Here is a 1,153,433-nt window from a genome sequence, read left to right as displayed (position 1 = left end):
TAATGCCTGAAGTTCACTCACCCTGCGGGCCGATGTAATGGCCACTAGGAACGCCGCCTTCCAGGATAGGTGCTGCAATGATGCCTTGTGAATGGGTTCAAAAGGCTCCTTCATCAGTCTGGACAGCACCACATTCAAGTCCCAGGAAGGCGAGGGAAGTCTGACGGGAGGAAACACTTTCTTCAAGCCTTCCAAAAAATCCTTGACCACAGGGATCTGAAAGAAGGAAGTCTGTGAAGGGCATTTCCTGTAAGCAGTCAAAGCAGCCAGATGAACCTTAATGGAATGGAAATTAAGGCCGGACTGCGCCAGATGTAAAAGGTATGGAAGGATGACATCTTCCTTACATGTTGTCGGATCAAAGTTCTTGGACTTACACCAGATACAGAACCTCTTCCACTTGTAAGCATAGGATGTCCTAGTGGAAGGTCGCTTAGACTCCTTCAGAATGTCCATACAATCGTCTGGTAGATTCAGATGGCCATATTGCACTATTTCAGGAGCCATGCCGCCAAACTCAAAGACGAGAGGTTGGGGTGCACCATCCACCCCCCGAACTTCGTGAGAAGGTCCGGCCTGCACGGCAACCGCATGTGAGGAAGGAGAGACCGGTGAAGAAGGTCCGTGAACCACCACTGCCTGGGCCACTCTGGGGCGATCAGGATCATCCGCGCCCTGGACTGGGACAGCTTGATGAGCACCGCCGGAATCAGGGGAATGGGTGGAAAAGCGTACAGAAAGCTGTTCGACCAATCAATCCATAGCGCATTCCCCAGCATCCCCCGCTGGTAGTACCTGGATGCGAAGTCTCGGCATTTGCTGTTTTCGGCGGTGGCGAACAGATCTACGTCTGGAGTCCCCCACCTTGCGAAGACTTCTCCTAGTACTTCGTCGTTTATGACCCATTCGTGGTTTTCCTGAATCACCCTGCTCAAGGCGTCCACCTGAGCATTCTGCACCCCTGGCAGATGCGTGGCCGTAATCGTCAGTCCTCGGGCCAGCAGCCAGCGCCAGATCGCCTGCGCCTCCTGCGACAGAGTGCGCGATCTCGACCCCCCCTGCTTGTTGAGGTAATACATCGTGGTTGTATTGTCCGTCTGTAATCAGCAGCGAGTTGGTCTGGAAGGACGGAAGGAAGGCCTTCAGTGCCAGGAAGACAGATCTGAGTTCTAGGAAATTGATGTGGTACGTCGATTCCAGAGGAGACCACTTTCCTTGAATCTGCAAGTCCCCGGAATGCGCTCCCCAGCCCTGGAGAGAAGCATCCGTCACTACACTCGTCGTGGGAATGTCCTTGTGGAAGGGAACCCCCTTGAGGAGGTTTTCCGCCGCACACCACCACTTCAGAGACTGACGAGCATGCAGCGACAGTCGTATCTTGTCGTCCCAAGAGCCTGTCCTCTGATCCCACTGATCCTCCAAGCACTCCTGCAGTGGTCTCATGTGTAGCCGTGCGTGAGGCGTGAGGAAGATACAGGAGGCCATCGATCCCAGTAGAGAAGACACCTTCCTCACTGTCGTCGATGGAGCAGTCCTGAGGTCCTGAGCCTTCCGAAGGAGTGATAACCGTCTCTCCTCAGAAGGAGACACGCTTGCTGACCGCGTATCGATGGAGGCCCCCAGGTACTGTATGCACTGGACCGGAGTCGTGACCGACTTGGACATGTTGACGTGTAACCCCAGCTTGTGTAAGAGAGTGCACGTCCATCGGAAGTGATCTTGCGCTTCCGAGAAGGATGAAGCCTTGATCAGCCAATCGTCCAGATACGGGTAGACAAACACCTTGTTCCTCCGCAGGTGTGCCGCCACCACAGCCATGCACTTCGAGAAGGTCCTGGGAGCAGACTTTAGCCCGAATGGCAGTACTGTGTATTGATAGTGATTGGCGCCGACTTGGAATCGCAGGAACTTCCTGTGCTTCCTCGCTATGGGCACATGGAAGTACGCATCCTGTAGATCTATGGCACAGAGCCAGTCTCCCCGTTGCAGCTGAGGGTAAATCTGGTGCAACGATAGCATGCGAAACTTCTCTCTGCGAATCCATTTGTTTGCCTGTCGCAAATCCAGAATGGGCCTGAACTCGTTCTTGTCCTTCTTGCGAACGAGGAAGAACCGAGAGTACAGACCTCTTCCCCTTTGAGACAGAGGTACCTCTTCTACCACCTTTTTTCTCAACAAGATGTCTGCCTCCGCCTGGAGCTCTCTCAGCTGGAATCGAGAGCTGACCGGCGGAATCGCTGGAGGCGGGCTGATAAACCGAAGACTGTATCCATTGCAAACAATATTCAGCACCCACTTGTCCTGAGTAATTTTTCTCCACTCTGCCGGAAAAAATTGAATGCTTCCCCCCACTGGAGTGGGTAACGGTTGAGGGGGAAGTAGCCGCTCAGGGCCGAGACCCGGCCGGGCCCTTGGTAGTGGTAGTAGCCTGCTGGCCTCCTCTACCCCTCTGGCGCTTCTGGAAGGGCTTGCGGAACTGCTGCTGTTGTTGCTGCTGCTGTCCCGAACCCTGCCCACGCCCTCTGCCCGAAGACCCGAACCACCTCTGGAACGGGCGCATCTTCTTCTCGGCCTTCGCCAACCCCACGGCCGTCAGGGTTTCCGCCTCCGCCTTCATGCGGGCCATCTCATCGTCCGCATGTTTCCCGAACAGGGTTTCCCCCGAGAAGGGCAGGTTGACAACTCTTTGCTGCGCCTCTGGCTTGAGGGACGTCAGGCGCAGCCACGAATGCCGCCTCTGGTGAACGCCATGACAGTAGGCGTGGGCGGCCAGCAAGGATACATCCGCCGCTGCGCCGATCACCTGATTAGAAACCAGCATGCCATCGCGCACTGTCTCCAAGAAGTCCCCCTTCTTGTCCCGGGGCAGTAGGTCCGCATACTGCTGCAGGGACTCCCACAGGGCCCGGTCGTAACGGCCCAACAAAGCCCCTGCACTCGCCGCCTTCATGGTAGTGGCGGCGGTCCCACACACCTTCCTGCCCGCAGAGTCCAGCCAGCGGCTTTCCTTGTCAGGCGGGACCGTCGACGAAGGGGCGGTCGCATGTTGTTTCCTCGCCGCCGTCACGATGACCGAATCCGGCTTCGGGTCCACTCTCAAAAAGGTAGGGTCAAACTCCGGGGCCCTATACTTTTTCATGAGCCTGGAGGGGGCGGCCTTCGTCATCGCGGGAGTGAGGAACAGCTCCAACGCGGGTTCCACCAGTCCTGGTACAAGAGGCAGTAGAGGGCGAGACAGATGTTTCTTATGAAGTGTCTCGAATATCACGGACGTCGTGGGTGTTGGAACCGTCACCGTGATACCCAACTTTGCTGCCCCTCTCAACAGAACCTCTTGGAAAGAGACCAAGTCGTCTACCGGAGACACCCTAGTCCCCGGTGAGTCCGACAGCGTCGGGGAAAAGTCTCTGGTCGAGGAGCGCGTGTGCAACCTGGACCTGTGCCTCCTACGGCGTCGTCCTGAGTCCGACGATGACCGTCCACGGCTCCGTGACCTTCTCCTCCTGTGAGAGCGGGAGCGCGACCTCCTCGGCTTCGGCCTGTCCGCCGGTCCAGCCGGTCCCGGCGACCGCGGGCGTCGTGGCTTCGGGGTCCCCTGCGGCGGAGTCGGGTACCTCGGAAGGGACACCAACCGCGGGGGAACCGGCGGCGGTCCCACTGGAGTGCGTGGCAGCGACCGAGGTGGGGGCGGCGGAGGCAGTGTCCGCGGCTGTGGAGGCGGTGCTGGCGGTGGAGGTGGCGGCGGTGGAGGTGGAGGAGGCGGCGTTGGTGGTGGAGGAGGAGTCGGAGGAGGTGGGAGAGGAGGCGGTGACGGAGGCATCCGAGGAGGCGTATACACCACAGAGTACACCGATTCCGGTGACTCTCTCTTCCTCGACGTCGACCTTCTCCTCGACGTCGACCTTCTCCTCGACGTCGACCTTCGCCTCGACGGCGACCTTCGCCTCGACGGCGACCTCCGCCTCGACGGCGACCTGTGCCTCGACGGCGACCTGTGCCTCGACGGCGACCTGTGCCTCGACGGCGACCTGTGCCTCGACGTCGACAGCGATCTCCTCGACCTCGAGCGTCTCGACGTCGATCTCCTCTTCGGCGGCGACGTCGACCGTCTCCTCTTCATCGACGGCGAACGGCGATCTCCCCTCGACGGCGAGCGCCGACGCCGGGTCCGATCTCGACGCCGACTGCTGGACGGCGCCAAAGACAGCGTCGTCGCCGACGACGCCGATGTAGTCGACGGCGGCCTATTCAGGTCCCTCGACGTCGATCGTCGACGCCGCTTCTCCCCAGAGCCCTGGGGAGACGGCGAACAGACGGTGGTCATCCTCCTCGACGTCGCTGTCGACGCCCTCGACGTCGACGGGGAGTGGGAGCGCTTACTGGTCTTCCTGCCCCTGGGGAGCCCCCCAGAGGCCTCAGTATGGGCCAAATCAGCCCCTCCAGACCCACCTGGTGCCTTCAGTCTTCTCTCCTCCAGGACTTGAAGCCTGATTTTCATTCTGTCCCTCAGGGTCCTGGCTGAGAACGAGTGGCAGATGGTACAGTCTTCAGGCACGTGGGACTGGGGAAGGCAACCTATGCACACCTCGTGTGGATCAGTCTTAGCCTTCTTTCTACCACATTCCGGGCACTTGTCGAACAAGCCAGGCATGTTGACAGTACCAGCTACTAAGCACTCGAAAAAGTGACAAAAATTGACAAAATCTAAAAAAAAACCTTGAAAAAGGGAGAGCTCAATGCTCCAGGGTCCTGCTAGCAGGAGCCGGAAAAAAGAACTGAAAGTAAATGGGACCTGCTGGGCATTCTGGGATACTGGGGAAAGTTCTGGAAACCTGGAAAGTTTTCTTAAAGGCACAGTATCCTGTTTTAAGCCACATAATGGCAGCCTATGGGGCTTGTCTGTCCACTCCTTCCTCTCTATCATTTCAGAGGCTTTTGCTGGTAGAGGCAGGGTTTTTTCCTTTGGGGAGAAAAACTAGACAGGCAGTGCTGTTTGTGGATGTTGGTGGAATTCTAGTTGAAGTACTGGACAGTGTAGCCTGTGGGTATAGGCTGCATTATCTGTCTTTAAATTAAATTCTCTCTTAAAGGTGTATGCAGGTCTGCATGATTTGTCACCTTTTAGAGATTATTTTTTATTGCTCCGGGGTCCACGCACATGGGCGGGACTATTCACTAGATTATGACTATACACAGAGATCCCCTACTACAGAATTGGAATTACAAATAATACCGAGTTTATCGAACCTAGTAACCAGTGGGTATGATAAAGCCCTCAACCCCCCCGATAAATTTCAACAGGTCAAGCCTGCTGAAATATGCTGGAAGAAAAAGGCTTGCTAATTACCTGGAGTTGGATTCTGAATCCGAAAGCACACAAATCGCATATGTTATTCCACACAGGGGCCTGATTACAAATAGGACAGAGTAGATTTCTTGTGTCAAAAAAGTCCTGGGGCCGTATTATAGAAAGTGTCCCGAGAGTGCAATGGGCATGCGCCCCCACTTTGCACTCCGATGGGGAACTTTGGTATTACAGAAAGGGCCGCAAACGCTTTCTGTAATACAGATTGCGCTGGTGCACATATAGCGCCAGTGCTATCACCAGAGGGTGTTCCTCCATTTGCATGGGGGCGTGTCCCCATGCAAATGAGGGGATCCCTTTGCCTCTGCGCTGGGGCCCTATTATGGAAGCGGGCGCAGAGGCAAAGAAGCTGTCAGAAGGAGCACTGACAGTGTGCCCACTGATAGCAGCCCTCTTGAAAGGGGAAAATGGGTCCTATGGACTCCCCAGACATTCCCTTGCAGTCAGGTGTAGTCACTCACAGCACCCGCCTGCAAGAGGATCTCTTATCCACCTTAAAAGTGCAGACAGGTTACACCTGCACAGTGAAACATGGAGCAGCTTTGAAGCAGCTGCTCTATATTTCACTTGAATGCGCCGCCCCCAGGAAAGGAACAGTTCGGGGCTGCCCTGGGGGCAGTGCAATAAATGTAATACAGCGCACTCTCTTTGTTAGCACCAGGGCATCATTTGAAAGGCGGATCTGACTTCGTTATTTCTATCACCACACAGGCGCTAACAAAGAAAATACGCCGCATTGCATAATATGGCCCCTGGTGTTTCTGCACTTGGTTTCCCGGGAGCGGAAACACCAGACCAGATTTTACCAGCCATAGACACTTATCACTACAGCAGGGCTGAAAGTAAAAAACAAAAACTGCTATGACAGCACTGACTGTGTCATAGTGGGTGGAGGTGGAAAAAATAACATGGGCAGAACTCTTATGGAATGCTGCAACTAAAATAAAAAAGTAGCCCCAAAGGTTTGAGCTGTGGAAGGACACTGAGCATGGAAACACTAATTTGGCCGTGCTCCAAGGGAGAGACAAACACATGAAGAAGTGAAGCCAGCATGTGCTTACCAAAGAGAAGCAAGGAAATGAGAGTGATGATGAAGCGAACCAATGGTAAGCAATGGATGGGCTCTAAGCCCTTTAGAAGTAAAAAAAAAAACTGTCAAGCGACAACTAAAAATAGGGGGTCAATTTGACTCAATGGGAGAAGTCAATGTGTTTCTGCCTTATCCTATATCCTCAAACGAGAGGTATTTAGACCTGCTTCAGGACTGACCCTGTTTCTGCTAACAACATTCAGTATATAAGTAGAAACAAATTACAAAAGAAAGGATACCAAACCAGTGCAAGTTTGTCTGTAATTAGGGGAATATTTATGAGGAGGGCTGTATCGCGCTTGCACCACGCAGCATGGTGCATGCGCAACTCAAGCCCATAAAGCAATTTATGAAGTCACGCCTAGCCACCTTGCATGTCCCCAAGTGGCTTTATAAAACCAGAGTAATGCAACACAGTGCAAATCGCTGCATTACGTTACTCTGCTCCAGGGAGGAATTCCATGGCTGTTGTGTGGGAATTCCCATGCAACATCCATGGATTTTTACGCATTCATAGATGTACAAAAAGTGGAAGACCTGGGCATGTGCCAAACTGCTATGCATTCCCAGGTGAGGCATAACAAGTAGAAATTTCTTTATATCTCCTCTTTACTTCCTCTCTCTATGTGTGCTGCTTACCGAATCACAGTTTGTGTAAAAAATTAGAATCATTATTTGGATGGATCGTGGTCAGGGCGTCCCTTCCAAATAGGGAATCTGAAGGGTATGCACTAATGTTGTGCAACCAAAATGTGGCTGCAAAACATTTGCACTTTACAATCCATTAAAAGTTGGTGGTAACCCATTCGCAAATGGGAAAGGGTCCCCTTGGGACCCTTTCCTCTTTGAGAATTTTGAAAAAATATTTTTCAAGAGCAGGCAATGAACCCACTGACCACTGCCTACTCTTAAAAAATAAAAATGAAAGGTGTAATTCTTTTTTTTTTTTTTTTTTTTTTTTTTAAGTTTTTATTGAAATTAGACAAATCAAATAATACAGACTTTGCGGCTGTGCGATACACAAATGACCAATCAGTAGCAGCATTGTGACATTTCCGGTCCTGAAACAAACAATACCACATCATGAATGCAACCGACAACAAGACCCCATCTACCAATCCATCATCAACACCTGCCCGAACCTGAACCAGGGGGATCCCTGACCCGTGAGCTGTCTCCAGGGTACTAAAGACGTCCCCCTCCCCTGCCCTCATTTCTAACATGGGAAAACGCCACTCGGTGTACAGTACCCGGCCCCAGGAGCTTAATATCCCCGTGTCGACACCCCAGCAGGACCCCTACATCTTCGTAATAGTGGGTTGGTACGACCTACCCCACTCCAGTGGGAGCTATTCCGGGATTCGGGGATGGCGGGGTCGAGCCAGGCAAGCCTGCAATGTATGTTTTATAAGGGCCCCAGATGTCCCTAGGACGCGCTATCGTTGGGAGGAGACTAGAGTAGAGCTCGCTATTCGTGCTGCAGAAAGCCATGGCTGTAAGCCATGTCTTGGACGTGGGAGCTGTCTTCCTCCCCCAGTGCTTTGCTATCTCCCGCTTGGCCAGAAGAAGCCCTAGAGAGGCCAGTTTACGGACATTCTTTGGGAAATTGACCGTATAACCCAACAGTGCGACCTCAGGAGTGGGAATGAGTGTAAGCCCTAGCATCTCTTCTAGGATCTTGTGAACCTGAGCCCAGAATGTCTGCAGTCTCGGACACGTCCAGGCCATGTGTGCAAAATCGGCATGTGGTGCAGCGCATTTCCAGCAGGCGTGCGGCCGCGCGGGATCAATGGCGTGGAGTCTAACCGGGGTCATATACCAACGGCGTAGGAATTTATAATGTAGGAGTTTGTGACGGCTATTCAATGACACTGTGTCGGTGACCTTGCAACATGCCGTCCATTGTTCGTCCGTGATAGGCCTACCAAGGTCTGTCCCCCACTCCTCCCGCGCACGATCATCCGCACAGGGGACCCGCGCCGCGCACGCCCTGTACAGCTTGGAAACAATATGTGCCCCCGTATCGGCGTCAATCAGGATGGTGAGAGGTTCAAGGGAGGCCGGCTCGAGGGGGAATCCCTGAATCTCCGCCCGGGCGGCGCAATAGAGCCGGCGAAGAACGAACCGGTCCATGAATGTAGCGTCACTTAATCGCGCGTCCTCTGACGCCGAGAAAATGTGCTCACCCGGGTATAAGTCCCCGATCCTGGTGAGGTCAAATTTCGTCAACGTTCGTCGCACTAGTGCTTCATCCGTGCCAGGTAACAGCCCAGGGTTGGGTATCGGGAGGGAAGACGAATACAGCAGAGGCTGAGCCAAATAGCGCGAGAGCCTGTTCCATGCCCAGCTGGTGGTAGACACGGTTTGAATGTCCTTTGGGTCCCTGGGGACACCTTTGGGCAACACCGTCGACAGGCGACCCGGGAGGACAAAGTCCGCCTCTGGGCGAAGGAATGGGATCCGAGCATCAGGGTGATACCAGGCATAGGCGTGTGCACACCGAGCGACTAGATAGTATAAATATAAATCCGGCACTCCAAGGCCGCCACGATCTTGTGGGAGTGTGAGGGTCGCCCAGCGGATCCGGGGGTGTTTCCCACCCCAGACCAGCCTAATCATGAGGGACCGCAGTGTGGAGAAGAAGGCCCGGGTCAGAGGGATAGGGATGTTATTGAAAAGATACAAGAATTTGGGGAGCACCATCATTTTAAGAATAGCTATCCTGGCGGACATAGAGAGCGGGAGCCGCAACCACCCATCCACCTGAGTCTCCAGCGCGGCCATAGTTGAGGCGGATGATTTCGTCCGTGTTCAAATGTATTTGTATGCCCAAGTATCGCACCGAGTCTGAGCACCACTCAAGAGGGAACTCACATTGCCATGGGGAGGTGCCGATAGTCAGTGGGAAGATGATGGACTTATGCCAGTTTATGCCCAGGCCCGAATGGCTACCGAAACGAAGGATCTCATGTATCAAGGGGGCCAGGTTGGCCTGCGGCTCCCTGACATACAGGATTGTGTCATCGGCATAAAGAGAGGCCAGCAATGGGCCCGTCCGAAACTGGAGACCCCTGTGGAGGTGCCGCTCTTGGAAATGCCGAATCAGGGGGTCCATAGCCAAAATGAACAGGAGCGGTGAAAGCGGGCAACCCTGCCGCGTACCGCGCGTGAGTGAGAATGGGCGAGATAGCGTGCCGTTGAGACGCAAACGGGCCGTAGGGCGACTATAAAGGAGCCTGACGGTCGCCAGGAAGTTCATGGGCATGCCCATGCGCTCCATGACGGAAAGAAAGAAAGGCCACTCCAAAGAATCGAACGCTTTTTCGGTGTCTAGGAGGATCGCTGCAGCCGGAGTGGTCGGGTTAATTCTGTGCAGAACCGGGAAGAGCGTTCGCAAATTAAGCGACGTAGAGCGGCGGGGGACAAAGCCGGACTGTGCGGGCGATATAATGAATTCCATCAGCTGGGAAAGCCTGTTGGCCACTATTTTGGCCAAGATCTTATAGTCAGTGTTTAAGAGGGAGAGGGGCCTGTACGACCCACACAATTTAGGGTCCTTATTCGGCTTCGGGAGCAGCACAATGACCGCCTCACTAAGAGTTGACGGGAGGGAGCCACGTTCCAAGGCCTCCGCATACACCTCTATTAGCTTGGGCGCCAGCAGATCCGAAAAGGCCTTGTAGAAGTCAGCGGAGAAGCCATCAAGGCCCGGGGCAGAAGAGCCCCGGAGCACTTTGATCGCCCCCCGCACCTCCGCAACCGTTATAGGCTCCGCCATGAACTCCTGCATGCCCTTATCCAGGAACACAAGAGCGATTTCCGATAAATAGGCCGCACGCGCGGCCGCGGAGTCACCCAACTTGGTGGTGTATAGATCTGTGTAGTAGGCCAGGAACTCGTCCCGGATCTCAGCGGGCGTTGTGCGGAGCTCCCCGTCCGTGCCCCGCACCTCGGCGATCAGGGACTTGCTGTATGGTGGTCGCAAGGCCTGCGCTAGCGTGCGCCCTGGTCTGTCCCCCTCTCCATACCTACGCGCAACCTGGTATTTCCCCAGATACAGGATGTCCGCGGCCTCCCGGAAGTCGGATAACAGTCGTAAGCGCCTGGTAAATACCTCGTCCGCGGGTGCCTGCTGCGCCTCAGTGTCTAACGCGTCTAGCTGTGTCTCCAGTTGTGTTATTGTGGCGCGCAATACTTTCAGGACCCCCGCGTGCTTGGCAATGCAGACCCCTCTGATGTATGCCTTGAACCCATCCCAGAGCACTGCCCACGAGTCCACCGAGCCAGTATTTATGGTGAAGTAGTCCTCTATCGCCTCGGAAACCTCGTGCACAAAAAGGTCATCCAGCAGCGCCCTCCCAGGGAAGCGCCACTGCCGCTCAAACCCCTCAGGTCGAGGAACGTCTAAGCCAAGCAGGACTGGAGAGTGGTCCGAGTACGTTCTCGGGAACGTCCTCAACGCGCGGAACCAAGGGGACAGGCCCGGGGAGAGGAGCCAGTAGTCAATTCTGGTCCAAGTGTTGTGCTGCCCTGAAAAGTGTGTGTAGTCAGTAGTGTTTGGGTGTCGCCTGCGCCATATATCCGTCAACAAGAATCGACGGCAAAGGTCCTGGAATGCGCGCCTTGCCCTAGGCTTAGAGTCTGTGGCCCCGGAGGTGCCATCCAGCCCCACATCCAGCAACATGTTTAGGTCGCCGCCCAGCAAAACGCCAGCCGGTGCCAGGGTTACCAGTTGGGCCGCAAGCGCATTGAAAAAATCCGGGGAATCAGTGTTGGGGGCATACACACAGACAAGAGTAACAACATGGCCCATCAAGACCCCCTGCACAATACAGTAGCGCCCCTCCCTGTCCCCTAGAAACGTTTGGCATTGAAACGGGACCCTCTTATGGATCAGCACCGCAGTGCCTCTGGCGTAATTACTATAATTAGCGAAGTATCGGTGAGCGCCCCAGGAAGCCGCAAAGCGGGAGGGCATGGGGCCATGCAGATGAGTCTCTTGGAGAAAAGCAATGTCCACCTGATGCCGATTTAAGTAATGCAGTACTTGTTTGCATTTACTCCGGTTGTTCAGGCCCCGGACATTCCAAGTCATTAACGATAGATTGAGAGGAGCTTCATTCAAACCTATGTGAGCCATTGATGCCAGTCAGCAAGTGATGGGAGCAGCAAAATTGGAATGTCACTGTGTATCAATAAAGTTCGTTCACACATAGCCGTAGTAGTAGAATCAAAATTGCTTACCCCAACCCCCCTCCCCCCGCCCAGCCAAACCACGCAAACGTGAGGCAATCCCAATTCTGGAAAAAAAGAAGAACATAGCTCTAGGGAGGAATACCCAGTGTAACCAAACAACAAAAAGTAGAGCATCGTGACAGAAAACGATCCCAGCGGTTTCAACCAAAGGGGGGTGACAACGATCCGCAATCAACCCAGCGCTGCAGCACCTATATACTCCAAATGTTAATACGTCCTCAAATAACCAAAGTCAAAACAGTGCAAAGTTCAGTAACGGGCGCAGTCTCAGCCGACACCGGAGGATGAGAACAGATCCTGGCTGCCCGCAGACCCACTACCAGGGGGAGACCGTCCACCCTCCTCTCCCCCCGGCGGGCCCCTGCGCGGCTTGTAGGTACGGCAAAACTCCTGCACCGCAGCGGGATTGTCAAATAGCCGAGCTCGGCCATCAACCTCGACCCGGAGCCGGGCCGGATAGAGCATGCCATATTTAAGGCCCAGGTTCCGGAGCGCCGCCTTCACCCCCGCATACTTACGCCTGGCCTCCTGGACCATGGCAGTGAAGTCTGGGTAGAATGAGAGTCTTGCACCTTGCCAAGTAATCTCGCCCTTCTCTCTGGCAAGCCGCAAGGCCATGTCACGGTCTCGGAAGTTCATAATGCGGGCAATCAGGGGGCGAGGCGGGAGCCCCGGGTTAGGCCTCGGCCCCAGGGAGCGGTGGGCACGCTCCACCACGAAGCCAGGAGTGAAGGAGTCTCTCCCAAAGATATCAGCCAACAGTTGTTCCACGAAAACATCCAGCCGGCCCGTGGCCGTGGACTCCGGAACCCCAATAATCCGTACATTGTTTCGCCGACTGCGCGATTCCAAATCTTCGTTTTTGCTGGCCACTTCCTTCAGTATGCGCTCCAATCTGTCCACCCTTTTGATCTCCTGTACCGATTTATCCTCCACTGCCGAGATCCGGGCCTCAGCCTCTCCCAAACGCTTGTCATGGGCCTGGATTTTGGCCCCCATAGTTTCCAGCGTCTTATTGAGGGTGTCAAAGCGACCATCCAGGGCCCTGAAGCCGGCACGCATCTCCTGTAGCCAGTCCGGGGCCGGAGCCTGGGTCGTCGAGCCGCCGGTCGCCCCACCAGCCGGGTCCGGCATGTCAGGGGGGTTATCCGTGGGCTGCTCAGACAGTTTCTCGAATTGCAGCGTTTTCTGTTTGGGGTCCTTGCGACCCATTCTCACAACCGCCAGACGTGTGGAGCGCAAGGGAGGCGATGGTGCGATGGAGCGTCCGGCTAATCCTTAGCCAATCTGGTCAGGAGCACTGATGATGGTGGGCCCAGATCACGTCCTCACTGCGCAGCAGGCAAGAGCCACGACTCCGTGTAGCCAGCAGGGCCCCAATGGAACATCAAGTGCGCCATCGCGATGTGTTTAGCAGCCACGATTCGGCGCCGCCGGGAGGGGCAAGGGAGGAACGCAACAACCAGCCGCGGAGCACATGGCAAAACCCGAGAGGGCCCAAGTGACGAGGCAGAGACAACCCGGGCGTCGGGCCCAGCGCAGGGCCCCAACCGCCCCCCCCCCCCACTGCCAGCAGGCCGTCCCGCCACCCCTCCCAGGCTCCCCGACCGGATTAGTCCGGGGCCCCAGGGAGGAGACAACGAGCGAGGCCGCGGCCGGAGCGCAGGGCCAGAGCCGTGCGCCCGGTCGTCCTCCGGTCCGCAACGGCGTAGGGAGAAGGAAGCGGGCCCCCGCCAGCCAGCACCCCGGTGCTCAATGCCCCCCCCTCCGAGCCCCCCGGTTACCTGTCTCTCGGCCGGCCGCCCTCCTCGCACTCGAGTCCCCCGCTCCCGGATCAGCCCGCCATCTTGGGCCTCAGGATGGTGTGCTCATCTCCGGGCGCCCCCGTGGCCCGGGAGGTCCGCTCTGCATCCCAGCGCACTCCGGGGTCTTAGTAGGGTCAGCGGCAGCGTCTGGCGTCCCGCGCCCGCATCAGGAGGGCGAGGAAAGCAGGGTTTGCGCCGGGTCGATGGCGGAGCTTCAACGCCGTGCGGCCATCTTAGCCCGCGGCTTGGCCACGCCCCCAAAGGTGTAATTCTTCTTTTGAAACTCATCCCATTTTCCTTTAAGGAAAACGGGCTGCATTTGAAAATATATATATGTTGCTTTATTTATAAGCAATCACAGACATGGTGGTCTGCTGACCCCAGGCGGTCACCATCCCTGTGATGGCAGCGAATCCTAGTGGGTAACAAATTGCTGCCTACATCATTAATATTCATGAGGTAGGGCTATTTCCGACCCACGAGAAATCGCTAATTTGGATCTCAGGGCCAGATATCATTTGAGTACATTAGTTTTGCGATCACCAAATAGTGATTCTAGCCCAAAATCACTTTCAGAAAATCTGATTCTTTTGTTTTTGGACTGTTGCAGAACTTGATTTATGTTAGATTAAGGTAGCTACCATGTATTTCATTTATAGTTAATCCCCCAAATAATTCTCGACCAATATTTTACATCAACCCCAGGGAGAAAAACAGAACTGACACTTTTAGAATTGGAGGCACTGAATCTAAATCTGCTGGCAGGTTGAACAATGAATGATGGCAGGCCATTAGAAAGAAGGGAACAGGAATAAATATTAATGTTTCAGCAGGTAAGTCGTGTAAATGAGGTTCTGCCAATATTAGCATTCGGCTGCTTCAGAGTGAAATCTATATGTAACCCATCTGTTATACTCCGCTGGTGATTGGCATTTTCAGTAAAATTGTGAATTAAGACAAGCACATCTTTAAAAGTAAAGCAATTCCAAAGAAAGCCACTTTGGTTCGAGAGCAAAACACTGAGGGATATCGAACCTGCATCCAATGCTTTCTTGCGGTTGGTTATTTTAGCGACTTTGGCACTAACAACAGATCCCTGCCAACTGCACCTGAAGGCAAGTGTGAAGCCCACAGGACATAGGTAAATCACCAGTTGTTGACTTGGTACACGAGTCCAAGTTGTGTGGAAAAATGTGTTGTATTTATTGTAGGAAGGTGGAATCTGACTGCATGGTTAGCCTCACTTTGTTCCTTGTGTGTTTCTGGTTTTTGACCAGTCTGACTGGGATCCTGCTATCCAGGACCCCAGTCTATCTGCTTTCTCCCTTGAATTGCAATGCATGTACTTTAGGTATACTCCAGATTGGATACTGGGGTACCCTTATCAGTCCCTAGTATATGGTACACCATGTACCCAGGGCATAGGTACCCCAGAGGCCTCCTAGGGGCTGCAGCATGTATTATGCCACCCCTGAGAGACCATTCCAAATGGCACCACAGGTCTGCTACTTTAGCCTGTGTAAGGTGGTGCATGCACCCCTTACTTAGATATAGGATACCTATATCTATTCTAAATCACTGCACATATAAACCTATCAGTCACCCCTATGGCAGGCCTTATCAATCCTGAAGGCAGGTGCTGGGTTTTATGTGAGAGGGTGCCCCTACATGAGCAGAGCCCCTCTCCAGCCTTCGGAACCTATTTTCCGGGGTTGTCTGTGATGCAGCCAACCATATATATTTAAGTGCATTATAATCTTGCGGTAAACGCTAACTTTAAAATGGCTGCTTAGAAACATGTTGTGTTTGGTATCAAACACCTTGGAATCATACCTCCCCACCAGTAACTGGTGTGGGAAGTATGATTCCACCCTTCTAGAGGGACTTATGTGAAACACTGTTACACCCAGTACCAGCTTTCTCGACCTGGGCAATACAAAATGGATGCTGCAATCCACAGACACGAGTCTGCCCTCCTGCTGCTGAGCCAAGCTCAAGCAGAGGAAGGCCTGACAATAAGTTTCCTGTCACAGGGAGGTGTGACCACCTCCCAGACAGGCCTTAGTGTATTGGGGCTGGGTGGGCGGGTGCACTCTAAGAGTGCCAGAAAGTCTGCACTGGGTGCACATTTGGTGTCCCTTTGCATAGTCCAGCTAAAACCGGTTGCATGAGCCATTTGCTCCTGCTCTGGCGCGAAACTGGACAAAGGACATGGGTGTAGCCACCCCTCTGTCCTGACCCTCCCATAGGTGGGTTCCCTGAGTTTGTCCAACCCCTTCCTTGGGTATAAAGTAGGAACCCCTGGCTACAGGACTTTAGATTTTACCTGGACTAAACTCTGCAAGTAGAAACCATGTACTTTGATGGTCTACACTTCGCTGGACGACAGAAGAATCTCCCTTGGAGTACAGGAGTTACTCCCCTGCAGCAGCAGGCACCTTAACGCTTCTGACCGGTTTGCATCTCACGAGCTCCTGAGGACTCAAAACAGGAGGTGGGTTCCCGAGTGTCCCTGAGGTTGATCTGATCTCTCAGCAATTCTGAAACCAGTATCCCTCGTGGGGACTGTGCTACCCGAACCCCTGTGCAACGTGTACTTTTGCAGCAGCATATGCTTTTTGGCGATCCCTGAGGCTGTGCTTTGGGCTACGTGTAGTCCTGACCCCAAGAAGAATTTCCACTGACTTTTTCCGGTCTGCACTCCAAGAGTGTTCCGTGGGCTGGTATTTTGTGATTCAGGTCCCGTATCGATCCCTTGTCCGTTGACCTGTGGGTCCCTGTGAAGGTAACTTTGATTTTACCGTGGGCTTCCCTGGTTTCTCCAGATGTGCCCTGACTCTCCATTGCTTGGAGAGTCGCCAGGACCTTTCTGGTCCTCACCGTAACTTGTTTCCTCTGCCCGCATGGGTTGCCGTTGCCAAGGCTTGTTGGTATCAATCTAGACACTGACCCCCCCCCAGCACTCGACATCCTTCGCGGGACAGTTCACCTCTGGACTTTGGTCATCGTCGACATTTCCTGGTCCCTGTGGCTGCAGAGTCAAGCACCCTATCTCCTCACCTGAAGCACCCGACATCGGTGGGCATTCGTCTACCGAGCCCCTGGTCACCCTGAAGTGACCCAGACTCTGTCCCCTCTGCTTTCAGGTTATTCTCACCTCGGATCCAGGCTTGGATTCCACCGGACACTTTTCATCTTCCCGGCAGCAGCACTTCTTCGTATCACGCCATTGAAAACAACTAGGGTTTCCGACACCACTTGACTCCTATGCACCCGGCTCCTCTGGGATAGGTAACACGGGTAACTCGGTACTCACAAGGGTGCTGGCCTTAGAACCTTCTATGTTCCAAAGGGTTTGCTTGTAGTCCTCTCCAAAGTGCCCTTAAACTGTAATTTTCCAACCGCGACTTTCCCATAGAGATGTACGGAGCTCGCGTCTGTGTTCTCACATTGCACCCGTCCTCCATGGGGTCCCTGTGTCACTCCTTTGGGTGGTTCCTTGGGGTCCCAGCGATTCTACGTACCCTAGGCACTGTCTAGTGAAGTCATTTTTGTTATACCATTTCTTTAGTATATGGTTCGGTCTCCCCCTGGAGCCCGCTGTGTATTGTGCCATTTACTGTCGTTATATTGATTCAGTATTGTGTGCCTTGTGCTCTAATCTCATAAAGAGGTTAGTAGAGAGTGTTTAGTAATAAATACATATATTTTATATAACACTGGCGTGGTTCTCCTTTCATTTGGTCATTCAGGAGGTCCTGATCTGGTAAAACAAGCTGCTTTACATTCCTTCGAGACTTAGCCTGAAGGCTGCTCTCCACAGCTACCACTAGGATAGCTTTCTATAAAGGTTGTCTTTAACCTAATCATCAATATGGGTTGGGTGGACTGGTACATGGTGCCTACTTTAATTAGTGGACAGCATATACCAGGCCAACTTCTCACATTTATCACACCCAGTAAATACTGTCACCCAGCTGGATTATATCAGGGAAATTGGCGAGGGTGTGATAATTATCAAACAAGTTGTAATTCCGCACCAGATGCAAACTTAGGCCCTGAAAATAAGTGGGCTGGATGTGGATGAGGTATTGTCCACATCTAGTAAATAACATTAACCAGGAGTGAAGTACTTACCGAGTGCAGTAAATACCTTTTATACCAAGATTCTCACCTAGAAATGAGGCTGGCATGAAGAATCAGTATTTAAAGCATAAAACTCCCCATGTTTTATCATTTGTCAAGACCTTTGACCGTGATGAATTTCATTAGGTTGGACCTGCTGAAATCTGTCATGGGAAAAGAGAGGGGGTCAGAGATAATTATCACACAACTCAACATTCCTATTTGGGCCCTATTGTTTAGTGCTCTGGGAGAGTGGCTACATCAGGAGTTAGCACCCTGTGGGTTACTAGTGGCACAATAAGAAGATCTGATTTTCCCAGGAATACAAACCTGAGCATGGCTAAAAAGAGGACTCACAGAACAAAGAGCAGGTACAATGCAAAACGTTGTTGTTTCACACTATTATCGATTCACGAATATCACTGAATATTTTTTCTTAAATATTGTGGTATCCGTAACGTAATTGGGACATACTATAAACAGCAAGAACATTGTTTTTTCAACTTTGTAAAAAATATCAATATTTATAATATGGTTTCTTTTAACATCATTAGAAGTAATATTTTTTTTGTTTTCATTTTGTAAGTTTATTTTTATGTATTGTTTTTTTAAATTTTATCGAGTGTAATATATACATGTATTTTCAATCAATCAATCAAAGTAAGCTTTATTCAAAATCACTAAGTGAATCATAAAAGCTACATATTTCATCCATGAAAAAACGTTAAAAAGACCAAAATACAGTTTAAACAAAGTAGAAAATTCTTCCCTATAAAAAGCAAGAAGCTCAAAGTTTTAAAAAGACTGAAATCACAGCACAATCATATGTTTACTATTTACAGCTGCTTCCTGTAGGTGATGAAAGCCAGCAAGAAAAGTGACATCACCGTACAAGTAAAAATATTTGGTAACATTTGCAGATAAATGTACGCCGGGCGACAAAGTCTGAAACCCAACTCTAGTAGCAAGGGTTTAATGAATGTTTGTCTCAACCTTGAGAAGTGTTTACAGAAAAGCACAGTATGCATGGTGTTCTGAGGTGAAATGTCATCACACGTGCAATTCCCCAGGTCAAGTGACTAGTTGTTAGCGGCAGGAGAGCTAATTAAGTGGTGGAAGATATCTAGACGGAAACGGGTAAGCACAAACCTATGACGAGGATTATAGACATTGGCTAGATATGTTTGCATGTGAAAGCTAGTCAAGATCATTTGATTCCTCAGCATGGTTGATTTACAGATTTCAGATGCTAATCTGATTTCTTCCAGTAATGAAATGCATTTCAGTTTCAAGACTTTCCTCTGCACGTTGGCCAGGCTCTTGGGGAGAGTAAAATATTCAGGATGACCAAGATTTATTAAAAAGTTGTGCACATATTTGAGCCACGGGATATTAAAAACATTTGGGGATTTTTGGCAATCGGCAATTATGGCTCGATTAAATGTAGTATGTACATAGACCATATTTTGTGCCATAACAGGACTGGCTGGATTCTAATCAGGTCTGCTATGTAGGGGGCACCTAGTTCAGAATGACACATGTACGTTGGGCTGCTTTTCGGGAGAGCAAGGAGAGACCTGAGAAAGATATTTTCTTCAAGCTGTAATGCATCAATCTTTCCATGCCCCCATAGCTCATCCCCATACATCGCAGAGGATCTACACTTAGCATTGTAGATTGTCATCATTTCCTTTGAATGTTTGAAGCCAAGCTTTCTGGCAAAACTTAAAAGGGACATTGTAGTTTTCATAAAATGGAGTCGCCTTAATTTAATTGCCCCTTGCCAATACCCTCATTGATTAAAAACAATGCCCAAGTATGAAAAAGACTATAAACTGAATGGAAGAACCCTCAATAATAATGTCACGGCAACGAGTGGCCTTTTTCCCGATCTTCATGGCGAAGGTTTTGCCTATGTTGATTTTTAGCCCAAGGTTTCACATGTACTGAGCGAATTCATCCACCAGACGCTGCAGTGCCATGGGAGTGGGAGGCCATTAACACTGCATCGTCGGCGTAAAATAATGCTGGTATAGGCCGATGTCCCACCTGGGGTAAATCCGCACATTTACTTGCCAGAGTATCCCCTATGCTGTTGATGTAAAGGTTAAATAAAAAGGGGGCCATTATGCATTCCTGGTGCACCTCTCTTCCTATTTTGAATGGCTCGATACAAGTACCATTGGGGCCATAACGTACTCTGCCTCTGCCTAGGGCTTACATATCTCTAAGGAAGTTCACAATTGCGTCATCCATGCCCATATTGGCCATAATTGCCCATAACTTGTCGTGCGCTACCAAATCAAAAGCGGAGGATAAATCAACAAAACCTAAAAACAAATTGCCACCTTTCAGGTGTACATATTTGCTGATTAATAGATCTAAATTTATTGCTTGCTCTACAGTTCCCAGCCCCGCCCTGAACCCGTACTGTAGGTCAGAGAGGATATTATTTGTTTCTGCCCAATCCTGTAGGCGTCCTAAAAGCATGCGGCCAGCAACCTTAACCAGGCAATCCAAAAGAGAAATGGTCCTCCTATAATGCAGTGGATTGTTGCGGTCACCCTTCTTAAAAATCGGGACAATAAGCGACTCGGGTGAGGTAGGTAAAAAGCCCTGGGATTGGCATGCTTTAAAAAGCAAAGTGAGGATAGGGCCACAGAGCTCGATCTTGAATTTAAACAGATCAATAGGAGGCTTTCCCCCCCTTATTTTCTTTCAGTGCCAGAACAATTTCGTCCCGGTAAAAATGGTGCCTCACTTGTGTGGGAGGCCCAAGTACCCGCGACAGTCAAGAGCCCAAAACATTTTTTTGATAGGCAATGTTGATGTCGCCTCACTATGTTTTGGGCCCTTGCCTGTCGCTGGTACTTGGGCCTCCCACATAAATGAGGCACCATTTTTACCGGGAGACCCGGGGGAACGCTGGGTGGTGGGAAATTTGTGTGAGCCCAGTGATGCCACAACTTTCCCACACAAAAATGTGTGAAAAATGTGATTTCTTCAGCTAAAATTGAGGTTTGCAGGGGATTCTGGGTAAGGAAACTTTGGGGGATCCACGCAAACCATACCTCCCTGGAAGCCCCCATGTGTCTAGTTTGCAGAAATGTATGGGTTTGGTAGGTTTCCCTAGATGGCCGCCGACCACCGGGCCAAAAACCCAGGTGACCCCCCTTGCAAAACCAGGTGGTTTTGAGATAGGCAATTTTGATGTCGCCTCACTACGGTTTGAGCCCTTGCCTGTCGCGGGTATTTGGGCCTCCCACACATGTGAGGCACCATTTTTACCGGGAGACCTGGGGGAACGCTGGGTGGTGGTAAATTTGTGTGAGCCCGGTGATGCTACAACTTTCCCACACAAAAATGTGTGAAAAAAGTGATTTTTTTGCAGCTAAAATTGAGGTTTGCAGGGGATTCTGGGTAAGGAAACTTTGGGGGATCCACGCAAGCCATATCTCCCTGGAAGCCCTCGTGTGTCTAGTTATCAGAAATGTATGGGTTTGGTAGGTTTCCCTAGATGGCCGCCGAGCACGGGCCCAAAAACCCAGATGACCCCCCTTGCAAAACCAGATTGTTTTGACATAATTAGTTGTTTGTTTCTACAGTGTGAGAATTTCGGCACAATATTGCAAGGAAAATGTGACAGACATTTTGAGGTTTGCGGGACATTGTGGATAAAATAACTTTTTGGAATTCACAAGAGAGACATCACCATGAACTCCCATGGGTTTACGACAATATCTACAGTTGGTGGGTTATTCTTACATGGAACGTACACCTTGGCAAAGAAACTAAAAAGATAAAGATTCCTGCACAGCCATCTATTCCTCAAACACACACACATACTGGTTGGATTTGGCACGAGGGCGAGTGATGGTTCAGTATATTAAATTTTATTAACAAGAGATATTACAAAAATGAAATGCACTGTCAATAATTAAATGGACACAAAACCGAACCAATGACTCGCAGCTCGTGAGCTGTAAAGCCACGGCAAGGCACCAACCTCTTTACAGGCCATTCACACACCTTTCATACGTGAAACACACAAGACCATTCACAGCACCAGGCACAAAAACAACACATTACAACATTCACAAAAAGGGACAAGGTACACCCTGCTTCAGAAGGACAAATATTACTGCACAGCCATCTAATCCTCAAGCACACACACATACTGGTTGGATTTGGCACGAGGGTGAGTGATGGTTCAGTATATACAATTGTATAAGCAAGTGATTTCACAAAAATGAAATGCGCTGTTAATAATTGAAAGGGCAAGAAACTGAACCATTGACTCACAGCTCGTGAGCTGTAAAGCCACGACAAGGCACCAACCTCTTTACAGGCCATTCATACACCTTTCATACGTGTGACACATACAAAACCATTCACACCACCAGCCGCGGGCCCATCACATTACAACACTCACACCAGCAGACAGCACCATTCAAGGGCCCATCACTTTCACACGCCCATATTCCTGACACAGCAACCACACGAGCTGATGGATTGCGTGGAGTGGCACTCAGCTAGCAGTGTGTGTAGTGACCAGCAGCAAGTCACTACTCACACACAGCCAGCCGAGTGCCAGTCCACTCATACCACTAGCCGAGCGCCAGTCCGCGCACACCGCTAGCCAAACACCAGTCCACGCACACCGCCAGCCAAGCGCCAGTTCAGGCACACCGCCAGCCAATTGCCAATACACGCACACCGCCAGCCAAGCGCCAGTCCACGCACACCACCAGCCAAGCGCCAGTCCACGCACACTGCCAGCCAATCGCCAATCCACGCACACCGCCAGCCAAGTGCCAGTCCACGCACACCACCAGCCAAGCTCCAGTCCAGGCACACCGCCTGTCAAGCGCCAGTCCACGCACACCGCCAGGCAAGCGCCTGCCCACGCACACCGCCAGTCAAGCGCCAGTCCACGCACACCACCAGCCAAGCGCCAGTCCACACACACCAACAGCCAAGCGCCAGCCTACACACACTGCCATCACATTTAGGATTTTTTTAAGACAAAAATAAAAACACAAACAAATTGCAAATAGATACAAATCTACTAACACAACATCAGAAACTAAATACATTGTACTAATGCCAACCTTGACACAAAATCTAATTTTTTAAAGAATACAGACCAGGCAGTTCACTTTACCACTCATGGATGCTTCCAAAAATTCTTTTGCGTGTGGTACGCTCTAAAACAAGCAGGGACACACAGCCCAGGGTTAGAAGGACACTCGAGGCAGTACATACGAGTCTCCTTCCGCGTACCTCTTCGCCAACAGACTCTACATCTCCTACTGGGAATGTCTTTTGAGGGTGTGGGAGGAATGTGATCAGGAAAGTGGCGATCTTTCAATCTAGCAACATCCTCCACCACTCCAACTCTAGGAACACTTGCCTGTTCCACTAAAACAAGGCTGCCTATTACAAACTCCTGAAACTTAGCAAAAGTCATCTTTGACTCAGGACAAGAATCCTGAAACACAACAAAAGCATTAAAGGTTGCCAAGTGGAAAAGATGGATAGCCAACTTCTTGTACCAAATGTAAGACTTACGAAGAGCAGCGTAAGGTTCCAACCTCTGATCTACTCTGTCAACACCACCCATGTGCCTATTCTAGTCTAAAATGCACACAGGTTTGCGCACCTCAGCAACCTGACCCCAAACGGTAACAGGTGCAGTGCTTTCATCATGGATGGTAGTCAGCATGTAGACATCTCTCCTGTCTGAAAACTTCACAGCTAGAAGCTCCTTGCATCGCAACACACTGCACTGTCCCCGCACAAGCTTTTGACAAACAAGTTCTTTTGGTAAACCTTTACGGTTAGAGCGGATTGTGCCACAAGCAACAGTGTCCACTTTGGCCAATTCCCTGAACAACCACACACCAGTGTAGAAGTTATCTACATATAAATGGTGGCCTTTGTTAAAAAATCCTCTACCAAGTTCACAAACAATTTTCTCAGTCACTCCAAAAGTGGACGGACAACTAGGGGGGTTAATCCTGGATTCCTTACCGTTGTACACCCTGAAATTAGAGACATATCCAGTCCTACTGTCACACAGCATATACAGCTTAATTCCATAGCGTGCCCTCTTGCTAGGAATGTATTGCCTAAAAACCAAGTGGCCCTTGAACAACACCAAAGACTCATCCACTGCTATTTCTTTCCCTGGAGCATAGATCTCAGAAAATCGATCAACAAAGTGATCAAGGACAGGCCGAATCTTAAAAAGACGGTCACAATCGGGGTGATCTTGTGGCAACGCTAAACCATTATTGACAAAATGCATTATCCAAAGCAGAAGCAAATACCGATCACGACTCATGACTGCCGGAAATATAGCAGTTGCCATCAAGGGACTAGTAGACCAATATGAAGACATTGAAGGCTTCCTTAGCAAGCCCATCAAAAAAGTTAAACCCAAGAACTTCTTCATCTCATCCAGATTTGTGGGAGTCAACCGGGTAGCTCTAGAGTGGGGCTTAAGGCTGGCACTGTTGTCCCTCAAAAACTGTTCGACATACAAATTAGTCTGCTCAACAATCTCTGCCAAAAATACATCATCCATAAACAACTGAAAAAAATGTATTGGCAAAAAGTTTTTAGTATTTACTCTACACACTGGAACACCAGTAAAGTCTGGCAATGCTGGCTGCACCATCCCTGGGGCAACCCAGACGTCAGCACTTTCAACAGGAAGCCTTGCAGCCCCAGGCTGCAGTCCAGATGCCTCTTGCCGCACTATAACAACAGGAAGCCTTGCAGCCCCAGATCCCTCTTGCCGCACTACACCAACGGGAAGCCTTGCAGCCCCAGGCAGCAGCCCAGATGCCTCTTGCCGCACTGCACCAACGGGAAGCCATGCAGCCCCAGGCTGTAGCCCAGATGCCTCTTGCCGAGAAAACTCACTGCCTGAATCTTCCCCTCCCACCTCTGCCTCAGAATCAGAGTCAGTCTCTGGACCATGGTCAGAGGAAGACTCAAAAAGCATACCAACAACCTGCTGAGCAGTAATCCTGCGGCTAGCCTTTATCCTTACTAAGAAAGGAAACTGCACAAACAAGTCAACAACAACCAACACTGTGCAAAATAAGTAAGTAAAAAAAAATGCGTGCATTTTTCACAAAGATCATTATACTCAAAAACTATACGATTTACTTGCAAGAGACCGCTACACTCACCAACACCTACTCTGCAGAGAGACAGCAAAAACGATATCCCACTAGAAAGAAAAAAAACCAAAACCAATTACTCACAAAAGAACAACATACACATTGAGCACAAATGCAAAAGGTTTTTGACACTCCAAAAACAGAAGCAAAACATACTGCAATTCTTACATCATTTGCAAAAACACATTCATGCAGAGAAATAAAAAAGATTTACATTGTACAAAAAAAAGTCTCTTACCAAACACAAGCGACTACACAAGCAGCAGAACCAAAAGTAACGAAACCGCAACCTGGAACACTCTAAAGAGCAAAAGCTTTCAACTAGAGCAGAAAGAGAGAAAAAAAGCATTTCAATTGAAATTCACAAAAAAATAAAAGAATGAACATTATAACACACTGTCACTACCCAATTGGTCAATCTGCCAGATGGGCCTTCTAATAGGGCTGTGCAAAAATGGGGGTGAACTTGTCCAAGGGATCGGGTGAGCTTGTCTGAGGGCGGGGCAGAAAACAGCAGACAGAAATATGCCCCCCTAGCAAAAAAAACAAAAAAACTTGGTGCCTAGTAGGGTTTTCTGCCCCTCCCGCCTAGGGCAAAAAGGTCACAAAAAAAGGGCAAATCTGTCCACAGGAGGGGCAGAGATAACTAACCAAATATATGAAATAACAATAACCAAATTTATAAAACAAATCTGCCCCCTGGGAGCGACCCTTGCCCAAGGGGTCGTTTCTATTTTAATTTAAAATATGTCCCTGGTGTCTAGTGGGGTATTCTGCGCAGAAGCCAAATACATGGGCTGATCTGCCCCCGGGGAGGCAGAATACACATTAGAAAAAAAAATGAGGCCCCTGGAAGCGACCCTTCCGCAAGGGGCCGCTTCCAATTAAAAAAAAAAAAAAAAAGATCCCTGGCTCTAGTGGGCTTTTCTGCTCCCACCCGGGGCCAGTAACGACAAAAAGGGGGAGCAGAAAAGACTTTTTAAAAAATGTGCCTCCTGCCGTCCCCACCGTACCCGGGCGAAATTGTCCTCTTGCAAGCGAATAACCAATGCCAACAGCTCCGGTGCCATCCCCAGTCCCTGAAGTACCTGCCATAGCTTGCCACGTGGGACTAGATCGAAAGCCGCCCGCAGGTCGACAAACACTGCGTACAGGACACCTTTCTCTAATACCACTGTCCTCCAATAAAGTATCAAAAACCTAAAGACCTGGTCAATGGTACTGGTCTTGGGGCGAAACCCAGCCTGGAGAGGTCTCAAAATATTTCCACCCTCGATCCAAGACTGGATTTTGCCCAAGACCAGTCGACCCATGACTTTTTGTATGGCATCAATTAAGCTAATTGGCCTATAATTACTGGCCAAAGATTTGTCCCCTTTTTTATATATCGGGACAATTTCTGCGCCTTTCCAAGATTTGGGAATGGCCATGCCTTGGGCAATTGCGTTGGCTAAGTGTGTAATATACAAGCACCATCTTTGCCTATCATGCATAAATACGTCTGCGGGAATAGAGTCCATTCCAGGTGCGCGGCCCTGGGTTACCATGTCAAGCGCCCTATCAACCTCCTTACTGCTAAAGGCTGGCTCATTATAAAAACCCAATTCCTGGTAGGACAGGCTAATATCCTCTGCATCTTTTGCATATTGACTCTTGAAAAACTCTATCCAGGAGTCCTGGGGGACACAATTGTGTGGACTATCGATTATTTCTCCCCTTTTCCATTTAAAGATGTCCCAGAACTACATGCTGCCTTGAGATCTTGCCACTCGCCCTCTTCCCATTCCTTTTTAGCTTTCCATTGTATCCTCTTGTAGTTGTTACGGGCTATCTTAATCATATTTGAATCTTTAGACTTGAGTGCTGATCCTAACTCTTTCCGAGCTTGGTTGCAGGAAGCATTAAACCAATTCTCCTGCTTTCTTCTGTAGACTTGTTTTGCTAAAGATGGTCTACAGAAGTAAGTTTTAAGTTTGGCAAAGAATGTGTTGTGTATATTCTCAACTGCTGTGTAAGGCTGGCTATTAGTACAACCAGTCATCATTAATGTCAGCGCCTCTTCGAGGTTGGTTTTTATGCTGTCCATAAGGTCAGGGTGCACTGCAACTTTTTTCCAGTTAAGGTGGCGTTCGTCATTCGATAACACGGTAGTCGGACCTTTCGTAACATTTGTCCCATACAATCTTTCCCCCAGACCCAATTTGAAAAAAGCTACTAATGGATTATGATCGCTTTCGATCCGAGGCTTGACCACCATGTCCTCAAGAATATGCCACATCCCAAGGTGAACCAAGATATAATCTATAGTACTAGACCTAGTTCCATTATCGTAAGTTTTGCTCCGTGCCCTGTCAGAAAGGGTTCTCCCATTAGCTGCCCTCAGTTGATTGGCCAGGCAAAACCCTTTCAAATACAGGGCTGCCTCTGTCCATTTACTTACTGGCATTGTCTCGAGCTGTGGGATACCCCACCTAAGGTCCTCCTCCTCCGTTAGGGACAAGTCATGATAGCCTAATGGATCAAAGGTCGTATTAAAATCACCTGCTATGAGTGGGAATACATCAGTGAGTCTGGATTCGACGAGGGAATTTAATGCGGATACCACCTCCGATTTTTTGCCACCTGGTAGGCCCCTAACATAGACATTATATACATCTATGTGCAATTTTTATGGAAAATTTAGCCTACTTCCTAAGATGTCAATGTTCTGGTTCGGGATGAGTTGGATATTGCACTTTATACTTTGTTTGACCCAGATAACCAAGCCTCCAACAGGCCGACCCTTTGGCCTTTTTACCGCTGGGACAAAAAAGTTCAGGTAGCCTAGCCTAAATACGGGCTCTATTGACCATGTCTCCTGAAAGAGACAAATATCGTGGTCGTCAATAAAATCTGACCAAAGGGATGACACTAGTTTAGATCCCACACCTGCCACATTCCAGGATAAAAACGTTGTACAACCTACAGTATTGGGTGTCCCTTTGGAACGCCCTACATTTGAAATAGTAGAAATAGTAGTGCCCTGAGAAGAAGGTAAATTGCCATCCTTGTTTAATTTTTTTTTTTTTTTCCCAACTCGGGACAAGAACCCTGCTCCATATCCCTATTAGTGTTGGTTAAGACAGGCAACACATTTACAACACTGCCACCGCTTAGGTCTTCAGTTGTGGACATCCCACCCTGGTTTACAGCCTTCTCTGATGCCAAAACCGCGTATGCCTTTTCGGGGCTGGGGCATCCGCCGCTATATTTCTGTCAATCACAGTCAGTCAACCCAGATAACACATCAAATCGATTAATAGACCTAATGTCCCCCATTGGGTAACCCTTTTTCAGAAATCTCCCTCCAGTTAACCCAAACGGAGGCAGAGGGGCCGATGCATAGAAGTGAGACAGTGGCATGGTACAGATTAAAGATGGGGGATCATCGTCGTGAAACCAACCACAAATATATTCAACACAACGTCTGTCCCTAAAGTTGATGATAACACAGTCCCCCTTTATTGTCTTAGGTTTTCTGCCCACCCAGTTTACTCTCCTGGCATACAAGATTTCAGCACACATGTTAGCCGGCAGGGGACGTTTATCATTGAGCCAGAATATGCATTTGTTCTTTAGGTCCCAATACGTTTCCCTAGCCCCAGTCGCCAAGGGTGGAACCCCAGTTAGGACCACCACATATGGGGCAGCCTCTGGGGGGAGATGTATATCAATAAGACCCGGAGAGGCCTGCCCCATGGGCTGTGCCATTACAGGCTGCCCGACATTTCTGTCTGTGACAAGCCTGGTTCTGTGGGATCCGTCACAAGCTGGGCGATCTTTTTCACTTAACTGATTATCCAACACCATGGTAACCTGTGGCTCATGAGAAACTGGCAGATTAGTATTTGCGACAGTGCTAGCTTGATCATTAGTGGTGGATTTGGTCTTGCTACATTGGACCTGCTCCTTAGTACGTTCCATTTGCAAGCTAGATCCCCTTCCACCGCCCCGTGGCTGTGCCTTTGCGAGTGAGAGTTCCATACACACAAGTCTGCTTTCAATAGATCCCAGCCTTTCGTAGATGGGAACACATACATTTTTTAAAATACATTCCAGTTTTTTCCAAAACGCTAGGTCCTCCTGCTTCATAAGGTCATTCCCCATAGATGGTGGTAGATTTCCCCTTTCGTCAGTTGTTATGGTTTGAGGACATGAAGCTGAATCGTTCCCTGGGCAGAGAACTGGGCCAGGTTTCGCATTTTTCCCCACCACAGTCTGTTGGCCGCCCCTACGTTTTTTTTTCCACGTTAAACCTGTGTGCTGTTGAGCAGGACCCCCCTTGGTAGTACTGACAGAACGGGTCTTGATAGTTGATAAGGGCTTAGATTGTGGAACAATGTTGCCTGCAGGCGGGATTTCAACCATTGTACCCGACATGTCAGGCAGTGGGGAAATATGTGTTATTGTATCGCTGTTACATTCCTCCGTCAGAAAAGATGTTGGCCCGGAGGTATCCAGTATTACAGACTTGTTACTCGGCGGTGATCTTACATTAACTATATTTCCCAGGGAAGACCTCTTGTCGCATAAGATATCTAATGATAATCTTTTTTCAGTTAGTTCTATATCCTTGGCTAATACTGATTGAACACGCACAAGGAAATTATCTAAGGTTCCCATTAGGGCTCCCCCAGATGACAACGAGGTTATCCCAGCCCTATTTCCAGACTTATCCATTGGTGAATGTGAAATTTCGGGCACAAGAGACAGAAAGCCCTGTTTGTTGCAACCCGGAGCCACACCTTTGGCCTGATCCACAACGTACTGACCTTAAGCCACAGGTGTTAGTCGATATGCCCGGCCCGGGCTCTGTCGGTCTCGGATGGGCTCAGACGGGCCCGCCCTTGGCCCGGGCTTCGCCCGGCGCGCGTCCCGCGACGCGGGGGCCGTGATTCTCTTTATAGCGTCTGGGCGTGGTGGGAAGAGGACACAGCTGATAGTGATTGCGGGGCTGCTGGTCCTCGCAGTCCCGTCCTTGATGCCTTCCCAGCAGTAACGTGCAAAGTTCAAAGTTCTCCTGTGGCAAGTAGAAAAATCAGCAACACCAACACCAGGGCTCAGAGTTACTCGTGATTAAAAAGGTTCAGACACTCTTGCTCTCCCTTCAATATTCTACTGATATTTTATGTTTCTTTTTGCCGATATTATAAATACTTGTAGCACAGGTTTGAGTCTTAAAGACAGTTGAAAATTAAAGACACCATTTTGTAAAATAATGTTCTTCCAAAAGAAACCTATTGAGATGCAAGTGCGCACTAGCCCCCAAAAATTAGAAACGAGGGGATCTACAGGTCATATGTCAATTTATTCAATATGACTCTGGGACTGATTTTGGCAGTCTATTAGTGAATCATATTCAAACTAAACAGGAGATGTGCAAGAACGTAAAGGGACAGTTGTTGCTCCATTGGCTGTGTTGACATTGGTGACTTGGGCCCAGGAGAAATCCAGGTAACAAGATCTCCAGGACCACGAGCACCACAACCATGATGCGATCTTCTCTCAGTCGCTGCTGCTTCTAACCTGAGTCTGCAAGTACAAGCATCCTTGGTGTGAAGCACAACCATGTCGGCTCTGCGGGGGCAGCAGCTTCAGCATCTCTGCTGAGTGGGCTGTGCAGGATGCACACCGCTCAGAGCAGTGCTGCCCTCCATAGATCAGCAATCCCTGTGAGAGCTGTCAATAAAAGGAGTGAACACAGACACAAAGGTACTCTGCAGCCTGCCAAGGAGTGGGGAGACTGATCTACCAGAAAGCGGTGGTGGGGAGGGGTGGCGTGGGTTGGAGGGGAGGGTGGGAGTGTGAATCAGCAACAGCTAAAGATGAGTTGGCTCCCACAAACACACACTGTCATTAAAACCCAAGGAGAAATCCCTAAGAGTTCACTTTTTGTCTTGCACAGTTGCACAGGGCATATCAGGGGATTCTGCCTCACTAGAACCACTGATTAGTAGAAGTAAAAAAAAAAAACACAGTAATTGCTGCCCTATTATATTATTTACAGCATGCTTCTCAAACTTTTTAGAACCACACAACAAACTTTTGCGACGCACCTAGCCTTAGCGGACATGAGGCAGGGGTGATTTTTTTTAATGTAATAGTAGACATGCTTTCAAAATGCTGTGAATTTCCATAATAGCATACTCGTTACAATCTTTTGCATTCCTCTCTGTTACCAATTGTTGGCAGATGTCACAAACTTGACCACACCCTTTGATGTCTTTATCAGACTGCAGTCAAGATATTGATCTGCCCATAAAAGTGACCAATGGTGAATCGCACTGGAGCTGTGCTGGCCTCTGGCATTTGTTCACTAAAATCACAAATCTTGATGTTGACACCATTGACTTTAGTAAATTTGGAAAAGATAGATAGATAGATAGATAGATAGATAGATAGATAGATAGATAGATAGATAGATAGATAGATAGATAGATAGATAGATAGATAGATAGATAGATAGACAGATACAGACAGACAGACAGTGGTGGCGACTCCTCCGCTAAGGCAGAGGAGCATCGCCTCACTGCTCTGTGAGCAGTTCAGAAAGGAAAAATAAATTGATTATAATGCAATGGTATCATTTGATTTTTCCGTATTGGCTCAGTTCTAGGTGCGGGCGGGGCTGGGCTATCCAGAGCAGGGGAAGAAGTGGTGGGCACTCTCTTAAGTGCGCATGACGGTTTGGCCGGCCGTCTTGGGCCAGCTAAACAGTCATGTGAACTTAGCATGTTCTCCACCCAGCTGCATTGCACAGCCTGAGTGGAGAACATGCACAGGCTCCCAGTCCCGGTCTGAGTGCTGGACCACGGTGCTCAGACCAATCACAACGCTGCTGTTATGCTGGTGACAGCAGCTTCATGATTGGCTATGGGAGTCGGGGATCCTGTGTGCTTCCTGCTTCTGGAGTCAGTCGATGGAAGAGGACTGAGAGGCGTCGGTCAGCCTGGAGGTAAGCGATTTTTTTATTTTTACCCACCCACCAGCCAACCCCGTTAAGTAGCAGCCACCACTGCTTCTTGTCAACACATCTACCTGAAATAGATGCTGAAGGACCCACACCCGGCTGAGATGTCAATTACGGAACTCCTTTGAAAAATTGAAAAGCCTGCAATGCCAATTATTCTAATGTGTTATTGAGCAGGGTGACCAGCCCAGTATGATTCAAATTTCAATGACACGACATCGCAAATCAATATTGCGGTTTTCATTACCTTGGTCTTGGTATTGGCTTCTGCCCACTGCGTCCACACATGTAGTATAAAATCTTTATAGTCTTGTCGAGTTTTATGCATAACTCAGGTACTGATTCGGCATGCTAATGCATCCTTCTCTGGTGTATTGACCATCAGCTCCCTCGTGTCAAACAAGCGTCCCATCAGTGCTATTAAACCAATCAAGAAAGTGCGCTGGGTTCCTGCATAATGTGAGATCATCGACAAAGCTAAGGTCAGTGGCGGACAGAAGGGAGGGGGCCAATCGCAGCCCAGTACTGCTGGTGCAAGGAGCAAGTTAATGACACCAGAGCCAATACTGTTAAGCTAAAAGCAGCAGGGAACTAATCAGCGGCATTGCGGCAACAACTGAAAAGGTCTACAGAAAAGAGTAGTTGAAGTGAAATTATTTTAAATTGTGAGGATGCAGAACTTGCTGGTTTCCGGATTTCACATAAACTATTAAAGCGATGAGGAGGTGAAGTACAGAAGAGAGGAACGAAAAAAATGTGCAAAAAGGTTTCTGTACTTAATTTGGAAAATTCCATGTAAAAGTTATTATTCAGTAGGCCTTTATATTTAGTATATTAGTCACAGTGGCGGCTGTCAAACAAAACAACTGGTGGGCTAGCATTTGAGGCACTGACAGGCACTGAAAAGAACCCAGCGGTGCCCTTAGGCTTAACGCCAAAGCTCTCAATCGTGGCCCGTTTTAAGCACTGTTTAAAACAGGCCACGATTGTAAGCTCTGGAGTTGAGGCTGAAGTCACTGCGAGTTTTTCACAGTGTTGTTCAGTAAGTTAAAATACATTTTAAAACTAAGTAAAAGATTTACTTACCTTCTGGCTCTGCTCTCTGTGCTCCTCTCCGTCTCGTGGACAGTAGCTCCACAAGCACAGGCTTCCAGAGCCTCAGCCAATTCCCCTCTACCAATCAAGATGCTGCTCTCATGCTGCTGCAGGATTGGCTGGAGCGGGCTGGCTCCACCCTCACTGAGGCACTGGGGGCCTGTGCTTTCTCTCCATCCAGCTAAGACAGCTGGGTGGAGAGGTTTAAAGTGCACATGTCAGGCTGGCCATCACAAGGCGGCCACCCAATATGACATGCGCACTCTAAACTGGAGGAGTGAGCACCACTACCCTGCTGCCAGTCAGCAGGAGAGGCTTCGCCCCCAAAGCACAGCTTGGACTGGGGAAAGGGAAAGATAAAATGGTGATAAATTAAATGTATTACCTTTTTGTAAAAACGTTTGCAGCACTTGCTGCAGGGTGGAGACTCTCCTCCACCCTAATGGAGGGGCCACCACTGATTAGTTATATTTCGATATCTTTTGCACCCTATTGAGCAAAAAAAATATTTGAGCTCAGTGAAGAAAGTGGTTTATGGTATATTTATATAGTGTTTTATTTGTCCTCAACGTGTAATAAACTCACTACATGTAATGGCCCAGTCAAAGTATTTTGAAAAACTTTAGCTTAACCCTGGATAGCTGTGCCTCTGAACAGTCAGGCTTTATCAAAGGAATAAGTGTAAAGACTTAAGAAGTACCAAAACAGTTGAGTAAGATAAAACCAAACTCAGTAAAAATGCGTCACCAATTAAAAAAAACAGCCCATATTTTTATAATTAAAGAGACACCTCAGCAACAGAAATCTTCTGGAGGAGGTCCTGTCGGGCCATGCCCTAGTTTGGCTGTCGATATACCCTGCCGCTCAACTGTTACCATTCCAAAGGCCTTGGGTCCTTAACGAGGCAGTGCTCCAAATCCCCACTCTTAGAGATGACATAAAAGATGTGGAACTCTACTTTCCCGAGAACGACACACGTAATGTGGTTTTCTGAGGGGAACTTATATCTCACATCGCAACATTCTAACATGTAGCCAAACTTCGCAAACATGAGCTAGAAATGCAGATAAGGCAGGCTGAGGGCCATCATAGAGAAGGGGGTACACGTTGGACTCTGCAAGACCTATGTTGTCTCAGAGGCGAGCTTGAGCATGTACTGATGAAAGAAGCAGTCAAGAAGCTGCTGTATATTAACCAAACTTGTTACGAGCAAAGGGACATGGCAGATAGGCTTTTGGCCCATAAATTACGCATACGCATGACATGCAACAACATTAGAAGCATAGAGAACGATGAAGGTCGTCAACAACAGGAGACAGATGATATATTATTTCTGTATTCCACCACTACTTTTCAGCCCTATATCAAGCCCAGCACCTAGATGAACACTATCAAGACGACTCTCCACTGGACTATTCCACCAAAATCAGAGAAGAGGAGTTGCGTCTCCTTGAGGAAGATATTCCCCCAGATGAAGTCAGAGCAGTGATTTGTGCCCGTTTTTCTCGTAATGCGCTGACAGATACTCTGCCACTTTTTATAAAGCCTATGCATACTTACTGATAGAACCCCTGATGAAGTTTTTAACTCGTCCCTATCGACTGGGGTTGTCATGGATATCATGTTAGAGTTTCATCCTACTTTGCTCTTAAAACCCGAGAAACCCTCATACAGTACTCCTCATACAGACCCATAGCTCTCCTAAACCATGATGTGAATTTGTTTGCATCTATGTTGGTAGCTCACCTCCACCATATATGGCCTACTATTATAGTCTCCCAGCACTCTGGATTTATCCATATTAGACAGGCAAAAGACAATATGCGGCTAGCGTTCGCACTCATGGAAGTAGCTGAACGGCGGAATCAGCCGATACTCCTCCTTTTTCTAGACACTGCAAAGGTGTTTAAGAGGGTTGATTGGACATACCTATCTAAAGTGTTGGATAAGACTCACTTGGGGCCCAAAATGAAAACTCTGATTCTGGCCAATTTTCAGAAACCCACCACTAAATTTAAGATCAACTCCTCTTTCTTCCAGACTATCACACTCACAAGAGGGATGTGGCAGGAATGCCCTGTCTCTCCAATCGTCTTATCCCTTACAATGGAGCCCCTAGTGTCCAAGTTCCCAAAAAATCCCATGGTCCATGGCATGACAGTTGAAGGTAGAGAGCATAAATTGGCCCTATTTGCCGACCACACCCTCTGTTTTATCACACCACCGATCCAGGTACCTCCATCCCATCAGTAATGAGCTAACTGAACCGATTCTCTCAAGCCTCAGGTTTCAAAATAAATGTTTCTAAATCACGAGGTATGGGTGTAGAAGTCCCTCAGCGACTCTGTTTGCTGAGGTGACTTCTAGTGGAAGATGTTGGCGATAACCTACTTGGGATTTTGGCTCCCAACATGTACGAGGGTCCTCTACAATAGCTATATCCCACCCCTCCACACGTCACTTTTTTAAGGACTTATACAGATGTGGCAAGCTCAAGTTCTCCTTGTTAGTCCGCCTCTATTGCCTAAAAATAAACATCATGCCCCGGCTGCATATACTTTCCAAACCCTCCCTCTTAACATTCCCGAATTGACCTGATTGCAAAATTCGTCACAAAATGCTTGATTTTGTGTGTTGGGGGGGACTTCACAAGTGGCGAGGGCATCTCTCTTTTGCTCCACGGCGAAGGGAGGCTTGAGGTTCCCTTATGTCGCCTCATTCATCTTAGTGTCACAACTTCACCCTTCACTAGATAGGAATCACGACCCCGAGAGCAAACCATAGATACAGGTGGAACAACCCTTTTTTCGGTTTCCCTGTCAGGACTTCTATGGCTCCCTATGGCAGACTGGGCGGCGGCTCCTCCCCCTCTAACACGGACGTCCACTCTTCTGGTATATTGGCAAGAGGTGAGGGCGAAACAAACCTCCCCAGTCTACTCCTTTCAACTCACCCTTATAACACACAACCCATATTTTCCCACAGGCATGACTAAACCCAGATCCTTTTGCTGTGCCCAGGATAGTTCATCCTCCCTACAGGATTTCTAGGGTGATGGGGATTTGAGGCTATGGGAAGACTTAGCAGAGAAATGTGCACTCAGTCGGGGAGACTCATATAACCTCAGTCAGGTGCTTCAGTGGGCTGGGAGGCCTCCGGCCCACAGGCTATGCAATGAGAATACTTGCCTATTGAAGCATTATGCCTCACTGCAGGAAGCCGTTTTTGTAAATACTATATCATACTAAGGTATAGTGTGCACAAAGTCCAATGGATCCCCAAGGGCTAAAGTAGATAAGACTAAATGGTCACTTTTGTGGTGGTGCGGTCGAGCAGTTAGGCTTATCAGAGGACTGTGTAAGCATTTGTTGTACACACTCAGGCAAGAAATGATAACACACACTCAATGGCTAAATCCGAGACCAATTATAAAAATACTACTTTTTGTTTGTTTATCACTTAGAACCAAAGATACTTTGTCGTAGTAAAATATATTTTGTAAAATCACAATTTTTAAGTATAAAAGGTGGACACAGCATTTCTCAAACAGTTCAATGTTAACCTATTGAGGAAAAACAATGTTGTAATTTTACAGGTAATTACACAACTTACAAATCCAGTCTTCGGGATTTATGACCAACACTGGGCAAGGGTCTGGTAAATAAAGAGACTGCACCACCAGCTGCACTGGGGCGGCCGGGTGCAGAGGTCAAATTCGGTCACTGGGGCCTAATGTTAGTCAATGGAGACTGGGGGCAGGCAGAGAGGTGCCAGTTGCAGGTGAGTAAAATCCGAGTTGGGGGTCAATCTCCATGGCTAAGGACCAGCACTGGGGGGCCTTGAGGCAGCACCAAACACACACCCTCAGAGGTGGCTGGGTGCAGAGCGCCAACACAGCATCGGGCGCCTGATGCAAAGCAATGGAGACTGAAAATTTCAAACAAAATCTGCAGACTCGGACCAGGAAGCTGTATGAAGGGAGCTGGTGGCTGTGGAGGTAAGTTGGCATTTTGAAGGGCAGGGCACCATTGGTCGGGCTTCCCAAGGCCTGGCAGCTGCGGGTTCAGGGTTGTCCTTTATGGTCAGGAGATCCTTAACGGAGCCGGTCACGGTTAGGGGGTCCTTCTTATTGAGGCTGCAGGCTTCGTCGTGGAGTCCAGGAGAGGTCACTCGAGAGTGTACTCTAGCTCAGGACCACTGGGGAACCTTCTTAGGACTGGTGGGCCACTTCGAATTGGGCTGGAGGCGTCAGGTTCAGAGGTAGGTCCAGAGGTCTGGTTGTGCGATTCAGCATTGCATTAGAGCTCTTCTTGAAGGTTTCATTGTGAACAGTGCTACTGTCCTCATGAGTTCTTGATCTTTAGGGAAGGCAGGCAGTCCTCCCAGGTTTGTGGAGGTCGCTGGGCCTGCAGGACGAGTTGCATTTTGGAGCAGGTTTCTTCGAGGGCTGCAGACAGGCCGGTAAGGCTGGGGCCAAGTCAGTTGTCGTCTGGAGTCTTCACTGCTTCACAGCTCTTTGGTCCTTCTTCTTTAGATTGCCAGGAATCTAAGGATCAAGGCTTAGGGATGCCCATAAATACTCAATTTGGGGGAATTACAGGTGCTGGCAGGTAGTAGCCAATGGGCTACTTACCTTTAGGGTGATAACACCTTTTGTATGTCCACTCCCTTTGGGGAGGGGGCATACCCGTCATCCTATTAGCTGAAATCCTCACAAACAATATGGAGGATTTTTAAAGGAGGGGCCACCTTAAGGGGGGTCCTAGCTGAGAGGGGGGACACCTCTCAGGCTTACTAATTTTCCCGCTGAACTTACCTCCAAAAGTGGGGCTTGGTCAGGTGGGCGGGCATCTCCACTAGCTGGAAAGGCCCTGGCTAGCATAGCAAAGGGCAGTAAGCTTTTGAGGCTCACCGCCCTTGAATGCTGTTCCTGCGTGGAGGTATATGTGAAGCACTTTCACCCAGAGCAGGCTTTGTTTTTGATACATGAGAGCACAAGGCTCACACCTCAGACCATGACTGGCATTGGCAGGCTGGTGCAGACCAGTCAGCCACACATTAGTGGTTTAATAGGTTTTCAGGGGCACCTCTGAGGTGCCCTCTGAGTGCATTTATTAATGAATCCAACATTGGCATCAGTGTGGGCTCATTAATCTGAGATGATTGGTACCAAATATCTTGGAATTTGGTGAAGCCATCATGGAGCTGTGGAACCCGTATTGACAAGCCCCCAGCCCATGTACTCAATATGGTTTCACTATGCACTTATAATATCTAAGAAAGGACCTAGACACTATAGGGGCATATCTGCTCATGCTGTAATACCCTCACACGAGTATAGTACACCCTGCCTTAGGACTGTAAGGCCTGCTGTATGGGTGACTTAGCTATGCCTCTTGCAGGCTGGGAGGCCTGGCACATAGGCATGTATACCAGGTCGACTCTTCACTTTTAGCTGCACCAAAATACGCAAGCTGCAGTGGCAGTGTGCATATGATTGGTGCGGGGCCTCTTAGGGTGGCATAATACATACTGCAGCACTTCGAGACCCTCTCTGGTCACAATGCCCTTAGTGAACAAGTTACGTACCTTCAGTAACGATATATCTGTAAGAAACATAGGTTAGTTATAGATTCCTTACCATAGAATTACCCTCAGGCGTCAGACTAGATCCGGAAAGTGTTTCTTCAGCAGTACCTCTGCACGTAGGAAGGTGGCGTCGGTCGGTTCCGCGTCTGTCGTTGGCATCGTGGTCGCCAGGATGACATTGGGGGAGCTACTTAGACGCCATCCTCGCGCGCTGACGTCAGTTCTGTACACGACTTTCCGCGCCAGAAACACAGAGCCATGCAAGACACTGACCACTGGTGCACAAAACTAGGGCCCTGAAATGTTATCCTTAAGCCTAGAAATTAGTTAGCAGAACAGGGAGGATGGGTGGGGCGGTAAGGAATCTATAACTAACTTATGTTTCTTACAGATATATCGTTACCGAAGGTAAGTAACTTGTTCATCTGAAAGAAACATGTTAGCTATAGAATCCTTACTTTAGAATAGATACCCCAGCAATACCAACCCCGGAGGTGGGTCTGAGAACAAAGATCACACCAGAAAGTCCTGGAGAACAGAACGGCCAAAGAAGCCGTCTCTACGGACTTGACTGTCAAGGCAGTAGTGGTCCGTAAATGTGTGCAACGAAGCCCACGTAGCTGCCTGACAGATGCCATTCAGAGGAATGCCTCGTCCCAAAGCAGTAGTTGCTGCCGTCGTCCTGGTGGAATGGGCGCGCAGCCCCACTGGAGCCTCATTCTTCGCCAGAGAATAGCAGGCTTTGATACACAAAACAACCCATTTCGAGATAGTCTGCTTGTGTACGATCCGACCTTTCTTCGCGCCCACATAGCCAACAAAGAGCTGGTCCTCCACCCGGAACTGCTTGGTGCGATCCAGATAAAAGGAAAGCCCACGTTTTGGGTCCAGACGGTGGAGCCTCTCTTCCTCTTTCGAAGGATGCGGAGGCGGAAAGAAGGTGGGCAAAGTGATAGTCTGCCCGATGTGAAAGGCAGTGACAACCTTGGGCAGGAAGGATGGAGGATGCCTGAGAACTACCTTGTCCAGATGGACTGACAGGAAAGGAGGCTTGGATGAAAGAGCCTGGAGCTCACTCACTCCTCTGGCAGATGTGATGGCTAACAGGAAGGCAGTTTTAAGCGTCATAAGCCCTAAAGGACAGTTGTTAAGTGGCTCAAAGGGAACGCATATTAAATAAAGACTAGATTTAAGTCCCACTGAGGCATAACGAAGGGAATAGGAGGAAAGAGATGAGTTTATGCCTTTCAAGAAATGATTTACAACCGGGGTCTTGAAAAGAGAAGGCTGATTTGGAAGTCGAAGGAAGGCAGAGATGGCCGAGACATAGCCCTTGATAGTGCCCAGAGAAGAGAACCTCAGAAAGAGGGGCAGAGAGGGGATCCACAGCCTTTGCTGTGCACCATGCCACAAATTTGTTCCACAGGCAGGCGTATACCATCTTAGTGGAGGGACGCCAGGCTGCCAAGATGACATCACAAACTTCGGGAGGCAGGTCAAAAGACGTCAACTGCCGCCGCTCAATCCCCACACAAGGAGGTGGAGGCTGGACAGGTTCGGGTGGAGGACCGTTCCCTGTTGCTGCAACAGAAGATCCTCCCAAAGAGGCAGACGGGTCGGAGGATCAATGGCCATGTTGAGCAGCTCGGGATACCAGTTTCTTCATTCCCAATCCGGAGCCACAAGGATGACTTGGGCCTGGTCGCACCTGATCTTCTTCACCACTATGGACAGAAGTGGTTTAGGCAGAAAGGCGTACAACAGACCGCAACTCCACTCGTGATGAAAAGCGTCGCCTAGCGAGTGCCGCCTTGGAAATTCTAACGCGCAGAATTGCTGACATTGCGCGTTCTCTTCAGTGGCGAATAGATCTAACCAAGGCTCTCCCCACTGTTGAAAGAGACCTTGCACCACCTCTGAGTGAAGATGCCATTTGTGATCCATCATGCACCTGCATCTGAGTTCGCTGGCCCTGGCGTTCAGTGAACCCGCCAGGTGTTGAACCACCAGGGATATGTCCTGATGTTCCAGACATGTCCAGAGGCGGAGGGCCTCCTGACATAGGGTCCACAACCCCACCCCTCCCTGTTTGTTGCAGTACCACATGGCGGTGGTGTTGTCCGTGAACACCTGCACTACTCTTCCCTGGACAGAGGGAAGGAATGCCTTGAGTGCAAGTCGGATCGCCCGGAGCTCCAGAAGGTTGATACGGAGCCCGAACTCCGCCAGAGACCAGAGGCCTCTGATCTCCGCCTCTCCCATGTGGCCACCCCATCCCAGAAGGGATACGTCCATCACCACTGTGTGCTCTGTTTGGGGAAGGGAGAGGGATCTGCCGTCGACTCAATCCTGGTTCGTGAGCCACCACTGCAATTGTCGTGCAGTGCCCTCCGAGATCTGGACGCAATCGGACAGATTCCCCTGCCTGATGCTGCTCCCACTGGAACTTCAGGTCCCACTGCAGGGCCTGCATATGCCACCTGGCATGATCGACCAGCAGGATGCAGGAGGCCATGAGGCCCAGCAGCCTCAGGGTCATCTTGACTGAAACCCCGGATAGAGGCTGAAAGATCGGAATCATACCCCAAATATCCCGGACTTGCTGTTCAGGAGGAAAGACCCGAAACTGTATCATGTCCAGAACCGCTCTGATGAAGAGAAGCTTCTGAGAGGGAATCAGGTGTGACTTTGGCACATTGATGGAGAACCCCAGCGAATGCAGGAGGTCGGCCATAGTCTGGAGGTGGGAGAGAACTGCCTAGGGCGAGCCTGCCTTCAACAGCCAGTCGTCGAGAAAAGGGAAGACTGAAACTCCCGATCTGCGCAGATGAGCTGCGACCACCACAATCACTTTCGTGAACACCCGAGGGGCGCTGGTAAAGCCAAAGGGGAGGACCTTAAACTGAAAGTGCTCGTGGCCTACCGTGAAGTGCAGGTAACGCCAGTGGGCCGGCAGGACGGGGATGTGAAAATAAGCTTCCTGCAAGTCCAACGCTACCATCCAGTCTTCTGAGTCGAGGGCAGACAAGACCTGAGCGAGCATCAACATCTTGAACTTCTCCTTCCGGAGGAAGCGGTTCACGTTCCTGAGATCCAAGATAGGACGCAGGCCCTTGTCCTTCTTGGGTTCCAGAAAGTAGTGGGAGTAACAACCACAACCTAATTCTGGGACAGGAACGTGCTTGATGGCTCCCTTGGCCAAGAGAGCCGTAACTTCCTGTTGGAGAAGGCCCAGGTGATCCTCTGACATGCAGTGGTATTGAGGTGGCATGGCGGGAGGGGTAGCCTCAAAGGGGAGGGAGTAGCCCCTTCAGACTATCTGCAAAACACCCCTGTCCAATGTGATGGTGCGCCAGTGGGGAAGGTGATAGCGGATCCTGCCGCCCACTGGCGTTTGATGTGCCTGAAAGGTAGGACTAGGAAGGTTTGGAGGCTGCAGCAGAGGGGGGGGGGGGGGTTGGTGGACTGGCCCGCACGCTGGCCCCCTGAACCATGGAGGTGGTGCCCACGTCCCCGGCCGCACGAAGGTTGGGGAACTTGCTGCGGCCAGTGGCTCTGGTTGGGACGAAGTGGGGCACCCCTTCCGTAGCCACGAAAGGGGCGAAAAGCAGACGCTTGAGCGGCGCAAGGACTTGGTCGTAGCCTGTGAGTCATTGAAACGCTCTAGAGCATTGTCCGCTTTGTCACCATAATGGAGACGGCCATCAAAAGGCATGTCCATGAGGGTATTCTGGACATCCCCGAAAAGCCAGTAGATCTCATCCAGGCGTAGCGACGAGGGGCTACTGGTATCCAGCCCACTACGGATGGTAAACTTCGCCTGGGAGAGCACTGTCCGGGCCTCCTCTGGACACTGAGGCAACATCTGCGCCACCGTATCCCACACAGAGTGGGAATAACGGCCCAATAGACATGTGGTGTTTACCGACCGCAGTCCCAAGTTGGCGGCAGAAAAAATCTTTTTTACAAGATGATCCAGCTTCTTGGATTCCCTCTCCAGTGGAGCGGTAGGGAAGGCGCTATTGGAAGTGGAGGCTTGGACCACCAAGCTCTCTGGGGTGGGGTGTTGGGAGAGGAAAGTGGGGTCACCCGCAGCCGGGCGGGGGTGTCGGGCAATTATCCTATCCACTGGAGCCCCCATGTTGGGCCTGGACCAGGTGCCCAAAAGGACGTCTGTAAGGGCCTCATTAAACGGCAGCAGGGGCTCCGAAGAGCTCGCAGCCGGCTGAAGCACCTCTGTCAGGTGGTTAGTCCTGACCGCCATCATAGGAAGTTCGAGGTTGAGAGCCTCGGCCGCCCTACGCAACAACTCTGCGTATGACGCTCCCTCCTCTGTAGCCACGGAAGGAGGAGACAACATGCCAAGGTCAGAGGAGGTGTCTAGACCACTGGCATCCCCCAGTTCCTCTCTCCAGTCCTGCTCAGTGTCTAGCTGACCAGTTAGAGGGTCACCTAAACCCTCTCAGTCCTCCTCCTCATCCTCTGGGTGCCAATCTGGCTGAAAAGGGACCCCAGGAGTGAACAGGGGCACAAAAACCCCACTCGGCACCAGATCCGGCATTAGGCGATGCCAGTCCGGCTCCAGGTCCACATCAGGATGGAGGCTGGGGTCGAAGCTGGCCAGGGGCATGACTGGCATTGGTTGCGGCAGCGGTGCCGGAGGAAGCGGCACCGGTTGAGGTGTTATCAGGTCAACCAGCGCCGATCCGGATCCAGGCCTGGATCCATGGGGGGGGGCCTGCGATGCCGGGGCCATCGGCGAAGGCCTAGGTCCCCCACCGATTCTGCGGGGCCCGAAAGGCGCGCTGGCGGGTTTGGGCTGCTCAAAGATGGCTTTTCGGGTCCCGGGAAGGGAGGGAAGCCAGGAGTCGACTCTTCTGGCACCGCACAGAGCAGCGGGAGGGGCACCGCCCACATCCCTCGTCGCTTCAGCCGACCAACGGGGAGAAGTCGAAGAGCAACGATTCTTCTTCGACTTCTTCTTGTACTTCGACTTACCCGACCCCGAGTGCGAAGACTTCGAAGACTTGGAAGAGTGATGATGGCTCCGCGACCGGTTCCTCAACCTCCCTCACCACCGGGACCTCGAACGGTGCGGAGCCGACTGCCGGCGCTCAAGAAGCTTTCGGGACCGCTCCCGCAAAGCCTTCGGAGCCATGGACTGGCAGTAGGGAACACGACTTGCAGTCGTGGTCACGCTCTAGGCAAAAGAGGCACACACGGTGCAGATCCGTAAATGACATCAGTCGACTACAGGAACCGCATGCCTTGAATCCGGGCATCCCTACGTGCACCAGGAGTCACAGACTCATAAAAGACATCGACAAAAGTCACTCAAAAAGATCAGTCAAAAAGTGACTGGAGGTACCGCTCTCTCCAGATCTGTGCTGGCTGGCGCTGAAAAAGAAAGAACTGACGTCAGCGCGCGAGGGCGGAGTCTAAGCCGCTCCCGCGACGTCAACCCGTCGACCACGACGCCAATTTCAGACACGGAGCCAACAGACGCCACCTTTTGACACGCAGAGGTACTGCTGACGAAAAACTTTCTGGTTCCAGTTTGACGCCTAGGGGTAATTCTAAGGTAAGGAATCTATAACTAACATGTTTCTTACAGATACCACTGGTACCTTTTACAAGGGACTTACATGTGGCCCAGGTGTGTGCCAATTGTGGAAACAAAGGCACAGTTTGGGAACCTGATTAGCAGGAACCCTGTGCACATTCAGTCAAAGTTGCAATCAGAGTCAAGCAAAAAGTGGGGTACTGCAACAGAATCCCATTTTCCTAAACTCACCAACAGCTGCTGTAAAGGCACTTCATTGCTTTATCAACATATCTTGCACCTTAGCCCCCCTTAAAAATCATGCGTACATGAAATAATGTGAGAGAGACCACAATGGGGATATCCCCAATGACTCATGGGATGCCATCTGGCAGAGGGTCTCCAAATTGTCCATCTGCCTCTGGTACAAAGAGAACGCATAAAAGATATTAACACAGTGGTACCTAACTCCCATTAAACTCTCCAAGATGTCTGGGGGCTCAGACTTGTGCTGGAAGGGGTGTAATGAACAAGGTACTTTCCTCTATACCTGGTGGTCCTGCCCCATGTCCAGATGCTCTGGACTGAGGTATTTCGCATGATACACAATGTCACTAACATTTCTTTGCCTCTTAACCCTCTATTATCTCTACTGGGGGATCCAGGGGTGGATAGAATCTTTCCCACTACCCCCCCACCCGGGGAATTTAATCTTGCACCCCTTATTAGAGGCCAGATTGAACATTGCCCAGATGTGGAAGCAACCACAGTCTCCATGCCTGAACATGTGGTGAGGGAGGGTTTGGTTGATTTATGCCATGGAGAAACTGATGTCAATTAGCCGAATTCAACACATCATGCAGCCCATTCATCACCTACATAAGCAGACAACAGAGGGTGGACGGGCTACACCTGACGATGTCTAGAAGTTTGCGAGCAGCAGACATGCACGTTATGTCCCCTTTGGACAGGGAGCAGCTCCCCAGAAGCTTCACACCCAAATTGATGGCCTTGTGCCCTTCTTCACAACTGGAGGGGTCTAGGGATATCTCCTCTTTTTTTTTTCCTGTACACTAGTGAAAGGGGGAATTATTGCAAGAGCGCCCATTGTATTTCCTAAGTTTATGTGAACGATTTAACCCTTATTGTACTGTACATACCATGTGTCATGTTAACTTGTTAAAATGCAACAAAAAAAAGTGTTTTTTCACACAGCACAATAAATCATGGTAATAGACTGTTCTTACGGTAAACTTCGAAAAACATTTATAAAGTTCTAAAATACTTCTCTGGCCCGCTTTGGGCGACCAACTCGGGCAGGGAGCGAGACCTAGACACCAAAGAGGTGCATTTGGACAGTTACCTCGCAGTCGAAGCAGTTTCTAGTCTAGTTCCAAGCTCTATGGGCAAACCGCTGCATACTTCAATGGAGAGGTCATGATACAAGGGATACAGGATGCTGATAATGCTCTAGGATGCTGGGAAATCTGATCCGGTGATGGGGTCTTCCGGAGGTCACTTCTCAGTTCATGAACATGGTTGGGCAACATTGGCCAAATATGTAAATGTCCCTCAAAGTCTGGACTAAGTGCAACTTTTGAGGGTCAGGACTCAGTCTTCCTGGTTGCACTTCAGAGGTTGCCAGTGGTCAGGTGTTCTTGGCTGCCAACTCACCAAGGCAGACTTCTTCACCTTTTGTTGCACTGTAGCTGTAACAGGAAGTCAGCCAAATGAATCTTGGAGTTACTTTTTCTGTCTGAGACTCAGGACAACTTTTACTCAAGCAGGGCACTACAGGTAGTCTTCTCTTTGATAGCCCAAGGAGCAGCAGGTACAGCGCAGGCTTTGGTGCGGTCTCTCTTAGCTGGGTTCAGGGAACAGCACAGCAGTCCTTCTTCAGTACATATGCCGTCTGGGTGCTAAGCATAATGCTTTTATGCTCAGTTTGTGCCCTTTGGGGGATGTGGTGACTACTAGCCAATTGGTTATCAAGTCACTTCTCACCTAGTGATAACCTCCTGAGAAGTGTGGTATCTAGCTAGCCCAGAATGCACTACTCTGCCCACACCCAACCTAGTAGGAGCCCTCTTTTGGTGTGTGGAGCTCCTTAACCTATTGCAGGAGGCACCTGAGCTGTGGCAGCTGGGTTTTGCCAACCTGAAAATGTGGATTCTTTGTATGTGTACAGTAAGGAAAGAGGAAGTGCATCAAAAGGAGGTGGGGGACTGCAAGGAACTAGTTAAGAGTGGGTAGTAGAATTTCTCCAATCATTAGCTTGTGCACAGGATTAATCTGGTGCCTCATTCACCTCCTTTTCAGAACATTCATGGACCTTTCATTACTCCATCTGATGAAGAAGGCCCTGCCTGAAAAAATCTTTTGATTGCTACTCAAAGAAGAGGCCTCACAGAAGGACTCAAGGACCATCAACTCCTGCTGGCACACAGGACTGAAAATGTTCTCAAAAGGTCAACTAATATGCCCCCTGTTTGCCTGTTTTAGGGACTCAAAAAGCAGAAGGACTCCTGACTCGAAGAATGGCCAGCTGACCCCTGTGAACTAGATACTGCAGGAGACCTGACTGGTTATAGCCTGGTGCCTAGAAGCCTGCCATGAGGAGCTTTGGACTGCAGGACTGATCAGGAGGAACGTTTCAAGAACTATGCAATAACTGGGACTTGTCAATTTTTTTCTACCTCCTGAGAACTGGGACAAAGCGCTAGAGCTTGCCCAGGACGCCACACCCAAGGCAGGCAAGAAAACAAAAGTCCTCCTTCTCAGAGCTTTTTGCTGCATTGAAAACTGGGTCGACAGGACCTCACAGTGAAGTTATTTGGACAAGTGGAAGGGAGCAAATCTATCTGACCCACAAAGTGACTTCAACTGTTATGAAATCCAGATTTGGCTCGCTTGGAGCTTTTGGCAACAATAACAGTGGCATCAGCAGGAGCTCAATGATGATGTACCAACTTGAAGGAATCGATTTCTGAAATTAACTTTTGAGGCAAAAACTTTGACTCGGCATCCACTCCTTCGGGGTTGTCCAGAAATCATGCCTTACTTTTTCTTGCCACATTTTGTCCTACAAATGTAAACATTTACACCTGTGGTTCCTCTGGACTTAACCCCTGTGGTCAGAACCAAAGAGGACTTGGGATTAATCAACGGTTTTAAAAGAGTCAAGAAGCCATACCAGAGGCTGGAAACTGGTAGGCTGCCTTTTTAATTGTTGGACAAAGCTGCAAAGGAATATACTAGAGCTACCACTGTTGATGCCTTGAGACACCCACTAGAGGCTGAATTCCCTTTCCTCATACTCAGGGATTACACCATACTAACAGATCATAGGGCAACTTTATGCCTGACCTCCATGCAGCCAGCCCCAGATGGTTTCCTATGGCCAACAAGTTGTGCCAGTGCCACCTAATAATGATCACTCTACCTAATATAAGCTGATTTTGAACTGGTGGGGTATCTGGTACACACCAAGTTTGGTAATACTTCTATTGGCCTTTGCAGCACTTTAAATTTTTTCACAAGGGTAGCCCTGACGTTTTGGTTATTTTTGGATCTTTTATCAGAACACTATTGTTACATTTGTAATTGTGCTTATGGTGAACTCCAGGGGCTTTTTGGGGACCTTGTTCAAGACATTTGACATTCTCTCAGTACTCTGCTTAAGTGGATTATAGTATTCTCACTCCATGCTGCATTCCTGTTTTTAAATTATTGTTGATTGATCAGTTTCTAGGGTTCCAGCCCAACATTCACCTATAGGGGTATTTGACATTCCTGAACGGGGGATAGGGTTTTGTCCTTGGGAAGCAGTGGGATGCTAACCATGTCTCCTTTCATACTCAGAGCTCATTGGAACACCTGACTCCTCACACCCTTTGCATCCCATTGGACAATTGGCAGCCTTTGCCAAGCCAAGTACCCCCTTTAGTTCTACTAATCTAATGGATAGTCTGTGTTTAATGGTCTATACATTCCCTCATCAGTTTCAGCATGCTGACTAGCCAGCCTGTGAGAGAACAATGAGGAGCTTGTCTTAGCAGGAACTGTCAGGGTTGCAGGAAGACATTTTCTTGACCAAGTGTCAAGGTAATTCTCTTTTTAGTGTCAAGAGGTCTACACGGCCAGTATTGGACAAACTGTTTTACATGGTCCATTGGGGACCATTCCAACGGGTTATGAAGCACACAACAATCAAAAAGGTATTTTTTTCTTGGGGTTAAGGATGGTGGAGATTTTGTGAATGAAGGGAAATTCTGAGAAGTTTGTAGCAGGCGGGGAAGGCAGTAGATAACAGTCACAGATATTCAGATCAACATCATCATATGCCTTCGAGCTACTTTCATGGGGAAAGGAGGACAAGTCTTCCTCATCATAAACCTCCACTAGGTAACCCTCAGGGAAAAGCTCAAACAGCTCAGATATAGAGCATAGCATTGTACATAAAAGGATATCTTTTTATGAGGAGCATGATGGTGTTTTCTCCTTCTAGCGACCTTACCAATAGATAATGCACCAGTGAACAATTCAGTCACCTGTTGTGATGGGCTGCAAAAGTCTATAACACAAGGGGATTTAGGAAGGGAGAATTCCTACAGTGTTGGTTAGTGTCTATGCATTCCCATAGTGGCTATGCATTCTCAACCTTTAAAAGGAGGCCTGCCAGCTGGCAGCTCAAGGGAGACATCCAATTTTTTGTTAGAGTCCGCCATTAGTTTTAGGACTAGAGATTTAGAAATCCCAGGGAAAGAGGAAGGTAGGTAAACTAGAGCCTCAACAGTGAAATTTTCAAGCGCCGGAATGTTAGGGGGAGAAAGTGCTTGATAGGGTTATCACTTGGTATGCACCAAAGATGCAAGGTAGTGACCCAGACATGTAGTGGGCATGAGTTCGGAGAAAATATAATGTATACCTGTGTTAAAATAGCACATGTGTGGCCTAGAGGGATTATGTCAAAAACTTTATTGTTTGAAAGCCTCATAATAGAGGCACACCAGTAACTGACAAGATGCTATTTTTAGGCTCACAATACCTAACTGGAGTGGTCTGCCTAGAGAATATTAGGTGAGATATGGGTTAATGTTCAAAGGCTGATAGGCTTACAGAAAATTGCAGGTACTCTAGGCACCAGCAATCCTAGGCGAGAGTCATAAGAGCCTTGCCCGACACACTAGTGCTCAGGACTCCATGCAGCCAAAACTCTCTCTCTATTGCTGAAGATATTCCTATGTTATGTCATGTCATGATATGATGTGTTATGTTGAGAGTTTATAAGCACGCAACTACAGAAAAGGTGTCCTGGTGCTGGGAGAGAAAACAGTTACTACAACAACTTAGATCTACAAAAGCACAAAACTTACAAAAGCATGAATGAGCTCAATCCTAACATTGAATTTATGATTGCATCCCCATATCCGTGGGGTATGTCCCCTGGGCACTGTTTATGATCTCTGAAGTGAGACTTCCTGAGGAAGTCTCACTTCAGAGATCATAAACAGTGCCCAGGGGATGCAATCATAAATTCAATTTATACACTCCGCACTCGGAGAGTGATACCCAGGAGCACGGAGAACTCGATAAACCTCAAGAGCAACTCGGCGCTGTGCACGCACTATACAAACCTAGTTCTCAATCCTAACATTCCCATTTGGAAGAAGAATTATAAACATTATAACCAAGTTTTAAAGCATTTCTAAAATGCAAATGACTAGTGATTTTCCGCAGGGTAATGGGCAGAGTTTTCCATAACTTCTCCGCCACCACGCAAAAAGTCCTACCTCCTGTCCAACAGGAAACAAATTTGGGGAGTGTGAGGAAAAAGGGTGCATAAAGCGAAGGGACCTATTTGGGGTGTACGTCTTCAACCTTTTTCTCAGGCAAACAGGACCAAAATTATGAATAGAGTGGTGTACTATACAAAGAGATTTAAAACCAATCCTTTTAGCCACTGGAAGCCTGCATCAAATGCAAAAACAACAGTTGATTGACAGAATGCAGAACAATGTCATACATTCACCCCAGTACAGAGATCTGGAAGCCTGTGTAGCACACACAGTGGAAAAGAAGATGAGGCATGCCAGTGCAGGCCCAGAGCTAACTTAGCCGCCATAGTCTGCATATGCTGTAATTTATTCAACACGGCCTGAGGAGCACCGAGGAAAGGGAATCACAGTAATCTAGCTGACTAAGAGTAGTAGCCTGAACCACTAACCGTCGAGCTGCTGACTCCTGCAGTAGCACAATTGTTCTGAGAGCCCTCAAGAGGAAAAAACAAGAAGAGGTCAATTGATTAGCCTGCTTTATCTGCCTCAGATTCTTGTCCAAAGAGATATCCAGCTTTTACAGAGACTGAGCTGGGAGAAGGGGATCAGATTCAGAAGGGAGCCAGAATGTAGAAGTAAAGGTCTAGCCAACCTAAATGAAGCCACCCACAAAACCTCGGTTTTGTCAATATTAAAGTTCAGAACACTTATATGGAGCCAGTATGATACTGCGGATATACACTGATGGAATGCTTCTAACGGGGTGTCCCCTGTTTTGTCAAGGGCAATATTGAATTGCCCTCTCAGCTAAGAAGGCTTCCACATCTAGTTGCAATGAAGCAGCGCCATGAGTATCTATTGTGGTTGTTTTTTTTATCATCATAACCACTGCATGTACATGCAACCGAGTTAGAAGTGGCCAGGCAAGGTCAGCATAAGCATCCTATGTTTGAGTGAAGGGAGGGTACGCTTAATGTTAAGACCACTCACAAGACGTGAGGTTAGAAAAAGGATATTGTTTATTCACAGCCTAAAATAACCTCCAAGGTTGAAGAAAATGACTCTCGTCTCAAATGTCTCAGTCAGAAGCAAATTACTCCTGTGGCACCCCATACTACATCCCACCTCTCAGTGCTCTCATATGGAACCAACATCAGGATACAAACCATCCCCTTCCTTGACAATAGTGCTGAACCCACCCATAACAATAAAGGTGCCCTACAAAATAAGATGAAAAGATAAGCAATGAACAATTTAAAAAAGAACATCCCAAATGGAATTATAGGATAGATTAACTTTATATGATTTGTAGCCATGTAGTCACAGAAAGTGTATTGTTAATGCAATATGAACATTTCCATGCTTTCCAAACTTCACCTCCATTCATTTCAATGGTGTTACCTAGAGGTTCCCATACCTGCACAAATACAATCCTGCATGCAACACAGGTACCTTTGCACCATGGTGCAAAAGTGCCTGTGTCAGCGCTCGGATGCCAAAAGGGCACCAGCACAGGGAAACGGCCAGCAATGCACCCTATTGACTTGCAAACTGTGCATTCCTGACCTTTCCCTGTCACGCATTGGAGCGCAGCATGGTGACTTGCTGCACTGCACTGCGTGACAATTGACAAAGTCATATATATGCCCTTTAATTCTGTTCCTAATACCTGGATCAAAGAATAAGTCGGATAATATGATTTACTCAATGTATGAGCTCATAGTATTCCATTACTCTCATTCACAACCAACAAAATCTCATCATCACGACCATGTTTCCTTTCTTCCCACAGTACATTCAGTTTTCTATTTGCCTTCTTGAAATTTGCACGTACAAGAAAAATGTCCTATTTTCCTCCATTTACAACATCTGACGTTGCTGGCAGGGCAGACAGAAGCCATAGCCAAGTGCCCTGTGTTGCCACAGCGATAAGACTTGGCTTTAAGGAATTGTTATCTTTCTACTTACAAGACCAGGCTCCATATACCCTGAGTATTACATTTCATCCTTTTTCTTGCACCCTCCTGGAATTTACTCTTTTAAACCACATTGATGCTAGTATCTGTTTTATCTCTTTGGTTTAAATCCTTCACATATCTGGAAGTACTTTCAATTCTCTTTGCAACTTTAATTGCTTTATCCAAGGTGGGCTCCCTCACACTCAAGCGTTTCCTCTGTATTTTACATATTCTCTGTTATGCCGATCAATTGATTTCAGATTATTTCTTTGAGTAAATGCGTGAATTGACAGGTAGAGAATAAGGTGCCTAATAATGTTACATACTGTTAAATACATTCCCCAGATAGTTGTCACAAGAAAAGAACTTATGACACTCCGCCAACAGAAAAAAGAAATAAGAGAAAAAAGTGATAGCATCAAACAATCCCACCTTATCTAGCCCACCCACCTCCCACACTTCTTGATTCACATCCCCTTATACACCCGGTTTAGGGGTATATTTATGAAGCTTTTGCGCAGCGCGTCACCTCGCTGCACTGCGTGAAAGGGCAGGAATGCACCTTACTTATTAATATGAGGTGCATTCCTGCCCTTTCCCAGCACTGGTGCCCAATGTGCTGCCCTGCGCCAATGCAGGTACCCTTGCACCATGGTGCAAGGGTGCCTGCGTTGTAAGCAGGATTGTTTTTGTGCAGAAAAGGACACCTTCCTGCACAAAAACAATCCTGTGAGGAATATTCCTCTTTCTATGTGTGTTGCAGAAAGCAGCACACATAGAAAGAGGAAGTAACGAGGAGAAATGAAGATATTTCTCCTCGTTATGCCTCACATTGGAAGGTGTAGCATTTTGGCAAATTTCCTACCACCAATGGTAAATCTGGGAATGCGTCAAAATTCATGGGTTTTGGTTGAGAACACCCACGCACTAACCACGGAACATCTCCCTAGGGCAGAGTAACGAGACGCAGCGAGTTGTGCTGCGTTTCATTACTCTGGATTTATCAAGCCATTCAGTGCCACCCAAGGGGGCCTTGCCTGGCTTGATAAATTGCATCTGATGTATTGCGTCACTTTTGCACCACATTGTGTGGTTCAAAAGTGAGGCAAACCCTTGATAAATATGGCCCTTAATCTCCCAATGAAAAAGAAACTGCAGGGATATGTCTGCAGAAGGAGTAAGGTTATCAGACAACTCCATATCATCGGGGAGGGACACTATTACTAGACAATGCTTTGTTCATGTGTTTTCTTTACGGAACACAACATATTAACAGTGTGGGCAGCTCTTAACTAATCAACATGGCGAGAAGATATATAAATAAATCCATACAACCCCTGGTAGTTTACAGACGCTGTAAATATCATGTATAGCTATGTGTTTTTCAAGGATTCCGGGCTCTCTCACATGGGCACGTTGTGTGATCCTGTACCTCAGTTCCCTTATCTGCACATGTTGGAAGGGCTTCGAAAACCGCATAATAAAATGAATGGAAAGGGCATTCGCTCACATTTCCATAAGTGACTCAGACTCAATGGCCGTTAACCAGTTTCCGCATGAGGATATTGTTATTTTTACAACTAAGAGGACATTTTTCAAGCATTTTGACATCTTGATTTTACTTACTTTGGTTTGACTAATATAAATCATAGGAAGCACAGTAAATGTGATCTCCTTTTAAACACCCACACCCCATGTCTTTTCAAGTCTTCAAATCACCCATGTTAACAATCCAAGCATTTCAAATGTCAGTGCATATAGCCCTCGATTGACCAGCATGGCTGGTTGGCAGGCACGCAGGTGCAGCAAAAGTCCCGAAGTTCTAGGAGTGTGAGTCGGCTACCTCCATAGGAGTGAACGGTCTCTCCTCTGTACATCTCTCCATCCCTTCTTTCCCCCTGTCTCATCACCATTTATGACGTGCAAACTCTTGTCTTCGCTCTTCCTGCCCAAACAGCGCCCAGTTGACAGGTCTCCAGGCGCAGTTCACATTAGAATAAAATCATATAGCGCTCAAATGGTCGTGTACTTGCACAGTTCACTCTATAATTACAAACCCTTGCATTGTTAAGAATTTTTTCACAGGGTCTGCGCCTTCACACACGCCCAGGGTATTTGGAGCATTATTATAGCCTTATAGCCCGCCGTAGCGGGCTATACCAGCTGTTAATGGCCCGCTGCAGCGTTAAAGGCCCGAGCCGAAGGCGAGGGACTTTAACAACAGCAGCGGGACATTAACAGCGGTATAGCCCTGCTACGAAGGGCTATAAGGCTATTAGAACATTCTGCCACTAGAGGGCAGAATGTTCTACCAAAACAAAGCCCTTCAGAGAGCGCGAGGGGATTGAAATCCCCTCAGGCTCCCTGAAGTCTTTGTTCACAGCCAGAGCTGTGAACAAAGACAATCATTGGAATGTTGGAGCTCCGGGCTTATACCAGCCAGTATTAGCCCGGAGCGCTCCATTGTCTTCAATGGAGCTTCCAACGTTCCAATGTTCTAATATAGCCTTATAGCCCGCCGTAGCGGGCTATACCAGCTGTTAATGGCCCGCTGCAGCGTTAAAGGCCCGAGCCGAAGGCGAGGGACTTTAACAACAGCAGCGGGACATTAACAGCGGTATAGCCCTGCTACGAAGGGCTATAAGGCTATTAGAACATTCTGCCACTAGAGGGCAGAATGTTCTACCAAAACAAAGCCCTTCAGAGAGCGCGAGGGGATTGAAATCCCCTCAGGCTCCCTGAAGTCTTTGTTCACAGCCAGAGCTGTGAACAAAGACAATCATTGGAATGTTGGAGCTCCGGGCTTATACCAGCCAGTATTAGCCCGGAGCGCTCCATTGTCTTCAATGGAGCTTCCAACGTTCCAATGTTCTAATATAGCCTTATAGCCCGCCGTAGCGGGCTATACCGGCTATTAAAGGCCCGCTGCATCGTTAAAGGCCCGAGCCGAAGGCGAGGGACTTTAACAAAGCAGTGGGACTTTAATAGCCGGTATAGCCCTGCTACGAAGGGTTATAAGGCTATTAGAACATTCTGCCACTAGAGGGCAGAATGTTCTAACAAATAAAACAAAGCCTTCAGGGAGCGCGAGGGGATTCAAATCCCCTCAGGCTCCCTGAAACCTTTGTTCACAGCCAGAGCTGTGAACAAAGACACATTGGAATGTTGGTGCTCCGGGCTTATACCAGCCATTATAAGCCCGGAGCGCTCCATTGTTTTCAATGGAGCTTCCAGCATTCCAATGTTCTAATAATACTTAGGGCCTCATTTATAAAAAAAAGTGTTGCCTCCCTGCTGGAAAACAGCGATGCAACACTTTTCATAACGCCATCCTTGCAACACTATGGCTGCGCTGTATTTACTGTACTATGCTCCATGTCGCAAGGATTTACAGATACGTCTGTAATCCTGACGTATCAGTAGACACAATAATAGCACATTGCTGGAGTGTGTCTGAAAACAGACGTAACTCCAGCAATGTGTAATTTCACAAGGGGCAAGCCCCATGTGAAAGGCACTGTGTCACCCCTTACACCTGCTTCAAACAGGTGTAAGCATTTGACGCACTGACACCGTAGAAGTGTTGCAGTGAAATCTCATAGATTTCTCTACGTCACTTCTATGTGGCTTTCCTGCATCGGAACGCCCACCCAGTATCTGTTATACCTGTCACATGTATAATGTAGCACAGGAGTTTACAAAGTGACGCATCTGCCTAGAAGCCTCACTTTATAAATATGGCGGAGGGTGGCACATTTTTTACGCCGCTGCAGCGTCACAAAAAGTGACGCAACGGCAGCGTAAATGCCTCATAAAAAAGGCCCTTGGTTGGGACAGGTTGGGTGAATAAGGGCCTTGCAATTTTGCACCCTGGACCTCCCTTGGGCCTCTTCCCCAGGCGGTGATGAGAACATCTTATCCAATGTGTGGGCAGTGAGGAGGCCTTAGTTGAGTTCTTATGCTTATTGCATCTGCAGGCACAATGCAGCAAACTCGCTGTTGCGTCCACTTGAGTCGTAGGCCTCCTGAGTTTGTGCACCCACAAATATAAAATCACACATATGAACAACCCAAAGACACACAAAGCCACATGCAAACATACACACTGAAAAAGGCAAACAGTAAGGCATACATGCACCCCACACAAACACACCATAAAATCACACGGCCTGCAAACATATTGTAATTGTATTTATATACTGCTTGCTACCCCTGACGAGGCATTGAAGAGCCTGTTTGTCGAGTCGCACGCTACTCCTGGAGCCCAAAAAGTCTTAGTGAAGGATTAGTTTAGAGAAATATGAGTTAATTCGAGCTGTGGTCATGCAAGTCTGTTAATTGAATAGGATAATGGAGGGATGGATGAGGGAAGAGTCTAAAAAGTGCTATTTGGGAGATCATAGTAGTAAGATGAGGTATGGAATAAGTAAAAAGAGAGATAGAGGAGAGAAGAGTCTCTAAAAATGGATTAGGGAGATCATAGTAGTAAAATGAGGTTTGGGATGAGTCAGACGGTGGAGATAGAGGATATATTGAAATAGGTATAGGGTGAGACAGAGTTGTGCATTGGAGAGAGTCAAAACTTATTTTTTTCTTCTACAGCATGAGTAAAGTAATAAATATATAGATACATAAGTACACTGAGAGGGTATACATGTACAGGGAAGATAATATATCGAGATTTAAAGTTGTATTTTATAAAGTCAGACTTACAAGTGTTGCTGTACTTCAAACTAATTTATTTGGCAATTTTGTATCACTTTATTTTATTTTATATGTTCCTTAGTATTCCAATAGTGAAGCATTTCTAGATAAAAAATTATGATAATAGTTACATATTTTGATAGATGAATACAACAGAGCCCCATAAGAATCTATTTAAGTTATATGAAAATATGCAGTAACCGATATACATGTTAAGAATAGAAGAATGTATATATATGTATATATATATGTGTGTGTGTGTGTGTGTGTATATATATATATATATATATTATCTACTGGCGGTCGCCAGTAGATAGTTATAGTTACAACCTAGTTTCCATAGGAAATCTCAAAATTCTATTTTGAATAACTTTGGCGCCGGCTGACGAATCCTCGCGAAAATTTCAAAACTAATGGGGCGCTCCGTTCAGCTCCTACCCTGAAAGTCTCGGGGTGATTCGTCAAGCGGGGGCCGAGAAAAAGGGGGGGTCCCAAAACGCGGTTTCCCCATGCATTTTTCCATAGGACCTCTAGTCGCAGCTACAGCCCGAACGGCTGAACAGAATTACGTGAAATTTGGCAGAGAGGTAGCCATAAGGTCAAGGAAGTGCCTTTTGCAGGTCTGGTGTAAATCTGTTCAGTATATCCTGAGAAAATAGCATTTAAAAGCATATCGATATCTAATCGCGCGCACCGTGCGCGCACGGTGCGCGCACCCTGCCGTGCGCGAGCGCAATTCTGGTTGTTAGATGTCGGTAAACATTCGAATCGGTCGAAACCAGGAAGTGTCGGCCGCCATTTTGTCTCTCGCAGTCTGAGGGGGTTAAAATAAAAGGTGGAGAACTTGAAAAGGGGGCAGAGTGGACAGTTCCTGACCCCCTAGCCTTGGTCAGGGGGTCACAGGAGGACCCCCAAGGGCAAAAAAAACAATATATTTTTTTTTTTTAAATCTCGAGGTGCGCGCACGCTGCGCGCACGCCGAAAGGTGGGTGCTCGGTGCGCAAAGCGCACCGTGCGCGCACGGTGAAAAACCTGAAAAATAAATAAATACATAACTTAGCATTTAAAAAACCGTATAAATTCACTGAAAAAAACATAGGTTTCACACACGTTATAGTTACGAATTAGCATTTAAAAAACCTTGCAAATTCACTTAAAAAACCATAGGTTTCACACATGTTATAGTTAGCTGGACATTTCACTCGTAAAAAACCAATGAAATTACCCCGATATAGTTAGTGCAGGCAACTATAACTCACGCGACCGCAATCCTCTGCTGATGACGTCAGATATTACATCACTGATGACATGTGTCTTTATGAAAAATAAATATTTGTAATATATGTATAGCTAAAGATTAATGGAAGAAGACATGGGTAAATAAGTGTCTAAATACAGTGATGTAATATCTGACGTCATCAGCAGAGGATTGCGGTCGCGTGAGTTATAGTTGCCTGCACTAACTATAACGGGGGAATTTCAATGGTTTTTTACGAGTGAAATGTCCAGCTAACTATAACGTGTGAAACCTATGGTTTTTTAAGTGAAGATATATATATATATACACACATATTAACCACAAGTAATGTACAAGTTACTTACCTTCGGTAACGATGTATCTGGTAGAGACGATTCTAGCCAGTAGCAAAGTGAGCAAGGGACTCACGTCTGAGGATACCCTGCCAACTTATGGCGAACAAAGCGGTACCCATGAGGCACAGGGTCAGACTGATTTGCATATGGCCATGTCTGAACTGGGGTGGCAGAGTGGGCTAAAGAACGGTGATGGATCAAACCTGGATCTGTTGACTGGGTGTGAGTGTTTGATTGGTTCTGATGCTCCGTCCATCACCACCCCCTTTTGTACCGCTTTGTTCGCCATAAGTTGGCAGGGTATGCTCAGACGTGAGTCCCTTGCTCACTTTGCCACTGGATTCAAGCAAGCCTGGCTGAAGACGGCTGAAATGCCAGAAACCGGTCCTAGGAAGCTTGTTTCCGGTCCAGGGAAGGCATGGCTTGGCAGTTCGGGCTGGACTGTTCCCATGAGGCACAGGGTCAGACTGATTTGCATATGGCCATGTCTGAACTGCGGTGGCGGAGTGGGCTAAAGAACGGTGATGGATCAAACCCAGATCTGTTGACTGGGTGTGAGTGTTTGATTGGTTCTGATGCTCTGTCCATCACCACCCCCTTTTGTACCAATAAATAGAACAAAGCATCCTGCCAGGGAGGGAGTAAAAGAGGGCACCCGCAGAAGACCAAGCTGAAAGGTCCTCGCAGAACGTGGATGAAGGGTGGGCCGTGAAGGAATCTGCGGCTAGAATTGTCTCTACCAGATACATCGTTACCGAAGGTAAGTAACTTGTACATCTGATAGAGACTACTAGCCGCAGATTCCTTAACGTAGAATAGATACCCAAGTCATACCCAGAGGGGAGGAGGGTCTGCGAGAAAACCTCACCAGCTTGGAAGAACAAAAGGCCCCAACAGGGGATGTGTCATGGGGACAGGAAGAACTGCCCAGCCCTCACCAAGCAGAAGGAAGCAAGATCAAGGAGAAGGGAAGGCCAGGATACCACAAGCCTACCCGAGGGGCAAAGGGCGTCCGCCAGAAAACCCGGAGGGACAGGCGGCACCAAAGGGAGAAAAGAACCACATGCAAAATCCAAGGAGAAGAGGTGGAACGGAGGCAGAGCCCGCCACAGAAGAACACACACAGCGAAGGGGACAGCTGAACGGGCATCAGCCCCGAGGCAGGGGACAAGGCAGGAACGGACCACAGCCGATAAGCTACGTGAAAAGGAAGAGACAGTCGCACAAAGCTCCAGCAAAGCAAAAGACAGGAGCACCCGGGTACACGCCGAGGCCCACGGAGGTGGACCATAACGACCAGGCGTGCGCAGCAGGCAGCTGGAAAATACTATGAAGTAGTGTGCCCCGAACAAGCAGAGCACAAGACGAAGACAGGGGCAAGGGAAACCCAGAACAAGCCCCAGAGAAGAACCGTCCCAGTGGCACAACCCGGCCCACGAAGAGTAGTGGGACCGGCCAGAAGATAAAGAGGAGAAGAACCCCCCAATAAGCAGCCGGGGGGGGCGCGAAGCGACCCCCGGGAAGCGAGAAATATGTAGTACAGACCTAAAGCCATCAACCAGAACACAGGAGAACACCAGAAATATCCGAGCCCCCCGGAACACAAGGCAGAGGACCAGGCCGAAACGTCGGATAATAAGAAGGAAACACCAAGACACGACGTTGTAGACGGCATGACAAAAGTCAGTCTGGCGATCCAGAGGCTGAAGAGGGAAGGCAAAACGCACAGAAGCAGATATCCCACAGGAAAAAGGGTAAAATGTACGATAGGCAAGCCCTGTAGAAGAAGGATAGAAACACCATCGAATACTGAGCAGAAGAGAACCTGGAGCAGCGCAAGCTGCGCTAAGGCGGAAGAAAAAAGACCGCACCAAGCGGTATACTGTGACGCCAGGAAAAGCGAGGAACCCGAGAAGGTATCCACACCTGCCCAGCTTAGGACAGAGCTATAAAATAGCCTACAAGTACCCCACCTAGGGCGGGGATACGCCGGTAGGCGTCACCATGCGCTCTACAAACCCCTTTATTATTATTTATTATTATGACACGTCCCAAAACAAAACCGGGGAACACCTCTTAGGGAAACCCGCAGCAGAGGTCAAGAACATAAAAGACCTGTGGGTATTACCACAGGCGGCTTACCAATCAGCCAAAAAATACACAGATGGTCCAAATTGAGGACCTATACAGCTTCACTAAGAGCCAAAAATCACACACCACAAAAGATGAAGGGCTGTACCAGCAGCCAAAAGTACAGAGGAGCCAACTTAAGGACCCTGAAGGCATTCCAAGCCACACACAGCACACAGACGGGCCAACCAAAACACTAGGACCAAAGAGAAAGGTGGGATAAACGCCTCCTATAAGACACCCGAGGACTGACATGCCGAAGCTTACGGAGGGGGAGGAGGACAGAGCCCCGCAAGGAGTCGTTGAATAGCGGAGTCCGCGTGGGTGTTAAATAAAAGAATCCCATCAAAAGGCAGGTCAACAAGGCGCTCCCGAATATTCTCCGGAAAGACGCTATCCCGCAACCAAGCATGGCGGCGGAGGGCCACAGAACTCACCATAGCGCGGGCGAGAGAATCAGAGACATCCACGGCCGAACGGAGAATAAATGCAGCTAACTCCCGACCATCCAGCACATGGTGCCGCAGATCAGCGCGGTCACCTTCGTGGGTGATGCGAGACAGAAGGGACTCCGCAGAATCCCATAGGTCGGAGGTAGCCCTGGCCAACACACAAAGTGTGTTGAGCGAGCGCAGAGCAGCACTAGTGGAAGCAAAATTGTTATGCCCCCAGGAGTCCAACCACCGGGCCTCCTGAGATGGAGGGAGTAACACTGAAGGCAAGGAAGGAAAAACAGTCTGCAGGACAGGGCCCTGGGCAGATGGGTGGGAAAAAAGGCAGACTGGATCATGCGGGGCAGGACGGTGACGGTGGCGGTGGAGGAGCGGCTGAGGGACCAGATCCTCCATAGCAGGACGCCCCCGGGCCCCCAGAAGAGAGTTATGGAGCGAAGCTTCAAATGGAAGAAGCGGCTCCCAGAACCTCCAACAAGTGGTCCGTTGGGAATGGAGCGACCGGGTTGCCCAATTGCAAAATGCCGGTGGCCGTGGAGATGGCCAGGACAAAAGCAACACTCTCCTGCGTAGGGCTTCGTGGGGGGAGAGCATCTCTTCCGTGGGCGAAGGCTTCAAACTAAGCCGCCCATCCCATGCCCTGCTGGAGGAAGAAACGGCCAGCCCCTGGAGGATGGAAGACCCATGGACGAGTGAGGGGCCTGAGGGGTCTCCAGAGAAGGCGGAGAAGCCTGAGGGGCAATCAACTGCAAGGTGCGGGAGAGCGGGTCTGGGGGCTGTGGACTCGGAGACAGCGTAGAACCCGCCCTGGAAGCCGCCGGGGAAAAAGCAACGATGCAGGGTCCAGTCTCCGGTGAAGAGGAGACAAGGAGATGACAATCCTCCGGAGAGGAAGGGACATCCGGAGAAGAGTTGACGATCCGACGTCGGGACGGTGCCGGGGAGTCCGCCATGGGCCCCGGTGTGTCCACGATCGGCGCTGAAGTGTGCACCAGGGGTGCCGAGTCGACCTCCACCACCACGTGCCTCATAGGAGAAAGGGGCGGGGTCGGAGCCGAAGCGGCCAATGAACGGTGCCAAAAAGGCACCGGCTCGACCCCCGACAAGGCAGCCGAATGCGCAGAGGACCGAGAGGGACTCGGGCAGAGCCGTGAGGCCCGGCGACCTCCTGCGACACCACAAGGAGCCCCGCGGGGTTTTGCGGTGAGGTAGGGCCGCCATGGGTCAAAGAGGGGAACCCCGTAGGGCCACACCTCGACGACACCATGCCTCCAAAACCTGAAGCCGAACTCATCGCCCCCGACGAGTCCGCAGATGGCCCCGCGCTTGGCAAGGGATCCGCAGACGTCTCAGGAAGAGGAGGGGGGCCCAACGAAGCCTGCAGAGCCGTAGCGTAGGCCTTCATTTGGGCCCTTGTCGCCCCAGTGCCAGGAAACAGCAGATAGGGTGGCGACGGGCGAGGGCGCACGTCCCAAGAGGAACCCGCGCCCTCTGCAGAATGAGGACAGGGCCTCGGTGGCAAGCTGCTGGACTTATCAGCGGGTAAACGACGCCCGTGGGTCTCGGTGAAGGACGATGCCGCAGCCGGAATCTGCTGCTTCTGGACCCTTCCGAGGTAGGGGACGGACGCTGTGACGAGACCGATCTGGACAAGCGGGCCGAAAGCAATTTCATCCGGCGCTCCCGCCGGGTCTTCGGCTTGAGATGCTGACAAGCGTCGGAGTCCGTAGAATCATGGTGCTCGCCCAAACACCACATACAAATAGGGTGAAGGTCCGTCGCTGACATCTGACGCGCACAAGAAGCACACGTCTTGAAACTCGAAGGCATTGCACACTGTTCCCAACGCAAAGGCATTCAAAGAGGCCTGAAAACAGATCAAGGCAACTCACTCCAGATCCGCGTTGTACGCGGTAAAGAAGGAAACGGACGTCAGCGCACTAGGGTGGGACTTATGTGACCTCGCTGACGTCACGTCCGCGAACGACGTCAGGGTGGAGTCACGTGGTGCTGCCCCCCGGTGCGCAGAGATACTGTGGCAAAAGAAAATCCGGATCCAGTCTCTCGCCTGGGGATAATTCTACGTTAAGGAATCTGCGGCTAGTAGTCTCTATCAGATATATACATTTGTTAAGTAGACCTAAGGATATCTATATATTTTAAAAATCATAATTTGCAAAGAAATACACATATCTAGATACAAACATATAATCAAATTCTAAAAGTTTATATACATAAGGATATGCTGTACATTAGAGTTTGAGTATGGTGGTTAGGTAGGAAAGAGCCAACTCTTGGGTAGCTCTCTGAAGATAAGATAGTTATCCGTGGATCTTATGTTTGGGGGTAATGAAGTCCATAGTGTGGCTGCTTGAACAGAGAAAGATGTATCACCTTTGGATTGTTTCTTGTATAGTGGGATTTTAAGGTGAGGTGCCAATCTCGAGCGGAGGTTCCTTTGATAAATATATTTGGTGATTTCACTCCTGGTGAAAAGCAGACCTGTTCCTTGTATTGCTTTGTGGGTGATACAAAGCAGATTAAAGGTGGATCTTGTGGCAACCAGAACCCAATGTAGGGCCCTCAAGGCAGGGGAGATTTGAGCTTGTGGCTTTGTGCTTCTCCCCTAAACATAGTGACATTGGTGTATACTCAGTTAGCATATTTAGTCTACTTATAAGTCCCTTGTAAAGTGGTATAACATAACTTGGCCTGCAGCACTGGTTGTGTCACCCACACAAGTAGCCTTTCAAACCAGTCTCAGGCCTGCTACGGCAAGGCCTGTGTGTGCAGTTTACTGCCACTTTGACTTGGCATTTAAAACTACTTTCTAAGCCATAAATTTCAATTTTATCACACATACGTCACTCCTAAGGTAGGCCATAGGTAGCCCTAAGGGCAGGGTGCTGTGTTCATAAAAGGTAGGACATGTACTGTTACGTTTTACATGTCCTGGTAGTGACAAACAGCTAAGTTTGTTTTTCACTACTGTAAGGCCTACTCTTCTCATAGGCTAGCATTGGGAATTAATTAAAACACTTTTAAGATGTAATTTTATGTCAAGGCAAGGAGGCCAACATTATGCATAACAGCGTTATTGCTCACATAAACAGCAGCAACAAACATAGGTCATAGTTTAGAACTTTCAAAACACTCTAGAACTTTGAACTTGCATACAGCCTTAGAGCCAGTAGACATCTTCCTCTTTTGTTGCTGCTCATACAAAGATAAGTTCTGTTTTACATAAGCTTAAGGGTATTTGTCAGTTAATGTTGAATAAGTGATAGGAAAAATTGTATTTTGAGGGTTTTGAAGCAGAATGAACGGAGTTTTGATTGGATGAATGCTAGGTGAATGAATGATTTATAAATTATAGGAAAAAGGTTTTAGTCATTGTTTTTTGCCTTATTTGATAAAGTCATGGGCTTGAGTGTATGGTATGGTTGAGGGAAGGCCGTGATATTAAGATAAGGTGAGTAATTATGTATTGTCGGGCGTCCAATTTCAGGATATAGTTAAATAAGGGTTTATCGGTTGGTGCACATGGGGAAGCAGGTACCGTTGACCAAGGCATTATTTATCATTCGCCTCATGGGAGACTCGTAATGGGATGTCAGGTTCAAGCCTCGTATGTGCACGATGAGAGGAAGCGTTTTGGGTCAGGTGCGCGTGAGCTGTGACACACACTAGAGTTGATCAGCAAGGGCGGCTGTTCGCGTTATGTCGGGCAGTCATCTTAAGGGAATAAGATGATTGTGTGTAATGTTTTTGGTCAAGTGGGGCACCCATGCGGCGGCCATTTTAAAAGGTTGGGAAATAGGAATAGGATACTGTTGTATAACGAGCAGCCATTTTATGGGTTGAACGCGAGGCTGAGTGAGGTGGAATTGCTGGTTCAGCAGTTGATTTCAGTCAGCTGTTCGAGTGTAAGAGAAGAGGTTGCCAGTTGAGGAGTATTGTTTGGCAAACAGGCAAATCTTGATTTTTTTAGAATAAAAGTGAGGTTTTAAGATGGATCAAAGAGAAGGGTCACGTTTGGAGAATAAGATGAAGGAATACATGGAAAAAATGTTTGGTGATTTGACATTAAGGTTGGATGATAAAGTTAAGATTTGAGTAGAAGGGAGACTAATGGAACAAGGAAGTAGAGATAAAGGAGTTGAGGATAGGTACTGGTCTACAGAGGATGTGGAACCAGGTGTCAGTGGGACAAGTGAAGGAGGAGTTTTAAGGAGACTCAGAAGAGAAAGAACTTGGTAGTACAAAAAGAGAAAAAACTAAAAGAAAAAAGGGATCTGGGCAAAAGGCACAAGAGGTGGAATTGGCTATAAAGGCCAGAGGGAAAGCTATATAGACTGATAAGAGAAAGCACAATGCGGTGTCATGTGTTGAGTCGTCCACAAGTGGTGATGTAGAATTGCCGTGCTCTTCAGATTTAGAAGAGTCGGAGCATGAGGAGTAGGGGTGTAAAAGAAGGATAGGAAAGTTAAGGCGGAGGTTGGTGATATTGTTGATCCGTTAGGTGAGGAAATGTTCTATCCACTTTTAATACAGCATCCATTGTCTCCTCAGTGGACGTCTGCAGATCATGTGGTGCAGTATGTAAGCTACTGGATTAGGAGGGAGATTCCTAAAGAAGTGCGAACACAACTTAGGTCTGAGTGCCCGAGGCCAACCCTGCAGACTAAAGTGGCTTATACACCTCAACTGGACCCAAAGGTGTTAAGTTTCCAGAATAAGATGTGTTGGGGCCCAAGGAAGGGTCAAGCAAAAGAATTGAAGGGTGCCAACACAGGTTATTGGATATGTTGGGGCCCCTAACAAAGGTTTTTGAAATGTGTGAGGAGACACACGTAAATAATACAGGGGTCAACGTTGAGGAGCTGTGCCAGTGGGTGCAGAGGGCCATTTGCCTATTGGGCAATTTTAGTACCTCTCTTTGTATAGGGAGACAGAAAAGTAAATTAATGAAAATTGACCCTAAATTAGCTGAGTTGTCCTGTAAAGAATTTGGGGAAGAAAGTGAAGGGTTGCTATTTGGCACCGAATTTGTTAAAGATATGTCTTGTTATATGGGGACATTTAATTCACTTCAGAAAGTTCAGAAGGACAGGAGCAGAGTTTTTGGCACTGGGGGGGTCGATTCCCCAGCCGCGGACAGGAGATTACTTGTGTATCATTTACACAAGGCTTTAGACCGTATGGTTTCGGATATAGGGGTAGATCTGAACAGGGCGGATTTTATCGGCAAAGGTTGAGAACAGGGGCAAGGGGCTCGCGAGTTGAGAGAAGAAGAAGAGAAGCAGGTGAGTTTAAAACAAGACCCGTTGTGTATCCAAGTAAGACTGGAGAGCAGAATATCTCAGTTTTTGGATTGATGGAAAGAAATTACTCAGTATCCTTGGGTTATAGAGACTGTGCAAGGATACTGAGATTTTGTACAGGAGCCAGTACAAGGGGTTGTCTGAAGGTGTTGCATTTCGCAAAACAAACAGGAATTGTTAGTGACTCAAGAAAAGGAGGCACTTTTAAAGAAGGGAGCTATGGAAGAGGCAGGGGAAACTCCAACATGTTTCCTAAGCAACATTTTTTGGGTGGAAAAGAAAGACAAGGGGATGAGGCCCACTATAAATTTGAAGGAGTTAAAAGATTGGGTAAGCTACAATCACTACAAGATGGAAGGGATTCACATGCTGAGATATTTGTTAAGAAAAGGAAAATGGTTTACAAGGTTGGACTTGAAGGATGCTTACCCAATGGTTCCAGTGTGTGTAGAGTACAGCAATTATATCTCCAGTTTCGATGGGAAAGGAGACGTTGGAGGTTCAAAAGTCTCCACTGTGCAACGCTGTGTTTTTTTTAAAAAAAATCTTGTGCTGTGCGCTGCGTGTTGTGTTACTGTTGTGTTACTGTCAGCTTCTTGTAAACTCTGCACACGCTCGCTTACCTGTTCTGTTTTAAAATCTAAAGTGCATACCTTGCGCATTGTGCACCTGGCATTACTGACATCCTTGTCATTCCGCTCTACTCCCACCTCAGTTCCCCTCCTGGCCGGATTCCCTCCTCGCTCGGGAGACCTGCCATTGGGTTGAGCCGAGGGTGGCCGCCATCTTGGAAGAAGGCAGGGGTAGCGCTCTAGTTGCGGCTGCCTCCCGCCCTCCCGGACTACTTAATCTTCCCTCAATCACTCCCGCACAGATTACTTGTGTGAACACCCCTGAGGCGGAAGCCGGGGGCCGTGTGAGTGCAACGCTGTGTTTTTAAAAAAAAAAATCTTGTGCTGTGTGCTGCGTGTTGTGTTACTGTCAGCTTCTTGTAAACTCTGCACACGCTCGCTTACCTGTTCTGTTTTAAAATCTAAAGCGCATACCTTGCGCATTGTGCACCTGGCATTACTGACATCCTTGTCATTCCGCTCTACTCCCACCTCAGTTCCCCTCCTGGCCGGATTCCCTCCTCGCTCGGGAGACCTGCCATTGGGTTGAGTCGAGGGTGGCCGCCATCTTGGGAGAAGGCATGGGTAGCGCTCTAGTTGCGGCTGCCTCCCGCCCTCCCGGACTACTTAATCTTCCCTCAATCACTCCCGCACAGATTACTTGTGTGAACACCCCTGAGGCGGAAGCCGGGGCCGTGTGAGTGCAACGCTGTGTTTTTTTTTAAAAAAATCTTGTGCTGTGTGCTGCGTGTTGTGTTACTGTCAGCTTCTTGTAAACTCTGCACACGCTCGCTTACCTGTTCTGTTTTAAAATCTAAAGCGCATACCTTGCGCATTGTGCACCTGGCATTACTGACATCCTTGTCATTCCGCTCTACTCCCACCTCAGTTCCCCTCCTGGCCGGATTCCCTTCTCGCTCGGGAGACCTGCCATTGGGTTGAGTCGAGGGTGGCCGCCATCTTGGGAGAAGGCAGGGGTAGTGCTCTAGTTGCGGCTGCCTCCCGCCCTCCCGGACTACTTAATCTTCCCTCAATCACTCCCGCACAGATTACTTGTGTGAACACCCCTGAGGCAGAAGCCGGGGGCCGTGTGAGTGCAACGCTGTGTTTTAAAAAAAAAAAAATCTTGTGCTGTGCGCTGCGTGTTGTGTTACTGTCAGCTTCTTGTAAACTCTGCACATGCTCGCTTACCTGTTCTGTTTTCAAATCTAAAGCGCATACCTTGCGCATTGTGCACCTGGCATTACTGACATCCTTGTCATTCCGCTCTACTCCCACCTCAGTTCCCCTCCTGGCCGGATTCCCTCCTCGCTTGGGAGACCTGCCATTGGGTTGAGCCGAGGGTGGCCGCCATCTTGGGAGAAGGCAGGGGTAGCGCTCTAGTTGCGGCTGCCTCCCACCCTCCTCTCCTCCCATAAAATGATCACTGCTCCCAGACGGCGCAGCGGGCGGGCGCAGCGGGCGCGCCGAAGGCGCGCCAAAGGCAAGCTTGTCTGCGCCCGTCCGCGACCGGCCGGGACCAGGGGCCACGAACTCTGCCCCTATCATTAGGTATTCCTCCAGCCAGCTTCTCACTCTTCATGGTACCTGGCCCCTTATTCCCTCTACGCTCAGCCGCATCCAGGCACTCAACATTGCCACTTCTCTCTTGCCTAGTCAACCACTACCCGTTTCCCTTGCACATTCCCCCCCGCTCTCTTGCTCCCCGACGGCGGCTGCCGCCTACCTTCTCAATACTCGTTCAGCTGGCAGGCATCAGTTGGAACTCTATAATCTTCTTAATACCGAGTTACCCGATTTTTTATTTCTGACAGAAACTTGGTTCTCCGCTGATTCCCAGACCGATGTCTTATCCGCTCTACCTGATTCTTATTACATTCTACGAGCTGACCGCCCAGATGGGAAAGTCGGTGGGGGTGTAGCATTGATAATTCGTTCCACCCTCCAGTTCTAGCCCCTACCCTTCCCTCCCATACCTAAAATCGATTACATTGTGGCCCGCTCGGTGAATATTTCCATCCCTCTCACCATAGTCCTTGTCTACTGTCCTCCTCAAGTAATGCCCCACTTTCTACCTGCTCTGCAAGAACTCTTGGCTACTCTTGTAATCAACAATACGTCAGTTCTTCTGCTGGGTGATTTCAATTATTGGCCTGGCGATCCGAAAGAAGATCTGGCTTCCAAAGACTTCTCTGACACCCTTCGCTGCCTCAATTTTATCCCTCACATTCATGTCCCTACCCACACCCACGGCCATATTCTTGACCAGATCTGGTCAGCAAATCGGACCCTTTCCCCAACCACTATTCTCCCTTGCACCTGGTCAGACCACTCGCTTATCTCTTTTTCCATCGATTTAGCAGTCACTGATAAATCCTCCCTTCCTAAGAATGTTTCTGCGCGTAACTGGAACCGGGTAGATTTCAACTCCCTCCATTCTTCGTTGAGGACCACCTCCCCGGACTTATCTGTTCTTCCCCTCGACCTTCAAGCAGACACCATTAACACCTGGTTCTCTACCTCTTGTGACCGGATAGCTCCGCTCAGGACGTTCAAAGCTTGTCGCCTCCACGAAGCCAATAAATGGTTCTCGAGTGACCTCAAAACCCTCAAACTAGCTCTCCGCCAGTCTGAGCACCAGGGGAGACGCAACTATTGCCCTTCCCTGAGGGATCAATATAGGTCTCTCCTCAACAACTATAAGAGAGCTATTCTCTTGGCGAAATCAGAATATTTCTCGGGTAAGATCCTATCAGCAGCTAACAAGCCCAAGGAAATTTTCTCAGTTGTTCATAACCTAGCCCTATCAGATCGAGTCAATCTTCACCCTACTTCTTCTCTTTCTCTCTGTCTTTCTCTCAACGACTACTTCTTTGAGAAAATTGCTAACATTAAGCGGAACATCCCCTCACCGTCTTCCTACCCTCCCCCCTTCTCCCCCCCTCTGCTTTCTTCCCTCACCCATTTCCCACCTATTTCCAAAGAATCTTTCTTGGCTCTGCTCAGGAAAGTCAAATCAGGCTCGCCTGCTGATTTTGCCCCAGCTCGAATCCTCACGGAGTTATTTGTTGGCTGCCCCGACACCCCTTTGTCCTTTATTAACCTATCTATTTCTCTGGGAACAGTTCCTCCACAGTTCAAATCAGCCACTGTCATCCCCATTCTAAAAAAGCCTGGCTCTGATCCAACCCTCCCTGTTAATTTTAGGCCTATCTCTTTGCTCCCCTACTTAGGCAAGATCCTAGAGAGCCATATAACCTCCTGCCTGTCAACATACATCGAGGACAACCAGTTGCTGGCCTCCCATCAAGCGGGTTTCCGCCCGGCTCATTGAACCAAAACTGTGGTCCTCTCTGTCCTCGACGAGCTTAAGAGTAAGACGGACTCCAACTGCCCCCAAGCCCTGGTGCTCCTTGATTTGTCCGCTGCCTTTGACACGGTCGATCATTCCATCCTTCTGGACCGTGTCAGGGCGGCGGGCATCCAGGGCACCGCCCTCTCATGGCTCACGTCATTTCTTCAAGGCCGGTCACAGGCTGTCCAGCTCTCTGGTTTCTCTGCCCCGTTTCGCACAGTCTCTTGTGGGGTCCCACAGGGCTCCTCTCTTTCTCCCCTTCTCTTCAACCTTTACATCTACCCCCTTATTGTCTCCTTGCTTAGAATGGAGGTATCCAACTATGCGGATGACCTTCAACTTATATTCAATCTCTCCTCTTCTACTGATTCTCTTCCCAAATTTCAAACCACTCTCACATTTATTTCTGATTGGATGAGTCAAAATCATTTGAAACTCAATCCTGACAAAACTGAGCTGATCTTAACTGGCGGCTCTTCCAGCCCCAGGTCATCTGCTTTTTGGCCTGCCAGCTTTGATCCCCCCCGGCTCCTTCTACATCAGTTAGAACCCTTGGGATCAAAATCAGCCAGGACCTTTCCATACGCCCTCAGATCAGCTCCGTTGTGTCTTCCTGCTTCTTATCCCTACGGATCATCCGTAAGATTTGCCGTTTTTTTACTTTTGATGCCCTTAAAATCATTATCTTAGCCATGGTCCTTTCCCGGTTAGACTATGGGAATTGCCTGTATGTTGGCATTCCTGCCTATGAGCTGCGGCACCTTCAGACCATTCAAAATCAGGCGGCTCGCCTAATTCATCGGCTTCCCAAATTCCACCATTCCTCTCTTCTTCTAAAAACCCTTCACTGGCTTCCTATTCTGTATCGTACCCTCTTCAAAATGGGATGCATAGTTTTCATGGCTCGTGCTCGCACAGCCCCCCCTTTTCATTAATTCCATGGTCTCTCACTACCTTCCTAGCCGTCATCTTCGCTCCTCCAGTCAGGCTCTCCTCACTGTCCCCCGATTTCGCAAGTCTCGAGCAGGTGGTGCTAGGTTCTCCTCCCTTGCCCCTCGCTTCTGGAATCGTCTCCCTCTCACCATTCGATTAATCCCCTCCTACCTACATTTCCGGGAAGCGCTCAAGACTCACTTGTTCGCCCAGGTGTTCCCCTCCACTTAAACCTCCCTTGTTCCGCCTCTAGTAATCCCTTAGCGCCAGGAAACCGCCCGGTCACAGTGCGCTCTACAAATGCTTTTAACTTCAACTTCAACTTCCTGTTTGGCCTGACTTCAGCACGTTGGTGTTTTAGAACGGTCATGTGGCCAGTGATGGCGTAGTTAAGGTCGAGAGGAGTGCGTCTGATTGTTTATCTGGGTGATGTGTTGATTATGGCGGAAAGGGAGAGTTTGGCTGTGGAGCAGACAGAATTGGCAGTATGAGTACTGGAGGACTTGGGCTTTGTGGTGAACAGAGCGAAGTCATGTTTGAAGCCTTTTCAGAGGATGAAGTTTATAGGCTTTCATATTTTGACATTGGAGAGTGTGTTGAAGTTGCCTATGAAGAAGGTGAGGAAAATACGCAAGGAATTGAGGATAGTGAAGGAAAAGGAGTGGTTTTCATTACGGCAAGTGGCAAGGTTGTTACGACTGTTATCAGTGTAAATTCAGGCGATTTTCCCAGCACCTCTGCAGTACGGGGCTCTGCAAAGGTTTAAGAGATGTCATATACGTTTGGGAGCAAAGTATTCTCAAAGAATAAGGATGAGTCAGGAAGGGTTGCAGAAAGTGGAGTGGTGGTTGGTGAATATGGAAGGATGGAATGGGAGAGCAATTTTCGGGGAAGTTCCAGAGGTAGTCAGAGTCAGATACGAGCCTGTACGGGGAGCCAGGTGTGGTACAGTGATGACAGGAGGACGATGGTCAGGAGAGGAGCGAGAGATGCACATCAATTGCTTAGAACTGTTATCCGGATCTTTTGCAGTGAAGAGTTTTGTGAAGGATCAGATGAAGTGTTGCGTTTTGTTAAAGATGGACAATGTTTCGGCGGTTCATTATGTCACAAGCTTGGGAGGTCCTCAGTCCAGGATATTGGCGAAATCGGCAAAAGAGTTTTGGATGTATTGTTTGAACAGAGGGGTTATGGTGCAGACATAATACATTCCAGGAAACAGCAATGTGGAAGCAGATTGTGGTTCAAGGAGTCTGAAGGATGCACGCAGTTGAAAGTATGAGAGAGAGGTGTTTCAGAGGTTGGACAGGATGTAGGGACCATTGGAGATAAATCTGCTTGCGGGCAGGTTGAATGCTCTAATGCAGAATTATTACCGTTGGAAGCCAGATCCGGAGGCTTTGGCAGATGATGCATTTCTACAGGATTGGGAGAATGGGAGGTTGTATACATTTCCCCCATTCTCATTGATTCAGAGGGTTCTCATGAAGGTCAGGAGGGCCAAGTCGGAGTTGGTGTTGATTACGCCATTGTGGCAGGCGCAGGTTTGGTTTCCGAATGTGACGAGCTTGTTAATAGACAATCAAGTATGGTTGCCAAATTATCCTCAGTTGTTGGTGGCTGCACAAGGGAATTATCACAGCATGTTTATATAGGGTCAGTTGGAATTGATAAGTTGGAGGATTTTAGGAGAGATTGGCAGGTGTCTGGATTATTGGAAGAGGCACTGGCGCTCATTAATGTATCCTGGTCACAAGGAACAGCGAAGTGGCACAGGACTGCATGCGGGAGATGATAGAGTTAGTGTACTTCAAGGGCTTTGGATACTATATCTGCACCTATAGTGGAGGTGGTGAATCATCTGTCAGAGTTGTTTAGGGAAGGATTGGCATACAGTTCAGTGAATATGAGCAGATTAACAATTTATGCTGGCATGTGTTGGTGGATGGAATGCCTGTGGGGCAACATGCGTTGGTAAAAAGAATTGTAAAGAGTGTAAGAATGGAATTTCCACCTAAGGCTAAGTATGAGGTGTTGTGGAAGTGTCACATGTGTTGAAGGAGGTGGAAAGTTGGGGACAAAATGGTGTTTTGTCATTAAAGATGCTGTCTTGGAAGTTGGCTGTGTTGTTATGTTTGGATTCATTCAGGAGTGTGTCAGATAGTGAATTCTAGGAGTTTTCAATCTAAGGGTGTATGTTTTGAGTTGGACAATATTTTATCCTAGTATGAATGGTCATGAGAGGATGTGTGTAGTGCATTGTTTAAATGAGTATGAGTAGAGGACAAATGGTTTGAAACAGCAAGGGTGTACCCAGTTGCTAGTTTCTTTTAGGCAGCCTTATCAGCCGATGTCCTTGCCTACATTGGCAAGATGGGTGAAGGAGGTTATGAAGTTGGCGGGAATTGATGAAAACGTTTATGGAGCGCATTTAGTTAGTGGAGCAATGGCAAGAAAGGTTTTTTTTTACAGGAGGTAGTCTTAGTCAAATCATAAAGGCAGCCATTGGTCTAGTGAGTCTACATTTAAGAGTTTTTATTTCAAGTCAGTGGAAAATGTTGTAGGGAAAGTTTTTGATGGGCTTTGACCATGCATAATATTGGCCTCCGTGCCTTGAGATAAAATGCGAATTTTCCACTGTTTTAATGGGAAGAAAATCATTATTTTATTAAAGACACAGAAAGTAATATTATCCCTCCCATGATGTTCCCTTCCCAGTTGATGTGTTTATGGTTGTTTTTTAAAGGGTAAAGTTGAAAAGAAAGTCGGAGAGGTATGACAACCATGGCGAAAGAGAAATATCTACAGTTGGATTTGAAGGAGTTAAGAAAGACTATAAAAAACCTAATCTCAGCACCCAAGGACGACTCTGCCAACTCGACCCAAGATTTCTGTAACACTCTTGCTCACTTTTTTCAGTCTAAGGTGGACCAAATATATCACCAGTTCACCACGCACAGTTCAGTTACCAAGAACGCTCCACTTGCACTTTCAAGCAATTTGACTTTCTTACTCACATTATTAGTCCATTGCCAACTGACGTGTTTAATCAGATGTTATCACAAGGGCATTTTCCTTTAATATGGAAACAGGCTTGTGTTCTGCCTCTTTTAAAAAAAGTTAATTTGGATATAACTGATCCTGCTAACTACCATCCCATTGCTCGACTCCCCGTTCCTGCTAAAATGTTTGAGAAACTACTAAATACTGAACTCTCCACTTTTATCACTGAAAACGATATCTTGGATCAGAGTCAGTTTGGTTTTAGAATGGGACACAACACAGAGACGGCGTTAATAAAAACCACTGAGGAGATTCGAAAAACATTAGACGGCGTGGGGTCGGCAGCCCTTGCTCTCCTCGACCTGTCCACGGCGTTTGACACCGTGGACCATTCGCCCTTGGTCAAACGATTAAAAACCATTGGGATAGGAGGAAGGGCCCTTTCCCTCTTAAAATCATTTCTTTTGGACCGAACACAAACTGTGCAAGTGGGCAAGTTTAAATCAGCACCCTTCATCCTGCCATGTGGAGTGCCGCAGGGGTGCTCTTTGAGCCCCACGCTTTTTAACATTTATGTTTCTGAATTGGCCCCTCTGATTAGAAGTTTTAACTTATGTCCAACCTCCTACACCGACGACACTCAGTTGGTCATCTCAGCAGTGGATAAGGACAGCAACTATTCAACCAAACTCCATGATTGTATGGTTTCTCTGAGTGATTGGATGGGCAGGCACTGTCTCATGCTGAACTCAGGAAGAACGGAGGTGGTGCTATTTGGGAACCTCTCCCCTCAATGGTCAACAGTAGGGTGGCCAGACACACTGGGCATGACTCCTACTCCAGTGGCTAAGGCCAAGAATGTGGGGGTTATTATAAATGATAAAATCAACATGAAGTCTCAAGTCTCTAGGGTGGTTTCCTCTGCTTTTCTTACTATGAAAATGCTACGGAAAATCCTGCCTTTCATTCCAATAAATACTAGAAAAATTGTGATGACCTCTCTTGTATTATCTAAACTGGACTATTGTAATGGATTGTATATCAATCTACAATCCAACCTACTTAGAAGGTTGCAGGCAGTACAAAACGCTGCAGCTAGACTGGTCCTGGATGCCCCTAAATATCAGTCTATTACTGCAGGCATTCGGGAACTGCACTGGCTACCAGTCGGCCAGAGGATCAAATTCAAAGCTCTTTCCACGGCCTTTAAGGCCCTGCATGGAGAAGGCCCACGTTTTTTGAAGGACCTTTTCTATTGGGACTCTCCTAACAGAGTGCCTCACTCAGCCAATGCCTTCCTTATGCTCACCCCCAGAATTAAAAAGACTAATTGGGGGGGAAGGAGTTTCAGTTACAACACTATTAAGGAGTGGAATGCACTTCCGTTACCTCTTAGGAAATCGTCGTCCCTGTTTGAGTTCAGGAAACTACTCAAAACATGGCATTTCAGAAATTAGTTTTCCTATCACATTTCTGGGCATAGTTTTGGAGACCATGAGCGCCTAGACACCTTCGGGTAGTAGTGCGCATAATAAATTGTTGTAACATAACATAACATAGTTATTTGCAGCAAGTAAAGAGGAAGATGGCTGCTGGTTCTAAGGCTATGTGCATGTTCAAAGTTCTAGAGTGTTTTGAAAGTTCTAAACTGTGGCTTATGTTTGTTGCTGCTGTGTATGGGAGCAATAATGGTGTTATGCATAACATTACCCTCCGTGTCTTTAATAAAATCATGATTTTCTTCCCATTAAAACTGAAAAATATGCATTCCTGTTTAGAAAGGAATAGCATCATCATGCATGTTTCATATCTTTGAAATGGTAATGATAAATACTCTTTACTGGTAAAGTTGGATTTAACATAACATTCTTAGAATGTGCCTTGCAGCCTGCCTCCAATACACGTCTGGGAGGGGTGACAGCTACTCTTTGTGCATTCCCTCTAGAAAGCCACCCACACAGGAAGGGTGGTTTTGACAGAGAATTCATCTGCATTCTCATAGCTCTTCCTGGGCAGGAAGAGGGAGGGAGAGCTGACACTTACACCAGAATAGGCAGTGCCATGTGTCCCTCAGAAAAGGGCTGATTACCCTCTTTTTGTAGTCTCAAGCCCTGGCTGGGATAAAAGGGGGACCTATGCACTTCAAGAGCTTGTTCTGAAGTTACCCCACTTCCAAGGCACAACTGGGTATCAGTACAGGGGCTCTAACCCTGCCAAGACAGTATGCTACTGGACCTGTGAAGAACCCTGCCAGAGCTATTGGACCTGTGAAGAACTCTTGCAGAAGTAGACTGCTGTGCCACAAGGATTGCCACTTTGCCTGACTGCTGCTCTGAAAGTACTGTTTCTGCTTTGCTGAGCTGCCATGCAGATCTCTGCCCTGCTGAGGACAAGAACTGGACCCATGTCACTTGAACCCAGAGTGACTCCAAGGTCTTTCCCCCTGTTCTGCAGACTCAGGGCCATCAAAGACTTCCTGCAACTCTGCAACAGGACCTGGACTCTGCCATCTGTGAGTCCTGCCAAAAGGTGCCAATCCAGTCCTGGGTACTCGAAAGGTGATTTCTGATGTCCAGTACCATCAGAATCAATGCCGTGCCGACTTTGCGCTGATCGAAACCGGCACAGTGACGATCCGAGGACATGCTGCCTGAGTGGCTGAACGACAATGAAGGACCCGGCCATGAGGCTTGGCGACAACGCACCGACCCGACTGTCTGAATTGAAACTGACACATCGAGACTTCGACGTTGATGCTTTACCCCATCCAAGGTACTTTATCAGCGGGAGCAGTGTGAGTCCTGTAGCCGGCCTGCCCTCCATCACGGTCAGCCGGAACTTTGGATTTGCCCTGGTCAAGTGCAACCTCAAGTAACCCCTTAGTGCTATTGACTTCTAAGCACTACTTTTTGATTTAATCTTTAAAAATTCATAACTTCAGTCTACTTATTGGCTTTTTGTCATTTTGGTCTTGTTTAGTCATACAATTGTTCTTTATTTTACTAAGCCTGTGAGGAGTATTTTTGTGGTGTGTGTGTTGCACATATACATTACACATTGCCTCTTTAGATAAGCCTGACTGCTCTGTACCAAGCTAACAGAGGGTGGGCACGGGTTATCTTTTAGTGTGTATCTAGCTTACCCTGACTAGGGTTGTTGTCTCTACTTAGATGGGGTGCATACCTCTGCCAACTAGAGACCCAATTTCTAACATCAGTGATTAGCGGTGAGGATAGGACTTGTGTTTGTGCAATACCATATAGTAACTCATTGTTCACTATAACTCCTTACTAATACCAATTCAAGCCTTTTTCAATTCTCCCTAATTGGCTATTTGATATTTCTGCAAGAACCATGTCTCACTCTGGAAAAGCAGCACCTGCACTATGATTTTGAGCCGGCCACTTTACAATCTTACACTGCGCTCCAACTGAAGGATTTCTGTAAGGACTTTCAAGTGTCTACAAGAGGTTTCACCATGAAGGTAAAGCTACAGTAGGCTTTGGGAGCCTGAGTGGAGACCCAGGAAGCAGAGGATGACCATCCAGGGGAGTAAGATCAGGAAATTCCTGAGGAGGAGGATGACCTAACAATCAAAATGGACACCCCCTGTGTCCTGAAATGCACCCTCTTCAACGAAAGGTCCTTGGTTACACATAGCCTTGAAATCGTCTCTCTCATTGAAGATGAAAAATGTCACGTAGTGTTCATCACCGAATCATGGACAGATCAGGCGTCTGGACCAGACTTAGTAAAAGCCACACCCCCAGACTATCTATGTTACACGCTAAATAGACAAAAGAAGAAAGGGGGAGGGATAGTGGTCATTTATCACAAATCCATTACAGCGTCCTTCAATCCATTAGACATTGAGGAATGTGAAGCGTTTGAATTTTGTCTCAAACTCTCTCACCATTATACTTTTAGAGGCGCCCTTATTTATAGACCACCTGGCCCAAGAGGACGGTTTTTAATAAATGCAAGCAACATACTAGAAAGGGGAATTAGCACTAACTCCTATACCATCCTAGGAGATTTTAACTATTGTCTTGAATTGCCCTCGGATCCGGATACTTTTAGTCTGCTTGATCTGATGAAGGGTGGAAACCTAGAGCAAAAGGTAATCGGTGCAACCCATCAGGCCGGTCATACGCTAGATGGCATTTCTTCTAACAATAGGCAGCATTCCTTTAAGAGCAGCCTTCATTTAGTCTGGTCCGACAACTCAGCAGTCATATTTGAACTCACTCTGCCAGACCGTACAGCTCGAAAATCATCAACAAAATATTCAGATAATAGAGCTTGGAATAAAATAGAATCAGAGGAACTGAACACATTACTAACCTCTAATACTACCGCAACACTTAGCAATCTGGATGAGGCAACCAGATCATACACTAGATGGTTGGAAGCAGCTGGGAATAAACATGCACCTATAAAATGCATTAGCCATACTAGACAACAACCTTCCTCCCCTTGGTACTCCAAAGAATTGCAGGACCAAAAGTTGGCCTGCAAACTCCACTAAAGAAACAGGAAGAAGGGATACAAAGAAGAGGACAAAAAGGAATACAAAGCTGAACTGGCACACTACAAACAGTTGCTGAAAAGCGCAAAACAAAACTATTTCTCAAAAAAAATCTACTCGGCCTAAAACTTGTCTAAGGAACTTTTCAAAATAGTAAACTCCCTAGCACACCCCACGTACAAAATATCTCAGCAACCCAAGAGCTGTGTAATAAAATTTCTAAATTCTTTTTCAATAAAGTTAATTGTATTTTTTCAACCTTCTCAGTCTCCTCTCCCAAAATGGATCCCGATTTGGCTAAAGACCAGATGAAATCACTTCTCGACACACCACAACTAAATAACTTTGCCCCCTTAACAGAGTCAGACACCTATACTCTACTGGAGAAAGTGAAGTCTGGCTCTCCTTATGATCCATGTCCATGTTCTGTAGTACAAATGGCAGCAGAGACAGTTTCTCGGACACTAACTTCCATCATTAATACAATATACTTAGAAGGATACTTTCCCAAAGACTGTACACATGCATCAATCCTGCCCCTTCTGAAAAAACCCAACCTGGACGCTAATGATCCAAACAATTTTAGACCAATATCTAGACTACCACTCCCGGCAAAAATATTTGAAAAAAATATGAATGCCCAACTCAATAAATTTCTGCAGGATTCCCAGGCCCATGACCCAACTCAATACGGGTTTAGAGAGGGCCACAGTACAGAAACGGCGCTCCTGAAATCCACAGAAGAGATCAGGACCATTCTGGACCAAGGGGGAAGGCTATATGGATCATGTTGGACCTGTCCACAGCATTCAACACGGTCCATCATATCTTGTTGATAGACCGATTGGATGAGTTAGGAGTCAGGGGTAATGCTTGGAAGCTCATTAAATCGTTTCTAGCTGACAGATGCAAACCATTGGCCTTCTGTGAATTTGAAGCCGAATCCTTTTCCTTTCCCTGTGGGGTGCCGCAGGGTTCATCTTTGAGCCCAACACTTTTTAATATATTTACGTATCTTCACTAGCACCCCTAATTGAGTCATTCGGGTTCACCCTGACTTCCTACGCAGATGATACCCAGCTTGTGGTGACTTTACTACCAGACGATGTTCAGGAAACGACATCAAGGTTGCGGGACTGCATGCAAGCCATAGGGAGCCGGTGAAGCTGTTCCATGAAGAGGCATGTAACTTGGCCTGGCGTCGTGCCTCGGCAAAAGCCACAGCAACGCACTCTACAACGAAGGGCAGGCTGATCGCAGGTAGGCAATGAGAGAATAGGCAAAAGGAGGAGGCGGGAGAGGCCGGGCATAAACATGTAGTGGGACTCCACCTCCTCAACCACATGCCCGGATACCATAAAGTACGTACTGTTGCTGTAGCTCACAAGGGGTGAGGATTACGAAGGCCCCTTCGGTGCAGATGCACGTCTCCACAGCCATTTGAAACACGCTGAGTTGAGAGAATAGCAGGTTGTCTTCTTGAATTCATCTGGGAACCTTTTGGACTTGAGCCTCGCCGTGGGTGCTGTGTGGAATCAGCGGAGAATCCAGCTCGTCGCCACAAAGAATGTAGTGATGACAGAACACAAGCGTGTCACTAAGTTCTGTTTATTCAAGTACAGCTGGTATGATCCCACAGACGCTGTCCCGTAAAACTGTCATCAACTGTCATTATAAACTGTCATATCTCAGAGAGGCTCGCGTGCCAACGGGCAGCGCAAGACAACACACCATGGAATGTACACGCGCGAGGACAACACACTACATGCTTATGTCCGGCTGGTCAGAAAAAGGCACTCGTTTAACCTGACATGCGCACTTCGTTTTAAGAGTGAGTGACCCGGGTGAGCCTGAGTCTGCCTGCTGACAAGCCCCAGCCCCGCCCTCCCCCACTCCTTGCAGAGGAGAAAGTTGAAGCAAATGTGACTGAAATAACTGCTGCTGCACGGCAGGAAAAAAAATATATTTTTAAACATTTAAAACAGGGGCAACACAGAAGGGAGTGGCAATGCCTGGACTGACCAATAGAGGACCCGCCCCTGATGTTGATCACTATGAAGTACCAAATGCAGTGCCTGTTGTTCCAAAGTTTTACTTTTTGAAGGGCCATTAACCTTGTGCGGAAAGAGTGTTTTGTTAGTCATAATATTTGAAAAGCACTCAGATGAGTTTGTTAATCTGCCTATTTAAAATGCTAACATAAATTTCACACACACATTAAAAGTCAACGTGCATTTGCTTTGATGAGCGTTGTTTTGCTCAATTACACATAGGCTGAGCGGTGGCACAGACTTATTAAATAACCGCAGCTTTTATTGAACAACTAACTTCTTCCTTCAGAGCGCAGCCTACCCCGGCGATGACACGAAGGACAGGGAAAGAGTTGAAAAGAGGTTTTTATTTTTACAGTAATCCACAGTGACTTTCAGAGGGCAGCTTTCAAACCAAAAAAGACAAAACATTAACCAAACTAAACATAGGGGCATATGTACACGCCACTAGCTCCACCGGAGTGCAGAGGCGGCTCCTCCAATAGGGCGGAGGAGTGTCGCCCCACTGCTTCCCCTCAGTGTGAGAAGCAGAAACATGAAATGGTAATAACTTTCCGTTATTACCATTTCATGTTTAGATGTGGGCGGTTGCGGTAGGCAGGGCAGCTCTGGGAGCAGGGGAGGAGTGGTGTGCCCACTCCTGAGGGCGCAATGACTGGTCAGTCCTCTGGGGTAGCCCAAAACAGTCATGCACACTCATGCCTTCAACTGAATACCAACAAGTCAGAGGTGTTGTTGGTGGGAGGGAACCATGATTACTGGAGTGAACTGTGGTGGCCCAAGAGCTTGGGTACGGCTCCCACCCCTAAGCCTGTAGTGAAGAACCTGGGGGTTTGGATGGACAACTCACAAAATTTTCAGATTCAGACGAAAAAGGTGGCAGGAACTTGTTTCAGTCTGTTGCGCGGGCTCAAATCTATTCTGGCCTTTTTTGATGCTATGACCAGGCAGATCATTATTTAGGCCCTGATCTTGTATTTGGGAGCGAATAAATCCAAAATTCAGAGGCTACAGAGAGTCCAGAACGCGGCCGCAAGATCTCTTCTGGGCTTCCGCAGAACTTGTTCAGTGACTAGTGCTATTCGTCGCCTTCATTGGTTGCCTGTAGCCAGGCGAATTGAGTTTAAGGCATTGTGTATTGCCTTTAAAATTCTGAAACTGGCATCCCCCCAAATTCTGTCTGACCTTCTTCTACCTTACACTCCTACACGATCACTTTGATCTATGGGACAATGTTTGGTAGTGATCCCCCGGGTGAGAAGAGTCCGTGCAGGTGGGCGCTCTTTTCGTAATAGAGCTGCCATTTTGTGGAACTCTTTGCCGGCCCACATTCCTGGGCTTACTAATTATTTCCACTTTAGGAAAGCCATTAAGACATTCTTGTTCCCTTCCGTGTAGGCCTTCAGTGTTTTGCGCGTATTGCTCTTTTGTTGCTTAGCGCCGGGACGCCTCTTAGCTGAGGCAGCTGTCGCGCTCTATAAAACCTTATAACATAACATAAAATAGCTCTGCCCTTTCTCCATGCAGGCTGCATGCAACCTGCATGGAGAACATTGCCTCCCTGTAAGCCCCTCGCTGGGCGGCGTCGCCGCCAATCACAACGTTGCCATTGCAGCGTTGTGATTGGCTTAGGGCAGGGGAGGGAGGCTGCCTGCTCCCTATTCCTCCCAGAAGCAGGAGAGCAGAAGCAGGGGCCGAAAAGAGATAGAACCGGGCCAGCAGAAAGGTACTATTTTTTTCATTATTAAATTAAAACTCCACCGTCCCCGCTCAACCCCCCCACCCGTGAGCCATGCCGGCCGCATCTGCCGGAGTGTCACTTTTTTTTTTTTTTTACACTCCGTGGCGGTATGCCCTGCACCACATTTACAAAGTGGTATTAACGCCCCTTTTTGGAATTATGCTACCCTTTCACGCTGGTATCTGCGTGAAAGCGGCGTGCAATGGGTGTTGCTGTGGGCATTCCACTGCAAAACCCATTGCTTTTTGACGCTGCTCCAGATTTACAAGGAGGTGTAAATCTGTGACAGCTCCAAAAACTAACGCAATGCAAGAACAGGTGTTAGGATGTTGGTGCACTAGGAGATATGCCTTTATTTCTCCTCGTTTTTGCTTTTTCTATGTGTGCTGCAGTCTGCAGCGCACATAGAAAAAGCAAAAAGCCATAAGTGATTGTTTATGTGCAGGAAGGTATCCCCTCCTTCACATAAACAATCATTAAAAAATGACAATTTGCTACTTCTATGTGTGTTGCAGAATGCAGAGGTGCCTGCATTGGTGCTTGGCAGCTAATTTTAGCACCAGCACTAGGGAAAACACAGCGGTGTGCAGTATTGTACTAAATAAGGCATATCCCAGCTTTTTTTAAATGTCAGAGCAAGGCGCTGCTAAATTTGGCACAGTTAAGCGCTCTGACATTTTTTGGAACATATGCCCCATAATTTGTAAGCCAGGTAGGGCAGTCACTCTATAGATAACATTTTAAAACAAGAATTGGCAAGACAATAGGTCAGTGCGATGGCACGCGCATGAGCACAGTTGTTGCAACGCTGCGTCACAGTCACAGTCTCAGAGACTGGCTGCTACCGACTTTCAGTTTCACTTTTCATCCACGACCACGGTGACGGACGGCCCCCGGGTCTCACTCTCATCATGCTCAGGCTCAGCCCCCCCCTCCCTTCCCCCGGTCTCACTCTCATCCTGCTCAGCCCCCCTCCCCCTCCCCCCCGTCAACGAATTATCTATGCAGTGCCAGGAAGAGGCTAGGGCCTACCCCTGGCCCGGCTACCAGTAAAGACAGTAACATGACGCAGTTCTGCCATTCCCTTTTTAGGTCGAGGGACCGGAAGTCCGGAGATCTTATGATTCTTAGAGTGGCTATTTAGCCCGCCTCTCTTTTTGCCTCTCCTCCATTGGCTGGCTTCCTAAACGGAGGCCAGCCATTGGAGGAGAGAGCCGTCCCTCCAAATAGGCTCCGTCTTTTTCAGATTCGGGGGCGTGTTCCGTGCTCTTCTTTCCACTTTTTAGCCACGCCCTTTTTTAGGCGTGTTTTTCTCTCCTCCAGCCAATGGCAAGAGGAGAGAAAAAGAAACACGCCCCCGAATCCGAAACCGCCGCTGCGTTTCTCTGAGGCATTTCTGCTTCGCCTCGGAGAAAGGCGGTGGTGTGCTTGTTTTCCAGCTGTACGTGTCCCACATAAGTGTGCCTCGAAAGCACTTACAAAACGTTTAGAAGGCTTTGCTCTGGCCTGCACTGGTGGGTAAATAGTGACAAGCCTTAAGTAAACTGAGCAAGCGCTAGATGCGTGCGATGCCCTGTGAAATTAGTGTCCTCTCCGGTGTGATTGCTCACTCCTGTCCTGCACTGTGTGGCGGCTCCGGCGCGGATCATTAGACAGAGCTGTGGTCACCTCGGCCCCGGGGCGCTGGCCACGGGGGGCATGATCGAGAGCCTGGGGGTTTACTTTCAGAATGGCTATGGAACTCGTGGAGACGAGCTGGATTGCTTCCGGCAGAGCACCCCAGCCTGTCTGTACGCGCAGACACTGCCCATCTGCGGGGGAGTGCCTCTGGGGGCAGCCTGCGTCAGAGGGGGCAGGGACGCTATAAGCTGGCACTTGGCTCGCGGCCTCCCACTCCACAGCCTCAGGCTATGCCTCTGACCCTGGCACGCAGTGTTCGCACGGCACTGTGTACCCCTAGATGCGGATTGCCAAGGCCCAGCAGCCCCAGCAGCCCCAGCAAAGCAGATGCGAAGCTCCATACACAGATGAGCACTGCCCGGCCGCCACTCACCTCACTATCACACAGTCGCCTCTCACCTATCTGACACACAGCCGCCACTCACTTAACTGACACACGGCTAACATTCACCTCACTACTCCCGGCGGAGCATTCACCTCACAGCCACGCAATCATCAATCACCTCACTGACACACAGTCCTTATTCTCCTTACTGCCATGTAGCCACCGGTTACCGTACACCTCCACTCACCACACTGAGGGTGTGACTGAACGGCTAGAGCGTCCGACTTTGACCCTGGGAAACCAGGTTCGAGTCTGGTGGAGGCTCAGGCATCCTGTGATTCTGGGCAAATCACGTAATCTCAACTTGCCTGAAAAACATGAATGTGTACGTCTGTAATGCGCTCCGATGTCGAGTTAGTGCTATATAAAACAGAAACAACAAAAATCTGTCCTACAACTATTTAAGCTCACTCCTTCGGAGCCACCACTGCCATCCCTGCCATGCAGCCCTCACTCACATCACCGCCCTAGTTTTTACTCATCTTACCACCACAGAATCTTCACTCACCTTACCTGCACACATCCATTATTCATTTCACTGGCACGCCGTCGCAGACCCCACTCGCCCCACTTTGTATTGCAGTCACCACGCACCTCACTTACACACAGCCACCCCACCTCACCGCCATGCAGTCAAAACTCACATCGTTGCCTAACAGCTACTACTCACCACAAACCATCACTCACCTCACCGCCACGCAGCTTTCTAATGTGGTTAAAGAGGGACGCTCAGAGCACAAGTACGCGATTGTTAGATTTTAGAATTTCCTATTGACAACTGCACATTTTAAAATATGAAAGATTGGAATTATATTTAAAAATAAAATAAAATATGTCCCAATACAACCAATTAAACAGTAAGACACATCACGAAAATGAATCAAGTTGATTGTAATATTCTACTGTTAAAGGAAACAAACATTCGCTACACATCTACTAGTTCCACATTTACGGACGTGACAGGGACAGTAAATATGCTGGCTTAATTCCTTTTACAAAAGGCATGCTGCGTACAATAATAATACATTAACTTGTTTTTCGCGCTGCTGAGGGGGCGCCGCCAGCCCTCCGGCTGCCTGTGTGAGCGGAGCCGCCATGGAGCACGAGAGACTGCGAGGTGAGCAGGGGGACTGCTAAGACGAAGGGAACCAAAGACCGAGAGGTAAGGGGCCGCCGTAGCCTGCCCAATGTTCCCCTGCTCGAGCCATTAAATCAGCGTGGGGTCCGTTCCATCCCCACGCAGAGCATCCCTCAAGCTCCCTGAAGGGGCAAGCAGCGCTAGAAGGTCAGGAGGTGTCCGCGGCTTTCCTTGGGCACGCTGGCGCACAGCAGGACTGCCCTTGCCCGCTGCCTCCCCGGACTCGCACTCTTCTGGCATCTTTACTTTGTTTCCATCCGGTGCTGGAGTTGCCGGGGGGCTGTAGCTAATATCCGCTTGTAGCCCTGCGCTGAACTCTCGTGGCAGCATCGTGTGCGCGCGCGCGCCCACCGTGTGTGTCTGCGTAGCATAACCTACGCATTGTCAACTCCAGGATAGGGAGTAAGTGTATTGTCATGTGTGTAGCAGCACACAGTCACTAGACATGTGTACCGCAATAATCTGCCCTGGGGGGGAAACAACCTTTACCACGCAACTTTTACAACGCTATGCTATTACAACGCATTTTTTACAACGCAAAAGCTTTTACAACGCATGCATTTACAACGCATGCTATTATATGGTAAGTACTTTTACAACGCATATACCATTACAACGCATTCTTTGTAAAAGCCTTTACAACGCATGCATTTACAACGCATGCATTTACAACGCATGATGTTATATGGTAAGTACTTTTACAACGCATATACTATTACAACGCTTTTTTTAATATTGTGATTTGTTAAAAATTAATTATATATTGTTTTATTTAAAATAATTACTATATTTGAAAAATTTGATAGTTTAATTATTGATTAAAATGTTTTTTTTTTTGAAAAAATTTAAAAATGTTTTACAATAGATTAATACTTGAGTATTTTTCTAATATAAAAGAGTATTTTTTAAGTTAAATTAATACTTGAGTATTTTTCTAATTTCAAAGAGTATATTTTAATTTAAATTAAAAAAATATAAGATTAATAAAAGAGTATTTTTCTAATATGAAAGAGTATTATTAAAGTTTAATTAAATAAATATAGTTAAAAAAATTAATTGATTTGGCTTTTGAAAAATTAATAATTGAGTATTTTTTTTTATTATAATATGTTAATAATAAAAAAATAGATTTATTATTAATTATTTATACTAGAGCTTTCTTTAAAAATATATTTTAAAATTTATTTAAAAATTAGTCTTATGAAAGAATTATACTTGAGTTTTTTAAAAAAATTAGAGTATTTTTTAAGTTAATTTAAAAAAATAATATTATTAATAAAAGAAATGTATTATGAGAAATTAATAATTGAGTAATTTTAATTTTACTAAAATATGTAAATAAAAGAAAAATAAGGATTAATAAAAAATATTAATACTAGAGCAATTATTTAAAATTAATATAAAAAAAAAAGTATTATGAAAGATTAATACTTGAGTATTTTTAATCTTCTTATATAAAGTTTAATGTTTGTAAAAACAAAGTAAGAGTACTTTTGGAGTATTATAATATAAAATTAGAGAAATGTTAAAAAAAAAGATAAAAAACTAAAAATATTTTTAATATTAAAAGAGTAATTAGAAATGCATTTCAGAAATAATAATACCTAAAGAAAATAGTGCAAAGAAAATAGAACTTACTTTAAAAAAAAATTCCCACGCTTTTGCATTGAAGTCTATGAGCTTATTTGTCCTTCATTTATTTTGGCAGCTTCAGAATATACAACCCGCGGAACAAGAAAAGAAGGATCAGAAAGAGAAGAAAGAGCAAGTTTTGAAGGAAAAAGAAAATAGAGTCGAGGTAAGGAAAACATTTAGTAAATTTACATTAAAAAAGTTACATTTTACATGATTAAATTACAATTTTTAAAATAATAACAGTAAACAAATATTGTTTGTAAAATATTTCTTTATTGAAACAAACTTAAAAAATTAACCATATTTTTATTGATTATTGCAATACAAGGTACATTTTTTAGAAAACATATAAATATTTTAATTACATTTTTAAACATTTATTTACAGATTAGTTAAATAAAGTAGTCCGTTATAAATATTGAAGCACGCGATGACATAATGACGTGAGCGTCGACGTAATGCGCCATTTTGAAGAGCATCGGAGGAGGAAGCAGCAGGAAGCTGGTCTGCGTCCAGGTAGGAAACATTTTCACTTTAAATTATAGATTAAACCTTTAATAGTGATACATATATAGTAAGGAAAGAATAAGGAGAGGTTGCGGAAAAACTAATTGATGTTTTAAATGTTTTTAAACATGTCCACATTTATGTCATTAATGTATGCCTATGTCGGGTCGCGAAAAGGTATTGGTTCATTTTAAAAATGTATGTAACTGTTAAAATATTTAAAGTTACTGTTCACAAAGTTTTTTTCTTAACTTCGGAACTAAATATAGTGATTTTGTTCTTCATTTCTAAGAGAAAAATAATAGCGTATTTGTAAATTTTGGGAAATAATGATTGAATACAAATTGGTGTTTATGCAGCAATGTGCATTTTGGATAATGGCTTGACATGTACAATTTAGATTGGTTTGAGTTTTGGTGATTTTTTTAGGTCAGTAATTAAAAAAGAATTTTTCAGTAATTAAACTAATGGCGTTCGGTTGTTGAAAAATTGGTCCAATGCTATGGAACAGTACATTTGATGACATAGGTAGTTTTGCTAGAAATGAAGATTTGAAACAACAAAAAAAGGACCCGACTTGTTTGTTTGAATACTTTTTTAGAAAAAACATTGTATGCCAATTGTAATTTAAAAATATTTAAATTTGAAGCAAAGCAAGAAAGTAAGTAAAAAACTAATTTTAGAAAGAAAGAATGTTAGAAAGATTTTCCAGGTAGTCTATAGCCACACACAACGAAAATTGTTGTACAATAGCCAATAGTCTCTCAGACATTTCCCTTGTTTTGACAGTTACTCGTGGGTTTAGACTACCTGCAAGTGTTTGGGCTATTCTCATTTCTTGAAAACTTTGCTCCTTCTTCAAAGTTTCCAAAAAAGAGTAGAAGTTTGGATGAGGTTTGCCAATTGTGTGGTTGAAGGAGTTATGCCATCCCTCAATGGCATTGTTTGTTTTTGCTTCTCCCTCTAAACAACTCGTGTAGCAGTTCCACCACTCCACATGGAATCGTGGCTTCCTCCTGCGACCCGATCTGCTTAGGTGTCCAATCCATGTGTCCTCGAAATAATTTAGAATGGGTGCCAATTTTTCTTCGTTACTTGTATAATAAACAGATTCTATAATTGCAGTGTAGTACTCGTCCACACTATCGGGAGCAACAAAACAAAGTGCTGTTAATTTTTTTAGTTCAAATTGTAGTTTGCTATCAATAGAATATTCTGCAACTAGGGATGTTTTTTGTAATTTACGCCAAAATGCCTGGGAAAAATGAAAAAAAACATCCCTGAATTTGGGTATCCGTGTACGTTTTAGTGATCACATTGATCATGCTCAATTCAAAATCTATAATTATTTTCCTAGGACTTTGAGATGTTTTACTTTTAATCACTGATAAAAGTTCAGTGTATGTTGCAGAAGTCTTATCAGGTAGCAAACTATATACTAATGGGATTACACTATTGTTAATTTTGGCATGTATAGTGTAAATTTGAGTGAAAGGATGGGGTGTACTTTTAAACGTCCCATCCATCATCCAAATTTCACTACTTTCTAACTTTGCAAGGTTACGTGGGGTACTAAAAATGAGAATTCGTTTTTGAGGGTTTTCGTTGTCATGCAGAAGGAAAGGTTCATCAGAAAAAGAAATAGAAAGATCATGTGGAATTCTAATGTCAGAGAAAGAATGTGGTGTAGATAATTGAATGTTACTTGCCTGCTTTTGTCTTTGAATAATTCTTCTCAAATTAGGAATTATAGGCATGTTACTAGCAACATGACTGGGGACATGCTGTGCAACCTCTCTTAAAATTGATCCTGTAGAATCATTGGAGGTGCTTGCAATAGCTTTCATTTCGTTAACTGTTTCTCTAATTTCTACCTCCATTGCAGAGGCAGAGTGGTTATGTTCTGTGGTTTTCACAACTAAATTATCAACAGTAACCGCTCTGCCACTGCAATGGGTAGTGTAGTGTTGCACACACCTCCAATGATTTCTAGTTAAACTTATTCTTTCCTTACTATATATGTATCCTCCATGGTTTAATACATTTTTTCCCTTCCTGGATTTAATGTACTTCGCAGCTTCAAGACTAGACATTATCTGAAAAGAGAAGAGAAGAAAAACTAATTAGGCTGAAAAAGTAAATGCAATACCTAAAATGTAACACTTACACCTTCCCACACTTTCCCTACTGTTGCACCTTCCTGTTGTTTGAATTGTAAATTATATCCCTACACCATCCAACACTTTCCCTACTGCTGCACCTTCCAGGAGTTGGAATAGTAAATTATACCCCTACACCATCCAACACTTTTCCCTACTGTTGCACCTTCCTGGAGTTAGAATAGTAAATTGCACCCCTACACCATCAAACACTTTCCCTACTGCTGCACCTTCCTGGAGTATGAATAGTAAATTGCACCCCTACACCATCCAACACTTTCCCTACTGCTGCACCTTCCTGGAGTTGGAATAGTAAATTGCACCCCTACACCATCCAACACTTTCCCTACTCCTGCACCTTCCTGGAGTTGGAATAATAAATTGCACCCCTACACCATCCAACACTTTCCCTACTGCTGCACCTTCCTGGAGTTGGAATAGTAAATTATACCCCTACACCATCCAACACTTTCCCTACTGCTGCACCTTCCTGGAGTTGGAATAGTAAATATTACCCCTACACCATCCAACACTTTCCCTACTGCTGCACCTTCCTGGAGTATGAATAGTAAATATTACCCCTACACCATCCAACACTTTTCCTACTGCTGCACCTTCCTGGAGTTAGAATAGTAAATATTACCCCTACACCATCCAACACTTTCCCTACTGCTGCACCTTCCTGGAGTTAGAATAGTAAATATTACCCCTACACCATCCAACACTTTCCCTACTGCTGCACCTTCCTGGAGTTGGAATAGTAAATTGCACCCCTACACCATCCAACACTTTCCCTACTGCTGCACCTTCCTGGAGTTGGAATAGTAAATTGCACCCCTACACCATCCAACACTTTCCCTACTGTTGCACCTTCCTGGAGTTGGAATAGTAAATTATACCCCAACACCATCCAACACTTTCCCTACTGCTGCACCTTCCTGGAGTATGAATAGTAAATTGCACCCCTACACCATCCAACACTTTCCCTACTGCTGCACCTTCCTGGAGTTGGAATAGTAAATTATACCCCTACACCATCCAACACTTTCCCTACTGCTGCACCTTCCTGGAGTTGGAATAGTAAATTGCACCCCTACACCATCCAACAATTTCCCTACTGCTGCACCTTCCTGGAGTTGGAATAGTAAATTATACCCCTACACCATCCAACAGTTTTCCCTACTGTTGCACCTTCCAGGAGTAAGCAAAAAAAATTCTTCAATCTGAAAACTTTATGTTACACATTTTTGGAATATTTTAAAAATAAAAAGTAAATTGTTTGTTAAACTAATTGATGGTTAAAATACAATGTTGTATAAAAATACCTTGTTTTTTGGGAATTGGTTTCCTTGGTGAGGCTTTTGAAGTGGAATTGGCCTGCTGGCTGGAGTTGACACTTATGTGTTGGATGGAATCGTACTACACAAACAATTGTCTGGAAAAGTGATAAAAGGATAAAATGAGAAAACTGAACGTTGGTGAGAAATGCAAATTTGAAAAAACTTTTTGCAAAAATGATATTCAATATAACTAATAGTACATAACACTTTCCCTACTGCAGCACCTTCCTGGAGTTAGAATAGAAAATTGGACCCCTACACCATCCAACACTTTCCCTAATGCTGCACCTTCCTGGAGTTACAATAGTAAATTGCACCCATTCACCATCCAACACTTTCCCTACTGCTGCACCTTCCTGGAGTTGGAATAGTAAATTGCACCCCTACACCATCCAACACTTTTCCCTACTGCTGCACCTACCTGGAGTTAGAATAGTAAATTGCACCCCTACACCATCCAACACTTTCCCTACTGCTGCACCTTCCTGGAGTTGGAATAGTAAATTAAACCCCTACACCATCCAACACTTACCCTACTGCTTTACCTTCCTGGAGTTGGAATAGTAAATTATACCCCTACACCATCCAACACTTTCCCTACCGCTGCACCAACCTGGAGTTAGGAAAACAAATTCGTCAAAAAGCCACTCTTATTTTAATTATTTTGGGATTATATTAACATTAAAAATATAATGGTTATTCTAACATATTGATGGTTTAAATACAATGAAGTATAACAATACCTTGTTTTTTTGGAATTGCTTTCCTTGGTGAGGCTTCTGAAGTGGAATTGGCCTGTTGGCTGGAGTTGTCACTTATGTGATGGACTTAATCTTTCAGCAAAGAAACAAACAATTGTCTTGGAAAAAAAAAGAGAAAAAAAAATAACTTAACGTTGTTTGTAAATGCAAATTCTGAATAACTTTTTAAAATTATGACATAGAATATAACTAATAGTACATAACACTTTCCTAACTGCTGCACCTTCCTGGAGTTAGAATAGAAAAATTTACCCCTACACCATCCAACACTTTCCCTACTGTTGCACCTTCCTGGAGTTGGAATAGTTAATTGTACCCCTGCACTATCCATCACTTACCCTACTTCTGCACTTTACTGGAGTAACAATAGCAAATGGATTGACTATTACATTGTGGAAATTTTAACTCTGAAAATATAAAATACCTTTTTCTGTTGGTGTTTGTTTTCGTGGCTTTTTGGTAATGCTGGCTGCAGGAATAAGTTCATTTTAAAATTTATTTATTCCAGAATCTTGTAACCGATTTACTGTGGAAATGAAAAAAAATGTTCATAAATTAATGTTACTTAGTCAACGTTGGTTAAAGCAAAAAAAACAATTTTTTGTAAATATGATTTTTGACAAATGAGTATGAGTAACAATTTATAAAGCAAAACATAATACACTTTGAATGAATTATTAAATAAGAGTAATAATGGATACACCTAGACCATCACTCAATTACTCTACTGCTGAACAATCTAGGACTTAGAATAGTAATAGTTACCCTAGTAACATGAAACGCATTTTCAAATGTAGTACCTAATTGAAGTCATATTAGTAATTGTTACCCCTGCACCATGGTATTATTTCGTTTATGCTGTAGTGTGGATGAGTAAAAAATTAATATAATCACCTTAACCATACAACACTTTAGCTAATGCTAAAAATATATTTATAAAGTAAAACAATTACAATTAAATAACATTTACCTTCACAATAGTAAAGGTGAGTCGATTATGTTGAGGTGATGCAAAATTAGGTGCACGAATTCTGGATTTTGAAAAAATAGCAAGTTTCTGTTTTTGGAAAAGAAAGTAGTTGTTTTAAGTTGGTATATATTTTTAGTGATAACAAATTAGAAACAGTACATTTTAAAAGTTAATATTAAAATTTTTAAAACCTATTTTGTATGGAAAGCAAACATATTTTATGCTAAAGCAAGGTGTTAAAATATTTTACTGACTTACTAGTAGTTGTCTACTAATAATGCTTTTCCAAACGAATTCAGTGCTCTCTCTGAGGAGGTCGCAGTGGAGGTGACAGAGGGTCAGGTTTTGACGTCTGGTCTCTCTGGTAGTTGATAATCAACTGATTGCAAAATGGTGTCTTGCTGGTATTTATAAGTTTTACTCAGTGTCACTATTAATTTTTTTAAAAAGTGCGTTCGATGTGTTTTTTTTTATACTTTATTTTACTGTGGAAAATGATAATTTAAAAAAGCATTTTAAAATGTATTGTTTTCATTCATTTGCTCCGTTTTGGCATCCATTTTGGAACATGTCTTTTGCTATTGTTTTCATAGAAAGTGTTGTAGGACAAGTTTTACAAGTGAGGTGGATAAAATGGCAGCTATGTGTATGTGTCTTCTGTTTTTCTCTGTTTACTTTCTTTCCGATGTAATCATGATAAAAATGTGTATGTATTGTTGTTAAATCTTTCGTTGTTTGTTGAAAACTTTGAAATGTGTGAATACGGATTTTTATGGGGGATTGTGAGTATTAATTTTAATACTCGAGTATTAATTTTAATACTCGCGTATTAATTTGGTAATGCATTTCAGTAGATTTACGTACAGTTTTGCTCCACATTTTAATACACTTCCCCACCCTAAAACCCCTAATTTCCCTGCATCCCATGCCAGATTTTATTGTACTTTAAAAAAAAAAAAAAAAAAAAATTCGCGTTGTAATGGTATGCGTTGTAATAGATTTCGTTGTAACTGCACTTTTAAGTATTTTAATAGGTTTTGCGTTGTAAAAGTATTCGTTGTAAAGTAATGCGTTGTAGTAGTATTTGCGTTGTAAAAAATGCGTTGTAATGGTATGCGTTGTAATAGCATGCGTTGTAACGTCATACATCCGCCCTGGGGTGTGTGTGTGCGTGTAGTAGAGGCGGACGAGGCAACCAGTTAACAGGGAGAGTCGCACCAGAGCTCAGCCAAGGGTCTGGCGTGGAGTTGAATCAAGAAAATGTTTGACACATAAATCGTGAAATAAACTTCATGCAAACATATAACATATGTTCAGAATTCCAAAATGAATATTTGCTTAACATGGGCGCCTCTGTGTGTGTGTGGGTGGCTCTTTTTGTAGGTGGCTCTAAGCGTGGTGGCTCTGTCTGTGTGTGGGTAACTGTGTGTGTGTGTAGGTGGCTCTGTGGGTGGCTCTATTTGGGTGTGGGTTGCTCTGTGTGGGTGGCTCTGTGTGTGTGGGTGGCTTTGTGTGGGTGGCTCTGTGTGTGGGTGCAAATGCAATAGGTCTCGCATTTGAGAGTGATTAAGCCATTGACATTGTAAATAACAATGCCGTTTCTTTAAATGTTTTAAAAACAGAAACATAAACAAAAATAATGTCATGAGCAATGCCAATAGCTCTAACTTTAACAATGCCGAGACCATTGCATTGTAAATGCTTGTTTAATACATTATTTACGGCGGCGTCGTCGTCGACATTATTATGCATAATAAATTAAATGCAGCGCTGCGCTGCGCTGGCTGATGCTCAGCCTCAGACTGACTCTCGTACGGTACTCGTCTCACACTGTCACTGTCTCACACACTGCATTGTCGAGTGTGTAGCAGTCAAGACTTGTACTGGTGGCAGCCACAGATAGTGTGTCGGACTGCCGAGTCCGACTGCACTCAGCCTCAGGTGGGGGTGACGAGGGTTACTCAGGGTCAGTCAGCCTGCCAGGTTCGATGCAACGATGGTGATGATGGTGGCAGTGCCAGGCACTGCGCTTCTTGCACTCAGCAGCACTGGCCTGAATCTGATGCTCGATCGATGGATCGCGTGAACTGATTCAAGTAAAGTAAAGTTAAAGTAAAGTAAAAGTAACTTACTACACTGACACTGCAGAGCCAGTCAGAGCGAGGCCTCCCAGCCAGGGCAACAAGGTACCCGAGAAGAGTGCTCCAGTCCAGGCTGACTCTCTCTCTCCAGACCGACGCTCACACTAACACACTTCTTTGCAAATGAGATGGCATTGGCATGTGATGTAACGTACCCACGTATGCAGGGAGGGCAGGGGGGAGCACCCATCCCGGAGCAGAGAGAGGAGAACAGGGCTGATGTCATGACGATGACCAATAACTGCACGGCCTTATAATAAAGCCATGCAGTGATTGGTCAATATGCCCCCCCATGCTCCCGGACATGCCCGAGCCCCGACTCGCCCAGTGACTGAAAATAGCCAATTCAAGCGCCGCGCGGCTCCTAAGCGAGCCTAAAGCAGCACTTGGATTAGCCTGGGGCAGGTGACCTCGCCACTCCTTAGGCGGCGGTGGGGCTGCGGCTTCGACCCACACCCCTCCTTACTTTTTGTACATAGAGATAGTGGCAAGACCCTCAATACTGCGCATGTCAGGCTGGCCAGGGAAAGGCACTCGGCCAACCCGACATGCGCATTTTTGCTGCACTGGCTCAGGAATGCCAGTATGCCGCAAGCCAAGTTGCTCCCCCCCACCCCGAGTGACGTCACAGTAGGAATGCCTGCGGCCGTGCTGAGTGACAGACAGCTTGCTGCCGTGCCGCGGGCTGAATTTATTTACTGAGGACTTAGTGCTGCTGCTGCCTGTGGACCGAGCAAAATGATCAGTGTGGTGATGCCCTAACGCCCATATAAAGGAATCGCCACTGGCGTGATGTAGAGCAGAGCGTCCTGCAGAGTGGCATAGAGTATTTTGGTGTAGTCTAGAGGGGAGTGGCGTAATGTGGAGGGGTGTGGTGTATAGTGGCATAGCGCAGAGTGGCATGAAGTGGGGTGGAGTAGAGTGGAGTAGGATGGAGTGATGTAGAGTAGGATGGCGTGGAGTGGCATAGAGTAGAGTGGTGTAGAGTAGTTGTGAGGCTTTGCATGCACTATATGATATGGCAGTGGGGCTTTAAACTGGAGTACACTCACAAATACCATCTTGGGTCCAGTCAGTATTGTTTACTAAACCTTAATTCAACCCTGGGTAGCTGTGGCTTGAGCAGTAAGGTTTGGCAAAGGAACTTAGTGTAAAGCATTTAACAGCACTAAACAACGGAATAATAAAGCCACACAACAAGAAAGAGACACAACAACAATGTATATACATAGAGCATATTTTTATTCATTTTTAGAGTTCTTGATCAGCAAAAGCCACAGGAGGGCTCAGAAGACACAGATTTCAGAATAAATAAATACTTTTAATTGCAACCACAAACAAGCATTGGTCAACAAAAACTTTGCAAACTTTTGGAAAGTTTGAAATAGTTAAGTAGTCGACTCTGACTCGGGTTGTGCAATCAATTCTGACCGGGCAGAGGTCTAGGAGTATAGTATGGATACTTTGGACAATTAGCTGGCCACAAGAGCATTTTTTAAACATAGGCTTTGATGGAGTGGTCCTGATGTTGAAGAATGAAGTCAATGGCTGCTCAAAGGATGCTCAGAGGATGCTTCTGATGCTGTGCAGCCAACGGTGGTCAAGTGTAGTTGAACCCCATGGGTGGGTTGAGGTGACCTTGACTACAGCACTTGAAGTCCCACTACATCCTTCCTGCAACAGTAGAAGGCCAGCAACAGCTGGGTACTCACAACACAGCGGTCACAGCAAATATCCTTGGTGGGGACTAGTGTCCTTTCAGTGCAACAAATACAATCACAGATAGCACTCCTGAGTCCGGCAGATATGGGTGAAACTTTTGGCCATCTTGGATTTGTCTCTTGGTGTGTCCAGCAGCGGCACGGTAACCGCGGTGGCTGCCACTTTGTCAACTTGGGTACTTTCAACACTTGTGTCCCTGGAGCTCGTTCCAGGGGATCAGCCGACTGATCCTTGGAGTCACTGCTTTTGGTGAAGGCAGAAAATCAACTTTTCCAGAGCTCAGGAGCCACATGCACAGTCCCAATCTTGCTAGCACGAAAGTGCAGAAGGTGCGGTCCTCTCGACAGTACAGCTTCTCTTTGTGCAAACTAAAGGCAGCAGGGCAGTCCTTCCTAGGTCCTTTCTTTTTCTGCAGAGAAAATTTGCCTGCAGGGTGCCAGGGGTGCCATATTTATCCCAGGAACGAGCCCCAAGGAGACCGTGCTGTCGCAGCCAATGGGCTACTGGGTCACCACCTCTCCCCTCACAAGCAAAAAAGATCCCCATAGTGAAGAAAGAGATTTGTCTCCCTGTGGGTAGGCTAGCACTTAGAGAAGTGGGGTGAGAGATTACCTTCTCTCTCAGTCTCTGGGGACTAGAGAATTGGACTTCACTCTAAAGTTAATACGAAGGACTGTAAGTAGTGTGTTATTTCCAGACCCAATACTAACGTGTCCGGAAATACGAGACTCTACTTTACCGGATGTGGATGAACACCTCATAAAACCACAACTCGATAAGGGACAGGGATGTGAGCATGGCCCACCCGCTCTTGTCATCTAGGGGAAGCAGATAGAGCAGTCTCAGTGGCACCCCCCCCCCCCCACCAAAATGTACCACCTGTTAAGAACAGGTGGTAAATGGTAGTGGAAAAGGGCCCACTCCTCGGGATCAGAATTTCATGCTGAAAGGGACTCGGGTAGACCAGGGTGTGCCTATTATTCATCATTCTGAGTTGTTTGGTGCAGGGATATAGCCGTGAAAAGGAGATTCCGGACTTCAATATCCTTGCACCAAATAACAGGCAACTTATAATAACGCACATGCTCCCTTCACAGAGAATACCTCACTTTCCCTAAAAACGAAGGGGCTTTTCTATGAGAGCTTAGCGGCGTGCTTTCACCATGCAATGTGGTACATGCTTGATGCAAACCTCTAAGTCATATTTGTGAAACCACACAAAGCCACTTTGTGTGGCTTTAAATGGCTTAAAAAGTATGGAGTAATGCAGCGCAGATCACTTCATTGCATTGTCGTGTAGTTCCTAGGACTTCCCAAGACCTGCGCGTTTTGGATGACCTAAACTGAGGGCTTGATGTGCAGACAGACTCTGGACACCCCCACAGGATGAGTCAGCCATTAGACCAGCTAACTCTACAGTGCAACTAACAACCCCTGTATTCTACAGTGGTGTAGGTAGTTTCTGGTGAACAAGACAACACTGATTCCTCAGGCATCGTGGAAAACAATATGTTATCTTTCGCTCAGTCACTCGTGCTTACTTTTCTCAGAATACACATAGAATGACGATTGGAACAGTTTCAATAATTATTTATTGATCAAGCGTCAGTCTAGTATGAAACATATTCACTGCAACAATCAAAAGACAGGAGCAGACAAATATAATCGCTAGCACCGATATCGTAAATAGCAGATACATTTCTACGTTAGTGCTAATAAGATGAATAAAAGAAGATTATATAAAACAATAAGCATTGGTGTGCTCCTATGATGCAGTGCCTACCTAAATGTACCTAGCCTAGATATGTAGGTGAAGCATGTGTATTTAGGTGCTTGTATATATCCTAATAAAGCCAAGAATCCCCCGGGGAAGTGCCAACCCCTCACCTGATGGTTCTGAATGAAGGACCCCGTCTCGGCGTTGATAAAGGCACCCCACTATGGATGTCAGATCTCTGCCTGTCAAAGGATCCTACTGCAGAGCCTCAGTCCAGCCTGGAAATAATTCTCCTCTGTTTCTGTAAGGGGGAGTGAGGGTCTTTTATACTAAAGTGGTCACTCCAGGGTCTCTTCCAGAATAGATATGTTTTGAAAACATTCACTAATCCTTTGCTAATCTTTTTCTAAACAAAAACACTCATGCACAGCTGGCTGTTGGCCATGGATGAAAAAAGTGGTGACCCTTATACAGATTAAATCTGCTGTGCCTGGGGACATGTTTATGTACGTCAGGTACAGGGATTAAGATAGAGTACAGAGAGCCTGGTGTCGAAGAGACAGAAGTAAGGTACTAGGTAAAAGGTCAACTGTGTAGGACCGTTATGTTGTGTGGATTGGACAAAATGTATTTAATCGGTATGTACATGATGGGACTATCCTAAAGGACATGACAGCAAGGGAGGCAACTCCCATAGTTTCTGACACATTACCGGATTTACCAAACCTGGTAAACCTGGGAATACGCCAAAAAGATGTGCCTCCCCAGGAGAGGAGCAATATCTTGATTTCTCCTTGTTACTTCCTCTTTCTATGAGTGCTGCATTCAGCAGCACACAAAGAAAGAGGAAAATGCCTCTAAGGATTGTTTTTGTGCAGGAAGGCGTGCCTTCCATCATAAAAACAATCCTGCATGTAACACAGGCACCCTTGCATGGTGCAAAGATGCCCGCATTGGTGCTAGGCTGCCAAAAGGCGCCAGCACCACAAGCGACTGCTACCGGACCCGGTTGGTGAGGTGGGGGGCGAGGGGGGGGTTGAAGAATGGAGCGAAAAAGAAAAAAAAAAGAAAAAACACTTCCCTGGAACGGCCGGCACGGTGCTGTCTCTGCTGCAACCTCCGTCATCTTCCTGCGGACTCCCGGCAAGCAACAGGAAGCACCCGGCACACAGGCTCCCCATAGCCAATCACAACGCTGCAATGCAGCGCTGTGATTGGTCTGAGCGCCATGGATCGGCACTCAGACTGGAACAGGGATCCTGTGCATGTTCCTTACCAGGCTGTGTAATGCAGCATGGTAGGAACATGCAAAGTGCACATGAAGTGTTTGATCGGCCCAAGAGGGGGCGGGCCAAACAGTTCATGCGCACTTTGGGAGTGCACACCACTTCTCCCCTGCTCTGGACAGCCTCGCCTGAGAGTCACTGACAGCTATCATGTTATTTTCTGATAATAACAATAGTTATTATCATGTTATTTTTCCTTTTGATTAGTGGAGCAACGCTCCTCCGCCTCAGCGGAGGAGCCACCACTGGCCAGCGCATAGATAGGACAGGAATGCGCCATATTTAAGGCAGATTGTAACGCTTCTGGGAGGCATTAGCAAAGATCTATAACTTTTTGGGACAGATCGAGTGGGCTTCGATTTCCCGTCCAAAAAACTGACGGTATTTGCCCCCGACTGGTGCAGCAGATTCAGAATTGCACTTGAAATGCTTAAGTGCTGATGCTGTTGGCATCTTAGCTGCTGTTGGCATCTTAGCTACTGTCACATCAGTCACATGCCCCAGCTGTTTTCTACAGACTTCACCAGCGGCGCAGACTGAATGAAACCCCCGGGCTTCTACAAGTGACAGCGTCTTCTTTGCAGGCAGCTGCTGCTGTTACAAGTCGTCTTTATTTTCGGCTGTGCACACAACTAAAGGAAAGCACTTTGACAAAAACACGTTTATTCGATGACCTTACTAATCAGTCTTGTTTTTATAACTACATCTGGCACAGTAGTATGCGGTGTGATACAGTTGCTGCATATCTCAGAAGAAACCATGTGTAATAGATACAAGTTTTGTTCCTGTTTTTGTATTGTAAATCCATATACCTTGCATATCCTACCTGTAACTTGAAATAAATCATCACATTAACATTATCTCGGCAGTGCTGGCCCATTAACGTCTTTGATGAGGGGGTATGGGCGGTTTTCTCGCATGGTATAATTTTTAGGTCTCGCCTGAGCCAGCGCATGCGGTGCTCTGGCGAGACATTTAGCAGCGGCTTTTCGAAGTGCTACCAAAGCGGCCACCAGCTGGCTGTCACGCGCGCAAGCACTGCTGCGCGTGCATCCCTCGTGTGCTTTAGCGCGTTATCGCGATGACTTTCGCTTTCACGGCCACGCGGCGTTACTTTTACTGCCACACGGCCAATGCTTTTTTTGTGTGCAAAAGGTACATTGCATCGGCAAAACCCTTCTTTTTTTAAATTTTAACCTGTGCTACTCAGCATGGGAAAAACACTATGGCTAAGCCAATAGGGCAATACGGCGAGTCCTCTTGGCTATGCCAATGCTTCTTTCAGTTTGGGAATGTTCATTTTGATCACTGTTTGCTCCCCCGCCCACTGTGACTTCTTGCTCTCCACCACCGCATTCACCCTAGAGTTGCAATGGCATTCTTGGAGCACGACTTTCCCAGGCTTGCTGTTGCCGCCCCGTCTTTTGATGCATTTTCAATGCCTACTGTGCTCTTGCAGTCCCACTTCAGCTCGCTCTCGCTGTCCCTATTCTGGGGACACATGCCTGGATTGACAAACTGTTGCATGTGAGTTATTGTGTTATTGAGATTTATGAAGTGGAGAAGGTCGTATATTGAAATTAGGATTCTCTAACGTCCAAGCAGACACGTGGCACCCATACCGCTTACGATTCTGATTCTCTCTTTAGGCATTTATGGCATGTCCTCCCTAAGAGATAGCTCATCTGCTGTGATCGGTAAATCTATCAGTCTAGTGCTATCCTTTACAATTGCAAACTAATTTTAACATGTGCCCTTGTTCATGCTTTCTCGCTCCACTCCTTGTGTGCTCCGGACTGTGGCTTCCATTTTGTAGAGATTTCACTTTGGAGTTCAGGTGTTATGTGAAATGTGTCACACAGGCCAAAACACCTGACACGTCAGGACTTCAGCAGCTAGGACGGATACTTAGCTGGTGAAGGATCTTGGTGGTCAGAAAAGAAGACAACAGGTGTGAGGTTTGAGAAATGAAAGCAGGAACAGAAACACATTGAAACATCCAGTCAAATCATTATAGGATACTACAATTTATCTGAATACCACATTCTGTCTGTTATTGCAGTTTTGGCCTTTAAACGGCCTCCTTCCTTGTACACTGACCGTTGCCAAGACCCGGTGTCTCTATTCCGTGTGGTGTCATTTCCAATATTGCATTATTGGCTGAAATCTTGCACCCAATTGCACAGTCGGCTGTTAATGTCCTTGCTTGCTCCCTCCTCTGCCCTTCTAATCATTGCAGTGAGGTTCTGGTGTATTTGATATTTCTGTGATGTGTTAGTGGGGAAAGCCAATGTCTATTCTTCATTTCTGTTCATCTAAACTTAAAACAATCAGCCCCCGTACTGCAACCTTTAAAAAAAGAGAGCAAGATCAAGTCTTTTGAAGAACAAGCATTGGCATAGCCAATAGGTCTCACTTTTGGGACCTTATAAGTATTTAGTTATGCAGCCCAATATCCTTGGTGCAACAAAATTAACTGTTGCATGGTTAAACACTTATAAGGCCCCAACGGCAAGACCTAATGGCTATGCCAATGCTTGTTGTATCACGTAATTAAAATCTGTTTTACTGCGCGACCCAGCCAGCCATAAAACTAATGCTGCAGATTCTGAGGGTGTCCTTTTAAGCGCTGGGAGGGCATCAAGTCATGTGGGTTTAGATAACTGTGGTGACAAGACAGTGGCTTTCCTGCTGCTGCCTGAGGATAGCACTGTATTTCCACATAGTCTGCAGTAAAAACTCAGAACCTACCAGTGACATATATCTCTACAGCAGCTGCTGAACCAGCTGAGCTATCCTATTGTTTACAATGACTTCATGTACAGTGGCTTCGCTGTGGCCTGTTTCTGACTGTAATTCCCTTTGACCTAACGGATTAGTTCACCTCCTGTGAAACTCCTCATCCTAGTATTGTGTAAACGTCTGCAACTGGTCAACATAATTTAGTATGACCAGGGTTAATGGTATGTTTTGCAACCACCTGGTGTGAACTACAGGGACTTAAAATGACGGGGGTGATTTACTAACATTTTGCGCTCGGTTTGCGTCATAAAAGTGACGTAATCCAAAATGGTTTTTTTAATACTTATTTTCCAGCGCAAAACTTGTTTTGCGCTGGAAATTGACTAGGAGCAACTCAAAGTAGCGAAAAGTGCTGCTTTACACTAAGTAGCGTCAAGGGGGTGTTATATGGGCATTCCCATGCAACCACCCACCCACCCTTTTTGACACAAAACCCTCTTTACCAAAAATGTGAGACAGGTTTTGCGTAAAAAAATAGCGTCTTTTGGAAACAGGTTTTAAAAGGAGAATCTTTCCCGACTTTGCAAGTGTGCTACACTGTACAGGACAGATGCGAAGAAGGAAAAGTATTAGAAGTTGTCTAGGCATAGTATTTTGCACTGTAAGGTAATCCTTGTAGTACAAAACCTATGCTAGACTCTCGCAGACACACTTGCACTATGGTGCAAAGGTGTGTGCATGGCGCACACCAGCAACATTTTGCACCAGAGTTAGTCTCTGAAGGTATTGCGCTCTCCTGCTCCCTCCCTCTCATGCAAAGCAGGATAGCATTTTTGGCTGCTGTGTTGGTTGCTACTTTAGTTAATCTGCCTGAAATGCTTTATAAAGCGCATTCTGGCTTCTGGCTTTACCGCGTAGTGATTCACAGGCAATTTTGATCAATGACTCAGTGGCATGCATTTTATCAACTTTGGGAAGGAGGAGCGCAGGGTCACCCAGCATTGCTTGCGGGGGTGTCGCAGGGGTTGTTGCGGAGGAGTTGCGCGGGGGAGTGCGGGGTGTACAATAAATTTTTTTAAAACTTGCCTCGAGGCCGGGTCCCACGTCTTCTGTGCTCCTGCTCTCCTGAGTCCGCTTTCAGGAACAGGAAGCAGGCAGCTAGGCTACCTCCCCTAGGCCAATCACTATGCTGCAGTGCAGCGTTGTGATTGGTCTAAGCGCCATGACACAGCACTCAGCCAGGGGCTGGAGGTGTGGACATGCTCTCCATGCAGGCTATAATGCAGCCTGCATGGAGAACAGGGAAGTGCGAATGACTGCTTTGGGCGGTCCGAGAGGGCCAACCAAACAGTCATTGCGCACTTGACTGGGCAAACCACTCTGCCCCAGCCCTGCTCCGTGAGAAGAGCAGTCCCCCCACGCTCCAGACCACAAAGGAAACATAACATGATAATAACTGAAAGTTATTATCATGTTATGTTTCCTCCTAACGCACTGCTTGAAAGCAGTGGGGCGACGCTCATCCGCCATAGCGGAGGAGCTGCCACTGGAGGAGCGTCTGAGTTGTCCCGCTCCAGATTCACAAGTGCAGGTTGCACAAGGATCTCAGCAGCAAAACCCGTTGGGCCATGTCACTCTTTTCGAGACCGCTCAGGATAAGAGGAGGGGCCCAAACCAGCCTGTAAGTTTTGTGTTAAGCAACCTTTTCAGCCTCAGAACACCAAAAGGGAGGTTTGCATTCCTTTCAAGAGCTGAGAGGGCATCCCTTTGTCAAGGCATGCGGGCTTAGATAAAAAAACAAGTTACTTACCTGTACTCTGTGGTTCTCCAGTATTTATATCTTTTATAGATTTGCATGCTTGAATCTTCCCCGTGGTCATGGTGGGCGTCCCACGGTAACAGTAAAATAGCAGTACTAAGCTTTAAACTTAATCTCCCTTGAGAATCAATAGAATTCAGTAGCCAGTTCACATCATTTTAGAACACCCAATCAGAGCATAGACCCAGAGTATCCATCCCCTGCAGGGACACCATACCTCAGATTTCGAGCACTGGTGCAGTTAGAAGAATAATAGAGGTATGGATTGGTGAACCTGAAAGGGGAGGACGGAGGGCCGCATGTGAATCTATAAAAGATATCAATACTGGAGAACCACAGTGTACAGGGAAGTAACTTGTTTTTTCTCCAGTACTGTATCTTTGATAGATTCACATGCTTGTATCAGAAAAGTAAGAACTTATAAAGAAGAAAAGGAGGATGGAAAACAGGTGAACCATCCCACCATGCAACCCACAACAGGGAATAATAATCAAAAGTAGACAATGCAAATACAGAAAAGAGACAATCATCGAACAGCATCGTAAAAAAAAGGAATATACCTTAATAAGAACTATGTAAAAGTACCTGTTGACAGTATGCATATAGATGATCTGTCTAGCAGATATCGAAGGCTCGAAGTTACTTCTCCCTCTGGAATAGCCAGGTCTTCAACCTCTTTCTAAAAGGAAGCGGGTTTTGGGTTTGTCTAATGTCTATGGGAAGATCATTCCAAAGCCGCACGGCTGCGACACCAAAGGCTCTCCCACCCGTCCTGACCTTCTTAAAACTCGTGGTAGCCACCAGATTTGTGCCTGATGAGCGTAAATTTCTCCTGGGAGCATACCACTGAAATTTTTTCTGCAAGGATTTTGGGCCCAGCCCATACACTGCTCTAAACACTGCAAAGGGATTTGAATTTTATTCTTTGACAAATTGGCAGCCAATGAAGGCTCTTCAGAGCCAGTGATGTAGAGGACCTCCGTTGCCAATTTGGCAGCTATAGACTGAATCCTTTGCAACTTCAGTATTTCTGAGTTCGGTGCACTTAAGTACAACGAGTTGCAATAATCCAACCTGCTGATTATTATACTCCTCACTACCTGTGACCTGGTAGTAGTGGGCAGCAGGGGGAGGATCGTTCGTAGGGCTCTAATCAGGGAGAGACAGGTGCCCACAGTCTTATTAACTTGTGACTCCAACTGGAGGTTATCATCAAGCATAACCCCCAAGTTGCGTACTGTTCTGGCTGAGGTCAGAGGTTTATCTGTGGGGGTGAGTCTGAATTCTGAGGGAAGGGGGCGTGCAATTTTAGTCATGGAGCAGTACACAATCTCAGTTTTTTCTCCATTGAATTGTAAGGAGTTATTTCTAAGCTATTTTGAGGTACTTAACATACACTCCTGGAATTTATCCAGGGGTACTGCCTGATCTCCTTCTAGGGAAAACACCAGTTGTTTATCATCTGCATAATTACCTAGGCCAATGCCAAAGGACTTGATAATCGGGATGAGTGGGTGCAGATAGATATTGAATAATACTGGGTTAATTGCTGATCCCTGTGGCCTCCCTTATGCGAACAGTCATCGCAAGGTCACTTGTCCAACTGCAATATCCGCCTTACGTCATGTATCCAGGCAATAGTGCTCCTTGGAGGTATGCACACTTGTCCATGTCGCTGCCCTGCAGATCTCAGGTAAAGACACTCCGGCAAACAGGGCTGCGGACGCTGCCATGTTCCGGGTGGAATGAGCAGTGACTTTAGCTGCAAGGGGGCATCCCGCTTTTTCTTGGGAGAAGATTATGGTCGAGGAGACCCAGCGTGCAACAGATGCTCCCATCAAAGCCTGATCCTTTCTAAGGGTGGCAAAGGCGATGAGCAGCTGGGGAGATTTGCGGAAAACCTTTGTTATTTGCAAGTAAAACTTTAAGCAACGCTTAATGTCCAGAGAATGAAGGGCTCTCACTGCAGGTGTAGACAGAAAGGGAAAAAAGGAAGGTAGAACCACCGGTTCATTGAGATGGAACATGGAAGACACCTTGGGAATAAAAGAAGGATTGGTGTGGAGAACCACTCTGTCATAATGAAACTGCAGGTACGGGTCCATTGTAGTGAAGGCTTGAATCTCACTAATGCGTGTAGCAGACGTGATGGCCAAAAAAAAAAACATCTTCCAAGAAATATATTTCAAGTCGCACTTGTGAATTGGCTCAAAGATATACCTCATAGGTTGTAACAAGACAATGTTCCGCTGCCAGAGGACTGGAGGAGACCTTATCGATAGGTAAGTCCTAAAGAGAACCTTCATAAATTCCTTCACCAGCCTGTTGGACCACAGGGACAAATGGCCCGAAAGTCTCTTGTATCTGGAAATTGCCACCAAGTACACTCTTATCGACAAAAGGCCAGCTTTGGCGAGATGCAAGAGAAACAGCTAAATGTCCTCTGGAGGCTTCCATTTAGCCGAATAGCACTTGAGCGTGGAAGGAGCTTGGGCTTTAGAAAGTATGGATTGGCTTTCCTCAGAGAACACTAACTGTCCAAAGCTGACAATTGAAGAGTGTGAATCTGTGGATAAACCACTTGGCCTTGGTTCATGGAAAGTAAATTCTCCGTTGGTTGAAAACAGATTGGCGAAGACTCTGATAGGCGATACAGCTCGGTGTACCAATACTGCCTTACCCACACCGGGGCAATGAGAATAATGCGGCAGGGTTACCATTTTATTTTTTGGAGAACTTTTGGAATGAGCGGAAATGGAGGGAATGCGTAGGCAAATGTTCCTTCCCAGGAAAAGTGGAAGGTGTTCCCCAGAGAGCCTGGTTGAGGAAATCTGCTAGCGTAAAGCTCACATTTTTTGTTGAGTGATGTAGCCAATAGATCTAGGGTTGGCAATTCCCAACACTGAAATACCTTCCGTAGCTGAGTAAAGCTTAGCTCCCACTTGTGACATTGCTTGGTATCCCTGCTGAGGGAATCGACCCACTCGTTTTGTATTCCTGGAACGTGTTGGACCTGCATAGAAATGTTGTGGGTTATTAGCCATTCCCAAATCTGTTGCGCCAGGATCGGCAGGGCATGAGATCTCTTCCCTCCTTGTTTCTGTAGATAGAACATGGTGGTGGTGTTGTCCGTGCGGACAAGTATCAACGATCTCCTGATCCTTGGCAGAATAAACTGGAGGCCCAGAAACACTGGTTTCAGCTCCAACAGATTTATGTGACACAATGCTTCTTGGTCTGACCACTTCCACTGGGCCTGCAATTCCTGGAGGTGAGCTCCCCATCCTTCCATGGGAGCGTCCGATGTCCTCAACATATCCGGTTGTGCTGGGAGGAAGGCGAGGCCCTGAGAGAGATTACCCTGATCGCCCACTAGGGCATCACCAGGGTCATCTCTGGAGTGATCGAAACAATGTCATCGAAGGAGCATCGAGATTGAATACACTGAATTTCGAGTTGCTCCTGGAGAGGTCTCATCCTTAAGCAGCAGTGTGGGATTAAAAGGTTGCAGTATGACATCGTCCCCAGCATTGACTTTTAAGTCCTTACAGAAACAAACCTTTTTGAGGAAAGAGATTGTGCCATCCTTTGTAGGTGCGAAATCCTTTCTTCTGTGGGAAGGCTATTGAGCGATTGGTATCCAAGATCGCTCCCAGGAACACCAGTGACATGGAAGGGAGAGGGAGGACTTTTCCCTCTTGAGATTGAGGCCCAGGGAGTGAACAAGCCTAAGACAGGCTTCCCTAGAATTCCTGGCACCCTGGATGGGGCCTTGACCAACCAATCATCCAATCAGGTTAATACATGGTGACCGGATTGCTGGAGAAAAGCTGCCAATGGAGCCAAGCACTTGGTGAAAACTTTGGGTGCTGATTTTAGCCCGAAGGGTAGCACCTTGAATTGGTAATGGCACCCTGCCACCTCAAACCTTAAAAAGCGACGATGCTTCGGATACATGGGAATGTGAAAGTATGCATCCAGAAGATCTAGAGAGGTCATAAAATCTCCGTTATCCATGAGTAGAAGAATCTCCTGAAGCAACAACATCTTGAAAAGTTGTCTTTTGATTAACTTGTTCACCAACCTGAGGTCCATCATTTGACTCCATTTTCCTGTCTTTTTCTTGATTAAAAAGAAATGAGAGTAGAAGCCTAGGGGGCGTGGCTTGACGCGCGACCATGATGGCCGCCAAACTGTAGAGCTCCGCAGTGTTGGTGCAGACATCCTGAGCATTCTCCTGCCGGGGGCTCCTCTCGGGTGCAGTGAACTAAGGCGGAGGCGGCCCTTCCACACCCCGACGCATCGGCGTGGCGACCGGCACGGGGGGACTCTGTGTGGACGGCTGGGACCGTCTGCAGGCTGCGGCCGGTGACAGAGTGGTGGGGCTGGAGCTCGGCGCTCGGCCGCGTGCCCGACTACACGCCACGGCTTCGCGGGAGCTCCCTGGGCCGCGCCGGAAGTGGTGACAGAGCGGCGCGCTGAAGATAGGGCCCCTGAGACGGTGCTGCAAGTCTGCGGGGGGGGTTCAAGCCTAGTGCACACGCGGTGCAAGCCGACACCGGAGAGCTCACCGGAGCGGGAGGTGACCTACGCTGGGGGAGAAGGACGCAGCCGACCTTCGGGCCGAGGATATTCTGGCCGGACATGGTGGAAGTGAGACACGCCTGACGCTTAGGCGGGAGACGTCCTGCGGTCCCGAGCCCGACGGAGCGTGATAGCCCCATCGTGGAGTGGTACTGTGCTTCTTGTTGCGGCGCCCGGCTGCCTGCCCCACGGAGACGGAGGCAGGCGTGGGGGGCGGCCCTGGCCTGGCAGTAACTGTGCCCCTGGACGCTCGGCCCTTGCGGAGGAAGGCTGTGGAGGTGACGGGGGGCCGGAGTGCGAGACGCTGCCCGGTGCCCGCATTTCGCAGATGCCTCACTGTTCTCCACGCTACAGGCACTGGGAGCGCGCTGATTGGAGCAGGCTCATTGCTGGTGGTGTCCTTGCGCCCCTCTGCCGGTTGTGCCTCGCTGCGGGGTACAGCGCCGGCTGAATCCGGACCCCTGGATGTGGCGGTTCCCACGTGCGGAGAGAGATTGCGGAAGACCGCGTGGGAGTGTGGTGAGTGGCCTTCAGGAGCCGCGGCAGGCCTGCGCCTCGGAGGTGTCGGGGTCTGCGTCACCCAGCCAGTGGCCGCCTGGTGGAACAAGACGGATCGAGACATCTTCCCCCCGCCCCCATCTTGCTGGGGCTGTGGGCTCGCGGATGTGGCAGTGAGCCGGCGGAGACGGAGACGTTGAGGGGGGAAAAGGCCTGCTCAGACTGAGCTGAACTTGGTCGCTGGTCGCCCAGACTGTGGGCGGATGCCCACTGCACAGCAGCTGGTCATGGGTCGGCTGCGCAATGCCCCGAGGGATGGCCAGACACCGACGGCCGGCCCAGGCTGGGTCACGACGCCTGGGGACCCTGCTGCGGCCCCACACACTGAACTGCTGGCGGCTAAGCTGGATTCTGTATTGGCCGCAGTGGAGCGGATCGGTTCCTCACTCGAGCAAACGAGATCATCCTTGGAGGCCCGTATAGATAAGGTCACGGTCGACTTCACGTTGCTCCACGCGGATCACCGCAAGTTGGCGGACAAGGTGGCGCTACAGGGGCAGACTCTGCAGGACGTACAACCGGTTGTGGCCACCCATACGGCCGCCCTCCAAGACCTGATTGACCGCGTCCACGTCTTGGAAGATCGCGTGGACGATGCCGAAGGACGTTCACGACGCAGCAATGTGCGCGTGGTGGGCCTGCCGGAGGGAGTGGAGGGGCGGCAGCCGGAACATTACGTGGAGGAATGGCTGCGCACTTTGATCGGACCCGAGAAGCTCTCGTCGCACTTCATAGTGGAACGGGCCCACAGGGTTCCAACACAGAGGCCCAGCCCCGGATCTCGGCCAAGGCCCTTCCTGTTTAAGCTCCTTAATTACAGGGACAGAGACGTAGTGCTCCGTGAGACCCGGAGGATTGGCGACATCGCCGTTGGCAGTGGACAGGTACAATTTTTCCCAGACTACACCGCCTTGGTACAGAAACGCCGCAGTAATTATCTGGCGGTGAAGCGGCGCTGCGGGAGTTGGAGATCTCATACGCCCTTCTGTTCCCTTCACGTCTACGGGTGGTCACCACTGACGGCACCCGCTTCTTTGATACCCCATCCGAGGTCTGGGACTGGCTGGAGGACACTGGGCGCAGTGATGGCCGGCGGCCGCAGGGCGTGGAAGTGGCTCCGCGGCGTGGCAGGAGGTCTCGGCAGCGCAGGGGGAAGAGGACACCGGCGAGAAGAGGGGCGGAGCCTGGGGGTGGCTCCCAGCCCAGAGAAGAGCAGAATGGAACGGCGAGAAGCGTTAGCGGCGGTGGCTACTCTCGGGTCCCCGGACAGCAGGAGTGGAGAGGCTGCCCAGGAACATGGCGGACTGATGGCTAGCGGCTCCTCTTCCCCGTCCACCGAGATATCGGATGACCAGCTGATGCCCCTGGTCACCCCACAGACATCAGACCATGTGATGTAGAACAGTGCCGGGGAGGGGGTCGAAGTCATCGCCACGGGTACTCCCCGGAAACGGGCCCTGACTCTTGCAGACTGACGCCGCTTGGCCCGAGCCTGCGTGGCCGACGGAGTGGTGAGATATGGACAGGAGGGGACTTGTTTTTTGACCTCTGGGGGGTTGGCGGGGGGGGCTGAGACGGGGAGGCGGCTGGGCTGGTGTTCCTCCATAGCAGGGGAAACACATGAGGTGACAGACGTGCACACCTGGGGGTTTATGTTATGGGGGTCACGCACTCCTTGGACTTATGCTGCGCCACGGGAATGGGAGCCCCTTGCACCACATGTACACAGGCACCTCGTAGGGGAGCACACATACGCAGCGGCCACCACTTGCCCGCCCCATTAGCCACAATTAGGCTAAGTTAAGTATTGTGAGCATTGCCTCATGGTTTGGACGAATACCTTTAGAGGGATTTGCCCTGATAGTTACTTTGGCCTGGTTGGTCTGTTCACATACACGATAGTATGTTTCTGCGTTGTTGTTTTGTTGGGTTATCTATGCAGCTCACTACATAGTCCAGTGAAGGCCCTCTGCCTCCTGCCCTGGGGAGGCGCCCCTGGCCCCCGCCACGGGCTAGCGATTCGTCTTTACTCATGGCTGTTACAAATGTAATCACGTGGAATGTCCGCGGTATGCATACGCCGGCGCGTAGGTACTCAGTCTATGCATACATGCAGCGACACGCGGTGGCTATAGCTCTCCTGCAGGAAACGCACATGACGTTGAGGGAACTGGGAAGGCTGCGCATGCGATGGAGGGGACAGGTGTATGGCACTACATGCTCGGCACACGCTAGAGGCGCGCTGATATGGGTACGGGCGGGTACCCCGTTTGTCTGCTTGGAGGTGTTGGTGGACCCGGAGGGGAGGTACACCCTGGTGCATGGGAGGGTTGATGGGCAACAGGTGCTACTGGGGTCTCTTACGCGCCAAATGTAGATCAGTCCTCCTATCTGGCCAGTCTATCGGCGGTGCTGGCACCATACGCTGGCCTTCCCTGGCTCCTGGGGGGAGATTTTAATTCCGTACTTGATGTATATTTGGACCGGTCCTTCCCGCCCCTGCGGGGCACTCAGGTGGGGTCGAACGCCAGGGCCCTGGCCACCTGGTTGTCGCATTGGACCTTGATTGACCTGTGGCGGAGCGTCCACCCGGACGACCGCGTGTATTCATTCTACTCGGCGGTTCACGGCCTCCATGTTCGGTTGGACAGGGTGGTGGGCACCCGTTCGGTGCTTCCGTGGGTGACTCGAGCGGAATATATGGGCCGGACACAATCGGACCACAATCCCCTCATCCTGGGACTCCGGTGGCGGCCGGATAGACCTCCTGTTCCGACCTGGCGCCTTCAGACGGTGGCCTTGGAAGATTCGGAGTTTCGTACCTCCCTGGGTACAGCGATTGACCAATACTTTGACCTTAATGAGGGCTCCACGGATAGTGAGCTGCTGGAATGGGACGCCCATAAAGTGTATATTAGAGGGCACTGCTTGGGTGCGACATGGAACATTCATAGGCAGCTGTCGCGGGATCTTGCCGCCCTGGAGTCCCGCCTCCTCTCCTGTGAGTCGCTTGGGGAGGGTGGTGGCGTGGACTCGGGCTGCCTATTGGAGCTCCGGGCACGCCATACCGCACTTCTAGACCGGCTACGCTGCCTTAACTATGCGGCTCACTCCGCTCGGGTACATGCCACGTCGGACAGGGCTGGGCGACTCCTGGCCTGGCTGATCAGGCAGGAGACCGCTCGTGCCCCAATAGGTGCCATTACTGGCCCTGACGGCACGCTGGTCCACACCCAATGGGAAATTCACCAGGCATTCACGGCGCACTATACCACTCTGTACAGGTCGACTGGGAGGAGACGAGAATGTGACTTAGATGGGTTCCTGGAGGCTCTAGACCTGCCCGTGGTCCCGGAGGAGCATCATGCCTCCCTGGAATGCCCCCCCTCAGTAGAAGAGATAGGAGATGCTATCTCCTTGTTGGCGACGGGGAAGGTGCCGGGGCCGGATGGGCTACCGGCGGAGTACTACAAATCGTACCGAGAGTCTCTGATACCTAAACTCCACAGCCTTTACTTAACTGCACTAGAGAACGGCACACTACCAGAGTCGATGAAAGAGGCCTACCTGATTTCCCTACTTAAGCCGGGACGCGACGCCGTCCAGTTGGGATCTTACCGCCCGCTCGCCCTGCTCAACACGGACTATAAAATCCTGGCGAAGATACTGGCGGAGAGGTTGGCGCCGGTGGTGCCCACGCTGGTGCACAGTGATCAAAACGGCTTTGTGCCCAAGCGCAGCACTTCCCTCAACTTGCGGCGGTTCTTCCGAGTGATGGAGGAGAGCACCCGACTCTGGCCTCGGGCGGGCTGCCTAATCTTAGACCTGGAGAAGGCCTTCGATTGTCTGGAGTGGGGGTACCTGGTGACCACGCTGTCGAGATTTGGATTGGGGCTTGGCTTTCTCCAACTAGCGGCACTTCTGTATAAAGGCCCAACGGTGAGAATGCGCACTGGCCCGTACATCTCGGACCCCATCAAAATCGGCCGTGGCACCAGGCAGGGCTGTCCGCTGTCACCCCTCCTGTTTGCGCTCGCAATGGAGCCGTTAGCGGCAACACTCCGGAGGGACTTGGCGGACGGCATTCCGCTGGGAGATGCGGTACACCAGGTGTCCCTTTATGCGGATGATCTCCTAGTCTTTGTCAGAGACGTGTCTTCTATCCCTGTGGGGCTGGAACGTGTCCTGGCTACCTTTGAACAGCTCTCGGGACTCCGGGTGAATGCAGCCAAATCCTGCCTATATGCGTTCAGGGGCGACACTCAGGACCCCGACTACCAACTTGGTGGGGTGCGAGTGCAGTGGCAATCGGACACCTTTCGTTACTTGGGAGTCCAAGTCTATCGCAGGCCGGAAGACTTGGTGGAAGGCAACCTGGGACGAGCCGTGACGGCGATTCGGTCTCAGATGGCATTCTGGAGTACGCTTGCCCTGTCGGTCACTGGACGAATAGCGCTTGTCAAGATGGTGGTGCTGCCTCGTCTGTTATACTACTTTGCCAATTTGCCGCTGTACATACCGGCGTCTTTTTTCACCAGCCACATGCGATCCCTCCGGGACTTTGTGTGGGGAGCGGCACGCCATAGGGTCGCGCTGCCCAAGCTATGCCTCCCCGTAGGCCAGGGCGGGCTCGCGATGCCCTGTCTGGAACATTACTATTTGGCGGCACAGTTACAATGGGTGGCCCGGTGGCTGGCGGACAAATGTCGGGAGGACACTGCGACGGCGGGGAGGACACTGCGACGGCGGGGAGCCCTCCGCTGGAGTTGGCAGAGCTCCTACGGATCTTTCACCCGACGACGGCTGCTTTGCGGCCCGTGCCTGTGCTGTTAGCAGTGGCGTGTAAATGCTACCGCAGAAGCCTCCGGCTCACCAGTACTAGGATCCCTTATGCCCCGGCTATACCCCTGGAGGGTTCTCCTTGTGGTCAGGACACGCTTGGAGCCGTGGAACTGAGGGACTGGCATGCGGCTGATATCCACACCCTAGAGGACCTGTACCGTGAGGGAGTGCTTTTGCCATTTGAGACCCTTGCGGAGGAGACGGGGCTGGCGCGGGGCCCATTTCTCCGCCATCGGGCACTGATGGAGACACTGGCGGGGCACTGGGGAAACTTGCGGGAGGAGCCGGAGCAGCACTTGGTGATGCAATATCTGCATGTATTGGGCCGAGGAGGGCACCTGATTCGATGGTTTGCTGCGGCCTTACGCACACACGCAGCGCCAAGCCTAGGGGCATTACGCGAGAAGTGGGAGGCGGACCTTGCCCGCCCCATGGCGGATAAAGAATGGGATAGGGTGCTGCAGGGGCCAAGGAGGGTGCCGAGAAATATGAGATTCCGCCAAATACAGTTTTCGTCTTGCACAGGGCCTACCTAACGCCAGCTGCCATTAATAGATATTTCCACCGTGTGGACGCAAGCTGTCCCCGTTGCGCAGAGGTTGATGCTGATCTGCCTCACATGTTGTGGGGTTGCCCGGGACTGAGTGCATACTGGTAGGCGGTGCACGAGATGCTTCGTGAGTGCACGGGACGGGAGATTCCCCCTGAATGGCCTACTTACCTGTTACACCTCTTTCATCGGTCGCCCGCGGTTAAGGTTGCCTCTCATTTTATAGACCTGGGGATCATAGTAGCAAAACGACTTATCACTAAGCGCTGGAAGGCAGACGCGGCGCCGCTTGCACGGGCGTGGCGCGGCTCTTTTCTGGTCTGGGCCAAGGCGGAGGAGGTGGCACTTCGGAGGGAGGAAACACTGGGCCTCCGGGTGACACCAATCGCATCCCAATGGGGAGAGATGCTGCAGGTCCTGTTACGGCCCGATGGGACGGCCCTGGCTGGGGACGGTAGCGAGTAGCAGGAGCCGCGTTAGGCACAGGGGGGCTGTCCGATCTGGTGGACTGGGGCGGCGCGGGGGGTGCCTGAATTGATATCGGCGACCATGCATGCCGCGACTCGGATGATAGTGGGTGTGACGTTCCTGGGGGTGGGAGGCCGGGGGGGGGCTCACCGGGGGGGGGGTTCGAGGGAGAAGGGCATCTGGAATTAAACTTGTGAGCTGCTGTTGGATGTTGTTGTTTTAGTTGAAAGGTTGTAGAAGGGACAGTCCCCCAGTTGTAGGATGGGCAGTTCAGAGATGTTTGAATATCGATCTGGGGGTGCACTGGGAAACATTGCGCGTAATGATAGTTTTCCTCGCAGACTCACAGGTTACAACTTTAATCAATGCTAAATGCCACTTGATCGGTGCACAGTGTTATGATTCTATGTGATGTGTTCTGCGATGTTGCTGTGCACCAGCTGTAATTATGCTCTCTGCCATTCTAAGATGTATCGTATGATTTTCACTGCAACTTACAACTTAATAAACAGATTTCTAAATAAAAAAAAAAAATGAGAGTAGAAGCCTAGATTGTTTTGGCTGCGTGGCACCTCCTCGATAGTTTGTTTGGAGAGGAGCAAATTGATTTCTTTTTTTAAAAGTGCAAGATGATTGGTTGGAGTTTGGATGTACTAAAATGATGTGAATTGGTTACTGAATTATATTGATTTTCAAGGAAGATTAAGTTTAAAGCTTAGTACTGCTATTTTACTGTTACAGTGGGACTCTCACCATGACAACGGGGAATATTCAAGCATGTGAATCTATAAAAGATACAATACTGGAGAACTGTGGTGACAGAGGACAGTGACTTTCCTACTGCTGCCTAAAGATGGAACTTTGTTTCCATATGTTTATTTTTATTACTACAGCATGGGCTCTGTTATGTAATTACATATTCATGCATACTGAGGCTTTTGCAAAATGTCCCATAAGGAATCTTGTTAAATCCACCCAGCCACTCAACCACGTCCATCAATCCAAGAATTCATACATCCAGCAAAGCTGTAGATAAGATAGCACAGTAGGTTGGGTGACTGCTGAACAGCTTGGTCTTTTGCTGGCTCATCTTTTAAACCATTTAGGGGAGATGAAATAAGAAGGGAGCTGGGCAATGAAAGGAAACATCAGTCAGTGTGAGGGCCTGATTGAATGTGTTGTGTTGGTCGCATAAATGGTCAGTGTTTACATTACAATTCATTCACATGGAATCTAGAAAGACATTGAAAGTTTGGATACAGGGATGTGTAAATTGTTATTTCATGTGCACACTGCAGTAGGATGTGTACTCTACTCAAAAATTGCACACTCGCGGTCTTTCTAATTTTTGATTATTTTTAAGTTTTATATGGCACAGACTCGACCGGTAGGGATGGTGCACCTTACATGCGCACAATTTACATTACATAAGATCACATTCATTAAGGTTCACCTGAGACCGTGATGTTGTGAAATATTTTGAAACAAACCAATAATGGCAAGCATTGGCAAAGCCAATAGTTTTCACCTATCTGAGATCTAGTTACTTTACCAATGTTATTTAGACATATTGCACAGCAGAGTGGGCTGCTGAGCAATATAGCGTAAAGGAACCTAAAAAACGCTTTAACGCGGCCAGTGCTGGCTACCTCATAGCACTATTTTCTTTACTTTCTACCATGTTGCACAGCAGCTGTGCAACAGATCTACAAAACATTAACAGAACCAATGAATTTCGCATAGGCGAAACTTATTGGCTTTGTTAATGCTTGTTAATAACTGCTGGGTCCTAGACCCAGCACACTTAAAGCCCCCCATTGCCATTGGAGTGGCAGTTTTTGCCAGTCCTTAAAGAATAAATATGTTCTTCTTACCTTTCTCCCCCTTCCACACTGCCTTAACTGGCAACGAGGAAAGGTGTGCGACATCTGTCGGCCCTTGAGTACAGTCTGACTCACCCTGGGCCATGTACCCGACTCCATGGAGATGGGTGGGACATGCGTTTGCCCTTTTCTGCATAGTATGCCTGTGTTCCAGGCAGTGCATCTCATCACTTGAGAGCTGAAGAGTAGGTAGGACTGCCTACACTCGATGCAACACCCTGCGTCACTACTGTCCCTGGCTGCCCCTTGCTTTAAATTCTCCTGACCTAGCCATTTCCATTAGGACACAGCAAGTCTCTTGGTAATACTGAAGGCCTCCCTGCCTTCCGTGCACCACTTGGGGAAGCCAAAGAATTGACATTACCTTCAGTTAAAGTACACATAAATTGAACTGCTCACCAGAAACACGTTTGAACTATTCACCAGAAAATGTGCATGTTCTGCTCTAGAGTCTATTGCAGCACATATGGTGACCTTAAGAATACTGACACGTATATGTTTATTCAAGGAATCCAACTAGTTCAAGGAAATAAAGGGAATCCCACCGGAACCCAGATCTGGCAGCTATTTCTGAGCCAGATCTGGGATCTGGCCGATCCAGTGAAATGTTAAATTTGTCCTAGGTAATTTCTGACATCAGGATACCCTTCCATGTGAGTAGTGCGCTATACAAATACACATAACACAATCAGGCAGTGCCCATATGCTGTCTGCTTTCTGTCCTGAGCAACAATGCTTCAATTCCTGCTCTGTCTAAAACAAAGGCCAGATTTTTAGGACCATCGTCACTTCTTTAGTTCAAATATCATCCTGGTTGGGAGCTAAGGGAAGAGGTGTGGTACAGCTGCCAGGGCGGCTGACTCCGGAACACGGGGGCTCACGGGTCGATCCCCGGCACCAGCGGCAGGTTAGCTCAGCACTTGTGACTCTGGGAAATAGCTCGCTCAATCTTCCCCACGGCCCCTGCGCCAGGACACCTCTCCGGAGGTAGCTGTGCGCTTTACAAATGCTGGTATTTCTACTTTCTATTTCTAACAACTAGACCCCAACATAGTGGAGGGAAAAAAGGCACATAGCTTATCACTCACAAGTTCTTTACAGAAAATATGATTTGGAGGCAGTTTTTTTTCACTTTGTTCAACTCCCCTATTTAAGAGATGTGCATCCACTGTAAGAATGTCAGTTGTAGCTGTGTGTATGACTAATTACACAGATAAGTTAAATGGCACTTACTCATTTATTTTTTATTTAGTTATTTTATAGCGCTACTGTACTGTAGGTGTCAGAACACTTTACATCACACACAAAGACCAAAAATCATACCAGTGTGTGTTGGGACAGAAAAGTTCATTACACTGCAGTAGATGTGAAACCCTGCCCTGAGTGCTCCAATGGCAGTAACATCTGGATCCTTGGTAACTAGTTTTTTTATCCTGGGCGAACCCGGATCATGCATGTGTGTCATTATCTAGGAATGTCTCACAGATTGTGGTCCGGTTAGATAGAAGGGGCGCAGCAAGGTCTACCATCTTAGTGATGGCGGGTTAGCGCCCTTAGCAGGAGCTGAGTAACAAGTGCATGGTGGTTGCTGCATATTGTTTTTATAATAAGTAAAATGGCCAGGTGTCCTGGCCTGTGTCATGGGATTGGGACCTACTGGCACACTCTTAAGAAGTTCTGTGCCTGTGTGCTCAGTTCAATCTTAGCCTACATCAGGACAGATGAGGGGAGATAGAGCGTGCATGTTGAAGTGTAGTGGGTGCTATAGTACAAGGATGCAGCATGTACATGTGTAAGTGCGTTGCACTGGTGTGTACATGTGCCTGGGAAATGGTACACATACATGAGAGCTACAAGTTTGTAGTACTAAGGATGTATGCCTGTCAGTAGTACAATGCATGAGGGCCTGTGGGTCCCATATTGTGAACTCCAGGGCTTGCTGGAGGAACATATGGAGGTAGATGATTCCTCTTAACATATTGGTTTATTGCTCCTTTACTGAGAGCCGGGTGAGACATACACTGGAGGAAAGGCTCATTGATTCTGAAACAGGTCACTGGTCAAAGGAGCCTGGATGTATCTCAAGAAGGAGATGGGGCGTATAAGGGACTCCTTAAGACAGTGCTGTGGCATTTGTAACCCTTTGATTCACATATCACTGAGCCTGACATCCTAGTGTGATCCTCTCGTTACTCCCATGGCCTGCGTTTGGGGCTATGGAGACACTCCTGCTGTGATACTACAAAAATTCAGTTTGTGAATACCAAAAAGTAGTAAACTTACTCAAAAGTGTCAGTTACTACGAACATGCAGTTTGTGAATCACTTTTTAGTAAGTTTTGTTGTACTACTGTAGTCCTTGAAAACGAACTACAAAGTGCAGTTTGTGAATCAAGCTCACCGACACTAAATCTGCCTGGTATCTGGAAATGTAGTAAACAGATGGAAGCTATATCTAGCTTATCGATAAAAATCAACCAATGGGAAACCCTCTTTCTGTATAAATCAAGGCTAGCACTAAGTCCCAGTTTTAAATATGCACGTGTATGTTTTTAGAAACACAGGGCACGGTAATCAGGACCGCAGTAACTGTGCTCTCTCCCTAAATGTGACTATGGTAAGTACTTTGGTACCTTCCCAATTGGCTACTGGTGTACCCTTCTAAGTCCCTAGTATATAGCACTAAGGTACCCAGGGCATTGGTACCCCAGGGATCTCCTTGCAGCATGTATTGTGCCACCCATGAGAGACCATTCAAACTGTGTGAGTTGGTGCTAGCAACACTTTCAACAGATATAAGTTCCCTTTATATGAGGTCACTGCACTTAAATCCTGTAAGTCACCCCTAAGGCAGGCCTTTCAATCCTGAAGGCAGGGTGCTAGGTTATAAGTGTGAGGGTGCCATGCATGAGCAGTACACCCCTTACAAACCCCAAAGTCAATTCTCCAGGCTTTGTAAGTGCGGTCAGCCATTTAATACGTACAGTGGACATCAAGTCAATTACGAGATATCTAACTATATATTGGCTGCACCAAACCTGGTCATGTTTGGTATCAAACATGTTGGAATTCAACCCCAACACCGATTCCAGTGTTGGATTTAGGATCCCATGTACTAGGAGGCTCCCCTAGGGAGCCCCCTGTATTCCCGGTACCAGCCTTTCAGGGTCTCACAGCAAGCTAGTGCTGCTGTGGACCACAGACGCAATTCTGCCCTCCTGCTGCTGAGCTGAGCTTGAGAAGGGGAATGTAGAACAATAGGTTTCCTGTCACAGGGAGGTGTGACCACCTCTCAGACAGAACTTAGTGTATTGGGCTGGGGTGGGGGCACTTGCCAGCACCACCAGACTGCTTTGAAGGGCACATTTGGTGCCCTCCTTGCAAACTCCAGTTGAAACCAGTTCAGGGATCCATTGGCTCCCACTCCGGCACAAAACTGGACAAAGGACATGGGAGTATCCTCCCCTCTGTCCAGCCCCTCCGTTGGGAGGTAACCCTGAATAGTCCCAACTCTTTCCCTAGGGTACTTAAGGGCTTACCTGTGGGTGGTTCTTCAGATTCATCATGGGACAAGATTCAGATCCGAAACCACTTCAATTTCCACCGTCTGGTCACCTTGTACTTCGTTGGATTTTGCCAGGAAGCAAGACTGGATCAAGGAAGACTCCTGCTGCTCCTGGTCTCGTCGTCCTGCCAGTCTTCTGCGTGACTGTGATTCATCCAGGTTCTTCTTTTTCAGGCCTGTGGGCATCAAAGACACCTAATGTACTCTTCCTTAGAGTGAGGGAGTCACTCCCCTTCATCTAAAGGCTCCGCAACAGAGCTGACCGGTCTGCTTCTCCTGAGGTCCCATGGACTCTGAAAGGTTCAGCAACACAGGTGGTGGTACAGGTGGTAGTTCATCAACTCCCTTTGGGCTTGCACTGTCTTCTCAGCAAGTTTAAGGCCAGTATACCTAGTTGGAACTGCTGGAACAGAACCCCTGTGCACTGCATCGACTTGCTGTTGCCAAGGCTTGTTGACTCTGTCTTCCACAGATATTAGGGCTACAAGAAGCTCCAGCCTCTATCATCTCTTCTGTTGGACTTGGCCCTTCTGGCAGGTTCACCCCTGAAACTTTTTGCTTGTTAACTGTGACTTGTGTTAGTGATTTTTGGTTTCTGCGCACTTTACCACTGTGTCCCAGGGTAAAGTGCGTGCGTGTAGTGAGGTTGGCCTGCCCTCCCATAGGAATGCATGGGGGAATGTATGTGTCCCTGGTAGTTCCTGATGCGTGGGGAGTGCAGGTACGAGTTTGGTATGTGCGGACTCGTGTGATCGAATGCTTCGCAATGATGTATAATGCGTGATTATGTCATGTGCGGAAGTGCCACTTCTAGGAGTTGGCATATTAGTGTAAAATGTGTCTGGCGTGTGATTGGCTGGAGCTGGCTGGTGAGCCTGGCTCCAGGAGTCTGGGTGGGTCTGCCCCAGTGGTGAGTGTGAGATTAGCATGCTGATGGATGGGGAGGAGTGCACCTTGGACCTGAATAGGGCAGGGCTTTCTCTACACAATGCTGGCTCCGCCCCCTGTGGTGCGACTGATGACCCTAGCCCTGCCAGTGAATAGAGTGAGGGGCTGAGCACATCAAGGGTGCTCCCCAACCAGCTGCGACTGGTTTTTCCCCTCACCCTGAGCAACAACAAAGGGAAAAGGTGTATAAGAAGGGGCTGTGTCCCCTTACAATTTGTTCTCTTCCAGGATCCTATCTGAGGGGGGCGGCTGCTGCTGCTGGAGGCCAGGAGGAACTGCCACTTGGGACTGCCTTCCTGCCTGGAGGGCCCAGTGAGCTGGCCCCTGGCCCAGCCTTGCCCCCCTGCCTACCTTCCAGAATTTTGCTGGACTTTCATATTCTCCCCTAAAGCGCCTGGAAGTGCTTCTATTTTGACTTATAGCGCTAGGAGCGCTGTCTGTGGGACCCCAGCGTCAAGGAGCGCTGTACTTGGGGCTTTGCTGAAGCCTCCAGCACCTGGAAGCGCTGGACTTGCCTTGAGTGCAGAGAGCGCTTTCACCTTACCCTTAGCGCCAGGAGCGCTTTATCTCTGATAGCGGGTGCCCACCCCGCATACTGGTGCTGTCGCGGGTGCCCACCCCGCTTATTGCTTTGTTTAAGTGGCGGGAGCCTACCCCGTACTGCCACCGAGAAGACAGGGCCGCCGCGCTGCCTGCGGCGACCCGGAAGTGAAGGAGGTCCTGCCCGGTAGTGGGCGGGGTAAGGCAGCGCGAGGCTGCAACGCGAGGCAAGCCCGCGCGCTTCCTTTCCACCTCCCCGTCGCACAGAAGAGGGGGAAGGCAACCCCTGAGTTAAGTCCCGGTCCCGAGGAGGGGGACCGGGTGAAGTGCGGCCGGCAGCGGAGAGTGGAGGGCGGAGACGACGCGGGAGTCCCCAGAGCAACAGCCCGGTAAGTTGAGCAGGGCTGGGGGACTCTGTGCGCGTGTTGTGGGTGCCGGTCCCAGACCGGTCAATCTCCTGAGCAGCCCCCCCCCGCCTAATAGAGGGGGGGCGCGCCCACCAAGGGGGTCATTATTGATTAAGAGTCCCCCGAGTGGGACTCCAACGCGAGGCAGATTGGTGGTCACGAGCGCAAGGCCGTTCCAACGGTTGGGAGATTGGTTGTCTGACGAGCCTAGAGGGCTCCAACCTACGCCACCTTTGTTTGTTCTAGAGCCTGTAAGGCTCCACCGACACGGGGGCATTCCGGTAGCGATCAGAGCGGCCCCGGAAGGCAGCAGGCCGCTCCAACGATGGGGGCAGTATTTGGTCCAGAGGGACTCCAACAAAGGGGCCAATATTTGTTTTAGAGCGCTAGTACGCTCCTGCCAGTAAGGCACATGGTGTGAAGAGCCTGTGAGGCTCCAACGCGGGGCATTGTTATGTCCAGAGCCTAGGTGGCTCCAGCAAGGCACAGTGGTGCCCACGTTCAGTTCCCCAGCTGCCCAGCACTTAGTGGGCAGCTGCCACATTTAGGTTGTGCCCCTGTGCGCATTGGCCTGCGCAGTCCAGCCCGGACTTTGTGGACGAAGGGCGTTTGAGCCCCTGAAAGGCCAGTTGGCCTAGGGACTGCCACAGGTGGTGGCTAATGTGAGTTTTGCACTAGTGTTCCTAAACCTGCACCTCTGAATGTGTTTTTACGCGTCATGTGCCTTTTGTTTACACCTCTGAATGTGTTTTTATGCGCCATGTGTAATGTGCTTATACCCCTACAGGTATTGTGATACTTAGGTGGTTGTTTTCTCCTAGTACAGGTGGTGCTAGTGAGGTCCTGGTTCCCTGCGCAATATATTCCTAAGGTGGTTAGGGTTGCGTAGGTGGTACTTACCTGTTACCAGTAGTTACTGGTTGTGTGCTACATGTGTTATTTTGCGCTACAGTAATTTTATATCCTATGTTCTAAGTGCTAAGTTCTAAAAGTGCTAATTCCTGACAGTGGTCCATGTGGCCCTGTCCCCTGTACATATAATCCCTTGTAAATACTGCCCGTGCCTGTTGGCACATTGTAAAGTGTGTGTTTTTATCTAATGTGTTTTGGTATAATACAAAGGTTATTTTTATATAATACCTTGTGTGGAGTTTCCTTTGTGGTGGGCCTTGGGTGTTGTTGCTGGGTGCACGTGCAAACGCTTTACACATTGCCTCCGGGATAAGCCTGACTGCTCGTGCCAAGCTACCAAGGGGGTGAGCAGGGGTTATCTTTTGCGTGTAACTCCCCAGCCCTGACTAGAGTGGTGGTTTCTGCCTGGCTTTGGCGCAAGCCCTAGCCAACCAGAAATCCCATTTCTAACATCTTCCTACCAAGGTCTTCTCACTGCATCCTCTGCACCGTGGGCCGGCATCTTTGGTGAGCTGGTAGAGGTCCTCTTGAGACTCCTGTGCCTTCGGGCCTCTGGGTCTTCTTGAGGGTCTTCTTTGGAGTCAGTGGGCTCTCTTACTTGCTCGCGGCCTGCTCTGACTTCCCTGCACTTGGTGAGCTCCATGGACCTTGCTGGTCCCGACACTGCTCATTCTTCGTTTACCACATCTGTTGCCAAGGCTTGTTGGTTATGTCGCCAGACACCGACCCCCTGGTTCTCTACTTCTGACATGGGACAGCTCGTGAACGGCTCCCGGTCTTCCACAGTATAGCCTGGTACTCATAGCTGCAGCAACAAGGTCCCTGTCAACTCTCCTGCATCTTCTGTAATCGGTGGTCATTGGTCTCCCGTGCCTCCTGGTCACTCCCGAGTGGCATAGACTTTGTCCCCTCAGCTTGCAGGTACTCATCTTCAAGAATTCATCCTTGGATTCCACCAGACTCTTTCACCTTCTTTCCGACGTCACTTCGCATCTATGCACCCGACTTCCCTTGTGTAGGTATCCTGTTTCCTGGGGTATCCATGGGTGGGGTGACTCTCCAACCTTACATCTTCCACGCGACTTTCCCATTGACTTGCATTGAGTTCGCAGCTGTGTTTCCACTCTGCACACAGCCTCTGTGTGGTCCCTGTTCCTTGGGTCCCCAGCTCTTCTGAGTCTTCTGGTTCAAGACTCGAATTTGGACATATTCGTATTCCACTTCTTTGGTATAGGGTTTGGTCAACCCTGGAGACCACTGTGTATTTGTACTACTTACCTGTTCTACTTTTGAAATATTGTGTGTACTGTCTTGATATCTGTGAGTAGGAGATATACCAATGTGTTAGTACGTGTGTATAAGAAATATAACTTTTTTTATCACTACACTGTGTGGTTATTTTTGTTTAACCTACACTATATGATTAATTCTGGTAAAATAAGCTGCTTAACACTCCTTCATGACTATGCCTGTAGGCTGCTGTCCACAGCTACCACTTACAGAGCTTTCGATGGTTATCTAAGACCACTAAAATCACCATAACGGTTGTGTGGATTAGTTCAAGGTGCTTCACTTAAATAAGTGTGCACCATATACTAAGCCAGCTTCCTACATTAGGTAAAACTGTGAGTGACTGTTTGAATTTCTCTCCTAGTTTTCCCCTATACTGCTAAGACCTATAGATGGCAATCCACCCTGTTGGACTTCAACTATGCTGTCTCTCTCATGAGGAACATTCCACTGGTGTCAGTTGGAGTGTCTCCTGCGAGAACACGACAGCTGTGAATTTCTCCATGTACAGCCTAGCCAATAAACATAAAATAACATGTGTATTTGTAAAGCGCACATTCACTCCCGACGGGGCATCTTGGCGCTGAATAACAGATGTTTGTTGTTACCCAACTCAATGGTACTCATTTTATCAACCTCAGATGGATGAAAGGCTGAGTGGACCTGCCAGGATTTGAACCTGTGACCATGAGGTCGAACACAGGCCCCTGCAGAGGATGCATTAGTCCATTGAGCCACCAGACCCGGCTGTAGACAGCTGTAACAACTATCTGAGTTCCTGATTATTACGGCACTACATGTTTTGGCAACTAGCCAAAGCCATCGCTAGAAACCAGCGCTAGAGAGTAGCTTGCCTGCCAACAGTTTAATACAAATTTTAAAAAAGACATTGGAGGTGGTTGCATGTAAGCACCTAAGGTGCGACAAGCGATCGCTGCAGTGTTAAATTATTGGCCATTACCTTGAACCTTTCAAGTGGGCACTCTGGGTACGCATAGTTGCAATCTGCCGGAATACCGAGAAACTGACAGCGTGTCTGCTATTGAGGGCACAGCCGCATACTTTGTGGGTCAGAGGGCAGAGGGGAAAAAGCTGGTGAGGACCAGTCTGCTATACTCAGGGTGCAGCCACATACCTCGATCGTCTTAGCAATGAAGCACAAAAGCAGGTGCGGACCGACACAGCCTGCCCATAGATATTGAACTGACATTTTATCCCAACGATTGTACCGCTGAACCCAGCACCACCATCTTTGAGTGTCGTAGTTTACGGTGCTCTGCATGCCGCCATTGCATGTCAGGAGAGCTGCAACGTACTTTCACTTAAATAATCAGAATTTTTGCCAAATATTATCATTTCTGCCATCTTGCAATGGATTTGACTCGAAGTTTACAGCCGACATTTTTTAAAGTTGAATTTCCCGAAACAGCCACCATTTTGAGCGTTCATATCACCATTACTATGCAAATTTTAGTCACCATTTTGGATCAGTCACAGAAATTTGCATTAGTTTGGAACAGACAAAGAAATCCGCATTTGTTGGCAGCCATTTTGGAACAGTCTAAGAAATTGGCGTTTTTGATGCATCTAATATCAGCGTTACAACGGAGCTATAGTTTCAGCATCATATACATGAAGGATTTGTGCACTGCATGTGTCCTTTTAGTAATTTGTTTAAAATAATAAGATCATATTCACCAAATCACTTCTTCTTGCTGATTAACTTTTGGTGTGCACAACACACAAAGGAAAGAGCGTGTCCAGGACCGGAGGAACATCGGTGACATGCACACCCGTCTAGTCAAGTGACTCTTGAGCAATACTGCCCACGTACATAGCTGTTTACTAAATAATATAGGCATGGTGTTACACAGGAGGATTACTGTTTAGTGGTTGGTGAATGTGGTACTGCTTACTACCATACTTTTAACAGTATATCAGACATGCAGTAGGTAAGCCCACTGCTTCTGGAATCACGAGGCAACTCGGCGATCTCATGGAAGCAGTGTAGGAGCTATTGAGGGGGTCAAGCTTTAGGGCTGAGAGGAAGAAACTGCAATTACTGCATTCCCTGAGGTTTGAAGGAAGGGAGGCTTTCAAACAACTTCCTGAGCTAGCAATAGTCGAAGGGAAGAGTTAGATGAATATCAAAAAGTTGTTAAAAAGTTAAAAGGACGATATGACATTCAACTTAGTTTGGTTCTTCAACATAATTGTTTTTAAAGAACACAAACCCAGTCTGACAATGTGGATGCATAGATAAGCAAGCTGAGAAAGTTGTGATCACAATGTCATTTTGGGGAATTCACAGACCAGCTGATTAGGGAATAGTTTATTGGCAATTGTTCAGCCAAACACAGTCAGAAAAATCTACTCACTTTGGGTAATCCATCTTTGGAAGAGGTGATTACGTTAATCAAAAGTGTGGAATTGGGACAAATATCACTTAAGGAACTGAATACACAAATAGTGTTGAAAGAAAGTGTAAATGTGGTCCAAGGCAACTTACCACTATGAAAAGAGGTGATAACCAGTGAAAGGAGTATTTCAAATGGACTAACATATGGTTTAGATGTGGGAATAGTCAACATGATAGAGGAAGAAGAAGACGATGTCCAGCAAGAACTGGTGCGTGCCACAAGTGCTCAAAACGTGGGCACTGTGCTATAGTGTGCCAGAGTAATATGCCCAATGTGACCAAAGTGATGAGCGTGGTTGAGAAGGCATTCCAAGTGGAAGGTGATCATCAGATCATAAAAAAGTTTCAGGACATGATGTGGTTGTCACTGAGGATGACGTTGTGATTCAGGATCTAGATAAGTATGTAGATCCATACATAGATGTACTGGTAGGTGAGAAGTGCATACACCTCCTAGTTTACTCAGGTGCAAGGGTTAAGATGATAACCTCTGAGCTGTTCAATGAAACATGGGGTGACAGGACGATTTTTCCTCCAGATAGGTCGCCTGTGTCCTCCCAAGGCTGGAAGATTGTCTTGGAAGGATTTATTGAAGACATTTTGTAGTTCAAGGGTCGCAGAATACAAGGAAAATTGTATGTTGCTGAAAAAGGTCTAAATATTTTGTGGTGGAACCTGTTTGGGTTGGTGCTCAGACCGGGTACTAGTGAGCAAGTACTAGTTTGTTAAAAAGTTACCACTTTTGGACTCCATTGGGCATGAGTTTTCCGCCGCCTTTTCTTCAGATTAGGGAAAAACAACAGGATTTAAACATGGGATAAAGGTGAAACACAGCATTATCCCAATTAACCACAAGATCAGGTAAGTCCTAATCAGTTTAAGGCATTATCTAGAGAAAGAATTGGCCTCTTTACAGAATAATGTAGGGATCAAACCTGTTGAATCAAGTTTGTGGTTATCTCCATTAGTTGTGGCCAGAAAATGCAGTGAGGATATGCAACTTCGCATAGATTTAAGGATTCTGAACAAGGAAATATGGGAAGACTCGCACACATTACCAAAGATTAACGATTTGTAAGGGGAATTGGGGGCAAATGGCTTTCTAAAATTGATTTAGCCTATGTTCCGGTGGTATTGGAAGAATCCTGCAGGCATTACAAGGTATTCAATTTAACTTTTGGCTCATACTATTTCTGTTGTATGCCGTTTGGGTTTGCTTCTTCTGCCTCTGTTTTTCAGCGCATCATGCATAAATTGTTGGGAAACATTCAGGGGGTTGTGGTGTTTCAGGATGGTATGCTGATATATGCCTAGTGATTAAGATCATGACATGATACTATGAAGGGTTCTCTAGGTTTTTTGAGAAAATGGGGTGGTTGTGAAGAAAGAGAAGTGTGGGTTTTGAAAGGAAAATGTTGAGTTTCTGGGTCATAGCATTTCAGGAGAAGGCATTAACCCAACATCTGGCTTGGTGAAAGCTGTGGTGGATTGTCGAAAACCTAAAAACAAAGATGAGTCATGCTTTCTTATTGGACTATTTGAGTTCTATTCCAGGTTAATCTCTGGATATTCGACTAAAATGAAAAATCTTACGAATATGCTAAAAAAAATGTACAGTTTGTGTGAGATGAAAACTGTCACCAGACATTTGAAGAGATAAAATCAGAGATAACGAATGCTAGAGCACTGTGTTCCTATGATCCAGAGTTTCCCTGTACTATTACAGTGGATGCCATCAAATATGGGCTAGGTGCAGTGCTGATGCAGAACACTGTGGATAGTCTAGTTACCATAAGTTATGCGTCCAGGGTACTCCGTGAACCAGAACTCAATTATTCTGTACTAGAGAATGAGTTATTAACCTGTATTGAGCCACTGAAAAGTTCCAATCGCATGTGTGAAGTAACAAGTTTGACCTCCAGACAAATCACAAGCTACTCATTTTCATCCTGAGTGGCAAAAGGGTAAAATACACTACACCACGTATAGCTCGGCTCACTACATAATTATTACCGTACGATTTCAATATTACACACATACTGGTTAGAGACAATGTTACAGTGGACTAGTTGTCCAGGCTGCCAGTATGTGATCAAGCCTAAAGAAGACAACGAGGATTGCTTTGTTTCCCTGGTAGATGTGTCAGGTAACGAAGCTTGCTCGAAAGCAGAGTGGAAAAGTGCATGTGAAGAGGATCCAGTGATCTGGTAGGTGCAGGAGTACTTAGTAAATGGGTGCCCTAAAGAAAGTTGTGTGTCTCCAGAAACACAACCATGTTCCTCCTGGGGCGGTATCTCCGAAGCCGATTAAAATGGCCCATGAGGGGCATTTGGGGTCCACCATGACAGAAAATAGATGTAGAGCCTACTACTGGTCGCCTTCAATGGACAAAGATATTGATGTGGTTGTGAAGGAATGTGTGGGGTGCAGTAAGACAGAGAAAGGTTTTAAAGTGATAACTCCATCTTTACAGCCCCGTTCAATTCCCGGACAGACCTTAGGTCAAAGTAGGAATTGATATGGTGGGACCATTCAGTCTTTTAATTCATCACCTACACTATGCATTTGTTCTTATGGGTTATCATAGTAAGTGGCCGGCAGAACGTTTCTTTTCCACTCCCACAGCAATCAATGCAGTGTTATTTCTCGAGAGAAGGGTTCCTGGAGTATCTCATTTCACATAATGGGGTTCAATTTGTGAATGCAGGAATGGACACATTTTGAGGGAATCAGGGGTCAAGTATCTTAACAGTTATCTCTATCATCCCCAAACCAATGGGTTGGTAGAGAGAAATAACAGGGTGGTAGTTGATTGTATCAAGTGGGCGAAGAACAATAGCTACAACGTTGAGGAAGCCATAAAACCCATGCTGTGGTTTTACTGCACAACTCCTCATTCTGTAACCCATGTGACGTTCATGTTACTTAAGGGACGTCAACCTACCATTGTTATCTAGATCCATTAGGAACAAGCCTGTAAATGCTGAGGATCATGAAGCCATGCTTCATAAAGTAGTAGAGTCAAAGGAAACAAAAGGATATGTAGGATGTCAGAAAATGTGCCAGACGCCAAGTGTTACAGGTGGGTGATTTGGTGTGATTTAAAGAAGAAAAAAAAGAAGTAAATGAAGAGGATGCTAAATATGGTGAAGATCGAAAAAGTGTGTGGTAGTGCTGCACGTGTGGAAGGAGGACATTGGTGGAATATTGGAAAAATTGTAAAAAGACCTAGAATTGGAACTGTCTACAGAAACATCTGAGAGTCCAAGGAATCCTAAGAATTCTGGCCCAACCAAAGAGATTCTACGGAGGTTGCCCCAGGAAAGATTTGTGCCATGGAAGTTGATATAAGGAAAAGTTTCCAGTGTTACGTTACCTGTCATGAAACTAAGCTATGGATGATTATTATTATTTCCTGTGCAAGCAGAATTTCTATCCATCATTCTACAATTGTGTATGTATAGGGTTTTTAGTTTTATAGGATTTTACTTATATTTATTTTATGTTTTCTTGATTATTATAAAAAAAAGATCATCTTGTACTTCAACTATGTATAGTGTAATTTATGCAGAATGTTCGGTCTTGATATTCCACAGCGGTTTCTCGTGAGGAACATTCCAGTAGTGTCAGTTGGAGTGTCTCCTGCAAGAACATGACAGCTGTGGCTTTGTACATGTACAGCTTAGTCAATAAATAGCTGTAGTAACTATCTGAGTTCCTGATTATTACGGCACTACACCCGCTCTTTTTTTACAAGGTAAAAAGGCAAAATACAGTTCAGAGACTAATCAGAGTGTGTTCATGAGACTGCTTAATTTGCTTTAAGGTTTAAGCTGTGATTGGAAAGTGTATGTAGCACTCTTTTTTTGGCTAAAAAAGTGATTTAAGTGTTCGAAAATCAGATTTTTTAGTGGTTTTAGATTTGGACCTTACATACAGAGTTTAACAGGAACAACAAAGTGTGGATTGAGCCTGTCTGTATCCAAGGAGATTCTGACTTCAGAGCACCTCCCTTCCTCCTGCCCACCAGCCTATTCTTTACTGTTTCGCCCTCCAGTTCCCAAGCAAGCCTGAGCCCTCCTCTGACACCTGCCAATGTCCTTAAAGTTTGTGGAGGGAACCCCAAGACAGCCACCTCCATTTTGTAGCCCCAGCTTCTCAGTGCTGAACCTGAAACAAAGGTACAGAAACTACATGCATCAAAAGTGGAAACGGTGAAGAGGAAGCTGGTTGGAAAAGAGCCAGATCTTGAGGGATTTCATAATGTTTAGATGGCTCTGGGTATTCCTGAGGGCAAGAGGCAATTTGTTCCATAAGGTAAGGGCCAAAGCTCGGAAAGAGTGTCTTCCAGTTCTTTCTCTCTTAACTTGAGGAACAATGGGCAGGTTAAGGTGAGATGGTAGGTAAAGGGATATAAGATTGTCTAGAATAGGGGCCCCCTGGGAATGAAGAATCTTGAGGGCGATGCACAAAGTCAAAGTGTATGCGCTTGTCCACAGGGAGTCCACAGGGAGTCGGTGCACCTTTTGGAGAAGCCCAGAGTGTGTTTAAGAGACTGCTTAATCTGCTTTATGAGTTAAGCTGTTTGGAAAGTGTATGTAGTACTCGTTTTTGGCTAGAAAAAGTGATTTGTTCCAGTGCACAAAAATAAGTATTTATAGTGGCTTTAGATTTGGGCCTTACCTGCAGGGTTGAACAGGACCTGCAAAGTGTAGATAGAGCCTCGCTGTATCTAAGGATGTCCTGACATCAGGAGAAACTCCTTCCCCCCTGCCAGACAGTTTGAGTTTAAGGTCACATGCCCCTCATACAAGCTTCTTACTAATTGTTGCATCTGTGCTCTGATTAGGGCTCAGGGTTAGAGTTCTGATCGGCAGATATGTCTGGGGTCCGGATTGGTTCCTAGGGCTAGGGTTTCTATTGGACTAAGGGTTTAGCTTTTGATTGGTTGCTGTGATTTGGTTGAAAGAGGCGGGTCTCCCATTGGTGCTAGGGCTTAGAGCTAGGGTTCCCATTGGCCAAAGTTCACCTGACTTAGGGCTAACTCATCAAAACCCTCAAAGATAATATAACACTGGCAGCAAATGCACTCTACTCATTTACTACTAACAAGCCCTAACTCATTTTCAATGTTGCAACAACCAATATAAAACCCTACAAACCACACCTATACACCCATCTACGCCAATTACCACACAATGGCACCTTCACTCTCACACATAACACCACTCTGTTCTATACCGCTGACAAATCCACTAATCATCAACACAACACAAAGCTGCATTATACATACCTTTAATCCATCCATACACACATATTTCCTGTTCATACAAAACACCAGGTCTACCCTTTATTTGCTCCTAACAGACCCCTTTGTCACCACCACACCTATACTCAGCACTCCATTATAACACCCACCAACACCCTCCTGATCTTTTTACCAAAAACACACAACCCAACAATCCTTACACTCCACTCCACCACACATATTACCTCTTCCACTTATCAAATCTAACACGAACACTCATAACTCTTGTCCATCTTCTCTCACACACCACATAAACTCTTTTTTAAAACACATTACCACCCCCTTTGCCATTCAACTTCCACTCACCAACAGTACTTTACATGCAAATCCTTCACAGAAAACCCCTACATCAATATCTCGTGTCACTACACCACAAAAACAAATCATAACACACATCACAATCTCACACACTCACAATTTCATAATACATTCCATCATGAATTAGAAACATACACCCACTCCCACCCTGACTACACAAATAATGCACATCCTAAACCATCTTTACTCCCAAATTGTTTATCCTCCCCAACTCCTACCACTAATATGCTAACACAACAACGCTCATCCACCTGCTTCTCATCCATTGCACAATTTAGAGCCTTAAAAACATGACCCACATGCTCCACCACCCCCAACACACACCTTCCACCCTAAACAGACATAAATAAAATAAACAACATGCAACTCTTCACAACTTTGCACCTCCATGTCTTTACACAACAAGGCTACTCAACAAAAACAACACAGCTCACCACTGACTCTCAACCACCATCTCCACCACCTACACATGCAGATGTAACGAGGAATACAATATAGAAAACCAAAACTATTGCTATATTCATACAGTGAATACCAGCATTAATGACACGCCGTTTTGGATTTCCTGAGGACACTCAGCGCAACTTTCTCCACGCAACTTTCTCCACCTTTCTCCAACTTTCTCCACGCCTCGCGGAACCCGCTGCGCGGGTCCCGCTTCGCAGAGGGGCGCTTTCCTTCCCGGGCTGAAGCTGCTGCTGGGGTAAAACAGGGGCTGAGGGCTGCGAGCAAGAGGGCTGGGACTCCATTTCTCAGGAGTCCCAGGAACCCGCGCCCGCTCCACCTGGGCTGCTCTCCCTCCCCGCCCCGCCCCCAACGACCGGGAGAACAAATACCGGTTTGCCTTGTACTCCGTGGGACCTCCTAGCAAACCTGCCATTGCCATTTTGGATTTCCTGAGGACACTCAGCGCAACTTTCTCTACGCCTCGCGGAACCCGCTGCGCGGGTCCCGCTTCGCAGAGGGGCGCTTTCCTTCCCGGGCTGAAGCTGCTGCTGGGGTAAAACAGGGGCTGAGGGCTGCGAGCAAGAGGGCTGGGACTCCATTTCCCAGGAGTCCCAGGAACCCGCGCCCGCTCCACCTGGGCTGCTCTCCCTCCCCGCCCCGCCCCGCCCCCAACGACCCGCCCATCACAACAGCCATAAAATAACGCGTGCTTACCGCTGCGCGGGAGCTCGCCGGGAGAAGCCCGGGACAAGGGCGGGACTGTCTAAGGCCGTCCAAGGACGATCAAGGTTGGGTCGGGGCTACTCCCTTTATCAGTGACTCTAGATCTCTTACTTTAAACTGTTTGGTTGTAAGTTATAGCACTATATATTTAGTTGTTTCCTAGAACCCACATGATGTCCTTGCGCTCAGGGAAGGGTAGACAGGTTACCGTAAAAACGAACAATGGGAAAGCAACTGGAACTTTAGACGATTTTATAACTCGGGCAACTGTGATCTTAGAAAAAGAAATCGCCCTTACCGAAAAGCGTTTGTCCCTAGATCTAATAACAGGCAAACGCTCATCCTTGGGAGATATTGCCTCTAAAACTACCCCCAATAAGGCACCCACTCCCGAGAAAAGTGCAGATAGTGCAGATAGCAACCTAGAGGCTAGTCCAAACTTAGTGGCACTCTCTGACTCCCAGACAATCACGATAGCAGACCCAGGGGACTCCCAAGCTGAAGCACCCACACTCACTCCTATACCTATTTCATCAGGTATCACGGGGGATAACGCCTTAGACGGCAATTTGAGCAATAATGGGCCCATCCACATACAAGATCATGTAGTAGTCTGTGAGCGGGAACCAAACAATCCGAACAAACGTAAAAGAGGGGGAAACCATAGAAAAGGAACCAGATCCAAGTCAGCGAAGCCAGCACCACCCAAAGTTCTGACAAATCCAACTAAACAAAAGGGCACCCACCCAGTTGACGCGGGACAGAAAATTTTCTCTTTTAACACCAATAACAATGACCGACTTTTGGGGGAAATTGAGAAATCGGTTCAGATGCTCTTGCTGCCTGTTCTAGAGAAAATTCAAATTGTTAATCTAAAATTAGACCAATTAGAACACCTTATCTCTCTTAACACCAACTCCCTTGAAACTCTAGTAACTAAAAATAAATCACTCGAGGTGGGGGGTACTAATAACAATAATAAAAACAGTAACGCCAATAATAGTAATTCAAAAAAAGGGGGAGAGAATAAAAATGCCAGTAAAACACCTAAAACACTTATAACTGGTGACCCTAAGGCAGCACCGGTCCCCTTAGCACGAACAAAACCTGTTCCATTAGCTCGTACTAAACTTGCAGTGGCGGGCACTGTGGGGCCCCCTAGTCAAAATATGGGTAGTACAGTACTAACACCAGAAGTTACTACTTCTAAACAGGGAACTACCCAAGGGCCAAAACAAACATCTTCGCAGGGGCCTGCAGCAAACAATGACAACGAGAGAGCACATAAAAGGAAATCACCACCTGTAAACTTGCCCCCAGACTCAGCTCCTTTTATGGTAATACTCACAGGAGTACCCCCAGTTTTGTCTAATAAAACGGAATCAAACCAGGAGTTAAAAAACAAAGTAATATACTGGCTCAATAAAAACAGACCACTCCCTCCTGATTCTAAAACAAAAATACTTAGTGTACGCAGAGTTCCCTGGGTGGGCCCAAGTGAGAAGGACCTAGAGGGGGACTGTATCCTGATCAACTTCAGCGACACCTGGGTAAAAAATATCATCTGCTGTAAACCAAGATTTGCTAGAGCTGGGGATATTCAATGTATAGGTCTAGAATATTTCTATCCAAATTTGAATCTTGTTCCCCCGACTTTGCTTTACAAAAACACTGGGCAGACATCTAACAGTGAAACACACCCTGGGTGGGCCCGGAGAAATAGAGCCGTATGGCCAAACCAAAACAACTGGGGTCCTCTGCAACAGAGTGATGGTTTCTTTAGGGGATCAATTTATAACAATAACAACTCTTCGCAAACCTGGTATAATGAACTAAGACCAAGATTCCAGGGGGAAGACTACCTAGGATGGTTTCCAAGTAATATCCCCCTAAGAAACCGCTTTGATGCACTTGCGGGCATGGAAGAGATAGATTGACCATCACTAAGTTCTCCTGGCAATACTAATACTCTGACAACAGGAGAGCCCAGTCAGAGGGAGAAGGGAGAAAGCTGTGACGATAACTCACGGGAGAATGTTTCCGTTGGTGACGATCGTACTTCTAACCCCCAAGTCCCTGAGGCTGGTCTTACTAAAGAAAGCGAACCAAGTCCAATCATCTTAAGGCATAATCCGGAAGTATTACCTGAACCAGTCAGAAAGAACCAAAGCGAAGTAAGGATGCGCCTTATTTCTTGGAACATTGCTGGGCTCGCCTCAAGATTGGAGGATGAGGCATGGTTAGACTTTGTGGGTGACTGTGACATCCTGTGCCTCCAGGAAACATGGAGCCGATCCACTCAGAACATCGAGGGCTTCCAAGCCTTTAATACCCTAGGCGATACCTTCACAAGCGGGTAGGGCAAAAGGTGGCCTAATGACAGCAACCTCTTTAAAACTATGCAAACTTGTAACTTCTATGATAGTTGACTCCCCATGGTTTCAAGTGCTAATGTTGGTTAATTTGTTTCCTGAACCATTGTTGTTGATTAACTGGTATTACAACATCTCTGACAACAATGAGACAAGCGTAATGTTGAAATTGGAGGAGGCCATAGCCAGGGCACGCCACGAGCAACCCCTACTATTTGTCATCTGGGTGGGAGATTTCAACTGTTCATTATGCACCTATGGGGACTCGAAGGTGTGTGGCTTGAGAGACTCCCATGATCAACCCCTGTTACACTTCAAACATACACCCCAGGGGGACGCCTTAAACAACATCATTATTCTAAATGATCTATGCATAGTGGAGCCCTGGGTTGGTCCAAATTTTGCTCCAATACCGACGTTTCAGGGAAGTAGAGGTATGATGAGTTTTATTGACTTTGTAATTGTCTCTAGTGGGCACTTTCATCATGTTGATAAGTTGGAAGTAATTGCTAATGCTGCCAGTGACCACAACCCTCTAAACTTATCCCTGCTTTGTCCCGTTAAACCCAAACATTCTGTTTGGGAGCAACCTGTAAAGTATAGTAGGAACCAAGGTATCACACTTAAATGGGGCAAAATAGACGCGGCAGGTCTTGAGGCAGAGATCCTAAATGGATATAGCTCTGAGTACGAGGCATGTCTAACACCTACAACTACCCCTGAAAAGGTCATAGGGAATTTTGAATCTCTATGTGGGCATGTAGCCGAACGCCTCACAAAACCAATTGGTAAAAGCAAAATGCTAGGTCCCAGATGGTTTGATGCCGCATGCTCGGCAACACACAGATCCTTGAAAGCGGCATTAAAACAAAAACCTAGGGACATAGAACTGGTTAGAGCATCTAGACTGGCCTATAAAGAAGCCATAAGAATAAGGAAGTTGGACTTAAAAAACCAAGCCTGGGAAGATCTAGAAAAGGCCTCGGAATTGAAGGACAGCAGGCTTTTCTGGGAAGTTATCAATCGCCCCCTTTTTACAAGTAATGGCAAGGATAACATTGTGATGCAGATTGCATGCGAAACATGGGAATCACATTTTGGGAAAATTTTTAACCCACATGGTACTTTATCCAATGAACCATCACTAGGAGACGCTAGGGAATCGGTGGTCTCTCAATCTTCTTTGTCCTTGAGCTCATCGCTCACCTTACAAGAAGTGGAAGATGCTCTGTCGAAAGGCATACCATTAAAAGCACCCGGCCCTGATCTAGTGCCTTTGGACTTTTTTAAACACAATGTTAAGGTTTGGGCCCCCCTGTTGTTAAATGTTTTTAGAGCAGTTGTCATTAGCCGTATTCCGGCATCATGGAAGGAGGCAGTAGTGGTGCCAATTTTTAAGAAGGGCGATAGATCAGACCCCCGATGCTATCGCCCAATCTCATTAATTGATGCATCGTGTAAGATATTGGGTAGGGTCATTTTAGCCAGACTAGAAACATGGGCAGATTCGGTGGGCCTTATTGTGAATTCCCAATATGGGTTCAGAAAAGGTAAAGGTACTGTCGAACAGTGCCTGAACCTGGCCCTGATCATAGGGAAATACATGAAGGCAAGGAAATCCTCCATCCACCTTGCCTTCATGGACCTTTCAAGTGCATTCGACACTGTGTGTCGGAGCAAGCTGTGGCAAATGATGGAGGTCATGGGTTTCGAGGAACCCTTGGTCACCTTGCTCCGTAGACTTCATGAATCCACTACTGTAGCCATAAGGTTTGGGCCAGGGGGAGAGAAAACTAAGTCTATCCTCTCAACTGAGGGCGTTCGACAAGGATGCATATTAGCTCCTTTTTTGTTTCTTGTGTACACCAATGGTCTGGAAAAATACCTGTTGGACCACTGTCATGATTTTCCAAAGGTCAACGGCAGGAGCATTCCAATGCTTTCTTACGCCGACGACACGGTACTTATGACACTCACAGGAAACAGTATGCAGCACTGTCTTGATGCCTTCCACAAATTCATGTTGGACCTAGACCTCAAGGTAAACTTCGCCAAATCCTTTGCTATGGTCTGTGGCCCAAAGGGTACCAAAACCAGAAAGTTTGTAGTCAATAACTCCACCATTGAAAAGGTTGAAAACTTTAATTATTTGGGAAACCTCTTCAACAACAAACTAAGCTGGGCCCCGTTAATGCAGACTCGAGTTCAAAGTGCTAGTCGCTCTATAGAGGGTCTGTTTCGTTTCTGTGGCAAACTAGGACAAAAACCTGTTATACATCTAAAAACCTTGTATAAAGCTAAATGTTTGTCGGTTGCTACTTATGGGGCAGGGGTTTGGGGGACTGAAAGCCCTGATACGATACAGATCATGGAGAACAAATTTTTAAAGCGTGTATTGGCTATTCCACCAGGCTCCTCAAATAGATTTGCCCACAACGAAATAGGTCTAAGCTACGTGAGTGACACCATTCGCCTTTCCCCTTTACTGTTATGGGGCAAAATATGGCTATCAGAGGACTTACAGCTCACCAGAGATATCCTCCGGGATTGTTTAAAATTGGCAAACATGAAACAGATCCCCTGGCTATCTTATGTAAATGAAATGCTCCATAAAATAGGCTTGGGTGACATTTTTGACAACCCCGAAAATATACAGGGAGACATCAAAGCTGTAATTAAAACAAATTATTGGAAATCACCGTTTGTGAATTCCCTGGTTAGCCCTTATGTTCCTAAGGCTACTTTGCAGCACCAGTTTTATTTAACCTTCACAAACCATGTGCAATGGCGATTCTACTTGACAAGGTTTAGGCTACACATCTTGCACTTCCTTTTTGCGTTTCCTAAACAGGGGGGTTGGTGTGAGAGACTGCCCCCCTGTCCTTGTAATAACAAAGATAGCCAAAGCACGATGCATATTGTTCTTTTCTGTCCCCTATATAAGGACCCGAGAATCAGGTTTATTAAGCCGATCCTTAAGGAAAAGCAACCATGCCATTATAAAGAGGGTTATGATTATTTATTATCTCTGTCTTCACCTGGTGTCTGCTGTGCAATGTTAAATTTTATACGGGTGTCACTTTTGATTAGAAAACGGTATGGCTAAATCTGGCCCCAAGAAGCTGACCCTTTGATCATGTATATTGTATATTGTTGCATCGTGATTTTCTTATTTATTTCACCTGCCCTTCAATGTATGCTCCGGCACGAAGAATCTATGAAATCATCTAATTTGATTGAAAGTAAAAGCTATGGGGTCTTCATTTGTGATTATATTAGCTAATGAATTTTATTAGTTTAGTGTTATAATTGTAAGACTGTCTTTTAAAAATGAACTTGAAATAATGCTTGTAAATGAAATTGTTTGACTTTTATGATTCTTTGTTTTTAATCGAATAAAGTTTTTTTGATGATGATGATGACACACCTGCTGCAAGTTCAAAAAATACTGCTCACTCTTCTAGAAAACCACCACCACCAAAACACAGTCTCTACACTGCCTACTAATAAATGCTCGATCACTCTCTAAAAACACTGACACACAACCTGACTTACTCTTCATAACTGAATCATGGTTGGAAGATGACATGACTTCAGTGTTGCATGAAACCGTTCCCCCATGCTATCAATCTATCACACAAAATCATATAGGCAAAAGATGAGGCGGGCTAGCTGTTATATTCAACCAAACAAATCTCACCTAAGCTGACCACATTGCCATACAAGGTTGTGAGGCCTTCATCACCAGATACAACCCTACACCAACTTCCTCTTCCTTTACAGACCACCACCTAGCAATGCAACATTCCCAGGCATGTTTCTAGACACAGTTTCCAACCTTATGACACTACACTCCAACCGATGCATTCTTGGGAACCTAAAAATTTGGTTTGACAAACCCAATATGCCCCATCCAAAAACTATCATCACTACCCTAGTCACACTGAACCTACATCAGATCGTACACAAACATCGCTGGAAACCTCCTAGATGTAATTTTTTCAATTTCAGAACTAGTTACCTTTCATAGGATTACTCCAATCACAAGGACAGACCAGGATTTGTTGGCTTTCCAACAGAAAACACCTCAAATCAACACATATAAGACCACCTTACATGCATCCACTTATCGACCGTGGAACAAACTGAAGTATGAGTTACTTACCTTCGGTAACTATGTATCTGGTAGAGACGTTGTCTAGCTGCAGATTCCTTAACTTAGAATTATCCCCAGGCGTCAGACTGGATCCGGAATTTTTTTTGCAGCAGCACCTCTGCGCGCTGGCGCCACACGACCCCGCCCTGACGTTGACCACAGACGTGACATCAGCGAGGTCATACAAGTCCCTCTCGGCGCACTGACATCGGTTTTCTTCGGAGAAACTTTTCCGCGGTACAACGTGGAGCCACCAACAAAACTGTTAAAGTATGGGAACAGTGTGCGAAGAAGGAAAAGATCCATAAAGCAAAGAAAGCGGATGGTGGATAACACCATCATAAAGGACAATATCAGACACTGTCCACTTACAAACCAAGAAGTAAAGGCAAAGCATCGCTCTGAGAAACAACCCCTTAAAGCGAAGCATGGGCCCTCTCCAGAGGCTGAGTAACAAGGGAAGAATATCTCGACAGACAAAAGGTAGACTCCTATTACAACGTAGAACTGTGTCGGCTACAAGGGTGGAGCACAGGAAGAACAATATTCTGCGAGACGGCAGTACAAGAACAGCACTTCCCCTATAGAAATGGAAGGCTGAAGCACAGCCCAGCAGATCCCAAAGAAGACGACTATAGAGGAGACAAGAGCTCTAGGTCGATGGAGGAGGCGGGAGGGAGGAAAAGCAACAGGAGAAAACCCCACGCTGGAAGGACCAGAGAGGAGGAATGCAGAGAAATAGAAGAAGAATCTACCGGTGAAGGAAAAGCAAAAAGCACCGCTTCACTGTGAGAAGAGAAGCCACCTGGAGGGAGGCGCTGCATATGGCAATTCTTAAAATGGTGGCATCAATTTGAGCACCGTGGATGAAGATCAGTGCCAACTGAAAGGAGGCAAAGTAGAGAAGCCCACCTGGCAAGGTCTTCGCAGAACGGGGAGGATGGGTGGGCATTAAGGAATCTGCGGCTAGACAACGTCTCTACCAGATACATCGTTACCGAAGGTAAGTAACTCGTACATCTGATAGAGACATCTAGCCGCAGATTCCTTAACTTAGAATAGATACCATAGCCATACCCCAAGGGGGGAGGTGGGTCTGCGACAGAATAATATAAAGTGCCCGATAGCACTCAGCCGGCCACAAAGGGACGGACTATGGGGAAAGCTGTGGCATCAGCCAATCAGCAATCCAAGCATCTCAGAGAGCAAAAGACAATGGGAGGCAAGGTATTACAAGACTGCCAGAATGGGGCGAGGCCATACCTGTGTATGCATGAGATGTAGAAACGGCACTAAGCCATATCCCAGAACTGAAGAGAGAGTTCATAATGAGGAACTACTCCCAGAGCTCAATGGTGCACTAATTTGGCACCAACGAAAGCTAGGTGGCAATATGGAGGAACGTAACCAGAGCCCACCAGGCGAGCCTTTGCAAGGGAGGCTGGACAGGCAGCATCCAGGCGGCGATGGGCAAGAGGCAGGAACTGAGCAACGTCTCAGAAGGAAATGCGAGAACATAAGACATGCCAAGTGCACACTTAGTCACAAGAAGTCGACAGGGGCGGAGAGCACCACGCTGAAGCACACCGAGGCGGACCACAATGAGAGCATGCACATATGAGACAGATACGGAGACCACAAAGTGGTGTAGTTAAGACGAGTATGGGACCGCCCAACAAGGCAGTTGGAAGGCCAAGGGGAGAATGCACCCACGAAGACAGAGACGCAGGCGCAACACCTGGGATGACCGTCATCAGAGGAGCTGTCCCGCAGGTACACGAGATACCGATTAGGGTGACATCCAAAGAAAAAAGACACATCCGAAGGGTGTGGCATCCAAGGCACCGAAGGCGCCCATAGGAACCGTGAAGAACAACACGCATAGCTGTTGAGAACATCATCAGACGTCCAGACCACCACCTCCAACTTGGAGGGGAAATGCACCCCCACAGAAGAGAGGGACTGTTAAGTACATGAACGGGACAGACAAGACCCCCAAGGAAAGAGCATCCAGAAGCGGAGGTCCACCCCAGGGAACAGAACCCTAGGAATTCCTAGTGCAAAGATGCAGGAAAAGATATCGAAGTGCACTATAAACGTGCTAAGAAAAACACCGCCATGCAGGAAGATGGCAAGCTTGAGTACAAGGCACCCAACTGCTATCCGGAAAACGGAGATATAGGACCAGACCTCGCAGAAACGAAGAGAGGAGAAGATGTGTAAAAAGGGATACCAACGGTCAACCCACGGGTATATATAGATTAAAAAGGGGGGCGAGCCCCGAGACCACGCAGCTGCGGGCACTATATGAGGGACCCACCTAATGCACCTGTGGCAGAAGGCAGCCTCATGTGAAGCGTGTTGAAATACACTGAGAAAAGTTAGTACAAGGAAAAAACCTCTAGAAGAGGAGAATGAGGCACACACGCAAGGCTCAAGCAAGGCGAGACCCGTGGCGTGTAGGAGGCAGCACCAGAAGGCACAACACTGAAAAACGTCCAACGGTAAGATAATGGCGTCAGTAGACGTAGAGAGCCCAAAGGGACCTCCACGCCTGCGTGGCGCAGGCGGAGCCATTCAAAAGCATACAGGTACCCCACCTGGAGTATATCACGCCACCAAGAAAACAGGGGAACCACAGTCAGAGGACAGAACACAACAACCTGTGGAACACCGCCACAGTAGGCTTACTGCCTGCCCAAAAATGCATAGTCCAACTGGTGGACGCTAAATGAAAGGGTAACCACCCCAGGATTTGACAACCTGAGACCTGGTAAGTACAGACCTATGGGGGAGGGAGAAGACCTGCAAGGAGGCGCTGAACCGCCGAATCGGCGTGAGTATCAAACAAAAGGAACCCATCAAAGGGTAGGTCAACAAGGCATTCCCAGATATTCTCTGGGAAGACGCCATCCAGCAACCAAGCATGGCGTCGTAGTGCAACTGACCCAGCCATAGCTCGGCCTAAGGAATCCGAGGTATCCAGGGCCGAGCGGATAGTAAATTCCACCAGATCACGGCCGTCACAGAGAAAATAGAGGAGGTCAACACGAGCGCCCTCAGAGGCGGAAGATAGAAGCGCCTCGGCAGACCTCCAAAGGGCGGAAGTAGCTCGAGCCAAGACACACACTGTATTGAGTGAGCGAAGAGCTGCGCTAGTGGAGGGGAAAATATTATGACCCCACGACTCCATCCATCTGGACTCCCGGGAGGGAGGAAGCAGCAGCTGAGGCAAGGAAGGAAAAGCAGTTTACAGAACAAGCACCTGAACGTCTGGCTGAACAAACAAGCAAACTGGATCGTTTGGAGCAGGACGGTGGCGGTGCATGATAGAACGAGCCACCGGATCACCAGACGCCGGCCGAGCCCAGGTGCCCAAAAGGACATCATACAGAGTAGCTTCAAAAGGCAGAAGCAGCTGAACATTCCCCGAACCGTGGTGGAGGACATCCAACAGCGGGTCAACAGGCAGGGGGACCGAAGGGGGCTGCATTTTCAGAATGCGGGCGGCCAAGCAAACAACTCTTGTAAATGCCGCACCAACCTCGGTAGCCCTCCGAGCAGGGGACAGTAACTCATCCGTGGGTGAGGGCTGTACACTGAGCCTCCCACCCCAAGGGGGTTGTCCGAGGAACAGAGGATGAGCCCGATGTCCAAATGAAGGAAGCCCCAGTGATGAATGAGGGTCCTGATGGGGCTCCTGAGGAGACGGAGAGTCCGTCGGAGGCACAAATTCCAAGGGGGGGAGAGGCAAGGATGGATCCGGCCTTGCCGGAAGTCGGGGTGACGCCGAACTCCCCCCAGAAGCCACCTGAGAGGAGTCAATGATACAGCGCTGAGGCGGTGCCAGGGTGTCCTCGGCCGGCGCCGACTCGGCATCGTCAGGTGCAGACTCGAACTCAACCGAAACAGGCTCCAGTTCCAAAAAAGGGACGGAGCCGGCTCAGCCTCCGAAAAGGCAGCCGCCTGTCCGGAAGGCCAAGGCGGGCTCAGAGCCAAGCGGCGAGCGCCAGGAACCACCTGCGACGCTACAGGGAGTACCACAGGACTATGCAGCATGGTAGGGGCCATCTGGGTCCAAGTCGCCCCGCACCCGGAAAAGGCGGATAGGGGAGGGACGACTCCTGGGGGCGCACGTCCAGAGAAATCCAGGAACTAGTGTCCCCGACAACAGAAGGAAGGGAGGTCGAGGACCTTGGCGACATGCGCCAGGACTTTCCAGGAAGGGGTGAGTGACGCACGTGGGAACCAGACGGCGACTGACGCCGCAAACTGAACCCACTGCCACCGGGACCTGCCGCCGAAGAGGCCAGGGGTCATGATGACTCCGACCGGGACAGGCGAGCCGAAAGTAGCTTCATCCGGCGCTCCCGCCAGGATCGGCTTGAGTTGCTGGCAGGCGTCGCAATCTGTGGTGTCGTGGTATTCGCCCAGACACCACATGCAGATAAGGTGTGGGTCCGTCGCGGACATTTGCCGCGAACAGGAGTCACACGTTTTAAAGCCCGAAGGCATCGCACACTGTTCCAGACGCGAAGCATCAGAGGGGCCTGAAAACAGGCCAGAGAAACAGCTTACTCCGGATCCGCGTTGCACGCGGAAAAGAAGGAGTCTGATGTCAGCGCGCCGGGAGGGACTTATATGACCTCACTGACGTCACGTACGTGGACGACGTCAGGGCGGGGTCGTGTGGCGCCGTCCCCCAGCACGCAGAGATGCTGCTGAAAAAAAAAATTACAGATCCAGTCTGACACCTGGGGATAATTCTAAGTTAAGGAATCTGCAGCTAGATGTATCTATCAGATTTTTGAATACTTAGAAACACAACTAACATCCAACACATTTCTAGGCACAATAAATCCCATTCAAAAACGTTGATATCCTAATACCACTTACAACAACAACACAGGACAAATGAAAACAAGCACATTGGAGAAATACAGACTAAAAAAGATAAAACAACAAATTAAAAAGCTGCAACACACCTGGTTCAAAACAAAACTGCAAGACGCATTTCACCTACGTAAACCTAACAGAATATACAAGTCAACAATCCAAAATGCTAAATGTGCAAATAAAGTACTTTATAAAATTCTCACCGAATTTTGTAAACCTAAATGCACCGAAGGAACTCATCCCATTACTTAAGAATTCACTGGCAAATCATTTAACAACCAAAGGAGACACGTTGGACTCCCATTTAAAACAATCAAATGGAAACCACCAGTATTCAACCCATTTCCAAAAATCCCCTCCAAAAGTAGGGTAACCCAGCCCTGCATTCTTTCAAACAGGTATCACAAACTGAATTGACAGATCTGGTCAAAGCAAGCAGGCTAGCTGGCAGCCCTTCGGACCCTTGTCCACCACAAATCTTCAAGAACATTCTTTTAACTACCTCTGCTGCCACACCAGTAAGAAGAATCATCAATCATTCTTTAACTCGTTCCAGAAGACCTCAAATAGGCATACATATGCCTTTTATTTAAGAAAAGAAACTTGGACTTGCATGAACCCCCAATTACAAATGGACCTTTCCTGGGCAAACTGATAGAAAGAGCAGCATTTGACCTGAAAGTATGGAGTGAAGATAACTCCATACTTTGAGAACACCAAAGAGGATTCTGCCCAGGAAGAGGAACAGAAACTGCCCTCTGCCATCTGAGATGACCTTAAAAACACAGTAGAACAGAATGGAGTTGCTCTACTACTTCTCTTGGATCTCTCAGCTGCCTTCAACACCGTCGACCATGACACGAACACAAAGACTCTACAAAGATGGCACAGAGGGGACTGCCCTCCACTGGATCACATACTACCTTCAAAATAAAACAAATGTCATCCATACTCCTCCTTTCTCATCCAAACCATACATCACAAAAGCAGGGGTCCCTCAAGGCTCTATCATCTCACCCATCCTTTTGAACATCTACATTAAGTCATTCCCTGAAATTATCAATGAATTTCAGCTCACATGCTATAACTATGCAGATAGCATATCAATACTCCTTAAACTGGAAAGCCCTGAAGACATTGGAAACTCACACATCTTAAGTTGCCTCAGGAGTCGTTGATCAGTGGATGACATGGAGCCATCTCAAATTGAACGCGTCCAAAACTGAAATACTCAGTTGTGGCGATGGGAAAATAGTGACCTACTCTGCGCCTGGCTAGACGATAGGTGTCCTCATCCTAAAGTATCTAAGGAAGCAAGAAACCTTGGAATTGCCATGGACTCCAAGTTATCAGTGAATGCCTAAGTGGACAAATTAGCAAGATCAAGCTTTATTACTATGAAAACTAAGCGACGTATCTTCCCCCACCTGGGAATTCCACTCAAGGTCCAGGCTACTTTTGCTCTTGTACTGTCTAAACTTGATTGCATCAATGGCCTTTACCATGGATCATCTTTATCAACTATGAAAAGACTACAAAGAACTCAGAACTCTGTTACCAGACTACTCCTACATGTAAAGCCATAAGCCAACATGTCCCATGCCTTGAGGGCCCTACATTGGTTACCGGTTGCCTGAAGATCCACTGTCAATTCGCTTTGTATCACCCACAAAGCAATACATGACACAGGACCGCTTTTCATCAGGAATAAAATCACCAAATATATTCAACAAAGAAACCTCCGCCCAAGATTGGCACCTCGCCTCAAAACCCCACCATAGAAGGAAAAAACATAGGTGGTACATCTTTCTCTGTTCAAGCAGCCAAACTATGGAATTCATTACCCCCAAACATATGATCCACGGATAACTATCTTATCTTCAGAAGACTACTCAAGAGTTGGCTCTTTCCTACATAACCATCATGCTCAAACACTAATGTACAGCATATCCCTGTGTATCCAAACATTTATCATTTGATTATATGCATGTATCTAGATATGTGTATTTCTTTGTACAAATATGTATAATGACTATGATTTTTAAAATATATAGATATTCTTTAGGTCTGCTTAACAAATATATATTACTTATGGTTATATATATATATACATATATATATATATATATATATATATATATATATATATATATATATATATATAAATTATTCTATGCTTAACATGTTTATAGGTCACTGCATAGTTTTCATAGAAGTTATTTTAAAAGATGCCTACGGGTCTCTGTTTTATTTATCAATCACAATATGTAAATATTATCATAAATATTTTATCTACAAGTGCTTCACTATTGAAATATTGAGGCAAAGTGACAAATAAAAAATACACAAATACACAAATAAATTAGCTTCAAGTACAGCTACACTTGAAAGTCCAGGTTTATACAATACAACTACCTCCACTCTGACTCATCCCAAACCTCATTCTACTATGATTCTTTCCTCCTCTATCCCTCCTAGTCTCACCTCGAACCTCATTTTATTATGATCTCCCAAACAATTGTTTCTAAATTCTTCCCTCGTGTATCCTTCCTTTGACTCATTCTCAAACCACATTTTACAACTAAGATCGCCCTAATTCCTTACTTGACAGTCTTCCCTCCTCCATCTTTTTACATCCATAACCTCATTTTACTACCATAATCTCCCAAATAACAATTTCTAGACTCTTCCCTTTCGATCCCTCCATTATCCTATTCAATCCAACCAACAGACTTGCATGTCCATCACTCAAATTAACTCATATTTCCCTATTCCTATCCACCACTAATACTCTTTGGGTTTTGGAGTAACGTGCTACTCGCCGAACAGCGCTTTGACGCCTCGTCAGAGGTAGTAAGCTCTATATAAATACAATGGCAATATATGGAATAATAACTTATGATTTTCATAATAAAAGAATCAAAAAAAGCCTTTTATTCCTACAGTTTTTATCTCATTGAGAAAGAAACAGACTGTTTGTAGTATTATGGTTGTAGGACACTAAAAGCAAGGCAGCTTCAATATCCATGATATAAAATCCTGGAGAATATCAATGGACAAGAACACGGTTATAACAAGTTAAAATATCAAGGAAGGAAATTAAGGCTGTACCATAGGATCTTTTTATTTGATACTCATGACGACAATATAAGCCAAGCAAATAATTGAAATGTGTATAAAATTAGATATGGAATGAATAATATATAAAAAGAAAACATGTCTATTGATCCTGGATATGTATAAATATAAATATACATTATGTTGATGTCCTTTTGTTTTAACATGTGGTATGTACATAAGGATGATGGTAAGAAAAACATTGTTTGCCCAACCGTATGCATTTAGATAATCTGTTTAACAACTGTTTTTATGGAGATATATATTTTATGTTTTCTCCTTGTTTTAATTCAGTTATTAGTCTTTAAGAAAGCAGGATAAAGGTCAAGGAACCACCATAATGGTGCATCAACACAATAACATTTTTAGTACTTTGATTGTATAAGTTGTTTTCTGTGTTATTTTTGGACCAAATGTTTTTTATGATGTATCTGGTCCAGTGGATGATAAACTATATTTACAAATGTCACTAGTATTTTATGTGCATTTTAGTTAATGTTTACGAGATTGTAAATATTGTGGTTGGAGCATAATTAGTTATTTTTTTCCATAGAAGTTATATCTGTTGTTCTTAGGTTGATAATTAAGAATCCACATAGAGAAAATCTGAATTTAAACAACAAGTCCGTGGGAAAAACATTGGTACTGGTTTGACTGAACCCTATCCTTGTGCATTTATAAAAGGGGTTACTCTCTAAATTGTTGGTGTCCATCTGAGTTGCTCCATGGTAGGCAAACATTTTGGTCATTGGTTTGGGAGAGGTGAGAGAATAACACCAAACGTGTCAGTTTGAGCTAGGTTGTTGTGGAGAAGTGGCTTGAGATGTGACACAATGACAGCACCAGAAATACTGTTAAAACATATCCATCCAAGCAGCTGATCAGGTTAGAGTAATATTCACTGGGAAGAGATCCATTTATCAGTAAGTTCAGAGAACTCATGCGCATAGTTAAGAAAACGGGTACTAGCCTCCTTTTGGAAAATGGTTAGCGGTGGAATGGCTCACAGATGGTCTCTGCTGAGCCTACATGTACTGGTAGTCAGACTATTTCTGATAGTGGCACTGATTCATCTTTCCCAGAAAACCTCATCAGTACCCCTGAAGGGAAGGCACCTGAAGTGAGCAACAATGTTCCAGGAGGTGTTTCAGACACTGGTTGCTTTCCTAGTGTGAATGTATGTGGGGCAGTGCTTGTACCCATACATTAATTTTGTTCCAAGTGAAACGCTGCATTCAAATCCAATTTTAAGGACTGAGTTATTTATTGATTCTGTTTTTGATAAGAGGGAGAAGATGTAGTATTCTGGATTCCTAACTTGGCAAACATTAACATGTAATGTTAATCTGTTGTTCCCTTGTTGCCTGTGACCCACCCCTGTCCCTCCCTTCCACCTATCCTTGTGCCTCCATTCCTTTTTGTGTCTGCATGCATGCCTCCCAGTATGCGGTCATGCTAGTTATCAATGTTCCATTGTTATTGGAGTGGCAGTTGTTTGTGCTTTCTGTGAGAATAAATGTGTTCTACGTATCTCTGATATTGTTTCAAAATGTCCTTTTAAAAGGCACTGTCGATTATAGTTCAAAAGACATATCACGGGACAGTAAGTAATTCCAAGGCTAATTTGCCTACTTTATCATTTTTGACCAATGCATTAGCCCAGGAGTATTTTCTAAATTTACATAATATTCTCAGGAGAAACTCCATGCCCCTTTGTAGATCTTGACAAGCATCTTGTTGTGACAATTAAGGAGGCTAATTTAGCTTCAAATTGAACATTTGAGCTTTAAAAGAAAATATCAAGACTGACCCAACCTTACATTGTGCTTGTAGTATTTTCAAATGGCTTTGGTTCCGTCTGAAAATATTTAAAATAACGTATTTCTGAGGCCTTGAGAGGATCCAACCTTCTACCACTTCATTTTTAGAGCACAATATGTATTTTTCTTTTCTGACTTCTTTGTGATAGCTCTGAATGCGAATTATCATACACATTTTTTATCTTAATAAATAAAACAAGCGTAACACTTCCATGAAATGCCTTGCCCTTTTTTTAGTACTGGCTACTGACAGCTTTAGTTGTGTATGAGAACGCCTGTTATCTATTCTTTGAAAAAGAAAAAAAAAAAAGAACAAGTTAGTTACCTTTGATAATTTTTCGAGTGGATGCTCTATTTACCTGTAGATTCCTCACCTTTTGAATATACACCGGTACGAGACTGGATTAACCCTGGGCTTAGTTTGCGTAGTAGCGCTACGCGTAGCTACGCGAAGTGCACTTCGAACCACGCGAGCTACGCGAAATGCGTAGTGCACTGTGCAAAATGCTGTTCGCACTGATTGCACAGTGCAGGATGCAGGTCCGCACTGTGCAATCATTGCAAATCGCATCTTGCACAGTGCAAGCGGTCGTTTTCTGGCGCTCGAGTCGATTTGTACTTGAGCGGCAGCTTTCTCAAAGCGGACTGGTAGTTGCTCATCAGGAGCGGTCGCGAGCATACGCGACCACTCACAATGAGAAACCTGACCTCCCCGCGTTGAGAATCTCGCCGGGATGTTTATTTTCCACGCTTGCGATCGGCAACTTGATGTTGCTGATCGCGAACGAGGAAAAAGTCTCACCGGGATGTTATTTTGCAGTCGCCAACTTGACATTGAGGACTGGGAGCAAGCAAAAAATGCCCACTACGCGTTTTTGCACTGTGCTACGTGCAATTCCCGTAGCACGTAGTTGCGCAAACTACGCGAGTGTAGCGTAGTCCTACGCCCAGGTTTAGACTGGATCCGGAAACTTTGCAAAAGCTCTCCTGAAACAAAAAGTGGTGCTAGCTCTATCTTGGCGTCGGTTGCTGCATGAATGTGACACCACTGGAGCCATATAGTGCAACCTTGGCACCATGGTATCAGTTCATGGCTTCCGAGCTCCTAAAGGCAGAGGTAAGACACCGCAGATTGAACATGATCATGCAGTGCAAAACTACTAAAACGTAACCTTATTAATTACAGATGCCTATGTAAATGTATAGGTATTTATATAGCGCCTATCACCACTACGGGTGTCTCAGCGCTGTACTCATACCGCTGAAGGAACCCTTCCTGGCTTTCCATGTGAGGTGTCCACTCCTGGGCACCCCCATAGTGAAGCCAGGCATCCCAGCGCTGTTGGGGCCGTTGTGGAGATTAAGCAAGCTATTGCCCAGAGTTGCAGCGTGGGACCCATGATTAGAATAGGCACTGAGGCGAGAATATCCGGTCCGCGGAATTTATAGCCCGAAACCCTGCCGCGACGGGAATCGAACCCTGGTCCCTGACCAGTGCTCTGCATCGAGGTCTGCCGCTCTAACCATTGAGCCACACTTCTCCACTATGACCATCCTTGAGAATGTGGAGGAGAGTGGAATAGGCGAGGAACCTGAAGGTAGGCAGAGTATCTACCAGAAAGATTGCCGCCAAAGGTAAGTAACTTTTTCTTCTGTTGCATTCTTCCAGCTCCAGATTCCTCCATTTTTAAAGAGATAATACAGCAGGTGATTGGTCTGAAAGAGTGGTCAGACCAAAAGTAACTGTCACTGTATGTCAGAGCTGTTAGCCAGTGATGTTTTGCAAAGGAATGCAAAGACTAAGAGGCTGTCTAGAAAATATCAACCACTGGCAGACCCCTGGTAAGAACAACAAAAGCTACCACGGTCCTAATAGATTTTGAGTGAATGCCAGCCAGAAAATCTTTCCCAACCAAGGCGCAACAAATCTTTATACAAAAGGCAACTCAATGCTTTGTCCTTCTTGGATTCAGCAAAGTTCATAAAAAGCTGATTGCCTACTCTGTCCTTTTTTTTTATTTTGTCAGTGTAGTAGGAACAAGTGTGTGGGGCCGGTCTACCTAATCTCTCCTCTTCCTTGGTAAATTGAGGAGGAGGAAAGAAGATGAGAGAAGTAGAAGACTGGTCATTGTGGAAGGCAGACGTAATGTTGGGCAGAAGTTATGGGCAGGTTAGAAGAAAGCGTACAATACAGTCAAAGGTTGATGGATCGAAAGGGGCTTAAATTCCCTGACATTAAGAGTTTAATTGATTACCACCACGAATACAGCTTTAAGGGTAGGGAGGAACAGAGTGCAACTTGCATTGATTCAAATGGGAAAGCCCCAAAAAAGAATAAAACCACATTTATATCCAACTGCGAGATGAAAAGGGGCGGGGTAACAAGTATAGCAGGCCTCTTCAAATATCATACCACTATGTGCAAACTGAAAATAGAAGGCTGGTCTGGAAGACACATGAAGCCCAAAAGAGCAGAGAAATACTCCTTTCATTGTGGAGATTAGCAGGCCTTGTTGAACAAGGGAAAGCGCAAAGCACAGTACGCCATAAAGGCAATTGCTCAAACTTATACTAAGAAACGAGTTTGGACCTGTGGTCCACAAACTGTCCTGATAGCAGGTTTTCTGGAAGGATAACATCTGTTACTTGTGGTGCCAAGTAAAAAGACTCGTAATTTCTGGTCAAACTGCATCTTGAAGATTAAGCATCTGAGGACTGGGGTGTAGGACTAGGCCATCCTGCTGAGGAAGAATATATTTTCAGTGGGAAAGAAGAAGAGGGGGGCACATGCTGAGTTCCAACAGGTCAGTGTACCAATTCCTCCCACAATCTTGGGTGCAAGGAATTAACTGAGCTTGCTCTTCTCGGGCCTTCTTTAGGGCTCTCGGTAATAAAGCAATCAAAGGGAAAGTGTGGAGTGGACCCTCTGACCAGTTGAGCCTTAAGGCTCCCCCCACAGAACATTCAGAGGAGTGTGCAGGACACAGAACAGATAGCATTTCTGTGCATGGTTGTGGCAGTGACAAGGGTGAGGGGCACAGTTCCCTCTAAGGTGCACACATGACCGGGTATGCACAGTGTGTTTTACTTCTGTGCATTGTGCCTGCAGCAGTGCGCACTTCATATGATTCTCACACACTTTGTATGATTCTCTGGCTGTCATAAAATGCTTCGGTGAAACCTTTGAAGTGACTCCTCCTTTCAGCTTAGAAGTGAGGAAGGCATGTAGAGTCAATTACACAATGTTTTTACTGATAGGCAAGTTGTCAATTTGTTTGCAGTTTTATATAGCACAAATTTGATCCAAAAGTATTTGAGCGCTTTATTTTTTTTATTTATTTTATTTACATTATCACCAGTTACGTTACACAAAGTCCCATTCTTTTTAGGTATTGCCTGCACAGCACTTGAGCTGTGCTTGTGAAATCTCTTGAATTTAATATATCTTAAAAGGGGGCTCTCATCAGTTTCCATAGTCAAATTACTGTGTCCATTCGCTTTTGTGTGGAACTTTTTTTGTTTGTTAACTTCCCCTGGCTGCACGCATTTACGATACTTCTACTAAAACTGTTCGCAATGTTCAACCCCCATTCACTGTCAAGATAAGATCTCTTCTCACTAGAAAAAGGCAGACCACTTATAACAGTATGCTGGAATGCTTGCTCATTACTTAGTTGTGTAAAGCAAATGCTTTAGCCTTAGAACGTTTGTGGCTTTTCCTATTCATAACTCAGTACCTTTCTTTGCACATTGTAGGCATTATCGGATTTATTTTTTCAACTTAATCTATTAGATCATTATGATCAAATTCTAAATGTTGTAATAAACATTGCACATTAAAAATAAAGTAAATATACAAGAGGTATGCTATATTTTACTACTAAACAGGCAGCCACAAATGCAGGTATCTTGCAGACAACAGGGTCATGATTTGAATGGTGCAGCAGGTGTAATAGCACCGGGCCCAAACGTTTACAGAACTCCTCTAAACGCATAATATTACTCTATTTGACTATTAAATAGGCAATGACAATTGCAGTTACCTGGCAGTTAAAAGGGACTTGACCTGAATGGTGCAGCAGGTGCAGGGGCACCAGGGCCAAAAGCTCAAGGGATCCCACTGTAGGAGAGTAGGATCTGCTTCACATGGGTACCCCCACTTTTTGCTGGCGTTTTACTGTTTTTCGACCTTAGTCTGGCTGTGGCCCTGCTAATCAGGACCCCAGCCTAGCTGCTTCCTCTCCAAAATGGTTTCCATGTACATTTCTAAATGGATTCTGGAGTGCCTTATAAGCCCCTAGTATATGGTATACTATGTACCTAGGGCATAGGTACCTCAGAGGCCTACCAGGGGCTGAAGCATGTATTATGCCACCCCTGGGAAGCACTCCAAAATGACACCACAGGTCTGCTACTGCAGCCTGGGTAAGGTGGTGCTTGCACCCCTTACAGTGATATAGGCTACCTATAACACTACCATTGCACACACATGTAAAACCTATAAGGCACTCCCATGGCAGGCCTTAACAATCCTGAAAGCAGATTGTTTGGTTTTTATGTGAGAGGGTGCCCCTGCATGAACAGAGCCCCTCTGCAGTGTTCGGAGTACCTCCTCTGATGCTGTTTGTGGTGCAGCCTGACCATATACTCTTAAGTGCATTATAACCTCGCGGTAAATGCTAACTTTGGGATGGCTGCACGGAAACATGTCGTGTTTGGTGTCAAATGCTTTGGAATACCACCCCCCTGCCAGTTCTGGCGGCGGGGGAAGCATTCCACCCTTCTAGAGGGAGAGACATGTTCACACTGGTCTAACCCGGTAAAGACTTTCTAAAGCCCTGGCATCACAAAATGGATGCCACTGCCACAGACACGGGTCTGGCCTCCTGCTGCTGACCGAAACTCCGGCAGGGGAGGCCTGGACAATAGGTTTCCTATCCCAGGGAGGTGTAACCACCTCCCCAGATAGGCAGATGTGTATTAGGGCTGGACGGGAGCACTCTCTGGTGCTTTGAAGTCCTGCACTGGGGGGCACACTTGGTGTCCCTGTGCATAGTCCAGTTCAAACCGGTTGTAGGGGCTACCTGCCCCTGCTCTGGCGTGAAACTGAACAAAAGAAATGGGTGTAACCACCCCTCTTTCCAACCCCTCCGATAGGTGGGTCCCTAGAGTATGTCCAACCCCCAAACTTTGTATAAGTATGGGAACCCAGTCCTTGCGACTTTAGATTACCCTGGACGAAACTCTACAACATATAACCTGGACCTTCGACATTCTACTTTGCTTAGAAGACTGAAGAAATCTCCCTTGGGGTCAAGGAGTGACTCCTCTGCTTGGCAGGCACCAAAGAAGCAACTGATCGGTCTGCATCGATTAAGCTCCCGCCGGACGCCGAAGTCATTTCATCACCAGAGGTGGATTTCCAGACTTCCTCGAGGCTACCCTGAGTCCACAGCAAAGCTGAGGCCCGTGGCTATTGTGGGTGACGTGGAACCGTGACCCCTGGACACCGTAATCTTTTGCTGCTCCATCATCTTCCTGGTCTTCCTCGAAGTTGTGCTTTGGGCTCCGAGTAGCCCAAGCCTCGAGCACCTCCTGCACCGAAGATTTCTGGCCTCCACTCCACGAGTGACCCGTGGGCCAGTTTCCAGTGTGAACGCTCGAGGCTCCTTCGCGATCGCTAGCCCGTTGGCTAGTAGGTCCCCACGAAGGCAACTCCTCTTCTGATTGGGCTTTCCTGGTTGCTCCAGACGTGCCCCGACTTACCCTCGCTGGGTGAGTCCCCCAGACTTTGCTGGTCTGCACCAACGTCCTTTCCCTGATTCCAAGTGACTTGCCGTTGCCAAGGCTTGTTGGGTCCAATCTGGTCACCGACACCGCAGCACTCGACAGACTTCGTGGGACAGCTCGAATCCAGCTCCTGGTCATCATCGGCGCCTCCTGGACCTCGTGGCTGAAGAGTCAAGACACCCGTCAACTCACCTGAAGCACCTGACATCTGTGGGCATTGGTCTATCATGCCCTTGGTCACTGGTAAGAGACCCAGACTCGGTCCCCTCTGCTTTCAGGTTCCTTCCATCCAAGATCCGGGCTCGGATCCCTCCGGACACTTCTCTTCACGGCAGCAGCACTTCCTGAGCAGCTGCCATTGAAACCAGCAATACAACCCGACACCATTTGACACCTATGCACCCGGCTTCCGTGGGTGAGGTAACTCGAGTACTCCGGTGCTCCCGTGGGTGTTGGCCCTAGACTCCTCTAAGTCCAAAAGGGTTCGCTCGTAGATATCCTCTAAGTGTCCTTAAACTCTAAATTTCCAACCACGACATTCCCCATAGAAGTAAACGGCGATTCACGGCTGTGTTCTCACACTGCACGCGTTCCCCGTGGGTCCCCTGTGTCACTGCCTTGGGTGGTTCCTTGTGGTCCAAGCACTTCTACAGGTTCTAGGCCTTGTGTCTAGCTCAGTCGTGGTTCTTATACCACTTTATTGGTATATGGTTTGGTACGCCCCTAGGGCTCAAACATGTATTTGTGCTATTATTGTTGATTGCTGACTTGTAACTTAAGTACTTCGAACTCCAGTCTCATAAAGAGACTAGAGGGGTGTGTTTTATCTTAAATACATATATTTTAAATATATACATGGTGTGGTTGTCCTTTCATTTGGTCATTCAAGAGATTATAGACTGGTAAAACAAGCTGCTTTACATTCCTTCAAGACTTAGCCTGAAGGCTGCTCTCCATAGCTACCACTAGGATAGCTTTCAATAAAGGTTGTCTTTAACCTATTCACCATAAGGGGTTGTTTGGACTGATACAGGGTCCCCACTATAATTAGTGGACAGCATATATCAGGCCAACTTCTCACACCCACTAAACCCAGATTAATGCTAAAATGTAAAACTAAACAGGCAGTCACAAGTGCAGTTACCTTGCAGACAACAGGGTCATGATTGTAATGGTGCAGAAGGTGCAGTTACGCCAGGACCAAAAGCTCTGGGCACCCCAGTAAACACTGATTATTGCTATAGTTTACAACTACACCTGCAGTCACAAGTGCGGTTATCTTTCAGGCATTAGGGTCATGATTTGAATGGTGTAGCGGCGCCGGGCCCAAAAGTTGTCAGAACTCGTCTAAATACCTAATATTGCTATAGTTTACTACTAAACATGCAGTCACAATTGCAGTTACCTTGCAGTTGAAAGGGGCGTGATTTTTCAAAAGTTGTCAGAACTCCTCTAAACACCTAATAATGCTTTATTTTACAACTCAACAGGTAGTCATAAGAGTAGTTATCTAGCAAGCACTAGGTTCATGATTTCAATAGTGCAGCAGGTGCCGTGGCACCGGAACCAAAAGCTCCAGGCCCCCCACTAAACACATAATGTATGAGTTACTTACCTTCGGTAACGATGTATCTGGTAGAGACGATTCTAGCCGCAGATTCCTTCACGTAGAATTATCCCCAGGCGTGAGACTGGATCCAGAAACGTTTTTGCCACAGTATCCCTGCGTGCTGGGGGCGGGGTGACATCACGCGACTCCCCCCAGGCGTCCGCGTACGTGACGTCAGCGAGGTCACATAAGACCTGCCCCGGCGCGCCTACGTCAGTTTTCTTCAGAGAACTTTTCCGCACCACAACGCGGAACCACCAGATAAACTGTGGAAGCATGGGAATAGTGTGCGAAGAGCAGAAAAACTGGAAAGAAACGGTGACTAACAACATGAACCAGAGTAGTGCCAACACCGCAGAATCCAAGGGCAGGGAAAGAAGAAATAAGAAGAACAAGCAGAAACCTGCGCAGTCACCCTGCCAGCACATAGACAACCTCCCATCCCTGTGCCCCGGAGGCAAAGAACCTGCGTAAAAGTCATGGCACACAAAGTAAACCCACCCCCCCCATCCTGAGCAAGGAATGGGACCAGTCCCAAGACAGACCGGGACAAAAAACCTCCAAGTCACCCAAACCTAGAGGGCAACCACCCACAAGGAACAAGGGCAAGACTACGTCAGATGACCCTTAATCAGAGGATAGCAATAGAAGGAGGGGAGGGAGGGCAGGGATAGAAAGCAATCCCCCCACAAACCTGGAGGAGCCAGAGCACCAGGGCACCGGAACCCCATCCTCCAAATGACCAAAGGAGGAATAAACCGCCCCCAGACGGAGCCACCCGTCAAGAACAAGGAAGGCACTCACAGGAGACACAACCCCCCACCGGGAGGCGAGTACCGAAGACCAACCCAAGGGTCCTCGCAGAATAGGGGAGGAAGGGCGGGCCGTGAAGGAATCTGCGGCTAGAATCGTCTCTACCAGATACATCGTTACCGAAGGTAAGTAACTCGTGCATCTGATAGAGACTACTAGACGCTGCAACACTCGCTGATGTCACATACGTGGACGACGCCTGGGCGGAGTCGCGTGATGTCGCCCCGCCACCGGCGCGCAGGGATGCTGTGGCAAAAAAGTTTCCGGATCCAGTCTCACGCCTGGAGATAATTCTACGTGAAGGAATCTGCGGCTAGTAGTCTCTATCAGATATTGCTATATTTCATTCCGAAACAGGCAACCACAAGTGCATTTACCTTGCAGACAACAGGGTCATGATCTGAATGGTGCAGTAGCACCAGGCCAAAAATATGTCATGACCTCCTTGAAGAGCAAGTTACTTACCTTCGGTAACGATGTATCTGTAAGAAACATTAGTTAGTTAGATTCCTCACCTTAGAATATCCCCAGGCGTCAGGCTGGATCCGGAAAGATTTTTCGTCAGCAATACCCCTTGCGCGTCGCTAGGCGTCGTCTGCGGCTCCGCGTCCGTCGTCGGCGTCGTGCACCGGAATGACGTCGGAGTACTTAGACGCCGCCCTCGCGTGCTGACGTCAGTTCTTGTACATAGCTTTCCGCGCCAGGAACGCAGAGCCATGCAAGAAACCGACACTGGTGCCAAAAAAAGCCTAGGGGCCTGAAAAGAAAAACCTTAACCCTAGATGTCCGTTCGCAGAACGAGGAGGATGGGTGGGTCGGTGAGGAATCTAACTAACTAATGTTTCTTACAGATACATCGTTACCGAAGGTAAGTAACTTGTTCATCTGAAAGAAACACATTAGTTAGATTCCTCACCTTAGAATAGATACCCCAGCAATACCAACCCCGGTGCTGGGTCTGCGAACCAAGATCACACCAGAAAGTCCTGGAGAACAGAACGGCCAAAGAAGTCGTCTTTCCGGACTTGGCTGTCCATGCAATAATGCTTGGCAAACGTGTGCAGCGAGGCCCACGTTGCTGCCTGACAGATGTCCTGCAATGGGACTCCCCGACCCAAGGCCATCGTCGCCACCGTGGCCGAGTGGAATGGGCCCTCAACCCAACAGGGGGTTCCTTTTTAGCTACGGAGTAACAAGCTGTGATGCACAAAATGACCCACCGAGAGATGGTTCGCTTGTGCACCGCCCGCCCCTTCTTAGCGCCCACGTAGCCAACGAACAGTTGGTCGTCCACCCGGAACTGTTTTGTGCGGTCCAGATAGAAGGAGAGCGCACGTTTTGGGTCCAGACGGTGGAGCCGCTCTTCCTCTTTCGAGGGATGCGGAAAGAAGGTGGGCAGCGTAACAGACTGCCCGATGTGAAAGGCAGTCACAACCTTAGGAAAGAAGGAAGGGCGAGTGCGGAGCACAACCTTGTCCGGATGAATAGAAAGGAAAGGAGGCTCACTCACCCTTCTAGCAGAGGTGATGGCTACCAGGAAAGCAGTCTTAAGCATCAAGAGACGAAGGGGACAATTATGAAGTGGCTCAAAGGGAGCGCACATCAGATAAGTCAAAACAAGATTCAAATTCCACTGAGGCATTACAAAAGGGACAGGAGGAAACATGTGAGTAATGCCCTTAAGGAACTGAGAAACAACGGGGGATTTGAAGAGAGAAGGCTGATCAGGAAGCCGAAGGAAGGCAGAGATAGCAGAAAGATAACCTTTAAGAATGCCCAGAGCAGAGCCCTGCTGGGCCAAAGAAAGAAGGAAGAGAACCTCAGACAGAGGGGCGGAAAGGGGATCCACAGCCTTTGCTGTGCACCATGCCACAAATTTGTTCCACCTACAGGCGTATACCGTTTTAGTGGAGGAACGCCTGGCTGCCAGAATCACATCGCAGACTTCAGGAGGCAAGTCAAATGGCATCAACTGTCGCCGCTCAATCTCCACGCATGAAGGTGGAGACTGGACAGGTTCAGGTGGAGGACTGTCCCCTGCTGCTGCGACAGAAGGTCCTCCTGAAGAGGCAGTCGTATCGGGAGATCGATTGACAGACTGAGTAGCTCGGGATACCAGTACCTTCGTGCCCAATCCGGAGCCACCAAGATGACTTGGGCCCGGTCGCACCTGATCTTCTTCAGCACTCTGGGCATTAGTGGTATAGGCGGAAAGGCGTACAACAGACCGCAACGCCACTCGCGACGAAAAGCGTCCCCGAGCGAGTGCCGCCTTGGAAACTCCAACGCGCAGAACTGCTGACATTGCGCGTTCTCTTCGGTGGCGAATAGATCTAACCAAGGCTCTCCCCACTGCCGAAAGAGGCCTTGTGCCACGTCCGAGTTGAGACGCCATTCGTGATCCATCATGCACCGGCGGCTGAGTTTGTCTGCTCTGGCGTTCAGAGAGCCCACCAGATGTTGAACCACCAGGGTGATGCCCTGATGTTCCAGCCATGTCCAGAGGCGCAGAACCTCCTGACAAAGGGTCCACGACCCCACCCCGCCCTGTTTGTTGCAATACCACATGGCGGTGGTGTTGTCCGTGAACACCTGCACCACACTTCCACGGACAACGGGAAGGAATGCCTTTAGTGCAAGTCGGATCGCTCTCAGCTCCAAAAGGTTGATATGGAGCCGAGATTCCGCCGGAGACCAGAGACCTCTGATCTCCACCTCTCCCATGTGGCCCCCCCATCCCAGGAGGGATGCATCCATCACCACTATGTGCTCCGGGTGGGGTAGGGAGAGGGATCTGCCGCTGACCCAATCGCGGTTCGTGAGCCACCACTGCAACTGTTTTGCAGTGCCCTCCGAGATCAAGACATGGTCGGACAGGGTGCCCCGATGCTGGACCCACTGAAACTTCAGGTCCCACTTCAGAGCCCGCATTCGCCACATGGCGTGATGTACTAAAAGGATGCAGGAGGCCATCAGACCCAGAAGCCGCAGCACCAACCTGACCGAAACCCGGGATAGAGGCTGAAAGATGGGAAACAGAGCCTGAATATCCCGGACCCGCTGCTCCGGAGGTTAAGCCAGTAACTGCGCCGAGTCCAGAACCGCCCCGATGAAAAGGAGCTTCTGGGAGGGACTCAGATGCGACTTCGGCACGTTGATGGAGAACCCCAGCAAATGCAGGAGGTCGGCCGCAGTCTGGAGGTGGGAGACGACTTGCTGGGGCAAATCCACCTTCAACAGCCAGTCGTCGAGATAGGGGAAGACTGGAACCCCTAATCTGCACAGATGAGCTGCGACCTCCGCCATCACTTCCGTGAACACCCGAGGGGCACTGGTGAGGCCGAAGGGGAGCACGGTGAACTGAAAATGCTCCTGACCCACCGTGAATCGCAGGTAACGCCGGTGGGCCGGCAGGACGGAGATGTGGAAATATGCGTCCTGCAAGTCCAACGCTACCATCCAGTCTCCAGGGTCTAGGGCAGCCAGATCCTGAGGTAAGGTGAGCATCTTGAACCTCTCCTTCCGGAGGAAGGCGTTGATGCTCCTGAGGTCCAAGATAGGGCGTAGGCCCCCTTTGCCCTTCTTGGGAACCAGAAGGTAGTGGGAATAGCAACCACGACCTACTTCTGGACCAGGAACGCGCTCGACGGCCCCTTTGGCCAAGAGGGCCGCAACTTCCTCCCGCAGAAGATTCAAGTGATCCCCCAACATACGGTGGTACTGCGGTGGCATGGCTGGAGGGGTCATCTCAAAAAGGGAGAGAGTAGCCCCTTCGGACGATTTGCAGCACCCACCTGTCCGTCGTGATGGAACGCCAGTGGAGCAGGTGATGGCGAACTCTGCCGCCCACTGGCATGGAATGGGCCTGAAAGCTCGGATTAGGAGGGCTTTGAGGCGGATGCTGCCGGGGTGGATGTGGACTGACCGGCACGTTGTCCCCCAGTACCGCCTCGGCGGAATCCACATCCGCGACCGCGTGCAAGTTGAGTCTGCGGCCGGGGGCTAGGCGGACGTGAGGGGGCGCCCATTCCTTGGCCACGAAAAGTGGCGAAAGGCGGAAGTTTGCAGTCGCGGTGCCGAGAGGCCCAAGGACTTGGCCGTAGCCCGGGAGTCCTTGAAGCGCGCCAGCGCACTATCCGCCTTCTCGCCAAAAAGGCGAGTGCCATCAAAGGGCATATCCATGAGGGTACTCTGGACATCCCCTGAGAAAGATGTGGACCGCAGCCAGACGTGGCGACGGACGCCACCGTGGTGGACATCGCCCTACCCAGCGAGTCCGTAGTGTCTAGTCCACATCGTATAGCATGTTGTGCTGCATCTCGCCCATCGGCGAGAGCCTGGGCGAGCCGTGTCCGGGCCTCCTCCAGACACAGGGGCAGCACGTCCTCCACCGTATCCCACAGAGAGTGGGAGTAACGGTCCAAGAGGCAAGTGGTATTCAAAGACCACAGGCCCAAACTAAGGGAAGAGAACAGCTTCTTTCCGAACTGTTCTAGCCTCTTGGATTCCCGATCCGGAGGAGCAGACGGGAAGGAGGATTGGGAAGTAGAGGCCTGGATAACCAGACTCTCGGGCGTGGGGTGGTGGGACAGAAAACTGGGATCGCCCGGAGCGGGGCGGTGGCGCCGGGCCACGTTCCGATCCACAGGAGGTACTGTGGAGGGCTTGGACCAGGTGCCCTGCAGTACGTCCACTAGTGCCTCATTGAACTGCAGCAGAGGCTCCGAGGAGCTTGCTGATGGTTGAAGCACTTCAGTGAGGAGGTTAGCCCTCACGGCCACAGCAGGCAATTCCAGCCCAAGGGCGTCGGCCGCCTTGCGCAGCACCACTGAAAAAGCTGCACCTTCCTCCGAGGCCACAGTCGGAGGAGAGATGAAACCAGTGTCCGGGGAGGTGTCCAGACCACTGGCATCCCCCAGGTCGACCGCCCAGTCCTGTGCTTAATGGGCCTGCCTGCCCATAGGGTCCTCAGACCCCTCCAAGTCGCCCCCGTCATCCGACTCCTGATAAACAGGGGGAATAATCGGTGCCGGGCGGTAGATAAAATGTTCATCCATCGGCGTCGGATGCGGCATCGGACGGTGCCGCACCGGCGCCGGGCCCGGACCGGGGCTGAACCGAGGAACGGCGTCATCCGGAGACGGCGCCGGAGGTGGAACCGGTGTCGGCGCCGGCGGAGGAGGCGTCGTGAGGTCGACCAGCGCCGGCAGAGATCCAGGCCTGGATCCCTCGGGGACCTGCAGCGTTGGGACCGAAGTCGTCGACAGCGCCGGGGCCGGAGCCTCCGGCTTGCGAGGTCGCCCAGTCGAGCCCGCGGAACCCAAAGGCGCGCCGGCAGGCGTCGACGGCGGAGCCAGGCCCCTCATGGCCGAGAGGAAGGCACTGATCTCCGCCGGAGTCGCGTCAGTCCCAGGGACCGGCGGGTATGGGGACGGACGCGGCTCCTATGGAGCCACGGGGTTGGGACGACCCTGACCCTCGCCGAGTCACACGACCGGCGAGGGGAGTCCGAAGAGTGGTGTCGCCTCTTGGACTTCTTTGAGTGCTTCGACTTACCCGAAGACTTCGAGCCCGACGAGCGGTGCTGGTGGCTGCGGCTCCGCGACCGGTCCTTCGACCTCCTGGACGGAGCCTTTGAACGGCACGGAGCCGAGTGTCTATGCTCGAGAAGCTTATGGGACCGCTCCCGCCTAGCCTTCGAGGTCAAGGCCTGACAGTCGATACACGATTCCGCATCATGGTCGGGCCCCAAACAGTAAAGGCACCGGCGATGGTGATCCGTCACCGACATCAGTCGATGACAGGAGTCACAGGCTTTAAACCCAGGCATCCTACTGGCACCAGAGTCGAGTCGACAGTAGACCAAAAAGAGTCGAAAAGTTTAGTCAAAAAATGACTAAGGGGTAAGCTCTTCCCGGATCGGCGCTGTCTGGCGCGGAAAAAAGAAGAACTGACGTCAGCGCGCGAGGGTGGCGTGTAAGTACTTCGACGACGTCATTCCAGCGCACGACGCCGACGACGGACGCAGAGCCGCCTAGCGACGCGCAAGGGGTATTGCTGATGAAAAATCTTTCCGGATCCAGCCTGACGCCTGGGGATATTCTAAGGTGAGGAATCTAACTAACGTGTTTCTTTCAGATACACTTAATATTACAAAATATTACTACTATACAGGCAGACACAATTGCAGTTATCTTGCAGTTAAATGGGGCTTGAGTTGAATGGTGCAGCAGGTGCAGTGGCACCGGGGTCAACAGCTCTAGGGACCCCACTAAAAGCAGAACATTGATATATTTAACTACTAAATCAGCAGTCACAAGTGTATCTACCTTGCAGGTACTAGGGTCATGATTTCAATGGGGCAGCAGGTGCAGTGACACAGGGGCCCACAGCTCTAGGAATCCCTCTAAACATCAAATATTGCAATATTTTACTACTAAACAGGCAGTCACAAGTGCAGTTACCTTACAGGCAATAGGTTCCTTATTTAAATGGTGCAGCAGATCATGGCTGGACTGGGCATCGGGTGATCCTCAGGAGGCTGGAAGGGTGGGGGCCGGTTTTGAGATGGTGAGGACCGTTTTGTTTTTACTGGTGACTGATTTTGCAGCAGTGCTGCAATATCGGCCACCAGTAACAAAATCAGCAGTTCCTCACACTTGCAGCTAGTCTGACAAATTTGCCAGGGTAGCTTAGTGTTCCCAGTCCGGCCCTGCAGCATATGCAGTGACACCGGGGCAAAAAGTTGTCATAACTCCTTTAAACACCAAATATTGCTATATTTTACTACTAAACAGGCAGTCACAAATGCAGTTATCTTGCAGGCACTATGGGCGTGATTTGAATAGTGCAGCAGTCGCAGTCACACCAGGCCCAAAAATTGTCAGAACTCCTCTAAACACATAATATTGCTATTACACAAATTAATTCTATTATTTCCCTCTTTCATTTCATTTTTCTACATGTTGCTATTTTTACCTGCAAGATACAACTAGTAACAGCACAATATATTGCATATCTGTACATAAACAAGTCATAACATCTTTAACCCCTTGGCTGCGGCAGGAATTCCGCCGCAGCGCTGGGGGGGGTTTGGGGGCAGCGCGGTGGCGCTGTGCTCATGACGGAGCCACTCCGTCATGAGCCACGGTTGAGCTGTGCTCATGACGGAGTGGTTCCGTCATGACTCCGCCCACTGCGCTAATCGCCCGCACAGGCGGGGAATTAGCGCAGCGTGGGAAGAGCGGCGGCCAACGGCCGCAGCATGACGGAACCACTCCGTCATGAGCACACGGCACCCGTGGCTCATGACGGAGTGGCTCCGTCATGAGCGCTGAAGGGGTTAAAAGATTTTCTGTAACTTATATTGTACTACAACTCAGCAAGCTACAACTTACAACAAAAAAACAGCTCACTAATCACACAGACAAAACATAATGCATTTACCAATGCTTGTTTCTTTTTAGGTACAGGAAGAATAAGTGATTTGATGAGAATCACAGGATTTTGAGCTGACGCTGAGACTGGAACTCAGTTCTGCTTTGGCCATAACACCACATCGTCTCTCCAGCCTCGAGACTGAGCTGATCTTTATCTATACCACCCACCTGACAGGAATTTGTGTGCGCATGGAGACTGGGCATGAAGGTGTCTCCTGCCCAGTCACAGTAAACAAAAGAAGTTTCCGAGAGTAGCCTGTGTTTGCTAGAGGATATCGACAATGACTAGCTGCAGCACAGATACTGTGCTGTTAAAGGCAGCCTTATTTTCTCGAGACCATTTAAAATTAATGGTAACATCTGCATTGGAGCATGGTCCTAAATCACCAGAGTAGGGCAAGCAGCCCCAAAGCCTCAATGTCAGGAGGGCATGTTTGCGATTCATTTTCTTCATTCCTTCATGAGTCTGCCCCTCCTCCTTCACCTCTGTCTCACCATGCAAAAAGGAAACTTGTGAGGGAACAATTCTGTGGAAGAAAGCCAAGCAGCTTAGCTGCTTAAGTTTCAAAGGCCGCTGTATGTGTAGGAGCATGGCTGGCACTGCTTTATCTGCTCTGGGTCCCTCTTCCAATTTAGATTGTATCTTGATTTATTTTGGTTTTGCCTGTAAATCAGAGATAGGAAACATCAAGCACCTGTTTTGTCCCACTTTTGAAATCTTGACTATGGCACTTTTTCACACGGGCATAGATCCTAGGGTTGCATACTTTTGTGTGCCTAGAATTGAAGAGTAATTCATTTTTTTTACACAAATAAAAACAAGCATTTGCAACAATGCAATTTGTCTCACATTTGAGAGAGTTAGAGCTATTGGCGTTGTAAACACCAATGTCTTTTACCTATGTGTTTTGGAGGGGAGTGGATGTATGTTATGTGGGTTGCATTGGAATTGTTAGGTGTGGAGTGGATTTGTGTAGTTGAATTATGTGGCATGGTGTGCAGTGGAATTATGTAGATGGTAATTATGTGGTATTGAGTGTATTGGAATTATGTGGAGTGGGATTGTGTGTTATGGAGCATAATTATGTGGAATGGTATTTTGTGCTGTGGAGTGGTTTTACTGGAGTTTAATTATGTGGTGTGCTGTTGTATTTTATGGCATGGTATGGAATTTTGTGGTGAGGATTGGATGTATGTGGTGTACTCTGTCATTGTGTTGTTGAGTTGAATTATATGGTTTGGTGTTTAATTATGTGGTATGGATTGAAAATGTGTGGCGTGGATCTGCGTGTGTAGTTTTGCTTGTGCAGCGCTCTCATTCAGTACATGTGAGAGACACTTGACTGGAAAACTATTGCTGAATCTGTGGAAACTAATAAATCCTTGATTATCTTGTTTTCATCTAGTAGTTCTATAAGATGCATCTGACTAAGTGCGGTAAATATGCCAAAACTATTGATATAGAGGACTCATGGATGACCTACAAGAAGATCAAGTTACTTACCTTCGGTAACGCATTATCTGGTAGGGATGTATGACGTTACAACGCATATTTTTACAACGCATGCACTTACAACGCAATTTTAACATCGCAACATCCACTACAACTCATTCCATTACATCGCATGACACTACAACGCATTTAAAAAAACTACCTTTACAACGCATTCCATTACATCGCATACTACCTTTACAACGCATACCATTACAACGCATACTGTTACATTGCATTTAAGGTAAGTATTGGATAGTATAGGGGTAAAAATTACTATTCTAACTCCAGGGGGGTGCAACAGTAGGGTAAGTGTTGGATAGTGTAGGGGTTAAAAATTACTATTCTAACTCCAATGGTATGCATTGTAATGGTATGCGTTGTAATGCCTGCGTTGTAGTGACATGCGATGTAGTGTCATGCGTTGTAATGGTATGCGTTGTAATGGTATGCGTTGTAGTGTCATGCGTTGTAATGGATGTTCCGTTGTAATGCCTGCGTTGTAAGTGTAGTGCGTTGTAATAGTTGCGTTGTAAAGGTTGTTTCCCTCTGGTAGAGACTATCTCTAGCTGCAGATTCCTAACCTTTGAATTTCCCGGGCGTAAGGCTGTACCCGTAAACTTTTGCTGAGCAATACCCCCTGTGCGTGACGTTGTGTGGCTCCATTTGGCTCCACTTGACGTCGTCCGTGCCGGTAGCATCGGTTATGACGTTGCGGTGCCAATAGAGCCGCCACCCAGGCGTGCGGACGTCAGTACTTTTTGTTTTTTTCACGCCAGAAGCGCAGAGCAACTAAGTAACTGATGTAGTCGTGTGCAAAACTAGGTTCCTGAAAAGGGGAGTAACCCTAGCCCTACAATATTAGTCCGCAAAGCGGGGAGGCATGGGTGGGGCTCTAATGACTCTGCAGCTAGATATAGTCTCTACCAGATAATGCGTTACCGAAGGTAAGTAACTTGTTCATCTGATAGCAAATTCTAACTGCAGATTTCTTACCTTTGAATTAGATACCCAAGCCATACCATCCCGGCGGTGGGCTGTGGACCAATAGCCTATACTAGGAAGTCCTGCAGGACCGAGCAAGCAAATAGCCCGTCCCTGCGGACCAGACTGTCCAGGCAGTAGTGTTTTGCAAACGTGTGCAAAGATGCCCATGTTGCTGCCTGACAAATGTCTTGCACGGGGACACCCTGAGCCAAGGCCGTAGTCGCAGCCTTTCCCCTGGTCGAATGGGGCCTTAATCCCTCAGGGGGCTGCTTCTTTGCCAGAGTGTAGCAGATCTTGATGCAGAGAATGAACCAGTGAGAAATGGTCCTTTTCTGCACTGCCCTTCCCTTCTACGCTCCCACGTACCCCACAAAGAGTTGATCATCCACCCCAAACTCTTTAGTGCGGTCAAGGTGGAACAACCATGCACTTTTTGGGTCCAGTTGGTGGAGACGCTTCTCTTCCTTAAATGGATAGGGGAGCAAACAAGGTGTGCTACATGATGGACTGACCCAAATGGAAAGGAATCATGACTTTCGGTAAAAAGGATGTCCGGGTGTGAAGCACCATTTTGTCTGGAAGGACATAAGATAAGGAGGCAAGCAAGATAACGCCTGCAGCTTACTCACCCTCCAGGCTAATGTAATCGCCAAAAAAGAAGGCTGTTTTGATGGTCAACACCTGGAGGGGGCAATTGTGTAAAGGCTCAAAGGGAGCGCACACCAGATAGGTGAGGACCAAATCCAGGTCCCACTGCGGGATAACAAAGGGCGTAGGTGGAAACAGGTGAGCCAGCCCTTTCAGAAATCTATGCACAATGGGAGATTTGAAGAGAGTGGGTTGTTCTGGCAGACACAAAAAAAGCAGGTAGCCCTTGAGAGTACCAAAGCAGAGCCCTGTTCGGCAATGGTCAGAATGAACAAAAGGACAGCAGAAAGAGAAGCAGAAAGAGGGTCAATAGACCTTTGCGTACAGTATAGTACAAATTTCTGCCAACGGCAGCCATATACCGTCTTAGTGGAGGGACACCTGGCCGCCAGAATACCCATACAGACTTCGAGAGGAAGGTCAAAAGCGATCAAATGTCGCCGCTCAAGCTCCACGCATGGAGGCGCAAAGTTGACAGGTTCGGATGGAGAACCCTCACCTGCTGCTGTGACAGAAGATCCTCATGCAGGGGCAGCCTGATCGGAGGATCGGTGCTCAGTTTCAGAAGCTCTGGATACCAGACTCTCCTTGCCCAGTCCGGAGCCACAAGGATGACTTGGGCCCGGTAGTTCCTGATCTTCTTCAGAACCCAGGGCAGGAGTGGTATGGTCGGAAAGGCGTACAGCAGGCCTGAGCTCCCATTGTGACCAAAGGCGTCGCCGAGCGATAGCCGCCTTGGAAACTTAAGCATGCAGTACTGCTGACTGCACGTTCTCTTCAGAGGCGAACAAATCTAACCAAGGTTCTCCCCACTGCGGAAAGAGACCTTGCACAGTCTCCGACTGGAGATGCCATTCGTGATTCTCTAGGCATCGACAGCTGAGTTTGTCCGCCTTGGCGTTCTGAGAACCGGCCAGCTGTTGAACCACCAGGGTCATGCCCTGCTGTTCCAGCCATGTCCAGAGACGCAGGGCCTCTCAACAAAGAGTCCACGGCCCCACCCCGCCCTGCTTGTTTCAGTACCACATGGCAGTGGTGTTGTCTATAAACACTTGCACCAGCTTTCCCTTGACAGAGATAAGAAATGCCTTCAATGCCAAACGAATCGTCCGGAGCTCCAATAAATGTATGTGGAGCCCCGTCTCCGCTGGAGCCCAGTGTCCCCTGATCTCCATCTCCCACAGATGGCTGCCCCATCCCAGAAGTAACGCATCTGTCACGACTGGTTGGGCAAGGGAGATGGGTCTGCCATTGACCCAATGACAGTTCGTCAACCACTACTGCAGATCTCTCGCAGTCCCTTCCAAGAACTGGACCATGTCTGTAAGATTTCCCTGATGCTGTGCCCATTGGAACTTCAGGTCCCACTGTAGAGTCTGCATACGCCACCTGGCATGTTTCACCAACAGGATGCAGGATGCAGGAGGCCATGAGGCCCAACAGCCTCAGTGTAAGTCTCTAACTGAAATCCAGGATAGAAGCTGAAACATCGGAATCATAGCATGAATATCCTGGACTCGCAACTTGGGAGGATAGGCCCGAAACAGTACTGTGTCCAGAACTGCCCCAACGAAAAGAAGCGTCTGAGAAGGAGTCAGTTGTGACTTTGGAACTTTTATAGAGATCCCTATCGAATGCAGGAGGTTTGCCGTAGTCTGAAGATGGGAGACAACTGCTTGGGGCGAGGACGCCTTCAACAGCCAGTGGTCAAGGTAGGAGGAAGACCCCTAACCTGCTGATGAGCTGCGACCACCGCCATCACCTTGGTGAACACCCGAGGGGCACTGATAAGGCCGAAGGGAAGCACATCAAACTGAAAGTGCTCGTGGCCTTACTTGAACCGCAGGTTAACCTGTGGCCCGGCAGGAGGGGGATGTGAAAATACACATACTGCAAGTCCAACGCTACCTTCCAGTTTTGAGGAAGAGATTGCCGGTCCGAAGATCTAAAATAGGCCGTAGTCCCTTGTTCTTCTTTGGAATCAGAAAGTAGCCACTGCCTACTCCTGAAACTGGAACCATTTCTATAGCTCCCTTGGCCAAGAGAGCTGTAACTTCCTCTTGGAGCAACTTTAAATGATCCTCCGTCAGCCGTTCCTAATTTGGCAGAATGAGAGAAGGAAAAAAGAGGAAAGGTAGAGAATAGCCCTCCTGGACAATCTGCAAGGCCCACTTGTCTGATCTTATGGATCTCCAGTGGAGGAGATGATGACGAATTCTCCCACCAACTGAAGTAGTGTAGTCCTTACAGAATCAGCCTAGGAGTGCTTGGAGGCTGTGTCTGCTGGGGGCAGTGTGGCCGATGACTTCTGCCCTCCATTCCTGGATCGGAATGTACTGCATCCATGTCCTCACACCGCTTGGGCAGTCGGTGCAGGATGGTGGCTGGCATAGGGCTGACTTGGCTGGGAACCCCTTCCTTTGCCATGAAAGGGGCGAAAGGAAGACTGGACACGAGGAGTGGAGGAGAGGCCCAAGGATCTGGCCGTAGCTCGAGAGTCCTTGAACCAGACCAGGGCTGAGTCTGCCTTTTCCCCAAAAAGACTGGTTCCATCAAAGGGCATGTCCATCAGATTAGCCTGGACATCCCCCAAGAAGCCAGTTATTCGAAGCCAGGTATGGTGCCTCAATGCCACTATCGTTGAAATTGATCTGCCCAGCGCATCCGTCGTATCTAAGCCACACCATATGGTGAAATTTGCAGCATCTCTCTCATGTTGGACCACTTGGGAGAGCACAGACCGGGCCTCCTCTGGGACCTGTGGCAGCACTTGCACAACCGTCTCCCAAAGGGAATGTGAGAAACAGCCCAATAAGCATGTGGTATTCACCGACCGCAATGCCAGGTTGGAGGAGGAAAACATCTTCTTCCCAAATACATCCAACCTCTTGGATTCCCTATCCGGAGGGGCGGAAGGGAACACGCCCTGGGACGTAGAGGCCTACACCACCAAACTTTCTGGGGTGCGGCGTTGGCTGAGGAACTTAGGATCACCCGGAGCTGGGTGGCGGCGGCGTGCAATCGTCCTAGTCACAGGAGCTCCTATGCTAGGCTTGGACCACGTGCCTAGAAGGACGTCCGTAAGTGCTTCGTTGAAGGGCAAAAGGGATTCGGAAATGGAAGCCCCTGGTTGAAGCACCTCGGTCAGAAGATTAGTCCTGACCTGTACTGAGGACAGCACTAGTCCGAAGACCTCAGCTGCCCTTCTTACCACCATGCTATAGGATGCTCCCTCCTCCGTAGCCACCATTGGCGGAGAGAGCATGCCAGTATCTGGGGAGGTGTCTGGTCCACTGGCCTCCCCAAGTTCCCCATACCAGTTCAAGTTCTCTTCAGAGACATCATGGTGTTCCAGAGGGTCCCCAGACCCCTCCCATTTCTCTCCTGAGCCTAGCACATCCTCAAAGTGCTCAAGCGAGAACACAGAACCTCTGGGTTCAATTGGCATCGAAATCGGAGGCGGGAACGTTGTTCCGGCTCCATGTCAACAGGGATGAGGATGGGGCTGGCGCTGCTGATGGGCACCGGTGGCGCCGAAGGCACAGACTTCTGGACCGGAGCCGTGGAAGGTCGCAATGGCAGGACTGGCTTTGGCCCGGATCAGTGGTCGGATCCCTGGGGCCCCACGGGCATCGCGGCTGGAGCTGACGGCATCAAACCCAATGGGGCCCCTTCCGACCTCGCTAGGCCCGAGGGCTGCCCAGCGGAGTCGTTCTGCTCAAATACGCACCGCATGGCCTAGTAAAACTAACTTGAGCGGGAGTCGCTCCGGCTCCAGGAAAGGGTGGGAGGCGTGTAGTAGACTCAGGCTCCGGCACCACGGAACCGTGCATAGAGCGTTGGTGCTCCTTACCTCGCTTGACGATGGACGCCAGACAATGCGAAGACGAAGTCCGCTTGGACTTCTTCTGCCTCTTCCCCGAGTGTCCCGAGGACCTAGAGTGGAATGAAGAGGACTTTGGGGTACAAAAGGGGGTGGTGATGGACGGAGCATCGGAACCTATCAAACACTGACACCCAGTCAAAAGATCTGGGTTTGATCCATCACCGTTCTTTAGCCCACTCTGCCACCCCAGTTCAGACATGGCCAAATGCAAATCAGTCTGACCCTGTGCCTCATGGGAACAGTCCAGCCCGAACTGCCAAGCCATGTCTTCCCTGGACCGGAAACAAGCTTCCTAGGACCGGTTTCTGGCATTTCAGCCGTCTTCAGCCAGGCTTGCTTGAATCCAGTGGCAAAGTGAGCAAGGGACTCACGTCTGAGCATACCCTGCCAAGGGACTTTGGGCCCGAGAGCGGTCCCGTGACCTCCTCTTATTTAATTTGGACCGGGACCGGTTATGTTATTCCAGTTTATAACGCGCGCAGCTACTCCAAATAGTGTCCCGGCGCAAGCCAAGAGGGATAAAGAAGTGACAGTTAATTAAACAAAGATTTTGAGCTGTTTTTTTAAGCAGATGTGATCCTGAATGTTATGCAGAGCAAATGGAAGTGCGTTCCAAGCTGTGGCGGCCCTAAAAGCCAAAGAACAGCACCCATTCTTTGGAGGTGAACAGGAGGGATCTGTGCAAGAAGTTGGGAGGCTGACCGCAATTGTCTAGCTGGAGTTTAGAACCTAAAACACTTTCTAAGATAGACTGGGCCGGAAGCATACACGGCATGGTGCGCCAAGATCAAAGCTTTAAACTTAACACGTTTGTTGACCGGCAACCAGTGAAGAATGCGCAGGTGTTGTCTAATGCTGCATCTGATTGGGATCTTAAAAAGAAGCCTGGCGGCTGTATTCTGGACTACCTGCAGTTTATTGAGGATGTAGCCCGGTGGACCAATGTACAGAGCATTGGCGTAGTCGATACGTGACAGTATCAGAGCCCGGGTAACAGTTTCTTTGGCAGCCGTGGGAATAAGCAGGAGAAATTTCTTAAGGGATTTAAGTAACCCGAAACAATTCCCCGCAAGCTTCTTAATCTGGAAAGAGAAAGACAAATTCTCCTCAAACCAAACTCCCAAGTTCTTCACCGGGTGAGCCGGGGAGGAGAGCAAAGGATTTTCTGGCAGCCAGAGCAGTTCTCGAAACTGTGGGGGGAACTTCCCATAGAGGAGGATTTCCGATTTGTCTTCATTGCACTTAAGCTGCGCTGCTGAAAGCCAATGAAAGACAGCTGTCAGACACTTCTGCGCCTCTAAGGTAGACCACTCAGATTTACCCCGAATAAACAGAAGCTGGGTGTCGTCAGCGTATGCAACTATTTTTGCTCCGAGATCCTCCGCCAGCTGAACCAAAGAAGTGACATAAATGTTGCAAAGCAGGGGGCTCAGAGAGAAACCCTGCGGCACTCCAGTGGTCACCAGCTGAGGCTGAGATGCAAAAGGAGGGAGTCACACCTGTTGCGAACGCCCCTCCAAAAAGAATTTCAGCCAACCCCAAGCAGTGCTGGAAATATCTATGTCTGCCAGGCGGGCCAAAAGCAGAGAGTTGGGGACCGTATCGAATACCGCCAAGAGGTCCAGCAAAATAAGAGCTGCCCTTCCGCCAGCGTCCAAGCAATCCCGAATAGCTTCAGAGATCTCAACTAAAGCTGACGAACGAGTTACTTACCTTCGGTAATGATGTATATGGTAGAGACATAGTTTGGCCGCGGATTCCTTAACTTAGAATATCCCCAGGCGTCAGACTGGATCTGGAAAACTTTTCCTGCAGCAGCACCTCTGTGCGCCGGGGGGCGGCACCGGCCGGCTCCGCCCTGACGTTGTCCCCGGACATGACGTCAATGGAGCTATATATGCCTCTCCCGGCGCGCTGACGTCAGTTTTTGTTGGAGAGACTTTTCTGCATCAGAACGCGGAGCCATCACCAAAAAACTGTGAAAATATGGGAACAGTGTGCAAAAATGATGAAAAAATAGAAGAAATTTACAAGTGAGACAGAGCAATACTCTGAAGACCACCCCGCAAGAGCAAAGGCTCACGCAATGTTAAAGGGGGACAAGGATGTGGAAAAACAGCCTGGCAGAGTAGAGAAAATCCACATCTTGAAAGTAAAACCGTCAAGGAGAACAAGCCTGGAACCTTAGATTAAAGAGAAGTCACCACAAAACGTCACCAGAAAAGGACGTTGCAAATCCAATCAAAGATCCACAATGTACATAGCCAATAGATTTGAAGGAAAGGCCGCCGAGGTGGCAAAGACCACAAGGCAATGTAAAAGGGGAAAGCGGGATGGTGGGAAAAAGCGTGAATGGAGTTCACACCCTACAATCCAGGCCAAGGACTGGAAGGAACATATGATCTATGAACAAAACAAATTAGTCTGTGTAGGAGTGAGAGTATATCACCTTGCAAAAGGGCAAGCCAGAGCAAGGGAAGCGAGTATAGAAAAGCCTCTCCCTGAAAAGGTCATCGCTCAACTATGTCTCTACCAGATACATCGTTACCGAAGGTAAGTAACTCGTTCATCTGATAAGAGACATCTAGCCGCAGATTCCTTAACTTAGAATAGATACCAAAGCCATACCCACAGAGGAGGCAGGTCTACGACTGAATCCCATGAAGTTCTTGAAAGATTCATAGGGGTCCATAAGGTGACATAACACCGTAAGGAGGACAGAACGCAGGTAACTACTAGAGCATGACGCGCTAAAGGGAGCAGAAGCAGTGGGAGGCAAAGGCCATAGAAGCGGTCACGAACAGCAGGAAAGAACCCATTTAAGGAAAGTGGGTTGAGGCTAAGTGAAAGTCAAGGACTCGAAAGAGGGTGATGAACCCCCCCCCAAGAGTGGGAAAGATCTCCAGGATCTGAAGTGGCGACAAGAGCCGAAACAAGTACAGGTTGTGACAGTAAACAGTGTGAAAGAACACTGAGGAACTTGTACCCGCAACTGCACGTGGGACAGCAGAGGCAATAGGTCGCCCCTCACCCAGAAAGCACCAGCATGGAGAAGAAACCATATCCTAGATATGGCGAGTTTTGTAGATGCAGATGGCAGCCAAGACGTGAGAGACGACAGCCGGTAAGACAGAGACCTCGCAAACCAGCCTAAAGAGCACAACTGCGAAAAGCAGCTCTGCGGAAACCGGCACCAGTAAGGCCGAAGCAACGTAAGTGGCAAAATGCCAATTTATGGCGCAAGATGCTGGTAGCACGGAAGGTAGACGACACGCAATGACCAGGCGATGGTGCCATAGTATGTGAAGGCAGAGTACAAGCAGTGGGGCTTTACCAACCAGAGTGAAGACGGGAAGGAACCGAAGCGCGTTGTGTGGACTCTGGAACCAAACGAAGGACGCAAGGACTTCGTGTAGGGTAGCAGAGCAGCCCAGAGGCACCAAACTGCAAGACGGCAGCAGACGAAAAAGGGCACCTGGGAGCCGGACGCTTTAGGAACTGGCAGAAGAAGTAGACCGGGGCAGGACTCACGGATACTGTATGAAGGAGAGAGCCTGCACAAACACGTCGGATAAGAACACCGAAGGGAGCCGGAGGGAAAACGTTGAAACAATGAAAACGTAACCCAACAAGAGTCCCCCGCAAGACAGAGTCGGAGAAAAACGAGGCACAACCCTGGCAAAAGTGAGGCCAGAATAAAGGTCCCCGAATCGAAGGAATAAAAGACACCCCTCGGAGAGTGTACAGCATGAACCCCAAGCAAAGCTGGGAAATCAACATACGGAAAAAGCAGGAATTAAGGACACTGCTGTAGGTTAAGCGGCCACCAAAAGCAGGGATTAAGGCACGTAAGAAAGGCAACCTCTGCTAACCCAGTAGCTTGGAGGACCAGAAGGTGAAGGTGCACCAAAAAGGAAAAACAAGAAGCAGGCCGAATAGCGTCAATAAGAAACAGGCTGCATAGCGGGAAACAGGGTGCCGTTAGCAGAAGAACCGTCACAACCAGGCGGTGCACCCGACGTGCGAGATCGACAGTACACAGTACGGGACCCAAACTGGATCCCGATGCCATACAGACAGACCAATCCAACTTGCAAGAAGGCAAGTTATACGAGGAATCCTGTAGGAAGAGGCAAGGGACTTCGAGCAGGACCTCTGCTCAGGGACTCCATAGGAGTGTACCAAGACAACGGTTGAACCGAATGTCATCAAATACCCCACACAGGGTAAGGCAAACCAGTATGGATGTCCTCTTGGATGAGCACACAGTCAGAGGACTGAAAAGAAAGGAAGCAGCCAGCTGGCTGCGCTGAACAAACTGAGAAATGGCTAACCAACCGTGCACAATAACCAGCCCCAAAACCCAACCTGAGCATCAGAGCGGGTCCGGAAAATAACGCCGAGAACACGGCCACCAGAGTTGCCGCAGGCCCGACAAAATACGGGAGACCGCCGAATCTTCATGGCGGTCAAAAAGATCTACTTCATTGAACGGAAAATCCCTGAGGGCATCCCGAATATGATCAGGGAAGTGACAGTCGTGCAGCCAAGCATGACAACGTAAAGCCACAGCGCGAGCCAGGACCCGTCCCATAGAGTCAGTTGCGTCCATGGAAGACCGAAGGGAAAATTGCGCCATGTATCTTACATGCAGAAGAATGCGGAGCAATCCCGTACGTGACCCTTCTGGATTAGAGGGGAGAAGGTGAGCAACTGAGTTCCAAAGAGCGGCAGATGCGCGTGCAAACACACAGGCTGTATTTAAAGCCCGGAGGCCTGCGCTAGCGGAGGTGAAAAGCCTGCGGCCAAAGTCATCCAGCCACCGACTCTCTCGTGGGAGGTAACAATGGTAAAGAGTGTGAAGAGTGCAAATCAAAAGCTGCCTGAACAACTAGGCCTTGACCAGGCAGGTGAAGAGACAAAGAGGGTCACCTGGTGCCGGGCGGTGCCTACGGGCAATAGCCCGATCAACCGGGTCACCCGAAGAGGGTCTGGACCAAGTGCCATGCAGGGTGTCAAATAGCGAGTCCCCGAAGGACGCCAAAGGTTCTACCTCAACAGGCTCCAAATGGAGCAGATCCAATAAAGAATCAGAAAGTATAGGCACCATAGGGGTTTGTAGGCCAAGCACAGCAGCCGCCCCCTGAGTAGCTCGCGCGAAGGCAGCACTAGACTCAGTCGCCATCCGAGTAGGAGATAACAAATGGTCAGTAGGAGACAGTTGAAGGCTAAGTCTACCACTGGACATGAGGAGATCCGAAGGCTGAGACTGACCGGAAGGCCAGGCTACAGAAGGAACTTGCACCCTGGCCCCTTAATCAGGGGAGTCTAGGGAAGCCCTAGGATCCAGAGGAGGAGGCGTAGATGGGAGCACCGGCATTAACGGATGCCATGGGGGAGACTTACAGCCGCCCGAGGAGTCGGGGGGGATCATCCACCAAGAGAAGCCGGCTCGACGCCGGAACCGACGTCGAACGGCGCCGTAGTGGAGTCACCAGGAGTCCGACAACCTCCCTAGAGTACGGCGCCGAGCCTGCGGCAGTACCTGGCACTGAGGTCGGCGTCGCCGAGTCCTGCCCCGCTGGTGCCGAGGCTGGCGTCGCCGAGGCAGGCGTCGCCTCCGACGTCGGCGCAGGGAGCCGTACAGGGCTATGCGCTGAATGACGGGGAGGGCCGTGCTCTGGGCCCATGGCTTGTCGGCTTCGGCTCCGAAGTCGATGCACACAGCCGGTGTCAGGGAAACGTCCGCAGACGATGACCCGGCCACAGTGCCTGCTACCTCTGTGGGGTCCGAAGACGCACCAGGGATAGGGGGCGACTGAAAACAAGCCTGAAGTGCCTTAGAATAGGCCTCCATTTGGGCACGTGTTGCCCCAACACCCGGAGGGGGTGGATACAGAGGACGCCGTACGCCTTTAACGGGCTCAGTACGAAAGGAATGGCCGGTAGCAGCACAGGTAGAAGAGCTCCATAAGAGACGCCAGTGCTTATGCTTACCTGGTGTCACACGGCGGTCGCAGGAGCGACCTTCGGGAACGAGTCCGATCCCGAGAAGAAGAGCGGCGACGGGAAGGAGCTGGACTGGACAGCCGTGCGGCCAGCAATTTCATGCGCCGCTCCCTCAAGGACTTTAGCTTCATTCGTTGGCATGCGTCACAGTCCTTGGAGTCGTGGTGCACGCCGAGACACCACATACATATGAGGTGCGGGTCACTGCCAGACATCTGACGCGCACAGGCTTCACAAGCCTTGAAGCCAGAAGGCATTGCACACGGTTTCATACCCCGACACACACGGTATCGAGAGAGCCCAAAAACCAGGGCAAGGAACTGCTGGTTTCCCAGGATCCGCGTTCGAACGCGGAAAAGAAGAAAACTGATGTCAGCGCGCCAGGATGGGCTTTTATAGCTCCACTAATGTCATGTCCGGGGACAACGTCAGGGCGGATCCGGACGGCGCCGCCCCCCGGCACGCAGAGGTGCTGCTGCAGGAAAAGTTTTCCGGATCCAGTCTGACGCCAGGGGATATTCTAAGTTAAGGAATCTGCGGCTAGACGTCTCTATCAGATTCAGTACTATGTGAAGCTCTGAAACCAGATTGGACAGGGTGGAATAAGACTGAGCATCAGAGCGGGTCCGGAAAATAACGCCGAGAACACGGCCACCAGAGTTGCCGCAGGCCCGACAAAATACGGGAGACCGCCGAATCTTCATGGCGGTCAAAAAGATCTACTTCATTGAACGGAAAATCCCTGAGGGGATCCCGAATATGATCAGGGAAGTGACAGTCGTGCAGCCAAGCATGACAACGTAAAGCCACAGCGCGAGCCAGGACCCGTCCCATAGAGTCAGTTGCGTCCAGGGAAGACCGAAGGGAAAATTGCGCCATGTATCTTCCATGCAGAAGAATGCGGAGCAATCCCGTACGTGACCCTTCTGGATTAGAGGGGAGAAGGTGAGCAACTGAGTTCCAAAGAGCGGCAGATGCGCGTGCAAACACACAGGCTGTATTTAAAGCCCGGAGGCCTGCGCTAGCGGAGGTGAAAAGCCTGCGGCCAAAGTCATCCAGCCACCGACTCTCTCGTGGGAGGTAACAATGGTAAAGAGTGTGAAGAGTGCAAATCAAAAGCTGCCTGAACAACTAGGCCTTGACCAGGCAGGTGAAGAGACAAAGAGGGTCACCTGGTGCCGGGCGGTGCCTACGGGCAATAGCCCGATCAACCGGGTCACCCGAAGAGGGTCTGGACCAAGTGCCATGCAGGGTGTCAAATAGCGAGTCCCCGAAGGACGCCAAAGGTTCTACCTCAACAGGCTCCAAATGGAGCAGATCCAATAAAGATACATATTCACATATTCCGGCTACGCTGGGTAGCAGGGAGATGGGTCGATAACTCCCCAGGTCCAAAGGGTCTAAGGATTTTTTTTTTAAGACGGGCAGGATTTTGGCCTGTTTCCAAGAGGCTGGAACACAAGCCTCTTGGAGAACCAGATTAATGAGCCTATTGATTTCGGGGTTGACAGTCTTGGCTACTGAGGCCAGAAGCCTAGCTGCACAGGGGGCAGACGGGGAACCTGATTTTAGGACCATCAAGATTTTAAGAGAGTCCGGCAGATCAATAGGAGCAAAAGGCCCCAGTGAAGGGGGTGGGACAGGTAAGGCCTCTAAAGGCGCGGCTGCAGCCATAACCCGACTGCTAGTGGAAAACGTTGCCTTAATAGCCCGAATCTTATTGAGAAAGAAGTTAGAAAGTTTCTCACACCAGGCATCAGAAGCCGGGAGCCTGATAGACTCGGCTCTGAATAATGTAAAAAAAAATCCTTAGAATTGTTGCTGGCTGAATCTATGCGATCTGCATAGTAAAGGCCTTTAGCATGCACTATGGCAGTGCAATAGCTTTTCTGGGCCTTCCTAAGTGTAAACTTAGCAGGTGGGTCAGTAATCCTTCCGCCAACAGCGTTCCAATTTTTAACATTGCTGTTTCACTACTTTTAATTCGGGCCAGAACCAAGGTTTAGAGGGAGACTCCCTGGCTCGCCAGCGCAGAGCAGGGGGAGAGAGGGAATCCACCACCTGCGTAATCCAACCTGAGAAGCTAGCCAGAGCTCCCTCCAAATCAGTGAGAAGAACTGGTCTGGTCTCAGCCAGAGCACGGCTAAAGGTCAAAGGATCAACTTTAACAGAGTAAGAGCCTTGACCGACCTGTGCCACTGGGTCGTTGCCATTAGAGGCCCAGGAAAAATACGACAGAAAATGGTTGGACCAGGGCACTGGCAGAGGGTCTTCAATCATAAGAGGAAAATTGGAGCAGATGGGATCCAAGATATGACCACCACAGTCAGTAAACTAACCCTTTGTATGAGCTGAGCTAGGGCTAAAGAATTCAAAAGATCACGGGTTGCTCCTGTCTCAGTTTGGACTAAGTGGATATTAAGATCCCCAAGAAAAAGATAGTATGAGTACCGTAAGGCACGCGGGACGATAACATCCTCCAGATCTTTAAGGAAGTTCCCTACCGGCCCTGGTGGCCTATAGACCAAAGTTCCACCCAACGTCAGAGAAGGTGAAATGCAAATACTGAAATCCAAGATTTCGCTTTCACCCAACTGCAAGGCCTCACCATAATGAAAAGCCCAGTTGTCCCTATAGATAACTGCTACTCCACCCACTCTGCCACTTTTTCGGTCCACACAAGAGATCTTGTAACCCTCCGGGATGGACAACTCCACCATGGGATTGGAAAATTCATTCAACCAGGTCTCCGTAATACAAAGGTCAATAGGGTTATCCGAGAGGAGGTCAAAAATGTCCTGATGGTGTTTCCCCAGGGACCTCCACGGAGTCTCGCTGGGTGTCGACTGCCGGGCCGCAAGGAGCTTCAGAGCCTGCTCCCTCAAGGTCTTAGGAGACACCAAAGACAGATCAGGTGGGGATCGGTTACCGACATGCGGTGACAAGCACCGCAAGGCTTTAACTCTGTCTTCCTCGAAGATATCCCTCGCACCCAAAGTGAAAAGACTTTGACAAAAAGTCGAGAAAAAGCCTGCCAAAAAGCGGCAGAGAGGTAGCTCTTCCCCGATTGGCGCTTAACTGGCATGGAAAGAAAAGAACTGACGTCTGCGTGCCTGGGTGGCGCCTATATAGGCACTGCAACGTCATAACCAACGCGGCCGACACGGACGATGTCCCGCAGAGAATAATGGAGCCACGCGCAAGGGCTATTGCTCAGCAAGAGTTTCCGGATCTAGCCTGACGACTGGGAATTCAAAGGTAAGGAATCGGCAGCTAGAAGTCTCTATCAGATATGGCTGATTCACTCACAACTTGACATTTTATCAGCTTAGCTCATAGGCCTATTGATGACAAATGTGCCCGAGAAAGGCTAGACTTCAACAGTGGGGTCTCCATCATTGTGCACACATTCACTGTGGGCGAGATGGGGCCCCATTTTGTTGGGAAGAGTGAAAAAACACAGCAGCACCTTCGGAATGCCAGTGGAGGAACATATGTAGACTTAAGTTGCTGTTTATTAAGGGGGATATGAGGGACTCGGCCATTACTGGTGGCTCAGAAGAGTTTGAGTACACCACAGGCTATTATGGGTAATCACTGGAAGAGTGTAGTGGATGAAGTGTATCTCCAATGTCATCCTTTTTTGGAATCAGATGTCTAGAGACTCAAAGGCGAGGAAAACTGTAGGGAGCACTAACCATTTGAACACTATGAACGGATGTTCCTACACAGGTCCCTATACTAGTTAGACACAAGCAAGGCCCAGGATGTTAATCAGTGGAGAGGAGGAGCACGCCATGAAAAATGTGCCAGGTTACCAGCAGCCAAGGAGCAGAGAATGTCTTGAAGTGATGTCTGGGAAATGGTGTCACTTTCATAGGCTCTGCTGTCCGGGCAGGGTAGGCTTGGGATAAAAGGTGACCAAGCTTCCACAAAGGAGTAGGACCCATTCCCTGCACACCAGGTAATTAGCCTTAGTGGAATTTGCCAACTAAGATTATTAGAACTGATGCTCAACAAATAAAATGGCGAAGCTAAATGTCTACTTATCAAGTATTGAATCACTGTCTAAAGGCATAACTAGAATCAGATGCATAATTAGAGTATCCCTTGAATGTTAAAAATCTGAAATTACATCATTCCATTCTAGTTATGATTTTTACTGTAGCATAAATAAAAGGTCAGACTCCCCTCTCCTTCCACGGATACGAATGAAGACGCGCAGTCTTGCCTTATAAGCAGATTCCACTTGGATGTATTTGCCATAATACCACAATAAAGTGCATGTACATTGAAACCTTCAACAGGAACAGGAACAACTGACGGCATCAACAATTTGTGGACATTTATCTGAAGCCACTAGTGAACAACTTACCTTCCTTTATTCGAGACACCAAACATATTTTGGGTATACTATCTGATGTGGTATGGGAAGAAAACATTTTATTAATCACGCTGGATGTTACAGCCCTATACACCAGCATCATAAGAGATTGTGGATTATGGGCGATACGGAAGATGCTGTGTGTTAGATCAGCAAGCACTTGGGAACACACAGAAATGATTATAAGTATGATTGAACTTATACTGGATAACAACATATTCGTTTTCAAAGACCAATGGTACAGACAAAAACAGAGCATAGCCATGGGCTCCAGATTTTCACCTTCCTATGCCAACCTTTTCATGGGATGGCTAGAGGAGGTGTGGATCTGGGGCACCATGGGAAGCACATGGAACGACTCCATTTTATACTGGGGGTCGTTACATCGACGACTGCCTTATGATATGGACAGGGGATAACACTAAGTTGAATGAATTTGTTAACCATCTTAATAATAATGATTTCACCATTAAATTTACGTTTGAGGTCAGCAAAGACAAAATTACATTTCTTGATACTGAACTATATATTAGGGATGGTAAAATTCACAGTAGATTACATCGCAAAAAGAGGGCATGCAACTCCATTTTGCATGCTTCCAGTGCACACCCTTCTGATCAAATAAAAGCAATCCCGTATGGGGAGCTAATTAGAGCCAGGAGAAATTGCAGCTTTATCCCCGAATTTAAAGAATGTGCAAATGACATGGTTTCGCGTTTCAAGAGAAGAGGTTACAATAAACTAACATTGACATCTGCTAGATCACGTATTAGCAAAATCAAGAGACAAGAAATTCTCAAAGAACGAAATATACATAAAAACAAAAAGGAAGATGATAAAATAAGGTTTGTTACCAACTATAATACTTTATCTAAAGTACTTATTAAAAGCCTTAACAAACATTGGCAAATTTTAAAAGGAGATATATCCTTAAATGACGTTATCGAATCAAGACCTAACATTACATACAGAAGAGGTACAAACCTTAAGAATACACTCAGCCCGAGTTTCCGCAGAACTACTACAAAAAAAGATTGGCTCACCATTGAAAGTACAGGCTTTTATAAATGTGGACATTGTATTGCATGTAAATGGGCTAGTAGTGGCACTAAGGAATTTATGGGACCTGGAGATAAAAAATAAAGATCCTAACCAACATCAATTGCGCCACCAATTATGTAGTCTATGTAATTGAATGCAGGTGTGGCAAAAAATATGTGGGTAGCACCATTCGCAACCTAAGAGAAAGAATGGGTGAACACATAAGAGCTGTGAAACAGTGTGACATGAGATATCCCATAGCAGCACATATTAACCATTGTGTTGCACAGGGTAGAAACAAGGATTTTGGGTTCTACGGCATTGAACAGACACAGAGACATTTGAGGGGTGGTAACCGTAAACTACAGTTATGGCAAAATGAGGCTAGGTGGATTCTGAGATTACGTACTACGGAACTGGGTCTTAACATTGAACAGGAGCTTCACTACTTCCTAGGCACTAAATAGCTACTATTTGATAGGAGCTATTTAGCTGTAATACAACTGGGATTCCTGAATAATAATATACGTCATGAGGAAACATAGGAGACATTAATCATTACAAGAGATAAAATCTACCTCCTATAGATGTTACATGAGATTTGTACTATTAACATGTATGTTGACAATTTTGACTGATGTGATGCTCCTCTAATAGAGGTAGTGCTTAGTTACTGTATATATGCGAACAATAATGTGTTATATTATCTACTGGCGGTCGCCAGTAGATAGTTATAGTTAGGACCGTATTTCCATAGGAAATCCGCAACATTCTATTTGGAATAACTTTGGCGCCGATTGACGAATCGTCGCAAAATTCTCAAAATAGGTGGGGCGCTCCGCTCCGCTCCTTCCCTGAAAGTCTCGGGGGGGATTCGTCAAGCGGGGGCTGAGAAAAAGGGGGGGGTCCCAAAACGCGTTTTCCCCATGCATTTTTCCATAGGACCTTTAGTCCGAGCTACAGCCCGAACGGCTGAACAGAATTACTTGAAATTTGGCAGAGAGGTAGCCCTCAGGTCAGGGATGTGCCTTTTGAAGGTCTCGTGTAAATCTGTTCAGTATTTCCTGAGAAAATAGCATTTAGATCAATATATATATCTATAGGCGCGCTCCGAGCGCGTACCGTAAGCTTACCGTACGCGCACGCCGCCGTGCACGAGCGCGATTCTGATTGGTTGTTAGATCTTAGTAAACATTCGAATCGGTCGAAACCTGGAAGTGTCGGCCGCCATTTTGTCTCTCGCAGTCTGAGGGGGTGAAAAACAAAGGTGGAGAACGTGAAAAGGGGGCAGGGTGGACAGTTCCTGACCCCCTAGCCTTTGTCAGGGGGTCCCAGAAGGACCCCCAAGGGCAAAAATTAATTTTAATTTTTTTTTCGAAAAATCGTGGAATGCGCGTAGCGTACGCGCACGGCGTAAACGGGAAAATTCCGCGAGAAAAATTCCGCGAACTTCACGTAACTATTCCGCGATTACGCGTACCGTACGCGCACGGCAAAAAAATGTTTTCAAAAAGGAAAGCTTAAAAAAAAAAAAAAAAATTGTGAGGTAAGGTTGGCTCTTAAAAGAGCCGTTGCGTTAATACAGGGATAGAGGAAAGAAAGAATGGGAATATTATGAACGTCTACAAACGTGCTGGTCTATCTTATTGTTAATAAGGGAAACACTGGTCTCCCCAAAAACAATAAGACCACAACACGTTGTACACCTCATTGAAACCCTCCGAAATCGAGGGTTAATGTCCAGAGGAGCTGAAGAAGGTGATGCTCCTACCTCAGAGGAAGGGCTCAGCTGAGCTGCCGATGATGTACTCGGCTGAGCTTCTGAGGTTGGGCTCCGGTGACTTACTGAAGAGTTTTCTTCAGTATGTCTAGCAAAGGTCCTGGGATGTTTATCCCTAAGGTGTCTCATCATAGAGTGATTTCCAAAGGAATACTTCTTCCTTGGATCTCCTCTAGATAAAACACGGTCACAAAGTCTGCAAGTGACCAATGGAGCATTGACCTTTTTCTGCCCCTCTGGAAAAGTAAAATACTCCCACACAAAAGAATCCTTTTGTTTTCTCGTTCTCTGTCCGATGATGGTGCTGCTAGGCTCACTCTCAGAAGAGGACTGCTGCTCTGCCATTGTATCTCAATGTCAATTCAGCTCCTTCTCCTAGGGGATCTCAAGCAGTAATGAGGGGAATGGGTGTGGTGTGGGAAGTTTCTGGAACTGAAAGTAGTTTCAACCAATGAAAAGTGTTCTTTGTGGATCACATGACCTACCGTGCGCGCTCCGTAAGCTTACGGTACGCGCTCGTAAACAAGTACGCATGCGCAAACGTGACGTAACTATGCGCTTACGGAGCGCTTACGGAGCGCGTACGTAGGACGCACTCGCGTATGCGCATTACACGCACCCGCGTAACCGCGACGTTGGTTCCGCGCAACGCGCATGCGCGTACGTCACGTACGTATCACGTAAGCGCACCGTACTTCTGACGTACGGAGCGCGTAGCGTCAGCTTACCATACGCGCATCGTATCACGTAAGCGCACCGTACTTATGACGTACGGAGCGCGTAGCGTCAGCTTACCGTACGCGCACGGCAAAAAATGCATAAAAAAAAATACAAGTTTCAAGAGTTGTAGAAGATAGTAACTGTGATGTACAACTGTATGTAAACATTAATTTTTAAAAAATTAACCATTCCATAATGCAGGATATAGTACATATATTATTTTATACATAGGTTGGATATTATTTTTTACCAAAAATCTCAAAAAAAAAAATTGCATTTAAAAAACCGTACAAATTCACTGAAAAAACCATAGGTTTCACACACGTTATAGTTCGGAATTAGCATTTAAAAAACCTTGCAAATTCACTGAAAAAAACCATAGGTTTCACACATGTTATAGTTAGCAGGACATTTCACTCGTGAAAAACCAATGAAATTCCCCCGTTATAGTTAGTGCAGGCAACTATAACTCACGCGACCGCAATCCTCTGCTGATGACGTCAAATATTACATCACTGATGACATATGTGTCTTTCTGAAAAAAAAATATTTGTAATATATGTATAGCTAAAAATCAATGGAAGAAGACATGGGTAAATAAGTGTCTAAATACAGTGATGTAATATTTGACGTCATCAGCAGAGGATTGCGGTCGCGTGAGTTATAGTTGCCTGCACTAACTATAACGGGGGAATTTCCTTGGTTTTTCACGAGTGAAATATCCTGCTAACTATAACATGTGTGAAACCTATGGTTTTTTCAGTGAATTTGCAAGGTTTTTTAAATGCTAATTCTTAACTATAACGTGTGTGAAACCTATGGTTTTTTCAGTGAATTTGCAAGGTTTTTTAAATGCTAATTCCTAACTATAACGTGTGTGAAACCTATGGTTTTTTCAGTGAATATATATATATATATATATATATCCGTAGCTTGCTGCGAGAGCAGCCCCCAGGCCTGCAACGTTGGTGCTGTCAGTGGCGGCAGCGGCCACTAAGATACGACCAAATCTTAAATTCCAGAAGATTCAGGAATAAGAAACAGCACACCAGGAAACGGCACAAAAACTTTATTGTGCACTAGCTTTCGAAGGACGACGCGTTTCGGCGTTTGCCTTTGTCAAGTTTTTGTGCCGTTTCCTGGTGTGCTGTTTCTTATTCCTGAATCTTCTGGAATTTAAGATTTGGTCATATATATATATATATATATATATATATATATATATATATATATATATATATATATATATTCACTGAAAAAACCATAGGTTTCACACATGTTATAGTTAGCGGAAATTTTACTGATAAAAAACCAGTGAAATTGCCCCGTTATAGTTAGTGCTGGCAACTATAACTCACGCGACCGCAATCCTCTGCTGATGCTAATACTGTATTTAGACACTTATTTGCCCATGTCTTCTTCCATACATTTTTAGCTATACATATATTACAAATATTTTTTTTTCATAAAGACACATATGTCATCAGCAGAAGATTGCGGTCGCGTGAGTTATAGTTGCCAGCACTAACTATAACGGGCCAATTTCACTGGTTTTTTATCAGTAAAATTTCCGCTAACTATAACATGTGTGAAACCTATGGTTTTTTCAGTGAATTTGCAAGGTTTTTTAAATGCTAATTCCTAACTATAACGTGTGTGAAACCTATGGTTTTTTCAGTGAATTTGTACGGTTTTCTAAATGCTAAGTTACTTTACGCCATTCGAGGCGTGCGCGCCCACTTAACGCAGTTCGTTCCGTGCACGGTTTTTATCAACTTTAATAAGCCCTGTACATTTGGAGGCCTTCGGCCACCAAAAGCACAGGGGGTGGGGTAAATGTGGATAGTGTTTTTTTTATTTCGATTTTATAATTTCATGTTGCCAAAATTTAGTTTTTTTTACCTATTAATAAGCCCGGTACATTTGGTGGCCTACGGCCACCAAAAGCACAGGGGGTGGGGTAAGTGTGGATAGTGTTTTTTTTTTTTTTTTTTTTTTACCGTACGCTTACGGTAAGCGTACGGTAAGCGTACTCGGCGAAATTGCCGAAAAAAAATAAAACCGTTTTTGCTCTTGGGGGATGTTTGGGGACTCCCTCAACATGACTATGTGGGAGGGAGTTGTCAAAACAGCCCCGTAACATGTTTTTGGCCATCTTGTTTGATAAACAACACTCAGTGCGAGAGACAAAATGGCGGCCGCCGCTTCCTGGTTTCGGCCGATTCGAATGTTTACTAAGATCTAAGAGCCAATCAGAATCGCGCTCGCGCACGCCACCGTACGCTTACGGTAAGCGTACGGTAAGCGTACCGTAAGCGGGCTCAGATATATATATATTGATTTAAAGGCTATTTTCTCAGAATCTACTGAACAGATTTACACCAAACCTACAAAAGGCACTTCCTTGACCTAGGGACTACCTCTCTGCCAAATTTCTAGTAATTCTGTTCAGCCGTTCGGGCTGTAGCTCGTTCTAAAGGTCCTATGGAAAAATGCATGGGAAAAACGCGTTTTGGGACCCCCCTTTTATCTCAGCCCCCGCTTGACGAATCCCCCCGAGACTTTCAGGGTAGGAGCGGAGCGTAGCGCCCCACCTATTTTGAGAAATTCGCGAGGATTCATCGACCGGCGCCAAAGTTATTCAAAATAGAATGTTGAGGTTTTCCTATGGAAAAGGGGTCCTAACTATAACTACCTACTGGCGACCGCCAGTAGGTAATATATATATATATATATATATATATATATATATATATATATATACTTTCAATGTGGAGATGTGGCCAAGTTACTGCACAACAGATTTTTCGTGCTCATATGCGACATTTACAATTTATTGTAACCTACTCACAAATTTGGTTCTAATCAATGTGTATAATACATATAGATTTCATATCTATAATAATGGGAATAAGGATAGATCATGAGCACATATAACACTCACCCTTTTCCACTATTTGGTGGAAACATTGGCCCTAATACTTGGTCTGGATGGCGTTGAGAATCAAAGATTGATTTGTAATGACGCTCAGTTTGGGTGGATTGAGGTCATTGGACGCCTGTCTTAGATATAGTGTCGCTCTTGTTTGAATTATGGTATTATGTAGTGGTGAACTTATCCACCGGCAGTGACACTGCTCATTTTATTTAGTGACTTAATCGGTATAGTAATAATGGGGAATTGTGAGTTTTTTACTACACGTTTACAAGTATATTATCTAATTTAAAAGCGAACTTATACTCTTCCAAGAGGGCGCCCATGGTAGCGGACCGCTAATACAGGATTGTATTAGCAACACGATTGGTCAGGTCTATACCATGTGCTTATTGCTGCTCGGTTACGGGAGACGCGCTCTTGTACTCAAGATTCCGGCAGGAGAAAGACACCACGTCTGTTGACACACGGACCTGGTGGCTATGCATTTATAATAGTTCAGGTTCTCTATGCGGGGATTGTGGAGCTTAGTGGCAGCGATTTACCCATCGTTTTAAAGTCAGATTATGAGATATCTAGAATATTTCTCCTAATTCCGAGTCTAATGGACAAGCAATGGATATTTAGTTATGATGGTATGAATTGCATATTAGAACTGTCATCCGTCTGGCGGGATTGGTGTACTCTTTGATAATACATTGTGGTCGGACATTGATGGACGCGCATACTGAGTCTTGGCACCTGTTACATTACGCATCCGACTCTTGGTCGGTCGGTACTATTGTTCTAATAATGTCCTAGGATGCCTTATGTGGGACACCGATTACTCTAATTGATTTGCTAAAACAGGGTGCGATAATTTTGATCAACTTTTACTTAATCGGTACCATGCTTGTTCAGCATTATAATAGTTAATGAGACCATGGATATGATGTACTTATGGCCAGTTACAGGATTGAATAGTCCCAAAAAAAAACCTTTTAGTTGAATACTTCATTTGCTGCACATGCTTTTGAGTAACTATTTTGGCATGTTGGCGTACATTTGGTTGATGGAATACATGTTTTTGCAGTTCACCACTAATATCGTGCTGAATGACTGACCTCTGAAATCACCTACTTTCAAAGAATTTTCATCCGCGCCGGAGGACCATGTGGGTCGGAATTAACACCACACGATAAGTATGTAATTTGAGACTGTGATATGCATTTTCTGAGATGCTTTGAACCACCTGTTAGGGAAGGAAACCCTCATACCCTATTGTACTTTGTTTTATTTACAGTATACACGGATTTAAGCATTTCCAGGTTAGTGTGACCTATTTGTTGAAACACTTGATGGATATTTCAGATTATTCATTGGTTGTTACTCTGGCAGCTATGTTACCCACTGGATTTTGGATCAGCGGTGAATAGTCCCAATAGATATAATATACACACATAAACTGTTAGCCCTTTAGAACTCTACTGAAATCAATACGTATTGCAATGCGTAGTCTTAACAATATTTTTCTTATGTTCATTTTGTTCACTCTTCACTGATGCAAGTATTATTCTTTACACGGTGGAGGTATTGTGGTGATATGCCCACAAATTGCCACTTTGAGTTAATCTTGACTTTAGTGACTGTGATTTACTTTTTATGTAGTCTTGAAAAAGTCGCAAGTTTAATACTTGAAGGCGACGAAACACGTGTTGGCATCTGGCTTTCAACCGAATCACAGTTCGTGAAAATAAATGCTTGGACGAAATCTTCTTATCATTATATATATAAATAATTTTGTTTTGTTGGATCACACTGTCGATACTGAAATGATATAACTTCTGTGTGCTAAGGATTCTGTATTAGTGTTTGCACTGTAGTTTCACAACAGTAACTTCAGGGGAGTTTTAGTGGTTCTCTTCTTCCTTATACCACCAGACTAATAGCTCAACTATATATTAACCTAGTGAAATGTTCCTAGAGCGCCATCCCTATCACAACATACCACTATTCTGTTGTATGATTTTTACTGTAGCATAAATTAAAGGTCAGACTCCCCTCTCCTTCCACGGATACGAATGAAGACGCGCAGTCTTGCCTTATAAGCAGATTCCACTTGGATTTATTTGCCATAATACCACAATAAAGTGCATGTACATTGAAACCTTCAACAGGAACAACTGACGGCATCAACAATATAATACTAGCAGAATGTTCGCAAGTAACCTGCTTGAATCCAAGGCGATAAAACACGATTTGTTTTCCCCAACATCAGATGCAGACAACTCAATTTGTCACTTAAACTAAGGTTATTAACTTCAAAAATGATTAATTAAGAATTTTACAATATTTACACTTGTAGAAATAAAGCTTTTTTTTGCTGTTAGAAAAAGAAACCAATTTCCATTTGGGAAACTGAAAAAAGTCTCTTGGTCCCACCAACACACCCTGAAAACCTCGGAAGAAACGTGGAATGTGTGCTTGTCCCGTGGATCAGCTCTTCGGTCGAATATTACTCATGTCCTTCAGCAGCATGGGGCGGTGAGTGCGCTCGAGACTTTCCATGTATTCCAAGTAGTCACTCACTCGAAACCCAGAAAAGGCTTCCTCCTGGGAAGACAGAAGAAAAACATTACTTGATTATGGCACTGTCTTCAACCCGTTAGCATGCATTTACTTCCAGCCTATCGTAAACGCCGATTTTCAGTTTGGTCCTGGTGACAAAAGACTTACGTGAATGAATATATTTGGAATTCACAGGCCATAAAATCAGATAATCTGGGAATCAAATGATATAATAGTCTGTACTGATCGGTGTTGAAGCTCCACTCCTAATTAAGACGAGTCCTCAACTTTAACGCTCAATTTACAACATTTAACAACACCTGCACAAAAGGCTTTTCCAGGTCTTAGTATTTGTAGATTTAATTAAAGAAAGTAAAAACTAATAAAGGGAATTAGTATAAAACCAAAATCAATATGAATACAAAATGCCACCTGCCTTTAGTAAATTAAACAAGCATAGCACATCTGAAAATCAATCAAATAATAGTAAATTCTGAAAAGAACCATGGCATCTAACCCTCTCTAACAAACAAGCAGGAAAGGATGACATTGGCACTTCCCCAAAAAGCAAATCTATTATAATTTTCTACATAAATTAAACACACAAATTCATAGCATGGTTTTACATAAATGAGCAGCACTGGAAATGTTACATTATTAATGTCAAAATACGCACACGTGTATGTTATTTTAATTTCTGTGAAATACATTATTTGTTGCACAGAAAAATCCTAAATGTAATAAATGCAAAAACACAAGAGAACAAAAAAGCTGTATTTGTACAGTCACAGCGGCCGAGATTAGCTCACAGCCTCGCAGTGTTGCAATACAAGTACATCCCTTCCGGAGGAAGCCAAAGGTAAGTTACATTTGCATATAGGGACAGAGCATGGCTTGCAGCAGAATTTTGATCATTTTATTGAAACAATCAAGACACATGAACGAGTGTAGCTCGTGCACAATAGATAAACATGCACTTTTCTGAAATGTCAGGCACTTAATGGAGCCTAGTTATGGTAACTAAATTAAACATATTTTTGGCACGATTTTCTAATAAAATATTTCACCCCTGCAGCGAAATGAAGAGTGATTTCGTAGCTGCAGCGATTGCCTCAGTGTTGAAACGGGTTCTTGACTCGCCCCATGCTTCAGTGTCGGACTGGGTTTCTCACTCGCCCCAGTCCCAAGTTGTACTTTTGGATTTAATCACATTTTTGGTTCTCGGTTTCCCTCAGCAGGGCAGGGTAGGAGACTGAAGCCAACATTGTCTCCATGGGGTCAAATATATTTCTAAGTGTACCACTGTAGCACTGAACACACAGCATAGATGGCATTTCATTGTTAAAGCTTTAATACCTCGTTCCAATACTCAAGAGTCAGGAATCAGGAAAATGACTAAATCCCAAATTCTTATTGATGCTTAAAGCCACTTCTGGTCTCTCCTATAGGGTTCAGGTCCCCTGGTAAGGTTCTATGCAGCAGGTCTCCCTACTGCTAGAACTCTTTCAATGTACACTACAGGCCACTCATAACTTGCTAAATGAATATTCTTCAGAGGATGGCTCCCTTCTGCCTATTGTATCCCTCGATAAGTGACAAAACATACCTTCTGTAATAATATTGCTTCTGGACACAATCGTCCTGCAGCTTTCTCACTTTACAACCTATCATTCAAGGCTGCAGACTGATCTGGAAACCTCCCCAAGGAATATCTCTCTAGTACTGGCAGGTGGTACAAGCTCTTCAGCTGCACTTCACCTGCAGACTTGACAACACCAACGTTTATTAGGTTTCAAATGGCACACTGGCATCAGTTCCTGATCTGTTTAGGTGGCCAATCAAGGCATGAGGAGAGAAAAGAAGAGAGTGACAAATACAGCCCATAATATGTCTGAATACCTTAGCATTTTACTAATCCACACACTTACTAACATGGGAGGAGAGACGACAATGTGAAATCTGCAGTTAGATTTTGTATCTACCAGAAATATTGTTACTGAAGGTAAGTAACTTTCCTTCTGATGGATAAATCTTCCTGTTGAATTCCTACCTTATGAATGAGTACCAAAGCAATACCTCTCAGGCGATGTGACTGAGTAGTGCCAGTTATCCCAGGAAGTCTTGCAGACAAGCTTGGACAAAGGACCCATCACTGCTTGCTTGAGATGTAATTGATTCGTAAAAGTATGGAAGGATGACCACGTAGATGCCAGACCCATGTTTGGCAACTAGGAAGCCTCTGGAGACAACCTTGGCCATAGCAGAATGGTAGGAATATTCTCAGGCTAGGACACAGTAGATTATGACACGGAGGATGGCCCAACACAAAATGGCCTGTTTGATCGTGGCCTTGCCCTTTTTTGCTCTGGTGAAGCCCACAAAGAGCTAATCATCCACACTGTCCTTTTGCTAGCGGTCATGTGATACCACACATGTGCGGTCCATTCTAAACCCCCGTTCCTTCTTTGAAGTGGGATGAGGAGACATGAAGATAGATAGAAGAGTAACAGATTAGCCCAATTAAATGCAGATACCACCTTAAGAATGAAAGATGAGAAGGTGTGGAGGACTAACTTATTTGTGTAGAAAATTGTGAAAGGTGGGTAAACTGTATGGGAATGAGGTTTTCTGTCTCTGTTATAAGATGTTTTTGCTACCAACATAACTGTCTTCAATGAAAGAAGCAGAACCAGGCTTTGGCTCAAATGGGAATGCCATCGGGAAAGATAGCTCAACATTCAAACTCCACTGAGGAATGGTAAATCGAGTTGGATGAAAGAAGTAAAGCAGACCTTTCAGAAAAAGTGTCACTTGTGGGAATCTAACCAGTGATGATCAGGAAGGAACATGAAGGCATACAGGGCAGCCAACTATTCCTTAACTGTAGTCATTACCAGCCCTTGCTGTTCAGGGATAACATGGAATACAAGATGTTGGACAAATAATTTACTTACCTCCAGTAACGCTCTTTCTGGTGGATACTTTACCTAACTACAGATTCCTCACTTGGTGTATACCCCCAGGCACCAGACTGGATCTGGAGAATTCTCTTAGTCCTGCTCCAGAGTGCAAGCAGGTGGCATCTTGTAGCTCCACGTAGACTCTGTCCCACCCCAGAATATCAGTCCGAGCCACATATAAGCTCAACCCCTGCGCACTGATGTCAGTTTCTTTCTCAACACCGTCTGTGCCGTTGGATGTGGAACTTGAAAAGTAATCAGATGTGGAAGGGTGCAGAGCTCTAAATTGGGACCTTTTCAAAGGCAGAGAAATCTTTAAATCCTCAACTTGTGAATAGATACCAAGACAGTAACTCCCAAAGTGATTGGTCTGTGGAATGGCTCAAACCAAAAAGCCCTGCAGGACCAAATGGATAAAGAGCCCTTCCAGTCGCTGTCTATCAGGGAAGGAACCTGTGGATTGATGCCTACTTTGCAGTCTGACAAAAATCTAGAACAGGTATTCCGCATACCAATGCAGTGGTGGCAGCCTTGACTCAGGCCTTCCAGGAAGTGCTTCTTGGCCAATGAATAGCAGATCTTAATACAGAGAACTATCCATCTATGGCCCTTTTTTCCACTGTCTTGCCCTTCTTTGCCAATCGAACCCCACAAAGAGCTGCTCGTACACCAGATGGTACTTGTTAGAAATGAGGGGGCTCTGGTTGACGCAGGTGTGAACCCACAACAAGCAGGGACCCTTTACTTCTTGTCAGGGCGAAGGATGACTCCTCAGAATAACCCCTGCTCACCCTCTAGGTGCGTGGCGCGAGCAGTCTAGGCTAAGTCTCAGGCGTACACGGTTAAGCAAATGCAGTTACACATACAGTAAACCCCTTGCATGCACCACAAATGGACACCAATCCGGTAGTATATAAAAATAAGCTTTTATGTAGTTTCAGCAGAGTTAAATACAAGGCCCAGTAACGTTGACCTGATGGGGCCACAATTCGTAGGAATACGGGAAAGTTCTCTTTGTACGAAAAGTTCTTTAGGCGGGCACAAGATGACTGTAGGCCTCAGCACCCTTCGGCTGAAGCGGCGACCGGGAAGCACACGGCAGATGACAGGGAAATCAGAACGTTGCGGACCCTGGATCCGATGTGAGTTCGTGGTCGGAGTTGTAAGTACAGTACCTTGTCTCTTGACGCAAAGGTGGGGGCGGGATTTCAGCGGCTCTTCGGCAGAAGAGCGAGGCGGCGTCCGGGGCTCCCACACTTTACGATGGGGGTCTGATCTTCAGGCTCACGACCAGAGCGGGTGTTGCAGGTGGCGAGTGAACAAAGCGGGGCAGCCGGGCACGCCGATGCGTCCGGGCCGTCCGAGGCTGGGAGATGCTCACAAACGCCGATTCCGGCGGGAGGGTGCAGGTGCACAGCGAGCCTCCAGCGAGCGAGGTGACAGGGCAGCCCAACACAGCGTAGGGGGAGCGGCTCCGATCGAGCGAGGCTCGTCCCAAGGCGGGGGCGGCTAAGCAGGCCTGGTCACGGCTCAGGGAGGGACTGCGGCACGAGGGTCACAGCTCCGGCGAGGGAAAGGACACCACGGTCTAGCAGCAGGCGAGTGAAGATCAGGTAGAGCCCAATGGTCCTGGGGCTCTGTTCAGGGGGCAAGCTCAGTTCCAAGCCCTTGGAGATCGTTTTGGAAAAGCACAAGTCTTGAAAATAAAAATAAAGCAAAGTCTTCAGCAACAGTTTCTCTTCTCCCCTTTGGCAGCAAGGTCACCACTGCAGGCCAATCCCCCAGGATAGGGACAGTCTTCCTCCTACAGCTTCCCCGGTGCCTTCTCCTCAGGCAGAGATTCTTCTTGGTCAAAAGCGGATCTAGTTTCTTAGGAGCAGGGCTCCTCCATTTATACCACAAATCTTTTGTTCTCCCAGGCCAGGGGGGCCCTTGCCTAGTTCAGTCCGGTTTCTGAGCACTTTGTTTACGTGATGCAGGCTTCTTCTTTCAGAGTGCAGGGCAGAGTCATCAGACGCTCCACAGGGGGTGGAGCCGGCATCGAGGTAGCGGAGCACTGTCCTATTCAGAGCCTAGGAGCACTCCTCCCACCCATCTACCTGTCGATTGTCCTATTCATACCAGGCTACCTAGCCCTGCCCATCTGGGTTCCCCCAGCCCTGTCACTCACACCAGCCAGACATCAGATACACATCACGCAGAGGCGGCTGAGATGGTTAGGCAAGCAAAGGCCAACTTTCTAAAAAGTGACATTTGCAAAACCCGGAATATTAAAATAAACCTTGCGAAAAGATGTACCTTATCATTCCGAGTTCAGGCATACTAAACTCGATCTCCTACCATGTTCCCTGGGTCGGTTAGGATCATAGGGTGTAATAATCCAGGCCGCCCATACTGGCCTATGGGAACAGGGTAGCCTTACAGTAGTGAACAGCAAAATGGCGGCCGTTCACTACCAGGACAGGCCACGCATCTAGGCTTGTCCTACCTCAGGCTCACAATGCACCCTGCCCGTGGGCCTACCAGAGGGGTGACTAATATGCAGCCAAGGGAAGGTTTCGGGGACCGGCAAGTGTGGGCACTTGTCGGTCGGCGTGTCAGTACCAGACTGCACGCAGGTTCTGCGGTGGCAGACCTTAGACATCTTTTACCGGCCGCTTCTGTGGGTGGCACAACCCGTGCTGCAAGCCCACCAGCGGTGTTTGCATTTACATGCCCTGGCGCTCCTGGCGCACTTTACTGGGGTCTGATAGTAAATCAAACAATCCAATCATGGAATCCAACCAACACATACAATTTACAAAGGGAGCACTCGCACCGCGACACTGGTTGGCAGTGGCACAGCGCGCTGAGCGGCCAACACCATAAAATCACATGAGGCACAGCGACAAAAAGAGGGAGGGAGACTCACGCCAAGGTGCCAGGTCTAACACGTGTCCCCTCCAGCTGAAAGGTGGGGAGAACTACCCTACCCCAGGGAGTTCCTCACCACTAAGGCGGAAAAATCTGGACAGACCGTCAGCATTGGCGTGATCTGTACCAGGGCGATGTTCCACCGTGAAATCCATCCCCTGTAGGGAAATGGACCACCTCAACAGCTTCGGATTCTCACCCCTCATATGCATCAACCATCTGAGGGGCCTGTGGTCCGTCTGAACCCGGAAGTGAGACCCAAACAAGTAGGGTCTTAGCTTCTTCAGCGCCCAGACCACAGCAAATGCCTCACGCTCAATAGCACTCCATCTCTGTTCCCGTGGAAGTAACCTCCTGCTAATAAAGGCTACGGGTTGATCTAGGCCCTCCTCATTAATCTGTGAAAGAACAGCCCCCACACCATGCTCTGAAGCGTCTGTCTGAACGATAAACTCTTTGGAGAAGTTGGGAGCCAAGAGCACGGGCGCCGTGCACATAGCAGTTTTCAAGGCCTCAAAAGCTCTCTGACAGGTGTCAGTCCAGATCACCTTCCTGGGCTGCTTCTTCGAAGTCAGCGCGGTCAAGGGGGCAACCATGTTGCCATACCCCTTGACAAACCTCCTGTAGTACCCGGTGAGACCTAGGAAGGCTCTCACCTCCGTCTGGGTTTTGGGCGCCTCCCAATTCAGGATGGTTTCTATCTTGGGCTGAAGGGGTGCCACCTGGCCACTCCCCACTTGGTGTCCCAAGTACACCACGGAACCCTGCCCGATCTGGCACTTACTCGCCTTGATCGTGAGGCCTGCCTTCCGCAGCGCCATCAACACTTCCCAGAGGTGTCGCAAGTGTTCCTCCCACGTGGAGCTGAACACGGCGATGTCATCCAGGTAGGCTGCACTGAACGAATCCAGCCCAGCCAACACCTGGTTGACCAATCTCTGGAAGGTGGCAGGGGCATTCTTCATCCCAAATGGCATAACCCGGAACTGGTAGTGCCCATCTGGGGTGGAAAATGCTGACCTCTCTTTGGCCCCCTCGGTCAAGGCGATCTGCCAATACCCAGACGTTAGATCAAACGTGCTGAGGTAGTTGGCAGCCCCTAGCCGATCGATGAGCTCATCAGCTCTGGGGATGGGGTGTGCGTCAGTCCTAGTGACTGAATTGAGTCCTCTGTAGTCCACACAGAACCGGAGTTCGGGTGTGGCTCCCGGCGCTGCAGCCTTTGGGACCAAGACCACGGGGCTGGCCCAAGGACTGCTAGAAGACTCAATGACCCCGAGTGCAAACATCTTGGAGACCTCCTCCTTGATGCATGTCCTCACCCTGTCAGTCACCCTGTAGGCCTTGTGCCGTACGGGAGGGCTATCCCCAGTGTCCACATCATGGACGCACCAATCAGTGACACCAGGGACCAGGGAAAACAGGTCAGAAAATTGTCCCAGCAACTGGCGACAATCACTCTGTTGCTCCGGGGTCAGGGTGGAAGAGAGGATGACACCATCCACTGACCCATCGTGCTCCTTGGCTGACAGGAGGTCCGGAAGAGGTTCTGTCTCCTCTTCCATCCCCGCATCTGTGGCCAAGAGCATGCCCACTTGGGACCTCTCCAAGTGGGGCTTGAGGCGGTTGACATGTAGGACCCGTAAGGGGTTCCTGGGAGTCTTCAGGTCCACCACGTAGGTAACAGGACTCTTTCGCTCCACCACCTCAAAGGGACCGGTCCACTTATCCTGGAGCGCACACGGCTCCACGGGGGCCAAGACCCATACTTTCTGCCCAGGCTGAAGCTCTACCAGAGTGGCATTCTGGTCGTACCACCGCTTCATCTCCTCCTGGCTGGCTTCCAGATTTGCCTCAGCAAGTTGCCTGAAACGCCTAGTCTGATTCCTGAAGGCCAGCATGTAGCTATATACATTCTGGGGAGGTTTCCTGGGAGATTGCTCCCAGCCTTCCTTGACCAGACTTAGAGGTCCTCTGACGGGGTGATCATACAGAAGCTCAAAGGGACTGAACCCCAGAGACTTTTGTGGCACCTCGCGGTAAGCGAAGAGAAGGCATGGTAAGAGGACGTCCCACTTGCGCCTCATGGGTCCTTCCAGGCCCATTATCATGCCTTTGAGGGTTCGGTTGAATCTCTCAACCAACCCGTTTCCTTGGGGGTGGTAAGGTGTGGTGAACTTGTAGGTTACACCACACTCTTGCCAAAGAGATTTCATGTACTTGGACATGAAATTGGTACCTCGGTCAGACACCACCTCTAGAGGGAACCCCACTCGGGAGAAAATTCCCATCAGTGCACGTCCCACCACGGGGGCCGTCACTGTCCTCAGAGGAATGGCTTCCGGGTACCGGGTGGCATGGTCCACCAGGACCAGGATGAACCTATTGCCCATCGCTGTCTTGGGGTCCAGTGGCCCTACAATGTCAATCCCCACTCGCTGGAACGGGGTACCGACCACAGGGAATGGCTGGAGTGGAGCCTTCTGCTTCCTCCCACTCTTTCCACTTGCCTGGCAAGTCTGGCATGTCCTGCAGTGAGTATCCGAACTCCTGCGCATTTGAGGCCAATAAAAGTGGGTGACAAGCCTTTCGAAGGTCTTGTCCTGCCCCAAATGCCCTGCCAATGGCACATCGTGAGCCAGCCCCAGTAGGAAGGCTCTGAAGTCCTGGGGTACCACCAGCGCACGGGCTGACCCAGGCTCAGCAACCTTAGGCTCTGTATACAGGAGGTCGTTCTCCCAGTAAATGAAATGCGATCCTGACTGATCACCTGCGGCCTGGGCGGCAGCCTGCTGCCGCATACCCACGAGAGAAGGGCACTCCTTCTGTGCCTTACAAAAGTCCTCCCTGGTGGGACCCCCTTCCTGCTGCCAATGGGTCAGCTCCGGTAGGTCTCCCAGTTCAGCTATCTGTTCCCCTGTAGGCTCCAGGGCATCCCCCTCAAGGTCTGCCTCCTCCTGGACCGTGGGAACTTCAGGGGCCGGCTTCCCGCGCCCCTTGCTCCTTCTCTCTGAGGCCTGTTCCTGGGCCTCCCTCTCAGGCTCCAGGATCTCTCGAGTACCTTTACTGGCTGCCATGGACCGTGTGGTGACACACGCCCAATCCGGCATACCCAACATCTCCAGGTGAGCGCTCCGCTCCACCTGAGCCCAAGGTGAGCTCTCCAAATCGTTCCCTAACAAACAGTCTACAGGCATGGCGGGCCTCACAGCTACCTGAAGAGTACCAGAGACCCCCCCCCACTCGAAGGGAACCTGAGCCACCTTGCAGTGTCTCTCTGTGTTGTCAGCGGCAACAACGGGATAGAATGCATTGGGGACCACCTGCTCCTGAGACACCAGGTGACACCTGACAGCTGTCACACTGGCTCCTGTGTCTCTAAGAGCTTCCACCCTATGGCCATTTATGGTCACCCACTGCCTGTACTTCTTAGTGTTCTCAGGCAGCTGGGTTGGAGGGACCACCTCACGGTCTCCTAGCGAGACCAGGGACATCTCTGCGGGACCCCACCCACCTTGGACATCCCTCTCCTCCCCCAAGGCTACACTAGTCACCTGCCGGGGTGGAGCACCAGTGGGTGCTGGTTTACCATACATCGGACACTTCACATCAGAGGCAAAATGCCCCAAATTGTTACACCTGTAACATCTTACGGGCCCCTTCTGAACAGGAGGACCTGTCGGGGCCCCGGTCGGTTTCGGGGGTGGGGGAGGCTGAGAACCCTTCCCTTGGTTCCCTTGGGGATTATTTTGGGGCCCTTTCTGGAACTGCTTCTGTTTACCCCTGTCCCCCCCACTCTTCTGCTGGGGACCCTGCCCACCTTTGGCGGAATCTCCCACGGTACCCTTGTGGACCCTGGTACTGACCCAGCGGTCCGCCTCCTCAGCAAGCTTCCTCGGGTTAGTCAGCTTACTATCGATCAGGTGCTGGCGCAGCTCAGGAAAACAATTACTGGACAAGTGCTCCCATGCCATTAGATCAAGAAGCCCTTGATAATCATTCACCTTACTACCCTTCACCCAACCATCCAGCGCTCTGCAAAAGAACGTCACATACTCCACATACGTACTATTGGGAATCTTAGTGCAACCCCTGAACCTCTGTCTATATAACTCAGGGGTCAACCCATACCTAGTCATCAATGCTTCCTTCATATGGGGATAAGAATTACGAACATCAACAGGTAAGTCTAGCAGTGTGTCCCGCCCCTCACTCAGGAACCTTCCCCACAACCCCGCTCCCCAATCTTTCTCAGGGACCCGGTGGGAAGACATGGCTACCTCGTAGGCTCTGAACCACTGCCCGATGTCGTCATTCCTGAAGAACTCCTTCACTACATCCTTAGGAATATAAACTCTTGGTTCCGCCGATCCTGGCGGTGTGCTGCCACCAGAGGGATTAAGCTCCAAACTTTTGGCTTTCAGCTCCAGCTCCCTCAGCTTCATGTCATGCTCTAATTGTAGTTTCTTTTCTTCCATGGCTAATCTTTGTTTTTCCATATCCATCTGCCCATGAAGTTTCGCCATTTCCACCTCGTGTGCCCGGGTTGCTGCCCTGTCCGCCAACTCCTCTGGCGACAGGCATCTGCCGAACTCATGGACACTTTCTGGTGGAACCACTTCCACCTGATTCTCTGGTGCCTTTGACTCATACCAGGCCCTCAGCGCCTTTACGAGTTGCTCCTTCTTTTTCAATCCAGTTTGGGCAATCCTGAACTTGGAGCAAAGACCTTTCAAGTCTTCATTGGTACGATCATGAAGTGCGCCTTCCTCCCAATCTATGTCTTCAAATCCAGAGATTACGGAAGCCGCCCTTCCGGCGGAAAGTGAACCAGGCATGGCTCTAACAACGGAGATTCTTGGCAAAACAAAAACAATGCTAGCCTTGTGGCTGTGTTACTGGTCTGCTCTCACTACGTGGCGATCAGTGATTCACTATACGCAAACCACAAATGCAAATCCGTAAATCCCACCGCTGCCACCAATGTTAGAAATGAGGGGGCTCTGGTTGACGCAGGTGTGAACCCACAACAAGCAGGGACCCTTTACTTCTTGTCAGGGCGAAGGATGACTCCTCAGAATAACCCCTGCTCACCCTCTAGGTGCGTGGCGCGAGCAGTCTAGGCTAAGTCTCAGGCGTACACGGTTAAGCAAATGCAGTTACACATACAGTAAACCCCTTGCATGCACCACAAATGGACACCAATCCGGTAGTATATAAAAATAAGCTTTTATGTAGTTTCAGCAGAGTTAAATACAAGGCCCAGTAACGTTGACCTGATGGGGCCACAATTCGTAGGAATACGGGAAAGTTCTCTTTGTACGAAAAGTTCTTTAGGCGGGCACAAGATGACTGTAGGCCTCAGCACCCTTCGGCTGAAGCGGCGACCGGGAAGCACACGGCAGATGACAGGGAAATCAGAACGTTGCGGACCCTGGATCCGATGTGAGTTCGTGGTCGGAGTTGTAAGTACAGTACCTTGTCTCTTGACGCAAAGGTGGGGGCGGGATTTCAGCGGCTCTTCGGCAGAAGAGCGAGGCGGCGTCCGGGGCTCCCACACTTTACGATGGGGGTCTGATCTTCAGGCTCACGACCAGAGCGGGTGTTGCAGGTGGCGAGTGAACAAAGCGGGGCAGCCGGGCACGCCGATGCGTCCGGGCCGTCCGAGGCTGGGAGATGCTCACAAACGCCGATTCCGGCGGGAGGGTGCAGGTGCACAGCGAGCCTCCAGCGAGCGAGGTGACAGGGCAGCCCAACACAGCGTAGGGGGAGCGGCTCCGATCGAGCGAGGCTCGTCCCAAGGCGGGGGCGGCTAAGCAGGCCTGGTCACGGCTCAGGGAGGGACTGCGGCACGAGGGTCACAGCTCCGGCGAGGGAAAGGACACCACGGTCTAGCAGCAGGCGAGTGAAGATCAGGTAGAGCCCAATGGTCCTGGGGCTCTGTTCAGGGGGCAAGCTCAGTTCCAAGCCCTTGGAGATCGTTTTGGAAAAGCACAAGTCTTGAAAATAAAAATAAAGCAAAGTCTTCAGCAACAGTTTCTCTTCTCCCCTTTGGCAGCAAGGTCACCACTGCAGGCCAATCCCCCAGGATAGGGACAGTCTTCCTCCTACAGCTTCCCCGGTGCCTTCTCCTCAGGCAGAGATTCTTCTTGGTCAAAAGCGGATCTAGTTTCTTAGGAGCAGGGCTCCTCCATTTATACCACAAATCTTTTGTTCTCCCAGGCCAGGGGGGCCCTTGCCTAGTTCAGTCCGGTTTCTGAGCACTTTGTTTACGTGATGCAGGCTTCTTCTTTCAGAGTGCAGGGCAGAGTCATCAGACGCTCCACAGGGGGTGGAGCCGGCATCGAGGTAGCGGAGCACTGTCCTATTCAGAGCCTAGGAGCACTCCTCCCACCCATCTACCTGTCGATTGTCCTATTCATACCAGGCTACCTAGCCCTGCCCATCTGGGTTCCCCCAGCCCTGTCACTCACACCAGCCAGACATCAGATACACATCACGCAGAGGCGGCTGAGATGGTTAGGCAAGCAAAGGCCAACTTTCTAAAAAGTGACATTTGCAAAACCCGGAATATTAAAATAAACCTTGCGAAAAGATGTACCTTATCATTCCGAGTTCAGGCATACTAAACTCGATCTCCTACCATGTTCCCTGGGTCGGTTAGGATCATAGGGTGTAATAATCCAGGCCGCCCATACTGGCCTATGGGAACAGGGTAGCCTTACAGTAGTGAACAGCAAAATGGCGGCCGTTCACTACCAGGACAGGCCACGCATCTAGGCTTGTCCTACCTCAGGCTCACAATGCACCCTGCCCGTGGGCCTACCAGAGGGGTGACTAATATGCAGCCAAGGGAAGGTTTCGGGGACCGGCAAGTGTGGGCACTTGTCGGTCGGCGTGTCAGTACCAGACTGCACGCAGGTTCTGCGGTGGCAGACCTTAGACATCTTTTACCGGCCGCTTCTGTGGGTGGCACAACCCGTGCTGCAAGCCCACCAGCGGTGTTTGCATTTACATGCCCTGGCGCTCCTGGCGCACTTTACTGGGGTCTGATAGTAAATCAAACAATCCAATCATGGAATCCAACCAACACATACAATTTACAAAGGGAGCACTCGCACCGCGACACTGGTTGGCAGTGGCACAGCGCGCTGAGCGGCCAACACCATAAAATCACATGAGGCACAGCGACAAAAAGAGGGAGGGAGACTCACGCCAAGGTGCCAGGTCTAACAGTACTTGTTACAATCGATGTAAAAGCTGAAAGCTTTTTGGGGTCCTAGTGGTGAATCCTCTCCTCCTCTTGAGGGGTGAGGTGGAACAAAGAATGATGGATGAGTGATGAGTGATGGGTTGTCTAACATGAAAAGGCGTCACAAACCTCAGGCGCAATGACACCCTAGTTTTCAGCACCAGTTGGTCTGGGAAAAAGGTGTAGTATGGTGGATGAACAGATAGAGCTTGTAATTTAAACACACAACACGCTGAAGTTATCGCTATGAGAAAGACTGTTTTGAGAGTCAGGAGGCACAAAGAGCAGCTATGTATCAGTTCAGATGGGTTATACATAACGAATAAGATAAACAAATTAAGGTCCCAGTGCGGCATCACTAAACGCTTTGGTTTAAAACTTATGAACCAGACCTTTAAGAGACACTTCACAACAGGTGATTTAAATATGAACAGTTGGTCCAGCAAACGTAGAAGGTCGAACAAATACCCAATGGGCCAAAAGATAAAACATACAAATGGAGTCCAACAGCTTTGCTGCTAAAGGGTCAGTCTAGTAAATGCCACATCAGGCCACAAATTTGTCCCAGCGCCTGTAATAAATGGATTTCTGGGAGGGAACGAGGTGCCAAGGATGACACGTACCAATTCAGGGGGCAGATGAAACTCAGTCAGCTGACACCACTCAATCTATGTGAATATAGGTGTAGATTGTGCAGATTTGGTTGGAGGACAATGCCCTGCTGTACTGGTGCATTTTTAAAATGCGACCTAAAAAAAAAACTATCAAATTTTTAACAAAAAACAAATGGAAACTTATGCTCTGCTGCAACTTTCTCTTTAAAATTGCATTAAGGGTGCAGTACCTTATGCGGCTAATAGAGGTCCCTTTAAAACTTCACAGGTGCACCTAGTAACAGCCTGTGGTACTGCACCCTTACCCTGCTTCATGGATTTTCGTTTATTACTTAAGCTGCTGCTGGGATATTTTTTGACAAAAAAGAAATCTAACAAACATTATCATTTGCAATGCCAATAACTCAAACTTTCACTAAATGCAAGACCTATTGCATTGCAAATGCTTGTTTGAATAGCTTCCATAGACAGGACAACTTCAGGCAAATCATCTCTGCCAGCACGGTCCTCCTCAACATTGGTCCTCTTTCCCCCCGCATTTCTTGGGCTGCTCTGTACTCTCACACTGCTACAAATGCCCGAGCACACAGAATTGTTTTAACTAAGGAAGCACTTTAAGCTTCTTTATTGATCCTAGGTAACAGCAGTAGATCATGCGGCTAAGCCCACACACATTGCATAGCAATGAGACAACAACCAAAGTGTGCATGCGGTGCCATTACCTCAGCCTTGGATCTCCAACAACAAATGTGCTGTACAATCTCTAGCAAGTACCGCACAAACCCAAACAGAACTGCTGAACCACGATCTCATATTGGGCACAAATGGGTTCGCTAAAGCAGGACCTCGCCCTCTTACCTAAAATGGGTCCGCTGGAGCAGTACCTCGACAAATACAAATGTACGTTTGCTAGAGTAGAACCTATTACAAATCTGTTTACACATGGAGTTGCTAGAGCAGACTCTCTTTGATCAAATATAAAGAAAAAAACGTTATATTATTTACCTGTGCCTGGTGACTTTACCTGTACAGAAACAATTACAAGTCCCCTGATGTAAGAACAGCACCTGTGAGGGGAACAAAGAGAGACTCCAACATGGATCCCCAGAGTGACAGGATGTGGTGCAGCAGTCAGAACTGCCAACTCAGGAGCTGGGGATCCGTGCCCGAGCCTCGGCTCAACATCCTGTGAATCTGGTCAAATCACTTAATCTTTCCCTTGGCCGCGGTAAAACGTACTAACTTAAAATTTTTAAAAGCAGCGATGTTGGAGGGGTGTTAGGGGTGGGCAAGCAGCGTTCTGGGAGTGGTGGGGGTGGACGGGTTGCCACACTAAACTGTACTAATTTAAAATACAAAAAAAGCAGCAATGCCTGAGGGGTGGTAGGGGCAGGCAAGCAGCGTTGTGGGAGGGGTGGACATGCCACCGCGCTAAAATGTACTAATTAAAACTAAAAAATAAAGCAACTATGTCGGAGGGGTGGTGGACTAAAATGTACTAATTTAAAATAAAAAATAAAGCAGCTATGTCGGAGGGGTGGTGGGAGCAGGCAAGCAGTGTGTGGGAGGGGTGAAGTGGTGGGGTGGACAGCACAGGGATATTAAGTCGGCAGGCAAATGAAGCTGCTCAAGCGAAGAAAATAGAATACTTGAACAGAAGCAGGCCAACAAAAAAAAAAAAAGAGTGCTCTCGTAGCGCTCTAATTAAACTTACGAGTAAGAGCACATTAGCAGGGGCAGTTCTCATGGGAGGGCAAGCAAGTCCAAAAGGAGATTCTACCGAGTGTATTCCCCAATGAAAAGTCAGCATTTGTAAAGGACAGCAATAGTAGTCAGTGTAAAAGAAGAGTGTTTTTTTAAGCCCATATCCTAGATACAGCATGTCTCTTCGACACAGAGCATGCGCTGTCTGGGCGAACCCTAAAAACTGACTCTCTCTCTTCCATTGCACTGCAATCACTTACTGGCCTGCAGACCTGCACTGCACCGGGTACGCTCTGCGCAAAGCTCAGCCCGCCCTGCCTGCAGCACTGCATGGTTTATACAGGCTGGGCCTTGCTCTGGCAACACTTGGAAAGTCCCTGAAGTGACATGTCTGTGCTGATAGTTAAAAGAGGTTTAATTATAGAGGCGAGGAGGCCTGGGAAGAGGCATGCATGATCGGGCCTGAGGAGGAAGCATGGAGATTAGTGAGTGCTGTTCTGTCACTGGAGTGAGTGTTGTGAAATGAGTGTGAACAGCGGTGTAAATAAACAGCGGCTCCTCAGTGAGTATGCACCTACTATATAGCCAACCAGCTTAGGGAAACAAGAATTACAGCACTGTTTTGAAGTCGGATGTCGGAGCAACTAAAAATAGGTTTAATCACTCACGCAGGACCCCCCCCCCCCGAGGACAAGAGCAGTTGTGGGTGTCCGATATGGAGTGGCAAGACGTCCCAACATTATTTTCTAATTAAAACCAAGTACTGGCTTACATAAAATTGTGATAATGCAATTCACGTTCACAACGGAGTGGAGGCTGTTTCTCCCCACTTAGCCTAGCCCGATAAAACCCTAATGAAAAAGTTACTTACCTTCAGTAACTGTCTTTCCGGTGTATACTCTAACTGCAGATTTCTTACCTGGGACGATCACAGGCGTTTAACTGGCTTCAGAAAATGTTAGCATTGCTCCTCGGTGCCGATATGCAGCACTGTCTCCATGTTGACGTCGAACATAGCATTCCTGTGATGTCAATGGTGCCTATAAAACACCAGATCGGCAAATCAATGGCAGTTCACGGCTAGTTTTTTCTGTGCCTTTTGAGGATGAGAGGCACATGATGTTTTTCACAGTGCAGAGAAATCAAACGTGGAATTTATTTATCATCAAAACTGTTATTGTTAGACATGTGACCATTCTTCAGATGGTAATTAGGATCTTGGTTGAGATTTTTGATGTCCTCGACGTTCGTCCCATGCTCTCGCCAGAAGCATCTTGGCTTATTATTCATTAAGTGCCTTGGGATGCCTTTTATGACAGGAGTTTCAGGTGTATATGTTGTGGTCGTATTCCAGGCACCAGAGACAGATGGTATGAGGATCCGTGATGGACATCTGATCCTTGTAGTCTGAAGAAAACTGCACCTAAAAATGTGTAAATATGGAGATATCGTTTAATAATGATAGCACTCCAGATGACAGTTGAAGAGCTCTGGAACGTGTCAATGGTGTGAAAGAAGGGAACCAACGTCACCACGCTGACGTAGACGCTTTTATGGCTCCAGTGATGTCACAGGGAACAGCATGTGGTCTCATGCTGGAGGTGGAACCCCCGTACAGGCGTGGGAGAGCTATTAAAAAGATTCTAGATCCAGACTAAAGACTGGGCTATTCAAAAGGTGAGGAGTCTACAGGCAGAAGTACCTATCAGAAACATTGTTACTAAAGATAGGAAACTTTTTCTTCTAATGGATACTTCCACCTCCAGATTCCTCACCTTTGAACATAATCCAAAGCAATTCAGACCTAGGCATGTGGTCTATAGAAATGGTCAAACAAAAAGCTTTTGTAGCACAGAACATGCAAAAAGCCTGTTCAGAAGTACTACAGAATCCAGACGATGTTTGGCAAAAGTATGAGGTAGGGCCAGGTTGTTGTCGGACATGCATCCGTAACATGAACACCCCTGATAAGAGGTGTTGTAAAAACATTTGCTCCGGTGCCTTAAAGAGGGTCTTTCTTGGCTAGCGCATAACAAATCTTGATGCAGAGAATAGCACAGAATGGTCTATTGTGATATTGTTCATTTTGAATTGGTTTACCTTTTCTGCAAACAGTGTATCATACAAAAGGAAGTCATCAATACTGATTTTTTTTGTTTTTTCAATTTAAAAACTGATTACCTTTTTAAATCTAGTCTGTGCAATCATTCATCTTCTTTAGAAGGATGTGGAGAAACACAAATGGTAGGAAGAGCGAGAGATAGACCCAAATTAAAAGATGAAACCAACATGGAGGAAACAAAACTTTTGTTAAAAGTTTTTGCTTCTATTGGAAGAAGGTTGTGTAGGAAGGTTTGACACTCAGGGCTTGCAATTCGCTGGCGTTTCTGGCTGTAGTAATAACAAGCAACACAGTTGGGCGAGTTATAAAATGTAATTGGCAACTGAGAAGGGGCTCAAATCGGATTACTATTTTAAAAAGGTTATTACTACATTTAAATCCCACTAAGTCATAAGTAAAGGAAAGGGAAGATAATCATTAACTAACTCTTTCAAAAAATTTATAACAGTGGGTGGTTAAAACACCAACAATTGATCTGGAAGACAAAGGAAAAATGAAAAGGACACAATGTAACCCTCTACCATGTCTACTGCACAGCACTGTCAGGCAAGCTAAGTACACATTTAATAATCTCAGATAGAAAGGCTTCAAAGGTTCCACGTTTTGTTCCTTACAGCAGGCAAAACACCTGTTCTACCTTTCAGAATAAAATGAATTAAGGGCATATGTATCAAATTCCGTTTTTGCAATTCTCAAATAGCGATTTTTAGGGAATCGCTATTTGAGAATTGCAAAACGGAATGTAATAAAAAGTTCGCAAATGTTTTGCGATTCCTTGGCATTCCTTAATTGCGATTAGCAAATTGCTAATCGCAATTAAGGAAAACCTTCCCATTCATTCCTATGGGCTAGGAGGCCCATAGGAATGAATGGGAAGACATTCTCATTTTGCGATTCGCAATTTGAGAATCGCAAAATGAGAATGCAATTTCAAGGGTGCTAGGGTGTCAAAAGGACACCCTGTTGCACCCCTGAAATATGTATGTATGCACATGTGGCGCACATACATGCCCTAAGGGCATGTCTGTGCGTCACATGGCACTTTGAAAAATGCCAAAAAGTGAATTTTTCAATGAAATCGCAAATTAACACCAACTTGAAGTTGGTGATAATTTGCGATTTCTTACGGCCAAATTGCAATTTTTCTAGGCTTCATACATTGCATATAAGGAATCGCAATTTGCGATTCCTTAAATGCAATCGCAAAATAGAGAATCGTAAATTTTGCGATTCTCTAATTTGCGATGTCCTTTTGGGATGATACATCTCAAAAGGCCTTTTCCCGTTCACAAACGGGCCGATTCTGAGAATCGCCCGTTTGCGAACGGGTAAAGGGTTTATACATATGCCCCTTAGTTCTAGGGCGACAGAATGAAAGAATGATGTTGATCACTTGAGGTGGCAGCTGGAAAGAAGTTAACTGTCACTGCTCAACCTCCAGGCATGAAGGTGGAGGATTTGGAAGTTGGAGTGCTAATACTTCAATCAATCAATCAATCAATAAATCAATCAATCAAGGGTTTATATAGCGCAGCTACTCACCTGTGAGTGTCCCAAGGCGCTGGGGGCATGGGGCAGCTGATCCGTCTGGGTGTGGAGAATCAGTCATAGAGCCAGGTCTTGAGGTCCTTCCTGAATTGGGTCAATGACGTGGGTTGCCTTCAGGTGGAGGGGCAGGGTGTTCCAGGACATCAGCTTCCGATTGGGACTCAAGGTCCCCCTGAGTCGAAGGAGCAGGGAATAAGAGGAGAGGTGTAGGAGGTCTGTGTCCCACACCCATCTTGGCCAAGTCAGGGCATTGAGAATAATTTGTGCAGAATCCTGGTGCAACTTCCTCAACACTCAAAAAAAGAAGGGCACTTCATCTCCAATTCTCCCACATGAGCAACCCACCCGAAAATGGATGCATCGGTCACCACTGTGGTCACTGATAGAGAAGGGCAGAATGATCTCTCCTTCGACAGGTGCTTCTCACCAACCACTAAAGTAGGCTCACTGTAACATTCAGAGATATTAAAAATGGTTTCCAACAGATTTCCCTGATGTTTGAACTAGTGCCTGCTACGACACCACTGAAAAGTTCTCATATGCAACTGTACAAAAATGGCCAAGAAGATGCAAGCAGACAACAGACCAAGAAGGCATAAGACATAAAGGAATGGAACCTGAGCACCTGCCTGAAACATGAGAATCATAATCTGAATGTCTCAGATCTTCTGAGGGGGGAGGATAAGGTCAAAAGGATGCATTGTCCAGTATTGTGTGTATGTGATGCGACACTCTCTGCCGAGATTGGCCTTGAGGAACCAGTCTTTCAAATATGGAAACACTGCAATTCCATCTGATGAGATGTGCCACTACGGCTGCCATCACCTTGATGAAGATTCAAGTTACTGATGTTATCCCGAATGGAAGCACTGCAAATTGGTAGTGATTGGACCCCACCACAAGACGCAAGTACTGACTGTGTGTTTTTAGGATCGATATATGAAAGTATATGTTCTCGTAGCTGAGAGATGCCACCCAATCCTCCTCAAAGGAAAACAAAACCTGAGCTAAACAGAGCATCTTGAAAAAATTCAAGAACGTGTGATCTGAGATTGGACAAAGATTGCTGTCCTTCTTGGGAATCAGAAAGTACCAAGAACAGCACCCCTGCCCAATTTCCTGCTCTGGCACCAACATCACTGCTCCCTTCTGCAGAAGAGCTGCCATATCCTGCTGAAGAATGAGCAGATCTTCTCAGGGACACAAAGGAAGGTGGGATCGATCTAGAAGAAAGGCTCCTGTGGAAGGGTAAGGAATATCCTCTTTCGACCATCTGAAGGATCTATTTTTCTGTTATGCTTTTCCAGGCTGGTAGAAAGAGGGGAAAGCTAGATGGGTTTTCCCAGTGGGACAGAAAAATATGCTGTGGACAAAGAGGATGGTTGATGTGGTTGGTGACCTCATCCTCTGCCTCTATATTGGTGCAGCAGCAGGTTTGTAGTTGCTGATAAACTGTCCACTGTCTATATTGAAGTACTTTTGAAAAGACTTTGAATTTCTGAAAAATGTGGTATTTTTCCTGTGCGAGCTAGAAGAACCAAAGACCACACAGTTGCTTTTCCTCACTTGAAAGGTACCAGTGCAGAATCTGCTTTTTGGCCAAATAGCTGCTCCCTGTCCAACGGCATACCCATTAAAGTGATATGCACATCAGATGAAAAACAAGAAGACTTTAACGAGGCATGGTGACCAAGAGATAGAGGTGCCCATAACTCTACTAATAGACTCATATAAATCCAGCCCTGCGTCTATAATATGCTTTGAGGCCTCCTGACCATCTCTAACCACTTTTTCATAATGGTCTCTTAAATGGCTGGCAAATTTTGACCCACTAAGGCAGCCATGTCCCAAAGGGCATGGGTGTACCAGGCAAGGCGGCATGCTGTGTTTAGCGATTGGAGCACTAGGCCATCCACAGAAAAAGCCTTTTTACCCATATTTCTGATCCATTTTGATTCCCTATATATTCCGTGTACTGGGAATGAACCAGAGTTTTGCTTCCCACAAGAAAAAGCTTGAACCACCAACCTTTCTGGGGAAGGTTGCAGCGATACAAAATATGGGTATGGGTCTGCAGGGCAGGTATACCTGCGTGCTATGGGTCTATTTACTGAAGATGTGGAAAAAGATATTCTATGGGTCTATTCACTGCAGAAGTGGAAATAGGTATTGACCAAATATATTTTATTAATGTGATGGAAGCATCACTAAAAGGAAGCAAAAGTACTGCATAAGTAATAAATGATTGCAAAAGATCAGTGAGAATTTTAGTTGCTAAAACAACTGAACGCAGGGTCAGTTCCAAAACACCAGCTGTATTTTTAATTATGTAATGGTTGGAAGAAGTATCAGGCGGAGTAGGACCTGGTGGTGTATCGATATCTACCTCCCAGAGCAGCTGCTACCGGGCAGTAGTGGTCAAACCGTCATACACACTTAAGAGTGCCCACCACTCCTCCCCCTACTCTGTGGGCAGGACAACCCGCCTGCACCTTTACATAGCCAATAGTGAAAAATAAACTCATAATAGCATTGTTATTATCATTTTATTTTTCCTGTGGGGTGACGCTCCTCCTCCTCAGTGAAGGAGCCCCTGCTGTCTATCTCTGTGGAAGTGTCCAGACCACTACTTCCTGTAAAGCAGTGTAACACTCCCCCAATGACGGAGCTGAACAGATGTTTTCATGGTCATCATTGGTCTCTAGATCCCCATTTAGGTCAGAGCCCGTACCAGAAAAGATCTCTAATTCGACTGCCATTGGACTTATGAACCTACTATGTGTTTGATTGTAGTTGCTCCCTCTGGGCTTTAGAGGGTTGAGCCTTGACTGGAGAAATTGGCTATGTTGGCACTGCTGCCAATGTCAGCATTGGAGCAGGCACCATAATCCGTGTCAGGGGTGGTGATGGCATCGGAATGGGAATCGAGCCTAGAATGACAGAGGGCTGAAAAAGAGGGACACGCCAGGGGAGGACACAAAGGCGGGAAGTGGGGCCTCAGAAGGAAACACGGGACCCATAAGTGCACAAGACAGGCCTTATACTCACAGAAAAATAGCCCACATTGCATGGAGGAATGCAGAGGGATCTGTACCCAGTGCCAGAAACTCTGGATATGACAACTCTGATAGAGAAGGCTTCAGCACCGCAGAGGCTGGGTTTGGGGAGCCGATAATGGCACCGGTAGACCCAGTGAAGGAGCCAACGGTGAACGTAACTTACCTCTTGATTATGATCTTCGTGATGAATGAGACATTTTCTTCTCAGTCATCTCTAGCAGGGGCCATAAATAACTTGGCCTCCCTTTCTTTAATTACTTCCAGTACCATATTGTGACAATTAGGACAGGTTTTGTAGTTTTGTGGTGGAAACCTAAACACTCTAGGGCCTAGGCAGTCCTCATGAGAATCTTTCATGGACGTTTGTCTCAAGTGTTTCAGAGCTAGAAGCCTGATTTTGTAGGGATGTAACTTAAGCCTAACTCTGCACCGAGATGATTTTTTTTTTATTTCGGAGGTAAAAACCTTTGAGATAAGGTAGTTCAGGATCCGTATTGAAAGGTGTGAAAAAACGGAACTGCTGTTACTGCGCTGGGCATGGTGTTTCACATGCGCAAGTGACGTCACAGAGATGCAATGCCTGCCGTCTGCATAGAGCCAGCACCCCCTGCAGGCACCGAGGAGCTATGGTAACATTTTCAGGATCCAGTCGACGCCAGAAGAGACAGGTTGGAAGATCTGCAGGTAGAAGTATCCGTAAGAATTACATTGTTATTTTACTTGCTCACATATCAATGTACATTTTTTTTAAAAAAAGATAATGTGTTTTCAAAAAGCTTGGCCAGTTTATTTATGTGCTAAACGGGCTCATGTACTTGGTACTTAATAGCTGAATTCGGGTTTTATATAGTCCTGCCAAAAACCAAAATATAATTTGCAGTTAGATCTCCCAAAAACGTGGAATGATCTATGTTCTTTCTACACGTGGGGTGCCAAGCACGAACATTGCAATATTTAATGAAAGCTTCAGGGTGCCAAGAGTAGCACCATATCTTGCTGGAGGAAGACACATTTCAAAGCCCTGTGAGAGCTGGGTGGATGAATTAGTAGAGGAACTCGCTAACCAATTTGGCTTCACATCAAGAAACATCCCCTCTGACCTGCAGCTGGCCTCAAATCAATCTGCAGTGCAAATTATAATCAATTAGAATTAATTTTATATCCGCTCTCTCCTGGCCTCCAAACAATGCACTTGATAAAGTATAAGGAAACAGGCCACATAAGCAAACACAGAAAGCAGATCATTGAGGGGCATAAGGCGGCAAAAGGGGTAAATGACATCAGACTCTAACCAAGGCATTTTTTGAACTTAGGAACCAAGACCCTCCAAGTGGTACAGGAAGGGAGTGATTTAGACTATGGTGACGAGACTGACTTTTTCCTCACGTAAGACTGCTCTATCTTTATCTGCGGCTCAACGCAACAACAAATTAAAAGCAAATATTTTTCAGTGTTACCTACGAGTGCCCACTGCCTAGACCCCCAAATAGGCGGCTGTTAGCACAACAAAATCTTATGGTGGCTATGATATTAACAATATAGTAAGTTCCAAAGCAACAGCTACTGTCAGACGTAGGTTAAACATGACACTACAACTAGTGCTTAATGTGTAAAAGAATAAGCGCAAGGGCCCAAAGCTTTGCTCAGACAACTGCACATGGCACTATCGAAAACGAGGGTGCCTAATACCTGCGGCTGCCCGCGGCCCTCGCAGGGGGCCACCCTAAAAGGGCGGCCCTTTAGTGCCATTTGGGCACTAACCCAACCCCCCTCTAATGCCGGAAGTCAGGGAGGAGTCCCTCCACCCAGCGGCGTATCTAGGGGGGGGCGGTGGGGGCGGACCGCCCCAGGCGGCACTATTTAGGGGCGGCAGCCGCGCAGCACTGCACGGCCGGCGTTATAATTAATTAAAAGGTGCGCATGTCCGCCGGACCCGCGACGGGCCTCTCTGAGCCAGGCCGCTCTTTATTAATTATGGTGCGCGGTGCGCGCCGGGCGCCGCGCGCGCAAGTGTCTCCGCGAGTGCGTGTGGGGCATAGGGTGGGGCTGGTGTCGACTATACACATTGTCATGCGCAGAAGCGCAATTTAAAGTGCGCGTCGGCGTGCCGCGACGAGGCGAGGTTAGACATCCCACCAAGAGTCACTACTGAGAAAGAGACCGACTGTCACCATGCGGCGGCACCGGCCCCGGCCCGGCCATAATTAATTATTACTAGACCCCTGCTGTCTGGCTAGCCAGTCTTGCCCTGTCTTCGGCTGCCTGCTCGCGCCTGCCTCTGAAGCTGCTGCAGGCTGCCCAGGCCTCAGGTGAGCCTGTGTGTTCTTTTTCAGTGTTTATTCCTGTCAGGATTGTGTTATTTGGCAATGGGCTGTTAATAATAAGCTGCAGGCACTGATTAATGCCACTCAGTTACCTCCAATCACGGCGGAAATGTTTCAGGGATCCGCGTGCGTTGACGGGCCCTCTAAGGTGAGTGCCGATCAATTTCAGTGTATTTTGCCACAAAACCTTTTACTGTTTAAAATGCAACCTCGCCAGGATGGGAGGCAGGGACTTAATCATTCAGGTGACTTACCCGGGGATAGGAAGGGCCTTTCTTCTTTACAAGACTCGAATATGGAGCAGGCTCGGTGGCGTCAGCTCTTTGTGCCTGTGTGTTGACCGGCCTTCATTTAACCAGAGCTGTGCAGGTTGCAAAGCTTGCTTTTTGTTTTAACTTGCGCAAAGGCGTATAGAAAACTTTGCACCTTTCTGTCACGATTGAAACCTTTTTCAGGACGAGTCAAAAAAGTTCTGCTTCAGGCGCACTCTTTACAAAGTCGTGTTCTTTCCCCGAATAATACATTATTGAGCATAGAAAGAACTCCTCAGCAAAGGGTGAACTTGCAGAGAGGAATGCAGCGTGCCCTTCCTAGCTTGGCTGGGTTCAGTTAGGCAGTTATCACACAAATTGCGTTTAAAATTATTTGGGAATTTACAATAAAACTTTGCACGGGCAAAAGTGAATAGGGAAACTTCACAGAGCAACAACTTTGATAAAAGTTCACCAGTATAAAGCAAACTTTCCTCACCTCTACATAGACCTCTATTTCATTTCAACCTCACAGCCCTGCACAGGATACGGGCTCATAAACCGGGTCTGGTGGCTTAGTAGACTAATGCATCCATTCACTCTAGGGGCCTGTGTTTGACCTCATAGACACAGGTTCAAATCCTGGCGGGTGCACTCATCCTTCTGAGGTTGATAAAATGAGTATTATTGAGTTGGGTAACAACAAACATCTGTTATTCAGTGCCAACATGCCTGTGTGGGTGAACGTGTGCTTTACAAATAAACATGCAATGTTTTATGAACCGACTGGCATTGCACCCTAAGAACTTCTCTTCTGAGCGGTGCTGTCACTGCCTGTCTTGAGCTAAGGCGGGTTTGCTGAAAAGTGCTGGTCCTGTTCAGATAAACGTTATGTTATATACTGAGTTGTATTATTTACAGCACATATCCAATGATGTTTATATAGGGTTTGCCTTCCAAATATTGGCCTCTTGACACCAGGTTTTATACCATCTCCTGACCTGAGATGGTCCATGGTTGTCTGATTGGTGTGGACCAAAGAGTTACACAGTTTCGAGGCACGGACTAAGACCACACACTTTCCAATCTCTGTGGAAGGAAGAAACTACTACCAGACAATTGTCAGCCAAGTGCAAATAATGGCCTAGAACATAATGGAACGATTTGGAAATAAGGTCTGGTGAATCTAAGTGAAGGAGGTGTAAGGATTTGAACTCAGTCCTTGTGCAACGTCAAGGCAAACAGACCAACACCTGCAGTTTGGAGAATGTAGAGTAGAACTCGTGTAGGACTCTTGTACTTACTCTTACATGCCTGTGTATATTGGCACAAAACAATTACAACTGGAATAAAGTGACCATATCCAGGGAATATGTTTATACAATTCTTACAAATAGAAATGTATTTTGCCCTCTTTCAGTGGCAGCTGGCATCTATTTGGGGGGAATATGTGTGAAAACATTATTTAAAAAAACACTAACGTGACGGCCTCCGCTCCGGACCTCTGCTTCCAGGTACTGTATGCTGCAACTCCCTTGACCAATCCTGGCACTGCTCTCATGCAGCATGAGAGCAGTGCCCTGATTAGAGGGAGCAGCCTCTCTCTGCACACCACACCGCTCTGGAGGCCTGCACTTGCTCTTATTTAGCTGTTCAGACAGCTGAGTTATAGATGTTTAAAGCACGCATGTGTGGTTGGCCATCGCAAGCTGGCCGGCCAAACAGATATGCACACTTTAAACAGTGCAGACAGCCCACACTCCTCCCTGCTGATGTCACTCAGCAGGCCCCGCCCCATCATGAAGTTCTGTTTGGGACGGGAATGAAAAATAAAAGGGTAATGAATTACCATTTTATTTTTCATCTCTGGGGCTTTGGGTGTGATTAAGTGGGGCGACAGAGGAGCCGCCCCTACCCTCTTTGCACTCCTACCAATCAGAGACATCTTAAGGATTTGGGGGGCCCTAGGCCAAGCATATGTTGGGGGCCCCTGTGAGGAACAGTTTTGAATTTATGATCCTATTTCAGCTCTTTCATGCCCTCTTTGGCCAAGCCACTGACAGTGCACAGAGACACTCATCTAAATTCTAAATATGTTTACATCTAATATTCAGGGATAGTGACCTGTGTTTTCAATGTTGTAACACAGAAGCAGCGCACAAATATCACTGCGAATAATCTCTGTGACACCCTCCCATTTCTCATATGAGAGGTCCTGTTTTGATCTAAAAGAAACTATTTTATGGATGTTGCATGAACACACACATTTCTCTATAAAATGTCTGCTATAGACACACATATCACCCGCATTTAAAATAAAGGAAAGTCGTATTTAAAACAATATGTTTAAGAATCATTCAGTGCCATCAAGCCAAGACCCTGCAGAACAGAGGTGGTTCTATCAGGCGCCCCCCTTAAAGGCTGGGGTCCTGGGCCAGAGCCCACTTTTTCCATGCCTTAAAAACGTCTCCTCTACCAATAGGGAGTTGGATGTTTTAGAGCTGATTCATAATGTGGGGTCAGAGTTTGTAAAAGAGTACTCCTGCTGTACTACTTCAAGTGGAGTAACAAAGGCCCCGCAGTGAAGGGGGGGGGGGGGTCCTCGAGCACCAGGGTCCCCCTCAGCATAGTAACCTGGCCTGAGAGCTTCTGAGTGAGTCCTTAGGGGGCCCCTTCATGTTCTTTGCAGGGGGGCTCCCTCGAGTTTCGTTACGCCACTGATCCTGCCATGCGCGTTGTGACACGCACCGGCATCTCTTAGCCTGTTAAGTTCTTCTGCTACCCGTTACCCTTGTTGTACGTTGACTCCTGTGACATGTGGTGTGGAGGGAAAGCTCGCACTTTCATTACGTTATGTTGATTGAATGGCGAACGTGGAACTAACATGGTTGACGATGAGTGAGGGGAGGTTACGTGGTACTCTACTTTTGCTTTTCCCTTATTCAATCCATCTGTGATTTATAACACTACGAATTCATGTCCTGTCCATGGCTCATCGCAGAACCCACAATGCCTGTGCTTTCTCAAACGTATGTGTAGCTGTTCTTGTTCTACTGACCATACCACAATGTATGATAATGTCCATGGCAAAAGGATTTATGTTTACTAAAATCCAATCAAATACATAAAAAAATAAAATAATGATATGGAAAGAGTTAAACAAATCGATAGGGCACACTGTGAAAAAAGGAACTGGGGTTCCAAAACACAAAAAAGGAACTTGTCTGTTTTATCACTGAATCTAAAACACTATCATAGAAAGAAATTTGCTAAATATTTTCATTTGTGTAAGGCTGGAGACTTAAAGTAATAGATTGTCGTTCAGTAACATTACTTGTCACGTAACAGGATACATTGGTCATGTAAACCTTATTTTTAACCCAAAAACCAGGTGTAAAATGCTGTATTAAAAACAAGCACTGTCAAAACCATTAGGTCTCTAGCTGGCTACCAGCTTTTGACTTTGTCAGTGCTGGCCAACCCCTGCCATAGACACCCTGGCTGCTGGAGTACAGGAGGCTGTGTAAGGTATGAGCTAAACGGGTTTCAGAGGGGAAGAAAGGATCTTTAGTGAGTGGCAGAGTGGCAGACAGTTCACAGACAAGTCCTATAAAACGAGCATTTGCAATGCAATAGGTCTCGCATTTACGCGAGTTTGAGCTATTGACATTGCAAATAACAAAGCTTTTTATTTGTGTTTTAGGTTTTAAAACAGAAATAAAAGGCATTGTCATTTACAATGCCAATAGCTTAAACTCGCGTAAATGCAAGACCTATTGCATTGCAAATGCTTATTTATATAATTTCAAAATACTGTAGGGGTTAAGCCCAAAGGACCGGGGCCAGCTAGGCCTATTCAAATTTCAAAACAAAAAACGGAAACCTGGCTCCGTGCTGTCTTAGACTCCTATTACTAATGGAGTAACGAGCAGATGATGTTTCTGTTTTTGTAATTTGTTGTAAGTAATTTTTTATTGTGTGTATGTCCATTTATGTCCATGATTGTAGGTCATTGTGAATTGTTTTACATATGTGTTGTGTTTTGTGTGTTAATTTGACGAAATGGTGTTCTTTTACAGTCATTTAAAAAACGTTTTCCGATCAATCTAAAGACTATTTAATGGTTTATTAAAAATTCACTTCGCACAGATAAAAAAGTAGTCTGTTTGTTACTCCATTAGTAATAGGAGTCTAAGACAGCACAGAGCCAGGTTTCCATTTTGTGTTTTGAATGTTTATATAATTTAGCAGAAACTGAAGCCATTTTGTGTTGAGTCTGAAGCAGAACTAGTTTGGACTCTGGAGCAGAAGAGAACGGTTGCGTATTCACAATAGGCAACAGATTTCATTTAAATACCAATCAATAGCAGTATATTAATGTGCGTTTGCGCTTGTGATGTGTACATATGTATGTGTATAAGTAAAGAGAAAGGGTATTTGGGTATATATCTATGGGCATCTATGTTAGTGGAACAATATATAGATCTATGCTATGACAGTGAAAATTAATGTGGCTAAATTAAATATGCTTCTGGGGAGAATGTATACTAATGCATGTATGCCCTCCCCCCACTCCCATTTTATACCACAGAACAAATGTCAGATTTTATGTTATTGCCATAGAGCAACCCATCTAATGTGGAAAGAACACTCTTCTTCCTCAGAGATTATTTGCTACTATGTCTTTAGAGTATACTATCTCTGCTGATGCTCACAAGGCCTATTCAGTGTGCCTGCATCTCACTGTACAGATTTAATCCACTATCTCCTCTTAAATTTTTATTATAAATGTATTTGTTTATAACTACTAAATAAGTCATGTTATGTACTACCAATTTTGAGTTAGGGAATAGTCCTCATGACACACTTGAGGCTTTGCTTCTTGCTTCTTGTAAATCACTTCCCCTCCTATCCAGAACATTGCTGACAAATAATAGATTACACTTTGCCTATAGATAGATCGATAGTTAGTTAGATAGATGGATATATTGCGTTTAGTCGTTGTTTTCTTTCATGCAATTGAAAAGCTTTCGATCAACTATTAGATAACTAATAGATACAGAAGCTAAAATGAAGCCAGTTAATTGGGGGGACCATGATATTTGGTCATTTAATGTCAGCTGTAGATGATGGATCCCCGAACAGTGTCATGTATGTGCATGTTTGTATTGTGCTGAGGAGATTACCAGGTATTCGTTCACGCAGCTCTCTGATGGATGTCACACGTGGTTTTTCTGAGTCCCCTGATCTATCATGCAATCTGTGTTTTCTCCTTTGTACTGCCGGTCACCGGTGTATTCAACTGTGTAGCCTTGGACCGTGTCATGTATGTGCATATAACTTGCATGATCGAGGTAACTATTAGCGGCGATACTACGTGTCTCTCAGACCTCTTTCAAGTGCCCCCGTCCTTTTTCCCAGCACCCCCCGAACCCCCCCCCCCCCCCCGGGGCGGCAATCTGAGTGATAGCCCCGGGCGCCACAAGCTCTAGCTACGCCTCTGCCTCCACCCCTTTGCCTTCGGCGCACTAGGCGCTTCACTTCCAGCGCGCCGAGGACCTGGGGAGGGTATTTATGCTCCCCCCGGCCATCCTGGCGTCCTCTGTTGCGCCGGGCATGCCCTCGGGTTGTAGATCGTCGCCGTCATTGGTCATGCGAGTGCTGTCGATCAGGGACCCCTTCAAGTAGCGAAGTGAGTCGCCCCCCCTTCCCACACCCCCTGCTCCGGCAATCCACTGCCACCAGCCCGTAGTAATCCATCCTCCTCTTCACCCTCGTTGTGTACGCTGCCCGGCCCCGCCGGTTTGCGGTGCATGTGGCAGGGGGGACGATGTGGGGACTGGCTGTGGGCTGGATAGAAGGTGGTCTTGTCCCTGGCTCTCAATTAGTTCTGCCCAGCGTGATCTGCTGTGGCCTAATGGTCGCAGAGCAATGCTCCCCCGAACCTACTTCTCCCACTCGCTTAGAACTTCGAGGCGAGATGGTTCTCTGGCCTGGTCGGGGTAAAGGGGGGCTGCATACAGTGTGGTGCGCTTGGTCGGGAGGTCGCTTGCTGCGCAAGCCCCACAGTGCGCTATGGTTATGAGGCAGCAAAAGACACACAATTGATGGACGGAATGCAGAACAAATCCATCATGGTTACGAGGCAGTGTGGTGCACTGGTGTGCGATTATGAGGTTCGTAGGCCCGGCTTTGGCTAGTGTTTCTGCCGGAAGGTGGTGTTTGATACACCCGGCCGCTGACCGGGCGGCATTGGGATGGTATCAGAGGCGCAACTACAGCCAAATTTCGAAGGGGGGGGGGGGGGGGGGGGTGGCTGGGGGGGTAGAATCTTTTAAGCCATAGGCAGAGTGGAACTGCAGGGGCTCTTAGAAGGGGTGAAACATCAGCGAGGCCTCATTAACATGCAAATGGTCTTTTAAAGACCTGTGGAGTGCTCGGGTGCGGCTGTGTGTGCCCCGGGAAGCTGTCTCATCCCGGGCGCCACACACGAGGGGGGGGGGCGGGGGAGGGGGGGTGGGCTGATGCCCTTTGAGTCCAATGGGTGTTGCGCGCCTGGATGGTATTAACTTTTTACATGGGTGGTGAAGCACGATGGGCCTACTTGGTTTTTACACAATACACATTTGTTTAAATGCTTGCGAGTGTGCACAGGGTCGAGGGTATCACTCCGGCACATTGTTATAAGGTATGATTACGGCAGACTGTTACGAGGCGCGATGTGCAGTACTCGTTTTACAATCCAGGTAATTGTTCACAGATGAAGCATGATGTGTTGTACTTCTTTTACATGCTACATACTTGATAACAAGCTTCCGAATTTTACAAGGTGTCAATGGTATGACTAGGGCGTATTGTTATGAGTAAGCCTGGGCAAAGCGCTACGCTCACGTAGTTTGCGCTACTTCGCACTACACGAATTGCACGTAGCACAGTGCAAACACGCGTAGCGTAGTGCTGCGTAATGCAGCGGTCATTTTTTGCTTTCTCCCGGTCCTCAACGACAAGTTGGCGACCGCGAGCAAGCAAAATTACATTCCGGCGAGACTGTTTCCTCGTTCGCGATCAGCAACATCAAGTTGGCGATCGCGAGCGTGGAAAACAAACCTCCCGGCGAGTTTCTCAACGCGAGGAGGTCAGGTTTCTCATTGAGAGTGGTCGCGCATGCTCGATACTGCTCGCGATGAGAAACTACCAGTCCGCGTTGAGAAAGCTGCTGCTCGAGTAAAAATCTACTCGAGCAGCAGAAAACTACAGCTCGCACCGTGCAAGATGCCGTTTTCAATGATTGCACAGTGCCGATTGCTTGTCCGCACTGTGCAATCATTGAAAACGACATCTTGCACAGTGCGAACATGTTACTACGCAGTTCGCGAAGTGCTACTCGTAGCTCGCGTAGTGCACTTTTCGTAGCTTCGCGTAGCGCTACTTCGCGAACTACGCCCAGGGTTAGTTATGAGGCACGATGTGCGGTACTCATTTTACACGCAACTTAATTGTCCACATATAAAGCAAGATGTGTTGTACTTCTCTTGCAGGCTACGTACTGGTTAGAAGCTTCCGGATTATTACAAGGTGTAAATTGTATGACTATGGCATATTGTTGCGAGGCGCGATGTGCTGTACTAGTTTTACAGCTACGTAAATGTCACATATGCTTGCGAATTTTCACTATGTTCTTGTATTATTCATGCACAATGGGGGCTGGATAAGGGCTATCTCTGGGCAGCATACTCCGAGCTTTCACGCAGGGCTTCCTGAACCGCTCGGCACAAACGACAATAAACGGAGTGCTAGAGCGAATGACCCCTGGCCGAGGAAGGTAAGAAGATGGACGGGTGACGCGCAGGCTCCAGATAGTAACGAGCGCGCTATGCTGTGTGCCAGAAGGTTATTGTGATAAAGGCTATCTGCAGGCAATAGGTCTCCCGGAGCACGGGCTTGTACCTAGTTCGAAATTCGGCATTCTTGATGGGCGAGCAACAAAGCCCCAACGTGAGGGGTGGCACGAGCATGCAGTGTCCGCGATTCACGGGTCGCGCGGACCCGGAACGGGACAGCTGGCTGCGGTGCCTTGGCGCCGGTTGGGTAAATGTGGTGCCCATAGTGCAAATTAAAGGGCTGTTTTAATTTTGTTGTGTTGCAGGGATGCATTAGCGTGACGGTGGACGGTGTCCGTGGCAACTCTAAGGTGCGGGTAAAACACAGGGGGCAAGATGGCGGCCGCCACGCACGTGGGAGATAAGGGTCGGCTTGCGGCTGGCAATATAAGGACCTACTGGCTGGTGTAAGTGGTCGGGTTCGAGCTGGGTGGCTCCCAGCTCGGATGAAAGAATTTGTCATGCCTGTTCTGATTGCACTACCTATCATGTGTCATGGAGGGTTGAGGCTCTTGCAGGGTTGCCGCGAAAAGGATGACGCGCAGAATGGTTTCAGTGGCCGGGGAGGTATAGACTGCCCAGCCGGGGATCTAACATATGTTAATTCTTTCAGATTGCGTTTATCGAACGTATGACGCTACAGCAAGTGGGTCTCCCGGATCAATTGGACGTGTGTTCGTGGCCCAACAGGCAATCATAAGGTAGATTGGTAAGGGGCAATGGTTTTACGGCCAGGGCTGCTGACATTGAGCGGACCGTGAGCGGGGAACTGGATTCGGACCACAGGATCGGGCGGCTCAGGGATGGGAAACACTGTAGAAACAAGGTATGCTAATATGCAATTTTGAATTAAAGCAAGTAAAGGCCCATAGGCCGGCAAACTGAGTTCCCCGGCTCGCACACATCAGCCATCAAGGAGACTAGAATCCCACCCCCACCAGAGATCATTTCACTAGGATAGGTTGTCAGGATACCAGCAGGACGTAGTAAGTATGGGGGTGAACTCGGGCTGGACACGCACCAGGGCAGAGGGACATGGAGACTCTACGACACAGCAAGGAGGCAGCTTAAGGTGGAGATGGGGTGAGCAGCTACTTATGAATCTTTATCCCCCCCACACCCCCCCATTTTAGGACCTGCATAGAGGCCGCTCGGCTTGAGAGTCCGGAGTAAATGGATAGCCAAGGAACCCCCGCACTCCTGTTTTCTCAAGTCAGTTGTGTGGATGAGTCTCAACCCAGCACGTCGCAGGAGGCGATGTGGGCGAACTTTATGGAGTTGGCAAAAGCCAAAGGAGTCGATTGGGCGAAAGGAATACTCAACTCCAGAGGGCAGGAGGATTCTGGGGTGGTGGCGGACTTACCAAGTGGATCTCAGGCAGGACCAGTGGAAGTGGGACCAGGCAGGCCAAAACGGATTCGCCGGCACACTAACCAGGAATTCCCTGCAGACCCTCCGGCACCGAAGGTCGGGGTAATGACCAATCGTGAAGAAGTAGGGCATGTGGCAGCACCAGCGAGCACACAGGACACTCCTGCTGTCGGCGGTGCGAACATTGACAAGTGGGGTAAGGTTATGGACACCATGTTGAGCCTGATGGCAAACTATCACGCTCGTTTAGATATCCATATGGCACCCCCCCCGCACGCACCCCACGGTTTGGTGCGAGCTGGGCAGCCATCCATTGCCCAGGTCTGGGGAGATCAGGCCAGCAGCGTGAGTGCGCTAAGTGCTCCAGAGGCAGCCGCCAATGATTGGAGCTCGGGGTCCCGCCAGGGGTCTGGGGCGGGGGCAACAGCTGCGCTGGTTCCCAGCGGCGCAGCACCAAGTAGCACCCACCCTGGTTTCAGGGGACAGCAGCTGGCTTCCTCAGCTCCTCAGACAACTCCCACACCTGCGCCCAGTCCTGTGGTTCCCCTCACAGTGGAACCCCGCTGGCTGCCCTGCAGGAGGTCAGCACCCCCATACTCCCTATCGAGCCGGCAAAAATAGCTGCAGCAGCGCCCCTGCCACTTATCACAGTGGCACCACTGGTGTCTGGGCGGTGCTCCTTGGCTTGGGAGGTGCCGTTAGCAGCTAAGGTGGGGATCTGGAAGCGTGAGTTCATAGATATATTCACCCTATTGATGCATGGTTTAGACGGGGTCGATACCAGGAAGATGGGAGTAAGGAGGACAATAAGAAGGTGAGATAAAAGTCATGGCCGGAAAAAACTATTGGAAATTGGGGGGAAGCATTCTCCATCTTAGCAGCTGTAATCATGGAGAAACACTTAGAGCAGGGGCCTGCGCTACACCAGTACTCTCGCACCATAACCAATGAGGCAGAGAAGACCGGTGGGATGGGTTGTTACAATTATGATCGGGATTTTCGGAAGCGCTTACATGGGACCAGAAGGAAATTCAGCTCTGGGTTGAGCACATGGGGAAGTTCGCCCCTGATCAAAAGGAAGGGGTGAGCGAGAGCCAGAAGGGGCAGGAACATTTTAAGGGACAGAAGCAGGCGGGGAAAGTCCCTTTTAGGCAGCCCTTTCGAGGAGGTCAGGGAGGTGGACAAAAACAAGGGGGGAAAAGATTAAATTCAGGCACATGTAGGTTGTACAACTCTAGGTCTTGTTCCTGGGGCAAAGCTTGTAAGTTTGCCCATAGCTGTAGCAAGTGTGGGTCCAATCACCCAGCCACATCTTGTAACAACAAGTGGGAAGGTCTTACAACACCTGCCAGCCGGCAGAGCAGTTAGTCTGCTGGTGGCAGCTAGACCCCCCTGGATCCACCCCCCTGGGACCACCCCCTTCCAGCACACATGGCCCCCCTTGCCCATCCTCCCAGGTGACGTCAGCCGCCAAGGAGCTTAAGGTCAAGTGGCCCTCTCCTATCATCATTTCCAACCTCCTCCCCCTGCTCTGAGATTACCCGAACCCAAAGGACAGACAGCTCATAGCAGAACGCTTTGTGGAGGGCTTTAAAATACCATACCTAGGCCCCCAAGATGACAGGGATGCAGAGAACCTAATGTCAGCCAGAGAGCTACCTGAAGCAGTAAGAGAAAAAGTTCGGAAGGAATCTGCACTGGGCAGGGTTGCAGGCCCCTTTGATCAGCCCCCTTTAAAGAATTTCTTGATCTCCCGCTTGGGTTGGTCCCCAAGAAAGACCCAGGGTCCTTCCGGCTGATCCATCACTTGTCCTATCCTTAAGGTAACTCAGTTAACCATTGGTTTGAGGAGGGGACGTGTTCGCTCTCCTACTGCTCCTTAGATATGGAAGTTGACATGGTTAGGAGAGCAGGCCGTGGGGCATGGCTGGCGAAGGCGGACATTGAGTCGGCATTCCGCCTGCTGCCCGTCCATCCGGGGAGCCAACACCTCCTGGGGTTCAAGTGGGAGGGAAAATTCTTCTTTGACAGATGCATGCCCATGGGTTGCGCTGTGTCGTCCTGTGCCTACTTTGAAGCTTTTAGCTTTTTTCTCCAGTGGGCGCTCACCTGGGCATTTGAAGTGAAGGGTGTGACCCTCTACCTGGAGGACTTTCTGTTTATTGGGGGTGCAGGTTCACAGGATTGTAGCAAGGGGTTGCAGTGTTTTCAAGAACTGGCAGGGCACCTGGGGGTCCCGTTGGCGCCTGGTAAGACGGAAGGTCCGGCAGAGGTTTGCACGTTTTTGGACATCAATCTGGACACGATTAAGGGTGAGTCCAGGCTCCCTGCTGAGAAGGTGCAGGCTCTGCTTTAAGACATTCAGGAGTTACTAGGTAAGGACAAGGCTACTCTGGGTGCCATCCAGTGACTCTTGGGAAAGCTTAATTTTGCAGCTAGAGTGATCCCAGCAGGTAGGGTGTTCGCCAGAAGGTTAGCAAGGGGAACGGCAAAAGTAAGCAAGAAGCATCACCTAGTCCGGCTGGGGAAAGGTTTGAAAGAGGATTTGGCAATGTGGCATGAGTTCCTCGTGCTATTCAATGGTACTGTCATCTGGAGGGCACCCTGGGCGGACAGTGCGGAGCTCTGTCTCCTTACAGATGCATGGGGCAGAGAGGGCTTTGGCACAATAATGGGTACTGAATGGTGTGCACAGAAGTGGCCCAGCGCCTGGCGCAAGCGTAACATCAAGGCAAACAGTACTGTCCCAGAACTTTCCCCATCGTAATTGCTCTGCATTCAGGCCCGAAGCGCTATTAGCCTGAAAGGTTTTATTCTGGTCTGATAACTTGGCGGTAGTGTACGCAATCAGCCAGGTGCCCAGTGGTGCTGTGCTTGCTAAGGAAGCTGGTCAGGGCCTGCTTGCGCTGTAATGTCGAGTTTAGGACGAGGCATATTGAGGGGGTCAAGAATGTGACAGCTGACGCGCTCTCTCTTGTTTTAAGTGGCTCTGTTTCTGGGAGGCCTGGCCGCGAGCGAGAGCGGAGATGACCCCCTTCCCGGCACACTTCTGGTGCATTCTGCAGTGGAGCAGCGATTAAGAGCAATGGGAGATTGCTCTCTGGCACCAGGAACCATGAAGAAATACAGAGCCCACTTGACCACATTTTTTAAAGTTTCAGAGTATCAGGGCAATGTCGCGCTTCCCTTGGAACACCGAGTGCAGGCATTCGTAGTGTGGGCAAAGGAGCAAGGGAGGAGCCATTCCTGGGTATGCGGTAATTTGGCGGCAATAAGCCTTGATGCCACACTGAAGAGAGGTCAGGACCCTACCAAATCCTTTCTAATCAGGGCGGCCCTCAAAGGATGGGCCAGGGAGGAGGTTAGGGTTCCTGACAACAGGGCACCCATTGACTTCCCCACACTCCAGGGCATGTTGGATGTAATTGAGCAGGTCACCTAGTCACAGTTTGAGGCCAGACTCTTCTCTGCAGCATTCTGTGTGGCTTTTTTGGGGCTTTCCAAGTCAGTGAGCTGGTGGCCAGGTCCAAGACAGATAGGTCCTGCAATGCCTTAAGCAGAAAGGACGTTAGCCTGGATGGCACCCTGGCGATTCATATCAGAAAGTCCCAAACGGATCAGACACGGCAGGGAGCCGATGTGGTACTAAGGCCTCTGGGGGATCAGAGATACTGCCCAGTAGGCACGGTAAAGGACTATATGGCGTTGAACCCCAATGTCCCTGGCTACTTCTTGATTCACGCTGACCAGGGGCCCCTGACCAAATTTCAGATAGAATGCATATTGAGGGTTTGCCTGGCAAGTTCGGGTCTGGCCCATCCTGACAAAAAATACTCCAGTCACTCCTTCAGGATCAGGGCAGCCACAGCTGCGTTCAAGGTAGGCATGGAACCAGAGTGTATTAAAAAGGTGGGGCGTTGGGAGTTTCACTGCTACAAGCGCTGCATCCGCCCTTGAAGGCAATTTTGTATATAGTAAATATGGTGTGCAGTGCCTTTTTGATTGTACTAATGACAAATTATGCGTGAACACAATGAACATTAAAAGCAGAGTGTAAAAATGGTGTCCTTTATTTCACCAGGATTCCAAGTATGGGTGATCGGACACTCATTCGTCGCCAGGGTGGCACAGTGGGTTGTGCGCCAGAATTGGATGCGGGGATTTTCACAAACGCGGTTTGTTTGGATGGATTTCCCCGGAATGAGATGGAGCGGCCTCATTAACAGATTGGAACAGAGATGGAGTTCTCCCCAACCTCACTGGCATGGGGAGGAGGCCACTTTTACAAGCCATGAAAGCTGACTTAGGGGAGATCAGAAAATACATGGGTCAATGTGAGCTCTGGTGGCCTGAGATTATCCCCCGCAGAGTGTGGCACGGGGCTAAGTCAGAGGAGGCCGTCGATCATTCCCGAAAGAGAGTGAATAGTTCAATGCGTAAGTTCACAGAACAGAGGGGTCTGGGTTTCATCAGACATGAGATGATTCAAGCTAATGTGAAAGGTTACTTTGATAAAGATGCTGTTCATTTATCACCAGTAGGGATGGATCTCTTACTTTTGGATTTGCAGGAGGTCTTGGGAGATGAGAGGTTGCAGGTGAGAATATAGCTTGTTTTGGTGGGGGGATCTGGCGACGACGGGGGAAGCCTCAAGAGCTGTGGCAGAGTTACAGGGCGATCTGGAAGCAGATGGGTACAGAGGGTACCTCTGTAGGAGCACAATAGGGGTGCCAGAGCTTCATGGCAGGTTCCGGGAAAACCGCGTTGGCGGCCCGTTAGTCCTTCGGGCGGTTGTGGACCTGAACAACCGGGGGAGGATCACCCCATAAGGTAGCACTGATTGGGTTCTCCACAGTGCTTGGCTCATCAGGCGTGCAGAGCAGCATAGGTTGGTTACAGCTGCCTGTCCTTGGATAGCGCACAAGATAACCCACCATATTGCATACTTTTGTATGGAATAAACCTGCAGCAATATTTTCCCAAACAAAAGTTGTGTTGTGTATTTATTTATCATGCATGCTTTGTGGTTGTGTGGGTGGGGTATGTTGCCAGTAATGGCACTATAGGCTGCATTGTCTTTCTCCCACCTCATGCCCCTTTCATCCACTACCAGATGCTCATGGTCCCTTTATCTCAATCTTGCCGGTACTGCTTCATCCCTGCTGTCTCTCTGTCATTGTGAATAACCTGGATTTCATGCTGACAGCAATCTCTCTCTGATTCAGACTAAAACCGGACTTCCAGGACTTGGGGCTATCTAAAGCCCTTGCTGACCCCGGTGTCTATCCTTCCTTGTCCAGAGCACTGGGCGATGCTTAGATCCAACGTCAATGGATATGAGAATAGGAAGTGTTGCAATACAACACGTGGAGCATCAGGAGCGCGACCGCCATCTGTATGCAAAAGGAACTGACATGGTAGCGGCGTAACACAGGCGGTGCGGGTGGTAAATTTAATCCAAGGCCAATGAGTATCTGTGAAATATTGGAGACTGAGGCGGCTCGTCATTTTGCGTTACGCCACTGTGACATATGTCACATTGCCCCACCCAGCTAGCGACTTTCAAATGAACTTGTGATGCAGGACAGTGAACTGGTACTGAGTGGGTCAAAGAGCAGGGAAGCAGGGAGTATTAAGCTTAAGGGCCAACGCTTTGTGCTGATTCAAGTATGTTGGATGGGATACACCACACTAGAGAGAGGACAGCGGAGCAGGCCTGCAGTTGGAACTGCACATTCAGTCACCTGTTTGAAGTGTGGGCTCCTGTGCAGATCGGCCTGTGATGTGATCTTCAAGGACTGTATGAAGGGACTGACCTCTGAAGGAACCCAGATATTGTTCTACTGCGGAGCTACTGCACTTCTCTTAAGGAGAGACAAGATTACATGGGTAAAACTATGAAGAAGATCTGGCACCTCTTCACTTGGCTCAACTGGTACACCTCCATGAGTACTTTAAGCTGTTGTAATGACGTTACTGCGGTCTTATCTTTGGTGCCCAATGAGACTTATTGAGAGTCAAGGACAGGAACAATGCATCACCTCTACCACCCTTTTATTTGGGTACTCATCCATCTCTGCTACGTACAACTGGGGTGGAGCTGCCAATCTATTCAGAAAGAAGGTTGAGTTCTTTACTAAGAAATCCATACAGGGGTTTGTGGGTTCTGTGTATACCCCCAATAGGAGCAAACATTCTTTCTTTTCCATGCTTTTTATAACCCTATTGGAATTTGGTAGGTGCAGGATGGAATTAGCAGGAGCCTGGAATGTGACTATTGATACTGACTTGGGTAAGTTAGGCAGACCTGACCCGAACTTTTCATTGACTGAACCGTTCTAGGACCAAAAGCGCAGACCTCTGATAACTTCTACAACCTGAGAGAAAAACGATACTTTTGTGCGACGTATGCATGGAACTTGTACACACATTGATTTCTTTCTTCGTTACTACGTCCTCTGTACTGCTGAATGTTGTATTGTGCACTATACATGAAGGGGGCTTGTTGGACCGCAACCTGGTTCAGCTGAAGTTAGACCTGAGTGCAGTGACTCTGCCTCTGGCGTAAGAGCACCTACAAGGACAGTTTGCCAGAGGAATAAAAGACTGCACGGTGTCACCTCACAGACTTCCTCTTGGACAATGAGGGTTCTGTTTCCTCTGACCAAACACAATGGCTTCTAGTAAGGTATATGTGAGGGGTCTTATGATGAGAAACTAAGCACTGTGGGAAAAAATGAACGGAGATGATCATGAAGCAGTACTAGAATCGTCGATTAGAGACACGGCTAGAAGATACAATGAAAACGCTGTGCCTATCACTCTTTACATCTCAAGAGCAATATGCTTTGCTCAGACTAGCGAGAAAACTATTTTAACATGGAGAAAAAGCAGGGAGGCTCTCAGCAATCCATCTTAGGCAGAGGGAGGAGAAACCTGCTATTACAGTGTTAGATGCATAATGGATGGTACTGCTAACGCTCCAATCAAACATGCTTGCAGACATACAGTTTTTCGTGGAGCTTTAGGATTCTGCTCATGCTCCCACCTGGGAGTCAGTTTCCTGGACAGTTTAACACTACTATGGGAGATGTGGAGCAGAGGGTATCCTTGAAAGATAGCATTTCAGAGGATGAAATTGAGGAAGCCACCAATGAAGTGTGTACTGGGAAAGCACCGGGTGAAGATGGGTTCTCTAAAGAATAATACAAGATTAAAAAAACAAGACTGCACGTTATACACAATGTTCAAAGAGGAGGAAATCTTGGATCGTCTCTGTTCTGACTGTATTCAAACAATAATTTGACAGATTTTAAAAACCAAACAAGGATCTCCTCCAGTGCTTTAGTTATTGACCACTCTGTATTAAATCCAGACATAAATTTCCTGGCAAAGGTCTGTGCCAACAGGCTTAGCCCATTTATTCTAGTCCTTGTGCATCCCACAAAAGTTGGCTTTCTGACAAACAGATTCTTTGTAGACAATAGGTTGATTTGAGATGATCAAGAAATGAAAATGGATCTTTCCTTACATGCTATGAAGGCATTAACTGGGTGCGTTGGGGCAACCTCTTGAGGACCCTTGAGCAAGCCAGATTGGGTGTAACCTTCCTAACATCAAGTTAGAAAAGTAATAGCAAAAAGTAATTGGGACCACTCAATTAGACAAAAGTAAGATTAAATCAGTGAAAATTTAAAGGAGTTTATTACAAAATCCTAAACTCCAGGAAAACAGGACAATGTCATAAAAGCTTCAATGCAGAGTTATACAATATAGGAAAAACATGAAAAATATTATAAGTCCCAAATTGGCAGCAAAATCAGAAAAGGTCGGACAGCATCTCTAGTTGACAGGAATGTCTTTCGACTCACCATCAAACTCAAGAGGTTTTTAAACATAATTCTAGCAAAACAAATTAGTAAAGCAGCAAACTCAACATAGGATGATCTTAAGTAACAACACTTTGGCAAATAAGAAATATGAAGGTCATTACCTTACCACATAACTCAAATTAGGAATGCATGCAGTATTTTCCACACTACCGCCACCCAGAGATGTTAGAACATCTACACAGCAGACCTACAGCAGAAGGGCCTTTAAAGTTGCAACAGAACACAGAATAGCTCACTGAAAGCTTTGTATTCATATCCATGACATTGGTGCCATCTTTTGGACCTAGCCCTTTATTGCAGGGTTATCCCCAAACCTTTTGCCTTCCTCAGCCTATTTTCTGAGCGTCCTTTTGGTGGCTTTAGGACTCTGGCCACTTTACCACTGCTGATCAGTAATAAAGTGCACATGTTCTCTCCTCTAAACAAGGTATGAGTGGTTTACACGTTTGGAATATTTGATTTACTCATCGGTCCCTTGTACAGTGGTATACCATATACCCAGGGCCTGTAAATTAAATGCTGCAAGTGGGTAGCTGCCTCTGAGAAGATTCATAAACGTTATCTAGAAAGATAGTAGTCCGGGGTTTTAGTTTACTATTGAGGTTAAAACCTGTACAGAACCCGAGCTACCTAGGCTTTCGACTCTGTGACAATATGAGTTGGAAGGGGCACCACCAAAAGGTGTTTCTGACCCATAAGAGGGTTGCAGGGGCCCTGCTCAAAGAACATCGTGCCTCATCCTTAAAACCTATTGGGGCACTACTAGACATTTACAGGGCAAGGGTGGTGAGTGCAGCATTGTATGGCGCGGAATTGTGCATACAGAGAGTCGACATCTTAACCCACCTCGAAAACAACTTCCATAAAGATCTTATGAAGTTACCCCACAGTACCCCTACAATCCCCCTCTTGCTAGATGCAGGTACACGCCCAATTTGCGAGCAAGCTAGGCTACGCCCCCTTTTATTATGGGCCAGGATATGGAACGTCCCTGAACTGAGTAGCTATGCAGATGCCCTAAGCGAACTCTTATCCCTATCAGGCTGGCATAAGGTAACCTGGCTCAGGGAGGTTAAGCGACTTCTTTATGAGTTGGGTTTAGGAGACGCTTGGGTCAACAGAACAACACCTTCAAAACAAATGCTAAAGAAGGCTTATTGGTTTTGGGTGGATAACGAGAGATTGTGCAACCCTAAACATTGTAAATCTGTTGACCAGTTCCTGCTAGTTAAGGAACTCCCCCTTAGAGAACCTTATCTGGTCTTAATCCATAACTCGGGCGACAGAGCATTGTACTTTAAATTTAGGGTGGGTGTACTTCCCTTAGGATTGTTAACTTCCACCTGGAAACCTCCATTTCAAACTATACCTTATTGCCCCTTCTGTGACTCAAGGGTTGAGTCCATAGCTCATCTGTTGTTTGAGTGCCATGCTTATGCTGTGCCTAGGTTGAGATGGTTGAAGCCCCTATGTAGGAGTCTGGGCACAAGATCACATTTGGAAGCCTTACGCATTTTGCGTTCAGATGCCCGTCCCTTTTTTGCCTGCTGTATGGCTAAATTTCTGGGCTGGGCTTGGAGGATAAGAACTGCAAAGAAACAGTTGATACAGTAATGTGCTTCGGCCTGTACTGGCTCTTAAAATTTGGCTACCATTTTACTTTTTTTTTAAATGCCACTATTGATTCTGTAGGCTTTTATACTGTGCTTTGTTAAACTGTTTTTTTTCTATTGATGTAATGTATTGCTTTTATGATATGTTTTTATATCGATTTAAAGCTTCAATCAATCAATAATTGTTTTGTATGTTTTTCTTGTTTCCTGTGTTTGTAATGTACTTTGTAGTGTGATTTGTACGTCATTGAATATCTTTTTTTTTGTGTGATTCCATTGTATGTTGAAATATTTCAAAACGTTTTTGTATGTATCAAAACAAAAATCTTTAAGTTTTTGCTTCTAACCAAGACAAAAAAATTGAAAGTATGAAATTAAATTGCAATTTTGAGCATCATAGCAATTGATTTGTGTGATCTCTGAGAGAAATATGAGCGAATGTTGATCAGTATTGGCATTTCTTGTGGTGTTAATTGGTATATGGCCCGGCCTTACTGATTAAGGACCAAACCCTTTTGTGGTTACTACTGCAAGTGGGCCTGTAGCACAGCTTGTGCCCCCCAAAGAAGTTGCTTTTCAACCTTGTCTGCAGGTCCTGCGTGCGCAGTTAACTGCTACCGTAACATGGCATTTACAACTACTTGCCAAGCCTTAAATTACCCTTTTACTGCACATATGTCACCCCCAAGGGACAGGATGCTGTGTAAGTAAAAGGTAGGACATGTGCCTTTATGTGTGGCATATCATGATAGTAACAAACAGCCTATTTCGTTTCTCACTGCTATGAGGCCTACTTGTCTCATTGGCTAGCATTGGGAATTCCCTTGTATACTTTTAAGTGGTGATTCCTTGTCAGAAAGTAATGGCGTTTGCATGTTTTGTATGTTTAGAATAGTGGTGATATATCCTGCCTACTGGTGTAGTTGGATTTTACATTACTAATTTAGAAATGACACTTTTAGAAAGTGGTAATTTCTCTGTGCTTATGACTCTCTGTGCTTTGCAGCCTGACTCTAATACACGTCTGGGTTAGGTGACAGCTACACATGGTGCTTACTTTCCAGGCGCCCACCACACAGGAAGGGCTGAATGTGACAGGGGACACATCTGCGTTCATCTGCATACTACTTCCTGGGCTAGAAGAGGGAGAGGTGGTTCACGCTTCGAATTTGTATAGGTTGTGCCCTGCCCTTACCCAGAGGGCTGATTAACCCCCTACTGATCGTCTAGAGCCAGAACTGAGTTGAAAAGGATTGTTTCGCACTTCTAAGTGTTACTTTGAAGTCACCCCTTGATCAAAAACGATTTTGAGTAGAAGTACTGGGGCTCTTACCCTGTGTGGACTTGTAACCAGACGTTGCTGGCTTTACAAACCGCACATTGCTAGAGACTGGACTGCCAGGAAGAACCGCTATTTGGACTGTGTGTTAGAGGTATGATTTCATGCACTGGGTATGATTCCAATGCTCCTTCTGGAAGCCCCCGGTACTCCCTGTAACAGCCTTTCAGGGTCTGCTAGCAAGCCAGTGTTGCTGCCGACCACAGACATGAGTCTGCCCTTCTGCTGCTGCGCTAGAGCAGGGAAAAGCAGAACAACAATTTTCTAGTCATGGGGAGGTGTGACCATCTCCCAGACAAGACATAATGTATTGGGCTCAGGTGGGGTTGCAATCCAGCGCCACCAGATTGCTTTGAATGGCACATTTGGTGCCCTCCTTGCATACTCCGGTTTGAGCCAGTTAAGGGAGCCCTTGGCTCCACTCTGGCACAAAACTGGACCAAGGACATGGGAGTGTACTCCGGTCTCTCCAGCCCCTTCTCTGGGAAGAACCCCTGAGTTGTCCTAACCCCTTTCTTAGGGTATAAAAGAGCTTACCTGTGTGTGGGTCCTCAGATGCCTCGTGGGAAAAGACTCAAGCCTGAACCTGCGTCACTCTTTTCTGTCTGGACACTTGGACTTCGCCTGGAACCGATACTGCTTCAAGGAAGACTCCTGCTGCTCCTGGTTTTTCTGTTCTGCAAGTCTTCTTTGTCGTCTGTGTCTGTGCTTCTACCAGGCCCTTCAACAGGCCTGTGGGCATCAAGGACACTCAAAGTAATCTCCCTTGGAGTGATGTAGTCACTCCCCTGCATCTGCAGGCACCACAACAAAGCTGACCGGTCTGCTGTTCCTGATGTTCCATGTACTTCGAAAGGCTCAGTAACACAGGTGGTGGTTCTGCAATTCCCTCAAGGCCTGACCTGTCCTCTCTGCAATTTTGAAGCAAGTTTCCCTCGTTGGAACCGCTGGGAGCGAACCACTGTGCACCGGGTCAACTTGCCGTTGCCAAGGCTTGTTGGCTGTGAACTCCAGAGATCTTCGGGCTGCAAGAAGCTCCAGCCTCCAACATCTCTTCCTGCTAAGATCTTCATCCTCACTGCATCCTCTGCACCGTGGCCTTCATCTTCAGGTGAGCTGCTCGAGGTCCTCTTGCGACTTCTGTGCCTTTGGCCTGTGGTTCCTCTTGAGGGTCTTCTCCTGCTTCAGCAGCCTCCCCAGATTGTTCGGGGCCTCCTCTGACTCTCCTGCTTGTGGTAAGTCCCTTGGACCTTGCTGGTCCCAATGCTGCTCCTTCTTCGCTTTCCACTGCTGATGCAGCTGCCAAGCCTTGTTGGTGCTCGCACCGGACACCGACACTGGTTATCGACTTACGACTTAAGGCAGCTTGTGCACAGCTCCTGGCCTTCCTCAGCATTGCCTGGTCCTCACAGCTGCAGCAACAAGATCACTGTGACCACTCCTGAATCTTCTGACATCAGTGGGCATTGCTGTTCCTTGCCTCCTGGTCACCTCCGAGTGGCATAGACTCTGTCCCCTCTGCTTGCAGGTTCTTTTCTTCTAGAATCCATGTTGGATTCCACTGGAATCTTGCACAGCGTCATCTTTACTGAAGTCCTCCATTGTGGTCTACAGTGGTTTCCAACGTCGCTCGCACCTATGACCCGGCATCCCTGGTATTGGTATCCTGGTCCCTGGGGTATCCACGGGTGGGGTGCCTCTCCAACCTTCTGTCTTTAATGGGGTTTCTTCAGGGTCCACTGGGTAGGGTCCTTCTTCAAAACTGCAACGCAACTTTCCTGTTGGCTTCTATTAAGTATGTGGCTGTGTTACCACTCTGCACACAGCCTCTGTGGGGTTCCTGGATAATTACAAGGTGCACCCCCAGATCTTGGGGTGTGTCCCCCAGGCACTGACTGTAGTCCTCAGAAGAGGTTTCCAATTTTGTAGACGAAATCGCTATAGGTTTTTGATTTTCAAAAAAACTTTATTGAACATTCAAATTCTTTATCGATGATGAGGATTGCATTTTGTAATCCATTACAAATGTCATATAGATGTGAATGACTGATTTATCGTATGTTCCCAATGCATTTTGGCAATTGTGCCTTCGTCAGGGGAAATCTAGAAATGACAGAGTTATAATGAATACGATATATGAGGATTTGTATTCACCCATGCATTATGGTGTGTAAAAAGGATCGTGATGAACATGATGAAAAAACGCAGTGATATAAGAAAACGCTGTAATTAAATGTTCCCAAGGTGGAAATATTAGTGTAAAATCCATTAGTGATTTAAATGGTGATAAAGGTTTGGTGAAAGACGGCATAAGCTTCGCAGTGTGGTTCTGGGCGTGAATCTTAGGGCGTGATGCTGTAACCGACGATTACGTGATGTTTAATATCCCCGAAACGCTCTATTGAGTGAAAAGCTGGAAGGTTTAGAAAGTTTGGCGTGATTATAGAAGTTATCAACGATTGCGTGATGTTCACAATGCCAAAAGTGCTAATAGGTTATAGAAACAAGTTGAATCGAGTGAAAGGTTTTAAAGACTTCGGCGTGAGTCTGGAAGTTAGTATAGCACTTACCGAGTATAAGATGTGTCCCCGTGTAAAACCAATGGTACGCGGGAGGTTTGTGGTCGGTTACTTGGATGCGGAAGTTAATATCGGGTAACCACGTGACGTGAATGGGAATGTAGAAGATCGAAAAAAGACTCTAGTGGCGTAGGTGATAGTGTGAAAACAGACTAACGTGATATAAACGATGCGTGGTCTATGTAAAATCAATACTTGTAAATGAAAAGTATATAAAGCTAATAAGTATAGCATAATAAATGAGTATGAACAAGGAGAAAAAAATTGAGAAGAAAAATTTGAAAACCACAAAGATAAGAATGGGTAGTGTCACACGTAGGAACAGAAACATCAATAATGAAGGTGTAAATAAAGGTTGACATTTTGATAAATCTGGGAATAGGTCAAGAAGATCATATTAGTCATGAGACTTTAAGCTATTAATACAATTACAGATAACAAGCAAATTCTGTACGGTCATTCATTCCCAGTGGTTTCATTGAGTTTAAAAAATAAATCCAATGATTTTCTCGTTGTAGTAAAAAGTTATGATTGTCCCGTCCTTCTTTTTTGGCAATCGTTTCCAGAATGCAAAATTTCAACTGACTTACGTTGTGTCCGGCTTCCACAAAATGTTGAGCGACAGATGATTTCATCTGTTTAGTTCTTATGTTTGATTTGTGCTCATTGAGTCTAGTTTTAATTTTTCTCTCAGTTTGTCCGATGTAAATCTTGCCACAAGGGCATTTGAGCATATAGACGACGTTAGAGGTGTCGCATGTAGCGGTTGTTTTGATTTTGACTTTGTGCCCTTTCATAGGGTGTGTGATGTATTCGCCTTTTATAATGTTGTTACAATTGTTGCAATTTAGGCATGGAATAGTTCCCTTAAACGTAGGGTGGATAGATGGTAAAATTGGTTGTTTAAGTATTTCCCCAATGTTTTTGTTCCTGGTGTAGACAAAAATTGGTTCATCATCAAAAATGTGGTTGAAGTCCGGTTCCAACTTAAGGAGTTGCCAATGTTTCTTAATGATGCGTTTGTAGTTGGCACTCATGGTGGAATATTTGGAAACTGCTGTTATTTGACTCTTGGCGGGTCTAGTTTGAATTGTGAGGAGTTCATTGCGGCTTTTAGTGGTTGCACGTGTCTTGGTTTCTTGTAGTACCTGGTCAGGGTATCCACGAGACCTGAATCTTTGTATTACGATGTCAAGTTGATTTGTAGCTTTATTGGGATTGGATACTATTCTTTTTACCCTAAGCATTTGAGAGTATGGAAGATGTTGTTTGAGTGGTAAAGGATGAAAATTTTGGTAATGGAGAGTGTTGTTTCTGTCCGTGGTCTTCCTGTATAAGTCAGTGTCAAATCCTGTGGGTGTTTTGGTGATGTTAACGTCCAGGAATGTGATGGTATGTGGATGAATGTTCGAGGTAAACTGTAGACGTTGGTCAATTTGGTTGAGTTTGTCAAGGTGATTTTTAAGGATATGGACTGGACCCTTCCATATGATGAATATGTCATCAATGAATCTTAGATATAATTTCAGATGACTTGCCCATGATTGAACAGTGAGGATATTGTCCTCTTCGAAATGATTCATGAAGATATTGGCATATGCTGGGGCGGCACAATTTCCCATGGATGTACCTGTGAGTTGTTGAAACCATTCATCATTGTATTGAAAATAACTGTGTAGAAGGGTGAATTGCATTAGTTCCATTAATAAAACTTGTAGATTGTGTGAAAGATTAGAATGTACTAATGTTTGTTCAATGGCTTCCAGACCTAGTTGGTGAGGAATGGAGGTGTATAATGAATTGACGTCCACGGTGCATAGGGTAATGTCTTCTTCATCTGTGATGGTAATGTGGTTGAGTTTGATGAGAAAGTCAGTGGTGTCTTTGATGTAGGATCTCATGGTGCTAACACTAGGTTGAAGATGGCGATCCAGGTATTTGCCCACGGGTTCATGTAAACTTCCTCGGGTGGAAACAATTGGTCGACACGGTGGTTCAATGGGGTTTTTGTGAATATTTGGTACCATAAATAAAGTTGGACTTTTTGGATTGAGATGTAAAAGATATTTTTTGACTTTTTCAGAGATGGTGCCATTGTCAACTGCTGTTTGGACTATGACTTGTAAAATCTCCTTATATTGTGTCGTAGGGTTCATTTCCAACTTCAAATATGTGTTTGAATCCTGCAAGTGAGCCAGTACTTGTGAGTTATAATAACTGGTATTGAGAATAACTAGTGCACCTCCTTTATCTGCTTTAGTGCAGATAATGTCTGTTTTTTGTGCGATGTTTTTTAGTATGTTTAATTCCTTGTTCGTGAGGTTGTTGTATTTTGATCTTTTTTTGTTATTGAGTTTGGCTATGTCGTTCTTTACTGCTGATTCAAACAGGTCGAGGCTTTTATGGCTGACTGGTGCCATGAAGGTACTTTTTAGGTGTAGACCCAATAGGGGGTCTTCTTCTTGTTCTTTTGTAGGTTTTAGGACGTTGTCGAAGAAATGGCGTAGTCTAAGTTTTCTCATTAGTTTAAAAAAACTAATGTCAAGTTCAAGAATATTGCTGCCCGAAGTTGGCACGAAGGAAGTACCTTTTTGTAGGGTTTTTAGTTCGATGTCATTAAAGTGATAGTTTGAAATGTTGATGACGAGGTTTTCCGTTAGTTCCCTTTCTTTAGACGGTCCTTCCTGGCCGTGGTTGTACGTGTTTGTGGCTGATCCTTGTCCTTTTCTTTGGTTTTTTCTGCGACTCCTCCGGGGTCGTCTTGGTCTATGTGGCCTACCTCTAAAAAAGAAGAGGAAGAAGGAGTATCTTCGGTGATTAAATTGGTCGTCGATGTTGAGGGTATGTTGGCTGGAGTTACTGTTGGTATTTTGTTTTTAGCCATATGCCTGCTTTGTTGTTGAGTTAGATCACTGTCTGAAGAAGAGGTGTCGGTATTTGTGGTGTAAGCTTTGTTTTGTCTACGTTTAGCGTAGATTTCGGCCCAGGAGTATACCTCTCCCATTTTATAATCGATCGTATCTCTGTGGAACTTGCGGATTTTTCGTTCGTTAACTTCCACTGTGTGTTTGGCCAACTGGTTATTAATGTCCTCAAGTATGTTGTTGAGCTCCTCGGTTGTTAAGGATTTTTCCAGTTCAGTTTTGATGTTATGAATATCCTTAGTGAGTTCTTCCAGGATATTTGACAGTTCTTCTATGATTAAGAGTATCAGGTCTAGAGAGCATTTATTCAAAATCGCGAACCACCTGTCTTTGAATTTCTGTTGATGTTTACATAGCGAGGGTTTTAGTGGTATTCTAAGACCCCTTGGAATTCTTTGGGCCTTATGGTACCTGATCATGGTACTAGCGTGTAAACGTTGGTTTATTTCCTTCTTAGAGAGATATAATAGTTGACGGATGTTCTGTTCTTTCGTGTTACTGCTAGAGAATGTTGTATCCTCGTGTATGAGAGCGTAAATTCTGGAGGCTTCATCTTGTCCAAAAGCGAAAGTTTCCGCTCTTGTTTCGTTAGATGAGAAATTTCTTCAAATTGCATGATTTTTTGTCGGTGTGCTGCGTACTGGTTTCGGAATCAATAATACTGGAAAAAAGGTTATAGTGCGCGCACTTCCAGGAGTTTGTCAAATGTTTTTTTGTAGTTGTGTCGTGCTCCGGGGTATCACTCTCCAAAAGTGAGTGTGGCTATAAACTACAAGGTGCACCCCCAGATCTTGGGGTGTGTCCCCCAGGCACTGACTGTAGTCCTCAGAAGAGGTTTCCAATTTTGTAGACGAAATCGCTATAGGTTTTTGATTTTCAAAAAAACTTTATTGAACATTCAAATTCTTTATCGATGATGAGGATTGCATTTTGTAATCCATTACAAATGTCATATAGATGTTCCACCCGAGGAAGTTTACATGAACCCGTGGGCAAATACCTGGATCGCCATCTTCAACCTAGTGTTAGCATCTTGAGATCCTACATCAAAGACACCACTGACTTTCTCATCAAACTCAACCAAATTACCATCACAGATGAAGACATTACCCTATGCACCGTGGACGTCAATTCATTATACACTTCCATTCCTCACCAACTAGGTCTGGAAGCCATTGAACAAACATTAGTACATTCTAATCTTTCACACAATCTACAAGTTTTTTTAATGGAACTAATGCAATTCACCCTTCTACACAGTTATTTTCAATACAATGATGAATGGTTTCAACAACTCACAGGTAGCTCAATGGGAAATTGTGACGCCCCAGCATATGCCAATATCTTCATGAATCATTTCGAAGAGGACAATATCCTCACTGTTCAATCATGGGCAAGTCATCTGAAATTATATCTAAGATTCATTGATGACATTCATCATATGGAAGGGTCCAGTCCATATCCTTAAAAATCACCTTGACAAACTCAACCAAATTGACCAACGTCTACAGTTTACCTCGAACATTCATCCACATACCAAAACATTCCTGGACGTTAACATCACCAAAACACCCACAGGATTTGACACTGACCTATACAGGAAGACCACGGACAGAAACAACACTCTCCATTACCAAAGTTTTCATCCTTTACCACTCAAACAACATCTTCCATACTCTCAAATGCTTGGGGTAAAAAGAATAGTATCCAATCCCAATAAAGCTACAAATCAACTTAACATCGTAATACAAAGATTCAGGTCTCGTGGATACCCTGACCAGGTACTACAAGAAGCCAAGACACGTGCAACCACTAAAAGCCGCAATGAACTCCTCACAATTCAAACTAGACCCGCCAAGAGTCAAATAACAGCAGTTTCCAAATATTCCACCATGAGTGCCAACTACAAACGCATCATTAAGAAACATTGGCAACTCCTTAAGTTGGAACCGGACTTCAACCACATTTTTGATGATGAACCAATTTTCGCCTACACCAGGAACAAAAACATTGGGGAAATACTTAAACAACCAATTTTACCATCTATACACCCTACGTTTAAGGGAACTATTCCATGCCTAAATTGCAACAATTGTAACAACATTATAAAAGGCGAATACATCACACACCCTATGAAAGGGCACAAAGTCAAAATCAAAACAACCGCTACATGCGACACCTCTAACGTCGTCTATATGCTCAAATGCCCTTGTGGCAAGATTTATATCGGACAAACTGAGAGAAAAATTAAAACTAGACTCAATGAGCACAAATCAAACATAAGAACTAAACAGATGAAATCATCTGTCGCTCAACATTTTGTGGAAGCCGGACACAACGCAAGTCAGTTGAAATTTTGCATTCTGGAAACGATTGCCAAAAAAGAAGGACGGGACAATCATAACTTTTTACTACAACGAGAAAATCATTGGATTTATTCTTTAAACTCAATGAAACCACTGGGAATGAATGACCGTACAGAATTTGCTTGTTATCTGTAATTGTATTAATAGCTTAAAGTCTCATGACTAATAAGATCTTCTTGACCTATTCCCAGATTTATCAATATGTCAACCTTTATTTACACCTTCATTATTGATGTTTCTGTTCCTACGTGTGACACTACCCATTCTTATCTTTGTGGTTTTTAAATTTTTCTTCTCAATTTTTTTCTCCTTGTTCATACTCATTTATTATGCTATACTTATTAGCTTTATATACTTTTCATTTACAAGTATTGATTTTACATAGACCACGCATCGTTTATATCACGTTAGTCTGTTTTCACACTATCACCTACGCCACTAGAGTCTTTTTTCGATCTTCTACATTCCCATTCACGTCACGTGGTTACCCGATATTAACTTCCGCATCCAAGTAACCGACCACAAACCTCCCGCGTACCATTGGTTTTACACGGGGACACATCTTATACTCGGTAAGTGCTATACTAACTTCCAGACTCACGCCGAAGTCTTTAAAACCTTTCACTCGATTCAACTTGTTTCTATAACCTATTAGCACTTTTGGCATTGTGAACATCACGCAATCGTTGATAACTTCTATAATCACGCCAAACTTTCTAAACCTTCCAGCCTTTCACTCAATAGAGCGTTTCGGGCATATTAAACATCACGTAATCGTCGGTTACAGCATCACGCCCTAAGATTCACGCCCAGAACCACACTGCGAAGCTTATACCGTCTTTCACCAAAACTTTATCACCATTTTAATCACTAATGGATTTTACACTAATATTTCCACCTTGGGAACATTTAATTACAGCGTTTTCTTATATCACTGCGTTTTTTCATCATGTTCATCACGATCCTTTTTACACACCACAATGCATGGGTGAATACAAATCCTCATACATCGTATTCATTATAACTCTGTCATTTCTAGATTTCCCCTGACGAAGGCACAATTGCCGAAATGCATTGGGAACATACAATAAATCAGTCATTCACATCTATATGACATTTGTAATGGATTACAAAATGCAATCCTCATCATCGATAAAGAATTTGAATGTTCAATAAAGTTTTTTTGAAAGTCAAAAACCTATAGCGATTTCGTCTACAAAATTGGAAACCTCTTCTGAGGACTACAGTCAGTGCCTGGGGGACACACCCCAAGATCTGGGGGTGCACCTTGTAGTTTATAGCCACACTCACTTTCGGAGAGTGATACCCCGGAGCACGACACAACTACAAAAAAACATTTGACAAACTCCTGGAAGTGCGCGCACTATAACCTTTTTTCCAGTTCCTGGATAATTACCATGAGTGGTTCCTTGTGTCCCTGGCTCTTCTGAGTCTCGTGGTCCAAGTCCTGACTTTGGTCACAGGTCGCATTCAACTTTTTTAGCATATGGTTTGGTCTCCCCCTGGAGACCACTGTGTATTGGGCTTACTTACCTCTTGCAATTGAAAGTATTGTTGTGTATTTCTGTTTATGTCTTCTGTAGGAGATATACCAATCTATTAGTGAGTGTTGTGTAATAAATAAACATTTTTATAAATACATTGTGTGGTTCTTTTTCGTTTAACCTACACTACATGATTAGATCTGGTAAAGCAAGCTGCTTAAACTCCTTCTGGATAAGCCTGAAGGCTGCTCTTCACAGCTACTACTTAGAGAGCTTTCTAAGGTTGTCTAAGATCACTAAAATCACCATAAGGGTTGTCTGGATTAGTGCAAGGTGCTTCACTTAAATACATGTGCACCATATACGAGGCCAGGCTCCTACAGTTCTAATACCCTATCTCTTGATTTTTTGACACCATTTCTTTGGAAGATCTCATAGGATTCGACTGTAGAGCTACATGAGGCTAGGCTTTCCATGGCGTTTTAACATCACTACAACATGGCACTCATTATGGTTATGCCAAGTGATATGGCATTACAGATTAAAGAGGGATATATTGTGCATTTGCTCTAGTTAAGTCCCCCCCCCCCCAACATAGTGTTTAAAATTGATGGATAGGCCATGTGAATGGGCAGTTGTAGATTGAATGAAAATGTGGGTTTACACTTGTGCACTGTCCTGCAGCACTGAGACCAGTTCAGCATGCCGGCCTGGTCATATGATCTGGCTGCGTTCCTCCGCACGCTCCCTCTTTTAAACAAACGGGTGTGACGGCTGCCGCTGTTGGGTTTCCTAGACACCGAGCCCGGCAGTAAGTACAAGGGGCAGACGATGGTGAGGGGTCATTCTTTTCGGTACAGGAATTATGTTATCCTAAGCGCAAGGGCAAACCTTCAAACTAGGAGCTGCTCGGGGCTTATAAGACAGACCGTGAGCATGGTTTTACACTACATGCAAAAGTGCCAGACTCACGCTTTCTACCACTGTGGCTTGAAGTTGTAGATGGTGGAACGTTCTAATGTCCGGCCAACCCTCCATGAAACACTTTTGTGCACAGTGGCACTAATCTGAGCAGACCGGGGGCATATTATGATGGTATATGTCGCTTTCCCACACTGCTTTAGGCACGGTGTACACCAACATATTTGGGTGCATGTGATCGATTACGCTTGCAGTAAATGGTCGTGAAACAGGTGATAGGTATGTGAAGGGGCTGTGGTAGTAGTATTGAAAACCCTATGTATTGTGGTGCAAGCAAATCTATGGACAGGATGTACACAGACATTAGACACGACAGATTGTGGCCGAATGATAACACACACTCACAGATAAATTGTGACCAACTGTGTACAATTTTTTTTATTACAGGCAACTGAGTATTGTTACCTAACACTTGCTACCATCTCCACATGATAACTTTCCCTTGCATTCTGTGGGCAGGGATAATCTAAGAGGTCTGTTTTAATGTATTTGCATTCTCTATGCTGTGCATTGTCCTGCTTATTTATTTTAACAGGTCCAGTGCACTTAAAGGATGGAATGGGGTCCTCGTACCAGAAAGTAAAATGGCAATGAAACATGTCAGCTGTTCTGCTTAAAATGGTCTAAATATGGTATGTGTTTTTTAACCAGGAGTGCAGGCCCAACAAATTAAAGACATTAGCAGCGTGCTTGTTTACGTCTCATTATTAACGATTTGTGCTTGTGAGGAAGAAGTTTCTCCTGCCTTCATGAGGATCCATAGGGAGGTATTGAGATGTGTACCACAAATAATAGAGGTTTTTAGGTTAGACACTCACAACATGCTTCTACACTTGTTTGGGTGTTGGTTCTGCTCTCTATATAGGAAAGTTGCCAATGATGAAAGAGTAAGCTAGTTAGCGAGGACCTGCTTATCGCTCTTTGATGGTTGCTTATGTGAGGCACTTCGTATACACACACTTGTTTCCATATATTTAGGACTCACCACATGGCATAGGACATGTTTTTGGTTTTAATTACACACACAGATACGTACTAGACCTTCTCCCATGCAAAATTAAGAAAAGGGGGCCCTGAAATTATCTTCTGGATATGTGATGCGTATCAAGGGCTTTCTTTGTGTTTTTTCCAAGGAGACTAAAACTGACTCTAAAGAAAAAGATCCTGTGGGAGTCCAGGGCCAACTGGGAGACTTACAATTCCTTGAGCACTTCTTGTATTTCTTGTGTTCCTTCCATCTGGTCTCGGATGAGGAAAGTGATCTAGAGCGGGTTCAAGATGCACCACGACGACTCCTGTGTTCATGGTCCTTGATGGCTTTTGGGGCCATACTGAGGCTGGAGTTGCAGCAATGAGATTTGTGGTCAGAACCCTAGCACAAAAAAGCAAATAGCGTGTGTCCCTCACAGTCCCTACAGGGCTTGAGGCCTGAATGCTTGGGTGGAGACAGAAACTTTCATAGCTCTAGAGGGCGCTGGCCCAATCTTGCACCAGAAGCAAGGCCATGGTGAAGTCATAAAAGCCATAAAGCTCACACCCTGAAGCATCTATATCAGTTCCCAGTCTGCTTTTCCCGTGCCCTAAGAGGGCTATATGAGAGAATAACATTAAGTGGTGGAGTGCAGAGCATCAATCTAAATTGGAACTTTACAGACAGGAGGAGCCAAGATGGCGACCGGAGCAGACGCTTGAGCGCCCGGCTCCGTCGGTCCGTGGCCTCGGACTACTATCCTGATGCCCATCCTCGCTGATTTTCGAGGTGAAACGTGTGCGAAGACGCGCTGACCGTGCTGCCGCTTTCCCGGAGTCTCAGCCCGCCCGGATGCCCGAGTTCTGGGTGCTTTTGTCTTCGGCACTGAAATCCTGCGCCATTACGGCCTTTGCTGGCCCCCTGGAAGCTCCGCAGTTACCGGACCAGCGAGCGCTAACCTGAGCCCCGCGGTCCCGATCTCCCCTCGCACCACGGATCGCTGCCGGATGAGCCCGGAGAGGGACGGCCGGACACCTTCTGCACCCTGTGCCGGCCGGGCTGGAGCTGTGGGGTGGGCCCCGGTGCGGCGTGTCTCCTGCCCCGCTCTGATGACCGCGCTGTGGGATGCTGCTGCCCCCTTCACCTATTGCCTAGCCAGCGGCGAAGGGAACCTGCGAGAAGAGAAGCGACTGTCTGCCGTTCCCGTTGCGGCGTAGACCTGAGGGGAATTGACTCCTTGCCACGACTTCCCCCCCCCCCTCGGCCATTGCAACGTATAGCGGCAAAACATGGCGCTGAGTGCCTGCTCGAGGCTGGGGGGTGCTACTCCGGTCTCGCCCGCTGCCCACTTCGCCCTCCCTCTTACGGACACCAGCTCCACGGTGCCGTCCCGGATTGCTGCCGCTGTGGGGGCCCAGCCTCCGCCGACATGCGGCTCCGTTCTGGCTGCCCTGCGGGACTTCCAACTACAGATGTGCGCTGGCCTGCAAGCGCTGAGTGAGCGGCTTGACCCCATACTGTCGGCTGCGGGTCGTGAGCGCACTGTTTGTCATCTACAGGGCGTGGGTCTCCCGGTGCTTTTGTCCACTTGCGGGGACGCAACGGCGGTGTATGACTGTGCTACACTGATGCCTTCACCTGGCGCTCCCGGCGCTCAGGGTACACCGCTCTACACCTCAACTGCGGACACTTTGTCCCCCTGGTCATGGCTGCCTGCCTCATTGTTGCCTGCCTCGCCGCGTCCGCTGGACCATCCTGTTGAGCGATACCTAACGGCGTCGAGGAACCGTCCGCGGTGGTCCACGGCTTTCTTTTTGTGGAACTCCTGTACCTTAATTGCCAGGTTTGGATTTTATGTGGTGCAAAGAGGGACCTCAACCGATGGTTGGCGGCCATTTCGTGATCCTACTTCACCATCCTTTCACGAGCGGCCATCTTGTCTTTGTCTGCTCGGGACACGGGGCCTTCATGCAGGGGCTGGTTTAATCCCACGCCCGCGATCGGGCCAGGGCTAGACTGACTTCTATTGCCAGGGTTTATGGACGGGCTGGCCTGGGACTGGAACTGTAGGTCTGTTTTGCGCGCACTCATCGCGACTTGTATCCATTCGCTTACACTGTGGTGCCATGGTATCTTCGCATGCCGTTTTTTGGAGTAGTGGGCTCTCAGTGTGTGGGGGCCATGACTGGCTGATGGTTCGGGGCGCTCTGGTGTCCCGTGGGCTCCTCCCCACCTTCTTTTCTGTTTTCTTATTTTCTTTACTCTATTCCCACTTTCTCTCTTCTCTATATTTCGGGTTCATTGGGCGACAGGCACTATGTCGGGGGGGGGGGTAGGCCGTAGCCTCCGCATTGGTGTAGGGTGGGGGGATAATACTCTGTTCTTAATTAGTTCTATGGGCCTTTTTTCTTCTATGTCTCTGCGCTCTACTTTCTTCGATTCGGGGTCCGGGTGTGGGGTGGATCAAGTGGGGGCGGCTCCGGAGGGGTGCGTACTTGCTCATGTGACTATCCTGTTATATTTCGGCACCGCCTCACTGTTTGAGTTTTTTACTTCCATTGTTGTTCTTACTGATGTTGCTGCTCTCCCGTGTGGTGAGGCTATCTTGCGGACTCGAATCTCCTTTGTTCTTATCCTTCATTGACTTTTTTCTTTGATAAAATAATCTAAAAACTTAAAATTAACCTTCACTTCTCCTTCCCCGGGTGTCAAAGATATCTCCAGTATGTGACTCATAACTCGTTGTTAATCCTGACCATTGACGCACGGGGGATGTAATGTGGGTATCAGTGCTTCATTGTATCGTGGCCGGCCTGACGGTTGTAGGCCCGTATTTGTTCTTTTAAGATGCACAAATAAAGGTTTTTAAAAAAAAAAAAAAAAAAAAAATAAATTGGAACTTTAAAAAATGTAGCCTATGATCATCCTTGTGACAGTATGGGAAGGTAAGTGGGATCAGTGATGAATCTGCTGGGAGACAGAGTATCCATTCCCAGTTATACTCGTAGAAGATAGGCAACCTTTTCATATGATGCATACTAATACTAGTAAATTCCTCACATGTAGCATCCAAAGAGGAAACCTCCTAGGTGAAGGGTTAAAGAAAAGATCAGGAAAAAACAAAGCACCAAGCATGCAAAATGGCTATCGTTTCTCACCTCTGAATCCAAATAATAATGTTTGGCGAAGGTGTTTTTTCTGTACATATCTCAGCCACAGGAGCTGCCTGATGAAGTGGAAAACATTGCACTGAATGGGCTCAGATTTCAGCCTGCAGATCTTTCTTGGTAACTGCGTAGAACATCTTCATGCAAAAAATTATACATCCAGATAAAGTCCTCTTTTGGACTGCTTTCTACTTCTTAGTGCCAGTATATCCCACAAAGCACTGGTTTTGGATCTCCTTTCCTTAGTGCGGCCATTAAAGAAACAGACTGCCCTTTGGGGCTTCAGTTAGAATAGCCACTTTTTCTCTTTGGTGGGCAGTGGCGGAAGGTAAAAAGTGGCAACAGTAATTGACTGTCCAAAATGGAAAGGGGTCACAGCAGTTTGGGAAGAAAAGTTGCTTTAGTTCAGAGAACTAAAAAACCCATTAAAAAATACATGTGTCTGGAGGAAGGACACTGTGATTGCAACTCATTAATGAGCCCTGCGGAGATATTAGTCACAATGAACACAGTTTTAAACATAATCTAACTATTCAACGGAACAACGATCCCCCACCAAAGCCATCAACATCCACCCCAGACTTCAATGCTGGCTACTCAACGTACGCTCCGTGGCCAAGCACACCATCGAACTCTGGGACACCATCCCAACCACCTGCCTGACGTAGTGTTCCTCACAGGGACCTGGCTCAGGAACTAATCAGCCCCCATCATTGCCACCTTCACTTCAAAAGGCTACAAAATGATACACAGAGGCTGCCTTGACAGAGCAGGAAGAGAAACAGCCATCATCCACAAGGATACCATCAGACTCTCCACCTGTGTCGTGTCCCCTTCACCTGACATGGAAAACTTCAACTTCCACCTCCAAGCAAACTCCAATACCAATATCAGAGGAACCCTCGCCTAGAAACCCCCAGGAGCTCACCCCCCTTTCTGCAACACCGTTTTCAAAGTCATCGGCCCACTCGCCTTGGAGACCAGACACTACCTTTCTCTGCGACCTCAACGTTCACTTCCTCAGCTACCCTACTAGACTCCATGGACAACCTAGGCCTCAAACAGATCGTCACCAACCCAACACACATCGCCAGACACACCCTCAGCCCCATCTTCACATCCAGCGACATGATCAAGTTCAGCCACACTACCAGCTCCCCTGGACGGACCACAGCATAGTCCATTTCACAATCTCTGGCACCTGACAGCTACCGTCTCTCCACCACCCTCTGCAGTTGGAACACAATCACCCAAACACAATGGACAACTGCCCTCAACACCAACCCCCTCCACACATCCAACAACGTCAATCAAGCAGCCGCCCACCTATCCGACTGGATCACCACTAGCGCTGACAACGTTGCACCCTTCAAAGCCTGCAACAGCAGAAGAGCCAACAAGCACGCCAGCTGGTTCACCCCTGAACTCAAGGCCGAAAAACGCAAATGCAAACCCCTTGCGAGACGATGGCGCACCAGCAGAGACTCAGATGACCACATAGCCTTCAAAACTGCCCTCGAATCCTACCACCACACCACCAGAGACGCAAAGAAAGCAGCCATCACCACCCACCTCAAGTCCACCAACCGCACCAAGGAACTATTCACCATTGTAAGAGGATTTTCCTCCCCAGTCACCGGCGAAACCACCATCTAGCCCTCCAAGTCCCTCTGCAACTTGCTTGCTGAGTTCTTCCACTCCATGATCGCCAACATCTACAAAAACGTAAAACCCAAACAGCCGAAACCATTCCTTCACGCTCCTCCCCCCGACCCCCTGCCACACCGTCAGACTCACCGGACACCCCTTAGTACTGAAGCAACAATCACCATCATGTCCTCTATCCAATCCAGAGCCCCAGCCGACCCCTGCCCACATCCCTTCTTCAATATCAGACACAAAGCAATTGGACTCCCGCTCACCAGTATCATCAATGCAGTGCTGAGCACTACCACATTCCCGGAAACATGCTTAAGTCAAACCCCTGCTGAAGAAGCCCACTGCCAATCTTGCTGACCTCAAGAACTACTGCCCCATTTGGCTCCTCCCCTTTCCAGCAAAAGTAATGGAGAAAGCAGTCAACTGCCAACTCACAGACTATCTGGAGTCCAACCACCTGCTGGACCTCTCCCAATCTGACTTCCACCCGAACGACAGCACAGAAACTGCCACCGGCGACATCAGAGTCATCCTTGACTGTGGCGAATCAGCAGCCCTGATCCTCCTCGACCTGTCAGCGGCCTTCAACACCTTCTCCCACCATCTCCTCATCCAAAGACTCCACCACATCGGCATCCATGGCAACTCCCTCAAGCTGACACGTCAGGTACATCGTCGGACGAAGTTTTGTCAGTAAGCAGTGGCTCCAGCAACAGCAGCTACCGCAGACGCCAGCAAGGCAGAGGTGGGCAATCAGGATGGCAACAACCATGGTCCCAAGGACCCCAGGGACCCAATATGCTATACCCACCCATGTACCCTCACGTACATCCACAATTTGGCTACGTTTGGACCTCCACCACCGTACATGAACCAGAACCAGCCACAGTCTTTTTTAGGAAGAGGCCGACGAGGACGCAGAAGAAGACGCAGAGGGAACACGGTACACTGGCAAGCCAACCCACAGCAGGGAGCTCAGACAAGGAGCCAAACCAGAGACCAATAACCAGGCCCGAGCACACGCTGAGCCTTGTTACTAACCTCTCTAAACATGTCTTAACATCTACAGAAGTAGCCATCCTAGAAAAAGGACTTGGTTATGCCCCGACAACCAAACTTGACAAGTTTAAACTGCATTGTGAACTAGCAGAGTTCTTTCGTAAACTCAAGCTCAAGGCTTTCTTTGAGAATGCCCCCACACTCACGGATCCAGGAGATCAAGGGGACACCACCCTAAGAGTTAAGTCTTCCTTCATACCTCCACCCAGTTCCACCCCGCCCGAAATTTTGGTATACGAGCAGTGTTCAAAGAAATAGAAGCCCTCAAAGAACCCCACATGTTCCAAAATATAAGCAAGACAGAACGGTTGGCCCTACAATCACTGAAAAACAACCCAGAGATCATTATCAAACCAGCTGATAAGGGGGAGGCACGGTAATACTCAACAAAGATGACTATCACCGAGAATGTGAGCGCCTACTAAATGACACCAAAAACTACGAGTTGCTCACACGTGACCCCACCTCCTCTTTGAAAACTCGCATACAAACTATAGTGGACGATGCAGAACACACTGGCCAGATATCTAAGAATGAGGCCAAATTCCTCACAACCACACAATGCAAAATACCATATTTCTATACTGTTCCTAAAATCCACAAGAACAAAACCCCTCCCCCTGGACGTCCCATCGTCTCAGGCATCGGGTCCCTATTGGAACCCTTGTCACGCTTCTGTGACCATTTCTTACAACCATTGGTCCAGTCCACCAGCACATACCTAAAAGATACCAAAGACCTTCTAGGACTTCTAGCGGACATACACTACGACCCCAATACTTCCTTCTTGGTATCACTTGATGTAGAGAGCTTGTACACGAGCCTCCCACAAGATGATACCCTCAGAGTACTAGAAGAGGCTCTCAATGACTCCGACTGGCAATACCGCACCCCCCCTTCCTTTGTACTAAAATGTGCAACTCTTGCGCTCAAAGAAAACTACTTCGAATACGAAGGGAAGCTCTATCTTCAGAAGTACGGCACTTCGATGGGGAGCGTTTTCGCCCCCAGCATAGCGGGTTTGTATGTATTCAATTTTGAGACCAAACATCTCCTCAATAACAATTTACCACGCATTCCTCAAATCAAATTTTACAAACGATACATTGATGACATCCTTCTGATTTGGGAAGGATCAGAAGAATCGCTGGCCTCCTGTGAATGGATCAACACGTGTGATCCCAACCTCAGGTTCACACACAGCTCAGACAGGCACCAGACCACCTTCCTGGACCTAGACATAAAAGCAGCATCAGGAGGCCTTATGAGCAAGACTCACTTCAAACCTACGGCTCGCAATTCTCTACTACACTTTACCAGTTTTCACCCCCGAGCCCTTCACGAAAACCTACCGTATGGCCAATTCCTTCGTCTCCGCAGAAACTGCAGTGACACTAAGGATTACAAGGTACAGGCAACGGACCTTTGCCACAAGCTGCACCAACGTGGATACCCACCAAACATAACCAAGACAGCCAACAAGAGGGCCAGAAACCAAAATCGCGATGGCTTACTAGAAAACTACATTAAAGAACCTACAAGTCCGCCACTTACATGCGTGACCACCTACAATACGGTGACCAACAAGGTTGCCCAAATTATTAGAAAGAACTGGAGAATCCTGAACACAGGCCATATCAATTGGGAACCTCCCCTCCTGTCAAACAAAAGAGCCAGAACCATTAAGGACACCATAGTATCTACTCGACCTTCTCTCCTTCCCAGACCCGCCAACACGGTTCTAAACGCCTGGGGCCTTCCCAATATCAAACGGCATTTCCCGTGCGGCAACTGCAGTGTCTGCCACATCACCGAGACGACCAAATACCTTAATCTGGAACCTGGTAAAACATGGGAAGTACGCAAGCACACGAACTGCAATACAGAAAATGTTGTGTACCGGATAACTTGCCCATGCAACCTCATCTACATTGGCATGACCACTCGCAAAATAAAAACCAGGATCTGTGAGCACCGCAGCACAATACGCTGCAAGAAAAACACCATGAAAATGACCAATCATTTCTGTCATGACTTGCGTTGCACACCGATATCAACCCTGGACCACAAAGAAAACTACATATCCCAGAACACACCTCCCGATCGCCTCGGAGCACCAGGACCAGCTAGCCTCCTGATTGGAAGGCTATATAGCCCCGCCCTTGCCATGAAACGGGGCTTGACAATCGTTCCAGTTATTCAAGTCCCCCGTTCACGCCAGGCGGACGGTGTTCCCCGCCGGAGGTCGGGCGTGCTTCTATCTCCGCCGAGCCAGAGCTTCAAGACTCGATCCCTGGAAACTGCTGAGCCGTTTGAAGGTAAGACGCCAGGCGGAAGGTGTGTCCCCGCCGGAGGTCGGGTGTCTTCAACGAAACCTCGTCCACGCTCCCTGCAAGACTCGTGTAGGGCTTCTCGCTCGTGCGAGCCCCTCTTCCTTGTCCTTTCCCTACCCGGTCAAAGATTCTCAGTTTGCTAGGTACTTAGGCCAGTGCGTAGGGACTTCCCCGCCTTCTCGTGCTCCCCACGGAACTTCTCAGAAGAATACGGGCGGCGCGTTATCACCGTGAAGAAACAGTGAGAGAAAACGCTTGCCGTAAACTATTTGAACCGTGTGTCCCAAGGGGCCCACCGTTAAGGAACTTGCTTAATTCAGTTAAGGTACGAAAGGGGGGGGGGGGGTTTGGGTCGCTACCTTATGGGTGAGTGATCTGCATCAGATACTTTGTGACGCCTACTCACCCTTTATGTTGTTCTTTACAGTTGGTGCAACAAACGCCCCCTGTGACGAGCCAACCGCGACCTGCCTCATTCCTACATCATCCCGACTCCACCGGATCCCGTATTCCTCCCTCCTTTCCCGGGGGGGCGTCTGTTCACAGAGTAGTGCGAATCTCTCTGGGGCACGACGCTCTTTTGGGATGTAGGGATTCAGCATCCATTAGCATCCACCATCGTTTCTGCTACCTTCAAGCCAGGTTAGTGGCACCACACTGTGTGCTCCTCTACACGGTTACGACAATTTCCTAGAAAAAGGCCACACGACCAATGATCTGAGATGGGTCGTTCCGGAGGCTTAAGACCACAACCTACCCAACATGCAGAGTCGCCTCTTGGAACAAGAACAAAGATGGATATACCGTCTGTCTAGCCACATCATTGGCTTAAACGACAATATCACCTGGAACAGTCTCAGGAGATCCTAACCTCGCTGATTCATTGACTGGCTTGGCCCAAACTGTAGCCACCAAGCATTGATCCCTTTCCGGGTATCTAGTCCTCCACATGCCTGCCAGTACCACCAGCTCCCTCCCTTTCTCCTTTTCTCTATTTTGCCTCATGTCACCTTGGCGCGCTCGCGGGCACTTACTCATCGGCATAAATATACCCATTATTGCTCACTGCCAACCTGGCACCCAAATGCTCGGCGCTGTTTCACCTCCCATTGGCCCGCCGCCACACCAGCGCTGCACAATGTCTCTATTGCGCACGCGCGCATGACTAGTCGCCCCCCCACCTTAACGCATGCACGGTACACTCGCTTCCTCCCAAGCATGCGCGTGTAGCCACCACTCCGGCTCGGCACTTGCGCAGGCTTTACTTTCCAGCCCGCGACCTCCGGCCAGTCAGCACGTACCCCATGGAGCCCATTACTATTTATTCTCCCTCCACCATGGATCCCTCACCATCCGGGACCCGGGAGACCTCAGTAGGTGCCAGGCGGGTGCAGCTCCACGACCAAGTAAGGTGACGCGCGCTCTTCCTCGGTGGATCACATTTGCTTTCCACGTCCCGTTTCTCATGCCATTACCTTTCTCCTCACAGAACCTGTGACTCGAGGAGCGTACTCCTTCCGCATCCTGAGCAGCGATTTCACTCAGCCATAGTGTAATTACTTTTTCTTACTCCCCCCTCCCTAGCACGTCGCACAGGGGTACACCACCCCTTCCTCATACCCAGCACCAATTAAGCAACGCGCACTGCCACTCGGCAAGTTAAACCTGCTAGCGTTCACTGGGTACCTACTGTGACACAGCCCGACCATTTTAGTCAGAGGCCTCACGGTACCACCACCTATTTGCCTGCTGCATTCACCCACCAGGCACCCTACGTGCATAATTTGCACCCTTATCTGTTTTATTGCTTTATTGTATTGCTTGTTTTGTCTTGCTTATCACCACTTTGTCTATAGAGTCTACAGGGGGACCTGCGTCCTCTTAGCATTTGCTAGTGATTTGCCCACGACAAACCCCCTTTAGCAGCATGCCACACAAGCACAGTGTGTGTGTTGCCACAGGTACGACCGTCCGAAAGTGTTTGTTTCCTCACAGCACGTAAGATTGCATTTTATAGTTGCTGCGATACTCAGCACAATATGTCACTGTCATACATGTTTTTGTGTTGTCTTCTTCCTCCCACAGGTCTTTTTTCGCTGCGGTGTCCGCAAATTCGCAGACACCTGGTCCACACACCTTAGCGAGTGTGTAGGTAATTAACCTTTTTAATTTTTTCACCCTTCACGTGGCACCCTTCACTTTGCCACTCACTGCACTCACTGGTCCTGACGAAAGCCCCTGACACCTCGATGAGGGCTGAAACATGTAGACCTACAACACATACAACTATTAGAAACTAATTTCTTTCGTAGTTGCACCACATAATTTTACTTTTAACATATCCTGAGCCGCCAACAATAAATTTCCCACGGCAAGGATTCTCAGAGATATTTTTAAAACTTTCACTACATCACACCCTTGCACCACACCAGCTCCGCTGTAGTCAGGCGTCATAGCACAAGCGGGGGGCATTCGGCCACCCGGTTGGGACCCCAATGATGAAGCATGACACCAACTAGGTTGGTGTGTGAGGGGTCTTTTAACTTACCTAGTGGGTTCCCAAGCACTGTCTGACAGTGATCGTACCAACACCTTTGGGTTCGTCCAACTTTGATAAAACCGAACTCCCTCAAGCTGCCATCCTCTTTTCTCATCGGACACACCCAAAGAACCCGCCTCCCACCATATACCTCCAACCCCAAGATCATCATCTACGGCGTACCCCAGGGCTATTCACTCAGCCCAACACTCTTCAACGTCTACATGACCCCATTGGCCCCATCACTTGCAGCCATGGTCTCAGCACCATCTCCTACGTCGATACCCAGCTAATACTCTCCCACACCAAAGACACCGACTCCACCAGAGCGAGATTCCAGAACGCCATGGCCAACATCATCGACTGGATGAAAGCCTACAGCTCAACACCAACAAAACCGAAGTTCTCCTCTTCAGAAGACCCCCTCACTGTGGGAGGACTCCTTGTGGTCCTCCGCCCTTGCTCGTTCATCCACCCCACCACCCATGTCCGCAACCTCAAATTCATCATCGACAGCAAACTCACCATGAGGCGCCAGGTCAACTATACCGCCACCACCTGCTTCAACACCCTCAGAATGCTCTGGAAAGTCTTCAGATGGATCCCTACCAACACCAGGAAAACGGTCATCCACCCCCTCATCACCAGCCGACTCGACTACGGGAGCGCCCTCTATGCTGGATCCACCACCCACCTACCTACTTAATTTCCTCCAAACCATCCAGAACCCAGCAACAGGAATCATCCTGGACCTGCCCACACAGGAACACATCATCCCCCACCTCCGTAGCCAGCACTGGCTCCCCGTTAAGAAGAGATGCCACTTCAATCTGCTCACCCATGCCTTCAGAGCCTTACACAATGCTGGCCGAGAATAACTGAACAACCGCCTGACCTTCCACCAGCCCTCCAAACACCTGCGGTCTGCCGACCTTGCCCTTCCCACCATCCCACGCATCCATTGTACCCGAACCAGAGGTCATTCCTTCTCCCACCTTGCTGGAACGACCTCCCCATCCACTTCCGAACATCAACATTCATCCTCCAATTCAGGAGAGGATTCAAGACCTGGCTGTTAGAATAGACCCTCATCACGCTAGCACCTGGATAACCCTCAGGGTGATAATCGTGCTCAACAAATCTCTGATTGATTGTTTAAACTATCTAAACTGACAACTGTGATAGGGCTCAAACCAAAAAGGTCAATAGAAATTTCAAATCCAGTTGGGGGACGACAAATGGAGTTGGTGGAAATAAATGTGTCAGGCCCTTCAAAAAGCCCATCCTTATTGGGGATTTGAAAAGGGATAACTGGTCTAGAAGGCAGAGGAAAGCTGACAGGTCTACAATATCTTGGTTGTGCCCTGCTGAGCCAACAAGAGCGCAAATCAAAGGACCTCAGGTAAGTCAGCCCACACAGGATCTATCTAATGCTCTGCACAACAAGTGATAAATGTATTTTACCTTCCAAAGTAGACCCATTTTTGTGTGGGGGGGGTGTCAAGCAGACAGGATCACATTGACATGTGGCAGCTGGGAGGAGCTCAGGTGCCCCTGCTTAATCTCCAGGCATGAAAGTGGTGGCTCTAAAGGGTGGGGTGCAGAACCTGCTCCTCCGACGTGCCACCATGACAGGATGACATAGTAGCACACACATGTAGAGGTGCAGAATGTCTGTGCAACACATTGTTCTCGTCCAGTATGGGGCAAACATGATGCCTTGGGTCCAGTCCTGGCAAATGTTCACCAGAGCCCAGGGAATAAAAGGTATGGAAACAAATGAATAATGAACTGGAAGGTTATACCTCAATAGAAACGCAACTCCCAATGCCCCATGTAGTACATACTGGAGGGTGTAGAACTGTGGACAATTGGTATTGCTGCAAGTATCAAAGAGTTACAGCTTAAGGATGCCTAAAAAGGCCAAAGATGTACTGTACCACCTTTGGAAGGAGACGCCACCTATCAACAGCAAGATGAGGCCGATTCTGACTGTTAGCAATGGTGTTCAGAGACCCTGTCAGATGGAGACTAGGGAGAAGGCATGAGGGGAAGGGTCTGTTGGAAGGATAAGGTTTACCCCCCTCTCCTCATTCTGAAGGAGCCATTGAACCGATCTTATGGCCTTCCAGGCCAGTAGAAAGGAGGATACCTGTCCTTTCATGGACTGCACATTTTCTTTCCATGGAAAACTAAAGAGGCTTTCCAAGTGGTGCAGGAGAAGAGGAGCATGAGGATTTCTGGGTCTGAGAGCCCCTGCTGTTATCTCTTCATAAGGCGCTGGTTCTGTTGCTGGGAAGCCTGTGAGGACTGGTGAACACTAAAGGCCTTTGAGAACCCCAGAATTTGTGAAATTGACAGTAGTCTTTGCCCGTGAATTGAAGATCCTAATATTGGGCCATCACCCTGCCTGCCTCGAACCTCTCTAGTGCAGCATCCGCTTTGTTTGCAAAAAGTCTTTCTCTGTCAAAGGGCATGTCCATTAAAGTTATCTGGACATCCCTGGAGAAACCAGCTGACTGGAGCCAAGCAAGACATCAGATTGCCACAATGGAACCCTTAGCTCTGGCTACAGAATTGGCTGGATCTGGCCATCTCTGATCAAATGGATTAGAGGTAATAACCGCTTTTTGGTAATAATGATGACAAACAGGAAAAAAGACCCCAATGCAAACAGTAGCTGCCATAACTAAACACTGAGTGGACTTTCATGCCATTAATTAAATGAGAAAAATTGCAAGACACAGTCCAAAGTAATAAAAAGAAAATGATGAGTCAATCAATCAATTGATCAAAGAATCTTTATGCGTGTGTGGCCATGAAAGAAAGCGCATTACATTTTTAGAAACTAATAACAAAATGGATATGACCATAAATGTATCAAGATCTTAAAACCATGTATGATAATATACAGTTAGCTAACCGTATCTTAAACCTAGAATGACTCAAAGTTTAAAATTTAAAAACGACACGTACAATAAAAATCGTAAAAACTAACAATTGCAGTAAGCGATACCACATGCTAACCTTCTATTGATTCTCTGCATTCCACTATGGCTTTGAGATACCCTGAAACATATGTCATAGCTGTTCAACAGATGCAAATTGTAGGACGCTTCTCTACATTTACGATGGCCCAGGTTTTTTAAAAGTGGTTTGAGAAAGTGTCTGAACAAATGAATGAAAAATTTACAGAAAAACATACAATGCAACAACGTTTGCTCTGAAGAGCCTTCACAGGGGCATGGCATAGGAACACTCCCCATAGGGCTAGAGTCATCTCAGAAGCACAAGAGCCACCGAATCGTTCCTGCTCTAAAGCGGAAGAGACCTCTCCCAGTGCGTGAGATCTAAAGAGCGATATAGAGCAGGTTTCGCAGATGAAAAAGACCTGTAAAAGGTCAGCACGGATCGTTTCGACAATTTAGCGTTCAGCCTACTTGTCATACAGTAATCAGAGAAAAAGCGCTTAACCCTTGCTTTGCCGTCTTTAATGATATTCTGCGGTGTTGTGAACAAGGCAGACAATCCCAATGCATAAAGAGTTTAGGAAATGTAGTCTAACCATGGGATATTATGTCCCATGACCAAACTCAAACAATCAGACATAATATTTCTGCAATGGACGCCTCTGGGATGGTACAAACTCTGACCCACAGCAATATAGGCGCCAGATTAATCTGGTCAGTTATATGTTGCAAGTGCAACACTGAGTGTATGACGTAACTGGAACTAGACGGTGGTAGATACATGACCCTCCATAGAATGCGATTTTCTTCAGCTTGGAGAGAGGAGGTGTTGGTATAGCCCCATTCACCGGCCCCATATGTGGCGGCTGGGACACACTGGGCATTTTAACATTTAAAAGAGGAAAAGTTGTCCCTTTCCCCGCAGTTATGGGGAGGTTAAGAATAGCACCAGCTGCCCTGGGTGGCCGCCCTACTAAGATTCAGTCGTGAGTTAGTGTGTTGTGTCACGCCCAGGTAACTAAAGTCGTTCATGCTGCTGAGCGACTGGTCCATGATAGAAAGCTTAGAGATTTTGGTTTTACCAGGCCCGAAGGCCATAATGTGAGATTGACCAAAATTGGTAGCCAAATCAAGACTACTCATGAAAGACACAAAGAGGTCCGCAGAGCATTGAGGGTTTGCGCCAGTAGGACCGCATGGTCTGCGAACTGCATTGCGGGTACCTGGATAACAGCAATCTTGGGTGTGTCTACAGGACTCATGATTAGATGAGGACATAGGCTGTTGATATAAATAAGGAAAAGTAACGGGGCTAAAATACAACCTTGACATATCACTCGTTCAAGTGAGAATTCGGGGGTCATCTCTCCGTTGGTGCCCAAGTGCACCCTCGCAGTTAGGTTGGTGTGCAGTGAGTGCAGAAAGTTCACTAAAGACAACTCCAGTGGGATTATGCAAATGTAGCTTTGTGTCCTTTTCTTGACCTGCCCAGGTCAAACCATCTACGCAAAGTGGTCTCTAAGGAGGTCAGAACAGTTTGGTACTATCATCAGTACTAAATACCACTGGACATGGGTATATTACCCTAGCAAATAAGCTGCTTTCAGAGAGCAGAGCACCAAACTGTGTATGAAAGCACCGTTTTACCCAAAACCTCCAGTTTTTCACTCCCGTTCCAGAGGGGCAACTGGGGAGGAGTATGGGCTTTGCTTTATACTTGAGGAGGCCTGCACAAATAGGCTGTCCAGAGATGGAAGGGCAGACAATAAAACTGTATCTCCAGGGGCTGGTCTGTAGCACTTGGTGATCAAGTGATTTACTGCTGGGGATGATGTAAGCTTCCCTCATGCAGAAGTCATCTGGTTCATGAGCATTTCAGAGGTGGCTGCTAAAGGGTACAATAACTCAGTTAAGATGCTGGACAGTAGGCAAGGGAAGTTTAAGGATATCGGTCACCTTTCTCAGCACTGCTTGAAATGTCTCCATCTATGGAGAAGATAGCCCGAAGGAGAAGTCCCTTTCTATCTCCTGGGAAGAATCCAATCCACTGGCATAATGCAAGGGTAAGTAATCCGCTGTATTAGAGAATGGGAGCGGAAGCAGGTTTTCTACCTTGCTACTATTGTCTATATCATGCTGGGCTGGATCAGGCATTGGAATCAGGTCTGAAATTGAGCCAAATGCATTGTATGACAGGAGTACTGGTGGTAATTGTCATATTTTTCCTGCCATTATCTTTCTTCTTCGACAATTCTTTCGGCTTCCTTCCTGGACCTTAGAAGGATTGCTTTGGTTCTAGGAGCCAGATTCTGTGACAGTGGTACCAGAGGTAGATGCCGGCAATGGAGCCCGAGGGAGGTCAACTGGTGGAGATCAAATGGCTACGCACTGGGACACTTCCAGATGGTATTAGAAACATTTCATGAGGAACAGAGGGGATGAACGAAGCAGAGGGAGGATCTGCCAGCGGAAATGTGAAGATGCACCCAAAAGGTCCCATGCAGACAGCAGGCCCTCTAGTGCGGGCTGATGCATGCGTAAACAGTTCCATCATGGCATGCATAGAGAAAGCTGAAGCAGCTCCCTGAACCAGGAACTAAGGGTAGACCTGATATGGTGTTAGGAGCTGAGAGACTGGAACAGCCAATGATGAGGCCTGCATGAGCAGCTCTGCCGTTAGAGGTTCAGCGAGGTGGGGGGAGGGGGGTGAACTTCAGCAGCTCAGACTGCAAGGATGACTATGCAGGGGGCAGTGTGTATTGAGGTGACAGACTGGAAACAACACCTTGGCAAAGAATCTCCATGCCTCCTTTTTTTTCTTTTCTTTGCCTTTTTTCCCCCAAAGCCTTCAACAAAAGAGAGGTTCAGGGGGGAGATCTTGGAGCATGAACAGCAACAAGGCAACACTCATTGCGGATATGGGCCATATCAAGTTTGGCCCTGTGCTCTTTTGTGGCCTTGGAGGTGCATAAGGCTGCACATGTCACCCGGCCTTCAGTCGTGCTTCAACCCTAAGCAGCACAGGCAAACTTTAAGTGGGTCTGAAATGGACATTTGCCCATTACTGTCCCAACAGAGCTTGAAACCTGGTTTGTTAGGGGGAGACATCCCAAGCAATGCGCTTGATTATAAAAAATTCTGCGAGAACATTTGGGGGAAATGCTGACAAGCGAAGGAGAGTTACTGATGCGCATTGAAAAGGCAGGAAAAGGGAATCAACATCAGTGTACCATGGTTGATGCTTTATGGCTCCCTTACAGTCACAATGGTGTCACTTCCGGCACTAAGATGGAGCCAGAGCCCTCTGCCAGCACAGGAGAGCTTTGTAAGTTTACAGAACCATTCTGACGCCCGCATATATTCAAAAGGTGAGGAAAATGTAGGAAAAAGCATCTATCAGAAGTATAATGCTGCATTTCACAAAGTCAGAAATGTAACTCCTCACCTGAAAGCCCATATTACCTCGAATGGACTTTATATCAAGAATGCAGCAAGTTACTCATGAAGCTAACCCTAAAAACAAAACCACAAACAACATCGCCTTAGGGTTAAAGGTTGTGTAATATCACTTCCAGTTATACCACTGAGGGTCGTAGGGCATGCAATTTCACTTCTTCTCTGTACATGATTTTGTGAAATAACACTATTGATTATCGACGCAAAAAAAAGGTTTCTAACCTCGGCAAAATAAACTTTGTATGCCGATATCTTATCAAAGGTTGAACACGGTGGTAAAAAACACATTGTTAAGGGATCAGAATAATGCAGTCATTCTGAAATCTGGCCTGCACATGTAAAAATGTATTATGAATGATTTACTTTGGATGAGAAAAGCTCATTCTTGTCAGCCCGGAGGCTTCTCATCAAGTATCTTGTGAATTGGTATTTAATATATCTGTGTGATAGCCAGCAAATGAACTAATGCAGATAAAACCGTCCGAGACGATGACAGAATATTTAGTGACATCTAATATTCTGGCTGCCTGCTCGGGGTGGTGAACGCGCCAATAAAGTAATAGAATTAATTAGACAAGATTAGAAGAAAAAAATTTAAGGGCCAAATCACATTACATTAAGAGGTAAGCCACTTAAATTTACAGATACCGGAGAGCTTCTCAAACTGCTGATAAGGGCAGCAAGAAAGATACAAGATTACAAAAAAGAAGGTAGCCGGCTTCATGTACACAGATGCAAACTATACACAGATGACCACCAACATGTACCAAATTAAAAAGGGACTCTTCATAGAGCACATTAAACTAGAACCAAGAATGAAAACCCGCCTTCCACCAGTTGCCAAAAAGAACCAGCATTGGCATAGCCAATAGGTCTCGCCTTAGGGATCTAATACGTTTTTAGCCATGCAGCACATTATCCTGGGTGCTACAACGTGTACTGTTCTTTAACTTGGACACTTTGACACTAATAGGCATATTATAGGACTGCATTGTGAAAAATACAAATAATATTACCTTTATCTGTGCTGTCAAGGTAGGGTAACTCAGTTGTGTAATGCTATAGTTGGAGAGATTTGTTTAACTTGTAATTTGGAGGTCAGATTTTGCCAGACTAGCTCGGCCTTACATAGTTGTACGGTTGATAACATGAGTAGAACTATATAAGGTGAAACGACATTGCAATGCATCAAGGACAAAGCCGTAGGATAGTAAGTAGGATGTAAACGACGAGCCCTTCTAAAAAAAAAATCCACATCTAATTAAATGCCATTAATGTTATTACGAAAATAAAACAACAGCTTGAGTAAGCATGTCTGACATCCGCTGTGAATGGCATACCAAACTGCTGACAGATGCGAAGGGCGGCACGCTATGCTAAGCACAGATTTTTAGTTTACGTGTTTTTAAGCCACGCCCTTAATTACATTGGCCATGCCCATTTGAGAGACCTCCCCAGTTTTTTATCCCAATTAAAGTCCTGCATTTACCCAAAGTCAACTCTAACTTGTGTATTTCAAGTTGAAGACCATAAAATTCTTAAAATGTGACGCATAGGCGTCGCCGCTGCTCACACCACTGTCCAATGGAAGAGGGAGTGAGCTGAAAGTGGGCGTATCCAGCCTAGGTTTGAACTGCAGGAGGGCTACAGCGTTATTGATGAAAGGTGATGTCGGAAAATGTCGCGAGTCACCAGGTGAGCGTTAGGCAGCGAGCGCAGCAAGAAAGAACAACTCGCGGAGCAGCAGAAGCTCCAGCTGCCAAAGGAAGAACGCAACAGCGCTCTTTCCCAGTCTATGACATGTGGCCGCTACAGGCTCCACGACCTTCTGGTATTTCAGTGCAACCAGTGCTACATGGTGCTGGGGGACTCTCTGCAAATGTGCGGCCAGGACGAGAAACTTGACTACGTCATCTGTTTGCATAAGTTAGACTGGGCTGGATCAGGGGGAGAAACTTTGTAGAGTGGGGCGTGTCATAGGGATGCTTTGATGCCTAGGCAGAGCAGAGTCAGGTTTGGTAGTAGTGGAGGTGGGCGAGCTAACACATTAGCAAAGGAAGCAGACAGAGCTGAGTTAAGGGGCTGGCTTGGATCTTTGAGCCTGTTCATGATTGGAGCCCTGAAAATATGAGTTATGTAATCATACAACAAACTTCGTAAAATATGATAAAGTGTCTTTAAAGTAAGAAAACAACTAACATGTGGAAGCTTTGACATCAATAGGGCACATTAAAGCTCTGCACTTGAGAAGTACTTTTGTAAAAGTGATAGATTTGTACAACTGGTAGTATGAACTCGCATATTTACAAGTGCGGTCTTTCCGATAATGGGGGAAAAAAAGTTTCATTTTGTAGCAAGAAGCAAATAATAGTTAAATTTGTGAAGTGCTTGTCAGGCATTTTTCTTCGCATACGGATAGTTTAATAACGTTTGATCATTTGAGGAAGAAGAAATAGTGTTAATATTTGCAAGTAGTGGACAGTGTTGCTATTATGTGGAAACTGCTGTGGGAGCACAATAAATAGCATTGGTATTTTGGAGTCATACTCGGGGACCAAGATGGATGCCTGTAGACGCTGAGGGCATGTACAGCGTTTACCTTGCGGGAGCAAGCAGTGGCAGGGGCGATGATTGCAAACATATGGAACCGCTGCTCTCTACCGCAAGGTAAACGCCGTACATGCACGAGGGCTGATTGGAAACAGTGCAAAACATGCACGAGTTTCCACAAAAGCCCGAAGTGATTCCAAGAGGTCACTCCAAAGCAGTGTTTGCGCGTTGTGCAGGCGAGACCTTGTTGAATTAAGCATTCTCAATTAACATGAAAATATAGGTAAAACTATTCGCAAATCATTTAAAATGAGTGACCATCGAGAGCTTGAATGGTAATTTTAAATTCTGAATGAGATGAAATAAGCAAAACTGAAACTTGGAAACTAGGTGTTTTCGTACTCCTGAACCCGGTTTTTCTTGCTTAGTGTTAGCTTTTCCGATGTCTAGTCGAACACTGCTACAAAGCTGTTATCTGTTTCTATCACTTCCGGGACTCAACATCCGAGACCGGTTCATGTGAAGGAGTTAAGGTGTATGTGGGAGGCAGTAATGCGAGCACCGTTTAAGGAGGATGTCATTTTTAAAATTTGATTTATTTTGCAGATTTATAAAGCGCAAACTCAACCTGAAGGTATTGGAGCACTTTACATGAGCACCGATTACGTTACACAAGGACACATTCATTTTTTTTTTGGTAGGCACGTGGAGATTAAGTGATTTGCCCATAACCACAGGATGTGGACGCGACCCCGCGGCACGAACCTTGGTTTCCAGCACCAAAGTCGGCAGCTCTAGCCGTCAGACCACATCAAATTACTACTGGAACACTGGAATGGGCATGCCACCATGTAAATACCAAAAATGGGGCAGAGGGTCGCTACTGGTAGGTATAGGCCTTCTGCTCGAACATGCCGAAATTTCTCTTTATGTATAATATAGATTAATATTCTGACCTCAATGGGTGGAATGCTCTAATAACATTATAGTACTTCTTACTAGAAAAATCTCAATTATTAAATCATTTTTCGCTTGTTAACAGGCAGCACCTCAGGTTGGGGTTTAATGCTGGGGCAGAGGGTAGCTAATGACCTGTAGTGTCTATTGTGGCATGCTATAACGGTGTTGTAGAATTCTTCAGGGCACTGCTTTGTCATTATTCTGCAAAATGCATTGATGAAAACATTAGTTATCGTTGAAAAATGTGACTCTTCCAGACTTTTGCAGAGGGGAACTCGGCGGGTAGAACCGGCACATACATTTATACTCTGCTCAAGAAGTTGCCAGAATAAGGTAACTTGGGGTTTAGGTTTCTTTATTCTGCAAACAGATTCAAGCATTTCATTATGGGAAACAGAGAAAATCAGAGCCTTCAAAAGTATGTACAAGAGAGCGAGGCTCCTACAAACATAGCAATGTTTGAATTTCTTGCTTTAAGGACCACTTTTCGCTGTGAGTCAAGAGTTTCTGGGTAATAGTTACAAATATGACTAGGGCAAGGTATATATTAAACAATAGCATAATTATGCATTAACAAACGTTATACTGTGTCAACTGGGCACGAACTTAGCACACTGAAGTTTCTACAGGTGCTGACCACAGGTGTCCATCTCGCACAAGAAAACTGTGCTCGTTTTATTGTCTTTAGAGGGGCGAAAGGCTGACCTGAACACATTACATATCAAAACTTTGACAGTCATGTTACACATAGATCACTTCATCGCATGTAGTAAGCTATCTTAGTGGCTTACTTGGGCAAATCTATAGGTACTTTACTAATCTCGTAAATAGATATTTGAAATGATTACAGAGGGGGTGTGGACAAGACTGAAAAAATGGTGGTTGTCTGACTCTGAGCTTCTATCTGGTCGCTGCAGACACACCAGATTCCCGCAGCTGAAGCAACACCACAGGCTCCCCGAGGAGGATGAGGCCCAATGAAGAGGCTAGAGGCCCTCTAGGATCTAATGGACTCACAATATGGCTTCACACAGAAGAGATACTGTGGTGACCAGTGACACTCGCTCCACAAGATGGAGGGCAGGCAGACAAGGGCTTGTGAGCCCGGGTTTCCCCACTGACGGACAGGACCCCTCATTATGCTAGGAGGAAAAGCCACCCAATTCTTTGAAGGTAAGTGTCTGGAGAGTTGCAGAGAATGTCCTGGATGGAGTGACTGGGCACGCACCCAATGTGGGGGCTGCGCTGATGACATAAGGAGCTGGCCATCTATGGCCAACTGCTTATAGCGTCTCTAAACAGAAATGGGGTGGGATTCGACCAACTCAATTAAGTTAAAAGACCCTGTATACCAGGCAGCAGCCTGTGCCCCATAGCCCCAGGGCGGTGGTTGGAAGAGGTCAGTAATACCCATCAGGCGGCTCAGGCCCTGGACGATGAGCTGAGAAGAGGTGGTAGACAAACTACGAAGCTATAGGGAAGTGTGGGGGGAGGGCTAAGAGCTAGTGACACACCAGAAATGCAACAGGAGGCGGCATCAGCCCAAACACCAACCCGTATCCACCTAGTGAGGAGGTGAAATCGACCGATGGGCCATTAATTGCACATGGAACGTGCAATACATTCCATGGTGGCTCTGGGGGAGAAAAGAGGAGCTGCAGTGAACCCCTGGGATTCTCTGTTAAGGAGCCTTTTTTTCCAGATGCAGGAAGTTTTCCGAGGAGAGACTATTGTCTTTGGAGAGTGACATCGGGGCTCAAAGTTGAAAAATAAATGCCCTACCCGAGCAGAATCAGGGGAGAAAATGGCTCTGCTTGATTTGTTTCAATCAAGGGGCTCAGTAAGAACTTTGACACCTATAAACCATGGAGCACCCAAGCAAATGTATCTGCATTTTCGAGGGGGAGTAGGCACGGGGTCCCCAAAGCTCAGTCCCCAACCGGACTGAGACTGAGACTTCAGTACCCCATATTAAACAAGGCACGAGAGGCACTAAAAGAACCTTTCCCTACAGGCAGCAACATGGAAGGTTTGAGCAGAGAGAACATTACAAGATGGGCCCTTCAAAGTTTTAGCTAATTTGCTCATAGAGTATAGATGGAACCCTTCAGCCACTCAATGGGCAAAGTTCTGGAGCATTCACTTGTTACCTAAGTCAAGCACATTACCTACATAATAGCGAGCGCCATTCTACCCCTCAATGTAAGCAACAGCCCAACACAAACCTCACTCCCAGAGCATGCATCCTTTTGATGCAGACAGGTGTTCAGACTAGAAAGTTGCATCCTGATGTGTCTACCTAGTTTAGAGAGAAAGCGATGGGACCTGAAACTCGTTGAACCCAGATCTTGTTGTCAGACGTAACAGGTTTACTGACATCTAAGACACTGGGTACAAATCCACCATCTTCGCATGATGAGCCCTAGTTAATACTACCGCGGAGCAGAGAGGGAGCAGCTACCCAGCAGATCTATTAAACTCTTTACTTAAAGACCCTAGAGTGTCTGCCTGATCTGCATTGACAGAGCTCCTACAGTAGCTACACTGTCGCTCTTCAGGAGCTTAATATATGATCTGGTGGTCAGAGTCTACTAATAATCTTATTAACACTCCACTAATAATCTGATAAAGAAATGTTCTTGAACAAAGAGAGGGCCCCATCTCTTACAATGAAGCAAACATACAGCTGTTTTAGAAACAGCCTGCGTAAGCCACACGAAACGCAAACAGTTTAAATCAATCACAGACTGCTTATGCTCAAAAGACTACAATTATCGCAAAGGGTCACCAGTTCCTTCAATTTGAAGATCAATCATATCACAGTATGCCTGTGCTTCCCTAGAAGAAGCCCAATCATTCTTCAAGTTTGATTTGGACTTGGTCTCCCAAACAAACAACCCCCCATCAACCAAATCTGAAATATAAAACCTTAACGCAAGCTGGAAAGAGCTTCAAGACAATGAACAAGCCTCAGACCAAACAAGGGCCAAAGCACTGAAGGAAAAGAAAATGTGCCGTAACATCTGCAGAGGAGCAGCGGATTCAAACTCAACACCTCAAGAAATGTTAGAATGAAAACAATGAGAATATATTCGGGGTCCACAAGAGCCTGGTAATGGGGGAAAAGAGCGGCATAAGAGATGGCAAAGATGCAGAGGATGGACAGGGGAGGTGCCAGGCAGGGCCCTTCAACTTTGACAGCCATGAAAAATACAAAAAAGCTGTAGATGAAGTAATAAACATGAGAAACGAAAGATAATGACATTTACAATCTCCTGCTCAGCTTGGTTATTTGCATTGTTCTAACTTTTGGGATATTTGAGGGGAGAGGGCACAATCCACTACAACCCTCAACTGTATTCAAAACAACATAGGAACAGCTAAACCATACAAACACTAAAAGGGTTTGTGATGCACCTCCCTCTAAGTAAAAAACAAAAGTCCTTACGTTGTATCCCTCCTTCATTTAAACAAAAACAATGAGCCTTGTGCTCTCATGCTGTGCAACACCACTGCCCCCACCATTCCTAAGGGGCGGTTAGAATAACCAACATACACTTTGCCAACTGTAGGTTGCACCCCCCAGTCCCAATGTCCATAAATAAATAACTTTACGAATGTTCGTCCAGTGATGAGAATATTCAAAGTTCTTTATTCTTCTTTCTATTTGAAAAAGGTACACCAAACAGCCAACACGTTTCGTTCTAGAAGAAGAACTTCATCAGGGCGAGTATATAGTTTGCTTTGCAATTTCAGCCCGAAGGGAAAAAGTCATCCGGCTTGTTCCACTACAAACTCCCCAATTAACGTCAACTCCGTTGAGATAAATGCAGGTTGAGACAAAATATGTCTACTAAGCCTATTGAACTGCTTTGTTAGGCAAAAGTCCAACTCCGACGTTGATATAATGAATAAAGGCTGATGTGCCAAAGTGACGCGATCTCGGGCTGCAAAAAGTGAAACTTTTCAAGTACTGAACAGAAAACCCTCAACTGTATGTACACCGGTCACAGAATATTCCAAAATTGCAAGTTACTAGCAAATATGGAACACAATATCTCTGAAGATGATTGTTGGAAATTATCCTTTCTGCAGGGTCCACTCAAACCTTTTGCCTTCTTCCTACCAGTAGGAAGCTGCACTTCTTTTTGCAAATGTCCCCCCTCCCACTTCCTGCCCCCTTTTGAACAACTAGATGGTGGTTTTCGACTCTGACAGTGCACTGAAGCCTGCTAACTAGGCTACTGCAGTATGCAAAAAAGGGCGCAAGCCCTACTGACAACACAACATTGCCTACTCCGTGTGCAATGCACACACACTGTATGTATCATATGTAAGTCGCCTGTACAGCAGGCCTCAAAGGCATAAAGGCAGGGTGCATTATAATACATGTGGGGGATATCTGTATGAGCAGATATGCCCGTGTGATGCCTAGTTCCATTACCGGGGCAGTGCAAGTGATCAGGCAGCCATGTTAAAGGTATGTACTGGGCACTGGCAATTACGAGTTACCCAGCAACATAATGGTTGCAGTGAAAATAATGGTGTTTGGTACACCTCGTCTTAATAAATCTATACATATGAAAGTATCAGATTTATTGTTACATGTACCCAAAGGGCACCTGAGAGGTACCTAGTCTCCTGGAGTACTGTCCCCCTAAACTCACGAGAGAAGGTGATGAGATCCTCTCATATCTACTCTAGAACTGTACCTCGAGTGCCTTCCCCTAATTGGGATGGGTCAGGCAACTCAAGGCTCAAAGAAGAGCTAAATGATGGAAATGCACTTCTTGAGATGCTAGCCAGAAGAGAAGCCCTTGAAGCCAAAATCCTGGCTATAGAACAAGAGAGGGCTGAAATGGGGCTTGCACCCATAAATGGTGGCAGCAACAAAGTAAATAGGGAGAGAGAGGAAACCTTTGATCCTAAAATCCCCAAAGGGGCTGTCCCCAAATATGTTGAGGGTGATGACGTTACCCAATGGTGTACAGCCTTTGAGAGGACTTGTAAGATTAGGAAGTTGCACAAGAGACTTTGGGGCTCTCTACTATGGGAGTTGTTCTCAGGAAGGTGCGGAGACAAACTACTCACAGGAAGATGCTTCGTCCTATGACTTCATGAAGTATATGTTGATCGAGGGCTTTGGACTCACCACTAAGGAGTACAGGATTAAGTTCAGGGAGACTCACAAAAACTTGAGTCAGTCCTGGGTATAATTTGTTGAGTTCTCAGTCAAAACACTAGGAGGCTGGTTGAAAGGCAATCAGGCGCAGGACTATGAAGGGCTTTATAATCTGATTATGAAAGAACACTTTTTGACAAACTGTACCTCGACAAGTTACACCAGCATCTGGTAGATTCATCACTTTCTAGTCCCGGAGAGCTGGCTAAGAAAGATGATGAGTGGATAAGGACAAGGATACACAAAGTCTCAAGGGGTGACTCCAGAAAGGGGTATCAGGTCCACAAAAGTCGAAGGAGGGAGGTGGTAAACACAACAGGGAAACTTTCTCAGTACCCCAGATCCCTAAAAAGGAGGAAAACAAATCCTATCTCCACTCTGACAAGTAGAGGCAGGGTGGCCCTGGGCCTAAAAGGTTTTGGAAAACAGGTTGTGTTTTGACTGTTCAGATCCCATTGGGAGTGACACATCACAACAGGTGATTTACAAAAAGAGAGTTGGTCAGGCGAACAGAAAGTTAAAAAAGGCAGTCAAAAATACTTTCAATGTGCCCACATCAAGACCTTGCTGGGCTAGCTTAAAACAAATAAAAGAATATAGGAAGTCTAGCTTGGAAGTGATCAGTGATTCAGGCACCACACCAGGTAACATATTTGTCGCAGCACCCAGCATGCATCGATTTCATGTAAGGGAGTCTGGCAGTGAGGATGGCATCCATCACTTGGTTAGTAACTCAAATCCATTTAGCTCTCACTCAATCTTCACACATGGAAGTGTAGGTTGTAGATATCAAATGCAGGACACTGCCCTATTGGTGAGACAGGAGGTCCTCTCGAAGTTGAAATCTGTTCGGAAGGCAGATGATTTAGCTCACGACCTTCGGGTACCACACTCTCCTGACCTAGAGACATCAGGAGTGTAAACAAGATCATGATGCCCCCACAGTAGACTTCGAGCAGTGGGTGGCAGAGTCCTGCTTAGCCTTATTGAGCTTATGTCTAAACTTTGATTTTGAGTTATGGAAAGACTTCAACCTAAAAATGGATTTCACACCTAAGAGGTTTCAAGACTGGGAGTGCGACTTGAAGCAGGACCCATGCTTCGACGGCAACCTCCTTTAGAGCTTTGCCTCTTGGTTATGGATCGCCGTCAGGTGCATGAGGGCTCACTCATTGCATAACTTAGAGTTGTGCCAAGAGCCCAATCATCAGAGAGACACCTTGTGCTGGTCCTTGTCCAACACCCAATTCCTGCAGTCTTGGCACAGTTTGATTCTTGTCACTGTTGGTGGGGACATTGTTCTTTAGCACACTTCGAAAACTTCTGCAGCCATAAAAAAAAATTACAAAGTTGGCAGAGGAGCTTTGGATCTACTTCAGCGGAATCAGAGAAAAAAGATGAATGTCAGTCCACGGACAGGTTACGTAACTTAAAGGGTAGTACTGAATCTCAACAGAGCTACATGGCGCCACCTCTGGCACGCGGAAACATTCCTTAAGAATTCTCCAGATCAAGTCAGGGGCCTGGGAATATTCTATAAGTGAGGAACCTGCTTTAGAAGTATCCTTCAGCAATAATTATTATTTTCTAGGTTCTCCTTAATAATACATCTTATGGTACCTTGTTTTGCATGCCAAATAGGATACTTATATCATAGCACTCATACTTAATCTCAAAACCCGATACTAAATAATCCAAGTTCAAGCCTAACAGCAGAGACAAGGCCAGTTTTTCCAAATTTTCATTTGTATCCATTGAAATTTCAGGAGATGTGTGTATGCAATCAGTTCACAGTAATACACTTACTATTTTTAGATCATGGGTTTTCAAAAAGTATCCTTTGAGTGAAGAGGGGTAGCAGCATCAACTTTAGGGGGATCATTACTTAACATTTTGGCTTGTTTTTATATCTGAGTCAATGTGCTGTTTATATGAAATAAGTCAATATCGCTCCTCAAAATAGACTATCTCTAAAGCAATTCTTGCAACTTACGGGAATTGTTATTTATTGTTCTCTTTATAAACATAATTACTTTAGTTTTCCCAGGACTAATCTTTAGGAAGCAGACTTCCCAATAGAAGCTAAACCTACCCAAAATATGCTATAAGCATAGCAAAGTAAATTCAAACAGAAGCAAAAAAATCAATAAAATAAAGACTTTTTAAGGTATCATGCTGCAATTTCGGTGTACAACAGTGATGCTGGTAAACGCTTTTGGTGCATCAGCAACATTCAAATCAAGCAATTTCGGTGTACAACAGTGATGCTGGTAAATGCTTTTGGTGCATCAGCAACATTCAAATCAAGCGATACTGAGGCTAGTGGCAAGCCCTGCCTTAGCTCATTAGGGCCATTATTTTGTTAGCTGAAGCTCCATTTTCTTCTAATTGGATTCTTTTTCAGTTGACTTTCTGCGGTTAATTTATTAACGATAATAAAGATGCAGGAGATGCCCCATTCTGACACTTTGCTACAAAATACATTTCTGTGCACAGGGTCAAATGCTGTGGACAAATCAATATAAGTCAAGTAAACAGGCATTTGTTTATTAAAACCATATTTTTCCATCAGCAGTTTTCAGTAGCAAATAATCACCAATAGTTGAATGTTTATCTTCAAAACCCTCTTTGCACATTTGGGAGTATCCCAACTACGCAGTACCCTAATGTAGGTAATAGATGTTCTATAAACATTTCCCCAGGGATATCCATAAGACTGATCATTCTTTAATTTCCTGGTTGAGACGGCACACTTTTTGTATTTTGGTATCCAGATGTTACTTCTCCACATGTGTGGAACAGAGTAAAGTAAATTTCAGAACTGTGCCCATATTAGGATCAAACACTGATGTCAATAATTCAAACTGCAGGCTCAATATCTATGCAGAAACACAATATGTGACATGAGCCCTAGATGGATTAAATACCTTTATCATGACTTTCACTTCATGTTTAGATGGAGTCCAAAGATTATCATCTCCTCCATAGTACATTAAGGGCCCGATTTAGATCTCAGCGGATGGGTTACTCAGTCACAACGGTGACAGATATCCCGTCAGACGGAATATAAAACCCATAGGATATAATGGGATTTATATTTCGGCCAACGGGATATCCATTACTCCTGTGACGGAGTAACCCGTCCCCCGAGATCTAAATCAGGCCCTAAATCACCATGCTCCCGATTTACAGTTTGGTTCAGTACCTTCTAAATACTGTGAAATTTGTTTGCTGCATTTTCTTTCAGTCGATACATTCCTATTATATTTGTGACCCATACAGTTTCGGTAATTGGTAGTGCTGTTATATATTTAACAGAATACAGAGCATTCCCCATAAGCTCTCATAAGTACCCTCAGTTCTTCATCCGTAAGGCAGTGATGAACAAGTTACTTACCTTCGGTATCTGTAAGAGACATATGTAGTTGTAGATTCGTTTACCTTAGAATTACCCCCAGGTGTCAGACTGTATCCGGAGAATTTTTTTCGTAGCAGTACCCCTACATGTCTGTAGGTGGCATAGGTCGTATCCATGTCTGTTGTTGGCGTCGTGGTCGCCGGGATGACTTCGCGGTGTCTACTTAGACACCGCCCCTGCGCGCTGACATCAATTCTGACACAACTTTCCACGCCAGAAGCGCAGAGCCATGCAAGACACTGACCACTGGTGCACATAACTAGGGCCCTGTAAGGGAGTCCCTATCCTTAGACGTCAGTTCGCAGAACGGGTACGATGGGTGGGGTGGGTGGTAAGAAATCTATAACTACATATGTCTCTTATAGATACATCATTACCGAAGGTAAGTAACTTGTTCATCTGAAAGAGACTGTAGTTATTGATTCCTCACCTTAGAATAGATACCCCAGCAATGCCAACCCCAGTGGTGGGTCTGCGAACTAAGTTAACACCAGGAAATATTGGAGAACCGAGCGGCCGAAAAAGCAATCTCTCCGGAGTTGGCTGTCCCGGCAGTAATGTTTTGTGAACGTGTGCAGGGATGCACACGTGGCTGCCTGGCAGATGTCAAACAGCGGAACTCCACGTCCAAAAGCAGTAGTGGCTGCCGTCGCCCTGGTAGAGTGGGCGAACGGTCTTACCAGAGGTTCCTTTTTTGCCAAAGAATAGCAGATGTTGATGCATAGGACAACCCATCGAGAGATGGTACGTTTGTGCACAGCCCGACCTTTCTTGGCGCCCACATAGCTCATGAAGAGTTGATCATCAACCCGGAAGTCTTTAGTAAAGTCAAGGTAGAAGGACAGCGCACTTTTTGGGTCCAGACTGTGGAGTCTCTCCTCCTCCTTGGAGGGCTGCGGGCGGGAAGAAGGTGGGCAATGTGATGGTCTGACATATGTAGAAAGACGTAACCACTTTGGGAAGAAAAGAGGGCCTACTACGAAGGACCACTTTGTCCGGATGGACAGCAAGAAAGGGAGGTTTGGAAGACAGAGCCTGAAGCTCACTCACCCTGCGAGTACAGGAAATGGCAAGCAGGAAAGCAGTCTTTAAAATAAGAAGACGTAGAGGACAATTATGTAGTGGCTTAAAGTGAGCACACATATGATAAGTAAAGGCAAGATTCAAGTCCCACTGGGGCATTACGAAAGAAGGAGGAGGAAAGAGATGAGTAATGCCCTTCAGAAATCTGTTTACAATAGGGGACTTGAAAAGAGAAGGCTGATCAGGAAGGTGATGAAAGGCCGAAATGGCCGAAAGATAGCCTTTAAGAGTGCCCAGAGCAGGGCCCTGCTGGGCCAAAGAAAGAATGAAGAGGAGGACCTCTAAAAGAGGGGCAGAAAGGGGATCCAGAGCCTTTGCTGTGCACCATGCCACAAATTTGTTCCATCTACAGGCAAATACCGTTTTAATGGAGGGACGCCTGGCTGCCAAGATGACATTACAGACTCGGAAGGAAGGTCTAAAGCTGTCAACTGTCACCGCTCAATCTCCACGCAAGGAGGTGGAGGCTGGACAGTTTTGGTTGGTGGACCGTCCCCTGCTGCTGCGACAGAAGATCCTCCTGAAGAGGCAGTCTGATCGGAGGATCGATGGCCATGCTCAAGAGCTCGGGGTACCAGACTCTTCATGCCGAGTCTGGAGCCACAAGAATTACTTGGGCTCGGTTGCGCTCGATCTTCTTCAGCACTCTAGGTACAAGTGCTACAGGCGGAAAGGCGTACAGGAGGCCGCAATTCCACTTGCGACGAAAGGCGTAGCTGACCGAGTGCTGCCTTGGAAACTCCAAAGCGCAAAACTGCCGACATTGCACGTTCTCTTCAGTGGCGAATAGATCTAACCAAGGCTCTCCCCACTGCTGAAAGAGACCTTGCACCACATCCGAGTGAAGACACCATTCATGACCTATGATGCACTGGTGGCTGAGTTAGTCTGCCCTGGCGTTCAGGGAACTCGCCAGATGTTGAACCACCAGGGCCTGATGTTCCAGCCATGTCCAAAGGCGAAGAGCCTCTTAACATAGGGTCCCCGACCCCACCCAGCCCTGTTTGTTGTAGTACGGCGGTGTTGTCCATGAACACTTGCACTACTTTTCCTTTGACAGAAGGAAGGAATGTCTTCAGTGCAAGACGAATTGCCCGGAGCTCCAGAAAGTTGATGTGGAGCCAGGACTCCGCAAGAGACCAGAGACACCTGATCTCCGCCTCTCCCATGTGGCCGCCCATAACCACTGCTAATGCTGATTGGGGAAGGGAGCGGGATCTGCCGTTGACCCAATCCCGGTTCAAGAGCCACACTGCAACTGACTTGCAGTCCCTTCCGAGATCTGGATGACATCGGAAAGATTGCCGTGATGCTGCGCCCACTGGAACTTCAGGTCCCAGGGCAGAGCCTGCATATGCCTTCTGGCATGATTTACCAGCGGGCTGCAGGAGGCCATAAGGCCCAGCAGCCTCAGGGTCATAATCACCAAAATCCGGGATAGATGCTGAAACCTCGGTATCATAGCCCAAATAGCCCGGACTCGCCGCTCAGGAGGATAAGCCCGAAACTGCGTTGTATCCAGAACTGCTCCGATGAAAAGGAGTTTCTGAGAGGGAATCAGGTGCGACTTCGGCACGTTGACAGTGAACCCCAGCGAATGCAGGAGGTCTGCCCTAGACTGGAGGTTGAAGACGACAGCCTGGGGCAAGCCTGCCTTCAACAGCCAGTCGTCGAGATAGGGGAAGACTGGAACCCCTGATCTGTGCAGATGTGCTGCGACCACCACCATCACTTTTCTGAACACCCGAGGGGTGCTGGTAAGGCGAAAGGGGAGCACGGTAAACTAAAAATGCTTGTGGCCTACCATGAACAGTAGGTAACACCGGTGGTCAGGCATGACAGGGATGTGAAAATAAGCGTCCTGCAAGTCCAACGCTACCATCCAGTCTCCAGGGTAGAGGGCAGACAAGACCTGAGCCAAGGTTAACATTTTGAATTTCTCCTTCTGGAGGAAGCGGTTGACAAACCTGAGGTCTGATGTAGGATGCAAGCCTTTGTCCTTCTTGGGTACCAGGAAGTAGTGGGAGTAGCAACCACTAACTACTTCTGGCACAGGTACTCTTTCGATGGCTCCCTTGGCTAAGAAAGACGTAACTTCCTGGTGGAGAAGGGCCAAGTGATCCTCCGACATGCAATGGAGTGTTGGTGACATGGAGGGAGGGGTGGTCTCTAAGGGGAGGGAGTAGCCCTTTCAGACTATCTGCAAAATCCACCTGTCTGACGTGATGTTGTGCCAGTGGGGGAGGTGATGGCGGATCCTGCCACCTACTGGCAACTGATGGCCCTGAAAAGTCAGACTAGGAAGGTTTGGAGACTGCTGCAGGAAGGGGGCATTGGTGGACTGGCCCGCCCACTGGCCCCCAGGCCCGTGACGCTTGGTCCTTAGCCACGCATAGGCTGGGTAGCTTGTGCAGCCCTGTGGCTCTGGGTGGAACGAGGTGGTGCACCCCTTCCGTAGGCACGAAAGGGGCAAAAGGCAGACTGCATGGGGCGATAAGTTGCTGCGCGGCCAAATGATCGGGCTGTGGCTCTAGGGTCCTTGAAGCACCCAGGCGCGTTGTCCGCCTTGTCACCAAACAGGCGACGGCCATCAAAGGGCATGTCCAAAAGTGTGGATTGGACATCCCCAGAGAAGTCAGACGTTCTCAGCCAGGCGTAGCACCTCAGGGCTACCGATATGGAAACAACTCTACCCAGCGAGTCGGCGGGCGGTATCCAGCCCACACCGGATGGTGAACTTAGCTGCGTCTCGACCCTCAGCAACAGCGCGGGTGAGCACGGCCCGGGCCTTCTCCGGGCACTGGGGCAGCACTTGCGCGACTGTATCCCACACCGTGTGTTTATAACGGCCCAAGAGACATGTGGTGTTCACCGACCGCAGTCCTAATCTGGTAGAAGAAAACATGTTCTTCCCAAGATGGTCCGGCTTCTTGGATACCCTATCTGGGGGAACAGTAGGGAATGCGCCTTTTGAGGATGAGGCTTGGACCACCAAGCTTTCAGGGGTAGGGTGTTGGGAGAGGAAATATTGGTGGCCCGGGACCAGGCGGTGGCGTCGGGCAATCATCCTGTCCACAGGAGCCCCTGTGTCGGGCTTGGACCAAGTGCCCAGAAGGATGTTGGTGAGACCCTCATGAATAGGCAGCAGGGGCTCCGAAGAGGCTGCCACCGGCTGAAGCACCTCAGTCAGGAGGTTAGTCCTGACAGCCACCATAGGAAGCTCGAGGCCCAAGGCCTCAGCTTCCCTATGCAACACCACAGCGTAGGGAGCTCCCTCCACAGTAGCCACGGTAGGGGGAGAAAGCCTACCAAGGTCTGGGGAGGTATCTAGACCACTGGCATCATCCAACTTCTCTCCCCAGTCCGGCTGCTCAAGTTGGTCTGCTAGAGGGTCAACAGACCCCTCCCAGTCCTCCTCACCCTCCTCTGGCTGTCACTCAGGGCAGTATGGAACGTCCGGGATGAACAGCGGTACATAAGTACCCTCCGGCACTGGTAACGATGTCGGTCGACATTGGTCCGGCGCCGTGTTCAAGTCGAGGGTAGGGCTGGGATCGACGCCGGTTGGGGGAGCAACCGACGTCGGGGGCGTCGTCATTGGAGTCGGTGCCAGGGAAGGTACAGTGAGGCCTGGATCCTTGGGGACCCTGCGGTGCTGAGGCTGGAGCCACCGGCATCTAAGGCCCAGGGCCCCCACCTGAGTCCGTGGGGCCCAAAGGCAAGCCTGCGGTGTCTGGCTGACCAAAGATGCTGTGCAGCGCTTTGTAAAATGCCCAAAGCTAGGCAGGGGATGCTCCGGCTCCGAGAAACGGAGGGAAGCGCAGAGCTGTCCCAGGGGGCTCCGAGGAAGGAGCCAGAGAGCAACGACGCTCCAGGTCCCGCGTCAAGTTGGCCGATGGACGGGGAGAAGGCGAAGAGCGACGATGCTTCTTCGCCTTCTTCTTGTATTTTGACTTACCCGAGGAGTGCGAAGGCTTCAAGGACGAATGGTGGTGACTCTGCGACCGGTCCCGCGACCCTCCCCTCGACCGGGACCTTGATCAGCACAGAGCAGACTGCCGAGCCTCCAAAAGCTTTTGGGACCGCTCCTGCACAGACTTGAGGTTCAGGGTCCGAGAGTCGGAGCACGACTTCGGGTTGTGGTCGCACTCCAGGCACCAGAGACACACAAGGTGCGGATCGGTGACCGACAACAAATTGTGACAGGAGTCACAGGGCTTGAAACCGGGCAGACGGCTGGACATCCCTCGCGCACCAGGAGTCGAAGACTCAAAACGATGTCGACAAAAGTCGAAAAAGGTTAGTCAAAAAGTAACTAAGGGGCACACTCTCTCCGTATCTGCGTTGGCTGTCGCGGAAAAAGGGAGAACTGACATTAGTGCGTAGAGGCGGCGTCTAATTAGACACCGCAACGTCATCCCGAGGACCACAACGCCGACGACGGACGTGGATTTGACCGACACCACCTACGGACGAGCAGGGGTACTGCTACGAAAAAAATTCTCCGGATCCAGTCTGACGCCTGGGGGTAATTCTAAGGTAAGGAAACTATAACTACAGTCTCTTTCAGATTAGTTAATACCACTTTGGTTGAGAATAAAATTATTTTTAATGTCTCTCAAAAGTCCCTCCGGTGTTTTTTTAATATCAAAGTCTCTTTCCACAAACACTTATCTAAAGGTAACATGTACACTTTTGTTTAAAAGCTTCGCGTTTTGATGAGCTGCCTATTACAGATGCTTTGTGCTTCTTTAGACGAGTGGCTGATATTACATTTACTTATGTTCAATACATTTCCTCCAACACACTGATCCAGAGAATACATTTTAAGGTAATCACAATTTTCTGTTCACTACCTTCGAAATTGCCAACTTCCATATAACTGATTAATGAAAAAGGTCGGGATGATGCTCCTGACTAATCAATCACTGAGGAAGAAATGTGATTAATGAATGTACTGCAAGCAGGTTCATTACATGTACACATGACCAAGTTGAATCCCTTAAGTAGAATATCTACATTTATTGCTGTACCATCTGCCTTTACTGTTCTCAAAATTTGATGGGAATGGAAAAGAAATACTCACATTTATTTAAAAAGGAATCTTCAGGATTACTAGACAAAGCTCTTTCCTTAAAGTCCTCTGATGACTAAAATCAGAATATCAGTGGATGATTTCTTTATGTCTTCCCAAAACATTGCCAACAACATATAATGATCAAATTGACGCTCCGGAGGAATATATAAATTTACCAAAGTAAGTTCGTCAAAAGTATTCGACTCTTATTCTATAGTGTACATAGGTAAAAATCCTTATTACTTTCATTTTCAGAATTTTGTAAATTACGGCCATCTGCCCATCTGCTGGGTGGTCTATTTTACTTCTAGTTGAACGGCTGGAGAGAGAAATAGTTGTCAAACTCAATAGTTGTTGTAGGCCAAGTTTTGTGGTGGGAAATTATAGTGATTTTGTTTCTGGCTAGCTTTTTCTCCAACTCATCTTCTTTGTTATCTTTTCCAGCAATTTTTTAAGAGGCAATGACCTAGTTGTCTGTTTTACGCCCTTCTGGAGATTTCTGGGGTAAATCCAGCAGTGATTCAGTGGCAATTACAGATTTAATGAATTCATTCATCCTTTTGCAGCTCTGAGCTAATATTACACCTCCTCTTTCTGTTTTAGAAACTTTAATCAGTTGAGAGGAGGATTTGGAGGCTTCACTTCACTGGTAATACATCTGTGGGTGCAAGATCATGGGGCTGATTACAGAGGAGTTGTTGATATTTCTTATAGTGCGATCCTACTCCAGGTTCATTGGATTTGCTATTGAGACATCTATCCAATATCTCCTTTTTTATTCAACTGATTTTAGACTATCACCCACCATAATCAATAAGACGAAGACAGTTGACTATTGTCTACTGGTACAGGTGCGTGCACGCTATTTACAAATTAAATAAACTGTGGGCAAAAAGTCTCCAAGGAACAGGGACAAAAAGATTGAGTGAAGAGTGTGTGAAACAAACTATTTAAACTATGTAGATGGAAGTTGACATTGAATTATATGTAGCAAATCTTTCAGTAATGTTAAACCGATTCAGCCATAATCCTTGCATTACTATTTGATTCTTTCAGGAACAGCTGATCTGAAACACCAGTTGAGTACCGCCACTGCCTCCCACTTCCTTTCTCTGGCTATGCCAGATCAGCACCATCCACACCTGCTACTACTGCCAAGTAACCACCCCTGCCTATACCCATTCACTGCAGCTTCCTTATGTTTTCCCACGTCTCCCAGTGTTCTCTCCATCGTGTTATGTCACTACCAGCTCCCCAGCAGAAACAAAGCAGCTGTGACAGAGAAAACAAGATCAGGATAAGGCTAGTGGAGGTGTGACACCTCTTTCTAGACTTGAAATGCCAATCAAACAGCCCCTTCTACTGCTGAGCTATGGAGAGGTTACATAAGGCTCAACTGAGCACTGGGTGGTGAAGGACTGAACACCACTGTGCCATCAACACCCCTCAGTAGCTGATCTTACTCAAAGTGGTTGCATGGATAACAAGGGGCATTTTATGGTCAGCCTGTACAAGCCTGTGAAGAGGCAGCTGTAGCAGTGGCAGGGAATAACACTAGTGCATAGCGAGCAGTAACACAGGGCCCTGGCAAAAACAGGCATGTGTGTCCCCCAGCTCAGCCTCCCATCGGTTTTTAAGAGCCTCGAAAGGATCTGGCCGGTCGTTTATCAGCTTTCTGTATGTTAGGGAGGTCGCCCTCTGTGTCAGGTGTTCTGTGAGGAGCCGATCCTCCAGCGGCGACGACTCCGGAAGTCGAGTCCCCGGCGGGACCGCCGCCTGGAGTGCGTGACGGATTTGCATGTACCTGAACCCCTCAGTGGCAGCCAGGTCAAAATCTGCTTGTAGTTGTGTAAATGTGACCATTTCTCCCTTCTTCCAAAGGTCACCCACCCTGGAGATGCCAATGAGGTCCCATTGATGGAACCCCTTAGTGGTACGTAGCACCCCCAACTGTTTTGCCTCCCACAATGGCGTAGCTTGGGTGATTTGCCCAGCCCAGCCCAGAGCCCGCTGCGCCGCAAACCATAGCTGGAGGGTGTGTGTCGTGGGGCCTGGAGGGCACCGGCCCCTTTTATGGTTGTAGAGCGCCCCCATGACCCCCTCAGCCCCCAGCAGGTGCCGATCCATACGATATGCCGGGTCGTCCCCTGACACATGCAACCACTGGCTTATCACCGTGAGCTGCGCTGCCCAATAGTACAGTCGTATGTCTGGGAGGGCTATCCCACCGTCGTACCACCCCCTGGTGAGCTTGTGGAGTGCTCTCCACGGCGTCCTGTCCTCCCAGAGTAGGCTGGTGACTTCTGCATTGACGGCGGCGAAGTATGTTGGGGGCACCGGGAAGGGGGTATTCTGAAGTATATACACAAATCTAGGGAGAGCCATCATTTTGAAGAGGGCGGCCCTTCCCAGCAACGTCAAGGGCAAGGAGCGCCAATGTTTGACATCGCTTCGAAACCGAAGCAGAGGCTGCGTCAGATTTTCAGCTATAAAGCGGTCCCTATCAGCTGTCACATAGATTCCCAGGTATTTGAACCCGTCCGTCACCACCCGAATCGCACAATCCCGCGGGAGCCTAGGCGGAGAGCCGCGGAGCATGTAGACAATGGACTTTTCCCAGTTAATCTCGTAGCCCGAGACCCTCCCGTAAGACGCACAGATATCCAGGAGACAAACGATCGAGCGGGCTGGGGAGGCTAAGTACAACAGGATGTCGTCAGCGTAGAGGGAAATGCGATCCTCCCACCCCATTGTCCACCTTAGTCCCCGGATCACCGGGTCCTGCCGCAGCCACGCCGCCAGCGGCTCCAGAGCCAAAGCAAAAAGGAGCGGGGAAAGAGGGCATCCCTGTCGCGTCCCCCGCCCCAACGGGAAGGGGTCTGAAATATGGCCATTAACCACCACCTGTGCCAGCGGCTCGGTATACAGAAGCTGAATCCAAGCGCACATCTTGGGGCCGAATCCTACGTGGCGAAGGACAGCGAAGAGGAACGGCCATTCCACCCGGTCAAACGCCATTCGTGCATCCAGCGAGAGGATGGCTGCGTCCTCATTGTAGGTGATTTTAATACAAAACAGGATGGTAGGGGAGGGGAGGGGTGAAGCAAAAAGTGTCCTATAGATAAAAAAGCTAGCAAGAGACCCTATCCACAACAATCATGGCAGTGTTTCCAAATAGAAAATGGAGACTTCTTAGTCTATGCCAACCACACTATGCCCCAGGATCTACCATTAGCCATGTTCTTTTGTAACATCTCCATCAACTCATTGATCAGCTTAATGTTCATCCGATTCTTGACATGACCCCAATTAAAAGAGACACATGCACTGTAAAAAGTAGAAAGCAAACACAAACTAACACTTGTGACTGTAAACACAAAGATATCTCTATACACAGGCCCTTAGGTCATAGATGAAGATATAGCAGAATACGTGTACCGATCATTACATAAATTGACAGGAATAAACATAGAAGAGCAGGAAGGATGGCTGTTTTGGAAGATGCCCACAAAAAAAAGACACCATCACTGAGGCAATTGGCCTAAGAGACATCACCTCCGATAAAATATCAAAGTAAAAACTGTTAGCACTATATGCCTTTCTGCTAGACGGGTGTGCAATGTGGACATTGAGAAAAGTAAAATAAAACACAGCTAGGACAGGCCAAAGGGCAAGAGCTTCACAAGCCAGGAACTATGTCGTTCAATGAAGAATGTGCAGTGAAAAAAACGAAACTCCTATGGAACATTATGGAAATAGAAGTCATGAAGTACAGAAAAGAATATGGAGACTTAAATGCTAGGAAGAAAGAAGAGTAGGTGAACATGAAATCTGAAGAATTCAGTAAACAATCATGTACAAAGCTTTCTAAGGAATTCCGGTAGATGCAGCCTGGGGTGCAGATGATAAAGTTCCACATCTAGGGAATATGCTAACACTTGATCAGGGGACCTTACATCTCAAAGGCATCTTTATTGCAAGAAGATAGCCTCGAGCAAATGCCTAGGACCAAATGAGCAGCAGTGCTTATTCACAGAAGAAACTAGCAAGCAAAAGATATAATAGATTGGTTCTGATCACAACAATTTGCGAAGAAGATAGAAGTTCTGAAACTGGAATAGACCCATGACCAAATCTGCTATCCAATAAATTTATTAGGCACTACCAAACCTGGAAGGTCCCCTTACTCTAACTTATTTTCAAACTCTGTATCTAACCTGATATGCATGACTTTCTAGGGGAATAGCGCCCTGATTGTCTTCTACAAAATAGACTCCACCCAAAAACCCTGCTTCTATAAACCGATCAGCCTGACTGATGCTAAGGGAAAGACCTTTACGAAAATCATTCTCCAGAACATCTGGGAATGGCTAATGATGCCCAACTGATCACAACTTACCAGGGAAGCTTTCGTAAAGGCATGTCCAAAGTGTACCATGGCTTCATTCTGTAAAACCTGGTGAAAAAGTACAAAATCTGCTGCTTTTCTTGTTTATTTTTTTTAATCAGACTTCGATCTCGTAAACCAAAGTAAACTGTGGACAAAAGTGGAAAACTTGAACATCAATGCTCATCTGGCATGACTTCTGAAAGAGCGTCATGCAAACTCTAAAAGCGTGGTATGGTATAAAAGGAAATCGGACCGATTTTTGTTTTTATTTTTTTTAAACAAAAATAGGGATGAAACAAATATGTCTATTGCCTCGCTATCCCCTACAGTACATATGAATAGAGTTCCGGAGAAATGGGTAACAAACGCCACAGATGTACCCAGGCATTGTCCATAGAAAAGTTCCTCTATTACAATATACATGTGATTTAGTTCTTCTAGTACATACTTCAAACGAACTATGGATACTAACAGACATACTGTAATGAAAATGACATCAAAATAAATGACAAAAACTAAGATGATAACCCAGGGAAATATAAAGATTAAATCCGGATTAACAAACATTGTGATGGCAGGGATTCTAGGAATAAGAATAGTCACACCATAACCCTGGAATACTCGACTCTCCAAAGCAGTAAAAAGAGAGGAAGTAAAGTACAAGGTGTAGTGCGATTTGACAAATTGAATGGAAATGGAACCAAAACTAACACAAGCATATTTAAATCAAAAATAGAAAGTTATGTACTCTATAGGGCACTACTCTATAGGGCAAAATATGGTGACTCCATCAACCCAGTTACCTACCAGGAGGGATACTGAAATGATTTTAGAAATCAATACTACAAATCACCCCAGCAACACTAAAAGCCCTCTTAGAAGCAGACTGTGCATTAATGCCCCACAATTGACCAGTAAGATGGCAGCAATGCAATAAACGAATACTGCAAAGAACTTGTCAGAGAGGTCCCTTCTGCTTACCATAAGGGAACATTCTTGAAAGAATGCTTAGACTGGTCGACTTGAATAGGGTATTTGGCAATACCCTATTTGTGGGTATTGTCAAAGACTGCCACAAACTAAAGAGCTACTAAAATAAACTTACAGGGCAATAGAGAAAAGTGCAATTGGAAGATAAACTCGACAAACTTGAATATTTTACCTGGAGACACACATTCAATCCATAAAACCATTTGGGCCTGCATATAAATGAGTTAGAAAATCGGGATAAGGGTTGTTCTGTGTGCAAGATGCAACATACTTGACTCCAGAGATCATAAAAGCGGTTGTACCCAGGAGGGAAGAAACCGTGGCAAGTCTCAATCATGTCCTCTTTTTCTGCTACATGGAATACCCACTTGAAAGAAAAGGATCTGGGTGAAGCTCTGCAAGAATTGTGACATCAGAAGCCACGGACAAATGTATGTGCATCCCCAGGCAATTTATATGCCGCCCCTCCTAATTCAAGCGGAAGACTACCGATTCCAAGGCTAATCTCCCGCCGCTCGATTGCTGCATGCAGAAAGCCAATGTTTGCAGAATCATGATCTGCTCTTGCACAACCTTAGTCACCCTCTCTACCCGCCATAGCACTGAGTTTGTGCTCCTTCCAAGTAAGGGAAAAACATAATATATTTTGTTCTTGATCTGAAATACGATCCTGTGGCAGTGCACTTGCAAGGTCGGTGCCTCTGCTGTGCTAGTGGGGATACAGGTTTAAATCACAGGCCTCAGCCCCAAAACATTCTGTGTATCCCAGAAAATCTCCTGGGAGAAAAATAAGTTTATCAAGCAGAGTTCCAAACTGTTTCTGTTTGCGTTATGTAAAACTGCCAAAGATAAAATATTGGTGCCTCATACATGCTAAGAGACCCAATTCAGATGGGACGCACTCAAATTTTAGGGCCATAAATGACTTAATTTTAGCGGTCTCCCGTCTAAAATTGCCTCTGCTTCAATAGAAGTCAATGGAGAAAATATATCACCCCGATTAATTTGTCAAAATCCCCCTCCCTCTAGTTCTGCAATGTTGGCATGTATGAGGCAATGTGTTAAGCAAGGTCGCCAAAGTTGGACAATACGCTATGATGAAGCAGAGGAAACGAAGAATGGTATCTATTGAGAAACAAGCACCACAAACGAGGTAATAGGAGCTACTGGGTCACACAGTGGAGGCTATAGTCTTCGAGCTAGACCTCAACATCCAAATATTCCTGCATGGTTCGCCCTTAAGCTCAGCCTGAGCATGGAGTCACAAGAATATCAATGGTAAAAGGGCGTCTTCCAAGATATTACTGAGTGCATGACGTTGGTAAAGCAGGCTTGACTATCACGAAGCCTCGAACAAAGGATGCAGAAGGACACAACACTACCAGCTAAAAATGTAGAGTCTGTGTCTACTAGCCTCTTTGGCACACTCTATACCAATTCTCACAACAATGATTCCTCTTTCAACCATTTTTATAAGATAATCTATTTATATTTGTGTAATCCTCTTTGATGCTAACAGTGTTTATCTGTTTGTACAAAAAGGTCTGCTTAGATCGAATACAAATACATTTTAATTTGAGGTTAACAATGCCAGAATTCTTGGAAGAAGAAAGTAAAACAAAGGACGTTGGCTTAATTAGGAGGTTATATGAATTCTACTGAGTAACTGCTAGAGGAGCAATGCACTTAAAATATAAGCCCCATGTTTACAGAACAGTGAATCACATGATTATAGACTTAACATATCATACACTGTTTGAAAAGCAAGACCCTGAAATGCAAATGAGCCGCATAACAATGTTTATGGATCATCGAACTGAAAACAAATAAAAGCCAGATGCTGAAGACAATTTAAGCTAGAGCACAGTACTGAAATTGCCATTCAGACTGTTTAACACAATGTGCTCAGTTGATTAAACTTGTAAAATAGAATCTAATATAATTGACGAAGCAAAATACAGCAAGATAATGTTCCCCTAAACGAATCTGCTAATGTTTATGGGTTTTCCGTCCACTAGAATTGGATGATACTGCATTCTCGAGTTCTCAAGGCCAGGATGTCACATACAGACCATGGCTGTATTTACTTTAAACTTGGATCCACACAACAGTGAATGTGAAGGTTATGATGCATCTGAGTGTAGATCTCACAGCAATGAAGGCCAAACCACAAAGGGTAAGAAGTGTCATTCAGAAGAGTTGCAAAGACTGTCACCTTTGTCAATAGGAGAAAAAGAAACTGTTCTTGCAACTCCTTCCGCCGGTGGTACTTTAAGGGATTTCAGTATATGTTGTGTTTTTTACTCCAGGGAAGACGAAAAACATTCCCACATATATATACAGCAAAATCCATGTTACATTTTAACATACCAGTTAACTGCGAGCAGCTGTCGGCCTGCTGAAATAGTGCAATCTGTTGGATCGTCCCTTTGTCTACTAATTCATATGAAAGACAGACAGCTTGTCGAATCCTGCGGATTTTTTCACTTCTGTGTGACGACCTTTGTGTATGACAACACTTGGACTGTGCCAGGGCCTTTTATACAGAGTTGGTCTGCAGTACACATCTGTAAACAGTAAACATGCAGGCCGGATCCGGCTCAATGGTGACAAGTAACTTGGCCAATTTAAATGCTTGCATTTTCAGTCAAGTTTCTGATTCCCCTGGCTGATCGCGTTCGAAAACAAATATTGGCAAATACAATGGAGATTGCCTTTGAGACCTATTGGCTTTTTCAATACTTGTTTTCAAGCTCAATTAGCAAGCAAAAAACAGAAAGACAACATGCCTCACTTTTGAGACCTACTGGCATTGTCAGTGTTTTTCAGTGATGCTGTACAGCATGGCTAAATAAAAAAATAAACTAGCCCATGATGTGACTTCTTTTAATCTTTTTATTTGCCTATCCGAGTTGGAATGGTAAATTAAAATAAAAATATGCACAAAAGCTCTTTTTGAAAGAGCATGAGTGGGAGCATAATGGAGGGCGGAGGAGAGGCAACAAAGAATGTGGATGGGGAAGCAACGTGGAGGGGTTGAAAGAAGAGGCAAAAGGCGACAGAGAAGACGGGCTGAGAAAGCAACACAGATAATCGGCATATGGAGAAAAAGCAACTGGCGAGAGAAAGAGTGTGCAGCAGGTGGGATAGAAGCACATGGGCAAGAAAGCAATAAGGGGGAGGAAACAAAAGTGAGCACTACGTGGAGGGCGGGCTTGAGAAGCACGTATGCGACAGCGAGCAACACGGAGTGCAGGAGGAGAGAAGTACACGAGAGAAATAGCTGGAAAATACATGCACTTTTTTGGAGTGCTTAACCAAAAATAAAAAGTAGTACTCGGAAAGCAAGCAGTGGAGGCACAAAAGCCAGCCAATCAAAAGTGATAGTAAAGAGGAGATAGTCAATGGGAGGGACAAACACAAGATTGACAAGCTAGGACACAAATAAGAAGCAGACAAATAAGCGTGACAAGAAAACCAAGCAATGGTAAGCAATGGGTGGGCTCCAACCCCTGTATGTTCTTGGTAAGCCCATAACATATCTTTTGCAACCAGGCAGTTGAAATCTCTGGTAGACTTGACCTAAAAAGTGACTCCATGTAATTTGCCCACATCCAAAGCCTGTTTCCTCTAAAATTAGTAGGATTTAACCTCTCTTTGGAAAACGCAATTTTAAACTGCAAAGAATAAATAAATAAATCCATACTTGTAAAGCACGAACATATCACCCCTTAAGGTTTCAAGGTGTCAAGGAGATTAAGTTAGCTATTGCCCAGAGTGGCATGATGTTGAGCTGAGCTGCCACCGGGAATCAAACTGTGATCCCCACGCTCTGGAGGCAGCCACTCTGGCCACTGCGCCACATCTCTCCCAGCACCACACCTCTCTCATGACACTCCCCATGAAGACAGGTCCAACAGATCTACTGACAATGGGAGATACTATACAGCACCTGAGGACATAGATATGACTGAGTACACAACCAGAACTGAACATGGAGCATCACATTCAAACTAATGTACAAGCAACTATAAAGCTAATTATACCTAACGATCTGCTAGTGAAGATCTCAATCGCGTCTCAATATCTATGTTTTAACCTCACTGAGTACTCAAACAATTGGGTCAAGTCAGACACAGTTTAGTAGGTCCGCAGAAAGCTGCTGGGCAACACAGTGGTGGCTGAGGTTGTTTATCCTCAGGGCAAGAAAGCAATCAGTCAAAGGCTTCTCGGGGAGATAGTGTGGGGACAGCAATTCCCAACTCAAACAGTCAAACAACTGACACAATAACTTACTGTTCAGTCCAGTGCCTGTTTTAGTTGAAGAGAAGTACGTTAATATCACAGTAAACCAAATACCATACACTGTAATGCTACAGGGTTCTACTAAACACAACTATTGTGCTCTTGCCAATTTCTACAGTTCCCACACCAACCACAAGGTTTTAGTAGAATTATTACAGTTCCTGCATGACTAGAGTATTCAAATACAGTAAATTGTAGTTCCAAACAACGGCGGACACAGTGACCGCACTTCCCTGTGATGTTCCCTTGTTGTGTATGAAAAATAGTCAATCTGGTTGAGTGTGCACAAAACTGCTCTAGCACTCGCCGTCATTGAGTGCCAACTGCTATGCAGACAAATGAGGAAGTCAGACTTTCGGAGTGGTGCACCGCTCGTTATTGAGACATGTGGTAGTCAATGAGTCTTATGATGTTAAAAGTCTTGAATAATTCTTTATTTTCAAAAAATTGCCAGCCAACGCGTTTCGTTCATGAAAATGAACTTCTTCAGGGCATGAGTTCACGTTTCTGGTTGAGGAAAACAGCAGTGTAGGGTGGTAGCCCGAGTTGCACAGGCCACCTTGGTTAGGGCTGGTGTGTGATGTATCTGAAAGTAGGGCTGGGTGTTGAGCTGTCTGCTTCTATGATAAGAAGCGGACAGCTCAACACCAAGCCCTACTCTCAGAATGTGGAACGTGAACTCATGCCCTGAAGAAATTCATTTTCATGAACGAAACGCGTTGGCTGGCAATTTTTTGAAAATATAGAATTATTCACGACTTTTAACATCATAAGACTAATTGAGTACCACTTGTATCAATAACGAGCGGTGCACCACTCCAAAAGTCTGACTTCCTATTCGAATACAGTATTCTAGCAGCAAAGGAAAGATGAGGGGAGGGAATCAGCACAGATGCAAGTTCACTATTTGGCTTACATGAGCCAGCTACTAAGTTCAGTAATCCGGAGGTCGGTTCAGTTGTATCTTGCAAGTGTTCACACTTTCCCCACATCTCGGATCTTGCTGCTTAACACAAGCAGCGTGACAGACCTTAGTAGCAGTCACAAGTTGTCAGCAGTAGCAGCCTTCACGCCATGGGGTTATGGGGGCAGCGCTGGGTGCAGCATACTAAGGCACTGTTGTTGGCTTTGTGGGTCACACAACACGTCTAGGCAGCAGCAGCACATGCCTCAAGCAGAGTTGATGCTCAGTTGTGAGATTAGCAAGGTGGCTTCTGCAAAGATAGATCCTTTACAGACCAGAATGCAACATTGAGCATCATTATTAAGCAGTCCATGGAATGGAACTCTCCTCTCTATGTCAACTTCATTGACTAAGAAAAGGGATTTGACAGCGTGGACAGAGACATCCTTTGGCAACTCCTTCAACATTATAGTGGCCCAGATAAACTTGTAAGAGTCATCAGGATCTCTTTACGAGGGAATGACCTGCAAGATAGTTCATGGAGGACAACTCACACATGCAAGCATTCCAAGTGAGGACTGGAGTCCGCCAGGGCTGTTTGTTCTTGCCTTTTCTCTTCCTGCTGGTCATAGACTGGATCACGAAGACATCCACAGCAAGGTAAAGAAATGTCATCCAGTGAACCCCTTGGACGCAGCTCGACGACATGGACTTTGGAGATGACCTGAACCTACTCTCCCATACCCATCTGTAGATGCAAGAGAAGACCGATGGTGTGGCAGCCGTATCAGTACAACTTGGCCTCGACATCCTCAGGGGAAAAAACAATATCCTGAAGGCTAACACGGCAAGCACATCTGCATTCACTCTTGCAGGCGATGCACTGGTTGAGGCTTTGACCTACTTGGGCAGTGTCTTACACAAGGAGAGTGGCACAGATGCCAAAATCATGGCAAGAGTCGGCAAAGCAAGGTCTGCCTTCATTCAGCTAAAGATGATCTGGAGCGCCAAGGACCGAATGCAGCAAACCAAGATCAGGGTTTTCAGTGAAAAATCCTGCAAATCTGCTGGTTAAACACAACCAGCGAAACTCCCTGCTCATGAAGAAATCAAGAAAAGACGCTGGGGCATGATAGGTCACACCTCCAAGCAAGCCCTGAATCGGAACCCTCAAGGGAAAAGAAAAAGAAAAAGGCCTAGAAACACCTGGAGCTGAGGCCTCGAGGATGACTGCAATGTGATGGGTTAAACCCGGAGTCAGATTGAAAAAGCCCAGGACAGAGATGACTGGAGAGTTCTGTTTGATGGCCTATACCCCAGGAGGGGTAGCAGGCATAAGTAAGTATGTATTTTGCAGTCAGAAATTTTTCTGATTACACAAGGCTGGTGGGGCACTGAAGATAAAACCAAAGCTGATGAAAAACATGGTAACAACTCTGAACAAGGCCTTCTAATTACATCAAGAACATTTTACCTTAAACAAGACAAATATATACTCACTTTCAGAAAAACCTGCAGATCTTTAGTCTGGGTGTGCAGGAGGATATCTTGCTGTAAGTGTTTGAAGACAGATATGCACATGTATATCTGGTAATCAGGCCCAAGGAGAATACATGTGGCAATGTAATGACATATATCGGGCCAGTTTAAATAGTTCCAGAAGCACTGAGTTAGCCAATGCTGGCACATCTGAAAACAGAAGACAAAACACTATTGGTAAACTGTGGAAAATAACATGCTTCTGCTACTTTAAAGAAACAGGGCATCCGGTATATGTACAAAAGTCTATTTTATAATATGGTAGGCTAAGCCTGTGATATTCATAATTTACACATGCAAATGAAGGCGGCACATACATTTTGGGCATGAATTAAGTGTCAAAATTTAGCATATGCAGAGGCAGCACACTGTCAATTCTCAGTTTTTAACCAAAAATATTTTAACTTTTTTCTTCATATGGGAATCAATTTTTAATGCAATATATTCCCTTAGCTGACCTCTAAATCGGCGAAAATGAAATATTCGTATATATTTTTCCCACGGATTAAAGAGGACAAGTTTAATTGCAACACAACTCACAGGGGAAAAGGAAGGGTGGCCAGGAATAGGCTTGAAATTTATGTAACCACAGTAAATATTGTTACCAAATGTAAGTAACTTTTTCTTCTGATGGATACATCTTCTTGCATATTCCTCACCTTTTAAATGAGTCACAAATAATACACTGTGGAAGGCAAGAACGAGTAGTGCTAGTAAACCAAAAAAATCATGCAGCCCAGCTATGCTAAATATCCATCAATGCATGCTTCGGCAGTAAGGCATACATGTTCAGTAAAAGTATGCAAAGAATGCCCCATGGTGTAGAGTCACTTCTCCACTATGTTGGGATGAGGATTACAAAGAAAGAAAGATATTAGAGTGGATTGGCCCACGTGAAAAGAAGATACCACTTTTATGAGAAAAGAGGGAGAGGTGCGAACAATTATTTTATCGAGGAAGAATCTGTGACTTGTGGCCAAACTGAAAGCGCCTGAGACTATTTGGGATTAAATATTTATTGAAAACAGTAAGTAAAATGCTGGAACAATCTCTTTGGGTGGCTTTAATAAAAATAAGAGAAAATATATAACTATGTAGTGACTAAAGTAGAATTTACGGAAAGAAAATACCCTTTGCTTTTGAAACAAAAATGCAGTCAGTAGAAGGAAAACACTGCTGAAGCTTTTCTCTGCAAAGTGCACCCAATAAAGGCAAGTTATTGGGATTAGCATGTTCAAGCATTGTTTACCATTCATAAGTAGAAGGTTGATTAAGCAATGGACGATGGTAGTAAAGCTCTACAGAGTAGCTTGGGTCTGTCCTTAGGAGTAAGAACCTCAAATTTCACATAATTCTGAAGAATATTTTCCATGGTTTACAGTTCCATGCGAAATATGTGTTTTGTACCACTACATTTTGTGCAATAAAGGTAAGTAAACATAGTATAATTAACCTTAGACACATTTCTGAGAGAGCCACCATCCAGACCAAGCAACAAAAACATGAAGAAAGTTTTTCTGAAGATCCCTGGCATCAACAAGGGCACCAAACACACAAAGGGTGATGGGAGACATGCTTGCAATACGTCTCACCACTGGCAATCGCTTGAGTAGCATTCCAACCCATTGTTCTTTTGCCCACCATGCCACCTCAGCTTGGATCCAGCCATATGAAAAGCAGTCTCGACCCTGCTCCAACAGGAACAGTCCACACCGAACTGCCAGTCTAGGTCCTCCCTGACCCGGAAGGGCACCTCAGGCATCTCACCTAGATAAAGTAACTAAGGAAACTAGCTGCATTTATTTAACACCAAGTGCTGCAACCACAGGTAAAAAAGCAAGGAGTGGATGTGGCATAGTAACCAGAGCTACAGACTTTGGAACTGGGGAAATAGGTTGGAGTCTCGGCGTTGGCTCAACATCCTGGGATTGTAGGCAAATCACTAAATCTCCCCTGTGATGGCCCTGATGTAAAGCGCTCCAATAACTTTGGGTCTTGTGATGGAGTTCTATCCTGATATACGTTTACTGGAATCTGTGAGACGCAATATTTGTTGGTATGAGGTACACTCACTATTAATGGAAAAAATATTGCACGTATTACAAGGCTTAAAAGGTAAGCAACTATTTACCGTAAGCAGCAGAGAAAGGAATACAAAAATAAAAAAGAGTGCTTTGAACGGCGGGAGAAAAGCTGATCCTTCGCCTAACCCAGACTTATAAATCATATCTGTCCCACTTTAGAAGACGCGAGACTCATCTGTCAAATCAAAAGGCTGTACATGGCGGGGATAATGGAATGGATACAAATCAAAGAAAGCAGATGCAGAAAGGACACGAGTGGCAGCTCATTTTATTTTAGACCTCGCTGTTCAGCCTGGAAGACACCCACACCAGGATGCTGGCATGCATAGGGGCCACTTCAGAATCTCTTAGTTATATTCCTTCATTTTGTTTCTCAGTGTAGGCAACTGAACGCTACATTACCCTTATTTGACATTTCAATCACATTATCAGTAGCGATTGGTGATGTTTCAAAGTGGTGAGGTCAAACAGCCAGCGCACGTAGCAGATGGAGTGTATAAGGCCTGGGCAAGGGGATGAAAAAGGGAACGAAAACTGCATTTTATAGCCCATTTGGCATAAAACAATGCCACAAAGCTATAGGATCTGAAAGGGCAGACTGTCATGGCGGGCCAAGGAAGCCTGATCCTCAGTGGAGATGTTGCAGGTTCATAAGCCCCCATAAAACAGGCATTTCAGAAAATTCAATTACACACGGATTCCTATTTTAAATATAAATTTTTTTCCATGATAGGATTCACTTCATTTTATTTTTCTAATATGCTCCTTCCTTCCAAGTAGTGTTTTACTATATTCGACAATAACTGTTAATCTTTTTGGCTACGGCGGGGGCAAAGAAAAAAAAAACCTCGCAATTCTCCGGACAGCCAAGTCACGGATTATACAGGCATATACATCAGAGTTATATCTGAAGGGATAATAGACTGACAGAATCCAACAGGGAAAAAAGTTATTTTAATCTTAACTGCAGGGTCTAAGATGTCATTCAAAGATCATATCCGAAAAGAAACTGTTACTTACCTTTGGTAACAATATTTATAATGGATACATTGCCTTTCTTCAGATTGTTCAACTTATGAAGACTCCTTCCAGGCTTCCGAGTGGTCTGGAAACGTTTTCCCCCAACAAGGACTTCCCAGCACTGGTAGGTGTACCACGTGGCTCCAGCAAGATGGATGTAGAAACTGAAAACTGTCTCAGGATCCAGCCAATGGAAACTCTCCTCCTCTTTGGAGGGGTGAGGCGAGGAACACTGGAAAACGGTGGATTGCCCGACATGAAAAGCCAAAACCACTTTAGGTAAAAAGGCCACCATGGTCTGCAGTATCACTTTGTCTGGAAAAAAGGTGCAAAAGACCGCTACATGAGAAAGCTTGGAGTTCGCCGACGCAACAGGCCGAGTTCGCCGCAACCAGAAACACTGATTTCAAGGCCAAGAGTCGTAATGGAGAGCTGTGCATGGGTTCGAAAGGCATACACATGAAGAAAGTGAGAAACAAACTAAGATCCCACTGTAAGATCACAAATGGTTTTGGAGGAAATAAATTATTCAAAACTTAAAAAATCTCATCACAAGAGGTGATTTTAACATGGACAGTCAGTCCAGTCAATGTAAAAAGGCGGAAAAGGCAGGCCGATAACCTTTAACAGTGCCCAATGCAAGCTTTTGCTGAACTAGAAACAGAGTGAACAATAGGAGAGCCAAACGTTTAGCCTGCAATGGATCAGTATTGTTACTGTCGCACCAGGCTACAAACTCGTCACAGTGACTGACGTAGACAGACTTAGTAGGGCGCCTGGCAGCCAGAATGACTTCCACAACTTTGGGAGGAAAATCAAATGCTGTTAACTGCCGTTGCTCAATCTCCAAGCATAGAGTTGCAGATTGTGCAGGTTTGGGTTCCCCTGGTCTTGGGCCCACTGAGACTTCAGGTTTCAATGCAGAGCCTGCATATGCCACCTAGCAGAGTCGATGAGCTGGATAGAGGAGGATCGCCAATGCCAAGACGCCCAGAAGAATCACAACACTCTCATCAAGATCCAGGACTCATCGTGATTGAGGAAAGGCCCGAACCTGCACCACATCCAGGCTGGCCCCAATGAAAGGGAGCCTCTGCGAAGGAGTTAGGTGTCACTTTGGAATTTTGATAGTGAAAGCAAATGATTTTAGGAGGTCTGTTGTTGTCTGCGGGTGATCAATGAGTGACTGTATGGTGTCCGATTTCAACAGCCAGTAGTCGAGGTAGGGCAAAACTGGTTTATGGGACTGTAGGACATGTATATGAAAGTAAGCCTCTTGCAAGTCCAAAACCACAATCCAGTGACCTAGATCTGGGGCAAACAAAAGCTGGGCCAGCGTGAGCATCTTGAACGTGTTCTTCCATGAGGAAGGCATTCAGAGAGCATAGATCTAAAATAGGACAAAGGTCTTCATCCTTCTTCGGCACAAGGAAATAACAGGAGTAACAGCCTATCCTTAATTCCTGGTCCGGAACCCTTTCTATGGCTCCTCAGACCAAAAGGAACTGCACGTCTTGGAGCAAAATGAAAAGTGCTCTTCTGAGTGATGATTGAACATTGGTGGGAAGTGTGGCGGGTTGAAAAGGAATAGCAGGGCATAGCCTTGATGGATGATGTATAGGACCCACCTGTTGCGTGTTATATTTTTCCACCCCTGGAGGAATTATATGACTCTGCCTCCAACCGAAATGGTTGTGCACCACTAAGGGCAAATAAAGCAGCTTGGAGGTGGATGCTAGACGGCCAGATGACTAGAAAGTTTGTTGCTCTTGATGACCTGTGTGTTGCTTACTTATTCTCCGCCCCAACTTCAAAAGGACCAGGGTGTTTGCTGCGGGGCAGTAGGTCTTGGCATGGTCAGTACGCCAATCCTCTGGAGTAACCTCAAAAGTGGTGAAAATGGTGAGGATACTGTTTTGCAGGAGTGAAAAGGCCTAGGTAATGTTCAGTGGCCCAGCTTTCCTTAAAGCATTTCAAAGCCCAATTGGCCTTCTCACCAAACAGGCTATACCCTTCAAACCGCATGTCCATTAAATAGGCGTGCATGTCTTCCGAGAAGCCCGTGGATCCCATCTAAGTGTGCCACTGAAGAACCATGCTAGTGCCAACTGCTTTCCCCAAGCAGTCAGAAGTGTCCAGCCCAAGTGGATAATGTACTTTTCTGAGTCATGACTATCCTGGATGGTTTGAGCCGAATTGGTTCAGAATGTTTTAGAGACTGCTGATATGATCTCGCCAACCATGTTGTATAACGCATGGTATACCTTCGCAGCACACAGGTGGCACTGACCTACCGGAGGGAAGACTGGCTGAGTAAAACATCCACTTCCTAAAGGTCTCAAGGTTTTTGCAACTCTTGGCAGGAGTCTTCACAGGAAAAGAATTGGGGTTCATGGATGAACTATGTATATATAACACACAGACTTAATAAGTATATGGGTTCCTTAACAACACATTGCATGTGCCTTTCCAGTGTGGTAGCAATTTGTCCAGCTTTAACCCAATACTGGATTTAACACAAGATCAATGTTCTGTAAGAAAGTATATTTCACAAGACATATATACTGTATGTAAAGAGGCAACATTATTATAATAAATTATTAACTTCTCGACAGTGCTAACCATGGGATCCTATTTGTATCTTGCCTTCATTGCTTTATTTTTTCCAAATCTTGGTTTGGGGTTATATATCATTTATTTAATGTATTGTATTCCATGGAGTTCATCTATGTATTTCTTTGAGAGTAATCCACCTTAGTTTCAATGTCTATAAAATTGTTACTGCATACAAATGTTTTATTGGTTCACCTAGCAATGGATATAACATTGAGTCAGTGTTATTTAGTACAACTGATATTTAATAGTGAAGCAAGATTATGAGTAGAGTATGGGTAAAACGGATCATTTGAAATGAATTATATATCAGAAGACGTTAGGTTACAATAAAAATCTAAGAAATCCTCTGTGGCCAATTCAATGTACATATGAAAAATGTTTTTACGTGGGACCTAAGTGAACTATATGCATAATGTTAAAAAATATAATGAATGTATCAGAACAAGATTGTACTATTACTAGAATGAGGTTAATACAATTGAACTGTATATGATAGGGTTTATGGGATATTGATTTTGGAATTCATAAAAAAGAAAGAAATGAATAATGTTCAACAGTGTGATAAGAAATTCATTACTCGATGAGTCATGTTATCATTTCATCAACTGCTAAGTCTGGCAAAACATTTTCTACAAAAGTATTGCACAATACTCTTTTTAAATTTGTGTTAGATTGTATATATCGTTGAATACGCTAATGGACTATTTTCTTTGTCTTTGTTTCTAGGCTTTGAATTAATTTATATTTATGTTGTCTGAATAGACGATAGATATTGCAAAAAACGTACCTGCTTGGATTTATATTTTTCGAATTTTCCATTAATGAATTGATTGAAAACTACATGTATTGTGCCCCATACTTTCCCCCTGATTGTTGCTGTGTTGTTACCAAGCTGTCGTTCTTGGGGTTGGACTCCAATTCTTCCAACACAGCCAGAATGTCCAAGTCTTCTACGTTTAAGTTTGATATATGTTCCATTGGTTTTCTCTGATCTGCCATTGCAGTTTGGACTTAAGTTTATTATAGCTTACTTGTAATAACACCACAATTGTTTGAGGTGGAGACATTAATCATTTTCAGCAGGAGCTGATTTGCCCTGGAAACACCATCCGAAATGTAAGCTGACCACTGACAAAAACCGAATCGTGGAAGTGCTAATGCCCCTGCCATGTTTTGCTCTTGATAGACAGCCATTTATTCCTATGCCATTGGGAAACTGGTGTATTGATCAAGGCAAGTGACTTCAGTTATGGGCCAGTATCAAAGACAGGATGCAGTGCCCGGGTCTACAGTGATGCGCATTATAACTTGGTGCACTGGGGGCAGACCGGATAATTTCACAATAAATGCACCACCTCCAAGCAAGCTGCACACATAGTTCAGTGCAGTAGGAAAAGGAGACCAGCTGTTTGAACCCACTGGTCCATCTTTCAATACTTAGACGGCAACCCGGACTTCAATACAAAGGGGCATAGAGACCCTCCTCAAGGCAGTCACAGTGAGTGACAACACTTGTCTGCAGGAGGACATGAGGGGGGAGTCCATGGATCCTTCTTTTCCTCTTTTCAAGGGGGGCCCTATGGGGAAGCACTGACTGTGTGGTGCAACCACTGGCATCTTCTTTACCTCTGCTCTCATGCAGGTGAAGGAACACCACTTGAGATTATGCCGGCAAGATCTGTATTACAAAAGGGGCCATGTAAGCACCAGTAGCCTCTTTGAGCAATAACAAAGTGACCAGAGGGCACTAAACATGGGTGCACACTCATGTTGCGCCACCGGGGCGCTATTGATAATTTGACCCATGGAGTGCATTATGCATTGCATACCAAAACTAGTGAATTTCTGAGCTTTTCAGGTTTGTGTTTGCTGAACCGTAACTAGTGTTTAGCTGCATGTTTTGGGCAAATTTCAAGGGTTGTTTACTGATGTACTGCATTCACCTTCAATGTGCCCACTATGTGCCGTGCATGCAATTTGGCTGTGCGTAGAGGGGGAGAAAGCAAAAGACACACAATTGATGGACGGAATGCAGAACCAATCAAAACATTCAACCCCAGTCAAGAGATCTGGGTTAAATCCATCATTCTTTTGCTCACCATGCCACCCCAGTTTAGACCTGGCCATATGCAAATCAGTCTTGGCCCTGTGCCTCATGGGAACAGTCCAGCCCGAATTGCCAAGCCAGGTCCTCCCAGGACCGGAAACAAGCATCCTAGGACCGGTTTCGGGGTTTCATCCCTCTGCAGCCAGGATAACTTGAATCCAGTGGCACAGTGAACCCGGGACTAACGTCTGGGCATACCCGGTGCACTTAGGGCGAGAAAGCAAGAGACACACAATTGATGGATAGAATGCAGAACCAACCAAAACATTCACCCTCAGTCAAGAGATCTGGGTTCAATCCATCATTCGTTTGCTCACCATGCCACCGTGGGACGGGTATGCCCAGATGTGGGTCCCGTGCTCTCCATGGCACTGGAGTCAAGCTATCCTGGCTAATGAGGGCTGAAAGCCTGAAACCGGTCCTAGGATGCTTGTTTCCAGTCCAGGGAGGACCTTGCCTGGCAGTTCAGGCTGGACTGGTCCCATTGGGCGCAGGGTCAAGACTGATTTGCATATGGCTAGATCCAAACTGGAATGGCATGGTGATCAAAAAAACGATGAATTTAGGCCCAGATCTCTGTAATGGGGTGAATGTATGACATTGTTCTGCATTCTGTCCATCAATTGTTCTTTGTGCGTAGAGGGGAGCAGCCACAGACCAATATCTCATCTGTGCACCACTGTGCACAGTGGAAGTTGGCTGAAGTATCTAGACCCTTGAGCCACCCTTGCATGTATTATATTGTATTGTAATTGCATTGATATAGTGCTTACTACCCCTGACGAGGCGTCGAAGCGCTTATTCGGCGAGTAGCAAGCTACTCCGGGACCCATAGAGGATTAGTGTTGAACTAGCATAGTGAAACATTGCAAGTACATTTTAAGTGGTGGATAGGTTAGTCAGTTATTTGGATGTGGAATGATAGCAGAAGGATAGAGGAGTGTTGAAGCACGCTATTCAGGAAGCCCATAAAGGATTAGTGGTGAATTAGTATGGTGAAATATGAAAGTAATTTGAATGGTGGATATTAGTCAGTTATTTGGAGTGAGAAGGATAGCGGAGGGATAAAAGGGAAGAAAGGTTTGCATTCATATAGCACTTGTTACCCCGGATGGATGTTGAAGCGCTTTTCCGGCGAGTAGCACGCCACTCCGGACCCCATAAAGGATAAGTGTTAAAAATTAGTATAGTAAAATATGAAGTAATTTGAGTAGTGGATATGTTATTCAGTTATTTGGGTAGAGCAGGGTAGGTAGTGGGATAGAAGAGGGAAAGAGGTTTGTATTTATATAGCGCTTGCTACCCCTGATGGGGTTTTGAAGCGCAAGTAGCACGCTACTCTGGACCCCATAAGGATTAGTGTTGAATTAGTATGATGAAACATGAAAGTAATTTTAGTGGTGGATATGTTAGTCAGTTATTTGGATTGAGAAGGGTTGGGGAGCGGTAGAAAAGGGAAAAGGTTTGCATTTATATAGCGCTTGTAACCATGATGAGGTGTTGAGACGCTTTATTGGCGAGTAGCACCCTACTCTGGAACCCATAAAGGATTAGTGGTGAATTAGTATAGTTGAATATGGAATTTGAGAAGTGAACATGTTAGTCTGTTAATTTTGATTGAAAAGGATGGTGGAGGGATAAAAGAGTGAAGGATTTTTTTTGGGGGGGGGCTTAGCAGTAGGAGGAGGCTTTTAGATGAGTAAAAAGGAGTTTTGGATGGGAGGAGTCAGAGGGAAGAGTTTAGAAAGGTTTGTTTTGGGGTATCGGTATAGTAAAAGAGATGCCAGATGGGTAGAGTAGGAGAGAGTCTAGAAAGGGTTATTTTGGGGATCATAGTAGTGGTACTGGATAAATGAGAGAGTGGATGTAGAGGATATATTGATAGATGTATAGGATGAGAGATAGGGTAGTGCATTGGAAAGAGTAGTAGAAAGAAGTTTGAGATGAGTCAGAAGGTTGGGCTAGAAGATATATTGAGAGAAGTATAGGCTGAAAAATAGGGTAGTGCATTGGAAATGGTAAATTAGAAGAAAGTGTTATATATATAGATCCATAAGTACATTGAAAGTATATAGATACATAAAGGAGGTAAGTATATGTAGATTAAATATATTGATAGAGGCACAGGATGAGAAATAGGGTAGTGCATTGGATATGCTTTTTCAGGAGAAAAGTAACAGACACACAGATCCAAGTACATGGAAGGTACTTAGATGCACATTGGAAGTATGTACATGTGAACCAAAGATGATTTTTATTTATTTATTATTATTTTTTTTCTCTCAACAATATCATTATTTTACATGTTTATACAAAGCAATACACAAAGATAGGTACATATCTATAGTGAAAGCAAATGCTTATATACAGAGGGATATGCTGTAAATTTCTCTTTGCGTATGGTGCTTATGTGGGGAAGAGCCAATTCTTAAGTAGTTTTCTGAAGATAAGGTGGTTGTCGGTGGACCTTATGTTGGGGGGTAAAGAGTTCCATAGTTTGGCTGCTTGAACAGAGAAGGATGTGCCACCCATGGTTTTTTTCTTGTATCTTGGGATTTTGAGGCGAGATGCTCCTTTAGAGCGGAGGTTCCTTTGTTGAATGTGTTTGGTGATTTTATTCCTGATGAAGAGCGGTCCCGAATTGCTTTGTGGGTGATACAAAGCAGCTTGAACGTAGATCTTCTGGCAACCGGTAACCAATGCAGGGCTTTCAAGGCAGGTGAGATGTGGTCTCGTGGTTTGATATGCAAGAGTAGTCTGGCAGCCGAGTTCTGAATCCGTTGTAGTATTTTCATGGTCGTTAAAGATGATGCGTGGTAGAGGCTATTGGCGTAGTCGAGTTTGGACAGAACAAGCGAGATGGTAGCTTGGACCTTGTGTGGAAATCCCAAATAAGGGAAAATTCGTTGCAGCGTTTTTATAGTGACAAAGCTTGATCTTGCTAGTTTGTCCACTTGGGCATTCATCGACAGCTTGGAGTCCATTGTCATTCCGAGGTTTCTTACTTCCTTCGATACTTTAGGCGGTGATCCCAGTTCCTTTAGGCCATGCGGCAAGCGGGTTGTAATGTTTCCAATCGCCACACGTGAGTATTTCAGTTTTTGAAGCATTCAATTTGAGATGGCTCCAAGTCATCCACTGATCCACGGCTCTGAGACAGCTGAAAATTGGTGATTTTCCAATGTCTATGGGGCATTCCAGTTAAAGGAGTATTTGCGTGTCATTTGCATAGTTGTAGCACGTGAGGTGAAATTTATTGATCAGTACTGGTAATGACTTGATGTAGAAGTTGAAAAGCATGGGCGAGATGATAGAACCTTGAGGGACCCCTGCTTTTGTGGAGTACAGTTTGGACGAGAAAGGTGGGGTATGGATAACATTAGTTCTGTTTCGAAGGAAGGACGCAATCCAGTCTAGAGCAGTTCCCTCTATGCCGGCTTCATAGAGTCTTTGTTTCAGAGTGTCATGGTCAACCGTGTCAAAGGCAGCTGAGAGGTCCAAGAGGAGTAGCGCAGCAACCCCGTTACGGTCAACTGTATTCTTCAGGTCATCCCAGATGGAAAGGAGGGCAGATTCAGTGCCTCTTCCCAGACGGAATCCTGTTTGGAAGTCTGAAAGTATGTCATTCTCTTCAACGAATTGTGACATCTGGGCGAACGCTGCTCTTTCTATCAGTTTGCCCAGGAAAGGTCCATTTGTAATGTGTCTGTAGTTGTCAGGGTTCAGCGGGTCCAAGATTGTTTTCTTCAGTGAAGGGCGTATGTGTGATTTTTTGAGTTCTTCTGGAAATATTCCGGTAGTGAAGGAAGGCCTGCTTGCTTTGACCAGGTCCATAAATTCATCGTGTGAGATGTGTTGGACGGAACGGAGAGGCTTGGTTAGAGTATTCTTGGATTGTTGTTTTGTACAAGGGTTAGTGCTGGTGCTTTGTTTTTGTTTTAAGTACGAGTCCAACGTGTCTGCTTTGTTCGTGTAATGATTTGCCAGTTTGTCTGTGAAATCTTGAGTAATAGGATGAGTTCCTTCTAGGCAATTTGGTTTGCGAAATTCATTGAGTATTTTATATAATTCTTTATTTGCACATTTAGCGTTTTGAATTCTGTCTGAATAGTACATTTTCTTAGCTTTTTTGATAGCCGATTTATATAATCTGTTAATTTTCTGTAGGTGAAGTTTGTCTTGTTTGGCATTTGTTTTGAGTCAGCTACGTTGCAGCTTTCTAATTTGTTGTTTTATGTCTTTTATTTCAATGTTTCTCCAAGGCGCTTTTTTTCTTTTGTTCTGTTGTGTGGTTTTGAGTGGTATCAGGATGTTAAACGCTTCCTGTAGCCACTCATATAGATTTTGAACGGAATTTATTGTTTCCAGATTTGTACTTGATGTTAGTTGTGTTTCTAAGTGTTCCAAATTGAGTTTGTTCCACGGCCGATAGGTGGATGGATGTAAGGTAGTTTTAGGTGAGTCGCTTAGTGTTGTTTTATGTTGGAAAGCAAGCAAGTGGTGGCCTGATCATGTGACTGGAGTTCTAGTCTGAAAGGTAACTAGTTCAGTATTAGCAAAAATGACATCTAGGATATGTCCAGCGGTGTGTGTCGGTTTGTGGACAATCTGATGCAGGTTCAGTGCCTCTAGGCCAGTGATTATTGTTTTTGGATGGGTCATATTGGGTTGGTCCAATAGAGGCCCTGGCCCTACCAGTAGTCCCAACCCAAGTCCAAGCAACCAATGGCACAGGAAGCCCTAGTACCTACTTCCAATGGAAAGCCTAACCCTACTCTTAGTCCCACAACTAGTCCAGCAATCAATCACACCAGAATCCCTATTCGCTACTTCCAATTAAAGGTCTAACCCTAGCCCGAGTCCCACCCTAGTCCCAACAACCAATAACACAGGGAGCCCTAGTCCGTACTTCCAATAGAAATCCTAACCCTAGTCCCAACCCTACATTGATTGAATCACAGACCCAGAAACAAACAGAACATTCAAATACCCAACCAATGAGGACACTAACCCTAATCCAATAGAAACATCAGATACAACCACCAATCAGTGTATACATGTACCAACCACTAGCAGACCATATAAGGTCCCAGCAACCTCAGACAAGGTTTGCTGGCCAGGGAGTTGGAAGCTGCTTCTCCTGTTCAGAATCTCCTAGGATACAGACAAGCTCAATCCACACTTTGGACTTCTGCAGGTAAAGGCGTCACTAACTTGAAATCTAACAATAATTGTTTGAATAAAACTTTACTCCCTCTCCTGGCCCAAAAACGAAGTGCACAGTCCCTAATAAACACAGTTTAAACAGCTCACAGAAGCACCCTCTGATGTAGAGTATCCCTGTTGCTGGGTGGGGAGGGGGGGGGGGGCTGGTTTCACTGGCTTATGAACACAAAATGGTGGCTGGGGGTGCACTGTTTTAACATACAGGTCTTAGCACAGAGCAAAGGAGAAATTTGGAGGGAAAACTGAATAGTCACCAGGAATGAGAGGGAAAAACTAGAGAGTTTGGATTGCAAATCACACAATTCAACACGTTAAATGAAAGCAATCATGGGCAGGAAAAACCACACGTTTAAAACACTAAACAGGTGATAAAATATGCAATCACAGGCAGGTTAAAACTACAATTTTGAACTGTAACAACCACAGGTAAAGACAGTAATCACAGAAGGGGAAAATCGTTTTTTTTTTTACTTTTGTTTTGGGGAAGAGACAGCACTAGTCTGCCTCCTTACCACTTCCTGGACTGCTCACTGCAATCTGGGGCACAGGTAGGCTGCAACTCACAAGATGGAGGCATTTATCCATGAACGTGTTTGATTGTTTTACATTTTTTAAATTAAAAATACCAATATTTGGCGCCTGCTTCTGCTTACAGAATGGCAGCAGTGGGATCACGAATTTAATAAAAATCTCAATTTTCCTGTGGCACTTATGTTTTTTTTCTATTTAATCACTTCATTTTCCACAGCTTTGAGTGCATCCTTGCACTTCCACAGGATTGAACACCTCTCATAGTGCCTCCTTTAGCTTTCTCATGATGGTAAAATAATAGTTTTGACCCAAGTCAAATTTTTCAAAAGGGTTTGAAAAATTAATGCGTTTCATCAGCCAATCACATTCCTTGAAAAATACACCTGCGACTGACAAAAATTGCAATTTTGGAAGTTACAACTTCAAACAGCCTAGGTATACAAATAGGCATATTTAGAAATCCACTCGGAACCTTTTAAAAAACATAATATCTAGTAAACTACTGAACAGTTTTACACCAGGGAAAAAAAAGCATATTTTCTAACTGAAGTTCTTCAATCATGCCAGTATTCATCTAAATTCAACCAGAGGTCTTGGCTGTATTGGTGAGCAATAATTTCCTACGGCTTACAAAATGTGCTAATTGATCTTGAAATGGTTAAAGATTAGAGATACTTGAACCATAGCCAGCAGACAGTCTACAAACCTTGTTGTTGACGGTCTATGGAACATTAAAAGAAATTAAGCTTGTTTATCGGACAAGGGAGCTTTTGGTTTCTGTTGTCCATTTTGGGGCTGTTGACAAACCTTAATGGACCTGACAAACAAGTTACTTTCCTTCGGTAATACCTTATCTGGTAGAGACTATCTAGCCACAGAGTCCTTACCTTAGATTTATCAACAGGGATCAGACTGGATCTGTAAAATGTTCATGAGCAGTACCCCTGGCGTAGTCTGGCTCAGCATGGTGTCATCCGCGCCAGAAGTGACGTTCGTGGTGCCTATATAGGCGCTACCCAGGCATGCTGACATCGGGGAGGCCACAAGGGAGCACAGCGAACAGAAAGCGCTTGTGGCCCACTGTGAACCACAGGTAATGCCTGTGGGCAGGCAGAACCGGAAGGTGGAAATATGTGGCCTAGAAGTACAATGCTACCATCCAGTCTCGCGGATCAAGAGGGGACAGGTCCTGAGCAAGATTGGGCATCCTGAATTTCTTCTTCTTGAGGAAGAAATTGAGAGACAAAGGTTTCCATCCTTCTTGGGCACCAGAAAGTAGCGGGAATAGCAACCATGACCTACTTCTGGTGCCAGCACTCTCTCTATGGCTCCTTTGGCCAAAAGGACCATCACTTCCTGGCGGAGAAGAGAAAGGTGGTACCCCGTCAGCCTGTCATAAGCCAGTGGCATGGAGGTTAGGATAGTCTTAAAGGGAAGGGGAGTGGACCCTTCGGATAATTTACAAAACCCACCTATTTGATGTTATAGACTGCCAGCTGGGCAAATGATGGCGAATCCTGCGGCCCAGTGGGTGCCCATGAAGGTAAAAGGGCAGACTAGGAGGGTTTGGAGGCTTCGGCTGCTGGGGGGGAGGGGGGGGGGAAGAGGGGGGGTTGGTGGTGGTGGACTGATACAACCGCTGGCCACTCAAACCACGGGCAGGTAGGTTTCATGTCCCTGGCCACGCAGAGGCTGGAAGGCTTGATCGCCGACATGGCTGGATGGGTAAGGACGCGGCTGTAGGCCCTTTCCGGGGCTATGAAATGAGCGAAAGGAAGCTTGAGGGTGACGAGGGGCCATAGAAAGGCCCAAACACCTGGCCATTGCCCAACTGCCATTAAATAGCTCCAGAGACAAATCTGCCTAGTTTCCAAAGAGACAGGAGCGATCAAAGGGCATGTCCAGGAATGAGGACTGGGCATCCCCCGAAAAGCCAGTAGTACTGAACCAGATGTGGCATTGCAGGGTCACTGTCGAACCAGCTCTGCCTAGTAAGTTGGTGGTGAACTTAGCTGCATCACTCCCATCAGCAACAGCCTAGGTGAGCATGGCCCAGGCCTCTTCCGGGACAATTGGCAGCACCTGCGAAACCGTATCACACAGTGTGTGGAATATGGCAGCCAAAAAGGCCCTGGTATTCACAGTGCTAGGCTGGCAAAAGTAAGTATCTTCTTCCCCAAATTGTCCAGCCTCTTGGATTCTCTGTCCGGGTGTGCTGCAAGGAATGCGCAAAGATTTACATGGGATACGGAGGCTTGGACCACCAAGCTCTCCCTTGTAGGATGTTGGGTGAGGAAATTTGGGTACCCTGGGGAGGGGTGGTGGGCACTCATCCTATTCACAAGGGCCCCTGTGTTGGGCAAGTAAGATGTCCATGAGGGCTGTGTTGAGCGAGAGTAGCAATTCTGAGGGGGACACTCCCAGTTGCAGCACCTCAGTCAATACATTTGTCTTGACTGCCCCTGAGTGTAGACAAAGGTCAAGGACCTCAGCCGCTCTCCGCACCACCACAGCGAAGGATGCTCCCTCCTCCACAGCCACAGTAGGGGGAGAAAGCATGCTAGTATCTGGAGAAGTGTCCAGTCCACTGGCTTCACCCAGATCCTCACACAGTGTATATTTCCTCCCTCATAAGGCTAGTATTCCTCAGAGTTCAGTGACCCCACCCATTAATCCCCGAGTCTTAGCCTGTAGAATAGGGTTCAGGCTCTCACCTGGATGGCATGGCTCACGTCGGTGCCAGAGCTGGAGTTGGGTGACGCCCCTCTGGCTCCGTGTCAGAGTCGAGGATGAGGATGGCACTGGCAGCGCCGGCGGTGCTGGGAGCGTCATCCTCGGGAATGGCGCCAGGGAAGGTCGGGATTGTACTACCGTCGCCGGTCCAGATACATCTGTCAATCCCTGGGGCCATCAGTGTGAATTCTGAAGGGGCCTCTCAAGGAACCTGAGAGGCTCGAAGGCATGCCGACGGGAACGGGCCACCCAAATATAAGGTGCATGGCCTCATAAAATTTTCTAAGTTGGACGGGGGTTGCATGGCCTCATAAACTTTTCTGAGTTGGACGGGGGTTGCTCCGGCTCCCAGAAACTCAGGGAGGCACAGAGCAGGTCCAGGCGATGGCTCAACCACAGAGCCAGTGCTTGAGTGGCGACACTCCCTCGTCTCTTCGGCCGAGGGACGAGGTGAAGTTGAAGCACGCTGTGACTTCTCCTTCTTCTTGTGGGAGTTAGACTTACCTGAATGGCTCGATGACTTGGAGAGCGGCGATGAGCTCCAGCTTTTAGACCGCTCCTGGGACTTTCCTCTCGACCGGGTCCTCGATTGTCGTGACATTATACGTCGAGCCGCCAGAAGCTAGAGGGATCGCTCCTTCAAGGTTTTCAGGTGCATGGCGCGGCAGCTGAGGGTAGGCCTTTTTTTTCGTGGTCCTGCTCCAGGCACCAGAGTTAAACAAGATGCGTGTCCATCACCTACATCTGTTGGTGACAGGCCCCACAGGGCTTGAAGCTGGCTTTCTTAGCTGACATTTCTGCCACACCAGGACCTCAAAAGAATTCGACAAAATGTCAAAAAAACATAGTAAAAAAATCACTAAGGGGTAAGCTCTTCCCGGATCTGCACTGGCTGGCACAGAAAGAAAAGAACCAACATCAGCGCGCCTGGGTGGTGCCTATATAGGCACAGTGAATGTCACTTTCGGCACGGACAATGCCAACTACACCATGTAGAGCCAAACAACGCCACCTACCAGCAATCAGGGGTACTGCTCACAAAAAATTTCCAGATCCAGTCTGACACCTGGGGATTTTTAGAAGGTAAGAAATCTGTGACTAGAAGTCTCTCCTTGATTGGCTGGACAAAACAGACTTTTTTTCTGTTGCAGCGACCATTACAGGACACTGGGCTCAGCTACTGCATTCTGAGAAACCACAAATATATGAGTAAGAACCCACTAACCCAAGCTCCATGTGGGGAATTGGATCGAAGGAAAAAAACTCTGCACCATGTGTTTTGGGGACCTAGAGCAAAGCTATTAGATCTATGAACTCTACGGCAGTGTGGGAAACTGGATTCTTGTTGCAGTACCCCCAACTTTCTTCCTAGTTTCTGATGCAACTTTGATTATGGTGTACTGGGTCCCTGCTGAACAGGTTCCCAGTACAAGATTTCTTCCCCCCTAAACTGTACCACAAATGGCACAACTTCAGTATACATTTAAGTCACTAGTAAATCGTACCCCTGGTACCTAGGGCACTGGCACTGAAGTGGGATCCCAAGGTTAACAGCACAAATTGTGCCACCCTAGGGTTCTCTCACCATGGCCAAGCGCACTACCATTGCAGACTATGTGCCTTGGTGCAGACAAAACCGAAGGGTCAACATGGCACACATCCCTGTGTGCCATGCACACACACACTGCATGGGATATAGGAAATACACCCCTATAACAGGCCTTATAGCCCTAAGGCAGGGTTCACTATATCTCCTGTGAGGACATACCTGCATGAGCAGACATGCCCCTGCAATATCCATGTTGATTCTTGGATACTGTAAGTGAACAGTGAAGGCATAAAAAGTACATGGGCTGGACACTCATTACGGGTTCCCCAGCTCCATGATGGCTTCACTGTATTATGGGATGTTTGGTACCAAACATCTCGTCTTAATAAACCAGCACTGATTCCCGTGTCAGATTTATCAATAATTGCACACAGAGGACCCCTTACAGGGGTCCCCTGAAACCTACTAACCCTTAGTGCCGTCACTGACTGGTCTAAGCCAGCCTGTCACCACCAGGCAGAGTTCTGACCTCATGGGGTGAGTGCATGTATGCTCTGAGGTCGAGAATAAGGCCTGTCCTGGGCGGAGGTGTTCACACCTTCCCCTGGTTCAGGAAAAGCTATCTGTGGCAGGAAACTTCTAAGGCCTTGCCGCCTTTGAAACATGACCCCAGCCTCTCCTGAGAGAAGTGGCAGGCCACCCCTCCTGTCCTCCGCCCTTTTGGCGGGACACAGGAGGGAAACGAAGAAAGAATAGGAGGTGTGCCCACCTCTGCCAACTTCACCCCTTAGGTGTTGAAGGCGAGGCGAAGCACATTTTTCAGTGCCCACCATCTTGAAGATGGTGGGAATTCTCCAATCAGGGCTATGGCTAGGGCTGTGTCCCCCTCCCACAGGAGGTGGGCATAATAGAGGGTTTAGACGCCCCAGTTAAGGGGCCCATTGGCCACTGCATGTCATTCCCTTGTAAACACTTCTAAATTTAGTATTTAGGTGGCATCCCCAGACCCTAAACAGTAGTATCCATGTACACAAGAAGACAAACGAAGAGCCGCTGTTGGATCGAATACTGCAGACCTTGTGGTGGACTTTGGGCGCCAACTCCTGCCTGCCACCACAGAACTCGACAGTCGCCATCCTCCAACTCATCTCATCGCTGTGTGGCCTACACAACCCCAGTGAGTCTTCAGCAAATCGCCAGAAAATCTCCCTTGAGATAGAGGAACTATCTCCTTGCAGTAGCAGGTCTCCAACACAGCAAAGTCCGGTCCAGCGTCGTCCGACTCCTCAGCCCGACCGAAGTCTCCAATTACCAGTCAAAGGTACACTTGCTTTCGATGGTCAACTCGGCCTCTGTACCAAGCCTTGAGGCCCCAGGACCCACCAGGGCTGAACAGCATGAATACCTGGGGTACCGGACCCCCTGCTGCAAAAGCCTACCAAACCGAGTCCAGGCAGGCTCCCACTTTACAGTGAGCCAGCAAGTGACGAGGGACACCAGGACTCTGGAGATCCACCTCAACCATGGCCCAGCAGCTCCAGATTCATCACATCAAGGTGCCCGCCCCTGACTGCGAGGTGCTTCTTTGCGCATGGTTTCCCAGCTGCACATCTTCACTGCACCCAGCTCGCATGGCCGGGGCATCTTCAAACCAGCTGTACTCCCACAGCCCAAGAGCCCTTGCAACCTCTACTTTCTCTTGAGAGCTCTCGGACTTGCCTGCAGGTCCCCACTTTGCTTTGCTTTTACAGGTGGCCCCCTTCCTTCGCAGTGCCAGCTACAAAGTCCCCTTTTACCTTGCTCCCGGTGAAATCAGGGAAGCTCCCGAGAACTTGGCCTTGGAACTTTGGACCTTGGCACTCGAACCTTCCGACTCTAAAAGGTGAATCACTAAAGTAATTATATTGCATTGATTTTCCAATAGCGTTTTTGCTTCTATGGGAAATGCATTGTGCGTAATTACACACAACTATGATTATTGCAGTTATTGTAATTTTCTTGTACTGCGAAAAGTATTTACCTTGTACCCGAAGTTCTTGGTCTAAATATTTATCTAAAAAAGAAGTACATTTATTGCTTCTGAGTACACCAAATAATTAGCACTACACTCTGATAAGCCTAACTGCTCGCCAACACAACCACAAAATAGAGCATTAGCATTATCTAGTTTTGCCTCTCTAAACCAATAAGGGCCTCCTTGACCCCTCTGCACAGTGTATCCCATTGTGGTGCACTATATAGAGAGGTGGGCTTCCTACACTCAGGATCTGTGAACATCGTGGCCAGAGCTTTTGGACCTCTGCTGGTTCCACTCTCGGGTTCATAGACTGGTCCCAGATTCACAAACCATGCAGGAGACCCAAAAAGGACCAACTATGTCAATGTGCATGAACTCAGATTATAAAATAGGTATATATTAAAAAAATTAAATAATTATAATAAAAATAAATAAAGATGGAATGGGCTAAAGACTGCATATAGTGGAGGATTGGCCGCCTGCGGCATGTTGCGCACAGGGCCATGCTCTGCGAAAGCTATGCACATTATTTTATAGAAGTTGGGTGTAGTATAAAATGAAAAAACACAGACATTCACAGCAAAAGCTACAGTAACAGCGAAATTATGGTCATGATTGGTTATAAAAAACAAAACTGAAATTCAAATACAAAAAAAAAAGCATTTAAAGTACAATTATGGCTACAAATTAAAACCGAAAAACGCCTGAAATTCACCAGTTATGGGAAGCTCAGCACAGGACAATATGGACAAAAACACAGCAAACCATAAGTGGCACAGCACATGCAATGATTATGACACAAACATCATAACAATAATTAACAACACTTAACATAACTACATCAATAACTGACACAAAGTTAGCATATTAATGCTGTTAATGGTAATATGATGTTTTCTCACTTGTACGATTCTTTATGCCATGCAGACAAGATTATTTTAGCTTTTGCTCAAGCTCTTGAAGCAAAACTGTGGCTGTTCAGAAATGAACATCTTCATAGCTGCTTCTGATGCTTGTGAAAGTATATGGTGGTGACCACTCAGTACTTTTAATAAGTCCTGTATGTGGCATGGGGGTGTCTGAATGAACATTCTGAATGTTCATTACTACAGCATGCTGCACAGTGGCGTACCTAGGGGGGGGCGGGGGGGGGGGGGGGGCGGACCGCCCCAGGCGGCACTATTTTTAGGGCGGTGGCGGTCACTGGTGGCCCGTCGCGGCGGCCTTTATAATTTATTTGGGGAGTGGGGACACTCTCTGTCTGACACTTTACAGTAGTGTCAGGTCTCAGTCAGTGTCCCGAGTCCCCAAATAAATTATAAAGGCCTCCGCAACGGGCCACCAGTCAATCAGACTACGGCCCCGGGCCCAGGCCAGACGTCACCAGATCAAGAACAGACAGGCGGGAGACTACCTATGTTAAGGCTAGTCTCACGCCTCCCGATTCCTGCAAGCAAGATTCCTCGGGGTTTCAGCTGACAGGGCTTGTATCGTAACGTGCTAATTCTTCCACCAATAGTCAGAGTGGAGATGCAGGGGCTCTCGAAGGGGTGAAAAACCAACAAAGCCCCATTAACCATCGAATGGTCTTTTAAAGACCTGTGAAGTACTGGGGGCGGCTGTGTGTGAGTTCACAGGAAGCTGTCTCAGCGAGTCAGCCCGGGCTGACACACAGGGGGGTGGGGGCAGTGGTGTATGCACTGCCAGCAACCTGTCAGGCCAGTGAGTGCACAACATTTGTATCACGGTCACCCTCTCTCTGCCTGCCATTGCGCTCCATGCTTTTGAAAGGTAAGAGAAAAACGTGCATCTGCGTTTCAAATGCCCGATCCTGCAGCAGCACACTTCCAAAGCCCACACGTGACAGTAACCTGATTCAAGGCCCCATTCTCCCGATTTATTTTTTTAAAACTCCCACTTTGCTCTTATGAACACCCATTCCCTATTATGCTACTGACACCTTTTTGCGGCCGCCTCGGACACTATACGCCGAGGATCACAGCTGCGCATTTAGTATCAAATTGGCGCCCTCTGCTAGAGTGGGACCCGAACGCTGGCGCCAGTCTATCAGGTCACGTGAACAGACTCGGACAATGTTGCACTCATCGTACTCAGCGTGAGGCAGGCACCAATTGTGTTTTTTTGTCAATTTCCTGCTAATGGACCTTCCCCCCAGGAGCTGGATTGTCCTCCCTCCCTCCCTGACCTCGACACCTTCAGGGCAGCCACGGCAGCAGGGTGGTGTAGCATGGAGTTGCCACACACTTTCGGCTTGTATTTCCTCGAAGTGCAGGGGCCTCCCTTTCCCAACGTTTTCAGTTGGCTCGCGTTGTAAGGTAGGAAATATTTTTTTCTTTTAATAATAGAATCGCGTTTGTTTCAGCTGTTGTGGTGCAGGGTCCCGCATGTGCAGCTCATGACTCTTCCCTCTGGGTACAGTCCTGGGTACAGTTAGTGATGGGGGCTGCCTCCAAGTAAGTGAGACTGTGCCAGCCTTGCATGATGTCAGCGCGCGTGTAGGAAATCGTGTCCTACGCGGTGGCACCGTGTGAGTTGGCAGGTATGAGTTTGCATTGACTCAGGTAGCAACATAATCTTCTATGGACATATTACTGCTAGACTTTCGGGGAGGGGCACGGAAGTGCAGATGTAATGGTGAGAGAGCGGTGGGGGCGCATTGGCTGTGCTATTATGTGCGGGAGGGGGTAGCTCACGAAGAGTGTGAGAGGACCGAAGCAATGAGAATGGGAGTTTGTAGTGTACTGTAATTGCATAAAAAGTGTCAGTGTCCTAGAAGCCTTCCTATATGTTGGACACTATTGTGATATATGTTTCTAGAGCGACAAAGAAAAAAGATGCCCTTATCAAATTTGAGGACCACTGATGTCCCTTCTGCAGAAGTAAACACCTTCTACTGCTTACGTGATATTCTTAAGAAGAGCCTGTGTGTTCTTTTAATGTCAGAAAAGATTTATTGGGATTTTATATGTACAGGAAGATACAGTTAATAAAGTACAGATAGGGCTTGTGTATTCTGAATGTGAATGCACTATTTACCCTCTGTACTCACTCTGTGTGTCCAATCAGAGATGCAGGGATCGGGGATTTTCCGCAGATTGGGGGCAGGTAGACAGGGAGGAGGCGCGACGCGATGCAGGAGAGACTGAGAAAGGAAACCAAGGAGAGGGAGAGGCAGTAAACAGCGTTGGAGGAGGGGAGGAACGAATGAGAAAAAGATAAACGAAACAGTAGTAAATTCTGGGAGTTCAGAAACGGTAGGTCTGTCCCATCCTTCCCTGCACGCATGGACAGGAGATTATAGATCGGAGTAGCAAAGGGAAGAGACGAACTAAGAACAAGGAAACATTAAGAAAAGGAGGTGAAAGGAAACTATTTTAGGGGTGTGCAAAATTTACCTAATTTGCTTTTGTGTAAATCGCAAAATATCAGGAACATTCCAGAAAATTAGGTATCATTTAGTGAAATGCAAACCCATCATTTAGTGCTATATTTGAGCGCAAAATGCATCCTAGCCTCAATTTTTGATGCAACAACGTATTTTGCATTTTAAAAAAGTGCAAAAAAAACTGATTACTGCAAACTATAGCTGCTCATGTTGTTGTTGTTCGCATTGTTCCTGTACCCCTCTGCTATAATTTTATGACGATTACACGACATGGTCCAAGTTTGGAAATTTTACATAGCAAGGTTAAGGTGAAATTTCCAAAATGATATAGATTTTGCCAGCATAATTTAAATTTCGCCCAGGTCCAAAGGTATTACAGTACAGTGAAAGAGGTACAGAAGAGAATGAAGGAGACAAAAAGAGCCAGGAAAAGCTGGAATGGGGGTGGTGTAGCGCAAGAAAGAGCTTACAGTTTGAAAAAAGATGACTAGGATAGAAGGGGAAAGGAAAACATTAGAAGAGGGGAGACCTGCCAGGAAGTGTTTAGAGTGCAGGTTGGCACCGTGGAAACCCTATGCTGTTAGACATCTCATGGTGTCCCCTGTCTAGTTTGAGTCTCACATCAGGGCATTTTCTTCCTTGTATTGCAAAGCATGTAATACCTCCTTCCCCACAGATTCTTTAACATTGTTTGCAGTTTCCCACTATTAGCAAAGAGTGGAGTTTTTCGCAATGTAATTCGCAGCACAGTGGTTCTTTTGCTGCAGCTTCCCAGGGCATGATGGCAGATTTAAATGACCTGATACAGGAAATACCAAGGCACAGAAATTAATTCGGTTGGAGTTTTGAATAATCAAATCGGTAACAATTTGTACAAAGCAACATGTTAAACTTTCCACAGTATGCACAAAAAGAAGGAGAAAAATAGTAAGCTAGAGGGTTGGATGAGAGTCCACCCTCAAATCCACCGGCACGTGGGGTCAGCTGAAGCTGCTGGGCAGGAGTAGGTCAGTGATAAGGGCTGGCAAGTACAAGGAGTGAGCTGAGGGAAGTTATAAACAGAGGCCATGTGCCCCAAGGTACAGTCAGCACAATCTCCATTGAAGGGGTCACTTAACTTGCAAAGACATACAGTTTTACAGATAAAACTAATATAGCGCAAAAACGATGTGTGGAAATCGGGTCTCAATCAATCAAACAAACAGGATTTGCATAGCGCCACTTATCACCTGTAAGGGTATCTAGGTGCTGGAGGGTGGGGGCGGTGCTGCTGATGAGGGACTTTAATCGAATAACCATGGTTTTAGGCCCTTCCTGAAATCCTGCAGGGTGGCAGTCTGTGTGTTCTCCTTTGTACTGCCGGTCACCAGTGTATTCAACTGTGTAGCCTTGGATCGTGTCATGTATGTGCATGTAACTTGCATGATCAAGGTAACTATTAGCGGCGATACTACGTGTCTTTCGGTCCTTTCCCCAGTACCCTCCTCCCCTTATTCCCCCTTCCCCCCCCCAGGGGCGGCAATCTGAGGAATAGCCCCGGGCGCCACAAGCTCTAGCTACGCCCCTGATGCTGCAGTAAGAAAGCTTTGTAAGTAAACCACGCTCTGTTAACATCTGTGAGTAGCATAAGTCACAGGTTTGAATGTAAGCAAGAGCAACTCTGCCATTTCATTCGTAAGACAATAATTTGAATATCGAAAGGGGCACAAAACATAGCGGGATCGCTGTTCCTCTATTACACTTACAAACAGACAACCTTTCAATATTTTAAACATTTAGAGATATTTTAAGAAATAACCAGTACAAATATATTTTCTTTCGGTTATTACTCAATCTCATATGACAGCAAAAAGTTGCCTGACACTTCCAGAAATCATCGAGTTATGTGAAGTATTACTGGCACACTTTACAGGCATTTCCAGAATTGTCTGTGTTGCTACAGGGAGCAATGTTGTTACTTGCTTGTAACCCCAGATGTCCAACAATGGTATATTTCCGAAATTCACAAGCTTCAATCATTTCCCACGGTCAGCAGTAAAGACTAGTAACAAGCCAATAGGGATAACAATAGGGTTAATTTAGGTGAACAAGCATCTCATCGCAAAGTGTCCAAACTCCAGCCTACCAGATGAATGTGCTGAGCACTCCAGACCTCTAGGGACCAGGGCAGTTCATATTTCACAGCGCATGCGTGAAGGCACAAGTTAGCAAAGTGAGCCTCTGACTAGAGATGAAGGAGGGTTGCACGTGAAACTGTTTAAGATGCCAGCACTAGAGAACTGCAGTGATAGGCAAGTAACATTTCTTCTCCAGCTTTGGACATTTCATAGATTTACATGCTGAACCAGAGGAACCAGAACTAATTACATGATCACATTGAAAGTGGTGAGTAGGCTCAGCTTTATTGAAAATAATTGCACAGAACTGCTTGGCTCATTGAAGAATCGGCCACTGCACTGCGGTCCAGGCAGATGTTTCTGGTAAACATGTGCCTTTAACATCGCAGCATGGTAAATTTATGGGTTTGCACACCCGCATACATCACTGCTACATGACAGACAATGGACTTCTTAGCCTCTGAAAGGTTTCATCTACATGATTTCCAAATCTAACCAGAATGCTGTACTTTTCAGCTCTCCCTCTAGTCGTGAGATGACCCTGCCAGTCAAGGACACCAACATTCGATAGACCCTTTGCTGCATCGAGGATTCAGACTGAGGGCTGGGCACCCTCTTTTATGATGGTTTTTTCCTCCAGCATCCTGTGGTCAGAGATTAGGACAATTAATGGTGAGATGGCATTCCGCATTTGGCGATCGTATCACTCTATGATCGCCACTATGTTTGCTGCCTTTAAGATGTGGCTGTCAAAGGGCCAAGGGTTAGGGGGGTTATAATAAATAAACACTTACCTTGCTGCCGGGTCCCGCATCTCTGCTCCTGCTCTCCTCGTCTTGACTCGAGGAACAGGAATCACGGCCAGGCTCCCCATACCAATCACAATGCTGCAATGCAGCGTTGTGATTGGTCTGAGCGTCCTGGTTCGATGCTCAGCCAGGGAATGGGGCCTGGGCGTGTTCTCCATGCAGGTTGTAATGCAGTCTGCATGGAGAAGAGGGAAAGTGCGCATGACTGTTTTGGGCCGCCTGAGAGGGCCGGCCAAACAGTCATGTACAATTACGAGTGAGCAAACCACTCCTCCCCAGCCCTGCTCCGAGAGCAGAGCAGCCCCGCCCACAAAGCAGCATGGAAACATAAAATGATAATAACTCACAGTTATTATGATTTTACGTTTCCTTTACGTTGCACTGCTTAAAAGTAGCCGCCACTACTGCCATGGAGCTCACCCTCTTTCCCAGAGTGTGAATGTGTCTTCCACATCTTTCAGGGGTACTGAGCAGTGCATCTGGCTGTCTTTTTGGTAATGCTGCTGAGGGTTTTGAGATGCATAGCCTCAGAAGTGTGGGGCTCATGCTTTTCTTTATTGTGTCATGGATTGTATTTTTCCAGGGAGATATTCCACATTCAGTTTGCTTGGACTATATGTTGTCTCTGAATGCTGATCATGGTCACTGTTGTGTGTCTCTTTCTTAAGCACCCAACAGCTGCCCAAGGCCTTCACCAGAGAGTGAGGGTGATGGCTTGGCCACCAGTGAAACTGGAACTGCAATGTCATGACTGATATTCAACAGGATAAGATGTGTATTCCGTTGTTGAGGTTCCCATCAATAGGGGCAAAGGGTAAGGTACTTACAGTTCTGCCAATGAAGGGTGAACTGATTACATAATTTGGGCAATTGTCACTATCAACAATGATGGGGGCCCCACTACCAAGGACTCTATCTGTATTTCTTTCAATGTTATCAGATGTTGACAAGAGGCCTGTGGCTCTCCAGTGCCAATGATGAGGTTGGTGCTGACTAGCTAGGTGCCAATGAAGATGACCGGAAATGGGAGCTGTCAATGAGCTTTTAGGTGAAACTAGTTTGTTAGTGGCTGATGGTGCCTCTGCTGTTGACAAGTATTACGGTGAGGAAGTGGCAAAAGACTCAGAGCAACTAGATTTCTGTGCAATATTGTCCACAGAGTGTTGCAAATATTTGTTTGACAATTTAGGGTCTGATTTGGCTTTTGGCAGAAGGAGTAGTGTCCCTTGGGATGGCAAAGGACATTAACTCTGCCATCTTGATGGCACTCTGCCTTCCAGCTCAGCAGTCAACTCTGTACAGTGAAGAGTACAGCTGTCTCATCGGTTCCTTTCAATATACTAAAAGTTTGGTGGACGTCCACTGTCAGTTTCGATGGTCATCCATCAAACTTTTAACTTGTTTTAGTTTTTCAAAAACAAACCCTCAAAGCGAGAAAAAAAACCAAAAATGGCCCACGCACCCTGGGAGCTCCCTCCATGAGTGTGGGGGTCATTATAGTTTTCTTCTTGTCCCTCACGGCCAGGATTTTGAATGATGGACAGAAAAAAAGACATTACACCATCAACCCTAAATATGGCGGAGGGCGTAATCTCTGTCCTCTGTCAGCCGTGTATTCCGTGGACAGAGGCAACAGAGCTTGGTAAGCATAGTACATAAGGCCCGCTGCGTCTAAATGAGGGGGGTAAACTGAGGGTTTCGAGGACAGGATACAGTACCCTGTCTGCCAAACTCTAAATCAGGCCCTATATGACAGACGCTGACTTGACAAATGTAATACAGATATCTCCTGGTACATGCCTTTTTTCACCTTAGCTGTGAAGTGCAACGCAGAGCATTTCACACAGAATCATCCCCTGCAGAAGAGACATCCCTGGGGAGGAGCACTCCTTTAGAAGGCCAGTTGCTTGTATCTATCATGCAGAGATTTGATGTAAAGGCTTTACAAATATCACATTTCATTGATTTACAACGACATTACCCACAGTAAATACAATGCAGCTGAGGATCATCTTTGAAAATATTCTTTTAGCTTCACAGCTTGAAAAGGGACTTTTGCTTCTGAGATGAGTATCAGTCATGGTGAGTGAATATTCTCTCCAAAAGCCTGAAGCAAGAGATAAATCACTCCAAGCTCCCCAGAAAGGAACAATACATTTTTGACGGAAATTAACTTGAATAATCCCTCATACTTTAAGTTTGTAAGCAATCGGAACAATTACAGCCTCTAAGGTGGAAATACTCACCACATTCGCCTCACTGATGGAGATTAGGCCATTTTCATTAAAGCAAATGTGCTACTGAACAAACCTATAAACATGTTATGTCTGTGCACTGCTTACTTAGGGTACTAGAAAACCCTCCTGACTAAGGAGAATGATTCAAACATGTGAGTCTATGGGAGATGGTGGAGACAGTTAAACTCGTTTAACTGACATTTTTTCCTTTATGACACATTAAGGAACATGTTACTTACCTTTGGAAACGCCTTATCTGGTAGAGACACAATCTAGCCACAGATTCCTTACCTTGAAATTTCCCAGGCGTCAAGCTATATCCGGAAGTCTTTTGCTCGAGCAATACTCTTGTGCGCCGGTAGGTGGGGTCGGTCGGCTCCGGGTGACGTCATCAGCATCGTCCGCGTCAGAAGTTACGTCCGAATCACTTACATAGGCACCACTTTGGCACGCTGACGTCAGTTACTTATCACGACTTTCCACGCCATGAGTGCGGAGACATGAAGTGCACTGGCAGTGGTGTGTTTAGAACAACTAGGACCCTAAAAGGGATCAGCCCTGACCCTAAAATCCTGTCTTCAGCACGGGAAGAATGAGCGGGTCAGTAAGGAATCTGCAGCTAGATTATGTCTCTACCAAATAAGGTGTTACAGAAGGTAAGTAACTTGTCCATCTGATAGAGACATCTAGCCACAGAGTCTTACCTTAGAATAAATGCCCCAGCAATACCATCGAAAGAGGAGGGAGCGCGGACAGGGTGGCCAAAAAGGCTGCCCCAAGCAGACTTGACTGTCCAGGCAGTAGTACTTAGTGAACATGTGCAGTTATGCCCATGTTGCTGCCTAACAAATGTCAAAGGCTGGAACACAAAGTTGCAGCCCTGTCGTTGCAGCCTTAGCTCGGGTGGAATGATTTCTTAAGCCTTCAAGAGGCTACTTCTTGGCCAGAGCATAGTAGATTTTGATGTAGAAGACGACCATTGCGAGATATTACTCTTCTGTACCGCACAACCTTTCTCTGATCCAACGTACCCAACGAAGAGTTGGTCATCCACCCGGAACTCTTTAGTGCGGTCAAGGTAGAACGACAGCGCTTTTTTGGGGTCCAGACAGTGGAGTCGCTCCTCTTTAGAGGGGTGTGGAGGAGCTTAGAAAATGGGCAAGGTGACTGATTGCCCCACGTGGAAAGGTGTTACTATTTTCGGTAAGAAAGAGGCCCTAGTGAGAAGCACTAACTTATCAGGGAAGATGGTCAGGTAAAAAGGCTTGGATGACAGAGACTGCAATTCGCTCACCCCCCCTGGTAGATGTTATTGCCACTAAAACGGCTGTTTTGACGGAAAGCAGACGGAGTGGGCAGCTGTGCGGTGGTTCGAACAGAGCACACGTCAGGAAGGTGATAACCCAATTAAGGATCCACTGAGGCATGATGAATGGGGCAGGTGGGAACATATGTACAAGCCCCTTAAGAGATCTGTTCACAATAGGGGATTTAAATAAAGAGAGTTGATTTGGCAGCCTCAAGAATGCAGAAAAGGCCAAAAGGTACCCTTTAAGAGTGCCCACAGCAGAGCCTTGCTGGGCAAGGGCCAAAATAAAGAGAAGGACTTGCAAGAGGGAAGCAGAAAGAGGATCAATAGACTGTTCTGTAAAATATTTTACACATTTTTGCCACTGGCAGGCGTACACAGTCTTGGCAGAGGGACGCCTGGCTGCCAAAATCACAGAACAGACTTCGGGAGGAAGAACAAAGGCTGTCAACTGCTGCCGCTCAATTTCCACAACTGAAGGCGCAGAGTTGACAGGTTCAGGTGGAGGCCCCTCCCCTACTGGTGCACCAGAGGACCCTCCCAAAGGGGCAGCCTGATCGGAGGATCAATGCTCAGTTTGAGAAGCTCGAGATACCAGACCCTCCATGCCCAGTCCATAGCCACATGAATGACTTGGGCCCAGTCGCTCCTGATCTTCTTGAGCACTCTGGACAGGAGTGGTATTGGCAGAAAGGTGACCAGGAGGCGTGAACTCCACTTGAGACGAAAAGCATCACTCTAGCTAGTGCTGCCTTGGGAACTACAATGCGCAAAACTGCTGACATTGTGCATTCTCTGTGGAGGCTAACAGATCTAACCAAGGTCTCCCCATTTCCGATAGAGATCTTGAGCCACTTCCAGATGGAGACGCCATTCGTGATCCGCTAGGTATCAATGGCTGAGTTCATCCGCCCTGGCGTTCATGGAACATGACAGGTGTTTGAACCACCAGGGATATGCCTTGCGGTTCCAGCCATTTCCAGAAATGCCGGGCCTCTTGATAAAGGGTCCAGGACCCCACGCCGCCATGTTTGTTGCAGTACCAAATGGCGATGGTGTTGTCCATGAACACCTGAACCAGCTTTCCCTTGATGGAAGGAAGACAAGCATTCAATGCCAAGCAAATCCCTCGCAGCTCAAAAAAAATTGATGTTGACCCTGGATTCCGACGAAGACCAGCGTCTTCTGATCTCCACCTCTCCCAGATGGACGCCCAATCCCAGGAGTGACGCATCTGTCACTACTGTGTGGTCTGGCTGGGGAATGGGTCTGCCTCTGACCCAGACGTGGTTGGTCAGCCACCACTGCAGATCCTGTGCAGTTCCCTCCGAGATCTGAACCATGTCGGTGAGATTCCCCTGAAGCTGCAACCACTGGAACTTCAAGTCCCAATGCAGAACCCGGATATGCCATCTGGCATGTGTCATAATAATGTAGGAGGTGATGAGGCCCAGCAGCCTCAGAGTCAGTTTCATTGAAATCCAGGATAGAGGCGGAAACATTGGTATCATAGCCTGAATATCCTGAACTTGCCGCTCGTTAGAATAGGCCAGAAACTGCACTGTGTCCAGAAAAGCTCAGATGAAAGGGAGCATCTGATAGGGAGTCAGGTGTGACTTCGGCACATTGACAGTGAACCTCAACGAAAGCAGGAAATTCTGGAGCGAGCTTGCCTTCAACAGCCAGTCATCAAAATAGGGGAAGACTGGCACCCCTGATCTGCACAGATAAGCTGCGACCATCACCACCACCTTGGTGAACACCTGAGGGGCACTGGTAAGGTCAAAGGGGAGCACTGTGAACTGAAAGTGCTTGTGGTGCACTGTGAACCTCAGGTAGCAGTGACAGACTGGCAGGACAGGAATGTGAAAATAGGCATCCTGCAAGTCCAACGCTACCATCCAACCACCGGGGTCTAGGGCAGACAAGACCTGAGCCAGAGTGAGCATTTTGAACTTGTGCTTTTTGAGGAAGTAGTTGAGGGCTCGCAGATCTAGAATAGGACCAGAAAGTGGCGGGAATAGCAACCACAGCCTACTTCTGGCACCAGAACCCTCTCTATGGCTCCCTGGGCTAATAGAGTTTTGACTTCCTCCTGTAGCAAGTTCAAGTGGTCCTCCGCCAGCCGTTCGTAAGCCATAGGCATGGAAGGAGAGGTAGTCTTGAAGGAGAAGGAGTGGCCCTTTCAGACTATCTGGAGAACCCACTTGTCCAATGTGATATTTTGCCAGTGGTGGAGGTGATGGCTGATTCTGCCACCAATCGGCTGTCCATGATCTTGAAGGGAAGGTTTAGAGGCTGCAGGGGGATGAGTCGACTGACTCGACCTCGCCTGCCTGAACCACAGAGTCGAAAGGAGCCGTGCCCGCGGCAGCACAGAGGTTGCTGAACTTGCGCAGTCTTGTGGCTGGGACATGGCATGCCATAGCCATGAAAGGAGCAAAAAACAGATGGGGACGGGTGACCACCAAGAGGCCCAAGGACTTGGCCATAGCCGGCGAGTCCTTAAAGCGCTCCAGGGCCATGTCCGCCTGGTCTCCTAAGAGGCCGGTGCCATCAAGAGGCCGGTGCCATCAAAAGGCATGTGCATAAGGGAAGCCTGGACATCCCTATTAAAGCCAGATGTTCTCAGCCAGGTGTGGTGACGAAAAGCCACCATGGATGACATTGCTCTGTCCAGCGAGTCGGTGGTATCAAGCCCACAGCGAAGAGTGAACTTTACCACATCTCTCCCATCTGATACAGCATGGAAGAAACGGCCCGGGCCACCTCCGGGACCTGTGCCAGCACCTGTGCAACATTTCCCACATGGAGAGGACGCAACAGCTCAATAGGCATGCAGTGTTCACTGACCGCAAGACTGGGGGAAGAAAAGATCTTCCTGTCCCAACTATCCAGCCTCTTGGATTCCCTGTCCGGGGAAGCAGAAGGGAACGCGCCTTGTGAGGTAGAGACTTGGACCACCAAGCTCAAGCTCTCGGGGGTAGGGTGGCTGGTGAGGAATTTTGTGTCACCCGGTGAAGGGTGATAGGGGCGGGTGATAGTTCTATTCTCAGGAGCCGCCACAGAATATGAAGCTCCCTCCTCCATAGCCACGGTAGAGGGAGAGAGCAAGTCAAAATCTAGTGAGGTATCCAGTCTACCGGCCTCACCCAAATCCTCATACCAGTCCATTTCATGCTCAGGCTGGTCTTGTAAAGAGGCCAGCGACCCCTCCCAACCTTCCTCCATGTTTAGCCCCTCAAAATAAAGCTGAAGAACCTACCTACAGCCCAGGGGTGTCGTTGGTTCCTGGAATCAGCGTCAGTTAGCGCCCATCAGGCTCCAGGTCATAGGGGGTAAGAGTGGAGTTGGTGCTGCCGGGGGCCATCGAAAGTCTTGGCACGAGGGCCAGCACCTGGGAGGGTTGCTGGGGCACGAATGGTGCCGATCCAGCTCCACCTCCAGATCCACTGGGGGGTTCCGAGGCTGGAGCCGCTGGCACAGAACCTGATGGAGCACCCTCTGAGCCTCTGGGGCTCAAAGGCACGCCAGGATGGTCAGGTCGCCCAAACATGAGGCACATGGAGTCATAGAATTCTTTAAGCGGGTGGGGGTCGCTTCGGGTCCTGGAAAGGCAGGGAAGCACGGAGATGACCCAGGTGCAGGTTCTGCAGAACGAGGCCTACAGCATACAGACTCCTCAGTCACGTTGGCTGATGGACCAGGAGAAGTTGAAGCATGCTTTGACTTCCTGTGTTACTTGTACCTCTTATCGGACCAACGTGATGATTTTGAGCGGGAGGACTCCTGGATCAGTGCCCGGACCTTCCTCTTGACCGGGAATGAGACCTCCGGGGCAAACAGAGTGGAGCCAAACACCAGGCCGCAATCTGCTTTAGGGACTACTCGCTCAAAGCCTTCGGAGCTATGGCCCTGCAGTCAGAGCACGACATCGAGTCGTGGTCGTGCTCCAGAAACAAATTAAGTGTGGATCCCTCACCGACATGGCGTGATGGCAGGCGTCGCATGGTTTGAATCCAGAAATCTTTTTCAACAGAGAAAAAACCTACACACCAAAAATCGTCAACAAACATCGAAAAAAGCCTGTCAAAAATTGCTCGAGAAGAGAACTGTGGTAGATAGCGCTGTACAAGCAAGTTATCATTAAACACTACTATCATGGATGCATTTCTCCATTTGTTTTTTACTCGTTTGCAACGTGGCTGTGCAGCATGATAACATTTTGCTTAATTCAGGTCTGCCTACACGTGTTCGTTATATTCTTGAAAATCTATTTCTAATTCTTAACATTCTCAGATCTTTTGGCAAAACATCAAGCAATTACCTCAAATAAAAAAACTAAAACCAGCGTCATATGAGTCCCACACCATTCTTGGAAAAGATAATCAGGTAGTTTCACAATATCACATACGAAACGTTCAAAACACAGCTCTTTGGAGTTCAATCAGCTGTGCGTAAAATGTCATCACCTACCCACATTGTGCAGCAAAAAGTAATCTTCTTAGATGAAAAGCAATTTTGAAAGCTTATTGAGTCCCAAAATACACAAACCCATGAACAGCGGCTGAATCAAGACACAGGAAGCACAGTGCTTAATTATTTTAATTTTCGTTTTTTTATTTATTGTCTGTTGCATCTTAAGTTTGAGCAGATGCTTCTGTCGATTACTCGGCTTCACCAAGAAGGTGTTCGAGTTTGCTATGGAAAACAATTGTGAGCTGTTTCTGGACTAGCGCACATATAGTCTCATGTTTACCAAGATGCACGTTAGTTAAATGTGTAAATATATGCACTAAGGCAGGTATTTCATTAATAGAGATGTTATGATATACACAATTGCTTTGCAGGGTATATGCATAAAATTAACCCTGCTTTGATTTTTTTACATTTACCATAACTGGTCTACTGATGACAGCCTACCCCGACATGCCGAACGGTGCATAAAAGCATTGATGTCAAGATGCGGAGAATACACCCTTTTAACACTGCTTTTTTCATACTCCTGACCTTCTGAACTTTACATTCACGGGGGTCCTCTTGTTTCCTATTTTGAGTTAAGGTTAGGTAGGGGTTTGCAAAGTTGTGCGGCCACGCAGCTTCCAACTCAGTTAATTTAATGCGTAGTTCCTGTAGCTTGCAAAACAAAAACAGGACACCACTCAACAGCCATCTCTCTCTGTCCACGACTTAAAGCTTCCACTCATAGGATCAAGGCCTCCCTACACACCTGCACCAGTCGCAAACAAATCGATGATCAACACACTCAGCTAAAAATAAATTGCTAGCACAACTTAAACTTTGCTTTTTTCAACTAATTTGACAGAAAGGAATCTTTTCCACCTAAACAAAGGCACAAAAAACACAGCCTCCTCATAGGATTTCTGCCCTTCAAACATCTTAAAAAACATTCGCCTGGAATATCCTGGTACCATTCCAATGAGAGCGGTCATCAACTCCCCTCATGAATTGGTGAATTGCCACGCAAATTTTAAAACATACTTCAATAAATGTATATTAAAGAAACAGGAACTTGACCAGCCAACATCAAATACCCCTCTTAGGTATCTTAGGTAAACTTACAGAAAAGGTAGGTTTCTGCCAGATCTCATTCTAAGTAGAACAAAACAGCTACTCAGCAAATTGACAAATATGGTGTTAGACCTGGAAGGCGCATGGCTGCACTACTGCTACAAAATCTGTGGTCGGTGTAATATTGGTTCACCACCAAATACTGGCCAAAAGAATGAAACATTTCCTAGTAATCATGATGGAAAGTTTCAATTCTATTAAGGACTCGGAGGCGAGGATTATGCTGTTCTTTCTTTGATTTTCCTGCACAGCAATTTCAACTTTTATCAAAAAACAAACTACAAGTCCCATCGTAACTGTAGTCCATCGTGTAACTCCAGCCATCCAATTAGCCGTGACCATCATCCCCTAGGGCGCGCCGTTGCTCACGTCCTTCCTCTTTCTTGACTGCGATCCATTGGACACCCAAGAATCTTAGTCTGTTTTGGAACCCTCGGAACCTAGAGGAAGTTAAACAAGAACCCATGAACCCATTCTCCGGAACATCGAAGAACAGGTCTCCTTGAGCCTAGGGTGGGAATAATCCTCGCCTCCGAGTCCTTAATAGAATTGAAACTTTCCGTCATGATTACTAGGACATTTTTCATTCTATGGAAGGACCAGAGGCGAGGATTATGCTTGCTCAAAGCTTATCCACCACCAATGACACCATATTCACGACTGGTTTCAAGTAGAATCTTTTAAACAGAGTCCGAAGACCAATCTGCTGCATTGAGAATGTCTTCCAGTCTGGTGTCCAATGTAAAGGCTTTAGATGCCATAGCTCCTCTTACTGAGTGTGCTCCGAATTGCGAGACATTAATGCCCGCTTCTTGCATCACCCATCTGATCCAACAAGCTATTGTTGGTGGTGAAACAGTCTTGAAGGGCTTCTTCAAGGAAATTAAGAGTGGACGCTCACCTGGAGGCCGTTGCTCCTCGGTCATGTTCTCGTACTCCGTAAGGCAACGAACGACACACAGCTTTGGGGCTTTGTCAAACGCTGGATATGAGATGACTCGAGTCGGATTTAGTCCTTCGCGTGAGGTGCACTGTAACCCCATCCGTGGTAAAGCTGCGGCCTGTAATGTCCAGTGCCCTGATGTCTGATACCCGCTGACAGGACACCAAGCAGAGAAGCATAGCCAACTTGGCAGAAAGCTCCTTGCAAGAGAGGTACCTGTTAGCCTGCCACGACTGAAACAAGTGTAAAACTTTGTTGACATCCCATAAGGAGGAATATCTGGGTTCTGGAGGAAGAGAAAGACGAATTCCCCGCATCAACTTGCATATGAGAGGATGTTCTCCAGCCGGTGTACCGTCGATGGGAAGGTGACCAGCAGAAATCGCTGATCTATAAGAATTGACGATGCGATAAGCCAGACCTTGTGTCGTCAAAAAGGCTAAAAAGTTCATGATACTCGCCACTTCGCACCCCATGGGATCGTGACCACCACGAACACACCAACGAACACATCTGACCCAAGCCGACTTATACCTCTTCTTGGTGCCATCAGCCCAGCCTGCTCCCAACAAAGACTGAGCCACTGTCGATAGGCCAGAGATTCTCCAACGATGCCCGAAATCCGCCATGCTACCAAGGGCATTCGACCATGCTGGATTAACAGGTGTGGTTCGCCCTGAGGGTTCTTCAGGAGAAGAGGATCTAGGGGTAGAAGGATTGGAGAATCACACGAAAATTCCAGAAGAACTGGAAACCACACTTGAGACTTCCAATAAGGAGTGATCAAAACCAGCTACGCATGTTGCCTCCTGATTTGCGTGGTTAGTTGCATGATCATAGCGAACGGGGGAAAGGCATACCCTGACTCCTTGGACCAGTCCTGGAGGAACGCATCCGTCGCTGCCGCGCACAGGTCCAGCTTCCAACTGAAGAAGCGCGGGAGTTGGTGGTCCAACCGGGACGCAAAGAGGTCCACTGAGAAGGGACCCTATAAACTGTTGAGGCGTTGGAATACTGGGGGAAGCAGCTGCCAGAGACTCATGTCCGACCAACTGCGGGAGCACCAATCTGCTATCACACTGAATATCCCCGGTAGGAACTCCGCTGTCACGGAGACATTGTGTGCCAAGCAAAAGGTCCAAAAATACTTGGCCAGGTCTGCCAACGCTTTGGACTTCGTGCCCCCTAGGTGATTGATGTATCGGAGTGCCGATACATTGTCCATCTTCAGAAGCACACAGCAGGTTGCTTTGTCCTTCGTCCAACACTCGATAGCGAATGAGCCCGCCATCAAGTCCAGGCAGTTGATGTGTAGAAAACTCTCGTCTGCTGACCATTTTCCTCCTGTAAAGGAGTCCCCGCAGCGGGCCCCCCAGCCTGACTTGCTGGTGTCGGATTCTATCACTAAATCCTGCTCACAACCGAAAATGGCCCCGCCATTCCATGCCTGCATGTGGTTGGCCACCAGGTCATCTTGACTCGCACTTCCTCGGTCAGAGGAACCTGATCAGAGTACTGGAGGCCTTTGCGAAGGTGCGAGGCTTTCAGGCGTTGTAATGCCCTGTAATGGAGCGGGCCCAGGAAGATGGCTTGGATCGAGGCACTCGAGAGGCCTACGAGACGCGCGATCTGGTGAAGTGAGGTGGACCAATGCTCCAACATACGACGCAGTTTCCTGCGGATCTTTGTTATCTTGGGAGCCGGAAGGCTCAAGGTACGGGAAACAGAGTGCACTACACAGAGTTATCAGCTTCTGGGCCTGCCCCTAATCTCCTGAAAGCGCTAACCAGCGCTGTGTATCAAACACGCACTGCAGGCAAACACACACTCGCATTCAATACCGACCCGCTATGCGGGCGTTCACAAGGAGATTCTGGAATTGATAGTATGGACCTGCACGAAGCAGGTGTAAGGGCTTCCAGAGCTCGTGCGGGCCGTACACTACAGGCGAACGATCGGCGCTCTCTGATCCCGCCGCGACTAGCGCGCCCGTGATCAGCGAGACGCGGCCGTACCCCTGTCCACGTAGCACCACACCGCACTATCGTCAGGGCCGCGTGTGGAGCGTTAAGGCTCCCACGGCCCTCCCTGTGCAGATAAAACGTTGTAAAAAGCACAATGCAACCATAAGCCGAACGCTAGACAAAGGAACGCACTTATACTTAGAGAAAACACGCCACTTTGAAAGAAAATTAACTGTCCGCCGGAGCGAGGGTAAACTAAACTTATCGTGTGGCCGAGCAGGAAAGAAAGAGGCAGGACGTGAGAAATGGCGCGCCCTACAGGATGATGGTCAAGGCTGATTGGATGGCTGGAGTTACACGATGGACTACAGTTACGATGGGACTTTTACTTTGTTTTTTGATAAAAGTTGAAATTGCTGTGCAGGAAAATACAAGAAAGAACAGGATAATCCTCGCCTCCGGTCCTGCCATAGAATTACTGATGCAGGCATCCAGCGCACGGTTCTCAAATAGGTAAAATCCTACCTGAAAGTTAGACACCAAATGAGCTTACCACCACCATTCAAAACTAAAGGCTACTCAATGCAAGTAGATGTGTGATAGAAATAAATAATCATACCTCTACCTCTAATATTATTCCAGACCTCACACAAGCATTCAATCTCACTTGCTGCAAATAGGTTGATGATACACAGAACATTTTAAAACTGAACAGTCCTCAGAAGTCAAGAAATCAAGATTCAGTGATGAATGTCTACTTTCCACTTAACAACGGATGCTAGAAAATCCCTGTTGGAATGTGGATTATTAGTAGAGGCAAATGTATCTCTGCCACTGGCAATAAGGCCACTAACGCAGTATAGGGCTCAAAATAGGTCTTAGAAAATGATTCCCATGCTCAACCCTTGTTAGCTTGGCTGCGAGCAGGCAGGCTTAACTTCAAAGACAGGTATGTAAAGCATTTAAAAACACCAAATCAGGGAGGAGGAGCCTAGCGCGCAACCAAGATGGACGCGTAGGCACAGGGCTCCCGAGACCCTCGCAGCCTCCCACGTCTATCCTGGCTATAATCCTGCTATTTTGAAGGAATATTACGGGTGAACCGAAGCTGAGGTGATTCCCGTTTTCGGAACTTAAATCGGACTTTGGGAACTCGACTTATTCTGTACTCCAGAAAGAGGCCTGCCCCGCGGCGCCACCCCGGACTCGGGTTGGCACTGTCCCCGAGCTCCAATCGAACAACAACGGTTCCAGAGTCTTGGGCGGGCCCGTCCCCCCCTGGTTTCACTTTCGTTTTTGACTTTCCTCTACGAGTCTGGTGGCGGGCGCTCGCAGTCGCTCTACGTTTGGACCGATCTGTGGCTGTCGAGTGGCATTGACAAAGGGGGCTGTCCACCACTCAGGTGGGCTCCCCAGGGTGATCGCTACGCCTAACAGGTATACTGGATCTGCTCTCCCTGCTGTGTAATGGCGGCCCGGCTGGACGGTGACAAGCAAAAGTCTAGAGCTACCCGGAGAGGTGGCTACGTGCAAACGAACAACATGGACCGCTATGCCCAGCAGAAGGGATCTCCCGGTTCGAGTGGGCTTTCGGATGCGGCCAAGGAGGGCCCGTCACCCTCGACGGAATTGACACTGCAAGATGTCATGGGTGCCATCGACACCATGAAGGCTTCGGTCGGCCAGCATTTCGACTCTGGCCCACAAGCTGGACACCGTGTTGATCGATGTCAACTTACTTAGGGCAGACCTGTCGAAAACCAGTGAAAAGGTCAAATCACTCGATCTCACGACATCGGGCCTCAAGACGGATGTCTCTGAACTGCAGACGGAGATCCGCAGTTTGCGGGCCCTCAGCGACCTCTCTGTTAAGAGACTGGAGGATTTTGAAAGCAGGGCCCGGCGGAATAACGTGCGCATTATCGGTGTGCCGGAGAGGTCGGAGGATGGGCCGGTCGATCTCTTTGTGGAAGATCTGATCCTGAACAAACTAGCGCCGAAAGGCCTCAGCAAATTCTTTACGGTGGAGCGGGCACACAGAGTTCCGGGGGGCCGGCCGAGGCCTGGGGCCCCACCGCGACCTATCATTGCCAGGATCTTCAACTTCAGGGACCGTGACGCAATCCTGCAGGCCTTCCGTGTGAATGGCCCGACGAAGTATGAAAATGTGGACATCAGTTTCTATCCTGATTTTACACAATCGGTGCAAAAACAGCGAATGGGATTTATGACTGTCAAGCGGCGGCTGAGGGACATGGGCTTGAAGTACTCTATGCTTTTCCCGGCCAAGCTACGTATTGAACTGGAGGAACGGACTTATTTTTTCGACCGGCCTGAGGCGGTTGAGGACTGGCTTGACACCTTGCACCGTCGGCGCGGCGGGGAGGAACGAGCCGAGGATGAGGGTGGTGGATCAGCGGATCAAGTGTGAACGAATGACTGGTGGTTCCTAGACAATTTTGTGTTCACCTCCGACTTGGGTTTGATGTATTGTTTTTTCTTCTTTAGGATTGTATCACCCTTCCTTCATCATTGGGAGGCCGCGGGGTATCTGGTGAGATTCTTCCTCCTCGGGGGGTTTTCTTTCTTTCCGTAGAGTAGGTTCATGTTGGGGCGACAGGCACACTGCGAGTTGGGGTGGCTTAATGGTCTTGTGCAGGGGTGCAGGGTGGGGGGGGGGGGGTGTAACGGGAGTTGGGGGGGTGGCGGTAGGGGAGTTGTTTTTGTGTGGCTTAGTTTTGTACCAGGCATCCAGTGTGCTGTTTTTTGCTCTCAACGTGGGTGGGGTGACCGTTGTGGTGGAAATGGGGGGTAGGGGATTGCGCATTTTAACATGGAATGTCAATGGTTTGGGGGACCGATTGAAGCGAGGGGTGGTGCTACAATATCTGAAACGTCTCTCTCCTGATGTAGTTCTGTTGCAGGAGACGCATTTGGTGGGACACTCATGCCATGCTATGAATAGAAGGGGCTACCGTTTGGTGGCCCACTCTGGTTTTACTACCGGCTCCAGAGGGGTGGGCATTTTGGTTCGATCCTCTCTCCCGCTGGAAATTGATGAGGTGATGCACGACGACCGGGGGCGTTACGTGGTGTTGGTTGGCCGGTGGGAAGGACAGACTTTGTGTTTGGTTTCAGTTTATGTCCCCCCCTGGGTTGCAAACCACCACCTTTGCGGACTTGGGAGGGTTGCTGCTTGGGCTCCCGGAGGGCCTCCTGCTGGTCGGTGGCGACTTCAATTCTGTGGTATCGGGTAGAGAGGATCGGCACCCTCCCAGAGACCTCCCCGGGGCGCACTCTTGGCTGGGTGGCTTTATCGACACTATGGGGCTTGTGGACTGTTGGAGATCGATGCATCCGGGGCTCGCCCAATTTACATTTCACTCTGGCGCCCACGGCTCCTTATCTAGATTGGACTATGTGCTGATGCCGGCCGCCCAAGCTCAAATGATCGGGGAGGTCAGACATCTGGCTCGTGGCATCTCTGATCATTCCCCGGTCCTGCTACACTTAGATGTGGTCTTGGGGGCAGGAGGAGGGTGGCACCGATTAATCCCTGGTATTTGCATGACCTCACAACTCGTGCCCTTTTGGTTAAGTCTCTTGACCGTTATTTTGTAGAAAATCAGGGTTCAGTCTCATCGGCCGTAACATTGTGGGAGGCTTTCAAGGTGGTCATCCGTGGGCAGGCCCTATCCTTGATCTCCCTTGCTAAGAGACGTAAAACTGAGGAGGTGGTACGCCTGGAGTCTGACATAACTGACTTGGAAGAGGATCTCGGGCGGGGGGTCACACGGGATAAACTCCATGCCCTTTGCCTTAAACAATCGGATTATAGGGCGTTGGTTACGGATGCGGCCAAGCTCGCTAGTCGGGAACAACAGGGGCGCTTGTATGATGTTGGTGACAAGGCTGGAAAGTTGATTGCATGGCTGGAGAGGAGAGAGCGAGCGAGTCGTGTGGTCCCGGTGATTGTGTGTGCTGATGGTATGAGTGTTACGGATCCGGGGGAGATTGTGAGCTGTTTTGCGGACCATTTGCGTGACGTCTACTCTCCGGTCTCGGAGAGGCCAGAAGACGACTCTCGGCAACTGCTACGAGATATTGCATTGCCGTGCCTCTCTGTCGATGATAAAGAATTGCTGGATGCGGCGCTGACGAACTATGAGATAGCATCGGCGATTCGCTCGGTCCGTTCAGGAAAGGCTCTCGGCCCTAACGGCCTTCCGATCGAGCTTTACAAGCTTCGTCCAGATAGGCTGGCACCTTATCTCCGCGAGATGTTTATTGCATCCCGAGAGGCCGGCTCCCTTCCGCGTGATCAACGTCTAGCGACTATTGTGGTGATCCATAAAGAGGGCAAGCCGCGTGATTGCTGTGCGTCTTATAGGCCTATCTCACTCCTAAAACGCTAAACCTAAGATTCTCGCTAAAGTGCTCGCTAATCGTTTGATTAAAGTCATTGGTGACCTGGTACATCCGGACCAGTCTGGTTTTATTCCGCACCGCAACACCGCGCTGAACCTGCGGCGCCTCCACGGAGTCCTCGCAAGAGTTGATTCTATTCAGGAGCCCGCCATTTTGGCGTCCTTAGACGCCACGATGGCGTTCGACACGTTGGAGTGGTCGTATCTCTGGGCGGCGCTGGCTAAGTTTGGTTTTGGACCTGGATTCATTGGATGGGTGAAGTTGTTATACGTGGAACCGCTGGCGCAGGTGGTGGTGAATGGTAGAGTTTCTACCCCCTTTTTGCTTGGGAGGGGCACGCGGCAGGGTTGCCCCCTGTCCCCGCTTCTTTTTGCTCTCACGTTGGAGCCCCTGGCGGCGTGGCTCCGGTGGGAACCCTCCATGACGGGTATTCGGTGGACACCGACGTTTGAGGATCGCGTGTCACTCTACGCAGATGATATTTTGCTCTATCTCACCTCCCCGCGGAAATCGTTGATAGTGTTATTTGATGTATTAAACTCCTACGGTCGCAATTCAGGGCTTGTCATTAATTGGGTGAAATCCTGTGTTTATGTGCTGGTTGGCGACCCCCCTTTTCTCCCTCGTGGCTGTCCGATTCAGATTTCACATTCTGGATTTAAATACCTAGGTATCCACGTGTCCCTGGATCCGGCGGTCCGTTATGCTCTGAATCTGCTGCCCCCGCTCCAGCGGCTGCGTGCCGATGTTGCTCGTTGGCGGAAGCTCCCACTATCGCCGCTTGGCCGGGCAGCCTTATTCAAAATGATGTCTCTTCCACGCTTTTTGTATGCACTGCAGAATACGCTGGACGTGGTGCCCGCCCGATATTTTAGTGAGGTAGAGAGCCTACAGAGGCAACTAGTTTGGGATGGGAGACCGCGAATTGTTCTCGCTAAATTGACCCTTCCGTGGTATGACGGTGGCATAGCTCTCCCTGATGTTAGAAGGTATTATTGGGTGTCCCAGTTGGTGGCGGTGAACTATGGGACATATGGCCCGGCGGTGAACCCCGCGTACGAGACGGATAAGCTACTGTTGCCGGGCGGAGATTTCAAGAGGGCGCTTTATTCTACGAAGGGAAGCACTAAATTGACAGGTCCTACGAAAAATGCAGTACGTGCCTGGCACTGCGCCACCGCTGCTACGGGATGGACGGGCCGTCGTGCGACTCCACTGTATACGTCTGACGCGTTGGGTGGTTTATGGCGTACTAAGGGCTTTAAGAAGTGGGATTTGATTGGGATTAGTCGTGTGGGGGATCTCTGGACGAAGGGCGCTTTTAAAACGTTTGAAGCTCTTCGGACGGAATATAAGCTGAGCGATAGGGAGTTCTTTCGCTATGCGCAGATGCGCCATGCGCTACTTTCCGCTTTCCCGAATCCTGCAGATATCCCTGAAGCCTCCCCGTTGGAAGATCGTTTACTTGATGGTTACCTGCCGGATAGTACTATTTCCCTGATCTACAAAAAACTGATCAATACTCGAGCGGACCTCCTCACACATTTGCGAGAGGTCTGGGTCGCCGATGGCCTAGAATTGGATGATGAGGACTGGGTCGCGGCCATAGCCTCACCGAGGGAGGTTGCCATACCGGCTCGCCTTCGATTTGTGCAGTTAAAGATATTACATAGGGTCTATGTCACCGGTCCCCGCTTGATTCGCATGGGTTACACAAGTGATGGTTTATGTCGGCGTGGTTGTGGCCTGCTTGGTACTTTTCTTCATATTCTGTGGGAGTGTCCGAAGGTGCTACGTTTCTGGACTGGTGTGCATGCAGTGATGGAGGAGGTTACGGGTGTGGCTCTGCTCCCTGAGGCTTGGCGATGTGTGCTGAATGTGTGGGAACCGACTGACTGCGATGTGGCACAAGAACGCTGGGTGACTTTGGGCAACATGATCGCTAAAAGAGACATTGCACAGCTCTGGGGTTCCGGTAGGCCTCCCACAGTTACGAAGTGGAAAGAGAATATGGATTGGTGCATGTTCCGAGAGAAGACTGTTTACGTGGCCAGAGGCAAACCTAAGAAATGGAGTAAGATGTGGGGTCCCTGGAACTCCTACCGTGGGGATATATGCACCCCCCCCCCTTGGTGGTCACACCAGACGTAACGATGTCCCCTTGACTTTGATGTTCCTGGTCTTTTTCCCCTTTCGCTTTGCAGGATTGATGACCGATCTTTTCCCTGCCCCCCCCGCCCTTCTCAACGCGAGTAACTGTGTAATGGGCTGCACTGTCGCTGTTCTCCCCAGCTCATGAGAGAGCAAGTCCCTGCTAATGGAGTTCTTCTGCCTGGTCTAAGTTTCCTTTTGTTGTTTTTATTTATAAAACAGTTAATAAGAAACCTTTCTGTAGTGCTGGGTTCAGTTGTGGGCGGCTGCAGCCGTTACGCGTGCGGTTCGCTCCTGCTCTCATGATTGCTGTATTATTGTTTTCCTCCCTTTTTTCTACGTTAGCGGCCGGCCCAGGCGGTTGTAGGCCCATGACTGTGACTATTTGATGTGTAAACAAAGGTTTAAAAAAAAAAAAAAAACACCAAATCAGTATAGAATTAAGACACAATGCATATTAAAAATCCAACACCAATTTATACAAATGGAAAATATTTGTATCTTTAAAATGACACCAAAACGACAAAAATCCACTGTAGGGAACCGGAGATATGAATTTTCAAAGATTTAGCAATTTCTAGCATATAGAAACCTATAGCACCCTATTGAGACATCTGGTCACGATAGACCGGGTCAAAGTTTCAGGCCAACCGGGATGGAGCTTTGCTCGGCTACACTCGCCGTGGGTCCCAGTCCCAGTTTTTACCTTTGGATTTAGAAACTTTTCTGGAGCTTTTCTTCGAAGGGTCCCTCGATGCTCTTCACCAGGTAGGATTCAGTGAGGGTTTGCCAGACTCGCATTTCGCCTATTCCCGGTCAAACTCTGGAAGTAGGACCTACAGAGCTTTTCAGCAGGACGAACCTGGACGGCAGGCCAGCTCGCAGTTGAAGGCTGGTGGCTTGGTTGGCCCCCTTATGGCGCTTTTTTCCAAAGTTGCTCCAAAGTTCTCCAAACTCCTGGAACTTCTACCTGAAGTTTCCCAAAGGTTTCCAATGAGTCTCAACCTCACTCCAAGGGTCTGGAAGCTCCAAGATGGTCCTTTAAAGTTGAGGACTTCAGTTCCCACATTCCACTTGGACAAAACCCTTATAAATCCACTGGTAGTTCTCTAGGTTGAGGATCCTTGGTGGTGATGTTACGTGTGAGCTCTGTTAACCTGTAGCTTGCAGGGAGTCCACTCTTTAGTCCTCTTACAGCAAAGTAATCCACAGGCTGTAGTTGCAGATGGTGCAGTCTTCAGAGTGCAGGTCTTTAGTAATGCACATCAAACTTCCAGCACGGCTGTCTTGCTTTCTTAGGTTTCAAGCAGAAGATCTGAGAGGCTCTGCCCTTCTCAGATACTTATTCCAACTTCTCTGGGTCAAGCAGGAGGTCACTTCTGTCCAATGGGCTGCAGGGTACCACCCAAAGGTGCGACCACTTCCTGCTGAGTGTGGCACTATTTTGTCCCAGAGTGCACCATTTCTTCCTAATTCATAATGGCTGATTTTCCAGCAGGGAGAGAACAGCTGGCTAAACACACCCCATGGATGGCAATCTCCATAGTCTCTCCCCCTTGCACCTGCTCATTCCTTCCTTAATCCTAGCATCTGGATTGGGTTCACAAGTGTAGAGTTGTAAATGACAATGGGGTCCTCCCTTTCCCTTGAAGTCTATTGTTTCCGACTCCTCCCCCCTGCTCTAGCATTCCTGTGCAGCAGGACCCTGCTGTCCCAGCAGAGCTGCTCAACCCCAGGGGCTATTTATCACCTCTTCAAGGAAGATTGGCTAACCCCCTTAACTCTGACCAATCAGGACAGACCACTGGAAGGTTGAATTTGGACTTACAAACAAGAAAGTCTTAGAAATTCTTGTATGTACATTTTAGGAGAAATTCAACAATATCATATTGTTGGACCTTTTTAATGCCATTCTGGAAAGTTTCTGAATGGTACTTTTAGCATTCTCCTATTAAGAAATATTAGTTGATTACTTTATCCCATGTTAACCTATGTGGCAGGGGATTTGCAATGGGAAAATGAACTGGGACATTTTTCCAGCACCAGGGCTTATAAAAACATATTTTATAAGTACTCTTCCTATATCTACTGGACCCACACCCCTGGTATACCTAGGGGAGACTTTAGGGGTTTTGAATATGCAGAACTATTGCAGATCCTCCCTCCACAATGCTCCTACCACCAAAGTCGATTTTGGGCAGCACTTTATCACAACGTGGGGAGTGACATGTGCAATTACACTTTATCCAGGGCATATAAAACTCATTTTATAAGGGTCCACCTTTTAGATACCTGACCCCCCCATCCCTGGGACACCTAGGGGAGATCCCGGGGCTACCTAATATGTCCAAACATTATAGGTTAACCATTTTTAAGTGCCCCAAACACATAAGTCGAGTTTGGGCACAATTAACTTTTTAAAAGCAGTCCTGCAGCACATGGCTACTTTTAAACTTACCACAGGCTCAGCAGTGCACACATGCAAGTGCAGAAAAGGGCTGCTGGTCTCTAAACTACCATGCCTATTATATACTAGGGACTGAGAGGTAGTTTCAATCCCCCTGCCCAATTATGTACTAGGGCCCTATGGGGGAGGTCATGGCAATCACAGGGGTAACCCAACCTATTGTGTACCCTAGTGCCTGTAGGTGTTTTCACTGTATTCCAAGTGTTTTTCAGCATAGCACGGCCCTGGGCCTGGTTAGGCAGAGCCCAGGGTCAGAGTCAGCTACCGCCAGTACCAGTCTGCAAAAAGTTGGGGGTGCCCCGGGCACAGGATGACTATGCAACAATCCCCTCAAATTTAACAGTTCAAAAATGTAAATACTCAAATGTGTTATCTGGCAAAATCATGACTATGTCATACAGACCATTGGAAATGTGAAAGAAACTTGGCGTGCCCATGGACCGAAAGTTCACACATGAATCCTACATTACTAATGTGACATAAGACACCTTTTGTTTGATAAAAATTCCAAAATGTGTCTTCCCATCTCTAAACTCATCACATTGGACACAGGGATATTCGGGCACAAATTAAATCCCTCCTGGACAACTGGAATGAACCCGACATGCGACACTTTAGAAAACTAACCAGCAATTTACAAAATAAGCAAAATGCAGCAGCCAGACAAGTTTTTAACTTAAACAGATGGGACCGCATAACCCATTCTCAAAGTTATTCACTGGTTATTCGTGCAAAAAGAATGTCCTACAAAGTCCTTTGCATTGCACACTGAGAAGGCAGCAACCTTCTTACAATCTCAACTCAGGTTATAATACTAAACGAGAAACCAAGTATGAAATCATATGGAACCTTACCTACTAGACTCACCCCCACCACCTCCATCAAAAACCTCATTGATTAAATAGCTCCTTCTCTGTGCAAACTTTTGGAGGACACTGCCAAAGAGGATATGAACCATTAACAATCATTGAGAATTCAGAGGTCTGGGCTTTCTCAAATGTTGGACACAACTGAACCCATGCCAAAACAGGTGACTACTTTGTATGTGCTGCATGTAGTCTTATCCTCACTTTGCCGTGCTTACAACGATAATTGTAAGCTGCAAGTACAAGCTGCTGCACCAACTCTGGTGCACACACAACACCAAAACTCAACATCGACAGATTGACAACTACTAACACCCTTCTGCCCTTCACTCACTACTTTCTTGCTCATTTGGAAAGTACTTTGTAGCATCGACAAGAGGTAGAAATGCTACAATACAATACAATTGTAAGAGGACATGTTCCCTTTTCTACGCACCTACTTCTAGGAGCCATTCATATTAATTTCCATTGCTTAAGATTACTCTTCTCTTTGCGTCCTTTTTATATAGGAAAAGAGACCACCACAGAACGGGGAGATGGGAGGGCAGTGCGATTAGACGGAGTATGCACCACAGAGTATCCACCAGAAAGAGCGTTTCTGAAGGTATGTATCTTGTTCTTCTGATGGATACTTCCCAACAGCAGATTCCTCACCTTTAAAATAAATAGCACAGGGGGGCGTGGCTAGCTGCCGTTGTGAATGGCCGCTGCCTGATCGAGCTCCTACCTTCCTGCCGCCTATTCTGCCCCATCCTGTGCCACCCACAAAACTTACCGAGCTGAAGCGGCTTGATTCCTCTCCCTGCCCCTCAGAGAGGCTTTCGAGCTCCTGGTGATGCGTGTGTGGGCTCGCGTCGCCCCTCCCGGCTGGACACTGCTGACGGCTCCCCGGAGCAGATTGAAGGAGGAGGAGGGCCCGGGCGTGCAGGCGGGCGGAAATCTGTGGGCTCTAAGAACTACCGGCACGGTGCCCCCTGCATAGCGGTGATCGTGGGGCATCTGAGGCAGTGACGGATACTGCTGCCCGGCATCGACGACGGAGGTGCGGGCCATCGGTGATCGCCGTCGCGGCTGGGGGCCCCGGCTCTGCCGCCTCCGAGGCGGGGGCGTGGCGTTGAGTATCCGGAGGCTGGGCAGTGAATTATTGCAGAGCCCGCCCGGAGCTGAAGTGCGGTGACTCAGCGAAACGGCCCGGCAGAGGGTGGCGGCCGTGACTGGTGAGGCCCGACTTATGCTGCACGACCTAACAGGGCACAATCGAGGTCCCGGCTGCGGCCTAAAAGCAGGTGTGGGGCTCAGAGAGAGCCGGTGCAAAGAGCCCTATGAAAACTGCTGCTGGGCGGAGGATGCCTGAAGGCTGCTGGGGACTGTGAGAGTGCCCACCGGTCGCCCTGCTGTGCCTGAAACCTCGTGATCCGAGAAGTAGGAGTGGGGGTACGTGTGGCTGCACCCTGGGGGCTGAGGTATAGTTGAAGCCACGGCTGGTGGGACTCTGGACTGTCGAACTGGGGCTACTTGGGCCCAGCTGCTGAGACCTGAAGTGTGGGACGGACTGCTGACACTCAGTGTGGAAGACACTGGGGCGCGCACTGAGCGAAGACACCGTGTCCTTGGGTTTCAAGGGGCGCTCTGGATTGAGGGTGTCTGGTGCGGAGGGGTTCCCCCCCTCATTTTGACTGGAGGTGAGAAAAGAGGGCCGTCACTTTTGCGTGCTTGCAGGAATCGCGAAGAAGGTGCTGTCGGACTGTCAGAGGAGGCGCCCTGAATGGTGAGCCCCCCGCGCCACGTGCGGACGGACCGCTTTTCGAAGAGCTGGGCACCGGGGGTGCGCTTCTTTCTCTAAATCCATGGTGGTGTGGGAGGCTTTAGCACCTCTACCGGACACTACTGTAACAAAGTGATGGGGAGAGCGGAGAGAGACGCCAAGTGCGGGACAGGGATGCGTTTGACTCCATCATATTGAGGATAGTTGTTACGACTCGGGAGGTTCAGTCTGGGCAGCTGAGGCCTTGGGGCTGTGATAACAAAGAAGTGGCCTTGGGAGTATAGCGCACAAACTGGGTCAATCCCATCAACAAATTGAAAGCGTCTTGTGCCCTTATCCAGTGAGTTGCCTGGTACTACGCAGCCATGGCGACGGGAGGGAAAGGTCCCAAGGCCAACGCCCAAAAGCAGCTTGCAAAATTTGCATGGTCCAAAGCAGGAGACAGGGGTGAATCGCCGCAATCGGAAGGGGACGGTGGGGCGGCTGCCTCTGCACGGGGCCCGGAGCCAACTCTTCATGATGTCATGGCGGCTATCAATGGGGTACGAGCCTCGGTGGACACGGTCAATGTAGAGGTCCCTCTGACTTTCGGAAAATGGACGAGAAAGCTTAAGACCTCAAGATAGTCACTAGCGCCCTGCAGACGGATACGTCGGAACTTCAAACGCAAATGGTTGAAATGCAGAAGAGGCAGGAGAGGATCTCGCAACAGCTCAATGACTACGAAGGCCGGGCCCGTCGAAATAACATTCGAATTTTGGGGGTTCTGGAAAAGACGGAGGGGCCGGCCGCTGACCTGTATGTGGAGGATCTCATTACGAAACACCTGAAGCCCAAGACTTTGTCTAGGTATTTCTCTATTGAGAGAGCCCACAGGGTGCCAGGAGGTAGACCAAAACCAGGAGCGCCCCTGAGACCCCTAATTGCCCGGGTTTTCAACTACCGGGATAGGGACATCGTCCTCCAGACTGCGTGCTCCAATCCTCCCCTGAGGATAGATAACTATGAAGTGGCTTTCTTTCCTGATTTCACGGCCAAGGTTCAAGCTCAGCGCTGCAGTTTCCAGGAGGTGAAGAGGGAACTACGAGATCGGGAGGTGAAATACACAATGCTCTTTCCAGCGCGGCTGAGAGTGGAGTCGGAGGGCAAGTCGTGGTTTTTCGACTCACCGGAGGCAGTCTGGGAATGGCTTGACGGTTGGAGCAAGGTGAGAAGCCACAGAAGAGATCGACCTGGGAGACAGGGCCAGCACAGAGGCACCCTGGCGGAGGTGGCGAACAATGGCTCGGCAGGAAGCAACAGTCAGCTGACGGAGCAGGACTGAATGCTTGGAAGAGCAAGTATGGGGGCATGGGGGGGGGGGAAGGGGGTGGACATTCCCAGCACAGCAAGACTTTCATTATGGGACTTCATGTAACGGGGCGATTTGAGGGGTTTCATTGCTATGATCTGAAAAGGACTAGATGTTATTAAGCGTGGGTGGCTACACTGCACGTTAAATGTAATGTGTACATGCGGGAAGGGGGGCCATATCACCCCGTGCATTTATGACATTCTGGGGGGGGGGGGGAGAGAAGCACTCTGCCATGGTTGGGGGTGGGTAGTTTTGAATCCACGGGCAGGGGGGCAGGTTGGGGGGATGGGGTTGAGGTGGGGGGTGTTTGAATGTTATTTGGTTTCTTGGTGGGATGTACGAGTCAACGATCCTAGGGAGCGATGTGATTGCGAAGCAGAGGGGGCGACCAATAATGGACAGACTGTTGTATAAGTATTCTTCAACTGCAATGATCCGTTCGAGTGATGAGTATCTTGAGACTTGGGATGGGGGGATAGAGACAGGACACTTTCTGTACTGACCTGGAATGTTAACGGAATGGGGGACAAGATCAAGAGAGGAATAGTGCAACAGTACTTGAAGCAACACTCTCCTGATGTGGTTCTGCTGCAGGAGACACACCTGGTGGGGCAAAAGACTAAGGCCCTCACTAGGTGGGGGTATAAAATACTGGTCCATGCAGATTATACATTGGGGTCCAGGGGAACGGCGATTCTGGTAAAAAAATCCTTACCTCTCATAGTGGGTAAGATGTGAACGGACTCGGCAGGGACATTCACAGAAGTGGAGGCCCAATGGGGCGGTAGAGCGCTTAATATAATCTCGGTTTACTTGCCCCCGCTCTGGGCAGGGTAGCCTTAAAATATCTTGGGGGGAGATTAACAGGACTCCAAGAAGGTGCGTTGATTATGGGAGGCGACTACAACATGACATTGGATGGCACGGTCGATCGCCATCCACCGAGATCACAGGCGAAATCCAATGTCTTGATGGCTGACTTTGTGGCGGCGCTGGGATTGGTGGATGTAGGTCGGACGTTGCAGCCCACGGGCAGGTTCTTCACCTTTTTCTCGAGCATGCACCATAGCTTATCACGTATAGATTACTTCCTTACACATCTGTCATCTGTGGGCAATTTCGTAAAATCCCAAGTTCTGCCGAGGGGCATATCTGACCACTCCCCCGTCTGGGTGGAGCATACACACTGGGAGAGGCAGGCACGTACCACCCTCGTTATTAACTCATGGCTCCTACACATACCGGACATTAGGGAAGAACTCCGTAAACAAACGGAGAACTACTTTTCGGAAAATGTTGGGTCAGTCACATCCGCTCAGACAATATGGGAGGCATATAAGGTGGTTCTGAAAGGGTAGGCCTTATCCTTGAAGATGGGATACATCACTAAGAAGCGTGAGCTCGTGGCGCAGGTGGAACATGACCTTTTTAACTTAGAGAGAGAGACCATGCAAAGCATCCTTCTCCTGATACGGCGCACATGCTTCTACTGAAGCAGGATGAATATCGGCTTAAAACCAGGGAACATATGGTGGACAAATATCGCCACACCCAGCATAGAATATATGAAATGGGGGACAGAGCGGGAAGGACACTAGCTTGGTTAGAGCGACGAGAACAGGGATCGAGATGGGTACACAAGCTGACAAGGCCAGGAGGTGACGCGGTGTCACACCCACAGGACATTGAAGAGGAATTCGCGGCTCACTTAGAAAAGGTGTATTCCCCCTCTACTCACTACGCGGCTGCGGACGCATGTAAGCTTCTTCAGGATAGTAACGTGCCAGTCCTCTCGGAGGTGGATAGGGAGACATTGGATGAGGCTCTCTCAGCTGAAGAGATTAGGAAAGCTATAGGGCAGATCAAGTCGGGGAAGGCGATGGGACCCAACGGCATCCCAGTTGAATTTTTAAAAGCTACTGCCTCCCGCACGATTCCGCATTTAAAGGCCATGTACAAGGAGAGCCTGGAGATAGGCCGGTTGCCAGTGGATCAAAGATTGGCTACCATTGTAGTAATCCACAAGACGGGCAAGCCGGCGGATGCCTGTGGCTCCTATAGACCGATCTCGTTGATCAATGTGGAGGCAAAGGTGCTAGCAAAAGTTCTGGCCAATAGGTTGGTGTCGGTCATTGAAACATTGGCCCACCCGGACCAGTCTGTGTTTCTACCTAGAAGAAATACGGCCCTCAATCTAAGGCGCATACATAACGTAATGGCGCGTAGAAAATACATTGAGGAGGACGCCGCGGTGCTGTCACTCGGTGCCTCTATGGCCTTTGACTCCATAGAATGGCCATACATGTTTGAAGTCCTAAAACGGATGGGTCTGGGTCCCAAGTTTATAGCCTGGGTTTGACTGTTGTACACACAGATGTCTTGGGACAAGTGAGGGTAAATGGTCACACGTCCCGGGTATTTAGGCTCCGGGGAGGTACTAGACAGGGGTGCCCTCTATCCACGTTGATATTTTCTCTGTTGCTAGAGCCCCTGGCGGCTTGGATACGCAAGGATGCTATGGTCCAAGGGATGCGATGGGCAGACGATGTGGAAGATCGAATATCTTTATATGCGGACGATATACTGCTGTACCTGGCTTCCCCATACCGATCCATATCGGTGGTGCTTCACATCTTTACACATTTTGGTAAATACTCCGGATATGCGTTCAATTGGCACAAGTCCGTATTATTCATGCTGCAGGGCACGGTTCCGAGGCTCCCAGCAGGATGTGCCATAGTGGTGGCGGGGGAAGGGTTTTGGTACCTAGGAATTTTTGTTACGTCTGACCCGAATCTCTTTTATAGCTCTAACCTGGCCCCCCGTTAGCTAAATTGCGAGCGGATGTGCAACATTGGAGATCCCTTCCTCTTTCGTTGCTGGGGAGAGCTGCGCTCTTTAAGATGCTGGCCCTCCCTCGCTTCCTGTATATCCTTCAGAATTGCCCGTATAAAGTTCCAGACTCGTATTTCAAGGCAGTGGAGGGAGAGGTCCGAACACTGCTGTGGGATGGGAGGGCCCCAAGGGTGGCACTACAGAAGCTAACAAAAAGTTGGTACGATGGAGGCATCGCGCTTCCTGACCTGCAACTCTACTACTGGGCAGCGCAGCTGGCAACTGTTAATTATTGGATATACCGTCCTCCTCTCGACTGGGCTGGACTGGCGTCCTTACAAAGGCAACGCCACTTTGGTATACGCAGCAACTGAGCATGCTGTGTTGCCAGGCCGGGGTTGATAAGTGGGAGCTTATAGGCATCTTGACAGTAAAAGACTTAGTTAAAATGGGATCTTTACTTACATTTGAGGACCTCCAGCAGCAGTATCACCTGGCCCGGGAAGAAACATTTAGATAACTGCAAATTCGGCATGCTCTGATGACGGCCTTCTCGTCCTTTGCGGACATACCAGAATCTTCACCACTCGAGGACAGGTTGCCGGATGGGCCCCTAAATTCGCAGGCAATATCTCTCACATATAAGAAATTATGCAATAATCTCCTGGATACCTTTCCAAGACTCCGGGAGCGGTGGCAGGGTTATCTGGGATTGATTAGTGATGAGGACTGGCAGGATGCCCTTTTGTCCCCTCGGGAGGCGGCCATTACACTTAAGTTTAGGCTGATCCAATTGAGGATATTACACCGCTCATACATGACAGGACAGATATTAGCGAAAATAGGATCCAGAGCGGACGACTTATGCTTGCGTGGATGTGGCCAGCAGGCTACATTTTACCACACTCTTTGGAGCTGCCCGAAGATTCGCAGTTTCTGGGAAGAGGCCTCTGAACACATGCAGGTGGCATTACATAAAGAGATTGTACTAACGGCACAACTGGGACTGTTGAATATCTGGGAGGCAACCGACCTCACGGAAGTGGAAAGGCAATTCACGACGTTAGGATACACTGGGAGATAGCGAGTGCTTATACCACGAGTCCACGCATGGGAAAAGGAGCTGCATAGATGCATGATGGCGGAAACGGAAGTCTTTTCAGCAATGGGGTGCCCGAAAAAGACAGGAAGTGGTCGATGTGGAACAAATATCGGGGAGATCCTGTGGTGTCTCCGGTGGTGGAGTTGGACATGCATAGAAGTACAGAAGGTGCAACTGTGATGTAATGTATATTTTTTGTCTAATGAGGGTTTATTTACAATACATATGCCAGCCAAAATTGTCGTCCTTTTCTGTATCAATGACAATGATTTTCACCAATAAACACATTTTAAAAAAAAAATTACAAAAAATAGCACAGTAATATCTCTCACAGTGGTGGGTCTGCTGAATGGCTCCAATCAAAATGTCCAGCAGGAACAAGTAGGCAAAATGCCCTTCCCTTCAGACCTGACTCTCAAGGCAGTATCGCTTCATGAATTTATTCTCTGATGCCAATGTTGGGCCTGACAAACGTCCAGGACAGACACTCCTTGTCCCAATACAGAGGTATCAGCCTTGGCTCTGGTGTAATGGGCCCTCAGTCTCCCTAGGACTGCTTTTTATCGGTTGTATACCAATTCTTAATGCAGAGGACTATCCACCTTGACAAAGTCCTTTTCTGCACGTCCTGACTTTCTTTGCCCCAGAGAATGCTGCAAATAGCTGATCATCCACCCAATGGTCTATGGTGAGATCAATATAAAAGATCAATTTGTCTTGAGGTCCAGGCTATGGAGTTTCTTCTCTTTTTTCGAGAGATGAGATGGAGCAAAGAATGTTGGAACAGTAATAGATTGCATAACAGACATGACTTTAGGGAAAAAGCCGTCCTGGTCCTCAACAATGATGACAACTAAAACTTTGGAAGGAAGGTTGAATGCAATCAGCTGTAACTGCTTAATCTTCATGCATTGAGGTGCATTCTGTGCAGGTTTGGGTGCATGACCCTTCTCTGCTGCTGTGACTGGTGATCCTCCCAAAGAGGTAGCCTGATCAGAGGATAGACACTCATGCCCAGGACTTCTGGGTATTACACTGTCCTCGCCCAATCTAGAGCAGCTAAGATGACTTGGGCCTGGTCGTTCCTGATCTTCCTCAGAACTCAGGCCAGGAAAGAAGAAATTTGCTCAGCTTGCAAAACCTTAGTCAATATGTTAGTCTTGATTTCCACTGTTAGTAGCTGTAAGTCTCAAATCGTTGCTACTTGTCTCATTACAACAGCAAATGAGGCACTATATTTTGTTGATTGTTCAGGGGGAGAACACAACCCAGTGTGTGGGGAAGTGTCCAATCCAGTGTCCTCTAATATGTCCACAAGTAAGTTGCCATCAGCATAATGTGTGGGGAAATAATCCCCCTCAACTCTTTCAGCATCTTCAAAGGCAGGTTCACTCTGATCACAGTTTTAACAGAAAGGTTGTTGTAGTGCCGGTGTGCGGCTCTGAGGTAAAATAACAGTTCTAGCTGAGTCGAACTGAAATAGGACCAGGAGCATCGGGATGGTGTTGGGATTGGGACTGATTCGGCTTGGAGTCAGACAGGGCAAAAGAAATGGAGTCTTCCTCCGGCACTGGCAGAATCAGGGCTGGCGTCGATGTCAAGTAGACTGGCGTGGATTTTAGTACTGACTGGAAGTCTGGTTCGGCACTGGCGCAGAACTTGAGATGGTTTTAGGAGGCACAGGTGGCACCGAGGGCGGACCAGCCAGCAGTAGCCAGAGTGGAGGTCTTCTTGGATCTATGGGGCCCAGAGGTGGGCCAGAGGGAGCCAGAAGGATGCCAAAGATATGAAACGGGGACTCTTTAAAAGCCCCAATCTCTTGCGCATTGCCAACAGTCACAGAAACTCTAGGTGATTCGGAATAAGCTGAAGAACTGGCTCCTCTGCAGGGGGCTGGGAGCAAGACAGAGAGGCACCCTTACATCCTTGCGATTTCTCAGGGTGAGAGTGGTGGGACTGGGAAAAATCCGGTTTGATCTTCTTGTGCTTCAGCTTCTACGACTTACCAGAAGACTTTAGACTGCGACAAGGACATGTTATGTGAAGGGCCTCGAGAGTGGGAATGTGTCTGGCCCTCAATTTCGACCAGGATCAGGACTTCCATAAGTTCTTTTGGTGCTGGTAGGCGGGAAGGGAGGATGTATAGGCAAATAGGCTGTTTTTTTTTTTTTATCAATGGTGTCTTTTATTGAAATATCGGTAGAAGTAGAAAAACAAATGATGATGTGGATGGTTCTCCTTGGTTGGTGGATTTGAATCATATCCTCTTTCTCTTTCTCCTTTGTAGGTCATCTGTGAGAGGGGAGGGACCCGGAATCTCGGAGAAAGAAACCGCAGTAAGTATATTGTATGGTAGGGATAGTAATGACCCGTTGACCACACTCAATTGTACTTGAGGTTGGGGTTTGAAAAGAAATGATGAGGAAAAGAAAATTAGAGGAAGGAGGAATACTCTATTTACAAGCAATAACCCCCTTTGAGTATATGTGAGATATAGGCTTGGCTGGTCTGGCCCCATAAAACCTTGTTCTCAGGACCTGCCCACTACGCCGCATCTCTCCAGAGATGTGGCAGCTCTACAGCGTCCTCTGGGGCTGACCACTAGTCTTCACACCAGGCCTCGGGGCTCTGCTCCTCCTCTTGAGCTAGAGCATCTCAGCCGATGTCCTATGGAGAAGACCTACGCATGAGGATGCCTTCCCCTAGGAGAAGACTCCGGGTCTTCTCCTGAGGGAAGGTGTCCTAGTGCTCAGGTCATCGCTGTAGGCCTCTCCTCATGCTCCACCACGTCCTGTCTGGAGTTCATGACCACGGATTCTGATCTGCTCACCAAGCTCTTCCTCCTTCTTCCGAGCCAGTATTTTTTTCCTTCCGCCCGGTAGCCTCAGTTTCGCTCCCCTTAGTCCCCTCTGATTGGTCATCCTGTCTGGCTGCTCTGCCTCCCTGCAAGGAAAAACATCCGTCCTTTGTTAGTTTCTTTCGTGTGCCAGCTCTGATGTTTTAACCCCTTCCATTCTTTTTTTTTTACAAAATACCTGGAAGTAAAAGTGTGTGCGTGGGTGACGGTGAGGTTCCATTGAGGTAAGGAGGGGGTCTACAGGACCAGATATCTCACATCTATCTGTGACGTATAGCTTCATTTTACGGTCCTAAATTGCTTTCGGATTCATAAGTGCACACATCTTGAAGGACTTGGAGTCATGCCCTAAACCCAAACATCTGATGGGGATCTGTCACCGACTTTTGTTTGTGATAGTCCAAAGAATTGAACCCTGTAGTCTTAGGAAGGGGACATAGTTCCCTTGCGCACTGGAAAAATTTAAACAACTTTGGAAATAACTCATCAACTGACAAGAAAAGGTTGGGTACGAGCTCCAGATCCACATATGATAATGCAGAAATTAAGGAACAGACATCAGCACATATCGGTTGCGCTTATATCCAGCTCTGCTCATCACTTCCACAGTAGAACAATGCCAGCGCGGAACCACATAACGCCAGCTAGCAGAGAGTGGGAACATTGCTGTTAAATCTTCTGGATCCAGTCTGGCACCTGGAGCTATTCTAAATGTGATGAATCTGTTGCTAGAAGTATCCAATGAAAAAATCTTTGTAAAATGTAAGTTTAAACAAGCATTGTCAGAGCCAACAGATCTTGGCTTTAAATGGTCGAGCTATTGACAATGATAATGCTTATTTGCACCTGGAGCTATTCTAAATGTGATGAATCTGTTGCTAGAAGTATACAATGAAAAAATCTTTGTAAAATGTAAGTTTAAACAAGCATTGTCAGAGCCAACAGATCTTGGCTTTAAATGGTCGATCTATTGACATTGATAATGCTTATTTGCACCAGCATGCGAATGCATGCGTGAAGACAGATGTGCACTCATGACTGTCACTCTTGGAACAGGTTTCCTATTAAAGTAAACCCATTCTAAGATGGCCATCATGCCTCATGTGCATAGACATGTCATGACACATGCATGTCTTGATGCATATGTGGTAATGCATGCATGTGCATGCCTCATGACATGAGTGTATGAACGGGTCACGGCATATGTGTGTGCACGCCACATGATGCTTGTGGCCATTTAAAATGACTGTTCTAACATGATAGACAGTCATGTTAAAACGATAAATGGAAATGATCAAAAATAGAAACTAAAAATGCACGCTGAGCATGATAAGTACGCGAATGGACCGGCAGCAGTTGGTAGGTGCTGGACTGCATATATATAATAATTAATAAAATATTTTAATAGCTTAAAACGTGGTTTGGGAGTGGGGACGTGGAGCAAGGTGGGAAGCATTATGGAGTGACAGGGTGAGGAAAAGAAAGTTTGGGGTGGTTTGCAGATTATAAAGAGGATAAGGGGAGAGAGCAAGCAAACACACTCTCTACAACAGAGTGCCCGAAACCAAATAAAAAAAGGCAGCACAAGTATGCCGTGGAAGGAATGCTCATCCAATCACAACACTATGTGACTAAAATGCTCCTAGGTGGAGCATGCTTAAGGAAAGAAAGGAAAGTAATCGACAGACAAATGACAGAGGCAACAAAGCCATCCAATTATGAAGAAGGAGCTGACCCAAAGTCAACTATGTATAATCGGTGGCAGCTGGCATCTACGGGGAGGGTGAGCGCATGTGCAAATTATATATTAAAACAAGCGTGCAAATAACATATTAAAAATATAAACTTACCTTACATGAACACGACGTCCTCCGGTCCGGTCCGTTTCTTTGGTAGGAACTGGAAAAGGAAGCAGCAACTTCCTTGGCCAATCCTAGGACTGCGCTCACCAGCGTGAGAGCAGCCCTAGGATTGGTGGGAGCGGCCTCATTCGACGCTCCACAGTGCTCTGGAGGCTTTGGCTTGCTCTAACCCAGCTGTCATGAGACAGCTGGGTTAGAGATGTTTGAAGTGTGCATGTGTGGATGGCCATCGCACGATGGCCAGCCAAAAAGACATGCGCACTTTAAACAGTGCTTTGCCAGCCCACCCTTCTCCCTGCTGAGTGGCATGCTGCTGTCACTCAGCAGCAGCCCCGCCCCCATCCTGATACTCTGTTTGGGATGGGGCATTACAAAGTGGTAATACGTTACTATTTTATTTTTCATCTCTGGGCTTTGGGGTGGGGGTTAAGTGGGACGACGCGCAACCGCTCCAACAGAGAAGCAGCTCCTGTGTATATTGGAAGCAACAGGTGTATCCAACCTACAGTTAAAGTGGTCTGTAGCTAATACCAAAAAAAAAAGGTAGGCTAAAGAAAGACCTGAACGTAACAAATCCTAAAAGTACCCTTACAGAATTTTTTTTTCAAAATGTATAAACAATATTGCAAAAAACAAACTGAACACTACCAGGTCTAGAGATTAGAAACTATGGCCCACATGCATCAAAGCAAAAACCGGTCGCAAACGGGCAGATTCTCAGAATCTGCCCCTTTGCGACCGGTATTTTTGCATTTGGGATGCATCATCCCAAATGCAAAAATCGCAATTTAAGTAATCTTTAAATTGCGATTACTTAAATTGCGATTGCATTTAAGGAATCTCAATTTGAGATTCCTTAAATGCAATGCATTAAAGGAAAAAAAATAGCTATTTCGCTAATAGGGGGAGCAAATTACCATGAAGTTGAACTCCATGGTAATTTGCAAAAACTTTGAAAAATGCACTAAAGTGCATTTTTTAAAAAGTTCCATTTTACACACACACATGCCCTTGGGGCATGTGTGTGTGCAAGATGTACTCATATGCAGATTTCAGGGGTGCAACAGGGTGTCCTTTTGACACCCTGGCACCCTTGAAATTGCATGAGCAATTTGCGATTCTCTAATTGAGAATCGCAAATTGAGAATGTCTTCCCATTCATTCCTATGTGCCTCTAGGTCCATAGGAATGAATGGGGAGGTATTCCTTAATTGCGACTCGCAATTTGCGAGTCGCAATTAAGGAATGTTTGGAAATCGCTATTTTTTAAGCGATTTCTACATGCATAGCCTTTTGCTATTCCTTAATAGCGAATCCTTATTTTTCGCTAATAAGGAATCGCAAATGGCATTGTTGATGCATGTGCCAGTATGTGAATACAGGCAACCTTTTTTTGATTCAGTGACATTCCGAGATTATGAAGGACATAAAGAGGAAGCAGCATGAGAAAGAACGAAAAAAGAGAAAAGTAAACCTTTATGGAGGAAGGGAAAATAGAGACGAAGAACATACTTAATAAGTAAAAAGGTAATTTAAGGAAAATAAAAAAGTTAAAGCGTGCCAGCTCACATTTGTCTCATGAAAGAAACGAATTATGGATGACTGTCCATCAGGATTTTTTGTTTAAATGACACCTGAAGTTTGATTTTTCTCCCATCAAGTAGGAATCAGAAGAACATAATCACCGAAACAACATTTGATTGGTAATAAACTATGAAAAGCACAGGACCCTGGACCGTTGATGAAAATTGTATTCTATGTACCCTTAAAGGTACTGGGTATATACTCAAAGGTGGAATGAATTTTGTATGGGGGCTCCCACATCTGTGGAGCACTGGAGCTCAAAGTCTTAAACTGTACAAGCACAGTATTTGCTCCTTGTTCTTAGAATTTTAAGGAAAAATGGAGACAGGATTCAATCGCATCAAAAATGACGTGAAACTGATTACTGAACTGACATACTACACGTTTTTTCTTCCATTTGCCTCTGATGCAAGTAGGTGCCCAATACCATGGTTTTGACTAAGCTGTCGAACGTTTATTAAATCTGTTTGAAAACATAATTGAAGCACACGGGAAAAATGTCTGCTACATTACCTGGGAGAGAGTGAAGCCAGACATGCGGAAAGCTGAAAACACAAGTGGCACCTCTGCTTTCAGCAACATCTCAACGTAGTGGGCACTGCAAAAATAGACTGGATGGATGCCGGAAACCGCAGTATCAATTGGCAGGTGGCTCTAGCAAAAAAAAAAAAAACGATTAGAATTTCACTATGTGCACTTGCAGTTTGTAATCATATAAACGTACTCATTAAGGTGTATTGATGTTTTTAAATGACTTAATGACAAATAATAGTGCTAATTTATTTTGTATGAATCCATTTTTTCAAACTTAAGAATAGCACTAGGTATCCACAGGGGTGTAGCTTCAAGGGGGTTGTTTGTTGTGTGACACCCCCAAATAAATGCATTCTTGGCTTGGCAGTTGGGCCGGACGTCTGCTATGCCAGTGTTGTTTTTTCTTGTTTCACTAAGAGGTTTTAACTTGTTCATTTTTTGAATCATGAACATGTATATAGTGACCGGTTTACCAAAAATGTAGCAAATCTGTACCCATAAAAGTACAACTTGAATGGATGTAAGTTTACGACATCTTGGAATTCACAAACATTGGCAGTAGTAGTCTTTGAAAGCTGCGCCAATGTCAGGTTTCCAGGCATACTACTGGCAATCAAAGACCCAGAAGGTGAAGCGACAAATGCATGCACATAGCCTAACCACTGGCAATCGCTCAGCATTGCATTCAAACCCATCATTTTTCGCCTACTGTGACACTATAGACAGAGGGCCTGATTTAGGGTTTGGCGGACAGAATAAAGGCAGTGTAGTAGAGGGCTTTACATCCGCCACCCTGCCTTTATTTCGCCTGCCAAAATTAGGATTGTCCACCGGCCATGTGGACATCTCTATACATTGACAGAATCTGCCAAAATGGGGGATCCTGTCAGAATAAGGAAAGTCTGATGGACGGCTAAGTCAATTATAAAGGCTGGCAAACGTTTTCAACGTTTTTTATTTTTCAACAGCAAATTCATAAAGTGGGAGTTTGTTTTTGAAAAATAAAAGACTAATGACCCGAACGCCACACCATGGAAGTTGTCTCCAATGGTGTGGTGTTTTTTTTTTTACTGTTCCTCATCGCCAGGATATACCTGGAGGTGATGCTCAGTTAAAAAAAAAAAAAGGTGCCTGTCCACTCTAAATAGGTCCTATGACAGCCCGATCCATGCTACTAGACAGATAGCCTGAGTTAGGGTTTGGAGGATGGATCAAAGGCAGGGAGAGTGGCATAGGACTTTACGTCAGCGACCCTGCTTTTACTCTGCGCGCAAAATTTAGAAATGACCACTGGCCATGCAGACATCTCTATACATTGGCAGAAACCGCCACGATTGTGGTTCCTGTCAGTTTAGGGAAGGTTTGATGGACGGCACCGTCAAACATGATGGGCAGCCGTCAAACTACCGAAAAGTTTTTTTATGTTTCAAACACAAACTCCTAAAGTGGACCTGTCATCTCACCCATTCACACTGTGGACCTCTGCTTTTTTAGTTGAGAAATTTGAGATGCACACCCCCTGAATCTCACTTACTACGTGTGTACTTGAGAATTCACAAATACTATTTACAATATTGCAAGTGATACCACGAGAAAGCGTGTGCAAGGAGAGAGAAACAAAAATTAAGGGCTTCCCCCTTGTGAGTCTCCAATATGTGGTGCAAGAGAGCTACAGTGAGTCCAAGCTGTTAACTCGTCTTTGCCTACATTTGCCTCAAATGAAATGGCTAATTTAAATAACGTGTCATTTCATATTCACCAGTTTATCAATAGTCCAACCTGCCAAAATCTTGAGTGAAAAAATCCATTTATTAGAGAAAATAAAAAAGGCAGGCACAACTTTATTTTTAAAAAAAACAATCCAAACCATCCACCAGCAACAGCACACTTGTTATGTGTGCTCACAAACCACATTGATTAACATAATCAGTTTACCCTCTCTGTCAAATTGATCCCAACTCTTCGGTCCAACAAGGCCAACAGCTGAACATCAGATCTCAATTGAGATATGAAGCAAGTGACATTGCATCAAACATTCATCTGGTGGGCAAAGTACTGGGGTCGTACTCCAATCCTTGGATTGCCCAAAAATTAACTGACCAACACGGTGTTTAGAAACACCGTGATCTACCAAATGTATGACTTCATCTACAGACTTGGGCATGATTTAGACTTTGAAGGAGAGTATGAGTACCTTCACCGCCACAGCAAAGTTCTGCCCACCTAATTTAGAGTCAGACAGAAAGTCAGCATGTAGACAGCGAAGATTATTCCATCTCTGCCACCTACATTACTTCCACGGCCTGACGAAGTAAGGAACGTCAGAGGTTTGACTATGTGTCTGCCTGACCTATTGAGTGGGCGAACACATGACACTTTGTATCGTCCTTCACCGCAAGGTGAAACCTGGTGGTAAGGGGCAGTGAAAACTGCAAAATGGGTCCCACGCCATGGAAAAAAACTCATGGCAAGACATTGCTTTTTTTTATTTTCAAAAACAAAATCCAGCTTTGGGATTTTGTTTTTGGAAATAGAAAACATTTTGAAAGTGTAAGGTCTGGCTCCGTCATGTTGATAGAGCCGTCTGTTAAACTTTCGGAGCATTTACAAAAATAGCTGTGATGGCGGTTGCTACAGATACACGAGACATCTCTAAATTTGGCTGGTAGTATGCCCTCTCCATGGCAAGAGTAAAGTACTCCTCCATGGCAAAAGTACTTAATCCATCCCCCAAAGTCAAAATCAGGCCCTCTGTTTTTCACTATTGTTTGAGGTACTACAGTAGAACAGTAGATTATGGATGTAAATGTTAGATTTAATAGAGGCACTATGTTACAAACCATCTTGTAGCAATCGGAAGCTTGTTAAAAGTTTGAGAAAACTATTTTATATTTAGACAGATACATTTAAGAAAGCGTAACATACTTATTGCAAAAGGCCAGCAAACAATGGTGCCTTTCCAACACCCTTCTTTCCTCCTCATGCCAGGCCCAATTCGTTAATGTTTTTGTGCATTTAAATTTAACTTGGGTGAATAACACAGTTACTGCAGAGAGTAAGTTTCGAATCTTTAATCACTAAATAAGATTTTTATTTTACCCTCTCAAATTGCATGCATGAATGTGGAAATCTCACCAGTATGGTGGAATTTCTGCAACTGAAAAGTTAGGATAAAAAGTGGATTTGTGATCATTCCAAGGTGAGTCAACCATCAAAAGCCAGCAAATATTCACAAATTCTGCGGTTGCGTCAGAGTGGCCCTTTCACCACTTCTAGGGTAGACTGCAGGCTAGGTGTTTTCTTTCATTGCTAGAAGGGCTGCCAAAACCATTCAATGAAAGTCAGTTTCTTCCTGTTCTAGTCACATCCTACAAAAGTGGGGCTTGGTTTGAACATTTTTGCCAGGGCTGATTTTGGATTTCCATATGGACCTGGTTTGTGAGTATTCACATCTTATTGAAGTTTACCATCTGTAAAGACCTACAAAATCGCTCCTTTCAAGGACAAAATAAAAGTACATGAATGCAAGGACTTTGAAAATACTGACGTTTTAGTGTGAAACCTGAACCACAAGAAGAAAGGAATATGCTACTTACCAGTATGCATCTGTTCTTGGCATGTAGAGCTGCAGAGTCACACACTGAGGATAAGATCGCCATCTGGTGTTGGGCTCGGATGATTGCAGGTTGTTGTTGTCTTCGGAAGAAGCCTTTGGTCACGAGATTGGTGACTCCTCCCCAGGACAACAGTGCGCATGGACATCCACTCCATCGTCAGATTGTTTTTTCGCCATGATGGGAAAAGATGGAGTGTATAGGAATGAAAGAAAGGATGTCAATGTGCAATGTCTAAGTAAGACAGATGCTGGAACAGATACAGGTCCCGGGGAGGCGGGTGGGCGTGTGTGACTCTGCAGCTCTACATGCCAAGAACAGATCCATACTGGTAAGTAGCATATTCCGTTCGAGGCATATGAGCTGCAGATCACACACTGAGGATAGATTATATAGCAGTGCTTCCCCTTAGCGGTGGTCGCCTGTATCCGTTGCAGCAGTTTGAAATAAAGTTTTTAGGACAGCCTGGCCCACTGAGGCCTGTTGTTTGGCTTGCACATCAACACAGTAGTGTTTAGTGAAGGTATGCGTGGTAGACCACGTGGCTGCCTTGCAAATGTCTTCTAAGGGAATGTTACCTAAGAAGGCCATAGAAGCCCCTATTTTACGCGTGGAGTGCGCCCTAGGGGGAACTGTAAGTGTACGTTTAGCCTTTTGGTAGCATATTTGGATGCACTTAACTATCCACCGGGCTATACCGGATTTGGAGATGGGATTGCCTTTATGTGGTGGTGCGAAAGCCACAAAGAGTTGTTTTGTCTTTCGAAAAGGTTTTGTCCTGTCGATGTAATAAAGCAAGGCTCTTTTGACATCTAAGGTATGTAGGGCCCTTTCAGCTACGGAGTCTGGGTTAGGGAAAAAGACTGGTAGCTCTACTGATTGGTTAAGGTGGAAAGGGGAAATCACTTTTGGAAGAAATTTTGGGTTTGTCCTAAGAACCACTTTGTTACGGTGTAGTTGTAAGAAAGGTTCCTCTAGTGTAAGGGCTTGTATTTCACTTACTCTTCGTAGGGAAGTGATTGCGATAAGGAAAGCTACCTTCCATGTTAGGAATTGTAATTCACATTTGTGCATAGGTTCAAATGGGGGACCCATAAGTCTTGTTAGAACCACATTGAGATTCCACACTGGGGAAGGTGGTAATCTTGGGGGAAGAATTCTTTTGAGACCTTTCATAAATGCTTTGATGGCTGGTACCTTAAAAAGGGACAGGGGTTGCCTATTTTGCAAGTAGGCTGCCAAGGCTGCTAGGTGTAAACGTATAGAGGAATACGCTAGATTGCATCTTTGCAAGTGTAGTAGATAGCAAATGATGTTTTGGATGGAAGCATCCAATGGATGCATGTCATTATTAGCGCAGTAGATGGCAAATCGTTTCCATTTTGCGGCATAACATGCTCTAGTAGTAGGTCGTCTGGCTTCCTTTATGATATTCATACAGTCTGGAGGGAGATTGAGGTATCCAAACTCTAAGACCTCAGGAGCCAGATCGCTAGGTTCAGTGTTTGGGGGATCTGGGTGTCTGATTTCTCCATGGTTCTGGGTTAATAGATCCGGGGAGAGGCGTAGCCTTTGATGTGGAACTAAAGATAGTTCCAGAAGTGTGGTGAACCACGGTTGACGTGCCCAAGTGGGAGCTACCAGTATTAGTGTTAGCGACTGTTGTTTCAGTTTGCGTACCACAAATGGAACTAGTGGGAGAGGCGGAAAAGCGTACGCAAATCTGCCTGACCAGTTCATCCATAGGGCATTGCCCTTCCACTGTGGGTGTGGAAACCTGGCGGCGAAGGTTGGGCATTTTGTGTTTTCGGGAGTGGCGAACAGGTCTATGTCTGGTTGTCCCCATTTTTGGAAGAAGGAGAGTAGAACCTTGGGGTGTAATTCCCATTCGTGGATCTGCTGTGTGTGGCGACTTAGGAGGTCGGCCACCTGATTGTGGATCCCTGGGAGATGTTCTGCTAACAGGTAAATGTTTTGGGGAATTGCCCATCTCCAGATTTGCTGTGCCAGTTGGGACAGTTGGAGAGAATGTGTCCCTCCTTGTTTCTGTATATAATACATTGTCGTCATGTTGTCTGTGCGTATGAGGACAGATTTGTTCTTTAGGTGTACCTGAAAGGATTTTAGTGCTAGGAACACTGCTAAGAGTTCCAGGTGGTTGATGTGGAGCAGTTTTTGTTGACTGGTCCATCTGCCCTGAGTGGTATGGTGAAGGAGGTGGGCTCCCCACCCTGTGAGAGATGCGTCAGTAGTTAGCACAACTTGTGGAAGAGGCTCTAAGAACGGCCGCCCTTTGGACAGGTTGATGGTGTTCCACCATTTCAGTGAGCGAAGTGAGGGACTGTCCACCAACACCAGATCGGTAAGTTGTCCGTGAGCTTGGTTCCACTGTTGTGCTAGACATTCCTGTAAGGGACGCATTTGAAGTCGTGCGTGTGGGACTATGGAGATGCATGACGCCATCATGCCTAGGAGCTGCATGAACACTCTTGCTGGAAGAGATGGATGAGTTTGAAATTGAGAGATGAGATTTTGTATACTGGCTATCCTGGCGGTGCTGGGATAAGCTATGGCTTTGGATGTATCTATGGTTGCTCCTAGATACTGATGTAAGTGGGAAGGCTGTAGATGGGATTTGGGGTAGTTGATAGTGAAACCCAAATTGTGGAGGGTTTGAATAGTGCGATGAGTGCGGAGAACGCATTTTTGGTGAGTATTGGCTTTTATGAGCTAATCGTCCAGATAGGGGAAGACATGGATCTGTTGTCTTCTGAGGTGCGCTGCCACGACTGCTAAGCACTTGGTGAACACTCTGGGTGCTGTTGTTACTCCGAATGGGAGAACTGTAAATTGATAGTGTTGCCCATCTACCACAAATCGTAGATATTTTCTGTGAGCGGGATGCATAGGGATGTGAAAGTACGCGTCCTTGAGGTCCAATGTGGCAAGGAAGTCTCCCTGTTGTAATAGTGGGAGGACTTGTTGGAGGGTGGTCATATGAAAATGATCCGAATGTATATACTGGTTTAGTAGTCTGAGATCCAGTATGGGCCTTAATGTTTTGTCCTTTTTGGGAATGAGGAAGTATAGGGAATATACCCCTGTTCCCTGATGTTGAAGAGGGACTGGTTCGATCGCATGTTTTTGTTACAGGGATTGAACTTCTTGTTTGAGGAGAGAGAGATGATGTGAGGACATTGGACGTTGTTTGGGAGGTATGTTTGGGGGGGATTGTATTAGTTCGAGGCAGTAGCCAGACTAGATAATTTGTCTTACCCATCTGTCTGTGGTGATGGAAGTCCAGACAGGTAGGAATTGTTGGAGTCGCCCCCCGACCGGAGTGGAATGGTCTGGGGGGAGTGGTGGCAAGTCACTGTTTGGTGGCTGGGGAGGTGCGGGTGTTGTTGTTGTTGCCCCGCCCTCGACCTTTGTTATTGTTTCCCCTATAACCTCCTCGAAAATATCCTCTGTTAGGGGATGTTTATCCAGAATTTTTAAAGGTGGACGTGGTCTCAGTTCCCGCATTTTTGGAGCCTCCTCTATAAAAGGAGCGACGAAAGGAACCCCGGGTTTGAGGAGACTGCAGTGCTCCCATAGACTTGGCAGTCTCATTATCCTTCTTCATTTTTTCTAATGCAGTGTCCACTGCAGGGCCAAATAGCTGCTCTTGGTTGAAAGGTTGAGCTAGAATTGCGGTTTGAACCTCCGGTTTAAAACCGGAAATACGGAGCCAGGCATGTCGTCTGAGTAAGACGCTAGTATTGACCGCCCTAGAAGCAGTGTCTGCCGCATCTAAGGCGCATTTAATGGAGGCATTAGATATTAATTTGCCTTCTTGAATGAGGTCAGTGGCCTGGGATTTAAAGGGTTCAGGTACATGTTGCATAAGGTCCTCAAGTTGGTCATAATGCGCCCTATCATACCGGGCTAACAGGGCCTGGGTATTGGCAATACGCCAGTGGTTCGCCGCCTGTGCGGCGACTCGTTTGCCTGAGGCCTCTAAAAGCTTAGACTCCTTGTCCGGGGGAGGCGTTTCTCCAGTTGTCTGTGAGTTGACACGCTTCCTGGCATTTGATACGACCAAGGAGTCTAAAGGGAGCTGGGCTTTAATGTATGCAGGGTCCTGCGGGGCTGGTCGGTACTTTTTTTCGATGCGTGGGTTGAGAACCCTAGCTCTAACAGGGTCTTTAAAGACTTCAGTGGCATGCTTTATAACCCCTTAAATCATGGGCAGTATGTGAACAGTTTTTTGTGACTGCTCAAAAGTATCGAGGAGAAAGTCCTCTTCAAGGGCGTCCGTGTGCATTGTGACGCCATGGAATGTTGCTGCCCTATTTATTAGTTGGCCAAACCCCAAATGGTCATTAGGAGGGGAGGGCTTGGAGGGGTAGGTAGTGGGGTCAGGCATGTCAGGCATTGGATAAGACCAGTCATCTACTGGTGCTGTGTCTGGGAACGTAAAAGGGTCGTTTGGATCAACAGGATCATTAAATAAATCAGGGTCCGCCCCTCCCCCTAAGTCATCATTATCATCCTGTGGAGGAGGTGAATGATAGGGAGATGGTAAAGGAGAAGGAGGAGGAGGAGGAGGGGGGGACGGGTTAGGAGGTAACACAGGAGAGGAAGGACGAAGTGGTGAAGTAGCACAGTCCTTCTTCCGTATGGGAGCTGGAGGTGGTGTGATGTCCAGCTTCCGTTTCTTGTATGGGACGGCAGTCACATGTCCGGTTTTGGGATTGATGTAGATCCGCTTTTGAGTAGGATCTGGGCGAAAAAGTTCATCCGGCTCCGAAAGTGGTGGTGGCGATGGCCGTTTCGGGTCTTTATGAACTTTTTTCGGTGTGGACGTAGTTTTCGGTGCCGATGGATTTTTCGGTGCCGACTGAGTTTTTGGTGCCGATGGATTTTTCGGCGCCAAAGGAGTCTTCGGTGCCGAGGGACTTTTAGGCATCGATGTCGAAGAACGTTTCGGCGCCGGTGGAGACTTCGGTGCCGAGGAACGTTTCGGTGCCGAAGGAGATTTCGGTCTTGAAGCCTGTTTCGGTGCAGATAGTGGAGTTTTCGGTGCCAAAGGTGTTATAGGTACAATAACATGAGGTTTGCTCGAGCCCGAGCCACCTACAGGCTTAGATGTCTTCAGAGCCGGGCCCGAGGGCGGGGCTTCTGAAGAGGATTTCCGGTCGCGACTGGGCCCAGCTGGCGGAGTCTTGACCAATGTCTTTTTGGATGGGGCAGGGGCAGGGGGGGTGGTACTCACACGCTGCCCTGGAGTGATGAGGTCATCGGAATCGTCGGCCTCGGACACGATCTCGAGATCTTCGGTGTCATCTTCAGGAACATCCTGAGCAATGATGTCCTCCGGTTCTGGAGCTGGTTTGGCCATAATATGGCGTCGAGCTCTTCGGTCCCGGAGGGTCTTCTTGGAGCGGAAAGCGGCACAAGCTGGACAGGTCGATTCGTTGTGTTCCGGCGACAGGCAGAGGTTACAAACCTCGTGGTGGTCACTGTGGGGGAACTTCGCTCCACACTGGGGGCATTTTTTGAAGGGTGTCCTGTCCATCATCCGCTTCCGGAACCGGTCCGAGTTGATTTCGATGTCGATGGAATGAAGATTGAAGAGTTAAATCGATTGCTGGAAGTTTTCTGCTGGAGCGGAAAAAGTTCATCCGAACCCAATTGCGGAAAAAAACAATCTGACGATGGAGTGGATGCCCATGCGCACTGTTGTCCAGGGGAGGAGTCACCAATCTCGTGACCAAAGGCTTCTTCCGAAGACCACAACAACCTGCAATCATCCGAGCCCAACACCAGATGGCGATCTTATCCTCAGTGTGTGATATGCAGTTCATATGCCTCGAACAAGTTATTTACATTCAGTAACGCTTTATCTGGTAGAGACTGTTTATCCGCAGATTCCATACCTTAGAATATTCCCCAGGCGTCGACCTGGATCATAAAATTTTCGAGTAGCACATCTGTGTTCCTGTAGGAGGCATCGATCAGCTCCACGTTGGCTTCATCCACGCCAGATGTGACATGCGCAGTTCTTGTATAGGTGCCCCGCCAGTACACGGACAACAGCTTTATTTCATGGCCTTACCACACCAGAATTACGGAGTCCCAGCAGAATGCAGATGGAACACGAGCAGACACCAAGGACCTACAGGGATCATTCCCTAGTTGAAAAACATTTGTTTGCAGAAGCAGGGAGGATGGAAGTGTCGATAAGGAATCTGCGGTTAGATAGAGTTCCTACCAGATAAAGTGTCACCAAAGGTAAATAATTTATTCATCTGAAAGACTTCAAGCCACAGATTCCTTACCTTATAATGGATACTCAAGAAATACCTCCTGGAAGGTGGGTCTGCGAAACAATTAAGACTAGGAAGTGCTGGAGGACTGAGCAGGCAAAATACCATGATTGTCCAGGCAGTCACGCTTGGTGAGAGTGTGCAGAGAGGCACACGGCACAGCCTGACAGATGTCCAGGACAGCTAACCAGGTGGTCACAGCATTGGGTCTGGTGGAATGAGCCCACAAACCCTAAGGGGGTTACTTTTGGGCCAATGCGTAGCAGATCTTAATGCAGAGTACAATCCATCTGAAGATGGTCCCTTTCAGCTCATCCCTCTCTTTTTTTGCTCCGGTGAATCCAATGAAGAGTTATCATCCGCCCGATGTTCCTTAGTATGATCAATGTAGAATGATACAGCTTTATGTGGGTCTAGGCAATGGAGTCTCTCCTCCTCTTTGGAAAAGTGAGAAGGAGCAAAGAAGGATCGCAGTCTGATGCTCTGGCCGACATGGAAGGGTGTCACCACTTTTGACAGGAAAAAGGCATGTATTCTCAGAACCAGTTTGTCTGGAAAGAAGTTGGTGTATGGAGGTTCATAGAGTGCCGGAAGCTCACTAAACCTCCTGGCCAATAGAATGCCCTTAGAAAGACAGTTTTAATGGCCAGAAGACGCAGAAAGCCATTGTGCATAGGCTTGAAGGGCAAGCACATCAAGAACGTCAAGACTAGGTGCAAGTCCCATTGAGGCATGATGAACGGTCTTTGAGGGAGTACCTGCTGGAGTCATTTTAGAAAACGAATCATAGCGGGTGACTTTAACAGGGAGGATTGATCCGGCAACCGAAAGAAAGTTTATATGGCTGAAAGATACCCCTTAATTGTGCCCAAAACAAATCCTTGCCGGGCTAACGATAGAACAAATAACACCTCAGACAAAAGTGAAGAAAGGAGATCAATATTTTTGGTAGCACACCAACCACAAATTTGTCCCAATGGCAGGCATATACTGTCTTCGTTGAGGGATGTCTGGTTCCAGAATAACATCACAGACTTCTGAAGGAAAATCAGTGGTTTTCAGTTGCCGCTGCTCAATCTCCATGCATAAAGGCAGAGGGTTTGCAGATTTGGGTGCAGGATTCTGCTGTGCTGCTGTGACTGGAGATCTTCCCAAGCAGGCAACCTGATTGGAGAAGAAAATGAGTTACTTACATGTAACTTTAGTTATCCAGTATTGGTAGCTTTCATAGATTCACATGCTTAGAATCATCCCCGCCGACGAGGTGCGAGTCTTGCGGTACAATAAAACATATACATAATAGTCATAAAAAACATTATACAATAGGCTACTATGGACAGTAAAGTTACAACATTAGCCTATCTTAGTCCTTTTGTAAAAAGAACCAAATTTGGAACACAGCCACTCAGGCTGCAGCACCCTCTTAGAACCCTCCACAGAGAGGCAAACCCTCAGATGTTCGTAGCACAAGTGACAATAATATGTACAGGTAATAAGGTAAGCCTCTCCGGGGAGGAGGGGGGGGGGTCGCATGTGAATCTATGAAAGATACCAATACTGGATAACTAAAGTTACAGGTAAGTAACTCGTTTTCTTATCCAGTATTGGGGTATCTTTCATAGATTCACATGCTTAAAATCAGAATAGTTAGCAGTAAAAAATCCTTAGATGTATAGTGGATGGTGGATATCATAAGAAAAAATAATAGATACCTCGTTACACCAATACAGCGATGCAATACAACATTCTAACCCAAATAATGGGAAACATTATAACATATGTAGAGAAATATATATATATATATATATATATACACACACATGAAGCAAGTATGAAAAATAGAATAAACAATACACCATGCATATGTGAACATGTAATGAAATAATCACCTCCTTACAGAGGCTTACCTTATTTGAAAAGGTTTCGCAACACTGCTTGACCCACAGCTGATTCAGCTTCTGTCGCCAGATCCAGACAGTAATGCTATATAAAAGTGTGCATCGTTTTCCAGGTCGCAGCACGGCAAATCTTCTCTATAGACACACCGGCAAAAAGAGCAGTAGATGAAGACACTGCCCTTGTGGAATGAGCCTTGGGTTTCACAGATAAAGTATGTCCAGCTTTATTACGCAGAATTGGATAGAGAATGCAATACACCTTGCAATAGTGGATTTCGTAACTGCTGTTCCAGGCTTTTGACCACCATAAGAAAAACAATTGATCCAACCTTCTGATGGACACAGTATGTGAAATATAACATTTCAGACATCTTTTAATATCCAAGGTATGCAAAGTCTTTTCAGCAGAGGAAGAAGGATTGGGAGAGAAAGAACGCAGTATAACCGGCTCATTAAGACGGAAAGTAGAGGGAACATTCAGAATGAACGTTGGGTTAGTTCTGAGGAGGACATAATCGTTGGTGAATTTCAAATAAGGTTGTCTGATAGTGAACGCCTGGATTTCGCTGACCCTCCTAGCAGAGGTGAGAGACACTAAAAGTGCCGTCTTCCAAGAGAGGTATTTGAGATTAGCCTTGTGAACAGGCTCAAAACGATATTTCATGAGTTGTTGTAACACCAGATTAAGCCTCCATTCTGGAGGAGGGGCTTTGACGGGTGGAAAAGTTCTGAACAGCCCTTTTAGAAATTGTTTGATGAAGCGATTAGAGCAAAGGGATGCAGCTCCTGCAGAACGTCTGTAGGTCGAGATGGCTGCTAAATGCAACTTGACAAAAGTAAACATAAGACCAGACATAGATAACAGAAGGAGATAAGGCAGCACTTTATCTGGAGAACATCGTACAGGATGTAAATCTCTGTCAGCACACCAGGCACAGAATTGTTTCCATTTCAAAGCATAAGTCTTTAAGGTAGAAGGAGCTCTTGCCCTAGCAAGAATATCTCTACAATCTTGAGGTAGATCTATCTCCTTGAATTCTGTGAATCCAGAAACCATGCATGAAGATGCAATTGGACTGGACGAGGATCAAGAATCTGGCCCTTGCTCATTGATAACAAGGTCGGAACTGCAGGAAGGCGGTATGGTCTGCGTTTGGACAGTAGGAGAAGCTCCGTAAACCAATGCTGACGCGGCCACCGCGGAGCAATGAGAATCATGCAACATGGTTCCATCTTGAGCTTGCGTAGAAGTCTTGGGATCAACAGACAGCGGGGAAATGCATACGCAAAGATCCCTGTCTATCTCATCATGAAGGCCTTGCCCCACGAGCCCTTCTCCGGTTCCCAACTGGCAAAGAATGGGCACTTCCGATTGCTCTTGGAGGCAAAGAGATCCAGATTTGGTTTGCCCCACATCTGAAATATGTGTTCCACGACTGATTGATCCAACTCCCATTCGTGACAGGACTTCGAGGTCCTGCTCAGAGTGTCCGCTAAAGTGTTGTGAATCCCCGGCAAATGCTCCACTTTGATCGTAATATTGTGAGAAAGCAGCCATTCCCAAATGCTTTGAGCTTCTTGAGACAGAAAGCGAGAACGGGTACCGCCATGCTTGTTTAAGTAGTGCATGCAAGTGGTGTTGTCGGTTCTGATAAGAAGAGTTGATCCTTGAAGCCTTGGGAGAAAGGACTGCAACGCCAGGTAAATGGCTCCAAGTTCTAGGTAATTGATATGCATCTTTGCCATTGCAGCGGGCCATCTTCCTCTGATACAGAGATCCTGAAGGTGTGCACCCCACCCTTCTAGGGAAGCATCTGTAGTGAGGATGAAGTCCGGTACGGAAGGCAGAAAAGTGAGCCCGATTGAGACATTCTTGGAGCGCAGCCACCAGAAAAGAGCTTCTCGCATAACTGGAGTAATTTCCACTAGGTCATCGAACGACCCCGAGATCTGCAGCCACTGACTGTCTAGTCCCCCTTGAATCGGCCACATTCTTAGACGGGTGTGAGGTACTAACAGAATTGCTGATGATAGTATTCCCAGGAATGATTTAATTAGTCTCACAGAAGCAAAACTTATTTTTAGGAGTTCTGATGCCAGTGATTGCCTTTCTTTGGACAACTATGCCTTGTCCCGGGTAGTATCCAACAATGCCCCTAGAAATTGAATTCTTTGAGAAGGGCAAAGAACTGATTTTTGAATGTTCAGGGACAGCCCCAGGGATTGAAATAGCTGTAGGCATGAGAATGTTGCTCGAGAAGCCTGCCGAAAGGAAGGAGCCTTTATTAGCCAATCGTCCAGATAAGGGAATAATTGCATGCCGTGAAGTCTGAGGTGAGCTGCCACCGGAGCCAGGAATTTTGTGAAAACTCTCGGGGCTGATCACAGGCCGAAGGGAAGGACTTTGAATTGGAAATGGGCACCTGCCACAGTGAAACAAAGGAATTTCCGATGCTTCGGGTGAATGGGGATGTAGAAGTACGCATCCTGGAGATCCAATGTTGTCATGAAATCTGCCTGGTCCAGAAGCTGAAGGATTTCTTGAAGGGTTACCATGCAAAAGGATTTCTTTTGAAGATATTTGTTCAGCTTTCTTAAATCCAGGATGGGTCTCCATTCCGCAGACTTTTTCTTTATTAGAAAAAAGCGGGAATAAAACCCTTTCCCCACTTGAGAGCGAGGCACTCTCTCTATTGCTCCATTTTTTGCTTCCTTCCTGAGAATAGCAAGATGTGGAGGAGGTTTCTTTAATGGTGGATGAGGAGGGAGGAGGGGGGGGGGGGGTATTGACAAATTCTAGGGTATGCCCAGATTTCAGAATATCCAAGACCCACTTTTCTGTGGTTAATCTTTCCCAATTGTTGAGATGTAGGGATACATTCGGAATCCTGTGTATAAGGTGTGGCAGATCTGCTGCAGGTGCTAAGTCGTCGTCACTGTTTTCTAGCAGAATCCCTGCCTTGAGGTTGACGTCTTCTATTCTGCTGTCTATAAGTGGCAGCTGGAGGGTTTCTGTAGGACTGCTGCTGCTGTTGATAATTATAGATCTTCCCTGATTGCCTTGGTTTTGGTATCTTTGATAGCCACCACGAAAGGAATATGATCCTTTGCCCCTAGATCCCCGAAAAGGGGTCTTCCTATATTGTAAGGTGCCAAGGGCTCTGGCAGTGTCAGGATCTTTTTTGATGTCTTGCAGAGCCTCACCTATGTGTTTTCCAAATAACATATCACCATTGAATGGCATGCCCAAAGTCTTCGTTTGGACCTCAGGGCGAAAGGTCGTAGATTTCAACCATCCCTGACACCTAAGGACTGCTGCTCCGGCAAGCTGACGAAAGCCCAAAGAGGCTAAATCCATAGAAATATCAATAATTTCCGATGCAGCCCTTTCTCCATCAAGAAGAATTTTCTTTGCCTCCTGCTTCTTGTCATCAGGTAGGAAATTAAGGTATAGAGAAATGTCCGACCATAGTTGGGGTCATACCTCCCTAGAATCGCCAAAGAGTTAGTAGCACCAACTGAAGCACCTGCCATGGTGGTGAAACGCTTACCAATGTTATCAAGGCGCCTCCCATCCTTATCCGGCAGTGCTGTCACAGGAATGGATGGATTCTGAGACTTACGCTGAGCCGCCTGTGAAATAACGGAATCTGGTCTAGGATGTCCGGACAGGCAAGCAGGAGCATTATCCGGTGCTTTGTACTTTTTAATCGATTCTAGGGAGAATCGCAGGCACAGAAAATTGAGTTTTCATCATTTTAGTCCCTTCTTCCCAGATATGATCTATTATAGGGATAGAATGCATAGACTTCCTACTTTGGTCATTAAAATCGTAAAGGAAACAATCTGTTTGCTTCACAGATACAGGCAGATGAAACCTGGTTGCTGCCCTTTCCATAATTGCATGAAAACCTCCAATATCTTCAGGAGGGGAATCTACTGCCTGAGGAACTGGTGAGGGTGGCATAGGAATCAAATATTCATCCCATTCATCCACAGTCGTGGGTGAGTTTGGTAATTCCCCATCTTCAGCCACAGTATAGCCATCATCATCTTGGACTAAATGTTGCGCAGGTACAACCTCCTGAGGTACATTGATAGGGGCAGAAGGACTTGCAATCTGCAAAACCGCAGATGTAGTGGGTTGAGTTGGAAAAGGCACTGTTGGTGGAAAGCGTGTATGATAATCCCTCAACATAGCAGTCAGATCCTGCATCAAGGCTATAGGCATCTGCACCATAAGTTCTTGCTGAAATGAAGCCTCTTGAGGACCCCGCAGAGACTCACAAGGCTCATAGTACTCTTCCTCATCGTCATCATCCTGATACTTGATCCGGAGTTGAGAAGGGTTACGTGCTGGGCTAAAAAGTCCATCATCATCTGACTCCTCCAGATAGTGACTAGGAGGCAAGGGTGAAATATGAGAAACGTCCTGGTAATAGTTTCTTGAAGATGAGAATGACGACAACAATTTTGATGTTCAAACTGGCGTAATCTGTAAAGATGTAGGCCTTTTACGCTTCAGCATCGACGAGATATACACAGACGGTGAATCAGTATCAGCCGAAATAGCCATAACAGAAGCTACCGTCGACGTTTTAATCGTCGACGACGGAAAAACCATCGTCGACGATGTTGTCGTCTAAGTCACTGCCGTCGTCGACGGTGGACTCGTTGACGGGTGTTGAATCGTCGTCGACGGCGAACCCGTCAACGGGAGTAGCATCGTCGTCGACGGTGGACCTGTTGATAAGAGTTGTATCATCGTCGACGGCATGTGTCCCCTCGACAACTTAGTAGACGTCGATGAGATTGGCATCGTCAACGGCGATGATATAATCGTCGACGGTGCTGTCGTTGACGAAGCGATCATCGACGACGGGATTTTCTTTGTTGACATCGAGGAATCACTTACCATCTGAGGAGATTTCATCATCGACAGTGCTTTTTTCGACGTCGACGGGATCTCAGAATGAGATATCTGCTGTTTTGAGGCAGTTTTCACTGAAATCTTCATCTTTTCAGCAGATTTCAACTCGGAAGAGAATAAAAGCTTCTCTTTTTTAGAGGAAGAGCGACTAGTCTCAGAGTCTTACTCTGTCACTCAGGGGGATCACCAGATCCATCCCTCTTTTTGGCCAGAGGGGTGGACGCCTGAGGACTCACACTGCCATCATCTCCTGAAACAACCTCAGATGTAGCCTTCAACTTCTCCAGCCAAACCAGCAATCTTCCCTCTCTGTCTTTCAAAGTCTTGGCAGGGAAGGTTCTACAAATCCTGCAGTCTTTAACCTTGTGTGCTGGGTAAAGACAATAAATACATTCCTTGTGGGGAGCCTCAAAATGTAGTCTCTTCTTCCCACATGAGGAACAAGGCAAAAACAAGCTTTTCTTTGATGAATCAGACACATCTACTCACAAAGTTCAGCTAAAGGTGAAGAAAAACTGAGCAGAGCTCAGGGAGAATCCCTGTCACACGACGTACAGTAGAAAATCTGAGGGTTTGCCTCTCTGTGGAGGGTTCTAAGAGGGTGCTGCAGCCGTATTGGCTGTGTTCAAAATTTGGTTCTTTTTGCAAAAGGACGAAGATAGGCTAATGTAGTGACTTTACTGTCCATAGTAGCCTATTGTATAATGTTTTTTATGACTATTATGTATATGTTTTATTGTACCGCGAGATTCCCACCTCGTCGGCAGGGATGATTCTAAGCATGTGAATCTATGAAAGATACCCCAATACTGGATAACGATTGCTCATGTTCAGGATATTAGGATAACATACTCTCCGTGCCAAAACTGGAGCCACAAGAATGACTTGGGCCCTGTCGTTCCTGATCTTCTTGAGAATTCTGGGCAGGAGTGGTATCAGTAGAAAGGAGTACAGGAGGATATAATTGCACTCAAGACAAAATATGTCTCCAAGCGAGAGCAGGCTTGCAAACTCGTGCGCGCAGCACAGAAGTGCTGGCAGTGCACGTTCTCTATGGTGGCAAACAAACAAGTTACTTACCTTTGGTAGAGCTTTTACTGATGGATGCAGAATCTACCTGCAGATTCCTCACCTTTTGGAAAACCCCATGCGCCAGCTTGGACTGGAAACTTTTTGATCGCTCTCCCATGTCGAGAGGGGTCGTTGGTATATACATGGCTCTGCATGCTGCACTGTGTGACGTCACTGGAGCAATAAGAAGCCCCAGTAGACGTGCTGACGTCAGTTTACACCAATTGTTATGTGCCTTCTAGCTGAGCAGATGGAACTAACATCAAAATTGCAAGTACAGTTTCTAAACTTCAAATCAAAGATAGTTTATATCTAAAAATTGATGTAAATACTAAAACAGATTTCTTTGGTATATACAGACAAGCAACATAGAGGAGGGTGGGTCGATGAGAAATCTGCCTGTGGATACTCTATCCACCAGAAAAAGTGTTACTGAAGGTAAGTAACTTGTTCTTCTGATGGGTACATCTACCTGCAGATTCCTCTTTCCTTTTGAGTAGAGTACCTAACAGTCCCACACTCAAAGGTGGGTGCATGTTTGTCTATACCAAAATTCTTACAAAACAGAATGCATAAAGTGACAGTCTCTCCTCACTTTAGAATCTAAATAATAGTGTTCTGCAAAGTTGTATAGGGAGGCCCAAAAAGTTGCTTTACACACCTGCTACAGGGACACATTTAGCTAATGCAGAAGTAGAAGATTTTGCTCTAGTAAAATGAGCACACCCTTCGTAGCCAGTCTGGGGCTATTAACATTTCTGGTGCCCGACCGAGGTGAACTTTCTTTAGCACCCGAGGAGCAAGATTATGGGAGGAAATGGGTAAAGCAGCTGGGAGCTCCAGCTCAATTGAAATGTGTCCCCCAAAGCTCTCTGCACCATATAGTGGAGGCTGCAGAACGGCGGGCGGTAGGTGTTCTCTCAAGTGGCCAAGAAGTCTATCTGAGGAACCCCCCATGAGTGGAAAATGAGTAGAAACACTTCCGAATGGAGAGGCCACTCATGGTCGGCTGAAAAATGCCAGCTGTCCGCAGGCATGTTGAGAACTCCAGCCAACTGATTTGCTATCGCTCAAATCTGATGATTCTGAGCCCAGGACCAGAGTCGTAGAGCTTCTCTGCAGAGAATACACAACCCTACTCCCCCTGCTTGTTGATGTACCACAGTGTGGTACAATTTTCTGTCAAAACTTGCACTGATAGATCATGAATGGAAGGGAGAAAGGCCCTGTAAGTCCGATGTATGGTCACAATCCCAAAAGACTGATATGAAACAACTGTTCTTCTGGAGATCAAAGTCCTTTGATCTCCAGATCCCCCAGAAGAGCTCCCCACCCTAGAGTGGAAGAATCTGTTATGACTGTGGTCACCGTAGGAGGAGGTTACTTGACACACACTACCATTGACGATCCATCGCAATGTCTCTGGAGAGCTTGACAGAAGTCTGGAGATCCCTGTTGTGTTGAAACCACTTTCTATGGAGGCACCACTAGAGGGTACTCATGTGCCAGCGTGCAAGGGTGATCAACAGAATATGGGAGGCTAGCAGACACAAGACCTTCAGGACTGCAACCATTGCTCAGTTCTGAAACATCTGAACTATAGACTGAATGTCCAGAATCCTTTGAGTAGGAGGGAAGGTTTGCCTCACTGCAGTATTAGTACTGCTCCTATAAACAGGGTGCGCTGAGAGGGCTCCAGGTGAGACCTGGGTTCGTTGTTGGTAAAGCCCAGGCTGAACAACAACTGAATCATCACCTGCAAGGGATGAAGCACCAACTCCGGAGACTTGACTTTGATGAGCCAATCATCTAGGTAAGGGAATACTGGCATTCCCAACATTGTAAGATGAGCTGCAACTATTGCCAATGCCTTCGTGAAGACGCGAGGGACGGAAGTAAGATCAAATGGAAGTACCGCAAAATGATAATGTTAAGACCCCGCTGTGAAGCGGAGGTACTTCATGTGCGACTGCAGGATGGGGATGTGAAAGTAAGCATTCTACAGTCGACTGAAACCATCCAGTCTTATTTTGCCAGTGCGAGAAGCACCTGAGCTAGCGTCAATATCTTGAATGTTTACTGTTTGAGGAACCAGTTCAAAATCCTGAGGTTTAGGATTGAACGTAAGCAACCTTTTGGAATCAGGAAATAAGGCTAGTAGCATCCCCAACCCCATTCCTGCTCTGGAACCAGCTCTACTGCATCTTTTGAAGTAAGGATTTGACCTCCTGTTGGAGGAGCTGAAGATGGTCAATTGAAAGCAAACTAAAACTGGGACGCGAGGGTGTGGGAAATTCCTGGAAGGGCAGAACATACCTGTAGGAAGCTGGCTTCTTGCACATCATGGAAAAAGTCCAGACGATCGTTATTGGTTTACAGGTCTTACCTTAATAAGTCCAAGTGCTCTATTTGTGGAAGTGTGGTTGAGCAGCTTCGGCTTATCAGAGGGGAGTGTTAAGCCCTTGTTGCACAAACAGAAACAATCAATGTATACCCACTCAAAAAGAAATCCAAGACCAAATTATAAAAATAACAAAGATTTTAATATATATATATATATATTCACTTAAAAACCATAGGTTTCACACATGTTATAGTTAGCTGGACATTTCACTCGTGAAAAACCATTGAAATTCCCCCGTTATAGTTAGTGCAGGCAACTATAACTCACGCGACCGCAATCCTCTGCTGATGACGTCAGATATTACATCACTGTATTTAGACACTTATTTACCCATGTCTTCTTCCATTAATCTTTAGCTATACATATATTACAAATATTTATTTTTCAGAAAGACACATATGTCATCAGTGATGTAATATCTGACGGTCCTAACTATAACTATCTACTGGCGACCGCCAGTAGATTATATATATATATATATATATATATATATATATATATCCAACTCTCTTGAACAAGAGAAAATAGGGTCGCACTCCGCAAAATACAGGTTCTGTTCTTTATTTCAGCCCATGTAGAGTTTACAACAAATCCAAAACAAAGCGACGCGTTTCGGTCTTGCCTCAAGACCTTGCTCACGATACTGTGGCTTGGTTTGCATACGCATTTCATAACTGTTTTTTGAAAAAACAAGAGCATTTCCTGTCATGTGACTTTAAGTGCATTATGGGAATTGTAGTTCCCAAAATCAAATTAACATCAGCTTTTGACATTATCAGCATGTTGAAATCATTAACAATATTAAAGGAAAACCCAATTCAATATAGTGTGTGTAAAACAATATTCTGCAAACCATTTGTGCCACAGTAAATGTATTTCAATTAACAATAGTACGTAATTAATGTGATGCCCAATTGGTTTTTTAAAAAAAAGGGTTTTTTTTTTTCCCCCACGATTTTGTTCAGTTTTGTACTTCTTTTGAACCCCTCCAGTGGGGTGTGACATTCAAGTATTTCAATCATACTTATGTCTTTCATACTTGTATCTCCCAATAGATTGACAAAGTAGCACCCATATTATTCACACGGGTCAGCAATAAAGGTAACCATGGGCATGTTTGAAATTAACCAATTGGATAATCAATACAATTCCCATTCATGTTCCAAGCATTACAGACTTCAAAAGACCCCTACAAGATTCCAAAAGATTCAAAGTTTAAATCAGTGAGAGTCCATTTAGTTCAGAGGTGGCTGTATAATTCCTCACTTTGGTTGAGCCCATAAGGTGTTAATGTTCTGAGTTTAATGATATAACGAGATTCCTTTTGGCGTAAGATTTTCTCTCTGTTACCACATCCTTTTTTCCTTTATAGTGACTGTTAACTAATCGATCTTTGAGGTTACGAGCTCTGCGATACGTGATCATTGGGTGATTACCAACAAGTTCTTTCACTGTTTCATCCATTTGCAAGATTTTCCAATTTTTTCTTAGTATACTGCTGATTTGTTTGGCGTCATTTGAAAAGTCTGAAATCATTCTGATGGGTTCCTTGCCCAATTTGATCTCTTGCTTTGGTTTCAAACATTCTTCTCTCGGTATCTCATCTGCTCGTTTCCAACATCTTTTGATCAGTGTTTTATCATACTTTCTCAACTCAAATCTCTTTGCTGTTAAACGGCTCTGATTTTTCCATTCTTCGTATTCCGTGCATATCCTGCGAAGCCTCAAGAATTCCCCGTAGGGTATGCTGGCAATGAGTGACGGTTGATGGAAGCTGGTTGCTTCTAATGTAGCATTGGTTGCTGTGGATTTGCGGTGAACAGTAGTTTGAATTTGGCCATTTTTTATATAGATGTCAGTATCTAGAAAGGTCACTCTCTCCTTGTTGATCTCAAAAGTGAATTTCAATTTGGCCGTGCTTGAGTTCAAGATCTGATAATATTCAGCAAATTCCGCTTTACTTCCATCCCAGATTATCAATAAATCGTCTATAAAGCGATTCCACATGACGATTTTATTGACATATTTATCATTTTGTGGGTGCCAGGCTACTTCTTTCTCCCACCAGCCCATCACTAGGCAGGCATAGCTAGGGCTGAAGGAAAAACCCATCGCCGTACCCATGTTCTGGCGATAGATTTCCTCCCCAAAGACAAAATCGGGGGGAAAAAAAACCCCCTTTTTTTTAAAAAACCAATTGGGCATCACATTAATTACGTACTATTGTTCAAGAGAGTTGGATATATTATAACGGTCTGGGCTCGACCGTAGGATACCGCACTGGGGAGAGCGCCATTCTTTCCGACGAGGCGAGCCATCAACGTGGGAAATATATATATATATATATATATATATATATATATATATATGTTTTTTTTAAAAAAAATCTTTTTATTAGGAAAACAAACCAACATTACAGCAAAGAAAAACTAAAAAGGAGCATTCGCCAGGATTAGCACATCATTTAGGATAGACATATCACATTAACGACTAAAATATTTAAATAAACAACAGCAATAACAATACGAGCACACAATGATAAATGACAATCTTTAAGGAGACTCCCTGTCTACATTATATGTGGCGTCATCAGTAAAGGGGGTATATAAAAATCCCCTATATTCGTTCCAAGGGCCCCATATTTTTGTCCATTTGCCTGAGAAGCCTCTACTTTCATATATCATCCTCTCAGTCCGAGCGTCTCGGTATAACCCCCCCCCCCCCCCCCCCTCTCCATGTTCTGGCAAGATTTCGTTTTGTAACGATACAGCCCAAGGAGACCCACAGTTGTTCGGTACGGTTAAGATCTGTAGCATCCCAAATATTCAGGAGACAAAGCCTAGGGAAGGGAACTATCGATTTCTGACATATTCGGGACATGGTAGATAGAACCTCGGTCCAATAGTGTTGGAGAATCGGACAGTCCCACCCCCGATGTAGGAAGGTACCTAAGGAGCCGCAATCACGGGGGCAGAGTGGGGAGGTAATTAAACCCATTTTCACTAGAGCCGCGGAGGTGTAATAAGCCCTGTGAATTACTTTAAGTTGTATAAGCTTAAAGCGGGATCGGATTGCTACCTCCCTGGGAGATGCCAAGGATTCCCTCCAGTCCTTGTCCAGTATTTCCCCTATATCGTCAACCCATTTCATGCGAAGTTTGTCAAGTGGTTCCGGTAAGTTGTTAAGTATCTTGCGGTAAGTTAGGGAAATGGCCTTGTCCGGAAGGTAGACGTCAAGGAGTCGGTCTTCTAGAGGTGATGAGACGGGCAGATTGGAGCCTTTGGGGATAGCTTTATTTAGTGCACTGCATGCTTGTAGATAACGGAATGTTTCCCCTTCATGCAGTTGGTATTTTGCCTGCAATTCATCAAATAGAACCACCGCACCCCTCACCCACATGTCCCCTACTGCGGAAAGGCCAATTAAGTCCCATTTATCAAGACTCGACAGCATCCCCAGATGACAGGATTCCAGCAATGGAGTAACTTGCGAGATTTTACCCTTCCAACCTAGCGCAGCAGTGGCCGTGTGCTAGAGTGAGACCGTGGTAGAGGTGGGCGGAAATAATGGTATGTGCTTGGGCCCTCGATATAGCGCCCTCATATAGTTGCCCGCCGCCATATTGAACCGATCCATTCGATACGCTGGGTCTGTGATGGGGCAGTGGGCCCAGTGATTGAGGGCCACCAATTGCGAGACCCAGTAATAGGTTTTGATTTCAGGAAGTGCAATACCACCATCGTAGCAACTACGTAAAAGTTTTGTCAAGGCGATGCGGGGAAAGCCGCCATCCCATAGTAATGAACAAACCTCGGACTCAATCATTAAAAAATATTGAGGTGAGACAGGGTAAGGTGTATTTTGTAGGGCGTATAAAAAGTTGGGACGCCCATCATTTTGAAAAGGGCAGCTCTACCGAGTAGGGTAAGGGGCAGCACCCTCCAATGCTGCACGTCCGCCCGGAGGCGATGCAGGGAAGGGAGGACATTTCTTCAGTAGAAGACATCAGAGTCCCTCGTGGCATAAATACCCAGATAACGGAAGCCGTCTGTAACAATATTGGCCGTACAGCCCGGAGGAAGCTGTGGGGGATCTCCACTGAGGACATATACCAAGGACTTGTTCCAGTTGATGGTATAGCCCGAGTATTTCCGAAAAAGAGCTAGAATGTGGAGCACTGTATGGAGCGAAAACCGAGGTTTGGCCAAATATAAAAGAATATCAGCGGCGTAAAGGGATATTCTATCCAACCAATCCGGAGCCCAATTCAGCCCACGAATAGACGGGTCTCCTCTAATCCACACCGCCAAGGGCTCCAGCGCCAGAGCGAAGAGCAATGGCGACAGGGGGCAACCCTGCCTCGTGCCCTTCCCCAGCTCAAACATTGTCAATCTGCCACCATTAACAGAAACTCGGGCAAAGGTTTGGTATATAATAAACGCACCCAGGTCATAAAGCGTGGACCAAAGCCGTATCTTTCCAGAGAGGCAAATAAAAAGAGCCACTCCATCATGTCAAACGCCATTTTAGCGTCCAAGGACACGATCACTGCGTCTTCTTGTATGGTGGAGGCCCTGCCCAGTACTCCAAAGAGGCGACGGAGGTTGAGCACCGTATATATTTGTCGGCATAACACCGGATTGATCCAGGTGCATTAATTTATGGAGGTGGGGCGATAGGCGAAGGGCCAGGAGTTTAGCTAGAATTTTCACCTCTGGGTCAAGGAAGGAGATTGGTCGATAGGAACTGCATTGATCTCGGGGTTTCCCCTCTTTGTATATGACAGCAATATTAGCCAAACGCTGAGTCTCCTGCAAACTCCCATGTTCTGCACTTTCATAATACATTCGTACTAGGTATGGAGCCAGTATCGATGAGACCGCTTTGTATAGCTCGATTGGGAGGCCACTGGGACCCATGGCCTTCCCAGAGCACAGTGCCCCAATAGCCTTGGACACTTCCTCCGTATCAAGTGGGGCGTCAAGGTCTGCTACATCTTGAGGGTCTAACCTCGGTAGGGTAGAAAGTAAATCAGCGGCCTCTTCCTGTGTGAAAGCGGAGCTAGAGGCGCTCAAAGTGGTTAGCAAAAAGCTCTGCAATTCCATCCCGGCCACTTCGCCTCGCTCCGGTCACTTCGCCTCGCTCCGCCAGGGGCCACAATTTTAACTACCCACCTACTGGCAGATTCTCGCTTATCCAGCCATGCTAACAATTTACTGGCCTTGTCTCCTATTTCATAGACCCGGTATTGAGTAGAGCGGTAGTGCGCTTGGGCCGCCTCTCTAGCTATATCATGATATTCCCTCTGATTCACTGCAAGTCTGTGGGTAGTATCTAGTGAGTTGGACGTGATGAGGTCGCGTTTGCGATCAGCCACCTCCGGTTCTATAGCCTCTAGCCGCTTACATTTCTCTTTTTGATGGCCTACCACCGCTGTTACCCCACACCCTCGAACCACCGTCTTATATGCCTCCCATAACGTTACATCAGAGTCGACGGAGCCCTCATTTCCTGAGAAGTAATCCGACATGGCCTTTATCAGTTTGTCTCGTATCTCCAGGACTCGAAGATACCATGGATTGAGGGCCATCTCATGACGAGAGCGGGAAGTAACACCACCATAAGGGGCAAGTATCGGGGAGTGGTCGGATATGCCCCTAGGTAAAAAGCTTATGTCATTGAACATGGAAAGTTGGGAGGCCTGGCAGAAGAAATAATCAATACGTCACATGCTCCCATGGACCCCGGAAAGGAAGGTATATTGCCGATCTGAATGTTGGAGTGTGTGCCATGTGTCAATTAGCCCCAGCGCCGTTATGAAGTCTGACAAAAGTTTCCCCTGTGGTTCCGTTCGCCGGGGCGGCAGACGATCTAATTCCCCATCCAGGGCGGCGTTACAGTCACCCCCTAACAGAGTGTCCCCCTCTGGTAAATGCAACATATGAGGGCCTAGAGCTGTCAGGGTAGAGGAGTGGAGTTTGAGGGGGTATGTATAATGACGTCACATTGAGAGAGCTGGATCGTGTGTGATGGTCTTAACCTGAAAGGGAAGGGAAGGGAGGAGCGCGCAAGGATGCCCACCCCCCTAGACCCCCTAGTGTACCCTGCATGCGCAAGTAGTTTGTAGCCCCAGCGGTTCAATGCTTTGTACGTAGTGCCAGGAATGTGTGTTTCTTGTAGAAGTACGAGGTCTGGGGAATGGCGTTTCAGGTGCTGCAAGACTAGCCCCCTTTTTATCCAATCGCCTAGCCCGTTCACATTCCAGGAGAGCCGTTTAAGTCGGCCCAGGGAGGTAGAGACTACAGGAGAGTCACTCATTTGGATCGCCGAACAGGGGCCCCATCTCCCACCTGGCCCAAACAACAATAGTGCACAATGAGATACATATCAAATATATGTAAATGAAATCGATATGCGCAGGAATAGCTACCTTACAAGTGTGCATACTCATCATGGATAGATTGCTCAAAAACTGAAACAAAAACAAAACAAATCCAGAATAAAACATCCTGGAACCCCCCCGCCTCCCTGCAACATGGACTCAGAACTGCCCACCACCCCAATTTGCAGAGCGCTTGGTTACCCATAAAGAAAACCAGTTAAAGGGAAAACGCTACACAATCAAGCCTCTTCCCCCCCAAAAGAAACATCATAGTTGCCCAAAATAGCCCTCAAAGAATCTGAAAGCACCCAAGGCGGAAGTCTGTAACCCCAATCACTACAAGTAACATGTTCCCCATCTCCCCCCCTTCAAAAAACCGCCAGTACCCCATTAAACCGGTATACTGGAATGTTCAGTTATAGAAGGATCATTATACGTTGACCAATATTTCGCATCCATCACCACTAAGGAGCGCGGCCAGGCGGATCACAGTCACTATCGTAGCAAGCCATCAACACAAGGAATGAACCCCAGTCCGGGTTACATTTATCAATACCTGTACCGTATAAGTTCAGCCAATCTTCCCTCGATGGAGCTCGGACTCGTGGGGGTGATCCCGGGAAGCGCCGTCCTGGTCTGTGGATGAGCGCCACCTCTCCAGCCAGTCCCAGGCCTCCTTTGGGGATTGGAGGAAGAGTGGCTTGCAGTCCGCCTGCACACGTAAGGTCACAGGTAAGAGCATGGAATATTTCAGATTGTGTCCCCTGAGAGCCCGCTTTACATCCAAAAAGGAGCGGCGCCGCTGCTGTACCTTGTAGGTGAAATCCGGGAAGACGGTGCTACTGGAATTCTCGAATTTCCGTGGGGGACCACTCCGTGCGGCCTGGAGGATGATAACTCGGTCACAAAAGGTGAAAATTCGCGCCAGGATGGGGCGAGGTGGAGCCCCCAGTTTCGGGGGGGCACCCAGGCACTCTGTGGGCGCGTTCGACTGAGAAGTATTTGGAGAGGGACCGGGGTTGCAAATGATTTTGGATCAGATCCACAACGAACAGGTCGGTGGTCTGCCCCTCCGCCCGTTCAGGAACTCCCAAGATGCATACGTTGTTTCTTCTTGCGCGCCCTTTGTAATCTTCAAGCCGGCTTCAAGATCAACCGCCTGGGCCTGCAGTTGTTTGACCACCGAATCCAGGTGCTTTGTGGAGGTAGTAAGTGTGCGATGGAGCCTTTGTTTGCCTTGACTCGGTCCCCCATATTCCGTAGATCAACACAAATCAGGGTAACATCAATGGAGATGGTGTCAATTTTAAGTTCCAGCGCCGTGCGGACCCCCTGGACCGCTTCCATTATGTCCGGCAGTGTTGGGCCCCCATTATCAGATTGTTGCTTTGCCTCTGAATCAGCATCAGCCTGCCTCCCCTCAGTTTCATCAGATTTGGCATGGGCAAACGTCAACAGCTTGTGTAGGGTGGATGGTTTGGGGCCCCTCGCTGCTGCCATCATGCCTCGATCCTCCTCTCCGATCAAAAAATATCGGGACCTTAGGGCATCGGGGGGCCAAGCGGAGCAAGCCGTAAGCAGATTAGGACTGACCTGTTGGGTCCGTGCTCCTTCGGCTTCAGATTGTGCGTTGTCCAAAATGGCGGCTGGTGAGACCTAGACAGGCGCGGCCCGGGCCCCGAGGTCGTCATCAAGGGTCGATGTCGTCAGAACTCTGGCACACAAGGGAGGCCAGGAGGCGTCCCTCCTCTTCAGTATCACTCAGGGCCTCTAACTTCCAATAGAGCCAACCCACCCCACAGAGAAGAGAGGTGGGGAGGGGGAAATTTTGCCTCAGACGGCCCTTTAGTGCTCACGGGCTCCAACACTGGTTTCAAGGCCCGGCAGGGTGCACACTGGAGCCAAGCATCAAGGGCCGTAGAGTCCGATGGTTTGAAGCCGGCCCGGGCGTAATGAGCGAGGCGCCCGGGCCCTAGTAGCTCGCCGGCAAGCCAGAACGGTGCACACAGATCCCCGGGCCAGGACGGAGCGAACAAGTTATAACAGCTATCAGCCGTGGGGTCCGGCCGCAACAGGCGTCTCTCAGGGCCGATGATCTCCGCTGTACAGAGGCAGAAAGGCCGCACGATGTCGCGGCCAGGCCTGCCCTTTTCTCGCGGTCGTCTGCTTCAAGGGCTCCAGTGTCAGCAATCGGGGTCCTTGTAGCTCACCAGTAGTCCGGAGCGGTGCGTGCGGATGCCTGAGACAGGTAGGAGCCCACCAGCGGCCGCAGCTATCAGCCGCGGGGTCCGATCGTAGCAGGTGTCTCCCAGGGCCGATGAGTCCCGACACGCTCTCCGGCGGCAGAAAGGCCGTACAGCTTCACGGCTGGGCCTGCCCTCATCTCGCGGTCCTTTGCTTCAAGGGCTCCAACGTCAGCAATCGGTGTCCGATTTGTCTCGGAGTCATATCAAATTGAGCCGTGGTTCATTGCGCCTCCGTATCTACATAAGTTGCGGGCAAACGGATCAGTTTAGCGGATGTAGGTGCGGAATTAGTCGGCGGCCGACCGGAGCTCTATCCCCGTGCGGCCATCTTGGGTGCCGGCTAGCCACGCCCCCCTTTTATATAATTTTTGACACCAAGATCATTGGAATCAGGTAAGTACTTTCAGAGTTATGGATTTTACAAGAAAACACTAAACCACACAAATAGCGGCTTTTGAGGTATGAGCCTCGAATGCGGTAATGTTATCCCATGGAAGGAAATACATTTACTGCAAACATATACTTGTGGTCGAAGTTTGGACCTTGCCCATTGGAACTTGAGGTACTAGGGGCCAAGATCCACAGAACCACCACCAGTTTTAGATTACCTGCCCTGGTGGGTCCAGGTGCAGAGTTGCTGGACAAGTTGGTAGCCTTGAGCGCTACACCATAGAAAGCAATGGGCACCTGAAAACAAAGACTGTAGTGGGGACTTGAGGACAAATTCGGCAGAACCTAAAGTGGGGCTCAGCTTGTGAGGGTCTTTAGAACAAGAGGGCACTGTCGGTTGTGGTGAATCCTGGCTGTGGGGCTCGGGTGCAGAGGTATTTGGCAAGCAGACCACTTGCATTGGAGGCTCCCACGGTTCTTTGTTTGACCCGCAAAGGGGAGGAAAACATATCAGGGCCACTCTTGGTGTGAGCCTCATCTGTCCTGAATTTCCTCATCAGGCAGGTTGGCTTTAGCAGCAGTGGTGTCCAGGCTGGACACTAACAAGCCTTGGTTGCTGCAAGTGCTCGGGTACCCAGGGTATTGGTGCAGGGGGGCTCCTGGAGGGTCTAATGTCTTAAACCTCAGTGGAGGGATGGGGATGATCCCTGGAACCACAGAAACCTCTTCCTAGCGAGATGCTTCCCCCGGTGGGCCCGATGGCCAGCAAAGCGACGTACCGGACAATCGCGGTCGGTGCCTACAGATGCCGGGGAATGGGTCCTCCACCCCAAGGGAGATTCAAGATGGTTTGTGAAGTGCTGGACAGTTCTCCTAGTGCTGAGGAGGATACACAGCTCTTGGACAAGTCGGGCCTTTGCACTCGTCGAGGTAGCAGCAGCCAGGCAGGATTTTGTCCCAGGGTCGGTGTAGGTCCTCAGTTCTCATGGTGACGACTTTTGGTCCTTCTTCTGTTCCCAGGTAGATGAATCATTAAGTCTGGTGTCCGGGGGGGGGGGGGGGGGGGCTGGGGGGGACCCCTAAATACTGAATTTAGGGGTATTTAGGGGAGTATAGGGGAGTAGCCAATGAGCTACTTACTTCTGGGATGTCTATGGGATGTCTAAACCCCCTATATGACTACTTCCTGCAAGGAGTGGGCATAAACCTAATTAGAAAATACAGAACCTCCCCTATTTAATTCTTAATCGGTAACACATCCCACAGATAATAGGTGCCTCATTAAATCACAGAACTAGAGTATAATTCCTTTTTTTTTAATATACAATTTTATTTTTATATAAACAATGATATAAAAAGAATATTCTTTTTATATCATTGTTTATATAAAAATAAAATTGTATATTAAAAAAAAGGAATTATACTCTAGTTCTGTGATTTAATGAGGCACCTATTATCTGTGGGATGTGTTACCGATTAAGAATTAAATAGGGGAGGTTCTGTATTTTCTAATTCTGATTTTCCCCAGCCCTCCTCCCTTATCATTTAGCTTTTCAGGTGCCCTCTATAGTTCAGTTTTTGGTGGGCATAGCCCTAACCCAGAGTTCCTAGTTTCATCAAACCAAGATGATGTAACCCTTCTTTGGCGGTCCACTTCAGGAAGCTCACCTTAGGGGTGTGTCTAGCCTGTAAGTGTGACGCGCCTTCTGACTAACTAATTTCCTGCTGCTCTGTTGCTAAATGGGTCTCAGGGCAGAGAGTGGCATTCCCCAGGTCTGGGGTGAAGCAGTTGTAATATACCAAAGGTGGCAGAGGCTTTGAAGCCTCTGGCCTTGAAATGCTGCAACACTAGCCATCCTGCTGGAGGAGGGGTGAACGCCTTCAGCAGGGGCAGGCATTGTTTCTGACTTCTGAGGGCAAGGGCTCTCCTTTGCAGGGGGGTCAGAAAGTCATCTGTTGTCGCAGGCTGGAAGATACCAGTCAGCCAGCCCACTATGTGACTAGCAGAGTTTCAGGGTGCATGTCATAATAAATCTGACACTGGAATCAGTATAGATTTATTAGGACAAGGTGTTTGATACCAAACACCATTATTTTCAGAGAAGCCATCGTGCAGCTGGGTAACTCGTAATGACCAGTACCAAGTACATATGATTAAGATGGATTCCTTATCAATTGCATTGTCTAGAAATGGAACTAGGCATTACAGCGACATCTACTCATGCAGGTGTGCCCTCCTACGTAATATGATGCACCCTGACTTAGGGCTCTAAGGCCTGCTATAGGGGTTACTTACATATAGTAGATGCAGTGTACATGGGCATGGCACACAGTGGGTGTGCCATGTTGTGCTTTCTGAATGGCTTACACAATTTAACGCATCCTGCAATGGCAGTCTGCATGCAGTTTGTGTGTAGGCCCCTGAGGGTGGCATAATGCATGCTAAAGCCCTTAGGCACCCTCTTTAGTACCCATGCCCCGGGTACCAGGAGTACCATTTACCAATGAGTTACAAGGGTGCTCAAGTCCTTGCCAATTGGCTGACAATTTAGCATCTGTTTTGTTTTAGGGAAAGAGAACTGGCACTGGGGCCTGGTTAGCAGGAGCCTACTGCACTACCAAACAACATCAGTACTAGTGAGCAAAAAGTGGGGGTAGCCATGTCAAAAAGAGGCACTTTCCTATAATACCCCTTTCTCATAAAATGTAACATCCAAAGATCCAATGTTATGGCTCTCCACGTATGTTGAAATTGGGACACCTGTCCTCCCACCGGTAAAGTATGCTCTTAGATGGGAAAACTAGGTCTGCTTTCTTGCAATGTTGGAGGAGAAGGAAGATGGGGTAGGGGAACTGTTCGATGTCTAACCCTCCCACGCCCCCTGCAACTTCTGTAAAGGGGGCTGAATGACTGCTGCTGTTGATGCTGCGGTCGCCCACAAAAAAATGTTTCTGGCAAACCTTGTGAATATTTTAAATTGCTCGTAGTCTTTGGGCTGAGACTGAAGACCAAAAGAACGAGCTGTTGCCTTGCGGTCTTTAAAATGTTCTAGGGCAGAGTCTATTTTAGCACTAAACAAATGAGCACCAAAGGGAAAATCCATCAGACCATTCTGCATATGTTGAGAAAATCATGAACCTCTCAACCATGCATGCCTTCTGGTAGAAACCGCAGTGCCTATTGCTCTAACCACAGAATCAGCTATATCCAGCCCGAGTGCATAACCTGATGGGCTGCAGCTTTGCCTTCACTCAAAAGTAAAAAAAAAATGTTGCTTAACATCATCGAGCAATTTCAGAGCAACAGACTTGGCAGAATCCAACAGTGCATGAATATAGCGACCCATCAGGCAGGTTGGATTTGTAGATTTTAGTGTCGTGCTGCCGGATGCGAAAAACTTATTTTGCAGACTGTTCGATCTCATTGGATTCTCTAGCTGCAGGGACTGTTCAATCTCCTTGAATTCTCTATCTCTAGGAAAAGAAGGAGAAAATCCAGGAGTCAACTTTGACAAATATGAGGTCAAAACAAATAAAATCTCAGGCGAAGGAGGAGAGGACAAAAATGAAGAATCTCATGGAGCCGGTTTAAACCTTGTGACTATTGGCCTACAAACAGCAGAGGTTATCACTGGCTTTTGCCAAATGCCCAAAATTGGCTCTCATTGAAGGGCAACAAAGGCTCAGACGATAATAAATGAGAATGGAGTACCTCAGTCAGTATGTTTGATTTCAGCAGTGTAGTGGGAAGGGGCAAGTCCAACATTTCTGCTGCTTTCCTTAGAACCGAATGGTATGAAGTGACTTTTGGAGGAGGAATGCACTTTGGAGACAGTTCCGATTCTGGATACTGATTCAAAGCAAGCGCTTCCCTCAACCCTTCGAAGTCTGGGTCCCATAAGAGCTGCTCTACTATTGCACACTCTACTGCTTCTTGGGGATTTTTCTCTCCAAAGAAATATTTTCCCTCTTCTATGAGCCGTTGGGCATCTCTTGTCGACTTATGTTGTAGCATCAGCATCGTCGAATTCGGCAACTGTGTTGGGGATGCAAGAAGTGGCACTGGAGTCGAAATTTGTGATGTAATGACGGAGGTAGCTGGGGCCAGAGGGGTCACTTGTGGTGCCGGCAAACCCCCCCTCTACAGTTGAAGGAAGAAAGGATAATGAGTGATTCTCCTAATGCTGTCCACCAGCACCGGAGTCGACCAGGAAATCTGAGCCCACAGCATAAAGGGCATAAAAGGCGCCTGCTAGAAAGGTGTCGGAAAACTTACCAGAGAATAAGCCAAATGACCTATGGGGCCACCAGGCCCCCTAGATGGAGTCATCATCCTATTGAAAAAGCTAACCATGGCATTTAAAAAAAGGACTATAATCTTCCCCACCTGCAGCTGGGAGGGCTGGATACGGCTGCTCCTCCTGAAACTGAGGAACCGGATCCAAGACTGACGTTGGGTCTGGAGGTTAAGGGGGAAGTCGGACATGGTGCCGGAGCTGAAGGTGGCACCAGAAATGGCGCAGGAGATGGAGTGCTGTCCTCATGACCCTCTTCCAAAGTCGGATATAGAGACATTAATTTCGGTGGCTTGTACTTTGAAGAGCGATGTTGAGAACCATGGCACAGCCTCTTTTTGTTTCTTCTTAGCTGACTTTGATGAATAAGGAGACAGAGTTCGACCTAGGACGAGATTTGTGCCGACCCTTTTTCTCTTGTCTTGCTCTAGCCATGAACAGATTCACCTCTCTTTCCTTCAGAGCCTTTGGATCAATCTATTGACAATTGGAACAAATGTCAACATCATGATCCAACCCTAAGCACCAAAGAACCAGAGGCAGATTCATGAGGGTCAGTAATAGGCATCTGACCCTCACAGACCTTGCAGGGCTTAAATCCCAATTTTCAGGGTGGTATTATTCCCCAAAAACTGTAATATATAGGAAAATACATCAAAAACTCGACAATTCCCATCGTAGAGTTAAAAAAAAAAAAACTTTAAGCGTCGAAGGCGTGGAAAAAAAGGGAACTGACGTCCGCATGTCAACGGGGGATTCGCATGGCTCCAGTAACTTGACACGGTGCTGTGTGCAGAGCAATGTATATACTAACACCCCCTGCTGACATGGGAGAGCTACCGAAAAGATTCCAGTCCAAGCTAATGCCTGGGAATATTCAAAAGGTGATGAATCTGCAGGTAGATATATCCATCAGAAAGACCTAACCAAGGTTCTCCCTAGTCGCTGAAGAAACCATGCATTACCTCCAGCAGACTGTCTGCCTTGGCTTTCAAAGATCCAGCCAGGTGTTATACTACCAGGAAAATGTCCAGACTCCCAGCCATGCCCAGAGACGCAGGGCCTCTTGACACAGGGCACAAAACCCTACTCTGCCCTGCTTGTTGCAATACCACATGGCAGTAGTGATGTTTGTGAACATTTAAACCAGCCTTCCCTTGATGGAAGGAAGAAAGGCTTTCAGTGCTAGGCGAATCGCTCCCAACTCCAACAAGTTTAGGAGAGGCTCAGACTAGAGGTGGGCGATGAGTTTTGGCCAAATTCCATGTGGCAGAGTTTTTTTCTTGTGTGGGCTCACCTTTAGTAAGTTGCCAAAAATGGGCGTACCCTAGTGTGATTTTCTAGGAGGGCATTCAGCAAGATTTTGCCGATGAAGACGGTAGTGGACGGTGGCGACCGTTCACGGTGAGATAGCTGCCGCTCGAGTGGGAAATCTACTCGAGTGGCAGCGCCCTCTCATGTGCTGTGACTTCTTTGATTTTTTTAGACTTTTTATGGGACTTACCTGATGACGACTTCAAGCACAATCACAAGAGCTGGAAATGGCTCTGCAAATGGTTCCGAGACCTTCTCCGCGACCAAGCCCTAGAGAGTTGCGGAGTTGACTGTCGTCAGGCAGCCAGAAGCTTCAGGGATCACTCCAGGAGTGCTCTGTGGTTAATGGTGCGACAGTCTTTACATGCCTTGCTTCAGGCACCAGAGGCAACCCATGTGGGGGTCTGTCTGTCGGGGTCTGTCATATACATCTGTCTGCGACAGGAACTGCAGGGTTTAAACCCCACAGGTTTTTTTAAGGGACATCCCTAAGCACATTGGAAGAAAAGTTCAAAAACAGTTCGGCAAAACGCCCTAAAAACTGTTCAAAGAAAAAACAGACTGAGCTAGATCTCTCAGGATCTGCGCTGATGACGTGGAAAGATAAGAACAGATGTCAGCATGCTGGGGTGGTGGCTCTATAGGCACCACGCACATTTCCAGCGCGGATTACACAGATGCAGAGCTGATCAACGTCAACTACTGGTGCACAAAGGTACTGCTCGAAAATTTCCAAATCTAGTCTGACTCTTGGGGAATATTCTAAGGTAATGAATCTGTGGCTAAAAGTCTATATTAGAGACAACAAAAGCGGTGAAATTAGTGGGATGTAATCCAAGAAAAATCGATATATAGGGCCCGATTACGATGTCGGTCGGAAAGCCTCTGACCAACCATCGGATTCTCCTAGAACGTGTCAGAACCCTTCCGAGCGACTCGGTTGGAAACAATTCTGACCGACCGATTAAGATTCTTATGGTCAGAAGGGAAAACGTTAGGTCATTCCGAATCGGTTCGGACTGGCACTCAGAGAATCCGAGTCAGTCGGAGCTGATTCATACAGCTCTATGGACAGCGTTTCTGACAGACCAATTACGATGTCGGATTCTGACAGCCTTTCCGACTCTGTCTGTCCGACACGAAAAGGCAGAAACTGACTTTCGGGGCCCCTAGCAGGCCCCCCTTCATTCTGAGTCCTTTGATTTGGGGTCGAGGGGCTACCCAAGGGACACCTCCTGTAAAACCATGCACAGTGTGGCAGGCATCATGGGGTGCCCGTGACAGGGTGCAAGGTTTTCCGCAGACACCCATTTTCCCTATAGGAGCCTGTGCTGTCGGTCGGAACACAGGCTCCCATTGAAGTCAATGGGAGACCTTCCGAACACGAGTCGGTTGGAACCGAATCCGAGAAGGAGTCGGGCGGTTTAGTTTCCGACCGACATCATCATCAGGCCCATAGTGGTTAGATTGTTTAGAATCCCGCTGGCATCATGAAGTTTTGGACTCAATGGTAGAAAACTTTGATGAAACTGGGAAAGGAAGACCTCCTATGTTTTGGGGTCCAGGCAAAAGGGGAACAATAATGTATATTTATATACACCTACCCACAATGAAGTTCTGGCGGTGTAAATTTTAAACAGTGGAGTAATAAAGAAAATCTTCGACAGTCATAGATGGCCTTCAGCACTTCTATGGATCCGTTCTGAGTGAAACCCAAGAAAGCAGGCAACTTGATAGAGAAGGACTTTTAATGCCCTAGCTTTGAGAATCGGGACAGAAGTGTTCAAAAGAGCATAAGAGAAATATATCTCTTTGGAAAAGTGTCAACGTGACAAGGTATATATTATTTAAGTGGACTTCGTTTGTATAATTGTTTGATTTTTTTTAGCATTATTGGTCTTTTTATGAGAAACATAGCTGAAGCTCACTAAAAGTAATCTTACTTAGATAATACGAACACAGACCTAATACGAAAAAGTACAATTAATTTCACCAACAAAAGCAGAAAACTATTATGAGCATTCAAAAGCTTCATCCACCATAGTGCTATTTATAAACGCTGGATTATCATTTCTTTTCAAATTCAGCACTGTAAGAGCCATTGCCTACGCTAAGCTTTCTACAGCGCCTTCAAAAGCAATGCCAATCACAAGCACATTTATCGCATTTATTTGTCCCTGAGATTTTGCGTAGATAACAAATCATTTTAGGTACTTTTGATAAAAAGTTGATGCATTTAAAGAAGCTCTGTGAATGCGATAAATATTCATTTGAGATATTTCAAAGCTGCATTTTGAGGAAAGATAAAAAACAGAGAAGAGTTCTCACAGAAATATGCAGCCGAGGCAGCCAAAGAAATGCTGAGACGAGGAGGCTGGAGAATCGCTGAAGAAATGTTAACGTTCTCTCGCTGTCTCCGAACATCAGCAAGAAGACTGAAGATGCGAACCAATCATGTCCAGCGTACCTTCCCTGCAAACACCCTGAAACAAGCAGTTAAGGAAAAAATGCAACAAATAACCACAAGAAAGTCTGCAAACCAGCAAAAAGAACCACTGGATTCGAAGGTGGGAAGAAATCGTATATACACCGGTCTAATGCAGAAAAACAGTGTTATGTTGATATTTTTTAAAGGAAATAGGGGGACCTTAATTGAGCACTATTGCCCTCAGCATTAACTGCTGATAATTGCCCACCCACAGCGATCATGCGCCTACTGGGTATTTATGGGTATCTGCAGCTGGTGACGTCCTGCAGCAGGAGGCACTTCAGGCTGCTACACTGCCTGCTGTAGGTCAGCACCTTGAAACTCCCCCAGGATCCCTACCTGCTCGTATTCCTTTCCAGAAGAACTTGGGCCGATGCTCCTGTAAGGAGAGGTACGAGTTGTGCAGAGTGCAGGCCCAGCATCCCCCACCATACAGCACTGATAACCTTACTCCAGGAAAGGGAAGTGGGGAAGGGAAAGGGAGGAGTGCCGATGCTGTTGTAGGACTATTTCCCTAGATGCAAAATTAGAAGCCCCACTTTTAGCATTCCTTATTGGGCAGAATAATGATTAATGGTCTAGGACAGGGGAGAATAAATAATAGCATCAAAGAAACTGAAACCACAAATCAATCCACTGCACAGCAAGATTAGATTAGCTTTAAAAAAAGTGATAAAAACTTCATCTGTGTCCCCTTTCTTTCCTCTGCCCTCCTCATCCTTCCTGAATGAGCCAATAGCAAGAATGACTAATCTTGTGTTCACAGAGATTCAATTATCTTTGGCCTCCACTGTAACTGAAGAGGTAATATATATTTGCTTTTCCGGTAAGAGGTCGGCATTCAAAAAACATTCAGCTGGACCGATATAAATATTACATCCAGTACTTAATAGATTAACATCTGCCCGCAAAGCTTTACGCACATTCCATAACGCAATTAAATATGGAGTCTAAGGCATAACGTTCATAGCATTTTCCATTTCCCCTCTTTAGGTTAAAAAGAACTGTATCATTGCTTACACCAAAGACATAATTCCTCATGTAAATACAGCAATATTTTGAAAAAAGGATATGAAGTAAAGATGTTGTTGTCACTTGTTGCTTTTTCAGAAATTTCTCACAGTGCTTTAGTACTTGACTGAGATTATACTCAGCATTGTCTTTCAGTAGATGAAGATGTCTTCCATATCTGTTTAAAAATGAAATATTCTTAACACAAAGATTACCTTTATAAACTAAATCACTTAAACAATATTTGTCTTAGGTACAAGTAAGTAACAAGTTCACATTTTGTACCAAATCCTATTGAACAAGTTACTTACTTTCTGTAATGCCTTATATGGCAGAAACTCTATCTAGCTGCAGGGTCCTTACCTCAATATTATCCCCAGGCGTCAGACTGGATCAGAAAATTTTCATGAACAGTACCTCTACGTGCCTGTAGGTGATGTTGTTCGGCTTCGGGTGGCATCATCAGTGTCGGGTGTGCTGAAAGTACGTGTGCAGTGCCTATATAGCACCACATGAGCTTGCTGACGTCAGTTTCTTTTTGCAACTTTCCACGCCAGGAGTGTGGAGCCACAAAAAACACTGACCACTGGTGTGGAAAACCGGGGCCCTGAAAGGGGAAAAACGCTGTTCCTAGAGATCTGTCTGCAGAGCGGGGAGGATGGGTATGTCAGTAAGGAATCTGAAGGTAGATGGAGTCTCCACCAGATAAGGCGTTATCGAAGGTAAGTGACTCATTCATATGATAGCTGCAGATTCCGGATCTGTCCTTGTGAGAGGCGGGCTTAGTATACAGTGCTCACTTATGTAAGTGTAGCATCCTGCACTAAACCGGACAACCCTTATGGGAATTTTAGTGGTATTAGACAACCTTAGAAAGCTCTCTAAGTGGTAGCTGTGGACAGCAGCCTTCGGGCTTAGGCCAGAAGGAGTGTAAAGCAGCTTGTTTTACCAGTACTTAATCTTATGGTGTAGGTTAAGTGAAAAAGAATCACACAGTTTAGTTATAAAATTATGTATTTTATTACAAACACTAACACAATTGTACTATCTCCTACCCGGAAATAGAAATACAATATACATAATACTTAGGAAATAGAGCACGTAAGTAGCACAAATACACAGTGGTCTCCAGGGGGAGACAAAACCATATAGTAAAATAGTGGAACGCAAACCACGATTAAAGTCAAGAATGGACCCAGAAGACATGCAAGTGTTGGGGACCGGTCCAGGTAGAAGCTGACCGCCCTCTTGGGGTCCAGGCGGAGAAGTCTCTTCTCCTCCTTAGAAGGGTGAGGATAGAAAGTGGGCAAAGTGGGACCACCTTAGGCAAAGCAGCTCTGGTCCTAAGAACCATCTTATCTGCATGAAATGAGGTAAAAAGGGGTCTGGAGCTAAGGGCCTGCAACTCCTTAACCCTCCTAGTGGAAGTGATTGGATTCGGAAATATTGTCTTAAAAGCTAAGAATCTCAAAGGCTATCTATGCAAGAGTTGAAAGGGAGAACCCATGAAAAAAGTAAGAGCTAAATTCAAATCCTACTGAGGCATGATAAAGGAAGTGGGAGGAAACTTATTGGTGAGACCCTTAACTAATCGCATGACTATGGGAGACTTAAATAAAGAGGGATTGTCTGGCAAAGAGAAGAAAGCCGACAAGGCAGACAAATAGCCTTTAACAGTAGCAACTGCACAATCCTGTTGTGCCAGAGAAAGAGAGAAACTCAGAATATCAGACAATCGGGCACGCAATGGATCAACTGACCTCTCTTCACACCACTTTACAAACTTGGCCCACCTATCAGAATAGACAGACATGGTGGAGTGTCTTTTACCCGAATAAAATAACATCCACCACATCCGGTGGGAGAAAGAAAGAACTCAGGTTGCTCTGTTCAATCTCCAGGCATGAAGGTGCAAGCTCTGGGGGTGGGGGTGTAGAACCTGCCCTGTGACTGCTAGAGGAGGTCTGAACCTGAGAAGGAGACGAAGCGGTGAGTGTGATAAGAGGAAAAGGAGGTCTGTGTACCACACCCTTCTTGGCCAATCCAGGGTGTCAATTTGGCTTTGACGAATCTTCCTCAGAAACTCGAGGAATCTAGGTTATGGGGGAAACGCAAAAAGAAGCTCTGAGCCCCAGTCCAACTGAAACGCGTCCCCCAACGCTCCCCACATTGGATACTGGAGACTGCAGAACGACAGGAAGTGTGCGGTCTCATGAGTGGCAAATAGGTCCAACCGCGGAAACCCCCACATCCTGAAAATGCGACAAACCACCTCTGGATGGAGATGCCACTTGTGATTGGCAGAGTAATGCTGACTGAGACTGTCAGCAGACACATTCAGCACTCAGGCCAGCTGATTCGCATTCATGCATATCTGATGGTCATGAGCCTAGGACCATAGTCGCAGAGCCACTCCGCAGAGACGATACAACCCTACTCCTTCCTCTTTGTTGATGTACCACATCGCAATCGTTTAGTCCGTCGGGACTTGAACAGACTGACCGCAAAGGGAAGGAAGGAGAGCCTGGAGGGCCAAACGTATTGCCGGCAATTCCAGAAGTTTGATGTGAAACAATATTTCCTCTGGAGACCAAAGGCCTTTGACGTCCAGATCCCCCAGATGAGCTCCCCATCCTAGAGTGGAGGCATCTATTATCACTGTGGCCACCGGAGTAGGAGGTTGAAATGGCTTCCCTTGAGACAGGTTGTCTGAAACACTCCACCATAACAGTTCCACTGCAGTGTCTCTGGAGATTCTGACCACCTCCCTCAGGTCTCCATTGTGTTGAAACCACTGCCTGCGGAGGCACCACTGGAGGGCCCCCATGTGCCAGTGTGCATGGTTGACCAACAGTTTTCAGGAAGCGAACAGACCGAGCAGGTGCAAGACCTTCAGGACTGGAACAGCTGCTCCATTCTGAAAAGTGGAATCATAGCCTGGATGTCTTGAATCCTCTGTAGAGGCGGGAAGGCACAACTCTCAGTAGTGTCCAGTACTGCCCCTAAGAACAGGTTGCGCTGAGTGGGCACCAGGTGAGATTTGGGTACGTTTATTGAAAAACCCAAGTCGAACAGATGCGTTGTTACAGCACCATCTCCGGCGCCTTTGCTTTGAGCAGTTAGTTGACCAGATAGCGAAAAATAGGAATCCCGATCTCCTGAGATGTGCTACAACCACTGCCATCACCTTCGTGAAGATCCATGGTGTGGATAAAAGACCGAACGGAAGGGCCGCAAACTGGTAGCTTTGACATCCCACGGTAAACCGGAGATACTTCCAATGCGACTTCAGAATGGGTATGTGAAAATATGCATCCTGAAAATCGTTCGACGCCTTCTAGTCTTCCTGCTGCAGCCCCACAATAACCTGAGCCAGGGTCAACATCTTGAACTTCTCCTGCCTGAGGTAAAAATTCAGGACCCTGAGGTCTAGGATCGGCCTTAATCGACTGTCCTTTTTGGGAATCAAGTAGTACCAGGAGTAGCATCCCTGACCCCTTTCCTGCTCTGGAACCACCTCTATCGCACTTTTCTGCAGCAAAGATAGAACCTCCTGTTGTAGAAGCAACAGGTGCTCCTCTGAGCACCAACCCTGGCGAGGGGGGAAAAAGCAGGAGGAAACTCCTGGGAGGGAAGGGCATACCCATTTTCTAAGAGATCCAAAACCCAGAGATCTGAAGTAACAGATCTCCAATTTCTTAGAAATAGCACAGCAGACCTCCCCCGGGGCCAACATGATCTAGGATGGAGGATCTAGAGCTGCTTCCCTGCAGTACCAGTTGGAGGGACAGGAGGAGGAGGCTTGCTGGCAATCTGACCCTCGCAGATGACCTCTACTTTTTACTCTGTAGGACCTATTCAGAGGGTTCGCCTGCTGCTGCTGTGACTGCTGCAGTTGTTTGGCCTGAAAGGAAGGAGTTCTGCCAAACCCGTAAAATCTGTGGTACCCAAAACCTCTGGGCTGGGCATGAAGACCCAACAACCTCGCTGTAACTCTACTATCTTTAAAGTGCTGTAGCGCCGAGTCCACTTTGGTACCAAAAAGATAAGAGCCATCAAAGGGCAAGTCCAATAGGGTGGCCTGTACATTAGATGAAAGCCCAGACCCCCTTAGCCAGGCGTGCCTCCTGGTTGCCACTGAGGAGCCCATAATTCTGGCGATAGAGTCTGCAGTATCAAGTCCTGACTGAATGACTTGACAGGCCGCAGCTTGGGTGTCCAATAGAAGTCCTGCGAAATGGCCTTGGACATCCTCCTGAAGCTTGGGGAGCACCTTCTTGCCGAATCCATCAGAGCGTGGATATAGTGACCCAGCAGGCATGTCGCATTTGTCGATTTCAGAGCCATACTGGCCATAGAAAACACTTTCTAAGCCGATTGTTCCATCCTCTTGGATTCTCTATGTGCAGGCGTGAATGGGAAAGAGCCTGCAGACTGTTTAGTAAAGCATGATGCCTAGCTACTAAGCTCTCAGGAGATGGGTGTGTGGAAAGGAAAGCAGGATCTCAAGGAGCCACCTTATATCTCCTTGCAACCGATCTGGACACTGCAGGGCCAGTCATTGGCTTCTGCCACACATCTAAAATGGGCTCAGTCAAAGCAGAGGTTCCGAAGCAGAAGAAGGAGAATGAAGAACTTCTGTTAAAATATTGGACTTATGCTAAGCAATAGCTAACGGAAAATCCAGTAGTATTATAGAATGGTAAGAGGAAACCTACTGTGATGGTAAGCCTTTTGGTGAAGAGAGTACCCAATCAGGAGATGTGTCCAATACACTAGCCTCCTGCAGTCCCTCAAATTCCTGCAGTCCCTCAAATTCCTGCATAGGGTCAACAATTTCACCCTCTTCCTGCTGCTCCTGATATTCTTTCTCCTCCAGCAGCCTCTGTGCCTCCCTTCTGGATCTCATCTTAGGGACCGGTGTTGGCGGCACCATACGCGGCGCCAGTGACTTAGGGACCGGCGTAATTGGAGGGTCCACAGGAATAGTCGAAGGCGCCAGAGCTAGACGGCGCCGGAGAAGACCCATCCAACAGCACTCTTCGCTTCAGTGATTGCACCAGGGTTGAGTGCCTCGGCGTCAGGAAAGGTCACCTCCCCGGGGTCATTGGCATGAAAGGTGCCTATGCAAGGTGAGCTGGGAAACCTCCAAGGCAGTATGAAAACGGTCCCATGGGTCCAAAAGGCGCACCAGCAGGGTTAGCCGCTTTGGCAAACTTGCGAAATATCGCATTCAATAAATGCGAAGGATCCATACCTGGAGCCGGAAAGGGTGGGTATGGATCCGGTACCTCTGGTTGAGAGACCACTCAAGGAGGCGGTCTGATTGGCTCTGGTTGCAGCGCCGGAGATGCTTGAGACGGCGGTGGAGGGGCCGGAGGTGAAGGCGTCGCTTCTCTGGGCGCTGGTGAAACTCTCGGAGCCGGAGAGGGTGCCGGAGTCACCTGAGGCTAAGGGGAAGGAGAGACTTCATCCTTACGGTGTTGTAAGCGTACCGGTGACCCCGACTTCGGTGTTTCATCCTTCGATGACCAATGTCTGGATCCATTGCACCGCTTTTTTTTGTGCTTCCTCGATGACTTCAAGTTTTGCGAAGTCAGTGATTTGGACCTCGTCCTCCTCCGGGCCTTTTTTCTGCTTCTTCACCCTAGCCATAATCAGCTTGGCCTCCCTCTCTTTCAGGGCCTTCGGATTCATGCGTCTGCATGACAAACACCCATCAACGGCGTGGTCTGACGAGAGGAACCATTAACAATCCTCATGGGGATCAGTAATGGACATATGGCCCCCACATTCCCTGCAAGGCTTAAAACTGGTCTTCTTCTGGGTAGCCATGACGCTGCTACGATTTCAGGAAGAACCTGCAACAATGAAATTCCAGAAATCGAGAACCCTGGAAAAAAAAAGTTCTGCATCAACGGCGCGGAAAAAAGGGAACTGACGTCAGCACGCCGTCTCCGATGACATCACGCGGAGTTGCGTCATGAGCCGTTCCATTATGAGGTCCTCGTCGATGTGGGAGAACTATGGAAAAAAGTTTCCATGGAATGCTGCGCAAGGGGTAATTCAGAAGGTGCGGAATCCACAGGCAGATGTATCCATCAGAAGACAACACGTAGAAAGAAAAGAGAGAAGAAGAGAGAGAAAAATGGATTGAAAGAGAGAGACAGCAAGACAGAAGGAGGAATGGAGCAGGACTGTCTTGAACATTTTGGCCAGGTCAGATTTTAATTCTCAGTTAGACCCCCCATTTGCGGGCAGTGGGTTTTGAGTAAGCCTATTATTTGAAGGAAAGTTTTGCCAATTCCCAGTCATCAACCTCAAACATATATGGCCATTCATGTAAATCAAAGGACTTTTCAGTATCGAGGAAAAGTGCAGAGGCAGGAAGGAACGGGTCTATGTAGAGCCTTAGCGCTGTGAATGTCTGGAGGTTTTAGAATGCTGATCGTCTGCTATAGAGCTAGATGAAAAAGTTATGGTGAATCTGCTGTTGATTTCATCAGGGCTACAAAACAAATCATGAACAACTTCAGTTATATTGCATCATTGTTCTAACCAATCTTAAATAACACCATGGTGACTATGAGTTTGTGCAGAAGTCAGATATCAGTCAAACGATCCGTATGGTCGTAAATACAACAAACCCAAAACCAGAAAGTAAACTTGAAAATTAGTATGGAATGTTAGTCCTCATTGCAAATGTGTTTCAGTCCCATAGTTCTTTCAAAGCAACCCTTATTTTACCAATGTGAGTAGAAATTAAAACCGATGATTTGAGAAAAATAAAAAAATAAAATAATATTATATATTAAAGATGGAGGGGCACTCTTTCCCCATGCTTTGAACATATCATGCTTCTAACCGCATTGTCTTAACCTGATATCAATAAGCCGTCATGAGTAAATCTCAAGCACAGCATCCAATATGTATTACTCTTTCCTTTGTATTACCTATGCTGAAAGAGAACTATATTCAGTAATAACAGGAATCTTGTGTCTACCGTAAGAGTTGAATTAATACTATAATCTTACCGTATATCTTCATGTGGCCACCAACCTGTATACCTGGCAAGTCTCCTAGTTAAAGTTATATATATATATATATATATATATATATATATATATATATATATATATATATATTTACCCTGTAACGGAAAAACTCACTCAAAATCTTCAATTTTTCCCAAGCCTTTGAGGCGAGAAGTTATGCTCCCATAGATGAAGAACTGTTTTTCCAATGAATAAATAGAGATGGAATCTTATGTGCTATCCTTATAAGTCAGACAAGGAAGCAGGCAAGCCAGTGAGGAATATGCAATTAGAGTATCCACCAGAAAGATAGTTACCGCAGGTAAGTATCTTTTTCTTCTGATAGATACTTCTACCTGCAGATTCCTCACCTGTACAACAGATTTCACAGCTATACACACCCCTGGAGGTGCGTTGATGGATGATTCAGACCAGAAAATCATTGACTCTTTACAAATAGCAGCAATCAGGACACCCAGAGCTAGTGCAGAAGGGGAGGATTTAGGTCTGGTAGAATGGGCGCTGATTTCTTTAGGTGGATGCTTTTTGGCAAGGGTGTCACCGGTCATGATCAATAGGATAATCCATCGGGATATGGTCTTCTTCAGAACCGCCTTTCCCTTCTCAACTGCACAATAGCCCACACTGAGTTGATCGCCTGAACAGTATTCTTTGGTGCGTTCTAGATAGAAATGAACTGCCCGCCTACGATCCAACTGATGCAACCGTTCCTCCTCTTTCGTAGGGTGAGGTGAGGGTAGAAGTTTGAAAGGTTAATGGACTGAGCAAGGTGGAAGGGAGTGATCATCTTGGGAAGTAAAGTAGCCCTAGTTCGCAACACCAATTTGTCTGGAAAGAAGGTGGTGACTAGAGGGCGACAGCTAAGATCTTGCCTGAATGGAATGCGAAGCGGTGAGCACGTGGAGAAGCTCAGATGGTCTGCATACCATAGCCTTCTCAGCCAATCCGAGCAATGAGAATGACTTTGACCCGGTCTTAGTGAATCTATCTCAGTTCTCAAGGAATCAAGGGTATGGGGGAAAATACAGGAGGCAGCTGAAAGTTCCACCGCAAAAGACACACGTCCCCCAAGGTTCCCCTCAGTGGATACTGGGGAGCGCATAAATGTGAGCCGCACTGAGCATTTTCAGAGGAGGCGAACAGGTCCAGTTGAGGAGTGCCCCATTGAGTGAAGAAGTCTTGAACTAGCTCCGGCAGGAGACGCCACTCGTGATTGGCAAGATGATGCTGGCTCAGGTTGTTGGCTCTGACATCCAGAGACCCACTAGGTGATTGGCAGTGAGCCAGATCCCTTTGCCGCGAGCCCAAAACCACATTCTCCACACTTCCAGGAAAAGGAGGTGAGACCCTACTCCCACTTGCTTGTTGGCATACCAAATCACTGTCATGTTGTCCATCAACATCTGGATGAACCGACCAACAATGGAGGGGAGAAAGGCCTTGAGCGCCAGCCGAATCGCCTGCAGTCTAACATGTTATTGTAATGGACCTGCTCCTCTTGATAACAGAGTACCCATATCTCCAGATCCTCCTGATGAGCTCCCTACCCTAGGGTGGAGGCATCCGTCACCACCATAGTCACGGCCAAGGATGTGGGAGGGGAGAGTGAAGGCCATCACTAGCGTCAGGTTCGACTGCTTCCCCTACTAAGTAAATTCCACCGCAGTGATGGAGGATGGGCGAGATGGCGATGGAGTCCAACAGTTCTCTCCTATATCAGCACCACTGCCTGTGGAGGAACTACTGCAGGGCTCTCATATGCCAACATGCATATGTTTCTAGAAGAAAACAAGAAGCCAGCAGACCCAGGGGTCCCAGGACTCTCAGGACTGGGATTCTTGTTCCTTGTTGGAAGGAGGGAACCATTTCTAGAATGTCTTGTACTCTTTGTGAAAGCAGAAGGCGCAGAGGAAGGTGGTGTCTAGTACTGACCCTATGAACTGGAGTCATTGGGAGGGTCACAGGGGAGATTTGGGCTCATTGATCGAAAAGCCCAGGTCTAACAGCAGAAATGCTGTTGACTGCAAATAGTGACCAATTCTGATTAAATGGCTTTGAGGAGCCTATCGTCCTGGAGAGGAAAATTGAAATGCCCCGCTGTGTGAGATAGACTACAACCACCGTCATTACCTTTGTGAAGACTCAAGGTGCTGATGTTGAACCAAAAAAAGCGCCAATTGGTAGTGTGTAGAACCCACCACAAATGTCAAGTACTAACAATGAGAGCTCAGGATAGGGAGGAGGAAATATGCATCCTGGAGGTCCAGGCACATAATCCAGGCTCCAAGCTCTTACGACAGTAGAACTTGAGCTAGGGTCAGCATCTTTAACTACTCCTTCTTGAGGAGCAATTTCAGGCTCCTCAGATCCAGTACCACGCATAACCCGCATTCCATCTTAGGCACCAAGAAGTAAAGCTTGTAACAACCCTGGTCCATTTAGTTCTCTGGCACTTACTCCATTGCTCCTTTGGAAAGGAGAGCTGCTACCTCCTGAAGAATGGCCAGATGTTCCGAAGGAGGGGACAAGGGAGCAGGTGGGAGGGGGGACACTGAAAAAGGGGAGGATGTAGCCCTTTTCTACAATCGAAGGACCCACTGTTCCAAAGTAATGCCCAACACGGCCAGAGGAAAGAGGCACACGATTCTGTCCCACAGGCGCCCTGTGAGTCTGAGGAAGAGAACTAGCCCTGCTTTCCTGTTGCAGTCGGTGAGGAGGGTTGCATGGTGGGTCCACGACTCTTACCCCTTTGTTGGCCCCTGGACTGCCGGAAACACAGGTTAGGCTGCCGTTGGACAGCCGGCTGATATTGGGGCAAAAGGTCGATCCTCTCCCAAAGCCATGAAGGAGCGAAAAGGCAGACTGTCCTTGTTTGTTGGTTGAAGTTGAAGGCCTAGGGCTTGCGCCATGGCCTTACTAGCTTTGAAATGTTTCAACGCTGAGTCAGGCTTGCCATCAAAGAAGTGGTTTCCATTGAAGGAAACATGCATAAAAGTGGCTAGAACATCTAATGAAAAATTAAACGTCCTGAGCCACGTCGTACCATGATTGAGGTTCCAGTAGATCGTGCTACAGAGTCTGCTGTATCTAAACCCGACTTAATGATGTATCTTGATGCATTTTGTCTATAAGCAATCAATTCCTGGAAGTAGGCCTTCATATCTGCTGGGACATGCAGGAGAATCATCTGGGCAATGTCTCCTAGTGCGCGGTTATAACATGCTAGAAGACAGTTGGCCTTTAGTGACTTGAGGCCCATGTTCCCTGCAGAAAAAGCTTTATTACCCCAGGTTTCCAAGTGATTCAACGTCTCTACGTCAGACTACTGCGCTGGTGAAGTTGTATTTGGTACTGGGAGTGGTGGAAGATGCGCCATCCATGGCACCGGTTGTGGCACAGAGAAGCACTGTATTGGAATGGTAGGAAGGATCCGATGGTATGGCACTGACTGCCATCGGCTGAAATGGAAGGAAAAACGGCATGCAAGCTGAGGGCACTGGGCACAAAGGTGTGCCAGTTGGCGTCAACTCTTTTGAAAAAATTTAGAACATAGCATTCAAGAATGCCGCTGGATCCAATCCCAGTGCTGGGAACTCCAGATAGGATGGACAACACCAATGGCCCCTGAGTGGGAGGTGGTGGCCCCGAATGTTCTTGATGTGGAGGTCTGTCAGGATCCAGGTCCAAAGGAGGAACAGGGCTGCACGGCGTCTGCTGGCGTCAGAGGGACAACCTCCGGCTCCAAGGACAAAGACCTGTAGCAGAGGGTGAGAATTTTGGTAACTTACCTTGGGAAAATTTTCCTTTCTCCTATACTTTTGCTTCCTCTTACCCGAGAAAGAGGATGAAGAAGGATGACTAAAGCAGTTCCGATGGCGATTGTGATCCATCGCCCGGGCCATAAAAAGTTTGGCACTGCGTTCCTTGATGGCCTTAGAATTTATCTAAAGACATGGGGGCACAATTTGTAATCGTGGGCAGAACCCAAATAGCATACACTGACTGTGAGGAGGTCCATGATGGACATCTGTCCCTCACATTCCCTACATGGCTCAAAGCCAGATTTCTTTGGGTAAGACATGGTACTGTGAATAAGAATTTGTAAGGAAACATTTCCTCAGAGTGGAACCTCCTAATCCGCATCGAAGGTGTGGAAAAACAGGAACTGAAGTTGTTACACCAGGGAAGAGGATTTATGGCCTCAGTGGCGTCGCCTGATGTCACTTCCTGTGCTGTCTCAGTACAACGCCCCCTACCGGTAACTTCATTGCTTTGATGTTTCTGGTTTCAGTCTCAAGCCTGGGCATTGTTCTATAGGTGAGGATTCTTAAGGCAAACACATCCATCTGAATGGTCTAGTAGGAACAAATGTGGGATGAGGGGTAACAATCTGTCAGCAATATTTTTGCTGAAGTCTTCTTATCCACATTTAGCAGCACTAACATTCTGTATGAGGAGCACAGTTCTGACGGTTGGCCTGGTTTGTACTGCACTATGATCACTGCCTCTTGGACTGATGGCAAGAACTCACCTGTGTGTAATGACTCCTTGTAAATATTCAACATATGTGGGGACAAGTATGTTGGGAAATTCCTTCCAGTATTCAGAGTTGAGCCGTCTGGACCAAGCACCTTGCCGGTGGCCAGCAATCATATCTCTTGTTGTATATCCTACTCTGTACTAGGGGCTTAGGTAGTTCTTTGATATTTCCCTCTACCCATCCTAACTCTACTCTGTCCAGGTATGTATAGATGTTTTGTGGAATGAAGGCGTTTGTGGCTTTACAGAGATTTGTATAGTGTTTCTTTAAAGTAAGAAGAATATCTGGCAGGATAAGGATACTGACACATTTAGAAATCTTTATATGCAGCATTTAGTGAGGTCCTACTCACCTTTTAGAACCTGAGATAAAATGTGACTCCCTTCCCAGATTTCCTGGCTCATGTGCCTAGTACCTGGATTTCTTGTTCCGCTGTTTCACACAATTTGCGTTGTATTGTTAATGTCAAAAAGTGTCTGACTGAGGATTAACTGCATAGTCCTTCTCCAGCTCGGCCACTCTGATTTCTATTTGAGTAAGGCCATCACTCAAGGCTCTCAACACCCCACCCCCTTTGAAATGCATTTTCCTGTCATTAATAGGTTAGAGGTTTCCCATCTTGTGGCTGCACTTGGAACAGATCCTATGTCAAGTTTGAAATATTTGGGTATGGCTCTTTGAATTTCCGTTGTAAATATTGTGTTTCATAATGATTCAGGTTGAAATCTCTAAGTCTTTCTGCACGATGGGAAGGTCTGCTCAGAACCAGAACAATTGTGGAGTGGTCAGAGAGAGTCCAAGGGAGCATATCGACAGATACAACAAGGGGATTACATTTCAGTGTACTAGCATATTGTGTCCAAACACAGACTTGCAATGTAGGATAAATAAAAAAGTAAATTGATTGTGGGGTTGAAGGAAATGCCATACATCCACATAGCCTTCATTATGCATGATGTGCCTAATGTGTTGAGCTACTTGTAAAAGAGGTTTGATTGGTCTATACAGCTGTGTATCCAGGAACATATTAGAATCACCTCATTTAATAGTGAAAGTCATTTGGAGAGTTTCAAATGTTTTGTGTAGAAGTCAGGAGAGAGGCTTTGGGACTGTATACAAGATATTTTCTAACTGTCTATCTTGCAGGTAACTATGATGCCAACCATGTTTGTTCGTCTGACGCCCACTTCTGTGTTTTGAAGTTGTGTTTTTTGTGGGTCGGTGTTGCTCCCCTTCTTGAACCAGTAGTATAAGCAAAACAATGTTGGTGACCCCTTTTTGGGGTGAACACCGACTCTGAATTATCGGTTACATGGTTTTCCTGCAGTATCACAATGTCTATTTTGTCAGTTGAGATAGTTTAGAACTTGTCATCTGTTAAATACAAAAATAATACTTTAACCAGGGGCTGGAGGGAACCCATTCACCTCCACCTTTCTACCTCATACTTGTGTGGTGCATATCTCTTTTTTCTGTGCCCTAACCCATCCTGCTTTGTTATAGGAAATAAAATTTTGCATGTCCTTTTCTCTTTGATCTGCTACGCCTGTTCAACCACCACATGTCAAACATCTCTTCCATTTCATCCTCCATTCTTTCAGCCAAATTTCTGCTTTGACAGGTCTATAGATGGAGCGTTTATACTAAAGGCATAGGACTCAATTCACAAATATTTTTCTAGGAGCAGTTGTATCCTACACCAATCTTAGATGTGAGCTACACTCGAATATCCGTGCCTGATTCACAAAACATTTTATGTGAGTAATTTCCAAGTGTAAGTTATGCTTACTCACAGGAAATGGGAGTAAGCAAGTCTCCCTGCAAGAAAGGCATCAGTAAGTCATATAAAAGCGGGTAGTAAAACACACCTACTCGTAGAAAATGTTGCTAATCAGGCATAGACTTTCATGTATAACTGACATGTGCCTGGAATCAGATAAACTTACCTGAAGAAAAAGCTTATGTTTATTGCAACTATTATTTTATTAAAGGATCTGCTGTCCTGTTTTCCTGAGTAGAAAGGCATCGAAAAGTTACTTACCTTCGGTAACGATATATCTGTAAGAGACATATATTAGTTATGGATTCCTTACCTTAGAATTATCCCCAGGCATCAGACTGGATTCAAATTTTTTTATTCAGCAGTACTCCTGCGCATCGGTAGGTGGCGTCGGTCGACTCGCGTTCGTCGTTGTGATTGCCGGAATGATGTCGCGGTATCTACTTAGACGCCGCCCCTGCATGCTTATGTCAGTTCTTCACACGACATTCCATGCCAGAAACACAGAGCCATGCAAGACACTGACCACTGGTTCATAAAACTAGGGCCCTGAAAGGAAGTCCCTTACACTAGAAGTCAGTTCGCAGAACGGGGAGGATGGGTGGGGCGGTAAGGAATACATAACTAATATACGTCTGTTACAGATATATAGTTACGAAGTTAAGTAACTTGTTCATCTGAAAGAGACTATTTGTTATGGATTCCTTACCTTAGAACAGATACCCCAGCAATACCAACCCCGGAGGTGGATCTGCGAATTAAGTTCATACCAGAGAGTCCTGGAGAACTGAACGGCCAAAGAAGCCAGACAGTAGTGTTTGGTGAACGTGTGCAATGAAGCCCACGTGGCAGCCTGGCATGTCTCAAGAAGGACGACTCTACGTCCCAAAGCAACAGTTCCTTTTTCGCTAAGGAATAACAAATTTTGATGCAAGGAATGACCCATCGAGAGATGGTTCGCTTTTGCATGGCCCGACCTTTCTTGGCACCCACATAGCCAACAAAGAGCTAATCATCCACCCGGAACTGTTTTGTGCGATCCAGATAAAATGAAAGCGCACGTTTTGGCTCCAGACTGTAGAGTCTCTCCTCCTCTTTAGATGGAGGCGGGCAGGAAGAAGGTGGGCAAAGCGATGGTCTCACCTATGTGGAAAGAGGTAACCACTTTGGGAAGAACGGAAGGTCGAGTTTGAAGGACATCCTTGTCCGGATGAACAACAAGGAAGGGAGGCTTAGAGGAAAGAGCCTGGAGTTCACTCACTCTGTGAGCAGAGGTGATGGCAACCAGAAAGGAAGTTTTGAGCGTCAGAAGCCTTAAAGGACAATTGTGTAGTGGCTCAAAGGGAGCGCACATAAGATAAGTCAGAACAAGATTCAAGTCCCACTGAGGTATTTCGAAAGGAATAGGAGGAAACAGATGAGTAATGCTCTTAAGAAAACTATTTACAATAGGGGACTTGAAAAGAGAAGGTTGATCAGATCAGAAAGGGGGGCAGAAAGGGGATCCACAGCCTTTTCTGCGCACCATGCCACAATTTTGTTCCATCTGCATGCATATACTGTTTTAGTAGAGGGACACTTGGCTGCCAAGATAACATTACAGACTTCGGGAGGATGGTCAAAAGTTGTCAACTGTCTCCTCTGAAAGTCCACGCAAGAAGGTGGAGGCTGGACAGGTTGAGGTGGAGGACCTTCCCTTGCTGCTGCGACAGAAGATCCTCCCGAAGGGGCAGTCTGGTTGGAGGATCAATAGCCATGTACAAGAGCTCGGGATACCAGACTCTTCGTGCCCAGTCCGGAGCCACAGGCATAACTTGGGCACGGTCGCCCTTGATCTTTCTTCAGCACTCTGGGCAGAAGTGATGTAGGGGGAAATGCGTATAGTAGACAGCAACTCCGCCTAGCGAGTGCCGCCTTGGAAATTCCAACGTGCAGAATTGCGGACATTGCACGTTCTCTGGCGAATAGATCTAACCAAGGCTCTCCCCACTGCTGAAAGGGACCTTGCGCCACCTCCGAGTGACAACACCATTCATGATCCATCATGCACCAGCGGCTGAGTTCGTCCGTCCTGGCGTTCAGAGAACCTGGCAGGTGTTGAACCACCAGGGACATGCCCTGGTGTTCTAGCCACATCCATAGGCAAAGAGCTCCTGAGACAGGGTCCACGGCACCACCTCGCCCTGTTTGTTGCAGTACCGCATGACAGTGGTGTTGTCCCTTAACACCTGCACTACTCTTCCTTTGACAGAAGGAAGGAATGTCTTCAGTGCAAGACGAATCACCCAGAGCTCCAGAAGGTTGATGTGGAGCCCGGACTCCACCGGAGACCAGAGACCTCTGATCTCCGCCTCCCTCATGTGGTCGCCCCACCCCAGAAGTGATGCATCCATCACCACTGTGACTCTGGTTGGGGAAAGGAGAGGAATCTGCCGTTGATCCAATCCTGGCTCATTAGCCACACTGCAATTGGTGTGCAGAGTCCTCTGAGATCTGGACGCAATCGGAAAGATTCCCTTGTTACTATGCTCACTGGAACTTCAAGTCCCACTGCAGAGCTCGCTTAAGCTACCTGGCATAATCCACCAGCAGGATGCAGGAGGCCATGAGGCCCAGTAGCCTCAGGGTCATTCTGATCGAAACCCGGGATAGAGGCTGAAAGATCGGAATCATAGCCCGAATATCCCAGATTCGCTGCTCTGGAGGATAAGCCAGAAACTGCGCGGTGTCCAGAACCGCTCCGATGAAAAGGAGCTTCTGAGAGGGAATCAGGTGTGACTTCAGCACGTTGATGGTGAACCCCAGCAAATGCAAGAGGTCGGCCATAGTCTGGAGGTGGGCGACGACAGCCTTGGGCACGCCTGCCTTCAACAGCCAGTCGTTGAGATAGGGGAAGACTGGAACCCCTGATCTGCGCAGATGAGCTGCTGCAACCACCGCCATTACTTTCGTGAACACCCGAGGGGCGCAGGTAAGGCCAGAGGGGAGCACAGTGCACTGAAAGTGCTCGTGGCCTACCGTGAACCATAGGTAACGCCGATGGGCCGGCAGGACAGGGATGTGAAAATAGGTGTCCTGCAAGTCCAACGCTACCATCCAGTCTCCAGGGTCGAGCGCAGACAGGACCTGAACCGGTGTCAACATTTTGAACTTCTCATTCCGGAGGAAGCGGTTGATGTTCCTGAGATCCAAGATAGGACGCAGGCCTTCGTCCTTCTTGGGCACCAGAAAGTAGTGGGAATAACAACCACAACCTAATTCTGGGGCAGGAACTTGCTCGATGGCTCCCTTGGCCAAAAGAGCCATAACTTCCTGGCGGAGAAGGGCCAAATGATCCTCCGACATGCGATGGAGTTGCAGTGGCATGGATGGAGGAGCAGTCTCGAAGGGGAGGGAGTAGACCCTTCGGACTATCTGCAAAACCCACCAGTCCGAAGTGATGTTGAGCCAGTGGGGGAGATGATGGCGAATCCTTCCACCCACTTGCAACTGGTGGCCCTGAAAGGTTGGACAATGAGGGCATGGAGGCTGCTGCAGAGGGGGCACTGGTGGACTGCCCGCTCGCTGGCCCCCAGACGCCCAACGCTTGTACCCCGGCCGTGAAGAGGCTGGACAGCTTACGCAGGCCTGTGACTCTGGACGGAACGTGGTGGGTCACATTGCCACGAAAGGGGCGAAAAGCAGACTGCGCGGGCAGAGAGGTGGTAGTGAGGCCCAAAGGATCTGGCCGTAGCCCTGGAATCCTTAAAGTGCTCAGGCGTGTTGTCTGCTTTGTCGCCAAACAAGCGACGGCCATCAAAGGGCATGTCCAAAAGAGTAGACAGGACATCACCCGAAAAGTCAGTGGACCTCAGTCAGGCGTAGCGTCTCAGGGCTACCGACGTTGAATCGTCCTGTCAAGTGAGTCGGCGGTGTCCAGTCCACATCATATGGCGAACTGCGTTGCGTCTCTCCCCTCGGCAACTGCACGGGAGAGCACGGCCCGGGCCTCCTCCAGGCACTGTGGCAGCACCTGCGCGATCGTGTCCCACACAGAATGGGAGTACCGGCCCAAGAGACATGCGGTGTTCACCGACCGCAGTCCTATGCAGGCACTAGAAAACATCTTCTTCCCAAGATGGTCCAGCTTCTTGGATTCCCTATCAGGTGGAGCAATAGGGAATACGCCCTTGGAAGTTGAGGCTTGAACCACCGTGCTCTTGGGGGGCAGGATGTTGGGAGAGGAAAATGGGGTCTCCCGGGGTCAGGAAGTCGTGTTTGGCAATCATCCTATCCACAGGAGCCCCTGTGCTGGGCTTGGACCAAGCGCCCAGAAGAATGTCCGTGAGGGCATCATTGAACGGCAGCAGGGGCTCCGAAGAGGCTGCTGCTGGTTGAAGCACCTCAGTCAGAAGGTTGGTCCTGCCCGCCACTGTAGGAAGCTCAAGGCCCAAGGCCTCAGCCGCCCTACGCAACACCACTGCATACGAGGCTCCCTCCTCCGTAGCCATGGTAAGGGGAGAAAGCATGCCAAGGTCTGGAGAGGTGACCAGACCACTGGCCTCACCCAACTCCTCTCTCCAGTCTGGTTCTTCTAACTGGTTTGCCAGAGGGTCCACAGATCCCTCCCAGTCCTCCTCACCCTCCTCTGGTAGCCACTGAGGGCGATAGGAAACACCAGGGGAGAACAGGGGTACAAAAGTACCAGTCGGCGACAGTCCAGACGTCGGTCCGGCTCCGTGTCCACGTCGAGGTGGAGGCTGGGAACGACGTCGATTGGGGACACATCCGGCGTCGTAGGGGCTGAGGTGTCGTCAATGGATTAGGCGCCGGAGATGTCGTAAGTTGACCGGCGCCGATCCGGATCCAGGCCTGGATACCTGGGGGCCTTGCAGCACCAGGACCGTAGCTGCCAGCATCTAAGGCCTAGAGCCCCCAGCTGAGTCTGCGGGGCCCGAAGGCGTGCCGGCAGAGTCGGGCTGCCCAAAGATGGAGTGGAGAGCTTCATAAAAACTACGAAGTTGGGCAGGGGTCGCTCCAGCTCTCGGGAAAGGATGGAGGATCGGAGTCGATCCAACAGGCTCCGCAGGAGCCGGATGACTACCTTCGCCATCCCATCGGCTGACGGACGGGTAGAACGCAAAGAGCGATAGTGCTTCTTCGCCTTGTTTTGTGCTTCGACTTACCTGAAGACGAAGACTTCGACCAGGAGTGGTGGTGGTGATGATGATGGCTCCGTGAGCGGTCCCGCAACCTCCCTCTCGACCAGGACCTCGAGCGGCATGGAGCCAACTGCCGGGCCTCCAGAAGCCTTCGAGACCGCTCCCGCAAAGACTTCGGGCCATGTCCCGGAAGTCGGAGCACAACTTCGGGTCGTGGTCGCGCTCCAGGTAACGGAGGCACACGAGATGGGGGTCCGTCACTGACATCAGCTTGTGGCAGGAGCCACAAGGCTTAAGCTGGTTCACCGATGTGACATCCCTGTTCACCAGGAGTGAAACGACTCGAAAAGAAGTTGACAAAAAGTCTAAAGAAGATAGTCAATAGTGACTAGAGGTACCGCTCTCTCTGGATCTGCGCTGGCTGGCGCGGAAAAAGAAAGAACTGACGTCAGCACCCAGGAGCGGTGTCAAAGTAGATACCGTAACGTCATTCCGGCAATCACGACGCCAACAACGAACGTGGAGTCGACCGACGCCACCTACCGACGCGCAGGGGTACTGCTGAATTCTCCGGTTCCAGTCTGACGCCTGTGAGTAATTCTAAGGTAAGGAATCCATAACTAATAGTCTCTTTCAGATTGTGTTTTTACTGGATTAATTCAGCAAAATTACATTGTTGGAGATAGCGTAACAGTGTGTCTATTCCAATACTACTCAACGTTACACTCACCCATAATTTCAGCAAGTTTATTCTTAAAGTTAGAGGTAGCTTGATTTCAAAATATCCTCAAATATGTAAATCAGAAATAGAATTTTATTTGAGGTGACTCAAAAAGTTTACTTTAAAACAATGTACAGTACCTGACAGCCATTTTTACACCAAGCTGCTGGAGAGGAGAAAGGGATTCATTTTTCACATTTGCTTCAACAACTGAGAAAGAAGTAAAGACAAACACAGATTATGAGGTTGTAGGCAGTTTTTGTTTAAAATGATATAAACATAATCGAATCTTGAATAACTGTCATAAATAAGGAATACAATTTCAATCCTTCCCAGAAATTACCAAAATAAAACAATTATTAACTAGTGACCTTTCTGAGCTTGGCATTCATTCAAATCATTTGGCTTCTCTACTTGCCAGAGGGAAGCATGTAACCTAGGCAGTAACGGGAAGGACATACACAGTGCTCATGTTTCATGTCTGGGTCTCCCTCCCGATCAAGGAAATATCAAAAATATCAAGAATGATATCCTAGACGTCTTTTTGTGTGACAAACATAGTTATTTACAAATTGCACTCACAGGTTACCGCACTTGGTGCCTCAAGGCACGGACCTATTTACAAAACAGCAGAAACTGAGCCTGCCTAAAGGGCACAATTTGCCATTCATTGAATGTACTGTCCTTGGAGACCTGATCGATCAGTGCCATCATAAGGAGAAAATGTCTCTGCCCAAAAACAGGCATTTACCATTCCCTCACCTGTGATTTGTTTTCACCCAACTTTGTAATGAATGTTTGTCGCCTTTGCTCTACTGACCATGGACAATTTTAGCATTCAGTGTTACAAATGCACACATTTATCATCAGGTTTTACCTTGACTTTCAATTTTAAGCTGCCTTGGTTGGTATTGAGCCGTTGAGAGTCCCATTAACAAGTGAGCAGGGAAACTTGCGCTCACAAATTATGCTGCAAATGATTTGATCTAGATGTGAAACTCACAAACTATTACAAAGTCTTCCTCGTGGCATCCGTTATCTACGTGTTGATGGCCCGCTCTGGAGACCGATACCTTGAAGGCTGTTCTATTTGTTGTTATTATAGCCACATCTTCTTCTCCTCCCCAACCCCCAGGTTGCAGTTCACATTGGATAATCCTACTACAGAAGTCCCTCAGAGGCAGGCACCTCGTGTGGAAGCTTCTGCATGCAGGCATCCTAATCAGAGGGTGGCCCTCAAAGAGTCTGTTTAGACCTAGACAACCAGGGTGATATATTAGTAATGGAAGTAATCCAATAATCAGCACAAAAAACAATGCATTCTGGTTACAAAGCATTCCGAAAGATTATAAAAATAAACAGTGCAACGAGTACTACTTGAATTTGATGAAAAACAAAAATATAGGTTCTACAAAATCCTTTTCGGAGGGTGCGGTGTGCTTGTTCTAACGTTGTGACTTCCCTGTCCTTTTACTTAAGGGACCTATACTGTGGATGAATTTCTTCTGGTCCTGAATAGTCATACCACCACACATTTAAAGGCACTTCCCTTATTTGAACTTGTGCACAGCTGGCCAGATACCATAGATGAGCTGTATGGGTGTCGCCTCTGTTTACAAAATTCCTTATTTTTCACTGCAGTATGTTTTATGTGTCTGTATGTGGGGGTCATTTGGCTACTCTGTTTTCAGGCTTTGATGTGTAACAGTGCAACTAAGATGAAACTTGCAGCTCCCCTCCCCCAAGTTGTTAACACTGGTTTGTAGCATATATGTACATAAGTCAGGCAGTGGACATCATGGCTTCTAGCACCACGCAGAAGAGGGGAAGGGGAATGCTCCGCATCGCTCGCCTGACGGAAAGGCGGTTAAGCATTTACCATCAAGGAGTTTGCGTAAGGAGTTTGGCTCGGTGAGTGTTTGCTGCTTTTCTTGTGTTCCACTGCACTGTGTTTTCCGACTGTTTCTGCACTAGACACATCAGACCTAGAACATTACCACTGAATTCTCTCTGTAGCCAATACCCATCTTGAAATGTAAATGGTTTGAAGACAATAATGCCGGGAAGATCACCAAGTTTCTGATGTTTTCTTAAAGAGCTCTGTCCTCTGGAGACCAAGGTCTACAGCGAGCACAGTTAGTGCAAGATGCCATTAGTACTATGTAATGTAATGTAACATAAATAACTCTGGATTATGCAGAGCTCGTTAAATTGCGATTTTGACAGCTTCACCCCTGGGTCACCAGCTCTGGAAAAGGCAGGCCTAGTGTGAAATTGGTGCTTTAGATTTCCAGGTGGTATACGTTAAAAACAAAAGTAGACAAGAAATTAAGATGTCATGTTGGGGAAGTCTTATCAGATCTGCTTGTTGTATACATCTACAATGTTTCTTGAAGATTTCATTGTACCTGTCTTAGACTTAAGTTCCAGACCTTCTGATGGGATTGTTAATGCTATATATTAAATAACAGGCCTGCATTTTCATAGCTGAATGACAAGGATAACTCTCTGTCGGACAGCTTCTAATTCACCAATAGAATCTGAGAAGTTCAATGAAAAGAAATGATATACTGTTGTCTAATGCTTTTCAGGTGACCCGAAAAACGTCAATACTTTGTCTCTGAATTGTTGTCCAAATTTTTGTGCACCAGTGGTCAGTGTCTTACATGGCTCTGCGCTTCTGGCGTGGAAAGTCGTGTCAAACTGACGTCAGTGCGCAGGGGTGGCGTCTAAGTAGACACCACTACGTCATCCCGGCGACCATAACGCCGGAGGCGGAGTTGACCGATGCCACCTACCGACGCGCAGGGGTACTGCTAAGAAAAAAAAATTCTCCGGATCCAGTCTGACACCTTTGGGTAATTCTAAGGTAAGGAATCTATAACTAATAGTCTCTTTCATATAAAATTTGATATCATCCATGACAGCTTAATAGCAACTAACCAATTCAGCAGACTCTCCTCCGATCTGATTATCCTGTTAAACTAGTTGGATCAATCAGCTCAAACGAAATTATCTTCGCTTATTACTGCTGTTGAGGTAGTGAAAACAATCAAGGCACTATCAGCCACTAAGACCTGTGGAAAAAATAGCTTCTATAGTAAGTGGTATACAGCCTTTTCAACCTTACTGATTTCCAAATGAATAGCATTATTTAATATCACTGTAGCCCAGAGGGATCATTCCACTCTATTTTAAGGATGAAGCCCAAGTCAGTTTCTTCAAACCAAATAAGCCACCGTGGCCTGTATTTAATGTTATTGTTCAATAACACTATTAAATACAGACAAAAGGCTCTTTGGCAAAAGCTTAGTTAGCAAACTAAGCTGCCGAGTTCTACACCTACTTTTATACATAAGGATCAAAAAGGTATTTATACAAGGATGTTTACTAACCTCCAATGCTACATATCTAGCAGAGATTACTGATTTATTTGCGGCACTAATAAGTATTGCTGTTGTCAATCTTCTGGATCCCAAAAAGGCATTCAGCCCTGTGAGCCAGAGGTATTCTATTCTTAGCACATTTAATTTTCCCCATGAACTAACAAGGTCAATTGCTACTTTGCATCATAATGCTAAAACAAACCATTATTTATAATAATTCAGTAAGCAATATTTTGGTTACAAACGGAAATCGATAACAGCTGCCAAAGTCGCTAATATTGTTTGCTTTATTCATTGATCTTTTTGTAATTTCAATTCGTATGGCAAAAACTCTTACCTCCTATGAAGACTATTACACCTGATAAGCTTTATGTAGATAGTAATGCCCTTTTTTAGGGTCTGATCCTTTAATTGTACAAGAAACATTTGATATAACCCAACAATTTTCCAACTATGGAGGGTACAAAGTTAATTACAATAAACCAGAAGGAAAATTTTAATTAGGCTGTAAGCATCTGTTTGTGGCAAGTTGTGCTGTAGATTCACATGCTGTGCATACTCCTCCCATCTAGTGTTGGGTTTGGTGTGCGCAAGTTGTTTGCCTTAGAAGAATTCTTCTTGAGTCACGAGGTAGTGTGACTCCACCTCTTGCTTGCAATACGCCTGGTCATCGGCTTCCTTGTTAGATTGCTTTTCCACACAATGGGTGAGGATGACTGGAGAAGAGTGGCAGATGAAAGAGAGATAGAGAGATGACCATGCAAGGGAAGTAGAAAGTAATGGTAACTGCAAACAGCCAGAGGTGTTCTGGGAGGAAGGTGGGCACATGTGAATCTACAGCACTACATGCCACGAACAGATGCTTACAGGGTTAGTAACATTTTCTGTTCAAGGCATGTGTGGCTGTAGATACACATGCTGTGCATGGACTTTAAAGAAATTCTCCCCTAAGTGGTGACTTGACTAGCTTGTGGATGTTGTAGAAGACTGGAAAAGGGTATGTAGTATCCTGACCAACATTTGCTTGATGGTGGGCAATAAGTATACACAGTAGTGCTTGTGAAAGTGTGTGGTCAGCTATTGGGATAGTCCCAAGGAAGGGCACAGAGGCCTCTTTCTTTCTGGTGGAATGTGCACTAGGAGGGACAGGCAAAATTATTTTCTTAGCTTTTGTATAAAAGGTTTGAATGCATTTCACTATGCATTTGGTTATGATTTTGATATGTGGTTCAGAAAGAACAGCAGGTGCTGTTTTTTTCCAATATATTTTGGTTCTATCAATATAGTAAATAAGGGCTTGTTTGACTCCTAAGGGCTGAAGGGCCCTTTTCTGTAACTGAATCAGGATGCAGAAAGAAGACTGGAATTCCTATAGACTAGCTAGCGTGGAAAAAAGAGACTACCTTAGGACGATATTTAGGGTTGGTACGACGAACCACCAATGTTTTATGAACTTGAAAGAATGGTTCTTCCAAGGTTAAAGTCTGGAGTTCATTAACACGCCTTAGTGATGTGATATATAATATGAAAACTACTTTCCACAAAAGAACTTGTAAGAAGCATGACTGGAGGGGCTCGTACGGCGGACCCATACGTTTTGTGAGGACAATATTAAGATTCTGCACATGGGCTTGAGCCCCGCCATAAAAGCTGTGATTACTGGAATCCTGAAGTGCGACAAATGCTGCCTATTTTGGAGGTATGCAGCCACAGCTGCCAGGTGTAGCCAAATGGACGTGAAGGCTAGACCACATGTTTGGAGGTGCAGGAGGAAACAAACGATGTTCTGAACTGTGGCCGTCGGGGGGCCAATGTGGTTTGAGAGGTAGTAGTAGACAAATATTTTCCATTTAGCCGAGTAACTGGATTAAGCAGCTTGCCTACAGCTTCTTTAAGAATATTCATGCATTCTGGAGGTAGACTGAGATAACCAAATTCTAAGTCGTAAGTAGCCAAATCGCAAGGATGAGACCCTTGGGGTCAGGGTGTCTGATTTCTCTGTGGTTCTGCGTGTGAAGGTCCGGCCTGTTTAGGAGCCTCTCGTGTGGAACCACCGAAAGTTTGAGGAGAGTCATAAACCAGGGTTGTCTGACCCAGGTTGGGGTCACTAGAATGAGGTTGGGGGAGATATGTTGTAGCTTTCGATCCACAATTGAAATGAGAGGAAGAGGTGGAAAAGTGTAGGTAAATATCTGACGAGTTCATCCATAATGCATTGCCCATGGACTGTGGGTGTGGGACTCTGGAGGTGAAGTTTGGGCATTTTGTGTTTCCTGCTGTGGCAAAAAGGTCTATGTCCGGAAACTCTAATAGCTGCAAGTAGTGAAGAAGGACTGCCTGGTGGATTTCCCAGTCATGCCCTTGTTACCGTATCCTACTGAGAAGGTCAGCAAAGTAGATGTCCAATCCCGGGAGGTATTCCGCCAACAGGTAGATTGTGTGGTGGAGAGCCCATCACCAGATGGACTGAGCTAAGAGATCTTCCCAATGACCCTCCTTTTGAGGCCAATGACATGTTGGGATTCCTGCAACAGACGCATGTGCAATTTTGCTTGGGGTACTATGGCAATGCAGGAGGCCATAATGCCTAATAGGTGCATGGATGTCCTTACTGTGACCTGTTGATTTGGCTTAAAAAGAGGCAGCAATGCTTTAAAAGACTAGAGTCATGCCAGACTGGGATGTGAATTGCCGACCTCTGCATTGATGATTACTACCAGGTAGGGTTGAATTTGAAGAGGTTGGAGATAGGACTTTACAGTGTTGATGGTGAAGCCCAGTTTGGGCAGTAGGTCTATTGTGGCTTGGGAATGTGTACGGCACTGCAGTTGCGTTTCGCTCTTTTTCAGCCAATCGTCCATGTAGGGGAATACATGGATGCTCTGTCTTCGCAGGGGCACTGCTACTACTGTTAGGCACCTTGTAAAAACTCGGGGTGCAGTGGTGACCCCGAAGGGCAACACTTTGAACTGACAATGCTAACCACTTACCACAAACTGGAGATAGCACCGATGTGCCGGATGAATTGGAATGTGGAAAATAGGCATCTTAGAGGTTGAGTACCACCATGAAGTTGCCTTGCTGTAAAAGAGGTATGACATCCTGAAGAGTGATTATTTGGACGTCTTCTGATAGGATGTTCACACTTGAGATTCTGAGGTGCAGAGTGGCCATGAGGGACCCATCCTTTTTCAGGATGGGTAAGTAGAAGGAATACACCCCTGAGCCCTGTAGGTGTTGAGGTACGGGCTCTATGGCACCGTTGAGGAGGAGAGATTGGCCCTCTTCCTGACGCAGATGTTGGAGTTCTAGGGCTGAGGACTTGTAAGCGGGGTGGTAAGTTGGGAGGTGTGGAGGTGAGCTCTAGGCTGTAGGTATGTTGTATGATGTCTAAAACCCACTGGTCTGAGGTGATATGTTGCCAAGCGGGGAAGATCATCTGCAGCCCTCCCTTGAAAGGTGTTGTGTGATCAGGGGGGAAGGAGTGGCAAGTCATTGCTTGGCTGGGGTGTCTCGCTTGGTGGACCGACCTTTGGCTCTATCTTTGGCGCTATTTCTACAATAGGTCCCCTTGAAGTAGCCCCTGGTGGCAGTTGGCTGAGCAGGCTTGTTTTGAAAAGATGCACAGGCTTCAGGAGAGGTAGTCTTGGAGCCTCTGCAATATGCAAAGCAGCGAAAGGACCCCTGTCAGGAAGGCGTCTGTAAGGCGTTCTTGACTTTCGCCATTTCCATGCTTTTTTTTTTTCTCCAGCATCACATCAACCTGAGACCCATAGAGATGTTTCCCATCGAAGGGCAGGTTGAGGAGATGCTGTTAAACATCCGGCTTCAAGCTGGAGACACTGAGCCAGGCATACCTGTGGAGGAAGAGACTCGAGTTAATCCCCCCATGCAGCAGTGTCAGCAGCATCCAGGGCACACCTGATGGCTGTGCTGCAGAGCAGTTTGCCTTCTGTGACCAACTCACGCCACTTTTTGCAGTGCTCCTCTGGTAGGTGTTGGAGGAGCCCCTCTATTTCGTCCCAGTGGGCCCAGTCATATCTAGAGAGCAATCTAATCGAATTGGCAATGCACCAGTGGTTGGCAGACTTTGCCGCACCTTGTTTACCAGCCGCATCTATCCTTTTGCTCTCTTTGTCCGGTGAAGGAGCATCATCGGTGCTTGAGCATTCGCCCTCTTACAAGCAGTGTAAATCACTAGGAAATCTGGTAATAGTTGGCTTCTAATATAGATAGGGTCATAAGAGGCAGCTTGTATTATTTATCGCCCTGTGGGATAATAACGCAGGCTTTGACCGGCACCTTGAAAATATCCGTGGCTAGCTTGAGCATCCCTTTCAGCATAGGCAAATACTGCATGGAGCGATGTGCAGAAGAGTCTTAAAGAGGAAATCCTCTTTGACGGGCTCTTTATGAATCACCATGTAGTGATAAACAGCAGCCCTATATAGAACCTCATGGCAAGAGGAGATATCTGGCAGAGAAGGTTGGCAGGGTACAGGTCGGGATCAGTATCTGCAGGCGGATCTACATCATATGAGTCCCAAGGGTCTCCCTGTGAGGGTATGCTATAAGCATTCCCGCCCCCCCCCCCCCAGCGTGTCCACCTGTTTCAGAATGTGGTGATCCCGGTGGAGTGTAAGACGGAGGGTCAAGTAAAGGGGGAGGGGAAGGTGATGGTGGAGGTCTAGCTGAAGAAAAGAGGTTGGAGGCAGTCCGGTGTGAAGAAAAGGAATAGTGGCTTTATCTTGCTTCTTTCGCTGCTTTGGAAGAGGGGGTAGGGGGGAGGCTCTAGAGCTTCTTCAAGGCTGAGCTATCTCCTAGAAGGCAGATGATCCAGCACCGAAGGCTATGTTAAAATGCAGCCTGTTTGGGGGTAGATGGCAATCTGTTTCTGTTGGGCATCAAGCTGCTCTTGCAACTTCTGGAGGACCTGTTTGACTGGCTCTAGGACTGGTCTTCCGCTCACAGCCGTGTGTTTCGGCATCTGCACCCGATTTGTGCTTCGACGCCAACAGTTTCGGATACAACGGTATCCGAAACTCCCTCATCATCAACATCAAGATGGCCGCTGAGTAGGAGCCCCCCAGAGGAGCTCCTGGTTTGGGGATTACCAATTTGGTAGTTATCCCCATATAAACCGACTCACCGGCCCTCCTCCCCGCATGCACTTGGACCTGACCACGACCCCCACCGAGGCACACAGGGGAAGTTTGAATCTGTCTACTACTCACCCGCTGGATCGACAGCCGCAGCTGGCCAGGTCCCTGCCTACACTGTCTGGACACCTGCACTGCTCGATGTAGCTCTGGGACCAATCCGTTGTCGTGGGAGAGTTATACAATGCAGCGAGCCCTTGGTTTCTGCCGCTGCTGGCTCCTCCGATCCCGCACTGCATGCCTCCAAAAGGTAGAGATCTTCTGGTGCCTGTGGGCGACTCTCTAGACAGGCGCCATTCGCATGGCCTCTCCTGCTGCCCAAAGGATTCTGCGACATGTTCCTGCCTGTGGCCGGCAATCGATCCTCGAGAGGATCTGATTGGAGCCCTCCAGGCACGCCTTGTTCGGTGGGCCCTTCTCCTCCGCTCCCAAACGACTGATGGCTCCCCTGTTGCCAACAGGGGGCTGGGGGTACCGGCTCCTTTTTGGGCTCCGACGCCATTTTTGCTGCCTCTAACGATGTTACCATGCTCGGTTATGGTCACCGACGCCATTTGTCCTCCGGAATCGGTCTCTTTGCTGACTTTGCTGCCTCTGCTTCGCCTGAGTCCTGCCCAAGGTATGGCAGTCTAATGTGGTATCGCCAGAGCCGGCCTGCTTTTTGGACCCCCGGATGCCAGTGCCACCTGCGGCGGCCCTCCCTGCAACCAGCACATTCGGCGGAGATTCCTGCCCTGAGATCCAACGTTTCCGTGTGGCGCCGTGATCCCATGGCCAGCTTTGTTGCGTGAAAGCAGTAACAGTTACAGCTTCTTTAAGTCCATCGGTCGTGAATGCTGAACACTGGCCGACTTTAAAATGGCGGAAATACGAAGACATTGTATTAGCCTGACATTGCCGGTCTTTAAAATGGCAGCGTTACAAATTTATCGTGATTACTGTTCCCCCTCTAGTTTTATCGAGAGTGGAAATCCAGGCTGGTAAATAGTGGTGTTGTTGCAGCTCCTACATTTCATGAGGAACGTCCCACTACACATTTGATTTCTTTATTAGAGGTTTCCTTTGTCAAGCACACAATGGCCGCTAGTGCCTTAGGAACAGACAGCCAGACTCTAACATGACTTCGGTCGGGTGTCTTTCAGGTTTATGCTTATTGATAAACATTGGGCGTGATGCTAGGCCTGCATATCTTGAGGAGCACTCCACCACGCCACAGATTTCATTACTGGGGTGATCCTTTATGTTCATTCCCACATCGATTGCAGAAGACCTGCAGCCTTACTGCCTGTCCTTAAAATGGCGTCTATTGGGCACCTTTCATACTTAAATTAGTAGAATTGTGCCCAGGTCGCAGAGTAGACCTCTTTCTGACCCCCCACCTATATCTTCCTAGATGGGCCTCCCATAGCCCTGTGTGCCGTCCAGTGCAAGTCTTTAGAGCCGAGATGAGTTAAAGGATGCCATGACTGCAGTGAATTAGGGACCCTAATCTCTGACACTGCTCAGCAAGATCTCTGCGCCTCACAATGTGCTACCATTACCCCCCCCCCCCCTCACCTTTCCACTGAGAGACCCAGGAATGATGTTGTTTTCTCTCACCCGCTGGTTCTCCTCTTCTGGGCTCCCATCCCCACTAGGACTCTTCTTCACAACGGAGATAAGTCCCGACCCCAATGGTTTCAACGCCTTCATCATTAATTACCCTACTGACCTCTAAAAGAATGCGGCAAAGAAATACAAACATCGCATACTCAAAGCTAGACCAGAAACCCTAATCTCAGACCACTACTTCTGCACCAACAAAGGTTCTCTGGTTAATGACCTCATCTTTTATACTAGAAAATGGGCTTGCTGGCGAACTGTGCTCTACTCCATGCTTTGAATAACAGGATCTAAGAAAAACGCACATGGCCTCAAATTAACAAAGTCTCCCTCGTCCACTCTCAAAGCCACCACCACTATCACCCTCTACAATAATGGGATCATCCTAATCCAAGACTCTAACATAAACCTAGCTAAGATGGCCAATATTTACCCCACTCTCAGAAAAGCGGTTCACGGCAACGCCACTGACCTCAATTCAACCACCACGTCTCTGCCAGGCTTAACCAGTACTCCTCCCTTAACAGTTGCGAGTGCCCCACTCTCCCTAATCCCCACACCTCCTTTTGCTGATCCCTTAGCCACCTTGTCCCCAGTCGGAGTATATCATCCCACTAGAACACCCTATCAGCTGGTTGACGGTTCTATGGGCTCAATCTCCTCACCGACTGTCAGTCCGATACAGGTTGACTTTCGAGCCGAGAGGCTCCCTCAAGTCCTACAGTCTTCTCCTTTAACAGATGATTTCCCCTTCCCCATCCCTATAACTTTGGCACATGCTAGACTAGAGTCTGGGCAACGATACCCCCCACAGGCCTCAACAGACTTACACCGAGGCCCCCCGTTTTCCCCCCACTCCTTACTCCCCTCGCCGAACACTCAGATTTGGTTGCGCGCCTTGATGATATATCTTTACAGTTACACCTTCTCACCTCTGAGCTACATGACCGGAAAGCCCTCTCAAATGATATCTTCCCCATGATCAACTCTCTCCTCACCTCTGCGAATTGGCCTAGAGCGTCCACTAGGGATAGTGATCACATGGATCAGCCTTTAGCCCCCTCCACCCTGAAATCCATTCCCCTACTCAACGCCCCCGCCAGCCACAGAGGATTAGAGTCACACCCTGCGTCCATTGATCTCTATGACTCTCACAACTTTCCATCCTTTCTAACCCGAACAGAGAACCTCCTCGCAATCTTAGATGCAGCAATACTGACAACCTCACCCGTGTGAACGTCACCCAGACCCCTTCCCCCCCAATCCACTTTGTCTTAAATGTGTACTACTTAATTGCAGATCAACCAGTAAACATGCCTCCAATAGCTTCGACCTCATCCAACACAATGATTTAAACATTATCATCCTCACTGAAACTTGGCTAAATCCCGCTTCCACGCCTATCTTAGACCTTCTAGTACCTCCCACTCATGACATAATTAAGCTAGAAAGAGTTCTGAAGTTGGGTGGTGGCCTAGCCTGTATTCACAGGAACACACTCTTGATTTCTCACTTAGAGTCCTCTACGCCCTCCTCCTGTGAATACCTCTGTCTCAGCATATCAAGTATGAACCTACCGGTGTCCAAACTTCATATCTTTTACCACCCCCTGGGAGGCAATCTCCCTTTCATTAAGCAACTAATGGAAATCATCTCTAGCAATGTCGGCTCAGCAGTGTCCCAAATCTTCCTTGGTGATTTCAACCTTCATTGGTCTAACCCAAACGACCCCGCTGTATCTTGCCTTAAATCTTTCTTAATTGATCAAGAACTGACTCAGCATTGTGACCAACCAACTCATATTAAAGGAGAAACTTTAGACCTCATCATCTCTAAAGGGCTGACTATCACCCTAGATTCCATTACCCCGTGTGACCGGTCCGACCACCACAGTATCCTCTTTTATATTAACATGGAAGTGTTGATGAGGAAGGCTCAACCACTGAAATCAAAGATATGGAAAAGAGACCTCAGATCAAAAACTCTGATGAACTAGCTGCACACTGTAAATCTGTCCGCTCCGCCCAAGTTGACCTGGTTGAGGTGAAATCATTCACCGACGCCTACAATTCGACCATCTTCAACATCATGGATAATATTGCTCCACTCCAACAAAAAAATGCTTTAACAAAAATATCCAAACCGTGGTATAACGAAACCTTAAACACGGAATGCAGCAACCTTAGGGCATTTGAACGTGCCTGGCGGGCCAATCCCACCTCGGACCAACTAAAACTCCTTAGCGATGCCAGGAGCCTCTACAACAAACAAATCAAGAGTGCTAAGGCGGCCTACTTCAGACACCAACTGGATCAAGCGGCAGACCGCCCCAAGAAACTTTTCGAATAAACAACAATCAGTCGTTGGTCCTAACCTCTTTGATCCTGGTGGCAACCCACCCTCATGCAATGATCTTGCCACTTTCTTCACTGAGAAATCAAGACTCATCTCCATTGACCACGCCTCTAAGAAGGCTCTATTAGTTTCTTCCAGTGCTGCCTCACCCATTGACTCCTCGGAAAAGCATAAATCGACCTCCACGAACTCCAAGAACAATGCGTCATGGGGCACCTTTACCCCATTTAGTGAAAATGACATCAACACGTTTCTAAAGAATATCAACACTTCCAACCACTTCAGTGACCCGTTGCCCTCCTCCATCTTCAAAGAAATCAAGAATGCACTCAACCCCACCTGGACAAGGATTGTAAATGCTTCTCAATCACAAGGCATGATCCCCGACTGCCTAAAAGCAGCTCAGGTAACACCTACACTAAAAAAAACTGAAGCTGACAAATCTGATCTCAATAACTTCTGCCCCATTTCCAACATCCCCACCTTAGCAAAACTCATAGAAAAATGTGTGCAATCCCAACTTTGTGCTCACATAGAGAATTACCAACTCCTAGACCAGCATCAATCCGGCTTTAGGAAGGGGCACAACACTGAATCGGCTCTCTCACGTTATAGTCGACATTTTAAAAATGCTTGACCAAAACGAATCCTGCCTCCTGATCCTCCTTGACCTTTCCTCCGCATTCAACATAGTTAATCATGACAATCTCCTATCCATCCTGCAAAACAGAATGGGTTTTTCTGATCAGGTGTTACAATGGTTTTCATCCTTCCTACATCACAGATCACAAAGAGTCAAGGCAAACCACTCTTTCTCAGCCCTCTCCTGTACTCATGGGGGTCCCCCAAGGGTCCACTATCTCCTATCCTCTTCAATCTTTTCTTGGAACCTCTTGCAAACTCACTAAACTCCATGGACATTCTCTTCCACATGTATGCGTGTGGACGACACGCAACTATATTTGAAAATCTCATCCCCGGAAAAATTCATCTCACTCAATACTACCCTAATATTTACTCAAAATTGGTTAACGGAGAACAACCTCCTGCTCAAAACTTTCAAAACGGAATTCCTTCTCACCTCACCTCCGAACCACATACCCAAGCTTGGCCTCTGGCTGAGTTACCTCACTGGTTTCAACTGCACTCCTCTCATCGTAGACTCAGCCAAGTCTCTCGGAATCACCATGGACAAGCACCTGAACATGAAAAATCATATCAGCAATGTATGTAAAGGAGCAAACCACCTGATGAGGTCACTCAAATATCAAACATTTCCTTCCTCTAAATGATTTCAAGCAGGTGGTCCAAGTGCTTGTCTTGCCGAGGCTAGACTACATCAGTGCTACCTTCTGTGGCCTCCACTATCGGCATCACTGAACGCTGAGGCTAGACTGGTTACAGACACCAAACGAAACAAACATATATCCCCAGTCCTAAAATCCCTCAAATGGCTGCCGTACAAAGCACGAATTCACTTAAAGATTGCTGTTCTTACGCACAAACCCCTTCACTTCAGCACTCCTACGTACCTTGTGCAAAAACTTAAACCATCCTGTGGTGTAAGAGCCTCAAGAAGCGCCTCTACCTTCCTCTCGAAACCACTCATCCTTAACAAAAAGAGAAGTTGTCACCGACCCTTCTCTGGCGCTGCCCCAAAGATATGGAACTCTCTTCCACCGGAAGTACGCAGAATCTCTTCATCGACTGCTTTCAAATTGGAAGCCAAAAGATTCCTAATGATCAAATTCTTATCCTAACAGGGATAGGCTCACGTACCCGTGGACATTGTTCCTACTACCATTTTACTTCCTTCTGATACGGCTCTTCCTTACTGCATACTGTGACCCCCCCCCCCTCGTTGCCCGCCTACACCGGTTTATTGCATTACCCTCCTGGGTGCAATTGTCCTGTTATTTGCGACCATTTCTGTTTTTCTCTCTCCTACTTGATATGGATATTGCATTTTTGTCCTTACTTCAATCATATTGCAAAGCACTCTGATATCCCTCAGGATCTTGTTCGCGCTATATAAAACTTTATAAATAAATAAATCAAATAAATGAATGGTAGAGGGGAATCTGAGCTGGTAGCAGGCGAAGTCGAGTTAATCATTTTTAAGGTTTTCTTTGGTGACGAGCTGAAGCCAGGTGTGGTATCCGAAGTTGACAGTCAGTGTTGACCATGGTCTGCGGGCAGTGGCAGCTCAGAAGCCTGCTTCTGTGGGTCCAGAGTGGCAGAATGCCCCTTGTGGGGTAGAAGCTTGGATCAGTCTCTGGGGGGTGAGGGAGGTGGGGCTGTACTCACAGCCTGTTGAGCTGGCAGGAGGTATTTAATCTAGAGGTCAGAGTCGGAACTCTCTTGGGCGACAAAGCCTCCTCGTCAGTGGCTGAAGACTTAAAGATGTTTACCCTAGAGGTCCTGGGTGCCGAAGAGCCCTGGAGTATCTTCTGCGCTCCTGCGTGGCATCTCGAATCGACGGAACGGAGGTCTTAAAGGTTCTTCTTAGACTGAAAAGACCGCCACGCGCCACAAGAGGACTTGTTGTGCTTGGGTGAGAGGCAGAGATTACAGACCTGGTGAAGATCAGCTCAGGGATACTTTGCAAGACAAGGAGGTCAGTATTGAAATGGCATCCGTTCCATCACAGGTGAGGCATGTTAAGAGTGGATCAAATGGAAAGAGAAGCCCCGATGGATGAGGTCCAGCAAGAGTCGACCTGAACTGTCCCAAACAATAACTCGAAGCGTCGATCCCGATACAAAAGATGGGTCCGGGTCTGGTGCATTAGTAAACTAATGCGTTCACTGTAGGGGCCTGTGTTTGACCTCATGGTCACAGGTTTAAATCCTGACGGGTCCACTCAGCCTTTCATCCTTCTGAGGTCGATTAAATGAATACCATTAATTTGGGTAACAATAAACATCTGTTTTTCCCTGCCAAGATACCCTTCGGGGTGAATGTACACTTTACAAATATACATGGTATGGTAAGCGAAAAAGGGGCAAACACAATCATAAAGGATACCAACGGAGAAATAGGGCACAAGAGAATCAAAAATGATCACTGCGATGGAGTTAATCTGGAGCATGAAAGCAGAAGTCCGAAACCAATGGCAGGGAAAAATAAATATAACAATGGTCTAACAATGGAGCTGATGACCATGCGCATTACAAGCAAGAGGTGGAGTCACACTGTCTCGTGACTACAGAAGAATTCTTCAAAGGAAAACAACTTACATTCATCTGAGGCAAACGCCAAATGGCTGGAGAATGCACAACATGTGTATCTACAGCCACACGTGCTTCAAACATCAAGTTATTCAAATCGTCCACCTCAATTTTTATTCAACGTTTGGGTCTTCAACATGATTTGTGCCCAATAACATACTGGGGGTTTATTGTTCTGAAGATCAGGTGTATTTATATGCACTTTATTATCCTACTCTGAGGGAAAAAAATCTCACTGTTTGTACATATTGCTCAGATAAAATTATTCTTATTTTGCTCTTCACTTTGTTTTTTTATATGAGCTTCTTTTAAGAAAATTGAAAGAAGGCTAACTACTTTCATATTGCAAACTAGACAATTGCCCGAGCTTGCAGGGGTTTAAGATGTCCACCTCTATAGGTGGTTCGGAATTTCCTAATCTCCGCCTGCACTGTATGGCTTATTTTGTTTTATTGTTTACAAGTATTTATGGCTGCGGAAGACTTAAATTGTTATGATGACACACATATAATTTATTAGCTGAACTATATATGTATTTCGGAACTTCTAGGCTTTCACCTCATACCCTAAAAAGAGTACACTTTAAAAGCCAAATAATTGTTTTGTCATTTTTTTTATTCAGTCAAGAGGTTCATTCCAAATAACTGCTCCAGGAATGCCCTTAGTCGAGTCATTGATGCCTTGTTTTTAAGAGATTGAATTCGGTTTCTACTAAGAAGTTAAATTTAGACATTTATTCACTTGGGACATTTGAAATACTTTTTGAACTTGCAATCCTCAACAAACGTTTGGCTGTTCTCTTGTTATCAAATAACAGGGATGCTTTGCTCCCATTCTCTCTCTGAGCCTGATACATCTCACTATGAAATTTTAGTCCAACATCTACATAAAACAAGTACTAATAAACAGATCTAGCAGATTATTACTATTGGCTAGAGAACCAAAACTTTACTATAGATCAATATGTACATCAGACAATGGAAGGAAAAATGCATGATCAGTCTAACATTAGTCGAATGATGTAATATCAGTCAATTAAATTTCACCTCCATTCAGGGAATTATTCTGTACAGGGTGCTGTGTTGTAGTATGTGGTGTATCAACTATAACCTTCATATTTAAATAAATGCTACCTGAATATTATGGATGTTCGTCCTAGATGTGTTCTTTTGTTTTTAATGTAACTACAGTTTGTTAGGTTGACTTGAAGGTAATTTTACTATCTAATGTGTGGATCCCATTGCCTATTCAGACATACAGGCATCTCATTTAAACAATCTCAATGAAAGAGCTCCTATTAATGTAGCCCTTCTGTGCCAATAGCAATGGAGTCTGGATACAGAGCACCCAGATTATAAGCATACCTCCGTAGATGATGAGGCTTTGCCCACTTTTAACAGACCTTTCGGGACAGGCGTTGAATTGATCATTGATGCTTGGTAGATCCAGAAGCTGGGCGAAGCTATCTCCACATGTTTTTCTATAATCTGAAGTGTTTCTGTAATTTACTAGATACATCTGACTATGAAATTGCAGTCCAATATTTATATCTAACAAATTTAAATAAACAGGCCTTGCGCATTATTACTCTGGGCTACGGGACCAAAACTTTACTATAGAACAACGAATATTAGGAAAATAGAGGAAGTATGAAAGATCTAACATTAGTTAAATGGCGTAAAAATTTGTCAATTTAATTTCACCTCTATTCGGGAAATTATTCTGCCGTATGTGGTTCATCTACCATACACTTTCATATTTAAATAAATGCAATCTAATATAATGGATGTTTCTCCAGGATGTGTTGAAGTAAACAAAAAAGAAATAGGTATGATGCTTGAATCAATCTCAGGCACTAGTAATTAGAGGGGGCTGCGTCCCAGTCCATCTTTGCTTTGCCCACAAAGCTACCTTAGATCAGACCCTATTATATGCAAATCAAGATTGATCCTGTACAGTAGGAAATGTCAAGACCAAACTGCCAAGCCAGGTCTACTCTGAACCACAGTACAAGAAACCCAAGACCAGTTTCGCCCTGCTTGAGACTCCAGTCAGATGCAGCTTGGTTCCAGTGGCAAACTGAGCATGAGACACACATCTGGACATACTTGTGGCACTTAGGTCATTGCACTTTAGTAGTCAAAAATGTGATGGGTGGGATGCTTAAATTAATCTGAGCCCACAGGAAAATTACTTGGGGCCACATCCTGGTTCACTGGCTTTTGCCCACAATACCACTTTAGATCAAACCCAGCTATATGCACATCAGCCTTGATCCTGCTCCAGTCCTCTCTGAACCGGAACACAAGAGAAGAGAAAAAGAGGTTTTTGGAGTTGAGGTAGAGGATGGAGACTATCTTAGCATTTCCTAGTCTCACTTGTTTGCCTCAGAGATGTTTGCGGTCATTTGACTTGACCCCTGCTGATTCCTGCAGTTCCCAGATCAACACTTGCACACCACAGTGCAGAATGAGGTGAAGCAAACTGTTGTGGGTGCTAGCACTAACTGCTCAACGTCCTCAATATCCTCCCTTCGGCTTTCAACTCCTTATCTCTGGTCTCCAGCAGCTGGTGCAATGACGGCTATTGCGTCAGTAATATAATGCAGAAAGTAGGGAGTGGTGAGCAAGCACCCGGTCTATAGAATATAGCAGAATAGCAGGGGGGCAGCATGGCAGAAAAGACTGAGATGGCAAGAGTGTAACAAAAGAGGTGGGGAACCCAATATGCCCTTGGAGGCTTGGGCAATAAAGTAACAAATAAATGAAAAGATGCCTTCAAGGGATTTTTGTTTTGAAGCTTACTTTGAAGGTTATTTCTAGAAAGTTACTTTTATGTTCAACCCCGATTGGTGATAAACCAGTGATTAAACAAACATTGAAAAAGAAAATAAATTTTGAGACACGCAGTTGTCCACAAAGCAAAGATTGAATAGCACGGGGCAGACTTTTCTTCAAAAGAACATATATTTAATATATTCAGAAATAGGAATAGGGGAAATAATATTAGAATCAACCAAACATAGTTTAAGAGGTATCGCAAATTAACCTGCAAAGAAACTATGAAAAATCCATTCCTAAGATTAACTAAGGAGAACGATATGACAAATCAAACAGCAGTTCCTTTAGGTAAACAAATACGTAAGGAAATGGACGTTGCAGTCGACGTTTTGTTCTGTGTTGGCGATGAGACCGTCAGACCATCTTCAGGACAGTAGGTTGATATTAAAACCAAAGAATATAAATCCTTATGTAATTTCTTTGTAAGGAAAATGATTCTAGAATATCAAGATATTTAAACTTGTGCACCATCCGATTTAGAGGGTATCAACGGTCAAATTAAGTGTACTTGGTTCACGGGTCCTTTTATGTGGCAGCTAGCGTCTAAGGCGACTTTGATCAATATGATTGGAACTCATGGACAGAATCATATACTGGCGTGCAAAATGCAATTCAAATGCAAAATGCAATTCCCACTGACTGAACCAAGTACACTTAATTTGACCGTTGATACCCTCTAAATCGGATGGTGCACAAGTTTAAATATCTTGGTATTCTAGAATCCTTACAAAGAAATTACATAAGGATTTATATTCTTTGGTTTTAATATCAACCTACTGTCCTGAAGATGGTTTGACGGTCTCATCGCCAACACAGAACGAAACGTCGACTGCAATGTCCATTTCCTTACGCATTTGTTGACCTAAAAGAACTGCTGTTTGATTTGTCATATCGTTCTCCTTAGTTAATCTTAGGAATGGATTTTTCATAGTTTATTTGCAGCTTAATTTGTGATACCTCTTAAACTAGGTTTGGCTGATTCCAATATTATTTCCCCTATTCCCATTTCTGAATATATTAAATATATGTTCTTTTGAAGAAAAGTCTGCCCGTGCTTTTCAATCTTTGCTTTGGGACAACTGCGTGTCTCAAAATTTATTTTCTTTTTCAATGTTTGATTAATCACTGGTTTATCCCCAATCAGGGTTGAACATAAAAGTAACTTTCTAGAAATAACCTTCAAAGTAAGCTTCAAAACAACATCCCTTGAAGAGATGGCAAGAGGGCAGAAGGGAGAGTATGGGAGCACGAGTGGACTGCAAATGCAGGGGAAGCACACTCGGCCACAAGCCGCATCCAATCCTAGTCGGGCCACTTCTGCAAGCCTCTGCCACCTGCTGCCTCCCTGCATGATGGACATTCACTCCTGTGGTTTTGCTTCACACCCTCGCTCCTCCTAGGTCGACTCTACACAGACGCAAACAATTTCCACAAGCTGTTTGAAGAAGGTTGCTTGTGTTTTGGTTCCAGGAGAACCTGTCCTGGCAATTCGGGCTGGAATGTTCCTATTGAAGCATGGAGGTGACCGATCTGCATATGGTTGGGTCTAATCTGAGGTGGCATGGTGGGGTCAAAAGAATGATCGGTTGGAATTCTATCCTGCGTGACTGCCAGTGGTTAGACTGAGTGCAAGCATTCCTCCCATCAACTTTTGTGAGTTCGATGTTCTGCTCTAAGTTGCAAGTTAAAGTCCAGAAGAGGGTCCTTTGCTCACTGTGCCACTGGAACCAAGCTAAATCCAACTGAAGAGCCACAATCAGGGTGATACCGGTTGTGGGTTGCTTGTGCTCCGGTTCTGGGAGGACCTGACAGTTCCGGCTGGACTATTCCTTTTTGAGAAGGACCATGACTGATTTGTATATGGCTGGGTCCAAACTGAGGTGGCATAATGATCAAAAGAATGATGGGTTGGAATGCTACCTGAACAATTGCCAGTGGCTAGAATTCCTGCAAGCAAACCTCCCATCACCTTTTGTGTGTTTGATCTCCTGGATATCAACAGACAGGTTGGAACTTGTTTACATGTGCTTTGGTCCTGAAGCTGATTGGTCAAATACAACAATTTTTAATTACCTTTATTTATTTATGCCCATGAGGCTTTAACCCTCTCAGCAAAAGAATGCCCCGTTACACTGAGCATAAGACTAAATAATTGCGATACATTCAGGAATTATTAGTTTCATATCTATTGTCAAGTATTAGGCAGTTTCTGCCATTACCGTCAACTAGAAGTTGAGTTTACCTCCCAATTTCCAAGAATGTTGTAGTAAACTTACTCCAGCATACTGTTCATGTTTTTATCACACCAAAAACAATGTGTTAATTTTGTTTATGTGATTTGGCAAATGTATTGCAAGGATCTGGAAAAAGGATAAAAACTTTAACTTTGTATTTCAGATAGGATGATAAGGACTTTTTCAACTAGGAGTTATGAGTCATATAAGTATATAATCTGACATATTAAATGAGACTGAATCCGATTCATCGAAGGTGGCTGGGTGTGTGAATAGGACACTCCTTACTTGTTGTCCGACCGGTATTACTCATTTCTAAATCTGTTTCCCACTGGGTCGGTATTACCACTTCGTGTGTTTGTCACTGTGATGGGGTCTCTGTCCAGGCATTTTTACATTTTGAATCTTTCAGCAAATTGTACTGTATTTACTCAAAATGTTTTTTAATTCCTACATTGAAAAGATACAACTTTGTTCAGCATAGAACAGCTCTTTGCTTTTTACCTTTACTAAAGGGGTATGTTGTTTGTTTTGCTGTAAGTTCCTTTCAAAATCTGTCTTGCCATGCCAAAAGACCATCTGGTTTTAAAATGTGTAGTCTTATTACATTTTGGTCATCTTAACCTCTCAGTTTTGTATATGTATTGTAAGTTCTACTTTTATGATTATATTTTTAGTCAAATAAAGTACCAATTACCAGTATTTACATGAATAGAATTTGTAACAAACATTTATCGGACAGCTAATTTAGTGCAGACTATAAGACTAAGAAATCTAAATACTATAAATACAAAAACGACTTATGTGATCCGACCTCTGGAGGGAGAGTGAATAGGGTATAATGTCAGATATTGGAGAAGGAAAGAACATTTTCAAAAAACCTTTTTCATTTATCACAGCGCATTCCTTAGCAACCTGTGAATTATTTTTCTTTTATAGAAAATAGATTTTAAAATATCCATCTCTTAGTATTATCAAGGAGTATTAGTAATTTGTATATTTATTCTTGACTTTGCTGAGAGTGGCTTACTCAGATGGATCCACTTTTATGCTTGCATTGATGTCGTGCAATGAAATGGTTTAAACTAAAGTCAGCACTCATCAACTAGGTTTGTGGTGGCAATGCATATTGGACAGTTTTGTCAGGGAATGTGTGATATCATCAGCACATTTGTCAGAGCCCGTTTCAGAGAGCCATGGGGCAAGCAGGAGCTTCTGGGCACGACAGTAGGGGCAGAGGCTTTTTACTGCTGATGTCCTGGGGCTCAACGTACTGTGGATCCTGAGCAATTAGGCCAAGTACCCATTCAGCACTTAACTCTCAGTAGTAATGTGGGTCAAGCAGTCCAAAGCTTTTCAGGGCACAGGTTGATTCAGGGGGTTGAACATAGGTTTACGACTCAAAATACATTCAATATGAATGAGACTGACTGAATTATCCATTTTTTAATATATGTATTACATCATGTCTTTTTTCCTATCAGTGAAATTAGTGATTGACTATTTTCTTTATGTATGTGCATCTAAAAGTCATTTAAAAAATGTAGATAAAATGAGAAATTAAAATGGACTACGGCAAGGCAGTTAATTACTTGGATATGAAGTCTAGGCAAGCCAGTTAATTACTTGGATATGAAGTCTAGGTCCCTCTGGAACGGGCAAGCCATAGTGGAAGGGAGGGTGCAAAAGTGCCAAGTTGCAGGTTACAGGGGCCACCTGTTTTGAGATGAGGCAAAATCTGTTTGATCTCTGTGTGAATAATGGTCCCTACAAATTGCAACCGATGTGATGCAAAAATGTTTTGGGTAGATGCAGTATGGCGTGAAATGTAGTCAAAGGAGAAGAATTTTGGATTTGTTTATTTTTTTAAATTGTTTTTCAACAACAAAACACAGAAATGCAGTGCATCCTTCTAACACCACTGCGTCCGTTTATCTTAAGCTGGATGTATAAATACGGTAAAAATATTCTCTGCGCCCCTTCTCCTTTATCCCCAGTCTGTGGGTTCTTTTTCTCCAGCCTCAAACTACGACACCTATTCCCCAAGATTTGCCTGTACTACAAGGTGTGCCTTATCCTTCACCTGATTGGTGGACATCGTTGTGCCCACTATATCATTTTTTGTGGTTCTCTCCTGTTATTTACTCGCTCTTGTTCTTCGCTATACCATTAGTTCATGGTGGCCTTGTATCATCCTTTGTTATTAAGGATAAAACTAGACCCACTCTGTGTTGTGGGAAACAGAGCCAGCTCTTGTCCCCCAGATCTGAGAGTCGTTGCTTCCACCTTAGCCCGTCTTACTAGTTTGTCGACAAAGAATTATTCATTTTCCACATCTTTGCAATCTGTCTTTTGCCAGTATTGGGGTTAAATCAGTGAACCTAGCTGCTTCTTTAAGTTTCTTAGTTCTTGCAAGTACACCTGACAGACAGATCTTAGGTTCCTCCTTTACAGTCAACCCAGATATCTGATAGATCAGAAAGAGCAAGCTCGTCCAATAAAGTGATAACATTCAGCATGACCAAAACATATGAAGGGATCTGGATTGCAACCGGGGCATCTGTCTGAAGCGGTCTGAAACATTCTGTGTATTCTACTGGGCGTCACATATGAACGATGTAATAAGTGATACTGCGTCAACTGCAACATCACACTTCTGGACACTGACTTGGGGTAGCCATGTATCCTTGCCATTCACTTTCTAGTATTTCCTCCCTGATATCATTTGCCCAAATCTCCTCAAGTGTCACTACCAACCTTTTGGTTTTCAAGATCAGCAACAATACAAGCGAGTCACAACCCTTTTGCAATTACCAATTGACGAGACATCAAAGTGCTTATTCAGTGAGTTGCACGCTACACCAGAACCCATAAAGGATTAGTGGTGAATTAGTATAGTGAAATATGAAAGTAATTTGAGTGGTGGATATGTTACTCTTATTTGGATTGATAAGGATAGTGGAGGGATAGAAGAGGGAAAAGGTGTGCATTTATATAGCGCTTGCTACCCCTGAGGAGGTGTTGAAGTGCTTTTTCAGCGAGAAGAATGCTACTCTGGAACCCATAAATGATTAGTGGTGAATTAGTGTAGTGAAATATGAAAGTAATTTGAGCAGTGGCTATGTTTGTTATTTGGATTGAGAAGGATAGTGGAGGGATAGACGAGAGAAAAGGTTTGCATTTATATAGCGCTTGCTACCCCTGATGAGGTGTTGAAGCGCTTTTCAGTGGGTAGCATACTACTGTGGAACCCAAACAGGATTAGAGGGGAATCAGTAGAGGTAAATCAGTAGAGGGAAATCTCAAATTAATTTGAGTAGTGGGCATGTTAGTCTGTTATTTGGATTGAAAAAGATTAGTGGAGGGATAGAAGAGGGAAGGGTCTTGAATTTATTTATTTACTTTTTTGGAGTTCATAGCAGTAGGAGGGGGTTTGGGATGAGCAAAGGGGAGTTGGAGGGGGAAGAGTCTGAGGGAAGGGTTTAGAAAGGCTTGTTTGTGAGATCTGAATAGTAAAAGAGGTATGCGATGTTGCAAGGAGGGGTAGAGAAGGGATGAGCCTAGAAGGGTTACTTTGGGGATCATATTAGTGGTATGGAGTTTGGGATGAATGAGGCAGTGGAGTTAGAGGATATATTGAAAGAGGTATAGGGTGAGAAATATGGTGAAGCATTGGAAAGAGTAGTAGAATGAGGTTTGGAAGAGTCAGAGTTGAGGTAGAGGATATACTGAGAGCAGTATTGGGTGAGAAATAGGGTAGTGCATTGGATATGCTGAATTAGAAGCACAGTAATAAAAATATAGATACATAAGTACATGGAAGGCATATATATGCATAAGGAAGGTAATATATGTAGATTAAAGTTGTGTTTAATAAAAACTTCGGGCCGGATTCACAGAATTAACTTATGACAAAATCCTAAACTTACTACTTTTGGTATTCAAAGAATGCGCTTACTACTTTTGGTATTCACAGAATGCACTTACTACTTTTGGTATTCACAGAATGGATTTACGACTACTAATTTTACGTCCGCACGGAGGCCGGAGATTACGGCCCGGAGGCGGAGCTTCCGACCCAGAGGCGGAGCTTCCGGCCCGGAGGTGGGGATTCCGTCTGGAGATTTAGCCATGGCCGAAATCTCCGCCTCCGGGCCGGAAGCTCCACCTCCAGGCCGGAATTTCCGGCCCGAGTGCGGACGTAAAGCACTATTGCTGCTCTCATGGGGCCCGATTCACAGAATTAACTTAAGACAAAATCCTAAACTTACTACTTTTGGTATTCAAAGAATGCACTTACTACTTTTGGTATTCACAGAAAGCACTTACTACTTTTGGTATTCACAGAATGGATTTACGACTACTAACTTTACGTCCGCACTCGGGCCGGAGATTCCGGCCCGGAGGTGGAGCTTCCAACCCGGAGGCGGAGCTTCCGGCCCGGAGGTGGGGATTCCGTCCGGTGGCGGAGATTTAGCCATGGCCGAAATCTCCACCTCCGGGCCGGAAGCCCCGCCTCCGGGTCGGAAGCTCCGGGTCCAGGCCGGAATTTCTGGCCCGAGTGCGGACGTAAAGTTAGTAGTCGTAAATCCATTCTGTGAATACCAAAAGTAGTAAGTGCATTCTGTGAATACCAAAAGTAGAAAGTGCATTATGTGAATGCCAAAAGTAGTAAGTTTAGGATTTTGTCTTAAGCTAATTCTGTGAATTGGGCCCTCCGGCTTTAAAGTGTTGTTGTACTTTAAATTAATTTATTTGTTTATATTTATTTGTAATTCAATAGTGAAGCAATTGTAAATAAATAGTTATGACAAAAGATGTACTTATTTATGTAGTAACTTATATACATGTTAAAACTTAGAATAATGTAACTAGAAGTAATATGTACATGTTTTAAGCTGAACTAACAAATATCTTTATTTTTAAAAACCTAATTATTATACACGTTTACATAAAGCAATACACATATGTAGGTACATATCTATAGTCCAAATAAATGCTTATATACAAAAGGATATGCTGTATTTTTATGTTTGCGTATGGTGGTTATGTGGGGAAGAGACAATTCTTGAATATTCTTCTGAAGATAAGGTGGTTATCCGTGGATCTTATGTTCGGGAGTAAAGAGATCAATAGTTTGGCTGCTTGAAAAGAGAAGGATGTGCCACCTATGTTTTTTTTTTCTTGTACAGTGGTATTTTGAGGCGAGGTGCCACTATAGAGCGGAGGTTCCTTTGTTGAATGTATTTTTTGATTTTATTCCTGATTAACAGGGGTTCTGTTCCGTGTATCGCTGTGTGGGTGATACAAAGCAGCTTGAATGTGGATATTCTGGCAACCGGTAAGCAATGCAGGGAAGATGTGGGCTTGTGGCTTTATATGGAAGAGTAGTCTGACAGCAGAGTTCTGAATCTGATGTACTTTTCATAGTTGTTAAAGGGGATCCATGGTAAAGGCTATTGGCGTAATAGAGTTTGGACAGAACAAGAGAGATGGTAGCCTGGACCTTGCATGGAAATCCCAGATGGGAGAAGATGCGTCGCAGAGCTTTTATAGTAAACAAACTTGATCTTGCTAGTTTGCCCACTTGGGCATTCTTTGATAGCTTGGAATCCATGGTCATTCTGAGATTTCTGAGGTTTCTTACTTCCTTTGATACTTTAGGCGGTGTTCCCAGATCATCAGGCCAGGCAGCAAGTGGGTCATAATTTTTCCAATTGCCACGCATGAATATTTCCTTTTTGGAAGCATTCAATTTCAGATGGCTCCATGTCATCCATTGATCCATGGCTCTGAGACAATTGCAAATTGGTGAGTTTCCAATGTCTTTGGGGCATTCCAGTTGAAAGAGTATTTGCATTTTATCTGCATAGTTATAGCAGATGAGGTGAAATTGATTGATCAGAGCCGGTAATGACTTCATGTAGATGTTGAAACAAATGGGTAAGATGATAGAGTCTTGAGGGACCCCTGCTTTTGTGGAGTACGGTTTGGATGAGAAAGGGGGAGTATCCAGTTTGGAAGTCTGGAAGTATGGCATCATCTTCAATGAATTGTGATATCTGGGTAAATGCTGCTCTTTCTATCAGTTTGTACAGGAAAGGTCCATTTGTAATCGGTTTGTAGTTGTCGGGGTTCAGCGTGTCCACATTTGTTTTCTTTAGTGATGGGCATATGTATGACTTTTTGAGTACTTCTGGAAATATTACCATAGTTAAGGAATTGTTGATGATGATTCTTACTGGTGTGGCAGTAGAGGTTGTTAGAAGAATTTTCTTGAAGGTTTGTGGTGGACAGGGTTCAGAAGGGCTGCCGGCAGGCCTGCTTCATTGCTTTGACCAGGTCCTTAAATTTGTGTGAAATTTGTTGGAATGAATGGAAAGGCTGGGTTAGAGTATTCTTGGATTTTTGTTTTGGAAAAGGGTCAGTGCTGGTGCTTTTTCTTTGTTTTAATTATGAGTCCAACATGTCTGCAATGGCATGTAAAGATTTGCCAGTTTGTCTGTGAAATCTTGAGTAACGGGATGAGCTGCTTCTCGGCAATATGGTTTTCAAAATTAAGTGAGAATTTTAAAGAATTCTTTATTTGCACACTTAGCATTTTGAATTCTGTCTGAATAGTACCTTTTCCTATATTTTGTGATAGCGGACTTGTATAATTTGTTAAGTTTCTGTAAGCAAAGTTTGTCTTGATTGGTGTTTGTTTTGAGCCAGGCATGTTGCAGTTTCCCAATTTGTTGTTTTATCTCTGTATTTCTCCAAGGTGCCCATTTTCTTTTGTTCTGTTGTGTCGTTTTTAGTGGCATTAGGATATCAAAAGCTTCCTGTAGCCACTTGTACAGTTTTTGAAAATAATTTATTGTGTCTAGATCTGTACTGGTTGTTAGTTGTGTTTCGAAGTGTTCCAAATTGAGTTTGTTCCACAGTCGATAGGTGGATGCACGTAAGGTGGTTTTAGATGCATTGCTTTGTGTTGTTTTATGTTGGATAGCAAGCAACTGATGGTCTGACCTTGTGACTGGAGTCATGGTTTGAAAGGTAACTAGTTCTGTATTAACAAAAATGACATTTAGGATGTGTCCAGCGATGTATGTGCGTTTGTGGACAATCTGATGCAGGTTCAGTGCGTCTAGGCCAGTGATAATTGTTTTTGAATTGAGCATATTGGGTTTATCAAACCCAGTGTTGGGGTCACCTAGAATGCATAGATTGGAGTGAAGTATTATCAGGTCTGAAATCGTGTCTAGAAGTGTGTCTGGGAATGTTGCATTGCTAGGTGGAGGTCTGTAAAGGAGCAGGAAGTTACAGGAGGAAGATGGTGTAGGATTGCATCTGGGGAAAAGGGCCTCATGGTGCCATGCAACACTCCACACATTTCTGGTATATTTGGGTATTCTCCACGTTTCTTGCATCAGCCTCACCAGTGCATTATAGGTGAAAAACTGACCAGATGGCTGTAGAAATGTTCGGGCCTAAGTTTGACAATTACAGATCAAACCCCTCTTCAAATAAGTCCTCCATGCTAATCACTACAGCCCCAATTCACACCTCTGAATCGATCCGCTCAGCCATTTTACTGAAAGCCAACAGTGACCATAATGATACCTCAGGAGCATGTTGAACCTTCATGCTAGTGCGAACCAAAGTTCTTTGCCTACAGTACCCACCACCCCCACCAACCTTGGTAGCTTCCTATATTTGTTATATGGTTCATTCAGGTGGTTCAGTAGGTTTTCCCAGCAAAATGCATCACCTAAATATCTTAGTTCTACATTATCAGCGTCCGCTGCCCATTTAGCCACCCATTGCAGTTGGCCCACCACATAATACAATTCAAAATCAGGTGCACCCAAGACCTACTTCAGAGGGCAGCAACTACAATTTACTAAGACAGTATATCTGTGCCTCTCCTGCCCCACACCAATTCAACCAATATGCCAATCTACGCGGTAAGTATTTTTGGAGGGGTTGGGGGGGCTTGGAGAGGACTATTCTGCCTTTTGTCAAAAGGTGGAGCTTCTTCCAGAGAGTCATCTGATTCCTGCAATTAATTTTGCTATGTTCCCATCAATTAAGATAGAATCCAAGGGATAGATTTGAGCACTTAGAGTTACATATTCCCATTTCAGTGCCAGAGTGTGAATTTCATCGTTTTGGTCCTGTTCCAGCTGCCACAACTGGTATAAATTTAATTCATCATAGTTTACTTATAAGCCCAAGATCTTCCCAAATGTTCTCAAGCTATTGTCAGGCTACATCTTGTATGTAGAGCAGGACACTACCACTCTAATTCCCCAGTTCTCTCTTTGTTGCCTGAACACTGCTGCCTGACATCGGTTGCATCGCCAAGCAAACAACAGGGGTAACTTGCTCTATTGGCCAGGACTCTGAGATCATTTTGAAAGTTCGGTCTCTGCCTTCAGGCAACTGTACAACAGTCTTCTCCATTTTAACACACCTGTCTCAAAGACCTTTTCCTCAAGTGCCACAAATAAATATTCCCACAGCAAAGAGCCAAAGGCTCCCCTACCAGTGTGTGTTCTCTTTTTGGACATTCTTGGAGGACATGGACAAGGCATCTGATATTTATGGCTGCATGCCTTCTGGGGATAAAACCCTTCTGGTCATGATGTACCACGGTGGTCATAATGAGAGATATTCTATTTGTTAATATCTTAGCATGAAACGTTAATTTAGATTAAGCATATATAAAGGTGTTTGTTTTAGGGGCTCTCACCAAGGCTTCAGAAGGAGAATGATTATTACTTTACTAATGCTCTGCGGTAGCACACCATGCGCCAGTGCCTCATTGTAAACCACCCTGAGTTTAGGTGTCTACAGTGCAGTGTACAGTACATAAAATTCAGCTGTGAAGCCTTCTCTTCCTGGTATTTTGCCTGTTGCCATCCTCTTTACATCCAGCCGGGATTCTGACACTTGAAGAGGCACCTCCAATGTTGGCACCTGCAGCCCACTCTATTTCACCACCTTTGCTATTCTCAGCTTTTTTGATAGTACTGTGCCACTACCTCTTTATTTGATCCTGTGATACCAGTATGTGATCGAAACGCGATCCTATTGATGTCAGAGGAACATAGTCTTCTTCATCTCGCACTAACCATGCCATGAGATGACACAGCTTATCCCCTTCACTATGCTGTCTAACCTGTTTTTCTTTACAATCTAGCAGGGCCAGCCTACTCTCTCCATTACTGTAATAATAACCGACATGCTTAAGCACCTCAGGTTGTCGTTCTTCAACTGCCACTTCAGTTTCCTTAGCCTGAGTGTTGCTTCCAGTTTGGGCACCTCACTTGTCAGTGTCCATAAGTAGTGGCAATGCACACCTCTCTCAGGTATATATTTACAGTCGTCCCATTCCCTGTAGAAATCTCTCATTGACGCCTCATCTTGTTTAAAGGATTATAGTATAGGTTTTCGGAGTGTTGCAATACATACTCTATCCTGTAAGGCTGCAATCTGCAATCTTCACGTGGATTTTCAGGGTGTATAATGGCCCTAATCAAGTTAGACCGCAAGTGGTCCATGATCAGAAAATGTGTGCTAGAGATAACGACTATGAGAAATATAGCTATGCATGCGCGTCGAACGGAATATCATATCAAATCTAAAATGTAAAATATGTAAATGTGAGTAATGGTAGTATTCCCTGACCTAAGGGTGGGAAGTGTGCCAGGCATCAATAAGCAGCAGGAATGCTTCCATGCATGCAATGCAGCAATAGCCTGAAGAGATGGTGTCTGTGGTATGTGTCCCCGCACCAGATTAAGGACTGGCTCGCTCGTGCGTTCATGTGCTGATACAGTCTGTCTAAGAAATCCCATTATCCAGTAGTGGGAGCATTGGCTATGGTGAGTGCCAGGCCTTCTATTACCCTGAAAAGTATCACATATATAACACTTGGTATTTTTCGACCTTCTGTAGCTGAAAAGGTGTACCTGCTCTCATCCATATGAGCAGCCCCTGCATATGTAGAATATGTAGTATAATATAATGGGCCTGCCCATTTTTTCTCTAGTTTAATCCCTTCTTCTTATATCAAGTGTTTTTGTTTTAAGGCTATGTCAACACCCTGCCTCCAAAGATAGTTGTAAACTTTTTATCGATTGATTGGGTTCCCCATTACCCATATTTTCCAGGACATAATCCTGTATCTGTTAACCATACTCCTTGTCACAGTTTACATGATCTAGCTGAAGTGTGGTGCAGTCAATCCCCACTGTCCTAGTTAGATTTCCAAAACAAATATTGATGTTTAGTCCTCTTACTTTGAGGATACCCATTATGTCCTTCACGAATCCTGCTCTGTGAAACACCATAGTACATTGTCTGTTTAACACTAATTTAGAACTTAAGAATACTCATTAAAAGGCTGGTTCTCGGTGGGGCAAGATGGCGTCCGCTGCATCCGTTGCTTCGGACGTGTGAGCCGCTGCTCCCGGGTGCCTAAACCCCGCACTATGGCTATGTTAAACTGACCGCACAGAAGAGAGTAGGCGAAGGAAATATCTTACCGGCCCGGTATGCTGGTTTTCACGGCCGCAGAAATTTCGGCGGGGTTGCGCCGTCAGCATTGCTGCAGTTGGTGGAGCTACGTCTGGAGCTGGCATCGGTCGTCTCTACCGGCGGCTATACACTACGGCGGCTGGAGTGGGGCGCGCAAGCAATGCCTCCTAAAGCAGCGAGAGGGAGGACTCGCCCTCATGTAGACAATGCTAATATTGCCGGTAGTGGATCTAAAAATACAGCGAGCACTGTGAGCGGATCTAAAACTCTGAATAAAGACGCTGTGGTAAAAGGAGGAAAGGGAGGAAAAACGATGGAGAATGCGGGTAAGCGCACCATACCGCTATTGTTTATTGCTGGTAAAGCTAAAAAAAAGGGAAAGATATCCAATATCCCCAGAGCATGTCTTCTGCCGCAGAAGTAGGGTCCAGGTGCACTACAGACCCTATCATAGATCAAGAGGGGAGAGAGAGACAGCAAATCTGGTGATACTGGTAACGTTAACATAGATCCAAAATCTCTGCATGGAGCCGCCCAAGGTATTGAAATGGATAAGGGCATAAATGGGGAGGGGAGTGCTCCAATTACTCCATGCGGGCCCCCTACCTTGGATGATTCGGATGGTCCCAACATCAACACAGCGGGCGCTGAGGAGCCTGGTCTAGCTTTAAAAGGGGCTACAAAAGATGACAATATGAACCTCAAAGCCTCTTTGCAGGACATAGAATCTGGGGATTACCTTTTCTCATTATCAGACAGGGCCAATTCATCAAGTGACGACCTCGAGTCTATATTGATGGCCTCAGCTATGACTGGTGCACAGGGTGATGATGGTAGTGATCGTGACAGTATACACCTAGAGGATTCCGGTGATATATCCGATGGTAGCCTGCGAACAGTTCGTAAAAGACAGGATTTGAAAGGTGGCGCCAAGCAAACGAATGATGCCGATGGAAGTAATGCCTTACAATGGGACTATTCCTGTTCAACTGACTTAAGTACGGAGAACGATCGTGACCCGGGGATGGCTACCAAATCGTCAACCAGTGCAACCGAGGACATTTCATTAGCTTTGATCTATCAAACCATGGTCACCCACAGAGAGGAGGCACGAGCAGAGAGTCAGAGTCCAGGGGTCTTGCCGTAAATTGCCGAACTCGGTGCGGCGCATAGCAAAGACCTGCTCAGAGTTCACAACAAGATTTAATGAAGCCGAAGCGAGAATCTCATGTCTTGAAGACTAATTCTTCGCACAGAAGGCTCTGACTGACTCTCTATGATCCCTAAAAGACGATACGCTGTGGAAACTTGCCGATATAGAAAAGCGATCTCGTAGAAACAATCTTAGAGTCTTGCAAGTTCCAGAGGGGGTCGAGGGACAGGACCCTTGTAAATTCATCATTGACCTGTTTTCGGAAGCCTTTCCTGAATTGAGTAAATGGGACTGGGTGAGAGAAGTAGAGAGCACATCGCGTCCCATTCAATCTCCATCCAAGATCTGGTCAAACTATAGACAGACCCAGAGCGATTTTGATTTCTCTAAATAGCTTTCTGGCTTGGGAAGATGTGTATTTTCTGGCACGGCCTGACAAAAAAAGGCCAGGGAAAGGGCTTGAGTTCTTTGTTAGGCCTGACTTCGGTCATCTAATGGTGGAATGACGCTGGCATTTACGCCAGCTTATCGCACCATTTCAGGCCAAAGGGGCTCAAGTTTTTTTGTTAAACCCAGCCAAGCTCAAATTTATTGTTAAAGATCAAACCAGGTTCTTTACCTCTGAGGTACTAGTGAAAGAGTTTTTACAATCTTTGTAAAATGTGTTTTATCTAGGAGTCGTAGTTAGAACTAGTTAAGGTCAGGGCCCGAATTAGGATGTAGATGTAAACCTTTGTATACTTTCGATTTTCAATTTCTTTTGTTGGCCTGTTTCTCCCCCGTTCTTATTTATCTCTTTTTTCTCCTCTCTCTTGTGTGCTATTTCACCCTATGTGAAATTTGGTGATTCAGTTAGGATATGTTGGCATTGGCAACATATATGGTCTAAGAATGCTTTGAATTCAACATATTCTGTATGTTGCCATGCTTGGTTCATAGGGTGATGGGTGCGGTGTGGGGGTGATCACCCGGGTGGTGGGAGTTCGTCATCACAGGGACTATGGGTTCCAAAGCCTTGTGGAAGGGTGGGGGGTGGGGCTCTGAAGTGTCAGGGGGGGCTGGGCGGATGGGGTGGGGTAAAATAAAGAGAATAATCCACAGTATTGATAACATTTTGAGTTTGACAGATGTCAGTTTTTAGAGAATTGAGTATTGGATTGACCCCCTATTTTCTAATGGCTAGACCTGGGTTTCGAATATGCTCATTAAATGTATGTGGCCTAAATAGCTATAATAAAAGACAAAGGGTAGCCGCTGAACTTCGGGTTATTCAACCAGATGTGGTTTGTTTACAAGAAACCCATGTACCCTGGGGGAAGCTGAAAATATTATCACAAATGGGTTTTGAGCTTCTAGCAGCCTCTCAACAATCTACAATGACTTGGGGGGTAGCGGTGTTAGCTAAACCTGTCATACAAACCTCGGGCGGGTATTAGCTGATAAGTTGGGGCGATGGCTTATCGTGGAATGTATGATAGGGGAGAAAAAGTTCTGCACTGTTTATGGCTCCAATCTTGATGATGCCATGGTTTTGGAACAACTTAATTTGGAGCTTGCACTATGGCCTACCCACCTAATGCTGTGTGGGGATTTTAATATTAATTTGATTAATAAGGAACTTCAGTGGGGCATACAAAATTACAAAGGTAGGAAACCTAGGGTTTTTAAGGCGCTATTTTACTCACTGATGGATCATGGTCGCTCCCTTCGCACTAAAGTCAGCTAATTTTACTATTGTGGGAGACCTTAACCTACATTTGGAAAATACACAGGACAGGTTAATTAGCACGGTCCTGACGGACCTGGAAGCATTGAAAATCTTTTTGCACAATCATGACCCTACCCACCAGGCAGGTCACCTCTTGGATCCAATCTTTTCTACTCTTAATTTCGAATGTAAGTCACCCATTCCGCTGGATTGGTCCGACGATTATGCCATCTACTTTAGTTTGCAAATTTTGAGAACCTTGCCAGTCAATAGAGGGGACAATACCAGTTACTATAGAGCATGGTCAAAATTAGATCTCACTGCATTTAACATCACATTATGTGGTACGCGTCCAGACCCTGAATTCCTCTTCTGCCTCTTAATCTAGCAGTTACATCTTGGTTGTCCACTGCCATTAATTTGCATTTGCCCTTGCGTTGTAAACGCAGTTTAGTTCACCATCCACCGGCACCATGGTACACTGACGATCTAAAACTTGTGAAGTCTGAGTGCAAGTACTTGGAGCGCAGGTGGAGAAAAACGTATAGCCCTCAACGAAAACTTACCTATAAAGCAGCACTTGGTCAGTATCATCTAGCATGTAGGAAAGCAAAATCTATATTTGTAACTAATGAAATTAATAAATCCTCTAACCGGCCCCGCGCACTTTTTTCAATGATAAAAAATTTGGCGGGCTCTAAGACTCTTCCATCGCCACAAACTCTCGATGAACCTCACTGTAATGAGATCGCTGATTTCTTTACTGCTAAAGTAGAAATGATTCATCATTCCCTCTTAGGCTCGCATCCTCTCTTCCCTCCTATGCAACATGCAATTTTAGCGTCTGCCCCTGTCCCTTCTGGACCCATTTTATCTAAATAGCCCTTGTTGGACCAAAAATCCTTATTTGATTGCTTATCCAAAGTAAAGTCCGGTTCCCCCCTTGATCCGGTAAATATCTTGCGTCAGCTCTCTCAGGACCCTTTGTCTACTATCCAGAACTTGTTAAATGCCTCACTCCAAGAATCAACGGTTCCCGAGGACTGGAAACGGGCGATGGTGGTCCCTCTTCTTAAAAAACCCACAGTTGACCCCAAAATTCTAGCGAACTATCGTCCTATTTCCCGGCTTCCTATGTTCTCTAAAATCCTTGAGAGGCATGTTAACCTCCATCTTTCGTCACATATTGAATCCTCTGGATTTCTTCATCACTCTCAATCGGGTTTCCGTTCTCACTTTTCAACCGAGACCACGTTATTAGGAGTAATTGAGAACCTACGCTTGTTACTCGACCGAGGAGAAACGGCGGCGCTTATCCTTTTGGATTTAAGCGCCGCGTTTGATACCGTGTCACACCCCATTCTATTGAAGGCACTTAGGTCAGCAGGGGTAGTTGGTTCAGCCTGGTCTTGGTTGGCTTCTTTTTTGCAACACCGTTCCTTTCAAATCTTTTCGTCCACTGCTTCCTCATCCATTCGCCCATCTGCATATGGAGTTCCCCAGGGGTCCTCACTCAGCCCTCTGTTATTTAACATCTATGTACGTCCTTTGGCTGATATTGTGGAGGCCTCTGGCTTAGTTCTTTACTCATATGCAGATGATACCCAGATCATTTTTTGACTCTCAGCTGAAGCGGAAAGCTCTCCCTCCTCGCTTCAGCATGGTCTGGGTAAGGTGGCTGAGTGGATGCAGACTAATCTGCTAAAACTGAATGGTGAAAAAACCGAGGTCTTAATCTTCGGTAAGAACACTCACCTTTGGGGTCCCAGACATTGGCCTCCTACAATGGGCTCTCTTCCCCAGCCTGTGAAGCAGGTGCGGAATCTTGGTTTTATAATGGACGATTCACTCTCTATGCGGCAACAAATGGTGAGTGTCACAGCCACTTGTTTCACCATATTGAGATGGCTACGCAAGATTCTTTGGATGCTCCCTGACTACACCAAGCGTACGGTTGTCCAGGCGTTAATAACATCACGCCTGGACTATGGAAATGTGCTGTACTTAGGGGGTTGCCAGGAGACTTTGCGGAAACTCCAGCTGGTTCAAAACTCTGCAGCCCGTCTCCTGTGTAAAATCCCCCGTAGGACTAGTGTCTCCCCTTTTCTTCATGATCTACACTGGCTTCGTATAGACAAGCGCATCGAACACAAGACGCTGTGCACAATGTTCAAGATTAAACATCAGATTGCTCCTGCATACTTACAATCTCTTGTCCATCCTTATGTCCCTGTCCGCTCGCTTAGATCTGCATCACAGGGCAATTTTCATGTTCCTCGTTTTAGGTTGTCTAGAATGGGAGGTCGCTCTTTCTCATGTCTCGCTCCTAGGCTGTGGAACTCACTTCCTCTGTCTCTGAAGCTGGAACCTCATTACTTGAACTTTCGTAAGAATTTGAAAACCTGGTTATTTTCCCGCAAATAAACTTCAGCCACAGTGATCCCCTTAGTGCCTGGTCATCGGCGGCGCTGGGAGACCCCATTGTGGGTAGCTGCGCGCCTAAAAAATCAATTAATAATAATATTAATCATGGTTTGGATGATGTAGGGGATTATTTTTGTTCCCACAATCCTGGATTTACATTTTATTCTCATCCCCATCAAAAGCTAGTACGACTCGATTATTTTTTTTGTATCGTCTATATTATTTACAGGAGTCAAAATCCGAGTTTTCCCAAGAATCACATCTGATCACGCACCAGTAGTTATGAATATACCCGCATTAGGTTCTTGTATAAACCCACACATTTTTACCTTTAATAGGAAACTGCTTCTTGAAAATACCTTTATAAATCATATCAAGAGTTGGATTAAGGGCTTCCTCCAAGATAACCGGCATTCAACATCCGCTGGGGTTCTGTGGGATGCTTTTAAGGCCTGCCTTAGAGGGGAGGTCTTGAGCTATGCATTATACCAGCAAAAGAAAGCTAAGTGTGCAATGCAGGAACTGTATACTAAACTTAAGACGGCGGAAGAAAATTTGGCACAGGGGATCTTGGTTAAGAATGACATTGCATAATTACAAACTAAGGTTGCAAGTTGTAAGGCTAATATTAATCTATCCTTGAATAAGGATATCGCAGCTAAATACTTGGTATACAAAAAGGAATGTTACGAGTATGGAGAAGCGGTAGGGCGTTGCCTGGTCAATAGATTACGTTCTAACGAAGCTGCCCATAGAATAACCGGCATGAAGAATCAGTCAGGTGATATGGTTTATGATCCCCAAGAAATTCTCCAGATTTTTTATGAAAATGTATATTTGGGGAAAGAAACAGGGCTGCATACTGGGGACTCTGCAATACAACAGTTGGTGGAACAAGTTGGTCAGAAGGAGGCAGAGATCTTGGAGAACCCTATTACCATGGAGGAGTTGGAACTAGCTATAAATAGCATGGTGATTGGTAAGGCAGCGGGTCCTGATAGGCTCCCTTCGGAGGTGTATAGGGCCTTTTTTCAGAATATTAAAACAGATTAGTCTTCCAACCAGCCCAAATGGGAAGGGCACCTCAATCCTGGGATGAGGCCAATATCGTTATCTTCAGGAAAAAAGATAAGCCACCGGACTTGCCAGGGTCATAATGCCCAATCTCTCTTGTCAACTGCGATGGGAATATATATGCAAAAATTCAAGCAAACAGGTTAGCAAAGGTAATTTCTCCCCTGGTCTCCCCAAAACAACATGGATATATTCCTGGTCGGGCGACTGTGAATCACATTAGTAGAATCGTGACGCTCTTCGATATTGCTCAGGTTGAAGCTAGGGACTTAGGGCTGATCTTACTTGATGCTGAGAAGGCGTTCGATCGTGTAGCCTGGGATTTCCTCTGGGGGGTCATGCAGCGGATGGGGTTCAGTCAGGGGTTTATCCAGGCTGTAAATGTACTATATCAATCGCCTTCCGCAAGGTTCTGCTCTATGGGTCTTGTATCAGACCCTATAAAAATCTTAAGAGGCACACGGCAGGGTTGCCCCTGCTCTCCCTTGCTGTTTGCCCTATATATTAATCCTTTTTTAATAATATTAGAGAGAAGTACCCAGATTAAACCTTTCCGTGTTTTGGAATACCAGTTCCATGTCTTTGCATATGCGGATGACATTGCCATCATAACATCGGAGCCTGTCACGGCTATACTTGAAGTAGAACATCTAGCATCAATATTCAAAATTTTCGAAATTGGCTCTTCATTAACTTGATTTTATATCGCGTTTTTGAGTTTGTCTTGAATGTGATATTAAGAATTTATCAGGGTTCAGGCAGGAGTATGCTTTCCTGAAAAAGGGCTTTATCCTGAATTGAATGTAAATAATTCATCCAGGAATGTATCCTTTTTTCTAAAACCATAACAATCTCTTTCCACAAACAATATTTTAGACTCCAAACAGAAACAATTTTCAATTCATAACGCATTTTAACAAAGGAGTTTGGCTAGACTAAATGCTGCTTAAACAGGGTAAATTCCAGCCCAATTTGGGCTTTTAGAGTGGAATTTGGCAGTCCAAAAATGGGTCTAAATTCATTGCATTGAAGCATTAAATGGCTTAGCAAACTTCATGCACATAGCTTCATTCAATGCCATCATGAAGGTCTGAATTTACTTTTTTGACCAAAAGTGGAGAAGCTAATTAAGGTGCATTAACTTTTCTAGCCAGGGTCTTAAAGGCATAACCAAGACAGCAAGCTTGTGATCTTAAGGCCATGTGATGCTAAAAACTATGTCTATGATTAAATAAATCCATATTTATGTACTGCAACACTTTCCTTTTTAATTTTTTTTGTCCAAAAACAACCATTTCGTTTTATTAACATTTACCTCCCTGAAGTTTGCACTGCAGAAAAATTCAGGTTTGGAGATGAATCACTGCAAGTAAATCAATGTTTTGCTTAACACTATGGCCAAGCCTCCGACCGGCATTGTGTCGGAAAGGAAACCAACTGACCAGCAGTTGGAGGTTCCATCCAACAAATTTGGACATGAGCGCTCAACATCTATTTATCTAATGCGGCTTGTACAGCGGGCGGAAAAGGGCACCGGCACAACCTGCATTAGGAAAATGGATTTTTGCAAACATCCATGGATCAGGTGGCAGGCATCACAGGGTGCAAAAAGAACAATTGATGGACAGAATGCAGAACAATGTCATACATTCACCCCAGTACAGAGATCTGGGCCTAAATCCATCTTTTTTGCTCACCATGCCATTCCAGTTTGAACCCAGCCATATGCAAATCAGTTTTGACCCAGCGCCCGATGGGAACAGTCCAGCCCGAACTGCCAGGCCAGGTCCTCCCTGGACTGGAAACAAGCATCCTAGGACCGCTTTCGGGGTTCACCCCTCATCAGCCAGGATAGCTTGATTTCAGTGGCATGGAGAGCACGGGACCCACGTCTGGGCCTACGCGTCCCACTCGGGGTGACAAATACAAAAAGTACAATTGATGGACAGAATGCAGATCAATGTCATACATTCACCCCAGTACAGAGATCTGGGCCTAAATCCATTTTTTTTGCTCACCATGCCTTTCCCGTTTGAACTCAGCCATATGCAAATTAGTCATGACCCTCCGCCCACAAGGTGGATGGATGTTTGGGGAGGCACCACAGGTGCCCCCCCCGGCCTCTTAGCGGAGGCCGCAGAGGGACAGGAGCCCTGCTAGGGGCCCCCAAAGCCCGTTTCCGTCTGCCTTTCTATGGCATTCAGACTGCCATAGAAAGGCAGACGAAAGGGACATCGTAATCGTAATCCCTACGGCCTGAGACAGCAATCAGACATCTACTAAGGCAACTCTACCACGCTCACCTGAATTCCATTTGTCCTGCCTATGAATAAAATACCAAAATTATTTTGGGTTATTGCTGCAACAGATTTTGAACTCAGTGGCCCACATTTTATTCTTACTACTATTATTTAACATTTATTATTATTAATGATTTTACTGCTACTACCTGGGAATGTATTGCCACACCTCAGCACCACCTTACCAAACCCAATGCCTACACTAACAAATAAAATAGCTACTCTTCTATAAAAAAGTTTTCAAAAATAAAAAGTATTTTTCAGCCATCTTTGTCTACAATATTCTATGCCATCACTGAAAACGCCGCCATTAACCTGCTATCAAGTAACAGGAATTTACCAGCATGTTTATGCTATAAATAAATGGGCATCTGGAGCGCCAGACTGAGCGGAGGCCGCCAGGTATCTCAAAGTATAGGGCACTTAGCATTGAATGGAATGAATGGTTTATTGAACCAATAGACAATATTTGCTTACTTCCAGTAATAAAACTAGGTAATGAACTATCACATCAAAACGAACGTATGTGTGGGAGGGGCATAATGCTGTATCTTCTAAACATTCTGTTTGCACATCAACATTAGCTCCATGAGTTTCTTTCTGGTCTGTGGCATAAGCTTACTATATTATGGAGATCAAGATGACATTATCTTATTTTTGAAGTCTTATCACAGTCTTTTACGCTAAAATTATCCAACAAAAGCATTTTAGATGGCCAGCCATGGCTGTGGATTTACTTACTTTTGTAATCGGTCTTGCCGAAGTAACAGTCAGAGGGGCTTTCTGAAAGACGTAAAACAAAGGCCTCTAGCAAATCTGCCAATACTGCAACAAAACAAATAAAACAGGACCACGTTATCTAAAGCACGAAAAAATATTGCACATGCGTGCACATAACAAAAGCAAATTAAACCATTAGCAACGAGAAAACAATGTTATCCCATGTATGTCACTCCCCCTAGGCAGAAAAAAAGAGTACAATTTGGTAATTTTATCATTCTCATTTTTTAAAGTGTAAATTGCATTTTTAATAGTAGGGCTAAAAATCTGTGTGAGTATACTGGCATTCATTCTTTGCAATATTTCTGCGTGGTCTGTCCATCGACACTGTGGCTGGGTAACTGTGATATTTGTTTTTGCAGCACTATTAACAGACACGTTAATAAAGCCCCCTCCCCCCTTCATTCCCTAACGTTGTGCAGACAGAATAAGAGCTATGAAAAGATTGAACTTACAGCTACCACTGACTGTTTCAGGCCTGGTCTTCATGGTTTTACAAAACTGTCTTCTGCATGTGTCCAACCACTCCGTCTGCTTATCCAGATTTTTGGAGGCTGACAGAAACTTTGCAAGATCAGAATCTATAAACACATGATGAAGAGTTTTAATTTTACCACAAGTAGTACCCAACGGTACACCACTATTTACATCTTCTCGCACTTTAAAATAAAACATGAACAATGCGGCACTCCACAAACAGGGGGAGTACATGAGACCACCATGGAATCCAGTGGAACACCAGGAATTTTAGTTGTATTCGGGGGTCAGCCCCCCACGTATATTGCCCGACCCCCATGGGAGCAATTTACATATTTACAAATGTTTGTTTTCCATCAGGAGTGGAGGAGGGCGTATTGCGCCCCCAAGAAGGGCGCAATCACGCCACCCAGGAGGAAATAAAATGGTGCTCAGACATTGTGTGTTGGCCCTCCCTACACATTTGTTTTCTAATCCAAGGTTGTTTTTCTCCTAGGGGGTGTTTTCCTCCCAAGGAGTGCGCGATCGGCCCCTCAGGGGAAAAAAGTGGGCATGTATTTCCTGTAGTTTCCCTGATATTACCACAAATATCGCCTGCAGCCCACACAATGCATGCTGTTTTCCACATCATGCAAAACACATATATACAGAGTGTTTTTAGAAGGTAAAAACTGCCCCAGTAATGAAACGTGGGATACATTTTAGGTCTGGAATTATCATCCATGAGCATTTGTTTGAACTGTAGTATATACGGATATGGGGCTTGTAGACAGCCTCTTCATCCACCGGTCTGTTGTGTCATTCAGCGTGTTCTTCCACGCACTACAGCAGGAAGCAAAGCGTCATGCCAAATCGTCTATTTGGCTAACTTCACACTGTGAGTGATAGGATTAAGAATTTACACTCAAAGGACGAGTCTTCCGTTCCAGGGGCAATACAATCTGAATGTGTGCTATTGAGATCAAAGCAAGATTTTTACTTTGAGCCGATTATTTTTATACTGACAATGGCCCAGCACTTCCCTCAACAATAAAGTTTGTCAAAAGCCATGACAAAACAAGCACTGGCAAAACCAGAAGGCTTTGCAAATGGCTGTTTGGCTATCTGGTTTGATAATAGAGACATTTTTATTATGCTGCCCAGGCCTTATTGTTTTGTCCCCGTCTGACTCGAATATTGTTGAATTTGCCTGTCTTTCACCTAAAAGGGTCTCAGCTGCATAAGGGGGCAATATTAAATGAACAGCGGCTAGAGTGGTCCTCTGAAGATGAAGTATGGAGCGGTATTGAGTATGTAGTAACTTGAAGTAATACGTTGTTCTTTTTAGTGTCTTTGGAAGAGTTCTTCACATCGCAGCATCCAGAAGCTAAGAGACAGACAGACAGACAGACAGACAGACAGACAGACAGACAGACAGACAGACAGACAGACAGACAGACACACACACACACACACACACGCACCTAGTTCTGCCTCCTGTGTTTCATTAGGAAGGTTTTAGACTGTTTTAAGAAAGGCAGCAGAGATGGCGTATAGGTGGATGGCTGCTGCCCAGACCCTGACTCAAGTAATGGAAAACAGGTCTGAGGCAAGATCAGATACTGAGACAGCTTCAGAGAGAGAGGACAATGAAACTGAATCTGAAAGTAATTTTGCAGTTAAAGGAGATGCATCCGGTAACTCGTCTTCCATTGATTCTGAGAAACATGGTCATGTCAGCTGTGACGTCCCTAGGCAAATACAATCTGTGCAGTGGAGAGACAGTAGCAGAGTAGATAAGCCCAAAGAGCAGGCATCTGCGGTGTTGAGCACAGAGTGCGCTCTTGGCAGCCATCCAATTTGGTGCAGCCTCAAATTCCTCCGCTCACTGCAGAAGGAGGATGTAAAGCCAGTACAGTAAATGTTTTGCCTATTGAATCCGCATCTCTTTCTAGATGTTGACGATCGTGAGGAATATGTGCACTAAACAAATTTGTGTGCTGAACAGCTTCTGAGGAAGCTTGGATGTCTCCATCTAGGGCACAACAGTGGTCTCCAACTTCACTCGGAGAGTTGAATAAATATCTGGGCCTTAAGCTAAAAATGGGGATTGACACAGACCAAGCGTACAAACCTACTGTATACTCACATAGCTTAGTTAACACCCAGCTTTGCACCGGTCACAAGGTCAATGGGATTCCTCACAAGTAGACTTCCATTGACCTTGGTTTGACCCATTCCTATTGCGGTTACTGGGCCCAGCCACACAAGTAGGGCAGCTTTTTTATTGTGACAAGTGGGGTAACACGGGATGCTTGGAATTTTGTGGGTTACTGATGACTCTGACTTCCATCACAGAAATGTAGGGAAAATGTGTGCAGCTCCCACTATCGCTGATCTCTCCAAAAGGCACTTTGGGACTTTCTGTGTGGCGGTCTCTTGGCCTACCCACACAAGTGGGATACCAATGTTATCGGGAGGATTGTGGGAATGCTGGGTTGTAGAAAATATGTGGCTCTCCTCTGATTTGGAATTTTTGCACCAATAATTGTGAAGAAAATATGTGTCTATAGGCAATGTTTGAGGTTTGCAAGGGCTTCTGGGTAAGAAAACCTTGTGAGATGAATGCAAGGTGCACCCTGGTCGTCTAGTTTTTGGAAATGTGTGGATGTGGTAGGTTCCCTAGGTGGCGGCCAAGACAGTGCCCCAAAATCCACTGCTACCAACATTTCAAAAACATGGTTGGTTTCTGAGGAATAATTAGCACACAAGTAAGTTACCACCTTTATCAGGATAACTGTGGGAATAGTGAGTTGTAGGTACTTTCGTGGCTTCCCAGCAGATTCCAGAACTTTCTGTTACCGAAATGTGAGAAAAATGTGTATTTGTAGCCAAAATTTGAGGTTTGCAAGGGCATTGGGCAAAAAAACCCTTATGATCCACGCAAGTCATGTCACCCTGAAACTCCCCAGGGTACCTAGTTTTCAGAAATGTGTAGGTTCCCCCAGGTGGCAGTTGAGCTTGTGCATAAAATACAGAACTACTCAAATAAAAAAAACCAAAAAGTTGGTTTTCAGTGAAAAAGGTTGATGTTTTCCATGTTGCGTTTTGGGCCCTTTCAGGTCGCAGGCACTAGGTCTACCCACACAAATGAGGTACCATTTTCATCAGCAAACTTGGGGAACACTGGGTGGTAGGACATTTGTGGCTCCCCACAGGCTATAGAACTTTTCCTCATAGAAATGCTAGGAAAATGTGTGTTTGTACCCAATCTTGGAGGCTTGCAGGAGCTTCTGGGTATAAATACATGGTGAGAGCTATGCAAGTCACACCACCATGGACACCCCCAATTGTCTAGTTTTCAGAAATGTCTGGGTATGGTAGGTTTTCCTGGAAGGCGACTGAGCTAGGGCTTAAATCCCCAGCTAGCCAGATTGTAAAAAAAACATGAATTCTGCTATGATGATATCTCCAGGCTGTGTTTTGGGGTGTTAAGTGTCACAGGCGCTATTCCCAGCCACACGAGTGAAGTACCATTTGTTCGACATGACATCTTTGTGGTGGTCTTCCCTCAAACATTTTGCTTTCACCCCTCCGGTTTTCTGAATTTGTTTTTGTTGGCATTAAGACTCTGTGCACTTTACCACTGCTAATCTTCCTAAAACATAGTAAAATTGTCCAACACCTGATTGCCACATTTAATTCACTATTAAGTCCCTTGTGTATGGTACTACACATACCCAACGCCTGTAAATTTAAAGCTACTACTGGGCCAGCAGCACTCATAGTGCCACCCACTAAAGTAGCACTTTAAAACATGTCTCAAGCCTGCCATAGCAGCCTGTTGTGCAGTATTACACTGTGAATTCGACCTAGTAAATGAACCTCTTGCCAGGCATATAAGTCACCACTAAGGTAGGCCGTCAAGGCCCATAGTGTAGGGTGCATTGTATTTAAAATGTAGGACAAGAGAGTTTACGTTTTACATGTCCTGGCAGTGAAAAACTCCTAAATTAGTTTTTCTCTGCTGTAAGGCCTAACTCTACTATTGGATAAGATTGGATTGACTTATTACCTTTAATAATTGATAACATTTGCTTGGGAGCAGGTAGAGTTCTCATGTTTAGGCTTAAATTAATTGTGATGTAAAACCCTCTTTAATCGTAAAGTTGGATTTTAAGTCACAATTTTGAAAATGCCACTTTTTGGCCTTGTCTTGTACTAACCATTTGATGCCTTCTGCCAGTGTCCTACGTCACATGCATAGGTCTTTACCAGCCAACAAACGGGAGACCCATTGTAATTGCGCCTCTAGATAGTTTTCAAAGGATGGCACATCTAGTCCCCTTTGGCCAAGTGCTAGCTGGAGTTTGCGGCGGGACACTTGATGTCTTCGGCCACCCCACAGGTGGTCACTCAACAATTGATCTAGGTCTTTAAAGAAATGGCGGTGAGAGGACGCCGGGACACTGACTAAAATATAAAAGACGAGGAAGGATTATAATGTATTTTTATGTTCAAAGTATTATATTAATTTGAGAGAAAGAGGTATACACTCTGCTGGAAGAGCAATAAAGGCAACATCAATAAACATGAAATACAATGACATAGTAATGCATGCTATATATCAGTTGCTACACAGTGAATATTAAGAATAATACAGGCATAAAAAGAAAACAGTATGGTCATGTCTGTAATATAGCTAATAATTACAATCAAACAATGCAGGGAGGAGTTCTAGCCTAGGTGAACTGATTTTGTCAGGTAGAAATAATATCCATGGAGAAAAGAGTAGCCTCGTCTTGCCAGTATAGCAAAAGTTACCAAAACAAAAGGAGTAGGGGGTGGTAAAAAATAAAGGGGGGGGGGGATAGTGGGATGTCAGCTTCATAAATACAGTGAAGAGTTTAAGAAAAAAGACTGATAGTGGAGAGAGCCTCAGAATCCGGAGAGCAAAGTTTAATATAGTTGTCCAAGGAACGCCAAACTGTGTTTGAAATTAGTGGTATGTAAAACCTATCTGTATGCAGCACATGGGCACTCCGAAGGTTAGAAGGGGAGAGGATGTGGCCTAACGGCTAGGGCAATTGACCTCAAATCTGGGGAACCGGGTTCCAGTCTCAGAAATTATGCTCAACATCCTGTGATTCTTACTCTCCCCGTGCCTAACAAAAATGAATGTGTCCTTGTGTAACGCAACTGGTGCTCATGTAAAGAGCTCTGATGCCCAATACCTTCGGGTCAGGTTCGCGCTAAATAAAACTCTGAGACAAAAAAAAGACACACAGGCCCACCATGTGTAAAACGATAGATGTTGGAAAGATTTCCACTCTTTAAGTATGACTTTAATGGCAATGGCTAAGAGTAAATCCAGAAGTGAAATATCAGTATTGTCTAAGGACAGAGGATATGTGGAGGCCCAAGGACCCAACGTTACCATGGAGAAGGAGAGGGTTATTGAACGTTAAAGATAGCTGATAAGAAGCTCTGAATAGAAGCCCAATATGACGCTAACAACTTACACCCAAAGAACATATGTTGATGTGTGTCTTGCTCTAAATCATAGCTCCAGTATCTGTCATTATCTCGTAACTTTATTTGTACAATCGAATAGGTGTCCAATGCAATAAATGCATAGTGGAGAACTTTGACTGGATAAGAGACAGAGCAATTTGGTTACACAGGGAGAGTTTACCAATCAGATGCCAGTTATCATGTGAAATAAGTACATAAAGGTCCTTATCAAAGTGTTTAGCCCAAACAATTGTTGGTTGTGGAGAGAGAGGGTCCATAGCATTTTAAAACTCTGGCAGCCATATGTGCCAACCGATGCCATAAGGTTTAAAGTGCGATTAGAGAGGAATTAAAAAAAATGAAATTAAGATAATTTAACCTTAATCTTCGGGAAACTATTGAAATCCAGGTTAGTAAGACTGAGTTTCCTTGCAGGGACTGAAAAAGGGAGCGGAACACCGTTAGCGTCATAGAGGTCATGAATGATCTTAATACCCTTGCGCTATCCTACCGGTCAGGGATCTGCGTTTTGAGTGCTGTCAAAGCGCGTTGTAGAGTACCCTCATACAGGACTCTCTGGAAATGGTGGAGTCTGATCCCTAGATAGTGAGCCATCAACATTTGTTAGCCATTCTACATGTCTCTCGGTCCTCTTTCAAGTGCTTGCCGTCCTTTTATTGGTCCTTTCCAAGGGAATACACAAACTCTAGATAGCCTTAGAATGCTCATGATGCTGAGGCAAAAAGGTCACAAACTTGGCGTGGATACTTTATGTGAGACATGAAAAGGCATGGAGTTGTAAGCACAAGGTAATCCAGATAGCAAAAAAAAAAAAAAAAAAAAAAAAAAAAAAAGAGGACAGCAAGCACTTGAAGGAGGACCGAGAGACACGTAGTATCGCCGCTAATAGTTACCTCGATCATGCAAGTTACATGCACATACATGACACGGTCCAAGGCTACACAGTTGAATACACCGGTGACTGGCAGTGACTGGCAGTACAAAAGAGAACACACAGACTGCATGATCTATCTGGGGACTCAGAAAAACCGCATGTGACATCCTTCAGAGAGCTGCGTGGACGATTACCTGGTAATTCCCTCAGCACAATGCAAACATGCACATACATGACACTGTTCAGAGATCCATCATCTACAGCTGACATTAAATGACCATTCATCATGGTCCCCCCATTAAAGCAGTGCACTTTGTGATCTGCATGGTACATGTTCTTTGCAGCAGGCATATTAACCCTCTGTGCTACCTTTCCAGGAGTCAACCCTTCCACTAGACAAAACTCGGATCTCTCTAGGAAGAACATTAATCACCAAAGTTATCATGACATTTTTATTGTTTCTGAAAATTGCTGGAGGCCAGGAAGGGGGCAGCAAGTTTTTTTTAAACCATAATATACTTGCAAACACTACGCACCCACCCGAAATAGGTACCCAGTGCGGTCACACCGTTTGCACCGCCCTAACCTGCTCAAGGTTCATGTGACATCAGTGACAGAGTCACAGTGACTGGATCACTGTTGCTCTAGGGTGTGCTGCTTCGTAGGCCTGCCCGCAGGACTGGAGATGAACTTCAGTATGGATTGTGGTGGACAGGCCTTCAAGGTTAACTCACAATTGACACCACTAGAGTACACCTGCTTGTGCTAAGACATCAAGCCTTCTAAGGTCTAGTGGGGCCTTGTAAGGTCTAGCATGGGAATATGCTCCCTCAGTAGAGTGGTCTGGTGGACTGGTCATGAAGGCTGAACCCAGTTCCCCAGTTCCAAATTCGACATCTCTGGCCATAGTGCCACATCCTCTCCCCCACTGAACACCATACTGCCCCACTGAGAGAAACTCGCAATGCCTTCAGCTACAACCTAATTGTGCCCACTATAAACACTTGGATGTGGCTCAATTCAAATTATGCACATGATAAGAGTAATATCCTGCCTAAAATAAAAAGTAAAAGCAAGCACTCATAGGGAATGCAAGATTAAGTAAAGCATGTGAAATGTAAGCAGAAACAACATGGTTACCTTAACGATCTCTCACTCACTATTCAGAAATCATCGAGTGGTTTTACCTGAAAAGTTAAGGACATGACTAGAGGGCCCTGAAGGAAACCGTTTCAATGTCCATTGCTTATATCCTTACAAAATAAGCAGTATGGTTTAAAAAGACCACATCCATAAACACAGAGCCATGGTACACATTTTGTTTTCCAATCAACCCATCAACCAGGTATTGCAGTACTTCCAGGAATGGTGCACTGCCCCACCTGGGGACAACAATGCTGTTCAAAGAAAGACGAGAAAACAAAAGTAGCGCTTCACTGCAAAGTCTGTAAAGTGATGCTGATGTGTTTGGATGTGAATAAAACCAATCTGGCCTCTTTGCAACCACTCTGTCTTGCTTTATTTAGTTATGTATTTATTTTTCATATTTAAAACCTTCTATTTCTCTCCATCCCGCTGCACTTTGGAATAGAAAAATGTCAGAAAAGGGGCATTTCCCGCAAGAGTGTTTTTCTTTTTTGGATCCATTTCACAGGGAAGCAAGGAAAGAGGTTGTGAACCGTTTCTTCAAGTTATGGTTTTCAGTAAGTGAGGAGCAAGACAGAAAGAGAGGGAATAATAGGAAGAGAGGGGGGTACAGCTGCCAGCACAAAGAAGAAGAGGACATTGCTTGAGTCCTATTCCTTCTCTGCCCGTCCCCGAACGTCCACGAAAGCAAGCCGAGCCTTATCTGAATGCCTTTGTCCGCCCCCAAAATATTGCCGCCTGGGACAGGCCCAGGGCTGAAGTGGGAGCTCAGAGGTTTGACTTGCATGCAACACCTCAGCGTACTGCACTAGATATTGGCTGATGAAATAGGAGCTAGCGATATAATTTTTATAGTGTATTGTACAGTTTTTGCAAACACTCCACATTTTTCAAACCTAAATCTAGAAGATACAATGCCAAGACTTTCCGTTCATACATCAGGTCGCTCAGGGGATTTTCTTTTTTTTTTTTTTTTTTTTTTTGAAACCGTTTATTGCAATTTCAAGTATATACAAGTATGGGCCTACAACCTTCCGGCCGGCCGCTAGAATGACAGGAGCATGTGACATACGTACAGAAAAGGCACTTGGCGTAGCAGAGAAGTAAATCAGGAGGTATCAAGGACGTGGGCCACATGACTCTGAGCCCACAATACGGTTTCAGTTTATACGAACACAACAACACAAAAAACCACACCCGCAAGGCAACCCGCAGTCAAAAGTAACAGCACGTGCACCTCAAATCGGGGACCCCAACCATCCACAGGAATCTAAAGAGGGGAAGGGGAGCAGATCAAGGACTGGGGGAACCCTGTGCCCGGGGCTGGGGGAGGGGGTCAACTAGGGGGACGGAGCTGGTGAGACAGCAGGCAGCAATGGTGGCTCGCAAATACCCCCGCGGTAGGCGTTCCAGGGGCCCCATACTTTCACCCACGCCCCAGGCTTACCCCTCGCCACATACACCACCTTTTCTCGGAACATGCACCAGTCCATGTGTTCTGTCCAGGCTGACACCACCGGGGGCCTCTGGGCTCCCCACAGCTGAGCGATGTCACGCTTAGCTACCATATATCCCAGAGTCACCCATCGCGTCTGCGGAACCGAGTAATCATTTGGTTCCCACACATTCAGCAAGCATCTCCTCGCTTCAGGCAACAGCGCGACATGCGTAACCACTCGCAGGACCTCATGCACACCACGCCAGAATCGCTCCACCTTCGGGCATTCCCACAGAATATGCAAAAAGGTCGCCAAAGCACCACACCCACGCTTACACAACCCATCCTCGGTATAGCCCATACGCAGAAGCCTTGGCCCCGTCATGTAAACCCGGTGGAGTATCTTAAGCTGGACGAAGCGAAGGCGAGCCGGTATGGCCACCTCCTTCGGAGAGGCAACCGCGGAAATCCAGTCCTCGTCGTCCAACTCCAGCCCATCGGCAACCCAAGCCTCGCGGAGGCCAGTCAGCAAGCCCGAGCGGTCATTGATCAATTTCTTGTAAATGAGGGAGATCGTGCTGTCCGGAACGTGGCCGTCTAGCACTCTATCCTCCAGGGGGGAAGACTCCGGGATGGAGGCGACGTCTGGGAAGACGGAGCCCAGTGCGTGACGGACCTGCAAGTACCGAAAGTATTCACTGCCCTGCAGCTGAAACTCCGTCTGCAGCGTCTCGAATGTTTTGAATCCCCCCCTCGTCCAGAGATCCCCCACTTTACTGATGCCTATCGTGTCCCACTTCTCGAAGCCCTTCGAGGTCCACAGGGAACCCAACCGCTGCGGCGCATACAACGGTGACGCCCGGGTCAAACGTTCCTTCCACCCCATAGCTGCATTGGCCGCGTGCCACACTCGCACCATGACACGCGTGGGGCCCGTCAAGCGGGGATCGGGCGCGCCAGAGTAGAGCGCTCGATTGTAATCGCCACCGGGCAGGAGCATCTTGTCCATTTCAAATGCCGGGTTTAAAGCGGGCCCATAGAGGCCGTGATTAATTGCAGCTAGCTGGGAGGCCCAGTAATACCGCTTAATATCCGGGAGGGCAATCCCCCCGTCGTACCACGGGAGCGTCAACTTTGCCAGGGCTATACGCGGCCTCCCGTCCCAGAAAAGGCGGCGCTGTAGACTCTCCACCTCGCGGAAGTAGCGCGCCGGGACTAAGTCCATAGTATTCTGAAGAGCGTACAGGAAGCGCGGCAACGACATCATCTTAAACAATGCCGCCCGGCCGAGCGGCGAAAGCGGCAGACGCCGCCAGCGCACGACGTCTTCCTTCAAGCGCTGGAGGGGGGGGAGCAAGTTCCGCTCGTAGCGGGCCTCCGGGTCCAGCGTGATATAGACACCCAGGTACCGAAATCCCTGCGAGGCAATCTGGATCGGACAGCCCCGCGGGAGAACGGGAGCCTCCCCGGAAAGCACATAGACACATGATTTAGCCCAGTTAATGACGAGGCCCGAATTACGGCCAAAGGAGCGCAGGACGTCGACCAGGACAATCAGTGATTTGCGCGGGGAGGCTAGGTACAAAAGGATATCGTCAGCATAGAGGGACACGCGGTCCTCATACTCGGGGGTCCAACGGAGACCACGGATGGAAGGGTGCCACCGCAGCCACTCCGCCAGGGGTTCCAAGGCCATTGCAAACAGGAGCGGCGACAAGGGGCAACCCTGTCGCGTGCCCCGTCCCAGCGCGAATGGGGCTGAGACTCGTCCATTCACTACCACCTGCGCCAATGGGCCCGAATACAACAATTTGACCCAGCTGATGAACCCCGGCCCAAATCCAAATTTCGCCAACATCGCCCAGATGTATGGCCATTCGAGCGTATCAAACGCCATGGTGGCGTCCAAGGACGCCAAGATGGCCGGCTCCCGCACAAACGGAACACGCGCGAGCACCCCGTGCAAGCGCCGCAGATTAAGGGCCGTGTTGCGATGGGGAATAAAGCCGGACTGGTCTTGGTGGACCAGATCGCCCACCACGCCGACCAGCCGGTTGGCAAGCACCTTGGCGAGGATTTTGGGCTCCGCGTTCAAGAGCGAGATAGGCCGATAGGATGTAACCCGGTCTCGGGGTCTCCCCTCCTTGTGGATTACCACAATTGTAGCCAGACGCTGGTCCGGCGGGAGGGAGCCCCGCGAGTGGGCCGCCAGGAACATCGCGCGGAGGTGGGGCGCCAGTACATCCGGTCGCAGCTTATACAACTCGATAGGGATGCCGTTCGGGCCCATGGCCTTGCCAGATGCGACCGAGCGTATGGCGAGGGCAATTTCGTCCGAGGTGGGAGCAGCATCCAACGACTCCCTGTCCTCCACCGAAAGGGAGGGCAGCGCGATATCCCGAAGCAGGGCATGGGAATCCGCCTCCGAGCAGGGAGAGACCGGGGAGTACACCTCGCGGAAATAGTCCGCGAAGCAAGAGACAATGTCTTCTGGCTCGGTGACACGTACACCATCCATCCTCTCAATCAACGGGACCACACGACTCGCTCTCTCCTTTTTATCCAACCATGCAAGCAGTTTACCAGCCTTATCACCCACATCATACAGTCGCCCCTGTTGCTCTCTATAGAGGCCACTGGCCGCCTCCGTGACGAGGGCCCTGTAGGCCGCCTGCTTAAGTTGTAGGACATGTAGTGCAGCATCTGTCACCCCACCCTCTAGATCACCCTCCAATTCAGCGATTTCGGCCTCCACCCGGGTCACCTCCTCTTGCTCGCGCCTCCGGGCATGGGATATGAAGGAGAGGGCCTCCCCTCTAAGAACTGTCTTGAAGGCTTCCCACAGGGAGATAGCCGAAGGGACAGACCCCACATTCTCCTCAAAATACCGCTGCAAGGATTTAATCAAGTCAGCACGAATAGTGGGGTCGCGCAGGTACCAGGCATTGATTGGAGCTACCCTTCCCTCCCCCCTCGGGAAGACATCAAAGTGCAACAGGAGCGGGGAGTGATCTGAAATACCCCGCGCCAGATGGCGCACCTCTCCCACTCTCCCAGCATAGGCGGCAGGGACAAGGATATGATCAAGCCGCGAGAGGCTACCATGGGCACCCGAATGGAAAGTGTACTGCAGCTGCGTGGGATGTTTTAAACGCCAGCAGTCCACCAACCCCAGTGTATCTAAGAGGCCGGACAGCCACGCCTGCGCCCGGGGGAGGTCCCTGGGGGGGTAACGATCCATAGTCCCAGAAGCCACAGCATTGAAGTCCCCCCCAACCACCAGAAGCCCCCCCGGAAGGTCAAGGAGGAGGCGCCCCAGGTCCGCAAAAGTGGTAGACTGTAACCCCGGTGGGACGTACACTGAAACCAAGACAACTGCTTTGCCCTCCATTCTCCCCACCAAGGCAGTGTAGCCTCCCCTCTCATCATGGCGCACCTCGTCTATTTCCAGCGGGAGCGAGTTCTTGACCATGATGCCCACCCCCCGCGAGCCAGACGTGAAGCCCGAGTGGGCCACCAGACGATAGCCACGCCGATTCATGGCACAAAAGGAATTACCAATAAGGTGTGTCTCCTGCAGAAAGACCACATCTGGCGAAATTCGTTTCAGATACTGCAGGACCACACCTCGCTTAATCCTATCCCCCAGTCCATTAACGTTCCACGACAACAAAGTCAGGTCCCTACCCCCCATCACACACAGAAGCCATCATTCGTCCCCCGGAGAGCACCACAAAAACACCAATACAGTAAAGGGTTTGCCTTGCGGAAAAAACGAACAACACCCCACCCCAACCCACCCATCCCAACAAAACTCCCCCCTCCCTGCACCCCTGCATGAGCCCAGACAGCCCCCCCAAAGTGCAGTGTGCCTGTCGCCCCATAAATGAGAAAACTAACTAGTCCCCCAGAGGAGGAGGGAAAGCCCCCAAGAGACCCCGTACGACCTCCACAGGAGGGGAACTTACACAATCAGACAATGGTGACAGTAATGTTGTCCAGAGCAAGGCCTACTATTAGTCCCTCAGTCCTGATCCGGCGAGCCCTCCCCGCCAACCGCGCCCCCCCCACCCCCCCGGCTCCGATCCCCGGGCAAAGTGTCCAACCAGTCCCCGGCCGCCTCGGGACGATCAAAAAAGTGCGTGCGGCCATCCACCTCTACCCTCAACTTCGCTGGAAAAAGCATCGCATACTTGATGTTCAGGTCCCGTAGGCGACGTTTGACTCCGAGAAAACTCAGTCTCTGCTTCTGGACCGCCGGAGTAAAATCAGGATAGAAGTTTACGTCCATATTGTCGAGTCTGACCGGTCCTTGTAGCCTAGAGGTCTGCAGGATAGCGTCTCTGTCCCGAAAGTTGAAAATCCGGGCAATGAGAGGCCTCGGAGGGGCTCCGCCTTAGGTCTTCCTCCGGGGACCCTGTGGGCACGTTCCACCGCAAAGAGTTTACTCAGCCCCCGGGGCTGGAGATGGGTGAGGATCAGGTCCTCCACAAACAGATCCGCCGCCTCCTCCTCACGTCCCTCCGGCACCCCGATAATGCGGACATTGTTCCTCCGGGCCCGACCCTCGGAGTCCTCCAGTCGACGATCCATCAGGGCGCTCGCCTGGCCAAGCCGGCGCACCTCCTTTTGGAGGGCCGCCACGTCTGTTGTAAGGCCCGAGGTAGTATGGGCCAAAGTATCGACCCGGTCATTCGTCTTAGACAGATCGGCCCTCACCAGGCCCACATCCACGAGGACCGAGTCAATCTTCTGCGCCAGAGTGTCGAAGCGCTGGTCCACCGAGGCCTTCATCTCGGCGATGGCGCCCATGACGTCTCGGAGGGTCAGATCCGCGGGCAGAGCAGGAGCATCAGTCGGGCCCGCGGGGGACCCGCGCGGCGCCTCTGGAGATCCCTTCTGGAGGGTGTAGCGGTCCATGTTGTTGGACTGATGGGCTGTGCCACGGCGGGTCGATTTCACCTTTGCCCGGTCGCCATCTTGCTTTGTGGACATGGTTCCAGTCCCCAAATCGTGCCAATCTCCTTGAAAGGGGCCGACAAACCAGTTCACGGGCTCCGGGGGGGGGCGACCACAGCTCCGCAGGGCGGATCACAGCTGGCGGGCCGGCAGGGCACCCCAACGAGGCCACACCACCGCACACCGCCCCGCAACCCTACCTCGCCTGGCAGCAAGGAGGGCGCAAAAGCGAAAGTGAAAGTGCGGGGTACGCGAGTCGCCCAGCCTTGCCCGCCGCTGTTGTTCACTTTGTCTCCGGATCGCCCCACAACTCCAATCCGGGGGGCCAGCGTGGAGAAGGCCGCAAACCTCAATCGGTGCTCCCGCCGGTGTCCGAGGTCTGATTCGGAAACGGAAAACGGGTGGCACCTCAGCTCAGGCTCACTAACACAGTCCCCTCGTCTAAGACAGGATATAGTCAGGATTTATGCAGGAGGTCGCGGAGGTCCTCGGGAGCCTCGCACCTACGCGGCCATCTTGGTTGCGCGCTAGGCTCCTCCTCCGCTCAGGGGATTTTCGATAGTTCCAACACAATGATTCTTTAGCAGTCTGACTTCTTTGCATTTTGAGGCCAATCAACTTAAATTTCGGAAGGGCTTCAAAACATTCATATTTTCACAAATCCTCATAAGGTTATTCTGTCCTGTGCCCATGCAGCAGTTTGGCTTAAAAGACCATGAAAGTGGAGTGTTTATGCACACTTAAATAACCAAGCAGGGGCCATGTCACAGTAAGTGCTCTATCTGCACAACATTCATATCTGCTTCTTGCATTCCCCGAGTATTTTTGCAGTTCTGAAACAGCAGTGTATGGTTGTGACTCTTTCTGTATTATGGATTCTTAGAGTTCACCACTTTACACTCGGGTTGTATGTCGCAAGTAAATAATCCCCAACAAAGCACGCCTGAACAACTTACAACGATGCGTCTTAACCACGCATGCCTTTACAACGAATGCAGTTGTTATGGCATAATTGGTAAAGGCATAAGCGTGGTTAAGGTTCTGCCCTAGCCCCCGCCCTGAGTCTTAAAACCCAGTCACCTGCCCTGAGTAAGACCCCGACCTAGCCCTAAAAACAACCCCGCCACCTGTGCCCCGAGCCCTAAAACCTAGCTCCCAGCCTTGAAATCTACTACTAACCCCCCCCCCCCCCCCCCCGGCCCTGAGCACTAAAACCTTAACCCCCAGACCTAAACAAACACCCCCAGACCCCCACCCGGAGCCCTAAAACCGTCCACCAGCCTGGAAATCGACCCCCGATTCCCGTGCCCTAAAACCTTAACCCCCAGACCTAAAAAACACCCCAGCCCCCTGTCCTGAGACCAACCGTAAAAAGTACCCTGTAGCCCATTCTGAAGCCCTAAAACACGGCCTTGCAAACTACCAAGACCCCCACCCGCACCCTAAAACTGGCCTCCCCACCCTATAAAGTACCCTGAACACCCTCCATGAGCCATAAAACCCTAAAAAGTTCCCCGACCCCTAAACTCCCAAATAAAAAAATCATAATCACCATGCTGTTCCTCGTCCAGCAAGGAAGTCACCTCCCATTCTCCATCCAGTTAGCACTCTAGACCCTCCGGCCATTCGCTCTGGGTCTAGAGCACTAACAACCACTAACGTCTAAACCACGCATATGTGTGGTAAAGGCATATGCGTGGTTTAGACGTTTGTGGTTTTGCCTTCGTTGTTTAACCATGTGTAGTTTAGGCAGCATGGTTAAGGCTGTTTCCACACTCGGGCGATCCCACTGGTCATTCCCCCATTTTCATGTGAATGTGACCCCCTGCAAATGAGGAAACTCCTTTTCCCCAAGTGCCGCAAGCCAAAGAGACATGACCAACAATAAAAACCTAAAAAAAAAAGAATCATGCACAGCATTAAGATGCTTCTGTAGAGGGCTTTCAGGACAGACAAGAAGTCACAAAACCAGGCAATTTATATATCACAGCACTGTGGCCACTTTCTCAGGTCCCAAAACCACCATACTCCTAGTGGACTGGCAGAGGGCTTCCCAAGGGAGATCCGAGACTCCAACTCAAGTGCACATTGACCAAAAGATTATATAATGCTGCAGCAGACATATAAAGTCTCCCCATGCCTCTCATAGAATTTGTTTGCTACAACAGATACATTTTGCTGTTCCATCCAACCTTAAAGTGCCAGATAGAAAAGATTGCTCAACACGAATAAAATCCTCAACACCCTGAATAACTGCGATGGACTTTTAGCATCATTGCAGAGCTTTTTTCACAGTGGTTCAGTTGCCCACAGTCAATTTGTGTATCAATATAACAGACTATTTCTAGGCAAAATATTGTGAAAATCATTCTTCTATCAAAAAAGAACTTGGGTACAGAGTCATAAATTAGTCCAAATAAGAATATGCCAGTTTTAAGCAACTGTGTGCGTTTGATACCTTCTTGGCAGGCTAGAAGCAAGCTCCTGTTAGATGAACGTGGTAATGAGTGCAAGCATGCTTTATGGAATCTGGAACAGCTCAATAACTAGCACCAATCTAGAACCTCCATTTTATTTCAAGCCCAACTGATGGACTCAAAGCACCGCACTATTATTCCTGCAAGGGAACAGTACCCATAGTCATCAAGGAATAGATTGCTTAAAATGAGGATGGCATGGGGCAATCCTGATATTTGCCCTTCCCTCCTGTTAAAAGTCAGGACTTATATTTTTATTAGTCCTCGGGTCCAACTTGTGGTTTGTAGAAAAACAATGTTGTTACAAACAAGGTTGCCTGATGTAGATTTTCCTGACTCTATAGATGCCCAGAGAATATTGACAAGGCTGAGGAATATTTCAGTGCTTCTGGTGGGTTATGTATAATTTCCTGCACAAGCAGCACATCACACCAGCTCTATAAAGGTACATGAAATGATGCCCTTGAATCTCCTGATTGTATTTTAACTATCCTACAGGAAAAATAACACACAAAGCAGAAAAACAAATGGGATGCCACACTAATACACATGAGAAAGGATTTGTGAGGCAGGAGAAGGATAGTAAAAGAATTTGAGGAAAATGATATAGAAATATGAGTATAAGGGTAAAGGCCGCAGAGAGCTGTGCGAGGGAGGCCGGATGCCAGCTGATATATATATAGATATATATATCCAGATAACTCCAACTGTCTCTCGGAGTCACGCATTGGGGCACGGACCACAAATAAGGTGCAGATTTTCTTTATTTAGAGAAGTCCATCATTAGCGATATATATATATATATATATATATTCACTGAAAAAACCATAGGTTTCACACACGTTATAGTTAGGAATTAGCATTTAAAAAACCTTGCAAATTCACTGAAAAAAACCATAGGTTTCACACATGTTATAGTTAGCGGAAATTTTACAGATAAAAAACCAATGAAATTCCCCCGTTATAGTTAGTGCAGGCAACTATAACTCACGCGACCGCAATCCTCTGCTGATGCTAATACTGTATTTAGACACTTATTTGCCCATGTCTTCTTCCATGCATTTTTAGCTATACATATATTACAAATATTTTTTTTTCATAAAGACACATATGTCATCAGCAGAAGATTGCGGTCGCGTGAGTTATAGTTGCCTGCACTAACTATAACGGGGGAATTTCATTGGTTTTTTATCTGTAAAATTTCCGCTAACTATAACATGTGTGAAACCTATGGTTTTTTTCAGTGAATTTGCAAGGTTTTTTAAATGCTAATTCCTAACTATAACGTGTGTGAAACCTATGGTTTTTTCAGTGAATTTGTACGGTTTTTTAAATGCTAAGTTACTTTACGCCATTCGTGGCGTGCGCGCCCACTTAACGCAGTTCGTTCCGTGCGCGCACGGTGCGCTTCGCGCACCGTGCGCGCACAGTGAGCACGCGGTGCGCTTCGCGCACCGCGCGCCCACTTTACGCAGTTAGTGCCGTGCACGCACGGTGGGCACGCGGTGCGATGACAAAGCAAGAAAGCACGTCAACAAATCTGTTTCTGCTTTCCTCCGTGACTATGGTATGGGTGCCATTTACCACAACAACTTGCGTTATGACATGCAAGACATTTATAGAGGAGATGGTGTGCACTTCAATGATGAAGGGAACAGAGTCTTCCTCTTGAACCTTAGACTCTGCATCGGTACTTACTTGTAGGTACCACTAAAAAATCATTTCATAAACACAACGGCTCTTTTTAGAGCCCCCTAATATCTAAACACTTAAATCTGAATTTCATTTATTTTTTTATTTTGTTTTCTACCGTACGCTTACCGTAAGCTTACCGTACGCGTACCCCGTGATTTTTTTTAAAATCAATAAATGTTTTCTTTGTACTTTACAGTCCTTCTTTGACCCCCTCACAAATGTAAGGGGGTCTGTAACTCTCCTCATTGCCCCCTTTTCTTGTTTTCACTCTTTTTTTTCTGAGTGAAACACACAAAATGGCGGCCGCCGCTTCCTGGTTTCGGCCGATTCGAATGTTTACTAAGATCTAACAGCCAATCAGAATCGCGCTCGCGCACGCCACCGTACGCGTACCGTAAGCTTACCGTAAGCGTACGGTAAGCGTACCGTAAGCGGGCTCAGATATATATATTGATTTAAAGGCTATTTTCTCAGAATCTACTGAACAGATTTACACCAAACCTACAAAAGGCACTTCCTTGACATAGGGACTACCTCTCTGCTAAATTTCTAGTAATTCTGTTCAGCCGTTCGGGCTGTAGCTCGTTCTAAAGGTCCTATGGAAAAATGCATGGGAAAAACGCGTTTTGGGACCCCCCTTTTATCTCAGCCCCCGCTTGACGAATCCCCCCGAGACTTTCAGGGTAGGAGCGGAGCGTAGCGCCCCACCTATTTTGAGAAATTCGCGAGGATTCATCGACCGGCGCCAAAGTTATTCAAAATAGAATGTTGCGGATTTCCTATGGAAAAGGGGTCCTAACTATAACTACCTACTGGCGACCGCCAGTAGGTAATATATATATATATATATATATATATATATATTCACTTAAAAAACCATAGGTTTCAGGCACGTTATAGTTAGGAATTAGCATTTAAAAAACCTTGCAAATTCACTTAAAAAACCATAGGTTTCACACATGTTATATTTAGGTGGACATTTCACTCGTAAAAAAACAATGAAATTCCACCGTTATAGTTAGTTCAGATAACTATAACTCGCGTGCCCGCAATCAAGTGCTCATGACGTCACATATTTCATCACTCATGACATGGTCAGTGGCATCACTCATGACATCACTGATGACATCATCCTTGTGATAGAGTGGCGGTCGCGCGAGTTATAGTTATCTGAACTAACTATAACGTTGGAATTTCATTGTTTTTTTACGAGTGAAATGTCCACCTAACTATAACATGTGTGAAACCTATGGTTTTTTAAGTGAATTTGTACGGTTTTTTAAATGCAATTTTTTTTAATGGGTTTTCACCGTGCGTGCACCGTGCGCGCACCCCGCGATTTAAAAAATAAAAATAAAATAAAATGTTTTTTCACCCTTCGGGGTCCTTTAGGGACCCCCTGACAAAGGCTAGGGGGTCAGGAACTCTCTACCCTGCCCCCTTTTCACGCTTGCCACCTCTCTTTTTCACTCTCGCACCCACAACAAACAAAATGGCGGCCGACACATCCTGATTTCGACCGATTCGAACGTTGACTGACATGTAACCACCAATCAGAATTACACTCGCGCACGTTAGGGTGCGCGCACGGTGCGCGGCTATAGATATGTATGTGCTTTTAAATGCAATTTTCTCTTTAACTACTGAACAGATTGACTCCATATATGCAAAAGGCACTTCCCTGACCTGAGGACTACCTCTCTGCCAAATTTCAAGTAATTCTGTTCAGCCGTTCGGGCTGTACCTTCGACTAAATGTCCTATGGGAAAATGCATGGGGAAAACGCGTTTTGGGCCCCCCCTTTTTTCTCGGCCCCCGCTTGACGAATCACCCCGAGACTTTCAGGGTAGGAGCTGAGCGGAGTACCCCATTAGTTTTGAAAATTTCGCGAGGATTCGTCAACCGGCGCCAAAATTATTCAAAAGAGAATTTTCAGATTTCCTATAAAAACACGGTCCTAACTATAACTATCTACTGGCGACCGCCAGTAGATAATATTATCTACTGGCGGTCGCCAGTAGATAGTTATAGTTAGGACCGTGTTTCCATAGGAAATCCGCAACATTCTATTTGGAATAACTTTGGCACCGATTGACGAATCCTCGCGAAATTTTCAAAATAGGTGGGGCGCTCCGCTCCGCTTGTACCCTGAAAGTCTTGGGGGGGATTTGTCAAGCGGGGGCTGAGAAAAAAGGGGGGGTCCCAAAACGCATTTTTCCCATGCAATTTTCCATAGGGACCTTTAGTCCAAGGTACAGCCCAAACGGCTGAACAGAATTACTTTAAATTTGGCAGAGAGGTAGTCCTCAGCTCAGGGATGTGCCTTTTGCATATCTGGTGTCAATCCGTTCAGTAGTTCCTGAGAAAATCAAAAGTAAAATCAGGGAAGGTGGGAGGGGGCAGGGGCAGCTAGCTGACCACACAGGGAAGGTGGGAGGGGCCATGGCAGCACAGAAGACCATGCATGGCAAGCAGGAGGGTTAGTGGCAGCACAATGGCTATGATGGGCAAGAAGGAGGGTGCAGGGGCATGCACAAAGGACCATGGAGGATAGAAGGGAGGGTCAGGACCTGGGCACAGACAAGAGAGTTCAGGGGAAGGGGCCTCACAACAGACCGTGTGGGGCAGGCAGGAGGAGCAGTTGCAGCACAACAGACCAGGGAGGGCAGAAGGGTGTGGCAGTAAAATGGACCATGGAGGACAGGAGGAAGGGGATAGGGGCATGCATGTGGACAGGCAGGGTGGAGGTGGCAGGGACAGGTTACAGTCACCTGACAATGCTAGGCAGGTGGGAGGGAAGTGGCAGCTCAACAGAACACGCAGAGTAGATAGGAGTGGCAGGTCCATGGGCTGGAGCAGGGGCATGCACAAAGACATCGGATTGCAGGGGGAAGGAGAATAGGGGCAGCAAGCTAAACACAGAGGCTAAGCAGGAGGTCAATGATGGGCCATAGAATTGGGCAATGGAGGGCAGGAGGAGTGGACTGGTACATCATGCTAAATGGAGGGCAGTGGCAGCACATCAGACCATGCATGGCAGGAGGGAGGAGGCTAGTCCATGGATTGATACAGCAGAGGATAGGGAGGAGGTGAATGGGGCAGCAAGCTAACTGTTCAGAGAAGGTGGGTATTAGGAACTTTATTGTTTTTAAAATGTGTGTCTGTGCGAACTACTTAAAATATGAACAAGTATGCAGCATAATCTCACTTTTATTCAGGAAGAAGAGGACGTTTTTGACTGTGACTCCAGGCTCACTTGGCAGAAACACCCCCTGACCCTCCACACCCCATCACAAAATGTAATGTCCATGAAAAGGGTAGGTGGACGCAGTGTTATATAGAACATAGTCCTGAGAGCACGATTTAAAATGAAAACTAGATATAGTATGTGGTATAAACTATGCACCAAAAAGTGTGATATAAGATGAACTGGGGCGTGAAATATAATATGCAATACATTGTGCGGAATGACAGATTCATTGGAGAGCGCGAGATAGCACAGGCACTAGCTCGTGCTATGCGATATGCGCCTTGGAGTGTAATATGCACAGGGCAGTGTTGAGTAACCTAATTCGTCTCTAAAGTTGTAATATAAAATATGTGCTGGGGAGTGTAACGTTACATATGCACTGTGACAAAGATATGGATCCCAGATTGTAATATGTATGGCATAGCGCTGTGCGTTATAACATAGGCATCTGTCCATCACCACCCCCTTTTTCCCAAATCGATTTTATCCACACTCAGTGTGGGAGGGTATGCTCAGACGTGAGTCCCTTGCTCATTGCACCATCAGGATTCAGGCAAGCCGGGCCGACGAAGGCTGTGATGCCAGAAACCGGTCCCCGGAAGCTTGTTTCCTTCCCAGTATAAGAATTGGCTTGGTAGTTTGGTTTGCCCTGTTCCCATCATGCACTGGGACAGGTACAGACTAATTTGCATGTAGCCAGGTTCTGAGCTGGGATGGTGCAGTGAGCTAAAAAACGGTGATGGATTAAAACCATGATCTCTTGACTTGGTAAGAGTATTCTGCATCATTCGGAAACTCTGTCCATCACCACCCCCTTTTTCCCAAATAGTATGTGGTATAAACTATGCACCAAAAAGTGTGATATAAGATGAACTGGGGCGTGAAATATAATATGCAATACATTGTGCGCAATGACAAATTCATTGGAGAGCGCGAGATAGCACAGGCACTAGCTCGTGCTATGGGATATGCGCCTTGGAGTGTAATATGCACAGGGCAGTGTTGAGTAACCTAACTAGTCTCTAAAGTTGTAATATAAAATATGTGGTGGGGAGTGTAACGTTATATATGCACTGTGACAAAGATATGGATCCCAGATTGTAATATGTATGGCATAGCGCTGTGCGTTATAACATAGGCATCGAGGAAGGCACGTTAGATGGGGCAATATAACCCGTGCGAAGGCAAGTGTGGCACGACATATTCACAGGGTGGTGTTAACAGTGCACATGGGCTAGAGAGTGTCATAGCATACGCACTAGCTGGTGGAATACAACACAGAGGTGTGAGGCACTCGGCGGGCACTGGTGGGTGTAACACAGCATTGGGCTCAGCCAGGAGCACACTGTGACTCTCAAGTGAGGTTCGTCTCCTTTCCAGAGAGTAAAATAAAAAGTATTACACATCCGGCGGTGGATGTGTGTTTTATTAACCGTGAGGGGGGTTTCTTGCATAGTTTGGTTGAATTTTTGTGGAATCCCCTTTGAATGACTTGGTGTGCGTGTATATTAAATGTGCCCGTCAATAGCTACCCATGTTTGTATAAATAAACGACAAGGGTGTCTACCGGGATTAGGCACGGTAGGGCATCAGACATGTCAGAGCTTCACTAGTGGTGTAAATACATTCCACGTGGATTCATTGTATGCATAGTCGCCTTTTAATGAATATCACGCAAATCGTCATGGTGATAGGTACGTACGGTTTGTCCAGCATGTCCTAGGTGTGTCTATAAATATATATTTTTTAAAAATAATAAAAAACAGTGGATTGGGGTCAAAAAAATATAATTAGGAGACAGGCCCTGGGGGATGGGGTCATCAGGGCCAATAAATTAGAATAAGAAGGGGAACCACACAGCCCCCCTTCTTAAAATATTAAAATAAATAAAAGACTGACATCGTGCCGGAGGCCACGCCCCCTCCTTGCAGCACTCTGCAAATAAACGACAAGGGTGTCTACTTGGAGAGTACCCACCGGCGGGGGCGCCGGGATTAGGCACGGTAGGGCGTCACTAGCGGTGTAAATACATTCCATGTGGATTCATTCTATGCATAGTTGCCTTTTAATGATTATCACGCATATCGTCATGGTGATAGGTACATACGGTTTGTCCAGCATGTCCTAAGTGTTTCTATAAATATATATATTTTTTTTAAATAATAAAAAACAAAGGCCGGCCCTGGGGGATGGGGTCCCCGGGGCCATAAGTGGCCTGAGGAGGGGGGCAACGCAGCCCTCACCTAAAGAATAAAAAAAAAAAAAAGGCCTTGACCCGGGGGTTGTAGTCCCCGGGGCCGATTAAGGCCTTGGGAGGGCCACATTTTTTTTTTTTAAACAAAAAAATTAGGGTGCAGGCCCTGGGGGGTGGGGTCCCCAGGGCCAGTAAATTAGAAAAAGAAGGGGGGCCACACAGCCCTTCTTCTTAAAAAAATAAATAAAAGACAGGCATCGCGCCGGAGGCCACGCCCCCTCCTAGCAGCACTCTGCAAATGCACCCCCTGGCCTGAGGTGACATGTGCAAACTCGCCCTGTGGCGCATTTTAAGTTGGGGAAATAATTCCCTTTCAATCCTGAGGGACCCTGGGGGCCAACTAGCCCACCAGGGGCTTCCAGTAAGCGCCACTGCGCTGCGTTACAGAGAGGTGGTCTAGTCCGTGCCCCTTTTTACATCTCTCTGCAACGCAGCTCTGTGGCGCTTACTGGAGGTACCTAGTGGTCTAGTTGGACCCTAGGGACGCTCAGGATTCAAATGAACTTAATCTCCCAACTTAAAACGGCCACAGGGCGTGTTTACACAGTGGGGAAGTGAGGGGAAGGGGCCTGAGATGACGTGTGCAAACACGCCCTGTGGCGCGTTTTAAGAGGTAGTTTTAATCACCTGCCCTATTATATACTAGGGTCTTACAGAGGAGGTCATGCTGATCACAGGGGGACCCCAACGCATAGTGTTACCTAGTGTATGTAGGTGTTTTCACTGTATTCTGAGTGTCTTTTAACATAGCACTGGCTCTAGGACTGGTTAGTCAGACTCCGTTAACACCAGTATCCGTCTGAAAAAGTTGAGGGTACAGGATGATTTTGCAACAAGGCTTGTTTCTGTTCTTCTGTTTGTTCTTTCTGCACGTTATCCTTCTTCATGCACTTTTCTTCGTCTTTGAGGACTTCTGTTGCTTCTTTCTGCATTACTTTTTTTTCTTTCTGTGCGTTTTTTCTTCTTTCTTCACATGTCCTATCTCTATAGCCATAGTTAGAAATTAGCATTTAAAAAACCTTTGAAATTCACTGAAAACACCATAGGTTTCAGGCACGTTATAGTTAGGAATTAGCATTTAAAAAACCTTAGAAATTCACTGAAAAAACCATAGGTTTCAGGGGCGTTATAGTTAGCTGGACTTTTCACTCGTACAAAACCATTGAAATTCCCCCGTTATAGTTAGTTCAGCTAACTATAACTCGCGCGCCCGCAATGCACTGCTGATGACGTCACATATTTACATCACTCATGACATGGTCAGTGACATCACTCATGACATCACTGATGACATCTCAAATGACATCACTGATGACATCATCCAGTGAATGTGTGTTTTTCTGAAAATTACATATGTTTTATATATGTATATCTCAAGGTCGATGGAAGAATAAATGGGTATATAAGTGTCTAAATGGATGATTTGTTTTTGAAAAATAGATTGTATAACTGACTGATTAAGTGTATCTTAGTGAATACATGGCTTAGTGAGTAATGTTTAAATATGTAAATATCTGTATCAGTCTCTCACTTTGTGTATAAGTGGCTGCATGGGTTGGTGAGTAGCTACATGAGTGTCTATATAGGTTATTAGTTGGTTTTTTGAGTATCAGAATGAGTGTCTGAATGGTTCGGTGGAGGTATTACGTAGTGCATAGGTGCATGAATGAGTGACTCACTGTTTGTATGTGTTGAAGACAGCATGTGTGCAGGACTGTATTGGTGGATGAGTGTGTGCATGGGTGTGTTAGTGAGTGAATGACTGTCTCAATAGTGTCTTTATGAGTAACTACATATGTTTTAAACTAGTATATGTGACTATTGGTGTATATAAGTGAGTATATGTGAGAGTGAGAGATTGAAAGAGTTCCTGTATGAATAAGTATGTGTTTATATAAGTGATTGTTTAAAAGACTAAGTATGTGTAAGTTTCTGTAGAAGTAAGTGTGGTGGTGTGTGTATAACTGTATATGCAAGTAAATGGATGTTTGATTCTTTATTAGCATGAGTGACTATGTGTGTGAGTAACTCTATGGATGAGTGGCGTTGTGTAACAGGATGTATAGGTGTATGAGTACATATGATGAGTGAGTACATGTATGAGTGACTGTATAGGACTGTTGGTGAATGAGTGGATGTGTATGTGGATCTTAGAATTACTGAATAGGTTGTTGTAACTGATATTGGTATGTCCATTGTTTTGAAAATTTTAGTTTCTATTTTTGAATGTGTGTATCAAAGGTTATATTAGGGGGAGAGGAGGTCTGCCACTCTATCACAAGGATGATGTCGTCAGTGATGTCATTTGAGATGTCATCAGTGATGTCATGAGTGATGTCACTGACCATGTCATGAGTGATGTAATATGTGACGTCATCAGCAGTGCGTTGCGGGCGCGCGAGTTATAGTTAGCTGAACTAACTATAACGGGGGAATTTCAATGGTTTTGTACGAGTGAAAAGTCCAGCTAACTGTAACGCCCCTTAAACCTATGTTTTTTTCAGTGAATTTCTAAGGTTTTTTAAATGCTAATTCCGAACTATAACGTGCCTGAAACCTATGGTGTTTTCAGTGAATATATATATATTTTTTTTATTTTTATGAATGCTTCCCCGTGTCACCCTTTGCCATCCAGAGGTAGGCCATGGGATAATTTTTTTTTGATTTGTACACAACACAACCTTATAGAAGGACAGCTATTGACAAGGGGAGTTCTTTTCACCGCGCGGTTGAGTGACATTTTACAGCTTGAACTTCGCTTTCATTGTCTATGCCCTCACTCAGTATAGACAAAGTTACCTGTTGTAGATAGCTACCCATCTATCTTTCATGGGTTGTGGGGCCTCTATGGCATCAACACGCCACCAGGGTAGCCTCTGGATAAAGTGTACTCACAATGAAACTCCGGAGGTATTGGATGGGGTAGTCTGGGCTACCTCATGGACAATTAAATATTACACCTATTCTGTCTACGTTCCGAGGTTGGTTTGCAATTAAATCCTGCTTTGATTGTACTTGATAGCTTATTTTGATTCTGGAACAGTCCAGGAAATGTACCATTTCTCTGGTGTTCTTTCTCTTAATATGGCGTTGTTGAATTCTTTAGAGAACGGTTTGGTGCTCTAGCCCAGATCACCTAGTGATACATTCTTCTCATGTACTACATGCAATACTTCAAGAACACAGCAGCATGATTTGAACTAAGCGGTCTTTTCAATACTTGCCCGGTCTATATTCATATCACAATATACCAGCTTATGCTTCCGGGTTGGCGAATTTTGTACCACTCCAGAGACTTTGTATCATACAAGCTATCTGTCGATGTAATCTTTATTTTAAAATCTGTAATACTGATATCTTTAAAATTAAGGCTACAGAGCACTTTGCTCAGCCTTTTGATGATTAATTGTTGTAATTAGTTGCTATTTATTCACTATTATAACTCTACTTCAACCATTTTATGCGCTTTAGAACTACTGAAAACAGGAAGCATGCACCTTATCTTAGAAGTACTTGTGCCTTTAATTTGTTATTGGAGAATTGTACCTGCACTAATTTTGCTTTATTGTTGGTCATTATGCCACTTAATGTCACACGTTCTGGCATATTACGCAATCTCCTGATAGGAAAGCTTGCTAATGCATGCAATAGCTTGTGTTTTAAAAACATTTTGAAATAGGTATATTACCAACGAATTAGATTTGTGAAAAACGAAAGGCAGCTGCGTTATCACACTGTACACCATGCGCTGGTGACTATCTAAAAAACACAATTCAGATTACAAGCGAGACAGTAACCTTCAGGTGCCATTCAAGGCCTCGCTCATGAATAATAGTGTATTCCTTCACTTAGACAAGCTACAGTAACTATAACAAATGACTGTCTAGTGTTTCATTGTAGTCTCCAGGCCTGGCTGCAAGAATCAAAGCAGACAAATTATAACAATTTGCTTTTTATGAATTTTCTCCTCAAATATTTTTCCAACGAAAAAATACTCTCAAACAAAAAAATATTTGTCCCTTGGCTTTCAGAGATGATAATAAATGCAATTTGTAGTCAGACACTACTGAGATTTATATACCTTCGCTCAGAAAAACGTCTAATTTCTTTTGAGATATGTAACATGGGGCACACATTATCCAAAACTGCAGCAATGCCAAGCAACTTTTAAATGAAGACCTTAAGAAACTCATCCAGATAATGGTTAATGCCCACAGATGCTGAACATCTGTGATGGACTTGTGGACCATGAAAGCAGGTTTTCCAGCTTTTCACTGTTGTTTTACAATATTCAGATTACACAGTTACGTGGCATAAGGAATATGCTACTTACCAGTATGCATCTGTTCTTGGCATGTAGAGCTGCAGATCTACACACTTTTGCATAGATCGCCATCTGGTGTTGGGCCCGGATGTTTGCAGTTTGTTTTTCCTCTTGGAAAGTCTTTGGAAGTCACGAGGTCGGTGACTCCTCCTTTGGAACGTATTGTGCATGGGCTTCGGCTCCATCCTCAGATTGTTTTTCGCCAGCAGGGAAAGATGGAGCGTAGTAATAACAGTGAAGAAACCCATGTGTGTTGTATCTAAATAAGATAGACTGGAACAGATACAGGTAGCCGGGGAGGCGGGTGGGCGTGTGTAGATCTGCAGCTCTACATGCCAAGAACAGATGCATACTGGTAAGTAGCATATTCCGTTCGAGGCATATGAGCTGCAGATTACACACTTTTGCATAGACTATATAGCAGTTCCCAACCTTAGCGGCGACCACCGTTATCTGTTGCAGTTGTTTGAAATAGTGTTTTTATTACAGCCTGGCCCACACTAGCTTGTTGCTTGGTTTGCACATCTACACAGTAGTGTTTAGTGAAAGTGTGCGGTGTTGACCATGTAGCTGCTTTGCAGATTTCATCTAATGGGATGTTCCCGAGAAAAGCCATAGAAGCCCCTATCTTTCGTGTAGAATGGGCTTTAGGGGGAACGGATAGCGTTCGTTTTGCTTTGTGGTAGCAAATCTGTATGCATTTTACAATCCACCTAGCTATCCCTGATTTTGAGATGGGGTTGCCCTTGTGTGGTGGAGAGAAAGAGACAAAAGGTTGTTTGGTCTTTCTGAAAGGTTGTGTTCTTTGGATATAGTAAAGTAAGGCTCGTTTGACATCTAGCATGTGTAGAGCCCTTTCTGCAACAGTTTGAGGTTGCGAGAAAAATACCGCTAATTCTACGGATTGGTTTAGGTGAAAAGGGGAAATGACTTTAGGTAGGAATTTTGGGTTGGTACGGAGAACAACCTTGTTCTGGTGCATTTGAAGAAAAGGTTCTTGTATGGTAAGTGTGTGCATCTCACTGACCCTTCTAAGGGAAGTGATGGCTACAAGAAAAGCTGTTTTCCATGTGAGAAATTGCAGTTCGCATTTATGCAAAGGTTCGAAGGGCGGCCCCATTAGCCTTGTGAGAACGATATTTAAGTTCCACACAGGTGAGGGTGGTACTCTGGGGGGAATTATTCTATTTAAGCCTTCCATGAAGGCTTTAATGGCAGGTACTCTGAAAAGTGATAGGTGCTGCCTGTTTTGTAGGTAAGCTGCAATTGCTGCGAGGTGTAGCCGAATGGAGGTATATGCTAGATTACACTTTTGTAGGTGGAGTAAGAAGCATATGATGTGTTGTATAGACACGTCTAGAGGGCTGATTGTGTTGTTATGGCAATAAACAACAAATCTTTTCCACTTAGCAGCGTAGCAGGCTCTAGTGGTAGGGCGTCTAGCTTCTCTGATGACGTTCATACAGTCAGGGGGAAGGTTTAGGTATCGAATTCTAGGATTTCAGGAGCCAGATCGCAAGGTTGAGCTGAGCTGGGTCCGGGTGCCTGATCTCTCCATGGTTCTGGGTTAGGAGGCATGGTGAGAGGTGAAGCTTTTGGTGTGGTACTACCGAGAGTTCCAGCAGCGTGGTGTACCACGGTTGTCTGGCCCATGTTGGAGCTACTAGGATCAGCATGAGGGAATGCTGTTGTAGCTTTCGCACCACTAATGGAATTAGTGGGAGAGGTGGAAAAGCGTACGCAAATTTCCCTGACCAGTTCATCCATATCGCATTTCCTTTGGACAATGGGTGTGGGTATCTGGCGGCGAAGCTTGGGCATTTTTTGTTTTTGTGGGTGGCGAATAGGTCTATTTGTGGATGCCCCCACGTTTCAAAGAACGGGTGAAGAACCTGCGGGTGAAGTTCCCACTCGTGGATCTGCTGCGTCTGTCTGCTGAGCAGATCTGCCATGGTGTTCTGGACTCCTGGGACATGTTGGGCTAGGAGAAAGATGTTGTGTGGAATTGCCCATCTCCATATGCTCTGTGCTAGTTGAGAGAGCTGTGGAGAGTGTGTGCTGCCTTGTTTTTGAATGTAATACATGGCCGTCATGTTGTCTGTGCGAATGAGGACTGCCTTGCCTAAAATCTGTGCCTGAAAGGATTTTAGGGCTAGAGAGATTGCTAGTAACTCCAGATGGTTGATATGGAGTAACTTTTGTTGCGGCGTCCATGTGCCCTGCACTGTGAGGTGTAATAGATGAGCTCCCCAGCCGGAGAGCGATGCGTCTGTTACTATTATTTGTGGAACCGGGTCCAGCAACGGTCGACCTTTTGAAATGTTTGTGGTGTTCCACCACAGCAGAGAGCGATGGATGCGACCGTCTACCAACACCAGATCTGTCAGTTGCCCCTGCGCCTGGTTCCATTGGCGTGCAAAGCACTCTTGGAGTGGACGCATCTGGAGTCTTGCGTGGGGTACTATGAAAATGCAAGAGGCCATCATCATCCCTATCAGTTGCATAAACACTCTTGCTGGAAGGGATTGTTGAAGTATGAATCTTTGTCGCAAAGCCTGAATGCTTGCAATCCTGGCCGGATTGGGGTAGGCTATGGCTTTTGAGGTGTCTATGGTGGCACCGAGGTATTGTTTTATGTGGGATGGTGTTAGTTGGGACTTTTGGTGGTTCACCGTGAAGCCTAGTTGGTGAAGTAGTTGGATTGTAGTGGCGGTGTGGTGTACACATTGGTTGTAGGACGTGGCTTTTATCAGCCAGTCGTCCAAGTATGGGAAGACGTGAATGTGCTGTCTTCTGAGGTGTGCCGCCACTACCGCCAGGCATTTGGTGAATACCCGTGGTGCTGTTGTGACTCCGAATGGGAGCACCTTGAACTGGTAGTGTTGCCCGTCCACTACAAATCTGAGGTACTTTCTGTGAGCATGGTGTACTGGAATGTGGAAGTATGCGTCTTTCAAGTCCAGTGTGGTGAGGATGTTGTTCTGGGAGAGAAGCGGAAGCACCTGCTGAAGCGTTACCATGTGAAAATGGTCTGAATGTATGTATGTGTTTAGGGGCCGGAGATCTAGAATAGGTCGTAGAGTCTCGTCCTTTTTTGGTATTAGAAAATATAGGGAGTAGACCCCTAAATTTTGCTGATTGACGTGAACTTGTTCTATTGCATGTTTTTGTAGGAGGGCGATTACCTCCTGTTTTAGTAATGTGGAATGTTCTTGTGACATTGGGCGTTGCCTGGGTGGAATGTTTGGGGGGGTAGATGTTAATTTCAGGGAGTATCTTGACCGAATAATTTGGGTCACCCATTTGTCTGAGGTGATGGTCTCCCAGACATGAAGGAAATTTTGTAGTCTGCCCCCGACCGGAGTGAGATGGTCTGGAGGGAGCGGGGGGAAGTCATTGGGGAGGCGGTGTGGCTGAGCGGGCGGTATTTGTTTTGCCTCTGCCTTTATTATTATTTCCCCTATAGCCGCCTCTTTGATAACCCCTTGTGAAGGTGGACTGAGTGGGGGATTTGTAGGAAGTGGATGCGCTATCCGAGGAGTAGCCTCTAGATGTACTCCGAAAGGAAGAGCGGCGAAAGGAGCGCCTAGGATGGTGTGACTGCAGGGCTCCCATGGACTTCGCCGTATCCGTGTCCTTCTTCATTTTTTTGAGGGCCTCATCTACCTTTGGGCCGAATAGGTGTTCTTGGTCAAAGGGATGATTCAGGATGGAGGCTTGCACCTCTGGTTTGAAACCTGATATTCTTAGCCAAGCATGGCGACGAAGAAGGACGCTAGTATTAATGGCCCTGGAGGCTGTGTCTGCTGCATCTAAGGCACAGCGTATAGAGGTGTTAGTTATTGCCTTACCCTCTTGAATTAATTCATTGGCCCTATTTTTGAATCTTTCAGGGAGGTGGTGCATTATGGTTTCTAATTCATCATAATGTGCCCTATCGTATCTGGCCAATAGCGCTTGGGTGTTGGCGATACGCCATATATTGGCTGCCTGTGACGCAGTGCGCTTTTCTGACGCGTCCAGTTGCTTTGACTCTTTGTCAGGTGGTGGTGCTTCGCCGGACGCCTGGGAATTTGACCTTTTTCGTGCAGTGGAGACCACTAGGGAATCTAGTGGCGCTGGCACTTTGATATAGGCAGGATCTGTGGGGGCAGCTTTGTACTTTTTCTCTATACGTGGGTTAATGACCCTGGCCCTGACTGGGTCCTTAAAAACCTCTGGCGCATGTTTGACCACCCCCTTGAGCATAGGTAGTATGGAGGTAGACCTATGTGCAGTATCAAAAGTGTCGAGGAGGAAATCCTCCTCCACTGGGTCAGTGTGTAACTCTACCCCGTGATAATGTGCCGCCCTTTGAAGTAGGTGGTGGAAACCTAATGAGTATTCCGGTGGAGATGGTCTGGAAGGGTAAAGGTCATGTTGTGGGACGTCTGGAATATCTGGGTTATTGTAGTTGTCCCATGGGTCTGGGGATCCTGTAGGGGTGGGGTCTTGGGGCACATCCCCTGGATCGGGATATGGGTCCTCCTGATCCGCATCGTCTGGAGACGGGGTCGGAGAGCGATGAGGTGGGGATGGAGGGGGCGGAGGTGGAGAGGGTGGAGAGGGTGGAGGAGGTGGAGGAGGTGGGGAAGGTATTCTGAAAGGGGAGGTAGCAGAGTCCTTCCTCTTTGGAGGTGGAGGCGGAGCTGGTTTGTCCAAATGTCTCTTCTTGGAAGAGAGTGCCAAATGTCCAGTTTTTGGATCCTTGGTGAGAGTTTTTTGTAAGGGATCCGGTGTAAATAGTTCCTGTGACAATGTTTGGTCCGTCGGCATTGAAGTCTTCGGGGCTGACGACTTTTTAGGCTTGTCCATGCCAGTTTGCTTAGCACTGGGCTTTGGAACCTCCGATTTCTTGGTCGGCGCCGAGGTGGGCTTCGGCGTGGAAGTGTCGGTGCCGAGGGTCTTATGGGGTTTGGTCGGTACCGAAGATGGCGTCGGTACGGAAGCGCTGGGTTTCGACCCCGAGGACTTTGGTGCGGAGCTCGGTGTCGAGGTAGAGGCCGGTTTCTTTTTCGGTGCCGAAGTGTGTTTCTCGGCACCGCTGGCAGGCTGGCTCGAGCTGCCGGAAGGCTTATTTGGCTTCTTCACTGGGCCCGAAGGTGGGGTGTGTGAAGCAGTGTCTCTGGTCTTGCCTAGGCCCGGAGGCGAAGGCATGACCGAAGCCTTTTTGGGTGTCGGCGCGGGTGTGGGGGGGGTATATTACTCACGACCCTCTGCGCCGGAGTGATGTCCTCCACATCTGAGTCGTCCGCTTCGGAAGCATTGACGAGGTCCTCTTCGGTGCGCTGCTGTCCCGGATCTTCGATGTCGTCTCCGAAGATGTCGACTGGAACGGAGGTCGAGGAGTGTGCCACGTTTCGTCTGGCTCTTCGGTCCCGAATAGTCTTTTTCGATCTGAAAGACTTACAGGCCGGACAGTCTCGAGCCTCGTGTTCAGGGGAGAGGCAGAGGTTGCACACCTCATGAAGATCGGTGTGGGGGAATTTGGACCCACATCGAGGGCACTTCTTGAATGGAGTTCTTTCCATCAGCCGGGACTGGAGCCTGGATAGGCCCGAAGGCCGCCGTCGATGACTGAAATCGAAGATTTGTCGATGAGAAGGTGCGTTTATTGAGGAGATCGCGATCGAAACAATACCGCGATGTGAGGTGAGGATTCCGCTTCGATCGTCTAACTGGAAATGTTCGGAACCGGAGCGCGAAGATTACATCCGAGCCCGATGGCGGAAAAAAGCAATCTGAGGATGGAGCCGAAGCCCATGCGCAATACGATCCAAAGGAGGAGTCACCGACCTCGTGACTTCCAAAGACTTTCCAAGAGGAAAAACAAACTGCAAACATCCGGGCCCAACACCAGATGGCGATCTATGCAAAAGTGTGTAATCTGCAGCTCATATGCTTCGAACACAAGTATTTGGAGATCAGCCTGACTATACTATGATGAGGCTTTGTAATTTAGAAATATACAATCAGACATCACAAGTTACAAAGTGGGCGTCTAAACTGCAAATATGGGAATGGGGGGGTGGGGTGTCGTCATAGCAATGATAGCAGCCTGCTAGGAGCACTTCTGTGAGGTTTTTCCACACGTGCACACCCACCAGCTGTCAGCACCGTCGCACCTTATAGAATCCCCCCGCAGGGCTGCCTCTGGACCCTGTCGAGACTAAAAGGACCCCGTCGAGACTAGAGGGACCCCTCTACAGTGGCCCAAGACCCTGGAGGACCCGAGGAGAAGCGAGGGCAACTGCACGGTCTAAGACCTACTGTGCGGAGACACAAGCCACAAGGCCTAAGTGGTGAGCCTGGAGGAGACCAGGCCAGAAGTTGTGGCAGTTGGGGTTCCCGGCAGATTCTCTGCCCTTTAGTGCCGGACCTTTGAACATCAGTGGCAGGCAGTGCAACACAGTACTGCCAACCCTTGGACTCCCCCTGCAACCAGCCCTTGATTGTGCCCCAGCACTGCTGAGTGGCCGAGATGTGCACTGGATGGACGCTCAACGGCCCTCCCCTCCCTCCTAGAGCTGATACAACTGCAACAAGGTGCAGCCTCTGGTTGAGGGTGGCCGCCGTGAAGCTGGAGGCCCAAGAGAACAGAGGAATTCTCAGTGGCTACCAGATCTGCACTAGTGGTTAGGAGAGACCACCGGCCCCACCCTTTCAATGTTACAACGGTAATCCAGGGGAGGGATACATCAGTGAACCATCCACCAGTCGTCTGAAACCTCCCTTTTGCTGTTCCCACCTGCTCTATCTGTTCAGTTTCTAGCAAAGCCAGACACTAGAGTGGCTAAACAGGACCCCCACACCTCTGACACAAGGAAGAACTCCCACACTCAAGGGGTGCCGGGTGGACACTGCTCCAGCTGCCTTCCGGACTCCACTCACTTACACCCCCTCTACTGCAACTCTAGGGGATCTCCACTACCCCAGCAACAAGCAGCGATCCCAGCATAGTGGACTGAAGGGTACCTGGAGTAGGGGAGACACACTACACTGGGGAGTCTAGAGAAAGCGACTCTAACCCCACAAAGAGAAACTAGACTAACAAACTCTTGTAGTTAGTGGCTGGCGTATCACTAAGATCAGGGACACGCCAGGGGCGAGGCACACTCCAGATTCTGAACATACAGGGCAACCACGGCCCCCTCCCCAACCTGGTGACCGGACTTTAGCCCCAGCGCCTGCTGAGTGGAGTACCTATCCAGGCTACACCAAGGCAGTCCATAGAACTAAGAAGGAGTCCATGCTAAAGGCATTGCTGACTGAAGGCACCTCCAAAAAGCTTGACTCCAGCAGGGATACACCTACTATGGAACCCTCTGACTCAGTCACACGAGGCACAATCCTTGACCTCAAGGATATGCTGGCAGCTGTCACTCAACCATTCACGGAAGCCCTCTTTGAAAAGCTTAGAAAAGACTTTGCCACATTATGAGATGATGTCGCTTCTAACATTAAAGACATTAAAAAGGATGTGGTGGAACTTGGCCAACGAGTGGCAAACCTGGAAACCAGTGGAGACACCAGGGAAGAAGAACTGGTAACTCACAGATGCGAGCTGATGGAACTGGGAGAATGCAACATGGTTCTACAGATCGACCTTGAAGATCTAGAGAACAGGTCTCACCTTTCGAACATAGGGATTAAAGGAGCCCCTCTCACGTAGACTCTGGAGAGCTGGAAAACTATACAATTTGTATATTGCATCAGGTGCTTCCGATCTGACAACATTAACGTTTTGAACGAAAAAAACAAAAAACACAGGAATTCATCAATTTAAGTTAGAAGCTAACTCTAACTTGCACCCCCGCCATTCACTGCTTATGACTTCACAGTTTACATCACTCATGACATGTTCTATGACATCATTTATGACATCACTCATGACATCTCAAATGACATTGAAGACAATGCTGTTTACATCACTGTTGACATCTTCCAATGAGTGTGCTAATTTGTTTTATATTGTACATAGTGGCAGATAACTACCATATTACTTTTCTACCTAATTTTGTGCAGCTTGTGTCCAGCTAATGGGAGTAAGTGTTTACAAAATGCATGTACTGTTAATGCTTCATAGTTTCGTAGAGGTAATGAACACGTTCTAAATCTTTGTACTGAAGAGTAACTGTGTGCAGATGACAGCTGACTTGTGTCCAGTTTGTTCAACACAAATTTTGGGGTTCTGCAAAAAACTTTTCCATTAGAGCAAGGCATTTGGTAAATATCCAAGGTGATTATTTGATGCCACAGAGAAGAGCCTTGAATTGGTAGTGTTGCCGCACCACTAAAAAACAGAGGCATTTCCTGTGTTTCCAGTGTTTAGGGATGTGAAAATGTGCATATTGAAAATCCAGGGAGGCCAGGTAATCTCCTTTCTGGATCATGAGGACGTCTTGGAGGGTAACAATAAAAAAATACTTATTTTCAGGAACATATTTAGTTCTCTCAAATCTGTAATCAGCCTCCATTGTCCAGTTTTCTTCTTAATTGAAAAGAATATGGAGTAAAATAACTGCTTTCACTTGGATCTCACGACCGTCTCTACCGCTTCCTTGAGGAAGAGGAGAATTTCTAGTTATAGCTCCCTCAAGTGAAGATGATGTTCTTTCCTGAGCAGGCAGACAAGTGGTTTCAGTAGAAACTGCCAATGCAGGTCCTAAGTGTACAATTTGCTGTTCAATATTATTGACTCTCATGATGGGGCAAAAAGCGAAATTCTCCCTCTAACCTGCTAAGATTGAGACAGTAGGGGTTGGGTAGCTGCAGGAAAGCAAGTTCTCATTTGGGTGTTGCTGTTGTTCATTTGAGAGATGTCCACACAATCTGCCAAACAAGTGCTTGCTGATCCAGTTGGTTCTGTATCCTGTTATATTTGGGTTGTCAATGGGTAATATGGTTGCCCTTAACCCTAATACTGATTGAGAGCGTCCTTGTAGACCTGGGATCTACTTAAGCCACACTCCAGAGCCAATCTACCGAAACGGAAAGACAGTGCAGCTCCTACCTGGGCTCTTGTGAGCAGCCCGCATACTCTCCTGGACGCCAGCCTTTCCCGCCGCCTCCTCCTAACACTCGAGGCCGCAGTTGGGAGTAGGGTGACAACTACAGGACCCAGCATCCCTCCCCGCCACGCCCACATCCGCCGGACATCGCGCACGGAGGCGCTACTTAGAGCAAGGCTCCCCCGGTGGAGCGGGGGGTCACTCCAGAGCCAATCTACCGAAACGGAAAGACAGCGCAGCTCCTACCTGGGCTCTTGTGAGCAGCCCGCATACTCTCCTGGATGCCAGCCTTTCCCGCCGCCTCCTCCTAACACTCGAGGCCGCAGTTGGGAGTAGGGTGACAACTACAGGACCCAGCATCCCTCCCCGCCACGCCCACATCCGCCGGACATCGCGCACGGAGGCGCTACTTAGAGCAAGGCTCCCTCCGCGTCGCGGGACGCGCGCGGGCGACGCCGAGCTGAGCCCGGGCAGAGGGCGGGCCGTCTGTGGCCGTCCGGGGCAGGAGGAGGCAGGGCCGGGCCCCCCCTCTGAAATTCGGCACCAGGGCATCTGCCCCATACCAGGTACTGCTGTTGATTTATTGATATCGCTCCATGCGTATTGCTGTGGACTTGGTTTGTGTTTGCGCACATTGGTCGCAATCTGGATACTGTTTGCGGTTGCCGCAATACACCTTTTCGTCTGTTTGCGGCTGGGATCCCCTTTTGATATTTGAAAATTTCCAGACAAGAGTAGTGACACCAACTGCACTAAGTTTCTGGGAGAGTTAAACCGTGCCTTATTACCCGGAGTAGTGTGGGTTAAAGGCTGCGAGACTTTGCAGGCTTATACCCGGGTAACCTGGTCATTTGAGTCTGCTGAAAGTTAGACATTAGTCAAAGCTGATAATCAACCACGTTCAATTCTCTACTATGTCAGGCTCTAAGAAAGACAAGGTGGTCACGGGGGCAGGCTCCATGAACAATTTCCTTGTCAAAATGGTTAATAAAATTAATGATGATAGAAGGGCTTCTTTGGGCAAAGTAGCTTCTCCAGACTATGACCCCCTTCCAGTAAGAGCAGCTACATCGGAGGCTTCACAAGAGGGCGAAAATAGCGCTGACTGTATGTTAGGAGATCAAAACGCAAGCAATCCAGCCAGCGTAACAGTAGCTTCGATCCACCGGGACCCTGATACTATAACGATTGATCCTACAATGCTTGATAAGGTATGTTCTGACTCTGAGGAAGAGGTGGATGTAATGGAAGGAAGTAAAGGAAAGAGACCTGTCAGAACATGCAGAAAGCAGCAAAGTAAGAGGGGGGGTAAGATCATCCACAGGAGAAGAGGGGATAACCACTTGCCTGATAGTCACATCTCCCCTAAAACCAAAGCAAATGTAGAGAATACAAAGGAACCCAGTATTACACTGAGCCCTGAGCAGTTTGGTTTGCTAATTAAACGCATAGAGGCCGCTTTTGATCTAAAACTTAAAGCTTCCATTGACTGCCTTGCAGTCAAATTGGACACCGCGAATGCGGAGCTTAAAAGACTAGGAGGTCTACTGGATCAACAGTTGGCCAAACTATCTAAGGCGAACCCCTCACTCCCTTCAACTAGTTCAGTGAGTCCCGATGTTATAGGAGAAAGTGCCACAATAGCCCCCAACCCACCTCCTTTGATTCCTCAGGTTAACTGTACGGTAAACAACCTTACTGTTCCCCCAGCCATCCGTCCCCCATCAGTAGACCTGGATGTTGATCAGGCTGGGTGCCATCAGAGATCTGGTCTCTTATATAACACTAATGCCGTACAAGGTAGGCGCAATAATTCTATTAATCTGCCCCCGGATTGCGCCCCCTATGTCGTCGTGTTAGCTAATGTTCCGATGTATAGCCCAGGCACTTCCGAGCCACAAGAGGAAGCGCATGATTCCCTTAAAAATAAAGTGGTGGCTTGGTTAGGTGCTAAATGCGGTTTTCCTACTAAACGTGCTGGAGACATTATCACGACGAGGAGAGTGAACTGGATTGGCCCCTCGAGGAAAACATGTAGAGGGGATTGTGTGGTCGTGAACTTTAAATACCCACAACATGTGGCCACAGTCCTCCTACGGGCAGCATCTCTGTTGGAGGACAGTAATGGTATTCGAGTGCGCCCGCTTGGGTATTTCTACAACCATGTCAATTTACCCTCTTTGCCCAGACAAAGACTAAATCCATTTACCCCGGTGGGGCCCAGATTGGCTCATCAAAGTTCGTTGCAGGGCCGAGATAACCTCTTTACCTTTGGTCCCCCCATTACAACTTATAACAGATTCAATGCGCTCTCAGGCCTCGACCTCTGTGATTGACGGGGTGAGGGAGAGGGTACAGTGGACGATGTCGTAGTGGACCCAACACCAATGGTCCTTGTACCTTCTTCTGAGGCGGTCAACAACAGTTTAACAGAGATCATTACGGATAAAGGGGACACGGTTAGACTGTTATCTTGGAATATTGCTGGGTTGCGGTCTAAGAAGGGAGACCCTAATTGGGAAAAATTTGTAATGCGCCACGATATCATCGCTATGCAAGAGACTTGGGATTTGGAGTGTGATTACTGGTTAGACGGTTTCACATCTTATTTTGTACCTGCTTTGCCTTCCCCCGCAGGCCGGAACAAAGGAGGTCTTATGACGTTGGTTTCGGTGAACATAAAGGGTAAAATTATCCCGATAGATTGTGCCTCCCATAGTTTCATCATTTTGGAGTTAACATTAGAGGATGGTTGCAAATTGCTTTTGGTTAACTGTTATAATGCTCCAAACAGCCATCCAGATTCTATGCATTTTACATGGCTATCAGACTTTTTAAATCTCTACAGAGACAAGCAATCCACTTTGTGTCGATTCATTTTAATGGGTGATTTCAATGTTCATTTGTGCTCACATTGTGTCCTAGTGGAAGAAGACGGGCCAGATAGCGTGTCCCCCCCTCACCTAGAACATACACAGATGGGTCAGGTGCTTGAAAATGTATTGCGGGAAAATGAGCTATATGAACCAGAATTTTATGATAAAAGTACACGGGTTGCCACTTATACGGGAAGGGCTAGCGATTCGATAATTGATTTTATTTTTGTTTCAAGAGGTTTTCTTAATTATGTGATTTCATATAATGCAATTGCTATGCCTATGAGTGACCATAACCCTGTGGGGTTGGAGCTAGCGAATAGCTCCTTCTTGTTAAAATCAGTTGTCTTCCATAGGACTATATTGCCTGTAAAGGACAAGGATCAGGGGAGAAGAATTAAATGGGAGATGGTCGTACCGGACAACTTTTTCCTAACTCTATCCTCCTCAGTCTCTGAAGAGCTAAATGTGTGTGCCAATCCGTCAGCTGGGAGCAAGGAGGTTATATCTTCCTTCGAAGATATTTGCCGGTTTGTGTCTATTAGTCTCACAGCCAAAGGGCAGGGGGGCAAACATAAACCGGCTAAAGGCTGGTTTGACAAAAATTGTAGCAAAGCTCATAACCGCCTTAAAAAAGCCCTCAATACTCGCCCAAGGGACAAGGCGTTAGTGGCGCGATTAAGAAAGAATTTTAACACGGCCACTACTTTGCGTAAAAATGATTTAAAAAGCAAAGCCTGGGAGGATTTAAGGGATAAAGCCATTCTAAAAAACAGTGCTGAGTTTTGGACAATAATTAATTCCCCATTACTTTCAGGTGTCCAAAACTCAGTGCTGGAATTAAACATTTCGGAGGAGGACTGGCTTCGACATTTTGGAAAAATTTATGACAGTAATAGGGAGCCGGAACCTTTCACAATCCCTACTAATGAGATCCCCCTGGAGCCCGTGAGATTCGATACTAATGAGGTACTTAGAGCTATAGAGGAGACAGCAGGACGCAAGGCCCCGGGCCCCGATGGAGTGCCAGCGGATATGTTCAGGACAAATCCGCTGCTTTGGGCCAATATTTTAACAAGAGTATTTAATGCCGCTGCTGTAGTGGGATTCCCTCAGACCTGGTCTTTAGCTACAATTGTCCCAATATTCAAAAAAGGGCAGAGAGGAGATCCAAAATGCTATAGACCAATATCGCTGCTGGACTCCTCGGTAAAAATCCTAGGAAAGGCTGTCCTGGCGAGAATTTCCGCGTGGGCAAAGGGAAACAACATCCTGTCCGAGGCACAATTTGGCTTTAGGTCAGGGAGGAGTACTGAGGACCAATGCCTCAACCTCCACCTCATACTCTCTAAATACACCAGAGCAAAAGGGGGTAGTTTATTCCTTGGCTTCATGGACTTGTCCACAGCCTTTGATCTTGTCAATAGATCTAAACTGTGGGCAATGCTCCTGAAGATGGGCCTCGATAGTTCCTTGGTACACTTTCTGGCGGAGCTCCACAAAGATCTGAGGGCCCGCATTAGAATGACCACCGACGGAAAGTGTACCGAGAGTTTTAGATCAACTAGAGGGGTCCGTCAGGGATGCATCCTGGCGCCAATGTTGTTCACGCTTTACGTGAACTCTTTGGAGGGCGACCTAACGGCTGCCACAAAGGATATCCCGAGCATGGGGGGTGCACCAATTCCGGTGCTCCTCTATGCCGATGATGCGGTGCTAATAGCCAGGACCCCAGTTGCCCTACAAAAGTTACTCGACTCCTTTGGCAATTTTATGTCTAGTCTCGACCTGGTGATCAACAAAAATAAATCACACACCATGTCAGTAGGATGTGGTAAGCGTAAAGAAAAAACCTTCTTTTGCGATGGAGAGGTGATCACAAGTGTGAAAGTCTTTACATATTTGGGAGTGATTTTTGACCAAAGGGGAACTTGGACTCCGCAGTTAACATCTAAAATGAATGCGGTGAGAAGTTCATATGCTGCAATCCTGGGGTTTTCTAAGAGATTGGGGGGGGAAACCTATGGAGGCTATTCTGGCCGTCTACAAAGCCAAGACAGTCGCAATCGCTAGATATGGAGCAGCTGTCTGGGGTTATGTTAATTCTAAAAGCATCCAGATAGAGGAAAATAAATTTCTTCGTTCTTTGTTGGGACTACCCCAGTCAACTGCCACCCACTCAGTACATCTTGAGTTGGGTATGGGCTACATTTTAGATACAATCAATCTAGCTCCACTTTTGATGTGGATTAAGCTCTGGCTTAACCCGAACCTTAGCCTTAACCATCGGATCATCAAAGATTGTCTTGCACTAGATCACAGGAGGGATATTCAGTGGCTGTCTTATATTGAATCTACGGCAGCACTTCTGGGACGCCCTGAAATTTTTAGCAGCCCAGAATCCCTGTGTAAAGCTGATTTGCTGTGGGTGAAGACCAATTTCTTTAGAATACGTATGGCCGAGCGTGAAGCGGATGATTTATGTAAACCCTCTGTGAGGGCTCATGTAATGATAACCCCATCTTGTGAGCTGGCTCCTTATTTAACAGTGGTAACCAATTCTTTTCATAGATGGCTTTTATCCAAATTTCGGTTTAATCAAATTTATATGGTACTGCGGGACGAGAAAGACTGGTGCAAGCTCGAGGAATCGTCGCCATGCAAATGCGATGGTTTCTCTATCCAGGAAAATGCCCATTTTCTGTTCTTTTGTTCCTTTTATCATGAACCTCGTACCAGATATTTAAAATCAATTCTGAAGGAGCTGGGTTTTATCCAGTACAAGCCTGCGTTGTTATATTTACAGATGTCGCTTTCTCCTATAACCATGTACTGCACTGCTAGCTTTTTGGCCGCATCTGTCAGATGTAAGAGAACAAGGTTAAGATTGGAAGCACAGATGAGGATAGATACTTGAATCCACGTTTAATGCAATGCTGAGTGCAACCTGTAATTAATTTTGTGTAAATAATGCCTTTTTAACTTGCTTTTTAAATTTACTAATTGTTTAATACTGTTTTATATGAATTGTAAGATATTTGTTGTAGAATACTTTTATGATTTTAATTAATCGAATAAAGTGGACTTTGACTGACTACTTAAGCCACAAAAAGTGACTGAGCCGGTAAATCGATACTGTAGCACACCTAGGGATTTTGCAGTATTCAACATCATGTTCTGTATGCCATTATCCACCTGACTTTTAAACAGTGCCAAACTGTCGAAGTGCACTTCAAGGATTTTTTGCATGGAACTCTGGACAGACAGCTGTAGACCACAGCCATCATTGCTGTCTTTATACAGCTGCTCCTGCCAGCTGACAGCCGCCTACATTGGTAGTGTCCATTCCAGCATCAATGATTGCTGCAGAGGTTGTTGCCCTTGCAACTTCCCCCTTGTCCTCTGCAATGAGGTCCAATAGTGGTGGGATGTCATGCCACAATTTATAAAGGCTCAATATTGCTAAAGCATTGGCAGCTATGACTGCCTCCATTGAACACTTTGGCTCAAATTATCAATTCGCCGACAGTCTCTGTCCGGAGGAGCTGACGATGGTGTGATCAGGTTCTTCGATTTGCATTAGTCCACTGATTTTATAACAGAGTGACTTCAAGTGGCCCATAAGGCAGACGGGGCCAACTCCGTGGTCCTGTACTTTTTCTCCAAACGTGCAACCACCACTTGAACTGTAGTTGGGGTCCTCTGTATTTTTAGGCCTTCAGACCAGAACCAGTTTAGGATGGGTATGTGTTGTACTTGGCCGTTTCTGCAGGGTCATCCCCAAACTTTTTGACTTCACTCTCCTGTTTTCTGAACCCATATTTGTTGACTTTTAGTACTGTTTGCACGTTACCACTGTTAGCCAATGGTAAAATGCTTGTGCTCTCATGTCAACATGGTAATATTAATTATAACCCAATTGACATATTTTTACTTATAAGACCCTAGTAAAGTAGTACCACATGTAGCCAGGGCCTGTAAATTAATTGCCACTGGTGGGCCTGCAGCACTTATTGTGCCACCCAATTAAGTAGCCCTTTAAACATGTCTCAGGCCTGCCATTTCAACCTATGTATTCAATTGTAAACTGCCATTTCGACCTAGCAAGATAAACCTTCTGTCAGGCCCAAACCTCCCTATTTAATACACATAATTCACATCTAAAGTAGGCCCTACACAACACAGAGCTCAGGATGCAGTGTTGGACATGTCCTGGTGCGAAAAACTCTTAAATGTATTTTTCACTATTGTGAGGCCTACCTCTCTCATAGGATAACTTTGTGTTCCCTTATTACATTTAATAAGTGATAACTTTCAATTGGGAGAAGACAGGAATGTTGAGGTTGGTGTCTATGAAATTGTAATTTAAAACCCTCTTTAATCGTAAAGTTGGATTTTAAGTCACAGTTCTGAAAATGCCACTTTTAGAATGTTGGCATTTTCTTGTGCTAACCATTTGGTGCCTGCAGCCTGTATCCTGGGTCACATGACTATGTGTAGCTGTCAGTTGGTCTTTGTGTACTGCTCCCAGACAGTGAGACAAAGGTGTTATAGGTGTTGGCAGGATGGGCCATCTCTGGCTTAAAAGGGGACGGAACTGTCATCTGCCACACTAGCACATCACAAAGCCTCTGCCTCAACATACTCACAAAAGGTTTTGACACTAGTCTTTTGTGCCCCCAGACAAGCTGGGGCCAGGGCAGGGAGGCAGGAAATTCCAAGCCCCTCTGATGGTTAAAGTCTCTAGAAACTTCTCCTACCCTCACAGTGGGCCGGAGGCATAAATAATGGACTCTCAGACCCAACTCTTCAGTACACTCCTGGACCTGTGGATACTACAGAAGGCGGACACCCTACTGTCCAGCTTGCTGAGAATGAGGACTGGACCAGCACCCTTCATTCCAGGCTGAAGTGAATCCAAGGGTCAGCTGAAAGACCTCCTGTTCTGAGCTACAGGGAAATAACAAGATCCAGAGGCTCCCTGCATCTGCCAACTGACCTTCTTCCTGGAACTGCAACTGGACCTGCCTGAGCCCTGCAGGCCTCTGCTGGAATGAGTTTCTGACTCCCGAGAGGTCTCCTCAGATCCTGGATCCTTGGCATGGCATCAGCTGAGCTCCTCTCCAAACAAAAGGAGAAATCCTGAAGTTTATGGCTCTTCACGACCCCAAACGGCCCTGTTTGCGCTGAGATCTTGCTGCTCACGCTGACCCGAAAATCCGGTGAACCCAACTCCACGACTGCCATGATGACCTACAACGCGGCATCTGCACTTAGAGCTACAACTTCGGCAGCCCACTGTGACTGTCAATGCTAGCCTCCATAAATGACTGTCCACAACGCCCATCAGGATCTTCTCACTACAGTGACTGTCCAGGTTGTGTTTTCCGCTACAGCTACAAAAATCTGCAATGCTCTCCCTGCCCCTCGCAGCTTCCTCCATTGCAAACTGGACTCTTCGAGCTAAACTTTGAAAGTAATTTTCAGTGGGGCTAACCTGGTCCCTGGTATCCGGCTCATGCTTGGCCTGAACTTGTGACTTAAACCCTGTCTACAACGACCAATAGCCGCGAGTGGCGCTTTGTGCTTTACTTCCCTTAAATCTATAAAATAGCATATCGCCGGTTCTACTAATTACATTTTTGTCATTTTGGTCTTAAACGATTTATTAAACTTTACTCTATTTTTTTAAATTGGTGACAGATTTTTGTTGTGTAGTGCTTTCACTTTATTACTGTTTAAAGTGCTGCATAAATACTTTATACATTGCTTCTAAGTTAAGTCTGATTGCTTTTGTGCCAAGCTACTAGACGGTTAAACACAGATTAATTTGGGGTTTGGTTGTCTTTTACCCTAACCAGAATTGTGGTTGCTGGTTAATGTTTTCACCCCACCCCCATAACCAGTAACTCAGTTTCCTACAGTATAGATCATGTGGATTTGTTTGGCTGTTCCTTAAAATCGTAGAGCAAGTAGAACTTCTCTACATTAGCCATTGTAACATTGAACCTTTTGCCCACTCTCTTCATTAGAGCATAAATCCAGGCTATGTCGTCTAGTGGGGAATCTGGTAGGGTGGGGGATTTATAGTAGGACAGTAGGCAGCCTCTGAGGCGTTTTGGAGTCCAAACTCTGGCTAAGTAGGATTGCAGCCTCCTTGGTGTATGAAAATGTAGCTTCTGCAGAAAAATTCATTATCAACGCTGTTGTCATTATTCCTGGACTTGTCATCAGAAGGAGGGACATCCTCGGAGTGGCAGTCAACTATGTCGAGAATGGTTTTGCCATTGACAGTGATCTCCTCTTGGCCCTTGTCAAGGCTTTCCTCATGGATGACAATGGGAACGTCGTTGATTTTTTCTTTAATCCGGAGGATGAACTTAGACAGAACATCATAAGAAACTCTATTTTTGTGCTGTTTTGTAACACAGTTGGAGTTCGTCCTTCCTAGACTGTTTTACAGAAGAAGCTCCTGTTTTTTCCTGTTAGGAGGTGGCTGCAGGTACTTTAGAGTCTAAGCGCAACTCTAGAAACCCTACAGGTTTCCTTTTTTCGTGCTGCTTTTGTGGAAGTGCTTGGTGGAGCAGTATGCACTGAATCATCCATAGAGGAGGAGGCATATGCCTTAGTAGGAGGGTATTTTCAATTTCTTTCCAAAACATACAGTCTAAATCTCCTCTCTCTGTTCTTCAGGGTCTTATATGGAAATGTTTGACAAATGTTACAGAGCAAAGCCTTGTGCCCTGGATAAAGACAATAAATACATTGCTCATGTGGATCAGTAGAATAGATCTTTATGTGTTTATAGGTAGATCTGAATTTCAAAAGATATTTCTTCTCTTAGTCAGTTATGATACCAGTTAGGGGCAAAGGTAAAGTCTGCCTGGCCCAGAAACTGGAGATTATCCACAAAATGCACCTTAAAAATAACTTACAGTTCTCGGAAAGCTGAAGTTAGGGCTGGTTCAGTTCCACGTTAGACTGGAATGGACACAGGATGATTTCATTGAGAAATTGGAGCAGAGCTCTTCTTGGGAACACACAAGACATAATAGAAAACTAAGCTAAGGTGGGTACTCAGGGGAGCAGTAGAGCCAGCACTTCCACTTCATCTGCTGAAATTCAGATTGTTTCAAATGAGGTGGATGTGCTACTAAACAAACACTGTTGTTGAATCCAGTTGCTATCTTAATACTGTTTACTACTATTTAAGATTAGTGGGGATTCTCAGCCTGACAATGGTGATTCAAAGCATGGAAATATGTGAAAGATCCAATGCTGGAGAAATGATTTTGTGATTATATGCAGAATTAAAAGTCTTTACACATTACGCATGCAGCTTGAACTGAAAAATACCTTGTTCCACATAGGAAAGTGGAATAGGAGGGGCAGCAACAGGCCACATTTCTCACACAAAGAACTTGGGCGGCTCATTCGCTAAGGCAGAGGAGTGTCGCCCTAGTGCTCTGTGAGCAGTGTAAAAAAGAAAACTAAAAGGATAATACCTAGCATTATCGTTTTAGTTTTCCTTCCTGCTCAGGTGCGGGAGGGGGATGATGGGCCGGGCTGGCCAGTGCAGGGGTGGAATGTAAAGCACACTCCAAAGTGCGCATGACGGTTTGACCAGCCCAAGGGGGCCGGTCAAACAATCATGCGCACTTTGCATCTTGAAAAGAAGTTATGACTTTCAGCAAGAAGGCCGCCCGAGTCCTCAGCATCAGTATGTTTGGAATAAAAATGGTGGACAGTGGTTGCACCACAACACGCAGAAGAGTCTGCTATCAGGAAGATAGTTTTTAAGATCAGAAGGTGCAGCTGTGCATCATCTCTAAAGGAGTACATATGAGAAATGTCAAGAGCAAGGTAAGGTGTTACTGCGGCATCAGAAACTGTTTGGGAGGAAACGTAGGTCAAACCTTTAATAAACTGCATCACAATAGGTGATTTAAACAAGGATGATTGATCTAGAAAACATATAAAACTCAAAAGGGCTGACAAATAATCTTTAGTAAAGCCTATTGCAAAGCCTTGCTGGGAGAAAGACAAATCACACAATAACACATATAACACATCCAAAAATGTGGCTTCTAAATGATCTGTCTTGCGGACTCCACACCAGGCCACAAATGAGTACCAGTGCCTGGTATAAATGGCTTTCGTACTTAACAGCAAACATGATATCACAACCTCAGATGGTAGATGAAACACAGTCAACTGCTACCACTCAATCTCCATGCACTGGGGTATAAACTGTGCAGGTTCAGTGCAGAACCATAGTAAGCTAATGTGACTGAAGATCTTCCTGAAGTGTCAACCTGATCGGGGGACAGACACTCATGCCCAGGAGAACAAGTTACTTGCCTTTGATAATGCTCTTTCTGGTAAGTAAATTATTCTGCTGACAGAGACTTCTAATTGCAGCTTTCTCACCTTTTGAATAGATACCAAAGGAAGTCCTATTGGGAGGTGGTTCTGCGAATCGGCTCAAACCAAAAAGTCCAGTGGGAACAGGCGGCAAAATGCCCCTCTCTGCAAACCTTGCTGTCCAAAGAGTAGTGCTTGTAAAGTGTTGAGGGAAGCCCACATAGCTGTTATGCAAATGTCCACAACAGGAACTCCACATGCCAATGCATTGGTAGAAGCCTCAGCTTTGGAACAATGGGCCCTTAACCCTTCCAGGGGCTGCTAGTTGGCCAGTGTGTAGCAGATCTTTATGCAGAGCATGATCCTGTGAAAGATGGTCCTTTTCTACACAGCTTTTCCAGTCTTTGATACCGTGAACCCCACATAGAGCTGATCAACCACTCTGAGTTCTCTCATGCAATCAATGTAAACGTTCAACGCTCTTTTGTGGTCTAGACGATGGTGTCCTTTCTCCTCCTCCTTTGAGGGGTGAGGCAGAGCATAGCATGCCAGTAAGGGGATGGGTTGACCAATGTGGAACAGCATCACTACTTTGGTAAGGAAGGATGCCCTAGCCTGCAGAAACAATCTGTCTGGGAAGATGGTGCTATACAGCAGGTCGACATAGAAAGCTTGAAACTCACTCACCCACTGTGCTGATGTTTCGGCAACGAGGAACACTATTGAGATTGTGAAGGCATAGAGGACAGCTGTGTAAAGGCTCAAATGGAGTACACATCAAAAATGTCAACCACAGGCATGTACAGTTTTTGTATAGGGACACTTGGGTACCAAGACAAAGTCAACCACCTATGGAGAAAGGTTAAAGGTGCTCAGCCATCATCGCTCAATCTCCAAGCATGAAGGTGGCGATTGCGGAAGGTCCGGTGTAAGACCCAGTCCTTTTGCAGCAACAGCAGATATTCCTGGAGGAAGAGCCTGATCAGAGGACATATTCTCACATACAGGAGCTTTGGATACCATACTCTCCATTCTCAATTCGGGGCCACTAGGATGCACTGGGCCCGGTTGTTCCTCATCCTCTTCAGAACTCGGGGCAGAAGACATTGGCGGGAAGACATATATGAGCCTCAAGTTCCAACTTAGGTGGAACATGTCTTAAAGAGAGATGCCTAGGAAACGCCAACGTGCCAAACTAGTGATATTGCACGTTCTCAGTGGTGAGAGAATATCAAGCTAAGGTTCTCCCCATGCATGGATGAAACCTTGCACCACCTCTGGGTGTAACTGCCACTTGTAATCCACTAGGCGTCAATGCTGAGTTTGCCCACTCTTCCATTCAAAAATACCGCTAGGTGGTTCACCACCAGGAAGATTACTTGATGGTACAGCCATTTTAGGAGGCACAGAGCCTCCTGGCACAGGGTCCACGACACTACTCCGTCCTCCAATACCACATGGTAGTGGTGTGGTCTGTGAGCACCTGCACCAGCCTTCCCTTGATGGAGGGCAGGAAAGCTTTACTCATCAAGTGGATGGCCCTCACCTCCAGACGGATGATGTAGAGCCGGCCCTCTGCCAGAGGCCCAAGGCCTCTCATCTCCACTTCTCCCAGGTGGCTGCCCCAACCCAACAGTGATGCATCCATCACCAGTGACAGCATTAGGCGGGGTAGGGAGAGAGGCTGCCACTGATCAAATCGCGATTGAGCAACTACATCTGCAGGTCTTTTGCAGTCTCCTCTAAGATCTGGACATGGTCGGAGAGTTCCCCTTGATGTTGAGCCCACTGTGACTTAAGATCCCACTGCAGAGCGTGCAATTGTTGAATGCCGTGCTTGACCAGAAGAATACACAAGGCCATCAGTCCTAGCAGCCTCACAGTCGACCTCATGGAAATCCAGGACATAGGCTGACAGAGCGCGATCATAGCCTGAATCTCCTGGACTTTCCTTTACAGAGAAAAGGCATGAAGCTGGAACATATCTAGAATGGCTCCAGTGAAAGGGAGCGTCTGAGAAGGAGTCAGGTGTGGTTTCAGCACATTGATAATGAACCCCAAAGATGTCAGGAGGTTCACTGTAGTGTGGAGGTGGGTGACGACTGACTGGGGCGTACTCGGCTTCGGCAGCCAGTCGTTGAGGTGGAGGAGGTCTGGGTCCCCCGACCTCCAAAGGTGTGTTACCACCATCACTATAGTGGACACCTGAGGGGCGCTGGTGAGGCCAAAGGGAAACGCAACAAAATGAAAATGTCCTTGTTCCACTATGAACTGCAGATAGCGCCTATGGGGCCGTAGGACAGGGATGTAAAAAAATAAGCATCATGAAGGTTCAATGCGACCATCCAGTCTCCAGGGTCAAGGCCAGACAGGACCTGGGACAGAGTGAGCATCTTGAATTTGCCTTTCCGAAGAAAGGTGTTGAGAGGGCACAGGTTTAAAGTGGGACGAAGGCCTCTGTATTTCTTTAGCACCAAGAAGTAGCGAGAGCAACAACCACAAACCAATTCTGATGCAGGCACCTTCCCAATAGCCCCTTTGGCCAAAAGGGCTTACACTTCCTGCTGTAAAACAGACAGATGCCTCCATCAGCCATTTTGAGGATTGAAGAAAGTGCAGTAGAGCAGCGAGGAAGGGTAGGGCATACCCATTCTCCATAATTAGGTTCCACCTTTCTGACGTTATTGCTTGCTGCCTGGTAAAAATCACAGAATACTGCCTCTATCTGGGTGGCTAGGCTCCACGAAGGGCACGCTAAAGGGTTTGGCAGTAATGGCTGCAGAGGGAAGGGGTGGGTGGGTGGATTGTTAGACTGACTGGTGCGCTGTCCCTGACCTTGGGATCAGTGGGTGCCACAGACTCTGGCACAAAAGGGCTGTGAACTCTGCTAAGTGGTTGTCTGTATGGGATTCCCCTGTCAGAGTCACGGAATGGTTGAAAAGGTTGGTGTGGTTGGCGGAGCAGACAAGCTCCAGGGCAAAGCCTTGTCCCCGAAAAAGCGATTCCAAAGGGCATGTCCATAAGGAATGTCTGTACATCGCTGGAAAAACCTGTAGATCTCAAACAGCGTGACGATGGATAGAGACGCTAGTGCCAATAGCTCGACCAATAGAGTCCATGGTATCCATGCCACAATTGATAGTACATTTTGCAGGATCGTGGCTATCTTGTATAGCTTGGGTCAGTATGGAGCGACGGACTTCCAGGTCCTCAGGGAGAACTTAAGCGTGGAAATAGAAGCCTTAAAAGCAACTGGCATTAACGAACAAGTTACTTTCCTTCGGTAACGATGTATCTGTAAGAAACATTAGTTAGTTAGATTCCTCACCTTAGAATATCCCCAGGCGTCAGACTGGATCCGGAAGATTTTTCGTCAGCAATACCCCTTGCGCGTCGCTAGGCGTCGTCTGCGGCTCCGCGTCCGTCATCGGCGTCGTGCGCCGGGATGACGTCGGAGTACTTAGACGCCGCCCTCGCGCGCTGACGTCAGTTCTTGTACATAGCCTTCCGCGCCAGGAACGCAGAGCCATGCAAAGACCGACACTGGTGCCAAAAATAAAATCTAGGGGCCTGAAAAGGATAACCTTAACCCTAGATGTCAGTTCGCAGAACGGGGAGGATGGGTGGGTCGGTGAGGAATCTAACTAACTAATGTTTCTTACAGATACATCGTTACCGAAGGAAAGTAACTTGTTAATCTGAAAGAAACACGTTAGTTAGATTCCTCACCTTAGAATAGATACCCAAGCAATACCATCCCCGGTGGTGGGTCTGCGAACCAAGATCACACCAGAAAGTCCTGGAGGACAGAACGGCCAAAGAAGCCATCCCTCCGGACTTGGCTGTCAAGGCAATAATGCCTGGCAAACGTGTGTAGCGAAGCCCACGTCGCCGCCTGACAGATGTCCTGCAAAGGGACTCCCCGTCCCAAGGCAGTAGTAGCCGCTGTGGCCCGAGTAGAATGGGCGCGCAGCCCAACAGGAGGGTCCTTTTTTGCCAAAGAGTAACAAATTTTGATGCACAGAACGACCCACCGAGAGATGGTCCGTTTGTGCACAGCTTTCCCCTTCTTAGCACCCACGTATCCAACGAAAAGTTGGTCGTCCACCCGGAACTGCTTTGTGCGGTCCAAATAAAAGGAGAGCGCACGTTTTGGGTCCAGACGGTGGAGCCTCTCTTCCTCTTTGGAAGGATGCGGAGGCGGAAAGAAGGTGGGCAAGGTGACAGACTGCCCAAGATGAAATGAAGTCACCACTTTCGGAAGAAAGGAGGGACGAGGCCGAAGGACAACCTTGTCCGGATGAACAGACAGAAAAGGAGGCTTTGAAGATAAAGCCTGGAGCTCACTCACCCGTCTAGCCGAGGTGATGGCTACCAGAAAAGCAGTCTTAAGAGTCAGAAGACGAAGAGGACAATTGTGAAGAGGCTCGAAGGGAGCGCACATCAGGAATGTCAAGACCAGATTCAAGTCCCACTGAGGCATTACAAAAGGGACAGGAGGGAACGTGTGAGTAATGCCTTTTAGAAAGCGTGTAACCACAGGGGACTTGAAGAGAGAAGGCTGATCAGGAAGCCGCAAGAAGGCGGAGATGGCAGCAAGATAACCTTTCAGGGTGCCCAGGGCAGAGCCCTGCCGGGCCAGAGAAAGAAGAAAAAGGAGAACCTCAGAAAGAGGGGCGGAAAGGGGATCCACAGCCTTTGCTGTGCACCATGCCACAAATTTGTTCCACCGGCAGGCGTATACCGTCTTTGTGGAGGGACGCCTGGCTGCCAGAATGCTACCGGCAGTACCACAGGACGGGTAGGTTTCCGGTCCCGTGAAGGAAGAACAGAACTTCACAGCGCGGCACTACCGACGGAGCCCTTCCAAGACGAGGGGAGGGTTGAGAAGTAGGACTTTAGTATAAGAACGGGTCCTTCCAATCATTACCATAATCAGGTTTGTCTAGGGATACAGTGTGTCTTTTCCTGATCCCTGGTCTTTTCTTTAATTGGTCCTGATGAAGCGCTAAGGATCCCCTAGGGACCATTCTGTAGCGCGAAACATGTCGACCCCCTTTTTTTAAACTACACTTTATCACATTGACACTCGGGTTGAGAGAAGTGGGAATTTATTTGTTTTTATTTCCCCTCTCACAACGGCACATACGTGCATCTCCATCCCCGTTGACTTTTACTCTGAAGCAGGGGTCCGACGAATAAAACTGACAGGGCCTCCTGCTCCATTTTAATTCACATTCACTGACACCCTTTTTTTCCCACATACCCGCACTCACCACTGTGGCACACTCCTAAAAGATCTCCGCTAGAGAGCCCCTTGGGGCCCGTGAGGGACTGCAGCGCCACCCCCACGAGGAGCTACATTGCCCGATGATGATGCTATACACTCGAAAGGGTGTGTGAGGGCACTACGTACAAAACCTAGGAGTACCTTTCTCTTTCTTCACACACTCACCTATCCTAGGAGACTACCCCTCTTCTTTAGAACACCACATAATCAGTGGCTGTGTTCCCCTTCATTCATAGGAACTGATACCATCCATTGTAATCTTATGCCAGAATGATATCACAGACTTCAGGAGGCAAGTCAAATGGCATCAACTGCCGCCGCTCAATCTCCACGCATGGAGGTGGAGGCTGGACAGGTTCGGGTGGAGGACCGTCCCCTGCTGCTGCGACAGAAGATCCTCCCGAAGGGGCAGACGTATCGGGGGATCGGTCAACATACTGAGTAGCTCGGGATACCAGTATCTTCGTGCCCAATCCGGAGCCACCAAGATGACTTGGGCCCGGTCGTGCCTGATCTTCTTCAGCACTCTGGGCAGAAGTGGTATAGGCGGAAAGGCGTACAACAGACCGCAACTCCACTCGTGACGAAAAGCGTCGCCGAGCGAGTGCCGCCTTGGAAATTCCAACGCGCAGAACTGCTGACATTGCGCGTTCTCTTCGGTGGCGAATAGATCTAACCAAGGCTCTCCCCACTGCTGAAAGAGACCTTGCGCCACTTCGGAGTTCAGACGCCATTCGTGATCCATCATGCACCGGCGGCTGAGTTTGTCCGCTCTGGCGTTCAGAGAGCCCGCCAGATGTTGAACCACTAGGGTGACGCCCTGGTGTTCCAGCCACGTCCAGAGGCGCAGAGCCTCCTGACAAAGGGTCCACGACCCCACCCCGCTCTGTTTGTTGCAATACCACATGGCGGTGGTGTTGTCCGTGAACACCTGCACGACACTGCCCCTGACAGAGGGAAGGAAGGCTTTCAGTGCAAGTCGGATCGCCCTCAACTCCAACAGGTTGATGTGGAGACGAGACTCCGCCGGAGACCAGAGGCCTCTGATCTCCGCCTCTCCCATATGGCCACCCCATCCCAGGAGGGACGCATCCGTCACTACGACATGCTCCGGTTGGGGAAGGGAGAGGCTCCTGCCCATGACCCAATCGCGGTCCGTGAGCCACCACTGCAACTGCTGTGCAGTGCCCTCCGAGATCAAGACATGGTCGGACAGGTTGCCGTGATGCTGGGCCCACTGAAACTTCAGGTCCCACTGCAGAGCCCGCATGCGCCGCCTGGCGTGATGCACTAGTAGGATGCAGGAGGCCATCAGCCCCAGAAGCCGCAACACTAGCCTGACCGAAACCCAGGATAGAGGCCGAAAGATGGGAATCAGGGCCTGTATATCCCGGACCCGCTGTTCCGGTGGATAGACCCGGAACTGCGCCGAATCGAGAACCGCTCCGATGAAGAGGAGCTTCTGAGAGGGACTCAGGTGTGACTTCGGCACGTTGATGGAAAACCCCAGCAAATGCAGGAGATCCGCCATAGTCTGGAGGTGGGAGATGACTGTCTGGGGCGAGCCCGCCTTCAACAACCAGTCGTCGAGATAGGGGAAGACTGGAACCCCTGATCTGCGCAGATGAGCTGCGACCACCGCCATCACTTTCGTGAACACCCGAGGGGCACTGGTGAGGCCGAAGGGGAGCACGGTAAACTGAAAGTGCTCTTGGCCCACCGTGAACCGCAGGTAACGCCGGTGGGCCGGCAGGACGGGGATGTGGAAATAAGCGTCCTGCAAGTCCAACGCTACCATCCAGTCTCCGGGGTCTAGGGCAGCTAGAACCTAAGCCAAAGTCAACATCTTGAACCGTTCCTTCCGGAGGAAGGCATTGACGTTCCAAAGGTCCAAGATAGGGCGTAGGCCCCCTTTGCCCTTCTTGGGAACCAGAAAGTAGTGGGAATAACAACCACGACCTACTTCTGGGCTCGGAACGCGTTCGACGGCCCCCTTGGCCAAGAGGGCGGAAACCTCCTCGTGGAGAAGATGCAAGTGATCCCCCGAGATACGGTGGTGCTGCGGTGGCATGGCTGGAGGGGTCGTCTCGAAGGGGAGGGAGTAGCCCCTTCGGACGATTTGCAGCACCCACCTGTCCGATGTGATGGACCGCCAGTGGAGCAGGTGATGGCGAACTCTGCCGCCCACTGGCGTGGAATGGGCCTGAAAGCTCGGACTAGGAAGGCTTTGAGGCGGATGCTGCCGGGGTGGATGTGGGCTGACCTTGTCGACCTCCAGATCCGCCTCGGCGGAAACCACGTCTGCGACCGCGCGCAGGTTGGTTCTGCGGCTGGTGGCTAGGCGCACGTGAGGAGGCACCCCTTCCTTGGCCACGAAAGGGGCGAAAAGCGGAAGATTGCGACCGCGGGGCCGAGAGGCCCAAGGACTTGGCCGTAGCCCGGGAGTCCTTAAAGCGGTTCAGCGCACTGTCCGCCTTCTCGCCAAACAGGCGAGTGCCATCAAACGGCATGTCCATGAGAGTGCTCTGGACATCGCCGGAAAACGACGTGGACCGCAGCCAGGCGTGACGTCGAAGCGCCACAGTGGTGGAAATGGCCCTACCCAGCGAGTCCGTGGTGTCAAGCCCACAACGTATGGCATGTCGTGCGGCATCTCTCCCATCGGCCAGAGCCTGGGTAAGTCGTGTCCGGACCTCCTCCGGACACAGGGGCAGCGCGTCCTCCACCGCATCCCACAGAGAGTGGGAATAACGGTCCAAGAGACAAGCGGTGTTCAAAGACCGCAGGCCCAAACTAAGGGATGAGAACAGTTTCTTGCCAAACTGCTCCAGTCTCTTGGAATCCCGGTCCGGCGGGGCGGTCGGGAAAGAGGATTGGGAGGTGGAGGCCTGGATAACCAGGCTCTCAGGGGTAGGGTGTTGGGACAGAAAACTGGGGTCGCCCGGAGCAGGGCGGTGGCGCCTGGCAACGTTCCTGTCCACAGGAGGAACTGTGGAGGGCTTGGACCAGGTGCCCTGCAGAACGTCAGTGAGGGCTTCATTGAACGGCAGCAGAGGCTCAGTGGAGCTTGCTGCAGATTGAAGCACCTCAGTGAGGACGTTCGTCCTCACAGCCACGGCAGGTAGCTCGAGCCCAAGGGCTGCGGCCGCCTTGCGCAGCACCACGGAGAAAGCAGCACCCTCCTCCGAAGCCACAGTCGGAGGAGAGATGAATCCAGTGTCTGGCGAGGTATCCAGACCACTGGCCTCCCCCAGTTCATCTGCCCAGTCCTGGGACAGTTGGGCCTGATGGGCCATAGGATCCTCGGATCCCTCCCAGTAGTCCCCCTCATCCGACTCCTGGTGTAGAGGAGAAAGTAACGGAGCCGGGCGGTAGACAAAATGTGTCTCTAGCGGCGTCGATCTCGGCGTCCATCGACGCCGGACCGGCGCCGGGCCCGGACCGGGACTAAACTGGGGCACGGCGTCGAGCGGAGTCGACGTCGGCGTCGGGGGTGGAACCGGAGTCGACGCCGGTGGAGGAGTGACAAGGTTGACCGGCGTCGACGGGGACTCGAGAACGGGTCCCTCGGGTGCTTGCGGCGTCGAGGCCGGAGCCGTCAACGGCGCCGGGGCCGGAGCCGCCGGCTGGCAAGGCAACCCAGTCGGGTCCGCGGGGCCCGAAGGCGCACCAGCGGGCGCCGACGGCGGAGCCAGGTTCCTCATGGCCGAGAGGAAGGCACTGACTTCCGCCGGCGTCGCGTTAGTCCCAGGGACCGGAGGGTATGGGGACGGACGCGGCGCCTGCGGCTCCGCCGGAGCCGCGGGGGTGGAACCACCCTGACCCTCGACCGAGTCGCGCGACCGGCGAGGGGAGTCCGAAGAGCGATGACGTCTCTTGGACTTCTTGGAATGCTTCGAGTTACCCGAAGACTTTGATCCCGACGACCGATGGTGACGTCGGCTGCGGCTCCGCGACCGATCCTTGGACCTCCTCCTGGACCGGGATCGAGAGACGCGCGGAGCCGAGTGGCGAATCTCGAGAAGCTTACGGGACCGCTCCCGTCTAGCCTTCGAGGTCAGGGCCTTACAGTCCGAGCACGACTCCGCGTCGTGGTCGAGGCCCAAACAGTACAGGCACCGGCGGTGATGGTCCGTAACCGACATCAATCGGCTACAGTCCGTACAGGCTTTAAACCCAGGCATCCTACCGGCACCGGTGTCGATAGACAGGATCAAAAAGTTAGTCAAAAATTGACTAAAGGGGTAGCTCTCCCGGATCTGTGCTTACTGGCGCGGAAAAAAGAAGAACTGACGTCAGCGCCCGAGGGCGGCGTCTAAGTACTCCGACGACGTCATCCCGGCGCACGACGCCGACGACGGACGCGGAGCCGCAGACGACGCCTAGTGACGCGCAAGGGGTATTGCTGACGAAAAATCTTCCGGATCCAGTCTGATGCCTGGGGATATTCTAAGGTGAGGAATCTAACTAACGTGTTTCTTTCAGATTGACCAGACAGTTAGACCTGTGGAAGAAAATGCCCTCTTTCCACATGTCTCTATCCTCTTAGGCTCCCTATCCAGAGGAGTAGTCGGGAAAGCATTCTGGTCTGTCCTGCTAGTGAAAGCTTGCACCACCAAGCTCTCTGGACATGTGTGCTCAGTCAGATAGGCGGGGTTGCTGGTGGCAGGGCAATGGCACAGAGCAATCTGGTGATTCACTGTGGGACCAGAACAAGACTTGGCCAAGGCCCCTAAAAGAGTTTCGGTGAGAAGAGGACCTCAATAAAGGGCAGTGAGGGCTCAGTATTGGCCTGCCCTGTTTGAACAACTTCAGTTAGCACGTTAGTGTTGACGTTCAAGGTGGGCAGCTGAAGGTCAAAAACCTCAGCTGCCACCGCATGACCATTGTGAAGGAAGCAATTTCCTCACTGGACAGTCTGGAGGGGAGACTAGGCCAGAATCACAAGAGGTGTTGAGGCCACTGTAATCCTGGAGGTCCTCATACCAATTGTCTGCAGGGTAGGGTTGCCCAAACTGGTCTCCCGCATCATACTCATTGCCAGAGCCTGGCCCAAATAGGAAATACAGACTATTAAATCTATCTAGTGGAACACAGAAACAGAGAGGCTCAGGTGGAGCAGTCCAGGGATGTGACTCGATGGACACTGAGTGTGGCCTCGGTCAAGATCGGGACGGCGCAATCTCTCAGTCGGACAGCACAATGGGTATTGCCTTGTCCGCCAGTGTTGATGGAGTCATCATCGGCGTCGATGTTCCGTGTACCTGTGTGGAATGTAAAGACAGAGGTGGAGACAGCAAAGATGCAGACAGGGGCCTAGTAGCAGACTCAGGATGTCCAACTCGCACTGAGGGGAAAACCCGCCGAGGTTGAAAGGAACACAGGAACCCAGTGCTCCACTCAAGCCTGAATGAGTCTCATAGGGAGAGCTTCCGTCGGAACTCCAATGCTCAAAAGTTTGATGTTCTAGATGGTGGCAAACAAATCTAGCCAGGGGTTATCCCACTGTTGGGAGATGCCCTTTGCCCCCTTGGTATTCAGACACCATTTGTGACCCATCAGGCACTGCTGTCTGGGATTGCCACCCCCTCACCCACCTTCCCCACAGCATTTAAGGATCCCTCCAAGTGGTTCATAATAAGTGAGATGCCCTGATGCTCCAGCACAGAGCTTCTTGGCACAATACCATGGACCCCACTCAACCCTGTTAATTGCAGAACCACATGGCAGTGGTACTGTCCTTGAGGACCTGTACCAACCTACCCCTGATGACGGGCAGGAATGCCTTCACTACCAGACAAATGGCCTACAGCTTCAACAGAACAATATAAAGCCGGGTTTCTGCTGAAGATCAGAGTCCTGTGATCTCTACCTCCACCAGATAATCTCCCCAACCTAGCAATAACACATCTGTCATCAGCACTGGGTCGTGAAGTGAGAGGGGTATGCCTCCTATCCAATTGTGGTCAAGCAGGCACCACTGCAGATTGCTTGCAGTCACCTCCAAAACTTAGATGGCATCTCACTGGTTGCCCTGGATTTGGGGCCTACTGTGACTTCAGATTCCATGGCAGAGCCTGCATGAGACACCTAGTGTAGTCGAAAAGCAGGATGTAGGAGGCTAACAAGGTAAGACGCCTCAGACCTGCTCCCACCAAGATCCAGGCCCAAGGCTGACACATCGGAATCATAACTCAAATGTCCTGGAATTGTTGCACTGGAGGGAAGGCCCTAAACTGTACCATATCCAGGACAGTTCCAATGAAAGAAAACCTCTGCAAAGTAGTCGGTGGCACCTGCAGCTAGTTGCTCATGAACCCAAATTAGGCCAGGAGAGGTTTGTAGTCTTCTGAAGGTGGTCTACGACTGACTGTGGGGAGCCTGCCTTCAACATCTAGTCATGGAGGTAGGGGAAGGTTGGTATCCGCGACCTCTGAAGATGAGTGGTGACCATCACTTTCATTTTCGGGAACACCTGAGGGGCACCGGTGAGGCCGAAGGGGATGACGCCAAACTGACAATGCTCCTGGCCTACCTTGAACCACAAGTAATTTCTATGGGACTACAGGACGGTTACATGAAAATATGTTTCCTGCAGGCTCAAGGCTACCATGCAGTTGCTGGATCCTGGGCAGACAAATCCTGGGCAAGGGAGGGCATTCTTAATTTGTCCTTCTGTAGGAAGGAATTCGGAGGACTAAGATAAAGCAAGGAAGGACAAAGCATCTATCTTTCTTTGCTACAAGAAAAGAGCAAGAGTTGTAACCTCGCCTAGTCTGTAACGTGCTCGATGACTCATTTGGAGAGCAAAGACCTGTACTTCTTGCAACAGAATGGACAGGTGTTCCCCTGTGATTCGCTCCGATGAGGGGTGGAAGCTTTGGCGGCAAAGCAGAAATGAAAGGTAGGGTATACCAATACTGAACAATGTAGAGGACTCATCTGTCAGATGGGATGGATTGCCACACTGGGAAGAAAATAATGGATTTTTTCTCAGACCGGATGCGGAGAGTCACTGATGGAAAGCTAAATCTTCATAATGGCTGTTGCCATAGGTAAAGGGGTATGGTAAGACTGATGCCCATGATAGCATGCACTTTGTCTGACTGATCCTCGTTCCCAGCCTTTAAAGGACTGGGGGGATTGCACCAGAGTCTGAGGAGACTGACCTGCCTATACACCAGCCCAGTAGAATAGCCTCTGTGTTTCTAAAACTGGTGAGGAAACTGTTTGGCAGAGTGCAAGAGACCCAGGGAGCGTGTCATGGTCTTACTTTCCAGGTCGTGTTCTGAAGCAGAGCTGGCTTTTGGGCAGAATAGATGTGAGCCTACGAAAGGCATTTCTATGAGAGGCCTGTATGTCTCCAGAGAATCATGTGGAGTGCATCTTAGCATCCTTCCCAGACAATCTATAGAATCAGGGCCAGCACAAATCATCATGTATTTGACCTCATCTTGACTGTTCTGAATGTTGAGAGCCAGTGATGCCTTAAGGTCTTCAGGTACCTGTGGCAAGATCTCTGTGGCCTTGTCTCAGAGATCATGGGTTTATTGGCCCAACAAACAAAGTGTGTTGCCCGACCGCAATGCCAGGCTGGCGAAAGGGAACATTCTTTTTCAGAACACCTCAATCCCCTTATCCTCTCTAACTGGGGGAGACATGGAGAATGAGCTGGGGTTCAACTTAGTGGCTGAAGACTGAATCCCCAGGCTTTTCAGGAGTAGGGTGTTTTGTGAGGAAAGCCACATCACTAGGCACCAGTCTGAGACATCTGGCCACCTACCTATACAAAGGGAGTGGTGGCAGGAAGGCTTTTAACAGGTGCCCATTAAAATATCACTAAGTGCCTCTGAATTGGAGCAAGGGCTCAGATGTGGCTGCCTCATGATGCACAATTTAAATAAGAACATTTGTCTTTTCCTCCATGGAGAGTAGTTCTTGGCCCAAGACTTCAGCTGCATGCCTAACTACCACTGAAATTGACATTAGACAGCCAAATTGAGTTAACCCTGAATCAGGAAAGGTATCAATCCCACTGGCCTCATGTAAGTCTATGAAAAAATGATCGTTGTCATGATGGGGTGGGGGGTGTAAGCATCCCCATCACTTTCATTTCTGGGCACAGGCAAGTTATGATCAGAATCTGAGTCAAAAAGACAATGGAGCCTCTTAGGGCACATCCTCTCTAGAAGAGGGATAGGACTGAAACCAGCCTGTATGGAATCTGCCAGTTGAATTTCCACGATTTTGCAGTGTGACATCAAGATCAAGCCGAAGTCGATTCGGAGTCAGACATCAGAACCCACACCAGATCCTAATGTATGGACTGTTCCCACTGGAGTAGGGTTAAGTCTGATTTGCATATGGCTGGGTCAAAACTGAGGTGGCATGGGGTGAAAAATAACGATGGACTGGGATGCAGCCCTGAGTAATTATCACTGGCTGAGATTAATTCAAGAAAAAAAAGTGATGGATGGAATATCCAACACTTTTTTTTATACTTTAGTAAGTAGTGTTGACAGCATGCCTCTACTGCGTGCAAAGTATAGCCTGCTTTATTAAAAAGGGGTAAAGTACATGGAAAAAGTAGAAGGTGTCCCACCTTCAAAAAGCCAAGACCATTGTGTGGTCTCCCATAGAGGCTAGCCGCTGGTACTGCTACAAACGTTTCCTGCTTTCAACTGAATTTCAGAGCACCAGACCCAAGGAAAACAGCCCTGGCTGCCATTTGTGACAGTCCGGATTAGACTGCAAAGGAATGGTAATTATTCATTCTAAAACCAAGATTCTTCATAGCCTTGGAAGAAGGGAGGACCATGTTCATCTTATTTGTCACAAATGATACTTTCCAGAGCCTCTGGCTGTTATAATCATGGGCATCTCAATTTTAGCTTATCGTCCCTGGCAAAGAAACACACAAATATGAATTCGTGCAACACCCAACTTTGTAAGTTGTTTCATTGGGAGCAGCAAAAATCAATTTTTCCCACTTAATGTGTATTTCTTTTTGTCCTTCGGTTGCATTATCAAACACATTCAACAAACAGTATTTCTTTAGAATTCTATCTATATTATTAGACCATACATGTAATTCTTGAAAATCACATTGTATTTCAAATTGAGTTCTCATTGGAATGTTCAATGCAATTTAGACCACAAAAAGTCCTTCATCAAGGGTCAAATTAATTTTTCAATTGCTACAGCAAAAATAAAAAAAAACATTAAAGTTACAATTAATTACTATAGACAACACTGTCAAATCTAAGAAGTGATTCACATCATTTCATTTTTAAAACTAATGTGAGTCTTTTCACAGTGTTAAGTCCATCACTTACTCCAACAGCTAGCAACCACTACAGCCGTGCCAACGGACTTTGCAGGCTGCAAGACAAGGAAATATTTCCACTGTGGTGGGGGCCGGGGATTACTCTTAGGTGCCTCTTCCTGCCTGACCAGCAACGCTTGCCTCGGTAAGTCAAAGATCTTTTTTTCTTTGCTTGGCAACTTTGAATTAGTATTCCTAGAAACTTCTGTTTGCTGACAGCCAGAGCTACATAGGACTGGGAGGAGTATGGTAACTGGCGATCCGGCTGAAGCTCATCAGAAGGGAAAGACAATGTTGATGTGTCCGCTTTTGAGTCTACAATTGGGAACATCTAGCTTTAGGCTGTATCATGAGAAGATGCACCACATGACAGACATCTGAAACCCCAACATTTGCACCATGGGTAACAGTGCTGAGCCATATTTCCTTAGCAATAGGTCAGCAGAGCAGGTGACAGGATCATGTAGTAGTACATAGGGTGTGACTGTAGTTGATCAAGCCTCACAAACCAACCAACCAAACCAAAGAAGCTAGCTTGGCAGGGCAAATGATTCTTGGGGCATCTGCTTTCTTTTTATGCATTGTTTTGGAGCGGCTTTCCGGGAAGGCAGCAACAGTAAAGCACAACTGTCTTCGATGCTTCTTCCTGTGCCAAGGTTCTACGCTTGTTGACAGGGTGACACTCCCTATCACTACACTGACCTGAAAAGTGTGGAAGTGGGGCTCAACCACTGTAGTGAAAGAAGAGTCAGGTTGGGGCTGCAGTAAGTAGGGCTCAACCTCTGTAGTGGAAGAGGAGTTATGTTGGGGTTCCAATACAGACCATTCATAGGAAGAGGTGGTCTTGACTCCATGATGTAAGTCTCTGAAGCAAGTGAAGGCTTCAACCTACTGGTCCACATCCATGGAGAAAGGTGGACTTGACATGTCAGCACCATTTTCAGAAGGACTGATTGGCTCTTCCCTTTAGTGTAGTGGTGGTTTGTGGTCTCTGTCTCTAAATGAGGAGCAGCATACAACTTGACGATCTAATGGAGCCTCCAGAGCAGGGGGTTGGTCTACAACCAGAAAGATCATCTGCTTGTGGAAACTTCTTGATCTTCTCAGAGACAGTGACAAAAGTGTGCAGTTAGAAGTTGCCAGGCACTGCTGTATAGATCCTCTTTTGATTGAGTTCTTTTTTTGACCTTGCAGGTTGCCACTTACACCTTTTGCACTGAGTCAATGATGGTGGCTTCCATGACAAAGTGAGACGGTCACTGATGGAGATGCATCAATACCTCACTGGCAGGAAGTGAACTTAGTACATTGGGTCTAATTTACATTTTTGCAGATGGGTGCACCATCACAAACATGATGGATATCCCGTCCACATTATTACAAGTGCATTATTTCCTAATAAACTTGTAATAAGGCGGTTGAGATATCGGTCACGTTTGTGGCAGAATGCCGGGATATCTATCACGTTTGTGAAATAATGCCTGTCCGCCAAACTCTCAATCAGACCTTTTGTCTGGTGGCCAAGACTCTGTACTTTAACTAGGTGAAGGAATCAAACTTTTCTTGAGGATCGGTGCATCTTCACTCTGCTTGCAGGTTAGGTCAATCTTGAAGAGAAACATGTTCCAGTCCACACCATTTACTTATTCATTGATTTCCAGATAGAGGGCCATATGTACGAACACATTTTCCCATAGACACAGAATGGGTAAAATCCTTTGATACATCTGGCCTAGAGACTAACAGAGTTACTGGCACAATCAGCAATTACAAAATCTGCAGAAAAATCCGAATGCACGGTGCATTCCACCCACTGACTCAGTCTGCAAAACAAGCTAAAATATCTGAGTGAAACTATAGGGGGAATGCATATTAACCACAGAACTGGGCATAGGATTACCCATTCCCTGGTATACCCTCATCACCGAGGGGGAGCTCGAGATTTCAACGGTCATTCCCATTAGCTCTGAGCCCCAGAGTAATGAAAAGTCTCAGCATTGGAAACTCTGTGAAGTGGAGCTAACAGAGCAAAATGCGAGGCATTCAGCATGAGGAATTAAGGAGAAGTGTCTTTAGGAGCATCGGAGAAAGAGAGATCGTGAGTGAATCATTAACTGGTTCCGGCATCAGTAGGATTTCTTCAAAACAAATTGTGCCATAGATATGCTTGCATAGTTTATGAAGGAATATGTTATTGCTACTACTAGTATATCTAATCTGCTTCAGAAGAGAGTTCACTCTGTGGTTGGTGGAATAAAAAGAGTACTTCTAAACTGCATGGTCACAAAGAAGAAGCAGTACAGTGAAAGGCAACGAGCTCAGAAGAAAAAACAGAATCCCTCACTGTGCATTAGATATGAATGTTATTAACAGCAATGAACCCACATTTCAATGGATCAGCAATTACTAGTAAGTGCAATTTACCTGGTATCGCGTCTGCTTTTTTAGGGGTTGCGGAGAGATAGAATTCAGGCACAGGGCACGATGAAAACATTGGCCACGGATATGGATCGTTGCCCTAGACAAAGGAGCGATAAAGAGGAAACAGTGAGATAATTTAATTGCAGGCTTCCTACCGCAGTCTGCTGAAAAGTTCAGATATTAATAATTTCTGCTACCGCCATCTGCTGAGTCTGTCAAAGTCATATTGAATACTACAATTTAATGCACCAATTTGCTACAATTAAAAGGAAAAGAAAATGATAGAAAATCCAATCGCTGTTAGAGCCAGACCATTTGTAACAGTTAACTCTGAATCACCGGTATTGCCAATTTTGATGTTACCATTTTATCACTGAAAGCAAAATTACAGCTTTCAAGAGAAATACTGTATTTCCAATTTTGCGCATCAATCCTGCTGCCTCTTCTGGGCTGACAGTAATTTCTATCTCATCCTTGCAAGGGCAGCAGGGGAGCGCAGCACTTAAGGAAACCTGCTTAACAAACAATGCACAGTGTGAATACTGATGAGACACACACCTATATCAGATGGCAGATTGGATACACAGTGGACTTGCATAAGGCTGGGGATACACCGGAGAAAAGGCTTCTACCACTGTTAAAGAACAGGTAATGCACGCTGGGTTTCATAGGCTTTTTATGTGTGTCTTTTTTTCAATGCAGTATTATATAGCGCAAACTGGACCTGAAGGTATCATGGCGCTTTACATGACCACCAGTTACATTACAGAAAGACACATTCATTTAAAAAACGAAACACATTTTAGGCACGGGGATATTAAGGGCCAGATGTACGACCATAGCATTTTGCGACTCCCAAATAGTGACAAATTGCAAGTCGCAATTTGCGAGTCGCAAAATTCTATGTACAACAGTGTCTGAGACACTTTGCGATTCCCAATGGGGTCGCAAATTGCATGCCTCATGAATATTAATGAGGCAGTCGCAATTTGCAACACCATTGGGAATGGCTAGCACTCCCACGGATGGTGGCCTGCTGGGGTCAGCAGCCCACCACGTCTGCGACTGCTTTTAAATAAAGCAGGTTTTTTTTAATTAAATGTAGCCCGTTATGCATTTAAAAAACCAAAATGAAACTTCTAAGTTTTATGTTTTAAGGCCAGGCAGTGGTCCCTCGACCACTGCCTGCCCTTAAAATATAATCGCGCTCGCATTCCCAAACGGGAAGGGGTCCCCTGGGGACCCCTTCTCGTTTGTGAGTGACTTGCCACCCTTCTGAGAAGGGTGGTAAACTGCAAGTGCTTTGCGACTGCAATTGCGGTTGTAAAACATTCATACATTGGTTTTGGAGTCGCTATTAGGAAGGGATGCCCTTGGAACGCCCCTTCCTAATAGCAAGTCGGTAACCCTATTTTGCAAGTCGCTAATTGATTAGCGACTCGCAAAATAGGGTTGGTACATGGGCCACACGTTTTTTGCAGTAGCAAACGGGCCTAAAACCCCTAAGCGACCGCAAAAACTTGTCGTACATCTGGCCCTAAGGGATTTGCCCAGAATCACAGTATGCTTGAGCCTCCCACCAGACTCTAACCTGGTTCCCCAGCTTCAAAGTCGTCCGCTCTGGTCGTTATGCCACACCCTCTACCTAGTTCATAGGAAATACAGGAACACTTTAAAATAAAGCACCAGAGAGGAGCAAGTCCCTCCTTTAACCTAAAGCTGATCCCGGCCCTCTCCTACTACTCCCCAAATGCAAGGAGGTTTTCTGAGGGAATGAAGCGAAGCAGAACCACCTATTTTCTTTACTGCATTTATTTTAAAAAACACTTGGGAACGTCACACAAGAAAAATTATTTTCCTCTAACCTGGCGAAGAAGCCTTGAGGGCAAGATTCGCTCGGATGGTCCTCCAACAAGATTCATTCGAACAAGAACGTGGTTCCTCTCCACTGACAGCCCATCAATTATAAATTCCCTGTAATAATGATGAGATTTTTTATTAGACAAAACTACTTCACACTACATCAATTTACCCGATATGCAAGATTACCTCAAAATCAACCATACATTGAAGGGGTCTAAAAAAAAATAGACTGAGCTATTAGTTCTAGAGACCATCTAACGTTGGTCCATTGTTTCCAGGCACGGCTCAGCCCTCAGATAAGATAGTCAGAAAGATGAACGTTATAATTGGCTCTCAGCTGTCCTTTAAGAGGCGGATTAACACTATGGGGAAACAGACTGCCTTCCAGGTAACAACATTCAGCCCTCTCTCAAAATCCAGTGAAGCGCACTGGCGATGATCCTTGGTCAACTACTGTAGTTTACAATACACTGGTAAAAAACAGAAGATAATCAATAAACTGCAGCTCTTACGAAACCGCTGTCTCGATTATTAAACAAAGGCATCATTTTCGGCTGGTCATCTAAGCACTTTGCTGGGTGCCAGTGGGAAATGGGACAGAGTTGAAGATTTTGAGATTGATTAAACAGGCCCTGCGCAGAATAGGATTATCAAGTAGGCTGCAGTGAGGTCTGGTATTGTTTCACAAGTTGTACTAAAAGAAAGGTACTTGTTCTCAATTCACCCTCCCCCTACTGGTAAGCACTTTACCACAAATAATAGCATGCTTTGAGGATTACGTATGGCCAAAAAGGCTACTAGCATTCTCTAGCAAGATATCAGGCTAATCTGCCTTGACTCTCTGACAGGAGGCATGGAACAAGAAACATTGAGGGAGAATACTAATGCCTAAAATGTAAATTCTACAACAAAACTGAACACTTCCTCATAATTCTAACAAAATACATAAAGTTGAACTAAGTTTATAATTAACAACATTAGTAACAACAAGGAGTAGCAGGTGGTACATCTAGTAACAACATGAGTAACAACAAGGAGTGGCAGGTGGTACAACTGAACACAGATATAGCTCACCAACATATAACTGAATTTACATTCCAACATCTATACAAAACATCAATATTTCACTCTTACCTCACAACTCACCCAACACTCTACATTCTACTTCTTCACTCATCAATCGACACGCTGCCATACCACATATTTCCCTCAAACTATGTATATATAAGCTAAATATAAAGAGTTTTAAGCTAAAATATAATCCCTGAACCAGACCGTCATTTCAGAACTCCACTTTGCAACAATATTTCTTTAACCTGCACCTTGGACACCACCAATCTGAACATCCCCATCAACGAGACAAGGCACCATCCCCTCTTGAACCAAACCACTCCCCACACCATCCCAGTGTCCTCTGTCATTCCCAAATTTGTGTTGTTAATGTGCCAAAATACATTATCCTGCATCAAAACACCACTCCCACACTTCCTGGATGGTACCTCCTCTCTTTTTCCACATACCAAAATCATAGGCAAATCCCTCCACAACATCGGACCCAAATTCCTCAACGAAAGAGTCTCCTTCCACGTACCCAAAAGGAACCTCCACTCCGCCGACCTCACCCTGGCAGAGACCCCACGCACGCATCGGCAGAACCAGAGCAAGTGGAAGAGCCTTCTCCTACGTCACAGCAAAGACCTGGAACAAGCTCTCAGTCAACATCAGACACTCCCCCTTTCTGCACACTTTCAGGAAGAGCCTCAAGACCTGGCTCTTCGTCTGATCCGGAGTTGCATCCCACCCCACCGCCTTGAGACCCTCATGGGTGAGTAGCGCGCTTCATAAACCCCTGATTGATTGATAGGCAAATTCCTAACATGCCTGAAGGCTGATTTCATTATCGCTTAATCTCAGACGATCAAACCAACTTGCACAACCATTTGACACAACACCAGGTTTTCTGATGCTCACCCTCTGCCCCACACAAAATTGCAGACTTACTTCCATCCATTCAGTTCTCATCTCCTGTGTCATTTTCTTCTGATATCTATTTACACTCTCCCTAAATTCCATGTCCTCAGCAAACTCTTATTTCTTTTCCTGGCAGTAAATCAACCCAAAAGTCACTAACTCCCCCCCCTTAGTAATTCAAATGGTGACTTTACAGTCACTGCATTAGAAGTCACAAACAGTTCTTGTAAATACGGCAGTGGACAATTGTTGATCCAAATGGCATGACTTAGGCAACGCAGGTGTACACCTTTTCTAAGTTCTTTTGTACTACTTCAATGAAATTACCACAGAGAATAAAAAGATCCGAACACTTAATAGGTTCTATTATGTCTTCGGGACAAGAAACCTGCAATATTTCTTTGAGTTTTTCCCCTTTATATTAAAGGAACATTTCTCAAATTCTGCTGTACAGGTTTCACATTTTCTCGGGTAACAATCCTATGTTTGTACAATCTGAGTGCTCACAACATGTTTTTTTGGAATTCCCTCAAGTTTTGCCTCAGGCACATCAGATCTCTCACTCATCTTAGAATTATCCCCTGCATACACAGAGATCACACATGGTTTCATATACAACTCCAAATTCTGCTAGAGAGGGCAGCTCAAAACAGCCTCTCAATGAGCACCTCCCCATTCTTTTGCACCCTTTTAAATTTACCTCAGACCAGAAGTAACCGATTTCAATTCTATGTCCAGAATAACTGCTTGAATATAGTCATAGGCTCCAACCTTTTCCCCACCAACAACCTTTCAAACAAAACACTACCCACAATGGTATACAATGCCCAAGAGCTCACTATTACATTGATCAACATACCATCCATATATACACCGCATCTCGGTAAACCATTCCTCTTACACCTTTCCCATACTTTCACCAACATACAACTGCATCAATTCCAGTATCATTATCCTCAAGGCCATTTTCTGCGTGGTCTTCCCCCAGATTTTTGCCTTCATTACCTTATTTTTGCATAACCAGTTTTTGTTGGCTTTAGGACTTCACTCCTGCTAACCAGTGGTAAAGTGCTTGTGCTCTCTATTCCAAACATGGCCATTGCAACCTGTGTGTGGAGTTTTAACACTGCCATTTTGACATGGCAAAATAAATCTTTTGCTAGGCCTAAACCTTCCTTTTTAATACTTATAAGAAGCCCCTAAGGTGTGCTCTCGAGGCTCATAGGGCAGGGCACATGGCCTTTAGCAAGTAGGACATGCATATTTAATGTTTTACATGTTATGACAGTGGAACATCCCCAAAGTCATTTTATCAGTGTGGCAGGGCTGGCCTCAAATAGACCACCACTGGTGTACCTTATTACATTTAATAAGTGTTAAATTCAGCATTAAATATTGTAGAACTCATAACACACACCAACTTAAACACTTAACAGAGACACAGCTCACCTCCACCTCATTCCCTGACATCAATAAACTCATCCTTAAGATAATATGGGACTTGTACCTACATAACAGACCGCAGTATTGTCGTCACCCATATATTTAATCTACAGCATTTCACCACATATACTTTACCCACCCACTGCCTCCTTTAACTATCAGCCTACTTGACTAATCCTTGTCCCACACAACTTATTATCTTTCATATCATTCATAATTTCAAATGGAAATATACATATGTCAAGAAAATTCATCACCAAGGGAACATGCTGACAAAAACATTAAAACCACCTTATTGAATTCAGCATCTCAATATGCTCACATACAAACTCACCCACCCATTACAAGAGCCCCAGATTTCACTGCATCAGATCAGCCTTACCCTCAACTCATTTTTCTAGACTATTCATCCCGAAAAGGACTGGCCCCCATGACACCCACTCAAAATAACCCCTCACAAGCAATCGCCCAAGGGTCAAAACTATCACTTATTACCATCAGAATCTCCCCATCTGCATGATACAACTCTCAAGTCCCAATCAAGTGAGTGACAGTAACATGTGTTACTTATAGTCTGTAGAAATAGCAGAAGCTGTAGAATGATGCAATATAAAAGTCAAGTTTATTATATTTTTAAATCCCACAAAAAGCAATACCAAAGTATTTATGATTATTTTGAACACTACACATTTCTTTGCATGCCATCATCTCTCTCACCATGCACAAAAACCTCAAATCCAAAACATCCCCATCATAGCATACAGGAACTATGCACCAAGAAAATACACATTCACAAACTCTGGCAGAAATCTTAGTGATTTTAAAAATCTCACAAGGAAGCATGCAAATCAAACAAAATATTAGTAGGTCCAATTCAAATGACTATCTCAAAACCATGAAAAGTCAGTAATGAGAGAAATAGCCTCTTTAAGCCTCCTCACAGTTTACTTGGTAGAATTATACACTGATATCTACGGCTATTTCATTAACACTGTGAGGCGCAGCATTGACGTCACTCCAATAATACAAACATATCTCATTGCAAAATCAGCAGCTGCCACTTCTTCCAACTCAAAAGTACTAAATTCCTCACGTCATTATCAAACCAACTAAATGTGACATCAAAACTTTTGCACCTGATGATCCATCCTACTATATGTGCATTAGGATAGAATGCTCTTGTAATATAATATCCTAATGCACTTGTAATAAAGCTGAAGGGCTACACGTCACGTTTGTGGCACAGTACCCGTCCATCAAGCTCTAAATCAGGCCCTTCTGATTCATAATATTAACCACAGATATGTTAACTTGTGAATAAATACCATATGGAGGCTGCCTCCAAAGAGGCAGGTCTGCGGAGTGGACCTTTACAACAGGATGTCTTGCAATATTCTCTCCGAAGAGCAAGTAAAAATGCAGTCAGCAGTTCAGTGTGCCCTAACTAGGGACTGTAAAATGAGCGCTGCCTAGTCCAATTTGGCTTTCAAGAAGACTTGCTGGACCAAAGGTGGAGGAGGAAATTTGTACAAGAGACCATTGAGCCAATGATGATGGAACACATGCTATAGTGGACCCCTGAGAGGAAACATCTGGCGTGCAGAAGGCTGGCCACTAAGTGTTTTGACAGGTGGCAAAATCGGTCCACCAAGGAAGCACCTCTCTGGGCGAAAATACCCCATGCCACCTCTGGGTGCAGACGCGATTGTGGTCAGCAAGGTGACCACTGCTGAGTTTGTACAGTAAAAAAAAGTGCTTTACTTGATGCAATTTTTTATTTAGATTATAATGTGCATGCCCTTTGGAGTATGGCACAGGATGTTTTACTTGCATTGCTAAAAGATATGAGCAATACTTGCGCTAAGACAGTACAAAACAAACAGGATGCCTCGAAATTTTTCCTACAGTTTGGGTCGGGCAACGCTGATTCTGTTACTCACACAGTAGGCATAACCTACCTGGATGATTTCCACTGGCTTCTTTGTGGATGTACAGGAGTGGTGCTATAGGGAAAGGTCAACAACAGCATCTTTTTCTCCAAGAACCACTTCCAAACCTGTGTTGTCCCCCACAAGTAAACAATTGGGACTAAGATGGCAGGTTCTGGCACTGCCTGGTTGACTGGTGCTCCATTACATTGTATCAAAGGGTCATCTAGATTGTTAAATTGGTTATACTGTTTCCTTTCTGAACGATCCTTCCAATATCTCTCCAGTTTTCACTCCAACATCGGTGGGCTGTCAATGTTCCATCCAAAGCTATGATGCTGCTCACCAAGGAGGCTAGAAAAATCACACCCAAGGCGGAGAGAGGATGAGGTTATTATGCTCAGTACTTTCTGGTCTTCAAGGATGAGGAGAGGGGGACTGAGACAGATTGTATAACCCAGATTGTTTAACTCAGATTGTTAAACTACCGCTAGGTCAAAATGATGACACTTGCTCAAGATCTGCTGGTAGTGGACCTCAAGGACTGGATGGTATCCTTGGACATTAAGCATAGGTACTTTCATGTGACCGTCCTGCAGTCTCCACAGGAAGTATCTCTGCTTTTTGGTGGGGTCAAACCACTTCCAAATCACAATCCTGCCTTTCAACCTTAGACTGGTCACTTTGGTCTTTACGAATGTCATGTCTAATTGTTGCCCATTTTAGCAGGTCACAAATGTACATATTACTGTAGCTCATCAACTGGCTGCCGAAGGTGATTTCACCGCAGGTATTTTTGGACCATTTGTAAATAATCTTAGTCTACACTGGGGTTTTCTATCAACAAGTCCATATCCCATCTTCATTCTTTTCAGAGTATTCCCTGTATTGGAGCCATTCAGGACACTGTCTTGAAGCCTTACCCATTTCGCAATGAGTCTGGGACATTCAGGCTATGACCCTGATGCTTCACACACGCTTGACCTTGCCCTAATAGTTCTAAAACTTCTTGGTCTTCTTGCTTCATGCATCCTGCAGGCCTTTATATAGAATCTACGACTGCACTGGGCCTGGCACTAGAGATGTCTTTTGAACAGAACCGGCGTGTCTGGTCAGATGGCCAAGTACACTGAGTTGTGAAAGACAAACACCAATCTGACATGTGGCAGTACGTTCTCCTTTCCCCTATCAGAGCTCACACTGGTGACAATTGTGTTGTTTCTGGGCTGGACGAAGTCTCACCTGGACGAAATGGAGATCAGAGGTCTTTGGTCTCCAATGAGGTAGCATCACCACATGAATCTGGAGATAAGAGCAATTTGGATTGCCCTAAAGGATTTTCACTAGGTGTTGAGGAGCAGTAGAACTGTCATGTGGTAATGCAGCAAGCAGGGAAGTCTGGGGTCTCCTTCGTTCTGTCTTGAGACTCAAAACATTGGCAATGACTGGCACTTTACAGGATTTCCTTGGCTGTCAATCATCTGTTGGATCCCACAACATCACTTCTTGGCGCAAAGCATCAGTTCTCTTAGATTCCCTATTGGGCAGCAACCTGATCAGGGGACAGAAGTTCATGCCCATAATTTCCAGGTACCACAATTTCCTGGTCCAATCCGGAGGCACTTGGATTACTTGGGTCTGATTGTTCCTGAACTTCTACAGAACTCGGGATAGGCGAGGTAGTGGTGGAATGGAAAACGGGAGTACTGTGCTTCACTCTAAATGGAATGGGTATCAGAGGGAGTGCCTTCTTTGAAACTCAAACGTGCAATAGTGTTGATACTGTGCGTTCTTGCCAATGGCAAATACATCGAGCCAAGGGTCTCTCCACTGTTATAAGGCACCCGGTGCCACCTCCGAGTGTAGCTGCCATTCTTGATACTAGGCGTCGTCGGCTGAGTTTATCTATGCTGAATTTTAAAGATCCAGCCAGGCTGCATACTACTAGGGAGATACCATGAAGATCTAGACAGTTCCAGAAGTACAGGGCCTCCTGGCACAGAGTCCAAGACCCCACCCTACCCTTCTTGTTGCAGTACCACATGGCAGTTATGTGACCTGAACCAGTCTCCCATTAAAGGACGGTAGGAATGCTTTTAATGCCGAGCGAAAGGCGATAATTCTTGAAAATTGATGTGGAGGTGAGATTTCAAGCACAGAACTTATTCCTCTGATCTCCACCTCTCCCTGATGACCCTCTCAGCACAGAGATGCATCCATCACCACTGTCTTTTCAGAAAGGGGAAAGAAGAGGGTTATGCTGTTGGTCCAATTGCAGTTCACCAGCTACCACTGCAGATCGTTTGCAGTCCCCCCTGAAACTTGGATAGACACTAACAGGTTTCCCTGGTGCTGGGTTCTCTAAGACTTTAGATCCCACTGCAGAGCTGATGTATATCATCTGGCATGGTCGACAAGCAGGATGCAGATTGCCAGTAGAACAAAAAGCCTCAGAGCCATTCTCACTAAAACCCAGGGCAGAGGCTAAAACATTTGGATGATATCCTGAATGTTCTGTACTCGTAGAGAATAAATCTGATCAGTAGCTTTTGAGATATAAACATTTGGAAAAGGTACCATATGGCCTGGAAAGGGTTCACACCTTTGTATATCTTGTCAATTAAAAAAGCAATTTGCTTATAACTTTGGCACCATGTGACAAATATGCCTGAAATTCGGCAGACACTCAGAACCTTCAGATGATTGGTATTTTCAAATTCGTGCATATCCATAAAGTGGGCAAGGTAGTTAAAATGGGACTGGGCAAACGTGTGCTCATTTGCTAATATGTTTGGCATTGTGGGATGAATCTGCCCAATATTTGGCAGAAACTAGGATGGATTATTTTCAGCACAGGGCGTGGCCAAAGGATGTGGACAGTACAGAATGGGTACATGGCAGTCCAAGCGCAGAGTGGGAGGGGTGACCACTGCAAATTGGGTATATGGCTCTGCCCTGCAGCCAAGCCTTGCAGTGCACAGCCAAATGTTATGTGTAGCATGGGTTAGGCAGCCCCACCGGATTGGGAGCAGGGACTATCTGCATACCCTGCACCATACAAGCCTACGGCTGTGCGCTGTTGGGGTTGAAAATTAAGTAAATAATTAAACTAGTGAGATTCCCAGAAATGAATTAAAGATAAAAGACTGAGTTCTGTTTGTGGCTCAAACGTATAAAGCCATTGAGGTTCACACATTATGTTAAACATATGATAAAACTCTTGGAATGCCGCCCTTTCAATGTCAAGGTAGGTAGGTCTTTTGTTCATGGCAATCGACCATGAGTTATATAGGGAGTTGTGTGTGGTGTTACTCATAACTGGTGAATTTCAGTGGTTTTACATCTTTAAGCCTTCACACAACTCAGTGTTTAACTTTCTTTTTCTCAGTGAATAATAATATCTGAGAAGGCATACAATCGTGCTGAAAAACTGGTCTTTGTACTTTAGCACTTTATTAATGATTAATAATGTTATTTACAATTTGCATTTCCCACAGTGTTAACATAGGTAAATCATGTGGTGGTATCTGAATAATATGAGATTAAAAGTAGGCTTCCATATAAACACAATCCAACATTTGCTTAACGAAGGACAAGAAAAGGCATTACTGAAAGAATGAGAGTCTAAAGAATGGGCAATGTCTGAATAGATCACACGCGCCCCGTCCCCCTCCCCGCCCATCGCCACATTTTATGTTTCAAATACTCTTATTAAAATGTTCTCCGTTTTTAGAGGCAATGACAAGTTGCTCTGAAAACAGCAATGATAAAATACTGCTAGGCGTAATAATACAGCTTGCAGCATCTTGTAAAATAATGTGTATAACACCTTACCACACTAATTTCTATATTAGCCAAAACCCTCTTCAGTGATCGTGCAATCAGTGACCCTCTGTAGATCACAGAACCGAAATGACATGACAGAGTGAGCATACCAGGGCTGTTTGGAACACTCTGAAGACCACTACCTCTTTCCCTGTCTCATTGATGTTTCGGAATTGAAACCTTTTCAAATCATTGTTGTTACTCAGCCTTACCTGGTTTTAGGTGTAATGTCAGCTGTTGTATTACATATCTAGATAAATCATCGGAAAGCTCAAAAGCACCAAACTACCAGTTAGTTAGTGATAGATTCCTTACCTTAGAATATCCCCAGGCGTCAGACTGGATCCAGACAGTTTTCGTCAGCAGTACCCTTGCGCGTCGGTAGGCGTGGTCGTGCGGCTCTGCGTACGTCGCTGGCGTCGTAGTCGTCGAGATGACGTCGACGGAGCTACTTAGAGGCGCCCACGCGCGCTGACGTCAGTTCTGTACACAACTTTTCCATGCCAGGAACGTAGAGCGATGTCAGAGACCGACTACTGGTGCAATAGAACTAGGGCCCTGAAAGGGATGACCTGAACCATAGAGAACAGGTCGCAGAACGGGGAGGATGGGCGGGCGGTAGGGAATCCATCACGAACTAATGTCTCATACAGATATATCGTTACACAAGTAAGTAACTTGCGCATCTGAAAGAGACACGTTAGTGATAAATTCCTTACCTTAGAATACATACCCAAGCAATACTAACCCCAGTGGTGACCGTCTCTCCAGACCTGACTGTCAAGGCAATAGTGCTTAGTGAAAGTATGCAGCGAGGCCCACGTAGCTGCCTGATAGATATCTTGCAGAGGGACACCGCATCCTAATGCTGTAGTAGCTGCTGTTGCCCTGGTAGAATGGGCACGCAGCCCAGCCGGAGGTTCCTTTGTTGCCAGAGAGTAACAGGCTTTAATGCACAAGACAACCCATCGGGAAATAGACCGCTTGTGCACAGCCCGACCATTCTTGGCACCCACGTAGCCACCAAAGAGCTGGTCATCCACCCGGAACTGCTGTGTACGGTTGAGATAGAACGAAAGCGCACGTTTTGGGTCCAGAAAGTGGAGCCTCTTTTCCTCTTGAAGGATGCGAAGGCGGAAAGAAAGTGGGCAGAGTGACAGTCTGCCCGAGATGAAAGGCAGTGGCTACTTTCGGTAGAAAGGAGGGTTGTGGTCGAAGCACAACCTTGTGCGGATGAATCGACAGGAAAGGAGGGTTCCATGAAAGAGCCTGAAGCTCACTCACCCGCCTGGCGGAGGTGGTGGCCACCAGGAAGACAGTTTTTAAAGTTAGTAACCTCAAAGGACAGTTATGAAGAGGCTCAAAGGGAGCGCACATTAGGTATGTGAGAACCAGGTTCAAGTCCCATTGAGGCATCACAAAAGCAATAGGAGGGAAAAGGTGAGTAATGCCTTTGAGAAATCTATTGACAACAGGGGATTTGAAAAGAGAGGGCTGATCAGGCAGCCTGAGAAAGGCTGAAAGAGCAGCAAGGTAGCCTTTGGTAGTGCCCAGAGCAGAGCCCTGCTGGGCTAAAGACAGAAGGAACTATAGGACCTCAGAAACAGGGGCAGAAAGGGGATCTACAGCTTTCGCTGCGCACCATGCCAGAAACTTGTTTCACCAACAGGAGTATACAGTTTTAGTTGAGGGACGCCTGACTGCCAGAATCACATTACAGACTTCAGGAGGCAAGTCAAATGGAATCAACTGTCGCCGCTCAAGCTCCACACAAGGAGGTGGAGGCTGGACAGGTTCGGGTGGAGGACCGTCCCCTGGTGCTGCGACAGGAGATCCTCCCGAAGAGGCAGTCGGATTGGAGGATCCACGCTCATACTGAGTAGCTCGGGATACCAAACCCTTCGAGCCCAGTCCGGTGCCACAAGAATGACTTGGGCCCAGTCGCGCCTGATCTTCTTGATCACTCTGGGTAGAAGTGGAATAGGCAGAAAGGCGTACAACAGACCGCAACTCTACTCACGACGAAAAGCGTCTCCGAGCAAGTGCAGCCTTGGAAACTCCAACGCGCAGAACTGCTGACATTGCGCGGTCTCTTCCGTGGCAAATGGATCTAACCAAGGTTCTCCCCACTGCTGAAAGAGACATTGTGCCACGTCTGAGTGTAGACGCCATTCGTGATCCAACATGCACCTGCGGCTGAGTTTGTCCGCCCTGGAGTTCAGATAACCTGCCAAGTGCTGAACCACCCAGGAAATGCCTTGACGTTCCAGCCATATCCAGAGAAGTAGAGCCTCCTGACATAGGGACAACAACCCCACCCCGCCTTGCTTGTTGCAGTACCACATGGCGGTGGTGTTGTCCGTGAACACCTACACTACACTCCCCTTGACAGAGGGAAGGAATGCTTTCAGTGCAAGTAGAATCGCCCTGAGCTCCAAAAGGTTGATATGGAGCTTGGACTTCGCCGGAGATCAGAGTCCTCTGATCTCCGCCTCTCCCATGTGGCCGCCCCATCCCAGGAGGGACGCATCCGTCACCATTGTGTGCTTCGGTTGGGGAAGGGAGAGGGATCTGCTGCTGACCCAACGCTGGTCCGTGAGCCACCACTGCAAGTCCTGTGCAGTGCCCTCCGAGATCTGGACGTAGTCGGACAGGTTTCCCCGATGGTGCGTACATTGGAACTTCAGGTCCCACTGCAGAGCCCACATATGCCACCTGGCATGACTGATCAGCAGGATGCAGGAGGCCATGAGGCCCAGCAGTCTCAGGGTCTTCCTGACCAAAACCCAGGACCAGGGCTGAAAGATCGGAATCATAGCCCGTATGTCCCAGACTCGCTGTTCGGGAGGATAAACCCAAAACCGCGCCACCTCCAGAACCGCTCAGATGAAGAGGAGCTTCTGAGAGGGAATCAGATGCGACTTTGGCACGTTGATGGAAAACCCCAGCGAATGCAGGAGGTCGGCCGTAGTCTGGAGGTGGGAGACGACTGCCTGGGGCAAGCCTGCCTTCAACAGCCAGTTGTCGAGATAGGGGAAGACTGAAACCTCTGATCTGCGTAGAAGAGCTGAGACCACCGCCATCACTTTCGTGAACACCCGAGGGGCACTGGTAAGGCCAAAAGGGAGCACGGTGAGCTGAAAGTGCTCGTGGCCTACCATGAACCGCAGGTAACGCCGGTGGGCTGGCAGGATGGGGATATAAAAATAAGCATCCTGCAAGTCCTACGCTACCATACAGTCTTGCGGGTCTAGGGCAGACAAGACCTGAGCAAGCGTGAGCATCTTGAACTTCTCCTTCCGGAGGAAGCGATTGACGTTCCGGAGGTCTAAGATAGGATATAGGCCCTTGTCCTTCTTTGGAATCAAGAAGTAGTGGGAATAACAACCACGACCTACTTCTGACGTCGGAACGCGCTCGATGGCCCCCTTGGCCAAGAGGGCCGCAACTTCCTGCCGGAGAAGTGCCAAGTGATCCCCCGACATGCGGTGGAACTGGGGCGGCATGGCTGGATGGGTAGTCTCGAAGGGGAGGAGTAGCCCCGGACTATACACAGAACCCACCTGTCTGAAGTGATGGTGCCCCAGTGAGAGAGGTGATGGCGAATCCTGCCGCCCACTGGCGTCTGGTGGGCCTGAAACACCGGACTAGGAAGGTTTTGAGGCAGCAGGGGCGGTGGTGGACTGACCCACCCGCTGGCCCCGTGAGCCACCTCGGCGGGCACCCCGACCCCGCTGAGTCTGCGGCTGCGCAGGCCGGCGGCTCTGAAAGGAACGCATTTGGGCACCTCGACCCTGACCTCGAAAGGAGCGAAAAGTAGATCCCGAGGGAGCGCACGTGGTGGCAAGACCCAAGGACTGGGCCGTAGCCCGGGAGTCTTTAAAGCATTCCAAGGTGCTATCTGCTTTATCACCAAAGAGGCGAGTGCCATCAAAAGACATGTCCAACAAAGTGTTTTGGACATCCCCCGAGAAGGCAGTGGTCCTGAGCCACGCGTAACGGCGAAGAGCCACAGTAGTGGAAATTGCTCTGCCTAAGGAGTCTGCTGTGTCAAGACCACAACGGATAGTGAATTTTGCGGCATCTCTCACCTCCACAGTAGAATGGGAAAGTACCGCTCGAGCTTCTACCAGACACTGAGGCAGCACCTGTGCTACAGTGTCCCACACAGAGTGGGAATAGCGGCCTAATAGGCACGCAGTATTGACCGCCCTTAACCCGGAACTGGCAGAGGTTAAAATCTTTTTCCCAAACTGCTCAAGTTTTTCAGATTCTTTATCCGCAGGTGCGGAAGGGAATGCACTGGGAGAGGCAGAGGCCTGGACAACCAGACTCCCAGGCGTTGGGTGCTGCGTGAGAAAACTGGGATCGCCCGGGGCCGGGCGATGGCGCCGTGCCACACTTTTATCCACAGGAACCCCTGTGTTAAGCTTGGTCCAGGTGCTTAACAGAATGCTTGTAAGCGCATCATTAAAGGGTAGCAGCGGCTCGGTGGAGGAGGTCGCCGGCTGCAGCACCTCAGTCAGCAGATTAGTCCTAACAGGGACAGAAGGGAGCTTGGGGTTAAGAGCCTCAGCAGCTCTACGCAACACCACAGGAAAAGTTGCCACCTCCTCCGTGGCCACAGAAGAAGGAGACAGTGTACCAGGATGCGGAGAGAAATCCAGATCGCCTGGACCTTCGACTTCACCTTCCCACTCCGGTTCGTCTTCACATTGGGCTGCGAGAGGGTCCTCAGACCCCTCTCAGTACTCTCCCTCGTCCACCGGTAGTTTAAGAGGCCGGTAAGGGCGAGGGGCCCGGGGAAAGGGTGTAAACTCACCACCTGGAATAGGGATTGGAGGATAATAACCCAACCCAGGCTCGAAACAGTCCGGATCTGGAGGTAACGGCGCCGTGTCCGTCACCAGCCCCGGCGCCGGTGGTCCCGGCGCCGGAAGCCACACCGGAGGCGGTGCCGAGGCCGCAGCCAACGGCACCACAGGGTAGCTTGCCGGCGTAACTGAGGCCAAAGGCGGTGGTACGGGGCCAGAACCACCCAACGGGTCCACGGGGCCCGAAGGCGCGCCGGAGGGACCAGATGGGGCAAATAAACGGCCCATGGCCGACACAAATACCTGTATTTCCTCCGGAGTCGCGTACGGTACCGGGAAAGGCCACAGGCAATAACGCAGGTTCCACCGGAGCCGCGGGGGAGTGTCCCCCGCCCCCTCCACCGTGTCCCGGGACCGGTGAGGGGTAGACTAAGAGCAACGTCGCTTCTTTGATTTTTTTATGGCGCTTTGACTTACCTGTCCCCGATTCCGCTGTACGGTCGTGTCGGCCCCGGGACCTGTCTCTTGACCTTCTGCGGGATCGGGAGCGTCGCGGAACCAAATGCCGGGCCTCGAACAACTTTCGGGAACGCTCCCGCAAAGCCTTCGGCGCCATGGCCCGACAATTTGGGGCACGCCTCTGGGTCATGGGCGTGCCCCAAGGAGAAGAGACACAGATCATGTGGGTCAGCCACCGACATGTTCCGACAGCTGGCCCGACAGGAATTAAACCCAGGCATCTCTACTGCACCAGAAGTCAAGAACTCAACAAAACAAGAGAAACAAGTCTCTCGAAATAAAAGTTAAAATCTTAATCTGATAAGACACATCTAGCCGCAGATTTCTTAACTTAGAATATCCCCAGGCGTCAGACTGGATCCGGAAAACTTTTTGCAGCAGCACCTCTGTGGGCCGGCGACACAGGACCCCGCCCTGATGTCGTCCACGGACGTGATGTCAGCGAGGTCATAAGTCCCTCCCAGCGCGCTGACGTCAGTTTCCTTCTTTCCCTCGTACGACGAGGATCCGGAGTAAGCGGCTCCTCTGGCCTGTTTTCAAGCCCTTTTCTGACGCTTCGCGTATGGAACAGTGTGTGATGCCTTCGGGCTTTAAAACTTGTACCTCCTGTTCGCGGATAATGTCCACGACGGACCCACACCTTATCTGTATGGGCGTGTAGGTGAACACCATGACTCGTCGGACTGCGACGCCTGCCAACAACTCAAGCCGAAGTCCCGGCGTAAGCACAGGATGAAGCTGCTTTTTTTCTGATGCCCTTTTGGGCACCTGGGCTTGGCCTGCTTCCGGTGATCTGGTGGCTCGTTCTATCTTGCACCGCCACCATCCTGCTCTACATGATCCAGTTTGCTTATTTGTTCACCCAGACGTTCAGGGGTTTGTCCTGCAAACTGGTTTTCCTTCCTTGCCTCAGCTGTTGCTTCCTCCCTCTCGGGAGTCCAGATGGCTGGAGTCGTGGGTCCGTAACATTTTCGCCTCCACTAGCGCAGCTCTTCGATCACTAAACACAGTGTGTGTCTTGGCTTGGGCTACTTCTGCCCTTTGGGACTCTGCCGAGTCGCTTCTATCGGCCACTTCTGAAGGCGCTCGTGTTGACCTCCTTCCTCTTCTCCGTGATGGCCGTGATTTGGTGGAATTTACAATCCGCTCAGCATTGGATTCTGCGGATTCCTTAGGCCGTGCTATGGCAGGATCAGTAGCCCTACGGCGCCATGCTTGGTTACGAGATGGCGTCTTTCCAGAGAATATCCGGGAACGCCTTGTTTACCTACCCTTTGATGGGGCACTTTTGTTTGATGCTCATGCCAATTCATCTGTTCGGCGCCTCCTTGAGGGATTTCGTCCTCCCCCATAGGCCTGTATCTTAAAGTTTTCCATTTCCCATGATCTGAGTTGGTTGACCATTTATTTAACGTCCACTAGTTGCACTATGCGTTTTTAGTCTGGCAGTAAGCCTACTGTGGCGGTGTTCCACAGATAGTTTGTGTTCTGTCCTCTGATTATGGTTTGCCCTAGGAAGTGTTCCACCAAGGTTCTTGGGGATGTGACATACTCCAAGTGCTATTGTATAGCTCTGCCTTGCGTCATGCGGGCATGGAGGCCCCTTCGGGCTGTCTCCGTCCACTGACGCCCTTGTCTTACCGTTGCACGGTGTTCAGTGTTGTGCCTTTGGCGCTATCTCCTTTACGTGTATTTCAACACGCTTCCAAATGCGGCTGCGCCGTGCCTTACATATGTGCCTCATTCTCTTTCAACGTATTTCAACACGCTTCAAAATGCGGCTAACTCCTGCCACGGGTGCACTAGGTGAGTTCCTCCTGTGGCACCCGTAATTGCGTGGTCGTAGCTATTCCCCCCCTTGCTCTCCACTTCTCTTCGCTGATGCAAAGTCTGGTCCGACGTCTCCATGTTTCAAAGAGCACGTCAGTGATTGTACTCGAGCTTGCCCTCTTCTGCACGGCGGTGTCTTTTCTAGCACCTCTAACTACGCTTTGGTGTCTTTTCCAGCATCTTCGGCACCCAGGGTTCCTTGCGTTCCACTACCTAGGATGGTCCACCCGCTTCACGATGCTTCTTCTTAACCTATACTATACAGTCTCACTCTTCTGTATGGGGTAAATTTCCCTTCATAGTCGGAGGAATTGGTCTGGAGATCTGAGGTTCTTCTCAACAGTTGTGTTCCTATTCACGCCTCCTAGTGGCACTTTCGGTGCCTCTGCGGCCACTCCCTTCCAAGGTGTTTTTTCCACTGAGCGTCACCCTTCTCTATGTCTCCTGTGCCTGCAAAACAGCTCCTCCGCTGCAGGTTGTCCCAGGTGCTGCATTCATGGGTGAGTTCTCACCTTGACCTTCAAGCTACCTGGTTGGGCGGTTCCATGCACATTTTAGCTTTTGCCGGGACTGTCTGCTCTGTGCATGTTTTAGTTAGGTCCGCTGCAAGCGTGCTCCACAGTGCTACTATCCGCCCCTGTCCCACTTTTTGGTGACTAGGTGTGCACTTGGCGGGTCTTTGTTCCCGCCTGCTCTACTACAGGTTGCTCAGATCCTGCCTCTGCCCTTCGCTTACTGGCTGTGGCCTTTCCGGCCTCCTTTGCGTTGGCTCCCCTGGTAGGCTCTGGTTATATTTCTTCTTGAAATCCGCTAGCATTTCTTGGTGTCCCTTTAATGCACCATTGAGTGGGGAGTAGTCCTTCTCGACTCACTCTCTGCTGTTCTGGAATTTGGCTAGTGCTGTTTATACATCTCATACTCTTATGGGTATGGTGTCGCACAATTCTGGCAGTTTGGGAAGTCTTGTTGTCAGGGCGGGGTCATGTGGCGCCGTCCCCTGGCACGCAGAGGTGCTGCTACAAAAAGCTTTCCGGTTCCAGTCTGACGCCTGGGGATATTCTAAGTTAAGGAATCTGCGGCTAGACAACATCTCTACCAGATACATCGTTACCGAAGATAAGTAACTTGTACGCTAGGAGTACCGCTCTCTCTCGGATCTGCGCTTGCTGGCGCGGGAAAAGAAATAACTGATGTCAGTGCGCGTGGGTGCGTCTAAGTAGCTCCGACGACGTCATCTCGGCGACTACGACGCCAGTGACATACGCGGAGCCGCACGACGATGCCTACCGACGCGCAAGGGTACTGCTGACGAAAACTTTACGGATCCAGTCTGACACCTGGGGATATTCTCAGGTAAGGAATCTATCACTAACGTGTCTCTTTCAGATATATAGTTTACATGTTTAAGCCACGCCTGTTTTAGAGACCCTGCACTTTTTTCATCCCACTTCATCATTTTACCTCACGCCACTGGTTTGAAACCTATTGACAAAGGCAGGAAGAGTATGTAAAAGAGTACTACTGACTTGCTAGGGGGCGCATTGGTGGAGTGGTGTTGGATTTTAAGCCCAACACCTTTCCTAGTGTTGCGCAGACTGGCGTTGGAATAGTAAATGATACTATACCAAAGTCCAGAGTCCCCTTAACCCCTTCAGTGCCCGCCCCTTTCCCCGCCCTGTGCCGGCCGTTGTATTAGCGGGCGGGGTTTATGACGAGCTGGTCTCGTCATGGGCACAGCGCAACCGCGGCCCATGACGAGACCAGCTCGTCATGGGCATTGAAGAGGTTAAGGCAGGTCGTTGTAATGACTTATGTGCTAAAGCAACGTGTCTTCACTCAAATGCCTTTGTGAATTGGTTGCTATATTTAAGGATAAGGCTAAAGACGCGTGGTTTACATTTGGTCATTCCCACAACAAAAGCAAGGGGTTTGGTGCAAACCTATACAAATACAGACATATTCTCCCATGCGTTTATAGTATAATCAGCTAGAAATAAAAACACCCTGAATAATCCTTAAAGTGAGCATGTTAAAAACATTTCAAATTTAAATATCAAAGGCACTGCATTCACAGACCTGCTTCAAGAATGAAATATGTATAATTTCGGGTTACTTACCCGGGACCCACAGGGTATTCAATGACATTTTCTTTCTGTGCAATCATGAGAATCTCTGACACTTTGTACTGCGCCTCTAAAAGCAGCAGAGTGTCCAAATTGCAGCACAAAACACTAAGTAACCTAAGGAAAGAAAAAGAAAGCAAACGTAATCATTGAACAAGGTGCGTGCCTGCACAGCAGTGCACATTAAAGATCACAGTGGTATATTTAAAGCAAGTCACAGTCCACAATGACATGAAATGCGTCACAACGCAACGGCGGCCTAAGCTGAACACTGAAGTAACAATGTAAAATCAACATTTTCAAAGCTGTCTTTGGAAGCATCAATGCAGCCAAAGTAACAGCCTGAGCGTAAATACAATGAGAGTCACAGCTGTACCATTTACATGTTTGAAGTGTGCTTATGTGTGCCATGTCCATGTTTCACGTGTGACGCTTGGTCTAGTGATACCATCACGAGGTAGTAATATTATTAACTGCATAAGTCACCGTATTTTCATTACATAATAGAGATTTAGAGAAAAACACTTGTGGGTTTGGGTGTACTGGGTTCCAGCTCAGGGAATGGGTCAGGCCTGGAGTGATGGAAACTAAGCAACGGGGTTCCGGCTGACTTTAGCAGGTCAGTACCCCCCCCCCCCACCCCCATCCCCCCCCCATCTCCCCCTCCTGTAGATTTATTCCTGGTGGCCGACAGAAAATTAACCTCCATTTGGTGCATTTAAAGTTATGTTTTTAAGTTTAATTTATAAGAAGCTTCTATCAGACACCTTTTAAATCGTGATACTTTAAATAAATGTAAAAACTACAGGGCACATCATAATTATGGGCATAGTAATTATGCAATTCTAAATCCCTGGCTGGTTGTGGGCTTTCCATACTTCAAAATCCACTTACATTGCATAATCTGTACAATTCAATAAAAAGAAACGCGTTTCTTGCTCAGAGGGATCAAAAGTTAATAAAGAATCACCACATGCGGTGCCGCGCAGTGGCAGACCCTTTGCAAAGGTTAACCTGTACCTTGGGCAAGAAAAGAGCATAATATTACACCCACCGAATGTGCATCATAATTTGCCTTTTCTTGTCGTAAAATGTAGTCAACCCTGCTGCAGAATCAGTTTTCCCATGCTGCAGAAATCTAGTGAACCTGAAAATAATCAATAATGTTACATTCCAACAAGATTAGGCAAAGTTTTCCACCGAATTGTATTTTTCCGATCTCATCTTGCCAACTGCTTTTTGGATGAGCGCTTCTTTAAAGTGGACAATGCCCTGCATTCTTATGCGGCTGGTATTTACATTCCCAGGAGGGAAACTCACTATCTTTTGCATAATAAAATTACATAGCTGTTTTTCCTATGTCCAAATTCACTGTAATTCACCAGTTATAGTTAACTCAAGTAACTAGAACTCATGCCTTAAAGTAACTATAAGTCGCGCCCTCGCCATATACTGCTTTTGACCTCACAAATTATAACACTCCTGACATGCTTTATGACAACTGAACTGACATCATTGATAGCACAGAGGATGGCAGGGGTGCGAGTTATAGTTACTTTAGGGCGCGAGTTCTAGCAACTTGAGATAATTATAACTGGTGAATTTCAGTGGCTTTGTTAGTTGAAACAGTATGTTTTAACTGGCATATTTACCTAACAATACGTCTCTTTAACTGTTGCATTTTTAGTGTGTGTGTGTGTGCATATATTGTATGCATATACATATATACCAGAGGCGCAACTAGAGCCAAATTTCGGGGGGGGGGGGGCTAAGAAAATATTTCGGGGGGGGGGGCTGAATCTTTAACCCCTTCTGTGCCACGCCCTTTCCCCCTCCTGTGCCGGGCGTTACATTAGTGGGTGGGGTTCATGACGAGATAGTCTCGTCATGGGCACAGCGCGACCGTGCTCCATGACGAGACTATCTCGTCATGGGCACTGAAGAGGTTAAGCAATAGGCAGAGTGGTGCTGCAGGGGCTCTTAGAAGGGGTGAAACAACAGCGAGGCCTCATTAACATGCAAATGGTCTTTTAAAGACCTGTGAAGTGCTCGGGTGCGGCTGTGTGGTGCCGGGGAAGCTGTCTCATCCCGGGCTGCCACACACGACGGGGGGGGGGGCGCTGAAGCCCTGTGAGTCCAATGGGTGTTGCCCGCCTGATATATACATATATCCTTTGAACTCCAACCTTCGCCGGAACTCCCAGGAACAGGAGCACGGACCACAGAGTAAGGGCAGGTTTTCAGTTTATTTCATTCCAATATCACCATCAGCATGACGCGTTTCGACCCCGGAAGGCCTTGATCACGTGACACGAAACACGGTACATGGTTGGTTTAAATACCCCAGTGCTACATTTGCTGATTTTTTCTCCCATTGTTCCATTTTTTGTTTTTTATTTTATATATATATATTTATTTAGACAAAGTGATGTCGCACTCTATATTATTGCAATCAGAGGTTTTTATTTACCACTGCGACCAACGCGTTTCACCATCAAGGCTTGTTCACGGTTAGGGAAGTCGGTTATCTGTTTCCATTTTATACTACTACTCCCATGTGCCTTTAATGAGACATTGTGGGATATGTAGTTTCTTATGCGAGTCACAGAAGAATTTACACAATACGTACAAATATTTACAGCGTTTTCATTCCAATTGTATACATTATGTTATTTTACATCATATCTTCTTTTTGTTGGAATGATCATATTGCATATTTTTATTATGGATCTCCTTCGTGTTTTCATGTCTAATCTGAGTGACTAGTTGCATGCTAGATGACCAAGTTGGTGTATTAGTATACTCAGTCCTTGGTCTTTTATTGGTCAGTCCAATGTACGAGTTTGTTTTCAGTGTTCCCGGGATCCTCACTATTGCCTAAGTGGCTCACGCATCCAGCAATATATATATATATATATATATATATATATATATATATATATATATATATATATTACCTACTGGCGGTCGCCAGTAGGTAGTTATAGTTAGGACCCTGTTTCCATAGGAAAACCGCAACATTCTATTTTGAATAACTTTGGCGCCGGTCGACTAATCCTCGCGAAATTCTCAAAATAGGTGGGGCGCTACGCTCCGCTCCTTCCCTGAAAGTCTCGGGGGGATTCGTCAAGCGGGGGCTGAGATAAAAGGGGGGTCCCAAAACGCGTTTTTTCCATGCATTTTTCCATAGGACCTTTAGACACAGCTACAGCCCGAACGGCTGAACAGAGTTCCTTGAAATTTGGCAGAGAGGTAGTCTACAGGTCAAGGAAGTGCCTTTTGTAGGTTTGGTGTAAATCTGTTCAGTAGATTCTGAGAAAATAGCCTTTAAATCAATATATATATCTGAGCCAGCTTACGGTGCGTTTATGGTGCGCTTACCGTACGCGTACGGTGACGTGCGCGAGCGCGATTTCGATTGGCTGTTAGATATTAGTAAACATTCCAATCGGTCGAAACCAGGAAGCGGCGGCCGCCATTTTCTCTCTCGCACTCTGAGGGGTGGAGAATTAACAAAGGGAAAAAACATGTAAAGGGGCTGTTTAGACAGCTCCTAATAACATAGCCTTGATGATGGTGTCCCCAATGAACCACCAAGGCCAAAAAATCAATTATAAATTTTTTCGAAAAATCGGCGATTACGCTTACCGTACGCGTACGGTAAAAATTACCAAAATAAAAAAAAATTTTTAACACACTCTCCCCCCCCGTGTGCAAATCACACGGGGGGGGGGAGAGTTTATGAAAAGAAAAAAGATTTCCTTTCGCAACGAAGTGCATAACATGTCCTGCATGTGCGCACGGTGCGCGAAGCGCATCGTGCGTACATGGCCCATCCAGCGAAACATGGGCACGCGGTGCGCGTAGCGCACCGTGTGCCCACCGTGCGTGCACGGCACTAACTGCGTAAAGTGGGCTCGCGGTGCGTGAAGCGCACCACGTGCTCACTGTGCGCGCACGGTGCGCGCACGGAACGAACTGCGTTAAGTGGGCGCGCACGCCACGAACGGCGTAAAGTAACTTAGCATTTATAAAACCGTACAAATTCACTGAAAAAACCATAGGGTTCACACACGTTATAGTTAGGAATTAGCATTTAAAAAACCTTGCAAATTCACTGAAAAAACCATAGGTTTCACATATGTTATAGTTAGCTGGACATTTTACTCATAAAAAACCAATGAAATTCCCCCGTTATAGTTAGTGCAGGCAACTATAAGTCACGCGACCGCAATCCTCTGCTGATGACATATGTGTCTTTATGAAAAAAAAATATTTGTAATATATGTATAGCTAAAATTTAATGGAAGAAGACATGGGCAAATAAGTGTCTAAATACAGTATTAGCATCAGCAGAGGATTGCGGTCGCGTGAGTTATAGTTGCCTGCACTAACTATAACGGGGGAATTTCATTGGTTTTTTATCAGTAAAATGTCCAGCTAACTATAACATGTGTGAAACCTATGGTTTTTTCAGTGAATATATATATATATATATATATATATATATATATATATATATATATATAGTATTCCAATCCTGACGGCGGCGAACAGACAGGCACTGACTCCGTGAACTGATGACAATAGAGAAGTTTTAATCCATACATCGACCTAGACGCGTTTCGGCGGCTTACCGCCTTGATCACTATATATATATATATATATATATATATATATATATATATATATATATATATATATATATATATATATCTCCAAGTTGCCCATTAAGCGAAGCGCACTCTAGATGCAATAAATCTCCTCAGGCCTCAACACACAGTAGGATGTAGCCGATTTATTTCGGATAGTATTCCTTCTTCATAGGCTGGTTTACAAAGTACACAGTGTTTCTTGCCGCACCTTAATACCATTCTCAGCCTTTTGATAGGCCTGCTCCAATGAGCTTTCTCCAAGGTCTTATGGGAGTTGTAGTACAGTTAATTCAACCCAAATGGGTGCTGTGTGCATAGGGTCCCCAAATCAAACCCTCAAATGGGCCCCATCGTGTGCTGGGTCTCTATTGCTGGGTATTGCTTCTCCCAAGGTGCCTGACGCTTGAAATCTCTCCACACACAATCGTAGATGATGTTGTGTCTACGACTAATTCAGGAGATGTCTCCTGCAGGTTTATATCGACTTACAGCAAACAGGCCAATGCTATTAAAAGCATCATCAATACTCAGTGGCCTATAGTGCTTACCGATGTTACACTCCAACAGATACTGCCCAACAAACCTAATTTTACTTATCGTAAGGCTTATTCCATGCGCAGTGACTTGGTTAAAACCAGTCCAGAATTAGACAGTAAAAGCGGTTGGCTCACCCCCAAAAGAAGTTTTTATAAGTGCAGCACATGTCGTGCTTGCAAGTTTGGGGTGAATACTACGTCTTATTCCACTGCTTTTCCTGATAATTCCATCAAACTCAAGGGACAATAAACATGTCGCATGGAATTCGCTGTATATGTTTTACAATGTATTTGTGGGTTGTGCTACGTTGGTAGTACTAAACTACGGGTTTTTACACGAATATTGCAACACTTACACTCAACTGTCAATTCAGATCCCACGTATCCTGTCGCGAGACACATCAAATTGGAGCACAACAACAATCTAAATGTGCTCCAATATTTTGTCTTCGACAGTGTACCTATTAACAAATGAGGAGGAAACCGAGAAAAAAAGCTTAGGCAGTTGGAAACACAATACATTATTGAACTCGACACCAAGGCCCCTCGGGGATTTAACATCTGTGAGGATTTGCACCATTACCTGTAGTCACACTGTAATTCCACATATATATCTGATCTGCGATCTTTTAACTTTAAACCAATTTTTAACTTCAAACTGATTTTGGTTTTAGTTATTTATTAGTATCTTTGTACTGTCAGATTTCAGGTGTTTTATGATCACACATTAGTTCATACTATAGAACATCGAGCTAGGAACCTTCCCTGTAGCACGGATATGTTTTGCATTAAACTTTCCATCACATGATCAAGGTTACACCAGGGGGATCCCTAGAGATTATTCTTTATGGCATTTGTTTAGGATAACATGCATTAGACAATCCATTCTGGTTCTCAAATGATTTTACGTTCAACATCCATGCTGCTCTTTCTATTACTTTTTAACCCTCACTAGTTGTACCTTTGCACTTTTTTGGACATTCGCACAAATATTTTGACTTTGGCACACAGCACTTTAGACTGGACAGCGTTTTGCCGTCCATGCACTATGATGAATTTAGGTTTCTCAATGGGATCCCTTGTTCCAAACTAATTTGAGTATTTGTACTCTCTACTCTCTTCTTACAATTGCACTGAATAAAATTCCAAGGACATTTTAAGAATTTTTAAACACAATTTGTTTTTAAATTCCTGTTTATTCATTACCTGTTTTTGATTTTATACATAATTTATTATCGCATTTGTGCACTTTATATCTTATGTTTCATTGGCAGGTTTCTCTCAATTGAGTACCAACGAATATCTATGAATTTAGGTCATCTAAATATCTTATTAGCTACAATAACATATATAACAGAATTTCCTTGCATGTTTGCTTGTATTCTGCTTTATTATCGTGCATTCTTTGTTTATGGCAATAACCATGCAAAGTATTTTTTCTATGTCGGCAGCTGACTGAATGTCACATGGTATGTGGGTATCCAATATATGCTTCACTAACTCATCATGCGCTCATCTGATCAAGGCCACTGCATTGGCCGAAATGCGTAATGACCGTATTGCACTGCTAAAAACTGAAAAATAAAGGCTACACTGGCAAGCAGAATCAGCATATAGAAGTTGTCTGTTTCTCTTTCTGGTGCCTAGAAGCACCTGCGAGTGATAATTGGAGATTTATATATTTATATGCACACACATACTGTTTCATGAGTCTTCATGAAACATTCCAAAACACAAAAGAATTCACTTGAACTCCTTCCTGGAAAGTTTCGGGGTGATCTATCAAGCGGGGGCCGAGATAAAAAGTGAAGGAGGGTTGCATGCCCTCCTTCCCGAGCCTCAAAAGGCCCCAGTGAGCCCACCCGGGGCTGAAATGTAACAAAATGGAAAGGGGGAGGGAGCTGCGCGGCTACCCTCCTCGAGCCTCAAAAGGCCCCAGGGCGCCAGTTATTAGCAAAACAACAAATGCTTCATCTATGGAAACTAGGTCATAACTGTAACTATCTACTGGCGACTGCCAGGAGATAGGTATACATGTACATTCACCTGTGACAATATACACCAGAAAATTCTCCAACAAAAAGAGAAAGTGGGGAGAAAGGATGAAAAGTGAATTTGTAGGCAAATAAAAGGAGGAAAACAAAAAGAAAACGAATTTAAAGAGACTTCCACCAAAAAGACATTGAGGACTGTAATTGTACAAACTATCTCTGGGTAGAAATATAACCAATGGGATGAGAGGGTCACTGATGGCTCAAGACAGTGTAGAACATGAAATCACACAAATTGTGAGTTAATAGGCACTGAGCTATAACCGACAGAGCCATAAAAAAATGTCTGGAGTCCACCAACTATACATAATTAGAACAAGGCGGGATTATCATGAATTGCAGAGACGGTCATTATAAAACAACAGGGTTTTATTCTATACCCTATATGAACCAGTGGCCTAAAAATCGAAATCTAGATGAACTACATATCATCATAAACCCAGTAACACTATGCATCTGGGTAGAACAGATCAAGTAAACATTCAGTTTTAAGAAATAATACATCAACATATGTAAGGAACAGGTCTGTGAGTAATGATACCACCCCTAACAGTATAGGAAACGAGACAGCACATAAGAGACACAATCGCCCAACAAGAAAACTGCCACACAGTTATACATTTATTAGGCTCAGATTTGACCGGTCTCCTAAACAAACATTATGATAAACAAGCCTTTTGTGACAAATATCTGATGGTATTGCGGTTTACATATCAATGGCACACATTATTCATGATCTCTCTATATAATGGTGCTCCCGCCATGCTGTTTGTACATCATACAGAATTCCCTGTGTCCACTGCACTCCATTGTTCAGGCAGCTGGGCTCCATTCTCACTGCACTTATTTGTGCCGGCAAGCGCAGCATGGTGGCGGCCTTGGCCACCCTGAGGCGGAGTTATGAGGAGGGCGGCCTGGAGGTGCCGCAGCTGGAATTCTGTTATTATTATGCTGCCCACATGCAGCACGCTGCCCGCTGGCTGGAGAGCGGTGATAGTTGGGAGAAACCTATGCTGGCGGTAGTGGTTGATGCTGAGCTCCCCTCCCGGCACTGCTGATGGAGGACTCCAACACATCAAATGACTGGTCGTTCGTGGTCAGAGAGACAGCTCATGTTTGGAAAAAGTGTGTAATGGTTGTTCTTCAAAGGGCTTCTTTTCATCAAGAATTAAAGGTTTGGATTCTTGCTCTGATGCAGCGCACAACAGAAAACATGTCCCTTCAGGCATGGAGGGATGAGGCTGCGAGTCACTGGGGAGACTTGTATCCCAACAAGCATTTCATTTTGTTCGAAGACGCACAGGTGGAATTTGCACTGGGATCGAGGCACTTCCTACATTAGGCCGGCTAGCCTGAATTGGCTAGGCTGACCTGGACCACTTTCTCTGCTGTGCCGGTGGGGTGTGGCAATCTGGGGGCCCTACTAGCCTGCGGGACAGGATGTCACCTGTTGTGCCTGCTTGCTGTACAGAGCAATGAGGATGAACGTTGCGAGTCGCCCTTTGAGAGCCCGGGTGACCTGGGAGGCCGTTCTGGGTGCTCCCTTGGGGGACACTGATTGGGCTCTTGTCTGCGCTCTGACTAAGACTGGCTCTAGCAAAGCCCAATTCAGACTGATTCACTACAACTTCCTTCGCTGCACTTATATGATGCCCCTGGCCCTTCACCGGATTTCTCAAGTCGGGTCAGACACATGACCTCACTGTGGGCACCCAGGGGCCGACTTCCTGCATTTGGCCTGGAAATGTCAGAGTGCAGGACTTCTGGGTTTGAGTGGTGGAACAACTCACACACATCACTTCGTTACCGGGCACCCTCACCCCACAGTTTGTTTAGTGGGAAATGTTGGCAGGCCTAAAGGTCACTAAATGGCATACAAATACTTAGAGGTTGCATTGTTACCTGCCTGGGGCACAGCGGCCATTATATGGATAGGTCAATGCACCCCAGAAGTAGAACACTGGCACAAGGATGTTGAAGAAGAGATGCTAGCGGAGGAGCTCCATAGGAAGAAGAGCAGGAGGGATGACGAGATGAAGATGAATTGGTCACATTGAGGGCCCTGGGAGGAAGATGCGTAGCCCCGGATGACCCATTGTCACATGAAGACAATTCTGACTCCGATACTTAGACTTCTTTTGAACTCAGTGTATAGGGGGGTAGATATGACCTGTTCAGAATATCCCACTGTACTGCCACTGGTTGATCGTCCCCTGTGAAACTGTAACTGTACTTTCCAAGTACAGGTTTGTTCCATTAGCTGCACACTGTATGATGTGACTACCATTTTAAGAGCTGCACAGTTTATTAAATAAAAAATGTATAACATTTTTTTTTTAACTTTAAAAGGTAGGAAGGCCACGCAGCCCCCCCTCCCTGAGCCTTTAATGCCTCAGGTGGAACTCATTCCATGGGCCGGGCTCACTTGCTGTGTCCTGGAGAGCCCCACCCCCCCCCTCGCTCACTTGCTATGTCCCAGGGAGTCCCCTCTTCCAGGGACACAGTAGTTTCCCTGCCCACACCGGCACGGGCAGGGAAACCATGTTTGCTCCTGTCTGGTGGGAGGAGTTTCATATCTTCCTGCCTAACGGGAGCCAACCAGCAGTCTGCTCCCAGCTTTAAAACTGCTCCCGCTGGCTGCGAGCAGACTTGAGAACTGTTTTGCTGCCCACACTGATATGGGCAAGGAAAAACAACAAGTTATTGCTCTCACCGGGCGGGAGCAGCAATAATAGCTTCTCCCTCTGGGCAGGAGCAAGGCCGGATCCCCCATCAGGAGGGGAGCTGGCTGAGGAAGCGGGGCCCTATGGCCCACCTAGCAGCACCCAACGTGTGCTTGGTGCGTGTCCCGGGTGGGCAACGGAGCACCCACCTATTTAAAATGAAAGCCCAGGATATGGGGTGACTGAGGCCAAAATAGGCTCAGGAGGGTGGGCGGCGCAGCTCTACTTCCCTTTAATAAAAAAAAAATAGTCAGCCCAGGGTGGTGGGGTCCCCGGGGCATGGAAAGGCTCAGGGAGGAGAGCCACGCATCCCCCCTTCCATTTCAAAAACACACAGCCCGGGCCTAAAAGGGGTCAGGGAAGGGGGGCTGCGCTGCTTTCCTCTCCCTTTATCTTTACATTTATTATTAGATGTGCATCCATCAGCCAAGCACTGTAGCTGTCGACTGCCTCCTCCTTCACCTCAACTTTCTGCTATCTCTGTGATTCACAATAACCTGGAAGATGTCCTGGTAGGCAATGGAGGAAAAGTTAGACCTGAATGATGGCGGCATTTAGTGTGATATAGCCCTAAACTGATGTATATGCGGAGGTAGGGAAGCCATGAAAGTTAGTGTCTGGCACATTTATGAGTGTGGAATGCAGGTGACTGTACCCCGATAGGACAATATGCCAGCTAGGGGTGGTGAAGGACTTTCACCAGCAGCTGTGTTGGCTTGGTTCAAATGCCCAAAAAACACAAAAGATCTGCGGGCAACCCTGCAGGACCAGAACCCATAACTACTTAAAACAGAAAAATCAGACCAACTCCTAATTTATATATTAAGAAAAAACGAATTACGTGCTGTAAGGGTCTTTCTCAGATGGCCCACCTATCTCCGTGATGCAAAGAGTTCACGTGTCAAGATCTGGGTATTTTAAGTTACAAATCAATGTTGTCACGTGTACTTTTCCAAATTGGTTTAATCGAAGAAAAGTAATATAATTCAGAATCCTTCCGGTTGTCAAATGAAAGCGCCAGATTTTAAACGACGACATAGAAACGGGGGCCAACTTCGATGCCGAGATAATAACTGTTCCATTTCATGCTATCTATGGTAGCTTTTGAAATACTGTAATATCCGATGCAAAGGGAAGAAATTGTCGAAAACAGCATTATCTATCAATATCAACTCTAAGCAAAACAACAAATGTACAATCACGCCACTGGAGGTCCATAGTGACATTCCAAAACTATAAACGACACAGTTTGTCCACAAACTGCACAACACAATATGAACATTCCAGTAAAGTCAAATGTGCCTAGATAATAGAGTATTGACAACATGGGAGTCATGCAAAGATATTGCACTGTTGAATTACACCCAAGCAGTGTCAGCTGATCGCAATCTTCTCAGAAGAGGTAATAAGGTTAGCATTGCTGATGCAAGTTCTGGAATCTTCTCCACTAGGGAGGAAGATAATTGATTTTTAGCTAGTTTACCGAATTTTCCATTAAGAGATGGCTGATGCAATTATACAAATTGCACAACAAGTACTTGCAGTGTGGATTTTAAATACAAGCACTTAGCAGAACAAAGGAGAGTGTTCGAAGAACTCAAATGACGCACACTGTCGAACACGCTTTATTCCATGAAAAATGATCAATAATGTGCAATCTTTCGTTTGCTGAGCAATTTTTGATGAAAGATTAAAGGGATATCCTTCCTCCCAAAAACTATGTATTCCCCATCATTTTACTGAGTTATTACAGCAATATGCACTTGCTTTCTTTTATGAACTAAAAACGGGCATCCTTCCACCCAAAAAATATTGTCTTCCCAAATTCTGTAAACAATACCAAATCACTCTCTGAAGTTGCTGCATAAAATAAGGTGACAACATTGAGAATGCTCTTCTTTAGCCAGGGCCAGGGAGAGAGGAATTGGTACTCAGATTCGTTGAGATTAGCTCATAGCCATTTTGTTTACAGACAAGCTCTTAAAACACACCTGTTGTAGGCATCCAGGCAGATAATGGTTGAAGGCCACCAAACCCACAATGTTAATACATTTTGGGGGCTCAAACATAGGAAAAAAACTAGAATTGTTCGATCATTAGAACTGAGTGCTTAGAAAAGTAGCACAATGAATTTCACTCCATTTGAAAAAGACAATGAAAAGCCAACTGATCTGTTATTAGGAGTGGCCTGAAGACAGCTTTAACTGTCTCGTAAGTTCCCTATTTTTTTTAAAATACAATAAAATACATATAAACCCATAGAGGGTCTTTCGTTCAGCTCTCTTCATTCATTGGTCTAGTCAAGTGTCATTCACATTATGCTTCCTCCTACCACAACCTACACTATGGAACAATGGTTCAGGCCATTATAGCCATTTACACTCTTCACTGTAAGTGATGGCATTTTGCTAAACACCAGTGTAAGAAATTGGGTTACTGGTTGGTGTGTGTGTGGGGGGGGGGGGGGGGGAAGAAACCCTACTCAAGCAGAAACCACAATCCTTGTCAGGGTGAAGTCACAAGAGACCCTATATCCCTATATTAACCTGTGCCCACCCATCGGATAGCTTGGCACAGAGCAGTCAGGCTCAGAGCCAATTTGTAAAGTATTTGTGCAACTCATCAAACAGTAATTCAGTGACAACACACCACAAAAGAACCCCCTACTAGTTCAGACAAACAGAGTGATTTTTAATGAATAAACCAAGACCAAAAAGACAAACATCCAATCAGTAGAACCGGAGTTATGCAAGTTTAAAGGTTTTAGCAAGAATAGCACCAAAAAAGCAGAATGTGTCAAGTGTGGAAATCTGGTTCTGCCCGAACAAAGACAAAATCAAAAGTTCAGGTAGACCACGATGTAGTGCGGGCTAGCTACAGGGACCCAGTTAGGCCCACTGAACAAAGTACCTAAGATCCTGGTCGTGGAGCATTGCAAGATTCTGCGTTGAGGATGCGAACAGTTGAAGAGATGCATCAGTTCCGAGGAGCTGTGATACGATGTCCCGAGTTATCGTCAATGATCCGGGCAATGAGGGCTTGCAATGCGAAGTCCGGGGTCAGGGATGAGTCGCGCAGTCAAGGCGATGCATCGGTTCCGAGGAGCTTTAAGGCTAAGATGCAAGAACCTGTGTCGTAATCAAGGCTGCAGTTGAAGTGAGATTTTGCAATGCAAGGGCCTGTGTCAGTAAAGCTTCGCAAAGGCAGTGGTTCCGCTGCGGGCTGCAAAGTCAATGCCGAGTTCTTTTCGTTGGGAGAACGCTCACAGCAAAGACGATGCGTCAGTTCTGCTCAGGGATGCACCGCACAGCCAAAGAGATGCGTAGGTTCTACTCGGTCAACAGATGGGCTGGCTGAGCACCTTGAGGCCCATTTCCAAAGGACCAGGACTGGAGTGGCACCACTTGGCAGGCTAGAAATCGCAGATGGCAGAGTCCATATCCTGGGTTCAGGAGGCCAGAAACTAGCCCTTGGAGTCACTTTGGAGTCCTGGGTTCAACAGATGCAAGCACAGTCCTTCTCACCTAGGCAAGAAGGTAGCAGGTCAGCACAGCAAGTCAGCAGTCCAGCAAGGCAGTAGTCTGGCAGGGGTCCAACAGAGTGGCAGTTCTATCACCAACACAGCAGTCCTTCTTCCTGGCACAGTATCCACAGGTACAGAAGAGTATAAAAGAGGTGGTGTCTGAGGTGAATATTTATATCTGATGCCCTTCCTCTGGAAGGTGAGAGAAGCTTCCAGTGGCTCCCTTTGAAGTACCCAGGAATCCTGCCTTCCCTATTCTGCCTCCAGACTAATTCCAGGGGGTATGCAGCCTTTGTGTGGGGGCGGGATACAGCATATTCAAGTGTAAGTAGGGTCGTGCCCAACTCCGTGAGGGGCTGTCTAGGAGGAATACATAAAGCCCAAATGTAAGATTTACCCAGTCATGTGACCCAGAGACAGGCTACAGGCACTAACACCCTTATGCATCAAGCCAAAATCCAGTCGGTAAAATACCGATTTGGTAATAGCTCCCGGTATTGTGTGAAAAATACCCAATCCCAATGCATCAACCCAAAACCCGAGCAAATAACGAATCGCTAAATAAATAACCTCGAACATACCGAATCGCTAATACAAAAATGCTAATTTACCGATTCGCTAAATACCGAATTCGCAATTACCGAAATCACTATTAGCTCCCGGAAATTGCCAATAGCAAATAACGAATCGCACCCCAATGCAACAAAACTCGCTAATAACGAAAATTCCAAAATTCGCTATTTTGCCAGAGCTAAATAAGGGGAATCAAAACCTGGAGGTAAAGTCACAAAAAAAAAAAAAAAAAAAAAAAAAAAATTCCTACATGTGCAAATGATTGAGGCAATCACTAAACCCTTAAATTTGGCCCAGGAGACCCTGTTGGCTCCCACAAAATGGCTGCCCTCTACGTGCTTGCAAGGAGGATGCGGATCAATGCAGCAGGACAGCGCAGGAGAAGGGTCCAGGAGCGAGTGTTCAGACTGCGCATAACCCTGCTCGGCCAGAATGAGGACGAGGTGTACCAGAAATATCGCCTCAATCGCGCTATGATCATGCGCCTGATTGCAGACCTGGAACCATTACTGCAGCACCAGACACACCGGACCAATGCAATCCCTGCGCACGTTCAGGTCCTATGCAGCCTGCACCTACTGGCCTCAGGGAGTTTCCAGGGGGTAATTGCGGTTGCCGGAGGTGTGTCGCAAAGCGCACTGTCACGCTTCTTCAAAAAATTCCTAGATGCCATGCTGACAATGCTACACACACACATCAGCTTCCCCACAACCCCACAGCAGTTGGACCGCACCAAACAGGCTTTCTACCAGGTGGCACAATTCCCACATGTGATTGGATGCATCGACTGCACGCATATCGCCATATGCCCTCCGTCAGCAAATGAGTACCTTTTTAGGAACCGCAAGTCATACCACTCGATCAACGTGCAGGTTGTGTGCGATGCCAACAACATCATAACGGACCTAGTGGCACAATTCCCAGGGAGCACACACGACTCATACATCTTCCGCAACAGTGGAATGCACAGGCGACTACTCAATGGAGAATTTGGAGAGGGACTCCTGTTAGGTAAGTAGAACTACGCTTCCCCACACCAACACCACACATGTATGTACATCACCAATGCTAAGTCTATGCTTCTATCTTCTAGGTGACAGTGCTTACGCCCTGCGGGAATACATACTAACCCCATACCTAAATCCAGCAACCCCGCAGGAACATCGCTACAACGCTGCACACATCAGCACGAGGAATGTGATAGAGCGGACTTTTGGGATTCTCAAGAGCCGCTTCCGTATCCTCCACAAGACTGGCGGCGCCATGCTATACCAACCAGACACATGCTGTCGAATAATTGCTGTATGTGCAATGCTGCACAACATTGCCACCAGAAGGGGGATACCCATGGAGGTGGACAGGGATGACGACCCCCAGGCTGACCAACCACCCGCCCAACGACGACCGGCACACATCCCAAACACAGCAGAGGGCCAGAGGAGGCGGACAGACATAATGCAAAATCATTTTTGACCCTGGGTAAAATGAGACATTACAAGTTGGTGTTGGGTGCAACTGTTTAATGCACAGTAGCACTGAAGATTGTGCAACAGAACTAGCATTGTGAATCATGCTCCGATTGCATAAATGTAAATAAAAGGTTCCTTAAAGTCAGGCCTGTGCAAACACAATAATTGGATGGCCATGGTTGCTCCACCATGGACCTGCAGCATGTCCAAATTTCTAGTGGCGCTTGCCACGTACACCAAGCCTCCGCTCAGGTGCATCCAAACCCTCACCACGGCCTGTCCCCGTGGAGGTACGCGAACTTCGGCGCCTGGTGCTGGCCTCTGCCAGTGACACGCTGCTGACACTGGAGGCAGCCTCACTGGTGTCATCCCCTCCCAATGCTGCAGCACTGCATGTGCTGCTCTGAAGTTGTTCCACAGCAGTGGTGATGTGTCCCAGTGACTTGGCCACATCACCGCAGAAGTGCCCAAGGTCCACCTGCAGGGAGACTGTGCGGCGTGCCAACACAGCGGTGCAGTTGCTGTGCCGTTGTATGGCCTTGGTAGCGGCGGCAGAACGCAACATTAGCTGCCGGTTACTCCTCCTCTGGGACTCATGGCCCTCCCTGATGGCACGGGTGAGCTCACGTACCTCCTCCCTGAGCTGAGCATTGCCATCAGCAACCGCAGTGGTCTGGTCCCTGACCGCCGTGCCCATGTCCCTGACCGCGGAGCCCATGTCGGTGACTGCTGCAGTCATGGCGCGCATCTCCCTCGCTAGGCGCACGATGTTGCAGCTGATGCTAGCCACATGTCTTCCCTGCAGGTTCTGTGTACGCAGCATCCTCTCCTCAATTGCAGAGGTTGTTGGGACATCCTGGTCAGCTGAGGAGACGGAACTGCGACGGGCCCTGTGACGCCGTGCGTGTCTTGAGCCTCCATGTGGTGCAGCAGGTGGTGTGGATGTGCGCTGCGTGGGTGCCAATTGCGGGGGGGGGGGGTTGCCATCTCCTGCAAGGGCGCAACTTGGTGCCTGTGCCTCTGCGGTATTGTGGCTGTACTAGCTGCAGGCTGGCTTGCTGGTGCCGTTGCTTGTGGCGCAGGTGGTGGTGCCTTGGCTTGTGGCGCAGGTGCCTTGGCTTGTGGCACTGGTGCTGGTGCCGTTGATTGTGGCGCTGGTGGAGGTGGTGCTGGTGGGGTGGCAGGTGTTGGCGGTGCGTGCGCATCCTGCGCAGTCTCCTGGTCTGACTCCACGGGTGTCTCAGATATGATCAGCTGGTCGCTGTCGTCAGAGTCCCCAGGTGATGCATCTGTGTGTGAAACAGTGCATGATTAGTGGGATGATTACACCTACATAGTGTTGTACCCATCAATGTCCCTCTGTGGTCCAACAAATGAACAGTCTACAGCCATGTACAAAATATGTGTTGTGTGCTCAGAGGATTTACGCCTGTACCTGCACTCTGGGCTGACTAGACTACAACTCCCAAGATGCAGTAGTGTCATGTGTGGAACTGTCTGTGCCAGAGCTGCAGACACAGTGAGATTGGGCTGGGGGCATGGGTATGGATTTACGCTATGCTGGGTGTGGCACAGGCATGCATCTTACCTTGGGCACTTGTGGCTGCGCCGGACGTGTCCATCTGGATCACCCCCACGACGGCTTCCCGCTCTATCGTCCCTTCCACAAGGTCCTCCAGGGCTGTGTTGGATGGTGCAGTGCTTGTTCCGCCTCCAGTCCTTCTTGCCTCCCGGAGCCTCTCAGCAATCCTCTCTTTTGCGCGCTTCCGCAGATCATACCACCGTTTTTTAAGGTCGTCGATGCTGCGGCTAGTGACGCCAACCGCATTGACCCTCTCACGGATGCGCTGCCAGATGCGCCGCTTCTCGGTCTCAGGCACCTTGAGGGACAGCTTGCCAAAGAGGCGGTCGTGTTTGCTGGACACTCCCTCGATGAGGTACTCCAGCTCCCTGTCCGAAAACTTCTTCTTGCGCTTGCGTGCAGATTCTGCGCTGGATGGCACTTCCTGCGACATGATGGATGTGTGATGTGAATGGCAGAATCTGTGTGGCCTCACTCTGCACAGCCTGTCCTTCTTTCCAGCTCCTGTCTGCTCCTCTGTCGAGGCTATGTGGGTGGGGCAGCAGTATTTCCTGGTTGGTGATGTCATCAGCCTGTTCCCGGAGCGACGCGGCAATTTGCGATTTCGCTATTACCGATTCGGTAATTGCTAATTCGGTATTACCGAACTCGCTATTAGCCAAATCGGTATTACCGAACTCGCTATTTGCTAGTGGGGCCGTTTGCGTGCCCCGCTATTAAGGAATCGGTAAATTTAGAGATTTTTAAGGAATCGCTAAATTTCACCGAATCTGTTGATGCATGCCAATTACCGATTCCTTAATGGCGATTCCTTATTTTTCGCTATTAAGGAATCGGTATTAGTTTGGTTGATGCATATGCCCCTAAATGACTAAGGCAGGAAAATGTCAACTTTCTAAAAGTAAGACACATAGTAAGAATGCACTTCTTCCCTTGTGATACTACTTAATTAAACTGTTGTCATCTGAAGATGCGTGCGAACAGTTAGTGTGAACCGACCCAGTCACACATTGTATACAAAAGCGGTGAAATTAGGGCACGACCTTGCGCACCCATCTGTCGCACTGCTAAGTGGGAAACATCCCTCAAGATTAACCACTCCTCGTTAATTCATCCTTATTCATTATTTCATTCCAAATTTTGTACTGTTGCTTCATCATTATTTCATCATCTTTATGAAATCACCGCTGACACAGCGTAGTTCCACCTTCATGCTTTATTTCATAATTTCCTTTTTCATTGTTGGGTCTCGCTGGCCGCCAACGAGACTATTGTTGCCGTGTTTACTCCCAAGGGAGACAGACCTGGGCATGAGCCGATTCTGGTCTGGGCACGAGCCGATTCTGGTCTGTGAACGCGCTTCACAGTGGAACAGCTTGTACGCGTTAATTCCAGTTGAGTGCTCGTCTCCGGAAGACGTGCTGCGCATTAATTATAGTTGAGTGCTCCAGCAGCCTGGGGCGCCTGTCGACATGCTGTGCTAATGATTACTGTGGGGTCTCATGCTGTGATAATTCTCACTTTGTGTGTTGTGATCGGCAGCAGGCGTATTACTGGCGCCACCGCCACGCCTTCATTAGTCATAAAAGCTGCATGGCAAGCGATAATTAGGGCGGCATGTTTTAGGACATTTTTAGCAATTACTTTGTTTACTTAGTGCTATTAGTGATATTTTTCGTGCATCCAATGCTCTATTTAAACGTGCAGCACTGAACATTTTCAAAGAAGGCGAATCAGCGACATTCATTGGAGACACGACCTATTTGAAGACGCTTGTTTTACTGGGGTAAGTTCTGTGAACTGTTTAGTTTGTTTACTTTATTATAGTATAACTGGCAGGGTTGGCTAAATTATGAGAGAAAAGGAAAAATATGCAGGAGATGATGGTATGAGGCAAGTGTGGCAAATGTATAATTATGCGTACACCATATAAAAGCAAGTTGCAAAATGTCCGGTGTTGGGCGGATGGGTTCACCTGTAGGTGTGGTTATGAGTGCATGTGACTAGCTGGCGACATGTCCTTGTACTGTTACTTGCCTTTGCACTTTTTTTTTTGCATTTATATATAGCACGAACTCGACCCGAAGTTTATTGGAGCGCTTTACACGAGCACCGTATTTACATTACACATTCAGGCACGGGAAGATTAAGTGATTTGCCCAGAATCACAGGATGTTGATGTGACCTCGGGGCTCAAACTCTGGTTTCCAGCACCAAAGTCGGCAGTTTAGCTGACGGACAACATCCTCGCCCTTGCCCTGCTGATTTTCAGGGACGGCTGCTTTGTCTTCACAAGGGTCGGGCGAACTATGACTCCGCTGCCTGACCTGGAACAGATCTGTTAGGTGTTTGTATTTATTTTTTAGTTTTTTTTATTTAGCGCAAACTCAATCCGTAGGTATTGGAGCACTTTACATGTATACCACATCCATTATAGAAGGACACATTCATGTTTGGTAGGTACGTGGATATTAAGTTATTCATAACCGGCGGAGCCAAGGCTGGTCTCTCTACCTCTGTGACTCCGGTTGCTGTTCGCGCCTCGTGTATAGCTGGTTTTCCTAGTTATCTGGCGAATACAAAAGCGGGCTTTGCTGTGTTTCTGTTTAAAGGCTACACATAAGGGGCTCAACTGATCGAATTGTAACCAGCTGTCCAACACAATACCGGCAGAAGGGCTCAGTGAGACGTACACTTGTAAGGGGCAGAGGTTACACTCCCGGCAAGTCTGCCTCAGCCTTCATTCTTCCGAGGTGGATCAATTGAATACCATTGATTGGGTAGTAGTTATATTTGTTAACCGAGAGTAGAAATGGAGCAAATTTAATACGGAGGGCTATTTGAAAAGTATAATTTTTTTCCAATGTGCCAGATGAATTTGTCTTTATATTCTTGGGACTTATAAGAATCTTGTAGTGTGTACATCAGGCGGGTCATGTGTCTTTGGAAAACTAGCACCTTTTTGTGATATTGTAGTTGCATGATAGTTTCACATTATAATAGTGGGGGCTCGGATGTCAAACCTCTTTTCCGGGTGTTGGTCCTTGCCAGCAGTCATCACCTACTGCCAAAGACCTGCTTTTTAAAATGTATATTACCTGTCCACCTCCTTCCCCTTCCGGTACCCCCCTCACTAGTGCCCTCTCTCCCTTTCGTTTTCAGCCTCTCTTCCCCCGTTCTCTCTCGGTCCGCCATTTCTCTCCATGCCCCCATTTCTCTCTCCCTGTGCCCCCTTTCTCTCTCTCCCTGTACCCCCCTTACTCTCCATCCCATTTTCCCGTGAACCATAGCTTTGGCTGCAGGTGAGTTGGCACAACTCCTGTGAGAGAAGTGTCTCTAGATTAGGTAGCACGTGCCCCTGCTGGGACCATGGTCAGGCGTTTGTCTGTTACACAGAAAACCACGTCTCCGTTAAACTGCAGTTTGAGAGTATTTTTGGTTATTGTGTTTATTTACTGTACCAAATTAATCATGGTGGAACCGGGAATCTTATGCCAGAGCATCCCAGGAATCCAAAAAGTAAAACTGAAAAAACAAATTTTGGAGAAAAATCATGTGATGTTGCAGAAATCGCTTCATCTCTTAGTGGTGTTTAATGTAGGTTCATTTACAAACCCCAGCCATCATATAAGGTCTCTGGAATGCCTTAGACCTGGCAGAGTCTCTTGATGCCCATGAGCAACAGTAAAGAGCATGTTCACCGCTGAAGAGAGTGACCACTTCACCATTCATCCCTTTGTGCCTGCAAACAGAGCTGAATAATTTACCTTTCACCACTTCACCAGCTGAACAACATTTGCACAAGCGTCGCTGACACCCCGTACTACCGATTTTTTTATTGCATATGATGCCCCAATCACTTCAAGTACATTTGTTGTGATCGGTAGTCCCTGTCCCCTGCTATACATTCCATCGTAAATTTTTACATCCTGTTTTTTGTATTTTTATTCATCCATTCACACTCCTTTACGTTAAAATAGCCATAGCTTTACTGTACAGTTGCTAGAATAGCTTATAATATGGTATAGTGTGTAATTTTTAAATAATCACTCCACTGCAAACAAAAACATTGATTAAAAAACACTGCCATTTACAATGCCAGTAGCTCCAACTGCAACAAATGCGAGACCTATTGCATTGCAAATGCTTGTTTCATATGTCTCCTGAGTGCCCATTACGTCATTTCGCAGCGACACGTTAAAACAAAGTTCAAGGCAGACCATACATCATGGTAGAATCATTTCTTATGCCCAATGCATTTCGAGCCCTTGTGGCACTTCGTCAGGGGTCTCTGCAACAGAATAACAGAAACAACTTGACTACCAATTCACTGTCAACTCACACTGCACTGAAAAAAAAATCTAACTCATTCAAAAGAAACCTTGTGCTAAAACGCCCAATGTATCCCTATCCCTCCCATGACTCCAATCCCCCCTCCTCCAATTTACAAGAACTCACAACTAAACTTAAAGTGAAAATTAAATAAAGTAATTTATGTGCAACAGCGTAAAGCCACCTAAATGCCTCCCTCATTAACAGAAAATCCTTCCCTTAAGACGACTTCTTCATAGCTTGTGTTCTCCCAATTACCTCTCAGAAATCACAGCCAGCAATCTGTCCTCAACTTTCCTTTCAAATGATGTTGCATTTTTACCTCTTAATTGGTCAGACCGTTGGTTTTTGAATGAAAACCTCCCCTCGTGTACCCAATAAGATGCAATGTTATTAAATGCTCTCCTCGTGACTTGATTCCCCATAAAACTGTGCTAAACACCTGAAAACCATGGTAAAACCTACAAATCCCATAATGCACTCCCTCGTGCCAAAGTCTCACCTACGTGAAACGAAAACCAATTTGACTGAAAAAAGGAAACCAAAAAGGAAACCCAGCTTTCTACCCATATCCCACCCTCAAACTGCCCACACAAATCTGATACGAAAACACAATATAATGACAAATAAATGCATTAGTGAATGTCTGTATGTGAACATGAATACATGGCTATACACTGACAACTGGATAATCAAAATGAGTCCATGAAATGTCCATTACTGTGAAAAAATTTGCAAAGTGGCATTTTCTAAATTGTAATTTAAAATCGGACTTTACCATAAGAGAGGATTTTCATTACAATTACAAAGACACCAAACATGAACTGGTTTTTTGATGGTGTGTCTGGGCTAGAGTTTAAGTTTCCGTTATTTGGGATAAAATCCAATTGATACAAGTAGATCCGGTTGATGTTTGTATTTTTTATTCTTATTGGTAGCTGCAAACGAAAAGGATGGCACAGCCAACACGTGTTACGCCCCCTAATTGGCCATCAGGCCTGGGGCTTCCTCAGGGCTGTACATAGACAATGTAAAACCAAGGTTGGATAAGGACATGGTGTGGTCAGTCGTGTGTGTATTATGTACATAATGAACGGTGATAGAAAATTATTATCATAAGGAGACGCAGTGTTAAAGGAGAGAAAGATAAATGTGGGAAGAGAAAATGAAGGTAAGGTGAGAAGGGGATCAGGGTAGGCGTGCGGCAGGTTGGGATAAAGTAAAGAAAGCAACGTGTGTGGCATGAGTAAGAGCGAGTGTGTCAGTGAGGGAGACAGAAATATAGTGAAATTATGGTACAGAGTGTAGTCGGTTTGGAGGGAGAGGATAAGCAGTTGTGATACGAGAGTGAGATTTAGAACACGAAAGGTGGGTGTATTTTGTGGAGAACGTTCGACAAGTTTCAGTTTAAAGTACATTTTACAATTTTTAACAGTACCCGGTGTATGTTAGCGCGAACGAACACATAATATTATTTACATTATAATCATCAAACGGTCATATAGAGAAAGGATATAGAAGGAAATGTGGGTCAAATAGGAGCATAATGAAACAAAGTAAATCAACAGTAAAAATTACATGGCATTAAGCGATTCCAATGTTCAATTTGAAATTTCGCGATTATAGGACGTGTAGAATCAATTATCGACATTTTGAAGAGAATAGTGAATATCCACAATCGGCATTACGAGTTATTATTATAAACAAGAACAGAGAATCATTGAAAAATAGAATAAAAATATAGTTACAGTAAGAATTATGAGAAGGCCACATCAGGTTACCGGGTCAAGTACGAGATAAGGGAGGAAAAGTTCGCATTAGTCTTTTCCTTAATGGATATTGGAAAGAATGGAGTTTTTTGGCGCCAAAAGTGAATAAGTGACTTCGTATGGTATACGATACTGGCGCGTCCTGGGTCACAAGGTCTATTCATATATATTATTTTAAAAAAAAGGAAATGTGACAAAGGTTTTGTAGAAGTATGTTGCGCCGATAAAGTGAATCAGTGACCTCGTGAAGTATGAGGTACTGGTGCGTCATGCGTTACAGGATATGTTTGTACATTTGGACGAACGGGGATAAGGTGACATATAATTCACAAATGAAAGTTGAGTAGTGCAGGTAATGGTTCGTAGGTAGTACAATCTGTATCAAAGAAGTAATCACTAGATTTATAAGAGTGGAACTATTGCCGAGTGGGAGCGGTGCTCTTAGGTTTTCTAAACACTATAAGTATTCACAGCCACACGTGGATGTTTGTCTATACGGGGTTCAAGACAGTGTTAAAAGTGATGTGAGGCATACGCATGCTCTAGACGATAAGGTGAGCAAGTGCGATTGAAAAATTAAGCAGGATCAGGAATTCCTTACCAGGTGTTCAGGTAATTCGGTATTTTTAGCGAGGGTTTATAAACCCGAAGATTTCTAAAAAGCGGAGAAAGCACAAGGGGGAACAAGCAAGGAAACGTGTAAGCGGAAGGCAGTTCTGTAATGCTAGGTGGCAGGGAGGAGGAAGGTGGGAGCGTGGGAAGGAGTCCCTTACCTCTGGTCACGGCTAATGCCAGGTGCTGCTGTTGTCCATGTTGTGGTGGTAGTGACAGCTCAAGGTAGCGAGCAGTGAAGAGGAGTCGTGTGAGGAGACTTCCGGTTCATAACCCGGAAGTACCAGGAAGCTTTAGCTGGGCGCCATATTGGGTTGGGGATTGACAGTGGGATAGGCGAGATTAAAATAACGATCAACAATTTATGAGAGAAATGAATTAAAGCGAAAATAGGGGCGAGAAGAAAGTAAATATAAGGTTGTAAAAGGTTAATACCAAAGGAAAGTAAGTGAGTGTGTCAGGCATCTTAATCACTTGAAACATATGCAAAAAAATAATAATTATAAAAATTATTAACAGTCCATATATCAGTAGGCTCTGAAAAGCAGAATTTTAAGACAGTACGGTGGGCAGAGTTATGTTAAATCACACAGAAACGCCCAATAGTCACAATGTATGCCACCTGGTATCTGTACATATTATTACATATTCTGAAAGATTGGCATCAATCAGGAGGGTATGCTGTATGTTCCTTTGTAGTATTAAGGGAACCTTAGTTGGGAATTGTTGACAGCGGACGCGTTGTGTTAGTCCTCGGGTAATGGAGGGTGCGGTTGTAGCAATGTGTTGGGGCATCTAGTCATCTCCCAACCATATATGCATTTCCGCATCCTTATTGAGCCCCAGATTGGTGGTTTTATAGTTCATTATTAGTTCACTTTCGCGTCTTCGGAGTTTGAGTTTGCGGTCTCCCCCTCTTTTTGTTTGGTGTACAATCTCCAAACCAAAGAAGCGGAAGTCTTTTTTGTGAGGATGATGGTCTTCGAAGTGTTCAGTAAGTGGATGGCCTGAGTGGTGTTTGTGGATGTTACGGTAATGTTCCTGAATCCTGGTCCGTAGTGGTCTGATTGTACTGCCGATGTATGGAAGATTGCAGGGACAGATTATCACATAGACACAGAATTTGCTGTTGCAGTCAATCCATTCTTTTATAAAGAATTCTCGTCCTTCAGTTAGTAGGACTTTTGTTGTTTTGTTGTTGCTAAGTTTGCAAATATTGCAATTTCTGCAAATGTGGAATCCTGGAGGTCTGTCCAGGAATGTGCTGACCATGTTCCGTTTGTCCACAAATTCTGATTTGCACAGTATGTCCTTCAGATTAGGGGCGCGTCTGAATGTTATCTCTGGGTATGTTTTTAGATCTTGAGTGAGGTTTGGTGTTTGTTGTAACAGATGCCAGTGTTTCTTGAGGCTTTGTCTAATTTGGTGGTGGCCGTTGTGGCAGAAACTGCAGTGAGGACGAGGTCTTCAAAACAAAAGGAGAAGAATTGGTGTCTAGACTCACACAACGAGGATATGAACAATCAATGCTTAAAAACACAATGACTACAGTTGCCAAAATTGAAAGAAAACAGATGTTCAGACAAAACAAAGGAGAAGCAAAAAAGAACGATTCAGCTATACGCTTCATAACGGATTACAACAACGGCCACCACCAAATTAGATAAAGCCTCAAGAAACACTGGCATCTGTTACAACAAACACCAAACCTCACTCAAGATCTAAAAACATACCCAGAGATAACATTCAGACGCGCCCCTAATCTGAAGGACATACTGTGCAAATCAGAATTTGTGGACAAACGGAACATGGTCAGCACATTCCTGGACAGACCTCCAGGATTCCACATTTGCAGAAATTGCAATATTTGCAAACTTAGCAACAACAAAACAACAAAAGTCCTACTAACTGAAGGACGAGAATTCTTTATAAAAGAATGGATTGACTGCAACAGCAAATTCTGTGTCTATGTGATAATCTGTCCCTGCAATCTTCCATACATCGTGTCAAGAATTCCTGTCATGCGAGGGAAGGAAAACAAGCCCTTATGTAAACAGGAGAGCTGTTACATAACTCAAGGAAAACACGCCCTTATGTAAACAGGAGAGCTGTTACATAACTCAAGGAAAACACGCCCTTATGTAAACAGGAGAGCTGTTACATAACTCAAGGAAAACACGCCCTATTAAGGGAGGAACCGGGAGGTACAACGCTGTCGGATATTGTGTTTACACCGACGTACCTGCTTAGTGAAGAGCAGTGTTCCGGAGTGGTGCTCCAGTAAGGCAAGAACGGAGGTAGGTCGAGTCGTTACTCCCTGGGCCGTGTCTTGCCCCATCGTCACCTGTGAAGGACCCGGAAGCTCTACCGGATAACCATTGAGCTTCGCTTTTTGACTCGGCTGAGTCAAAGCGCAGTGGCGCTTTTGCTGGTTGGAGTCGTAACTCCCAGCCCGACCAGAGATACAGGGACTGCCAGCTGTAACGCACACCAGGAGGTGTTTGCCGCGTTACAGACTCGGAAGTCCACAGGATCGATCGAGCGGCTGCTCTCGGTTCAGTCTTCTTTGCTTGTGATTGGGGTATCGGTGACGCATCACCAGGAGGTGACTCCGCGTCCCGGTGCAGTCTGAGGAAGAGGTTGAGCGGCTGCTCCCTTCAGGTAGAGACCCCGGCTGGGTGTTTCCCTGACTCCTCGATTCTCCCCAACACTCTTCGTGCCCCTCGCAGCCTACCGATTGGCATTGTCGGCCATTTCATTTCTGCCCTCTGTTGGCATACGCCGGGATCGGCGTATATGCAGAGGACGGTTAGGACCATCCGTGCTGTGGGCTGGTAACGTACTTAGCCTGGAGGATTCCAGTGACTATAACCTTTGTTTATTCCTTGTATTATTTTTGCCTTCATTAAAATAACAAAACCTTCACAAGTGGTTGCGTTCTCATTATCGTGTCTGTTAAACGATCCTGAGACGTTCAGGGCGTTACAAAATATCCGACCTTAATAACACTAACTGTCTCCCGGTCGATAACAGACATGGCAACACTTGATGATGTGCTGGCTGCTTTAGCGACCGTGCAAATTGAATTGGCTGCCTCCAGGCAAGAAACAGCCGATGTAAAAGCCAGACTGGATGCTATCCAATTGGACCCGCTCACGCCCAGCACCTCCCTCACGAACCAGACCCCTGCGGTAGTAGTGGAAATGCCGGTAGCCGTCCTCTTGGCAACACCAGAGAGGTACAGTGGGGATCCTAACACAGTGCAGGTATTCCTCACACAAGTGGCGCTACATTTATCGTGCAAACCAAGGGCGTTCCCCACGAGTCAGGCTCGTGTGGCTTTCCTTATATCCTATTTGGCTGGAAACGCGGCACAATGGGCCGTACCTCTGGTGAGCAGGGACGACCCCATCTTATGTGATTGGGGTGCTTTTCGCGAGGAATTCCTGAAAGTCTTCGACAGAAGGGCTGACTCGTACACGGCGGACCGTGAAATGCTTGAGTTGAGACAGGGATCCAACGACCTGGTGCAGTATCTCAACGCGTTCCGAAGGCTGGTTGCGGAAACCAAGTGGCCTGTTGCTAAATAGACGGCGCTCTTCCATCACGGGCTGTGCGATGAGCTCAAGGACGCCGTGGCTCATATTGACCCACAACCCAAGACATGTGAGGGCCTTATCAACCTGGTATTACGGCTGGAACATAGGCTAAGTGAAAGAAAGGGGGATCATGGGAGAAAAGGAAACTCCCTTCCATCCTATGTGACAGTGGGAAGTCCTGAAACTTCCACCGCATCCAACGGAGAACCCATGGACATCGGCGCAATACGAGCGAGCCTCACAGCCACGGAGAAAGAGTCACGCCGTAAACAAGGATTGTGCCTATATTGTGGCAAAAAAGGCCACTACGTACGTGAATGCCCTGCCAAACCGAAGACGTCACGTTATCGGGCCAACCGGTCGGTAACAGCCGTGGTGGACGTACCGGCGGAAAACTAGAGGACTCCCAGACCAAAGAAGGGGCATCTCGGAGTCACTCATCCATCCCTTCACTTTCCAACTCGGTCACTAAGGGACAACGACACCTGTTTCTCACGGTGCACGTGGGAGTGCATGACCAGTGGATACCCGTTGTGGCCATGGTGGATTCAGGGGCCACTGGCATGTTTATGGACCACAACGAGGCATGCAGGCTAGGGCTAGTGCTTCTTCCCAAAGCTGTACCCGAAGACGTCTATGCTGTAGACGGAAGGCGATTGGTGACGGGGCCCATCGGGCAGCACACGGGGGTCCTTCCGATGAGATGTGGGAGGAACCATTTGGAACAAATCGATTTTAACATCATCCGAGCGCCCCAATATGGCGTCATATTGGGATTGCCGTGGCTACAGAAACACAACCCCTCTGTGGATTGGCCAACACATCGCATCGAACTGACGTCACCGTATTGCATCCTGCATTGTGGAATAAGAACGGAATCCCTTGACGCAGATGAGAGCGGGAGTCAGACGGTGGCTACAGCGGCAGAAAAAGATGTGGCTCTCCCCCAGGCTTATCACAGTTTTGAGGATGTATTTGATGAGGTGAAGGCGGAAGTGCTACCACCACATAGACAGTTTGACTGCCAGATCGACCTGGTGCCAGGGGCCAGCGTTCCCAGCGGCAGGCTGTATGCCCTGACGGAGCCTGAAAACGTGCATCTCCGGGGGTACCTGGATAAACTCCTCAAGCTAGGATTCATCCGCCCGTCCAAGTCTCCGGCCGCCTCGCCACTCTTCTTCATCCCGAAGGCTAATGGGGAGCTGAGAGCCTGTGTGGACTTTAGGGCATTGAATGCGATAACCGTAAAGAATCGGTACCCCTTGCCTCTCATCAGTGTACTTCTGGAACAGGTCAAGAAAGCTCGTATCTACACCAAGTTGGACTTGAAAGGGGCATACCATCTGGTGCGCATGAGGGACGGAGACGAGTGGAAGACCGCCTTTAAGACCAGGTTCGGCCTTTTTGAGTACCTCGTCATGCCGTTCGGTCTGTGCAACGCCCCGGCAGCCTTTCAGTACTTTTTGAATGAGGTATTCATAGAGGAGTTGGATATCTACGTGGTCGTATATATCGACGACATCCTCATCTATTCGTCCAGTGTGGAGGAGCACGTACACCACGTCAAAGCTGTGCTCCAAAAGCTGAGGGAAGACATGCTGTTTTGTAAACTCAGCAAGTGTGACTTCCACGTCACATCCGTGGAATTCCTCGGAGTGATGCTGAGTCCAGAGGGACAGGAGATGGCAGAACGAAAGATCAAGGCGGTGAAAGAATGGCCGGTGCCCCAAAGCGTGAAGGACGTCCAAAGTTTCATTGGCTTCGCCAACTTTTACAGGCGGTTTATAGATGGATTTTCAGGATTGGTGGCCCCAATCACACAGCTACTGAGGAAGTCCAAGGAGTTTGTCTGGTCCCCTGAAGCGAACAAAGCCTTTGAGGCCCTGAAAAGCGCCTTTGGTAAGGCGCCGGTGTTGGCTCACCCCGATCCGGATCTCCCCTACGTGGTGGAAGCGGACGCATCGGATGTGGCGCTGGGGGCTATCTTGTCCCAACGCAACCATGACACAGGGGTGCTTCATCCCGTTGCGTACATGTCCCGCAAACTCAACGACGCCGAACGCAACTACCATATTGCGGAGAAGGAGCTTCTCGCAATCAAGGACGCCTTCACCGAATGGAGGCATTGGTTGATGGGGGCAAGACATGTGGTATCGGTGTACACGGACCATCGGAACCTACAGTTCATGACGGCCACAAGACACCTTTCTCCCAGACAGCTGCGGTGGATGATCTTCTTTGCGGGGTTCAACTTCCGCATCACATATCGGCCGGGGACGGAAAACCGGAAGGCGGACGCCCTGTCCCGTCAATCTGCAGTTAAGGAACCATTGCCTGCGACCGAGCATTCCATCATTTCCCCGAGGATGGTATTGGGGGTTATCCAACCGGATACTTTCCTGAGGGGAATAAAGAGAGGGATCAGGTCATTCGCATGGCGGAGGTGGCTCCTCAGTCACAGAGAATGGCAGCTGAAGGACGGGATACCCCTGAAGGGCAGGTGCCTATTGATACCCACGCCTAGGCTAAGGAAACAAGCATTCATCTGGTGCCATGACTCTCCATGCGCAGGTCATTTGGGCTTTGAAAAAACGGTGGCTAGCATGGGACGGCATTTCTGGTGGCCAGCCATGAGAGTGGATGTCAGGAGGTGGGGACAGGAGTGTCCTACGTGTGCTACCATGAAGGCCGACCATGGCCGAACCCAAGGGCTCTTACATCCACTTCCGACCCCGGATAGACCATGGGATAGCATATCACTGGACTTCGTGGTGGGCCTACCGGTAGACCAGGGGATGACGGCAATACTGGTGGTGGTGGATTACTTGACGAAAATGGGGCACTTCATCCCCTGCAAAAGAGTCCCTACGGCCGGGGAATTGGCGTCACTACTACTAAAGAATGTGGTACGACTGCATGGATTACCTGGGGTGATCGTGTCGGACCGGGGATCGCAGTTTACTGCGCAATTCTGGAAGACTTGGTGCACTGCGCTGCATGTTAAGACCGCCCTGTCCACCAGCTACCACCCTCAAACGGACGGCCAAACCGAGCGCCTGAACCAAACGCTCAAACAGTATCTGCGATGTTTTGTGGACCAGGGCAGGGAAGAATGGGTCGACTTGCTATGGGTTGCAGAGATAGCCTATAACAACGCCACTCACAGCTCCACACAGTCATCTCCGTTCTATTGCAACTATGGCCAACATCCCAGGTTCTTGCCATTTCTACATCCGTTCAGAGAGGACAGGATTCCCGCCACAGCAGACAGGGTGGCACACATAAAAGACACGTTGATGCGCTCAAGGGCTGTCCTAATAGAGGCCAAGAGAAGATACAAGGCTGCGGCAGACAGGAAGAGAAGGCCCGGGCCACTGTACCGCACTGGAGACTACGTCTGGATATCCACAAGAAACATGAGGTTTCGAAAGAACAGTGTGTTTCATCCCAAGTACATGGGCCCCTATCGAATTACCAAGTGTATGGGTCCCTTGAACGTGAAGGTGTGCTTGCCCCAGTCATTGCGGATACACCCTGTCTTTCATGTATCATTGCTCAAACCAGCACCCTCCAAGCCGTCTGGGACGCCTAGGCCGGTATGCGTGGAGTCGGAGGTGGAGTATGAAGTGTCGTGCATACGGGCGTCCAAATGGCGCAGGGGGAAGCTGTGGTACCTGGTTGCGTGGAAAGGCTATGGCCCGGAGGAGCAGTCATGGGAACCGGCTGAAGGGGTTCATGCTCCGCGCTTGGTCTCCTTGTTCCATCGGCGTTTTCCTGCCAGCGCTGGACCCGTGGGGAGCCGCTGAGAGGGAGGATGTACTGTCAAGAATTCCTGTCATGCGAGGGAAGGAAAACACGCCCTTATGTAAACAGGAGAGCTGTTACATAACTCAAGGAAAACACGCCCTTATGTAAACAGGAGAGCTGTTACATAACTCAAGGAAAACACGCCCTTATGTAAACAGGAGAGCTGTTACATAACTCAAGGAAAACACGCCCTATAAAGGGAGGAACCGGGAGGTACAACGCTGTCGGATATTGTGTTTACACCGACGTACCTGCTTAGGGAAGAGCAGTGTTCCGGAGTGGTGCTCCAGTAAGGCAAGAACGGAGGTAGGTCGAGTCGTTACTCCCTGGGCCGTGTCTTGCCCCATCGTCACCTGTGAAGGACCCGGAAGCTCTACCGGATAACCATTGAGCTTCGCTTTTTGACTCGGCTGAGTCAAAGCGCAGTGGCGCTTTTGCTGGTTGGAGTCGTAACTCCCAGCCCGACCAGAGATACAGGGACTGCCAGCTGTAACGCACACCAGGAGGTGTTTGCCGCGTTACAGACTCGGAAGTCCACAGGATCGATCGAGCGGCTGCTCTCGGTTCAGTCTTCTTTGCTTGTGATTGGGGTATCGGTGACGCATCACCAGGAGGTGACTCCGCGTCCCGGTGCAGTCTGAGGAAGAGGTTGAGCGGCTGCTCCCTTCAGGTAGAGACCCCGGCTGGGTGTTTCCCTGACTCCTCGATTCTCCCCAACACTCTTCGTGCCCCTCGCAGCCTACCGATTGGCATTGTCGGCCATTTCATTTCTGCCCTCTGTTGGCATACGCCGGGATCGGCGTATATGCAGAGGACGGTTAGGACCATCCGTGCTGTGGGCTGGTAACGTACTTAGCCTGGAGGATTCCAGTGACTATAACCTTTGTTTATTCCTTGTATTATTTTTGCCTTCATTAAAATAACAAAACCTTCACAAGTGGTTGCGTTCTCATTTTCGTGTCTGTTAAACGATCCTGAGACGTTCAGGGCGTTACACATCGGCAGTACAATCAGACCACTACGGACCAGGATTCAGGAACATTACCGTAACATCCACAAACACCACTCAGGCCATCCACTTACTGAACACTTCGAAGACCATCATCCTCACAAAAAAGACTTCCGCTTCTTTGGTTTGGAGATTGTACACCAAACAAAAAGAGGGGGAGACCGCGAACTCAAACTCCGAAGACGCGAAAGTGAACTAATAATGAACTATAAAACCACCAATCTGGGGCTCAATAAGGATGCGGAAATGCATATACGGTTGGGAGATGACTAGATGCCCCAACACATTGCTACAACCGCACCCTCCATTACCCGAGGACTAACACAACGCGTCCACTGTCAACAATTCCCAACTAAGGTTCCCTTAATACTACAAAGGAACATACAGCATACCCTCCTGATTGATGCCAATCTTTCAGAATATGTAATAATATGTACAGATACCAGGTGGCATACATTGTGACTATTGGGCGTTTCTGTGTGATTTAACATAACTCTGCCCACCGTACTGTCTTAAAATTCTGCTTTTCAGAGCCTACTGATATATGGACTGTTAATAATTTTTATAATTATTATTTTTTTGCATATGTTTCAAGTGATTAAGATGCCTGACACACTCACTTACTTTCCTTTGGTATTAACCTTTTACAACCTTATATTTACTTTCTTCTCGCCCCTATTTTCGCTTTAATTCATTTCTCTCATAAATTGTTGATCGTTATTTTAATCTCGCCTATCCCACTGTCAATCCCCAACCCAATATGGCGCCCAGCTAAAGCTTCCTGGTACTTCCGGGTTATGAACCGGAAGTCTCCTCACACGACTCCTCTTCACTGCTCGCTACCTTGAGCTGTCACTACCACCACAACATGGACAACAGCAGCACCTGGCATTAGCCGTGACCAGAGGTAAGGGACTCCTTCCCACGCTCCCACCTTCCCCCTCCCTGCCACCTAGCATTACAGAACTGCCTTCCGCTTACACGTTTCCTTACTTGTTCCCCCTTGTGCTTTCTCCGCTTTTTAGAAATCTTCGGGTTTATAAACCCTCGCTAAAAATACCGAATTACCTGAACACCTGGTAAGGAATTCCTGATCCTGCTTAATTTTTCAATCGCACTTGCTCACCTTATCGTCTAGAGCATGCGTATGCCTCACATTACTTTTAACACTGTCTTGAACCCCGTATAGACAAACATCCACGTGTGGCTGTGAATACTTATAGTGTTTAGAAAACCTAAGAGCACCGCTCCCACTCGGCAATAGTTCCACTCTTATAAATCTAGTGCTTACTTCTTTGATACAGATTGTACTACCTACGAACCATTACCTGCACTACTCAACGTTCATTTGTGAATTATAGGTCACCTTATCCCCGTTCGTCCAAATGTACAAACATATCCTGTAACGCATGACGCACCAGTACCTCATACTTCACGAGGTCACTGATTCACTTTATCGGCGCAACATACTTCTACAAAACCTTTGTCACATTTCCTTTTTTTAAAAATAATATATATGAATAGACCTTCTGACCCAGGACGCGCCGGTATCGTATACCATACGAAGTCACTTATTCACTTTTGGCGCCAAAAAACTCCATTCTTTCCAATATCCATTAAGGAAAAGACTAATGCGAACTTTTCCTCCCTTATCTCGTACTTGACCCGGTAACCTGATGTGGCCTTCTCATAATTCTTACTGTAACTATATTTTTATTCTATTTTTCAATGATTCTCTGTTCTTGTTTATAATAATAACTCGTAATGCCGATTGTGGATATTCACTATTCTCTTCAAAATGTCGATAACTGATTCTACACGTCCTATAATCGCGAAATTTCAAATTGAACATTGGAATCGCTTAATGCCATGTAATTTTTACTGTTGATTTACTTTGTTTCATTATGCTCCTATTTGACCCACATTTCCTTCTATATCCTTTCTCTATATGACCGTTTGATGATTATAATGTAAATAATATTATGTGTTCGTTCGCGCTAACATACACCGGGTACTGTTAAAAATTGTAAAATGTACTTTAAACTGAAACTTGTCGAACGTTCTCCACAAAATACACCCACCTTTCGTGTTCTAAATCTCACTCTCGTATCACAACTGCTTATCCTCTCCCTCCAAACCGACTACACTCTGTACCATAATTTCACTATATTTCTGTCTCCCTCACTGACACACTCGCTCTTACTCATGCCACACACGTTGCTTTCTTTACTTTATCCCAACCTGCCGCACGCCTACCCTGATCCCCTTCTCACCTTACCTTCATTTTCTCTTCCCACATTTATCTTTCTCTCCTTTAACACTGCGTCTCCTTATGATAATAATTTTCTATCACCGTTCATTATGTACATAATACACACACGACTGACCACACCATGTCCTTATCCAACCTTGGTTTTACATTGTCTATGTACAGCCCTGAGGAAGCCCCAGGCCTGATGGCCAATTAGGGGGCGACACACGTGTTGGCTGTGCCATCCTTTTCGTTTGCAGCTACCAATAAGAATAAAAAATACAAACATCAACCGGATCTACTTGTATCAATTGGATTTTATCCCAAATAACGGAAACTTAAACTCTAGCCCAGACACACCATAAAAAACTCGTTTCAATTTAGGGGGAAAGGGGCATCTCCCCCTGTCTCTGGGCAAGAACCAGCACACGAAGGATTTTCGCTTATTAAACGATGAGTAAGGGATGAGGATCTCTTTCACCTCGCATACATACAACAAACATGAACTGGTTACCTGCTAACATTTGAAAATTACAGCTCATTAAATGTAATAAGGTAACTCCAATGTTATCCTTTGGTAAAGGTAGGCCTTGCAGTAGTGAAAAACAAATTTAAGAGTTTTTCACTACCAGGATATGTAAAACTTAAAATGAGATGTCCTACATCTTACATACACTGCACCCTGCCAGTTGGCTGTCCAAGGCCTACCCTAGGGGTGATGTGCAGCAGTGAAAAACATATTTAAGAGTTTTTCACTACCAGAACATGTAAAAATGTAAATGAGATGTCCTGCGTTTTACATACCCTATACCCTGCCCTATGGGCTGTCCATGGCCTACCCTTGGGATGACTTTATTGTTTCAAAAACGAAGGTTTGGGCCTGGCAAAAGGTTTTGTCAGGTCAAAATGGTAGTTTAGAAACATACCCACACACAGGCTGCAATCGCAGGCCTGAGACATGTTTAAAGGAGTGGGTGGCACAATCACTGCTGCAAGCCTACTAGTAGCATGTAATTTACAGGTTCGAGGTTCATGTAGTACCGCTTTACTAGGGACTTTTAAGTAAATTAGATATGCCAATGGGGGATGAACCAAATGTTACCATGTTTAAGGAGTGTGCATATGCACTTTAGCACTGGTCAGCAGTGAAGTATGTAGAGTCCTAAGGCCAGCAAAAACGAGATTGGCAATAATGGAGGAGGAAGGCAAAACGTTTAGGAACTGACCATCCTAAGGTTAACAGGGACAATATATGTCCCCTCAGCTGAAAGTGGGGCGAACTACCCAACCTCTGGGGAGTTCTCATCACTCAGGCAGAAGAGCCTAGATAGACCATCAGCATTGGTGATGTCTGATCAAGGACGGTGTTCCACTGTAAATCCCATTCCCTATAAGGAAATGGACAACCTATGCAGTTTGGGATTTTCACGCCTCATTTCTATGAGCCATCTGAGGGGCATCTGGTTTGTCTTAACCCAGAAGTGAGTCCCAAACAGGTATGGTCTCAGCTTCTTCAGTGCTCAGACAACAGCAAAGGCCTACATTTCAATCACACTTCATCTTTAGTCCCGGTGAAACAATCTCCTGTTAATGAGGGTTTCTGGTTGGTATAGGCCCTCCTCATTTAACTGTGCAAAGACAGCCCCTATGCCATGCTCTGAAGCATCTGTGTTCACTATAAACTCCTTCGAGAAGTCATGAGCCGTGAGCACAGGTGCTGTACAAATGGCCTCCGTGAGGTTATCAAAGGCTTTCCGGCAGGCCTCTGTCCAGATCACTTTTCTGAGTTGCTTTTTTGAAGTCAGCTCCATTAATTGTGCAACAGTGGTGCCGTATCCCTTAACAAACTTCTTATTGTAGTATCCTGTGAGGCCCAGGAAGGCAGTCACCTCAGTCTGCATTTTAGGGGGTTGTCAGACCAGGATAGTTTTAATCTTGGCTAGGAGGGCCTGCACTTTGCCCCCACCCAACATGTGGCCCAGATATACCACGGAAGGCTGTCCTATCTGGCACCTACTGGCCTTGAGAGTCATGCCTTCCCGCTGTAGGGCTTGAAGCACCTCCTGGAGGTGGTACAGGTGTTCCTCCCAGCTGGAACTGAATGCAGCTATGTCGTCCAAGTAGGCAGCATAAAATGCCTCTCCACAGATAAGAACCTGTTGAACAGCCTCTGAAAACTGGCTGGGGCATTCTTTAAGCCTGAGGGCATCACCCTAAATTAGAAGTGGCCCTCAGGGGTTGTGAATCCAGACCTCTCTTTTGCCCCCTCAGTCAGAGAAACCTGACAATAACCTTATGTCATGTCAAAGGTACTCAGAACCTTGGTAGCGTCTAGCCGGTCAATGAGCTCATCAGCTCGAACGATGGGGTGTGAATCAGTCTTCGTGAGGGAATTGAGTCCTATGTAGTCCACATACAACCTAAGTTCTACAGTGGTGCCTGGTGGGGCAACCTTGGGTACCAGCACCACAGCGATGGACCAGGGAATGTTACAAGGCTCAATCACCCATAACGCCAGTATCTTGGGGACCTGCTCCTTCACACTAGCCCTCATTTTGAGTGACAGCCTGCAATTGTTGTTTCTAACAGGCATATTGGCTCCAGTGTTGATGTCATGGGTACTCAAATGTGCGAGCCCAGTGGGTAAGCAGCCCTTTATGTGGGGGCAAGACACAACATATTCAATTGTAAGTAACGTGTATTTGTAAAGCGTACACTCACCAGTGGGCATCTTGGTGCTGAATAACAGATGTTTATTGTTACCCAACTCAATAGTACTCATTTTATAGACCTCAGAAGGATGAAAGGCTGATTGGACCTGCCAGGATTTGAACATGTGACCATGCGGTCAAACAGAGGCCCCTACAGTGGACGCATTAGTCAACTAAGCCACCAGACCTAGCTTCAAGTAGGGCCATTCCCAGCTCCACCATCCCATTCTGATATGATGGCCCATCCAAGCACACCTAACCTGTCTATTGTGTGGGACTGTCTAGGAGGAATAAAGGAAGCCCAAATGTCAGCTACACCCACGTGAAGTGGCCCAGAGACAGGCTACAGGCACTAAACGACTAAGGCAGGAAAATGCCAACTTTCTAAAAGTGACATTTTTTAAATTGTAATTTAAAATCCGACTTTACAATAAGAGAGTTGTTCACATTACACTTCCAACGACACCAAAAATTAACTGCTAACCTACTCCCATTTGGAAATTACAGCTCAGTAAATGTAATAAGGTAATTCGAATGTTATCATATTGGTGAGGTAGGCCTTGCAGTAATGAAAAAGGAATATAAGAGTTATACACTACCAGTATTGTAAAACTTAAAAAGAAATGTCCTACTTTTCACATACACTGCACCCTGTCCTATGGGTTGCCCAAGGTGTACCCTAGGAGTGAATTATACGGATCAATAAGCATTTGCAATGCAATAGGTCTCGCATTTACGTGAGTTTTAGCTATTGGCATTGTAAATGACAAAGACTTTTATGTATGTTTTGGTTTTTAAAATGTAAATAAAAGGCATTTACAATGCTAATAGCTTAAGCTTGCGTAAATGCGAGACCTATTGCATTGCAGATGCTTGTTTCTCTATGCCTTAATGTCTTACATGAAGCGTTCTGCGGGATGTATACAATCATTTTTGCCCGCTTCTTAGCAAATTAACAGCTTTAAATTTTCCTTCTGAATGATATGAGCTCTGTTAATCACCCGCAGTGAAAATGAAGGCCTAAGCAAGTATAACGAAGGGTAAGGGCGGCAACCCCGCCAGCATGTGGGCAATAAGGCCCTTCGCACCAGTTTTATTGTATGTTATATGTCCCTGCGTCACACTCTCACTCAGCCTCGAATGCAGGCAAACAACATATGTTCCCGCCAGCATTGCAAGCATTCTGGCGGCGCGGCCAATCCCGCATTCCGCAGAGGGTCGAACGGGCCTTATATCTCTCTTGGGAGCATCTGTATGGACATTTCCCAAAAACATCTCAGTGTTGTAGCCAAAAAGGTCAACCCTGCTGCAGCCTACCCAAAGTAAAACAAATATGGTTTAAAATTCTCTTCTTTGAAAACGTTGCGCACCTATTATGGTCTGCACTTTCGATGCAATATGAAAACGTTCTTGGTAACACAACTAGGTTTGTTTTCCTAGTTTTGGGAGCTCCTGTTGCTGGCTTACTTGGATTCCTGTCTAATTAGTCTCCTTGACAACCATTGGCCATGTGTCCCTTATCTCGGCCCGTTCCATGCCTGAGTGTTGCGTCTCTAGCTCCAGGGGTTGGGACGGTCGTGGGAGGGGGAGGAGCATGGGCTCTGGGGCGGTTGGTGCTTAGTGTGAGCATCCCTGCGACACTTCCGTCTTAGTTTGTCGTGCTGACATAACCCATTAAAGATGTATGAAACAGAGCGACTGGAAACACGGTTACAACAGTCGCGGCATTGCTGTAAATGCTAAGGGTTAATTAAATGTGTATAAATTAATCGCTATGGTGTTGACATTCGTGGCTGTGCCTTAAGATGGCATTTCGAGTAAGCTTGGGAACTAATTTGTTCTAAAAGTAAGAATCTGACCAGCAGTGCCTTAACGGGCTATTTTGAGTACAAGAAGTAGTACTGGCGGAGTATACTTTAAAAATATTTTTTTTGCAGTTTTTATATAGCAAGAACTCCACCTGAAGATATCGGAGGCTTTACATAAGCAAAAGTTACATTACACAAAGACACATTTATTTTTGGTAGGCAGGGGGAGGTTAAGTGATTTACCCAGAATCACAAGATGTGAGCTGATGCTGAGACTCAAACCTAGTTCCTCAGCTCGAAAGAGGATGTGGTCCGTCGGCTGCGCTGCCGACTTTGGTGCTGGAAACCAGAGTTTGAGCCTCGAGGTCGCGTCCACATCCTGTGATTCTGGGGAAATCCCTTAATATCCCGGTGCCTGAATATGTAATGTAAATACGGTGCTCATGTAAAGCACTCCAATACCTTCGGGTCGAGTTTGCGCTATATAAATATGCAAATAAAAAAAAGTTGACAGCTCTGGGATTAGGCCACATGCATGCACGCCTTTGCGGCTCAGCCCTAAAATGTCCAACTCCCTATTAGTAAAAGTTTAAAGAGGGCACACAGTCATTTCTTCTTGTGAGAATTGTATGCAAATAATCCCTTATTATTCTCAAAGATTCCCATTATATATGTTTCGTTGCCAATTTGAAAATACATGTACTAGTACAAACAAGATAGATGGCAACCATTGGGAGGGATGGCCCCTGTATTCATTTTCATTTTCTTAAAGGCAGAATCGAAAATAGTGCTGGGGCCAAAATAACATTGAGCTCTTAAGAATGAGAGAGCAACCATCGTCCGAACACGTGCAAAATTATACAAAAAAAAAGGTGACAGACGCACACACCCGGCAGTTTAAGGAAATCCTCCAACTGACTCGCCTCTAAAAGAGATAGGTACGTGAGTTTGGAGGTGGAAGCAGTGGTAGTAATGCTCGAGGGGTAGGTAACACAAACACTACTTTCTTTGAAATGCGCATGCTGTAGTGGTGCACAAAATCACGTGGGCGCTCAGACCCTCGCACCGGGGACTATGCGATAATTTCAGTTGTTGTAGCTCTCATTTAGTGCTGGCGGGGGATTTACAGGAAAACCCTTGAAATAAAAGAGGGATGGGCCCCTGTGCCGCACTATTTATTTAAAGTGCCTGGTGTGCAAACAAAGTGAGAAAAGGAAAGAATCAAGCCTCATTTCAGATGCATGCTATCTAAATTAAAGAAACAATAATGCAATTTACAACGCAGATGCTACCTGGAATGCGCGCTCTCCAAAGCCAATGGGGACCTCGCTCATAAGAAGCTTAGAAAGCAGCGCAAAATAGAAGCGGCTTCTAGGGGGCCGTTAAAGTCCATCGCCATTATTTTGTAGACCGAGCCAGGGAGGGGGTGGCAAATGGCGTGTACATTTCGCGGGCGCTTTGATGTTCGCAGTGGCCGCGCGGCTCACTGAGAACATCAAAGCGCCCGCGAAATGTACACGCAGGCTGCCAAATGGTGCGCGCGCCTGGCGCACATGCACTGTGTGAAAGTGATCGCGATCAAACATCAAAGCGGCCGTGCGGCCCGCGAAAGTGAAAGCAAACGGTGTGCAGGCTGCCAAATGGTGCGCGCGCCCGGCTGGCGCACATGCACTGTATTTGGAGGCCTGAAAGCACTCGTTTGCACTTCCAGATCCCCCATTTACAAAAGCTCTCGCGAGAGCAGCGCTAAAGCGCTGTCTCAGGCGAGACCTAAAAAGGAAGGTTTGGACCTGGAAAAAGGATTATTTTGCAAGGTGGAAAAGGCAATCTAACAATTGCACACATAGGCTGCAATGGCAGGCCTGAGACGTGTTTAAAGGGGCTACCTAAGTGGGTGGCACAATCAGTGCAGCAGGCCCACTAGTAGCATCCAAATTACAGCCCTTGGGCACATGTATTACCTCTTTGCAAGGGACTTAAAAAAAATTAGATATGCTGATTGGGGATTGCCTGGCACAGTCAGGAGGCTGTGTGAAGAACACTTGGGTCAGTTGGTAACTGGTAGTGCTCAACCAGCAGAAGTCCAAGTGGTGGTCAGGGGTGATCCATCAGGCTCAAAGGTGCTCATAGGGGACCCATAATAACCCACTAAAACTACTATATCACCACTTAGGAGCCTCTACTTGCAGCAGAGTCAAAGACGGCACAAGGAATTCGGGGCAGATCTAACTAACTGTGGAATAGGATCGGAGTTGGATGATGGTAATGAAGCTGGATCCATAGAATGCAAATTGTGCAACCCCTCCCTAAACAGAAGCCCATTCGTTCCCCTTCCAGGAGCAGAGGGAAGGAATGGGCTCACATTTATTTTTTTGAGCTGGCATAGAGAATAGTCTTTGGACGTTATATTGGACTTGTCCAAATTGGGCGACCAGGATCAAGATTTGGATCGGGAGCTGGCCTGGGACTTTGAAAGTGACCAACCTTACTTCGTGAGTTTGGCGACACACTGCTTCACTTCATGATCCCTTATAGCCTTAGAGTATATCAGGAAGCACTGTCACCATAGTTTGAGTCAAGCCGGAACCTAAGCAGCAAAGGCAGATATCAAGTAGATGTGTGACCTACATCTGTTTATGGCAGGCAAGGCATGGTTTAAAGCTTGCAATCTTTGGAGGTGACATATTCCCTATGCACACTGTCATTAGTAGGCTTTAGAAGTCGATTTAAAGCGACAAATACTTTGGGAGCAGAGCTTCAGATCTGTGTCGAAGAGTGTAGAAAAACAGACTAACGTCAGTATGCAGAGGCATTGCCTGTATACGGCTCTGCATCACCTTCGGGTAGTAGAGCGCTCTACAAATCACTGTTTCATTTCATCATGAGATTCGGAGTGGGGTGAGGGTAATGGCACCACCTGTTGGAATGCAGACGCTGTTGCAGGTAAATGGTTCCCTGTCCAGTCAGGCACCTGGGGGAATTCAAAATAATTCAAGGCATGAAATGAGTTCCCTTTATTCTTGTGTTAGATTTTCATTGAGCACTAGTTTAGAAAACAATATAAGACCTGGTTATTTAATAACTGAGGGGTACTGGGTTCTCCACCTTGCTACTAGTGCTGGGACGCCTGTTTGGCAGCTGTGCGCTTTATAAGTTTTATTGTATTGTACAAGGTGAGGAAGATGCAATTCTAGGAACCATGATGGATGAATGGATGGATAGTCTGCCAATATATAGGCCTGCAATGTAACGACCTAACACCCTGACAGACGAGTCAGCTTTGAATACCCAATAGACAAGAAATCACACTGTCACGTAATTGAGTGAAGGAAAAGCCATTCAGCAAAAAATGTCATCCATCATAAAAAGAGCTTCAGGCGCACGAAGCCCAAAGTTGTATCCAGTGGAAAACTAAGATGCTTTTTTCCAGCAGATTCTGTAAGTGGACAGATGTGTTTTGATTTAACCACGCTGTCATTAAATATGACTAATGTAATTATTTTCATATTTCAGTAATGTCTAGTACAAAATGGATTGCTTATTTTATGTCACAGCGCAACTTGACTAACCATTTTAGAATGTGAACTGGATATTCTTTTACATGAAGTTGTACCACTGCTTACTAGGTAATAAGCCATAATCGGCGTTAAACATAGATAGCGCTTTTTCCAAATGTTTGTGGAAAATAGCACTAAAATGTAAGCAAACATAAGAAAAATCATATTGGTTTCTTACACCATGTCGAAAAATAAAGAGAATGTAAATCAAACAGCAGTTAATGTATATAATTTCCAAAGTTTCTGAATGTTTTAAAAACAAGCTAAAATTTGTGAGCCCTTGCATTAAGGTTTCCATATCTCTCCTACATCCTGGTGCACACGTCTCTCAAGGGACTTCCGCCACCCATGTCTGGGCGTAAAAAAGCTGGCCCTGCAGCCCCAATGTGCAGGGGGCCAATTGCCCTTCAGGGGCCCTTCGCCAGCTAGGGGGGCTAATTCAGCATAAGGTCAATGAATATCTGTCAGTTATGGTAGAATCAGGGATCATTCTTCACATTCTGCAGGGTTGGCACATTATTTCCAGTTACGCCACTGGTCCTGGTGCGAGGATATCTGCATTCTCAATATAACGCACAGGCTAGCAGAAACCAGTTACTGGGTAAATGAGTCACTGGGCGAAGGAGGGAATGTGTGGTGAGAGTCGGACATTTGTTGTGAGAGTCTGTGACGGGTGGCGGGAGTCTGACGGGTGGCGGGAGACTGTGACGGGTGGCGGGAGACTGTGACGGGTGGCGGGAGACTGTGACGGGTGGCGGGAGACTGTGACGGGTGGCGGGAGACTGTGACGGGTGGCGGGAGACTGTGACGGGTGGCGGGAGACTGACGGGTGGCGGGAGACTGTGACGGGTGGCGGGAGACTGTGACGGGTGGCGGGAGACTGTGACGGGTGGCGGGAGACTGACGGGTGGCGGGAGACTGTGACGGGTGGCGGGAGACTGACGGGTGGCGGGAGACTGTGACGGGTGGCGGGAGACTGTGACGGGTGGCGGGAGACTGACGGGTGGCGGGAGACTGTGACGGGTGGCGGGAGACTGTGACGGGTGGCGGGAGTCTGTGACGGGTGGCGGGAGTCTGATACTGGTGGTGGGAGACTTTAATAGGTGGTAAGAGTCTGTAACAGGTGGTGAAAGACTTTAATGTAAGGTGAGTCTGGAGTTTAATCACAATGGAATATAATACCTATGTGTTCAAGGACACCTCAGCGACCTGAAAAGTCTTCATCGAGTTTAAGGGTAATCAATCATCCCTGCAAAAAGTACATGCCCTACAGATTTATGATAACTGAATAATAGTAGTTTTACTCTAGTATTGATTGGTCAGGTTTAAGGGCAAAAGATGGCAGCAGAGGAAAGAATTTGCTGCAGCTATGAGAAGGATGCTCATATTTCAATTTTCGTTCATTCACAGAGGCGGGAGGAAGAAGAAAGGTGTTGTTGGCAGACGGTTATTGTTAGAAATCTTAAATGGTATCCGAGGTGAATATGCAATGTGCTACGGACCTTAGGCTAAATGGAGCGCCCCAGAACTGGCAGCAGTCAAATGATCCTCAAGAACACAAAAAAATTAGGACTCTGACACAGGAAGGAAGCAATAACTTATTGAAACTGAGGGTCCAGTTAAAGGAAGCAGGTTTATTTATTTGCAGAGTTTTATATAGCGCTGGCTAGACCCGGAGGTATCAGAGCGCTTTACATGAGTATCAGCAAGTTACAGGTTACAAAAATTACATCAGTTACAGGAGCCAAGAATAGACATAGGAGAGAAACAGTGATAACATAATATCAAGAGATATTAACGCATAAGCTGGAAAGGGGAGGTATCCACAGGATCACGGAGGGAGGAGGCGGGAAGGGAAGGAAACAATGGGGAGAACAAGGAAAAACTATGTCCAATGTCTGGCTGGGTAGGTGACGGCCGATGGGGTGAACCAGAGCCAGACTCCTCTATAGCTGCCTAAACAGCTCCACCAGGTATCAGCCATGTTGCTCGGTCTAAGAGCTCTTTACATGAGAACACAGTAGTACAGAATTACATCAGATTACCAGAGCATAAATAATACAACAACAAGTCCCAATGGGGCATAGATGGAAACGAGGGGAGGGGAAAATGAGTCCAGCAGCTGGAAAACGGACAGAGGTCAAGCAAATCGGCAATGGGAGATAGTACATCGGGGGACCCTCAAAGTCACAGTCCACAAGCCCACAGACCAGTTAGGGTCACAGAAACACATCCTGTGGGGCCAGACTCGCTCTCTGCGCCGGACCACCAAAGGTCGAGAGGGGTGTCTCGTAGTGGGCATCCTTATTAGAAGGTAGTGTATGCATCCCGAAGAGGGGGGGAGGGGGGGGGGGGGGATCAACTTAAAGCACTAGACCAGATTGGAAACACCAAGACGCAGACCGGCGGCCCATAGTGATCGTAGAAACTGGTCGTTGCGACAAGATTGTGGACCCAGGTCTCGGACTCTCCACCACAAAAAGGGGGGACAGCAAATCAATCAAAAAAAAAAATCCATGATGAAACCCACCATAGGGAGCCGAACTGGATGTAAGAGGCAGCCTTGGGATCGGTGAGACAGAGGACCAGAAAATCGCCGATCTCGCTCAGATCATTGCAACAAAGATACTCTGGAACACAAAAAGGCAGCAGCGTCTCAGTTGTAACTTGCTGCTTTATCAGGGACGTCGACTTGGGCGCCCAGGAGGTGGCTCCGGATAGAGGATGCAGATACGGGGGCGGGCGGAAGACAGGGAAAACCGCCGCACTCAACGGAGCTCATGAGGGACACAAGCTGGTAATTATTTAGCCCCGGGAGATCCTCGCACCAGACTCAGCTGAGTCTCCTAGGTCGGGTGCGCGTGGGGGCCCAGCTCACCTCTTTCGCGTATGCAGTGCAGCAAAGTCTTCAAAAGCAAAGCGGAGCTTCATTGAGAACCCATTGGTCATCGGGGCTCAGCTGGGCATCTAGCCGCACCAGACTACTCTCCCTATGCAGGAAACCACGGATTGGGCTCTCCCCGGCCACCACTCCAGCCGCTGCGGTAAAAATCACTCCTTCAATAAAACTAAGCATAAGTCACCCATAACAGGACGAAACCACATTAAAACTAAGAATTCAGGCAGTGGAAGAAGGATAGAATACTTTGGTAACTAAGGCTGAGCCCCAACCCAACAGAAACACATTTCAATTGTTGGAATCATTTTTGCAAGAAGTTGGATACTTGAGTCCTAATATTCTGGGTCATGTCTGGTTTTAGTATTGACTACGTCCCAGCAACAGGCTGCATGTTTTCCAAATACAAATTTCAATGGTAAATAGCTCGATGGGATGGCCTCTGAGGAACGTGGGAAACATTTGAGGTCCTGTGGCCAAAAAGGCATGAGAGTGAACTTGTTCTGCAGACTCTTAGCGAATCCATTGACAACAATCTGAAGTGAAAGCCTCGGCCACTGAGAGTAAAAGTACCATGGATCGCAGCCAGGTATCCCTTCACCGCAGCAATGTTCTATTTCCATCAATGAAAGACCGAGTAAAGTAAAGAATTAAAGTCATCTACGTATGAAATGGATTCAAGGATTTATCATTGTACCAGGAGGCTAACAACATCTGCTGGAAAATACTATCAAGGCACAGAGGCCTAACCAAAAGCAAGATGTCAATTTAGCTGGCTGATTTAGAATTTATTACCAACTCATGCTCTGCAGGAGGAGATCCTCTCAAAGCGGACGATGTCATCCTAGGGTGGGATCAGACTGGCATACAGAAGATAAGGGTACCAGAGCCATCTAGCCCAAATGGCAGATAACCAAAGGTCCCAAGCCTTGTAAAATCAGCTTTTTTGCAAGACCCTTTAAAAGAGGGAAACTGATGGTAAAGCATAGTGGAGGCCATATGTGCATGAAAGCATGCATGACTTCCAGAGATTTCCCAGCAGACTACTACCAGGAGCAGCACAGTGAAACGTCTTGTTGGAACTCATCACAAATAGATAAATTTCTTTGAATATCCCAAATACTCAACACTTGGTCCAGTAAACCTGAGCTAATTCCCATTAGTAGGCTGCATAGAGGAGTATGATAAAGTAAGCTATAGTAGTATTCTCCTTATCTGACACAATAACAGATGACAGGCCAATCATTCTATCTACAGCCCAATCCCAGAGGGCTCATTTGTCAGGATTTAAGTCTACTTCTCTTGAAGGCGAGTAAGAAAACGTTTTAAGGCCAACCTTGCACGGGGCAGCACCAGGAGAGTGGTGTGGCACATACTATCCTCGCTGGACCAGACAATATTGAAAGATAATTGTCTCAGATGAGCAACTCAACCCTGGAGAGATGCATCCATCAATAAGGTCAGTTGCGATGTAGCAGACCAAAAGGGTTCATCATTGAACAGGTCGCCGGAACCAAATCAGAGATCTGAGTAAAGGAGGTTGCCAAAAAAACAACCCTGCAGTATACCATAACATTTGCTTCAAGGACGGTATAAGGTCTAGTGACATGACCTCAGTCAAAGATGTCCTTGACGAACCAGTCAAATGGCCTTCTTTCTGAAAGGACATAGTTGCTACAAATCTTATTTAGTAACAGACGTCACACTAGGTGTAACACAGAGTGCTTCTTTCTCCCTTCCTAAACTTAGGATAGGAAGTCCTTTAAGTGGCCGAGGATGTGGCCTAACGGCTAGGGCCGTCGACCTCAAATATGGGGAAACGGGTTCGAGTCTCAGCAATGACGCTCAACATCCTGTGATTCTGGGAAAATCACTTAATCTCCCTGTGCCTAACAAATATGAATGTGTCCTTATGTAACGCAACTGGTGCTCATGTAAATCGCACCGATACATCTTCAGGTCAAGTTCAGGCTATATAAAACTCCAAAAAACAATTCATCTGAGCGCACCTTGTTGTGCTTCCCAAACTGACAAGGACCTTCAGTGATGGTCATGAGGCGCAGAAGTGAACAGATTGCCAGTTAAATTTCAATGGTGTTTTCAGACGTCGCAACAATGAAAATTGATCCTTCTATCCAATAAACGGTGTCAATGTCCAGTATGCGTGTGGGTGCAGTCCTGAGGATGTACTAATAAATAATAGAACAACACTACGGTAAAGTGCTTAGAAGATTTAGTAAGATGTAATACTAAGGTGGATGCACCCTTGATTTATAGATATGAATTTACCAAGTCGCGATTACAACTGCCCTATCATAGGTATCTGAGGCTTGGTTCTCTGATTTCCCAAGACAGCTAGAAATAACGAAAATCTGGAGAAAAATCCTGCCAGTCCAGAATTCGACCCCTGCAGTATTCACAGGACAGGACTTGAACTTGGCCAGAACTAAGTATGAACGGTATCAGTGATTACTATCTTGTCATTTTTTTTTGTGCCAAGCCATACTCCTCTCGTATCATTCCTGTCCAAAGGTGTGCCAGTTAGACACGCCACTTGAGTGGGTCGAGAGGCAGGGCATTAAAGCATACTTCAACAATCTCACAATGGCGATAGCAACCTAAAACTTACATTCAACATTAAAATGGGATGCTGATGTAGTCAGTATCCTATGCTATTCTATCGATACCTAAAGTTCCATAATTGTACATCAGATTTGGCAATATATGACATTCTAAGTGCCCTTCTTTAATTAAAAAGTATCAGAGTATCTGTCTCATTTAAGTGGTGCATGGAAGATAGTGAATAGCAGACGACTTTGTGGCAGTGAATGGGAGGCTCTGGTCATATGCACTTTGCTCACTTTGACAGCAGTAGAAAAAAAGTATCTTTTTTTATAAATCTGCCCATCCTGTAGGTTGCAAAGTCTGAACAAGTATTATTTTATGTCATAAATTAGAAGGATGCATTGCAGATACAGTATGCGATTCCTTATGTCAATATAATTCTGAATACCATGTACATTCATTAAAGGATGTTTACATTGTATAAGGTATGTTTAATCTGTATAAGGTTAACAGCCACAAATAAATCAAATGAAACACAAAATATTGTGATTGCATTCTCAACTGCCATACACCATTTAATGACGATTTGAACCTATTCAGTCACATTTTTAAACTGACAAAAATACAGCACAGGCTTTTCCTTTGTAATTCGTGACATCAGTCTCACACTGCAAGCCATGGTGTTTATGTAGCTCGTACAATAACGTGTTGCAGAGTCGCACAAGAAAAAACAAATTCGAAAGAAACTTTACCAAAACTTGGAAAAAAACTCCACGCCACCAGAAACTAGGCAGTTGTTGTGAGACCTCGAGCTTCCGGTACACCCTGAATCTCACAAGCAGCGGCACATAACGAGGCCATCAAGCACTACATAATTTCTTCTCGCAAAAGCTTTCAAATCAGTCTTTCGGATTTCAAACCAGATCCATAAAGGTAATGCAATAAGCAGCTGCCCTTAGGAAATGCTATTAAAGTTGAGTCTTAACATGAAAACTGTTGGCTGAAGCACGATCTCGATAACTTTCATGCGTCTACGGAGTGGCATTACACAGCGCGAGCACTGCTGCAAAGTGGGCTCCATCGCCTGGAGCCCTCCGGCTGAGAGAGTCACAGGAGATGTGTTCTTGGAAATGACAAATGTATGGGATAGAATGGTCTAGTGTCTAAACATGGCTGATAACACATTGAGAGACGAAATCAACCGGGAGAACACAAGTGGCTAGAGGGGGTGCTAGATGAGGAACAGCAGATTCAATCCCTGCTCATAAGACCTGATGAATGAACAACATCCAGTGGGGGCCAGCACTGATCAGAGGTGGCGGGGCGAGAAGGCGCGGGTGAGGAGGGAGGGGGTAAATAAAAAATTAAAAACTTACCTCCTGTCCGCGTCCCGCGTTGTCCTCATCGCGTCTCTCCACTCCTTCCTCTGGCCAGAACAGGAAGTACACCGGAAACACCCAGGCTCCCCTGTGCCAATCACAACTCTGCAATGCAATGCAGCATTGTGATTGGTCTGAGGGCGGTGGTTCAGCGCTCAGATGGGGAATGGGGGGCCTGGGCATGTTCGCTACGCAGGCTGCAAAGCAGCTTGGGTGGAGAAAATGCTATGTGAGCATGATTGGTTGGTTGGCCCGAGACGTGCGCATGAATGTTTGGCTGGCCGTGTTGGGCCAGCCAAACATTCATGCGCATGTAGGGAGTGAAAAAACACTCCTCCCTTTCCCTGCTCCTTCAGCAGAGCAGTCTCGTCCCACTTCCCAAAGCTGCCACGGCTGCAACAAGAAAAAATAAAATGATAATAACATTGAGTTATTATCATTTTATTTTTTCTTGCACTGCTGAATAGCAGTGGGGCAATTGTCCTCCGCCTTAGCGGAGAAGCCGCCACTCACAACATCTACAGGAAGTCAAAAAGAGACCAGCGGTCTCATACTGAGTGCGCAGTGCACTAAGGTGCCCAGGCAAATATCATTTGCACAGGTTATCTGGTTTGTTAGGTGAACGAGTTACTTAACTTTGGTAATAATCTTTCTGGTGGATATTAAATCTAACTGCAAATTCCACACCTTTTGAATATTCCCCAAATGCCTACCTGGATCTGGAAGCGTTTCACAGCAATAATCCTGCCAAGCATGTGGCTCCATACCATCCAGAAGTGACACAGCGAAGCAACATATAAGTGCCATTCCAGCAGGGCCAATGGCAGTTTCATGCTCAGCCCCTTCCGCTCCCTCAAATGCTGAGCATTAAATAATTGGAGGTACCAGTAGGGAGGTCTCGGACTTGGGATCTTTTTAGATGGTCAAAAAAGGCCACCCCGGGGGCGGAGCTTGGCTCGCGACGAACATGGCCGCCTGAGCCCGGAGCTCCTCCGCACCGGCCTACTATCCTGTATTTATCCGACACCCCCTCAGGCAAAAATCATCTTTGGACGACTGCTGTTGGGTCCGGGGGCCTCGGCATCCCAGATCTGGCCTTTCGACTCTTGGTGGCCCCCCCGTTCCGGAGCTTTGAGGCGAGGCCTCTGGCGCGTTGCTGGGCCTCGCATCCCCGGGGCCTGGTAGACAGGGGGCGTGGCTGCGTCGCCTTGCGTGCGGCCGGGCTCTGTTGGGACGGGCCGGTCCCCGGAGCGACCTGTGGCAGGACTCGAGGACCCTCGGCGGACTCACGCCAGGGCGAAGGCGGGGTGCTGATCTGGCCCCGCGGAATGATCGTGTGAGCTGAGCCACCTGCAGCGCCTCCTCGAGTGAGAACCCTGGTCCCGCCGCCCGTCCATCTCCGTGCCTAGAGGGGCCTGGGCAACGGCCCGCGCCTCGAGGCAACCAGCATTGAGGAGGAGCAGAGGTGGACTCGCCGGCTACAGGGAGGTTAGTGGAGATCGGACTTTGATTTGACCTATGCGGGGCTGGCGGCGCCCTGCCGCTCTGGACTGCGGCCTCCCTGCGGCCTTCTGAGGGGACTGTGAGCGCCTGACCCGGGTGGAGCCCTCACGGATACTGCCGGCCAGCACGTGTAGTCCTGGTATACAGTGCATCGCCCTAGTGCATGCGGCCATACTCTGACCTTTTGCTGTGGTGACCGTCGCTTTGCCTGTGGCTTGCCGGCGCTGGGGCGCCTCGGATATCGGCGGCCGCGCCGTGGGGGCGACCTGGAGATATCTCGGCCCACTGCGGCACTCGTGGTCGGGCGGCGCCGCCCTTGGGCCTGCCCTGCACGTGGGTCGGACGCTCCTGCGGTAGCCCTGTGCCTGCATCGGCCGGGAGTGGTCGCGGAGACGGCCTGGCACCATGGGAGGGAAGGGCCACCGCAGTGGGGCACAGGCGAAGCTTGAAAAGTACGCGTTCTGTCAGGATCAGAAACGGTCCCCCCCGGACGGGCCTGCGGAGTACACGCTGGCGGACGTCATGGCCACGCTGACACAGATGCAGGCCTCAATCGGCACTATCTCCACAGATGTTGCGCTCCTCCGGGCGGATGCCGCCAAAATTAACTCCAGACTGACTGAGGTTGAGGCCACCACGGAGACTCTCACGCGGGGCACGGCAGACCACCACAAACGCATACAAGCCCTTGAACTGGTGCAAAAGCAGCTGCTGGCCAAGTTGGACGACCAGGAAGGCCGGTCCCGGCGCAACAACGTGCGGGTCGTGGGTGTGCCTGAGAGTGAACGCGGCCCTGCCTTAGACCTCTTTGTTGAAAGACTGATCACTGAACAGCTGCAGCCCCGCGGGCTCTCCAAGTTCTTCTCGGTCGAGAGGGCGCACCGGGTGCCGGGTGGGAGGCCTAAGCCTGGGGCCCCCCCGTGCCCGATCCTGGCCCGCATTTTCAACTTCCGCGACCGGGATGCGATCCTCCAGGCGGCGCGTGCCGCCCCACCACTGCGGGTGGACAACGCTAAGGTCACCCTCTATCCGGACTACACCGCTACAGTAGTGCGGCAACGTAAGGACTTCATGGCAGTTAAGGCAGACCTCCGCTCTCGAGAGCTAAAGTATTCAATGTTGTACCCAGCAAAGCTGCGAGTGGAGGCGGAGGGGCGCACATGGTTCTTCACATCGCCGGCGGAGGCCTCGGAATGGCTCGAGGGGTGGCGTCCAGCAAGAGTGAGGGGCAGGGGAGAGCGCGCCCTGGGCGGCCTTCCCGACTCTCACCAAACCCTGAACGTGGAGGACTCAGGCGCGGGTGACGAAGTACCCTGAGGCATGGTGCTGTGATGTGACCGAACTATTGGACGCTTGGCGACCTGGGGCCTTGCTGTGGCTGTCGGCCCTTGGGGCCTTGAACCTACAGGGGGCTGACGACCCCGGATCCCCCTTTTTCCTTTTCTCTCGTCTGACAGTTTACTGCTTGAGGGGACAAACTTACGGTATGGGGAGTGGCGGCTGTGTGCTGAGCGGCTTTCCCCCGTACGCACGTACCAAGTTTATGGGAACTAAGCACTCTGCTGTGTTGGGGTGGCGGGTAGTTGTGAATCCGCTGGGCAGGGAGGGAGGGAGGGGGGTGGGGGGATGGGGAGTTCGTTTTAATGTTGATTTTTGTTTTGTTATAGGTTCACCAACCACTCAGGGGTACATACGGCAGATTGGGCAGGTACAGGTGCACAGGGGTGGCACAGGGCAGGACGCGACTAACACACCCTCCCCTGGAGACGGCGTCACATAGCTTGCCTCGGGCGACCACTGACTCACTGCCAGATGCCCCTGCTCAGCAGCGTTCTCCTTCCTTTGCGGTCCTCTCCTGGAACGTTAATGGCCTGGGAGACAAGATTAAGAGGGGGCTAGTGCTTCAATATCTCAAGCGCAGGGGGCCCGCGGTGGCGCTCTTGCAAGAAACACACCTAGTGGGTACGTCCACCAAAGCCCTGGATAGGTGGGGGTTTAAGATGGCAACACATTCAGAGTTTACGACAGGATCCCGGGGGGTGGGCATACTGGTGAACAAGCGTGTCCCCCTGATTCTTCTTGATTCCCGTAGAGACGACTATGGCCGCTTCGCGGCACTCACCTGTCAATGGGAGGGGAGGGTTTATAATCTGGTTTCTGTCTACATCCCCCCGACACTACACCAAGCCTCCCTCAGGGCACTGGGCGAATTCCTTTTGGCGCTCCCGCCTGGGGAGCTCATCATGGGCGGGGACTTCAATGCAGCCATGGACCCTGCACTGGACAGGTCTGCACACAGGACTCTTGGGGCCGACGCCTCCACGCTCGCAGACTTTGCTACCGCGCTTGGCTTAGTAGACACGTGGAGGGCATACTGGCCTGATAAGAGACAATACACCTTCCTCTCCGGGGTACACCACACCCTCTCCCGTATCGACTACATCTTCACCTCACCGGCCGGGTACAAAGGGGTGACTGAGGTGTCGCACCTACCTAGGGGCATCTCGGATCACTCGCCGGTGGTCATCACGTTTGCGTCCGGTGACCCAGGTAGGCGCACATTGTTCCCGATCCGCCCCGGATATCTTAAAATCCCTAAAATGGCTAAGACCCTCAAAAAGGCGACCAAGAACTATTTTACCGAGAATGCGGAGTCTGTCGAGAGCGCAGCAACCCTCTGGGAGGCCTTTAAAACCGTCCTCCGTGGCCAGGCCATCTCCATCATTACGGACCACACTAAGACCCAGCGGCTCGCGGTACTGGAGCTGGAGCGGGCGATAGTGGAGGCGGAAGCATCCCATACACTGCAGGGGGACGGAGATTCGGCGCATACCCTTCATATGGCGCAGCAAGAATATAGGTCCCATCTTTGGGAGGGGGCCCGAGCTCGACAAGTAGCCACCCAGCACACCATCTATGAACTCGGTGACAAGGCTGGCAAACTCCTGGCGTGGTTGGAGAAGGGGGACCGTGCGTCGCGGTGGGTGGCGCGGATTCGCCTGGGCGAAGGAGACTTTACCTCGGAGCCCCAGCGCATAGCCGGGGCCTTCGCGGCCCATTATCAACGCATCTATACCCCGGAGGCCTCGGCCACCGTGGCGGACAATGAGCTCTTCCTCAGGGACATCGCAATGCCTCGGCTGGCCGCTTCGGGGGCTGAGGCCTTGGAGGCGGATCTGACGGCGGAGGAGATCACGCTGGCGATTTTGGCCCTCCGCAGTGGTAAGGCAATGGGGCCCAACGGAATCCCAATCGAATACTACAAGCAAAATTCCGCTCTTGTGGTCCCTCACCTATTAGCCATGTATGGGGACGGTCTATCGACGGGGATTCTCCCCCGTGATCAGAGGATGGCTACAATAGTGGTGATCCCGAAACCCAACAAGCCGTCCCACGAGTGCTCCTCTTATCGCCCGATCTCGCTGCTTAATGCCGAGGCGAAGATCCTGGCCAAGGTGATAGCAACGCGGCTGCAGCCCTACCTTTCGACCCTAATACACCCGGACCAGTCGGGATTTATGCCCCACCGGAACACCGCTTTGAATCTGCGGCGTCTCCATGGCATCATTGCTTGCCGCTCCTCGATCGAGGAAGATGCGGCCATACTGTCGTTAGATGCGCGGATGGCGTTTGACAGAGTGGAGTGGCCTTTCCTCTTCGCCGTCCTCCGCCATATGGGGCTTGGCCCCAGGATTTGCGCGTGGATCCAGCTGCTTTACACTCAGCCACTTGCACAGGTGGTGGTCAATGGCCGCGTCTCTGACGCCTTTCCGCTGGGTCGAGGGACTAGGCAGGGTTGCCCCCTCTCCCCACTCCTATTTGCTATGGCTCTCGAGCCATTGGCGGCGTGGGTGCGACAGGATCCGATGATCCGTGGCCTTAGGTGGACGTTGGACTGGGAGGATCGCATATCCCTTTATGCGGACGATGTGCTCCTCTATCTCGCCTCGCCGGCGCGCTCTATCGCCTGTCTCCTCAACATATGTGAATCATATGGTAGTAGGTCCGGATACGAAATAAACTGGGAGAAATCCATCTTATATATGCTCCGAGGCTCCCCACCGCGGCTTCCGTCAGGCTGTAACATTCTAGTAGCTCACGACGGGTTCAAATATCTTGGCGTGTACGTCACGGCCGACCGGGACAAATTTGTCGCGGAAAATCTAATGAGGCCCCTCCAACGGCTTCGCACCGACGTTAAACACTGGCGCGCATTGCCGCTGACATTGCTTGGGCGGGCTTCGCTCTTTAAGATGCTCGCCCTCCCGAGATTCCTCTATGCGCTGCAAAATACTCCCTTCCCCATTGCACCCTCTTACTTCACTGCGATCAACGCTGAGATCACTCGTCTCCTCTGGGAGGACAAGTCGCCTCGCATTGCCCTCCATAAGCTCACCAGTGGCTGGTATGATGGAGGTATAGCCCTCCCCGACATTAAGACCTATTACTGGGCGTCGCACCTCATGGTTATTAACCAGTGGCTCCATGTGCCGGGGGATGACCCCGCATACCGTATGGACCGACAACTACTCGGCCCCGGAGGGGTGATGGGAGCCCTTTACAACCCAAAAAGGGGTCGCGTTCCGGCGGGGCCCGCAGCCCATACCCTCCGGATATGGCACGCGGCGCAACGGGCGATGGGATGGGCTGGAAAGATTACCCAGGCAACGCCGCTTTGGGACACTAGGCAGCTCGGGGTACTTCGCACTACCAAGGGGTTCCACCAGTGGGATCTTGTTGGTATCTCCAGGGTGGGAGACCTCTGGCGCAAGGGAGAGGTGATCACTTTTGCCCAACTGCAAGCGGATTACGACCTGGCGGACACCGAGCACTTCCGATATTTACAAGTTCAACACGCTCTTCAGGCGGGGATACCACGTGGGACTCGGCTCCCTGAGTCATCGCCCTTGGAGGACCGGCTCCTCATGGAGCATCTGCTCCAGAGGGCGACGTCCCTAACGTACCGGAAGATAATAAATAACCGCCCCGACCCTTTTTCCGCCCTCAAGGGGAAGTGGGAGGCAGAACTTGGAGAATTTGATGAGACGGACTGGAATTCCGCGCTCTCATCCCCCAGGGAGGTGGGCATATCTTCCAAGCTCAGACTGGTCCAACTCAAAATTTTGCACCGCACATACTACACCCGCACCCTCCTATTCAGACTCCACCGGGTGGAGTCCCCGCTGTGTCTCAGGAACTGTGGCCACGAGGGGACCTTCTTGCATACCCTCTGGGAGTGCCCTGTCGTGGCGACTTATTGGAAAGGGGTGTTGCGTATTCTCTCCCAGGTAACAAAAATTCCCACGCTGCCGGAACCTCGGCTGTGTCTCCTCAATGTCTGGGAACAGACGGACCACAAGAGGGTGACCCAGCTTTGGGTGACTTTGGGGCTCATGCTTGCAAAGCGTAATATAGCCCAGAAATGGGGATCGGGGCAGGGGCCTACCCTGACGCATTGGATCCGAGATATGGACCTTGTAATGGTGACCGAAAAAACTGTGTATGTCCATAGAGGGTGCCCCAAGAAATGGTCCCAGGTCTGGGGTGGATGGAATGTATACAGGGGAAATATCTGTGAGCCCCCACCGGATGCAGCGGACTCGGATCTCAGTGACCAGGATTAATGGCTCCACTGCTGGAGATGGGCGGGGAAGGGAGCGATGGTGTGTTGTCATTGGGCTGTTTATTTCTCTCTGTGACACCTGTATTGTCATTGCTCCGGTACCTTGTAACCCTTGTATGCCATGCCTTGCACTAAATGAGTGGTGTTTGTTTTATGTTTTGTTGATAAACCCAATAAAAATATTTCAAAAAAAAAAAAAAGGCCACCCCACAGGACAGGGTGGTGGGGGCAGCGAGGAATCTGCAGTTAAACTGCGCATCCGCCAGAAAGAGCATCACTGAGGGTAATTAACTTGTTTTTCTGATGGATACTTCTAACTATGGATCCTCACCTTTACAACATATTTCAAAGCAGTACCCCCCAAAGGCGAAGGGTCTGTGGGGTTGCTAGAAATGGGGGTCTCTAGTTGGCAATGGTATACACCTTTGTCCAAATAGGGACCCTTGCTTCTAGTCAGGGAAAGGGGGATACACTCCTGAATAACCCCTGCTCACCCCCTTGGTAGCTTGGCACGCGTAGACAGGCTTATCTCAGAGGCAGTGTGTAAAGCATTTTTGAACACATTCAGTAATACAGTGAAAACACTACAAATGCACACCACACCAGTTTAGAAAAAAAAGTAATCTTTACTAGACTTATCACAAGACCAAACGACAAAAATCCACAATACTGTAATCAAAAATAAGACTTTAAAATAGTAGAAATAGCTTAGTTCAATGTAGATGGTAAATGCAACACTTTACTCTCAAAGTACCTTGGATGCATCACGCAAAACAAACAAAAGGGTCGCAGGGAAGTTAATGCATCGGTTCCTTGCTTCGGGGGAGGTGATGCGTCAGTTCCTTACTGCAGCGCAGGGGAGGCGATGTGTTGGTTCCTTACCGGAGAGGAGGTGATGCGTCGGTTTCTTACTGCATTCCGGTTACAATGCGACAAGATGGCACCTCGAAGCAATGCGACGGTCCGGTGTGATGCGACAAGATGTCGTCTTTGATGCGATGCGACACCTTGGAATGCGATGCGTGCACATCCGACGGCGAAATCAATGAACTTTGGAGCTGCGACAGGCCCTGCGACACGCTTCTCCGGTGATGCGACCTCTGCGGCGGCACGCTTCTCCGGTGATGCGACACGCTTCCAGCTCCCAGCGACACGCGGTCTCTCAGAGGGCCTAAACAACAGCTGGAACCTCACTGCAGGTAGAATTCCCAGCAAGGGAATTCAGGGGGAGCTGGTGGTGAAGTCTTTGTGGCCCTGAGACTTCAGAAACAGAGGCAAGCTCAACTTCAAGCCCTTGGAGATCATCCTCAAGATGATTAAAAGTGCACACAAAGTTCCTTTTCTCCTTTCCTTGGCAATAAAGTAACCACTGCAGGCCAACTCCAAACAGTCACTTTCGCAAGGGGCAGTCTCCTCCTTCAGCTTCCTTGGTTCTTCTCCTTGGCAAAGGTTTGTCTTGATTCCCAGAAGTGATCTAAAGTTCTGGGGTCTGGGCCCCAATATTTATACGGCAAAATACTTTGTTCACTGAAGGCAGTGTGTGTCTGTACCTAGTCAAAACCAGTTCTGTCCTACTGGGTACAGCTTCCTGGCAGTAGGTGGAGACAGCATTGTTGAAAGCAGACCTGGCACATGTAGCTGAAAGGAAATCTCATCCCCTACTCTCTATTCTATGAGGGCTCAGGTCAGTGAAAGGAAATCTCCGCCCCCCACTCTCTATTCAATGCAGGTCCTATTCAGCCCAGCCCTGACCCATCAGACTGCTGGAGCCGATTCCCTCTCCAGCCCCCAGTCACTCACAAATCAGACATGGAATACACAAACCTAGCAGAGACAAATGGATGGTAGGCAAGAAAATACCTACTTTCTAAACGTGGTATTTTCAAACACAGAATGTAAAAATCACCTTCACTAAAAGATGTATTTTAACATTCTGAGTTCAGGCATACTAAACTCGAATTTCTACCTTGTTCCCTGGGTCAATTAGGATTATAAGAGGTTATAATCGAACTGCCCATTCTGGCTTATGGGAACAGGTAGCCTTGCAATAGTGAAAAACGAAATTGGCTGTAATTCACTATCAGGATATGCCACACACATCAGGGCATGTCCTACCTTTTACATACAACGCACCCTGCCCATAGGGGTCCCTTGGGCCTACCATAGGGGTGACTAACATGTAGAAAAGGGAAGGTTTAGGGACTGGCAAGTGGGTGCACTTGTCAAGTCGACATGGCAGTACCACACTGCACACAGGCTCTGCAATGGCAGGCCTGAGCCATAATTTACAAGCTGCTTCTGTGGGTGGCACAACCAGTGATGCAAGCCCACTAGCAGCATTTGATTTACAGGCCCTGGGCACACATTGTGCACTGTATTAGAGTCTGACAAGTAAATCAAATAGCCAATCATGGAGTCACTAATCCATTACAACAATTTACAATAGGGAGCATATGCCCTTTAGCACTGATCAGCAGTGAAAAAGGGCCCAGAGTCATAAAACCACCAACAACAGGTCAGAAAAAATCCAGGAAGGCAGGCAAAAAGTTCAGTGATGACCCTGCAAAAAGGGCCAAGTCCAACAGGAGTGAACTCAGAAACAAAAGTCCTGCAGAAACAATTGCACCCACAGTGCCTAAAGTTCACATACAGCACACAAAGATTGCGATGAGGATGACAATCTTTTGAGTCAGACAACCCAATGGGCAGTTGTGCATCCGCTCAAGGGGGATACACATAATAAAAGTCACAACCAAGCTGAGACCCCACTATGACATCACAAAAGGTTTGGGAAGGAACATATGTGCCAAACCTTTAATAAACTGTATCATGATAGATGAGTTAAACAGGGATGGTTGATCCAGTAAAAACAAAAAAAGCCAAAAGGACTGATAAATAACTTATGGTAAGGCCATGCTGGGCCAAACACAAAAACGGCAATAAAAAATACAACTGGCTGGCTTGTAAAGGGTCTGTCTTGCTAGACTCCACACCAGTCTACAAATTTGTCCCAGCCCCAAGAGTAAATGGACTTCGTAGACAAGTGCTGTGCAGCCAGGATGATGTCCACAAATTCAAGTAGCAGATCGAATACAATCAACTGTTGCTGCTCAATCTCAAGACATGCAGGGGTAGATTGCGCAGGTTCGGATGAAGGACTCTGCCCTGCTGCTGTGACAGAAGATTCTCCCAATGTAGTTGCCTGATCAGAGGGCCGATGTTCACTCACAGAAGCTCCAGCTACCACACTCACGTGGCTTTTAATCTTTCTTAGAACTCAGGGCAGGAGAAGCAGGGATGGGAAGGCTTACAGGAGTCCCATATTCCTTTCTAGCTGGGACACGCCATCTAGCAATTCTATTTGTGGAAACACCATTGCTAAAACCATTGACACTGTGCATTCTTGATGGTAGCAAAAAGATCTAGCCATGGTTCTTACCACTGCTGGAAGATGTCCTTTGCCAATTTGGGATGAAGACACCATCTGAAATTTTCCCAATGCCGATGGCTGAGCTCATCCACCCTGACATTCAAGGATCCTGCCAGGTGGTTCACGACCATGGAAATGCCCTGTCACTCCAACCAAAACCAGAGGTACAAAGCCTTTTTGCACAGAACCCAGAACTCTAATACACCCTGCTTGTGGATGTGCAATGTGGCAGTGGTGTTGACTGCGAGAATCTGCACCAGCCTTCCTTTGCAGGAAGGCCTTCAACACCGCACAAATAACTCACAAGTCCAACAGATTGATATGGAACAGGGTTTCCGCTTGAAGCCTGAACTCTGTGATCTCCACCTCTTCCAAAAGTCCTCCCCAACCCTGCAGTGATGTTTAGGTCACCACCGTCCACTCTAGGTAGGGGAAAGGGTTTACTGCGTTCAATCAGCCAACACTGTAGATCATATGCAGTCGCCACCAAAATCTGAATGCATCTAACAGGCTTCTTTGGTGCAGGGCCCATTGAAATTAGAAATTACATTGCAAAGCCCACAGTCACCTGGCGTAGTTGACAAAAAGGATACCAGGGACTAAAAGGTGAAGAAGCCTCAGACCTCCACTCACTGAGAAGAAGGCCCAGACTGAAACAAAAAAAAATAATTAACTTCTGTAATGCCTTTTTGGTAGGCTCTATCTAACAGCAGATTCCTCACCTAGTGAATTTCCCCAGGCGCCAGAATGAATCCGGATGTTTTTTTTATAGCAATTCCCTAGCACGTCAGTAGGTGGTGGCCTGCAGCAGCATCGCATCCGTCCCAAGTCTAGGAATACCCTGCGTACTTAAGGCAAGAAAGCAAAAGACAAAAAATGATGGATGGAATGTGCAACAAATCAAACATTCACCCACAGTCAAGAAAAAACGGTCCCAGGATGCTCGTTTCTGGTCCAGGGAGGATCTGGCTTGGCAATTCGGGCTGGATTGTTCCCATGATGAGCAGGGTCAAGACTGATTTGCATATGGCTGGGTCTAAACTGGGGTAGCATGGTGAGCAAAAGAACAATAGATTTAATCCCGATCTCTTGACTGGTGGTGAATGTTTGATTTTTTCCACAATACGTCCATCATTTGTGTCTTTTGCATTTGTGATCTGCTAGGCAACAGTGGCTGAATTCATCTGCCTTGGCGTTTAAAGATCCTGCCAGGTGCAAGACAATTAAGGAACTGCCATGAGCGTACAGCCACTTCCAGAGACGTAGGGCCTTCTGGCACATGACCCACGACCCCACTCCCCCATGTTTATTCCAATACCACATAGCTGTAGTGTTATCTATAAGAACCTACACCGGTTTCCCGTTGATGGTCAGGAACAATGCCTTCAGAGCCAACGAATCACTCGCATCTCCAACAGGTTGATGGGGAGGCATCCCCAACCCAACATCAGTGCATCTGTCAGAATCACTAAGTTTGGGTGGGGTGGAGAGGGAGGGGGTCTGCTTCCGGCCCAACTGCTGTCAGGCTGCCACCACTGTAGGTTTCTGTCAGCCTCCGCTGACACCTGGACAGACTCTGATAGGTTTCCTTTGTGCTGAGCCCACTAAGGTTTCAGATCGTACTGTAGAGCCTTCATGTGCCACCTGGCATAGTCCCCGAGCAGAATGCAGGGGGCTAAGAGGCACAGAAGCCTCAGGGCTGCTCTCCCTGAGACCCAGGTCAAGAGCTGAAACTTCAGAATCATAGTGTGTAAGTCCTGAGCTCATTGAGGCAGGGGGAAAGCTCGGAAAAGCACAGTGTCCAGAATAGCTCCAATGAACAGGAGCCGTTGAAAAGGAGTCAGGTATGACTTCAGCACATTGATGGAAAAGCCTAACAATGTCAGGAGATGACTTACGACTGCTTCAGGCGAGCCCGCCTTCAACAGGCAGTCACCAAGGTATGAGACGACTGGTATTCCCAACCTGCGCAGATGGAATACAACCACCACCATCACCTTTGTGAACATCCAAGGTGTACTGGTAAGGCAAAGAGGAGTAGGGTGGTCTGGAAGTGCTACTTGTCTACCTGAAATTAGGTAGAATTTGTAGGACTGCAAGACGCCGATGTCGAAATAGGAATCCTGCAAATCCAATGCCACCATCCAGTCTTCAGAATCCAGGGCAGACAGAATTTGGGCCAATGTGAGCATTTTGAACTTGTCCTTCCGGAGGAAGACATACAAAATCGCAGATCGAGAAAAGGACAGATGCCGCCATCCTTTTTCAGCACTAGAAAGTAGCAGGAGTAATAGTCCAGATCTCAGATGCTTGCACACTTATATTGCTCCAATGGCCAACAGAGCCTGAACTTCTCCAGAGTATGGACAAGTGATGCTCCTCAGGAGATGTTGCTGAGCGGGTGGCATATCCGATGGATGGTACAGGAAGGGTAGTGAATAACCATTCACTATGATCTGGAGCAACCATTGGTCGGATGGGTTTCCTCAGAGTAAAAGGTGATATGGCTTCCCACTAAGCAATCGTGAGCTTCCGAAAACTATCTAAACCAGTTTTGTAGCTGCTGTGGAAGGGGAGTCTGGGTAGAACATTGTCCTGGGTGGCTCGGTGCGCCTGGAGGCAGTCAGCTCGCTCCCCGGCCTCTTCCCCACCAGGACTGAGAGGCCTGTCGTTGTTGAGACACATTATTGTCTCTGCTCGTGCCCCCTACCATAGCCTTGAAAGGGGTGAGGCTGTTGGGGAGTCTGCCAATCACAGGAAGATAGGACCAGAGCGTGAACAGTAGCTTTGCTCTCCTTAAATTTCTCCAATACCCAGTCAGTCTTTGCTCCAAGTAGCCTAAAGCCATTGAAAGGCATATCTATAATGGACTGTTGTATTTCAAGGAAAAACTGTGGAGTGAATCCAGGCATGGTGCAGAAGAACCACGCTGGTTCCGACTACACTAAGAAATACAGTCAGTCATGTCCAAGCCAGTAAATGGAATATTTTACCTGTGTCCTGGTCATCTGTAATTAAATGTTGGACGACAGGCCTCATGTCATCTGGGAGAGCTGGCAAGATGCATGCCACCCTGTCCCACAGCACATGCAAATTTCTCTCCAGGAGGCAGGAAGTGTGGAAGGCTCAGAGGGCAAGGCTGGTAGAGGAAAACACCCATTTTGCAAATGTCTTCATCTGTTTAGTCTCCCTGTCAGGGGGAGTAGTGGGCAATGTGTTGGGATTCAGGTGGCTCGTTGACACGTGCACTGCCAGCCTCTCCCTTGTGGGGTGCTGGAGAAAGAAAATTAGGAACCCTGGGAGTGGGCTCATGTCGCTTTACCGCCTGTCTGTTTACTGGGGGGGCAAGATCCTGGTTTTGCCCAGTTAGAGTCTCATTTAAAGGTAGAGGTTCTTGACTCGTTTTTTCCAGGGGTGAGTACCTCAGTAGGAACATTGGTCTTAACAATGCAAGAATGAAAACGCCATACATTATACATCAGAGCATGAAATGCAGCAGTTTGGTTGGAGCAAGAAATCCTATGAATCGCCATACTTCACTAGTCCAGAAATAACAAAATATCACCATAAACAAATCAGCAATAATAAGCCCATGTCGGCAAACCTACCCTTGCGTCCCTGTTAGCTGGGTTTGGGTAATCCTTGTGACCCCTGGCGCAATGATTATAAGTAGGCATAAAACGTAGGTCGCACAAGTCCCTGCACGCCTATTACATGTGATATGGTAATTCAAGCTGAACCGGGGGCTTCCATTGAGGCATCCCGCTTAATGCCACCTGATGAGAAAAAGATGTCCCCAAAGAGAGTAGGAAAGACAATGCCACCTCGGTCCCGCCACCACAGAAGGAAGGGGAGGGGAGGGGAGGGGATGAACTCACGCTATCAAGGGGAGAGACCGCGTCCAGTTCCCCCCGCACTCAAGAGGACTCAAAAGCAGCTGCAGGCAAGTACACGGTCTGGGGCACCCTTGTGCTCCTAATCCGATATATATAGGACCCGGGGGAGTGCCTGGGATCCTCGTTCGGTATCGGGCTGCCCGTGAAAGGAATGCGGGTGGCGGTGTCTCTTCTACAGCCACCCCACAATTCCTCACTGTGTTGAGATGATACGCAGGGCACGGGGACTCTCTCGGTGCCCAGATGGTGCAGCACTGGGCCGGCAAGATCGCACCAGAGGGTCAGGCCCGCCCACAGTCATACTGGTCTCCTCTCTCCGGCGTTGTCTTATGGGGATCCTGGTTGCTACGACGATGAGGTCTGGTGGCCTCCAGGGAGGGTTTTCTTGAAGAAGAGCAGCCCACTATTTGTTTCAGTGCAGGGACCCAAAGCATTGATGCAAGGAGAAACGAGTAATTCTTTCAACCCTCTGAGGCACAGTGGGTCAGTAGATATGCATGTTGCAGGTCCTCAACTACACACAGGACTCCAACAATGGAGGCACTCCCAAAAGCAAATGTCCGCGCTCACCACACGCTGACTGTGGCAACAGTGCCTGTTCTTCAGTAATACTCCCCACGACACAGGGAATTATCCCAGAGCCCCTTTTCGGCGCTGCAGTGTTGGTTTCATCTCCCGACCTCACTTCTAGCCCCACATTGCCTGTATGTCCTTTCCTGAGTGAAAGGCGTGGGGAAAAAGAAGAGAACAAGTGGGAAAATGCCCAGGGCAGAGACAAGGTGCAAGAAAAGGGATCTTCTTGGTCCCTTTGGCTTCCAAGCAAACTGGGGGATACAGGGGAGCAGCCCACTAGCCCTTTGAGAATACTGGGGAGCACTCAGGAAACAGTAGGCAGGCCAGCACATAAAGTCAGTCAACTTGAGCAGAGTGGCAGTCTCTCCAGCAGCACAGCACAACAAAGCAAGAAGTCCCGATGACGGTTTCCCATGGCAGCACAGCTGTCCTATGGCAATGTGCAGAATGTAGAGCCAGCAGCGCCTGGTTACAAGTCCCACACAGTGTCTAAAATCATGGTGTCACAGCCCCTGTACGTAGACTAAGTGTGAACACCCTCTCCCTCTTCCAGCCCTGGAAGACCATTAGTATGCAGATGAATGCAGATGTAACCTTGTCACACCCAGCCCTTCCTGTGTGATGGCTCTCCGGAAAGTAGCACAAAGTGTAGCTGTCACCCAGGCCTAGACGTGGATTGGATTCAGGCTGCAAATCATAAAGAGTCATTAGCACAGAGAAATGTCCACTTTCTAAAAGTGGTGTTTCAGAAATAGTTGTGTAAAATACAACTACACCAGTAAGCAGGATTTATCACTACCATTCGAAACATACAACACATGGCAACACTTCTACTTTCAGATTAGGAATTACCAATTAAAATATATAAGGGAATTCCCAATGCTAGCCTAAGAGAGGAGTAGACCTCAAAGCAGTGAGAAACAAAATAGGTTGTTTGTCACTACAAGGACATGCCACACAAGAAAGGCACATGGCCTACCTTTTACTTACACAGCAGCCTGCCCATAGGGCTACTTGGGACCTACCTTAGGGGTGACCTATGGGTAATAAAAGGGGGTTTAAGACTTGGCAAGTACTTTTAAATGGCAAGTTAAAGTGGCAGTAACTGCGCACGCAGGGGCTGCTGTGGCAGTCCTGGGACAGGTTTGAAAGGCTACTTCTGTGAGTGGCACAAGCATTGCTGCAGGCCCACTAGTAGCATTTCATTTACAGGCCCTGGGCAAATAGGATACCACTTTACAAGGGACTTACAAGTAAATCAAATATGCCAAACAGGTGTAAACTAATCATACCATATTTCAAAGGATACAGTACATGCACTTTAGCACTGATTAGCAGTGGTAAAGTGCACAGAATTCAAAAGCCAACAAAAAGAGGGTCAGAAAAATAAGTAGAGAAAGGCAAAATGTTTGGGGATAACCCTGTAGAAAGGGCCAGGTCCAACACACAATATATTCTTCATTGCATAGTATATTCTTCATTGCATTGATTTGCCAGCATAAGGTTCAATAGAAAGTACCTGGAGGAAAATTCAACTTCAACAGAAGGAACAGAGTGCAATTTATGTGAAAGCCATGAATGTAAAGCCTGGTGCAAACCTCATATGCAACCAATGTAACACTTACTATGGCACTCAGAATGAAACCACTGGAGTCTCGCAAATCATAATTATAACTTTTAATAAGCTTCCAAACTAGATCGATTTGAACTCCTGGATGGATCTACACATCTACTGCATACTACCAGTATAGTACAGAAACATATGAATTTTTATAAAAGAATAGGGAATATTTAAGGTTTTACCTCAGACCAAAGATATGTGACTGTTCAAAGTTGAATAAGGAGTGAATCTTTGCTTCAGAATTTATAATGATAAGCCGGTCAATGAGATCCTGAAAAGACAATTTGAAACATAAAATGTTAACAAGGATAAAGCAAACAAATAAACCTCTTCACAGTCAATCAGCAACCTGTAATATAATGACCAATAAAAGTGGTCATTAATATTTTAAGAGTGAAAGTATGTTATTCAGTAGCTTTATGGGTATGCAGTAGCTGGGCAGACAAGATCAACGTAGGACAATTTTAAAATTACTTAAGTAGTTACAATGTCACTTTTTCAAAATTGTATTTTATTAAGAGGTAACTACACACACAAGCAGTAGCACACATTGCAACCTGAGCCCTAGAAAGACAAACATTACAAAGTTAAAGACTGAAGCTAAGTATGCAACACCCATGTGTGAATTAATAGGAAGTTGTGAGAGAAAGGAAAATATTAAAAAATTCCTCCTTATAGTAAGGATCTATAAAAGGTATCTGTAAGAGTAATTCCTCTCTTTTAACATGAATCAATCAGCTTGTGTGTGTGACAAGATGGATTAACAGACATGATTCTCCACAACTCCACTGGCCCCCATTAATCCTGAGATTACCCTGCCAAACGTGTGCCACTTCATTCTAAAAATACTGAGATTTTGAAAGCGGATCTACTCTCCCAGGGACTGGAGGCTGCCTGATGCAATTCTCCTTCAGTAGCGCTAAAGATGGGCCAAGAGCTGGGTGATAATGGCTGCACCAGGGGACAAGAGGGCAGTAATTCATTTGAGGCCTTGAAGAATGGCACTCAGACCCTGCTGAAAAAAGAGACAGGAAGACCTGCAATTCTGGTGGAAGGCTGATCATGATTCGTTATGTGGGAGTCTATGTTTGAACAGACATCATGAACCGGTTACTTACCTTTGGTAATCCTCTTTCTGATAGAGACTCTAACTGTAGATTACTTACCTTCTGAAAATTCCCCAGATGTCAGACTTGATCCGGAAAATGTTTTCAGCAGTACTTCTGCACGCTGGTATGTGGCGCCCTGAAGCTCCGCACTGATGCTGTTCCACACATCAAATGATGTTTGGGGCTTGTATATGCCTGACTCCAGGGCGGTAATGTCATTGGCGTTCAAGGTTTTCTTAGCCCCCAAAACCAAGTCAATTAGACTTTGACTAGTGTACAGACTGCTAGTCTTGGAATCTTATTAATTGATAGAGCCCAATTCAGTGAACGGGGAGGATGGGTGGATCGGTTAGGAATTTACGGTTAGATACAGTCTCTACCAAAAAGAGTGCTACTAAAGATAAGTAACTTGTTCTTCTGATATAGGCTTCTAACCGCGGCTTCCTCACCTTTGCAATAGATGCCAGAGCAGCATCTATTAAAAGGTGGGTCTGTGAATTGGCTCAAACCTAGAAGTCCTGTGGAACCAAGCTGGCGAAATTACCCTCTTGATGATCCTGGCTGTCCAGACAGTAGTGGTGTTAGAAACTGGATTTCTGGTTGGCTAAGGCTTGTGCCAATCCAGGCAGAAACCACCACTCTAGTCAGGGCAAGGAAGTTACACACTGAAGATAACCCCTGCTCACCCCCTTGGTAGCTTGGCACGAGCAGTCAGGCTTATCCCAGAGGCAATGTGTAAAGCGTTTGCGCAACACATACACAGCAGCAACACACTAGGCACACAACAAAAGAAACTCCACACAAGTTTATATATAAAAATATCCTTTGTATTACACAAAACACATTAGAATAATCACACCATATACACTGTGCCAAATAGCACTAGGCAATATTTACAGGGGATTATATACACATGACAGGGCCAATTGGGCCACTGTCAGAACCATTAGAATCACAAATAGTAGATGTAGATCACAACCAGTAACTACTGGCAAAACACTGTACTCACATTATCCTGCAACATAAATCATATTATGCAATCAGCATCACATTAGGCGTAAAACACATTAAGTGCCAACCTCATAAGCATAAACACAATATGCAATAAACCTCACCAGCATCAACACAGTATGCAATAACATCATAAGCATAAATCACATTAGAGGCATAAATCAGGATGCATAAATCACATTTATCATAGGCACCACATAAATCACATTATGGCTTGGAGCCCTCCCAACCTAACTCTGAACCCTGGCCAACTGGCTTTCGCTCTGGGGCTGTAATTCCCTATGTCCCAAATGTCAGGGCTGGAATGCCAACGCAGCAAAAGCAAAAAGACACAAAGCGCTAGGGCGTGGGGTGCTTCTCACCCCCTTCCTCAGCATGGAAATCAACAAAATGCCCCCTTTAGCACATGAGGCCTCTAACAAGCACGGCCACCATGGTGCCAACTCGAGCCCCACTTACCGGTACTATTAAATTAAACTTACCCCCACGGTGCAGCTGCCTGCAACGGCAGCGTAGCTGTGAAGAAAAATATAGGCCAAATGAGCACAGACAAAGTGCCCTGATTGGCACCACTGTGCCCACGGATTGCCAACATGAAGATGGCCCCGAAAGAATTAGCACGGGCACTCACTGTGCCTAAGGACTGCCAACACACAACAATGCCTCCAAAAGAATTCAGGCCAGCTCCAGGCACCGACAATGTGCCTCGGGGAGCCCTAACACAGCTCTTCTGGTGCTCCCTTTGGAAGGGGGAAGGCACTCACAATAGGTAAAGTAAAGCTCCGCTCACCAGGGGTTGCTCGGGGACTCCTCCTGTCACCGGCGAACTCTGCCTCCCCTTCTGGCAGGTGGGGGGGCAGATGGAATGGAGCACGCACTGCTCCAACTTCTCGGGTGGCCGCGGGGCTCTCTCTGACTCACGAGAGCCCTGCTCAGGTATGCGCCGCTTCCGGGACCCTTCTCGTTCGGCCGCGCTGCGATTGGCTGCCTCGGCCGCCTCCTGCTATTGGCCCCGCTCCAAGTCAGGCAGCAGGCGCCTGGCTTCCGGGTCGCTGCTCCTCTCGGCAGACGCTCCTTCGCGGCGTCAGCATTTTGCGGGGTGGGCCCCCCTTAAATAAAACTCCAATGCGGGGTTGGCACCCGCTAATGCGCACCACATGCGGGGTGGGCACTCGCCTTCAAAATATGCATAAGCGGGGTGGGCACCCATCGTCGGCACCACAATGCGGGGTGGGCACCCGCTTTTAGAATATGCAATAAGAGGGGTGGGCACCCGCTAAATAAGCACATAAGCGGAGTGGGCACCCGCCAGGACGCACCAATGTGGGGTGGGCACCCACTCTCCAAAGGAATTCGGGGGGAATCCCTACGCCAGGGTTCTCTCCAGCAATCTTGGCAGCAGCACGATGCAGACGCCAGCTCCTCTCTCCTGGCAATTAAAATCAGAGCACTCACGAGGCGCTAGGAGCCCCAGTTCCAGCAGCAAGGTTTTTAGGGGCACAAGGCTGGGCCCAGGCAGGCCAGCTCACAGGGCCCTCCAGCAGGGAGGTAGACCCTTGTGGCGGTTCCTCCTGAAGCCCAGCAGCAGCATGCCCCGTTAGCACAGGAACAGCAGCACCACCCACTTGGGGTCACAGCCCCTATTTTTATAGTACATTTTCCTTTGTCTGCAGTACAGGGCTTTGGGGGAACCAGATGCAAATGGTTCAGGGGGGAATTGGAGCCCTTTGTTTACCAGGCTCCTCTTCCCCTTTGTCAGGTGGGGGCTCGTGATCAGACACCACAGGGAAGAGAGCCAGCATTCACTAGGGCAGGCACAATCCTATTGAGGGTCAGGAGACTTCTCCTCCCACTACTCCAAATACAGATGTCCCATTCAGCCTAGCGCTGACTCACCCTGCCCCTCTTGGAGCCACACACACCTCACCAGCCTCTTTCACTCAACAGCCAGCCATGCAAACCACATAAGGCAGGCAGGCACATAGCACACAGAAATGCCAACTTCTAAAAGTGGCATTTCTGAAATAGTTATAATAAATCTGTGCACACCATTGCGTAGCATTTATTATCACTATTCCAAATATACCAAACTTGACCATGCTGCTCCTCTCATAACCAGAATTACCACTGAAACACTTACCAGGGAATCCCCAATGCATTCCTATGGGAGGGCAGCACCACAGTAGTGAGAAACCAAAATGGCTGTTTGTCACTTACCAGGACATGTCACACACTTAAGGTACATGTGCTATCTTTTACCTACAATGCACACTGGCCATATAGGCTAGCTAGGTCCTACCTAAGGGGTGACAGACATGCAGTAAAAGGGGAGTCACAGACATGGCACACACTTTAGGTGCCACGTCACAACGGCAGTGACACTGCGCGCACAGGCCCTGCAATGGCAGAGGCCTGAGATAGGTTTGAATGGCTACTTTGGTGGGTGGCGCAATCAGCACTGCAAGCCGACCAGTAACATTTAATTTACTAGCCCTGGGTATCTGAGATACCACTTTAAAAGGGACTGACAGGTAAATTAAATAGGCCAAAAAGGTGTAGATCAATCTTACCATATGTAACACAGAGATCACTAGCACTTTACACTGGACAGCAGTTCTAAAGTGCCCAGAGTCCTAGAACCACCAACACCATGTCAGAAATAAGACTAGGATAAAAACAAAATGTTTAGGAATGACCCTGCAAAAAGGGCCAAGTCCAACAAGTGGTTTATGCACGTATAGAGCAACGCTCACATAGTGGCGTGGCAGATATCTAGGACAGGAGCTCTACATGCCAATGCATTGATAGCAGCTTTGGCCCCGGCGGAAGGAGTTCGCACTCCTTCTGGCAGATCATTTTTGGCCAATGGTTAGCTGATCTTGATGCAGAGCACAATCCAACAGAAGATGGTCCATTTCTGCACAACCGTACCATTTCTCGCACCACAAATAGATGATCATTCACCCAGTGTTCCCTGGTATGATCTATAGCAAAGCTCACCGCTTTTTGGGCAACTTTTTGAAGTCTCTCCTCCTCACTTGAGGGGTGAGGCGAAGTCATCCCCACAGGGTGATGGGTTAACCAATGTGGAAAGGCATCACAATTTTTGGCAAGAAGGATGCTCGTGCCCACAAACACAGTTTAAATAAAAAATCTCTAATGGCATTTCAGGTTGTATTACAGGTTACAGTGCAACATAACATTTTTAAGTCATCCCAGGACATCAAGTTTGGGCATTTGCCCGTAGCACAGGTTAGTAAAGTAGCAGAACAGGTTATTAATCAAAACAGGAAATCCACCATCAGTAATGATTAGGGTCAACAATATCTGCCTGCATACCAGCAAGAAATTACAGCTACTTGCTCCAACAAGGAATGACAAAACTATTGTGATCTACATCTTTAACAAGCATATTTTGCATTAACATTACATGTAACACCCTTCCCCCCATCCCCTCCCTTCTTAACTTCCAATCGGTTAGCATATCACACAACGAGGGTTATCCTCATTTCTGCCTGCAGCTCTTAAGCCAAAAATGTGAATGTGGATATTATCTCATTCTCAGGTGCACATGCCTTTTCCCCTATGGCTGTTCTACCTTCCCCTCCTAGTCAGTCACCCAGGTTCTGGCTGATCTCCCTCAGGGGACTCCAGCAATGCTTGCGTAATGAGGCCCCAGGCAAGCAGAGCATCCACTGCCTTTGCACCCCAGGTCTTTCCCAGGTCACCCTTGTCGTGGGTTAAGGACTCAGCCATCTACGCTTCGGGATTGTGTAGCACCTGCTTAATGTCTTCTGGGGTTGTCAAAGAGCAGTCTCAGTTCACATTGATGAATCTGGCGTGGCACATCCCACTCTGTCGCTTGCAGTGGCAGCCACCACACATAAAAGGTAGTGGGACAGGGGGGGAAGGGGAAACAATAAAAAAAAAAGAAAAAAACTTACCCTAAGTTGGCGGTCATGTCCCGCGTTGTGCCGGGTGTTTCCTCTTTCGTGTCCCAGCAGGCAGTGGGGTTGCATCAGTGCGGGGATTGGCCTGAGTGAGCTGAGAAGATGCTCCACTCAGGGATTCTGTGGGGTTTCTCCTGTCTGGCTGCTCAATGCAGCCAGGCTGAAGAAACGTAAGTGAGCACGTGTGTTTTGGTCGGCCTGAGACGGCCTGCCAAGCACATATGCGCACTTAGCGCAAATAGCACTCCTCCTACCCAGTCCCAAGCCCCAGTCCCGCCCATCCCTGCAAATGCAGGCTGAGCCACCTGCTTAAAAATAAGACGATAATCAAATATTTTATTATTTAGCTGCTGGCTCTTCCAGTGGGGCGACTCTTCCGGCATTGGGGAGGAGCCGCCCCTGGTCGTTTGCTTAAGGTGGCACAATATCTTGGTCCAATAGGATACGATAACTGGGCACTGCCACAGCACATGCAGGAAATCCACCAGTGTGCCATAAATGACACAGCACTGGTCTCTAGTAGGATAGATGGAATGCAACCTTCTGGGGGAGAGATAAACCATATGCACCACATCATATTGTATCTGTTTGAATCAAGCGCAGACCGGCAGTCTGCGAAGCCTGCGTGTATTTTAAACCAGGCTTTGGGGGGGGGGATAGGCTTGTCACTGACGCACTGCCAGACGTCTTCTATTCACAGCAGCGCCAGACGCTGATCTGTGTGCATCGCATGGTATAGGTGTGTTATGAGCCTACATCCATCCGCCTGCCACAGATAACAGTCACCATTGTGTATGAGGGCTCAGGGGCCTCAGGGAACGTTGGCCATAAATGGCGCGCCGTGGCTGCAATTTTTGCATATTGGAGGAATTGTCCGCCTCGAAGGTTGAGGTATTGCATCCTGAATTGTAATAAAGAATCCCTTCAGGTAGAGATTCGATAACATTGGTGGACAGCCTCCCTCTTGCCATTTATCAACTGCAAATAGGTGTCCCACTTGTACAGAGGGGCATTTTACCTATATGTCCTAGTCACAGGCATACAGTGTGCATCTGATCATTTGTTGTACTGCTCTTTCCCAGAGTTTGCCCATCAGGCAGATCAAGTGCAGCAGAAGCAGTTTGTCTGGGAAGAAGGAGGTGTACATGAGGTTAACAAAGAGCCTGAAGTTCACTCACTCACAGCAGTGATGTGATAGTGTGAGGAACATTGTCTTGATGGTGAGAAGCCACAATAGACTGCAGTGGAGTACTCAAAGGGAGTACATATCAAATATGTGAGGGCAAAGTTAAGGCAGAGGGAGGAAACCAGTGTTGTAGGCTTTCCAAAACATTTATCACAACCAGTGATTTACACAGTGAGGACTTGGCAGGCTACCATAAAGGGGCGGAAAGAGGCGAAAGGTACCCTTTAACTGTTCCAAAGCATGGTGAAAACAACAATTAATAAGAACAAATAATAGAAAGTGAGATAACTTGGCCTCGAGTGGATCAATCTGGATGTGCCGTACCAAACCACAAATCTGTTCCAATGAGAGGCGTATATGTTTTTTGTTGAGGGACACCTGGCTGTCAAGATGACATCAACCACCTCCTGAGGAAGGTCAAAGGGCATTGAGGTGGAGATAGCGAAGGCCTGGGTGCAAAATCCTGCTCCATCTCTGCTTCCCTGAGGAAACCGTGCTGTACTGGATCTACAGCCTTTACCATTTAATGTATTTCTTTAAGGAAGAAAATTATTTTGAAGCTCATATCTCATTTATATTGGATACATTTTTCGCTGATCCCACACAGTGATAAGAAGGAATTTTGAGTTGTACTAGGAAGCCTTTAGTGTTCTGTTTGATTGTCCTGATGAAAATCCCTTTTTGATGCATAATTCACACTCCCACACGATGATTCGAAACTTCGGCGAATTTTTAGATCGTGCCTTTATCCACAAGCGTTATGGATCAGTGTACTATCCCAAATTAATAAATGTTTGAACTAAAATGTGACCAGGTCTATGGTAAATACACTAAGCATGTTAAATTTAGCTTTTATTGCTGATGATTCACTTTTACGCACTTCAAGCACCCTTTGCACTACATATAGAGCACCGTTTTTCAATGATAGTGTGGATTTAATTATTACTACAACATACATTTGATAAAAATGCATTTTTTAATCTTGTGTTTTCAATAAACTAAGTTTCAGGAGAAAGGGGATTGTTCCAACCCTTAACGTTAATGTGTAATGTGTATGCACGTGAATCTAACAGAACCTTTTACCGAAAAATTCCATTCCTGCAACAACAGTTCCTCCTGGGCGGGCAGCCTAAACAGAGGGCAGATGCTCAAGTGCAGGAAATCTGGATATCACACTCTCAGTGCCCAGTCCAAGCCCACCTGGATAACTTGGACCTAGTTGGTCTTGATCTTCTTCAGAAATTGGGGCAGAAGATATATCGGCGGCAAGGGATACAGTAGTCTCGATTTCAACTCTTGGCGGAATGTGTGTGTTTCCTTGTGAGAGGCACCTTGGAAACTCAACATGTACAACTGCTAACATTGTGCGTTATTGCAGTGCCTAATAGATTGAGCCATGGTTCTCCCCCTTTGCGGAAGAGTCCTTGTGCCATTCTGTGTGTAATTGCCACTCATGATCCACCAAGCATTGATGGCTGAGCTTGTCCGAGCTGGCATTCAAAGATCCTGCCAGGTGATTCACCACCAGGAAAATACCGTGATGCTCCAGCAGGTTTCAGAGGCATAGTGCCCCTTGGCACCCAGCCTAAGACCACACACCGTCCTGCTTGTTGCAATGACACATGGCAGAGGTGTTGTCGTCCTTAAGCACCTGCACCAACACCCCTCCCCCTTAATGGATAGAAGGAAGGCTTTTAATGACAAGCAGTTAGTTGTCAACTCAAACAAACTGATATGGAGTCAAATCTCCATCAGATACCAGAGGTCTCTGATCTCCACTGCTTTCGAATGGCTAACCCAACCCAGAAGGAATACATCTATTACCCATCTGAGTGGGCAAGTAAGCGGGGCCTAACACCCAAATCGCGGTCCAGTAGCCATCACTGTAGATCTTTAGCAGTTTCCTTCAAAATCTTTGTAAAGTCAAACATATGCCCCTGGTGTTGTGCCCGCAGGCGCTTGAGGTTCCGCAGCAGAGCCTGAACGTGTCACCTTGTATGTCTGGCCATCAAGATGAAGGAGGCCAAAATTCTCAGCAGCCTTAGAGTCATCTGCACTGAGATCCAGAACAGAGGCTAAAACATCTTGACCCTATAACGAATGTTCCGAACTCTCCGGAGGAAAGGCATAGAACCATATAGTATCTAGCATAGCTACGGTGAAGGGGAGCATCTGCAGAGGAGTCAAGTATGACTTCGGGACGTAGGTAGTGAACCCTGACGATATTGGGAGGTTCAAAGTCATCTGGAGGTGGTAGACAACAGCTTGGAGCGACCCCACCTCCAGAAGCCAGCTGCGAATGTAGGGAATGACTCAGGGGCGTAGGGCAGGGAAGCAGCGAGGCCCCCAACACTTTAGGAAGCCCTTCAATATTTCAGCAGCCCCCATTCAGACCAATGTCAATAAATATCTGTGAGATATGGTAAACTCAGGGGCCCCTTATCCCATTCTGCTCAGGGGCCCCATCATTGTGCGCTATGCCACTGGCACCCCCAACTTCCAAAAGTGTGCTGCAAGGAATGCCCAAGGGGCATATTGAGGCCACAAGGGAGCACTGCTAACTGAAAATGCTCCTGGCCTACTGCAGTTAGCATCTGTGGGCCTATAAGATCGAGATGTGGGAATAAGCATACTGCAGGCCCAATGCCACCATCCAATCTCCGGGATCAAGGGCAGACAGGACTTGTGTGAACTAGTGTGACCATCTTGAAGGAATTGACAGGGTGAAGATATAAAATAGGATGAAGCCCTCCGCCCTTCTTTGGCACAAGAAAGTGGCAGGAGTAACACTTAGTTCCTACTTCTAAGGCTAGAACCTTCTCTATGGCGCCTTTAGCCAAAAGGACTGGCACTTACTGCTGCAAGCTTAACAGGTTGTCTGTCCTGTGTAAGCCTCTCTGATGGTGGTAGAAGGTGTAGCAATGCGGAATAAAAGAGAGGACATAGGCAGGATGTACAATATGGAGGACTCACTTTTCTGAAGTAATGGCTGGTCACACTTGGAAGAAATATTGGATCTTGCTTCTGACCAGGTAGCTGTGAGCCGGCAAGGACACACTAAGTCAGTTTTACGACTGCCAAAGGAGGGGCAGAGGAATTAGTTGCATCTTGTCCCTGCTGTTCTATCTATGTGTTGTCTTCGAGAACTGCAGTCTCTACCACGAAAGGGCTGAAAGGCCTGCGAGGTTGGTGGAGGGGTTTGGGGGTGGCGAAAATGAAAACCCTGACAAAATTATTGCTGGAACTGTCTGGTGGGGCAGAAAGGCCCAAGGAACATGGTGTGGCCCTGTTTTCCTTTAACCATTTCAGGGCCTAATCTACATTGTCGCCAAAAAAGGGAACACCATCAAACAGCATGTCCATCAGAGATGCTTGGACATCCTGGGCCAAGCCTATATACCTCATCCTGGCAAAGCGCTGAAGTGCCACACTGGTGCCCATGACTCTAAACACTCTGTTGGACGTGTCCAAGCCGGAACATTTTACAAATTTCATTGCATAGTGACCATACTGAATACCTTGAGTGAGGGATGCCTGAAGGTTGCCTGGAATAGCTGGTAAAACTTGTGCCACCGTTCCCAAAAGGCATGGGAGTGGCAGCCTAGAAGACAGCTGGTTTTCACTGATCTCAGAACAAGGCTTGATAAGGAGAAAATCAGCTTGCCAAAAGTTTCTACTCCTTGTGACTCAGTCAGGGAGGGTGGTAGGGAAGGTGTTGAGATTGACTTTACTGGTAGACTCCTGCACCACCAAAGTCTGGTGCTGGATTTTGTGTAAGAAAGGATGGGTTGCCCAGTGTAGGATGATGATGATGGCGACAAGCAAACTGCCAAAGGATCCGTGAGGGCCTCATTAAATGGCAGTAGAGGTTCTGTAGGGGCCTGAGCAGACTGAAGTACCTCAGTCAACACATTAGTCTGAGCATTCATTGTAGGGAGATGAACGTCTAAGACTCCTGCCATCCTTCCCGTAACGACTATGAATGAGGCACTTTCCTCAGTAGCAGGACAGCAGGACCGAGGGGGAGGGGGGGGGAGAGGATACAAGGACAGTGTCTGGAGAAGTATCCAGACCACTGACATGTTGCAGTTCTGCAACCAGTTACCTCATATTGTAGGCTATAATCCTCCATTCCATCATAAATGTTATTATATCATTGGGGTGAAAGGTTGTGTCTTATACCTCAGTGTCTGTGTTGAAATTGGAAAGTTGGCTCTCCTAGCTGCAATTGCTTCGAGCTTGTATGAGCATCCTGCACACTGTGTAAAGCTCCTCAGATTGGGCCTCTCCCCATGCGTCTTCTTGGCCTTTTGCGTCTGTCATTTCCTGAATGAGCTGACTTTTTAAAGGTTGAGCTCGCTACCAATGCCACGACCCTCCCTCCACCCGAATCGTGAGAACCAGGGCTTTAAGTGGGCCGGGTCATGTCGGTGCTGAGACGGGTTCCTATCGGGCTATCCATTTTTGCCCTCACCCTTAGGGTGGAAAAAAATGCGACTCAGCAGCACCACACTTTACTCATCATTTCAGAACTGAAACATTTTCAATATTATATTATATAATATTGAAAATGTTTCAGTTCTGAAATGAGATGTACAACGAAACCATACTCATTTGTCTTATGCATTTAGCACCAATTGAGAACGCTAATAGTACTGGCTTGTTGTAGGTGTAATGTTACTTGTTGTATACATACCTGGATGCAATGACAGAAGCAGCAGATTACCGGACGGGCAGCACATTATGCGAAACACAGATTTTTAGTTTACATGTTTTTAAGCCATGCCCTTAATTATATCGGACACGCCCCTCTGAAACCCTCCTGCTTTTTCAGCACACTTAATGACTCTGGTGAGTACGTATTGCTTCCTGATAAAAATGGGACAGGTATGCAAGTAGCTTTGTCACATTCTCTCATTTGACTGTGAAGCCTGCAGATCAGGCATAGAAACCTAGTGCTGTGCTCAGGAAAGATCCTTCCTTTCCCTATAATATATGCAGCCCGACTTCCTTCCTCACCCTTTCTTTCTGCAACGCTGATCAAAAACTATTTCGAGGAACTTCAGTTCATCAATCACTGACAAGTGATAACAGAAGCAATGTTGAAGCTTTGAACAGGTTATCCTCCAGTGGTGTCGGTGCCCCTGTGCTACAGACCCGGAGCTAATGTGCAGTTTCATAATTGAGCTGTTTCCAGCAAACGGTGACGTCCCAATGCAAGTCCCGACTTAACCCCAGTGCTGGTGCCTATCGGCGGGTTTGTTCAAGCCTTCAAGTTTCGAGCAGATCCAGTTAAAAACTCAATCCCTACTTTCATAGCCCCTTCACCAAGGCTGCTTTTCGTTAACTTTGCTTCATTTCCAAGAATAAAGTTGTTAAAGAAAAAATATGAAATGTTTCTGGAGGAAGAAAGCGTTCCCCGCGGGTCTAATATGTTTTTACAGAGGTATTATTCATTGAAATACACTGCTTTGCTTTGAGATACCGCACAAACCAAAGAAAACTGCACCACAGAGCTGCGATTCGTAACCTGGTGTCTATGGACCCCTGGGGGTCCGCGACACCTACTCAGGGGGTCCACAACTATTTGCAACATTAAATATAAGCAGAATAATACTATGCACATACATACAAAGATCAATTGAAAGTAGAAAAAATGTAGACATTCTGTAAACGTGAAGAAATTTGAAATCAGAAGCTAATAATTAAGTTGGTATTTTTAGCTTGATTCGTAGGAGCAACTTAAGTGCATCAAACAGTAGTATGGACAACTGGTGAGGTTAACTAACACACCAGTATGCACAATCAAAAAGAGCAATATTAGGATAAAGATGACAAAGCAATATGCTCAAGCGTGGCATACTGCTAAGTATTTTAGAAATAAATCCAAATTTTGAAACAATTTTGATTTTTGTGTATTTTGTGTCTGTGTATTAAACATATTCCCAATTTGTGTATTGTATACTTGTTGCTGTTGTTTTGTATTTTGTTTTGAGGTTCAAACCGTAGAAATTGTTAGATGGGGGTCCCGGGACCCCAGAAGTCATTCATTCGGGGTCCCCAGAAGTCAAAAGCTGAAGAACCGCTGCTAGAGAGCACGGAGGCTGGTTTCCCAGGCATTTTTTCTATCCTTTGTTTTAGCATCGAGGATTTGATTTCCCCATTACATTTTGTTCACCATTGCATACAAAAGAGGATCAGATAAAACTCAAGGTCCATCAATACTGATGAGCTTGTTTTAATGTGGTGACACTATATTGCTTTATTAGTCTCTCATAAAAGTGCATTCAGGAGAAATTGACAACAATACAAAAAAGATAAAGCAGGACATTTTATCTGGGATGGTACCTGCTAAATTTGGAGCTAATTTCCGCTTTTCGTTAAAACAGTAATGGAAACCCTAGACAGCAGCACAGATCCAAGCGTTTTCAAATGAAGAGAACATTTCTCCATGCATAATTGTACCCATATTCCACGGGTAGGTAGTTTTTCCTCCTCCATTCAATATAATTTTTTTAAGAGAAAACCCAAAACTCTTCCTGTACCCAACTTGATTCTGCCTTTGGGAGAAGTAAATTTGAATGCTTTTCTGGAATCAGTAACTACATGCACATTGTTGGTAAACAACCGTAAACTTACAAGTTTCCAGTGGTGGCTGCCGCCTAACTAAGGTGGTTAGACAGCTGGGGGAGTGGGGAGTTCAGGGAATAATATATATATTTTTTTTTTTAAGTTCCTTCTGCTCCGCTCCTGCTGCCGGCACCTTGTTGTTCCCATCATCTGGCCCGGAAGTGGATGGGCCTCAAAGCACAGACCATTCCTGACGCTGCTCTCACAGAATGAGAGAAGCGTCTGTATTGGGTGGGGAGCCTAACACAGCTGGGTTGGAGAAACATAAGTGTGCATTTCTGCAGTGGCGTGGGTGGGGGGAGGCGGTCCGCCCAGGGAAGCACTTGTTTTAGGGGCGGCGGCTACCACATTACATGAGTTTGCCCCACAGGGGCGGCAATCACAAAAATCATCGCCAGTAGTCCCCCCCCCCCCCCCCCGCCCCCCCAATCTTCAGCGCGGCTGTCACGGGGCGGCAATGGCACAGACCGCCACGGGGTGGGGGGAGAGGGGGGGGAAGCAAAGTGCCTAGCTACGCCACTGCATGTCTGTTTGGACAGCCTAAGACAGCCAGCCAAACTGACCTGCGCACTTATAAGAGCACACTACTACTCCTCCTCCCTGCGTTGACCGGCCTGGCTCAGCCCCGCCCTATACTAATTGCTTGGTCCCCGTCTCCATCTTGACTCAAAAAACGATAAATAAAATGATAAGATTGCGTTATTCTCATTTTATTCATTGTCTGCTGGCTCTGGGCAGTGGGGCGATGCTCCTCCGCCATTACGGAGGAGCCGCCCCTGCAAGTTTCTTCATGGCCTCCAGCCTTTGTATTGGACTCAACCCAGGAATGCCGACAACCCCCATTGCTGAATTTACATATGCAGATATTCCACTGCACTATTGGAATCTTGGCATTGATAAATAGCATTTGTGTGAGTAAAAAGCTATCACTCCTGATTCTACGAATTGGGATTGCGGCTTCACACCTAGAAATCTCTGCCATCTCCTGGATGCGCTAAAAACACATCAACAGTGAACTAATAATTTCAAACTTTTCTTACAGTCCTACCCCTGCTCTACACATTCACGAGATAGAGTCTACCCTTACTTTGCCCTTTCTCTTAATTTCTCCTTCTGCTTTGTCACATAGCATTAGAATTCATAATGACACACAAGTCTCCATTTACACAACATGGGTAATGGGGTAATCTAAAACTTTAAGTGGACACAGCATTTGAAAATGGATGCGTAAGAGCACATTAGAGATGTCCAAAAAAGTTTCACATGCTACAGTTTTCTGGAGCTGCCGGACCATCCCTTGTTTGAGAATATTTCCCAACACCTGGTGCATCTTCTTTTTGAAAGAATGCTATCCAGCACAGGCCTTCAAGTCAAATTTTCAGCTTCATTTTATTTGCCTACATTGGCAGGGTAATGGTGGGTTTGGACATCACAGGGAGTACTCACTGAGAGACAACTGTCAAGTTACAACAACCTTGTACCTTGATCGGCCAGGCTTTGACCCCCAAGCATCTTAAGTAAAGGACATCATGGGAGGCAGACATTCTGTGCAGGCCCGATCACCCTTTGTGAACTCTCCTAACATTTAATAAGAGCTGTAGTCAGGAAATTATGGAATGGCAAAGAGGTTTGTCATTAGTAGAAGAATGTGAAGAACAAGTTACTTACCTTTGCATTGCTCTTTCTGGTAGAGACTCTATCCAGCCACAGATTCCTCATCTTTTGAATATTCCCCAGGTGTCAGACTGGTTCCAAGAACTTTTCCATAGTACCTCTACGTGCTGGAAGGGGGCGCCATGTGACTCCGCCCTGGAAGTTACGTGCGGGGGCCTGTATAGGCGCCACCCCTGTGCATGGACGGTTGTTGCTTTCAAGACCGTCTACGCCACCAGACATGGAGCCCCAAAAGCAAAAATGATACACAAGGGTGCATATTTCTAGACTTCAGATATTATTAATAGGTAGAGGCAAATAACAGGATGGGGAGGGTTGGTGAGGAATCTGTGGCTAAACAGTGTTTCTGCCAGAAAGATCGTAAAGGAAGGTAAGTAACTTGCTCTTCGATAGAGGATTCTAGCTACAAAGTCCTCACCTTTTGAATAAATACCAAAACAGTACTTATGGGATGTGAGCTGTGAATAGTTCAGAGAATAGTGCTTAGTGAACAGATGGAGGGATACTCACGTAGATGCCTGGAAAATGTCTAGTTCAGGGACTTAGTGTGCTAACACAGAGGTAGCAGCTTTGGACCTGGGGGAATGGGCATGCAGTGCTTTTGGAGGCTGCTTCTTTGCCAATGCGAAGCAGATTTTAATGCAGAGCAGGATCCAGCACGAGATGGTACACTTCTGGACTGACTTTTTTTTTCTCGGTCTAGCAAATACCACAACCAGCTGATAGTCCACCCCGTGGTCTTTAGTACCATCAATGTAGAAACTGAACACTCTTTTGGGGTCCAAGCAATGGAGTCTCTCCTCCTCCCTAGAGGGGTGAGGAGAAGCGTAGAACGCCGGCATGGTGATGGCTTGACTGACACATCATAACTTTTGGCAGAAAGAAGGAGGCTATAGTTGTCAGAACCAGCTTATGGGGAAGAAGTTGGTGAATGGTGGATGAACACACAGAGCCTGAAGCTCACTCACACGCCATGTAGAGATGATGACATTCAGGAATACAGTTTCAAAAGTGAGCAGCCACAAAGGACAAACATAGAATGGCTTGAATGGAGTACATATAAATTAAGGACAAGATTGAGGTCCTATTGGGGCATCACAAACAGAGACAAGGGAAACGTGTTGTAGCCCTCTCAGAAATCGCATCATAACAGGTGATTTAAACGAACAGGGCTGATTATGCAACCGTAAGAAGGCTGAGAGTACAGAAAGATAACCTTTAACTGTGCCCAAAGCAAAGCCTTGCCGGGCTAGAGGCAAAGGAAATAATAAAACATCAGACAGTTTGGCCTGGTGGGGGTTAACCTGGAGAGTGCAGCTCCAAAACTATACGCTTGTCCCAACTACGGTGTATACGGTTTTCATCAAGGGACATCTAGCTACCAATGACATCAACCACCACTGGTAGAAAGGTCAAGGGTGTTCAGCTGTTGCCACTCATTCTCCACACATGAAGGTGGAGGTTGCCACGGTCCAGGTGCAGAACTTTGTCCTGTTGTTGGGCAGCAGGTCCTCCCAGAGGGGCAACCTGATCAGAGGACATATGCTCTGATCAGCTGAGGAAGTCTGGACACCAAACTGTTCGCGCCCTATCAGGAGCCACTAGGATGACTTGGACTTAGTTCATCTATTTCTCTTGGTGAGGTTGAAGAGGCATTGACAAAGGGCATTCCCTCAAAGGTACCAGGTCCATACGGGGTGCCGCTCGATCTGTTTAAATGTAACCTTCAACTATGGGCACCATTGTTGGTAAATGTTTTTAAATCTGTAATAGAGGGCCACATCCCTAGTTCGTGGAAAGAGGCAGTAGTGGTACCAATATATAAGAAAGGTAGTAGGCATGATCCTGTATGCTACAGGCCTATTTCTTTAATTGATGCCACATGCAAGGTCCTGGGGAGGGTAGTCCTCGCTCGCCTGGAATTGTGGGCCAATGATACTGTCTAATGTCCCCTACCCAATATGGTTTTAGGAAGGGAAAGGGGACAAGCGAACAGTGTCTAAATCTCTTTAATCATGGGTAAGTACATGAAGGCCAGGGGAGGTTCGATCCACCTGGCCTTCATGGACTTATCCAGTGCATTTGATACAGTGAGTCGGGGTAAGTTATGGACACTTATTGAGAAAATGGGCTTTGAGGAAGCTCTTATTACCCTGTTACGCAGGCTGCATGTGTCAACCACTGTCTCTATTTGTTACGGCCCAGGAGGAGAGCCGACTAGATCTATTGCCTCAATGGAGGGCATTAGACAGGGCTGTATCCTGGCTCCTTTTTATTCCTTTTATATACAAATGGGGTGGAGAAAATTTTACTAGACCAGCACCTGGATTATCCCAGTATAGGAGGGCAGTTGGTCCCCTTATTATCATATGCAGACGACACGGTCCTGATGGCCTTAACGGTCAATAGCCTTCAAAAAGTGTTGATTGCTTTCACTGATTTTATGACGGGTTTGGACCTGAAAGTAAATTTTAGTAAATCGTTCATCATGGTATGTGGCCCCAAGCCGACTAAAACGTTAACATTTGTGGTAAAAGAAAAGATCATTGATAAGGTACCCAATTTTACATACCTGGGGAATGTTTTTAATAACAAATTAAAATGGGACCATCTGATTGTAGCCAGGGCCCAACATACTAGTAGAATTATAGAGGGCCTGTTCCGTTTTGCGTCCAAATTGGGACATAAGCCAGTGGCAGAAATGTTGACTTTATATAAATCAAAATGCCTCTCGGTTGCAACATATGGGGCAGGAGTATAGGGTCACCAAAAAAGTAGTCAGTACAAACTTTAGAAAATACATTTCTGAAAGATTACTGATGATTCCCATTAGTTCTCCTACAAAATGTAGTCACTCTGAAGTGGGTTTAGACAATGTCAGAGATAGAATAAATATTGCCACATTGATCCTATGGGGAAAGGTATGGACTTCAGAGGAGTTATTATTTTCAAGGGCGATCATAAGAGACTGTATGAATTTGGAAAAGGCCCCATCCATCCCATGGCTTTGTTATGTTAAGAATACTTTCTATTGTGGTCGCTTTGGAACACCTACAGAGGTGACATAGTTGAGTCCCCGCAGGCTCGCCTGTCCGGCCTGGAGCTCGCGGACAGACCCTAGGCTGCTGTCCGGACTCACGTATATAAGTCTAGTCTCTCTGCTGTCTCTGTATGTTGCTGGTGTTGTGGCGCCCCCGATGATTTGGGTGTATAGATCTGTATTGTGTGACCTTGTTCTGTTTTTCAAAAACAATAAAAAGATTTTTTTTAAAAAAAAAAAAAAAAAAAAAAGAATACTTTCTATAGGATCGGTTTGGGCCACTACTACGATAATCCTGATGGTATTCAACCCAATATGAAATCAATCATAAAAAATGCATATTATAATGAAAAAATTACCGCAGATCGGGAAAATTATGCTTTTATCAACGGGTCACTACTCCATCAGCAATTTTATTTGTCTTTTACTATTCAATCACAAGCTCGTTTCCTTTTGACTAGGTTTCGTCTTTGCACTTTCTTGTTACTTTTCCCAAGCAGGCGAGTTAGTTTGAGAGACTGACTCCCTGTCCTTGTAATAACTTAGCCCAACAAAGTACTATGCACTTTATGCTGTTTTGCACACTTTACAAAGATATTAGGGTACGCTTTCTTAAGCCTCTTTTAAAGGAAATTCGCCCCTGTTCGTATCAAAAAGGTTTTAATTATCTACGATCTTTGTCCACCACTGTAATTTGTAGTGCTGTGCTCAACTTCATTAGAACTGCGCTGTCAATTAGGCAAAGGTATGAACTGTTACTGGGAAATTAACATGATGGAATGTTGCATCTTATCAAAAATTTGTTTTAAAAATTGAGAACTTTCACATGATCTCACCCCAATTTTTGTATAGAAGATTTTTTTTAAAATTCTTATTGTTTTTATGTATGTATGGAATACTTTTATGATTCATGTAAATCAAATAAAGTTATTTGAATGAACGACTTGGACCTGGTCTCTCCTCATCTTCCTGAGAACTCGGGCAGTAGTGACATCGGCAGAAAGGCATGCAGGAGTCTCGGGTTTCATTTGAGGCGAAACGAGTCTTCAAGCAAGAGATGACTTGGAAACTCCAAAGCGCATAAGTGCTTCTCGGCAGTGGCGAATAGATCAAGCCAATATTCTCCCCTGTAGGAGAGTAGGGTCTGCAATCCTATGATCACCCAGATTTTTTGCTTTTGCTTCATTGGTTTACGACTTTCCCTGGCTGTGGGCCTGCCAATCAGACCCACAGCCTAGCTGTTCTCTCTCTAAAATTAACACACATGTACATTAGGTGCATCCACTAATTGGAACTGGGCCGCCCTATCAGTCCCTGTATCAGCATACCACAGGTATCCAGGGCATCGGTGTACCCAGGGCCTACCAGGGGCTGCAGCATGTATTATGCCACCCCTGGATGGCCACTCAAATCTGACACAACTGGCTGCACGACAGCTGGGGCAAGGTGGTGTAATCGCCCGTTGCTGTAGGTGTAGTATTCCTATACCTAACCCTAAAATGGACACATGGATTCCTATCAGTCACTCCTATGGCAGGCCTTATCAATCCTGAAGGCAGAGTGCTGGGAATCATGTGAGATGGTGCTCTGGCGCGAGCTGAGCCCGTCGACGGCTTGCGGAACCAAGTCCTAATAGCTGTTCCATGGTGACGCGTGCCATCTACCTTAAAATGCATTATAATCCTCGCGGTTATTTGCTAACTTTGGCATCGCATCACCCAAACATGTCGAGTAAGGTGTCATACGAATTGGAATACGAACCCCTCGCCAATTCTGGCGACGGGGTTAGCATTCCACCATTCTAGAGGGACACGACATGGAAGTAACCTTGAACCCCGGTTAAAGTTGACTCAAGCCTCAGCATCACAAAATGGATGCTGCCACCAGACACAAGTCTGACCTCCTGCTGCTGGGAGACCTTCCAGCGAGGGGAGCTTGGACAAAGGGTTTCCTGTCGAGGGCGGTGTTAGCACCATCCCAGACAGGGTTTGTGTATCCCAGGTAGGCAGGGCTGAAAGGAAGGTGATTGCAAGTGGCACCCCGGTGCTCACTGTGCATAGCCCGGCTCAAACCAGTTTCGGGGGCACCCCAGCCCCTGAGCTGGGGCGAAGCCGGACAAAGGATAGGGGTGTAACCACCCCCCTCCTGGTCCCACCCATAAGTAGGACCTAGTCACGGGCCAGCCCCCTTTTCCTAGAATAAAGGTAGGAGCGGGTCCCCTTCCCAAATTGGATAATTCTGAATCTTGAACTACTTTCCACGAAAGGAACTCTTGACTTCTTCCGAAGACTCTCCCTTGTGGCTAAGGAGTAGCCACCCTGCACCAGCAGGCACCACCTAAGCGCTTGCGGTTTGCTGTACGTCTCTCCTACGGATCAAGACTGCCCAGCTCGACGAGACCCGGATTCCCTGCCATCTCTGACCTCTACCTACATCGTCAGCCCAGCTGAGATTCGTAGGTGTGACGAGACCTGCGGGACCGGCCATCTTCAGAACCTGCACGACGCTTATCTAGCACGACCACCGAGGGACCCTCGAGTGAGTGCACCTAGGGTTTGAGAAGCCCTAACCCTGAGCAGCTCCAGCACCGAAGTCTGCCTCCCCAGCATCCACGAGATCTGCGTGGGGGCCCTTCTGCTCCTTGCTGCTCACCACGTTGTCCGGCCACTCGCCGTCGGCTTGTGGCCCTCTTCACGACGCACCACGACAGTCTCATCACTGGTCTGGTTGCTCCAGACTGGCCCTTGCTCCCCTTCAACAGAAGAGTACCTCGGACCCTCCTGGTCCACTCCAGACGCCATCTTGACTCCACCGCGTGGGCTTGCCACTGCCAAGACCTGCTGCCCCACTCCTGGGCCCAGCATCATCGACAGCAGACATCTTCGTGGGACAGCTCGCCCTCCATCCTGGTCGCCGCCGCGCCTCCTGGTCCGAGGAACAGCCGAGTCCGACGTCACCCACTCACCTGGTCGAGGTGACTTCATCCGGTACCTTCCTGGTGCCCACACGATCGCTGTCTAGCGGTTGAGAACTGAGCCCCCTCTGCTTTCAGGTTTCCTTCATCACCGATCCAGGCTTGGATCTCGCTGAACATCGACACTGGTCGCCTGCCACGAACTTCTTCTTTCAGGCTCCCGAGACTACAACGAGGACTCCCGACATCTTGCTGAACCCCACGCAGCCGCAGCCTCTGGGCTAGGTAACTCGAGCATCTCGGTGCTCCATCGTAGGTTCACTCTACAAGTGTCCAGCTCCTTTTCCGTTTAGTCCAACTGATCGGATTCCTCCGGAATCAGTAACTTTAAACTCTTTAACCTCTCCCATTCCACTTGCAGTGTAAATGGTTTCGTGCCCTTCGGGCATTTGTGTAAATTGTGCGACTAGAAGTATTTTCCCAAGAGTTTTGTATTGTGCTTAGCTCCCTGACTCATAAAGAGCCAGGGTAGTCTTGTTATAAATAAATATCCTTTATTTTCATAACAACTTGTGTGGTGTCCTTTCACTTGGTGTTCAAGGGGTATATGTGATGGTAAACAGCTGGCTTAACACGCCCTCTAGAGTTTAGCCTGAAGACTGCTCTTGTCCACGCTACTAGGATAGCTGGTCTATAAGGTTGACTTACAACCAATCATCAATAAGGGTCGTTTGGAATGATACACAGTGATCACTAGAATAGTGAGCACTACATATCAGGCCAACTTCTCACATCCCCCATTTGCAGAAGATATTTTAATCGACTGCTGGGTGCAACTGCCACTCGTGATAGGCTAGGCAGCGACGGCTGAGTTTGTCTGCCCTGGCATTTCGTGAGCCCACCAGGTGGTTTGCCACCAGGAAGATAAGTTGGTGGTCTAGTCATTTCCAAAGACGCAAGGACTCCTGGCACAGGGTCTGTATCACCACCCTGCTGCCCTGTTTGTTGCAGTTCCACATGGTGGTGGTGTTTGTGAGCACCTGTACCAGCCTCAACCTGATGGATGGCAGGAAGGCGCTCAGGGCCGAATGGATGGCCCTCAGCTCCAGAAGACTAATATAGAGCCAGGACTATGCCAGAGCCCAGAGGCCTCTGATCTCCACCACTTACAGATGGCGGCCTAGCTCAGAAGCGATGCATCAGTCACTACTATGAGCTCTGGGAGGGAAAGAGAGAGGTCTGCCATAGACCCAATAATGGTCCAGTAGCCACCACTGCAGATATATTGGGGTCTTCTTCAAAATCCAAACATGGTCAGAGAGGTCCCCTTGCTGTTAGGCCCACTGGGACTTCAGAACCCACTGTAGAGCTTGCATATGCCACCTGGCATTATCGACCAGCTGGATGCAGGAGGCCATCAGTACCAGCAGCATCTGAGTCAACCTCACTGGTATCCAGGTCAGAATCTGAAATATCTGAATTCCAGCCTGAATGTTCTGGACTCTTTCCCAGGGGAAATGTACGAAACCGAACTGTGTCCAGAATGCCTCAGGTGAAGGGGATATCTGAGAAGGAGTCAGGTGTGACTTCGGCTTGATGATAGTGAACCCCATAGATGACAGAAGGTTTGCCGTAGTCTAGAGGTGGTTGATGATTGCCAGGCGCGATCCCACCATCAACAGTCAGTCGCCAACGTAGGGGGAAGACTGGCACCCTTGACTGGGAAGGTGTGCTGCCACCACCCTCACCACTATTCTGAACACCTGAGGTGCGCTGGTGAGGCCAAGCGAGAGAATAGCAAACTGAAAATGCTCCTCTCTCCCCACAAACCCATGTGGCGCCGATGGGCCGGCAGGACAATAATATATAGAAATACGTGTCCTGTAGGTCCAACGCCACCATCCACTATCCAGGGTCGGGAGCAGATAAGACCTGGGCCACGGTGAGCATTTTGAACTTTTCTTTCCAGAGGAAGGCATTGAGAGGGTACAGATCGAGAATAGGGTCAAGACCATCATCCTTCTTGCGCACCAGAAAGTAGTGAGAATAACCACCATGCTCTATGTCTGGCATTGGCACCCTTTCAACAGCCCCTGTGGCCAAAAGAGCTTGCAATTCCTGCCACAAAATGGAGAGATGGTCCTCAGTCAGTCGCTGGGTTGGCGGTGGGAGGTACAGCGCAAAAGAAAGGAAGGGTAAGGCATACCTTCTGAGGACGATCTGCAGCACCCACCTGTCCAACGTGAATGCCTGCCAACCCTGACAGAATTGGTGGATTCAGTTTTACCACCACCAGGTGGCAGTGACCGTGTAAGGGTACACTAATGAGGATTGGCAGGTGGGGCTGCAGGGGACATTGAACTGAGCGGCACGCTGACCTTGGCCAAGGGGCGGTGGTAACCACATCCTCTCCTGTGAAACTGCTGAGCTTCCTGCTGGGTAGGGACATGCTGGTAAGGAATTTTCAGCAATAAATGAGAGCTATCCCTCTACCCAACGGACAGGGTTTGCAAACCAAACAACAAAAAATGCTCCCCTAGGTGAAAAAAATATCCTCTCCACTTACATTCAAACCCACATGCATGCACTACATCGAAACGTTTTTTAAAAGAACACTGTGGAATGACCACATGAAAATAACAAATTATACATTATATATGTATTATAAAAAGATACGTTCTTCTATTCATTTCCATAAATCTCATTCATCATCATAAAAATCAATATCAAAACATATATCACAATAGCAATAGGATATTTTTCACCTAGGGGAGCATTTCTTTCTTGTTTGGCTGTAAGGAATTCCTTGCCCGAAGTTACGAAAGGTGTGCTGAAATTGTTGCTGGTGAGACCGGGTAGAGATGCCCAGAGAGCCAGCAGTAGCGCTACTCCACTTGAGAAATTCAAGGGCATAATCAGCCTTGTTCGTGAACAAGTAGGTTCCATTGAACAGCATGTCCTCCATCAGCAGGGCCGGACTGGGAACCAAAACAGGCCCTGGCAAAGTGGTCAGCCGGCCCCTGGGGGGTTGGGGGAGCGGCCGAGCGGTTTGCCACGGCCGGGTTCGGCCGATTTTATTACAGCGGCCGACATTGCAGCTATGCTGCAAAAACGGCCCTGTAACAAAATCGGCCCTCAGGGTCCCAAATCCGGCCCCCAACACTGGCGGCCCACCGGGGAAATGCCTGGTTCCCGCAACGGCCAGTCCAGCCCTGTGCATCAGGGAGGACAGGATGTCACCCGAGAACCCAGTCAATCGTAACCACAAATGGCAACACTAGTGCCAATAGCCCATCTGACAGTCAGTGGTATTCAAATCACGATTAATTGTGAACCTGACCGCATCACGACCATCCTGAACGGCCTGTGACATAACAGGGCACAGGTTTTCAGGAACACTAGGGTGAACATGCGCCATTGAGTCCCATAGAGGCCCATCAAACAGGGGGTGTCAATTGACTGCAGTGCCAAACTGGCTGTGGAGAAAGACCATTTTCTGTGGACTTATTGATAGGCTGTCTCTGTAGGAATTGGAGTCGTGGCTTGACTCCAGAAAACACAGGCAAACCTGATGGGGATATGTCACAGACATCTTTTTGCGACAGACCTTACAGGGATTAAAACCGGTCATTTTAGGGGGTGATATCCCTTGTATACTGTTGAAAAATCTGTAGGAAAATTGCAAAAAAGCGGCCTTATAGGGACAAGAGAGGCTCCAGACACGCATCTAGAAGCGCGGAAAGAAGCGACTGACGTCAGCCTGAGGGGGTGGCACCTATATAGGCCCCGCACAACACTTCCTGAGTGGAACGGCAGTCGGACAGTGTGGAGCCGCACGGCACCACCTGCTGGCGCACAGAGGTACTATAGAAGAGAGGTAATGCCAAATATGTCCATGTAGCCAATTTCTTTGCAAAAGATATTTTATGTATAAATTGACTGTCAGACTCTGTTTTCCAACCTCCGCCTCTTGTAACTCTACCCCTGGCCTCTGGCCTTTGCCACAACTTTACCACTAATTTATAGGTTCCCGGAGTATATATTTTTTTTTTGCAGTTCCAGTACGGACCAGATGGCATGGTATCTAAATAACTGCAAAGACACCAAAGTATTTCTAGTGCAGTGATGCGGATAGCAGAACGGCAAATTGTAGATCAGTATTGCAACTCCACTGCCACTTTCACTTTAAAACCAGTTTTGTACATATTAAAATAGCATGAACGAAAAGCATAGTCAATAATGACTTTGTAACACAGACGATGCCTTCGATATTGTCACCCTATTTTGTGCCAGGATCTGTGATGACGCCGATAAATATGTACACCTCATGGGACGCATGCACCCGTAATTCTGAAAGAAGTTAATAAGAAATATACCCAGAAGTACCAATTTCCGATTAGAAAACGATGTCCTTTTACAGTACTCAAAGTCTCACAAAATGGCTTTAGTGTCTGTATAAGAATCTAGCGCTAAGCTGTGCTACAGTGCCCTCTAGCGGTAGAAACCAGAATGAAGACGACAATACGAACGCAACTTATCTAATTACTAAGGAATCAACAATGCATCTAAGCTGCCTATTGCTGCATCTCTGTCGCACAGGCTGAATGAAAGCTACGAACCTATTCGGAAAATGTCTCCACTAACAAACGAGTGTCCCATTTATAATCATGCATTGGGGGCATGAGACAATCAACAGCGCATGTTTGGCGACTATGAGAACCGGGATCAATGGTGAACGGAAAAGACTCAATGACGCGTTGCCAAGTGTTAATGCACAATGCGGAGAAGCCACAGGACCCATTGTTACCCCCGATACTGTCTGCCTCGTTCCCAACCCAGTAGAGAAAGAGCACCAGAACCCTTTCCCCGCCTCTCACTGAAAGCTCCTTCCCACACCCTATCTATCCGAATAAAGACCACAACACACAACCCCAAAGGGCACAAGGGACAAGAGCCTGTCGGCGGCACGGGCAACTACAAATTCTATTCCATAACAGCCACGTTCAAGGTAAGTCAGCAAGCGTTTGTCTAAACCTACACACACTGCTACCCCCTCCCCCCTCCAAATTCACACCCAGACTAACACATCACAAACAAACAGTCCATGTGCGGTACAGTAAACAGCTCCAACCTCATACACACCGCAGTTATAACCACACACCCCCACCAAGCCCAACAACATAAGCCACTCTGCCTCATGATTATAAAGGCACACTCGGCAGTCCCGCAAGCACCAACATTACAGAACACATCACACAACATAGCCTTGACACATTCCAAGACAGAAACATGGCTCACCATCCACACCACCACACAAGCTTGATGTGCTTGTTCTCTCTGGCATAAAATACATATTCCACAATAAAGACAGGGGGACACATCAACCACAGACATTTCTGGCCATGAACCCCAAGGAAACCGGCAACATAAAAATCAATGAAGCGCTCAAATGCCACCAGATGCTCTCCACAGCACAGACAACCACCTTCCACTTAAACTACAACCCACCCCAGGCAAAGCAAGGACTTTATAGATAAGTCCACAGCCATTCAACACCACGTTTGCCGCAACTTGTATTGTAGTACAGCCACAAAGAGAATGAGAAATACTTTCCCTGACCTCATACGTACTCTCGGCACAGAAGAGCCTGTCACTGAATCAACCCACATCAAATATTACATCCTCCACCTGGCCCTTACCTCTTCTACAACTATCTACTGAAAACCACCCCATACTGTGGTGCATGGAGTGACCTTCAGTGGACCATTGGAGTAGACAAGATAAAGTAAACCAAGAGAGTCCTGCAGAGTCAACCCTCTCGCAGATGAATCTACCCAACATGTCCGAAATTCAGCAGACAAGTGAAATGCTATCAACTTCTTCTTCAGTGAAAAGATACAGAACATTAGACCCCACATCAACCGCGCCAAGCCACAACACACTACAACCCCCAATCATTACTTGTCTAATTTAAAGATGAGCACAACATTATCAATTCACAATACCGTAATAATGGCTATTGACTGCTGTGAGGTAAACTATGTTGGTTTACACATCATGACAATCTACAGTATGAAATGGCAGGTTTGGGACTAAGTTTACGCATGTATGCCTCGCACAAGGCTGCCAGCACCATACAAGTACTCATTTTTCTGGAAAGCTCGGCGTTGTACACGTCAGTGTCATCTTGTATTTCATGTTTAACTGTTGCACAAGTATGACACAACGACGAGATGTATTAGGTATCAGAGTATCCGTCTGAGAGGTATAGAACAGACTACCATTTAATATATTTACTATTCAAAAGTAGCTCATATTTCAAACTAATTAAGTCGAGCAGCAGGTCCGGTCATGGCGGTAGAAACAAACGCAGAATGGTGGGCCAGGCAGTTCTTGCTGCGGTTTTCAAAACAGCTTCGTACTTTTGGAAGGATTCAGCTGTTACACCGATCTTTAAAATACACGATGCTAGACTCCCATCAAAATTGATTCATTAGTTTAAAAGTTATTATTGCTGAAATATATTCAAAAATCATATTACAACATCTGATAGACTGGATCGATCTCAGTCCTGTGCAGCAGGGTGGATTGAGGGAGGGTCAATCCAACGATGCCAACTGGTCTGCTCCACGGGCTTTGGCTCTGAAACGGACACAACTAAATGGGAAGATGAGTTGTTGTTTTGTCGACTTCCGCGCAGCTTTCGATGCTGGGCACAGCATCTGTGAGGATAAAGTGGCTGCACAGAACATTCTGCAGTGGCTGCGGCCAGTCTTGTGCGCACTTCACGATTGCAATTAGTGACCAAGATGAACTTGAGGCAGCCCAACGGGCCGCATATTAAGAAGTGTTCCCATCAATAAGTGCCTGCGACAGATATGGGTTTTGGCGCCTGCACCACTTTGTTCTTTTTTGGCTGAGCTTCACTAGCAACTGAGGAAGGCGCGTTCTTTTCTCCTAAAATGAGCGGGGCTCATTTACTTTGTATGTTATAAGCAGAAGACCTAGTACTTATGGCTTATATTTCCTACAGTCGGTCTGCAGAGGAAATGAGGGTTTATTTAGGACTATTATGTAACTCAGTGTTTAACAATAAAAGTGGGCAAATAGAAAATCCTGGGGCGGTTTTACAGAGAGTGCCAAGGGGGTGCAACAGACGTTTGCACCCACTTTGAGCGCCCCCGGGGCACTTTGGTATTACAGACAGGGTATTACAGGTATTACACGCTTGTGCGTCCCCTTCTGTAATACCAATAGCGCTGGCGCACATAACGCGCCAGTGCTATCTGTATGGGGCGTTCCATCATTTGCATGGGGGCATGCCTCATGCAAATGAGTGAATCCCCTTTGCCTCTGCGCCCACGCCATATTACAGACGCGGGCACAGAGGCAAAGAAGCTGGGCACTGATGGCAGCCCTCTGGCCGGGGAGGGGGGCGGGGGGGGGGGGGAGGGGGTCCCATGGACCCCCACAGACATCTCCTTTGAAAGTACAAGCGGGTACCGCCTGCACAGTGAAAACACAAAGCGGCTTCAAAGCAGCCGTTTTTCACAGGAATGTGCTGCCCCAGGGCAGCCCGTGTTCGCAGCGCATTGCATGTAATAGGACACACTTTCCATGTTTGCGCCCGGCGCACCTGTTTTAAGGTGCACCGGGATCAAACAGGGAAAGTGCGCCCTTTAAATAATTTTTGTGAAAAAACTACAATGTTTTTGACATTGCAGTTATATATGTTAGCCGCACACTGCTACATTTGAGCCGGTGGTTTCCGGTGCTCGGCACTGGCACTTAATTGTCAACACGTGGTCTTGCAACAAGATGAGCACAACATTGTTTATTAATTAACTACACATTAAAAATGTCTATCGACTGCCACCCAAGCCATTCTTATAGCTTTGGAGGCCTGAGTCAAACTTGTAGGAGTGTGATAATTAAAAATTGTGTCGGTACTGCCATTGGCAGCATTTGCCTGGGCAATGCGTGGTGCAAGCTGAAGTGGCCTCCCGACGGCACTCATGATTCTTTTTCTTTTCAAATTAAACACTTTAAGTCGCCCTTTCCTATTCTAGTAACCTTAGCTGGATAAATCATTTAGACAGTGTGGATATTTGACATTACAGTGCAAGGCCTACTACAAAGGTTGTTATATGTTGTGCTCTGGAGGGAACAGTCTGAAATCCCAAAGTTAAACTGCAGTGTTTTAAAGGTAATATACGCTTATGCGCGACTCCTGCCATCCACCCACTGGAGCTGGAGTTAAGGCCCTCATGCCTACTGTAGACACTAGATGATTAAGTGGTTGTTTCACAGTACAGGACATTAGGACTGGTTCCATCAGACTCCTGAGTACCACAGAAGACAATCCCCTCCCTAGAGAGAGCTCTTTTACCAGCCGCATCTCTTCTCTTTGAATGATGCAGTAACTAAATCCGAAGCTCAGGAAGTTGAATTTGTCTTTCACTTTTAATGGCAGAGTTGGAGAACATGAGACAGGTACAAACAGAGAAGAAGATGGAAACATTTGTTGGCATTTTTGGTAGAAAAATTATTTATCACCAAGAGCGATGGGCAAGATCACGTAAAGTGAGATTGTGAATTACTACACTAAGGCATAGTTTGTCACTCAGTTTTCGGCTGAAGCCTAATCATATATTGCGGTTGAGCTGCAGCAGTGGCATATTATCTTTGGTGGAGATAAATGGTTGTTTTTCTTTGAAGCTTTCATAGAATGTGCTGCTTTAGGTTGAAGAAGTAGCAGCATTTGTTTCCATAAGGGAAGTAAATAACGCATTCGAATTGAAAAAGGACAACAAGGAAATTACAACAAAGGTAATATAACGCATTACAGAATGACAATACACCCACAGTTTAACACAAGAATGAAACACTGAAATAAAACAAAAGCTCCAAAATCAACAGAAAACGCCACCAACAAAACACGTGAAGAACAAGTTACTTACCTCCGGTAACGATGTATGAGGTAGAGATATATATTAGTTGTAGATTTCTTACCTTAGAATTTCCCCCAGGGGTTAGTCTGGATCCGGGGATTTTTCAACAGTAGTACCCCTGTGTGTTGGTAGGTGGCGTCAGCCAGCTCCGCATCCGGCAACAGAGTCGTGGGTGCCAAGATGACATTGCGAGATCTATATAAACGCCGCCCATGCGCACTGATGTCAGTTCTTAACACGACTTTCCACACCAGACGCGTAGAGTCATGAAAGACATTGACCACTGGTGAGTCAAAACTAGGGCCCTTCAAGGGAGTCCTTATCCTTAGAAATCAGTTCACAGACAGGGGAGGATGGGCGGGGCAGTAAGGATCTACAACTAATATATGTCTCTAAAAGATACACCATTACTGAAGGTAATTGACTTGTTCATCTGATACAGACCATTAGTTGTAGATTCCTTACCTTAGACTAGATACCCCATCAATATCAACCCCGGAGGAGGGTCTGCGAACCAAGATAACAGAAAGTCCTGGGGGACCAAGCAGGCAAAGTACCCATCCCTCTGGACTTGGCTGTCCAGGCAGTCGTGTCTGCTAAATATGTGCAGGGATGCCCACATCGCTGCCTGACAGATTTAAAAGACTAGGACTCCACGTGCTAACGCAGTTGTTGCCGCTGTTGCTCTAGTGGAGTGAGCACGCAACCCCACACGAGGTTCCTTCTTCACCAATGCGAAGCATATTTTAATGCAGAGAACAACCCATCAAGAGATGGACGGTTTTTGCACAGACGAACCTTTTTTGGCGCCCACATAGTCAATGAAGATTTGATCATCCACCCAGAAGTCTTTGGTATGATCAAGATAAAAAGACAGCACATGTTTTGAGTCCAGGTGGTTGAGTCTCTCCTCTTCCTTGTAGGGATGCAGGGGTGGGTAAAAAGGGGGGCGGACTGATGGATTGTCCCACATGAAAGGGCACAACCACTTTAGTGAGGAACAAAGGTTTCGTTCGAAGCACCACTTTATCCAGATAGACAGACAGATAAGGAGGCTTGGAAGCAGAGCCTGAAGCTCGATTACTCTGCGAGCAGAGGTGATGGCATTAAGAATAGCAGTTTTAAGAGTCTGATGCCTGGGAGGCCAATTATGAAGAGGCTCAAAGGGAGCACACATGAGAAAAGTTAAAACCAAATTTAAATTCCACTGGGGGATTATGAAAGGGGAAGGAGGAAACAAATGAGTAAGGCCCTTAAGGAACCTATTTACAATGGGAGACTTCAATAAGGAAGGCTGATCTGGAATTCTCAGAAAGGCAGAGATAGCTGCAAAATAACCCTTAACGGTGCTCAAGGCAGCATCCTGCTAGGCCAAAGAAAGTATTACAAGACGACCTCTGAAAGAGGGGCAGAAAGGGGATCAATGGCTTTTGCTGTGCACCATGCCACAAATGTGTTCCATCTACAGGCGTATACCGATTTAGTGGAGGGACGCCTGGCTGCAAAGATGACATCACAGACTTTGGAAGGAAGGTCGAAAGCTGTCAACTGTCGACGCTCAATCTCCACGCAAGGAGGTGGAGGCTGGACAGGTTCAGGTGAAGAACCATTCCATGCTGCTGCGACAAGATAATCCTGAAGGGGCAGTCTGATTGGAGGATCGATGGCCATGCTCAGAAGGTCCGAATACTAGACTTCGTGCCCAATCCGGAACCACAAGAATGACAAGAGTCTGGTTGTGCTTGAGCTTCCAGAGCACTCTTGGCAGAAGTAGTATAGGTGGAAAGGCGTACAGAAGGCCGAAGCTCCAATCGCAATGAAAAGCATCGCCAGGTGAGCGCCGCCTTGGAAACTCCAATGCGCAATACTGCTGAGGCGAACAGATCTAACCAACGCTCTCCCCACTGCTGAAAGAGACAATGCACCACATCCAGATGGAGACACCATTCGTGATCGACCTGGCACTGATGGCTGAGTTCGTCTGCTCAGGCGTTCAGAGAACCCGCCAAGTGTTGAACCACCAGGGTTATGCCCTGATGTTCCAGCCATGTCCAGAGACGGAGAGCCTCCTGACACAGAGAGCCTCCTGACAAAGGGTCCACGACCCCACCCGCCCAGTTAGTTGCAGTACCACATGGCGGTGTTGTCCGTGAACACCTGCACCACTTTCCCTTTGAGAGAGGGAAGGAATGCCTTCAGGGCAAGTCTGATCACCCGGATCTCCAGAAGACTGATAGAGACCAGACTCTACCGCAGACCAGATGCCTCTGATCTCTGCCTTTACCAGGTGGCCGTCCCATCCCAGGAGCGACACATCTGTCACCACTGTTAAATCTTGTTGGGGAAGGGAGAGGGATCTGCCTCTGCAAAGCCTTTGTATTCATGGGCTGGCACTCGGAGCATGACTTTGGGTCGCGGTCACGCTCCAGGCATCAGAGGGGCGGATTTGTGACGGACACCATACGATGGCAGGAGCCACAGGGCTTGAAGCCTGTCCTACGCTGGGACATCCTTGACGTACCAGGATTCCAAGACTCGAAAAATAAGTTGACAAAAGTAGAAACAAGCTAGCCAAAATACGGCTATGGGATCATTCTCTCCAGATCAGTGCTTAGGCTGGTGAAATAAAAGAAAGAACTGACATAAGCGCGCATGGACGGTGTCTATTTAGGTCCTGCGTCGTCATACCGGCGCCCACGACACCGACGACTGACGCAGAGCCGAACGACACCACCTACCAACACACAGGGGTACTGCTGGATGGAATTCTAAGGTAAAGAATCTACAACTAATAGTCTATCAGATAAACGGAATACAACACAAAACAAGTATAACAAGAACACAATACTTGACAAAAAGACAATACAAAACACAACCCAAACAAACAATAACAAAATGGAACAATATTACACAAAAACCCAATCACAGTACAATGCGACACAATAGCAAAGCAATACAAAACAGCAACACAAAATCCTGCTAATATCACACAGCACAGCAATGTACAAAGCACCATAATGCAACAAAACAGCAATACATTACAATTCCAATGCACAACACAAAAACACAACCACAACACAATAACTATAAACAAAATAACACAAAACAACTGATTTTTGGAATTGTGTTATTCAACTGTATTGGAATGCCTTTTGTTTTTATATCACTGTGCTGTGAGGCTGTGTTAATACTGTGTTGTAACTGTTTGTGGTTGTGTGGCTAAGCTTTTATATTGTGCAATTGTGTTATTTTGTTGCGGTTATTGTTCTGGTAATGTGTTTTTTTCTTGTGTAGCATTTGATTGGCGCTCTACTTTTACTTGTCTTGCATGCTTTTGTTTCTGCATTTTTTGTGTGTTGTGTTTATCTTGTTTTACTGTGGTGTGTTCTAAAAAATTAGCTATGGTGGGGTTGTCACTGAAGAACAAGTTACTTACCTTCGGTAACAATATATCTGTAAGAGACATATATTAGGTATGGATTCCTTACCTTAGAATTACCCCTAGGCCTCAGACTGGAACCAGAGAACTTTTCTTCCACAGTACACATGTGCGTCGGTAGGTGGTGTCAGTCGACTCCGCGTTCGTTGTTGGCGTAATGGTCGCCAGAATGCTGCCGCGGTATCTAGTTATACACCGCCCCTGCGCACTGACGTCAGTTCTTTACATGACATTCCACGTCAGAAGCGCAGAGCCATGCAAGAGACTGACCACTGGTGCACAAAATTAGGGCCCTGAAAGGGAGTCCCTTACCCTAGAAGTCAGTTTGCAGAATGGCGAGGATGGGTGAGGCGGTAAGGAATCCATAACTAATATAGGTCTCCTACAGATATATTGTTACCGAAGGTAAGTAACTTGTTCATCTGAAAGAGACTATTAGGTATGGATTTCTTACTTTAGAATAGATACCCCAGCAATACCAACCCCGGAAGTGGGTCTGCGAACTAAGTGCGCACCAGAATGTCCTGAAGAACTGAACAGCCAAAGAAGCAGTCTCTCCGGACTTGGCTGTCCAGGCAGTAATGTTTAGTGAATGTGTGCAATGTAGCCCACGTGGATGCCTGGCAGATGTCATGAAGGGGGACTCCATGTCCCAAAGCAGTAGTGGCCGCCATCACCCTGGTGGAATGGGCGCGCAACCCTACCAGGGGCTCTTTTTTTGCCAAGGAATAGCAAATTTTAATGCAAAGAATGACCCATCGAGAGATTGTGCATTTTTTCACGGCCCGACCTTTCTTGGTGCTCACATAGCTAACAAAGAGCTGATCATCCACCCGGAATTGTTTTGTGCGATCCAGATGAAAGGAAAGCGCACATTTTGTGTCCATACGGTGGAGCCTCTCCTCCTCTTAAGAAGGATGCAGGGGCGGGAAGAAGGTGGGCAAAGTGATGGTCTTTCCTATGTGGAAAGAGGTAACCACTTTGAGAAGAAAGGAAGGCCTAGTGCGAAGGACAACCTTGTTCGGATGAACCGCCAGGAAAGGAGGTTTGGAAGAAAGAGCCTGAAGCTCACTCGCCCTGCAAGCAGAGGTGATGGCAACCAAAAAGGCAGTGTTGAGTGTCAAAAGTCTGAGAGGACAGTTATGTAGTGGCTCGAAAGGAGTGCACATAAGGTAAGTGTCATCTCGGCGGCTACGACACCAACGACGTACGCGGAGCCGTATGACGACGCATACCGACGTGCAGGGGTACTACTGACGAAAACTTTCCAGATCCAGTCTGACGCCTGGGGATATTCTAAGGTAAGGAATCTATCACTAACGTGTCTCTTTCAGATTCAAGTCCCAGTGGGGCATTACGAAAGGAATAGGAGGAAACAGGTGAGTAATGCCCTTAAGGAAGCAATTTACAATAGGGGACTTGAAAAGAGAAGGTTGATTTGGAAGGCGAAGAAAAGCCGAAATGGTCGAAAGATGGCCCTTGAGAGTGCCCAGAGCAGAGCCCTGCTGGGCCAAGGCAAAAATGAAGAGGAGAACCTCTGAAAGAGGGGCAGAAAGGGGATCCACAGCCTCTGCTGTGCACCATGCCACAAATTTGTTCCATCTACAGGCGTATACCATTTTGGTGGAGGGACACCTGGCTGCCAAGATAATGTTACACACAGGAGGGAGGTCGAAAGCTGTCAACTGTCGCCGCTCAATCTCCACGCAAGGAGGCGGCGGCTGGGCATCCCCTATTGCTGCGACAGAAGATCCTCCCGAAGGGGCACTCTGATCGGAGGATCGATGGCCATGTTCAAGAGCTCAGGATACCAGACTCTTTGGGCCCAGCCCGGAGCCACAAGAATGACTTGGGCCTGGTTACGCTTGATGTTCTTCAGCACTCTGGGAGGAAGTGGTGTAGGCGGAAAGGCATATAGAAGACCGCAACTCCACTCGTGACGAAAAGCGTTGCTTAGCGAGTGCCGCCTTGGAAATTCCAACGAGCAGAACTGCTGACATTGTGCGTTCTCTTCGGTGTCGAACAGATCTAACTAAGGCTCTCCCCAATGCTGAAAGAGACCTTGCACTACCTTCGAGTGAAGACGCCATTTGTGATCCATCATGCACCAGCAGCTGAGTTAGACCACCCTGGCGTTCAGAGAACCCGCCAGGTGTAGAACTACCAAGGACATGCCCCGATGTTCCAGCCACTTCCAGAAACTAAGTGCCTCCTGACACAGGGTCCACGACCCCACCCCGCCCGGTTTGTTGCAATACCACATGGTGGCGGTGTTGTCCTATGTTGGACTTGGCCCTTTTTGCAGGGTCATCCCTAAACCTTTTGCCTTCCTTCTAGTTTTTTTTCTAACAGGGAGTTGGTGGTTTTGGGACTCTGGGCACCTTAGCATTGTTCAGCAGTGAAAAGTGAGTGTGCTCTCTGCCCTCCATAGGCTAACATTGGGAACCTTATGGGATAACTCCTAAATGGAACAAAATAAGTATGTTGTGTTTGGTATGTGTGGAATGGAAATAATAAATGCTGCGCAATGGTGTGCTCAGATTTATTTTCACTATTTTAGGAATGCCACTTTTAGAAGCTGACATTTCTGTGTGCTGTGTGCCTGCCTGCCTGATGTGTATTGCATGTCTGGTTCTAGAAGCGACCGGGGCTGGTGAGGTGTGGGTGGATCCAGGGAGGGCGGGGTGAGTCACTGTCAGGCTGAATAGGAGATCTGCAATTGGAGTAGTGGGAGGAGAAGTCTCCTGTCCCTGAATGGGACTAAGCCTGCCCTCTACAATGCTGGCTCCGCCCCCTGTGGTGTGTCTGATTACCAAGCCCCAGCTCACAAAGGGAGGAGGGAAGCCTGGTAAATAAAGTGCTCTACACTCCCCCAAGACCAATTGGGACTGGTTTCCCCGAAGACCCTTCCAGAAGCTTCTGCCCCTTTCTAGTAGCAGGGCAGAAGGGTGTATAAATACTAGGGCTGTGACCCCATGAGGGTGTTGTGCTTGCGCTGACTTGGAGGGGACACTGTCAGGAGGAACCACAGCGGGACCCTGCGTGCTGGCCCCTGTGCCCAACTTGCCCCTCTACCTTCTGCTGGACCCAGGAAGAGACTCTGCAGGAGTAAAGGCTGCTGCACTGGAAGGATTGCCTCTATGTTGTGCCTGACTGTTCTTAGGAATTGATGTTCTGCTTAGTGTGCTGTCCCCTGGTTTGCTGACCTTGCCCAACCTTGCCACTTCATCGTGGAACCCAGCACCTTGTGAGCGCTATAACTTTATTCCAGCTCTGCCTGCTTTCTAGCGCCCCGTGAGCGCTTTGTCTTTATTTCCCAGGAGTTGAGGAGCTGGCGCCTGCAGCGCCGAGGCTGCAAGGGATTCCCCGGCGTGTGGGATTCCTCCCTGCGCTCCTGAAATCAACGGGGGCCCACCCCGCATTTGTGCCGTTTCACGGGTGACCACCCCACATTTACGCACATTTTTGACCCACGGGTGCCCACCCTGCATTTCCATTTATTTTTGGTCAGCGGGTGCTCACCCTGCGTTTTCTGCCTTTTTAAAGAAAAGGAGCAGGTGCCCACCCCACGTTTGCCGCTGTAGGAGCGGGAGCCTACCCCACGTTTGTGTTTTCCGGCGGGAGCCCACCCCGCACTTCACCGCCAAAAATCACCGCTGCGGCCCGAGACGAGGAAAGGAAAAGCCGCCGGCCCGACCGGAAGCCAGGCAAGTCTGCCTGACTGGGGGCAGGGCTGGCCACTGAGACCGGAAGACTGCGTGCGGCCGAGTGGGGCTCCCATAAGTCTGGGAGAGCCCCGTGGTGTTGAGGAACAGGAGTGGGAAGCCGACGACGAAGGAGACACAGGACTGCCGGTGAGTGGGGCTGGCCTGGGGAGCAAGAGCGAGGCCCTTGACCGGTGCCTGTTTACCATAGCGGCCCCGCAGGACAGTGGGTCGCTCCTACGTTGGGGGCAGAATCTGTTCTTAGATCCCCGGAGTGGGGCTCCAGTGCGATCAGTGGTGCCAGTCTTCTTTGTGGGTTGCACAGCAGTGCCACAGTTGCGGGCCGCGGCAACATTTGGGGCATTTATTTTTAATTCCAGAGTCCCGGAACGAGCCAGTACTTGTTGGTTTTACCCAGCTGCACCGCAGAAGCAGGCAGCTGCAACGTTGGGCGATTTCTATGGTTAGAGTGCCGGAGGGGGCCTCCAACTTGGTCATTGCTGCTTGGGCTCATCCCAGCGGCGCCGCAGAGGCGGGCAGCTGCAACGAAGGGGCAACTTTGCGTGAGAGTCCCAGAGAGGGGCTCACATTGGACACAGCTGCGCCGCAATTGCGGGCAGCTGCAACGTTGGGCAATTTCTATGGTTAGAATCCCGGAGTGGGGCTCCAATCTGCACCTTGTTGGTAACGCTATATGTATGGTGCACTTGCACTGATGATTTGGTACAGAATATTATCAAAAGGTATTATGGGAGGTACCCTTATTTAGGAGAAGGGATGGGTATAGATACTTGAACAAAAAACAAAGTTCCCTTTTCCTCTTATTCTAGGGGGAGAGGATCGCTATCCTCAAACCCAATTTTCATCCAGTTGGAGATGGACACTTAGTAAGAGGAAGTTGTGAAATCAAATTCTACAAAGTCTAATTTTACCAGGTTGCCAAATATACATATTTGTTCATACAATATGTACCACCGTTTGAAGGATAATTCCAATACAAAGGAATGTTCTAATGTTCTATCTTATTTATCTACAGATTGTTTTATACAAATCATGGTGCTTTAACAAAACATATTTAAAAAAAACAATTAATCATCACTTTTTGTTAAAAACATACATTATACATAATAAAAAAAGACTGTCGATGCGGCGGTTCGGTGTTAGAGTAGATCGTCACCTTCTTCAGGACAATAATTTCAAATTTAAAAGAATCTGAATAAAATATATTAAAAAAACTCTACTATAAACACAACTTATAGAAATATTCCTTTGTTCTCTTAACTATTTCTTTATTGAGCAACCTGGCAATATGTCCCCTTAAATACACAGTATACCACTTCTAATATACAGATCTGGCGATTAAAGATATCCTATTTTCGCCCTTCAAAATACTTGTAATGGCCAAGTATATTTCAAAATTTGTCATAAATTGTTACTATTAATCATCCTTGTATGTATACGTCTTTATTCTTTTCTAATTCTGAGAAAGGCATTCCTTCATTTCTCTTATCATGACCCTGTATGGTAGATTTATCAACTTATCAAACCAAGCTGAGATTTCTTCATAAAAACAAAAATATAGGAACATTTTTTACTTTAAACAATCTTTATGTTAAACTTTGTAAAAGACTGAATTATAATGAAACCAAACTGTATTCACAAGACCTTTTTGTTACATATAGCGTCTTTGTATTTGGCAACCTGGAAATAAGTCCCTAAGGATAAAATAATTTCTAGGGTGTAAGGATTCATGTGTACTTTTTACTTAGTATGAGAATGTATACATTGCTGTTTTTATGAAGAAATCTCAGCTTGGTTTGATAAATCTACCATACAGGGTCATGATCAGACGCTGGCGCGAAAAAATAAAGAACTCACATCGGCGCGCAGGGGCGGCGTCACAAGTAGATACCGCAACATAATTGCGGCGATCACGACACCAACGACGAACGCAGAATCGACCGACGCCACCTAACGACGCTCAGGGGTACTACTGAATAAAAATTCTCCGAATCCAGTCTGACGCCTGGGGGAAATTCTAAGGTAAGGAATCCATAACTAATAAATAGTCTCATTCAGATTGTAACCTACAGTTCGATGTCTTAAATAAGCATAAAGATTCTTGTCACATATTTCCATCACTATCACAAATTTTCTTTCAGTCTACAGTCTTAAATGGTGTTTGTACACAGCACTGGGATATTCACTAGTCAGGTCACAGTGACCAACAAGTATTGGCACAGTCAATAGGTCTTACCTTTGTGATCTATTGGCTTTCCCAATGCTTTTTGCCAAAGGTGTGCAGCATTGATAATAAAATGCTTTTTTGCCAATACTAAAATATTAAAAACAAAAAAAGGAGAACAAAAGACTTGATGACGGCTGCTGTTGGCAGTTGAATCCCTCCTTATAACTATTGTCTCTCATTGTTTTATCATCGATACATGATGGCGGTCGTTATTCAATCAGTAAATAAAAAATACAACTTTAGAAGCACAAAATAACTTTTTGTTCACAGAGCAGAAGGGCAGCAAATAGCAGATGCTGGGCCATCCAAATAATATTTTTAAAAAAGTGTTATGGACCGTAAGAGGTTCGGGAAGCAACAGGGAGAAGTGGGGTGGGGGGGGTTGAGGAAGAGACGGAGGCGCTTGAAGGGGAAGCAATGGATGAGTTGCGGGAGGGATGAGGAAATAACCAGAGCACCCTTTTGGGGGAGGGAATCAGCACATGAGGAAGAGAGCTAGAAAACACATGAACTTTCATGGAGTGCTGAAAGGAAAATAAAAAAAATAGTTATCTAGATGTGAGCAGTGAAGGACATAAATCAGCCAGTTAAAAGGATGGTAAAGAGGTTATTCTCCAGCTGAGAGGCAAACACAAGAAGATGAAGGCAAGCCTGTAAATAAGGAGCAAGCAAAGGAGAGTGCCAATAAAGCAAACCAATAGTAAGCAATAAGGGGCAAGGGAGCTCTAAACCCCAATGCACGCTTTTGGTATGGGCCTCAAGAGGTTTCACCTGCACACAGCGAAAAGCTCCTCATTTGAAAGACATAAAATGTTTTGTGATCCAGCTCCTTGACTTTTGAGACACATATTACAAGAGAAATACGTATCTAAATTCTGTTAAGCAATTTCCAAGCACTTCTAGCATAGGGTTGGTGGCTCCGAACTTGAAAACATTTGCAAAACGATTTCAGACACTGTTGGTGCTGGCCTATCCCTTGCAAAATTCGACGGATGAGCCCCAAAAGATCCTGACCTTTGTGGGTAGGAGATGAACAAATTGTCCCCACCAATGCTCCTGGGCATGTCCTTGAGCTCCACAAAGGTATCCTCTGTATTGCTGCTACATCTCAAGTGAACTTAACAGAAGAGGTATGACGCTTGTTATATTAAAGTTCAAAGAAATCTGACGAGTTATCAGAAATTGAGTTATTTAAATTCATGACATCCAGTCCTATTCAACCACAATGCTGACTTCCTGGCCAAAACTCAAGCAAAGTTCCTACGCTTATAGTTTCCTATTTACTTGAGTGTGGAAGAACTGTTTGGGCTAGTACTGAATCCCAAGTAGGAACTTGTTATTTGCGGTAACGTTTCTGTCATTATCTCATTCTTCATAAATGTGAGAAAGGAGAGCAAATGAAGTTCTGTATCAGCCCCATTCAATATCGCTTTTCTTTATACTACAGAAATCACCACAAAATATAGTTAATATGTTTCCTATTTTCCACAGTGAACACCCTTCACAAATCCTTCATGGGCAGCTACACCCCTGCTAGTCCAGTCATACATCCTATATTTAAAAAAATGGTACATTTAAAAAAATGTATACTTACAATGATGCCAGTTGGTACTTCACGGAGCGAGTATTCAGTCCTATTTGGCAGATCCTGTTTGCCTATCAGTTCACAGACAGCTGGAAACGATGATAGAAGATTCACTAGAGCTAGAAAAGACTAAAGAGAAACCATGACTGATGCACACTTGCTCATAATGAAAGAGTATGATGTACTTCCAGGTATTTAGCAGAGTATTTCTTTGGCATAAAGGACAAACTTTTGCAAATAGCGCTATTGACTAATTCATCCACATTAGATTATCCATGTAATCTTTTATGATTTCAAATATCTAAAAATGTATTTGTTACTCTACATTATACTTTGTACAACTGAACTCTTTTAGGGATATAAACACACTATACAAGGTCAATCCGGACCCACACATTTAACTGCTAACACAGTAAAACTGTCGGTGGTAAAAACCAATCTATTATGTAGCAGATTATTCATTCATGTAGGTATTATGTATTCAAGAAATTAAACTGTGTTATGTTTTCTTGATCTTAAATATGGTCTTCAATGAAATGTAGACATCTGAACCAATTATCTTGAAGCACTGTCTAATTCAAGGGAAGTGATGTGTGATCAGGGACTTTCTCCCAAACATATTCTTGCAAAGACAGCAAGAACAAAGTCACAACATTTGTCTTCTCACCACTTTATTTATTCAGTTTTCTACCCTTTTATGTACTGCTTAATCCCAACTGAGTTAGAAGACAATTTCTCAAAAACAGTAACAAAACTGGAATCCAAAGTTATTCATCTGATGGCTGAAGGTTGTCTCAACATCAGGGTAAAATGTTTCTTGCTAGCATCTACTCTGATCTACTCGATAGTACAGATATTTTCAATTTGACAGAAACGGTGACCAGTCAACATTATTACTAAGACCTTTATCTTAATTTGTGTTATGGCCCGGAAAATAGAAACATGGACCTCCTTCCAAAACCACAGACTCTGAACAGATCTCTCATCAATTCTTTTGCTGTACAAGATAGATCTTCTCAACTGCTTTCAAACCCAGACAGGAGAAAGGGTTGAAAGCTGGTCGGAAAGTGGACAGCGATTTTCCATCATCAATATCCTGAGTAAGATTGCCGAATCTGCAGGTCGCAAGTTAAAATCTGAGCAGTGTCCGATCAGAAACACTATGAGAATTTACTTTGAGGCCTCACTCTGCCTACAATTGGTAACCCAGAGTTGAGCAGCAGCAATTCAGAAATGTATTATTGCCTTCGTAAAGCCAGGGGTTCTCTCTAAAATTAAAGAAAACAATATTTACAACTCTCGTAAAACCCTATTTGGATTCTATAGATGTAGGAACCTATTGTCGTACAACGGACCTTAAATTCCCCCAAATCTTTTTGAGAACACTGCAAAACCACACCAAGTCACACTTCAAGGACAGAAACTTCTGCATTCTCTTTAGAGACTGTGTTGGTGCACCAGTCCACTTATAACAATCAGCAACATTCCACACAATCATCCATGGCATTATGTTCTCCATGTTGAGAGCTGTACAACTAAGCTGGATAAAGTCCTTTTTCTCCAATAGCATACAATGTATTTTGAGTTCCACTGTCCAGAAAGCAACAATTGTTTTTATGCTGTCCATCTGCCCCCCTTGGCTGTCTTGATTAGATATTGTGAATTATGTCGACAATATCCATGCTATGTTATTATTCACATTTTCTTCAAAATCATCATTTCAACATTTCTTAGTAGCCCTGGGTAAGTGGATTGGTCATAAAATAGGAATCCTGGTCATCTGCAACTCTGCATTGCCAACCAGAATGTCTGGGCCTCTCACATTTGATGCTATCCTACTATACAGACGGCTAAGAATTTTGGGACCTAATCAGCTCAATGGTCTCACGGTTGTTCAACTGAACATTAAGCCCATGTATATCGACCTACAGGAATATCCCTGGTAGAATATTGACGGGCAAAATATCAAAAGGTGAGAGCAAAGAAGAAAGTACAGATTTACTAATTCCACATCTACGTACCTTGAAAAGATATATATTTATATATATATATATATATTTCTATGATATATATATATATATATATATATATATATACACACACACACATCAAAGCTCCAGCTTGTGTCCCACATTTGAGAGGCACTTGGAAAAACAACACGGAGCTCCAAGCTTAAACTCCTTTATTAGGTACGGAGGACGCCGGCCAGCCGATTTATTTCGCAGCCAATTCACCGCTGCCTGCACGTTTCGAATGTCCATTTCTTCCTCAGAGGCTGACGGTGAAGAGGATAGAACACAGTCCGGTCCCAGCCTCTTAAGTACATGTGATTGCGCGCCCTCAGATGGTCTGTTCATGATGATGCTGCGCAAGTACTAATGGGAGTTGAACAGCTGCAGTCCATCCCCAGGAGACCCAAGGGTGATGGTGTGTATTGATAAATATAAAAAGATCGTTTTTCATACTCTATAGACTGGACTACAACTTCCAGTTACACAGACAAAGGTTTGAGGTAGATACACTATCTAAAATCAGGGAGATGTACCCTTTCAATAAAACTATAAGCCTCAACACCAACATTAATCCAATGGCCAAAAGAGTACATCATGATGTTTAAATTGACTGCTTACATACAGATGTTGCCCTAATTTTGATTAAGTAAAGGCAACTATCTGCTTGGCAACGTAAACTCAACCACTGCCTCTTATGCTACAGCTATGTCTTCAAGTGCATTTGGTAGTTGTTACAGAAGTTGGTGATTTCACACCTAACATTTATAGCATTAAAAGACACCTGTATCCATCCGTTTGAAGGCATCAGCGTTACATCAGGAAGTATGAGAATTCCCTTTAGTCTGGGGGGGGGGGGGGGGGGGGGGGAAGAGGCTAAAATTTATCAAAAGCCTCGGTCTTTCTTCCACAATTTTTCCTCACACTGAGTAATGCTACTGGTGCAAATGCTGAAGTCTCAGGTTGAAATTATCTTCCCTAGGGTCACAATGTCCTGATTTTCGGAAACTGCATATTACCATCCAATAAGGCAGAGCTACCCAAGATTTAAAACAGTGTCACACTGTCAGCATTTGCCCAAGCAAATATTGCTTGTGAGGGTAGACATAAGGCTCACAAAGTTGGGCATGAAGCTTCATGGTAATTCTTTTATGCACTGGGGACCAGCAACACAGGCAAAGTGCGACAGCGCAGTCATCTGTCTAAGAGTTGTTTTTAGGTCGACCCTGGGCAGCGCATGCGTATTGGAGTATGCACTTGAAACTGCATCCACTCTCCGCCCATATTTTTCATTGGCTTGTGTCATTTTCCTTCGTAAGTGCTGCCTACATATTAGTAAATAGGCTTGTTAGTCCCTCCTTATCTTCATTTGTAACGTCCCATGAGGACTGGCCCTTTTACTTTGTTGGTTACATGGTACATGTTAGTCTGTAAGCACTATTTTCTTTAATGAGTTTTTCACGACATGCGCTGCTTCGGCTGGTTTTGAAAGCAGCGGGTATGCAGTGCTTTAGCTTCAACAATGGTGGCCTGCTGACTGAGCACTGCATTACCTTGAAGAGACAGAACAGCTCCCTGGCAAGTCTATTTTTCCACAACTCTCTTTCTGCTGCCTGTACTCGGAGCACCCGGCAGGACGAAAGCTGAGCCTTCCTCAGGTTCCAGTATTCATGGAAGGGAGCGTGTCCGGCCAAGTAACGCCCGCCTTTCCGGCTTAGCTTTTAAACAACCATTTGCAATGCAATAGGTCCCGCATTTGCGCAAGTTTACGCTATTGGCATTGTAAATGACAATGCCTTTTATTTATGTTTTAAAACCCAAAACATAAATAAAAGGCATTGTCATTTACAATAATAAAAGCTCAAACGTGCGTAAATGCAAGACCTATTGCATTGCAAATGCTTGTTAAAACATTGTATTTTTATAATGGGATGACCAGTCCAGTGGTGGAAGTGAGATTTGAAGCACACCTGCACAAACAGATGAGTGACTCTTTTGACAACACAGACACTACCGATCCTTTTTACCCAGGACGGACTAATATCTAATATTGTTTTAGTGATTTGCACTGAGAAGGAGGAGACTTATTTGAGAAATGTTAATTATACAAATAATCGGCAATCTTCACTGTTATGACTATCAAAATAGGGTCTTTGCGAAATACCATACACATGAACTCCATTTACAGATCTCTATTTCAACCACTTCTACCCATGGGTAAGGGCCACCTTTACTAAAAGCTATTTGCCTTTTCATCGAAGGTGTTCCTCTGAAGGCATTATCACTGCGGGAATTCTCCTTTTAGTTATACATAGCACACTGACAACACCGCCTCCGCAGAGAAAAGTAGCCTGTGATCATCTGCACAGTTAGAAACCTCCAAGTAAAGCTACACGGTGCATTGTTTTCATTTAAAGTACCTTTCCATTTCTCCCATTAGACACAGTAATGTGCTGCCATAAACCTTTTAAAGAAATCCTTTAATTTAATTGTTCAGGGAACGTTAAAAGGCAACTGATCGCAGGGCGCGTGATGTTAGCTTTATGGCTATCAAGTGTGAGTACTTCTGGATACTGCTCCAAGCGATAATGTTTGAATCTTCAGTTTAGAGACTTGCACGCTGCATGCGTGTATTAGCTAAGGAAATAGTTCCTGTTTCACAAATGACTTGATTACCAGATGGCACTTTTTATTACTCCGCTATGGCCAATGACGCACTATTTTCAAACTCCCCACTTACCCAGCAGGAAGGCAATGTAGTGACTTAACAGACACTCCACTTACTGCAGGTACCGAGAGAACTGGTAGGAGTACAAGCCCCATATTAGGAGGGAAGAATGGTGCAAGGAAGTTGGCCAGAGGAATAAAGATAACCAGACATATTCCTGGGCCACTTCTACTCCCATTTCGTATATCATAAAGATCTACCAGGCCAATACCCTCATACCACACATCTACAAGTTGTGAAAAAAAAGAAAGTGCATTTACCACATACATACCCAAGAAAATACCTTCATGATACATGCCAACTTATTTTCTGTTCTCATCTGCTACCACTAATAAAAGGTGAATGAATAGGGCTATTCTCTGGCGGCTGGTTTGCAGGTATCAAACATCTTCCAACTTGTTCCTCTTAGGATGCAGACATCTCTCCAGAGCAGTGCTTCTAAACGTTTTCGAACAACAATTTTTATAACAAACTTTTGCACCCACCTAGCTTTAATGTAAATGAGGCAGGGAATTTTTAACACAACTAAAACATCACATAGTAGCACACTATCAGTCATACACAGCGCATTTTCCATTGAAACGGACACTAAATTTGCACAGACATACAGTTTTGCTGATAAAGCTATACTGCAAACAAATGATAAAGTGTGGACATTGGGTTTCAGTGAATATTAATCATTTATGCATCACCGAATAAAGTATCTTCATTTGTTTTGTTCCTATTAAAATCTGTTTCCATCACACTCCAGAATTACAAACAAATGTGCTTCCTTTTTTGCTCCTAACTGCTGAATGTCTACAGTTTATTTACAGGTATTTATATTGTGTTGTGTGTTACAAAAGATGATATCCTACAGCCTTTCCTTTCACACACCCTGTACCCCAGCGAGATTGTAACATCATTCAATTTACTTTTCTTGCTCTGACTGCAAAGTGAGATGAGTTTTTAAACACTAATCCACATGTTAAAAAAATAAGTAACAATATGTCAGAAGACAGAGTCTGATATTTGACCTCTGCAAATTCGACAACATAAAAAAATATTTTTTATGTCATCTTTATTTATTGTTTGGACTTTCATGACCCACAAAAAAAAAAAAGGCTCACGACTCACTGCACAGTTTGGAAAAAACTGTTCTAGAGCCCTCCCCAGAATGCATTTAGGAAGGTAGCAGTGGAAATCACAGACCATAAATTGCAGCAGCAAATCTCTGCTTGTCAGGTCGATGCAAACTTCTGTGAAAACCAAGCTTATCCAGGGTATGTTCTTTTGAGGTAGGAACAGCATGAGAGGAAGGAGGATTTTGGACTGAGTGACTTTGGTAATGAAGGGAGAACCCAATATGAGAACAACTCTGTAAAAATAACTTCAGTTGGATAGGAACCAAGGAGCTAAATTCACTACTTGAGAAACAGAACCATAAGCAATACAATGGATTGAATTAAACTGTGATGAAATACAATTCACGAATATGCTACATTTGGGACTTTGAAATTATAGTAATTCTTATTTGCTGTGCCAGCCATCTGTACATTAAGTCATGTTATAATGTCAGGAAGCATGGACAGAAAGCATGGTATAAATTAGTGCTTGCAACAAGCAGAAATTATGCACCATTACATATTGTCATTATTTTAAATATTGAACCCGACTGCATGACACTAGCCATTTTTACGCCTGACATTTTGGCAGACCAACTGCATCCAATACATGCTTACAGTGGGCAGTGTGTCCCCTCCCTCCCCTCCTCATGATAACTTTGTCTCGCTCACTTCCCTGCTCCAAATTCAATAGTTTTCCTCCTTATTCTTGTAATTACCCTGCTGCACTAGACGGAAGCCACCTTGTTTTGACTGAATGATATGTATCCTTCCACTGCTGACGTCAGACCTTGCGTTGCAGGGCACACAAGCAACTATTTTCTCTTTTTCAGCATTTCTCCCTGCTCCCTCCTCCTGTCCTGCCCAGCTTACTTTATTAAAATCATTCCCCACTCCAGCGCGCTTGCAACCCACAGTCGCATTCTGCTGAAACAGTTCCCTGCAATATATTCTGAGGGTACCATTTTTAAATGGTTTTGACACCATTTCAAGAAGACCACTTTTCATACATGAGAATGCCTCATCGGCAATGCTAAAATGAATATCAACAGAAAAACCATTTTAACATAGCCACTGTGCGTTTGGACGCATACATGGTGGCCATCGTTGCATGATTCTTCTAAAAGCCAGAGAAAAATTCAAAAGAGCCATGGTTCATGCATGCCCATGCGCAGTGACCATCTTGGAATGGTTTTTCTTTTGCTTTCATGAAATTCATTCAAAGACGACCACCATGCGTTCAGGCACATGCCATGTGGCCATTGAGGGAAAAGAAAGAGCACTGGAAAAGCCAACAGGTTTCACAGATGAGAAGTATGATTTTGCTAATGCACGTTTTCTGGAGATTGGGAGAGTGTCAGACAAAGATGAATCCAGTGCAGACAGATAAAAAATCATGCATTCTGGGTGCAATCATTATCATGAATACAATCATTTCAGATGGCCGTAGTGGCCAATAAATATAAAAAGGCAAATAAGAAAACTAAGTGACAGGTAAGATCTGTGCAGTAAGACAATAGAATCTTATATATGTAGTAACTCAATAAATAAATTAGATATAAAATCTACATGTAATTAAATGTATCCGCTAGAAAATACGTTGTACTGTGCGTTAGCGCCTCTATAAAGAATGCTTTTAGAGAGAATATCTACTTGATGTTTCCTAGTACCTTGGCCCCAGCAATTCCCTTACTGCTTTTACTACCATTTCCAGGCTATTCTGACAGATTCTTTTTCCATGGATGTCTGCTGGGGAGGTATTACTCTTCTCAGGTGAGCTCACTTACTTGCCCCCTTTTCTGAACCTGGACAGCACTTTTAATTCTTTTGTTTTATATATGATTTGTTATGAAGGACTGTGCTGTTCTTGTTATTTTGACACATAAGATAATCATATTTATCACACATGTGTGTTACTAATGAAGGCGCACAGAGCATGTAGTTCTGTAATGGCACTCACTGCACTATTTTTGTCACTTTAACTGTTTAGTTGATTAAAATTATTATTTGACTGCACATCATTTCTGAACATTTCTTCAACTATGGACCTCTGTTCCTTGTTCTACCAACTGCCCCAGGTACCCGGCGATTACTGGGTTTTCCTTTTGTTACAACACTACCTTTAGAAAGAATATATCAAATATTACAACTAATTTCTCTGTCATTCTCCTATTATTTTCATGGGATTTAAAAAAAATTATCATGCTTCCTTCTAGAAGGGCACAGAATGCAGCCGCTAGAGCACTTTTAGGTCTTCACAAATTCTGCTCTGTGTCTAATGCTATCTGCCGTCTGCACTGGCTACCGGTAGCCAGACGCATTGAATTCAAAGCCTTGTGCATCGCCTTTAAGGTTTTGAAACTGGCCTCGCCTCCCATTCTGGCTGACCTCCTGCTGCCTTATGCCCCCTCGCGATGCCTCCACTCACAGGGTCAGCATTTGGTGGTGGTTCCCCGACCCCGCAGAGTTGGGTCTGGTGGCCGCTCCTTTCGCTACAAAGCTGCCACCCTCTGGAACTCACTACCTGTGCAGATCCGTGGCCTTGACAACTACTTGGCATTTAGAAAGGCCATCAAAACCTATCTTGTCCCTGCCCCCTAGTTTTCCAGTAGGTTTTCTGCTGTGTCTGTCTTTCCTGCATTAGCGCCGGGACGCCCCCTTGCTGGGGTAGCTGTCGCGCTCTACTAGATGAGATAACATAACATAACAGAAGCTATACCGCTAAAAGGAGGATAATGATGGGATACAAAAATAATGATTGACACATACTGTCTCAGAAACCAAGGGTCTGATTTATAGATGGTGAGCAAGGGGACAACAGACCACAAATGAAGTTCCTTCCTCCCATCTGTGCTTTTCCACCTGGTTTACGCTTTTGGGCTGTGGGCAAATGCTGTCTTTCCAATGACAGAACTGTCGCAAATGGTGTGGGTGAAGCCGCTCTATTTAGGCATGCTAGTCTGACATCATTTTCAGGTGCACCATTGTTGTACAAGACTGTTGTTTGGAAAGTCACTTGGCACTATGGGGAGAAACTTGTCATGCAAGGAACCTTTCACCAGATGTATGGCAAATGTGTTTTCATGACCACAGTAATCGCGGACTGGTCCAGCTGCTAAAATCAATGATGGCAAAGGGAAAATGTAGCACAGACTGGTAAGTGACAACAAACGGCCACAAATACAGTGAACAATACTTTAGAGAAATCAAAGGTAGACGTAAAGATTAAGTAGAAGCTGAAAGTTTAGAGTAGGAAACAGATTAAAAGTATGAGGTAAGTGTACAATCTACATGACTCTATTGGTCTATGACTGCCTTCAGATTATGTGCCAGGATCCAGCACTGGGAATGACTGTCATATGGACATTTAAAGAATTTATAAGAACTTCTCACCTTCTGACAGCTCCTGTCAATAGGGTCTACCGGGATAGATCTTGGGTAAATTACTCGAACATCATCTCTTCCGCATTCCAGAACAGACCATAACTCTGTAACTAGCGCCTGAATGAAGCCTGCAGAGGGGCAAAGCATCCCAGTTATTAACCATTTTGCCAGAAGAGGGTGAACAAACACTTCTTTGAAGGGTTACAAAATTTGTATTGCAGCACGCTGCGAAATATGATTAGAATAGCAAAAACGAAAAAAATACTAACCTTTCTACTAATTTACGCACACTCAGTCAATATACACCCTACTGTAGTTACAGCAAATGAAAACAGTAATTGGCAAAGACCTGGCCTGTTTTTTACTTTTTGTGGCAAATATACATTAAACATTAAAAGTGTAAAAGTAATGCAATGTAAACAATACCACAATCAATGGCGGCGTGAATATTTTCAAAATAAAAGTTTACGAAAAAAATGAAAGAGGAAATTTACCTACTAGCCCTGGCACTGAAGTGGTCTACGTTTAAGGCAGATGTGCACATGTACAAAGCCAAAAATCCATCACTCCGGGTGAAGCAAACACAATGGCTGAATTGAACTGATCCAGGGTCCCATGGTGGACTGAAGAAAAGTATGGTGAATTGCATTTGCATAGCCAAACCTGCGTGTGTATGTATATTTGTATGTATGCATGTAGGTGTTCAAAACTAAAAACTACTGAATAGAAACAACTTTTTTAAAAAAAATGTGTGTGTTTATATGTTTAATTTCATTTTATTTAACCCCTTTACTGCTGGGCCTTTCACCATCCCCAGTGCGGATTCCTTTTTTTGGCCATTTGGAGGAGTTCGCACCTAGGGCTGCATAATATTTTTTCCACATATCGTATCCCCGCCAAATTTACGTCCTTTTTTTCCCCAACATCCTGAGGATTCTAAAGGTGTGTGGATTCCCCTGGAGAAGACCGAGAAAATAGGCAAAATACAGCTTAATGGCATAAACAAGCGGTTTGCTGGTCTAAAGTCACAACTTCCAGCTTTCAAGAACATTTCCAGCTTAATAAGAACATTTTTTGCCCTCGACCTACTTTCATTTTGTGGTGAAAACCAGTGGGAAACACACGGGTTATCCAGTACAATACTCTGCTATGATGTAGCAACAGTTGATGACAAAATTTGTTACCCACTGTTGGTACATCATAAAGGTGTTCGAGGCCAGGCTGACAAGTTGTTGGGATATCTGTCAGAGCAGAACTGCTTGTCTGCATTGACAAAGCAGAATGCATAGCCACAGGAAGCGGAGGAAGGCAGGGAAGATGTTGGGGATTGGTTAAGGATGGCAGGTAAGTTATTTATTATAACAGTTGGGACAAGGAGAAGAGACAATATTATATATAGCTGTCCCTCAACTGTTATGTCCCTGCATAGCAGATTAAACCAGGGGCAGAGAATTTTAGAGGCCACACATAACATAAAATTATAAATGGCTTAAAAGTGAATTACAGGGATGTATTTCACATCAGGGTTCTCAGTGACATAGACAACGAGAGCAAAGCAAAGCTCTTGTTTTCTGTTTGATGGAACTCAGAGCCCAGAGGTGAAAAACATCCCCGCAATTCACTGTTACCCATTTATAATTCTATATGTTACATATGGCTTTCACTGAGAGCCACTAGCATCAATGCCAGATACTAAATTGGGCAATACACTGCTAGGAGATAGTAACAGTTGTTGATAAATATTGAATAGCGTAGGGCTCATGGCGGAGCCCTGTGGGACCCTGCAGCTCAGAGGTAGCCGGGTGGAGGCTACATTTGAGAAAGTAAGGGGAGGCCATGGTATGCATGGCTTTCCTATTACTCATATGACTCTGCAAAGCAGTTGAAATCAAAGACAAATGACTTTGGTGACCATACATAACATAAAATAATTAAATCCCTGCAATTCACTGTTAACCATCTACAATTCTATGTGTTGTTGATCTCCATCATTATTGAGAGATCAAGCCAGGGTCCTCACCATTGTTGTGAGATGACCTGTGCCACCTCAGGGTGCAACCACCATTCGTGACCCCCCAGTGCAATCGACTGAGCTCATTCACACTGGCGTCAAAGATCCTGCTAGTTTGGTCACAGCCAGGGAGATTTCTAGATGACCCAGCCAACTGCAGAAGAGAAGAGACTCATCACAAAATCCAGGACCTCACACCATCCTGTTTGTTGCTTACTGTAGTCCCATAAGGAGGAGGTGATGTCAGTGAGGTCCTGTAGAAGCCTCTCTTTGATGATGGTAGGAAGGCCTTCAGCACCAGGCGAATGGCCCACAACATGTTGATCTGAAGTTGTTTTGATCGCCAACTCCTCCAATATGTCCGCTCTAATCCAGCAGTTACACATCTGTCACCAGTCCGCTCTGAGTGAGGAAGGGAGAGGGGTCCAATTGAGGTTGAGCAGCCACCACTGCAGATCTTTTGCAGTCTCCTCCAAAATCTGGATGGAATCAAACAGGTTTCCTTGCTGCTGGGCCCACTACGACTTCAAGTTCCACTGCAGTTCCTGTATAGGAAGCCTGGCATAGTCGACAAGTGGGAGGCAGGATGTCAAGAAGCTTTGAGCCACTCTCACTGAGACCCAGGATTGAGGCAGAAACATTGGGATTATGGGCTGAATGTCCTGGACTCATCGTAACGGACGAGAGGCCCTGAACTTCACTAACTTCACTGTATCCAAGATTGCTCAGGAGTCTCTGCATAGGAGTCTGGTGTCACTATTGCACTTTAATTGTGAACCCCCAATGATGTCAGGAGGTTTGCCATCATCTGAAGGTGGTCCACGACTGTCTCTGGCAAGACTGCCTTCAACAATCTGTCATCAAGGTAAGGGAGAAGTAATATCCTCAAACTCCTAAGATGTTCTATGACCATCACCATTACTTTTGTGAATATCCGAGGGGCACTGGTGAGGCCAACAGGAAGCACAGCAAACTGAAAATTCTCCTGAATTCTCCTTGAATAGCAGGTAACATCGGTGAGATTGCAGGGCTGGTATATGAAAATATGTGTCAAGAAGTTCAAGGACTACCATCAAGTCGCCTGGATCCAGGGCAGACATAACGTAGGTCATAGCAAGCAACCTAAATCTGATCTGTCCTTCTACAGGAGAGAGTTCAGAAAGCGAAGATCCTCAATAGGACAAAGGCCTCTGTCCTTTTTTGGCATGAGGAAATAGCAGACAACACAACTAATCACCATATGAAAACACCTGGGAAACTGTCTGGGAGGTGCCAAAAGGCCAAAGGAACCTGCTGTGGCTCGGCTCTCATTAAAGTGTTCCAGGGCCGAATCATCCTTCTCGCCAAACAGGTGAAACCCATCAAAAGACACAACCGTAAAGGATGCCTGGACATCCCCGGAAAAGTTTGTAGATCTCATCTAAGCATGGCAACAGAGTACCACAGCAGTGGTGACTGTCTGACTCAAGCAATAGATAGTATCCAGGTATCCAGGTCAGACTTCATGAATTATATGGCTGCATTTTCACCATCTTGAATGGTTTGAGCCAGGAAAGCCCACAGCTTTTCAGGGACTTTCGGCATGTTCTCATCTAACATGTCCCAGAGGGCAAGAGTATATTGGCCAATTGGAAACTGGCATTGACACACCTTAATGCTCTGCTGGCTGAAGAACATCTGCTTCTTGAATGCCTCAGTTCTCTTTGATTCTCTCTCCGAGGGGGTTGTGGGAAATAAATTGGGGTTCACGTTGCTGGTGGAAGCTTGAACCACCATTTTCTCCTTAGTTGGATGGTGAGTCAGAAAACCAGGATTGTGTGGTGCCAGTCTATTTTACCTGGCAACCGGTCTATTCACTGGAGGGCAGAAATAACCCTTTGCCCCAGTGCCCATCAATGTATCAGTATGTGCTTCTTTGAATGGTAGAAAAGGCTCTGATGAGACCTGCCAAAGCTATAACACTTGCATCAGTACATTAATTTTTACCTCCACAGAAAGGTGTGGTAGGGCCAAAAACACAGCTAAATGTCTAATCAACACAGCAAAGGAGCCCTTTCCTTCCTTGGTGGACCAGGGGGAAATTAACCAAGTATATGGGGTAGTATGCAGCCCACTGGCCTCCAACAAATCCATGTATAAATAGTTGTCATTATAGTGAGAGGGCAAGTCATCCCAATCAACTCCATTGTCATCTCTGAAGGCTCGCTGACTCTGATCAGAGTTGGAGCCAAAATGTTGGTAGAGCACCAGAGAGCGGCTCTGTGACAGTGATAGTGTTCTATCTGAATCTGATTGTATTCGGACCGGGTGCATCAGAGTGGATTCGGGAAGCAACTCGGTTGATGCTGAGACAAGTTCGGCTTTGAATAGGACACAGGTACTGATTTGTTGAGGCATAGCCAATGACCCAGGTAAATCTGGATACGCAGGGTTCAGTTGTGGAATCGGGTCCACGGTGGCTTGGGAGCGAGACAGAGTGGCAGGAGAACCCCTTTACAACTTCTCTAGAGACCGAAAGTGGTGGGATGGAGACCAATCCCAATTGGCTTTCTTTTATTTCCTCTTCAACTTCAATTTGGAGTTACCGGATAACAAGGGCCTGTCATAAAATACCCTCGAGAATGAGTCTGAGCCCTCAACTTTGAGCAGAACTTGTGCGGATTCTCCCAGTGTTTAGAGACATACAGCTTTGCATCACGTTTACATATCAATTTCAGATTGCATTCCTCACACCCCTAGGAGTCGTGTGCCGAGCTGAAACGCCAAAGGCATAATTTGTGTGTGTCTGGCATAATTTTGTTGCGTCAGACCATGAATGGTTTAAATCCTGTAGTTTTTGGAGAAGACATAATTCCTTTGCACACTGGTTGAACATTTTTGCTGAAAAAGTCTTGTCAAACCAAACTGGATCTATATTCAAAGGAGGCAGGGCTAGACTGGGCACCGAAACCGGCCCTGGCAAACTGCTTGGCCAGGCCCCCTAGGTGTTTGCTCGAGCCGGTGTCGCAGATTTTGTTACAGGGGGCAGATATTGCTGGCCCCCTGTAACAAAAACGGCCACCCAGAGGGCCAAAACCGGCCCCCACCCTAGCAGCCCACCGGGAAACGCCCGGTGCCCGCTACGGCCAGTCTGGCCCTGAAAGGAGGTGAAAGAAAGGAAATGATGTCAGTGTGCAGAGGTGGCGCATATATGTGGTTCCATTCGCCCCTTCCAGTCAGAATAAAGTCAAAGCAGAGCTGCAGCGCACCATGTACTAGTAGGGAGGCACTGTTGTGTAAAATGTTTCAGCCTGGGGATATTTTAGAGGAGGGGAATCTGTGGTTAGAAGTATCCATCAGAAAGGTTATTCTTTCAGTAACTGACTCATCAAGTGGAACTTCTTTCCTCTTTCCCTAAGTACTTCACAAACCCTATTTCAATAAAAGACATTCTAGAACTTTGTCACTGATTATGCTGTCCATTCTTCCAAAATCATGCAGAAAAGGAGTTACTAAAGGCAATGATATTTTGAAATGCTTGACACAGTCACCTCAAATAAGAGTGTGAACAATGAGGCAATGGATGGAAGTGCATTTTTATAATTCACTTTTATAACCCCTGCCATGGAGATTTAATGGTTTCACATAATATTCAATATAATCTTGTAATACCTGAGCTCTGCAGAGCTACAGCACCGGGAGATGTGGCGGCCACTTGTGTAACCATTACTCCATAACCAAACTTTTCACATTTGCTGACCTGCAGGGAAGGCAGAGAAATAGAGATTATAAGTTTACAAACTCATGAATAAGGTCTTGATTTACCTCCATTTGCTCTTTTACAGCCCTTAATTCCTTGGATCAGTATGGTAACAGGCCCACCAGCTAGCACAACACGGCACTTAGAACAGAAGTGAACACACTTCTCCAACAGAGATCAGATAAGTATGAAACGAAGGTTATAGTGCCCTATCAGAACTCAATGCCAATGTGCAACAGATTTCCATACAAACGCAGTGTCTGACAAGTCCCCGAGTTTGGTGTTAACGTGCTTCCATCACCATTTTCTACTATGAAACAACACTCATGCACTTCTAATTCAACACATTAGACTAAACACCTTACACAGTTATATCAATGTAGATACATCACCTAGATGTATTTCATGATATCCACAACAGCATTCAATTGTGCCTCCAATTCTTACCCTCCGATAACAGCACATGTCTACAGAAAACTTATCACTCCACTCAAAGAGTACAGATAAGCATGTAGACTAGTACTAAGACCCCAATCTTCACATACATACAACCCAAACAGGCATGCGCATGCCAAATAATCAAGTTAGTAGATAGATAACTTGGAGAGACATCTGGCTACACCAACACACTTATAATACATCTAAGAGGCATTAACAAAAGATCTATCCTCAATCTGCCAGCTGCTTCCAATTCATAAACAAAATCAGACTCCGGTCCACACCAAAATCCTCGAAACCAGAATTAGAAGGTTCCAAAACTGATTGTCACTCCTAAGCCTTACCAAGGAAAGAATGACTGACATGAATACCAAACACCACATAACATTTCACAAAACCGGCATTCAGGGTTTTAGAGTTTAGTTTTTAAATTTTGGAATGTGCATCTCAGATGTGCTTTTGTAACTTCTGATCATATTAATCTTTTCACCCACATGGTGTAAAACTATCTGGACAAACAATTATGTACAGCAATCCTTCATTACACCATGAAGGAGAGTGCTACCTCTTGGTAACAGCAAACTGATATCAGGGGAACTTCGAAAATAATCTGTAGTTGAACATTTAAAACACATCTTGATCCAATTGTGTGTGACAGTCAAACAATCATGAAGAAATGTCCTTCACAAGTCTAGTCCTTTAAACAATATTTGTAAGCTACACAAATCCGGGGCCATTACAAGGATGAATTACTGTATTATTTGTACTTTTTTCCTTTTTTTAATTTGCTCATTATTAATCTCTGTTTTTGTAGCATATTGTTACATATGAATGACTATAGTAGTATATGAACTTGCGTGAAGCAATCAATATCTGTTGCGTTGCCTGTTGGTGAGAAGTTTGTATATGAGAAAACCATTTTATGCCATAAACTTAAAACCAAAACGCAGTTCAAAACAATCTTGTTCTAACATGTTCTTGTTGCATTGTTTACACATTGTCGTGCTGGGCAGCTAGGAGTCAATGGTAACTGAACAACAGCAGTACGCAAATGCACATTGGGTGTAGCTCAATGTGTGTGTGAACATCTATAAGAAACAACCAGATTTTTCAATATTGGACAGTTTGGTTCCCTCAGAGTAGCCCATAAAACATAAGGACCACACATTGTTCCCTAAAGATAAGAGCCTCGTGCTTTGGGGGTGTATATATAACTTGACCTCAGTAAGATCGTTATGTCAAAGTCCTCACCAGGCACCTCAAGTCCCGCCCCTCTTTGCTGCAACACAACAGCAGCCCCATCAGCATCTGTATTCCAAGACACTTAAAGGTCTCAGACCAATGGTGTAATTAAATGTGACAATGAATCTGGGGTAGATGGAATCCTAAGTGGGAATAAACATGATTTCCTCCAATTTACTTTAAGACTTGATTTCTGGTCAAATTGTTAAAACACTCATTACTTTTGTTACACTACGTTGAGGATCTCACAGATACAATAGCATCATCAGTGTATAAAGATACCATTTGAAAACCGCTTGTCGGTTTAAAACCCCACTACTGACTCTTCCCTCAGAGCAAACACATGAGTGGTTACAGGGCCAGAGAGAACAGGGCTGGTGACAGTGGGCATCCCTACCTGGTGCCTCTAGCCACTATACAGTGCTCCAATATTATTAGCCCAGTCCAGACTCTGATGAGCGACTGTGTATAAAGCATCTGAATCCATCTCAGTAATCTTTTTAAAAACAGTTAAGAGATAACGCCATGATAGCATACTGTAGGCTGTTTCTATATCCAGTGAGGCAACCACTGAATCCAGAAAAATGGTACTGGACTTTCGGTCTAATAGTTTCTTCTGCTGCAAAAATGTTGCAACCTAATATCGATAATAACAACCCTCATGACAACTTTGAGGGAATCCCATTCAAAATTCCTATTGCTGGTTGACATCTCATTAGTACTGAAATACTCCTCTATATTAGTAAATATAGCTGGGAATATGTGCGGGTCGCGTACGGCTTCTACACAACTATGACAAGTGGGCACTGTCGGGGTAATCTTCCCCCATCTGACCGTCACCAGTTGTGGGTTATGGTCAAAATCTGTGCAGTCTAGATACTCAGAATTATTTATCTTGTATCCTATATTCCCTATACCCAAATACGTATCAAGTTTTGTGTGAATGTTGTGGACTGGGGTGCAGAACGAGTACTCTTGTGACTCTGGGTGAACATCCCTCCATATGTCAGACATTTGCCACTGTTCCATCCACAAAGTGAATCTGGTGGTGAGCAATTCATTTTGGGTCTCCTGGATAGGGTGGCTAGATCTAGCTAGATGAGAGTCATGCACACAATTATAATATCTACCTCCACTGTCCTGGTGTATATTGACTTAACTAGTACTGGTAATGAGTGTGTCAAAAAAGGTTAATTGGTGTACTTTTGAGGCATAAACACTTGCTAAATATATAGTGACTCCCTTCGTAAGACCCCTAGAACCACAAAAAACTATGCTCTGTGTCAATGTGTTTCACTTCAATTGCAAAGGGTATGCTAGGTGCTATCCATATCAGGGTGCCACAACAATACGAAGAAAAGGAAGTGGCAACAATCTGCCCCCCTCCATTTCTTTTGTAGTATCTTGAGTTCACTCTTTGTGCGATGTGATTTTTTTAGCCAAGTAAATTGCACCTTCCATCATCTGAGGAAGGTGTAAACTTGGTATCTTTTAGCAGGAGTTCCCAAACTGCTCACATTTCGAGAAATAAAATTTCGTTGACATTTAGTAAATTTAACAAGTGCTGAAGATACTCTGCATCCCAATTTTCTATGTGGGGGAAACTGCGTGTCGTAGATCACATACATATAGGGGTGTGGAATCATATAAAACATCTACTTATTCATTGGATAGGATGCTGCATAAAGCTACTTGTCCTGTAAACAATCCACTTGCTCCTTTGGTGGAATGCAGTGAGGTGAAAAAAGACTGCAGCATTCTCATTACATCAGAGCCCTGATAATAGCTTCTCTGGTTATGCCAGGACTCATATTATAGAAAGGTTTGAATTCTAGAAATGCCCTATTTTTTCACCTTTCAGTAAATCTACATTTTTAAGCTGGTAGTGGAGGAACACAGTAGTTCCTGGGTTGGAATGCTATTTCGAATCTGTGCAAACTACAAACGTTCATGTTTAAGGTTTTTTACCAAGTCTTCTCTAATCTTTCCCCACATTGGAAAGGTTGGAAATTTACTCCTGAAAAGGACAGGAGTAATATCTCCAGGGCGGGAAAAAGGGGCCATAGGTAAAGTTAAGTTAAGTTGTAAATGCTCAGGAATTTTTCACATGAGCAAATATACACATGCATATTTGCTCATGTGAAAATACTGTTCAAAAACCTTTTCTAGGAGTATGGTTTCCAGCACTTCTACTGTAAAGTTTTGTGAATTCATGGAAGCCGTAAATCTACACTAATGCAAGAACACACCCAAGCCCAGTCAGGGCAAAAAAAGCATCTAAACTATTTAATATAACCAAGAACATAAAAATTATGAACATGTCTGCATGACACCTATTAAATCATGTGAGGGTGAGAGGAATAAAGCACATGTAGAGGCTATATACCAATACATGACACCCTACAGGGGAAAAAAGGGGAGGTCCCTTTATCGGTACCTCATGCAAATGTAAAAACCTTCCCGCTGACTTCTTCTGAAATGGACGGATTCACGGAGGCGTACAACCCGTGGCGATTCTTTCGGCTAAACCCAAATCCTGTAACGGGACTGAAATAAGTTTCTGCACCATAAAGTGGCTCTAGTTAAGAGGCGGGCATTTTATATCGTTACCGAACCGGAGGATAGATCCACCATAACAAGAGTTTAAGATTGGGATAGCTCCATTTCTTCCGGATAACTAGACTGCAAGATAGTGCCGGCTACAGGCAACTGCGATCCAATGATTTGAGAAAAAGGACACTGTATGAATAGCCTGTTCTCTACACCACTGGCTTGAGGTATTGGAATTATCGGCACCTTTAAAATTGGGCAGGTTACCATTGGAGACTATTCATGTCCGCATTTAAATAAACCAGACATCTGGTTTAAACATTAAGGGCCATATGTAGGTAGCATCACATTTACCGATTCATAAATACTGAATTTTACCGATTCGGTATTTATGAATCGGTAAATGTGATGTAGGTAATAATTCGGTAAATTTTACCGAATAGGAAAAATTCGGTAATTATGAATCGGTATTTACCGATTCGGTAATGAGGCATACCTTCCCATTGATTCCTATGGGCCTGGAGGCCCATAGGAATCAATGGGAAGCCATTCACCATTACCGATTCGGTAAATACCGATTCGGTAATGAGGGGAGCATATTCAAGGGTGGCAGGGTGTCACATTGACACCCTGTTGCACCCCTGAATCTTGCATGTGTGCACATGTGGCGCACATACATGCCCTAAGGGCATGTATGTCTGCCACATGGCACTCTTAAATCTGCAAAATATTACTTTTTGCAAGGTATTCGTTATTTATCACCAACCTGTATTTGGTGGTAAATAACGAATTCTTAATACTAATTTTCACTCTTTAGAGTGCACCCTACATATGATTTCAGGATTCGGTATTTACCGAATCGGTAATTTACCGAATCCTGAAATTATGCCTCCTACATCTCAAATAGCTAAATACCGGTCGGTAACGGGATATTTACCGAATTTCGGCCGTTACCGACCGGTATTTAGCTACCTACATGAGGACCTAAATGTGTGATTTTGTGATGTACACCGATATTTAGATACCTGTATATTTACTATTAATTAAACTTGTATCTTTTATACTAGAGTTATTTTGTGATTATATTGTTTCTTCGTCCACTGCTATCACACTGGTGAGTTGAGGTTCTATGTGTAAGTGTGGATTGACCCAAAGGAGTTTTTTTATTGACCTAGTTCTTCTGAAACTATACAGCAGTACAAATACAAAGACACCAGCTAATATCACCCAATATGTCCTGCAGTTATAGAAGTCACCACGGGACCCGGTGAGGTACAAGCACCTGTGATAAAACCTGTGGCATTCATTGATTCCTCTGAGGATCTCAATTGTGAAGGATGAGCATCTCCAGGAGCGGTTCTACTTCATTTCTGCAAGGATGCATGCTCTCTCATAATTCGCCTGCTGGCTGCTAGGTACTGCTCTGTTCCACTTCTTGTGTGGTGTTCCATGCCTTCTGCACAGCTGTTTAACATTGGCAAAAGAGCATTCAGCTGTAATCCGTTGATCTTCAAGCCATTTTCGCACTTTCTCTGGATCCATAAAGAAAGGAGTTTCTTTGTCAGCTAATCCTCTCTAATTTGCAGGGTAAATCAGTTCAAATTCAGATTGCCAGAACTATCTCTTGACCACCAGGAAACTGCTGCATAGCCCCAATACTTTAGACGCATAGTTCGTAATTACATGACCCATAGTGCCTCAATCTCCGATGGCCCGTGTTTACTGGGCACTTGAAGGGTATAGTCGTGGTCAGGAGTTGTGCAACTATCGGGAAAGGTGGAGCACCAGGCAGCAGAGGACGAATGACTACCGGGAATAACCATCTACATCAGATATTGTTACAAGTACAGGTCGACACTATGGCCTTCAGCTCTCTCAGGCACTACCATTAAGCAAATATTATTTAGTTGCGAGTGGTCTTCTGTTTTATCCTGTAAGGGAGGCACAGATTTAATTAGGTCCTGGACCCTTCTTGGCATGTCTGACATTGAAGCGCTCATGGTGGCCATTGTGGACTCCATCTCCACCACTCTGTCTGCTAACTTCCTGTAGTCTGCCCTAAATAAGCCCATTTCTAAGGGGATTGAGTCAATTTTCCAACGCAGCTCTAATGTCTAAAATAGCTTGAGATAACATATCACAGTTGTCAGTGTTAGTCTCTTTTATAGCACCATTATTTTCAGCTCGTAGGCATGACTGGCCTCCGCTTTTGCCAAATTATTATTATTATTGAGTCTTGTATAGCGCGTGGTTACCCTTGGGCATCCCAGCGCTCGTCCAGAGTACACACCAAACCAGCAGAGCACTAAGCAGGGAACAGATGAGTCTTTAAAAGTTTGCGAAATCGCAAGGTGCCAGTTTCGGAGCGAAGGGCATGCGGAAGGGAGTTCCATAATGCTGCCACGTTGACGGAAAATCTTCTACCGCCAGTCCTGGCTTTTTTTACTTTCGCGACTTGCAAGAGATGTTGGTGGTCTGAGCGGAGGGCGCGAGAGGCCTTATAAGGTTGGACCATACTCCGCAGGATAGGGGGCCCTTTTCCCTGCAAGATTTTGTGAGCCATGCAGAGTGCTTTAAACTTCACCCTCTCTCTCACAGGGAGCCAGTGGAGCGCCTTCAGCACAGGTCGGGCTGACTGCCGCCTGGGAAGGTCCGTCAAAAGCCTGGCGGCAGCATTTTGCACTTGTTGCAATTTGTTTAGAGTTGATTCTGGAGCCCCCAGAAACAGCGCATTGCTGTAGTCCAGCCGTGAAATGATGAGACCCTGGATTAGTAACCTCCTAGTGGCCATCGGGAGGAGGGGTAGGATCTTCCGGGCTGACCGGAGCAGGCCGAAACACACGCCTGCGGTCTTTTTTGCGTGTGTCTTGAAGTATAGGTCCTGCTCCAGCCACACCCCCAAGCTCTTAATCTCCTGTTTTAGGGTAGGTGGCGCTCCCAGACAGCTAGGCCAGCTACTAGGGGACAAGGAGGGAGGGGAGGTCCCCAGCATCATCAGTTCGGTTTTTGAACCGTTAAGTTTAAGTGCTGAGTTGCACATCCAGGTGAAGACCCTGGCTAAACATGTGTGCAGCAGGTCGGGTTGGTTCGCCGGCTGGGGAAGCCCAACCACCAACTGGGTATCATCCGCATAGCTGATGATCTTGATACCCAGTGGCAGTACCACACTCTCCAGTGGGGCCATATAGATATTAAATAGTGTGGCGCTCAGCGATGAGCCCTGTGGCACACCACACTGGAGGGGAACCGATGTTGACTTCTCGTGGCCTTCCCAGACCTCAAACGTCCGATCTTCTAAGAAGGACGCGAGCCATTTCAGGGCCAACCCGGAGACCCCCACCCCCGACAGCCGCTGGAGTAACACCTGATGGTCTACGGTGTCAAATGCCGCACTAAGGTCCAGGAGGATCACTGCCACCGATCCCCCTGAATCCAAAATGCTCCTGGCATTCTCCACGACTGCCAGCAGGGCAGTGTCCGTCCCCTGGCCAGGGCGAAATCCCGTTTGGGAGTCACCCAAGAGAGAGTTGGATTCCAGAAAACCCGAAAGGCGCCTATTCACAAGTTTCTTCGCCACCTTGCTAAGGCCGGGGAGCAGGGAGATAGGCCTAAAATTAGCAAGGTCAGCGGGGTCCAGGCTGGGCTTCTTCAGGAGGGCCTTAACTACCGCTCCTTTCCAGCTGGGAGGCACAACTCCTTGGGTGAAGGATAGGTTCAAAAGGTCCGTCACTGGGCCGCCGATGGTAGAAGCTACCTGCTTCAGGTATTTCATCGGAACCGGATCTCTCGGAGACCCACTCTTCAGGGTCACCAAGACCCCAAGAGCCTCGTCCACAGTGACTGGACCAAAGGAGTCCAGCTCTGCTGTCCTCACCCCAGGCTGAGACCCAGGGTTGCATTCGGAGGATTGCTCCTGCGCTAACCGAGGGAGGGACGCCAAGATGTTTTCTATCTTAGATTTAAAGAACGTGGCTAATTCTAAGCATTTTTCATGCGGGTTGTCATGAGTGACCGGAGGTTCGGGGGTTTGCAGAAGTTCTCTGATGACTTTAAACGACTCTTTCGAGGAATTAGAACAGAGTCCTATTCTCTCCTCAAAGAACTTAAATTTCGCTGCCCGGATGGCGGATTTGTAGATGTTAAGTGCTGCCCGGTATTCTCTCCGGCTCACTTCGCCCCAGTCCCTCCTCCAGATCCGCTCCTGCCTCTTGCAACCCTTCCTCAAAGCTCTGAGCTCTGGCGTGTACCAGGGAGCTGAGCCCACTCTCTTACCCCTGGTGAGTAGTCTTTTCTTAGGGAGGATAGCATCGAGCGAGTTGGTCAACCAGGTGTTTAAGTTCGCATCAGCGACTAGCAGGTCAGGCCCGGGGGGGGGGGGGGGGGGGGGGGGGGGGGACGGACGTGTCGCCTCCAAGTGTACTGCCCAGGTGTCCACTGGGAGCCTAGACCAGGCTCTTTCCACTGTGTATACTCTAGGTGTAGGTACCACTGGGACATCAAACTGCCACAGGGCCGGAACCATAAAATGATCTGTCCAGGGCAGAACCAGCGCGGGCAGTACTTTAAGGCGTTCCGAGTTCGAAAAAATGGGGTCGAGCAAGTGTCCCTTCCCGTGCGTTGCACCTGAATTGACCAGGTTAATCTCGAATGCTTTCAGATCACCCTGAAGATCTACTGCCAGAGAGGTCATCAAAATGGATGTTAAAGTCACCTAGTGCCACAAAGTTGACTGTGGAAGAGGCAAGAAGCGCGACCGTTTCAAGAAAAGAGTTGAGGAAGTTGCCCATGGTCCCAGGTGGGCGATAGACAAGGAGGCCTGCCAAGGAAGCGGTATGCGACAACCGTAGAGAGAATTGACAGCTCTCACAGTCGCTCATCCCTCCATCCTGGACCTTACAGGTTAACGTATCCCTGTAAAGGATGGCAATTCCACCTCCCCGCCCTACTGGTCTATCTAGGTGAGATATAAGAAAGCCTGGTGGAAGTGCTCTGACCATATCCGGGCCGGAGCTGGAAGAGATCCAGGTTTCTGTTAAAAACAAGACGTCCAACTTGTGGTCGAGAATGAGGGAATTAATTTCTGTTGCATGACTAGGGAGGGACCGACAGTTCAACAGGGCCATTGACAACAAACAATTGGTTCTTTTGTACCAGAGTCTCTTGTGGCTCCGCCCAACTCCGATAACTGCAATGGGTTCATACCGCGATCAGCACAGAAGGTCATTACCCCCTCTTAATTGTTTTAGCTCTGTGACCTGGTAGTACAGGTCAAGTCCATACAGATTCTTAGTGCCCTTATACTGCAGAGATTCCATGGTGTCTGAGAAAGTGTGCAATCACATCTCAACAATCTTCTCATGGTATCTCAGACCAACATTACTATTTGTACCAATATTCTTTTATTCTCTCATTATATTGCAACAATTATGTGTTTCACAGAAAGGAGGAGAGGGCTGGGGGGATTACATTCCACACTCCATGTTTCTCTCGCTCCTGTGTCAAACGAGGCACAACTCCTGTCCACTTAATAGTAATCTGGCCAATTGTGGTGCTTTTTTCAGTGCCAACATATTAGGCAGGTCCAATGAAAGATTATGTTGTGAAATGTGAGCCTTGTGCTATTGAAGATTATGGCCAGAGTCTACATGGCTCGAAGCGTGGGAAGAGGGTAAGGGAGGCTGGTAAGGAGTTCTGCTTCAGCCCTCACTTCTCGTTCATCGTAATCGTGAGAAGCAGTCACCTCCTTCTCCCCATGGTTGGCGAGAAAGGTCAGCCACTGTCTGATTCTGGCAAGGTGTCAGCTGGTCCAGTCCCAAAGACAGAGTCACTCAGAGGCACACCGGCCAGGCCGCTCCCTGGAACAAGGGCAACCCAGCACAGAACAGGAAAGGACTTTGCCGATGCAGGTGCACTGACCTCGCCATTGCAGGCAGCAACACGCAGAAGTCCAACACGGACAGCAGATCAGAGCCATCAACAACTAGGGAAGTGCACCCCTCACCAGCAGGCTATGCACAGACGCTTCACTTGCGCAGCTGCTGCCATGTTTGATCTGATGCAAGAAATGCAAGCAGGCATCAAGCCCACATGCACTGGCATCCAGGGTGGAAGAATGGTGAGGCTTGAAGCAGCATCACCTGGGTTCCCCACATACCCTGCAGGACTTGATTCAAGTCAGTTGAGGCAGGATATTTAAAACTTAGGGGTGGTATTACTAGGGGATCCCTGATAACATGACCACCGCCATCTTCAGTTTAACCACGTCCCAACTGCACTATTTGTGCCTAGAGTGGAGTAGATTTTATTTTATCAAAACCCAGAACCAAGTACGTGAAAATTGTAATGATTTAAAATTGCAGATAAGGTGGGGTGAGCAAGTTATTGGTCTAGGATTATTTAAAAAGATGGTGTCCTCCCCAGGTTTTTACCCGATACCTTGTTTGGACTTCGAAACCAGTGAAGGGGAGCATCAAGGCTAATTACAGTAATGATAGCAAGCCATTTTCATGCTGTTAAAACAAACGCACTACTGAATTCAGAGTACAGTGTTGAACATTCCTCCCAGACAGCAGAGAAAGGAAACGAAGATAGAATGCGAAACAGAACCTGATCCCCTAAATGAAAACATGGAATGTAAAAAGGAATCCCAAGGAATGGAAGAAACAAGGTAAGTTAGCCTTACATTGACAGCTGTAATGTTTTACACAAGACGTATCTAACCCCATTACTAATTTAAAAATGAAATCCCGAGATCTATGCAGGCTATCTTTGCAGCAGCATCACAATCTTGGCCTTTAAATAAAATGGTCTAGGGCACTGCACCAATCACTGAGCAATGGAGGCACATGACATATGCCAAGCTGGTAAAGGTATATTTAAAACATGCACTGACAAATGAAACCGAATAGCCTTTATTATAGTTATACATTGTTGAGGCGGCGCTAGCAATACATTTTATTAACGTCAGTAGATACTTTACTTCCAGTGCCAGGGTTGGTGATGGCCTTAATTTTTACCCTTTCTAAGCTGTGACTGTCACCTGACAATAAAATCTGGTCCAATTAAACCTTTAATTATATATACATTTGCATGGCAGATAAACATTTACTAAAAAGGTGGTTCTTTTTAAGTAAATCAAAACATATTTGGCCAAAATGTGGCCAGAACACAAAACACTGATCTGTTAAAAGTAATTAATGAACCGAGTTTCAGTGTGTACGAGATCTCTCCTAAGAGAGCCTTTGTAGCAAAGACATGTGCATTAGATGTAGTCTTGCGATGCACACTCACTTAATCTCTTGCCCCTGCGGCACAGGCAGCAATATAACCACTGGGAGACACAGGTTGTGGTTTAGGACACGGAGGCGCTGCTAAGAGAGAAAAGAGGATGAGTAAAGAAGATGAATGAACACAGAAGACGAACAAAGGGTAAAGAGCAAATAGAAAAAGTTACTTACCTCCAGGAATGCTATTGCTGGATTTGCTATCTATCCACAGATTCCTCACTTTAGGATATTCCCCAGGTACCAGACTGGTCTGCAGATCTTTTTCATAGCAGTGCTCCCGTGAGCCACTAGGAGGCGATGTGCAGCTTCAAGTTGGCTCAAATCACCCCAGAAGAGATCGAGAGGAGCCACATACAAGCACCAACCCTGCACACCGTTTTCAGTTTCTTGTCTTTTTCCTATCCGTGCCCTCGGATGCGGAGCAAAAACCATTGTTCGTAACACTAGGCTGAATTCTACAGTGGGACCATTTTAAAAGTTAGAAAGAGGTCACTCAACAGAATGGTGAGGTGAGTGAGGAATCTATACTTCGACTATTCACCAGTATATTCGTTACTAAACGTAAAAAAATTGTTTTTCTGCCAGATACTTCTAACTGAAGATTCTTCACCTTAGAACAGATACCAAAGCACTACGTCCCCAACGTGGGGTAGTCTGTGGAGATGGCTCAAACCAAAAAGTCTTGCCAAGTGGGTGAAATGTCCTTCTCACCACACCTGGCTGTCAAGGCGAGCCTGATAGATGTCAAGTACAGGCGTCAATCCAGTTGTCGCAGATACGGTCTCCGCGGAATGAGCTTGCAGACTTTCAGGTGGTTGTTTCTTGGCCAGTGTGCAGAATATATTGATGCAGAGGACAATACCCCTTGACAGAGCCCTCTTCTGCAAAGCTTCCTTGGCTCCAGAGAATGCAATAAAAAAGTTGATCATCCACACAATGATCCTTGGTACTTTTAGGATCCCTCTGACGTTGCCCCTACTCCTCTTTCGATGGATGGGGCAAAGAACGCTGGCAGAGTGATGGACTGTTCAACACAGAAGGAAGTCACGACTTTTAGTAGTAAGGCTCCTAGATTCCTCAGCACCAATTTGTCTTGAAAAATGTGTTGTAGGGCGCTTGCATAGACAGTGGTTGTTATTCACTCACATGATTGATTGGAGGAGCGGCCACCAGTAACAGATCAGGGCTGCCTTTCTGTCTGGTTTTGGAACATTAGTGGCCTACAGACAACCGACATGGATCCAGAGTTCACAACACAGGATTTCTGGGTTAATTTGACATCCTAATGTTTCAATCGGATACAAAGAATAAACAAAACCGTCAGAAAGAAGGAGCACCTAAGGAAGAGTGAAAGGTGGCCTGGCAACCTACATTAGCACTAATCTAGCAAGTAAAATCGAGGTGTATGTGGATGACCAAAATATGCTGGTAGTGAAAATGGAAAGTCAAGCTAATATCAATCGATATTTCTTACAAACGTATATATTAGTTCAAAGAAAAGAGCTGTTTCTTCTAGAAGAATGTCTGCCCAGTTCCTCCACTGCGTCTGGCTTGTCACAGGAGATTTCAATCTTAATCTATTCCATCAGCCATTGGAGGAACACACTGAAGCAGTGGGTTCCCTCCCTGAGCAGGCAATGGCATTGAAAATCCGGAACAATACACTTGGAGAAGAATTTATAAAAGCCTGTGAGCTAATGGGCCTTCTGACTCTGAATGGTCGGAAACCAGCAGATATCCCTCCTGTTTGGAAGACAGTCAGGGGCAATGTGGCCTCAATGCTGGACTACACACTAGTCTCAATGTCTTTATACAACAAGCTCTGTAACTATACCATAGTTTATTGTATTGTGAGTGACCATTATCCTCAGACTATCACTATGACAGCAACTATGGGTAATCACGAGGCAGTTCGTATGTTGCAGGGGGAGACTCGTACAGAAAATCTCAAGCGATTGAAATGGACATCATGCTCTGTTAACCGCATAGCTGAGGAGGCGGTCAAAAGCGTGCAGGATCTAGCCCTAACCGGCCAAAATCCACTCGCAGTATGGGAAATATTCTCCGATAACATTACCAAAAACAAGAAAGCGAACAGCTACAATAAGGGATCTCGACTTGCTTGCTATAAAACGATAACCATGCTCGTCCATGTTCGAAAAATAACAAGGAAAGTAGGTAAACTCTACCGACAATCATGCCAAAACCAAGGAGACTTAGACCTTCTGCAACAATTCCGCAATGAGAGACGGTGCCTAAAAAAAGATCTGGGCACATAAACAAGAAACATTATGGGCCCAGCTTCTCTATACTACCAAAAGAAATGATTCAAAAAGATTCTGGCAAATTATCAATAAGAGGGTGAAAGGCATCCTGGGGTCAATGTTCAACTACCACTGTGTATACTCTAGGTGTAGGTACCACTGGGACATCAAACTGCCACAGGGCCGGAACCATAAAATGATCTGTCCAGGGCAGAACCAGCGCGGGCAGTACTTTAAGGCGTTCCGAGTTCGAAAAAATGGGGTCGAGCAAGTGTCCCTTCCCGTGCGTTGCACCTGAATTGACCAGGTTAATCTCGAATGCTTTCAGATCACCCTGAAGATCTACTGCCAGAGAGGTCATCAAAATGGATGTTAAAGTCACCTAGTGCCACAAAGTTGACTGTGGAAGAGGCAAGAAGCGCGACCGTTTCAAGAAAAGAGTTGAGGAAGTTGCCCATGGTCCCAGGTGGGCGATAGACAAGGAGGCCTGCCAAGGAAGCGGTATGCGACAACCGTAGAGAGAATTGACAGCTCTCACAGTCGCTCATCCCTCCATCCTGGACCTTACAGGTTAACGTATCCCTGTAAAGGATGGCAATTCCACCTCCCCGCCCTACTGGTCTATCTAGGTGAGATATAAGAAAGCCTGGTGGAAGTGCTCTGACCATATCCGGGCCGGAGCTGGAAGAGATCCAGGTTTCTGTTAAAAACAAGACGTCCAACTTGTGGTCGAGAATGAGGGAATTAATTTCTGTCGCATGACTAGGGAGGGACCGACAGTTCAACAGGGCCATTGACAACAAACAATTGGTTCTTTTGTACCAGAGTCTCTTGTGGCTCCGCCCAACTCCGATAACTGCAATGGGTTCATACCGCGATCAGCACAGAAGGTCATTACCCCCTCTTAATTGTTTTAGCTCTGTGACCTGGTAGTACAGGTCAAGTCCATACAGATTCTTAGTGCCCTTATACTGCAGAGATTCCATGGTGTCTGAGAAAGTGTGCAATCACATCTCAACAATCTTCTCATGGTATCTCAGACCAACATTACTATTTGTACCAATATTCTTTTATTCTCTCATTATATTGCAACAATTATGTGTTTCACAGAAAGGAGGAGAGGGCTGGGGGGATTACATTCCACACTCCATGTTTCTCTCGCTCCTGTGTCAAACGAGGCACAACTCCTGTCCACTTAATAGTAATCTGGCCAATTGTGGTGCTTTTTTCAGTGCCAGCATATTAGGCAGGTCCAATGAAAGATTATGTTGTGAAATGTGAGCCTTGTGCTATTGAAGATTATGGCCAGAGTCTACATGGCTCGAAGCGTGGGAAGAGGGTAAGGGAGGCTGGTAAGGAGTTCTGCTTCAGCCCTCACTTCTCGTTCATCGTAATCGTGAGAAGCAGTCACCTCCTTCTCCCCATGGTTGGCGAGAAAGGTCAGCCACTGTCTGATTCTGGCAAGGTGTCAGCTGGTCCAGTCCCAAAGACAGAGTCACTCAGAGGCACACCGGCCAGGCCGCTCCCTGGAACAAGGGCAACCCAGCACAGAACAGGAAAGGACTTTGCCGATGCAGGTGCACTGACCTCGCCATTGCAGGCAGCAACACGCAGAAGTCCAACACGGACAGCAGATCAGAGCCATCAACAACTAGGGAAGTGCACCCCTCACCAGCAGGCTATGCACAGACGCTTCACTTGCGCAGCTGCTGCCATGTTTGATCTGATGCAAGAAATGCAAGCAGGCATCAAGCCCACATGCACTGGCATCCAGGGTGGAAGAATGGTGAGGCTTGAAGCAGCATCACCTGGGTTCCCCACATACCCTGCAGGACTTGATTCAAGTCAGTTGAGGCAGGATATTTAAAACTTAGGGGTGGTATTACTAGGGGATCCCTGATAACATGACCACCGCCATCTTCAGTTTAACCACGTCCCAACTGCACTATTTGTGCCTAGAGTGGAGTAGATTTTATTTTATCAAAACCCAGAACCAAGTACGTGAAAATTGTAATGATTTAAAATTGCAGATAAGGTGGGGTGAGCAAGTTATTGGTCTAGGATTATTTAAAAAGATGGTGTCCTCCCCAGGTTTTTACCCGATACCTTGTTTGGACTTCGAAACCAGTGAAGGGGAGCATCAAGGCTAATTACAGTAATGATAGCAAGCCATTTTCATGCTGTTAAAACAAACGCACTACTGAATTCAGAGTACAGTGTTGAACATTCCTCCCAGACAGCAGAGAAAGGAAACGAAGATAGAATGCGAAACAGAACCTGATCCCCTAAATGAAAACATGGAATGTAAAAAGGAATCCCAAGGAATGGAAGAAACAAGGTAAGTTAGCCTTACATTGACAGCTGTAATGTTTTACACAAGACGTATCTAACCCCATTACTAATTTAAAAATGAAATCCCGAGATCTATGCAGGCTATCTTTGCAGCAGCATCACAATCTTGGCCTTTAAATAAAATGGTCTAGGGCACTGCACCAATCACTGAGCAATGGAGGCACATGACATATGCCAAGCTGGTAAAGGTATATTTAAAACATGCACTGACAAATGAAACCGAATAGCCTTTATTATAGTTATACATTGTTGAGGCGGCGCTAGCAATACATTTTATTAACGTCAGTAGATACTTTACTTCCAGTGCCAGGGTTGGTGATGGCCTTAATTTTTACCCTTTCTAAGCTGTGACTGTCACCTGACAATAAAATCTGGTCCAATTAAACCTTTAATTATATATACATTTGCATGGCAGATAAACATTTACTAAAAAGGTGGTTCTTTTTAAGTAAATCAAAACATATTTGGCCAAAATGTGGCCAGAACACAAAACACTGATCTGTTAAAAGTAATTAATGAACCGAGTTTCAGTGTGTACGAGATCTCTCCTAAGAGAGCCTTTGTAGCAAAGACATGTGCATTAGATGTAGTCTTGCGATGCACACTCACTTAATCTCTTGCCCCTGCGGCACAGGCAGCAATATGACCACTGGGAGACACAGGTTGTGGTTTAGGACACGGAGGCGCTGCTAAGAGAGAAAAGAGGATGAGTAAAGAAGATGAATGAACACAGAAGACGAACAAAGGGTAAAGAGCAAATAGAAAAAGTTACTTACCTCCAGGAATGCTATTGCTGGATTTGCTATCTATCCACAGATTCCTCACTTTAGGATATTCCCCAGGTACCAGACTGGTCTGCAGATCTTTTTCATAGCAGTGCTCCCGTGAGCCACTAGGAGGCGATGTGCAGCTTCAAGTTGGCTCAAATCACCCCAGAAGAGATCGAGAGGAGCCACATACAAGCACCAACCCTGCACACCGTTTTCAGTTTCTTGTCTTTTTCCTATCCGTGCCCTCGGATGCGGAGCAAAAACCATTGTTCGTAACACTAGGCTGAATTCTACAGTGGGACCATTTTAAAAGTTAGAAAGAGGTCACTCAACAGAATGGTGAGGTGAGTGAGGAATCTATACTTCGACTATTCACCAGTATATTCGTTACTAAACGTAAAAAAATTGTTTTTCTGCCAGATACTTCTAACTGAAGATTCTTCACCTTAGAACAGATACCAAAGCACTACGTCCCCAACGTGGGGTAGTCTGTGGAGATGGCTCAAACCAAAAAGTCTTGCCAAGTGGGTGAAATGTCCTTCTCACCACACCTGGCTGTCAAGGCGAGCCTGATAGATGTCAAGTACAGGCGTCAATCCAGTTGTCGCAGATACGGTCTCCGCGGAATGAGCTTGCAGACTTTCAGGTGGTTGTTTCTTGGCCAGTGTGCAGAATATATTGATGCAGAGGACAATACCCCTTGACAGAGCCCTCTTCTGCAAAGCTTCCTTGGCTCCAGAGAATGCAATAAAAAAGTTGATCATCCACACAATGATCCTTGGTACTTTTAGGATCCCTCTGACGTTGCCCCTACTCCTCTTTCGATGGATGGGGCAAAGAACGCTGGCAGAGTGATGGACTGTTCAACACAGAAGGAAGTCACGACTTTTAGTAGTAAGGCTCCTAGATTCCTCAGCACCAATTTGTCTTGAAAAATGTGTTGTAGGGCGCTTGCATAGACAGTGGTTGTTATTCACTCACATGATTGATTGGAGGAGCGGCCACCAGTAACAGATCAGGGCTGCCTTTCTGTCTGGTTTTGGAACATTAGTGGCCTACAGACAACCGACATGGATCCAGAGTTCACAACACAGGATTTCTGGGTTAATTTGACATCCTAATGTTTCAATCGGATACAAAGAATAAACAAAACCGTCAGAAAGAAGGAGCACCTAAGGAAGAGTGAAAGGTGGCCTGGCAACCTACATTAGCACTAATCTAGCAAGTAAAATCGAGGTGTATGTGGATGACCAAAATATGCTGGTAGTGAAAATGGAAAGTCAAGCTAATATCAATCGATATTTCTTACAAACGTATATATTAGTTCAAAGAAAAGAGCTGTTTCTTCTAGAAGAATGTCTGCCCAGTTCCTCCACTGCGTCTGGCTTGTCACAGGAGATTTCAATCTTAATCTATTCCATCAGCCATTGGAGGAACACACTGAAGCAGTGGGTTCCCTCCCTGAGCAGGCAATGGCATTGAAAATCCGGAACAATACACTTGGAGAAGAATTTATAAAAGCCTGTGAGCTAATGGGCCTTCTGACTCTGAATGGTCGGAAACCAGCAGATATCCCTCCTGTTTGGAAGACAGTCAGGGGCAATGTGGCCTCAATGCTGGACTACACACTAGTCTCAATGTCTTTATACAACAAGCTCTGTAACTATACCATAGTTTATTGTATTGTGAGTGACCATTATCCTCAGGCTATCACTATGACAGCAACTATGGGTAATCACGAGGCAGTTCGTATGTTGCAGGGGGAGACTCGTACAGAAAATCTCAAGCGATTGAAATGGACATCATGCTCTGTTAACCGCATAGCTGAGGAGGCGGTCAAAAGCGTGCAGGATCTAGCCCTAACCGGCCAAAATCCACTCGCAGTATGGGAAATATTCTCCGATAACATTACCAAAAACAAGAAAGCGAACAGCTACAATAAGGGATCTCGACTTGCTTGCTATAAAACGATAACCATGCTCATCCATGTTCGAAAAATAACAAGGAAAGTAGGTAAACTCTACCGACAATCATGCCAAAACCAAGGAGACTTAGACCTTCTGCAACAATTCCGCAATGAGAGACGGTGCCTAAAAAAAGATCTGGGCACATAAACAAGAAACATTATGGGCCCAGCTTCTCTATACTACCAAAAGAAATGATTCAAAAAGATTCTGGCAAATTATCAATAAGAGGGAGAAAGGCATCCTGGGGTCAATGTTCAACTACATCCTGGAAAATTATGTTATCCCTGACAGCTGGAGGGGCTCAGTACTTCACCCCATTTTTAAAAAAAAGAGTCAGGCAAGTTCACCTAGTAACTACCGATTAATCGCTCTGATGAACGTGGAATTGAAATACTTCTCCATGCTACTACTTCATGACTTGGAATTCTGGTCCTATGAAAATGGAACACTCCCCTTCAATCAAACAGGCTTCTTAAGGGGTCAAGGCACTTTAACCAACCTCATGGCCCTGAGACTAATCACAAATAGACCAAAGGCTACAGGGACACCTCTCTACATGCGTTTTGTAGATTTTAAGGCAGCTTTTGACTGTGTGCCCCGCAACAGGTTATGGGTCAAACTTCAGCGATGGGCCATTCCTCCCAACATCCTTCACGCAATCAGGCTAGTTTATACGGGCACATGGGTCAAGATAAAAATTGGCGATTGCACACACGTATCAAGGAAAGTGAAAACAACAACTGGCACAAAACAGGGCTGCATGCTTGCACCCCTTCTTTAGAACTTGTATCGGGTGGATCACTCAGCTGAATTGGATGGGCAGATAGCTCATACCCGAGCATTGGAGTATGACCAATGTTGCACATTCTAAATGCGATGATCTCCTGATGTTCAGCAATACTCGACTAGGCCTTCAAAGGCTGCTTAGTTCCCTTGGCACTTATGCAGATTACAATGGCAGAAAGAAAACTACAACAAAACTTGAGTGATGGCTCTTAATCGAGGCCCTTACAAAGGTCAAAAATGAACTCTTAATGGAAATAAAATTGAGGAAGTTGCCACCTATGTTTATTTGGGGGTCAAACTAGATGCAAATGGTACCTTCGCATCTCAGAAGAAGGCGATTCGGGCAAAAGCCCAGGCCATCAATTATGGATTTTCAACACTGGCAAGATCCATAAAAGGCCATGAATTGAAATCTATGGGAGTATTTATGAAAGCCAAATTGCTGCCAACCCTTGCATATGGATCGGAGATAATGTTGGTGATGAGGCTCCTCTGCTTTATAAACTGATAATTAGAGCCTATAAACAAATCTTTAGGTTATCCAGGTCAGCCACGCCTGCTCAACTCTGGTTAGAATTTTTACTCACAAAACAGTCACTTGCCAGGCCAGCAGCATTTGTAAAGCTTGGTCATAAATTGCCTGTAGGGGCTGATACCACCTTGGCAAATCTAGTCTGGTACGAGATCAATCTACAAAGGGGAAACCGCTCCCATAAAAACATCTTGACAACAGCATCAGGTTATTGGAGTTGGGCGACCTTTGGAATTTGAAGATTACTGGTCAAACCTTTAAGAAAGCAGCAAATAAGTCGATCAGACTGCAAAGCTGGACGGCAGATAAAGAAACACTGTCCAAACGTCGTCATGGGTGGCTGGTGTTGAAATCCTATTCATCTCAAAGAGAATCGCTGCTGTTGGCAGCATCTTACGATCGGAAGGTTAAACAGTCATTTCTGGCCTTCAGATTTGGAGAGATTCCCATGTTATACCTTATCCCAAAATGGAGGCTGGGTCGTTCTTCCGAAGCCCCAACCTGTTGTCTGTGCCATCAAGAAATAGAGACTCTGCTCCACATCATATTTATCTGCCCAATGTTGATTGATCATCGTAGAAGTTTACTACTACTAAATTTCTTGATCGGGAATCAGATCTTGTAGGACTGCACTTGTGGAGTAAATGGACCCAATTAACACAAAGTTGAACACTAGACTAGTGCATTGTTGGGCTATTTTAAAAAATCTGGTAACTGCTTAATATAATGTAATGAGCGATCTTGGGGGGAGAGGATCTCGGCACCCACTTCTAGGCCGTGTTAATTCAGGTCTTTATTTTTTGGTCAAAGGTATGAGAGCGAATAAATAGCAAGGTCAGGCTGCTAGGGATCCCTTTAGTCTCTATCCCTTCATATTAAGGTAATTTATTCAACTAGGCAGCTTTGTCTTGCATATTGGTTAAGTATCGAAGCATAGTTTTGTACATAGGGACCATATTTGACAGAAAACCACTGACCACTTAGCATAGTACCTATTCTTGCTATTTTAATTTGCACACAAGCATAACCCCCATAGTAGTGTTTTTATGAGTACGATAAACGGAAGCACTATAAAATTGTTGCTGCCAGGGTCCCCTATAGTGGCTGTTCCCTATTTCGCTTTGTTAAGGCAATAATTTTACTTAACTTGGCACTTTCGTCTTGCACTTTGGCCTTTATTAAAGTACAGTCTTGTATTTGGGTACTATATTTGATTGAAAATCATTGTTTACTTACTATAGCTCCCACTACTGCTGCTTGAATTTGCACTTAGGAACTTTTACACCTATAATGGTGTTTTAGGAGAAAGTTCATTAGTAGTCCTACAAATTAATTGTGGCTTGGTCAAGCCACTGCAAGGTTTTTTATTTTCTGTATTGCACTTTTTTTTACAATTGAAAGGAAGGGATGAAGGAAAAGGTAAAGGCCCAACGACATGAGGTTTTATGGTTGAAGTAGCCCTATGACGTTTTTGCATGTCTTCTTTTCATTGTTCGGCATTGTGTATTGTTATGTTTATGGTATTAACCCCTTCAGTGCCCATGACGAGATGGTCTCGTCATGGAGCGCGGTTGCGCTGTGCCCATGACGAGACTATCTCGTCATGAACCCCTCCCACTAATGCAACGCCCGGCACAGGGCGGGGAAAGGGCGGGGCACTGAAGAGGTTAATTGAATAATAAACAATAATAATTTAAAGATTTCACTCATATGATGAGCTGATGTGATTACAACGAGAGAGGCAGTTTTCACGGGTAGGAGATGCAGGGAGCAACTATGCAAAGGCTTTGAAGGTGTACACATGAAGAAAGTTAAGACTAAGTTAAAGTCCCACTGTGGCATCACAAACAGAATGGGAGGAAAGTTGTGTCAAACCATTAATACATCTCATTATAACAGATAATTTGAGCAAGGACGGTTGGTCTGGCAACAGGGGCGACAAATAACATTTTAAAACGCTCACGACAAAACTTTGCTAGGTTAAAGGCAAAACAAACAAGAGAACAACTGACAGCTTTGCTTGCAAGGGTCAGTGTCTCAGGCACTGCACCCAGTTTCACATATGTCCCAGCTCCCAGGATAAATGGATTTCAGGGATGGGTGTTCAGGGGCGATGATGACAGCCACCACTTCAGAAAGCAGGTCAAATGCAGTCAATTGCTGTAGCTCAATCTCCAAGCATGGAGATGTAGATTGTGTTGATTCGGGTAGGAGTCCCTGCCCTGTTGTTGAGACAGGAGGTCTTCAAAGAGTGCCATCCTGGTGGAAGTACAGATGCTCATGCCCTAGAGTTCCAGGCATCACATTCTGCTGACCCAGACTAGGGGCCACTAGGATAACTTGGGCCCTGCAGTTCCTGATCTTCTTCAGATCTCAAGGAAGGAGAGAAAGTGGAAGGAAGGCTTAGAGCAGTCCCCTGCTGCGATTCAGCTGGAACACATCTCCATGAAGGGTTCTTGCTGACACGGAGCATTCGATGGTGGCAAATAGATTTATCTCACACCCCACTCACACCCCACTCCCCCCACACACACACTTGAGGAAAAACATCCTCTGCCACTTCGGTATGCAGACTCCACTCCTGATTTGCCAGAAGAAGTCTGCTGAATTCATCAGCTCTGGCATTCAGGGACCCATGAGATGGTTGGTAACCAGACATATGCCCTGGAATTAAAGCCACCCTCAGAGACAAACTCTACTGGCACAGGACACAGGGCAAAAATCCATGCTGCTTGTTGCAGTACCATAAAATAATGGTGTTGTCCGCAAGACCTGCACAAGCCTCCTCTTGATGGACGGCAGGAAGGCCTTCAGGCCAAAAGAAGGGCCGCAGATCCAGCAGACTGACATGGAGCTGGCCCTCCATAGGGGACAAAAGTTCTGTGTTCTCCAGCCTTCCATGATATTCGCCTAACATGGCAGTGATGCTTCCATCACCACTGTCAGCTCTGGGCGGGAGAGGAGGGGTGTGAAGGGTCTGCCACTGGAAAAATTGCAGTTGGTCAGGAATCACTGCGGATTTCAAGCTTTCCCCTCTGAGACTTGGATGGTGTCGGAAAAGACTTGTTGCCGGGCCAAATGGAACTTCAGGTTCAATTGCACAGCATGCATGTGTCACCTGGCACAGTTGACAATAAGATACACAAATCTAAAAGGCGACCTTCATTGTGACCTAGCAATGAGCCTGAAAACATTGGGACCACAGCCTGCATGTCCTGGACTTGCTACTGTGGAGAAAATGCAATGATTTTCACCGTGTCCAGGATTGCCCCAATGAATGGAAGTCTCTGCAAAGAAATGAGATGGGTCTTTGGCTGGTTTCTAGTGAAACGCAAGAAGGTCAAAAGTACCGCTGTTGTCCGAAGGTGGTCAACAACTGACTGTGGTAAGCCAGTCTTCCCCAGCCAGTCATCGAGGTACAGGAACAAGGGACTCCTGACCTCAGAAGAGCAGCGACCACAGCCATCACTTTACTCAAAACCTGAGGAGCACTGATAAGGTCGAAGGAGAGCATGGCAAACTAAAAATGCTCTTGGCCAACCCTGAACAGGAGATTTCGCTTGGGTGACAAGAGGATGGGTATATCAAGTTACATGACCTGCAATTCAAAGGACACCCTTGAATCTCTTAGGTCCAGATCAGATCAGCTCTAGGTCACTGTGAGATGTACTTTAGCATGAAGGCATTCAGGGGGCAAGGTCCATAACAGGCCTGAGGTCCCAGTCCATTTTCAGGATGAGTAAATAGTGAGAGTGCCAACCCCTGCATTTCCCCGACCCCACACACTTTCTATAGCACTGTTAGTGAGCAACAGGAGCACCTCCTGCAGCAGGATGGATACTCTGACAAAATGAGTTCTGGTTGGAGTGGGGGTGGGGTTAGGCAGGTAGGAGAGAAAGGGCATTGCATACACTTTATGAACAATTTGCGAGACCCATCTGTCAGACGTAATGGATCGCCAACCCAGAAAAAAGTGGTGAATTCTGCCTCCCAATGGTTAGGTATGGTTGATAAGGATACATTAAACACTTTAATTGGCCTATGTAGCAAAGAAGGAGGAGTTGGAAGACGGGTGCCTCATATTACCTAGCAGTTTCATAAGGCTGTATACTGCATCAATGTTTGTGAAGGCTGTTTCTGCACCTATGCCAGCCCTCTAGAAGAGCTCCTACATTTCTCTAAATGGTACATTAACTATTTGGCAGGAGTCAACAGCCCCAAGGAATGCACTGTAGCTCTGCTATAACGAAAGAGTTATAAAGCAGAGTTTGTGTTCTCTCCAAAGGTGCAAAACCTATCAAGGACATATCCATTATTGAAGCCTGTGCATCACTGGTTAAGCCAGAGTACCTGTTCTAGACATGTCTATGAAGGATAATACCAAGACCAACCGTCCTACCAAGGGAATTCTTTGTATCCGGACCTATTCGGATAACATACTTGGCTGCTCCCTGCCCATTATGAATTGTCTGAGCCAACAGCTAAGGTCCTCCGGGACTGCTGTTAAGATCTCACGAGCGATGTCCCACAGGGCACGTGTGCACCTGCCCAACAGACAGACTGTGTTTACACATCGCAGTGCAAGAAACTGGTGGAAGAAAACATATGTTTGCCAAAGGCATCAATCCTTTTGGATGCTTTATAAGGAGGAAAGGCACCTTACTAGTCAAAGTCTGCACAATAAGGTTCTATTCACAGGGGTGCTTGGTGAGAAAATCTAGCTTGCCCGGCACCGATCTAGTATGTTTGACCACCTGCCTGTTGACAAGTGGGCAAGAACATGGTATCGACCAGGTAGTCACAACAGTATCTTTGGTAGTGTCATTGAATGGAAGTAAGGGCTGTGAGGTTGCTGGCCCAGGCTGTAGAATTTTCATCAAAACAATTTTATTCTCAATGGAGGTCAGCGGTAATTCTAGCACTTTCGCTGCCCTGCTAACTACCACTGCAAATGAGGCTGTTTCTTCTATTGGTGTCCAATGTAGTGAGTCAAAGTCTGTCTCAGGAGAGGTATCAAGCCCACTGGCATTCCATAAGTCAAGGTATATAGTGCCTCAGCGGTGTAACGAGGGAGGACAGGCCCTCCTCCCAACCACCACCATCATCATCAATATCCCAGGGTACACCCGGCTCAGGCAAAGGATCAGTCAGTGCCAAAATGACAATGGAGCCTCTACTGATGGTTGTTACATGGTATGTGGTAGAGGTACAGGATTAATGTTGGCACATGATCAAAGGTTGTGCCTTTGTCATCTTAGAGCAACATTGGTCGAGCTCGAGCCAACTTCAGCTGGAGATCAGACATGGACTTGGGCACTGGATCATCCAGTGATGTTGAGGTGGCGGGTACCCGCGTGGATCATAGGGCAGAGTAGAGGTCTGTATGAGAGTCAGTACAGTCCTGGTAACAGGTAATAAGGGAAGAGACGGCGCCAGAGAGGGATCCTGCAAGCAGTAAGCCAAATGGATGCCCTTGCGAATTCATGAGACCTGAAGAATGAACGAATGAAGTAATTTTGTAAAGCGTGCAATACCCTAGGGCATCTTAGCGCTATGCGAATAAAGATCTGGGGGAGGCCATCAGTCTGGGGGAGGATCTAAGGTGTCGTACAGTGTAGTGAGAATAGCCAAGTCTTCAGCTACTTCCTGAATTGCTGCAGAATGGGTACTGAAAATCAGCATACACCCTCTTTGTAGGCCTAGATCTGCTAAGACCGTCTGTGACACCCGACCTGCTCTTCAGTAGACAGCCTCCTCCTCACAGCCCCAGCCAACGTGAACGGCACTCTTCATGCAGACTTGAGAAGGGAAGTTTTCAATGGGACAAACCTGCTCCATGCATCAACCCGCATTCCATCACAATCGGCCTTAACATGTGACTTTTACACGGTCCAGCGCTACCAGGTAACCATGAGTGGCGCTTTGTGCGTTTTGGTGCTATTTTCACCTAAAACTCTAATCTCCGGTTTTATTGATTGGATTTTTGTTATTTTGGTGTCTTTTATTTATTACATTTTACTCTATTTTCTAAATTGGTGTGGGATTTTTTCTTGTGTTGTTTTTTATGCAGCACTCAACAGTAACTTTGTTACTGTTGACTGCTACATAAATACTTTACATATCACCCCTAAATTAAGCTTGATTGCTTTTGTGCCAAGCCACTAGAGATTTAAGCACCGGTTTATTTAGTGACTTTTGTGGTTTACCCTGACAAGGACTGTGTCTATTATTTGAGTAGGACTTCCACCCATCTCAACTAATAACCCAATTTCTTGCATGCAATAAGAGTTAAGGTGACGCTGCTTAGATTAATAATGTATGTCCACAGTCCAGAATATGTCTCATTTTGACTTCGAAAGCTGCACTGAAAAGCAGCAGCTCTGCTACAGTTCAGTTTTTATCATATCAGTATAGAATTCTGACCCCAGATTATCTCGGGTCTAAAGACAGCGATGCATGAAATATTATGAAATATATATATATATATACACACACACACACACACACACACACACACACACACACAAACACCACGGTTATTCTAGCTGCAAATGCGTAACATTTGATCACTGACAGGGCAAGATTGAAAAATATTGAGTAATGAAAATAAAAAGTAAGTAAGGTAGTTTGGTATGAACTCTAGTCTGACTGTAGCAACTGCACACAGGTGCTCACATGCTGTTAAGGTGAAACTGACGCAGTGAATCACTGAAATGGACAGAGTGGGCAGGTAAGTATTTTTAGACAAGGTGCAGGGTAACTCTTCACTATTTTTTTTTTTTTAATGCTGGTAGCATTTTCAGTCATTAATAAGGGCTATGGGAGTAGCTGAGTGTACAATGGACAATGGCAGTTTAACAGAGAGATCCTACCTACTCCCAATTCACCACTTTGCATGTCTCTACATGAGCACTGCCAGAAATAAAGCAGGTCCGATAAAGGCTTCTTTTTCACAAGTGGACCACCAGAAAGGAGACAGAGGAAAATAGCAGCTCAACGAGGTCACCCTATCATGGAGTTACGATGGCTATGTCACCTGGCCATTATCCTGATGGCACATCAGAGTACTGCCTGCAAGAGTGTCGCACAGGAGTAGTGCAGAAAAACAATAATTCGCGGGCGTGTAAGTGAGAGGGGGGAGTTTACAGAAGCTGCAGGTGAGTTGAGGGGCTGACGCTGTGATGGGAAAAGAGCAGGTTAGTCTACCCTTTCCCCAACTCCTTGACCACAGCAAGAGATCCAGTGAAGTGCCCAGAGAAAGAGGGCAGTGGAGATAGGGGAATAAAATGGCACCATGATTACTGAAACCAACTAAAATCAAAAGCTTTCACTACTTCTCCAGTACCAAGAGGAAGGGATCAGCAAATGAAAAATGGAAAAGAAGTTTAAACAAGTATTTAGAAAATAGAACCACAGGAGTCATTCTCAAATTCTGTGGAGTGAGGTAACACCCACATCCTATGGGGCAAGCCTAGCCAACTAAAGGGATCCTGAACTCTTGGCCTTGTGAAGGTACACCTTTGAGATCAATTAGGTTCCCATACGTGGAAGAGAAAAAGAGGGGTATCAAAATAGGCCTCCATAAACTACGCAAACGCAAGAAACTGGATCCTAAAAGCTGCTGCTGTCAACAAAGAGAATGACTGAAAGGCACAGGGTTTTGATATTCCCAGATGTGTATTCTGAAACTGGGCAGAAAAGGAAAGTGCTGCAGGAGATTGGAACAATCATAAGGGGTGCCAGTGAAGCCTCTGCCTGCTAGACGGCCAAGCTAAGAGTATTTTATAAAGAGAAAGCATGTGTTCATTCAAAAAGAAGATAATGCTAGAAGAGAGGCAGGTGCACCCTTGTGGGAGGTTTACTTTAAGACATCTTGTGCTTTAACATACAAACATATATGGTGTGGTTTAGTGGGCATGCATCGGAATTAAAGCTTGGAGACCGTTCAGTGACATCATGATACATGACCCCTCCCATTCCCTTAAACAGAAATGACCTTGTGTATTGCATATATACAATGGAGTGAGTTAATTCGGTGGCCACAATATTGAACAGGTTTAGGTCTAGGAGACTAAACAAAAGTGTATAGAATACGTGCGTCAGATGGATTTAGATGTATGGTTCTAAGTGCACACACAAAGGAATTGAAAAATAGAATGGCTAAAACCCGTAAGTGGTTGTGCAACATCTGTTACACCTGGTACTGCCATGGTTGGCTATTCTGCCTACTTAGGTTGTTTAAACTTATGTATTGGCCATCTCTTATAGCTATACAGGTGGACGTTTCCTCGACTGCTTCAGCTACTCCTAATGCGATGCCCTTTTTGCATCAGTAATTTCTTCTCGTCTTGCCAAAAGGGGTACACTGGAGTAGCAAGAACTTTAAAACACAGTCATGAAGCAACATCAGTGACTGTCTCCTTTCAGGTAAGATACTTTTGGTGTAAGTGTCTGATGCAAGATAGCCTAAGGCCCTCAGGACAAGTGGCCACTTAATTCCAATGGGCCGGTAACAGCAGTTACTGGCCCCACTGGAATTACGAGATCCGTGGGAACACCACAGATCTCTTAACTTTCACCTGAAGAAGTCTACGGGTGAAAGTCCAGGTAAAAATGAAGAACTACTAGGTGAATCAGACCCAAAATTCCTGATTCGTGGTAATTTCCGATTTCTTATTGATCCTCAGGGTCCCACTCGTAATGGGCCAGATTTTCCACACACCAAGATTTACTGGTCCTGTTAACTCGAGGGGGTGGTTGGGGGTGGGGTCTGGCCCATTAACCAGGCCACTATAAATGAGGGTCTAATTGATGAGTGGGAGGGACAGTCATAAATGCTCATTATGTCAAACCCCATCAAATTCACTCCATTATTCCTTTCACTTTCATACTGCAGTCATTCTTACCTGGATAATTTGCAGTAGCTAAGCAGAGTTCAGTGACTGACCAGTCTGTTAATAGAGAACTGCACTGCTACACAGCCTTTGTCAATATGTGAACCTGGAGCTCTCGATCCGCGACAGTCATATGGGGAAAACAAAACAAATCAACAGGATTCTCTAAAGCGAGGGTGCTTGCTCAAGGTGTCCCATCTAGAAGTTGTACCTATTGCCTTTCCTAAGGGTGGCAGCTCTTCCCGCCACAATGTCAGGAGGCATGCAGAGAAGCCACCATACGCATGTCTGGAACAAACATAGGAAGGTGCTAATGGAACCACATTGTTCTACTGAGGGTGTCCCCCATTTTCCTCTACACCGCTGCTAAGGTGCAAGCTCAGCAGAGTCCAAATAAAAAAGACCACGTTTCAGCATCACTCCTTGACAGAAAGTCCTTTACTCTTAAGAGGAGACCCCGCATCATAAGTAAATTGTACATCACTGCAAAAGTCTGAATTAAAACATGCGCATTTCATATTTTATTCCAATCAAGTGCGCTTGACCAAGCCTACCTGTAGCTTTTGTGTGAACCTGCTGAACATATAGGTAACACACTCGTTGATGGCTCCTGTTTGCTGAAGAAGTAAAAGTCCTCTTGGAGTTGCAGCAAAATTGAGCAAATTATCTAGCAAAGATTCTTCCCAGAGCATGCTGAAACAAAAAAACAAAGAATAAATTAGCCAGCTGGACAACCTGTACTTCCTCGCATAATCAAAGCCATAAAGCATGCCTCAAAAAGTACGAAGCATGAATCTAGTTCATGAATGCTATTAATGCGCCAGCTGTTTCATGATTGAAAGTTCCATTGTACAGCGGAACAAAATAGCTTCTATTCATCTGCTGGAGAGATGCTGCATATGATATGGAAATTGTGCTTCTGTGCTAGACAAAACGGAATGTTGACAGACACAACATGGAATCGTATTACTGCCCTTGCAGACAAGTTATTTCTATAGGCTGGTAAAGCATCCCCGTCATCAATCATCAAAGCCTATTTACCACCAGCAAAAGGAAGCTATGCAGAGGGGCTAGGTGTGAGTCACCACAATTACCATAGGCTCTTTGAGAATCGAAGCACAGAACACAAAATACACAAGCTGGGGCTTGATACAAGCAAACACCTGTAGTATGAATAATCCACACCAACAGTTGTCAAATTATTGTTCTTCGACATGCTTTTTAGAGCTTTGTTTTACCACAATTAGTTATTTCCTGTGCAATGAAAATCGTGGGGTGCCACGATAAAACCACAACATTTACTGATTAGTTAATTTTTATACTTTCAACTTCTTGAATAAATGAATATGAAAAATGTTCGCCCTAAGACATTGTGGCGCATAGAAATGAATTCACACTACAACCGGGGGAATTTCAGCGGAACAGATGTTTTTTGAATGCCCTTCTTAAAGAGGATTTACTCATTCAAATTATGTCCAAATACTACAGATAACACCTGGGTTATTGTAGTGAGTGATGTTATAAGAAATAAGTTTATTGTTTGTGAGGGGTAGAAGCCCCCCTCAACCAACAATCAGAATCGTTGCCAGGATGAACCACTAAAGTCACTAAATGAACCTGTGCTTAAAACCCTAGTAGGCTGGCACAAAGCAGTCATGTTTAATTTAGAGGCAATGTGGGAATTATTTCTGCAGCACACAAACAGTAACACAGTGAAAACACAATACAATACAAATCGCAAACCAATTAAACAAATAGAGTGAATTTGAATAAAACAAACTATAATAGAATAAAATAAATCTAATTAGTGGATCAGAAAATTCAAAGGAGAAACTCTCACTGATGACAGTTAAGGGTCCAGGACTTGGGGGACACCACTTGGGGATCAGCACTTACTCCAGCAGAGGCCAGCAGCAGAACTCAGGAAGTTCCAGTTGTTGTTAGTCGGCTGAGCAGTTGCAGGGAAGTGTATGGAATCTAATTGTGTCTCCTGTAGCTCATACAGGAGGTCAGCCAACTGTCTCTTGAAGTCACACTGGGTAGGCTGGGATCAAGGCAAGCAGATCCAATATTCCTTCTTGAGACAGCAAGGCCGCCCTGCAAGCAGAAGGGCAGTCCTTGTGGCAGCAAGGGCAGTCCTTCGAGAAGCAAGGCAGTCCTTGTGGCAGCAAGGCAGTCCTTCTGAATCTTCCACAGGACCATGAGTGTTCTGAAGGTCTCATTTTTATACCTGGTGCCAGCCTCTGTGTGGGGAATTCTTTGACCTACCACTTCTAACTAGTTCTGTTCAGTTCTTCCTCTTCCCCTGGTCCGGGCACCCGGTCTCCAAACTGTGTAGGGCACAGGGTAGGCCTTGTGTCAGGTTCCTCTGTGTGTGCTGCAGGCAGGGCCCATTGACAACTCCTCCCCAGTCATACTATCAGGAAGGCCTTCTCACCTAGGTTTCCTTTGTCTCACTGTCTGCAAGCAATACACAGACCCCAACAGCAGAGCCATTCACAGTCAAGTCAAGTGACCCAGGGCACTGGCAGAAAGGCACAGTTGGTTGAGACAAGAAAATGACTATTTTCTTGAAGTAGTATTTTAAATAAAAATGAAATTCTGACTTTGCCATTAAAGAGGATTTTAAATTACAATTCATTAGAGTGTAAGCATCATTTCTCTATTTGATCCCAATCTGAAGTTAGCACTTATTATAGGTAATAAGGTAACCCAGTATTAGTTTATGAGAGAGATAGGCCTTACAGTACCTAAATACGTTTTTGATTATCAGGAAATGTAACACCTGTCTTCATTTTGAAATGCCATGCACCCTGCCCTATGAGTCTCAAGGGCCCAACTTAGGGATAACTTTATAAGTATTAAAACGAAAGGTTCAGGCCTGCATAGCACTTTTCCACTGGTTAGCAGGGAAAAAGTTCACAGAGCGCTAAAAGCGAACAAAAACGAGTTCCCCAAAGGGAGGCAGAAGGAGGACAATTTCTGGGGTGACTTGTAGAAAGGGCAGGTCCAACAGATGTACACAAATGACCACAAGATCTGGAATATGAATACAATAAACATATGTTAGAAGTATTTTTCAAGTCACACAGAAGTTCCATGACACCACAGATCAAGCGTTGCAGTTTTATAAAGTGGTGGAGGCCCTCCAAAGTAACTTGCAATATCTTCATATGGTAATCCTTATGATAAAAACACACTCATTCCAACTTTATTCAAAATTCTCTGCTAAAGTTTCCACTCCTTTCCATTCTTCCCCCCCTTAAAAAAACAAATGCAAGTGCAGCATCACTCCCCCTTCTACTTTTGCTGCTAAATTCTTTTGGGTACTTTTCTCCTTCCCTCTCTGTCTTTCTGAACCATGTTTTAGGCTGCCCCTTTCACCTTTTAAATACCATTTGTAGTTTTAGATTGGATTCCCCGTTTTTCTTTTCGATGTACATTTATCTTTAACCACTACCTCTCTAGCCCAGTCAGACACTGTTGCCTTCTCATAGTACACATCTGCATTTTAGGCTTGGCTACAGCTAGCCTTAGTTGTATTTCAAGGATTTATTTAATCTATACAAAATGAGTAGGGGTTAAAATGTTGCCCCTTGGGTTGTTGCAAGTCACATTTACATATTCATCAGCCGCTTGTTGCTTATAACTTATCTATCACTTATTTTGTTTTGCCTATGGCCATGCATGTAGTAATTTTATTGGTATAGTAGAGGAAAAGATCAACCCCAGATAGGTGCATTCTTAGCTTTGTGTTTTGCAGCTCACTTGAGAACAGCGCCCCTACCTGTCCAGAATGTCTCTAAACTCATGGGCAGATATAGGCTTATCTATCACTGGCCGGTTTTACCTAAAATAGGCCAAGCCACTGCTGTACTTCCAACAAGCATTCTGCTGACCCATATTGGTGGCTTGGCATTAACATGGCCATATTTACTTTCGGGTGAACTGCAGACAAAACATACAGAAGCTCGGTCGATGACCCAAAGCAGGAAATTAACTTGCCCAGCCATGTTTCTTTAATTAAAAACTGGCACTTCTAGTCAGGGCCACTGAATTTATGCAACAGGGGTTAACCAAATAATGTGGCTCAGTTGACTAAAATTATGTTGCAAGAAAAGGTAAAATATGCAGCAAAATGCAGCACAGTTTGTGGTAGCATTAAGTCATTATTTTGTCATTTTTAGGTCTCGCTTGGCGTTAGCAGCGCGCATGCACTGCCCTCGCCATTCGAGTGCGTTTTGTAATCGATACAGATTCCAAACGGACTTAAACCACGCTCTTGTTTTCAATTGCCGCGCGGCATCGTTTATGTTAAAACGCTGACACGCGATTGAAAACCGGGCTTTCAGGTTACCGCCTTGTGCACTTTTAGGACGGCCCATGTGGACAAGCCCACGCCATCTTGTTTTGTGAACAGAGACGTAGGCGATAAGGACTTTGGAAGCTTGTGGCAATAGCTCTGTATTGTCATGGAAACCAAGCCGTGCTACTTGTTTTTTAAATTCAAATTTGTTGACACGTGCGGCATGCAGCTTGCCAGAGTTACGTACTTTCGTGCTACATTGGCTTAGCTGAGCATGGATAGAAACAAAAGGTACGTTTTTTATTTTTTTTATTACTGGAGTAACTTTCTATTCTGTAATGTTTCTTCAAAGGCACCGCCCGCACGTTTAGAACACGTTGTATGAATATGTAGAAGCACTGTATAAGTTGGTGCCTTGGTATGTATTTAATTTTTTATGTTCTTTATGTTCTTCAAAAATATTCCTAACACTGTCGCGTGGCAGGAAGGGGGCTGAGCTACGTGCGGACGGCGTTGGAGGCAGCAGCTGTACTAGCCTTGGATCGGGCAGGTGGAAACATGCTAGGGATGCGGATGTAGAACCCTGCGACGGAGGCTGTGCTTATGGGGCATCTATGGAGCGCAAAAGAGGAAATACCAAGGACAAGCCTGTCAGCCTGCTCCGACGGCTGCTGTTGCTGCGGCGCAGCAAGCGGCCAATTGGGAATGGCTGCGGGTGGAGCGGGCCAGCGGATGCTTGAAGGTGTGTTTATTTATCAGTTGTTATTGTGCACATATATATATTTGTTTGGAACGTTTGCACATACACATTAATGTATATATATATATATATGTATATATATCCAAATACCACTCTGAGGTGCTTTCCGGCACTGGAAAAGAGAGACGGACACCTTTTTCTTTAGTTGAAACTGCAGCCGCAGTAACGTTTTATTTAATTCATCTGTTTGGTGCAAAGATCGGGAAGACGCGTTTCGGCCAACATGGGTGGCCTTGCTCACATGAGCGCGTCGCAAGAGAGTGGCGTATTTATTTACAAATGGTGACTCAACATTCATCGTCATTGGCTGGTATCTCGTGGCTTAATAGTAGACATAGTGAAAATACCTGAGCAAATTGATTAATCATCCAGATATAAACATTTAATTGATGTCTTTAGCAAGTTTAAAAAGATGTACAAATACAATTGTTTTATCCTTCTTTTTAGCGAGCATTGGATTAATACCACTTCAATTCCGTTCTTTGTTGGTACATACTGGATCGTCAGTGAATCACTAAATTGAGCAGTGGAAAATTCCTCTATATTGATGCTCTTTGTAATTACAAGCCTTTAAATAGCAAAGCGCGAGACATTATATATTTGGATTTGACTTACAATGCTCACAATGTGTTGAAAACAATTTAATTCATAGTGCAAATACTCCACCTTCAACTTATTATACCCCTGACTACTTGTTAGAACTCAATATGAAAAATCATATAAACATTACACAGTCTAATGGAACCTATCAAATCTACTCTATAGACAATAGATTATGTTGAGAAACCCTAAAGTGCTAAAAGTGTTTTGTGCGCAATATTTAATAACATAATAAACAAGAAAAAATATATATAAGAAGATTCTTTTATCGAAACGAAAGCAGCGGACATATCTTCAGCACATTTACCCAAGAGAATAAATTTCATTACATATACACCTATGATCAAGACACAGTTGAAAAGCAAGAAACCGTTAATCTATAATGAGAAGCAAAGCGCCACCTTGGTTAAAATCAGCCTAAATAGGGTGTTACTCCAACCGGTGGGTTCTGTTACTATTGGGAACATTTACAGACAATGATATAAATCTTCACATAGATTAAACCCCCTAGGGGCCTTGGAATCTAATTCTATTATATATTTAGTTTCCAATTGTCTCAATTGTTTTTCACGGTTGCCTCCACGTTTGTTCGCTGGAACGTTGTCTATGACAAAATATTGGAGAACATTTAGTTTGTTATCATGTTCCAATTTTATGTGACGAGCCACAGGGTATGAAGAATCAGAGTTTACTATAGCACTTAAGTGCTGTAAAATACGTACATACACCTGTAACTTGGTGCTACCCACGTAGCGTAATCCACATACACATTGTAAAATATATACAGCATAGTCCGTACGACATGTATAGTGCCCTCTGATCTTGATAGACAGATCAGAGAATGGGGTACAGTAGGATTTGATGTTGATACCAAATTTACACGCCCTACATGTACTGCTCTTATAAAAACCCTTTTTGGGGGATAACCATGTGTTTTTAGTGTCTAATTCAGGACTAGTTTTAACTAAATCACTCCGCATGGAATGTGCCTTGCGGTATATATATATATATATACACACATACATACATACACACATATACATGCATTTTTGCTAAAACAATAATAAAAGCAAAGCTAAAAAACAACACCATTCACAAACAAAATTGCTTTAACTTTAACAAAGGCGAGACCTGTTGCATTTTCAATGCTTGTTACACTTGTTAACCGTGCCTGGGCAAAGTAACAGATTAGCATCCACAAACCACAATAAGCAACTGAAACTCCACCTTTGAGAAGGGCCATTCACTGCGCAGCAACGCATCATTGCATTATTAGTAACTTCTTTCCCATTTGAACTAGAAATATTTTGTTGTTGTTGCTAAAATCGGCAAATTATGCAGCAGAAGATAGATTAAGTGGAAAGTGTGACAAATCAATTATACAACAAATGCTGCAGAAGTAGAATCGCATATTTCCAGAGTCCCTGCTTATAGTATTTTTCTAAAAGAACAAATAATGGACAGAATGATGAACAATGTCAAACACTCGCCCCAAGTCTGAGATATGGGCCTAAATTCATAGTTTTTGCTCACCATGCGATTCCAGTTTGGACCCACCATATGCAAATCAGTCTTGACCCTGCTCCCCATGGGAACAGTCCAGCGCGAACTGCCAGGGCAGGTCCTCCCGGGACCGGAAACAAGTATCCTAGGAACGGTTTCGGGGTATCACCCCTCATCTGCCAGGATAGCATGAATCCAGTGGCATGGTGAGCACGGGACACACATCTGGGCATACCCGTCCCACTTGGGGTGATAAATGCAAGAAGAACAATGGATGGACGGAATGTTAAACAATGTCAAACACTCAATCCCAGTCAGAGAACTGGGCCTACATCCATCGTTTTTTTGCACACCATGCCATTTCAGTTTGGACCCCGCCATTTGAAAATCAGCCTTGACTCTGCTACGGTTTTGGGGTGTTTGACATGAAGGTCTGAAAATCTCACACTAATAGGAAGTAAAATGATGTTACTTAAAGGTTGTTATCCATGACCATGTCTTACAAAGTAGATAAAGTGTTTCACTGTGTATCTGTGACTCAACTGATGTACATGTCGGTATGTGTTATGTCGCCTAAGCAGCTTGTCCAGTCACGACCAGCATATCTGTTGTATTACAAAACCTAATAAAAATAAAAATTAGGCCTGGGTGAAATTTCAATTGTGCTGGCATAACGCCTGTTACATGAAATAATCAAAGTGAAGCCATCTTGCATAATTATTCCGCGTGCACTGCAAAATTACAGCGCAAGAGAGAAGGAACAACACAAACGACAAGACCACCAGTGACTGTTATTCGTAGTGCTCGAGTTTTTAGTGCTATTTGTTATGCTCAAAATGCGTCCCCGCGACCAAAATGGATGCAAGAACCCTTTTCGTGCATAAATAGTGTGATCAAGGCCAGATATGCATTTAATGTAAATGCATGTAATTTCGTGCCATTTTGCAGAAATTTTACATAATTATACGAAAGGAAATTACGCAAATTTCACACACTCCTATTTTCAATGCCGTAGATAAAAGACAACTAAGACTTTGCAGATCACGGTTATTCACAGAAGAAGATTTCAAAACCGTTACGCAATTCTTGCAGTGTAGGCTATGGCAACTCCACGCTTACTAGATTGCCCAAAACACAACATACTCCTCTCAAGAACACCACTGCTAGAATGGCCACTGAGCAAGAAGACATGGGCATACCACAGGACAAGCAAGAGACCAATTCACCAAACTATTCAGCCCACAAATTGACCATCTCAGGAGGTAAATTAATTTTCTGGATCTCGGACACTCCTCCTCTATAAACTCTGAAACTCCAGAAACATCTTAGGCAATCTTTCTCAGGAGGTGAAGCCAGGATATGGAACACAATGCCAAAAGCTAAAGAAACCTAATTTCCATATGAGAACTATAAGAAAGAGCTGGAGAGCTCCCCTGATAATGGTCTTACCTCCCTTCATACAATCAACTAACTCATGATCAATGCAAACCTCAAGCCTTCATTTAACTGATCCTGGGCACATCCCGTAAATATCCCGCAGTTCTCCCTTTCCCGCTTTGTGCACTCTAAGGTACTCGTTTTTTTTGTAAATCCAGAGAATAAGTATGTAGGTAACAATTCAATGTCTATATGTAAAGCACTCTGGTAACTGCTTTTAAGTCTTGCTAGCGGGAGACAATATTGCTAAATAAATAAGTTATACAATAGAAGAGGCAGGTACATTTTGAGATGAAATGTGTCATTGGAAATGTAATTCTAGAAACATAGTTTAATAAAATGCCTTGTTAGAACATTTTATCTTTTTACTTCACAAAAAAGTCTAACTGTATAGAACTGCTTTCCATTGACTGCGATGCCAAAAACACCAGCCTGCAAAACTATCCGTTTCCAGCATAGAAGCAATATTTGTGTGCAAGTAGTTTTTAAGTGCGAGAACATATCCAATCTGTGATGGTCCAAAAGACATATGACCAGACTACCTAAGGCAGAGCATATTGGCCTGCTTCCACTTTTCATATTTCTTTACTAATGTGCTGTTTCAGCTAATATTAGGCAAAAAGATGAAATTATGTATTTATTATGCAAATAATGTTGTGCCATGAGAAAATGTATTTTCAGATTTTAGCATAATGTACTCTCCGTTTCAAATTATTTGGTCTGGCATTTGGGTAATAATTATTTTGCTGAGATCATATGTATGCAAATGTGAATTCTCAATTAAATATCTTGCTATTTTAATATTGTGAAATACATCATACAATAATAATTCAAGTCTCTCCTAAAATTAAATGCAGGTCAGCACTGCTTCTGAGCAGAGCACTACAACTTTTTAATAGTTTTCTATCAATATGAAGACAAATGACGTACACTGACTAAATGGTTTCAACCACTTGAAAAAAGAAAATGCTCACTAGACCAGATTGTTAAGTAAACATTGGCACAAGATGGCATCTAAAGACTTCGGTGGAAATAAATGTTTGAAATGTCCATACTACCTGGCAGGAAAAACAGAACTAGTGTAGACTGACGGGGAAGGAGAGTGGTAATTTTGAAATCACTCATCTGCCAGCAGGAACATTTCGAACCAGGCGGCACGAGGGAGGACACCATGGAATAAAGTGATTGATATCTACAGGGCAATAGCTATCCCCTCACATTTAGCAACTAAACAGCATCAGTTTACACTTTACCAATAAATAAGGAATGAAAAAGAGAACAAGCATTTGCAATGCAAATTGGTCTCGCATTTGTGAGAGTTAGAGGTATTGGCTTTGTAAATGACAATGGGGCATATGTATCAAACAATTTTGTAATCGCAAACGCTGCGATTCGCAAAAAAACAGAAAATGAGATGTATGAGCCATTTTCGCATCGCATTATTAAGGAATCGCTAATTTTGCGATTCCCTAATTTTGCGTAAGCATTTAAGGAATCGCAAATTGCGATTCCTTAAATGCTATGTAACACGCACCCGAGTTGTGCGATTTCTCCTTAAGAAATCGCAAATTACCACCAACTTCAAGTTGGTGGTAATTTGCGATTTCTTCGAAAAATTCACTTTTTGGCATTTTTTAAAGTGCCATGTGGCACTTAGGGCATGTATGTGCGCCAATGCGCACACATGCTCATTTCAGGGGTGCATCAGGGTGTCATCATGACACCCTAGCACCTTTGAAATTATTCTCAATTTGCGATAAGCAAATTGCGATTCGCAATTTGAGAATGACTTCCCATTCATTCCTATGGGCCTCCTGGCCCATAGGAATGAATGGGAAGGTATTCCTTAATTGCGATTTCACAATTTGCTAATCGCAATTAAGGAATATTAAGAATTCTCCAAATTTGTGCGAATTTTTAAATACATCCCGTTTTGCAATTCTCAAATAGCGATTCTCAAAAAATCGCTATTTGAGATTCGCAAATGGAGATTTTGATACATATGCCCCAATGTCTTCTATCTACCAAAGGAATGAAAGAGGAAAAATATGTAAAGAGAAAGGATGCTAGAGAAAGGAGGAAAATGTAACAGAAATGGAATGAAACTGCGGAAATGGGATAAATTGAGTGAAAAGAAAATAGGGCGGAAAATAGAAACGGCAAAATTAAGATAGAATGATGAAAAAGAGAAATAAAGAAAGCAAAAATGTCCTAAGATTAACAAAGTAAATAAAGGAGGAAATAGAGAAGAATAAATAGAAACAGGAGAAGAAAATAACAAATCAAAGCAGAGCAAAACAGAAAAAAGCAAGGTGGATGAAATGGAGCAGAAAGGCATGGATTGGTAATCTAGGTTTCAAATTACCATGATATCCCCCTCACAGATTAACGAAAAAAACAGACGGCCTATGCCAGGGAACAAAACAAAGCCAGATAGAGTCACATTTCGAGGCCCCCTTTAAAAAACTGCCGGTACTCAGCACGGTGTGACTCAGTGTCCATTGAAATCCTACACCGTAAAAAACTAGTGAGCAAGATTGAGTGGTGTACAGTACAAAACATGTGGCAGATGACGCGCACAGAGGATTCAGAAGGAAGGCTAACGAGAGGAAAGTGAGATAAACTGAGAGAAAAACAAAGGAGAGGACATTAGACAGACAGAGAAGGTAAAAGAGACAGCTGAGAGAAGGACAACATTAGAATGACAGAATGTGGAAATTTAAGGAGAAAAGGCGAGGATAGGGGCTGAAGGGATGAAAAGAAGGGAATAGCTCAATCTAGAAAGGAAGGAGAGGGATTGAGAAAACAACAACGTGGGAGAAATGTTGAGGGGATGAGAATATTTGAAGTAGGAGGCTGTGGGCACGTGGAAGGGAAGAGTGGCGATAAACAGTAGGCATGCTGTGGGAGAAGGGTAGTATGAGAAGAATGACGGGAAGAGGAACTTCTCTGGTGCACATTAACATGGCCTGACAGGCAAAGCATCGTACAATGACCATTTATCACAGGTGCTACCATGATTTTACCTTTTATGGTGAAGGGTATGGCTCTCCAAACTTGGTCCTGGAGGGCCGGATTCATGCCAGATTTCTAGCATATCCCCATTTAGATAAATGTCGTTGTCGTAAAAAATATGTCATGTATCTGGCCCTCCGGGACCGACTTTGGAGAACCCTGGTGTATGAAATATGGAATGTTACTAGTATCCAATGTCATTGAACTTGTATTTGTAATTCGATTGGCCTAACGCGTTGTCCCCCTGACAAGGTGCATTAGCAGACAGGTAGCACGTGGGGAAGTCACTAGTCTATACTCGGTTATCAACATTAGAAAAATGGGTGGCCGAGACAGCCATATCAGCATTCACATGTATGAGATGCTAGTGGCACCCAGACGTCTAACTCACTTGTCTAGCTTGCCAGCTGAGATAAAGTGACGAGGGAGAGGGCGAGTGAGCATGAGTGAGGGTGTATGTGAGGCGCACACTTTTCTCAATTGCCAATTATACGTGACTCCACCAGTTTTATCTGTTGGCCCTTGGTTCGCCCCGTTCCTCCTTTCTCCAGTCCCCGTTCTGAAGGTGCCACTGGTTGACCAGGGCTTGACGATGCTTACACAAATCCTATTTACAAAAGAGCACCCTTGGTTGTGTATAAAAATATGATGTGAACTTTCCTATTTCATGCTCGAAATGCCCCTCCCACAGCAGCTTTCTGGCCCTCGCGCTTTTCTCATTAGCTCAAATGAAACGAAAAAGAGCCAGTTCCTTAAGTGCACTTCCTGCGATGAAAGTTGCGGTCTCAACACCTCGGAGGAGATTTCACAGAGAAGAGATTTGTGTTGGTGCTCGGCCCTCGGGCCATATCTTTATCCTGAAACGAGGGTTTTAGCGCTCCGTGTGCTTCCAATATTAACAGGTAAGCTGGACGGATTTAACAGTATCAATATACAGCACTCTTGTCCAGTAATAAATGCTTTGCAGTAACACCCGTTAATATGACCGAGCTCAAAGATATTCATTCTTTTGACCCTAACTAAAGTGAAAGACAAAACCTATGGTAGCCTATAGGTGACATTCAGGCGCTGGCTCGCGTGTGTGGGTCTGTGTGTCGCTTATAGGTCATAGGTTTACTCTTTTGCAAGATGCCTCAGTCAGTTTTGCTAGACTCCTGACAAATACGTGACCCGTGGCTATCGGTTAGGCTTTGGCACGGCAAACTCAGACTTGCATCTTTGTGGTGTCGTTTTATTAATTACTATTACATTAGCCAATATTAACATCTGTCATTAACAACAATATGAAGCGCTAATACAAACATTTGTGTTTTGTAGCAGGTGCACAAGTCCACTGCGTTTCTGAGAAGGGAAGCATGTATAATTTTAGTAAAAGCATTTTATACTGATGTATGAATCTGATCAATTATCCCTCGCCTACTAAAACGCTGCCGTCGGTGTGTGTATATGCAGTACTTACAGAGCAAGGGCGTAGCTGGCACACAGAGGAAATCAGAGACTGGGAACTATTCAGGATCGTGCACTTATGGAACGCGCTGGAGCTTGCAACTTAGAGCACGGCGCATGCGCTGAGAGCTTGACTCAGCCGCTACGTCATGACTATGAACTCAAGAGGAAAGGCAGCGGCTTCTCCCTCTGCTTCATCGCTCACTGTAAGAGCCACACTACCCAAAAAGAGAGAGAAATCGACATGTTGATTCTGCCAAAATAGGAACGGGTTACGGAAGTTAGCAATGAAATGCCAGCCGAGACACAGAAATAAATGTCACTCTTAGCATGGCGCATTTTTGTACCAATCCCCAAACTGAGCTTAAAGACTCACATGTCGGATTCGAGATGTTTCACCATTTCGGCCTAGTACACTCCTATCATCTTGCATTCTAGACAGCACACGTTTTCAAATATAAAAGTGCGCCTCCCATAATGTAAAGTGCTGCGAGATAAAGTTAAAAGTTAGAACTAGTAGACGACCTCAAAGCTGGTATGGCACTTTTTAAATTGTCTGCTGAAATCGAGGAGACTGTTTTTAGTTTTTATGCTGTTGTGATGGGTGCCTCAGATCTGACAGCTTCCCACACTAAGCACTACTCCCGAGAATTAGGGCGCGGCGTAGGTGATCTTGTAATATAATACAAACTCTTTTATTCTGCACAATTTAAACAGGCTTCGACAAAGGCAATCAAGTGGCTTTTGTACATTAAACCACATGTTCCACGTTTCAACATGTTTCTTAGTGCAAATCTCACGCGTTCAAAATGGATGAGTCATGGTGCAGATCTGAAGCTGCTGCGAGGGCGACTGAGTAATGGGATACATGTAATGCACTAATGACAGCAGAAAAGTTAAAACATCCTGGTTGGCGTGAAATTCGCCATCCGTCCACTCCTGCAGCCTCGCGTGCGCACGCACACACACACGCATTCACTCATCACACGCTTGCTTAGGCATGCTGAAGTGGATGCCTGCTTGTACCCCGGGGGGACCACAAAGTGCATTCTGATAGAGAAGCACTCTAGTAGGTCCCTGCTTTTGCCCCAGGGGCACTGTAAAGTGCGCGCAATGGAAACAAAGATAAACCCCTTTAAGGGGGCTTGTCTTGAAGCGAGGAGCAGTGGCGTAACATATAAAGCTGCCGACGTTGGAGCTGGAGAGCAGAGTTCGATCCTAGACTTGGGCTGTATTAATCCTAAATAATTAAACAGAGATCTCAGATAAAACAAGCATTGTGGGGAGACAAATAAAACAAGCATTGGCAGAGACAAATAAAACAAGCATTGGCAGCGAACAAGCATTGGCAGAGACAAATAAAGCAAGCATTGGCAATGCAATGGGGTGTGAGAAGGCATTGGAAGAAAGTAGTCTGTGCAGTAAAGGGGACAATAGCCGTGGAAGGACACAAATGAAGACATGTCCATCATAAGGAGGGACTAACAAGCCTACAACCAATCGAAAGGCACCATTTAGGACACCAACCAATAAAAATGATGGGTGGAGAGTGGGTGGAGCTTCTATACACTATAGTGTATACTGCATGTCTCAACGAGACAGCGCAAGCGCTGCCTAGGCGAGACCTAAAAAAAGATACGCAGCATAGCTCAAACTTTCCTGTTCGATTTTTTATCCTGCAGTCAGAGGACCACATTTTTGGTAAGGGTAGGTATGGTTTTGAAGTCAGAGCTTTCCTTGAAACAAATATTACAAATGGAGTTAAAAGTAAGCTTTCTGGTTGCGAAAGACTCATCATGGGCATAATAAAAACTTACAGTGGCCCTGGTAGGGCTTCCTGAATGCTTACCATTGATTTTCTTTATTGTCACTCATTTATTTGACTCATATTCTATAACTTGCCCTTGCCTTCTTCGGTTTGTCACTCCTGGGGCGCATAGCCTGTTTACAAACTATTGGATGGCTTATATCCATTTACTAATCAGATTTAGAGAATTACTTTTTTCTTTTTCTTTCAGCCCTCCATGATAGTGAATTGGTTTTCTAGCTCTCTCACTCATGTGCGGCTATCTAACCAAACAGTGTAAGGACCACCGAAAGGGTTAGACTCACGCACTCACTGGTATACTTGTTTGCGGAAAATGAATTAATCCATTTAATGGTGCTGATTGGTGAATCCTCCTGAGTATGAGGATAGTAAACTTGACTATGGTGTGCTATCCACAGGGCATGGGGGCATTCTAAAATCACACTCTAAGATCACTTGAAATAAAATTATTCCAAGGGTGTAACGTTCTTTGCAAGAATTTTTATATTTTCTATTTACTTTTCATGACTTGCATTCTTTGTTAATTTCTTAATGTCCGTTATATATCTGTAACATAAATGCGCCCAATGCATTTCAGGCAGTTCCCTTCATCAGGGGCTTAAAAACGTGAAGTTACGGTCCGATGTTTCCCGTGCCGTGAAAAAAGTGCTAACCAAACACCCACCGCCCCTGCATGCAGTCCGTGTTCCTCAAATGTCTCTCTCTAGTGTGCTTCTTTTCCTGACTCCCACCACTCTGTCGTTCGCTCCCTTGGGTGCAACTGTCTCTCATCTGTTTCTCCCTACTCCACACTCTTACTTTCTCCGTCGTTTGCTGCTTTGCCTCTCCCCCATCTGGCTTTATTCTAATTATATCCCCCCTTACACTTACCCCAACAACTACTCTGTTGTGCCTCCACCCTTCGCAGGTGTTTCACTTTTTGGGCAATTTTTTTGGCGGTGCCCGCAGCTGCCATTTGCTGTTGGGCTGTTTGCTAAATAAAAATAGCTTCTGCTAACTTAACAGTTCTGCCATCATCGATGGGTCAGTAATACACAATTCATTCGCCAGGCAAGTGCATGGTGTTGATGCACGTGTGCACCTTAGAATGACGCAATCAACAGTAGCCCTTTTAGCCTTTTTTTCCTTCTTGACTATGCTTGATGAGGCTGTGCAGCACTGGTTAAGCCGATAGGTCGACAAAACTAAACCTATTGGCGTTGCCAGTGCTTGTTTAAAACAGTTGAATTTGGAGTGGGATGTGTTTGTGTACAACAGTGTGGATTCGGATAGGAGGCACTGAGAACTATTAGAATGAAAGTCAATTTTTTCATTGTTTCGGGTGGCAGTAGCAAGTGACTGCACCTTTGCCATATTTTCTTCAATTTAAAGAAAGAAATGGTGAGAAAATACCTTACGAGAGAAAAGTGTGGCAAATAGTGTCAGTGGTATTGCTAGGGTGGCCTGGTGGGGCCTGCTATCTCTCCCCACACTTTTAACCCCTCCCTTGTGTCCCACCACTGGCGACAGCCACAGCCAGTAAAGGTGGATCCTGCCTCCTTAGCCTGGGAACAACCATATTTTTCCTGTTTACATTTCATGTTTTACTTACTCTTACATTCTCGAAGAGATTTTTCTTTTACGGGACTTTGTATTTCTATTGTTTTTAATACAACATATTACTCATTTATAGTGTGCAGTGTGAAAACAGCCGCTCCTATGTAGCCGTGTGAGTTCAGGCTGTGGGTGAGCCACAACTGACAGATGTGGCGTTCTGGCCAAATGAAGTGCAAATTTCTCAGAGGGCCTGTCAGTGGGTAATGAAGCGATACAAAATACATGCTCATCCAATCCTTGGTCTCTCTGCAGAGCACACCGAGCAACGGTTAGGTGAGCCAAATGCCATTGTGATTACATGTGAAAGAGTATGAAGGAGAAAGTACAGTGCGTGCAAGTGAGTGGGTGCACTGTGTGTGGAGGGTTGGTGCAGTGAATGCGAAGCAAAACAGTATGTGCTAGAGAGAATGAAAAGAGTGCTGAAGAGGAACGAGTTGGGGGTCAGATGTGCAAATTGAGTATTTTAGAGCGATATGAGAAGATAAAGAGTGCAAATGTCTAACAAACAGACTGAAGAAGAGAGTGGTGTGAAGAAGAGAACAGGATTGATTGAGACACTCTGAAGACCTTTCCCCTTCCATAGACCATAGTAATGTTTGTAATGTTTAATATATTTTTATGAGACACTGAAATTATGCGGCATTGGGAGAACCAAATCGTGCAGCAAGAAATATCATATTATGTGGTGTAATGCAGCATATTTTGTGATAGCATTTTATCATTTTTATACATGGTAACACTGTATGGGAAAACCATTTAACCTTATTAGAATCAGTTTAACACCCAAATACAGCAATAAGCAATTGAAAGATGACCATTCAACCTTTGGATGGGCGTTTTACTGCACAGGAGCATGTGTCACATTGATTGTACTAACTCTTGATCTGAGCTAGAAATATATTTTTTTGTTAAAATGTTCAGATTATCCAGTAGATGATCGATTATATGGCAAATCCAAAATTATGTGGATAACTCTGAAGCCACTGAATCACTTAATTCCTGTGTGTGTTCGTGTGTGTTCGTGTGTTCGTGTGTGTGTTCGTGTGTGTGTGTTCGCGCGCGTGTGTGTATATATATATATATATATATATATATATATGTTTTCTAATTACAGTGGCGGTTGCCACTGAGTAGTTACAGTTAGGACCTAGTTACCATAGGAATACCGTTTTTGATTTTGTAATAACTTTGGCATCGTTTGATAAATCTTCTGAAACTTTCCAAAAAAAGTTCATCAACATCAGCTGCTTCCTTTAAAGATTTGCAGTGCTCCGTCAAGCAAGTGTCGAGAAAAAAAGGGGGTCCCAACCCGCAATTTCCAAAGCAATTTCAATAGGGAATTTTGAACAGCACTACAGCCCAAACGGATGAACGGAATAACACCAAATTTGGTAGAAAGCTAGATCTTTACCCTGAAACAGTGCTTTTTGTGATTTTGCCAAATCCTTTCAGTAGTTTTGGAGGAATTAAGGTTCAAAATGTATATATATATGGTTTGCGGGAGTCTCAACTGAGTCCTGGGAGCATGCAACATTTTATAATAGATCAGTGTCATTAGAAGAGAGGACCTCTTTGCCCATCGATCTTTTTGTTCCAGCGGAAGCCCACGCTCTGAATGGCTGGCCGCAACATGAGGAAACATGTTACGGCCGCCCTTTCAGGCCACAGAGTCTCAATCCCCGTGTCCTGAACACAAACAAAAATAAGGTAGAGGTACAGGTATCCTGACACCTTTGACCTTGTAGGGGGGGCCTCGAATGACACATCTGGGACAAACTTTAAAAAGAAATGGGGTTCTGTAGGTTGCCGCAATTCTGCATGTGTCACCCGGGAGCCAGCAAGGCTCCTGGACTCCTGGGGGAGTACCACGGTAGCACAGGGGCCGTGCTGCCTCTCACGAGTCTTGTGGGATCGGAATTGTTTCTGAAATAAAAGGGGGAAGGGACCGAGCACCTGCAGTGGGTTGCAGCAAACATCCCGCCGTGCATGGCTAAAGGACATGCGTGGCATGTGGTTGGCTGGAAGCGGTGTAGGGTGCAGGGCATGGCTAGGTGGGTTTGTCTTGTGTATGGCAACAAAGGAAAATGCTACTTACCAGTATGCATCTGTTCTTGGCATGTAGAGCTGCAGAGGTTCACACTGTGCATAGATCGCCATCTGGTGTTCGGCTCGGATGCTTGCACCTTCCTGGAAGAAGTCTTTTGTAGTCACGAGATAGGCGACTCCTCCCTTGGACGAAAGTGCACATGGGCATCGACTCCATCCTCAGATTGTTTTTCGCCATGATAGGAAATGATGGAGTGTGTAGAAACAGGAAAGATGTCCATGTGAATGTATCTAAGTAAGATAACCCTGGAACAGATGCAGGTTCCAGGGAGGTGGGTGGGCGTGTGAATCTCTGCAGCTCTACATGTTATGTTATGCTATGTTAAAATTATTTATACAGCGCACGTACACCAAAAGCTTTCATGGCGCTAAGAGTAAGAGAGGAGCTGGGACAGCGGAGCAGTTGGCATACTGATATGCCTGGGTAAAAAGAAAGGATTTAAGCATTTTCCTGAACTGTGCATAAGGGGCTGTCAGCCTCACTTGCACAGGGAGCGAGTTCCAGAGCTGCGGAGCCAAGACCGCTATCTAAGCCCCCGTGTTTTTTGCGTTTAAATAAGGGAGTGGTCAGCAAATTTAAGTTGGAGGAGCGCAGTTCTTGACAGGGAGTATAGCGCTGAATCCTGGAGGAGATGATGGTAGGGCCGTTCCCCGCTTGGGATTTGAAGGTGGTACATCCCAGCTTAAAGGCACAGCGTTTAGCCACTGGAAGCCAATGAAGGCTCTTCATCAGGGGTTTAACGTGGTGTCGTCTGGGCTGGCGAGCGATTAATCTGGCCGCATGGTTTTGCACCAGCTGCAAACGTTGTCATTGATATGCGGGGATGCCAGCATAAAGTGAGTTGGCGTAATCAATACGCAACATTACCAGGGCAAGGATAACCAAGGTTAAGGCCTCAGTGGTTAAAAATCTGCTGATCTTCCGGATTCTGCGAAGATGGAAAATAACACAGAGACCACTGAGCAGTTATGCCTTCATGGACAGATCATTGCTGATCACAATCCCTAAACTCATAACAGAGGTTGCTGGTAGTGGGGGACTACCCAGAATAGGAGGCCAGAAATTAGCATTCCATGGATTTCCTGGTCCACCTGTGAGAATGAGCTCAGTTTTGTCGGGATTTAATTTCAGTTGGTTGTCATTCATCAAGACACTGATGAAACTCAGCTTAGACTGGAAATGGAGCGCTGAGGAGATGGAAGGATTGATGTAAAACACCAGCTGAAGGTCATCAGCATAGTTGAAAGTAACGACCTTTCTCTCGCGCAGAGACCAGATCAGGGGAAGTAGGTATAAGTTAAACAAAAGGGGCGAGAGGGAAGACCCCTGAGGGACCCCACAAATTAGTTTCATTTTCTGGGAGGAGAAATTAGCAAGGCGAACAGCTTGGAAATGGTTGCTGAGAAATGAGGAAATCCACTTCAACGCCAGGCCCTGTATCCCAGCATTGATGACACGGTCGATCAGAATATCATGATCGACCGTGTCAAAAGCAGCTGACAGATCAGGAGTATTAGGGCTTGGGTGAGGCCTCTGTCCATCCCCCCTCTGAGTTCATCCTCATCCATAACTGAAAGGATGACAGATTCTTGAATGTGCTGGCCTAAAGCCTGCCTGGTGAGAGTCCAGGAAATGAGATTATTCGATGAAGGAACTCAGGCAGTTTGCCACATGAGCTTCTAGGATTTTCCCCAGGTAAGGAAGCAGGGAGATGGGCAGATAGTTACTGAGCACCAAGGGATCCGAGTTGGGTTTCTTCGGGATGATCTCAGCACTTTTGAAGGTGTCGGGGACAATACCAAGTTTAAGGGAATTATTGAAAAGTGAAAGGGGGGGTGGGGGTCGGGGCAGGTGAGGAAGGCCTCACGTAGAATATGAGGCAGGCAACAGTCAGTGGGGGAACCAGAACTAACTTTTTTTTAGTAGACCAAAGAAGGTTTACTTTGAGATTGGGGGAATTTGATTAAGTACAAGTACTAGTGAGTTTTTGCCAAGAACAGATGCATACTGGTAAGTACCATTTTCCGTTCGAGGCATATGAGCTGCTGAATTCACACTCTGTGCATAGACTGTACAGCAGTGTCTTCCCTAGCGGTGGTCACCTGTATCCGTTGCAGTGGTTTGAAAAAGTGTCTTAAGAACAGCCTGACCTACAGAAGCTTGTTGCTTTGCCTGCACATCTACACAATAGTGTTTTGTGAAAGTGTGTGTGGTAGAGCATGTCGTTGCCTTACAAATGTCTTCTAGGGGAATGTTCCCTAAGCATGCCATGAAAGCGCTCAGTTTGCGTGTTAAATGTGCTCTAGGGGGAATTGTTAATGTGCGTTTTGCTTTCTGGTAGCATGTCTGAATGCATTTGACTATCCACCTGGCAATTCCAGCTTTGGAGAGAGGGTTGCCTTTATGAGGTGGAGAGAAAGCTACAAACAGTTGTTTTGTCTTTCTAAAGGCTTTAGTCCTGTCTATGTAGTAAAAGTAAAGCTCTTTTAACGTCAAGCGTGTGAAGAGATCTTTCTGCTACCGCATCAGGGTTTTGGAAAAACACTGGTAACTCTACTGATTGATTAAGATGAAAAGCAGATAGTACTTTGGGAAGGAATTTTGGATTTGTCCTAAGAACCACTTTGTTACGATGTATTTGTAAGGATGGTTCTTGTATGGTTAAAGCCTGGATCTCACTTACTCTTCTGAGAGATGTGATTGCGACAAGGAAAGCTACTTTCAATGTAAGGAATTGTAATTCGCATTTGTGTAAAGGCTCAAATGGGGGACCCATGAGTCTAGTAAGAACAACGTTTAGGTTCCACACAGGAGAGGGTCACCCCGAATGGGAGAACTTTGAATTGATTGTGTTGGCCGTCCACTGTGAACCTCAGATATTTCCTGTGAGCAGGGTGTATGGGAATATGGAAGTAGGCGTCCTTGAGATCTAGTGTGGCAAGGAAGTCGCCTTATTGAAGCAGTGGAAGGACTTTTTGAAGAGTGATCATGTGAAAATGATCTGATTGTATGTAGAGATTGAGAGGTCTGAGGTCCAGTATTGGCCGTTGAGTACCGTCCTTTTTGGGGATTAGGAAATACAGGGAGTATACTCCTGTCCCTTGATGCTGTATGGGGACTGGTTCTATGGCATGCTATTGAAGCAATGAGAGAACTTCCCGTTTGAGGAGTGTGAGATGTTCTGTGGACATTGGACGCTGATTGGGTGGTATGTTGGGGGATTTGCAGTAAGTTCCAGGCAGTAACCATACTGGATATTTTGTCTTACCCACTTGTCTGTAGTGATGGAACTCCAGACAGTTAGGAACTGAGAGAGTCTCCCTCCGACCAGAGTGGAATGGTCTGGAGGGAGTGGAGGGAAGTCACTGTTTATTAGTGTGAGAGGCACAAGTGTTGTTACCTCGGCCTCTACCCTTGTTATTTCCTCTGTACCCACCTCTAAAATATCCCTTATTGGGGGATGTTTGTGGTGTTTTTATAGGAGGAAGCAACAGTGTCTGTACTGATGTTTTTGGATGCTCCTCTATAGCAGGAACTTCGAAAGGAGCCTCGTGTGGATGGAGACTGTAATGCTCCCATGGATTTAGCAGTCTGTATCCTATTTCATTATTAGGTCTCGCCTGAGCCAGCGCGCATGCGCTGCTCTGCGAAGCATTAAGTAAGGGCTTTTGAGCTCTGAACACACGCTCGTGCGTGTGCTTTTTTTTCTGAGCCCGCAATTGGCTTGTGCATGAGTGTTTTTTAAAAACACAGCACGCAATTGGTGCAAGGTGGGTGATTGTCCCTGCTTGTTAGTTGGATGGCCTAGGGTCCTTGGGCGCGAGCTTCAACCTTATCTGTCTCCAATTATCGCGTTGGCGGTCATTGGAAACAGATGGTGTTCGGTTTTTTTTTTCTGTAAGAATGAACCTCGTGGTAGCTATAACCCCGCAATTGGCTATAAACACTGCCTCGGGCTACGTTTTAGTCTTTGAGAATTGAGACTACACCAGGCGTCACAGATTTGGCTGGATTTAGTTATTTTACTTTGGTGTTGAGTGTTTTTACTCTGCCCATTATGTTTTGTTTCAGAATTGGTGAATTCGCAATGAGTATTCATCCCGTCTTTAAGGAGCCCATCCCTCTCTTGGTAGGCAGGGTTGCTGTGTGCCCACTTATGCCCCCCTCTTAGTGGCTTAACTGTTAGAGCTGCTTCTCTATACCGAAGTATGTACAGTCCTGAGCAGTGTTCTCCCTACCTAATTGTGCACAATCCTGAGCAGGCTTCTTTGTCCCTAACAAATTGTGTGAAATTCTGAATAGTTTTCACCCATCTAATTGTGCGCAATCCAAAGCAATGTTCTCCCTGAGTAGTTAGTCTGCTAGGTTAGGTGCACAATCCTTCTAAGTCAGTTTGCTGTTTCGTGCACACTCCTGAGCAGTTCGCCCCTAGTGTTCCATGCAGAATTTTGAGCAGTTTGCTCTTGCGGGCAATCCAAGGGTACCACCTATGTTCAATGCACCTTCCTGACCAATGAAGCCTCTCCCTTCCTCCTCTGCCCGGCCCCTATGCACAGTCCCATGCAAGCACCTACTGTCCCGTTCATTGTTGATTCCTTAAAAGCCAATCCTCTCGTGTCTCTCTAAATCTCTCTCTCTCTCTCTCTCTCTAAATCTCCCTTTCACTCTCTAAATCTTTCTCTTTCTCTAAATCTCTTTCTCTCTTTCTCTCTCTCTCTAAATCTCTCCCTAAATCTCTCTTTCTATCTTTCAAAATCTCTCTTTCTCTAAATCTCTTTCTCTCTCTAAATCTCTTTCTCTCTCTAAATCTCTCTCTCTCTAAATCTCTCTCTCTCTAAATCTCTCTCTCTAAATCTTTCTCTCTCTAAATCTCTCTAAATCTTTCTCTCTCTAAATCTCTCTAAATCTCTTTTTCTCTCAGTCTCTCTCTCAGTCTCTCTCTGTCTCTCTCTCTCAGTCTCTCTCTAAATCCCTCTGTCTCTCTCTAAATCTCCCTTTCACTCTCTAAATCTCTCTCTCTAAATCTCTCTCTAAATCTCCCCTTCACTTTCTAAATATCTCTCTCTAAATCTTTCACTCTCTAAATCTCTCTAAATCTCCCTTTCATTCTCTAAATCTCCCCTTCACTCTCTAAATCTCCCCTTCACTCTCCAAATCTCTCTAAATCTCCCTTTCACTCTCAAAATCTCCCTTTCACTCTCAAAATATCTTTCTAAATCTCTTTCTCTCTCTAAATCTTTCTCTCTCTAAATCTCTTGCTCTCTCTAAATCTCTTGCGCTCTCTAAACCTCTTGCGCTCTCTAAACCTCTTGCTCTCTCTTTCTCTCACTCTAAATCTCTCACTTTCTCTCTCTAAATCTCTCTCAATCGCCCCCTCAATCTCTTTCTCAATCTCTCTAAATCTCTCTAAATATCACCTTCACTCTCTAAATATCTCTCTAAATCTCCCTTTCACTCTCTCTCTCTCTCTCTCTCTCTAAATCGCTTTCACTCTAAATCTCTCCAAATCTCCCTTTCACTTTCTAAATCTTTCTCTCTCTCTAAATCACTTTCTCTCTAAATCTTTCTCTCTCTCTCTAAATCGCTCTCTAAATCGCCCTTTAAATCTCTCTCTCTAAATCTCCCTTTCACTCTCTTTCTCTCTTTCTCTCTTTCTCTCTCTCTCTCTCTCTCTCTCTCTCTCTCTCTCTCTCTCTCTCTAAATCTCTCTAAATCTTTCTCTCGCTCTCTAAATCGCTCTCTAAATCTCTCTCTAAATTGCTCTCTAAATCTCTCATCTCTCTCTCTAAATCTCCCTCTCTCTCTCTAAATCTCTCTAAATCTCTCTCTCTAAATCTCTCTCAATCGCCCTCCCAATCGCCCTCCCAATCGCCCTCTCAATCGCCCTCTCAATCTCTCTAAATCTCTCTCTCTAAATCTCCCCTTCACTCTCTAAATATCTCTCTCTAAATCTCCCTTTCACTCTCTAAATCTCTCTCTCCCTCTCTAAATCGCTTTCACTCTCTAAATCTCTCCAAATCTCCCTTTCACTTTCTAAATCTTTCTCTTTCTCTCTAAATCTTTCTCTCTAAATCTTTCTCTCTAAATCTTTCTCTCTTTTTCTCTCAATCGCCCTCTCAATCGCCCTCTCAATCTCTCTCTCTAGATCGCTCTAAATCTCCCTTTCACTCTCTAAATCTCTCTAAATCTCTTTCTCTCTCTCTCTCTAAATCGCTCTCTAAATCTCCCTCTCTCTCTCTAAATCTCTCTAAATCTCTTTCTCTCTCTCTAAATCTCTTTCTCTCTCTAAATCTCTTTCTCTCTCTAAATCTCTTTCTCTCTAAGTCTTTCTCGCTCTCTCAATCGCTCTCTAAATCTCGCCCTCTAAATCTCTCATCTCTCACTCTCAAAATCTCACTCTCAAAATCTCTCCCTCTCAAAATCTCTCCCTCTCAAAATCTCTCCCTCTCAAAATCTCTCCCTCTCAAAATCTCTCCCTCTCAAAATCTCTCCCTCTAAATCTCTCCCTCTAAATCTCTCCCTCTAAATCTCTCCCTAAATCTCTCTTTCTATCTTTCAAAATCTCTCTTTCTCTAAATCTCTTTCTCTCTCTAAATCTCTTTCTCTCTCTAAATCTCTTTCTCTCTCTAAATCTCTCTCTCTCTAAATCTCTCTCTCTAAATCTTTCTCTCTAAATCTTTCTCTCTAAATCTCTTTTTCTCTCAGTCTCTCTCTGTCTCTCTCTCTCAGTCGCTCTCTAAATCCCCCTGTCTCTCTCTAAATCTCCCTTTCACTCTCTAAATCTCTCTCTAAATCTCTCTCTAAATCTCTCTCTAAATCTCTCTCTAAATCTCCCCTTCACTTTCTAAATATCTCTCTAAATCTTTCACTCTCTAAATCTCTCTAAATCTCCCTTTCACTCTCTAAATCTCCCTTTCACTCTCTAAATCTCCGCTTCACTCTCTAAATCTCCGCTTCACTCTCTAAATCTCCGCTTCACTCTCTAAATCTCCCCTTCACTCTCTAAATCTCCCCTTCACTCTCTAAATCTCCCCTTCACTGTCCAAATCTCTCTAAATCTCCCCTTCACTCTCCAAATCTCTCTAAATCTCCCTTTCACTCTCAAAATCTTTCTAAATCTCTTTCTCTCTCTAAATCTTTCTCTCTCTAAATCTCTTGCTCTCTCTAAATCTCTTGCTCTCTCTAAATCTCTTGCTCTCTCTAAATCTCTTGCTCTCTCTAAATCTCTTGCTCTCTCTTTCTCTCACTCTAAATCTCTCACTTTCTCTCTCTAAATCTCTCTCAATCGCCCTCTCAATCTCTTTCTCAATCTCTCTAAATCTCTCTCTAAATATCACCTTCACTCTCTAAATATCTCTCTAAATCTCCCTTTCACTCTCTCTCTCTCTCTCCCTCTCTAAATCGCTTTCACTCTAAATCTCTCCAAATCTCCCTTTCACTTTCTAAATCTCTTTCTCTCTCTCTAAATCACTTTCTCTCTAAATCTTTCTCTCTCTTTCTCTAAATCGCTCTCTAAATTGCCCTCTAAATCTCTCTCTAAATCTCCCTTTCACTCTCTAAATCTCTTTCTCTCTTTCTCTCTCTCTCTCTAAATCTCTCTAAATCTTTCTCTCGCTCTCTAAATCGCTCTCTAAATTGCTCTCTAAATCTCTCTAAATATCTCTCTCTCTAAATCTCTCTCAATCGCCCTCCCAATCGCCCTCTCAATCTCTCTAAATCTCTCTAAATCTCCCCTTCACTCTCTAAACATCTCTCTCTAAATCTCCCTTTCACTCTCTAAATCTCTCTCTCTCTCTCCCTCTCTAAATCGCTTTCACTCTCTAAATCTCTCCAAATCTCCCTTTCACTTTTTAAATCTTTCTCTCTCTCTCTAAATCTTTCTCTCTAAATCTTTCTCTCTTTTTCTCTCAATCGCGCTCTCAATCGCCCTCTCAATCGCCCTCTCAATCGCCCTCTCAATCGCCCTCTCAATCGCCCTCTAAATCTCTCTCTCTAGATCGCTCTAAATCTCCCTTTCACTCTCTAAATCTCTCTAAATCTCTTTCTCTCTCTCTAAATCGCTCTCTAAATCTCCCTCTCTCTCTCTAAATCTCTTTCTCTCTCTCTAAATCTCTTTCTCTCTCTCTAAATCTCTTTCTCTCTAAGTTTTTCTCGCTCTCTCAATCGCTCTCTAAATCTCGCCCTCTAAATCTCTCATCTCTCTCTCTCAAAATCTCTCACTCTCTCAAAATCTCTCACTCTCTCAAAATCTCACTCTCTCAAAATCTCTCCCTCTCAAAATCTCTCCCTCTCAAAATCTCTCCCTCTCAAAATCTCTCCCTCTCAAAATCTCTCCCTCTCAAAATCTCTCCCTCTCAAAATCTCTCTAAATCTCTCCCTCTAAATCTCTCCCTCTAAATCTCTCCCTCTAAATCTCTCCCTCTAAATCTCTCCCTCTAAATCTCTCCCTCTAAATCACTCATCACTCTCTAAATCTCTCACTCTCTAAATCTCACTCTCTAAATCTCTCACTCTCTAAATCTCTCACTCTCTAAATCTCTCACTCTCTAAATCTCTCACTCTCTAAATCTCTAAATCTCTAAATCTCTCACTCTCTAAATCTCTCTCTCTCTAAATCTCTCTCTCTCCAAATCTCTCTCTCTCCAAATCTCTCTCTCTCCAAATCTCTCTCTCTCCAAATCTCTCTCTCCAAATCTCTCTCTCTCCAAATCTCTCTCTCTCTTAATCTCTCTCTCTCTCTCTTCCCCCCTCCACCCTCTTCTCAATTTTTCCTCCTCTTTCGGCATTGTCTCATTTTCAAACTCATCCAGAATCTTTTATTATTTTCCAACTAGTGCTTTGAAAGCTGCCGGGTGGAGTTCACGCTCACCCACAAGTCCTCTCCCCCTACCCTGTTTCCCTCATTCATTCACTGTGGTAAGCGTTCGGAAGAACCCGCAGAGCTACAAGGCGCTATATAAATGCAATTAAGTTCCAGTCAATGAAAGATGGTTCACTCTGGGTGAGCGTTACTCAGCAGCAAAGCAGGCTGCAGCTCTCTATCTCTGGATGTCTCTCCAAATTCTCAGAGTCGCAGGAACTACACCTCAGAATTGCAGAGTAAGACCCCATAGACACAGACAAGTAAGCACTGGAGAACGCGTCATCGCCTTAAGGTGACGACAGCCTGACAGGAGCCGGACGCAAAGGTCGCTCCTTCGCAGCCACTTTGGGACTCTACTGGTGCATAGGTATGTAGGTCTGCGCACCAGTAATGAAAGAAGGAACAAGCATCTGCAACACAATAGGTCTAAATACACTCCACATAATACCACACTGTGCCACATAATTATATGCTACATAATTACATTGCACTCAATGGAACATACACTCCTACTACCACTCAGTGCCACATAATTACTTGCTACGTAATTACACTGCACTCAATGCAACATACACTCCAAATAATACCACTCAGTGCCACATAATTACACGCCACATAAATACACTCTACTGAATACAACATACACTCCCCATAATACCACTCAGTGCCACATAATTACACTCTACTCAATGCAACATAAATGCACTCCACACAATACCACTCAGTGCCACATAATTACTTGCTACATAATTACACTGCACTCAATGCAACATAAATACACTCCACACAATACCACTCAGTGCCACATAATTACACGCCACATAATTGCACTCTACTGAATGCAAAATACACTCCACACAATACCACTCAGTGCAGGAAAAAGTTGCCAGCAGTGCAAGTACAAAAAAGTAGAAGACATTTTTTATGTTAAAAAAAAATTTCATCAGGTTTTTCAGTTGTATATAATGTGGTCTTCGTTTGTATAAAGGTAACAAAAATGCTTCACACTTTTTAATATAACTTTTCAACATAATGCAGCGCAGCGACAATGCTCTAAAACATAGCCAAAAGTTCTGGCTAAACACATAAGGTCTCAAAGGTGAGACCTATTGGCTATGCCAATGCTTGTTTCTAAAGCTGTATCTACAGCTGGACCAAAAAGTTGTTCCACATTGAATGGCTGATTGAGGATAGGTGTTTGTACTTCCTGTTTGAAACCAGAAACGCTCAGCCAGGCATGTCTTCTTAGTAACACACTAGTGTTGACAGATCTAGATGCAGTATCTGCTACATCGAGGGCACATTTAATTGATGCATGTGTTATTAATTTGCCTTCTTGAATCAAAGCATTGGCTTTGGTTTTGTATTGATCAGGCAAATGCTGCATTAGGAATTCAAGCTTGTCGTAATGAGCCCTATCGTACCTGGCAAGTAATGCCTGCGCATTGGCTAATCTCCAGTGATTAGCTGCTTGGGCAGCAACTCGCTTGCCCGAAGCGTCTAATAATTTAGACTCCTTGTCTGGAGGTGGAGCATCACCGGAGGTCTGAGAGTTGGCACGCTTTCTAGCGTTGGTCACTACTGGATAATCTAAGGGAAGTTGACCTTTGATGTAGGTGGGATCATTTGGGGCGGATTTATATTTTTTATCAATTCTAGGATTCAGAATTCTAGCCCTTACAGGGTCTTTGAGTAGGTCTGGGGCATATTTAATGACACCTTTTAACATGGGTAAAGTTTGTACTGTCTTTTGTGACTGTGCAAATGTGTCTAGTAGGAAGTCTTCCTCTGTGGGGTCCAAATGCATTTGAACACCATGGTACTGGGCAGCCCTATCAATGAGCTGACTAAAGCCAATATTGTCATTTGGGGGAGATGGCTTTGTTGGGTATACATCGGGATCAGGAAGGCCTGGAGGATCTACTGGGTCATCATAGTCATCCCATGGGTCCTGTGGCATGTCTGTGTTGTCATCAGGGTCAGTGAAAGGGTCATTATTCCCTCCCCCACCCCCTAAATCATCATCATCCTGTTGTGGTGGTGAGAATGAAGGAAGTATGGGAGACTTTGGAGGAGAGAAAAGCATAATAGGAAGAACGAGAGAAGAGGGCCTTAAAGGTGAAGTGGCACAGTCTCTTTTCTTTACAGGCACATCAGGGATGTGTGGGGTGTCCAATTTCCTCTTCTTGTGTGGAACGTTGACAATATGTCCTGCCTTGGGGTCCACTTGGAGAGTTTTCTGTTTCGGATCGATGGGATCCCGATGAAAAAGTTCTTACTCTTCGGTAAACGCTTTCGTTGCCTATTTTGTCGGTCCCGAGCGAGGTTTAGATTTCTGCTCTAGAGCCTTTGAAGAGGTTTTTGGATCCTTCGGCTTCGGTGTAGAGTCGGAAATCTTCTTCGGTTCCGAATGTTTTGTTTTCGGATCCGAGGCCTTTTGTTCCTTCGGTGCCGAGGTGTTCGGTGCCGATGGCTTTTTGGGAATTGCAGGAGTGGGATGAGCTTCCGGCTTCGGTGCCGACTGTGTCTGGAGGGCACTGATATGCGGCTTGCTCGGTCCCGAGCTGCCGGAAGGCTTTTCTTTTGTCTTCAAAGCCGAGCCCGAGGGCGGGCTTCTGAAGCTTTGTTTCGGTCGCGACTGGGGCCTGCAGGTGAAGTCTTGACCGGTGCCTTCGTTTTCTCGGGTAGGGTTGTGGCAGGGCCACTTGTACTCACTCGTTGACCTGGAGTGATGTGGTAGTCGGAGTCGTCTGCCTCGGAAACGATGTCCAGATCCTCCGAATCATCTGCCTCAGGAACATCGGGGCCTTCATCGAAGAGGTCTTCTGGCACCGGTGCAGCCTGTTGCGCCATAACGTGTCGTCTGACCCGGTGATCATGGTGTGTCTTCTTGGAGCGGAAGGAGGCGCAGGCTTGGCAGTTTTTCTCCTTGTGTTCGGGCGAGAGACAGAGGTTGCAGACCTTGTGTTGGTCGCTGTGTGGCAATTTAGCTCCACACTGGGGCCATTTTTGAATGGAGTCCTTTCCATTAGCCGTAGGCCCGAATGGCGCAGATAGGCCCAGCGGCCCGCGTCGACGACCGGAAAGAGTATTTGAGTAGCGCGTCGAAAAGCACGCGATCGAAAACAATACCATCGAGTTTGATATGCTTTGCACGTCGAAAAGGTTTGGATAACACGATACCGAACCGGAACGCTGAAGTTACATCCGAACCCGATGGCGGAAAAAAACAATCCGAGGATGGAGTCGATGCCCATGCGCACTATCGCCCAAGGGAGGAATCACCTATCTCGTGACTACAAAAGACTTCTTCCAGGACAACAACAAGGTGCAAGCATCCGAGCCCAACACCGGATGGCGATCTATGCACAGAATGTGAATTCTGCAGCTCATATGCCTCGAACATATTGCTTTATATATATATATTTTAACTAGAAATTCAGAGACAAAAATGAAGGTTAAAGTGATGTTATCATTAGGTATGGTAATAAGATCATACTTTGCACATAAAAAAAAATAATCAAAAATTCACTAATTTGCTGAGAAAAAATTATTAAAGTGATGTTCTAGTTTGGTGAAAATGTCAGTTTAAACGTAACATTTTAATTTAAATATCAAGAACCAAAGTTATTTCAAGTAACTATAACTAACTCTCGTTCTTGCCGTGCACTGCTTATTACCACAAATATTACAACACTCATAACATGTCCTGTCACATAACTGATAACATTACTGAGGGTAACTGAACGAACATAATTGACAACAGTGAATGGCAGGGGCGTGAGTTATGGTTACTTGAAATAACTAAACTAACTGTGGAATTTCAGTGTTTTTTTCACCTAACTATAACGTCACTTTATCCTTTGCTTTCTTCAGTAAGTTTCTAAGGTTTTTTCAGTTCCAAAGAAAGATATTATTACCATATCCAACTACTACATCACTTTAACCTTTTGTTTTTACCAGGGAATATATATTTATGTAACACATGCGCCCAATCTGCATGATCGCCCGTTGTAGGTGGACCCATTAGCGTTATCTACGACCTCTTGTGAACCCCCTAAAAATCACCCATAGATATGCCACTGGAGTGAACTGGTCCAGCATCCACAGTATTTCTTGGACTTGCCGTTGAGGTACAAGCCAATCACATTTTCTAGATGTGTCTAATTGATGAATGTACCGATGAATAACCTGGTAGCCCCAAAAGATAGCACCTCTACCAGAAACGAGGCTGAGTTCAACAAACTCACTGCACATATTAAAAAGTACAGTCACTGGCAGAAGGATGAATCAAGCCTATATACTAATATTAATAGTATCATAACCCAGATCCATTTTATGATGAGCTGTCACATAGTGTATTATACGCAGGTCTATATTTAGGAGTTTTGTTAAGAACGGCTCAGGCAGGTTGATGATGCATTACATCTTACAGATAGGCCTTCATTTCTGTTTACACAATTTTTCATGGGGAATCACTCACTCCTACCGTGATTATTTTTTTCATTTTTGCAAATATGAATATTAGGGGAAAATAAATAGTCTTTCAGTTTTGGCATCTGACGCTGATGCTTCAGTTTCACGGCTCGGTTGGCCTGCCACACAGCATAAATGAAAGCCCTTCTGCAATAAATGGGTGACCCAGGGATAGAGAAAGGGGGCTTCTGAGATTAAACAGCAGTGACAACTCTTTTTCAAAGTCTGATTGCAAAACTAAATCAAAGAAAGTAAAATGTTCTTGTAAACTTCTATCTCAGCAGCTCGGAAAGCAGGTTTAAGAGATGAACCAACCCTTTCAATAATGGATTTAAGGAATCAAATTGATAGTGAATCCCCAGAGCTGGCAAAATCTTTAAACGTTTTGCTTCGTTGGGTTTATAATAACTATTATGCATTCCTCAGCAGTTGGATTAGTCTGGAGGAAGATACAGAACTAATCAGATCAGCGCCATTAGCATCAAATACCCGCCATTTTCATGGCTGAAAAGCAGTTGTCATGCTGCAACCGATATTTAAGAATGTGCTCAAGTAGTAATAAAACGCATGCAGTTAAAGCTCTCTAAACATTAGGGGCATTGTTGTTTTACATAATCTATGCAATCATCTTTTCTCCGTGCGTTTCCTCCTTCAGAAGACATCTGTGACACCGCAGCACCTCTTGCGAGAAGGGATGCGACACTTGAATCGCTCGACCTTGTGGAGGTCAAGCTGTCTCGGTCACCAAGGGGACACGATCTTCATCACTAATGGGAAACCAATCAATACACAGATCACTGCGACGTCCTCATGAGGATGACGCTGCGGAGACAAACGTTCTGATAACACTCCAAGGACTGGAAAAATCCCCAAAGAAATTGAAGGATTTCAAAAATGAGGAGAACAGGAAACCACGGATGTAAGCGACATTTGGCCAAGCTGACAACGTTTTCTAATCGGAAATTAGTTCTACCGCATTTCAAAGGGGATGCTACTGTGCAGTGCGTGCGTGCCTGTTTTAAGAACAGATCTTGGCTGTTCTGTCCTCCACAATTATGTTGTTGATTTCGCCTTGTTCTTATAAAGATATACTGGAAGCCCGGCAGATAGGTCAACTAGCAATGTATTTGACCTAAGTGGAACAGCTTGATATGTTTACTAAATGCTTAAACCGGTAGTCTGATATAAGTGCTTGTCGCCGTCCCTAAACAGAAGGGCCTAACTTTCAAGCCGGGAGAGCATTGTTCCACCTACCTGCTGCCCCGGTTTAAAGCAGGTCACCCTGGTCCGCTAGTGTAGGCCTGGGCGAAACTTTAATTACGCCGGCGAAGTTCCCTCCCCGCGAAATTTTTGCCACGCAAGCCTGGTTAAATGCTTTGCTCGTGGAACAGTTCCTATTCAAACCAGGCTCCTGCGGTACCTCAATGATCTTTTTTTAAGGAAGGAATTCACACTCGCAAAATTCCACTCGAGATGCTGGCAAACCGTAGCTTGCATAGTTTTCCCAAAATGTTATGAAAAATACTCGCTCACACGTAGGTTCAAGAGGCGGTCTCTTGACTTGTTCTAGAGTAAAAATGTTGCCCCATGGTGACCTCTTTCAGGGGCGTAGCGTAGTGTTACACCCCCCTAATAAATGTATTTCGGATGAATAGTTGGGTACAGGTGCTTTCAGTCATGTATGGTGAGGCGGCTGTCGGATTTCACCTGGGATTTTTGCAAGCACACGTTGACAAAAACCCACATACTCTCTTACATCTGTTTTGAAACCCCTCAAAATGTTGATTATGTTACACAAAATATTGTGTTAATCTCCCTATGTACTCCTACTCTCCTTTTCCACTGCCTCTTGAGCCGCACCCCCCCCCCCCCCCATGCGCCCTGCTTGTTGTATAACGTGGATTAACATAATATGCTAGTGTGACTGCCGGGAAATCTGACGCTCCCCCCCACCATGTTACTGACCAAGCTACACTCCTGACATCTTTAGCTCTACGTCGCCCGCAGATTTCTCCAACTTCAGAAATTAAGTAGGTAGGCAGGGCAGATCTACCACTGCCTGTATGTTCTCCATGCCTAGAAATCTGCCACCAGAATGGGCAGCGCAGATGCTATCAGGCCTTGCCCTTCTTCTGCTATGGTCATAGGCGGGGCTGGCTTGTACCCATGACCAGCTGGAGTGCAGAGTTTCCTCAAGACTTGAGCAAGGATCAAACAGGATAAAAGTAACGCAGCAGGGAGCGCCTACCATCCACCGCCCACAAGTGGCAGGAGCGTGGCCGGGATGATAACACCTTGGACCCAAAGCAAGGCCCAGAATTGCACCCTGTTGCAACCGCGGCCTGCGGCAGACATGCGCATACATGCCAGTCCGACATGGTCAAGGAATGTCCCTTCATATACTTGGGAGCCATCTGTGGGGCCACCGCCATCAAGAGCGTGTGTGCTCCCCACCAACAGTGCAAAGCCCAGTATGCCACTACATTAAATACCCAAAGTACACCTTCTTAAAGCTAAGCACCCCAACTGTCCTACGGAAGAACAACTGCTACAAAACCAATTCAATTCTAAAGGGTGCAATATTCACTATAACTAGTCAAGAAAGAATATCAAGTATAACCCTGGGAAGAAGTAATTATGTTGTCATTTTACATTTAGTAATTCATCATTTGAGTAGACCTCCATTTATAGGACCTGCACTGCAGTGGCATCAAAAACTTTCTTCACTGGGATCTCAATTCATCTAGAAAATCGTAGTGGTGTTTACGGAAGACCCCTAACTGCAAAAAGTTCTATCGTGCTCTGCATGTCAGTTATTTCAGTTTAACATTCGCAAAACTGAATTTGCTTCATGGAAAAATTATGAACAACGATTAATTTACCTGCTTTGTAATTCCTGGTTGACAGATGAAATGGACGCAGCACCAGCTATGGGAGTTGGAATTCGCTCCGATAGCGCACTTGTCTACATAAAAAAATAAAAAAAATGAAAACAATTATTTTGATTAGTTTACTGAACACAGTTATCATAATCACAAAACCAACTAGTGGAAAAGCGGAAGGGTCAAGCTTTTTTAAACAAGTTTTGCCAATGCAAATAGGTCTGAATAGAAACGCAAGCCAGCCCTTCTCATCTAATGCTTGCTCATATTACATACTTAGTCCCACTAATTACTGATTTTTTACTCTACACCTGTCAAAGACACACAATTTAAATATATAGAAAACAAAATCCAAATCCTCTGGCAAATGTAGGATTTATGTGAAAACATACACATTCCTGAAGTTGGGTGACTTGCTTAGACCTTTACTAGAGGCCACCCCCAACCATACACAAGTCCTTGCTGTAGGGGATTGCAGTACCTCAGGCTGTTAATAGAGGTTCCTTGAGTTAGATACAAGTCCAAGTTGTAATCATTCAGCATTACTTTAGGCAGTTACTAGTGGCCCCACAAGGGCCACCACAACCTCCTCAATCTCAGGATACCGGAGTATTATTGTAGGGGGCTGGCTTATATACGGTGCACACTTTAAGTGAAGCACTTTGCACTAATCCAGACAACCCTTATGTTGATTTTAGTACTTCTGAGAGAATGAGGGGTCGATTTCCTCGGGGACAGCACTCTAGGAGGCGTACAAGACAGTGGTCCGGGGTCAGGATGTGGCAGGAAAGAACAAGGTGAGACATCGAAAGGAGTTGGAGAGGGAGCTGGCGGATGGGGAGGTTGAATATGTGGAGCGGCCAGACCCGGATCACGCCTAGTGCTTAGCTCAGTTGAAGGAGAAGTATAGGCGGCTAGTCCACCAGGAGGCGAGGGCAATCTACCAGGCATGGCAAAGCAGGCTCTATAAGACGGGGAATAAGGTGGGAAAATTGCTGTCCTGGAAGGAGGAGGGCCAGCGCTGGATGTATGCTGGGGGGAGGGTGGAGAAACCTGCGGCAATAGCTCAGACCTTTGCTTGTTATCTTCTCACTCTTTATAATTCCCGCCTTTCACAGAAGGCAGTGTTGGGTATGAGGGGGTTTGTGCGTGATCTCCCAGTACCCACATTGGGCAAGGAGGCTCGGGACTCGCTCGTGGCTGAGATAACAGAGGAAAATTGCCGGAGTCCTGGCACAGTTCAACAAGACAGGCTAAATTACTAAAGTGAGAATCGAGCTCAAGATTTATGCGGAGCACAAGGGGGAGTCAGACTCCGCAGCCTTACAGGACTCTTTGGTGCTTATTAAATGCACTGCCGTGCTCTACACCAGCATCAGCTATTAATCGACTTTCCTGCAAAAATAAAGGTGTCAAATCTACACGCATCCTCAGAGATAAACATGTCGCGACAGACAAGATCGAGGTAACCTCAAACTAGTCGGCTCTCATGCTGGTTGTGCACTTGGATCATTGTTGGGATATCTAAAGTAGAGGGAGATAGAGTAGACTAGTTTGCCCAGGATAACACAAAAAGCATGCAAGTAGGTATTCGATTGGCACTAGATTGGTAGACACATAACCCATTTCAAAATTTTTCAGTCGATTACTCAAAACAATTTGACCATTTTGTTTAAGAGCGTGGGATTTTTATTGGCTGTTCAGCTGTCACTACATTCCAGTGTGTAATGTTTGGACCAATGTGCTGCTGCTGCACTTTGGCATTCTCTACTCTGCCCGAGGCGCTGATGAAACACCGCTCCTCTCTGGTGATTTACTGCTGTCACGCACATTGTAGTGCTACACTAAACAGTAAATTAAGCAAGAAATGCATCAGCTAAGCACGCGATGTGTGGCGCTTTAGCACAAATAAATAAAACATGCCATTAGTTAAACACGGTGCTGCATGAAGCTCAACAAACAAGCATTGGTAACATAGCACATGAAGAGCAGCGTCGGAGAAACGGATGCCCTGCTGACATATGAAGCGAGGCAAAGCAAAAACGCACAGGCTTTGAGCTTATTTGTTTTAAGCCACGCCCTTAACTACATCGACCACGTCCCTTGGAGAGACCCTCCCAAGTTCTTTCATTCCACTTGAAGCCCTGGTTAGAATACATGTGAAGTATGTGAGAGCACCACTTTCATTTCCAAACATTTAAGCTGTCACCTTTATCACGCAGGGGGCGGAGGGGATTCCTAAATGAGCCATGAAAAACAAGCAAATCACCAGACGCTTACCAGCAGGAAGTTCAGGTGTAAAGCTTGAACTTGGTGGGCAGTGAGGTACACACCCAAGCAACAGGGGGTTGCACCAACGGCGTGTATAGATGGAACCTATCTTTGTTGTGTCACAAGTGGATGGGCTTAACAAGTACATTTAATTATGTGTGCAAGTGCTCAGCAATTGAAGTGCTACCTGCCAATTAATCAATGCTATTTGCATGATGAGTGTGGATCACGATTTAAAAGAGGTTTCCAAGTGGGAGAATGCCAGTTTAATAGATCCGCTATAACGAGATCCATTTCCGTTGTGTGTAAAGTAATATGGTGGGCAAACAACTTTTGTTTACTTTTGTAGTAATGGGGGCACGCAGTGAGGCGTGCTGCCATTGTTACAAAAGTGAATACATAGAAAGAAAAGTTGCTTGTCCACCGTATTACTTTTACACACAACGCAAATGGCAAGCGCAGTTCACCCCCCCCCCCCCCCCCCCCTCCTCATGGACAGTTCTCCAAGCAGTGTTGGAAACAGTAAGGCGGCCGTCTCACATTTCACAAACTACACCAGATGGTGTTAGGCGACTTCCCATGCCTGCTATCTACGGCGCATATAACCTGAAGGGCTGCAGCTGGTCAGTTCGTGGGAATGCTAGCAGCTGCGGAACAGAGTATGGGCAGCAGGAGGGAGGAAAGCATTGCGCCAGAGCAGGCCGATGTACTTGCCCGCTCTCCCCCTGAAGCCTCCAATGCCTGCTGTGTATGGTGCAGTAACAGTCCAGATAAGAACAGCGCTGTTAACAACGGCGCTGTTGGAGCAAGTCGGGTTAAACAAGCCATCACCGAAATAAAGAATAAACGCTGCTGAGGGTGCTTGTGCTGCCTCACTCGATGCACAGGGTATGGTTGGGGGGAGGGAAACGCTGTGTTCGAAAATAAACAGGTCGGTGAACACGTTTAAAATAAAAAATGAAACATGAGCGTTCAAGTCTAAAATCACACAGTTTTTAACATCCACTACGCCGCTGGGAGGGGTGGGGGGGGGGGGGGGGGGGGTAAACAAGCCATCATCCAAACAAACAAGCGTGGACAGAGGGATACGGATTACATAGAGCAGGGAGCTGGAAACAGAGCGAGAGACAGGCGGAGATCAATAGCCGCTGGGGGAAAGCAGCTGATTGACAGCTGGAAAGTGGTGGGGGCCCGGAAGCAGAGACAGGAGCAGAGCCATTAAGCATGGCTTTTCTTTCAAGCTCTTTTCGACTTCATTTATATCCCTTCATGCCTCCTCAAATACAAACATGCTAAACTATGCTGTTACCATATTTCTGTTTGGAAACTGCCTGAGAAAAGATGAAATTAAGTTGCCTGGTGGTTTAAAATGTCCGTTTGTCAGACGTATTTACACACGGGCGTAATGTTAGAAAGTTAGTATTCATGGGTGTGCAGACCACAGTGTGTCGCCGAGTGTGAATGTACGCATATTTAATCTGGGGGACGCCTTTCTTTTAGGGATATCTAGTCATTCATTTCCAGCAGAGTAGTGACTTCAGAACAAGACTGTGTTTATCATCGGCAACTTCTTTGTTACTTTAAAAAAAATGGCTCAGATAGCATTTGTTTTCCCAAGTTAGCCTGGGGGCTTTACACTACACTTGCGTGGAACTGGATAAAGGAACAACCCTTAATTGATTCGAAAGGGAGTCTAAGCAACTCAAACACGTCATACGTTTGTGAGAAGCTACTGACTGTTCTATGTTAAAGTTATCTCCTTTTGTTTCAGTGAGGGGGGTCAAAGGTCGTTGCAAAGATGTTTTGGGTGGACTGAATAAAAATCTGTTTGAAATGTTCCTAGGAATAAAAAAAAGTTACAGGACTGCAGCGAGAACCCCGTCGTCCGCTCTGCAAATTGCCTGCCATTAGATGAACAGATGAAACACGAGAGCTTAATGACAAAATGGTTACAGCAGAACGGGAGGAGGGGTTAACATGGCAAGCAGCGACGGGTGGTGGTGTGCGTAGGACACCCAACGGGGATATTAAACAAAGCACGACACGAGCTGTACTGAAAAGACGCCCTAATGGTAAAATGCCATACAAATGGTTGCAATCTATAATATTTACAAGTGCAGATTACATTAGGTAACAAGAATTGTGGGATTGTGTGTTTATGATGCCTCGGTATCAGAAATTTTACAGTGACTGCAACCTGAGACCCACCCAGAGCAGTTCAGAGATGCCTCCGCCCTCCGCTGCCCTCTCACAGACCAGAGGCATTCTTGCAGTCAGCCATGGCCATTCCCTGCTCACAGCAACGCACTTTTCAGAACATGTCATCGCAGCAAAGTGTGGGGGAGTGGGGGCGGGCATGCTTTACGACGCGTGGATTCTGCTTTAACAGTGCATTAAAGTAGGAAGGGAAGCGGCCGTACGGCCGCGAATGTGAAAGTGATCGCGATCACGATAAAACATCAAAGCGGCGAAAGTGAAAGACAACGAGTGCTTTCAGGCTGCCAAATGGTGCGCGCGCCCGGCACACATGCACAGTAGTTGGCGGCCTGAAAGCACTGGTTTGCACTTCCAAACGTGCTTACTATAAGTCTCGCCAGAGCAGCGCTAAAGCGCTGTCTCAGGCGAGACCTAAAAATGGGAAGGCTCTGGCTCCTAATGGCGTCCTTCCAGAGGTCTTCAAGTGTGTGAAGAGTAAGGCGCTCAAACCATTGCATGTGCTGTTTTGTGAGGCTCGAACAATGTGTGTTTCTCCCTCGGGATCTTCGGCAAGTGGTAATGATCCATAAACCAGAGAATTCCAAGGAGGACTGTACCTCTTATAGGTCAATTTTCCTAATAAATTTGGAAACCAAGCTACTTGCTAAAATGTTGGCGAATCGCCTATTGCAAGTGATAGATGGAGTGGTGGCCCTGGTTCAGTCAGGATTCATCCACATAGGTCTACGTGCCACAATCTCTGGCGGCTCTTTGGTTGCCTCGTTCGGTGGCTCAGTATAGAGGAACAGGCCCTTTTTGTGGTGGTGGATGCCAAGAAGGAGTATGACTCCTCAGAAACGCCCTACTTGTTGGCCCTCCTTGCGTATATGGGCTTTGGCCCTGGGTTCCGATCATGGGTTTGCACCATAGGCCGATGATGCTAGTGAGGCTGAATAGGGTGCAGTCAGAGAAATCTGAGCTGGGTCAGGAAACTAGGCAAGGGTGTCCTCTTCTTTGCTGCTTGTTGCAGTAGCAATGGAGCTGTTGGCGGCTTGGGTTCGGAGCGATGCATTACTGCGGAATCTCCAATGGGAGAGAAACTGGGAATATGTGATTTTCCTGTATGTGGATGATGTCCTGCTGTACCTGGTGCATCCAGACCCTCTGAGGACAGTTATCAAAATGTTACAAATTTTTGGGTTCTTCTCTGGCATCACTATTAATTGGGGTATGTCTGTGGCGTGTCCGGCTGGACGCTTAGGGGTGACTGGCCCCAGCAGCTGTTGTGGTCTGACCTCTGGTTTACCTACCTTGGGTCTATGTGACTGATGACCGCAATTAGTTCTAATAGAGAAGCACATGGTAGATACTGCAGAACTTTCATAGGGATGTAGAGCATTGGCAGTGGCTAGCACTGTCCTTGGGCAGCACGCTACAAAATTATTTATCTCCCAAAGTTTCTTTATGTGGTGCAAAATACATTTTGTGAGGTTCTGAATTGTTTTATTTGGGCGGTGGAGGCAGGGGTTCAGGTCCTTCTCTGGGATGGGGATCCCAAGGATAGCACTTAAAATGTTGATGAGGCGTACAGAGGATGGGAGTATTGTCCTTCCAGATTTGCAGTTGTATTTCTGGACGGCTTGCCTGCTGCGGATCAATGACTGGATGTTTGCGGACCAAGGTAGTCGGTCCTGATGGTGGACCAGCAGGGGTTGGAGCCGCAGAGCTTCATGTGGTGGATTTATGGTGCAGGGAGAGTGTCGACCTTTCCGGAGCCGACTGCCTTGGTGGTGTGTAGCTGGCGGCGGGAGAACACAGGCTGGGCGGGTTGGTTGGCCCTGGAGACACCGCTGTGGGACTAGGGGGCACTCATGGAGCTCTGCAGGGGGTTGGGTCACAGGCACTGAAATTTGATCGGCATCTCCAAGGTGAGGGACGTTTGGGGAGGCAAGGATTATCTGACATTTGCAGACCTGCAAGACCAATATGAGGTTGTGGGTTAGTTTATGCACAACGTCCAGAATAGGTCTGTCTTGACCCGGAGAATCCCTTGTCCCCAGTAGTTGGAGGATGAGAATCCACTGGAGTACCAGGCGTTGGCGCCCCACTTTGTAAGCATGCAGTATCACAGCTATATTCAACACTGCTTAGCAATAGTCAGGCCCCGCTGCAGCGGCTTCAAGAGTGCAGGGAGGGGGACTTCGGTTGTATGGAGGATGACAATTAGTATCCTGGGGAGGTTGCTATTCAGACAGGGTTCCGGCTCCTTCAGTTGAAGCTGCTGCATACTTCACACATAGGTGACTCAGAATGATGGGGAGGAGTGACTTGGATCTGTGCCTGAGGGGTTGTGGGCAGCAGGGCACACTGACACACATTTTGAAGGTGCTCACGAGTGAGGCCTTTCTGGGAGTGGGTTCAGTAGAGACTCTCAGAGGTGGTGGGGAGACCCTGGTGCTCCTTCCCCGGCTGGTTTGCTTGGGGATTTGGGGCGAGGTGACTTTGGGTAGATGCATGCTATTGTTCTGCAATGTATTACTGGCGGTGGCTAGGAGGGAGGTAGCACAGTTTTGGGGCTGTGAAGTGCTTTGGACATTGGCGGACTGGTAGACAAATATGGAACGGTGCAGGCAGGGGTAGGAACCAATCTACCTGGGTGCAGGGATGTCCTAGGAAATATGCAAAGATATGGGATCACTGATCAGATGGAGAGGGGGTGTGAAATGGGAGTACTCAGGCAGGGTGGAGAGTCCCGAGCTTGCCTGGGTGCAGGGTTGAACTGGTGGTGTCCCCGACCCGCGCCGGACATTACAAACTGAGTGCTCTATTTGCCTACAGTCTCATTCAGACTGCAATAGTCTATTGATGAGTCGTCTGTATATATGTACCGCCGCAACCTGGAGGGTTTGGTTGGGTTATTTACCGTTTGTTCATATTGTTGTTTGTAAGAAACTTTAATCAAAAGATTTATTAAAAAACACAAATGACAGACTGAGGATAGAGAATGAGGAAGGTAGGGTAGACAAATCTAAAGCATGGAGAGGTGGGGATAATACAGAAAGGAAAGCGAAAGAACAGAGAGGACGGAGCAGCGGTGGGAAGGAGTAAGTCCCATCACCAATACCTAATGGGAACGATAATGGGACATTGGAACCTTCCATGAAATACCGTAGATTTCCTTGACAGCCCTTCCATGCAATTGAAAACATTAATCACACTCTTTCTATAAGCTTCTTCTTGTTCTTTTTAAAATACTCATGATCGGAGGCCCCTCAAAACGAATCTGTAGTAAGACCTTTAAAAAAAAAAAAAGGTGACATGGATGATTCAGATGCCTTCCACAGGACAGGACGTTAAGGCAGAACCTCTGACTCCCTCTAATCCATAATAATACTATCGCCACACTCCCCAGCTACGTCCCATGTGAGATTATCATAGCTGATCATGAAGAAAATAAAAAGACAACAAAAAGAAGCACTGAGGGATAACACAGATACATGTAATTACCTTTACTCGTGGCAAAGAATGAAGAATGCTACATTCTGCCTACCTGAACCACCACAGCACAACTTTTCTTTTCCTTAAGACCTGCCCAAACCCTCCATCTATACAATGTCATCCAAACTATCCTAAATCAAAGGGACATAAACAGAACACTAATCCACCACTAATCATTTGTGGGTTCGGGAGTAGCGTGCTACTTGCCGAAAAACCACTTTGACGCCACGTCAGGGGTAGTAAGCGCTATATAAATACAATTACAATACTAAGAGCAGACGAGGACTGGGTCTCTAGAGCAGTCTGCTGGGAGGGCTCAGGACCGCAGCCTTTCACACATTAGGACAACGCAGCAATTCCCAATGTTTTTCTCTTCATGCGTTGCTCCAAGTGAACCCTTACAGAAAATGGGGTCATCATGTGGGGGCATGTTTCTCCTACTGTAATTGTTGCGTACATTACATCGCTATCACGCCTGACTATCCCGAGGTAGCGAATCTGCAGCTGGTAAACCCTTTGCAGTCTGTTCCTGCAGTTTATCAGGGAGAGAGTGTCCCAAAGTTTCTGTGTTCAACACCTTTAGCACTGACTGCAACGGAGAGTGAAACCAGCAGGAGATCAATGGCGGAACTAACACCTGGAAGGAAGTACACAGAGGTGGGCTTCAAACCTGAAAAAGACACAGGGCGACACGCAGCTCAGGCACTAAGAAGGAAGTTAAAGAGGAACACACAGACAATACCACCAAAAACCCTACTGTGAATAGTAACATTACTGAAATAAGTGAAAAACGACTGTTGCTGATAAGGTGTGCTACGGCATATATTTTTCGTTTTTAATATAGTGTGAGGTATATTATTCACCGACTTAACACCCGCGAAAGACTATAGATCATTTCTCAGCGGTGTTAAAATAACACGAATGCACTGTACTCCGACATTTCTGAACCTTCTTCTTTTCAAACGTAAAAGACGCAATCAATTTCCAAAGCAGCTTTGCCTCATTTGAGAATTGATAAATCATTTAAGTCTTAACACAATGAATAATTGAACTTAATTAGTCATGCTATACTTAAATATAACTAAGAATTAATCTCTGCCTTCCAGACAGGGAAGAAGAGATATCTAAACAGTGCCCACAATCCAATGATTTACTGTCACTGTTCAGGATTTATGTTATTCAAGAGCAAACTCTCTTATAATTCATGGTCGTGTCTTGCTCGGATAGACTCAATATTTGTTATCAGCAGAAGTTAATGGATTCATCATTCAAAAAAATAAAAAACCCTCGGAGTCTTTGAGAACAAATCCCAAATTAAGCACACTTCATGATTCGTGACTGTAAATATTACTGATTAATTACCTTTCTGTGTTTTAGATTCCTTTCAGCCTGCTTGAATAAGGCTTTTCAATAAAGTCTGCTTCATGAAGCTACTACACTCATCCATATATTTAATTATAAAAACAATAACATGTGTGATATGCTAGGCGTACGTACGCGTAATGCAACAATGAAGACGTTAAAAAACGATTACACTGTGTGTACGTGGGTGCACATTGCCTAGTCACAATATAAAATGTATAGAAGGTTCGTAGTGCGCGTTGGGTCTGGAATGAAAGTTAATATCCAAGACTAAAGGTATAGAATACATACAACCATTCAAACAAGCATTGGCATAGCCAATAGGTCTCGCCTTTGGGACCTTATAAGTGTTTAGCCATGCAACAGTTGCATAACTAAACACTTAAGGTCCCAAAAGCGGGACCTATTGGCTATGCCAAGCGGCCGCGAAAGTGAAAGTGATCGCGATCAAACATCAAAGCGGCCGTGCGGTCGCGAAAGTGAAAGTAATCGCGGTAAAAGTGGCGCGCGCGCCCGCGCACATGCACTGTAGCTCTAGGCTGGCCTGGTAGCACTTTTTGGAGCCTTCTCAATAAGTCTCGCCAGACCAGCGCATGCGCTGGGTCAGGCGAGACCTAAAAACCAACTAGCTCAAGGCAGTTGGTCATCACCTCCAAAAAACGGTATATGTATTTAAATAGCCAGCATGATGGTTCAATGAGCAGAGTGCTAGTTGCTGACAAACTGCGATGATCTAGAACAGAGTGAATCCTATTAAGGCAGACTCCTGATTCCATCCTTCAGAGGCTTGTAAATTGAGTACCATGAAATGCATAGTAGTAACATCGGCTATTTACATTGTTTCGAATGAAAAAACATTACTACGGATAAAATGACTATGGGTGGTCTGAGATAGTTCATCAAAAGAACAGAATTAATGAAAGGTGGAGAGTTGGCTCGCAGAGAAGCAGTTCTACAAGCATTAGTTGTTGGTAGAACACTTAAACACTGCCACGGACACACAAGGTTTGTGGATTGTCCACAACAAAAAAGCAAGAACCAACAACGCCAATAAGTGTCTGTTTTTGTTGTAATGATTGTTGCTTGGGATGTCCAAGTATGTAAGCACAGAAAGAACACTGGTAGGTATGTATTGTCATTGCATTTATACAGCGCTTACTACCCCTGATGAGGCGTCAAAACGCTTTTTGGCGAGTAGAACGCCACTCCGGACCCCATAAAGGATTAGTGTTGAATTAGTATAGTGAAATATGAAAGTAATTTGAGTGGTGGATAGGTTAGTCAGTTATTTGGATTTAGAAGGATAGCGGAGGGATACAGGAGGAAAAAAGGTTTGCATTTTGATAGCGCTTGTTACCCCTGATGGGGTGTTGAAGCGCTTTTTCGGCGAGTAGCACGCTACTCCTGAACCCATAAAGGATTAGTGGTGAATTCGAATAGTGTGTGTAAGAGCGCACTTGGTACTTCTGTACTAAGTGTACATGCAGTATGTATGCACTTCACATGCAGCATGTATAAAGTCTCTATAGTGTGCATGTATATGGTAGTTCTGTGTGTAAGAATGTAGGATGCATGTTATATGCAGCGATTGTCACATGTATGTATTCATTTGCATGTTGAGCCTGTAGCAACCCACGGGGAGCTATACGACATTACTCCCTGTCTCTGGTGCAACAGCCTGGTCTTGTCCCATGACGTCTTAAACCCTCCATGAGAGCGCTCTCGGGGTAGGGGGTTCAGGGAGGCCTAGCTGCGGGGTAGCTTCACCCTGTCTAGGGAGTGGTGAGTTAGGAAATGAGAGTCAAAGTGAGCTTGGGCGGGGTAGAGCAGCGCTAGGTAAACCTGAGATGAGAGGTGTCACTGAGTGAGAGAGGGGTGCCCCTGAGCCGAGAGGTGTCACTGGGTGAGAAAGGAAAGCCACAGAGCCTGGGCAGGTGTCAGAGCGAAAGGAGTGGCCCTGATGCGAGAGGTGTCACTGAGTGAGAGAGGTGACCCTGAGGCTAGAGAGGTGTCACTGAGTGAGAGAGGTGACCTTGAGATGAGAGGTGACCTTGAGATGAGAGGTGACCCTGAGATGAGAAGTGTCCCTGAGCGAGAAAGAGAGGTGACCCTGAGGCAAGAAGTGCCACTGAGTGAGAGAAAGGTGCCCCTGAGGTGAGAGGTGTCACTGACCGAGAGAGGGGTGCCCCTGTGGTGAGAGATGTCCCTGAGCGAGAGGGAGATGACTATGTGGGAGACACTTGAGTTGTTCCTGGGAGGGAGAGAACTTTACCCATGCCTGGAGAGATGTCTCTAAGGGGAAAGATATGTCCCCTTCGTGAGTGTCTGTGAGTGGGTGCGGTGGAGAGGTGTCAACTTGAAACAAGCATTTGCAATGCAATAGGTCTCGCCTTTACGAGAGTTTGAGCTATTGGCATTGTAAATGACAATGCCTTTTATTTATGTGTTGTTTGTAATACAGAAAAGGCATTGTTATTTACACTGCCAATAGCTTAAACTCTCGCAAATGCCAGACATATTTTATTGCAAATGAGTGCTATAAAGAAACATAGGTCCCTTTGGGACCTTGTTAGAAAAAACAAAAAAACAAGTTCGGGGGCAAGAGCAACATTTTAAGAAGCCGTTCACTGGGTTCAGCAAAACAGTGACTGAAATCCATCAACTGGGACTGAGGGCCACACGGTGTCAAATATGTCCTGAATGTCCAATAAATGTGGGACAGAAAGATACCTTGAGTGCTCCGGCACCGTTGGCAATTGTGTGTGCGTGTGGATGGGTACCATATATGTGTGATGAAGTAACCGGAGGAAGACAAGCTGGGGATCGGTGCGCACAAGACACCTCTGCAGAGTAAATACCCCGGCTCGAGTGTAAAAAACCCAGTGAGGGCCCAGTCCAATTAGCAAAAGCAAATCTTCAAGAGCCACAGAAGTGACCCCCCACCCCCTTTCTCTATGAAGTAACGTTATACACGTAGCACAGCTACTACTTAAAAGGGGAATTTACAGCGAAGAACAAGACACGGTCTGTACTATTTTTGCGTGTGCAGTTTTATATAGCGCAAGCTCGATCCCAGGTATCAGAGCGCTTTACATAACCACCATTTGCTTTACAGAAGGACACATAATTTTTTTGTCACGTGTAGATTAGATTAATTAATTTGCCACAATCACAGGATAGTGAGCTGACGCCGGGACTCGAAGCTGGTTCCTGAAATTCCAAAACCAACACCTCTGTAATATAAATAGCTTCTTTACTTTGCAATGTCATGTCATGAGTGATGTGATTGATGTCTAGATAGAGAATATTAGGATGGCCGCCTTTATTGTCTGTTCAAAAGAACAGAGTTTGTGGTTCCGGTCTACACCTTTAGTGGCAAGACTCTACGAGGAATCAGCTTGTGGCACATGTTCATCGCAAATTAATTTTTTATTTTTTGGGCACGGGTAGATTAGATTAATTAATTTGCCCAGAATCACAGGATAGTGAGCTGACGCCGGGACTCGAAGCTTAAATTCCAAAACGACACCTCTGTAGAGTAAATAGGCTCGAGCCTGAAAAACACAGCGACGGTCTAATAAGCAAAGACAATAGTTGAGAGCCACAGAAGCGACCCCCCCCAATCCATGAAGTGACGTCATAAACATAGCACGGCTACTTCTTAAAAGGGGACTTTACTGTCGACAATGAGATTTGGTCTGTACTATGTATAATGGACAAAGTGCAAAAATATTTAAAGGAAAACACGACGATAGTAAGATAAATACTTTTAAATTCTAATTTATATTTAGAAACTAGTTGGAGTCGGGATGATTTGAGTAAGTGTAAACATGTCGGGATACTTTTAAAAATGTGATATAGTCATGAGGTTTGTGCTTATCGCCACTGTTGGGAAATAGCCCGCATTTATAACACAAAAATGTAACCTCAGTGTAAAAAGGTATTTTTCGTTCATTTGAAGAAACCAGAGGAAGACAAGCCCGGGAGTGGTGTAAGGAATGCAGCTAAAAGCCCGCGAGTGGTGCACGCACTGTAAAGAATTTAAAGAATGCGGGAGGCACAGTGCGGGGCCGCTGCTCGCTCCCGAGCTCCCTAGACCAGGGGGGAGAGAAGGCGGGACCTGCACCCGCCTTTGGCCAATTGCGTGCTGTCTTTCTTAGAAAGACGCAAGCAAAGGCCAATCAGTATAAAATGCACACACACAAGCGTGTGCTGCGAGTGGAAAGCCCTTATTGGAAGGCTCGCAGAGCAGCGCATGTGCGCTGGCTCAGGCGAGCTGGCTCAGGCGAGACCTAGGCGACGTAGGAGAGAGGTGTCCTTCCTGCAACAGCAGCCAGGGTAAAGCTATTTAGGACAATAGTGCTCGGAGGCTGCAATTAAAGCCTACCAAGAAACAATGCATGTAACAGGGGGTGTCGCCATGGGAGGTTACACAAGTATGAGACATTAAGGAACATAATAAGTATGAGACATTAATGAACAGAGAGCAAACAGATAGCATTTCTTTTCTCCTGTCTATTTTGGTTCTTTTTCTGTTGTTTTCTAATTTGGTTTAGCTTACATTCTGTTGATGTTTATTGCACTTGTTTATTCGCCTATTGATCACCAGTTTTACTTCCTTATAGTCTTCATTATATTAAAGAACTTTATTTTGCTTGTGGTACCTTGGCAATACAACAGTGAACATGAAATGCTATCCTTATTAGTGGGACTATCAGAAATGCACAGTAACTGAGTGACGATTACAGCCCACGAGAGCAGGCAAGCTGTTCAAACACTGCTGATGCAACTCGAGATTACCGTTTCATACAGTGTAGAAGATTTCAAGGTGCCACTTTTGGATACACCCATGTTATTGCTTTCTGGGGATAACAACGGCAGGGATGCCTCGCTTGACCACTACCTCTTAAGTTCTTTTTGTGTTTTTAACAATTCCGTTTTGTTTATGAATATGTAAATATAAATTTTTTTTTCATGAAGTGGTGCTGTGCACTAATAATTGTTGGTAATTTCACGCATTTTTACTTTCCCATAAACATCTCAGTTGTTTTTAACACTCCATGATACTAGAATGTTGTGCTCCCCTTCTACCTTCCCATCGATACCCCTGATCTGTCAAACATGAGGGGAAAGGCGATAGAGCGATAGGAGTCCCATCTGAATTAATAGTGCCTACTGTGGGGAGTCCTGCACAACTAAGGCCATGCAATACTAGAGAGTAGCTAAATATTGCTTTCACCACTGTGCTCGAGAGGAGTGAAAAAAGTGCATTACAGAAGACTGCCCTCTTAACCTTTATGTTGCATATGATATATACATGCTTTCCGTGGCTGCAGAGGGGCCTCAGCGCCAGTGCAGAGGGGAGCAGATCAACACAGAGCAGAAGCTACGGGCAACGCCGGGCCACTGCTACATGTTGTGCTGCCGGGCGGCATCGAGGGCTCAGGAAACGCAAGGAGTCACGACACAGCAGACTTCGAAGCTTAACAAGCTTACACTGTATCATAACCTACCAGCTGGCTCAGAACCCCCGACCTCCGCTCTGACATCTACGGGCGCATCCATCTCCGGCAGCCTTCAGCGCCGAGAGTAAGGCAGCACTTTGTATCATTCTGAGCCCGAGCTATAATTTTGACGTGAAGCTGTGCTGTTTCGTGTATTTAAGGCTTGTAACCTTCTTGAAAAGGCCATATTTGTGTGGTTGTAACTCTCGTCTACCCCTTCTAACGCCAGATGGAACGTTCCGTCTCAGGGTTTCCCTGGAAAGAGGAGGGAGGCCGGGTGCGGCTATAACAGAATGCAGTGAGACGCCGTGCACTGAAAAGCTACATTATTAGAAGCGAGAGCGCGCGTGCTCATTAAATGAAACAAAGATGGTGTCGGGCTGTCCAAATGGGCTGTCCTAAAAGTGGACAAGCCAGTAACCCAAAAGCCTGATTGCCAATCACACGCCAGCGTTTAACATAAACGCTAACGCAAGCCAATGGAAAAGAGGGGCGGGGCTTCAAGTCCCCTTCCAAAACTTTATTAATTACAAGAAGCTCTCGCATAGCAAGCAGTGCTTTGCGCTGAAACGCCAGGCGAGACCTAAAAAGGTGGATGGAAGTGTGCATTAGTATATGAGTGAGTGGATTGACAGCTGCATGAGTGAAAAAACACCAATGTATGGTCAGGAATTGCAGGTGCAGACCTGCCCACTCACATGGTGCCACTGTGTGCCACAAAAAAATGGGCTTTCTTCACATGGGCATTCAGTGAAGAGAGGAACATAGTGGCAGTGTAGGCGAGCTGGGAACCCCTGCACTGAGTGGATTCCCAATTCATCTTTGGACGCTCTAACAAGCTGATGCCAATTAAGGGGTGTGAACACACCCTAGGAGATTGACGGCAGCCTCACCAAGCATTCATTTATTAGATCTGATGCGGTGTCTTGAAGAGACTGTTGTACTAAATATGTGGGCTTCAGCCCGCCTATAGGCTTCCGAATTCGCTGGCTCCATCGTCACTCTCATTCTTTCTCCACATTTGTCCATGGCATGCATGTGTCATCTCACTTCCTGTATTTAGCACTACCCAAGAGCATGGACCAATTATTACTATCCATCCACTGCTCTCATTTAAGGAAGTGTTTTAGGAACTACTCCTTTCCTTGTTTAAGAACACTTCATACAAGCCCCCGTGTCTTCACTCGCCTGAGCTCTGTTTCTGTAAACAGGCCTGTAAATCTTGTTGTTATCTCATCACAATTGCTGTGCATTCAAAAACCATGGTCAAATGCCAGACACTGTTTTCCAACGGTGTTTGTTTACTTTTTTTCTCTGACTTTGGTAAGAGGATTTTTTTTTAATGAATGTCCTAGTGTTACTGGCCCATCTCCAAAACTCCTGCTTCACTGCGTGAACAGTCCCTCCAACCCTCCCTCTTTGCTGCTTCTTTTTGATTTACTTTCGTTGCAGGAGACCACAGCACTTAAACTTTTTTTTCCCGAAAAATCTAGTGCATAAAAAATAAATAATAAACATGCCCAGTTTTTAGCTCTTGTTTTGTTAAAACTCCCTGGGAGGGACATGTGCCGGCGGGATTAAATGTTTCACTTTTGGGGGTGGGTGGGCGTGTCGCCTCCCTCCCCAGACCGATTTTGGCCCCATTCCCTAGGGTAAGGCTGCATTGTGAAGAGAAAAGGGGGCACGCAGACCCACTCACAGAACTGATTTCGGCCCCCCAGGCCCCAGCCAAATATGAAAAGGGGAAGGGGGAACTCACAGCCCACCTTCCCAGGGTCCAGCTGCATCTGCATAGGGAAAGGTGGGCTCCACTACATGAGCCATTAATCGCCCTGGGGACCTTAACCCACAGGGGCGGCTCAGGCTATGTCCTGGGGAGCCAACCCTTAGGACATAGTGGTTTCACCACCCACACTGTCACAGACAGGGTAACCCTTGTTTTCTCTTGCTTGGCGGGAGCAATTTCAAATTTCATTCGAAGTCCGCACCCAGCGGGTAGGAGCTTGAAAAATGCTCCCGCCCGTTGGGAGCAGACTTAGATGAGAAGATTGCTACTGCCCGCAAGGAGCAGCATTTTTAGCTCCTCCCTGCATGTGAGAGCATGCCAGTTTCCACTGGATGAGGGGAGACAGATAGGGTCACGGGGGTCTTTTGGCTCCACACATGGCTCCCAAAAAAGAGAGGCGGGTGCCCTGGGTGGGCAAGAGGGCACCCATCCTTTGGTGATCAGGCCACGGGATATGGGGTTCCAGGGTCTGAAATCGGCCTGGGGAGTGGCGCCACGTGCCCCCCTCCCCTTTCCAGAAGTGGCAGGACCCCAGGGGATGGGGTCTCCATGGCCAAAAGCGTCCTAGGGAGGGGGAAGCATGTGCCACTTCCCCATAAAAATGCTGGTGGGAACCAGAAAATGGAGTTCCCGGGGCCAAATGCAGCCTAGGGAGGGGGGGCCTATGCTGCCCTTCCCTAAAAGATGTACTGGGCTCCACGGGATGGGGTCCCTCAGGCCAAAAGTGGCCCGGAGTGAGGGCACATGCCTCCCTCCCCTTTACATATGCAGCAGGGCCCCAGGGCATGGGATCCCCAGGGCTAAAAAAGGCCCTAAAATATGTTGCCGGGCCCCTAGGGGATCAAGTGCCTGGGGCCAAGAGCAGCCCAGGGCGTGGGGCCTTGTGCCCCCTCCCTCTAAAATAGGTCTGAGCCCCAGTGGAGGGTGTCCCCGGGGTCAATAGCAGCCTGGAGAGGGGGGCCACATGAAATGTCATTACATTTTTTAAATTTGTTTTTGTGTTGCTTGTGAGCTTATTTGGGCACACTAATGTATTCTTTTTTTGATCAATGCGTTATACCCCAGATTTTCAACTGGGGGTGGTTTTACTACCTTTTTTTGGAGTTTAGATTGGTTAGTAATATTGCCTTATGTGTACAACTTCCGTTAGACCCAATTCATATAGGAAGTCGCAAGGAGTGCATGGTGGGGGCGCCAGTTATAGTTAGTGCTGCTAAGTAGAACTGTTGAATTTCTGTGTTTTTTTTGTTGTTTAAAATGCAACGTTGTCACGGAGAAATTCACTTAAATATAGCGTTACTTTAACCTTTATTTTTTTCACCGAATTTTCATGTCATGAATGATGTAATATGTCACATCATCAGCAGTGGATTGCGGGCGAGCGAGATATAGTTAGTACTACTAACTATATAGGAGGAATTTCAATGGTTTTGTCTGAGTGAAATGTCCAGCTAACTATAACACCCCTAAAACCTATTGATTTTTCAATTAATTTCTAAGGCTTTATAATTGCTAATTCCTAACTATATCAGGCCTGAAACCTATGTTTTTTTCAGTGAATTTCAAAGGTTTTTTAAATGCTAATTCCTAACTATATCAGGCCTGAAACCTATGTTTTTTTCAGTGAATTTCAAAGGTTTTGTAAATGACAATTTTTAATGTATTAATTTTTATACTGATTTTTTTTATACTGATTTACTACATTTTTTAAAATATTTATTTTTAGATATTTTATTTTTTTAATTACATTATAATTACATTATACATTACAATACAAAATATACTTTCTCAGAATGAATTACTTTAGTTTAAATACTTTGCAAATAGGCAATAGACTTTTAAGTACAGTAGTTACAGTTGTTGCAATGGGCAACACAATTTCAAACACAATGCAACCTTGAGCTCAATGTGAATTTCTAGTCAAATGCAATTAGTTACTTTATGGATTACTTTTCTAACCACGGGACCTAGATTTAGTCCTTGGACATCCCCTGTAAACAGTTGAGTAAAAGCGTTTTGGTTACAGTAGTGATTTTTAAGGAATATTATTGTATTTTAAAAGTTGACACTTAGACATTTTTTCACATAGAATCACCAATGTTATCCTATGGCAGAAAATTCACTTAGCAGGTAAGTAGTGTTATCAGTACTTTTTCTTACTCAGCACTGGTGAATCTCCTGTAAACAGTTGAAAGAATGTGTTTAAGTCATACAGACGATTTTTTAGGAATATTTTTTTTGTGAAAATAGACACTTAGAAACTTTTCTGCTGAAAACCACACAATGGATTCCTATGGAAGGAAATACAAGTTACTAGTAAGTACGCTTAGAATTACTTTTCAGGGTCAGTGCTGGGCTAAAAGATGCAGCACTGGGTTCTCTCCTGATAACAGGTGAGTAAATCGGAGGACACATCTCTTGCCTGTCAGTATGTAGTGATGGGAACGGGTGTCTATAAGGCCGTGACTTGCCTTTATAGGCGGATTACTGGTGATATGCGGCGACCCCTGGCTGCCCTGCGCGTCAAGTGGGAGGCGGATCTGGGAGCGCCTCTTACGGACAAAAACTGGGAGGAAATCATGGAGCGTCCTTGGAAGTGTACACGAAATGCACGCTTCCAGCTTATACAGTTTTATATCTTTCATAGGGCATACCTTACCCCTCACAAGATAGCTGAGTACTTTGGTGGGCCAGATGCTTGCCCCCGATGTGGTTATAGTGGAGCGACTTTTCTACACATGCTCTGGGACTGTCCGCAGGTGACAGGGTTTTGGGAGGAAGTGGCGACGCTACTCCTGACGGTGACAGAGAGGGACTTGGAGGTAGGCCCGGGGGTCTGCTTGCTACATGGCTTTCCGCATACAGCAAAGACTAAGATCACCAGTAGGTTTATTGATCTAGGGCTGGTCCTGGCCAAGCGGGAGATTACTTCTCATTGGAAGGCGCGGCAGGGCCCTAATTTCTTACGGTGGGCTAGGGAAATGGAGAAATGGGCGGGAAGTGAGGGGACTTATAGATTGTGCTTGGCTCGACGCAGTGACAATGAAAGATCGCACGAATGGGCCCGGGCATGGATGGCTCTCCTGGACTTGTTCAAATGTTCGGTTATGGGGGATGGGGGTGATCCGGTGGGGGATGACGGGACCCCGGTTCCTTGAGTGCACTATACAGGGCTTCCCCCCCTCTGCTCTTGCGGTACTGTCTGTTGGGATTGCCGGGAGGCGGACTCGACGGGTGGTGACTGAGGTTTTGATGTACATGTACTTCTGATAGGTATGGGCGACATGCTTGGGTGGGTGGGTAGGGAGGAGGGGCTCGTTGGGGGGAATGTTGGGAGATGGGGTGGGGGGTATTTTGGCTGTCTCGCACACTCATGGTGGATTACTCCTGTGGATGCACTACCTAGTAGCACGGACATTATTGGGGTGAATGCTGTACAGATGTAGCTTATGTGCTGGGGTGATTATTGCAAGATGTCCTGATTTGGCTGGGGGGAGGACTATGGGGGACGGGGATTGACTGCATTTTGTTCTGTGACCTAATAAAGTTTGTTAAAAAAAAAAAAAAAACAGGTGAGTAAATCGGAATTCATAGTTCGGCTGATTTTAGAGGAATATTTGCACAATGGTGAAGGAAGGGGGCGGGGCCTGAGGTGATAGGTGTCAAACAGGCCCTGTAATTTATAAACAATTGGTAAGGAGGAAGAGATACCCAAATATTTTTGAACACGGATACCTTTAATTATCCTGTCATCTGCGTCTGAATTCGCATTTTCTTATTTGACCATTTAGTCGTTGAGCATATACAATAAACATATATTTACAATTAACACCTCTAAAACAAACACAAACTAAGGCTACTGTCCACCAGGGAATATTTCTTATTGTGGAGCCACCTTTAAATAGTGTGGACTACCCAGAAGGTTCACACATTGCATATAGGAACATCACTTTCCGAATTATTCATAAGAGGCAATGTGAGATTGTTACATCCACAAACAATTCAATAAATTTGTAGTCCTTCTGTTAAACAACTGTCGACGCGGTTGCGTTTCAGCCGGTCTATTTCTTATGGCTTCTTCAGGACAAAAGCAACAGCAGCATTCTTATCGCCCATCAGGGTCAAACAAATATGCCTAGGCTTGAAGGTGTTAGTACTCAGCTAACGTCATGTCCACTGGGAGGGATTTGCATCTATCGCGATGTGGACGCTTCTACGTCTTTTCTTTAGTCCTTAATGGTCTAAGTACCGTTTCTCCAAAGGCCGATGTACTACTGCACCACGAGATGCGCAGGAGTGAAAATCATTAGGCTACCGTCATGTTAATAATGTAGAATCTCTTCCATCGCGGTGTGCAAACTTCTCGGATTTCTCTTGTTTCTCTACGGTCCGAATCCCGTCCTTCCAACTACGCTGTCCTACTTCAGCTCCGAGTCAAACAGGCCCTGTGGCGCGTTTTAAGTTGGGGAATTAATTCTGAGGTCCCCTGGGGGCCAACTAGTCCACCAGGTACCTCGAGTGTGCGCCAGGGAGCTGGGTTGCAGAGAGGTGTTCAGAGGACATGCCTCTTTTTACAACACTCTGCAACGCAGCTCCGTGGCGCTTACTGGAGGTACCTGGTGGGCTAGTTGGCCCCCAGGGGACCTCAGGATTGAAGAGGAATTAATTCCCCAACTTAAAACGCGCCACAGGGAGTGTTTGCACACATATCACCTCAGGCCCCGCCCCCTACCTTCACCATTGTGCAAACACGCCCCGTGGCGCGTTTTAAGTTGGGGATTAAGTCCCTTTGAATCCTGGGGTCCAACTAGCCCACCAGGTACCTCCAGTAAGGGCCACAAGGCTGCGTTGCAGAGAGGTGTAAAAAGGGGCATGGCCTGGAGCACCTCTCTGCAACGCAGCCCTGTGGCGCTTACTGGAGGTACCTGGTGGGCTAGTTGGCCCCCAGTGACCCCCAGTATTGAAGGGGAATTAATTCCCCAATTTAAAACGCGCCACAGGGCGCGTTTGCAGAGTGAGATTGTGAGGGAGCGGGGTCTAGGGACGATCGCATCTTTTTAATATTTTTTTTATTTTTTGAAAGGGGGGCTGTGTGGCCCCCCTTAATTTTACTTTTTTGTGGCCCTGGGGACCTCATCCCCCAGGGCCTCACCCCCAAATAAAATTTTTCCAAAAAATGTTACGGAAGGGGGCCTGTGGCCCCCATCCTGTGGCCAATTCCGGGCCCCGGGGACCCCATCCCCCGGGGCATGGCCACATTTTAAAATATTTTTATGGAGGAGGGCTGCGTAGCCCCCCTCCTCAGGCCACTTAAGGCCCTGGGGACCCCATCCCCCAGGGCCAGCCATTGTTTTATTTTATTTTTTTTAATGGGGGAGGGGGGCCGCATGGCCCCCCTCCTGGGCCTCTTGTAGCCCCGGGGACCCCATCCCCCGGGACCTGCCAACCTCTTTGGGGACCGTGGGGGGGTCCCCAATCCCCCCACGGTCCCAGCCGGCTCCCCGCCTCCTGCGGGAGCTGGCATTGCTTTTCCACATGGGGAGCAGCTAACATGCTGCTCCCCATATGGAAAAGCAATCTGCTTTGCTTCATTGAAGCGAGAGCAGGTTTCCCTGCTCTCGCTACAATGAAGCAAAGCAGTTTGCAATGGCAGGGTGGGAGCCGCGAGGCTCCCGCCCTGCCATTGCAAACAGCAGTGTCCCAAGGGTGGGCACCCCGGGACACTGCAGGAGCCTTCCCTGGGGGGGTGGTGGTTCCCAGGGCCTGTACAAGGCTCCAGAAGGAGGGCCGCGCGGCCCCCCTCCCACATTTTAAAGCTGCCCCGGGGGGGGGGGGCGGTCCCCAGGGCTTGGGGGGCCTGAGAGCCCCCCCCCACCTATTTTAAAGTTGTCCAGGGGGTGGCAGTCCCCAGGGCTGGGGGGGCCTGAGAGCCCCCCCACCCATTTTAAAGAAGCCCCAGGGGTGGCGGTCCCCGGGGCTGTGGGGGCCTGAGCACCTATTTTAAAGTTGCCCCGGGGTGTGGCGGTGCCCGGGGCTGCGGGGGGGCCGCGGGCCCCTGCCTATTTTATGTTAGTGCCCCGGGGGGTGGCGGTCCTCGGGGCAGTGTGGGGGGGATTGGGACCCCCCCTAATTTGTCAATATGCCCCCGGGGGCAAATTAGCATATGTTGCGCAGGAGCCAGCGCTGATTTTTTTCCTCTATCGGGCGGATATATATATATATATATATATATATATATATATATTCACTGAAAAAACCATAGGTTTCACACATGTTATAGTTAGCGGAAATTTTACTGATAAAAAACCAGTGAAATTGCCCCGTTATAGTTACTGCTGGCAACTATAACTCACGCGACCGCAATCCTCTACTGATGCTAATACTGTATTTAGACACTTATTTGCCCATGTCTTCTTCCATACATTTTTAGCTATACATATATTACAAATATTTTTTTTTCATAAAGACACATATGTCATCAGCAGAGGATTGCGGTCGCGTGAGTTATAGTTGCCAGCAGTAACTATAACGGGGCAATTTCACTGGTTTTTTATCAGTAAAATTTCCGCTAACTATAACGTGTGAAACCTATGGTTTTTTCAGTGAATTTGCAAGGTTTTTTAAATGCTAATTCCTAACTATAACGTGTGTGAAACCTATGGTTTTTTCAGTGAATTTGCAAGGTTTTTTAAATGCTAATTCCTAACTATAATATGTTTGATACCTATGGTTTTTCCAGTGTCTTTGCAAGATTTTTAAATTTCTAACTATAATGTGTGTGATTCCCAAATTCAGTGAATTTGTATTGTTTTTTAAATGCAAATTTTTTTTCTGTCATTTTTTGTAAGCCTTTTTATATAATAATATATGTACTATATCCTGCATTATGGAAAGGTTTTTTTTTTTAATGCATTTTTTTCCGTGCGCGTACGGTAAGCTGACGCTACGCGCTTGTAGGATACGCGTACGGTAAGCTGACGCTACGCGCTCTGGACGTCATTAGTGCTGCGCGCCTACGTGATACGTGCGTGCCGTACGCGTATACCCGGAAGCAACGTCGCGGTTACGCTGGGGCATGTAATGCGCATGCGCGATACGTGATACGTGCGTGCCGTACGCGTATACCCGGAAGCAACGTCGCGGTTACGCAGGGGCGTGTAATGCGCATGCGCGAAAGTGACGTAAGCGCTGCGTAAGCGCACCGTAAGCGTCACGTGCGCGCACGGCAGGTCATGTGACTTACAAAGATCACTTTTTATTGGTTGAAATTACTTTCACTTCCAGAAACTTCCCACACCACACCCATTCCCCTCATTACTGCTTGAAAGAACACTTTTCATTGGTTGAAACTACTTTCAGTTCCAGATTCTTCCCACACCACACCCATTCCCCTCATTTCTGCTTGTGATTCTCTAGGAGCAGGAGCTGGATTGACATTGGGATACAATGGCAGAACAGCAGACCTCTTCTGAGAGTGAGGCCAGCAGCACCACCATGATCCAGAGAAGGAGGAAACAAAAGACTTCTTTTGTATGGGAGTATTTCACTTTTCCAGAGGGGGAGAAAAAGGTGAATGCTCAATTGGTCACTTGCACACTTTGTGGTCGTGTTTTATCAAGAGGAAATCCAAGGAGGAAATATTCCTTTGGAAATCACTCTATGATGAGACACCTCCAGGACAGACACCCAAGGACCTTTGCTCGACATACTGGAGAAAACTCTTCAGTAAGTCACCAGAGCCCAGCCTCAGATGCTCAGCCGAGTACATCACCGGCAGCTCAGCTGAGCCCTTCCTCTGTTGTTGGAGCATCACCTTCTTCTTTTCCTTTGGACATCAACCCTCGATTTGGGAGTGTTGAAATGAGGTGTACAAAATGTGGTGGTCTTATTGTTTTTGGGGAGGTCAGTCTTCCCCTTATTAACAATAAGATAGACCAGCATGTTTGTAGACGCTCATAATACTCCCATTCTTTCTTTCCTCCATCCCTGTATGAACCCAACGGCTCTTATAAGAGCCAACCTTACCTCACAATTTTTTTTTTTTTTTTTTAAGCTTTCCTTTTTGCACATTTTTTTTCGCCGTGCGCGCACGGTACGCGTAATTCCGCGAATTTCGCGGAATTCCGCAGGTCACCGTGCGCGTACGCTACGCGCATACGGCGATTTTTCGAAAATTTTTATTTTTTTATTTTTGCCCTTGAGGGTCCTTCTGGGACCCCCTGACCAAGGCTAGGGGGTCAGGAACTGTCGAGCCTGCCCCCTTTTCACATTATCCACCTTTTTTATTCACCCCCCTGACAGTTCGAGAGAGAAAATGGCGGCCGCCGCTTCCTGGTTTCGACCGATTCGAATGTTTACTATGATCTAACAGCCAATCAGAATCGCGCTCGCGCACGCCACCGTACGCGTACCGTAAGCTTACCGTAAGCTTACCGTAAGCGCACGGTAAGCGCACCGTAAGCTGCCACAGATATATATATTGATTTAAAGGCTATTTTCTCAGGATCTACTGAACAGATTTACACCAAACCTACAAAAGGCACTTCCTTGACCTGAGGACTACCTCTCTGCCAAATTTCTAGTAATTCTGTTCAGCCGTTCGGGCTGTAGCCCTGTCTAAAGGTCCTATGGAAAAATGCATGGGAAAAACGCGTTTTGGGACCCCCCTTTTATCTCAGCCCCCGCTTGACGAATCCCCCCGAGACTTTCAGGGTAGGAGCGGAGCGTAGCGCCCCACCTATTTTGAGAAATTCGCGAGGATTCGTCGACCGGCGCCAAAGTTATTCAAAATAGAATGTTGAGGTTTTCCTATGGAAAAGGGGTCCTAACTATAACTACCTACTGGCGACCGCCAGTAGGTAATATATATAGATAGATATATATATATCTCCTTTCTCCTACAGCCCGATTTCTTGACACGTGGGCGCTCTAGAAAGTGCGTCTGCGATGCGACGGAGCCAAGTCGCTTGTAATTCCACAAATACGTCCCCAGTCAGAGAACAGTTCGCTCGCACATAGAAATGAACCCAGCCAAATCCATTTCTCTTTAGCAATGTTGCAATTTTAATCAGGTGTTCCAGTAAAGTTATCCTCTACGCGTTTCAATCTTAACAAAGATCTTGTTCACGAGGGTCAATCATTACACTTGTGAAATGTTTTTTTCTCATTTAAACACATTTCCTCTTGTTTCATTACATCACTTCCTGCTTATTTGCATTGCATTCTGGTTATTATAGTTCCATTATTTTTCGTAATTTTATTTTGCTTAATATATAAAAAAACACCCTAGTGCGTGTTATCAACAATTCATTTTTTGTCCCTCCTAACATATTATGTCTTTCAATTGCATTAATTAAGGCCATTTATTTTAATGGTTCGCTTTTTCTGTTACTGACCTCCTGAACTTCATGATGCGGTCTAGTTCTATTTTACGGAATTGATTTCCTTTTTCAACTGACCCTTGAAGTTTGTAAGCTTTCCTACCCTCCAGTGGGTATATAACTTCATCTTAATTCTATTATTTAATTTTCATGATGTTTAGCATCACTTAAAAAACCATAGGATTCACACACGTTATAGTTAGGAATTAGCATTTAAAAAACCTTGCAAATTCACTTAAAAAACCATAGGTTTCACACAGGTAATAGTTAGGTGGACATTTCACTCGTAAACAACCAATGAAATTCCCCCGTTATAGTTAGTTCAGATAACTATAACTCGCGCGACCGCCACTCTATCACAAGGATGATGTCATCAGTGATGTCATGAGTGATGCCACTGACCATGTCATGAGTGATGTAATATGTGACGTCATGAGCAGTGGATTGCGGGCGCACGAGTTATAGTTATCTTTACGCCTTTATGGTAATGTACAGCACAATAATGGATTTTTGCGATCGTGTTCCAATCAGGCCTGATTGGCAATATTTTTGTACTATTTTAATATTGTCTATCTGATCGTATGTATAACACCATATCACTAGATCATGCATCTAAAATGAGTCTCATTAGTGGTCCTTACGGAGTGTGGAACCCAATGAAAAGCTCTGTAGGTGTTGCCATCTACCCAGACGTGGGACCCGTGCTCACTACGCCACTGGAGTCAAGCTATCCAGGCTGATGACGGCTGATAGCCAGAAACCGGTCCTAGGATGCTTGATTCCGGTCCAGGGAAGACATGGCTTGGCAGTTTGGGCTGGACTGTTCCCATGAGGCACAGGGTCAAGACTGATTTGCATATGGCCATGTCTAAACTGGGGTGGTGTAGTGGGCAAAAGAACGATGGATTTAACCCAGATCTCTTGACTGGGGGAGAATGTCTGCATTGTCAGCATTCCGTCCATCAATTGTTTGTTGTAACGCTTTTCGCCCTAAGTGGGATGGGTATTCCCAGATGTGGGACCCGTGCTCACTACGCCACTGGAGTCAAGCTATCCTGGCTGATGACGGCTGATAGCCAGAAACCGGTCCTAGGATGCTTGATTCTGGTCCAGGGAAGACATGGCTTGGCAGTTCGGGCTGGACTGTTCCCATGAGGCACAGGGTCAAGACTGATTTGCATATGGCCATGTCTAAACTGGGGTGGTGTAGTGGGCAAAAGAACGACGGATTTAACCCAGATCTCTTGACTGGGGGAGAATGTCTGCATTGTCAGCATTCCGTCCATCAATTGTTTGTTGTAACGCTTTTCGCCCCAAGTGGGATGGGTATTCCCAGACGTGGGACCCGTGCTCACTACGCCACTGGAGTCAAGCTATCCTGGCTGATGACGGCTGATAGCCAGAAACCGGTCCTAGGATGCTTGATTCCGGTCCAGGGAAGACATGGCTTGGCAGTTCGGGCTGGACTGTTCCCATGAGGCACAGGGTCAAGACTGATTTGCATATGGCCATGTCTAAACTGGGGTGGTGTAGTGGGCAAAAGAATGATGGATTTAACCCAGATCTCTTGACTGGGGGAGAATGTCTGCATTGTCAGCATTCCGTCCATCAATTGTTTGTTGTAACGCTTTTCGCCCTAAGTGGGATGGGTATTCCCAGATGTGGGACCCGTGCTCACTACGCCACTGGAGTCAAGCTATCCTGGCTGATGACGGCTGATAGCCAGAAACCGGTCCTAGGATGCTTGATTCTGGTCCAGGGAAGACATGGCTTGGCAGTTCGGGCTGGACTGTTCCCATGAGGCACAGGGTCAAGACTGATTTGCATATGGCCATGTCTAAACTGGGGTGGTGTAGTGGGCAAAAGAACGACGGATTTAACCCAGATCTCTTGACTGGGGGAGAATGTCTGCATTGTCAGCATTCCGTCCATCAATTGTTTGTTGTAACGCTTTTCGCCCCAAGTGGGATGGGTATTCCCAGACGTGGGACCCGTGCTCACTACGCCACTGGAGTCAAGCTATCCTGGCTGATGACGGCTGATAGCCAGAAACCGGTCCTAGGATGCTTGATTCCGGTCCAGGGAAGACATGGCTTGGCAGTTCGGGCTGGACTGTTCCCATGAGGCACAGGGTCAAGACTGATTTGCATATGGCCATGTCTAAACTGGGGTGGTGTAGTGGGCAAAAGAACGATGGATTTAACCCAGATCTCTTGACTGGGGGAGAATGTCTGCATTGTCAGCATTCCGTCCATCAATTGTTTGTTGTAATGCTTTTCGCCCTAAGTGGGATGGGTATTCCCAGACGTGGGACCCGTGCTCACTACGCCACTGGAGTCAAGCTATCCTGGCTGATGACGACTGATAGCCAGAAACCGGTCCTAGGATGCTTGATTCCGGTCCAGGGAAGACATGGCTTGGCAGTTTGGGCTGGACTGTTCCCATGAGGCACAGGGTCAAGACTGATTTGCATATGGCCATGTCTAAACTGGGGTGGTGTAGTGGGCAAAAGAACGATGGATTTAACCAAGATCTCTTGACTGGGGGAGAATGTCTGCATTGTCAGCATTCCGTCCATCAATTGTTTGTTGTAACGCTTTTCGCCCTAAGTGGGATGGGTATTCCCAGACGTGGGACCCGTGCTCACTACGCCACTGGAGTCAAGCTATCCTGGCTGATGACGGCTGATAGCCAGGAACCGGTCCTAGGATGTTTGATTCCGGTCCAGGGAAGACATGGATTGGCAGTTCGGGCTGGACTGTTCCCATGAGGCACAGGGTCAAGACTGATTTGCATATGGCCATGTCTAAACTGGGGTGGTGTAGTGGGCAAAAGAACGATGGATTTAACCAAGATCTCTTGACTGGGGGAGAATGTCTGCATTGTCAGCATTCCGTCCATCAATTGTTTGTTGTAACGCTTTTCGCCCTAAGTGGGATGGGTATTCCCAGACGTGGGACCCGTGCTCACTACGCCACTGGAGTCAAGCTATCCTGGCTGATGACGGCTGATAGCCAGAAACCGGTCCTAGGATGCTTGATTCCGGTCCAGGGAAGACATGGCTTGGCAGTTCAGGCTGGACTGTTCCCATGAGGCACAGGGTCAAGACTGATTTGCATATGGCCATGTCTAAACTGGGATGGTGTAGTGGGCAAAAGAACGATGGATTTAACCAAGATCTCTTGACTGGGGGAGAATGTCTGCATTGTCAGCATTCCGTCCATCAATTGTTTGTTGTAACACAATCTACATCTCAGGCATTATCTGATTATACAACCTTTTAGTCATTTTAGATTTTTTAACTAACTGGCTTTAATCTATTTTCGTCAGGCACGGTTGGCCAATTTTACAACGTTATGTCCACATTTTATTGGGAAGTATAGCATGTATCCAACACTTAGGCTTTAGCGACAAAACTGATACTATCACATTAATTATTAAAATAGTCTTTGAGTTAGTAACTACGTATTACCTATTTAGACACAATGTATAAGTCACACTTACATTTCCTCTTTCACTTCCAGTACGTCTCCCCCTTCCACATTAGGTGTTTTTTAGGCATTTGGGTACTTTTCTGTAGTGATGGTAATTCCCTTATGATTTTTTTCTTTAATTTCTCTTAGTATAGAGTTGGATTTTAGGATCTTTATCAATGACTGTTAGCTATCAGCAATACAATCCATAACAAATGTATATAAATTATTAGATAACTAGTTTAGTTTTATTAAACATGCTTTTAATTGAGTTTTAGTAATGTTTGATCAAATTTTACTAAGTGGCCAATATCAGCCATTGGCATTCAAGCCAATAATTTAAACCTCTGCAAATACTTATGTGTAGCGGTGATATTAGCATACGTATCAGTTTTTTCAGAGGAAACAGAGCACTATCTTCTATAATTAAGTGGATGGAGCTCATGTCCGTTTAGCATGCATGAATCCATTGATGCCATGGCATTTAAGCTATTTCGTTTTTTACATCACCTTATGTAAATATGCAAATGTGGATTTTAAACTGAATTGTATCTTCTTATATATATTTATATATGAATATTTATTGTTATTCCGTATTTTTTAAATGTATTTTACACATTATTATTTTGTTTATGTCTATGGTCACATGACTTCAGGCTGAACTTTGAACTTTTACCATTGCTATTTATTAGGTCATTCTATACATTTACGTTGTCATGTGAAAAAGGCTCATGGGAGCCGAAACGACAAGACGACACTGCCAGTAAAATTAAAGTAGCACTCAACTGAAGGTCCGTGTGATCTTTGGAGCTGAGGCATTTCCATTGCCGTCTGCAATCGTATCTGCGGTATTGGGATATATATATATATATATATATATATATATATATATATATATATATATATATATATATATATATATATATATATATATATATATATATATATATAAATAATCTACTGGCGGTTGCCAGTAGACCGTTCTAGTTAGGACCGAGTTCCCATAGGAAATCTGAAAATTCTATTTTGAATAACTTTGGCGCCGGTTGACTTATCTTCATGAAATTTTCAAAACTAATGGGGCGCTCCGTTCAGCTCCTACCCTGAAAGTCTCGGGGTGATTCGTCAAGCGGGGGCTGAGAAAAAAGGGGGGTCCCAAAACACGTTTTCCCCATGCATTTTCCCATAGGACCTTTAGTCGAAGGTACAGGCTGAACGGAATTACACCAAATTTGGCAAAAAGGTAGCCCTTGGTTCACACTCGTGCCTTTTGCTTAAATGGTGTAAATCTGTTCAGTAGTTCCTGAGAAAATCAAAAGTAAAATCACATATATTTGGGCGGAGCCTAACCACACATCTCATCGTGAGATCTGATTGGCTGTCAGCACTTCATCCAAGAAGTGTTGGCAGCCATCTTGGGAACAATATACATGATAGCACCTCATTAAAAAGCATTGCGGTTAATAGAAGGTTTTAAGACTTTAGTTACATTATAAATCATTTGTTGATGGTACCATACCCATTTTAGGAATTGTGGTTTGTTCTAAGTGATTTACCATGTGAAAAAGCCTTCTGCTGTTATATCATGAATCATGTTTGCGAGAAAACTATTTTCTCATGCTTTTCCCACAGAGGTTTGGAAGGTGATCTATAAGCTAAACTGAGAGCATATTTTCTGTAAATTCACATTATCTTTCTCAGTCATGTGAGAATGAAGTCTGACATTCTCAGTAAAACATGTACATCCAACAAGGGCAGAGACTGTCAGTTGATTCCTTTGTGTTCTACTGCAGCTTCCCAGAGTGTTCTAAAGAACAACTAGAGCGCTAACAGTCCTACTTATGACAAAAGTATGGCACACCTGAAGCCATGTAAGTGGTAACACTTAAAACATTTAATTTACAAAGGAACAAAATGAGGGGGTTCATTTTGCCATAGAAATTATGATTAGTTCAGCAGAAAGAAAAATTAGGGCACATTTTGACGTCTCAAATCTTCTTCTGTTTCATAAAAAAATTCTGACATGCAGACTGAAACATGCACTTTGAATACCAGCAGCAGACTTCCCTGGTGAGCAGTAGTTTTATTACAGTGATCTAATGAGCAACTAGAGTGCTAACATTCAGAATTTATGGCAAATGTGTGACACATCTGAATGCCTTCTTGATAGAACCAAAATAAAAAAGTGAAAGTATTCCCACTGAGGAGACTGCAGTAAATGAGGAAATTAGGAAACTTCATAACAATAAATCTCCCAAGATGGCCACCAGAGACAAAAGAGCCCAAATGTAGCCCAAATATCACCCAGATGTAGCCCAAGTATAGCCCAATGACAGAAGTGTGCAAAACACTTATTTGTTGTGTATTTGCAGTTATATAGTGCAGACTTGTCAGGTATTGGAGTGCTTTACATGAGTATTGGTTACATCACACAAGATCAAATTCATTTTGGTTGTAGACATAGGGAGATTAAGTGATTTGACCAGAATCACAAAATGTTGAGCTGAAGCAGAAACTCCAATCTGGTTCCCCAGTTGCAAAGTCTGCAGCTCTGGAAGTAACACCACATCCTCTCCCCTAGGTGCAACATTTAATCAAGTGGTCAACTGGATAAAACAAAGATTACAAATAATTTAAAAGTTCTTTGTCGCTATTTGAAAACTCAGAAAATATGTCCTCGTTTTAGTTTTTTAGAGCACAAACCATACTTTTGATGCAAATAAGACCCTCTCATATATGTAATTTCTAGGTATTACAGTTTTGATTACATCAAGATGACGTCAGGCGTTCCACACTTTTGTAATAAATATAGAATGTTAGCAATCTAGTTGTTCATTGGGATACTCATTGAGAGGCAGAGGCCAGGGGCACGGACTCTGAAAATTGAAGGCAGGTAGGAGAGTGCAGATGCAACAATTTGACCACACTGGGCAGGCAGGAAGGGCAGTGGCAGCACAACAGACTATGGAGGGCAGTGGAAAGGGGGGCAGGGGCAACAAGCCAACAATACAGGACTGGCAAGAGAGGCTGTGGCAATATAATAGACCATTGTGGGCAGAAGGAAGAGGCAGTGGTAGTACAACCATACATGCCAACAGACCCGTTTCAGCCAGGAAACGTCCAATGTTTTTAAGCTCAAATGGGCTTTATTTGATCTGTCTCCTATCTACAATCTCCTCTTTTTCAATGTAACTCAAAGGGGAAAATCAATACCCCAGTTTTTTTTCAAAATCTCCCTCTTACCAAGTTCAAAATGTTCGCAAGCATGGTACATTGGATCATGGTTGGCAGGAGGAATTGGGGTAGGGACATGGACTTGGATAACAGAGGACAGGAGGGACATGGAGAGGTGCACCAAACTGACCCTACAGGGCAGGCATCAGGGTTTGCAGCAGCACAATACACCACACAGCGCATGCGGGACGGGAGTGCAGCACAACAATCCATAGAAAGCAATAGGGAGGGGACAGGACCATGCACATGGACAACAGAGAACAGAGGGGAAAGAGGCAATGGTAGTTAGCTGACCATAATGGACAGACAGGAGTGAAAGCTGCAGCATAACAGACCATAAAGGGCAGGAGGGACGGATCAGGGGCATTACAATGGAACAGACAAGCCAGGAGGGAGGGAATAGGGGTCTGCACATGGAAAAAGAGGGCTGGGGGCAAGGGGGCAGGGCAGGAGCAGCAAGATGACCATGGAGGTCAGGCAGGATGGGCACTAGAAACAAGACACACCATGGAGAGCAACAATGAGACTATGATGGCATACACACAGACCATGGAGGGAAGGTGGGAGGGGGTCAGGGGCAGCTAGCTGACCACACAGGGAAGGTGGGAGGGGCCATGGCAGCACAGAAGACCATGCATGGCAAGCGGGATGCATGGCAAGCGGGAGGGTTAGTGGCAGCACAATGGCTATGATGGACAAGGAGGAGGGTGCAGGGGCATGCAGAAAGGACCATGGAGGATAGAAGGGAGGGTCAGGACCTGGGCACAGACAAGAGAGTTCAGGGGAAGGGGCCTCACAACAGACCGTGCGGGGCAGGCAGTAGGAGCAGTTGCAGCACATAGAACAGGGAGGGCAGAAGGGTGTGGCAGTAAAATGGACCATGGAGGACAGGAGGAAGGGGATAGGGGCATGGCATGTGGACATGCAGTGTGGAGGTGGCAGGGACAGGTTACAGTCATCTGACAATGCTAGGCAGGTGGGAGGGGAGTGGCAGCTCAACAGAACACTCAAGAGTAGATAGGAGTGGCAGGTCCATGGAACATGGTGGGCAAAAAGGATGGAGCAGGGGCATGCACAAAGACATCGGATGGCAGGGGGAAGGAGAATAGGGGCAGCAAGCTAAGCACAGAGGCTAAGCAGGAGGTCAATGATGGGCCATAGAATTGGGCAATGGAGGGCAGGAGGAGTGGACTGGTACATCATGCTAAATGGAGGGCAGTGGCAGCACATCAGACCATGCATGGCAGGAGGGAGGAGGCTAGTCCATGGATTCAGACAACAGAGGATAGGGAGGAGGTGGATGGGGCAGCAGGCTAACTGTTCAGAGAAGGTGGGTATAAGGAACTTTATTGTTTTTAAAATGTGTGTCTGTGCGAACTACTTAAAATATAAACAAGTATGCAGCATAATCTCACTTTTATTCAGGAAGAAGAGGACGTTTGTGACTGTGACTCCGGATTCACTTGGCAGAAACACCCCCCGACCCACCACCCCCCATCGCAAAATGTAATGCCCGTGAAAAGGGTAGGTGGACGCAGTGTTATATAGAACATAGTCCTGAGAGCACGATTGAAAATGAAAACTAGATATAGTATATGGTATAAACTATGCACCAAAAAGTGTGATATAAGATGAACCGGGGCGTGAAATATAATATGCAATACATTGTGCGCAATGACAGATTAATTGGAGAGCGCGAGATAGCACAGGCACTAGCGCGTGCTATGCAATATGCGCCTTGGAGTGTAATATGCACAGGGTAGTGTTGTGTAACCTAACTAGTCTCTAAAGTTGTAATATAAAATATGTGCTGGGGAGTGTAACGTTGCATATGCACTGTGACAAAGATATGGATCCCAGATTGTAATATGTATGGCATAGCGCTGTGCGTTATAACATAGGCATCGAGGAAGGCACGTTAGATGGGGCAATATAACCTGTGCGAAGGCAAGTGTGGCATGACATATTCACGGGGTGGTGTTACAGTGCACATGGGCTAGAGAGTGTCATAGCATACGCACTAGCTGGTGGAATACAACACAGAGGTGTGAGGCACTCGGCGGGCACTAGTGGGTGTAACACAGCATTGGGCTCAGCCAGGAACACGCTGTGACTCTCAAGTATGGTTTGTCTCCTTTCCAGAGAGTAAAATAAAAAGTATCACACATCCGGCGGTGGATGTGTGTTTTATTAACTGTGAGGGGGGTTTCTTGCATAGTTTGGTCGAATTTTTGTCGAATCCGCTTTGAATGGCTTGGTGTGCGTGTATATTAAATGTGCCCGTCAATAGCTACCCATGTTTGTATAAATAAACGACAAGGGTGTCTACTTGGAGAGAACCCACCAGCGGGGGCGCCGGGATTAGGCACGGTAGGGCGTCAGACACCTCAGAGCTTCACTAGCGGTGTAAATACATTCCATGTTGATTCATTCTATGCATAGTCGCCTTTTATTGAATATCACGCAAATCGTCATGGTGATAGGTACATACGGTTTGTCCAGCATGTCCTAGGTTTTTCTATAAATATATTTCTACAAAAAATAATAAAAAACAAAGGCCGGCCCCGGGGGATGGGATCCCCGGGGCCATAAGTGGCCTGAGGAGGGGGGCAACGCGATTAAGGCCTTGGGAGGGACAAATTAATTTTTTTCAACAAAAAAAATTAGGGTGCAGGCCCTGGGGGATGGGGTCCCCAGGGCCAGTAAATTAGAAAAAGAAGGGGGGCCACACAGCCCTCCTTCTTAAAAAAATAAAATAAATAAAAGACCGGCATCGTGCCGGAGGCCACGCCCCCCTCCGTGCAGCACTCTGCAAACGCGCCCCCTGGCCAGTTGTAAGTTGGGGAATTAATTCCCCTTCAATACTGAGGGTCCTTGAGGGCCAAATAGCCCAACAGATATCTCCAGTATGCGCCAGGGAGCTGAGTTGCAGACAGGTGTTCTGAGGCCACGCCCCTTTTTACACCTCTATGCAATGCAGCTCTGTGGCGCTCACTGGAGGTACCTAGTGGGCTGGTTTGACCCTAGGGACCCTTAGGATTCAAGGGGACTTAATCTCTCAACTTAGAACGGCCACAGGGTGCGTTTACACAGTGGTGAAGGGAGGGGACGGGGCCTGAGGTGACGTGTGCAAACACGCCCTGTGGCGCGTTTTAAGTTGGGGAAATAATTCCCTTTCAATCCTGAGGGACCCTGGGGGCCAACTAGCCCACCAGGTGCTTACAGTAAGCGCCACTGCTCTGCTTTGCAGAGAGGTGGTGCAGGCCGTGCCCCTTTTTACACCTCTCTGCAATGGCGCTTACTGGACGTACCTAGTGGGCTATTTTGCCCCTAGGGATCCTCAGGATTCAAGAGGACTTAATCTCCCAACTTAAAAAACGGCCACAGGGCGTGTTTACACAGTGGGGAAGGGAGGGGACGGGACCGGAGGTGACGTGTGCAAACACGCCCTGTGGCGCGTTTTAAGTTGGGGAAATAATTCCCCTTCAATCCTGAGGGCCCCTGGGGGCTAACTAGCCAACCAGGTGCTTCCAGTAAGTACCACTGAGCTGCGTTGCAGAGAGGTGGTCCAGGCCATGCCATGCCACTTTTTACACCTCTCTGCAACGCAGCTCTGTGGCGCTCACTGGAGGTACCTAGTGGTCTAGTTGGACCCTAGGGACCCTCAGGATCCAAGGAGACTTAATCTCCCAACTTAAAACGGCCACAGGGCGTGTTTACACAGTGGGGAAGTGAGGGGACAGGGCCTGAGGTGATGTGTGCAAACACGCCCTGTGGCGCGTTTTAAGAGGTAGTTTTAATCCCCTGCCCTATTATATACTAGGGGCTTACAGAGGAGGTCATGCTGATCACAGGGGGACCCCAACGCATAGTGTTCCCTAGTGTATGTAGGTGTTTTCACTGTATTCTGAGTGTCTTTTAACATAGCACTGGCCCTAGGACTGGTTAGTCTGAAAAAGTTGAGGGTACAGGATGATTTTGCAACAAGGCTTCTTTCTGCTCTTCTGTTTGTTCTTTCTGCACTTTATCCTTCTTCCTGCACTTTATCCTTCTTCCTGCACTTTTCTTCGTCTTTGAGGACTTCTGTTGCTTCTTTCTGCATTTCTTTTTTTTATTTCTGTGCGTTTTTTCTTCTTTCTTCACATGTCCTATCTCTGTAGGCATAGTTAGAAATTACCATTTAAAAAAAACCTTTGAAATTCACTGAAAAAACAATAGGTTTCAGGCACGTTATAGTTAGGAATTAGCATTTAAAAAACCTTAGAAATTCACTGAAAAAAACATAGGTTTCAGGGGCATTATAGTTAGCTGGACTTTTCACTCGTACAAAACCATTGTCTGGTTTTGTACGAGTGAAAAGTCCAGCTAACTATAACGCCCCTGAAACCTATGGTTTTTTCAGTGAATATATATATATATATATATATATATATATATTTTATCTACTGGCGGTCGCCAGTAGATAGTTATAGTTAGGACCGTGTTTCCATAGGAAATCTGAAAATTCTATTTTGAATAACTTTGGCTCCGGTTGACGAATCCTCGCAAATTTTTCAAAATATGTGGGGCGCTCCGCTTCGCTCCTACCCTGAAAGTCTCGGGGTGATTAGTCAAGCGGGGGCCGAGAAAAAAGGGGGGTCCCAAAACGCGTTTTCTCCATGCATTTTTCCATAGGGACCTTTAGTCCAAGGTACAGCCCAAACGGCTGAACAGAATTACTTGAAATTTGGCAGATAGGTAGTCCTCAGGTAAGGGATGTGCCTTTTGAATATCTGGAGTCAATCTGTTCAGTAGTTCCTGAGAAAATTTCAGTTAAAAGTACATATATATCTATATGCGCGGTGACGTGCGCGAGCGCAATTCTGATTGGTTGTTAGATGTCAGTAAACATTCTAATCGGTCGAAATCAGGAAGTGTCGGCCGCCATTTTGTCTCTCGCAGTCTGAGGCAGTGAAAAACAAAGGTGGAGAACGTGAAAAGGGGGCAGGGTGGACAGTTCCTGACCCCCTAGCCTTTGTCAGGGGGTCACTGAAGGACCCCCAAGGGTGAAAAAAACTTTAATTTTTTTGACGAAAAAGCGCGGGGTGCACACACCGTGCGCGCACGACACTCACAACGCATCGTGGGCGCTCTGTGCGCGAAGCGCACCGTGCGCCCACAGCGCGCGCACGGTAAAAAACCTGAAGAAAAAATATTAATAAATACATAACTTAGCATTTTAAAAACTGTACAAATTCACTTTAAAAACACCATAGGTTTCACACACGTTATAGTTAGGAATTAGCATTTAAAAAACCTTGCAAATTCACTTAAAAAACCATAGGTTTCACACATGTTATAGTTAGCTGGACATTTCCCTCGTAAAAAACCAATGAAATTCCCCTGTTATAGTTAATGCAGGCAACTATAACTCACGCGACCGCAATCCTCTGCTGATGACGTCAGATATTACATCACTGATGCCATATGTGTCTTTGAGAAAAAAAAATATTTGTAATATATGTATCGCTAAAAATTAATGGAAGAAGACATGGGTAAATAAGTGTCTAAATACAGTGATGTAATATCTGACGTCATCAGCAGAGGATTGCGGTCGCGTGAGTTATAGTTGCCTGCACTAACTATAACGGGGGAATTTCATTGTTTTTTTACGAGGGAAATGTCCAGCTAACTATAACATGTGTGAAACCTATGGTTTTTTAAGTGAATATATATATATATATATATATATATATATATATATATATATATATATATATATATATATATATATATATATATATATATATATATATATATATATATATATATATATATATCTCAGTGGGGAAAATAAAGTTAAAATGTGATAGAAAGGGTCAGGGTAGAGGTACCCTGGCACCATGAGACTAATGGAGGAAGAGAAGAAATCGTCACAAAAACTTTTTTTCTTTACCATGCGAATATCTATGGATCTTCTCAGGATAAAAAAAATTCACACACACACCTACTTACACACCCATACAACCACTCACACACCCATGCAGCAACTTACACACCCACTCACAGACCCTTAAACCCACTCACGCACCCACTCACAGACCCACACAGCCAGTCACACTTGCACTCACATAGCCAGTCCCACACGCACTCACACACCCACTTACACACCCACACAACCATTCACACACCCACTCACACTCCGACTCACACACTAAGGTTGCAGTTAACAAGTGTGCTCCAATTATTGTTGTACTCTTTCTAGGTCCAATCACACTTTGAGCCACTTCAACCATCAAAGGATGTCTCATGGTCCAGAAAATCCAGCAATTCCTTAAGCAGATCTACTGTGACAAATCTGGGGGTCAAATAGGATTCTGCACTCTCTATGAAGGTGCAAGTCCAATCAGTGGCAGGTACATGTTTTGGGACATTGAGAATGCTGAAAAACCTCCTCCCACTTTTACCAGTCTCTCACCGTAAAACAATGGTCCAGGCCTTAGTGATCTCGAGACTGGATTACGTCAATTCTTTGTATCTGGGACTTCCGGAGTATCTAATCTACTGGGCCGGCTGCAGATCATTCAGAATATGGCAGCCAGGGCTATCTTCTTAACTAGGACCAGAACACACACCTCTCATCTCTTGTCCTCACTTCACTGGCTTCCAGTGCAAAAAATAATTTATTTCAAAGCTTTAGTCCTGGTTTTCAAGGCTTTCCATAGGATCGGGGCCCCATATCTAAGGGAAAGATTTCAGCCTTATATGCCTCAACACTCTAAGATCTTCTACCCAGTGCCTGATCTTGACTCAACGGGTCAGGCTCTCACGGGTAGGAGGAAGATCTTTCCAGGTTGTAGCATCCAGACTATGGAATAACCTCCCTTGCTGCAACAGATCCCGGACCTTCTGACTTTTAGGCGGAATCTGAAGACGTGGCTTTTCCAGCTATAGGATTTTCTTGTACTGTGGTAGGGGGCTTTTGTTTGTCAGTAGTTTATGGTGGTCTTTTCTTAGCGCCGGGACACTCTTTGGAGTAGCCGCGCGCTTTACAAATTCCAGATAACATAACATAACATAACAGATGTTTTACTTCATGCTTTCCAGGACTGGGATTTCCTTTAAACTAACCACTGGAGAACGTATTGGAAGTTAGAACTGTGACGCCCTTCATCATCCACAAAGTGGCTCCGTAAACTAAATAGATTATATAATGAATATGCATGTATATATGAAACAACAGAGCCACAATCTCGCCCTGGGGCTTCTTTTTCATCAGTACGTTCACCGGCGAGAGTACCTGTATTATCCACAAAGACTTCTCCAAACAATCCTGTTAGAAGAGAGGCGAGTACACTTAAATTACAATAAACGCGAAGTTCAAGCTGAAGCGGACTACAGGTCCCGACATTTTTCATTAGAATATCTTGGTCACAGGTTTAGGTAGCGAGGCCACAGGGAAAAATACAAATAGTGCTTACAGTGCACCCAACATTGAAAAAGGAAAGTAACATGTATCACTGGTGTCCCCCCCAAAATATCTACCACCTTCGAGTATTACAAGAATAATCTATACATATGGGCCAAGAATTAAACTACCGTTCACAAGAACAAATGATACATTACATATACACACATTGTCAAATAAATGATAGTTGCATAACTAACATTCATTTAACATGTTTAAACCCATCTGTTCATCATAACCCATCGTATGAGGGTTTTTATCTCCGCCCAGATGAGAGAGAACCAACGTTTGTATGGTTGCTCTTAAGTCATCTTCCAGAAGAAACAGCTTCAGTTTCTCCAAGAGGGAGATTTAGATATGCACTCAGAGTTGTCAAAGGCAAAGTCAGGACTCTTGAAAGATCCTGGTAGAACATGAGCTGCCCCAAATACCACCTACCTTGGTATTTCCACGCCCAGATTGGACATTTGAATAATACTTGAAAATAATTATTCCAGATTACAAGGCGATAACTAGAAGCCAAAGGGAGTGCAGTGCAGCTACTACTTCCCAACAGGTGTGGTTACACGTCTTTAATTAAAAATAAAATCTCTCTCCACCACCCTGAAAGTGCACACGCTGCACTTTGGCAAAGATGAACTTCTCTGTTCTTCCTCATTCTACAAGTTCTCAACAGACTTGTAAACATCGGTCACAAAGATTTTGAGGAGTAAATACTTTATGCAACCTCTCCCACTGAGAAGCCCATGTCAGTATCACCAAAATGTAACTTTGTAATCTCGCCCCTATCGCCACCAAACGGGGAAGTACATGTCTTTTTTCCTGGTGATGTCACCCTCGATCTAAAAACAGGGCATCATTACCAGACTTTTATAGAACCCAATTCAGAAACACAGGAAAATTACTTCACAATCGACAGCGTCTCATAGTTGACGAAGATAATTCAAATTTAGGTGCATGAACAACTATTTGCATATCTGGTACTAAACTTCATTTTCTGTGACTTCCAATAAGGCTTTTGCTGCAGCACTGAAACCCCCACAAAGTTTTTGTAAGGATAAATCACAGGTACCAAGGACAAAGAAGCATTTTAAAAATCATACAACTCTGCATGGCGTGTGGTATTGTAGACTGCATTACTCAGTCTCTTAGAGTAGACCTGTGGCATATGGTGAACAGTATTTTCTCCTTCCGAGCACTCTCATTGGTTAAAAGTTAGTATATTTTTCTCAGTGTCTGACAGTGTCTCGTGCAGCGGGGCACATGAGCCTGCATTCTCCCAAATTCTGTTCAGTACCAACAATGATCCCACTTGCTCGTGCTCTGGACAATCACAGCATTTTACATATATGTTGAGTTCATGTAGCATCCTCAGGTTATGTCTTTATGTTCCCTTTCACCTTGTAACTAGCTGCTCAGCCAGTGTGAGTGTTCCGTGTAGAATGTTAGTGTGATTGACATGAGTGGAATGATTGGGTGGCTGGTGTGAGTGTTCGCAGTTGGAAGATGGGCTGAGCAGCTAGCAGGCTGCTCCTGGTGGGGCTTGCTGTAACTTCTACTTATGGACTTAATAAACTACATCAAACTCAACTCTACTACGTCTTCTATGTCTCCTGTACACGTGGGGCAAGCCTACTACATTTTGGCAACGCAAATGAGATTTATCCTCGCTCAACGTGCCAACTAAGAGGAGTTAAGCTAAAGATAATGGGCCTCAGAAGTAAGGAATGAAGAAGAAGAAGAAACAAGAAACTCAAGATAAAGAAGCTGGTCAAGCACGCCTTGCAGCCCGACCAGTGTCCACTACACAGGACAGCACTAGCCCAGGCGTGCTGTGCGCTAATTTCTGTGCTTACAACACTTGTTAATACGTAATCAAGGCTGCCTACATCTTGAAGATTCTATGCCACAACAAACGTCTACAACCATGAGCTTTCAAGTACTGTATGTCTCTTCACTTATTACATGGATGCTGCCCATAGTGTGATTTTTATGTACATTTTGTCCTCAACGAGCTCTACAAACTGTTCGTGTGTACCCAATTTGAGAAGTGTTTGCACTATGGGTTTGTGTGCTCCTGGTAATCTTCACCTGCAGACACGTGCCGTCTACAAACTGATTTCTGCCTACACTGCAGCGGTGGTTCCTACACACTGGGTCTTGCACAAAGACACGCTTGAAGCTCCTCGGATTGGGTCTCATGGACTTAAGCATCACAATCACGAGCTACTGCTCCAGGGTGTGGTTCCTCTGGCTGTCGTTGGGATAATGGCGACAAGTGTGAAGAAGTGCTTGTTGCCCTTACGAATAAATGGGGGCAAAGTCAGGTGAGATTTTGGTCTTTGATTGTTTGGTCCAATCTGAGATCTTTTGCCTGCGGTAATGCAACCGCCATTTTTCAAATGTAAAACAAACGTGGCTCGGGACAAGAATTGCACGCGCTTACCTGTTTGCAGTCTTCTGGCCGCGTGCATTCGCTTCTACATTGAGTATTACGTCCTCTTCCGAATCTTCGTTGTCACTGACACAAATTCTTCAGCTCTGGATTTGCCTTCAGACATTTTGAGGCACGCTGATGCCGGGAGCCACCCGGTGCGACGTGAACGGCGTGCGGCCATCTTAGGGTTGGCAATGGCCCTGGTCAATTGTTGGTGCACTGCTCTAATTTTGCCAACCACGTCTTCGTCACAGTAATGGTGTTTTCAACAAAGCTTTTGGGGTATTGAAGCCTGACAGGAACATGGCGATTGAATCTTGCTTCTTCTAGAGAAGTGTCTTGCGTTTTGGGTGTCTTCTCGAGCCACATCTATTATGCCACATATCTATTAACAAAAGGTACATTTTGATTTTTGCCGATCAGCCTCACAGTTGTTCCTTGGCTTTGGTTGTCTACAACAAGCCTACCAGACACTTTCAGTTAACTTGCTGATATCCAATACTTCTTTCAGTAGCTGCTGGTGCGCTTTTGCACTGTGTGACAATTTTCTTCTATGTTGCTTTTCCTTCCATGCTAATGGAGTGACTGTGCAGAACTGTCGTGTTTAAACAATAAGTTGACCACTGTCTTGTGGATGTTTCGCCAACTGTAGTTCCTAGATCTACAGTTTGGCTTGTGTTAATTTTACAGGTTAAACTTGGGGTGCACAACTTAAGAGTGTGCCCAGTCTGACACCACTGATGCTACTCGGGTGAGAGATCGCTCACCGGCATGGTTACATTTTACAGTGTCATGTTATTGCTGTATGCCAACATTGTTGATTTGCATTTCACACGTACATGTTTTGTTGGCATGGGTGTGGGTTCTAGTCCCATTTCTCCTCTTTACGTTCTGGTGACAGTATTTGCTAAGACTCTTTACCCTTACATGAGGGGTTGCTTAGGGGTTTTGTTCCTTTGTTACCTTGGTTTTGGGTTTTAGCCCCATTTCCACGTCACTGGTCCCTGTACCTTCACGTCAACATATTGTGTGCGTGTGCCACACTGCACTGCACTTGTGTTTTCTTGTGCTGCACATGTCCTTGGGTGTTAGTCCCATGTGACACTAGCTGTTACACTTCACCCTGTTGGACATATCTCTTTTTACGTCATCCCTTACACTATGTGGGATCAATGTACATCATTTTCTTTGGGTGTGTGTTTTGGGTGATAGTCCCACTTACACGTTTTACCGTCATGTTGTTGTGTTCAGTGTGTAAGCTGCCCCGCGCCTCCCTTTCTCATGTTGTGTGTATGTTGCCCCGTGCCTCACCCTGCACTTTTACGTCATTATGTTGTATTACATAAGTCACCCTGTGCTTCACATCGACGAAATGTGTGCGTTTGCCACACTGTGCTGCACCGGTTTCGTGCTGCACATGTTCTTGGGTGCAGTCCCATGCTACATTAGTCTTTACACTGTTTAGCCTAAGGTTAGTCCCATCTTAGCATGGTCCCTTACATGAGCGGTGGCGTTTTGGCCACAGTCTCCTTAGTTGAGGAGTACTACTGTGGGTGTAGTCCACCCACAGTGTCTTAGTCTTGGGGTATGTTTCCCCTTTACTTTCAATGTGGTTGTTGCTCATTTGTTATCTGTGAGCTGTTCTTACACTACTTACCTGAACACTTTTTATCTAATATTAAGGGAGGAGGATGGTGTTAGTATTTTCCCATCATTCTTCTTTCCTCCTTTGCTTGTCTGTTTTCCCTTATGTGATGTGGTTACTCCATTCATCCTAGAGTTCATGGACATTTATCTTCATTGTATATTCCTGTGTATAGTTGTATTTCATTTTTGTTTTGGTTTCATTTGTTTTTCATTTCGAGAGGAAGAGGATAATGTAGTATCCTCTGGTTATGTCTTTATGTTCCCTTTCACCCACCTTGTAACTAGCTGCTCAGCCAGTGTGAGTGTTCCGTGTAGAATGTTAGTGTGATTGACATGAGTGGAATGCTTGGGTGCCTGGTGTGTGTGTTGTCAGTTGGAAGATGGGCTGAGCAGCTAGCAGGCTGCTCCTGGTGGGGCTTGCTGTAACTTCTACATATGGACTTAACAAACTACATCCAACTCAACTCTGCTACGTCTTCTATGTCTCCTGAACACGTGGGGCAAGCCTACTACAGTTCATAAATGGGAAGCAAAGTTACTTAAGGGTATATCGAGCATGCTTCATACCTAGGTCATATGAACGGGCATCCAGACAGGTGAAATCTGGCACCAACCAGAAATAGAAAACAGATTTTGGCAGACATCTTGGAACGGCAGAATGTGCAGCTGTGTAACAGATAATTGGCCGTGGAGTAACAAAGTAAAGAGGACACTCAGTTTAGGAAGGGCCTGCTTCCCAGAACTAGTTTCAGGAAGTAGCCTACTTCACATGGTATAGTGAAGCTGTTCAGGCTAGTGATCATTAAAGTACAAGTGATCATTACAAAATGCGGGCAAATCCCAATAATATCAGAACAGGTTGCAATCCTATGATATGTGTGTAACACATCTTGAATACAAACAAATAATAAAATTAATGGAACACTGTCATTGATACGCACTGAGAATGAGGGGTAATTGGCGCATTAGTCTATGTGCAATGGGTTGTAAGTGACTGCAAGAAAAGCATGGCTGGAGGCAACGTCCTGCTTGCACCCAGTACATGACCTTCCTTCCACAATTCCCTGAATGTAATCTGGTTTCTCGCCTACAAGCAGTGAAGCAAAGGTTTCATTGATGCCTTTTTCTGTGATTTCTTAGTAGGTCACCTTGAACTCGGCAGGAAAGCAACTCTTGCAACTAATATTGCAATATTATATGCCATATCAGACATTACAACCAATAACTGTAATTGAAGTGGTTTCTTTAGATTGCAAAAAATTACCTGTTTCCAAGCTTCTGAAATGGCTTGATGCAAACCATACGGCATTAGGACCTGTAGACCCTCACATGTGTTGTACATTTGACGACATACAAAAATAAAGGCTCCTTTTATAACTGGCAGCATTTCAGAGTCGGAGAAAAAAGAAACGTCTTCGCTTAAAAGCTTCTTTGTAAACTGGGCGATGGTATGAGCACCTATAAGGCTGGAGGAAAACAGAAGCCGTGTTTGTATTATAGGCAATGCAATACACTGACTGTTTAGTTTAATTTTGTATCTAAGGCCAAACGAGATAGGCAAATTAAGATTTTGACAGTACAATTTTGCAGTTTGTAATAATAATGTCTTATCACAATCCTTCATCGCTGGGAGCCCTGGGGATATATCTCTAAAGTGAAGTGTGGCAGCGTTCAGTTGTATTTTATTTTTTATAATTGTTATTATTATCAATGCTTGGGAACTGGGGGCCCGTGGGGAAGAATTGACCAATGCAGAGAGGCCTCCACTATTGGCCACTGCCAGCCACACTTTCCACTTGCGCAATGGGCCCTGGAGAGGTGATTCCAAAGAGTGCCATCCAGGGTGCTCCAGCACCCCAGACAGGAGTGTGAATGTCTTCTAGGGTCCTGCGAGATCTATATGTGATCCCCCACTCTCCCTCTCCACTTTGCAGAGGTTTTTATATGGGGGTGGAAAGTTTCAGCAGGTGGGTACCTCTGTCCATTACTGGGTTGACACATCAGCACTCCAACCTTGCTGCACAGCATTTTGTGACATTTCAAGATAGAGACTTGAAGTGATGTATTGACCTCTCTAAGACCCTGAAATTATGCCCCTAACAGCCACACCTGCCTTGTCCCTTCCCTCCAAAAATTCAAAGGAGAGCCAATCCTGCGATTGACTTTCACATTTCTCCTCATTGGGATGAGCCTTCTCAGGCCTGGTGCAATTTAAAAAGAAATCAGCATGTGCAGATTCCAACCCCATTCTTTTCTATCCCAGGAACAGGCCCAAGCAATGGCAAATGGGCCTACTGTGTGGGGCAGCCTTTGATTCTCCAGCTGGCCAGCAGAATAATTAACTTGGCTCAGTGGGGCACAAAAAGTCTGGAATTGAGTGCTAGAAGGAGTGCATATATGAAAAGTGCAAACTGATCTGCTCTTGGGACCCATTTGTTATCCACAGGAACAGTATGGCACTTTAATCTTTAGGCCTAAATATGGCAAACCTGTATTTTGGCACCATTCCACCATTAGGTGGTACATTTAATGAGGAACAGACATTTTCTACTCAGTAACTAGTGCTTCACTAGGAACCAGAATTCCTGGATGACATTTTCTGCCAACACATGTATTTTCTGCTGCAGAAGAAAACACTCCTGTTTATTGCGGCAGTCATTAAAGTGTTGAAATATTTTGCGAGACACCCCATTTGAAAATATTTCTAAAATGTTTAGCTAATTAGCAAATACGTTTAGAAATTGAGATTTTTAACCCACTTTCAGAAAAGCACTTGCAACGTCAATAGGTCTGGCTTTAATCTGGCAATGCATGAAAATACAGCCAGTCACAAATGCTGGCTACATGCATGGCATGCACAAATGGTGCTTATCAAGTCAAAGCTTTCCTTATTGGTTTGGGCAATGCTGTGAAAAAAGCAGCAAAAAAGGAAGGCTTTCAGTGTAAAGTGCATAAATGAGATAAAGAGCTCAAAGTAACAAGCAGAGTGAAAATCAAGTCTAATGTTCAGATGTAAAATAGACCTTTGTGCATTCCAACAGAACCAATTAACAGACTGACACACCAAACAGCTAACAGGAGGAGAGGATTATACACCTCTGGGTGAAGCCAAACCTCACTCTATATATATATTTTGAAGCAATGGTAAAAATATGTCTCTCACAAAACTGTGCTCACAAACCAGACATAAAAGAGAAAGGAATGAGCAAATCTTGCCATCACCCAAACTCTCACTGAACGGCTTAGTTGACTAGCCACTAAACTGAAAGCCGTTTTTTGAAACTTCAATGGATTCTGGTGAAATAAAACGAGATTAAATGCATCCCAAGATGAGATCGGTATTATATCAGGTTTCAAGACATGGTATGAAATTTGAAATGCTAAAAAGCTGACTGTATGTGACCTTTAATATACTGTCAATGTAGCTATGAGAGACAATAATAAGATTTATAAATGGGACGTTCTTACCTATCCGTGGAAGACTTATTTTTTTCCCCATACAGAAGAAGGCATAGCCCTCTGTCAATGGAGGCAATCCTCGCTAGCAGATCAGCAAAATACGTCAAGGTGCTTTCATCACAGTTTATATTAACCTGTTCGGGGATAAAGTAAAAATACATATTAGGTACCATACTCCCATGACAGATTTTGCTATCTTAACTTCAACAAGTTTGAAAAATTATAAACACAATTATATAGTGCAAGGTGGATTTTTAGGTATTCTTCAATAAAAAGGTTCTAGCAATTGTTGCACACAAAATGTACAAATCACAATTAATTGGAAAGGTGTTTATTAGAGAATCAAGATAAAAATCAATAATATAAAATGATCACAATATAAGCACTATACTCGGCATAAAGAGAACTACTGTTTACATGTTGATATTGATAGCTGTAAAATTATTACTCAAACATGTGCCAATCTGTTGATGGAACAGAAGCAGGTTATTAAAGAAATTGAGATACAAATGTGCTCCTGGTTGATACTATGCATACCTAAATGGGGTTAAGCATACGACTTGAAGGTGTGCATCAAAAATACATTGCTTAGCGCCAGATTCCCTTCATGAGAACCTACAACGGTAGAGGAGACCCAAACTTGTGGTACCACCACTTCAACCCAGGGTTGTGCAGTCAACCTAATCTAGAAAGGTTAAGTGCCCAAAGTCCTACAGCCAGGATGCTCAGCAAAGCAGATACGCCATACTCAACATTTCATTAGAAGGTTCTTATTACGGTCTGTGTGGGTTCATACACCGCCCTGGCCCAAGACACAAATGGAAAAACCTACGTTAATGAATGAGTCTGTGTGTATTTACGATGAATCTTACGTCACTTGATCCGTAACATTAATGCAGCCAACAGTCACATGTCGCAAGATACAAGACACGGAGACAGGCAAGAATGGATGACTGATACCGAAGGCAAAGGATTCACCCAGACAGTTTTGTTCAAGAGGAGGAGCCTTTGCTCTGACTTCACAATTCTTCACTTTGAGAATTGGTCTAGCACTTATTTGACTGGCTTCCCAACCTATCCCAAGTAAGGAAAGATAATAGAAAGAAGTTTGCATTTAAATGAGTTACTTAGTCAATTTCGAGTTGGTCATGGAGGGAGAAAGATCAATCCTAATTGCCACCTTTTCTGTTCCACAGGCAAATTAGTTGGAGAGGCAAGAAGCATTAGACTTGAAAGGGAGACATACTTCCTTTCTTTTCCAGAGAGAGAACGCTCACAAATTTTGGGGTGCTAACCCTATAAAGAATGTAAATAAGAAAAAAATATTTTGACTCAGTACTTCTTCAGCATAAAAAGTCGCATGTGCCTTATGTTTAAATCAACATCACTTTATTTGGATTTGTGAAAAAGTATAAATTATTCACCACTGCCGCTCATGTACACCTCGGCCTAAACTTGCTCTTCCACCAGTCTATTCAGACATCCTCCCAACACGTCAGTGAACCAGAGCCATCCGAACCTCGTCCTAATTTTATTTCATTTCTTTCCAGACCTTAGTGAGGATAGAAAGAGTATTGAAAAGGCACAACCAACAAATTCTGGAAGTAGCCCCCTGCATTTGCCAGTTTACCTAGACATTCTGGAGCAAAACAAGCAGTTGACCACTTTGCTCAAAATACACCGTTAACACTAGCAAAATGTGACTAGAGTCCTTGTAATGATAATCGATGCGGGTTAAGCCAACCCAGTTGTAGTATTTCAGAAGCATAATTCCTCTCTCTCTCTCTGTCATAGCCTGATTTTGAAGTTAAGGACTTGAATCATCTCACTGTAACCCACTGATTGTTCGTAGGTCCTTACGCAGCTCTGCCGGAGACAACATCTAAAGACATGCCAGTCTGTATTGTATACATGACAAGTAACTAACTTAACATTTCCATTCAAACTCTGAAGTAACCACAAAGAGACAAGCAGTGCTATGTAAAACAAACCTTTAAATAATGAAATGTCTTCATGTATAGACTGCTCTCTTTATACTCAAATCCCTTCCATCACTCTCGATACAAGTGCTTGGATAAACTTACTTTGCCCTTTCTAGCATGCTTCCCCATCTTTAATTCCACCTTACACCGGTACCTTCCTCAACTCTCTACTTATATTCAAATACACCTCTCTTGTCGATTGCTCTCTATTGTGACAAATCACTACAAAGCAGCCAAAAATTGACATCCTCCCAGATAATTCTCAATTTGTTTGCACATTTTACTCCCATGCCTTACCCTTTCCGTGTCATTTCCAATTTCTAAGTTGTCAATAATCGGATCATCTTCCTACAACCCCCTAATATCAAGTCCTTGTCAAGGCACTCAATCCACTCACTGTAAAGCTCTGATTGCTCTTCCATTCTAAATCTCCTGCTCCTTGGCTACAATCCTGAGGTTTCCACCTAGAGATAAGCCAGAGTGCACATGACAATCAGCCAGCATGGCTTAACACATCACAGTGTAGACAACTAACATGATAGGTTATGATAAAGTGTCCTTTTTTTGCCTCTCGTATATCCTCCTTCCCTATTTCCTGTGTCCTTCGTACGTATTTCTTTAGCCCCACTTACCCGTCATACCCCTCCTCCATTCTATTTGATCCCCACTGAGTTAATGATATTAACGCAGCACTAGTAGTCCACAAACCTCCAATATGATAAAGCACATCTAGATGGATGTCTAGCAACTGTCTTAATCGTAACAGCGACAAGACTCAAGTTCTGATCTCTGGGCCCTTCAATTCCATTTAGTCCTCACTATGGTGTCCCACTGAACCTGGGGCCATACCACTCTCCAGAGATTATATCTAGATAACTAGGAGTCCTATTCTAATCTGCTCTTTACTTCTACACTTAAATTGACTACTTAACTGCCTCTTGTTTCTACCAGCTTTGTATGCTCAGGAAAATTATTGCCCTGCTTCCTATCTCTTCCAGAAAGATGGCTATTTAAACTTCCTCTATCTTCCGTAGAGATACAGGAACTCACTCTAAGTAGCACTCCTGTCTAGCTCCCTCACAGTCTTCAAGTGGTTCAGACTGCTTTTATCCACCTTATACATGGTATCTTTCTATATTCTTCTGCCTCTACTCATCTCCTGAAGCTAAACTGTTTTTTGTTCACCACACGCCCAATCTTCATTTGCCGATTACAGCTTTAATAACTCTGACTCCCTCAATCTCAGAAAGAAACATCTTCAGTACTGCCCCAATTGTCCTCTTGGTTCTTCTTCTGGTCATCTGCTCTGTCTCCAGTGTTGGATGGACTCGTATTAGAGGTTGCATCTTCGTTTTTCTGGCTGCTACCCATTGGAACACTCTCCTTTTTCAAATACGAAAAATACAGGACCATCTGTTTTGCACAAAAACCTTAAAACCATTCTGCCCACTCTTCAGCAGGATCGTTAGTGGCAGAACACAGAGGGGGGGGGGAGGGTAACAGCGCACTCCCCAAAACCAGTTCATCATCATAGATAATGAGTAACTGGGGGAAGTCAGTCATATACCCTTTCAATAGCGATAGCCCTTACCAACCATTATACCTTGGAGCTGGTCAGAATCTCTGAGAGAAACATGCCTTACAATATCTGGGCGTTAGGATATATTGTAAGAATGCTGATATTCAAGAGGGAAATCTGGTCCGCGCTCAATCGGCAATATAAGCCCAAATTCAATTTTGGCTGTGTCTTTCCCTGGCAACTACTAGAAAGATCGCTCTGGCAAAGATGGGAATGCTTCCACGGCTGCTCCATTACTCTGCAAACATCCCAGTTTTCCCTCCAAGAAAAACCTTTCAGAAACTCAATAGTATTGGGGGATCTGGCCGCGGGTGCGTTGTGCTTCGCAAACACCAGTTACCGGTGGGACAAGGCGGTCTAGGACTCCCTTTCTTCGAACAATATTACTTGGCTGCTCAACTTCAACCGCTAGCCTGCTGGCTTGCTAGCCACTCTCTGGAAGACGCTGGTTCAAATCGGGGAGCGATGCAACCTGGTGGCATCCTTCATTTCTCCAACTCCATACCAAAATGAACCCTAAACCCGCCCAGATCGTTAGCACTGATCAGACACTGTGTCAATGGAGTATTCCAACTCACACCCAACTTGCACCCATACACTCATGAAATTCCCCATTGGGGATAACCCAAAGACAATCACCTTTTGACACTCACAGACTTATGGCTCTGGCATGACAAAAACATTTCTACCCTGGGTGACCTATTCCTGAATGGCCAGTTTTTTTACTTTCCATCATCTCACTTCAGACCATGGTATCCCTCTGGCGCAATTTCTATTGTATACACAACTTAAACAGTCTACATCAGTTGTGGGGGATTACCCGAGACGAACCACATATGCATGTGGTGATAGAGAAACTATTAGCGATGGGCGATGGTTGGCACTTAGTTAAGTGCCTCTACAACGCCCTCCGAGAACACACTCTCACCCCCACTTAGGCAACTTTGTGAATCCTGGAAAACGGACATCACTCAGAGTGGCTATTAGCTTTAGAATATCCTCACCTAGCGTCCCGATGTGCCTATTTCAAAAACATTGAATTGTCTATCCTCCATAATGCAAAAACCAAAGGAAATGATGGACGGAGTGTCGAACATTGCAAGCACTCACCCCCAGTCAACTGATCTGGGTTTAATTCATCACCGTTCTTTAGCCCACTCTGCCACCCCAGTTCAGACATGGCCATATGCAAATCAGTCTGACCCTGTGCCTCATGGGAACAGTCCAGCCCGAACTGCCAAGCCATGTCTTCCCTGGACCGGAAACAAGCTTCCTAGGACCGGTTTCTGGCATTTCAGCCGTCTTCAGCCAGGCTTGCTTGAATCCAGTGGCAAAGTGAGCAAGGGACTCACGTCTGAGCATACCCTGCCAACTTATGGCGAACAAAGCAAAAACCAAAGGAAATGATGGACGGAGTGTCGAACATTGCAAGCACTCACCCCCAGTCAACTGATCTGGGTTTAATTCATCACCGTTCTTTAGCCCACTCTGCCACCCCAGTTCAGACATGGCCATATGCAAATCAGTCTGACCCTGTGTCTCATGGGAACAGTCCAGCCCGAACTGCCAAGCCATGTCTTCCCTGGACCGGAAACAAGCTTCCTAGGACCGGTTTCTGGCATTTCAGCCGTCTTCAGCCAGGCTTGCTTGAATCCAGTGGCAAAGTGAGCAAGGGACTCACGTCTGAGCATACCCTGCCAACTTATGGCGAACAAAGCAAAAACCAAAGGAAATGATGGACGGAGTGTCGAACATTGCAAGCACTCCCCCCCAGTCAACTGATCTGGGTTTAATTCATCACCGTTCTTTAGCCCACTCTGCCACCCCAGTTCAGACATGGCCATATGCAAATCAGTCTGACCCTGTGCCTCATGGGAACAGTCCAGCCCGAACTGCCAAGCCATGTCTTCCCTGGACCGGAAACAAGCTTCCTAGGACCGGTTTCTGGCATTTCAGCCGTCTTTAGCCAGGCTTGCTTGAATCCAGTGGCAAAGTGAGCAAGGGACTCACGTCTGAGCATACCCTGCCAACTTATGGCGAACAAAGCAAAAACCAAAGGAAATGATGGACGGAGTGTCGAACATTGCAAGCACTCACCCCCAGTCAACTGATCTGGGTTTAATTCATCACCGTTCTTTAGCCCACTCTGCCACCCCAGTTCAGACATGGCCATATGCAAATCAGTCTGACCCCGAGTGGGAAGGGTATGCTCAGACGTGAGTCCCTTGCTCTCCATGCCACTGGAATCAAGCTATCCTGGCTGACGAGGGCTGAAAGCCCGAAACCGGTCCTAGGATGCTTGTTTGCAGTCCAGGGAGGACCTGGCTTGGCAGTTCGGGCTGGACTGTTCCCATGGGGCACATGGTCAAGACTGATTTGCATATGGCTGGGTTCAAACTGGAATGGCATGGTGAGCAAAAAAACGATGGATTTAGGCCCAGATCTCTGTACTGGGGTGAATGTATGACATTGTTCTGCATTCTGTCCATCAATTGTTGTTTTTGCATATCCTCCATAATGCCCATCTCCCACCGGCTAGGGTGAATCGGATGTACCCAGATGCACACCTCTCCTTCCTCCACAACTCTCGGATGCTGCTGCTCCGCATCACACCCTGTGGTACTGCCTCTCACTATACCAGTTTTGGCAAGCAGTACTGTCTTCTCTAACTGACATTACTCGCTGCAACGGGCTGGACTCCTGGGAAGCCATTGCCCTTGGCATTTAGGGGCACACTCAACAAAGTAGGGTGGTGGTACGCTTTGTGAAGCTCACTCTTCTCTTGGCCAGGGGAGCAGTTACTCTGAACTGGCATGCACAAGTACCCCCCTCTAGCTGCATCCTGGCGGTACACACTAGCCGCTTGGCAGAATCGAAAAGCGCAGCTATTCGCAGAGAAGAGTTGAAGGGCCCCCGTAAGCACCACATTTAAATGGAATGGAATGCCATGCTGATCCAGCTATAGGTGGTTATTAGAGATGATAATCTTTCACCTTAGGCTACACACTCTAAGCCGTCTACAAAACAGAAAAACACCCTACACCCATACGCTTACATGCTTCTTATCCCAGGCAGGAAAACCGGATACATTGTTCTGATCTCCATGACTAGAATTACCCCATATGTACCCATCATACTGTGCAATGTATCATAGTAGATGCTCTGACCCCTAGCATAGAGGCACCCCAACCAGAATAGCCATCTTTCAGCCTTTGCCACAGTCTCCCACTTATGTCACTCACAAGCCACCACTACTGTTCATATTATTTTAGTTCCATAGTTGCCATTTGCTAGACTCTTAGTATTTTCACAAAAACTGCACAGGCCTGACCATGCTGCCATGCATTACCATTACTCTTAATGTTTGCCAACCTACAATTATGTTTCTTCTGTTTACCACTCACTGTATTGAAAAATGATAATTAAAAAGTTTTAAAAAATAATAGCTAATGAGGATCTCTAAAACTAGCAGTTCAAATATAAACTGTGCTTAATAATATACAGTAAACGTTTTCATTCAGTTAATTAAAAAGACAGTTACATTTTCATCAAGAACCAAATACAGGGCCTGTGTAAGTGGGGTGATCCACTCACATGTGTTCAGGGCCTGTGTAAGTGGGGTGATCCACCTGCATGTGTTATGGGCTGGCAATGCATGATACTGTTCTTGAGTGGGTGCTTCATCATTCGTGATGACCGACGGAGAGACTCTAGAACACTTGTATAGCATGCTCTAACAGGTCTCTTAAAAAGGCCAGCTGCAATTAGGGGTGCTGCTATCAACTTTCAGTGGTCCATTGAAGGGGAATGGGTGAAACCCAGTTGGCTTGGTCTTGTACTTGTGCTACAGCAGAGGAGGTGTAGAGGCTGCAATAATGTAATTTGAATGAGAGTAGACAAAAGGCAACAGGAAGCTCCTCAGAAGATGCAGTTCTTTATGTGGACCATTACTTGACAAATAAGGCCCAATGTCGCAGCCAGTGCTCTTGAAACCTCTGTCTTTCGAGTGAAGGGTGAAACAAAGGTAGGCGCATCAGACGATAAACTATCCAATATGAAATAAATGTCTGGGAAGGTGTAAGGAAATCTACCCATGAACATAAGTGGAGCTGGCAGGAGATAATATTGACCAGAGACCATTCCGTTAAGTTATATAATAAGAGAACAGTTGTTGGCTAAACTGACAGACCTTAAAACTTTTGTCTTATTTTTTCCTACAACACAAGGTGAATGTAACTTGGAGAACATCATGACCTTAACATGTTTATTTGTAAAGGGCACATTCATCCAAGGGTACCTTGGCTTTGAATAACAGATGCTATTGTTATCCAACTCAATGGTACTCATTTTATCGACCTTGGAAGGATGAAAGGTTGAGTGGACCCGCCGGGATTTAAACCTGTGACCATGAGGTCGAACACAGGCCCCTACAGTGGATGCATTACCAGACCTTGTGACATGGTTGAAAGAACGGTGATGGATCAAACCCAGATCTGTTGACTGGGTGTGAGTGTTTTTTATTTGGTTCTGATGCTCAGTCCATCACCACCCCCTTTTGTACCACTTTGTTCACCATAAGTTGGCAGGGTATGCTCAGACGTGAGTCCCTTGCTCACTTTGCCACTGGATTCAAGCAAGCCTGGCTGAAGACGGCTGAAATGCCAGAAACCGGTCCCAGGAAGCTTGTTTCCGGTCCAGGGAAGGCATGGCTTTGCAGTTCGGGCTGGACTGTTCCCATGAGGCAATGGGTCAGACTGATTTGGATATGGCCATGTCTGAACTGGGGTGACAGAGTGGGCTAAAGAACGGTGATGGATCAAACCCAGATCTGTTGACTGGGTGTGAGTGTTTTTTATTTGGTTCTGATGCTCAGTCCATCACCACCCCCTTTTGTACCACTTTGTTCACCATAAGTTGGCAGGGTATGCTCAGACGTGAGTCCCTTGCTCACTTTGCCACTGGATTCAAGCAAGCCTGGCTGAAGACGGCTGAAATGCCAGAAACCGGTCCCAGGAAGCTTGTTTCCGGTCCAGGGAAGGCATGGCTTGGCAGTTCGGGCTGGACTGTTCCCATGAGGCACAGGGTCAGACTGATTTGCATATGGCCATGTCTGAACTGGGGTGGCAGAGTGGGCTAAAGAACGGTGATGGATCAAACGCAGATCTGTTGACTGGGTGTGAGTGTTTGATTGGTTCTGATGCTCCGTCCATCACCACCCCCTTTTGTACCGCTTTGTTCGCCATAAGTTGGCAGGGTATGCTCAGACGTGAGTCCCTTGCTCACTTTGCCACTGGATTCAAGCAAGCCTGGCTAAAGACGGCTGAAATGCCAGAAACCGGTCCCAGGAAGCTTGTTTCCGGTCCAGGGAAGGCATGGCTTGGCAGTTCCCATGAGGCACAGGGTCAGACTGATTTGCATATGGCCATGTCTGAACTGGGGTGGCAGAGTGGGCTAAAGAACGGTGATGGATCAAACCCAGATCTGTTGACTGGGTGTGAGTGTTTGATTGGTTCTGATGCTCTGTCCATCACCACCCCCTTTTGAAAGCAAATGCAGTGCATAGTTGATAGGTGCTACCCAGCATAACTGATTAATTTCAGTGGAGTTTAGGCTTTGAGTTGTAACCTTAATGTTCCAACACAGTGACATTTTAGGGCAGTTCTGTTTTTCTTTTCATAACAAATATTATGTTCTGCTTTAAGCAAATAACAAAAACTTCCCTTAAGGTTATACCTGTGCATATAGGTATTGTATAGTGAAACTTTGTGTTAGACAACTTTTTTTTTAGGAACACTATTGTAGAAATACAACAATAAAGTACGATTGTGTAATATTCATTAAGTGTTTCGAAATAGGAATGGGTTCAGGAACAGTATTAGCACAGCTGATCTGTCTGTGAAGGGAGGAGATGCATCATCAAAAGCTGTAAATAGCAGCAGAAGGTACTTTAGCTCAACACCAGGAATTTCCTGGAGGAGGTTGACTCCTGATAATGACATTAGTCAAGAAGATCTGTTTATAGAGCAAAGCAAATAACTTACTAAAGCATACACGTAAAAAGGGAACGGTCACCCACAGCAAGATTGGGTACATTTTAGTGTTCACTATGTGATAGACTACAAAACTGAATATTAAGTCAGAAAATCAGGCAAAGTAGAGAATTTGATGGTGAATGGTGATGGGCATTTACATGGATGCAAAGAGAGCATTTCATACTTGATGAACTGCACAAGTGGAGAAAAGGTTTCAAGTTAAATATGTGATGTACAGCTTCATCTGTGCGCTCTGCAAGCAATGACTGTTGAGAGGCCTGGGGATATGGCTTTTTTTACTGTCCAGATGAGCATAATTGAGGTCACCAACACCTGTAACTTTGTTAGAGATTGGGCAGAATAAGAGGATAAAATTCAATATTTAACTAACGCACTCAATGTCAGGATAAGTGTTCCTGCGGGGTAAAAATGAACTGGGAAGTTCTGAACTAGAAGACAAGAAGGGGGTTTTGGGGTGATATTTGGTGGCAACAGCTAGTAATGGAGTAGCAGTGAAGTCTGGCTTTGGTGGATCTAAACTCAAGAAACACCTCTGGCTAAGTTGTAATCAACTGGAGAAAATCTGATATTTGACAGACAAAGCAAGGGTGGAGCTTCAGCTACAGGGCAGGAACATCATACTGCGTATCATAAGGTTACATCTTAATGAGACAGAAGAGGCATGCATGATGCAAAGGAGGACATAAATGGATATTAAAGGGTTGGGATCCTACAAAGTGTTTAGATAAGTCAACATTCTGCAATATTTTTTAGTCTTTGAAAACCATGCAGCATCAAAAAAATCTGCATGGCTGCTTAACTCTCTTAAGTGAACACTTTAACTAACGGCACATAACGTAACACTATAGACCTCAGGATTACACTGCATTTGGAGGATCATTCTACCAACCTGCTTTCCTTTCAGCAATGACTGGATGGGAAGCAGAAGGGCATCTACTACAGCAGTTGTGTATAAACATTCTGTGGCACACTCTTTCCGATCGCAAAGAAGGCGCAGGGCATCCATGACCAGGCTGGTTGGAGAGTAGGATCCTACAGTAAAAAGCAGAAAGGATTTCCATGAAAAAGAAGGTGCACAAACTTCACAGTCCCGCCAGAAATCAATTGAGCACCTGTAATACTCACACAAATATTAAAAAAATTCAATGCAGAGCCACTACTATGAAGTACAACCTCAAGCTACAGCATTGATCCATTCTACTATCTCCAATGTCACATTAATGTAATCATAGATTAACAAGCAAATCGACTAAATGTAAATGTGATGAATCCATTTGCAATGAGGCTAGGAACATTTTTATGATACACGTGTAGACTTGAAAGCTAGAATTCTAACTGTGGCAAAACAAATATTTAACATACACGCTTATGGTCGATTAACTAAGAAAAAGACAGCTGACTTCCCTTTAATGTGCTAATATTTTTTTTCTAAACATAAAATGGATGCACATTTGAGCTCACTCTGTACCTTAATTGGGTCGGCTATACTGAACTTCCTGTTCGCTCAGAGCAATGACCTCCACAAACGTAAAATAAGGTATATAGCCTCATTACCATGCTAGGGCACAGCAAAAGAACAGCATTTTCTACTGGATAGCCATGCAAGAGTGCCATACTTTAGAATTATTTTAGAAATGACTCAATAGATCTCTCATACTTTCAAACATTCAGGATCAACCACCATTAATGACACTGCATAGAAGTCCACCAATAATATCACGCTTTAAAGAAAAAAATGGCTAAATACCACAAACAATGGTTACTCTTGCAGCAGGATTAACCACCACATCAGACACTTCCGAAGAGTAGTAAAATGATCCTTCCGTAGATACCGCGAAGATGAGTAAGTCTGGATGAGAGCAACACTTGAAAGGAAGAATTTAGCCTAATTTGTTTATTTTCCTAAATAAACCCTGTTCTCTCCCCCTAAAGGAGCAGCTTAAAAGTAGATGCCACTTATAAATCCGCATTGCCACTGCATCACTCTTTACATGGACGGCTTATAGAAGCCGTCTGCCATGCATATGTTGATATAGTGCAAAGCAGTTGTATGTTTTACCAGTACCAATGCCTGTATACCTAACAGAAAGACCTGTCAAAGCCAATGTGATCACATTAATATATGGATAGTTAGGTTGACTCATCTGGGAAAAACAACTCATGCTTCCAGAATCTCCCAATGTGTTTCCCACCTTGCTAACTAGGTGCCTGTCACAACCTGCATCTGACAGACCAGCACGAAAATATACCCTCGAAATAGGTTCTTGCCTTGCATCCAACACTCTGTCCTGGGAGACGTCCACCAGGAATCAGTCGTCTTGTATAGAAAAATCCAAACCACCTGCACTGGGCATGTGCCAGTACCTTTGTGAATACTTAAAAGTGCTAATGAAGAGGCCATCGAAGAACCCTCAACTAAACTCGTTAGCCTCCAGCCTCAAAATCCAAAGACTTTTGTTACCGCTTAAATTGAAACCGAGAAACAGGAGAATTTGTGAGTGAAGAGGTCATTTTGAACAGATCCTGACTGTACCTTATGCACTTCAGACGTGGCCTAAAACAACTGACTGCATAGCCAAGCTTTTCCTTTTGTTTAAACAGCCACAGTAGACAACACTTCCTACTTAAGCTCTTAGCAATCCAAGGTGATAGTGTGCTATAATATGACACAAACATACAAGTTCTGCAATTACCGTACATGGAATACTCATGGTAAAAGTTCAGGGACAAGGCAAGTGGACAAAAAGACCCAGGTGGACTGTGGTCCTCTGAGGCATCTGACCGCGATCTTTAACAAGATTTGGTATTTTTGTAAAACCGGTAATCCTCGGGACTGTGTTTCTTAGCCACATATTAGGATCATGTGTAGGCATACAGTCAGAGGTTGGCAATTTATCTATCAGCACAAGCAAGTCTGTTATTAGATGTGGTTAAGACATTTTGGCAGCTGAAAACCTGCATCTTAGAACCATCAGGAAAGAATCCCAGAGAACCCTGATAATAGGTTATGTAAATATCTGCTAAGACCCCTCAGATAACTTGGACAGCCTCAAACCAGAGTATGCAGAAAAAGACTACAAAGCAAATCGAGTACACACAGGTGGTGCACAGGGAAAGATCAGGAATCACTAGACAACTCATATTGGAGCAAAACTAAAAACAGAAAAGTGAAATTTACGTATTCTTAAGTAGCCACAACATTACAGATACTTGAGCGGCATTTGCACTTGGTAACATGAAGGGCAGCTTTAAAGCTTCAAAATGTATTTCGTTTCATTACATTGTGTGCAGTAACACTCAGACAAGATAATAGAGGTAAATTACAGATGAAACACTGACTCACTGCAGGTATTAAAGAATTACTAAAGGATGTGTAGTGCGATTTGTGAGGTTACTAAATTAGAGACCAGCTGACTGTTTGTACTTCATTCCCAGATGGCACATTTACGATAAAAATACACTAGACCTAGCCACCAATAGAACCTTTAACCACAAGTCCCCCAAAATGTCTCTACATTGGTCTAAGTGGAACAGGTGCTTGGCATTCAGTTTAGACTGGACTGGAGGGTTTGTGTCTCTAATGTTACAAAAGACCTCAAAGGTGCACTTTGGTTTGGTGGCATTTATCTTTTCTTATGTATCCTTGAGCACTTTGAGATTTAGCATGGTTCTCATTATTCGGATATCCTTCATTATGCTAAGGTATCTGTTGCAAAAACCCAAACTCGTATGCTATTCTGCCAGGAGCACATCTCATATGGGCTATGTAGCAAGCTGTCTCTGTATATACTATACCAAAGTAAGGTATAGTGTGCACAGAGTCAAGGGAGTCCCCAGAAGTATAGTAGATGCTAAATTAGGTAAGTACCAACAGCTCTCTTGGTGGTAGTGTGGGCAAGCAGTTAGGCTTATCTAGAGGTTGTGTTAAGCCTTTATTGTATTCATCCAATCAAGACTGAAGGCACACACTCTGAGACTGAATCCAGACCAATTCGATAAGTATAAGAAAGGTATACTTATGAATTATTTTAGAACCAAGCAAGCTTTGGACAGGTAAGTCAATTATACTCTCAAATGCAGGACTTCGCAAGGAAATGCAGTTGTGGTTAAATGTGCAATAGTTACAGGTTGGTAGTGATTTAAACAGCAGTTTACATTACACAATAATTACTTTTAGGATACTTTTCAATTACTGTTAGATTACTTTGAGTACTGGGGATGGTGTGCCTAGATACCACATACAAGGATCTCACAATACACGGTAAGTAAGACATTTCTTGGCTAGAGTTAAAGTTTCAGTTTTTGCCATACAAAACAACAGTTAACACTAAAACATAAAACCCAAACTCTTTTAACATGGATTCCTACAGGAGAAAAATGGTTATCGGTTTCACAGGTAAGTAAGGATCTTACAATTGTGAGTTTTGAGGGTTAGGACCAGGGTTCCCGAACGTCTAGGTTGGCACTCGAGTTGCACCACCAGCGGCACTTGGGAAGCTGGGTGCAGAGTGCAGGGGCCCAATGTTAGCCAATGGGGCTAAGGGGGCCTTCAGTTAGGAACTGCTTACGAGCAGGCCACTCGGTGTGGGAGCAAAGTTCCTGGGGTTAAGGTCAGCACTGCAGGGGCCAACAATCAGCACAGGAGCTGCATCACCAGCGGCACTGAGGCGGCCAGATGCAGGGTGCAAGGAGACGTCCCAGGCCCTGTGCTTTTCAATGGAGAACTTCAGTTCGGCAAAGTTGCTGCAGGCAGGGAGGCGTCCTGAAGGCAACCATTGGCTGGAGAGGTAAGTTGGATTCTTGGGGGATGTCTGGACACTGTTGGTTGGGCCACCCATGGCCGTGGGGCGTCGGGTGCAGGGGTGTCTTCTGGCGTCGGGTTTTCTTACCCGCTCCAGTAGGGGGGCCCTTCAGGTTGAGGCTGCAGACGTCGTCTCAAGGCTTCAGGGAGGTCGGGGATCACCAGATCCCAGCTCAGGATCGCTGGGGAGATCTCCTCGTGATGTTGGGCCACTCAAACTCAGGCCGTGAGCATTAGATGCAGCGTGGTGCAAAATAGTGATGTCGCCGGAATCCGATTCTGGTCTTGGAGACTTTATTAAGCAAATCCGGTGCTCACAGGAGAGAGAGAGAGAGTCTGTAAGGTGAGTGCAGGGCAGGTCCTCCGAGCTCTGTGGGGCTGCTGAAAACGCCAGGTTCTTCGCTGTAGGCAGGTTGGAGGCTGACAGGCCGGTATGGCTGGGGCCAAAACAGTTTTTGACCTTTTCTTTCTGGGTCAGCAAGGCTCTTCGGTCCTTCTTTCTTTCTCAAATCGGAGGAGTCAAGGATCAGGATGGCCCCTAAATACTAGATTTAGGGGTTTAAAAGGGGTGTGCAGGTCGAGACCCATGGGTCCCTTTCTTGGGGTGGGTACCAGGGGCAGCTCCTCCATTAGGGCGGAGGAGCGTCGCACCACTGCTTTCTCACAGTGTGAGAAGCAGAAACATAAAATGGTAAAACTACCATTTTATCTTTCTGCTTCTCACACTGTGAAAAAGCAGAAGGGTTTGGTTAGGGGATTCTGCTCGAGGGCCGCGGAGGAGTGGCTTGTCCAATACTGCGGGCCCGGACTGTTTGGTCGGCCCTCTGGGCCGACCAAACTACTCATGCGCACTCTCCCTTTTCTCCATGTAGGCTGCATGCTAAGGGGAGAGGAGGGAGGCTGCATGCTTCCTGTTCGCGGGACCTGGCCAGGAGCTGAGACGATGCGGGACCCAGGAAGGTAAGGTTTTTAAAAATAAAATTAAATTACCAGGTTTTAGTAAAGCCATTATGGAGCTGTGTAGTTCATAACGTCCAACTCCCAGACCATATACTCATTATGGCTTTACTACACTTACAATGTCTAAGCATGGAGTTAGACACTGTAGGGGTATAGGGCTCATGCCACTGTACCCTCACCTGATGCTAATACACCCTGCTAGAGGGGTGGTTTACCTATTCCTTAGGCAGAGGTTTATAGACATGGCACACAGGGATGTGTGCCATGTCGACTCTTCACTTTTCTCTGCACCAAAACACACAGCCTGCAATGGCAGTGTGTGGGTGTTAAGGTACAGGGCCTCTAAGGGAGGCACAATAGGTGCTGCAGCCCATAGAGGCCGACCCTGGTCACAGTGTCCTTGGTATGCATGGTACCTTTTACAAGGGGCTTACCTGTAGCCAGGAATGTGCCAATTGTGGGTCCAAAGGTACAGTTTTGGGAAAGAACACGGTGCCCTGGCAGCCTGATCGGCAGGGACCCAGGGCACATCAAGTCCGGTTGCATCAGAAGCAGGCAAAAAGTGGGTGGTAACCATGCAAAATGGGGCACTTTCCTACACACTGCATTTGCAGAGTTTGTGGAACCTCCTTCACATGTCTCTCTATGTTTTTCTAATGGTTGGCATTAGTGGTTAAATCTAGTGGAACGTTCCTCAATACGTGGATGTTCCACTTATTTACCATCCATAGGACCACTGGTGCAAAGTTGCCTCTTCCCAATCCACAAACAAATACATTGAACTCTGCTCCCTCTGGTGTAGAGAATCCATATGCAGAGTTTTTCTTTCTTTTTTTTTCACGTGTTTCCACCTCAGCAGGTTGTATGTCCATAGGTGTCCTTACAAATTGATGCCCTGTACCAGACCTAGGACTTCAGGCTGAAGGCAATGCTCTCTACTGATACACTACATAGAGAGGCTTAGGTGGACTATATGAGCCATAACATTTGGCTGTTTGTCTGAAGTCATTGCCCTTCGCCAGGGAGTTGCCTACATTATCCCCAAACAACTTCTCACCATAAGCGGCATGTCCGAAATCGTTGAATGGGATTAGATGATAACAAAGGCAAAATCAGCCATGCAAAGTACATTATTGCACTTGGACCCTCCTAGGCCAAACATGACTGAATAATGCGAGTTGAAGCATCCAAGTCATGAGCTAGCACCAACCACATGGGCAACAGTATTTAACAACTTTACACTCTGGCTACTCTTATTCAATCTTTAGCTTCTCGCTTGTGTCCAAAGCGAACAAGACTCAAGTGAGTGCCCTTTTCAAGAATGACTTGCAAAATCTTCAAAAGAATTTCAGTGTTTTTCAGCTGTGTTTTCCTAGATACACAATAATTCCCTGAAACTGAATGGTAGGAAAAAAGAAGTTCCTGCATTCAGAGGTCCTTTCAGTCTCTGGTCCACAGGCTGCTGGCCGAATGAGCATGGAATAACCCTCACCTGGGTCAGCTCTGCTAGAAATCCTGATTGCAGTTTTTAGGACAATCACTCATTTTCAACTCCAATTAACAGATTATCATCTGCTTACTGCTTTTATTATATTCAACCCTCAACTCCGGAAGTAGCAATAACTGCTGCCTCACATCACCTGCTCCACATCAGGATCCTTCACCTGCCTATGCTGCCCGTTCACCTTGACCCCAACACTGAACAGAACCACACAAGGTATATATAAAATATATGCATTTCTTTCTTTGAGATTAGAGTCCAAGATACACAATAATATAGTTCTAAAACGACAGTAAATAGCACAATATTCAATGGGCCCTAGGGGCGGACCAAACCATATATTAAGAAAGTGGTTTAAGAACCACGACTTGGGGAGGAGCCTAGCGCGCATCCAAGATGGTCGCGTGAGCACAGGGCTCCCCGGACCCTTTCTGCTCCTCGGAATATATCCTGAGACTATCCTGATTTGGTTTATGGAATCTGGGAGATGAAGACCAGCTGATCATATATCTCTTTTTAAAACTCTAATCGGACCTGGGAATCCTGAGTTGTCGTCGTCGGAACTTTTGGGACCCACCCGACGGAGGTGGCCGGGGTGAAGGTGACCCGTGGGGCCGGGCTGCAATTGAACAACAGCGGCCTCAGCGCGGTGCCAGTTGCCGATTCTGCACTTTCGGTTTCGGTTTTGGCCTTCAGGAGATCAGCTGGCGTGCGCGCTCAAGGTGGCGAGGTGCCTCCTGGGCCTCTGCCCGAGGCTTGCTTCCATCTGCTACTGGTGGGCCTAACGCCTCCGACCCCTACACCGACAGTTTGTGGTCCTTTTGCTGGCGCCCGCACACCTCTTGATCGGAGGTCCCATTGAGAGACTGCGCTCACATGGCGGGCAAAGGGGGTCCGGAGGGGCGCAAGACCAAGGCTTCTCTGCGCGGGGGAGCGGTCCAGAGCAACAACATGGACCGCTACACCCAGGGCAGGGGGTCCCCTGGCGCTGCTGGCCTCTCCCCGGATGCTGCAGGGGGAGGCACGACCGTCTCTGCGGAACCTTCCCTGCAGGACATTATGGGCGCCATCGAGGGCATCAGGGAAACCATCGCGACGCAATATGAGGCCCTGGCCCGTAAGATCGACACTGTCGCGATCGATGTCACCCTGATTCGGGCCGACCTCTCCAAAACCAACGAGAGGGTCCAGGCCCTTGATACACGGACCTCCACCCTGGGTGCGGAGGTGTCGGATCTGCGGGCCGCGCTTGGGGACATTAGAGTGGTCAACGACCATATGGCCCGGCGGCTTGAGGACTTCGAGGGACGGGCCCGACGCAACAACATCCGCATCATTGGTGTACCGGAGTCCTCCGACAGCCGCCCGGTGGACCTCGTGGTCGAGGAACTTATCCTGCAACAGCTGTCCCCGGCTGGCCTAAGCAAATTCTTCGCCGTGGAGCGGGCCCATCGCGTTCCGGGCGGCCGGCCGCGGCCGGGGGCGCCCCCAAGGCCTATCGTGGCTAAACTGTTCCACTACAGGGACCGCGACGCTATTCTGCAGGCTTCACGGACCCGTGGCCCGGTCCGCTACGAGAACTCGACCATCAATTTTTATCCGGACTTCACGCAACTGGTCCAGAAACAGCGGATGGGATTCCAAGGGGTGAAGCGCCGTCTCCGCGAGGTAGGCCTGAAGTATTCGATGATCTACCCGGCGAAACTCCGAGTGGAGCATGGAGAGCGGACAGCCTTTTTTGACTCTCCTGTGGCCGCAAGTGACTGGCTGGACTCGCTGCCGGACGGGGGTGGCCGGCCCGGGCCCTCTGGGGGCACCGCAGGTGACGGGTCCCCTTAGACTGACATTTGGTCCTTGCTTTTGCGGTTTTGCACTGTACAGTTGGGTCTTACTTCTTTTGCATACTGTGTCTTACCAGGACCCGTGAGGGGTGCGGGCGGGTTCGGGTCCCTTTCCTCCTCCGGGGTCTTTTTGTAGAATGGGGTTAGTGGGGCGACAGGCACACTGCAAGTTGGGGGGGGTCTTTGGCCCGCAGGGGTGCAGGGTGGGGGGAGTTGGACTTGGGGTGGGGTTGGGGGGGAAGAGGGGTTGTTTTGTTGTGTGTTTTTTGTTTACAGGGCGAGGTATTGATTTTTGTCCATATTTGGGAACTGTGCTGCGGGCTGGGGGCCTCTTGATCTATTGGAGGGGATGGGGGGAGACGGGTTGAGGCTTATGTCATGGAACGTCAATGGGTTGGGGGACCGTATTAAGCGGGGTGTTGTACTGCAATATTTGCGTCGTTTGACTCCTGATGTGGTGTTTCTCCAGGAGACGCATTTGGTCGGCAATGTCTGCCATGCGATGAACAGGGGGGGATACCGCCTCGTAGCCCATTCTGGTTTCACAACTGGCTCCAGGGGGGTGGGCATTCTCCTGCGAACCTCCCTTCCGGTGGAGATCACGAGGATAGTCTCGGATGACAGAGGGCGCTATGTGTGTTTGATTGGGAGGTGGGAGGGGCAGCCCCTTACCCTGGTTTCAGTCTACGTCCCCCCGGGCCTCCAGAACTCCACCTTTACTGACTTGGGTCGAATGCTGCTTGACCTTCCGGACGGCCTCCTGCTCATGGGCGGGGACTTTAATTCTGTGGTTTCGGGTGAACTGGATCGTCACCCACCAAGGACCCTCCCCGCGGCCCAGTCATGGCTGGGTGGGATGTTGGAGACCTTCGGCTTGGTGGATAGTTGGAGACTAATGCATCCGACCCAGTGTCAGTTCACCTTTCATTCGGGGGCGCATGGGAGTCTCTCCAGGTTAGACTACTTCCTTATGCCCGCGGCGCAGACTGGTCGGATTCGAGAGGTCAGACACCTGGCGCGTGGTATCTCCGACCATTCTCCGCTGTGGCTTCTCTTTGACACCGGGTCGCGGTCCGCAGGGCGGATAGCTCCCATTAACCCCTGGTACCTGCGGGACCCTGTGACTCGTGACAGCCTGGTTAAGGCCATGGACCAATACTTCAGTGAAAACGAGGGGTCGGTGTCGTCTGCGTTGTCCCTTTGGGAAGCCTTTAAAACTGTGATACGCGGACACGCCCTCGCCCAGATAGTGGTGGCCAAGAAGGTTAGGAGCGAGGCGGTGGTGAAGCTGGAGACTGACATCTCGGGGCTGGAGTCGGCCTTGGAGGCGAATGTTACTCCGGACGGGCTACATGCCCTTAGCCTGAAACAGTTCGAATATAGGTCCCTGGTCACTGACGCGGCCAAAACTATGTATAGGGAGCAGCAGGGCCGATTGTATGACGCGGGGGACAAGGCGGGAAAGTTGATTGCGTGGCTGGACAAAAAGGAGAGAGTGAATCGTGTGGTCCCCGAGTTGCGTGCTGCGGATGGTGTGTGTGTGACTGAGCCGGATGAGATTGTGGACTGCTTCGCTGACCACCTCCGGGCGGTGTACTCCCCGGTGACTGACAGGGATGAGGATGACTCTCGCCTCCTACTGAGAGATATTGCTCTGCCCGGCCTGTCCGTTGAGGACCGGGAGCGGCTGGACGCCCCCTTGTCGTCGGACGAAATAGCGACCGCGATTCGTTCCCTTCGCTCGGGCAAGGCTATGGGTCCTAACGGTCTGCCCATTGAACTATACAAATTGCGTCCTGATAAGCTTGCGCCCTTCCTCAGCCGCATGTTCCGCGACTCTCTAGCGGCGGGTTCCCTTCCGGCCGACCAGCGCTTGGCCACTATAGTCGTTATCCCCAAGGAGGGCAAGCCGCGAGACCGCTGTACTTCCTACCGGCCTATTTCACTGCTCAATGCGGAGCCTAAAATCCTGGCGAAAGTCCTGGCCAATCGATTGTTGAGTGTCGTGTGCGACCTTATTCATCCGGACCAATGCGGCTTTATCCCGCACCGCAACACCGCTCTTAACTTGCGGCGTCTTCACGGTGCCCTTGCCAGGGCGGAGTTCCTCTCCGAACCGGCCGTGCTGGTTTCCTTGGATGCCACGATGGCCTTTGACACTATTGAGTGGCCATTCCTCTGGGCCGTCTTGGATAAATTCGGCTTTGGAGAGGGATTTATTGGCTGGGTGAGGCTCCTTTACACGGGACCCATGGCTCAAGTGGTGGTGAATGGGCGGGTCTCTCGGCCCTTTGCCCTCGGCAGGGGCACGAGGCAGGGGTGCCCGTTGTCCCCGTTGCTTTTTGCTCTCGCCCTGGAGCCACTCGCTGCCTGGCTCCGTTGGGAGCCCTCGCTTAGAGGGATCCGGTGGGGCCCGGGCTTCGAAGATCGGGTCTCGCTGTATGCGGACGACATTCTCCTGTATCTCACCTCACCGCGGCAGTCACTCAACGTCCTCTTTGACGTTCTGACCTCCTTTGGGAACAATTCGGGTCTCACGATCAATTGGTCTAAATCCTGCGTTTATCCCATCTCTGGTGGTCCTCCTCTCCTGCCGCCTCGGCTCCCGATTCAAATATCTCTGAGCGGCTTTAAGTACCTGGGGATATACGTTTCGCTGGACCCGGTGGCTCGCTATGAGCAGAATCTCCTGCGTCCACTTCGGCGACTGCGAGAGGACACGGCCCGGTGGTGCAGGCTGCCCCTGTCCCCGCTGGGTCGGGCCGCGCTGTTTAAAATGATGTCCCTTCCCAGGTTCCTCTATGCACTCCAGAACTCCTTCGACGTTATCCCAGTGGCCTACTTTCGGGAGGTGGAGAGCCTGCAGAGGAGACTGGTGTGGAACGGGCGGGCGCGTATTGCTCTTGCCAAGCTCACTCTCCCCTGGTATGACGGGGGCATCGCGCTTCCTGACATTCGCAGGTACTATTGGGCCTCGCAGCTATCTGCCATTAACCACGCCACGTATGCGCCCGGCTTGAATCCGGCGTATGAGATGGACAAGTTCCTGCTTCCCGGCGGGAACTACAACAGGGCACTTTATTCCCGCCTGGCTGGCCGGACCCTTACGGGTCCTACTAAGATTGCTGTGCGGACCTGGAGGGCTGCCACTGCGGCCATGGGCTGGAGTGAGCGATTAACATGTGCTACTCCCTTGTTTGCCTCCGACCGCCTGGGCAGCTTGTGGACCACGAAGGGGTTTGACCAGTGGGACACGATTGGTATCAGCAAAGTGGGAGACCTGTGGCATAAGGGCGCGGTCAGGACTTTCGCGGTGCTCCAGGCCGAATACGAGCTGACCGACAGGGAGTTCTTCCGCTACGCCCAGGTTCGACACGCCCTGCTCTCGGTCTTCGGGGAGGGGACCAAGATCCCTGTTTCCTCGCCTCTCGAGGACCGCATACTTGACGGACATGTCCCTGATAGTACTATTTCTTTAATTTATAAAAAATTAATTAATCACCGGGCGGACCTCTTTGTGCGCCTTCGGGAGGCTTGGACTGGGGATGGGGTGGAATTGGACGACGAAGATTGGCAGTCTGCACTGTCGTCCCCCAAGGAGGTTGCCATTCCGGCTCGTCTCCGGTTGGTACAGCTCAAGATTCTCCACCGGGTGTATGTGACGGGTCCGCGCTTGGTCTCGATGGGATTTTCCGGCGACGGGCTCTGTAAGCGAGGCTGTGGGCTCAGCGCCACCTTTCTTCATATCCTTTGGGAGTGTCGCGAGGTGGCGGACTACTGGCGCCGGGTCCACACGGTTATGGGACAGGTCACTGGGGTTGTGCTGCTGCCGGAGGTGCGTCGCTGTGTCCTGAATGTGTGGGAGCCCAATGACTACAGCGCGGCTCAGACTCGGTGGGCGGCCCTAGGGAACATGATTGCCAAGAGGGACATAGCGCAACTTTGGGGCGCTCAACGGCCGCCCACCGTGTCAGTATGGAAGGAGAATATGGACTGGTGTATGTTTAGGGAGAAGACAGTGTATGTGGCCCGTGGCAAGCCGGGGGCATGGGGTAGAATTTGGGGGCAATGGAACGCGTATCGCGGAGGCATCTGTACGCCCCCCCTGGTAGACACTGATATCGCCATGTCCCCCTGACCCTTGATGGCTCCTGGCGCCTTTTGGAACAACTACATATGGACGTTCATCTCCCTTGACCCCCTCCCCCCCCCCTCCGTCCCCGGCCTCCCGGTACTCCTCTCTTTAGCGGATTGCTCAATTGTCCTGACTGGAGTTTCCCGGGGGGAGCCTGACCCGCACTGGTTTCCCTCATAACTCGCCTTTTGTTTTTTATTGTTTTTCCTTTTGTTTTTGTGACTGTTGGACTTACGCTTCCTGTTCCTCGAGAACTATCTGGAGCCACTGCGGGGCAGTGCCCTGGGAACTGATTGTAGCCTTGATATGTGTAGATTTCCTTCTGTACCTAGCGGCCGGCCCGGGTGGTTGTAGGCCCGTACTTGTAACCGAATTATTGTTCAATAAAAACTTTTTCAAAAAAAAAAAAAAAAAAAAAAAAAAAAAAGAACCACGACTTGACTAGACAGTGCCTAGAGCATGTAGAATTGCTGGGACCCCAAGGAACCACCCAAGGTAGTGACACCAGAGACCCACGGGGGAACATGTGCAGCGTGAGAACTTAGCCGGGAGCCCCGTACTATTCTATGGCAAAGTTGCGGTTGGAATTTTAGAAGTTAAGGATACTTAGGAGAGGACTTTGAGCAAACCCCTTTAGACTTAGGGGGATCTAGGGCCAGCACCCATGGGAGCACCGGAGTACTCGTGTTACCTCACCCAGGGAAGCCGGGTGCATAGGTGTCAAATGGTGTCAGGAATCATCGTGGATTTTAATGGCGATCTGCTGCAAAGTGCTGCTGCTGGGAAGGAGAGAAGTGTCCGGTGTGATCCAAGCCTGGATCGAAGATCAGAAGAACCTGAAAGCAGAGGAGACAGAGTCTGGGTCACTTACTTGCCAGTGCCCAGGGGCATGATAGACGAATGCCTACCGATGTTGGGTGTCTCAGGTGTGAAGAGGTGAAGCTTGACTCTGCAGCCACGAGGACCAGGAGGCATCAACGACCAGGAGCTGGATTCGAGCTGTCCCACAAAGGCTGTTGAGTGCTGCGGCATCTGTTCCCGGATTGGACACAACAAGCCTTGGCAACAGCAACCCAAGCAGGAAGCGAAAAGATGCTTCGGTGCGGACCAGCAAGGTCCTGGGGACTCCCCCAAGCGATGGAGAGTCAGGGCACGTCTGGAGCAACCAGGTAAGCCCAATTAAAGTTATAGTTGCCTTCACAGGGACCCACCAGTCGATGGACTAGGGAACGCAAAGCGACCTCGAGAGAAAACACAAAGGGCCAGCTCACGGAACACTCATGGAGTGTAAGTGGGCAATCTTTGGTGCAAATGCTGCTCGGGCTCAGGGCTACAAGTAACCCAAAGCTCAGCTGCAGGAGTCGTTGGAAAGTTGATGCTTCTGCATATGGCCGCGGTGTCCAGGGTTGCGGGTTGCACGGTCTTACACGAGGGATACAGGCCTCAGAAATGCTGAGTGCACAGATCGACCTCAGAGACCACGGAAACCCACCTCCTGTGTTGCAAAATTCTTCGGAGTCCGGTGGGAGCTTCAGAGATGCAAACCGGACAGATGCGTCTTTGGTGCCTGCCTTGCAGGGGAGTAACTCCTTTACTCCAAGGGAGTTTCTTCAGTCATCTAGTTCAACGTAGATCGTCGAAGCTCCAGGATTCAGTATCAGAGTTTCGTCCAGGTGTAATCTAAAGTCCTGTTGTCAGGGGTTCCGATCTTATACCCAAGGAAGGGGTGGGACAAACTCTAGGGACTCACCTATTGGAGGGTCAGGAAAGAGGGGTGGCTACACCCATTTCCTTTGTCCAGTTTCACGCCAGAGCAGGGGCTGGTAGCCCCTGCAACCGGCTTGAGCTGGACTATGCACAGGGACACCAAATGTGCCCCCAGTGCAGACTTCAAAGCACTCTTGGAGTGCACCAACCCAGCCCCAATACACTAAAGCCTGTCTGGGAGGTGGTGACAACTCCGTGTGACAGGAAACCCGGCCTCCCCTGCCGGAGTTTCGTCCAGCAGCAGGAGGGCAGACTCGTCTCTGTGGCTGGCAGCATCCATTTTGTGATGCCAGGACTCTGCTAGCTGGTACCGGGTATACCGGTGCCGTCATGTCTCTCCCTCTAAAAGGGTGGGATCATACTCCCACACCAGTTACTGGTGTGGAGGTAGGATTCCAAGGTGGTTGACACCAAACACAACATGTTTCCATGCAGCCATCCCAAAGTTAGCATTTACTGTTTAGTTATAATGCACTTAAGAGTATATGGTTTGGCTGCATCACAAACAACCCCGGAATAAAGGTTCCGAAGGCTGCAGAGGAGCTCTGCTCATGCATGGGCACCCTCGCACATAAAACCCAGCCCCTGCCTTCAGGATTAGTAAGGACTGCGATGGGGTGACTGATAGGTTTATATGTGCAGTGATATGGAGAGATATAGGGAACCTATATCTCAGCAAGGGGTGCATGCACCACCTTACTCAGGCTGCAGTAGCAGTACTGTGGTGTCATTTTGGAAGGCTTCCCAGGGGTGGCATGATGCAGCCCCTGGTAGGCCTCTGGGGTACCTATGCCCTGGGTACATAGTATACCATATACTAGGGACTTATAAGGGTACCCCAGAATCCAATCTGGAGTGTACCTAAAGTACTGGGAATAAATTTAGAGAGGAAGCAGCTAGGCTGGGGTCCTGGTTAAAAAAGTCAAAAAACAGTGAAACATCAGCAAAACGTGGGGGTAACTATAAGAAGCAGATCCTACTCTCATACACATGGCTCACCCCCACTTCGACCCCAGACATCGCCACAGCAATGCCCAGCGGCTTCAAAAAGAAACATTTCAACCGCACCAACAGACGAAACCAATAAATCATAGAAGACATGAATTTCCAGCTCCGAACTGACTTAACACCACCATCAGAGGCACCCAGCATAGAGAACACCAGGACCACAAACCGGCATGGGCGACGCCATCATAGAATTCATCACCCCACTTGCCATCGAATCCGCACACTACGTCTTCCTGAGAGATCTCAACTTCCTCTTGGATGACACAACCATTACCAGCTCAACCAACTTTCTGGAAAGACATGACAACATCAGCCTCAAGCAGCTTGTCACAGACCCCAGGCACAAAGCAGGATAGACTATGGATCATATATTCACATACAGCAACAGAATCAGTTACAGCCACACCTCAGAACTCACCTGGTCGGACTACTTCATCGTATACTTAACCATCGCTGGACCTACCCTCACCCCCTCCAAAAGACATGGAGCCCCCTTCCGCAACTGGTCCAAGGTCACTCAGCAGTAATGGACCAACGTCCTCAGCACCACACTTCCCACAGACATCACTGGCTTGAATCAGACATTACAGAACTTCAACAACTGGATCACCAACGCCACCGGCCAAGTCGCCCCAACCAAACTAGCCATCACACACAGACCCCCCAAGCAAGCCAGCTGGCACACCCCTGAACTCCGCACATCAAAACGCAGATGCAAACAACTAGAAAGAAGATGGCGCACAAGCAAGAACCAAACCGTCAGAGCCACTTCCAAATCAGCCCTCAATGACTACCAACGACAGATCAAAGCTGCAAAAAAGGAGGCCCTCACCCGTTGGAATGACACAGGCTCCAACCAAGCCAAGGAACTCTTCACCATCGTCAGAGAGTTCACCTACCAGTCAGCCCATGAAAACGCAATCCCCACATCACAGGAACTGTGCAACGCCCTTGCCGACCACTTCCACAACAAAATAGCAACCATCTATGAAAACTTCAACCCCCAACCCTCCAACCTCCTCAGCCACCAATCGACCACCATCACCGCCCACCGGCTCAATGCTTGGGAACAACTCAGCACATCAAAGACAACCACTCTGATGAACACTATCCACTCCCACCGACCCCTGCCCCCACAGACTCTTCAACCTCAGAATAGACAAGATCAGCTGCCAATTCACCACCATCTTCAACGTCTCGATAACCACAGCCACTTTCCCAGATGCCTGGAAACACGCTGAGGTCAGACCACTCCTCAAGAAACCCTTGGCAGACTCCAGCGAGTTCCAGTCCTACCATCCCATTTCGTTGCCCCGCATTTCCCACCAAAGTCCTGGAGAAGGCCATCAACCTCCAACTCACCGAACACCTGGAGAACCCCTCCCAATCAGGCTTCAGAACCAACCACAGCACTGAGATAGCACTGATCGTTGCAACAGGCGACATCTGCACCCTCTCCACAGCTTTCAACACTATCTCCCACCACAAACCCATCAATTGCCTACACCAGATTGGCATAACAGATGATGCTCTCAAATGGAGGGCATTCCTTCTCGCTGAGCGCACCCAGAAAGTCTGACTCAGTTTTCACATCACAGGCACAGCACAACATTTACGGCACTGCACAGGGCTCATCCCTCAGCCCAACCCTCTCAAACATCTACATGACACCACTCACGTACATCATCAGATCACACAACATCATTATCACCTCCTATGCCGACGACACCCAGTTCGCTCTCTCACTCTCAGCCAACCCAGTTTTATCAAAGACCAACTTCCACAACTGTATGAAGAAAGTTTCAGCCTGGATAAGGGACAACTGCCTTAAGCTCAACACAGACAAGACTGAAGTCCTCATTTTCAGCAAGCACACCGCCCTATGGAATGACTCCTGGTGGCAATCGGAACTAGGACCCACCCCACACCTAAATACTAAGCCTGCAACCTCGGCATCATCCGACAGCGAACTATCCATGAAACATCAAGTCAACAGCATCTCCTCAGTAAGCTTCCGCATGCTCTGCAAGATCTTCAGGTGGCTCCCCATCAACTGCAGGAAAACGGTAACGCAGAACCTCATCACTAGACTACGGCAATGCACTCAATGCCAGTACCACCACCAAACTCATGCAAAAACTACAGTCAATCCAGAACGTGGCAGCCAGAATGATCCTCAACCTGCCCGAGAACTCGCATCACCCAGCAACTGAAGGATCCCACTGTCTCCCAGTTCAGAAGAGATGCCACTTCTAGCTCCTAAGCCACGCCTATAAAGTACTCTATGACAAGGGCCCGCCTATATGAACGACCGCCTACACTTCCACAAGCCGCACAGGCACCTCCGCTCAGCACACCTCGCATTCTTAGAGATACCCTGCATACGCTGCAACCACACTGGAGGATGCTCATTCTCCCACCGCGCCGCCAAAACCTGGAACACCCAACCCTACCACCTCCGCACTGCACCATAGCCGACCAAATTCAGGAAGGGACTCAAGACCTGGCTTTTGAAATGAGAGCAGCAGCAAGTGCCTGGGTGAGTTATATGTTAGCGCTTTATTAATTTGACTTGCTTAATTGATATGTCTCCTCCACATTGATGTTCATAAATTTGTGTTAATCTTTTTTATCTCAAAAAGGTTATGGTATCTCATTATACTTGAGTCGTCCTAATTATCCAATTAGTGAACTGCAGCTCATCCAAAACACCAATGTCAGATTGATAAGCTCACCTTCACATGGCTCATCTGCTTTATATCTGACAGCACTGCTTTGATTTTATGTGTCTGAGCAAACAGTTTTAACCAGCCCTAGATCAATCATCGCACCTTTTAGAAGAAAGCTCCTCTCTTCACTCAGCAGAGCCTTGTTCCTTACTGCTCTTACACGACCCTTTGTTCTTCGACAGCCCATATGCTTCATGTTTGATCCCTTAAGAAGGTGTTGTATTTTGGCAACCAAGTACTGGGATGCCTTACTCTCAGTCTGTCGCACATAGTGCTATCATCAAATGTCAAGTTGAAAACCTATTTTTTTCATGTAGCTCTTTGATATTCTGTATTTTAAAGAAGTTTTGATCTCATCCTTTGTCAAGGATGCCGTACACCTAAGTGAACAACGCGTTCAACAAATATATCTCATGCATCTATTGATTCATTTAGATTAGATACAGATCTCTTCCCGCAGGCAATGTGGGTCTCTCTGGCTTTGGACACATCATCACACTTTCTATGATAGCAGGCAGTCTGGTCCATGCAGTACATGCAATGAGTAGCTTCTGAATGAAGTTGATGGATAAAGCCAAAATACACAGATTTGGCACAATCTGTGCTGGAATCGACAGAGCTCGAAATACTATGATATGTAAGGAGGTAGGGGTGACATGAATTAGCCAAATGTAGTAAAGATATTACATGTAAAATGAATCTACTTACACTCATTTCTAAAGTATTTGAAGAAAACACACTTGAAAGGTACTTACCTATATGCACTGCAAGCTTCTTCTTTGAATAATTCGGGGAACGATACATTATGTTGATAAAAAGAACCAAGAGGTCTATGAGAGACACAGATTCTAAAAATTTGAAAAAGAAAAATTACATGAAAACAAGTCATCAATAGATAGGACTGCAATATAACACTACTGCATGCATCGAGGGATGACGGTGAAACCCTGAATAATATCAATACATTCAAAAGTGAAAGGGCACTCTATCGTAAGTCGAGAGACAGAGATAGACAATAGACAAACGCAGATAGATATTCAAATTCAGTAGAACGACCGGCACTTCCATAAAGTGACATCAGTAGCAGCTTTAGGGCACTACCTATAGGCGATGGTAAGTTACTGCAAAAAGCTACAATTTTGGATTTCTAGTGAGTGCAGCTGCAAAGAAAACCATTTCATCTATATTTATTTACTTAAAGTTTTGTATAGCGCAAACATGACCCAAGCAGGTATCAGAGCGCTTTACATACGGTTGTGGAAGACATAGTAAGATAGCTGAGGGAGAAAAGTAAACATGTAAGGCAATAAACAACAGGAGCAGATAAGGACATTATGGCGGGCGACAGTGGTCCGCAACAAATGAGAAGCAAGTAAAACAGCTAAACAGGATAAAGGCAAGAGGAGAAAGCTTCTAGTTCAGCGCACTGTTCATTAGTAGAGCTTTAACTTCCCTTTTGAAGGCAAGTGTTGAGGGAATCAGTCTTGTTTCCACGGGTAGGGAGTTCCAGATTCTCGGGGCAAGGCCAGAGAATGTACAATTGTACATTTCTTTGGCTTAAGCAGCAGATTGCTGGTGCTCCTTGAGGGCTGGGAACCACCAGAGAGTTCCAGCTTATTTGACAGGTAGAGTGGGGTATTGAGGTGTAGTGCTCTATGGGTCATACACGCAATTTTTAGCTGGATCTTTATCTTTCTTATTAGTATTCTTCTAGGGAGGGGTAGATGTGAAACTTTTCTCTCTTGAGATGTCATGCATTTTGTAAATCTTCTAATCAAGAGAAAAGGGAGCTAGAAGAAGTAGTCATCCATTCTTCTTCCTAAGCTTGTATCACAAATCAAAAAAGGGAATGGATCACTTGTAACTAGAAGTAGGGGTTCTTAAAACATTGTTTGAACCTTTAACACCTAAATAGGCATTATGAGAATACGGAAGCGCTCCAAGGTAACCCGCCCTTTTTTTTTTTCCCCTGTTTGCTTCAATTGAACGCATTTACTATCCATGGGTGTATCGATTGCAAACGTGTAATATCGCTCATAATGCTTAACGGTTTTTATCAGAGAATCATGTTTTGGCGATTTATCGTTATGCTCTCTGTGAACCCTACCCATTGGAATAATGATGTTTACCGCAATAAAACATTTTTCAGACAAAGGGAACCATACTCAAAAAAAACGTGCCCTGCGCCCCGATCTATGTACTAATGATTGACACCAACAGATATCCATTCTCAGGGCCGCTTTTTTGAGTTTAACAAAGATTTGCCATTTTATACATTGCTTTACAGTATCATAAAGAATTGCCATTTTTTCACAAATATCTGCTTCAGAAGCACCGAGTATGGTGCTCGTATCATTGATTGTCTCTTTTAACTTCACTCCAATTTTTTTGTAGGTAACAAAAAACCTTGAGATACTGCTAGCTCTCATATTTATGAAGACAGTTGAAAACCTAATTTTAGAACTGGGCATCACCGGCTCTCACAACCACTAGGTCCTGAAGAATGCCCAACGACCCCCTCCTGGGGCACTAGAAGGGCAGAAACATGTCGACCTTTTTTTGATCTGGACAAAAAATGTGCTTTGGTTACATTTTTTAACCTATTGCACCACTATTTTTATTTTTAATAGTCTTCCTACACACCTAACAGAATAAATATTGTTTTTTGAGGGCAGTGTGGGTAAGACACTTTTAACGTCACTATCACTATTTTGCACAAGTATTACTGATCACTGCTGAGAAGTAGTGGTTCCCTCCAGGTGGAGGCAGCATTGAACACAAGAGACCCAATGATAATGCTGACACGTATTCAGAAGGCGGAGAACCAAGATAAACCGCCCATACCACCCCAAAATACGTGATTGAGGGTTCTCATAATGCCTATTTAGGTGTTAAAGGTTCAAACAATGTTTTAAGAACCCCTACTTCTAGTTACAAGTGATCCATTCCCTTTTTTGATTCGTGATGCATTTTGTAAATACATTGGGGGCTAATTTCAGGCAGAACGCAATGGCTTGGAATTGGTCATGCTGTCCCTGCACAATGAATCAAAAGTGTATGGATTAGGTGGAGCAGTAAAACAGAAAAACAGACATTTTCTAGGCCTAACATAAATCAAATAAAAGAAAACTCACCTTTAATAATGATAGAATGTTCTGAAGGACCCTCATCTTGAAAGATGGCTTCTTAAGAAATATGTTTACAACCCAAGCTGCACAATTTGTCTTCATCCACTTGATAATTGCTCAATGAGGAAGTACTTGGAGTTCACTCCCATTTTGTTAGTGTTGATGTGAATAATTTATATTGGACACTCAAAAGCAAGAATAGGATTTCTTTTTTCAAAATGTGTAGATCTTAAGGTTGTTTTACAGTGGTGTTTTGGGGCTTTTTGATGAATTCTAATGTGTGGCTGAATAGCATTACTCATGGCACCTATTTGCCTGGAATTATACATGTCCAAGTGCCTCAATACCTAGTCATTTTTGTTCTCACTGGGATAGTAAATGGAATGGGGTGAAGTGATCCCTGGAGGAGTCAAGTTTATTTTCTTGTACAGACATTTGGAAGAGGACCCTTTCTCCTAATCCCACAGAAGTTGGATTGGGATCTTTGCTGGTATCTGGCATATGCCAAGGACATTAGGTATTTGTATGCTTCTTGTTCGTAGCACAGTACACCTGGGCCCTCTCTCAACACCCGATTGATTTGATTTACTAAGCAGTGTTCTCCTTCAAAGGATCATATAGTGTAGAAAACCCACCTTCTGAAAACAACTGAATTTTTTAACTGCATGAAGCCAAACCTCATGTGTCCAAAGATCCAGTGCTGTGAAATTCCGTAGTAGAGACTTTTGGGACCCCTGTGCTCTTAGTCTTTTGGATGAACCCTTCTTATTTCTTATAAACCACCAACATTTCCCATTGTGTACATCTCAACAATGTAGCATCAACAAAAAAAACGAATGTAGGGGAAATTACTGCATGCATATGGTTGAGGTGACCAGGTGTCAGTGGACCACATCTGCATCCAGCTTTCCAGTTGCTTTGTTTTTTGCTGCGTTGATTGTTCTCTATACACCCCTGTCTTGCTGGGCCAGTCAATCAATGTTTCTGAACAATGTAGGGACTCTGGGACGAAGTGTACAGCAGTCAGACATATCAGTAATGTTACTCACTTTTAACTAGAGTTTTTTTTATCATGAGTACCTTCATGAAATTCCTAACCAGACTATGTCAAAATAAAAGCAGGATCTCAGACTACTTTTTAACAATCCCTTTGCAAGGAGTATTTTTGAAACAAGGTATACTTAAAGAGGAAATGTGAAGTCTTTTCAAGTACTCCAATTTAAATTCAAACCCAACTTAAGTAAGCAAATGGAGTCAGACACGATCAGAAAGGCATCAACCACATTAAGTAGTAGAGTGTGACAGTCACTTTCTACATGAGGTGCCAAGGATCTATGATCCAACATCAGTTGGCTTGCACTTCATTTTGACTGGAGGATCTTAAATACTATGCACTGCTCCATCGTGCTGGGTTTACTGGGAAGGTGAGCAGATTGTTTTTGAAATTAATGAATTTACTAAAATGGATTGGATTAAATGTAAAGTTTACTTTTCCATTATGAGATTTTTTCATCATTACATATACACACAGACATCAATAGCAGACTCTTACTCAAGCTCATAAAGCAGTGGAGCCAAGAAAATAGAAAAACATGACAATCAAAAATAAGAATGATTTAAGTTAATAAAATCCTTTGGAGAGATCATGCCTACTTGTGTGTGGTTAGTGTCAGAATTTAGACTTTAGTGTCTGAGAAAACTATGGGCTGCACGCCAGGTGGTTGGTTTACTAATTTCATTTAGGGAGCATTCTTCAGTATTACATTAACAGCTGCTTATTAGAAAAAATCTGTTAGCCTTTTGATAGCAAGTATTAATGAGAGACATGATCATCAGAGGTATATACCTGTTCGAGATTTGGTATTGTGAGCCATAACTAAAAAAACTCTTTTTTAGTTTTCCTAATCACTTTAATTTTGTCAAACATGTACCTAGGAGCTTGCTTCAGAAGAGACTTTTCTGTTTACGAGGATGAATTGGAGAAAAAAAATTAAAGGTGCACAGAGGGATTTACGTGAAACTCCAAAACCACCTCAGAAAGGAAGACCTTAGTATTACAAAATATAGTTTAGGGCTCATAGAAACCTACAGCGCATCATTTGGGCTGAAGTAAGGACCACTAAAATGCTACCTTCCGTGACAGATGCTGGAGGTTAGATGCGTGCTCAGATTTAAATACCCATCAATTTGAAAAGTACCACATTCAATTTGTAATACATTTTACAGTGGTTTCTATGTAAATTAGCAATGTTTTGATTATACTGCTAAGCTAGAAGGAGTCCAAAGTCAGGGTGACATTCATGTGGTGTATTTTTCTTAAAGTGTTTGAGGCAGGTATTCAAAAGTCCCTATAGTCTCATAGTTTTGCACTATTTACAATGGCAATAATTTATATAGTGCACCTATGTACAAATGATCTGCATTTATCACTTATGAAGAATTGGTTTTGAATTCTGCAACTACCGGTAAAAGCAAGCTACAGAATGCATTATGCACCGTATTGAATTTCATATCAATGCTATAATTTCTATTTGGTAATGAACCAGAGATGGCAGTTTAGTTCTGAAGTAAACCAGTGTTTTCAAATCTTCCTGAAGCAGTCAGGGCTCTGCTAAGTTATACAGTTTGATACACTGAGTGAAAGTAGTCTGGGGATATTGTTTTCTGACTGAGATAGTGAATACCCTTTGCGTATTCGACACCTGGATTCAAAGTCAATGAAGGATGAGACACCAATTTTAGCATAGTTGCTCACTGTGTAGAAAGCATTATTTAGAATTAAGGCTAAAACCAGACTAGACTTGGTTGCTCATGTTTAACTCGTAATATTGCAAGTTGGACTGTATTCAGGAACGTAAGAGCAAATGTCTGAAAAGGCAGAGTTTTTGATTCTCCAATCACTGTTGCAAGAGCATTCTAAATGCTCGATTTAGGGGCATTAAAAGGCCATATTGGTCAATTTGATTTCTAAACCTCTACTACCCCAAGTGGTGAAAGAATTCACTAATTCAATATATCCACTAACCTATAAGGTGTAGGTCAGAACACTATATTAACCCAGCTTAAGGAAGGGTCTGGTCTTTCTCTATGTTCTGGGATTTTTTATGGTGGCTTGATCCTTGGCTCTGCAGCTCTTTTGTGGGATTGGATTCTGCTAGCCTCTGCCTGTGGGCTGTTCCAGTTTTCCAACTGTTGTCAAGCTGACCTTACATGGAGACCCAACCAAAGAGCTGCTTATTTACCTCTGAAATCAGATGGGCCTAGGACTACTCAAGAAAATCATGTAACGCCAAAGCAGGACTAGGTACATATCAAAACAGAGAATGCTATGTCAAATGTTTTATTTTGTGTCAGTTAATGTTTTGAGAAAAGTGATCGATTAAATCTATTCTTACTGACATGTTTCTATAATTCTAATGGTACGTTTGCAAAATATTCAGTTGATAGAAATTTGGATTTGATAGAATCACCTAAAGGCAAAATAGACATATCCACATAAAAGCTTAAATAAAAGTAATTCCCCGAGTGGGATAAAATGTTAACAGTTAATTGGCAGTGGCCAGGACAGATCTACGTCTCCTTGAGTTCTCATCAGCTTACTCCGTCTTTTCTGCATGTGCACTTTCAAACATTTTTTAGCTAAGCTCCTTTTGTCGATGGAAAGGTTTCTTGTTTTACGTTGTGCACAGGAGGAATTGTGAAGTGAAACATGTGAATTTGATTTTGCCTTAAGAGAGAGGCTGGCACATTTAGAAACACCGTTATATATTGAAACGTTGGGTCTCGTGAAGCAGCGTGTTAAATAGCGATTTAGAAAATAAAGAGTGGACTGTACATAAATTTGTATGTAAATTTGGTTTGAAAAAAAAAAATCGTGGGAAATTTGCATGGACTTTATCAATAATAACATACAACCTGTATTCATTGTTTCAATGAGTTCATAATTGGAGAAAATGCAGGATTGGAATTTCATTCTAATTAAACATTGTATGTTGACAAGGAAATAAACATGTTCGGGTTCCCTCATTCAGTTTCGAACTGTTTTATGTAGCCACAGAGGTAGATACAAAATATGGTGTGTGATGAAATATTATAATTTAGTATAGATATTGCATCTATGTGCTATATGTCGGGAAATCTGATGACATAAATATGATTTTGAATTGATTAGCGATGATGAATACTAGTTTTGAGTGCTGGCTGGTCTGGCATTTGTTTTTGCATTTATTTTGATGTCTTGTTTTACATTTTCAGTTACCTGAATAACTGCCAATTTAGGTGAGAGACCGGTTGAACAGATTTGATAAATGTACATCCACTATGGGATATGATGAATGAACTTGTATAATATAAAGGTAAACTCGCTGGAGCAATTTAGATCCTCTGAAAAAAACTTTAGTCACTAAAATGGTGAAAACATGTATCTGATAAGGACACATTCTCATAATGAGAATACAGAAGACAGGAACGCTTTCACTTCCTAACACATTCTCGGGTAAATATATGTCTCTTGACAACAAATGCATAATTTGTTCTAGTTGAAAACATAGGAAGAATTCTAACAGATCTCAGAGAAAGATCATGTTGCTTCTTTCAAAATCTTACAGCATTTCAAGTGCAGTGTTTAATGGGCAGATTTCTGGTATCTGGAGGCTGCCAAGTTTGGGGGTAAAAGGCTGTAAAGAGGGGCCGGTCCCACCATCATGAATTGCATATGCAGTTTGCACAAAAATCTACTGTGTTGTGATCAGATGGAAAAGCCGGTTAGGTAAAGTTAATTCAGTATGATAAGAATAAATCTCATCTTGGACTTCTAGAGAAGATGGCTTGCAGGAAGAGTGCTGGTAAAACTGAATGTCCAACAACAGATCAAGAAGTAATTACCCTTTTAGTTGGATTCTGGATATGTTGACATTTAGTCTCCACATCACAGTTTTCTGCTGTAGTTCTACATCTAATTGTGGATTCCCACTTCTTTGCTAGGTTTTCATAGCGGATGGCACGTTCATACCGTTCTATGAGTCCTGGTTGTTATTGTGGGCTTCACTATGAGGAAAGGAAGAAACCGCTTTTACTAGATCAATTATTTTAGTTTGTCTAAACCTGAATGATGTTTTAAGTATTCCCTGGCTACTGTATATTAATTCCGCCCTTGTAAGGCTGTTTAAGATATCTATTTGGTCGGATCCTACAAAAGTATCGTCACTTACAAAAAAAAGTATTAAAGAAACCTTTCTCCAGCATAGACTGGACTGTCCATCGATGGATGAGCAGAATGAATCAACAGTCCCTATGTATAAATCCCTGAATTTGAAGAAGGGAGGAAACAATTATCTATCAAATGTGACTAAGGCACAGCATTGTTTTGTGGTAATAAGAATGAGAAGCAGCATTGTGCCCCATCTAGTTACCTTACCAACCATGAAGTTCCGACCACCGGATATGGTTTTATGCCCCAGTGATAACCGAAGCAAACAAAGCACATTGCGCTTTCTATTGTTTTGTAAATGTTATCAGAATTTTAGGTGATTTTATCTTAACCCATTGTTTGTTGCACAAAACATTAGGTCACATACAGTAGCAATGAAATATCTGGCGACATTATATGATCCTTTGATATGTTATATTGTTGCTCTATTTATTCTGAAATCTATTAATGTGACGAAAAATATTATGCTATAGCGCAATAAATGAAATTAATTTTATAATTATAACTGTGCATCAAATGTTTTAATTGTTTTAGATGTGCTATTTTGCTTGTACTTTTATGGCTGTTTTTTCTGATCGCCGAATAAAGATCTGGAAATGAATTGAATTGAGTCCTGGTTAATGGTTTTGCTTTTTCATCTTTCAAACGTTAGGAGAAAACTGCTGTCATAAAAGGCGTCCTCTTATCTTTTTTAGGTTATACATGTCATTGTTTTGTCATTCTGAATCAGCTTTGATTTTTCTGTCTGCGACATGTCATAGCAGTCTTGCCAGGAAGTTGATTGCAGGGAGACAGTGCTAACAGCAGTTTCTTCTAGGAAATGAAAAGGCATGGTTGTTAGAGTCATCTTGTCTTGCCTGCTCAATGACTTCTGCGGCCAGTGATCTCTGCGGCATGACTTAATAGGTTTATATGCGATCAGCAAAGTAATTGACTTATGACAGCAAGGTGAAGATCTACCAGCAGTGAAAGCACTTCTAGTGCACAGAAATCTTTTGTGCAGTGATCTGTATCTTTTAGAGTATAAACACGTTAGGTTGGCAGATTGGAGGATTCGGAGTGGTTGGTATAGGTGAAATGTTTTGCAAAGTAGATTGGTGAGCTGCTGTGTTTTGAAGGACACTTAGTTCCAGGTAACTAATGGAGAGAATCTGTGTAGGTATAGGTTGATGTGGTCATGGAGCTTAAAGCTGAACAATAGGCAAGCTAAAAAATGTTGAACTCTCCAGTGTTTACAGAGGAAAAATATACGTAGGCTAGAAAATACATTTTTGCAGTAGTCTAGGTGTGAAATGACTATGCTGAGGACTAGTGTGGGCTATGCTGAGGACTAGAGTGTGTTATGCTGAGGATCAGGGTGATTTATGGGTTGGTGGAAGCCTCCAACAATCTCTGCAGCAATCTAGCTGATCCTTTTGTTAATAAGGTGAAGGACATCTACTCCCATTTTAAAATGAAGGTTGTTACAGAAGAGTCAGACTTTCCGGTTAGAATGACCGATCTAGCACAAGGGGCAACCCTGGACCAACTGGCACTACTGGGGACAGATTCTATCTCTGCCATAATGCACCAGGGTAAATCAGGATCCCCAGATGATCCACTCAAGTCAGAATACATTTTAAAATGGCAAGAGAGTATTATACTGGTTTTCCTGGAACTAGCTAAACTTTCTCTACGTACTGCAGTGGTTCTAATGTCTTGGAAACATGTGAAAGTCATTCCTCTCTTTAAAAAGTCTTTGGTCGATGCCACCCATCTCCCTACCACCTTTCCTATCTAAGGTTGTGGAGAAGCATCTGAACAACCTTCTGACTAGCTTTATAGACCAAAACCAAATACTAGATCACTCTCAGAATGGATTTCGGCCAGCACACAGCACAGGAATGCTCTCTTGACAGTAATGGAGACCTTGCACAGCACAGCGGACATGGGAAATTCCCAGTCACTGAACCTCCTGGACCTAAGTGCTTCCTTTGATACAGCCTCCCATGCAGTCCTGTTATGCCATCTCAGTGATTTTGGGGGGGGGTGACGCAAATCTTTCACTTGGCTTACCTCCTTTTTAAAGGATCGATCCTTCTAAGTAATCGCCCAGTCTTTCACATCCTCCCATAGAGTGCTAGCACATGGTGTCCCCCAGGGCGCGACACTTAGCCCAACTTTTTTTTTAATTATCTGTGTCAGACCTTTGGCTGATGTAGCAAAATCCTATGGAATTTCATTGGTGTCCTATGCTTATGATACTCAATCATTTCCTCGTCCTACGAGTCGGCCACTGACAGCGAAAAGTTTAATAACCATCTCATAGCTTTCGTAAGCTGGAAGCATGAAAATTGCTAAAAGCTCAATGCCAGCAAGACTGAGATCCTTTTGTTGGATGGACACACCCACCTATGCGGAGATCATTGGTGGCCAGAAGTGCTAGGATTGACTCCTAAACCTAAGTCAGTGGTTAGAAACCCTGGTTTGTGGATGGATGACTCACTCTCCATCGAAACCCAGGTTAAAACACTAGCAGGCCACTGCTTTGGCTTAAAAAGCCTTAAATCCATCATGGGATTCTTTACACTACAAGTTCGCCAACTGATTATTCAATCCCTTGGCATTTCTCGCCTCGACTATTGCAACACTCTCTACCTGGGCACCAAAATATCAGTCTTGAACAAACTGCAGGTTATTCAAAATGTGGCCGCCAGGCTTCTTTTCTCCCTCTCCAAATTCTTTTCAGCCTCTCCGCTCTTAATCAAGGTCCAATGGCTTCCTGATGAAAAGCGCACAAAGTTTAAAGAGCTATGCACCTCCCACATGATCCTCTATAAACAACGAGTGCCAAGTCTTGCTGCTCTGATGTAATTCTATTCCCCTATAAGAGCCTGACGCTCAGCAGACTTGAATCTGGCCTCCATACCCCGCAAAAGAACAGCCAGAATGGATGGCTATTCCTTTTGCGTCCTGGCCTCAATCCTATGGAACTCTTTGCTGTATTCGCTAAGAAAGACTGAAAACCACTGACGTTTTCGGAAGCAACCAAAGACCTTGTTGTTCTCCTCCTTAGCCTAGACTGCCTCCCTCTACTGCTGTTGTCTTACCTGTGAATAGCGCTAGGAAGCCCTCCTCTGTAGACAGTGATGCGCTTTAGAAATCTCTTTAACCTAACATTTTCTGCAAGCAATGGATCATCTCCAGAACAAATTATGAGAATACATCAGCAGTTGAGACCATGACAATAGATGAACCATCATAAACAACATTCAAAATGAATAACATATGATGAGTCATGATACAAGATCAGCAGCTCCATAACAATTAGAACTATACTGAACACTCTGCATCATGGGGAAGGAAAATAACTGACAGAAAAGTGAGGGAGGAATACACATGAGCTGTATCATGCAAGTACCCACGTAGATGACGTCTTGCATCTGCTGGGATCTCCTGGGAGCCAGGCCTGCCTGATAGGTGCTGTTTGAGAGCCAAAGTGAGGCTCACTGTGGAGGGAGGGGTATATCCTGATTTTATATATGTCGTAATAGGGCAGGCAATGATGTGAGCGCATCAGCAGAGAGGTAATAATGCACAACAGTCCAGGGAAGGACCCCAGATGCGTTTGAATAGTGAAGATTGATCCAACATTCTGTATGTGATGCTTTAATGTGCAGCTAGTCAGAGAAGTTCTGTCAGTCATTCAGTCTCAGTGGGAATTTCAGATGTGCTGCAATGTCTAAAAACAGATTTTTGCTGTGAACGCCATGGCCATCCACCTCTTCCAATGAAAGAAGATGGTTTCTGAGTCAGGGAAATCATGCAATATGGCAAGCTTACTGATGACTGAAACGGGCAGCAGTAATGAGTAGTACTTGTAGCACCCCCTATCAATATTCTTGCAATCACGGGCATGACTACAAAATGTGTATTAGATTATAATCAGGCTATTTGCATCCACAACACAAATCATTTGTGCTGCAGAAAACCTTTTTAAAAAACAAAGGTGGTAGAACACCATTTCACTGTCCAAGCTTTTCCGATGGCCAAAGGAAAGACCCCTGTCAAAAAGTACACCGATTTTGTACACTTTGTCTACAATGGTTAAAGTTGAACCTATTTTCGCTGAGAAGAATGAAGAGAACTGGTATGAATGGATCCGGAAGGATTTCTATCTAGTCATCATTAAGACATGGTCAATTGTTCTGCATCTGTGTACTTGGCAAAGGCCCAGATTGTGAAGATTGTCCGGTACTTCTTTGGGCTCAAGGTAGAGTAGTGTTGTGTGCATAAATAGAACAGGGCCTCTCTGAACCTAGTGTGTGTAAGTCTACAAGAAGGAAGTGAGCCGGGCCAGTACTTTTCTACTGGAGGCAGCTGATGCAACAGTCTTTTGAGGAATACTTGATGATTGATGGTGCTGAAGCTGCTGCGAGTTGAAGCAAGATAATTGTGCAAGAATGTCCCTGGACATGTTAGTTGAGAGGGTCTTTCATGATGTTTAGTTGGGTGGTCTCCATGTCCCTCTGGGGCTGAAGCCAGAGAGTAAGTTGCTTAACAGGTGAGTGGCTCAAAAAAGGCAAATAACTGGCAGGCGACAACAGTTTTGAGTCTGTTTGCAATACATTAAGACTGGATATGGGTCTGTAGTTTACTGGGTCATCAGGATCAGCAACTGGTTTCTTTAATATGGATGCCCTAAAGGCATGTTTGAGGGCCTTGACAATGGTTTCTCAGGACAGGGAGGCAGTGATTAGTCTAGTGATGATCAATAGAAGTGCAAGAAGTCCAGGGTTGATGTATTTCATATTACCAATGCCCCAAGCAGGGGAAGATTTATTGAATGTGCCCAGGATATTGTCTGCGTCTGATTCAAAGGTCACTGCCAACTCCTGTGCAGTGGAAGGTGGGTGGCAGGAGATAGTGTACAGCTCAGTAGGATGCGTAGTGTAGAGTGTGGGTGGGCTCAAATTGTTTCTATCGTATCGCTGAAGACAGAGAGAAACTTACTGTAGAGATCTAAAGACGGGTTGTTAGACTACTTACTTGTAAATCTGGCAAAAGTCTTCTGTGGAATTGATGGATTCAGCAATGCAAGGCCTAACCATAAGCTTTCTTTGCTCTAGCTAACTTGGCAGGCCATGCAATCACATGATAAATTCCATTTGATCCAGACTTGAATCCTAGCTCCCCGTACAGAAGAGAGTCCAATTAAAGCTACCAACCCACGCAGACAAGGCTCTACACAACCAATTACCAGTCTACCTTAACCACCGCCTGAACTTCCACCAACCGTTGAGAAAACTACGCTCTGCCTCCCTCTCACTTGCCCATATTTCCCGTATTTTTAGAGGCAGTAGTGAAGGACGTTCCTTCTCTCACACCCTAGCAAAGACCTGGAACAGCCTCCCCAAGCAACTCTGGAGCATCACTTCACTTCCGGATTCCGAATGGTCCTCTAGACCTAGCTGTTTGAATAAACTCCTGAGACCTGCAAGTGCCTGGACACCCTATTGGGTGATTAGCCGCACTTTATAAATCCTGACTGATTGATTGAGAAACAAACATCCAAAATGGTATCAAGGAAATAAGACTCTGTAAAACAAAGACTGAAAAAACTTCAGTATCTGCAAAACACGAAAAATAAGTCAGTTCATCTAGTTTACAGAAAGATGAGGGAAAGACACTCCCACGATCCAGCTTGAACAGACTGTGGGATTCTTTTGGGCCTACAACTGTGCCAAAGCCCCCGATACAGCTTTTCCTTCAAAGCACAGCATAGCCATTGTGGCGGGAGGGTTCAGAGTACAGGAGTGTATAAATGTGATTTAAATGCTGTGTGGCCCAGTATACTAATTTTATATTCCATATCCCCCTTTCAGATTTTACTTAGATAAGTAATTAGTCAGAATCAGAAGGAAGGAACAGCATAGAATGCTACACCTCTCTAACCCCAAAGATCGACTCAACCAAACTTCAACTGAGAAAGAGGCAGATGCACATACTGTTGCAGGCGCTAAGGGAACAACAGAGGACCATCAGGTAAACTCTAATATTAAAGCAAGTATGGGTCTGGAGGCGAGGTCAAAATCAAATAAGATCACATGAATCACTCAATTCAATCATTAAGAATATTTAGACAAAAGGCAATCCAATATGGAGTAGGTGGTAACTTACCCACAAAATCCCAACAAAAAAGGGTCACATGAATATGCACCCAGAAGATGGGAAAACATTAATAAAGCTAGAGGAAGCCCCATCAATGTTTTTCACAAAAGGTTTGAGCTTACATGGAAGATTTCACCACAAGGAATACAGAACTGTGCAGAAATATAGACAGATAGAAGAAAAGGTGATGAACGTATCTACGGCTGAAAGGATGATGAAAAATAGATACAAGAGAGAGCTCCTATAGGAGTAGACAGTCTATTTGGTTACTGATTCAAGCTCAAGGAGAATTGACTATCCTTAAAGAGATGAAACAGGGAACCAGCATCCAGTTACATGAGATGCCACTAGAACATATATATTCAACATTTTACATTGATTCTGTGGCCCCACATAAGATGCAAAAACAACAGTTGATGGACAGAATGCAGAACAATGTCAAACATTCACCCCAATACAGAGATCTGGGCCTAAATCCATTGTTTTTCTGCTCACCATGCCGTTCCAGTTTGAACCCAGCCATATGTAAATCAGTCTTGACCCTGTGCCTCATGGGAACAATCCAGCCCAAACTGCCAAGCCAGGTCCTCCCTGGACTGGAAACAATCATCCTAGGACCGGTTTCGGGGTTTCACCCCTCTTCAGCCAGGATAGCTTGATTCCAGTGGCATGGAGAGCACGGGACCCACATCTGGGCATACCCTTTCCACTCGGGGTGACAAATGCAAAAACAACAGTTGATGGGACAGAATGCAGAACAATGTCATACATTCACCTCAGTACAGAGATCTGGGCCTAAATCCATCGTATTTTTGCTCACCATGCCGTTCCAATTTGAACCCATGCTTATTTCCAGTCCAGGGAGGACCTGGCTTGGCAGTTCGGGCTGGACTCTTCCCATGAGGCACAGGGTCAAGACTGATTTGCATATGGCTGGGTTCAAACTGGAATGGCATGGTGAGCAAAAAAACCGATGGATTTAGGCACAGATCTCTGTACTGGGGTTAATGTATGACATTGTTCTGCATTCTGTCCATCAACTGTTTTTGCATTTGCCACATAAGATGCATCACATTTGAGATCTCATTCTTTTAAAAACATCTGCTTTTAGCTTTTAGGCCAGGCAAGTTGTGGTTATACTATCCTTAGAATTTCTATGGTGGTTTGTTTCAGTAATGGAAGAACTATAATGTAATTCTTTAAGAACTTGGTTATAAAATGTATGCCTGTTTAAGATATAAGAACAACAATGCCTTCTATGCATCGTTCTGCAGTATAAATAATGGAGATAATGGACTATCGCTCTGCAGTAAACTGTTTCCTTTAAACTTCTCTTTCACGGTTTTTCCTTTACATCACAAAATCAATATCTAATCACAAATAAAGATATAACAGTCCTCAAAAGTGTAATTGCCAAGAAATAAATAAAGCATGTTGCTGCACCCTGCCCCATCTATTGTTTCTCAACATAAGAGGAACATTTAGCGTGCACAGTGATTGAAAAATGCAACTAAGGTTGTCTGGTGAAATGAAAAGTACAAAAAAGCACATTACTTCCCCAAAAAGTGTTTTGAAAAGTGACAGATGCGTAAAACTCTGATGCACATTAACACTATATACACTGAGAAATTAAAATGCAGAAAAGGCTAAGTCTAGTGTTCACGGATCCCTGCTTTTTAAAGCACAACATTTAAATGAAGGCTTGCTATCACTGTATTATGGTACAACGGCACAAGATTACACATTTCTCTTCACTGAGGTCTATTATCTACATATTCCTATTTCTGCCTTTTATAAGAAGTAGAACTAAAAAGGCTGGATCAGCCTAGATGCTTATCTTAATCCAGCACAATTTCATTTTAGAGAAGACAAAAATGCTACCTTTAGATATGTATTGCTTTAAAAATGTTTTTGGGGAAAGAGCAGTTTCTTTAGAAGAAGAAAAAAGGTTTTCTGAGGCAGCATACATTGGAGAAAATAGTCTATGTTTAAGAATTTAAATGAAGACCTCATGATGGACAATTTATACAAACTCAACTGCTTGAAGGTCATGTGATGCCCATAGTTTAAAAAGAGCCTTATTTATGCACCACAATTGATGAAATGGGGGAACAGAAAGTCAATGCAGACTGCAAGAGATTTGGGAGCCACAAGATGTGAAAACTGGTTTTAGGTGAATATACCTACCTATGAGTACATTAAAAAAAAGAAACCAGAAGCACTGCCGGGTCAGCCGTAAAAAAATAATATCCATGCATATATTTGAAGAAGCACAAAATACAACTTTAATAATAACCATATACACATACTTCTTCACTATTTACAAAAAAAGAATTCCTATTTAAACTTTCACTGTTTGTTAAGGAAAACATGACTATTGTATTTAATTTTAAAAAACTGTGTACATGACAAATTTCCACAAACATCCCACATTACCTTTTTTATTTTTCAGCTTTATGGGGAACAATTTTCTGCCATGGGTATATATCAGCATTCTTCCCAGAAGGCATAGTGAATGTACAAAATAAATATATTGCAATTCCTTTCCAGAGTAGTGGGTTTTCTGCTTATTGCCTTATGTGGGGAAAAAATAAAAACAATGTTGGTTATAATTTAAATCTTTACTAAAATTGTGCTAAATAATAATGATGCATGATTTGGTGGGGATCTTATTCCAGCACGTATCCAAGTATATGCAGCAATCATGCACTGAATGTTATAAGATCTGAGATTACACAAGCATGGAATATCCAACCTAAAAGACAAAGTAAAAATATTAAATAGTAAACTTAGAATTGAGGTTTTTCTTACTTTGGTTGTGCTTCTTGGTATTGACGGAGTCTTTGATTGTGAGAGGAAATCTAATACCAGATTAAAGAGTCGTAAATTTGAAGTGAATGAAGCATTCTTCTGCACATCGTTACCTGCGGAGTGCTTTCTTCTCCCAGTTCTTACATCAGGAGCATTTACAATAAAAGGCGCAATTGGCATCAAAACCCTCAAGGCCAGCACAGCTCTAAACGTCAGCCTCAAAGCAAGACTATAAGCACTTAAAACTACATACGATATCACTAGTGTCTTGAGCGTTGGGATTCCTTTTAGGTGATCGTCACTGTAGGAAGGTAGGATCCTTCTAGCATGGTTACCCCTACGTTTTGCCTGGTGTCAGTGTGTTTTTGACTTGTCTGACTGTGATCCTGTTTATCAGGTCCCCAGTCACTGTGCTTTCTCCCTAAAATTGACTATTGTTAGTACTTCTCTACATCCACAATTGGCTTCAGGTATACCATTTGAAGGAAGTGACCCGTTTAGGGCCACCTGGGTCACTGCATGACCACCTCTCGGCCTTCCGTACCAAATGAAGAGTCAGTCAGAATACAAACCAATAACTGTTTATTATGTGCACTCAGAGTAGAGCCCCATCTGTGCAGTCGCTAGGAGTGCTACAGAGAGGACTGAAGTCAACAAGCATAAAGATGCATTATGTACGTTTCATAGCTGGGGAAGAACACGCCCACAGTAGAATTTTCCAGGCGGCGGCAGCTAAACAGTAAAAAACAGAAAAAGTGGTTTCAGTACTTATATCTTACAAAAAGAAACACGAGTCCCAAGTCGCACCATCTGGAGCCTGCCACCAGACAAGGGGGAGAGGGCCTCTACCTAGTGAGAAAGGGTTGCGCTAATAAGAACTGTGTATTCATTACTGAGGCAGAACAAAAGTAAAAGAAGAAAACAAGTTACTTACCTGTAACTACGGTTGTCCAGTATTGGTACCTTTCATAGATACACATGCCTGAATCATTCCCCATTGTCGAGATGGTAGTCCCACGGTAAAATACACAAGCAGTGCCATAAATAATAAATAGGCTAAAAAAGGGTCCAAGGCCATCCATTAGTAGCCTATGTCCTTTTAAAAAAAGGACCAAATGTTGGCTTCAGCTAATCAGCTGCTAGAACCCTCCCAGCAGAGGCAAGTTCTCTTCAGATTTTCACTGCATGTCGTGTGGAAGGGAGTCTCCCCGAGTGCTACTCCGTTTTTCCTTCTATTCAGCTAACTTTGACATGTCAGACATGAAAGGCCTCTTCCGCCCTTGCAAGACCTGTGGGAAGAAGAGGGTCCATGTGGATGAGCCACATAAAGAATGTATTTATTGCCTTTATCGCAGACATGGGGTGAAGGACTGTAAGATCTGTCGCACCTTCTCTAATACAACCCTCAAAGACAGAGAGGGGAGACTACTTTTGTGGATTCAAACCACAAAAACACAATCTTGTTATTCTGATGACGAAGAAGAGTTGGCGTTCAACATCTCACAAGAGGGCTAGATCCCAGGGAAGATCCTCAGGTGAGGGAAGAAAACATTTTAAATCTTCCCAAAAAAAGCCTGTAAGCAAGGAGAGAATGTCCAAACATTCCTCTGAACCAATGCTGTCTGCCTCGACGCCTGTCAAGAAAGAAAAAGCGCGTCAGAGATCTTCCTCTTCTGATACTGTGAGTAGAAAACAGATTTTAAAAAACAGCGGACGACGACAATTTCTTTCTCGTTGACGAGGATGATCCAGTCCCCTATTCCATCTACTAAGATATCTATATTGACGAGACCTTTGTCGTTGATATCTACCGATGTCCCATCGTTGAGGGCAGAGACACCGTCCAAGTCACCATCGACAACACCGTCTATGAAGTCACCATCGATGACGACACAGTCGAAAACGACAGCGTCGATGAAGACACTGCCGACGAAGACACAGTTGACGATGACACCCGAGATGGCATTATAGTCGACGACGGCACCGTTGAAGAAAAGACCGCCGACGAAGGAAATTCTTTAGATTATAATTTCTGCACCATCGACGCCCCCGTCGATGAGGATGCAACGGGCTCAGTTCCAGCTGACCCTGGAGATCAGAACACTTCCTCTTCGGAAGATAAGGTAGAAGAGGGTGAATTACCTGATCCAGCATTCATTCCTGATCCTTGGGATGATTATGTGATTCCAACACCATCCCCTCCTCTGCATTTGCCTTCAGACTCTCCTCCAGAAAATATCGGGGGATTTCACAATTTGATGCAGAGGGCAGCCGACAGGTTCCACTTGCCCATTACTGTAAAACAGACAAAACGTTTTCTGTACGATTTTAAAGAGGAATCAAGGAAGGTGGTACGTTCAATTCCTATTATTGACCATATAGTGCAAGAGGGTGTAAAGATTATAAAGACACTGGCATCCATACCGCTGGTACTACCGTGCGTAGAAAATAAATGTAGGGTTCCGGAGGACTCGCCATCTTGCCTTATTGGACATCCGAAGCCAGATTCTGTCATCTCCCAGGCAGCACAGAGACGCTCAAAGAACCCGGCGTCTACGATTACTACACCCCCAGACAAAGAGTGAGGTCGGATGGACTTTCTGGGAAATAAGTTTTTATCTATGGCAGCTGCAACAATTCGTGCAGCAAATGCTTTAGCCATTATCGGCCGCTATGACTGATAGACCTCATCACGGAGGAAAACAGACAGGATGCCCGAAAAATCCTATTGAAGGGTGAGCGTGCTACTTCAGAGACAATTGATTGTGCCCTAGACATAGCCAATACAAGTTTTAGACAATTGGCTGGCTGGAGTTGACGACACCCGAGATGGCATTATAGTCGACGACGGCACCGTTGAAGAAAAGACCGCCGACGAAGGAAATTCTTTAGATTATAATTTCTGCACCATCGACGCCCCCGTCGATGAGGATGCAACGGGCTCAGTTCCAGCTGACCCTGGAGATCAGAACACTTCCTCTTCGGAAGATAAGGTAGAAGAGGGTGAATTACCTGATCCAGCATTCATTCCTGATCCTTGGGATGATTATGTGATTCCAACACCATCCCCTCCTCTGCATTTGCCTTCAGACTCTCCTCCAGAAAATATCGGGGGATTTCACAATTTGATGCAGAGGGCAGCCGACAGGTTCCACTTGCCCATTACTGTAAAACAAACAAAACGTTTTCTGTACGATTTTAAAGAGGAATCAAGGAAGGTGGTACGTTCAATTCCTATTATTGACCATATAGTGCAAGAGGGTGTAAAGATTATAAAGACACTGGCATCCATACCGCTGGTACTACCTTGCGTAGAAAATAAATGTAGGGTTCCGGAGGACTCGCCATCTTGCCTTATTGGACATCCGAAGCCAGATTCTGTCATCTCCCAGGCAGCACAGAGACGCTCAAAGAATCCGGCGTCTACGATTACTACACCCCCAGACAAAGAGTGACGTCGGATGGACTTTCTGGGAAAGAAGTTTTTTTCTATGGCAGCTGCAACAATCCGTGCAGCAAATGCTTTAGCCATTATCGGCCGCTATGACTGATAGACCTCATCACGGAGGAAAACAGACAGGATGCCCGAAAAATCCTATTGGAGGGTGAGCGTGCTACTTCAGAGACAATTGATTGTGCCCTAGACATAGCCAATACAAGTTTTAGACAATTGGCTGGAGCTCCTGTACTTCGACGCCAGGGGTGGCTGAAAGTGACTACCTTCAGACCTGAAGTATAAACAAAGGTTCTTGATATGGCTTTTGATGGAGAGACGCTTTTCGGAAAGCATATTGACGAAGCTTTTGGCGATTAGGAATGATACAGACACTGCAAAGTCTTTGGGAGCTCTGCAATATAGAAGAGTACCTTTCAGGGGTGCCAGAGGGTGAGGTTTCACCACCTACATGGGGAGGATATGAGAGAGCTCACCAATATCAACAATACCAATCTCAGTATCGCCAGTCTTACAACCCACCATCGTATCGCCAATCATCGGTGGCTGGTTTCTCTCGGCAGGGAGGCCGAAAGCGAACACGCTAACAGGGCCGTGACTCTGGCAGAAAGCAATGAGTATGTCAGGGTACCAGCCCAACTTCTCTCTTTGTTGTCTGTAGTTATAATGAAAAATGCAGAGATAGTTTCATTTTCTAATACATTTTCTCAATATTTTCTTGCTTTTCTCAACTGGGCAAACATCAGTCCTGTCACACTAACCTATGAAATGGTGACCTGAAAGTTAAGTGTCCGGCAAAAGCAAATATGGGTGTGTTTTCTTAGAGAATGTAGTCCGCACAACTAATTGTTTAATATCAGCACAGATCACTAACTTATGGGAAAATTATGTTTTATGGTCCACTATTCATTTGATGACATCTCGAACTCAGTACTATATGGGAAGTATGAAAACTATATATTTTCTAATTCTGTACGACTTATTCTGGCAGGCTGGCAAGTAAAACACTCTGATCGAGACATTTGCCAGACATTTATCATTTTTTTTCCAAAACATGGTCCTACCTCATTCAGGAACATTTTCCTGGCACAGATTAACTCCCATGTGTATTCTTTTGGGCCTCCCGACTGTGGGGCATATGTAGGTTGTCTAAGGCGTGGGGTGCCCACTGGTAATAAACTGGGTTCAGTGCAACTGGGAAACTTAAAAAGCAACATAAGGTGAAAACACTAGTTTGGGTGCATGTCTTTTGGACCTCAGTATCACAACCTGGGATACAAGAAATATCAATGCCAAGGCTTGACCAAGAACTGTTTCTCTGGGTTGCCTGAGTGTGGGACTATTAGACATACAAGGGGTTTCTATAGGCTCACAGAGATCCACATACTAGAAATCAGGGAATGCTTTTAAGACAGTATATGAGTCACGGGTCAGCCGGCACCAAGAAAAAAATTACCAAACCAATATATTTCTAAGAAGTCTCAAAAAAACAAAATATTTATAGCCTTTATCGATATAAAGGCAGCATTCGACTCAGTGCCACGAAATCGGTTATGGAAAAAGTTACTAGGCTGGGGAATCCCAGGCAAATTGTTGAGGGCCATTATTCTTTTGTATATGGATACCTGGGTCCAAGTTAAGTTGGGTGATGGTAGATCATTAACAAAGAAAAATAGTACATATAATGGCCTAAAGCAGAGGTGTGTCCTTGCTCCTTGTCTTTTTAACTTATTTTTAGCAGATCTTGCTCAGCATTTAGACTCTGTAAATGCCCACGTGCCAAGGTTGGGGGAAGTGCAAATTGGCTACCTCCAACATGCAGATGATACTATCCTTCTGAGCCACACACCTATCGGCCTCCAATGACTTATAAATGCTTTTGATGACTATATAGACTTGAATGGCCTTGAATTAAAAAGACAAAAATCATGAAAATAGGACTTACCAAACAAAAAAAGTTTAATACATTGAGAGCCGGAACAGGACCAATTGATGTTGTTAAAACATAGATATTTAGGGGTGGTGTTTAATAACAGTTTCTTTTAAATTTCTAAGGGCAAAAACTGTGGTTTTAATTCATGCTTTTAAAAGTTTTAAAAAATTGTTGAATTGTCAATTTTAAGATTATTTTCTTAAAGTCATGAAAGCTAAGCTAGAACCAACTCTTTTATATGGTTCTCCCATTACCAGGGGGAAAGATGTAAAACTTTTAGATTTATTGCTGGTTAAGGCTCTTAAATCAACTTTTGGGATCCCGAGATCAGTAGGGCAAGCAAGAATTAGATTAGAGTTCGGTCTCCAAAGGCAGAGTTTAATGTCAGCCGGAGTATTTTTGAAATGTAGGTACTATATGTTTTCTGCTGCCCCTGCCTGCCTGGGGAATTATTGCTGGATTGATATTAGTCTATCCATACTGTAAAATGGAGATCCCATATTTTAACAGGCTTAAGGGATATTGGCCTGCAAGTAGCCCTTCAGAAATTGGCACAGTCCAATTATAAGTTACTCAATAAAAAACAAATTAAAATTGAATCTCTTAAGTTGGATAAAACCTCATTAGCAGGGAAAAAGAATGCTTGGTATGTGATAAATTAATATCAATTGTTACGAATTCAGCCCTATTTGATGGCATATTTCTCTGCTAATGTAAAAAATCGTTTTTTAAATCTACGAATGGGAATAAATCTAACAAAAGAGTGTATGCAGCCCTGGATTGAGCAATGGGTGGATACTAACTGCAGATTATGTGGATGGCCACAAGAATCATTAGTCCATATAGTATGTGTGTGTCCTAAATTGATTACAATTCAGCGTTTTTATTTAAAACATCTATTTTTGAAGATTGGCTTTAGATCAGCACATCAGGCACTTGTGAGGTCCTTATCTGGTGAGTCTATTCCGTTGTTATGTCAGTTAATTACATTTTTAAATGCAGCTGAAAAGTGTTTGGCACGGTCGGTTTGAGATGTACTAAATTCAGTCAGACACCTAGTAGTACAAACTGAACCTACCATACATATTTCGGGACGGATATACCTATTGCACTTTACTAGTGTCATGGAATTATGAAATTGTAACCAATGACACGTTGGCAACTTTAACAAAAATTAGGTGCTATATCTTGTTATAGCATTTGTGGAATCTTTCTTTTAAAAATAACCCTGGGTCTGACATAATTGATGCACTTTATCATTGTTATTGAGCTATGGATTAACCATTTATGCATGTTGGCACTTTAATATGTAATATGTGCAATATCTTGCTATAATAATCATTGACATTTTAAAAAATGTATTTGTTTCTCTTTGGAATCAGTTCTTATTGTATGACCTGGTTTATTTTTTGCTTAATGGGATATTTATGAATGCATTGGTCCTATTAATAATAACACTTGGTGTATTGAGTTCCGCTGTTTTTATATATCACTTGACTGTGAAGTGTTTTGATTGCAATACAGAATTTACTCCTATTCTAAAAAGTAGAGGCTTGCATATTTGTGCACAATAAAGGAGCTAAATGGCATATGGATTTTTCTTAGGCTAAGAAAATATCCAAACAGTGGCTGGCTCTTTGCAGGGACAGACATGTGTGTCTCTGTGTATGAGACGGGAACTCTTATAGGATCGATAGAGCTGAAACAGAACTCGCAAACTGCCACAGGGAGTGTAACCGATGCAGATCTGAGTTTGCAGTAGATCTCATAAGCCTTGCCGACTTAACTTTAAGTCAGGAGGTGTGACGGTTTTTGTGATGACACATTTGAGTCTTCTGCAGCTAGAAGTGACCTAAAGTACCTGCCGTTACCAGAGACAGTTACCTGTGACACCTATACCTATAAGCGACCACGAACCACGATCTGAAACATCAATCTACAAGTGATTACTCAAGCCTCCCCAGAGTGTCATTGGCTGGACATACTCAAACTCTTCTGATTCTCGGTTTGGCTTCCGCGAGGTAGCAGTGATGGTTCTCAGTAGTCAATGCTAGTATACAAATCAGATAAACATGTGGAGGGCTGGTGTCTGCAAGTTTGCACCCCAGGTCAGGAGGAAATAGCCTGGCAACATAAAAAACCTTTAAGCTGTAGTTTTCCCTGCAGGACAGAGCCCAGGAAATATGGCTCCCACATTTTCAACCTCTATGCCAGGAATAAGGGTCGGAGTTCCCCAGGGTTCTATTCTCAGCCCTACTCTTTTTAATCTGTACCTGTCCCCCCCGGCATATATAGCAGAAGCAAATGGTGCTACGATCGTATCTTACGCAGACGATACGCAGTTGCTTTTCACTTGCGGAAAATCAGAAGATTTTGACAGGGCAAGTATAAGGACTTGCCTTTCAAAGGTTTTCCAGTGGCTGAAGGCGAACCAACTCGAATGCAACTCGGATAAGTCCGAGATTGTTTTCTTAGGCCAACCGGGTAACTGGAACGCCTGGTGGCCTGAAGAATACTCGCCGGCTCACTCTGAGGAATCAGTCTTAAGAAACCTTGGAGTTTTGCTGGATAACACCTTGTCCATGAAGTCTCAAGTCCAGGCTCTGGTTGGCACCTGCGTTGGCATTCTGCGCTCATTGAGAAAATATCTTCCTCTCTTGACAATCGAGTCCAGGAAAATTGTAGTCCAGGCCTTGGTGACATCATGGCTGGACTACGCAAATGCCTTGTATTTGGTTCTTCCAGGCTATCTTATACAGCGCTTACAAGTGGTACAGAACACCGTAGCCAGGGTGATTCTCCAACCGCAACCAAGGTCGCCGATGTCCCCCCTCCTTACGTCACTTTACTGGTTGAGACTGAAGGAGAGGATCAAATTCAAAGCTCTAGTTGTTTTTTTTTTTTTCAAGCCTTGCAACCTTACACCTTACTAAACAAGTTAAGCGTTAAATCCCTGCTCGATTCCTAAGATCCTCCTCCTCAAACCGCGCGCGCACTCCTAAAGTACGTCTAGCCCGGATGGGCGTCAGATCCTTTGGGTTTTTGGGGGCCCAGGCCTGGAACAGGCTCCCATTCTCCTTACGTTCCATTTTAGATGTCTTAGCCTTTAAGAAATACTTGAAAACGTGGCTTTTTAAAATCTAGCAGCACTCTACAGCTTTTCTACCGTTTCTGTCAGCGCCGAGACACTTATTTTAGAAGCCGTTTTGCGCTATACCAAATATTTTTCATTTATTCATTTATCAGGTAAGATTGGAGATGATTTGAAGTTGTACCAGAAGATCAGGCTAAGTACGAGGTAAGACTAAAAAGTTTTCCCCTTGGGTAACCTCACAAGCCAACTTTCAATCATTCAATCCAGTGACATGTGGAGGCTCTATCCCCTACCAGAAGCACGACTGAGAGGCTATTGGGACCTGTAAAATTTGATGGCGGCATAAGCCTAAAAACCAGCAAGAAGTGGAGGCTTACAATCCCATTTTAAGCACTTTGCATGTGCCTATTCTTAGATAAAATTCCAGGTATTGGTCGGGCAGAACCTGTGGTACAACGTTTAGAGATTTTGACCAGCATTAATTGGTTTAAGGAGTCGAGGATTATTCCCAAATTGTTGGATAAAAGTCTATACACAAAGATATAAGCATAACGTTGGTGGGAGATATAGTTTCTTTCCTGAGGAAGATGGTTGAGAAATTAATGAATCCAACAAAACGCATTGATGCTCTGAAAACCTGTACACTAGATCACCTAAACATTTGATTCAACTAAAGAATAAGGACAAAAAAATCTAATTTCAATAAGGGTTTGGTTCAATTAATGATTTATCTGTGATTGGTGTCCCTTTAATGACAAAACTAAGGGGCTCATTGCGATGGCGGTCGGATTCGCTCGGCCCCCCACCGTAGCGGTGATTGGGTCCGACTGCCATGCCTGCGCGGTCCCGCCTATGCAATTTGGATGGGACCACCACTGCTGCGGTCAGATTCTGCACCCTTCGCATTGCGGCGGAGAGTGCTGACGGCAGCACCGCCGCAATGCGAAAAAGAGCATGTTGTGCATTTCACTGCACCAAGTGGCAGGCACTAGGGGGTACCCCCCCCCCCCCCCAGTACACCCACACCTCCCCCCAACACAAGGGGGGCCCACAACGGGCCCCGGAAGACATTCACTGCATGCCTTTCAACGGTGTGGAAAGGCTGGCTACCGCCGGCATCATAATTGTGCCGGCGGAGCCTGCTAGTCACCGCCGCCATTCTGAGCCTGCCGAACGCTCTGCCGGACAATCTGAACGATTGCTAACGGCAGAAAAGCAGCGGACGGACTTTCCCCCTGCCATAGTAATATGGCTGGGGTATTTCACGTTACGATGGCAGATCGGTCGCCACCGCCACCTGGCGGTGGCGATCTGCCCGCCATTGTAATGAGCCCCTAATTGTCTAATATATTCTCCTGTTATGTTTTAATGTTGTGCAGATATATGTTTTTTAATTATTTTATTGTCTTCTTGATTGTCCTTTTTATCTATTTGTGATATGATAACTGATTTTTTCTACATGTTAAAAATGCTTGTATTAGGCAATTCCATATGTATTGTTTTCAACCATTTTATAATACATTTTTTATAGAAAAAAATAGCTGTTATAGTTATATTTTAGGTTTTTTTTGGGTGATATTGGTTGGTCCCTGAATTGAATGATTGAATGCTGACTTGTGAGGTTACCCAAGGGGAAAACTTTTTTGACTTATTGTCGGGTTGGTGCCCTGTCCTCTTGGGTTAGTAGAGCCCCTCTCTTCTTGTTTCAATCTACGTACCAGGTAAGCACTGGACAGCGCAGAATGAACTAGCTGGAAGAGTATCCATAGAACCATAGCAAAGGTAGAGAAAAAAGGTCAATAAAAACAATAATATAGACTGATGGGGTCATGAAAATGCAAAAAAGTACTATAGCAAGGTTGATGGAGCAACTGATTTTCGGGGGAAAAACAATAGTCCATCAATGAAGTCATGTGACAAAGAAGCCTTATTGGATTGGGAAACAGAAACAAATAACTATAGCACCAGTCATGTCGATTGACTAAACACAGATAAATTCCTGGTCTCGATTACAGAAATATGAACACTAAGAAACAAGTCAGGTTTCTTAGTAAGGAACCACATAGGGGAAGCTACATGCAGCCAATCTGATAGATTTAGGAGCCCAAGAATGCTGCCAGGTTGGTCAGATGCCAGGCAAGGCCAGAATGGCATTGTGCAGCAAAGTCAGCCAAGAATGGAAGCTGCACAGAGTGGAATCAGCAGACTGATCAGGAAGACTGCTGAGAACACCTACACCAACTGGTAAGTGTCATAGGGTGAAAGGCCTTGCATGGTCAAGTCCGTAAGTCTGCATATCCAGTAGGAGGATGAAAGAGCAGCCACTCATCTGGAAGTACGCTGTTTGGAAGCAGGCATAACACACAGGACGTCACCGTCAAGTGACTTGTGTTGACCCTGTCAACAGACATGGTCTCCATGCAACACTTCTCCATTACAGTAAAGTTGTTAGGCAGATTAAGGGCCGCCAAATGAGCTGCTGACCATCCCACTGATGCACTCCAGAGAATCCAAAATCAGGGCTGCATTAGGCTAAACTCAAGAACCCTAGACATGCACTCATCACATCTGAGCATCAATACCCAGGTAAAGCCAGATACAGTTAAATTTTCATGAGAGCCTTACACTTTTAGCTACCGGGCGTTGAAACCAGGCCATTACTTTAAAGAATCAGTACTGGGGCAATTATAAGGACTGAGATATAGGTCACAGAACAAGGGAAGCAGCTTGCACAACTGTCAGTAAGCCTGCACCTGAACCTATTTTAAAACTGTTTTGTTTCAGTGTAAAAATCCCACTAGTACATGTATAAAATGTAATGCCTTCCATATTTTTGTGTGTAGCATTGCCTTTTGAAGTGCTATAAATTACTTCTGTTTTTCATAAACAGAAGCACTGGGCTGTTGGTTCCTAAATTTCTACCCCCCCACGCTACCTTGCTGGGAAGATTTGTACTGCTCGTCTTGTTACCAATGAGGGTCAAGTGCTGAAGAATGTGCTTGGTGTTCAATCTGCAATACCATAGTAGGTCAGGGACCAGGACAACAGGGGTAAACAAAAAGGTTCTAACCCAACACGAATAGGGACGAGTGACCCCTGCTTGCCCAGTCACACCTAACAGGTTTTTACACCACAAGTTTATGATTTTGAATGGTTTGAAAGTTAATCTTGTATAACTGTAGTAGTGATTCATTATTTTCTCAGGACTGTGCCCAAAATTAAATAGAACGTTTACTAAATGGAAAACACTTCACTTGTCAATACTGGGTAAAAAAAAAAAAAAACAAGGATAACCGACATGAGGGAAAGAAGTACCAGATGTACAACCCACCAATTTGCGAGTCGCAAATTGCGCCGCATTTGCGACTCGCAAGTTGGGATGCACAACAGTGTCTGAAGCACAGTTTGCGATTCCCAATGGGGTCGCAAACTGCATCCCTTTTGCATATTAATGAGGCTGTCGCAATTTGCGAGCCCATTGGGAATGGCTGGCACTACCAGGGATGGTGGCCTGCTGGGGTCAGCAAACCACCATGTCTGGTACTGCTTTTAAATAAAGCAGTTTCTTTTCAAATGCAGCCCGTTTTCCTTTAAAAAAATCATTATTTTAAAAAATAAAAATGAAACTTTTCAGTTGGGACCACTGCCTGCCCTTAAAAAATATTCTGAAACACACTCACAAAGGGGAAGGGGTCCCCTGGGGACCCCTTACCGTTTGCAAGTGGTTTACCACCCTTCACAGAAGGGTTGTCAACTGCGACGGTTTTGAGATTGCAATTGCGGTTGCAAAACAGTCATACATAGCTTCAAGACTCACAAAATAGGATTAGTACATGAGCCACACGTTTTTTTGAGGTCGCAAACGGGTCTAAAACCCATTTGCGCCCGCAAAAAACGTTAGTACATCTGGCTCCAAATATCCAAAACTATATTTTCTTCATAATTCATTAACTCTTGATTAAATTAACTGGATTTAGAGCCCTTATGTAATCAAAATAGTAAATGGCCACAAATCCACTTCAAGATTTATGCCACCAGAATCAGGAGAGAATTTATTTGATGTTTCAAGAAGAAATATGCAGCAAACATAGAAATGAAGAAGGCTGATAAAAATTGCCTGTGTGTAACGCATGATCAGAGAGCTACTATGTTATTTTTTATCATTGTTAAGTGTGGTGAGGGAGAGAGTGCTGAAAAATTTACAACACAATGACTTTATAACTTTATCTCACCTCTAGTATAAACCAGTCGTAGGAATATGGTTAGCAGTGTCCTTGTAAGCTACGTACTGCTCCTGCTGCATTTGAGATAAAACGCATCACAATTTCAATTTTTTTACCACTTACTTACTGGGGCTTTGCTTAACCATACTGATTCTGGTACTCTCTTCTCCCCTCTGTTCACAGGATTCATAGTAATGGAAACACTGTTGCACAGCGGCATTAATCTAACAAATAAAGGTAAAACATTCAAGTTAAACAATCCCAAATGAGCAAGAAGTTAAACACGGGATCAACATTACAGTAATCAAACAAGGTCAGCTGTGATAGAATGATTTAAAAACCATGTTAACTGCTACAGTGTGATGGAGAAGACTTGATATCCATCACATTACCTCTGCAGTTCAAAGGACGTCTCATTCAAGGCACTGCAGCAGAAAGATGCTTCCGGTGCAAGCAGCAGAAGCATTTTATTTTTGAAAAAAAATTGGGACACGAGGTAAGGGATTTCCATGCATCCAGAATGTCTTTTTTAGGTCTCGTCTAGGCAGTACTTGCGCTTTGAGACATGCTGTATTTAGGATAAGGGCATGAAGCCCCGCCCACTTTCTGCCCATCTTTTTAATTGGCTTCTGTCCTTTTTAAATAGTCGCTTTTCATTGGTCAATAGGCATAGTAGTCCCTCCTTAGTACCGCCATTTCTCTTCTTGTAACCTCCCATGAGGACACCCCTTGTTACAAGCGTTGCTACTTGGTATGTTTTAATAACAGCCACCGAGCACTATTTTCCTAAAGGGCTTTCTCGAAACGCTCTCCCGCAACATTTAGTTTAAAAAAGATTTAACTAGCACGGCACGCCTCAGCACTAATAATGCAGTAGCAAACTACAGGAGGTTACCCGTAAACCCAGTAGAGACCCGGGTAAATAATGTATAGCATACAACAGTGTTAATGATACCCATACATTTGATACATTAGGAACAGATTAATTCTTCTGGGCAATCATGAGGGAGACACCGTAAACTAAGCTGTAGAAGTCGACGGCATTTTAGTCTTTATACAGTATTAGGCCATCATCACGACCCGGTGATAATTTTAGGTTACAGTGCTGAGAATCTGAACAATCAAGACACCATGTAAAAGTCACTGAAAGATTGTAAGAGCTTATGCATCAAAGGGGTGTGGGAAGAGGGAAGCAATCGTCTAGCTGATTTGGCGGCTTCACGTAGAAGTTGGGTACTTCCAGATCAGGGTGAGTATCGGAAAGGATTAAGGCCAAGGCTCAAGCGTCCATTCTAAAATCACAACGGGAGCATGTGTATACTCTGTAAGGGGAATCCAGGGAGACAGGAATAAGAGGCGTCACTGGCCTGAGTCCGGTAGAGAGTGCCGGCCTGGGAGGGGCTGCTTGGGAACATTAAGAAGGTAATGTGCCTTCAAGATCTACTTAACACCCATACTTTCCACAACCTACAACAGAACAATTTCTGCCACAGCCATGAAAAAGAAACAGTTAGGGTCGAAATCTAGGTTGACACCCTCAATGCAGCTAACAAAGGAGACTAGTCTTTGTCGGTAGTGCTAGACACAAGCACAGCTGTTTGGTCAAATCAAAAGACAAGGAGTTAGTTACTGCCTGTTGGGATGGAAAAGTCCCATGCATGGTGACAGACATGCATGACTGGCCTCAGTGTTCCAGCTGCACAGATATCTTTACTCCTTGTAATGATTTTTGGTCATGGCCAGACACCAATCATGTTTGTGTCCCATAACCTAGCCCTGTCTCATGGTAATGTGGTCCTGTTAGATCGGGAGGCGTGCACCAAGAGCTACCCTTATAGTGGTAAAGGGCTACTGCCCTTGGAGTTAAGTGATAAGAGCACGGTGGTGGCAGCATACCCGTTTTGTGTTCCTAGTGATCAGTAGTGTCAAAAGACCTTGTTACTGGTTTCAAGGGAGTGGTGCTTACTGGCCCACTCATGTACAGTTTTGTGGTTGTGTACTTATTCTAGCTCTTGGCCTGCACATATTGTGTGTAGCACCAGCCAGAGTGTGATACCTGTGTTTCCATTGTGTTATGTGTACCTGTATGGGGTACATAACATGGAGGTCTGTTGGTTCCATTTTGAAAAAACAGGACCTAGAAAGGCTAGGAGAGGTGAGGACTGCAACCCGAGACAGGAGATGTATATTGCTGACATTCCTGAGGGCTGGGGTGCAGGCAGACATGGAAATAAAGGGAGAACATTCACTGTGCATTTCAAAGGCCTCTTTAATTCCAGGAAGAGTTACTGGTCAGTGAGGCTCTACTCATTGTCAGGGAAATGGTACGACTGATAACGTTGGCACTGCGGACCAGGGAATCTTGACAGAGAGGAAGTCTTAAGCTTTTTAACCTTTATGAGACAAAGGTCAGGTGTGGTCGCCAGTTACTGCTACGGTCTGAGTTGTGGGTCAGTCAAAAAACAGATATATATGTAGAAAACAATGGTCCTGAGCAGACACTAAATTTTACATAAAATTAAATATAGACCACAATGGGTTACTATACACATCCGATGTCCAGCCGGACAGGGGATTTTTATTTTTCAGATACTAAAGGATATGGTCAAGGATAATGAAAACACTACATTTATCATGGGGCACAATCCTGCACCCTACAGCATGGGGAACGTGCGGGGGGAAAAAAGGAATAACAATGCAGACAGTTTAGGACAAACAACAGTTACAGGCAAAGACTGAGAGCCGTTGCAACTTGCAGGCATAAATGAAGTTGTAGCAAGTTTGACAAAATAGAGACCACAACGAGTAAGCACAATGGATATTTGTGGCACTATTTTTAAAAAGTCGACGTTTCGATCCCAAGCTCATTGATTAACGGGATCATCTTCAGGACTAAATTTATAACATTTGCCTGGTTTTTAACGCCCCAATTGAGGACATAGGGGTATCACATATGGCAGGTCAAAGTGGAAACTGACAATGAAGAACAGCGTTGTTGCTTTTGGTTTGGTCGCTTGCAGTTAAGGTTTCTATAAAACTTAGTGGGCGCTGGAGCGTGCTGCTCCTTGCCTGGATCGGCTGTTGGGTAGTTAGACTGTGGTGCAGATGGGCCACATTTCAATGCGCCAAGGTATTGCTTCAATATACTGATATGTTACAGTCCAAGCTGTGGAGAGATACAGCAATGGAGATCTCTGTCCTCAGCAACAATGTGCTGTGTAGTAACCGGCTCAATGGTAGTCAAAAAACAGAGCCACTCCTGCTGTGGCAGGCTGTTCCTACGACAAAGGGGAATGCAGAGGAGAGAGCACATCATCAAAGTAGCAGACACCCCTGTCCGAATTTCAAAGGAACAGACACTAAATCCCATTTGTGTCAGGAGTTGGACTATAAAAGTGAGAGCATGAGACCCACAGGTAGGTCAACAGTGCTCTTCAACAATAGAATCGATCATCACGATTTCTAGCTCTTGGAACCAGCACTAAGAACCAAGTTCTGCTAGTTTGCCTGGTGGGTGAGGGGCTATCACCAAAGAAGTTAAGACGACTTGCCCCAAGCCTGGAGCCTGGGACCCGCGTGAAGTAAAGACCATCTCCCTTTTGCATAAATAGTCTGCAATTTTCCTATGCCAAGAGGAGGCCACAGTGACGTAAAAGGCATCATCCTTGAAAACAGGAAATCGACAACCCGCATGCACCAAGAAAGGGTTACCATGGAAGGAGGACCATTGCCCTGGATCTTTGTGCTTTGGCTATTTTGCGGAACACTTACAGATTGGGAGAAGCCACGGAGGAGGATGTCTGACACCGATGTGGACCGTCCGGAGACTGAGAAGGGCAAACACATCATAAGGGAAAGACAGTAAGAGGTTGAGGATTCTCAACATTAGGAGATGGAGCTAGCAGTGACTTGCCCCAGTTCTCCCGTACTTGCTGACTGACATCGGATTGAATAAGACTGCTCGAGGCCAGGAGACCTGTTGGTGACGTACATGGACTCAGCACATACTGCAGTTGAAATTGACTCTTGAGGCCAAACTTAGTTGAGTGGGAATTAGTGCTTCTGGGTGTCACCTCCAGTATCGAATGGGGAATAACCAGCCTCACTAGAAAGGGATGGAGGGAATTCGGGATGCCACCCAGGATGGCACTAGCATGCCGACCTTAAGCGACTGTGGTTATTATTTAGTGTGTTGCCTCTATACTTTCTGTGCTTATATTAAAATGCTACTACTTTTTAAATAAAGACAAGTATTTGAACGGACAATCACCTTAATGTGGTTAGTGTTTGTACCTTGAGATTTGAACTTGTATATGCCTCACACCAACCACTCCCTCAAAGAGCCTAGGACCCAAACTACCACTGAGGGTCAAGTGCTGAAAGGGATAGTACTTGGTGCAGTTACTCTGGACCCATAGTTTTTCAGGCTCAGGGACATCAGCAGGAAAATGCCTCAACCCCATTGATTGGGACCAGGAACTTGTGCATTCCTTCTACTGCCTCTGAACTAGCTGTAGTAGCATACTACTTATTTTCCTAGTTCATCTGTTTCAGAAAAAAACTTTTGATGCACACGAATCCCGTGGGCCTCCCACTTCCTAACTAACGCTAGTGTAGTGTAGCCCCAGCGATTCCCCAGGCCTAGGCCTATTCTATTTCCGTGACAGTGGTTCTTATACCACTTACTTAGTATATGGTTTGCGTGGCCCCTAGGGCCTAACTGTATTACTTACCTGTGTGACTTACTGTATGCATTAATAAGACTGTGTTGTACTTACCTCTAATCTCATAAAGAGTGCTGAGGGTTTGCTTAGAATAAATACACTTTATTTTATATATATAACTGTTGTGGTGTCCTTTCATTTGGTATTCAAGGGATTATATATGGTATCACAGCTGGCTTCACATGCCATTCAGAGTTTAGCCTAAGACTGCTCTTGTCCATGCTACCACTAGGATAGCTGGTCTATAAGGTTGACTTTACAACCAATCACCATAAGGGTATTTGGACTGATATAAGGTGTACACTAGAACTAGTGACATCATACATCAGGCCAACTTCTCACATTGGTGAGCAGCGGTTGGGATCTGAGCTTGCTGTTGTAATACCATTGTAATCTTGAGATACTAAATTGAAAGATCACACAGATATTGTCTAGGTACATATAACATAGATTATTATACTTAAGTCCTACTGGACTTTGTAGTTGTAGGTTGAAGGGAGTAATACACCCTGACTACAACTACTAGAAAGGTTTAGTAGATACAACTAGTGTAGGTAGGTGCACACACCACACCCTCACTAGATCATGTCTCTGAGAGTAGATCAAGTGGATGCTCTCTCAGGAGGATCAGGTCTGCAAAAGATCCCCTCTAGATATGATACCTTAACATTCCAGGAGATGAGACACTTGTGTACCTCCAGAGGAATAAACCAGGGTGCAAACCCTACCCTCCTTCAGTTAAGACAACTCCTAGAGGAGTATGATGCTCAGAGGGCATCTCAGGCAGGTGCCCTAGGCACAGAGGAGGGTCTACCCACCACAGAGGAGTCAGATGGGGCTTCAGATGGGGAGGTAGACAGCCAGAGCCAAGTAAGGAGACTTAGCCAGGCTAACTTAAGTTTACATGGGAGTTTGCATGGGGTCCCCCCATACAGACCCACAAGTAGGCATTCACAGAGAAGCAGGAGGGACAGATCCCCTTCAAGGGAATCCATCCACTCCCATGTCTCTAGCATCTCTAATGCTTCCTCTCACAGGGGAATGACTTCACCTGAGAGAAAGGAGCATAAAGCCAGAATGAGGGAAGCTAATCTGAGGATTCAGAGGGAAGAAATTGCCCTTGCCAAGGAGAAGCTTGCTCTGGCTAGAGAGCAAAAATTGTGTGGGTCAGAACCCACTGGTGGCAGCAACATCCCTAGAGATAGGGATAGGTCTTATGACCATAGAAACCTAAGCAAGATAGTCCCCCCATATCAGAATGGGGATGACATCCACAAATGGATGACTGCTTTGGAGAGGGCCTACAAAGTACAGCAGGTACCCCAAAGTCAGTGGGCAGCTATCTTGTGGCTCTCCTTTTCTGACAAAGGTCGAGACAAGCTCCTCACAGTCAGTGATGAGGATGCAAACAATTACAAAGTCCTGAAGAGTGCTCTGATAGATGGGTTTGGCTTAACCACTGAGCAATATAGGTTGTTGTTCAGAGACACCCAGAAGACACAGACACAGGACTGGTCTGATTTTGTGGATTGTGCCACTAAGGCTTTGGAAGGTTGGTTAAATGGCAGCAAGGTGCAGGACTATACAGGATTGTACAACTTGATTATGAGGGAGCAGATCCTTAGTAATTGTCAGAACCAGCTTCTCCATCAACACCTGGTAGACTCAGATTTGACCTCTCCCCAAGAATTGGGAAAGAGGGCAGATAAATGGGTCAGGACCAGGATTAGGCCTAAAAATCAGGGTGGTGACCAAAAGAAAGATACCACCAAGCCTCAAGAGAAGGGTGGGGATAAAGCAAAAGAGAAATCTTCCTCAGGGCCCCAAAACTCCACACAGGGTGGTGGGTCCCAAGCTCCCTCCTCTACCACAGTTAAAAAGCCTTACTGCCATGTGTGTAAAACACCTGGGCATTGGAAAACTGACTGCAGTTGTCCACAGGCTAAAAACAAAACTGTTCCTCCAACTACTCCTGTCACACCACCTATTACTGTCAGCAGTAATCCCCCAGGTGGTGGGAGTGCCCCCAAAAATTTGGTTGGGTTTTCTTGGGGAACACAGGGTGACTCTGGCTTAGCCAATTCCCCTACAGCAGCTACTCTTGTCTGTGATGGTGGCATGGGGTTTGCCAACTTCACTGCCTGTCCCAACACTTTGGGTAGGTACAGACAGGAACCCTACATCAATGGTAGAAAAGCTGAGGCCTACAGAGACACTGGAGCTAGCATCACTATGGTGGCCCATAGGCTAGTTCCCTCTGAGCAGCTTTTGCCTGGTTTCTCATACCAGGTAACTAACATTGATGGCAAACAGAACAGTCATCCCATGGCAGAGGTATGTCTCAGCTGGGGAGGGGTCACTGGCCCTAAAAGGGTGGCAGTGTCTCCAACCTTGCCTGTGGACTGCTTACTGGGGAATGACTTAGAACTCTCAGCTTGGGCTGGAGTTGAACAAGACACCCATTCTAAAACGGTAGGCCTTTCACAAAAGGGTAGTGGGGTTGTGCCAGTCACAACCCCTGTCCAAGTAGCTTTCCTCCCTGAAAAGGTTGGAAGGGCAGTGGTAGCCACCGCCCAGGCACAGACAGACTTCCCTGTAGAAATTGGCAGAGCTGTGACAGTCACAGCTCAAACACAAACTGAGTGCCTTCCTGAAAAGGTTGGCAGGGCTGTAATGGTCTCAGTCCATACTCAGACTGACCTAGGTGTAGTGAAGCCTGAAACTATGGATCACTCCACACAAACAGAGAGTAGTGGGGAGGAAGAAAAGTCTCCCTCTCCCCAGACATTAGGAAAAGGTCATCCTCCTCAGGGATCTGACCTCACCCCTTGTGAAGGAACTGCCCCAGAGGTAGCCAGGCCTGGCCTGGCAGAGCCTCTGATGTCAGTGGCCCCTTCCAAGGTGGGACCCAGTCTGGTGCAGGTAGCCTGCCTCTCTCTACCCTGCCTCAGTCAGCCCAGGGCTGCAGAGGTCAGGGAGGCCAGTGGACCCCAAGAGGGCCCCTGTCCACAAGAACCCCCCCATCAAAAGAATGAGGATTGCCTGGCTAGTAGCCCTAGCCAGGTGATGGGTAAAAACATTCCTGAGGGATCCCCTTTACAGGTAGTTAGGGACCTCCCCCAGAGGGATTCTGCTGGGCACAGGCAAACATGGGACCTTAGGGCCCCAAACCTGACCTGTCCCTCCAGTAAGCCCACAAAAGGGACCCAGCCTCCAGCTTTAGGTAGCCAGAGGCTGACCCTGAGAGCACAGTGCAACTCAGTTAGAGAAAGAAAGGCATCCATGGTGGAGGATGATTGGAGGAAGCTGAGGCCTCACTTTGAGGACACTCACTTCAGTACTCCATCTCAACACCAGCCTTTTACTTTGCAAAGACACACCAAAGGTAGAGATTCCCTATGGTGGAGACCCTATGATATCTTTAGGATGAGGGATTGCTTAGTGGACCATGAGACAGGGGGTAACCATGCCAGTGCTGGTTCTTCCTTATATGGCCACTCAGGCAATAGAGGCTTACCTTGTCAAGGCCAGCCTTATCTCCTTTCGTTTGGGGGGGGGTTGTGTAGGAAGGTGGATATCTGACTATGGTTACCCCCAACTTTTTGCCTAGTGTCTAGCTGGTTTTTCGACTTAGTTGGCCTGAGATCCTGCCATTCAGGGTCTCAGGCTGTCTGCTCTCTCTGTAAAATGGACTCCATGTACCCTAGGTACATAACCAATTGGTAAGGATCACCTTATTGGACCCTGTACAGTGTACCCTAGGTACCCAGGGCATAGGTGTACCCTAGGCCTCCCAGGGGCTGCAGCATGTATTATGCCACCCCTGGTCTGGCCTTCCAATCAGACACAACTGGCTGATCACTCAGCTGGGGCAAGGTCGTGTAATCACCCCTTGCTTAGATATAGTATGCCTATATCTACCCTTATATATAGACACATGTGTACCTATCAGTCACTCCTATGGCAGGCCTTAACAATCCTGGAGGCAGAGTGCTTGGTAACATGTGAGATGGTGCTCTAGCATGAGCTGAGCCTGTCTGCAGCTTTCGGAACCATGTCCTTATAGCTGTTCTATGATATAGCCTACCATATACTCTTAAAGTGCCTTATAATCTTAGACGGTTATGGTAACTATGGTTTGGCTTTATCGAAACATGTCGTGTAAGGTGTCTAACACTTTGGAATAATACCCCCATACCATTTCTGGACATGAGGATATTATTCCCCCCTTCTAGAGGGAGAGACATGTTAAAATCCTACTTTGCTGTGTAACCTCTGACCAAAGCCTCAGCATCACAAAATGGATGCTGCTGCCACAGACACAAGTCTGACCTCCTGCTGCTGGGAGTGATCCCAGCCAGGGAGGCCTGGACAATAGGTTTCCTGCTTGGGGAGGTGCTAGCACCTCCCCAGACAGCCTTTAGTGTATTGGGGCAGGATGGGCTGAAAGGAATGAGACATGCCTGGGGCACACAAGGTGTTCCTTGCATAGTCCAGTTCAAACCGGCGCTGGGGCACTCCAGCCCCAGCTCTGGCGCGAAACTGGACAAAGGGAAGTGGGTGTAACCACCCCCTCCCAGGTCCCACCCATAAGGCGTGACCTAGCAGGTATCCCAGCCCCCCAGATTAGTATAAGAGTGGGAGTTGGGCCTCAAGACTTTAGATTATCCTGAACCTGCAAAACTGAACAGAAACTCTGGACCTTCGACATTCGACGAAAGAAGAAGACTGAAGAATCTCCCTTGTAGCCAAGAAGTGGCTACCCTGTGCAAACAGGCACCATCAAGAGACTACCCTTTGCTTTGCGACCGTTCTACGAGGAACCGACTGCAGAGCCCGACCAGAGCCTTGACTTCCAGACTTCTCCGACCCTCATCCACATCTGCAGCAGAGCTGAGATCCGTGGAGGCGACGAGCGACGTGGGACCGGCTACCTGGGAAAAGTGGCTAGTAACTTACAGCGCAGCTTCTGAGGCACCCTCGAAGTTGTGCACCGGGGATTGAGAAGCCCCAACCCCAAGCACCATCTACACCGAAGATCAGCCCCCCACACTCCACGAGTCCTGCGTGGGGCCCTTCAGCATTTTCCTGCTTGCCGCGTCTGTCCGGTTGCTTGCCCGCTGGCTAGTGGCCTCTGTGACGACGCACCCTGAAATCTTCTGCGCTGGTTTGGCTCCTCCAGACTGGCTCCCGCTTCTCTGCAAAGAAGAAGCACCCCAGACCTTCCTGGTCTGCACCAGAAGCAAGTCCTTTGTTCTTCGTGGGTTCCGCTTGCCAAGGCTTGGTGAGTCCTAGTCCAACTTCGACGCCGCCGACAGCAAGAGCCTTCGTGGGACAGCTCGCCTCCTGGTCCTGGTCGTCCTCGACGCTTCCTGGTCCTCCTGGCTGCAGCGACAAGCTTCACCTTCACCTGCAACTCTTCACGACATCGCCTGGTTCCTTCCTGGTTCCACGTGGTCACTGGCTAGTGACCTTGACTCTGTCCCTTCTGCTTGCAGGTTTCTTCTCTTCTTGATCCCAGCCTTGGGATCCACCGGACACTCTTCACTGACTGCCTGTCAGCATCTTTCTTCAGGCATCCATAGGAGTCGACGACGAAAACGACGCATCTTCACCCCTATGCACCCGCAGCCTGTGGGCTAGGTAACTTGGGTACTCCGGTGCTCATCAGGATAGTGACTATCCTAGTGTCTAGTTTTCAAGTCTCAACTTCCTAGCTACTCCGGAAGTGTCCTAAATCTATCTATTTCTAAACTGTAATATTGCTATTGACTTTTACGCATTACGCGTGAGTGTTTCCACTCTGCACACGAATCCCGTGGGCCTCCCACTTCCTAACTAACGCTAGTGTAGTGTAGCCCCAGCGATTCCCTAGGCCTAGGCCTATTCTATTTCCGTGACAGTGGTTCTTATACCACTTACTTAGTATATGGTTTGCGTGGCCCCTAGGGCCTAACTGTATTACTTACCTGTGTGACTTACTGTATGCATTAATAAGACTGTGTTGTACTTACCTCTAATCTCATAAAGAGTGCTGAGGGTTTGCTTAGAATAAATACACTTTATTTTATATATATAACTGTTGTGGTGTTCTTTCATTTGGTATTCAAGGGATTATATATGGTATCACAGCTGGCTTCACATGCCATTCAGAGTTTAGCCTAAGACTGCTCTTGTCCATGCTACCACTAGGATAGCTGGTCTATAAGGTTGACTTTACAACCAATCACCATAAGGGTATTTTTAGACTGATATAAGGTGTACACTAGAACTAGTGACATCATACATCAGGCCAACTTCTCACAAGTGTTTTTATTGTTTTGAGGATTGAAGAAAATTAAGACTGCAACTACCAGAATGCACTGATGTGTTAAATACAAGTCTACAGCTAGCTAAATGTTCATCAATTCTTTTCAAACAAATGTGATTCCGTTTTTCACAAAAAAATGAAAAAGAAAAGAAAATGCTGGACATATTCATGGGTGTTAATTTAATGTTTTAAATTTGGATTTAGTGTTTATGACTTAATATTTTCATGTTCTTGATTGCGTACATCCAAATTAAATGTGTTAGCAATTTAGATGGAAGATGGAGAAAAAAAAAAAAAAAAGTTTTGTTTTACCATAACTATTTACCCGTGCTGTGTTTCTTTCTTGCTCCTATTGCTTTCGTGCAACAATTCACCACTCTTTATCCCTCAATAAACTGGAATTGAATCGTACATTTCCTCCCACGTTATACCTTCCTGCCTCATATACATTTTATATGGAGTAATGCGCCACCAATGGCATACGTGCCATGCAGTCAAATTAAGTAGAAATTGAACTTACCAAAGCTTTATATTTTTTTTCAAGAAGTCGAAGCACCACTGTTCTGCTGTAATACGCATGCTAGAATAAAAACAAAGCTATTTTAAAACCGTGTCGCGTACAAGTATTAAGTAACAAATCACAACATTCTTTTTGTAGGTACGCGATTAGCCTTTGACTGAGATAGAAAGAGATGGTCGTCTCAATACATCCGGAAACCCTTTTCGTCACCCCACTGCCATTTACAAGGGGAAGGCCGGTATTTTACCAATAAGGCAGAAGAACGCCCAACACCATCAGAGCAAAACCCCATCCTATAAAGAGCAGATGACGTCTTTCAATGGCAACGTTTTTGCATGGCCTCCAGGGGAGTAAGACTTCTAGCGCCTGTAAGCTCACAGCTGACCCACCCCATCCTCCCCTGAGCAAGGGGGAAGAAGGCTCCGATATGCTTTGCAACCAAAGCAACCACAATATGTCCTAACATTACCTTCCTGATGGAACGCAAACAGCTTTGGGCAAAAAGGTAATTCCAGAAGACCCCCAGAGAGAGAGAGAGAAAGAGGGAGAGAGAGCAAGAGAGAATGAGGCGGCTAAATTTCAGGAAGTGCTAGTTGGAGAAAAGATAATGCATCTTGTTGCCCTGTCATGCTTCTACGCCTGAGCAAGCCCAATATTTAGTGGTGCTGTACATGTTGAAATATTTCAAAAATAGCATACATGAATGCATTCACCTTTGAGTGAGAATGCAGTAAAATTAATTTGTATTTGTTATTCCACTCTCAGCATATTGTACCTAGCCCTCGTTATAATTGTTTGGAAACCTTAAATGATGTTACTGAAACACTTTAGTCAAGATTGGCATAAGGCCAGTGATGTCTTATATTCAATCTGCCCCATCGTTTCCCAACTGCTGTATCCTCTAGCTTGCATTTAAGGAAAAGTGTTTGCCTGCTCTGGTAAAGCACCTGTGAAGTAGCCGCAGTGAAGATATGACAACGCTGTGAGTAATCCTTTGTGTAAACTAGCAAAATATCCTCAGAATAAGCTGCTGTTTTCCGAGAGATTCTCTCTCCTAAAATCATGCAAAAAAAAAAAAACCTGCAAGCCAAAATCCCTGTCTGTGCTCAGATGTATTCAGTTGTAACCTGCATAGTGAACATACAACATGCTCGGGCACAACACTGCCTGCTTCATAGCCAGCTACCTGCTAGGTGAGATCTCTTGATTTGTTTAGGAGGAAAATACCGCAATCAGTTAGTAATCGCATAACCACGATTCAGTCTTCCTTGCCCCAGTCAAACCATAATGGTTCGCAGTCTGCAACTGAAAGAGCGTGATCTTAAATATTGGCAAGACCAAAGAACACAGTGCCATTATAGGCAACACTCCCCACCCACTGTCAGAGCATGCATGAAGACATAAATAAATACCAACACAACTTTTGTTTGGGAAAATATTGCTGCAGGTTTATTCCATACAAAAGTATGCTATGTGATGGGTTATCTTACGGGCGATCCAAGGGCAGGCAGCGGTAACCGACCTATGCTGCCCTGCCTGATGAGCTAACTTGCACTGTGGCGAACCCAATCAGTGCTACACCTTATGGAGTGATCCTCTTTGCCGGATCACGTGACACATTGGTCCCTTATTACTCACGCCCCTTTCAGGGCGGAGTGTAGCAGGGCACGCCCCCAGTTGTTCAGGCCCACAACTGCCCGAAGGACTAGCGGGACGCCAACTGACTTCTTCCAGGAACCTGCCATGAGGACTCATGGGATTTGGCTCTGGCACCCCTATTGTGCTCCTGCAGAGGTACCCTTCTGTCCCCATCTGCCTGCAGATCGCCCTGTAACTCCGCCTGCAAAACAAAAAGAAAAACATTACAAAGTTCCACGTACCCTGCTGGCCCGCTACACGCCGGGTAAGCGGTAGGGCGGGAGACGGCATGGCCGGTGCAAAAGAGGACGCCAGAAAGGCGGGGGAGATATAAATACCCTCCCCTGACCTCTGTGCGCCGGGAGTGACGCGCCTAGCGTGCCAAGCAGGGGGACTCCTCCCCGAGTCCCCAACACTAGAGGGGTGATGTTTGTGCCTAATTGGCACTAAGAGGGCCACCCTTTTAGGGTGGCCCCTCCCACTGTCAGAGCATGCATGATTATATAAATAAATACACAACAAAACTTTTGTTTGGGAAAATATTGCTGCAGGTTTATTACATACAAAAGTATGCAATATGGTGGGTAATCTTACGGGCGATCCAAGGGCAGGCAGCGGTAACCGACCTATGCTGCCCTGCCCGCCTGATGAGCAAACTTGCACTGTGGCGAACCCAATCAGTGCTATACCTTTATGGGGTGATCCCCTTTGCCGGATCACGTGACACATTGGTCCCTTATTACTCACGCCCCTTTCAGAGCAGAGCGTAGGAAGGCAAGCCCCCGGTTGTTCAGGCCCACAACCGCCCGAAGGACTAGCAGGGTGCCGACGGACTTCTTCCAGGAACTTGCCATGAGGACTCCTGGGATTTGCCTCTGGCACCCCTATTGTGCTCCTGCAAAGGTACCCTTCTGTACCCATCTGCTTCCAGATTGCCCTGCAACTCCGCCACAGCTCTGGAGGCGGCCCCCGTCGCCGCCAGAGCCCCCCCCCCCACCAATACAACTATCTTGTCACCTGCAACCTGCTATTTCCAGGGCCTCTTGCATCTCCAAAAGGAATAGGTCCATTCCCACCTGTGACAAGTGACCCCATTCTTTTCAAAATAGCCCTTGACATTCCTCTGGATCAGCTCGTTCCTATATTTAACTTTTAGTTTCTACAAAGAAACCTTGAAGGATCTACACAAATGACCCCTTGCTGAATTCAGCTTTCCAGGATCCATTATTGCTTTCATACCCATGTCTACCATTAACTGGAAGGAGGTTGAAAGCACAAAAAATAGCAAAGAATGGGTATGTCCCAGAAAATTGCCAAAACTGTGTAAAGAACTTTGGTTTTCTGACAAAAGTCTGTCATTCCCTAAAAGCTGGGAAAATGGTGATTTCAGCCCCACAAACCCTTTTTTGATACCATTTGTAGGGAAAAACCAGACGCTTTCATTTGCAGCACTTTTTTCCCATTTGTTCCCCAAAAAACAAAATGTAGCTGTATTTTGGCTAATTTCTGGGTCCCCTCCAGGGGAATCCACAAACCCGGAGTACCTCTAGAATCCACAGGATGTTGGGAAAAAAGGACGCAAATTTGGCTTGGATACCTTTTGTGGTCAAAAAGTTACAGGGGCCTAAGAGCGAACTACCCCAAAGAGCCAAAAAAAGGCTTAGCACGGGGGGGGGGAAGGCCTAGCAGCGAAGGGGTTAAAACACTCTGGTTAAGACTTATTTATGTCATTAGTACAAGACTGTCTGCAGGACAGACCTGGCCCAACGGCCCCCCCTGAAAGGCTGGGGCCCTGGGCCAGTGCCCACTATGCCCATGTCTTAAAACGCCTCTGAGCGCATTGCAGCATAACTGTGTCTCACCTCCCTGCTTGCAGCGCTCTTAACTTACACATGTAGGCAACCAAATATCTCTGTTGAAATACCAAACGGAAACTTGTAATACCTTAATTAACCCAGCCATCTGCCACAACCACTATCCCCACAATACCCTGGTTACCGATGGTTCAGACACCCCCCCCCCCCTGTAACCCCCAGAATCATGTTGAGAGGGAGTCCCAGGGAATACCCCACCAGCAATGTGAGAAGGCCCTTCTGGGATATTGCCGAAGAGGCAGCTGACCCTTGATGTAACAGTGTGGGCATACCCGGGACACCAGATGCTGTGGTGCTGTGTCTGGCGCTCAAGCCCACTGAATAAGGACGAGACACCCGTCCCTTGGTGGGCCCAAATGCTAATCCCTTAGCACCTTGTTTCCCCACCTGTGACCACCAGTTGCAATACCCAAGGATACATACCTTTTTAATAGGCACACGGAGATACGTGGTTTTCCCCGGGATAGAGACAGGAGCTAGCTGTGCCCACCAGATGGGCTTTTCACTGTCGCTATTACCATGATCGGCCAGACTCCAAGAAAACATGGCAGTCCCCAAGGAGGGGGATTTTTCTAAGCCCTCAGATAAGAACACTGCTGCGGCAGGAGAGCATCCCGCCTAAACTGAGTCGGCGGGACAGGGTACGGCAGGCATTACAAACTTTATTATGCGATCTACACGCCTTGCACAGGCAGCACCAAGACTACTTGCCAAGGTTGACCCGCGGCCTTGCGTTTCACATAGTAGTTGGCTAAGGGATACTGCCGCGATCGTGCAACTGCTGCCCGACCACCCACGGGGAAGCTGGTACCACTGTGATCGTCTACCCACAAGAGGGCCGGAATTGGTGCCCGGAGGAGAGGATCCCACGATCCACAGGGGCGGAGCTCAGACCTGTGTTCGTGTCTGACGGCAGGCACCAATCGTAATGAAAACCGCCCCAGCCTTGCGGTTTGCTGGGACGGTGCGCGGCCCATTGTATGCCAACAACAAGGGGGGGGTGCACCCCTCGGCCCCCTCGCTTCCGACCCGTGGTCGGGTGCCGAAGCACGCACCCAAATGCATATACATAGCATCTGAGCCTTGACTCGAGTACCTGGGGAGTGCGCCGCAAGGACTTGGACCGGGTGAGAGGCCCCGACTGAACCAGAGGCCCGATCGCGGACCGGGGCCTGGGCACTCAATTTGGGAGTAGCAGGACGAGGGAGAGTCAGCTTTGCCTGGACTCAAACCCAGTGACCTCCAGATTATGCGCAGATCACAGCCTGTGATCTGTACCTCGGGCACCGACGGGCGCTGACCCCACCGCGGCTGCACCCATCCCCACGCTGACCAGGCAGTCCTCATAAGCTCTGGACACGCCGTTCGCCATATGAGAGTTTGCATACCTATATCCTGTGTAGACAGCCTCTCTGCGTGAGTGCCTTTAATGAAGCTCTAGTGTTTTTGCGCTTAAGCTGTGGAATAGCTTGTGAAATAACCACACCTCTGGAATCTTGTGCGTTGTGTAGGGGGCCCGGACTGACCCGCAACAACCGATGCAATTTGAACTGCAACCCGTCGGTTTCCTGGATACGTTATAAGGTCTCGGTTAAAAACAGGCTATTATTTGCAGAAAACATGCATACAAGAGGCGTGTAGAGCGAGGGAGTGAACCAGATATACTACATGACATCGTGGCCGGTGCAAAAGAGGACGCCAGAAAGGCGGGGGAGGTATAAATACCCTCCCCCCAACCTCTGTATGTTTGTGCCTAATTGGCACTAAGGGGGACACCCTAAAAGGGTGGCCCCCTGCGTGGGCCGTGGGCAGCCTCCTTTTGTAATGTATACTGTGTTGATATGGTGCCTGCATGTCACTGCGGTCTCTGAAAAGGGCTGAATGTAAATATCACAAGAGGTTTAGAGTTCATCTGGGTGGAAGGGAAGGTCCAACAAGACAGTCTTCATCAAAACCTTGAGGGGGGAAGGGCAAAAGCGTCACAATGGAGACAAGGAGTTCAGAAAAATGTAATTCTTTGTGGGCATCGCCACTTTAAGTAACCACCACAGCTGCCGACTTGGACACTGGGGAACCGGGTTTGAATCTTGGATTCAGCTCAGCGTCCGGTGATTCTGGGTAAATCACAATCTCCCCATGCCTACAAAAAATTAATGTGTCCTACTGTAATGTAACTGGTGTTTATGCAAAGCACTTCAATACCTTCGGGTTGAATTTGCGCCTGAGCAAACTGTGCTTTCTTGGGCTAATCACTCTGCCTTTTCTGCACCTCAGACCGCTTATTCAACATAAATCATTGGTTTCTGCTTAGAAACAGGCCAAATGCTGGCTGGCTTTAAGCGCTACACAACATAAATGTGTGAGTTTTCTCACGGATTGTCTCATTTTTCTTATCTCTGTGGCTTTTCCTTCTAACAGAAATGTTTGCCTTCGGTCTTTGTTTCCACGTTATAACAGGCAAGCCCGTTCCTTTCCCACTCAATATAAACATGTTCCTTTGCATTTCTGTTGTCCTGAAACTGGCACTGCACTCAGATCTGAACAGCCTGAACGCTCGGAGCCACAATGACACTCGACTCCTGTCTCTCCTCATTGGATGGTTGTTTGGAAGAACAAAAGCGTTTGTGTTTTTAATGCTCTTTAAGTATTGCGTTTCCTTGCTTCGCAGAGGTCACGGTTTCCAGCAATCTATTTTTCTGTGCTAAGGCACGTGCTAGAGATGTGCTCTTTTATTCCTTCCTTTTTTTCAGTGAATAGAGACTCCAGAGCGCGGGCACGCCAGAGAGAAAAAGGAGACAACAAGCACTCACCAGCAGCACTGCATGTAGGGACTACATGCGTGTCACATTTAATACTCCATGGGAGTGAAAGGTGGGACATGCACCCGCCATTTGCAGGATACTATTTCAAAATGAGACACACACAAAAGCCAATCCAAAATGTGGGAGGAGTCAGACTCCTCAAAGTAGAGACAACAGATTGCCTGACAGTGCAAACGCTGTATTGGCTTGACCTAAAAAGTAGTGCTTGAAAAGGAAGCAGTGGAAGAATAAGAGGCAGTCAATCAAAAGATACGATAAAGAGTCTATGGTCCATGGGAGGGGCAACCACAAGATTGACCAGAAACAGGTAAATGAGAGTGACAAAAAAGCCAACCAATGGTAAGCACTGGGCAGGCTGTATATTTTTCGTAAGCCCACAATATGACTTTACAAATGGACAGCCGAGTTGTCTGGTAGACTCGCTGTAAACAAGAGGCAAAGGTTTACACATCTCAGTTCAAAACAACAAATACAACCTAAAGGCAGGTGCTTCCTAAACAATTTACAATTCTTTTTACCAGTACAAAGTCCATTATTCATGAACCCATCTTTTGGCAGCTTGGATTAATAACCCAAACAGCATTTTAAAATAGCAATTCTTCTAACCAGATCGGGAAATAGCTCACAATACGACTACAATAGCTCAAATCCAAGAGAACAAAGTTCTACCCTCTCAGATTACAGAGTGAATTAAAGGGTAGAAGTTATTAGCACACCATTCTGGGTCATCTCAATAAACCCATCCTGGCAGGCAATCTGGGTCTGCTGCTTTGGTTACATTTATAGCCCTAATAGCTAAAATTACATTTTCCTCAGTTATAGGGCTACTTAGGTCTCCATTAAGCATGTACACATCATCCTAGGCCAGAGAACTAGTACAATCATATAGATGGGATAGACAGGAAATCCATGTCTTCACTGTGATCATACATTCACGGCCACTGTTCATCATAGTTATTCCCGTTTGTACTAACTGCCAACATTTTCGAACATAGCCTCCTTCAATAGTCTAATATCAAACTCCAATTTTCCTCAATTTTTCACTTTTCAAAAAACATATACCTAGCATTAGCTTTTTTTTTGAAAACCTCATTCAGATTAATCAGACCGGGGGGCAGAGCCAAGTCGCGACAAGAATGGCTGCTCTCTAGTACAGCTCCACCAGCCCTTTACCTAATCAGCCTGTCTACATGGTGTGATCCTTCCTACCCACCTTTCTACAGGAATCTGCAGTGAATGCTTCCCCGGGGGAAGACTCTGGTACCTAGCTCCTGTATCTCGGAGCTGTCCCTCAAAACAGAGCCTCCAGAGCAGCCCAGGAGCTGCACTGCCATGACCAGCTACCGCCGTTCCAGAGCAGAACCACTTATAATGTGGCTGCAGTTGGGGTGTGCAGGGCCTGCACTATTGCCCAGGGCGTGCTAGTGCTGCCGATATACCATCTATTGGCAAGACACCTCCAAAGTCTCTCCTCTCTATGGGTGTTCTGTCTACTGTCACCTAGCACTCCATCTATTGGAACTTACTCTTGGCAATCTTCGATGGCCAGAGGGTGAGGTCACCTGTTTCCTGGTTGCTGCTTCTCCCCCGACACAGGCATTTTCTCTGCATCCTGGCAGCACACCATCTTGGATCAGACTACGCCTTCAGGCTTACAGAGTGTCATCAATCTCCACAGGAGAGTGAAGAGGTATACACTCAAGTACATCCTCCTAATGTCTACAGTATTATCACACAAAATACTTGAGTACTGAAACATATGGTCCCACTTGTGCTATCTCAGTTAGGAAACTGCTACGATGAGTCATCAAAAGATATTTAATGTATCGTGGTATGCTTTATCATTGCCGACCTCACTCTAGGGCAAAAACAATGCCACTCCAGCGACCAAACCGAAGCCCATAGACCAGATGCCTGAAAGCAGAGATTGTCATGCCTCCTGAACACAATGCATTTGCGTAAATCCACAATATCTACTTAGTAGTAAATGTGCTGCCTGGAGGTTGAGGTGGCATGTCCTTCAATGAGGAGAGCTTCAGCCTCCACCCTTACTATCAGGAAGATACTGGTGAAATGTCTCCACCACGTCCCATCTGCTTCTATCCAGTCTAAGGAAGGTACAAATTGCATTGGCCGAGACATGACAAGGTTCAAACATTTTTGCCAAAACATCCAAGTACTGAGACTCGCCTTCTAGAAGTGTCACGGTTTCTATAGTTCCAAGTTACTTTTTAGCAAACACTGGAACTGTAAATAAATCAGCAGGAGAGCAATCTCTGCAGAAAAACAGCGTCACTAACAGGGGTCTTATATTTACCATCCAGTCTCGTTGACACCCATGTGACCGATACGGGAGCTAGGAAGACCAGACGTCACCAGGTCCAGTAAACACTGGACTATTGGAATACATTTTATTTTAGCAGAGGACGCTCAAAAGAAAACTGTTGCTGCAGTATTTTTTAAGCAGCAAAAGAAAGAGGTCTATAAGGCCAAGATTATTTTAAAAGAAGAAATTAATAAGAGGTTAGACTGTACAAGCCTCCTAGATGAAGACGGCTGCCTTTAGTCAGATATCTTGGTGCCAAACCTGGTCCAGACACTTCTGGTACCAAAGTCACATACTCATCCCTCAACAACGAAAGGTCATCGGTTTCCAAAATCTCTCTTGGCCCAAATATGGCAGGTGCTGAAATCACCAAAAATAGAAGCCTCAGCACAAAAACATACCACACTGAGGTAGTGTGAGATTCAGAATGGGTGAAACGCATAAAATGCATCTCGCTAAAAGCTGTGGAGGCCGCACAGAAAGCAGCTGATGAAAGGCCTAGGCCCCTCCTTGGCCCTTTATAGAGAGAATCCCTCAAAGGGTTCAAGACAGATTTTAAATACCTACTTTGGTAGGATATTCTTGCTATGTTTGCACATTTGCTATTTTTACTGCTATTCCAATCATCCTGTTGATGGTGATCAAACATTTTTATCTTTTGTGTTTTTTTTTAGTTTTAGTTTTCCAAACCTAAGGGGAATTGCTTTAACGTTGGGGGCATTTGTTCATTAGCTTTTATCAGGGGCCATCATTTAGGAGTGGTGGGGAGAATCCATGTCAGACTCGGAAGGGTAGTTTTCCGACCGCCATCCTGCAAAGTTAGTGGTCTAGTCTTTGTGTGTAGGGGCCATATAGATCAGGGTGCTGAGCAGCCGGGCAAGCCCATCTGCGCCCAAACGAGACCAGGGGCCAGGGACCCTGCCGGTTTTAACAAAGATAAACAGGTAATTACCTATAATGTGATAACCTCCTGGATTTTTACAACGTATTTACTCATAATTTCTCCCTGTGCAGGAAAGGGTTTCCCAGCGAGATAGAAGGGTCTTTTTCTTGTCTACATTGTAAATGGGTTGGTGGGCTACGCAGTGCGCTCCGCATGGACTTGCTAAAAACTGGGACAGATTTTATATTAAGTTGTCTGTATTTCAATGCCAGGTCAATGTCAAAACACTGTTTAGAGATCACGGATATAATTGAGGAGGTTAAGCCAGACCAGGAATTGGTTACCGAAACCTGGCTTAAGGTATCCACATTGCCGGAAATTTAAGTAGCTATACAAGCAGGCTACAAAATGTTAAATTGTAACAGAAATGATTCACAAGTTTTGTCAGACCTGGAGCGGGCGGCACGCCACCGACCCGCTCCAGGACTGCTGAAACTCACAGCCGCCCACCAGATTACAAGTAATTTGGTGGTCTGGCCGGCGGGCAGCGTGGGAGTACCACTTTAGTGCTGTTTAAAGGCTCATTGTGCCTGTAGTGGGGGGCATGGGGGGCAATGCACCATGTCGTGCATTCTTCCCGCACAGGAACTGGGGGTGCAAAACTACACCACTGTGCAAAAGCCTCGCCGCCACCCTTTTCATGGCAGTGCGACTGCCATGAAAAGGGCAGTGGATAGGCAACTAAAAATATGCTTGGCTGTGCCACTGAGGCACCACTATCATATTTTCGCCTTGAACCGCTGCCATAAGACCCAAAGCCAAAAGACTGCGAGATTCTAGATTTTCAGCTTGATAAAAAATAAAAACGCAAAAGTTACTGGGAGGTATGGTCATTTATGAACCTCCAGGCTAATATTCGGTTTGGACGAACAAGTTTCTTACTCACTTAAAGAGTTATGAATAAAATATGACCTCTATCTTATCATCGGCGACTTTAATATGAATTTCGAAAACTATGAGGATGTATTATGCAGATAATTTGAGAATGGCATGGGTAAGCTACATTTTAAACAATGGATGTCAGGTCCAACCCACAGAGCAGGGCATTCATTAGACCTCCTTTTCTCTAATATTGAGACCATTAAAATTGTGGGTGTGACTCCTCTTACATGGACAGATCATTTCTTGATCTCTTTTCTGCTTCGCTCCCTGGTGAAAAAATTAATTTGGTAGACGTTCACTTAAGGCTAAAGAGATTGTGGAGGACTATAACAGAGCAAACATTTGCTATCCATTTCCTTTTTCTGGTTAAAGATACTACTTTGCCCCTCCCTTATCAGACTGAATCATTTAATGCTGCTATTAAAAACTCCCTGGGTTTTCGATGGTTTCTGCCTTGTTTTTTGTTCTATTTTATTTTTTGTTGTTTATATTTATAAAACTTATGTATCCTGATAATCTCTGAGGTGCATTCAGTATTTTGTTAATTCGGCTGAGCCCCAAGGGGCCTGTCGCTGCCTTGATGTCATTGAACATGTATAACATTAGCGGCCGGCCCTGGTGGTTGTAGGCCCATGTTTGTATTGAGGTTTTTATGTACAATAAAGGTTTAAAAAAAAAAAAAAAAAACTCCCTGGGTGCCTGTGCCCCGCTGAAAGTGAATAAATCTACTAGGAATTCCCCCTCAGAAAAATGAAATTCAGCAGTATTGAGAGCAATGAAAAGAAAATGTAAAAACATCGAACAGAGTTGGAGGTGCTCAAGAAATAAAATAGATCAACTAAAATTTAAAGAGCAATAAAATATTACAAAGCCATGAAAAAAGCTAAGAAGGACTGTTTTATTTGCTGAGTCGAAGAGAATAGTAGGTCCTCGAAAGAATTATTTAAAATTGTGAATGAACTCGCCCAGCCCACTAGCCTCTCTCAATCAATATCCCACACAGAGGCAAACTGTGAGATCAGGAATTTTTTTTTACTAATAAAATTGTAAAAATGTACTTGTCCTTCAAGAAAAAAAAAACCTCTTTGTGATGTGGCACAGGCTTTTTTTTTTAGACCTCCACATGCTAAGGTTCATCTGGCCGCCTTTGAACTACAATCAAACACAGGTAGCACAGCTGATGATGGAAGTTAAATCTAGCTCTCCGTTTGACCCGCTGCCCTCATTTATCTACTCCCAATTAGCTACAATCTTAGGCCCCTATTTTACTCACATTTTTAATCGATCTCTGGTAGAACCAACGTATCCAGTGATGTGTAAGGAAGCTGTGCTACTACCCTTGGCAATAAAATCTGGCATGGAGTTGTTGATCCTCTCTAATTATCGACCTATATCTCTCCTTCGTACATGTCTAAAATTCTAGAAAAATTGCTAAATAAACAACTGACTCATTTTTTAGCTACCAACAAGTTGTTGGATCCCTCCAGATGGGTTTCTGAGCTAATAACAGCACTGAGTCCACGCTGCTAGTTGTGTTGGAAGATCAGGTCAGTAGTTGATCAGGGCAGGGCCTCGGCCCTAACACTTCTTGACCTGTCTGCAGCTTTTGACATCGTCTCTCACAGCTTGCTGATTGGGAAGTTTCAGAAGATTGGTTTACATTCCTATGCCCTTAAGTGGCTAAGCTCCTTTTTATTGAACAGAACACAGATAGTGCAGTTGTGGGCTTCTAGATCTTGCTCATTTACATTTAATTGTGGAGCACCCCAAGGCTTCTCATTGAGCCCCACTCTTGTTAATGTTTATGTAGCTTCACTTCCAAAAAATCGTCTGGAAATGGGGCTTTGAAGTCACTTATTTTATTTTATTTATAATCTTGCATAGCGCCTGAATCACCCTCTAAAGCGTATCTTCGCGCTGCGGGAGTGCTAAAGAGGGGCAGGGAGAGGAGTTCAAAATAGCTCAGTTTTCAAGAGCTTGCGGAATCGGAGATAGTCTGTACATTTCCGAAGGTGGCTAGGAAGGGTATTCCAATAAGAGGGAGCAGATGCTAGAAAGCGTTCCCACTGTGCGGGATTTCTTAACACGGGTCATCACGAGAAGTGATTTGGAGCCTGACCGAAGAGTTCTAGAAGGCTGATATCGGATGAGTCTGTCGGCTAAGTAGCTAGGCAATTGCCGTAAATTGCCTTGTGTACTATGCAGCAGATCTTGAATCGGATCCGCTTGCGGATAGTCAGCCAGTGTAGTCCATGGAGAAGCGGCAATGAGGCAGACCTGGCAGGCGAGTTGGAAACTAAGCGGGCCGCAGTATTTTGAACCACCTGAAGTCTGTTAAGGGAGGATTAATTGACTGAGATCAGGAGAGCGTTACAATAGTCTAAGCGACTTATTAGTTTTGTGAACTTTCATGGGGAGAAAAGAAAAAACCCTTATTAAGAGGCTTAATGCGCGGAAGCAGGAACCCACGGTGGTCATAGCTTGCTCCTTCATTGTAAGTTTCTGATCCAGGTATACTCCTAGATTTTTTAACACTGTTTTCGGGACCGGGCCACCAATCTGGGGACCAGAGTAGGGGAGCCTCACCAAATAGCATAATCTCTGTTTTGCTGGCATTCAGCTGTAAGTAATGATTCCTCATCCAAGCTGCTATGGCTGTCATGCCTTCGGAGAAGGTTGACTGGTTATTGGGAGAGTTTTTATCAAATGCCATTAGGAGCTGGGTATCGTCAGCATATGAAATTGGGATGAAGCCCATTTCCCTTAGCAAATTCGCTAAGGGAGCCACATAAATATTAAATAGAGTGGGACTGAGACAGGATCCCTGAGGCACACCTTTCATCAGCTCAGATGTTTGGGAGCAGACAGTACCAAGGTTGATAGATTGGGTGCGATGAGTTAGGAAGCTGGATAGCCACTGGAAGGCAAGGCTGTGGACTCCCATATTTCTTAATCTATTTAGAAGAATGGAGTGGGATACCGTGCTGAATGCAGATGACAGATCCAACAGTACTAGAAAGGCTGCTTGTCCATTATCCAGTGAGTGCCTGAGGTTGTCTGTAACTACAATCAGTGCTAACTGTACTAAACTTAGGTCGGAACCCGGACTGAGAGGGGTCAAGGCAACCTGTTGCTTCAATGTATTCTGAAAGGTGCTTTTGATGTGTTGTTCCAGGAGTTTGCACAAATAAGGTAACAAGGATATAGGACGATAGTTGGACAAATCATCTTAAGGTGCATTAGGTTTCTTCCGAATGGGAATTACCTGGGCAGCCTTCTATTCGGATGGAAGGTAGCCCTTGCTCATGGAAGAATTAGGAATAGAGCAAACAGCGGTTGCCAACTGTTTATAAAGTTGGGAGGATACCTTAGCAGGTAAAATATCCTGAGGGAAGCCTGATTTAACTGTTTCACAAGAGATTCCACAGTATCAATTGAGAGAGAGGCAAAACAATCCAGGGAATGAGAAGTGATAGAGCGTGAGGGATTGAGGGTAGAGAGGTCGGATAAAGGGTCCCTATCTCTAGCAATTTTGTCATATATGCTCTCAATTTTCTTGATAAAATGATTAGCTAACTTATCACAGAGTTCTTGTGAAGGAGTTAACTCATTGTTACAAGCCGTGGGATTTGTAAAAGAGTCGAGGATGTGGTAGAGTTCCTTAGAGGATTGTCCTGCCTGATTAAGTTGTGCCTCAATGGGAGTTTTGGGTGCTTTCTTTAGGTTCTTATGATATAGGGCAGGATCATTTTTGTAAATGTCTTTATCATATGTGTCATGGGAGACGGCAACATCTTTACAATTTATTGCAATTACTTTTTACCTTCCGTAGATCAGGGGAGAACCATGCCACCTGCGTACGTCCAGTCTTAATAGGATAGGATTTTAGAGGGGCTAGTTGATTTAGGGTGGAACCTACTATATTGTTGTAGCTGGCTAAACAATCTTCGATATTATCCAAGGCCAAATAGGCGTTGATTGGAAAAATGTTCGCAAAGCGGTCGGTCATAATTTTATGCCATTTTCTTCGCAAACTATGGGAGGCTTTAGCAGAAACGGGAGAAGCCCCTACATCTTTTATTTGAAATGGAAGTAGAGAGTGGTCTGACCAAGTGAGTGGGCAAGGAGCCTCACAGCAGATATTGGGAGAGGTGGTCATAAGATCAAGAGTGTGTCCTGCAATGTGTGTGGGGCCTGTGTTGATCTTCTCCCGTCCCAAAGTGGCTAGGTCCGCCAAAAGTGTTGAGGCATCTACATCAGAGGGGATTTCACCATGTACATTAAAATCGCCCAGTAATATGAAATGTTTAGTGGAGATAATGTGGGGAGCAATTAATTCAATGAGTTGTACTGAAAAATCCTGAAGGGGGCCTGGCGGTTGATAAACAAGTGCACCTTTCCAGCAAAAGTGAGGTTGGGAGTCAATTCTGAACACAAGAATTTCTAGTTTGTTGCCACTACATTGTTCTAGTGTAGTGACCTTGATGGAGTCCTTATGGACTATGGCTATGCTTCCACCGACCTTAGACTGACTATCAAGTTTTTGCAGATGATACCCAACTGATTCTCTTACCTGGTCGCAGCTCAGTGGAATTCCCTACCTATGGATATTCGTCTCATTGATAATCATACTAGGTTTAGAAAAGAATTAAAGACCTGACCCTTCTCAGGGTTAATGGGACTGTATGATGTTTGTTGTTAAGTGAGATCTCTCAGTGGATAGGTTGAACAACTACTTAACACCGTGACATCCCCTAGAGGATAATTGTTGCACATTGCAAATATGCAAAATAAATAAATACAATGTCTGTAAAGTTTGGTGGATGACTGCAGCCCCTTCCTTCCAATGAGAGTCTTCACAAATACAAGGTTTTATGAACCCCATTGTACCCAATATAGGCCTACGTAGTTACAGAACCTTTTACCTACATCTGTCCTACCATTGTTCTACATTAAGGGTTTGGCACGGACCTTTTACCTAGTTAGGTGCTACATGACTGTCGTGTGGTTTTCTCCGAAAACTAGCCTCATGTATTATGCATGAGGATTCTCAGTATCACAGAAGGATTACCATCTTCAGTATAATAAGTCAGTATAAGGATCACCTCTATCGTCATCCTTGCCTGACTTGCCCACAGTACACTTCTAGGTAGAAACCCTGAAGGTACCTTTCGGGTATATAAGCACTACATCTTCGCTGGGGAAACCAGAGGGGAAGACTTCCTCCATGCTGACACACCGACGTGAGACGCTGAGGTCCCTGCACGCAGACACTCCAGCACGCAGTGGTTTGACATCCCTTGCGGGGTGTCCATCTCGAGACAATGACTGGTTCCTTCGCTCTCCCACATCAGGTAATGGGGTTGGCTCTATCCTAAGGGAATTTTTAGCTACACATCTCCATACATGCTAGGTACATTTAGGTACATCTAGTTAGGGTTTGCATCGTAGGAGTACGCATTTTATTGTTCTGTATCTATATGCCTGCAGATATTCATTGTTTTAGCACTGTGGTAGAATTTTACCTTTTCTTTACTCTACTGGTGCTCATAATCGTATATATCTGCTTCTGACTCATGGTTGTTGCAGCACATGTATTTTATGCTAGGATGACGCTGGCTCAATAAATACTTTTTGAAAAACGTCCCCACCGGTTATGCTGTGTATCTCTCTGAGACAACGTAAGCACGAGTGACTGAGCAAAAAGTACTGTACTGTTTCCACAATGCCTGAGGGGTCAGGGTTGTCATGTTCGATAGTTGCCAGAAACTATTCGCTCCTTGGTAAGAGGAGCTCATAGTGGCACTGTGAGCTAGCTGGTCTGCAGACTAACATATTCTTTGGGGGTGCCTGGAATCAGTCTAGACACAAATCACTTAGTTTATGTTGTCTAAATGGGTAGATCCTATATAGATTTGTAGGAACTACATGACAAAGGGATGTAGGAAAATGGTATGTGATGAGCTGGTACCGCCAATAACGATCTCTACAGCCTCCATGGGTCAATGCATACTGGTAGAAGCTCAAGATCTCTCACTATGGCAGGAATAGTTAATAAGCCAATGCCAAGCTACTTGCCGAAGCAGAATCATTTTCTCTAGAAGAGAACCAGAGCACAGCGATAAGAGAAGGAGGGTGCTTAAAATGCATAGGTGGTGTGGTGGGTAGCATGACGCCATGCATGGTAATCTTGAGGAAGCGTGAGTGACTCCGAAATGAGGTAGTGTGTCGGAATTTCAGCTGTTTAAAATGAAAAGGAGGATACATAAGCAAAGAGATGTGGAACAGTGGCAGAATTATCCTTTTTTTATAACTACAAGTTTGGGAGTTGGGGTATACGACTCCCATGGGGTAAAGTAAAAATTAGGTGCTGATCTCTTTTCACTTATCTCCCCTCTACAGATAAAGAATGGATTAGCTTCCAGAGGATGCGTTTGAAGTGGCCATACCCAAATCACAATTGTAGATGAGGTAACCAACAATACCTGATGATATCCACCTTGGGGTTCCAAGGTACACAGTAGACAAATCAAGCTCCGTTCTTGTTTCTGCAATGTTGCTTACAGTCCCTTAGCGAAAAACAACCCATATTACTGTATTATAATTCCATATGACCACTATTTAGCCCTTGACAGAAAAAGGCAGAGGCCTTGCTCTGCTAAGGTCCTACACAACCCTGCCTGCAAATTACAGCCAAACATTGTTGCTTCTTTGCTGCTGGGGTGGAGCGAAGTCCCCCAGCAGCCTTCAACTAGGCCAGGAGGAGAGGGCATGCTGCACCTTGCGATCATAAGTGCCCAGCACTTCCTGCAGCGCGGAACCCGAACACTGGTGTTTCTTTGCTGCTGGGGCGGGACTACACCACCCAGCAGCCTTCCCCTAGGTCAGGAGGAGGGAGCACACTACATCTCGTGCTCATAAGCGCTCAGCACTTCCAGTGGTGAGGGTCCCGAACATTGTTGTTTCTTTGTTTCTGGATTGGGACTATGTCCCCCAACAGCCTTCACCTGGGCTAGGAGGAGGGGGCATGCCGCACCTCGCACTCGTAAACACTCAGCAATTCTTGAGGTGAAAAATGCACCTGGGCCAAGAGCCAGCCCTTCAGATGCCGGAAGAGGCTGGGCTGGGCCACCTCCCTTGGCTCCAAGATAATACAGCAAGACCAGGGTCGATAGGTCACAGTGGAACTAGTCACTTTTGGATGGTATTGTGCACCAAAATGGCCAATTTGACCAGCCTTACAGCATGCTCTGGGCTGCAGAATTTTCATACCGTGACTTTGTTTTTTGTATACATTTTTCCTAATTATGTTTGAAGACTGTCGCTGCTAGCACAAGAAACATTTTGGGTATTGTTGTCGAATAAACAAGTATATTAAATATAAATTCCTTTTCAGAATTAAGTCAGTGCAAAGGACAAGTTTATATACTGTTATGGGTGTCTTTTGTTTGGTAATATTATCCCAACCCCTGCCAGATCTTGTGGCAGGCAAAGGTTTGTACTACAGTGAATAACGTGGCATTAACTCATTGGTTGCTCCTATTGTTTTCCTATAACATCAACAAACTTTAGTTTGATACGCAACTACACTTTTTATCGTCCCGTTTGAGGTGAGAGGGAGCTCTTATTAAAATGGGCAAACAAAAGGAGGCAGATAATACAGTTGAGTTAGGGAAAGCCAACAAGAAAGCAAAACATGCAGCGGGAAAGTGCATCTTAGAGGAGAATGATGTCTTAATTGAGGAAGTGGATGGCTTACTATGCACAAAGGAGAAGGGGAATAAGACGCTGAAGAACAAAGGGAAACGGGGGGACATTAAGTCTCATATAACAAAACCACACATGCGAGATAATGAGGCTACCGCAACAGTGCACCAAAATAGCACTAAGGACCCAACATATGAAGTATCGACATTGGAAACACAAGAGGGGGAGGAAGCAGAAAAAACAATAACCCTTACTGTGGTTAATGTGGAGTGTAAGAACCGATTCCAACCTCTTAGTGAGATGCAGGGCGATCTGAGTCCAGCTGTCCCTGCACAAAGTGGCCTCTAAAAAGCTAACCATACACAACAACTAGCAGGTGGTGGGGCCATGGCACAGTTCAACTATTTGAAAGCAGAGAATGTTGGGATAAAAAATGCTATCACTATGCTCACACAATTATTAACTGGGAAAGTAGACAAGTTAAGCGAAATACTAAATAAACTCATTAAGGTGGACAGAACAGGCCAAATAGTAGACCTCAGCAAAATACCCTGGCAAGAGACACTTCAAGCAGTGCGGCAGGGGCCTAAGGGACATGGTAAGAAAGAGAGACAACATCAAGCTGGTGGTGTCCACAAGGGACGGGACAAAATCCCCTCTTTCCCCAGAGACACAAGGCCCCCTCTGAGTACGAGGATCAGCATAGATAACTCTGCTACAATGCAAACGGCGAGCATGATGAGCCTGAAAAAAATAGATATCGTCCCTTGGCCTCTTGCATACAGGAAAAAGATTGCAAGTAGCCAGTCGAGCAGAGAAATCTTTATGTTAAATGTGCCAAAATTGCCACCTAAGACGCTCAAAAGCAGAGAATCACTAACCAACAAAGTTATTCACTGGGTATAGCATGTCCGTAACTGCAATAGGTAATAAGGGAGGTGATTGCTGCTGTGAAACATTACTCAAATAAGCACAGTAATTCCGACCATACTGGGGCAAGATTTGTTGGCAATGAAATAATTGAAAGCCTAACTGGTGTGCAGCATAGAATAACTCCGACAAGCGGATCAATTATTCATCTAAAATTGAACTGGAAATAACGCAAAGAACAGCAGAGAACAGAGGACTAGGTGCCCCGGATTTCAAACTATATTACCTAGCGGCTCAGCTGCAATGACTAGCCCAGTGGTTGGACGGTCAGAATATGGAATATTTAGGAGATAAATAGTGGACATAACCAGGGTCGGTTAGTGGCTAAAGTGGTGCACCAGGAAGTGAGCCTCCCGTACCCCAATGTGCTGCTGAAGACTGCCTTATAATGCTGGAAGAGGTGCCTCCGACGCATGGAAAAGGGACACCCCTACGTGCCAGAACTACCACTTATAGGGATCCCATATGGGAACCCATTGACCCCCTATTCAGGAGATCGATTAGCGGCATGGACAGAAGCAGGGATTTCTATGGTGGGAGATTGTTTCCACCTGGGAACATTAATGCCCACGGACGAGCTGATGTCCCATTATGACTTACCACAAGGCCAGTTCCTGACCTACCATTCACTGGCACAAACATTTTGTGACCTATGGCGAAGTGGCTTAGCTGAGCCCTCTACTCACAGAGTGCTTCAAATGCTGCTAACATTGGGGGCCGCCCGACACTTAGTGAAATTGCTATACCAAGCACTGCTTGAATCAGTTACAAAACAACTGGACCGCACTAGAGGTAGATGGGATGAGATCATTGGGAAACCCCTGACAGATAAGGAGTGGGTGCAGGCTCTGAGAGGGTCAAAAAAGGTATCCAGAAAATCAAATTTCAGGACGATTCAGTTTAACTATATACACATGGTATACCAGACCCCACACAGATTGAATGTGTTGGGCGGGTGGGGCGATAGATCCTGTGCCAGATGCGGATTGATGGATGCAGGCATTGTGCATATGACCTGGGAATGCATACATTTGAAGAACTTTTGGGAAAAGGTCCTGACAGAGATTGGGAATACGCTGGCCCGTACATTCCTGAACACACCTACGATCTGCCTGCTGGGCCTCTTCCCCAGACTCAAAGTCAAACACTGATCTGGCGCTGGTCCTGGGAAGAAGGCAAATTGCACAGTAATGGTTAGCAAACACCCCCCCCTTGGATAATAACTTGGGAGAAAAATGTAGGCACCTGGTCTAGGGCAGAACTGAAGGCCCTTCAGAAAGAGGACTCCCAAAGAATACGTACGCGCCCCATTGCGGTTCTATGGGAGGAGGTGATGAGAGATAGGGAGTTTCGGCATAGCACGTAATCTGATGTAAGAGATGAAATAGCAGAGAACCTGAGGGAAGACACCCCTTATACAGGATCATCAGACACATTAGGTTCCCTACAATAACAACATATGGCTACATACACATGAAGGCATGACCCGAACAAAGGAGCCCCATGACAGACTAAGAGGCATACACATGAACACATACTATGTAACAAACACGTTACGAGACACTACACTACAAAGTTTAGTTTGTTTTATTATTTGTTGATAAATGGGCAAGAAATGTCTGTAAGCACAATAATGAAGAAGTTCCCTGGGAAATTATATGGCTGGATACAGAATGTAAAAGTATTATGTATACTGCAAGCTGCTGTTCGGGACCTAGATTGAATTTTTTTTTGATTACTTGGATAATATTGGAACCCGACATGCGAAGATTTGCAGCACCAGAAATGGTATATGATAACCCGTACTTGTATAATTCATTTATATAAATGTAAAATGATACTAAAAATGTTTTTTTTTTTTTTTTAAATCATCTAAAATGGAATACCCCTTCTGAACCACCCCCCAGACAGCATAATTGGACTAAGACCTGTTAATGGGAGCACTAAATCTGACCACAGTCCGAAACCAACCGTTAAGAGAGGCTGGTCCTCAAGTCACATCCTTGATTTAAGAATATGGCAATACATAGACGATTTGGAAGTGGGAGTGCATTGGGATAGTGATCATAATGCTGTTGAGGCAGAACTTTATGTTGATCTGTTCTACAAATCAAAGGAGTAGATTAATAATAACACCTGCTCAGTACTGTTAACTGTCACAAATAATTTCAGGAATATAAGTGGGCTAATATAAATGACAATGGACAAGCCATGGGTAGAATATATTAAGCTTTTGTGGATTTCTTTGAACTATATGAACAAATTAACTTGTCTACCTTTGCCCAAATACATTTAGACTTATTTGAAATTCTAAAATCTAATTTGAGAAAATAGACTAAGAAACCACAAGCTAATACCACAATAAGTCCTTGGTTTACGCAATAATGCAGAGGGAAAAACTGGGTCGTATTAAGGCTGTAAAAGCGGGTAATATATTAACAATAACTCAGGCAATGGACATAGTGTAATCCCTACTGGGCAAACAACTGTCCTTAATCCACCTACAAGCGTTTTTTCTCCCATGGAAAGTGAATCAGCTATCCAAAGTATGCAAAAAGAGATAAAGCACCAGGCCCCAAAGGCATCCCAATGACTTATTTCTCTTGGGGCCTTCCATATGGGCTCCTTACTTGAACAAGCTCAGTAATGCCATAGTTGGTGTTGAGGATATTCCTGAGATGTGGCGTGGGGCCATTATTGTCCTATTCATAAGAAGGTAGCAAAAGACAACCCTGCAAACTACAGGCCAATTAGGCTTATTGATAATACCCAGAAAATGTTTTGTAGACAAGTCCTTTCCCAGCTTCAGGAATGGATGAGTGATCATCAGGTTTTGACAGGCTTTCAGACAGGCTTCTGGGAGAAAATAAGTACTATTGATCAGGTGTTTTGTTTTACAGCCATTTGTTGGAAGTACATTACCCTAAGAAAAGACCTTTCTATGTAGCCTTCAGGGATTTGAGGGCTGCATTTGATTTAGTTCCTAGAGAATATCTGTGGAACGTACTTGGGCAGTACAGAATTCCAGAAGACCTTTTACATATTCCGATTAAATTGCACACAGACACATACACACAAGTAAAAACCTAAAAAAAGTTCAAGTTTTCATCAAGCAGGACCCTTTCCCCAGTTCTTGAAGTATACAGTGCAGTGGCCCTGGTTTGGGGGGCTTGTATGGGGCTGAAATATGTGGCTCTGGGGATTTCAATCAGTTTGAACTGGACAGAAAATAAATTCCTGTGATCCCTAATCAATTTACCAAATAATACGCCACTGTTACCTTTGAGGTGGGATCTGAACCTCCAATGTATAGATTATATTGCCCGACTAAGAAACCTAAACTAATGGAGCTGTTCTTGAGGAGCTAATTGTATTAGACATGAGCTGTTTTACACACTAGCAGAGGGTAGTAAACGTTTTATGTGGGAGTTAAAGATAAAGGGTGTTTGGAATGAGCAAAGCAAATTTAATAGAAGCACACTCCCTCAGGTCAAGGGCATATATTGGGATTACATCCTTTCGGAAGTGTGGCGTGACCCACAGTCTGATGGTATGTTTGACAAGTTCTTATCCTATAAACATAGCCCCAAGTTCAAAATATTCCTCGATAGAATTAGCCCCAATAAGGCCAAGACCCTATATATTGGTTTCAGAATTGGCTCAATGCCCCTCAAGGTCCTCACAGCCAAGTGGGACAAGAGAAGTCACACAGTGGGGGAGTGCCCCTCTTACCTCAATATCCTGGAAACAAAAAACCATTTCTTAGTCTTCTGTTCCATATATAATAAGTCGAGATCCAAGTTGATTATTCTAGTCTGTAGGTCTCTGGGTGTTAGACAACACCTGGAGGTATTGTGGCAACTTAAAAGTGACAGATTTATACCAATTGTTTTTGCTCCATTGAGGTTTTTAAACTGGGCTTGGCACTTAAGATTAAGAAGTTTGAAGTAGTAAGTGCTGTACCGAAGTCTATGATGTAAAACTCTGATGATGGAGGTCATATTATAGGGAACCTGGATTGGACCTCCATATCTGGCAAGTTTGTTAATGCCCTGTCTAATGAATGCCGCACCAGCAGCTTTATAACGATTGGCATCCTTTGCCAACAATGTCCTGTGACTTTTGATCTTTATTGGACTATTGCATCCACCAAATTATATTTGCATGGTTCTTACATGCTAAAGACTGATGCTCTGTGATTTTTATCGTTTGATTTTTGCTCATCCTGGTGTGATGCTACATCATGAATTTGGTTTGAATAGGACTGTTGCATTCAACACTTTGTAACCTTTGACCTCTTGCACTTTAAGGATGAAGCTGCTTGATGATCTGTGATTTCTATATGTGATTTGTTTGCACCTTTATGGTTATGTATACACTGACCAAAATAAAGTAAAGTAAATAAATACTGCAGATTGCAAGGCAGGCATACAGTCAATCAGATGAAGGGTTCGTCACTAAAACACACCCACCTCCCACCATGTTAGAAGGTGTGACATGCTTTCCATCCATGTATACATTGGCCAGGCAGTAAAAAAGTATGGGGGGAATAAGGCAGCTCCTGAAGATTGTCCACTCTAACGTCATCAATGGGGGAGGGAATTGCCGGAAACTCCCACAACCTCTAGGAGGAGAAAAGGGCTCCAGTCACTCAGACCATATCTAAAGATGGCAGGGAACATGTTATGTAGAAGCCAAGATGACATAATTGTACGGGGGTGGAGATTTCTGTACCTTCAGTTTTTTCTTTGTCAATGGTCTTCTATATGATCTAACAAAACAATAGTACTTGCCAATTTGTGCCATCTCAGCTAATTCAAGTGATCATAGAGAAGCAATTTAGGCTTATAAATATTTGTTAGGTCAATGACTTGGTTGGGCTCCAAGTTACTCGCTATGTGTTGCAACAGGAAACTTTAAAAATAGTTCTATTTAAAATACTCACCATCCATTTTTTGAACCAGATGGCTTTCACATCAATCAGCGCCAAAAAGTAGATAGGATCCAATGGCTTTTGTGATGCATGCTGACTTGTCTCTCGGGTCACAGACAACAATGACAAAGTGCTCTCCACTACCTCTTCCATGTACCTCAAGGGAGTGGAAACAAAGAGTTTTTGTGCTATAATTGCAAGCAATATTTTAGACCAAATTTTTAAATTCACCATGTATATTTCACTCAGAAATTGGATCTAAATGAAAATAAGAAAGTCCATTACCTCCATTCCAGCACCAAGAAACCTATACAATTTTTTTTAATGTATTATGTTTGTAACCATTTTATTAGGGTGGAAACCCATCCCCAAACCTTCCTCCCACTTCACTGGCTTATATAGCTATGTAGGTTACATGTAAACTGTACCTTTTCTCCACCTCCACACCCTGGCACAAAGCAAATGATTGGTTAGAGCTTTCTAAGTATTTTTTAAAGATTATGGGCTATTGGTTTTGTGTTAGAGAAGTTCAGATAATGCACAAAGATTATTTACTGTAGGCTATCCAGCACATCACATTCAGTTAAGAGAAGTAAAAAAGTAATTTTAAAATCCAAAAATAGATATAGATACTTGAGAGACCTTGAAATATAGGTGTCATTGCCATGGATATCGATCAGTATAGATGCAATTTTGCAATGTAAACGCAATAGTCAGTAAAAAAAACATCAGTGTCCAACTGTCCCATCTTCCTTTAGACATTCATATTTTAAGAACAATTTTTAAACTTTGCTGCATAGTTTTGCTATCTGTACAATTACTGAATATGCACTGCGAAGGAAATAATGGAAATTATTTTAATTGAGCTCTGGGACTGGCTGAAACTGTATTTACGGATTCAAGGGACTTGCAATGGCTGCATCACAGAAGATCCAGCTACTTACCTTTGGTAACACTTTTTATAGAAGAGACTTTATCATACCACAGATTCCTCACCCTGTGTATGTCTCTGGGCACCAGGCTAGATCTGAAAGATTTTCATTGCAACTCCCTCACGTTCTTGGGGGTGACATCGTGCTGCTCGGCATTGGGTCCGTCCCATCCTGGATGTGTCTTCAGGGCCACTAAATCTGCACAACTTGCTTTTGCTGACGTCAGTTTCTTTCTGATCTTACTTCTGCCAGTATGCAGATCTCTGATTTTGGGATCTCAATATTGGTCTGTATGAGTCCATTCCACAGAACAAGAAGGAGGGTGTGTTGGTGACCAATTTGCAGATGGACAGATTCTCCATAAAAAAAAAAGTGTTACCAAATCTAAGTAACTTGTTCTTCTGATAGAGACTCCTAACCACAGATTCCACACCTTGTAAATAGAAACCTAAGCAGTACCTCCCCAAGTGGTGGGTATGTGGAAAGACTCATACCAGGAAATCCGGCAGGACATATTGAGGGAAATGCACATCTTGTCAAACCAGGTTGTCCAGGCAAAAGTGCTCTGTGAATGAGTGGAGGGACCCCCAAGTAGTGGCCTGGCAGTGGTAGCAGCCTTTGCTCTGGTTAATGAACATGCAAATCGTTTGGGGATGCTTCTTGGTTAGCAGATCTTATACATAATACAATCCATGGTTCATTTTTATACTGCTTTCCCCTTTTTTGCTCCGGAAAAGCCCACCAAAGGTTGATTGTCTAATTGAATGGATGAGCTGGAGTGTAGAACAGAAAAGTAATGGGTTGCCCTATGCAAAAGAGCATGACTATCTTTGGCAAGGAAGCCACTTTTATCCAGAGGTCCAGTTTGTAAGGACATAAAAATGTGTAAGGTTGCTGGACTGACAAGACCTGAAGTTCATCCACTTTTCAACGAGAACCGCTAGCGCTGAGGAATACTGTGTTTATGGTCAAAGGACATAAGACAGCTGTGCATCGGTCAAAAGGAGTATACATCAAGTATGTGAGAACCAAATTGAGGTTCCACTGAAGCATCACAAAAGGTGTTGGTGGGAACACATGGATCAGCCTCTCCAAGAAATGCATCACAACTAGTAAGTTGAAAAAGGATTGCTTATCAGGCAACTGTAGAAAGTGGAAACAGACTAAAGATAACGCTGAATTGTCACCACAGCAAGGTCCTGCCAGGCTAGATAGAGAAAACAAAACAATGTTAAGCAAATTTGCCTTTAAAGGCTGAATGTCACGGTGAAGGTGGGGTGACGCACAAGTTACTTACCTTCGGTAACGATATATCTGTAAGAAACATTAGTAGTGATAGATTCCTTACCTTAGAATTACCCCCAGGCATCAAACTGGATCCGGAAAGTTTTTCGGCAGAAGTACCCCTGCGCGTCAGAAAGTGGCGTTGTGCAGGTCCGCGTCAGTTGTTGCTGTTGTGGTCACCAAGATGACGTCGCGGCAGCTACTTAGACGTCGCCATCGGGCACTGACGTCAGTTCTGTACATGACTCTCCGCGCCAGGAACGCAGAGCAATGCAAGATACTGACCACTGGTGCCCTAAAACTAGGGCCCTGAAAGGGATGACCTTAACCCTAGAAATCAGTTCGCAGAAACGGAGAGGATGGGTGGGGTGGTAAGGAATCTATCACTACTAATGTTTCTTACAGATATATCGTTACCAAAGTTAAGTAACTTGTGCATCTGAAAGAAACACGTAGTGATAGATACCTTACCTTAGAATAGATACCCCAATAATACCAACCCCGGTGGTGGGTCTGTGAACCAAGATCACACCAGGAAGTCCTGAAGAACAGAACGGCCAAAGAAGCAGTCTCTCCTGACTTGGCTGTCCAGGCGGTAATGCTTGGTAAACGTGTGCAGCGAGGCCCATGTAGCTGCTTGACAGATGTCATGCAAGGGAACTCCCCGCCCCAAAGCAGTAGTAGCTGCCGTCGCCCTAGTAGAATGGGCACGCAGCCTCACCGGAGGCTCCTTTCTAGCCAAAGAATAACAAGCCTTTATGCACAGACCGACCCACCGAGAGATGGTCCGCTTGTGCATGGCCCGACCTTTCTTGGCGCCCATATAGCCAACAAAGAGCTGGTCATCCACCCGGAACGGTTGTGTGTGGTTCAGGTAGAATGAGAGCGCACGTTTTGGGTCCAGATGGTGGAGCCTCTCTTCCTCTTTTGAGGGATGCGGAAAGAAGGTGGGAAAAGTGATGGTCTGCCCGATATGAAAGGCGGTGACAACCTTTGGCAGAAAAGATGGACGAGTCCTTAGAACCGCTGTGTCTGGATGGACAGAGAGAAAACGAGGTTTAGAAGAAAGCACCTGGACCTCACTCACTCTTCTGGTAGTTGTGATGGCCACCAGGAAAGCTGTCTTTAAAGTGAGAAGACGAAGAGGACAGTTGTGAAGTGGCTCGAAGGGAGCACACATCAGATATGTCAGAACCAGGTTCAAGTCCCACTGAGGCATTATGAAAGGAACAGGAGAGAAAAAGATGAGTAATGCCTTTTAAGAATCTATTTACAACAGGGGACTTGAAAAGGGAAGGCTGAACTGGAAGACGTAAAAAGGCTGAAATGGCCGAGAAATAGCACTTGATAGTGCCCAGAGCAGAGTCCTGCTGGGCCAAAGAAAGCAGAAATAGAAGGACCTCTGAAAGAGGGGCAGAAAGGGGATCCACAGTCTTTGCTGTGCACCATGCCACAAACATATTCCACCTGCAGGCGTATACCCTCTTAGTGGAGGGACGCCTGGCTGCCAACATCACATCACACACTTTGGGAGGCAGGTCGAAAGACGTCGACTGCCGCTGCTCAATCTCCACGCAAGGAGGTGGAGACTGGACAGGTTCTGGTGGAGGACCGTCCCCTGCTGCTGCGACAGAAGATCCTCCCGAAGAGGCAGTCGGATCGGGGAATCTATAGCCATGCTGAGTAATTATGGATACCATACTCTTCGAGCCCAGTCTGGAGCCACAAGAATGACCTGGGCCCGGTTGCGCTTGATCTTCTTCGGCACTCTGGGTAGAAGTGGTATAGGCGGAAAAGCGTATAGTAGACCGCAACTCCATCGTTACGAAAAGCATCACCTAGCAAGTGCCGCCTTGGAAATTCCAACACGCAGAACTGATGACATTGCGCGTTCTCTTCGGTGGCGAATAGATCTAACCAAGGCACTCCCTACTGCTGAAAGAGACCTTGCGCCACGTCAGAGTTCAGACGCCATTTGTGATCCATCATGCACCGGCGGCTGAGTTCGTCCGCTCTGGTGTTCAGAGAACTTGCCAGGTGTTGAACCACCAGGGAAATGTCCTGATGTTCTAGGCATGTCCAGAGGCGCAGTGCCTCCTGACAGTTTTCACGACCCCACCCTACCATCTTTGTTGCAGCACCACATGGCGGTGGTGTTTTCCGTGAACATCTGCACTACTCTTCCCCGGACATAGGAAAGGAATGCCTTCAGTGCAAGCAGGATCGCCCGAAGCTCCAGAAGGTTCATGTGGAACCTAGACTGAGCCAGAGACCAGAGGCCTCTGATCTCCGCCTCTCCCATGTGGCCGCCCCATCCCAGAAGGGACACGTCCGTCACAACTGGGTGTTCCGGTTGGGGAAGAAAAAGGGATCTGCCATTGACCCAATCGCGATTCGTGAGCCACCACTGCAATTGTCGTGCAGTACCCTCTGAGATCTGGACGTGTTCGGACAGGTTGCCCTGATGTTGTGCACACTGGAACTTCAGGTCTCACTGCAGAGCCCGCATATGCCATATGGCATGATTCACTAGCAGGATGCAGGAGGCCATCAGGCCAATGAGCCGGAGGGTCATCCTGACCGAAACCCGGGATAGAGGCTGAAAGATCAGAATAATAGCCTGAATATCCCGGACTCAGGAGGATAAACCCGAAACTGCGCAGAATCCAGAACCGCTCCGATGAAGAGGAGCTTCTCAGAGGGAATCGGGTGCGACTTCGGCACATTGATGGAGAACCCAGCAAATGCAGGAGGTCGGCCGTAGTCTGGAGGTGGGAAGACGACTGCCTGGGGTGAGCCCGCCTTCAATAACCAGTCGTCGAGATAGGGGAAGACTGGAACCCCTGATCTGGGCAGATAAACTGTGAACACCGCCATCACTTTCGTGTACACCCGAGGGGTGCTGGTAAGGTCGAAGGGGAGCACGGTAAACTGAAAGTGCTCGTGGCCTCCCGTGAACAGCAGGTAACGCCGGTGGACCGGCAGGACGGGGATGTGGAAATATGCGTCCCGCAAGTCCAACGCAACCATCCAGTCTCCAGGGTCGAGGGCAGACAAAACCTGAGCTAGCGTCAACATCTTAAACTTCTACTTTTGGAGAAAGCGGTTGACGTTCCTGAGGTCCAAGATAGGATGCAGGACCCTGTCCTTCTTGGGGACCAAAAAGTAGTGGGAATGACAACTACGACCTACTTCTGGCCCAGGAACGCGCTTGATGGCCCCCTTGGCCAAGATGGCCGTGACTTCCTGCGGAAGAAGCGCAAATTGGTCCCCCGACATGTGGTGGTACTGAGGTGGCATGGCTGGAGGTGTAGTCTCGAAGGACTATTTGCAGCACCCACTTGTCCGAGGTGATGTTGCACCTGTGGGGGAGATGATGGCGAATCCTGGCGCCCACTGGCGTCAGATGGGCCTGAAAGGACGGACTAGGAAGGCTTGGAAGTGGATGCTGCGGGGGTGGGGGTGGACTGACCCGCCCGCTGGCCCTCAGAACCGCCTCGGCGGTTCCCATTTCCTCAGCCGCACTGAGGTTGTTGTTGCGCGGGCCTGTGGCTCTGAAAGGAACGTGTTGGGGCACCCTTTGCGCGACTGCGAAAAGAGCGAAAGGCAGAAGAGGCCGAGTGGCCGACAGGCCCAAGGACTTGGCCGTAGCTCGTGAGTCCTTCAAGCGCTACAGCGCACTATCTGCCTCAGCCAAGCGTGGCGCCGAAGCGCCACCGTCGTGGAAATCGTCCTGCCCAGCGAGTCGGCGGTGTCGAGCCCGCAACGAATGGTGAACTTAGCTGCGTCTCTCCCAGCGGCTATAGCTTGGGAAAGGACAGTCCGGGCCTCCTCCGGACAGTGGGGCAGCACCTGCGCAACCGTATCCCACACAGAGTGGGAATAACGGCGCAAGAGGCATGCGGTGTTCATCGACCGCGGCCCTAAGATGGCAGATGAAAACAGCTTCTTGCCAAGCTGCTCCAGCTTCTTGGATTCCCTAACCGGAGGTGCGGAAGGGAACGTGCTCTGGGAGGCAGAGGCTTGGACAACCAAGCTCTCAGGAGTAGGATGTTGGGAGAGGAAGAGGGGGTCGCCCGGAGCCGGGCGATGGCGTCGGGCCACGTTCCTGTCCACATGAGCCCCTGTGTTGGGCCAGGACCAAGTGCCCAAAAGAACGTCCAAAAGCACATCAGCAAGGGCTCCGAAGAGGTTGCCGGCGGCTGAAGAACTTCTGTCAGGAGGTTAGTCCCGACGGTCACTGTAGGGAGTTCGAGGCAGAGGGCCACGGCTGCCTTACGCAACACCACTGCGTAACTTGCTTCCTCCTCCGTAGCCACGGAAGGAGGAGATAGCATGCCAAGGTTAGGTGAGGTGTCGAGACCGCTGGCATCCCCCAAATCACCTGCCCAGTCCGGATCATAGTCACACTCTTGTGTGAGAGGGTCCTCAGAACTCCCTTTCCTCTGAAGTCTGTGAAACAGGCTGAAAATAAGGAGGACAGACGTAGGGGAAGAAAGGCCCCATCGGCATCGAGTGACTCCGATCGGGCGCAGTGTTCGGTTCAGGGCTGAAACCGGGGTCGGCGGTAGCACCGGCCGACGTCTGAGGTGGTGCCCGAGGGAGGGTCGACACTGGTGGAGGTGTTATGAGGTCAACCGGTGTCATCCGGGATCCAAGCCCGAATCCAGGGAGGTCCTGCGGCGCCGGGGCCAAAGCCACCGGCGATAGAAGGGCAGGACCCCCCCAGTAGGGCCCACGTGGCCCGAAGGTGCACCGGCAGGGCCAGACGGCCCAAAGAGTCAGGCCATGGCAGCAAGAAACTCTTGCACCTGAGCAGGCGTCGCCGGCGGACCCACCTTTTCCGGGTCCACCGGCGACGTCGCAGGTTCCGCCGGAGCCATGGGGGTGGCACCACCCTCAGACGCGTCGCGGGACGGGACGTCGAAGAGCGACAACGCTTTTCGACTTCTTTTTGGAATGCTTCGACTTACCTGACCCCGAGTGCGAAGACTTGGATCCAGATGAACGATGGTGACGACCTCCCACGGGACCGGGACCTTGAGAGGCGCGGAGCCGACTGCCAGACTTTCAGCAACTTTCGGGAGCGCTTCCGCAAAGTCTTCGGCACCGTGGCCCGGCATTCGGGGCATGACTTGGCGTTGTGGTCACGCCCCAGGCAGTAGAGACACACGTGGTGCGGGTCCGTCACCGACATCATGAGGTGACAGTGCCCGCAGTTCTTATAACCGGGCATCCCTGCGACACCAGGAATCGATTGACTCAGAAGAAATTAGGTGAAAGGCCTCAAAAAAACTCAGTCAAAAAGTCACTGGGGGTACTTGCTCTTCCCGGATCTACGCTTGCAGGCGCGGAAAAAGAAAGAACTGATGTCAGCATGTGACGGCGGCGACTAAGTAGCTGCCGCGACGTCATCTCGGCGACCACGACGCCAACGACTGACGCACAGGGGTACTGCTGACGAAAAACTTTCCAGATCCAGTCGGACGCCTGGGGGTAATTCTAAGGTAAGGAATCTATCACTACGTGTTTCTTTCAGATACACCAGACAAACTTATCCCCGAGTTCTGCACATGCAATGTTTGCAGTAGGATGCCTGGCTCACACGATGACACCAACTACTGTAAGATGGAAGAAATCCTCTGTACATTTGATGCGATTCGCTATGGCGTCCCTGAAAGTAGAGCAGTGAAAAGTCCTTATTGGTAGACCCTAATGACTCCAGTCATTCAGTCCTAGGGCCACTAAGCTTTTCTCAGTCAGGGTGAGCTCAGCACAACAGACAGGACTAACAGTTCACAGTACTCAATGGCATCATGCCGATCGTTCCCCACTGGTGGTGTTAGAAGTTCTTCCTTGCAGCTGATTTACCCATCCACCTGTCCCTCAGGAACCAACTTAAAAGTCGCCATGGCCCCAGTTTAGCCTTTGCACAAATGGAAACAATTTCCCAGGCCCTTTCTGGCTTGATGCATTTCATGTCACCCCTGGAATTCACCACGGACAGCATTCGATGGAACTGTCACCGTCGCTAAGCAGGTTCTATGCATGCCAGGTACCTCAGATTGCCACCAGATAGAGGGAAACCGGAATGGTTGTGGTAGTTCTCCTAGTGGAGGATCCAGGAGTTTTGACAACAAATATGTCACATACCTCTCACTCTTCTTCTCAGTGACTAGGCAGGTCCCAGGTCACCCTTGGATGATACAGCGAGTGGACAAATGGAGCCAGCTTAGGACGGTTCTAACACTGGTTTACGGCCTAAATCGACCTTTACTCCACCAGTTCATATGGTCCCTCCAGAAATACTAACTTTTGAGAGGGCTGTTCTTAGAGATGCTGAAACCATTTTTCAAAATGAACATCGCTGCTTTTCCAATCTATCTAAAAGTGAACATTCTGCCATCCGATCGTTAGCAGATGACAAATCTATTATCAGAAAGCCTGCTGACAAAGGGGGAGCGACAGTCATTATGGATGCGGAGGCATACCAATCAGAATGCAGGAGACAACTAAACAATACGAGTTTCTATCATCGCATCAAGTTGGATCCCACCAAGAGACTTTTGGTGACCATTAAGAACTTGACAGATGAGGCTCTGGAACAAGGCTGAATCACTGATCATGAGGCACAGTTCCTTTACACAGCATATCCTATCATCCCGTATTTTTATGTATTACCCAAAATAAATAAGGGGGTTTTTCCCCCTCCTGGCAGACCCATAATTTCGGGGATAGGATCTGTTCTTGAACCCCTATCTACCTTTGTAGATTTCTTCTTGAAGCCACTGGTGAGAACTATGCCCTCTTTTGTTGAAGACACGAAAGATTTGCTACGCATCCTGGATGGGATGCCATTTGATGTCACCCAAGACCTTTTAGTGAGTTTTGATGTCGAGTCATTGTACACATGCATTCCTCAGGATGAGACTTTATCTATTGTCAGAATGCTCCTGGAAGGTGCCTCCCTGCAGAGCCCTACACCAGTGGACTTTATCATGACATGTGCAACCATAGCCATGAAAGAGAATTTTTTCAAATTTGAGGAAGATCTCTTTTTACAAGTCTCGGGGACGTCCATGGGGAGCATTTTCGCACCATCTTTAGCGAATCTGTACGTCCACCAGATCGAACAGACTGAGATCCTCTCCGATACGAATCCGTTTCTAGGTCACATCTTGACCTGGAAACGTTATATTGATGACATTTTTGTCATCTGGAGGGGTTCCATCGAGACAATCAAGGATTTCCACACCTGGTTGAACAATCAGAACAGGTTTCTTAAATTCACCTGTGATTTTTCAAGGGAAAGCATATCCTTTTTGGATCTACGGATTGGACCAAACAATGGTACCCTCAGCACTGAACTCTACAGGAAGCCAATGGCACGGAACTCCCTCTTACATTTCCAGAGCTATCACCCCAGAGCTCTAAGGGAGAACCTCCCATTTGGACAATTTCTTCGTATTCGTCGGAATTGCTCTGAGGTGTCCAAATATCGTGAACATGCTTCTCTTTTGTCTATACAATTGCAGGAGAGGCAGTATCCCATGAAAATCATAAAGACATCTATGAAGAGAGCCAGGAATAACCATAGAGAAGCTCTGCTCCAGAAAAGGACACAGAGTCCCATTGAAGAGAACAAAAGAATCACCTGTGTCAACACTTTTTGCAACTACTCTAATGTACTCAAGAAGAGCATCCTGAAGAACTGGAGGTTTCTTAAAATAGAGGGTAGTTCTCTACCCCCTCCCCTTTTTGCCTTTAAAAGGAGCTCCAATTTGAAAGACCGACTGGTGCACACACGCCCCAGGGTAATGAGAAATCAAGAAGCAACTACACTTTGGGGGCTACCACCAGTTGTAGGTCACTTCCCATGTGGGAATTGTTCAGTATGTCCCCAAACTCGACATACTACCGAGGTAGAGATAGGGACGAATAGACCTTGGTCCCTCAAGACACACACGAACTGCAATAGTGAGCGAGTGATCTACCTAATAAAATGCCCTTGCAATAAGAACTATGTGGGCATGACATCACGAAAGGTCAAGGTGAGAATATCGGAGCACAAGAGCACCATCCGGTGCAAGAAAAGTGCTACCAAGCTCACTAATCACTTTATATCGGTGGGTCACAAAGAGAATGAGCTGCAGTGGGTGGTTCTAGAACAACCACACATTCCATCTCATATTACTGACATCCAAAAGTTTCTTCTACTCAGAGAGCAGAGATGGGTGCACAGACTACACTCGGACACTGAGGGTCTGAATGATGAAATTCCTTGGCTGTTGCTATAATATTTACCTATCCTCCTTTTGGGCTACTAATGATGTGTTTGGCCAGTATGCTATATAGGTGATATTATAACACACCGAATGATGGCTATTATAGATGGAACACCGTTACACCTTGAGATATGCGATTCCCCTATATGCTTTTTTTGGGCTCGCAACACATTAATGATGTGCTTTGGCCAGTATGCTACATAGGTGTTATCATAACACACCGGATGTTGGTTATTATAGAGGGGACACCATCACACCTGGAGATATTTGATTCTCCCGTATGTCTGTTTGGGCTCGTAACACACGACAAACTGTCCTTTACTGAATGCTGTTTGCAGACACCCAAGATGATTATGGTTGTGATTACACCAATTTCTAAACACTATATCACACACTTTTTGAGTGATCGATTTATTTAATTGTTAGCTATTCGTTGTTATTCTATCGTGGGGCAACAGTTCTGCACTTTAATGAGTGCGTGTGACTGAGGTGCTGTATAGAGTAGCAGCTAGATTCTGCACTCGCGCGGTGCTGGCGAGAGAGAGTGAGCTAGTGTTCCGCCCCTCCCTCCTCTGCACATGCGCGTTGTCCGTTTTCAGGCATCTCTTCGGACACCTAGTCCGGCCCGCCTCACCTGCACTGACTTGGGTCTTAGTTGGGATAAATAGACTTCGCCGCCGCGTCCACCGGCACCTCCGGTCTTAACTCAAAGACCGCCCCGGGGTACCGACGGACAGGTGAGTTTTTCCTTCCCAGCCCCTTGCGTTTTGATTTTGTGGGTGCCAGCCTTTTGGTGCGATCAGGGTCGTCTTGTATTAGTCTTGTTTATTCATCTCTATTGTGCATACGCTATCGTAGGGAGGTCATAGTGATTGCTTTTGACCACTTCCTCCTTTGTATACCAGTCTATTCGGCACGTTTGGCATGACTTTAACAACTCTTTAGAGATCTGGTACTTGCTTTATCAGTCTTTTGTAGTTTGTGCCTCTATGTTTCACGTCTACTGGCACAGTTCACCATATAACCAGTACGATAGTGAATACTTAATTGTTTTGGTACGTGTGGCACAGCTTTCTTTGAAATATTAAGATATCAAAATATTTCTTTATTATAGTGATTTTCTTTGACCATACCTGCCTTTTCATTGGGATATGTTGGTGCATTTCTCATGTTTTAAACCATGCTTTTAAGAGGAGAGTTTTTTCAGGTACAATCAGTTGCAACCTGTTTTCTCTTTCTCCTACTATTTTGTCCTTTTAGAGCGGGGCCCCTTTCCCTGAGTCGAGACCAGGTTGAGGTGAGGGCAGTACCCACTTGTTATGGGTAAGTGCAATTCATAATTAACAGTATTGAATGCCATTAAGCATTAGTAAATGCGGTTTTTAGGTCATTTAGGATGTTTGACCTCTGGTTGAGCTTGTTTACACATTGGGTTATTGTTTCTTTTTCAATTTTTCCACAGGTATCCGGTTTTGATTGATTCTGACCTGACCGGTGCGGTAGGAATAGTTTATCTACACACCCCTACTTTTTGTATACTTTATTCACACGTTTTCACATAGAAACCACAGCAGTATTATAGGTCCTGACGAAAGCCCAGATACTTTTGATCGATTGAGGGCAGAAACATGTTGACCGTACTTGCTATGGACAATAGCATAATGTCAAACTAATTTATGCCATATTGCCATTTTGCTTTTTAAACGTGACAGGGGTCCTCTACTAATAAAGAACCTTTGAGTACCCTTAGCCATTTTTAATTCCCACCATTATGATTTTACTGCTGACTTTTAGGATCTCCCACCTTTGATCTATGGGTAGTACTTCATCCGAGACAATACTCGTGAGAGATCAGGTGACAATCCTCCTTGGTTGCTCCTTCTATGCTAGTGACCAGATCACTGCTTCATGAACTGGTCCTGCTGGTTGGAGTACACAGACCCAGATGATAATAACAATTAACCACCTTAAGTGATTGATGGGTCCTGTTGAAGGAAGTGCTCTCTTATAGAGTCGTCACATTGAGAATGGGGTTTACCTAGACCATTTTGTGTAATTTCTTTGCTCAGCCACAGACCCAGTGGTGCTTGTAAGTTGTGTGGATGACAATTACAGGTGCTTACTATTGGCTTTGACAGGGTTGACTTTGCCTTGTCTCTCTGAGTGCACAGCAGTGCTTGCAAGTTGTTTGGGTTATTCACATTCAAGGTCTTGCTGTTTTCCTGAGCAATTGTTTTTGTTTAAATGTACTCTGGAAGGCCTTGTGAGAGCTTCGTCAAGACAGAGGCTGGAAGAAGTGCGAATGGAGGAAGAGACTTGAGAGCTCCTTACTGCCATGAGGATGCTTGCTTGGAACTTGGCCAGTTTTGGTAAAATTCCTCTGGCGGTGGGAGGAGGTCTTTCACGAATCTTCTTGTGTGTTTAAAGTGGAGTGTTGCAGGCTGAGAAACTGGGTGTTTGCATTCCGAGCGAGGGCAGACGTGTCTATCTTGGATTGAACCCTGACTGCTGAGCTCTGATCCCTGGCTGTGTGAAGACTTCCCCCGGCCAGAAGTGGGCAGTGTATGCATCAGGTGATGTATTGAGTTTTGTGGTTATTGCCATTGTGATGTGAGTCAGTGGATGTGTTCGTTTGAGGTGTTTTCTTTGTGGTGTGGGAGGTGAACATCCAGAGTGATCCTCTACTGTGCGTATGTATGTATATATATATCTTTCTGATCTCTTGTAGGACGTCCAGTGTATCTTATCTTATATCAGTTATTGCTTGTATATTAATCAGTATTATAGTTTGCTCAGTTATTGATTCATGCCTTTAGATTATAAGTTTGCTACATAAATTTGAATCTTATGCATTTGGTATCTGAGACAGCTTTTGTTTAGAGAGTATTATGTAATAAACCCCAAGCCTTATTCTAAAAGTGATAGAGTCTTTGCATTTTGTTAAAAAACAAAACCTTTTCAAAAAGTGCTGTTTGTTTTGTGTTGAAGTCTTGCTGTACCAGGGGTGGTAAGACATGCTCAAAAGTGTATATTATTCAAAGGTGCAGTGGTATATTTGCCTCCCAGGTGGGAGTGCAGGGATTGGGTGTGGCTTATTGGTGAGAAGCCAGATTCAAAACAGCCCCACTCCTCAAGTTGATCGATAGAATCAATATGCCCGAGTAATGCACTCAACAAAACGCCTCTAAATACAAATTGATAGCAATATTTATAGGATGTCCTCAAGTAAATATGAAGGCCTATCTTGAGATTTGAATTCACATGCACACTCATGTGAATGGTGTAGTACCAGAGTAAGACAGGGATTAATTGACGCAGTCCTTCTCTTCCACTATAGGATTATGCAGGGCTACATCCATGCGCACATTTGATTTAACTTTTAAACTAGTTCATTTGGAATAGCTTTTGGTCAGCATCAGGACAATGCCCCAAAGGTAGGCCCTTTGCCATATGTCGCCCTTTATATACAGAGGCAAGTTGTTTCAAATTTGGTGCCTACATAATAGCTTCCAGCAGATTCAGACTATGTTAAAATGTAAACTAGAGTAGCATTAGAAAGGAGGGTACTGAAATTTAAACTATGTAATATTCAGGTACAGAAAATCATGAGTGAGTCAGGTTTTAGAGCAAACTTCCATACAGAAACGGCCCTATTGGAAATCTCAGAGACGATCAAAACCACCCTTGCCAGAGGAGGAAAGGCTGTGCTGATACTATTAGATCTTTCGGCGGCCTTTGACACCGTGCCACATGATCGCCTCCTTCATAGATTGAGGGAGAGCGGCATTGGGGGCATGGTGCTCAGATGGTTTACTTCCTTTTTGGATAACCGCCAGCAAAAAGTCTGGGCTCCTCCTTTTTCAGCCCTCATTCATCCACTGAATGTAGGGGTCCCACAGGGCTCCGTCTTTAGTCCGACCCTGTTTAATATATATATGGCCCCTCTTCCTCCTTTAGCTGAACAATAAGGGGCAAAAATGATATCATACGCAGATGGCACGCAACGGCTGTTAACCTGTGAGAAGGATGAGGTGCTTAATGGTAATGAAGTCAATGTTTGCCATATCAAGGTTGGACTACGTAAATGTGTTGTACCTGGTCCTTCCGGACTACTTACTGAACCGCCTACACGTAGTTCAAAATGCGGCAGCTAGGTCCGTGCTTATGGTCAGACCCAGGTCACACATGTCTCCCCACCTTAGATCTTTGCACTGGCTACCAGTGAAACAAAGGGTCTTTTTTAAATCCCTAGTTCTAACTTTTAAGGCCCTAAATAACATCGGGCCCCGTACATTAGAAATAAAATTCAGCCCTACAAACCGCTCAGAATTCTGCGATCATCATACCTGCAACTAACAATTGTGCCTAAGTTTTGCCGTTCTTACAAAGGAGGTCGATCCTTTCAGGTAGTAGCGGCAAAATTATGGAATAGTCTCCATTTTTCACATAGACAAGAATATGATCTCCTCAGCTTTAGGCGAAGTTTAAAAACCTGGCTTTTTCAACAGTAGTGCAGACTAGTTAGCTACAGCTGGCTGTTCCTTCATCTACTCTGTTCTGGGGTCAAGATAGCGCCGGGACACTCCTCGGAGTAGTCGTGCGCTTAACAAATACCCTATAACATAACATTATCTGAGCACTGCTTTTAACCAACATTTAGAGACACCCCAGTTAGGGTCTTCCTTGTTCAAAGTGTTCAGAGTAAGTTAAAATTCAGTAGAGATGATGAGGGGAATTAATGATGTCTCTCTTTCCTCCATGTCATAGTTACATGTTTACCAGACATGCATAGTTTGGAAAACGAAACTTCACTTGTAACCAAATAAACTGTTGCCTAATTTAGAATTTATCTATGTATATGTGAAAGAAGCCTCCTGCTCACTGTGAACCCCAACCACAATCAAATCAACAGTCCACCCACAGAATTAGGAGGCAAAACACCGGTGTAACATAGTAATATGGAATGCAATGTAAATAAAAACAAAATGTGTACATGAACATCCCCACCTGGCCATAAGTGCAACTGTCTTACTATGCATAGGTTCTCTCTGTTTAGTCAACGTGACATTGTGCGACTACCAACCATAAATTATTTAAAAAAAATAACTTGTATGTATTACAGGTTATTTGTATATACTACACAAGTGACTCCTGTATCCACTATGCTTACCAATTGTGGAGGACATGTAATTAACTTAACCATTCTTTTCTATGCACATTAAGGCCAATCTGTGCTGGATATGTTGATTTTAAATTGGACATTCTCCATCTTTTTTCAGGTGTGCAACGCTTCTGTTATCCTTGTACATACTGATGAAATTGCCATTCATTTGATTGGGCAATGACACGTTCATGCATTTTCATGTGTACCTGGGCAATATTATTAACGTTGACCATGCCTTTTCATAAATATTTAATATAACCTTTTTATCATAAACTCTTAAGTGATACGCCACAGACAGGACACAAACCCATTTGCTTATCAACACTAAGGGCCCGATTACAAGTTTGGCGGTCCATTGGACTGCAGGACCCATGTTGGGGTCCCTGGACCACCGGACTGGCGGTCCATTCCCCATATTAGGACTACAGCTGTTGGCCCGCTACAGGACCTCTGCTACTGCCGGGATCCTTAATCCTGTGGCGGAGGCACAGTGGTTAGAGGCCATAATATGCTGGTGGTGCAGCTGCTGCACTGCCAAGCATATTATTAGTTTCCTCACCACCACAGTTTTCATGGCGGTGAGCCCGCCATGAAAAGTGTGGCATGAGGAAACGGCCCTGTGTTGCCTCAAGGCCTGGGATGCATGCAGGGGGGCACATGGTGTGCCCCCTGTGTGCACGTGCTCCCTGTTCCTGCACAGCATGGATTTTACAGTCCATGCCGTGCAGGGACAGGCTTTGGCAGTCCCTTGGCACTGCCTTTCTAAGGCTCACTTATGAGCGTTAGAACGGCAGCGCCGCGGGACCGCCAAAGGACCACCTGCCAGATAAGGAGAAAGCTCTTAATTTGACGAGTGGTCTATGGTCGAATTTGGTGGTGTGAGAGCTGGGCACTGGCATGGCAGGTCGCTCCCACACCACCAAAGTCATAATTCGGCCCTAAATGAATGTTAGAATAACAGAGCATCACAAAGTTTTTCTGAGTCCATCCCGGCATAGAAAAGGACATCCAAAGGTTTAGTCTCTTGCTCTTCATTGTTTTGTACCTTGCTAACTTTTGCACTTATGATTCATCTAAACAGAAGGTGATTCCAACAAAGAGAATTCCTTGATGTAGAGATCACCTCAACAGCATCCGTATAGTGTTGCTCCTGTGAGGTGTCTCATTCACAAAAATATTTTAATCCCATCCGATTCTTATGATCCACCCTGCCATACTACTGTATACATTATAAATACATTAACTGATGCATCTTCTTTTGTATATAGAATGCTCTTTTTGCTGCCTGATTTGACAAATTTTGATTGTTCTTGAGGTATTTTGGGCCCACAAAATCCTAGGGTGCTGTTATTTTCAGCTTCTCCATTTTCTGTGTAGCTATTGATTGGTCATGCTATGATGCTAGGGGGCTTTTTCTCTACATTGTATGACAGTGTCTCACATTGTCTTATGTCAGCAACAAGTTACTTTAACTGTAAACCAGCAGTGAATCTGTGAAAAAGCTACAGCAAATTTCAAGGTTTTATCACAAGATTGCTTGCAGTAATATATGTAGATTTAAACCATTAGAGGCCTATGTATAAACCAGAATAAGAAAGTAGCAATGAATTGCCTTCTGTAGAACCAAAATTATGGAATGGCAACATTTTAAATGTTATACCCAGCCTATAGAGGAACAAGAAAGTTGTCCCCAACTAGACTGTTTGTTTCGCTCAGCGAAGAGGAGTCATTTTCTTCATGAGGGTCAGCCTACTAGAGGACATCTATGTGTTGGCAGTCATACAACAGCCTCACATCTTTGTCTGTGTGCCTATCAATTTCTTCAGAGTAACTGCACAACCTGTCTCCTTTATTTAATCTCTACAATGATATTTAGTAGCACACAGTAGTACTACAACCATATACTTCTATGTAATGTATGCAAGGAAATATATTTCTTTACGGTACGCTTGTAGGATTACTTTTTTATACAACATCTGGAAGGATGGCTACCTGCATTATATGGAATTGCATGTTTTCATCTCCTTACTATCCGTTTAATGTCAGTTGTTTTTCGTGTCTCCAGTATGTCATCTCAATAAAAAAAGTGTATCTTTTTGTTGACTATGGTTGTCATCATGTGATGAGGCATGATGTAATCTGTTTCATCACACAAAAGATCACGTCATTCAAGACGTCATCTGTGAGATAATTTGCAACATAATTGACAGTGCACTTGGGAGCATTATGGCTGCCCAGCTAACTATAATTGGGCGTTTTCAGGTGTTTTCACATCTTGAATCAAAACCATAAAGTGACTCTGTGGTTATGCTAAATAGGATTAGTCCTTCGGAAATAAAAACAATCGACAGCCAATAACTGATGTTCTTGACAAATCTACACAAAACTTGGTAGACCTTTGCTGCATCATGTTAAGCCACTTTGTTTCAAATTTAGTGCAGGCTGATGAAGCAGAAGGAGGGCAAATATATTGGGGTGATGGAAAAATGACATTTCGTATTTTATGTACCATAGTAATTGTTGTGCTTTATTATAGCATACAATTTGGAAAGGCATTACAACAAACCAGGCATTTAGATATATCTTTGCTCAAAACAGATATTTTTCGTTCCTTTGATGTACATTTGTGAAGTCGTTTTTGAGACACAAGCATTACAAAAAATTATGTCTTGTGAGCCTCGAACTGCTATGATTTGGTAAAACTAGACCATCAGGCTTGCGACCTGAACTGACTGTCAATGATAATTAAAACGTACAATTATTGAAGCAGGCTGAATAAGAAGAGACCGTTTCATCTTTGTGCAATTCCCACACCAATCGCTGACCATAGAGATAGTTTGTGGATTATCTGAAGATCGATCTTTGCACACTTAACACCTGCAATTACTTGAAAAATGTCTTTGAAGCAAGAGTCCATAGAAAGGATAGAGCACGAAACTCCTGGCCTGGGTCGATAAGAAGGTGAAGTCCAACAGATGAATGTTGGAGATCTGTACTAAGACCGTGGAGATGGTGAGGGGTAGACACGACACAGCGAACACATTTGCGAGCTATTATGAACTATTATACTCCACTGCTCTTACCGCTATGGCAGAGGAGTGCTGTGAACTGCTCTCTGATATTCCACTTTCAGGCCTTTCTCAGGCAGACAGAGCCCTGCTGGAGAAAGACATTACTGAAGAACAGGTAGTCCAGGCACTCCAGGATTTAAACTATGGCAAGGCATTCGGTTCCAATGACCTACCCATCGAGCTTTATAAGCTCATGACATCGAAGACCGCCCCTTTCCTTCTTTGTATGTTTGAAGATAGTATTGTGGCGGGCTTGTTGTTTGAGGACCAGCGACTAGTGCATATCGTTGTCATCCACAAGGAGGGTAAACTCCCCACGGACTGGGCCTCATATAGACCGATCTCATTGCTGAATGTGGAAAGTGTTGGCCAAGATATTGGCCTCCATGCTAGTCCAAGTGGTCCTAACATTGATCCACCTGGATCAATCCGGCTTCATGCCAGGAAGAAGTACTTCTCTTAATTGGCGCAGACTTCATCGAGTCCTTGGCCGATCAGCTAGCCTACGCGAGGACGCCCTCCTATTCTCGTTGGGCGTTCAACGCAATAGAATGTCTATACATGTTTGAATTTCTAGCCAAGATGAGGTTCGCCCCACGCTTTCTGTCTTGGATGCGATTGATATATACAGACCCTCTGGCATGAGTGATAGTAAACGGAGGTACATCCCAAATGTTCCGGTTCCAACGTGAAAGGAGGCAGGCTGCTCGCTCTCACCGCTGATCTTCGCCCTTGTTCTAGAGCCCTTGGCGGTATGGCTCTGGAGGAATCCGCTGATTAGGGGGCTGAGATGGACAGAGGACTAGGGAGACAGGCTATCTCTGTATGCCGATGATATTCTTCTCTTTGTTTAACACCCAGTCCTCACGCTGGATGGAATCCTCCATGTGCTCACCTTGTTCCACCGATATTCGGGGTATACTATCAATTGGAACTAGTCCATAATTTACCTCCTTCATGGTTCGGCCCTGCGCCTCGCATGAGATTGTGAGGCCCAAATTGTCACAGAAGGGTTTTGCTATTAGGAGATCTACATCACAGAGGACCTAGAGCATAATCTGATGCCCCCACCGGTGCAACTGCAGAGAGACATTCAGCATTGAAATAGCCTGCCCCTCTTTAAAATGATGGCCCTACTTCGTTTTCTTTATGCCCTACACAACACACACTACCCTGTGTCTCCGTCCTATTTCTGAGAGATTGAGAGTACCACTCGCATGTTGTTGTGGGATGGGGCCGAGCCCGAATAGCCACCAAAAAACTAATGGTATGATGGCGGCATAGCCCTACCAGATATACAGAAGTATTGTTGGGAGGCACAACTTGCTACTGTCAATCAATGGGTCCATCGCCCGCTGGATGAGACAGCATTTCAGATTGACGGATAGGCTGTGAGGCCGGGGGGGTTACCTCAGGGCACTCTATGGGGTGGGGGGCGGGGGGGCTGGAGGGGGAGAACATGTGCCGCCTCACTCCCTAGTCCAACCTCTTCTACAGTCCCTCTCTGGCATACAGCTTTACACTCATTGGGCTGGAGTGGGAGGCTCACACAGACTACACCCTTGTGGGACATTGTGCGGCTGGGCACTCTAGGAACCCAAAAGGGTTTGATAATGGGGACCCGATTGGTTTCTTCCAGGTGGGTGACCTCTGGATGAAGGACAACGTGATTTCGTTTGCAGGCCTACAAACCGGCTACCAATTGGCGCACACTGAAACCTATAGTTACCTACAAATCAGACATGCACTTCACAAGGTACTGCCAAAGGGTGATGATCTCCCCGAATCATCACCCTTAGATGATAGGTTGTTGACCGACCACATGCCGAAACAGGTTCTCACTCCCCTACTGTAAACTGATTAATAATACTCCAGATGCCCTGACTGAGTTGAGGGAGTGATTGAACCACAACCATGGGATCTAGAAGAAAATGAATAGCCTGAGGCATTGGCATTCCCTCGAGAGGTGACCACAAGAACTAGATTTTGGCTGGTGCGGTTGAAGGTTATACATGGATGTTATAATGCATGTGCCACTATGGTGAAGATGGTTAGGGAGGGGGATGAGGGAGGGGGATGTACTATGTCAGAGGAGATGTGGTGAAACTGGTACGTTCTTTCACATGCTCTGGGACTGTACAATAATCCAACAATAATGGGCAGAAGTGACTGGGTGTATGAATGGCGTGTGGAGGCTAACGCAAAGTGGTGTTTGTTGAATATTTGGGATGAGACGAACCTCCCTCAAATTGATCAAACTGTAGATGACATTGGAAGTCATGGTAGCTAAACGCAATATTGCACAGTTGTTGAAGGCCGATCAGGTGCATTTTGACAGAAAGGGTGGTGTACGAGAGCAGAGGGTGCCCAAAGAAATGGGATAACACTTGGAGAAAGTAGAATGAACATCAGGGTGGGTTGTGTGCCCTCACAGGCGGAAATGATCATGATGCTGTGTTTCCGGAACAACGAAGTTCCTCTGAGGCCTTATGTCAGGTTGGAGGTGGGGGTTAGTGGTGGGGGTTGGTAGGCAGCCCGGGACTCACATCTATATGAAGATGTAATGGAACTGCAGTGTGCTGTTTTCTTTTCTCATTTATTGTCAATGTTTTTTGACATGCTTGATGACAAAAAAAGAGTAAAACAATTTTTTTGAAAAGAGTCTATGGTGGGCATTCACTTTCTACCTCGGGTAAGAAAATCATTGATACCTTTAAATGATTGTGAACACTTGGTCCTTGTGAGCGCAAAGCTGTTCCAGAACACATATGTTAAACTGGTCAATGCCCATAAGTAGTTCTGGGATGCATCACTTTTACATATTGCTGGCAGGAATCAGTATGCTTCCTAAAAGTATTTCTGCAAAAGTGGTCCTCTTTACAGAAGTTTGTTGTAATTTTATTATGGCAGCACACAGTTGTCCTCCTGGAATTGCTCAAGATCATTTAAAGATGGTTTCCCCAGTTCTCAGACCATTTTGGAAGTCCATAGACTTTGTACATAAATTAAATAAAAATAAAGAAATGCCCTCTGTGGCAAAAGGATAACAGAGCATGAAGACTGAGCACAGCGGGTGTACAAAGGCATTGCGCTACTCCACTGCTCAATGCATGAGGCCTAAGTCTGTGAGAGCATATTGGATACAAGAACTGCGCAAAAGGGTAGCCTTACAGAGCTTTGATGGTGTAAGAGTGCGCAGTTAGAGGCTCTGCAAAGAGGCTTTGCTGGTATTGTGTAGCCAAAGTATCAGAGCTTGCAGTGAACAACTACAAATCATGCACAGTAGGTATTCAAGGCATGAGGTCTGGGTGCAAGGCATTGCTAGAACGCCCGCCCCTGTGCTAAACTGCTCATAGCAAACGTATTTTCAATGGCTCCCGGGCCAGAGCCCCAAAAGAAGACATTGTATATGGCCAAAGAGCCTCGGCTAAGGGCCACACCTTACGCATGCATCCACTGACCCAAAAGCGCAACTCAGAGCCCTCTGCCATGAGTAGTGGAGGTTCAGGAAGCACATTATAAGTTCACGCTGGAAGAATGAGCAATGGGTTCTTGTGTCAAAAGGAACTGCGACAGGACATGATCAAATGCTTCAAGTATAATTCTCTTGACTCCAGACACCATAACAAAATCAACATTTTAACTGAAAAACTATTTCTAAAGGAAGTTATGGGTTTTACTTGGATAAAAAAAGTATCTCCTAGAGAAACATAAATCCTTGCCCCTCCCAAAAATAAACTTAACCTGAAGGAACATTGTAATTACAAACAAAATTCTAAAACCCACTGAAAGTTACAGAACCTTAAACCCATGAATGCACTGCCCCAACTCACACATGAGGTCTCAAGTGGTTCTATAAATTACATGATCAATGTTCCTACTTGTGACATCACATCACCATTTGTATAATTGATCAAAGAATGCACTATGGAGACTGGACCGATGAGGACAGAGACTGGTCTCTCTTCAGGGATTATGCCAAAAACCAAATGTATATAACCGAAGGGTAAGGTAAGTGCTTTCTAGGGATAATGTGTGCTTATTTATGGGTCAAAGTCCAGTACTTCCAACCAGAACTCCCAAATTACACCTTTCTCACTGCACTAGGATGTTCCAACTGCCCAGAGTTACAAATTGTTGAAGTCTGCTAGTCAGTGAAAGTGAACTTGTCTGGCTACAGGCAGCAGTGCCGTGCACCTTGCTGCACAAAATGCTATCATGCCCTGTTTACGTAAAAGGTGCCCTATGAAACCCATTACAGATCAATGAAGGATAAATTAGGAATGGGGGAAGTGGGTGCACATGGGAATCAAAGGTTTATTTCATGCACACAAAGACATTGCTAAATGTTGAGTTTAATTAAAAGCATCACATCCCATTAAATGTAAAACAAAATCCAGTATAAGTTCTAGACAAGTATAGGAGTCCAAAGGTTTTAACATCTTTTAATGGACTAAGTGAATGAAATTGCAAATGTGGTAGGATGTAGTATCTTTATGGCCCCTCAGAAATAGTGAAGTAGGTGAATTGGAGAATATCACTTGAACACAAAAAAACGTTTGCATCGGACAAACTAAAGTAAAGCGGGCCTAAATAAATGTATTAGCTCCAGACAGACATTAATCAGTGAGGCTTTTGTTCAAATAGACAATGATCTTTTCCTGTTAAGAATGTTGTTACAGCTTGATGGATTTGGGAAAAAGGATAAGGTGCTTTCACTACAAGTAGAATGCCAAAGACTGTTAATGAGGAACAGTTAGAAAGACTAACAGTTTCAAGTAAGCATAAAACTAGATCTAATGATGACGTATATCTAATATGAGTGATTGGTATAAGGGAGTAGTAACTGATGTGGTGAAATGTTTGAAGGGTGGAGCTGTAAAAATTTCATGGATCTATTTTTAAAAACCCTAAAAATATGGTAAAAATAAGGGATGGTACGATACTGCCAATCAATTAAAAGCCAGCTGAGGAAATTGAAGTCTAGAAAGGGGAAGAGAGAAGGAAATTATATGGAGGATGAAGCCACAAAACATGGACTGAAATATAAATTTACAGTAAAAGATAAAAAGAAGGCATTTTATCATTTCAATAGGGAACAGATGCCATCAGCAATCTCACCAAAGGATAATGTTAAATTCTGGAAATAAATTCAAACTGGTATGGGTAGAAGACAGATTATGGCTAACCGTAAGGTTCCACAAAATGTATGGATAGACTACTTGGAAGAAACTGATAATAACAGTTATAGTCAACTAGCTTTAAGGGAATACAAGTATGATGAAAACGTTTTAAGTGTGTTTTCAGAAAAATCAATAACATCCATCAGCAAGGGACTTATTTATAAATCAGCAGGACCTGATAATCGTCCAGCGATTATAATGAAGACAAATGTTGAATGATGGACATAGATCTTTTCGGTAGTGATTAAATATATAACAATGGTAGGGAATGCTGAAAGGGGTAATAATAAACATATATAAATGAAAGCAAATTCTTGGATGGATAATGGATGTAGGCTTAAAAGTGCACGTGAAATTTCATCTGTGGATCTTGAAGGATTGGATTGTGAGTATTTAAACGTAAATGAACAAGGGGCTTTAAAGGTGGTCATTCCACGTCGGACCATTGTTTTAGACTGTGATCAATTAGGCAGGAATTAATTGAGACAAAGGGTAATTTATTCTGGAGTTTGGTAGACTTCTGGGTAGCATTTGACCTGGTAAATTAGGAGAAGCTTTGAGAAAAATTAATAGAATTGGAAATACATCATGGTAATTATTACTTTTACAAGACCTAAATTGGGGAAATTGGGTGAGGGTAGAATTCGATCTTAGTGGAATAACTTCAGAAAGGATTCCAATTAAGAATGGGTTAAGCCAAGGTTGCGAGTTGGCACCCACGTTATTTGCAGTTTATGCCACAGATCTGCCCTCAGTTAGTAAAAGTACAGTATATTTCCCACCACAGATAGGTGGGTGAAATGTTTTCTGTCTTTTATAGGCAGATGATTTGGTAATCATGGATATGACACAAATAAGACAGCAAAGAAAATTGGAAGTGTTTTGCTGATATTATGAAACATAAAGGCTAATGATTAATGTGTACAAAACCAAAATAATTGTGTTGGGTTCCAAGAAGAAATCTTTCTGGTGATATATAGATAAAAAAATAAAGGAATATTGATATTTAAGTATGCATTTTACACCTGGAAATGGCACCTGGATGTATTGAAATCACAAGCATTACCAACCTTTGGGGGGCTCCAAAATGTTAGCGGGACTTTGGTGGCCCCAAATTATTATCAGTCCTGACAACTTTTAAAGCTGTGTTTCAAACTAAACTGCATAACCAAACAGAAATTATTTTAATGAGGGACACAGGATTGGGATGTGATAAGAGGGGCAATGCCTGAATTCTCTGCTGAATTTAACAAAATCTTATATGGCACAAGCAATAAGGTTGGAGCCATGAAGTGGCAATGTATATCCATGAGTCAACTCTCACAGTTTTTAAATACACTATACCTCAAGAAAAATAAAATTTCATCCTGTTGTAGAAATGGAGAAGTGATGTAAAAGGGGCTGCAAGAATGAGTACATTTGGAGAAAATTAAGAACCGCTCTCTCCAACCTCTCCCATTTTAACAATGGCTGTAAAATAATATAAATCAGGATTAAGACAAAGGATTGCGATGATATCTACAGCACATGATTTTAGTTATTTCTTACTGAAGAATTCTACCATACACTCAAGAGATTCATGGTATAATTATATGATTTTTCCTTCCATGTCTGTTGTACTCAAATAAAATATGCATTTTAAAATTTAGAACTAGTTTAAATCCCTATTAAGCATGACTAGATATGGATAAGCTCCTACAAGAAACATGAGGAGTTTGTAAATGAGGATTAAATGTGAAATGCTCTAACACATTTTATTGGATTGTTTATTTCTTAGAAAGGGGGACAGTTTTTTTTTAAACTGGTTTTAACGAAATATGGTATTAATTTACATATGCAAGATATGAGTTTTTTATTTGCAATGCAGTTTTTAGATGTTACTAGGTAGTGAGAATATTTTTATTAACAGTAAAAATAAGAGGAAAAGTTGATTTTAGACTGTGTAAAGGGTAGTGGAAATAATTGTTGCATTATGGTTATTAGTTGTACTGTAGTTTAATAGGCCATATAAACTTGAGTGTTCCCGGACTAAAATTATAGGCGGAACGAATATCAATAGATGCCAGGAGTATCTGTACTTTAATGTCTGTATGACATTTTTTCACCAGACCACATACAACTTGTGAAATCCTTCACAGTGCGGGAAAGAAAAACAGAGACATCCGCTTTGGAATACATACCAGCAGAACCATTGCTGTGGGAAAAGCAAATAATTATGTGCCTTTAATAAATAAAAAAAGTGTATATTTGCATACCAGCGAATACCTGGTGCCACCCCCTAATGGAAAATTATACGACACTGCAGACTACATTGATTTTGGAGGCCTATACTTTGAGAGTGATGTAAAGTTGTAACTACTGGTAATTATTTGCACCTTTTCATGAGACACATTCAGCATAAATCTATTTGTAGACCCCAAAAATACTGCAGTGCTTGAACTCCAATACCCCAATTCTCAAAGTTTGCAACTTGTTTCACAACATAATTTTTGTCATAAGGATCTAGAGAGGATTTATGGGATTTACACAATAAAATCTCTCAAAGGAATGCATGTCCACAACAGATAGGTTAATTTAGTGTGTCTTTGACTTGGAATGGTGGTTGGAGAGAAGTCAGATGTGACAGAAGAGCAAGAGAGAGAAAAAAAGAGGAATGCTTCCTAGTATACTACTTTATTTATACAAACACCTTTTTTCCCAATGTTGGATGAAGAGGTCTGTGAGACCTTGAATGCTAATGTATTCTACCATGTTATCATTTTCTTTACAGTTAGTCCACTACACGGTTTCAAAATTTGGAATGTCCTCATTATGTGTAAAGTTTTAATGGGGTGTAGAGGAGCTTTTAGTAAGTCAAACTCGAAATCTATTGGACTGCTTTCAGAATTATTGTCTCGTGTTAGTGCCAGAAATCAAATGTACCATTTAGATTCAAACTGGAGCATCGCAAAATGAAAACGGTCATACATTATTATTGGACAACCGTAATTTGTCAGGATATATGACAAATTATTGTGATCTGTTTGATGAGCTGATGGGGAAATCTGCAAGCGTGCTATATGCATTTTATAGAAGCCAATGATCGTCTTGGCAATATGAGCCCTGGGTTCAACTTGATTAGCTAAAGAGAGGCTAAAGGAACACTTTTTCTGAACATCCACATTACAAAGATATTTGATACAAAAGATGATCATTTCCAGTCGTATCTTCTGTTCAGGCCATCATATAACACTCAAAGCCCACAAAATAGCCTTCTCTTTGAGACAAAGGACCAGGTGGGTTACATGCAACATTACAGACTACTCGCAAAGTGAAAAGGAGTAGAGATGTGGACTGCTGCAACTAATCCACAAATCACCTTCATTTTCACCAGTTAATGTGAGAAAAGGGATGGAACTGGTTAGACATGCCAAACACATCTAGAGTGGACTATGGATGGAAGTAGAGAACAAGTTACTTACCTTCGGTATCGATATATCTGGAAGATACATAGATTAGTTATAGATTCCTTACCTTAGAATTACCCCCAGGCGTCACTGGATCCAGAAAGCTTTTCATCAGCAGTACCTCTGCAGGTCGAAAGGTGGCGTCGGTCGGCTCCTCGTTCGTCGTTGGCGTCGAAGTCGCCGGAATGACATCGCGGTAGCTACATAGATGCCGCCCTCGCGCGCTGACTTCCGTTCTTTCTTTTTCGGCACCAGCCAGCGCAGATCCGGAGAGAGCGGTAACTCCAGTCACTTTTTGACTGAATTTTATGAGCGACTTTTGTAGACATCGTTTGAAACTTCGACTCCTGGTGCACGTCAGGGATGCCCAGTTTTAAGGCTTGCGGTTCCTGTAGCAGACTGATGTAGGTGACGGATCCGCACCACGTGTGCATCTTTTGCCTGGAGAGCGACTACGACCCTAAGTCGGGCTCCGACTGCCAGACCATGAATCCCAAGTCTTTGCGGGAGCGGTCCTGAAAGATTCTGGAGCACCGGCAGTCAGTTCCGCGCTGTTCGAGGTCCCGGTCATGAGGGAGGTCGAGGGACCGGTCGCAGAGTCACCATCATTCTTCTTCCAAGTCTTTGCCCTCAGGGTAAGGTGAATCAAAGCACAAGAAGAAGTTGAAGAAGCATCGTCGCTCTTAGACTTCTCCCCGGTCGGCCGACACGATGGGGGATACAGGAGGTTCCCCTCCCGCGGCTCCACGTACGAAGCCCGAAGGGTCGTCTCAGAGTTTCACTCCCTTCCCAAGAACCGGAGCGACCCCTGCCCAGCTTCGGAGTTTCTACGAAGCAATGCATGCCATCTTTGGGCCGCCTGACTCCGCCAGCGAGCCTTTGGGCCCCGAGGACTCGGTTGGGGGCCCTAGGCCTTCACCGCCGGCGACTCCGGCCTCTGCACCACACGGCCCCCATGGATCCAGGCCTGGAACCAGATCAGTGCTGGTTGACCTTATTACACCTCCCTCGGCGCCACTTCCACCGGCACCGCACCCGAAACCGGTTGTGCCCCCAGCCGGCGTCGACCCTGGCCTCCATCCTGATGTAGACACAGACCTGGATCGGCATCAACCGATGCCAGATCCGGCGCCAATGTGTAACTTTGTATCCCTGTTCTGCCCAGAGGTTCCTTTCATGTCAGATTGGCACCCAGAAGAAGGTGTGGAGGACTGGGAGGGGTCGGTAGACCCTCTAACTGACCACTTGTAAGATCCAGACTGAAGAGAGGAGCTGGGGGAAGCCAGTGGTCTGGATACCTCCCCAGACCTTGGCATGTTGTCTCCTACAGTGGCTACGGAGGTGGAAGCTTCATACGCAGTGGTGTTGCATAGTGCGGCCGAGGCTCTCAACCTCAAGCTACCTACGGTGGCAGTCAGGACTAACCTCCTGACAGATGTGCTTCAAACGGCAGCAAGCACTTCGGAGCCCCTGCTGCCGTTCAATGAAGCCCTCACTGACGTCCTTTTGGGCACCTGGTCCAGGCCCAACACAGGAGGTGGTATTATCTTTGCTGCTGCCCATCGCTCGGATCCCTGTGCATGGGCCGGCGCTGCTGCTGCTCCGCTGCCTTCGCCGGGCCACAGCTGGGACGGGCCAGCTGGCCAGAACTATCTGCTAACTGGGGGTGTGCTGGATGCCCGCTTCCCCTGCAAATGCCCCGCAGGCCTCGGTTCCCTGCTGGTGGCTGCTTCACTGAAACCCTTTTAATTCCAGTGCGGATCCGCAGCTTGGCTGATCTGCTGGCATTATTGGTGCCTGGTTCTCGCATCCCCCCAATCCCCCACCGACGCCCTGCACCCAGCGGCAGCAACTTGGGCTGCACCGACCCGAAACAACACAAGCTTCCATTTGAGCATGCGGGGGACCGAGAGGGCATCGCAATCCCACATAGACCAGCAGAGATGGCCAGGGACCCGCGTATATGGCCCGACCTGCTACAGTTGAGGCCTTGATGTCTGAAATCCGAGTAAGATTCAAGACTATGGATGCCAGGTTTTAAGTCACATCGGGCAAACTGGACAGCTTGGCTGAACACCTTGCCTGCCAGCAGACTAGGATGGGGGGAGGCAGAGGGACTCGTTTTGTGGCTGGAGGACACCGCCGCCACCATGGGCAAGTGGGTGGATAAATTTGACTAGACCATTGCCCTGAAGAATGAGGATTTGGAGGTCCGATCACGCCATACCTTGAAAAATTGTTGGGATGGTGGCATCCATGGCCACGGGACAAATTGACACCTTCGTGGAGCAACTGTTGGTATATTTGTTTGGCCGGGATGCCTTCTCCACTGCCTTCAGGGTGGAATATGTGCATAGATCGCTGGGGCCCCAGCCACTGCCTGGAGCAACACCTCGTCCCATAATAGACAGATTGCTAAACTTCAGGGACAGAGAGACAGCACTGCGACTGGCACAGGAGCAAGGCCAAGCCCAGAATCATCCATCTTGTTATACCCAGACTACACTTTGTTAGTCCAAGTGGCCCGCCCCAAATTCACCGAGGCCAAGGCCTCTCTCAGGGATCTGAACCTGCGCTATGGTATGCTCTATCCAGCACGCCTCCGTGTGGATATCCACGGGAAATCCCATATATTTGACACTCTGGCTGATGCTATGGCCTTCTGCAAGAAGTACTCGAAGGAGCAGAACAGACCCGGCAATTTTCTGCAGAGCTCCCCCCTGGCTTCCAACCCATGGCGGGCTCGGAACTGACCGACAAGTAATAATGGAGGCTCCTGCCTGTTGCTGTTTCGGACAATGTTCACCACAGGTTTCCGGGATGCTACTGCATCCCAAACGCTGGCATGCCACTAATGAGATTTGGTCTGTTCCGCTGCCGCAATGTACTAGCTGCCCCCCTTATGTCCGCCATGGCCCGGAGGGCATATAAACACTGACCCTTGGGACTCAGGTGGATGGGCCCCGTCTTCTCCTTCTGGGAGGCCTGTTAGGGTTCATGCTGATAAGGGGAGACTTTATGTATAGACCCGGAGCTGGACTCAACGTCAAGTTGCCCAAGCACCAAACTCTATGCAGAACAACCCGTATGCCACATGTGTGCAACTCACTTACTCAGGGATGCATGGCGCTATCGTCATACGGATACACCTCTGCACACCTTTGATATCGGGCCCCACTGTACTTGGACGCACCTCGAGTACTGGTTTCTTTCACTTTCCATGCTCCCTTGGCTGGTTGAGGTGCAGTGCTTGCCCACATGCTGTCGGACCATGCACCGATCTGCATGACTCTGCGCTTCCCCCTGGCCCTTACAGACCCAGTGTTCTAGGATGAACTGCACATATCCAATGTAGACTACTTTGCTTTGAACATGGGGTTTGCCTCCTCACAGGCCACCTGTTGGGAGGCCTTCAAGGCAAACATCCGGGGAATACTGATGGCCATACAAAGTGGGATCCTGCAAGACATTTGTCGCTCCATGGAATGAGTAGAAGCTACACTAAGTTTTTGGATACGACATAATCAGATACCCCCGAAGCTGATGTTTTGCCTTTGCGGGCAGTAGCCATGGAGGAGTTTCGTGAGCTTGCGGACCACGAGATCCGCTTCCTTGGGAATGTGCTAAGGCCAGACGATACAGGGAAGGGAAGTTTTCTGGTCGCACTCTGGCCCTTCATCTCCAACCAGAGAGAAGGAGTGAATACTTCCAGAGCTTAGGATTGAGGATGGCACGTGTGCTGTTGACAGCAGTGCGATTCTATTGGAATTACTGCGTTATTATACTCAGCTCTACACCTCCCACTGCACTGGGGCGGGAGCGAAGGTGACGGAATATTTTTTAGAGGTGGCCATGATTAACTAACTTTCCCGCAGCAGCGATTCCTCAGTGACCCAATATCGGTCAAGGAGAGAACCGCTGCTATAGACTCCATGGACGGGTCCAAGGCCCCTGACTCAGATGGGCTCACAGGTTTGTTTTACAAAACGTATTAGCATCTCTTGGTGCCTCACCTGCTGGAACTCTTTGCAGAATCCCTAGACACTAAAATACTCACCCCCCCACATTGCGCGAGGTCAAGGTTGTCTTGTTACCGAAACACGACAAAAACCCGCTGCAATGCTAATCGTATAGGCCACTATCACTGTTGAACTTTGACAACAAGATCCTTGCTAAACTTCTTGCAACTCGGTTGTCTCTTCTCCTGGAAACAATCATTTCTTCTATCCAGTCTGATTTTATAACACACCAATCCACGTCCATAAACTTACACATGCTCTTCTCAGTGTTGCACCAGATCTCCACCGACAACCCTGCAGCCTTTCTTGACAGGGAAAAGGCCTTCGACTCCCTTGAATGGCCCTTCCTCAATGGTACTCTTCAAAAACTGGGTCTTCTCCGTGGATTCACATCTCAAATTCAGCTTTTATATTCTCAGCCTACTGCAAGAATCCACGATAACGGTTACCTCACGGCCCCCTTCACACTGGCGAGGGGCATGCGACAGGGATGCCCTCGTTCCCCAATATTGTTTATTATAGCAATGGACCTCCCACTGCACTGGGGCGGGAGCGAAGGTGACTGAATATTTATTAGAGGTGGCCATGATTAACTAACTTCCCCGCAGCATTTTCAATTATATATTTTAATAGCAGTGTCAATACACGTACTATTGGTCCCACAGAGATGCCCGCATCACGTATAAACGTTTTGACCGAGACATGGCAGACCTGAATGTTCTCTTACCCAAGGGGCCTCCCCTGGACAGAAGGGATACACAGCCACTCTCCTCCACATGCTGCGCATGGCACCAGTTGCTCCGACTATTGGGGAAGGTGCATTTGTACTCCTCTGCCCTCCCGCTTGCCGACACTGATGGCTCCCACCGATGGCGGGCGTCTCCATCAAACGTACACTAAATTGGTACGCCCTCAGTACTACTGGCGACTTGTTCTCGGATGGCCACGCCATTTCTTGTTCTGATGATAGTCGTTTTTGCTGACGCAACAACACTCGACTGGCCCTTACTACCTCGTATTCAAAGCGCATTGCAAGCCCAAATCCCTTCCTACTCTCAGAGAACTCTACCGGGCCTGCCTCCATTTACTCCCCTCCATGGAAGAGATTCTGCAACAGGCCTGGCGGGAAGACCTTCAATGCCCCGTTTCGGATGATGTCTGGTTCTATAGTTGCTCCCAGATTATGCTAGTGTCTCTGAACCACAGGCACAAGCTGTTGCATTACAAGTTTTGATGGCATACGTATATGACGCCTTCCCTTTCGGCCAGGATTGATCCATCTCGGTCAGCGAACTGCCCCAATTGTACCGTTGTGGATGAAGACTTTATACACCTTGTCCAGAAGTGCCCCTGGTAAGCCGCTACTGGGTGGACATTTTTTACAAAATCTCCCAGATGACAGAAGTAACGCTGGCCCCTTTTGGCTCTTCTAGGGTATGTACGAGGTGTTCTGCGGGAATTGTGCTGCTTCATCGCAATTGCCCTTCTCCTCATGATGCGCGAGGTTGCGAGGTGCTGAGGGGGTATGAGAGGCCCTACCGCTGCACAATGGCTCAAATGAGAGGCCCTACCGCTGCACAATGGCTCAAAAGCTTAATTTTCTGCTACACTACTAGCGAACTGTATGCCCAGCTATAGCTACCGACGTCCCGCCCGCGTGACATATAGTCACCCATATGCACCTACCTGCAACGTACAGACTAGACATCCCAGATCTGAATATCAGCACAGCAGGGTCTACAGTCCGCAATTACGCTTCAAATATTGACTTCTGGACATTGGGTTGCACAGCACATGAGTGAAAAGGACACCCCTGGTCACTGACCGCCCTTGCACACCACGTCCGTATCTACTCGTTAGGCCTCAAAACACTGGAGAGTCGTCATCTCAGCGGCGTTCCAGATCCTCCTGTATGTTCTGTCTCACTTGGGTTTCAGTTCCTCCGAATACTACAGCTTTGTACGATATTTACTATGACATGCATGGTATTTCTAACTGTGGGGCACTTTCTTGTTAACTGAAAACTAGAAATAAACTTTAAAAAAAGAAAAATAAGCACTGTCCAGTAACAAACCAATGGGGACAAGGTGATCTCGAATACATACAACGTTGGCAATGTTACAATATTTGTTACTGCATATCTCACACAATAACTCCACAACTTAACATCCCAACTAAGCAGTCAACGATAAGATATCCTACTTTTCTGAATGACGAATCCAGAAAGCTGGCGCTTCCCTCTGGTACTCATTAAGAAGACGGACCTGTAGAGAGACATTTGCAACTGTAGTTAGCTTTCATGTCTGTCTAATTTTAGCTTCACTACTTGAAGACATTATTTTATAGGTTATTTATCATAATGTGAGCAGTACAAATAATACAACAGTGAAAGTAAAGCAGGTTTCAGTCCCCTTAGTGGATGTTCTTTAACAATATTCAATTTATTCAGCAAGCAGAGCTCTGCCTGAACTGGCATCACAACATTTTAGGGAAAAATACAGATATACGTTTCTGCTTAACCTTGTATGCAAAAAGCCAAATTGTAACGCTCCATATACATTTCAGTTGATGACTTATTGCTTGCATCATCTACAGCATATCTTCAAGTGCGTGGAACAATGTAGCACCCACAACTCACTGAACATAGGGTTGCAATTGCTGGTTTGCATGGGTTACCAAACATAGCTTCCATTTAAATTCTTTAACCAGAAGAAGGCACAACGAAATGGGCAGATAACGGGCTGAAGCAACAGAGACTATAATGGGATTGTATGAGGCATTATACAGTATGTGTAGAGGAAACTGTGGGAGGGTCTGTGACAAGTCATGAGGTGAGGAGAGGGAGGGAGAATAGTGCTACGAGGCGACGCATGGGAGAAAGTAAGATGTGCGTCATTAGAGGGGACAACATCCAGCCACCTAACTTTATTTTATTTTCTTAGGAAAAGCTATCAGCAGAAATCTTTGCCTAGTGCACAGCGGCCACTTTAAGGGTGACTGCACAGCTTGGGAAGGAAGGTACTGGCCTGATGCTAAATTGTAACAAGGCAGGAGCTCAGATGCAAGCACTAGATAGCATTGAGCTCTACGAAACCAGCATCAATTTTCAAATGGGTTGGAACAAAACTGTTTTTGAAATTTCTGTTTGCCGTTCCTTCACTCCTATTAAAATTAAGGCGGATAGATATTCAGTGTATGGCAAGCTGGAGACAACTGGCATTTTGGATCTGGCTGTGGAACTCCATTAATTTGGCTATTTTCACGGATACCATGAGATATATCGTGGGAACTACGGATAAGTCACCCAAACCATGGCTTGCTAGATTACAGTCACTGTTGGACAAGATAGGTTTGCTGATCTTTTAAGTAAACAGGGGTCACACTTAACATCCACTTTATAAAGAAGTCTACGGGAATTGGGTCAGTTGACAGCAGATTGAGAAGACTGGACCCAGTCCCAAGGGTTTCAAATATCGGCGACATGGGATGTACCAACCAGGGGTTGTATTTCGAGATCATTAAACTACATTATATAGAATTCCTTTATTTCAAATGTAAGCTTGGGGTCCTGCCACTTGCCAATACTCTCAAATCAGTTTCCCCAGACGTCTTCTCCGAGATTGTTGTTCATTTTGTATTTGCAAAGGAGAAAATATGAAACCTTCTTGTTGGACCGTCCAGTAGACAAGTGCACCAGGAGGTCACAGATAAAAGCGGTTATAAGTAACTACAGTAAACTACAGTATTTACCATAGTACATGAAACTGTAGTGAGGAACTGAAAACATGTAAACATGTGGCCATCGCTGTTCTCAAATATGCTGATGTAGCTTAGAAATCACTTTATTCCAGACTGATGGTATCTACATAACAGATTGAGTTGTATGCCTCCATAACATGTATCTTTATGTTTAATACAAACTGTATTTACTGGATTGAATTTTCAAGGTTGCTGTTGGGTGAGGATAAGCATAGTTGCAGTTTATGTCTGTTCTAGAGTGCTAATATTAAGGCTCAGATAATGTTTTAATCTTATTAGTATTCCTGAATTTTACTTTGTACCTGCTTTAAAATGTTGTTTAGCTTTTAAGGGTATCTGCACCAGGAATAAACTATATTGATCGATTGAGTCTGTAAACAGTTTTTGGAAGAATTTGTTTGCGAATAAGAGATGTATTACATGATAGCAGAATAATTATTCTAGCAGCACTAATGTGCTGATAAACTCCCTATATATTAAGCTTTCCTTAAACTTTTCAGAATCCGAATTCATCAATCGACTGGGAGTTGGTTCCATATTTCAAACTGTATTAATACCTAATAAACATTGGTTTGAGCACATTTAAACTAGTGCCAAGCACTTCACGACACCCAATCACCCACTTTTACCAAAAAGACATTTACCTCATCCATTTACCATATGCTGCATGAATAAGTCAGTAAAGTGAAGACATTTTCAATCCACCCACTAACAGGAAATCTCACACTGAATAGAACTATAATGAAAACCAACCATACCTTCTTCAGCACACAAACAATCTCCGGATCGGTTATGTCTACACCTGAAGAAAGAGGTGGAATTTGGTTTTCTCCAGATGCAAAGAAGATTTCCAAATGTTTAGCTGAACATACAAAAAAGAGTAAATAAATGTTGGTGATTTTCTGAGTTGCTGTATCAATTAACAGGCCAATAATTTGTCTTTCACTCTTCACAACAAAATTGTCAAAAAAATGTTTTGCCGCAATACTGCTACAGCAAGAAGGCCTGCACATTTTCAGCTGTGGTAGCATTTTAAGAGTATAAAGATGGTACTTTGCATTAACTGTGAGACTTCTCAGGCCCCTTTCCCACATGGCAGTAAATTGTAGGTTTCATGTCCTTACTTTATTTTCTACATTGCATATACCACTCTACAAGTCACACTCAACAAAGGCTTTGAGTAGCATCAATTCGATCTATGGACTGATTTGCCATTTCATAATGACATCTCATGACATGCAAATAACCAGAGACGGATATGAAAGAAACAGAACCAGACATGCCAGCAACTTTACATTTTGAAGCAGTTAACTTAGAGATTAAAAACTAATGTTGTAAAATTAACATGATCTTCATGTTCACCCATATTAACTTAAAATTTCTTCACTAACTAAAAGATAACTTTTAATGGAGTAAACATGTCATGCGGAAGGTCAAATCAAAAAGTTCAGTCTGTGTGTAAAAGACCAAACTTATTATGTACACAGAATCATACTCGCATCCTGACAACTGAAGTACTAGCGAACTCATATATAGTTATTAAGGAAAAGACTGAATTAACAACTTACCTAACTAATTAGACAGCTGAAAAACTATTAATGTTAATTATACATAAGAATTGTCATCCAACATTGGGCATACGGACACACAAAAGTGGCTAAATCAGTACAAGTATGCGACTTACTTTGTCCACGTTTTGCAGCTCATATTTGTGCCAATATTAGCACATTTATACTATACATGACAGCTTAGCTTTGGCTAGGGCTGCTTTTTAGTAAATAATTCTGTGAGCTATAGCAATATGGTGTGCCCCTCACCTAAGGCCAAAGCAAAAAACTTTCCATTTGTTCCTATAAAAAACGTGAGCATTCTGAACTTGCTGGGAATAAAGGAGGAGTCTGGGGCACGCTAGTACTTCACAATCTCATAGGCCTTGATTACTTTAGAATCAAAAGAGGTATTGTCAGGAGGTGGAGGGCATGGGTGCCCCCATACTGATAGAGAGGAGGCGGGAATGAACCACTTCTGTGCCTTTGAATGGGGCGGTATATGCTGCTAGGGGCTGCCGTCAAAAGTTTGATACAATTTGGGAATCACGTATGTGCATAATGTGATTTGTTGAGTGTTTAGCTCCCTCCATCCTCTCCTCTTGTCAGGGGACCAACTGTTCTAGCTGGGACTTTTGATCAGCTTGGATTCCTGCTGTTGGTTGTAATGTATTGCTCGGGGTGTCGGAGGCTGTGGCATATGTCTGCACTAATGCATTCACCTCGCTGTCCATGGGGAATCTGTCACTGGACTTGTTAAATGTAAAACATAAAAAAAATAATCAGGCAAATAGGTGTCCCGTTGAAAGTCCTTCATACTTTTTTACTTGTTACTGTCTCTAAAAAAAAGAATCACATTTTTAAATAGGCCTAAGCACCATTTGTTTGTTAGTTATCCAATTTTTAAGTAGATAATTCCTTGGTATTGCTTAATACTTTTATACTTTATTTATGTGTGCCTCTACTAATCTGCTAATAGTTTGATTTGCTTTGTGTTAAATCAAACCAGAACAGGACTTTCTCTGCCCGACCGGTTTATATATTTACTAAACCCTTTCAAATAAAATAGCACTTCTATTTTCAGACAGTTTACGCCTGAAAGAGTTTTAATCAGCTGTACAGCTCTTTCCAACTTTTCTCTTCTTGTTTTCTTACAGTCGTGACTAAAAAAAGCCTAGGTTTCCCTCTGTCAAGTGGCTCTCATGAGACCCAACTTAAACTAAGAAATCTTACTGATTGACAGACTGACATGTACTTTTTAATTTGCTTGCTAAAATCTGTGCTTCCTTTATGCAACTGTGCACTATCATATTTTATAAGGCTGAGGTATTTTGCTTATAATTTCATAGAAAGCGGTATTCCGTGCTTTTAATGATCTGTTTCAGACCATTCTACAATGGAGTTAAAATACGCAAATAAGAAACAAAGAAATATCACATGTGTCTTTCGTACTCGAGATATTAACAGGTTTTAGAACACAAAAGGATGCAAAATGAGTACATGTTAAATTCCATTAGCCTATCAGCATTGCGGAGAGTCAAATGACCTCCCATAAATGCTAGGAATGCAACAGCTTAGCACAAATATTTGCAGATATTAATATTTGTATTAAATTGCATTAATACTTACCAATAATGTCTACAGAAACAAACATTTAGTCATGAACCTTTAATGCGATAAATGCTGGTCTGCGCAATGCATTCTTCAAATAACACTTTTAAACCGTTGTGGGTACTCAATCCTCAATTTATTAGATTATTTCAAGTCACAAGTCCAACACAGTTTGCATGCAATGCACAAGGCACCTTTACACACTAAAATGGAACCACAATTCTATGATGAATTATTTTGAACCTCTATGACGGCCACAACTTGAGTGAAGAGAATGAGGGTCCCAATATACATTTAAAATCTGCCTTTTTTCACACAAAGCGCTCCTAAATTCACCCACCCTACAAAAGGGTACTCTTCTGCAACTTTTCTATGCAAATTGCCCTGCACTCTTGGTACCATTTTATTTGTAACTCTACAGCGACCTGGAGATGTGTGGGGACCAGAATGACATATTTTACAGATCTCTATTTTCAACTTTGATCCCTATAAATAGAATGCCAAACATGGTAGTGAAGCTATAATCCTTTGATGTTCTGGTAGGCAATAGGATCTACCAGGTTTCTCCTTGTTTCATTTGTCACAATGAACACCACGTAGCTGCCTCCTACTTTTATCCTATATTGGCTTCTTAGATGACACCCTTCTTCTATCTAAATCCCCGATGGGCGTTCAACGTGTTTTAGACAGTTTTTTAGCTTTTTGCATTGACCATGGGCTCGAAATAAACATTTCGAAAACTAAATACATGGTTTTTAACCCAGCTAACACAACCCGGCCTAATCCCACACTCAATGGAACAACTCTAGAAAGGGTCTCACTATTTGATTACCTAGGGATCACACTTTCTGAGTCCTTTTCCTGGGCTCCCCAACTAGACAAAGCAGCTATGCGGCTTGCCCAACTATCTGGCGCGATATTAAGAATGGCTAAATATACCACACACAGGGCCCCTGGCCCCGCAGCAGAAATCTACAAAGTACAAGTAAGAAATGCAGCTCTATATGGGGCAGAGTTGTGGGGCCATTCTCAGTTGAAAGGTCTTTCTCTATTAGAGAACAAGTTTATTAGACTTTTATTGGGCCTACCGCAAAGCACCCCTCTAGTACCGCTACGCCTTGACCTGGCAATACGACCAATAGATGAAGAAGCTGGCCTACGTCCTTTAACATACTGGCGAAGACTTTGGCTCACAGATGAGCTAGGGTCCTATTGTCGTGATCTAAGTTCAATAATTGCAGTTAGCACTTCAAAGAAGTTTCCCTGGCTTGTCTATATTAAGGAGATGTGCTATAGGATTGGTTTGCCTGAACTCTGGACTAGCCCTGGGGTATTCTGTTTGACGCTCTCTCGTGCCAAACTGGTCCAGGTATATAGGCAGCATAAGCTAAGTACATTACAACAAAACACAACTCTTGGCAGTCTTTCGAGGCAGTTTTTGGTAAATAAAGACCAGTATATCTTTGAATCATTCCTGAATGAAGTGCACCTATTTCTGGCAAGGAAACTATATATCCAATTTAGGATGGGCACCTTACCTCTTAGGGACTTTACTAAGAACTGGGCCAAACAAAGAGAAAATATTTGCCCAGCCTGCGGAAGGTCGCCTGAGACAATAATCCATGTACTGTTTCTTTGCGTTGCATATAGAGCCCCCAGGAAGTATTGGCTCATTCCTCTATGTAGGAACTTAGGATTTACAAGATGTACCGAAGCCTATCGCATCTTAGCCACTGACACAAGTACTGTTGTAGTGTTTGCTGTTTCACGTTTTTTACATGCAATGTGGATTAAGCGTCTTAAGTACTAAAACTATTGTATGCTTCTATGTATATTTTCCATGGTCTATTTTTAAATCAATTTTTTTAATGCCTTTTATTATGCTCAAGTTTGCTTTTTATATGTATTTTATGCAACTTTTATGATCTTTTGATCGAAATAAAGTGTACAAATGGAAATGGCTTCTTATCTCATTTCAAGCAATGTCTGCAGTGCTTTCAACTAATTTCTTTTGAACATCACATTATCTGGATTTTTTTTCCAGCATGGACCTTCAATGCCTTTTGACAATCGACAGAATCTAATATACATTTTCTTTTGTTACCCAGCCTCTTCATCCACCTCTGCTTTCTGTTAGTACAGTATTCTCTACATCAATAATCTCTGATAACGTAAGGGGTAGGGAATCAGTCTCCTTCATGGTAAATCATAAACCTGCTTGCAGCCCTCTCCTTTTTACGTTTCAGCTTTAGACAACTTTGGTGCTGATTTGAGAGGCAGTGGCAATCTGCCAGTTAAATGCTCAGGGCCCGATTCACAGAATTACTTAGTACTTTTGATATTCACAGAATGCACTAACCACTACTAACTTTACGCCCACACTCGGGCCGGAGATTGCGGCCCGGAGGCAGAGATTCCGGCCTGGTGGCAGAGATTCCAGCCCGGAAGCGGAATTTCTGCCTCAGAGCCAGACTCTCCGCCTCCGGGCCTGGCTCTCCGCTTCCATGTCGGAATAACCGCATTTTGCCTGTTTGAGCATTTCAAGGGCCTACCATCTCCCACCATGCTGAAGCTAAAATCAATTAACAATAATAAACCACATAAAACGGCCAAAAAACGGGTGTTCCTGCCCAGAGGCGGAGTCCGGCCCAGAGGCGGAAATTTTGCTTCCGGGCTGTAATCTCCGCCACCGGGCTCGAAATCTCCGGCGCGAGTGCGGACGTAAAGTTAGTAGTCCTAAGTGCATTCTGTGAATACCAAAAGTACTACGTTAGTTCTGTGAATCGGGCCCTCAGGTCTGGCAAAATGCAGGCCATGCGTTCGCATCGGAGGTTGGTAAAGTGTGTCAAGAAACTCGTACATTTAAAAAGAAAAAAGAAAAATAATACATATAAAAGTCGTACATTCACCACAGTACAGAGATCTGGGACTTAATCCATCGTTTTTTTTTGCTCAGCATGCCATTTCAGTTTGGACCCAGCCATATGCAAATCAGTCTTGACCCTGCGCCCAATGGGAACAGCCCAGCCCGAACTGCCAGGCCAGGTCCTCCCTGGATGGGAAACAAGCATCCTAGGACCAGTTTCGGGCTTTCAGCCCTCATCAGACAGGATAGATTGACTCCAGTGGCATGGAGAGCACGGGACCCACGTCTGGGCATACCCGTCCCACTCGGGGTGACAAATGCAAAAACAACAATTGATGGACAGAATGCAGAACAATGTGGCACTGGGTCAAGACTGATTTGCATATGGCCAGGTCTAAACTGGGGTGGCATGGTGAGCAAAAGAATGATGGATTTAACCCACATCTCTTGACTCGGGGTGAATGTTTTGATTTGTTCTGTATACCGTCCATCAATTGTGTGTCTTTTGCTTTCTCGCCCGAACGTGTGGTATAAGCATTATAAATTTTACAAAAACAAATTATTTTGTTTGGAAATAATCCTTAATGCCACGGTGAGAGAGCGGTTTGTAGCTGAAGATGTAGGTTCTTTAACTATATCAGTTTGTGTCCTCTAAGAAATCAGATGTATTCTTGGAGTTTGAACAAAAACTTAAGCCTTCTGTTTAAATCACCTGGAACTTGACATATTGGGGGAGGGGCCGTGTTGAAAAAGTGGCTTCAGCCCAGAAAAATCAGTCCCATTTTTGTTATCACATTAGTGCTGCTGAGACAGACCCTACCCCGCTATTCAAAAGTGACTGGTCTCTGATGTTTACCCAACCATTATTGGTCACCCCCTTCTTCCCTCGGACTGTCTTCTTAGTTTGGTTATCAAAAAGGTGGTTCCCCTCTACCTACTTTCTCTGCTAATCAGTGCTCCTCAGACATCAGCATCCTTCTCTCTGCTGATTAGCTTTGCATTGTCACATATGTAAACTTTTTTCTCTGCGACTCACCCATGATGATCTCATTGTGAGCTGGCCTGCATGCTCACCCACAAAGACTCACAAACAGTACCAGACTTTGGCAAACAACTGCTCAGTCACACTATCATAAACCATGTAAACGTTCCTTGGACAGGAGCAATTATGTCAAGCTCTCCACATTAAGGCTAATTACCCGCTAGCAGTAAAACCTGGCCATGCAAGTATTTCACTGACATGCAGGTCGGAGGCTTTCTGAGTCTCATTCCAGCAGTCAGAGGCCTGTCCGTAATCCCTATGGAATGCGTTTCTGACAGGCTTTCCATGTTGGGCTTTCCAACATGGAAAGTCTGTCGGGAAGAGACATTGGGAGCCCCTAGCAGGTCCCCCTTAACCCTGGGGCCTTCGGTTGGGACCCTGAGGTGCCTGCCACATGGTGCAGGGATGAACAGATTCTTCTATTTGTCTAAGGGAGCTTATGCTAAGGCCGGTTTATTGCTGCAGCTGCATCACAAGCTCCCATAGACAAATGGGAGTATGTGACCACACCATGTGCGTTCGCATTGTAATTGTGGTGTCGGGACTAACCGACCAGGTTGATTGAGACCAAGACCACAACAGACGTCTGCGCGACTTTGTAATTAGACCCTTAGCCAGGCACAGGAGACTTCGCCCTTCATTTAATGGAACCAAGACCCGTAAATCTATATTTAGGTGTCAATCTACGCATAAAAATCGCGAAGTCCATCTATAAACCGATTTAAGCGTGGGTGTAGATCACGGAGGAGATGTACATGTAATCTTACCATTGTGAATAGGGCCTTGAGAGTTTAAAAGTCAACATAAGGGCTATTCTGTCTTACTGGTTTGTCTGTTTATAGGGCTCCCAAGTTGTGATAGCAAATTGCCAAGTTAAGAAGCAGGTATCACAAGGACATATGCAAGGTTAGGAGGAACATACCGCAAAGGGCAGTTTGTTCAAATTTTGTATGACTAACTTGATGAAGCATCTGACAATTCATGCTAAAAGAAGTGATGCAGTTACCCAGTCAAGCGTCTTGCACATCTCTCTGAACTGAATAGCAAATTGAGACGGCAATGCAGTGGCAAACTCCCTGAATAACGTTTTGTGTTTTGTTGCTGTGTTGGCCAGCTAGCCATCTTTTAAGTAGTTCCATCTGCAAATGCTTCTAAAGTTGGTTTGTGCCACAATGCAGATGCTTGTCTCCTGAGGTTTTCTTTCTCTGGGTGAACTAGGGATGTAGATTTCGGTAGCTCGAACTTTCGGATAGATTTACAAAGCTCTTCTCCCATTCTGTGTGAGAGAATTCTGGTAATGCATTTTCTGCCTGGGATAATCAACAAATTGAATGTGTGGGAGATCCAACTGTGTAGATGAAAACAAACTGCTATATGCCAGTAAAAAACGCACACTTGGATACACATATCACTGCATCAATCATTTATACAGGATTCCACTCTGCTGGACACCTCATATATACACTATCCTCATGGCAGTTCTGTATTGACTGCAGAAGGGTCAAGAAGAAGTACAGGTGATAGGCACATTGGTACCATTCCTCCATCAATGGTCATGGTTCATCAATGCTCACTCAAAGAAATGAGCAATAATAAACATGAATACATTTCTACAACCAGATTAGGGTTAAAAAGGTAGTCTTCGTTTTCAGTCAGGACTCTTGAGATCTGCCCTGGAAAAAGTGCATCCAGGGAAAAGGCCTGCTCATATCAGTAGGCTCCTGTCCCTCCAACCAATAAGCACATGGAATCGAATGGCTGTTAGAGCAATGGGTGTATCCTCACTCCTCTAATCTGCACTGGAGGCAGGACTCAATCTGCAAAATTATCCCCATTGCACTCAGTACCTGGCCCTCCCCCAGCCTGCAGATCCAAAATGTGAGTGTAGAGCTAGAATATGGGGAGGACCTCCTTGTAAACAGGTGAGTGTTTCTTGCTGAACTTGCGCTTAAAAGAAAAATGAGCACATTTCCTTTTTCTAAACATTATTTATTCTGCATAATCAGATAGCGTGCATAAAACAAAAATAACAGAAATCGGCGCAAACCTTTTTCAGTAGCACCTAACAAAAAATGGCAGCATTTCCAATGCACACACCACAGGATACATACCTAAACTTGTATAAACTTCTCTTGTCATGTTCAGGGGTGATGATGAAAAGGTTTTGGCATAGAACTTCAAAATTTTATCCTAGAAGAAATAAAATGAGTCATCATTTCTAAGCCAAACTGGGTGTTGGGTGCAAGTGTTTATATAAAAACCTATTTTCTGTTATACTGCATATTTGATTTATACCATATATTGAAACCATTTTTTTGTGGCTCTATGATGGGGAGATACTGTGGTGGGAAATGATGATTCCTGTCTGCATCTCCCTGTCAAAATACAGCTGTTATCAGAAATTAAGAGGAATACCCATGCGTACAAGTCATTGCAGGTCCAATTTGTGCCGCATCTGGTCACATTTCCACTCAGATTTGCCATCTGCTATTAGCCGTTTCCATGCCCCGCTATGTTGTGGCAGTGGGTCGGATCAGCGCTGGGCTGAGGCTCCAATACTTGGGGCCATGGTGGTAAATCTCGTCTAGGCGTTGGATGAGCATGAGGGTGGGAGACGGTGTCTAATGCTGCAGAGAGGTCTAGAACAGTGGTTCTTCTGACTTCAGTGGGCCCCCACTTTTTTATTACTGAAACCGTGGGACCCCCACAATATTAGTTTTGGAATCCAAGGACCCCCACTGAATCATTACTGGAAGCAGGGGACCCCAGCCTAAGCATTCTCAATTACTTGAAAAATAGACCTAAAAATACAGAAACAAGCATTCATCAAACAGTCTTTCTAAATTCAACTGAGGCCACTTATCGTCGATACTAGATTTTGCTTGCTGCACTTGCCCTGCTCCCACAAATCAGTTTGAGGACAAATTTTCAGGCTCCAGTTTCAAACTACTTCAAATTTACAGAGCGTTATGTTAATGTATTAACATTATTTCATTTTCTAAGCAGTCACGGACCCCCTCGAGTAGACTTTGCTGGACCATGAGTTAAGAACCACTGGTCTAGAAGGATGAGGGTCCCTGTTTCCCCTCTTTCTAGGCTCATGCAAATGTTGTCTGTAGCAACAGTGAGTGCGCTTTCTGTGCTTCGAGAAGTTGGTGGCTGCTGAGGGGGTCGGTGAGGTATCTATTGGTGAGTTTCTCAAGTAGTCTGGCCGGGTATGGCAATATGTAGATAAGTCTGAAGTTGGATAATGTTGATTGGTCCGCATAGAGATTATGGATAAGTGGGATGACAGTTGTGCATTTCCAATCTTCTGGGAAGGTGGCTGAATAAATGGAAGTGTTTAGGATAGGTGCAAGAGGTTCGCTGATGGTTTGGAGTCTTTGATGAAAGTGTGGTGGGGACACAGGCACCAGAGTGGATTTAATTTATGGTAGCAGCAGCCATGCTATTGGCGAGGTGGCAGGGTGCGTGTGGGGATTGAAGTTTCTGTATATGTAGGTGATCTTGTTGCACAAGAATTCTGAGAACTTGTTGCAGAGGTCCTGTGAGGGGTTTATACTGCTAGAGGCAGCTGCCGGTGCTGTGAGCTCTTATCATGATGAAGATTTCTTTTCTGGAGTTGATGCTGGCTTCAATGCAGTCTGAGTTCTGTGTGCTTGGTTTGCTGGTGGTAGCAATTCAGGGAAGATTAAAATCTAGCTTTCGTTCTATATAAAAAAAAAGCACACCAACCACTTGGTGCCTAATCAACTATATAAAAACTTAAAAAGTACAAAAATAAAGACCAAGTTAAATAAAATTTAGTAGTAGGAAAAGCCCCTGAAGATTAACTCACATTAATTATGGCTCCTGAATACCGAGTCCATAAAATCATGGTCGAATTACTGTGATCAAGCGAGAAAATATTGAGGATAAGTATATCTTTTAAAGTATAATATCTATTTTTACCATATTGGTAACTAATATATTGTGGAATATATTATCAGTCTAATATAGTGTGTTTTGAATTCAAGTCTGTTGTAATTTTATTTAGACATATATCAAAGCTTGTTTTATGTGGTTATACTTTTTATCTGTTATTTTCTTCAAGTTGTGGGGCTAATTTGGGGATTGGGTAGAGTATGTTTTTCTAAAAATGGATATTAATATTAAATTACTTGTTTAAGTATAATTATTTTGTTTATGTGCATAATTATTGTTTTATGTTACTCTTTTTTTTTTTTTACAGATTGTGGAGATTATCTGAAGATTTGCTGAGTAGAATTGTCTTTTAACAATATAATATTGTTTAAATGATTGTTTAATGAGAATTGTTTTGATTGCTCACTTTGTTTTATAAGTTTTAGGATTATCTATGTTATTATTTGGTAGATATTCTCAGGTTGGAGGGTTCACAAGTGCATTAGTGGATATTGTTTTATTACAATTATATTAATATTAAATTATTTTTTAATAGTTTTACATTTTGTAGGTTTACAAATGTTGAAATGGGTTATCCATTTTGCTAAGGAATTGTGTAGGCATCTTATTGTTATTAGGAAAAATAATTGTTTTTTTTTTTTTTGGGTGAAACCGTTTATTGCAATCTCAAAAATATACAAGTATGGGCCTACAACCTTCCGGCCGGCCGCTAGAATGACAGGAGCATATGACATTCATATAAGAACACCGGGCGGTGCAGAGAAGCAAAATCAGGAGGTATCGGCGTCGTGGGCCACATCACTCTGACCCCACAATACGGTTTCATTTTATACACACAACACAAAAACCACACCCGCAAGGCAACCCGCAATCGAAAGTAACAGCACGTGCTCCCCGAATGGGGGACCCCAGCCATCAGCAGGAGTCTAAAGAGGGGAAAGGGAACAGATCGAGGACTGGGGGAACTCCGTGCTCGGGGCTATGGAAAGGAGTCAACTAAGGGGAGGGGCTGGTGAGGCCGCAGGCAGCAGTGGTGGCGCGCAGATACCCCCGCGGTAGGCGTTCCAGGGGCCCCATACTTTCACCCATGCCCCAGGCTTACCCCTCGCCACATACACCACCTTTTCTCGGAACATGCACCAATCCATGTGTTCTTTCCAGGCCGACACCGCCGGGGGCCTCTGGGATCCCCACAGTTGAGCAATGTCACGCTTAGCTATCATATATCCCAGAGTCACCCATCGCGTCTGCGGAACCGAGTAGTCAGTTGGTTCCCACACATTCAGCAGGCATCTCCTCGCTTCAGGCAGCAGCGCGACATGCGTAACCACTCGCAGGACCTCATGCACACCACGCCAGAATCGCTCCACCTTCGGGCATTCCCACAAAATATGCAAAAAAGTCGCCAAAGCACCACACCCACGCTTACACAATCCATCCTCAGCATAGCCCATACGCAGAAGCCTTGGCCCCGTCATGTAAACCCGATGGAGTATCTTAAGCTGGACAAAGCGAAGGCGAGCCGGTATGGCCACCTCCTTCGGAGAGGCCACCGCGGAAATCCAGTCTTCGTCGTCCATAGGAAAAATAATTTGAATAATTATTGGTGAAGGAATTATTAATTCTGGAAACCATTATCTACCCACCCCCCCCCCCTCCAACATTGCACGCAAGCTCCTCAATTTTATGTTGGGCTTGAATTAGAATGCCAATACTGGCTTCCCTCCCCCAGAAAAATGCATGCACCTTTCACCACTATTTGTAGGAGTGGAGTTAGAATAGTAAATCGGACCCCTTCAACCAAATCTATATGTACTTTGCTCCACCCCTTCCCCAACCAACTAAGGTTAGCATTTTTCCATTGCTTGTTTGGCTGAATTACCAATAAGAAAATAAGTAACTTACCTGTAGCTGTAGTTCATCAGTATTAGTATCTTTAATAGATTACCATGCTTGAATCATTCCCCGACGTCGAAGTGGGAGCCCCATGGTAGTCTATCAAAGCAATTACACTAGTACCATAGGCTAAGATGGCACTAGGCCATGAATTTTATAGCCCATCTATGATTTCTTTTTTTTTTTTAAACAAACCAAACTTAGACACCAGCCAATCAGGCGACAGCAGCCTCCATAACCTTCCCTACAGAGGCTAGTTCCCTCAGATTTTCGAGCACAAGTGGGAATAAATATATTCCCGAAAGTAAGTGAGAGCCTCTAGGGGAGAAGGGTGGTCTAAGTGCCATCTTAGCCATTGCTACTAATGTAACTGCTTTAATATAATACCGTGGGACTCCCACTTCAACAACGGGGAATGATTTAAGCATGTGAATCTATGAAATATCCAATACTTGAGTGTTTGACTTGGCCCTTTTTGCAGGGTCATCCTTGAACTGTTTGCCTTCCTCCTGGTATTTTTTCTGACCTGGTGTTGTTGGCTTTAGGACTATGGGCACTTTATCACTGCTGTCCAGTGTAAAGTGTATGTGCTCTCTATTGTAAAACGTGGTAAGATTGGTCTACATCTGTTTGGCTAATTTAATTTACCTATCAGTCCCTTGGAAAGCGCTATCCCAGATACCCAGGGCCAGTAAATTAAATGCCACTGGTGGGCTTGCAGTGCTGATTGCACCACTCACCAAAGTAGCCTTTCAAACCTGTCTCAGGCCTCTGCCATTGCAGGGCCTGCACGCACAGTTTACTGCCGCTGTGACGTGGCACATAAAGGGGCTGCTACGTCTGTGACGCCCCTTTTACTACATATCAGTCACCCCTAAGGTAGGCCCTAGCTAGCCCTATGGGCAGGGTGCAATGTAGATAAAAGGTAGGACATGGGCCTTAATTGTATGGCCTGTCCTGGTAGTGACAAACAGCCATTTTGGTTTCTCACTGTTGTGAGGCTGCCCTCTCATAGGAATGCACTGGGGACTCCCCAATAAGTGTTTTAGTGGTAATTCCTGATCTGAGAGGAGTAGCGGGATCAAGTTTTGTATGTTTGGAATAGTGATAATAAATGCAGCGTAATGGTGTGTGCAGATTTATTATCACTATTTTAAAAATGCCACTTTTAGAAGTGGACATTTCTGTTTCCTATGTGTCTTTGTGCCTGCCTGATGTGTATTGCATGTCTAGCTCTGGAGTGACAGGAGCTGGGGAGGTGCAGTGGCTCCAGAGGAACTGGGTGAGTCAGCACTATGCTGAATGGGCCTCATCTGCATTTGGAGTAGTGGTAGGAGTAGCCCCTGACCCTGAATAGGTCAGTGCCTGCCTGGGACAATTCTGGCTCCGGCCGCTGTGGTGTGTCTTGGACCAGAGCCTACACTTACATAGGAGGTTGTGGAGCACTGTAAATAAAATATTAAGTGCCCCCCAGAACTGGTTGGAACTGGGTCTGAAGCCCAGTGACAGGGCAGAACAAAGGGGACATGCAGTATAAGTATTGGGGCAGTGATTCCATGTATGGGTGCGACTTGGAGCTGGTAGCCAGCAGGCTACTGGGCTGCCAGGAGGAACTGTCACCTGAGACGAGGCTGTTACCTGCTGGGGAGGGGCTGGAGGGACTGCCATTCTGCTTAGGGTTCCTGCGTGCTGGCCTTTCTGCTGTTCCTGTGTCCAGCTCTGCCCTTTGCGACTTTTGGGCTTAGCGCTGGTGAAGCGCTCCACAATCTTTGCTCCTGGGGCTGATTGCAGGGTGAGAGCTTGGGACTATGTAGTCTCTGCTCTGGAGCTAGGCACATTGCTTTTATGGGCTTACGGAGCCAGTTACTCAGAGGGGGGCTCCTTCACCATGCGCAGAGTGCGCTTCTTCTGCCATCTCCCTGAGCTCTAGCGTGCCGAGAACGGGCACCGCTGCGCCGTGGTAGAGGGCTGCAAGAATTAACGGAGACTCCGCTCAGTGATCCATAAGGCAGGAAGCTAGGCAAGCTTGTGCCTGGTTGTGGGCGGAGCTAGAGGGGACCACGTCCCAATAGGCGAGCGGCCGGAGAAGAGAGATGTCGATGTGTCGACTGGAAATTCCGTGTGGTCTTGCGGGAAGCAGCGCCGTCAGGATCGTCCTGGGAGGCGTGAGGCCTTCACCGGAACCTCTTGGGGCCCCGTGGCAGCACCCCGGTAAAAGCGGGTGAGTGCCTTGGAGGATGGAGTGTCCCGGGCCGCGTGGTGGTTGTTCGGACCAAGTGGGCCATTGGCAAGTTTTCCACGTGGGTGCCCAAGTAGCACCGACTTTTCTCCCCACATTTGCTCTGCGTTGCACAGCTGCGCCGCAAGGCTGCGGGTAGCTACACATTGAAGTGGTGTCAGGTGCAACCTGCCTATAAGGGGGCATTGCGGGGCGAGCCCAGGACAGGATCCCCGCTGGAGGAAGTACTGACTTAGGGCAGTAATTAGGCTCAGAGAGCGGGGTGGAACGTCGACGGAAGCCCGAGCTTGTGTGGAGGAAGGAGCTTCCACCAAACCACTGCGCAGTCAAAGTGGTGCGCACAGAGGTGCGATGATTACTGATTGGGGGTGGGGGGGCGGCAGTGGGCTCCCGGGTATTTTGCTACTGTGAGCAGTGATATTTACGCCCGTGAGGGGCTGAGGAGCAGTGGGCACCTTATCAGTGTTACTTTGGGGTTCTGGGAACTAATTCAGGAGATTTATGCCTCATGATTGATGCATAATGTGGTTTATGCCTAATGTGATTGGTACATAACGTGTTTATGCTAAGTGCCTTTTCCAGGAGTTACTGGTTGTTTTATTACTTACCTGTTCTAATGGTTAAGACAGTGTCCTGATTGGCCCTGTAATGTATATAATCCCTTGTAAAGTAATACCTAAGTGCCAGTTGGCACAGTGTACATTTGTGATTATGCTCTATGGTGTTTTATGGATAATACAAAAGACTATTTCTATATAACCTTGTGTGGAGTTTCTTTTGTGGTGTGCCTAGTATGTTGCTGCTGTGTGAGTGTGTTGCGCAAACGCTTTACACATTGCCTCTGGGATAAGCCTGACTGCTCGTGCCAAGCTACCTAGGGGGTGAGCAGGGGTTATCTTCAGCGTGTAACTCCCTTGCCCTGACTAGAGTGGTGGTTTCTGCCTGGCTTAGGCGCCTGCCCTAGCCAACCAGAAATCCCATTTCTAACATGGAGAATAAATGTTACTTCCTCCCCCAAATATACATATCTTACCCAGGATTAGTACACAAGTAATCTGCCATCCTCAAATATTTGCCCTTTCCAGAATGTTAGTAGAACTGGAGCTTGAATAGTAAATGTAACACCCCAAATATATGCAATTTCCTTAACTTTATCAGACACCCACTTCTCTGAAAAAAAATACATACTTTTTACAATGCTTGTGGGACTGGAGTTTGTGGACTTTCTTAAATGTTTAACTGCGCTTCAGTTAGAATAGTACATCTCATCCCTAAAAATAATTGCGCTTTCTCCAATGTTAGTCCGATGGTAAGCAAAATCCTCCCACCAAACATAAGCACTTCCTCCATTTTATGTCAAGCTAGAGAAGTAAATTCAAGCCCTGAAACACATACAGTTTCCTCAATGGTTTTTGTTTTGGAGTTAAAATAGAAAATTACACCCCACTTCAAAAGACACTTATTAATGTATGCAGGATTGTAATTATTAAATCATATTCTATTTTAACAATGGTTTACCCTTATTTTGTTTTTTGTATGACGTTTACAATTATTTTAATGTCCCTGTTATTTATTGAATTAATACAAAATTTAAAAAGTGATTGATGTTTATCACATAAATATTTAAATTATGTACAATGATTGAATAAATACTTAGGGCCCGATTACGATCTTGGTGGTCAGCGTTACTCCATCACAAAAATGACGGATATCCCGTCAATCAAATTACAATTCCATTATATCCTATGGAACTTGTAATTTGGGGACTGCATATCTGTCATATTTCTGATGGAGCATCCCATCCGCCAAGATCGTAAACAGGTCCTTAGTGTGCGTTTTCAAGTACTGGTATATGTTAATATTTTATATTTATAAACAAGTGAACATTTACACAGTGGTAGAGATTTTTATTAAAATAAATATTATGTTTGTCTTAAATTAGATAAATAGGTATATACACTTTATAACTATGTATTGTTAAATCGATGAACGCGTTTTAAAAATAAACATCGCTTTTTATTTTGAAATATTTATAAAAATTACAAATATATTACATTTTGTATATTGAAGTACTTGTAAATATTGCATATACTTATAATTTTAAATAATACTTTTTAATAGGTTCAATTACTATTAATTAGAAATTCATATTACAAAGATGTGATCAGTATTTTGGAACATTATATTTTTATAGTATATCATTTGCTTAAGTCTTTAGTTTTAAATGCTATAGATTTTTAGTCAATATTTTGTCATTTCGTTTATAGGTGTAGAAATTGTGGGCACAGATATTTTCATCTCCATATTGTGTAATACGTTTTTTTTGTTCTCATTATATAGCACTTCAATCACGTAGAGCTATCTATCTTTAACACATTTTCCTGTAGCTGTCAAATCTGACATTAATCTAACTTGGCAAACAATGTGAATGAATTATACCGCTAACATCTCAAAAAAGAATTTGAGCACAAGAAAGATCATAATTCTTCTTAATACATGTGGTAAGTTATTGTAATTATTCTCCGATAATTACCTCTAATAAAAACTCCAGCAAACTTTGTTTTTTTTCATTTATTGAATTGAACATGCAGATATTCCAATTCAATCTTGGCCAACAATGGTCTGTGGTGAATATAATAACTGAAATAGAAATAGCAGGGAAAGACAGGGAATGGCAATTATTGTTTAGACTACTTTTGATTTGTAGGCCTAATACACAATATAGAGCTGCAACCTTGCATACAAACTGTTCGTGGGTACCATAATATATGTAATCTCATTTAGACCCCTTTAAAGATTTGCTTTATCTTCCTTTCTCCAACAAGCAGGTTATATTCAGGTATTGTTTAGAGCTGAGATAATACGAAAAAAGTCATCAAATTGTATATATCCTATCTGTTCAGGATTTATAAAGCATTTTTATGAAATGATGCACAGTTGCCCATTTGCCTTATTTTTACGTTACAGCGTGAACCAGAACACAAGAAAATCAGTCTTGACTCTGCTCCAATATGAACAGTAAATCCTGATTGGACATTTTGCCTCATAACCTCTGTGTACATAAAGTGCATCACAAAATCATAAACCCATTACTAAAACTAAGTCCGCAATTTGCACCCAATATTTGTGATGTGGCTGTTTGCACATCTGCCTCACAGCACCAATCTTGAAGGTACTCCGTTGGCTTTGAATTGAGCAAAGAAGACAATTTAGAGACTTTGGGCCAGATGTACGACCTGTTTTTGCATGCTCAAACGGGTTTGCGAACCAGTTTGTGCATGCAAAAACATATTGGGCCATGTACATAGTCTATTTAGCGAGTTGCACTTTGTTTGCGACTCACTAAATAGGTTTTGCGACTCGCTATTTGGAAGGGGTGTTCCCTTCCAAATAGAGTCTCAAAACGATGTACTAATATTTGGCGACCCAATTGCGGCCGCAAAACACTTGCAGTTACCACCTACTTCAAGTAGCTTGTTAATGCATATGAAAATGGGAAGGGGTCCTCAGGGGCCCCCTTCCCCTTTGCAAATGTATGCAAAATATTTTTTTAAGGGCAAGCAGTGGTCCCAGGGACAACTGCCTGCCCTTAAAAAATGAAATGAAAACGTTTCATTTCTTTTTTTAAATGCGTCCCGCTTTCCTTTAAGGAAAACGGGCTACATTAAAAAAAAAAGCTGCTTATTAAAAAGCAGTCCCAGACACGGTGGTCTGCTGAGCCCAGCAGGCCACCATCCCTGGGAGGGCTGGCATTCACAATGGGCTCGCAAATTGCAAGACACTCATTAATAATAATGAGCCTCGAAATTTGCGACCCCATTGGGAATCGCAAAACAGTGTAAACACACTGTTGCACATTTCATTTAGCACCTAGCAATTTGCGACTCGCAATGTGTCACAAATTGTGAGGTTCTACATGAAAGGGTTGTACATCTGGCTCCAAATGTAACACAAAGCCTATGAAGACAAGAGCTCAAACTTCCAAATAGGATTAAAGACCTACAGCTCTATTATGAGTTTGGCAGTCCTCCTGTGGCACCGCCATCGCACAGTCTGAAGGAGGGGGAACATCCAAGCCGTGGTGCACCCGCCCACCGGATTAATAGTTTAAACCAGGTTGGGCGGGGTGTGCTGAGGTGGTCTCACATCAGAGGTCTGTTAGGCTTATAGGAGGGCCTGATATGCAGGCCACAGCCTTCAGCACTTTTGAGAGCACTTGCCGGCACGGTGTAGCAAGAACCATGTCATGCATGCTACACCATGAAAGAAAACGGGTGCAATTCCAGGGGGGCACAACATGTGCACTCCATGCACTTCCAGGCACGACAGGGGGCCCTTAGTTGCCTCTCCGTCACCCTTTTCACGGCGGGCTTACCGCCCTGAAAAGGGCGGTGGACAGGTAACGCCTAATATGCTTGGTGGTGCCACAGCGGCACCACCAACATATTAGTGCTTTTGACAGCTGCGCGACCACCGCAGGATCCAGGATTATCAACAGACACAGCGGTCATGTGGCGGTCCGACCTCCACACTCCTAATACTGTGGGCGCACCACCACCGTGAGTACCGCGGTCCTATGGATGTCCCTACTCATAAGGCCTCTAGTTATGCCCACACCCAGAGACTTCACTCCACCCGTTCCTACCCGCATGGGACACGAAGGTACATATGAAAGTAATATGTGGAAAAAAATTCCAAGGAGTAACTGGCATCTGGACTGATCTCACATGTCGCATGAGAGACACCACCAGGTAAAAACAATCAACAAGGTGCATGGTGACCATCAAATGCACTCCTCTAAGAACTGTTGCCTAAATTACAATGTTGTTCCTAGCAATGGAGCATCTTTACCCACTCATCCCAACCAACTGATCACTATCAAAAGGTGAATTAGCCACATACCATCCCTCCAGTACATAAGGCGTATCTAACTCGGAAAAGCGACTCCATTAGAAACTGGACAGCACAGGCACACTGAAGCAACCACAAGGATGCATGTCTACACTTTAGAATAGTGGTTTTTAACCTGTGGACCGTGGACATTTAGGAATCGGTGAAGCCAACTCAGAGGGTCCGTGACTGCTTAGAAAATGTGATAATATTAACAGAGTAATAAAGCGTATCAAATACAGATGTAAAATGTTATCTTCCTCAGAATATTTTGTGGGAGCAGTGCATCAAACAAGATACAGTATGGATGATGATTGGACTCAATTGAATTTAGAAATGCTCCAACCTTCTCATTAAAGAATAAATTGCTTGCTTTCTGTAACACCTTCTCTAGGATAGACTATCTAACCGCATATTCCTCATCTTAGAATATTCCCCAGGTATCAGACTGGTTACAGAAAATCATTGGCAGGACCTCTGCACACCGGTGGGGGGGGGGGGCGGGGGGGGTCGATCAACTTTGCATCAGATGTGGCTTCCTGGTAACCATTTAAGCAGCACCTTGGCGTGCTGATATCAACTATTTACGTGTCAAAAACACATAGCCATGTAAAAAACAATGTTTTGACCAGTGTGCATCATTTAATTGAATCTTTAGGGTGAAGAGCCCAGTTCGCAGAGTGTTGAGGAATCTGTAGTTAGATAGAGTCTTCTTGGATGGATAAAGGGGAGCAAAAATGAGGCAGTAATGCTCCGGCAGACATAAAATGATGTGACAACTTTTGGCAGGAATGAGGCACACATATGAAGAACCAATTTGTTGGGGGAAAGGTAGTGGTGAGAAAAATATTCCGTTCCGCTGGCAGAATTGCAGAATTTTGGCGACTAGTTACAGTCAAGCGCCGGCAATCGCCACGTGATGGAATTTTTTCTGTGCGCTGCTCCAGAACGGTAAGTTGGCGAGCGCAAGCAAGATTTGGCATCCTCTAGCGCGAGTTCCGGTCGCTTGGAGGACATCCAACAAGATTTCTCCAATGCGGGAGGTCACAAACGTTCGCAGTCAGAAGGCGGTCACTAAAGTACAAAATCTACTTGAGCAGCAGTAAAATCAACTTGTGGTGCTATTCGCGCTGATTTTTCAGCGGGGAACACACTTCCAGCGCTAAATCACAGCACGCGCAGCATGACATGCTTATTTCTGCCCCGTGGCAAAAGTCCACAGAATCTAATTGAGGTTTGTGCAACTCTGCAGAGCTCCGCAGACTGAAATTCGGCAAGTTCCACCCACTTCTAGGAAAATGCTGGTGTACATAGGAGAAACAGAAGGAGCTTATAGCTTGCCGACCCTTCTGTACAATCGAATGGCCACTTAAAAGACCATTTTGATAGTCAAGAATCGCAAAGAACAGCTATGAAGGGGTTCGAATAGGGCACTCATGAGAAATGTGAGAACCAGATTAGGGTCCCATTGGGGCATTACAAAAGGAAAACCACAAAAGTTGACTTGAACAGGGATGGTTGATCCACCAGCCACAGGAAAGCCGGAATGATTGACAACAAACCCTTAACAGTTCCCAGAGCAAAGTCTTGCCATGCTAGAGACAAACACACAGCAAAACCTCTGACAAAGGAGCAGAAAGTGGGTCCACCTGGTGTTAGGAACACCAAGTCCCAAACTTATCCCAACAGCAGGAATATACGTCTTAGTGACGGAACGTCTGCTTGCCAAGATGACATGACAGACCTCAAGAGGAAGACCGAAAATCCTAAACTGCTACCACTCGATAGCGTGCAGGTTCAAGTGCAAGACCCTGCCCTGTTGCTGCAAAAGGAAATCTTCAAGAAGAGCAGCTTGATCAGAGGACCGATACTCATGCTCAGGTGGTAGGAATATCAAACCCTCCCTGCCCAATCCAGAGCCACAAGAATAACTTGAGCCTGGTCTGTCTTGATCATCTGGAAAACTCAGGGCAGGAGAGGCATCAGCAGAAAGGCGTATAGGAGTCCCAAACTCTACTTGAGATGAAATGCTTATCCCACCGAGAACCACCTTGGAAACTCCAAGGCATAGGGCAAGATGGCGTCTGACTAGCGGCAGTCGAGAACGCTCCCGAAGCCAAAAAGCTGAATGAAGTGTAAAATGCTGTATTAAGGCTACATACCCCATGGAAGTAGCCCTCAGCGAAGGCGATTTCGTGTCTGCGGCCGAGGGGCTGATTTATGGACTCTTAGCAGCGGCAGCAACGGTGCTTGCAGAGTTGCGAGATTGGAGAGCCGGGCTGAGAGTCAGGCTGATTCCGGGCCGAGCAGACAGCGGAGCCAGCGTAGCGAGCAGAGTCATCGAAGCCGATAGCGGTGAGAGAGACGGAGCTGCTGCTACTGCTGTAGGAGCCAGGGGGGCAAGCAGAGCAGCGAAAAATCGTCAGTGCAGCTCACGGAGTCTATCCCCTGGAGAGGAGCTCGCAGGCAGACCCAACAGCAGGGACACTGTGTGCATATCGGCGCTTCGTCTGAGCAACCCAAGATCAGCCAGCGGCACTCCTAGTAGCACTCCCAGGATGGCGCCAAAAGTAACGCGAGGGGGAAAAGGAAGAACTCCAAGGCTACCGAGGACATCGAAAACGCTGAGAACACCCCAGGTGAGAGTGGGGGTGCAACAAATAACACGGGGGCCTGGAGCAACACCAGGGGAAGGAAGGTTGGGGTGCCAGGTTCAGGGACCCTGACAAGTACTGTTCATATGGCTAATGTTGTGAACCCTGGGGGGAATATAGGAGGCACCAAACCCATCACAGGGTATTTCTCCCCTGTCAGCCAAGATACTATAGCTAACACAGCTAACGTAGCTAATGCAGCTAACGCAATTGACAAAACTGCGCCGGCCCTGGAAAAGAGAAGAGGGGAATAAAATGCGGCCACCCGCAAAGGTAAAGCGAACACACAGGAGAATCCACGGAGGGTTCCCGAGGCACAGGATATCAACTCTGAGACACAATGGGGAGAGATTATGGATACCCGGGAAGTCGAAGAAGAGCACGACAAGGGTAGTACAGAGCCGGATCCAGTGGCTCTTGTAGGTCAGTCACAGGGTCGAGGAGGCCCCCCTAGAGTCGAAGTAACAGGATCAGAAATAACTAGTTTGGAGTGTATAACAGGCATAACAAGCACAGAATCACTACTAACTGAGACTTTGATTCAAGAGATCGCCGCAAACAGCGGCCCCAGCGGCACGGAGGACAACCTAGATGCAGCTGACAATTTTTTTTCAGTTACTGATGGGTCTGAAAACACTCCATCCGAGCTAGAAGGAAGCGATGAGGAGATCTCTACAGACGCCAATCTTGGTCTTAGTTGAGGGAGCAGCAGAAGCTCTCTTAAAGAAAGGGACATAGCCATCAGAAGAAAGAGGCTTTCAAGACGACAAAGAGACACACAGTCACAGGAAAAAGCATCAAGTGGGCAAAGGCGAGGCAGCGGAGGCGACAATGCAATAAATCTAAAATGGGATTACTCAGCCACTCGGGAGATCTATCCGGAGCCGCTGATGCAGGGGGGTGCCGGAGGGCCAGAAACTGAAGCTCCTCCTCTGCAGCAGATATTAAACTCGATAAAACAACTTCAAGAGGCAACGAAGATTGAGGGGAGGAAAAACCGGCTTTTAACCAGGAACTTACAAAGCTCAATCAAAAAAATTGCCAAGGTTTGTTCAGACACAAAAACGAGGGTGTCCCATCTAGAGGATCGTACAGGCACCCTGGAAGATCAACAAGTAAAAGATACAGCCAAGGTGAAAGGGCACGAGCAGCAGCTTTCCGACATTCAATGGAAATTGGAAGATTTAGAGAACCGCCAACGGTGGAATAATCTTAGAGTTCTGGGTATTGAAGAAGGAAAGGAAGGGGACGATGTGAGAGTTTATGTTCTGAAGCTGTTGAAAGGAGCCTTTCCAGAATTGAGCCATTGGGACTGGGAGAGGGAAGTCCAAAGAGTGCATCGATTTCCAATGATGAAGAAGAAAGCGATACAGGCTCAGGCTCAGGGAGGAATTCAGAGACCACAGAGACCAAGAGCTATATTGATATTTTTTGGAAACTTCTTATTAAGGGAGGAAGTGTATGCCAAAGCCCGTCCCAATTCTAAGCGCTCGTTCGACGGCCAGTCCTTCTTTACAACCCCAGATTACTGTCATACAACAGTGGAAAGGAGATGGAGATTGAGAGAGTTGCTAGATCTATGCCACCAAATGGGATTGCAGGCTTATTTGATGAATCCTGCCAGGTTGAAGATTATATATAAAAACACGGTCAGAGTATTCACCTCGGAAGTACAAGCAAAGGCGTATATGGACACATTAAAAAAAGGCCAGCACTACTGTATGAAACAGGTTAAATAAGAAACATTATGGGCATCATGGTTATGTAGATGTATGCAGATAGGGCTATGCACATGGACACTGGTGATGGAGGGGAAAGGTGTCAGCGCAGTGGGCCTTGGAGACTGTACGAAGAGGGGGAAAGAACATGTTGTAGGGCTGACCAGTTATAAAGTGGGGGGGGGGGAGGAAAAAAGTGGGGGAGGTGGGGTACAATAACAGAAGATATTGACGATACTGCGGTATAGTGCACCAGAAAAAAAAAAAAAAGAAGTTAAAGGATTTAAGGCTTAGGGAGGCTGACGGTCAGACTCCATCACAGAGACCTTTGGTCTGCTTGCCTCAGTAGGCGGGGGGAGGGAGGGGCTACCATAAGGGGGGGTCCCTGTAGGAAGGGTGGGAACGGGGGGGGTCCAGGGTGAGAAAAGAGAAAATGACATCATCATCAAGATATTATACAGGAGGGGAAAGTAAGTGGGAAAAGGGGGGAAAATTTTTTTTATGCGGATAGTCACAATTAATATAAGTGGTTTGAATGATGCTAAAAAACGGAGAGAGCTGAAAGAGTATTTAAGGACAACACACGCTGATATCGTATGCGTACAGGAGACCCATATTGAGATATCTCGCAAATTCTTGCTAGAACAGTTAGGCTATCAGCTTTTAATATGTACAACGCAAGGGTCTAGGACACGGGGGTGGCTGTATTAGCACGGGGCGGGATGGCGACAGTAAAAAAACAGAAGGCAGATCCCTATGGCCGATGGGTCATAGTAGAATGCAAGGTGCAAGATCTTGGGCTTCACACTCTGCTCTATCTACGCTCCAATAGTTGATGATTCAGAGGTTCTAGATCATATCAACGCACAAATGACAAACTGGCCTATGCCTATTATAGTTTGCGGAGACTTGAACATTAACGGTTTGCATGGTCTGTGGAAAAATGATCCAGCTAGGTTCACAGGTCAAAAAAATAAAAGCCATAGGGCATTAATACAGATGATGCAGAATAATGGGCTGATTGACATATGGGAACAGCAAAATACTGGGGGAGGGGGGAGCCCCTATTACTCTGCACTACACAAATCCTTAGCTAGACTGGACTACTTTCTGATATCACCAGCGCTGATATCGATTTCTAAGGTTAGAAAATTACCGCGAGTGGTGTCAGACCATTGTCCTCTGGTACTAGATATTGGTATCTCAAATCAACAAAAAGAGAGATGTAGCTGGACCTTTGAGAGAGCCCTGCTACTTGATCCTAAGTACGTTACTCAGATGGATAGCTGGCTGAAGGAATATTTAAAGGTAAATAGAGGATCTGCTTCCCCTAGAATAGTTTGGGATGCTATGAAGGCTGGTATAAGGGGGGAGACTATCAGCTTTTCGTTAAAGCGAAATAAGCTAGAGAAAGAGGAAATGGAGGGAAAGCAGAGATCAGTTGCCGCTATCGAAGAGGAATTAATTAAAGCAATAGAGGCCAAACAAGAGGTTGCAGGAATATTACAAAGGGTGGCTATAGCAAAGGCAGCTGTGGGCGAGCTTCTTGCAGTCAAAGCGGCAGGAAAATATACGGCGTGGAAACAGGACCAGTATGAGTTAAGTGAGCAGATAGCGCGTATTTTAGCTATCAGGACTCGACAGGTGGCCACTAAAGGGGAAATTTCATACCGACAACGCCAAGGGGGATATGCTCTATTTTCCAAGAGTTTTATCAGAACTTATATAATCCTGAAAGTGGCGCTGTAGGTGGTGAAATAGAGAGTTATTTAGAGAGTGCGCAAATAGAGAAATTGACAATGGAGGATAGAGCGGAGTTGGAATCTAATTTCTCGCTAGAAGAGCTACGGGCAGCAATTAAAGATTTACCTGCTGGGAAAGCGGTGGGTCCCGATCTTATACCGCTTGAATTTTATAAAAAATTCCTCCCTAGCATAGAAGAGGATTTCTATCAGCTAATGGTTGCTACGCAAAGAGGGGCGACACCTCCCGACTCTTGGGGGGGATGCAACTATGGTGGTATTTTTAAAAAAGAATAAAATTTCAACCGATCTTGGGTCATATAGACCTATAAGCCTGATGAACAGTGATACTAAGGTTTATTCTAAGATACTAGCTAATCGCCTCAGTGCTGTCATAGGTAAGATCATCTCTCCCCGACAGCATGGGTTTATCCCAGGTAGGGGTACAGCGGACCATATCAGAAGAGTGTGTGCATTGTTTGACGGGACGGCAACCTCACGAGACCCTATGGCTTTAATCTTGTTAGATGCTGAAAAAGCGTTTGATAGGGTCTCGTGGGGCTTCCTCTGGGCGGCTTTAGGGAAGGCAAACATAGGAGATGTTTGTATCGGGGCTTTGAGAGCTTTATATAAGAACCCCACGATAAGATTAAGGATTATGGGAGAGCAGAGTGGGATAATAAAGATTGGACGGGGCACTAGGCAAGGGTGCCCCTGCTCCCCGCTACTCTTCGCCTTTTACATAGATGCTTTTATAAGAAAGATAGAGCTAAATGAAAACATTCTGCCCGTCGCTTTGAATGGATTTGAAACAAAAATGTTAGGGTACGCCGACGACCTAGCCATAACATCTACAGATCCGGCAGCAGCACTGTTAGAAATAGAAAGGGAAGCAATGGTCTATGGGGCGCTTTCGGGGTATAAATTAAACCAGAGCAAAACTCAAATAGTAATTAATAAAAAGGTAACGATGGTGGATCAAAGAATAACAGACTCAGCTATTTACTTAGGGATAACAATAACTTCAGATCTTTCAAAGGTAGTGGAAATGAATTTGGGGCCGGTAATCAAAAAGGCTAAAGGGGATTTAGTCAGATTAAACAATCTGCACTTAACAACAATAGGTAGATGCAATTTAATAAAAATGATAATTTTGCCTAAAGTCCTATATCTGTTTCGCACTATTCCGCTAAAATTTAATAACAACTGGTTTAGCAAAATAGAAGGACCCACGAATCGCTTCATATGGGCTAATGGCAAAACGCGGCGAGCACTGAAATTTCTGTCGCTACCGAGAGAGCGAGGGGGCCTTGCGGCACCTGATTATAGGGTTTATTACTGGGCGACTGTCTTGCAATATATCAGAGGGCTAGTGGGTGGAAGTATGGCGGATCGGTGGAGAGCGGGAGAGAGTGTCCCTGATATATATGAGTTATTGATTAAGGACTCTAATAAGTGGCTTCTCTCGTTTAATGAAGGTAGCTATTATAAAAAAGTCAAGTTTAAGACTCTGGGTGCGGCAATGGCAGTATGGTCAACTGTTAAGAAGAAAATGAAAATGGGGAGGATGAATTATTACACCCGTTATTTAATAATCAGCTGTTGCCAGAGGTATTCCATGATCAAGTTATGAAGAGGTGGGATATGATGGGGGTAAAAATGATAGGTGACCTGATGGGTATAACGGGTCTCATAACATTCGATCAAGCACAGCAGTTCTATAGCTTAGATCGCAGGGATTTTTTCAAATACCTGCAAATAAGATCAGTTTTATTAAAAAAACAGGGAGGGGATACCAATTATAAGAGAGTGGAAATTATGGAATCCTTAAGAGATAAGAAGGGCTGTTCAATATCCCAGGTATACGGGGAATTGATCAGGTATAAGGAGGACGATTGTGGAAAGGTTATTGAAAAATGGAACACCAAACTGAATTTGGTAACGTGGAGAACTTTGCTGCATCTTGGCCATCCACTAAGGCTTGCTTTAGGATGGCCCGGCGTTCTTCGCGAAGCATTGGAAGCATCTGTGCCACCAAGTCCCACAACACATGGCAATATTGGCCCAAGAGGCATGCGGTGATCACTGACCAAAAGGCTAGGCTGGTAGAAGAGAAAATGTGCTTCCCAAAAGTGTCCAGCCTCTTGAATTCCCTGTACAGTTGAGTGGAAGGGACCACATATAGGTTCACCTTTGATATTGACCATGCTCTCTTGGAAGGATGGTGGAAGGGGAAAACTGGGTCAATCGAGTGGGCAATGGCATCGGGAAATCATGGCATGCACAGGAGTCCCTGTGCAAGGATTGGCCCAGGCCTCCAGAAGAACCTTGGTGAGGGCTTTGTTAAAGGGGAGCATTGGTTCAGCCGAACCCACTCCTGGGTGAAGTGCCTCCGACAACACTCTGCTGCCTTGCACATCACTGTGGCGAAGGATGCACCTTCTTATAACACAGAGCCTGGAAGGGAAAGCATGCCAGCGTCTGGTGAGGTGCTCAGGTCACTGGATTCACCCAACTCCTCACATCAGTTTTTTGCCGCCTTGGGATCCTCCTCTAGGAGACCAAACCTTCCTGAAGGGGAGAGGACGAGGAAGGTTAAGGTTGATTTAGGGGCAGTAGGTTCAGGGGGTAAGGCCTGGATGGAGCTGGCATAAAATGTCAGACGGAGCCGGTTCAGAGTCAGGATTAACAATGGTTTCATCATCGAGTGGCGCCAGTGGTGTCAAGGATGGCACAGGAATGGAAGGGGGTGAGGTCGAAGGCATCCGTGACAGCATGGGTCTGGATCTGGGGTCCGATCCAGAGAGCCTGGTTGGCATTGGGGGTGACCCTACCAGTGGTGACCCAGCAGGGACATATGTCAGCTCCATGGAGCCTGAAGGCACACCAAAGATGGCATGCATAGCATGGTGAAATTCTTTAACTTGGGTTGGCGTCACTCCGGCTCCAGGGAACTTGGAGTAGCACAGAGCGGGGCCTAGAAGCACAGTGTTTGGACCGGAAAGCAGAAGAACGCTTCAACTTCTTCTCGTGGTTCTTGCACTGACTGGACTTGGTGGAAAAAGTCTTGGACTGTGAAGACAATCAGCCATGGGAATGGCTTTACAATCTCCCCTGGGAACAGCACGGATACTTCTTCTGCCGGGCCAACAGGAGCTTAACCCCCTGCTTGCTAATCACTTTCGAATTCATGGGCTTGCAGTCAGTCGGAGTAGGCCTTGGGGTGGTGGCTCGCCCTCAGGCACCACAGCAAACCAAGTGTGGGTCAGAGACGGACATCTGTTGGAGACATTCTCCACATGCTTTCAATCCTGTGGGTTTGTTGTGTGATGTCCCTAACAAAAAGTTGAAAAAAGGGTAGAAAATGGCTGAGGTAGCTCTCCGAATCCACACTGTTTGGTGTGGAAAGAAAGGAATTGATGTCAGCACACCAGGTGGCATTAATATGGGCACTGTGACTTGACTTCTAACGTGAATGACGCTGAGCCGATTGGCGACACCTACAGGCGTGCAGAGGTACTGCTCAAGATTTTCTGCATCCAGTCTAACACCTGGGAATATTCTAAGGTGAGAAATCTATGGTAAGAAGCCTATCAGAAATTATTAATTTATTTATTACTATCTGTGAATTAAATAAAATATTTCATTATTTGTGCATTTTTTTAATGAAGGCTTGTTTCTGTTTTTCTACTGTACTGTTCCCTGCTTCCAGTAATGACTCAGTGGGGGTTGCCAGAGTGAATACCGATTCAGTGGTGGTCCCCAGGATTCAGTAGTGATTACGTGGGGTCCACAGAAGTCAAAAGATTAAGAACCACTGCTTTAGAAGACTCATAAATAGTAAGTGGCATTTGGCAAATGCAAGAATCAGTCTGACAAATGCAAGAACGAGATGTATGTCCTATGTGCTCACACTAGTATAATTTGTTCACATGGGTAGTGCTTCCATAAAGTTTCAAACTGATTTTTATCTACATTACATTTCAGACCCTTTCATGTTTTGCTATTCCTATCTGAGATGCTTGAAAAGTAGCTTACACTCAAGTTTAGCACTTGATTCTCACTCAGATTCACTCAAAATCGTGGGTCCCAATGTCTTCTCTATTTTCTCATAATCATTGGGACCAAAGGAAAAAAACGTGCACTGTTTTTATGGTAAACGTGCCTAAACTCAATTTGTCATGTCGTTATGAGAGTGGAGAATCGCTAGTGAACAAGTCTATTCACTGGCTACGGCACATTAGAGGCTGCCGCTCTATAATACGGGAGGATATTTTAAGAGCAAGTAGATGCCCATCTGCAGAGAGGGCATTCGATAATATTGAACTAACCTTGTTGAACGCAGATCTGGCGGATAACCTGGTTGCCCTGGAGTATCGTACATCTTCCCCTGACTCGTCCTCAATACAGATTAGGCGTTGTCCATCCATAGCAGAGAGAAGAGCAGTCCGCCACCATGAACCTCTAGAGTGTGGTTCCCCTTCATCATTGAGCCAAATCGATTGACTCCCACACAACCCTATTCAGGACTCAAGGCAGTATAAACACCTCTATCAGGGCAAACACATTTTGCCAGGCTGCCCATATGCCCTTTTGTATGACATACCGCATATGGCTACTTCTGGAAATTGTGGCACAGTATCCATTGTTGATCTGGGCTCTAGGGGATCTGAAGGGCTCGTTTCTAATCACCCCTATGCTTCTAGGAGACTACCCTTAGATTCCACATCATTAGGCGGACTGACTTTCTGTGCTATCCCTGTCATCATCCCCAATATAGACCCAGCAGGACAGGAAGCTCTAGGGTATGATCAATTACTAACCAATCCGATGACAATAATGAATCACACAGCTACAGATGTGGTGGCTGCTGAACCGGAGTCGTGCAATACTCCCTTAACGATTCTTTCCTGGAATATTGCAGGACTCAGGAATAAGATATTGTTGCCCCATTGGAGTAGCTTAGTCGAAGATTACCATTTATGCATCTTTCCGGAAACTTGGAGTTTGACACCACTCCATAAATCAGGGTACACTACTTTTTACACTTCAGCCGTGCACACAGGTAAGGGGCGCCCCTCTGGCGGCCTGATCGTGTGGGTTAGTATGGACTTGGGGTGGACAGTAAAACAACATGTAGTTCCATCCCAAGATATCCTGTGGCTTACCATAAAAGGGCCAAGGGGTGGGGAAACCCTCGAACTTTTTAATATCTACGTTAGAGGGAAGACTGGTGGCAAGATTTCGCCCATTCTTTCCCTTCTTGAGGAAAAACTAAGTAGCTGCCATCCACTCTCGAAAATTATGATAGCAGGGGACTTCAATTGTACCTTCAAACCCTTGGGTTCGGATGATTTCCTGGGGACAGCAGATGAAGATCTCCAATGGGGAATACCTTCACTAGATTTAGCACCCATTAAAAAGTGGACCCAGGTGGCTACCCAAATTAATGCAATCACTTCGGAATTTGGTCTGAGAGCACTGAACGGTAGAGCTCCATCTGATTGTTTAGGAGCCCATACATTCAATAGAGTAGGATTTACCTCACGTATCGATTATATTTTAATAGATACCGGTCTTTGGTCTGCATTTACCGATATGGCAGTTGGTTCCACAGTGGATAGTGACCATAACTTCTTGTCTTGTTCCTTGAAGAATTTTTGGGCATTGCCCGAGCAAGCTCCAAGCACTGATGCCATATTATTTACTAAGGATGTCGTCCCCTCCAACTCTGGCAGGCTCCTAAAGTGGACGAAGGTTGTTGGGCAAGACTTCAAAATCCAGTCTATTTTTGAAATCCTGCTGTTGGGAACTAAGGAATTGGAGGCAGCTGACATAGACCCACTTGCATTATCCTAGGTAACTTCTATCTACGAAGCAACAATCACCCAGATGAGTTCCCACTTCCAGATCAGGAAAACCTCTAATTATAAGAACAGAAATAAAAAGGGGTCCAACTCTTGGTTTACCAAGGGTTGTAGAATAAAGAGAAAGGCCTTATCTCTTGCCCTTAAAAGGAAAATTCCTCTTGAAATTAAAGAAGCCAGGAAGGGGTATAATGCTGCCATCATAAACGCTAAATGTGATTGGGAGGAATCTTACTGGCAGGCACTTAAAGATGCTTGCAATCCAAGGGAATCTACAGTCTTTTGGAAACTGATCAAAGCTGCAGACTCCAGAGGCACTGCCCCAATCCCCAATCACATTACCAACTCAGAATGGTATGTTCACTTTTCCAAATTATACTCATGCCAGGATTCCTCGGATAATCAGCAGTTTGTAGAACAAGCCCAATATTTACACTCTGCCGACGAAGTTATATCTTTCAACGCTACAGAAATTGTAGATGCATTCAATCGCATCGTTCCTGCCAAAGCAGCAGGACCGGATGGCATTCCGGGAGATTTACTCCGACTTGAACCTGTCAAATGGGCTAACTATATTCTGCTTCTGATTAATTTAATCCTCAAGGGAGCACCAGTCCCAGACTCCTGGAAAGGAGCCGAAGTTGTTCCAATTTATAAAAAGGGGGACAAGGAGGACCCCGCTAACTACAGGCCTATAAGCCTGATAGATGTCATCCAGAAGGTGGTTGGCGGGGTCCTCCTACATAGGATTCAGGACTGGATTGACGATGGCAGTATTATTTCCCAATATCAAGCGGGTTTTAGAAGGAATACTGGGACTATTGACCAAGTTTTTAGGCTGCTCCTCCTTTATTGGAAAGTGGTAGTGATCGGTAGGGGCAGTCTCTATCTTGCCTTTATCGACCTTAAGACCGCGTTCGACCTGGTCCCAAGGGTATAACTGTGGTCAGTCCTAGCAGAAATGGGCATCCCATCACAAATTCTAAACTTACTGATCGATCTACACAAGGATAATTATGCTTGTGTAAGGTGGGGTTCCCAGGGTCAAGTTACTGACAGGATCACGGTTAGTAGGGGGGGTCCATCAGGGGTGCGTCCTGGCTCCCACCCTTTTTTCACTGTATGTGAACGGGGTGGTTGACTTTCTGGGAGTTGACCCTGCCGACGCACCAATTCTGGCTGGGGACAAAATCGCGACCCTCCTCTTTGCTGACAACACACTCCTCATCTCCAAAACTCCTGCTGGTCTACATAAGTAGCTAGATAGATTCTACCTCTTCTGTACCAATCGTGGTCTTATGATTAACACTGCAAAAACGAAGTTTATGGCTTTCAACCCTCATAAACAGTTTAGAACCAGCCTCACCCTCGATAAAACACAGCTTGAGAGAGTCAAAACTTTTGACTATTTGGGGGTTAGACTCTCTGACAAGATGAATTGGAGATCCCATCTAGATAAAATGCTATTAAACCATAAGCGAGCAGCAGGAGCCATCAGGAAAGCACAAAGTCCATCATCAAGTAAACCGGTCGCTCCTGCTCTCGCGGTCTACGAGGGTAAAGCAGTGAGCTCGGCCCTGTACGGAGCCGAGCTCTGGGGGTTTGATAACACTGATGATATCTCCAAGTCGGAACATAAATTCCTTAGAGAGCTAGTTTCACTTCCCACTAGCACTCCCCTGAAACCAATTTTATGCGATATGGGCAGGCGCTCCTTTAGTGATATTGCCAGGTCCCGTCCCTTGTTCTGTGGTAAATATTTCATTACCAGTACTATTTTTTATGCGGTAAAGTCTATTAAGAATAACTCAGTAAATATAAGAGGCAGAATCCGTGGTATTAGAGGTTTTAAAAGGCTTTATTCCTATACAAAGGAATACAATTCGAATTGTAGGCATTCTATTCCATCACCACGAAAGTTCAGGAAGGAAGGGCATACATTATTGACAGATAGGCAGTTTTATAGAAAAATACATTACAGTGAAACAGATGCAAGAGGCGTAACAGTTGATAGTGCAGATAAAAGGTGCATACGTAACTAATAGAGGCGGTATATGGGCGTAATTTAATAAACGTCATCATACATGATGTCACAAGTGGGTGGATCCATAAGAGAACCCTGCAATGTCAGCAGAAATATTTGGCAGAGATGCGCGCGCAGCCGCATGACGTGTGATTGACGTGCAACTAGAGGGTGAAGGGGACTTGACATTTAGCTCTACATGTGGAGACAGAAGTCTGGGGGTCATGTCAACCTAATCCCAAATCATATCTAATATCCTATGTTTAAAGAACTGTGTTATCCAAAAGGAGAGGTCTCTAGGATAGAATCTATTCTATACTGACTGTTAGTGCGTGTACAAGCGTCTAAGTGTCTACACTAGATGCGAGGGGGGTAGGAATATTCCATGGTAACGGGGCTATGAATTACTTGCATGAGGACAGCGAGGCCTGGCCCTTTGCACGGTAGCTGGAGGAATGTTTACCTAAACTACTAGACAGGAATGCATCGGATGAGGAGCGTAGTAGATAATCTTGAAGGTGAAATACAGTTTTTGGCAGGCGACAGGCTGGATCAGGCACCGTTAGCCGCGCAGGGAGTAGGACAAAGTTCATGGATACAGCTGCAGGCTCAGACTGGAGCTTTCAGAGGCAGAAGGCAGGAAAAGGCTTGATGACAGAATTCGGGCCTACTTGCCTGAATCTGTAAAATGTGGAAAGTGAACCACATAAAGTCGGTGGCCTTTCATACTTAGGAATGGAATATCTGACCCATTCATGGCGGATCTGAAAGAGGACATGTTGACGGTGGACGCACATATATTTGCGTCTTCAAAACTGGAGCAGGAGGGAACATACATGTACTTATAGCATGCACATGGAGCCGTTGGGGTCTACGATAGGGGACATAACTGATCACAAAATTCATATTTCCTCATTCCCTCCTTGTCCCCTACGGACCCTCAGGAGATATCGATCTTCATCAATCCATCGATCTGTTCATATAGCATCATTTGTTCTTCTTTCTTCTTCCGGGATCTTGAACGAAAACTTGGATGTGGGATACACGAGGTGGCACACAGACCACAAATCGCTGGCCCACATTGTAGACATAAGCAGCAACTGAATAGTATGAGAAAGCCAATACCTAGGAAGGATAGGATTCTCCATCCCCAGGCTGACAACACGCCCCAGAACCAACCGGACCAAGTCCAGGTGCCTGGACTCTGGTGTATCTGGCTTACAATCTTATGAAGGCGAGTTATGGCTTTATATACTGACGGCGAATTTTCTGGTATGAAAATGCAGCAACTTGATCCGATGACCCTACAAGCTCCGCCCCTATCGGCCAGGATGACGTCAAGGACAAGACGATTTTGAAGCACAACAATCCGCATAGCAGACTGCTCTTCTGTTAAATTGCCTAAGGCGGAAATAGTTTCGTTCACTACTGCTTCAAGGGTTCTGGTTAATCTACGTATCAGCTTACTATTAGTGACTGTACCTATATAGGGAAAGAAACCTTTATTGAAATCTGTGTATTTTTCCCATGCTGTTTCAGTGTAATCGACAATTGGGAGATCTCTCTGCTGTCTATTGTGTACTAAATGGGTATTTCTATGATAATCAGGAGGAGCTAGGAAAACAGGTGGTAGAAGGAATGCTATGTAACAGGTACCATCCCAATCTAGAGGTAGACGTATATATGCGGTCTGGCCACATATAAAGTAGGAATGGCGAGAAGCTCTAAATGTAGACTTGCCTTGATCACTGAATTTTATTACAGTGGTGCATTTACTATGGCCCATGTGTATGGAACCATTCTTTCTTACACATAATTCCCCTTTTACTGGGAATACTGACATGGCGGGCAAGATTGGTGTAGCTTCGGATTCAACGTTCAGGATCATGAGGTTAAGTGTAAAATTACCTAATCCATATACTTCATTTTCTAGATCAGTTCCTGTTCTTTTGGGAAGTCCCTCCTTGTTAGGGTAGCAGACTTTAAGCAAAACTAGGTTCAGGTTTCCCCATACCCAGTTGTCTTGATAAACTGCGGAATTTGAATCTAGGGAATTAATCAAACTAAACCATGCTCCACAGGAGCCATTGTGTGTGAACGGATAGGGAAAGAGGGGCAAAACTCCCTTATAGTTCTGATAGGGAGGGAGTCGGCCACATATCCAACAATTTGTGGCATTGCTGGTTTGATGAGAATGATGTAACATACTAATGAATGTGTTGTTGCGCAGCGCAAATCTATAGGACAACTCATGCGGAGGTAATTCGCTAAAAGAATGTTCTGCAGTTACATTGTAAGCACGTTTAAGAATAGGGTAATACATGTGCAATAGTATGCTGACAATGATGATCAGAAGACTTAGAAAAAACAAAATTAATAATGTTACTGTGCAGTGACTACGAAATGATTTACAATACGCATGCTTCTTAAGCTGCATCTGATGATTTCTTTCTCTATTCCGGTCTAGAGGATACATGTCAGAGACAAATTCAACCGATTCACCTTGGAGAGGACTTAAACAATCAAATTGTCTGACTTACTAGACCTTAATTTTAGTTTGTAAAGTTCTGAGTTTGTCTGCTCAACCAAGGGGAGCTTTGAGTCTGTCTGTGAGGGAATACAGGGTTGAGTATTCACACTGGATGGTAGTCCATAAAATTTCTTGCTATGACTCGAGTGCAACCACCCTTTCCGTCCCTCGATCTTCACGGCTGTCCTTGTAGTCAGTAGAACCAACTTCGGTGACTTCCACCTAGGATCCAGTTGGGTCTTCCGGTCAAAATTCCTGACCAGAACCAAGTCACCAGGGCCCACGTCATGGGGCTTCACCTCAGTATTATCGGGAAAAGCTGTGGTTACCTGTGAACGACAAGATTGTAGTGCAGACATCAAGGAAGCCAGGTAATCTGTCAGCATATTACAGTCAACATCGGTGATTTTGCGAGGTATAGGCGTCCCCCACATATTTGGTGGTCTACCGAAGATCACCTCGTACGGGGATAGCCCTGTTCGAGAATGTGCTACCATTCTCATGTAAAAGAGCGCAACTGGTAAGGCTACTATCCAATCGACTCTTTTCTCTACATATTTTGGACAATCTAATTTTCAGAGTTTGATTATGGCGTTCCACGAGACCTGCCGCCTCGGGATGTCGGACACAGTGGAATTTCCATTGGTAGCCTAATAAAAGGGAAACGTGTTTCATTAGTTCGGATGAGAACGGCTGGCCGTTATCTGAGTAGACAACACGTGGTAAACCGTACCGTGGGAAGAATTCTCGAACTAACTGTTTGGCAGTAGTCGGGGCAGTGTAATCTGAAACCGGGTATGCTTCTGTCCAACGGGAAAGAGCACAGACAACTACGAGAACATATTTGAATCCTCGACATCGTTCCATCTGGATATAATCCATCTGGAGGACTTCAAAAGCATGATCGGGAGTTTGAAATCCACCCGGCTCTACGGGGATGCTTTTACCTGGATTAAACTGACAACATATCATACAGGTACGAACTTTTTGTTTAGCTGCGGCTCGTAAATGTTTGTTGAACCAAATGTGTTGAATGCTGTCTAGCATGGCTTTTTCTCCTAGGTGTGCTGGACTATGTATTGTGTTAATGATAACTTGAACCATGGAGTCGGGAAGAAACCATATAGATTTTTCCTTCGTCATCCATCCTTGATCTGTTTGGATCCCTCCTAATTCAGTCCATTTCTTTATTTCTTCTGGTGTGGCATGTGTCTGTATGTCAATTACATCAAGGGCGGGATCCTTAACTGTCATGCAATGTGTTGGTGTCGGAACTATTGTCTTTGTCATGTCAGTTGTGTGAGTCTGATTCTGAGCAGTCTGTTTAGCTGTTCTGTCAGCTAGGTCATTACCCTGAGAAATGATATCGGTAACTTTTGTGTGGGCTTTGCATTTCATAATCGATATTGCAGTAGGTAGATGAATCGCATCTAATAGGGCTTGAATGAGGGGTCCGTGTTGGATGTGGGCACCGTGAGAAGTTAAATAACCTCTCTCTCGCCACAGTACGCCGAAGTCATGGACGACTCCGAATGCATAACGTGAATCTGTGTATATGTTGACTTTCTTATTTTTGGCTTGAGTACAGGCTTGTGTCAGAGCGATGAGCTCTGCTGCTTGAGCTGACAAAGTGTTAATACAATTTGTTTCAATGACTTCAGTATCTGTTGTGACTGCGTAAGCGGCCACTAACTCTCCTGTACTTGTTCTCATACATGACCCATCTACATACAATGTCAAGTCTGGATCTGACAAAGGGATATCTGTCAAGTCTTGTCTGGGTTTCGTCGTGATAGTGATGACTTCGACACAATCATGTGCCAATGGATCTGTTCCGCCTACTGGTAACAGTGTGGCAGGATTTAACGTATTACAACGTCTGATTTCTATGTGTGGCTGAAACAATGTCAGTTCGTAACCGGTGAGTCTCGCTATAGTCAAGTGTTGTGTTTGTGTGCGGTTCAAAAGAACCTCTACTGCGTGTGGTACTTGTACTGTCAATTGGTGTCCTAACACTATGGCATCGCTTTGTCTGATTGCTAAAGCTGTTGCTGCCACCGATTTCAGGCACGTAGGAAGAGCCTGAGCTACTGGATCTAATGTACTAGAGAAATAAGCACATGGTTTGTGTGATCCTGCTTGTTCCTGAGTGAGTACTGACAAAGCAGTACCTTCGCGTTCTGTAACAAAGAGTGTAAACTGTTTACTGTAACATGGTGTTGCTAAAACAGGTGCTTGACATAAAGCTTTCTTTAAGCTTTCAAAGGCATGTGTATGTTCTGGAGTCCAAGGGAGGACAGTCGATATGGCTGCCTCCTGTGTTGTCAACTGGATGAGTGGTTTTGCTAGAAATGCATATTGAGGGATCCACTGCCTACAGTATGAAGTGAGGCCTATAAAAGCCCGCACCTCCTTTTGTGTCTTGGGTGGCGGCATGTTAGCAATTAACTGTATGCGGTCGGGTGTAAGCTGCCTTCCCTCCTTGGACAGCGAGTGCCCAAGGTAAACAACTCGCTGGACACAGAATTGCAGCTTGGAAGGGGACACCTTGTGCCCCTTGTCGGCCAGAAATTTTAAAACCGTCAGTGACGCTTTTTCACATTCAGGTTCGCTTCGGGCGGTGATCAGCAGATCATCGACATATTGAAGCAAGGCAGTGTTAACTGGCATGTGGATACTGTCAAGTTCTCGTTTCAGTGCTTGGCTATAGATGCTGGGGCTTTCTGTAAATCCTTGAGGTGCGAGTGTGAATTTAAAACTTCGTCCATTTAAACTGAATCCGAACAGATATTGACTTTCCGGATCGATTGGGACACTAAAGAAAGCATTCTTGAGATCAATTACAGTGAAAAACGTTGCTTCTGAGTCAATAGCTGTTAGTAATGAAGAGATATCTGGGACCACAGGGTATTGTGGTACAATACATTTATTTAATTCGCGCAGATCAATAACTAATCGATATACTGGTGGTGCTTTTGGATCCGTTCTTTTAAGAATCGGAATTATCGGGGAATTACATACATTGGAGTCCGTTTCGACAACTACTCCTTGTGCAATGAGCTCGTCAATGATTTGCAGTAAAGCCACTACAGCATCTGGTGGTAACTTGTATTGTCGCATTCGTGGTAGTACTATTCCTGTTTTCAGTGTAACTCGATATGGTGTAATGTTCATGCAACCAACATCAGTGGGGCCTTGTGCCCATAAATGTGTAGGTAAATTCTGCAGTCGGTGATCCATGTCTCTGGACACGTAGTGACCTTTAAAGTCACGTAAAAATAGTCGTACTCCTTCCGGAGAACAACATATTATGGCTCCTAGAGCTTTCAATGTTTTTATACCTAACAAGTTTTCTGGACATGATTTAGTAAGCAATAAATCTGTAGTACGTGTCAATGGATTGACTGTAAGTGGAAGAGGTTGTGTTACGTCATTGATTATAGGTTTTCCTGAGAATCCAAGGGAAATATTTTGTGAGCCTGAGAGGGGTGCCCCTGGAACTTCACTGCGTCTTATAGTTGTTCTGCTTGCCCCTGTATCAAGTAAAAACTTTCTGTCTTCCCCTAATAGTTCACTATGTACATAAGGTCCCTCTTGGTCTACAGGAACCTCAATAAGGGGTAAGCCAACTTCCCTCTCTAGGCTATCTCATGAGTATCGCTGATAATCGGGATAATCTGTTTGTGCGTACTGATACATCTGTTGTGTCGTTGCTTGTGTTGCAGCAATAGGCTGCGCTTGTGGTGGTGCTACGATCTGTTGTGGAGCTGCCTGTTGCGGAGCTAGTTGTTGCGGAGCTAACCTAGGTTGTGCATGCTGAGGGATTTGTTGTTGATTCTGATCCTGTCTAGGTGGACGTGGTCTCTCCTGGGTTCTACCTGTGGCAATATTATGTTTCAGGACTGGACAATCATGTATATAATGACCTTGTTGTTTACAATAGTTGCATGTCCCTTTCGTAGGACCTGCGGAATCACCCTTTTGATGACCATCGGCTGGAACTGACTGTGCAACAAGCATTTTCATTTTTGAATCTTTCATACGTCTTTGTTCGTGTTCTTGTTCTTCTCTAATTCTATTGTGGTGATATTGTAACATCTGTAACATCTGTGATGGGGTATTACCTTGCCAGGTACTTTCGAACTTCAATACTCTATTCTTGACTTGTAGCAGAGAATTTTCAACTAATTTTGTCACAAACAGATGTGGATATGACTCACTACTGGCTTTTATGCCACTATTTATACTAAAACATTTTTCAAATCGGGAATAGAAATCACTAGTGTCTTCATCTGGCTTTTGTTTACAGGCTGAGATTGCACCCCAGTCTTCCTTTTTCGTAGTTAATAAACGTGGCAGTACCTGTATTAGTAATCCTGCCAGTGCTGTAGTCTTTTCCCCAAGCCCTGCTCCTGCAGCTCTGGCCTTTTCTTCGTTTTCTAATGCTGTCCAATCTATCTTTTGGTCTCCCACCTCCCATTCCTTTTCTTTGAGTTTCTCATAAACACCGGCGGGTAATAGGACTTTTAATATTTTCATAATGTCGGGGTAGGTATACTCTCCCATGAGTAACATGTCCTTTATTTCACGGTGGAAACCTGCTGGATCCTTGTCATGACTGGGTACTACTTTCTTCATTTCTAATAATTCCAATTTAGTTATAGGCGTGTACACAAACACGCGTGTGAAGTTATCACCGTCACCTCTGATTGGGTGTACTTCGCGTAACGGGTTCTGTCTATCTATGTGATACATTTTTCTTCCCATGATGGGAACTGGAACGTGTTCTGGGCATACGAAATTTAAATATTGGTTTCGGGATTCTAGAATTTCTTTAATCAAATCAGTACCTGACCCTCTCCATATGTTCGTGAGTAGTTCTGTCAATATGTCAGGTAAGGGTCCTGGATCGGAGTGTTGGCTTTTATATAATATAAGGAGGTGTTGAATCATGTATATACTAGCTAAACGCTGTTCGTATGGGTCAAGATTCAGAAACGTGTGTGCAAGTACATCATCATTGTATTCGCTGGGACTGTCAGCCCACTGTACTGCTGATCTGGCTAATTCTTGTTCGTCCATGGAATCGAGCATGTGGTACCCCCTTCGATCTCGGAGTAATTTATCAGCGGCTTGGAATAGGTGTTCAGGGGATTTTGTATTTAACATAGGGTTTGGAAAATGTCTATTATATTCTGGACGTATTGCACGTATCGGATCATTAAAGCCTCTGGTATTATTATGGGGTCTTCCTCTACCTACATAAGCTATCGTTTCTAATTGCTCTGATTCTTGCTCCTCCTCTTCTTCTGATTCTACTCTGTCTGCTTCTGGTCTTTCTTTATGTATTCGTTCTACTTCCTTGCGGATCTTTCGACACATGACGACTATACACGCCTGTCTATCATGTTTCTCTTCTGATATGTTCTGACCCCATTTGGCAAGTCTCTGCATGGTATCGTGATCTGCCCCAGGCCTGTCTTGATTCCTAATTACACAATTTATGAAAAAACGTAGTAGTTGTCTTTGGACATCCACTTTCTGGTATTCCATAGCTTCGTTAATACTTTCTGGACCTCGCCCTGTTTGGACAAAGCGATATATTTCGTCTAGGTGTTCACCCATTCCTGGTATTGTCATTAAATATAATGTAGCTCGTCTTATACGTAGCGATGATATGAGCAATTTATCCTGTCTACCTGGCACTGGGTCGTATCTACAATCCACAAGCTGTTCTTTAAACATGTCGGATGTCGCTAGTTGGGGTGTACGTTGGAGTGCTAAATCTCTAAGGGTCTGTTTATTTCGCGGCGGTGTGGCAAACATGTCTGTCGTACCTCCTGTAGCACCATCTGAGGTGTTAGGCACGAAAGGATTTGTTGGGCGTAGGATAGAGATTGTAGATGCGGGAAAAACTGTAGAAACGGACGGACCTGTTGGAACTTGTGTAGGAGTTTGTAGTTGCGGGGATACAGACGAATGCTCTTGGTGTTGAACACCATCGGCAAGCGGTGTGGGTGGTATGGCATTAGCATACTCGGGAGCTGCGTCATCTAAATAGGAGGAAAGGAAAACGTCCTTTGCTGTTTTGGGATGTGTTTTGGGATGTGCTTTTATCGGGAGCAATGGAGGAGTCAAGTCTTTTGGTATTTCCGGGGTAGCCTTAGGTAACCCTTCGGCCAGAAGAGGATACATACCATTCATAAGAGTGTTTCTTTGTCTATCTACTTGTTCTGATTTTACTCGGGTACCTTCCTCAAGTAATAGATTTTCTCGGGTTTTATTTGAATTCTCTCTACCTTTCTCTTCCTGTCTGAGTGCTTTTTCTGTACGTCTATATGATTCTTTACGCCATAATTCAATGGCATCTTTCTGTGACTGTCTGGCTTTCTTTTTCCATAATTCTTCTTCTACTCTCATGATGCAATCTGCATCCCAGGTCCCCGCTGCGGGCCATCTCTGACTCTCTGGTAATTCTTTGGTGTAGTCCACCCATAAATCAAGAAATAATACGGCATCTAGGCCATGCTTATGATACATAAAGTACCCTGGAGTGTCCCTAGGTGGGATGGGAACAGCTTCTTCGAGTACACCTTTTCTAGTTTTGATCTGTCTTAGTTTCGAAAAGAGCAGCATTTTTAAACCTTATTACTAGAACACACTTTATACAAGAAAACACAATAATGAACAGTCATTCACACCACAATATATAGAACGTATTTAAAACATTTAACACTTAACAGTTTTACGAACAATGATAACTAATAGAAAACTAGTTACTGACATAATACTGACACTAGATAGTACTTATTTATATGCAAGACATACGATATATACTGCTAAACAGTACAGATACACTGCTAAAACAGTGCAGAACGGATTTGTGTACCCAAACCCGTCTTGACCGGCACAGACTATGTGCACGTTAAATGCCTCCCCGGTAATGGTACTCACCGGGTAGCTCGGAACGGAAGGCCTCGGAACGGAACTGAAACTGGACCGGACTGGACTCAACTCGACTGGACTCGGAACTTCGGAACCTGGTGGGCCTCTGTATACCTCGGATCTTGCTCTCTCAGCTAGGCTCTGGTCGGGATACTTCGCACTTCTCACCGCCTCGTCTGGGTGTTGATCGCAGCCTCAGTCGTCCCCGCTTGGCCGGAGGGAGATACAGGAAATCCTGCAGGTACGCGTTTTTGTCCGTTCAGCTGTGGCAGGAGACCGGGCCTGCAACGCACCGCCGGCGCGTGAGATGAGAAAGTGTCCCTGTTCGGGCGCCAATTTATGTGGTAAATATTTCATTACCGGTACTATTTTTTATGCGGTAAAGTCTATTAAGAATAACTCAGTAAATATAAGAGGCAGAATCCATGGTATTAGAGGTTTTAAAAGGCTTTATTCCTATACAAAGGAATACAATTCGAATTGTAGGCATTCTATTCCATCACCACGAAAGTTCAGGAAGGAAGGGCATACATTATTGACAGATAGGCAGTTTTATAGAAAAATACATTACAGTGAAACAGATGCAAGAGGCGTAACAGTTGATAGTGCAGATAAAAGGTGCATACGTAACTAATAGAGGCGGTATATGGGCGTAATTTAATAAACGTCATCATACATGATGTCACAAGTGGGTGGATCCATAAGAGAATCCTGCAATGTCAGCAGAAATATTTGGCAGAGATGCGCGCGCAGCCGCATGACGTGTGATTGACGTGCAACTAGAGGGTGAAGGGGACTTGACATTTAGCTCTACATGTGGAGACAGAAGTCTGGGGGTCATGTCAACCTAATCCCAAATCATATCTAATATCCTATGTTTAAAGAACTGTGTTATCCAAAAGGAGAGGTCTCTAGGATAGAATCTATTCTATACTGACTGTTAGTGCGTGTACAAGCGTCTAAGTGTCTACACTAGATGCGAGGGGGGTAGGAATATTCCATGGTAACGGGGCTATGAATTACTTGCATGAGGACAGCGAGGCCTGGCCCTTTGCACGGTAGCTGGAGGAATGTTTACCTAAACTACTAGACAGGAATGCATCGGATGAGGAGCGTAGTAGATAATCTTGAAGGTGAAATACAGTTTTTGGCAGGCGACAGGCTGGATCAGGCACCGTTAGCCGCGCAGGGAGTAGGACAAAGTTCTTGGATACAGCTGCAGGCTCAGACTGGAGCTTTCAGAGGCAGAAGGCAGGAAAAGGCTTGATGACAGAATTCGGGCCTACTTGCCTGAATCTGTAAAATGTGGAAAGTGAACCACATAAAGTCGGTGGCCTTTCATACTTAGGAATGGAATATCTGACCCATTCATGGCGGATCTGAAAGAGGACATGTTGACGGTGGACGCACATATATTTGCGTCTTCAAAACTGGAGCAGGAGGGAACATACATGTACTTATAGCATGCACATGGAGCCGTTGGGGTCTACGATAGGGGACATAACTGATCACAAAATTCATATTTCCTCGGTTCTTCTGGGCACGCCTACGGCAGACGCAGGAGCTCTCTGGATATGCAGTAGCACTCTCAGAGGTCCTTGCACTCGACCTAGGCAACAAAGTCAAATGGCTGGCAAACCTCAAGAAATTACTAATTGATCTAGGGCTGTCCAGGACATGGGCAAGTCAGATCCCTCCGGCAAAAGAGGAGCTTAAAATACTTTACTGGAACTGGGTAGGTGATCGGGAGTTAAGAAATCCGCATATGGGAAGACTAACCGAGGAGTTCTTCTCGCACAAACAATTTAGTTCTTTTGAACCATATATGGACTTTATTCAAGTCCCAAGAGACAGAACTCTTTATATCCAATTTAGGTTAGGGTCCCTACCCCTAAATTCGTTCACAGCCAAATGGAATCCTCCGAAATCTTCAGCACAATCATGCCCATGTTGCCCAGCCCCGGAGGAAAGCACAGCTCATTTCCTTTTTGCTTGCCCTGTATACAAACTGGCAAGGGCCAGATGGCTAAAATCAATTTGCAGAAACCTTGGTACAACAAAACATTCTGTTGCCATCCGGATTCTAAGAACAGACGGCACTCCATCTCTGATCTGCGGGGTGGCAAAGTTTCTAGGTTGTGCATGGAATAAGCGAAAAAAAATACTTAAGGAAAGTCTTCTAGAGTGATAATGTTACGCTGCTAAACTAGAATTACCAGGATGTTCTGTTTTATTGTTTTACTCCTATGAACTTTTATATATTTTGTGACATAATGTTTTAGATGGACAAATGTATTGAATACTTATTATATCTATAACTCATTTTTATAAATTGTAGCTCTTGTGTCTTGTATGTATGATGTAGAATGCTTTTATGGTATTTTTTAATCGAATAAAGCAACATTAACTAACTAACATATTTAGCACTACAAACAGGAGGATTGTAACCTATTGCACACAATCATAATTCAGACCAACCCGTAGCATGTCAGCAATGGGAGACAGTATTCTGTCATCTATCAAAGGTTTCTGCTGCCTTTTCCCTCATGGCTCTGGCACATATTGTCAATAGTATTGATCACACAATATTTATTGGCAACAGAGTATTTCTGCATTAACAGATAGACATATGTTATCCTCAACAGCACATACTGAGGGTGGAATATATCAATCCATGAGGTTCAGGGGCTCTGGGAAGAACATAGTGTTTGATAAATAACATTTCATCATGAGACCAATGGGACGCAAATGCTGTATGAAATGCCACCAGTTCTTTCACAGCTATGACCATGTGTTAACTGACTTCATTTTATTTTATTTGAGACTTTCTGAAAAGTTCCAAGATAACAATTTGTTTCTAATCTTGCATAAGACAACCCTAAAGAGCATAGAAGGCTATGCCATAAGTGCGGTGGGGATTAAAGGCCATGGTCCACTTTGAAGATATAAGACCTGTCAAGAGGGTCCCACTATGTTCTGAATTGCATCCAAGCTGTTGTACAATCCTGAACTTGTGGAAACCGTTGTATGTTTAGAGTGCCCCTTTTTATTAGGTTTCTTCTTTGACGTATGTTAATAGGTAAGGGATCATTAGAAGTGGCTTTGGACTTTTTTTATAGCTTATCTGGAGCTATTCATGAGTATTGTTTGACATGTGATAGTCAACATTTATTTTCAGTCTTGTGCTTCACTCTTCTTCAGCTGTTAACGGAACTCTTATATTTGCACAGACTGTACAAGTATTTACTGCAGACTGGATGTTATGGAGGCTTTCACAGTGATTGAACCGCTTCTTACAGAGGTCCATCCCTGTTTCAGCAGTAAATGGCTGCTGTTCGAAGCTCTAAAATTAAAAATTTAATTCTACTACAGAGATCTGATTTAATGTCTAAGACCACCTTTCCAAAGGTCTGATCAACTCTCCGTGATGTTTCTACTCTGCTTAGATATAACCACAGGTGTGTTCTTTCACTTTCTATAAATATATCATACCTTGCAACTACCTTCTGTAAGTTCCCCTGGTTATGCCACTAGATTATGATACACTTGGGCTATGCCTAGCATAGTGTCATAGAGGCTGCCATCAGATTGCTCTTGCATGATGCACTTATATATTATTTCCTTTCAGAGCCTTTTATCAGCTCTAAACTAAGTAGTAAGGAAAATGTTACTTATACTGTAAGCATCTGTTTGTGGCATGTAGTGCTGTAGATTCACATGCTGTGTATACTTCTGCCATCTAGTGTTGGGCTTGGACGTGTACAACTTGTTTTCCTTCAAAGTAAGTCTTCCAAGTACGGGACCTGGTGGCCACCTATTAGTGGTATTGCACATGGGCACTGGCTCTATTTTATTTTCCGGCACAGAGGTTGAAAGTAGAAATAGAGCATAAAATACAGTGAAAATGGCCATGCAGAGCAAAGTATTAAAAATAAACAAAGGAAAGAATATCTGCAACACCGTTAGGTAACCAGGAAGGAGGGTGGGCGCATCTGAATCTACAGCATTGCATGCCAAAAACAGATGCTTACAGGGTAAGTAACATTTTTCGTTCATGGCATGTTTGGCTGTAGCTGCACATGTAGTGCATAGACTGTAAAGCAGTCCTCCTTAAAGGGGTGGCTTAGCCTGGGGATATTTCAGAAGATTGGAAAAGTGTACGTAGGACAGCCTAGTCAACTCTAGCTTGTTTTCTGACCAGGACATCCAAACAGTAGTGTTTAGTAAAGGTATGCGGGATGGACCACGTAGCTGCTTAACAAATGTCAGCTAGTGGTATATTACCTAAGAAAGCCATGGAAGCCCCTTTCTTACGAGTAAAATGAGGTCCAAGTGGGACAGGAAGGGCTCTTTTAGCTTTGGGATATTAGGTTTGTATGCATTTGACCAACCAACGTGCAACACCTGCCTTAGGTATGAAACGCCCCTTGTGTGACTTAGAGTAAGACATTAAAAGCTGTTGAGTCTTACGGAAATATTTTCCTCTATCAATGTAAAACACTAGGTCTACCTTGACATCTAGAGTATGTAGAACACGTTCTGCTACAGTCTCTGGGTAAGGAAAGAAGACTAGGAACTTGAGATAAATATATACAGAGGGATTGAGGCAATACAGTACCCCACTCAAAAGCTAAGTTATTTAGGGCAAGTTGTTAAATTCTATGTGGTGCACCGAAACCGAAGTACAAACCCTCTCTACTCCAATTTGAAAGCAACTTTCAAACCAACATGTATCTGAGGATTTTCCAATTGTATACATTCTCCTATGCAGTGTGTCAATTTGAGTTTGTTTGCTCCAATTACAAAAACGTCCCTGGTATGTGCGCGTTTTAAGTTGAAACACTCACATACCAGGGACATTTTTGTAACTGGATGTAAAATTGGAAAATGCTCAGATCACATCTCCTACTCGAAAGAGAGATCTCTGTACATACATCTGAGCCCTGATGAAGTCTGTGTAGGACGAAATGTGTTGGCTACTACGACCACCGTGCAATGGCGAATTTTGAAGAAGAATATGAATAAAGAATAATTGAATATCGACACCTTTGTCATATGCATTGATTTATGCGGTGTACTAAGTTCACAGATATGTCATTAATATAAGCCATATTAGAGTTTATGCCGGACTCATACTAGCTGGACGTATTATCAACAATTTTGTGAGTGCTGAACCACTAGTGATAAAAGACTAGGATCTTGATTGTTTGGTTAATGTGAAAACTTGAAACTACCTTAGGAAGGAATCTTGGATTGTTCCTGAGCACCACAATATCATGATGAACCTGGAAGACAGGCTCTTCTAAGGTAAAAGCATGTATTTCATTGACGAGTCTCAAGGAAGTGATGGCTACAGGGAAAGCTACCTTCCAGGAAGGAAAATGCAGTGGGCAAGAGTGAAGGAGTTCAAAAGGAGGGCCCACAAGACTTGTGAGGGCAATGTTTAGGGACCACAAAAGAGCAGGAGACGTCCGGGATGGGAAAACCCTTTTGCGGCCTTCCATAAAAGCTTAAATAACTGGTATTCTGAAGAGTGAGGCATGCTGCCTATTTTGCAAGTAGGAAGCTACAGCAGCCAGATGTAAGGTCGTGGAAGTATAGGCGAGGCTTGACTTCTGCAGTGGAGTAGGTAACAGACAATGTGTTGCACCAAGCTGTGAGAGGATGGATGTCTGGGAAGACAGTAGTGCACAAATCGTTTCCATCAAACTGCGTCGCAGGCCCTGGCAGTTGGTTGGCGTGCCTCCTTGAGATGAGATATGCACTCCTCCCTAAGGTTAGGATAAGCAAAATCTAAGACCTCAGGAGCCAGATCACAAGGATGAGCTGCTGAGGGTTGGGATGTTCGAGAGTGCAGTGGTTCTGGGTGAGAGAAGGTTCAGTCTATTGGGAAGCTTCTTGTGTGGAACTAGAGAGAGTTCTAGCAGTGTGGTGTACCATGGATGGCCATTACCTGAAGATCTAACTGAAAAAGAGGTAGCATGTTTTGTAAGGCTTGCACTTGTGCTGTACTAGGGAAAGCCTTACCCACCCATGAGTCTGGGATAGTCAAGAGAAAGGGCTGCACCTGAAGCAGTTGGAGGTGGGATTTGATCAGATTGATGGTGAAACCTAGATCATGTAAGGTGTGGATGGTGGTCTGGGTGTGAGCTAGGCATAATTTGTGCATGGCGCTCTTGATCAGCCAGTAAGGAAACAAGTGGATGCGTTTACTTCTGATATGAGCTGCCACCACGGCCAGAGATTTGGTGAAAATCCTTGAGGTGCAGTAATCCAGAACGAAAGCACCTGTAATGTTGTCCACTAACCATAAATCCCAGGGATCTTCAATGCGCTGGGTGGATGGGTATTTAGAAATAAGTGCCCCTCAGATCATGGGCGATCATGAAGCTGTCTTGCGCAGTAGTGGTATGACATCTTGTAGAGTAACCATGTGGAAAGGTTCAAACAGAATGCATTTGTTGAGGGGCCATAGATCGATGATAAGCCTTAGGGAGCTGTCTCTATTGAGGATAAGAAAGTACAGGACTTAAACCCTCTTTTTGTGGTGTTGTTGCAGAACCAGCTCTAAGGCCCCCTTGGCGAGGAGGGTGTGTATCTCCTCTTGGAGGATATGGAAATGTTCTGTGGACATTCTGTGTTGACTAGGAGCAATGTTTGGTGGAGTTCTAGACAGTAGCCCTTCTGTATAATGTCGACAATCCAACGGTCAGAGGTGATTTATGACCAATGAGGCAGAAAACCCGGCAACCATCCCCAGACAGGTGTGTGATAAGGGGGAAGGCGGAGAGTGTCACTGTTATGGAGGGGCTGCCCCTTTTGTGGCTGTGCCTTTTTTTCACCCTTTGCCATTATTGCCCCTACATGCACCCCTATCACAGACCCGGGAAGGTGATTGCTGCTGGGCCATGTGAAGTTGAAAGAGGTTTCCGGGTGGGGGAGTTTTTGGTGCCCCAAAGTATTGGATGTGGCTAAAGGAGCCACATGGAGTGGGTGTCTGTAGGGCATCCATTGCTTTGTCTGTATCAGTGTAGGTTTTGATTTGTTCCTAGCATCTCGTCGACCTGAGGGCCGAAGAGATGATGGCCATCAAAGTGTACATTAAGGAGGTGCTGCTGGACCTCAGGTTTAAATCCAGACACATGTAGCCAAGCATGGCGACAAAAGAGGATGCTGGTGTTAATGCAGAGAGCAGCTGTGTTGGCTGTCACCAGTACACTGCGGACACTGGTGTTAGAAACAATTTTTCTCTCTGCCACCAATTCCTGTCGCTTTTTGCGGCACTGCTCAGGGAAATGTTGGGCGAGGTCCGCAATCTGATTCCAGTGGGCGTACCGGGAGAGTAACAGTCAGGAGGGGATGCATCACTTGTTCCCTGAGTGTTAGCCCTTTTCCTAGCTTTATGGACTACTAGCTTTATGGACTACTAGAGATTCAAGGGGTAACTGAATGAATATTATCTATCTATCTATCTATCTATCTATATATATATGTATCCCTGATTACTCTCCAAATGTGCGTTCGCGCACAAAAACATATGTATATATAGTCAATGAGGGAGGCCTTACATTTCTGATCAACCCCAGGTGCTACACCCTCCCTTTAACTGGCTCTCTAAATATCTCAGTGGCCAGTATAAGAACGCCCTTGAACATGGGAAGTAACTGTAATAAACATTAGGTAGAGGAGAGGGTCTCCATGAGGAAATCCTTCTTCTCATAAAGCACATGCATCTCCACCTTGTGGAAGGTAGCTTCCCTATGAAGGACCTCGTGGTAGAAGGCAGCATCATCTGGGGGTGAAGGTTTTGCAGGGTACAAGTCTATGATGCATAAACCTTGCGGATACGACCCAATCATCCTAGAGGTCTGGGGCCTGTGAGCGATGAGGAGCGTCATAAGTGTCATAACGTAGCCTTGGACTGTGAGGAATCCTGTGGTGAGTACTGTGTAGAATCCACATGCAGAAAAGTAAAAGGTGGAGAAGGGGGTGGAGGGTATGGAGTAGAATGTTGAGTGTGGAGTGGTAGTCCTGACGTGTCTTTAAGGTTTTTTGTGAGTGGAAGGCACAGAAGGATTGAGGGCCTCATCAAAAATCAATTTCCTCTTGTGAGAAACTGAGTCTTTTGACAGCTATGGAGGCTTTGCTAATATCTGACCAGTACCCGGCTGGAAGCGGATTTACTGCTGCTTAACGTCAAGATAAGCCTGCAGCTGCTGGAGAATTGGTTGATTGAAGTGCTCAGAGGTAACAGAGGACACAGTAGTAGAAGGCAACTTCGAGGGAGCTAAAGAGAGTCTATGTCCAGACATGCCAAACTTGATGGTGACTTCAAATGCCTCAACTCCAAGTGCTTTGAGGCGGGTCTGGCTCAGAATGCTTCAGGACAGCGTCTCTGCTCCAAATACTTTCAGTCCACCTAAAGTGTGGTCGAGGATTGGTACACCTCATGTGATATCTTTGATCACGCATCTGTAGCATGTAGCTTTCAATGGATAGGTTGTCCACGCTCCCCATTCTAATGGAGGTTTCCCTCTGAGATTCTGCAGGACAAAGTGGGCAGAGACACCATAGCAGAATCCTTGACAGGATATGCTGATATCAACTAGACAACAACTCAGAGCCGAGCTACAGAGTGAGAGGTACTGAAGGCGGTCTTGAGGGGTGCATGTTTGGGTCTTTCATGCGGAGTGCGCCGGGACCTCCATACTGAGCTCTTTCATAAGGAAGAATTAGTGGAGGCGCAGACGTGTCCACGGGGAGTGAAGGGTGGATGGCATCAGGAAATTGAGCTTCTGAGGCAGGTGACTGAGACTCAATACAGATTCGAGCGCTTAACACTGAAACTTGGAACTCGCCTTGATGTTGCGGTTGGGAATTGGGGTAAATCCAAAATGCCATTACGATATTCTTCACTGTGCATGATGTTGACACAAGGGGGAGCCCACCCATGTTAGTTGCAGACTAGCTCCTAGATGGAGGAATGTGTGCCAACGCGCTGTAGGGTGGAGAAAAAGTACAAAGCTTTTTTTTTAATATAACGCCGGCATGCTTCATCATAGGGTTCCTCCAATTCTGTTGCGGAATGGGGCATGCTGCGATCTGCAACTTACAAGGGAGCACTGAATGATATGCTCTTAGTGATGACTAGAAAGAGAGTAGGAGGGATTTTCTCAAATAGTGACAGGTTAAAAATACTTGCTTGGTAGGTGAAAAATGCTTTGATGTATCCTCAAGACAGAATGGTTAAAAAAAATGGGGACAGAAGTAGAAAGTATGGGTTACAATGCCCCTTCCTTTCTATAGGTCTACATGTTTCAAACCAATCCCCACGGCTTTTCTTCAGGACCAAGGATCTAACTCTCTGATTCCACTTGTAAATCAGTACATTTGACGCAAAGTGACTGCAAACGTTATGCATGCTTATAACAAGTTAGCACCTACATGGTGTTACTGCTTGACAACCTATAATATACAATAAGAGTTAGCCTGCCAAGGAGATAGTTGAAAACAGGATAACAGGTCGCTTCTGGTGGTCAAATAGGTGAGGGTCGTTGTGTACAATTATTATTAAAAACATTATTAAAAAAAACACCTCAAAATGAAAGTCTATGTGGTCTAGAACAAGTTGCATTGCTGAGGTGAGCACATCTAATTAAAACAGTGATCCCTGTGAAGTAGAACACAGAGCACAAAAGCACACTTAACACAACAAAGACACTACATACAGAGGTAAAGCAAATCTTTTGCTTCATAGGTCCTATGGTGAAACAAAGCATAATTTATGGCCATCAGCTAATGCTTGTCAACGTTACTCGGAGAGCTAGCCATGCCGCGTAGGCAACCAACGGCTATACCATACTCACTGCTACAAAGCATCCCCTTGGCCAAATCACCTACGGGAACTACACAAGAACTGCATATTGCTGTCCTCACCCCGTGGTGCCATTAAAATACTAAGGGCCTGATTTAGATCTCGGTGGACGGGTTACTCCGACACAATGGTGAAAGATAGCCAATCCGCCGAAATATAAATCCTAAAAGTGAGAGCAACCTGTCTGCCGAGATCTAAATCAGGCCCCAAGTATGGCGAGCGAGTACGTAGGCTGTGCATCCTCGTTTCATCAGTGCAGAGCAGCGGACAACTAGAATGCTTACTCAGTAATAAAATGGCAGCTGCTAATGGAACCACTTCCTGGTTTCCCTCACAGTCCCGCGGGCAGTAGAAGACCGAGTGCTGGATAAGCATGAACTCATCTGCGGGGGCACCTAAATAAAGGGTAACCAAGCTTAAATGGGAGACCTATAGAGAGAAAGGGGCATTGAAACCCATACTTACTACTTCCCGCCCCATTTTATAACCATACTGTCTGGAGGACTGATTAAAGATTCGCTCACCTACCAGGCAGGTGTTTTTTTTAATCATTCACTATATATAAGAAAATCCCTCCTACTCCTGTTCATCACAAAGAGCATACCATTCAGTGCTCTCTTGTAACTCGCAGGTCGCAGCATGCACTGCCCTGCAGCGGAATGGGATGAATCATGCCATCAAGAAGCAACCGTGGTGGGGGAGAGTTATATAATTTAAAAAAAAAACTAGCACTTTTTCTCCACCCTACACAGAGTTAGCACACATTAATCAGACGGGTTCTCTTTTTCTTGAGGTTTAGCTTCTTAAGAAACCAGTGATCAAGCGGAGCAATGGTTTAGAGGCCTGCAGGGTTCATTCCCAGGACAGAAGTTCTCCACTGTATGAATCGTAGATGCATTTCCTCTGAAGAAGGTGTAGAAAACCCCAGAAGAAGATCTGGAGAGGCTAAGTTGGGCCCTACAGAATCTTGCAACACCTACAAATGGACGAAGTTATTTTAGAAATATCAATGAAACCCTTCATTTTAGCCATAATCATTGTTGTAGCTATCTAGGAGAGTGATGGAAATTGGCACCCTTAAAGCATAGCAATGCTACCCAGGAAGCACCATCTTCTTGCACTCGTTCTGTACAAGCCCTAATAAAGGAATGAAAGCATACATTTCTTCCTAGACATGGATACCACAATAGAATCTGCCTCCACCTGGTGTTGCTATAAGAGCTCAAAATGTTTAATGTCTCTAAGCACTGAACCTTGTAGACACTGGCATCCAAAATTCATTCTTGACTGGCTCTATCAATGTAGGCACCAGCGGTCCAATGTTAATAGGGGCTATTGCATTATTGGTTTAAAAAATAACAGATGTTTTCATCTGCTTCACAAAGACATGACTGGTTAAGTAGCTTCTGCAGTGTTGGAAGTTCTGAAATACTGCCCAAAATCTGCTTAAGAAACAATAGGGGTAATTATTTTTAGGTCTTGTCATTCTGCAATGGTCATCAAAGTATGAAAGTCAGTCCACATGAAGTTAATTAGCCCCACAGCATGTACAAAGGTACCCAAATCCTGCCAGCCTTCTGGATGTCAACAAATGTTCTTAAAGCCTCAACATTAACAAAATAACTATATTTTGCGCAGAAGGTGGGGAAGGAAAATACTGAGTCTGGGAAGCCAACTTGTAAAACTGTGCCAGGTGGTCAGTCCAGGGTTCCATAAGCAAAGCAGGCTTGGCCCACAGAAAGTACAAACAAGCATTGGCATAGCCATAGGTTTCGCTTTTGGGACCTTATTTAGTTATGCAGCACAATATCCTTGGTGCAACATTAACTGTTGGATGGTTAAACATTTATAAGGTCCCAAGCGCGAGACCTATTGGCTATGCGGCGTGCTCACACTGCTCACTTCTCACTAGTGGATAAGTTACGGCATGACATCATGCCAGGTGAGCGTTGTAGGTGAAGGGAAATCCTTTGAAGAGAGTTATTTTCTCTCTGGATTTCCCTTCTTTTTTGAAACTCGTGAGCAACAACACTGTCCTGGTGTCACCAGGGCTCCAAGTGGAAGCTTTTTCAATATTTTATACAACAAGCCATAGTTGCTGCTTATTTATCTAATGCAACAAACAACCATTGACAAAGCCAATAGTCCTGACTTGTAGGTATGATCTTACTTGTTGTATGATATATCTAGATGCAATGACAGCAACAACAAAATACAAGTCGGGCGGCACACTATGCTAAGCACAGGTTTTTTGGTTTAAGTGGCTTCAAGCCACGCCCTAATTACATTGGCCACGCCCCTTTGAGAGACCCTCCAGTTTTTTCATCCCACTTAAAGCCCTGAGTACGCGCTATATAAAAACGCATAAATAAATACTACCCTTGCGTGCTACATGCCTTTTACGTCATTTTAAGAGCGACGTGCGGTGCAGGAATTTTCCTGAGTTCTCTGGGGCGGTCTACTTTTGCGAGTTCTAAAATCACTTGCAGGGTACAGGATGGAGGAAGAGGTGAGGGTACGGGGCAAAAAAAAAAAAAAAAAAACGTTACTGTGTACATTCAGTGAAGAAAGCAAGGACAATTGATGCAGCGAGGGGACAGCACAGCTGAGTGAGGGCAACAGAGGAATAGCAGAAAGGGGAAATGGTGGTCAGGAAATATATCAGCGACGTTGATGAAGGTAGTAGAAGAATGGGAGGAGAAAATAAGCGCGCGCTGAAGCTGACGAAGAGGGAGTGGGAGGGGGTAGGGGAGGGCATTCACGTTCGTGATCAAAGACGTTACTGTGATCAGTCAGTGGAGAAAGCAAGGACAATTGAAAGGGGGGAATAATATGCGGCGAGGAGACAGCACAGCTGGGTGAGGGCAACAGAGGAAAAGCAGAAAGGGGAAATGGTGCTCGGGAAATATATCAGCAACGTTGATAAAGGTAGTAGAAGAATGGGAGGAGAAAACAAGCGTGCGCTGAAGCTGACGAGGAGGGAGTGGGAGGGCATTCACGCGCGTGATCAAAGAAGCCAAATGCCAGCTGTGCACGTTGCGCCTGTTCTTGTGCGCGTAATAGCAAGCTGGTGGCCGGCAAGGTAGCACTTTTAAAAGCAGCTACTAAATGTCTCGCCAGAGCAGCGCTTGCGCTGGCTCAGGCGAGACCTAAAAAACAACATTGCCTTGCCATGAACGGCATGTTCAGACTATTAAAAACTGCGGAAGGGTGATCTGCTAGGGCAACAGGCAGGAACCTCCTGATGCCCCTTTTGGCCTCGCCTTTGAAATGTGATTACGGGCATGTACGTTTACTGTTTAAGCCTCTCAACATAAAGGGCCCAATACCTGTTGCGAGGGTAGTAAGAGGCTCCTAACATTAGTGTTGGGCAAATTAAGCAAAATTAGAGGCGCGCGAGTGTTCGGTCTAACAGGGAGCCCCGTAACCAATGCCACGGTCTGTCTTGGCTCTAAGAGCACCGACAGGAGCAGTAAAATATTTAGGAGGTATATCATGCAACAGGCATCATACTCATAATAATAATAGGGTATAGCTCTTTAACGAGTCAGGACTTGCACATTATTGCATTAAGGGGTATTTATTAGGCTTGTGCAGCGTGGTCACTATATCAAGGCCTTCTTATATACCAGCTGTTATGTGATTATTGACCTAACCCCGATGTACGTCAGTGCAGCATTTGGTTTTGCTTTACAGCGAGTTACATTAGCCTGCAAGGGAGGAGTAACTTGCCACAAGAACAGCACATTGAGGCGGTCCTGAATCATTCCGAGATGTGATACATTTTCCGTATCTGTAATCCCGGCTCGTCTTTGGATGGAAAAGAAAATAATTTAACCCCTTTGCCATTTGATGCTTTTGAAGAAGCGTTATGGCCTCTGGATTCTGGCAGTTGGTGCGTTTTGTGTACCCGCTTTGCTGCTTGGTCAGGGTAGTAAGCTGGTTGCTGGTGTGGTCTGGAACGCACCTGGTATCCTGTTCCACCCACGTCCGGGTAATAGTCGTTTTTGTTAAGAAAAGATGGCATTTAACTACAGGCCTTATGTCAAAGGGTTGCTACGATCATTGGGAACATTCTGTGGTAGACATGGACATAGGTATGCAGGTGCCTTTAGAATATAGGGACCCTGTCTTTAATTTGAGTATGCCTTAATGGAGGGTGTTGTTACCCAGCACCTCCACTGGAATCCAGCATCACAGGGGGCACGTAGCAGCAGTAAGTGCACAGCGGGGCTCAAATACTTCAAACCACTGTGCTGCTGCTTTGGGAGCCCAGCTTGGAGGTGTTCGCTCCATCTCCCCCTAACAGACAACGGACAATGATAGAAATCTTCTGAAATAAACTCTCCTCTTTATAGAGCCAAGAGCCAGTTGGCCTTGCCAGAGGGGCACATCTATGGTAGGAAGCAAACTAGCTGCACACCTTGGTGAGCCGTTTGTGAAAGATTAGTTGGAATCTTGGAATAAGGGAACCAAATTAGTTAAGATTTATATAATGGATGATTGGAGAAAGGGACTAAGGTGTTCCGCAAGATACTGCGGATCCGGACTCTCCATCGGGAGCATTGATTATTCACACTGGTATCACAGCGGCAGTTAAGCATCGCTCAAGCGTCATGCTGACCTAGATCTATAGCTAGCGTCCAAGCCCCTGCTCCCTTCAGCCCATGGTATGCATTACAACGGTGAGGTGCCCCACAGACCTCTGGGGCATTCTGCCATGTTTCTTCCCCAGAACTAGCGGTACAACATTTTCACCCATGTTAGGGGATGCATGTACTCGTGCATCATGATAAGGGTGAGTTGGTCCCCGACCATCCACTAACTTATCCAGAACAGCCAGCGCAGGAGGTGAGGAGGCTTCGGGCAAGGGGCACACAAGTAATGACTGAATTTGTGGGTGATCGGCCTTCACTGGTGTTGGTCACCCCAGAAAAGGAGGCACAGAACTCTAGGGCCAGGGTCTCGCACCCCTTTTTTAGCATCAGAACCCAGATTGAGAGGGGACGCTGTCTGCTGATCTGTTTCCATGTTGGGCTGGTAGCCTGTTTTAGATGTAAATGGCATAGCTGGAAAGGCCATGGGTGTACACAAGCGTCCAAGATGGCAGTGAGTCAAGTGGAGCGGCACACCCTTCAGAAGGAGTGTTAGAATCCGGGTTCTCTGGTTGGCACAGGTAGGTACTTGTGTCAAGCAGGGAACCTTTCCTCTAGTCAGGGTAGGGGGATACACTCTAATAATAACCCCTGCTCACCCTCTAGGTAGCTTGGCGCGAGCAGACAAGGCGTTATCTCAGGGCGTTTAGGTTAAGCATTTGTGAACACACGCACAGTAACACAGTGACCCTCCACAAATGGACTCCACACAGGATATATATCAAAAATACTTTATATAGAATTATCAGGCTTAGCACAAGACCAAATAATGTTTAAACAGTCCACAATACTTATTTTCAAAGAGTTCTTGGTTTTAGCGTACTTTTACAGTTCTGTGCGCATCGTCCCTCTTCGTACGCGTCGTACGCGGTAGACACAGGCTTTGGGACGGATCGTACATGCACTGCAGGCGCTTCGGGTGAAGCGTACACCCTACGGTGCGAACGGGCACAGTACCTTGATGCTTGGTGAGTTTGTCACGGACACTTCCTTGGCAGCAGGCGTACAGTACGGTGCGAAGTCCTCCGGCCGGCGCGTACTACGGTACGGGAGACCCTGGGCGTGCGCGGCTCAGGTGACGGGGCGAAAGTACGGTCCGTACTGCCAGACGTTCGGGTACGCGACGTACCGGGATCGCTGATCTTCACTTGGACTGCTGAGACAGACGAACAGTACACTCCGGACTGGAGACGTACGCAACCACCACACGTACTATGGCCTTTCCCAAAGCAGGGGAGAGACGCGTACAGTGATAGTACGGTCCGTAGGGGGGTGCGAGCTGGTACGGTGATGTCCTTCAATTACGGTGCGAGCTAAGGCTCGTAGGAGCAATAACTCGCGTTGCTTGGGCTGGTAGTACCTTCCTTCGCGGTGCGAGCTACGGCTCGTAGAGGGGCAAAAGAGGCGTTGTTCGTGCCGGACAGCGGGATATCAGCTCACAGGGAGTACGCCGCGATCAGCGAGGCGTACACAGCAGTTCGACGCGGTCCGTTTTCCAAGGCGATTCCACGGCGGTGAAGTCCACTGTTCCTGGGACTTCGTTCATGGGGCAAGCTCACTCACAAGCCCTTGGAGATCTTCAGCACAAGTCAGATAAAAGTCTCTTTAGTCTTTGTTCCTCTTCTTCAGCAGCAAGGCAACAACTGCAGGCCAATCCCCCAGGTCAGGGACAGTACTCCTCCATGCAGCTTTTCCAGTTCCTTCTCGTCGGACAGAGGTTTCTTCTTGGCAGGACAGGATCTAATTTCTCGGGAGCAGGGCTCATTTATACAACAATTCTTTTGTTCTGCCAGGCCAGGGGGCCCTTGCCTAGTCCAGTCCGGTTTCTGAGCACTTTGTTTTTGCGATGCAGGCTGCTTCTTTCAGGGTGCAGGGCAGAGCCATCAGATGCTCCACAGGGGGCAGAGCCAGCATTGTTGTGGCAGAGCACAGCCCTATTCAGAGTCCAGGTGTACTCCTCCCACCCATCTATCTGCCAATCTTCCTATTCACCACCAGGCTACCTAGCCCTGCCCATCTGGGTTTCCCCAGCCCTGTCACTCACACAAGCCAGACAGCAGATACACATCACGCAGAGGCGGGCTGAAATGGTTAGGCAAGCAAAGGCCACTTTCTAAAAGTGGCATTTGCAAACGCAGAATATTAAAATAAGCCTTACTAAAAGATGTACCTTATGATTCTGAGTTCAGGCATACTAAACTCGATTTTCTACCATGTTCCCTGGACATGTTAGGATCATAGGATGTAACAATCTTAACAGCCCATACTGGCCTATGAGAACAGGTAGCCTTGCAATAGTGAAAAACGAAAATGGCTGTAATTCACCATTAGGACATGCCACACACATCAGGGCTTGTCCTACCTTATGCATACAATGCACCCTGCCCTTGGGCCTACCATAGGGGTGACTAATATGAAGTTAAGGGAAGGTTTAGGGGCTGGCAAGTGTGTGCACTTGCGCAGTCAGCATGACAGTACCAGACTGCACGCAGGTTCTGCAATGGCAGACCTTAGACATATTTTACCAGGCCGCTTCTGGGGGTGGCACAATCAGTGCTGCAAGCCCACCAGCGGCATTTGTATTTACACGCCCTGGCACTCCTGGTTCACTTTAACCAAATAAGCCAATCATGGAATCCAACCAACATATACATTTTACATAGGGAGCACTTGCACTGTGGCACTGGTTGGCAGTGACACAGTGCTCGGAGCGGCCAACACCATAAAAACACATGAGACACAGAGACAAAAAGTGGAAGGGAGACTCACGCCAAGGTGCCAGGTCTAACAAGGAGAAACCCAGGTCATACTTTATTTGGGCCAGTGGTTACAGGGGGGGGGGGGGGTCCACTAGCACTCATTAGGGGTGTCCAGCATATACTTTGCTCTGCAGCCTGCTGAATTGGGGCGATACTGGGGCGCCACGATTCTTGAATGTCTGTGCACTCATGGAGGTACCCTCTGCCAGGGTGCTCCTCTTCCCACCCCCACCAGAGCGAGGCTATGGCTGTAGCAATCTTCTTCAAAGATTCGGCCTGGTAAGGCCATAACTAGAAGCTAGTCTGTAGAATGACAGTAAAGCATGGGAGGTGTCAGATATTTTAATATGCATAGGTATCAAAAGCACATGGCTTGGAAGCGAGATAGCATTCCACGATAGAGTGGCCTACAATAACGGGGTAGGGAGTTGAGCCTCAATGGTCCATTACCAGGAGTCTCAGGAGTTGGCTGAGAAGTGGGTGGAGACCCTGAAGTAAGTGAGGGGTGCGTTGGGCCCTCACACAGAGTACACGCTGACCTAGTGTAGACAAGGGCTGGTCTACAAGCATTAGGCATATTAACAACTGAGAATTGGTCTTTGAGGGTCGGCAGCGCAGAGTCCACGGCTATATGGATGGTGTGTTATGCGGCTTTTGGGAGGCACCGGTAAGGGGGCCGATTGGCTGCCATCAGCCGGTAAATAGCTGGTGGGGCACCTGGCTGGTGGGAAAGTGAGCTGACCTGCTGGTGGTCCCAGACTTTCCAGCCATACCTTAGAAGGGAGGATCTTTGGGGGTGGGATCCCTTTTTGGAGGTACTGGATTGGTAGTTCCCTCTGGGAGGGAGGATAATGGAAGTACAACTGGGCACTGGGTCTTGTCGGGCAGGCATGGATTCCTTGGGTGGAAAAATTGAGATGGGGTTAATGGGGGCCTTCCCTACTCAATGGGCACAGAGATAGACCTTGGGGCAAGGTGCTGCTCCTGAGGTTTGTGGCCAAGAATTATTTAGGATGGGGTACATCTGTCAGAAAAAAGGGCAGGAGCTCTTTATCCAGACCATACTGGAGGCTATTGGGAAGCACAGTCTGCGCCGGGGGGGGGGGGGGGGGGGGGGGGGAAGGGGGGAGGCCTAGTGCACCAGGTAGCTTTTCAAGCTGTGGCGGAGCGCTGACAGTTAACAACAAAGGGAGATGCACAACAATGGAGGTTCAGCAACTGGATGGACCCCAGGAGGGGGTAGGATGGACGTGTGCAGAGGGTAGGCGGAAAGGGGGGACTGACCTACTGGTGGTCCAGGACTCTACTACCCTAACCCGCAACGTATGGACTGAATAGAAACTTGGGGAGGCTGCCTGTGTGCAGGTACCCCGGTGGGCCAGTGCGTTATGCGAGGTGGTCCTGGATTGCAAATTGTGCAACTGTTTATTGTAGCGCATTGGGGCCTGCTGGCACAATGCGCGCAGCAGAGTGGGGGCTTGGTGGGCCGAGACGGCCAAGTTCAAGTGTGCGGCCAAGCTCAAGTTCAAGTGTAATGTCGTGCCTGATTTCCTTACTGCCCTTAACATGGTGATGCCGATAAAGTGTACGGCCAAATTCAAATGTAATGTCGTGCCTAATTCATTACTGCCTTTGACATGTTGATGAGGCTAAAGCGTGATGCTGTGAGTAATTTTTAATATCCAAGTAGGATACTATTACTCTCGTATTGGTTTGTGGTGAATTACCTGGTTGATGTGAATAAAAAGGCTACGCCTTGGACAACATGCTCCGATTCGGAGAGTTCTTGGGCACAGCGGAGGGGAAAGGTAACGGAAATTGGGGAGGAGGGAATGTCACGTTGTGCGCGTACTATAAACTAGCCTTAGCTCAATTTACCACCACTCTACCCTCTATATGCACTGTATATACACAGAATCTACTGTTAGTATCATGGTCCCTGCTTGGAAGTAGATATGATGTAATTTAGGGCTTGTAGGCTACCTCCAGATGGACCAAAAATTGGGCCCACCGTGGCCTATCCGAAGGCACCTTTGGCCCATCCAGATGAAAATTCCTGGTGCGGACCTGCATTGGATTCTCATTACCACAGGGCAAAAGTGCCTCTCATCTCTTCAATCATAAGTTATTGGTAAAAGCAGCGCCCCCTTGAGGTCAGGACCCCCTCCACGGACAAACGCCCACTGAAGCTGCACCGGTGGCACTGCCCTACAGCCGGCCTTGACTGTCTTTTTGATTTGCCAATAATTGTTTTCAGCAGCCTTAGTCCAACTGGTTGACTTGAAAGAAGCAAGACTACATACCCCAGGTTCCACAGGTTGAAAAAGCAAGGATCAGGGTGGGAAAATGGTGCCCCTGTTGACATGGAGTCTTCAGGTGGCAGTAATTATGGTTTGTTCTGACATATCAATGAAAGTGTACGAAGATTTTGGCATAATTAGCCCAGGGCAATTAATTTAAAAGGTTAACTGTTTCACACTTACTTAATCACAAGACGTAGCTGCTACCTCTAACCCTTCTCTCGAGAATTCGAACATATTTAAAAGCCTCGTTATGTTGTCCTTTCACTTTATCCGGGAGACATTTTTCGCAGATGTGCTGCAGAGAGAAGTGCCGCCCGCGTGCACTCTGCAGGGGCTGCCGGGAGCGCCTCCCGCGTGCACTCTGCAAGGGCTGCCGGTGAGTCAGAGTCTCAAAGGCAATCATAGAGATCGTCGCCTTTTCTCCTTCTCATCCACAGGCAATTGTAATTGGACTGTCTGGTTTTAATTCAGGAAACCTCAGTTTAAGAGTCTATGTGCCCTCACGAGGACTCTTCAAGCCTGCTTGGAATTATTAAGGTGAATTTAGGTGGTTCAACATTTAAAGTTATTTTAAATTATTGCAGCAGCTTTACAGGCAACGTCAGAAGCTCTCAAGCTTTCCAGTCCCATGTATTTCCATGAGTATCTCACTTAGTCCAGGTATTTGCTTTGCATTTTGGGACTAATAGTCCTGATGTTAGAATGGGTCATACAGGACTACAAATCCCAGAATGTATCTGAAAATATATGGACCAGATGAGCCACGCATATAACTGGGAAATGCGAGAGCTCTACTTTATATCGCATGAGTCGAGATAAATCATAGCGGCCCGGTTTTTCAGGTTCATGCGGTGTTATTTTTTTCTTTATGATTCCGGAGCTTGCAGTTTTATTTAAAACCCAGTAGAAGAATAGGGCCATTCGTCCCAGAAAAAAAAAACAAAAAAAACACGGGAGTGCCCTTACTAGTCACACGTGGATGAAAAACTTGACTGCAACATATGTTTTTAGTGCACATCGTTTGCTCTTCTCCCAGAATTGTATCTATCACAGAATGTTTGCATCACCAGTGCAAAAACAACCAGAACAAGCGAGAGAGAGAGAGAGAGAGAGAGAGAGAGAGAGAGAGAGAGAGAGAGAGAGAGAGAGAGAGAGAGAGATGTGACCATATGGTGCCACCATAAGGCGCTGCTCGCTCCCGCAAGGGAATCTCCAGACGTGCATGCGTTGCCATTGGAAGCAATGCGTGCACGTTTTTGCCCTCAAAGCTGTGCTGATGGCTAAAGGTCTTTCCTACGCAGCGCATGCGCGCTGCGTAGGCGAGACCTAAAAACAAAAGTGACGGGGGCACACAGAGGCTTTTCTGACTTTTTTTTTTTTTTTTTTTTTGTTTTTTTTTTTAAACCGTTTATTACAACTCTCAAGAATATACAAATATGGGCCCACAACCTTCCGGCCGGCCGCTAGGAATGGCAGAAACATATGGCATACGTTCATAGAACACTTGGCGTTACAAAGGAGCATAAGCAGGAGTTATCAACATCCTGGGCCACAGCCATAATACCCCACAGTACGGTTTCATTTTATACAAACAACAAGAAAACAACACCCACAAGGCTACCCACAGTCAAAAGTAGCAGCACGTGCTCCCCAATGGGGAACCCCAACTATCTAGAGGAGTCCAAAGAGGGGAAGGGAAACAGAGCGAGGACTGGGGGAACCCTGTGCCCGGGACTTTTCTGACTTAAAAAAAAAAAAAAACAAGAACATCTGAAGATAATGCCACTTGCCCCTTCTAGAGTTCCTGGATGAAATAGATGCATTACAAACAAAGGGATACATAGTCAGACCCCCCTAAAGAAGCCATCTGTGGACCCCAGAGACCAAAAACATTACTGACTGATCTCCTCGATTCCACACACAGCCAAAGTACTCGAGAGAGTCATCAACCAAAAGCTCAACAAATACCTGGATCAAAACAACCTACTTGACACCTCTCAATCAGGATTCTGAGCAAACCACAGCACTAAGACCGAACTGATTGCTGCCACAGACAACATCAGAACTATCCTCTATTGCGGAGAAAAGGTGGCCCTGATCCTCCTTGACCTCTCCGCTGTGTTTGGCACCATCTTCCACTATACCCTGATCGACAGACTCCACATCGGCATACAGCAGAACGCCCACAAGTGGATAACATCCTTCCTTTTAGGACGCAGCCAGAACATCTGACTGTCCCCTTTCACCTCATCAGGAACATCAATTGCGGCTTACCCCAAGGATTATCCCTCAGACTCACCCTCTTCAACATCTACATGACCCCCTTAGCAGAATTCATCAGTACCCACGGACTCAACATAATCTCCTATGCTGATGACACTCAACCAATTCTCTCACTCACCAAGGACCCTTTTTCAACATCAAAACCGACTTCTGCAACGTCATGGCTAATGTGACAAAATGGATGAGAAATAGCTGCCTCAAACTCAGAGGTGCTGATCTTCGGAAGAAACACTTCCACATGGGACCACAGCTGGCAGCCGGTAGATCTCGGACCAACACCCACGCCAATAAACCATGAAAGCATCCTCGTCATCATCCTAGACAGCCAACTTACCATGAAACGAGAAGTTAACGCCGTCCCCTCCTCCTGTTTCTACACTCTCCAAATGCTCCGCAGACTATTCAAATGGATCCCCAACGACACTAGAAAGACCATCAAGCAAGCCTTTGTTACCAGCCGCCTCAACTATGGCAACACTCTCTAAGCTGGAATCTCCACCCAGCTCCTCAAAAGACTTCAGACCATAAAGAACACTGCAGCCCGACTCATCCTAGACCTCCCCAAATGGACTCACATCACCCCTGACCTCAGAAACCTCCACTGGTTACCCATTCAGGTAAGATGCCAGTTCAAGATCCTCACACACGCATACAAAGCTCTCCACGATCAAGGACCCTCATATATTAGCCATCAACAGAACTTCCACCTGTCAGCAAGACACTTTTGCTAAGCCTCCCTCATACACCCCCCCCCTGCATCGGTTGCAGCTGCAGCGGAGACCGCTCCTTTTCGTTCATCGCCTCAGCGCCCAGCGACCCTTGGGGGTGACAGTGCTGTGCGAAACAAATGTTGTTTGGTTGATTAATTGATTGACACATTTAGCCACATGACCAGAGGACACAGCTGAGGCCTAGCACTAGCAGTCACAAACTAATCACATCTGTTATTAGAAAGAACCCTTGTCCTTGAAGTGTGATAGGTCCCTCTGCAAATACATGCTAGTGGCATGAGAATAGAATTTCCTCTGCATGGAGACCTTACTCACCGCAGTTGAAAATGTTTAACAAAAAGAAAACAAAATGGTGATGAGGAGGCTCACGTGGTCAATCAGATTCTCTGACTTTAATTGAAAGTTCAAGTATACTGTACAGAACAACTATCAGCCCACACTAAAATAATCAATAGAGATCATAATATACAATACAAAATGTGTACATTGGACTAAGGTAAATGTGTTCTTACAGTAAATGTAGAATCAGGATCTGCAAGTGATATGGTTAGGTTTTTACGAAGAGTGGTCCAGCTCTCACTATTAAGGACATCCGATGGGGGAGCTGAGCACAATGTCTTCAATGCATCTAGTCGTACCTACAAAAATAAAAACACAAAGTGAAAAGATTTTGTGAAATTTCTTGCGAAGCACCAATCAAATAATATTTTCTTTCTTGGTTGCCAGAGAACGCAATGGGTCAGGGAGAACGGTTTAATAGAAGCATGTTCCATGATGCATTTGCTGTAAATGTCTACTTGGAGAAAGCAGAATGTTTTTTCGAACCTAAAGCTACCTTTCTCCTAAGTCTCCTGTGTCTAAAGATCTTTAGTTAGCCACATGGACTAATAATGAATGTAGTGTAACACTGTTTTTTATGTTAGTGCAAACTCACTGATATATCACCAAAGTACAGATATGAAGCCTTGTAGCTGCTTAGTAACTGTATTTATTACAAACTGTTCCTAAACGATGAACATACAATTCTACAAGTACCCCAGAAATATTATCAAAATGTTTTGCACCTGTAATCAGAGTCCTGGAGAACACTTCCTAAGCGAAAATAGAAATGTTCTTACCCCATAAAGGCATAGTGAGAGGTGGAGGCCACTCTGTTTCTGCATTTGAGTGGTTTCACCTTACACTTACTCTTCAATGATAAAGGGATGCAAACGTATTCCATGGTGGAACTCAATTCTTCCTGTAGGACAGCCTAACAAGCAGCAGGTCCATTTCTTATTTTAGCTTTCTAGAGACTTGTTTCTGGTCAAATTGATACCAACCTCTGCAGGCATTTACAAAGGAACAAACAGCAGGAAGACTAGAGCCCAACCATCTAACGGAGACCTCTGTTCTCGTACAACCTCCTTCCTAAGACCAAAAGAATTGTATCTCAATGTTTTGGTCAGTGTGCTGAAAACTTTATTTTGTTGTGACGTTTGCTTTTCTCAATGATTATGAAACTCTGGATTAGAGTTTCCATTCACGCGTAAATGATTCTCATAGGCTTACCTCCTTGGGCTGGCTTGGATCAAGCCTTTCTGCAATCACCTGCAGCTGCTCTTGATTCATGAAAGAGTAACTCTGTAGTAAGGGTTGCAAAATATTCAGAGTGAGTCTAATGCACATTTCCACAGGATGCTCAATAACACTGCAATATTGTACAGGAAAATTCGACAGCTTAAAATGAACAATGAATACCTATGAGAAGGTGTTCACACAGATAGGATGTGATTAACCAGAGAAGATGAACCTGTTCGTGTAGAATGTCTACTTCATGGCTATATGGTGCGACTTGCTTAGGAGCAGTATAGTAGGCAGGAGGAGCAAGACTCAATACATCTAATGGCACTGTATAGCAGTAGAAGTAAATAATTCAGGGTTATTACATGGATTATGTTCTGTCTTGTGTAGTGGTCACCACCACACTGAGGAAAGAGGATACTGGCGCACAGTTTTGTATTTGGAGTAAACAATCATACCTGGTTGAACGAAGAATCGCTGTCGGAGTAGTTATCAGTGAAGTGGCTGCTGTGCTGCTTGCGTTGGCTCTTCTTCTGGGTCTCCTTACTTTTCACTTGATCCTCCTCAAACTTATTAATAAGCGCGTCCACTACAACCACCATGACATTTTTTAGGGAAAGCATCATTTCTCGGTACCTTTAATGTCAAAATAAAAACCACATGTAAATACTAAACAAGTCCAACCTTGTGACAAGAACATTGTGTCTGATTGAGGGAATCACAACCAAAATAAGACTGGATTTCCAATACAACGGGAATGTCTAGTTATCAGACATACTGCACACTGAAGTAATAATAAAGCAAAGGAGACAATAACAGGCAAAATAAGCAATGTCTATGAAGAAAAGAAAGGGATGACAACCAGTGACTTTAATCACAATGAGGTAATAAAACAATTCACAGTATCAGGATCTTGAGCAGAACAGTTCTAGGACATTTAACATATAAATGCAGCAGACTAACACTTTAAAACTTCCACTGCGATTTTGAACAAAATGCTTTGACAATACTGATCAGTAATAAAGAAATGTAATAATGGGTCTCTCGTGCAGCACTAACTGCTTAAGTCTAAAAAAACTGATAACAGGCAATATCCACAGTTGAATGTTATCAATCTCAAATTAATAAAGGCAGAGTTGGCCCCTCTTGAATTGATTTCTTCCTTTATGGAGGACCCATTGGAGGCTGATAAGTGTGATGGAGTTTACACAGTACAGGGGCACACAAAAGCAGCACTTTTTTTTTTACTCAGTCTGGGTATCGGTTTTATAGGATAGCTGCCAATGTTGAGAAAGTGAGCAAGATGGCGAGCAACAGCCAAGTAGATCGTTATGGTTGATTATGTGAAGCACTTCCTATATTTGTACACAATTGTACCACACAAAGTAAATTGGAATGATGTCAAGTCAAGTCAAAATAGTCTTTATTTTGAATATTTCATCTTAAAATACATATTAATAATTCATCATGACAATTAAAATTGGAGTAAGATTATTAACATTATATAAAAAAAAACATTTAATAAATAACAGGTTAAAAGCAATAATAAAAAAGTATTAAACAATTCAATTTACATCGACTTGAGGTTAATTATAGCATACTACACAATAATGAGGGTAATAATAAGCTGCAATATATGAACCAGTGGGGAAATTTCATCTATTCCGTAAGAGCCATGCCCAGCTAATGTATTTGGCTAAGCCAATAACCACACGAGAAGATGTATCTGTCTTTAAAATCCTTCTAGCGGTCTGGGCTGATCTGACACCCAATTCACAACACACAGGACGCAACCAAACTCTTCTAGGTTGAAGGTATACTGGACATACAAATAAAAAATGATCAACTGTTTCAACCAAATTTTTACAGGTTGGGCATTTATCACTGCCATTTGGGGACCAACTTGAGGTGAAGGAACATAGTGGTAGGGTCCCAATTCTAAATTGGTGATATAGTTTCCGATCCTGCTTTTTGGTTATTACATCCCAGTATGCTTCGAGAGAGGGTTGATCCTTAATGGACAAATAAGTTGTGGTCAGAGAGCTACCGATCAGAAGAGTATGGCGATTGTGTAAAGACCATTGCCAATAGGCTTCCTTAAAGATTTTTTTTGGGGGGGAAAGACTGCCGATGCAGGGTTAGACCACAAATCACCCATGCCCATTCCTGTCAGAATAAGTTTGATTTCTGAGAGCCAACTAATTCTATGAGAGCCCCCCATGTCCTTTACCTCGCACAGCGCCTTAGCATAAAGGGATAGCTCTGGGGTAGTCCATAGGCGTCGCCAAAACGCCAGAGGCCTATACCGGACCATATCCTCAATAGGTTGGCAACCCAAATCGAATAGCAGGGGGATGCGTGGAGTAGAAAGGGGTAGCCCTGTTAATGACCTCAAAAAGTTATTTTGGGCCACCCTCAAGGAGTCCAGATTACTGAACCCCCATAACTCGGCGCCATACATAACTGCAGGAAGGATTTTAGACCCGTAGATTTGCATCAATGGTGCTATAGGTTTTGTGCAGGATTGCCTGTGTTCCTTAAGTAGTGCACCACCTAATTGTGAGTGCTTAAGACTAAGCAATTCTGTTTGAGGCCTCCAACTTAGGTTGTCACTAAAAGTGACCCCTAAATATGTGAATGTGGGCGTCTGTTCCAGCCTGACACCACCCATATCTACCCTGGCTTTTACGGGGCGGGGGCCACGGAGGACCATGAATTTAGTCTTCCCCACATTAACCTCGAGCTCATGTTCGCGGCAATATAGCTCAAACCTAGATAGAGCCAGTTGGAGCCCCTGTCGGGTTTTGGAAATAAGGAGCGTATCATCCGCGAACATGAGCAAGGGGACTTTCATTCCTGCCAACGAGGGTGCATCAGTCGGAAAGTTAGAAAAATAACTAGTTACACCATTAATAAACAGGGAAAACAATGTAGGGGCCAGAATGCACCCTTGTCTGACCCCCTTTGGACACTTCAAATCTCACAGTTACTTCCCCTGGTTTACCCCATCTAACCTGGGCATATGTGTGAGCATGCAGTTTAACTAAGAGCCTCAAAAACTCGGCCGGCATACCCATCTCCCGGAGGACCTCCCACAGTTTGGGTCTTGGCACCATATCAAATGCAGACCTGAGGTCCACAAATGCTGCAAAGAGCATGCCCCCCCCTAGGTAGACTTCCTTCCAGTAAAGTAGTGTAAACCTAAAGGCTTGATCTATGGTTCCGACATGTGTCCGGAAACCTGCCTGAAAAGGCGTCAAGATGTCATTATCGGAAATCCAACTAGTGATGCGACCCAACAGCAAACGTGCGGTGATTTTTTGGGCCGCATCTATGAGGCTGATCGGGCGATAGTTGGCTGGGGCAGAGCGATCGCCCTTCTTATAGATTGGCAAAATCTCTGCCCCAAACCAAGAGTCCGGAACCGGCGCTCCACTAGCCAGGGCATTAGCTAAGGTTTTTAAGTAAGGTACCCAAAGATCCTGATCCTGTTTGAATAAATCAGCAGGGATACAGTCAGGGCCTGGGGCTTTGCCGTTCGGGAGAGATTTCAAAATTAGCATCACCTCACTACAGGTGAACTCTAATACTCCTGTGTCATTATGTAGCAGCGGGGCATTTTGGGTGTTTCCGGTGGACTTAAATTGATTTTCGAAATAACTAATCCACTAAGCGGGTGCAACATGATTAGCCGGAATCATAGCCTGCGGGTTCCTTCCCCATTTTAAGAGATGCCAAAAATGGCACATATTTCTGCCCTCACAAGGCTCATATAGCTCGCGCCAGCGAGATTCATCCCAGTTTAACTTTGCTGACCTTTGAGCAGATTTATATGCAGCTCTACAGCTCCTGATCTTTATCGGGTCCCTTGACTTAATTGCTAGGATTAATGCTTTACGCGACTCTCTACAACCTACATCAAACCACGAATTTTCCCTCTGACGAGTGGGTTTAACAGTAGCTGGAACACTTTTGATGAAAACATTTTTAAGGGCTGTAAATAGTTCACTGTCAATGTCCGGAATGAGATTAATAATCTCTTCCTTGGCGTCATAGCAGGACAACTTAGACATAGCAACATTAACCAATTCCCTAATAGCAGCCCGAGCAGAGGGATCAGGGGCAATCTTAGGCCAACGGACCCTTCTCATGTCATTTGACAGGGTAGCTTGCACCTGCAGAGAGCATACATCATCATTACTACATCCTGAAAAACTACTATCGGTTAGGGTCAGCATCAGGGGGTTATGATCACTCTCTAACCTGTCCATCACCACCATGTCAATGACATCTACCCACAACTCACAATTAACCAGAATGTAGTCAATTCTGCTCTTACTTCTGCCATTATCAAAGGTTGACTTTCCTCCCCTATCCGAGGTTGTTCTTCCATTAACAGCCCGCAACCCCATTTCCAAACAAAGCCCCTTCAGAAATAGTGCTACTTGTGTCCATTTGCTAATAGGGTTTAGTTCTAATTGGGGAATACCCCACACAGAGTCCTCAGCTTCGGAAAGATACCCATCGTCAGACCCCAAAGGTTCGAAACAAGTGTTGAAGTCACCTGCCACCACCCTGTGACCAGCTCTAAGTGTGTTACGAAGTAATAGGTCCAATACAAAAGCAGAGGGGGGACATTTACCACCGGGAACTCCCCTAAGATAGGTGTTAAATATATGAATATTAAGGCCCTTAGGAGAGGAGACCTGTATGGCCAAAATGTCGGGGCTGTCCGTTGGGACTTCCCTAACTTCAATACCCTCGCATTGACGTACCCAGATTGACAGACCACCCACCGGTCTACCTCTTATACCCCTAACAGCTGGTTTAAAATAATTAACATACCCTACACGATAAATCGGATCCACTGCCCATGTTTCCTGGAAACACCAAATATCAACCTGATCTACAAACGCCACCCAATCAGGAGAGGCCAGATTAGAGTGGAGACCGGCTATGTTCCAGGAGGAAAATGATAGGCTGTTACTCAGATTTGGCGGGATCGATAACTGTGTCTCCATAGAGGGGTCAGTAATGGAACAAACGGGAAGTAAGCTCGTAAGTACAGGGGTAACAGATGAAACAGGTTTGTTAGCTTGTGCCAGGGGATGCAAGGGAGCAAGTGGCTCCCGACAGGCACACAATGAGCTCCCTTTTAAAACAGGCCTTGACATCACAAAGCTATCCCCCTGTCAATCGTTATCCTCCAGGGTGGAAAGAGCAGCAAAACTGCTAACCTCGTCCTCAGTGTTCTGTGCTGGTGTTATTACAGCTGGAGTCTGAAGTTTCGTCAGATTAACTTCGATGTGATTAAGTCTAGTTACCACAGTATCGAGTTTAGCCAAAACAGGTTGTATGAGTATCACTAGTTGGTCCCTCAATATGGAGCTTAAGCTAACAAGACTCTGTTGGCCTAAACATTGCGTATTATTTATGCATGATGGGGCGATGATTGGAGTTGGGGGCTGCCCGCCCAAGGGACCTGTGGCAACTCGAGGGATGGGGGGTTTGTTTTGAACCCTGCTTTTCCTCTTTTTACATGGAGGTTCTCTGACTTTAGAACCTGCTGCTCTAAAGTTTGCACGGGTAGTTACCATTGCTGGGGTAGATGGTGGGCTAGAGGGGAGAGGTGTATCAATGAGACCAGGACATGAGGACGCGTTTGCTAAACCCCCCAATGTACAAGAGTCCGAACGTGTTTCCAATAAGGGGTCATTAACAGCTGTGGGGAAAGTGCAAGGCAAAGCTGTAGAGGGATCCAATGACAGCCTACGTTCCACAGCTAGGATTTTATCGGTTATTTCTAGTTCAACCCTTGTGAGATAATCATCAAGTGTACCCGCCATCCTTCCCTCAGCCTTCCTTCTACTCATATTAGAAGTTAACTGCACAACAAACGGCCCACCAAAAAACCCCACAAACAAGTACTAAGTGCTACAATAGGACCCTAGCACGATCTCTTACTGAACACCAAGAGGGTAGGCCCAGCCCAGCCACTAACGGCCACTGACGGGCAAGGACGGGCCCGCCCTTGGCCCGGGCTTCGCCCAGGCGCTGCCCGCGCGCGTCCCGCGCGCGTCCCGCGCTGCGTGAGCGCCTGGTTGGCTTTAAGCTGTTCCGGCGCTGGGTGGCGTCGTCATCGGCATGCGCCGGAACAGGGAGTGCCGGGAAATGAAGTTTGCACGGGCCGTTCCCCTCACGGCGGCGAAGTTCTGGAAAGGTGCTGCCCAGCGAGCCCGCTGCAGGCCGTTCCCCTCACGGCAGGTAAGTGTTCCTGTCTGTATGGCACAGCGTTCAGCGAGAGCGTTGGAATGATGTGAATATCCTTTGTCAGATGATTCATCAAAAGCATCACACGCAGGCACTGGGGAAGTCTCCAGAAGGTATTGGAACTGGACCCCTCCCTACTTCAAGAATTAGATACGTATGGGTGTGCCTTAAGAACTGAGCATACAGTGGGACTGTGGTCAAGGGCTCTATTGTTTACTCACCCTCCTAAATTCGAATCTGTAACTAACAGGTAGCACACACTTCTCTGCAGCAGGCTCGTTGATAAAGTGAAATCTTTCACAGATTAAATAAAGCATGAACCTTAATTAAGACTTGAAATAGATGCACATGGATGTAAATATGAAATGCAAAAGAATCTCCTACCAATCGGATTCTGTAGTTTAGGTCTAAAATAAGAGCATTAACTTTAGCCAGTTCAATATTTGGGCAACAACCTATCACACCCCAATATGAACTGTTCAGAGCTCAACAAAGGTACTCACTCTTTAGATTCGCGAGTCTTTTTAGTTACTTGCTGAACAAGGGTATCATACCCGGCCGTTTCACCACGACTTTGGGCCAGAGTACACTTTTCAGTTTCTTCTTCGATCACGGAGGAAAGGGAATTTTTTATGTAATGGCGAAGGTACTTCACAAATTCATAGCTGTGAAAAAACAAAGCATATAATATAGTAAATGTACTGCTTTCCAGTCTCCTCTCAACAGATTGCTTGTCTGCCATTTAGAAATCTGCTTTGAATGTGCAGATGCTGCTAGAAACGAAGATTGCCAGCAATAAACACTACTTTTTGGAGATATGAAGTTATTTGGTAATAAAAGGCCACCTGGTCACAGTAATTATGCAAGGATTACAAGTTATACTTGGAGAAATATCAGAAATTTTGCAAACTAGAGCCTCAATCGTTACACTTTGCAGTATTTCAAATTTCATTCCCTTCTGTGCTGACTTCCTCAGAACAGAAGTTATTATTGTTAATGGGCACGTATTATGCTTTAAGTTTCTGTAGGAATGAGCACACCAGAGGAGGCCAAGCTCAATGTATCCTCCACACACAAGACCACCACAATGAGGCAGCCTTACAAGGCAACATCAAGTCAACATCTCAGCATTCCAACGTGTAAGTCCCATGAGCACGTGAGCACCATGCTGTTGATGAGGTCCAAGTCTAAGCATACATTTTGCCACGTGCTTCCGGGAGCCTCACATGGCTGGGTGGACCTGCTCCAATCTTACGAGTTTTTTCTGCCGATCTAAATAAACAGTTGACAGTTCTTAATTTACAAAAAGACATCACCGTCCTTCACAGGCCACCAATATATCATCCCAAGCAGTTTTTCTAACCCGTTATATGTTCCTGCTGTGCAATGCAAACACTAGTGTATACCTAAAATGTGTGGGGGCTACAAGGCCATGACTTCTCAAAATATTATCAGCTTCAATAGTCCCTTTCTCTTTGATGTTTCAAGTATGCCGTAGAGTCAAGTCTAACGCCTTCTTCTTCGACTACCCTTTAACTTAAGTCATATTTAACCTATGACTTTTCCTCACAACTCAACTTCCTGGTCATCTTCACCATCAGTCAACCACACCATTACATCGGTCTCATTATCCCATTCATTTTCACTGCCATCTGATTCCCAAGAAACATATGACAAGTATCCCACGGACAGATTTGTGTAATTTAAACTTTAATTTAGCAGCTAGAGGTGATACTTCACCTGGCCACTCATTTATTAGATGCTTACTAAACGCTTATAATCTGTACCAAACAAAAAAGAGCCTACTCCATATAAATGTTTTAAACTTATTGCACACACACAGTCAAGCAATTTGCGTGTAGTTACTGAATGGCCTAAATTTACACATGGCAAGTTTTGAATCTTTACAAACAAAACAAAGTGCTACTCAAGCCAGAACTATGCTAAAATGCATCTCAGTAGGTTACGTTGGACTAGAATCTCCTTCATATTGTAATCTATTAGAAATTAGTCTTCCATCTTCAGTTTGTAAAGGCTGACCTCAAGCGCCATGCAGAGAACAAAGACTTAGGCCAAAAACAACCTCTTCACTAGTGTCAAACTAAAAAGTAAGACTCAATTTATTTCTAATGTTCACTTGTGCATTATAAAAGAAAAATAAATGGGTCTCTGTTTCCAATTCGAGTTTACATGCTGGGCATATATCAGATTTATGATTACTTGGTGACCATCTTGATCCAAAACTGTTAACAGGTAAAATCCTTCCACCTGAATTTCACTTACAGCCATTTTCCTGATGAAGGTATGCTATCAAGATAATCCTCGAACTTTTGAACACTCTTATGTTCAACACGTTTTTCTGATAGGCCACTCAGTCTTACAGTTCTGCACCAAATAGCTAATACAGTGGACCAGAACTTTCTTTTAATAACCTTACGACCCCAGCAGTGGAAAAAATAGAGGACGTGCATCACACAGCATTCCCAATCTCAAAGAGTGAAACCGGTCCTTCAAAAATCTAAGCCAAGGACTACTACAGTTTTTATCCAAGGCTCACAGAGCAACAAATGCACCCTTGTATACTTTAAGTTCAGGTGTTGACCTTAGCCGGTAAATTTAAAGTTTAAGATTAGCTACATGAGCAATTTTCCCTAAGCCCCATGTCAAAGAACAATGGGCATGTTCTGCTGGAAACTAATTAGTGACCTCACAAACTTTTTCTCAGTTTCTGTTTTGCAATTCTCCCAAATCGCTGCTGCATAAAAAGCAGGACCTTGAACCTTTGGACTGTACAAGCGTAGAGCTGATGAGACAGGTTAGAAAATTGTCCTACTGTACATTTTCAGAATAATAGCAGCGTTGTGTTGCACTATCAGGGGATACTACATAATATTGGTATTCCGGACAGATTATTGGCTAATTTACCCCCAGGTAATCAAACCTATAAACTCTCTCTCGAGAGAGAGAAAGAGATGTTCCTCCCTTAAGCCCCAAATGACACATCCCCTCTAAATGACCTATAGGGATTTAGTACCATGAATTTGGCCTTCAGAGAATTAACCTCCAGCCCTCAAATTATAAGAACTTGTTTAGGAGTGATGGTAACCCCATAGGGGTCTTAGAAATTAGGATCATGTCATCTTAATGCCGGGATTTTTACCATCAAGTAAGTTAGGGTAATCATTATTACACTCTGCACGATGGCTAATAACATCATTGATGTAGAGAGAGAATAGGACAGGAGCCAAAACAAATCCCTGTCTAACACCTTCTGCACACTAATGCGGGTCTGTCACCTCCTTCACTCCTTACTTGGGCGTAATTATTTGTATAAAGTAATATTAGTAGTATACAAAATATTGTCAGGGACGCCCATGTTCCTAAAAGTCTGCCACATCTTGACTCTGGGGATCAGGTCAGTCGAGGCACTTACATCAACTAAGGCCAAATACATATGTTCTTTTCTTTGGTGTCACGTATTTCTAACACAATAATATGAAACAAAAAACCTTGTCTAGTGTGCAGACGTTGGATCTGAATCCTGCCTGGATACTAGGCAGAATATAGGACTCCCTTGTCCAATCCTAGAGGCTAGGATTTTTTTTCCAGATTGTCTATCAGACTGAGATGTGTATAATTTGAGGAAAAATCCAGACTCCCTTTTTTAAGATGAAGACTATATATGACACCGCCCGCCCAGGGCTTGGGAAATTTAGCTCCATCCAGAATGGCATTAGATAATATATTAATATAAGGCACCCAAATCTGGGGTTCCTATATAAATAGATCTCCAGGAATCCCGTCAGGCACAGGGACTTTCTCACTTTTCAGCCGCAGTTGCCTTGGTGGCTTCCTATATGGCAATATAAGGGACCAACAATGGGGCGACGGAGGAGGGGGGTTTCAGAATAAAGGCCCACAAAAAGTTGACCCATTCCCTAGTTTGTATGTGGAACTCCACAAGATTATTTGCAGGCAGGCTTCTATGGGTGACAGTATGCCAGACGGTCTTGTCATTATTCCTCCTAGCAGCATCCAGACAGCCCTCCCTATTGTACTCTCGATACGTTTTCCAACTTAGGGTCTGAACTGAGTTGTATTACAATCTTGCCTCAGAAATAGCTGCCTTGTATTACGATAAACCAATCTAAAGTAATTTTATTTTTGCTCGTCTACAATGTTCATTGAACTAGGGAGATTTTTTCACAGCTAGTGTGCTCATTCCATATAAAACGACCCCATAATACCGTAAATAGAAAGATGGATTCCATCAATAGGGATTTCAGTTGTAAGAGTTTCCATATTGCTCGAGTGCAACAACTTCTATTTCATATAAACCTGCTAAGCTGCTGCATTTGCTAGCATGGCTTACCGTTTAACACAACGTTGATTATTTGTAAACCGTTGGGGATTGTGAGTTATATTTGAACTACATGTCCTAAAACCAGTAATCTCAACTCGTGGTTTAGGAAACTGTGCTATGGTCGCTATCATGTCCTTGAATTACCTCCATACTGTCAGGAATCAGGTCACTGCGACATGCAGAAGACTTTATAAGAGACCTAGAATCTCTGTAAAACCTTCTTTGTGCAACCTGTGGTTGAATGTCTAGAAGAGTTGCACGTTTTAAGATGGCCGCTTGGTTTTCCATTTACGCGGCATTGAGTCTATGGGAGTCTAAGTTATCGCAAGACTTTAGGTGCCGAGCCGCGAGTCGGCGCGCAAATCTGCGCACTTCAATTTGTATGAGGAGACGAGTGGTTGTTCTGAGTGAATCTTGTAAGTTCGCTGCCGTGGGAAGTAATTCTCCCATGTCAGGCTTCTAGAGTTATCCTGCAGTGTTACGTCCAGTCAGTCGGACGTTTTGGCTTCCATAGTTACCACTTCAGGAAGGGTGTCGGAGTTACCTTCTTCGTGGTAAGATACGGCTGTATCCAGTTGGTGGACTTCAGCTCTTCATCCTCGACCCTTTCGGAGTTCCTTCAGCTCAGAAGTATACTGAGAGGGTATCGCAAAGTCTTCGGTGAGGACACCATTTCCAGCATCACAAGTAAGACTGTTCCGGAATCAGGATTGCCGTTCATCATTTGACTGTGACTACAATGAAAAGTAAAACCCCAGAGTCCTAGCGCTTTTCCTGTTCTCTCCTACCTATTTTTCCTTCCTTGTTCCCTTTTGCGCGCATCAAAAGAACCTGTAGCAGTGAACATCTCCTTCTTTACTCTTTATGAGGAACTGAGCTGTCTGCAGGGATAAAGTCAATTTGCCTTCAACTGACTAACTGCTCACCAAATCATATTCTACAATAGCCTACAGGCATATAGCAGGTGGGAATTGTGAGGTAAAATTAGTCATTGATGTGGGGAGGGAAAGGCAATGTGTTAACCCCAGATATCTTCCCTTGTGTGTATTAGGAGTCTTCAGTCCCAATACAAACTGAGGCTACTGAGTGAAAGAAGAGAAGCAAGACTCCATCAGAACCTGGTAGGGTAAAAGAAAAGGTTTAGAACAAGTCCTACAGTGAACGGAAATATATATTTATGTTTAAGTGTTACCAAGGTGTTATCTCCTGTGTGCATTAGGTGAACTCCAATTCCAGCCAATAGAATAACCAAACGAAGACTTGGCAGGCAGGCGGAGGAAGTCCAGGAGTAGTCGGAGTGTCTCTTCTCTGTCCAATTCCCCTTTCCCCCTTTCTGGAACAGCTGCCTGAGTTGCAGTGGGTTCTGGGGAGTGGGCGTTGGGAACATTCATCGTTCTGTCTCTGTGAAGAAGTTGGGAACTTGACACATACAAATAAGGTTGGGCCACGAACTATTGTCTAAATTAATTTGACAAATTTTACTTTGGTAGTCCCAGCTAGAATAAAGAGTTGTCCAGCAAGGTTGGTCAAAATTTGGTGGACTGAAAAGCACTTTACTTAGAGTGGATATGGGAACTTCTAGTAAACCTGAATGTTATGTTATGTTATGTTATGAGTTTGTTGAAGCGCGACAGCTGCCCCAGCAACAGGGCGTCCCGGCGCTGAGAAACCATAGCATTACCTACTGAGAAGGGCGGAGAGGGCAAAGGCTTAAGGTGGTGGGAACAGATGAGTTTAAATTGCCTGGCGGAAGGCAGATATATTATCAATATCACACTAGAGGGTTCTCAAGGTGGAGTAAGACCAAGCATCAAACATCACTAACTCCAAATGAATGCAACTCACAAAAAGTGATGGAATGCTACTATACTAGAAGAAGAATAATTCAGCGTGTGTGAAAAAAGGAGGGGGGGGGGGGAGGAGAGAAGAGAGGGGAAAGAAATCTTTTCTTTTAAAGACGAGAACCCTCACTCACCCGAGGGTGACATGCTTCATCATTGGGTCCCCTCTTGCACACTGCAACCGCAAGGTATACAGTGTGGGCTACAACTCTCAGAGAAGCAAGGAGAGGAGCGTGAGGTGTTTTATGAGGTTGCCAATTTAGGCAGGGGGAGTAAGGGGCAGAGTGTAAATCAAAAAAATTGTGAATAGGTAAAACTAGCTACAGGGTAACAGAATTTACTTTACTAGTAGTTCCCATCAGCTAGGGTTAAAACGAGGTGATATAGGATTGAAATAATATCCTAGTTCCCAGTGGTCGACATGTTTCTGCCAGGTGACTACTCGTTCGCGGCATTCATCAGGACCTCTCAGTAATATCACTCTGCTACAAAAATAATGGAATAAAAACCATACTCAATAATGAGGTATTTGTAACAACAGAACCAGCTGCAGGCCGGTCCAGTGTTTCTAAAAATAAAAACAATAAACAAATTAATCATCAAAACGTCATGGTCTCCCACCACACACCAAGACAAACACCACACACGTGATATGTGTTACACACGTGGTTAGGAAAGGGACAAACACCTTTGAGGTAAGTATACATAATAGACTCACCTAGGGGTAATGTTAATTTACCTCTACCTTTCGAGGAATGATGCCTCAGATCATTAATTACTAAAAAAAGGACAAAAGAACGGCTCAAAATGGTTCACCCACGTTGTACCTAACAGGACAATTAGAATTAAAGTCTAGCACTACTGTAGTTAATATTGCTACAGACAGACCAAAGTCTGTCAAATTCATCAATACGGAGTATTTCAAAACTGTAATTAGAAGTGATAACTCCATGGCTCACACATCTCGAAAAACCGGTATCACAGACTCATTCAATACAAGCACCCCGCTTTGAAAATGTCAAGCGTGTGCTTGAAGGTATCGGCAGGGCAATGTAGGGACCTACAGTGTATCAATTAAAAATACAACACATCTCAGCAGCGCACATATCAAATGGCGGCCAAACATACTACGCCTACAGTACCTTATGTTGATCTGTATCCTTGCGTGCATGACACCAACCGAAAGGGGAGAGACAGCGCGTCTCCAAATGCTTTTAACTCCCCGCAAGTGAATCCATGAGTGCGTCTACCCGGAAGTCAACAATAGACGTCCGGTTCACAAGGAATCATGGGAGATGTAGTTCTAACATGTGGGGAAGGTAAAACACTGTAGAAAGGCTGGCGAAAATAGCGTGAACATGCTCCTATATTACGGGTTCATGTATAGATAACCATCACATTGGCATTGAGGCGGTATGGCTACAGTGTACTGAGATCTAGGGATATTGAAAATGTGCGCTCAACAGGGATAAATAAAGTCGCTCCTGCATGACTCAGCATAGTCGTGTATCCAGACAAATGAAAAAGGAAATAAACATATAATTCAGTACATAGAGAAAAACCAGCTACACACTCTATTGTAAGATGGTGCACAATGCATAATAAAGTGATAATGTCTCTAATGTATCTGGAAATCTATGACCAACATGTGTCTTGGACAAGAAAATAATTATGCATATATTGTTGTGTATAGCTTCATGAGGGCACATAACCTTCAGGCAAGGTTATCAGCAGGAACCTGGCACTAATCCCACCAAAAGTACCAAAGTATATCATAGTGTCACCCACAGTATATGACTGTGTCGTTAATCCTATACGTCTGATGGTACTCAATAGGAGCTGTGAGGCACAAGGCAAAATTAAACAGAGCCCCAGGGGATGTCTTCATTCAGACCTGTCAAATGACTTTTGATGCGAAACACCCAACGTTGTTCACGACGAAATAGGACCTTTTCCAAAGGTCCCATGTTAACATCATAATGGGGTTTATCAATAATGACCCATTGCAGGTCATTTTCTGTGTGACCCTTTTCAAGATAATGTCTTGTCATGCGTGTATTTGATTTCTTGCACCGGAAGGTGCTACGATGTTCAGTGATTCTTTGACGTACTTTACGACAGGTCATTCCAATGTAATTCAATGAGCAGGGGCACGTGATCATATATATCACCCCGCTGGTATTACAATTGGTGTGGCTATTCAATTTCCAAGGTCTCCCTGGTAAAATATCAATCTCCGTTACATGGCTTGTAAAGGGACAACATGAACAGGAGCCACAAGGAAAATGTCCAGTCACAGGATTAGTGTTCCACAATGTTGGTTGGCGATTGGTATGTAAGGTGGTCCTTGGTCGTGTATGTACCATAAGGTCCTGTAGATTACTGCTACGTTTCAGTGCAAACAGGGGCGTGTCTAATGTGAGCTTTCCTGTGTTGAGTATGTGCCAGTTCTTATTGATGGCCCTTTTAACACTCGTAGTTAGATTACTGAAAGTAGTCACACATACCAATCTATCTGATCTTGGTTTGGTATATGTTTCCAGGAGAGCCCCCCTATCGTTGTTACTAGCTCTTTTCGCAGCTTTTTTTATCAGTTGTGTCGGATAATGTCTGGCAGATAACTCCTCAGTCAGCTTCTTGGCATGTTTATGGTACTGGGCCAATTCAGAACAATTTCTCCTAAGTCTGAGAAATTGGCCTACTGGGAGATTAGTTAGTAATGCCCTTGGATGGAAACTGTGAAAACTCAGCAGGGAATTACGAGCCATCGGTTTCTGGTATAGCTCAGTGTGTATCCTCCCATCTTTAGGATATAATCTGAGGTCCAGAAAAGGGATAGAGTAGTTGTTATTCTCACCAGTAAACCTCAGGTTTGCATCCCGTGTATTCAACCATATAGAGAAGTCCTCTAGGGACTCCTGGTCACCTTCCCAGATGACCAGGATATCATCTATATAGCGCTTCCATAGTTTGAGTTGGCCATGGAAAGGGTTATGTTGAGGATAGATGTATTGCGTCTCAAAACCATGCATGTAAAGATTGGCCATGCTGGGTGCACAGGTACTCCCCATGGAAGTACCGGTGATTTGCCAATACAATTGCCCTTCAAAGCTGAAAAAGTTTTCTTTAAGTGCTAATACAGCACATTGCATGACAAAGTCATTCGGGGTTTGGTCATCACGTGGATTATTGTCTAGAAGGTCCCGTATTGTCTCAAGCGTGGCATCCTGCGGTATATTCGTATACAATGCTTCCACATCGTATGTGGCCATTAATTGACAATTGGGATCAAAGGCAAGGGATTCAAGACACTGCAAAACATGTTTAGTGTCCTGTAGATACGAGGGCATTAAGGATACAAATGGTCGAAGAAAGTGATCCACGAATTTCGATAAGGGCTCTAAAAGAGACCCAATACCAGAAACTATGGGCCTCCCAGGTGGAGGTCGCTGGTGTTTGTGTATTTTTGGGAGGACATAGAAGGCTGGTATCCTAGGATTTTTCTGGATCAGGAACTCAGCCTCGTTCTTCGTTATCCAACCCGCCTCTTTCCCTTCTTCAACCAATGACTTAATTCTCAGCTGTAACCGTCTGGTGGGGTCTAATGCAATGCGTGTATAGAAAGTAGCATTCTCTAACTGTCTACTGCATTCTTGTCGATATATCTCTGTATCCAAGATCACCGTTGCTCCCCCCTTATCTGCTGGTTTAATCGTGATAAGGGGATCATTGCCCAGATTAGAGATACATTGTCTCTCTAAATTCGACAAATTGCAAAATGTTTTATGTGTATAACTCAGGCCCAATTCATAGTCTTTCAAAACCGCTTTTTCAAAAGTAAGGACTTCTGATGGAACCTGTTGTGATGTAGGCAAAAAAGTGGACTTATTGCGAAGACCTGTATTCGAGCCCTGGTCAAGTGTTTCTTTATCTGAGTCACTAAAGAAAAAACACAGACGTATTTTCCGAAAAAATTCGGCCAGTTCTTTGTGGGTCATAAAATCGTCGCCAAGTTTAGTAGGTACAAAACCTAGACCTTTGGACAAAACACAAATCTCTAATTGTGTAAGTGTTTTACTGCTCAGATTCACAATTAAGTTGTTGGCTCGCTCGTGGAGGCTGTCATGCTCCTCGTGATCCTCTGTTCCAGTGCAGGGTCCCAATTGACTCTGGGAGTCTCCAGTGTCTGACCTCTGTTCCCTCTCCTGCGTCCTCTCCGTCCTCTGCCCTGTCCCAAAAAAGGTTGGTAAGACGGACCCCCGTAGGGTGGACAGGGATGGAAAAGGGGTGGTGGGAAAGACCATGGTTGTGGTGGCCACCAAGGGGTTTGTTGGTTTTGGGGAAAGGGATATCCTCTACCTCCACCCCTACCTCTCCTAGGTTGACGAAAGAGAGATTGGTCCGTATCCGAGTCAGTGGAATCACTCCACTCGTCAGAGTTGGAGGTCCACTCGTCCGTATCTCTACGCCAACCTCGTGTGCCTTTCTTATTTACCTTTTTGTTAAGGTTGACCTGGTACCCATCTGCAATGTAAGGGTACACCTTTTCAAGAGAGAATCTATCCAGATCCTTCTTGAGTTTGCCAATTTTATACTTAACCAAATCGTCTTTTACCTCATTCAAATTTTTTGTTATTTCATCTAATTTCTTTTTGTATACTGAAATCTGAATCCCTGTTTTCAGCTGTGCTTCCAAGGCTTGGATTTCTATAACTAATAGGTCAGCTGTTTCTTTGGCTGTCGTGATTATTAAGACAAGCCAATCTCTGGTGCAGCGCCAGGCTATTTTAGACCAGTTAGTAACGAACACCTTGTTATCTAAGAATAATCTTGGGGTGTTAGACACAATGAGGCCAGGAGGAGCTATGTTCCCTCTAAGGTATTCAGTGAGAATAGCAGCATGTAGAATGGTACGTACTTGTTGTTTCTTAATGTTGCTAAGTTTAGTCCATTCTTCTGTATTGGATAAGGTCTGTGAAATATGTGTGTCTAGGATACTGGGTGTATCTAGTATCGCCTGTACTGTATCCTCATCAAAAGCCAAACCTGTGTATTCAGTCATATCCACACAGGGGCTATTGCTAGATTAATATAGACTATCTATGTTTAATTATGTGTCCATTACAACGAAATAAACCAATCAAGCCAATCATAAAAATACACATACACAAACCCACAGCAATTGCTGTACTTATATATAGTTATCTGCCAGACATTATCCGACACAACTGATAAAAAAAGCTGCGAAAAGAGCTCGTAACAACGATAGGGGGGCTCTCCTGGAAACATATACCAAACCAAGATCAGATAGATTGGTATGTGTGACTACTTTCAGTAATCTAACTACGAGTGTTAAAAGGGCCATCAATAAGAACTGGCACATACTCAACACAGGAAAGCTCACATTAGACACGCCCCTGTTTGCACTGAAACGTAGCAGTAATCTACAGGACCTTATGGTACATACACGACCAAGGACCACCTTACATACCAATCGCCAACCAACATTGTGGAACACTAATCCTGTGACTGGACATTTTCCTTGTGGCTCCTGTTCATGTTGTCCCTTTACAAGCCATGTAACGGAGATTGATATTTTACCAGGGAGACCTTGGAAATTGAATAGCCACACCAATTGTAATACCAGCGGGGTGATATATATGATCACGTGCCCCTGCTCATTGAATTACATTGGAATGACCTGTCGTAAAGTACGTCAAAGAATCACTGAACATCGTAGCACCTTCCGGTGCAAGAAATCAAATACACGCATGACAAGACATTATCTTGAAAAGGGTCACACAGAAAATGACCTGCAATGGGTCATTATTGATAAACCCCATTATGATGTTAACATGGGACCTTTGGAAAAGGTCCTATTTCGTCGTGAACAACGTTGGGTGTTTCGCATCAAAAGTCATTTGACAGGTCTGAATGAAGACATCCCCTGGGGCTCTGTTTAATTTTGCCTTGTGCCTCACAGCTCCTATTGAGTACCATCAGACGTATAGGATTAACGACACAGTCATATACTGTGGGTGACACTATGATATACTTTGGTACTTTTGGTGGGATTAGTGCCAGGTTCCTGCTGATAACCTTGCCTGAAGGTTATGTGCCCTCATGAAGCTATACACAACAATATATGCATAATTATTTTCTTGTCCAAGACACATGTTGGTCATAGATTTCCAGATACATTAGAGACATTATCACTTTATTATGCATTGTGCACCATCTTACAATAGAGTGTGTAGCTGGTTTTTCTCTATGTACTGAATTATATGTTTATTTCCTTTTTCATTTGTCTGGATACACGACTATGCTGAGTCATGCAGGAGCGACTTTATTTATCCCTGTTGAGCGCACATTTTCAATATCCCTAGATCTCAGTACACTGTAGCCATACCGCCTCAATGCCAATGTGATGGTTATCTATACATGAACCCGTAATATAGGAGCATGTTCACGCTATTTTCGCCAGCCTTTCTACAGTGTTTTACCTTCCCCACATGTTAGAACTACATCTCCCATGATTCCTTGTGAACCGGACGTCTATTGTTGACTTCCGGGTAGACGCACTCATGGATTCACTTGCGGGGAGTTAAAAGCATTTGGAGACGCGCTGTCTCTCCCCTTTCGGTTGGTGTCATGCACGCAAGGATACAGATCAACATAAGGTACTGTAGGCGTAGTATGTTTGGCCGCCATTTGATATGTGCGCTGCTGAGATGTGTTGTATTTTTAATTGATACACTGTAGGTCCCTACATTGCCCTGCCGATACCTTCAAGCACACGCTTGACATTTTCAAAGCGGGGTGCTTGTATTGAATGAGTCTGTGATACCGGTTTTTCGAGATGTGTGAGCCATGGAGTTATCACTTCTAATTACAGTTTTGAAATACTCCGTATTGATGAATTTGACAGACTTTGGTCTGTCTGTAGCAATATTAACTACAGTAGTGCTAGACTTTAATTCTAATTGTCCTGTTATGTACAACGTGGGTGAACCATTTTGAGCCGTTCTTTTGTCCTTTTTTTAGTAATTAATGATCTGAGGCATCATTCCTCGAAAGGTAGAGGTAAATTAACATTACCCCTAGGTGAGTCTATTATGTATACTTACCTCAAAGGTGTTTGTCCCTTTCCTAACCACGTGTGTAACACATATCACGTGTGTGGTGTTTGTCTTGGTGTGTGGTGGGAGACCATGACGTTTTGATGATTAATTTGTTTATTGTTTTTATTTTTAGAAACACTGGACCGGACTGCAGCTGGTTCTGTTGTTACAAATACCTCATTATTGAGTATGGTTTTTATTCCATTATTTTTGTAGCAGAGTGATATTACTGAGAGGTCCTGATGAATGCCGCGAACGAGTAGTCACCTGGCAGAAACATGTCGACCACTGGGAACTAGGATATTATTTCAATCCTATATCACCTCGTTTTAACCCTAGCTGATGGGAACTACTAGTAAAGTAAATTCTGTTACCCTGTAGCTAGTTTTACCTATTCACAATTTTTTTGATTTACACTCTGCCCCTTACTCCCCCTGCCTAAATTGGCAACCTCATAAAACACCTCACGCTCCTCTCCTTGCTTCTCTGAGAGTTGTAGCCCACACTGTATACCTTGCGGTTGCAGTGTGCAAGAGGGGACCCAATGATGAAGCATGTCACCCTCGGGTGAGTGAGGGTTCTCGTCTTTAAAAGAAAAGATTTCTTTCCCCTCTCTTCTCTCCTCCCCCCCCCCCTCCTTTTTTCACACACGCTGAATTATTCTTCTTCTAGTATAGTAGCATTCCATCACTTTTTGTGAGTTGCAGATATATTATCAAGACAACGAATATTGAGGGGAAGAGAGTTCCAGAGTTTGGCTCCCAGAACTCTGAAGGAACGCCCCCCGATACGGCAGAATTTCGTACGGGGGACCACTACCAGATGTTGCCCTAGGGAACGTAGATTGCGCTGGGGGATGTAGGGTAGTAGCAGTGAACGGAGAAGTACAGGGCCTTCAGTTTTAAGGATTTTGAAGGCAGTAATAAGAGCCTTAAATTGGATCCTGGCTTCCATTGGGAGCCAGTGGAGCCTGTGCATGGTGGCTCTCGCCGAGCACCTTCTAGGAAGGCCGACTATGGCCCTGGCTGCAGAGTTCTGAATTCGTTGAAGCCGAGTAGTCTCTGCTTTATTAGTGCCTAGTAGTAGGACACTAGCATAGTCCAGCCGGGAAAGAATAATAGATTGGACTATAAGCTGGCGTGTTTTGGGATCGAAGAAGCCAAGAATGGGGTTAAGGCTTCTCAGCAGGCCCACACACGTAGCTGCCACTTTTTTGGTATGGGTTTGATAGCACAAAGATGAGTCCAGCCAAACTCCCAGGTTTTTAACCAAAGTTTTGGAGGGAGGGATGGGGCCCAGCAAGGAAGGCCACCAATGGCTGCTCCAGCGGCTGGCGTTCTTACCGAGGACCAGGACCTCGGTTTTCCCTGCATTCAGTTGAAGGCAGTTTCCCGTCATCCATTGGGATACTGCGGCCAGTCCATCCCTGAATCTCGCGGCAGAGGTAGAGGGGGTCTCAGTAAGGGTAATCACCAGCTGAGTGTCGTCAGCGTACGAGACCAGAGTGAGGTCCCATTCTCTAGCCACCGCCGCGAGGGGTTGAACATACAAGTTAAAAAGGGATGGACTGAGTGCCGAACCTTGCGGGACGCCTTGGTCAATTGAGTGAGACCGGGAGGTGAACGGGGGTGCTGAGACACGGAAGGATCTGTCCGTCAAGAACGAACGAAACCATTCGAGGGCCAAGTCACTAATCCCTATATCTTCCAGGCGCTTCAGCAGGATGTCGTGGGAGACAGTGTCGAAGGCTGCACTGAGATCAAGCAGTATCAGTGCAGCACTTTGACCGGCATCCAGTATCATCCGAAGATGTTCGGTGGTAGACAAAAGGGCAGACTCCGTACTGTGCCCTGGCCGGAACCCATTCTGAGAAGGGTCCAGGATGTTGTTTCGGGCCATATGATCTGATAGAACGGCGTTAGCATGGGCTTCTGCTAATTTGGAAACCCAGGGAAGCAATGAGATGGGCCTATAGTTCTCCGGCTTATTGGGGTCCAAGGTCGGCTTTTTGATAATGGGGGTGACCCATGCTTGTTTCCAGCAAGTAGGAACAGTTGACGATGCAAAGGAGAGGTTGAGAAGAGTAGCCAGGGATGGAAGAAAAAAGTCAAGTGCCTCTAGAAATTGGGCCGGCCTCATGGGATCTGAGGGGGCGCCGGATTTAACCTTTCTGCAAAGTATGAGAAGCTCCCCGTGGGAGATTTCCGGTAGGCATAAAAGTCTGGTACCTTTAAAGGGAGAATTAGAGGAGCTGATGTAATCAAGGGAGTTCTGTGAGAAGGTACTATAAATTTTCCTTACCTTTTCAATAAAGAAGGTGGCGAGGTCCTCACACTGCTGTGTAGAGGAGACACACGAGGCAAGATTGCCACAATATTACAACTTTTGAACTAGTTTAAAAATGGTTTTTGTGGGATTGGGGCTGGAAGCAATTTCTTTGGCATAGAAGGCTGCGCGGGCCACGCGTATAGCTTCATGGTAAAATTTTAGCTTGGACAGGTAAGAGGCTTTGTCCCTGTCCTTATAATCCTTCCTCCAGTTGCGTTCTGCTACTTTACATTCCTTTCTTAAGAGTTTCAAACTGTCGTTATACCAGGGATTGGAGGGGGAGCTACGTCCTCTAGTCCATTTAGCTGGTATAAGGGTATCAAGTCCTTTAATGATCCAGTCCTGTAAAGAAGCATAAGACGTATTAATGTCTTTAGTAGTTACAAAGTTGAGTTCTCTTAGGATAGTGTAGAGTTCCTTGTTTTGGAGTTTGTGCCAGGGCCGTTTAAGACAGGAGGAAGGTAACTCCTTATTGGGCTGGATGTCAGCTGATATCACAAATTTAATAAGGAAATGGTCGGTCCAACCCATGGGTTTGGGTGGATCGGCTTTAGCCTCCAGGATATTGGTAAAAACAGGGTCAAGAAGGTGACCAGCAGAGTGCGTTGTGGAGTGGATAAGAGGGATCAGCTGTAAGGCTGCAAGGTCTGCCAGAAGGTTGCTAATGACAGGTTCCGAGGGAGAATCGAAGTGGAGATTAAAGTCTCCTAAGATAGTAAAATTAGCGGAGGTCACAACCAGGGTGTGGGCAACCTCTAGGAGCTCCTCCGTGAACTTAAGTATAGGCCCCGGGGGTCGGTAAATGAAAAGGCCAGAGAGGGAGAAGTGAGGGCTAGTGGTGATTTTGAAGCGGGCGCACTCACAGCCCACAATGTCTTCCTTCATGAAAGAGCAGGAGAATAGCGTTCTGTGAATAACAGCTATACCCCCTCCCCTAGAGTCTCTATTGATGGATATCATGGAGAATCCGTCCGGCATCGTAAGATTAGGAATGCTGGTGAGCTCATCCTTCAGCCAGGTTTTGCACAAGAATAGTATATCTGGGTTCTCATCGGTCAATAGAGTATTGACCTCAGAATGGTGCTTTACCAAAGATCTAACATTAAGTTGAAGAATCGTGAGCGGGCTGTGTTTTAATGTACTGGCTTTGTGTCCGGGTAGACACGGTCTAGGTGTAACAAATGTACAGGATTTACATTGCAGGGCGGTCTGTCCAGTGCAGCCCAGTAGCGTATCACAGCGTTTGCCCGGATTTAGTGCAAGGAGACAATCTCTATCATATTGATGTGCCAATCGAGTAGATTGGACAGGGGGACTGGCGAGAGGCGATGTCTTGGCGATGACGGGCGCAGACGGGCTTGCCTTAGGCGCGCCTTCGGCGCGCAAACGGCGCGCCCGCTGCGCCCGTCCGCTGCGCCCGTCCGCTGCGCCCGTCCGCTGCGCCCGTCCGCTGCGCGTCCGGTGAAAACACATGCTTATCAGGAAGTGAAAGGAGGGCGGGGGGCACGGCCTCCAAGTGGGCGTGGCCTCGTCGCCGGCCGTCAATGGCTGCAAGATCTTTTCCAATATCTGCGATACCGCAGCAGCGTTAGCTCCGCTGCGCAGTCGAATCAAGAGTGAGGTCCTGAACGATGCCAGGGATTAAGGTAAGTGCAACAGTTAAAAACACAGTAATGGTGACACACAGTGATTTTAAAAAGCACACACAAACTCCCGGCTTCCGCCTCAGGAGGAAATGCAGGTCAAGGTGCGAAGCGCTCTCCTTCAGCGTTATATACCAGTGGGCGGGGGGCGCGGCCTCCAAGTGGGCGTGGCCTCGTCGCCGGCCGTCAATGGCGGCAAGATCTTTTCAATATCTGCGATACCGCAGCAGCGTTAGCTCCGCTGCGCGGTCGAATCAAGAGTGAGGTCCTGAACGATGCCAGGGATTAAGGTAAGTGCAACAGTTAAAAACACAGTAATGGTGACACACAGTGATTTTAAAAAGCACACACAAACTCCCGGCTTCCGCCTCAGGAGGAAATGTAGGTGAATGAAAAGAATTTATTAACATTCGTCAAACTGGTAAATAATCGCACGTCGGGGACTTTTCAATTGAGTAGGGGAACGAGGCAGGGGTGTCCTTTGTGACCCCTCCTGTTCGCTTTGGCTCTGGAGCCCCTGGCGGCGTGGATCTGAAAAGATCCAGTGATCCATGGAATGCGCTGGGCAAGAAATTAGGAGGATAAAATATCCCTATCTGCGGATGATATCGTACTGTATTTGACTTCCCAGAGGGCCTCCTTGATAGGCTTGTTTGATATCCTAGTGGTGTTTGGGAGATATGCAGGTTTTACAGTAAATTGGAAGAAATCTGTCCTCTACTCGCTACGGGGAGCATCCCCCGCCATTCCGAAGAACTGCCCTCTTCAGGTAGCGACCGATGGTTTCAAGTACTTGGGCATCTTCATCTCGTTGAACCCCTTGAGCAGTTTCACTCGCAATCTCCTACCGCCTGTACAACGGCTGAAGAAAGATATAGTGGCCTGGAAAGCCTTAGCACTCTCGCGGTTAGGCAGGGCAACTCTTTTTAAAATCATGTCCCTGCCCCGCTTCCTCTATGCCCTCCAAAACTCGATGGACCCAGTCCCTGTCTCCTAGTTCAGAGAAATAGAAAGTCTCCAAAGGAGCCTCCTGTGAGATGGTCACCCCCGGATTGCATTGGCTAAACTCACTCTGAATTGGTATGATGGAGGCATCAGCCTCCCTGACATAAAAAAATATTATTGGTCAGCACACCTAGCGGCTATCAATCATGAAACGTATAGAGGCCTCGGCGATCCTGGATACACCATGGACAGATGGCTTCTTCCTGGGGGGGGGGACTGCAGGAGGGCATTATACTCCAAACCTGGTAAATATCATCTGACTGGTCCAACCGCTCACTCAATTCATATTTGGCATGTAGTTCAGAAGTATTTGGGGTGAAACGGCAGACTGACATTAACAACCCCCTTGTGGAATTCCCAGAAACTCGAGGACTTGTGGCAAACTAAGGGATTTGATAAATGGGATCTAATCGGGATTTCCCAAATCAAAGACCTCTGGGACCGGGGTGGTGTTGTCCCATTCGCCTCCCTTCAGAAACAATATAGTCTTGCAGACTCGGAACACTTTAGATATCTCCAGGTGAGACATGCACTTAGGGCCCATCTTACCACGGGCTCCGTCTGTCACCTTCCTCTCCGCTAGAAGACAGAATTCTTGACGGCCATTTACCAGAAAAAGCCATCTCACTGATATTTAAAAAGTTAATCAACAACATGGACGACCCGCTTCAAGCCCTTAAACACAAATGGGAGAGGGATGGCCTTGAATTGGATGAGGAGGACTGACAGGAGGCACTTTCCTCACCGAGGGTGGTGGTGATCCAAGCAAGACTGCAATTGGTGCAACTTAAAATTTTGAACAGGGTTTACTTAACAGGTCTCAGACTGGTGCACATGGGAAGGGCTGTTAACGGGGACTGTAGACGCCAATGTGGGAAGGAGGGTACCTTTATTCACATTCTGTGGGAATGCGATTACATACAGGATTACTGGACCGCCATACACCGTGCACTGAGTGAGGTTCTTGCGACGGATTTGCGACCTGAGGCACGGAGATGTTTATTAAATATATGGGAACAGACAGACCTCAACGCACATATCAAGCAGTGGGCAACGTTAGCAGTCATGATCGCTAAAAGGAATATAGCACAGCACTGGGGAGCACAGCAGCCACCTCAGATAGGGAAATGGAGGGAAGATCTAGATTGGTGTACGTTCCGAGAAAAGTCGGTTTACATAGCCAGGGGATGTCCCGGGAAGTGGAATAGGGTCTGGGGCCCTTGGAACTCATACAGGGGAGACATTTGCAACCCACCAGCGCCATTAACTGAAGATGACCAACCCACGCCCCTCTAAACATTCTGTATTTGTCACTGTGTATTCGACCTGTGTAGGCATGTATAATTGTTTTGATTTGTGTATGGACTCCCGCATATGATGTGAATTGTAAGGATGTCGATTTTGTTTGATAATAAACAGATGTATAAAAAAATAAAAACATTCTTCAAATTATAGAATATTTTTAAGAAAAACATTTACAGGGGAAGAGGGGGGAATTGCTTTCTACCCAAGGAGGTTTGCAGTACATTTTATACCTCAATACTCAAATAACCTTGTTAAAAATTGGTATAAGTAAAGATCAATGAACACACTTTGCAATTCTCCACAATGCCCCAGATTCACGAGGTATCATTCCATGAAACATAATTTAACACAATCTGTTCAGTGCACTTTTACAATAATTTTACCATGATGTCCCTGCAAAATTCCATAGTGGCGTTGACAGCAGATTCACAGGCAGGATCTGACAGCTCAAAATTAAAAAGTTACCTACATTGAGCCTTATGAGTTACCGACAGAGCTGTTAGGAAGAAGTGCAGCTTTAGAGAGAAAACATTCGGCTCCACAATTCCATAACAAATCCAGATGCAACAGGCATGGTGGACTGCACTTCAACTGATGCCCTTCAAATGAGAGAGACATGAATATGGCATACTGTCTGCCCATTACCCCAAAAGTCAGTAAGGCCAGTCCCACACTACTACAAGCTGCACTGGGAGAACCAAGGAAGGTCATTAAAGAGGAGCTTGTGCGACAGACTTGTGTATAGGAGTCTTCAGCTCACAGTGGAAGCCTGAATTCCAGGCGTGCAAATAACAAACAAACGGGGAGAAACAATACATGTAACTAGAGTTTCCCCTTGTTTCAGTTAAACGTTTTGTTATACTCCAATTATCACCCCTTATAGGTTCCATAATTCTTTAGCTAGCACATTACACCAACTTTGTCAATTGCAGAGCGAACATATTTCACTGTTTTTAAAACTATCCCAGCTTTTCATAATTCTGCCATCGGTACACTTTATAATCTTTCATAATGCCATCGGCAGGCACAGTAATTGCCAATTCTATGATGGTTCAGTTTTCAGACTTCCGGTTTTCTATAATGTTGCAGACCGCGCACTTTGCTGGTAGTTTACACAATTCAAAAACTTTAGGATCCTTTTTTTATTTTAGGACAACCACAATCCTCATTGGATCTGGCTAGCTGGGCAGCAGCTAGTTCACCGGGTCAAGTTACTTTACTTAAGTCAGATCATCTGTGGCGTTTATACTTCCCTTCATTTAACTGCTCGATCTGCTTAAAAAGGAGAAGGATTTAGCTGGGGGAAAAAAGAGACAGTATAACAGGTTCGGTGATGATAGCTGTGAAGCAGAAGTAGCAGAGACCTTATGTCTGCCCTTCTACCCCTCATTAACGCCCAAAATGCTCGTCTCATTAGCAGCCACCTTGAGGCTCCTCCTCCCGGCTCTAGTGGGAACTTCAGCAGGAAGCTTGCCGCTCGCTTATAAAAATGGCAACATACCAATAAAGAGTGCCTGTCTTTAGTGCCCAAAACACAAGATCCTAAAGCCTCTGTGACTCTACAGGCAATCCCCGAGGAAATAAGTGTTGGGGTAGCTGAAAGAGAAGCACCAATTAGGAAAGCCTTTTAAGCCTTCTCTTTAAAGAAAAGTAATGATTTCCCAAAGCAGCTCTGACAAAAACAAAGTTTCATGGATCACCTCACAAACAACATTTTATGGTACTGTAAGCAAAATGTTGCTCACAAGCTACACGCTGAAAACCATTGTACCAAGTCAACACTTTTCATAACCAACTTCCATGTCACTCTCATTGCCATAATTTCTAATAACCTCAGAGAAAAACTATATAATTCATAACATTGGCTCTTGTCTGCTTCTTGGAGTTGGGGATTCAACAATGGCACACACTAACTTCACCATTTACATGACCTAGATATTCCACACTGGATTGCATAGATGTAGACCTTTCCTTTTAAGTGTTACCACAACTTGTCAATCTTTTGCAAAACATTTTGTAAAACTATGTAATGCTCTTTCACTGTAGAGATAAAAAAACAACACAGCGCCTTGAAATGTACAAAGACTTTCCATGCCTTTACATTTTTAAATAGGTTGTTCATAATATGCTATGCAGAAACACAGCTGAAGCACAACTCGGACTAAAAGGCATGTGGCAAAACTGCCCTATCCCTTCTGTAGTTAGTGTGATGTTTGGGGTGCTTTGGCAAACTGACCTTGAGCTTGCTGTAGTTAAGTCAAATGTGGCAAACAGATACACTTTCTCTGATGTCTTCACCATCTCCTGAATAAACAGAAGGGGCTAACAATCTATCACCACATGGTGGGTTAGCGGGTGCAGGTCTAAACACTATCCTAAATATCCACTTGTCTTTCCCACAGTTACAACAGGCGTAAGTCATTGTGGTGCATTCACTGGTTCTATTATGCCGGGCTTGAACAACTCCTTCAAACATATCCTTTAATTATTTTCTTACTAACAAGTGGACTACCAACTCCACAGAGGAGACCCATTTGAAGGTAAGGATGAACTTTTTAAATCACATCAAGCATTCTCCTGCCAAGCTCCTTCATCGTCCAGGGCTAGTCTGCAACTGACCAACATTTCAGTGAAGCAATTCTGGAATTTACGATCAAGATTCTCAAATAAACATGAGCTAACGATTTAATTAGCAGTAACACTTAAACAAGGATAAAACACATTTCTCCCTCATAACACGTTAAAACAACAAACCACCGGACTGAAATTCCAGACAAACTGAAAAGTGACAGACCACATTCAACATAAACAGAGATAAAAGATCAAAGAAAAGGCATGCACTAAAACAAAATCCTAGATTCTTCGTAGAACTTCTAATGTTCGAGACCGTACACCTTGTTGCCTACCATCGTGCTTTCTTTCCAGAACAAGACAATTTTTTATGCATCTTCCATAGAATTTGGCATCAAAATCCAGATTCCACCATTGCCTGTTGGCCAATATAACACCTACCCATCATTTTCATACCACTATCATTTCGTACGCACATCTCACTACCCCTTTCTTTGTTCTTACCACATCTCACACTCCAATAGAGAAACTTTAGAAACACTTGAAAGCATTATACCTACACTCCCTTTTGTCATACATCTCTTATCTTCTCTTTATCTTTCTCTACATTAAAGGTCTTCCATAGTGCACTCACCCAAGCAGGTGTCACCAAATCTCTATATCATCACGCCCCAGAGAGCGAATAGCATTATGCTAATCGTGCTATGCAGAGTTTTGCGACCAGACCATAACAAGGACCTGATCATAACCAGCAAGCTTACTCTTGCCAATATGAACCATCTTACACATTCACTAATGACCCTATTAGCCCTCTCTGCCATGCTGTTTCTCTGTGGATGGTACTAGGAACATGTAATGTGCCTTATAGTGAAGTGTGATAAAGAAAAGTAATGTTTCTCTCTTGAAATGAACTCCTCACCGTAATCCGACATTAAATGCCTATGGTTTCCTTCCTCTTGAAAGCACATCCACAAGACATTCATTAACACTCTTAGTATTGGGCTCTTTGACAAAACAGACCACAAATTTACCAGTATAGTCAACAAACACAACAGCATACTTATGCGCAGCAGGCTTTACCTGAAAAAGACTTAGGACGCCAATTCAGAGCCTTTGCCATGCTTTTTCCAGCTCATCCACAATCAATATGGATTGTACTCTGAATCTTAAATTCTAACTGACTGACAGCACACAACCATCAAAATTCTGCTCCAAATGTTGATCGATTCCAGGCCACCAGTTTCTTGGTCTCAAAGGTTTCTTGTTTTGCGAGTCATACCCAGATGTCCCTCATCGGTAAATTCTAAGTATCCCCTCCAAATCACACCTGAGGTACCAATTTGTCCTTCCTGAATAACAAACGACCCTCAACTGAAATTTCCCACTGCCACCTTCCTGTAACTCTGCAATGGAGCTAATAAAGTGCTCTTCCTAGGTCATCTATTAGTCACATATTTCATGAACTGCTTTATCTAGGGATCCTCAATTTTTCCATTCCTGTTCAGAAACACAGCTCCCATCATTCTGCACCAAACGTGCTACTAAGCAATCACTGTCTTCTGGGTCTTCTTTATCCAAAACGTCATCCTCACAAATCGTTAGCTTTGAACGGCAATAAGCTTGCCTCTTCTTTACTCCTGGAACATATTCCACCTTCAAGTAATACTCTGATTACTTTGAATCTAATCTAGTGAGCCTGGCTGTAACTCTAAACAAGTCTACATTTAAACAACCGAGATTTCGCACCAGACCTAAACAGCAATCTTGTGCTCCAAACATACGTCCTGAACTTGTCCAGCCCCAAGCACAGGCTAACATCTCTTTCTCAATCAGAGAGCAAGATATCTCTGGTGGCTCCAAGATGAGGTATGCAAATGCTACAGTGCACTCAATACCTGATATTATGTGGTAAAGGCATTGTCCCCCTAATTAACACCAACGAGCATCCATATGGATAATTGTTTCTTTGCCTGGGACAAATGGACTTAAGATAGGTCACTGCACTAAAACCTTTTAATACACATACAAGTATCTTGCTGTTCGGCTTACCAAACAAATTTCACAGCTTTCTTCAAATATTCCATTAATGGCTCTGGCACAGAAGCAAAACCCAGAACAAATCTGGCATAAAACTCAGCTAGACTAATAAATGACAGGAACTGTTCTCTGTTATTTGGAGCTGATGCTTCTTGTGTGACCTTCATCAAACCCAGCCTTGGATTAACTCGTATACTCTTGATATGTCCCAGGTACTCTAGGACTTCCAACGCTAAGACACACTTATTCTTCTTCAACCTTAACCATCTGTTCTTCAAGGTGACCAATACCCGATCTAAACTCCTTGGTGCTCCAGCTCTTCCTTACCATAATCATTAGTCTCTGTATTTCACTTGACTGTTTGAAGGTTTCTGCTTTCTCTTTAAAATGGAATAGTATTTTCTCATTCATTCCATTTATCTGGCCCGATCTCTTGGTGTTATTAGTCAATGTGGTGTGAGCGCAGTAGATTTTGCTGTGGTGTCCATCTGGTAATGTTGACAATGCTTTGCATGGGGTCACTGCGATTTTGCAATCAGCCTATGGTATGTTAGGGACTGGTATGGCTGTTTGGGACACTTTGCTGGAGGTTTTAGGATGGGACTGGGTTTTTGTGCCTGTTAATTCCTTTGCAAGAGCCATCTGAAATACGCCCCGTAGGGGTAGAATGAGTCTCAGTTGCATTCTCCGACTTGCATGGTGATTTTACTACGTTTGTTGAGTTGTGTTCTAATCTTGTGGCTCTCATGATGAAATACTGCCAAATCAAATTTGGGTGAGAGATTGTCCACCTTCTTGTGCTTGCTTGCGCCCAATGTGGGGCAGGGAGTTCCTTAAAGTATTGGTAGTCTGGTGGTCTTTAGTGGGAGGATGGGGGATTGGAGTAAATATAATTTAGCTCTTGAAGACTCTGTATCTCTCCTTATACACAAGATGTGTCATGTGTATTGGCCAGATCCACATGATGCTTCACAGGCCCTCAACCCGCACCAGAAGCCACCTTCATTCTGGATTGCCACTCGAAGCTAAATGACATCTCCTCAAATGCCTCACATGGCACCACACAGAACGCTGCGCCACACTCACCCCAGACCTCCACCGCTGGTAGAGAGCAGTGATGTCAGTGCTGCTTGCAAGGGGAGGCACAGTGATCTGTGGGGTGGCAAACCAGGAAATCAGTAGAGAGGCCAACAGACCCAAAAGGGGATTCCCAGGTCCGATGCCGAATACAAAGGAAAGTAGGACCCTGGGTGGGGAGTGGGGCCAGCGGGCAAAAGCGCTCCCAGCCGCTTCCATTACCCACTTTCTAAGCAGTAATCCAAGCGGCTCTGCTTCTTTTAACCTCAGACATCGGCGCCCAAATAATATTCAACTGGAAGTCTGAATCAACAACCAAATTAGTGACAGGGTATTTGCAAGCATCCAATGCTTTTTCTTCCACCACCACTCTCAACACAACACCTTTTATGCTTTCACTTTAACGCCCTCTTCCAACTCCACATTCACCTTCACTTTCTTATCAGACACCTTGCACATGTGAGCAAAATTTCTAAGCTGGTTGCAGATATTACATTCCCTATTCATCGGTGGACATGATTTTGTCAAACCCTTGTGTAACTTGGAGCCACATCTGTAATACACAGTTGGTCTCTTTATGACTTTTAGCTTATGAGAAGGCACCTCACCACTCCTGAGATTACAAGCTAACTCTTACCCTCAGTTATGTTGTTTAGGAGACTCCTTAAAGCTTTCTATACTATCAGCTATATCAAGGGATCATCCAAAGGCGGATTCTTGCATGTATACAACCTTAGCTAAATCTTATTATTAAAGCAGCAGATAACTGACATATCTCTGATTAGTTGTTCAGTGACTGTCTAAAATAAACACTTTGCTGCTAAAACCTAATCAGAAGCCAAATACACATCTGTTGTCTTCCCTACCTACTGTTCTGTCAAGAAGCTAGTTGGTTTACAAAAATGCCTTTGAATCCTACCCACAGCCTCTTAGCATCCATCTAAAGATTATCCTTCTTCCGACAGCTCTACTCAAGGAAGATAATTGAATATTTATTTTCCCTCCATGCCTAATTAGTGGTTTGAAAGGCATCTCTTCCTATCTGTTTTAAATTTAAAAGCTCCAACATAAATATTAAATTCACTGAACTACTTCCCTCTAATAGGTGGTCCTCCAGGGCACTGCAGAAATGTAGGTGGTAAATTTACTGTTTACATGGTCTAGGTAGGTACCCGAAACGATGGAGATATCAGTGACCAGTGTGCAAAAGGCAAATCAAATTGTAATGAAGCAACGCTAGTTAAACGAGAGCAGAGTGAAAAACACTTAAGAATGAAAAAGAGAAGAAAAATGTGACTTAATTTCAAAAGAAATCCACATCGTATTCATACCTGTTGAACTTGGTCACATGCGTCAGGTTTCAGAAGATTGCTGGAATTGAATGTGTGATCGATATTTTCAAATAAACATGAAAGAAAGATCTATATAATAGTAACATGTGAGACAGAATAGAACACTTTGTATAATTGTTTGTTGGCCTTCCCTTAGCATAAGCTCTTGCTCGAAAGCTTTAAACAATTTCAGTTCATGTCTGAAAAATTACTAGTACTCACAGATTTGTGGTTAAATCAACTTCACTGATGCTGAACATGAATTTCTCTGTATGGGTTTATTATGAGTCACAATGTTTGCTGTTCCGTCCAACCAAGAACATTAACTCCTTCACCAGCCAAATACCCTTTTGGTGGTTGATCAGCATTCACATTGTAGCTTGGCATTGAAGACTCCAGCTTAAGTATGTTGATTCTGGAGTCAAGTGTGAATTAAATACACCTTAATTCTTCCTTGCTTGGAATGTCTTAAGTATATTTCGAGATTATGGTAATTCTTGATCAAGTGTCCACGGGACCATGCACACTCATATCAATGACATGTACCATTCATAAATTTGGATGTGGGTTTTTTTCGACTAAAAATCCCACCAAAAGTAAAGGATCATCAGTTTCTTCTTCAGTGCCAATCATGTGAGCGTCTTCAACTGTGAATACTTTCTTGGAAGATTTACAAGCCATCATAAAGGAAATAAACACATTTTCTATATCTTATGCATTACTGGCCCACCCACTAGACAGTTCCTGTAAGGAGCTACATGACTGTAAACTCAATAGCAATAACACGCTCTCTTGGGTGCTGCAATGTGATTGCTCTCTCTTGCATTACTACTTTAAATTGTTTACATTAAAGGATCCTTTGAGGATCAAATTCACCAGAGCAGCTTGCAACTCTGTTTTATTCAAGATTTTTATCCCTTTAACAGAGCAGTCTTGGCCATCAAGTTCTCCAGACTAGGTTCACGATTGCTCAATAACCATGTCATATCACGTACCACTTATATGTTTCCTTAAGTGAGCAAGTAGGTACCAACACCCTTGTGTCTGCTGCAAATGCCGCAACGAACTCTCCTGCTTCCTTGTAATAACAGAAATGGTACCTCTTAAACTGATATAGGCATGGAAGTATCAAAATACAACGTGTTACACTTCAGTGATTCACTGTATGTATTCCATCTCTTGTCATGTTTTTCCACTGGCGATTTATGGTTGGATAGTCTCCTACTTTCTTTGCATAAACGATAATACAGCGTCTTATTCCAGTGGATTGCCAATTGGGGCATTTGGGCTTTGCCCTCCTAGCTCCTTTCCCCCTGTCCACCACAGATTCAAACTCTAAATGCCAGTGAATAATCCTCCACAAACTGCACATGACTGCATGGATGACACCCTGTCAGTGAAAGCTGAGTGCACGAGTGTACATGGATTCAGCTTCAGAAGCAAAGTATTGTCAGGCGCAGAGGGTCACTAAAAAAACCTAACACAAATGGTGTGTGTGCGTGTGTGTGCATCCGAGCAGGGCTTTAAGTGGGCCGGGTCTGTACAGGTCGGAGCACCGGCAGTTATTTTCAGTGGGCCTCGAAACGGGTCTCTATCGGGCTCTATTTTCGGGCCTCGCAGAGGTAGTCCGTTTTTTTAGGTCTCGCTGAGCCCAGCGCATGCGCTGGCTCGGAGAGACATTTTGTAAGGGACTTTTCAAAATGCTACCGCTGGCATAGAGCTGCAGTGCACGGGGCGTGCACACGCGCAAAGCAGCCATACGGCTTTACGTCGCCCTCCCTCATAGCCTCCACTCCGCCCCCTTCCCTGCTGCTATTTCACAGGTCGAGCTTCAGTGCCCACAAGACCTGCTGCATTCAATACCAAATGACTTTTACCCCGCCCCTGCCTGCCATCGCTTCACTTCAATGCCGCTCTTCTTGACTGCCTCCAAACTCGTTTGCTCAGCCATGCCTCCATCTGCACTTTCACCCGGTCTGCTTTTTAATTGTTGCTTTCTGCCTGCATTTTTAAACGTCGTGTTTTGAACGTCGAGTTCGTTTAGTGCTGATAATTAACTAACTTCCATCGGCACATCCACCCTTCTGCACTGGACCCCTTAGTGTGTACGGCAAAGCAAGCAAATGTGTTCATTTAGTGACACTAGGGAGGAGCCTCTTTAAACCTGTGCACAACATTGGTGTAATCATTTTATTAAATAAAAAATAAATGCCGCAATTGCACATGTACTTTTCCGTAAGAAACTGACTGAGGGCTCCTACCAATATGACAGGGATCCTACATGCCAACCCTCCAGAATTGGGTGGGAGGTTCAGGGCACTTGTCTTTATTTCCTCCTACTTCGTCGTTCTACCCCAGCTGCACCGGAAGAGGCAACACTGCTACGGATGACGTTACCCAGCCGCATATGAGCCATAAACCAGTCCGTCCCACGCACTACAAAAAACACAAGCATTGGCGTAGCCAATAGGTCTCGCCTTTGGGACCTTATAAGTGTTTAACCATGCAACGGTTAATGTTGTTGCCCCAAGGATATTGTGCTACATAACTAAATACTTATAGGGTCCCAAAAGCAAGACCTATTGGCTATGCCAATGCTTGTTTTTCATATACCTCTCAGCGTCTTTGCATTCAATGTCAACATTGGGTGCAAATTGCACACTGAAATCTTTCAACCAGTGTCTGTTTTTGCAAACTGACCTATATATGAATAGGTCAGTTAATTAAAATGTTCATTCACAGAGGACTGCAGAACCACATGCAAAATGAATATTGATCGGGCAGGGCGCAATTTGCAACCCCCTGTGGCTGGCTAGGAATACAGGGATGGTGGCCTGCGAGGGACACCAGACCACCATCGCTGTGTTTACATTTCCAAACGGAGAACTTATTTTAAAGCAGCCCTTGTCCTTCAGAGGAGCCAGTAATGCTTAACAAGCATTTGCAATGCAATCAGTCTCGCATTTACGCAAGTTTGAGCCATTGGCATAGGAAATGAGAATGCCTTTTATTTATGTTTTAGTTTTAAAAACGTAAATAAAAGGCACTGTCATTAACAATAACAATGGCTTAAACTCCCGCAAATGCGAGACCCACTGCATTGCAAATGCTTGTTTTTCTTGGAACTGCAGTGAGAGCATGCACATGATGTGCGCATGCTCGAATGTCGTGTGAAGATGACAAGTGGAATGTATTCTTTAACGGCACAAGGACCCCCATGCATGCCACTAACTCCGCGCTCGGTGGCATGGGGGACGGGGGTGGCGGGTGGGGAGGGAGTTTTCCCTTCAGCTGCTGCACTCGCAATTCACGGCCTTCAACTAATCAGAGCATGAAATTCACTGAACATTATTCTCGGCCATAACCCCTGAGGTGCTGATGGCGTCCTGCACTTACATTATAAAGCAGAATAAAAGGGTTTACAACGTTTACCATCTAATGCGCTTCCTATTTAATAAGTGAATGAATACATATCGGTTTCTTCCAGTCACCTGCTCGATCCTCTCCGGATATCTACAGTCTGTCTAGTAAGGAGGGACGGGTTTCTAGGATGCTTCTCGCTTGTTCTGGAGGACCTGGAATCTAATTGGCTGGTCCAGTCACCAGGGGTGTGGGAGGGGGGATATACTGCATCAATGTGTAAGCAGGGGTGGTGACAGCTAATATAGAGGCTGAAATAGACCCCATCCCTCAATGTACTGTGCACGCTGCAGGTGGACTAACGGGAAACTGAGTATGATTAGAACTGATCGGCTTCCAGCTGCTTTTTGAGTCAGGAATGACTGTCGGCCAAGGTCGGATTGATTAGGAAGAGGTGTGGCGCCGTGGCCAGGGCGACTGACTCCGGAATCTAGGGATCACGGTTCGATCCGCGGCGCTGGCGGCAGATTAGCCCAGCACCATGTGACTCTGGGCAATAGCTTGCTTAATCTTCCCAACAGCCCCCAGCGCCTAGAGACCCTTACGGGTGATTGTTTGCGCTTTACAAATGTGGATTATTATAATAATTATTATTAAGACAGCCACTCAGGCAGGGAGGGATGGGCCGGTGACTGAGGGCCAGTTGTGAGCCGGTCTTTTAGATGCCATGTTGGCCCTTTTGGTGTCTTTCCGTATCATTCGGCTGTCCTACGCGGCCTGAAGGGGGCCTGAACGGCCTCGCTGGGGACAGTGGTCTCTGCTCCTCTCTCCCACCCAGATGGAGGACCGCACTGTTCGTCCCCATCCCCTGCCGGGCCGGCTTGTTCCTGTGCAAGACACTGGTCCCTACAGCCATTACGTCATGCCAGGTGAGCCGCGTTGTAGGAGGACTCTGTGGCATGTTTTGAAGGGGGTGGTCGCTTCGTTAAAACTCCCCCCTGTGAAGCTGCGTTGCCTTCTGGGAGCAGTGCTTCTAGTACAGTGACTCAGCCTCACGTGAAGCCACCCTATATGGGAGGTGTCTGCCTGGGCATTTCCCAGGATGAGGACATAGGTCTTGGGGTACTGGGGAGGGTGTATGGTGTTAACCATACAAAGCCTTGCTGTAATAAGGAGGGGAAAGAGCGAGCCTGAGCGGGGAATTCCAAATCTGATGACACTCTGAGGAGTCCTAGAGTTGACGGCTTATCAGAACAGATGATGGCGTGAGTGACTTACTCTGTGGGTGACTGTGAGTGACCAAGCAAGTGAGAAAGAAGGACTGCCAGAAAGAGTAAATAACAGAGTGAGAGCGACGTTGGCGTGGCCAGCCAAGATGGCTGTGTGGACGTGATCCACGACAGCTCTGCTACCACTGACAGAAAAATGCAGGGACATGAGAATCTGCGGGGCGCAAGCAGCCGAGTTTTAGCAAAATATTTATGCCAAGAAAAGACCCCTATACTGACAAAGCCTTCTAGAGACGGCTTGAGGTCAGATGGTAGCTGTCAAATGCACATTCACGGAAGTAGGGAATTCCTGATGGCAGAGAACGGACGCCCTATTGCTCTTCTGCCGGGAATAGGTAAAGTGGCAGAGAAGTATGGCAATCAGATCCTCTCGGGATTTCTCGAAACCCACAATCTGCTCCATTCCTCCCAAACAGGGTTTCGACCTCGTCAGAGCACTGAAACGGCCCTGCTAGCATTGGTAGAGGAAAGCAGAAAAATCCTTGACTCAGGAGGCTCCACAGCCATTATTCTCCTTGACCTAAGCGCAGCATTCAACACGGTGAACCGTAAGACCCTAATACACCGTCTGAGGAAGATAGGAGTTACAGGCACCATACTCCAATGGCTGTGTTCCTTTCTGGAGGGAAGAACCTTTCAGGTTTTTGAGGAAAACATTTCATCCGAACCCACTCCCTTGACAAGCGGGGTCCCTCAGGGCTCCTCGCTTAGCCCAACCCTTTTCAATGTATATATGGCCCCTCGGGCAGCCATTGTAGTCCCCTCAGGAATCCGCATAGTGACCTATGCCGATGAAACGACATTGGTGGTCGCACTCAACCAAGCGAACCATAAAATCAACAGTCTCCATACCAGCATAGAAGACATCATGAATTGGATGGACTCGTCCCATCTCAAGCTTAATGGTGGAAAAACGGAGATCATGTTACTGAGCAATCCCCTCAGCTTCAACCCCAGTTTCATGTGGCCAACCGGCATGGGTCCACCTCCAGCCCCTAAGACAGAGATCAAGAGCCTGGGCATCTGGCTGGAACAGGACCTGAACTTCAGGCCACAGGCCAGGAAGACAGCAGAGACCTGCTTCGGCCTGCTTAGAATGGCCCGCAAAATCTTCCCTCTTCTCCCCCTCTAGCAAAAAAGGTACTGATACAATCCCTCATACTCTCTAGGCTGGACTACGGGAATGCAGTATACCTGGGCTCCCCCTCCTCAGTAATATCTAAACTTCAGTCAGTCCAAAATAGCGCAGCCAGACTTCTGACGGGATTATCTAATAGACAATCAGCAAAACAGGCAAGTCGCTCACTCCACTGGCTCCCAGTGCAGGAACGCATCAGATTCAAGGCCCTGTGCATTACTCATAAAGCAATGCAAGGGAGAGGTCCACCCATTAATTCAGCCATGATCCGCCCCTATAAAGCAAATAGGAAACTTCGCTCAGATGAACTGCGACTGGCTGAAGTCCCGAAAATAAAGAAGGCCAGAAGCGGAGGACGGCTGTTCTCCTATAATGCCGCCAAACTTTGGAACTCCATACCACCTCACCTTCGCACTATTCCCAATCATCTGGCCTTCCATAGACAACTGAAGACTTTTCTGTTTCCTTAGCTTTTCACCCCTCCTGTGTTGGTTCTTAGCGCTGGGATGCTCCCGGGTAGCCATGCGCTTTATAAATGTCTTTTCATTCATTCATGCACCCAAGTCAGGCAGAACCCACCACCTAGTCAGGGGAAGGTAGTTAAACACCCAAGATAAGCCCTGGTCACTCCCTTGAAAGCATGGCAGAGCAGTCAGACTTATCCCAGAGGCAATGTGTAAAGCATTTGTGAAACACACGCACACACACCAGTGACACAATAAATACACCACAAAAGAGACTCCACACAGTAGTATATAAAAATCGAAGTATATTGTATATAACATATAGACCACAGTCACATAAATCATAAATCACTTTGCCAACTAGGCAATTGCCATAACATCACAGTGAGTACAATAAAGTAAATACTTATAGGTTGCACACATCATGAAACAACACCCTACACCATCACTGTACATATTATGCAGGTCCTGAAATATTACTCGTTATCCTGACATAAGCACATCAAGGCATGAAATGCAGCAGATTATGAAATGCAAACATGAATCTTCACATGAGTGCACGAACACAAAGCAGGTTATGACAAGGCATGTGAATCACCATCAGTCCTTGGGCCCACTGAATAACATCATAAACATATAGGGTAATCACTTACAGTGCACTTGCACTAATATCACGTGCTCTAAGGAATTTGCCATGGCCCATGAGCCCTGTTGGATGAAGGAAGATATATATACTGCAGGCCGCAGTAACACCTGCGTGACTATTACATGGACTACGGTAATTTTACTGGATTCCCTCAGTTGGAATGAAGCAAGCCCCTAGGGACGATCAGGGCCTCTGTCGTGGGTCCGCCCCACAAGACTGCCCAAGTGCCCCCATAAGTTACGTGAAATGGAGTGACGGGGGTATGGCCAAGAGGCCTCACAGCTCTTCTCTCATACTATACCCAACTGCAGCTGCCTGAGAGCGTGCAGCTGTCCAACACACGGTACCTTTTGGCCTCCGAGGAGAGGGGGTCAATGTAGTGGTGGGGCAGGCTTGGCCACTCGCCAGGACCCTCAAGCGCACCACAACGCGGAGATCTCCCTCCTCGGCCGGGCTCCTCCCACTGAGGCTGCTCGGAGATTGCAGCAGTTAGACCTCCCCAGTATCCCAGTTCCAGCTGGAGCCGCGTTCAGGCTCCTTCCGGTACAGTGGCTTTAGGAACGTGCCCTACACTGGTCTTGGGGTTCATGCGCCTGCACACGTCAAGGCGGGTCGTTCTGCCTGGCCAGGGAGCAGCAGATGTAGGCAGGGCAGGCATGAATGCCGGTCCGGGACTTCAGTGTTCTCCCTCTCTTATGCTCACCAGCCTCGACGCACTGCTACGGCCATGACCTGCTTGGCAGCCGTGCTCCTCCCCAGGCTTGCCTCACGGAGCAAAAAGCTCTCCATTTCAAAGCACTTCCCATGCCCCAGTTCAGGGTGCTTCTTCTTGAAGAGGGGGGGGGGGGGGGGGAACGTTCCACACACTTGCACCACCAGTGAAGCGTTCAACCCACACTGGGCTTCAAGGCACATAAAGCGTTCACTGCACACTAAGTTGCAACTACATGCTGATAGCAAGACCGGGAGGGTTGGCACACCATCCAGTCCCTGGGAGGTCACTGGGGGCACCAAGCAGGAATAGATGCAGCAGGCCAGCACAGAGAGTCCTTGTTGAAGCCCATCAGGCCACAGGTCAGGACAACAAACAAGGGAGTCCAGGACTCCTCCTGGCAGCACAGTTCCTTCTGGCAAGTGGCTGTCTGTAGAGCCAGAAGACTCTGGTTACAAGTGCCACGCAGTGTCTAAAAACATGGGGTTACAGCCCCTGCAATTATACTCACAAAGTCTTTCTTCTGGAGGGAACTTCAAACAACTTTAGAAGTACAAAACACCCCCATTTAATCCCCAGCCCTGACTCCAGACACACTACGGGGGGGGGGGGGGGGGGGGGGGGGAGACAGAATTGTGAAAGGCAGGTACAGCCCTATTCAGGTGAGGTGACAACTCATCCAACCACTCTAGCCCAGGAAGACTCCTCAGGATATGCGGGCACACCTCAGCTCCCTTTGTGACTGTCTAGAGTGAATGCACACAACAGGCCCCTGTCAGTCTAAACTAGACGTTTATTGGAGTCAGGATGCAAAGCACAAAGAGACATAGGCACACAAAAATTCCCACTTCTAAAAGTGGCATTTCTAAAGTAGTAATAAAAAATCTGCTTTCACCAATAAGCAGGATTTTTCACCACTATTCCAAACATGGCAACGCTATTCCTTGCAGATTAGAAATTACCACTGAAACACTTATCAAGGAATTTCTAATGCAAACCTATGAATAGAGCAACCTCACAGCAGTGAGAAACCAAATAGGCTGTTTTTCTCTACCAGGATATGCCACACAACAAGGACACATGTTTTCCTTTTACCTACACAGCACCCTTCCCATAGGGCTCTCTAGGTCCTTTCTTAGGGGTGACCTATATTTAGTAAAAGGAGAGTATTAATCTTGGCAAACACTTTAAATGCCACGTCACTGTGGTAGTAAACTGCACACGCAGGACCTGCAGTGGCAGAGGCCCAAGACAGGTTTGAAATGCTACTTTTGTGGGTTGCGCAAGAAGAGCTGCAGCCTCACTAGTAGCATTTAATTTACAGGCCCTGGGTATATAGGATACCACTGTACAAGGGTCTAATAGGTAAATTAAATAAAATATGCCAAACTGTTGTGGACCAATCTTACAAAGTTGACGGGAGAGAGCACATGCACTTTAGCACTGATCAGCAATGATAAAGTGCCCAGAGTAATAAAACCAACAAAAACAGGTCAGAAAAAAATACAAGAGGAAAGCAAAATGTTTTGGGATAACCCTGCAAAAAGGGCCAGGTGCAACAATAGAAATTTGGAGTCTGGTGTCTCTGGAATCACAACTTATAGTGAAGTCCGATTTTAAATTGTAAGTCTGAAAATGCCACTGTAAGAAAGTTGGCATTTTCTTTCTTTAACCATTCTGTGCCTCTGTCTGCATCTCAATACACGTCTGGGTTTGTGTGGCAGCTGGGCTTTGTGAATTCCCTCTAGACAGTCACACAAAGGGCCAGGCTGATTGGTTTTCCTGAGGTAGATTGGGGGGGAGGAGCTGACACTTGCACCTGAATAGGGCTGATCCTGTCCCCACACAAAGAACTGCTTACCCCCCTGTAGTGTGTTTGGAGCCAGGGCAGGAAAGGCATGGACTTTGTGATCCTCATAGGCCTCTTTGATGTCTCCCCCACTTCAAAGGCACATTTGGGTATAAGTACTGGACCCCTGACAGCACCAATTCAGAACTTTGCTCGAACCAAGGACATTCTGATTGGAAGAAGAGCTGCTGTGTAGTTGGAAGGACTGCCACTTTGCTACCTACACTGCTGTGTTGGGCCTGCTGCCTGATGTTTCTTGCCTAGGAGTGAGAAGGTCTAGACTTCTACATCCTTGAACCTGAGATACACCAAGCGCTTGCTGAACTGCCTCCTATTCTCTGAAGTCTCAGAGACACCAAAGACTTCTTGCAACTCTGCTGGTGCAGCTGGACTCTGCCATCTGAATCCTACCCTTGCCTAAGGTGCCCGCTCCAGTCTTTGGCCTCAGAAGTAAGGGGCTCCTTACAATGGCGTAACAATCGCCGGCATTGTAATGAGAAATACCCCCTGTCATTATGATGGTGGTGGGTATCGTGGCCGACGCAAAGTCAGTCTGCTGCTTTTCTGCCGGTCGGCAATCGTTATGATTGCCGGCCGGGCAGAGCTAGGCCACTAATATGGTGGCAGTGCCTAGCAGGCACCGCCTGCCATATTAGGATGTGGGTGATTAATGGGCCATGGAAAGGCTGGCGGGGATTGGCTTTGGGGGCACGTTGCGGTCACCCTGGGGCGGGGGGTTCACGGGGGGGGGTTTCCCATGGTACCCCCCTGGGTAACCCCATGCAGTTCCCTGCACCAAGTGGCAGGCACCGCGTGGTGCCTGCCACGTGGTGCAGGGAAATGCTGTGCATCTCCTTTTACCATTGCGGACGGTGCTGCAGCCAGCAGCACCGTCCGCAATGGTAAAAGGCCAGGATGCGCCTGCCAGTATGGAGGGCGCATCCTAATTGGGCAGGTAGGACCGCCGCACTTCTGGCAGTCGGTCCCATCACCGCTGTGATGACGGGCGGACTGATGTCCGCCCGCCATCATAATGAGCCCCTAGGTTCTGCAGCTGTTTTTCTGCAAAACCTGCACATCGACCCAACTGCGAGATAAAAAGCAACATGTTGCTCTGCGACGCCATGCAGTGCAAAATCGACGACTATGTGGATCTCGACTGAGACTCGACGAAGACGCAGCACTGATTCTTCTACACCATCTGCGAGGCTCGACAATGATGCAGCGCCAAAATTTCAACACTGTCTGTGAGGCTCATCTCTAACGCAGTCACCGGACTGTGAGGAAAATTCGGACGTATCATGTGTTCGCCGTAGATGCTTTGCTCCATACAAGGTACTTTTTCATAGTGCCCTGCATGGGTTCTGTAGCTGGTCCGCCCTCCAACACGGTTGCAGAACTTTGGATTTGTACCGGTCCCTTAAAATCTCAAGTAACCTTTTGACCACTAGCGACTTCTAAGCACAGATTTTTCATTAAATCTTTAAAAATTCATCTCTCAAGTTCTACCTATTAGATTTTTGTCATTTTGTTCTTGTTTTATTCAGATAAATATGCTCTATTTTTCTAAACTGGCGTCCAGTCTTTTTGTGGTGTTTTCATGGTTACTTTAAGTGTTGCACACATACTTCACACACTGCCTCTGAAGTGAAGCCTGACTGCTCTGTGCCAAGCTACCAGAGGGCGAGCACAAGTTAATTTAGGTTGTGTATCTGACTTACTCCGACGAGGATTGTGGCTCCTGCTTTGACAGTGTATATTATGCCAACCAGAAACCTGAATTTCTAACAGAGATTGAGAGTGTGATAGTTGTGCAAGTCTAAAGGCCAGGAATGGCTAAGCAGTAAACCATTGGACACCAGGGAGGTTACTCCCTGGTCAAGGGACCTTATGGGGAACTTTGGCGCATGGCAGTGAGGATATTCTGTGGTGGATATACAGTTGAATAAAGTTGAGTGAAAAACTCAGAAGCTGAGGATTTTGGAAAGAAGAAGGTGGTAAGACACTAATGAAGTAGGTGGGGGAACCTGAAAGGCGTTTGATACACAACGAGCGCAAGTTAAAGCAATAATGCAAAGGGTTAAGAGGCACAAGGAAACTACAAGATAAACAGCTCAGAGTGCAGGCTGAGTTGGGACTGATAAGAGAGCACAAGGATGAAACAAATGCACCAATCAATTTATTGAAGATTATAAGAGTGGGTAGAAGTATTGTTGCTGACGAGATTAAGCTGATGTGAAGTGCACATTGAGCCTGAGGAGACAGACCAATATGGGGATTCTGGAAAACAGGATATAGAACGAAAGAAGAGAAAAGATCTTATGGGCATGAGGACCACAGCTGGAAAGCCAGAGAAGGCCTGTACTTTTTAGCAAATGTATGTGAAAAACTGTACTGAGAAATGCACCATCAAACCACACTCTCTTCCACAAATATACAGGGGGGAAACCCTCTATCACTGTTTAATATGTTTGCGCCCTCATTGTGCTTCATGTAAAAGTCCTAAACCCCACAAGTATCGAAGTTCACCAACCACCATTGTCTGTTTTCTCTCTACAATGTAGCTTATGCTATCAATCAAAGCCATTTATCATTTCGCACTCATGGAACGTCAAGAAACATTACAGGCATTATTTCAGCTTTGACTACGCCAGCCAGTCTGGTGTTACGTGCAGTATATGTTGGCAAGGGTACAATCAGTAATGGCGATAGCCCTTCACAAGTGGTGTCATAAGTGTGAGAAAGTGGATTATTAGTTGGAGTGGATGTGAGTGTGAACCAAGTAATAATATTACAATTCAGCACCAGGTCCAATTAGGTCTCAATAGTTTAAACCGGAGCTTAACCCTTAGTAGCTGTAGTACAGAGCAGACAGACTTCATTTAGGAGAAATGTGTAAAGGATTTATCAGTACCAAAACAATTACAAATGGTAAACTCAATACAATTTAAAAAAAACAGTCCAATTATATAAATAGTGTAATATTTTATGAACAAATAGATACTAAAACATCAAAAATCAGATGTAGGGAACCAAAGATATGATTTTAGAAGCTTTAAGTCAAAATAGCACAAATTGCTAATCGCAGTTATCTGGTCTTGCTAGACAGGGTCAAAGTTAAGATTGCCAGTGAGCTACTGCTAGTTCGGTATCGAGGAAATGTCAATAGGCCTGGCCCTGTCAAGATTGTGATTATCCGTTTAATTAATTTTGCAAACTTATGCAATAAGAATTACAATGTTAAAATTAATAAAAAGTAAATATACCTCTGTGTAAAGAGGTTATGCATACGTTTACAAAGAAATTAATAAATTAGTAAAAAAATGACCCATCACCACAAAAAAAAGAAAACATGAAATGATAGAAAGAAATGCCACTCAAATGCACTATATTTTAAGCAGTTGTGCACAAGTAAAATTCCCATCACTTACAGTGAAGAAACAGAAGTGGGCTTACACTATGCCCCATTGAAGAGTTTACCTTCTGATTTAGAAGATTTTCTGGAGAAACGTTCTTGTTGACAGGTCGTCAGCAAGACAGGCTGCACGCTGGTCAGAAGGAGGGCTTGACAACAACAGCCAGGAGAAGTGCAGGTCCTGGGAATGATCCTCGGCTCCAGCTCAGTCGTCATTAACGCCAGGAAGCTCCATCTGGATGAAGTCTTGACTCTGTACCCAGGATGGTCTCATTTGGAGTCGGATGCTGTTGGACATAAGCCTCAGTAAAGTTCCACTACGTTCGGACTTTGAAACTTTTCTAGAAGTTGAAATCCTTTAAGCAAGGAAAACCAGAAAGAAGAATCTGACCAGCGAGTCAAAATCAATGGCTACAGCTTCAGCGTTGGTCTCCGTCTCTGCTGGTTCTCTAGAGAAGAAGTTTTGAAAAATGTTTGTGTGTCCAGTTTTGCCGATTTTAGAGTCAGAGGAGTACACTCTAACACCAGCCAAGGGTCCAGGACTTGTGGGCACCACTTGGGAGTTAGGACTCACTCTCCCAGAAGCAACGAGTAGGGTCCTGGGAAAATCCAGTTGCAACTGGTCATCTGGGCTCTTGAAAAAAGAAGGCTTCTTGCAGCTTTTGTGGTCCTGTATCTTAAAAGAAGGTCAGCCGACTGACCCTCCAAATCCACTTCTCTCTCTCCTGGGTACACATGGGATCAGGACCAGCCCTTCACAGGGGCAATCCTGCCCACTTAAACATCACGTCCTGGGGGTATGGCCATAAACAATTCTAGAGTACACCACTTTGCCAAAATCCAACATGGCAGAATCTTTTTTCCCTAGGGCAGAACTCTGGGCACACCAAGAGACATGTTTAGGAAAATGATAAACTCCCCTTGCAACCAAGTTCTGAAACAGGTTTCCCCTTTCTGGTACTGGTGCCATCCTCACTACCTGGACAATGGAAGGGGCAGCACTAGGTGCGAGTTATATCTGCCTATGACAGGTAATGCCCCTTTGAAGCTTATTTAGTTGGTGAGTGCATCCTCCAAGCCATCCTGTCTGGACGAGGTCACACCTCCTCACAACCACGGTCCTTTTGTTCACTTTCCTGGGAGCCATTCACAGCTCCCTACAGAGGGTCAGCACACTACCAGGTGATAATTAGAGATTTACTCTGAAAAGGCTAGCCGGAAATTAGTAATTTTCTAAAAGTTGCAATTTCTGAAATACAGAAAATTGGACTTTAGGATCAAGTCTCATTTTACCAATGAAAGTTAGTGTTTGAAGTATGTTTCTACCTAGTGCTAACCTGAAGTTAGCTTTATTTAGGATAATAAAGTAACCCAGTGTTTTCTATGGCACAGCCAGACTTGCTGGGGCCTTTTTCATTGTAAGGACATGTAAAAACATTAAATACATATGTCCTTTTCTTTAAATACTATGCACTTTGTCATGGGGCTATATATTTTTAACCGGTCCAAATTACTGTTTTAAAACTGCCCAGCTAGACTGCTGTGGCAAGCCTAGAGCCATGTTTTATGTGATCACTTTAGTGGTGGCACAATTAGTGCTGCTGTCCGCTAGTGACATTTAATTTACAGGCCCTTGGTACACAGAGTACCATCTACTATAGCCTTACAGGTGAGCAAAATATGCCACAGATTAGCCAATTGTACACCTGCTTTTAGGGTTCAAAGCACATACACTGGATGCAGCACCCCGTTGTTCAAAGTTGATACCCCACCAATGAAATTTTGCCAAAAGTTTTTTTTCAATTCGTCTGACAGTTTTCCATACACATTATAAAACATGTCCACTGCCAGGCTGCATAGACTTTTTAATAAAGCAGCGCAGAAGTCAGAATGTTTGTGGTTTGTTGCTGGCCAGTGTGTGGGATTTCTCAGACAGTGCTGTGTGAAAGAGACAAGTCGAGTACACTGAAACTAGGAGGTGAATTTCTGCTGGAGTTGGGGAGGCAGAGTCAGTGAATACTGATGCACATTGCGAAGCAGGTAGCTATGGGAATAGTCACTGGCTGTATTCTTGGCACAGGCCCGCGCAGCTGATAGGCAGCCCAACAGGCAGGGTTCTGATATGGTGTGCAGGACTAGAGCTACAATTTCGGTTCCTTCAACCATAAGAGGGAAGACCGCAAGAAACGAGGTATTCATGGCCATCATTTGTAGTAACTAACACACATCGGAAGTGTAAGCATCCCTCAAGTCAAATCTACGTATAAAGGCGGGGCCACAATTAGAATGCGGTTATTGGCTACCTTACTAGAAATTCTCCTGCCAGCTAACCCCTCAGCATTCCAATGTGACCCCTACGGGGTACGCTAGCGTGTGCCTAAGCGGATTAAGGGGCAGAGGAAATGAAGCCAAAACGTAGGAGATAAAGTAAACTGATATTACAACTCACTTATGAAGTCCTTGACCACTGTGAGGAGTAATAAAGAATCCCCTGCACCAGATATTTACACATAAGCCAGAAGCAGAAATACAATTCTAGAAGATTCTATTTGAAGCAAAGGAGACCGCTTATATTGACTACCTATTAAAATAAGCAATGGAAAGGCCAATAGGCCTGGCCCCGTTAAGATTGTGATTTTTTAATCTATTTAATTAATTTTGCAAACTTGTGCAATAATAATTACAATGTTAAAAGTAATAAAAAGTAAATATACCCCTGTCCAAAAGGGTTATGCGTAGGTTTACAAAGAAATTAATAAATTAGTAAAAAATTACCCATTACAACAAAAATCAATAAAAGAAAACATGAAATGATAGGAAAGAAATGCCACTCGAATGCACTACATTTTAAGCAGTTGTGCACATGCGCACAAGTAACATTTCCATCCCTTACAGTGAAGAAACAGAAGTGTGCTTACACACTGCACCATACTGTATGATGTGGTTGGCAGAGCAAAATATTAGACACAACACCGGGCCAGTCCAAATGAGAGCATAAGTCTACATTGTCTAATGCCGGGCTACTCCTAAATAGGGCCTAAGTCTTTGTTGCCCATGCCTAATACAATTTCAAAATTAAATATAAAAAACGCCTAGGATTTTGCGGGTCTGGCGCTCACATGGCTCAGTCATGTCCCAGAAATGCAACATGCAACAGAATGCATCACTTTGAGGCACAACATTGTAAAAAGCAGGCAAAACCAATTTCCACTGTCCATACAAACCTACACTCACAATGTTTATGGAGTTTTTCTGAAGGAAGGCTCCCTGAACTACTTACCCTCCAATCTCTGCCTTCTTCTGAACTGTACAAACTCAAAGTGGGCACTGTGCTCTCACCCTCATCCCTAGGTCAGTCAGGAAGGAATAGACTGGAGAGAAGACAGGCACCACTGGGACAAATAAGAGTCCAGCCCATGGTCTGGAAACAGAGAATGGGGGGAATCAGGTCAGTCCCAGGCGCTTCTTCAGACACTGGAAACACTTGGGACATGGAATCTAGCATAGGTTGCGTCCAGCTGCCACACAACCAACTCACCAACAGAGGTAGGTGGCCAACCTGTTGGGGAATGACTGGCAGCGTAGTAGTAGAAAGTACCTTGGGGAAGGCATTGAGGCGCCAGGATCAGTTGAAACTGAGCCTCCAGACATAGCTAGCTCCTGCTGGCGAGGTGAAGGAGAAGAAAGGGAGATTGACTTCCAGCCCACAGTTCCCTCACCAAGCCCTCTAACAAAAGGGAGAGAAAACAGGTCAGTGCAGGTGGTCCAGGATAGGCCAGAATTGCAGAGTGGTCTGGTTGGCAGAGCTTTATAAGTCAAAACCTGTTTAGCGAATGGTGAATTCAAGCAGAGGTAATCTAGGGCTCCCTGGCATCAGATCAGGCTTGCCTTCAATGAATGGTCCTTGTGAGAAAGACAAGGCCCAAGTGGGGAGAAGGACGTGGCGAGAGGAGAGAGCGATATACACAGGTCTGTCCTGGTCAGATTTTGTAAAGCTTGATAACTACAACATTTGAACCATGAACATAAGGGCACCAGTCCTGAAGGGGGGCTACCAAAGTTAGGCAGTATGCAAGTGACATCATGGCATGTGACATCAGAGGGCATGATAGAACAGCATGACATCGCAAGTGGCATCACAGAATGTGGCATCACAAACCAAGGCCTCTCAGGAAGTGACATCATCAGAAGTGACATCAAATCTTAAGACCTTACACATATGCTTAGCAGGTCTATCATGAGTACATCTGAGAGCATTCAAATATTTAACAAATTAGATTTTGCGTCGGAAGTGTGCCAAAACAGTGACGCAACCCCAACGCAAAATCTGGCCCTTAAGTCATATGTTTATTTTTTTAACTTTGCACTAAGAAATTAGCAACAAGTTGAAATGTGGCAGTAAATCTCTTCTGCGTAATTGGTTGCAAAATCTGCATTTTAAAACATCTTATGGGGTTCAGGCACCTGCTGAATAGAGCTGTGTGTGATCAGTAGATCTCAGGGTATAATAATAGTGGGAAGATAAATCTGGAGCATTTGCTGGCGAGAGTCTCCTGCAAAGCACATCAAGTGAGTCTTCGAGGACAGATTTGTATTTTATGTAGATGGGTAACTGGGTTACTGCTTTTAACACAGACATCCTTTTGTTACTTGAAGTTTCATAAATTGCAATCCTTTTAATATGGCACAGTGAGCTATGAAGGACATGCAACTTCTACACCTTGTAACCCTCACGGTTTTATGTAACATCCTACCCATTGATTTACTACACATTTGATTTATTGCCAATGTTTATTGCCAATGTCTATGTGTGATTTAATGATGAGTGATGCACTAATCAAAGTTGAGTAGTGTCCCACTACTCAACTTTGATTAGTGCATCACTCATCGTTTCACACGCCCTGATTTAGGGGACGTTCTCCCCTTCAGCACGCCTCAACTTTTGTAAAGACATTCAGCATTTGGAGTGCGTGGTTTCCAAACATTTTATGTGTGATTTAAAGCACTCCGACACCCTGGTTTGAGATGAGTAACACTATAAAAGAAAAAGAAAATAGTGGTATTTAAATTGCTATTTATATAAATACTGATCTGATCCACAAATCGACGGCTATAACGTATGGTTTAACTAAATTGAACAATAAGCTAGATAGTCCGTCAGCAGAGGCTATAAGAAAGGTCACTCAAGCTTCACTTCTACCAGCACTTTTGTATGGGCACGAAGCATTTCCAGGCACTTGTTCAGAAACTTTAAAGCAAGCTCAGTGTGTGGCCTATAAAATAATTTTTCGACTACCAAAACACCTTTCAAGGGCAAGGCTTAGATTAGAACTTGGGTTAGTTAAACAATCACTAACCCTCGAGGCAGACTTTCTAAAATACTATAGTCTAATTTTAAAATCTTAAGGGGATACCTTAAAAAGCTGCCTCCGAGACATATTTGAAAAAACTGGTTCGCCATGGAACAAGCAGCTCATGAAAGCCATGGATTCCATTGAAATAAATAAATCTTTACTTGCTCTGACTTGCATTTCCTATACCATCTGGAAAAAGCGCATCAACAAACAAGTACAACAATTTTCTTATCAGCAAGACCAGGCTGCATTAAAAACATTACCTTTCCAGATACTGCTGAACGAATCATATTTAATAAATAAACCTCAGCCTTATCTCACCGCCTTGCTCAACCCTAAGGCCAGAAGAGAGATTATGTACATGCGACTGCTGGCGCTCCCAATCGCGGATTTCAGTCAAGTTTGGGCAGACCAAAACACAGGAGGAGCATGCCGCCTATGTGAATATAAACGAGAATCATGGCTGCACCGTTTGTGCTGCTGCCTGACTTTAACTACAGAAAGGAGGCTTCTCCTTAAAGCCCTCAGCTTGAAAGAAAAAGTAACCACCTGCCAGGGAGCCTCTGCCCTATGCTTTACACAAACTGAACTTTATATCCTGGCCGCTGTGGAAGATTCGTTAAAACTATCAGGGTGCAATGTACCCTGGCTTGGTTCCCCGACCTAGTACTCGAATTGTTCAAACGCTGATACTGGACTACTTTAAATACAGGCCTGCGAAAGTCCATTTCCCCATATAATCGCCAAGCATAATCACTTGACAAGAAAATGACTATCAGCAAAAAGAAAATAAATTAAAGCAGCCTTGGTGACTTGAAGGTGCCAGAAGGATAACTCCTTATGGCAACAAAAAAGCAATGCCCAAGCAAAACTATGATAAGAAGTCTTCAAACAAACACTGGCATTTTAATCATTGCACTTTTTTAGACCCGTTTTATTTTTATGCATTGTGTGGCTTTTTCTTTCTTTCTTTTTTTTTTTTTTTAATGCTCGATTGTAATGCAATGGTTTTGATTAACTTATGCATTTAAATAAATGAATACCAAATATAAATTCTGGGACAAACCAAAACATCTGGCTGTTTGTCGTAATATTTACTATGAACTTCAACAAGGCTAATCCACCAGCTGCCACAAGATGGCACCAAATAGCTACAGAACGGATGAACACTGACAGCCACACTTACAGAGAGGGGGGAGCAGGGTGGTTTTTACGGAAAACTTCCCTAGCAAGTACCTAGGACCTGATCTTTGAGTTCACGATATCCTAGGTCAGAAACTCTGACCTCCCACCATAGACAGTTCCTGGCATTCGTAATATACTTTTGTTGTTTAATATGCAGATAAGACTGTAATACCGGGATCCTTAATTAAGATGAACCACGCTCCTGGATAAGTCTCATCAACAACTAGTCACGAGAACGAAGGGTGAAGAGTGAATATGTAATCGGCTATAATTAGTCTAAAAAGAGGTGAAATAACTTGGACATAGTAATATATTGCGATTTCCGAGCAAAACGGTGAGGGGTATATTTTTTTGACAACGTTATTAGATAGCTGTAGAATGTAAAACTGTGTAAATATTAAGGTATATAAAGTCGCCAATTAATCTTATTGTATTAAATACTACTCCACTAGATAACGAAGCTGCAACACATGAAGACGCCATAGAGATTTTTTTTTAAAATACCAATCATCATATAAAGCAAACTACTGGGAGAACCGCTTTACCCAATATGTAATCAGAGTGTTTGCAGCAGGATGAAATATGGTTTGTGGGTACCGTTCAGCACTTTCTAGGTAAAAATATGACCAGATAGGTGCAATAATCTAACCTGACAGGGGCCGACAGTAAATTATTTCCAGGCTGGCCCACACCCCTCATTTCAGAATTAGCATGACAAAACTCAGGCAAATTATGTAAGGGAAGCCCATGTGCCTTACCACAAATCCTTTACATTCTAAGACCACTCGTCTCAGCTTCCTTCTAGTTATCATGTACCATCTATCATGGTTGCTTAGATCAAGGGGAAGGCTTGCTTGGTTGACAAATGAATTAGAGTTAGCAATCCACAGAAATGGCTGAAATGTTTGCAGTGGGTCCCTCTGAGAACAAATACACTCATCCTTAAATGCAATAAGCACTATAATGGACCACTGCTTTGGGAGTATTCTACCACGTCTTTCCTGGGAAGGTAACTACCGTTTAAATTACACTTTTGCCCACTCACCCACAAGTAAAAACCTACTACAGGGACTAAAAAAAGGTGAACATGATTAATGTCTTACACACTCACTTTCAATAAAAGATAGACTAATTCCCGGTTCTATTTAGGCATAACATTATGTAATTTTTTTTTTTTAAATAGCCAAGAAATGTCCTGTTTGTGAACAGATTTAATGATTTTTGTACGTTTGGTATTTGGAGAAAGATTGAGTGATGGTTACTAGAAACAAGTCAGAGGTAGCTGTGTTTAACTGAATTTTCTGGCACAAGGTTGTTTCCTTAGTGCGAGGCCTTTTGTGTTTGTTTACTTTTCTGTAATAGCGAAAAGAAAGCCCTAAGCAGCATATATTTTGTTCTGGTTCTTCATTTTATTTTGAAGAAATATGAATTGAGAGGTGTTATCTATGCGCGTCTGACTATCAGAATGGGAGAGAGTGAAGTGGTTTATTCAATGGGGTTGTCTTGTGCAACGCGCTGTTGCTATTGCAGTGCACCAGCAGGGGTGCATGTCACAGCACATTGCTGTCTTAGACTGTGCTGTTGCTCTGCCTGGCCTGCTTCAACCTTAGCCTGGCATTACCTCCTCGTAAGTCTTCCTTGCCACTGGATTAACGTAGTGGGCTTCAGCTCCACACCAGAACCCTCCAAAGCAAAAAAAGTTAGCCTCCCATGCCTCCCATCCCCTCCCAATATGGCTGACCCATTACACCCATGACCACTATAAGAGGCAGGCCGGCCCAACCCGTCAGCCTGTTTTTTTGGTTCTGCACTGCAGATTCTCCAGAGCGTGTTTTCAGGTAAGTTGGGGCGAGGTCGGCGGGGATGCCCTGCTCTAGCAGGCTCACGGACTGGTTCCCCAACCTTATGGCCCTCGCACTTCCCTTTTTCTCTTGGCTCTAGCGGGCTCTGGTGGTTGCGGGCTATTGGAGGTTTATTCTGCCCTGCACTCCTTCCCTTGAGGCTTTATGCCCTGCTTCAGTGGGCACGGGGGTTTGGGCTCTGCTGTCTGGCAGCACGGCACTGGTGGGCTCTGGCGGGGAATGTTTCTGCCCTGCTCCCGGGGCGGCTACGACTTTCCTATGTTGTTGCTGGAGTTCCGCTCCGTGCACCTCTAGCGGACCGGTTCCAGCCTTGGCGCGTCTCAGCCTGCTGCTAATTTTGCCACATTTCGGGTTGCGGGACGCTCGCGTTTGCGTCTCCTTCCCAGAGTCTGATCTCTGGCGGCTCATGTTTGTACCTGGACCAGGGTGGGTTTGCTGAAGCCATATTAAGGACACTGCGGGCTGACTACCCCCCCCCCCCCCCCCCTAGCTGTATTACCCACTTCTGCCATCTTTTCATGGGTCTCTCGATGCGCACTTTAAACTAGATTATATGTGCAGCTGCGATGGGCGTTCTACGGTTCCCGCCCCTACCCCACGTCTTGTGGCCTTCTGCCCTGCCTTTGTGGGCTCTAGGGTATGGGGTTTTCTCTTACCGTGCGGTGTGCATATGGTTCTGTCCACTTACGGCTCGTAGCCTCCACTGTACCGGTTTTGGTGAACTTGCTCACACATGCGCCACGCGTGGTTCTCCCGCAGCATCTCTGACTCCCGTTGCTGTACTACGGGTTTGGCTTCTGTTGGTGCACCATGCTTTGAGTGTGGGTTGGTCTATACCTAGAGGGGTTTCAGTCAACAGGTTTTGTCTGTCTTTGCCTGGCTGGTTTCTGGGAGGTTTGTGATTGATTTTTTCTCCCGCCTGGGTGCGTTGGTTTACCCCCTTGTGCCTGGTGTTGCCGGGCCTGCTTCTTTGCGGGGAGTCTCTGTGGCCTATTGATTACGGTCTCTGACTGTTTGCTTTGGCTAGGTGTTCATTTTCTAGTGTGTCTGTGGTTGGGGACTTTTCAGTTGGGCCCGACGGCGGTGCTACTTTCCTTGGTAGCTGTTCACGTACGGGGAGTTGAGAGGGGATGTGGCCTTCTGGCTAAAGCGGTCGTGACCGAGGCATGGGGAAGCCGGTTCGAGTCTCGGCGGTGACGCTCAACATCCTGTGCTTCTGGACTTCTCTCTTTCTGGTCAGGTCCTCTGCGTTTCTTGCACACTTTCTTTATTTTTTGCATGCTGGTCAGTTCTGGCTATGTTTGTGGTGCAGTGTAGTGATTTCTTTGCTGCAGCATTCAGGGGCCTTGGGTGCACTGTTACGTACAATGTTTGTCACGGCGTTGGGCCCCTCTGGGTGTTTTCTACCCGGGGCTATGGCTTGCTGGTGATTTGTGTGCCTCGGGTGCACAGGCTTCCAGAGGACAGGGGTTGATGTCCTTCCATTGATTGCATATTTTCCCAATATGGTTGGTGTTCATACATTCCTTTGCAGTAGTGTGCTCCTGTCCTGGTGATTTACTGAGGCGTTTGGGGTTTTTCGTGGGGCCATGGCTTCGTTTGTTGGCTGTTTTGCCCATGACACTTTTTTTTTCCTTACGGGTTTGGGCCTAGGGTCCTTCCGTCCTGTAGGCTCCTGTTCCCGCCTGTTCTCCTTGGGGTGCGGGGTCTGGCCTGGTTAGTTCCTGGTTGGGCATCCTCCTGTGGGTTCCGGGGGTTGTTGGCGGCTGCAGGTCTGTTGGGGGCAGGCTGCTTTTGCTTCCTGTCCGTCCTCTGGACTGCTTCTGTGGTCTCCATGTGGGCTTTTTGCTTCTGCTCGTTTGGGTTGGCCCTATCCTGTCCGGGACCGCTGCCATGGCGCCCTCCTTTTCTCATCTGGATTCTTGGCTCTGCTTGCGGCCGCTCTGCCTCTTGTCCGTGTCGGGCTTCTCCTTGGCTCCTGGCCGTTGGGGCTCAGTGGGGAGTAATTTGTGGCCTCTCCTTACGTCTTGGGTGGCCTCTGTGGCAGTTCTGTGGGTCCCACCGCCTGCCGTCCCACTCTGTTGTCGGTCTTCCTGGTTCCCCTCTGGGGGAACCGGTTCCGGTGGGGTCTTCCTGCTTCTGGCGGTCCTCCTTGGTTTTTCCTCTGGCCCCCTGGCTTTGGGTTGAGGATTGCCCTCCGAATGTGTGTCGGGTGTCCTAGTGCTTTGGTGGCCGGCGGTGCTTTGCATTGTCCTTCTCTTGGAGATCACACCATCCGGGGTTCTCACGTGCCGCTGGGCCGTCCTGGGTTCTGGGTCACACTCGTCTTCACCTGTTCCTAGGAGTGTATTTTCCCTTGTCCCGCTCTTGGTTCCGTCCTGCAGTTGGTTCTGTCCCCATGACAGAACCATGATGGATCAAACCCAGATCTGTTGACAGGGTGTGAGTGTTTGATTGGTTCTGATGCTCCGTCCATCACCACCCCCTTTTGTACCGCTTTGTTCGCCATAAGTTGGCAGGGTATGCTCAGACGTGAGTCCCTTGCTCACTTTGCCACTGGATTCAAGCAAGCCTGGCTGAAGACGGCTGAAATGCCAGAAACCGGTCCTAGGAAGCTTGTTTCCGGTCCAGGGAAGGCATGGCTTGGCAGTTCGGGCTGGACTGTTCCCATGAGGCACAGGGTCAGACTAATTTGCATATGGCCATGTCTGAACTGGGGTGGCAGAGTGGGCTAAAGAACGGTGATGGATCAAACCCAGATCTGTTGACTGGGTGTGTGTGTTTGATTGATTCTGATGCTCCGTCCATCACTACCCCCTTTTGTACCGCTTTGTTCTACAGGGGGTTGCTGGGTTAGCCCCTTTGGCTTGTTGGCAAGGTTGTGCGGTCCTTGACTGGGTCTCTTTTGTCCCGGTTTCGGTTTGTGTCCCCAGTGGTCTGCTTCTTGTCCGGGCTCCCGTTTTTGCGCTTTCCTCTGGCCCTCTGCTTACGGGGATTTGGGCTTGTCTGGCCTAGGCGGGGCGTTTGTCCTGTTGTTGGTGCTCACCTGGGTGCTTCTCCCTTTTCTGCTGCTGCAAGTGTCGGGCCATGGAGCTTTGGCTCCATGGTAAGTTTTGTGCTTCTGGGGGCACGGGCTTGCACAGGATAGGAGTTTGTCTCCTGCAGCTGCTTTCGAATTATCCCATGTTGGCGTGTGTTCGAGCAGTGCTTTTGATGCTCCGGGGATGCTGGGATTTCCCAGTTCTCCTTCCCCGGGCGGGGCCTGCGTCTCCTGTGCGTTGTTTGATCCCTTTTCTTCTTTGTCCCTGGTTTTGGGGTGCTGGGGCCTGCTGGCTCGGTATGATCCCCTGGTGGTGTTGGCATTGCTCGGGCTCGTTTCGCCCAGCTCTTCTGTCCTTCTCGCCTTTGGTGCGTTTCTGCCTGTGGCCTTCCCTCCCGGTCCGCTCCTGTTCCTGTCAGCTCTTCGTTGTTCGGCTGGGTAGGGCCTGGTTGTTGGCTGGCTGTATGACCCCCTGGGTGCTCGCTTCGGCGGCTCGCTTACTACATGTGGAGCGTTCCTGGGGCGTTTTGCTTGGCCTCTTAGCGGGGCGGTCTCGCTCCTCCGTGCTGCGTTCCCCTCCCTACTGGGTTCTCTTTGCTTTCTTGTGCATGGTGGCCCCCGGTTGGCTTTCGCTTCCTTCTGGTGGCTTGGCCTTGGGCCTGGTCCCTTCTGCTCTTCGGGCTTCGTGGGCGTCCTTATGGGCTTTCCGCTTTTTGCTGTTGGCCGGTTGGGTTCCCTTTGGGGCCGGGGCGTTCCTGCGACTGGGGTCTGTGTCCCACCTGTTTATCTCCTTGCTGGTGGGGATTTTTGGCGACCTTCGTTTTGGTTGTTGTTCGGTTGGGATGCTGGGTTCCTTTCTGCACCTCATTCCGTTCGTGCGGCTCCTGCCAGTCTGTGTTTTGTTCTGCTGCTTCGGTCCTCGGGTGGATTCGACTCTCTCGCTAATTGAAGGTCCACCGTGTGGTGTTGCTGTGTTTTGGTCGAACTGCATCTCTTCCTGCTGTGGTTTTTTGTTGGGTCCCTGTGGTTGGGTTGCCCTCTGTTTCTTCGGTTCAGACGTCTGGGATTTTGCTCCCCTTTTGCTTTTGGCTGTCCGTTGGGTGGTCTTGGTGTATTTGGGCCGTCTTGCTGCTTTCTGTTCTGGGCCTGTTTGTTGTTGCTTTTGGCAGAGTATGGTCTGGTTCCGTGCCTTCTCTGTCCTCCTTGGGTGGTTCGTTCGGACGGATGTTCTGGCGGCCCTGAATGTCCCGGGGGTCCTGGTTCTCGGCCCTTCCGGTGTCTATCTAGCCCGTGATGGTTCTTCCTGCTCGTGGTTTCCTCTCTCTTGGGTGGTCCTTCCACTCGTCTGGTCTTTTGGGTGTGCCTGCTTCGTTGGAATCCTTTTTTGGTCTATTGCTTTCTTGTGAGTTTCCATGAAGCCGCTTGGCTTTGGTATGTGCTCACTACGTTAGTCATGTGGCGAGGAAGACTTACGAGGAGGTAATGCCCCGATTACTTACCGGTAATCTTCATAACTCCGAATATAGTCTTCCTCGCCACATGAGTTCCCGTCCCTCCTTCCCTGTCTGGCTATCGGCTTCATGTTAATGCTTGGTAGTTTCAGGTTGAAGGGTTGGGCCGGGGCGCCTCTTATAGAGGTCAAGGGTGTAATGGGTCGGCCATATTGGGGAGGCATGGGAGGCTAACTTTTTTCCTTTGGAGGGTTCTGGTGAGGAGCTGAAGCTCACTACGTTAATCATCTGGCGAGGATGACTATACTCAGAGTAATGAAGATTACCGGTAAGTAATCAGGGCATTAGAAGGGGTGCGAGGTTGTCAATGTGCAAAGGTGGGCAGTGCTGTGCCCAGCTTAAGCAGGCAAGAGTCTGTTGCAACCGTTCTAGAAAGCGGCAGGACGGAAGGTTGAGAGTTTCCACTGCCAAGTTCTTTTGGGAAGGAGGTGGGCATTTAGTTAGGCCTGTAGACCTAATTGAAGGTACGATTTTGTTCCCTCAGTTTTTCCTCAGGAGACACAGACTCCTTTTCTGACAATGTTTCTTTTTGTGTCACTGAGTCTATTCACTAAACAAGCAGTTCAAACAGAGAAAATATTAGAATTGGTAAACAAGTTGTTTGAGGGGGGAGTATAGCTCTAGAGGGTAAAGCAGCATTTAAGAAAAACAGAGAAGAGAAAAGGACAGGCAAAAGGAAGATTAATGTAGGTATCCGCATGATGAAGTTTTTCCACAACTGATTCACATGGTGAAGGTAAGATTAGGAGTAGGATGAAGAGTAGACTTACTACTAAGTGTTCGGTGGAGGTAAGAACCACATTTTCCATGCACTTTCAAAGAAATATTACCTCTTGAGGAGAAAGCATAAAGTTTATTATTAACTTTAGATGCCAATAATGAGTTCCTATGTAATGTATTAGTATTGCAAGATGCTTAGGACCTGGGAAATTAATTTGGAAATAAAGGCACTAGTGATTCAGGACAGGAAGTGATAATGGACCTACAAGGAGAAAAGGTTTTTGGTGTGGAGGGGAATAATCTTCTCAGATCCAGAGAATGGTGGCCAATGAATCATGTGCTGCAGACATGAGTAGCGGGATGCACACCATTGTCCTCTGAAAATACTCGTAGGCTTGACTTGAATCATGTGGCCATGTATATATCAGTGATGGGCAGAACTCGCAGAGTTTCACTCCATGAGTTGCACAAAAACCCTGCTTGACTCCCACAAGCGGGCAGAATCTGCACGTCGCGCTGCTTAAGCTTATAATTAGTGCTGGGAGCTTTTTCTGCCCTGTAAAATCAGCCGCAACTGCACCACACAATGCGCGAAAGGGCTCTGCTTCTTTGCTGCTGATCGAGTAGATTTTCTACTCGCACAGCAGCTTTCTCACTGCAACAGTCATGACTGCCTGTGTTGAGAAAATCTCGCTAGGGGACGCTTATTAAAGGCTCGCCAGCTTACTGTTTGCAAGTCGCACAAGAGAAGAAATTCCTCCACATGACGGTTAGCAGAGTTTTGCCAAAACTCACTGTTACAAGCGTAACGTGGAGTGGTCAAAACTCTGCAATCTCTGCAGGCGCAGCGGAATGTATTGCCCACCCCTATTATATACAGTCCTGCAAACTCAGCAGACAGAGGAAAGGGATGTTCTAAGATCACCATGCTGGGGGCCAGTGATTGAAAACACAATTTGCAGTACTCCAGAACTGGCTCCTAAAATGGAAAAATATATGATAAAATTAAGATTAAGGAAGAATCCCTAGAAAGAGCTAGAAAAGTCTTTGTCAAAACAAATTGCTAGATGTCTTTGACCTAGTGGCGTGCATCTGTGACATGACAGAGGAGGCATTCTCCCAGAGTGTCTATTGATATAGATCAGTTAAAGTGATGGAACTAGCATACAGTGTGTTTGATTCGCAATGCAAATTCAGCTATTGCAACTGAAAGAAGAAAGTCAATTTTTATGATAAATTATCCTAAATTGGTTAACTTGGCCATGGTGAAGGATGACCCAAAACGAAGGGTCTGTTATTCGGAGAACACATCCTAAATTAATTAGGGAAGCATGCAGCTACATTTTCAAATCTGGGGAAGGCACGAGGTACACGGAGGAAAGTTTTTCTGGAGGTTTTTTTGCCAGGACCGGGAGACGGCGAGGTCGCTTTTCCAGTCATGGGCAATTTAGACATCAATCTTTCTATCAAGGACAGTAGTTTTATACTGGAGGAAGAGGAATGCAAGGTAGCTTTCTGATGGACACTTATTTCTAACCTCAGCCAGGGAGATGCAGTAACGTATGCAGAAGTGGTTAAAATGCAGACCAATCTGCAGAGGAGTATAACTTCCACTTCCAATTGTTTCACACCATAGGAAGAAGGCAGTTCGAGGCTTCATTTAGATGCATGGAAGAGGTTGACCTTAGATTCTTGGGTATTAGAGACCATAATGGGCTACAAGATACAATTTGTGTAGACATCTGTTGAAGGATGATTCCCTCATTAGATAATTTTTTCAAAGCAGGAAAAAGTATTGGTAGAGACGGAATTTCATGAGATGCTGAGGAAGGAGCAACAGGGGAATTTACCTTGACAGAGGCAGCTTTTCTGAACAACTTCACTGGCTTCCGGTTCATAAAAGAATTTTGTGTAAATTACTGTTGACGACCTTCAGAGCATTTCGCAGACTGGGTCCTGCATACCTCTCAACAAGATTTAAGCCATACACTACAATGAGGACACTTAGATCTAGCACTGCAAAACTGCTTAAACGGCCCGGCTTTAAATTGATAACCAGAAGAGGGAAATCTGCTACGGTTCTAGGGGCAAAGGCCTGGAACTGTATGCCTAGGGAAATTAGAGCAATGGAACAGGAAGAACAGTTTAGAAAGGCACTAAAGACATTGATCTTTGGAACATCAGATGCCTATTGTCTGGTACTTATTTAGGCCTTAATCTGATACAGCTGATCTTTGTTATTTGATAGCACCAGGAGACTCTGTTAGGAGTGGCAGCTGCGCTTTATAAGCTATACTTTTCATTTCATTTCATTTCATTTGCTCCCTGTGAAGATGAAAAAGAAAGACATCAAGATACAAGAATGAGTCCCTTTACTAATTTGGGTGAATTAACTCAATTGGTGATGTATTACCATTTCAAAATGAAGGGGATACTGAAGGGACGTCCTAAGGGCTCAGGAATGGGTGGTAAGACTGGTGCTATTTTACAATCCCAGTTCACAAGGAACATCGTAAATTTTAAGTTTTCAGATGGGAAAACAAATAGCAGTAGTTTACATGTATACTCTTTAGTATTTCATCCACTACATTGTGTATTTCAATGTTACAACAGCCTGTTGTGGTTCATTTGACAGAGAGAGGAGTCAGAATCATCATCTATTTGGATGATATCTTGTTATTCACTCATGAAGGATTAAAGTTTTCAGAACATTTGAAGATAACAGTGACTCTTCTGGAGGATCTAGGATATGCTGTAAACAGCGAGAAGTCCATGTTCGACCCAGGGAAGAAAGTAGAATTCTTAGGGCTTGTGGCGGATTCAAATTGTTCCATGTAGAGTCTCCCTGCAGAGACAATATGTCAGACAATGAAGGAAGTGAGAAATTGAGCAATTAAAGTTTTCAGTTGAGGGATTGGGTTCAGGTCAATAGGATTGTTGTCTTTGGCAATACAATCTATTTTCTGGGTTCTTTGCATTACAGTTCACTAAAGTGATTAAATGCAGATAACCTTTGGAAGCGTTGGGGGTATCATTAACATGTAAGACTAAATGCAGAGACAAAAGAGGAGATGTTTTCAATGGAAAAGGTATATGGAGTTCTGGAACAGTAAGGCTATTTCTGGAGACTAAGGGCCTGATTTAGATCTTGGTGGGACTACCGCAGCCCCATGGCGGTCCCAAGTACTTGGTCAACCAGACAGTGGTCTGCCTGCCATATTGAGATGTTGCACATAAACAAAGAAGAATGAATTTTTGAATGGTTTATGGTCAAAGATTGGTCCTATGGCACTTGTGTGTTTTGAAGTAATTCAGATAAGAGGTTTGTGTAGAATTATATACTAATGTTAAGGTAATTGATTGTGCCCTATGCTAAAATAAATAAGCTATCAATTCCTCCGTACCCATCTTCTTTTTTACGTATGATGTTCTATACCCAGGTATAGGAGGGTAATTTGGGTAACCCCCTTGCTGTTGCTACAATATTGAGATGTTGCAGCAACAGACAGGAGACTGCTGCGAGGTGGCAGTCTTCTCTGCTGGTTAACAGTACTCTGTTACCGTCATACCACCAGTTTTCCTTCCGAGCAGATTTAGAGGTTTCTGTTGTGCTGGCAGTGTCCTGGTGGTGGTGTCCTGACAGAGTGAGACCATGTTGATGTGGAGAAAGGTAAGTACTACTCGCCATTATCTTACTATACATATATGTTCGGAATATGTCATAATGTATATGTAGGTAATGTGTTATGCCCCTTTTTTGTACATATTGCATGCCACACAAACATACACACACACACACACACTATTGAATGCCCACTCACTAGCACCACAACAACGTTTTGTGTTAAGTGTCAATACAGGTGTGTTCATTTTACCTTGATGAGTAAGAAAATGAACACTACTGCATTACACCTAAGAAAGATGTTGCATGTAAGAGCAATGAAGAAGAACATGTGGCTACAGCAATTGTCAATACACGATACATAGGACAATTGTACAAGTACCTTATCGTAGGTAGTCGTGGTTAGGAGTCGTGATAGAGTTGGTGCAGCAAAGGAGGGACCTGGCAATGGGGTACAAGACAGAAACAGAAGTGGGAAGCAGGAAGAAAAAGGTAAGCTTTTACCTCATTTCCTTTGATTTTGCAAACTTTAAGTAGGAGGGATTCCCACCACAGTTGCAATGGCGGAAAGGCACGTCATAATTGGGACAGCGGGAATTTGGGCTAAAGTCCTACTGACAGACGCTTCTGCCAATACCACCGTCAACAAGATTGAGAATTCCTGGTGGAGTAGGCGGGACTCTGGCAGCCTTTTGTCAATGGACCAGCCAACATCTAAATACGGCGGACTGACCGTCAAGTCGGCGGGTGGAAAGACCGTTGAAAAAGCAACGGCGGGACTTGATCCACCAAGAACTTAACCAGACCCTAAGTTGAAATGACAAGAGAATCAGATGAAAGTCAGATAGAATGGGGTACCGGGACAGGTTGTTTCTCAACAGGTGGGAAATGGACCAAGGAGGAAAATATTTTCACATCAGTTCCCTGGAGCTTTTGGCTGGCTCTTTTGCAGTGAAGAGTTCGGTAGAGGACAATTCCAAATCTATCTTTTTGCGAATGGACAGTGTGTCAGTGGTTGGATATGCAAATCGAATGGGAGGAAAAAGGTCATGGAAGTTGTCAAACCTAGCAAAGGAATTCAGCATTATTGTTTGGATCATCCGATATCAATGAGGGGAGAGCATGTAACAGGGAATTAAATGAGGGGATAGATTCGAAATCCAGAGATTTTACAGTTGGAGAGCAGGCCAGGAGGTAGAGGCAGTCAAAGCCTTCCTATAAGAGAGAACGGTCAGGGGAACTTATGTGTTTCCACATTTTTCAATGGGTCCCAAAGGTTTATTACAAACGAAGCGACACCAACTATGTCTGGTTTTAATGTCTCCTTGGCTGCCAGTGCAGGCATGGGTTTTAGTGGTAATCGCAATGTCTGTGAAGATCCCTTTAGATCTTCCAGTGTTTCATATTTGGTGAAGATTACACAGGGGGAGTGGCACAACATGATTCAGCCGGGTCATTTGCTATTAATAGCATGGATGACTACAGGAGTCAGTGGAGAGTTAGGTGTCTTCCTAGAGAAACTTCAGAATTAGCCAAAGAGGAATGGGCAGAAAGGGCCAGACAATATATATTGTTCTGCTTGGGAGAACTGGAGTAATTGGGGTTTCAGGAATGTTTAGATCATGTGGAAGCAGCTGTAATTTAGATGGTTAATTTTGTGGCAGAAAGTCTTTTTTGATAATCAGTTTTTATTTGTGTTTTTAGTTCAATTGCAACCAATTAAATAAACAAGATGGGGGGTGCCACCACAAACAGAGTACAGCATTCATTTTACAAACATCAGGGCTAGGCATCAAGAAGCAAGCAACATGTTTATGTCTAGTCCATAATATTCCCATCATTTACCCCAGATTGTTGTATGATTTTGCAGACAGCCCCTTGCCGAATAAATTGGGGCCTCCTGCTGAGAGCACCAGTTTCTCCCCTTTGCAGCACATGGTCAGTGTAGTTGGAAGTGGGTGGTTCCATAATCTGGCTATATATATTTTTGCCATCAGGATGGCCACACCCATCATCTTTATGTTCCCTCTGGAGTCGCCCAGGTCATTGAGGATTCCCAATAAAGCACTTTTCAGTGAGAGTGGAGTTTGATATTCTAGTATTCTGGATAAAGTACCACCAACCCTGCCCCAGTAATTAGCAATAAGGGGACATAGATGTGTCATATGGTAAAAATCCACGTCAGCATGGTTGTAGCTTGCACAGGCCAAGGTTGTTGTCCAACCTGCTAGCCACAGGCTGAGGCGTAAGGTATGTAGTTTGAGGAAAGTTAGTTTGGATCATCTGGAGGCAGAAAGAAATCACTAATTATTGAGAGGCATGTAGGCCTCGTGCCAATCAATGTCTTCAAGAGGGAATTTGCGTATAAGCAGGTTTAAGGGGTCGGAGCATTAAGTATCAAGGTTCGGTATATTTGGGAGACCCCTCTCCCTCCGAGAGTCCCCATAAGGAGTTTGTTCTCTAGGGGGCTGTACTCGGGCAAATCCTCCAACTCCATTTTGCATCATGTGTAGCGCGTGTGGGAGCTAGATGCATTTATGAAACTAGGTTTTACGGAGATGAAAATGGGTCTGTAATTCCTGAAAGGAGCTTAGACTACCTCTACCCCACACGTCCCCAAGAGTGGAAATCCTGAATCAGTCCCATCTGGCGAACCCCTCTAGGCACCAGAAGTAGCGCAGGAGGCTCCCATGTCATTGGGGAGTCTGGAGGGTCAGTCTACCCAGCCCTCTCGTGGAGCGTAGTGCCGATCTCCAGGTTAGAAACACCAGTTGTGTCATGTCAGGTACGGTTCAGGAAATTGGATCCCTCTATGCCAGTCCCTTTACCTTATCCAATCCCAGCATCGAGAGTCCGGAGTGATATGTCACATCATTACAGCCCCGCACATCAAGTCATTAATCACTAGGAGGTGGGCAGCTTGGTAGTACAGTCGTATGTCGCGAGTCAACATCTGGTCATGAACATACAGGTTTTTTTGGCCCATAGGAAGGTACGGATGTCTGCAGTCAGGTTCGCAAACCAGTGGCAGAACATTTTTATAGGTCAGGAATCGCAGCATGGCATTCTTTGAAACATGGAGTTTCTATAAACAGGAATAATCTGGTATGAAAACGTCTGAAAATCTTTCATTTCTCCCAATTATAAATATTAAGTTTTATGGGATGTTGCATTAGTGTTAAGTTTATTAAATTGTCGGATGGATAAATGTGATTGGATTATGAATAAATTACAGCGGTACCTGGTAATTTTGCAGTGTTTAGTTTCCTTTAGGAGAATTTCTGATGTTAAAGCTTTGGGTTAGAAACTGATTTTTTGCTTCAGAGATGGTGGTATTCAATATAACCACAAGAACAAAGAATTCTAAGGTGACAGAATATCCCTTCTGTAAGGACCACGCAAGATTGCATCAGAATGCAATGCATCACACGAGATGTGAGACCGTATGGTGCAAACCAACATTTGATTTCTTCTGTCACACCATTCAAATCTGTTCCAGTAGTTACTCCCACGAGTTGGTTCAGATGTGTAATGAAGGAATATAGAGTGAATGTGGAGGTGTTTGGAGCTCATTCAGCAGGAGGTACTATGGCATTGAAGGCCTTCTTTATGTGAGGTAGATTACGGGATATCTTGCATTCTGCAGATTGGTTGAGCGTAGAAACTTCTGCAAGATATTATGTGACACATATTCAGCATGTTTCTGGGTGTGTGATGCAAGGGCTTTGAACTAGCACATAATCAGAGCCTCCTTGCAATTTTCCAAACTAGCAGTGGAAAGAAAATTAATATTTTATTAAAGACCCAGAGGCTTGGATTTTCCTTCCCTGAAATTTTGTTCACCCATGTCAGCGGCAGAAGGAAGGAACATTTTTGTTGTATAATTAGGTTTAGGCACATTTCTTAAGACTATCTTTGCAGTTTGACTGTTTTGTCGTGCGAGATAGAATGCAACTAATATTTTGCTTTTTTTGGAATGAGAAAAGAAGATTTCATGCTTGTGGCATTTGTTTGAAGGAAAACTATTTTTCTGGGAGTTATTTGGAGATGGAAGGAGCAAAGAGGGAATCGGGTTCCTTTTTAATGAACTGTGTGACCAGCTTTTTTTTTTTGCAGCCAGCATTAAAGGAGCCGTATTACAGGAGAGATGGAAAATTGTTGTTTAAAATGTTCTGTTGCTATGTTATTGTACTTCTTGTGGGAAGTGTGCATTCAAGGAAACTGCACGTAATGCGAGCCACCGGGTCTTTAATAAAATCTCCGGTGACACAGTGTGCATGAAACCCATATCTTGAAAGGGTATGCCCAGCTACACCGGACTAAACCGGTCTTGGGTTGCTTGTGTTCCGGTTCAGGGAGAACCTGCCCTGGCAGTTCGGGCTGGAATGTTCCCATTGGAGTAGGGTCAAGAAGACTGATTTGCATACGGCTGACTCCAATCTGAGGTGGCATAGTGTGCAAAATAACAATGGACTGGGATGCAGCCCTAAGTGATTACCAGTGGATGAGACCGGTTTAAGCATTCCATTCACCACTTTTTAGTATATTTTGATAAAATCTCGATTTTCTTTACACTACCAAATTGCAATTCTATAGACTGTAAATACAAGAGTTTAGAAATAGTTCGGACACATTGTATTGCACCAGATTAAAAAAATATGAAACTTGTTACGGGTATGGCTGAACTGGGGTGGCAGAGTGAGCTAAAGAATGATGATGGATTAAACCCAGATCAGTTGACTGGGGGTGAGTGCTTGCAATGTTCAACACTCCGTCCATCATCCCCTTTGGTTCTGCTTTGTTCGCCCTAAGTTGGCATGGTATCCCCAGACGTGGGTCCCTTGCTCACTTTGCCACTGGATTCAAGCTAGCCTGGCTGATTAGCCAGAAACCGGTCCCAGGATGTTTGTTTCCGGTCCAGGGAAGACATGACTTGGCAGTTCGGGCTGGACTGTTTCCATGAGGCACAGGGTCAGTCTGATTTGCATATGGCCGTGTCTGAACTGGGGTGGTGGAGTGAGCTAAAGAATGATGATGGATTAAACCCAGATCAGTTGACTAGGGGTGAGTGCTTGCAATGTTCAACACTCTGTCCATCATCCCCTTTGGTTTTGCTATGCTAAATATCGGCCATAATGTTGATCAATCATGCACTAATAAAATTACTTGGAGATATTCATACAGTCTTCCATTAAATGCAAATTTGGGAACAGATGTGTGGCAAGTGTGACAAATTTAAACTGTACTCATTGTAAGAACTATATACAGGTTTTTAATCATGTACTTATTTTATGCCCCAAATCACAAGAATATTTAAACTGCTTGTACAGAATAATGTAATGAGTGCCAAACAATTCACACAGGTAGTATGGGAGAACAAGGGTACCCCGATATGGGAGCCTGGGGTTGACATGTGTTTAAGAAAACAATGGTTCAGTGTTGGCCACAGTGAGTCCAGAGCAAAAAGTGAGGTCCCAGGAGGAGACACTCAGAAATAATTTGAATAAGACAATTAACCAATCTGGGAACACAGAAGTAAGGGGACATAAATAGTGTAAAATAGATAATTTATTTTACACACGGTTAGCTTAGTACTTTAAACCTAAAGTAGTGTTCAGGTGCTCACACAAAGTGATTAATTGTCTTATTCAAATTATTTCTGAGTTTCTCCTCCTGGCACCTCACTTTTTGCTTTGGACCCACTGTGGCCAACACTAAACAATTCACACAAGCACCACCAATGACAATTGGCTAGTACAGGGTCTTTATGTTTTTAAATCAATTTTTGGACTTGTAATAATTGTTTTCTATTGTCCTAAATGTGTTATTAGTTAGTGAATTCAAGAAATTGTATCATTCCTTGTATACTAACATAGCTTTCAAAAATGAGTATTGTTAACCTTCATGGGAGGATTTAATAAAAAAAAATATACTTTATATCCAACTTTGCTTAAGGTCCAGTTAGATTGCTGTTCACTAGACCTAATAAAAATGAGTACCACAGCAAAACATAAAGCAGTTAACAGATTGATATCAATTTGGAGGAAATGTCAACTTTATTAAAAGCCACAAGTTAATAAAAATGGACTCAAACCAACTAAGCAAAGTAGTCACAGAAATCCTAACTTCCATCTGAATGCTTAATACACTGATACCGGAAGTACCTATTCTGCGTGTGCCTGGTCTCACCATGACCCCACAATCACCAGCCTTTATTGAGTATATTTCTAAAATACCAGCATGCATAAGCAGTCGAAGGGAAGTGAGCAAATGTCCCCAAGGGCATGCGATTTTTTGTTTCCCATCCCTGGTATTTGGATGTGCTGCAGTGAATTCAAAAACATTCAGACAATGTAGAAGTGCAAACATGTCAAAGTGGCTGCTATTACTTGTGAAAATGTTCATCCTTTTCTTCCAAGTGAAGGAGAATCTCTTCTGCACTTTCCGCCGACGGGGCTCCCCTGATCTTTTCCTTCACACTCTGCAGCAACTGTCGGAGCATTGACTGGACCACCGCTTCATCTTCTCCAGAGAACTGCGACATTTCCCTAAAACGCAGAGAAATAACATCAGTGCACAGCTCCTCATTTTTAAAATGTCTTACAACAGCAAAGAACATCCACTTGTAATCAAAGATGTTAAGGAATTCCAGAAATCCCTGCAGTATTTTAACTCAGGTAACCCGATTTTTAACATCTACAAAATGAAACCAACTATTGTGGCATTTTAACACACAGGGTACAGTTAGCAAATCACAAGTCTGTATAAGAAGGTAGAGGGTATTCTTAAAAAACAATGTATGCTTAGTAAATACAATACAAAATTCAATGCCCTAAAATTCTCAGAGAAAGAAAAGGAGATCAGATCATAAAAAAATGAACAAATTTATGATGATAAATATTCTTGGCAGCACAGTTAAAAAATACTGCTGTTTTGATCAGTAAAAAAGAAATGTTTAAAAGATGAAGACAAACAATGTTAAATATGGCATCTGTTCAATATTCTGTGTATGTCCCTCAGCATAACAGCTTCATGCATCAAATGTGCTTTTACTGATTTATCACGGATCCTAGCTTAAGTGTTTGAAAGAAGTCCAGATCATTACAGAGCATGAATAATTTCCTCAATCCTTTCTCAAAGGTGTTTATGTTGAAGGACACCATTTTGTGTTAATAAGTCAGTGAATCCAGCCCCCCCCCCCTCCAGTAACAGGGATATTCGACATCAGAGAGTGCTTTGAGGCAGCAGTGATCTTCTGTGTGCCGTTTAAACTGTGTTTAATAGTGACTGTGCACTTCATTTTTTGGCCAGGAGAGAGAGTAAAGTTTTATACAAACACTATTGTTAGGGGACAAATTAGCCCCTTACCTACAGAAGTCCAAAGTGTGGATTGAGCCTCTCGGTCTCCCAGGAGATTCTGAACAAGAGAAGCAGCTCCCAACTCCCTAGCCAGCAAACCTTGTCTGAGGTCGCTGGGACCATATATAGTCTGCTAGTGGTTGGTACATGTATACACTGATTGGTGGTTGTATCGGATGTTTCTATTGGATTATGGTTAGTGTCCTCATTGGTTGGGTATTTGAGGGTTCTGATTGGTTTCTGGGTTTGTGATTCAATCAATGTAGGGTTGGGACTAAGGTTAGGGTTGTGGCCTTTAATTGGAAGTTGCGATTAGAGCTTCTGGTGTGATTGGTTACTAGACTAGGTGTGGGACTAAGAGTAGGGTTAGGCTTTCTATTGGAAGTAGGGACTAGGGCTTCCTGTGCCATAGGTTGCTTGGACTTGGGTTGGGACTACTGGTAGGGCTAGGGCCTCTATTAGACGTAGAGATCAGGGTTTTTGAAAGTTATTGGGTGCTAGGACTAGGGCTAAGATTGGCTGTAAGGTTCTCGTCTCCTATTGGTTCTAGATTTTAGGGCTAGTGTTGTGATTGGATAGGGTTAGGACTCCCATTGGCTGAAGGGGTCACCTGATTACTAGGGCTATAAAAGGCCAAGGCTTAGGGCGTCCCAGCCCAGGGTATGAGGACAAGGGCATTTACCTGTTTGAGCCTGTTCAGGACTAGGGCCAGAAATGCTGCACATGTTCACATTCAGTAATAGCTACCCCACACCATCCACAAACATAGTAACACATTCACACCAAATGTACACCACACACACAACCCTATGCATGGACCAATACACCAGCATGCACTACAAACCCAACCAAACCACATCTATACACCCTTCTATCCCAACTACCACACATACCCACCATCACCTGCAAACAGTAAACAACTCTATACTATACCACTAACCAATCCACTCATCACTAATACAACTCCATTCAACACCATACATAACTACATCACATCCAGACTCGCGCTCCATGCTCTAATTACACCTAACAGACCACCTTTAATTACTAACAAACATATATTCATCCTTCCATCATTTGTCCAACCAACGACCTCCTCTCCCTACTACCATAATAACGCTAAATGCACAACACACACAAATCCATTGCATGAAACAAACACACCAGCACCCCTTTTCACTACTCCTCAAAAACAAAAACATATTACACACACCAGTACAACAAGATCTTCAAAGCGCAACACGTCAAAATACTTACCATCACAAAATACAAACATACACCCACCTTTCAAATCACACAAAGGAACAAACTCCAATGCCAAGCTCTCTCTCTTCCACCACACCTAACACAGACAGAGCAATACAGCAACTCTCTAACCGCCTCTCATCCATTGGACAATTTAGAATCTTATTACATGACCCACATGCTACACCACCACCCCTGACTCATACACCTTCCGCCATAAACACACGCAAACAACATAAGCAAAGTGCCACACCTCACAACTTTGCTTCCCCATGTCTACTGCACAACAATGTTACACCACGAAAACAACAAAGCACACCAACTCACTCTCAAAACACCATCTCCACCACATACACATGCAGGCCCATCAAAATGCCTTCTTAGCATTCTGGATGAGTAACATGATATACAACAGCTACACGATTGCTATCCCAATACAGCTAATGCCAGCACTAAAAAACACACCTCCTACAAACACACACAATACTGCTCACTCTACTACAAAATAAAGTCTCACTATCACCAAAGGCCATTCTCTAAACTGTCCACTAATAAATGCTTGATCCCCCTCTAAAAACAAATATCACATCTACGACCTTCTCACAGATGCAAAATCAGACATACTATTCATAAATGAATCATGGTTGGGAGAGGATATGGCTCCAGTCCTGCATGAAGCCTTTCCTGTAGGCTATCAAACGATCACCCAAAATCGCATAGGCAAAAAAGCAGGTGGTCTAGCTGTTGTGTTCAGGCAAACATTACATATCACTAAAGTTGATGACATCTCCATAAAGAATTGTGAGGCTCTTATAACAAGATGCAATACTACACCGTCTTCATCCTGTAATTTCCTGCTCCTTTACAGACCTCCACCTAGCAAGACGACTTTCCCAGGCGCACTTCTAGACACAGTTTCAAACCTGATAACAATACACTCCAACTTATGCATTCTGGGTGACCTCAACATTTGGTTTGAAAAACCCAATATGACCCATCCTAAAACAATCACTGGCCTAGGCGCACTGAACCTGCATCAGATTGTCCACAAACCCACACACATCGCTGGACATATCCTAGATGTAATTTTTGCTAATACTGAACTAGTTACCTTTCAAACTATAACTCCAGTCACACGGTCAGACCACCACTTGCTTGCTTTCCAACATAAAACAACACTAAGGGACTCACCTAAAACTAGCCTGCATCCATCGGCCGTGGAACAAACTCAATTTGGAACACTTAGAAACACAATTAACATCAAGTACAAATCTGGAAACAACAACGGCTCAAAATCTATATGAGCGGCTACAGGAAGCTTTTGACAAGCCAAACTTCACCTACAAAAAAGTAACAGATTATACAAGTCAGCTATCAAAATAGCAAAGAAAAGGTACTATTCAGTCAGATTTCAGAATGCAAAATGTGCAAATAAAGAATTCTGTAAAATACTCAATGAATTTCGCGAACCAAATTGCCTAGAAGGAACTCAAGATTTCACAGACAAACTGGCAAATCATTACACAGACAAAGCAGACACATTGGACTCATAAGTAAAACAGAAACAAAGCACCAGCACTAACCCCTGTACAAAACAACAATCCAAGAATACTCTAACCCAGCCTCTCCGTTTCTTCAAACACATCTCACATGATGAATTTATGGACCTGGTCAAAGCAAGCAGGCATGCCGGCAGCCCTTCTGACCCCTGTCCACCACAAACTTTCAAGACAATTCTTTTAACAACCTCTGCTGCCACTCCAGTAAGAAGAATCATCAACTACCGGAATATTTCCAGAAGAACTCAAAAAAAAAAAATCACACATACGCCCTTTACTGAAGAAAACAAACTTGGACCAGCAGAACCCTGACAACTACAGACCCATTACAAATGGACCTCTCCTGGGCAAACTGATAGAAAGAGCAGCGTTCGCCCAGATGTCACAATTCATTGAAGAGAAAGACATACTCTCAGACTTCCAAACAGGATTCCGTCTGGGAAGAGGTACTGAATCTGCCCTCCTTGCCATCTGTGAGGACCTGAAGAATACAGTCGGCCGCAGCAGGGTTGCTGCGCTACTCCTCTTGGTCCTCTCGGCTGCCTTTGACACAGATGAGCATGACACTCTAAAACAAAGACGCTAGGGAACTGCTCGAGACTGGATCACGTCCTACCTTCAAAACAGAACTAATGTCATCCATACCCCACCTTTCTCGTCCAAACCATACTCTACAAAAGCAGGGGTTCCTCAAGGTTCTCTCATCTCGCCCATGCTTTTAAACATCTACATGAAGTCATTACCGGTACTGATCAATCAATTTCACCTCACGTGCTATAACTATGCAGATGACACGCAAATACTCCTTCAACTGGAATGCCCCCAAAGACATTGAAAAATCCCCAATTTTCAGTTGTCTCGGAGCCGTGGATCAGTGGATGACTTGGAGCCATCTCAAATTGAATGCTTCAAAAACGGAAATACTCACGTGTGGTGATTGGAAACATTACGACCCACTTGCCGCCTGGCCTGATGAACTGGGATCACCACCTAAAGTATCGAATGAAGTAAGAAACCTCGGAATGACCATGGACTCCAAGCTGTCGATGAATGCCCAAGTGGACAAACTAGCAAGATCAAGCTTTGTCACTATAAAAACGCTGTGACAATTTTTCCCTCATTTGGGATTTCCACACAAGGTCCAAGCTACCATCTCCCTTGTTCTGTCCAAACTGGACTACACCAATAGCCTCCACCACGGATCACCTTTAACGACCATGAAAAGACTACAATGGATTCAGAACTTTGCTGCCAGACTACTCTTGCATATCAAACCGTGAGACCACATCTCACCTGCCTTGAAAACCCTGCATTGTTTACCGGTTGCCAGAAGATTTACATTCAAGCTACTTTGTATCACCCACAAAGCAATACATGGAATGGAACCACTCTTCCATCAGGAATAAAATCACCAAACACATTCAGCAAAGGAACGTACGCTCTAAAGGGGCATCTCGCCTCAAAATCCCAAGATGCAGGAAAAAAAGCATGGGTGGCACATCCTTCTCTGTTCAAGCAGCCAAACTATGGAACGCTTTACCCCCCCCAACATAAGATTCACCTACAACTACCTTATCTTCAGAAAACTACTCAAGATTTGGCTCTTCCCCACATAAGCAAACAGAAATTTACAGCATATTCCTCTATATATAAGAATTTATTTTCACTATAAATATGTACCTATCTTTGTGTATTGCTTTGTATAAACATGTAGAATAATTATGTTGCTGTAAACAAATAAATAAATATCAAGCATCTTTGGTCTACATGTACTTACTTATTTTTATTTATTGATTTTTCAGAGTTTTATATAGCACGAACTTGACCCGAATCGCGTATCAGAGTTCTTTACATAGCATCAATTGCATTACATGAGGACACATTCATTTTTGTTAGGCACAGGGAGATTAAGTGATTTGCCCAGAAACACAGGATGTTCAGCGTCATTGCAGAGACTCGAACCCAGTTCCCCAGATTAGAGATCGACCGCCCTAGCCGTTAGGCCAACTCCTCTCCCATTATTGTGGGTGTATTGCGGGTCTGGTGCTGGGTCTGGACATGCCGTGTTGAATGGATAAAGGTGTAGGAAGCTGGCTTTGTATATACTATACCAAAGTGAAGTATAGTGTGCACAGAGTCCAGTTTAACCCCAAAGGTAGGTAGAGGTAAAAGTAGATAGCACCTTACTCTCGATTTGTGGCAGTGTGGTCAAGCATTAAGGCTTTATCAGAGGTTAGTGTTAAGCATTTGTTGTACACACTCAATCAGCAAATGATATCACACACTCAAAGACTGAACTTCAGACCAATTAGTTTTGTATGAAAATATTAATGTATTTCCTAGAACCAAGCAAGCCTGGCACTGGTAAGTGATAAGTACTTTGCCGTAATAATACAGTTGGTAAACAGTTTGTATTGCAATTGTATATCTATTTTTAGTTTGATTACAGTAGAACTATTAGTAATGTGATGCTTTGAAAGATTGTACATATACTTTGTTTTGGCTTTTTAGTAGAATGTCCATTGTGCATCTATGTACCTTCCATGTTCTTGGATCTGTGTGTCTGTTACCTTTCTCCTGGAAAAAGCATATGTTATGTTATGTTATGTTATCTCAACTTCTATATTGCTCACAGCTGCCCCAGCAAAGGGGCGTCCCGGCGCTTTGACTGGCAGAAGGAAAAAACATACAGAACAGAGAAAAAACCAGAAAAAAGTAGCAACAGGGCAGTGTATTAAGGTACATGCAGTATATTAAGGTCCAGGGGGGAAAAGATAGGTTTTAATAGCCCTCCTGAACGTAAGCAAATCATCTAGGGCGCGAATGTGAGCTGGTAATGAGTTCCAAAGCCTAGCCGCTAGATTGCGGAAGGAACGTCCTCCCGCTCTGCAGCGTTTGAACCGTGGAACTGTAGCCAGATTTTGACCCAATGACCTCAAAGAACGAGAGGGGACATAGGGGGTGAGAAGATGCTCTAGGATCAGGGGAGAGGACAGTATCTTGTAGGAAAGACATAGAGTCTTAAACTCAATCCTTTGAGCCATGGGCAGCCAATGGAGTTTCCGGATGATTTCCTTCGCAGAGCAGAACCTTGGTAGGCCCACCAGGGCTCTGGCCGCCGCATTCTGTACGCGCTGCATCCGGATAACTTCCACCTGATTGGCCCCCAACAGGAGCGAGCTCGCATAATCAAGCCGCGAGAGTATGGTGGCCTGAATTATCAACTGTCTAGTGGGGGCGTCAAATAATTTCAGGATTGGCCTGAGCCCACGCAAAATACCAAAACAAGTAGCAGCCACTTTTTTAGTGTGTCCGCAGAAACTGAGGGCGGGGTCTAACCAGACACCCAAGTTTTTAACCTCGGGTACCGGGATGGGAGCTGAACCCAGCTCTGGAGGCCACCACTGAGCACCCCAGAGGTTGCTATGCTTACCAACAATAAGAACCTCCGTTTTCTTGGCATTAAGCTGTAAGCAGTTAGCAGTCATCCAGCCAGCCACTGCTGTCAAACCCTCCCTGAACCTAGGGGCCTCAGAGTCGGAGTCCCCACTGAGTGCAACCGCCAGCTGCGTATCGTCAGCATAAGAGACCATAGTCTGCTGCACATACAGATTGAACAACGTGGGGCTAAGTGCCGACCCCTGAGGCACTCCCTGCTCGATGAAATAGGGTTTAGACTCAAATGGAGGTGTAGCAACCCGAAATGAGCGACCTGCTAGAAATGACCGAAACCATTCAAGTGCTAAATCAGAGACACCTGCTTCTCCCTGACGCTGCAGCAGTATCGCGTGAGAGACCGTGTCAAACGCGGCACTGAGGTCGAGTAACACCAGCGCCGCAGTTTGACCGGAGTCGAGCACGGAGCGTAGATGTTCCGTCATAGCAAGGAGAGCAGTCTCTGTGCTATGACCTGCCCGAAATCCATTCTGGGAGGAATCCAGGATATTGGCAGTCTGAAGGTGTTTAGTCAGGATTCCATTGGCATGAGCCTCCACAACCTTCGCGGCCCATGGGAGAAGAGAAATCGGACGATAATTCTCCAATATGAGAGGGTCCAAGGCGGGTTTCTTCAAGATATCCAATGAACTTCTCTATTTCTCATCCTATATCTCTATCAATATCCTTAATCTATATATACTTACCTCCTCTATGCATCTATATACTTCAATGTACTTATGGATCTATATATTTATCATTTTCTTCAAATTTAGCATTTTAAATGCACTACCCTATTTCTCAGCCTATACTTCTTTCAATATATCCTCTGGCCCAACCTTCTGACTCATCTCAAACTTCTTTCTACCACTCTCTCCAATGCACTACCCTATCTCTCACCCTATACATCTATCAATATATCCTCTACATCCACTCTCTCATTCATCCCAAACCCCATACCACTACTAGGATCCCCAAAATAAACCTTTCTAGACTCTCTCCTACTCTACCCCTCCTTGCATCATCTGGCACCTCTTTTTACTATACCGATTCCCCAAAACAAACCTTTATAAACTCTTCCCTCGGACTCTTCCCCTCAAAACCCCCTTTTTATATAATCAAAAGCCTCCTCCTACTGCTATGACCTAAAAAATAAGAAAAAAAAAAACACTCCTGTCCCTCCACTATCCTTTTCAATCAAAATAACAGACTAACATGTTCACTTCTCAATTTCCATATTCCACAATACTAATTCACCACTAATCCCTTATGGGTTCCAGAGCAGCGTGCTACTCGCCAATGAAGCGCCTCAAAACCCTATCAAGGGGTAGCAAGCGCTATATAAATACAAACCTCTTTCCCTCTTCTATCCCGCAACCTGCCCTTCTCTATCCAAATAACTAAATAACATATCCACCACTCAAATTACTTCATACTTCACTATACTAATTTTCAACACTAACCCTTTATGGGTTCCAGAGAAGTGTCCTACTCACCAGAAAAACGCTTCAACACCCATCAGGGGTAACAGGTGCAACATGAATGCAAACCTTTCTTCCCTTTTATCCCTCCTCTACCCTTCTCACTCCAAATAACTGACTAATATCCACCACTCAAATTACTTTCATATTTCACCATACTAATTCAGCACTAATCCTTTATGGGTTTCCAAAGTAGCGTGCTTCAACACCCCATCAGGGGTAACAAGCGCTATATAAATACAAACTTTTTTTCCCCTCTTCTATCCTGCTGCTATCATTCCGAATCCACATAACTGACTAACCTATCCACCACTTAAAATTACTTGCATGTTTCACTAAACTAATTCAGCACTAATCCTCTATGGGTCCCAGAGTAGCATGCTACTCGCCGAAAAAGCACTTTGACACCTCGTCAGGGGTAGTAAGCCCTATATATATATATGCAATTACAATACAATACAATATATTTTTAATGCTTTACTCGAGACAGTGCACAGAAGCATCCCCAACCCATTAACAGCTACATTATGGATCTTAACTTCAAACAGCCACAACAATTGGGTCACATTTGAGTTACAATTCAGACACAGATTTTCACCTGTTTACAGGCTTCTTATTGTACCAATCAGCTGGTAAAATGTGGGTAAATAACATATGCAATGTGAAACATACTGTTTTTCAAATGCAGTTTTTTGTAACGTTTGATAAACTTGTGCTAGAAACCACTGCTTTCATGAAATTGGAAGATTATATGACAGAAGATGGTTTAAGCAGGAACGTAAACATTTTTTGATGCTGCAAATTAATTCAGGCCACCTCAATTCTCATAGAAGTAGCTCATAAGCCACACATGAAACAAAGACTGGACAATTCTTTCATAAAATGTGAATAGCACAAAAGAGAGCGTCTAGCAGGCTCACATATCTTTTTACGTTCCAAACATGTTGATCCCCCTCTTCGGTTTCAAAAGTTTTGTCTCATAACAAGCAAATCAGTAGATACCACCCCGTATGTTGATAGGACAGATTTAGGGGCATATGTACCAAAGCAGTTTTGCGGTCACAATCGGGCCATTATGGCCACAAATATGCTTTTTCATATGTACAAAACACAAATTGCGATTCGGGAACATGTTACCGAATCGCAATTTGTGTTCAGTGATTTGTTACTTAGGACGTCCCTTCCTAATACCGAATGCCAGTGAAATGTTTGAATAGTTTACAACCAAATTACAGTCGCAAAACATTCATTTTTTACCCACAACTCAAGGGCGGTGGTAACCATTCGCAAATGGGAAGTGTCATCAGGGGACCCCTACCGTTTTGTGAATGTTGAAACAAATATTTTTTACAGCAGCCAGTGGTCCAAGGGGCACAACCCTTGCCTGCTACAGTAATCTGTGAGACTCCACATAACTAATACAGAAAAAGTCCGAATCTTTGAAGGTGCCCCTTGAGAAGTTGCATATTGCTTTGCCAACTGTAATTTTCTGACAGTGTGCCTGATGCTTGCCTTGCAGGTAACCTTACGTTCAATACAGTACGACTGGTTGGTTATGGTGACAAACTATTGATAAATGCTATAGGCTTGACTGGTTTACTGGGAACAGTTCTGTCAGATGGCTTAGATTAGAGCTGTTTATATGGAAAAGTCTGGCAAAGGGAAAATGTGTGACTTTTTTTTGTGAAAAGCAGATGTTTACACAAATAGGCCTTTAGAGTTTATTATTTTGATTCGGTGTTAAAGCCTCAAGATAGATGTGACATGGAATTCCTAATTAATACAGTAAGGGTTTACTGTTAGTCATGCCATCTGACAAACCATAGGGGTAAAACATTTACAATGATATACTCATTGTTTGGCCCTCTTTGGAGGGGTTATATATTCTTTTTTCAACAGTAATTATTAACACATTTGTAATTTTAAAACGGTATACTTGATGGATGCCTTGTGGAAAGCTTATGCTTAATATGGTAGGCCTGAGTTGTAAAGGTGACAAACAAATGATAAAGTCTTATACACCAGAGTGGTTCGTTGGGTAACGTTAGGTCTGATGCCATAGGTCTGATCTATTATAAAAAGGTAAGACAAAGGCAAGAGGCCTGACTTAGTTATTAGAAAAAGCAAATGTTGACATCAATATGCCTTTAAAGCTAGATTGTTATTACCAGGGTGTAAAAGCCTCTAGGTACATATTTTCTTGCATGCAATATCACATATTACCATAGTAAGCAAAGGTTTTGGATGTAGTTGCCCCCTCTGATGTACTCTGGGAGTAGAAGGCTTGCACTGTTAGAATCCAGATTAGGCCCCTGTAAGAGGGGCTGTATATCCTTTTGCCAATTGCAATTTTGCACTTCCTTATAATTTGATGGTGGTATGTATGTCTTGTGGTTATAATCATAGCACAGTTACCTTGTGAAAAATCTGATGCTCAAAATAGCAGACCTAAATTAGACCCGATTGGTTTATTGGCAAAAGGTCTGTCAGATACCATAGATTTGATCTGTTTATTATGGAAAATTACAAAAAAGGCAGTAGGCCCAATATATTTTTTCTAAAAAGTGTATGTTAAAAGCAATAGGCCTTCAAGGGTAGCTTGTAATTACGAGTATATGTGTATTTTGTTACATGGAATCTCACAGATTACCTCAGATGTTTAACAGGCAGCATATTTCATATTTCAACATTTATTTTTTAATGTATGTTGCAAATGGTTGTTAAGTTAGAAACTATGTTCTATTGCGGATGCGTGAGTGTGTGAATTCAAGAATGAATCAGTGGTTGCATGAATGAATGACTGGATGCAAGCATAAGTGAGAAAGTCCATTTACTATGACTTGTTAGGTCTAAACTCACTAGTGACATTACAGGCACTTTCAGGTCTTAGCCAGACCTATTGACATTGCAAGTAATTATTTGCACTGTGCACAACGCCCTATCACAAATATATAAACAGCTGGTGTCAGGCTGAAGTCAGTGTATGCTGGGAGAGGTTGGATTAGAAGATGCTCTGCTTTAGAATGGAACAGCAGATCCTTGCAAATTTTGAGGTAGGATATATCACATGCGCACAGTGTTCAGTTCTCTTGTGCTGGTGGTATCTCAGGCCAAAACACAAAGCTGGAGTGCTCTCTGACAGCAACAGCGTGATCTTGTGTTATTCCTAGTAGTCAAACTAGCTTACAACATTCCATTAGTGTGGCTCCACCTGGCAGTATATATTAGAAGGTATGCCATTTTATTTCCTAAGCAGACAAAAAATCATAAATATGGATACATTAATACACCCACAATCATGCCCATCTCGAAATAGTGAAGGGAAAGTTTCCTGTACAGGGGTAAACCGTGAACATGCCGTCACTGAGATTGGGCCCTTTACCCCAGGGGGACTCTTGTGGCAATTCATGGGGATCTGAAAGAAATTCCCTTTTTTCTCCTCAAAGGTTTTCAGGCTTCACTTCATTTCTCCCTTGACATGTGAAAAGCGATAGATAAACATCATTTTTATCTCTGTACCAGTTTGTTTTTGTCAGTGAAAGACATACCAGGGAAATGTTTTCCTAATGTACAAGGAGACGTTGTGCCAGTAGAGGTTTTATGATCTCATTATATTCAAAGGAAGATTAGTAGTTTGAACCGATGCCGTGCAGGAAGGGGAGGAGCTGAGTCGATAGAAGAGGCCAAGGAGAGAGGAATGAGAAAGGAGTGAGGGAAAGAGATACCGCTGCACAGCCCAGCTTAGGCCCCACCCTGGCCTTCCCAGGATGCGGCAAGCAGAGATCGGAACTGTTCAAACCTGATGACCTACAATGCCAGCCCAATATTGTGTTAAGCCCCGACCACCCTAACAGAAGCGGCCGCGTACAGCACGTACAGCCGCTGTTGGCCAGGCCTATGCTTTGCTTGCGTTCTGATCCCCTGGGGGGGCTGTATAAACACCAACATTATACCAACGCCATAGAAAGTTAAGGCCTAAGTTGCCATATTATTTTTGCGTCCTTGCCCTGCTGCACAGCCCGGCTGGACCTCAAATACGACTGCAGGCTGCAATACAAGCTGTAACATAAGCCCAGCACACAGCACGGGTTACCTTTAGGCTGATAATTTAAGGGGTCAAGACCAGTAATCCACTTTAAGTGGCCAGATGCTCTAAAAAACAGCTGTGACTGCCCGCCTGCTACGGTCATACCAGCTGCTTCCAGGCTCATTAATTTGGGAGCCGAAGGTCTTAGGACCAGTGGAAATACTCGCCTTATTCGTGTAAGCGCACTTTTCATCTGGACCAAGAAGCACAGGGTAGCAAGAACCATGTGGCAAGAAGACAAGGAGTAGACAGTAGTGTCAACTCATTGAATAGGCAGCCATCACTGCAAGTACAACCGCAGGTCCAGCAGAGGTGGCCCAGCTAGGTCTGGGTGCGACTTCTGGGCAGCCTGGTGAGGTACCGCTCAATCCCCTTCACCCTGCAATGCCCCATAGCACCACTCAGCGCCTCAATACCCAAAGAAATCTGTCAGTCACCTGAAAGACAGGATCCTTAGGGGAGTAAGGACATAAGGACAACTAAGCAATCTCCCCTCCTTTTACACAGTCAAGAAAGAAAGGACTAAAACTAGTGATTTGCATGTCAGGCACCCAGTACTACAGAGAAGTAGCGAAAATAGTCTACAGATGCAGCGAATCAGTCAACAGATGAAGCTCTAATCCCTCGTGAGAGTTCAGAGCTCAGGGGCCCAGCCCAACTTCAAGGAATTAAGCAATTAAGCCACAAGTAAAAATGCCTAGAAGGAAAACTCTGTATTGTAAAAAAATTAAACAACCCCCCCCACCCCCCCCCCATCATTCACATTCGCTGGAGTACCCCGGAAATCGCCTATTCACGAGACAGCTGAGCATGAGGCAATAAGCAGATATCAAAGCGGAACATCCATGATTAAAACACCCATTTCAACTGGGTCGAAAGGGTCAATAGGCACATTTTTCAACAAAAATGAAGATCATGCAAAGGGTTCCACTAGCATTACCGCACGGTCCTCCGCTAATCTGCACATGATCCCTCACACAGCCAGTCAAGACATCACATCCCCCAAAGGACAAACGGCCTGCAGATCATACTTTTGCCTAGGGCTGAACTCAGCTAACGAACAGCAAATATGGTCAGATTCTTCCGCTTCCAATAGTCCCACAACCATGGGTCTCCCGACAGCAGACATCTGGCAAAATAAGCAGACAGCGGTTGCTCAGGTGCATGCAAGTCCAATGTGTTCCAAAGCTCAAGCGTACCTACAAGGGCATGAGCCCACTAAGCCCCCTATAGTCATCCTTTCATCTCCAATTAGAGGGACAAAAAGAGAAAGTCCAATGGACGACCTGGAAATAGGAAACAGCTCTGACCATTTTCTATCTACAAGTGAGACACAAATTGAATTGACACTAGCTCGAACATGTATCTTCACCAGACCTCAACTTGACAGAACCACCCATCTAACTCAGGCCCCGTGCCCCTCGCAACGATCCTCTCCTTGGGTATCATTAATACCCTGCAAGATAGGCTAGCTAGGGAACTTCTATGACAATCATGGACCTGGAAATGGGAAACCTCTCGGACCATTTTCTATCTACAATTGAGTCACAATTTGAAAAGACACTAGCTCAAACATGCATCTTCACCAGACCTCAACTCCACAGAACCACCCATCTAACTCAGGCCCGTGCCCCTCATAACTAGCCTCTCCTTGGGTACCATTAACGCCCTGCAAGATAGGATAGCTGGGGCGCTTCTATAGCAATCACAAAAAGTTTTGTTTCAGATAGTAATAATACAATCGCTGGCTACTCACTTGTCAGACGTGGGGTCCAAAATAAATTTGATGGAAAACCTTTTGGGGACACTTGGGGAGCAAAGGCCATGCTTCTGCTCACCTTTTATAGACACATTAAGTAGTGTACCCTAAATACTAGCAACTCGTGGACAGCACAAAGATCTACATATGAAACAACGCATGTAAAGATGAAGTATTTCACCAAGTCCCCATTTCCACAAAGAAGAGGCCTACTAACACAAACTGCCATTTAATGCAAGTAAGGGTCAAAAGGGCATTAACAGTGTCTCCATGGAAGACAACCACTACTCACATCCTCCTTTTGTGCCATTAAAGATGCGCTTTCCTCAAACCCGCCATAGAACCTTACATCTGGGATTGGGGCACAGGGGTCTGCGGCTACCTTGGGTCTCTCTCTTCCACTAGTAAACACTGCTCTCTCCAGGAGCGCAAAAAAAAGAAAATGAAAAAACAATTAAAAATAAATCCTAAAGAGGAGATTCCTATCTTTAGGGTCATCAAACTTCCCAGAGGCTCACCAAGGGTTCGCCCCTGAGAAGCTCTACTCTATTTTTGTTCCACATACAAAGTCAAGTATGGGAGCCCCACAAGACAATAACATCTTGAATGAGGGGCCCCAGGTAATAAAACAAAGGAATGGCTTAACTGGAATTAAGTACAACCGAACCACATATGGACGTTGTGATGTAATGCACACCAGCTGGGATCTCACTCATGAGTAGCCAGGATGAACTAGAGAAAAAGGAATGCAGTACGTTGAAGGGTTAGTAGAATTGGAGAGAGTTGTAGGGGGTTGTCACAAAGGGCTAGAGGCAGTCCTACAGTGATAGGTGGGAGGGGGGACTCCTCCCTTCGGGACTAGGACCCTCACACACCCAGCCAGCTAGGTGTCATGCTTCATCATTGGGTCTGCTCCTCGTCGGGTCGGCGCTGCAATACCAGACGGGCACCCAATGCGGGGCTCTTTGGCGGAGATCTTTTGTCCCTTGCCGTATGGTGCAGTGGGGGTGAGGGGCCTAGAAGGTGTAGATGTAGTGTAGTGAAAGTGAAGGATAAAAGCGGTTGGGTAGTCCAATGAGCGAATTTATTCTGGTTGGCTCCTCACCTGGTTAAAATATAGTGAAGTAGTGGAAACTAACTGAATTAATGGTTCAGAATAGCTGCGTTCTGCTTTAAAATGGTTGAAATGTTTCTTGTCTGACAGTCAGGAGGATCAAGAGGCAATTCATCAGGACCTCATGAACAACTATCTATACACCGTGGTAAAAGTGGACTAACCTACCTACCTACCATGTTGTATCGCTGTAGGTGTAGTACCCACAGATGCAGAGGACGACCTAAAAGAAGACAAATTTGTGACAAAACACAAACCAAGTGTGTCATTGACAGCGTTTACTTCGTGACAACGGAGCTCTCTCTGAAAAAAATCATGTGATGACCCAATGTGTGTGCAGAAGGTGCCTAGGTTGTCACACAATAGTGATAAATACGTGGTTAAAACTAATGTGTAGAGACTATCAAAAGTAGCAATCTCTATCTCACAATATAGCAGTAGCAGAGGGTGGTGAACACTCCGACTCACCTAATGGCTCTAGTAGTCTCACCTCAACAGAATCCGGCGGGCTGTGACACATAGAGGTATAGTGTCCTAGAGAAACATTATGGCAATCAGGAGTATTAGGCCTAACATGATGGATTCACAGAGTTACCTGTAACGCCGGAATCATTAGCATGCTATCAGTAAGAATAAGGGAAGAGGCACTACTGATAACCCACACCGGTACCCGACCAGAGTTGTGTGGTTCCCGTCAGCCCACGCACTTGAAAACCAAAGCTCCCCCACCACTCGCCAGGTCAAGACCCACGGAAGTCAATGCCCCGAACCCGACGAACAGAGCGGGGTTGCGTTCCCGTGCTGGTTGGGGGGCTAAGCGGGTAACCCCTTCCATGTCAAAGCAGCGTGCGTAAGTAAAAGCAGACAGCCAACTTGCTACCTAGAGACTCACCATCAGCGTCGCTGCAGATCGCGTTAAGGCTGCTCGTGGATGCAGTATATCACTGCCATACTCACCTCTATTCAGTACTTCCTGGATGGATGGATGATCTACCCCTCACCGCTGGAACCGGGGGGTAAAGTGCCGCTCCGCAGACGCGCACTTATACTCACCGGTTCCAGACGCGGGGAGGGGCCGGCGTTCCATTAGCGCTGGGGAAGAATAGAGCGCTAACCTATCGGAACCGAAGAAGGCTCACTGGAATAGATGGCGACCATCTTGTAGTGTACGAAAATATTCTAGTGGAGTGGTCAAATATCCACAAAGTACATTGGTTATGTGACTAGTTATGGTAAAAATGATACAAATAAGACATGTCCCGCCAAATGTGAGTGGCAATAAAGGACAGGGTGCTCGCGTGTCAGGCCCCGTTAGGGGCGCACTGAGTCAAGAATGGCCGCCACATTATAGTGTGTTGTTGCTACGGCAGCCATATTATAGTGTGTTACCGCTGTTAGGGGGGGAATGCCGAAGAAGGACACTGTTGGCAAAGAGGGGAGGGTAAATAATACCTATGTTTTTTTTTTGGGTTATGCCCAAAAGGGGATGGTGGTAGTGTGGACCGAAAGGAGGCATAAAGGAGTAGTTATAGCCCGAATGTGGTATAATCTAAGGAGGTGTACCCCTACTGATGTGTAATAGGTACCCCTCCGTGAGCAGTCAGTACCGGTATGGGGGGGTGGGTCTTAGTTGTGGGTCATTACCAACCTCTTCAGAGTTTTGGGCAGTATGTCACATGAGTACCCCCATCCAGTTTGAAACAATTATGGAGGCATAACTTATTTGAGAGTGATAACAAAAACCCCCAGGTAATGTCCTCATTCAATCCCGGTCTGTCTGTGGATAATCGATGCACCCATCTCTGCTCTATCCTGAATAGAGCCCCCTGCATTATCTGAGGTTGGGCTTTGAGTACCAACTACCGGAGAGTGTCTGGTGGGTGATTGAGGTCTTTGAAGTGTGTAAACATCTTGGAGGTCACCCTTTGGCAGCAGATGTTACTCTTGTGCTCTGCGATGCGCGTCTTAATCATCCTCATGGTCATGCCTATGTTGCGCAGATTGCATGGGCACGTAATCATGTAACTGCATTTGGTGGTGGTGCAGTTGGTGTGTTTAGTCAGTTTCCATGTGAAAGTATCTGAGAAAGCTATCGCCTTAGTAGGTGATGTCTGGCGACACACTGTGCATGAACTACAGGATACTGACCCTGCACTGGTGGAAGGTCCTAGAGTAATCTCTGTTCATTGGTTTTCTGGGGCCTGGATCTTGTATGTAAAAGAATGTCCTTCAAATTTTGTGTTAGTTTGTAAGCGAACCTCGGTGCAGGCATCTGTAGGGTCCCCGTTGCCAGAATCCCCCAGTGTTTTTTTAATTATGCCTTTAATGTGGTTGGAATCAGGAGTGAAGGAGGACAAATGTGAGGGCATTGTCGGGTTCTTTGGGGATACCTCTAACAGGGCCTCACGGTGATTGTTTCTGGCTCTCTTCATTGAGTTCATTACATGGTGTTGTGGATACTCTTTGTTTCAGGTTAATTGCTAGGGCTTTTGCCTCAGTTTTATAGTCCGTTATAGAGCTACAATTCCTCCTGATCCGCAGGAACTGCCCTAAAGGCAAATTGTCTTTAAGGGCTCTCGGATGGTGGCTACTGTTTAGTAACAGACTATTCCTGTCTGTAGGTTTCTTGTAGAGGGTGGTACTCAACTGGCCATCATTCAGGCAGATCTTAAGGTCAAGGAACGGTATACACGTGTCAGATATAGTGTTGATAAAGTGTAGGTACTCATTCTGTGTGTTTATCCACTGGCAGAAGTTAATACAAGATGACACATCTCCTTTCCACAAGATGAGGAGGTCATCGATGTACCTTTTCCATAGTATCACATGGCGGATGTTAGGATTACTGGGATGTAGGATGTTATTCTCTTCAAAGGCTGCCATGTAGAGGCATGCCACACTCGGGGCAAATGTGCTCCCCATTGAAGTTCCTTGGGACTGGTGGTAGAGCGCATTCTTGAACTCAAAGAAGTTCTCAGTTAGTGCCAAAGTGGCGCATTACCTAATGAAAAAGACAGGTGTTGGGGAGTCCCATTCAAACTTCTCAAGAGCTGCCTCAATAACAGTCAGGGTGGCACGTTGAGGAATGTTGGTGTAGAAAGCCTCAACGTCCAAAGTGACCAAAAGGCTGATCTCTCCTGTGTCTTGTACTTCCTCTATTGTGCGTAAGAGGTCGGTAGTGTCGTGCACGAAGGAAGGTGTCTGTTTCACTATTGGCTGCAAAAAGTGGTCACAGAATTTGGATAGAGGTTCAAGGAGTGAGCCTATCCCTTATACTATGGGTCGTCCTGGGACCGGTGTTCTACCCTTGGGAATTTTAGGAAGGGTTTTAGTAAGGGGTTTTTGGGTTCTTTTGTCACTAGAAAATCTGCCTCTTTTTTAACTGATCCAGCCATTGGTCTCTACTGCGAACACCATGATGGAGATCTTAGTGGCCAGTCGCGCAGTAGGGTTATTCGTGATTGGTGTGTAGTATCTAGCATTGCTAAGTTGGCATTGACATTCTAGATCGTAGTCCGTCGTTGACATGATCACGGTGGCCCCACCTTGTTTTGTCACAAATTTGTCTTACTTTAGGTCGTCGACTGCATCTGTGGGTACTACACCTACAGCGATACAACGTGGTAGGTAGGATAGTCCACTTTTACCACGGTGTGTAGATAGTTGTTCACGAGGTCCTGATGAATTGCCGCTTGATCCACCAGACTGTCAGGCAAGAAACATGGCGACCATTTTAAAGTAGAACGCAGCTATTTTGAACCATTAATTCATTTAGTCACCACTACCTCCCTATATTTTAACAAGGTGGGGAGCCAACCAGAATAGGCCCCTCACCCCCACTGCACCATATGGCAAGGGACAAAATATCTCCGCCAAAGAGCCCCGCATTGGGTGCCCATCGGGTATTGCAGCGCCGACCCGACGAGGAGCAGACCCAATGATGATGCATGACACCTAACTGGCTGGGTGTGTGAGGGCACTAGTCCTGAAGTGAGGAATCCCCCTCCCGCCTATCACTGCAGGACTGCCTCTAGCCCTTTGTGACAACCCCCTACAACTCTCTCCAATTCTACTGACCCGTCAAGGAACTGCATACCTTTTTCTCTTGTACTTGCTTGGGCATTTATGCTGGACCTTACTAAAAGCCCTCTGTCCCTTTCTTTGAGATTTAGCCAGGATGAACACCAGGAAGGGGGCCCGCAGTCAAATGCACTCAATCCGTCAGCCTCTATGATAGAAATGCGGCTATTGATTGGCTAGCGTATGCACCTAAGCCAGGCAGAACCCACTACTCTAGTCAGGGTAAGCTAGATCCACACCTAGGATAACCTGTGCTCACCCTGTGTTAGCTTGGTACAAAGAAGACAGACTTATCATAAGAGGCAATGTGTAAAGTATTTGTGCAACACACACATAGTAATGCAATGATTACTCCACAAAAAGACTCCACACAGGTTTAGGAAAATAGGCAAAATTTAAATATGTAAAAAAAGACCAAAACGACAAGAATCCAATCAATAGATTATGAGTTAGTCTCTTTTTAAATACATCAAAGCAGTGCTTTAGAAGATAAGGCCATTTACTAAAAAATATGTAGATTACGGTTGGGCCATGGACAACAAAAAAGTATGTATACCCCAACTGCAAGGAGCGCAGTACAGAAAGCCAAACCAAGTACTTGCAATCAGCTGCATGGAGCACAGCACGATCCCCAAACCCGCTCTGGTATGATTCACATAAGCAAAGCAACGTACTTACAATCAGCTGTGTGGAGCACAGTGTGATCCGCCAGATTGCTCTAGTTTCATTGCTTAGAGATACAGAAGGAGGTGCCCCCAACTGCACAACTGCAAACCTGCTCGGGTCCGGTCGGCAAGGAAAACTCACCAGGTTATATTTCACCACAGGGATGGGACAAGGTGCTGGTGGCCAGGGTGTGCCCGTGTCTGGGGTACTCACAGAGTGCCTTTAGATTCTGGTACCGTAGTGTTCCTGACATACGGAAACGGTGCTGCGCTCAGGTCCTCCAGGATGGGACTGGAAATCGGTGCGGGCACCTCTGGTTGATGGAGTTTAATGGTGCGGTGGTGCTGTTGATTAGCCCGCTCAGTGAAGGAGCTACGCTGAGGGGAGTTCTCTCAGTTCGGCAGCAAATCAGGGAAGCCTGCAGGAGGTGTCAGTGAGCCGGCAGGCAGAATCTCATATGATGCACTGAGCTCAGCAAGAAAATCCCCCACAAGAGGAGTTTTCAGGTTCCCCAGCGGAGTAATTATGTGTTGCAGAATGAAACCAGAAACAGAAAATAAACACTGGGCTCGATACTCAGCAACCTGGCTGGCAATTAAACACGCTCCTAGGAAGCAGAATGCTTCCACTTACAGGGCGGTGCAATACTGGGATAGAGTTGGTCACAGGGTCTTTGATGTCCATGAGACCTATGGGAGAACAGAGGGCGAGCCAGCAAGCCCTTGGAGTCACCATGGGGCTTAGTTATTTTAGTTTTGTAACATGGCAAAGGTCAGCAGGGCAGCTTAGTCACACAGGGAAGCAGTTCCTCAGTACAGTCAGGCACAGGAAGAAGGCACTTCTTCAGTACAGCAACCTTTACTCCAACAAACTATCTTCTAGGTCCAGTACTGTACTGTCTTGCTCGGGCCAGAGCCCTAATACTAATACTCCAAAGTGCCTTTGATGTAGGGGGGGTGATATCACAAGAGCCTTCAGAAGTTCACAAGGATCCCTTTCAACCCAGCCCTGGTTCCAGACTACCAGTGGGGGCTAAATCCACCCTTTGTGTGAGGGCAGGGCACAACCTATTCAGATGTAAGTGTGAACCACCTCTCCCTGCCCAGGAAGGTGATCAGTATGTAGATGTATTCCCTGTCACACTCAGCCCTTCCTGTGTTATGCCTGTCTGGAGAGTATGCACGAGGTGTAGCTAGCACCTAGGCTAGACATGTATAGGAGGCAGGCTATAGGCACACAGAGAAAAAAAGATTAGGAGAACAGAAATGTCCACTTTCTAAAAGTGACATTTCTAGAATGGTAATGTCAAATCCAACTTTACCGCTAAAGAGGATTTATCATCACCATTCTAAAGATATTAAACACAAAGTAGCTACTCCTTTCCAGTCAGGAATTACAGCTTAAAAAAGTATTTTAAGAAATCTCCAATACTAGCTTATGGATGGAGTAGGCATCACAGAAGTGAAACATGATTTTAGCTTTTTGTCACTGCCAGGACATGTAAAACTTAAAAGTACACGTCCTACCTTTTAATTACATAGCACCCTGCACTTAGGGGTGACTTATGTGTAATAAAAGGGGAGTTTGAGAGCTTGGCAAGGTTTTAACTGCCAAGTCTATGTGGCAGTAAACTGCGTACACAGGCCCTGCAATGGCAGAGGCCTGAGACCGATTTGAAAGGCTACTTGTGAGGGTGGCACAACTAGTGCTGCAGGCCCACTACCAGCACTTCGTGTACAGGCCCTGGGTACATGGGGCACCACTTTACAAGGTACTTACATGTAGACTAGCACTGGTTAGCAGTGATAAAGTGCTCTGAGTCCTAAGGCCAACAAAAAGATACAGCAACAAGCATTGGAAATGCAATAGGTCTTGCCTTTGTTTAAGTTAAAGCCATTTGCTTTGCTAATGGTATTGTATTATAGCTTTGTATTAATTAGTGTATGTTTGTGATATGTTGTGATTGTATGTTGTTAGAATTGTATTTGTTAGCTGTGTAGTAGTTTAAAGCATTTGCAATGCAATAGGTCTCGCATTTTCAAAAATGTTACCTATTGGTATTGTAAATGACAATGCCTTTTATCATTGCAGGTTTTTTAAACACATAAATAAAACGCTTTGTCATTTACAATGCCAATAGCTCTAAATCTCGCAAATGCGAGACCTATTGCATTGCAAATGCTTAGGTATGCTGTGGCATCAGGATTCAATGTAAATAAGGCGAAGCCCCTATCGCCAAGGAAACATCTCTAAAAGTGACATTTCCGTGGCGATAGGGGCTTGTACATATGCCCTTTTGTATCTTCTGTGACTGTGAGCTGCTATCCGGAAGAGGACTCTAGAGAAAGGCAAGGACTTTAGTGTCAACACAAAGGATGGAACTAGCCACTGAGGTCGGCTGGGGGGGGTTATTTTACTGTCCGAGGGCGACTTGGAAGGACTAGAAGGGACTCAGTCTGCCATGGAGACACCAGCCTGAGGCTCCCCCTTTGGGCCAGTGTGAAGTTTTAAATTTGCGAACGGTTCCTGTCAACACAAGGTGACTGACTCTGCACCAGCTCCTCCGGCCTCACTGAAGACTAGAGGCGGAGGGGGCTTGTGGTTGTGCTTTCTGACATGAAGGGGAAGAGGCCTCTATGGGCCACTTGAATACTGCACAGGACCCATGCAGAATACAGAACCTGTATGAAATTTAAACTGGTATAGCTTTGCAGTCACTGATCAAATTGTCGTTTTTTCTTATTTTAATCATAAAATATTTTTTCGATTATACTAAATTGATCTGGCACATTTACTGACTAGTTTGTAGATGCAGGTGTCTGCTGATGCTGTCAACTAGGGCTGGGTGAAATGTATATTATGCCGGCATAATTAGTGTAACTTCAGGAGTTTGGAGTTACGCTTGTTACGCAAAATTCCACCATTATGCCATTTCACATATTTATGCGCTGTTCGCGGTTGTTGCCAGCACTCTTGGTTAAATGCATCCTCACACAGAAAACTGACCTGACGCTACATGTCACACTAAAATATTAAGCAAAATAATGGATTTGCATTTAGTCTAATTGTGTGTCATTTTGCACCATTTTGGCACAAAATACACACATTTTGCACATTCCTACTGTTACCCCTTAACACACATTTTGTGAAGCTGCCTTCCACTTTGGATCTGCCCTAGTGAGGCGTAGATGAAGCCGTTTTAGACAACAGTGCATAATTTACCCCAGCAAGAAACCCGGCTCCCCGCATTCATATTTTGAAACTAAGGGCATCGTCTACAAAGACATTTTGTGATTGCAAACCCCTTCCTTCTCAAAATTACAGGGTTTGCAACTGTAAATCTGATTCAGAAACCCCTTTCCAAATAATGAAAGGAGGTTTGCCACTCAGTGCGGAGTTATTTTGTTCTACAATGGTCCCTAGGGAGGTAGGGATAGGAAGTAACAAATGAATATAGACCCAATCAGTGCTGTATTGGTTAACTTATCCAGCCGGGCAGAGGTTCAATATTTAATTTATCAGCACGTTTTTTGGATATAAACAGACACAAATACTGAGAAGTGGGACACAACCCTGCATCATACTACACAAACATACAAACATAAAATAGGGAGAACATTTAAGCGAGGCTCAGGCAACGCTTACGGTTTGTTTTGACAAGTAGTATGAATTTTAAGAAACAAATCGCAAGTAACTTCTATACACAGTTAATAATGACATCACATTTAGTGCATGAGGCGTTTTAAGGTGTCGACAACGTTTCGATCCAAGTGAGCAATGCGTGGATCATCTTCAGGACATTATATTAGCATGCCTGTATATAAGTGCCTAAGATAACGGCTGTCGCAGATATGCGGTACTGGCAGGTCGAGGATCAAGGGGCACTTCAGGGAGCACTTCATGAGGGGCTGCATGTAATACGACTTCGCGATGGCCTCAAGTAAAGAAATTGGAGGGATTCACGGGAGTGGAGCCACAGGCGTGTGCTCGGACGGCGTAATGACTAATAGTTGATGAATGCGCCGTGCTGCTCGGGGAGGTCAGCATCCGGGATAGCGGATAGTGCGGAGTGACATCAGAAGGGGGCGTGACCGAGGCGGGCATCCACTCGCAGGGACACCGATCAGTGGTTTGCGACTGCAGTGACGTGGCAAACCACTGACCAACACCGCAAAGGAGGTGGAAAGTTATTTGTAAAGGAGAAGCTGCCCCCATAGGGCAGTTCCTCCTTTGTGAGTTGCTTAATGAGGCCAAGCAGAGCGTGCTGGGGTCCGGGGGACACTGCCCGCTCCCCCTGATGTCTTCCCAAACAGAAACATGTATGTAAAGCCTCGCGGGGTCGTTTCAACAACAGGGGCTGCTTTAAAGGAATTATTTCCTGTTTGGGAATGAAATTGAAGGATGGTATTCAGCTGTTTCTTGCAGTTTACCACCCCTGCGTTAGTAGCCAATCACAGCAACCTGCCTACTTATTATTCATAAGGCTATTCTGTAACCCCCAGGGGCTGATGGTTATGAAAACTGTTAGTAAATGGTGTGTATGGCAAAAATAAGGGCACAAAGTCAGTGTGGTGAGCAACCGTGATCTGTGGCTGCGGTACGGTTCTTCAGGCCCAGGGGGTTAATGGAGGCCCCTGCACCCTGGTGCGCAGGAGCCCCCAAACCTTCAGAGCACCCCCGGCCTTTCAAGTGGCCCCATTCAGCCCAAGGCCAATAGACATCTGTGAGATATGGAGGAATCGGGGGCCCCTTTTCACCTTCGGCAGTTGGGCCCCATTGCTTTGCATTATGCTACTGGCAGACTTTTATAGTGCTGCGCGTTGAACCAGTGTAAGTGGAATAGGGGCGGGGGTGTGGGGGAAGCGTGGTCACGAGGCGGGAACACCCACTGCCTCCAAGTGCAGTTATTATTACCTTTTAGGGACCGCCAGCTGCACGTCAGGGGCCCTGAGAATGTGCGGGTGCATGCACAGATAGAATGAAATTCGAATATAGACCCGATGTTATCCACGAGTCCTCAACACTCCGCCCGATCTGTTTCTAGGCATTCGAAAAGTGCCTAATATAGCATTTACACTAGCGCTACTAAAATATTTGCGCGTGGGCTTCCCTCCCCCTGAAAAGTCTTGTTTGTATAAATCTCAACAACAACTTTGCATCAGTGTGTTATTAATGGTACAAGTTGGTGTCTCCCGTGTGTGGTCACAAGATTGGCTTCTACTCACTTTGATTCTAAGCGCTACAGACACGCAGCCCACACAGATGACACGTGCAGCGCGTGGGCGAGTCAGAAGTGGGGAGGAGGCATTTCTGGGGGCACCCAGGGCCCTACCTTCTGCCTGGCACGCACTGCAGAGGCTCCTGACGGAAGGTTGGGGTAATCGAGACCCGCCCACACTGCCAGCAGTGCTCTGTAGGTGGTGTGAACTGCTGCACCTCACCATCTGGTGAGGCTGGCTCTGGGCGCACATCCATGTGAAGCTGGCACAGCCCTGGTGTGCGCCTGGCACCACGAGTGGCGGTTGGCCACGTTTCCAAACCCTCCTAATGGTGTGCATGCTGGGCATGGGGCCATGGCAGACATCGCAGATGTGCCACACCCCGGCCCACCGTGTTTACAAAACAGCTTCTATTCCTAGAGTCACAACAAACCACAGAGATGCTGGTAAGGGACTCCCAGCATGGAGACCACCCACCCCGTCTGCGCTGCCAGCGGCGCCTCTTACGTGAACACACACCCCAGCACCAACCCAAACTCTTTTCTCTGTAGAGTTTGAGGTCACGTTCGATGGCAGGACCGGGGCCCCCACCCTGGAGGGGGAGGAGGGGGGGGGGGGGGGGGGAGGGGGAGAGGTCAAAGACTCAAATCAGAGCTCCTCCCTGGAATCAATTCCTGCAGCTTCACTTCATAGAAAAATACTGTTAATGAAAAACAATGGTGCGCCTGGTCCTAACGACCTTCCAGCTAGTGTACTTAGGTGTTAAGCGGACGCATGGGCAAGGCTGTTTAGTACCCTCTTTAACCACGCATACCTATCAGGCCAAGTCCCAGATGCATAGAGGGGTACTACTCTGTGCCCAAAATACAAGCAAGCATTTGCAATGCAATCGGTCTTGAATTTGTGAAAGTTAGAGCTATTGGAGTTGTAAATATTATTGTATTTTTCCGTATGTCCATTGTTTGTAGTGAAGTGGATGTATGATGTTTGCAGTGGAATTATGTGGTTTGATTTGGATGTGTTAGTTGTGGAATTGTGGGGGATGGAATTGTGTAGTGTAGTGGTATTTTTGAATTATGTGGAATGGTGAATAGATATGGGCGAGTGTTGGTATGTGGCATGGAGTAGATTTAGGTGGAGTGTAATTATGTGGTAAGGAGTGGAGTGTAAATATGTTGTGGTATGGAATTGTGTGGTGTTGCATTTTAATTTTTGAATTTTATATAGCGCTTACATGACCCGACGGGTATCGGAGCGCTTTACAACAGCATACATGAATAGAAACAAACATTAGAATACAGTGACTAGCATCTAGAGTACTGGAGGTCACATAGATTGAGGTCATTGACCAGATGCAAAGAGATGACGCTTGAGGAGAAATTCTTTTAGTCGTCTCTCGGAGTTCGTGAAGGAGGGATTAGTCCTGATTAGGGTAGGGAGAGAGTTCCAGATTTTTGGGGCATTCCCAGAGAAAGAGCGGGAGAGGGCTTTTTGTTTGTCTTTTTTGGGGGGGGGGATTAAGATGAGCGAGTTGGAGCTTCTTAGGTTTCTTGATTGTCCTGCTTTTCTGAGTTTGGCTGCGAGGTAGTCCGGTTTGCCTGTGTGTAAGGCTTTATGGGTGAGACAGGCAGTTTTGAAAGCGCAGCGTGCTTCGATGGGTAGCCATTTAAGGTCCTGTAATGTAGGGGTGATATGGTCGTATTTCTTAGTACCGGTGACCATTCTTGCTGCTGCGTTTAGGGTGGTTCTCATGGGTGCTATGTGAGTCTTAACTGTCCCAGTTAGTGTGGCATTTCCACAGTCAAGTCTGGAGAGAAGTAGAGAATGGGTTGCGAATTTTAGGTCATTGGGGGGTATGAAATGTTTGATTTTGTTGAGTTTTAGGTTGCAGAGAGCGCCTTTTGCTGTGGAGTTTATGTGGGAGCTCATGTGGAGACTTGAGTCTAGAGAGATCCCTAGAGATTTAGCTGAGATTGCTGGAGTAAGTTTGTAGTTTAGAGAGTCAAGGTTGTTTATCCGTTTTTGGATTTGAGGGGGTTGTTCGTGATTGGAGAAAACAAGGATTTCGTTTTTATCTTGGTTGAGTTTGAGGTGGTTGAGCGTTAGTCAATTTATTAATTTTGATAGTGTGGAGTTGAGTCGGAGGATGTCACTGAGGGAGGATATCTCAAGGTACAGCTGGGTGTCGTCAGCTTAGAGGTGGTAGTCCATGTTTGCTTTTTTTTAGAATGGTAGTGAGCGGTTCCATGTAAATGTTGAAGAGTGTGGGGGAGAGGACTGAGCCTTGGGGGGGGGGGGGGGGGGACTCCTCGAGTTGAGGGGGAGGTGTCGGACATCGAGTTTTTGATTTTTATGAATTGGGAGCGGTTATGTAGAAGTGAGGAGAACCATTTTAGGACATTGCCATCTGCTCCGGCACGCTTTTGTAGAGGGCTAAGAGTAGCTTGTGGTCTACCGTGCAAAGGCAGCTGATAGGTCGAGGAGGACAAGTAGCCATCATCTCTTAGAGTCAAGGGAGTTATGAAGGTCATGGGTGATGCTCAGTATAGCGGTTTCTGTGCTACATCCCTTTCTGAACCCTGATTGGTGTGATTCAAGTAGGTTGTTAGATTCCAGGTGTTGGTTCAGTTGGGCGAGGACACATTTCTCCAGGAGTTTGGCTAGGAAAGGAACGTTGGTGATGGCCCTTAAGTTTTTGAGGTCATTCGGGTCAGCATCTGTTTTTTATTTTTATTTTCTAGAAGGGGGCCTTGTTTGAGGCAGTCGGGCATCAGTCCGTTGTTTAGGGAACTTTGATGATCTTTGTCCACAGTGGGGTGAGGTTGAGGTTCTTAGCCAGGGAGGCGGGTAGAGGGTCTGCATAGTGGTTGGAGGGTTTGGAGTTAGCAATCACATTAGAGATATCCTCTTCGAAGAGAGGTTTGAAGTCCTTCCAACACTTGGGGGAAGATGGGGGGGTCTAGGGTGTAGGCTTATTTTGGTGGTTGACAGAAGAGGGGTCTCGTCTTCGGGGAATATGGAGATGTCCTCTTCGGAGAGAGGTTTGAAGTCCTTCCACCACATGGGGGTCTAGGGTGTAGGCTTATTTTGGTGGTTGACAGAAGAGGGGTCTCGTCTTCGGGGAATATGTAGTTAACTGGGGTTGAGTTAGGTTTGGTTATGGGCGAGGATTTGCTGTGTTGGGATTGAGGGTTCTGGTCTAGGGAGAGCTCAATATTGGTGATTTTGTTATTGAAGAATTTGGCCAGGTTGTTACACTGAAGTTTGGAGGCAGGTGGGTTTGCTTTGGTGGGCTTGGAGGTCTGGTTCTGGATGATGTTGAAAAGTTCTTTGGGGCGGTTTTTGGCTTTGTCTAGTGCACACTGGAAGAAGGAGGCTTTTTCCTTGATTATGTGTTTTTTGTAGTTGATGCATTCTTTTCTGAGCTGGAAGAGGTTGGTTGTGGATGGGTTCCCTCTTCAGAGTCTCTCAGCGGCTCCTACTTTTCTTCTTTCGGAGTGGAGGTCTTTGTTGAACCAGGCTCTGGAGTGGGTGTCTCTGACTCTTTTCAGTGTCAGGGGGGCTAGTTGGTCAAGAGCAGTTGTCATTGTCCTGTTGTACAGTGTAGTGAGCTTGACCGTGTGAGGTTGTCTGTGGAGAGTGGGAGAAGAGAAGTTATGTTTTCTTCGAGGACAGGGAGGGGGATGGCATTGAGGTTTCTGCTCCTTTGATGGGTAATTTGTGTTTTGAGTAGAGGAGCTGCAGTTTGATTGATGTTGAATATAATGATGTGGTGGTCTGACCAGTCGATTGGGAGGATGTTATTGATGGTTATTGTTTTGTTTTTGGCTATGATTGCATCATGGGTAGAGCCTTTGTTGTGGGTTTGACCCTTTCAGTGTTGGGTGAGCTCAATTGTGTGAAGGAGGTCATTTAGTGACTGTAGAACAGTGTCCTTTTCGTTATTCCAGGGGAGGTTGAAGTCACCCAGGATGAGGTTGTCGGGGTTGGCTAGGGAGCAGTGTGTAAGCAGGTCTGATATTTGTTCTCCGAATGCAGGAGAGTTTCCTGTATGCAACCGGCGCCCACGCAAAACGTTCCAACACCCTCTGGCCGAGATCGTGCCATATGATATGAAAGAGAGTCTCAATCCATTGCTATGCAGATGTGGGGCAGGAGAGTTGCTGATTAAGAAGCCGATAGGGAGGCCATTTGTTGGGGACTGCTGGGGTGAAAGGGTGGTTCCTGGCGGATGGGTGAAAGGGTGGTATGGCGCCTGAGTTGATTAGCCCCTTCCATCCTCCGAGACGATAAACCCCGGCTCAACCCCATTTCGCAGGTGTGGAGGAAGCGCATTGTAAAGAAGCACAGAAATAAGTGGGATCGGGAAGAGTGGGCGACACCCCTCCGTGAATGAAGCATATTATAGCCTTTGTAGTCATGGGGAGGTCTTTAATCCTTGCCAAATGGAAATAAAAGAGGCTCACAGAAAGGAAAGGAAGAAAACTGAATTGAGGGCGAGGAACGGGACACAGGGATGGAAGTGAGGCAGAAAACATTAAGAGATACAGGAACCGTGCATGAAAAGAAAGCGACCACAGAGGTGGAAGCAAGTGGCAGGGGGAGGGCAAGCAGAAATGGAGCCAGTGTGCGACGAGGCAAGGAAACAAACAGAAGGAACTATGGAAGACAACACGGATGGTGCGCAAACTACAAACATTCAAAACATGGGCTTCCCAGCTCCAACACACAAGTGACGACGACACAAAATGCAGAACTGCCTGTCTTGACTCCCACACACACTCTGAAGCAAAACAATGCTTTTGCCCCTTTAGCACAAAAGAAAAATAGATTCATCCTGCATGGGCGACCGCCACTACAGATCCCTTGCCGGGCAAACTCAATTGTCCTGGTCGCAGGCACATTCAAGCAACAAAAATGAAGTCTGATCAAGTGTGGCGTACCAGGAGGAGAATTCGGGCTTGGTAGATCTTGGGTGGGATGACAATTGACGGCTGAGGCGCTAACGTCCCGCGCTCCTACCGCAGCAGGACGCCAGGACACAATGCACTTGAGACCTCACTAAATGGCGGCTGCTGTTTGCTCCCTGCTGTTTTCGGCCGCGATTAGACGGCCAGAAAGTCGGCGAAAGAGCGGCAGGTGGCAGTCAGCAGGTAGATACAGAAAGCCATTAGGAGTTCCCTGGACTTTGGCTGAAGGGAAATCATGGCTCTCTTGTGACTCAGGGAGCCGCACAGGAGCAGCTTTTCTTCTGTTGTGCTATTTTTTGGGCCAGGCTGCGTGGATAGGAGTAACCTGCTTTTCCCCTCTGCATTCTGGATGGTCAGCGGTATCCAGGTGGATTGGAGACTAATCGCCCTCCTGCTATGGCCTCCAGGTTTCTCACCGGGGTAAGTGCACACGGTCTGCTTATTTGCCTCCAGGGGTTGACAGTGCTACCCCGTAGAGGGTCGCTGGGTAGGGCCACACGCAGGTGGGGATCATCAGCGTTATGCAAGATTGTAGATAAATCAAAGGATATAAACCAAGGAGATTTACAAGATCTTGGACTGGGGGTGCCGGTGGAAAAATGGGAAGTCACTCTAAGGTCTCTGGCTCTACAATTACAAGCCACTTTGAGGTATCCACTCAAATCGATGGGCTAACAAGCATTTGCAATGCAATAGGTCTCGCATTCACACAATTTTTAAGCTATTGGCATTGTAAATGACAATGCCTTCTATTTATGTTTTGGGTTTTAAAACATAAATACAAGGCATTGTTATTTACAATACTAATAGCTTAAAAAAATGCAATGAACCTCACCATCTATACCAACAGAAAGGGCGCTTTAGATATATCAGGTGAAAGAGCAAACACCCCAAGTGGTGCAGATGAAAGCACCTCAGAATACTGAACGGACAGCATCTTCACCTAAAAGCAGACATCGTTTGTCACAAAATGAAGGGATCCGTGCACCTGCGGTATTTCATCTCGATGGAAGAGACGGGAGTTGTCAATAAAACGCACAAACAGCAGTTGCTCTTCACACAGTTGTGCTTGTGCTGGAGAGAGAGAATGACTAAGAAAGTCTAACTGGTTGATCATGGTTGTTTATATGATTTATGTCAAAATGGTGAGGCTTGTGATGCCACATAAACAGGCTAGGGTCAGAGAGTTGAGTTTAGCTTTATTCACCAATGCGACAAATATCTTCTCTTTAAGGAAAGCAGGGGTGAGTCTAGTGGAAGACCATACATAAAGATTCTAATCACTGTGCTAAAATGGCCAAACTGGGGCATGGTTATTTGATGTGCCTCAGAGGTGAATATTTTTTAAAAGGTCCAAAATTCTAACAGTAGGTACTAGAAATATAATCTGTATAGACTTTGAATGAAGAGTTAAAGGTGGCTTTGGAGATAAAGAGAGAGTTTAGAGGACTGGGTAGGCACTTTGGCAAAGGATAAGTTTATGTAAAACACTGAGCCTTTTGTGTGTTACATGTCAGACGTGGTGGCATTTGCAAAGGTACACCGAAGAACTGTATCTCCATTTGATCAGAAAAAAGCAGAGAAAAATGGTTCTTATTCTGAAAACATGACAAGTACACTGATATAACTAGAAGAGATTAAACCTGACAAGGACATTGGCAAAAAACCAAGAGTAACCTTAACATGATTAACCAGTATTATAAAGAACATTTACTTTGATGTACCCTCTGCTTGAACATATTGTTTGTCAACAAGAAACTCCAGAAAGGTTTTGAATGGTCTGAACAAGTCTCACGCTCAATACAGATGTGGTATGAATTTCTAAAAGAGGGGCGAACCACGGAGTTAGACCTGCGTGGTGAGAAGCAAAGGCACTTAACACATCTGTAAAGCGTGCATCCACCCGGGGGGGGGGGGTTCTACGCGCTGTAATGAAAAGGGGAGGTAATACAGATGCCACGGTCAGCAGAGAGAGCCAGGAGGTTCAGAGATGTTTACACGTGATCACCTAGTAAACACTGGCCGGGCTAAGAATTAGATCTGCGGGAAGGCAGATCTGGGCAGTCTCTCCTATAAACGAAGGTACATATAGCTTCACGGAGCTGAGTCGACTGAAGCCTTCGATAGTCAGAAGACAAGTCGGGAGGGGGCGGTAACACAGGGGTGGGAGATGCACAAACCACACACACACACACGAGCTTTCACTCTATCGGTGTCTGTCAGTCACCATTGCTATTCCGAATCTGGCGGGACACATCCAGACTCAACCAGGCTCACTACAAGACGAAAAGGACAGACAGGCAAACCGCACCTACTCCGAGGCCAGAATCCAAGCCACACCCCGTCACCGTGGCAGTAAGGTCACCTCGGGCTGCGGGCAGCAACACGCCCACATTCCGCACTATAAAGAAACTGCTGGAGGCCTCCAGACATCCCTGCAGTATCACGCACCCTTCCAACTGCAATGGGCACAAGAGGGCACCCTAAAACCAACCGCAGGAAAGTGCGAGTGCCTAGAAACCGGAGATATGCACCTGGCATAAGAGCGCTTTAAACAAGGCGCAGGGCTCTCGGCTGATGAATACTGAGCCAAGCCCTCGAACTGGAGATTGGATTGTTGCACTAGTGAAGTGCGGATACCAGTGCTACACAGGGAGCCAATCTGTTTCCAGTTCAGGACTCAAGGCCACAACTTCTTCCGAGGCAGTGTCGAGTTCCGTTTTCCTAACATGGGTCATGCCATTGCACTCCCCGGGATGTTCGATGCCTCGGAAGAACTCTGTGCGTTAAAATGTAATTTACAGTACCAGGAGCACCACCCCCCTTGTCCTGACTAACACCCCAGCCCCTCGCACCCAAGCTGTTGTACTCGCACACATCAGGCATTTTTGATTTATACAGGGCAGAGTTCTTTTACACACGTAGAGCAAGCGCATTTAATGCAATGACAAAATAAAGTACAGCATAGAATTTCACAATGCCCATTCTAATTAGATAATGCATTTGCCAACACCTACTACTTACTAAAAAAACGTTGAGTGAGAGAATGTGGCATAATTGCTACAGCTGCCGACTTTGAGGCTGGGAAACGAGGTTCGAGTCTGGGGGCATCAAACATCCTGTGATTCTTGACAAATCAATCTCCCGTGCCTAAAAAAATAACATGTCTGTCTCCATTGCAACTGCTGCCCGTGTAAAGCCCTCCGATACCTTCTTCCCACTTTATAAAATATCTATCTAGATAGAAGTTCGTTCTACTTGTGTTCTCAAATATCAAAAAGAGGAAATAATTAAGAAGAGAAAAGGAGCACAATAAAATAAAAATACACTGTCGCCTGCACACGTAATAATTATTAAGCTCTAAAGACAGCTCTGAATGGGTAACGCTGAGCCTACTGCTCTGTGTATGCATAAACCTCCAGCTGCCATTTACTGTACCTTTAGCCCGGCTGAACGCAGCTCTGTCTGGCAGTATGCAAATTCGCCCGAGCATCCCGGCACCTGAAGCTAAATCAGTGAAAGCTGAAAATCAGCAGCTCCAGCTGGAGTCATGGCACGCTTGGATCAGGTCAGTGCAACGGAGGGACCGAGCAGCTTCACACCAAAACTGCACATAACAATTGGCATGCTGGGCTGCAACCATCGTATAAAAGAGTTCTCCTCAGCAACACATCAACCATGCTAGCGGACGAAAACTGTAGTTGAGCAGTGCTGCTTCCGAAATTAACGGAAGTGACGCATTGGATCTACAGCAAATAATAACACCGCTAAGAAAAGCAATGCCAGATTTTACGAATGGCAAGCGGCAGGAGAAATCCCCCGGCAAGAGGTGGAGTTTCGCCCCTGATACAGATTATTTGAAGTCTCGCAGAGACAGCGCATGCGCGCTGGCTAGGCGAGACCTAAAAAACGAGTGGTGCAAGGTACAGCACGAGCGAATCAAATGTTAGATCTGGTGGTCTCTAGTTGGCGGAGGTAAGTACCTTTGTCCAAATAGGGACCCTTGCTTCTAGTCAGGGTAAAGGGGATACACACTGTTGAGAACCCCTGCTCACCCCCTTGGTAGCTTAGCACGAGCCTTATCCCCAAGGCAATGTGTAAAGTATTTTCACCAACACTCACAGTAATATAATGAAACACCACAAAAGGACACTACACAAAAGTTATTCATAAAAATATAAATCACTTTACATAGATTAGGCAGATCAAAACGACATACAAATCACATACACAATAAAGGTGTTTTTTGTAAAAAATTAAGTATCCCTTGAGCAAAAAATAGAATGTTCACTTTGGTACTGTTCTCTTATGGCAAAAATCAACGTATGGGTATACACCTAAACACTTGTGGGTTCAGTATGGCTGTGAGCCTTTCTTTCTAGAATATGGAAGTTACTTAAATCATGCAAAAAGGGGGCTCCTCAACAATGACGCTCCTGGTGTAGTGAGATTCACTGTAGACCATGGTGCCCTCTGTTATAAAACGCCCCCGCTCCCCGCTGCAGCACTGAATGTGCCACTTTTGTGTGCTCAACGTGAAGTCAGAGAATCACCCAAAGAACGCTGTATTCAAATCATCAAAATAGCGCTTTTCAAATCACCCCAAAGATCGCTGTAGTCAAATAGCGCTTTTTAAGTCACCACAAGAGCGCTTTTCAAATCACCCAAGTATTGCCCCCTCTGCACTTTCAATCACAGTAAGGACGCTGCGCGCCCGCTCTGTCACTTGCAGCTCCCGGCGGCTCTCCACTCACTCCTGGCCTCGCACCGACACAGCGCGGCTGGGAACGTTTACCTGGGCTGTTCTTGCGGCGTCTCCTCCTTCCCTGGAGACCTCTCGGCGGTAGTCCTTCCCCTCCTGTGACACTGCTGCTGCGGGGACGGGACTTCCTGCTTCCGCTGTGCGTCCCGGTAACGTAGCAGCGAGAGTCCCGGTTGCTAGGCAACCCTCCGGCTTTAGACCTGTGGCAACACTGCTTCTCTTAGATAACGGACCCGGAGTTGTACAATATCTGGCCCCATCGTATCGTGTTTTCCCTGCTCTTCGGCAGCTATCGGGAACGAAACTCAGCCCGGGCAGGTTTAGACAAAAGCAGCTGATCACTGCTCGGGCTGAGTTAGGGGATACACGATTCATAACCAAGTAATCGCGCGGGGAGACAATTAAACAGAATAGAAACAAAGGCAGGGGAAAAATAAGGAAAATACCAAAATCAAAAATTGCAAAAGACTAAAGGGCAAAGGTGAAACATGGCAATGAAAAAAAGCAAGGTATAAAAACGGGGAAATAATGTGTTTTGATTTTGATATAATGAATATGTTACAAGGTGTTAATGACAAACATATAACTTGCACAGTAAGTTGAATAACAGTGCATGTTTGGTTAGACTCATACATCATTGTTGGCATTTTACCAGTCTGCCCAATATTTGTGTGCCCATGCTGATTAAACAAGAATTTGCAATGCTATCGGTCTCGCTTTTGTGAAAGTTAGAGCTATTGGCATTTAAATGACAATGGGCCAGATGTATGAAGCCCTTTTCCCGTTCGCAAACGGGCCAATTGTCAGAATAGGCCCGTTTGCGAATGGGAAAAAGTCTTTTGGAATGTATCATCCCAAAAGGCCCTCGCAAAATAAGGAATTGCAAAATTTGCAATTCCCTATTTTGCGAATGCATTTAAGGAATCGCAAATTACGATTTCTTAAATGCAATGCAGGAGGCACCCAAGTTGTGCGATTTCTCCTTAAGAAATCACAAATTACCACCAACTTCTAGTTGGTGGTAATTTGCGGTTTCTTTGAAAATTGCACTTTTATGCATTTTTCAAAGTGCCATGTGGAGCACATACATGCCCTTGGGGCATGTATGTGCACCACATGTGCACTATATACATATTTCAGGGGTGCTACAGGGTGTCCTTTTGACACCCTTGCACCCTTGAAATTGCAATTACAATTTGCGAGTACCTAATGGGTACTCGCAAATTGCGAATATCTTCCCATTCATTCCTATGGGCCTTTAGGCCCATAGGAATGAATGGGAAGGTATTCCTTAATTGCGAATCGCAATTTGCGATTCACAATTAAGGAATATCAAGGAATCGCAATTATTATTGTGATTCCTACCTACATAGCATTTTGCGAGTCCTTAATAGCGATTCGCTAAAAATCGCTATTAAGGACTCGCAAACTGCTAAAATGATACATCTGCCCCAATATTTTTGTACTTATTTTTTGTTTTGTTTTCAGTGATGTGATAATTTAGAAAATGAGAGTTAGAGCTATTGGCATCTTAAATGTAAATATTTATGTGTGATGGAGTGGAGTGTGTTTATGCGGTGTGCATTATGTGGTTACTGATCCAGCGCTACACTTAATCAGGGATCGATACCCATTAATATTTCATACAAATGGCCCATACACATTCACCCAACTCATGAAATCTCTGTTGCGCTGAGGGTAAAGTTTTAATGACGTGAAATATTGTTTTCTTTACAGGTTCATATCTAAAATTTCTTACATAACTGAACCTGTACATCAACTCTCTTTCCTCTGGTCGATGGACCAATTAGTTGAGAAGTTGATGGTAGTAATAGTACTATCTAACTATCTAGTTAGCTAAATAATCACAGACTCTTGGTAAGATTAATAAAGTTTATCTCAAAATAATGTGAAAAATTAATGCTCATCGCATATATGTTACAATGTAAACAACGAATCTCATAAAAAGGGAGAGAAAACATCAGCAACATGCAAACAGTTTCATACTCATCAAATGAACGATATGCATATGAAGGAGTGGATAGATGAAGAGACATAAGTTTCAGCAAAATAATGTGAAATGATATACCTGTGAAGAAGTGGATAGATGAAGAGACATAAGTTTCCGAGACAAAAATACATTTGCAAATGATTTATGCAAAGTACAAATCATGAAGATATTCTAACCCAAAGGATCAGAGAGATACCACCCCCCTGGCCAAGGAGGTAGTGGGGGGTCCCCTTGAAATAGAGTCAGGGAGCAAAGGTTTCAGGAATACAGGAATGGGACAAGGACAGGAACAGCTAGGCCTCTCTGCAAACCGACGGACAGCGACGAATCACCCCTCTATCTCTCCTCCCTCTGCTCAGCTCCGCACTGCATCAGTCTACATAAACCACACCCCTAAAGGCACCCCAGTTATACCCTACAACCTTCATGTCCAACCCACAACAGTTGAAACAATTCATAAAAATCAGCTTCTCATTGGATGGTTTAGGGGGTGTTCGATCACACCACCATGATCACATTCATAATTCTACAGTCTTCTTTGTTTTTACATCATTTACATGACGTGATCCTAGACTTGTTCGTTTATTATAATACATGTAACTATTTCATTGTTTCACATGAGTCTTTCAGCTACGTCCGCGGAAGAAGTCTTGTGTCCGACGGCCAGTCTCGTCTTTTGGCAGACAAACAATGTTTTCCGTAGCTGATCAACCTTGGCTTTTTGCACTCCTCTGCAGCGCTCAGCTTTTCTGTCTATTTATCGGGTTAGTCATGCTTTTCTCCAGCCCCCATCCATCATGTCAATTTTAGGAAGATGCAGGCCCATTTCAGCTCACCATGACTAATAAAACATAAGCATTTATTAATTACATGGAAATATACTTTTCATTGTTTACCACCCACATTTGCACTATCTCATGTTAATATTTTTCTTAGCAAAGCTTTAAGCAAAAGCAGCATTATTTATGATTATTTTTTAAAGTGAGATGCAAGATGTGAAATGCAGCCTAGTTATACATTCATTTTTGTTTCTTTCGAAGCGCAATGTAAAATGTGGCCTACTTCTTTTATGCAATAGTTCACATTAGTGTATTTCATGTGATTAGTTTCCACTACACACTGTTAGTAAGTATTATGGGAGTGACAATTCGAGCAGGTTCCTTTTTGCAAAACCCTACTTCATCATTACCATCCAGCTAATGTGAGCATTTAAGAAGCAGAGGTGCAGTTAGGATGGATGGGATGGTGGAATGATAGCTGTTTGTATGAATGCTTGAATGCATGGATAGCTATATGAGTGCATGGGTGGATGTCTGTGTGATCAGATGAATAAAAAGATCATGGGTGGTGCATGGGTAGGAGAGTTACAGATGGTAGGTTTGGAAAAAGCAAGACGGATACAAAGGGCAAATATTCATAAAAAGGAAATGTTAGTACTTTATTGGACGTTTGGTCAAGACTGGATGATATATTCGGTTAAATGATGGTTGCAACAAACGTAAAATCCAATTTACAATTCAGGAGTTGAGGGTGGTTTTGTGCCCTTAACCCCAAAACTATGCCTCCTCGTCAGCTGCTTGGATGCCAGCCTAATATGCAGACTTCCAACAGAGTATTACACTTGGACGCAGGTTTAACCAATTAAAATTTTAAATGGTGTGTCCCATCAAATCTTACAGGAGACAGTTACTAATTATGAACGATATAGGAAAAGTGTGATGACTGGTACCATTTATAGCACTTGCAAGTGGTGTTCTGTGAGTTGCAACGACACATTGACAATGTCTTGTTGATGAACACAATTATGTCACTGTGTGGCATTGAGACTACCAAAACTAGGTCTTTTTGTAAACTCTCTGGTGCATGTGATGCACACAAAAGTCTTGCTACACGTTTCCGGAGCCTTGCAACTTGTAACCGTGTGAGGGCAAGGAAGGGATTGCATGACTGGCACAGCAGGGACACCATTACTGTCATTTTGTTCTGAGTACTGCAGCATTTCCGAGTGAGCCTTCACAACAGCAACTTCCGTGCATCTCTCTAGTGCTTACTCGATTACAAGACCAAACAAATCATATCATGTTCTGAATGTTTAATGTACTGCTTTAGTTGATGGGCTAGGTGAAACTCCTTATGCTTTCACCAAACAACCGACCCATACATTCACTGAAGCGCTACAGAGAAGAAATATGTCTGCACTGCGTTCTGAGAAAACAGTAGTCTAGCCTCAGAAATCAGAAGCATAACTATACCCAAAGCATGCTCCAAAAACAGCCTTTTACGTATTACAAAGAAACAACATATAGTTTCAGGTGTTCAGCATGTATTGCATTAAAAAGCACTTCTGCCAAACTTGTGATGCTGTACCTGCCAGGACAGCCACCACCCCTGCCCCACCTAAACAAATGGAGCTCCAAGGCCATGCACGTTGCCTGCTCCAGCTTCACCAGGCCTAGTTTTACCTGCTGCTGCTGTGGCCTGGATCCTGTGGGCTGCTTTCCACGGCCTCCAGCAGCCGGAAGCCCGACTTCAGCAGCTCGGCCAGCCTCGAGAACAGAAAGAAGGCGAAAACTGGATTATTTGGACCAGCGCAGCACCCATACAATGTCATCCTAAGGGCGTCATATTAGTTGAGGTACTATCAACACTAAAGGCAATCAGCGTAGTATGCGCCATATTGGTTAAGGGCTGGTGAACTGCGTTATTGAGGTTAAGGACTCGCAAACGTAATACTGCGACAGCAGCACAAAACAATCAATGGCGAAAGAAACGAGATGCCTCTTAGCAGAGGCACCGTCATATGAAGAGCAGACTTTATGCATTTACATTCACAGCATCCAGGTGAGCCCCCACTCTTTATTCTCACCACTGACTGATGAGAGAAGTGGATGGGATGGGAGACACTGAGAGTGAGAAAGATGCAGCGGTCGGAGGCACCACATACGAGCTGTGGTTTAAATTTGATGTGCACATGCACTGTGATAAAGCACGGTGTGTCGTGCTGCAACAATTAGAAGACAGAGGACTCCCCAACAACAGATGAAGAGTGCAAGCAGAAAGAAATTGCTTTTAGGTGATGCTCCTCTATAAAAAACTGAAGTGAGGTATCGCTGCTTGAACCACTTAGGAGGCAACGAAGAAGAGCAACACTGGACTAAACCAATGGTAAGCAACAGGTGGAAGAAAACTCCTTTTCCAGTACAACAGGTCTTCCAGAAAGCACATGCACGTTGCAGTGGTGGCTCCTCGGCTACGGCGGAGGAGCGTTGCCCCCCTGTAATGAAGCAGCAAAAGAAAGGAAAAAATAAAATTATAATAACCTAATGTTATTATCAGTTTATTTTGTCCTCCTGCTGCAGCAGCATGTGGGGGGGGGCAGGCTGCAGAGCAGAGGATGAGTGGTACAACCCTCCTAAGTGTGCAATGACTGTTTGGATGGCCCTTTCATGCCACCCAAAACAGTCATGCACACTTTCTCTGCTCTCCATGCAGGCTGCATTACAGCCTGCATGGAGAACGTGCCCACCCTTCCAGCCCCTGGCTGAGCACCGTGTCACGGCGCTCAGATCAATCACAACGCTGCATTGCACCGTTGTGATTGGCTGCGAGGAGTGTGGGAGCCCTGATGCTTCCTGTTTCTCACAAGAAGCCAGGAAGAGGACAGGATGGGACACAGGAGAGGCGCTGGCAGCCGGCCAGTTGGCCATCCGGGAGGTAAGTGATTTTTTCTCTTTTACACGATTTCCCCCCTTCCCCCAGCCCCTTCTCCCCCCACCCCACTGCTGCTTCTAGGTAGCAGCCGCGACTGGCACATTGCCTAGGTTCAACCTAAAAAGCAATACAATTAATAATTTTTTTCTTTTGACATATACTCCTAAAACAAAAAGCACACAAAGAAATTATAAAAGATTAGCATTTCTTCCTTGATTGCAAGAAATTGGATTATTATTTGGGGTGGATGACTGCCCATCTTAAGCAATAATCACAACTTGTGACAGCATGGACCTTCAAAGTCACTAATTAACCTGAGCTCCACCCCCTGATAGCAATGCTATAGAGCCGACAGGCTTAACTTAGGGCAATGCGTGGCATATTTATCCACTGCCAGAACACTAATAAATATCAAGATGAAAGTGAGAGGGACCCTTTAACCAACCAGTGGAATAGGGTACTACTATCTAGTAGAAATGGAATTCCCGTGGTGAAATATAAAAGATATATTTTTTATATAGAGAAACTAGATTGTTATATTCAAAAACACAAACATAAGCCCATGTGATAGAACATATACAATATTGAAATAAATCATACCAATTTAAAATTAATAAAGAGATTGTATTTTATTTAAAAAAGCAATTAAAAACAAACATAGACAATCTATGATCATACCACAAATGCGTCTATTACTAAAACATAAGAATTATCATGTAAACTTAATAAAGACCCTATTTCATTCAGAAATGCAGCTTATACACAATAATAAAACAAAAAGTTATAAAAAAGGGAACCACAGCAGCTATGCCTGGCTTCTATATTGCAACAAACATAAAACAGAGAGACAGAGACAGACAGTATAATTTGTCATTGGGTAACACATCCGTTTGTAAATTTCAAAAGGCTTTTCCTACATACAATCTATTTCATTCTGTATCTATAAGTCTACACCAGTTCTGGAGGTAGCTCTCCTGCCACTGTGTTTGGGCACAACCTGAGTAGAAGGACAAAAGCCAGCGCTTTTCCAGGTGTCACCAAACATTTGCCTGTTACAGGGGACACCCCTTCAAAGTAAATTAAGTTCCTGGATCAACCTCACTGGTCTTCCTGCCAGGGGAAGAGATAACCACCTCCCGACTCCCAAGCCATTGTACCTGCCCTATCATCAGTTTTCATACCATTCATCACGGCTGATTCCCGGCTATGCCACTGCTTATGAGTGAGTGCATATTAGCCCCAAGCAGCTTTAAGCAGCGAAAATGTTACTTTCTAAAATATACCTTTCCCTAATATTCATTAAAAATACGACATCACACCAGTTGGGATTTTAATAACTAATTAAAAATAGCTGTTTCATCATCTATGTAGCTGGACCCTAACCGGAGATACCACCATTTATTTCTACTATTGCTTCCCAGTGTTTCACTTTGGGATAGCAAGAGCCTTCTAACAGTGAAAATAGCTTTTGGGTGCTTGTCACTATAAGGGCATGTTAACTTTATATTTCTACTATCCTATTTTTATATAGCATGCACGCTGCCTTGTGGGCTACAAGGCCTACATAGGGTGGCTTTGTGATATTTAAAGGACATGTTTCTACCTATCAGTAAAAGTTATGTTGAATGAATGCACAGTAGGTTTTACAGTCCAGCAGTAAGGATACACAGGGTAGACCTGAAACCATGTTTGCCCTGCCGCTGTAGTTGATGACACTAAAGGCACTGCAGTCTTCTTGTGCCATTACATTTCTGGACTCTGTGTTAACCTTCTACACCGTATAGTAGTGACTTCCAAGCAAGTTAAACGTTCCAATGAAGAATAAGACAAATTCACCATATCTAAAAGGGCGCACATGCACTCTACTAGCAGGGGTAAATTGCACAGAGTTGTAAAGCCATCAAAGCAGATACGGAAAAAATCTGGAGGCACGCCACACAAAAAATGGTCATTTCCTACAATGATTATTAAAAGGAAGCATGATTGTTGCAAATGAATATAGGGTATTTTACACAAATACCTTTTCATATGCCAACACTTGGCTGTTTCAGAATACTTAACATAACCAAATGATTTCTTTTTCAGGTGCAACCTTAGTGTCAAGTGGCTCTATATTATGAGAGTTGTCAGTCTTCACTTTTTAGCCTACATCGAGCATTCTGGGACTTGTAGTTTCTCTTTTAAGATTGACAGTATGGTCAAAAAATTGCAGCAAAGAGCTCTTGTAGTTAAAAAGAGAAGTCTAGCTGGCTTGGGAAGATTGAAAGTGCTGTGTCGAAATGAATAGTGCAATGGTCAACAACACATAGAGAATCTGGACATTTGGACACCTGCAGCTCAAACTTCACTTTAACACCTAAAATATACTGTCCAGGATTATAGTAATAGACACCCGTGTACTAGGCAGTTGCTTCAGGTGCTAAGCGAAGGTGCTTCCCCAAATTCAAGGGAAAAACCTTCAGATTAAAAAAACAAAATAATATCCTTAGCTTCAATATGTTATTTCGCTTTGGTGGTGGGTTCTCCCTTTACCGGGTTTGGTTAGTATTCCAGGTACCAACCGCCAAATTAGGATGCTACCAGTTACACCACATTCTCCCCTTTTTAGTTTTCGCCTGAGCCAGTACATGCGCTGCTTTGCGAGACATTTAGTAAATGGGCTTTTAAAAGTGGTACCACATGCTTTTGCTGGCCTCAAGATTGCGGTTACGTGTGTGTGCACGGACGCAGCCGCCATCTGGCTTTCTGTTATTGCTCATTAAGCCTTACAGCGCGCGAATCACTTTTACTACCCCCTCCTTACTCTCCCTCCCTCCCTCTCACTACCCCCTCCCTTCTCCCCCTCCCTCCTTGTTAGTCACCGGGCTGAATCTGACGCCGGTTCTCTTATCACAAGTTTCCCGCGTCGTGCCCCTCCTTCACTCATGTTCCTTCTCAGCGTGTGGTAGCACTTTTAAGGCCTTGTTTAATTTCCTCTCAGCGAGTGCGCACACAACTCCCGGGCTCGTTGCCCTTAGACCTTTGTTCCTTCACCCGCGCGGCCGCGTCACTTTTACGGCCGCGTCACTTTTACGGCTGCGCGGCCAATGCTTGTTTCTGGTGCTCCTCAGCTCCAGAAGGCCACTGACGCCTTCATTATCTTTAGGGATCACAGATGCATACATTTCTTTTGTGTGGTGCTCCGCAGCCCCGGAAGGACACTGACGCCATGCTGTGGTTTTATTTACGTTTCAGATGGGCATGTCTGTAGGCACGGGAGAGTCGATGTCGAGATTCGAACGAGCTTTCCCGCTTCAAAAGTCGGCAGCTCTTCATGTTATGTTTTGGTGCTGATCGGTCGGGTAAAAACATATGCAAGTCCCCGGCTTCAAGGCTACTGTATGCCACTGTTATGGGATTTCTATTTTTCCTAAAGAGCCGAAAGGTAGGGGTCGCAGAAGGTTTGGCATTTGCAGATAGTTGTTTTGAAAGAGGATGAGTGCTTGTTCTTTTCACCATTTTCTCTCCACTCGTGGGGGCATGGCGCTGCTTCCAGAGCCAGTTCCTTAATCTCCCCTTGCCTTCCCCCCAACACTTCCGCTTGCTTATTCGGAAGCATCTGTTCTTAATTTTTCAAAATTGCGCACCTTTATTTATTTATAAAGGGCGCCACTTTAACTTTAAGGAGCAGAGCTGATTGTGTGTTGCATTTTGACTGTTACGGTATCGGAGCGCTTTACATGCGCACCAATTACAATACCTAAATTCACATTCATTTTTTGGGAGGGAGATTACGTGTTGCATTAATCACGCTCTCCGAGTTACTTTGAAGCACCATGTGCTTCTCTGCACCCCAGCACTCCACTTTATTGTTTGCCTTCTGTTTTTTTACGGCGCCGGTGTCTTCCTGCTGCTGGAGGATAGGTACGGGGATGTGTGCATGGTTGCGACTTGGACAACGAGCTGCAGGCCAGAGCTTTACCTGCTGCTGCTCCGCAACCACCACACAGGGATTGGAGCTGGGCTGCTACCTTCCACAGCTAACGGAAAGCACAGGACACCCTGACCTCCACGGGACCCCAGCAGCCCAAGTTTGCTGCCCCCTTCCATGTATGTATCAAAGATAAACATGTTTATGATTACATTTATTTTGGCACTAATTTAAATAGTGCAACCTCTACCCGACTCAGAGGTATCGGAGCGCTTTACGTGCGTGCCAGTTACATGATCTATGTTTACCTCATTTGCCAAGAGGATATTGCGTGTTTTGCAGTGGCCTCCCTTCTATGCTTTTCTTCATCATACTTTATGTGCTTCTCTGCACCAGCGCTCCAGTTTAATGTTTCCCATCTGTTTTTGCTCCCCCCCATAACTCTCCCACACCCGTACAGTCTTCTACTCTGTGATTTTTTGTGGCCCTTGGCAAAAAAATAATCTTAACGTTGCACTGCCTTTAGTGTAACTTCAAAGACACTGGTTATGGTTCTTTCACACTCATCATTTTAGAACTGAAGCATTGTCAATGTTCTATATATACAACAAAGCCACAGTTGTTGCTTTTTTTTTTGTCGTATTCAACTGCCAGTCATTGACAAAACCAATAGTAAAGGCTTGTTGTAAGTGTAATGTTACTTGTTGTATTATATATCTGGATACAATGACAGAAGCAGAAAAATACCAGGCAGGTGGCACACTATGCTAACTAAGCACAGATTTTTTGTTTAAATATGTTTAAGCCACGTTCTTAATTACATTGGCCTCGTCCCTTTGAGAGAGCCCCCCGCCCTGTTTTTTCATCACAATTAAAGCTCAGGCTACAAGGATAAAACATTCAAAGCACCTAAAAAGGCCCTATGTTATAAATAATCATATTGCCATTGCAGTAATCAGCACACAAATTATTTAAAAAATATTACAACTCATTGTTGTCTGTTTTACAACAACTGTTGAAGTACTGATGGATTTTGTGCAAAGCTTCTCTGTTTTCCATAAGCGATTGTTTTAGTGTTACTAAACATTTGTAATAAGGAACTTACTACGTACCAGTCCTTCTTAGAAACATTGTTGCCCATATTATACACACTATCCCATTTTTCTCTGGATTTTAATTGTTATATATTTGCTTTTTCATTAAAACACGCTTCCCTATTTGAAAATGTGTGCTACATTATAATAACACCTCATCTGCCACTGTAAACACACAATAAAAATAAATCTTAATTTTGCTGCCTCAGTAGTGGGATAATAATCGCAAAACTAGAAATCATTTTTTAAAACACGCTTCCCTATTTGAACATGTGTGCTACATTATATTAACACCTCATCTGCCACAGTAAACTCACCATAAAAATACATCTTAATTTTGCTGCCATAGTGGTGGGAGAATAATCACAAAACTAGAAACCATTTTTTATGTTAATTGTATTTTTTAAAAGGTCGGTCAGTTGTTCATAATACCTTCTTGGTTATATATAAGGTAACAAAAATGCTTATAAGACTTTTTTATTCTAACCTTTAAACATGCTGCACAGCAGCCACAATGCTCTACAACATAGCTTGAACACAATGGAAAAGCTAATAACTCTGGCTAAACACTTAGAAGGCCCCAAAGGCGAGACCTATTGGCTATGCCAATGCGTGTTTCTATAGCATTTAGAATTTCACATTTTGAAAAAATTCAAAATGGGTTAGTAACATGACATGTTCATATTGGTTAAGTGAACACACATTTTTTTTCTAACTATGTGTACCAAACTTTGGGCCTGATTACGAGTGAGGTGGTCATAAGACCGCAGCACTCGCTTTGGCGGTGGTTCGTCCACTACATAACGACTTTAAAAGTTGATGCAGCAGGGGACCACCGGATGCACCAAGAAACAGTTGTTCCCTTGAGGTGGCGGAGCTGCGCCACAATGTAATATGCTCAGCCGGACTGGTGCAGTCCCGCTGAGTATATTACAAGTTCCTGCACCGCCAGCCATTCCATGGCGGGAGCCCTGCCATGAAAAGGCTGAGGGTACAGATACAAAGGGGGCCAATGCCACACTGGCCAGGGAGGATACATTCTGGGGGGCATAACATGTGACCCCTGTCTGTATTCCCCCAAAGTTCCAGTACATCATGGACAACATCATGGACATCACCGTTCATGTTGTGCTAGAACTATTTTGGGTTTGCCATTGTGGTTCCTGTTTTCTAGGCACAGCCATGGGAAAGGCAAAGGACCGTCTACCTTACACAAGTTCAATTCGTAATAAGGCGGGCGGTCCTTGTGCGGCTTGGACAGTGCTGAGCCTGGTCAGCAATGCCAAAGTCTTAATCGGGCCCTTTGTGTTTTCTAACATCTTTTTGTACAACCATATTAAAGAAAATTGCTCATGCATTGATGTATCTTAGTCCTCACTTTTCAAAGGTTTCCTTTCAGGCACTGATCAGTTTAAATGGCCTTTTATTTGTTAGGTGTTTACAGTCTTGTTTTGCATTTATGATATCATTCCACAAGCTTTCACACCTGGTTCCTTTGGATTATACCAAATATAATGGCCTGTATGGCCAATAATATTTGGTATCCCCTATTTTTTTTAGAGATAGACCTTGCCAGGATACAATTTGACATGGCCTTTTGTTGGCTGTCTGAACACAGTTTTTCTACCAAATAGAATCCTTGCTTGAATTTCCCAACATCTTTTCCTAAAGGGATATCACATATTACAGCTCATGAATTTCTGTAATATCTGGTATCCCCTACTCTTCAAGGGTTACTTTTTAGCCATTGACCAACTCAAGTTGCCTTTTATTTAAAAGCAGACTGCAGAATGTTTTCACATTTTTGATTTCATCCCACAAGCTTTCACATCAGGTTCCTTCTGTGGCTACCAAATATAATGCCTCATATGGGCTATAATATTTGGTATCCCCTATGTTTCTCGGGTTAGAGCTTACCAGGGTTCAATTTGGCGTAGCATTCTGTTGGCTGGATAAACAAAGTATTTTCCTGTCAAATGGCACACCTCCCTGTGTTTTCCATAATGTTTTACTGTGGGAATACCACATATTACGGCTTCTGCATTGCTGTAATATCTGGTATCCCCTACTTTTCAAGGGTTACCTTTTAGCCACTGCCCAATTCAAGGTGCCTTTTATTTGATAGCAGATTACACTAATTCTTTGCATTTTTCATTTCTTTCCACAATCTTTCACATCTGTTTCCTTTGGGGGATACCAAATAAAATGCCTCATATGGGCTATAATAGTTGGTATCCCCTATATTTCTTGGGTTAGAGCTTATCGGCATTCAATTTGACATGGCATTCTGTTGGCTGGGTGCACAAAATATTTTCCTGCAAAATACCACCCTTCCCTGTGTTTTCCATAATATAGCCACGGGGAATACCATTTATTACGGCTTCTGCAGTGCTCTAATATCTAGAATACCCTACTTTTCAAGGGTTACCTTTTAGCTACTGATCAACTCGAGTTGCCTTTTATTTGATAGCAGACTACAGTATCTTTTCACATTTTTTATTTCATTCCACAAGCTTTCACATTGGGTTCCTTTGGGGGATACCAAATATAATGCCTCAGAAGTGCTATAATATTTGGTATCCCCTATGTTTCTCTGATTTGAGCTTACCAGAATTCCATTTGACATGGCCTTCTGTTGACTGGGTGAAAACAATATTTTCGCGTTCCCTTTGATTTCCAACATCTTCTACTGTGACGATACCACACAATATGGGTCCTGAATTGCTGTAATATCCCTCCAGTGTCCCTTCACACGTTTTCCCACCTCCCAGCTGTCCAGCACCCCCCCACAGCCCTACTTAATGGTGGCCTAAGGCAAGCCCATCTGCGCCCGTCCGCGCCTGAATCGCGCCTAGCATCAGGGACCCTGGCTCTCGGAAATTTCACCACTACGACGCTAGCACCCTCCTTGCCCGCAACCCACCTGCCATCTAGCATCACTGAAGAAGACCCACGGACCCTTCACCTTCCAGAACTGCAGTGAGCCTTCACCAGCGCCAACACCACAGCTCCTTTCACCGCCTAGCTGACCAACAGCACTCCCAACTGGCTCAACTGCATCCTCCTCAACGTGCGATCCCTCCACATACACGCCACAGAAATCTGGGACCTCCTCGACGCCACCTTTCCTGACATCGCTTTTTTCACGGAAACCTGGTCAAACCAGACACTGCCATCGCCATCCACGATGGCTACAAAATCACCCACAAGGACCATCCCGACCGCCCAGGAGGAGGCATCACCCTCATCCACAAGAACACATGCAGAGTAGCCACGCATTCTAACGACTCAACGACGACCATAGAACACCTTCATTTTCACATCCAGACAACCTCAACACCACCTTACATGGCACCTTCGTCTACAGGCCCCCCCGACCATCCTGCACCAACGCCATCGTAGACCTCATTGCACCACAGGCTCTCGCATCCACTGACTACATCCTACTCGGAGAACTCAACTTCCACGTGGACAACCCCAGCGACGTAGAAAAAAATGCCTCCCTACTGGAGAACCTCACCAACATCACACTCAAGCAGCTAGTCACTGCACTGACCCACGCAGCCGGATATACGCTCAACCCCGTCTTCTCAGCCAGTGGGGTCATCAGCTACAGCCACACTACCGAACTCTCCTGGACCGACTTGCCTTCGCCACACCCACCGTACACCACCACACTCATCGTCCCGCCACCCGTCACAGCTGGATCAAGGCCACTGAAGACCTTCTCGTTGACTCTCTCAGCACAACCAACCCACTAACAATAACGGATGCCAACACCGCAGCACACAACCTTAGCCGATGGATCTCCCACTGCACCAACACCATGGCACCTCTCAAGAACAGACCAGGCAAGCAACACTCCAAGAAAGCCAGCTGGTTCACACCCACCCTTCATGTGTCCAGACGCACCTGCAGATGACTCAAGAAAAGATGGAGGAACAACAAAACCCCGGAAACCAATTGCTACTTACAAATCCGCCATCAACTCACACCACCTCCTCCTCAAAATCACAAAAAAATGGCCCTCCAAGACAGAATCAATGCCAACACACACAATAGCAAAGAACTCTTCACCATCGTCAAGGAGTTCGCTACTTACAAATCCGCCATCTACGCACACCACCTCCTCCTCAAAACCACAAAGAAAACGGCCCCCCAAGACAGAATCAACCCCAAAGCACACAACAGCAAAGAACTCTTCGCCATCATCAAGGAGTTTGCCAGGCCCATCAGCAAGACCACAGACGTCGCTCCATCCCAAGACATCTGCAACAAACTCAGCACCTTCTTCCACCACAAGATCAGGCATATCTTTGACAGCCTTGACACCCTAGACCCAGCAGCCATGCTGCCACCACTGCACGCAGCCACGCTGCTCCCCAACAGACCGTGGTCTGCTTGACCCCACTTATAAGAGAGAAGACACTCAAGAACATGAAGAGCATCCAGTCAGGAACCCCGTCGGATCCTTGCCCATATCACATCTTCCACAGAGCAGCTGCCATCATCCCCCGCAGCTCTGCCGCACCATTAACAGCTCTATCAAAACTGCCATATTCCCCAATGACTGGAAACACGCCAAGATCAACCCCCTGCTGAAGAAGCCATCCGCAGACCCGACAGACCTCAAGAACTTCAGCTCCATCTCCCTCCTCTCCTTCCCAGCCAAGGTCATCGAGAAGGCCATCAACGCCCAACTCTCCAAGTTCATTGAACCGAGCCACATCCTGGACACCTCCAAATCCAGCTTCCAAAGCAACCACAGCACGGAGACCGCACTCCTTGCCGCCATCGATGACATCCACTCCCTCGTCGACCGGGGTGAGACCGCAGCCCTCATCCCACTGGACCTCTCGGCCACCTTCGACACTGTCTCCATCTGCACTCAAGTCATGAGAATCCACGACCTTGGCATCTGCGACAAGGCACTGGACTGGATCCACTTCTTCCTCACCGGCCCGACTCAGCAAGTTAGACTACCCCCGTTCCTCTCAGAACCTACAGAAATCAACTGCGGAATGCCTCAAGGTTCCTCCCTGAGCCCCACCCTGTAACATCAACATGGCCCCCCTCACAGCTATCGTCAGAAGCCATGGACTCAATGTTGTCTCTAATGCTGATGACACCCAGCTGATCCTCTCCCTCACCAACCAACCCACAACCGCCAGAACCAACTTCCAAAGCAGAATTAAGGCTGTTGCTACCTGAATGAAAGTCAGTTGCCTCAAGCTCAACTTGGACAAGACCGAAGTACTCATCCTGAGACCAACCCCTTCAGCCTGGGACGTCTTCTGGTGGCCAGCCGCTCTGGGATCCCCTCCCACCCCTATGGACCGCGCACGAAACCTCCGCATCATTCTGGATTCCTTACTCACGATGAACTGCCAAATCAATGCAGTCTCCTCCGCTTGCTTCCACACACTCCACCTGCTTTGAAAGACATTCACGTGGATCCACACAGAATTCGGAAAGACGGTCACCCAAGCACTCATCACCAGCAGACTCAATTACCGCAACGCACTCTACGCCGGCATCACCCAGAAACAGCTCAAGAAACTACAGAACGTTCCGCAGCTGGACTGGTCCTCGACATCCCCCGCTGTAGCCACATCCCGCAACACCTCCGACAACTCCACTGGCACCCAGTCAACAAGAAAATCCCCTTCAAGCTCCTCACTCATTCCTACAAAGCTCTCCATAACAAAGGACCAGCTTATATGAGCCACCACCTTGCATTCCACCTACCCGCCAGACAACTCCGTTCAGCCCAAATCGCCCTAGCCTCCGTCCCCAGGATCCACAAGACTAGAACCGGAGGAAGCTATTTCTCCTATCTCGCCGCCAAGACCTGGAATAGCCCGCCCCTCTACCTCAGGCAGTCTGTATCGCTGACCCAATTCAAGAAGGAACTCAAGACCTGGCTCTTCGAATGATGCTCCACCCAGAGGGACCAGCAGCCCCCCTCCAGGGCCTTGAGACCCTCAAGGATGAGTAGCTGCGCTCTACAAGCCCCTGATTGACTTTTCAAGGGTTATCTTTTAGCTATGACCTATTCAAGTTGCCTTTTATTTAATATCAGACTAAAGTCCCTTTTCACAATTTTGATTTCATTCCAGAACCTTTCAAATCCGGTTCTTTTGGGGCATACCAAATATAATGACTCATATGGGCTATAACATTTAGTGTCACCTATGTTTCCTGGGTTAGATCTTACCAGGATTCAATTTGACATTACATTCTGTTGGCTGGGTGGACAAAGTATTTTCCTGCCAAACAGCACCCATCCCTGTTTTTTCCATAATCTGTTACTGTGGGGATACCACATATTACGGCTTATGAATTGTTGTAATATTTGGTATCCTCTACTTTTACGGGTTACCTATTAGCCACTGACCAACACAAGGTGCCTTTTTGTTAATAGCAGACTACAGCATCTTTTCACATTTTTGTTGTCATTCCACAAACTTTCACATCCGGTTCCTTCTGGGGGAAATCAATTATAATGCCTTAAAGGGCTATAATAGTTGGTATGCCTATGTTTCTCGGGTTAGAGCTTACCAGTATTACGTTGGGCATGGTCTTCTCTTGGCTGAGTGAACACAGTATATTCCAGTTAAATACTATCCTTTCCTTTGTTTTCCAACATCTTTTACTGTGGGGATACATATTACGGCTCTTGTATTGTTGTAATATCTGGTATTCCCTACTTTTCAAGGGTTACCTTTTAGCCACTGACCAGTTAAATTTGCAGTTTTATAGCAGATTACAGTCATTATTTGCATTATTTGCATTTTTCATTACATTCCACAAGCTTTCACATCTAGTTTCTTTGGGGGATAACAAATATAATGCCCCATATGGGCTATAATATTTGGTATCGCCTATGTTTCTCGTATTAGAGCTTACCAGAGTTGTGTAAGATTCGGTATCCCCACGGGATCGTGTATCCCCTGGCATCAGCAGACTCTGGAGATCTTGCCTATTGGACAGATCAGGTGGGGCCCACAGCAGCCCTGTCCACTTCAGGAGAGGGGAGCCTCAGCTTTAGCAGGTAGAAGCAGAAGCACACTGAGCCGAGCAGGTGCTAGGAATGCACCCTTTGCTTTGAGTAGCGCTTACTGAGACACTCAGAAAGGGTCTCAATAAAGAACTTTACTGTTTCGTTTCTTTATTCTATTTGACAGCCTCATGATATCCACTAAGTGTAAAACAAAGGAGAAATTAAAAAAAGATCTCGAATGCTTAAGGAAATGAAAAGATCAGTTTTAGGAAATGGAACAAAATGAAAACGAGTTAAACAGAATATAAACCGAATTAAAAGGGAGAGAAAGGCATCAGAGTAATGGATAAAGCAAGGAAATAATGGAAAAACTTGAGAGGGAACAAGGAATAATTTCAGGATTGAAAAAGAACGAGAGAGAATGCATGAGAGGAAAATGGGGAAAGACAATATTTTGGCTTTTTAATAATAAAACTTATCCAAAGCATTAAAGAGGTGGAGGTGTGGCGCAGCAGCCAGGGCTGCTGACTCCGGAGCCTGGGGCTCACAGTTCGATCCCCGGTCAGCAGCTCAGCTCAGCATTATGTGACTCTGGGCAATAGCTCACTTAATCTCCCCGATGGCTCCCAGCACCTTGAGACCCTCAGTTGTGATTAGTTCGTGCTTTACAAATACAGGACTGATTGAGAGATACTACATGGACAGAAGCAGAAAAAGCCTTCCTTATTTGCATGTAGAAATGTGCCTGGTGGTGATATCTCATATGACAACTCTCTCACTCCCTATTCAATCCAGAGGTTACAACAAATTAACACGGACAGCCGAGCCAAGGAAAAGCCTTGGCTCTTAGAGCCCGTACATGAGCTGGACCTTGAAAATGTCTGTAACATTTGGAAGCTTTGACATTAATAGGTCACATGATAGCGCTGCACTGAGAATTACTGATTAAAAGTGATAGTTTTTTAAACATGGATTTAGAACCATTTCTGCCCTACCCCTACACTGGTGACAGTTCCATTAGTAAAACAAGAGGCCAGAGAGTTGTCATGTGAACCCTGACTGTGTCCCAGATCATTATCAAGCAACATTACAGTCTATTAAATGAAACACAGTAGGTTTTTGTGCAGCTGGTATTCTGAAATCACGTATATGAAAGTGCTTGTGAAATAAAATATATGCCTAAGATCACAAAATGTAAGCAGGTAAGCTGCGATATATCAAGGCTTTTTGGTTTCACTTTGTAAAAATCAGTCACTAAATGGGTATGATTGTGTATCATCATTATGTTAAGGCTTTGTTTTAACCTCTTTGTGCATTGTTTTACAAACTCAACCCTAAGCCTTTGGAGTGCTTTATATCAGCAATATTTACATTAAATAAGGTCACACTTTTTTGTCATGGGGAGGTTAAGTGATTTGCCCAGAATCAAAGTCGACAGCTCTGGCTGTAAATGTCAGAGCAGAGCAGTAGAGCAGAGCAGAAGGGTAAAGCATTTGCTGCCTGCTGCCAATGTTCTGGGTCACATGACTACAACTAGCTTAGCTGTTGGGCTTTGTGTATTCCTCCCTGTGGGACAAATGGGGATTAGGTGCAGCAGCGGCTGGCATGTTCCAAGGGTGGCGCACATAAAAAAATAAAAAATAAAACACACACACCTTTCCGACGAGCGTGACGTCCTCTTCGATCCTTCTCTCCTCGAGGCAGGCTACAGGCAGGCTCCCAACTCCCAAGCCAATCTTGGCACTGCTCTCATGCAGCATGAAAGGATTGGTCAGAGCGGTCTCTATCAACGCCCACAAGAGCACTGGAGGCCTTTACTTTCTCTAACCCAGCTGTCTGAAGACAGCTGGGTTCGAGAGGTTTAAAATGTGCATGCCTGGCTGGCCATCACAAGGTGGCCGAACAAACAGACAAATGCATTTTAAACTGGAGAGCAACAAGCTCCCTGCTGCCACTCAGCAGCAATGTCCCCACCCCATCCAAATGCTCAGTTCGGGCTGGTGGTTTACTGAAAAATAAAATGGTAGTAGATACATTTTCATTTCTCAGCTCTGACGTGCAGCTTTTGTTTGTGGGGCAACACTCCTCCGCTCAAGCGGAGGAGACGCCCCTGATTTGGTGTTGGCAGACTTGGCCTGGCTGCCAGGATGGCTGCGGGCAGAGCTGTTCCCTGCCCACCTACTGTTCAAAGGGCTGCCTCCAGCACACACACTAAGGAACCTGGCACTGGCCTTTTTTCACCTCAGACTTCTTGGAGCCTTGGTAGATTAAGGCAAAATCTTTCCAGACCCAGATGTTTGGGTAGCATTGGAAATTCTCCCATTTCAAAGGCTGGCACTAAGTATAAATATTTCACCCCAGAACACCTCTTCAATACCCTTCTGAACTTGTGGAGGACTTCAGAAGGACTTCCTGGACCCCTAGAGGCCCACCCTGCTGCTTGAGGCCTGCCTTGGTTCCCAGAGGTTTGCCCTGCTGCTACCAGAGGACTGCCCTGCTGCTTGAGGAATGCCTTGCTCCCCAGAGGACTTCCCCGCTTCTAGAGGCCTGCCTTGATGCTTGAAGGAGAACCGGACCATCTCCATGAACACAGGACCACCAGACATAAGTCCAATGGATAGTTGTCTGGCCTTCCGTGTGAGCTACAGAGGCATAACAAGCTCCAGAGACCTTGACCTCTGCACCTGGTCTTTGCTGGACTGAGTCTTAACGCCCTCCCCACTAAATAGTGCCTCTCAGGTCCGGCACCTTTGGAAGTTGTGTTAGAGGTACTGCTCCTGCCTAGCCCTAAAACGTGGTACTTAGAAAAAGCTTCACCAAAAATACCAAAAGAATTGACAGAAGAGAAGGAGCTACCTGACAGTCATTCTGCTCAAGGTCCATTGCCATTTGGTCTGACTTTGCAGTAGATCCTGCTACGTTATTCTACAGAGCAGCAAATCCTGTTTACCAGGAACTCTCAGTGACAGTGTCTGGCCTCAAGGAGCCCCCTTCTGCTACAGCTTGTAGCCCTGTCCCGCTGGAGGTTTTTGTCTTTCAAAAAGTTGTCTAAGTCCGAAGGAAAAAATCTTTACCGGGTTTGATGGTGACCAGCTCCTTACCGATGACAAAAAAATCCTCAACCTGGAAATCCGTCTTCTTTTGCTCAGAGTTTATTCCAGCCATTGTCAATGACCTCACAGAGACTTCGTCCAGCGTTTCCCGGCAAAGAAGACTCCTCTTTGGATGCAAAGTGTAATCTCTGTCTGAAGGTCAGGTGAGACCAGGCCGAATCCCTCTACTGTATCTGGCTTGTGCTCCATCGTGTTGAACCTTAACTTTTGACTTTGTCCCGGTCTCACGCAAACAGATACGTGCGGTTTGCATTTTGGTCTTTAAGGTGCTAGATTTCATTGAAAACTTAAAAAGAATCTGGTTGTACTGATATGATTTAATTTGTTTTGGTTTTATTTTATTTAGTAAAATGTATCTTATTTTTCAAAATTGGGTTGGGCTTTTTCTTGTGTTGTGCTTTCACTTTATTACTGTTTGCTCCATAAATTACTTTACACAGTGACTAAGTTAAGCCTGAAAGACTTTTGCGCCAAGCTACCAGATGGCTAAGCACAGCTTAATTCAGTGACTTTTGTGGTTCACGCTGACAAGGATTGGGGTTGTTGCTTGAGTAACATTTCTTTTCCCTCAACCAATAACCCTACAGTATCATTACTCTGTATTTTAAAAAGACATTCTTCTGCTGCTTCTGAAGAATCAGGGCGATCACCTGTCTATATTCTTACACTAAAATATGTTCTTCAATACAGCTTGAATACATGCTTCTTCCTCACTGTTAGAAATTGGGTTTCTGGTTGGCAGAGATATATATGCACCCTGTCCAAGCAGGAACCACTGTCCTAGTCAGGGTACGTGTAGTACACAGACAGAAAATAACAGTGGAGCCTTCTAACTGCCAGCACCTAACCCACTATTACTCCCAGATTTTAGTCCCTTTCTTTCTTTTCCAAGGGTGTATGTGCACACCGAGTAGCACCCACCATCACAATGCTTGTTCCGACAGGAACTCAGATAATTCAAACAAAAGCACAGGTGCACCAAACTATAACAATCAGGTCAATTGGGACAACTATATAGTCCAAATCCGGTCAATAAGAAGGAGAGAGTACCTTGATATAATCTTTTTATTCAATTTTCTTGTTAGAAACACAACACAGTCGACGCGTTTCGTCCTGATACAGGACTTCTTCAGGGCATTGAATGTGAGAATCAAAGAGCCTCCATAGATACTGAAGGGTATACAGAGGAAGATGTCCTTAAAGTCCTAGTCCCATCCATAAGAATCTATAATCCGATTTCAAAAACGTCAAGATGAATGGTAATAATATCCTTTAATGCATCAAATAGGGCAGAACGACCACGATCGTAATGTAATAGTCACGATCAGTACGGGAAAGCAGCAGCAAGACTTTCTCCGGTTTTGTTTGAATTAAGTGTAGTACACAAAAGGTTTACCTGTGTTTACCTTCTGGTAGCCTGGCACAGAGTAGTGAGGCTAAACTAAAGAGGTTATGAGCAAAGTATTTGTGTGTACACACACACACACACGCACACACACACACAACACACACACACACACACACACTTAGACAGTAAAAACACCACAAAAGTACTCCACACAAGTTTAGACAACTAGCCAATAAGTATCTGAGTAAGACCAAAACGACAAAAATCCAACATTCACAAGTCAAGATATGAATTTTTCAACGTTAACACAAAATGCAGTGCTTAGAAGGCAACATCTCCAACTGGGGCTCTCTCATCTCGCTTGACTGAGGCAAATCGAAAAGTTTCGTTTGACGGTGATGGAGCGTGGGCTGGAGACAGGAGTCATGCAAAAACAACAATTGATGGACAGAATGCAGAACAATGTCAGACATTCACCCCAGTACAGAGATCTGGGCCTAAATCCATTGTTTTTTTGCTCACCATGCCTTTCCAGTTTGAACCCAGCCATATGCAAATCAGTCTTGACCCTGTGCCTCATGGGAACAGTCCAGCCCGAACTGCCAAGCCAGGTCCTCCCTGGACTGGAAACAAGCATCCTAGGACCGGTTTCGAGGTTTCACCCCTCTTCAGCCAGGATAGCTTGATTCCAGTGGCATGGAGAGCACGGGACCCACGTCTGGGCATACCCTTCCCACTTGGGGTGACAAATTCGCCCTAAGTGGGATGGGTATTCCCAGACGTGGGACCCGTGCTCACTACGCCACTGGAGTCAAGCTATCCTGGCTGATGATGGCTGATAGCCAGAAACCGGTCCTAGGATGCTTGATTCCGGTCCAGGGAAGACATGGCTTGGCAGTTCGGGCTGGACTGTTCCCATGAGGCACAGGGTCAAGACTGATTTGCATATGGCCATGTCTGAACTGGGGTGGCGTAGTGGGCAAAAGAACGATGGATTTAACCCAGATCTCTTGACTGGGGGAGAATGTCTGCATTGTCAGCATTCCGTCCATCATTTGTTTGTTGTAACGATTTTCGCCCTAAGTGGGATGGGTATTCCCAGACGTGGGACCCATGCTCACTACGCCACTGGAGTCAAGCTATCCTGGCTGATGACGGCTGATAGCCAGAAACCGGTCCTAGGATGCTTGATTCCGGTCCAGGGAAGACATGGCTTGGCAGTTCGGGCTGGACTGTTCCCATGAGGCACAGGGTCAAGACTGATTTGCATATGGCCATGTCTGAACTGGGGTGGCGTAGTGGGCAAAAGAACAATGGATTTAACCCAGATCTCTTGACTGGGGGAGAATGTCTGCATTGTCAGCATTCCGTCCATCATTTGTTTGTTGTAACGATTTTCGCCCTAAGTGGGATGGGTATTCCCAGACGTGGGACCCGTGCTCACTACGCCACTGGAGTCAAGCTATCCTGGCTGATGACGGCTGATAGCCAGAAACCGGTCCTAGGATGCTTGATTCCGGTCCAGGGAAGACATGGCTTGGCAGTTCGGGCTGGACTGTTCCCATGAGGCACAGGGTCAAGACTGATTTGCATATGGCCATGTCTGAACTGGGGTGGCGTAGTGGGCAAAAGAACGATGGATTTAACCCAGATCTCTTGACTGGGGGAGAATGTCTGCATTGTTAGCATTCCGTCCATCATTTGTTTGTTGGAGACAGGAGTCAGGCAGAACCGTTGAGAGTACCTTGGATTCGTCGATGCTCGTGGACGAAGCGGTGCGCAACAGAGAGGATGCATTGGGGGTGCAGGTGATGTGTCGGTTCCTGGAGGCACTGCAAGGTGGTTGAGGTGCTGGTGCTCAGGGACGATGCTTTGCACAAAGGAGGAGATGCATCAGTTGAGGGTGCGAGGCTTTGGTTTCCAAAGACAGTGCAGCGTCAGTGATGTGTCAATGTGAAGAGCAGGGTCCATCAATTTTGTGGTGTTGTAGTAGAACTCCTGGGGTGAGCGTGATACGTCAGTCGAACCCCAAGCAGGGCCGGGAATGTGTCGGAGTCTGGGTGGTTCACCACGGATGTCGGTGTTGCAGTGTCCGAGACTCATGCAGCAGCAGTTCTTCAGAGGTCCTGTGGCAAAGTCGGGGCTTCGTTGAAAGTCGACTTCGTTGTGTCGTGCACCTGGTGAGTAGTGTCCACAGCTTCAGTGCCGGCAACTGTGTCAGTTTGGCAGGGATGCTCAGGCTCCGAAATGATGCTTTGGAGTCAGCAGGGTCCACAGCAGAGGGGCCCAGGTAGGGCCATAGCCATGGGGGCAGCGGTTCCTGGCCCGGCCATAATGGGCTCTGGCCCCCCAACTGACCAGTCCTCTCAGTTTCTGTTATTTATTTAAAATATGGTTAAGCTTGACATTTGAGACAGTGCACATGATCTGCGCCATAAACCCTGCCTGCATTACCAATACTGAAACTGAAATAACCGTAGCTGTCTCCAGAGTAAGAGAGTGAGGAAGGGAGACAGACAGAAGCAAGGGGGCTAAGCTGGAGCTGTTGTGCACACCGGGTGCACTGAATGATACTAATATGACTTATGAATCATCAGAACTCTCTCTCCTGGAGCCTCACTACCATCAGTGAGGGCACTGCATGCAGGCAGCAGGATGACATGCAGCGTGAACACACTGCTCCTGGGGTTCTCCTATCTGTCTAGCAAAGACCGTGATTGTAGGTGAGTCAATTATGTTTTAAAGCATGGTCAAAATGGGCAATTGTCCAGAGCCCACCCAGGGTGCCACCTGATATGTGATCTGGACAGTCCCACGGCATCATGTAACAGCTGTGTTTTTTTTTATAGCACGTCTAAAACAAAACAAATAAAAGCATATACTGTCACTTATATTCTGTTTTAAAGCCGCTGTAAGAATTTACTTGTTTAAGTTAGGCTACATATGTGCACTTTGCTTCCTAAAGGTGCAAGCCATGTTCACATTGCATTTCAGTCTGTAGACAGGCTCATAAAAGAGCCAGAACTACAGGACAATGAAGGAAGAACAGTGCACATATACACAGGCTTTATGAAACCCTCACACACTCTGCTGATATCACATAAATACTATACTTCAACCAGCGCTGCCATTAAACAGGCAGGCAGGCATCTTTGACACCCGTAGCAGCAGGATCCCAGTCAGGCTGGTGGGGTGGAATCTAGGCCTCAGTTCAGTATATTATACCAGTTGAGCAAGAGCCATGCCTGACATCTTTTAATTTTACATCCCTATCCTGCACTGAACCTCCGTACAACTATCTCTAGAGACTCCAGATATAGACACTTACACACAAAAAAATATGGACAACTATGCCCACAGACACCTGTACATGTGAAAACGTGTAATATTTTACGTTAGCATAAGCAACAGCCATTTTGGCTGTGGTGTCCATTTTGTTTCCTTCGTAATTCTACCATCCTCTGCTGCTCTTCTTTTCACTCTGCTTGTGTCATCTATTTTAGTTGACCTCCTGACATGGCTAAGCAATGTACATGCTGGGGATTTGTAGCTGCCGGTGCACCTGGTCTTAGATGTTATCTGTTGACTGTTTACTCCTGCCATAAGCATTCCTGCTCCCCCTCCCTATTTGCTGACCAAGTGGTTATCCATCTGCCCTTGCTTGCTGATAGCTATTTCTAAACGTGTTCTTTCCATTTCTGTCCATATGCTTACATTGCAACAAAACTGTATATAAGGATGATGGTTTGTGAGTTCATTGTGCCTCCTCCTGCAACACTTGAGAGTGTTGTGTGGACGTGGTCCCACTCATGAATGATTAACCCCTTCGATGCTCATGACGGAGCGGTTCCGTCATGAGCATCGGTTGGGCTGTGCTTATGACGGAACCGCTCCGTCATGAGCACAGACCCTGGGGGAAGCGCTGGCGCTCCCCCCCTGGGGCATCGATCTTGCCCCCACAGAGGGGGATGGCAGCGGAAGAGTTTCCGATGCCACCCGAGCCCCCCCACGCCTCCCCATGACGTTAGCATGCACAGCGCGCGCCGACGGCATCAGGAAGCGTTGGACGCGCTGGAATTCATTTCTTCCAGCGCGTCCAACGAAGGAGGTATGTGTTTTGCCTCCGGTGGGGCAGGGGGGGCAAATTAGGATGCCTTGAGGCATCGGGGGAGAGGAAAGAGTATTTCCTCTCCCCTGATGTCTCAATGCTGGGCATTCCTGCTTCACGATCGCGCACAGCGTCGCAATCGTGGAGCAGGGATGCCCCACTAGACACCAGGGATTTTTTTTAGCATAAAGGAAGCAACCCCTTGGGCAAGGGTCGCTTCCTGGAGGCCAAATTTAAATTAAGACTTTTCTGCCCCCCATGGGGGCAGATCGGGCTTATGTTTAGCCGTTTCTGGTCCTAGGGGGGGCAGAAAAGCCCACTAGACCCAGGGATTTATTTGTGCTTCGATTGGGAAGCGACCCCTTGATCAAAGGTCGCTTCCCGGGGGACAGTATTTTTTTTATGATACTCTGCCTTCCCTGGGGGTAGATCGCCTCGTTTTTTGGGCTTTTCTGCCCCCGGGGGGCAGAAACCCCCACCAGACACCAGGGAAATTGTAAAAAATATGAAGGAAGTGACCCCTTGGGCAAGCGTCACTTCTGGGGGCCATTTTTTTTAGAATTGGGAATTCTGCCCTCCCCCAGGGACAGATCGGCCCCTTTTTTGTCCTTTCTGCCCCCAGGGAAGGCAGAAACCCCCACTAGACACCAGGGAACATTTAAAAAATATGATGGAAGAGACCCCTTGGGCAAGGGTCACTTCCGGGGGCCATTTTTTTTTGTATTGGGAATTCTGCCCCCCCCCCCCCGTGGGCAGATCGGCCCCTTTTTTGCCCTTTCTGCCCCGAGGGGAGGCAGAAACCCCCACTAGACACCAGGGAATTAGTTTAAATAAAAATGGAAGTGACCCTTTGGGCAAGAGTCGCTTCCAGGGGGCACTTTGTTTTATAATATGTATTTGCCCCCCCCGGGACAGATTAGCCTGATCTGGGTAGTAACATAGCATGTTTTAATGTTTTTTGTTATATTTTTTGTGAATTGCAATTGTAATGCTTTTTTTTTTAACTTTTGTGTTCTAGGTGAAGGCTTTTGCTCTTTCCAGTTTGCGGTTTCGTAACTGGTGGTTCTGCTGTTTGTGTAGTTTGGTAAGAGACTTTTTTTTGTAGAATGTAAATGAGTTTGATTTCTCTGCATGAATTGTTTTTTGCAAATGGTGTAATAATAGCAGTATGTTTGGTTTTTGAGTGTCAAAAACTGTTTGCATTTGTGCTCGATGTGTATTTTGTTGTCTTGTGAGTAATTTGTTTTTTAGGTCGAGCCTGACCCAGCGCTTGCGCTGGTCTGGCAGAGACCTTATGTAAGGAGGGCTTCAAAAAATGCTACCGCCGGCTACAGCATGCAGTGAATGTGGGAGGGCGCGCGCTTGCACTGCAGGCTGGGCTGGCGTTAGCATTTTTCCCCACAACTTTTTTGTTTGTAAAGAAATAGATGCTTGTTTCTATTTCTTTACATTTGCTATAATCGGGCCGCGATTATAGCAAAAGTAAAGAAATAGATGCTTGTTTCTATTTCTTTACCTTTGGTATAATTGCGGCACCGGCGCTTTACTTTTAATGTTCAAAATAAAGCGCCGGTGCCACGATTATAGCAAAAAGTAAAGAAATAGAAACAAGCATTTATTTCTTTACAAAGAACAAGCATTGGCATAACCAATAGGTCTCGCTTTTGGGACCTTATAAGTATTTATTTATGCAACACAATTTCTTTGGTGCAACAACAACTGTTGCATGGCTAAACACTTATACGGTCCCAACGGCGAGACCTATTGGCTATGCCAATGCTTGTTTTTTCTTCTTTCTAGTGGGATATCGTTGGTTTTTGCTGTGTCACTGCAGAGTAGGTTCTGGTGACTGTAGCTGTCTCTTGTAAGTTAATTCTATAGTTTTTGAGTATATAGATCTTTGTGATAAAGGTACACATTTCTTTACTTGTTTTGCACATTGTTGGTTGTTGTTGACTTGTTTGTGCAGTCTTCTTTCTTAGTAAGTATAATGGCTAGCCGCAGGATTACTGCTCAGCAGGTTGTTGGTTTGCTTTTTGAGTCTTCCTCTGACCATGGTTCAGAGACTGACTCTGCATCTGAGGCAGAGGAGGCAGGGGACGATTCTGGCAGTGAGTTTTCTCTCCATATGGAGTCATCGGATGATGAAGATTCTCTTAGTGCGGATGAAGTGCCTGTGTTAGAGGAGGAGACTGATGTGCCGATAGTGCGGCAAGAGGCATCTGGGCTGCAGCCTGGGGCTGCAAGGCTTCCCGTTGGTGTAGTGCGGCAAGAGGCATCTGGGCTGCAGCCTGCGGCTGCAAGGCTTCCCGTTGGTGTAGCGCGGCAAGAGGCATCTGGGCTGCAGGCTGGGTCTGCAAGGCTTCCCTTTGAAAGTGATGACCTCTGGGTTGCCCCTGGCATGGTGCAGCCGGCATTGCCAGACTTTACTGGTGTTCCAGGGTGTAGAGTGAATACTGAAAACTTTTTGCCGATACATTTTTTTCAGATGTTTATGGAAGATGTGATTTTGGCAGAGATTGTTGAGCAGACTAATTTGTATGCCGAACAGTTTTTGAGGGACAACAGTGCCAGTCTTAAGCCACACTCTAGAGCTACCCGGTGGACTCCCACAAATCTTGAAGAGATGAAGAAGTTCTTGGGTTTAACTTTGTTGATGGGCTTGCTAAGGAAGCCATCAATGTCTTCATATTGGTCTACTAGTACCTTGATGGCAACTGCTATTTTTCCGGCAGTCATGAGTCGTGACAGGTATTTGCTTCTGCTTCGGATGATGCATTTTGTTGATAATGGTTTAGCGTTGCCACAAGATCACCCTGAGTGTGACCGTCTTTTTAAGATTCGGCCTGTCCTTGATCACCTTGTTGATCGATTTTCTGAGATCTATGCTCCTGGGAAAGAAATTGCAGTGGATGAGTCTTTTGTTCAAGGGCCGCTTGGTTTTTAGGCAATACATTCCTAGTAAGAGGGCACGCTATGGAATTAAGCTGTATATGCTGTGTGACAGTAGGACTGGATATGTCTCTAATTTCAGGGTGTACACCGGTAAGGAATCCAGGATTAACCCCCCTGGTTGTCCGTCCACTTTTGGAGTGACTGAGAAAATTGTTTGGGAACTTGGTAGAGGATTTTTTAACAAAGGCCACCATTTATATGTAGATAACTTCTACACTGCTGTGCGGTTGTTCAGGGAATTGGCCAAAGTGGACACTGTTGCTTGTGGCACAATCCGCTCTAACCGTAAAGGTTTCCCAAAAGAACTTGTTTGTCAAAAGCTTGTGCGGGGACAGTGCAGTGCGTTGCGTTGCGAGGAGCTTCTTGCTGTGAAGTTTTCAGACAGGAGAGATGTCTACATGCTGACTACCATCCATGATGAAAGCACTGCACCTGTGACTGTTTGGGGTCAGGTCGCTGAAGCGCGCAAACCTGTGTGCATTTTAGACTATAATAGGCACATGGGTGGTGTTGACAGAGTAGATCAGAGGTTGGAACCTTACTCAGCTCTTCGTAAGGCTTACATTTGGTACAAGAAGTTGGCTATCCATCTTTTCCACTTGGCAACCTTTAATGCTTTTGTTGTGTTCCAGGATTCTTGCCCTGAGTCAAAGATGACTTTTGCTAAGTTTCAGGAGTCTGTAATAGGCAGCCTTGTTGTAGTGGAACAGGCAAGTGTTCCTAGAGTTGGAGTGGTGGAGGATGTTGCTAGATTGAGAGATCGCCACTTTCCTGATCACATTCCTCCCACACCCTCAAAAGACTTTCCCAGTAGGAGATGTAGAGTCTGTTGGCGAAGAGGTACGTGGAAGGAGATTCGTATGTACTGCCCAGACTGTCCTTCTAAACCTGGGCTGTGTGTCCCTGCTTGTTTTAGAGCATACCACACGCAAAAGAATTTTTGGGAGCATTAATGAGTGGTAAAGTGAACTGCCTGGTCTGTATTCTTTGAAAAATTTGATTCTGTTTCAAGGTTGGCGTTAGTGCAATGTATTTAGTTTCTGATTTTGTGTTTGTAGATTTGTATCTATTTGCGATTTGTTTGTGTTTTTATTTTTGTCTAAAAAAATCCTAAATGTGATGGCGGTGTGTGTAGGCTGGCGCTTGGCTGTTGGTGTGTGTGGACTGGCACTTGGTTGGCGGTGTGCGTGGAATGGTGCTTGGCTGGCGGTGTGCGTGGACTGGTACTTGGCTGGCGGTGTGCGTGGACTGGCGGTGTGCGTGGACTGGCGCTTGGCTGGTGGTGTGCGTGGACTGGCACTTGGCTGGCGCTGTGCGTGGATTGGCGATTGGCTGCCGGTGTGCCTGGACTGGCGATTGGCTGGCGGTGTGCCTGGACTGGTGCTTGGCTAGCGGTGTGCGTGGACTGGTGTTTGGCTAGCTGTCTTCGTGGACTGGCGCTCGGCTAGCGGTGTGCGTGGACTGGCGCTCGGCTGGCTGTGTGTGAGTAGTGACTTGCTGCTGGTCACTACACACACTGCTAGCTGAGTGCCACTCCACGCAATCCATCAGCTTGTGTAGTTGCTGTGTCAGGAATGTGGGCGTGTGAAAGTGATGGGCCCTTGAATGGCGCTGTGTGCTGGAGTGAGTTTTGTTATGTGATGGGCCCGCGGCTGGCGGTGTGAATGGTTTTGTATGTCTCACACGTATGAAAGGTGTATGAATGGCCTGTAAAGAGGTTGGTGCCTTGTCGTGGCTTTACAGCTCACGAGCTGTGAGTCAATGATTCAGTTTCTCGCCCTTTCAATTATTAACAGTGCATTTCATTTTTGTGAAATCACTTGCTAATACAATTGTATATATTGAACCATCACTCATCCTCGTGCCAAATCCAACCAGTATGTGTGTGTGCTTGAGGATTAGATGGCTGTGCAGTAATGTTTGCCTTTCTGAAGCAAGGTGTACCTTGTCCCTTTTTGTGAATTTTGTAATGTGCTGTTTTTGTGCCTGGTGGTGCGAATGGTCTTGTGTGTATCACGTATGAAAGGTGTGTGAATGGGGGGCGTGGCTTGGCGCGCGACCAAGATGGCCGCAAGCCTGTAAAGCTCCGGCTCATCGGTGCCCTTATCCTGCAATTTCTCCTGAAAGGGACCCCTCCTGGGTGTTGGGAGCTGGGGCGGAGGTGGCCCATTCACCCCCTGAAGCATTGGCGTGACGATTGGCACGCAAGGTCACCGAGCGGCGGTCCGCGACCGCCTACGAGGTGAGACCGACGACTGGGGGAGGCGCTGGAGCTCCGCTGCCGGCTGTGCACCCTACTGCGCACCGCGGCTTGCCGAGTGCTCCCTGGGCAGCGGCAGTTGGGACACCGGAAGTGGCGGCCTGGCGATGCAGCGGAGGACGGACCTCTGAGGGGACGTCGCGAGTCTGCGGAGGTCCATGCCAGGCGCGCATGCCGTGAAGTATCGGCATCTGGCTGGTCAGCGAAACGGCCAGCGACCCACGCTGCGGATACTGGAGGCGGCCGGCCCCGGGCGGGGGCCCTCTTGGCTGAGCACGGAAGGGGCAAGATACGCCTGACGCTTCGACTGGAGGAGCCCCGCGGTCCTGAACCTGCCGGTACCTGGTCGCCTTGAAGGGGTAGAGGAGGAGGCGTACTCCTTGGCGCGGCGCCCGGCTGTCTGCACCACAGAGAAGGCGGCGAACGTGAGGAGCGGTGCGGACCCAGTAGTGCCTACACCCCTGGACGCTCGGCCCCCGGGGGGGACCACTGTAGAGGTAACAGGGAGCTCAGGACTTGGGACGCTACGTGACGCCCGCGGGCAGCGGCCATTTTGCTGTCACCCCCACTGCAGGCGCTAGGACTGAGACGGCCTATGTTGGGTCAGGGCTGGAGACTGCCTGGCGATATCCTGACGCTCGTCTGCGGACTGCGGAGTGGGGGCCACGGCTGTGCCTTGCGGCGAGGAGTGGCGCCGGCAGAGCCCAGGTCACTGGGCGAGTAGGCCCAGGCGTGAGGAGGCGGGGCTGAGGAGGACCACGGAGGAGCCTGGCGAGTGGTCTCTGGAGGCCGCGGCGATTCCGCGCCCACCAACAGTCGAGAGGTGCGTCGCCTGATCGGGGGTCGCCCAGTTGGACTTGGACACTTCCCCCCCCCCCCCCCTCCCCCCTTCTTTGGCACAGCGGACCCGCGAGTGTGGTAGTGAACCTGAGGCGGCGGCAACTTTGGGGAGGAGAGACCTGCTGGGACTGGGCCGGACCTGTCCACTGGTCGGCTAGACTACGGGCGGATGCCCACTGCACAGCAACTGGTCATGGGCCGGCTACGCAATGCCCCGAGGGACAGCCGGGCACCGGCGGCCGGGCCGAGCCCCGTCTCGGCGCCTGGAGACCCTGGCGCGACCCCACACACTGAGCTGCTGGCCACTAAACTGGATTCGGTGCTGGCCACGGTGGAGCGGATCGGCTCCTCTCTCGAGCAGACGAGGTCATCGCTGGAGGCCCGCATCGATAAAGTCACGGTTGACTTCACGCTGCTCCACGCGGACCACCGCAAGTTGGCATACAAAGTGACGCATCAGGAGCAAACTCTTCAGGAAGTGCAACCTGTCGTGTTCACCCACACGGCCGCCCTTCAGGACCTCATTGACCGCGTCCATGCCCTGGAAGACCGTGTGGACGATGCAGAAGGGCGTTCTCGGTGCAGTAATGTACGAGTGGTGGGCCTGCCGGAAGGCGAGGAGGGGCGACAGCCGGAACAATATGTGGAAGAGTGGCTACGCAATCTGATAGGGCCTGAGAAACTCTCGCTGCACTTCGTGGTGGAAAGAGCCCACAGGGTCCCCACGCAGAGGCCCAGCCCAGGGTCCCGACCGCGGCCCTTCCTGTTTAAGCTCCTTAACTACTGGGACAGAGATGTGGTGCTCCGCGAGACCAGAAGGATTGGCGACATCACCGTCGGTGGCGGGCAGGTGCACTTCTTCCCAGACTATACCGCCTTGGTGCAGAAACGCCGCAGCAATTACCTGGCGGTGAAGCGCTGCCTGCGTGAACTGGAGATATCGTATGCTCTCCTATTCCCCTCCCGCTTGCGGGTGGTTACCACCGATGGCACCCGGTTTTTTGACACACCATCCGAGGTCTGGGACTGGCTGGAAGACACAGGGCGCAGTGATGGCCGGCGACCGCAGAGTTTGGAGACAGCCACACAACGCGGCAGGAGATCTCGGCGGCGTAAGGGGAAAGGACAAGGGCGCGCGTAGGGACGGGGACTGGGGGTGGCTCCTGTGAGAAGTTGGCCTGATATGTAGTGCTCACTATTCTAGTGATCACTGTGTATCATTCCAAACGACCCTTATTGATGATTGGTTGTAAGTCAACCTTTTAGACCAGCTATCCTAGTAGCGTGGATACGAGCAGTCTTAGGCTAAACTCTAGAGGGCGTGTTAAGCCAGCTGTTTACCATCACATATACCCCTTGAACACCAAGTGAAAGGACACCACACAAGTTGTTATGAAAATAAAAGGATATTTATTTATAACAAGACTACCCTGGCTCTTTATGAGTCAGGGAGCTAAGCACACTACAAAACCCTTAGGAAAATACTTCAGTTGCACAATTTACACAAATGCCCGAGGGGCACGAGAAACCACCTACACTAACAGTGAAATGCGAATGGTTAGAGTCTGGAGGTACTGATTCCGGAGTGATCCGATCAGTGGGACTAAACGAAAAAGGAACTGGACACTTGTAGAGCGAACCTGCGATGGAGCACCGAGATGCTCGAGTTACCTAGCCCGGAGGCTGCGGCTGCGTGAAGTTCGGCAAGATGTCGGGAGTCCTCGTGTAGTCTCAGGAGCCTGAAAGAAGAAGTTGCTGGCAGGCGACCAGTGACGATGTTCAGAGCGATCCAAGCCTGGATCGGTGATGAAGGAAACCTGAAAGCAGAGGGGACTCAGTTCTCAACCGCTAGCCAGCGATCGTGTGGGTACCAGGAGGGTACCGGCTGAAGTCACCTCGACCAGGTGAGTGGGTGACGTCGGACCCGGCTGTTCCTCGGACAAGGAGGCGCGGCGGCGACCAGGATGGAGGGCGAGCTGTCCCACGAAGGTGTCTGCTGTCGATGATGCTGGGCCCAGGAAGGGGCAGCGGATCTTGGCAGTGGCAACCCAAGCGGGGGAGTCAAGATGGCGTCGGGAGTGGACCAGGAGGGTCCGGGGTACTCCTCTGTTGAAGGGGAGCAAGAGCCAGTCTGGAGCAACCAGACTAGTGGTGAAACAAACGTGGTGCGTCGTGAAGAGGGCCACAAGCCGGTCGGCCAGTGGTCGGACAACGCGGTGAACAGCAAGGAGCGGAAGGGCCCCCACGCAGATCTCGTGGATGCTGGGGAGACAGACTTCGATGCTGGAGCTGCTCCGGGTTTAGGGCTTCTCAAACCCTAGGTGCACTCACTCGAGGGTCCCTCGGTGGGCGTGCTAGATAAGCGTCGTGCAGGTTCTGAAGATAGCCGGTCCCGCAGGTCTCGTCACACCTACGACTCTCAGCTGGGCTGATGAGGTAGGTAAAAGGTCAGAGATGGCAGGGTACTCGGGTCTCGTCGAGCTGGGCAGTCTTGATCCGTAGGAGAGACTTACAGCAAACCGCAAGCGCTTAGGTGGTGCCTGCTGGTGCAGGGTGGCTACTCCTTAGCCACAAGGGAGAGTCTTCAGAAATAGTCAAGAGTTCCTTTCGTGGAAAGTGGTTCGTGATTCGGAGTTATCCGATTATCTGATTATCCAATTTGGGAAGGGGACTCGCTCCTACCTTTATTCTAAGAAAAGGGGCTGGCCCGTGACTAGGTTCTACCTATGGGTGGAGCCAGGAGGGGGGTGGTTACACCCCTATCCTTTTTCCGGCTTCGCGCCAGCTCAGGGGCTGGTGTGCCCCCGAAACTGGTTTGAGCCGGGCTATGCACAGTGAGCACCGGGGTGCCACTGGCAATCACCTTCCTTTCAGCCCTGCCTACCTGGGATACACAAACCCTGTCTGGGACGGTGCTAACACCGCCCTCGACAGGAAACCCTTTGTCCAAGCTCCCCTTGCTGGAAGGTCCCCCAGCAGCGGGAGGTCAGACTTGTGTCTGGTGGCAGCATCCATTTTGTGATGCTGAGGCTTGAGTCAACTTTAACCGGGGTTCAAGGTTACTTCCATGTCGTGTCCCTCTAAAAGGGGGGAATGCCAACCCCGTCACCAGGACTGGCGAGGGGTTCGTATTCCCATTCGTATGACACCTTACTCGACATGTGTAGGTGATGTGAGGCCAAAGTTAGCAAATAACCGCAAGGATTATAAGGCATTAAAAGTAGTTGGCCCGCGTCACCATGGAACGGCTATTAGGACTTGGTTCCGCAAGCCGTCGACGGGCTCAGCTCGCGCCAGAGCACCGTCCCACATGATTCCCTGCACTCTGCCTTCAGGATTGATAAGGCCTGCTATAGGAGTGACTGATAGGAATCCATGTGTCCATTTTAGGGTTTAGGTGTAGGAATACTGCACTTACAGCAACGGGTGATTACACCACGTGGCCCCAGCTGTCGTGCAGCCAGTTGTGTCAGATTTGGGCGGCCATTCCAGGGGTGGCATAATACATGCTTCAGCCCCGGGTAGGCCCTGGGTACACCGATGCCCTGGATACCTGTGGTATGCTGAGACAGGGACTGACAAGGCGGCCCAGTTCCAATTAGTGGATGCACCTAATGTACATGTGTGTTAATTTCGAGAGAGAACAGCTAGGCTGTGGGTCTGATTGGCAGGCCCACAGCCGGAGAAAGTCGTAAACCAATGAAGCAAAAGCAAAAAATCTGGGTGATCATAGGATTGCAGACCCTACTCTCCTACATGACCCCCCCCCAAACTTTGGGACAATAAGCTAACCTTGACCAGGTGAGTCTTCTTGCTCTAAGTGGAAATACCTGGAGAGCCCATCTGCATTGCCATGATCAGTGCCAGGTCTATGCTCCACTGTGAAGTCCATCCCCTGTAGGGAAATGGACCACCTAAGTAGTTTGGGGTTTTCACCCTTCATTTGATTTAGCCACAAGAGGGGCTTATGGTCGGTCTGAATCTTGAAGTGAGTGCCAAACAAGTATGGCCTCAACTTCTTCAGGGCCCAAACCACAGCAAAGGCCTCCCTCTCAATAGCTGACCAATTCTTCTCTCTGGGGGTCAGCCTCCTGCTAATAAAAGCTATGGGCTGGTCATGACCATCAAAATTCAGTTGCGATAGAACAGCTCCCACACCCAGCTCCGAAGCGTCTGTTTGGACAATGAATGGTTTGGAGTAGTCTGGACTCTTTAGGATAGGTGCTGTGCACATGGCCTGCTTTAGGTCATCGAATGCCTTCTGACAGCTTGCTGTCCACTGAACTTTTTTTGGCATCTTTTTACTTGTCAGGTCGTTTAGCGGGGTCACAATGGATCCATAATTTCTGACAAATTTCCGGTAATAACCAGTCAGGCCCAAGAAAGCTCGAACCTGAGTCTGGGTGGTTGGAGGAGCCCAGTCCTGGATGGCCTGTATTTTGCTCTCCAATGGTTGAACCTGGCCTCCACCTACAAGGTGGCCCAGGTATACAACCTGTGTCTGCCCTATCTGGCACTTGGTGGCCTTGATAGTGAGGCCTGCCTTCTGCAGGGCCTCTAACACTTTCCTCAGGTGGACCAGGTGATCCTCCCAGGTGGAGCTAAAGACAGCGATATCGTCCAGATACGCCGCACAGAAGTCGTCCAACCCAGTGAGAACTCGATTCACCAGCCTTTGGAAGGTGGCAGGTGCATTTTTCAAACCAAAGGGCATTACCACGAACTGATAATGCCCACCCGGGGTAGAAAATGCTGTTTTGGGCTTGGCCTCCTCAGCTAACCTGATTTGCCAATACCCAGCTGTCAGGTCAAACGTACTTAAGTAGTTGGCCGAGGCCAACCGGTCGATAAGTTCGTCTGCTCTTGGTATCGGGTGGGCGTCAGTCTTAGTGACCGCATTGAGACCTCTGTAGTCCACGCAAAACCTCATCTCTTTCTTACCGCCCTGGGTGTGAGGTTTCGGCACAAGCACTACGGGACTAGCCCAGGGGCTGTCCGAGGGTTCAATGACTCCCAGCTCCAACATTTTCTGCACCTCTGTCTTGATGCAGTCTCTGACATGATCAGGTTGCCGATAGATTTTGCTCTTTACGGGCAGACTGTCCCCAGTGTCGACCTCGTGGGTACACCACTTGGTCTGACTGGGTGTCAGAGAGAACATATGTCGAAAGGATTGAAGAACCTGTTTACAATCCTCTTGTTGATGTCCAGAGAGGCTGCCACAAAAGACAACACCATCTACTGATCCATCGTCAGGGTTCTGAGAGAGCAGGTCCGGGAGAGGGTCACTCTCCTCCTCCTGTCCCTCATCTGTGGCCATGAGCAAGCCCATGCCCTCCCTGTCGACATATGCCTTGAGCCTGTTTACATGGAGCACCCTGTGGGGGCTCCGGGGAGTTCCCAGGTCTACCAAGTAGGTGACCTCTCCCTTTTGCTCAATGATCGTGTGGGGCCCAGACCATTTGTCTTTGAGTGCTGCTGGGGCCACTGGCTCCAGCACCCACACCTTCTGTCCAGGCTGGTACACAGTCAGGACAGCCTTTTGGTCGTGCCAAGCTTTCTGTAATTCTTGGCTCGCCTCCAGGTTTTTAGACGCCTTTTCCATGTACTCCGCCATCCGCGAGCGGAGAACGAGCACATAGTCCACAATGTTTGATGCCGGCTTTCTGAGAGGTCTCTCCCATCCTTCCTTTACCAAACAAAGGGGTCCCCTTACAGGATGTCCGAACAGAAGCTCGAAAGGGCTGTAGCCAACCCCCTTCTGCGGGACCTCTCTGTAGGCGAACAAGAGGCAGGGTATCAGGACATCCCATCTCCGCCGAAGCTTTTCAGGTAGTCCGTGAATCATCCCTTTTAGGGTCCGGTTGAATCTCTCAACAAGCCCATTGCATTGTGGGTGATAGGGCGTGGTGAACTTGTAGTTGACACCACATTCCTTCCACATAGCAGTCAGATATCCCGACATGAAGTTTGCACCTCTGTCTGAGACGACCTCCTTAGGGAAGCCCACTCTGGAGAACACTCCAAGTAGGGCCCGTGCCACCACAGGTGCTGTAGTGGTCCTAAGGGGAATAGCTTCAGGATACCTGGTGGCGTGGTCCACCACTACCAGTATGAACTTGTGCCCTGATGCTGTCTGGGGTTCCATTGGTCCGACAATGTCGATCCCCACTCGTTCAAAGGGTACCCCCACCACTGGTAGTGGTATGAGGGGGGCCTTTGTCGTGCCACCTGACTTACCACTGGCTTGGCAAGTGACACAGGAGCGGCAAAACTCCTTCGTATCTTCGGACATGTGGGGCCAGTGAAAGTGTGGAACAATTCTGTCCCAAGTCTTATTCTGGCCTAAGTGACCTGCAAGGGGAATCTCGTGGGCCAAGGTGAGAAGGAAACCTCTCAGAGACAAGGGAATGACCAGCCTCCTGGTCGCACCAGGTTTGGGGTCTCTTGCCTCGGAGTACAGGAGTCCATCGTCCCAGTACACTTTGTGGGTACCTGTGGCGTTCCCTGCAGCCTCAGCAGCGGCCTGCTGTCTGAGGGGTTCAAGTGAGGGGCAGTCTAACTGTGCCTTCCCCAGGTCTTCCCTGGAGGGTCCCCCTGAGCCCAGAAACTCAACCTGACCAGGTTCAAGCTCTTGCGGCTCAGTTTCCCTCAGTTCTTTAAGGTCAGCCTCCTCGGAGACTTGATCCACGACCTGGGGCAAGGGGGAAGGCGAAGCCTTACCCTTACTGCTCCTTTTCTTGGAAGGTGCCTGGTCCGTTCTTCCAGGATCCAGCACCTGTTCAGTGGGGCATCTTTTGGCCTGTGACCTGGTCACAGCAAGGACATGTGCTGGCAAGCCTAACATCTCCATGTGAGTCCTCTGCTCCACTTCTGACCATTGTGACGTTTCCAAATCATTGCCCAACAGACATTCTACGGGGAGGTCTGAACTAACCACAACCTTTTTCGGGCCACTTACCCCTCCCCAGGAGAAATCAACAACTGCCATACTGTGATTGGTAGTGACGTTGCTGGCATTGGTCACTAGGTAACTGGTACCTAGCATGATCTGTCCAGGGTCCACGAAGTTAGGCGTCACCATGGTGACACTGGCACACGTGTCCCTGTAGGCCTGAGCCACTCTTCCATTTATCAAAGGTGTCTGTCTGTATTTGCCCAAAGTATTGGGACTGGCGTCAGGGGACATATCCATATCCCCTGTACAGACAAGGACGGCCTGAGTGAGCGTGCCGACTAAGTCGTCACTCCCCTCGGTTCCCAAGGTTAACCCAACTAATGCCTTGGGAGGCGCACTACCACTGCTGACTGTACTAGGGGGTGCAGGTGCCTTAGGGGCTGTAGTGGTAGGAGTTTGCCCTCCTTTCTTGGTGCACTCACTAAACCAGTGAGTCTTACTTTTACAGTATTGGCACCACCTTTTTGACTGGCCTTCTTGAGTCTTCTTCTTCTGTGAAGCCTGACCCCCACCCTCTTTGGTTTGTTGGGGACCTGTCGAAGACTTCTGGTCATTTTGTTCGTTCTTGTTACCCTTTTGGTCTGCTTTCTTCTGACCACCCTGGTTCTGATTCTGGTTCTGCTTGACCCTTGTTCTGACCCATCTGTCTGCCTTCTTTCCCAATTCTTGGGGAGAGGTCAGATCCGAGTCGACAAGGTGCTGATGCAACAATTGGTTCTGACAGTTGTTTAAAATCTGTTCTCGCATGATAAGATTGTACAATCCTGTGTAATCAGTAACCTTGCTACCCAGCAACCAGCCTTCCAAAGCCTTAGTGGCACAATCGACAAAGTCAGCCCAATCCTGAGACTGAATTTTCTGGGTGTCCCGGAACAGCACCCGGTACTGTTCCGTGGTTAAGCCGAACCCATCAATCAGTGTGTTCTTCAGGACTTGGTAGTTGTTAGCATCCTCAGCTCTTGTAGTGAGGAGCTTGTCCCTTCCTTTACCTTCAAAGGAAAGCCACAGTATAGCTGCCCACTGACTTGGGGGGACGCACTGGACAGTGCAGGCCCTCTCCAAGGCAGTTATCCACTTGTGGATGTCGTCCCCTTGTTTAAAGGGGGGCACTATTTTACTCAGGTGTCTAGTGTCTATACCCCTGTCTTTCTCTCTATTGAGAATGCTGCCACCAGTGGGATCTAACCCACTTAATTTCTGCTCTCGGGCCAAGGCAAGTCTTTCTTTGGCGAGGGCAAGTTCTTCCCGCTCGATCCTCAGATTGACCTCCCGCATCTTCGCTTCATGCTCCCTCCTCTGAGGGGAAGTCATTCCTCTCTGAGAAGATGCCTGAGAGACATGTGTATGAACCGATCTGCCAGAGCCTCTGGAGAGAGACCTAGCTCGTCCGTTCCCAAGGTTAAGCCTGCTTGAGCGTGGGCCCGGGGCTCCCCCAGTTCCATTCTCATGCCTGCTTAAGTTGGTCCTTGTAAGCCTGCCGACTACCACTGGACCTTTGTCTGCCTCGTCTCCCGATAACTCGTCCTCGTCCTCCTCCTCTGTGTGGGGGTCGAGGTCCGGGTCACCGAGGGTTCCCTCTAAGGGCGGCATGTTCCCATCTGCACTGGGGGGACCTGTGTTAGAGGACCTCCTAGCATCGTACGCCTCTAAGAGACCTATCAGTATTGCGATGGTAGGGTTAGAACCCTGGTTTAGCTTCCTGGAGGCACACAGTTGTCGCATCTCCTTGAAGCTAAGAGTTGCATATCGTGACACGACCTGTGGAGGGTCACTGACCACTAAGGGAGTCTGCGAAGACTCTCCGTGGATCGACATGCTTTTCTAGTGAGGTGTAAGTGTTGCACCTACCTACACTATGGGTTTACCTACTGATCCCTTGCTAAGAGTTGTAGTCAGGGTGTGCTAAGCCCTGTTACACTACAACAGCCGGTTCAGTAGAACTCGGAGTATTCTAAGTTAAGTTATATGTACCTGGGTACTTATGTGATCTTTCACTGCGATATTCTTAGGATACGTGTGTGGTAAAACAACAGCAAGCTCAAATCCCAACCGCTGCTCACCAATGTGAGAAGTTGGCCTGATATGTAGTGCTCACTATTCTAGTGATCACTGTGTATCATTCCAAACGACCCTTATTGATGATTGGTTGTAAGTCAACCTTTTAGACCAGCTATCCTAGTAGCGTGGATACGAGCAGTCTTAGGCTAAACTCTAGAGGGCGTGTTAAGCCAGCTGTTTACCATCACATATACCCCTTGAACACCAAGTGAAAGGACACCACACAAGTTGTTATGAAAATAAAAGGATATTTATTTATAACAAGACTACCCTGGCTCTTTATGAGTCAGGGAGCTAAGCACACTACAAAACCCTTAGGAAAATACTTCAGTTGCACAATTTACACAAATGCCCGAGGGGCACGAGAAACCACCTACACTAACAGTGAAATGCGAATGGTTAGAGTCTGGAGGTACTGATTCCGGAGTGATCCGATCAGTGGGACTAAACGAAAAAGGAACTGGACACTTGTAGAGCGAACCTGCGATGGAGCACCGAGATGCTCGAGTTACCTAGCCCGGAGGCTGCGGCTGCGTGAAGTTCGGCAAGATGTCGGGAGTCCTCGTGTAGTCTCAGGAGCCTGAAAGAAGAAGTTGCTGGCAGGCGACCAGTGACGATGTTCAGAGCGATCCAAGCCTGGATCGGTGATGAAGGAAACCTGAAAGCAGAGGGGACTCAGTTCTCAACCGCTAGCCAGCGATCGTGTGGGTACCAGGAGGGTACCGGCTGAAGTCACCTCGACCAGGTGAGTGGGTGACGTCGGACCCGGCTGTTCCTCGGACAAGGAGGCGCGGCGGCGACCAGGATGGAGGGCGAGCTGTCCCACGAAGGTGTCTGCTGTCGATGATGCTGGGCCCAGGAAGGGGCAGCGGATCTTGGCAGTGGCAACCCAAGCGGGGGAGTCAAGATGGCGTCGGGAGTGGACCAGGAGGGTCCGGGGTACTCCTCTGTTGAAGGGGAGCAAGAGCCAGTCTGGAGCAACCAGACTAGTGGTGAAACAAACGTGGTGCGTCGTGAAGAGGGCCACAAGCCGGTCGGCCAGTGGTCGGACAACGCGGTGAACAGCAAGGAGCGGAAGGGCCCCCACGCAGATCTCGTGGATGCTGGGGAGACAGACTTCGATGCTGGAGCTGCTCCGGGTTTAGGGCTTCTCAAACCCTAGGTGCACTCACTCGAGGGTCCCTCGGTGGGCGTGCTAGATAAGCGTCGTGCAGGTTCTGAAGATAGCCGGTCCCGCAGGTCTCGTCACACCTACGACTCTCAGCTGGGCTGATGAGGTAGGTAAAAGGTCAGAGATGGCAGGGTACTCGGGTCTCGTCGAGCTGGGCAGTCTTGATCCGTAGGAGAGACTTACAGCAAACCGCAAGCGCTTAGGTGGTGCCTGCTGGTGCAGGGTGGCTACTCCTTAGCCACAAGGGAGAGTCTTCAGAAATAGTCAAGAGTTCCTTTCGTGGAAAGTGGTTCGTGATTCGGAGTTATCCGATTATCTGATTATCCAATTTGGGAAGGGGACTCGCTCCTACCTTTATTCTAAGAAAAGGGGCTGGCCCGTGACTAGGTTCTACCTATGGGTGGAGCCAGGAGGGGGGTGGTTACACCCCTATCCTTTGTCCGGCTTCGCGCCAGCTCAGGGGCTGGTGTGCCCCCGAAACTGGTTTGAGCCGGGCTATGCACAGTGAGCACCGGGGTGCCACTGGCAATCACCTTCCTTTCAGCCCTGCCTACCTGGGATACACAAACCCTGTCTGGGACGGTGCTAACACCGCCCTCGACAGGAAACCCTTTGTCCAAGCTCCCCTTGCTGGAAGGTCCCCCAGCAGCGGGAGGTCAGACTTGTGTCTGGTGGCAGCATCCATTTTGTGATGCTGAGGCTTGAGTCAACTTTAACCGGGGTTCAAGGTTACTTCCATGTCGTGTCCCTCTAAAAGGGGGGAATGCCAACCCCGTCACCAGGACTGGCGAGGGGTTCGTATTCCCATTCGTATGACACCTTACTCGACATGTGTAGGTGATGTGAGGCCAAAGTTAGCAAATAACCGCAAGGATTATAAGGCATTAAAAGTAGTTGGCCCGCGTCACCATGGAACGGCTATTAGGACTTGGTTCCGCAAGCCGTCGACGGGCTCAGCTCGCGCCAGAGCACCGTCCCACATGATTCCCTGCACTCTGCCTTCAGGATTGATAAGGCCTGCTATAGGAGTGACTGATAGGAATCCATGTGTCCATTTTAGGGTTTAGGTGTAGGAATACTGCACCTACAGCAACGGGTGATTACACCACGTGTCCCCAGCTGTCGTGCAGCCAGTTGTGTCAGATTTGGGCGGCCATTCCAGGGGTGGCATAATACATGCTTCAGCCCCGGGTAGGCACTGGGTACACCGATGCCCTGGATACCTGTGGTATGCTGAGACAGGGACTGACAAGGCGGCCCAGTTCCAATTAGTGGATGCACCTAATGTACATGTGTGTTAATTTCGAGAGAGAACAGCTAGGCTGTGGGTCTGATTGGCAGGCCCACAGCCGGAGAAAGTCGTAAACCAATGAAGCAAAAGCAAAAAATCTGGGTGATCATAGGATTGCAGACCCTACTCTCCTACAGCTCCCAGCCCGGAGAGGAGTAGAATGGAACGACAAGATGCACTGGCAGCGGTGGCCACCCTCGGGTCCCCGGACAGTGGGAGAGGAGAGACTGCCCGGGAGCGGGGTGGCCCGATGACCAGCGGTTCATCTTCCCCATCTACCGTGATCTCGGACGACCAGCTGCTGCCGCTGGTCACCCCGCAAACATCGGACCAAGTGATGTAGTAAGAGAGTAAAAGGGGAATCTGGGGTCCTCGCCAGGTGCAATCCTCGGAGGCGGGTTCTGCAGCCCGCAGATTGGCGCCCCATGACTCCTGCCCGTGTGGTCAACGGAGGGGTGAGCTGTGGACAGGAGAGGACTTGTTACTGGAACCCTGGGGGCTAGCGGGACAGGTGGGATGGGGTGGCGGCTGGGCTCCTGCTCCCCGGCAGCGGGGTGGGCACCTGAGACGAGATATGATCGCCCTTGTACGATGTAGTGGGGGGGGGTCCTACACTCCCCGAGCCTGCACTGCGCTCCGACTCCGGGGGTCCCTTGCATCGCATGTACACAGGCACCTTTGCAGCGGTGCACCTGCGCATAGGGACTATCACTCGCCTGCCCCCTTAGCCACAATTGGGCTTAATTACACTTTGTGAGCATTGTCTCATGGTTTGGACGAATACCCGTAGAGGGGTTCGCCCTGTCGGTTCTATTGGCCTGTTTGGCTTGTTTATGCACACGGTTCCATGTCTGTGCGTTGTTGTGTTGATGAGTTTACGTTGCAGCTGACTAAATAGTCAGGCGAAGGCCCGCCACTCCCCGCCCTGGAGGGGCGCCCCTAACCCCCACCGCAGACCCACACTTAGGATTTCCGCATGGTCGTTACAAATGTAATCACGTGGAATGTTCGGGGCATGCATACACCAGCGCGTAGATACTCCGTCTATGCATACATGCAGCGACATGCAGTGGCAATAGCTCTCCTGCAGGAAACACACATGACGTCGGGGGAATTGGGCAGGCTGCGCGCGCGCTGGAGGGGGCAGGTATATGTTATGTTATGTTATGTTATTGGTTTTTATATAGCGCGACAATTACCCGGAGGCGTCCTGGCGCTGTCTAGCAGATCCTAGGAAGGCTGAGTCAAAGGCAGATGGAGGAGGAAATCAGAGTTATTCATTACGGAACAGCCACGTCTTAAGTTCCCTTCTGAAAGACAGCAGATCTGTTGCCGACCTAAGGTACAGAGGAAGTTCGTTCCATGCCTTGGCGGCCCCGTAGACAAAACTTCTGCCTCCCCAACGAGCTTTCTTAATTCGCGGAACCTTCGCCAAATTTGCTTCTTTGGAGCGTAGGTTTCTGCCTGGCATATACCAGTGTATTCTATTCTTCAGGAACTCTGGGCCTAAGCCATGCAGAGCCTTAAAGGTCAGGGTCAAGGCCTTGAACTGGATGCGGCTATTGACTGGTAACCAGTGCAGACTTTTTCTTCCTGCAGACGCCGAGGCGAACCGAGAAGCGCCCGTGAGGAGGCGGACAGCAGCATTCTGTAAAATTTGAAGCTTGTTCAATGCTCTACTTTGCGCATTTAAATACAGACCGTTACAGTAATCCAGTCTGGCCAGTACCAGCCCCCTGACCACTGTGTGTCTACTGTCCGATGGAAGTAGGGGTAGCACTTTCCTCAGCATCCTAATGGTATACATGGTTTTGGACGTCACCTCTTTAATATGAGAGTCAAAGGTCAATTTGTCGTCCAGGATTATGCCAAGGTTTTTTGCTTTGACGACCGGGAGTGGAAGCGTGCCAAGTGAGTCCGGCCAGCAGGAAGGGGTCCAGAAGTTGGTAACATTTCCGAACAGAATAACCTCAGTTTTATCTGAATTTAGTTTGAGACAATTCTTCGCCATCCAGCTCCCCACTGCTAGCATACAGTCCTGTAAGCGCTTCACCGTGTCTAGCTCGCCCTCAGGTGTCAGAGAAACCACAATTTGGGTGTCATCTGCATAGGAAGTAATTCCAAATCCAAACGCACTGATCACCGGGGCCAGAGCACTCACGTAAATATTAAAGAGCGTGGGGCTAAGTGAAGACCCCTGAGGGACGCCACAAGGTGTGGCAAAAGGTCTAGAATGGAACTCCCCCAAGGTAACCACTTGTTCTCTATCTGTAAGAAAAGATCTAATGAGGTCCCATGCTTTTCCGACTATTCCGCACGGTTTTTAGGCGATTCAGAAGAATAGAGTGGTGGACGGTGTCGAACGCTGCCGACAGGTCAAGCAGGATCAGCGCTGCTTTCCCTCCCTGGTCCACCGCCTCTCTAATTTCTTCCGTTGCTTTGATCAAGGCAGATTCAGTACTGTGACCTGGCCTAAAACCGTATTGTGTGGGGTCAAATGCTTGAGTTTCGGCTAGGTAGAGACTCAGTTGTTTGTTCATGGATTTTTCAACCAATTTGGCCGGAAAGGGGAGTCTGGCGATCGGTCGGAAGCTATTGGGGTCATCTGGAGGCAGGTTGGGTTTTTTTAGAAGAGGTAGGATGGAAGCAAGCTTCCATTGCTTCGGAAATCGACCGGTTTCGAACATAAGGTTAAAAATGCTCGTAAGCTTCATTCCAATCGGAACGGATGCAAGTTTTGCCACTCTGCTGGGGCAGGGATCAAAAGGGGAGCCAGAGTTAATTTCCCTCATGCCAGTTTGAATGTCTAGAAAGGGGATGGTCCGAAATTTATCGAAAGTTGGGCTGGCAGCAAGCTCAGACCCTGGGAGTTCTGTCCACAACTCCAAAGTGTCATTAGATCCCTTGTTAAAGGGCTCAAAAATGCGTTCAACTTTAGACAAGAAAAAGTTGGCTAGCTCTTCACAGAGTTGTTGACTAGGTTGGACAGGGCTTGATTTAGGTGAGGCCAAAAGTTTGACAGTCTTGAACAGTTCTTTTGCTGAGTTTTTTGATTCTGAGATCTGAGCAGCAAAATAAATTTGTTTAGCAGAAGCGATTGTCTGTTTGTAGGTATGAAGACTGGCTCTATACACTTTCCGCTCGGCTTCGTTATAATTGCTCCTCCAGGCACGTTCGAGTTTCTTGCAGATTGCCTTTTGCGTTCTCAATTCCTGAGAATTCCAGGGGGCCGAAGGCTGTGCCCTTTTCGGTCGCAGTTCTTTGGTCGGAGCTAGACTGTCACAGGCCCGCTGTAACCAGCCCGTATAGTGTTGGCAAGCGCTGTCCACGTCGTCCGGCAGAAAATCTGTTGGAGACGATAGCATTTTATTGAATGGGACTTCCTTCAGTTTATTCCAGGCTCGGATTTTTATATAGTTTTTTCGATTAACGGCTTCCTTACCAAGAAGATCTAGCCGTATATCGAAATTAACTGCACTGTGATCGGACCACGTTAGAGGGAGAAGGCCCCTAAAGTGGAGGTTGCTGAAATTGGAGAATATCCCATCCAGGGTATGTCCTCCCTTATGCGTAGGTCCTATCACATGTTGCCTGAGGTCTCCTAACATCATGAGCTCGTGTAGAGCAATGGAATCCGCGTCTCCTCTTAACTCGAGGTGAAAGTTAAAGTCGGCCAGGACTGTAAAGACTGGAGAGAGCATCCCCTCCTCCACTAACGTACCAACCGAGGCCAGGAACAGATTCCGATTCCCCGGTGGTCTATACACTAAGCAGCCCTTAAAAGATTCATGATGGGAAAGCGAGAAGTTAAAAAATAGTGCTTCGCATGACTGTAGGAGGCAGGGCTGGAAGGATCCTTTGATGGACTGGTGATATATCACCGCCAGACCCCCGCCTTTTCTGAGAGGTCTATCCATATTATAGGAGAGAAAATCTGGGGGGGTGGCTTTCACCAAATCCGGTCCTGAAGCCGGGTCGGTCCAAGATTCTGTGATGAAAGCTATTTTGATCTCCTGTTCCTCCAAGAGCCTAGCGCACTCCAGACTGTGCTTGACTAGGGATCTAGCATTAAGCAAAATACATGCCAGGTAGTTATCCTTTTTATTACTTATAATACTTGTGTTCTCCCCGAACCCACGCGTGATATGGATGGGGGAGTCGAGGATTTTCGGGATAGACGAATTGCAAGCAGCACAGTAATTAGGAGGAGAGAGGGGGAACTTATGCGGCACCAGGTGGTGGCAGGCCGGGCTAATCTTTTTCCTCAGAGTCAGCAAGGTACGGGCGTCGTAACTGAGGATAGTTTGAGTACCCGGGGGGATCAGGCCAGGATTTGTGGCACTGGGCGCTGAGCAGGCGCGGACGGGCGCAGACGGGCTTGCCTTAGGCGCGCCCGCTGCACGCGTCCGCTGCGCGCTCGCGCCAGGGCGTCGTTTTATACGCAGTCAGGGGACTAGCCCGCTGACCTGCGTACACCTAAGATGGCGGCTGCTCTCGGGATCCGCCTCGTAAATCAGACGTGCCCCTTGCCGGTAAGTAATTCTACCGGTATTATTCAGTGCAATATAGAAGCAATAGCAGCAAGAATAATGTTAAAAACAGTAGCAGCAGATGATAAAAACGGAATACAGTTAAAAGCAATGTATACAGTGTAAACGCTAATCTCACTCTTTACAACAAAGTGTTCCCGGCTCAAGCCTCAGGAGTGCTAGACGCTGCGCGCTCGCGCCAGGGCGTCGTTTTATACGCAGTCAGGGGACTAGCCCGCTGACCTGCGTACACCTAAGATGGCGGCTGCTCTCGGGATCCGCCTCCTAAATCAGACGTGCCCCTTGCCGGTAAGTAATTCTACCGGTATTATTCAGTGCAATATAGAAGCAATAGCAGCAAGAATAATGTTAAAAACAGTAGCAGCAGATGATAAAAACGGAATACAGTTAAAAGCAATGTATACAGTGTAAACGCTAATCTCACTCTTTACAACAAAGTGTTCCCGGCTCAAGCCTCAGGAGTGCTAGACGCTGCGCGCTCGCGCCAGGGCGTCGTTTTATACGCAGTCAGGGGACTAGCCCGCTGACCTGCGTACACCTAAGATGGCGGCTGCTCTCGGGATCCGCCTCGTAAATCAGACGTGCCCCTTGCCGGTAAGTAATTCTACCGGTATTATTCAGTGCAATATAGAAGCAATAGCAGCAAGAATAATGTTAAAAACAGTAGCAGCAGATGATAAAAACGGAATACAGTTAAAAGCAATGTATACAGTGTAAACGCTAATCTCACTCTTTACAACAAAGTGCTCCCGGCTCAAGCCTCAGGAGTGCTAGACGCTGCGCGCTCACGCCAGGGCGTCGTTTTATACGCAGTCAGGGGACTAGCCCGCTGACCTGCGTACACCTAAGATGGCGGCTGCTCTCGGGATCCGCCTCGTAAATCAGACGTGCCCCTTGCCGGTAAGTAATTCTACCGGTATTATTCAGTGCAATATAGAAGCAATAGCAGCAAGAATAATGTTAAAAACAGTAGCAGCAGATGATAAAAACGGAATACAGTTAAAAGCAATGTATACAGTGTAAACGCTAATCTCACTCTTTACAACAAAGTGCTCCCGGCTCAAGCCTCAGGAGTGCTAGACGCTGCGCGCTCGCGCCAGGGCGTAGTTTTATACGCAGTCAGGGGACTAGCCCGCTGACCTGCGTACACCTAAGATGGCGGCTGCTCTCGGGATCCGCCTCGTAAATCAGACGTGCCCCTTGCCGGTAAGTAATTCTACCGGTATTATTCAGTGCAATATAGAAGCAATAGCAGCAAGAATAATGTTAAAAACAGTAGCAGCAGATGATAAAAACGGAATACAGTTAAAAGCAATGTATACAGTGTAAACGCTAATCTCACTCTTTACAACAAAGTGCTCCCGGCTCAAGCCTCAGGAGTGCTAGACGCCCTACATGGCACTACATGCTCGGCGCACGCTAGAGGCACGCTGATATGGGTGAGGGCGGGCACCCCATTTGTCTGTCTGCGGGCGCTGGTAGATCCTGGTGGGAGGTACACCTTAGTACACGGGAGAATTGATGGACAGCAGGTGCTGCTGGGGTCCCTTTATGCGCCAAATGTAGAGCAGTCATCCTACCTGGCCAGTCTGTCGGCGGTACTGGCGCCGTTCGCTGGCCTCCCCTGGCTCTTGGGGGGAGACTTTAACTTTGTACTTGATGTACACATGGACCGGTCCTTCCCGCCCCTGCGGGGCATGCAGGTGGGGTCGAACGCCAGTGCCCTTACCGCCTGGTGGTCCCATTGGACTCTCACTGACCTGTGGCGGAATGTCCACCCGGACGACCGCGTGTATTCATACTACTCCGCGGTTCACAGCCTCCATGTCCGGTTGGACAGAGTGGTGGGCACCCATTCGGTACTTCCGTGGGTGATCCGTGCGGAATACATGGGCCGGACGCATTCGGACCACAACCCCCTCACATTGGGTCTTCGGTGGCAGCCTGATAGACCTCCGGTACCGACATGGCGCCTTCAGACAGCGGCTTTGGAGGATTCGGAGTTCCGGGCCTCCTTGGGCACTGCGATTGAACAGTATTTTGACCTTAATGAGGGCTCCACTGACAGTGAGCTGATAGAATGGGACGCTCATAAAGTGTATATTAGGGGCCACTGCCTGGGCGCGACATGGAATAATCGAAAGCAGCTGGCGTGTGCTCTTGCCACCTTGGAGTCCCGCCTCCTCTCATGCGAATTACGTGGAGAGGGGGGGGCACGGACTCGAGTCGCTTACTGGAACTCCGGGCGCGCCATGCCGAACTTCTCGACCGGCTCCATTGCCTTAACTATGCGGCTCACTCGGCCCAGGTCACGCTACGTCAGATAGGGCCGGACGACTCCTGGCCTGGCTGATTAGGCAGGAGACGGCTCGTGCTCCAATAGGTGCCATTGCTGGTCCTGATGGTACGCTGGTCCACACGCAATGGGAAATTCACCAGGCGTTCACGGCACATTATGCCTCACTGTACCGGTCGACGGGACGGAGGCGTGCGTGTGATCTAGACGAGTTCTTGGCAGCGGTGGAATTGCCCGTGGTCCTGGAGGAGCATCATGCGACCCTGGAGTGCCCTCCCACAGTAGAAGAGATAGGGGATGCTATCTCCTCTCTAGCTTCGGGGAAGGCGCCGGGGCCGGACGGGCTTCCGGCGGAATATTACAAATCTTACCGAGAGTCACTGGTTCCAAAGCTCCACAGTCTTTACTTGACTGCCCTAGAGGACGGCACACTACCAGCATCGCTGAAGGAGGCCTACCTGATTTCCCTGCTTAAACCAGGACGAGACGCCACTCAGCTGGGGTCCTATCGCCCGCTCGCCCTGCTCAATACGGACTATAAAATCTTGGCGAAGATACTAGCGGAGAGACTGGCGCCGGTGGTGCCCACACTGGTGCACAGCGATCAAAATGGCTTTGTGCCCAAACGCAGCACCTCTTTTAATCTGTGGCGGTTTTTTCGTGTAATGGAGGAGAGTACCCGACACTGGCCCAGGGCAGGCTGCCTGGTCTTGAACCTGGAGAAAGCCTTTGATTGCCTGGAATGGGGATACCTGGTGACGAAGCTGTCGCGATTCGGATTGGGGCTTGGCTTTCTTCAGCTTGCAGCTCTTTTGTACAAAGGTCCTACGGTGCGAGTGCGCACTGGTCCGTATGTCTCGGACCCCATCAAAATCGGCCGTGGCACTAGGCAGGGATGTCCGTTGTCGCCCCTCCTGTTTGCGCTTGCAATGGAGCCGTTGGCGGCGACGCTCCAAAGGGGTCTCGCGGATGGCATCCCGCTGGGGGATGCGACACACCAGGTGTCCCTTTATGCGGATGACCTCCTAGTCTTTGTTAGGGACGTGTCTTCTATCCCTGCGGGGCTGGAACGCATCCTGTCCACCTTTGAACAGCTCTCAGGACTCCGAGTGAATGCAGCCAAATCCTGCCTGTACGCCTTCAGAGACGACGCCCGAGACCCAGACTACTGCCTCGGCGGGGTGCGGGTACAATGGCATCCGGACACCTTTCGCTATCTGGGTGTCCAGATCTATCGCCGAACGGCGGATTTGGTGGAGGGTAACTTGGGACGAACCGTGACGGCGATCCGGACTCAGATGGCATTCTGGAGCACACTTGCCCTCTCGATAACCGGCCGAATAGCGCTTGTCAAAATGGTAGTGCTGCCCCGTCTGTTGTACTACTTTGCCAACCTGCCGGTGTACATACCGGCGTCTTTCTGCACGCCCTTTACGCGCTCTCTCCGCGACTTTATATGGGGAGCGGCGCGCCACAGGGTCGCGCTGCCCAAACTGTGTCTCCCCGTAGGCCAGGGCGGGCTCGGGATGCCATGTTTTGAACATTACTATCTGGCAGTGCAGCTGCAATGGGTGGCCCGGTGGCTGGTGGACAGATGCCGCGAGGACACTGCGACGGCGGAGAACCCTCCGCTGGCGTTGGCTGAGCTCCTTAGAATCTTTCATCCGACGGCGGGTGCGCTACGGCCCAAGCCGCTGCTGTTAGTGGTAGCGTGTAAATGCTACCGTAGAAGTCTCCGGCTTACCAGGGCCAGGCTCCCGTACGCTCCGGCTATCCTTCTGGAGGGCTCCCCTTGCGGGCGAGGCACGCTTGGGGCTGCAGAATTGAGGGATTGGCATGCGGCTGATATCCACACTATACCATGAGGGGGGTCTTCTGCCGTTCGCGACCCTTGCGGAGGAGATGGGGCTGGCACAGGGCCAGTTTCTCCGCCATCGGGCACTGATAGAGACGCTGGTAGGTCACTGGGGTGACTTGCGGGAAGAACCGGAGCAGCACTTAGTGATGCAATACCTTCATATCATGGGTCGAGGGGGACACCTGATCAAATGGTTCGCCGCGGCCTTGCGGGCGCATGCGGCGCCGAGCCTAGGGGCATTACGCGAGAAATGGGAGGGGGACCTTGCCCGCCCTATGGTAGATAAAGAATGGGAGAGGGTGCTGCAGGGGCCGAGGAGGGTACCTAGAAATATGAGATTCCGCCAAATACAGTTTTTCGTCCTGCACAGGGCCTACCTTACGCCGGCTGCCATTAACAGATATTTCCATCGCGTGGATGCATGCTGCCCTCGTTGTGCGGAGGTTGATGCCGACCTGCTTCACATGCTGTGGAGCTGCCCGGAACTGCAGGCATACTGGCAGGCGATACATGGGGCGCTCCGCAGGTGCACGGGGCGGGAGATTCCCTCTGAGTAGACCACTTACTTGTTGCACCTCTTTCATAGGCTGCCCCCGGCTAAGGTTGCCTCTCGTTTTATAGATCTGGGGATCATAGTGGCGAAGCGACTTATCACCAAGCGCTGGAAGGCGGACGCTGTGCCGCATGTGCAGGCATGGCACGGCTCTTTTCTGGTCTGGACAAAGGCGGAGGAGGGGGCACTTCGGCGGGAGGAGACACTGGGCCTGAGGGTGACGCCAATTGCATCCCAATGGGGGGAGATGCTGCAGGCCCTGCTACAATCGGAGAGGGTGGCCCTGGAGGGGGACAGTGGTGCGCTGCAGGAGCTACGCTAGACGATGGGGTGCTGTCTGCCCTGTCGAGGCGTCGCGCCGCTGGGTATGACTGCCTTGACAACGATGACAGTGCATGCCGCGGCTCGGATAATAGTGCATGAAACATTCCTGGTGGCGGGGGTCGGGGGGATGGAACCCGACGGGAGAGGGGTATGAGGGGAGGGGCCTCTGGACTAGAAATTGCGAGCTGCTGTTGGAGGTTGTTTTAGTTGCTTCGCTGTAGAAGGGACAGCTACCCAGTTACAGAATGGGGAGTTTAGCACTGTTTGTATATCTGTTTGGGGATGCACGGGGAATAGCACGCATTTGGCGACAGAGACGGCGATCTGATGCTCTCCTCAAGGACTGAGGTCGCAGCATCGCGCATGGTGATAGATTTACTCATGGCCTCACTGGTTGTAACTTTGGACAATGCTGCATGCCACTCATTTAGTGTAACGCATCCAGATTGCATGCGATGTGTACTGAGACTTTACCATATGATTGATGTAACCATGCTCTCTGCTAAACTGAGATGTACTGTGTGATTCTAACTGCAAACTCAATAAACAGATTTCTAAATAAATGAAAGATGTGTGAATGGCCTGTAAAGTGGTTGATGCCTTTACGTGGCTTTACAGCTCACGAGCTGTGAGTCATTGGTTTGGTTTTTTGTGCATTTAATTATTGACAGTGCATTTCATTTTTGTGAAATCTCTTGTTAATAAAATTTAATATACTGAACCATGACTCGCCCTCGTGCCAAATCCAACAAGTATGTGTGTGTGTTTGAGGAATAGATGGTTGTGCAGGAATCTTTGTCTTTAGTTTCTCTGCCAAGGTGTACTTTCCATGTAAGAATAACCCACCAACTGTAGATATTGTCGTAAACCCATGGGAGTTCATGGTGATGTCTCTCTTGTGAATTCAAAAAGTTATTTTATCCCCAATGTCCTGCAAACCTCAAAATGTCTGTCACATTTTCATTGCAATATTGTTCCAAAATTCTCACGCTGTAGAAACAAACAATTAATTATGTCTAAACAATCTGGTTTTGCAAGGGGTGTCACCTGGGTTTTTGGCCCGGTGGGAAAGTTGTGGCATCACCGGGCTCACACAAATTTACCAACACCCAGCGTTCCCCCAGGTCTCCCGGTAAAAATGGTGCCTCACTTGTGTGGGAGGCCCAAGTACCCGCGGCAGGCAAGGGCTCAAAACGTTGTGAGGCGAAATCAACATTGCCCATCAAAAAATGTTTTGAGCCCTTGCCTGTCGCGGGTACTTGGGCCTCCCACACAAGTGAGGCACCATTTTTACCGGGAGACCTGGGGGAACGCTGGGTGGTGGTAAATTTGTGTGAGCCTGGTGATGCCACAACTTTCCTACACCAAAATGTGTGAAAAAAAGTGATTTTTTCAGCAAAAATGGAGGTTTGCAGGGGATTCTGGGTAAGGAAACATTGGGGGATCCACGCAAGCCATACCTCCCTGGAAGCCGCCGGGAGTCTAGTTTTCAGAAATGTATGGGTTTGGTAGGTTTCCCTAGAAGGCCGCCGAGCACTGGGCCAAAAACCCACGTGACCCCCCTTGCAAAACCAGGTGGTTTTGCGATAGGCCATTTTGATGTCGCCTCACTACGTTTTGGGCCCTTGGCTGTAGCGGGTACTTGGGCCTCCCACACAAGTGAGGCACCATTTTCACCGGGAGACCTGGGGGAATGCTGGGTGGTGGTAAATTTGTGTGAGCCCGGTGACGCCACAACTTTCCCACACCAAAATGTATGAAAAAAGTGATTTTTTCTGCTAAAATTGAGGTTTGCAGGGGATTCTGGGTAAGGAAACATTGGGGGATCCACGCAAGCCATACCTCCCTGGAAGCCCCCTGATGTCTAGTTTTCAGAAATGTGTGGGTTTGGTAGGTTTCCCTAGGTTCCGGCAGAGCTAGGGTTCAAAAACTACAGCTAGGCACTTTGCGAAAAAAAGGTCATTTTTCACTGCAAAATTGAGGTGTGACCACGTTGCGTTTTGCGTCGTTTCCTGTCGCGGGCACTAGGCCGACCCGCACAAGTGAGGCACCATTTTTCTCATAGGACTTTGGGGAACGCGGGGTGGGTGGAAAATTGTGGATCCACGCAGATTTCAGAACTTTGCATCATAGAAATGTGGGGAAAATGTGTTTTTTGGACACTTTTTTAGGTTTGCAAGGGATTCTGGGTAACAGACCCTGGTGGGAGGCACTCAAGTCACCCCATCCTGGATTCCCCTGGGTGTCTAGTTTTCAAAAATATATAGGTTCGCTAGGTTTCCCTAGGTGACGGCAGAGCTAGTGAAGTACTGGGTTTTTCAGAACCAACCCAGCGGTGCCAGGGGACACACCCGAAGACTTCGAGTTCTTCCTGTTTTGGACCACAGAAACACAGAGTCTTCTAGGTGAAGTCAAAGATCGTTTTTATTGGCTGCAGACCAATCACAGGTATCCGAGAAGTACAACACGATGTATGTTCTCAGGAGACTGCCTCTCACCAAAAACCAGTCTTTTCTTATATACAGAATATTATGCTCTGGGCAACACCGCCCCTATTTTACAAGTGGTCGTTCACATATTTTCGCTTCAAAGAAAGAGCACAGTCATGATGATAATCCCACATTTCAGCTCGGTCGGCACATAATTATTTACCCAGCGAGGCTCAGAACCCTCATCAGATAGCAGCAGACCCCAATAAAACGGACACCTCCTACTCGTAAAACAAGCCATAAAGTAGGAAACAGAGTCAGGTGTGAAAGGGATTAGTCAGGAGTCGCGTGGGATACACGAATTTATGATGTGTTGGACCCTGATGCTAATCCCATAAGGCCGCAGTAAAAGGAACCGGCCGGGCAGGACTGACCCCGGGCAGCGGAGTCAGTTTGCATAGGTCACACAGAAGTCAAGGAAAGATTGCGTGTCCTTTAGGCCTAGGCATGGCCTCAATACGCAGCCTATGTGAGGGCAACCACAAAATGGTTACCCTTTTAAAATGGAACCCGAGGGTTCGACATGTAGTATCGTGTACGCGGTGAATTCATCGGTGAAACATGACGAAAACACTCATACATACTGCATTAGTCATTTGCGGGTCGCTGATACCAAAATCGGCAGGGTAGGACCATGCTACCAACATGGTTCCGAAATTTACAGTACCACAGACCCTCCTTTTGCCCTTACATAGGCAATAACTATACTCATACTAATCTGAGTCCAGGTCTATATTCATAAAGTCATGAAAATGCTGCTGTAGCATCATCCTATTGCTTAGTTCGTCCCTTGATACAGGTTTCCTTACACATGATGTAAAACAGAGGCTACACATTACAGGAGCACACTGTATACATAGACAGAACAGGAAAAGAATGGCTAAGATCGTCCCAGTGACTATTAGAATCTTCCATCCCCAAGCTGATATCAGTCCCCAGAACCACCCCGTCATCGACCAGTCTCCTTTATCCACATGAATGGATTCGGAAATCTTATGCAGTTTGGAGATGGCTTGATAGACTGTCGGAGCGCTATCTGGTATGAAAATACAACAGCTTGATTGGATAACCTTGCATACCCCACCACGGTCTGCAAGTATGACATCTAGAACCATACGGTTCTGCAACGTCATGAGGCGATCCGCTTGGAGCTCAGCTGTCAAGTTACCAAGGGCACCAGCCATTACATTAACAGTGGTTTCAACTACACGAGTCAGTTGTCTCAGGTTCCTACTATTGACCATTGGTCCCCAAAATGGCAGGAAACCCAGGAAAAAGTCTCCCGCTTCCTGACCGGCAGTATCCTCCTTACTAACAACGCCTCTCACAACTCTGGTCTTGTGATAATCAGAGGCAGCAGTAAATGTCGGCGGTAGCAAATTTGCAACATAACACGTGCCCGAGAAATCAGGGGGCAACCATGTATATGCTCGATCATTACAAACAAAGTATGTACCCTTGGCAGCCAGAAACGCAGGGGAAAACTGTGATGGGAAAGTGTACGTTTCAGCACAGTCACTCTTCCCTAACTGAGCTCTTGGATTCTGACCATTACCTTGTAAACAGAACCGACCTATGTGGGGTACGACCCAAATCGGGGATGAACTTTTACGCTGTTTCTCGCCCAGACTAATGCTATACCCCGTCGCGTTCCAACCCACATAAGCTCGCAACTCATCCTTGGGAATAGATGAATATGCATCGATATCTCTGCTCATATCAGCAACTCCTTTCATCAAGGCCTTATTGTTCGTGCTAGGTCTAGTGGAACGCGGTGGTCGCGGGGAGTAGGTTTCAAGCGCAAAAAGGAACATAGTCTGGAATGCCCATGATGACCCATTATAGCTATACGGCAGCACTAGATATGGGATACCCTTATTAATGGTATGTGGCATCAAACCACACACCCAGCAATTTGTCGTATTCATAACTAGTTGGTGCTGGTGCAGGAGTTGAATAAACGAGTTGTTTAAGAACTCAGCACGTCTAGCTTGTTCGTGTTCAGGCAGAGGGTGGAAAGAGTGTGAGGAAACAGTAGGAGGAGGTATGGGCTGTGTAGTGGGTGTAAACAGTACTTGAAAAGACAATAATACATAACCTATAGAAAACATCATCATGCTAAGTAGGACAAACAGACATAATATTACAAAACGTTTGCTATTCATTACTTTACATATTCTGTTCTTAAAATGTATTTCCTCAGCGGGTCTCTTCATCTGGAAAAACTCCATCCTCTAATCGCGCTGTCCGCGGCGGATGAGTGTCTTCTGCTAAGGAGTACACCTGTCAGCCCAGGGAACGCCCTAGACCAACCAGACCGTTGACCTAACGTCTCTGGCTTGTACCCCAAAGTCTTGGCACCGCGGCCCTACAGCTGAACCCGGATGGCGGTTCGAAAAAGCAAAAATAAGAAAGTTTCTCAGATGGAAGAGAGAGTTGCACTACTCAAAAATATCAAAGAAAAAGAATTTTTATTTGTCCATAGTTCTCGGCCTCAAATTGTACCGACTTCTTGTAGGTACTGTTTGGTCTTGAAACAAGAGTTCAGGCTCTGTAGTGTCCAATTGAATTGACGCTGGCACAGTTTCTTGCAAGATGTCATCGCTTTCCTTTTCAGAAAGCGTTCCTTTTACTCGTGCATCACTAAACGGCAGAAAACGGGGCACATTCTCAGTCTCTGAGTCAGCGATCCCTTCCTGGACCCACTGGTTGTAAGGCAAAGGCAAAGGGACCCTCTTGCAGTGAATGCCGTGTATCCAGTTCTTTTTCCCCTTCACTCGAACAGCTGATCTCGTCGAGAGAAGGACGAGATGGGGGCCAGTCCAGCGGGGCTCATCATTTGTCGTCCGCTGAAAATTTTTGACCAGCACCCATGATCCAGGATTGATGGGGTGTCCCGGAGCTTCAGAGACCTGAGGCAGGGTATCACGCACCTGTTGGTGTAAAACACGCAATTTAGCCGTCAATTCATACAAATAATCAAGCAGTACTGGATGTTCGATCTCACTGAATTTTGTCGGTCTTGGCACTCCCCATATATTGGCCGGGCGGCCAAACACGATTTCGTAGGGGCTAAGTCCCACTCGTGAATGCACAGTCATTCTTGTTGATAGGAGTGCTAAGGGCAGAGCGTCAGGCTATTTAAGACCAGAACTCGCTTGGATCTTGGCTAATTTGAGCTTCAATGTGCCATTATAGCATTCTACTAGTCCAGCTGATTGGGGGTGATTTGCAGCGTGGAATTTCTGCCTTATACCTAGTCCCTCACATACATTCTTCATCACTCGTCCCACAAATTCACTCCCATTATCACTCCATACCATTCTTGGCATTCCAAACCTAGGGAAAAATTCCTTGAGAAGGGCTTTAGCTGTCGATAAGGCAGTATTGTCTTTTAGGGGATATGCTTCTACCCACCTTGAAAAAGCGCAGACAACAACAAGTACATATTTCAAATTATTGCACCTTTCCATGTGGATGAAATCTAGCTGCAAAACCTCAAACGGATACGTTGGATGCGCAAAATGACCAGCTGGAGTTGGGGCTCCCCTACCAGGATTGTATTTCAAACATACCATGCAATTTTCGACCACATTCTCTGCACACTTGGGAATTCCAGCATTCTGCCATACTGGAGCCAACAACTTACAAATCCCTTTCACACTGATATGCGCCATTCCATGTGCCATCGTGACCACTGGAAGCGTTACAACAAACAAATGATGGACGGAATGCTGACAATGCAGACATTCTCCCCCAGTCAAGAGATCTGGGTTAAATCCATCGTTCTTTTGCCCACTACACCACCCCAGTTTAGACATGGCCATATGCAAATCAGTCTTGACCCTGTGCCTCATGGGAACAGTCCAGCCCAAACTGCCAAGCCATGTCTTCCCTGGACCGGAATCAAGCATCCTAGGACCGGTTTCTGGCTATCAGCCGTCATCAGCCAGGATAGCTTGACTCCAGTGGCGTAGTGAGCACGGGTCCCACGTCTGGGAATACCCATCCCACTTAGGGCGAAAAGCGTTACAACAAACAAATGATGGACGGAATGCTGACAATGCAGACATTCTCCCCCAGTCAAGAGATCTGGGTTAAATCCATCGTTCTTTTGCCCACTACACCACCCCAGTTTAGACATGGCCATATGCAAATCAGTCTTGACCCTGTGCCTCATGGGAACAGTCCAGCCCAAACTGCCAAGCCATGTCTTCCCTGGACCGGAATCAAGCATCCTAGGACCGGTTTCTGGCTATCAGCCGTCATCAGCCAGGATAGCTTGACTCCAGTGGCGTAGTGAGCACGGGTCCCACGTCTGGGAATACCCATCCCACTTAGGGCGAAAAGCGTTACAACAAACAAATGATGGACGGAATGCTGACAATGCAGACATTCTCCCCCAGTCAAGAGATCTGGGTTAAATCCATCGTTCTTTTGCCCACTACACCACCCCAGTTTAGACATGGCCATATGCAAATCAGTCTTGACCCTGTGCCTCATGGGAACAGTCCAGCCCAAACTGCCAAGCCATGTCTTCCCTGGACCGGAATCAAGCATCCTAGGACCGGTTTCTGGCTATCAGCCGTCATCAGCCAGGATAGCTTGACTCCAGTGGCGTAGTGAGCACGGGTCCCACGTCTGGGAAAACCCATCCCACTTAGGGCGAAAAGCGTTACAACAAACAAATGATGGACGGAATGCTGACAATGCAGACATTCTCCCCCAGTCAAGAGATCTGGGTTAAATCCATCGTTCTTTTGCCCACTACACCACCCCAGTTTAGACATGGCCATATGCAAATCAGTCTTGACCCTGTGCCTCATGGGAACAGTCCAGCCCAAACTGCCAAGCCATGTCTTCCCTGGACCGGAATCAAGCATCCTAGGACCGGTTTCTGGCTATCAGCCGTCATCAGCCAGGATAGCTTGACTCCAGTGGCGTAGTGAGCACGGGTCCCACGTCTGGGAATACCCATCCCACTTAGGGCGAAAAGCGTTACAACAAACAAATGATGGACGGAATGCTGACAATGCAGACATTCTCCCCCAGTCTGGAAGCACATATGCATCAGGTAACAACCATCGCCGGTGCTCTGACAAATCAATCCAACAACCATTTTCATCCAATTTTCCCTTACTTTCTCTCCACATGCTCAATTCTTTCTCTGTGGCTTCAGCTTGAAGGGACTTCACGCTCTCTAACCTGTCTTCAAACATTCCAACATCACCAACCCATCTTGCAGGGCCTGTAACATACATTCGATTCGTCACATCTTTTGCTGTTCCTTTCGCGATTTCGTCAGCAAACGCATTACCACGACCAATATCATCCACAATCTTCTTGTGTGCACTGCATTTCACAATCGCGACTTGTAACGGTAAGGTCAGTGATTCAAGGAGATCATTCACCAACTGACCATTCTGAATCTTAGTTCCATGCGAAGTCAGGAACCCACGTTCTTTCCACAAGCACCCAAAACTATGGGCCACGCCAAAGGCATACTGACTGTCAGTATATATGTTCATTTTCATTCCTTTCGACAACACGCATGCTCTTGTAAGTGCAATTAATTCTACTGCTTGAGCGGAATTATGCGGTATACGTCCAGTTTCAACAATCGTGTGCAAAGTCGTGACAGCATATGCAGCAGTCGTATCACCATTCGGAAGCTTGAAGCACGAGCGATCCACCCATAAAGTACCATCGCACTCAACCAGGGGAGTATCTTTAAGATCCACTCTCCCTTTTGTTTCTTCTTCTGTTCTGAACAGACAATCATGCTGTTCAATCCCATCTGTGTCTGCTGAAATCGGTAATAATGTAGCTGGATTCAACGTGTTGCACCTCTTTATGTGCACATGACTCGCTAACAGTGTTAATTCATAACCTGACAATCGAGCACTAGTTAAGTGCTGTGTCTTGGTCCTGTTCAACAACGTGTCCACTGCATGCGGAACCATTACAATCAACGTGTTATTCATTACTAACCCAGCAGACTGTCGAATAGACACAGCTGCTGCCGCTGTGGCTCTCAAGCAACTTGGCAATGCCTTAGCTACTGGATCCAAAGTTGACGAAAAATACGCGCATGGACGCTGTCTGTCTCCAAAAGACTGTGTCAGCACCGACAACGCACAACCTTCTTTCTCGTGAACATACAATGTAAAAGGTTTACTGTAGTCGGGGGTACCCAATACAGGAGCTGAACATAATGCATTACGCAATTCTGAAAAACTTTCCTGGCACTCTTCAGACCATGGGACGGGATTCGGTGTATCTTTGCATGTTAATGCTATCAAAGGTTTTGCCAGCAAAGAAAAACTCGGGATCCACTGCCTACAGTAGGAAGTAATACCCAAGAAAGCACGCACTTCTCTCTGTGTTCTTGGCACGCTCAATTGTGCAATGGCCTGAATTCTTTCTGGGGTCAGTTTCCTTCCCTCTTTCAACAAGAGATGACCTAAGTAGGTTACTTCTTGTCGACAATATTGTAGTTTTGAGAGAGACACTTTGTGATGAAAGGCAAACAAATGACGCAACAATGACAATGTAGCTTCTTTACAAATGTCCTCAGTATCCGCGGCGATTAGTAAATCGTCAACATGCTGAATAAGGGTAGCACCACTAGGTAAGACAATTGTATCAAGCTGCGCCTTTAAAGCCTGACTGTATATTGATAGACTTTCACAGTAGCCCTGCGGAGCGCGTTTAAAGCGGAAGCTGCGACCTCCTAAACTAAAACCAAAAATATCCCTGCTTTCCTCTGCAATCGGAATGCTAAAGAAAGCATTCTTTAAATCAATCACTGAGAACCAGGCAGCGGAAGCTGGGATCATAGTTCACAAGGCAGTTATATCAGGGACAACTGGAAACTGTGGCACAACTATCTTATTGACCTCTCTAAGATCGATCACAAATCTGTAAACAGGTGGCTGAGAAGGGTCAGTACGTTTTAAAACAGGCAGAACCGGACTATTGCAAACGTTGCCTCTTGTCTCTTCGATTACATCCTTTTCAATCAAGTCATAGATGATCGCTAACAACGCTTTCTCACCTTCATTAGAGATCTTGTACTGGGGAATGCGTGGCAATTTAACATTGGCTTTCAAAGTGACCACATATGGCGGTATTTCCAAGAGACCCACATCGTTAGGACCAGTAGCCCAAAGGACATCCGGAAGAGACGACAATTCAGCTGGCAGTTTATTCTTCGACAAATACATTGGAGAAGTCACTTCCCTACCCAGTGTAAGTTGTACTCCCGAGGGGGAACAATATAATGTCGCATGTAATCTCTTTAACAAATCCAATCCTAACAGGTTTTCTCCACATCCTGTCGTTAGGATAAGGGGTGCTTTCAGCTCACAAGGTCCAACAGAAAGTGGCATAGGACTAGAGATCGGGTTCCTAACCGGGGCGCCAGAAAAACCTACTGAAACATTCATTTCGCCAGACAAAGGCACGCCAGGGAGTTTTGAGTGCATAATTGAACTCTTTGCAGCACCAGTATCCAACAGGAAAGGCTCTGACACACCCGCTGTAGTCACCTAACATACGGTCCACTCTGATCCACTGGCACTGAAACAACTCCCTCTCTTTGTCTACGGCTGTCCTAGTAATCATTACCTTCCGCATTTCCATCTTCTGCATAATAGTCGTTATTATAGTACTGAGCTGTCCCACCAGTTACATTGGCCTGCTGATCAAAACTGTTCATCGTATTTTGAGGCGGAAGAGGACGCGCGTTCTGGGGAACATTCCCATGCCCTCTACCCCTAGGAGCTTGCTGACCACCTCTACCTCTCGCGCCATAAGCATTATTCGTGCGCTGCAACAATATAGGACAACTATACTTAAAATGACCTTCTTGTTTGCAATACGAACACTGATTGGGACCCACAGGAACACGCGGTTGGGAATACCCGAACCTTTGCATGTTACTCTGAAACTGTTGGGGTTGTTGATAGTTACTCTGATTTTGCTTATAGTTATTCTGATCTCCACGTGGCGGGTAAGCCTGCTGTAAAAGAACCTTCGTCTTTAATTCTTTTGTTTTCTTGTCTGCTCTATCCTTCTCATCTTTATCCCTATTTTCGTAATACTGTGCAGTAGCCAGTATTTGCGCTGATGAAGAAATAGCCCAAGAACTCTCTGAATCTTTTAATTTCTTACACAACTCGGGGAGCAAATTATGCACAAATTTATCAACAAATAACCGTTGACCACCTTCCGTACTCATGTCTTGACCACTGTGGTCGATAAATGTTTCTTCAAACCTGGTGAAGAAATCAGACACTGTTTCGTCTTTCTTTTGTTTGCATGCGGATAATTTATCCCAATTCACACGCATCGCCGGCATTAAAGTCTTCATGTAGGTAATAATTCTACCAGGGAGCTCTGCTATTAAGGGCTCAGGTTTCGCACCACCAACTTGTCTAGTGTCTGTATCAATGATATTAGCCCATGTGTGTTAGAAAAACCCCACTCCCACACCATGAAGGGTGGTGGTAACGGGGTCTTCCCAGACATACACAGTGGTAGCTTGGCTCGAGTGGTCAGGGGTCAGGCACCGTGTTAAGCATACGTTATACCCACACAATAACCATGCGTGCATCCGTTCCAAAAACGACACTACACCTTAAAAATTATACTGAAAATATATCTCTTTATCTTCTTTTCTCTTAGTTGCTAATTAAATAAATAAATAATAAGACAATCACAGTACACAAGGCTTTTTCTGTGGAAGGGTACGTCAAATAAATACTGTCTTAACGATTCAATAAATAAGGTAGATCATAAATAATCAAGGCATAAATATAAGTGCATTACATTACAGGCAATTAAATATTATGAGGCAATAAATACTGTACGACAATAAATATTGTGAAACAATAAATACTGTGAGGCAATAAATAGGATAAATACAATAAATACAGTGCTCTCAATAAATAATAAAAGCCAACAGTGACACTTGTAAATCAGTTCACATTCCTGAGGTACTATGGGATGATTTGACCCAATCCCAGCTTGTAAAGATTTGGATGGCCTGAGGGGTATACTCCCTGGCTTGGACAAGGCTGAGGCCTAAACTGAGGTAGATAAAGGGGGGATCTAGAGATCTGGCTCTCCCACACTACACAACCCCTCTGTATTAGTCTCAGCTCACCCCTGGCACAATCAAGCTGGTTCCAGCACCCTAGGTTAGTCTCTCAGGGCTCCACAGGGCCTTAGGCGCCCTCTATTCCACTTACTGCCCTTTTTATGAAGCTCCGACGCCGCTGGAGTCGTGTCGACGCCGTGAGGCGGCTCCGGTTCGATGTCGGCGGCCTCGGCGCAATGTCAGTTCTTGACGACGTCGATAGGCGGCTCCGGTTCGATGTCGGCGGCCTCGGCTCGATGTCGATCTCCGATTCGATGACGTCGGGCAGTCTTGGCTCGATGACGACTTCGGGCAGCTCCGGTTCGATGTCGGCGGCCTCGGCTCGATGTCGGCCTCCGGTTCGATGACGTCGGGCTGTCTTGGCTCGATGTCGACTTCCGTCGGGTCCGGAGTGCGACCTCCACTCCTGACCTCCGGCACGATTCTCTTCAGGTTCCGGCGACTCCGGAGTGCGATCGCCACTCCCGACCTCCGGCACGCTTCACCTCGGTCTCCGGCGACTCCGGAGGGCGGACTTCACTCCCCCGTCGACGCCGCTCACTTGACCTCAGGTGTCTTCCTCCTCGACCTCTGGTACTCTCCACGACCTCCGTCGGCGCCCTCTCTCGACCTCTGGCGGCTCCGGGTACGACGTCTGCTTTCCAGTCAGCGCCGCTTCTCCACCTCGGGCCCCAGGTCTCAGGCTTCTCGACGTCGGACTCCAGGGAAACCAATAAACAGGTCAGATTCTTGCTTTTCTTTACTTCTAAGGCCTGTTCCTGCTGTCCAGGTCCTTAAGATGATTTTTCTTGCTTTCTCCCACACAGGGCTCCAGGCTGGGATCAGTCAGTAGGGACTAGTATCAAGGGTGGGTTTATGGACCCCACTCCAGGCACAAGTTTCCACCCCTGCTGCCTCACTCCTTCCTCCTTCAGGTTTCTGCTGCTCTCTCTTCACCAGTCAGGTGCCAACTGCCAGCTCCAACTGTCCACTCTGGCTTAGCTTCCTAACATTCCAAACCGCCTCCAACTGTCACAGGGTTCCAGAATGTTGCAGAAGGTTCTAGTAGGTTCCAGTGGGTTCTGATGATGTCACAGGTGGCCACCATTTTGTGCTCCAGGCCCTCAGACAGAAGTTCCAGGGGTAGATAAAATGGCTCCCTGAATCTGCATCAATACTAAAAAGTCTGGTGGTTCCCAAAAAGGAAAAAATACTAACAGGGTTTGAGGCAAAAGTGGGACAAAATAAATAATGATGAGGAGGGACCACCCAAAGGGCTGACAGGTCTAACACGCGTCCCCCCCAGCTGAAAGTGGGGAGAGCTACCCAACCCCTTGGGAGTTCTCATCACTAAGGCGGAAATACCTTGAGAGACCGTCTGCATTGGCGTGGTCCACTCCAGGCCGATGTTCCACCTGAAAGTCCATTCCCTGTAGGGAGATAGACCACCTCAACAACTTGGGATTCTCCCCCTTCATCTGCACCAGCCAACGAAGGGGTCTGTGGTCGGTCTGAACTAGGAAGTGCGTGCCAAACAGGTATGGCCGCAGCTTCTTCAGAGCCCATACCACTGCAAAGGCTTCACGCTCTATTGCACTCCACTTCTGTTCCCTGGGAAGTAGTCTCCGGGATAGGAAGACCACGGGTTGATCCAGACCCTCTTCATTGAGTTGCGATAACACTGCCTCAATGCCATGTTCCGATGCATCTGTCTGGACAATGAACTCCTTGGAAAAGTCTGGGGCCCTTAAGACCGGGGCCTCGCACATGGCTTGCTTCAGCTTCACAAAGGCCTGCTGACAAGCCTCCGTCCAGACTACCCGTCGAGGTTGTTTCTTGGACGTGAGCTCCGTGAGGGGGGCTACGATGGTACCGTACCCCTTCACGAAGCGGCGGTAGTATCCCGTGAGGCCCAGAAAAGCTCGGACCTCAGTCTGTGTCTTGGGGGGTTCCCAGGCCATGATGGCCTCGATCTTCGCCTGGAGGGGTTGCACCGCTCCCCTACCCACCAAGTGTCCAAGGTACACTACCGACCCCTGCCCGATCTGGCACTTGCTGGCCTTGATCGTCAATCCAGCTTGTCTCAGGGCCTGGAGAACAGCTTGCAGGTGACGCAAGTGATCCTCCCAGCTGTTACTGAAGACGGCGATGTCATCCAGATAAGCAGCAGAGAAACTCTCCATTCCGGTGAGGATCTGGTTTACCAGGCGCTGAAACGTGGCAGGTGCGTTCTTGAGCCCAAAGGGCATCACACAGAACTGGTAGTGGCCATTGGGTGTGGAGAAGGCTGACCTTTCCCTTGCTCCATCAGTCAAAGAGATCTGCCAGTACCCAGAAGTAAGGTCAAAGGTACTTAGATATTGGGCAGCTCCCAGCCGGTCAATCAATTCATCCGCCCTTGGGATCGGATGAGCATCAGTTTTGGTTACTGAATTCAGTCCCCGGTAGTCCACACAGAACCTCAGTTCCGGTTGGCCACCCGGTGGTGCGGCTTTTGGTACTAACACCACCGGACTGGACCAGGGGCTGCTGGAAGGTTCGATCACTCCTAGCTCCAGCATCTTAGTGACTTCACTGTTAATGCTGGCCTTCACCTTGTCTGACATCCGGTAGATCTTGGACTTCACAGGTGGGCTGTCTCCTGTGTCCACGTCATGGACGCACAGGTGAGTCCTACCTGGGACAAGGGAGAACAACGAAGAGTACTCTCCCAGGACCTGGCGGCAGTCCTCCTGCTGTTCAGGAGTTAGAGATGGGGAGAGAATCACTCCCTCCACCGACCCATCCTTCTCTTGAGACGCAAACAAATCGGGGAGAGGCTCGCTTTCCGCGTCCTCTGCTCCGTCAGTCACCATCATCAAAATGACTTCGGGCCTCTCGTGGTGGGGTTTGAGGCGGTTGGCATGCAGCACCCGTAGGGGCTGACGAGGGGTCTTAAGATCCACCAAGTAGGTAGCCTTACCCTTCTTCTCCAATACCTCAAAGGGTCCTGACCAGCGATCCTGGAGGGCGCTAAGCTCTCCTGGTTCGATCACCCACACCTTCTGGCCAGGCTCCAACTCCACCGGGTGAGCGTTGTGGTCATACCACGCCTTCATTACTGCTTGGCTGGCCTCCAAGTTGTCAGAAGCTTGCTTCCACAACTTAGCCATTTGGCTCCGGAAGGCCAGCATGTAGCTCACCACGTCCTGGGGAAGCTTTCTGGGAGTTCCTTCCCATCCGTCTCTCACCAGGTTGAGAGGTCCACGTACAGGGTGCCCATACAAAAGCTCGAAGGGGCTGAAGCCCACGCCCTTCTGTGGCACTTCCCTGTAAGAAAAGAGTAGACAGGGTAGGAGGACGTCCCATTTCCTCCGCAGGCTTTCAGGCAGACTTCTGATCATGCCTTTCAAGGTTTTGTTGAACCTCTCCACCAGACCATTGGTCTGGGGGTGGTAAGGAGTGGTGAACCGGTATGTCACTCCACACTCCTTCCACATCGCCCGCATGTACGCTGACATGAAGTTGGTCCCCCTGTCGGACACAACTTCCTTGGGAAAACCCACTCGGGTAAAGATTCCCATCAGGGCCCTAGGCACAACAGGTGCTGTTATGGTCCTCAGAGGTATTGCCTCTGGGTACCGTGTGGCATGATCCACCAGAACCAGGATAAACCTGTGACCAGCTGTAGTAGGTGGATCTAACGGACCCACAATGTCGATGCCCACCCTTTCAAAGGGGGTGCTAACGACAGTAAGTGGTTCCAGGGGAGCTTTCAGCTTCACCCCTGTTTTCCCACTGGCTTGGCAAGACACACATGTCCGGCAGTAGGTATCGGACGACACTTTCATTTGAGGCCAATAAAAGTGTGGGACAAGACGGGCGAAGGTCTTGTCTTGCCCCAGGTGTCCTGCCAAGGGGATCTCGTGAGCCAACTCCAGAAGGAAGGCTCGATAACGTTGAGGGACTACCAAGGCTCGTGACGATCCATGTAGGGGTGCCTTGGGTTCACTGTAGAGGAGGCCATCCTCCCAGTAAACACTGTAGTTCCCTTCAACGTTCCCTGCTGCCTGGGCTTCGGCCTGTCGCCTCAGTCCCTCAAGGGTAGGGCACTCCCTCTGGCCCTGGCAGAATTCCTCCCTGGACGGGCCTCCCTCCACGTGCCACTCGGCCGGGATGGGTAGGTCCTCCAGTTCGGTGACATCCCCCACCGCAGACTCCTGGTCCACCACCTCCGGTGGCCTATCCGTCCTACGGGGTGCGGACGCCGAGGCAGGCTCCTCCTGTCCTCGGTTCTTCCCTTGAGTGGCAGCTGGCTGGGCCTTTGTTCCAGGCTCCAGCCGAGACGAACTCCCTCACCGGGTAGTCGCGGACCTTGTGCTCACACAGGCCCAGTCAGGTGTACCCAGCATCTCAGTATGAGTCCGGTATTCCACCTCCTTCCAAGCATTGTGCTCCATGTCATTCCCCAGTAGACAATCGACTGGCACGGCAGGGCTTACGGCAACTCGAAGTGAACCTGCAACCCCCTCCCATTCAAAGGGAACCTCGGCCACTGAATAGTGGCCTGTTCTGCCGTCAGCCATCGCGGCTGGGTGGAGTACATCGGGAATTACCTGCTCTGGAGACACCAGTTGGCTACGCACCATAGTCATACTGGCTCCTGTGTCTCTCAGAGCCTCCCCTCTTTGGCCGTTGATGGTGACCCACTGCCCATACTTTACGGTATTTGCGGGCACCTGGATCTTAGGAACCATCTCCCGTTCTCCCAGGGACACTAAAGTGACACCCGCCCACTCCCTTCCCTTAATTAAAGGCATCTCCTCCCCGAGCACTACACTAGCTACTCCGGGGGTCTTTCCTCCAATGGGAGGGGGTGGTCGTTTCGGGCACTTCGCATCTCCCTTATAGTGTCCAACGCCACCGCACTCGAAGCAATGGACAACCCTTGGCTGCTGACTCTGGCCAGGATTAGGGTTTCTGGGTGGGTTAGCCCTAGGGGTGAATCCTGTTCCCTTCCCTTGGAAGTTATTTTGGGGGCCTTTGGAGAACTCCTTTTTCTTTTCCCCTCCCTCTTTCTTCTGGGGGGCGCCCTGTCCGGCCTTTTGAGTATCCCCTCCAGTCCCCCTTGTGGACACCCGGGTACTAGCCCAAATGTCCGCCTCCTCAGCAAGCTTCCGGGGATTGGTCAGCTTGCTATCCACCAGGTGTTGACGCAGTTCAGGGAAACATTTTTCGAGCAGGTGTTCCTTCAGTACTAAATCAAACAACCCCTCGTAGTTCCTCACTTCACTGCCCTGAATCCAACCCTCTAGTGCCTTCTTTGCATAGTCCAGGAAGTCCACCCAATTCTGTGTGCCCAGTTTGTGACTACCCCGGAACTTCTGTGTCTGTACTTTTCGGGTGTTAGTCCAAACTTTCTTATGAGCGCCACCTTCATGGTGGGGTAGTGGGTCTGCTCTTCCTCCTCTAGGGCCAATAAAGCATCCCTACCAGCTGGAGGCATGTACCTGTACAATCCCCCTCCCCAGTACTTCTCTGGAACCCCATGGGCCCTTAACGAGACCTCATAGGCCGCTAGCCACTTGGCAATATCGTCGCCCACTCCATAGCTAGCTACTATGTCCTTTGGCAGGTAGGGTTTGGGTTCCCTAGTGAACTCTCTTTCTTGGTCTTTGCTGCCACCATTAGGAACAGTGTGTGCCCCGACTCTTAGGATCTGAAGATCTATCTCTTTCAGCCTTAGCTCATGAGCCATCCTCTGTTCCTCCTTCTCTTTCTCCAGCCTTGCTAAGTCCCATGTGAGCTGTCTTTTCTCCCTCCGGTCTGTTAACTCCACTTCAGACAAGCCACCGCTAGAGGCACTGCTGCCCTTCCTGGAAATGGTTCTGGGCCCCGCTACTAGGTTCCCCACCTCAGGTTGGTACATCCCAGCCCCCTCGCTGTCAGGCTCTCCATCCCTGTCTTCCTGCTCAGCCTTGCTTTCTCGTCGTGCTTCCCCCCAAGCCCTTAAGCTGGTTTGGAGTGCACCCTTCTTTGCTCCTGGGGGACAATACACCCCCTCCCGCTGACAAAACTCCCTGAGTTGGGCCACAGTATAGGTTTCCAGGTCTTCTAGCACAAACTCCATTTTGCCCACTCAGGTCAGAGGACAGTTATTTGCAGAAGCTATGCAGGGGGGTACCTTATATAATACCTCCTCCCACCACCAGAGTAAATTTGGAAAAACAAAAACTCACAATTAGGAAGGCCGCTTTGAGAAAACTCCAGGTGTAGGCCTATGGACTATCCACGGTTATTGTCGAGTATACGTAGGCACAGCTCAATCCCACCGCTGAACACCAATTATGTTAGAAAAACCCCACTCCCACACCATGAAGGGTGGTGGTAACGGGGTCTTCCCAGACATACACAGTGGTAGCTTGGCTCGAGTGGTCAGGGGTCAGGCACCGTGTTAAGCATACGTTATACCCACACAATAACCATGCGTGCATCCGTTCCAAAAACGACACTACACCTTAAAAATTATACTGAAAATATATCTCTTTATCTTCTTTTCTCTTAGTTGCTGATTAAATAAATAAATAATAAGACAATCACAGTACACAAGGCTTTTTCTGTGGAAGGGTACGTCAAATAAATACTGTCTTAACGATTCAATAAATAAGGTAGATCATAAATAATCAAGGCATAAATATAAGTGCATTACATTACAGGCAATTAAATATTATGAGGCAATAAATACTGTACGACAATAAATATTGTGAAACAATAAATACTGTGAGGCAATAAATAGGATAAATACAATAAATACAGTGCTCTCAATAAATAATAAAAGCCAACAGTGACACTTGTAAATCAGTTCACATTCCTGAGGTACTATGGGATGATTTGACCCAATCCCAGCTTGTAAAGATTTGGATGGCCTGAGGGGTATACTCCCTGGCTTGGACAAGGCTGAGGCCTAAACTGAGGTAGATAAAGGGGGGATCTAGAGATCTGGCTCTCCCACACTACACAACCCCTCTGTATTAGTCTCAGCTCACCCCTGGCACAATCAAGCTGGTTCCAGCACCCTAGGTTAGTCTCTCAGGGCTCCACAGGGCCTTAGGCGCCCTCTATTCCACTTACTGCCCTTTTTATGAAGCTCCGACGCCGCTGGAGTCGTGTCGACGCCGTGAGGCGGCTCCGGTTCGATGTCGGCGGCCTCGGCGCAATGTCAGTTCTTGACGACGTCGATAGGCGGCTCCGGTTCGATGTCGGCGGCCTCGGCTCGATGTCGATCTCCGATTCGATGACGTCGGGCAGTCTTGGCTCGATGACCACTTCGGGCAGCTCCGGTTCGATGTCAGCGGCCTCGGCTCGATGTCGGCCTCCGGTTCGATGACGTCGGGCTGTCTTGGCTCGATGTCGACTTCCGTCGGCTCCGGAGTGCGACCTCCACTCCCGACCTCCGGCACGATTCTCTTCAGGTTCCAGCGACTCCGGAGTGCGATCTCCACTCCCGACCTCCGGCACGCTTCACCTCGGTCTCCGGCGACTCCGGAGGGCGGACTTCACTCCCCCGTCAACGCCGCTCACTTGACCTCAGGTGTCTTCCTCCTCGACCTCTGGTACTCTCCACGACCTCCGTCGGCGCCCTCTCTCGACCTCTGGCGGCTCCGGGTACGACGTCTGCTTTCCAGTCAGCGCCGCTTCTCCACCTCGGGCTCCAGGTCTCAGGCTTCTCGACGTCGGACTCCAGGGAAACCAATAAACAGGTCAGATTCTTGCTTTTCTTTACTTCTAAGGCCTGTTCCTGCTGTCCAGGTCCTTAAGATGGTTTTTCTTGCTTTCTCCCACACAGGGCTCCAGGCTGGGCTCAGTCAGTAGGGACTAGTATCAAGGGTGGGTTTATGGACCCCACTCCAGGCACAAGTTTCCACCCCTGCTGCCTCACTCCTTCCTCCTTCAGGTTTCTGCTGCTCTCTCTTCACCAGTCAGGTGCCAACTGCCAGCTCCAACTGTCAACTCTGGCTTAGCTTCCCAACATTCCAAACCGCCTCCAACTGTCACAGGGTTCCAGAATGTTGCAGAAGGTTCTAGTAGGTTCCAGTGGGTTCTGATGATGTCACAGGTGGCCACCATTTTGTGCTCCAGGCCCTCAGACAGAAGTTCCAGGGGTAGATAAAATGGCTCCCTGAATCTGCATCAATACTAAAAAGTCTGGTGGTTCCCAAAAAGGAAAAAATACTAACAGGGTTTGAGGCAAAAGTGGGACAAAATAAATAATGATGAGGAGGGACCACCCAAAGGGCTGACAGGTCTAACAATGTGCCACCTAGTTCTGCAGCATGATCTGTATTACGAATCAATCCCCACAAAGGCTGTGGAACAACATTCCCGAACAACATATCAATGTCAGCTAAATTCATGACACACGATTCTGCTGTTTGTGATAACTCCTTATAATATCCTGCAGGGTTTTTACGGGGGTCAGGCAATGTCTGCTTAAGCGCTATCACGTCACCTCGCTTCCATGGCACGTGTACCCAAACATGCTGAAAATGTGGCAGAACAGGTGGATTAGCATTTGCATCACCAGGTCTCCAAACTGGAGGAACCTCACGCATCGGATATTGGCGCGCTTTTACCTTTTTCCCTACAGGGAACTCTTGTTCGAACAACGACTGATGACAATCCCCATTCCTGAAGGACAACAATGTCGCAACCGCTCTATCAACATCGCGTCCCACAATCGTGCCTTTCTCAAAATCGAACCGTGCATGACACAACTCCTGCGGGCTTGAATCTAGACCATGATCTTCCAACTCCTCACAGAGGAATTCACACATTTTCTCGAAAACGTATCTCTGTTTTGGTGCTTCCCATTGATGAAAAACATTTACAACAGATTCCACATCACATCTTGAAGAAAAAACAACCCATTTATGTGCCATGCGGTCTAATACTTCTTTCTCTTCAGAACCTGGCAGCTGACCACGCAACTGCGTACGTTGTGAACCAGGGGTCGTACTGGATGACCCGAAGAGAGGTGACATAAAACTAGTGACCGCACTAGCTATTCGTTGCCGTGTAGAAGGAGAAGTTGAGGCAAGAACAGGAGGAAAGACAGAGGGAAGAAAAACGGATGCAGATACAGGTACAGGGGTCGTATCGGGAAGAGCGCCGAGGGAGGCAGCTGATGCACTAGGCAAAGTCGCAGGGAGCGCAGAAAAGATAGGCAGCAAAACCGGCGGCCCTTGAGAGGGCTGAGTCGTAGGCATAGGAGCCGGCTGAGGGGGAGCTGGCGGCTGCGGGAAGGCTTGTGGCAAATTTACTAGAGGCTGTACATTAAAAGGCTGCGGAGGTGCTGTAGCACTCTGCACATACGGGGGTGGTGAACTCAGCAAATGTGACATTAGGTGATCTTTCTCCTTTTCTTTTGACGCATCTTGCTGAAGGGGCGGCAAAGCTGGGTAACATTTATCAATCACTAGTTTACGTTGCCTGTGCAGCTGCTCATTCATTTGTTCTTCTTCATTATCTTTAAACTGTAAGGCTGCTTGCATTATCGACATACCTTTCTCTCTTTTATTTTTATTCGCTAGTTTAATTTCTTTCTGTTTGACTTCCTTTCGCCATAGGCGGAAAGAATCAAACATCGCCGGCCGGACTTTCTTTTTAAATAATTTAACTTCTAGGTTATCCAGGATTTCTGTGTCGAAACTACCATTTTGGGGCCATTTTAAAACACCATCCTTCCTGGTGTATCGGATCCATACTTCATTATACGCAATGGGGCCCACGCCATGTTTCACATAAAGCTCATACGTTGGAGTTCCAATTGGAGGAACCGGACACGAATCCTCTAATCGGGAGTCCCTATTACAACCCGAACAAAACAAATTTCCAAATATACTAGAACCAGGCATCTTCGCTCACTAGTCTAGTTTCAAACTTCAAAGGATTATCGAATACGATAGTCTCGTAAATACACGAGTCCTTCGGCTTTGGCACTTGCAAGTTCCAAATCAAAGCGATCCCGAAGGGATACCAAACCAAACTAAGGACTGGGAGACGCTCCACTTATACTTAACTGAGGTATCGATGACGTCACCAGAAGACTCGTTAATTCGTTTCGC

General features: G+C 46.3%; 1 protein-coding gene across 1 annotated transcript; it reads right to left on the bottom strand.

Annotated features, from left to right (window-relative positions):
* Window positions 1-191,973: 191,973 nt before the first annotated feature.
* Window positions 191,974-1,078,573, bottom strand: TBC1D32 (TBC1 domain family member 32). Its single transcript, XM_085611276.1, has 34 exons — window positions 1,078,321-1,078,573; window positions 1,042,941-1,043,099; window positions 980,266-980,427; window positions 973,951-974,128; window positions 973,481-973,552; window positions 972,442-972,567; window positions 915,008-915,086; window positions 906,589-906,692; window positions 904,274-904,335; window positions 870,700-870,844; window positions 846,633-846,692; window positions 835,206-835,302; window positions 822,000-822,137; window positions 805,832-805,924; window positions 787,224-787,366; window positions 776,730-776,854; window positions 774,526-774,727; window positions 729,027-729,109; window positions 694,762-694,900; window positions 665,039-665,126; window positions 659,386-659,504; window positions 650,162-650,281; window positions 608,894-608,982; window positions 542,653-542,775; window positions 524,208-524,316; window positions 522,346-522,439; window positions 457,064-457,189; window positions 456,570-456,653; window positions 415,977-416,046; window positions 396,662-396,777; window positions 395,429-395,583; window positions 358,225-358,365; window positions 296,142-296,330; window positions 191,974-192,478 (listed from the first exon to the last, which is right to left on the bottom strand). Exons 2-34 carry the CDS (start codon window positions 1,043,093-1,043,095, stop codon window positions 192,362-192,364), a joined length of 3,903 nt encoding a protein of 1,300 aa, XP_085467402.1. The 5' UTR covers window positions 1,043,096-1,043,099; window positions 1,078,321-1,078,573; the 3' UTR covers window positions 191,974-192,361.
* Window positions 1,078,574-1,153,433: the final 74,860 nt, after the last annotated feature.

Source organism: Triturus cristatus, chromosome 6 (genome assembly GCF_964204655.1).
Source record: "Triturus cristatus chromosome 6, aTriCri1.1, whole genome shotgun sequence".
In the NCBI taxonomy this organism is placed as follows: Eukaryota; Metazoa; Chordata; class Amphibia; order Caudata; family Salamandridae; genus Triturus; species Triturus cristatus.
Note: the sequence above shows the minus strand (reverse complement) of the source record. Positions and strands in the feature narration are given on the sequence as shown.

Bases quoted from the DNA above. Each gene is read 5' to 3' on its own strand.
- TBC1D32 (XM_085611276.1), bottom strand. From the start codon at position 1,043,095: ATGTCGCAGTTCTCTGGAGAAGATGAAGCGGTGGTCCAGTCAATGCTC. The intron at 805,925-821,999 runs GTAATGTGGGAT...TCAAATTTTTAG, and splicing joins AAAGCTGAAAAATAAAAAAG to AATCTGTGTCTCTCATAGAC. The intron at 694,901-729,026 runs GTAAATTAATCG...TTTTTGTTTCAG, and splicing joins AACCAGGAATTACAAAGCAG to CATGCTCTGGGAAGAATCTT.